At 43.9% G+C, this 988,813-nt stretch overlaps 3 protein-coding genes, 1 non-coding gene and 2 pseudogenes across 6 annotated transcripts; 3 read left to right on the forward strand and 3 right to left on the reverse strand.

The window, feature by feature from the left end:
- Positions 1-375,356: 375,356 nt before the first annotated feature.
- Positions 375,357-898,850, reverse strand: LOC142856324 (exocyst complex component 6B). Of its 3 annotated transcripts, none has more exons than XM_075983673.1 (26): positions 898,634-898,850; positions 841,557-841,722; positions 835,814-835,861; positions 833,999-834,089; positions 833,852-833,897; positions 817,102-817,306; positions 710,686-710,862; positions 688,022-688,090; positions 653,917-654,000; positions 653,468-653,514; positions 651,597-651,717; positions 648,858-648,929; positions 648,121-648,218; positions 645,939-646,044; positions 640,871-640,977; positions 637,784-637,895; positions 627,989-628,123; positions 621,170-621,349; positions 591,173-591,314; positions 538,342-538,415; positions 391,698-392,090; positions 388,225-388,449; positions 380,707-380,982; positions 380,370-380,525; positions 378,861-379,145; positions 375,357-378,484 (listed from the first exon to the last, which is right to left on the reverse strand). In XM_075983673.1, exons 1-26 carry the CDS (start codon positions 898,741-898,743, stop codon positions 378,092-378,094), a joined length of 3,918 nt encoding a protein of 1,305 aa, XP_075839788.1. In that variant the 5' UTR covers positions 898,744-898,850; the 3' UTR covers positions 375,357-378,091. The 3 variants fall into 3 exon arrangements, with proteins under 3 accessions (XP_075839788.1, XP_075839787.1, XP_075839789.1); XM_075983672.1 differs by having other exon boundaries at positions 640,871-640,980; XM_075983674.1 differs by lacking the exons at positions 375,357-378,484; positions 378,861-379,145; positions 380,370-380,525; ... (1 more) ...; positions 388,225-388,449; positions 391,698-392,090 and adding exons at positions 421,286-427,840; positions 431,567-431,679 and having other exon boundaries at positions 640,871-640,980.
- LOC142855547 (protein kish-A pseudogene) lies at positions 432,759-432,979 on the reverse strand (annotated as a pseudogene).
- Positions 852,181-852,284, forward strand: LOC142856623 (small nucleolar RNA U13). The gene has a single exon (XR_012911670.1). It is a non-coding gene; the product is annotated as a small nucleolar RNA U13 (small nucleolar RNA).
- Positions 898,851-903,929: 5,079 nt separating the features above from the next.
- LOC142855341 (large ribosomal subunit protein eL33-like) lies at positions 903,930-904,351 on the forward strand (annotated as a pseudogene).
- An 11,187-nt stretch (positions 904,352-915,538) lies between these two features.
- LOC142856325 (sepiapterin reductase) lies at positions 915,539-920,534 on the reverse strand. Its single transcript, XM_075983676.1, has 3 exons — positions 920,180-920,534; positions 919,546-919,836; positions 915,539-916,832 (listed from the first exon to the last, which is right to left on the reverse strand). Exons 1-3 carry the CDS (start codon positions 920,484-920,486, stop codon positions 916,642-916,644), a joined length of 789 nt encoding a protein of 262 aa, XP_075839791.1. The 5' UTR covers positions 920,487-920,534; the 3' UTR covers positions 915,539-916,641.
- Positions 920,535-958,211: 37,677 nt separating this feature from the next.
- Positions 958,212-962,931, forward strand: LOC142856326 (sepiapterin reductase-like). Its single transcript, XM_075983677.1, has 3 exons — positions 958,212-958,550; positions 958,895-959,185; positions 961,896-962,931. Exons 1-3 carry the CDS (start codon positions 958,244-958,246, stop codon positions 962,084-962,086), a joined length of 789 nt encoding a protein of 262 aa, XP_075839792.1. The 5' UTR covers positions 958,212-958,243; the 3' UTR covers positions 962,087-962,931.
- Positions 962,932-988,813: the final 25,882 nt, after the last annotated feature.

Here is a 988,813-nt window from a genome sequence, read left to right on the forward strand (position 1 = left end):
TCTAGAAAGTTTCTTTCTTATATCTGCACTTCACCCTCTCTTTTCTACCTATTATGATCAGACAGATCAAAGTAAAACCACTGTCCTTGGCAATGACAGCTCTGGGAAGGGGTATTGTAATGAGGGAAGGTGGTGGGGAGGTGAGGGAGGCTTGGGCATCACTAGGAAGGGTTTCTACCAAATAAAAACACACATGGAGACAAATCCGCATCTTCTTGCTCTTACTCTTGTGGGGAATGGAGTGATGGCATCAGTGGCTGTTGTTCTGTGATTAGCTGGGCCAGGCCAGGGAGCTGAAACACAGAGCATGGCAGAATGGTGGGGAGGGAGCCAAGCCCTTAATCATCTGACTCTTGTACAGATGCCTGCATGCAGGGTCACAGATTCCCTACAGCTCAGGCCCCCATTGGATGCGTTTCCTCCCTGCAGAGCCTCACTCACTCCCCAAGACCTGCTTAAACTTCTACCGCCCAAATAAGGAGTGCATGAGCACCACAGTATCGTATGCTTTGTGTGTGAGTTTGTGTGTGTGTGTGTACAGCCAGAAGTTAACCACACTCCTATCTTTTTTTAAACAGGGTCTCTCACTGAACCTGGAACTCTGATTGGCTAGGCTGTTTAGCCAGTGAGCTCCAGGGACCTGCCTCTTTTTGCTTCCCCAGAACGAGGATCACCGACGTGCACAGCCGTGCCTGCCTGGTGTTTTAAGTGGGTCCTGGGAGCTCTGAACTCAGATCCTGTGCTTGTGTGGCAGGCACTTTACCCACTGGGCCATCTTCCCGGTTCCTATTATACACATTATTTATTACAATACTTTCCCCACAGATGTAGCCAAGCGTTTTATCCTAATAAAAGCAGGCAGTGCTGTAGTTTCCTGGTAGTGTTACTCTCCAGCAAGTGATACCTTTCCCAACTCACGCAGAGGCACTGCCTAATCCTTCACAAGCCTCCACCACCCTTCCAGCTATCTAAGAGAACTGACTGAGAATAAGCAAGCATGACAACAAGCAAGTGGCATTCTTCGATGATTTCTGTCGTAGTTCCTGCCCCAGTTCCCTCCTGATAGACTGTGACCTGAAAGTGTTCTTTTTTAATATTTTTTATTTATTATATACAGTGCTCTGCCTGCACGTATGCCTGCAGTCCAGAAGAAGGCACCAGATCTTATTACAGATGGGTGTGAGCCATCATGTATTTGCTGGAACTTGAACTCGGGACCTCCAGAAGAGCTGTCATTGCTCTTCTTCTCTCAGTCATCCCTCCAGCTCACCTAAGTGGCTTTTTAGTCAGTGTTTTATCACAGCCACAGGAAGGAAGCCAGAATGGGGGCCTTAGGCCTCAAGGATGATAGTGGGTCCCGTATTCTTACTTCTCCCTGCATGGTGCTGACCAAGGTTCTTGCTCTGCTCTTATGTCCACTGCCCACACATGAAGCTGCACGTGGAAGTGCACCAGAGCCCCGTCTTTCCAGATGCCTGCACTCAGCATGTCAGCAGAGCTGGTGCTGGTACCTCAGTATTCCGCAAGCAATCTGCTTCTCAGCCCTGTGTCAGGGCTTCTGCACGATTCTGCCCAGCCACTTGCCTCCCTGAAGCACAGAGCCCCGCCGCCTTTCTCCTTATCCTCTAGTCCTCTACGCCCTGTCCCCTGGGCTCCAGTCCTGCCTAGCTTCTACCTTCCTTCACTGCCTCAGGTGGGAATGACTCACCTCCCCTTGTCCCCGGTACTCTGCCCCACCTGGCCCTGCACTGTGATGGCTCCCGCCTGTTGGTCCACAGCCTGTCTCCAGGGCTGGGGTCTCATATCTGCCTTCAGTGGGTCCTCTACTTCTTTGACTGATGGGATTTTTCTCGGGGCTGACTGCAAGCCCCTTCAACAGCCAGGCTTTAAGAACCCACCCAAGCCGGGCGGTGGTGGCGCACGCCTTTAATCCCAGCACTCGGGAGGCGGAGGCAGGCAGATCTCTGTGAGTTCGAGGCCAGCCTGGTCTAGAAAAGCTAGTTCCAGGACAGGAACCAAAAGCTACAGAGAAACCCTGTCTCGAAAATACAAAAAAAAAAAAAAAAAAAAAAAAAAGAACCCACCCAAGAGGACTTTATGTTTTGAAATTCTGTTAGTTTATAACACTGGAGATCATTCTGGTAGCAAAGTGAGGGAGGAAAAAATCTCACTGTTAAAAAAATGAGTTCAGCCAAAGGTATGGCCTCTTGTATTCCTGCCTCTGCTGTTTTTAAAGATTTTCAAGGGAGATTCTACACACATGCATACCTACACAAACATGTAAATGCACAAAACACTTGTACATAAATACATATGCAAACACACGTGTACATGCATTAGTACAATCATGTACATACAAATATTGCCTATACAAACACAGGGATACACATACAAGCATAAAAAACACCATACATGCATGTACATAAACATACAAATAGGTATACTTGCAAATGTAAAACACAAACACAAATGCATACGTATTCATACATGCATGCACACACAAGCATATATATTTGCAAATACACCCCAAAGGCATATATGAAACACATACACATACACATAAGCATGTACCCACAAACATGTGCCTATGAAGATACACATCACACAGACACAAACGCACACACATGTTCACACACACATCGTTTTCTACTTCTGTCTGGTCTGGTATGGACAGTTCTGGCTGGGCAGACAGGAAGGTGAGCAGACCAAGAAAGCACTGCACACACAGTGACTGCTCTGCTTCTCCCCTTTGTGCCCCAGCTCTGGGGACGTCAAGTTTGTCGCAATCCTCTCTTCATGTGTTTCATAAATGTGGGATTATGGGATTTCCAGAGGAACCAGGTGGGTGTCCCCTGCCTGGGAGCTGGTGACAGCCAGGGTGTTGCGAGGGTTCACCTGGCTCTCCAGTTCCCTCCTCACTGAAGGATACTGAGGGTTGGCCTGTGGTGGCTTTCTTGACCTGTGCTCTGGGGAAAGAGTGCCCACTTCAGCTCCTCCCTGTGACCTGGTCTCTGTGTTTGACCTCACTTTCTTGCCTTTGGCCCTGAGCGTGCCCAGCCCCCTCTCTGACAGATGAGTTATATGTGAGCAGAGACCAATGTGCTGTGAGAGACAGAGGCAGACAAAAGGACAGGGACAGTGCTCCAGTAGGGAGTCCGGGTGCCTGTGAGCTGAGCTCAGCTGGCTCGTTCCACTGGTGGACAGAGCCAGTTCCTCTCTGCCTTCTCCACTCTCTCAAAATATGGGAGTAAAGGAGGAAGCAAGCAAAGGACATGGCCCGTGCAAGCCCCACACTCAGGTGGGCTGGCCTGGCACCCCACTTTCCTAACCCAGCTGACTGGGGGTTCCCTAGGGTTCCACTTTCTTCCACTGGGGCTCTGTGTGTGTGTGTGTGTGTGTGTGTGTGTGTGTGTATGGGGGATATGTTTTGCTCTAGGAGATGTCAGGAGCTGACCCAACCCTTGTCCCTCATGCTGGGATTGGACCCACCTGTGCCCTTGCCTGGCTCAGGCCTAGGCAGGAAATTGTTTTTGTGATGGTTCAGCAGGAAGTCCTGGGAACTTTCAAAAGCTCAGTTTTCAAACTTGACCAAGAACAAGTGGTAAAAGACCAAAGTCTACAAGAAAATCATTTACAGGAGTGGATCCATTTTTACACACACACACACACACACACACACACACACACACACACACACACACACACACACACAGAGTTATTGGGAAACAATCACACCCAGAATAGAACCACACACATAAACAAGAACATACCAGTGGAACCATTCACAGGCACACAGTGGGACCATTCACACACACAAGGGTGGTGAGTCTAAATGCTTTCCACATTAGTCTTATCCTTACCTGATTGGTCCTCCTTACCAGGTCCACCCCAGAGAGAAGAAGGGAATCAAAGATGTCTCAGACAAAAGAAACAGGAAAAGACAGCACTGCCTGAAACTCCAGGGACAGTACCCTCTTGGACCTCCCCAAAAGTGAAGATGCAGCTGTCTGGCTCAGGGACATGACCACTAGGGATGGATGGCTTAGGAGTACTCCCACAGGGGTCTGTCTGGGCTTGGGGCATTCTCCAGCATCCCCACTGCAGAATGGCCAGCGTGGGAGCACTGTTACTGGCAGGTGGATGGCTTGTGAACATCTTCTCTGCAGGCTGGCTGGTTTTGGAGCATCTCCACTGGGGTCCAACTTGGGAAAATAATCTGTTATGGGGATGCAAGTGCCAGATCAGTGTGGCACAGTTCTCCCAGGGCCAGAGAATCACCAGCTGGAAGATGCTAGGCTGCAGAGCTTCTGAGGTATGGTGGTTATCAAGAGGGTGCCTGGGGCCCCAGGCATAGTGCTCTGTGTCCTGTTTGACAGGCCTCCAAACAGAATTCCAACCTTGGGGACAATTGTGGCCCTCCCTCGGGAGTGTGAAGCCTCCACTGATGAGTCTGTCACAGGTGCTTGTCATGCCTTTACAGAGACGCTCTGGGATCCTCTGGGTGCCAGAAAAGACTGGAAAGATGAGGGGCTCCTCTACTCCGAGGGTGATGGAGACACCAGGAAGTGCTGGACATGGGGAAGGTGCTGGGCACCTTCTGATATCTGAGCCTGAACTACCACCCACCCTCGTCTCCTGCAGTGAGTCCAGTGTGACCTTGTTTCACAAGATTCTGTGAGCACCTCAAATGTGTTGCAGAGCCCGTGGACAGACCCACCTGTGGAGTCGGTCAGCTATGTCTGGTCAGGGTCTTCGTGGGCCTGACCACAGGCGGACACAGGCAGAGGGTCAGGCACCCTGAGCTTTCCCTCTGAGCATGTGTGCATGTGTGTGTTTCCCACTGTCAGGCAGAACACACGCTGGAAAGGCAGGCAGAAAAGAGTGCATGGATGTGGCCGTCATCAGGGATAAATTAATCCCAGACATGTAAAGTGCTTGCTTTCTTCATTCTCAGTTCAGCTGCAAATTCAATTACGACTCTCTGCCAGCTACCGAAATGAGGGGACAAGGAAGGACGTGGCTAGGCTTGGAAAATGGGGCAGGGCAGGGGACCCTTCTGGATCTGCCTCCTTATCCCCCCTGCTGTTGTCCCAGATCCAGGAAAGAGTGGCAGACATTCCCTAGTTCCCCAGTCAGCACACAAGCTAGCCGAGAGGCCTGGGGGAGTGTGGAAGTGGAGGAGACAACAGACAGAGAAATCCTGGCTGAGGCTCCCTACGGAGGCCTGGGGGGCCCTGGAGCCTGGTGAGGCCTCGCAGCTCATATGCTCACCCATCAGGAAGGAAAACATGGGTCTCTCAAATGGAGTATATTGTCTCCCTGGAACTTCCTAGGGGCCTCCGTGGGGTCTGGTGAGCAGGGTCTGGTTTTTCTTCAAACTCTCCTAGACCAAGGTCTTAGTCTACAGACAGGCCTGGAGAAAACTTCGTAGCTCAAAAATGTCCCTTAGAGGTCAGACTGTCCCTGTGGATCCCCTTTCTGTGAATTGTGTTCACGCCTGCCTTAGTGTGGGAAGGGCTGTATTCCCTCTCTGACAGAGGACAGGGAAAGGGGAGGCGTGGATAGATTGATGGAAATAGTTTCCTTTTTTTGAGTGAAGAGTGGGTGGTGTAATAGATTAAGTAAAATGCTGCGGATCCCTGAGTGACTGCAGCTAGTCCCAAGACCACACTGCAGGTCCCCCAGGACCCCGAGAGGTCTCATGGCGGGCAAGGGGCAGCAGGACCTGAGAGCAGCCAGTCCCAGGCAGGGATGGTGCAGTTCCCCAAGTGACTGCAGCAGGCCATAAGTCCCAAGCAGGGAGCCGTATGGTAGATGAGAGACCTCCATGGGGCAGCCAGTCTCACGAAGAGAGACAGACAGACGGCTCACCATGAGACTATGCCACAGGTCTCCAAAGGCGGCTGGTCCTGGGCAGGGAACCATACAGCAGGCAAGAGACAGAGACATGGATAGGCATGCCATGCAGATATTTATTTAGTAGGTTATGGAGGGGAAAGGGGAGAAGAGGAGATGGAGAGAGAGGGGGGTAGGGGGAAAAGTGGGGAGAGACAGAAGCTGCCTCTTTGAGAGGCAGATGGAAAAGAAAGGGTGGAAACTAAAGATCAGCTTGCCTCTGCAGACTGGGGGGAGGGAGGGGGCGTGGCTTGTCTCTTAAAGGGAAGAGCAGACCATTACAGGTGGGTTTTGAGTAAACATTAGAGACAGTGAGGCTCAGAGAAAGGAAAGTGGGGACAAATGGTCTTAGTGATCTTGACAGGGAGTTGCTAATAAAGACTAAAGTCCCTGGAGTGAAGGACTCATAAGTAGTGGAGACAGCACCTCAGGGTTCTTGTAGACCTAACCTCGGCCTCATCCCTGAGAGCTTGGATTGCCCCAAGAATGAGATCAGGGCCCAAGGAATACCTCTAAACCTGAAAGGCAGGAGGAGGGAGCAGGGCAAAGTAGAGACTAGGATCCAGGAAGTGTAGCTGTGGTTGCTATGGCAGCCCTTAGGCCCAGCGCCAGGTATAGGACAGCTCCATCTTGTATTCCCCTTCTCCTCTCCTGTCTATGTGCGGTAGACAAACTCAGGGAAAAGAAGAGGCCAGTGAGCTTCCAGAAACCCAGCCTCCTTTACCCCCAGTGCTGCTTCATTTGGGGGTGAAGCTGAAGCTGGAGGTCAATCTCCCTGCCAGGTAAATAGGCCTTAGAAGGAACTCTGGCTCCCTTGAGCCAGTACTGCACTAGGAACCCGGGCTGCTTAATTGGCATTGGCAACAGCTAGCTATTGTTTTTATTTTTTTATTTCTTTTTTCCTTCCTTTCTCTTTCTTTCTTCCTTCCTTCCTTCCTTCCTTCCTTCCTTCCTTCCTTCCTTTCTTTCTTTCTTTCTTTCTTTCTTTCTTTCTTTCTTTCTTTCTTTCTTTTCTTTCTTGACAGGGTTTCTTTGTAGCTGTGGAACCCATTCTGGAACTTGCTCTGTAGACCAGGCTGACCTTGAATTCACAGAGATCCTTCCGTCTCTGCCTCCTGAGTGCTGGGATTAAAGGCGAGTGCCACCACTGCTAGCCAGGAAGGTAGCCATTGTTTTTAATTTGTTTGTTTCTGAGACAAGCTCTCTAGCTCAAGTGAGCCTCAGACTCCCTGTGTAACTGAAGATGTCCTTGAACTCTGGATTCTCCTGTCTTCTGCTCCTAAGGGTTGAGATCATCCAGTTTTGAAATAACTGTTTAAAGTCCCAGTCTTCAGATGAGAAAGGGATCAATGTGCAGAGGTGGCACTGGCCCCATGACAGAGGGGTATTTGCCTTTACTTGATCATGTTTATGGAGTAACTGCCATGCTCTGAGCTGGAGCTAATGGAGGAAGCTTTGCCTGTATAAAAAAAGGCTCCATTCATGGTGCCTGAGAATGGGGACTTCAGGTGGAGGCTGAGCGAGTGATAGGTGGAAAGATGAAGCCAGGTGAGATTTTAAAATGGACTGTGTGTTTTTCTCTGAGATGACTGCCCTTTTCAGAGGGTGGTTGAGATGAGAACCATATTGACCTGGGAGGGTATGCACAGCAGTGGTCATGTGCAAAGGACCCAAGAAAAGTATAGGCTTGGGCTGTGGCCCCTGTCTCTTGTCTAGTTCTCCTTAACCCGTGGGTCTTGCTTGTCAGCTCAATGGGATTTAGAGTCACCATGGAAACAGATATTTGGCAAAGTATGTGAGTAATTATCTAGATCATGGAGTTCATGGAGGCAGGAAGACCTGCCCTGTATGAACAGCACCATCCAGTGTACTGTGTGGACAGTATCATCCAGTGTACTGTGTGGACAGTACCATCCAGTGTACTGTGTGGACAGTATCATCCAGTGTACTGTGTGGACAATATCATCCAGTGTACTGTGAGGACAGCGCCATCCAGTGTACTGTGTGGACAGTATCATCCAGTGTACTGTGCGGACAGCACCATCCAGTGTACTGTGTGGACAGTATCATCCAGTGTACTGTGTGGACAGTATCATCCAGTGTACTGTGTGGACAGTATCATCCAGTGTACTGTGTGGACAGCACCATCAAGTGTACTGTGTGGACAGTATCATCCAGTGTACTGTGTGGACAGCACCATCCAGTGTACTGTGAGGACAGCACCATCCAGTGTACTGTGTGGACAGTACCATCCAGTGTACTGTGTGGACAGTATCATCCAGTGTACTGTGTGGACAGTATCATCCAGTGTACTGTGTGGACAGTACCATCCAGTGTACTGTGTGGACAGTATCATCCAGTGTACTGTGTGGACAGTATCATCCAGTGTACTCTGTGGACAGTATCATCCAGTGTACTGTGTGGACAGTACCATCCAGTGTACTGTGTGGACAGCACCAACCAGTGTACTGTGCGGACAGTATCATCCAGTGTACTGTGTGGACAGCACCATCCAGTGTACTGTGTGGACAGTACCATCCAGTGTACTGTGCGGACAGTACCATCCAGTGTACTGTGCGGACAGCACCATCCAGTGTACTGTGTGGACAGTATCATCCAGTGTACTGTGTGGACAGTATCATCCAGTGTACTGTGTGGACAGTATCATCCAGTGTACTGTGAGGACAGCACCATCCAGTGTACTGTGTGGACAGCACCATCCAGTGTACTGTGTGGACAGTATCATCCAGTGTACTGTGTGGACAGTATCATCCAGTGTACTGTGTGGACAGTACCATCCAGTGTACTGTGTGGACAGTATCATCCAGTGTACTGTGTGGACAGTATCATCCAGTGTACTGTGCGGACAGTATCATCCAGTGTACTGTGTGGACAGTATCATCCAGTGTACTGTGAGGACAGCACCATCCAGTGTACTGTGTGGACAGTACCATCCAGTGTACTGTGCGGACAGCACCATCCAGTGTACTGTGTGGACAGTATCATCCAGTGTACTGTGTGGACAGTATCATCCAGTGTACTGTGTGGACAGTATCATCCAGTGTACTGTGAGGACAGTATCATCCAGTGTACTGTGTGGACAGTATCATCCAGTGTACTGTGAGGACAGCACCATCCAGTGTACTGTGTGGACAGCACCATCCAGTGTACTGTGTGGACAGTATCATCCAGTGTACTGTGTGGACAGTATCATCCAGTGTACTGTGTGGACAGTATCATCCAGTGTACTGTGTGGACAGTATCATCCAGTGTACTGTGTGGACAGTACCATCCAGTGTACTGTGTGGACAGCACCATCCAGTGTACTGTGTGGACAGCACCATCCAGTGTACTGTGTGGACAGTACCATCCAGTGTACTGTGTGGACAGTATCATCCAGTGTACTGTGTGGACAGTATCATCCAGTGTACTGTGTGGACAGCACCATCCAGTGTACTGTGTGGACAGTATCATCCAGTGTACTGCGTGGACAGTATCATCCAGTGTACTGTGTGGACATTATCATCCAGTGTACTGTGAGAACAGCACCATCCAGTGTACTGTGAGAACAGCACCATCCAGTGTACTGTGTGGACAGCATCATCCAGTGTACTGTGTGGACAGTATCATCCAGTGTACTGTGTGGACAGCACCATCCAGTGTACTGGGGTTTCAGACTCAATGAAAGGGAGAAGGGTGAGCTGAGCTCCAGCACTCACCTCTCTGCCTCCTAACTATGTGCCATGTGACCAGCTGCTTCAGGCTTCCACTGCGATGACTTCCCCACCACAATTCACAAAATAACCAGTTAAGCCAGAGAAGGAGTCTAAGCTCTGTCCTACGGCTTTGCTTGGTCTTTGCTGGGACCCATGTGGATGCCCTCATCCACTCTTGGCTGGACTGGTGACGTGGGCACAGAGCCCCTTGGCTCTCTCCTTCCCATGGTTGGCTGCCTAGAGCCCAGCCGGGGCTCTGGGAAGTGCTTTAGAAGTTGACGCTCTTCATTGCCCACTCTAACCCTCCCTGGGGATTTGGACAACATACTCTTTCCAGATGGGCAAGCGAGATTATTTATTTTATTTTTAAAAATAGTTTTTATTGGGTTTTGTCTCATTATAAAAATAATATATGTTCATTATAGAAATCTGAGAAAACATCTAGCAAAGGGCAGAGCATAAAATAGCCACTAATCCCATTGCCCAGAACTGCTGCTGGCACTTAATCCTAGAATTTCCCACAGATAGCATACACTGTAGTAGCCTGGGGTGGTGGCCCCACCTGCAAACCCAGTGTGCTAGTATCAGACACAGAAAGTTTTGAGTTTGAGGCCAGGCTGGGCTACATGGGGGGACAGAACAAGCAAGTCAGTCTTTCCCCTTAGAACCTGTTTGATTAAATACTGAACAGAGTGGGCTGGCATGGTCACACACACCTTTAATCCCATCACTCAGGAGGCAGAGGCAGAAGCATTTCTGTGAGTTTGAAGCCAGCTTGGTCTACATCGTGAGTTCTAGGCCAGCTGGGGTTACATATTGAGACCTTGTCTCAAACAACAACAACATAGATTATGAACCTTTATAATGTATAAGATTTAAAGACTGGCAGTAAAGCCAATATAAGTTTCCACACCAGCAGTTCAAGAATTTGAATGGTTCCTGCCATTTATTTCGCATTTCTGGGACAGATAGTATTTCTACACCATAGCGATACCCCTGTGTTTTAGAGTTCCTTAGGATAGTCCTTCACAGTTATACTTCCTTTCAAAAGGAACCATTATTCCAAATCTCATGTTTAACATTTTATTGCATCCCTTTAATTTTACCAGCATATGTGGGTGTCATGGTTGGTTTTAATTGTCAACCAGCCACACCTGGATTCACCTGGAGCGCCAGGGAGGGATTGTCTAGACTATCTTGGCCTGTGGGCGGGTTGTCTGTGGGAGGAAGCCTTGACTTCATTAGTTGGTGTGAGAAGACCTAGGCTGAGAGTGGGCAGCACCATTCCCTAGGTCTGGGAGCTGGACTGTGTGTGCGTAGAGAAAGCGGGCTGAACCCTAAACTGCGTGCGTTTCTCTTGGCTCCTGACCACTGTTTCAGGTTCTTGCCACCTTCCCTTCCCTGCTGCCATGACTGGGACCCAGAACTGTGAGCGAAAATAAGCCATTTCTCCACTAACTTGCTTTTTGTTGGGGTGTTTTATCACAGCAACGAAAACCAAACTGGACTGTAAGCGTCAACAGAGGAATGAAAATGAAATTGTGGTATGTTTTCACAGTGCAATTTTATCTAGCCATAAAGAATGAAATTATGTCTTTCTCATTCACACAAAAATAGATGCAACCAGAGATAGTCCTAGTAAGTAAATTAAATCAGACTCGGAAAGATAAATCCTGTGTGTTTTCTCTCATTTGTGCTTCCTAGATGTTATGTAAAAACATAGAATTGTATGTATATATGACACGAAGGTAGAAGCGACACTGTATAGGAGACAAAGGGGATCACTGCGACTGCCAAGACGGGGAAAGGGAGGGTGGGGGAGGGGAAGATTATGTACTTGTGTAGATGAACATGTCTGTCTAGAATTTAGTGTTACGTACAGTGAATTGATACTGACAGTCAAGAAGGCTGGTGAGATGGCTCAGCTGAAAAAGTGCTTGTTGAACAAATATAAAGACCCGAGTGTGAATCCCAGTACGAAAGCTGGGCATGGCAGTCAGCATCTGTAACCCCAGCACTCAGGGATGCTGTAGGAAGCAGAAACAGGGGAACCCTGGACCCCATCAGCCAGCCAGTCTAGCCAATCACTGAGTTCCAGAGTCAGAAAGAGACCCTGTCTCTAAAACATAAGGGGGAAAGCGCTTGAGGGAGGTATATATAGATGTCAGTCTCTGGCCTCCATACCTGTTCATACACAATCACATGAACATATGTAGATATATCTATATATGTTTAGGATGCTGGTCTCTTCTCTCTAAGCTGGTCAGATCTCACAGCCTGATGAAAGCAGACTCCCCGCATCCCCACTCCACACCTCCACATCCCCTCTTTCTTTTGGACAGAAAATTAAGAAGCCTGTTGTGCTGGCCTAATGTGTCATAGACCTACCCAGTGCCTGGCTCCTCCATGCTTCTTGTCATGTAGGCTAGCCTTGACTAAATCACATGGTATGGGGATTTCCGCCATCCCCTGAAAGGGCGGGGAAGGCATATGCTTTCCTTTGTTCTGGGGACTTCCCTGCAGGCTCTTTCTTTTCTGCATCCCCATCATCCTGCCCACGATGCTCTTGCTCTTCCTGACAACCATCCTCTCCATGATCAGTATACCATTTAGAGTGGTCAGACGATGTCTGCTGAAAATGCAGGCCTAGAACTCCATAGATAGTCCAGCTGCCTCGTGTTGTGGGGGATCCTTCTGAGCTCTGGGAGGACAGCCGTAAGCCGTCGTGTCCAAGACGTTTCTTCCTAGCCTCCATGGCAGGGCGTGGGAAGCCTGCACCATGCTGACCTGTGGAAATGTGAGCGTGTGTGTCTGTAAGAGACTTTTATGACAAAGTGTTCAGCTCTCCTCCCTGTTCCAGAGCGGTTGCACCCCTCCACCTCCCCTTCCTCTCATTTACTCTCTCCTGCCAGTGAGTGCCCCTGTCTGACCCTCATTAACTCGAAGTGTAAAAACTGTCTGCAGCCTCCTACCCTAGATGGAAGGTGGGGGCTGGGGCCAGGCGCTGCTCCCCCCTGAAGTTCAGACCTCTGTGGTTTATGGCTTGGCCCCTATAGAGCAGGCTGGGCTTGTTAAGGGATGGCCCCGAGGCTCTTCAGAAACCCCATTAGGAGGGAGCCTTTCCCTGGGAAGCCTAGATCTTTCCCCTTGTTCCTCTGAAGCCAGCAGGACTGCCCTATAAGGCTGGGGAAGTTGCACACTGCCTCACTGAAGGGCCCCAGTCTTAAGGACAATGAGGTGGATGGCAGCCCCTCCCTGGGCTGTGTAGGATGGAATCCAAGTAGCTACAAGTTGACCTTCTTTGCCTCCCTTTTCTTATGCTCAGCTCCACCTTCCAGGGTGCTCCTGTCTCCAAGATCTCTGACTCCACTTCTTCACGTGAAAGCGGGGAGCGGGGATTGTTGATTTAACACTACAGAGCAAGGGGAAATAGGACAGAGGAAGGGGAAAGAGGGGAACTTGGTTCTGTCTTAAAATGACTAAGTTTTGTAGGTTCAGAACCTCATAGGGGTGTTTGTTGAGATGCTAAAGATGTCCCTGAGGAGTGGGACCAGGAGCTCTGAGTGGTGCCTGTCCTTTGATGAGGAGAGGGTCTTCCCAGAGTGGGATGCTAACTTCCCATGGAAAGACAGGCATCCACCTCTATAGCCCAGGGCTCCTAGAGGCCACCAGAGTGGGGCACAGGACCCCCTGCTCCCTTGGCTTCTGTCCTGGAGGGCTTGGTGGTCTGCTGCCCCCCTCTCCGCCAGGCAGGCTAGCAGGGCAGGCAGAGGTGTGTGGTCATGTGTTGGCAGGGGACCAAAGGAAGCCAGGAGTCAGAAAGGACCGAGGTTAGTGGCAGGGAGCCCAGCCTGGCCTTGCTCAAGGAGACTTTGCTTTTTTATTAGTCAGAGAGAGCCACAAACGGTCTTGGTGAGTGTGGTTGGGTTTATGTAACGTAAGCACCTAGGCACACAGTGTTCTACCTACTGTTGGGGACAGGTGGGGGCCTTGTGCTGACTGTGAGAGGCAAGTAGAGGTGGCTTTGCGATTCTCTCTCAGCTCCACACAAGAGGGCTGTCCAGCCACCATTCCCACACAGGGCCACTGGTTAGGTAGTGTGCTGTTGAGAGGCCCCCGACTCCTCCTTCTGCCCTCCCTAGCTTTGAAGACCCACAGCATCCTCAGGGAAGAAGGAAGAGGGGCTGGAATGGTGGGGATAGAGCTTTATGTGTCTTCAACTCTGGTCCAGGGCAAGCTGTGTTAGTGAACCTGAGCTGGGGAATAGATGTACCAGCAACCCTGCTAGGGTCTGTCCCTGGGATGTCTTTGCTGGCTCCTAGTAGTTCTAGCGTATTGCGGCAAAGTGGGCTGCCTGGGTGGCCCTCGGCTGCTCTGGGCTGTACCTCTATAGGCCTCACTTTATCATGGTTGCCCCTGCCTAGGCCTTCCCTGGTCCCTGTGGTGGCAGCTCCATGACTTACTCCATTGCTGACCTGTTCCTTGCCTGCCAGGGTAAAAATAGATGTTTCCATGCGGCTACCTCAGCAGCATCAACTTTCTCCCACTTGAGCGCCAGCCAGTGCTGGGCTCAGAGCTCAGAGCACAGAGCACAGATTGCCGGGCCAGGCCTGGCATCACAGCCTGCCTTGCTCTGGAGCCAGGCTGTTCATGAATGCCTCGTTGTTTGGGAAGGTGACCCTGGGTGTCCTGCTTCAGGTCTGATCACCTCCAGATCTCTGGACATTCTCTTTGCTCCCTCAGCTTCTATCCCACGAGGAGGTGTGGGAACCTCCATGAGCTTGTGCCTTGGGCAGTAGACCAGGATCCCGTGCTCCATCTACACCCTGCTATCACTGTTTTGACTGAAAGCTCTCACATTTTATTTTGTCCCAGGCTTTGTGGCTTGTATTGCTAGGGTCTGATGGAGGGGCAGACTGCCTCTGCAGAGCTCCAGCTTTTACAGGGGAGTGTAGCTTCTCCTCTATTGAGCCCATGATAAAGGCAGGAGAGCTCTTTGGGTCTGCACTGATGGGTAGACAGAGTCTTATCCCTGGTGAATCTCTGGGTGACCTGAGTGAGATGCTTCTTTCTTACTCTCAGGGACCCTCTGTCTGAAGGCAGCCTTCTTAGAACTGGACATCTCAACATAAGCAAGACAAGGCCGTTGTCCTCAGAGAACACAGATTCTGAGGAAGGGCAGTACTCTCAGTGAACACACAGTCATACAGCAGAGATATTTGTCCCTTAGGATAAATGGCTGGGTAGGTGTGTGTGTGTGTGTGACATAGAGCCTCAGCAGGCATGATTTCCCTAGGAGCAGGGAGGAAGAGCTCTGGTGAGGCCAGGCATGGAGGAAGGAGAGAAAGGAAAGCAGCTGTGCTCTCCTCAGAGGCAGGCTGGACGCAGGGAGGGGTGCTGGGACAACCAGGAGACTCTTAGTGGGCTCTGGGAGTAGTGCAGTGCTGGGCTGCTCCCCTGTGGCAGTCCTGGGAAGGGAGAGCAGCCTACAGACAGGGCCAGGCAGAGGTGGGGAACACAGCTAGCCTCGGGTCAGAGCCCCTGTTGGAGCTCCCAGGCATCCACACCCGTGGTGGTGTTCTCGGGGGTCCCCAGAGTCAGGCTGGGGGCCAAGGAAGGCAAATGGGATGAGAGCAGCTCCACCCGAACTATTAATGTGCCAGGTAGCTTCCAGGAGACGACATGATCAGAGCTGAACTAGAGAATGCTCTGAGGGGGCTTCTGTTGGTCTGCTAGGGGGTCCATTGCTCCAGAGCCCTCTGTAGAATCTTCCGGTAAGACAATCCCTAAGAGGGACTCCCTGTGGAATAGGTAAGGGACTGCCCCGCCCTCTGAGGAGTTGCCACAGATGGTAGAGACCAGGTACCACAGAGTCAGTGCTCCTGCGTGGGTGTGAGTGCTCCACTTCTGGAGTCTTCCCTCACTGCCTGGAACTAGAATGTGGGCTGTGTGAATGCCTCCTGGATCTCCCTCTGGCTGGCTGGGGCAGTCGGCCAGCTGGTACTCATGCCAGAGGCAGCCAGGCTTTGAGGAAGCTTCCCACAACCCTTTCACCATGAGAATGTTGGCCGGAATCTTGAGGGAGCACCCCTCAGGTGGTCTGGAAGGAGCATACACTATTATGGTCAGAGGCAGTGTCCACATCTGTGTTAGATGGGGCTGTGGGTAGTTCTCGGTCAGCTTCAGCCAGTCCACAACCTAAAATCCCCATAAAGTCAGCATGAGAGGCCTCAGGAGGGAACAGTGGACCTCACACGTGTAGGGACAGGACTTTGTGTAGGGCACTGGGGCTTAGGGTATGGACATGGTCACCTGGTGGGGATGGGGTGGAGCTGTAGTCTTTTCTCCTGTCTGGCTACTAAAGAGGAGGTCTGGGGGAATGTGGAGAGAAGCCAGGGCTCAGTTGGGTGCTGAAAACAGTGCTTTTACATTAGCAGAGCAGCTGTGTCCATCCAGGGGAGGTAGAACTAATGGCCTCAGTCATGGGGTCCTCTCTGGCCTGCTTCTCTAAGAAGGTAGCATCCTTCACCCAGAATCCAGGGCCAGACCTGGGCTGGGCACAAGCCACGCCTCTGTTGGAGCGGTGGGTCATGTGTCAGACATTAGTAGGGAGGGGAAGGGACACAAAGGGGTGCAGCAGGGCCATAGGCCTATACTCTGTCATTGCCGGACCCGCTGAGCTGCAACTCTGGTGTCAGGCAGCAGGAGGAAATACATCCCAGAAGCCAAAGCTGAACAGTGCCACCAATGCAGCATCCTGCACTAGGAATCGATGTCTCTATGAAGTCTCTCCTTCCTGAGCAGTGACAATGGGCACAAACCTTGGCCATGCCTAAAGCTGCACAGTCTCAGTGCCGTCCATCCCCTCAGGGCAAGACAGAAGTCCTCTCCTTCACCCTGGCTGGCCACTGGCTTCAGGGCTCCAGCCACCACAGCCTCACACATAAATTTATCTTTCTCATTCCTTGCAAAGCAGTTCTTGGGGAGAGCGGCACCCTGTTCATCTACTGGGACCCCTGAGGCCAGAAACACCAAGGAAACTGTTCAAGCCTGGTGCATGGTAAGGTGGGGGCGGGCGGTCTCCTGACATGGGGCTCTGCAGGCTGCCCAGCCTGTGTCATTTACTCATGGGGCCACCAGATGCTGAGCTAGGAGTGGGCACCAGGAAAGGAAGTTAGGAGACAGACTAGAGCTGAGCCAGCAGGTGTCCTGGTGCCCTAAAAAGGAGGGTGTGGTCTCTGCTGGAGGATGCAATCCCTAGGGAGGCTGTGGAAGAATCCTTGAACTGCCCAAGTCCTGTGTGATGAGTGTGAGATCCTGGTGAGGTAGGATGAGTGGGGTTCTGGTGAGGCAGACGTTGCAGGTGACAGGAGGGGACCTGTGTATGCTTGTGTAAGGGTAGCCAGTGCTCAGCTCTCCCTTGGGCCCCTGAGCCCCCTCCCCCACTACCCCAGGACTGTGGACCTGACTTCTTGCTGACCCTGAAGGGCATCCCCAGGCTGAGGACACTCTCAGGGATTTCCTTTGCATCTCCTGTCCACAAAGGTGCCCAGTCCTGCTTCCTTCTCTTTTCCCCTCTCTTCCTTTCTCCCCTCACCTGCCGCTCACCTCCATCCCAGTACGTGGGAGACACTTGAGGGAACAAGGCTGAGGCAAGAGAAAGAAAACTGCCTTCACAGGGCCTAGCCCACAGCTGGGTGGAAACCTGGATCTCATTAACACCCCAGTCAGGGACCAGCATGGGGGTGTCTCGCCTCCCTGTCCTCCCTGCAAGGACTGGGAGGGGCAGGGCATGCTGGGAGAGGAAGCTTTGTTATTGGGAGCAGATGGGAGGGGGCAGGGAGGAAAGAGAGAGAATTGGCTCAGGGGCAGGGCACCAGAGGACTGGAAGACCCTCTTCCCAACCCCTGGGGTTCAGAGTCCTTCACAGAAAGGCCCTGGACCTGGACGTGCTGTCCAGGACATTGCAAGGGTGCAAGGCACATTTGAGCATGGACCAGACATATGGAAGCCAGTGTGTACTGGACCAGAGTTGACACTGTGTGTGATGGGAACAGAAGGAGGTACCAAAGGGTTGACTTTTTTTTTGGTCTGAGACAGGTTTTCTCTGTAGCTTTGGAACCTGTCCTGGTACTAGCTCTTGTAGACCAGGCTGTCCTTGAACTCACAGAGATCTGTCTGCCTCTGCCTTCCAAGTGCTAGGATTAAAGGCGTGCACCACCAGTGGCCCGGCTTAGAGGTGCATTCTTAAAGCCTTGCTGATCATAGGCTGATGGTAGGGAGACCGAGCTCCCAGGGGTCATGTGACAGCAGTATTGGGGATGTCCTGCTCAACCCATTTTTATAGGGTTCAGGGGGTATCAAGTTGACGAATATCCTCCCCAGCTCATCTACTGCCCTCAGAAACACCATGGCTTTGGGACAGAGCTTACATGGGAAACCTTGTTTAGAAGCTGTTGAATTCTGGATCACAGTCCAGCAAAGGTGCCCCAGCCCTGCCTTTGCTCTCCATGGCGCAGCTGAGTGTGATCCCAGTTGCCTGCACATCTGTCCAGGAAATGGGCTTGGCCTGAGTGGGGCAGCCAGGAGGATTGGCGTCTGGCATGGAAGTCTCTGCCCTTTAGGGCCCACTGACTTAGAATCTTGAGGAGGAGGCCAGGCTGGAGGGGTAGGGCCAGGGCTGACTCCTGTTCCTTAGCCAAGCACTCTTCCCACAGAGCCCTGCTGCTCACAGCCCCAGCTACACTTCCTGTGCCACATGGTGTGGACCCGTATTCCTCCTCCAACATTTTAATTAGATCGCGTGCTCATTAGCCGCTCAAATGCCTTCCAGACACCCTGCAGCTGCTTGGGCCCTCCCAACACCTGCCCTGCCAGCTGGGCCTCCCCCACACCTGGAAGCCATTGAGCCTGCAGCCAGGCCCTTCTGATGTCGGACCTTCCTGGGGCTGCCACCAGAGAGAAGCAGAGGTTTGCTGAGGAAGGGTGGGGACCATAAGAGATCGGCTTCTTTAATACTCTCATGAGGAAAAGAAGAGAAGGGCAGTTTGGGCACAGCACAAAAGAGATCTCAGGTACCCTGCCTGCCTGCTTCAACGTGGTCCAGGGAGCCAGTGAGTGTTCCTTGAGAGCCTCCCCAGGGCCTAGTGTTTGCTGTCTATATTAGGCAGAGGGGACAAACAGCTCCGATCTCAGCAGGTTCTGTGAGTGCCCAAGAGAGCCAGGTCAGGGTATTGGCCCAGGCTTGAACTTAGGTTGCTTCTGATTGACCATGATTCTCCTTGTCGGTCTGCTGGGTTGTACCAACCGGAAGGTCCCTGGTCTCATGGATCCAGTGAATAAACTCAACTTTTGCTTTAACTGTTTCTGAGAGACAGGGTAAATACAAACTTTTCTAACCCTCCAGGCTGACCCCGAGAAGGGGTGCTGGCGCAGACACCCCTACTTCAGGTGGGCAACAGTTACTAGGCAGCTTGTTCAAGTCCATTCAGGTGAGTAGTGGCTCTCTGTGACATGATCCCATCCCTATTATCCGCCTGTCCCTTGTCCTGCTGCTCCCTGGAGTAGGCAGGGCAGACCCTGTTTAAAGCCTGCCCCCTTCTTGGTGGCTGGAGGCCGGGAATTGCTGCTACCTGTCCTGGGACAGAGGAGAGATTCTGATGGTGTGGCCAGACCACGTCAAGTCATTCATCTATCTAGTTTTCATGGTAGCAAATGGAAAAATCCCGCTTAGAGCTTAGAAATGTGCACTCGTGGGCACATTCCAAGCAAACAACAGCAACAACAATAAAACCATTGCTCCAAGCATGACGTATAAGGGCAGGGTCTGCCCACATGCATCCAGCCCGCTTCTGACCTTGTCTGGCCCTGAGGAGACGTGAGTGTCTATGCTGCCTAGTACTTCTGCTCCTCCTCTGACCTCCCAGTCCCTAAGGTGGTGAGTCGCCCAGAAGCATGAGGACCCTGGTGTGGCAGCTCAGGTGGGAAGCAGTGAGTGGGGGTGGTGGGGAGGGGATGTTGACCCCATGCTCCTCAAGTCACATGACGATCAATTCTGGGCTGGTTTGGGTGAACACATGGCTATGAGCATTGGCTGGGGTTCACTTAGAAATGGGGAGCAGATGCTGAGGAGAGGCCCACCCATCAGCCACCTGTGCAAGTGAGGTGGGGGAAGTGCCTTAAGTACTATCCCATACCGCGGCTTGTCAAGGTTATGTTTCCATAGCAGAGGCTTGGAGGGGCTGACTGCCAGGACCTCTCTACTTCAGGGCCTGGAAAAGCCAGCCAGCACCCAAGGTCTCCATACCAGGTGGCAGGATTGTGGGGCCGGGGTGCAGATGGTGGGGACCAGCCTGTGTGATCCATATCTGCACTGGCGAGCCTGCAGGATGGTCCCCAGTCCTCCCGTGTCTGTGGTCCTCCAGGCCACGCTCATGTCTCCCTTAACTCTAGCACTATTGGAACAGGGCCAAGCATTATGCCTCCTTGAACCTCAACTTCTCCCCACAGGGACCCTGTGTACAGATCCAGTCACACTGGGATTCTAGCAGATAGATGGATGTGATGGCTCAGTCTGTAACCCCTGCTTTCAAGATATGGGGTGTGGTAGCAAAGGAAACCAGAGTTCAAGGCCATCTTGGGCTACATAGGTAGTTGGGGGCCAACCTGGGATACATGAGATTCTGTGTGAAAACGACAGCAACAACAAAACAAAGCAAAACCAGAAAAAAGAAAAAGGAAAGAGAGATGAAGGGAGGGGGAAGAAGTTCTGCAGTAGCAGGTTTGGGAAGGGATGAGTGTCTTTGAGCCTTTGAGCAGGCAGGGCTCCTGATTGTCCTGGGAACCAGGGTGCACTGGAGGAGGCGATGAGCGGTGCTTGGCTCTAGCCTGCTGCCCGCAAGCCTCTGTGCAGCTCGTGTTCTCTGTCTGCGGGACCCGCTGTCCTCACCTCCTGCTCCACAGCACTGGCTGGCCGAGTCCTGCAGTCACCACCGCTCACAGAGGTGCACAGCAGCTGGCGGGTTCATTGCCATTGTCAGCCTCAGCATCTAACATCAGCCTGTCTGCCCAGTGCAGAGCCCCAGCTGTGTCCTCGCTTGGCCCTGCTGGTCACAGCAGTGGTCCCAGGTCCCTGGAGAATGGCTTTGCCAGCAGATGTCTCCATGTTAGTATTTGTCAGCTCCAACTGCAGCTGACAGACAGCCTGGCCTTTACAACTCACACTTCCCACAGCGGTCTAGTCTTCTGGGCCCTCAGCAGGTCGCCCCCTTGGGCTCTGTAACCATCCCATCCAGGGTTTTCTCAAACCTACTCCTCTGAAAGCTCCTAGATTCTCTGGGAACCAGTTTTAAAATTCTGCCACCTCCTTGCAGGCACAGCTGGAGCCAACAGCTCCATTTCTCAACAGAAGTCTGTGCTCTGCTGCAGACAGTTTTTGTTGCTGTAACAAATGCTCAACATAATTAACTTACAAAAGCAAATGTGTCTTAGTTCAGGTTTGGAGTTCCAGCCCATGACAGGTTTGTTCTGTGGCTTCGAGCCTGTGGCAAAACAAAACCACTCATACCACGATCCAGGGAAACACACACACACACACACACACACACACACACACACACACACACGGGGGGGGGTGTACGGGGGGGTACAGGGGGGGAGAGAGAGAGAGATTGGTGTCACCATCCTCCAGTGACCTGAGGACCCCCCCCCCCCACGGAATCACTCTCCTCAGAGGCTCTATCAACACCTGCCTGTGGGACCAAACCTCTGGAGGACTTGGCAGGCCTTCACAGCCTGCTACTTCAGCCTCACCTGCATGCTGAGTGAGAGGAAAGCTCTCCGTGGGGTCTCCACCACTTTCCTCGGTGACTTTTCATTCATTGCTTGTCCTCCAAGCCCATGGCTGCAATTGTGCTGTCCAGTAGATATGGTCTTGCTACTCTGAGGACCACCGCTGGCAGCATGCCACCTGCGAACCATGAGAGATGCAGGGTCCTAGGTTGTGCTAGCCAGGTCCTGGGTGGTTTGTGGGCAAATCTGGGATGTAGCCCTGGAGAAATGGTTTTCAGAACCACAGACACTCACCTGGTAAGGGCTTTTAGTTTTTGTTTGAAGGAAACTTTAAGCATCCTGAGTTGTGAAGACACTGGTCTCTGGGCAATCAGGGCTGATGAGACAGGGACAGGCTGTGGTGACTTCTGCCTGCCCTCTCCACTGGTCCCTCCTCATCCACTCCAGGTTTCCGGTCCCTGACCACACACACCTTGTCGCTACACCCTGTGGTTTAGGCTTTAGGGTATGATGGGGATAGCCAGAGCCCAGCAGTGTGACTTTCTGAATTGATTCCTCTCTGGTTTGTTTGCTCCTGGCCTTCTCTTTGCTTCCCCCTGTGCTCCACTCTTCCCCAGTTTCCTCCTCTAGGCTATGAGGCAGAGCCAAGCCTAGCTTGGAAATGGAAATTCTTTCTGGTCACACTGTAGATTTTCCTGTCTAGGGTCCCTTCATACTGAGGACTCTAAAGAACCTTGCTCACCCCCACACTAGCTAGCCCTTCCTTCTCCTGGCAGTTGGCCACCAGCCCTAGTCTGCCAGAAAGTATATTTGATCTTTGAACCCAGGGCTGCCCTGGAGACAGACCTGAGACTGCTAAAGGCATCAGCATGGCTGTGGTCACGAGAGTGGCAGGGAGAGGGCAGGAGGCCCTGCAGGGGCTGGAGGAGGAGGCTGTCGGGTCTGCTGCGGGATATTCCTGCTCTGACGCTCAGGCTCTGATCCAGTTGACGTGGAATGCCTGAACACACTGGCCCTTCCCTGCTGTTGTCACCAATGTCATCATCACTCACCTTCACGGATGACAGATGACCATGTGGGTTATCCCACAGCCCACTCTGCCTGGGATGGTTGGAGTTCCTCCCTGCTGTCGAGGGAAGGGCTTGTAGGCTGAGTCCGCCTCTCTGCACAGCTCCTGAGAGACTATGGGCTGCCACAGTCCCTTCCAGGCTGCTGGGAGCAGCAGGAGCCCAGTGTCTGAAACCTCAGTTTCTCCCGTCAAGGTCATGTCTGCATGATAGGCTGGACCGAAGTGAGGGTGGGGTGTTGCCCAGAAATACAGGTCTTTCCTCAAGGTGGTCTTTGGTTTTGTCCTGTTCAGGTCTGCTCAGACCTCTAGCTGAAGAAAGCTTGGACTTTCTGAGGGTGGGAGGCACAAGCTCCATTGTCTTGATCCTTGTGAGGGTCTGTGTGGAGGGAGGAGGGGGCAGGTGGGCTGAGAGTGGGGGTGGGGGGTGGGAGCAGGGCCTCGTGCATGGCGCTGGAAGGCAGGGCCAGGCTAGAGCAGCGTTAGCTGTAGGCGGGGTGTTCCCACAGGATCTCCTTCAGTGGGGACTTGATACTAAGGTAAAGACTTGCAGTCACAAAGGTACCACAGAAGCTCCAAGTACCCTTGTTCTTCCAAGCCAATGGTGAGCTTGGGACAGCTAACAGGCATCTGGCTCTGTGTAGATGACAGAGATCCATGTCCCATCAGCCCCAACAAGTCCTGATGCTTTGCTCTTTGGACACTGAGAACAGCAATTGTACAGGATGGATGGGAGGTTACAGAGTTGCAGAAGGAAGGAGATGGTGTCTAGGTGGGAGCTCCAGCATGGAAGTACAGATGCCAATGGGGGGAGGGCAGGGCGGGCAGTTGGCAGCTGCTAGGCTTCTGGGATAGGTAATATTGATTGTCAGCTGGTCACCTTGCAGGCAAACCTCTGGGGATGTCTGTGAGGAAGTTTCTAGGTTAGGCCAGTCCTGGTGAGTAGACCCATCCTAAACATGGGTGGTATCATCCCATGGGCTGGAGCTCAAAAAAGCCTCTGTTCTGAGGCCTTGAATTGTAGGGCAGATTTCTTTCGCTCACAGAACATGGCTGCTAATTACGACTGGCTCTGTGGGCCTGTGAGGTGTTAGTGCCTCCACAACCCTGATCAGAGGCCAGAATCCCAGTGGGGTCACGGTCAGGGCTAGTTTTGCAGCCAAGCTAGGGATGGTCTTTGGAGAGGGACAGTTCTGGGACCAGCGTCAGGCATGGTCTATGGCCTTGGCTGAGGTCAGTCTGAGGCTCCAGTTTGTGACAGAGGAGACCCAGTTTGGCTGTGAACCGTTTACTTCCACTGTAAACGGGGCAGATGAGATTGGCAGCAAGGTTAGTGCCCTCCCTGTGTCCAGACAATGAAAGGTCTCCTGGACCCTCCACCGTGGGCACAAGGACCCAGAGTCAACATCAGCAGTTCTAAGCTCTAGCACCTTTCTGAGGTCTGGAGGAGGGGTAGCAGGACCACTGGGGCTTGTGTCTCAATAGCCAGAAGGCCCCAGCTCCCGAAGGACAGGACTCCAGAATTTGGCCACAATATGAGGGACTTCCTGGGGGCCATGGAAGATGGCGTCCCAGACTCTAGGCTCTGGATCTGGAGGCCAGGCTTCAGCTTGGCACTGCCTATCACCAGAACTTTTCAGAGGGTGGCGGGCTGGGTGTCATCTCCTATCTCAGCTAGGCTTTCTCCTCAGCTCTTAAGGCATCTAAGAAACGCTTGCTGGGGAAGGAGCCTGGAGTCCTGGGATCCTTGGTGCTTTTACTGGATACCCCTCTGTGCTCCAGGCCTGTGCAGGGAATTCATAAGCAAAACTGTTTTTCTGTTCTCTAGGCTTTGTGTTCAGAGCTTGAATGGTACAGTCACTGTGTGGGCTGTCAGTCAGCAGTGGGTGAGGCTCTGAAGAGGCTGGAGATGCTGTAGTGCTCTATAGTCTTCAATGTACATGGAACATTCGCTTTACCAGCAGAGATTGAAAACAAACAAATCTAGGATGTCTAGGCATTGTGGCACAGGCTTGAATCTCCAGCCCTAGGAAGCTAAACACATGTGGATTCCTGAAATCAGCCAGCATAGGTTACTTAGTGATTTCCAGGCCAGCAAGAGACCCTATCTCAAAAACCAAGATGGACAGTGTCTAAGGAATGACACGCGAAGATGATCTCTTGTCTCCATACACATATCCCACATGGCTACACATATGCTCATGAACACAATACACATTTGTAAGCAACTAATCTACAGATATGCATCTAATCTATACTTGAATACAAAAATAGACCTATACATACATACATGCATGCATACATACATACACACACACATACACACGTGCACACACACACACACAAATTGGGTACATCTGGCCAGATTGGGGGTATACACCTTTAATTCTGGCACTTGGGAGGCACAGGTAGGCAGATGTCTATGAGTTCCAGGCCAGCCTGATCTACAAAGCAAGTTCCAAGCCAGCTGGGCTATATAGTGAGACCTTGTCTCAAAACAATAACAATAAAAATGAAGGACATCTGGAATCTATTCTTGACCAGTTTATAACAGCAACTGATTTAAATGACAGCGGAGGAGACAGGATGCCTCCCAGGCTCTGCGAAGTCTTCTGCCAATCACCGTCAGACATGATGGTACTACTGGCTGTTGGTGAGCAACGATGGAGATAATACCCACTCATTAAAGGATTCCTTCCAGATTCCCAAGACTCCTAATACTGTAGTGTGTAGAAGACAAGGATGCTGATTTCTCTAGACTTGAATCCAATGAAGATGACATCTATATCTCCATCCCCTCATCCTGTGCTCTGTGACAATTGGCTTAAACCTGGTTATGGTGGTTAATGTAACTGTCAGCTTGACACAAGATAGAGTCACCTGGGAAGAGAGTCTCAGGCATCATCCAGATCAGGTTGGCTTGTGGGCATGTCTCTGAGGTACTGTCTTGATTATGGATGTTACTGGTGTGGGAAGACCCAGCCCATTCTGGGAAGCATCATTCCCTAGACAAGGGATTCTGAACTATGTAACAATGGAAGAAGCTAGTTAAATATGAAGATGCATACATTCATTTTTCTTGGCTCTCAACTGTGGATATGATATCACGAGCTGTTTTAAAGCTTCTGCCTTGAGTTTCCCCAAAGCTAAAGTTGTGAACCAAATAAACCCATTCTTTCCTAAGTGGCATATTGTCAGGGTTATTTTATCACAGTAATGGAAATGGAACTAGGAAGATGGAAAACTCACACCTCCCACTTGTGCAGGTCTCAAGCCATCTCTTTAGAGGGCGACAGCTCTTGCTTTCTGTCTTTTGAGAGTGTTTGTTCTTGTGATTCAGAGGCCATGCTATATGAGGGAGCCAAGCAGTCATACTTCTGTGTCCAAGGAGGAACTTCTAGGGGTTCTGCCAACTGATATCCCTAACCCACATCAGACAGACAATGCCTACCCTAGACAATGAGGCAGTCTTGGCCTTGATCCAGCCTAGAAGAGACTAGAAAGAGCAGTGGCAAACCATGCTGAAAGTCTGTAAGCAAAAAGACAGTGGATGTTTTAAGGCTGGGGTTGGCAAGCACCTCTGTAAAGTGTGAGCTGGTAGCTGCTTCAAGTTTGATGGAAGTGCCGCAGACAACCGAGAATGAGTGGCTGTGGCCTGGTTCCAATACAGCTTTCATTCTGTACACCAACATTTCAAATCAGTATAATTTTATATGTCACGAAGTAAATATTCTTCTTGCGATGTCTTTCCTCTTGAAAACTTAAATGATGCCTAACTCATGAGTTTTACAAAAATCAGGGTTGTGGTTTGCCAGCCTCTGCTCTAGGCCATTCTGATTGGGATGGGCAGTTTTGTATCTGAAGGTAATTGGAACAACAACCCAGTGTGGGGACAGTTTTATGACATCCTCATGAAAACAAAGTATCGGGCATTAAGAAAGCCTTTTGAGTTTATAGCTGCAGCACCTTGTCTATGAGAGGCACAGGAGAAGTGGGCCGGATTGGGTTAGAATGGAAAAAAGCAGAGAAACAAGAGATGTTTAGTGCTTTCCAGCCATGGTCAAGGACAAGAGGCTTGATACATGGAGCTGCTGGAGGAGTCTCTGTTACAGAGCTGGGACATTTTCCCAGGTGCCTCCTTACCAACTCTAGATTCACTGAGCCCTGTTCAGAATGCTAATTTGTCTCCCTGCAAAGCAGCAGTTGCTCCTGTCAATGATTATGGGATGGAGCACAGGCCATGAGCTGCCCTAGAATCCTTGTGTGTGTGTGAGAGCACAGGCCACAAACTGTTCTAGAACCTTTGTGTGTGTGAATTCCTGATAATTCCTGATAAATTTACTGGTCCAAATTTGCAAGTGAGCAAATTGAAATATAGAGACTATAAATTAAATCTAATAAAATGGACCCAGGAAAAATTCAATATACAAAAGCATCATTAAAAATCAGCAGCCCCATGGCTGGAAATCCAGTTCAATGGTTAAGAACTCATACGCTCTTGCAGAGGACCAGAGTTCATTTCTCAGTAGCCACACTGGGCTGCTCACAACCACTTGAAACTCCATCTCCCAGAGGAGGAGTCTGCTGTCTGTGGCCTTTGCAGGCACCTGGACTCATAAATAAATATTTTAAACATTGGCATTCTTGCTATGTACCTACAGTAATTTATCTGGACAAGATATCAAGGAGGCAATCTGTTTTGTGATGGATGTAAAGAAGATTCTGGAGGAAGAAATTTAACCAATGTTGTGGGAGACAGACTCTACAGTGGCAACTATAAAACACTGATGAAAAAAAACTGAAGAGGACATGAAGAACAGAAAGGCATCCCATGTTCATGGATTGGAAAAAAATCAATATTGTTCAAATGTCCATACTACCAAATTGTAGATGCAATGCCAATGTGCTATTAATCAAAATGCTCATGACATTCTTCACAGAAATGGAAAAGAGTCATGCAACTTGTTTGGAACTATGAAAGATACCAACAGTAATACAATTTTGAGCAAAGGAACTAAGCAGAAACACTACATCATGTTACCTAAAAATATATCACAAAGCTATCTAAATCAAAACAACATGGACAACAACAGTAAAATCATCAGCGAGACAAAGAATAGGATAGAGACCATAAAAGTAAATGCTGTTGTAGGTCCATGTGCGAGGCATGGATCTATAGCTATAAATCTCACTACTTTCAAGAACCAACATGAAATAAATTAAAGACATAAATATAAGATGTGAAAGTTAAAAACCGTGAGGAGAAACCAGAGGAAAAATGCTGAGGAGCCCAGGGGTGTTCAGACAAGTCTTCAAAAACAAAACAAAACAAAAACCTGACCCAAGCACGTGCTACCCCCATGTCCCAACGAGCCACACTGTTGATGTGAGAGGCATATGTAACTACCAGAGACCATGTTGAGGCTTGTGGTCCATGCAGCCACTAGGGCTTTGAGTGGGTCAAGGGTCCTGATATGGCCCAGGGCCATGTTGATGTCTGTGGCCTGTGTTACTACAGAAGCCCACGTGGATTCTCGTGGTCTGGACTGCCACCTGAAGTCTTGTTAATGTCTATGGGCACAAGAGAGCTGGTCTTACCTTGGTGGCAGCTGCAAGGCAGTGCCTATGGTGCTGTGGGCGTGGGAGAAGTGGGTGTGCCCCTCTCGGTAGAGCAGGCCCCGCCCCTCAGCATTGTGGAGCAGGCAGTACTGTGGACTCAGGAGATCTAGTACCACATTGCTCCCCACCTCACTGCTCTCCTCAGCTGATGGCTTCTGTCACGGATGCAGGCGGAAAAAGACTCATCCTCCCTTGGCCATGCTCCAGTTAATATGCAGACCACACAAAATTTTTAATTTTGTTTTCTTTTGTTTGGGGGGGGAGGTCACGGAGGAAGGGATGCAGACATGGGAAGCCTGAAAGCTGAGTGCAATCCGGGTGCATGATGTGAGATTCCCAAATAAGAAACAGCCCCCCGCAAAGAGACAGGTCCCATCACACAAGGAGCGTCTGAAGAAGCAGCCTTGAGAAAGGTGGAGAGGTGTGTGTTAGCCACTTGGTAAGGGTGGCATCCATGTACCTGTGGAAGTCCATAAGCGATACTCCAAGAGCCCAAACAGCTAATTAAAAGACCACATAGGTGTAAACAGACATTTCTCAAGAGGAGACGGAGGGGTGGCTGGCAGGTCGCCCAACTCCACTAATAAGTGATGGGCCATGTACTCATCTCATTGCTGTGGTGAAGGCCTGACAGAAACGTAAGGAGGGATCGCTTTATTTCAGCTGTTGGTTTGAAGGTATAGTCCACCATGGAAAGGAATGCATGGTGGCAGGAGGGTGTGGCAGCTGGTCATGAGTGTCCACAGCCAGAAGGCAAAGAGTCAAACAGTCAAACTCTGATGCTCAACTCATTGCCTCTCTTCCTCTTCCTTTCCTTTCTTCTTCTTCTTCTTCTTCTTCTTCTTCTTCTTCTTCTTCTTCTTCTTCTTCTTCTTCTTCTTCTTCTTCTTCCATTATTATTATTATTATTATTATTATTATTATTATTATTATTATTATTGAGACAAGGGCTTGCTGTATAGCCCTGGATGGCCTGGAACTTGCTGTGTAGAACAGGATAGCTTCAAACTCATACAGATATGCCTACCTCTGCTTCCTTAGTGCTGGGATTAAGGATGTGTGCCTCTATGCCTTGGCTTTTTCCTTTCTATTCTGTCTAAGGCCTCATTCCATGGAATGGCGCCACCCACATTTAGGGCCTGTCTTTCCACCTCAATTAGCCTGATCCAGAAACCCCCTCACAGCCATGCCCAGAGGTCTGTTTCCATGGTGATCCTTTTTTTTCAGTTTACCAATGAAGAGTGATTATAATGATCTGAGAAATGCAAACCAAACCCACAATCAGTTACTATTACCTACCCTTCAAAATGAACGAACGAACAAACAAACAAACCTAGCACTGGCAAGGAGGTGATGACAAGGGTGCCACGCCGTGTGCCAGAATGTCGATTAGTACAGCCACGATGGAACTCCCTCAGAAGACTAAAGCCAGCCCTGTTACATGACCCAGCAATCCTATGGCTGGCTGGGTGTGTCAGTCTGTCGGAGACAGAACCTGCTGTCTGTCATTCCCTGACTATTCACACTAGCCATGTCATCAAGGCAATGTTTCTATCAGCTGGTGAGTGGGTAAAGAAAAGGCGGTACATAAATATGACAGAATACCCTTCAGCCATAAAAGGAAATCTGAGACAATATGGCTAGAACTATCTTCATATTGAGCAAGATCAGCCAGGGGCAGAGAACCAAGAATGGCTTAGCCTCACTGAGCATTGGAAGCTGGAAACCTTGGTCTCCTAGAAGTTGAAAGGAGGATGGTAGCTTTCAGAGGGTGCAGAACAGCTGGGAGGGAAGTTGACGAAGGACTGAGCAACAAGCATTAAATCATGAGTAAGCAAAAAGAAAACAAGCTATGGGGTGCAATTGCAGAGTAAGATCAAAATGAGCAATTATCCGTTGTCCACTTTAAAAAATGAAGTATGCAATGTTTTCACCGGAAAGGAATGACCACTGTACAGAGATGGGCATGCTTGACCTGATCTGAATATGACTCAGTGAACTGGGCCTGGTCCCTTAGGAGAGGCTGAGGCAGGAGGATCACAGTTCAAGCCAGCCTGGGCAAGCTTATGAGATCGTATTTCAAATTAAGAAGCAAAAAGATGACTGGGCTGTAGCTCAGTGGTGGAGAATTTGCCTTGAGTACTTGAGGCTTTAGGATCAATTGTTAAAAGCACAGCACATATGTGTCCCGAAAATCACCTGTCATCCCATAAATATGTATAACTTTATGCTTTATGCATCAGTTAGGGTAAATTTAATATAGAACTAATAAATAAATACAGGTTAAGGTTGAGAGTATAAGTCCCGGAAGCCAGGCTCCTGACTTGACAGACAGCAGTCTCTGCTGCTCCATCCCCCAGGAGAGTGCTCCCCATGGAGAACACACCCCAGGCACTGGGGATGACTGCCAGTCATTGCACTACTCCAGAGGAGCAAACAGCACCTGCCTGGCTATCCGGCTGTTAGAACTGAGTTCATTCAAAACCTGCCCCTGAAGTCCCGAGACCCATCTTCCCCGAGCTAGCCCCGAGAAGTCAAGGCATCCTTTAGGGAGGCAGAGCCCCTGAGGTCTTGCTAGCTTCAGGGAGACAGTTACTGTGAAGACAGACAGCCCATTGTCACCCTGTGCTCCCAGGAGCCCTCTGTTCACTTGCCTCCTGTTTGCACACAGTTTCTCCCATGCAGTGTTTGTCCTGTCTTTTTCTAACACAGTCTCAGCATCTGCAGAGAGGGCCACTTTCTCACCCTGATGTGGGGTCTCAAGAGTCCTCTCATTCCTTCTTCCCTGCTGTCATTCCCATGAATAAATGGCAATTTTAATTTTTAAAGAAGGCTCAAGGCCTTTCTTTATCTTATTGTGTTTGCTTTCTGTTTCATTGTTTTGTGCTTTTAACATTTTGTACCTGTGTCTGTGTATGTGAGTGTGTGTGTAGGCATGCACATGTCAAGGTGCGTGTGTTGCCTGAGGACAGCTCTGGATGTCTGTCCTTGCCTTCTCCTTGTTTGTGACAGTCTCTTATTTCTGGCTGCCTAGGCCGAGCTAGATGGCCTGCGAACTTGCAGACAGTTTCCCGTCTCCACCTCCCAGCTCACTGTAGGAACATTGAATTTTCTTGGGTTCTGGGGATCTGAACTCAGGTCCTCCTTCTTGGGTGTCAAGTGCTTTACCCACAGAGCCATTCTTAAAGCTCCGTGCTATATTTTTAGCTTAATCTGTGGAAAACCTGCCAGATGTGGAGCAGGCCCTAGACATTCATCCTCCTGTGTGTTTGTGAGATGTGCTGAAGTCACAGCTTGGTTTCCTAGCTTCCCCTCTGACTGGCAAGTCTCTTCCAGGCTTGTGAGCACCCACTCTCCCCGCCATCTCTGGGAAACCTTCTGGACTTGGTCTGCCTGCTCTTTACTCTCTTATGAGCTGGTCTGTGCTCCTCACACTATGTTCTCTGTAGACCCTGAATGGGTCTGTGTATCTGTTCACCACCAAGTTCAGCTGCTGCAGAGACCAGAGAGGCTCGAGCCCCTGGAGCTGCAGTCACAGGAGGTTGTGAGCCACCTCTTCAGTCACAGACTACATTCTCAAGCAGGACCGACCAACGTTGTTCTCATCGTCCTCGAAGTGATTGATCCGAACAGCATGGCACACTCCCGCAGACTCACTTCCGCAGGTGGGAGAACACAGCTTGCTCTTTTCTGAACTTGGCCTCCCCCCAGACTCACGAGGCACCCCTACCTCCAGATTTCTGCTGCCTCCTCTTCATCCACCAGAGCCTCCCTGGTCTAGGCCTTAGATGTCCTGAGACATCCATACTCTTTAGGCTCAGGCCCACTGTTGATTTTATTCTTCCTCCATGTGTTCCAGGAAGCTGTTTCCTTGACTCCCCACACTGCCCGGAACACTGCAGGCTCCCGTGTCAATATACCCTCTCTTGGGCCTCATGGTGTGAGCCTAGGTCCCTGCTGGCTATTCCTCAAAATCATATTCAAAGCTGAACTCATCTGCTCTTCTGTCTGTCCTCAGTAGAAAGCACCCCCCACCACAAGTCTTCATAAGTCTTGTAAGCAGTGTAATTCTATGAGATTTCACATGTCAAATTATGTCCTGCAAGCATAAGATAGAGCTCGTCCCCCATCTCAAACCCACCTGTTGGAGTCTTAACCGCTAATGCTTCAGAATGTGGACTTCTTTGAAGGATTAATTAAGAGAGTGTCTTTAGGGTGTACCCCAAACCAGAGTGACTGATGGTCTTATTAAAAGGGAAAGCATGAGGTCACATGGAAGGGGCTCCCCCAGTTGGAAAGAGGCAGATGGCAAAGCTCACAGAAGTAAACTAAGTGCAAATTGCAGCCTTGAGAGGAAGTGCTGGGTTTTGTGGCGCTGAGGAACATGGACAGCAATGGTGTGGGATCACACTGGTCCTCCAGGGGATCCCAGTGAGCAGTAGCAGACACTGGCTGAGGCGTCCATTTCTTGCTAAGGCTTCCATAGAAGACACCTGGGCATCAGTTCTCCTCTGATAGAGTGAGGTGTGGAGGTGTGTACGGGGCTTCCATAGCTGCTCAGTTCTCCACTGATGGAGGGAGGTGTGTACGGGGTTTCCATCAGCTGCTCAGTTCTACACTGATGGAGAGAGGTGTGTACGGGGTTTCCATCAGCTGCTCAGTTCTCCACTGATGGAGGGAGGTGTGTACGGGGTTTCCATCCGCTGCTCAGTTCTCCACTGATGGAGAGAGGTGTGTATGGGGTTTCTATCAGCTGCTCAGTTCTCCACTGATAGAGGGAGGTGTGTACGGGGTTTCCATCTGCTGCTCAGTTCTCCACTGATGGAGGGAGGTGTGTATGGTTTTCCATCAGCTGTTCGGGAGAGTGAAAGACCCTCGGTTACCTCTGCACATTGCCACACTTCCTCCATCAGGCTAACCGTTGCAGAGAATGTCAGCTGAGCCTCTGCTCTTGGTTCCTGATTTGTCTGATGACTGACTTCTCCAGAGGTCCAGGGCTCATTGTCACCAGGGTCTCTCTGGCTCCTCCAGACCTGTCCTCTGTTCTCACTTCTGTTGGGAACAAGAGATCTGAGCCCATTTGGGGAAAGCTTGTGGCAGAGGGGCCTGGCACAGTGTCAGGTCGTCATGGTGTCCAGGTCGACAGGGCTATATTTAACTGGCTATATTTGCTGTCCCAACTCACTTGTCCCAACCCAGCCCCTCCCACCTCCAGCCTGTCCTGCATCATTGGGTCCCTGTTGTCCCTGCTCACCCCGATCCAGCTGTACAATTGTGGTCTGGGCCACAGGCTATTTTTTGCTTGGTGCCAAAGATTATTCAGTTATCAGGAATGTGTGTTTAAGTGGCCGTCTCCGGAATAAGGATTATAAATAGGAACTTGGGGTCAAGGCTGGGGCCCCAGTGTCCTCCTCTTTGTCCCAGTTCCTGCCCCAGCTCTGGGGTTTTATGTGGGGTGCCACTATGAGACTCGGGTGAGAGAGGCAAGCCCCGGGTTGACCAGGGGAAAGTACTCGGGCTGAGAGGCCAGGGGCTCCACCCAGAGGACATCTCTAACAGGAAAGTCGTCTGGCCTCTCTGAGACCGGCCTTCTCTCTGGTCAAGAGGGACACCTGAGAACCAGTGGCTCCTTGGCAAACAGGTGGTGGGCCTCTGCCCATGAAACAAAACCAAGGTGGAGGAATGGCTGTCTGGAAGGAGAGCCTGACCATTGTCAATTACTAGTGCTTTCTGGGAAGGGATCGCAGGGCATTAAAGAGAAAGGAACAGGAGAAAAAGAGTCTTGGGAGAAAGAGGATTGGGGTGGAGTTCCCCCCAGAGAGCTCCCAGTCTCGTGGTAGAGGCCAGGTTCATGCTTTGCCTCAGCATCAAGGGGGCATAGTTGAGCCCAGGTGTTCAGAACAAGGCTGGAAGCTTCCCTGGCAGAGTTAGAGGCTGCTTCCTGAGGTTCCAGATCTCCTGGAGACCCAAGCTCAGGTCATGCAGAGGGGCAGGGGAGAGTGGGCAAGTGAGCCTGATCCACAGGGTCAACCTGCCTCCTGGTGCCCTTCCTGCCTGGAGCCTCCTTCAAGGCCTGGGCCATTGCTACCTTTGTTTCCCTTCTTTCCATCTGGGTAAAGGGGACTAGGAGAGTCCTCTATCCAACACAGGCTGGAACTAGCTCCTGGGAAACATGCTGCTCCCTTGGGTACCTTACTACAAACAAGCGTAGGGCAGGAAAAAGACATGGTAACTTTTTTTCATCAGCTTCTCTAGATAGTGGCAAGAATCATGACTAACCTTCCTCATGGATCGTCACGTGTGAGAATAGGCTGTGCATCTCAGGATAACTGAGTGTAGCCAACACATTTGCTCACGGTGGCATCTTTTTACAGTGTCAAAAGATTAGAGAATCCTGATCTAAAGAGCAGTTGTAACCAATAATGGTGACTTTTCTGAGCAGAAAGGTATTGTCACTTGACATGTTGGTACCTCCTGATGCCACCAAACCTACCGCAGTGCACGGGTTCAATGGCCTCTGTCCCTACATTCTGCACATAGGTCTGTCTTGGGGCTCTTCTTCTCTCCTGCGCCCTTCCCACCCTCCCCCAACCTTTAGGAGTCCTGGGCACCGATGACTAATAGCTCTAGAATGCAACTATGGATTTGCTCCATCCTCATCCCTGAACCCCAGAGGCTCTTTAGACTTCCCTCTTCTTCAGGGTGGGATGAGGTGGCTCAAGTCCATGAACGACAGCCAGCATCACCTTGACAGGGTCTGGGATCATCTGGAAGACCATAGTGGCTCCTTTCTGTTACTGTTATAATACACCATAACCAAGGGAATCTGTAGAGAGGAGAGTTTGTTTGGGCTTATGGTGGCGGAGGGAGAGCCGTGATGGTGGTGAAACATGGCAGCAGGCAGTCAGAGCGGAGGTGTAATCCTGAGCTGCCTGACGGTATAAACCTGCTCCAGTGATATACTTCCTGCAGCAAGGCTTATAAAACCGTATAAAAAGTTCCTAAGCTCCCCAGAGCGCCACCAAGTGGAGACCAAGTGTTCAAACGTGTGTCTATGGGGGACATTTTCCATTCAAACCGACACAGAGGTTTAGCTCTGTTGGAATGGGATTATCTAGATTAGGTTAACTGAAGGGGGAGAGCCCACCTTCACTGTGGGCAGCAGCATCTCGTGGACTGCGGCCCTTAGGACTTTATCTTGAGGAAGGAGTTGAGCAATGGCATTCATTTCTCTCTCCTTTCTGACTGGACACTCCTGCAGCTGTACCTTCCCACGGTGACAGTCCAAACAAGTCCAAACAAACCCCTCTTTCCTTAAATTGCTTTTGTCAGATATTTTATCCGGATGAGAAAAATAAGTACACATACGCACAAGGCGGAACAAGGCCTGAGCGCAGGTACCCACTCCTCAGTGCCTCACACTGCAGAGATAAAAGGTGCTCGTTGACGGGCCTTGGCATGTCCCTAAGACGGGGTAACAAGGGTCCCCTGTTTTGGAGTGTCTTCCTCTAACTGCTGTAACCCCTCCATAGCTGGGACTGACTGTGGATGGCAGTTCCTCGCTGGAGCCTCCAGAAGTTGGAGTAGAACCTGGGTGGGCCCCTGTTCTTGTTTCTTCTTCTGATCTTCAAGCCCCATGTGTGAGGTCAGCCATATGCCACGGAGGGTGGGCCCTAGGCCTGTGGGGTCCTCATGGGGCCCATAAGCCACACTTGGTTCTAGACGGGAGTCTGGTGTGTGGACGGCTCCCCTGGCGGGTAGAGTATTTGTGTGGGTGTGATCACACGAGACTGGGCTTCCACAATGGTGCTGACATCCTAATTTTGAATGACTCAAATTGTTTATATCAGCAGGAGCCTGGCAAGGAAATTCTTTTTGCTCAGATTCCAGTCACCCCAGGGGCACTTCTGTCACCCCCTGACATTAAGCCATCTTGCTGCTTATTGTATTAATTGATTTTCTCTTAGTTGCCTAAAAAACGTCTCTTAAAAGCCCCACACCAAGGGAGGGCTCCCAGGTCCCCTTTGTTACCCCTTCCCGCCATGTTTCACAATCCGTAGATTTTAAAATTGGATCCAGATCTGCCTCCCAAGCCTGGTCTTTTAGCTGAGGCAATCTCCCTTCATACTGGCCCAGTGGACACTGTTTTGACCAACTCAACCCTTAACCTTCTGGACAAAGAATCAAGAGAACCACTCATCCCTGGGATATCCGTGAGACTAAAGACATAACCACCTTGCAGGGATTGTAAAATGCCTGGAAACCCGGGATAGCCCAAGGGTGGCCTTCAGCAAGGGACCTCAGAGTCTGGGCCTCCTCTGTACCAGCTGCATACTCCCCTCCTCACAGCCCACTTGCCCAGGTCCTGACCCTCTGGCTTCCTTGGAGCACACACGCTGGCCTAATTTCTCCCCTAGTGATGCTGGATTTGGGCTTGGAGTGGAACAGCCAAAGATCCTCCATCTGGGGAGTGATGGTCCCCTGGGAGACAGAGGTGAGCAAAGCTCTCTGTGGTGGCTGGAGCGGGGTGGGGTGGGGGTTCAACGCTATGAACACTTCCTTCCCAGAGGCATCTGCCCTGGGCCTGCTCTGAGCTCTGAGCCTCTTTGTCTCCTCCTTCTCAGCGGGGCTGTCAAAAGCTGAGCCTCACAGGTTGTGACTAATCACTAGCACATTTTTTTTCCATCCAAGAAGAAGAAAAAGTTGAAGGAGATGAAGAAAAAAAAAATCCCAACAGTGAATAACTCGGAAGACTTTCCAACATGTGGGTGTTTTTTCTGGGACCAAAGATCAGGAAGATTCCAAATGTAAACAATCCCAAAATAACCCAGTTCTCCCAGGCCCAGGCATTCCCAGGACTGGCTGTCCATGCTCCCTCCCTTTCCCCCTGGGAGCTGGGGTCAGGAAGAGGTGGCAAGGCTCAGGCGCTGTGAGGGGTTGCTGGGCAGGGCCTTCAGCAGAGCCTGAGCACTGTGAGAGAGTGCTTGGATCTTCTCGTCAGAACTGTGGTGGTCTTCTCTTTTCAGGCAGGGGCTTCCCTGTGTCTCATTGGACCAGCTCTCTCTGAGATAAGAGCTTTCTCTGCTTGGTTATATCCCATTGTGCTTAAACCAAACTCTTGGGACTTCTCGCCAGCACAGTGTAATGGAAAGAATATGGACTTTGAAGTCACACAGGGTTGGAATCTTGGCTCCACAACTTATTAATTGTGTGGCCTTGACTGTGTTATTCTTCATCTGGGAATCTCAGTTTCCTCCTTAAAAACTGGGGTAATATTCCTTACCCGAAAAGAAATGACTAAATGTATCTACTGCGGTGCTCAATGCCTAAAATGGGCTTGCCCCCCCCCCATTTCTTTTCCTCTCCCATGCTGTGTGGAGGATGCTTGAACTGGAGTCATTGTGTTCAGCCTTTTCTCTCCTGGAAGAATTCTGTGCATATTCAAAGGCAGAATCATTCCCCATGTTGTTGCCTGCCCACCATTCACTTGTACATCCCGGGGTGCTCTCTCTCTCGCTCTCTCTCTCTCTCTCTCTCTCTCTCTCTCTCTCTCTCTCTCTCTCTCTTCATTTCCTCTCTCTCAGATGGAATCTCACAATTCTTCCAAGGTCTTGTTTCATATTCTTAGACTCAACCAATCCTCCTGCCTCAGCTCTCTGAGTAACTGGCACAACAAAGCCCACAACACTGCACCTGGTTGATTGTAACCCCTGTGGAAAGAGAGTCCATTAATATTTCATGTAGAACATCTTTTTGCAGGAGATCACAGTGTGGGGGGAGAGGAGATTCTGGTAAGCACATTGGAAGCAGTGACAGTAGAGTTGATAGCATTCATGATGATGAGGTAATGACAGAGGGGGGTGTGGCTGTGAAGGTGTAAGGGATGGTGGTGATGGGGAACACGGAGAAGCTGATGGAGAAGGTGGTTAGGGTGATGGAAGAGGTGGCGGTCGTCATGGTGATGAAGGCTAAGATGGAAGTATTTGTGATGTGAAGGGGAGGGTAGCAGAGGTGATGGGATGAAAGCCACGGTACTGATGTTAATACAGGCCACGTGGAGGTCACAGTACTTGGGTTGCTCGGCATGACAGATTAGGTTACACTTGATATGGCCTCATGGTGACATATGGTGCTACATGATGAGACTGCTCCCAGCCAGTCATCCACTCAGTAGATGAAGGCATGGAAGAGGCAGGCGAAGCAAGGTGGAAGAAGGCTATATGATTAACTGTTACTTTGGCTCTAAGCTATAATAGAGAACATTAGACTGCTTAATCATAGTTGATTGAACACACATGTTTATCTTGGCTACTTCCAGGAGTCCCACTAAAATGTCATTAATGGAATGTTTAAAAAAAGAGAAGAAGAAGACGACGACATAAACCCACAAGGAAAATGAGGATGGGAGAGGAAACAGCAGCAGAGAGAGGAGCTAGCAGTTTGGGAATTAGAAAGTACGTGGATGCACGGCGCCAGACTTAGCAGACCACAAGGAACAGAGAGGCCCAAGCCACAGAAGACGAAGGAGACCCAGTGTGCAGGAGTCTGGGGACAGGCAGAGGAACAGACAGGTAGCAAAACTCTGGGGCTTCAGAATCCCAGTGTGGCTGGGGAATGGACAGCACTGTTTTCTCCTGAAGGCAGGATTTGGAACGAGGCTGGAAAAATGGACTGCCTGGTAACTGGTTCCTACTGGTTCCTACTGGAAGCGGGAGGAGTGTCCCTGCCCCAGCAATATTCCTCCATCTAGGCATCTGTACATCAGTCCCTCCAGTGCTCAGAAAACAGAGGTTTCTCTCTGAAATATTCAACCAGGAAGGTTCTGGACACAGAGACACCTCAAATGGCTCTGAGATGGGGGGGATTAAGGATGAATGCAGTTCTTGAAGGCCAAGGCTGTCTCCCTCAGTTTAGTTCTGGGATGCTGAAATCACATGGAAGGCAATGGAAGAATTTTTCCTGGGAGAGCTAACTTTCTTAAAATAAAAGGCACTTGATTCCTCAATAACAGTATGTCCTGCTCAGTCACCTAATGATAAAGCCCACATGCGCATCCTCTCCTCTCCTCTCCTGTCCTCTCCTCCCCTCCCCTCTCCTCTCCTCTCCTGTCCTCTTCTCTCCTGTCCTCTCCTCCCCTCCCCTCCCCTCTCCTCTCCTCTCCTCTCCTCTCCTCTCCTCTCCTCTCCTCTCCTCTCCTCTCCTCTCCTCTCCTCTCCTCTCCTGTCCTCTCCTCTCCTGTCCTCTCCTCTCCTGTCCTCTCCTATCCTATCCTCTCCTCCCCTCCCCTCTCATCCCCTCCCCTCCCCTCTCCTCTCCTCTCCTCTCCTCTCCTGTCCTCTCCTCCCCTCCCCTCCCCTCTCCTCTCCTCTCCTGTCCTCTCCTGTCCTGTCCTCTCCTCTCCTCTCCTGTCCTCTCCTGTCCTCTCCTCTCCTGTCCTCTCCTGTCCTGTCCTCTCCTGTCCTCTCCTCTCCTGTCCTCTCCTGTCCTGTCCTCTCCTGTCCTCTCCTGTCCTGTCCTCTCCTCTCCTGTCCTCTCCTGTCCTGTCCTCTCCTCTCCTCTCCTGTCCTCTCCTGTCCTCTCCTCTCCTGTCCTCTCCTGTCCTGTCCTCTCCTGTCCTCTCCTCTCCTGTCCTCTCCTGTCCTGTCCTCTCCTGTCCTCTCCTGTCCTGTCCTCTCCTGTCCTCTCCTCTCCTGTCCTCTCCTGTCCTGTCCTCTCCTGTCCTCTCCTGTCCTGTCCTCTCCTCTCCTCTCCTGTCCTCTCCTGTCCTCTCCTCTCCTGTCCTCTCCTGTCCTCTCCTCTCCTGTCCTCTCCTCTCCTCTCCTCCCCTCCCCTCTCCTGTCCTGTCCTCTCCTCTCCTGTCCTGTCCTCTCCTGTCCTGTCCTCTCCTCTCCTGTCCTCTCCTGTCCTGTCCTCTCCTCTCCTGTCCTCTCCTGTCCTCTCCTGTCCTCTCCTCTCCTCTCCTCCCCTCCCCTCTCCTCCCCTCCCCTCTCCTGTCCTGTCCTCTCCTCTCCTGTCCTCTCCTCTCCTGTCCTCTCCTCTCCTCTCCTGTCCCCTCCTCTCCTCTCCTCTCCCCTCTCCTGTCCTCTCCTCTCCTGTCCTCTCCTGTCCTCTCCTCTCCTGTCCTCTCCTCTCCTGTCCTCTCCTCTCCTGTCCTCTCCTCTCCTGTCCTGTCCTCTCCTGTCCTGTCCTCTCCTCTCCTCTCCTCTCCTGTCCTCTCCTGTCCTGTCCTCTCCTCTCCTGTCCTCTCCTCTCCTGTCCTCTCCTGTCCTATCCTCTCCTGTCTTCTCCTCTCCTCTCCTGTTCTCTCCTGTCCTCTCCTCTCCTCTCCTGTCCTGTCCTCTCCTCTCCTGTCCTCTTCTCTCCTGTTCTCTCCTCTCCTCTCCTGTCCTCCCCTAGCCTCTCCTCTCCTCTCTTCTCCTCCCCTCCCCTCTCCTCTCCTTTTCTCTCCTGTCCTCTCCCCTCCCCTCCCCTCCCCTCTCCTCTCCTCTCCTCCTCTCTCCTCTCCTAGCCTCTTCTCTCCTTTCCTCTCCTGCCCTCTCCCCTCCCCTCCCCTCCCCTCTCCTCTCCTTTCCTCTCCTGTCCTCTCCTCTCCCTTCCCCTCCCATCCCCTCTCCTCTTCTCCCCTCTCAACCCCTCCCCTCTCCTCCCCTCCCCTCTCCTCTCCCCTCCTCTCCTGTCCTGTCCTGTCCTCTCCTGTTCCCTCCCCTCCCCTCTCCTCCCTTCCACTCTCATCCCCTCCCCTCTCCTCCCCTCCCCTCCTCTCCTCTCCTCTCTTTTCCTCTCCTCTCTTCGCCTCTCACCATTTCCACCTGGAATCGTAGAGCCTCTCATGTTAAGTATAAAAAGGCAGCTGAGAATCATTTTATAGTTAAGGAAAACCTTCAAGAGATCACAGAAACCAGAAGAGACAGCAAAAAGAAAACAGCACAAATGAAGATTAATATTTTCAGGATGATCAAAGGTGGAGCCTCTTTTAAACGAGAACTGGGGATGGTTTTCTTAAAAGGAACTGGAACAAGAAAGTTCCTGGAAAATAGAAATGTAGCACCCACATTCGATTTAAAAAAATCAAACCTATGTAAAATAAAGGTGATAAAATCAAAAAGATTTTTTTACCAAGGAAGAATGAAACTCAAAAGAAATGTGAGTTACTAGAAAAACTAGATGTTTGACCTGTGAGTAGCTTCTAGTAATACAAGTCCTAGAGAAATCAAAAAGGAAGGAATGAACTGCGAGGAGGAGGAGGAGGAAGAGGAAGAAAGATGGGGAGGAGATTGGACAAGGAAGAAGAAGAGAAGAGGAGGAGGAAGAGGAGAGGCAGGAGGGAGAGGGGGAGTTGAGGAAGGGGGAGGGGAGGAGGGGGAATTATTTCCTAAAGCCAGAGACCATGAAATTACAGATTGAAATTTTTCTATAAATTCATTATAAACTAATTTTTTAAGAAGCAAAAGCAATCCAGTCAAAGGCACACTAAGTAAACGCTCCAAGCTAGAGAAGAAAAATTTTAAAGTCTTTCTAAAAAGGAGAAAAATAGTTAATTAAAAATTATTGATAACTAAACTGTTGACAAGTTTTCCCTACATCTACTACCTAAACTGGAAGTAAATGAATGCTACATTAAACTACGATGCTCCTGTCTTCCAGACTACATAATCACACTCCGCCACTGTGGCAATAGAGCATGACCATAGATCCATGTGATTTTGTACACATGTGACTTTTACTTTTTAATACTTTATGTGTATGAGTATTCGTCTGCTTACATGTATGTACACCTTGTGTGTGCAGCGCCATTGGAGGCCTGCAAGGTTATAGAACCCTCCGGAACTGGAGCTCAGGCAACTGCGAGTTGCATGTGGGAGCTGATACCAAATCCAGGTCCTCTGCAAGAGCATCCAGTGGTCTTAATTGCTGGGCCATTTCCTCCGCCCCTTTCTTTTAAAAGTGTGACTGAAAATTATTACTTCCCATTTAGCCCTTGGGGGAATGTTTTCACCGTAGTCGGGACATAACCAAGGAAAGGTAAGAGACAGGCCATGTAGAACTCGGTGAATTCAAAGAGAAATCCAAAAACCACAGTGAGGATTTTGGGAGGAGACTCTTCCAGATGTGTACAGAATAATATGTCTAGATTATCTTAAATGCGAAGGGCTTTAGAAGTGAAGTCCCCAAGAAAACCAGTATATAGTCAAAAAAATTATGGAGTTTTTGTTTTGTCTTGTTAGAGCTATTCTCAACCTGTGGGTCTTGACCCCTTGGGAGGGCAAATGACCCTTTTACAGGGGTCACCTATCACCATTGGTAGTATCTGATGTTTACACTATGATTCATAACAGTAGCAATACTGTAGTTATGAAGTAGCAATGACAATAATTTGATGGTTTGGGCTCACCACAATGTGAGGAACTGTTTTGAAAGGCATTGGGGAGGTTTGAGAACCACTGGTTTACAATATAGGGATGAGCCTGTTTATATACAGTACATGGTAAGGAGAACAAAAGGCAGCTGATAAGAGAACCTCGGACTAGAAAGAGAAAATAAATGGCGTCTACATAGTAATGGTGATCAGAGCTGAAATGGCTATAGTGACACACACATTGTATTTGTGACCAGGGGCACTGTGGCAGTCTTGGTAAAAGAATGCCCCCATAGGCTCATATATTTGTATGCTTAGTTACCAGGGGATAGCACTATTTGAAAAGGATCATGAGATGTGGCTTTCCTGGAGGAAGTGTGTCACTGAGAGGTGGGCCACGCCAGGCCCAGTCTCTCTCTTCCTCCTTGGACTCAGGATGGTCCAGCACCATGCTTGTCTGCTTGCTCTCGTAATCCCCGCCATGATGACGATGAACTCACCCTCTTAAACTGTAGGCGAGCCCCCAATTAAATGCGATCTTTCCTGAGAGTTGGCACGCTCCCAGTGTCCCTTCACAGGAACAGAGCCGTGACGAAAACGGGCTCTGTCTGTGGAGAGTGGGAGCGTGAAAGGGCTGAAACTTGCCTTCCTTAGAATAAGATCGGAAGAACCTGGTGGCAAGATTCGCCTGCTTTGACGTGAGGAAATGTCTGCTTTACCCTGCCACTTGGAAATAAGGAAATAAAGACAAGATGAGGTTTAAATCCATCAAAGTGCTTGTGTCAGGAGAGGACCCAGGAGTAAGCAGGACTGGCCAGGAACTGTGCTTTTCATTATGAACCTTGTAGAACATTCTACTTTCAAAATATGTACATGTATTACTTTGATAAAAAAAAACCCTAAGATTTAAATAGAATATACAAACGAGAACACTAGCGAGACATGCTAGATGACGTGGGGAAATGCCTTGCCCAAATAAATCAGTCCAAATGGCCCAGAACCAGAATCCTCCAAAGACCTGCTCCATCTACGGCCTCCAGGTCCAAACCCAAGTCTTGGATGTGTCCGCACTCCCCAGAAAGCCACAAAAGGAGCTCCAGAAACACAGGAAGGTCTTGCTTTTGCTCCACTGCTCAGGCCGTTCCAGGACCATGTGGCTGCCACATGGGAGAAGGGGGGAGCAGGGAGGAGGGCTCAGGACCAAAAGAAGGAGAGATGATTAGACCTCTCCCTAGGGGAGCAGGCCTCAGCCCTCGTCCTTTACCCATGTGAGCCAGACATGCTGCCAGAGTACACCAGAAGGGGTTCCTGGGGTGGCTAGCCATTCCAGTACTTCCTGAGGGGAACTGTGGAAGACTCCCAGGATTCAACAAGGACAATGCTAGAGAAAGTAACAATGACATGTTTTCTAAGACGTGTGTGTGTGTGTGTGTGTGTGTGTGTGTGTGTGTGTGCCGTGTGAGAGCAGGTCCCTGTGGAGGGCAGAAGATGGCATCAGAGTCTTTGGAGCTGGAATTACAGGTGGTTGTAAGCTGCCTAATATGAGTGCTGGGAACTGAACTTGAGTCCTCTGAAGGAATAATATGTGTCCTTAGCCACTGAACAACGTCTCCAGCCTCCTCAATATCACTGTTTTTGTATGTTTGATGCTTACCTGTGTTGATATGCATCATATATGTGTAGTACCTGAGGAGGCCAGAAGAGGGTGTCACATTCCTTGGAACTAAAGCTACAGCTAGTTGTGAGCTGGTGTGTGGGCCTTTCTCACTGACTCAGGATTGCTGTATGGAAGAATGATCCAGATCTGTGTGTTTTCTGATCACTGAGGCAATCAGAAGGGCCTGTGATGGACTCTGTGTGCTTCTGTGTTGGTCTTCTAGGGTTAGCACAGGTGGTGGCGATGGTGGACATCAAAGTTCTACAGTATGTGATGCCGGAACTTCTCATTCATACTCTCTGTGCTTCGAGGGCTGACTGGGGCTTTGCCCTGCAGTCTGCCTTTCCATTCTGGGATCCATGCTGATGCTGGGACCTCCATCTGTGAAAGGCAAAGGCCAGGTTTGCAGCAGGGAGAAAGACTGGTTAAACACATACTGGACTTTCAAGCTTTTGCTCAGAAAGTCACCATCTGTGACAGCAGTCTGCTAGGAAATGTGGGTAACTCTGACCTAATTATTCTCTTTCCCCCTCTTCCCCTGCTATTCTTTTTCCCCTTCTTCCCCTCATTTCTCTCCTCCTCCTCCTCCTCCTCCTCCTCCTTCTCCTCCTCCTCTTCCTCCTCCTCCTCCTCTTCCTCCCCCTCCTCTCTCCTTCATCTTTATCTTCTTGCTCCTTTGGTGTCCTTTTCCAGGACCCCATGCTTATAAAGCAAGCTGTCTACCACGAAGCTCTATTTGCCACCCCCAAACTAGTTTCAAAGATCTAGGGGCATGCAGTCTTCTTATTTGTCTGAGAAGAGAACAGGGGTGCCCATGACCTTCTGGCAGGCTACACTAGATGCTACTTGCTCAGAGCATGGAAGAAAGAAGTGCCGAGGAGTGGTCAGGGAAGAAGCACTTGATCACATGGGGGTGGGGCTGGGACAAGGGAAGACTGCTGAGAGGGAGGAAGTGCCAGGAGCAAGAGGCAGAACCCGCTTGCTAGTGGTCCTCTCCTGAAATTTCTGGCTTACCAGAGACCTGACAGTCTTGGGGAGAGTTAGTCTGTAGTGGGAGCTAGGAAGGGAAAAGCTGTCCGATGGAGAACAGAGGACTTGGAATATCACACTGAGAGATTTGTGACATGAACCACAAATGAAACTTGTCTTAGTCAAACAAGCTAGGGGGATACCGCATGCCTTGATTGGGGGATACCGCATGCCTCGCTTGGGGGATACTGCGAGCCTCGCTTGGGGAATACTGCATGTCTCCCTTGGGAGATACTGCGTGCCTCGCTTTGGGGATATGTGCCTTTCTTGGGGGGATACCACGTGCCTCACTTGGGGGATACCGCATGCTTTGCTTGAGGAAACACTGCATGCCTCTTGGATACTCACTCAGAAGGCCATCAGTGATGGCAACTGCTATCTTCAACACACAGTTTCCAAGGTCAGCCTGACTGCCAATGCCCTGGCTGACAGCATTGGAGAGAGGGTGAAGATCAGGCCAGGAAATAATGGACACCTCTGCTCAGATAGGAGGGAAGCAGCTTAGCCACGTGGAAGTCCCTTGCTGTAAGGGAAACTGGGGAGTGTGGTCTAGGTATTTGTCCAAAGCAAGAGAGATGGCATTTGAAGGACAGCCAAATGTCCAAATCTGTGCCAGCGCTTTTAAACTGAGCATGGAGACACATGCCTATAATCTTAGCACTTGGTGGGTAGAGGCAAGAGGATTAGGAGTTCCCAGAATTCCTCAGAGGAGAGGAAGCCACAATGAGGCAGACACTGGCTCGGTGACGTGAAGAACTTTTTCAGTCACTTTAACAGAGCTGTGTGCTATCAGAAACGGGAGTGCCTGGGTTCCACCCCCTTCTGAGAGGTGTATTCTACTCCCAAGGACACTATGTGTGAGCCTTTCCCCATGAGGAGAAGGGCTATGTATTCTATTCCCAGAAGGTTCCAGTGGCTAGAAATGTCAACCACCAAATTCACACAGGTCTCTGTGCCTGGGATTAAGCGAGCAAAGACAAATTGCTTTTAATCCACTAGGTTGGTGCCCATCACTTTCCAACTACTTCACAGACTAAATTCGTCTGAAAATGAAGGTTTTGTTCAATGACCACATGTGTTAGTGACAAAGGCAACCCGATGGGGGAAGATTTGCTTTGCTTCATGGTTGCAGGGTACAGTCCATCAAGTTGGGAAGGCGTGACAACAAAAACTTGAAGCAGCTGGTGCCACCGTGTTCAGTCAGGAAGCAGAGAGAGAACACATGCTCATCCTACTTTCTTCCTTTTAGTTTAGGCTGGGACCATAGCTCATGGGATTGACTGTGCCACTCATGGTCAGATTCAGTCTAGAAACTTCCTCAGTGACATGCCCAGAGGTGTGTTTCCACGGTGACTCTAAATCTCTTAAGTTGTCAGTGATGAACCATGACAGCACACAACCCATCTGAGATTTCTTCAGCCTTGTGAGTAGCAGGACCTCTGGCACGGCAGCCCTCCCAATGCCAGGAGATGTTTCAGAGGCAGAATGCTCAGCTTCACGACAGCTTCAAGAGACAGCTGAAGCATCCTGTACTCTCATGCCCATCACTCCCACTGGCTGCCCGGAGCAGGAGCAGCCGGCTATGGTACTGCTCAGCCCCAACCTCTCTGATTCCCAGGCATCCTCAGGTCCTGGGTCCTTGGGTCCTCTTAAGAAGCTGTCTACTATCTGTTTTCCTGGATGAACAATTATTTTGATTTATCTTCCTTCTTTCTCTTCCCTGAGTCCACAAACTACATGAGTTCCCTAAGTACTAAGGTGTCTACTTGGAAGAGATATAATTTCCATAGGAAGCACAATTACTACAGATCATTAGGGAAATAAGTGATACTCCCAGTCCCCTTCCATTCCCGTGTGTGCATATGTGTGCATGTGTGTGTGTGTGTGTGTGTACATTCCGGATGCATCCATATGCATGTATTTGTATGTGTGTGCTTGCACATGTGTACAAGTAGAGGTCAACCTCAGCTGTCATTTCTTAGGCTATGTTAATCTTCTCTTTTGAGACAGGGTCTCTAACTGGCCTGGAACTCACCAAGTAGTCTAGGTGGGCTAGCCTCTGAACTCCAGGGATATTATAGGTATATGCCACAATGCCTGGCTTTAAGATAGTTTTAAGATTGTGTGTGTGTGTGTGTGTGTGTGTGTGTGTGTGTGTGTGTGTATGGGGTGTGTGTGTATGTGGAGTGTGTATGTATGTGGGGTGTGTGTGTGTGTGTGGTGTGTGTGTCTGTGTGTGTGTGTGTGGTGTGTGTGTCTGTGGTGTAGGCCCACATACAGAGTATAGGACAACTTTCTGGAGTTGGTGCTCTCTTGCCACTGTGGTTCCAGAGACTAGACTCAGGTCATCAGGTTTGTGCCTAAAGTGCTTTTATCTTCTGAGACACCCATCTCTATGGTGGAGGCACTATCTCTATGAAGATGCCAGGTTTGGGCACCTTTGACCTGAAGGACCTGTGGTTGCCAATAACCCCGACAATTCCATAACCTTTGCATCTCCAGGAAACTCTGCCTGGTCTTTCTTTTCATGATGTATGTGTATACAAGTATGTGTGTAGACACACATGTGGGAGATATGTGTACACGTGTGTGCATGTGTGAAGAGGCCGGAGGACAACCCCACCCTCTTTTTCGTGTGTGTGTGAGATAGGGTTTCTTACTAGTCCAGAACTCACTGTTCTAGTTGGTTTTCTGTCGCTATAATAAATACTGTGAACAAAAGTAATCCGGGAAGGGAAGGGGTTATTTCATCTTACAGCTTGAGTTCAGCATGAAGGGGAGTCAAGGCAGGAGTCTGGAGGCAAGAACTGAAACAGAGGCCATGAAGGATGTTGCTTACTCACTTGCTCTTTATGGCTTGTTCTGTCTGTTTTATTACAGAACTCAGGACTTCCTGCTGAGAAAGGGCACTGCCCACAGTGGGCTGGGCCCTCCCACATCAATCACCAATTAGGAAAATGCCTCACAGACATGGCCACTGGCCAATCCGACAGGTATATTTTATCACCTCTTCCAGAGGCTTCCTCTTCTTAGGTAGCCCTAGCTTGTGTCAAGTTGACAACCAAAAAAACCAAAACTGACTAGCATAGTCCTCAAGTTGGTTAGGATGGTTGTCAAGAGAGCCTTGGGGATCTCCCTAGCTCCATCTGCCCATCACTGGGATTATAAGATCCTCACTACATCTGGCTCCCACATCCTAGTGTTTGCAAGCCATGCACTTCTGAGACTAAGCCGCCTCCTCAGTACAGGCAGGACTCCCTGGATTTCCACTGATACACTCTCAGGGGTGTGGGCAGGGTGCTCTTCCAGGGATGTCTTAAGGTATTCACTCAGGTACCAGATCTGGAGGAGTGTCCCTGTCTCATCATTGTTTGTGAGATGGTAATGGGCTGTCATGAGCCAGCTTCCTCCTGCAGTTTTCTCTTGGGAAGCAGCACACACTCATTTAGACTAGGGTGTCCTGGAAGAGGATACCTCTCCTCCAGGGAGACCCAGATGGCCAGCTGAGCACCCTGGCACTTGCCCAGGTACCCTCTAGACAGTTATTTTTCCTGACGATTAGATTTACAGGTCTTCACCAGTCCTAAGATCACTAATCACAGGACATTTGAAGGGAATGCCACACCTAAAGGTCATCCTGGGAAGGGTGTCCCCAGGGCTGTGCAATGCCACAGCCACAATTTCAAACGGTCAGCATTATTCTCTTTGAGTTCAGAGAGCTGTGAGGTGTTGAAGCATTCGCTGCTGGACATTCAAAGGATTTTCAAAGCTCTCTATCTAAGATTGGGTAGAATTTCCATCTCATAGATGGGAAATTAGGACTTGAAGAGAGAAGGTAGTTTCCTCAGGATCACACAGCGTCGGTGGAGAAGAGCAAGTCAAGGCCATACACTCCTATTCTTAGCACCCATATCATCTGCATCACCCCTGTGACAGTTCCTTGCCTCCTGTAAGGATGCCCTGACCCCCCAGGCTCCTGTCACTCAGACCTCTAGTTCCTGCTATGTTTGTGTCAGGTCCTTCCTTTTGTTAAACAAAGTCTTCAAGGTGGGGTCTATGTGGCGCCGTCCCTTACAGTTCCTGATGCCTTGATGGGAGGTGAGGGGTGTGTGTGGTGGGGGTGTAGAACTTCCACATCTAGCTCAGGACTGAAAAGGGAGGAAAGGGTAACCTCTGCAATTCCGCATCCACCTTGCATCTGGATCCCAGCCCCTTGCTTGTCCTCAGCAGATTCTCCAAGCATCCAGAAATCTGAGATGCCTAGAAAAGAAGGAAGCAGCAGGGAGCAACTATGAGCTCATCCACACTGGCGCCAAGCCTCCCAGGGGGACCCTTTTTCCATGGAGAGGTCTGGGCTCCTCTGGTGGTGATGGCTTCAGAGCTGGAGGTTCCCCACTGACCACCCCAGGGAATGGACATTGGCTTCTGGCGCATTCCAGACATGCTCCCCTCAACCCTGGTGACATGAGAACTGGAGCTTCTGTCTCCCAGATACTCTCCAGGGGAGTTTCTGATCCGACTGGTCCCCCGCTCTCCCTACAGCATGTCTTCCTGATCTTTCCAGTCCCCACACCCTTCCTGTTCTGGGATGGAAAACCCAGAACCAAAAGTTGGGTGCCTCCTCTTCTACATCCCCCTTCACCTACCTGCTTTCCTCACCAGGTCCACATTTACCCTCAAGCCTCCTTGGTCCCATCCGGTGGACATCAGCTCAGACAACACATGTTCCTATCACATGGGTAGGGTTCCATTCAGGCTGTGACACCAGAGAGGTAGTTGTGGCGAAGACATCAGACCTAATTATGTGTAGTGACTTTAAAACTTTCTAGGAGCTTTGCTTACCTTCCCAACCCTCTAGGCATAGTCTGCTCCAATCTATGGCATCTGCCTTTCTAGCCCAGAGAACCCACATCATGGGAGTTATCCCCTTGCTCCTGGCCCTCTTCATGATCTCAGGGTGTCTTGTCTCATCTGAGAGCCCCTTGGCTGTTAACAACACCTCTTCCATTCTTGCCTGCCTAAGCTGTGTTTCTAGGCTTCCTCTCCCCTGGTTCAAGCTCTTCCACTGCTTCTCGGTGCCTATCATTTTCTACACACTACAGAGAACGGCCCCCAGCTCCTTTCATTCATGGCCCACTTGTTGGAGCTGCTTCACTTGGTTCTCACTTAACCTACATCCAGGCTTGTCACCACCTCTTTATGGAACCCGCTCCCTACATAAGCAGTGGCTCATCACCAAGTCTCTCTCAGATCTCCCTGTGACCTCAGCAAACTGACTGGACCAGCACCCTTGAGCTTCTTGCCTTCCATCCAAGCCAAAGACGGGTAGAAACCACGGCTTCAGCCTCATAGAAAGCTGGCCTCATGCTTCACACACACACACACACACACACACACACACAGAGTGGGGGCAGGATTGTGGCGCACCCATTTTCTTGCTGCTCTTTCTTAAAGCACTACTCTTGGTATGGAGTGGCTGCTTGGAGTCTGTTGCCCCTACAGAAGGGGAGAGAAGAAGGAGTGGCAGCTCTCTTTAAAGGTAGGACTGTGTCACGACTGGCTGCTGTTCACACCAGCCCTGTAGAACATCAGCACATAGCCAGTCCTGGCAGACAACTGTCACCTGAAGCCTGGCAGCCACAAGCCTGTCCATCGCCGAGCTAGGAAAGAGCACACCTGGAGGCCACGGTCTCTGGAGGCTTAGGGCCATTGTTTCACCTGCTGGCCCCTCTGCCAGCCTCGCCAGTGTTGGTGCCGGAAGCCCTGGCCTGCTCCCTTCCATCTCTGTTCTCCACTGGGACTTGGAGCATTCCATGGGGTCACTTCCTCTTCAAGGGATGGCACTGAGACTCCATCCTTAGCATGCCTGGTCCTCCTGACTTTGAACCACATGCTAACCTTGCAACTAAGTTAATTCCCTCTGAAAATCAAAATTGGTGTTCTGTAACCTAGCTCGTTGGTTCCCCCATCTCTTCGTGTGTTCTTTGCAGCTGTGTGTAGTAGTCATATCCCTGGTCTTTCTCCAGTGTTTCTTAAGTAATTGTCTCTCAACTTCCCTCAGAGCTGGTCCTTCCTCTCCATGTCACTTGCCTCAGCCTGTCTTCTTTGCCTCCCACCTGACCTCACAGCCACCTGTCAGCTGTCCCCTTGCCTCCTCATGCCACCTGCCTCTACAGGTCTGAGGTGCAGACAGACTCAACCTTCTGACATTGCAACCCAATGTCCTCTGCAAGGTTCATGTTCAAGAACCATGCTGTTGAGTTACAGAAAACTCCATGACATTTCATATATGATCTGTTGGTCCGTAGTCATTGCTACCCCTAGCAACATGTGGCATCACCGACTTTGTTTGGACACATCTGCAAAAGCATGAGCTCATGCACACATTCAGTCCCAGCTTCCCCCGTTAGTAACCACCCCTGGCTCCCTTTGCTTATAGGGCATCCTGAAGTACAATTTCTTCTCCATCTTGCTCCCTTTCCTCTGCTTCTTCAGGCTCCCAAGCTATGCAATCTGCAGACCACTTTCCTCTGCAAGGCCTGCCTCTCCTCCCCAAGTGCTTAGCACGTGTTCAGGACTCAACACTTGCAAGACCTAAATGGCAGCCCCAGGCAACCCCTTTCTTCCTCCCTTCTGGTGTATGTAGGGGGTAAGACCTCATACAGGACTCTGGCTTCCACAGCCTAGCCTCTGTATCTCCTCTAACAGGGCTACAGTGAGTTGATCTTTCACCTGTCCAGGAGCTCTCAGGGCACAGGACACACACTACCTTCCCTGTCCCCAGGTCCTGGCAGAAGACTTGGAGGTAACAGCACCCGCAAGAGGTTTGCTGAATGAAGCCATGGTCACGTGGCTTCTCCTTGACTGGAGGATAAACTCTTAAGTTCTTTCCAGAGCATTTCTGGAGACAGACTTAAGGCTTTTCATTCAGCTCACCCCACTTCCCTCCTCTCATAGGTGCTGTACCAACGTCACTTGATTCTCTCAGCCTGGAGTGCCGGGTCCACTCCCAGCCTCCCAGTCCCCCACCCACCCCCCGCTCAGCACCCACTCGTCCCTCAAAGCTCATGTTCAGCCATCCTCCCTGGCTCCCCAACACAGTTTAGGTTCTTTGGTCTACATCCTCTCGGCTCGCATTTTTTTTTTTTTGATTTTTCGAGACAGGGTTTCTCCGCAGCTTTTGGTTCCTGTCCTGGAACTAGCTCTTGTAGACCAGGCTGGCCTCGAACTCACAGAGATCCGCCTGCCTCTGCCTCTCGGCTCGCATTTACTGTGGGTCTTTCTTGCTCCTGCCTGTCAGATACAGTGTCTAACTGTGGTGTTACTGTCCAGCACCTCGCCCTTCACCTCTTACTTCCTGCTCTGCTGTTTGATGGAAGATGGTGCTGCTCTGGTTCTTTGATGACCTTGCCCTTATGGTAGACTTCCAAACTAGGCTCACATTCTTCCTTATCTTTCTGGTTCTAGTTTATTGACTCAAGACCAATTGTCTTCCTCACAAGTTCATCAGTGCCCTTCTCTGGTGTGTATTTTTAAAGATTTATTTGTTTATTTTGTGCATATGGGTGTTTGCCAGAAGAGGGCATCAGATCCCCTGGAACTGGAAATCCAGATGGTTGTGAGCTTCCGTGTGAGTGCCAGGTCCTCTGGAAAAGCATCCAGCGCACTTAACTGCTGAGCCATATCGCCAGTCCCGGTGATACAGAGAATGATGTGGAAATATAGAAATAGTAAATATAGCACTGGAGAGCTCATGAAGGCAGAGAGGTAGAGAGAGAGAGAGACATGAGGGGGGGCAGAGACAGAGGGAGGTCTATGGTGGTGTTTAGTTTTTTTCCTGACAGTGCATCCCTGCTGTGACTTGGTTTAATTTTCTGAATGAAAATACCCACTTTCTGGGATGAGAAGATGGCTCAAGTTGGCTGTGCAAGCAGAGAGACCCAAGTTCCATCCTCAGAACCTATATAAAAAAGTCGAGTGTGGTGGTGCACTTGTAACCCAGTTCCAGGGAGGTGATTACCAGCTAATCCCTGGATTCGTTCGCACACCAGCCTGGTCTTAATTGATGAGTGCCAGGCCAGTGAGAGGAGCTCTCTCAATGGAGAAAGCTTCCTGAGGATGACAACTGAGGATGTGGGCATGTGCATGTGTAACTGTACACATGTACACCTACATACATGATCACACAAGTAGACATACACATGAATATGCAAATATGAACGCATAGCTACCTTTATACTGACATGCTTCAAGCTGCAAGCAAGAATTCAGGGTTCTGACTCATGCTCACACATCTTTGCTTCTGTTCAATTCTGTCTCTATAGCCAAGAGGGAAGCTGACTCTGCCCCACTCTGTCTCCAAGCAGAGGAGCCCCCACCAGGCTGGACAGAGTCCAGGCATCTTCTCTCACTCAGACCCCTACCCTTGCTAACTTAGTGACTGAGTGGCCACCCAGTGGAAGTTGTTGTACCATTTGATCATAGCTTCATCCCCATGTTCACCATCAGCAATCAGTAAATTAATATTCTGTGAGAAATAGTCGCTCGTTACAGACATGCCAGCTACTGGACTGAGGAACCCTTTGTGCAGGTATTTCTGGAGCTGGGCTTGATTTATTCCTTCTCCTTTCCCTCCCTCAAACTAATTAGTGCTTTTGTGGACAATGGAGTTGAGCAAACTGACCTCCACCTTCCTCAGAAGAAGTCTCAATGGCTGGTGGCCAGCAGGTAGCGGACACCAAACATCTGGATACTCAGGGACCTCCAAGAGTTGCTAGAGAAGACATGTCAGATCTCAAGGACACCACAAGAGACTAGCCTAACCCTTGACCTGAGATTTTGCCTGGCATATTATGCAAAATATTTAGAAAATAAAGCTCTTGGGGCTAGGGAGATGGCTTAGTTAGCAAAATGCTTGCCTTGCAGGAAGACCTGAGTTCATCCCCCCACAACCACATGAAAAGCCAGGGATGGTGAGGTAACGCAGGCTTGTCATCCTAGTGCTGGAAAAGGAAAGACAGGAGAACCTCTGCCTCTGGCAGGCCATCCTGCCCAGCCTAACGTGTGAGTTCCAGGCCTCACAAAGTAAGATGAACAGAAATGAAGATGACTCTGCACCCCTTTATCTACCATGCGGTTAGAGGCATAGTGAGGTCAGTCTGGGTGTGTGTCCTGAGGGAGGGGTCTTGGGGAGAAGAGAGGCATCCCATGGGGCAGATCACAGAGAAAGGGGACTGTCCCGGGCTGCTGGCTGAACAGAGAGGGCTGTGATGAAGAAGAGGAGAGGGGAAGGGAGGAGAGGAGAGGAGAAGAGAGGAGAAAAGGGCAGTTGGGATGGGATAGTCTCTGGGCTCCTGAGGTAAGGAGGAAGGGCTGCTTTCTTGGAGCTGGAGCTGAAGTCTGGGCCCAGCAACCCATAAACACTGGCCTCTTTTTGATGTACAAAGAGCAGCCCCAGCCTAGGCCCATCCTCGGTGTGTCCTCAGCAGGGAAGCACTGCCATAGTCTTTCATTTGCCTCCCATGTGGCTCCCAGCTCATGGGAAGCTGTCTGGGTGGGGGCTACCAACCAGAGCTTGGCTGTCCCCCAGCCCTTGTCCTGAGCCTTGACGTCACCAGTCCAGACATCTGGCTGTCAGGTCTGATTGAGCTTATGCTTAGGGGGATCTAACTCTACGCATGTCTGCGTCTGCCCAGCCAGCAGCCTTCACATCCTGGCTCTTTTCCCTGTGCAAAACCCTGAGCTTCGCAGCACCTTGTGAGCACCATGGGACAACAAGCACTCTCTGGAGTGATTGTGAGAATTGAGGAAGTGTGTGGAGGTTCAAGAGTTAGCTCAGTTGGTGAAGGGTTTGCCACACAAGCTTGACGATCCAAATTCAATACCCAGAACTCAGGTAAGAAGGGAAGGGCGATGCACACTCGTATCCCAGAGCTGGGAAGGCAGTGACAGCAGGGTTCCAGGACTTCACTGGCCAGACAGTTTAGAAGAATCTGTGAGCCCCAGGCTATGGAGAACCTCAGTCTCAAAAGACAAGGTGGATGGCAAAAAGCAATGAAAAATGACACTCAGGGTTGACCTCAATGTCCACCTGGGTGTGCACACACACTCTGCCCATCCCCTCAATCCAGACCATGTGCTGAGTGCCGAATACACCTTAAGAGCAGAGCCCGACTCTGCAGACACCTGACTGATGGCAGCTTTTGCTACAGCCAGATAAGCAGATGCTCCTGCAGGGGTCCCCGGGGTGGGGGAGCACCTGCCTCGCATGCACAAGAAGATTCAAGGTTCTTCTTAGATTCTTTGCAGTGTTACCAAGCTCTGTGACCTTTGTGGAAGCCTCTCTCTGTCTAGAAGTCCCAGCTTCCTGCATATGTTAATTGACAGCATTCAAGTTTTGTTTTCTGAGCGAAGCTTATTTTTTTTGTTTTAGTTGGGATGTACAAGCAGAGGTTCAATGAGACATGGCCATCCAGATGAAGTCTTGCAAATGAACACTGATTATTTCTTGTGAGCCCCTTGTGAAGAGAGAGGAGGGTTTGTCTGGAGAGGAAGCCTGGCAGAGGGAGGCTGCAGGAAGAATGTGAATCTCACAGGCACATGGTGGAACTGCACATGGAAGAACCACACTCAGAACTCTCTAGACCAGTAGGTGAGCGGTTTGCAGAGACTCTCCAGGTCACACTGTCTCACATGGTCCACACACCCCATCACTCCTTACTTCTCTCAGCAGTCACTCACACCTGTGTGCAGAAGGGCTTCCTGTGAGAGGAATCTGGACTAAGAAGGGACCAAATCTGACCTGGGGTTGGATGTTAGGGGGAGAACTCCACAGCAGGAAATTCTGAGGACAAACTAAAAAAAAATGTATATAAATGTTTTGCCTGCATGTATGTCTGGGCACGATGTACATGCAGTGCCCATAGAGGCCAGAAAGGGGCATCAGATACTCTGGAACTGGAGTTCCAGGAGGTGGTGAGCTGCCCTGTGGATGCTGAGAATTGAACCAGGGTCCTCTTCAAAAGCAGGAAGTTCTCTTAAAAGCTGAGCCATCGCTCCATCCTCCAGGAACACTTTAACTGACCAATGGCTCCACTTTGTCACTTTGTTGTCTTCTCTTCTTTCAGTCAGTGTGTTCTCGGGAGCTCCCACAGGGTCTGGATTAGGGTGACCCCTGCCCCACCCCCAATGCCATATTTCCCTTTCTGCCCTTTTTGAGCCATCCTTCTTGGAAGGAATAACTGCTAAATTTTAGGTATCTCAGAAGCACTGTTACCAACTTCACTTTTTGCTCCTTGGATTTTGAGCACAAGGCATGTGGCCTTTTCAAAGGTGGCAGGTGCCCACGCTGACTTAGGTTATAGCGTATGTCACTTATGCTGTGTGCTGGGATAGGTTCACAGAGACGAGGGCTTTGGTGCTCTTAAAAATCTCTGGGAGGGTACAGAAGTGAGAGAGGGAGGGAAGAGGCCCATAAAGCGTGGTGTCATGGGACGGGAGGGTAGTCATTGGGGCGTGGCTCAACATCAAGTAGGGAGAGTGGAGACAGCGAGAGGCGTTTCAACCGCAGAGATTAAGGAAGGTGTTTAACTTTCACCTCCAGAGTTTCCTTTGACTGAGGTCTACTTTAGGGCACACTTGATCCCCAGCACCTGTGATTAAGGTTCCAGGCATACCAGCTGGGACTGCCCTTAGGGCTACGTTCTGCTTTTGCCCCAACCTCCCCACAACTCAAATAAATCAAGATTTGAGTTTCTGGGCTGAAACATTGTGCTGGAAATAGCCACTAGGAGACAAATAAGAGCAAGATGAGACCCCTGTCAGGACACAGGTCTGCTTGGGTCTCCCATCCCCTGGGGTTTCCCATTTCTGTGCTTCTGGCCAACAACAGACCCAGTTCCCCTTGCACCTAGCTCCCTTTCCATGTTTTCTGTACAGCTAACAACTTGGGAAGACGGGACAGTTCTATTTAGCAAAGGTAACGCCTTCCCTGGAACTAGCGCTTAGACATGATTATGACTATTGCAAAAGATCCGGGTCCCACCAGCTCCAGAATCCTCCCATGATGCAGTGTGTACAGGCAGGCATCCCTGACTCTATAGGAATCAGGACCCATGGAACTGGCATGCACGGATGCATGCACACGCATGCACACACGCACGCACACACACACACACATACACACACACATCTGTCTTCTGTTTCTACACTGTAGCTGGCTGTGCAAAGGGCTGATTTTCACTGTGCAGCTTTTGACACTTCCGAGACCTGTCAAGTCCTGGTAATTAGGTCAATAGCAAAATGAGGCCTAAGACTCTTTGGAAGCTACTGATCTGTAAGAAAAACAAGCAAGCTACGCGACTCTGCCTGTGCCTGGCCTTCTGAGTGGGGCATGGAGAACAGCAAGGCAATGGAGCCTGGTTGAGGGCAGCATGTCCAGGGTGGTCCTGGAACGGTTGACGATGGGCCCAACACAGAGAGTTGGGAGGGACTGACAGGGCCCTGTGGGTCATAGAAGCCTGCAACACACCACTATTTTCTTGTCTGGGACTCACTGTCCTGACCCCGTCATCTCCCCCCAGCTCACTTTGCCCCATTTGTCAGGGGGAAATCCTCAGAGAGGCTGTGGCAGTTCCTTGGGCACAGAGTCACTTGTGTGGCCGGGGAGCGGAGTCCAGAGTCTGGAAGAGCCCCCACCCACTCTCCCAGCAGCTGCCAAAGACCACCGGGAACATCTACCAGGGAACAGATTTATGGCCGAGCCAGGAGGAGCGTCTGAAAAGATACCTACAGTCGTTCTGACGGCAGAATTTACAAGCTCCTCCTTCATTTGCTACTGAGTGGAAAAATACATTGGGCCCAGAACTGTTAGCTCCCTGCCAAGGCCTGTGACTCACTCCCAAGTCATAAATAACGGGTCCCTCATGACAAAGCAGAGAGAAGGGAGCCGGGCCCAGGGCCACGTATTTATTAGAAAAGAGAGTGGGACCATTAGTCGGGGGCTTGGTTTCCGGGAAACTCTCAACCACTCCTCACTCAAGGTCAAGAGGCCCTTCCACAGGGACTCTGATCTGACATTTGTCTCCAGACCCCTAACCTCTCATGGGGAGCTGAGGCCAGCCAGCAGAGGCATCCCCTGGCCACCCAGTTCCTTGGGCTGAGAGGAAGCATTCCTGTCAAGGTCCTGAGGGGACCTCTGCCCGCTGATGCTGCTCCTGTATGACATGGAGTTGGTAGAGCGGCGGCCTCAGTGGCCACGGTGCTGTGTGTATCAGGAAACATTTAGTGCCTTCAAGTATGGCTTCTGACACGTCTCTCTCCACCCCTACCCTCAAAGCATGTATTTGCAAACCTCCAGGGCAGCCCTGGGAAGGGTGTGGAGGAAGCAGATGTCGGCACCGTTCATGTTGGCGAGAGGCATGGTGTAGGGGCAAAGGCAGAGAGAAGGGCTCTCCTTCTGACAGGCTCTCTCCTTGTCTCTCTCCATCTCTGGGGGTGCAGGAGAGAATCCAAATGATAAAACATCCAGAAGGGACCATAAATTATTCGCAGATTGTCGATGATACCTTGTGCGTTGGGAGGAAACACAGCTGGTGTGATTGAAAGTCTGAACTAATCATCTCCCTCGAACCTGCCCCTGACTCCAACTTCATCTCTCCAGTGAGTCAGGCCAGAAATGGGGTTGTCGAGGGATCAAGGCCTATGTCTGCCCCTCTTTTCATCTCTGACTTCTTCCCCGAGCCTGCCACCACAGTGCTGGCTCAGGGCCCTGCCACCATTCACTGTCACTTCGGTTTCGTCTCTCCTGCAGCATCCTCTTGCCTTTTGATGAAGGCTCTCTCTGAAGCAGCCTCAGACCCTGCTGCTGCTGCTGCTGCTGCTGCTGTTCCATCGAGCTCCACTCTCTCCTGCTCACCCACCAAGACCCAGGCTGGCCTTCGCAGAGGCAGTACCCTCTCCACCCCCATCCCGAAGGCTGGGTGACCTTCACTTCTCCTACACGGCCGAGCACTGTTCAAGGCAGACGCTACCCTGGCTGTCCAGATCCTGACCTGCTGAGGACACTGGGAGCAGCTGAAGCAGTGAAGGAAGGGTGAATGGCCAGAGGAATGGACGGAACCATGAATCAGTCTTGCCTTTGTGACAGCCCTTGGCACGCACAGGAACGCGTGCCGAGGCTGCTTCCCTGTTCTGAACTCTGCCCTATTTTCATTGCCTTCCCTTTGGTCTCCAGAGCCAAAGGCCTTAACCGCTTGCCTCAACTGTGGATGACTAACAGAGCTCCGTGCGGGGATCGATGTGTAAGCTCTGCCACCTTGGCTCTTTGGGGTGCTTTTCTATGCCCCGCCACCCTCATCATTTCAGGCCCCAAGTGAGGGTAGGAGCATTGAGTGACAAGGATCCCTAAGGTCCTGGTTTCAACATATGGGGGCCATAAGGGCACTTTCTTCCTGGATTTTCTTGTACCCTGTAATCTCAGAACCTGAGCCTTGAGGCAGAATACCTAGTCAGATTTGCAAAGTCTCCTGGGAACTCTTTGACTCAGTATCTTCACCAAGCTGAGATCTTCAGAGACAGAGGCCTGACTCACAATCCTTGGTGTTGGTAGGAGATGCAGACCCAGGATTCTAGACTCCTCAGTGGTCCTCCCCTCTCTCGGGAGGGTTTCTCTGGTCAGTGTCCCTAGCTCCTCAGACTGGTCCGGCTTTCCTTCAGCTGATTCTCTCACCACTCCTAAGGCCTCTTCTTGTGCCAATGCCAGCGTTGCCTCTTCTCTTTGTGTGGCTGATGCTCTGTCTTGTTCTGGGCAGGGGGCAATGACCTCACGTCCAGGGAAGACAGATTCGGGTCGAAGAAGGTCAGGGTTTAGAATTAACTTGAGCCTGACTTACTGCAGAAGTCGCTGCCCTGTGCTGGACCTACAATCTTGTCCCCTTGAGGAAGACTTTCAGGAAGTGGCCCAGACCCTGAGAAAGCTCAGGGTGGCGATGGCTGGGAGAAGAGGGGGAGCAGAGGAGGGGCCGTAGGAACTGGGGCTGGAGCGCCACCATGTGGGCTTGGGAAGCGGAACCCCTCATACTCCCACTACCCCACTCTGCACCTCAGATGGACAGCCATGTTTTGGCTGGCCGTTGGGCCACAGTCGGTGGGGGGAGGCTTTAGCCCTGTTTGTTGCTCTCTTGAATATGACTCCCTTGAATGGCCTTCAACAAAAGGTCCTTAAACCTCTGTCGCCCCAGACCATGCTATGGGTTAAGTGCTCATGTGGCCATTTAATTATTTGGGTGACAGCCTTAAGATGGGGAAGGGGGTCAGGTCGTGGGTTACTATGGTCAGGCAGAGAGCTGTGGAACCCTGTGCCAGATGGAGAATTATCAATGTCCCCACATCATGCCACTAATGCCTGGGACATGCAGGGATGCTCCTGTAACACGGCTTTGCTAGATGCCAGCATCTCAGTCTTAGACTCTCCTGCCTCCAGACATAAGGGGATTCCATCCTCCATTGATGATCCATTCTCAGGCATTCTGCTATAGCAACAAAAAACAGAGCAAACCCCCTGAACCCACACCCAGGAGATGAACAGTGCCTAGTGAGAGGTTAGACCCACATCCCAGTTGCTCCTCTCAGTCTGTTGGGCAGTCTACAGTTGTTTGGGCACAGTCTGAAGCAAGGGTGAAGAGGTGAGTTGGACCTTGGGGCAGGTGGACACAGTGCCTCTGCCCTTGACAAGCCTGAGAATGCCACTCAGGGAAGTCTCAGGCTTAGAAAGAAGTTAGGACTGCTTCTCTCTCTCTCTCTCTCTCTCTCTCTCTCTCTCTCTCTCTCTCTCTCTCTCTCTCTCTCTCTCTCTCTGTGTGTGTGTGTGTGTGTGTGTGTGTATGTGCATGTACCTGCACACGTGTGTGTGAGGCAGGCAGGCAGAGGGGTAGCCTCAAGACATTGCTCCTCAAGATCTACCCAGCCTCTTAAAATTCTTTTCAGACAGGGCCTCTCACTGGCCTGAATACACCATGGCTAGGCTGAAGCTACATGGACCCTCCTTTCTCTGCCTTAGCGCCACCATGCCTGGCATATCATGTGGGCTCTGGGGATTGAACTTGGGGCCTCATGCTTGTAAGACAAGCACTCGCCTACCAACTAAACCATTTCTCCAGCCCAAGACTCTTGGGTTTTAACCACAGTCTCTGTCTCTACCTATCTTCTCACTGTTTTCCAGATCGTTCCTAGTTCTAAACTATTGCCACAGCTCCAATTCTTAACCATTCTATTTTGTCCTGCCTGTGATACCAGGAAGTACCAATTTCCTGCCTCCATCTCTGCCTTCAGCCCCTGCAGAACCCACACCTTTAGCAAGCAATGACAATTGCAGGACAAAGCATCAGGCTCTCCCCAGAACCTGTAAGACAGAGTACTGACCAGGTGCTTGGAGGAATTTAGCTGATTCAGGCTCAGTTCTCTGGGTAACTAATCCTCCACACCCAGTTCACCCATGACCTTGGGCCATGACCTCCTCCTTTCTGGCCTCAACTTTTTAATCTGTTGGGTGAGGCAGCTGGGCCAGTGGGGGCTCTGACACAGCCTGGGTGGCAGCAAGGCTAAGGTTCAAGGTCGCAGCCCTACGTACTCCCACTGGCTAGCTTTACTCTCTCCAGCCGGGAGGAACATCCTGAACAGCGTTAAGAATAATAAACACGGCTGATAAACATCAATAGGCCTGACTGGTGCCAAAAGGGAAAGAGAGAGGACTGCTCTGTGCTGGCTCCTGCTCCCGGGACCACGCCGTGGCTGCCAGCTCCTTAATCATCTGGAGACAGCCGGCCGGCTCCCCTGGCCACACCCCAGGCCAGGGCAGGCAGAGGCCAGGCCAGGCCAGGCCCGGGAAGTGGCCACCACCGGGTCCTCAGTCACAGGCCAACCTAGTCCAGGACCTGTCTCTGGTTGGCCTCCTAAGGCATCACCCTGCTTGTAGCCTCAATGGCTCTCCTGGCCCCTGAGGCAGAACCTACATACCCTGGCCTGATATAAATGGCCCGACCAGGGCCTCTGCCCCTTCTGTGACCTCAGTGCCCACCTGATCCCACATGACAGCCATGGTGGGCACCCTGCTGGGAACACTGAGCCCTCTATCTTCTGACGCCTCAAATTCTGAGGAAAACCTGGGCATATCTGGAGCCAGAGCTGGCTGAGCCGTGCTGGAGGCTCAGAAGAACTCCTGAGAGGGGAGAACTGTTACAGGGGAGCAGGCTCTGGGGCTGCTCAGAGCGCCAGGGGAGCCGAGAACCAGGTAGTCTGGGTTTAAAATCTGTCTGTGAGGCCTTAGGCAAATGGCTGAACCTCTCTGGGTCTCAGTTGTCAGTAAAAGAAAAACAATATGAATAATAATAATGTCTCCCTTTCCAGGTTCCTCTCAGGCTTGAGCAGCTGACTCATGAGGAGTGCTTGGAAGTGGACAGCCGTATTTTCTCCAAGGTGCCCGCTCGTATTGATCATCACACACTATGAGCTGTGACTGCCTCAGAGGTTTGTTGAATGGCTAAATGATTCACCCAGAGATAGAGAAAGGACTGTAGCTCATGAAGCCTGGTCACAGGGGTTGTACAGTGTTTCTGTGTAACCAACTGTAAGGACACAGAGCATACACCCACCAAGGACAGGACATTGTTCTACAAGGCGCTAGCAGAGATAGGGAACCTGGGGACTTCTGTTGCCTCGGCATCCCAGAGATGCTGCTAAGCTCAGTGTGGTGGCTTTGGGCTAGTCCTGAGCCACGAGGTTCTTGGAGTCAGCCGTGGTCTGGAGAAGAGAGAGTGGCCAAGGCAGGAAGTGACCGGCTATGATCAGAGCAGACGGCCCTCCAACCGCCCATCAATGGGCCTCAAGGATATTTCCCAGAGATGACAACCTGGCCCATGAATGAGACTGCATGTCCAAGGGAACCACTGTCCCCAGTCCCCTGGAAGGACATCATCATCATCTTCCAGACCGCCCGTCTCCCTGGGGAAGCAGTGTCTCCCTGCTTCTGTCCAATTTTCCATGTGAGATTTCCGGAGACACTGACTAGGTCATGTGACAGGAGACATGGTTCGGGGACTTCGTGCATTTCTGACATTCCTAGCTCTATTTTCAGAAATCTGCTCCCCTGTGCATACCCGTTCTGCTCCTAGGCCTGAACATACCCCTTTATTATGGGCCGCAGGCCCCTTGCCAGTGGAGAATAAGGGTCACTGGCAAATGTATGAATCAGAGTTGTAATAGGCTGATTAGCCCTCGGCCTGAGCTCTTTCTTCTGGGGTATGGTTAACACTCGCCCAAAGAAGCCTGATGGGAAATGTACCTAAGTAGCAAACACACGGACAGGAGATGCCGGTATTTGCCTGTTGGCTGTAGGCTGATCACCTATTGTCTGCTTCCCCAAGTGACAGGATGCCCTGGGCTGACAGTCAGAGACCTCGGAGAAACCCTGAAGCAAACTGTCCGCTGCAGAATCCCACCCATGGCTCTGTGTGTCTGCAGCTTGTATGTGCTGGTCAGCACTGGACTTCTGTTCCTGGTGGCTTAGAGATGCCGAGTGCATCTTAGAGGCGCAGATTGCTCTGTGAACAGACGGGGGGGGGGGTCCTGAGGGGCACCCGGGCCTTAGCCCTGAGCTAGGAAAGCTGTGGAAGCTGGGGTTCTAGGAGGAGCAGGATTAACATTGAGGGGAGGTCGTGCTGGGAAGGAAGTTTGAGTGTGTGTCTGTCATTGTGATGACACCTTTGAACAATAACAACAGAAAAAGCAGGTTCCCCTTGGGGTGCAGAGCACAATGGGTGATTTCTGAGGTGTATTTCAGCCCATGTGTATCTGCACCCTCTTTCTGGAGCAACCTGGAGCAGAGGCCCTGCGCTTCGGAGCAGCCTTGTGCAGCAGACTGAAGCCGGTCCAGCATCTTCTGTGTCTATGTCCTCCCATTCCCCCTTCCAGGAGCTCTCTGCACTTCAGGGCTGCACTGTGAGTCTAGCCGGGAAAGGTCAGCAGTTGAAGCCTTGGGCCTTATTGAGGGAGTCCTGAACGTGGCCAGGGTGCCCTCCTTCTGTCTTCGGAGGTAGCTCAGGGACGGCTGATTAAGCAGCCTGGCACAGTGTCCGCAGTGATTTACTGTCTGCTTCTGCCTGGGAGCTGGGTTCCTGCATTATTCATGGCACAAAGCCATAAATCTGCCCCGGAGCTGGCTGCTGGCTCTGCCTCGGAGGCTGAGGAGGAAGAGAGGAGGAGGCAGGAGGGGGAGGAAAGCCTGGATGGGCAAGGTGCTCCAGGGCTTTGAAGAACTTGAGGCTGCTCTTCAGGTCCTGTGTCACCTTGTCTACACCCCAGGGTTTCAGCGGTGAGATTTCTAGTCCCACTTTGACTTCTCTGGTCCAGGCGCCTCCTCTGTCTAACCTGGAAGTCTTACAACTGCCGAGGTCTCCGACTGCTGCCACAGGTGCTTTAGAGGACTTAGAAACAGCAGGCCACATTTCTTTCTTTTCTTAGAAAAAATATAAAGTTTTAAATCGGGGATATTTTAAATTATTCTCTGATAATTTTGTACATGTATAAAACATGCCTTGATACCAGTTACTCCCAACTCCCTTCTCCTACTACCCCTGGATGCCCCCTTCCCACCTGCCTGGATTCCTCCCTTCTTTTTCTTTTCTCTTTTAGTCCAATCAGTGCTGTCTGCTCGAGTGTTGTCTGGTCTTGTTGACTTGATCTTTTGCAGATAATCCCAGCCACTGTGACGGTTAACCACAGCCTCTGTGACAGGTAACCACACTGCTGTGGTGGCCAATCACAGCTGCTGTGACAGTTAACCAGCCTCTGTGGCAGATAACCACAGCTACTATGGCGGGCAACCACAGCCGCGCTGGCGGGCAACCACAGCCCCTGTGACAGTTAACCAGCCTCTGTGGCAGGTAATCACAGTCTCTGTGACGGGTAACCACAGCCGCGATGGCAGGTAATCACAGTCTCTGTGACGGGTAACCACAGCCGCTTTGGGTTTATGAGTGCACTATGGCCATGCCATGTTGGGAAGATATCCCACAGCACTCCTTCCCATCCACGGACTCCTGCATTCTTCCTGCCCCCTCTTCTGTGGTGTTCCTTGAGTCTTGGTGTGGTTGCTACAGTGCCCCACGTAGGGCTGAGCACCCAGTCTCTTATTCACGGCACTTTAACCCGTGCGTCTCTGCACTACCCATTGTCCACTGCAGAACTAGATCAGGCGTTCTTTAGAACCATCAGGCAGTGGAGGCCCCACCTGCAAAGTCCAGATGGAGCCTCTGCTGGTCTTCTTGTCCTGGTTGCCTCTGCCTCACTCTCATGTGTGAGAAAATGCAGGGCCACAGGTGTGAGAATGGGCAGAAGCTCAAGTTTGAACCGTCAGGAGTGCCTAGAGGTTCTTCAAAAGACGCACTGCTGGGTCCGCTGCCAGGGTCTCAGTGGAGCCTGGGAATCTACAGTTCTACCATGTTGCTTGTGATGCTGAGCTTCACAACAGATCATGTGATAAGAAGAGCTACTTTAATGTAATTTAACGAAGTCTTGCTGTGTTAAAAACCACTCCACAAGAACCATCCACAAAAGCTTGCAAACCATTAGATGCACTCATTGATTTAATGAATTACCGTTAGTGGTTCTGCCGAGCTCTGAACTTTGCGGACAGTTATGAAGGGCCAGACACTGGCCTCTATTGTCAGCTTGGGGTTTAGCTGCATGACAAGGGCTCCAGGTGCTGTCTGAGAGTTGATCCAAGAAACTTGCCCAATTCAGCTTCAGTTTGGGAGTCTATAGCCCACTCCTCCCAACTGTGACCCAAATAAGTGGAGACATCTGCATACTTTGTGTCTGGCTGACTGAAGGAACAGCCAGAGGTATGATGGGCTAGAGAGATGTAGTCAAGTTTGAAGGGATCACTGCCCCAAAGGAGACACTCTACAGATTGGGAGGTTGTGAACTCTCAGGTAAGACACGAAGGTCTTAGTTAAAATAATTTTTAGAGTTTTGTTCTGGTTATAAATTGTGCTTACAATGGGCACAGATGGTTTACTCTGATTACAGTTCATTCTTCTATGGCTTTTCATTTTTCCTGAAGTTGGTTTCCCATCCACCACCACCCCACTCATTTGTTTAAGTTTCTTTGGGCACCTAAAGTATTTCATACCTTTCCAAGATGTTTGAAATATCTTTCAATACAGTTTTCTCATTGGTCAAACCTACTAGATCATTTGCTGTTTTCATTTTGAGTTGTGTCTGCTCCACCTTGTCCCAATTCTTTCCATGGTTTCTGCAAGCCTGGCCCCTCCCTCTCTAAGACCCTGGCCTTCTCTGGGTTCCTCTCCTAGGCTTACTGCTTGCTCACTCAATCCCACAGGGCTCTTCCTCCCAGGTCTCAGGCTTTGATAGTGTGTGTGCCCTGTTAGCTTCATGAGAAATGGGGCCACAGAGGGGAGAACATGAGGAGACTCTGAATGCCGGGGATGTTTTTCTTCTACTAGTGAGTTTGAGTTCAGGTAGAGAATTTTACTCTAAGAAGTGTCCTTTTCCATCTTTTGGGCTGCCTTTTCTCTCAAGGAGCAGTCAGGATCCTTTCTGTACCCTTGTTATTCTAAATCACAGCAGTGTGTCCTAAGGTGGGAGTTTTAAAAAACAACTTTGATTTTGATAGTTATTTTCTTTAATCATAGAAATTTTTCATGTGGTCATTTTATCCTTTCCTTCCTTCTTCTCTCTCTTTTCTACTTCCTTTCCTGCTTTCTCCTCTTTTCTCTCTCCCTACTTCTTTCTCCTCTCCTCTACACAGTTGCACGCACACACACACACACACACACACTCACGCACACGTGTACATGCATACACACACTTTCTCCCATCTTCTCCGCTCTCCTTTCCTCCCTTTCCATCCCTCTTTCTTTTTGTGGTTACACTTCTATTTCCCCTCTGTACCCTGTACCTGGATGTTGGAAATTGCATCTTCTGAATTTTCTAATTTGGGATCTTCTATTGTCCGTATCTTTTGACTTCTTTGCTACTGTTTTACAAAAGTTACTTTTAAGATCTACCCTCCAATTGTTGACTTGGTTTTTGTGCCCTTAGCATCTTTGCTCTCTGCTTGCCCCTTCATGTGGACCCTCTTTTTATTTCATTGATGCAGCATTTTCTTTCATTTCTCGGAGAATGTTAATTGTGTGTTTTTGATGCTTTCTTTTTCTTTCCTTGTGATTTTTGTTTCTTCTAAGTTCTCTTTTTGTTTGTTTACTTCTGGGTTTTACATGGGGAATTGCCCCCAGATGTCTGGCAATTGTTAATCGTCTGTTCCTATTTCCAAGTGAAGATGAAAAAAACAGACCCACATCTGTTCGAGGAGGTAGAGTGTCATGTAAGGGGGCAGGGTGGGGGCGGAGTGTTAGATCAGAGAGAAAGAGAGACAGAGATAGCCAGAGACCATCCTGGAACCCCAGCCTCTTTCCAGTGGAGTCAAACCAGGCAGTAAACATGTTAGTTGACTGTCCTGGATGCTCTCCCCCAGGAGTTCCCTCAGACAGCTATAGCACAAGTCAGCACTCTACAGTGTGTCTGGGTATTGTCAACCTACAGAATTACAGAAGGAAGATGCTTGTTGTCTCAGATCCTCAAACTCCAGAGTGACTATTCTGCATTGGTAAACAACTGACGCTAGTCATGGGAGCACACAACTGTGCTGTGTGTGTGGGTCCACAGCTCACTCAGTGCTCCGCTTAGGAATGACTGCTACTCTTCCTGGACTTGATCCTGGCACTCCCGGACCATCCTACCCTGCTTTCATCTGCCGTGATAAACATCACAACCTAAACAACTTGGGAAGGAAAGGACGTTTTCCCCTTACACTTCCATGTCACTGATCATCACTGAGGGAAGTCGGGGCAGCAGCTCACGCAAGAGCCTGGCGGCAGGAACTGAAGCTGAGCCCGTGGAGGAGCACTGCTTACTGACTTGCTCTCCATGGCTTGTTTAGTTTGTTTTCTTATACAATCAAGGACACCTGCCTAGGTTTGGGACACCAATAGATAGTTGTTCCCCTTCCCTGGGTCAATCAAGAAAATGCTCCGCAGATTTGACCACAGGGCAATCTGTTGGAGGAAATTCCTTCTTCTTGGGTATATCTAGGTTTGTGCCAAGCTGGCAAAAACTAACTAGCACATGGGGTTTGGAGACCCACTAGCCCAGACTGAGCAACTGACACCCACCTTAGCTCCCCAGCTTCAGCACTGATGGCCTCTACCCTCATGTGTTCAAGAATACATTCTGGCTCCATCCTGATCCTAACACCCAGATCCAGAATCGTGCGAGTAGAAACAGGTTCCTGCAAAGGGTCTCCCTTACCCATGCACCGCCTTTCTCCCATCTTTGTTTGTTGGCCTTTCCTTGTAATTTAGGTTCTTTGTGTTACATGTCCTTTCGAGTCCCATCAGGCAGTCCTAACACAGACCTCTCTCTATCAGTCTTCTGGATTGTGTAAAACGAGTGCAGCTAGGATCCACAGATTCCATTACCTTTACAGCCCCTGCTGTGGCCACTCTGACCTACATTCTGAAAACCTACAACTTGTTGTAGATGTGTAACATCACTGAAAACGGAAGTGTCGTCAGATGGTAAGAAGAGTTTACTGGACGATATGGACACAACTTTGTCACAAAACTAGGTCTTAGGAGATGACTCAGCCAGTAAAGCATTAGCTATGCAAGATGAAGTCCCAAGTTCCACCTCTAGCACTTGCAAGAAAGCTGAATACACCAGTGTGTGACTGTGACCCCAGTACTGGGGGTGGGGCCGAGACAGGAGGACCCTTGAGGCTTGCTGGTCAGCCAATCTAGTCAAACCAATGAGCTTGGCATTCAGTAAGACAGCCTATCACCCAAAATAAGGTAGAGAGGGATTGAAAAAACACCTGACATTGACCTCTGGCCTCTACACTCACACACATATGTACACATGCATGTACACATACAGCTGTGCTGTATTAGAAACAAGTAGCATACACACACTCCTGTTAAGTGAGACAAAGTCCCTCCCACGTCTCTCTCCAAACAAACAACTGAGACAGACTAATTGAAGAAATGAGGATATTGTCCCATTGCCACTCAGACCCTGCAGGCTCTGCCTGGCCATTGATGTTTCTTCATTCTCCATGAAGCTGAAGCCCCTAGGAAGCAGCAGAGAGTTGTGGATGAGCCCAGATGGAGAAAGACCTTGCCTGGAGAGCACAGGGTATGAGTGTGCCCATTAGCCATTTAAAATAGGAATCATAGGCTCAGAGTTTCTGGAAGTTTCAGGGGCAAGACAAGACTTCACCATGGCCCAGTAACACATGGAACATGTAAACAGAAGCCTAAGAATCAGGCTCAAACTTGGGCCAAGATCTGCACAAGCTATAGAGCCCCGCAGCTGCCCATTGCTATAGCCAGAGATGGCACTACCCTGGCTCTGAATGTACAGTGGCAGGGCCAAGGAAAGCGTACACATTTGTTTCCTCTCTCTAAAACAGGGTCTCAGTGAGTCTCTTTTATTTTGAAAATGAATAAAAAGGGAAAACAACGACTTGGTCTATTTGAAAAAAAAAGAAAGAAAGAAAGAAAAAAAAGCCTGCAGAACGTGAGAAAGGAAACCTCATCTCGATGACTCAGAGGTGCAGGGAGCAAGCAGTATAATTTTAGAAGATTCTTTGGAACCCTTGACAGACTACAGGAACTGAAAACTGTTGTCTCCATGAATAGCTGGAAAGAACAAGGAGGAGAGAGATTAAGATGAAGCAGGAGGAGATGAGAAGTTCTAAGTGAGAGGTAGGGAAGCAGGCGGGGTGGGGAGTGTGCCAGCGGACAGTCAGGTCACTCTGAGCTGCTGTAAACAGTGGATTCAAGCAAGCAAGCCTGTTTGCTCACAGGCTTACCCAGTCAGTTCTGCCTCATGCGAGTGGGGTCTGCTCCAAGAGATGGTCACATCGGCTGGGAACTGGAATCCCACCCCGCTCTTCACCTCTCTACATGTGGACTTTGAATTTTATGTTCCTTTCCCATCCTTTAAAACTTTTGTTCCAAGGTGGGTGGGCTGCAAAGCTAAGACGTTCTTCTGAATCCAGTTTCCTTTAGCTACTGTAGCTCCTGGTGGCCAGAGAATCATAACTTAACACCTCTGCTATGGCTTGTCTTCTGTAAGGCAGCTGGATCCCTAGAGTGGTAAGGGGAAGGCTTTCTAGTCAGAGCAAAGATGAAGGCATTAGATAAAAGTATTTCAGGTTGCTGCAGGGAAATTTTTATGATTGAATGACATCAGGGTTGAGTTCCCCAGGGCTGTAGGTTAGGGATGCTGATGCTGGTATCAGTTGTTAAATTTGAGCTAGTAAGTTTCTAACCCATGGGAGCTCCAGAACTTGGGGGACCAGGGGGAAGCTGCTACACCGCCAAAGACCCAGAAGGTGACTGACATCTCCTTGTCATCTTATTGGTTCAATCAAGTCACAGAGTTAGCCCGGATGTGGGGAAGAGATTCGCTCCACTTTGAGAGGAAACACATATCAGTAGCTTCGGGAGAACTGGTTGGCAGCCATCTTTGTGTTTAGTCTATCTATCTGGGAATTAAAGGTTCAAAGAAGGATGGGGAAAGAACTTAAACAGTAATACTCCTGAGGAGCAGAGGCAGCACTGGCGAATCACACTAGAGAAAGGAAAGAGAAACACAAGTAGTCCTTCCATGAGCAAGAAATAGGGTTGAGATGCCAGCTGAGAAGACAAGCAGAGAAGCAAGGTCCTCAATGCAACCTGCCCTCTGCTTGCAAAACTCCTTGTGCTGTGTGGGTGTAGTACCCCGGCCGCCTGCTAGCTTATGCCCCGAAATAACAACACACAAATTGTATTCTTTTAAATACTGTTTGGCCCATTTCTATCTAGCCTCTTCTAGGCTAATTCTCACATATTAATTTAGCCCATTTCTAATAATCTTTGTAGCACTGCTAGGTGCGCTTACCGGGAAGATTCTAGCCTACGTCCATCCTGGGTCGGAGCTTCATCGCGTGTGCCTCAGAGAGCAGAGCTATCACGTCTACCCAGGAGAGGGAAGCATGGTGTCTCTCTGAGGTGTCTGCCCCCGAGAGCAGAGCTGTCGAGTCTGAGCCTACTTCCTCTTCCTCCCAGCATTCTGTTCTGTTTACTCCACCCACCTATGTTTTAACCTATGAGGGCCAAGCAGTTTCTTTATTGCTTAACCAATGAAATCAACAGATTGATATATGACACTCCCACATCAGGTGGGCATCTTTGTGGCAGAAATAGCTTTCCACAGAGAATCTGAGCAAGCCAGAATCCCATTCTCTCAGGCTACCAGGAGACCAACAAATGACTCCCATCAGCCAGCAGCACCCTGAGGCTCTGTAGGGTGACTTGACCTCATCTTGTGCTTTGAAAGGAGACTCTAAGTGTCTATCCAGATGTGTTCTAGGCAAGACTGTAAAAAAGATCCCACCTAGACAGATCATGATGATTATGTTTGAGTATGTGTGTGAGTGTGTGTGTGGGGTGGGGGGTGTGCACAACTAAGTACACACACTCATGGAGGCCAGCAGAGGGCAATGGGTATCCCGCTCTACCACTTTCTACTCTCTTCCCTTGAGAAGGGTCAGGTCTGTGGTGGTTCGAATGAGGATGACCTCCACAGGCTCATATCCTTGAGTAGTTGGTCCCCAGCTGGTGAACTGTTGAAAAGATTAAGTAGTGTGGCCTTTTTGGAGAAGGTCTATTACTGGGGTGGACTTTGAGGTGTCAAACACCCACGCCATGCTCAGTCTTGCAGATGTGTGTTCTCAGCTACTTCTCTAGCACCATGTGTGTCTGCCTGCCCCCACACTGCCTGCCCCCACACTCCCTGCCCCCACACTCCCTGCCCCCACACTCCCTGCCCCCACACTGCCTGCCCCCACACTGCCTGCCCCCACACTCCCTGCCCCCACACTGCCTGCCCCCACACTCCCTGCCCCCACACTCCCTGCCCCCACACTCCCTGCCCCCACACTCCCTGCCATGGTGATAGTGGAATAGCCCTTGGAAATGGTAAGGGAGCCCCTAATTAAGTGTCTTCTTCTGTAAGTCTCCTTGGTCACGAGCTCCTCCAACCAGCAGAACTAAGACAGGGTTTCTCGCTGGACATGGAGCTCAACCAGCAATCCTCCTGTCTCTGCCACCATCAGCATGCTGGGGTTACACGTGTGTGTGTGTGTGTGTGTGTGTGTGTGTGTGTGTGTGTGTGTGTGTGTGTGAGTCAAGGCCAGCTTTTTGTGGGTGCTGGAATCTAAACTCAGGTCCTCATACTTGGGCAGCAAGCCCTCTTCTCCACTGAGTCATCGCCCCAGCTCAGTTACATTTAATAAGATAAAAATGTTCTATGGCAATCAAGAAATAATGAGTAGTTTATACAAAACAAGAACTGCCAAAATATATCAGTATTTCCATTTTTTCAACCATGGGAGTGAAATTCTGTGTTCCATGTTCTTCCTTTCTTTTTTTTTTTTTTAAAGCTATTTGAAGGTGTTCAGAACAGAACCCAGTGAGCGGTTCTCACACTTGAATTTTGGTTTCATAAGATTGTGTGTGTGTGTGTGTGTGTGTGTGTGTGTGTGTGTGTGTATGAATGGGTGTGTGTGTGTCTGCTTTTTTAAGACTTTCTGTTCGTACTACAGAATTAGCTGTGTATCTATAAATGAATTTTCTGGGATTCTGACAGCAATTGCATTAGATTTAGAGTCAGTTGGACTTGACCGGCCTCTTCACTATGTAGTAGTATTATCTGATCCATGAATATGGTATGCTCTTGGGTTTTCTTTGACTAAATAGACAACACACAAGTTTGTTTTTTTTTTTTGTTGTTTTGTTTTTTTTGGTTTTTTCGAGACAGGGTTTCTCTGTGGTTTTGGAGCCTGTCCTGGAACTAGCTCTTGTAGACCAGGCTGGTCTCGAACTCACAGAGATCCGCCTGCCTCTGCCTCCCGAGTGCTGGGATTAAAGGCGTGCGCCACCACCACCCGGCTGACAACACACAAGTTTTATCATATAGATCCCTAATTATAGATTTATACTTTGTAGCCATACTAGTTTTGGGAAATACAAACCTAACTATTCCATTTTCTTTGTGGTTGTAAGTGATGCTGTGTCTTTTCTGTTGCTCTTTTGCCCTGTTAACCTTCTGGAATTCATGTAACTCCATGCTTTGTATAGAATGCACACAGTTTTGTGGACAGACATCATGCCACGGCAAGTAAATACAGCTTTGTTCTAAACTGTATGCCCTTTACCCTTTCCTCTTGCCTCATTTCTGGCATGAGAATCTGCAGCACTGTGTTGGCAGAGGTGAAAGAGTGTACTCGTGGCTTAACCTGAGGATGAGGTGAGGGGCAAGAGAGATGGCTCAGTGAATAAGAGCATTTATGGATCTTCCAGAGGACCTGGAATTCGGTTTCTACCACACAATTGGGCTTTTTACAACTGCCTGTAGCTCCAGTTCCACAGGATCTGACACCCTCTTCTGGCCTCAGTAAGTCCTGTGTTATGTACATATAAATACACTCAGACACACATCCAGATAACTAAACATACAGATAACTAAACTAAATAATAAATTAACCCTTAATTTAAAAGGATAAAAGCTGCAGAGTTTTTAAAATACGTTTTATCCAGTTAAGGTAATCCTCCTACATGTAATCCCTGGGAATCTTTGTCACCAGCGAGGACTGAATTTTGTCAACACCTCTGACTAGGATACAAACATAGAACTTCAAGATCTTTAGAACAGTAGATCTTGAGATCTGTGGCCAGGCAAAGAGCTCTTCTTTCTGATGCCAACGGACGAACCGTAAAATAAAAATAATATGTTAACTCAAACCTTGTCAAAGCAAGCAGCTCATGTGAAGAAAATGGAAAGCTAAAATAAGGGCTGGAGAAAACACTTAGAATACAGTTGGGAAAGATTGCTATCATGAATATGTAAAGAACTCCCAAAGCTCAACTCCCAAAGTCCAATTATTTAAAAGGGAAGTTATGGAAAACATGTCCCATAGAGAGGGACTACAGGTGACAAACAAGCACCGGGAAAGGCTTCTCAATGGCGCTACGTACATCATAGCGACTCCAACCAGATGTGCTTCAGCATAGTGGTGACGTGATCTGTAGGACATCCATGCAATAGAATAAAAAGGAACAGACCTTTGTTGACACCAAGGATCAAACTGCCAAGGACTTATGGTGAATCAAAAAAGCCAGTCCATGGCATATTACACATCACATATATACCATTCATAGAGCTTCTTTGGGGTGACAGGTTAGTGGTTGCCGGAAGTGGGGAGCAGTGGGCACAAGGCACAGGGAATGTGCAGCTAGACAAGAGCAGTGTGACCTCAGAGGATGCACTTGTCCCCTGTCTTTCCTGTAGTAGTGGATGAAACAGCCTGCACAGATGGTAAAATTCCACAGGATTTAAACTCACACACAGCCAGGAGCATGGCTAGGATCGGGGACATCTTCATCTGAACTGGAAGCTGTGGCGTCACTTCCTGCCCGAGGTACAGTCTTGTGGGAAATAAGGTAAAGGGCACGTGAGATCCCTGCACGTAGTCTCACAAGCAGAACACTTAAACTCAAAACCAAGACCAAACCTCCCACTAATACAGTTATTTAAGACACCAAAGAAGCTAAGACACAGGAAATGAAGTGAGTGAGATTGGCTATAATAACTTTTTTAGCTTTGAAATTTCTAGGGAAGACAGCTCATAAAGGAAGGGGCTACGAATTCAGTTAACAAAATCAAGTGTGTTTTTACTATATGTAAAATATCAACAGTTAAAATAAAAGAAATTTCCGTAGCTTATACTATTGAGAACCCTGTGGGACCCTTAGGAATAAAACTTTTATAGTTTTACCCAAAGACATAAAACAAGACTTGAATAAATGAGGGAACATGATGTGGGGAAGATTCAATATGTGAAAATGTCACTCCACCACAAATTAATTTATATCTTTAATAAAATTCTGATAAATGTCCCCATAGGATCTTTTTTTCTGAACATGAAGAGAATATGAAGTTCTTTGGGAAGAATAAATGGGCAAGAAGTACTTTATTATTAAATAAAAATTTTAAGCATTCAACTGAAGAAACTTCAGAACAAAATACAGCAAAAGAAAAAAGTAATAAAGAAAACAATGGACTCAAACAAAACAAACAAAAAACCAATAGAGCTGATAAATACATTCAATAGCTCTTTCCTCGAAAATACAAAAAGTAATAAACAAAATTTGCCTTCGCACCATTTGCCATAAATCACAGGAGAAACAGAGTATAAGAAAAGAATAAATCTAATTTTCGTCTTAAGAGTGAAGAACATACACGTGTTTTCCCTGCTAAGCTCCTCCACGAGTCCTTGTTCATGCCTAATCAGCATAGGAGTGGGTAAAGGGGGTGGCCCTGCTTTAAAAAGGGTGGGTGAATGAAAACCTGAGGACCTGACTGCTCTTAGGTCGGGTTGGGGAGAAGGTTCAATGTAGGTATGGGGGCGAGAACAGCCAGAGGCATCTGGAAGAGTCCAGACTGAACAGGTCCACGAGAGGAGGGGGTGGGGAGCAAGAGGAAGAGAAGAGAGGGGCAGAGAGAACACTGGGAAGCAGGACACCAAGAGCCAAGAAGACACCTAGACAAATGACTGGTTTATACAGGAGAAGAGCAGCTGGGGTTGGGGAGAGAGACTCAGGGGCTGGAGAGGTTTAGGGTAGGGGGCAGGGTGTGCCAGCCTGGCTGGCTCTAACAGGTTAAGGAGATGCTGGGAGAGCCTAGGGGCAGTGCCTGCTTTGATATGTTAAATAGACACCTAGGTGAGTCATTAGCCCCAGGATTCTCTGATCTCTAACTATGAGGTTGAGCTGGAGAGGTGGTTCTGTGGTCCAGAAGACCTGAGTTTGGTTCCCAGGACCCACACTGTGCAGCCCACAACCTCCTATCACTCCCAGCTTTAGGGGAATCTGGGACCCCTGGCTTCTGAGGGCACCTAAACTCACGTTTTCATAGTTAAAATAACAAAAATAACTCTTGAAAATATCATATTATAATCTCAAGGAAAAAAATTTTAAATCTCCAAATTTACAAAATATTTCTTTTGCAATAAAGAAATGGGTGGAATTGGTAACCCAGTACTAAATATTCGGCCCTGAAAACAAACATACAAATAACATTATAAGAACTGAGCAGGTTATATTTAGCAATACATATGTATATTAATATATATGTATAATACATATATGCACATAACACGAATTAGTGAAAAAGAGGCCATGATTTGGAAAGAGAACAAGAACAGGTATATAGGTATATGGAAGGAGGACAGGGAAAGGAGAAATGATGTAACTATATTATAATCTCAAAAATAAAAGAAAAAGTCTTTTTTTTTCAAGTTGGGGTTTCTCTGTGTAACAGTGTTAGCTGTCCTGTAACTAGCTTTTATAAACCAAGCTGACCTCGAACTCATGGAGATCTGCCTGCCTCTGTCTCTGCCTCCTGAGTGCTGGAATTAAGGGCGTGCGCCACCACTGCCTGGCAAAAAAAAAATTCTTTAAAAAACATAAATATGTAAGGTGAGGCTGGACATCATAGTCTTTTTGTAATCTAACCTTGAGAGTGCCTGCCTACCTTCCCCTACCTTGTTGTTGGAAGTGAGACAGGAGAGCTGGCTCACAGGTGGGAAGAGGGGATTCTCCATGAACTTGAATTCCAGGAAGTGGGGGTCACTGGGGACGATGTTTAGATCATGTGACATAGGCAGGTGCTTGATTTCATGATTCAGCCCACTAGCTGTGGAAACCTCCTACCTTCAGCCTCGGCTTTGAGGGAGAGAGACACGGCTCTGAAGAAGGGGCAGATGCCAGGACTTGTACACAAAAAGCACACGATGAACTTGGGAAAGTGCGCCATAAAGAAATGTTTGAAGAATTCCAGTTCAGAAGGAAATAAAGGCTATATCCAAGCGCCAAATCGGAACAACGTAACACAGCAGGTAGGAATGGAGACAGAATGCATGCTGATTGATTTCTACTAACAACTTGATACAACCCTAGAGCAAGCCACCTCTGGGAAGAGAGAACTTCAGCTGAGGAATTCCTCTCATCAAACTGACCTGGATGTGGGAGGGGCCAGAACACTGTGGGCGGCACCATCCATATGCAGAGCCCGGGCTGCCTAAGAAAGCTAGCTACCATGAATCTGAGAGACTGAGCTCCTCCTGCTTGAGCTCCTCTCCTGACTTCCCTCAGTAATAGGCTGTGAGCTGGAAGTGTAAGAGGAAATACTTTCCGCTGTAACTTTCTTTTCATCGTGGTGTTTATCACAGCAATAGGAAACCAACTAGGGCATCTTGCCCTTCTTCTTCTTCTTCTTTTTTTTTAAAGAGTTAAATAAAGTAGGACTCTACACATCCATACTGGTATAAACAAGTAAGTGAATTTCAAACAGAAAAAGAGAAAGGCTTAAGTGTAGAATGCGGGCGCACGCCTTTAATCCTACCGCTGGGGAGGCAGATCTCTGTGAGTTTGAGACCAGCCTGGTCTACAAAAGTTAGTTCCAGGACAGGCTCCAAAGCTACAGAGAAACACTGTCGAGAAAGAGAGAGAGAGAGAGAGAGAGAGAGAGAGAGAGAGAGAGAGAGAGAGAGAGAGAGAGAGAGAGATGCTAGAATGCCAACCAGGAAGGAGGGAAGTAGAGTTTCAACTAAATGTCATTTGGACAGCTGATAGAGACCACAATTGGTCAACATGCAGAAACCACGGGGAACCTAGTTCTTATTGATACATCCACAACATGACCTCTACATCAAGTCTCAGCAGCATCTCAGAAGAGGGAGCAGGGAGCTTCTAAGAGCCAGAGGGTCAGGGTGTTTTCTCCCAGACAATGTCTTCTGTACGTGACAGGGAAGCTGTATTCATGAGGTGTTAACAATATGGTCCCCTAAACAAGACCTACACAATGACATCACCACCTGACATTTCAAACATGGATGAGGAAAATCCCACAAGGCCCTAACCCTAGTTTTTTCAACTTGAAGCGGTCAGCACTAAACACATATGCATATAAGTAACACTAAATGTGCTCAGCAGGTTATATATGTTTGTGTGTATATCTATATGTAGCAGCAGGATGAGTACATATGCACATATACAAATATGTGTAGGTATATGTTATGTATCAATAATAATGAAAGAAGAGAAGGAGCCGGGCGGTGGTGGTGCACGCCTTTAATCCCAACACTAGAACTCTGTGAGTTTGAGGCCAGCCTGGTCTATAAGAGCTAGTTCCAGGACAGGCTACAAAGCTACAGAGAAACCCTGTCTAGAAAAAAACAAAAAAGAAAAAGAAGAAGGAGAAGGAGAAGGAAGAGAAGGAGGAGGAGGAGGAGGAGGAGGAGGAGGAGGAGGAGGAGGAGGAGGAGGAGGAGGAGGAGAAGGAGAAGGAGAAGGAGAAGGAGAAGGAGAAGAAGAAGAAGAAGAAGAAGAAGAAGAAGAAGAAGAAGAAGAAGAAGAAGAAGAAGAAGAAGAAGTCATGAATCTGAAAGGGAATGGGGAGAAGTGGGAGGAGCAGTCGAGAGGAGAGGAAAGGAAGTAATGCTGTAACCACAGAACTCATGTATGAAATTTTTTTTTAAAAAGTTTTTAAAAAGTTACCATTTGGAAACTTGGACCATAGTTCAGTGCTAAAGCTTGCCTAGCATGGACACAGCCCTGAGTTCAATTCAATGCACAGCACTGAAGACAAGGAGGGAGAAAGCTACCATTTCAAAACTGTCCTTAAGCCGTGCAATGGAGCTCATCTGCCATCCCAGCACTTGGGAGATAAAGTGTGTGTGTGTGTGTGTGTGTGTGTGTGTGTGTGTGTGTGTGTGTGTGTGTGGTGTGCGCGCGTGTGTGAATTAGAAGTTCAAAGCCACCTTGAGTTACAGAGTAAGCTCTAGGCCATCCTGAGAAGCATGAGGTCCTGTCACAAAAATAAACCAAACAAACAAAAAATCCAAACCTTCATAGTAGAAGGCGACCTGGTCACAGAACATCTTTAATGCGAGAGCTGTTGGCAGGGAGAGAGAGTCCTCAAGCTCCAGCCTCCTCCAAAGGATCAACTGGGGCAGATCTTCTCTTAATTAACTGAAATCATGTGATTCTCCCTCTGGTAAACAAAAGGTGTTGATACTTTGGTGTTGAGGGAATGCCAGGGCAACCCAAATGGAAGAAACATGCACATGTTAGTGGCCCACAGCTTCAAAAGCTGCAAGGTTAAGAAAGGAGAGAAAAGGGGGATGTGCTTAAGGAGAGCAAGGAGACATAGTTAAACCCAAGGCATGATGCTAAACATGAGATCAGGCCCCCCTTACTCACCGGTCTCATGGGACAGTGGCCCATAGATTTAACGGCCATAATGTAACTGTGTTATTTTTCTGGTCCCCATGGTCCTGTTGTGATTGTTTGAAGAATATCCTGCTTTAAGGAAAGATACCTAGGTCTTAGGAGGGCCAGGGGACTCTCAAGTGGCTTAGGGCAAAAGCTCTTTGAATACAGAACTTTACATTTGAAATCATTGCTGCTTAAAAAGAGATAAAGAGAAAAAGAATGCAATAGCAGAAGAAGCCAATGACCTGAACTGAATCAGCAAACAATAACCTGCCAGTGAAAACTGAGCAGAGGGAAGAGAAAGTCCACCCACTAGGCTCCCTGCCTTTTCTCTTCTAGTGCTTTAACACTCCTCGGGCAATTCCTAGGAGCACTCCTTCACTTTCTGCTTTCTTCAGAGCCCACAGCAAGGGTTTTGTTCCAGGTCCATCTAGGTCCGTACCTCATGTCTTTATATGACATCTCTGTCTCTAGTAAGGAGGAAGGAGTAGATGACAGCAGACCATGAGGCACCTTGGAAGCTCTTGGCCTTCACTACATGGAAGCTGATATTCTCTCCCCCTCCCTCCTTCTTCCTTTCCTTCTCCTCCTCCTCTTCCTTTTTCTTCTCTCTCTCTTTCTTTTTTGAGATAGGGTTTCTCTGTAACTTTGGAGCTTATCCTGGAACTAGCACTTATAGACCAGGCTGTCCTCGAACTCACAGAGATACCTCTGCCTCCCTAGTGCTGGGATTAAAGGCGTGCGCCGCACCTGCCCGGCTCCCCTTCTCTCACCTCTTCCTCCCCTCTTCATTTCTCTTCCCTCCCACCCTCGTTCTCTCATTTCCCTGTCTCCTCTTTTCTTCTACCCTCTTCCCTGTCTTCCTCCTTTCTCCCCTCTACCCCCTTCTTCCATCTCCCTCTCCCTCTCTCTCTCTCTCTCTCTCTCTCTCTCTCTCTCTCTCTCTCTCTCTCTCTCTCTCTCTCAGATAAGGTTTCTCTGTAACTTTGGGGCCTGTCCTGGAACTAACTCATAGACCAGGCTCTCCTCTCCTCTCCTCTCCTCTCCCCTCCCCTCCCCTCTCCTCCTCTCCCCTTCCCTCCCCTCCCCTCTCTTCCTCTCCCCTTGTCTCTCCCCTCCCCTCCCCTCTCTTCCTCTCCTCTCCTCTCTCCTCTCTTCCCCTTCCTCTCCCCTTCTCTCCCCTCCCCTCCCTTCCCCTCTCTTCCTCTCCTCTCCTCTCCCCTCCCCTCCCCTCTCCTCCCCTCTCTTCCTCTCCCCTCCTCTCTCCTCCCCTCCCCTTCCCTCCCCTCCTCTCTTCTCTCCTTCCCTCTCCTCCCCTTCCATCTCCTCTCTTCTCTCTTCTTCCCTCCTTCTTTTGTCCCCCATCTCCCTCTCCCTCCCATTGCTTCTGTTTCTCTAGAGTATTCAGTCATTAAATTGAATACCCCATAACCAGTTGCTATTCTTTACAAAGACCCGAATTTTGGATGTCTTATGTCTACACTGCAGGCTTATTGTTTTTAATTCACGGCCATCTAATTCATTATCTTCAGATCTTTCTTTTGGCTGTTCGAATGTTTGCTTTAGGGGCTCTGACTTGCCTTTTGAGTAGAGCATTTAGTTAATTTAATTTTTTTCTCTGTTTAATGAGAAACACAAAACTATATGTAGTCAGTTTTTACAGTCGTGTCCCTGTTTGCTGCAGAGATCCATTGTTCCTCAAACAATCACCAATTACAGTTTTGATCTCCTTCTTGGCTCTGACGCGATTAAAACCATCTCCTCTCTACAGTGGCTCTTTCTGCTTCTTCAGTTTCCCTTCTGTTGTTCCCTGTGGTTAGACTTTGTGCACCATGCTGGTTTTGCTCTGTGGAGTTTAGTGAGGGCTCCCTCGCAGCACTGCGATATTATCAAACGCAGTGCTCTTTGGCCACTTGAAGCCAATCTGTGTTCTCTGGTGGTAGGGACCTTTCTTTGACCCAGCTTCATTAAATCAAGATTTTAATAGTTCTTTTTAACCCTTCTGTGTTCTTAGCATGTGTTGACCTGGTATTTCAGGTGTGGTAAGACCACACTTTCAACCTTTCAGGACTGGGATCCTGTTCAATTTCTTTTGAACTTCAGCTTTGTGTGCACGTGTGTGTTGGGGGGGTGCTGTATACAAATTGTGCATACAAATTCACAATTCCTCTAATGAATTGGTGTGTCCGTTACCAGTGTAGGTCAGGCCTTTCTTCCTCTTGTAGTAATAAGGAGCGACGGCGGGGCTGTGTCCCCAACACCCCAGCCGCCTGCTCGGCTAGCTTATGCCCCGAAATAATTACACAGACACTGTATTCTTTTAATCACTGCTTGGCCCATTTCTATCTAGGCTAATTCTCACATATTAATTTAGCCCATTTCTAATAATCTGTGTAGCGCCCCTAGGTGCGCTTACCGGGAAGATTACAGCCTCTGTCCATCCTGGGTCGGAGCTTCATAGTGTGCATCTGCCTGGGAGCTGGGAGCATGGCGTCTCTCTCTGAGGTGTCTGCTCCCGAGAGGAGAGCTGTCGAGTCTGACCTCACTTCCTCTTCCTCCCAGCGTTTTGTTCTGTTTACTCCTCCCACCTATCTCCTAACCAATGAGAGCCAAGTAGTTTCTTTTTATTTAACCAATGACCTTCCTCCATCATCCTCTCTTACGGTTTCCCTGCTATGCAACTCGATACCTTGATAGTAGTGTTGTTTTCTCTGTGCAGATCACTGGGGATGGACTTGAGAACACTGGGGCTCACAGCTCTCTGCTTGAAAGATGCCCACAGTGGCCTGTGTCCAGCCATTTTCGCACAGGTAGATGAGAAAACAGGATAGAGGAAGCTGTGGTTTGAATGTGGAACATCCCCCATAGGCTCGTGAATGTGCACACGTGGTTCCTGGCTGGTGGTGCTGTTTGGGGAGATTTGGACCCCTTAGGAGGTGGAGTCAGCTGGAGGTAGTGGAGTAGGACTTGAGGTTTAATGGTTGATACTGCTTCCTGTCTGTTCTCTGATATCAGATCTGCCCACATATGGCCAAGCTGTCCCAGGCTCCCACCGTCACAGTGAAGAGTGACATTCTGCCCTGCCTTTCCCATCGATATAACAAATCCATGAGTCAAATGAAAGCCTTTCTCCTGAAGATGCTTTTGGCAGAATTGTGTGTGTGTGTCTGTGTGTGTGTGTGTACAACTGTATTGTTTCTTTTTAGTTCTAATTCTGGCTCCTTTGAAAAAACACACAAACATACATATGCATGCAGATACACATGGAAGATACACAGACACAAAGACATATATGTGTATGTGTATATGTACACAAACACACAAAGAGACACATACACACAGAGACACAAAAACACACAAACGTGCATAACACACACAGAGAAACATATAGATACATACAGTCACACACAAAGACACACAGACACACACACACGGACACACACACAGGAAGATGACTCCATGCCCTTAAATTTTCTCCCCACATCCACCTTCTAGTTTTTCCTGACATTATAACATTTGAGATGAAGATTCTTCTTTTTACATTGATTCATTTTCTCTTCCAATGATTGCCTTGGGAATTCATGTTACTTTTTCTTTAAGAATTATATTAAGGGGCTGTAGATAAGACTTAGCAGTTAAGAGCACAGGATGCTCTTCTAGAGGACCAGGGTTCAGTTCCCAGCATCCAGATGGCGGCTCACAATCATCTGAAACTCCACTTCCAGGATCAATGCCCTCTTATGACGTCTGAAGGTGCTGCATGTATGGGGTGCATATAATACATATTTGTAAACATACACTCATAAAATAAAACACACACAAAGTGAGAAAACTATGAATCATATTACAACACTTACAAACACAGCTCGTTAGCTTCAGTTGATAACCTGGTTGACACTTGTGTCCCATTCATTTCTTCCTCGGCTAATGCGTCATCAGAACAAAGTTTCCTGGATGACTGAGTGAGCGATATTACTCTGTATGTCTGAGTGCTTTAAAAAATGCATTCCATTTATGTTACAAATGGATCCCAGTTTTGGGCCTGAGGGTCTTTATTATTGTCATCATTATTGGTTTGCTTAAAGCAGCAGAGGATCTGATTTTAGCTCACCCCTCCTTAGCCTTGTCTGTGAATGCCTACTCTCAGAGCTTACAGAATTTTAAAGTTTGTCATTGACACCCTAAAATTTCACCAAGAGATTAAGTGTGGCCCCCTTTGCATGAAAGGCAACCATCCTTGACTGGGGAGGTGGCTCAGTAGATAAAGTGCTTGGTTTCCAAGTCTGAGGACCTGAGTTCAGAGTCCCAGAACCCACATAAAAAACAGGGTGCACACACCTGTAAACCGGGTGATGGTGAGATGGGAGGTGGACACAGGCCCTGGTTTTCCACTAGCCTGGCCCCTTGGGTGGGGTTCCAGTCAATGAAAGACTGTTTAAACAAAGGTGGAGGACACCTGGGGAACAACAAGGTTCTCTTTGCTCACACACACACACACACACACACACACATACGCACATGCACACACACACACGCACAGACACATGCACACGAATGTACACATACACAAACACACATAAACACATGCACACATGTATGCACTACACACACACACACACACACACACCGTAATCATCCAGTTCTCATGTTTACTCTCTCACCTATTTTTCTTTTAAGATGGAGCTTTCATGATTATTCAGGTACACTGAAACCAACAGAGCCAACAGTAGCTGGCTGTCATTGAGAAGGCCTCCAATACAGTTCCAGAGAGGAGGACCCAAGGGAGACCATGGAGCTATGAGAGGATGATGAGAGCAGATGGGATCCTCTGCGCCAGTCAGGAGGAGAGGAAGCAGGGGACCCTAGACTAGAGCTTTTGCTGTGGTGTCAGCAGGAAGGAACAGGTGGACCAGGTAGGCTCAGGACTAACAGGCTGCTTCAAATAATCCAGTATTCTGGGACACACAGACTCTCCCCCAGCTACCTGGTCAGTGGGTCTGGGGTAATTTGGGCGAGTGAGCCATGTCCTGGAAGGTGGGATGCAGATAAGTGGAAGGCTAGGGTGCAGGGTCCATTGTGAGTGATGGACAAACAGGAAGCCTGCTTGCAAGAGAGCTCTCCCAGCTCTCTGGGTGCTGTCCTCTGAGAAAGACAGGGCGCTCAGGGCAGCAGGAGGCCCGCGTGTCAAACACCAGAGCCAGAAAGCAGAAAGGTATGATAAATTCCAGAAGAGTTCTCCCAAGGCCCCCAGTAACACTGTGTCCATGGTCATGTCTGCCGGGCCCTTTCTGAGAGTAAGAAAATGTTTTCTTCCCAGTACGCTGGCTGGCTTTTCCTTCTGGCCCTTATGAGAGACCCAGGCACTTCATTAGCCTTTTGTTTTTCAAAAAACCACTTTTTATTTCATTATTCCCCCTTCAGTTTTGTTTCTTTTATTGGATTATTTTTGGCTTTCATGCTTATTGTTCTCTCTTTCTTCTTCCTTCTAGTTGTTTTATTTTTAACTTCCTGAGTCGAATCCTCAGTCCATTTACTTAAAATAATTCTTGGTTTCTAATCAACGAATTTAGGTCTAGACATGTCTGTCTAGGTGTAGACTGTGCAGCGGCTGCCCTTAGCCCTTGCTGGTCTCAGTGCTAGGATGTCCGTGAGCTGATTAGAATGTCCTCACCGACTCCTACGTTGTTTGGGGGTGGGCTGAAGTTTTTCTCCTCGTTTCCAAAACATGAAACGTGTTTCTTAGGGCATGGAGTAATGGAATGATTTACTTTGAGCTGTACTCTCTGGCAAGCCAGCACATGTGGTCCCGATCATACTGATATGTCTGTCGCTGACTTGAAGTTGAAGTCATACTGATCATGTATATGTGAAAGGGGCGTGGACTTCATGTGTTGTGGCACAAAGTACTATGCGGCTCTATTTATGAAAGCTCCTATAATTTATTGCTCCGGTGTCTTGCCATCTTAATACTGGCTGGATGCTTGCTCCCGTCACTCCAGAGTGTCACCCAGCTCTGACCGTTTCTCCAAAAATTGGTCGATGACACAGTTTGTATCTGCCATGTTAGTTGTGTACAAAGCACTGGTACTCCATATGAAGAGGTAATTCTGTCATTTAGTCTACAATATGTCACCACCCTTCCCTTGGATAGCACTTGGCATATGTAGTTTTTTTTATTATTATTTAACTTTATTTCTCTCACACAGATATTCTTATTACAAACAGCTTATGGGTGAACTAACTGGTTAAAGTCACTGTGAATTCTGTCTTTGAACAGAGGCTTACCCCACTAGACACACTTGCTGTGAGTTTTGGTGTACTTAACCTATTTCTTCAGCTCTACGTTTACATGGGGTATTTTCTTTTGTTTTTGCTCTTTTTATAAAAATTTTGCTTTATGTGTGAGTGTTTTGCCTTCTTGTATGTATGTAGACCATGTGTTCCTGATGCCAGAGAAGGTCGGAAGAAGATGTTAGAGCCCTGGGAACAGGAGACATAGATGGTTGTCAATTGTCATGTGGGTACTGAGCTCGGGAGGTCTGGAAGAGCAAAGAAGGGGCTGGAGGGAAAACCCAGCTCTTTATTCTTCCTCCATTCTTGCTTTCTGGGTAACTTTCCCCTCCATGACTGAACGTTATGCACTGGGTTTCCATCCTCTTGGTAAATGATCTGGTTGGATAGCTCACCCTTCTGGGACATGTCCTCCCAAACTCCTTCCCTGCTAGGCAGCAATGTGTACCTTGCTCCCAGATAATGGGGTTCAGAGCTCTGAGACAAGTGCCCAGGGGATACCCATAACTTGAGTCTTCTGAACTTCACATCTGTACAGGGAGTTCTTTCTTGTGGACAAGGACAAGCCACATAACTCCAGACAAGTGGCTAGGTGGATGGGTACAGTGGTCCTCCATGCTCCACTTACCAGTGGACAGGCTATGTGTTCGTGGCTCCCTGGCTCTGGTATGTGTGTGCGTGGTGTATGTGTGTGCGTGTGTGTGATGTGTGTGTGTGGTGTGTGTGCGTGTGTGTGATGTGTGTGCGTGGAGTGTGTGTGTGTGCACGTGCGTGTGGTCTATGTGTGTGCACGCATATGTATTATCTTGAATTTGGTGCTGGCCATCAAACTCAGAGTCTTGAGCACGCTAGGCAAGTGTTCTTCTCTGAGCCATAGTCCAGGCCACAGAGCTCGATCGGCAACAAACACTGTTTCCAGTTCCTGGCTGGCTTCCTTCCTGCGCAGTCATTCTAAAGATTTGTCCTGACTTTATTCTCTTTAATGTGATTGTATGCATACATTGTAAGTCAATAAACAAACATATCATTTCTTGGTCTTGGGGGTGGTGGTGAGATGATTCTGGAACACACCCTTTCTGCCTGCTTGACATGAAAGTCTTGCTGTTCACATATCAACTTTCCTGAGCCAAGTGGCTGATGTGAGCTGGAACAGCCAGGATGTGACAGGTTTGAAGCAGCCATCTTCCTTGGGGAGGAGGGACCTCCTTTCTTTCCAGGACCACTAAAAGCCCCCACACCATTCTTAGTGCATTCTGGGCCTTTCTGAGTCCCTAGGCCCGAGGTCCTTGGACAGTGGCCTGGATACCCCTTTGACTTCTGAAACACAAGCTGGCTTCACTGTCAGAGAAGTCAATGCATAAAGCGACTACAGAAACAAAGCGTGCTGACAGAGATGGATGGACACAGTGACCGAGAGCCACTCGAGGACTGTTTTCTGCTCTGCTCTGGACACTGAACAAACGTGTTCAGATATCTGCCCGAAGTAGTACAATGCTGGCTCAGAGCTGCAGGCTGTGAGGTCTCAAGGCCGGCAGACTCCATCCCACTTGGTTCTCCATCCTTTCCTTGCCTTTTTGAGTCAGCCAAACTGTCTGCTTGCTCCTTACCCACCAAGTACACACTAAATCCATACGGTATGTGTTTGTATACCCTTACCAGTCAGACTCTGGGCTCCTCTCCCTTTGTGTGTGCGAGCGCTTGTGCACATGTGTGCATGCGTTAGAGGTCAGAGGACAGCCTCCTGTGCCATTCCTCAAGAGCTGTCCACTTTGAATTATGAGATAGTGTCTCTCACTAGCCTGAAGCTTGCCTGGTAGACAGAGCTGACTGGACAGGGAGGCCCAGGTATCAGCCTGTCTCCTTCTCCCTAGTTCTGGAATTACAAGTATGACATACCATACCTGGCAACTCATTCTTTTAAAAAGTGGATTCTTACCAGGCATGATGGCATACGCTTTAGTCCCAGCACTCAGAAGGCAGAGGCAAACAGATTTCTGAGAGTTCAAGACCAGCCTGGTCTGCATAGTAAGTTCCAGGACAGCCAGGACATTATAATAGATATAACTTGTCTCAGCAAAACAAAACAAAGAAAACAAACAAACAAAAGTCCCACATGGATTCTGGGGAATTGCACTTAGTATTCACACTGGCAGGGCAAACACTTCACTTCTAAGAAGCTTGATTTAAACCCCTTGCCCAAGTTCATACATCTGGCACGTGGTAGAATTTAAGACTCAGTCTTATGTTTATCTGATCTTTAATAAATGTCTTCTTTCTTTCTTTCTTTCTTTCTTTCTTTCTTTCTTTCTTTCTTTCTTTCTTCCATCAGGGGAGCATGTCACCTAATGTGTGTCTAGACCAGAGAATAACTCTCCTTCCATCTTGTGGTTTGAACTCAATCCTTAGGCTTGCCATTACTCTTGAGCATCTTGCTGGCCCACCGACTGATCTTGAAGGTTGGGCTGTTACGTTATGATCTTCTGTTGATCAATAACAACCCAAGTCAAATAAATTTGCTTCCAGACTAAATTTCCAAGTTGCTAATGCTGCCTACAGTTAGGGGTCTGAGAAGACCTAACGGTTCCTCCCAGAAATGACCCAGCACATCCAGAATCTTCTGGAAGAAGCTCAGTGTGCTGTGTTTGAAGGCTGATCATAACTTTCATGTAGCTTTTGGGAAGGTGGGGTGCTGGGAAGCTGAGGGGGAAAGGTTGGGTGCAGAATGCCTTCTGCTGTTTGAGGCAGGGTCTCTCTTTTGTTGTTGGCTGCTACGTATGCTAGGCCAATTGGCCCTGAGCTTTTGGGGATTCTCCTGCGTATGCCTCCCATTTTTCTGTAGGAAGGCTGGGATTACAGATGTGTTTTAGCACATCTGACTTCATGTGGTTGGGGGGGCGGCAAGCTCAGGTCCTTGTGCTTTATCTACCAGCCATTCCTCCAGCCTAGGGCATACTTTACATTGTCCATTTTCCCACAGGGCTCGGGCCCATTTATGGGAGATTCTTCCCACCCTCAGGCAGCTTAAGCTGTGGGGTGGAGTTAATGTCCTCAGATCTCCTGTCTCTGGGGGTCCCATTCACTGCTCACAGTGTCTGTCTGGAGAAAGAACTCTAACTCCACACCGAGTGTCGGGGCACCATATTCCCAGCCTGTCCACCAAGTTGCCCATCTGCAGCTGCTTGGAGAAGGTCTGCAGATGCTTGGCCACCAGGGAGGGGATATCCAGCCTTTCTCAAGTCCAGGCGTCGACTCCTTCTGCAAGAGGCATGGGCACTGGAACTCAGCCTGGATCTGGGCTGCCTTGCCTGTGCTCTCCTTGACTTCAGTTGAACCAAATGAGCCCCCTGCTGTCTGCAAGCTCTCTCTGGTCCAGAGCCAGGAGATCCTTACCTCCTCCATGCCTGATTCTTTCTACTTAACTCAACTGCTCTGACAGATGATGCTGTGATTGACAGAAACTGACTTCCAGTCCTTTTCCTTGGGTGAATGCCTTTGTGGACACTGAGAACTTACTTGTATTTTTCCTTCCAGCAAAAGAGGTGAATCAGTCAGGATGGGACAAGTTATACTTCAGTAACAAATCTCAAATCTCTGTGACTTTAAACAATGAAGACTCCTTTTCCTCCCATGTTTCACACCCATGGTGGACTGGGTAGAGGTTTGCTCAACATCTTCTTTATATGAGGTCCAGGCAGATGAGCCATCTCTTTGGGGCATTGTTAGTTGCTGTGGTGTGAGGTGTTATCACGGACAATGAAACACTTCCACCTGGAGGTGACACAAATCACTCATAACATGAGGTACGCTCGGTAGAAGGCAGGACACAGACCCTTCAAGATATATGAAGTGATTAGGCGAGCGCCTTTTTCTGAATGGGTGAGTCGACGCTCTCTGGAGTGGGTGGTCAGAGGTCAGTGGCACTTGGAGAGACCTGTTCTCCACATCCACATACTTCCTGACTTCAGAGATGCCTCTGATTCTGTTTGAATGCTGCTGGTCAAAAGATTCGTGATGTTGAGCAGATTGCTTAGCTGTTCTCGGCTCAGTGTCTCCAGTATATCATCTGAGGCGCTATAGCTGGTGTGTGCCAAAGTTCTTAGTCACTGACTCCGGGTCCACAGTGCCTGTGTCTGTCCAAGTCTTGGCCTCAGTGGCAAAAATTTGTTTTAGAAATACCCATACAGACAAGTTGGTAGACAATATTTCTGACCCTACTTCCCCATTTCCCTCTCGTACCCCAAGCCCCACTTCCTTCCAGGCTCTCTGTCTTCCTCAAGTCCCAGCTCCAGTCTGGCTGGATAACTCAAAACTCACTCTACACACCTCTGTAGTTCTCTGCTAAGAGCTAATGGCAAAATTTCTCAGAACATATGCAGCCCAGATTCCTCTCAAGGCCCTGCCTCAGATGTTTGGACCCTTTCAGTCACCAGAGTCTTCCAGGCTCCAGACTCTTGCTACAGAGAGTGGTCCCAGCCTTTTTGGGTGGCCCTGGACTCCAGACTTCATCCAGAGCTCCTGGGCTGCAATGGGGCGGGTTCTGGGGAGTCCATGCCATGGAACAGAGGGAAAGGCTACAGAATACGTCTAAAGAGGCAAAACAAAGTCATTCATCTTGGGCTTTAGTCATCGAGTTGCTGACTCAGGAAAGCATGCTGTGTTCTCGGCACCCAGCCTTTACATTAAAACCGGATGATTTGTGAAGCCTAGACGTGTCCCCACCCACTTCTCTGTCCCTTCAGCTGCCAGCATCAGGCTGTGGGTTCTTCCTTTGCCTTTCTTGGTGTAACAGGTGTCCACAATTCCGACTCCATTTCTTTCTAGATGTACCTTAGCCATGGGACCGGAGAAGACAGGCCAGTCTCCCAGAGTCTGTTGGATTGCATCTGGCTCAGGCAAAGCTGGCTTCTATGTCAGCAATTCCTTTATATGTGGTCTTTCTTTAGTGGCTCTGTTTATTTAGTGTTTAAAAGGCTGGTCCTTAAGTATTCCCCTTGTCATTTTCTCAAATTCCAAATCCTCCCAAGTTCCTGGGGAGATTTGACATTATATGTTCAGTGTCTTCCACCTTGTTCTGTCACCCTCTCCTGCAAGACTGTCCCACAGAGGGATAAGATGTGCAAGTTCTTCTGACAAAGTTTAAGATTTACTTCTTTTTATTTTATGTGTAGGGTGTTTTGCTTGCAAATATGTATGTGCACCTTGTGCATGTCTGTGCTCACGGAGGTCATCAGGTCCCCTGTAACTGGAGTATTAGATGTTTGTGAGCCATCATGTTGATGCTGGGAATCAAACCCAGGTCCTCCACAAGAACAAGTACTTTTAATCCTGAGATGGGAAAAATTTTCTGGAGATGTAGCTTAGTCAGTAGGTACTCCTCCAGCAGGCACAAAGCCCTGGGTTCGATGCCCAGCACTTCATAAACTGGGCTTGGTGGTGCATGCCTGTTAATCTCCACACTTGGGAAGTAGAGGCAGGAGGATCAAGTTCAAGGTCGTCCTCCACTACCCTGTGAACTTGAGGCCAGCTTGGGGTACATGAGACTCCACTGGCAAGGGTGTGGAGCTGAGATTCGCAATTTGGGGAGCTAACAATTTTCTCTTTCCCTACCACAGGTGGCCTGGGAGGATCGCAGAGTCAGCCTCACAAGGTGGCTTTTCAGACGATTTGAAGCACGTCTCAAACCTGTGTGGTGTCCTCAGGAATTCATGTACTAAAACCTTAGTCCTCAAAGTCCCATGTCAATGACACTTGTGAGTGGGGCCTTGGGGAGGCTATTGGGTCACAAAAATGTATACCTCTGTGGGTGAATTCCTTTGTAAATTAGTGGATGATTCGGTTATTGATGAGTTAGTTGAGCTCAGCTTGTGTGGGGTGTGCTCTGCTGTGCTATAAGCATACAGACAGAACTGCACTGGCAGACGTGTGTGTGTGTGTGTGTGTGTGTGTGTGTGTGTGTGTGGTGTGTGTGTGTTGGTGGGCATGTGAGTATGTGTGCCTCTGGAGATTAGGGGGCAGCTTTGTGTATTGTGCCACAGATACCGCCCTCCTTGTCTTCTGAGATCGTGTCTTATTGGCTGGAGCCTGATAATTAGGCCCTGCTGGCTAGTCACTGAGTCCCAGGGATCCACCTGTCACCAACCCCCACCCCAGCATTGGGATTACAAGCACATTCTACCATGTTCACTTTTTTTTTTTTAAAATATGGAACGCTTCACGAATTTGCGTGTCACTTTTTAATAGGGGTGACAGGGATTGAACACAGGCCCTTTGCCTTGTAAGGCAAGCACTTCACTGGCTGGGATATCTCTCCAGCCAAGAAAAATATTGCTTCTAATGTAAGGAGAAACTCCATACATTAGAGCCAAGAATGGACCAGTGGGCGGTGGGAAGATGGCATTCATGGTTGCCTCAGGAGTCACACCTTATGCTAAGATACAGAAGGGTACCTAGTGTCTCAGGTGTAACTCCCACTGATGGTGAACACTGAAAGGAAATGTGATGTCCGGGTACCACCCTCTCACGTGTACCTTCGGGGTTAACATCATTTTGAGGAAGCTTGTAAGTCAACCGAGTGACACTTTATTTTCTTGGATTATAAATGGCCTGTCTGGCCATCCAGACTGACAACTGGGTAAAGGACAGCTAGGGTGGAATCTTAGGGGCCATTGCCAGGTTCAGAGTCAGGGCAGTAGGGCATGGCTTGTTGAGAGAGTCTGGCTCACGACTGTAGCAGCCTCCGGTCTGCCTACAGTCTTGACCTATCCTGTCCACGGGACAAACCCCATCAGCCTGGTCCTTTACTCATCTGGTGAAGGTCCCTAGTATGTACCGAGTCCTCTTAGTCGGCATCTGGAGTACACAGGTATAGCCGTCGTGGGCTACCTTGTGGCAGCCCTCAGCCGGGTGCCCACAGCATGAGCCTTGCTCTTGTGTTCTTAGCTGGCCCCACTTACTGTCTGCCTCAGTTGCCTTCTGTGCTACTACTCTTTTTCTTCTTGGGTCACTCCTACCTCTGCCCTGCCCACCCTCAGGGGTCCTACTTTGTGTCCAGTGGAAAGACTAGGGCTAGGGTATGGTCTCTTGAAGACCCTGTAAAAATAGCCATAACTCTCTGGGATGTTCTTCCTCCAGGTGCCCCGTGACAGTTGGCATGGAGCCCCCAAGAGCTCTGGGTTTGGATAGAGGAGACATATGTCTCTATATAGAGAAGGGATGCAGCCCTCATGATCCCCTTCCTCCAGCCCCACCTGGCCTGGCACGATCCCCTCTTCTTTTCTGCCCAATGACATTCAAGCCCAAGTCTTCACCAAGTCCAGAACTCTGTTCATGGTATGTACTGGGAGTGGAACAGCTGAGCCACATGGGAGGGCTGTACTCAACTTTTGAACGAATTCAGAGAGTTTTTCAAAGCAGTCGTAGTTTTACACCCCCTTCAGCAGTATAATAGAGTACTCACTCTCTGCTTATGCACAGTGCTAATCCCCCTGTGGTAGGGCTCGGGTGTTATGGGTCACCACACTGACATGAGGACAGAGCTAGAAACAATGGGCAGTGTTGCATGGCTCTGTGTTCTCTGAGTTCGCAGCTTTGGGACTGAAGAAGCAACAGAAGCTGTGGGATCTGTTAGGGCCATTGTAAACGGGAAGCACAGCTTCAACGGGATTAAATGAGAGTGTGGGTGCACTCCCATTCCCACAGTACTGCGAGTTTCCTATCTCGGGACTGATAAGCCAGGACTGGAGCACCACAGCTACATTCTGATGTCAACGCCTAGGCAAGGAACTCAGAGCAGCTGCCCCAGGGTTTGGCTTTCTGTGCTCATGCTGTTTGTACCTAGTCAGAGGCATGGACTTCGCCCCTCTCACTCGCCCTGGGGTTTTCCCATTTCCTTTGCCACTGTAGTGGGCACCAGCTGAAAGATCAAATCAGTCAGGAGAGACGTCTTGCAGTTTGGCCTCTACTGGATTCTAGAGAGTCTGGTTCTTGAAAATAACCTATGTGTCAGAGATGCACCCCATACATTTGTGCCAGCTGGAGTGGGGCTTTGTTTCAGGGGAGCCAGAGAGAGAGAGACGGATTATTAAGGGGACCTAGGGAGCATGTCCAGAGGGCTCCTATAGAGCAAGGAGATGCCACAGAGCTGGTGACAGAGTCTCATGACTCAGTGGTACTCCACCCAGCTGAGGATGTGGCTTTCTAAGGGACAATGCCTTCTTACACTTTCCATGGCTCTGGTGGAGAAAGCCAGGGCTCTCTGGCCTGAAGCAAACATGCAACTTAGTAGATAATGAACTGAACTGGGCTTCGGAGTATGTGTCTATCCTCAGAGGAGTCCTTTCTTTACCTGAAGGCCTTTGGATTTTTTTCTATGTGAAAATGGGACTTGTAAACTCTGTTTATAGACAGGTGACACCCAGAGGCAGGGGTGGTTTAGGGAGACAGAGACAGAGACCCTTAGATATGGGGTCGACAACCCTAGTAACTACCTCAGGGGACAACTTCACTCTTGACATTTCTGTCATGGATACTTTCACTGTGTGTTCAGTAGGACACCATGATGTGATAATGCTGGCTGAATGACAGATGAATTTTCCTGAGGTACTGCAGTGAGATGCAGGAGAAACGACACCTTCTCAGAGAGCAACCGCGAGTTAGTTAGAGCCTGGAGTTGTTGTGTACAGTGTGTGAGTGTAAGAGATGTTTGTGTGGTGTGTGTATGTGTGTGTGGTATGTGTGGTATGTGTGTGTGTGTGTATGGTATGCGTATGTGTGTTTATGTATGGTGTGTGCATGTGTGTGTGTGTGGTAGTGTGGTATTGTTGTGTGTGTTTATGTATGGTGTGTATGTGTGGTATGTATGAGGTGTGTGGTATTATGGTGTGTGTATGTGTGTGGTATTGTTGTGTGTGTTTATGTATGGTGTGTGTGTGTGTTTATGTATGGTGTGTGTGTGGTATTATGGTGTGTATGTGTGATTTGTTTGTATATGTGTTTGGTATATAGGAAGTAAGGGGAAGAGAACCAGGTCCCCTCTTGTCTTCTGTGCCTGGACAGTTCAGGAATGATGTTGTCCAGTCACTGCTCAAGGATCCTTGGGGAAGAAGGGTGACAGCTGGTGGCAGCATAAGAACTGAACAGCATTGGTAGGGCACTGGAGGGCCATCTAGAACTGACAGATGTAAGCAAGGCTGTCTCAGAGACCTCAGGGTTCCTCCCAGAGCGGCTAAGACTATGGCAGGGGACTACGCAATCCCTCCCCATCTTGTACCTCTGCTAGGTGGTGCGAGGGGCCACTGTGCTGGAAACTTGTGCTGGCTCTGAAGGCCAAAGTCACCTTCCGTCCCTACTCTCTCGCTGCCTGCTGCTGGGGTGGGAAAGCGGGCAACATAAATCCTTTCTCGTCCCTGTCCCTTGACGCTTGCCTGTGCGGCTGTGGGGAAGAGGCCCTGGCAGCTATAAATCAGGGGCCTCCTCTGGCGGCCACCTTCATCACGGTGCTTTACGGCACTGACATGGGCCAGGATTTAGTGGGCTCAGCCTGGCTGAGGCTGTCCCCTCCCCTTGGAATCGAGGCCTCTCATAAATCCTGAAGATGCTCATTTGCATATTCATCTGCATGCATTTGCCCCTCGAATTACCCGCCTTAACACGCACAGACTTCAGAATTGGAGTGGGACTGAGTCTCTCCATGGTTCCCACTGGAGAGAAAGGAAACTGAGGCCCAGGGTGGGCAGAGGCACAAAGGGAGGCAAGGCAGAAACAGGTACCAGCCAGATGCTATTGAGAGGAAAGTGGCTGTGCTATAAGGCCAGGCAAGATGTGGGGGTTGGAGGGTTCTCACAGGAAGGACCAAGGAAGAGCTCTGCAAGACGGGGAGGTTTCAGGGAGGTGGAGCAACAGAGAAGAGCCCAGGCACTTCAGCTCACATGGGACTTCTGTAGGAAGAAGAGAGGTAGAACAAAGGGTATCTGTGCTGCCCCAAGGCACATGGAGGCTTGAGCAGGGTCACACAAACCAGAACCCTCTATAGCTTCTTCTGCTTCCATCTGTTGTCAGTAGAGAATAAACCCCTGCCTGGACATACATGGCTTGTTGGCAAGGCAAAAACCTGGTGTGGACACACCAGCACGAGCTACGCTATGCTTCAGGGACATATTCTCTGGTTCCCTGTGGTAGGTCCTGTCTAAGGATGAAAACCCACTGGGTCATACCCTAGTGTCCCACTTCATCAGGTTAGGACCCAAGAGTCCCAGGATAGCTCCTCCAGGCTCTTGGGCAGAGACAATGAGTAAATCTTGGCCCTCCACAATTCCCAAGTTTCCTTGATCTTCTAAGGGGAGCCCTGGGCTGGAACTCAATGTTCCCAGTTAGGTCTAAGCCTGGCTAGTGACCAAGACAGGGAACTGCATGGCCCCAAGAGGTTGCCATGGCTCTGCTGCCTGCCCGTCCTGGTGTTTCCCAGGGACTCATAGGAAATGGCATCCCAGCAGAGGCTCTTGTTTCAGCTTCTGGGGCAGGGCAAGGCTTTTGGGAGAAGCGGCTGCTCTTGCTGAGACCTCAATCCAGGGTAGACTTCTCTGTCAAGCAAGTCAGCACATTATGGTATCCGGGGAATCCTCCTTCCACCTCCAATGTAGAACACCGAGGGCAACACTACCCGCTGCTGCCTGGTACCAGGGGCAGAGCCTTCCTTGCAAAGTTCCTCTCCACCCCATCCCAACAGGACAGAAACAGATGGAGACAAGAAGGACTGAGTGTAAGAGCCATGCCTTTGCCCCATGCCTTCAAAAGCCAATCCAGGGCTTTGTCCTTGCAAACCCAAGGAAGCCAGGGTGGGGCTGCAAGTGCACAGCACCTTAGTTCCAGGAGAGAACAGGCATCGGGATGGACAGTGAGGAAGAGTCAAGCAGGTGGACGTTCCTGAATGTGGGCACAGTGGGATGGCTGGAAGAAAGGGGAGGCCATTCAGAAACAAGCCAGTCCTTGTGCTAGGGTCTTCAGCAGGAAGGCCTGCCTGCCCTTGGTGTCCCCACCGCCCTCTCTGCAGAGGCTCTGGAGCTGCTCAGTTTTCTCTTATGAATTTTCCCTCTTGGGAAGACAAGAGGGCCTTCCCTCCATCTACACCAGAGCCCAGATCAAGAGGGTGGTGGAGATGTGGAGGTGTTACGAAATGACCTGGGAGAGGGCAGTGACTCTAGTTCTTAAACTCACTCCTCACCTGTACCGCTGTGTATCCTACGGAAGCCAGAAGCCAACTTCAGATGCCTTCCCCAGGAGCTGTCCCCCTGTTCTCTGCGACAGCATCTCCCATTGCCCTGGTCTTTCCTGAGTAGGCTAGGCTGGCTGGCCAGTGAGCCCCAGAGATTCACCTGTCTCTTTCTCCCCAGCTCTGGGATTCTGAATATGAGCCGCAGCATTTCTACGAGGGATCCAGGGGATTGAACTTAGATCTTGTTTGTGTGGGGCAAGCATTTTACCCACTGAGCCATCTCCCCAGCCCTCCGTGCAGTCGTCGAAGGCACTGTGAGAATAAAGCTGTTAATGCAGGAGGGGTATGGCCTCCGAATCTTGAGGACAGTGGGATCACAGAGCAGGAGACTGGCTTAGAAGACCTCCCCAGAGCCTCCCAGGCTGACATGTGCTGGGATTCTTAGAAAGCATGCTCAGATTCACAGACTTCACGGCGGCCCAGAGACAGTCTCAGGCGGGGGCCCCCCATCTGGAAGCCTTTAAGGGGCTCCCTCCCCCTCTTCTGCAAATAGCTTGTTCCCAGAAAACAGGAGGGGAAGTTACCCAACAGCAGGCTGGGGCTTCCTGTGGGGTTGCTGCCCTCCCCTGCCTTTGCCGTGTGCACCAGCTCCCAGGCCCCTGCCAGACACAAGTCACACACTTGGTCCCTGTCATCTCTTCCATGTCTTGGGGTCATACGTCTCCTCTTCCAGGAAGGCCCCAGGAGTTACCCCTCTGCTCTTGGTAGCTTCTGTGTCACCCTTTAAGGATGAACACCTGGCCTTGAGGTCTCCCTCTGTTCTACTGTAGTTGATAAGGGGCTGAGAGTCTCTCTGTAATTGTCTTAGATTTGTAGTGGCAGATGGGGAGACAACAGAGCCAGATAAAGTAGGTGGAGGAGATGCTGAAACACTGGGAGGTTGTTTGGGACCCCTGGCTCTCCTCTGCAGTCCAGTAGTATGTGGCACCATGCCTGTTTTGTTGTGCCTATTCCTATGGATAATAAAGTCTCAACTTCTAGTTAACCCTGGCACAGCTGAGGAAGAGGCTGGAAGACAGGGAAGCACAAGTCTTGGTGAAGCTGGTTGCAAACACAGCAACTACTAGGCTTTGGCTGCCTTAACTCAAAGATGAGGAGAGGAGCATCTCGGTGTCAGAATTGAATTCATATCACCTTGGAGATGACAGGGCTCAGAAGCTGGGAAGGAAGAGAAGGTGAGCCTGGAGACACAGTACTTGGTGTGGCTGGCAAGGAGGAAGACAGGCTGTGAGCTGACGGAGGAGCTTTCTTGAGCCTCACTCTTTGACTGGACTGCAGGTCAAGCAGCTCCCTTGCAGGGTGTGCCATGAGAAGTTAACTTATCTTCAGTCGGTCATTCGTTATTTAGTAACATCATCGTTTGTGTATTATGCTGTTTAATTCCCTCGAGCAATGCACGATGAACCTGGGATACAGTGGAGACACAGCCCGAGGCCAAGGTCTTCAAGGAAGGGTATTCTGGACTCTGGCATGTTCATACAAGATGGGATGGTATCCACACGACTCTCCCTGATTTCTGGAATTCTTGTTGGGCTTGGAGGTAGAGGTGTTCTGGGGACAGAAGGGTCCAGGGCTCCAGACTTCCAAAGGTTCCTAGTCTCAGCTGCTGCAGCCTGGGAGAGAAGGGATGGGCATCACAGGTCGCTCTGTTGGGGCCACCCTAGTCAGTACCAGAGTCGAGAGAACTCACAGGACTCTAGGGGCACTCCGTCTGAGAACAGTGTGGGGGGTAGGAAGGGGGCATGTGTGACCAAGAATTGTAGCTTCAAGTGAGAAATAAGCAGGAGCAGATGGGGCCCTGAGCACAAAGTTTCTGTTTTCACGCAAATGTCTGGGACAATAAAAGTCACAGGGGGAGTCGGGGGTGGGGTTGGAGGGGAACACAGAGCCTGGGTGGGGGTGCAGGCAGAAGGTGCTGTGTCAGCACTTAGCACTCATTAAAATACTTTCCATCCAGTAGGTTGAGAATCGGGGTGGGCTCTACAGCCCCCTGCCCAAGGCCCTTGGCTGGCCTGCAAGGACCTGACCCAGCCCAAGAAGGCAGGGAGGGGTCTAGGCCCTGTGCCCTAAAAGGACATTTAGGCAGCAAGTGCTCCTTAGAACTGATTGCATTTCCTGGCCTTTGATGGCCAAGATCAAAGCGGGGCCAGGCCCTTCTGGCCTTTCAGCTCCTGGCAGTTTCTGTGCCTGCAAGGATCCAGGCTGTGTGGTCAAGGAAGCTGGAGAGGGCAGGCTAGCCTGGCGTCCACAATCTGAATGAACTAGAGTTTTCTCACACTGAGGCTGCGGGAGCTGCAGTTATGGGCACAGGGGGTGGTATTTACTGTCAGGAGTCTGTTAGTTATCCCGGCTCTGTGTCCTTGGGAAGGTAGGAGTGCCTGTGGTGGTCCCACGTGTCCCTAGTCAACACAGGAGCTGTGTCTCAGGGCGACACTCTGGAGAGATGACTGGCAAGAAAAGTACTGACCTGGTGAGTTTGCCTTTCATAGGGTCCTGGTGGGGGCACTTGGGAATGGTATAGAGGTGGAGGGATCCCCATTCCCAAAACATCCTCCCCATGGCTCCCGAACTCAGCGTCAGAAGAGCCCTCCATCTTGACCCTCCATCTTGAAGTAGCTACTCACTCATGTTTTTGTTTTTACTTGCCCTGGCCAACTGTCACCCAGAGGTCACTAATGATGAAAAATGGCCCTCTGAGCAATCAGGGATGTGACCATGTGATGAGCCTCTCAGGGTTTGCCTTCTGTGTTTGCGAGAGCTGGGCCCTACACCTCAGGCTGCCTTCCTGGGAGCCCTTGAGAGGGCCTCGGGTTCAGACAGCTGCTTCTGCTCAGATGAACCACTTCTCCCCTGGCTCCTTTTACTCAGATGTTTGTCAGCTGCTGCCGACTCAGTTTCCCTGAGTATACAAGAGGCCCAGGAAGACGCAGCCTTGGCATAGTGGGTGGGCACAGAGGCTACGCGAGGATGCAGGGAAGGCAGAGGATTATGCTGCCATGTACCTGCAGGTCTCTGAGGTCAGGGTCTTCTGGACATGGGGGCATTGGCGCTCTTGTGGCTGAGTGCCTGCAGCAAGCCTGGCTGCTCGGTGATGCCCAACCCATGTGGAGAGGATTAGGGCCCGGAAAGACCCATTTTCCCCCTCTTTCTTCTTGGAAGGAGGATCAAGGGGACCTGGTGACAGCCCGGAGGTTCTGGGCGTGTGGACAGTCCCACTTCCCGTCCATCTCCCAGACAGCTTAGGAGATGTACGCCATCTGTGGCAGCCCCCTGTCTCAAGTTCACAGCTTGCCCTCGATGAGACACCAGGGGCATCCTGCCTTTTTATCTTGAGAGCCTCTGCCTGGTAGGGAGACCAGGGAAGTGGGCTAGGCCTTCCTGGAAACATGACAGCCAGGAGGGGTGGTCCAGCTTGGGCTATCTGAGCAGGGCGTTGTCTTTCAATCCTAGCATGAAATTGCACTGTGACTTTCTTGGGCAGGGCCTCTGACCTCAAGCCTCCCTCTTACCCGCTCCCCCAACCCCAATGAGTTGCCATGTCCTAGACTTGGTCTGTAGCCAGTGCCTGCCTCTGATTTCTTGAGAATTTATTGGGAACTCACAAGGAGGGAAATGACCAGTCTTGTCCCAATCTAGCTCCTCAAACAAGGCCAGGAGCAAGAGGAGTGTGAACTACAAGGAACGTGGTTTACGGAACCTGGAAGGGTCCAGCCAGAATTCGGGGAACAGGAGGAATGAGGAATGAATCAGTGATTCCTAAGCTGGGAATGTGTGGGGTCACTCCCCGGCCCTTGACCCAACAAGGCCTTATTCTCTTCTGCTCTGTGTGATATATTATTTAAGTAGTGTGTGTGTGTGTGTGTGTGTGTGTGTGTGTGCGCGCGCGTGCTAGTGTTAAGGGTGTGACAGGAGTGGCACTATTAGGAAGTGTGGCCTTGTTGGAGGATGCGTGTCACTGTGGGGCGGGCTTTGAGGTCTCTTTTACTCAAGCTTCCCTCAGTGTGGCTGTCAGTCAACTTCCTGTTGCCTGCGAGATGTAGCTCTCCTAGCTCCAGCACCCACCCAGTCTGCCTACATGCCGCCATGCTCCCCATGATGATAACGGACTGAACCTCTGAAACTGTAAGCTGCCACCTCAAGTAAATGTCATGGTCATGGTGTCTCTTCTCAGCAATAAGAGAAACCCTGACTAAGACAGAAGTGTACTCAGGAGCAGAGACCGAAGAGTTCCGATACTAGTGTGTCTGGAATGGGACCCCAAGCCTAAGCTGCGAGGTCCTCCTCTCGCCGCTTCTCTCCTTTTCCTTCCTTGAATAACGCCTCCTTCTCTTTCCCATCCTCCTCTTTTCTCCTCTCCTTCCTTGATCCCCCTCTGCTGGGATTCCTGAGCTCAGGAGAAGGCTGTGTTTCTTCCTTTTCTGTGGACTCTCAGCATGGCTGGGTGAGATGTGGCTGGGCCCTCGGGAGGGCGGGCGGAGACAGCTTGGTCAGCAGCCCACAGGAGTGTTTGGAGGACTCTGCATTTGGTCTCCATGTTGTTTCTCTACCAGTAACCCTCGTTGGAAGTGACTTAATTTTGCCAGTGCCACTCTTCCATCAGCCCAGCAGGATGCTATCCTGAGCTGTAGAAGCAATGGTGGCCCCAGACCACAGAGAAGCTGTGGCAGAAAGAAGCAGAAAGAAGTATCTGAGCCCTGTCTCGGGAGGAACTGGTATGGCTCTTTCAGCTGGGATTCACTTTTACCTGTTTGCACCCAGTCAGCCTGCATGAAACTGTGCAAATCTGTGTACAGACGCCCATGAACTGGTGCAGGGGGAAATTCACACATGCACACCATGCATGAACATGTGTGAAGTGGTGTGGGGATCACATGTCTGCATATGTATACTTACAGACAGACGGAAGACTTGGCTGCAAAACCAAGATCCTGTTCTGCTTCCCTCCCCGGCTCCCACCCCCACACCCCACCCCAGACCTCAAACTCTGTCCCGGGGCCCCGACAGATGAGAACAGAGAGTCCCCATGTCTTACTATCTGGGATAGTGGCTTCTGTTGGAATCTCCCCCCTCTTTTTCCTGACACAAACAGCCTGTGGAACAAAGGGGACCGGGGCTTGGATTATTTACACAGTCAACATCAGGCAAGTTGTGGTCTATTTAAATTCTTCTTTATTAGGTCGGGAAATTCCATGGCAACTACTCAGGCAGCTAGGAAACCTCCAAGACTTAAGCTCCCAACCTCCAACATGGCCACGTGGCTCTCAGAATCCTGCTTCCCTGTCCCCCCTTCCACAACTGGCATTACTAGATTCCCCCTTACCCTTCCATCCCTTAGCCCAAGCCTCATCTCTTCATCGCCACTCATTCTGTCTCCCAGCCTGTACCTCACATCCAAGACGGGTCCTGTCCATCTCCTCTGAGTTACAAGGGCTGCTGGGTGCCAACCTCACACGCACCATCTACTCCTATGTCTCACCTACGTCAAGGCTCGGAGTTTGAATCTCTTTCAGGTCACCTGGATTGGCTATTTGAGCAGGGAAAGAATGGTTCTTACCAGAGTGCTCCGAATGTATTTCATGGGTACCTGAGATGAGCAGAAGAATGGGACGCTTATACTTAGGCCTGGGGGTCAGGGGCGGGGAAGGTCTCTGACATTGCTCCAAAATATCAGCTGGGGCCTGTGGTCTATGGCAGCAGATTTGTCTGAGATGAAGTGAAGAAAGGACAAAATATCAGGTCCCAGGTGATGAGGCAATGCTGGGCTCAGGGAGCAGGTGAAGGGTGGGTCATGTAAATGAGTGGGCAGTCCTTGAGTTTATGACAAGCCCCCTAGGGAGGGTCTGGAGGGCAGTCTGGCCCTGACATAGCTAGAGCCCAGTGTGAGATACGATCTTCAAGCTGTGAGACCCAGAACCCGAAGCAGTGCAGGCCAATCCTCTAGCAGCAAATCTCTTCTGCTGCCTTAGAGCAGCCCAGAGAAACTTCTGGAAGCCTTCAAAGGTGGAATGACTGGAGAGCTCCTGGCGAAGATGCTATAAGATCAGGTGACCCTTCAAGTCCCTCCAAGGAGCCAAGAGGGGCCTGAAACAGAGAGACTGAAGATAAGGAGAACTCCCTGACTACAAGGATCTTCAGAGAGGACACCCTGCATGGGAGACTTTGCTCTTCTCCTGTCAGAAAGCTCCTGGAGAGTCAGGGCACTGAAGAGAGGGGTGGAGCCCACAAAGGAGCTCTCTGCACAAGTCTGCCAACCCAAGTTTGATTTGTTCTGTGGTGGTCATGTCCACATATGTAACACACACACGCACACACACAAGTGTGCATGCACGCTCATGAGCACACTCACCAATGGTAAATTTTTAACAAATGTTAGGAGTCAGACGTGGCAGATGGCAGGGGAAAGCTTAGGAATAGGAAGGAAGCTGTGGAGTGGAAACCACCGGGGTGTCCTGGGCTCCTAGGGAATCTGGGGAGGTAGTCTGTGACCTTCGGACTACCAGCAGAGTTCTATTCCAAGCCAAAACACTCTTGTCACTGCAAAGATCCATAGTGAAGTAGGGGTTTTCGCTTATGTCAAGGAGGAAGCGATTCATCTGACCAGAGGATACAAAGTTACCTTACCACCCGGTGCTTGGCAGGCAGACCGCAGTGAGAACTGGCTTAGGACATCTGAGCTAAGCTCAACGATCCGTTTGTTTTTCTCCCTATTACCCCAGCTCAGAATCTGTACCTACCGTGCCTCTCTCAGGGAGACACATATATCCCGGTGATGAGGGGCCTGGTAAGAGGAACCATAGAGGGCTGACGGGACTCAGGTCAGAACTTCCAGTAGTTAGCTGTGCTAGAAGGCTGGAGACAAGGTCAGAAACTGCAGGGCAGCAGTTGCCTACAAGGAGATTGCAGAAGTACCAATGACCTGTCACTCCTAGCTACCCCTGGTGAGGCTCTAGCCCTGGTGGAAGCAGTTAGCACTGACGGGCAATGCATTCTCTCTAAGGAAGGAGGAGAAGCTGTCTCAGATGGCAAACAACCACCTCCATCTCCAAACAGCAGCCGGGTGGCTGGGGGAGAGGACCCAAGAGCTTGCTGCCCATTATCACCTCGATGTGGGCCCTGCCCTCGAGGCCTGTCCCTGCTGCCACCTCTGGGCCTGTGTTTCTGATTAGCTGGACCAGCTGGGCGACATTAGTTGCATTTTTCCAGGATGAATCTTGGTTGTGACTTCCTGCCACGGGTCGGAACCAGCTGCTTGCCTCTGCCGCCTGCTTTTCATGCTACCCCAAATGCCCTTGCTCCCTGCAGGGCATGGGCTCAGGGCTCAGGGCTCAGACTCCTGAAGTGGGGAGGTGAAGCCACTTACCAAGTACCCCGGTCATCTTCCTCCTGTTTTGCTGTGCTTTTGGGGAAAGGGGAGATGGCATTTCATCACAGGATAGTGAGCTTCCTTTCCTGCAGGTGGCTGATTCTAAGCACAAGAGAAAAAGCCTTTACACTCAATATGACCTGAAACTCTGGTCAGTTCTTCAGACCTCCTAGTATGCGGACAGCACAGGGGTAATCCTGACATTCCCCTGCCCCAGGAACACATAAGGAACACATAAGGCATAAAAGATAATGTGTCAAAACCCCACGCAAATTCCACTTTTGTTTTCTGTGAGTTTGATTCTCTTGGCTTGTCTTGAGTCCAGTCAGACTCCCAGCGACCGAGACCTCAGCTCCCAGCCTGGTGCAGCCTCTGTGTTGGGCAAACAATCTGGCATTCTGGTTCTCACTGTTCACTCCTTACGTCTCAACCTGTCCCCACCCTTGGCCCATGCTGTGACTGGGGACATGGCTTTGATGCACAAAGCTCTCTGAGGCCTCGTGAGGCTGTTGGCAATGTGTGAGAGCCATAGACAGCAGAGACAGTAGCTCACTTCCGCATTCCTTGTACACAGGGCACTGTGGGCAGAGAGACCCCTGGTAGGTTGATGAGCATGTGCAGGAATTCAAGCCATAGGTTTCATGCGAGAGGCTTTAGGGACCTCAGGCAGTTGAGGAGACTTACTTGCTGTAGGGACATGGTGGATGCTCTCCCTGGGGAGGGAACCCTGTGCTCCAGAGTAGCAGCCACTGGAAAGGCTGAGAGCTGATGCTTGTAGACATGCTGGTATCACACACCAGGCTGGGTTGATGCTCTTTTGTGGCCTCAGGGTCTGGCTATGGGTTAGTGCTGCTGCAAGGGCATCAGTTGTGGCTTATAGACTTGGGGCTTCGACGACTGACTTTTGCTGGGTCACTGCAGGACATAAGGTTCCCATCCCACAGTCTTTGCAAGAAGCCTCTGCCTACTGCTGAGCCTTCAAGATGGGCCCCTTCTCTCTACATGTCCCCAGAGGATTCCATTACCCTTTTGGGGGTGTAAATGGGTCAGGAAGCGTTGTCCCTTCTTCCAGAAGTCCTTTTGGGTTATGACACATTGACATACAAGTCACAGTCTCTGTTGCCCTGGACCTAATGATTTTATTCCTTCAATTCTTCTGTTGTTTTAGGCGAATGTGAGCTGGCTTGTTAATTATCTGGAAGACCCTGCCAACAGCTACATTTGGCTCACTGGAGGCTGTGAATGAAACTTGTGTCTGTCTTTCACGGTCTGGGATGCCTTGCTGTCTCCTGGATGGCCGGTGGCAAGGGCTGTGTGTACAGTCAGTAATGGGAACACAATGTTGGTTTGCCTGGGCCATGTCAACACGACCCCGAGGCTGGGTGGGCCCACGATGGAATTTTGCATGACTGAGAAATTCCCTCATTGAAAGAAAACTCTTCCAGCCTCCGTCATTCACCTGCTACTTGATTGCAGGTTCTTAATTGTCATCTGCTCTGGTGCTACAGGGCAAGGCAAGCAGGCACTGCAGATCATCCTCCAAAGGCAGGTCTTCCCGGGTCCCTTTGAGCCCCCTGGTGGTCACTGCCAAGCTGTGCTGTAATCTTCAGGGCTTCTTTTCAGTGGACGAGACCAGTGTCCTTTCTTGTCAATCCTATTACTACCAAAGGCCTCTTTGAATTTTCTTGTATGGCTCACCAGGCATAAGGCAATGGTCAAGGTCAAAGCCTACCCCTCTCTCTCTGTAGGGACTTTTGTTGGGCATCTCTTCCTAAACATTCTCACTCTGGCTTGCCTGGCCATGGCGAACGGATTGCTGAGCTCAGGGCTTCACTAAGATGACCTCCTCTTCACTAAGGCTCTAGGGAGGAAGGACCACAGACCAAGACAAATCAGAGCCGTGGGGAGCAAGAGATGTCATCTTCTCCCGCTACAGGGTTGGGTTTTCGCCTGACGTCTAACCTAATGACGTATCCCAAGGGTAATCTACTCTGAGATGAAGGAGATGAGGCCTTCGTTGTGACAGGAAGATGGGGGAAGGGCATGGAGTTGCCTCAAGGCTCGCGCAGGGAACAGCTCTACATGGATTCGGTGTAGGCTTTGGGCCCTTCAGTGGTCTATGGGACTGTCTATCAACTCTGCTTCACACAGCCCCCCCAAGTCAGAGCTAAAACCCTTGGACTTCCTCTTCAGCCCTCTATCAACCACTGTTCCCGCACAGAATTCCACAGTTCCCCAAGAACTTCCATAATTTACAGACTCAAGGCAGTTCAAGTCCATATGGAGAGAGTCACATTCCTCCTCAGAAGCCACTTAGTCCAGAAAGGGAGGGAGAAAGGGAGGAAGGGAGGGAGGGAAGGAGGGAGAGAAAGAGAGACCCATAGAAAGTAAAGCAGTTTGTAAAGTCCAGTTGGAATATGAGAGTAGCCAGCTGTCCCCAAGGACAGAAGGGCCCTCAAGACACCTCAAGGCAATGTCTCCTAGCTTATATTTTCCCAAGGTGGTTTTCCCAGAACAAAAGGACTACTTTTATTTAGTTTTTCCTCACAAATTCAAGCCATCTTCTTTAGGAAGTTCTGAAAAGTTGAAGACTTTTAAGGTGATTTTTGTTCCCCCCAACCCAACCTTCATGATCTAGTTTCACTGTCCGGGTAATCCAGGGCAGATGAGGGATCCCTACCCCCATGTCATAGGGGAAGAAGCCAAGACTTAGGGAGGTTGTATGCCACTTTTCCACTAAAGATGGCAGAAGGATGCAGAGTTGGATCCGCCACCTGCAGCATTGGGTGCTGGGGGACAGGGAACCCCATTAGGATGGGGAAGCAGAAGAGCAAGTGTCTTCTAAGGCTCACCAGGCCAAGCCAGACTGCACTGGGATGGGAGGAGTTAAGTGCCACCCTGCACAGACAAAGTCATCCCTCCCTCACCCTCCTTTTCCACTCAGTTGACCTTTAAATCACGGCATCAGCTGCCGTGCCAGACACGCTGTGATTTCCCTACTCCATCTGCCGCGCCTTTCCCCTGGCACCGTTGCTGCGCTCTGCTCCCTCCTCCACACTCTCTCTTTCCCATTCCACTGCCCCAGAGCTGCCTCTCTCTGAGTCCCATTCAGAAAATCCCAGCCAGCAGGCCTTGCCACAGGTGGCATCTGAGCATTGCTCTCTACTGCCTCTGCTCTCTGAGAACCTCCATTCAGGCTACCCCAGTCCCTCCATGTCTAAAATACACCTTCAAGGGACTGCCCCATTTTGTTGCTCCTGGGGACCCTTTCTGTTTCTCTCTCTATTTCTCTCTCTATTTCTCTCTCTATTTCTCTCTCTCTCTCTCTCTCTCTCTCTCTCTCTCTCTCTCTCTCTCATCCCCGTGTGTGTTTGTGTGTGTAATTTTGTGTGTGGTATACTTTTGCCGTGACTGTAGAACATAGCAGACATTAAATCTTATTGGTTTAATTTTCTTTCAGATAATAGTAGAGGCTTTGATTTTTTTTTAAAAAAAGAGCTATGGAAAAAGTGTTAAAGAAAAGTGGAACATTAATCAAGGGCTCTGATGAAAGGAATGAAAGTGTTTCCCTGAGAGCCCAGCATGCGCAGCAGCTGTGTGTGGATATTTAAATGACATTTTTCATATGTTGCTGTAAAAAAAATCTCTTTGAGTCGATTCTGGAAATATATTCCAATTTGTTACAATGCCAGTGGTTTTAAAATTATTTAGAAATAAAATGTGTTTATGATTTCGGCTGTACTCTGTGTATTTGTCGGCTTCGGGCCTCTTTCCTGGGAGGAGAGCCTCACCGATTTCTCAGAAACACAGGCTTGTCGGACAGGAGCCATGAGACTGGGGGCTCCAGGGATGCAGGCTGTGTTCTGTTCTCTGCGTAGCTGTTGGCTTGACACATCCTTCTGCCCTAGAGGTTTCAGCAGACACAGAGCACACTCAGGTGAGAAGGAAAAGTGACAGGAGTGGAATTGTGTATTAAGAAAGTTTGGGGTTTTGTTCTGTTTTGAGAGAGAAAAGTGATTTGCTTGTAGTCCTAACTCTATGTGTAGACCAGGCTAACCCCAAACTTGGAGTGAGCATCCCACATCTGCTTCCTGAGTGCTGGGGTAGCAGGTGTGTTCCACCATGCCTGGGGGGGGGGGAGGTAAAACCTTTATTAAGAGATGTAATTTATGTTGTAAATGAGAGTGGAATGCAGGCAGGAGAGAACAAATTTCAGAGCCAGGAGCCCCTTCCAGTCTCCCCAATGTGAGACCAACCTTCCTACCTGGGCTGCAAAGACCTGAGTCTCAGCTCACATTCAGAGACAGCTAGGCTGGGACCACCCTACATTGTGCCCTGATGCCATCTTCTCAGGGATTCCTTTCATAGGCCCCCTGGAGCTTTCTAAGCTCCTCCCCTCTGAAAGGCTGGCTTCTTTCTCTCTCTTGCCCGAGCCACCTTTGGGAATGTTGGTCAGACAAGTGGCAGGGAGAGGAGACACCCCAGAGGCCGGCAGGCACAGTGCATCCTCAGATTCTCCAGCCCTGGGTCTTCTGACCAGAGGGGCCGTCAGGCAGCAGAGCGGAGGCACTTTGATAGGGCGCCATACAGCAGGGGCCATTGCAGAACTCCCTCAGGCTCAGGAAGACAAATGTTTGGTCTGCATGACCCCAAGGTTCCCTAGACAGGCCCTAGGCCCTGCTAGTTGGTCTTGTCCCCGCTGACCAGTTGGGGGCACACTCTCCTCAGTTTTCTATCTCTGCTGGGCTTGTCATTTGGACCAGGAGGAAAGGATTGGGTACTATGTCCCTACCTCTTCCGAAGGGGTCCCTCAAGGGTTGCAGTGGGTCAGACCCACTTTGACACCGTCTTCCCAGGCATTTTTCAGACTCTCGAACCCCTCCACACCCTTCCCTGCTCAAGAGAAGATGTTTCTGAGGAGAATGTAGTCTGGAGGAGGGGAAACACCTATCCAGATGGAGACAGAACACACGCATGTCTGCCCCTTCCCTTCTAATCTCACTCTCTCCTTATTCCACACGCTCAGGTCTACACCTGCTCTCTAGAAAGAACCCAACCTCGGAGTCTCTGTCCCAGGAAGAATCCTCGTTTAGACTCAGCTAAAATTCTCTTTTCTGTGCTCCCAGCCCTGGGAAACCATGTGAGAGGGTCTCCAGGGTGCTTTTGTCCAGTCATGGCTCCTGTTCTGTGGGTTTGTTTATAAGGGGCGGGGGCAATGGAGGCAATGCTGGGAGCCAGTGGGACTCAGAGAAGATTCGGCTCGCACCTGTAGAGAGAAAGCCTATGGTAGTTCTAGCTGGTGGCTTGGATTCAGGGGACAGGTCAGCGTCATTCTCTTGTCTGAGATGATTTCAGTGAGCTATGAGAGGAGACTGTTGGGGTTCCCCAGGAAGAGTTTCACCATCCCAAAGACAGAGTCTGTGGACACATGGGGAGGTGGGACCTTTGCCTTTCCCTGGGGACAGCCATGCCTCTGTGAGATGTGGAGGATCCTGAAGCTTCTGGGAAGGAGGACTAAGAACTTCTCTGGAGTGTGGAGTGGAGCCCCGACAAGTTTGGGAGAATACAGGGTGATGAATTCCTTACTGAATGGGTTAGAGGTGAGACGTCCCACGGTGCTCACTAGGGATGGGCAGATGGGAGCAGGAGGTAACCAACTAGAGAAATTTTGAGCCACAAGAGTTTTCCTGAGAAAGTGGCCAGAGATGGGTGACCTGCAATGTTTTCACTCATAATTGGGCTCAAGTAAGTTTAAAGGCATGAAAGTTGCTACTGGGGTGATAGGCCTGGGCCCAACACAGATCTTCACCTACAGGTTAAGGCCAAATGCCTGATGAGGGGCCTGCGGTCATGGTCTCAGGTCTGTACTGGGAAGACTGAGATAGGGTGTGGCCTGCCTCATATTACCAAAGTCTCTTTACTTTTTTCCAAAAAGAAGTATGTTTTTCATTGTGAAAACCCCTTCGTGAGATTGCGCACAGGCATTTTTCTAGCTCTCAATAAGGTGAAATTCCGGTTTTCACTTTTATGAGCACATGGTACTGTAACTTCCTCTGGCTGAGTGGAGACAGTGGGAGACAGTGGCCTCTGGTGGGAGCTGGCTCCTGGAAGTAGTGGGGATGAGGAGGTGCTATGTAACAGTGGGGGCTGGTAGGATGCACAAAAAAGGAGCCTAGAAGACAGGAGAGGGGAAAAGTGTCCTTCTCCGGCTGACAGTGTCATGACTGGCCTGAATTACCTGTAGAGCTAGCTAGCGAGTCACACATTTCCAGTTCTAGCCTGAGCCTCATGGGGAAGTCAAAACCCTGGCAACTGGGGACTATGGTTTGTTGCTTGTCTCATGCCAGCCAAATCAGAGAGAGAGGCAGAACCCAGGCGCTAGGACTGGTTTGAATGCCTAGCACAGGACTAGGGATGTAGCTCTCTTAAAAGCTTGCTTAGCAAGCACAAAGGCCTGGGTTTGATCCCTAGTCCACACAAACCCAGTTCAAACTGCAGGCTTGTAGCCTCTGCCCTTGAGAACTGGAGGTAGGAGGGTCAGAAATTCAAAGTCATTCTCAGCTGCATAATAAGTTCAAGGCCAATCTGGGCTACACAAGACCTTGTCTGGAAAAATACAGTGTTTAGAGCTGAGTACCCTTTTTGATCTGTATGATCACTGTACCCATGTACACAAATACACATAATTTAAAATAAATCTTAAAATGGTGTTGTTTATTTCTTGCTGACTTACTTTTAAATTTGCTTGTTTTGTAGGCAGATAGCATTTGTTTTACTAGTTGCAAGTGGTCCTTACATATTAAGACTATTAACACAATAGCCTGAGATTTACAAGATCATATCTCAAATAAATAAATAACCCCTAGTACCCTTGGGAATTTTTGGACCTGCCTCTGAGCACTAATGAGAAAAAAGATAGATAGATAGATAGATAGATAGATAGATAGATAGATAGATAGATAGATAGATAGATAGATGATAGATAGATGAATAGATATAGATGATAGATAGATAGATAGATAGATAGATAGATAGATAGATAGATAGATATTGAGTGCAATAGGGGCTAGGTCTTAGGCCCTGATCCTTCATAACTCTTGGAGAGTAAATATTCCACCAACCTAGCTCTCAATAGCAAGATAAACTATCTTAGTCACTCTCCCCTCCCCCTTGCTGTAGAGACGCAGTTACTTAGCTCCCTGATGCTATTGTCTTTCTATCAACACAGCCTTAATAGTGGATGTTTTTTTAAATGGTTAATCTGTTGGTTTACCTAGACTACAGAGCAGAGGAAGGCCTTAGTGGGAGAGCTTCATTTCAAAAGTTGAAGCCCAGATCTGCCAGTGCAGACAAAGCTGAAGTGTGGCAAATGAGGATTGGAAAAAATACCCAACGATATGTCATTGGTCTGGGTGTGACTTCCTGCTAAAAAACATGGCTGAGCATCTGTCAGTCAGGCAGGGCATCTCAGGATAAGTTGGAAAGAAACAAGCTGTGCCTGGCCTAGTACACAGGGAGGGAAGGAGGGCATTTCGTGTAAGCATCTCTTCCATCAGGGGTGAGGTCTTCCCTGGCTCCTGAATACATGTTGACTGTGTGATTGATTGGAGACAATGGACATTAGCAAACCTGGTGCCGGGAAATGTTAGGAGAGGACTTCTCTGCATTGGCCCTTTTGCTAAGCTTAGAATCCTGACACCTATGTGTATGAGCTTGAGCTAGCCTCTTGTAGGACATGATCCTGTGACTTCAGGAAGGAAACCCAGGGTGCCCCATCAGACAACAGTGAGGATAGCTTTTTTTCCCCTCTCAGTTGTTGCCAGCCCTGTCAGCTGACTGTAGACATAGGACTAACCCCTGTGCAAATGAACTGAGCCAACCCAGATCAGAACTTGCCCAGCTGACTTAAGAACTACTCGGTGATAATTCTTGAATCATTTAGTCTTGGGGTTGTTTGTTGTGCACAAAAATCAACTAATTCAACTCAATAGCCTATTGTGTGTACTTGGTAAGGAGCTTCAGAACTAATCTGAATCTCACAGACTAGTACAGAGAAAGTAACCAAAGAAAGTAGCTAACTTTCAGTGCAGCTAGGTAGCAGTCAGGGGAACTGATGAAGATGGATGGTAGGAAATACAGATTTTAGTAATGGTACAGATGATAGGTGATGGCAGTAAGTAATGGTACCTGAGATGATGTTGGTTGGTAATAAGGATGCCATGAAAGGAAGGAGCTGTTGACTGTTCATGGTAACACTAAGGGTGTGGATGGAGGTTGATAGCGATAGAGGGGATGGCAGCAGTGATACAGATGGTTTTGGTAGCAATGGTAACAACTACCAGTGATGGCAGTCACGATCACGGCAGAAACAATGGTGACAGGGATAAATATGGCAGTGGTGATGAGAAAGGTGACATTTATTGGTTGGTGATGACAATGATAGTGAGCTCGTTTCAGGATGTATGCGCTGCCTGAGACCTAACAGCTAGGAAGACAGTAGTGATGGTGGCGATAATCACAGTGGTCAGGATGCTGAAGGCATCAGTGCTAATGGTAACTAATGGTGACGCTAGCCTACAGATGTGCCGGTCACTCGCCATCTTCTCATTTAATAGGACTCCAGCCTGGCTCACATGCAGCAAAGCTTTCCTACGTGCGTGGCTTCCTTGCAGGGTTAAGACAGAACCTTATGTGTGTGCTGCTAGACAAATGCTCCACTGCTTAGCATTCCCGCCCTCTGAGAGTTAACTCTCCGTGTTCCCAGTCTAACACCTTTTAAAGCAAACCTGAGGAACTAAACTCAGGATAAAAAGAGGCTATGCAAACAGCATGTCTTCCCTCTGTGAAGGAAGACTGAGAAAAAGGCCCCTGGTGCATGCAGAAAGATTGGCCTGACGGTGGGGGTAGGTGACATTGGCCTAACGGTGGAGGGAGGAGGGGGACACAGCTTACTTCCTTAAGACAGAGGCCTAGGTCTCTAGGAGCTCTGAGACCTGCTCCCACTGTCCTGGAGACAGCCTCACGAGAGGGAGAATGATACAGGCTGGAAGGAAGTCTCTAACCCCAGATGATCAGGGTGGCCACCAGGGCCACATGTGAGGAAAGCCTCCAGGGGTCTGCAACTCAGTCTGGATGGGCTTGGCGCCTCTATCACATCTGCCAACAGAGGTGGGAAGAGCCCACTGTGTCTTGGCAAGGCCCTGGCCACTCTCAGAGTGTGAACCGGCGGGCGAGGAGAAAGTGAAAGGAGATGCCGATGACAGGCTGCGGGCGTGAGGGCCAGTGTGATCCACAGAGCCATGTGGAGGTCAGACATGGTGAGGACAGGAGAGGCCAGAACCATCCAGCTGCACTGCAGCTGTTTTCAGTGACCGGTCATCCAGACCTGGCTGAGATCTGGGGCTGCTGTGGTTTTATCACCCAGAGCTGGCCCTTCTGCGGACGGGCTGGATGTGGTCTGTGCTGCCCTGCTCATCTCCAAGACTGTTCTGTGAGTGCAGCTCCTGTGGCCCAGTGAAGGGCTGGGAAAGTTCTCCCAGAGAGCCCTTCCTGAAACGTGACCCTTGAACCTAGGACAGGTCTCAGGGGCAGTGGGGAGAGAGTAGAAGAGGAGGCCACAGGTGGTTCTGTGGATAAGATCACCCGTCTAAGCATGAGGACTGAGTTCAAATCTCAGCACCCATGTTTTTTGGTTTTGTTTGTTTGTTTTTTCCTAAATCCCGGAGTGGTCACAAGTGCTTGTAACCCCAGTGATGTGGGAGGTGGAGGCTGGAGGGTGGCTAAGGCCCCACTGCAGCCATATTAAGGTTTTGATCAAAGTGTAGCCTGTAAAAAGGTACCTGCCTGGGGTGGGTGGTGGTGGAATAGGCTACAGTTGCTTATCAAGGGCTGTTCCCACTGTGACTGCATCCTTCCCAACAAGTGGGCATTTTTTTCTTATCCCGCAAAAAGACATCTGGGCTAGTAGGAGCCTGGGTTTAACTGCCACTGGGGGTGCTTTCATTGCTCTAACCATCCTGGTCTTGGCAGAAATGAAGACATTCTGAAGAATCTCCTCAGCTGCAGAGTAGAAATGAGTTGGGGCAGGTGGTGGTTTTAGTAAGAAGGGCTGATTGGAGAGACTGTAGGGTGTACAGAGAGACTGTAGGGTGTACAGAGAGACTGTAGGGTGCTCAGAGGGACTGTAGGGTGCTCAGAGGGACTGTAGGGTGCACAGAGGGACTGTAGGGTGCACAGAAGGACTGTAGGGTGCATAGAGGGACTGTAGGGTGCACAGAGGGACTGTAGGGTGCACAGAGGGACTGTAGGGTGCACAGAGGGACTGTAGGGTGCACAGAGGGACTGTAGGGTGCATAGAGGGACTGTAGGGTGCACAGAGGAACTGTAGGGTGCATAGAGGGACTGTAGGGTGCACAGAGGGACTGTAGGGTGCACAGAGGGACTGTAGGGTGCACAGAGGGACTGTAGGTGCACAGAGGGACTGTAGGGTGCACAGAGGGACTGTAGGTGCACAGAGGGACTGTAGGGCGCACAGAGGGACTGTAGGGCTCACAGAGGGACTGTAGGGTGCACAGAGGGACTGTAGGGTGCATAGAGGGACTGTAGGGCTCACAGAGGGACTGTAGGGTGCACAGAGGGACTGTAGGGTGCACAGAGGGACTGTAGGGTGCACAGAGGGACTGTAGGGCTCACAGAGGGACTGTAGGGTGCACAGAGGGACTGTAGGGTGCATAGAGGGACTGTAGGGTGCATGGAGGGAAGACCGGGCACCCCCTGGAATTCCATCAAAGACAAAGGGGTTTCCATTCTACCAAACAGATTCTACACTCCACCCATACTTGCTAGGCCAGTTTTTTCCTTGCCTAGAGTGCATCTTGGGCTGGAATTTTGATTCTACTTCATCTTCATAAGATTTTTTTTTTAAAAAAGGAAGAAACCCAAGTGTGGTGGTACATTGTAATTCCTGCACTCAGGAAGATCATGAATTCAAGTTCTGTCTGGGCTCTAGAGCAAGGCCTAAGATGAAGAAGAGAAAGAACGCGAAAGGGAAGGAGAGAAGAAAGAGAGAGGCATGCAACTGTGTACACACACACACACACACACACACACAGAGGGGGGATAGGTATTGCCAAGGCAGCTGGTACCGAAGGGGTATGGCTGACATTGAGACCCACATTTCAGGGCTCAGGGCCAGGGAGCCCATTTTGGCCGTTGAGATTCAGAATTTGTGAATTCTGGAGACCTAGGATGACTTAGAAAGGGATTCCCAAAGGCCCAAGACATGTGTTTCCCAGCCCACACCGGGCAGCAGGCTAGAAAGCCAGCTTTGCAATCATGGTGAGGGGACCAGTTCAGTCCAGTGAAGAACAGAGTTAGGGGTCCTTCTGTGCTCAGTACAGGTAAGTCCAAAGCCAGGACTGGGGACTGCAGGAGGGTGGCCTGTCTCTAACCTGAGTGTGTTCTTAGTGTGGACTTAGTTCATGATACTGTCTGTTCATGGTGAAGGGAATGGGTAGAGGTGATACCCTTCAAGTGAGAGAGGACACAGTTGGAGTCCCAAACCTCATAAAACTCTTCTCACCATGATCAGGGAAGGAGAGCAACTAGACAGGAAGGAACCCCGATGAGGTGGTGGGCATGGGTTGCTGGACAGGAAGATACTTCTCTGGAGATGTGTCGGTTGTGGGCTGTTTGAGCTCCATAAAAGCATGAAGTGGCCTTGAAAGGATGTAGGAGAAGGAACACGGAGATTTGGGCCAAGAGTCTTTTGAACAAATGGAAGTCACAGGCCAGATAAGGAGTGAAAGTCCAGAAGGGGTGGGGAGAAGGGGCCTGGCTGTTCCTGGGAGACCAGACCACCTTGGTAGCCTCTGTATCTCTCCTTCAGAGTTCTTTGTGGAGCGAGGTGAGGAACACAAGGCCACAGGCTCCCCAGGGTCAGGAACACATGGATAAGAAATTGCCTTCTCTTGTGTTCTGAGTGGTGAAGGCAGAGAGTATACTTGGATTTGCACTCCCTGGAAAGCTAGCAAGAAGAAGGGGCTGGGGAGTGGAGAGGCTGCTGGCAGGGGCTAGAGAAACCAACTCTCTTGCCAGTGTTTATTAGGTGTCAGAAGCTGGTCCATCCAGGTATCCCTTAACAATGAAGACCTCTATAAGGAGGTGACCCCTGGGCATCCTTCACTTGATGTGGAATGAGGAACCACTATCTGGAGTCCAGTGAGAGCCACGTGACTGTTAAATCTGTACCCCGCAAGCTGCGGCCATTCCCCAAGGCTGCAATAAATAGTGGGCGCCCGGGAGGAGAGTCAGAGGCTCGAAGACTCATTCAGGCAAGTGGCACAGGGAGCTGCATGAGGTGGCCCCGACAAAATAAAGCAGTGCATGGTATGAGAAACTGTTGTTTGGGGTCTTTTTGGAAAGAGAGTGACTCTGTAAACTGGCGAGTGACAAAGGAGAGACTTCAGATGTCTGGCCATGGTGTCTTCCCTAGCTGTTTCCTACCCATCCATAGGCACATTTTTTTTCTCTATTCCTTTTATGATGGGCTTAGTCTCTGCACATTTATACGTGCATTCATTCATTCACGAATTCATCAACCTGTGTGTTCATTGATATTTCCGTTCATTTATGTGTTATCCTTGATTTGATGCATTCACTTCATCATGTATTCATTCATACATTCGGTTAGTCATAGTCAGATGTTGAGTCATACATTCAATCACTCATGTATCCATCTGTGCATTATTCAATCATACAGTCATTCATACATTCTCTCATTTATGTGCATATTAATCCACTTATGTATGAGTTAATTAATATATCTATTCATGGACTCATTCTTTTATTTATTTAATAAATATGGTTATTTGTGGCAAAATATGAGCGGAGAGACTTGGAATAGGTTAGTGAACAAGATGCATTCAGACCCCTGCCCACAGGGGCTCGTATAGAGTCCGGACAATTCGATAGAGGGTAGGCAGGAGGCAGCCAGGAGTCTGGGAGCAGGGTAAGGGCTCTGGCCATTGAGCTGGGGCCTGGGTTATGGATACTTCTCCTCTAAGAAGCCTGGGCATTGAATGAATGCAAGAGAATCTCTAGGCAGAAAACAAACGTGGTGGATACTGAGCCCTAGGCTCAAAACAAAGCCAGTTAGCAAACTGTGGGCACATGGCCCAGGCTGCGGAAGGAGGGACCTGGAATGTTGCTGTCAGCTTTCTATTACAAATACCAGAGATAATCACCTTGTAAAGAGAAATGGTTTGCTTTGGATCAAAAGTTCTCCTCTGTGATTAGTTGGCCCAGTGGATCTTTGGCTACTGCTTTGCTCCCTTGCTTTGCACCTACTGCAAGGCAGCACATCATGGCGGGAGCACGAGGAAGAGCAAATCCGTTCACGCCAGGGCTGTGAGGGGAGAGCCATCAATAAGAAAACCGACCATGATCCCACAGTCCCCTTGAAGGTACACCGCTGTGACCCTGTACTAGGCCCTACCCCCATCCACAGTCCCTTAGAAAGCTCACCTCTGGTGATTCTGTTCTAAGTTCTACCCCTAAACACCGTCCATCTCCCCTCGGTACAATCCTCAGCATCCAGGGGTCAGCACATGGATATTTCGGGAGTACTCAGGATGCAAGTCACAACACCCCTGCTTCCTCTTGTTCCCTGTGCTGGGAGAACCGAGGGATTGGGGCTGAGGAGCTGTGTTCAGAGCAGAAGGGTGACTGTGTGGCCTGAGGATACCCCAGATCTCCCTTCCTCATAGGGAGAGGCAGAGAGGAAGTGAATCTCAGACTAGTGAAGACGTTGCCTTTCTGTGTATTTCCTGAGAGTCCTTCATCCTAGAGTGCTCCTACCTGCTTTATTTTGCATCCTGGGTACCCTGGTAACTACAGTTTCATGTTTGTCCCCACAGCACCTGAAAAGTGGTGTGTGTGTGTGTGGAGAACTGGGTTTGCCTTCTGCCTCCCAATGAGCACCAAGAATCTTTGGTCAGTGAGACAGAACCCAGTGCTAAAGAGACTGTCAATGGCTCTACATGCCGGTTAGGCTGAGTCAGTCAGTTCCATCACACTGCAGAGACCCAGAATGGGATCAGGGAGGAAGAACATCTCAGACTTAGCCTCAGATGGGCATGGAGAAGAGGAGGAGCTGGTGGGTCAATTTCTGTGGTCTCAGGGTCATGGCTGTGATTGAAAGAATGTTAGATGTGGAAGAGAAGGTGGAATACATGAGACCCACCTCTCCCTCCTGTTCAACCTTGGCTCCTGGGGGCTGTGGGAAGCTGAGAAAATCCAGGAGACAGAACTGACTGGTGGCCTCAGCCTGCAGCAGACAGGTATGGAAAATGTCCTAAGTTCTAAGTTCACGTGCTAGGCTTATATGGCCAGTTCAGACTGATCGGAGTCCTGTGGTGTCAGGGCATGGACTTGCTCAGGGCCACTTTGACCTCTCTCGTTCCATCACCCTCATGCTTTCTGTCCCTCATCCTAAGTCTCATCCTTCCCTTTAACACGTCTCTCCCCTTGAGACCCGCTTTGCTGTGCGCCTCTCCTGTAGCCCTCTATTTTCTTCTTGACGAGCTCCCTGGGAAATCTGTGACCAGTGTGATGATTGCCACATACGTTCTAGAGAACTGGACTCCAGAGATCCGCTGCTTGATTTCCTAATACCCGCATGACCCCTCTCTACCAACATCTGGGGGCAGCTCTTCCTGATGGCTCATTGTACTTCTTTGGGGACATGGGTGGAAGTAGATGCCCCCATCCTGGCCCCATTTCTCAGCAACCCCAAGGCTGCCTGAGGAGGACGGGTACAGGCAGACTCCTGGCTGACTTTGCTCCTTGTCACATTCCTGGCTGTGAAACGAACTTCCAAAGCCCTGGGGAGATGACATGAGTTTGTTTGTTTTTCTCTTGTCTCCACTTCAAGGGCAGCACTGGCAAAAACAACACTCTGATGAATTCCAGCTCTTCGCTCCTCTATCCTGAACAGGAGATCGACCTTCCTCTCTCTGAAGTGTCAGCTCAGGAAAGAGGAGTTGAAGGACTGTCTTCTTCTGGATGGCCACTTGCTCGCACTGATCTTCTCTTCTGTGGGGTAAGTTACACTGTCACCTGCTGCTAACAAGGCTCCCACGCCATGCTTCTGGGAGAGGCACGGAGACTACTGTTTAAAACTAAATGCCATGGGAAGGCAAGCCTCCACTCAGAAGAACGAACCCAACAGGCAAAACTTTCTCGACATCCTCCCATACTGTGGCTGAGAACAAGCCTTCCTGAAGTAACTCATATCCCTGTACAGGTGTGCTTTGTTGAGCCTTTAAAAACCATGACATAAAAGGCTTCCCTCTTAGCTTGGAGATACAGCTAAAACTCACAGAGTGTTTGTCTATCATGCAAAAGGCCTTGAGTTCAGCCCCCAGCACCACACAAACTAGATATGGAGGTGCACACCTGCAATCCCAGCCCCCGGGAGGTGAAGGCAGGAGGACAGGAGGCTCAGAGCTGTCCTTGGCTACCGTTTCCTTAATAACAGACGCAGTGAGGAAGAACTGTAGCCGGGGCCTAGAAGTCTCCCCTGTAGTTTTCGAAGTTGGCTTCTTAGACAGACGACTGTTGCAACTATGGAATGGTGCTTGTTAAAAACCCAGTGCATAGGCTGAGTGAATGGTTGAGGCCACCATAAATGCAACCTCTCTCTCCGCAATCTAGCCAGGGCTGGGACTTTCCATGTGTTTGGACCTGCTGTTGAGGCCTGCCTAGGTTCCAGAAAGGAGAGAAGTTAAATTGACCCCCACAGGCAGAACTGAACCTTACTTCCAGGAGCCTTGACCATAAACTGCAGAGGAACCCAGAAGCCACCGAAATGACAAGGACATTTCAAATGATAGAGATGAAGCAGTGTTTGCAACCATCTCTCAGAATCTCAGAGAATAAAGAAAGATGAGCCTTCAACATCATGAAATGAAAGCTAATTTCAGAGAAAGAGAGAAAAATCACTGAGTGCGTTTGATTGTGCCTCAGACTTTGACCAGGACCCAGATGCTTACCTGGGGTTAAAACTGTCACATGAAGTTGAGTTGGGTTTCAGAGCTCTCTCGGGTATCTGCTTTGTGTTGGTCATGGCGGACAGTGTCTGGCTGGTGAGTTCTCACGAGACCGTCTGCTTCTGTGGTTCTTCCATTGTGAGCAGACAGGAGTGCTTAGGTAGTGTCTACTAACCTCATCAATAAAACACAGCCCAGGGACTACAACACCTCACCCCTGTGTAGCCACTGCTCGTCATGGCCCAGTACTACAGGACCTCCATGGAACTTACTGAACCTGCTGGAAGTTCAGGATGGGCTGTGACGAGTCGGGCCAGGTGGGGTTGACCAGGACAGCCTTCTCAGGGTTTGCAAGGACAATGTGGAGCTCGGGCTGCAGAGAAGTGAAAAGTTCATCTTGCTTGTCAACTTGGTTTGCTTGAGAGTCACCTAGGAGATTATTGAAGCACATCTCTGGATGTGTCTGTGAGGGTCAGAGAGGATGAACCAAAAGAGCTGGAGCCCAGTGATGGTTTCATGTATTCGCATGAGAAAGATGTAAATAGAGGGTGTGGCCAGGCAGTGGAGCATTTGCCTCACATGCAAGAGGTCCTAAATTCAACCCCCAATAGCAGGGCATTGGGGGTGGTGAAAGAAAGAAGAAAAACATGAATGGATTACTGGGAGGTAGCAGAGTGGAGGAAATTGGGGCCTAGCTAGATAGGGGAAATAGGTCCCTGGGACACATCCTTGAGGCTGAATTTTGGCCTGGCCCTTTCTTGCCATGGCTCTGTTCTGCTTCCTGGCCTCCATTATGCAAGATGCTCTGCTCTACAGAGCTGTGCTTTCATGGACTGAAACCTCTGAAACTGTGGGCCCAAACTGACCCTTCCTCCATTAACTTGCCCATTTGAGTCAGAAACTTTATCACAATGCTGCAGAATCTGACTAACCCCGGTGTCATGGCGGGGAGCTGGTAGGAAGGAGCAGGCATTGGAATCAGTTTTCTCTGCCATTTTATTTTATCCTGGTCCTTGTGTTTCTTTCTTGATGTTCAGTGTCCAAAATATAATCTCTGCCTGCTCGGTCAGTCCATTCATTTAACATCTTTCTTGTTATAGTTACACTACTGAGTGCCCAGGGTGCCACATGAAGAAGAACCACTCTCACTCACAGGAACTCTCAGCCCAATGTAAAACCTGGAAACCTAATAGAACTCTCCCACCACCTCCTGTGATGATGGGAGAATCTACCTATGCCTTCCCACCACCTCCTGTGATGATGGGAGAATCTACCTATGCCTTCCCACCACCTCCTGTGATGATGGGAGTACCTAGCTATGCCTTCCCACCACCTCCTGTGATGATGGGAGAATCTACCTATGCCACCTAATGTGGAAAATGGTAACCACATGTGGCTGTTAGGCACATGAAATGTAGCTAAAACAGCCAAAGACTCAAATTTATAATCTCATTAAATCATAAATAACTTTTGTTTAAATAGGCACATGTGTCTAAATGAGAGCCTTCCTTAGTAGACAACTTTAGTTCAGTGGGAAAGATAAGTCGCCAGGCCACTCCATGGGCAGGACAGTGTGGCCAGAGCCTCATCTGTGGTCTACTCAAAGAAATAAGGAGATAGTATATCGGGGTCTTCCTAGGAACTAGGAAGTCTTCCTCTTCCCAACTGAGGGAACCTCTGAAAAGGACATGGTCAATGGTACGGAATGTGGTGTGTAGGGTATAAATCTCAAACTAGTGATGCCTGCATTTTTCATAGAATTCCTGCTGAGATCCCCTATAGGCTAACCAGAAGAGCTGGGCTTCAACAGGGGCAAGCAGATGTTCTCTGCCCGATGGCCTGGCTCTCTGCCCTCTTCGATCTCCAGGGGGTGGGTGATGACAGATGGGCTCATGACTCTCCCAAGATGAAGGGATCCAAAGAGCTGAGCTGACCCTGGGAATGATGACTGCACCCAGGGGAGAGGGTGCGGGGTATCTGGAGACCATCTGGAAAGCTGGGAAGCATTTAAGGGAAAAGGATTGACGTAGGGGGAAGAGGTTACCAGGAGCCAGTTCCTCAGTGGAGGCCAAGACTCCCTGGGTCACTCTTGTCCTCTTGCCCATATGGAGAACCAGGGGTGGAATTCCCACAGCTCTGTGGGGAAGCTGGAGAACAGTCATTGTGGGGTTGGGCCATTAAAGCATCATGATGGGGTCTTTCAGGGCCCTCCTATGTGAGAGACCTGCATGATCATCTGGTAGGGTCCACATCACATTATTCCCATCAGACCTGGGTCCCTACCCATGGGTGCTGACCAACGTGTTGGAGAAGGAGTTTGCAGAAATGGAGATTTAATGTCTGCATGTCTGAAGTAGAATTCTCAATTTGATCTTTAACAGTCACCCTCCCCTAATAGAAGCTGGGAATAATCATGGATTCTCTCCCTTTCCTTCTTTCTCACAGTGTCTTCATCATGGGCAGTTTTGATGATTCTCCCTCTAAAATTTATTTTACTACTTTTCCTGACACAATTCTGGCCCATGTTTCTATAATTTCTCATCCATGAATTTTTCTTTGATCATCCCATTTTCTAGGCTTTGGTCTTCACAAAAGCCAAAACAGTTATTTTTTTTAAGATCCAGTTGTTTGCTCATTTGTCTACAATATTTTCAATGCCTTCACATTTTGCTCAGGATTATAGCCTTGCTCTTTGGCATGACTCAAGAGGAGTCACACAAGTAGCTTCCAGCCCATCCTCACAGTCATTTCTCAAGTGCCATCTCCAGTGTTCCTGCTACACTGACCTTCCAGTTCCTCAGACAAGCCAAGGCCTTCCCATGTTGCAGTCTTCCTCTTGTTTTCTTGATGTGGCTTCTTCTCATCCTTGACCCCTCCATGGCTCATAGCTGAACCCTTTTTTCTCTTCTTCTATATACCACTCTTCTTCCTCCCCTTTTGAACAAACGTTTTCTTGTTGCCTATCTGTCTCTTTCACTATACTCTAAACTTGATCAAAGAAGGGGCCATACCATGGTACACCCAAAAGTTGCTTGATGCCTTGAACACAAAAGGAACCAGATAAATATTCATTCAAATATGATAAAGTCTGGAGGTAGATCAGTGAGTGAAGATACTTGCCACCAAGCCGGATGACCTTTTGATCCCTGAGATCCACATGGTGGAAAGAGACAACAGACTCCTAACAAGTTGTCCTTTCCCACACACACACTAAGTTTAAAATGTAATAAAAATGTAAAAATGGGAATGATTGTTTTTCCCTTTCTCACTCTTGAAAGCCGGATCTGTTCCCTGTTAGGAAGAGGATGTGTCACCCTGAAGACCTCCAACGCTGGCTTCAGTTATTACTGGAACTAGCCCTGCTTTTTCCCACCCTTCCTTCACTATATTTAACATAAGTTGACTTTTTCTAGGATTACCAAGCAAGTATGGATTTGCAAAGAACCTCAACTTTATTCAGCTTTTTGTCCACAGCACTATGTCTAAACCCAAGGGCCAGTAGTTGGTGGATACTGTGGTGTGAGCAATCTTTTTTCATTTGGGGCTAGCTAGGATTTCCATAAACCTGGACAGCAGTGGTGGACAAGGACCAAGCAGCTGATTTATAAGCAAGGCAATTCATTCTTCCTTTTTGAACTGTCATTCCAGATTACATGTAGTTCTTTTTTCCGAGTGTTACAGACCAGTTCGTGGTATAGTATGGTATTGAGGCAAAGATAAGGCTGCATATATAACCACAGAGCCTTTATAACTAAGGCCCTCTGAGTATCTCTTCTCTCTATTGTGAACTTCTTTGTCCAGTTAGCAACATGGCTATCCTATCCTGGTAGAAGTCATGAGGTAGAGTGACTTTCCCAGATATCTGATTTTAAAATGGATGGTTTCATTGTTCTGAATCCCTTGTGCAAGAAATAGCATCATTTTTTCCAAAATAGTAAATTATCACTAAAATTGGGAAATATTATTATAATAAATTTTAATCTAAGCTCTGAATAGCCTAGACAATGCAATAGGAAGGGAAATTTTAAGTAGCTTATGTATGGGGAATGAGGGAACATAAGCACTATTGTTTTCAGATGATGCTGTCATCTCCATATGACTGAATGACCATTGCCTCTTCAGTATCTCCTTCTCTTGGGTTAGCTCATAGATATTACTTGTGTCTTCACAGTCTTGACCCATGTGATCTAGATGACCTGTCTTCCTTAGCAATAAGAATCATGTGTATGACCCCAATCTAACCAATCAAAACCCTCCATACCTTTGTGCTGTCTGGTGAAAGCCATTAGTCTGAGAAGAAATCTAATCCATCCCAAAACAAATGTAAGATATAAAGAAAACTGATCTAAATACTTCTGATGTTAGTATCGACACTAGATTTTTTATCTTGAGTGCAAACATATTTTTCTTTTGCTTAGGAAGAGTTGCCCTTGAAAACCCAAAATCAAAACACTCCTAGCTGATACATCTATCTAAAAAAAATGAATAATAAAAAAAGCAATTACAAATAGTATGAAAGGTGCCCTAAGGTGGCTAGATATAAGATAAATATATAACAGTCAACAGCTTTCTTATAGGTTACCAACAAATAGAAAACAAGTCATTTTTCACTAGTAATATCAATGAGGACCTTAAACTTCTTAATAAATACTACAAATTTGTTCAGACACACACCAAATGCCATAAACACCAACTGGAAAGGTAAAATCAAAATCATGACAATGCCAGTACTCTCCCAGGATTTCATCCACCCAGTATATTAGATGAAATGTAATCAGGTCCATAATTTTTTGGGGGGCAGATTATTTGATTTGACATATTGCTTGTAAAGCTAAATGTGTGGCTAAAATGAGATGGTAAATTAGATCATAAAACGTGTTACTGACCCACCATATTTTCAGGTTCCAATATGAAGTTGAAAGGTATCTTTCAAGACGTCTGTAATGGGCAATCTTGATTGTCAATCTGAAAGGGTCTAGAACTCCCATGGGCTTCTGGGCATGTCTGTGATGGTGTTTCTAGGTTAGGTTAACCAAAACAGGAGGAGCCATCTAAATGTGATTACCACTGTTTCCTGGGCTAAGATCCTAGGTAGAATTTAAAAAAGAGAGAAAGTGAGCTGAGCACCAACATTCATCACTCTTAGCTTCCTGCTGTGGACACAATGTGACCCGCTGCCTCACACTCCTGCCACCAAGACTTCTCTGCCATGAGGGTCTGTACACTCAGACTGTGAGACAACATACATGTTTTCATCAGTATGTTGTTTTTGTCAGGTATTTTGTCATGGCAACACGGGAAGTAATGAATGCAGCATCTTGTAAGCAATGAAATAAAAACTCTCACTCAAAAGAAAAAGGAGAAAGGGGAAGAATGAACATGCCCTAGAAGAGCTAGTAGCCAATATACAAATAAATGTGCCCAGTCTGCCCTGCAGACCTGGTATGCAGATGAAGATAGCAAAGAGGCTGGGGTATAGCTCATGGCAGAGCAGCAGAACCCTGGGCTTGTGCCCAGCACTGAAAATCAACAATATACACAACAGTGACAACACACAGGCAGGCACACACACACACACACACACACACACACACACACACACACACACACACACACACGACCATGCTTTGGCCTGCAGGGAGATAGGAAGCTGCTTTGAACTGTCATGTTTGGGTGGCAAAGGCCAGGGAATGTGGCAGCTGATAAAAACAAACAAAAGTTGAATTGGAAAAAGGGGCTTTAGTTCTGTTCCCGCCTTTCCTCCACTCTACATGGGGACAGGCATTTTGTGACTCTTATTTTACATATCAACTACAGTTTTCCCTCCCTCTCCTTCCGCTCCCTTCCCCTCCTCCCTTCTATTCCCCCACATTCGCTCCTCAGTTTCCTTTCAGAAAGGCCTCTCATGGGAGTCAACAAACCATGGCATATCAAGTTGAGGCAGGACCAGGCTGCTCCCCCTACATCCAAGTGAAGCATCCCACTATAGGAATATATTCAAAAAAGCCAACTCATGTGCCAGGGACAGTCTCACTGCGAGGGTCCCCCCAAACAGACCAAACTACACAACTGTCACCCACATGCAGAGGGCCTAGGTTGGTCCTGCCTAGAGTCCATGAGCTCCCACAAGCTCAGGTCAGCTGACTCTGTGGGTTTCTCCATCATAATCTTGACCACCCGTTCTCATATAGCTCTCCTCTCTCCCTTCACTGGACTCCCGGAGTACAGCTCAGTGCTTAGCTGTGGGTCTCTGCATCTGCTTCCATCAGTTACTGGATGAAGGTTCTATGATGACAATGTAATCAGTCACCAATCTGATTACAGGAGAAGGCCAGCTCAGGCACCCTCTCCACCCACAACTGTAAAAGACATCTAACATTTTGTGATTCATATTGAAGATATTTTTGGGACAATGGCTGACGAAGTTGGGCAGCTATTTGTAGGGGTAAGTGCTTGACCCTCTGGAAAGCATAGTTAGGAAAAAAGCTAGAAACTAGCTCAGCTGACCATTGTGTGTGATCCTGTTTCGGCCTCTGGCGCCTGGCTTCTTTCCAGGGAGATTGTTCATACACTGGCCTGCAGAGTAGTTTTATAGTACAATGCTTGGGATGCTGCCCCCTAGACTGCAACATGGCCTCCTCGTCCTCATCACACATGCTTAGAGAGGTGCTGAGAGCTCTGCCATCTCTGAGGGAACCCCAAGCTGGACTTCAAAGGCCTTCTGAAGCAAAAGATTTTGAAAGATGAGTGCAAAAGTTAAAATACGCTAAATACATTTGCAGATATGGGAGACCATAGTATTTGCTATGAAACAACCCTAACAACACAAATTTTAAAAGTGCCATATGAAATTATTGGCAAAAGAAATATAATAATTGAAATAATAAATTTGATAGATAAATAAATAAAGAGATGAATACAGCTGAAGAACAAATTAGTGAATTGGAAAATCAGAGGAAGGAAGCAGTTCAGAAAGTAGCAGGAAAGAATGCAGGAATATTTAGAAAAATGTTTAGGAACATAGAGAAGGAAATAGAGTGGTAAACTATAGATAACAAGAATTCTGGGAAAAGATAGAAACATAAGAATAGAATAGGTAAAAACAAACTCTCTAAACTTAGATGTTTCTCACATTGAGAAAATAATCTTATTAAAAGGCATGATGGAAGACAAATAGAACAGAAGAGGAAAACTGTAGCAAAATTTAAGAGGGGCAGGGCTGGAGAGATGGCTCAGTGGTTAAGAGTACTCACTGCTCTTCCAGAGGACCTGAGTTCAGTTCCCAGCAACCACATGGTAGCTCACAACCATCTGTAATGAGATCTGGCGCCCTCTTCTGGCGTGCGGGCAGACATGGAGGCAGAATGTTGTATACATAATAAATAAATAATTTAAAAAAATTTAAGAGGGCAAAGGACTCATTTATGGGAGAAAATCTTTTCTCTACCACATTTCAAGAGTAGGAAAAGTTCAAAAATTAATGGAATACTTGTATTTTTATTGTGGGAAAATACAACATAAAATTGACCATCAGAACCAGTATCTAATGTACACCTCAGGGAGGTTGAGCCGATACTGTCAGGCAGTCTTTACCACATCCATCCCCAACATCCTCATTTTCATGAGTGGAAACCTTTTACTCACAAAACAAACAACTCTTCACCTCCCGCTCCCAGCTTCTGGGAGCTACTGGTCTGTTTTCCACTTCTGAACTTTGGTTTTTAGACCTTAAAGTGCAGGAGAGCATCTTTAGTTCCCTGTGAGGCAAGAATAAATTATGCCCAGTTTAAGAGTTGCTGATGGACTTCTGAACAACCATGAGAGCCAAAAGACAATGGAAAACTTTGACTTAAGACTTCTGTTTTTAATCAAGTTGTCATTCAGATGATTACAAACACACACACACACACACACACGGCTATACAAAGGCTCAGATAATCATCCATAAGGATGGCTACTGAGGACCAGCGAGGTGACTCGGTGGGCAAAGGGGCCTTAGCAACCTCTGGTACCTGAGTTCGATCCCTGAGACCCTCATAGCAGAAGCAGCCAACTGACTCCCACAGCTTGTCCTCTGAGCTCCACATACACACTGTACGATGGGTGTTTGCACATACAATGAATAAATATAAGCATTTGTTTGAAAGATGCATATTGAATGTACCTCTTGAAATGTTTAAGAAGGAAACTAAAACCAAGAGTTTCTGCAAGATAGAGCAGATGAGAAAGTAGCCATAGCTCTCAGTACATTTTTTTTGTTATTTATTGATGACATTTTTTAGACAGGGTCCTTAGTCCAGACTGACCGTGAATTTGCTATATAGCCCGGCATAACCTTCACTCATGATCTTACTGCCTCTATCTCCCAGATGCTGGTTTTACAGGTGTGCATTACCATGTCCTGTTTCTTCACTTATTTTCTGTTTTATTTTTCTTCTGTGTATGTGTGTGAGTGTAAGCATATGTGTGAGTGAGCATATATTTGAGTGTGTGAGCGCGTATATGACTGCATAAATGTGTATGTATGTATAGAAGAGAGTGTATGAGTGTGTGTGAGTGTACGTTTGTATACGTGTGTGTGTATGTGTGAGGATGTGTATGTTAGATGTTTATGTAAGTGTGAGTATGTATGTGTGTATGTGTGAGGATATGTGTGTGAGAGTGTTAGATGTTTATGTAAGTGTGAGTATGTATGTGTGTATGTGTGAGGATGTGTGTGTGAGAGTGTTAGATGTTTATGTAAGTGTGAGTATGTATGTGTGTATGTGTGAGGATGTGTGTGTGTATGTGTGAGGATGTGTGTGTTAGATGTTTATGTAAGTGTGAGTATGTATGTGTGTGAATATGAGTGAGGATATGTGTGTGAGAGTGTTAGATGTTTATGTAAGTGTGAGTATGTATGTGTGTATGTGTGAGGATGTGTGTGTTAGATGTTTGTTTATGTAAGTGTGAGTATGTATGTGTGTATGTGTGAGGATGTGTGTGTGAGAGTGTTAGATGTTTATGTGTGAGTGTGTATGTGTGTGAATATGAGTGAGGATGTGTGTGTATGTGTGAGTGTGTATGTGTATATTTGTTGTGGGAACTCCTTCAGCCAATAGCCTTTAAGATCCCCGCCCACTTTGGGTGTGGTCTCATATACTCTAAGTGCAGATGAAAAGCATGCATGGCCTTTTTTTCCTGCTGGATTCAGTTCCAGTTCCCAGTGCATGCAGAGGACTGCAGATCGCTACCCTTACTATGAGTTTATCCCCAAATAAATAAAATTTTGTTATACTCCATTCCAGGCTGTTGTGGAACTCTTTGTTACTCCAACATTTATTTATGTCTGAGTGTGTGTGTGTGTGTGTGTGTGTGTGTGTGTGTGTGTCTGTGAAAGTTCATTTGTATGAGGCAAGAGTATGGGTGTTCCTGCCTCTGTGTGTGTGCATGTAGAGGCGAATGATTGATATGGGAAGCCCTCCCTGCTATTTCTGTCTGTCTAAATATTTATTTATTTTATGTGTGTTAATGTTTGCCTTCATGTAATTGTACCACATACGCACAATATCCTTGGAGATCAGAAGAGGATGTCACAATTTCCCTACAGACAGCTGTGAGCCATGTGGGTGCTGGGAACCAGGGTCCTCTGAAAGATCAGCCAGTGTCCTTAACTACTGTACCATCTCTCCAGCCCCTCCGCTAGCTCTCTTGACCTTAGTTTTTGAGACAGGATTTCCCACAGAACCCAGCTGCAGTTCTAGGCTGGCTTTTCAGCAAGTCCCTGTCTCCCCAGCAATGAGATTGCAGGTGTGCTGTGCCACACCTGGCCTTTCCAGGTATTTGTGGGGATCTAAGTCAGGTCCCCATGTTTGTGTAGCGAGCACTTTGCCCACTGGTCCAGCCCCCATTTGTACTTGCTTTAAAAGACATAAAGAAATACAAAAGGAAAAGAAGCCACTGCAGCATGGTTGGAGCTGGAAATAGAATTTTGAAAGGGAAAAATATTAACTATAATCCTCCGAGATCAAAAGCTAAAATTTAAAAGTTGTAAGCATGTGATTTAAAAATATTTTAAAATTTTAATTTAAACTTTACTTAAATATCTAAATTTATTTAAAAATAACATTTTTAAAGCCAGAATGATCAAGTCAATGATTCCACACAGCGGTCACTTAGAGAGATGGGATGGGGAGAAGTCCAGGTGGTTGTAGTGATCTGACATGGTTCAATGAGTGTTGTGGGATATTTGTACACTGTGAAGGTGCATTGTTGTGACTGCTTTAATAAAATGCTGAACAGCCAATGGCTAGGCAGAAGGTATAGGTGGGACTTCCAGGTAGGGAGAGGAAGAGGAAGAGAATCTAGGTGCTTGAGGGAAAAGCCAGGAAACACAGAGAGGAAACAGGAGGTGTAAGATGAAAAAGGGGTAATGCTACGTGATAGAACATAGGTTAATATAAATGGGCTAATTTAAGTTATAAGAGCTAGTTAGGAACAAGTCTAAGCTATAGGCTGACCTTTCATAATTAATAAGTCTGTGTCATTCATTCCCAGGCATCAAAGGAAAGAGCTGCCTGTGAACTTGGTAATGCAGAGCATGTTACTGTGAGTGTCCACACCTAGAGACATGAGGAAAATGTCCAGGGAATGAGCACAGTCCTGTTCATCACCTTTATTCTTCTTTTCCCTCCTCCTCTCCTTCTCTTGCATATGTGTGATATGTACAGTTTCTTATGGGTAATTGTTCATGACTGTGTAAACAGAGACTGTGCATTTGTTTCCCAGCCATCCAGACCCAAATAATCACACAAAAGCTGTGTTTGGCCAATGGCTCAGGCATATTCCTAGCTAACTCTTACATCTTAAATTAACCCATGTCTATTAATCTGTGTGTTACCACGAAGCTGTGGCTTACCGGTAATATTCCAGCATCTTTCTTCTTTGGCAGTTACATGGCATCTTCCTGACTCCCACTTCTTTCTCCCTGCATTCAGTTTAGTTTGTCTGCCTAGTAATAAAACATATTCACAGCATACAGAGGGGAACCCCACATCATGTTTGTATGTGTATGAAAGCTAGAGGCCATTGTCAGGCATCTTCCTCAATTGCCCTTCACTGTGTTTGTTTGCTTTTTTTGAGTTAAGTTGTCTCACTGACCCCGGATTTACCTGATTTTGCTAGGCTGAGAGACCAGTGTGCTTCAGGAATTCCCCTGTCTCCACCTCCCTGGTTCTAGGGTTATAGGTGAATGTTGGTCTGCCTGCCTTTATCTGTCTATTTTTATGTGGGGACTGGGGAGCTGAGAGCTTGCTCAACAGGTGGTTCACTGCTGAGCCTGTCTCCCCAGTTCTTGGTTGACTTTCCGGAGGTGCTGCATAAACTTGGCCTGGCTGCCTTAGATCATAAAGATTGTGGACCAATGGCTCAAGTCAACAGGGCAGCACACAGTCAGCTTGGTTTGGAAGCTACAGAGATTCGAAGGCCAATGTTGTCACTTTGCAGAGAAGCAACTGTGTTCCAAGTATGTAAACTCTCCAGCTGTGATAAAATGATATATGCACGCATTGATTGAGCACAATAAAATGATAAAGGATAGCACTTCGAAGAGCTTGCTTGGCACATGGTGTGAGTTTAGAATGCAATTATGAGAATGAGGACCACGGTAATAAATAAGGACAAAGAAGAACGTCTTACAAACAAAATCATGGGAGGTCGGGGTTGGATGCTTTGACCCAAGATTGTGAATAGGGTCTGGAATCTGTTAATAGTTCTATGGCCCCCATCACTTGCCTTCGCTTTTACCTTCTCTCTCTACTTTCTGGCAAACACTTTTGAGAAAGCCCAATTTTATTATGGATGAGTGACAGGGAGAAAGGGACTTGGCTGGAAGAGCAAAGAAAGACTCTGCCACCCAGGATCCTAGGGTGAGGTAAGCAAGGCCAAGGACTCTGGGACATGGGGAGTGGGTGGGGATAGATACTACTTAGCGAAGTCTTGTTTTTATTGTCCTGGCAAAGACCAGAAAGCAGTGTTGGGTAACATTCCATCCCATTTGAAAATTCCAAAGCTCAACAACTGGGGGTGAAGTCAAGGTCTCCCAGGATGGCAGTGAGAGAAGGCATTCCCAAATAAGCTCAGGTCAGCAAGCCTGGGCTAGGGTGCAGCTCAGTGCTAGAATGCTTGCTTGCCTGGCACCACAGGGTCCTGAGTTCCAGCCCTAGGGCCACAGAAAAGGAACGCTCAAGGGTCAAGGTTGGAGTTCAGCCCCCAGCACCTTGCTCCAAAAGATGTGGCTTCTCCTTCTCTGAGTCTTGCCAGCAGGAATCCCCCTGCCTCACCTCAGCTTTAAAAATCTGGGCTGCCTGTAGAGGTCGAACCTGAATGCCCACCTTACCCCTACCCCTAAACGCTCTGGCTTTGTTCCCATTAAGGGAACAGAGGTGCAAAGTTGCCTGCCATGAATTCCACCCGCCCTTTCTGGAGATCGTGACTCTTGGGGTCACCCAGGCCCTCTCCACTGTTTGTGCTGGGGTTTCTGGGAGTTTCCCACAGCGCCTTGGGTTGGCTGTAAGGTGGCCTCTCTGCTCCCTGCCGGCCCCTTCAACTCCCTTCCGGCAAACCCTTGGGAAGCCGCCAGGGTCCATTCTCCCAGACTGTGAACACTTCATGTCTGAGGCAGGGGTCTGACTGGCAGCTGTCTTCATACAGAGGGCCAGACCAGCAGGGGAGTTAGTCATGGGGTGGTGACCACTGACTGTTGATCAATGGTGTTCTTGGCCTGATGTTGGCTCCTTAGTGACATCTGAATCTTTGTTGCGCTCAACGCTTCTTTTGTCTTCCGGCTTTCCTGAAATAAGGACCGACAAACAATTCGAGAACCGGAGCCACATGTCCCCAAATGCGTGTGGCTCGGCATTGGTCATGTTTTTCCAATTATCCCTTGTTCTGAATGCCACAGTTAATACGCCTGTGCACACTCACACACATACTCGGGACAATTTTTAGCCAGACATTCAGGCTCCTCTTTTCCCAGAACCCTATGGGCCCTTAGTCCCTGCCCCACCCAGACCCTCAATCTCTGCTCCCGCCCCCTGCAGCCCCTGGCCCCCAGCTCACCCTGCTTTGGCAAGCGACTCTCGCAAGACAGGATGGACTTATTTTAGTGTTGCCTGGAACGTCTCTCTTCCCATCTCATTGTTTTTAAATCTTGCCCATCTTTTCTGAGCAGCAAGCAGCAATCTAACGTAACTCTCCAAGGTAGCTGACCCACAGGTCCTGGTTCCTATAGCGTCCATCCTTGGTGAAGCCAATCTCGTTATTTAGCTTTAAAAGGGTAATATATGGAAGTTATAACAGAAAGGGTATATTTAATTAGATATGCAGACCTTTAAAACTAAAGAAAATAAGTCCAGCATGTGTGATTTATGGCAGTGCTCCCCCATCCCAATCTAAGGGGGTTCTGAAGCAGGAAGGTAACCTCAAGTTCAAGCCAGCTTGTGAGACCCAGTGAGCTCGGACTAGCCAGAGCTCTAGAGTGAGGCCTTATTTCAAATGAATAAATGATAAATAAATTTAAAAAATGTATTATATATTATATATACACATATATATGTATAAATTGATGCACTAGAGAGATGGCTCAGCAGATAGAGGCACTGCCACCAAGCCTGATAACTTGAGTTCAGTTTTTGGGACCCACGTGGTGAAGGAGAGAAACCAGTCTTGTCAACTGTCTTCTAGCCTTCCACGTGTGCCATGGCATGTACAAGCACCTGCACATATGTAAACACATGCGCAAGTAATAAGCACAGAGTAAGTTAATGTATACAAAATTGATAATAAAATAGGAAAATAAAAACTGCCTCTTTCCCTCTAGTTAGGCCTAATCACCATTTATGTTTGTTTGTTTGTTTTTCTTTTTTGTAGTCCTGGAAGGAAGGATTTTCCTCACAAACACACATAAAACACACAGACTCACTATTTTAAAACCAGAAAAAGCACTGAACCCATCCTTACACATGGTTTCCCAGGAGCTTTTCCCCTTTACTCCTAGTTTGTGAGCATCTTCCCACAGAGAATTCTCCCTCTTAAAACGTTAAAGAATGTCACGAATGACCACATAAGAACCTTATACTTTTCTGTGGGGGGAGCATTTTTATTGTGGAAAATTTCAAACATACACAAGCTGAAACAGTGGTCCAGCACCTCCCGTATGTCCTCCCAGCATCCAGCTTCAATAATTAAACCTTCCTTCCATTTCACCTACCCCTGCCTGTTTGTCACCCACCCCAGGGGGGATAAAATCAAGACCCAGATGGCCTTTTATTTCCCTGTAAACAGCAGTTGTTTTCCTGAGGTTTGGCGTTTGAGGAAGCACAGAGACATGCAAAGCACTCTCCTTTCAAGACCTCGTTCGAATGGATCTGTGTTTCATTTGTGACAGCAACATCGACGAGTTGAAAAATAGTCCCACATCCCCATGCACGTTGTCTTATGTGCTCAGCCTGTGGCGGAAGCTTGTAGGGCACATGGGAGTTCCAGCCCACAAGCCGGGCCCTACTGCTCTGATCCACTAACTTGGGCGTTCCATCAAATTCTGACTTGTGTTTTCCTCCAGTTGGTTCACATATGTGAGCTTTCTCTCCAACTCCACCATATTCCATGGTCTTGAATCATGGCTTCTGTCCTGCACACGAGGTTGTGTCTGTCCTAATGTGGCTTCCCATAAGGAGTTGCGTGGGTTTGGGGGACCTTTTGCTTCACTCGAGGAAACTGGAACTTCAGAGGAAGAAGGAATTCCTTGGGTGAGAGTGCTGGGGAGAAGCGTTGGCTCTCTACTTACCCAACCCATTTCTCTCTCTCTCTCTCTCTCTCTCTCTCTCTCTCTCTCTCTCTCTCTCTCTCTCTCTCTCCCTCCTTCCCTCCCTCCCTCTCCTCTCCTCTTCTTCCTCTCCCCCTCCTCCTCCCTCTCACCCCATTCCCTTTCTTTCTCAGACAGGTCTCATGTTCATGGACTGATTTGTACCTCACTAATCAAGGATGACCTTGAACTCCTAAACATCTTAACTTCATCTTCCAAATAGTGGCATTTTTTTATGGGTCTGACAGGACATAGGGGTGGAATCTGAGCATCTTTGCTGAATTCTCAGACTCAGGCTCTGGGGAGGTGAGGAGGCTTAGGAGCTAAATCCTATACCTTTCTTCCCAGTCTCCATCCTCCTAGGTCTTCTGCCAATGAAATCATAAATGGAGATAAAAGTCAGGGGGAAAATGACAGCTTAATTTCCTAAGTACCCACCCCCCCCCAATGATGCTTCCCACCTCCACTTCCAAGTCCCTAATACCTGGGGAACTGGCCCTGGTGACAGACTGAGTTGACATCCCTGTCCAGCTACCAGCTTAGAATGGCTTGTTCATCCAGACCATGACACACTGTGAAAGATGGGAGTACTTCTTCCTTTGGAAGCCATGCTACAGCATAGACAGGAGAATAGGCAGGAGGTTAGCAAGACTTCTGGGAAAGATCAAGTCCCAGGAATTTAAGGAAAAAGGGAAGTGACATCTAAGTGAGTCTAGTCATTGTGAAACCTGGATGGGGGAATGCTCGGTTCTGACTAGAGCTCCTTCTAAGAGACAGATCGGGAGGTGAGAAGAAGAGCCAGATGGCTGCCTGGCATTCCTTAATACCTGGGGGAGGAGAAGGTCCAACACGAAGTCCTGGTGTTTTCTAGTCTTGGAAGATTCTGGGTGCCCATTCTTGTTTCTATGAGCTCTTCTGAGGTATGAGGGCAGCATCTCCAGTGTTTATGGTTCTAAACCCAAATACAGTGCTTTGGTTAAATCTGAGCTGGGGTGACATTGTGAGCCCTGTGCTGTTTGTGTGCCCTGATTACACTAAATGTTTGCAGAAAGTCTACATGCTTATCACTCGCTTTCCCTGCTGCCCATCTGCCAGGGACGATCGTTTATTTGTTTACTCACTCTCTTATGGAGAGACTCAAGTGACCCAGGCTGGCCTGAAATTCGCTATGTAGCACAGGCTAGCCTGAAACTCTGGATCTCGAAAATACTGGTGTTGCAGCTGCGCAATCCATACCCAGCAGCCTGCCTCCCTCATTCTCTCCTCCTCCTCCTCTTTTCACACGCCTGGTGTTGCTCAGAGCCCCCGCCTAGCTCAGAGCTCTGCAGCTCAAAGATCCCCGATTAGGAGGGAGAAGGAAGGGGCCAGAGAGAAAACAGACAATGCAACAAAGCCCTGCTCAGCCACCAAACAGCCCTTGGCGGCATCCTCACCTCCATGCTAGAAAGCGCACGTCAGTTGCACACTGCAGTAGCAGTCAGACCAAAGCTTCTGGTGGAGGTCTTGTCACAGCCTGGGCCTGCTGAGCACTCCGGGGTGTTTGGGGCCATCTTGAGAAGCTAAGCAATTGCTCAAGAATCCCAGGCATTCTAACGTCCCCTTGGCTTAGTGATTTCACACCAGAGGCATGTAGGTGTCACAGAGCAGGTACGGACACAGCTCTCTCTCTCTCTCTCTCTCTCTCTCTCTCTCTCTCTGTCTCTCTCTCTCTCTGTCTCTCTTTCTCTCTCTCTCTCTCTCTCTCTCTCTCTCTCTCTCTCTCTCTCTCTCTCTCTCCACACACACACACACACACACACACACGCACGTTTCATCCTCTCAATCAGCTCTCCCCATGTTTCTCATTAGAAGCACTGGTTAAGCACCTAAAGTAAGCCTGGTTTTAGACCAGGGCCTTCTGAAGGGAGAAGAAAAGGGAATCGAGGATTGCTCCCTATTAAAAGGACCCTAATATGGTGATAGGAGACAATCTAAGTCTCTGCAAACAAGGAAAAGAGAGACTATCTAGTGGGCTCAACTTTGATATATAGAAAAGTATGGGAAGGGGCCTTAGGGGATCTGAGAGCTGCATCTTGGAAATGGAGAAGGCAGGGTGTAGTGTAATGGCATGGGGAGGGCAGGACAGGTCTGCAGATAGCCACCGGGAGGAAGGAAGGTGCCTGGCCTGCCCTGGGACAGGGAGGAACTGGCCTAAGTGTAGCGCAGGTGCTTATGTGAAAGCCTTCCATCAGCAGATAGGTGATGGAGAATAGACTCCAGAGGCCTGCTTCGGACCACGTCTGCAGGAAGCTTTGCCTGGCTTTTTTTTCTTTCTGGATAGGTGGAGGATTCCGGTCTGCACGTATTTTTAGTTTTGTCTTTTCCACCCTTTTCTGAGCAATGACTCTAGAAGCTTTCAGCCTGAGGTCATCTGTTTTCCTAGTCCCTGCTCCAGAGAGGCAGATGCCAGCTTTACCACCTCACACGGAGGCTGCTGCCGCCCCGGCACTGACCCCAGGAGAGCAACGTGTCCGGGACCACAGGAGCAGCCTGTGGGAGGCCATCCCTGTGGCAGGCACAGCAGCCCTGAGCTCTGCCAGGATGTCACCACTCATTTCTGGCACAATCATAGAGAGAGTTTCTGTGGTCCCCAGATGCCTGTCTCCAGTTCCCCTCATGGCCAGCATGAGCATTACCCCTCAGGCTGGGGGCAGAGGGACATGGCAGGGGTGGAGTGGGGGGCTAGATTCAGCCTTAGGATCGCATCCGCGGGCCTCAGCCGCGGTCATAGACGGTTCTGCCCTCCCGCTCACTCTCTCCTCATTGCTGGCTCCTCGTTCTTCCTGCCACCGCAATGGGTGTCTCCAGTCTGCTTTCTTCATTTAAGCCGCACACCCGCAGTCACTCATCCAGGTCTTTATTTCTAACTCCACAGCCTGGCCTGATGCCTGTCTTCTGCTCTAGCCCCACATTTTCAAGTCCCTGGTGGATATTACTGCTGGGAAAACATGGCCAGTGCAGCTCGTAACCTTTAACCCCCCACACACACCGGAACTCCTTTCAGCCAGCCGCCTCTGCCAGAGGTGTCTCCACTCAGCCAACCACTTCTCTTGGCCTTTCTCACCTAGAGAGACAAGATGGAACTGCTCCTGTCCCAGCTTGTTCCATTGTTGCAGTGATAAATGCCGTGGTCAAAAGCTACTTGGTAAAGAACAGTTTATTTTATATTAAATTCTGGGGAACACTCCATTACTGTGGAAAACCAGGGCACGAATTCAGGGCAAGAACATGGGCTAAAACAGGGACCATGGAAGAATGCTGCTTACTGCCTTGCTCCCTCTGGCTCGTGCTCAGCCAGTTTTATTCAGTCAAGCATCACCTGCCCAGGAGTGGTACCACCCAAAGTGGACTGCCCGCCGCCATCAATCAAGTCAAAACTTCTCCTCAGACATAGCCACAGGCCACACTGACCTGATAAACCCCTCAATGATTGACACCTCTTCCCAGGTGACTCTTGTTAGTTTCAAGTTGAAAATGAAGCAACAGAATAAGCTCTCAGCACACCTTTTGTTACACTAATATATCTTCCAGTCCAACCTCAGTTCTCACTGTGGCTGCACCCACAGTCTCTTCTCAACCCACCATGCTCCAAGGCTGCTTCCCACCTCTAATGTCAGCGAACCTCAAGACCTCTACCTGCCTTTAAGTTCCTTCCATGTGTCATTTTCTCCTCCTGTTTGGCTTTACTTCCTCCATGTCTCTAGTCCAGGCACATCCAGGATGGTTCTGAATGCAGCCCAACACAAAGCCAAAAATTTTCTTGAAATACTATGAAAACATTTATTTTTTTTTTATTTTACAGTTTTTGTAACTTGATTCTGGCTAGCTTTGTAGGTGACAGTGTCATGAAAAATAAATGTATTTGCAACCTGTGAACCATGAGTTGGACACTTGGACTTATGTGTGGTCCGAGTTACCCATTCTCTAAACAGCATCTTTGTCTGGTGGCTCTCCCTGCCGTCTGCAGGCTGCCCTCCCTTCTCTCCTTCAAGCTTCCAGCAAGGATTTCATTATCCAATGATGAACTAGACTTCTCAAAGTAGCTAACACACTTCTGCCCTGAACTATCTGCAACAGATTTTATGTTACCAAAGAAAACCAGCCCCATTGTTGAATGTTTTCCCTGTTAGCTTTTTCCTCACCAGAACAGTGCCATTCAACTTGGTTGTCTGGTTTACTTAGTTGGCATTTTATGAGGAGTACAGAACTCGACAGGAGGAGCCCTGGAAAAGATTTGTTGAGGGAAACCCCTATGTAAGACACAGGAGAGGGAGTTAAGGCAGGTGAAGATGACCTTCAGATGGTAGTGGGGCCTGACCTGTGGAGGAAAAGAGGGAAGGAGGGAGACTGGAGAGGAAGAGTCAGAGACAGCTCTCAGAAAGTTATAGCCCGGGGGTATAGCTCAGTGGTAGAGCATTTGACTGCAGAAAGTTATAGCCATGCAGAGGTGCCTGAGTAGTCCCAAGTCACCTGGATCCTTTGTTTCCAGGCATGGGCCAGCATCTGTCCTCCTGCTGTGCTGGGACACACATGGGCTGGAACGACTTTGGGAAGCCTGGCTCCACAAGCACTTCGGTGGATCTACCAGGGCATGGCAGGAGGCCTTGTCCATGGGCTTGTCCGACAGAGATTCCAGTCTCTACATGGTTATTGTTGTGAATAAAGATTTTGCCACAGAAATACTCAAACTCTATTTCCTTCCAGGACTGAAGAATTAGTGAAAAAATTATTGGCAAGAGTTGTTTTCCCAAAGAGAGTTCCTCATGGAAAAGGAGTCTGAAATCATTGTCACACTAAGCCAGAAGTGCTGCTATCTCATATCCTCCCCTAACCAGTACAACTACCATAACTGTCTCTCTTACACTACTCCCATCAAAGCCACTACTGTAATAATCACCACAATCATTACCACCACTACCACCACAACCGCAAACACCACAACCATCACCACCACCACCACCAAGTCATCATTGTTATCAGCACCATTGCCATACACCCTCAACTAATACCACTATCACCGCCACAGGAACCACCACCACCATCACCACTGCCGCCACTATCACCACAACCACAACTACTACCACAACCGTCACTGTTATCACCACATCACCATCACCACCACCACAACCATCACTATCACCGTCACCACTACCACCACCACTACCATCACCACCATCACCACAAACATCAACACCACCACTACCACCATCACAACCACCACCATCACCACAACCGTCACCACCACTACTGTAACCGTCACCACCACTACTGTAACCGTCACCACCACCACTACCACCTCCTTCACAACTATTATCACCACCACTACCATCATTTATAATTACCACCTCCCTGTCTCTCATCCATCTTTGTCACCACTAAGACCACAAAGAACATCACTATCACCATCAATATCATGGCTGCTCTTGCCACCACCACTCACACCCTTCATTACCACCACTATAGCAAGCACCACTATCAGGACTACTATTGCCACTACCACTACTGCCACCATTACCCATAGTGCCAACATTATGAAATCAGAGACACAAGATGAAGAAGAGGAATGTAATTACAAGCCCCAGGCCCTAGGCTTTGATTCCATCTTGGGCTCTGGTTTTCTGTGTGACCCTTGCTTTCTTCATCCACATGACTCTCCATTTTTTTTTTTTTTACTTAGTATGCTGAGCCACACTACATGAAAGAAAGTGGCCAAGACTGCCATACACCTGACTAGCTGCCAATTCTAAGGCCAAAGAATCCATGGTGCTGTCTGATGATAGGACCACAGTAAAGTCTTCACGAAAGCAGTGGTCATGGTAGCTGCAGAGTGGGAAGTGACCTTGCCCTGATTACAATATCCAAGGGCAATAAAAGAGCTTTTATATCCTAGTTGGTTCCTGTAGGAAGCAATAAATGCCTTGCTAAACTCAGGGATGAGTTGAGGACTTAAGGCTCAGGCATTAACTCGTACCTACAGAGGTCTAGAAAGGAAGGGCTGCCCCCATCGCTCGTCCAGTCTCAGAGCTGAGCAGGGCCTGGGATCCTCGGTCACCAAGTGTTCTCCAGAGCTGCTGGAAGAGCTTGGTGGCTAGGGTGGAGCCTGTCTGGATGGGGACAGGAATGTTGCTCGAGTACAGCTCAGGGGTGAAATAAAGGCCATAGACCCTGGGTGATGACAGAGGCAGTTGCTGCAAGCCAAAGTCCTGGTCACATCTGGGCTGCTGATTGCACAACCCAGCTGTCGGCTGGGCCTTCTAACTCCCTGGGGGATGCATTGGCTGGGAGATTGGAAGAGGGTGAGCTGAAGGCCTTGGGAAAACTCAGCACCTGCCCGTGGGCCTGGTGTGTGTCTCCATTCTCTTGAGGGTACCCTGACTGAGTATGAAAGAAAGGGGTGCAGGGGGAGTCACACCTTTTGGGTTTGTAGCTTTCCCTTTGTTCTGCAGCTCTGTGACTCCCATGTTCCTAAAAGGGAATTTCCACAGTTCCCTTCCCACTCTTCCTGGGGACTAGGCAAGGATGGAGGGTTAACTGAGGGGCAAATGGGAGATGGAAATTCCCTTAAAGTTGGCAGTAGTGGGAGGTGCCATGTACAAGCCTGAAGCTACTAAGTTCTGGCTTTGAGTTCATTCCAGGAAGAAGTCGTTCTCTGTATTACTCTCGCCCCGAACCCCTCCATATCACCCCTCAACACCCAAGGGCCTTTCATTCCCTGAACTGGAAAACAAAACAAAACTCTTGTTTTGGATTCATTTTGCAGCTGTGATAAACACCATGAACAAAAACAACTTGGGGGGAAAGGGAGGCTTTATTTCAGCTTACAAGTTACAGTCCAGGGCAGGAACTCAAGCAGGAACCTAGAGGCAGGAACCATGGAGTGATGTTGCTTACTGGCTCAGGCTTGGCTAGGACCACTTTCCCAGAAAATGGCACTGCCTACAGTGGGCCAGGCTCTCCCACATCAATTAAGACACACCCATAGGCCATAGATAGGCCCTCAGGCCTGTCCTGAGCAGGGCAGTCTCTCAATGAGATGCCTTTTTGAGGTTACTCTAAACTGTGTCAAGCTGATAGTCAAAGTTAAGGAGGGCAATTCTGACCTCACGCAATCCACCCTCCTGCGAATCTGCCCTGCTCCCCTGACCCCTCCCATGCAGACGTAACTTACAGTTGAAACTCAGCAAGAGGAAGGCAGAACCTGAACATCACTGTGGTCCATGAGTCCCTTTGAGAGTGGAGTTCGCAGTCCTTCTCAGCAGGACTGGGGCTCCTGAGGCAATGGGGTAGAGAACCCCAAATACTGAGGTCCCACAGGCAGCCGTCCTTATTCCCACGGTCAAGGAGATAGGCACTGACGAGAGGAGCTTTTTGATAGATTTTGCAGTGTCTGTTTTTCCTCTTGAGAATGGGTTCAAGACAGAGAGGACTGTATCTTCTCCATTCAGATGTTATTGACCATGATGAGCATTGTTGTTGATATAATAACTTTTGTTTGGTGAGGGTTTGGGGAGCCCTGAAATGGAAGTGGCTGAGTAGTCTGAAGACCTATCTCATTTTTTGCAGGACTGAGAATTGAGCATGGGACCTTGTACACACCAGCCAGGCAAGCTCTCTGCTGCTGAGCCCTCTTCTGGCTTTTTCTATTTTAAGACAGTCTTGATAAGAAGCTAGAATTGTTTAGTTTGGGATTGCCTTGAACCTGCTACCCTCTTGCATCAACCAATGATGGGTAATATGTTTGTGTGACCAGGCTCTGCTCAAGCTACTTCCATCCATGTCAGAATGTTGGGTTTCCAATATGGAGAAAGAACTCTTCACTGCCTGAGTCTCTTTCCATAGCTTGGAGTGTGAAATAATCTCTCTCTCTCTCTCTCTCTCTCTCTCTCTCTCTCTCTCTCTCTCTCTCCCCAAAACCTCATTTCTAATTCATTCCTCTTTCAAGAGACACAGTAAGTGAGAATAGAGAGACGGCTTCAAGAGATACATCTAATGCAGAAATCCTCAAGACATCGCCCAATCTCAGGACCCTTTTGGGGTCAAAGAAACAAGTCTCTATGGCTTACATTCTCTCTTGGAACTCTTAAATTCTCCAAGGAAATGTTCTACCTGCTTATATATTTTTTCTTTTTCTTTTTTTTTGCCCTGTTTCTTCCTTTGGAAGCATGGTACTGGACTCCTTTTCATTGGGATGCTCCTTCTATTTGGAAGCGTGGTACTGGACCCCTCTTCATTGGGATGCCCCTTCTATTTGGAAGCATGGTACTGGACCCCTCTTCATTGGGATGCCCCTTCGATTTGTCAACATCCTGTTTGACTCAGTGAGCTCACAGTGAACACCATACATCAAGGGTGGTGTGGCGCCCACGGGATCTTTCCCATTGATGACTTCCACATTTCCCATTCTATTTGTTTTCTACAAAGTTTGTAGTCAATTAAAATTCTTGTGCCTTTTGTGCATCCGCTTCCTATATCGTGGGCATCTGGATTTGGTTGCTTCTTTTGCACGTCAAAGATTTTGCATTAAGGCTAAATTTTTGGACACTTCATTTTATTAGATTCCCTTTAATCTCAGTCACTATTAGTTTCCTGTAGTTGCTATAACAAATTATCCCAAGCCAAATAGCTTTAAAATAACAGCTTGTATCCCTGGAGATCAGAAATCCAAAATGGATTCTACTGAATGTTTTGCTGTTATTTTTTTCAGAATTGAAAACATTCCCCCTGACTGGAGGAAGGAGGGAGGCCCATCAATTCAGGAAGCTCACAAAGCATACATGGTTCAGGACGTCTACTTCCTGAAGCTACATAAGAACTGATGTCTAGGAGAAAGGGCACTTGGTGGTGCTGCCTATGAGTTGGGCAGGGATGTAGTTTTGTGAGTGGTCACTCATGCTGGGGTGGTCTTTCCAATGATTTGGCTGTCTTTTACCTATTCTTCTGCAAGAAGCTCCAAAAACTGGTCTATCAGAATACATACAGAAAGACCACTACAGCATGCTTTCTCTCATATGTAGATCTTATATTTTAATATATATTTCTTTCATATGTAGATCATATATATGTATATATATACATATATATATATATGGGGAGGGTTATGGATATAGGTAATGAACCTAGAAATTAAACCATGAGAAGGGAAGAAAGAGACCTTAAGGAAGGGATGAGCAGGAGGAAAAAAGGGCAATAGAATACACATTACATAAAAATGGAATGAGAGGCCACTGGGGGAAGAATGGGACCAGCAGCTAGGATGGGAAAGAAAGGGGAGGAGGGGAGGCCATGAGGACGATCAAGAAAAACAGTGTACGAAATAGCATAGTGAAACTCATTATTTTGTATGCTAATTAAAAATATTCAAAAGTAAAATAAAATCAGATTTCCTTCCAAAAAGATCTTTCCCATCCTCAGGGCCTCTGTTTGGTTAAAGTCACGATGCCCAGTCTCTTCAGAAGGGAGTCCATCTACTCACCATCCACCCGGCTCCTTTCCCTCCACTTCCTCCCATCACCCCCATCATCTCTTCTGCTCAGGCCCTCTTTCATGGCTCTCCTCCACCTTGACTCTGGCAGGACTTCATGTTCATTGGCTGCTTTCTTAGAGACTTCCTGTCTGTCGGGGCATCTTCACTGTGTGGTTTCTGCCTGTCCTTGTCTCAGGTACAGGTGTTTCTCCATATCCCCCTTCTCCCCGACTCTTCCTCTTCCTCTCTTTTCTTGCTAGTGGTCCCTCTAATTCTGTGGCTTTAATCCTTACCTATAGGCAAGTTACAAAGTTCTTTTAAAAAATCTTTCTTATTGGCACATATTTATTGTCCATATGTTAGGTTTCATTAAGATTCATCCAAGTGTCTCGGAGTTTGACCCTGTTCACCCTCACAGCCCATCCCCACCTGCAGCTCAGGTGCCTCACTCCAACTTCAGAACCGTGTGCCAAGTGGCTCAAACTTCTTCACCTGAATGACACACAGGCCTAGCGTAGTGTCCACACATCCTACACATCTTCTTCCTCCTAAAGCCTCCCTTAATTCTGCCATAGATAACACCATTGCTTCCCCTGGCATAGAGCACCACTCTTCCCGCTGGCACAGAGCCACTCTTCCCGCTGACATAGAGCGCCACTCTTCCCGCTGGCATAGCCCACCACTCTTCCCGCTGGCACAGAGCGCCACTCTTCCCGCTGACACAGAGCGCCACTCTTCCCGCTGGCATAGCCCACCACTCTTCCCGCTGGCATAGAGCGCCACTCTTCCCGCTGGCATAGAGCGCCACTCTTCCCACTGACATAGAGCGCCACTCTTCCCGCTGACATAGAGCGCCACTCTTCCCGCTGACATAGCCCACCACTCTTCCCGCTGGCATAGCCCACCACTCTTCCCGCTGGCATAGCCCACCACTCTTCCCGCTGGCATAGCCCACCACTCTTCCCGCTGGCATAGAGCGCCACTCTTCCCACTGACATAGAGCGCCACTCTTCCCGCTGACATAGAGTGACACTCTTCCCGCTGGCACAGAGCGCCACTCTTCCCGCTGACATAGAGCACCACTCTTCCCGCTGACATAGAGCACCACTCTTCCCGCTGGCACAGAGCGCCACTCTTCCCGCTGGCATAGCCCACCACTCTTCCCGCTGGCATAGCCCACCACTCTTCCCGCTGACATAGCCCACCATTCTTCCCGCTGGCATAGAGCGCCACTCTTCCCGCTGGCATAGCCCACCACTCTTCCCGCTGGCATAGCCCGCCACTCTTCCCGCTGGCATAGCGCGCTACTCTTCCGGCTGACATAGAGCGCCACTCTTCCCTTTGGCATAGTGCCACTCCTCCACTGCCCACGGCTTTGCTCAGAGCTCCCCAGCCAGGACTCTTCTCCAGACTCCAGGGTCTTATGTTTCATTTCACCTTTGTTGTTTTGTTTTCTTTTTTCCCCTCTCTCTTAAAAATAAATCTTTTTAACAACTCTTCCACAGTCCCTTACATTTGTACAATGTATCTTCATCATGTCTGCTCCCAACTCACACCTCTCACTTTCCCCGATCACCCTACATGTCTGCCACCCACTCTGGTGTCCCTCTTCCTCTCTTGTTTGTAGCCCATTTAATCCAGTTGGCACTGCCCGCTGGACTGTTGACTGACGCTGTTGCCTCCATCTTGAGCAGCTAAGTCCAGCTGCCGTGAGTTAATGATGCTACCAAAAGATGGCATTACACTGTGCTCCTCCCCACCACAGGCTCTTGCACTCCTTCCTCTCCCTGTTCTCATTCCTCGGCACAGTCATTCCTGACCTCTGCCTTTTTAAGAAACCCACCTGGCACATCGTAGCAGACACTGTCATTGCCTATATCCCAGGTCTTTCCCAAACTTTCTAGATTGACCACCAACCAATCCCCCAATTCCCCTGTTTATTTTCGCAAGGGGTTTGGTCACAGGCAAACTTGTCTGAGATGAGCTGTGCCCTAGTGACGAAGTCCCAGAGTTAGCATTGCAGTCCTGGGACTCAGGCAGGCTGGTGGTAGACAGCAGTCAATGGCATTGGCTGAGCATCCCATCCGGAGAGAGGACAAGAGCTCTAGAAAGATGTGTCTGAAGAGGCTGGGGTTGGGCTGGGGGGGGGGCAAGGAGGGTGAGGAGTTTAAGGAAGAGGCAGCACCTTGTCTGAGGTCTCGCTGTCGCTGGTGCTGGCTGCATAGAGGTGTGAGAGCTGTAAGCATGACGTCATGGGCTGGGCGGACTAAAACAATCTCATCAACAATATTTTAGTCACAAAAATAGGTTGTGCAGGTGAGAAAAGATGTCTCTAACGTGAGTTGAGATTGTGGCATGATCCTTCGTCACCATGAGGGAGCCCTGCTCCTCACCGTCTTCCAGATGGATGGTAGAAGGCCGTATTCTTGATGGACAGCCACGGTTACCCCTGAGTCTATGTTGTCAGACAGCAGCAGCGGATCCCCGCGCAGGGTTGTAGACTGCTATTTTATACCCAAAGAGGGCTGGCAGTACCTGGGCCTCCTGAACCAACTGGGGACGGCACTGACCCTTATTCCAGGCCTGTTTCTGGGGAATTCACAACCCTGGGCCCAGACTTCCCTTCTCTTAGGCCAAGACTGCAGGGCCCACACGACACTTTCACATATGTGTATAATTTCGTGGTTTATATTGGTCGTTTTCTGTCTTTAATTAAATTCCTTTTGGAAAAAAATCTGTCTTTACAAAACTGGGGGATTGATTTTTTTTTTAAGTTTTGTTTTTGATTTTTGTTTTTTGCTCCATCTGTGCCATGTTTTGTGGCCTTTTGTGACTGATGTTTATGTTGGGAACAGGAGGCACCTGCCTAAGCTTCAGGAGGGAGGTGTGGTGGGGTGCAGAGTGAAACAAGACAGGTGACAGAATCAATGAGAATTTCTGCTCCTTGAGTTTACATCATCCACACCCAGATGTCCATCTTCAAGGATCCCCCAAGACCCCCCAAAACTCTCAGCTCCCACTCCCTTTGGTGTCCCTCCTCCCTCATCCTGTGTGGTCAGATCTCAGCCTGGATGCTCTACCATCAAAGGCAGAAAGACAAAACTGGCCTGTCGTGCTGTATTTGTCTTGGGAGAGCTTGTTCCTAGGAGGACCTCCTGGGCCTCCCCAGCCAGGAATAGCACGGAGTCTACGTGATCAGCCCGCCCACCTGCCTGCCCGCCAGACCTTCTGAATTGCTTGTTTTTATTAAAATTCTTTTTGCACGCGCAGTCCTGGGCTGTATGTGGATCTTGGATGAGGCAGTGTGCAGGACCTGAGGAAAGGAAGGCCACAGGCTTAGTTGGCTTGACATTCCAGAGTAACAGAGAATGAAAGAAACCCAAGAGTGATGCCTCAGAGCTGGACAGGGCTGACACCAGAGCCACAGCAGGCAGGCTTTGGCTGGGACTGAGCTCCCAGTACCCAGAGGTACACCAAATGCTAAGGAGCACCACAGGCTCAGGAGAGTGGCACCCCTCAGAGGGGCAGATGGTCTACTTGGTATCTCTGCTCCAAGCAGGCCAATCACAGAGGAGGTATGGCCATTTGGGACCTTTCTAGGGTTTCCCATGTGTTGAACTGGCCCCTGGAACCAAAGCCCATGTTCCTCGGGGTGTCACTTCCCCAGGCCCAGACATTCCTTGTCTGGGCTTGGCAGGGAGCAATGGTCCCAGACTCCAAAGTCAAATGTGTTTTTCATGGTTGGGCTTATGCACAAGAAATTCTCCACCTATCCCTCAGTCCAATTTACCTGGAGACTGGTTTCTTCCCTGCCTCTTCAATCTACCTCCTGGGCATCCAAGCCAGTCCTTCTCCAGGGAGGTCCTAGGTGAGACAGATAAAGGATAGCGGATCACGGCATTTGGACTTCCCACCAAAATAGATGCTTTTCAGTGTTCGAGTCAAAGGACTAGGTTTCTGTTCCCAACAATATGGGCTCTGAGCCCCTGCTGGTGTGATCCCCCACCACAAACCTACCAGCTGGAATAGAGGGTGCAGGGTGGGGGACTGGTCTTCAAGTCAGGAAATTGCAAACGTTCCAAGATCCTCAGCCAAAGGCTCCGTGTGGAAAAGTGCAGGCTCCAGGCTGGTTCCGAAGGAGGAGAGAAGCAGTCGGCTTGAAATGTTTGTCCCAGGCACGGACTCTCCCCTTGGGCAGAAGCTGTGTGGTAGGCACATCCATCATATTCTGGTGGATGCAGTTCTGGCTCCCAGGAGAAAGTTGCAAGAGAATCCCAGTTCTCAGTATGGGGGGAAACTGAGGCACCATGAGATAGAATTTATTCTAGACAAGACCAACCTTCCAATATATAGGGAGTTTGACAGAGGAAGGGCAGTATTAGCACAGGGAGGATGGGGTAGGGAAGGAGAGTTTGGTGTGGTCCTTACCCCATCCAGGAGAGCTGGGTCTTCGGGGGTTCCCCCATCCAAAGAGACAGGATAATGACATGATGAGATGAAATGGTACGAGGGGCACAGGCATGGGGGAGCAGCTGCCAGACAAGACTTTGTCTTTGTCCCTCCTTGACAGGCGTGCTCCAAGCATCAGTATTTCTTTCTACCCATCATCAGGAATCAGCATGGTCCTCCAGGCACCGTGCTGACCCAGATACAGACTGGGACTGTGCTGGCCTGGCACGGGAGAGCCTTGTGTGCCAGCAGCACCACCATCAGCCGCCTGTTCCCCCCTTTGCGTTTCTGGAGCCAGAGCCAGGCTTTAGAGCGTGCAGCCTGCCTGACGGCAGCGGGGTATTTCACTGGGGGTTTTGATGAGAGCCTTTGCATTTGGAACCTATTATTTAATCACTAATTTCCTCCTCCCGTCAAACCCTTCCACTTCGTCTCAGCTCGGCGCCCCCGCCCCAGATTAGATCTACATGCGGTGCTTTGCAGTGATCCTTGACAGGGCTTCTGTGTTGGGAGGAAGAGGGGGTAGCCATACTGTGACCCAGAGCTTCTCAGACACAGGTACAGAGCGGAGACAGAGCGGTCCAGACCTGGGTCTACAGAGCTAGAGGCTGCCAAGGGGACCAGACCACGACCTTAGGCATGTGGGTATGAGCTGTGCCTGCCCAGGGAGGATGTTAGACCTGGGGTTCCCAGAAACTCTGCTCAGTCCAACCAACACCCAGAAACTTTATTGCCCCCATGAGGATGAGTGAGGGAGTCGGCCCCATTTTTAGGAAGGATTCAGTGACATCTAATTTATTGAGCAACTTCTTCCCTGTCCTGTCCCATCCTAGCTTAGTACCAGATGCGGCTCTCCCTCAAAGACTCCCGGTATTTAAAGAAAGGACTGGAGCTGGAGATGGGGGAGGGCACTGCCCCCAACATAGGGCTCTTTAGTACACAGGAGTGGTAAGGGGGAGGCCCAATATTCCTCTCTTCCTAACCCTCTCCATGCAGTGATAGAAAGGGCACTGGACTCAGAAAAGAGAGAGTGAGAAACATTTATCTGGTGCCTCGTGTGTACCTGACCTTGATCATTTGGTGTTTATATCAGCATCAGTCACCATCCCTGCTGCTATCATCACCATGATCATCATGGCCATCATAGTATCACTATCCTTATCAAAACCACCATCGCTACCGTTGTCATCCTCCTCGTCGTCACGCCATCTCCACCATCACTGCCGCAGCCATTACTATATCATCCTTGTCCTCACTTCTTCACTGCTATCAGCAGCAATAGAAGCCGTGGCACCAACCTTTGGAGACTGCTTTTATGTGCCAAACAGCGTCCTGAACTCTTTAAACTGTCACCCCACTGTCACCCTCCAATAGAGCTATGAAATTCGATTGACTGAAGCTCACTCTAACTTGGCACACTGAGGCTCCTGTTTGGTAACTTTCTCAGAGTCAGAAATGACAGGAACAGGATCTGACGACCACACTTTTCCTAGCGTCTCTATGGCTTTGAGCCAGGAAACTCACAGATCTCATGAAAGAAGCTCTGCCCTTCTTTCCCTGCAGACCCGAGAAAGCTAACCAGTCTAAGAACATGCAGGAGAATCTCAGGACAAGCTAGGAGAGAGACAGAAGAGTCCTTTTGCCTGTGTCCTCGTGCATAGAACGTCCCCTCATCCCCCACCCCAACACACACTAACTTCTTCCCAGGCCCAGAACATCCTGACGTTCCTTGCCCCTTCTCTCAGACCCATCCCTTTGAGGTTGAGACTCACCGCTTGCCCTGGATTGTCCTCCATAGTCCTGGAGGTGAGAATTTGCTCTCCTACCTGAGGAATTCTTGAAGGGAGATATGGTAGCAGAGGTGAGGATGAGGTGAGGGCTGCAGAATGGATGTTCTTCTACTCTGTACTCCATTTCCTCCCACCATGTGCGGGAATGGGAGTGAGAACTCAGAAGGCAAAGTCTCCTCTGTCTCTCACCCATTCACCATACCCATTGCTGATTGCAGTGAAGCCTGTGGACAGATGATGACGATGATGATGATGGTGGTGGTGGTGGTGGTGATTATGATGGTGATGATGATTAAGAAGAAGATGATTGTTATGAAGAGGGTAATGATGGTGACAATGATTAAGAAGATGAGGTTGATGGTGATTATGAAGAAGATGGTGATGGCGGCGGCGGTGGCTCCTGTTTCCTAGCCATGAGCTCTAACCAACAATACTGGTACACTATGGGTCTCATCTCCCACTCCCACTGCAGATGCTTAAGCCAGGTACTTCCTTCCTGCAAGGAAGCTGAAATCTAGATTTCATAACTGGGGCATAGCTCTCTGACCAGGGCCAGAGACACCCATCCTGGACTTCAAAGTCAGGTTGAAGAATTATTCTGTGGATGGCAGAGGCAGTTTCTAGTGTGAGAAACAGCAGTGGTACAGGGTCAGGAGTACCAGGGACTTGCAGTTTCTAAAGGTTTCTGCTGTAGCATCTCTAGCTGTGCTCTGAATTTCTGGGCCTGTTTTTCTACCCTTGTGTGCAATTCTGGGAGCAGCTGAACAGCCTTTCTCTGCTTGGGCCAGCCTGACTGAGTTTCTGTCATTTGGGGGCTCAGAGCCTTTCTCTGCTGGCCTTCCACCTGTATTTTGGTATCTATTTGGCCTGTAATACACACACACGGAAACAAAGCACTAAGTGGATGTTCTGCCTGGCTCCAGTGCTGGCCTCCCACTCAGACACGTGTGATTTCCCAGAAGACCCTAGGATGAGAATGAAGATACATGGTGCCCGGAGTAGGTGGCCCTTTGGAGGTCAGAACCAGAACCCAGCCCTTCCCTTTAACAACGGATAGCATCTGTAACCAATATGAGCCACTGTTTTCAAACCAGCACAGTAAATGCTGCTCCCTACCATCTGCTGCAAGGTTACATCGGGATTGGTTAATCACCCAAAAGCCCCGAGGGAATGGTCAGCTCACAGTGGCACTGGCATCTGTTCATCCAACCACTGCATGTTCCTTCCCTGCATCTGCTCTCTGCCATGAGAGGTTGTTGTTCTCACTATAGGTGGTTGAACCTTTGCTGACCTTCGACAATCCCCGTGACTCTGTGGCTCAGGGGACACTAGAGATGAGGACACTAGAGGTTGCATATCCTTTATTCAAAATGCTTGGCAGAGTTTCAGACTTTGAAGTTGTTAGAATTCTGAAATATTTGCACATATGTAATGAGATACCTTGGGGACAGAAGCCAAGACTACACACAACATACATTTACACTTCAGAGGCTGTAGACACGTCAGCTGAAAGTAATTATATATGATAGTTTCAATGACTCTGTGCACGAGTCGAAGTTTCACGGTATGGAATTTTCTACTTGTGGCATGGGTGGTTTTTTTTTTTCTTTTACCGTTTTGGATTTCAGAGCTTTGGATTAGAGATGCTCAGTGCTTACAAGCAGAGATTTGAAATCCTCTTTCACAGCTGACTCTACCTCCTTGGGATTCCATTCTTAAGACTTTAGGTAGGTGCTAGTCTAGAGGCTGGGTGGATGTTGCAAACAAACCAATCCCAGCTGAAACTTGGAGCTAAGGTCAGATGATTCTCTGTTGTACAAATGAGAAGAAATCATTATTTTTTAACCATTGAGATCTTTTGTTATGTAGCACTCCTGAGGCGATTGCTGACTGATACACTCACTATGGAATAACATAACGATGACAATACAGAGATGGTAGAGTCTGGTTTCTGCCATGCTGTGAAGACTTCTGATTTATCTACTACTCTGCTTTGCTGTCCTTATGTATGAAAACTCGTCACTGCCATCAGGATCCAGCACCTCTGCACATGGCATTCACATTTCAGGTTGGAAAGTAGAGGAAAGGTCAAGGGTGAGGGACAAGGAGCACCTATTAGTCTCTCGCTTGAGTGGGCTTTCCCAGAAGCTCCTCGCACAGAATATTTTTCTGTTGTTCTGTTTGTGTTACCCAGAATAACGCCACCCAGTATGCCAAGAGTTCTAGTGAGCTGCCTTATTTCTGAAGTTTCAAATGCGTGCCTACGGAGGCCAGAGGAAACCCTTGAGTGTCATCTTCAGAATGCCATCCACCTCATTTTGAGATAGGACTCTCATTGGCCTGGAGTTAGCAGTTAACCTAGGATGACTGGCCAGTGAGACCTGGAGATTTCCGTCTACCCAACACCAGGATTACAGATGCGTGCCTTCATAGACAAGCATTTGTATATGGGTTCTGGGGATCAAATTCAGGTTCTTGTGTTTTTGAGGCAAATACTATATGAGCTGTCTTTCCAGACCAGAATCTGGTAATTTTGATGAACCTTATGGCTTCTCTGAACAGTCCTGGGTTCTGATGGTGAGTGTAGGTAGTCTGGATTTATCAGGAGCCTACTATCATATGCCAAGGTTATTGCTGTGGTTGCACTCGGCTCAGGGATGCTGGTCTGGTGCTGAGGAGAGTGAAAAAGACAGAAGAGAATAAAAGAAAAGCATGCCCCTTGCTGAGGTGGTGCAAGGTAGGAAGCCTCAGTGGGCTCTGCTGTGTCAAATGTAAAATGTATCTGGGAACCATTCCTACTCTGGTCTCCTGTCCCCACTTTCCCTTCCCAATCCCCACAGCCCTGAGACGCAGCACTGAAAGCGAGGGTCTACTCCCAATGAGTGAGATGCAGATGACTGACTTCAAAGCCTTTTCTTTCAAACTCGGAGGCAGTAATGGGGCTGCTGCCTGTATCAGCTGCTGTCCCGGGTCAAAGGCCAGAGGTCCACCTTCCATCACTCGCTTGGAGAAAGGGGGCTTGGGGTTACACCAATACCACTTTCCTCCCAGTAGCTTGGTTCTGATCACGAGTGAGACCTACAACAAAGGGATGGGTCTTTCTGGATGCGGAGTCCACTTTTGGATCTGTGTTTTCAACCTGTGCAGCAGGTTCCTGTTCCAGATCCTCTGCCCTCCTCTCCTGCCTCCCGTTCTCTCTGACCCTAGACTATCACTTCCTCCATGCCCTCAGATATAATCTACAACAATCTCCATCTCCATATTAAAGAAGCTCTTCCCTGTGCACCAATGCCTCAAAGCGAATGGCATGGACATTTCGGTTGAAAGGCACAGGCTGAGAATAAACACTGAGATGAAAGACTACCTGCACAGATATATTGGAGTTCTACCACCTACATTTGTGGCCATACCTTCTCTGTGTGTGTGGTTGTGTGTGTGCAGGCACACACGTGAGGACAACTCTGAGTGTCATTCCTCAGATGTCTACTTTGTTGTTGTTGTTTTTGAGCCAGCCTTTCACTGGGACCTGGGGATCACCCCTTTAGTAAGACTGGCTGGCCAGTAAGCCCTGAGACACACTTCTCTCCTTCTATCTCTCTTCCCAAGACTGGAGCTATAAGCGTGTGCCATCATGCCTTAACACAAAACAAAACATGGACACTGGGGATCAGTCTCAGGTTCTCGTATTTATAAGGCAAACACTTTACTGACTGAGCCATTTCCCCAGCCCTCAGTGGCCATACATTTCAGTGTAACATGAGCAAGGCCATAACCTAACTAAAGTGCTATCCGGTCCTAAACTGAGGCAGGGAAGGAGGGCAGAGACCGAGAGATGCAATCAGCTCATCAAGATGTCTTGGTGTCTGCTATGCCAGGCGCTGTCCTTGGTGCTGGGACCCAAGGCAAGAACCAGGTGTTCCTTAGGTACTGCTCTGGTTGAGGGGCACCCAGAGTGGGTGGGAAGATCACAGAACCCTCAGAAAGCCACCAGGGATACAGAGTAGGGAGACTCAAGAAACGTGAGTTTGGATGTGGTGTAGTGGGGTAGGGATGAAGGAGCCCTACTAGAGACCAGGCAGGGCATTGTGGCCATTCTTGGGAACCTAGACTCTACCCTGAGAACTGAGGACCAACACTGATGAGTTATATGAGGCGGGGGGGGGGGGGTCATAGCTGGAAATGGCGACAACTTCAGTTGAGACATGAGAGATAAGTGGGAGACACACCTGGAGCTTCAACAGCATTAGCCTAGGAAGTTCTGTTTGCCTTGGGGTGTGTCTTGTTCCCAGCAAAGCTAGGAGTGTATGGAGAGGTGACTGACAAGAGAAGCCACTACGTCAGCACACTTTTCAGGGTGGTGTGCATCTTCTTTCCAACTCTGCTCCTCCTTCCCAGCCCTCCAACCACTGTCCCTTGCTTGGGGCTCAGGCTTAAGGTTTCCCAGAGGGAGACTGTAGTAGGCACAAAGATGCAGGTGTTGAAAGGAGCCTTGGACCCAATTGAGCTCCAGTCTAGAATGGAAAGAAACAAGAAGACCAGATTGGGAGCAAGTTCAAAGAGTATAGTCCCCTCTTCCCCTCAAGCCTGCTCACCATCCTCACCTCCTGCATTCCCTGAGCCTGCTGGCCTTCTTCCCTCCCTGGGTTCCCTTAGAAGTCTTAAAGAGTTTCATCTAGAAGGTCACTGCATTATGGCTGGATGTCATGTTCTGGCTCTAACAGTAGCTATTGAGCCCCAGGAACCCCCTGCGGAACACCCACTCCTAACTTGCATTATCCCTTTGCTCTGAAGCCAGACAGGATCCCCCTTTTCAGCCCTTTCAGTTCAGGGCCTCCTGCAGATCCCTGCCCATGGCCTCCATCTGGCCTTCAAGGCATGGCTTAATTTTCTTTGGCCGCCTTCTTTTCCTCTTTCCACGTACCTGGTTGGCTTCCAGGATCAGCTGAGGTTCAGACTTGACTCCATGGAAATAGAGATAGACACAGTCCCCTTTTTATTTAATTTAGCAAAGAATAAGAAAAAGAAAGAAAGGAGAATTCTTGGCAGGGATGGTACCTTCCAAGCCAGAACTAGGAGACCCCACGGAAGATGCTGGAAGCTCGAATGGGAAATAGCCAGCAAACTTCTCCTGTCCAAGCTCCAGTGACACCCCCCCCCCGGGTCTCCTGCTCCGACAGACTGCAGACTGCCCTCCGCCTCTCACCTCCCAGGCATTCCCTTGCTCCCAGCCCCCCCCCCCCATGGCCATAGCCCTTGCCAAGCCCTGGCACTGACACATGGCTCAGCCCCTGCCTGGGGCCCTCTCGGCTCCAGCGACCTCTGGATGCCCCTCCCAGGCCCACCACACACTGTAGGCTGTTCCAGCCGAAATTCCCTTGCACCGTGGAAAGAGGAAATGAGAGCAGGGGTGGGGGCAATGAATGGCGGAAAAAAAGAAAACGAGATGGGACTGAGTCCTGAAAGAGAGAGGACTGAGGGAAGAAGAGGAATCCAGGGTTGGCTACTAAACTGAGGCTGCCCTGGGGCTGTGGCTGGAACTTATCAGGACAGACCCCTGAGGAGTCTCGTCCCACCTTCCCGTGGCAAGGTCTAGGGTCTTGCACGTGGGTCTGATTCTACCCTGATTCTTCAGGAATGCCAAAAGATGCAGGGACATCTGGACTGCTGAGGGCAAAGAGAACTGTGTGGGCTGGCCAGGACCAGAGCGTGGGCTTGCAGGAGAAGCTTAGACAGAGTCCTGTGTCCTTGTAGCTTGGCTTCTCTCTTCTTTCTGTCATTTCCTCCCAGATCCCTGAATCCCACTTCCCACCCTTAGGGTATTTGATATTTCATTGGCTTTGCCCCTGGTCTGGAAAGAGCTGTAGTTACCACACTTCGCATTGTCTTTCCCCTCTGTGAGTGTGTGCTTGTGTGTGAGTGTGTGTGGGGGGGTGTCTGTGAGGGAGGAGAGGGAGAGAGTTGGGGAGTAGTAGTAGTTTACTTATATGTTCGTATGCGGGTACCCAAGTGCATGTGGGCTTGCATGCAAATGTGTGCATGTGGCAGGGGCATAGGTCAGTTTGGGGTCTCAATCCTCACAGCAACCTACTTTAATATTTTATTTTATTTTTGTGTGTATGAGTGTGTTACCTGCATGGATGCATGTTTCCATATGTTTGCCTGGTGCCTGTGAAGGTCAGAAGAGGGTGTCAAATCCTTGGAACTGGAGCTATGGATGGTTGTGAGCCACAGGTGGGCCACCTTTGCAAGAGTAGTCATCTTGGTTTTTGAGACGGGGGCTCTCATTCTCATTGGTTAGACTGGCCAACAAATATTAGAGGCCTCCCTGCTTCCCTGTCTCCCTCTCTTGGCTCACAGGTGCCCACTCCAATGCTTGCAGGGCTTTCTTACGTGGTGGCTGGGGACAGAACTCAGGTCTTTGTGTCTGGGCACAGCCATCATCTCTGCGGAGTCAGTTTCCCACTAGGTGCTCTCTAAAGTGCACCTACTGTGCGATTCCCACAAGACATCAGCTCTCTGAGAACATGCTCTTACCACCCACCTCTGTCCCCAGATACACCATTCCCTGGCATAGCTGCCACATGTAGGAGAGTAGGGCATGCTCTCTCTTACCCAGGGTGAGGGCAAGCCACTAGATAATGGCAGGGTCGTCTCATGCAGGGAGCTGACCTTCAGCTAATAGAATACAGTTTCCACCAGTAGCTCCCTCCTGTCTCCCATGAAAACAGTTGCAGGATAAAGTTAGATGAGCTTGCTTCATCTTTGGTTTTTTTTTAAGGTTTTATTGTGACATAATTTATATGCCATAAAAATCACCCCTAACATCAGTGTCATTAGTGACTTTAGTAAATTCACTGAGTTGTGCAATCCCCACCACAACCCAGTTCCAGAAGTTTCTGTCACCCACTCAGCTTTCCCAGGGTGAAGAGTTTCCCTTCCATCCTAGGTAATCAGTGTCTTCATCATAAATAGGGTCATTTTCTACTGGGAGAGAAATGAAACTGAGTCGTTTGCACCTCAGTATGAATTGATTGACTACATTTATTCATTTTATAAACCCATTAAGTAATTGTTTGGTTCGGTTTCTAGCATTGGTGGAAGAAGCCTTAGCCAAGAGCAGGTCTCTGTGCTGAAATGGCTACATTTATACAGCTGAGGGAATGGCTCAACTGGTACGGCTTTTGCCTCTCAAGTTTGAGGACCTGAGCTGAGCTCCAGAACCAATGTGAAAAATTCCAGTGCAGTTGGATGTGCTTGTAATCCTAGCACTGAGGAGACAGGTGGATCCCGGGGCTCCGAGGATACCAGGTCTAGCCTACTTGGTGAGTAACTGGCCAGTGAGAGGCCTTGCCTAAAAACTACAAGATGCATACAATGGAGGAACAACCGCTGAGGTTGATCTCCAGCCTTTGTACCCCCCTCATACACACACACACACACACACACACACACACACACACACACACTAAGGCCATGTCCTTCTCCAGCAGCCCTGCTTCATCTCAGGCAAGGAACTCATCCCAGTCTTGATCTGACCCAGAAAGACCAGAAAGATCCCTTGGCAACTACTGAAACCTTGACCTTGAGCTTGGATTCCCATCTGCTTCCTGCTGATTAGAAACAGCAAGTGTGTGCTTGAAAGCGCATGTGAACCTTCAGTACATCAGTTGTTCATGACCAGCTATGGAAGACTTGAATGAAGGAAGATGTGTGAGTGAGGTGACACACCCAGATTAGCCCCCAACTGCAGCTTCCCACCCTTAGGAATAGGAGCCATTGCACAGGAAGTAACAGGGCTGACACACTGGACAGTGAGGGGGCAAGGCCAGGGGCTGGCATCAGATTGCAGACAGCTTGAGAGAGAAGGCTGGCTGGAGGCTCTTCCTCATGCTTTATTTAACTTCATTGACACAAACAAGGATACACCCTAAATTCTGAATGTGTAGACAACAGACATTGAAAGACCACAACCTCTTCTGGGCCCCAAGGTATGAAGAAATAGCTCATGAATTCTTTCTTTGGTCCTTGAAGAAGAGAAAATGGTAGGCAATAATATGCACATGGCCCTCAAAGTTTTCAATTTTGATTTCTAAGTTAATTGTTAATTAACATGAGACAGCCCATTTCTGAATGGGTGGTGGCCAGAACAGTTTTTCCATCCATCCTGAGTCTAAGTAGTGTGATACTGACTCTCATTTAACCAATAAACCAGCCAACTATCCATTCCTCCCACTCTCCATTCCTCTACCATTATCTCCCTCTTACCTCCTCATTTATCCACCTACCATCCATGAATCTCTACTTTCCTTCATTCTTCCCTTCCTATTTCCATCCCTTCCTCCATCCACCGACACACTCATCCCTCCATCCAGCCACCCCACATCTATCCCTCTACTCATTCGTCCATCCCTTCATCCATTGCCTTTCACATCTATTCATCCCTTCGTCTATCCATCCATCTTCCCTCCCATCCCTTCCTCCATTCATATATCTATCCATTGATCTCATGAATCTGTTCAGTACATTTACTGGGAAACTACCAGATGCCAGGCCTTACAAACACAGTGCTAGAAGAGTCTAATTGTCTCCTTCCAAGAGTTCACAGTCTCATAAGGCAGACAATGAGAACATGCCTTCACAGTTGCAGCTGTATTTGTGTATGTGAGAGGAGAGGACAGACCGTACAGAGAGAGGACCATGAACCAGGGTCACCAAATGAGCAACAGTGATGGAAGCAGCCTGAGAAAAGACTCCGAATGGAAGTGTGCCAGGAGAAGAGCAGCTGTGAAACAGGCTTCACTGGTGCAAGAGTTCTGTGCAGGTAAGGAAAGTCTTGACTGATTCTAGGGGGCTGCAGGGAGGAAAAGAGGATGCCTGAATTTCCACCAGATCCTTGCATGCTGGAGGAAGCAGATGGGGTTTAGATTCAGAACCAAGACAAGATTGTCACACAATTGCCCAGCTCTGTGAGAGTCCCCATCAAGGTCTCCAGTTCTGTTCAGGAAGCTGACAGCTACCTGGATGAATATCAGTTTATAATACAAGGGAGGTAAGAAATATGGTGGATAAAAATGTGCAGATCAGTAAAAATGTACTCTACTTGTGGGCTGGTGGTTGGGAGATGCTGGGCTAGAAGCTCTCTAGCATTCCATGAAGTGAATATTCCAGCTGTCCTGGTCCACAAGCTGCAGTGCAAAATCCTTCTCACCAAAGTAACAATAACAATGCCAGAGAGCCCGGGTGAGGACAGATCCCACATATCCTTCAAGAGCCCAGGACAGAGACCAGATCCCCGCCCTAAGTGCTATGCCATTTGGTGAGCAAAGAGGGTCTGCCATTGTTCCTCAACAGTAGCAGAGAGGACACATAGGGAAGACTGTGGTTGGGAGATCCAACCATTCACTGGACCCAAGAAGCCAGGCTCTGGCCACACACACACACACACACACACACACACACACACACACAAACACACACAGCACTCCATACCTGGTTTCCCATAAGAGCAAAGGTCCTCCAAATCTTCCCATTAGATCAAGTGTGCCACCAGAGGTTTAATTTTTCAAACATGTTGATTGAATATCTAATATCTAAGTACCATGGGCTGTGAAGGGCATCGAAGATGCTAGCACTAGGAGAATGGGGGAGTCTAAAGGATACCCATTTTCTGTAGGTATCTTTGAGAAGGTAAACATGGGTGAGCTAAGAACCTGTCTTGATGACAGAAGAACCTTCCTCAGGAACAAGCAAAGCCTTAGGTCTGACTTTCTAGCCAGTTCATGCCACAGGCTACCTGGCTCTACAACGGACCATGATCTCAGTCAAGCCAGGTCACCCCTCCAGAAAAAGCATCTTCCTCTCTTTGAACCAATCCACCTTGTCTGGCTCATCTTCTACTTCCTGTGAGGCTCCCATGAGGCTGTTGTCACAGGGATACAGTGCCACGATGTTGGGATAGCATGCCAGGTCTCCCCAAAAGCAACTGGTCCCCAATGCCCAGACAGTGCGGTGGGTCAGGAGGAGATGAGAGTTGGTGCATGCCAGCTGATGATATGGATTCTACTCTAGACGGACCAATCACTGAATTCTCCCAAGTTGCATGGTGTAGAATGGGAACTGTGCTGTTCCCCATGCTTCCTAGCATCTCAGAAAAATTAATCTGGAAGCATCTGATGTGGGAAGGTCATATGTCTATCTGTTGCTTTTATTAGTTAATTAATAAAGAAACTGCTTGGCCTGGTAGGTCAGAACATAGGTGGGTAGAGTAGACAGAATAGAATGCTGGGAAGAAGGGAAGTGAGGTCAGACGCGATGGAGCCAGCCACCAGGTCAGACATGCTGAATCTTCCCTGGTAAGCCACACATTATTAGAAATGGGTTAAGCAAGATGTGAGAGTTAGCCAAGAAGAGGCTTAGAACTAACAAGCCAAGCAGTGTTTAAATGAATACAATTTGTATATTGTTATTTCGGGTGTAAAGTTAGCCGTGCGGGAGCCAGGTGGGACGAAAAGCAGGCCTGCTCGCCGCTCCTTCTACAACATCCCTTAGAAACTACCCATGACCTCTCTGTTGAGCTACTTGGAAAGAACAAAAGAAAGCCTCCGTGCAGGGAAGAGAGGTGGAAGAAAGAACATTTCACACATTCAGTGTTCGAGCTGCGGGTAATCCTCTCACATCTGCCTTTAATAAACAAATGAGCTTTTCCAAAACATCACCCATTCTGAACTCCACTTTTCTTCTTAGCTGCCTGTATGGATGGCTGCCTAATTCCTATTGACTAGTGCCCAGTGTATAAATTGAGGACAATGTAAGCTCTAATCTACGGTGAGACAAACATTGTGAGGAAGGACAATGTTGTATTTTGTTGTCAGTCTTTGGACTTGGCCTTCTGTGTGTAACGGTGATGATAGAGTGCAGAATGGTGATTGTTGGGCTGTACTCCTCAGCTCTTTGTTGCTATGACTGAACACTTGAGAGAAAAGTCTTAAAAGGAGGAAATGTTTCTTTTGTCTCATGGTTTCAGTCCCCCATAGGTTGACTGCACTGTTCTGGCCTCGTGGCAAGGCAGAAACATGGCAAAATGGCACTGTGGGGATGGAGGAAGGTGCTTCACCTCACAGCCATGCTCATAAGGAAGTCACTGAAGGCATTAAGGTGACAGCATACTACAAATGCTTACCTGTGGATATCCATATGCAATATTTCCCTCTGCTGGGTACTTAAGATCCGTGCATTACCAATAAATGAAGGAAGAAAAGGGGAAAAGTCACATCAAAAGTATTGTAACTTAACACCCCCAGGAAGAACATCATTAGATAGGTCCCTTGAGGGCCACTGCTTTTCCACATGACTTCTTTGTGTGGGTTGGGAAATGCCATTTCTTCTCTCAAGCTCCATTACTGCAGAGCTAGTTAGACGGCTCAGTGGATAGAGGCACTTGCCACCACGCCTGAAAACCTGGGTTCAAGCCTTGGGATTCACATGGAAATGAGAGGTGGAAGGACGGAACTGACTGTTACAAGTACATACGCAAATACACACACACACACACACACACACACACACACACACACACATTAATTAATTAATGTTTAAAAGTTCTTTACTGGAGGCCATTGTGGGAGAAGAAGAGGCTACTGCTAGTCACAAATTACTGACTCCAGAGCAATGTCTGGACATAGGAATGTCCACGATGGCCCCGTACATCTTCTCTCCAGTGGCCCTACTTTTATTTAAATGTCATTGATAAGATCTAAGACTGCTCAGCTGTGCTCACTGACCATCTTATTCTAAATTTTCTCCTTCTTTGAGTTCTGTGTTGTTGGCTTATGTTTTCAACTATCCTTCTTTTAGAGAAGTCACGAGGGTGACCTCTAGATACCTGGTGGAGGCAGCCTTCTCACACAGACGGCAATGTGGCTGCTGTGTACTTCTCTGGGGTCTCCCACAGGATGCTTTTGTGGACCTAAAAGTCCTCTCTGCATTGCCTACTCCTCCTCTTTCTTCACTGTCCCCTGAAACCACCAATCTAAACGCAGCCTCCACAGTTCAGTCTTTTACAGAAATTTATATAGCTCGACTCACACATCCATTTCAGATAGTTTTTCAGTCAATAATGGATGTTTAAGGTTCCCCTTTTTTCTCATTGCTTTTTCAGTCACAGTCCAGCTGGCCTTGGTGAGCTCCCAATAGATCAGCCTCACTGTCTCAGTGGGTGGGTGCACCCCTCGTGGTCCTGACTTCCTTGCTCATATTCACCCTCCTTCTGCTCCTCATTGGGGCCTTGGGAGCTCAGTCCGGTGCTCCAGTGTGGGTCTCTGTCTCTATCTCCATCCATCACCAGATGAAGGTTCTATGGTGATATGCAAGATATTCGTCAGTATTGCTATAGGATAGGGTCATTTCAGGTTCCCTATCCCCAGCTGCCCAAGGAACTAACTGGGGACATCGCCTTGGGCTCCTGGGAGCCACTCTAGGTTCAAGTCTCTTGCCAACGGTAAGGTGGCTCTCTTAACTAAGAATTGTGCTTCCGTGCTCCCCTATCCAACCTTCCTTTATCCCAATCATCCTGTTTCCCCAAGTTCCCCCCATCTTCCCCTTCTCACTTTTCTCTCCCCATCTCCCCTTACCCCCATCCCACCCCACCCCCAAGATCCCAATTTTTTGCCCGGCAATTTTGTCTACTTCCCATAGTCAGTAGGTTAGGTTTCTGTCTGATTGACCTGTCCATTGGTGAGAGAGGAGTGTTGAAGTCTCCTACTATTAGTGTGTGCAGTTTGATGGCTGCCTTGAGTTTTAGTAATGTTTCTTTTACATACGTGGGTGCTTTTATATTAGGGGCATAGATATTCAGGATTGAGACTTCATCCTGATTAATTGTTCCTGTTATGAGTATAAAATGTCCCTCTCCATCTCTTCTGATTGATTTAAGTTTGAAGTCAACTTTGCTAGAAATTAGTATGGCAACATCTGCTTGTTTCTTAGGTCCATTTGCTTGATAAGCCTTTTCCCAGCCCTTTACTCTGAGTAGGTGCCTGTCTTTGTGGTTGAGGTGTGTTTCTTGTCAACAGCAGAATGTTGGATCCTGTTTTCGTATCCAATCTCTTAGCCTGTGCCTTTTTATAGGTGAGTTGAGTCCATTGACATTAAGTGATATTAATGACCAGTGGTTGTTAACTGCGGTCACTTTTTTAGTAGTAGAGTTTGTGTGTTTCCCTTCTTTGAGTTGCGCTGGTGAAGGGTCTCTAGATGTCTGAGTCATTGTTGGACTCCTTGGTTAGTGATTTTCCTTCTATTACTTTCTGTAAGGCTGGATTTGTGGCTATGTATTGTTTAAATTTGTTTTTATCCTGGAAAATTTTGTTTTCTCCATTTATAGTGAACGAAAGCTTGGCTGGGTATAGTAGTCTGGGCTTGCATCCATGGTCTCTTAGTTTCTGCAGTACATCTATCCAGGACCTTCTGGCTTTCATGGTTTCCATAGAGAAGTCAGGTGTAAGTCTGATAGGTTTACCTTTATAAGTAACTTGGCCTTTTTCTTTTGCAGCTCTTAATGTTCTTTCTTTATTCTGTATGCTTTGTGTTTTGATTATTATATGGCGAGGGGATTTTTTTTTTGATCCAGCCTATTTGGTGTTCTGTATGCTTCTTGAACCTTCATAGGTACATCTTTCTTTAGGTTGGGAAAGTTTTCTTCTATAATTTTATTAAATATATTTTCTGGACCTTTGAGCTGAACTTCTTCTCCTTCTTCTACTCCTATTATTCTTAGGTTTGGTCTTTTTATTGTGTCCCATACTTCCTGAATGTTTTGTGATTCTGTTCTGTTTACTCTGCCTACCTAATTTTCTGTCCTATCAGGCCAAGCAGTTTTCTTTATTAGTTAACCAATGAAAGCAACAGATAAGATACAAGACCCACCTCCATCACATATAAACTTTAGAATTGTGTTGATAATGTCCAGAAAGTATATCACTGGCATTTCCATTAAGGTTGTATTGAGTCAAATTCAAGGTCAAACTGGGAAGTACTGGCATCTTGAACTCGTTTCCTCTCTACCCACAAACACCTATATTCTCTTTTAATTTCTGTGACTGTGTTTTCTTGGTTGTCAACTTGTCTACCTCTGGAATTCACTAAAATCCAAGCAGCTGGAGACACCTGTGAGATATTTTTCTTGATAAGATCATTTGAAGCTGGAAGCCCTACCCTAAATCTGGGCCACACCATCCAGGGGCAGCCTATGTAATAAAGGACTAAAGAGGGAAACGTTTGCTTTGTGCCTGCTTGCCCTTGTTCTGTCTAGAAAGTCCCACTCCTTCACTGGCACCAGAGCCTACTTTGAAATCCCAGTGTATACTGAAGGCCTACTGAGACATCCAGCCTTGTAGACTGAACATCTACTGGATTCTGAGGCTTTGTATTGGGATATTGTCATTATTGGACTAGCCAGAGTACAGCTGTAAGCCATTCTAACTAATTTTATGTGTGTATGCTAATTTCATATTTGTATATTTTGCACATATAAATTTATACATTAATTATACATATGAAAATTTATATATCTAACGTATATTTCTCCTATATGTTCTGTTCCTGTAGAGAACTGAGACTAATACTATTTCTTTACTTTTTCCTCGTAAGAACAGCTCCCACACCAGGTTTAAAGAAAACCCAGCTTCCTTCCATGGATCAGCTCACTGCTTACTGTTATGGTTTGACTGTATCTTCACCAAAATTCATGTTGAAACATAACCTTCATGGTGGTGACATTAGAAGACTGACCCTGCCAGGAAGGTCAGTGAACTCCTGTAATCCTAGCACTCTGGGGGCAGAAGCAGGAGGATCATGAGTTCATGATGAGACCGCCTTATACATCCTAACAAAGAGCTAGAGCCTTTGGGGAAGCATCACAGTCATGGTGGCTCTCCTCCACGATGGAGGGGCAAACTCCACTGTCCTTCTGCAGGGTGCCACTGTTGCTCAGAGTTGAGGCTCTTGCAGGTCTCTACACAGGTTCTGCTCTGTAGTGTAGAAAGTGTTTACTGGCTTCTACAAACCTCGTCCTGCAAAACTGAGAACCGTGGTCAGGCCTGCAGCTGTCCTACCTAGGCTGTGGGGTGGCTGATTCCCTGGAGGCTTCCTGCAGGGCTGCAGACATCTTACAAAGTTCCCGGGGTGCTTTGGCTGTAATTGCTTCTCTTCTGCCTTGCTCGTGACTGTGCACATTCCCACATCTATTCCCATTTTGGTCACCACATTGAGAATTTGGGGAAAGTGTGAATTGGCAGTAAGGATCACAGTGTGACCTTCTTCAGAACTCCGAGTCTGTCTACATGTCCATCCATCTAGTTAATTCTCCAAGAGGGTCATATCTCAATGAGTTTGGATCAAGAATCGTTCTCTTTGCTTCTAACTCAGCTCACCTGATCTTAACTTTCCTTTCCCAAATCAGGATCAGGGGCCAGATGTGTTTCTGTGGTATCTTACGCAGTATTTGGGACCAGAAGAAATGAGGCTAATGCAACAGAAATGTGGATGGCCAAGAGACACCTTAGAGAAGAGAAAACTCTGTCTGGGAGGAACGCTGGCCAAGCTCCTATGGCCATCACTAATAGGCTGGTCTATTCGAGTGAACAGCCCTCCTTTGGGGGAAGAGGGCCTCCCCTTTTCTGTTCTCTGTCTTTGTCACATGGAAGTATTCAGTCCCAAGATCACGTTCCTCCTGGTATTGTAGGTTTTATTGTGAGTCAGTAGCTGAGGCTCAGGTTTCCAGGGAAAGCATCAGGACCCACAGTCCCAGCATTTGGGAGGTCGCAGGGGGGAGGGTCAGGAGTTTGAGGTTATCCCTGGCTACGTGAGACCCCCTGCATCAAATAAAATGCAACAAAACAAACAGATAAAAGAGACCAGACTGACACTTTCATGGGCATAGGAAGCCTGGAGATGACAGGCAATACATTTTGTAAAAAGGCATGGGTTGCTGAAGACTGAACTGAGAAAAGGAAGGAGAGGGCCCAACTGCAGCCATGTAGAGATTGAAGAGACACAGCTGAAAACAAAAACAAAAAAAATCCAACAGAGAAGGAAGATGAGAAGGGAGTGGGGGGCAGGGAAAATTTCTGAACCATGGTGGTGCTGCCTGTAGAAGTTAGCCAGGCTGGAGAGAAGTGAACGGGTGACGGGGAGATCATCAGATCTGCTACTGTCTGAGGTGACACACACAGAGGTTCCAAACATCCTCAGTGTGTCTGCACCCTGCTCATTTTACCATTCCAATCCCGGGCCCACCCAAGTGTAGGCGATATGGTGATGCAGTGACATTAGGACACCACTAGGTGGCTTCTGGCTCCGAGCTCCTAGCTTAGTGGGAGAATTCCTGCCCCTGTAACTGGAGCCCATTTCCCATTTCCTCTGCTCCCTGGAGAACACAGGATGGAATTGCAATGAAAGGGCCTCACAATAGAATAAAGCAAGCACGCAGATAAGCTTTGTGGGAGCGGTTACTGCATGTCAAGACTAACGGCTATCAGGGGTGGAGGCTGGCTCAAGGGTCCTCTCAAAGGAACTCAGGACCGCGAGGGGTGCACCCACACACTGGGGATGTTCTATTGGGAACTCATCAAGGCCAGCTGGCCTGGGTCTGAAAAAGCATGGGATAAAACCGGACTCGCTGAACATAGTGGACAATGAGGAATACTGAGAACTCAAGATCAATGGCAATGGGTTTTTGATCCTACTGCACGTACTGGCTTTGTGGGAGCCTAGGCAGTTTGGATGCTCATCTCACTAGTCTTGGATGGAGGTGGGTGGTCCTTAGACTTCCCACAGGGCAGGGAACCCTGATTGCTCTTTGGGCTGATGAGGGAGGGGGACTTGATCGGGGGAGGGGGAGGGAAATGGGAGGCGGTAGCGGGGAGGAGGCAGAAATCTTTAATAAATAAATAAATGAAAGCAGCAAGCAGAGTTGGAATGTGTGATTCCAAAGTCAAGGTCCTTTGGTGGTGAGGTGAGGTTTTGATCAATCTATGGTCAGCACCAAGGATATGAGGTAAAGGTTTGCTTGAGGTCAGGGCTGGGAATGCAGTTTATTTAGTAAAATACTTGCTACACAAGCCTGAGGAGCTGAACTCAAGCTCCACAACCCATGTTAGAAGCCCGGTATGGGGGCATGCTTGCAATGCATGTGCGGGGGAGGCAAAGACAGGAGGATCCCCAGAGTTCACTGTCCAGCCACCTGAGCCTAACTGAGAGACCCTATCTCAAATAAAAGCTAATAGCTCTTGGGGAATGACACCCAATGTTGACCTCTGACCTTCACACACACATGCAACTGAGCATGTGAACATGTATGCATGTACACACACATAAAGAAACAAATCTATGGAAATTTGGAGTGCACTTTTTAAGAGGGGTGGAAATAACAACAACCAGAGACTAGTACGGAGAGGGGAAGCCTGTCGTGAGACTTTCTGAAGGAGAAACCTGGGAAGGTGGGGTGGGGGAGACTCTGAGGGTTTAAACAGAACAGCAACACACAGCTGCATTAATGATAGTGAGCAAGTACAAAGACAGCACAGTCCCCAAATGATGCTCCCTCTTGGTCAGCATTTGGCTTACCCCTGGACATCCCTCCTGAATAAGAAGGCACAATGCAGATACCTATTGTGTCTGACCACGGGCACCTCTCCACACATCCCTGGCCCCTGCTGCCCCAGGCCCTGAGTCTGCACTTGGGTCTGCCAGGACAGGAGCTGGCGCCGGGTGTGGTGGACACAACCTGGAAACAGGGAGCGGCAGTGGAAACAACATGAAGCTGGCACATGCCCACAGCCGCTCCCAGGCTGCAAAAGGGTTGGGCTATCCCAGGGAAGCCAGAGCCTTGAGACACAGAGCCAAGGGGCTTGTTCAGCCTAAGGGCACCTTAAGGAGGCCTCACCAGCAGGGTCGTTGATCTACTGGGTCCTTCCGTTTCTGCCGGCAGCCTCTGACTTCTAGGAGAGGGTGGCTTCCCCTGCCAGTCTAGGGCTTTCTCAAGAGACTTTACCTTCAACAGCACATGATTCTCCAAGAAAGCTCCCTTAGTAAAGGGGAGCAAGTATTCTACAGAACGGATCCTCAAGAGGACACTTCCCCCAGGAATTTCTATTGGTGTGGACAATCAGTAAAAGATTTTCAGCACAGGTTCTCCAGGAGATGATATCCCAAAGTGGGGGGATGCCAAGAAATACTCCTAGCAAATGTAAGATCCTGAGGACACCTCTACAGTGAGGCAGAGTGGGCCCCCATGTAGATGGCCCAGCAATGTGCGGTTCCTGAGGGCCATCACCCCCAGCTCACTGGGAAACTCATGACAGCTCCTGAATAGTCAAAGCAGAATAGATGTGCCAAGCAAGAACTGGGTCAAGTTCAAGTCAGAGGCTGCTGGTCCAAGACCACGGCCTCAGGACTTTGAAAGGGAATTATGACTGATGTGATCATGTGTGTGTGTAGCTGTGATTAAGGGAGTAAAGATGCCTGTTGGAAGAGGGGAGATGAAATGAAGATGGAGGTGATGGTGGTTATTGGTAAGGATGTTGTTCTAGGCAGTGGTAATGATGGTGACATAATTACAGTGATGGAGCCAGAGTCAGTATTTAAGACAGCACATGGCTCTTGCAGAGGATCTGAATTTGGTTCTCAGCACCCATGGCCAGTGGCTTACAATCACCTGTAACTTCAGCTCCATGGTATCTAATGCCTTCTTCTGATCTTCGTAGGTGCCTGCACTCATGTGCGAGTGCACACACACATACACTACACACACACACACTATATATATATATACGTATATATATATATACCTACAGTGCTGAGAAAAGCAGTAGTACGGCCGTCTGAGCTAGAGGGAGGGCATTGATGGTGTCATTGCTCGGGGAAGGACTTAGATGTCAGCCGTGCTGGGGTTCCAAGAGAAGAAGAAAGAATCCTGGGTCAAGGGAAGTTAAAAGTTTGCAGAAGACGGGATATAGGCATTCACAGCAGCTGGGAGGGAATCTAAGTCACAAAGAGAGAAACAAAATCTGTATTTAAAAGTTGTCAAAACTGGAACACCTAGAATGGAATCCAAAGATGTGCACCTCACAAAGCCTCAAGGAGCAAAGGAGGAACGAGTGGAGCCAACTACACCAAAGGAGGAGAGAAGGCTCTCGGTAATGGAGGTCAGGATGGGGGCGATGGTGAGGAAGGTGAACTCCGGCCTGCACACTCGAGAGAGGTCATGTCGGCCAGTGCCTGGTGCTTCACCTGACGGGACAGGAAGGGATTGACATCTCTTTCACCCCTCAACCTGCTTCCAGGAGGGTGGAGCTGTGGAAGGATGTCAGAATCAGTCAGAGAACATTTAAAAAAAATAGCACATGCTGTATCCTGGGTAGTCTGACTCAGTTTCTCCAGGGTGTGGCCTGGACATAGGTATTTTGAAATAAGTTCCCACAGTGTTTCTGATCCAAACACATTCTCTCTCTCTCTCCCCCCCCCCCCCCCAGCTATTTTCGGCAATCCCACTGCTGCACCTTCCTGGGGTTATTTGTAGTAGAGGCAGGAGGATTATTTCCATGTCATCACCTCTCCACCTGCCCCACCCTAAGGGTCTTGGATGATTTGACACCCAGGACGTGGAGCCTGGGCTGTAGCCATGGCACAGATGCCTGTTTCTCAATAAGGATCCAATGTGAGGGCCAGAGAGGAAAGGGGAGGTGTTGGTATCCAGTGCTCCCTGTCCCTGTACAACTTTGCAGAGATTCCTGGATGCCCTTGAGAGGAACTCTGCGGCAGGAGGTTATAGTGTGGGGGAGGAGGTGGGGAACCCTGTGTGAGTCTGAGAAGGAAGAAGGCTGAGCTGAGGTTGATGATGAGGAGAGCTGGATCAGGAGAACCCAGGCCAGGCCGACTGTCACTTAGAAGAGTCTGCGCTGTTGAATTCTGAGGCTTTCTATATCACTCTCTGGTGCATGACTTCCCTTCTAAGCCAGCTTTCCCAACTCTGTCTTTATGAAATTCTCCCAGGCCCCAGGCCTCACAGGGATTCTTCCTTGCTAGGCTCCTGAACCATATGCCTTGTGTCTAAGATTAGACTGTGTGCTTCCCAACTGTCTCACCAAAGCCCAGGGCAACCCCAGCATGACATCCGCCCTTCTCTGGTCCTGAACTTCCAGCATGCCACAGAAAGCATGGAGGAAGATTGTCACATTTGGTGAGGGCAGTGACTCCAACTGACCAAAGGAACCTTCCTTAAGGGGAGGGAAGTAAGACAGGCCTTAGGAAAGGGGCCCATGGACCAGAATGGTCTCTGAAGGTGGGAGGACCTATGGTGAAGGAGTGGATAGCCTATGGAAGAGACTGTGAGACTCACTCCTCTAAAGGGGGAGATAGGAACCCCAGCGATTGTTGAGCCCCAGGTCCAAGAGATGAAAGAAAGAATTGGGGAACTCAAAGCAGTGACAGCTTCCACGGAGCTTTTCAGTCTGTACAGCTCAGCTTCCCCTCTCACCTGTGGATCCTTGGGAACTCAAGGTACAGTCAGAAGCTCTAGCACTTCCAGGTGAGAGCAGGAGCATCACACAACAAAGTCACCTTCAGCCAGGTCCTGAATGGCTTCTTAGGTCTTCTGTCCACCTGTGGTCCATTCTGCTGTGAAGGACTCATGCGTGATTATGTGGATGCTCAGGACTGGAGGTGGCATGAATGCTGGGCTGGGGTAGGGGGAGAAGAAGAGTCCCTGCCTCCCACCCAATGGCTATAGAAAGGTTGGTGTGGGAAGTCCTTCTGTATATGTGTTGCTTTTATTGGTTAATGAATAAAGCTGCTTTGGTCCATGACAGAGCAGACTAGAGGTAGGCAGGGAAACTAAACTGAATGCTGGGAGAAAGTAGGCAGAGTTAGAGAGATGCCATGTAGCTGCTGCAGGAGCCAGACACCAAACAGAACCTTACTGGTAGGCCATAGCCATGTGGAGACACACAGATTAATAGAAATGAGTTAATTTAAGATGTAAGAGCTAGCTAGGAATATGCTTATGCTATTAGCCAAACAGTATTGTAATTAATAGAGTTTCTGTGTGATTATTTGGAGTCAGGGTGACCAGGAAACGAACCAACAACCTCCGCCAACAAAAGATGTTGTCGTAAGTTCCTGTATTTAGGGCTGTGGACATAACACAGTCAGTGAGATGCTTGTATGCAAGCATGAGGACCCACGTTTGATCCTCAGACACACAGATGAGGGGACAAGCCAGGTGTGGGCTGGGGAGAGGGTTCAGTGGTCATGTACTTGTCGTACAAACACGAAGCCAGAGTTCAGACCTCAGAACCCATATCTGAGTTTGTTTTCTGTTGCTGTGATAAAGGCCAAAGGGAACCTGTGAGGAGAAAGTCCCTTTGGCTTACACATCCCAGTCATAATCCATCAGTGACAAAAGCCAAGGTGGGAAATCAAGAAGAACAGGGAACTAGAGATGGGAACGGAAGCAGAGGCCATGGAAGAACACTGCTTAAGGGTTTGCTACTCAGAGCATGCTCAGTTTGCTTTCTTCTCAGACCCAATCCAACCTGCCTTGTGGTGGCACTGTCCACAGTGGGCTCAACCCTCCCACATTGATCATTAATCAAGAACATTTCTCACAGATATGCCCGCCTACAGGTCAGTCTAGTAGAGATAATTCCTTAAGGGAACTTCCTTCTTCCCAGATGACTCTAGTTTGTATCAAGTTGACAAAACTCTAACATGACATTACAGCATTCAAATGTCAAGTGTGCCTGGCAGGACATTGGCTACTATAGCTCTCAAAGGCAGAGATAATACATCCCTAGAACAAACAGGTTGGGTAGGCTGGCTGTTGAGGTGAGCTCTGAGTTCAACTGAGAGCCCTTGCCTCAACGAACAAGATGAAGAGTGATTGAGGAAGACATCTGCCTCTGCTTCAACTTTAGGTACACACACACACACATACACACATACACACACACATACACACACATACACATACACACACATACACACACATACACACACATACACACACATACACACACACATACACACACACACATACACACACACATACACACACATACACACACACATACACACACATACACACACACATACACACACATACACACACACATACACACACACATACACACAGACACATACACACACACACATACACACACACATACACACACACATACACACACATACACACACACATACACACACACATACACACACACACATACACACACACACACACATACACATACACCTCCATTCTTATTCAAGGGACAAATGCTAGTGGAGAAGCTTCTAGATCATTGGTCCCTAGCAGCCTCAGATCCAGCCTGGAGATGATAAGGCAGGACACCCCTGGGGTGAATGGTTGTGTGAACACAGGTCCTCTTTGGGAATCTGGAACCATCTTTTAACTTCCCTAGGACCCTGCCCCAGCTGTGAGTCTGTTCCATACTTCATCTCTTCCTTTCATGCCATTTTCTTTCTCCTGATTTTTCTATATGGGAAACAGAATCTCATGCCACACAAAACTGCATAAAGATTCACAGACACATGTTGAGCAACTTCATCTGCTATAGCTCGGAACTGGAAACAACCCAAATATCTCCCAACAGGCGCATGGGTAAACACATTCTGGTATATCCATTCAGTGGGTAAACACATCCTGCTATATCCATTCAGTGGGGCATTGGTCAGTCAGTAGTTAAGAAACGAGCTACTGAGTCATGAAACAGCTTGCACAGATCTCGAAATAGTTGGGCTGAATGAAAGATGCCAGGCCCCAAACAGTATACGTGCCTGATTCTATTTACATAAAGCTCTAAGGAATGTCAACAAAGTCGTGGTGACAGAAAGCAGAACCAAAAGCAGGGATGAGACTGGAAGGGGTGGCTCTCTGTCCTCAGCACCCGTGCAGGGGTCACTATGCAGCAAGCTGTCCCTACAGCCATCTCACCAATGTGACAGGCAGAGTGACAAACCCTAAATTACTAGAACCCCAGGAGGCCTGTAGAGACAAGCTTGGAAGACAGCCCTGGGTGGTTAGGTCTCCACTGACCTTGAGGAGTAAGTGGGGTAACTGTGCAAACCAGGCTGGGGTGGGGAGGAGTATTCCAAGTGTGTCTGCAATGGATACAGAGAGAGACAGGAGGGTGACTGTGGTATCATGGAGATTTCCTGAGCTTGTCTGTACCATCTTAAGTGATGCCAACTGTGTTCCTAGCCATTGGAAATAGAAATAAGAATGATTGGGTTTGTTGAAATGCCCTAGCCCTCACTGTCTCCCGCAGAGTACCTCAAGAGTGTGGCTTCAGAACTGACTCTGGCAGGTGGGCTCCTCTGGGCTCTGTTATGATCCCCATCAAACTCCTGCAGCGGGATGTTCAGGCTTGGACAACGCTGTGGAGAAAGGAGTAAACAAGGCAGCAAGGGGAGGGGGTTGTTTGCTGAGAGTGTTAGCTGACCGACCTGAGCTGGCCCGGATGGTCCCTGGGGGCCACAGGAATGAATCAATCAGGGAGAGCACAGACCTTGCTGAGCTCTTTAGGGACAACGCAGCTGTGCTCCCCACACACGGGGTGACCTTGGGCAGCAGAGACAAACCGTGTTGCAGGCTGTGTGTGGCCGCAGCCGACCTAGCTCATGACCTGCCTTGAGTCCCCCCTCAGCCAGATTTCAGGAGGTACAGCCTCTTGCCAAGGCAGACTTGCCACCCACCCTGAAGCATTGGAGTCCTCTGACACTACAGAGACCAGCTGTCCATGGGCAAGGAGGACCCGCCTAGTGGCTTTGTCCTGACATGCCCTTCCCTAGTGGATCCCCATGGTTCCCACATCTACTATCCTACAGATACTCCCCACTGGCTACTGATGCCCACATCTCTAAGCCATCTTCTGTCTACCCCACCTCTCACTCCAGAAGGTGGCTCAGTCCTTGTCATCTCTGAGCTCTAGCTAAGCAGCGGCCAACAGCAAGGAAAGGGAAATGGCTGTCACTGAAGTACTTGCCGCATCAGCATGCGAACCTGAGGACACTCTCCAGAACCCGTGGAGAGGGAGGCAGAGACAGGAGGGTCCCTGGGCTTGATAGCAGCCAGTTAGCTGAGCTACTAAGCCCCAGGTTCAGTGAGAGACTTCTTCTCAAAAATAAGGTGAAAGGCAACAGAAGAAAACACCCCACAGTGACACCCAAGCATGCACACACCCAAGCATGCACACACGCTCGTGCACACACAAACATATGGACATGCACAAACACACATACACACGGGCATGCCACACATATACATACATGCACACATACACACAGACATGCACATACACGCATGCGCGCACACACACACACACACACACACTCCAGTTACCACCTGACCCGTTCTGTGTGGCCGAGACCCTGTCCCTGCTCCGTTCAACTCCTTAGTTTTTTAAAGTGGAACTGTTATTCTGAAGCTACAAGCCCCTCTTTCTCCAAGGCTATTGCTTGGTTAAACTAGCCTTAGGCAGTCCTAAAAACTCTGACACTGGAAAGGTGGCTCCCTCCATGGAGATTCCTCTCTCTATCATCTCCCTGGGGGTTCAGTCTGGAGCAAAGCTTGCTTTCCCCGTCACATTCTCTACCTCAGGGAGAGCCGGAGCCACTCTTTCTTGGGACAACCCAATAATGCCCATACACAGCATATCCCAGGCTGCCAGGTCCTTTTCATGAGGATTTTTCCTTTCATGATAGATGATGTCATGGTGGCCGTGAGCTGGAAGAAGAGAGAAAAGTGCCCATGGCAATCTGTGTGTGGAAGGGCAGGTGGGGCCCAGAGACCGTTCATCTGCAGAGTGGATGGCTATGGAAAGCTGGGCACAGAGAGCAGGATATATGGTCCTTCTTATGGATGGGGTGTAACCCTGCCAGTTCTAACAGACCTTCCAAAGACAAGGCCTGTGTGTTACTTGCTTTTCTCCGTGCAGCACTGTAAGGAAGGCTTTATAGTCTAAGGGTACCGTCATCGTGGTGGGTAGGGCATGGGGGCAGGAGCTTGGGGCAGCTGGTCACACCATCTCCATAGTCAGGAAGCAGAGAGAAATAAATGCTGATGCTAAGCTTGGATCTGTTTCCATGGTGATCCTAAATCTTACCAGCTTGGCAATCAAGGCTGACTCTCATATCCCAGAATTCCTTTACCCAGCTCCCTCTACACCCACAGGTATAAGCACAGCTCAGCCATTGTGTATGTCCCTCCATAGGACATAAGGCATCAGAAGGGTTGACGAAATCTGGCAATTCATAACACAGGCTAGGCAGATCCACCTGTGTCTGTTCATCTGTCTCTCTAAATTAGAGGAGGTGGGCTCAAGCCCTTTGTGTGCTGAAGATGTCGGGGATAGCAGGAAGATGGCTTAAATGGTGTTTGTGGAAATATCAGAATGGTCCCTGGAAGAGAACCCCTGAGCTCTAACCATACCAGTTGCTGTGGGTCGCCCAGGTTCGGAGGCTGGAGTTCGGAAAAGCCCTGTTCCCACCATGCCACACTCAGAAGAGGGAGGATACTGCAGAAAAAGGTCTTGGACCAAAAGTTTTTCCACTGGTGAATCAGCGGAGCGTGGTAACAGGAGCCAGGCTGGCCTGACCCCAGCCACCTCTGAGTCACAGCTGAGGTCCCTTGCTAATCTTAACCTCTCGAGATGACATGTTGGGACTTGCCACCCAGCCTGGACCACCAAAATACCCTTGGGGTTGCTGTAGCTCTGGAAAGACTTGGCTCATCCAGGCAGGAGCCAGAGAGTGGAGGGAGGTAGAGAGACCTGCGCTGGAACCCAGCTCTGTTCCCTATATACCCTTGACCTTGAGCGGGAGGAGCACCCTGGCCCCTGGCAGGTCAGAGCTGAGCTGGGCCCCGGAGAGAAGGGACCAGGGCTGGTGACTGCAGCAGCCTCAGGCAGGGGCTGACCCTGCCCCTCTCCCGGAAGTGATTCTGCAAGTACTTACCCTTCAAGAAATGGGCAGCAAGTGAGAGCCACCACGGTTTTAGGATCAGATGTGTTTATTTGCTGTGTGGTTTGGGACAAGTTGTTCCCCACGTCCCCTTCCTATAGTACAGACACACGGCCAAGGCTGAAGTCCTTAGACTCTGAAGTCATGCCAGCCTGGGTGAGGAGTCCAGTCTGTCCATGGCACGCTGAACACATCACCTACCCTCACCAATTCTCTGTCTGCTTCTCTGTGAAGCACAGAGACCGCATTCGGCTCGGAAGAGCCTTGTGAGGGATGAGGAGGTGCAATGCTCAGGGAAAGACCTGGCCCATGGTGAATGCTCACTGAATCCCAGTTGTGGGCTTCACAGGGTTTTATAAGGAGATTGAGGATGGAGAGGATGGCAGCCCTCAGTCATCTTTTCCTCCCGTCCTCTTTCCCTGTGCAGCGCGGGGTCTTAGACTTGGGCTAGATAGCCCCTTCCACAGAGTGAAGGAATCAAGATGCACAGCCAAGAGCAGGCAGAGCGCAGGAAAGCTCTGGGAGACTGGGCAGGAGCAGAAGCCAGCCAGGTGCTGAGGCTGGGCACAAAGGGTCTCAAGTGGTCCTCAAGGTGACAATCTGAGTCTCAGATGACTGGGAGAAACCCACTCCCACCCTGTCTAAATCCCAGGTTTCCACCTTACTCTGAGCAGAGAGCCACCCTTCACAAACTTTCCCCAGCTTCTGTTTTCATAGCTATCGTCCGATTAACCATCATGTAGAACTAAAAACTGCCGAGTAGGGCTGCAAGGGGCCAGTGCCTGCCTGGTGTGCAGGAAGCCCTGGGTTTGATTCCCAGCACTGCATAAACTGGATTGGGATAGTACATGCTTCCCTTAGGACACTGAAGCTCAGAAAGAGTGGACTAACATGGGTCAGCCCGACCTCTGGCTCCTTCCCAAAGCCAGTGTTGGAATTCCACGGTCCCTCAGTGCAGCCTTTGAAGCGCAGTAGAGAATAGGAGCCTTCTTCTCCCTGAGGATGAGTGTAAGGATGCAAATTCCCCACCAAGGGAGCTTGGAGGAGGCCAGGAGGGATGAAAGTGTCTCCTCCTCCTGGGAAGATGAGCTAAGCAAGACTCTAGACAAAGATGGAGCCTCCTTGTGGGGGCAGGGGAGGCATAGAGCCTCTCACCTGGATGGGTCACCACACTGTCTCCAGTCCATCAGGTGGACCCTGGAGCACATGGAAATCTTGGGTGCCCAATGGGAGAGATACTGTGAATATGGAAAGCCGGGCTCTAGGAGTGTAATGTTAAGAAGACTGGAGATGGCAGACAGCTGGGTAGTGGAGTGGGAGAGAAAATTACAGTGGAAAAGCAACTCCAAGTGGGACCTCTCGATTCTAGATGGGACCCCCTCCATTCCCACCGTCCCTGAAGTTCAACAGGCCTCCAGACTATGGGAGAGAGCAGCTTAAAAAAAAAATGAAAGGGGAGGGGAGCTGAGCAATCCCTTGACAGAGAGAGCTTTGACTGGGGTCAAGGGAACAGCTGGGAACGCCACAGGCACATCTGGCCGCCGGACTGAGGGAGGGTGTGCCTGTAGCGGGCTCAGCGCCAGGGACGTGGTGGAGACAGATAGAGCCCAGTTTACTGTCCAGCGGAGGTGTTGCGACAGGAAGGCGGCTGGGGAGGAGGAGGTTCCCCAGGCGGAAACAATTTATCTGGGGCACGAGGAGCAACTGGAAAGGGAGGCCAACACCGCTTGCTTGTTTCCAAGGCCAAGCAAGAAGTGAGGAAGGACCGGCCCGTGCCAAAGCCGGCCAGTAGAGCCGCGTTCTGCCCACGCCTGTGGCTCCATGGGCCACTGACTTTCTCAGAGAAGACCTGGGCCCCGTTTTATTCCCCATCTGGGGCTGCCTTCTCTCAAGGACACCCTCTAAACTGCAGGCTTTGTCTGCTACTGAGAGCACTGAAAGAAGCTACCACATGTCCAAGATGGAGAGGAGGAGGCATCGGGATCCCGTTAGAGGAGTGGGGCCAGGCTTTACCTCACCGCCACTCTGAAAACCCACTGGTCAAACTTTGGAATGGTGGCTCCTGCCCCCAGGAATGTCATAGATCTCATCTTACCCATGCCTTAGAAGACACTTGGGCCTCTTGTAAGTCAGGGACCCTGCCTTTTATCTCTTTGTGTCTCACTCGGGGCAGGAGAAAGAAATGCGCAAGAATGTGACATCAACATGTCTTTTTCGGTCCTTGTGATGATCCTGTGGAGTGCCCACCCCATGCTTCATATGAAGACACTGAGGCCCAGAGATGAACAGACAAGCCTACAGTCACATGAGCCAAGGTCAGGTCAACTGTGCTCAAAGCTCAGATCCAGAATCCATAGAGTGCCCTGTGCGTTAGCAAGGCTAACAGAATTCACACTGCAGAAACAAACAGCCCCACAACCTACTGCAGCAAGGGTTGGTCTCGCTCACGCAAGCTTTACTTTTTAAAGATTTTTAAATATTATGTGCATGTGTACTCACACGAGCATCTGAGTGCAGTCATCTGCGGAGGTCAGAAGAGGACATTAAAGCCCCTGGAACTGGAGGTACAGACAGTTGGGAGTTGCCCACGTGGACACTGAGAACTGAACCTGGGTCTTCTGCAAGAGTGGCAAGTACTTTTGACCACTGAGCCATCTCTCTAGCCCCTCAAAATCTGAAGCTGGGCCTACCGAGGCAATCTCCTAACACCTTCTTGTATGGGCTACTCTGAGCCAAAGGTGGCTTTTCTCGTCTCCTCACTCATTGGGAGCGGGTGACAAGTCACTTCCCTGCTCAGAACAGTTTATTTGATTCCACTCACCTCCAGGGGGTGGAGGAAACCAGGGAGCAGATGGTATTCTGGTAGGTTCCACTGGTCTGGAACAGCCATGTAAGACACCAGAGGCTGGGCCATTAGCCAGCCTGGGTACTGCAGGATTCTCTGCACCTCTGAAATGCTTCCATGATGCAGGACCTTTTGGGGCTCTTGGGTGTTACAGCAATCACCGACAGACATTATGCTCAGATCCATCGGCTGAGGTGAGCTTGGGGCTCTGACTCAGATCAATCTGAAAGAATCCCATGGGAGAAGTCAAATGGGTTCAAGTTCATAGTTTTTGTTTGTTTGTTTTGAGGTCCTGCGTGACCCCAAACTGTCTATGAACTTTTGATCCTCCTGCTCCACCTCCCAAGTATTGTGACTGTAGATGAGCACCACAGTGACCGGTTTATGAGGACGGGAGATCCGATCCAGGGCTTCGTGCATGCTAAGCAAGTACTCTACCAACTGAGCCACAGCTCAGTCATGCTTTCTTATTTATTTTTAAGATTTTATAATTATGTGCATGAATGTATGTCTGTGTACACATATGTACCCGAGTGCCATTGTCTGCTGAGTAAGTGAGTAACTTACTTTGGTAAGTAGCATGCTCTGGTCACCACCTACCAGGAACACCTCCAGAGCTGGTGACTGGTCCTTCCCTTGTGCTCCAATACAAGGACAGCATGCCCCCCCCACCCTTGTGTTAGCATGCGGAATGTGGAGGGAGACCCCAAGTCGTGAGAAGCTAGACCAGTGCTGTGACTCAGCCCCGAGAAGGCCTCAGTTACCACTCTCCTCCTCCTCCTCCTCTTCCACCTCGGTCCTGCCCCACAGCCACGTCTTAACCAATAGACCTCAGGGCACCTGGAACGCTAGCTTTTCTACTCAGATAGGCGCAGGGATGGAAATTTGGCTCACCTTTGGCCAGAGGTAGTGCCTAGATCTCTAGCAGCTATTTTGAGACCATGGGGGATAAACTTGATGGACTGAGATTGGCAGGCCCAAAGTGTGAAGAGTGTAGTCCAGTTCCTTCTGCTCCTGTCCGCTCTGCTCTGTGGTCCTCATCTGAACATGCTGTCCACTCTTGTCCACATCGCCGTGACACAGAAACTATGAGATAAAGGCTAGATTATTGAATCGACTTTAATCCAAAAAAACAGCTATTAATCTCAAAATATTTTACATTGATATGGATTTTGGTTTATTGATACAAATTTAAAGCTAATTTTGTTGTTTTGTATGTATGATTCTACTCTTATTGGTGTGTTGTGTTTATGCAGCTCATTTAACAATGTAATGTACAATTAAGAAATACAGAATAATAGTCATCTATAATACCCAAACTTATAGTCGTGTTAGGTATGTTTTCAAGGTCATATACAGATATATTTAGATATATAGATGGTCTTAAACACTTCACATTGGCGTTTAGTATGTTTAATAACCCAAAGCTTTTCATGACAGTGAGATACACTTGCTCCTGGCAGCCCCAATCTACTTCAGAGAAGTTTCAAAGAAACTCCATATTGGAGTTTACTTTTCTGTGGCAAAAGCTGGCCATTTGGGCAAGAACCCGCGTTTGCCTCTACTGCTGGCAGTGTGCTGGACAAGGAGGACACAAGAAAAGTGACTTCTGAAATTTACCAAGACAGGGTAGGACAGTCCTTCGAAATTTCCTGCTTTTTAGAAATGTCTGTCAGATATTTTAGGCCCGTGGGCCAAAGACAGATGCCCCAACATCACAGAAAAACTTTGGGTAACAATTCAGGCAGCCAGATGTCCCTGTCATTAGGTAACATTACACCCTTCTTGGGTCTATAAGGGAATTAAAGACTAAATAATTAGACTTAAAGTTTTCCTTAATTGTGATAAAAAGGTAAATTAGGTATAAAACTTTACAGTCACAAAGATAAAATATAAATCATAATTAATAAAAACTTAGGGTAAGAAATTGGGGATCAACCTGAAGATCCAAGAAGAAAAACAGCCAGCCAGTGGCTCTTCCCTCGACCTCAGTTTGAAATGACGATCTTGCCTTCAGGAATCTCAGATTGAGGCTGTCTGTTGAGAACTGTTTCCTCCCGTTTTTATAATCCTCTCTAGGGCTGGGATTCAAGGCATGCACTGCTAGGTCTCTATGGCAACCAGCACGGCTACTGGGATTAAAGGTGTGTGTTACCATAACCTGGTCTGTAAAGACGACTGATGGGACTGTTTTACTCTCAGATCTTCAGGCTTTACTTATTAAAATAAAATTGAAATGTCACTACAAAAATAAATAGTATTTTCTCTAACTTTGCCAAACACAAAAGGACTAGATATTGTAACTGTAATTCTTGTTTGATAACTGTTTTGTTGTATATAATGTTAATATGTTAAAGTTAAAACATTTCTTTTTGATAAGACGAAAAGGGGGAAATGTGGAATATTCCTTTACACTATGTGAAGATATGTCACTGTGATTGGTTCAGTAAAAAGCTAAATGGCCAATAGCTAGGCAGGATTTTCAGGGCAGAGAGAATGCCGGGAAGAGAGCAGAGGAATGAGACAGACATGGAACAAGTTAGATACACAAAATGGGATAGATGTAAAATCCACATAGTAGAATGTAGATTAATAAAAATTTGGGTTAAATTATAAGCCTGATGAACTTGTTTCATTTTCCTGCAGTTCTATTTTTAGCTCCCATTCTAGAAACTGTCACCAGGACAAGAGCACAAGTTTCTTAAGGTCAGTGGTGGGGGTTTTAGTCCCCTGAGTTTCCAGGACACAAGCATCTTCCAAAGAGAAGCTGCTTAGATTTTCCAGCAGAGTGGGTGCCCAGCCATGTCAAAACCATTGCCTTCCCCTTGGGTATGGGTTCCTGACCCAGTAATTTACTATACAGTGACAAACCCTGACTGAAAAGAAAAAAAGATAGCAAACATTTATTTAATTACAGATTGAAAAACTGTGGGAGAACCCAAAGGAATCAGTTGACCTCTGTTCCATCCAACATCAGTCTGGCTTAGTCAAAGGTCGGCTCTTAAGTAACCTGTAGGCTTGCCTGGGCGAGTGACGCCGAGCTCTCCACTGCGTCCAAGCTGGGTTTCCTCAAACAGGGAGGTCAGGGGCTAAGGGCTAGCCTTCAAGAGAGCCAGCCGAGGCCGCACTGATTCTGATGACCTCTCCGCAGCAATCACATAGCGTCATTATTCCTAGCCATCACTGTTTTCTCATCAAGATTTCCCAAAAGCTGGCTCAAGTTCAAGGGTGAAGGAATTTGCACACACCCCTTCTTAATTCACGAACAAGGTTCAGGAAGCTCACACTGGGTCAGAAATGTTACCTGGTCATGTGTTAGGGAAATCCAATGGAATATATTTTTGAAAGATGTTATTATTTATTTTTTATTTTATGTGTGAGGGTGTTTTACCTGCTTCTATGTCTGTGAACTACGTGCACAGAGTGCCCATGGAGGCCAGAAGAGGGCGCTGGGTCTCCTGGAACTGGAGTTACAGAGGGTTGTGAGCCACCACGTGGGTTGCTGGGAAGTGAACCAGGGTCCTCTGGAAAAGCAGCCAGTGCTCTTAACTGCTGAGTCATCGCTGCAGCCCTGTAGCATGATATTTTAAGCCAGCTCTTGCCTGTTTTTCTCTGCAGACTCTGACTTCCTTCTGGGAAGGTGTATTCTGTTCCCCGGTGGTTTGCTTCTTTGAATGTGGTTTGTGGATTGGTGGAGACAGCCAGCGATGAACTAATGGAACTGGGGGCATGAGCCAGTCAACTTTGGGGTCCTCTGTACCTCGCTCTTCTTCTCCACAAACTAAGAACTAATGACACCTCACCAGCACCAGAGAGTTGTGCTAAGGGTTGGAGAGGCCCAGGTTGGGGGTGGTGATCTTGAACACCAGGATAAGACAGGAAATGAATGACTCTCAGGGTTTGATTTCAGGAAGCAGAGGACCCTGGTGCTCTGCTGAGCACAGAGAAGCCAAACACAGAAGCGAGATGGAGGCTGGCCTGGGAGATGTTTCCTGGACAAGTGTCGGGAGGCTGCTTTGGGTAGCCTGGTAACCTGCACTGAATTTCAGCATCCCGGAAACTGGTGGCGGCTGGGGTGGTCACTGGGAGCTCACCACACTGTACTACTCTTCCCCAGACACATGTTTAGATCTTTCTCCTCTGTCCTCTGGATTCAAGTGACCGCAAGGCCCCCTGAAACTCCGGCCAGTTTCCAGCAGAGGTGCCAAGACCAGTCCTGGATTTTCTCCATCTTCCCGCCCTTATCACACCTCACATACCATCATGTAACAAGTTATTTGGGCCTCCAAGTGTGAGAAATGGGGACCAGTCATGTGACATGAAAATTGTGTGTCCCTCAGCCTAGGAATGCCTATCCTAATGACCATATCTATGACCATACCATACCATAGCAATGTTCTTGCCCAGAGCTAGGCTTACAGTACTGGGCAGGTTAGGGTTAGGCTATGAGACCACTTTCCAAGCCAGTTTTCCATCTAGAATCCTAACTTCCAGGCAGCCTAGGCAATGTGACTGCAGCTCCCCAGGCTCTTCATAGCAGCAGGGACATCCCTGGATGAATGGACTATCCCATCGATGACTCAAGTAGATCCTGGGTTTCAGAGTCCTATCTGCAAGCTGAGAGGAGAACAGAACAGGTTAGAATGGGGAGATGAGTCTCAAAAGTAACAGGCCTTGAGGAGTCAGGGTTAAGATGTGTGTGTGTGTGTGTGTGTGTGTTCGTATGTGTGATTTGTGTAGATTTGTGTGAGTGTGTGTGTGTGTGTGTGTGTGTTCGTATGTGTGATTTGTGTAGATTTGTGTGAGTGTGTGTGTGTGTGTATGCATGTATGTGTTCGTATGTGTGATTTGTGTAGATTTGTGTGAGTGTGTGTGTGTGTGTGTATGCATGTATGTGTTCGTATGTGTGATTTGTATGTGAAAGAGCGAGAGAGACCTATGTGATGCTTGGAAACTTTTAAATACTTCAAGAGTCTGAGGATAGACCTCAGTTTGTAGAGTGCGTGCCCAGTATACACATGTTCAGTCTGTGGCACTTCTGGAATCTGGCACGGTGGCACAGACTGTAATCCCAACACTTTGGTAGGTGGAGACAGGAGAATCAAAAGCTGAAGGTCATTCTCAGCTACAGACAAGGGACCAGCACAGGCCACATGATATCCTGTCTCACAGCCGAGCAAATGCACTGTGGTTCTCTGCACTGTGAGGTGCAGCGCGAGGACCACTTCCCCTGGACTGGAAACTGCCTGTGGGCAGGGATAATGTCTCACTTCCACCTCGGTGCTCGGCACCCAGCAAACACCCAAGAAATCTCGTGTAAATAAAGGAGCCTGAGTTGGAGGAAAAGACCCCATGTCCCTTCCCAGTGTGGTCTGATTAATCAGAGCCTGGTGGGAAGGCCTCCTCCCCGGGTCTCAATACTTTACTTCTCTTAACATGGCCCAAGATTATATTAGTCTCCTTGGCAGCCACAGCACACAGATGATTCATATTGAGCTTGAGGTCAACTGCAGTCTCTGGGTCTGTTTCACATGAACAGCTATTAAGTAAGGCAGGGCTTCCCCGTCCATCCATATGTAGTTGATTTTTTGAACTAAATGTCTTATGTAACATCTCATCTGACCGGGTGATGGCCCCCTTTCCAGATTCCCAAGATCTATTCAAATCCTCAGCCTGTTGACTCAGTGTACTGATTCATCCCCACAGCCCGAGTCCTCCACCTTGGGACCACAAAGGACTTCTGTGTTTACATTACAAAAGTATTGAGCAAGATGGGCTGGCGGCTGAAATGGACTTGTTTCCTAGTGTAAATTGGGGAAAAGAATTTAGTTATAGTGGCAGATCTTCATGGCCAACTTGACTGGATTTGGAATTGCCTAGGAGACACGTTTGAGTGGGTCTGTGAAGGCGTTTCCAGAGAAGTTGAACTGGGGAGGTAAAACCCACCCCGGCTGTAGGCCACCCATTCCATGGGCTGGGGTCCCTGACTGGGTAAAAGGCAAAGAAGAAAGCAAGATGAGCAAACACTGGCTCTCCCTCCGCTTCCTGACTCAGATGCAGTGTGACCATCCAGCTCCTGCTCCTATTAGCATCCCTTCCCCCACCTTGATGGTACCTCAAACTGGGAGACAAAGCAAACCCTTCATTTCTTAAGTTGATCTTTTCAGACATTTCGTAGCAGCAAATAAAGAAGCGGATACCTCAGCGATGCAAACTTTCATCTGTTCTCACGTCCATTTTGTCTACAGACTATGATAGAGACTGACGCAGTAGAACAATGAAAAACATAAAGTTACCTAGACCTTTGGACCCTTAGCAAAACGGCAATGAATTGAGCTAGGGACATTTGCTCTTCACGAAACCGGCTTGTGCCGGCATCTTCACCCCACTCCTGGGCGATCAGAGACAGCTCTTCGCTTGCTCCATACCTATTGAGCATCATGAAATTGCACATTCTGAGACCTAGTAACCACACAGTCATGTTACCTAGAAGCCCAAATCTCAGGAATGGCAACACGAAGCGTGCTAACTCCTTTCCACTGTGGAAGAACAACCGGAAGCCGTTAAAACAACTGAAAGCCAGCAAAGGTCCCCACATGGCATGCTGACAGAAAATCTGGAGGGAAAAAAAAAGATCAGGGAGAAAACAGCATTTAAGACAGAGGTCAAACGAAAACATTATGATGAAGGAATGGATGTGTTTGGGGAAGGAAGTGAGGCAGAGTGTGGAGCTGCCTCCAGCGAGTGGTTACTGGTTTCCACAGGACTGAGGGTGTACCTCAGAGCTGCTCCCTGTGCAGACCTGTGGGACCCACCGACCAGCTTCTGCTTCGCCCTGGCGGAGGTTCACCCACGGCCCACTCCTCTGTGCTCGACAGTTACGAGCGAGAGAAGCTAGGATGTCCCTGGGAAGCATCTGCCAGTTTCCCCAGTGACAGCCTATGGGGTGGGGTGGAGGGTGCACGACGATTGTAGCCCACAAATATGTTCCCCAGGGCAGTACCGATGGGCCAGACTGAGTGAGGTGTTGGGTGGGGCATGGCACTAGTCTGGGTAGAGTGGCAAAACCTCAGCTCTGTCCTAGAGAGCTTGGGACGTATCTCTCAATCTCCAGCATCTGAAGCTCGCCAGAAAGATCCACCTTCCGTTTCTGTCTTTTATTTCCATATAAACTTTAGATTCTGATGGGTCAGTGGCCATTTGTCCCAGAGCTGACACCGAGTATATGTTAGTCTGGGAGGGACACTGCACTTCCCACACCCGCTGACACCTCTCAAGACGTTTCATGGAAAACACCCCCGCAGCAGACAGTTATCAGGGGTGCTCAATCCCACTCTAAGATGGACACAAGGAAGGATGGGGCCACCTCTCTCCTCCTCTCTCCTCCTCCAGAAGTATCCCTGAAACGCTGTGTTTCTGACCTAAGCACATATGTGGGCTTCTCATGGAAGGAGATTATTTTTGTCCTGATTATCTGGACTCTTTCTCCTCCTCCACCTTGTTCTCTGTTTGGTGGGTGTAGACTCTGGTTTGCTTTTTTTTTCTTAGATTCTCGGGTGTTCCATTGAGTCATCTGCCTTGGGGTTGTATTTTCTGCACTGGAAAGCAATCTCCATTCTCAAGGTCCACCCTGCACAACTGGCTTTGGGGCCCCTCCCTTCCTGTGACATTGCCAATGCCAGGGTGATAACGCTCTTTTTCTCAGGTCCCTATCACTTTTCTTTCTGCCAGCATGTGCCTCTCAGTTGATCAGCCTTGGGTGAATCCCACTGGCTCCTCATGTGACTTTTTCAGCGATTAACTTATCAACCAGGCATGAATTCAGCAAGTGCTTCGTAGATGTCCTTGTGGTCCAGATCTGACTTCTGCCAGCGTGATATACCTAAGCGAGGACTTAGAGAAAGTTTCCCTTAGTCCTTCCATCCAAAGGCCAGAGGAGCTCCTGAGGAGAGGCCTGAGACAGGGAACTCAGCAACATGGTCAGCTCTGGAAACCAGTCTTGTAATCTGTTGGAAACAGGGAGGAAGTTAAATCAGGTTTCCATCACTTACGGGCTGTGTGGCTTGGAGCCAGTTACTCAGCCTCAGTTTCTGAGTCTGCAGATGCTGGAATTTTCTTGATCATTGCTCTATATTTTGAAGGGAGTTATGAGTTTATTTTGTTTTTTATCTTTTTTGTCTTTCTTTTTTTTAAAAAAAATATTTTTTACACAGTCGCCATGGCTTATGGTCAAGAACAAGACACCAATGGCTAAATCTTAGTGACAGAGAGGGGGAGGGTGCATCTTAGAATCTAGGAACTAAATGATATCTTCCCATAGGGTGTTCTGTAAGACTGACAGGATTTATAATATACACAGCACCGAGAGCCGTGACGGGCAAATAGTGCCGCATATGTGTGAGCTTTTTGAGACGCACTCATCAGGAGTGTGACGTCAACAATATGTGGGGTCACTCCCCAGCGAAAAGGGCTTCAAAACAGGGCATACCCTGTCCAGCTCTGCTCACCTCTGCACTGGAAGCCCTGTGGGATGATGCTTCAAGACAGAAGAAGCCAGGGTCCCCAGACCACCAGGTGGAGGGAAGTCAGAACCCAACCAGGAACAGCCGAGTCAGCTAGTCAAAAACCAGCTGACTGGAGCCCGGAAAACAGAGGGCTGAAAGATGACGACTTCTTTACTACACAATCAGTGCAGGCTGCAGGCACTGAGGAAGGCAGAGCCTGTGGAAGGAGCTTGGAGAAAACCAGGAGCTTGACGTCTAAGTTGTGACTGGCTTCTGCTCCGGTGCCTCAGAAGACAGTTGACAGCCTGCAGCCTCCACTGGCCTCCCAAGCACTGCTGGCTCCATACTAAAGTTTTCATCAAGGTACCGTCCATCTGACGTGGGATATGTTTCTATCACGAGTTAGCGCCAAACCCTGGTCTGTTGGGGCTCTGCCGGGTGTGGTCCCTGCACAGCCCCCACGCTGTGGTCAGGCCTGATCCTGTGGCCTGTATATCATCCTGACGTGAAGAAGAGACCCCATTAATCACAGAGCCTCATTTTGTCGGCTGCACTACACCAAGAAGGAAGGCCCCACAGAGATATGGTGGTAGCTGGGGTCAAGAACAGCAGCCTACACCCCAGGGACTAAAAGCAGAGGGGGTTCTCAGGCTCTTGCAGTTTCCTGTGAGTGACAGGGTCCCTCTGTATCGAGGATTCCTCTGGAAGCCACCAGGAGGCCAGTCCTGGAAGTGGGAACCTTGCAGATCTCAGTACCCTTACCTGAAGTGAGCTACAAGACTTGTTTCTTTTTATTTAATTTTTTCATTAAAAAAGTCCCAACATACAAAATTGGTCTGCATTCCTGTTCAGTGTGAACAAGATTCGTATGCGGTTGCTCGCTGGTTCACCTCTCAGATCATAAAACGGCCGGTGACTGAACACAGGAGTCCATCAAGGTCCTCTCCCCCAACTCCTCAGGGCTGGTTCCAAGGAATCCGAGTGACAAAGTACAGGTGCCCTGCTGCCAGGCTCCTGATGGCCTCGCAGCTTCCATGGCCTGAGGCAGGTTTCTCATAACTGTAGACCCACAATTGGATGTGACATGTTGACCTAGGTTGACCCTCCCAGACTCCCCAGAACACAGCAACTGAACAGCTCCCCCCCCCCCGCCTCCAGCCCTGGCCCGGTCCAGTGGTGGCTGGGCTCTGAGAGGCCAGCTGGGATAGACTGTCCACAAGGAAATGGTCTGGCTTGGAGATGAGACAGGCTCTGCACAGAGGCTGGTCTCATCCTCTCCCAGGTCCGCTTTCTCTAAACCCTTGCCTGCATGTTGGGTCCATAACCACTTTACTCAACAAATCATAATGACCAGAAGAAAATAAATTTGGTCCCAAAATACAGAGGAGGAAAACTGGATATGATAGATAAATCATGAATACATCCTAACTTCATTAGCGGGATGCATCGCAAACTTGTGGGATTTCCCTTCTATTTGAAAACAATTTGTACCTTAGATTTTCTCGCCTTGTGCTGATTCCTGAGCATGAGGGTGGCTGGGAAGTTGGGGCGATCGTAAACGGAGCCTGTAAACTGCAGCCAAATCATTTCAAAAAGCAAAAATTATAAAAATTCTTTCCAAGTATTTTATAGCAAAATAATTCTGTTTAATGTGGGATTTGGGTGCAGTTTCATTCTCTCATATACTCTGGGGTGGAACCTACAAAAGTTAGACTGTCTGGTACCCAGGAAGACCTCACACCCCATCCCCATCCTCCTTACCCTCTCCTTCTCTTTCCCCTGCTCTCCCTTTCTTCCCTTTCATAAACTCTGGGGTGGAACCTACAAAAGTTAGACTGTCTGGTACCCAGGAAGACCTCACACCCCCATCCTCCTTACCCTCTCCTTCTCTTTCCCCCGCTCTCCCTTTCTTCCTTATTTTCAGTCTCATCTTCTACAGTTTCAAAGAATCACCCATCAAGTGCTGAGAACACCATGCTAAGAATTTGTCCTTCAACAAAGACACTAATTTCTGGAGCTGTGGTAGGAGTACACATGCGTGTGTACACACGTGGAGGCCAGCGGACAACCTTGGCTGCTATTCCTCAAATACTCCACGTCTTTGTTGTTTTGTTTTGAGGCATGGCCTCTCCTCACTGGCCTGACTTGCCCAGTAGGCTAGGGCTGGCTGGTCAGTGAGCCCCAGGGATCTGCCTGCCTTCCCCCTCCGCTCCCCGGACAACCACTTGCTTCCCTGCTCTGTTCTTTTAAAACAAAAAAACATGTTTTGTTTTGTTTTGTGTAAAACAAACAACTCCATTCCCCAAGATAAGCACTCCCTTGACTAAGCTAGATCCCATATCCAACAACACTTCTCAGATCTTCCCCAGGGAGTACACAGCACCAGGAGGGGTCCCCATTTCCCTCTCCCTGGACTAGCAAACGCTCTGTACCAGATAGATAAGGTCAGTATGTAGACAAATGGATGATGACTCTAGGTTTATTGAGGACAGTCAGATAGATAAAAAATGATAGATGGATAGCTGATAGGCAGGTGGTAGATGGATAGACAGACCAACAGATCTTTTCCTTGGGTGGATATCAAACCAGAACTGTGACAATGACCGCCATTCTGGCTTAGCAGGTGTGAGGTGGGGCTGAGACTCAGAAATTTTCACCAATACCCCAGATCATATCTGTCTTGTCTCTAAGCCCTGTGCTGCGAGGGAGCTTCCCTTACTCCCCAGCCACAAACATGTGGGCCATGTGGTACCTTCAAGGAGCACTGGCCTAGATCACCAGAGCGAAGTCCAGTGGATACAGGGCTGCACGTTTGGGCAGGAGCCAAGGTCAGCTGAGCATTTGAAAGCAGCTCCTTGTTGAGGCAGATTTTTCTGGATCTGTGAGCCCTGCGGAATCTGAGTTGAGAAAGAGAAGAGCAGACACCCAGGGACTTAATGGCTGCCAGGGTCAGCCTTGGATGGATTAGTAAAAGAGGAAACAGAACAGGGAGACGGGAGAGTAGACTCCAAGAGAGGCTTGAGGCAACTTTTCCAAGGAACTGAGTAGACTCCAAATATCAAGGCCTGATGCCGCTGTGGGCTTTCAGTCACTATTCAGGCCTGGGTAGATAGTCAAGCCCCTAAAGAAGCATATGGCCAAGTGTATTCTGTGTCCTGGCTGCTTAGGCAGGGTATCTGGAGGCATCACTCTGGCCATAGCCTGACACTGTAGCACGTGTCAGTCTGCTGGGTAAGTGATCGCCTGGTGACCCCCTAAGTACCTGGCAGAACTGCCCTTCTCCAAGCCTGGGACCTCGCTTGATCTCCTCATGAACAGTACCTTCTCCCTCTCCTTATTTCACACTCAAATTTGCTAAGCACCCTCTCTCCTGCCTGCCCAAGCTCAGGGGGATACAGGGGGAATCTGTTATCCAACAGAGATTATAAAGATAGAGAGATAAATGAAGAAGAAAGTCCCCCAGCCTCCCAGGAATGCAAACCTGGCCCTAGAGACCAGCCAGCATTCTGATCTTAGGTCTGGGTGTGTGGGGTAAACCGCTTGTTTTCCCTGCCTGAGCTCCAATCTCTCTGTGAACTCAATGTGTTGAAATACTTGTTTGTCCAGGGAAGACCTACAGAACCCGTGATGGAGATGCTTAGAGGCAGGAGATGTCCTTCACAGCATGTGTGGAACTGACTTGGATAGGTTACCAGGAAAGAGGTTGGTCCCTGAGCTGGAGGCAGGAGTCTGGGCAGTCTTGAAGGGAGAGAGACACTGAGGGTATTGCCCAAAGCTGGCTGGTTGCTCACCGCCAGGCAATGAATAGCAAAGCTTGGTGGATGCTACCATATTCTCCTTACAGTGGGAACAGCCTGGGATGCCAGTGCCACCTGCAGGATGGGACACTCGGAGTCTGTAGTTCACACACCCAAAATCAAATGAGGGGACCAGGGTGCTTGTCTGGGTTTGACAAAGCCAGAAAGAATGACGAACTCATTCTAAGAAGCACTTGGGACTTCTGTGGGCCTTCCATGAAAACCTTGCTCTCTTTTAGCCTGGGGCTGGTTCAAAGGGGCCGGGAGTGGCCTCCAACTTGTCTACCAACACTTATAAACACTCTGGGGACACTTTGCTCAAGTAAGCATTGGCAACCATCCTCTGAGGCTACATACCAAACGACTCTGAGACAAGGACTTCCAACAACATTTATATTGTAACCCTGGTGGGCCGGGAGCCTGGGAGGAGCCCCCTCAGACAGTCCTGCCCCAGAGACCCCTGTGAGATGATTGCTAGGCCTACTTTCCTCCACAGACGCACCTGGAAAGAGAGCCTTTGAAGGTGACTCAGGCAAATGACTAGGGGCTGGGCCCTTGGGTCCTCACAGGAGGGACTTCAGTGCACTCTGAACACTGGCTTGTCCACCTTTGAGAGAAACCCCTTGCCTTTAGAGACCGAGGTGTAGAAGTCATGATCAGCCTTCTGCCGCATGCTACTGGCCAGCAGTGGCTCCCTGAGTACAGCCCTCATTCAAGAGGAGGAGAAATAGGCTCCAGTCTTTTATGCATATATTTTTTCTGTTATTTTTAATTAGTTCTTGGAGAATTTTGTATAATGCGTTTTTATCATATTCATCCACTCCCCCAGTTTCTCCCAGATCTACTCCTTTCCCCCAAACTGATATGGGACAATTGTCTGTATTCTGTCAATTATATTTTAAATAAACCCTGATTGGCCAGTAGCTAGGCAGGAAGTATAGGTGAGACAGCCAGACAGGAAATAGAGGCGAGCCAATGAGAACAGGAGAATTCTGGGAAGAGGAAAGCCCATTCCTCTGCAGTCCTGTCCCAGCCACAGAAGAAGCAAGATGTGACAACCCTGCCGAATAAGGTACCGAGCCATGTGGCTAACACAGATAAAAATAATGGGCTAATATAAGTTGTAAGAGTTAATAAGAAGCCTGAGACACTGGGCCAATCAGTGTATAACTAATGTAGACCTCTGTGTGATTTCTTTGGGACTTAACAACTGCAGGAACCGGGCAGGACAGGAAACGCCAGACAACACCAAAATTTGCACCTTCTTTAAAATTCCATCAGATCCCATATACTCTTGGGTGTGTGACCCTCCCCTGGAGCATGGCTGACTTACCAGGATCCACACCATTAATGAAAACTGACTCTTCCTTTCCCAGCAGCTGCCCATTGCCAATAGCTTCTCAGTTAATGTGGGACTTTGTGCCCAGTCCCTGTCTCCATGCTGGAGTCTGGTGTGGCTTGAGCTTGCTCAGGTTCTGTGCATGCTGTCACAACTGCGGCGAGCCTATGTGCATAGCTGCCCTGATGTGCCTAGAAGACACTGCTCCCTTGTAGTCATCAATGCCTCTGGCTCTCATGGTCTTTCCTCTCGTCCTTCTGCACTGATCCCCAGCCTTGGGAGGAGGAGGTGTGATGTAGATGTCCCATTCAGGGCTGAGTACTCTCCTATTCTCGGCACTTGGAGCAGTTGTGGGTCTCTGTGTTACTCACCCTCTGTTGCTAAAAGAAGCTTCTCTGATGAGGTTGAGAAGTGCACCCCTCTACAGGTAGAAGGATAAGTTGTTAGGAGTCTCAACATTGTATCCATTCAATGGAATAATAGCAGAAAGTTTCTAGGCTCCACTCCTTAGGCACCGATGTTAAATTGTTCTAGACACAAGAAAACATTACAGTGCTCCAGTCCTGGACGGACACATGCCCATTATGGTTACCTGCAAAGATCACAGGACCCTTCCTCCAACTTGGGCAGGACAGCTCTGAAGAGCCATCCACCTTAACCCTCCCCCTAGGGTCAGCTGATGTTCCTGCTCAGTAGTTAGCTTCCCACTTCCCCTCCTACTTCCTTTATCCCCCCCCTCATTCTCCCAAGAACACCCTGTACTACATCTCCCACACTCATTTCCTCCTGTGAAAGTGAAGATTTTGAGACTTCCAACTGTACTCTCAACCATTTAATGTAATCGAAGGGAGATAGATAGATAGATAGATAGATAGATAGATAGATAGATAGATAGATAGATAGATAGATAGATATCGTGAGAAAGCATCTAATTTCATTCTTCTCTAATGGTTCAACAACTACAGAACCATAATACTTTTTGAACATTGTGCTGCTCCTATGTGTAAGCCTGCTCTCATACCGTGGGCACAGGCATGAGCACAGCATGCACATGGAAGTCAGAGATTGACATATTCGGGTCTGCAGACCCTCTACTGGCCTGGAATGTCACCACATGGACTTCCAGTGATCTTTTGGTCTCCACCTCCAGTCTCCCAGTGCTAGGGTTTCACCATACTTGGCTTTTTACATAGGTTCTGGGGATCCAAACTCATGCTCAGAAGGCAAGCCCTTTGCTGACTGACACTTCTCCCCAGTCCTTGTTCTATTTAAATTTAAAATGATTTAAAATGACACCCATGTACCACATTATGATTGGGCTAGTTTCTGAGCTTTCTCTTTTGCTCTGAACCCTAGTTCCATTATTTTGGTTAGTATGTTTTTGAGGTGGATTCTGATGTTTGATAATTCTTGCTGCTTTGCCTTCTTCTGATGTGGGATTTCCCTCTGTATGCTGTGAATACCATTGGTTAATAAAGAAACTGTCTTGGGCCTGCACAGAGAATAGAGGTAGGTGGGGAAAACTAAACAGAATGCTGGGAGAAAGAAGGAGGAGTCAGGGAGAAGCCATAGAGCCGCCACCAGAGACAGACATGCTGAAACCTTGTTGGTAGGCCACAAGCCTCATGGTAAAACACAAAATAATGGAGATAGATTAATTCTAGATGTAAGAACTAGCCAACAATACCCTTAAGTAACTGGACAAGTATTGATTTAAATAATATAGTTTCTGTGTGATTATTTTGGGATTCTGAGCTGCTGGGAAGCTGAGAAACAAACAAGTGGCCCTGCAACAACATTTTTCTTTAGATATTTTCATGAACATACTCTTTTAGAAGAGTGGGATTATGAACAGTATATATATATATATATATATATATATATATATATATATATATATATAATTTATCCATATTTATCAATATTAGGTCTTCTAAAATAGCTTTATTGTATTAAAATTTTTTGGAAAATGAATATAGCACTTTTTGAAAGTCTCACTTTCAGTTTCTTGCCAGAGTTCCTCGAGATAGAATTATGTGGGTAGGTGGGCACTTGTGGAAGAGGGTATGTGTACTGAGGGCTCATGGGTATGCAGGGTTAGTGTAACACGCTGTGATTCCTGCTAGTCCCTGATTCAAGCAGCTTAAGGAAGGCAGAGTTTGCGATGACTCACGGGTTGAGAGGGCAGTGGGGAGAGGGTAGGACAGCAGAAGCATGAGGCACTGGTCACATTGTCCAGTCAGGAAGCAGGGAATGAATGCCGGTACTCTCAGCTCACTTCTTCTTATTCAGTCTGTAACCTCGGCTCATGGACTGGTGCTGCCCACATTCAGGGTAAGTCTTCCCACCTCATCAAACCTCTCCAGACACATCCTCACTCACGTGCGTAGCGGAGTGTCCCTTGAGGGTTCTCAGTCCAGCCAAGTCGATGGTGATGATGAGCCACCACTGCTAAGCTTATTCCTAGATAAGTTTCAATCAAATCTGTGGTATGTTTTCTTCACTACGGTTCGTGTGTGTGTGTGTGTGTGTGTGCGCGCGCGCCAGGATCCAAGCTCAGTACCTTGTGTGTGCTGTGCCTGAACTCTACCGGGCTACACTCACAGCACTCTTTTCTTCTCTGCTTCCTACTTAGTTATTTTGGGTACACAGTAAGGCCTATGGGGTTGTGTGTACCTATTCTTCTTACCGCGTACTGTCTGCTCTGCTAATTCCACTGCTTCACGCATCAATTTGCTTTGGTTTTCTTGAGCAAGCAGTGTTATACAAATAATTGCAAGTTCCTCTTCCTCTCTAATACTGAGACTGCTGAGGAAAACAGGGTGACCCTGAAGAAGAGGAATACAGGACTCCCACACACTTGGCCTGTTTCCTTTATTGCAAATAAGCATTGTGTGAGTGTAGAAGAAAGATCAAGTTAAACTATGTTATAATACAAGCACTGAAGTGAACATGTCAATAGTTTTTCTTAGAATATTTCATGTGTGTGTGTGTGTGTGTGTGTGTGTGTGTGTGTGTGGTATGTGCCTGTGTGTGTGTGTCTTGGTGGCAACAATCCTTCCAATCACCTGCCCAGACACTTTGCAAATTCCCAAGGCTGCAGATAGTTCAGGACCCCACAATTATGTAGGTGACATTTTATCCAATACATGTGATGAATTCACAAATGAGGCACAGAAAGAAACAAACAATAATATCAATTATAAAATAGAATAATTATAACAATATTCTCTAAAAAATTTAAGATTCATTAAAGGCTTATTTCTAGAATTTTTTCATTTAATGTTTCAGTTCTTAGTTGACTATGAGTTACTGAAACTATTAAAAGTGATATCCCCAAAGAGGGAACCACTGTGTGTGTCAAAATATACAAGCCTAAATACTATCAAAATACACAAAACTTGTGTTTTTTTAAGATTTGTTTTTATTTCATAGTTATAAGTATTTACCTGCATGTCTGTGCACAGGTGCCAGGAATCGAATCTGGGCCCTCTGTGAGAACAATCAGGGCTCTTAACTGCTAAGCCATCTCTCCAACCCCAGTGAGCACTACTTGTAACTTCAGTGTTAAACTTTCTGTATCAGAAAATATTTTCAGAAAAATCAATATATGAAGACCACACTTTTGTGTTGACGTTGTGTCTCTTTGCCAGGACAGGGTTGACACTTCTAGCTCCAGATTGGTAATTGCTTTGTCTTTACCAGCCTAAATGAAGGAAGACTTACTTCAAACTGAGTTCCTTAGAATAATGAGCTGGGCAAGAACTCAAATCCTCCTTCCAGGAATGTCACATTTCGATGATGAGATGGGCCATTGTGAAACTGTGTAGTTAAATGTCAAGCATTTTTGTCATATGTATTATAAATATTTTCTCATAGTTGCATTATGACATATAGAAAGCCAAAGGGGGAAAATCATATGATCAATCCATGCATTCCTTCATATGACATTCTTCTTAGAGGTCTGTTGATATTTCTACATCAACAGACTGTCAATTTGCCTCAGCTTTTTAATCTAGTTTTACATTTTATTACACTTGCAAGGGTCTACATTTCTCTGCTCCACTTAGTTCCCTTCCTCTCTTTCCAAATCTAATCACAACTAATTTGTTTGTAATCATTTCCGTTCTTCAACTTTGCATCACTATTACAAAATACAGGGATAATTAAGTTACAAAGAGAGAAGGTTTACTTAGCATATGGTTTTCAAGGTCCCAACAAAAGACCAAATAGAACTAGAGCCTTGGGTGTCTGTCTGATAGAGGTCTCAGCCAGCAGGCATGGAGCAAGACTTCTTCTCTTGTGAGACAATACAAGAGGGAAGAAGGCAAGGCCATGGGTGCTGGAGAATACCTAGAATCCTAACACTCAAGAGGCCAAGGCAGGAGGAGTGTCATTAGTTCAAGTCCAGTATGGAATACATAGAAAGTACCAGGGCTACATAGCAAAACCTTATGTTTAAAAGGGGAGGGGGTGAAAGTGAAAGCAAAGAAAGAAAGGGAAGGGGGAAGAGAAGAAGGAACTCAGGGGAAGGAGGAGAAAGAAAGGGAGAGGGAAGATAGAGGGAAAGAGAAGGAAAGGAGGAGAGGAGGAGAGGAAAAGAAGGAATAGGGAGGGAAAATGAGGAGGAGGGGAGGGGAGGAAATAACGGGGGGGGGGGGAAGAAAGGTGTATGGGTTCTGAAATGCCATTTGAGGGTAAGTCCCAAATGACAGAAGGACTCCCAGTCAAGCCAGACTTCCTAATTTCCTCTTTGAATAGTGCCCACCCTGGGGTACCAAGACTGACACATGGGCTTTGGGAACACTCACTGAAACTCTTGAAAGTCTCATGTGTGTTTCAGTTTCCACTACATGGAAGTGGGACTACATGTATGTCCCACGAGTGATGTGTAATGAGATTTTTTTTTCCTTTTTTCCCCCATGAGGCAAGGTTTCTCTGTAGCTTTGGAGCCTGTCCTGGATCTAGCTCTGTAGACCAGGCTGGCCTTGAACTCACAGAGATCCACCTGCCTCTTGCTGGGATTAAAGGCATGTGCCACCACTGCCCAGTTATAATGAGATTCTTTGGTGCTTCAATTTTTGGACCTTTGGAGAAACAGCATCAACCCTGTGGATATCTTGCAATTTGCTTTTATCCATATTATATTCTGAAAGTGCATTCACCTTAAAATTCACACTCGAGACCCTTATTTTCAACAGAGCTTCATTTATAAACAGCCCACGGTCGGTCTAGTTTCCTGTGACTGGGGATTTAGGCTTCCTTCGGCCTTCTCTGCATGAACAAGCATCTCTCCTGGGTGTGGCAAGCTGCATAGAGCACAAAGGACCCCACAGTTCTTACAAGAGCATCTTCTCTGCCTCACTCTACACAGTGCTGCTGGACCCTACGTCACCAACAATGTAGATTAAGTGGGGGCCTCTCACTATTTAACTCCTACATTCACCTCCTTCCTGACGATTTTTAAAACTCTTCTTGCCTCTGAGAGGCCATGGGCTCTCCCTTCTGTACATCCCCCAGGTTTTGTCTGCTCTGCTGTTCATCTGAGTGGATGGTGGTCTTACTTCATAATTCAACATTATTACAGATTATTTCTCAGTTGGTAAATTTATATGATGCTTCTATTGACCCATATCTTAAATTTTAAGGAAATCCTACTTCAATCTTTTCTGAAAAGCTTAGGGCATGGAAAATATTCTTTTTTAAATTTATTTTGTGTATGTGCATTGTTTATGTATGTGTTTGTGTGTGTGGACACAAGTGTGCATGTGTGCACATGTGTGTGTGTGCATGTGTGCATGTGCATATGGAGGCTAAAGATTTATGTTGGATGTCTTCCTCAGTGGCTTTCCATCTTGTTTTAGACAGGGTCTCTCACTGGACAGGGCACCATTGTCTGGGAAGGGGCCCTGATCTGTATAAGAAAGCTAGTTAAGCCCAAGGCTGTGCTCCAGCTAGCAAGCAGCGCTCTTCATTGTTCCTGCCGTACTTGCTCAGTTGTCGGTGAGTTCCCAGGTAGGATGGAATGCTGAATAGATAATATATTGTGACCTGGAAATGTTAGCTAAATAAACCCTTTCCTCCCCTGAGTTGTGTTTGGTCATAGTGTTTTAGCATAGCAACAGAAAGGACTAGAAAACACTTCCGGACCTCAACTCTTCTTTTTCTCTTCTGTCCCATGAGTCCCTTTCATTCTCCAAGACAGTTTCTTTTCAATGCTATATGTACATGCCTGGTTTGATGTATCTCTATAAAATCTAAGCATATTTTCATCTTAACAGACAGAGCCAAATCATCAGAGAGACCAGAAGCATACATGCATGTTGCTCCCTTGATCAACTGTAGGGGCCAGCCATGATAAGCTAAATATGAACAGATCACCCAAAGGGAGTTCTTTACTTCCAATCATTATAACCTGCCAGAGTAGGACTCAGCCATCGATAAATTTAATAGAGGCCTGAGTCTCAATAGTTTACCCTGAAGCAATACCTGGTAGCAGGAAGAACCATAAACTAAGATTACCTGAGCACCACCCAAGAACAAATCATCCAAAGGAAATGCCTAACATGTTCCAACAGCTGTAGATAGCATCACCTGCCAGCACACACTCACCAGGACACTCCTAGACAAATGTCAGCCAATCAGGGGTCCTGTACCTCAGAGACCCCTCACCCCCACCTTTATTACTATAAAAACCCAACTGTAACTGAGCTCTGGGCTCTCCATTTATTCCAATACGTGGACATGTGGGGAGACCGAGTTTGCAAACTTGCATAAAATAAAGGCTCTTTGCTTTCATGTATGAGACTCAGTCTCCTTGTTGGCTTTTGGAGGACTTCGTGGATTTGGGCATAACACATCATACACAAAGCCTCCCTTATTCATTCTGATACAGATTGTGTTCTGACCTTCGCAAACCCTCTACTCCAACTACACTGCATAGTAAATTCAGGTCTGCCGATTGAACAAATTGATCTTTACCTCACTGACTCAGAACGCCATTTCTATTTTGCAATACACTCTTGGATGGTTTTGGTCGCATGGAACTTTCTCGTCTGTCCAAGAAATCTGTTTTGTCTACGCCTACACAGTTCCATACAACTGCGGTCGTTCTAACTCATTATACATTTCAGTGTCTGGTTAGGAAACTCCCATCTCATTGCTCTGTTTTCAAAAGTTCCCTGGATCTTCTCAAACGTGAGTCAATGGAGTCATATTGCCTACCTCTGGAAAAAAATATCCCACATGGCCGTCGACGAGGATTACAAATAATTTACAGTTTAATTTGTGGGAATGGACGGCATCCCGGTGGTGAGTGCTCACAATGAGAACACAATACTCTCCCTGGTTATTTCAAAATGTATAGATCTGTCGTTCCACTGAGCTTCGTAACTTCATTTACACAGTTTATTTCTGTCTGTTTTCCTAAGCCTGAATATATGAATCTGATATTGTAGTCCACGGTCTGTTGCTGCTATGATCAAGAACATTTTTACCATCATTCTTTATTTCGTATTGATATATGGAAATTCTTTTCTGAGCGGTCGTGCTATTTCCAGACATGGTCGCCGTCGTTTTCTTGGGTTTTCTCAATTGTGAATCACATCATCTGCCCCTGACTCCACTGCCTGGTTTACACCAGCTACTTAGCTCTGCTTATTCAAGTCCCAAATTCCCACACCCACCCACTACAAAGTTAAATTTGTCAAAACTTCTGTTTGTGTCACTAAATACGGACCAACACTGTGACAAATGTAATAAAATATCAATAGTGGTTAATTTCCTTGTCCAAAGCTTTGAATTTTAGTAAGTTTATGGTCACCAAAATCCTCAAAATTAACTTACTGCCGTGTATTTGAGTCTGTACTGTGTTTTTTCTAAGTTACATTTCTTTGTGGAAGAGTCAATGCCTTGTGGAGACCCAAGGACAATTTGTGAGAATAGGTTCTCTCCTTCCATCATGTGGGTCCTGCCTGGGTTGTCAAACACGGGGGGCAAGCTCTTTTACCTAAGGAGCCATTTGCCAGCCTTTGAGTCTGTTTCTCGGTTGTCCCATCACAGGAAGAGTGTCTGTTCTTTCTCGTCTAGAGATGAAGGGTTACCCTTCCTGCTTCAGCATTCAGGAATTAGGGAGATATATGTGACAACTGGTTTCAGATGATGGACAACAGACAGCTCCGGAGCACAGGGCAGGTCAGAAACTGCAGGATGCTAGGCTGTCCCAGGGTTGAGAAGATGGAGTCGGAGTGCAGGGGGCCAAGACAGGTAAGCACTGAAGGGAAAGATTACCAGGGCAAGTAAGTCATCTAGCACAGAGACTTATAGACTCTAGAGAGGCTCTATGAGGCTGTGAAAAGAATTTTCAGGAGCCACAAGCTGACCGATTCTAGGATACTGGATGGGGCTGTGAGTCCCTGAAGAACACAGTGAGCATCCGAGCATGAGTTCTAGTGCCGTGACTTGGTGCTTTAGTACAGCCCACCAGTGAAATACCTAAACGGAAGCTTTGGCAGCTAAAACTAAACCATCAGTGATGTAACTACTGAGCATAACCAAAGCCCCTAATTTTGAAAAAAAAAACAAACCCCAAAGTCTCAACGATGTGTGGTCTACAAGGTCCATACAGTCTCTGGCATAAAATTTCCAGACATCCTGGATCACGGAGATTCTGCTGTTTTGGATCTGCAGGATCTCTATGACACAGGACAACAACAGGATATCCAAGAGGAGCCCGAGTGAGACCCATTATCGGTGGTGCAGCCCAAACCAGAGGCCTGAGCTAGACCAGTGAATGACGCATGCACCCGAAGATGGACAGACTAAAGACACGCTGTATGTCTCAACAGGCCACACTGTAACTCCCACAAAAAGATCCTTCTTTTTTGTTGTTTTTGTTTTTGTATTTATTTTGTTTCTTTTTTGTTTTGGTTTTTCTTTTAAATTTGGTTTTGTTGGGGGGCGGGGGCGGTCCCAAGAACAGAGGGTGAGTTTGAGGGGATAGGGAGTTCAGTGAGATCAGAATGCATGATGTGAAATCCACAAAGAATCAATAAAAGTTAAAAAAAGAAAGATAAAAACAAGGGAATAAAATTTCCAGACATCACAAGAAGCACAAAATACCAGCCAAACACAGAAAAATTCCAAATAACAAACAGTAATAATGAAAAACTTCACCTGATAGAGTCATCAAGCAATGCTCACTCAGCCAGGCAGATGACATAATCAGGAATGTAATACATACACATACATACACACTCACACACTCACACACTCACACACTACTCATACACTCAAATCTGAAGTGGAGATTTTATTGGACAGGACTAAGCACACCCTGGAAACACTAGAGGAAAAGTTGCAGAGGTTGAAGTTGCAGCACAGGAAACCATGAGTAAAGTGCACAGAGGGTCTTGGGGAGCCCAGCAGACTCCCAGCTGTGTGCGAAACCAGGTCTGGGAAGGACAGTCCTTTGTTGTTGGGGCTCAGAGGGGAAAGGACAGGCAGAAAAGTATTTAAAGACATTGGGTTGGAAAATTTGCCAAATTTCATGAAAATTAGAAACCTACAGATATAGAAAGAAAAAGAAAACCCTTAGGAAAGAACAAAGCAAAGAAAATGATATCACCACAAAACTTCTGAAAACTCATGATAAAAAGCAAATTTAAAGACAGTCAGTGGGGGAATAACGCACAGACCAAGACAAGCCTCGGGGCAGGTTTCTTGTCATAGACTATGTGAGCCAAGAAACAATGGAGTGTTTAGAAAGTGTCAATCTAGCATCCTAAATCCACTATTTAAAAGTTTAAGTACAGGTAAGTCATATTCAGATATATAATTTTACTACAGGAAATATTAAAGAAGTTATTTCAATTTCTTGAGAAAATTATATCAGACACAAAGTAGGACTCAACACACCCAGGGGTAGGGGGAGACAGTGGAAAAGGTAAATAAATGCATAAATACTAAATATACATTTTTCTAAATTTTAAACTTTACTTAAAAGTCACTTGATTATTTAAGGGAACAATAAGAATTTCACTGCAGGGAGAAAAATGAATGAGCACAGCAGAAAGCTTTGCACAATTCTTGAAGCAGTGAGACACCACCTGAACAGACGGGGATTATTAAAGAGATGTACCATAAAACCCACAATTATCTCTAAGAACAAGTCGGCACAGCTAATAATCCAATGATGGAGACAAATTAAATCATAAGAAATGATTAACACAAAATAGGAAAAGAAGCATAAGTGGGAAATAGAAAAGGAACAGTAAGGTAGCCCTAAGCGTGGCCACGGACACGCTGCACTGAACGGGATGTTTAAAGTAAACCTGCAGAGGAGAACTAGGAAGACCCGGACAGTAGCTGGTTCTGGTTTCTGTGAGCCACATGCCCTTTGCTGAAGTGGCTCGGCTCTGTACTGAGGTGGTAACACCAACGTCCACAGCACAGGTGTAGATGGCGGGGCTGAATTGGCCACATCGTATAGTTTACAGATTGTTGGTCTAGAACACTTCAAGTCAAAGATGTACATAATCTGCCCATGTTGAAAAGCTGTTGGCAACTAAGAACAATTTTAAGAATAAAATTGCAGATAGATGGAGAGTAAGAGAATGGGAAAGACAAGATATCCGGGGGTGAGGAGATGGCGCAGCTGTTAAGGGCACTTGATGCTCTTGGGAGGACCCGGATTTGGTTCCTAGTACCCATGTTAGGAATCTCAGAATTGCTCTAACTCCAATCCCAGGGGATCTGATGCCCTATTCTGGACACAAAGGCACTGCACTCAAGTACATGTAGACATACACACTTTAAATAATAAAACCAATCTTATAAAACAACTAAATATTTAGAAGGAAAAATTGCAGATGAAATTTTCACTATCTTGACATTGCCTAAAGACATTCATCATAGTGTTCTTTAAAATAGGCATTTAAAGTAAAATCTAAGCACAAGAAAGAAGCTGTTTGATCATGTTATAGAAAACATGAGTGAAAGGAAATGAGGCTTTGTTTTATATGCAGGAGGAGAGGATAGAACAAAAGTCAGAAACAGGGAGGGGAAAGGGCTAGGCTGGTGAAAGCATACGCCGCCAAGCCTGATGACCAGAGTTCTATCACCAGATCCCACGTAAGAAGCCAGATGTGGTGGCATCTCTAAGGCAAAATGGGAGGTGAAGACAAGAGAATCTCTTGTCTCTTGGAAGCTCTGGGTCAACTAGCCTGTACCATGCAGGTCAGTGGCAAAAACAAGAGAAACCCTGCATCAACAAGTAGAAGGTGAGAATCAACTCTTGAAAACTGCCCTCTGACCTCCGCATGTGCATCGTGGCATATGCATACCTGCATACACACACATGTGCATGTACACACACACACACCATAACCTTGTGTTATGACTTGAATAAGAAATTCCTAAAAGGCTCATGTGTTTGAAAACTTGACCCCCAGAAAATGGCACTGTTTTGGAAGATTGTGGAACTTTGGGGAATAGAACTTTGGAGGAGGAAGTGAGTCACTGAGGGCAGGCCTTGAGATGCCATAGCCTGGCCCCCACTGTATGTGCAATGTGATCAGCTACCACCATGACCTCCTTTCCGTGACGGACGGTATTCCTTCAAACTGTGAGCCAAAATAAGCCCTTTCTCCTTTAATTGCTTCTTGTCAAATATTTTGTCCCAGCAATAAAAATAAAGATTAACTACTACAGCCCGGAAACAACTGTACCAAAATGTTCACGAAGTAATTTCCAGGTATGGGTTTTGGCTTAGCTCTTATTTAAGGCTCATGCAAAAGTCAAAAAAGAGATTGTGATAAGCATAACATATAAGAGAGAGAATGCACATGATTTAAGCAGCAGAAGACACAGTCTCATCCTAATGGCCACCTCCTTATGGGCACTCCATCCTGAGGCTAGGGGCGAGCCCCCTATTCTGATGGTGTTCTTTGGAGGTACCTCCTCACTCTAGCTCTGTTCTCTCCTCCCCACTCACAGTGCCAGAAGTCTAAGATGTACTGATGTGCTGTCTCCAGGACAAAGCCTGCTGCAGCCCCACCAGGCATCCTGGATGGCAGCCAGAGGGAGTCCCAGAGCATCCAGCTCCCCCAAGGCTGGCTCTGACAGCCCTAGCCCTGGATTCTTAGCTGGACACAGACCGTAAGCCCCTGTTCTTCCAGCCTGGGACGGCTCTGAGATATGCAAGAGGCCAGCCAGCCACAGGAAGTGGTGACAGAACTTAACAGAAATGAAAAAACCCATGTGAGGAAGCCACGTCTTTCTTCCCCAGACCCTGTCTTCCCTCCCTGGGCCATGTTCAAACCCCGCTGTCTTTGGAGGGAAATCCACCCCATGTGTTTCTTATTCATTTATGCTTAACTCATCCGAATCCTGTTTTGAAAGAGGCCATTGGATGGGCTACAAAGCTGTAGCAAAGCTGCCTGCTGCCACGCCTGCTTGTGGACTCACCAAATACCCTTCTAATCCCCCAGGCTGTGGGGAAGGCTGACCCAGCATCCGCCTGCTCCCTAGTCTCCACGCCTTGGAGTTCTTCCTCACTGTTCCTGCTGTCTGATAAGCTCTGAGGCTGGAAACCCACCTACCTAAGAGAGAGTAGAAACTGAGCCAGACAAGACCAGACATGTGAATCTGGAGAGAAAGTCTGAAGCCCAGGGGAAGATGCTAGTGATGCCTAGAGCGAAGTGTGGCAATGCAGAGCTGCCCATAGAAAGCTCTGTCTAGAGGGGCATTATACATGGCGGGCAAGTGCCAGGGGAGAGCAGTTCCTTCCCAGACCCATCACCAACTAGAGTCTGAACCTCAGTCTTCTTAGTGTGGACTTGAGGATGAGACCATATTCCAGCTAGAGAAAGGCACGTGGTCCCTATCCTCAGGTCAAAAAGTTCTGTCTGGTCTGCTGGGGTGTGCTCAGTGTAAGCTGTGGAAGCATAAGCAGTTGTCCCAAGCAGACATTTGGAAATCATTAGGTCTAAAGATGGTTGACTCAGACATGAAGCATGCCAGAGCTAGAAAAGACCTTAGCAAATGTGTTCCACCACAATTCTCTGCCCTATTTCTATAGACCCTCTTCTAGAACCCCCTTCAGAAGTCTTTGAAGAAGCCTAAACACCTTAGACTTCTGCTTTTGGGAAAAGCATTGAGTGGTCACAAAAGATCAAGCCCGCTCTAGGCAAAGCCTAAGATGAAACCCAAGGGAAAGCAAGAACAGACAGGAATTGAGGAATCCTAACACTTCTTGTGACCATCGAAATGGACTTGGACCTTTCCTAAAGCATCTCCCTTTTCTCCCTTTGCTAGCAGGGATGAGTTCTCCCACAACTGCCAAAAGGGTGTATGCAGCTGGAACCAGAGGTCAATGGTACCCTATAGAAAACCAGGGAGCAACTGGGGCTGCTGGAAAAAGGATAGAAGAAGGTGAACAGAGTCAGAAGCATTGGGGGGGGGCTGTAGCTGTAAAGCTTAGAGAGCGTCTGTATGTCGTCACACAGCCACTAGTGTGAACACCCGAGTATGCATAGTCCTGCTTTTAAAATCCATGCAGCCAAAGACATAGTTGGCGGAATGGTGGAGGGAAGGTTCTGTGCTCACTGCTGTACAGGCACCATCATCAAGGAGATGAGTCAGGGTTGGGAGACTAGGAGGAACATGGCTGCCCATGTCAAGAAGGAAAACAGACCACAGAGAAGGTAGGAGTCAGTTGGGGGGCTCAGCAGCCACAACCCTAATGGTACTTGTGGCTGCATCCAGAAACTACCAGCAGATGGCAGTATTTCAGAACAAGAAGGTTAGGATTGGTACAGAGAGGAGACTCTGGGCTTATGCATAACAGGTATGGCTGTCAATAACTTGTAGAATCGTCATTTGACTACCATTAGTCTCATTCTGCATACAAGAAGGTTTAGTAGTTTTCTTGAGAAAACAGAAAGTACAAGAAGCGAAAGTCTAACCCCACTGTCTAACTCCAAACCTAAGCTGGCTACTAAAGAGGATAATTCATTCCATTTAAGTCCCTCTGGATTTCTACCATGTACTAAGGTCATGCTAGGTCTTAATACTCAAAGCTCTTCAGACCACACCCTGCTTTAGGAACCATATGGCCTATTGGTTTCACCAGTGACCTGATAAATAACCAGTGACCAAGGTGATGGGGACACCCTGGATAACAGGTAGCACATTAAGCCCCAGGCCTGGTCCTGGCTTACGTGTGTGCACTAGCTGGGTGGCCTCTGTGTTCCTGTCTATGCGTGACTGGGAGTAATGTCAGCCTTGTGAGAAGATGGTGGGAGAACATGTTTGGAGAACTGGCCATGGGGTCGGTAGTGTGCTTTACTGCAACTGCAGTTATCAGATGTGACCAGCAACAGGAGCCAGAAGAGGGGTGATTAAAATATGTTTATCAGACTGCACAGTTTGCTGACAGAGGGGAGCATGGCTTCCAGCCAGAAGAAGACGGGTGTGGAGTCTTAACAGGCTGAAATGCCCAAGACAAGATGGGGGAGGGGGGTAGGCAAGGAGCTCAGTAACCCACTTCATTCCCAGGAATCTGGACATTACAGTGTGTCTCACTACTGGGAAATATAACTCCCATGGGTCTCAGACTCAACCAGAGTCAACTAGATCATGAGCGCACGCACGTGCGTGTGTGCATGCGTGTGTGTGAGTGTGTGTGTGTGTGATATAGGCATTCATGTCGGCACATGCACACACACATCTAGAGTGCTTGTGTATGCTTATGTAAGTACATATGGAAGCTAACGGTTGATGACCACTGTCCTCAACTGCTCCCCACCTTAATTCTTAGACAAGGTCTCAGCTAAATCTGGTACCAGTTCAACTAAACTGGCTGGCCCACCACCTGACCCTGACCCAGCACTGGGGTTACAGGTGCTACCCTCCCTATCCAACTTTTCTGTAAGATGCTGGCGTTTTGAACTAGGTCCTCACGTGTGCGGGGCAGGAACATCATCTGCTGGACCATTTCTAGTCATTATGGTATCTTTTCGCAGGCCCACTAAGAACTCAGCACTAGCCCTGACTGGCTTCCTATGGGGCTTTCCCTGCCGCTTTGTCTTGACGTCTCTGGTACTTCAATTTTTGGGTGGGAGGGTTGAGACAGGGTTTCTCTGTAGCTTTGGAGCCTGTCCTGGAACTCACTCTGCAGACCAGGCTGGTCTCGAACTCACAGAGACCCGCCTGCCTCTGCCTCCCGAGTGCTGGGATTAAAGGCGTGCACCACCATCACTCGGCTTTGTATCTGGTACTTCTTAAAACATTGCTCTGTCCCTCACCTGGGCCAACTCCATTGATGTCCTTTCCCTCAGCCCCTCACAGACCCACCTCCAATCTCTGCCTTGCACACAGCAACAACATGGCTCTTGTCAGAAGTTCCCAACCTGCTCTACCCAACTCTCTCCATCTGTGGCTCCACCAAGAGGAGTAGGGACCCAGTAGGGCAGGAGGTAACAAAACTATTTGTGTCCTCTTGGTAGCTGAAATTATTCAGGAAAGATGCTGCCCCCAGGGCACTCTGGGAGGAAAGCTGGAGAGAGGCAGAGTCCAGGCCCCAGGGCTGCAGACAGGTGTCAGCGGAGAGCACTCTTAGAGGAAAGAGGAGCGATACACCGAGCATAGAACCTTACTGCCCCTTCTCTCCAGCTTCACTCCCATCCCAAACCTTCAGAAGCGACAGCGGTGGCATCTCTGAGCTTGGGCATCCCCCAGTCCTTCCTCCCCTCCTCTGCTCTTTCTTTCCAGAAGAGACAGAAACAAAAGCAAGTGGGTCTTCAGGGTGGGCGGGGCGGGGTGGCTGGGAAGCCCTCTCTCCGTGCGGAGGTGCATTCCTTCCCTTGACCCGCACCCCCTCAAGCATCATCATTCATTCCATCACACACAGCTGGAGCCGGGGGAGAGCATGACAGGTGGGCCAGCAGGGAGGAGGGGCTGGGGCATCATGGCCTCCTCCCCATCCCCCAACAAGACAGATATGTCCCCTCTGGACGTGCTGGGGGAGATTATTTTAACAAGCACTTTTGTACCAGGAAATCAGTGTGTTTAACCTAACAAGCAAAGCACGGCCCAGCGGGGCCCATAAATCTAGTTCCCACCTATTAATTTTACGGCCTACATAAAGCAGTGTTGAAGTCCAAAGTATATGTGACCTAAAAAGGGATCGCTCATTCTGACACATATACGACGTGGCCAGGACTCGAACCCTGACCCTGACCCTCACTCCAGGAAGCCAGCTCCCAAGCATTGCGGGGTGCATAAGATCAGACTACAGAATCCCGCCCAGGCTCTTCCTGGAAGGGAGAGACAGCTGGTGTAGACAACTGTGCAGGGGATGTGGGTACCATTGAGGGGAGCAAGCAGTGGACCTTCTACTCATCAAAGCCCACTGCCCATGGGTGGCTGTGTATTGGTCACCTCCTAAAGCCACCGGGAAGAGAGAACAAGTGGGGACAGAAATCCAGCCAGTGCTGCACAGATCTCCCCTGAGGCCTAGGACAGGGCTGTGTGTGTGTCCAAGGAGAGGGCATCCAGTGTCCTTGGATGAATCCTGGTGTCTCCTCTGACTTCCTGAACTATCACCCCAAAACTGTGTGAGTCACTGTCCCACCAAGCAGCCACAGAGGCCTCCCAAGGAAACCCACGACAATGGTTGACGTCGAAGTGGACTTGCATGCCCGCTTCCCCAGTGTCAAGCATGTTTCAATTGTCTCTATCACCACACACTGACCACAACTGGGTCACTCCAGCCAGCCCACAGCAACTGCAGAGACACTGGGACACAGACCACCCTGATACAATGGAACCCTGAAGTCAAGCCTCCTCGGTCCCACTCTGACCTTGCAGCAAAGGAATCAATCAGAGGAATTCAATCCCAGAACAGACTTGTTGCATCCTTGGCTCCAAGCCGACCTCCCAAATCCAAGATCTCAGAGCGCTCGGTGCCCTCTGGACTCTCATGCTGCCTTTCTCTGGGCTGTCTGACCTGAGCACTGACGTCTAGGAGCTACATCCATCTCTTTGCTCTTGACGGTCCTGCTGGGACTCCCGAAGTAGAGCCCTTATTCCTGAACTGAGGGGGACACATCACTACCAGAGGCGTGGGCTCTATGAAAGTGTGTGCTTTATTTTGAAAAGACATGTGGAATTCATGCCCATTACACATATTTATTAGCTGTATTATAAAAATATTTCTCTTAGGCTGGGGTCCTCAGATGCAGGGCCAAGTGGCGATGTGAGGGCAACAGAGTTGACATGGGCTACGATCCCAGGAAGTGCCATAAGAGAGGGGAGATGAAAGCTGGAGAAGCCCATCTTGGGTACACCATAAGGAAAGACTACAGAATACAGCGAGAGGAGGGGCCCATGGTGAGAGGGGGCCACTGGATACCTCAAGACGAGGCCACTGTCTAGAGCAAGACGAGGCTGCTGAACTCTGAGAGGAGGTGGATGTGTAAGGCAAATGGAGGCTTGTGCCACTCAACATTGGCTGCTCCTGTTGGCACACGTGGTAAAGAAAATTGGAGGCATGGCTAAGGCCATTTGCTGTGGTGTTTTTACCTAGCTATTCATATGGACTTGACTCCTAAACCCTCCTGGTTTCTACATTATAAGAAGGCCAGTTTGAGAAGTCAAGGCTTAGACCCCTCTATCCAGCACAAAGAACTAACTACCCATCCTCCCTTCCCACCAGCCCCCGTGGTCTATCCTCATCCGTGTGATTACACATTGACCTCTAAGTCCCACCAATGAGAAATCTACAGCCTATGTCAGCTACTCACGCACTACCAATTAACCTACGCACTAGTCTCCAACACAATCAGGAAGTGAACAACTGACTCCGTAATACGTGCTGGCCAGTCCAAACCTGGCTGCATCCTGACTCTTAAATCTTCAATCCCAGGTTACTCAAAGCATACAGATCCCCAAATCCAGTTCTGACCGTCCCCAGCCATGTACTGACCCATGACACAGCCACTCCGGGAGTATTTAGCAGGCCACATGTTTATCTCTGACTCAGTGACACATGGAGACGCGCCAATTCCTAATGCACACTGGCTCCCCAGTTGCAAACAACACACAAGCCAATGCTAGACTCCACAAGACACTGATCCCCAAGCCCCAAAAGGTGCTCGTCGCCAGTTTTCCAACCGCACATTGACCCCAATCCCAACGGCTGCCTGTCATTCCCAGTAGACGCCTTACATGGACTCTCACCACCCAGTAAAAACCACTGGCATGGATGCCGCAGGCTGAACACTCACCCCATGAACCTCAACCAAACAATGACCTCAATCCCAGCTACCCCAAGACCGAGCATTCTGATTCCAAAACAAGGCTACACCCGTAACTCCAAACCTTCAGCCTTAAACAAAGGCTGATATATCAAACGTAACTTCAGAAAGACCTTCTCTCACTCACACACGAGCCCTCAGACCCCATCTATACCCTCCCATCAGCCCATGTCTCTCAATCAAGGGACCCCGCCTCACCTTCCCATGAATACTTTCCCCCTTAGTCCATATAATTCAACAACATTATGACGACACAAGATAAGTCACCTGTGGTAATTAATTTCAACTTTCTTAACCCAAACCTAGAGTCACGTGGGAAGAAAGAACCTTGACGAAAGAATTGCTCTAATCAGATAGACCTATGGCCTGTCTGTGAGTTGTTTTCTTACCTGCTAATTGATGGTGGAGAACCTGGCCCACTGTGGGTGGTGCCATCCCTAGGAAGGTGGGCTTTGTCTGTACAAGAAAGCTAGCTGACGGAGCCATGAGGAGCAAGCCAGTGGGCAGCATCCTTCCATGGTCTCGGCTGCAGTTTCTGCTTCAGGTTCCTGCCTTGAGTTCCTGCCTTAGCTTCCCTGGATGATGGACTGTAACCTAAAAGATGAAATAAACCTTTCTTCTCCAAGCAGTTTTTTGTTAGAGTGTTATCACAGCAACAGAAAAACCAGCTAGAATACTACCCTGATTTTCAACCTGCTTACAAGTATAACTCCCATGCCAACCTCACTGTCCCTCCACTTAGAGAAGGCCCTCTGACAGCAGCCCAGGCCATCTGATGCTCCTGGCCCTCCAGACCCACCGGGTGTTCAGTCCTGCACACATGAAACCAACCCCGCCTTACCTTTCCCTTTCCACCTTCCCTGTAACTGAAGACTTGGACCCCCTGGGTTCTACACACTCTGATCGTCCAATGCCCCCACCCATGTCCACACACAGGGATAGTATCTGGACAGCACCAACAAACTCCAGTGGACAGCAGAAACTACCCACTACCCATAAAGGGCCTAGATGGGCACAGCTCAGGGGAAGGCACCAAAAGGCTTACCCATCATGGGGCAGCCCCATTGAACTCTCACTTTTGTTTTGGGCTATCATGTTCTTCTGCAACATGTGACCTGCTCCACCACCTTGTGCCATGTTTGGCTTTCCCAGGACTCGGCATGTTCAGTTCCTCTGCTCACGCGGCAACATGCAGGGCAGAAGGGTCAGGAGATGGAGCAACTGTCCTCAGTTGCCCACAAGGTGGATGAAAGGTCTTGGTTGGTGTTTCCACCTCTTCGGTGTTTATTTAACCTTGTATACATCACAGGTTAGCAAGTCTCTGTCAGAGAACCAAACCGGCCGATGCTCACTCAGCTACTGTTTATCTGTGACTGCCTCTGATCTATGACAGTGGAGCACGTCGAAAGAAGCTGTGTGGACGCAAATGCAAAAATTATTACTATCTGTTCCTTACAGGAAAGATTTCCACCCGCTTCTGTGCACCCCCACTTTACTCTCACGTGGCAGACTCATGATGAAGAGTTGTGTGTGGAGGCCTTCTTCCTTTTCTGGGCCTCCCCATAAACATTCTCTGCCATGATGTTCTGTTTTTGTTTTGTTTTATCACAATGGTGGTAATTGACCATCATTGTGAGATGCCTGCCTATCCCCCGCCCCTTCCCCCCTTCACATCCTGCACCCTGAAGAGGAAGGGTCGGAGGTAAGCCCCCGCTGTGTTTGGGTAGCAACCCTGAGATTTCCAGTCTTTCTGTGGACTACGGAGACTCTTCTAACTTTAGTGCTTTTGTTTATTGAAACCCAACCCCTTGGTGCTCACCACCCTTGGACTTGGGCCCAGACCTGCCAAGGCCCTAGCTTGCCAGTCCTGGCCAAGAAGTGGGGGGTTTGGGGGCTAGAAGGAGCCCTAGCCAGGATCCATTCCACAGTACTGCTTGCTTATAGCCTAAGGCGCTCCCAGCCCCTCCCTTCTTAACGTCTTGCTTACAAGACAGCATTTGGAGACAATTTCTCATCAGACCCTCTTATAAACATCCTCCTGGGTGAAGCAAGCCTGAAGGAGCACTTATTAGAAACACCTGTGCCAGACAGCAGGCCTGGTGAATGACAGCTTGCAGACCCACAACGGGCCCCCTGCCAATTCAGGCTGGTCAAATGGGTGGGATGGGCAAGCAACAGGGATAGGGTTTGGATGGGGAGCTGTCTCTTCCTCCCAACACCTCCCTGCTAATCCTCCACATGGTCAGTAAGCTGCAGAGGCAGGGCCATTCTTATCCTCATGGGAGAGACCTGGACGTCCCAGGAATCCCCAGTTCCCTTCACCGCCTATTGGTATTAACACGATTCTTGCCCAACAAGGTGGCATATAACTATAATCCTAGCGCTTGAGTGGTAGAGAAATGAAGAATAAAGAGTTCAAGGTCATCCTCAGCTATACAGTTCAAGACCAATCTATGCCATGATTCAAAAACCAAAATAATAATAATAAACCGATTAAACAAACAATACCACCAGCACTATGTGCACACCACCACCACCACCATCAGCAGAACTAGGCTTCTCATTCAGTTTTCTCTAGTAAAACAATCTCTTTGTTTTCAGTGGGGTACCTAGCAATGAGGCCATTCTGGATTTCTTATTGTTTTATTCATTTTTTAAAGATTTATTTATTTTATTATTTGATGTGTGCGAATGTTTCCTGCATAAGTGTGTGTGTGTGTGTGTGTGTGTGTGTGTGTGTGTGTGTGTGTGTGTCTATACACTACATTCATGCCTATGCCTGTGGAGGTCAGAAGAGGACATCAGATTCTCTGGAAGTGGAGTTACAGACAGTTGTGAGCCACCATGTGAGGGCTGACAATCAAACCTGGGTCCTCTGCCAACAGCGACAAGTGCTCTTAACCACTGAGCCTTCTCTCCAGGCCCTTTGATATTTTAAATGACTGAGAATTTTCAAGGTTTTTGGCAGTGAGCATATTTGAGAGGCAATATCGGGGCTGTCTCAGGCTATAAGTAACCTTAACTTACTAGCAAGGCCCCAGAAAGTCATGACATGGTGTCTGAGGGCTACATCTTAGGGGACAGGGCAATTCTGAACGTCATCCCTGCTTCATCAAACACCACAGCTGGTGCTGAATCAAATTCCCTGTTTACTGGGAGAAAGCAGGAGGAGAAGAGGAGGGGAGGAAGCTCTGCATTGCTAACACATCAACTCTTGTGCCGTGGATGTTCTGCTAAAGGGCTTTGTGTGTGTGCCCTGCGTGGGTGCACATGTGTGTGGGTGCATGTACAGGGTTATGTGGAAGCCAGCATTTGATGTCCTATGTCTTCTTCAGTTTCCACCTTAGCTTTTGAGACAGGGTCTCTCGCTAAACCTAAAGCTCCTCCATTTGGCTAGACTGGCTAGCCAAGAAGCTGCCAGAATCCTCCTGTCTCCATCTCCTCGCTGCTAGAATCACAGGGGATGCTGTTGTCCTGGGGATCTGAACTCAGGTCCTCATCCTTTGTGCAGCAGGCACTTTACTCTGTAATCATGGAGCCGCCTTCCTGGCTCCTGCTGCTGGTCTTTTTAAAATGATTTGATATTTGTTAGTTTATGTGTACAGGTGTTTTGACTGAATGCATATCTGTGTACCACATGACTGCAGTTTCTATAGAGGTCAGAAGACAGCACTAGATGCCCTGGACTGGGAGTGTAGACAGTTCTCAGCTGCCATGTAGATGCTGGAAATCGAATCTGTGCCATCTGAAAGGGCAAAGCCATCTATCTTTCCAGCCCCTGCTTCTAGGCTTTGGTGTTCCCTGCAGCCCCCACAGCTACTCTCTGGGTCCTCCTGGAGTTCTGTACCTCTGCTGGCTCATATTTTCAAAATCCCTTTATCTACCTGTGAGCAATGGAACTAGCTTAAGCCAGATGCTGTTATGTGACTCCTCGGGCCTATATGGGAACCTCGAAAGGAACTCTCTGTTACTGGGTGGGATGTCCCATGGCAGTACTTTGCTCTAGAGAGAACATTACAAAAGGGGGTCTCAGAACCAGCCCCAGGCAGCCCAAGTCCATCCCATCTTTAGTGCTAGCACCGAACAGAGGTAGTAGATTCTGGGGCAGCTGGAAGGAAGCTTCTTGAGTGAGCTGGGCAGAAGGAGAAAGCACAGGACTCCATGAAATAAATCAGTGAGGTCTCAATTCCGATAAATCCAGTTTCAAAAAAAAGGCAGCAACTGGTAGAAAAAGAAAATGTAATTTATGCCCATTGAAAGGAGGCCAGGTTTAGATTGATGAAGTCTCCTGTTTACGTAATAAATCCATTTCCATTCATGTCACCAATATATTTATCCACACATCCTGGTCCAAGTCAAATCTTCATTATTTTATTATTCAACAGGGGGCAGAGGGGAGGGCAGGGGGACAGAGTTCTGTGTCGAATTAATAAAGTCTCACTCTCTCCCCCAGATGTCTCCTCACACAGGGACGATTTATTCCTAAGAAGGACAGAGAGGAACTGGGTGCAATTTATGTGCTTTGAAAGAGACCCAAACGTAATTAGGCAAAGTCTCAAGTTCAGGGAGAAATAAATCCCAGAGAAAGTAGCCGGGGGTAAATTTACGTTCTCTGAAAGTCTGGAAGCGTCTCCCCAACCCGTTCTGCCCCTCCCCCAGGCCACCGTGCTTGGTGCTCCAAGCCCACCAGGCCTAGGTGTATTCTCCCACACCCTCAGCTTCCAGGATGCCTATTGTGTTCATGGCGCTCCCCAGACGATGCTTGTCCTTCCCCTGTATCTCTCCCCAGGAAGTCACTGTTCTCAGGAATAACTCAGGTCCTCTGCTGGGAGTGGCAGATGACAAGACTAGGACCCTCCCTAGACATGTATCCAGAAAAATGAAGATTCCCAGTATACCTTCACCTTCATAGCCAGTCAGGGAAGGCTCTGGAGCAAGGACCAGCCAGTCCTCAGAGTGGAGAGGAATCCCCTCTTTCTTCTGCCCTGTATCCAAGTGGTGCTCACCTGGGAGTGAGGGGATCCCAGAAAGCTGCACTGAGTTGTTGGGTCAGAGTCAATCAGGATTTCGAGCCCACCCATTGGGAGGCCCCAGAGTGGCTGTGGTGGGCAACAAGGCCAAGGGAACTTTGCAAATGCAGGGGAGACCTTTGAGTGGGTGGAGGAGTGGTACATTCTAGTCCTTTCTGGATATAAGAGAATTGTTGTGGAGGGAAGAGGGGCTCCCTGAGAAAGCGTTCATCCACCTGAAGCTCCTTTCTATCCCTTAACTGCTAACCTCAGAGTGTAACCGATTGGTCAGGGAATAAACATGCTGTTCCAGGAGTTTTCTCTGTCAGGAAGTATCCCACAGGCCCTAGCAAGCAGCAAATATGTCCCGAAAAGAGGATCATATCTCTCTGGAGACTGTGGGACCTTCCCTCCAACCCAGTTGGTCTAGTAGACAGAACCATGATTCCTCTCTCAATAAACAAACATCTCCCTGCAATCAGGCAAAAAGCACCCCAGGAAGGGCCTGGAAACAGATGGGGTCTGACCAATCCTAGGCCCGGCCTCAGAAACCAAGGACACGTGTGCCAAGAGGAGTGAGTTGTAGAAAACCTAAGAGCATGCCTTCAGAGGGGTGAGTGAGCAGGAAGAAGCTGGACCCTGCCAACTTTCTTGACTTGATCAGCTAAACCACTCCTGGGCCGTTTGCTGCAGTGGAGTTCCATGTAGGGCTAAGCAGGTACCAAAGATGAGTTTCCCTGAAGAGGAGTAGGTTTAGAGGAACAACAAGAATTGGATGAATTCTGTGAGGTGGCTGAGACTTTGCCATGGCGTCTAGGAGTTGTCTAGTGGGGACTAAGTCAACCCGCAGAGAGAAGTGTGGAGCAACGAGCAAAGGGCTGGAGGCTGAGCCAGGGTCACAAGACATAAACCCTTCAGCGGATCAGGGAAGGCATACCCAGGGGAGGGCTGGGTACAGGTCTGCCAGTGTTCACTGTTGAGAGAAAATAAGGTAATGGAGACCGAAGACAGAGGACTGAGGAGATGGCTCTGTGGATGAAGCACTTTGCCATGCAAGTGTGAAGACATGAGTTTGATCCCTGAGTGGGTTTAGAACCACATGGCACTTATAACACCCTGGGGCATCTCTGGGGCAGTAGCTAATTGGTAGGCATGCTCCCTGCTGGGTACTATCTACTGTAGTAGAAGGTGCTATTAGGCTACATCAATTGTCTTTCTCAGCTGTGGACACTGTTCTGAAGTGCCAGGAAAGACATTCCCAATACAATAGTAGCTTGACTTTTACGAGGGTAACCAATCACTTTCTGACCAGATTTGAGACCCGAGAGTGATTGTAGGCCTGGTACTGAGAGAATGGTCGAGAACCCATGACTGGGAGGCCACAGGTCCTAGGGGAGAAAGAATACTGATGTTTTGCTAAGTGAACATGTAGCCAAACTGCCCCCTTGGCTTTGATGTTTGTACCCACAGAACAGCGCTGTTGTCAGCTTGGGTCAGAGAGGCCTCTTTTGCTGAAGGCATTGATGGTTAATGTTATAGCTGGTCAATGTGCTTAGAATAGTGACAGTGGAAAGAACAGGTCACAAGAAGACCAAGAAGACATCTGTATCACCCTCTCCAGAGAGCACCATCAGAGAGAGAGAGAGTAGGAAGCTTGTAAGAGCTGCAGGATGGAGAAGTATGCTAGGAAATGCTGTCTTCTAGCTATGGCATGGCCATGCCAGTCATAAGCACCCAGCAGGTATGGTTACCTGCATAAGACCTGTGTGCACACCCGTGAATAGGGGTGAGTGGGTGAAGGAGGGGACTCCCTGGCAAGTCAGCAAGAGTGGGAGGCAGATAAAGGAGAGGATTGCAGGGGATACAATCACAGTACATTATATACATGTAACTGTCAAAAAAAACTTTACAAAACACTCCCTTAGGCCTGGGTAGATGGCTCAGTTGGCAAAGTTCTTGCCCCAGAACCCATGTTAAAGCATGGTGATGCATGCTTCTAACACTTGTAGAGGGGAGACAGGCAGGTCTCCAGGTCTTGTTGGCCAGCTAGCCCAGTCAACTCGGTGAGCTCCAGCCCACTGAAAGAGAGGCCCTATCTCAAAAAAAACAACAAAAAAAAAAAACAACAAGATAACTCTAAAGTCAACCTCTGCGTGTGTGTGCACACACACATGCACTCCCATGTGTGCTCACATCCATCTACGCATGTGCACACTCGAGGCCCAACCCTTTTCAAGTGAAGAACCTGGAACCCAGCCCTTCCTGACGCTGGCTAACAAGATGACATGTTAAAAAGGCTCACTGCTGAGTACCAGGTCTCCAGCTGTCCCTGATGGGGCCGATTTCAGCCTTATTCCTTTGCTGGGGTTGAAAAGAGAGATCCTGAGCCCACAGTCCCAAGCTATAGAAACTACACGGGCCTTCCATATCTCTCTCATTCCCAACAGCCACACAGCTCTATAGAGAACTGGGAAGAAGGGAATGCTGGCACCTGTCTCAGAAAAGGCCTAGCTGCGGCACCCTCTCTGGCGTGCTGACTGCAGAAGGCTCTACAGGGGCCTCACCTCTGAGAGACTCCTCAGGACCTCAGGGGGCTGTCTGATTTAACTCACATGTCATTACTCACCTATAGCTCACAATACATGCTGACGGGAATGGGGTCGAGGTTCGGACAAAGGCCTGTTTGGTGATGCCACAGCTGTCAAGGAGCCCTTCCACCCTCCCACTTGCACCGCCTGGAAGTGGCCTAGGACTGAGGCTGATGACCTGGCAGGTCTGTCCAGGTGTTTGTAAGAATTCTGGGGAGGGGCCTGTGGGCCTGAGGTGGAGACCTTGTGAGGCAGCCGTCACCTCCGGGGTGTGGCACTTTCTCTGTGATCTTATTACTCCTATGAGAATTGTTACTTCTCATCTGGCTTCCCTGATCTAGACAACAGAGACTCTGGCCATAAACTCAATGCTTTTACAAGCTTCTCTGGGAAGCCAAGATTCCCCTGGCGGATGGACCGGGGCAACCCAGAGAAACTCAGCAAAGCAAAGTCAGGTGCCAGGATGCGTTCCATCTCGGTCACTCAGCAAGACTCTTGCCCCTCACAAAGCCAGATACACACCCACAGCTGTCATAGGAGAGTCCCACTTTCAGGGTGAGATGGTGGTTAATAAAGACCCCAGGATCCTACTACCCCTGACTAGGGCACTGTCCAGGGATGGAGCGTAGGTTGGGGGCAGCTGCTGCCAGCCGCAGTGCCATCCTCCTCTGCTCTGTGCTGGCCCTGGGAGGTCCTTATCAGGCCTGTTGTCTCTCAGACCCTGGGGAGAGCATTGTAGAACTGGAGAGAGACAGGATAGAAGCTGGGTAGACAGATAGGGAAGGGGCTAAGGCAGGGAGGGTGGGCCTTCGGTGATGTTTCTTCTTCAGTCTGCTGTGCTGGGTGCACTGTATCCAGTGTTATGTGAAGTGACCCTGGAGATCTAGGAGCAGGCTTCCAAGCAACAAGCCCATAGGAATGAAGCTCTTGGGAGCTGGAGGATGAAGGCACAGCCCTGGAAAAGGGCACTTCCTTGTAACCCAATGGCATTTTTTGTGCCTGCCTGCACCATTGGTTCAAGATTATGTCTTGGCTTTCAGAACTCTGAAACCTTTGCTATGAGTGTTAGACAAAGCTTCCTACAAGCTGCTGGACCGACCCCACAGGACTAAACTGATGCCAGCGAAGGACCTTCTCATCTGTTCCACAAAGACAAGCAGACTTGCTACCTTGGCGCTGAGCAGTAAGTGCCAGCATCTGCTGCTGGAAACTTCTCATTTCAGAGCATAGCGAATAGCTTCTCCTACTGATGTGCAGCACCCTATTCTACCCAACAGAAAAAGCAGTTGAAAATGACCCATTCTCATCCCGGTGTGGACGATGTCCTGCCTTTTGCCTCCCGGGCAGGAGCCATGCCTGGGTCTATTATAGAATTTGAATGTAACTTGGATTTGTCCTGAGAAGTTTGGTAACTGCCCGGTCACTCCAGAAATCACAAATGACAGAGTTCCTGTTTAGAAGGGATCAATGAGTCTTGACTTTTAATTTTTTCTTTGTGCCCTGGGACTTGAGGAGTACGGTTAGGCTGTGCCAGTTTGGCTATGATGTGGTCAAGAGCTCTTCTCTCGGGGACCCAGGCTTTTCTCATAAACTATTGGAGTATGCGCTGGGGCCAGGCCATGGCCCTTTAGTACTAAAGCCAATGAGGTTTGAACCTGAAGCTGAATTCTCACAAAGAAAGAATACACGGCAGAATCACATATTCCCATTGTTCTTTTTCTTTCCTTTGATTTTATTTTTTTGCTGCTGGGAAGCTCCCATCAAATTTTTTGGACTCGGGAACCAAGTCTAGTTTGTGTCTGTGGTGTACATTTTCTTGGTATTACCCCTCCCTGGACATCTTAACTCTCTCCTCATACCTCTGACCCAGCCTACTTGTCCAGACCCTATGGTGAACCTTTATTTCCATGAATTGGCAGCAGCTTCTTTGCCCATGTCACCAGCGGAGTTTATGGCTATGCCTTAAAATAACACGAGGGCATTTTGCTCTGGTCATGTGTTTGAAGCTGTAACCTATACTGTCTTCTCCTCGGCTCTGTTTAAAAGCTCGGTTTAGAGTAATAGTCACTGTGGAGTATTGGCTTCCCCCTTGCCACTAAAATGTTCAACTCTGAATCAGAGCAGGCTGTCCCAAGCCATCTGAGAGTCTGGATGTGGGCCATGTGACACTGAACTCTCTACAACCATTCTCGCGGAACTGTCCTTTGGTCCTCAGCTCGCATGTCATCCCCATAATCAACAGTGTGCTTTATGAACTGTGTATGTATTTCAAAATCAGTTGCATGGAATCGACTCCTCATTTTGGGGAAGTTGCTTAAGTGCTCAATTATTGAAGTACCTATTACCCTCAGGAACAATCCGCAGAAGAAAATTGTCTCTGATCTCATAACCAGAAAGCCAGGGCCACTGACCTACTTTTTTATTGCCTCGGTATTCTGAATGCAGCTTTCAGCTCCTCTATGCTCTGGGGCTTGTGTCAAGGCAAAGTATCATGGCAGCAGTCGCTTGGGCACAACAGAAGCCCTGCTCTTATAGCGACTAATAAACATTGGAGAGGCAGAGCACAGGGAAGGGGCTGAGGACAAGCTATGTTTCTCAAAGGCATACCTTTAGTGACCTACTTGCCATCTCTGCTATCGCCTCTATCATCTATAGATGAAGTCAGAATCTTCACCCTCCAATCACTTCCTAAGAGCCCCACATCTAAAGTCTGCTCCTGGGACCAATATTTTGGAGGGAGACACATTATATCTAAATCATTGCATCCTTGTTGTTTAAGCTCCCAGTAAGCTCGGAGCCAAAATATTCTATCTCCACCAAGTGTGCAAATATGAGCACATCCACAGCCTAGCTGGGTGGATAGAATTCTCATCTTCAGCCTGGATACTATCAAGTTATTGTTGGTGGGAGTTTCAGTGATTTCTGTTTCCAACAGGTGGTCTAGAGTTGCGCTTTAGCCTGCAATCCTCAACACTGGGTTTGGCCATACTACTTTATTTTGCTAAGTTGAAGGATTTAAAGTGGTATCTCACCATTTTTTGTGTCCATTTCTTCATGACTAAACAGCCTCCCTTTGCATATTCTCTGACCTTGTAAGTTACCTGTTCAGACCCTTTCTCTTTCCTTACATTTATTTTTGATGTTTGCTTGATTGGCAAATTCTTCTCTCTGCTTCTTTTTGTGGCTGACTTCCTGGGACTTCCCATATCTGCTTGGCCCATTTTGATTTCTTTAGGCATTCTTTGTATGCATTCATGCAAATTGCACAGAAAGCCTAAGGGTTGTATTAATCAGGGGCGGTTGACTCTGCAATAAACAAGCCCAGATTGAAATGGCTTAACAGAAATGAGCAATCCAAATGCTGGCTGTGCTGGTCGGTGACTCTTCCGAGCAGCTCTGTAGGTCACAGAGTTCCCAGCTGGCCCTTGCATACAGCTGGGGGAAGTTGTCAGGCACTAGCCTCGGGTCATGTACTCTTGCCCATTCCCTGGGTTGGAACTTAGTCACCCAGTTCCATGTCTCTCCAGGGGAAGCTGGAGATGTCTGGCCTAGGAGTCAGAGGAAGTGAGGCTTGGAGGCAGGCCTTCACATCCCTGCATGACATGACTGTCAACATTTCTTTTGCTGCCTGTGGTGACTACAAGATCTGCCGTTGCTTCCTCTCCTGGTGTCAATAAAGGTGAACACATGCAAATGGGGTGGGGCTAACAGGAATAGTGGGCCAAAAGTGGGAGGAGTTTGAGCTTGCTCAGAACTGCCCCAAAAGGGCTAGAAAAGACAGAAAAAAAGGCCAAAGGGTGGGGAAATCTGGGGCAGTGGAGGCTGTCATCAAAGGAGAGACTTGCTTCTAAAAGAAAAGGGTGGCTTGCAAGGCTGGGTAGAGACGGTCAGTCTAATAAAATATAGCAATAGTGTCCAGGCTCACAGGCAACAAAACAGGCTTGAGAGAGAGTCAGAGAGTGGGGAGCCCAGAGGACCCCGAGTGCTGAGACCAGAGGCTTCTCTCTTGAGAATGCAGTTTGTGGAAGAGGCTAAGTGGGGAGTAAACAGAGGTGGACGTTAGTTCTGTCTTCGTGGGGTTTACCTTCTGCAAGGGCAGCCAGGGCTCAATTCAGTATAGCTAAATCCTATTATCAACTGTGTGAGCCATTGAGGGCCTCTGAGCAGAACAGAGAGCAGAGGGCAAGGACCACACTCAGGAGGGGAAAGAGCGGTGACACTGGGCCACAGGGGGACCCCAGAAGGAGTTTGCAGGCCACAGTGTCTGGGGCTTAGGCATTTAAGATGGGCCCTCACAGATCAGATGGCTCAGTTATCGTGAGGGCTTGAGCTTAATCTCCAGCACCTGGATCAAAAGCTGGACAGGGTGGCAAATATTTGCCGTCCCAGTTGAGCGGCAGAGATAGGTGAGTATCTGGGGTTCATTAAAGACAACCAAAGTTAGTGTTTGTGCACACACACACACATGCTCTCTCTCTCTCTCTCTCTCTCTCTCTCTCTCTCTCTCTCTCACACACACACACACACACACACCAGGCCTCCGCTCACCATCCTGTCACTCATTTCCCACAACCAGCCTGTGCTAGCGTCAGGCTCACTTTGCAGAAGAGGACATCGAGTGTGAAGCTAGACCAGGAGGACCCACAACCTCAGGGAGAAGAAAGTGGACGGGCTTCAGGAAGTGGGACGGGGTGGGAATAGGGCAGAAATCTATGGTGTGTTTGAAGTACAACATTATCCAGCTCCCCCCTCTGCCGAGACCCTGAACCAACTACACAGCCCGAGAGGAAGTGTCAGGGCCCGGGATGCCAATATGCCAGTATGTAGAACCAGGACCTGGAATAAGATCTTCTGCCTGCTCTCATGGTTTTTGTCCACATAGGGAACAGGTCTCTAGGCCAGTTCTGTGGCCTTTCTCAACAGTGTTCTGAGAGTTTAAAAGACCTGGATTCAAAATCAGCTCCATCCTCTCCCTGTGTGTGAGCTGCTAGAAGCTGCTGCTTCTGACCTTAATTCCCCAGTCATACAATAAATAAAGCAACAACGCTAGTGTCTGGGCTGCACAAAGGACCCTGGGTGTAGGAGTCTTACGCAGTCACCCGGACTGTGTAGGGACCGGATGGCAGTGTATGTGTGTGTGTGTGTGGGGGGGGTGTTTCAAATTGCACACCCCACTAAATTTCTGAACATAGTTCTACCCAGATCCCGTGGTGTTTTAAAGGCTAGCAATTCTGATTTCCCCAGAAGTGTACAGCCCTCCCACCCTTTCCTGCAGCTTCTGGGGGCTGACCCAGTCTGGAACTCAGCTGTCCTGAGTCTTCAAACAGTCGAGGGACTGGAGATCACCACCTGTAGGATAGTCACACGCCCTGTGGTGACCTCTTCCTCTGGATTCCGATGGAGCTTCTCTGCCAGAGCTGAGATTCTACCCCTTCTATCCTTCCACACCCTGCCCTTTTTGTAGCAGGTGCCTCTGCTCTCTCTTTCAGCACCCCACTCAATGCCAGGAACACTCAGCCTCTACCAGACAGACCAGGGTGAATCTATACCTGAGACCTTCCCAGGGCTACCCTTTATCCAGCATTCCTGAATGAACCCTCCCTCCCCCAGCTCCCTCCCCCAGCACCCTTGCCTTTCTTACTCATAACTTTTCTGTCTAGCAGGTCAACCTGTCAAGAGTTCCTGCTGGGCTGGGGAAATAGCTCAGTTGGTAGTGATTGTTCTGCAAGGAGGAGAACTTGAGTGTGATTCCCTACATCCATGACAAAACCTCCAGGCATGGTGGCATGCACTTGTAACTCTAGAACTGGGAAGACATAGACAAGAGAATCCCCAGGTCTCACTGGTCGGCCAGCCTAGGTGAATCAGCAAGTTCCAGACCAGTAAGAGATTCCATCTCAAAAGACAGGGCAGATGGCTCCTAAAGAGTACACCAGATATTGACCTCTGACCCCACATGCACATGACCATCCTTGTCTATGTATACGCATGCATACACACACATGCAGCCACATGCACACTCACTCTCTCTCACACACCCACTCACACACCCACAGACCCACACACGCAGCCACATACTCTCTCTCTCTCTCTCTCTCTCTCTCTCACACACACACACACACACACACTCACACATGCACGCAGGCACTCATGCACACACTCATGCACATGCACACACACATTTTTGCTAAGGGCCAGGCACTGGGCTGAAGCTGTGATCCACTAGAGAGAGGCCCTGTCTAGAATGTGCATTGTGCTGGGTGATCTAGGAGCAGCCTCATCTCATCGTATCTTCAACCACGATGCACTGAGTTCAGGGTGGGAAGGGTGATGAGGGGATCCTGAATACCCAGTGTTTCTGCCAGGCTGCAGTCCCCCTCTGCAGCCACTAGGCCATGCTGCTCCCCTGGGCTGCAGCCAGCAGCTCTTTCTGCAGGAGGTGACAATGTCAACCAAGCTCTAGGGCAGGCCAGGAAGAGCTGAGAGGACAGCAGAACAGGAGGAGGCCCCAGGAAACAAGTCCTATGCCTCCACAGTTCCCAGAGTGCTGAGTACATGTTGCTCTCCTACGACAGAGCAGTGGGCTGAAGCTCATTGGGCTGAAGTTCACCGAGGTCTAGTGCAGAGACCCTAGAGATGGGCCAAACATTCCCTCAGGGCCCCGGAAGCTTTCTGACCTCACCTTGACTCAATTTCCTGCTTCTTCTCTAGCTTGAGGTGGAAGGAAGCCATTTCCCCAGGTGGCCAAGGTGCCTTCTGCAACTCCTTGGCCCTCAGAGCCTGCACCTCTCCCCTCTGCCTGCTTCCCCTTGGGCATCTTCTCTTCCACCCCTTACCCGAGCTTACCGGAACATCTGCTCTGCCCTGGGTAATCTGAAGCTTGGAGATATGGATAAGATGCCTTCTGCCTCTAGCCTTGGAGCTCAGATCTTCTCCGGTTGGAACGCTGGGCAGAAGAAACACAGGCTGGCAGGAGTGAGGTTGTCTGTTACTGCATTAGGAGGAGCCCCTGCGCCCAGGCCCGAGCCTGGGGAGGTCACACACAGTTAGCCAGTGGCGGACTCCCGGCCATCCACTCTACTTGAAAACTATGAGTGGATCTGAGCTGCCTTAGAGAAGACAGACAGAGGCCACGAATGGTTTAGTTTTAACAACATAAAATTTTATGTTCCTTAAACACACCAAATCACCCTAAATGGCCATTAAGACATCGCGGTCAAGGGAACATTCTGGCTGCTTCATAGATAAGGTCAGAGTTCACCTGTGATTGACAAGCTAACTGCTCGTGTTGTGCAAGGGCACAGTGATCGCTGCCATCTGGAACATGCTGTGCACCCGGAGGCCGGCAGGCCTGGTGTCGCACCCGGAGTTGGTTCAGCTCATGTTCCATCAGCCGGGCCCAGTCCCTCTCCAGCCTTGTAAAAGCATCACAAATTCTGAATTAGATGTGTCTGAGTGAAGGAGAGCCTCTCCCTCCCCTGCTAAAGCTGCTTCCACTGTGTGGTGCCCACCCTGCCAGCAGCCCAGTTAGTTTCAGTTCCACAGAGGCATGGATGCTGTCTTTCTTTCATCAGTTTAACAATTCCTGATGGGCCACCTGTTGTGGATTCTACCTGTTGCTTCAGGGAACACAGAACAAGGCAGGAGCATGGTCTCTACCCCCAGAAAGAAGATGCAGTTTCTGGCTTGTGGATTCATTAGTATTTGATGCTAGTTTCGATGCTGGCTACTTTTATAGCCACAACGTTCCTGAGAAAAGGGCCAAGCTACTACTGTTCCCATTTGTTGGGTGGATCAACTGAGGCCCAGAGAGGTTAATTACCTCCCTCCAAGCCATACAGCACATTCAGGATGGATCTTAGCAAGAGACCCTTGTCTCTGTATACTCTGTAGTCCTCTCTGACGGCATGTGCCAGGGGACTGGGCCTTGCTTCTCCTATTCTTGGCTCTGATAACTGTAGCCACAAACACCCTGTCTGCCCCCAGGAGTCCAGCCTAAGCAGAGCTTCACATCAAGAGGGGCTGGACACCTTCACCGGAGACTCACCTAAGAAAATCCTGAATGCAGGGAAAAAAATGTATGGGAGCTTCAGGCTTTGCTCTTAGTCAAATACTCCTTAGGAAGGAGGGTCTCACTAACAGGAGGCAAATCCCACTCTGCGGTGCCTTGAAGGTTCTGCCAAACTTCTTGGAAGAAGGTCTGTGTTCAGCGCAGAGGTCTGTGTTTAGTGGAGCGGTCTGTGTTCAGTGGAGGGGTCTGTGATCAGCGGAGGGGTCTGTGCTCAGTGGAAGGGTCTGTGTTCAGTGGAGGGGTCTGTGTTCAGTGGAGGGGTCTGTGTTCAGTGGAGGGGTCTGTGTTCAGTGGAGAGGTCTATGTTCAGTGGAGGGGTCTGTGTTCAGTGGAGGGGTCTGTGTTCAGTGGAGGGGTCTGTGTTCAGCGGAGAGGTCTGTGTTCAGTGGAGAGGTCTGTGTTCAGCGGAGAGGTCTGTGTTCAGTGGAGGGGTCTGTGGTCAGTGGAGGTGTCTGTGTTCAGTGGAGGGGTCTGTGTTCAGTGGAGAGGTCTGTGTTCAGTGGAGTCTGTTGTCAGTGGAGGGGTCTGTGGTCAGTGGAGGGGTCTGTGTTCAGTGGAGGGGTCTGTGTTCAGTGGAGAGGTCTGTGTTCAGTGGAGAGGTCTGTGTTCAGTGGAGTCTGTGTTCAGTGGAGGGGTCTGTGTTCAGTGGAGAGGTCTGTGTTCAGTGGAGGGGTCTGTGTTCAGTGGAGGGGTCTGTGTTCAGCGGAGAGGTCTGTGTTCAGTGGAGAGGTCTGTGTTCAGCGGAGTCTGTGGTCAGTGGAGGGGTCTGTGTTCAGTGGAGGTGTCTGTGTTCAGTGGAGGTGTCTGTGTTCAGTGGAGGGGTCTGTGTTCAGCGGAGAGGTCTGTATTCAGTGGAGTCTGTGGTCAGCGGAGGGGTCTGTGGTCAGCGGAGAGGTCTGTATTCAGCGGAGAGGTCTGTGTTCAGTGGAGGGGTCTGTGATCAGTGGAGGGTTCTGTGTTCAGTGGAGGGGTCTGTGTTCAGCGGAGAGGTCTGTGATCAGTGGAGGGTTCTGTGTTCAGTGGAGGGGTCTGTGTTCAGCGGAGGGGTCTGTGTTCAGCGGAGGGGTCTGTGTTCAGCGGAGGGGTCTGTGCTCAGAGAGAGGGCATATGTGGTCTGTAGAGGGGCTCTGTATTCAGCAAAAGGTTCAATGATTGATCCAGTTTTTTGTTTTAGAGGCAGCCCTTTTCCATTGTTGGCTCCACATTGGCCTCTGGGCTCCTTGAGGATGCCATGTTCCCATCTCAGAAGTTAGCCAGGAGGCAACTGGTTTTGTATCTGAATACACAGTCTTTTATGTCTAAGCCAGGGGGCAAGAATCCGTTTTCTGTGCTAGGGACAGAATTCTGAGTGGAAAAAAGAAGAAGGAAGCCAGATGAGCTAAACCAGATGCGAGCTTTGGGCAGCTGTGTCTTCCTGCTGCCTACCCACTGGCTGTCCCTTCTGGGGATGTGCTCCTTGGATGACAATGGCTCTCCAGAAGACGTTCATAGATGTGGCAGACTTGGCTGCCGATGTGGGATGCGGAGGGAGGACGAGAAGAGGACAGATGCTGCCACCTGGCCTGGGGAAGCAGGCAGTAGGCTGAGAGAGTTAGAGTCCATATGGGCCGAAAGGGCTTCTGGGATGGCTCAGGGGCAGCCCCTGGAGGAGCTCATGCCCCTCTTAGAGGATCAGCAGAAGAGAGCTTCCTTCCTGCTCTGCACAAGTTTGGACTTGCGATAGCTCGCTTCTCCGGTTTGAGTGTGTGTCAGGACTCCGAGGAGTGCATGTGAGAATCCAGACCTCAGGCCCTGAGTCTCCAGTTCTGCTCAGAGGATCTGGGGTAACATTTCTCTTACAATCCCCAAGTAGTGTTGGTATTGCTGGAAGGGATCTGAAGTCTAAACACCACTGGAGCTTTTTAGACTTGTTAGTAGGCCTAGTCAACACACTGCTGTGTGTGTGGATGTTAGAAGGGAAATGTAGCCAGTGGGTGTCTTCAAAGGCCTCTTGGCTGGCTCTCTGGTTATGGTCTGGACAGGGGAGAAAATGACACCGTCTACCTTGTCAGGAAAGAGAGATAGCAAAGCTGAGATTAGGGATCAATAAAGCGGTGGGGGGGGGGGGGGAAGAGAGAGAGAGAGAGAGAGAGAGAGAGAGAGAGGTGTCGTATGTCTGTGTAGTGTCTGTGAGTATATTAGCGTGTGTGTCTGATACCCATGCTGTATATGTGTACATTGGTGTGTATGTGTGGGGTATGATGTCTGTGTGTACACAAGTGTGTATGTTTGGGTGGCATGTGTGTGTGAATGTGTGCACACATGCACATCACTTGGTGGGAAGACGCAACTACTGGCTCTAGCTGCAGTGCCCCCTATATTTGTCCCCAAATAAATGCCCACAGCTTTCTACAGTTCTTTCTTCCATGAAAGTAAACCTGTGAGATTCCACCTCCTTTCTCTTCTACCCGCCATACTTATCCTTCAGAACACACCAAGACCCCACCCTCTCCAAGCAGACACCCTAGCTGCTTCCACCGTTCCCTCCTGTGCCATTGGCTCTCCACGGGTGAGGAAAGCTGGGCCCACGTGCTCCTCACTGAGATGCTGGTGGCCCCTTATAACAGGGCCACAGCAGGAACGCAGTGAGTCAGGTTCAGTACAGTGGACTTGACTCCCAACAGAAGTAAGAGGACCAGGAGTGGGCGGCGAGGGATGGTGAGGCCGCATACTAACTGCCGGGCTAAAAGCGGAAAGTGGGATGGCAGCCACGGAAGTTTGGCCTTCTTCCTTTCCTCGCCATCTGCCTTGAAGGAAGGGAGCAGGAAGAGGCCACTGTGTGCTCCTCACTCGCTCAAGTCCTGGCTTGAAGCAGCCAGGGACAGAATTAAGGAAGGCGGCCTGTGCTACAAATGCAACATGATTCGCCCCCACAGGCTCCTAAGTAGATTGCTTGCCGCCCAGCTGGTGTGCTATTTTGGGACATTCTGTAAACTTTAGGAAGTGGGGCCTACTTAGAGGAAGTAGACCACAGGACAAGTTTTGAAGATCACACCTGGTCTCCAGGCTCTTCATCACTGTTTCTGCCCTAGAGTGACCACCTACCCACAATACCCTCCTGCCATTATGATTTCTGCCCAGGTTCACAGGACCAAGCAGACACAGGCCCAAACCATCTACAACCATGAGCCACAACCAAGATTCCTTCTGTGAACTGTGGCTGTCAAGTATTTTGATCCTGACAAGACAGAAACCAAAACAGACCTTCTTGTCCCAGTGAATGGCTTCCTCCGGTCACCTTGGTTATTCAGACTGCACTACCTGGGGACTCACTCACATGTCAGGGGAACAGCATCAGGACGTGATGTCAGGAAAATTGAATGGCTCCCCACAGCATATTGAAGGGGAGAGACAAAAAAGTAAGAGGATACCCGGGTTTTAGCGCCTCTGAGCTCTGAATGAGCAGGGATTCCTTGCTGTCTCCTGGAGGGTTGGAAGTTCTCCTGTGGTAGGTTATCAGAAACGTTCCAGCGTGGGCGGGGGCTGTCATCCACACAGCAATCCGTGTGAACAGTCCCCTGGCACTCTTGAGTGAGGTCTAGAGAGTGCTGTACTGTGTGGAAGCCGTCCAGAGTGCCTTTATCTCAGAGAGCCGGGAGGGAGACCAGCAACGCCTTTCCACTGGGAGGAGGAGGAAGGAAAGTGATGTTCAAGTCTGTGTTTGCACAGGATTCTTTATGTAAGAGGAGTGGTCGGCCAAGCTAGGAAGAAGAGAGGCCACTTGGATGTCAGTATCTCAACAAATGTGTTGACTCCCCTTAAGGGATGGCTTTGTTTCATGTATCGGTTGCTTTGAGGGTCTCTCACGGAGATGCCTAATCCTGCTCAGCTAATACGAGGCACAGAGACCATGTCTGGTCCCTAAATTCCCATTCTCACCTGTCATCCTGCATCTACGCTGTGGGATGATATGAACTTCATGGACCAGCACTCCTGTCACTCAAAGGGTGCTGGATCACTAATACAAGTGAGCGGCTAAACACCCGTGGCACAACCACACACATAGCTCTATTGTCACGGGTCCTGTGGGTGAGACCAGGGTGGAGCAGGGATTTTTGGAACAAAAAAAACTTGCTGGCACCTCTAAAATTGTACTCCTAAAGGGGGGAGATTGGAAGAGAGCTCACAAAGGGTGGGAGGGCACTGCACTGTTTGTTTCCAGTTTGGAGACTAGCAGAAGCTAGGAGAACACATCCCTGGAAGAGTCTGGAAGTTCATAGTAGCCTGCAGCCCGTATCCCCTTCCCCTGCCTCCATTTCCCTTTCGTATTCCAAGGGGTCAAAGGGATGCCCACCCCCTACCCAGGTCAGCTCCTGCCCAGAGCTAACTAAGAGTCTGGGATTCTATTTAAGATTGCTCAGTCCATCTGTTTCCCATTGAGGAGGCTGCGTTTTCTCAAGTGCCGCCTCCCCCTCCTCTGCAATCCACAGATTCCCACCATGTGACCCCTCTTCTCCCAATGGTGTGCTGTTTTATGGCTTGTTGTTCAGTGTGCGTGATTTGAGTTTGGGGACTTTTTTTTTTCATCCCACACACACAAATTCCCCTCCCTCTTCCAGAAAACAGAGAGTCTGAACTTTTCGCTGCCAGAAACCCTCAGGAGGACAGTGCTGAGGACAGGGGCCAGAGGGAGATGGATGTCTGCACTGTCTCCCACTGCTGGGCTCCCAGCTTCTTCATTTGTTTCTTCCCTGCTTGAAGTGCTGGCCCTGATGTCCCGGCCCATGAATCAGTGGGATCTGAGGCCAGAGGGGAGTCTGGGGAGAAAGAATCAACGCAGTTCAACAGTTCAACCTGCGTTTATTGAGCCACCAGGGCCTGTGTGCTGGAGTTGCTGGAGGGGAGAGGCCTGGCTGAAGTAGGCCGCCTGGGAGGGTTAGGCTCCCAGGCAAAGAAGCCAGTCTGAGGCTGAGGGTTTGCAGGGGGATATTAGGGGTTGGGGGAGGGCGAGGGGGAAATGGGAATTCCTCTAGCCACAGAGGCCACAGACAAGGCTTCCTTGAAGATATGATACTCAATTATTCATTTAGCTACTCCACAGTTGCACACTTGGTCCCTTGAAGGAGTCAGGCTCTGTAAACATATTAGTTTACGGGCTTTAGGAAGAGGATACCAAACCGAGAGAAGCACGGATGCATATGTGCATGCACATGCAAGTGGATGCACACACATACACACTCCACACACACACAAACACACACACACGCACGCACACACTTTTAAGGCACAGAAATTCTAAGAGCCACTCTACAGGGGTTCATGTAAACTAGCTAATCCTTAAGGAAGTGACATTTAAACAAGACAGAAAGAGCAGGAACACACAGAGGGAGCCCCTGGGGGACTGGAGCATGCATTTGAAGGTGCTGAGGCCTGAAAGGGCTTTACACCTCCAAACAACTGCGAGAAGGGGAAGGTGTGAGAAGGCAGAAGTGGGAGCAAATGATCAGAACGAGGAGATTCCGGGAGGGGAGGGGGGAGAGGTCATATTTGAGGTTAAGATTAAGGGTCATTTGAAGCCATACTCAGCGAGAGCCTGGATGAGGCTGTGGCCAGGATTAGGTCTCTGACGCCAGAATTAAGCATTGGTCTGTGGCCAGGGTTAGAGTCAGTTTGAGGGCAAGTACAGGGGTCAGTCCAGGGACAGTGTTAGGATCAGTCACTCATTAAATGTTCAGTGAGCATCTCTGAGGCCCCCGTGAGGACAATGATGATCTTGAAGGCATTTTACCCTCCCAACCGTGGAGTTGAATGGAAAAATAATCCTCAGGGACCTGCCACTGGCTCACTAATTCCCATTGCCCTGAGTGATGCCGGGGGACTGCTGGGCACCCCGAGACCTCAGAGCAGGCTTCCCACAGCTACACTGCAAATGATGGTACCACCTCCCAGGGTAAAGCAACCGTTTAGGGTGCTCCCAGGTTCTGTGGGCTGAGGGTTAGAAAGAGTGTGCCAGGGGTGTACCATGTTTGAGGCACTTGAGTGGGGCAGACCCAACAGCTGGATCCAGGGGATGGAGTCAATCTGAAGGTTCTTCATACACACACACACACACACACACACACACACACCATTCACACAGGTGCACGTACTCTTTCTCACACACACTTAGACACACATACAGACATGCACACACAATCATATACACACATGCTCATTCCCTCGCACACACAGGCAGACACACACACACATACATGTACACATGCACACACACCTAGCCATGCCACTACGTGTGACAGTTTCTCCCTGTGATTTCCTCAAGGCTGTGAGTGCTCACCAATAACAAAGAAAGAAAACTGGTAACAAAAAAGGTAGACTGGGCATGCTATAGGAGGGCAGGTGGAGAAGAACTTCTTGGACATCCGTGGAAATCCCATCTTCCACAGATAACAATATGGAGCAGTTCCATCTGGGGCAATGGCAGGGTTGCATCCTCGAGAGAGGAAAGACAAGTGCGTTTGCACCTGAGGTGTTTCCTACCTTCTCATGCAGAGAAACCAAGCCCTTAGCTGGGTAACTGCAAGCCTGTAGGACACTGGAAGATCCCAGGGAGGATTCAGGATTGAGGATGCTTCTGCCGCAGGTGGGGTCAAGCACACACCCTCCTGACCCCAGTGGCCATGACAGCGGACTTCAGGACTTCATCTCTAAATCCCCAACTCTCAGCTTTCCTTTTATAAAAGGAACTTAGGAAGCAAGCTTGGTGGCCTACATCTGTCATTCCAGCTATTCCAGAGCAGTGGCAGAGGCAGGAGGAGTCCAAATTCAAGGTTGACTTAGCTAGAGTGAGTTCAAGCCCAACCTTGACAGTTTAGTGAGACTTATCTCAGAATTGAAAAAAGAAAAAAAAAGGCTGAGGATGTAACTCAGTTGGTAGAGTGTGTGCCTAGCATAGGTGAAGCCCTGGGTTCCTTCCCCAGCACTCCACAATTGGATGACCAGGCACACCCCTGTAATCCCAGAAAATGGGAGGTAGAATTAGGAGCATCAAAAGTTTAATTGGAGGTCAGTGTGTGAGATACAGACCTTGTCAAAATAAACAAACAAGGTGGAGAAGAATGGGGATGTGGCTGGGTGGTAGAATGCTTATATAGTATACGGCACGTAGAAGATCCTGGACTTAATCCCCAGCGCCGAAAAGGGGCAGGGAGGGGGAGCTTCCTCCTGGCCTAAGCTGATTGGGGCTAGCACAGTCTAACTGATTTGGAGTTTCCCAAAAGTTGAGGAACCCACAGAGATGCGCAATTGGATCGGATCATGTGTGCAAAAGCCTTTGATGCCTTGCAGGTGGCAGTTGTAATATTTCTGTGTCATATTCTGTGAAAACCCTTCCTTCATGGAGGCCCGAGGTCGAATCTTTTCTCAAACTCTCCCAACGGGGAGTCTGTAAGGTTAAGAATGTCCTTCAGCATGGGCGTGCTTTCCCTGGACTCGGAATTCTAGGCCTCCTGGATCTTCCTCTGTTGGTTGGGGCTCTACTATCTAAGCCAGGATTTAAATCTGATGAGGTGGGCTCTTATGATGCAGGCAGCCACAGACACCAACACGGAGATGGGCAGAGGTCCTCAGGGAGCCTTGGCATCTGGATCAGAAAGGCCTGGTCTCTGGGTTCTGTGTGCACTTGTCCGGATAACCTCCTCTCTGGGTCACCTCTGAAGGCAGCTCCACTCCCGCCCTTGGTCTCGGCAGCACCGCAATAACCACCTCCACACACTTGGCTGCGACAGGAGCGCTGCCGGGCCCTGGCGCAAATGACCCTCTTCCTCAATGGCCTTGGGAAACTCCCTGAACTTGGCCCCAGGGCTGGCTGGGGTCAGGCGGGAAGTATGACCCAGATGACCTCATGTTCTTACCCTTGCAGAGGGTGACTCACCTCCGGGGTGGGGGACGACTGGGGATTAGAGAGCCAAAGTCATTTGAAAACTGAAAGCCTTGAGAGGCTCTTCTCTTTCAGAGCTCCAAGAACAAACTTGGCAGCTCTTAGCCTTTCCCTCCTTAGGGACCCAGAATAATAGACTAGATGTTTCCAATGGGGCCTTCAGCCTGTCTTCTAGCTTCTCCGAGGTCCAGTCTGGCTGTGCGTTGGTGACTAGGTTCCTTGCCTCCTCTGGGCCTGTGGCCATGACTCTAACCCCACTAATCAGTAGAGATTGGCATCTCTGGTCTCAGGACCCTGGGTCTCTCAGTCCCGGCCCCTCTCCAGCTGGATGTCAGTGCCCAGCATCTCACACACTTGACACACCTGAGGCAAGGTACCTCTTACTCTTAGTATCCATGCGTTTCCCCTGTTTGCCCTTTACAGCAAGGTGGTCGCTTCTGACCTATAGTTGCTGCCTGGCTGGGCAGAGGACAGCAGGTGTAAAGTTCCCTAGGCAGTCTCCTTGCGATGCCTGGGAGGGCACAGAGAGACCTCAGAGGCCTCCTGTTACATGTAGATGCTGTGCGGTGTAGGAGCCGCTGGTCACATATGACCACTTAAGACATAGAACATGAAACGAAATCGGGTCTGGGGAGATGGCTCAGTCTGTAAGCTGTTTGCTTTGCAAGCATAAGGCTCTAACCTGGTCCCTAAAACCCACTTATAGAGAAAAAGTCAGGAATGGTGATTCACACGGACCAGGAGGAGGAGAGAAGTGGATCCCTGGGGTTTGCTGGCCATCTAGCCTAGCCACTTAGTAAGTCCCAGGTCGATGAGAGACCCTGTCTCAAAAAGATGGTGGGCATGTCTGAAGAACGGCAGCTGAAGTTGTCTTCTGTCCCCCACATGTGCACTTGTACACACAAATACACCTACACAGAGAGAGAGAGAGGGGAGGGGATGCTAAACTCCATTCCTTGGTCATGATAGCTACAGTTCGGTTTCCACAGGGTCGCATGTGACTAGGAGCTCCTCTAGCTTTCTCTATAATTCTAGAAAGCTCTGCTGGATCATTCTAGAAAGTTCTGCTGTACAACACACTTCCAAATGGTGAAGCTAAACTGTCAAGTCAGTTTCAACCTCATCCTCAAACAAGTCTAAGGAGTAGGTAGACACACAAGGCATGAACTCATACTGTTCCCGAGGCTTGTGAGTGGGGTTCCCGCTCCTGCAAGTGACTCTCTCCTGCCCGGCACAGTCAACCTGTGTGAATAATCAAGGAATAGGGAAACCAGGCGAAGATAACCAAGTTCTAGCTTGTTGGTAAATGCCATCTGTGATCTAAACAACCCCTGTGTTAGGTGACTCCATCCAGAACCAGTGCCTCAAAGGCCATGTTGGGGCAGCCGGGCGGAGCCTAAGGACCCCCTAGAGGAAGCTAACTGGAGGCTGTGGCTTGGAAGATAAGCAGGGCTTTCACAGGCTTGTAGTTGACTATTACACTTTTGACTGCCTACCTAGGAAAGCTGAGGTGACCCAGGAGACAGGCAGGCCTTCCAGCTGTAACACCAGAATAGAGAAAACACATTTGGGTACAAGTGTTGATGGGAACGGAACGGTGTTGGGCCATGCTGTCTTCTTGAGGGCTGTCAGAGAACCTTGGAAAAGTTTTGGAGGTGAGTCACAGTGGGGACGGAGAAGCAACCCCCTGCATCTTTCTACCCAGAGTTGGCAGAGAGCTCGGAGTGGAATGCATAGAAAATGAAGGGAGCATTGATGTTATCACTACTGATAGCCGGGACGGAGCTCGTCTGAAGACAGACTGAATGAAGTAGCTGGGGTTGCAGAGTCTTCTGGGAACCAGGGGGACTTACCATCAGCAATCTGCACAGGAAGGTGATCAGTTCTTGGTGATTAATTCAAAGCAGAAGTTGGCAAGCTCCAGAGCCAGGATGAGTTTCCAATGCCTTACTTGGCTTCCCCAGCTATGCATCTTCTCAACACCTTACCCCAGCAGCTGTAGTAACCTCAGAGCTGCTGGCCCTGACTCTTGGTTCTTGACCCCCACCCCCAAACTCCCTTGGATCCCAGCACCCGATGATTTCCTCTTATTTACCAGAGTCAGACATCAGTCCCAAACCTTCTAAGGATCTCCTATGCAGTCGGGAGTTCAAAGCCTTCCACTAGCTGATTCCAACCCAATGAATGCCACTTCTTACTACCCTCTGTGAAAGCCTCCCCTTTGACAACCAGATACGGTCGTTCCTGCCTTTGACTTCTTGCTCTGAGCCTTCTCCTGTCCCAGCAGGCCCTGCCTGATTGTTCTATGTGCTATAATTCATCTTTTACCACAGGAGAATTGGAGGACTGAAGCCTGGGACATGCTTCTCTACTTCTGGCTGTGACATTAGGTCAGTCACTCACCCTCTCTGAACGCTAGTCCCCTCATCCCCTAAGGGAAGACACTCGGAATGCCACAGAGCAGCCTGGGACATGTCTGGGACGCTGCTGCTGCAGCTCTAAAGTGATATCCAGATGACAGGGCTTATGTCACATTCCTGACTCGCTTGCCCCTTCTTAAGATTTATTTCTAGTTTATGTGTATCAGTGCGTATTTGCCTGCATGATGTCTGTGTGTCACATGTGTGCAGTGTCCACGGAGACCAGAATAAGGTGCTGGATCCTCTAAAACTGGAGTTCCAGATCATTATCAGCCACCATGTGGGTGCTGGAACCAAACAAATATACCTTGCCAGAGCAGCAAATGTACTTAACCATTCCAACCCTAGGCTTTAACTTTGTAGGAGTGGTTTATGGCCACACAAAGCTGCACAGGTAGAGTAAGTTCCCACTTAGCTCTTAGTGGGAACACACGTGAAGCTTCCGAGCTATGGACATCCCCTGTGGAAGCCTCACATTTGTGACAGCCAGTGAACTGCCAGACCAGCGCTGTTCTCGGTGGTGTAGGCTCTATGGTCTAGACAAACGTGTAAAAGCAGCGTGCACAGAGCTTCCACACTCTGCCCCATCCTCTGTGCAAACCTATCAGCTACCTCCGCTACTCTCACTCTGGCAATGATCCAGACGTCTACCCGGCCTCCACAGTTTTAGATTCTCCAGAATGCCATGTCCTTGGGATCAAAAGTACGTTTTGGGGTTGCTTTTACTTAGCATATGCCTTTAGTCCCTCCCGCATCTTCTCATGACTTCAAGGCGTCCTTCTAACGGTCTATCAGCGGTTGGTGTGATGGGGTTCTGGATTTCAGGCATGTTACAGGCGAGAGGTGCCGCTGTGATGGTGGAATCTCCATCTCCTCTCTGGCGTGTGATAGGGAATATGTGTCTTCAGTAGTGAGGGTCTAATAAAGGTCTTCAGCCTACTTTTAATGGTGCTGCCTGTCTGTTTTTATCATTTACATGCCGTGGATGTGGTGGTTTAGGTGAGAATGTCCCCAGGCTCTTGCGCTTCAACACTCCATCTCAGTTGCTGGTACTTGTCTTAGCGATCATGGAACCTTTAAAAGGTGGAGCCTGGCTAGAGGAAGTCCAACTCTAGGGCTTGTAGCCCAGCCTGGCTTCTTGCTCTCCCTCAACACTTCCTGTGTGCGGATAAAGATGTGAGTGTACAACTTCCGCTCCTGCCGTCACGCATGCCCAGTGCCAAGCCTTCCCAGCCATGATGGAGACCTCTTGAGAGCCGTAAACTGAAATAAGCTCTTTCTTCCTTAGCTTGCTTTTGGCCGTGGGATTTTTACCAGCAACAGCAATGGGAAGTAACTAATATGATGGATGGAAAGATGGGCCTTTTGCAAACATTTTCCCCAGGTCTAAGGCTTGTCTCTGACCCAGCATCGTCTTCCACAGGGCAGAAACTTCCAGGGTTGCTGAAATCCCTGACATCATCTTCTCCTCCACAGCTCTTGGGTTTGCATCTCACCTTAGCATTTTTATCTCTTCAGTTCCCTTTCCATTCAGAATGAGGTGTTTTGTGGACAGGGGCCCACCTTCTCCCTTCTCCACTTAATCCTCTGCAGTGAGCCCCATAGAGACTAAGTAGTGGATAGAGAGTTGAAGCACTGGGGCAGGTGAGATGGATCAGAGTATGCAGGCAATTGCTGCCAAGCCTGACAACCTGAGTTCAGGCCTCAAGACTTGGATGGTAAGTGAGAACTAACTCCTGCAAGCTGCGCTCTGACCTATCCCATTTTGCCACACAACAAATAAGTGTTATTTTAAAGATTTTTTAGGATTTGAAAGATGAATGAGTGATCACAACAGAAGAGGCCATTTGTGTGTGTGCAGATACAGATGAGCAGGGGTCACCTTGGGTCACATTCTGTTGTTGCTGTCCACTATGGTCTCTCACAAGGACCCAGGACTTACCATGTCGGCTTGGCTGGCTGTTCAGTGAGCCTCAGGGATCTGTCTGTCTCTGTTTTCCCACTGCTGAGATTACAAGTGCATGCCACCACACCTGGACAGAAGAAGAAGAAGAAGAAGAAGAAGAAGAAGAAGAAGAAGAAGAAGAGGAAGAGGAAGAGGAAGAGGAAGAGGAAGAGGAAGAGGAAGAGGAAGAGGAAGAGGAGGAGGAGGAGGAGGAGGAGGAGGAGGAGAAAAGAGGAAGAAGAAGAAGAAGAAGAAGAAGAAGAAGAAGAAGAAGAGGAGGAGGAGGAGGAGGAGGAGGAGGAGGAGGAGGAGGAGGAGAAAAGAGGAAGAAGAAGAAGAAGAAGAAGAAGAAGAAGAAGAAGAAGAAGAAGAAGAAGAGGAGGAGGAGGAGGAGGAGGAGGAGGAGGAGGAGGAGGAGGAGGAGGAGGAGGAGGAGGAGGAGGAGGAGGAGGAGGAGGAGGAGGAGGAGGAGAAAAGAGGAAGAAGAAGAAGAAGAAGAAGAAGAAGAAGAAGAAGAAGAAGAAGAAGAAGAAGAAGAAGAAGAAGAAGAAGAAGAAGAAGGAGAACTAAGTTAGAACTCAGGGTCTCATGCTTGTACAATAAGAATCTGAGTGACTGAGCTACCTCCCAGGCCCTAGAGAAAAGGTTTTAACCACAAGGAAGAAACACAAGGCTAACCATCCACCGGTCCAGTCTCCCTCCAACTTCCCTGCACTCCCTTCTCACCCACTCCTTACCCTCTGCCCCCACTCTACACTTGCTCACTAGGCATGGGAATGGACCGCCCCACGTGGCTTGGACTAGGCTGGACCTCACAGTGCAGCTGGCAGGCCTGGACCTCACACTGCAGCTGGCGGGCCTGGTTCTGTGGAAAATAAGTAGACCCAATCAAGACAGGCCTCGCTTTGCCCAAGAACTGGGTTTAGAGACTGAGTTCTGTGCCTATGATTCCCCCAAACTGTTGCCTCCCCCTGGGCCTCTGGCTAGGAGCCAGGACTCTGCCACCCTCAGGGTCTTTTGCCTCCCGCAGTTCTCAGGCCCCTCAATGCATAATCTCTCCTCCAGGACATAAAAATATGTTTCAAGGCAGTAACTAGGGAGGTCATTACTTCAAAGACCCTCTTGGCAAATTCTTTTATTGGTCCCAGTTTAAAAAGCCAGAGTCTTCTTATAAAGGGGCTTCTTAAGGCAAAGCCCACCTGTGAAAATACTACCCTCTTTAGGAATGGAGCCAGGCAGGGAAGGGCAGGCACCAGGCCCCTGGGCTGCTCCCAGAGGAAGGGTGGGAGGAGGCTCAGAGGAGCTTAAGGAATGGGCTCTTCCTAAGACAAAGAAAGTACTCCAGGCCCCACACCAGATGGGAATTAACACTTTCCCAGCCTCCTCGGGGCTCTCAGCAGCATCCTAGTTGGTACAGAACTCTTCCAACTTCTGAACAGTTACTCAAGTGCCAAAGAGGTGTGGCCAAGCCCAACACATCCATGGCTTACTCCCCAGCCCTCTGAGCAAATGGCCTTGCTTCCAGCCCTTACCCCATCCCCATGAGACCGAAGGATGGAGTAAAGTCCCCAGATCTGCTGGCCTCGGGTGACCTCAGTCCCTCCCCTCCAGTTGATATGGGGGAACTGTCTGCTTTCATCCCTTACATCCCTGGGAATGGGGTCTTTACAGAGAGGCAAAATCCTCACAGATGGCTGTGGTCAAATCTTTCTGCCTAGCCAGGGTATAGCTCTTGCAGTTAGCACCCTGGCTTGTTACTGACTCCAGCGCTCTCCATTTTCCACTCCCATCTGCACTTATGGGGCAGTGCTCAAGTGCCTGACAATTTAAGGCTGAGCCGCTCCAGCTGCAGCCCAGCTCCCTTCTCCCATTCACAGTCCCTTCTTACGAGGGTGCACACTGGCGGCCTCTCCTTCCTCCTCATTTTTCTCCTTGGTATTAATCTACATTTTGTCTCTATAACAAAATACCTGGGACTGAGTATCTTGTAAAGGAAAGAGATTTATTTAGCTTACAGTCATGGGCTCAATGTCCAAGATGGGTAGGCCCAGGTGGTAAGGGTCTGTGAGGACAACTTGGGTTTGTTATCACTGTGGTAGGGGCACATGCTCAAGGGATCATGTGATCAAGACAGAAGAAAGAGACATTAGGAGTCAAGTGTAGATTGTGTGTGTGTGTGCACGTGCACATGTGTGTGACATGAACAATCTCAGGTATCGGGCCTCACCTTCTTCCTTGTTGAAACAGGGTCTCTCTTTTTGGTTTTTACCACTGTGTGTCAGCTTCCTGGGACTCCCCTGTGTCCACCCCCATCTCGCCATAGGAGGACTGGATTACAATTTTTTGTTTCTGTACCTGGCCTAGGGATTTGAACTCAGGTCTTCACACACAGCAAGTGCTTCACTACCTGAGCCATGTCTCCAGCCTAAGTTAGATGTTGAATAATATTTTAAGATATTTATTTATTGATTTCATTTTATAAGTACGGGTGTTCTGCCTGTGTGTAGTATGTGTACCACACGAGTGCAGTGCCCATGGAGGCCAGAGGAGGGTATTAGAACCCTTGGAACTGGAGTGACAGAGAGTTGTGAGCTGCCACATAGGTGCTGGGAAGTGAACCCCCATCCTGTGAGCTGCAGAACCCTCTGCTCATGCTTGGGCTTTTGATGACAACTTGTTATCTGGAGACCTGAGTCCAGGACCCAGAACCCACCCCTTCTGAGAGTGGATGCCCTATGACCTAACTTTCTTGCTTGAGGCCCACCCCTGAAACACACATGCTCTCTTTCCAGGGTCTTGCTGTGTAAAACAGGCTGGCCTCAACCTGCAATCTTCTAACCTCTGCTTCCCAAATGCTGAGCTGGCAGCAGTAGATCACCGTTTCTGACTTATACCGCTCTAACACTCCGTGCTGGGGACCAAGTCTCCAGCAAATGGACTCTTCGGGAACAAGGAATATCCACATCGTAACTTTCTCAACCTGTGGCAGTGTGGCTCTGTCACCACCCTACTCCTGCAAAGACTTCTGTCCAAGGCTCTGGCGTTACTAACGCCCAGTCCAGCAGCAGACAGCCCTGCCCCCCATCATGGCTGTCCATCTGTCGCCTGTGTCAGCTCACACGCTTGGAGTTGGCTCCCGCCCTCAGACTGCCCCTTCCCACACTCCGTGCCTGTCTGTTCAGAGTTCCATGTTTTAAATTCTCCAGTCTTACCTTGATCATTTCATCCAGTTCCCACGACTTTAGTGATTTTTAACACAGGTGTCTAAATCATGACATTCACACCCCCTGGAGCAGCTATGAATGTAACTCAGTACAAGACCATTAACTCACACATTCTGAGCTGGTTTTGATTCTTTTGTAACTTCGTTGTGTGGTTGGCAAGAGTGAACTTTGCAGATGATAGCATCGTAACCAAACGTCACACAAAATAAATAGATGTCTGCTCTCGAAACCCGGATACTGAAGACAATGTTAGTCATCCGCCATAGACCAGAGAGTCAGCTTTCTCTCTCTCTCTCTCTCTCTCTCTCTCTCTCTCTCTCTCTCTCTCTCTCTCTCTCTCTCTCCCTCCCTCCCTCCCTCCGTCCCTCTCTCCCTCCCTCCCTCCCTCCCTCTCTCTTCTCTCTCTCTCTCTCTCTCTCTGTGTCTCTGTCTCTGTCTCTCTCTCTCTCTTTTTCTTGTCACGTTCACTCCTGTCCTAAGACACTTCTATTCTGTGGCCTTGAAGGTGTTGTTTGGGTCTTTGCAAGGCCCATGCACTGATGGAGCCAGTAGGGACCCTGCACCCACCCTGATCCCGCATCTGATGGCTTCTGCCCCATTCCAGAATAACCAGGAAATGAAGGTAGCTTGTGTTTCCATTCATGCAGTCTTCCAGACCGTGGGCCTCCATCCCTAACCGTCTTCTCCTGGCTAGTCTTACCCTCCAGCACAGCCTTCAAGGAGCTTCTATGACACCTGCCAACACACGTCACCTTCTTCCATGCTTCCCCAGGGTCCCAGTCTCTCGACTCATCTCTCACTCCTGGGGAGTTACAGGCTTATTTGTTGGTGTGCCTCTCATGGTTGTAAGGGTCTCGAGGAAGGAACTGGGGCCCAGGGCACTGCAGGTTTCGGATGTTTATTTGTTCTAAATTAACAGAGACAAGAATCGCACAAGAAAACATAAATGTGACTTTTTCTGCAATTTTGATGTAAAAGATGGAACATACATTTTTTTCCTATAGGAAGATCACAGTTTATGAAAGAAATAGCTGAAAACTGTGTTCATCGTGGAACAAAGTGAGAGGAGGAACGAACGAGCTATCAGTAGAGGCTCATCTCCTGAGACTGCAGAGACTTTGTTTCTTTCTGCAGTTCAGTTTTATCTCATTACTTTGAAGATGGAGGGGGAAGAAAAGGGATTTTAAACTTTTTTCTCGAAAGCAGCAAACTGCTCGCTTGCCACCCCATCCTATTTTCGCACTCACGCTCTTCCTAATTTTCTCAGAATGAGAAGCTCCGACTTGGACAGGGAAAGCCAAACTTGCCTTTCAGCTGCCTGACCTGTCTCCTCCCTGTCATCTGTTCTCAGACGCCATCTGCCAGGAAACATGTTCTCGCTTCTTCCTTGTTCTTCTCTCTTCTCGCTTGGTGTGGTAAGAGCTATCAGAGGGAGGGGCTGGCGTTCATCAACAGGGGGCAAGGATAGGTATTTATAGAGGTGTAAATACCCCAGATGCGAGCTTCCGAATCCCCCAACAAATAATATAATCCCAGAAGATAATGGGGCAAAGGAGCACATTGTTCCCAGGTGGCATTTTGTCACCAGTCCCCCTGCAGAAATAAGACAGGTCTCCAGGTTGGGTGACTATCGCCTTTCTGATTGAGGTCCATCTCAGATATCAGCCTTCTCACCAAGCAAGGAAGCTCCATCCGGGGCCATGCAGGCTGGGGAGAAGATGGTGGCTGGTGTGCTCGTCCCTCAAGCAGCAGTCATGCAGAATGTTCCACCGCACCAGCCTAGTGAAGTTAAGTAACCACCCAGAGACGGAGCCTCGGCAGGAAAGCAGACAGCATCCTACCATTGGGGACCAACCTTTGATCGTGAGCATCTTCATCATGGGCGGAAGAAGAGAGCTGAAAATGAAAGGGGATTTTATCCTCTTACCAGAGAGCAATCTTTTAAGTTGATTTTTCACACCTCCCCAAGTCTGAGTTCATTGTGAAATTAGGCTGTCTTTAGAGACCTAACTCTCCATCTTTGGATGCTGTTGTACCAGTTCTCATCAGCCAACTGCCTTGAAAGTTTTGGGTGACACCTGTTTTAAATAATTTTGTGCTTTCCCATACCTGTTGGAAAGGCTTCCTTCTGTCATTTTCAGGCACTTTGGGCCAGGTTAAGACACTTGGACCTAGAGCTGGAGAGACGGCTTAGGAGTTGCTAATAATGTCTGCTCTTATAAAGGTTCCAGTTCTGGTTCCCAGCACCTACAGAGCAGCTCACAATCATTTGGAAGTCCAGTTCCAGGGCATCCAATGTCCTCTTCTGGCCTCCTGGGACAGCTTGACCATCCAGGGCGCATGTACACACATACGTACACACAGCCATACACATAAAAATAAGGATAAATACATCTTACAGGGAAAAGATACCTGGACCTGAATCCATGAGTAAAGGGTGCGCTTTGGAAGTTTCCAGTCAGTAGATAGCCTTGGCTAGTTTTAGGTCCTGAAAAGAACATTCTAGTATCCACATTCACAGCAGGTAGGATGTGCTGAGACTTCTGACAAGTTGTCGTGCTTGTTTAGTGAGAGATAGCAACAGAATGATGTTATCGTTCTTATATGTCCACTAAGTGTCAGGTGCTTGAAACTTAACCCCAAACTTACAGCTCAGTAGTGTTTGGAGATGAAACTTAGAGATGATTCCATCAGGCACTTTTGAGGGTATTAATGTATAGATCACTGGATTATGGAATGGGTGGGTTTTTGTTTTTGTTTGTTTTTTTGTTTTGATTTTTTGAGACAGGGTTTCTCTGTGTTGCTTTGAAACCAGTCCTAGAACTCACTCTTGTAGACCATGCTGGCCTCAAATTCACAGAGGTATGTCTGTCTCTTCCTCCTGAGTGCTGGGATTAAAGGCATGTGCCACCACTGCCTGGCTGGTAGTTTTATTTTTTAATCTTTTCATCCTTTGTCATTCAATGTATTTTGATCATATGTACTTGTAGGCAGAGTCTCTCTGAATGCCAGCAGTTGCTCCCAAATAACCACACAAAGACTTACTATTAATTATAAATGCTTGGCAGGTAGCTTAGGTTTGTTTAACTAGCTCTTATAACTTATATGAATCCATATTTCATATCTGCCCTCTACCACACAGTCACACCATCTTTTAGCACACTGCTTTCATCTTGCTTCTCCCGTCTCCTCAAGACCCTCAGACTCCATCCTTAGTCTTTCCAGCATTCTCTCTGCCCCTAAAATTCTGCCTAGCTATTGGTCAATCAGTTTTATTAACAATTAGAGCAACATGTTTTCACAGTGTACAGAAGGATTATTTCACAGCATGCACTCCCTAATCTTGTCCTAACTCCTCTCAGGTTCACCCCAACCTCCCTATCCCCCAGCTTTGTGCCCTTTAAAAAACTTCAATTGAAAAACAGTATAATGTGTGTGTTCCTGGGTGTGAGGTCATGCACTACACTATGGTTGACCTATGAAGTACTGTGCTATCCATGTGCTCCTGGGTGTGAGGTCATGCACTACACTATGGTTGACCTATGAAGTACTGTGCTATCCATGTGCTCCTGGGTGTGAGGTCACGCACTACACTATGGTTGACCTATGAAGTACTGTGCTATCCATGTGCTCCTGGGTGTGAGGTCACGCACTACACTATGGTCAACCTATGAGGGACCACACCAAAGAAAACAGACTCTCCCCTCCCCGAAGCCATCAACTGATATAGTTCCTCAGTGGAGGGTCTATGATGGAGTCTGTGCAGGAGTGTTGACTTGCTGGGTCTTGTCCAGGTCTTGTGCAGGCAACAGGAGCTTCTGGGAGTTCATTGTGCAGCAATCCTTCCATATCTAGAAGACACTGTTTCACCTGATCTTCCCTGACCTCTGGATCTTAAATCCCTCCTTTTCCATAATGGCCCCAGAGACTTTGTGAGGGTTCTGATGTCCTATTCATGGCAGAGACAGTAATGGTTTTCTGGCAAAACCCAGCTCCCTCTGGCTTGCTTATATTGCCTCTTCATGTGAAGCCAACCACTAGAAGGAAAAAAAAACCTATTGGCTCTTTAACTTTTTATAAACTCCAAAAACATACCCTCAGCCGGGCGGTGGTGGCACACACCTTTAATCCCAGCACTCGGGAGGCAGAGGCAGGCGGATCTCTGTGAGTTCGAGACCAGCCTGGTCTACAAGAGCTAGTTCCAGGACAGGCTCCAAAACCACAGAGAAACCCTGTCTCGAAAAATCAAAAAAAAAAAAAAACATACCCTCAAAAGTTATTTAATCTTGATAAATTATCTGGTCTCAGGATTTTTTTTATAGAAACAAAAAGAACTAAGACTGTAGTTGGTTTTTATTTACTCTTTGCTCTTTGGGGGCCAGCTACTCTTCTCCCAAATAATCACAGAGACTTATTCTTTCTTACAAATGCCTTTGCTTATTTCTAGTCAGCTTTTCTTAACTTACATTATACCATCTATCTTATGCCTCTGGGTTTTTACCTTTTTCTATTTCTGTATATCTTTTCTTTCCTTTTTATTCCATGTCTGGCTGGGTAGCTGGGTGGCTGGCCCCTAGAATCCTCCTCTCCTCTGTTTCTTGTTCCTTGATCCTCTCCTCCAAGATTTCTCCTCCCATTTATTCTCTCTGGCTGTCAGACCTCCCTATCCTTTCTCCTACCTAGTTATTGGCTGTTCACTCTTTATTAAACCAATCAGGTGTTTTAGGCAGGCAAAGTAACAGCTTCACAGAGTTAAACAAATGCAACATAAAAGAATGCAACACATCTTTACATCATTACACAAATATTCCATAGCATAAACAAATAAAACACATCTTCAACTAATATTCTACAACATAAGACCCCTAAACTCAGATTTGAGGAAATTGTTCCAATGAAGTAGGGGATATTTGAGAGTGATTTCTAAAGTAGATTTAGTGAGATTAGAGAGAGGTGGTTAAAATTGAAGAGTAAGTATTACATCCAGTGACCATAGATTTGAAAGTCAAATACACCATTATGAGTCTACTCAAAACATATAACACATAAAGAAAGTAGGTACTAAAGGAACAATAAGTTTGAGATGCCTGAGAGATGACTGGGAAAAATTTTCAGGATATATATGGGTATATGAGGCTGGAGCCTGGAACCAAGAATAGACATGTAATGGGATGGGTCTAGACATTGATGATATAGGTGTTAGATATAGATGGACACAGATACAGATATAGGCATGACTGTGCAACCCATAAAGATTGAAAGATCAGTACAGGCACAACTGAGACGTACAGGGAGAAAAGGAGATAGGCAGATCTATATATGTCTTAAGAAACCATATTGAAAACCCAAACCAAGATAACAGTAAAAATTTCCCAAGGAAGAAATTCATGATAATAGGTGTATATATAGGTGGCCGCCTATTGTGCACAGCCTACCTCTTGTGTACATTGATACTAGAATAATCTTCTCAGGACCGTAAACAGACCAAGACTATCTCAAAACTGGCAACTTTCATGACTCACCTTTACCTCATGGGGTCAAGTCCAAGTATCTTCACATGATCTCAAGTGACAGTTTCTATGTGACAAAGCATGCCACAAGCTAAAAGTTATTCAAAATACTTGAATCGTGACATCTGTGAGAAGACCCGGTCCTACTGGAAAAAACAAAAAGAGTTAGGCAGAGGAGAGAGGCCAGCTTCAGAGTTGTTGCCTTGGAGATGAAGATGTGACATATTGCCAGCCATAACACTGAGAAGACACAGGACCAGAAGTCTGTCCAGGGATGTAGAATTTAGAATCATAAAATCACAGCACATAAGAGTTTTGAGGAAGTCGGGATCAGTCTAATCCAAGTCACCTTCATGCAGATGAGACAATCAAACACCGGATAAATGGAAGAAGGGAGTAAGGGGCTGTCTAACATCCTCAAGAAAAGCTTTAAGCAAAGACCTGAAGGTCTCAGCCTAAGGAGAGAGCAGTGTGTGAGTGGAAAGAGGAAGGATGGGGATCAAGTTAGGAAATACATAAGATGAGCCAGGGAAGTGGAAAAAGCATTGATTGAAGCACAGCAAACAGGAGTGGAGAATGGGAAAAGATCGCGGGAAGAGAGGAGGACAGAAAACAGACATCTCATATGTCAGACACCACTTAGTACACGGATGATATGAAGTAAAGAGCTGCCGGAACCTGCAGCTAGCTACCTGACTCCCAACCTCTGAAGTCCATGGTGGTCAGCATGTCTCCCCTTCGAGAATCCAAACTACCATGTTAAACCTACAACACAGGACCTGTATGCAAGCATGTCGAGAAAAAAACTTCAGGAGATGTTCTTAGAAAAGAGCTGGAAGAGTTATGTGTCCTTCAAAGGCAGGGGAGCGTGGAGAAGCGCCACAGCTGACCATATGGACAATCAGACATAGCACAAGCCAAGGAAAGAGCCAGAAGAAAGACCATTAATAAACTCATCTAGGAAATAAAAATGCAATTAAACCCCCTAGGATATGAACCACTACCTAGGACACATGGGACATTAGCCAAGAAACAGGGAGCATTTCCTAGGATACATGGGCTATCCCTTAGGAAATATTTACTACTCCCTAGGGAACATGAACCATTCTCTGGGAAACATGGACCATTTCCTAGGAAGCAAAGAATGTCTCTGGGAAATCTGGACCGTTCCCTAGGAAACAAAGATCTTTCCCTAGGTAATCTGGACTATTCCCTAGGAAACAAAGACTTTTCTCAAGGAAATATGGACCACTCCCTAGGAAACATGAATGTTTTTATGTTTTTCAATGGGGTTACTAGGTGGTACAGTTTGACTGTATCTCCTCCAAAATTTAGGTGTGCCTGGGACAGTGCTAAGAGTAAGAGTCTTTGATGAGAAGTTCTCAGTCCATGTGGATGCGAGGTCAGATGCCTTATAAAAGGCTTCATGGTGGGAGCTGGCCCTGTCTTGCTCTCTGCTTTCTGCCATCTAAGGACTCAGAAAGTCAACTGTCACCAGATAGCACGTACTCTGCCTTGATCTCAGGTTTCCCAGCTCCAAAGCTGTACGAAATGAAAATATATAGTCTGCTCTAGAAGCACAACACTGACTAAGACGTTATATGAGTAATTAAGAAGAAAATATGAAGACATAAAGACACACACACACTCAACAACTGAGATCACAGTTTTGAATTTTAGAGTTCACTTTACATAGGTATACATGTTTTTAAAGAAATACATATGTAGGCTCAACTCATTTTCCCTTTCATTTTATGCATTGTGATGCTAATCTTTATATTTCTATAACAATATTTTATTGGCTGCATGTAATTTTACTGTATCGTGTCTCATCATTCCTATTCCCTGCTGGAGCCATTTAAGCAGTATACAAGCTCTTAAAATATTCTATAGCTAACAATCAATTTTTGAACAAATTCCTGGACGTGCAATTTGTTAGGAAAATAATTTGTCCCAAAACGGCCCTTCAGAAAAATTGCACCCATTCACAGCCCCAATAGAGTTTGAAGGCCATGCCTGTTGCTTTGGGCAGCAGTCAGTCTTTCTCACTGGTACTGCTAGAACAATGTATCTGTTTATTACTGAAAATATGCTACAATAATTCTTTTTTAATATTTGGGAGCTAGATGATTAAAAAAGAAAAAGCATTATATTTTATTAATTTCTCTTAACAACCAGTTCTAAGAATTTCTTTTACAGTATAGAAATGAGTCCTTTGTCTTCCATACGTAGCCAAATAGTTTTCTCCCACAGTATGGCTTTTTAAGCTTTTTCTTTTAAAGTTTTTAAATTGCATTTATATATTTATTTGGAGGTCAGAGAACAGTGTGGGAATTAGCTCTCACATTCCATCATGCGGGTACTGGGGAGTCAGATTCGTGCTGCCAGGCTTGGTGGCAAGCATTTTAACCCTCTTAATGGTATTTTTACAAAAGCAGAATTTGATGTCATAATAGGGTCCAAATTTAAAGAAAAAAAACTTTAAAAAAAATTTTGTTTTGAGTCTGACTGACCTCATAGCCCAGGCTGGCTTTAAACTTACGATCCTCCTGTCTCAGCATCCAAACTGCTGTGGCCACAGGCATGCACCACAGCACCCGCCCCCCAGCGCTGTTGGGGATGGAATCTGGGACCATGCGCATGCCAGGCCCTTGAAGGCCTCACCTCCCCATGCAGTACACACACTCAGGAAGATGAAGAGCAGAGAAGAGCTGCAATTAATCCAGCCGCAGGAACACTTGACACATTTCAGGGATGTTTTTCGTTTAATTGGGATTCAAGCTGTATCCGTAGTTTTAACATCTGCCTACTACAAGCTAATATTTGGGAGACTGGTGACCCATTTGGGCAAATTTTCTTTTTCAGTCCTGGAGACTCTGAAAGCCAGGGCTTGGAGCCAGGCAGGTTCTTTACTACTGAGGGACATCCAGGAACCTCCTTTCTTTTTTAACTTTTTGAAAACTTTGTTTTAACATCTGTGTAATTGTCCGTTGGAATAATGAGGACTTCCATCACAGTGTCAGCAGAGACATGGAGAGATGAGAATCCCCACTTTCTACTGAGAAGAGTGTCACATGACCAGCCACTTTGGAAAGCAGGGTAGCAGTCACCTGGTGACTTAAATGCAGTTGCTGCATAGTGCAGTGACTCCAGGGGTAGCCTTTAGACTAGCTACCTTTCATTTCTGTAACCCAATACCAGCAAGAGCCACCAGGGAGGAAGAGCTCGCTTAGCTGGCAGTCTGAAGGACAGTCCCTTGTGCCATGGTGGTGTGGTGGCCGTAGCACGGAGAGCTGTGGCTGTGGGAGCTCGCTCACATCCGCACACACAGAGCAGGGCAGCAGGAATACCCACGCAAGCTACCTTTCTCTCTCTTGCTTAGCCTGTGGGAGCTCGCTCACATCCGCACACACAGCAGGGCAGCGGGAATACCCACGCAAGCTGCCTTTCTCCTTTCTCTTTCTTGCTTAGCCTGTGGGAGCTCGCTCACATCCGCACACACAGAGCAGGGCAGCGGGAATACCCACGCAAGCTGCCTATCTCCTTTCTCTCTCTTGCTTAGCCTGTGGGAGCTCGCTCACATCCGCACACACAGAGCAGGGCAGCGGGAATACCCACGCAAGCTACCTTTCTCCTTTCTCTCTCTTTCTTAGCCTGTGGGAGCTCGCTCACATCCGCACACACAGAGCAGGGCAGCGGGAATACCCACGCAAGCTGCCTTTCTCCTTTCTCTCTCTTGTTTAGCCCGAGTGCCACTCACATTTGGGGCAAATCTTACCCAATCAGCATCTAAAAATATCCGCACAGCCACATGCAAAGGTGTGCATTGCTGATGGGTGGTTCTTAGTCCAATCAAGTGGACAATCAGATTAACTGTCACATGCTTTAAGAATAAATTTAAAAAGAAAAAAAAACACCAGACAGGTAGCACAGAGGTTCCCAACAGCACTGCTTATAACCCACATGCACACGCAGCAAGCAATAGCTGGATGAATAAAATAAGGCATGCAAGTACAGCATTCAGGCCTGGAAAGGTACGGGATAGAAACACATGGCAGCACAAACCGTGAGAGCATCTTGCTGAGCAAAAGAACGTGGCACTTAGCTGAAATACTCAGAACAGGCAAATCCTCAGGGGCAGAAATCAGATCCATGGTTGTGAGCAGGTCAAGAAGCTAGAAAAAGAGAATGACTGCCTGGTGGGTACAGGTTCCTTATGGTGGCTTATTATAGGACATAAATCCATGTGCGTAGCAAAGAATGGAGAGCCTTCATGCAACCATGTGGAGGAAGCTTGCCAGTTGGTGGCCAGAGTAACTGTGCAGACTTTGTGAATATGCTTATAAAATGTTCCAAAATCAGGCAAAAGTAACTTTCAGAGATAAAGTTGGAAAGATGCCTTTGCTTGGTGAGGGCTAGGCATGGTGACTGGCAGGGATCAAGAGGGGACTTCTGGGATCTGATGATTTTATTTTGTCCTTATGCACGTGTGTGTGTGCATGTGTGCACATGTGTGTGTGTGTGTGTGTGTGTGTGTGTGTGTGTGTGTGTGTGTGTAGGCCCAAGTTGATGTTCTGAGTCATCACCATTTGCTCTTCTACTTTATCCCCCGAGGCAGGGTCTTTCCATCAAACCCAGAGCCCAGTGATCTGGTTAGTCTTGCTACCAGCTTATTCTCCGGATCTCTATCTCCTCCTTCTGAAGCTGAAATTCCTGGCTGGCTGCCAGGCCCACCAGCTATATGTATGTGGATTCTGAGGATCCGAACTCTGGTTCTCAAGCTTGGGAGGCAAGTGCTTAACTGCTGAGCCATCTAGCCAGACCGCAATCATCTGTTCTTGACCTGGACACCGCTTCCAGGAATTTGTATGCTAAGCTGTATATGGTAAGCTTCACTTTTCTTCTCTGTGTGTGTGGTGGTGCACCTCACACTGAACCAGTTCTCAGAAGGCTGAGGTAGGAGGGTTATAAGTTTGAGGCCAGCCTATGCTATAAGGCCAGACCCTGTATAAAAAATGTAAATAAATAATAAGTGAGACTTTCAGAACAAGAAAAAAAAGACACCAAAGAGATGCAGAATCTCCTGGGGTTCAGTTAGAAACAGGAGACCCCAAGGTGCCCAAACCACATTAGACATAAAGAATGAAGTTGAAACTTCATGCTGCCCAGTTCAGGGCACACTACAAAACCTTAAGAACCAACACCCTGGTGTCAAGACAGACTCGAGAAGCAAATGAAGAAACGGTACGGAGAGCCCAGAAATGAGGTCACAGATTCACAGTCAACAGAGGCATCCAGAATCCACACTGGCAGAACGTAGGGCATACGTCTTATCATCTCAGAATTTTGGACAAGGCCTGAAGATCTGGAATTTAGGGTCACACTAGGCAACATGGTGAGTTCAAGGCCAGTCTGAGCTATTAAGTGAGATACACTGTCCTTATTAGTCACTTTAAAGTGCTTGCATAGCATGCACAATGCCCCAGATTTTATACCAGCATCATAGAAGAAATCAAGGGAATAAAGGAGGAAAGGAAGAGAGAGGGAGGGAGCAGCAGCATGAGAGAGTAGACAGTTTTCTGAATAAACAGAGCTGAGAAAACTGAATGACCTATGCAGATGTAGACTTGGCCCAAGTCAACTCAGAGAGGATCAAATTCTCAAATTTAAGGTATCAAAACTGTGAGATTACTTTAAGAAAAAGAGGGTGAAAATACTCCAATACGTCGGCAAAGGCAACCATTTGGGGATCAGACTTCCAAGGCACCAGCAGTGAAGGTAAAAGCCAACAAATGGGATTCCATTCATGTAAGAAGTTCTGTGCAGGAGACCCTCACAGATGCTGTTTGCAAAGCATCCGCCCACGATGGATTAGTATCTACAATATGTAAGGAACACAGATAACTGGACAAAACTCTGAATAATACATTTTCAATGGCAAAATAAGTGAGAGGATATTTTTCAAAAGAAGAAACTCATATAGCCTAGAAATATCTAAAAACAATCTATAGGCACCCACACTATACAAATGGGACAGATGTGTGAACATGCCCTGAGCGCTAGACTGTTGGGGCCCTAACCACAAAACTCCTATATGACAGCATATATTTAATGATATTTACAACATTGCTATTTTGACAATAATAGTAGCCACAAAATTAATTGCTATAATTAGGAGAATAGCTGAGAAAAGATGGCCCAGGCATGCCATGGAATATCATGCAGCTGCCTTTTGTTTTATTTTGCTTTGTTTTAGTGGGACTAGAAATAATTTTTTGCTCTAGAGGAATTTACATACAATTTTATTGATCACAGTATAGGAAGGGTTAAACAGTATCCTTTCTTTGTTTTCTTATAAAAAAAAAACAACAGAGAAACAAGAAACTCTTGTGTGTAATTTGATATGCATCTAACAATCTGCACACGCAAAACAAATGATCAGATTAACCCGGAGCCAAATGCTGAAGCCAGCATCCTGGGTCAGGAGCACAGATCAGAGGGCAACTGCAGAAGGAGGGACAAATGTGAGAGCAACACATTTACACCCTTCTTGTAAAATTAGCTATTCACAAATGAGTAAACATTATGAAAGATAAAGGCAAACGGCTGAGTCATTGGGGGATTAACTTAGGGACCGTGTTCTTCCTGTTATCATCTCAGAGACCAAATTCAGGGCTACACGAAGTGTCACCTGCTTCTAAAACAGAAGAAGAGAGAGAGAACAGAGAGAGAGAGAGAGAGAGAGAGAGAGAGAGAGAGAGAGAGAGAATAACTGACAACACCCTGTTGCTTGCTTGCCTCTGTCCTCCATATTAGAATATGCATGCTCCTGGGCAGGCCCTGGGCCCTGGGCCTCCAGTGTGGTGAAAGATGTCTAGACAGTTGAACACACCTCTCCAGACGGTAGGTACTCAACCAATGCTTAGTGTGGTTAGAAGGAATCAGATCTAGTGAATGAATAAATGAATGTGTTTTATAGTTTGACTTCTCTGTACTTGAGTTTGTTCAATAACTCACAGATTTACTTAGCACAGGCTTAAAAAAATGTTTGCTGTGTTGAAGGATAAACACTGAACCAGAAGGAGGAATAAACATGGGGAGAAGCCATGACCCCCTACACAGCAGATGTTCCAGAGGGAAGCCAGAAGGCAAGTGACATGGAATAACAGACTCTTTGGTCTTAATGTTGCCTATTGTGGGGGTGCAGGTGTAGGGAAACTTCCAGAAGACAGTAACCACACAAAGGAAGACAGAGTGGCTGAAGAGCACCCACATCTGGGGACAGCATGAGGGTTCTATTTCAAAAGCTGTGCCCAAGGAAGGAGCTAGAGGGACAGGGGTGCACCCAAGGAAGGAGCTGGAGGGACAGGGGTGCACCCAAGGAAATATCTGGAGGGTACAGGGGTGCGCCCAAGGAAGGAGCTGGAGGGACAGGGGTGCACCCAAGGAAATATCTGGAGGGTACAGGGGTGCGCCCAAGGAAGGAGCTGGAGGGACAGGGGTGCACCCAAGGAAATATCTGGAGGGTACAGGGGTGCACCCAAGAAAAGCACTAGAGACTGAAAACAGGGTGTTGTGCTCAAGGAAGGACCTAGAAGGTACTGGGGCATGCCCAAGAAAAGAGCTAGAAGGAGGCATAGGACATGCTGGGAGGGACTTCTGAAGTTGCTTCCACCAAAGCCGACCCACTTGGAAGAGAATGGGCGGGGGCAGCGTGGACTCAGCCCACAGCACCGGTTTCCAGTAGTTTTCTAGGTCAGACCTCTACTTGAATCAACTCCAGACAGTGAGAGTTGGGACTGAGAGCTGCTACTGTGAGACTCTATGGTTTGCAGGGAAGTTGCAGCTGGTCCTCCAGTGGGGTTTCTCATCTCAGAGTCCTGGGGTGCAAAGAATGCTTCTCTTCCTACACCTGGGTGATTCTGACAAACATTTGTAGGGAGTCTTTGCTTAATGCTCTAAGTCCGCTTTCCCAGCATTTCTGAGGTTAGCAAGGGTAATATTAACAGCCTCTGTATTAGGCTATTCCTGTGGGTCATTTTTGGTGTGAATCCTAGGAGACAGACAGCATTGTCCATGTTTCCTAGACTAAGAACTTGATAAAGACACCAGCACAATCTCTACTAGACACAATTGTTCTTCCTAACACCCCAGGCTGTGCAGACTCACGAAGCCACACCTCCCCTTAGCCCCCCAAACCAAAGGAGGATGAGATGCTGCCCCTGCCAGCTCACCCTGTTCCTCGGTACCCTGGTCCCCAGGGTCATGTTTGTCCTTTCAACGAGAGGTCCTGGGATGCTGCTTGCTTTTCTCCACACTGCCTTTGGCAGACTCAAAGTCAGCTTCCCACCTGCGCTGTCTCCTCCCCAAGTGGGGGAAGAGCACTTTCAACTGCTGAAAGCAGCCCAGGATGGAGAATGCAAACCCAGCTAACAGACTGGAACAACATGCGGAGGCGTTCACACCAAATATTATCAGTGGCTGCTTCGTTGAGTAATAGGAACCGTCAAGCTGACAGGATCTAGGATCACCTAGGAGACAGACCTCTCAGAATGTCTGTGAGGGAGTTTTTAGACTTGTTAACTGAGGTGGGAAGACATTCCACGTGGGTGACATCATTCCATGAACTGTGGCTCCTAGACTGAATAAAAAAGTAGAGAGTTGTAAGAACTAATCCTAGTTGTCAACTTAACTACGTTTGGAATCAACTAAAACCCAAGCTGCTGGACACTCCTGTGAGGGATTTCTTGATCCAATAATTTGCGGTGGATCTGAGCTACATCGTCTAGAGGCAACTCACATAAAGGACATGGGAGATGGAAGTTTTTGCCTGCTTGTCCTCACTCTGCTGGCAAGTTCATCTATCCTGCTGCGGAAGCTATCCTTCACCTGTATTAGAACTAAGATTCCAATGTAGACAGAAGGCCAGTAGCTCTCCAGGGATCCTCTAGGACTCCGATGCTAGATTGGGACTACCGAGACATCCAGTAGACTGAATAACTGCTGGATTCTCAGCCATTGTTGGACTACCAAGAGAACAGTCTATAAGCCAGCCTAATAAATTCTCCTCCTCCTCCTGTGTCCTGCTCCTCCACCTCCTCTTCCTCTTTCCTCTCCCTCCTTCCCCCCTCTCTGTCTGTCTGTCTGTCTGTCTGTCTCTCCTCCCCCCTCACTATAACAGTTCTGTTCCTTTGGAGAATCCTGACTCACACAAGAGCTAACTCCAACAGCATTTACCTCTCTGCTTCCTAACTGTGGATGCAATGCGACCAGCTGCCTCACAGCCCTGCTGCCATGGTAGGTAGTCCACCATGATGGGCTGTCCCCTCAAACTGGGAGCCAAAACAAGCCCTTCCACCTTTAAGCTGGTTCTGTCAAGTTTTCATCATAGCCATGTGAGAAGTATCCACTGAAGCTGGCCTCACAGGAGCCAACAGCTGCGCCCTCTTGCCCTGGGTTCTGGCCTGCCTCAGTGAGATGGAGGCTGGTCTTTTTCCCTTGCCTCACTCTGCTCCTTATCACTAGGTCTAATGCAAAATTAATACACCTAAGCCTGAAGTCCAGGGCAAGAACCGGTTCACTCACATCTCTGGCCAACAGGGAGGGGGCAGCTTCCTCCCACTTAATTCTGTGTCCCACCTTCCGGGTGCTTACTTCCGTTCCTGAAAACTAGGAAGGGTCTCTCAGAAACATGGTTTTAGGTAGAAAAATCAGCTTCTTCAATAAAACTTTAGACTCTACTCCCCAAAACATAGTTCCCCCTGGGTTTGAAATCCAAGTAACCAGGTAAAAAGTTGCTCATGGCCACGAGCCTCTGTAACCCAAGTGCTGGAGATTGGGAGGTGGCTGGGGCCTGATGGCAGAGTCAGTGGCAGACTCTATCTCAAGGGAATAAGTCGGAGAGTGATAAAAGGTGCCATCCAATGTCCTCTGGCTTCCGTAACACACATATACACAAATACATATGCCATAAACATATAAACACACACACACAAACACACACCTACACCAAGTATAAAGCTGGGGAGATGGCTCAGTTAATAAAGTGTTTACCTTACATATACAAGGACCTGAATTTGATTCCCAGAACCTGTGTTAAAAATAGATAGATAGATAGATAGATAGATAGATAGATAGATAGATAGATAGATAGATTTTCTTAAAGCTAGGTGTGGCAGCATGCACTTGTAATCCCAGTACTGGGGGGAAACAAAGGTGAACAGTACTTGAAAAGCCACACCTGAGATTTTTCTATTGCACACACACACACACACACACACACACACACACACACACACACTACCTGAACCTAAAGTTACAAATCAAGATATTTCCCAAACTGGCTTATTCTGTATTGGAAATGCCATAAGCAAACCACTAATAGACCAAGTTGGCAGGCCCAAACCACTTCTTTCTCTCTCTCTCTCTCCTCTCCCATCTGTGCTGACAGGCTGTCACAGGCCTGCCGACACCTGCAGGGTCCCCTCTAAGGCCTGTGACCTAAGGCTTGAAGGTCACATAGAAACAAGAATAAGAATAAGCAATGTTTTATCAAGGAAGAGCCCAACCCAGTAGTTGCAAAAGAGGTTTCTTTCAAGGAAGTCCCTGTATCTGCAGAGGTGCGACCCGATCCACGCCTCGCCACCTGCGCCAGCCCCGTCCAGGGGAACCTGAGACAGTTGTCATACTGAGAAATGAAACTCTTTGAAATGTGGATCATGCTTTGCTTAATCAGAAGGGTCATTGCCCAAGAATAAATCCATTAACCAGCCTCCAGCAACAAAGAAGGAGGCTAGGACCTTTGAAATCGCGACAATCGAGGCTGCCAATGCTTCGTGCTTCCTGGTCTTGATGGCGTGGGCACTGCTCATTTTGACTTTGAAGAACAAGCTCAGAATGCCTTGACCTTCTCTACCCATCAGAGCCTCTACAAGGAGGAACTTTCCAAAGCAGGTGATTCAGTACTGGCAGGAGCTGAACAATCTGCACACATTTCCAGAGGTTATGGTGGGGGGACCTCAGGAAGAGTAGGTGGCTCTCCCAGGGTCCCGCAGCCAAGAGCCATTATGTGAACCATGTATTTCTGGCTCCAGCCTTCCTCTCCATGGCTCACATGGCTTCCCACACAGAGAATCCAAGCCCAGTGCAAGGAACAGAGAGCAGACTGTAGGTAACCCCATATTCTCCTGATGTACACGGAAAAGTCATCGTCCTTCTGTGTATAGACAGAGCTGTCAGGAGACACCTGATCACCCTTAACCTGCAACCCTTCCCCGTGCCCCATCCTAAACATGAAAGAGAGGGCAGCTTTGGGACCAGCCTCCATTTCCCACTGTCCAGAACTGTGGGGCCTTCCTTGGGTCTGTTTCTCATGGTGTTAGTTCTCTTAGCATTGACTCATTGGGGGCCTGGTATCAACTGTGCGCGGCTGGTTCTGAGAGCCTGTGGGCTTTGCCATCGCTACAGGACTTTTACGGGCTGTCTTAGTCTGTTTTCTGTTGCTAATGTTCCAATGCTACAGACTCAGTTGTAAAGAAAAGAAGTTTATCTGGGCCCAGGCCATGCTTCCTCACAGTGTCCTGTGATGGCATATCACACTGTAAGAGACAGGGAGTGTGAGAGAGACCCAGTCAAAGTGGCTGTTGTAGCAGGCCCACTCCTCAGATGAACCCGTCGGGCCTTTAATTTGTTCATCCATTAATCACACGAGTGGGGTTAACTCATCCATGAGCGCAAAACCCTAATCACCTTTCCAAGGTCCTTCCTGACTCCACCTCCTATTATCTCATAATGAGGATTTAATTTCTACATGGACTTGGAAGAAGAAACCGTATCTAAACCAGAGCACCTAAGATTCTGTATCAGGGCATGGAGCTCTCTGATTGACCTCTGGAGGGGAAAGTCGTTGTTGGTCAGGTAAAGAAGAAACAGAACTAAATTCCAAAACAGTGGAGGTTGTCAAACTGGAACTCATTTTGTTAAAAAATGCATTGTGTGTGTGTGTGTGTGTTCATTTATGCATGCTTATGTGCATATGGGCTCACATGTCCAGGCAGAGGTCAGTGTCAAATGTCTACCTCAGTCATTCTCCATCTTATGTCTTCTGAGGCAGGGTCTCTCACTGGGCCTGGAGCTCACTGATCTGGTTTTATGTCTGGCTAGGGGCCCAGGGATCCAACTGTCTCCACCTGCCTCCTGACCCCAGGACGGGTCTTGAAGACATGAGCCATGGCTCTGGTTTTCCCACTGGGGCTGGAGATGCACTTTACATACTGAGCATGGCCCCAGCCCGCTGAACACACGCTCCACTTTCCTTTCTCGGGAGAGTCCTGGGTTGTGTCTCCAGGGCTTTCACGGACACAAGGCCTCTCTCTCCCCCCGGTTTGCCAGACACCCAGGCTACGTGTTTCGGATGCAGAGGCAGAGCTCAACTGCACTTCAGACTCTTTCTTCATCCTGTTTCACCAGCGCTGTGTGCAGCAGACACACCTTGGAATCCGTGGTGTTTAATTGAGTGCATAGTTCCCTTTACTGAATGTGTCCACCCACGAGGTGGCTTTAAATGACTCCAAGCCTTGGCTGCCTTAGCTCTCAAAGCATCCAACATTACTGCCAACGTGATTGCTAACCCATTACCGACAGCCCCTCGGAGGTCAGGAAGAGCTAGAAATGAGCCACGAGACAGGAAATTGGTAAGTGTTGTGTACAGCTTATTGGCCAGATGGAAGACATATGGGGAAACCGCACACTGGCGAGGGTGTCATCTTCTACCCGGAAGACACGAGAATGCGCTAATGAGTAGACAGTTCTCGCACACTAAATCATCCCACGTAATCACTGGTTCTTGGGGAACAGCTCACCCGGAATGACACGGTATTCCCGTATGGCTGTTTGACTTATGGATCAGGGAGTACGGTAGGCATGGCTCTTCCTGGCTCTTGGGAGACAATGATGAAGCCTCTACGGCAGAGTCAGTCGCTGGCAAGTTAAGTTGTAACTAACCACGCTGTTACCTCCAGAAGGGTGCTGCTACAATATGTTTACATATTCCTTTTCATTTTATTTATTTGTGTGAGTACCACTTGTAGGAAAGTATCCACAGAAGATGGTGTCCAATATCTGGAGTTGTGGTTCCAGGCGGCTGTGAGGGTGTTCAGAACTGAACAACCAAACCATTTTTCCAGCCCCAATACAATGCTCTTTAATCAGCCGTGCAGAAAAAAATATGTATGACTCTTCTTTTGAGAGTTCTCTATTTAGATCTGTACCCCATTTTTAATTGGATTATTTGGAATACTGATGTCTAATTTCTTGAGTTCTTTATATATTTTGAAGATCAATCCTCTGTTTGATATGGGGCTGGTGAAGATCTTTTTCCATTCAGTGGGCTGCCTTTTTGTCTTATTGACTGTGTCCTTTGCTTTACAGAAGCTTTTCAGTTTCAGGAGGGCCCATTTATTTATCGTTACTCTCGGTATCTGTGCTATTGGTGTTATATTTAGGAAGTGGTCACCTGTGCCGATGTATTGAAGGCTACTTCCCACTTTCTCTTCTGTCAGGTTCAGTGTGGTCGGATTTATATCGAGATATTTAATCCAAAATCCAGTTGAAGAGTGGGAGGAGTGAGAATATGAGAAAAGAGATCAAGACCATGATGGGGGACACCCACTGAAACAGCTTACCTTAGCTAATGGGAGCTCACCAACTGTGGCCAGACAGGGAAGAAACCAGCATAGGACCAAACTAGGCCCTCCGAATGTGGGTGACAGTTGTATGGCTGGGGCAGACTGCAAGCCACTGGCAGTGGCACCAGAATTTGTCCCTGATGCTTGTGCTGGCTTTTTGAAACCCATTCTCTTTGGATGGATATCTTGCTCATCCTCGATATAGTAGGGAGGACCTTGGTCCTTCCTTAGAACAATGTGCCTTGTCCTCCCTGGGGGAGTGGACGGAGGGGGGGGGTGAGGGGGAAGATGGAGGGAATGGGAAGTGGGGAGGGAGTGGGAACTGGGATTGATATGTAAAATGAAAAAAGATAGCGTGCTTTATTTTAAAATAAACTAAAATAAAAATATGTATGACTGGCAGGTTTTCAAATGATGCCAAGTTACAGGGGCCTAAAATCCGGGCTCCAGAGTCAACTGCCGGACTGGAGCTTGCGCTGGAACAGGCTCAGGACAAAGGAGATGGCGTGAGACAGTAACAAAGCACATGGATGTGGATTCTGGGTGATTTCTTACACTCAGCAGGAGTGCTTTGGGCTGCAAGTGACAGCCAAGGGAGACTTGGGACAGCAGCAGAAGGTAGGAGAGTTTTGCACCTCTGAGGGGCTGTAGGTAGCGGGGAGTAACTCTGCACTGCCAGTTTAATCCCTAGAGGACTTTTGGAAACAGCTAAAGCCATGTCTTTCCATTGCCATACTGATGGAATGGGAGGTCCTGCTGGCCTTAGGTGTATAGAGGGAAGTCAGCCATGCTGCTAAGCCCCTACTGTGTACAGGAGCCACCTCAACAAAGAGTTCCTGCCTCAAATGACAGGAGTTCAAGGCAGAGAAGCTCTGACTTGCAGAAATAAATATCTATCCTTGAATGTGGAAGAGTTGCATTTCCCATATCAAATAGAAGCAGACATGGAGCAAAAGTGGGGTTTGTAACAAAGGGGAGACAGAGCAGAGACTTCCATACAGCAAGCCATTTATATTGAACATATGCATACCTCCTTCCTTCCCCTTCCCCTGCTGTGTGTGTGTGCGTATGTGACTGTGTGTGTGTGTGTGTGTGTGTGTGTGTGCGCGCGCACGTGTGTATGTATGTGTGTATGCATGTGCGCACATGCAAGTTTATGAAACCAGACATCAGCCTTCGGTATTGTTCCTCAGGATGTCATCGTCCACCTGGTTTGAAACAGGCTCTTGATTTTTTTCTTTTTTTTCCCTGGAAATCACCAGTTGGCTAGATTATCCGGACAATGAGTCCCACAGATCAGGCTGTCTCCACCTCCCCAATACTGGATGGAATCACAAGCACACAGCACACACCCAAGTTTTTTGTGTGGGTTCCGGGGATTAAACTCAGGTCCCCATGCATGCACAAGTACTTCATCAACTAAGCCATCTCATTAGCTCCTGGACAGGACATTTTGCTTGGGTTGACTTTGAGCCAGGCACTGCGGACCCATAGGTCTTTGCATGAAATGGAAAAGGTTCCTCGGACACTGCACTGCCACCTGCTGGGAAATTATTCAAAAGAACCAATAAATCAAGACCATACTATAAACAGAGCCCCCTAGAAGTGTGTGGAAAGGAAGTTCACAATAGCTGACAATGTCCTTCTGAGAGTCTAGTATGATCCATCTGTGATAATGGTTGCTACCAACATAGCTTAGGATTTTATAGCCAGAAACTGTATGTTCTGAGTGAGAAAAATCAAATATGGCTGTGCTCTATGCTGATGCGGGTCAGAACCATGCAGAGTCTGCCAATCAGAATTCTTGATTCTATTGTTGAGATTAAAAAGAGAAGAGACCAAAGGGTATTGAAATGGAAGAACAAAGAAGTCAAACACAGTGGTTTTAAAGAAGAAAGAAGCAGAGCTGGCCACATGGCTCAGTGGTTAGGGCTCCTGAGGCCAAGTGGATGACCCAAGTTCCAGCCCCGAGGACCATAAGGGAACAGGAGAGAACTGACTCCCACACCTCGTTCTCTGACCTCCACGTGAGTGCCACAACGAGCATGTGCCCACACAATGAATACGTTAATTAGTTAATTAAACAGATGAAAAAGCAAATACATGTGAAAAACCTGCAACAGCAAAGAGTTCTAAATAAGGGGGACTGGAATGTGGTGAGTTCAACACAAACACCAGCAACGAACTCCAGCATTGTCTCCAAATATCTGGTGGGTGACGGAAGGGGAGGCATCCACTCAAATCTGTTTCTCCAAACACCAAACCTGGGTCCAAGCAGTGAAACCATAAACTTGTGAGAACCAGTGTCTGGAGGTGACCTTGGCCAGCCAGTCTGTGTTCACTCAATATTTCTTCCAGAGCACTCTCAGCGGTGAAGTATGTGGACATCCATGCCATCAGAGGAGGGCCAGTTCACTGGTCTTCAGGAGACACTGGTTTTCCTTTGCCTCCTCCTCCTCCACCTTCCCTTCTCTCCTTGTCTGCTCTCTGACAAGGAGGCTGAGGGTCGCTCCTAAAGGAGAGAGGTTTCGTTGCCAGACTTTTCCCCAAAGGGCTTCAAGACAAAGATGAACAGTCTTCAGTCAGCAATCAGATCCCTCGTCTATAAAACAAAGGACCAAAACCTGGTGGTGGCCAAGCTCCTTCTACTGTCCAGGTGAAGTGTGGCCCAGTCACAGAGTGAGACCTGTGGGGCGGCCAGGCCTCCCTTGATCCCATGTGCCTCTATCTCTGCTCTTCTACTGAGTTTGAATTTGCCATAATTAATTTTACCAGACCTCAACTCAAGAACCTTCAGCTTGTCTCCCATGTTCCTTTTAAAGCCATACTACAGCAGGCCGGGCGGTGGTGGCGCACGCCTTTAATCCCAGCACTAGGGAGGCAGAGGCAGGCGGATCTCTGTGAGTTCGAGACCAGCCTGGTCTACAGAGCTAGTTCCAGGACAGGCTTCAAAGCTACAGAGAAACCCTGTCTCGAAAAACCAAAAAAAAAAAGTCATACTACAATAAATATCTTTAAATATCCCTTTGAGACACTTACATTAGCATCTTGACAGGGTAAGTTCCCAAGCACAGTCGCGCAATCGAAATGGTCCTCAATGAACCACCAATCTGTACCCACACCCAGCTTAAGGCCAGACCATCAGCTCTACTGAACAGACAGATGACCTGAATTTGAAGTTCATGATAAGTATGGAAACTGAACATCTTATGATTTCTGAGTTTCTGTGAATTGCTCTTCTTAGTATTTTATGTTCTTAATGTTTTAAACGTCTGTGTGTCTGTGTGTGCATTAGTACAGGGCCCACAGAGACTGGAAGTGGGTGTAAGATCTTCTGGAGATGGAGTTACAGGTGGTTGTGAGCTGCCCAAAGTAGATGCTGGGAATCAACTCAGATCCTTGGAAGAGCAGCAAGTATTCTTAACTGCTGAGCCCTCTCTCCATTCCATAAGAATTTCTTTTCAATCTTGGCCCCTTTTATAAACTATTAGTATTTTGTAAATGCTATGTGCATATCTTGATTTAGGTAAATTATATATATCCTATGTATCATGGCACATGTATGCATCCATATAACAAAGGTTCTTAAAAATGTGTGTGCAGACATTTTGCCTGTATGTATGTATACGTTCCACATGTTTGCAGTACCGGCAGGCAGCAGAAGAGGGCATTAGCTCTCCTGAAACTGAAGTTATATGTGGTTGTGAAAATGAGTCCTCAGCAAGAAATGCCAGGGTTCTTAACAACTGAGCCATCTCTCCGGACCCCTACTTTTATTTCCAGTTTTGTGTTTGTCTTTTAGTACTACTTAGGAATTTTTTTCTAGATAGAACTTTATCAATAAAACTGATTTAATGTCTGGCATTATTTGTTTTATGGCTTTATGACTTTAAGTTATGCTCATAAAGATGTCTCAAAGGGAAGAAGATAAACTGTTCTCCAATACCTTATGTCATCATGTTTTACATTTAGTTACTTAATTAGTCTGAAAATGCTCTTGTAAGTGGCAAAAACTAATTATGAATGCTATATTTCAAATATGTCTTCAAGTATTCTGACCCCACTTACTTTTTTTTTAAAAAAAAATTCTCCCCCACCTAACACAACTGCCATTTATTTACAAGCTCAGTTCCTGTGCACCTGCATGTATATTTATTTTTATGCACTTTATTTTTGTCCATTTATCCTTTGAGCACTGTGAAGAATGAAATGTCTCAGAATGTCTCCGCTTTTACAAAATGAGAATCAATTTTTCAGGTCAGAATGTTAAATATCCATTTTGCTTCTTATTTGAGTTAAATTAGATTAACAACTAATGGGAAGAGTTGACATCTTTATACAATTAAATCTACCCATCTAAAGAGATGCTCACTGTATCTCTTTAATTCAAACAATTAAGCATCTTCTATGTACATTACCACAGTGATGTTATTTTAGATATCTTATCTGTTCCTTGTTGACTTGTTACTAGATCATGGTTGACCATGCTCTTTGAATAATTTTTGAAAACATTTCCCTAAAAAAGAGTTTTTGCTAGTAAATCATTGCCAAGGTAGGAAGCCTATTGACTTGGTAATGTCGTATGAACGTAATCTGACTGCGTCACAGAGTTTACTGCTTATGTAAACTGATGGCTTTGCTTGGCTGCTTCAGCTACGTCATCTCTCTCTCCCTCTCTCTCCCTTTCCCCCTTCTTAAAGTTTTTTTTAAGTGTGTGTGTGTACGTGTGTGTGAAAACACACGTGCAGGTCCTTCCATCTCTGCCTTCCTTAAAGCTAGGTTCCAGGCGGCTGTGTTCCACCCGCTGTACTGGGAACTGAAGATGGTCCTCTGGAAGAGCACCAAGTGCTCTTAGTAACTGCTTCATCCCTCCAGCCCATTTTTCTCTATTTACCAAGATGACTTAGTCGTTTTCTTTAGTGTTTTTAGATATATTTATTTTATTTTCTGTGTATGAGTGTGTTGGCTGAGTGTGCTTATGTGTGCCGTGTGTGTGCCTGGTGCTGTGGAGGGCAGAAGCAGGCGTGGGATCGCCCTGAAACTAGAGCTGCAGAGAGCTGGGGACTGCCACATGGTTTCTGGGACTTGAACTCAAATCCTCTGCAAGAGCAGCCAGTGCTCTTAACCACTGAGCCATCTCTCCAGCCCCATGGCTCAGTTATTTTATGGCAGATAATGTTATCAAGTTTGCAAACTCACCTTATTTTCCTAGCTTACTAGAATTTGAATTATGCCAAAATAACTTAATATTGATTATCATAACTATAATGTTTTCTTTTTAATATATTAGTATGGCTTAGTGGATTTCACCTTACATTTTATTTTTTATTTACTTATACTACTGGGGATCAAACCCAGGACCTTGCACAAGCTAATCAAGAATTCTGCTACTGCCGGGAGGTGGTAGCACACGCCTTTAATCCCAGCACTTGGGAGGCAGAGGCAGGCGGATCTCTGTGAGTTCGAGGCCAGCCTGGTCTACAAGAGCTAGCTCCAGGACAGGAACCAAAAAGCTATGGAGAAACCCTGTCTCGAAAATTCAAAAAAAAAGAATTCTGTTACTGAGTCACACCCCTTAATTTTAAATTAATGGATTTTCAATAATGAACCAATCTTAAATTCTCATTTTTAAATCATTGAATGCATTTCTATGCTGAAATTGTCAATAATTTATTTACAGTATTTATCTTCCATAATATGATCTATATTTCCTGCTATCTTTTAGATTTTAGAAGCACCGCTAATGAGTCTCATAAAATTATCAACAGATAAAAATCACTTTACCCATAGCTATAGATAAGGCCCTATTAGTCCTTAGGAGATAAGCGATAGTTGGGTTCCAGAACCATCCAGCCTGAGAGCTTGTGGGTGTTAAATACTGTATGGCTTTTTACATTTTTCTGTGATCTCTTGAGCTTTTCTGCCTTCTCCTGACTCATTTTGCCATTTATTAGATATGAAACATGGTTGCCTCATCTCCAGGACTTCAAATTTTCTCACATAAACCTATGTATGACATTATATCTTTAAATCAATTTTGGGGAATAGTTTTATTTTTATTTTTTTACATTCCAATCACAGTTTTCCCTCCCTCCTCTCCTCCCAGTCCCTCCACCTTCCTTCTGTCCCCCCAATCCACCCCTCTTCCATTTCTCTTCAGAAAAGAGCAGGCCTCTATGGATATCAACCAGTTATGGCATACCAAGTTGTACTGAGACTAGTCACCTCCCTTAGTATAAAGACTGGACAAGAAAACCCAGTATGAGGGGAAGGGCCCTGAGAACCATCACAAGAGTTAGAGAAAGCCCCTGCTCCCTCTGTTAGGAGTCCCATAAGAAGACCAAGCTACACAACTGTAACATATATGCAGACAACCTAGGTCCCAGTAATGCCATATCTTAAAATTTTCCTTCCGTGTTTGTTATATGGCTTTCTTTCTAGTCTCCCTTACTTCTTATTTTCTTTTTCTTGATAGTCTTAAAGGACTTCTATTTAAGAATCTGCACATAGCTAGACATGGCAGGACACGCCTTTCATCCCAGGCAGAGGCAGGCATATCTCTGTGAGCTGGAGCTTTAAGTAGTGAGTTATAGAACAGCCAGGGCTACATAGTAAGTCTCCATTTAAAAACCAAAACAAAAAAACTAGTAAGGGAGTCCATCTCTTGTTCATCTCAGCATTTCCTTGACAGCACTGACTGCCTAGACATGAGGTGAATGCTGATTGACATGCTAAGTCCATAGAATCTTGTCTTCATTTTCCTACATTAATTCCACTTTCCACAAGACATGAACCTCCTCCCTCTATTCTCGCTGGCTCTTTCTTTTCTAACAGAAATAAGTAATCAGAACAAAGGCCTCAGTTAGTTCTTTCCCATTCTTGTAGTGAAGTAACCAATTCAAGGAATCCCATTCTGAGTCCATCGTTGGTTTTGACACATATGATTTGATATATTTTGTTATTAGGTAGGAAATAGTATTTTTAAGTGTGTGTGTGTGTGTGTGTGTGTGTGTGTGTGTGTGTGTGTGAGAGAGAGAGAGAGAGAGAGAGAGAGAGAGAGAGAGAGAGTACATTCCAGAAGAAGACACTGGATTCCCCTGGACCTGTGGCTACAGATGATTGTAAACTGCTATGTGGGTTGCTGGGAATTGAACCCGGATCCTCTGCAAGAGCAGTCAGTGCTCTTAACCACCGAGTCATCTCTCCAGCTCTAAAAACAATTGGTGAAGGTTTTTTCCAAGTGATTTTGTTCACCCCTAGTTCCATTGCTATTCAGTAGACTTTAAAAATTGATGAATAATTCACTCATATGTTTGAACATAATCAATTTTATAGGCAATTAAGGGGTATTTGGAAAGATTTTTTTTTCCAGAATGTAGGGTATGATGTTTTATTGTCCATCGAATCAAACTTAGCAACTCTGTCACCTAAGCCTGCTGAGAACCTCATTCTGAGGGGAGCATGCTGAACTTCCTGCTGTCAGTAACAACACTTGGACCTTCACTGGCTTCCTGCATCTTTAGCAGTTTGCGTCTTTTTATAGCTACCTGTTGTTGATATAAGATTTCACCCAGGTCCTTGATTGGACTTTTACAGCCAAGCTGAAATCCTTTCTCTCTGGAGTTTTAGCTTGGTCATACTTGTTATCATTTACGCGAACCCTCCATCTTATCTTCTTGTTATCATTTGCTGTTTTATTTTTCCTTTCTGGAGTTTCACTCAGTAAATATTTGTTCCTTCATAGTTGTCTATTTCACTTTATTTATTTGTTTATTTAGTGAGGGTGTCCTGCTGGGCACATGTGGGGGCTATCAGACAACTTGGGGGAGTCAGATTCTGCTCCTACCACGCGAACCCCTGAAACACCAGCAGCTGCACCGTTATGTCAACCGCCACCCAGCTTTCTATCCTGTTTGTAACTTTCCAATTTTGTCATAATGGCACAAACAAAATTTAGACAAAAGAATCTATCTCAACAATAAAGAGGGATATTTATTTCAATGTTATTGTTTTTATTATAGTATAATTTATTTCTATTTTATTATGGTTGTTTTGTCTCACCCATGTTTTTTTCCCCAGGGTTTTACATTTGTGGTTTTCTTCTGTGTTTCTAAATCTCTTCTCCTGCTGAATGGTTTCTTTTCCTGTTTCGTTCCCCCCTCATTAGATTTCTCATCCCTGGTTCTTTTCGGACTTGTCTCTCCCCTCCCTTCAGGGTGGGCTTGAAGCACATACAGTGCCTACTGATCCACCAATGTCCTCCTTGGTCTCTCAAAAGTTGATTGTGCAATGGGTGGCCTAGATGTCTACATAAAGGTAGTTGAGCTGTGGCTTCCACGTTCCAATCAGCCTGGCTTACAAGACACTGATGGAGACCTTCCTTTCACGACAGCTGTGCTGAGGGGAGTCACACTGAGAACAGAGAGGTTCCGAGAGGCAGGAGCCTCTGGGGTAAAGGACTCAGGGCGGGTAACCCCATGACCTTTGAGATGTGTTTCTTCTTAGGTGTGTCCTTAGGTGTGTGCTAGCTCTGGAGCAAAGTCACATCAATAAGGAGATGCTCTGTGGGCGCTGAGGGCCTCAGGGGTTCTCATCAACCACGAGGTTCCTTCCCATCTGCCTCACCAACCATGAGGTTCCTTCCCATCCGCCTCACCAACCATGAGGTTCCTTCCCATCCGCCTCACCAACCACGAGGTTCCTTCCAGTCAGCATGCTGCTCAGAGGTCACAGGGTGCTGGCCCACCCACCCTGTGCTCAGCCAGCTCTGAGCACATAAAGTGACCCTGCCACTTTCATCAGGGCAAAGTAACCAGCTTTCCAGGTTTCCAGTTCCTGGACTTGGAATCTGTCATCAGGGCCCATTCCAGCACACACCCTTCTTGCCCTGGCTGGTCCCCTGGAAGTCACAGGGAAGGCCAGCCCTCCCTGCTGGAAGTTCCCCTCACTCACTTGCTGGCTTACTTCAGGCTCCACCCTGAAATCACTTCCTTTCTCCTGGTGGCCTGTGGTCAGTGCTGCTACCACTTTTCCACCTATGCTATTGAAAGTGTTGGAGAATCTTCAGGAAACCAGAAGGGATGCAACTTTCTGTTCTGAGTCTGGATGTACCAGAAGGTGCATAGGAAAACCCTGGAAGGACAGCAGCCATCAAAGGGATCTAGAGAGGGGAGAGTAAGATGAAGAAGGTATGACCCCCATGCGGCCTGCAGGTGATAACACTTCTGGTACCCTCTGCCAGAAGAGGAGGGTGTGTCCCGGGCCAGGGCCTGGGGGCAGGAGGCAGCCAGGGCCTAGTCCTCAAAATCCAGCAGGCAACTCCAGAGAAGGACTTTGTTCTGGGAGTCATAGAAATGAGGAGAAGGAAACTGGGTTTGTGTTTTAGAAACTCCACTGCCGAGATAAGGTGGAGGAAGGCTTGGACCAGAGGTGGAAAAGAAAAGACCATTGCATCACAGAAAGCGGGAGTTCCTGAACCCCTGAACTCAGGCAGTGCCCAGAAAACAGAGAGGAGGAGATGGATCACCAAGATAGTAGAAATGATGTTCACTTGAACCTGAGGACCTAGTGGATATAGGGAAGAGTCAAGAATGACTCAGAGAGTTCTGGTTCGGGCAACTCGGAGGATTATGTTGCTATTCATCAGGAAGAGACTACGAGAGGAGAAGCAGGTTTGGAGGGACAGTGTGAGCCTAGGCTTGAACTTACTCCTTCTGACTTGCAAAAATGGCAAAGGGTTGACTAAGATAAATAGGCTGATCCAACATTTGGGTCTAGGGCTCAAGAAATACAATGAATCTTGAGATTAATCCTGTGTGTGATTGTGACTGCAAGAATGGGTGAGATTGTCCTGGGAGCACATAGAGCAGACAAGGCTGGGTTCATGGACCCCGTGCTATTTGCACACTGATGTAGCCATCTGTAGTCCCTTAGTGACTTTTTGTGTGTGGAGGAGGTGTGTGTGAGTGTGTGTGTGTGTGTGTGTGTGTTGCGTCTCTTCTATAATCACTCCTTCACATTATTTTCAGTACAGGATCTGTCACTGACTCTGGAGTTCATAGTTTCTGCTAGACTCACTGGCTAGAAAGTCTCCGGGATCCTCTTTCACTGCCCCTAGAGCTAGGGTTACAAGCATGTGCCACCGTGCATGGTTCCTCTGGGTCTGGCATCTGGACTCAGGCCTCCACGTTTGTGTAGCAAGCATTTTATCGCTGAGTCATCTCCCAGCCCAAATTCTCAAATATCTTTTGAGGCCGAAGCCCACATTTTCTGTGTGACAGGGTCCTGAAAATGATGTTGTCATTTCTAAGAGCGAGAGGGACAAAGCCACGCCTGAAGCCATGCTAAGGAAGGGTCACCACACAGGAAAGTCCAGAGGCTGTGACAGAACCCTATGCCAAGGGGGAGAAGAGTGAAATGAGAGAGGCAAGGGTCCTGTGGGCAGCATGGCATGAAGAAGGGGCAGTGACCTAGAAGGAGGTCTGGGTGGCTTCCTCCAACACTATTTGGGGTACAAAAGTGATAAACAGCATGCGACATGAATGTATAAAACCAGCTGCAAAAACAAACTCTGGGGCTGAAATGGCTCCGTGAGTGGAGTTTTCAATGCAAGTGTGGGGACCTGAATCCCCGCCAGTCACAGAATAACCCAGGTATTATAACCCCAGCATGGGGAAGAAAGAGACAGAGGATCCCTGAGACACACTGGCCAGCCGGACTCAGTCAGGGAGCTCCAGGTCAGTGAAAGACCCTGTCTTTAAAAACAAGATGAACAACACCTGAGGGATGGCACGTGAGACTGACTTCTGGCCTCCATGGGCACATGTACACCTGTGCATATACACCCCATCACACACAAGTACACCCCCAAACACACACACACACACACTTACAGAGGAGTCATAGAAGGTGGAGAATTCCCAATTCTGCCCCGTGCCATCATTGTTGTGACCTCATCCCCTGCTGTCTGGACTCTGCAGCTCTTGACTCTCCCCGTCTTCCTTGTGCCCCGCGGGTCACAGTGATTGTGCTAGCTCTTAAGTCTGATCATGTCAGGCCTCTGCCCAAACCCAGAGAAGGCTCGCTGTGCCAGAGTGCACGTCTTTGCAGCCCTAGAGGACCAGTCACCGGTCTCCTCTTTGCTCACTCTGCTTGCGCTCCAGGGCCTCCGTGCTGGCACTGTGCCCAGTCCTCCCCTGCCTGCACACTCTCTTGTTATAGGTGCCCTGACACACACTCTTCACCCCCTTTTCCCCAAGACACTCTTGGACTCTGCTCAGATGTCCACCCCACTGGGCAGGCCATCTATACTACTCTGCTTTTTTTTTTCTTGCAGCCCCGTCACCACCTGACATCCGGTGTCATGATTTGCTCTTTGTCTTTCCACTCCTAGGGGAGGAGACGCTTGGATTTGTTTATCTGCTTGGCTAGTCTTGTTGGAGAACAACAGCCCTGGGGGACATTAGGAGCTATTGGGGATCCTGTCTCCCAAGCCAAAAAGTATGATATGCTGTCTAGGAGAGAGAAAGGGTATTCCCTTGTTTGTTTGTCTGTTTGGGAATGCATCCCTTTGTTTCACAGAAGGATTTCAGACAGCTTACAAAGCGCTCAGCAAGATGACATAAATTAGAAGCAGGTGGGAGGGGGGTGTCCTTGCAGGCTCAAGCTATAAAGTGGAGCCAAGGATGGGACTAATACAAAATAAACATCCCATAAACTTTGATCCATTCATGAGGGGTGGGCCACAAATTTGGCTCTACTATTTCTTACTGCCCGTGCCAGGATGTAAGATGATCCTCCTCGTGACTCCCAGGATCCTCGAGATTAAAGCAGACCACCAGCTCAGGACAGACAGCCGCATTCCTGACGCCTGGAAAACGGAGCAGCATCTCCCTGATCCCACCCAGAGGGGACAGGGGCTCGGTGGGGAGGGCTCACAGGCATCTCCGAGCTTGGCTTCTTATGTTTCCCAGCCAAGCATCTGAGAGTCCATTATCTGGGGGACCAGAGACAGGGCTCAGTCCAGCCACACACATGTTTTAGCAGGTGGTGGACAGTGTGATTTAAAGAACCCTGGAGCTACACTTCCCGAATGTCCTAGGCCAAGTTCTAGGAGATTATCAGTACTTCCGCTGAGGATATTCTAGGTGACGAAGCTTCATGTGATCCCAAGAGCCATACAGGAGGCCCTAGGAAGTCATGTCCTCTCTCTGAGAATGTTCATCTTCCTGGAATGAAATGAAGCACGGGTAGATGTGTGTGTGTGTGTGTGCACATCTGTGCACACACATAGATGTCAGCTGTCTTCTTCTATTGATCACTGTCTTATTTTTAGTGTTTCGTTTTGTTCATTTGAGACGGTCTCATTATGTAGCCTTGGCTGACCTGAAACTTATGTAGACCAGGCTGGCCTCAAACTCACAGAGACCTGTCTGCCTATGCTTCCTGATGCTGGGATTAGAAGTGTGCTCCACCACATCCAACTTCCATTTAATTTTTGACACAGGGTCTCTCAGTGAACCTGGAGTTTCCCAGTTCAGCTAGATGGTTAGCCAGTGAACTCCAGAGACCTGCCTGCCTTCACTTCTCCAGGACTGGGGCTAAGACACTCACCACCAAGCCCAAGTTGTTTTGTTTTTGTATTTGTTTTGATTTCTTTTTCGTTAGTGCTGGCGACCACAATGCAGGCCCTCATGCTTGCACAGTAGGCTCTTTACCGACTGTGCCCTCTGCCCAGGCTCAGCTCAGCTGTAGCCTGGGAACATGTTAGAGCCAACCCAGCCAAACACCTGCGTACTGTGTATGTGTGTGTGTCTAAGTGTCAGTAATGTCATCTTCCTGTGCTTCTTTCCAAGATAAACCATTTGTGAAACACACACCAGACTAACTATGAGGAAACCGTGTGCAATGAAGGACTGTCTTGACTGTCTTTAATTGCTGAGTGACAGCTAACAGCAGTGACAGCTAGCTAAGAGCTCGCTTGCTCTCAAGTCTCTTTTCAAGCAGTGAAGACAGTAAGACCAGCTGTGTCCCATGGTTCCCTACTTCCCCAGAATATCTGGAATGCATGACTGGAACCACACTGAGCAGACCTGGCCCCCATCCCCCACCCCTGATAGGGATCCCTGCTGTCTCCATGCTCCCCTGGGGTGCTGAAAGTCTCCTGGTGTGGTCTACCAATACTGAGCACCTTCAAAGACTAAAGCAATTCAGAGACGTTCATGCCTTTCATCCTTCTTGCTATCTACCGCTTCCCTGGCTCTGCAGATCCTACTCAGCTGACCTCCACCTCCTCTTCCAGCCCTGGTCCATAGAAACACAGTTCACCCTTGCACAGGCCCTAGCCTCCTGCACCAGCCGCTCTGACTGATCCCTGTCTCCTTCATCTTACCCTCCAGCTTGCTCCTTAGGGTTAGTCATCATCCCTCACTTCAGCCAAGTGAAAGATCACCTTCCATCTGCCTCACAACCACAATGAGGTGGGTGGTGGGAGGCTAATTATCATCTCACTTTTACAAATAAATAAACAGGCTCAGAATCGCCCCATGGTTTTCCCACAAGCACGCCATAGTGAATGTCTAGGCAGGAAGTACAGCTCTATTCCCCAAGCTCTGGAAATCTGTTACCCACATCCTGATCCCCACAAGCAGACCCCTGACACAGGAGAGACAATGTATGAGGAGACCTAGAGAGCACACAATCCTAGGTGTGTGCGCAGAGGCACAAGGCAAATGGGGGAGGGGCCCTGGAACCTTATTATGGTCTTATCCCATGATACCAAGGAACCCAAGTCTCTCCATTCATCTCTTCACTTTACAGGTGGGGAAACTGAGTGTCAGAGGGGAGGAAGGCTCATTGGTTGAGTGCTCAGATTAGAGTTGGCCACCAGTTCTAGATAAGGGATGGGGTGACAGTCTCCCTCAGCCACGCATGCTCGTGTTTGCCTCTCACTCACCCTCCATCTTCTGTCTGTCTAAGCCTCCTAGGAGGAACACACGACAGAGCCGTACCATCTTGGGCTCCACTTTGGCAGCTGACCCCCGCCCCCACACACACACTGTCTCTGAAGCCCAAGAGATTATCCTCAGGCTCTACCACGACCAGTATGAACTTCTGGGTTTTTCTAGCCTCAGTGCCCATTCCAGAATGCCAGGACTTCTCGCTGGAGATGTAAGCTGGGTCTGCATGAGATGGCATCCCATGGAGCGCAGTGTTGATGTGGGTGGGTGCTGAGTTGCAGTGGGGCTGGGGGCAGGAAGATGGCCTTGAAGAAGGCAGGGAAGCAGAGGCACTGAGAAGGAGGGCCAGGAGGCCCATGCCAAGGAGAGGACTGAGGGCAGCGAAGGGTGGGAGTTCCCTTGCGCCCCATGTGACTGTAGGCTTGTTGTCCAAAAGGGTCCAATCCTTTCTTTCTCCAGAGAGAAAAAAACACCATCCAAATGTTACCTTGACCTGACCCCGAGCAGTTTGTGCCGAATGAATTTCCCTGCAGAATCTCATTGCTTCTCCACAGTCTAATATGCCATTGTGGTTAATACCACATTTTTGCAGCAGACAAGAAAACTGAGGTCAGAGAGGTAGGGCCAGTGCAGAACTGCAAGAGCAGCAGGGTCTGCAGGACCTGAACCAGTGCCTTTTCCACTCTGGAGATCTTGCCCCCCACATGGGCTAGATCCTGCACCTCTGAGCTAATGCATACAAATGCGCAGGCCTTGGAGAGAGGCTTGACATCAAAAACTGCTTCCAGCTAGAGTTTTAGCAGCACCCATTCTTTCTGTTTCCATGAAAATGTATGTGTGTGTGTGCGTGCATGCGTGCATTCATGAGTGTGTGTGTGCACGCATGCGCAGGAATTGAACCCAGGATTTCGTGCACACTAGGCAAGCACTCCATCTGAGTTCCATCCCCAGCCCTTGTTTCCCGTTAGGGAGTCGGCAGTGTTCAGCCTAAGTGTCAGCAATTCCTGTGCAGTACTAAACTAACTTATATAGCGCTTCTAAAAACTGCATCTCACCCACTAAACAAGTACCTACTGGGTCTCCTATGCAGCAGGTTGTAGTCTCTCATGCCCTGGAGTGTTTGGGGACAAGTTTTCTACCAGGCCTTGACCCTCCACTGTGCCCACTGTGGGGCTCCATCAGCACCATGAGTGGAGACTGTGGGAGTCGAGGAGGAGGAAACAGCAAAGAGCCAGAGAGAGCTGTAAAGTCAGGAGTAATCGCTGGAGAAGTTCCTCTCCGTCATTAAAGAGGATCTTAATTAAGGTCCCTGAACTAGATACTCAAAACAAGCAGCTGTGGGAACCAGATCCGCAGGGGATAGCACAACCGCCCAGAGGTGCTGGGTGTTAGCTGGCTCCTCACCTGTCATTAGGGACTGGGAAATCGCCCCACATCAAAGCCAGCCAGGAAGGAATGTGACAAGTGCCATTCACCTTTAAAACAGTGTTGAAAATGAACGCCAGAACCTGCCAGCCATTGTGTGCGAAAACTCCTGGGGCAGAAGGACAGTCTCCAGAGAGCGGCAAGGTGTGTCCAGCCAGGAAGCAGAGTCGGATGCCTAGAACTGGGAACTGAGTCTGCCTTGCTTGTGGCCTGCTTGACTTGGATACGCTTCTCCTGACCTTTGACTTCCCCTCTCCAGTTGACCGAAACTGAGGCCCTACTTCCTACCACCACACCACCTTCTGCCATCGCTTTGGGTCCAAAGCAAGGCCATGGTGACAGAGAAGCTAAGGGCAAAAGCAGGAGGATGGAGAGAACCAAAGAGATTTAGAAGACTGTCTCAGCTATGTTAGCTTCGAGAAGGTTCTGAAATACCACAGCATCTCAAATACCTTTCCTTTGTCCTTCTCCTCCAAATCGAGCACATAGAACCCAGCTTACAACCTTGAATCCTTTGAGTAAGTTCAAGTTCATTCTTTCAGAAGCCAGTATGAAAGAGTCCATCATGGCTTTGAGTCTGGGAGGATGCTGAGGGCCAGTGGGGCAGCGGAGCAAGCAGGTCTCTTGTGTTGGTCTCTGAAGACACATTTCAACACTGTGTTGTTTCATCCTGACCAGACATCAGCCGTCACAGCTGGGGGAGAGGAGTCGTGGAGGCTGTGAGGTTGGGAGGTAGGATGAACCCCCACCCAGGTTGGCCCTGCTTCATATTGACACCAAGAGCCGGAGAAGCTCTGGGATCCAGGTGGACTAAAGCGGTCAGAAGAGGCTTCCGGGTAGAGACGGCAGGGGAGCTGAGCCTTGAGGATGGACAGGAGTCAGCACAGACAAGGAAGGGACACCCTTTGCAGTGTCAGCTGTATCTTCCCTGCCTTGGCCGGTAGCTGGGGCAGGGGACACAGGTTGAACATCCTAACCAAACTCATGTTGAAATCTAATCTCCATTGTGACTGTTAAGAGGCAGGACCAGGTGGGGCCTTTATGAGGTGGTGAGTTCATAAGGGCTCTGCCCTCGCCAACGGTTAATCCACTCAGATTGATGGACTACCAAGGCACCCGAGAGTGCATCTGTTACCAGGGGAAGTTTGCTTCCATCTCTTGGACGAGTCCCTCTCCTCCCCCATGATGCTCTGTGCCACTCCAGGACTTTGCAGAGATCCCGTCAGCAATAAGGCTCTCAGAAGACACATCTCCCCTACAACTTTGGACCTCCCAATTCCACAACCATGAGCTGATAAAACCTTCTGTTCTTTGTAAATTATATAGTTCCTAGTACTTTGTTATAGCAAGAAACAAAATCTAAGACAAGGGCCATATGTTCTTGACTGTGTTAGACAAGTATCCACATGACCCTAATAGCCAAAGGCTGCTGGGAGATGTGGAGCAGACAAGATGAAGTCAGTATCCTAAACCCCGATAGGTACTCCATTTGGGGTTTGAGTGGCTGTCCTGTTTTTAGTAAAAGCTTCTCACACCCTGAACCACAACCCCAGGTAGGGGTCAAAAATAAAATAACTTGGGTATTGGGCAAAAGGTATCTGATCACATAATAACTAAAAATTAACTTAAGCTCCAATGCATAAAGAATCTTGGGTGTTTGTGCAGTACTCACCTGTGTTCTATTACACGACCTCACTGCAGCCTGGACTCTGAACATGCTTGCATGAACTTTCTGATGTGCATGCGACCATAGCAGGCAATGCTAACAAGTGCTGCCTGTAGCACCATGGCTCAGAGTCAATACCACTGCCCACGAACTGTGGAGTTTTTTACTGTGCCAAGGTTTCTGCTCTTATAGAAACATAATGGCTTCATTACAGAAAAGAAAGATCTTTGCTATTTTTCTATCACCATCCCTCCACATAAATCAAATCAGGATACCTTTCTATTTTATTGTGTTAAGCATGAAGATTTACTTTTTTGTCCTTAAAATGATAGAATTATATATATAACCAAAAAGTTGCAAAATAAATTTCTTTATGACTTCTCAACAGCACTTTCGATTTGTTACCTGTTTACTAAGTGTTCATGTATGTGCGTTGAGTAGGCCACAAGTCAATGCCAGGTGTCTTCTGCAATTGCTCTCCTCGTTTGTTAAGACAGGGTCTCTCACTGAACCTGGAGTCCATGAGTTTGGCTAGGCCAGCTGGCCAGCAGATCCCAGGAAAGGCATGCTGCTGTGCCCAGCCATTTTCACATGGGTGCTCAGGATTGAACTCAGCTCTTCGAGTTTGTGTGCAAGTGCTTTGCCAACTGAGCCATCTCCCCAGCCCCCTGCATGCCCTGCAATTTCATTTCTTTTATGTGTATGAATGTTTTGTCTGCATGTATGTATAAGTACCAAGTATATGTCTGGTGTCTGGGAAGAGGGCATTGGATGCCCTGGAACTGGAGTTTCAGGTAGGTGTGAGTCTCTCCACGAGAGCAAGTGTTCTTTACTGCTGAGCCATCTCCCCAGCTCCTACCTATTCTATAAACCAACATACCCAGGGTCATAACAACTTTCTAAGTGTGTAAAAATGCCAGGGGAAAAGGATAGTGAGTGGACAAAGCTTAAGAACTGCTGTGCTGGATGGGTCCGAGGAGCCAGGACCGCAGGCATCTATCTAGGCATTAGGTTGAAAGGGCCTCCTGGCTCCTCTCCTTCTTATGGCCTGCTCACTGGGATTCCTTGTAGCCTGTGAACCAGGCCAGTCTCCTCTGCATTATTCATACAGAAAATCCAGAGTGATTTGGCTACAAAGTGCAGGCAAAAAGTTTTCCCAGTAGGGAAAGTTGGTTTGAAGCACTCACTAAGAGTTAAGGCAGTGGTGGCGCACGCCTTTAAACCCAGCACTCAAGAGGCAGAGGCAGGCGGATCTCTGTGAGTTTGAGACCAGCCTGGTCTACAGAGCTAGTTCCAGGACAGCCAGGGCTGTTACAGAGAAACCATGACTCAACAAACAAACAGACAGACAGAAAATAGTTAAGGATGGTCTTTGACTCCTTTGCCCACAATCTTTAACCCGGAGTGAGGAGTGATAGGCTGGCTCTGTGGCTCAATCTGCAATGGCTAAGGAGTTCTGGGGGACAGACCTCATTGTTTCTGCTTAGTAAACTGATTAAGCCAAGGGGGGCACCATTCATAAAAGAAGGAGAACCCAATGAATGAAAGAGATAGAATTTAGGTAAAACAGTCCAGGAATCAAGCCCTACCTAATTTCCTGACAATCACTAGAATGCACCGAACTTTGGGTTTGACCCCTAGCAATCCACTGAAATCTGTCATAAGTCAGCCCACCTTTCCCTTTAGCATTTCAGTAATAAAATGACTTTGGAAATTCACGCTTTAAAAACTAAATTCCCTCCACACCTGTGTGTCATGGTAGAACTAAGAAAGTCGGGCCTACTATCTGCACCATACTAAAAAACCATGGTTGTTACTATAGTAACAGAATCTCTAGGGTCCAGCACTGGCCCCCAGCTCCTTTGGACTGAACTGTGTAGTCCCCACATAGTCCTATGAGGTGCTGTCAATCATTTTCACAGCTGAGAAAACTATGAAGCAAAGACTACGATTCCCACATCATTAGGCAAAGAAGCAACAGGGTCTGGGATTTGAAGTCCTGTGCCTGCTCCCTGCATACCTGCACGTCCTCACTGGTCTTCCCGACTGACCTCACCAGCATTCTCAGAGGGGAGCTTTACCCATAGCCAGACATACCAGCATCTAACATGAAAAAGAAATCAGCCTTCACAATGATCTATCACATGCGTGTCTGAGATGCCGTGAGTCAGCATGTATAAAACAAAGCTTGGCATCCTAACAGAATAAATCAAGGGGCTCTTTTTCCAAATCCTACATGTGGACCCAGGGCCTGTCAAAAGGTAGAGCTTGTTTTCCAGGAAAACCAAGGGCATTCGATTCCTACCAGACTCATAAGGAAGCTATGGCATCCTAGAAAAGCCTTTAGAGGGTGAGGGAGGCATTAGGTGTTAGACACAAGCCAGGTGGTATCACAATGGAGAGTGAGTATGGGGGTGCTGTTTCCCAGCAACCCCAGTGACCCTGAGTGTATCTGTAGGAGAGTCTGTTAGGCAATGAATGGGCAGGGTTACCATGCTGCTTGCCCTCAATTAGGCACCACAGCCTAAGTACACTCTTGGGATCATAGTACCTCAGAGCAATTTATGAAATGTACACAGATAGAGACCAAAAGCCTTTGGCCATGCAGATGTTACCGTTGCCACCTATCCTGTGGCTGCCGGCCTCATTGGGCAAATCGGAACGATTCCTCAGCCTTCAAGACTTGTAACTTCCCAAGAGTAAAGACCTCTGAAGAGGAGAGGGGGTCAGCGGGACATTCAGCCATCAGTCACACAGCACACAGTGTTCTGACTGCACCACAGACTAGAAGCTTGTGTGGGGGACAGTGGATGGAGCTGGAACAGTGCATTGCGACAAGCTTCCTGGCAAAGACTATAAAAACCTACCTGACATGTGGAAATTCCAGTCCCATCCTGGAAGAACGGGGCTTGTAGGTGATTAGCTCACTTGTTTTAACTATCCTGAAGTTTCCCCAACCCCCAAATCACAGCTGGGCAGTTCCCCAGCTGGGTGAGTGTGGACCAGAGGGTGTTAGTGATGGGTGGAGGCCCCAGCCTTTCTCCGATGGAGAAAGCCACCTATGACCTCACAGGATAAAAGGAACCAACCTAGTCCCTACCTAACTGTTATTACAACAATTACCAAGACCCATCGTCTCCCTTCGGAAACGTCCTCTTTCAAGTTGCAAGGCCCTGGTGTCCCCTGGTTCACGGGAGATCTCAATCATTACTGGGTGCCCTGGGCAACTTATTAATTTGTTTTTTCCCACATGGACTAGTGGATCCTGTCGAAAGGGCTGCAACTTTGCAAGGGACTCATAGAGGGCCACTGCAAGGGGCGCTCGGGGAGCAGAAGCATGTCCATACGTGGGGGTGGAACTCCCTGAGGGAGCATACATATGGATGCATATGTGTATGTGTGTGTCCCAGGGCAATGCATGTGTGCATGGGCGTGTGGGTACTCTTCTTGTTCCAGCCCCCTCATCCCTGTCCCTGGCTTAGTCTGGTGTGAAGCATGGTGACGTCAAGAGGTGTGGCTGGCTTTGATCCTGCTCAGTGTCCCTACTCATGAGCAACAGGAGGAGGAAGGGAGGACTAGGGGAAGGTTTTCCTAATTTTTTTTCTTGTTAGGTGACTCACTCCTGCCACACCCCAGCTATAGAAGCTTCCAAATGCCTGGGCTGAGACTCCAGGGCATGCAGGGACCCTATTTCCTTCTAGAAGTTTACTCAGGAAAGGAATCCTCCCACTCAAGGCTCCCCCTCAAAGATTCTTTCCCTGCTTGGAGGAGAATCTCTCCTCACATATCCCAGCCACCCCGAGACTGCCTTCACTACCTTCAGCCAATGGGGGGAAATGGTGATGAGTTCTTGAAGAAAGACTCACACACAGAAGCTGTAGACTCATCTGTGGCATCCCCAAGTTCTGTTCCTCTTCTAGAAGGGATCAGGAAATCTCACTAAGACAGATGTCCCACTATGGAACACATGGCTGGCCAGACAGAGTCCATTGTCCCCATTCTGGGAGACATGGGGGTGAGTGCTGATAATCTTAGCACTAGAAAGGCAGAGACAGGCAGATCTTTGGGACTCCCTAGGCCAGCCAGGCCAGCCTAGTTTAACTGGAGAGCCGCACTGAGAGGCTCTGTCTCAAAAGCTAAGTGAATATCTCTTCAGGGATGACAGTCAGTGTTGACTTCTGGCCTCTACACACAATGTCATACATGGATAAACACAAAAATACCTGAAATTTGTTTAAATGGACCACTGAACCAGGAATGGTGGCACACTTCTTTAATCTCGCACTTGGAAGGTAAAGGTAGGTGTAACTCTGCGAGTTCAAAGCCTTCCTGGTCTGCATAAAGGATCTAGGATATCCAGGGCTACAAAGGAAGACCCTATTTCAAAACAACAACAAATCAATGAAGGTTCAGATACACTGTATGTGTCATTTAAGTCTTGTGCTCACATCGAGAGATTGCTATGAAAATGACACCGATTTTCTAGACAAGAAGAGCAAGCCCCAGAGAGGCATGCGCTCATTCAGGTTTGCAGTAGAAAGGGCCACGATTCAAGGCCAGAAGGCCCAGGCCTGCTCTGACACCTTGTCCCTGAGATCCCTATTCACCATGTCTCCTCCAAGGCAAATGGCTCATTCAGACCCCTGCCTGGAGTGGGCAAGGCCTCACTCTCTGTCACCCTCTCAGGAGCCACCACAGACCATGAGCTATGGGGAACGGTGGTGTGGCTGTCTGGCAAAGTGTCTGTCTTCAGTGGGCATCTGTGCCAGCGCTGAAGCGGGCTGACAGGAAGCCTACCCTCTTCTGCTCAATGACACTCCTCACAACACCTGGCCCACAGCATCTTTGAGTTGTTTAAAAGCGACAGTTCTCAACCTGTGGGTCGCAACCCCATTGTGGAAGGTCAAAGGGCTGTTTCATAGGAGTCACCCAAGTCTGTCAGAAAACACAGATACTTACATTATAATTCATAACAGTAGCAAAATTACAGTTATGAAGTAGCAACAAAAATAATTTTATGGTTGTGGGTTACCATATCATGAGGAACCTGATTACAGAGCACTAGGGAGGTTGAGAACCACTGTTTTAAAAGGGCGAAAAGAAACTGTTATCTACTGTCTTGCACTCACCTGGCTTCCTGGAGAGTCAAGGCCAACAGTTGCTGACATACCTGGACCAAACCTTCAACCTCTTCTTATGTGGATTCTGGAAGTTTCTGTCTCTTTCAGGTGTGAAGGGTGTTCCTGTCTCAGGTGTGGGGGTGGTACCAATGGAAAGGTAAGGGTTGAAAGACAGACTCAGCAAGGAAGATGGGGTAGGAGACAGAGGGAGAAAGACAGAGAGGAAAGAGCATGCTGGGGAATGTAGAGATTGCTGGGGGAGACTGGGAAGCAGGTGTACAGAATCCAGAAGGAAAAGATAGGGATGGAGGCAGGCAGCAGTGGGGAAGGGGAAGGAAAGGCAAAGAGCAAGAGGGAAGGGAAGCAGATGAAGGAGTCACAGCAGCCCTAGGAAGGAAGAGTTGCGGTGGCGGGATCGGAAGTGTGACTGACTTCGTGGGTCGGGGCTTGTTCTCAGCACAGCTGCCCCTGCCTGCGCTCAGATGAAAGCAGGAAAGAGCCAGTGAGGAGAGATGAAGATGGGAAATGGCCTCCCCAGGACGCCAGAGGCACAGGAGTGAGAGGAAGGAAGGGGAGAAGGGAAGATCCACTTTAGGCTGCTCTGAAGTGCCCGTGGGAAGATGGAGGAGCTGGAGGTGCCAGGAGGTCCCAGAACAAAACTTCCCATGGCAGCTCCTCCCTGCACAAGGTCCCAAGTGTCAGCACTGTTGAAACACTCAAGATTCTTCCGCCCTCTCTGTGAATGGGGAGAGTGAGTGAGGCTCCCAAAGGCAGCCTGTCTTCCAGTGTCAGGGGGCAACCACGTCAGCTCTGGGTGTCATTACTTTCCAGGGTGTGCCGTCACCACACATCCATCCCTGGGCCCAGATCCTGGCTCCACTCTAGGGGCAATGGGCATCCAAAGAAACCCTGCAGAGGCACTGACCAGAGAGAAGGGCAGGGACAACAGATCCAGCTGCCCTGTGCAGAGCTCTCCATGGCTCTCAGCGGGTTTCTGAAAATCCATATAGACCTCAGACACTGGTTTTCTATTTCCTCATCTATAAAATGCAGCTGTTGGGTATGTTCTTAGAGGAATTAAGGGGAGAAACCACAGAGCCATCACTTGTCACCTGTACCAGGTGACAAACACTTACAGGCCCAGGGACTTCCCTTGACACAGTTAATGGTGGCTGTGTTAGTCAGCGATGCCCTTGAGAGGCTGGATCAAGAAGCTGACAGTGTGCCTGAGACCTACCATGAAGCTGACCTGAGCGCTGTCCATGGGCCACTGAGAGTTCCATTCATGCATAAGGACAGAAGATCGTGAGAAACGTAAGTGTGGAAACCAGACAGTGGTCCACTGGCCTGACCCCATCCCCTGCCTCCCGACACCTTCCACAGGGCGTACAGAGGCAAAGGGAGCCTGGTGCAGGGAGCCCTGTAGGCTGAGGTGGCCAAGGAGGAGCCAGGGCACAGGCCTCCCTTGCAATAGCAGTTGCGAAATGCTAGTATCATTAGGAAAATGCGAACGCAGGAACATCTGCTTGTGGGAACTAATGGTTTTTAATGAAGGTAATCGGCTTGGTTAAATCAAATTATTAGCTTGGACAATAGATGTGTAAACAGGAGCTTAATGAATCTGTTGGTTGTTCTTGCCTGCTGAAAACCCTCACAGTCGTCATCTAGCCTGGAGAACACATGTAGGCTGCCCTTCCTGGGTTGGGCAACATCCAGCCTTCTCCATCACACAGACAGACACACAAACACAGATGCAAACAGGCTGGGAGCTCCCTCGGGCAGAGAATGTATCTCTTCCATCGGCCCCAGATCCTAAAGGGTGGAGCACTTCTGTTACCTGTGTTTTGCTCTCTCTTCTTAGATTCTCTTTGCATGGCTATGGCTCAGGACTCTCAGGCTTTGAGAAATACTTCATGCGGTTATTTCCCCTTCTTTACAGTTTAGAAGGGCTGGACCACACGACTAGCAGGACATGTAAAGTCCATGGAAGTTGAAGAGGATGTAGGGGAGTATAATCATAAATAGGGGGTCAGGAGGGCTGGGGAGATGGTGGCAAAATGCATGTGTGCAAGAATGGGGGCCTGAATTGAACTTCTAGCACATAAGTGGGGGAGGGGAGCACAGAGATGGTGGCATGCATCTAGGGAGGCAGGAGGATGCCTAGGGCTTGCTAACCAGCCAGTCTTGCTGAATTGGTAAGCTCTAGGTTCCGTGAAAAAATCTCTTTAAAAGTAAGATGCAGAATGATATAAGAAGGTACCTAATGTCAACCTCTCACATACTTGCTCACAAGCGTGTGCATGCACATACACACACACACACACACACACACACACACAAACATAAAGAAATGGGGAACCAGAGCTCAGTGTTCATGATAGGGCTTTTTGTGAGTTTCCCATCTCCAGAGATACATTGGGAACTGTGGCGAAGAAATCTTAAGATTAGTTCATGAGAGGACTTCTCCCCATTTCCCTCTTCCTCCTCTTCCTTCTCCTCTTCCTCCTCCTCCTCTTCCTCCTTCTCTCTCTCTCTCTCTCTCTCTCTCTCTCTCTCTCTCTCACACACACACACACACACACACAGACACACACACATCCTTGTATTCTGGAATCAGACAGCCAGGCATTCCCACTGTGTTGGGGGCAGGGATGCTAGTCTTATATTTCTGTGAATATTCACGAAGCCCATGCCAGGACTTGGGTGAGGGCCAAGTAGGGGCTGAGCAAGCAGCAAGCAGACACTCCTAGGAGACAGTTTACCCACACCATTCACCAAGATACCATCGTGGGTACTCTACAAGCGTAGCTGCTGGCTGGGGCAGCTGCAAAGGGTGATGCTGTGGTCTCTCACCTGGGGTTGGTGGTTGGCAATATTAGTCAGCCAGACAGAGGGAGGGAGCGTGTGCTGAAACCACCTCAGGCTCTGGACAGCTTCTCCTGGCAAACAGATCAGCCTAAGAGGCTCCAAAGGCCCTTTCCAGACAGAGCTGGGGAGGGATGATGGGGGTGAGATGCCAACTCTTACCCTGGGACCATGGAGGGGAAAAGATGGGATCCTAAGCCCTCAGCTAGTAGCAAAGACTGGCCCCACCATCCAGCAACTTGGGCTTCAGGAGAATCACACTTCCTACACTCTGGCTCTTGTGGCCTGCAATCAGTACATATATCCCCCATAGGTAAGTGGGTTAGCCACTACTGAGAGACATCAGTCAGAGGCAGAGGGGTGGGGAGGCGATGGGAAGCAGACTAACAATGTATAAGCAGAGTCTCTGGCTGAAGTCCACCAGGTCAAGTCTGGAGGAGAGGAGAGCACTGCACAGCAGAGCCATAGTCCAACGTATCTAATCAAGTCGACCGATGGGGTACCAAGACACTCAGTGTAAGGAATAGAGCCTGCATCAAGAGATTTTGTCAGGGCGCCTGACCAAGTATGATAGAGATCTTTGGCTAGTCTAGAGTTCCTTTCCAGAAGGACTAGTTCTCTGTGTAAATTGAGTCTGGAGATACATAAACAGGATACTAAAAAATTGACCTGGCCCTGGACTCAGCCCTAGGACACAGGTTACCACCGGGGTGGAAGAGTCAGTTCCGAAGATGGAAAAGAGAGGCCTCCTTGGCTTCGGTAATAGATGGTTCCGCTTTCTGCCGAACCCTCCTCACATACTGTACATTCCTCTCCTAGCACAGTGTGTAGTAATTAAATATGTACTTCCTTCCCTAGCTAATGAGCTGCTTCGGTGCTGGGAAGGCATGCCTGACTCAGAGCAGGTGTTCAAGATTTGTTATGATGATTGATGGATGAATAATAGATGAATGGCAGGCAGATAGGCGGATAGATGGATAGATAGCAGATAGATGGATGGGCAAATAGATGGCAAATGGATAGATGGCTGACAGAGAGGTAGATGGTGAATAAATGAATGGATGGTGGAGAGATGAACAGATAATGAATAGATGGCAAATGGAAGTGTCAACTGACAGTAAAAAGATCGATAGATGGATAACAGAAATTAGATAATGAATGAATGGATGCAGAGAGATGGAGTGAAGTGGGTAGATAGATGGATGGATGCAGAGAGATGAATGAGTGAAGTGGGTACATAGATGGACGGATGCAGAGAGATGGAGTGAAGTGGGTAGATAGATGGATGGATGCAGAGAGATGGAGTGAAGTGGGTACATAGATGGACGGATGCAGAGAGATGGAGTGAAGTGGGTACATAGATGGACGGATGCAGAGAGATGGAGTGAAGTGGGTACATAGATGGACGGATGCAGAGAGATGGAGTGAAGTGGGTACATAGATGGACGGATGCAGAGAGATGGAGTGAAGTGGGTAGATAGATGGATGGATGCAGAGAGATGGGTACATAGATGGACGGATGCAGAGAGATGGAGTGAAGTGGGTAGGTAGATGGACGGATGGCAGAGAGATGGGTACATAGATGGACGGATGCAGAGAGATAGATGGCGACGGTGGAAGATGATGGATAGACAGATAACAGAGATATGTGTGGCAGATCTATAGGTGGCGGATTGATGGACGGATAAATGGGTGCGTGGCAGGCTGGAAAAGACATATCTGTACGGTGGGAGGACAGGGTGGCAAGCATGTGAATGAATGCACCATTCCTGTCTCTTAACTTCCCTCTGGCTAACGTGCTGTTCACCTTCCTGAGCTGGAACTGGATCCGTCCTCCTCTATTCTAGTTCCATGCAATTAATTCAAATCTCTACACTTGAATCTTCTCCTAGGCTTGAAAAATGTCATTCTTAGAAGTGATTTAGGGACCAAGATCAGTGTTTTCATACCCTCCCTAAACCCCTACTCAGGACCGTAGTTGTAGCAGAATCTCCCACAGTCCCACTGGCCTGTGAAGAAAGGCAAAGTTCAGAGTTGACTCTAGTTAATAATGGGGGCATTTCCAAGGGTCAAAGAGGCTGAGTCCACTTTACCACCCAGTCCTAATTCTCCAAGGGGCTGGAAAAGGTGATTCTAAGAAGACGGGCCATCCCCAACCTCAGACCCAAATGACGGGGAGGCTGGACTTCAACTAATAAGTAGAATCATGAACTATAGTTACCCTTTCTTTGCAGCTAACCCAGCCCCAAGCCTGAGCCTAACCTCGTAACAATGGCAAACACTTAGATAGCAATTACCAAGTGCCAGGCATGGGTCCAAAGCATGAAACATATTAACCCATTGAAACTTTACAACCCGTCTTACATATTGCACATTCCTCCACCAGCTCACGGTGTGAGGGTTGTTGTTATGTTCATATTGCAAATAAGGAAACACAGACAGAGAGCTGTTACATAAGTTATTCAAGGTCAATAGGTAATTGGTGGCCAGAGCACGATTTAAACCTGGAAATCCCAGATCCTGAGGCTCTGCTCTCAACCATCGATCGTCCTGCCAAGGCTGTCAGCTCTGACCTGAATTCAAGCCCCAGCCTAGCCAGGCCTCCCCAAAGAACCCCTGTTCCTTTTCCAAATGTCAGCGGTCCCACCTCAGTTTACCCTTTATGTTCTAACCTTAACAGTAATAGAATCTTCTAGAGACAAATTTTTTGGACAGAAATATAAGAGACAAAGGGACAAACACTGGAAGCAGACAAAGGACATCTGTATGGGAACTTTAAGCAGGACGGTTAATAAGGTTTCTGCAGCCATAAAGGAAGACATGCACTCTCCTCTCCGACACTTTAGAATCATGATAGGCAGAGATGAACTTGTCTGACTTCATTTCAGTTTGAGTAAATCAACTGTAAGGGACAGTTCTGAGACGTTGGGGAGGGTGTCATTTACCAACAGACTGAGTATCAGAGGACACCAGGGAATGGATGCACGATTATCACCATGCCGTAAGGATGCGCCCGTGACAATGACATAAAGTGGATGCCTGTTGTTTGTCGTAGTCCTGCCAAAGAAAATCACCAAAGTATGGACTTAGCGAGTACTCTGTCGTTGTTTCTGGGGAAATACTGGAGCAAGTTCCTGTGAGTCTCTGCTCAAGATGTCTTCCTCAGATGACCCACGCATAACCTTGTTTCATCTGTCTGTTGAAGGATATCTTATGTAACACACATGTCTGATTCATTGATGTTGAACTCCTGAACAACACCGGCACAACTCAAACATGCGTGAAGTGCATCCGCACACACCTTTCCTCTGTAAGGGACTTTGCAGCTCTTGTACCTAGGAACACCCTGTGCTTAGGGACACTTTAAACAACACAGTGAGTAACGAAACTCTAAGAGTAGGGCTGAGGAGATGGATCAGAGGATAAGAGTGTTTACTCAACATCAGGACCTGGATTTGAATCCCTGGCACCCACATAAAAAGCTGAGCATGCCTACTTGTGTCTGGAAGCCCAGAACTGGATGGTGGAGACAGTTTGATTCCTGGCGTTTGCTGGCCGGTCAGCCCCCCTGGAACTTCGGGCCTCTAGCTCAATGAGAGACTCCATCTCTAGTCATAAGGCAGGCAGACAGACACACAAATAAAAGTAAAAACACAAACAGTGCTGCTAAGTAGACCAGCAAAGGCATTTGTGGATGTCTCAGAGCCATAACAGCAAATCCCAGTGGCACCTTGTTGGCCCAGAACCTACATTTCTCTCTGCTCTGTACTTACTTGTAAATGACACCGAAGGGACTGTGTTTATACAGCAGAAAATATGCAAATGAGGGCTCTGTGAATAATGAGCATGTGCTCGGTTTAAGGCTCTAAGGCACCGGCTTCTAGGATTGGCTTGTAATCATTTCAGTAGGATAAAGGAGGAAAAAGATGAAGCAAAAATAAACAAGCGTTGAAAATATTACTAACTGCTCCTGGGGATGGTGAGGGCTGGATCAGTTGGTCCAAGCCCTTCAAGAAGCAGGCACCAAGACGGGATTAAAGGCTTTGATTCTATTTGGGAAAATGCCTGTGAGAAGGGAAGCAAAGAACCAGCAAAGCTGGGAGAGCCAGACAGTGGGGACTCTCAGAGAGGAGGGGAGGAAGGGAGGGGAGGACCAGGAAGGGGAGAAAGAAGCGGGGAGAGAAGGTGAGAAAAGAAAGAGGTGAGGAGGGAGGAGAAGGGAAGGAGAAGTGAGAGGAAGAGGAGAAGAGGGAAGAAGGAGGAAGAGGGAGGAGGAAGAGAAGTGAGAAGGAGAAAGAAGGGGAGGAAGTAGAAAGCGAGGAGGTGGAGGGAAAGAGCAAACTGGGCAACACAGCCTGGCTCCGGAACAGTGTGGAGCCGGGCTGAGGTGCCTGGAGTTAAATGGGCTGTGCTGTCCAGGCCACCACACAGAGCCTCAGAAGACAACTCTTTCTCCTTTGAAATGTATTTGAATTTTTCATCAATTAAAATTCAGAGTGGAGGAAAGAATGGGGGTACAGTGGGCAGGCCGCAGACCCACTGGTTTAGATCCGATCTGCATGTTTCCACTCTGCCCTGTAGAACCCTCTCACCCGCTTCAGAGAAGAACAGAAACGTCGAGAGGACCCAGTCTGAATGCCAATGGAGTTGCCCAGTCGCTGGGCTGAGCTGGACCCTGGAAAGAAGGCTGTGTTTGGTTCCCCATCCAGGAGCCCCCATCACTGTCCCATGGCCCACCCTCCAGCTGTGGAGTAGGGTGCCTCCGAACCCCACAGAGCTGCACCACCAAGCCCACTGAGTCTGAGTCTTGTGTAACTCTCCTTTGTGTGGATCAGACTGGGTGTCACGTAGCTATTCCCTCCAAACCAAAACACACCTTCCTGGAAGGAGCCTCAGGATTCAGAAAGGAAAATGTACAAGAGCCAGGAAATTCAAAACAAAACAAAACTGAGAGGTAGGTCTTAGGAGGTTCCTGAAACTTACAGGATTCACAAGGCCCCTGACGGCTGAGGACAGGAGATTGTCCCACCGCAGGTGGCCGACAAGCCCTGAAACAGCTTTCCTGCCTTGTAGCCTGCGCTGGGTTGGGCTTTTCAGCAATGCCGTCTTTGAGTCACTCATGCTGTAAGGAACCCCAACTGTTCGCTAAGCTAGGTTTGGGTGGAATCATTTCTTTGCTCTGTCTGAGATGAATGCATGTTTGCTCACGTCTCCTTGGGAAAAGTCACATACTAGGGCAGGGAGCTTAGAGCTCCATCCGAGGTCAGGCTTGTGCGAAGCCTAGAATAGGGTCACCTGTGGGGACAGGTTCAAGGGACCTATCTGCGTGTTAGAGGAAATGGCATTTCTTCTGCCCAGCGCTGGCCACTTTCCCACTGCCCTGTGACGATATTCCTTTCAGCTCCTCTGACCCTGGGGACAAGAGACGTGACCATATCCACAGCAACAGTGGCTCTGCACCTGTCCCTCAAGCTCATTTGCATCTGACACAGCTGGGGCTGACATGGGAGGATTTTACAGAAGCAAGCCATCTGCCTGGATGCAAGCCCACCGACATCAGGAACAACTTTGAGATCTGTTGGACCCTCTGTCAATCACTACAGACTTAATTACAGAGCTGGCCATAGCAAGTGGCCACCTTCCACCCAACAGAGGAGGGGATGGTTTCTTTCCTAGGCAGAGTCACTAGAAGAAATCCAGCCACACTGGGAGAGTGGCCCATCTTCATGGAAAATGAGACCATGTGTATGCCCTGCCCTCAACACCCCCCATCTGGTGTCTGTCCCCATTTGTTCATCCGAGAAGGGAAGATCAGGATGTCCTGTAAGTCTGTGGAAGAGATCTAGAAGAAACAGTGCCTCTCAGACCAAAGGAGGCTGCCCCATGGGTGGGATGTCTGTCACCATGACAGGCAACATGGAAAGTAGTTGTGGCCATGTCTTCTTGGTATCTCCTAGAAACAAGACTCCCCACTGGAGGTTCTGAATGGTCTCATGGAGCTGAGGGGAAGGTGAACACACACACCCTCCACACACACCTGATTACCCGCCTCAGCAAAGTCTAGGACAAAACCCTCAGTGACAACTCTAGCATCACATAAAGCCCATAATCCCAGCACTCAGGAGGTAGAAGCAGGAGGAACAGGAGTTCAAGGTCATCCTCTACTACTCAGCGAATTTGACGCCAGCCTGGGCTTCATGAGATGCTTCCCCACAGGCTCTGGGCTGAACCCTCCTTTACCTCCTGCCAGCCCTGGGAAGCCACTGCTGGCCTCTTCTCCTCTCTATGACATGGCACGTACAAGATATTATTCCTCGATAAGGCTCATGCCACACAGGGATCGCTAAGGTCGCAGGTCACAGGAGGACTGAAGGCCAAGTCCTGACACCTGCTACTCAACACTCAACCAGGTGACTGCTTTAAACAGACAAATTTGCAATCAGTTTGACTGTTCCGGACCCTTATTTCAAAGCCGTGGCTCCTGGGAAATCCTACTCTTTGCCTCAGTAATGCCTCTATTTTTTCTAAAATTACATTCTATCATCATTATAATTTCAATTCTATAATAAAGAGCTTGTAGAAGTATGCTTTCTCTCTTTTTAAATAATTCCCTATAGTCTCATGAGTGTTCCTTCCTTGGCCTTCAGAGTCTGAAATGTCCCCTGTTTAGCCCCTACCAGAGGAAGTCTTCAAACAACTGGTCTACCAGGAGTGACAGAGCTGCGCCTCCCCAAACCCTGGGTGTGAGTACTGAGTAATGGGCCAAACATAAAACCATACACCAGCTTAAAACATTATGAAATTTGGGGGGGCATAATTGAGTTGCTTGAGGGTGAACTACAACTGCCTTCTCATTGTCAGAAGAATGGAAACACCTGGAACTTCCTTAAAGCGTTTACAACCTGAAGCTGCAAGCATTAGCGCTTCCTCCTCAGCACAGCCAGACCTGACAAGATGCTGACCTCTCCCACGCCTTATCTCCACCCTGTGTGCTTTGGTCCTTGACCCGTAAAATCAGGGCAATAATAATTTGCTAAGTTATTATGAGGTTGGGAAAAAGCAATGGAAGCAGTGTCTGCCACATGCTAAGCCTCTTCACAGACTTGAGGGAATGAAGTCTCTGGCCTCCAGTGCTCCACAGGCCCATCTCCTTCACACTGCTTCCGGCTGCCTTGCCTCCATCTTTACTGCAGATCTTCTCTGCAGCACATGTTACACAGGGAGAGACTACTGTCACTCTGTAACTTCCGTTCTGTTTCCTATAAGATTCTTGACTGCAGGAATAATGTCCTCTCTTGTTTCCAAGGGGATAGCAAAGCCAGATGTCAAATGAAGTCAAACAGACAGACAGACAGACTCACAGAAGGAAGAAAACAAGTGCCAATTAACAACTAGACCAAAGAAGAATTTTTATAAATGGAAAGTGAATAAAGCCATTAGGAAGAAAAAATTCAATTGTTTAAAATTTGTCTTCCCTCTGTCTCATTAAAAACATAATGCAAAGTCAAACAAGATACATGGAAACAATCCTTAAAGTACAAACAGTAAAAGGAGAGTTAGTGTCCTTAATATATAAAAAGCTCTTACAAACCAATATCAAGCTAGGTGTGTGTGGCTCACATATGTAATCCCAGCATTTGGAGCCTGAGGCAGGGGGATCACCAAGGCTAGTCTGGGCTACATAATGAGTTCTAATTTGGCCTCAGACCATATCTCATAAAAAATTTAATGAAAAGAAAAAAAATCCTAGGACCAAAGTAGATAAATAGCCTAACATAGAACACGTGAAAATACAGATGGCAAACAGATGTTTGTCGTTGATGGTTGAGAATAAATAAAAAGGGTGAAATCAGTAAACAGATTTTTATGACAGTATCCAGACCCAGCAGTAGGACAAGAAAATAAGCCCCAGTGCTGAGCACATAACTCATGGTAGAGCGAACTTGACGGTGGGAATCCAGGACTTTTTTCAGAAAGTTTTGTCCCTTGACCCAGCATGGCATCTTCTAGGAAATCATCAGATAAGTGGATAAAAGTCTCTGCTTGGTGTTGTGAAAAACAAATACAACTTCTATCTTCAATAATAGGGGATCAGTTTAATAAATTATGCTCCGCCCATATGTCGGCGGTTATGCAAAGGTTGAAAAGAATTTTTATAAAGAGAGAAGTAAAACCCTACACATTCCTCACAAGTGTGAGGTTGTTTTGTTTGCTCCTTAAAGCAAGGTCTCCCTGCTTCTGATCCTCCTGCCTCAGCTTCTCAACACTGGGTGTGCAAGCCTGTGTCCCCCATCCTGCCTCAAGTGTGGTCTTTAAGTGCACTGAAGAAACGGGAGGAAATGTGAATGGCATCTCAACCTTACCATAATGTGGGAAGCTAATCATGATACGGAGGTGTCCTGGGCACACAGGGCTCTCTTCCTTGGGGTGCACTGGGACTCTGTGATGGATGTGATCTTCATCTGTGGACACGGGTGTGCAGCCCCACACACAGCATGCTTCCGTATCATGCAGAGGTCTGTGTGTTTAAACACACAGTTAGCACCCACTCACCTGGGCCAGGAGAGGGCCAGAAGTCAGGGTTCCCATACGGAAGTCTCCTTTGTCCCCAAGCTGACCCTTTCCAAAAACTTGGTCACATCCACACTAAGAGTCCAGCAGAACTCAGAAGAATACAGCTGGACTTCCAGTCCTGAATAAAAGTGACTATGGTTATTGCTACAGTGCTCCAGATACTCAAAAAAAAAAAAAGGAAATAATCTACCAGTGTCATCAACCACTGAAGACAATGCAATTCACGTGCAATAGAGTACCATGGAGCCCTAGGAACAGCCTGCCACCTGTGATGACACGGGACTAGAGATCACGGTGTGTGTTAAGCCAGCAGTCACGATCTCACAAAAATAGGCTCTTGGTCACATGTGAAAACCAATCCAGTTGATCCCAGGGAAGGTGGGACTTGAATGGAGTTTGACCCAGGCTGGGAAGTGTGGATTGAGAAGCTCTGGGGATTGTCGCATAGTTAGGGTGACAGTGGGAAGCAGTTATGTCCTGCATGTTTGGCAAAGCCCAGATAAAGGGTGTGGAATGTCTTTTCAGTAAAGAAATATCAACATCTGAGGAGATTTGTGTGTTTAACCATGTATAGACACTAAACAATGGACACGGGCTTTGCGATATCCCATGATACCCCACCCACCTGCCTCCATCGGAGGGGTCCTGAAAGCCTTTTCCAGTCTGCAGGCTTCATGGCCGCACTCTGGCCCCGAGCACTCACTCTGTTCCTGTTCCCAGGAAGGGACCACACAATGTGGTGATTTTCCACGGAGGAGTGTCAGCTGTGTGATTGTCATCTCCCCAGAGCCAGGCTGGCTCCACCCGCTAGCCTGGTTGGTGATAAGTGGGCCCCACCTGCTGCCCCCACCCCGAGGAGCAGGTGGGGGCAGGCCACAGGGGAGTGCCAGGATCCTATCTAGAGCACCCAGCCCATATCACAGGGCTGAAATGTACCAGACACCTAGTGCCTCCGCAGAGCCACCTGACTGGAAAGTGAACCCTGACTCCAGACATCTGGCATGTCTGTTCTCTCCTCCCAGGGACCACTATCTTCCAACCAGGTCATCCTGTCCATCCTTCTGCCTCCGAGCTTGACTGATGCTCAGATTGGTGCATGTTTATTGAGCATCTACTCAGCGGCTGCAAACTCCCACAGAGCCCAGCCCAGCTCCATGGTTTCTGAGTCACTGTCAACCCTGCTGCAAAACAGCAAAGCCGGTTAGTGGGCAAGAAGCCACTTACCCTAGCTGAGCACAAACAGACTGCAAGAGTCAAGAGCTACAGAAGCTGAGGCAGGTGGAGGGGAGAGCAGACACAGGCGCTGCAGGCATATTCTGGGAGTAGGGAGCAGAGAACGCTCAGACTCTGACCCAGCATCCACTAAGTATTTGCTAGACTCTCACTGGTATCAGCTTAGAAGACACAGTCACCAAAGGAAAGCATTGTAGATGCCAGCCAGGCTTTAAGAAGGCAGTGGCTCATAGTACCATGAGAACCCACAGGAGGACAGCAACCTGCCCCCTCAACCCGCAGGTGCATGGTCCTGGTCCCAAACCATCCCAAACCTTCCACAGCTCCTGATATGAGGACAGATTCTCTCTCATGTCTGTTGGCTCTCCTGTGCATGCATGTGTGTGCTCATACATGTGTGTGCACACACACACAGGTACCTCCTCTCTACAGCACTGCCTTCTGGCTTCCCCAGAGTTAAGGAAAAATACGGTGCAGCAGGATGGAACTGGGACTCCTCCACTGGCAGCAGGGAGGGCATCTGGAAAATGTAATGGCTCACAGGGTATGGATCCTGAAGGCAACATCCTAGCAGAGGTACACACAGGCACAAGCCAGGAATCTCATGGTGGGAGTGGTCCCGAGAGCCCTGGTGGAAGACCAGGGCAGCTGGGACAGCCTCTTGGGCCTATGTCTGCCTGTTTTTCTGGCGGTAATGGGGAGCTTTTAAGTAGAGAATGCCATGATAAACTCTGTCCCTTAGTGTCCCTCTGGTCGTTATGTGCAGAACTAGTGGGAGGCCAGCAGAGAGAGAGGGAGAAGCCTGGTTTACAAGAGGCAAAAACGTAGCAGAAGTGGACAGAGTATGGAAGACAAAGTAGCAGCCACCAGGGGAGAGAGCCTGGAGGCAGGACCCAGGTGGAAACAAGATGTGAGCGTCAAAGAAGGAGTGCAGGGGATATGTGCCCCTATGAGGAGGTCAACCCAAGAACCCCCTACTCCAGTGTGCCTGGCAGCTGGGATTCCATGACGTGCCAGAGGTCCCCTGACCAGGGAACCTGATGATAGAACGTGAAGGGTCTGGGAACTGAGCGGGAAAGAAATGACCCTGTGTTTTTCCAGTCCCAATTCCCTTCAGCTTGTACACAGAAACAGCAAACCACAAATGTCTACTAAACACCTACAGTGCTGGCCCTGATTGAAAGCAGTTGTTTTCGTATTATTTTAGTTGGGTGAACATCTGAAGTGCTAAAAGTGTTTATCCTTATGTGAAAATAACATGAACGCCATTTAACCACTGGTGAGAAACTAAGTGTGGCTGAGAACCAAGCTGAAAGTTGATGGTGCCCCCCCTTTCCACCACCGGTGTCCCCAAAGCCAAGCTCATCAGGGAAAGGTCAGAGTAGCTGCTCAGGCAACAGGGAAAAATGATTTGCTCATCCAAATAATCTATCAAGATTGGTTTTGTTCAATTATTACTTAGTAAAAACAGAGAGAAAAAGGTTTTCAGTTTTGGAGGCAGCATGGTTTTTACTGTTCAGAACAAGGAACCAGATTCCTGCAGTGACTGTGGCATATTTTCATGTCCTTGAACTTGTCTATAATTCACCATCTCTTTTTTTTCTATAACTTGGGCATATTGCCGCCAACAAAGTATGTTTTAATAATTCTGTTCTGGTTTGTGGCCACTCAATAACTGTGTTTCTCAAGTCCCTAGCCTTTGTCAAAGTGTCAATATCAAGCCTTTACATTTTAGAGGCACATACCTGCAACCCCAGCACTCACAAGGCTGAGGCAGGAGGATCGCTTTGAGTCTGAGGCCAACCCGAGATACACAGCGAGAGTCCGTCTGGAAAACAAGCTAGGTGCGGTGGTGCACGGCTGCAATCCCAGCACGTGGGAAGGAGAAACAGGAGATCAAGAGTTTAGAGTTTGCCTCCACTACATAGAGAATTCAAAGCTACCCTGGGCTACATGAGATCCTGTCCCAAAGCCTAAAGTCCAAAAGGAAACAAGATGAACAATAATCAGAGCTTTGCCTGGTAAGGCAGATCATTAAACGGTGCTCTGTGACCTGCGTTTGGTGGCAGGATGTGGGCTGACTGCAGGAGTAACAAGTACCAGTGTTCTGCCATTCCTGAAGGCTTATTGCAGAAAGATGCAAGCAGATGGGTTGGCACCATGCTTTTCAGTCCCCACACCCAGGCACTGTCTACCGCAGGAGGCCAGAACTAAGCTGCATCTTGTCGGTCATGGATGGGGCTATGAATAGACTCCGAGACAGGGTCACATTTGCTGATTGAATTTCCTGGGCCCGCTTTCCTTCAAATCATATTCTTCCTGTAGAGGGGAACTTCCCTCCCTCCATATATAAGGAAGCCTAAGACCTGTGGAAATCCCACCAGCAGGTCAGGTTAGACCTGGAGTGGGGACACTGGTTATAAAGAGTCTGAGTGGACACGGGGATGAAGTGACATAATGGGCCTCTGCTCTGCATCTTCCTACAAAGTTCTAGGTCACCCCCTCTCCTATGAGCCCCAACTTATAAAGCACTTAATCCTGCCATTCTTGGTGATGGGTGCAGCCATACTCCTTTACGAGGATACACCCAAGCCCACAAGGGAAAGCCATTTGTCTACAATCCTACAATACTACACACCCTGGTGTTCCTTGGAGGACAGATCCCCACATGCGCCAAATAACACAGGGCCACCTGTCTGTGGGGAGGAACCCTCTTGAAAGCACCTCTGAACTTCCTGACACTCCAAAGTCTCCAAACTTGGTACAGATACCCTGAGAGCTGCCTGTTCCCTGTTCTCTAAGACAGCAGGTGTGATCCAGGAAGTCTGGAACCTTCCTTCTGAAAAACAGACTAGGAGGAGAAAGCCAGCTGGGGCTGAGGATCCAGAGGAGTTAGTAAAGGAAGGTTTCCTGGGGAAGAGGCATGCAACCCTAGGCCCCTCGCTAAAGTGGCCCAGAACATTCCACAGGAATTCAAAATCTTCAGCAATCCAGAAGTCCTCCCCACCCTGTGTTCCTGGCCTCTGAGGACAAGTTCATTCCATTCCTCCTGTGATTTCCCTGCCTGGAGCTTCCTCTACCCAACTTGCTTTTCTGATAGTCTTCTGATCGCTTCCATGGACCTAAGGCTAACTCCCAGACCACCCAAGACCTATCACACTGTGCTCTGGACCCTGCTGCTCTCCCTGGCCAGCCTGTCCAGCTGTACACCCTTCACTCATCACAGTTCAAGGACAGTCGACATACTTCCCCAAGGCCACAGCTTTCCTTTCCAGAGCAATGTAGGAAAATAGCCCAGGGACTGCCGTGATTGCACATGAACAAGCCCTTGGGAGAGACCAGCCTTTACCCAGCTCTTCTGTTTCCTTGGTGAGTACTCTTAAACCAGGCTTCACCCCTTACCCCTACCCTTTGAGCCTCGGTTTACCCATCTGAAATGTGAGTAAGGAACAAAATACTGACTCCTGCTAAATGGAGATGTCCTCAGGAATTATTGACCCATGGACAGAGACAGCGAGTACATTCCATAACAAGATAGGGATTTGAGGCCAGTGTATATAACTGCCTCCCTTTCTTCTGCCAAGACCAACCCCCACCGGGAGTTTTCCCTACCGCATCTTGCCTCCCCCACTCCCCACATCCCTGGAACCCAAAGGATTGGCAGCTCTCACCTGGAAAGAAAGTGACTCAGACCTCCAGGAGACTTGGGATGAATCAGGAAGGCAGGACTGGATATGGGCCCCCACCCCAGAGCCCAGGCCTCTCCCAGCTAGAAGAGTATGAGCTGTCCCCAGGGATCACTGGGCGAGAGGGCAATCCTGCTGAGATGTGCCCCTGGCCAGCCAGTGGGGCATCCTTGTAACCACACTCCCACATTCCAGGCCTGTCCAGACACCTTCCCAGTACTGTCTTGTCTTACAGTCCTGCTGGGAGACCAGGCAGTCACGTGGGCCCCCATTCTCTCTGCTGAAGGTGACTGGGGTCTCTTCCTGTCCTTCTGCAGAAGCACAGGACACAGGAGAACCTGTGGAGCAGTGGGAGGTGGGAGCACAGCGGGAGGTGGGAGCACAGCAGGAGGTGGGAGCACAGCGGGAGGTGGGAGCACCACGGTGGGAGCACAGCGGGAGGTGGGAGCACTGCAGGAGGTGGGAGCAAGGTGGGAGCACAGCGGGAGGTGGGAGCACGGTGGGAGCACAGCGGGAGGTGGGAGCACAGCGGGAGGTGGGAGCACAGCCCTGCCTTTCCAACTGCAAGGCTTCATCTGTCACGTCCCACTATCTTTCTCTGCTGTCAGTGAGACCCTAGAAACACATCCTCTGCTTGAACTGGGGACTGCTTCCTCACACCAAACCTGCCCACCCAGCTGCTGGCTCAACTTTGGGAACGCCACTTGCTCTGAGCTGATATCAGATCAGGCCCCAGAGGCTCTTAAAGAATCTTCTCCATCCTAGGTCTCAGCATAAGGGAGCTCCATCCTTCCCGGGGCTCAAGCCACATGTTGACTTATCTCTTTCCTTCTCCTCTCTGGTTCTACCCACAAAAGTGACTCAGAATCCAACACCTCTCATGCCTCTACTCCTTCTCTGTGGGGAGCCCTGTGGAACACCATGGTGAACTCCCTTGTGAGTCTCTCAACCTCACTTTCCTCTCTTGTAGCCTTTCTGTTGCAGTCAGAGAGTTTTTGATAAACACAAACTTAGACCTGGTCCATTGAAAAAGATCATACCCAGAAGCAGTGACTTGATTTGAGAAACATGCAAAGGCCTTGCAGGCGCCTACAGGTCAGATGTGCTCCCGCACCCAGCTCTCGGGAGTAGTGCCCCACCTCTACTCCCTACTGCCTCCCCTTCCCATCTTGCCCCTCGACCAGGCCCTGTGCAGACCTTCCTCTGCTCCATCTACCTGTGCTATGAATGGAGTCTAAAATGTGTCTGCAATCTCGCGTTTCACAAGCTTGTTCCCTGAGGGGTAGAGCTTTGAGGGGAGACTGTGGAACCTTTAAGAAATAGGCCTAGCAGGCAGGAGTAGATCACTTTGAGAGTGGTACCCCAACCCTGGTTTCTGGTGTGCTGTGTTCCACCTCTGCCACACACTCCCACCCCTATGCTTTCTCCATCACAGTAGACCGAAACCCCCTGAGTCAGTGAGCAAAAGCAATCCTCCCGGAAGTGGCCTTGTTGAGTAGCACGATCCCAATGAGATTAAACTAATGAATGGCTGAAGCAAGGCTTCCCTGGCTACTCAACTTATGTGTGTGTGTGTGTGCGCGCGCACACACACACACACACACACACACAGAAAGAGAGAGATCCCAATCCACATTCTCTCCTTCATCTTTTTCCTATAACACATATGAACTTCTAATTAACCTTGCCTGTATATTATGTTTACTGTTTGAAGCCTTTCCTTCTCCTGTGGATTGAGAGCTCAAGGTGGGCAGGACTTGGGTCTGTAATGACCACTCTACAGGAATCCTTGATACCTGACCCAGGGTATACACACAGCAGGTGAAGGAGGAAAGAGAGAAAGAGGGAGGGAGGGGAAAGGGAGGGGAACAGGAAGGGGGAGGGAGGGGAAATGAGGATGATGAAGGAAAAGGTGGAAGAAGAAAAAGAAAGGAAGAGAAGAAAAAAGACAAAGAAAGAGAGGGAAGGAAAAGGAAGATGAAGGAAGAGAAGAAGAAAAAGAGATGGGGATGGAAGAAGGAAGAAATAAAAGGAGGGAAGACAGGAAGAGGGGGAAGAAGGAAGTATAATTATCATCTTAATAATCGCAACCTTGTTAACCTGCCATTCCCTAACTGTGGCGGTTCCTTTTACCTCAGTCTCTTTATTTGCAAAGTTAGTTAATAGGACTAAACAGCTTGCTGAGCTGTGATGTGTCATGCCTACACTCAGGAAATACTGGCTATTACTGTGAAATCGCCTGTATAGCCACCAGGAGGCAGATGACCTGGTCAGGCTCTACAGAAATGCCCCTAGGAAGCTACTCCCTGGGTCCTCCTGCTCAGAGCATGAGAAGCTGCTCCCAGGCTGAGAAACAGGCTCCTGCTTCAAAGGGACTCGAGGCGGCTCTGCTGCAGAAGGGCATGAGAAAGCCAAGAGCACAGGGCTTCCGGACAGAAGCAGCTCTAATCGTTTGTGTCATGCGTGTCTTCTGGGAGTCAGCCATCTTTCCAGGCCTAGGGTCTGAACAAACCTTTCCAGTCTGTGCTCCATGGTCCAGCCAACAGAAGGAATATGCAAATGAACCTGAATCAGAGAAATCATTAAATCTATCCTTGAGCCAACGAGATGGCTCCGCAGGTAAAGGTGATTACTGTCCAAGCCTGAGAACCGGAGTTCAATCTCTGGGACCAACAGAAGCCCTGTGCGAGCCAAACCCAGGCCTTCACCACACCCACTGAACACCTAGATAAAGAAAAGCCCACAGGGTTAAGAGAATCTGTCTAGGGTCCCATTGCTGGAAAGAAGTGAGGCTGGAGCCAACGTTGTCAGCATCTTTTGATCCTCTACAGAGGGCTTCAGGTGGGCCAAGCCTGGGCATTCCCACTCCTCTCCCCAAAGGCTGTGACAGTTGGGACCTGTCTGCTGGTTCTGGCACTAAAAGGGAAGCTGTTCCCTTCAAGAGCAAAAGATACAGGGTCTGTGAGCATCCCTGTGCCCCACTAGTTGATGTGACAGTCGCGGGGTCTGTGAGCATCCCTGTGCCCCACTAGTTGATGTGACAGTCGCGGGGTCTGTGAGCATCCCTGTGCCCCACTAGTTGATGTGACAGTCGCGGGGTCTGTGAGCATCCCTGTGTCCTACTAGTTGATGTGACAGTCGCGGGGTCTGTGAGCATCCCTGTGTCCTACTAGTTGATGTGACAGTCGCGGGGTCTGTGAGCATCCCTGTGTCCTACTAGTTGGTGTGACAGTCTCAGGATCTGTGAGCATCCCTGTGTCCTACTAGTTGATGTGACAGTCGCAGGGTCTGTAAATGTCCCTGTGCCCCACTAGTTGGTGTGGTCTACTCTAGCTGCTTCCAAAAAGAACAACAAGGTGGCTCACCACACAACATAAACAAAGTCGATGGGAAACACAGGCGTCCTGTCCTCTGGGGAGCCTGAGCCCTTCTTTTGGTTGAGGGACTCCCATGATAAGTTATACTCCAGTTCTCGAGTCTCTACCTTAGGCCAACCTGGACCTAGTCCTGGCCTACATTTGACCTTCTCCTGCCCTTTGTACTGCCCAGTTCAGGGGCGGGACCCCCAGGCCACCCACAGGAAGTGCTCAGACTCAGGATGTCATGGCTGACTTTGGCATCTGCCCTGTTGCCCTAATAATGAGTCAGGCCTCACCGAGGAGAAAGCCTCAAGTGGCAGCAGGAGTAATTCCAAATGACTTAATTGATTTAATTCATTGAAAAGAGGAAAGGAAGCCAAGCCCTTCTGAGGGCAATCTAGTGCCTGCTTGGGTCATGAGTGCTGCTGAGAGGTCCCCAGCATGTGACTGCACCAGGGGACTCATACCCCCACCCATGCCCTAGGTCCCTGTAGGAGGGACAGGCCCGCCTGGATCCTCATTGTCCCAGGATCACAACAAGGCCATCACTGTGAAGCATTAGCAATGGCTTTGTGACTTAGCCCCAGAAAGCCAGGGCTAAGAAGATGCCAACCCTGGAAGCTTCCTCAACAGGAGAGGGCTGGGTCACACAGTGCAGGAAGGACAGGAGGTGAGGCCTTCTGATGGTGCTGAATTATGGAGAGGTTTGTGCTCCAGGCCCAGAGGTCCAGAGAAGCTGTGAGGAACAGCAGTGGGCAGCAGGTCCTTTTCCCAGGAAGAAGGCCCTGCTCTACAGGGGAGAAGACCGCAACTTCAACGAGTTACCCTGCATGGAGAAAGCCCAATAAGAAAGAGTGTGGACTACCCGTGACTCCTGACATAAGCCCCTATAGTCTATCCCATGCAGTCCTCACAGTCTCTAAGTCATATCACTAATCCCATTTTACAGGAGAGGAAACTGAGCTCCAGAGAGGTCAAGACCAGCCAGCACATAGCCAGTAGTGAAGTTTGGCTGTGGACCCAAGTGTGCGGAAACCCAGCGTTCAGGTGTTGATTGAACTCTCTTCAGCAACTCCATGCTCGTGATGGACACAAACCCTGCTTGGATGAACGCAGCAGCCTGATGGGCATAATGTGTTCTTAAGATGCCAGGCCTATGCTGGGCATGGTGGTACATGCCTTTAATCCCAGAACCCAAGAAGCAGAGGAAAATGGATTTCTGTAGTGAGTCCAAGGCCGGGCATGGTTACATGGTGAGACCCTGTCTCACAATGAATGAAATAAACCTGCTCTAAACCAGCCTATAACTCCCAGAGCTCCTTGGCTAACGGCAAGGGTTAGAGGGTCCCTATAAGAGACCTGCAGCCAGAGGAACGAGAGAAAGCAGGCACCCCCATGGGTATCATTGAGAAGTGGACCAGAAGGAGAGGACCAAGAGAGCCCCCCACATCACATCTCCTCAGACTATGGCCAGAAGCAAGACAGGCAGGCCCCTCCCTGGAGGGAAGGGATGTACAATGAGGCACACATCCCAGAAGCCCCCTGAGCACATCTGTTTCTGTGACATGGGTTCATCTGTGCTAAGGCCTTGCCCAGCCACTGAAACTCTGTCTGAGGCAGTCAGTTCATAGCCAGGTCAGAGGTTAGTCAAAGGTCAGGGTCCACAGGTCAGTTAGGGCCTGGTTTGAGGTCTCAGCTAGAGGTCAGGATTAGTGGTTCGTCTGGTGCTTAGCCTCTAAGTAGTGGGCTGCATGAAGGAGGGGCTGGGAGGTTCCATGCCCCGGGCCTCAATGAAGAAGTCTGGAATGAGTCATTAGGGTGACCCTTGGAGTGACCCCCGGAGTCTGGCCGCCTGTGGGTCACCTGCTAGAGATCTGGTATAAGGTGGGGCTGGAAGGCTGCAGGGGTGGGCAGAAGCCTGAGCCCAGCCCTGTCGACTCCTTACCCCTCATTCTTCCTAGTTGAGGTCATTCCATGGGCCCAGCCACCCCAGGCCTGGGAGGGGAGCAGAGATGCTTCTGCACCTCCCCCAGCAAACGTATGAGTCACAGTCTCTGGGACTGCAGCTACTGGGTTTCAGAAGATGGGGTACCCTACCACACTGCTGCCAGGCTAATCACTTAGCGGGCTGATCATACTGAACCTTAAGCAGATACTGGGCATAACTTTGAGCTTCCATACTTTCTTCATTCCTTTTTTCCTATTTTCAGGGACAGAGTTTCTTGTATCCCAGGCTGTCCTTGAACTTGCTATATAGTAGAGGGTGGCCTTGAACTTCTGACCCTCCTGAGTGTTGAGATTACAGGTATGCATAGTTGCGCCTGGTTTATTTGCTTCTGGGCTCACACCTGGATCTTCAAGAAGTCTAGGCAGACACCCTACGTGCTGGGCTACAGCCCCAGCCCAAAGTGTTTCTTTGAATCCAATGATGTTACTCTCTGCCTTGCAGCTAAGGACACTGAGGCACAGCTCTGGTCCTTAAAACCCAGGTGGCTAACCTCATTCTTAGTCACCATTGCTTGTAAGAAAGAGGTAAACACAAACCCACCCCATTCACCAAGGCCATGGAGTGCCAAGAGTTGCCACATGCCCCCACCACCCACTTCCTTCTGGAGGAGGTTTGAAGCTGGGCCTAGGTGAATGAGGGAACAGAGTGGCCAGGCTCCTCGTCCAGTCACCCCAGTGATTCGACAGAATCACTACGTTTCTTTTTAATTGTTGCTGTAGTTATTTTTGTTTGTGCATGTGCACACTGTGCAGGGAGGTCAAAGGACAACGGCTGGAGTTGGTCCTCTCCTTCCACCATGCTGGTCTCAGGGATGGAAATCAGGTCCATCAGCCTTGGCAGACGCCTTTCTTTACCCACTGAGCCATCTCTTCATCGGCCTCGCTGCTACTGTCCCTCACTGGTTTTTGAAGCTGTCATTTCCATTGCTTCCTCTCTGTGGTCCAGGGTCTTTGGCAAGGCAGCTTGCTCTGAGAGAGGTACCCTACAGGCTTCTCTGGCCTCCCAGGAGCGTGGGTGAGAACACCAACAGTGACTGATGCTCCCGTGATGTAGAGTCTGTGTGATAGCTATGGACCTGCGGGCAGCCTACAAGACACAGGTTCCTGAGGGTGGTAGACACAGGCGAAGTATTTGAGACACCAGCGCATTGCATTGAACCTACAACTTCTTCCCATTGCTGGGCTCTCCCAATTTTGTCCTGATTGTCATTGTCCCAGGCACTCAGAGGAGATGTCCGTGGAACTAATTCTACCATTGCGGCATGCTCTGAGAAGGTATGACAGTGGCCCTCTTTGTCTGGCCCACTTCTCAATTATGGTGAAGCCACCCTTCTCCAGTCCCTCTGGCTGTAGATCTGAGTAGGCCCCAGCTGCTGACCCTCTCAGGTCCAACCGCTTTTGCTAAGATATAGAGAGAGTCATCATCTTTGTCATCATCTTTGCTATCGTGCAATGTAATTCAAGTGTAACATACTAGAAAAACTCAACAAAACACTTCAGCTGATAATAAAGGAGGCATGCACAGAGAAGCAGTTTTCCCTGGAGCCTGGGTTCCAGCTTCGGAGGGTCAGCAGGGACACATCCACGTAGAGAGCCTGTGCTCCTGCCCTAGAGGACTGTGGTTGCTGCTGCTAGGAGTGTGCTCTCCACGGAGGTTTCCGAAACCCTCAGAAGTGGTGGGTGGCTCCCAGCCAAGCGCCAAAGAAACCACGGAGTATTTTCCCTCAATTTACCTGGTAATCTTAGGCAAGAATGAATCTATAAAATAAAGTTAGAGCTTGGGATTGGATAATAAAAAGCAGGTTTTTCACCTCTACAATTGACTGGTGTGACTACAGGGGTCAGGGAAGGGACAAACTCTGCTTCTACCAGCTGCCACCGCACTCTGCAATCCCAGGTCACCACTGACATCAAAAGTGAGAGCCCGTGTGCGAAGGCTTATGACAGGTTCTTTCTTTTCTGGCCTCATTGTCAATCATTCTTGTTCAGGGGGACCTGGGGGCTTAGGGGGAGTCTGCTTGTAGCTGGTCATTTTATCACTTGCCATCCTGGGGGGCAGCACAAACTGCTGTCTTAGATAAAGGGGAATTGGAGGCTCTGAGTCCTAGATCCGCAAGCACTGGACTCACCCTGCTTGGTGGCTCTGTGATCTGATAAGTCCATTTTGCTCAGGCTGCTCTGAGGTTGCCCCCGTGGCTACTCATCGTCATGGGTGTCCAGATAGAGGAAGAAATGGCTTTTCCATTTGCAGAGCTGGGAACTGAACCCAGAGTCTGGTGCATGCTAAGTAGGGGCTCTACCACTGAGCCATCTCCAAGAACTGACTGCAGACCTTCCAGATGCTTCGGAACGCAGAGGTCTCTTCATTTCTGATGGGTGCTGCTCTCTCCATTTGTCCAGTCACCCCCTAGTTTAGCTTCCTGGGAAGTGGGGAGTCTCTGGAACCCATGGGGTACAGGCTCAGGAAAAGCAGACCTTTTGGAGATGAGATGGGTTCTGCGCAGGTGACAGACTGGTTGGTCCTAGAGTGCCTAGGGACTGTCCCCTCCCCAGCTCCTCCTCTGACTCAAGAGGATGGGATTAATGCTACATTCCTCACCCCTGTCATCCTTTATGCTGTTAAGTGCTTTATAGGCTCCAATTTGCCAAACGCCCCACCCGATGGTGCCTGCCCAACAGCCAGGGCTTCTGTGAGGGTGACCCAGAGACAAGACCAAGCTTCCCTGCCCCCAGCTCGGAAGGTTCCTCGGGGAAGCCCCTGCTCAACCTCCAAGGGTGGAAGCTCCTGGAACCCGTAGCCTGGAGAACACAGGATGCAACCACTCAGGGCACAGACCATGAAATAGATTCCTGTATTCCACCACAAGACATGAGGAGGCACTGGAGGGTTAGGTCATGTGACTACCTCCAGTCTTCCTCTCCCTGGTCTCTGGTCACATGCACAAGAACCTCACCCTACAGGCCTCCACTGTGCTCAGAGGTAGTAGCCTTGAGTTTGGTCTTCAAAGGGCTGAAATCTGCATAGCTGCTTTGTGGATGCAGACAATGCCTGCCTAGCCTTTGGATTTTCAGTCCTGAGAGGATGAAGTTGGCAGTACACTATGGTGACTTATTTCTTGGTAAATCATTTCACAACCCAATCATTCCATGTTGAAGAAATTGCTGTGGCTCTCTAACTGCCAAGAGTTAGAGTCCAAGTCCACCAGCTAGGCCCAAGTGGCCTCTCACCTTTTTCTCCTTTGTGTTTAAGAATCACCACTAAGGTCTACATGAGCTGATTTCTTGGGACTCTGATGTCCCCTCTTTGATACTGTCTTCCCTGAGATAGACACCTAATCCCTCGCCATCACACAGTTGATCTACAGTTCCCAGAAATCCTTACCAGTTGCTTCTTCTATAGCAAATTCATCTTCAAAAGAGCAGGCCAGGGCTGGAGCTGAGCTGGCAGAGAGCTTGGCTCCCACAGGGCCCTGGATTGCCCCCTCCCCAGTGCAGCACAGCACAGCTGTGGAGGAACACACCTGGAATCCTAGCACTTGCGAAGTGTAGGACGAGAAGTTCAGAGCCATTCTTAGCTACACAGTGAGTTCTGTGACCTTGTCTCAGAGAGCTGAGTGCGAGCTACATCCTTAGTCGTTCTCTGGTATTGCCTCGAACCATTACAGTACACTGCTACTCTGTCTTTCTCAACTCTAAAAAAGCGGAAAGGGGGGCCCAGATCCCCTTTTCTGTCAACCCTCAGAGGACAGGTATTTGTCTTACTCATACATTCCCAGCACCTAACATTGTGTTGGTCCCTGCCTAGTTAGAGCACATGGTTTTAAAATTGCTGGAGCTCCAAGGAATGATTCAGTGATGAGATTTTCTATAGGGAGATAATTGGGTGAGGGATGCTAAGGAAGGACCATTCGCACAGCCCGAAGGTCAGAACCTTTTCTAGCCTTCAGTTTGAACCCCAACATCTGTCTCTGAGTTTTTATTAATCGTGCTTTACTCAGCATCACCAGTGAGTATCTGTGCTGGGTCTTCGTCGTGAAAGAATTCGGAAGGAGATCGGCTCTGGGATGTTGGGCGGGGGGAGGGGGTCCTGCAAGCAATGAAAGCTACAGGAGTGGGGCTGGGCATGGAAGCTGTAGACCAGTCAGGATGGAGATGTGTTGACACCATATGACAGTAACTGGGTAAAGGAAAGATGAGGATGGGAGAGAGGAGAGGCAGGAAGAGTAGGCAAACAAAAGGAGAGAGAGAAATGTGGGGAAAGAGGAAGAAGGAGAAAGATGGAGAGGAAGGGGAAAGTAGAAGGAAGATGAGCGATAGGAGAGGAGTAGGAGGGAAAGGAAGATGAGGAGGAAGAAGAAGATACGAGAGGAAGAGGAGACGGAAGAGGAGGTAAAGGAAGACAAAAAGGAAACAGGAGGAAGAAGAGGAAAAGGGAGGAAGATGGAATGTAGGAGGAAGAGAGGATGAGAAAGAAGGGAAGATGATGATAAAGAGGAAGACAGGAAGAGAAAAGAAGGAAGAAGAGAAAAGGAGAAGAGGGGAAGGGAGAAGGGAAGGGAGAAGGGAAGAGGAGGGGAGGGGCTATAAAGGGAGAGAAGGGGAGGGGAAAGAGGGGATCCAACTGAAGGAGCAAATGTAGTCCCTCCCTCTCCAGGCTGCCTTGGAAGCAGCTGGGTTCAGCATCTGCAGAGCACCCCTGAAACTCCTGCATGTCCAGGCATGAGTGAAGGCTAAGAGGAAGACAGCCAAACTGGAAGGCCGCCCAAGAGCCATTGCCAGGAAGGTGTGCACCCAGAAAAGTGGCACTGACAGGGATACATCATTGGCTCTGTGGTCCCCCCGTCACACTCCCTCCACCCTGCACCTAGCTGGCTGAGCTGGGCAGGATGCTAAGTCCTTCAGTGACTTGCTGGGGACATGGCAAGGGAGTGGCCCAGCTGAGCCCATGGTGGCTGGGGGGATCAGGAACCAAAGGAACACTGGGATTAAAGTTTCACTTACCTGCCTCGAAAGTGCCCAGGTATTGTGTGGGCCAGGATTCCAGGGTGCTGAGTAAGGCACAATCCCAGCATGGATAAGGGAGAAAACACTGGCCTCTGGTTGTGGGGATAGCCAAGGGGACAGGGATCCCAGCTACCTCTTGCAGGTGATGGCAGCCTCACCACTACCGCCTCCTATGATGTGGTCCCTCCCTCATAGCCCACGCTATTGCTCATTGCCTGAGTGCCTAGCTAATAAGAATAGAGAGAGACCACCCAGGAGAGGCAGAGACAGGATAGTGAGTTGAAGGCTAGCCTGGGCTAATAGTGAGGTCTTTCTCCCAATCCCCATCAAATTAAGAGAATGGGGTGAGGAGCTAGCTGGAGACTTAGGAGAGAAAGGCTTCTATATGTGTGTGAGTGGAGGGATAAGAGAGAGGGGCACCCAACTGGAAGAGACCAAGAAAGACAGATGAGGCTGAGAGGAGGCCAGCTGGCTAAACTTTGATGTTTTTCTGCATGTAAGTGACAAAGAAATAAATGAGATCTAATCAGAAACCAGTGTGTGCTGATAAACCTGAACTCCAATGACAGAACGAACCTCAAACGTGGCCTCACATTAAACTTTAACCCTGGCTCAGACTTACTGCTAAACCTGTCCTCAGACTCATCCATAATCCCAACTACTCCAGCTACACTGAGCCTAACCTTGGCAGCTGGCCATCTGCCAAACTGAAAAGGTCTAGGGAGAGATCGTACAGATATTTCTAGAATAATCACATAGCTGGCAGACTCCCTGGGGTGGCAATGTGATGCTTGGAAGTGGTTGCGTAGCCAGGAAACGCCCCTGTTTCTCCAGCACTGCTCCAAACCCCTTCCCAGGTAGGTGGGTTCTCGCTGCCATCTCCTCTCTTTCCCTGCCAGATGGGTTTTCCCACTTTTCCAAGGCTCTGGAGTCTTGCCCAACTCATGGCCCTTTGGTATGATTTGAATCTAACCAATCTCCCGCAAATTCCCATGCTGGCAGAGGTGGTGCCGAAGTGTGGTGTCTTTATAAGACGAGGCCTGGGAGAAGCTAGTGGGACATGGGGCATGTAGGTCAGAAGCGGACTAAAGCTATCTCAGGGAGCTGTGGCATGCCTCCTGTGTCTGGGTCAGTTATGACAAGAATGGGCTGTGATGAATGAGACCACCTTAGCCCTTGGCTCTTCCTCAAGCAGACGTGCGTCTGTCTGTCACGAAAGCGTGTGTCTGTCACAAAAGCGTGGTGTTGTCACGGCACATAGCCCAACAATCTTTACCTCTACATATCTGTCACCCAAGAGCAGTTACTGCGTTATCACAACACTGGGACCCCTACTGCAGGTTCCTGAGCCCAGCCTCACCCACCAAGACTAAGGATTGCCTATTGCTCCATCTAGAAGGTTTTATCCTTCCCCAGAATAACATCATGATGTGAATTAATCTGCCTAGGAATCTAGAACCTTATTCCGCAGTCTTCTTTTTTTAATATTTTTTTTAAAAAAAAGCTTTTATTTTATGACAACTATCAGGATCAAGTCTATGGGTATATCTTATCTAGCTTCTAGTTTTTCAAACCTATAGTTTCAAAATGCATACAGGAAATTGAGCACTTCGATAAACAGAAATGACAATAGCTAACCATACAAAGATTATCCGGCAGGATTTTTTCCTCTCACTTTCAGCCCCCCCACCCCATTTGATTAGTTCTTTGGAAATGCCATACAATGAATTTTGATGGTATTCCCCTCCTCCCCCCCTCCTCCCATACCCACATACCCCCAACTTCCTCAGCTGCATTCTCCTTTTTTCTTTAACTCACCAAACACAGTCCAGACATACCAGGCAACTGCACACATGACCTCACAGCAGCGGGGCAGCATGCACTAGACCTGTGCACGCTCAGGCCAGGCAATCCCAGCATGCAGCGAGAGGTGCGCAGAGGGAGGTGCACACAGTCCAGGCCCAGCCCCTGGGAAAGGAGAGTCTGGTTTCTGTTGTCTTCGGAAACTGTACCTCTGGTTTGCAGAGGGGCCGCATATGTGACACAGCATACCCAATCTCTTCAGATAGGAATTTTACCTCATCAACGATACTGCAATGAACATCTTTGCATTTTCAAAAGCAAACCACTTCCTCAAGCCAGAACAATGTGCCAAACTAGACCTGGAGGGAGGTGGGGGTTCCTTGGACTTCCCACAGGACAGGGAACCCTGATTGCTTTTCGGGCTGGGGGGAGACTTAATTGGGGGAGGGGGAGGGAAATGGGAGGCGGTGGCGGGGAAGAGACAGAAATCTTTAATAAATAAATAAATTAATAAAAAAAGAAAAATAAATAAAATAAAATAAAAAAAATAATCTTAGCAGTGCTGAAGACTCGAACCCGGAGCCTCACTCATGATTGGGAGTAAATGCTCTTCCATCAAGCCACATCTCCAACCCCTCTAAATAGTTCAAAAGTCAAGAGAAACACTAGGGTCATGGCTCAGTCAGTACAGTGGTTGCCACACCAGCGTGAGGATCCATGCTTCAAATCCTCACACCCATGCAGAAGGCCTGGGGCTGTGGTAACCACCTGCAACCCTAGGGAGGTAGAGACTTGGAGATCCCTGGAGCTCACTGGCCAGCCAGTCTAGTGAAATTGGTGAGCTCCTGAGAGACCCTGGAACAACAACAACAACAAATAGAGAACAACAGAGAAAGACATCTCACTTTGATCTCTGGCCCCCATACACAAGCGCACACACACACACACACACACACACACACACACACACACGTCAAGTCAAGCCAAAAATCTCCTGATCTTTAACCCCAGCACTCTGAAGCCAGAGGATAGCAGATCTCTGAGTTCAAGGGCAAAGTGGTCTACATAGTGAGTTCCAGGCCAGTCAGGCTGGCACAGTGAGACACTAACTTAAAAACACAGCAATCACAAAATCTGATGGAAATTTACTGCCCTTCTTCATCAGCCCCTCCCCCCATTCCAGAACATTTGCGATCTTTAAGATGATTTTTTTCTGGCAATTAACTTCACATCTCAACAATTTGTGTATGTTCTGTTTTCTGGATGTATCCAATTTAAGAATTTTTACTTCCTGCTCTGGCAGTAACACTCTCCGACCATTGCCCCCTGCAAATCTTCTATCAGACTTGAGTCAGTGTTGCCAGATGTGAGCAAGTCAGGGAGTATGATGGGACCAGCTTCTCTCCCAGCAGTTTCTAGGCTCTCCTGCTGTCCACGCCTCTCGTGTATGATTTGCCTAGCTTTGCCAATACACTTACGAATTCTTGCCCAAATTCATAGAAGAACCACAGCCCCTCTGAGGAAGCTTGCATCTCAAGGCACCTCTGTTTTTGCGAGGCTGTCCAAATAGACCAGTCCACACAGCTGTGTGCCTGCTGCTCCTGTCTGAGCTTCGGCTTCAGTGTGTCATTCCCAGGTTCCTTCAGCGTCTTGTGAGCTCACGTCACTTTTGTCCCATGTGGTGCTCTGTGATCTCTTCCTCAGAAGTGGTGAGCAAATGTCTGTTCACTAAGGAGGGATCATCCTTCCCTCATTCAGATTCATAACTTAGGCCTGGTATTTTCTGTGCTGGCTTTCCAATAACATCAGCTATGAAACCTAAAACTAAAAGAGGATCCGCTCAGAATATGGTTGTACTGATCTGCAGTGAGTCGGGTATAGAGTATGTGTTATAGTAGGCCAGGGTTTTTCACCCTTCCTAATGCTGTGACCCTTTAATTTAATTCCTCATATTATGGTGACTCCCAACACTAAAATTCTTTCCATTGCTACTTCATAATTGTAATTTTGCTACTGTTATAAATCATAATGCAAGTATCTGTGCTCTTTGATGGTCTTAGGCAACCCCTGTAAAAGGAACGTTTGACTTCAAAGTGGTCATGACCCAGAGACTGAGAACCATTGTACTAGAGCCAGAAACTTCTGGTTGTTAGGCAAGCAGTCATTTGGCCAGTTCCAGAAGGGACTGACAGACAGACACCCGAGATAGGACATAAAGAACAAAGGGTGGGCTAGCCCAAGGCCTGAGACAGGGTGCAGAGATAACAGTGGCAGTTGGCTGTTGGTCAAGACAGAAAGGCAGTGACAGTGGTCAACCCCAGATGGCTCAGCTCAGGATGTGAGGGACAATAGTTGATAGGGGTCCTTGCTAGCTAAGTCAGATTACAGCAGCTTCAAGACTTCCTCTGGCAGCACGTGCTGCGGGTGTTGCCCTCTCCCTTAGTGAACTCTTCAACCTTGGGGTTCTTAAACTCTATAAATATTCTCCGTCTTAGACTAAGTGCTGATGAAAATGGATTTCTGAGAAAAATGTGTGACTTTCCTTGAAGTGGCACGCAGGGAAGGGGCAGGGGAAGGGACAGGAGCGAAACAGAGACAGACATACAGAGAAAGGGAGAGAGAAAGAGAGAGAGAGACAGACAGACAGACAGACAGACAGACAGACAGACAGACAGACACCGAGTCCAATTTCTGTTGCCCATATACTTACTGGCTCATGACTTAACTCCAGTGGCCCAGCCCTTAAAGATAACTGCCACGGTTGTTCTTACTCAACTCCTGGCTGATGGAGTCACCACTGTGCCCTGTCTGAAATCTTCATTTTCCAGGGCATAAGAACAGGACTGCTGCTGGCATCAAAGCCAGAGGAACCTAGAGACATGGATTTGTGAAACAAAGTTTCGCTACTTACTTTGTAGTCCTGGTTGGCTTTAGACTTGCAGCAATCCCCCATTCCAGGCCTCAGTCTCCAAATGCAAGGATTATAAGCATGTGCTCTCATGCTCAGCTTAAACTGCAATCTATTTTGTTGTAGTAAAATATCAGACGTGCGGAGTTTACTGCTCCAGCTTTGACCACGTGAACATTGTTCTATGTTCACCATCAGTGTTTAACTTTGTGACAATATTCATCCGCTCAAGTTGAAACCCTGAACTCGTAGAAAGTAGCTGAGCATTTCTCCCCATCCCCGGTGCCCAGACACGAGCATCCCTCCCGTCTCTATATATTTGGCTCTGTGGGTACTTTGTACAAATGGAATTGTACATATTTGTCCTTTTTGGGTAGATATTTCACTTGGGGCAACGTCTTCAAAAGCAATCCTTGTGCTAGCACGTCAGAATCCTTTTCCTTTTTAAGGCACTTTCATATTTTCTGTGTGTACACTTTTGGTTTAATTTACACATTCATCTGTTGGTGAACACTCAGTGGCTTCCATCTTTTTGCATACCTACATATTCTTGTGCAAGAGAGAAAGAAAGAAAGAAAGAAAGAAAGAAAGAAAGAAAGAAAGAAAGAAAGAAAGAAAGGAAGGAAGAAAGGAAGGAAGGAAGAAAGAAAGAGAAAGAAAAAAGAAGGAAGGAAGGAAGGAGGGAGGGAGGGAGGGAGAGAGGGAGGAAGGAAGGAAGGAAGGAAGGAAGGAAGGAAGGAAGGAAGGAAGGAAGGAACGAAGGAAGGAAAGAGGGTCTCAAGGGTCTCGCCGTGTAGTCCTGGTTGATCTGAAAGTCACTGTGTAGACCCGGCTGTCCTCTAACTCACCGAGATCCACTTGCCTCTGCCTCCTGAGTGCTGGGATTAAACGTGTGCACTCCTACACCCAGCCCTTGCTTTGTCTTATGTTAACACAAACCCTGGCTTTCCCCTTCAGCACATTCAGATATGCTGAGTCACAAATTGTAAGGATTAAGAGTAAAACAAAAATCTGTCTCTAGGTTAAACAGAGAACAACCCAAGAACAACAGGAAACATCCAGAAACCTAGAAGTAGAAAAGCAAAGAGGACCCAAAGAAGCAAGTGACCCAAGGCCAACATGCCCATCTTACCACTGACAGAAGGAAAGCAACCACAAAAGGCTGATTAAAGGTACAGGGATAGTGCTGAAGAGATAGATGGCTTAGCACTTCAGAGGACCCAGACTTGGTTCCCAGAATCCACATCCAGCTGCTCATCAACACCAGCAAACTCTAGCTCAGAGGATCCAACGCCCTCTTCTGGCCTCCGTGAGCACCGCATACCTGTGCACATATGAGTAAACACATACACACAAACACACATACACACAAACAAAAATAAATCCAAAATAATAATAAATATTTTTAAATATTCTAGAATTGATAAATTCTACTTGGTATATGTGGAAGGCTGAAAATGGCCTTTTAAAGATACCTACACCCTAGCCTGTGGAACCTGTGCATTTACATTTATTTGGTTAAGAGATTTCTGCAGCTAACACTATACTCAGGGTTTTGAGGTAAGGCAGTTATTCTGGGTCACCTGGAATGATTCTAAATGACGTCACAGAAGAGGGAGATTACAGGGCAGAGGGTACAGCAAGGTGGCCACAGAGGCTGAACCTGGCAGGACATGGCTATAAATCAGGAATTGCCTACAGCCGTCTCAGTGCCTGCTGTCAGCTGCAAGGTAGGAGAGGGGTGGGCACACAGGAGCTCAGGTGTGGGGAGGAGACCTAGAGACCTGAGTGTGTCTGTAATGCACGGATGTCACTTAAATGCCCTGTGCTGGTTGAGGGCACTGAGAAGCTGGAAGTTGTCCTGCCCGATTTCAGATCCAAGCGCCTTTGTCTGGAAGTGCCTTCCAAAGGCCCTTGTCTGTGGCTGGGCTTGGCTCTTTCAGTCTGGGACAGAAGAATAGACCAAGAGTCAAAACAGTGTGTCTTTGAGACCAACTAGAAGCCAAAGAATTTTCAACAAAGTGCCTGCCATGGGAAAGGGAAGCTGGGAGTTCAGTCATGGGGGAAAAGCTCACCCAGAAGTCCAGGAGACTGCTTGAAGCTCCCCAGCCGGCTCTGCTGAGTGTGTATAAGATCCCCACAACTGGATGATGTCGTCTTCCTGTAGTTATTTGTTCTTTTACTTGAAAACCTCACCAGAGGGAAGACTGTTCTGTGGGGCTCTCCCTATCAGGGCCACAGCTGACTGATGAAGCCTACCTCTCCAGCCATTTTGCTGAATGTTTTGAGCACCCAATGTGATCATATTTTGCTCTATCTGTCTACCTATCTGTCTTTCTGTCTATCTATCTATCTATCTATCTATCTATCTATCTATCTATCTATCTATCATCTATCTATCTATCATCTATCTATCTATCTATCATCTATCTCCTTCTATTTACTCTTTTACTACGACTTGCTGTGTATTTAATAAGCTCATTCATTCAAAACCAAAACTGTGCTAATGTAGATCATTCTCCAGACTGCAAAACCATGTCTCAAACAGCTTTCCCACATGCTCACGTACAGTTGCTGCGTTCACTCCTTCCCTCGTCTGCTTCCAGAGGTACCTTGGTAGTTGGGTCTCAAGGATTCAGGTGAGTTCTCATCCTCCGGAGATCTGCCCAGATACCTTCCCCCACTATCCTCCAGCCTAGAGGCACACAGTCCTCTCCTGTCTCTTCTCACCTCTACCTTTGTGAATTGACTCAAGGTCTCCCTGTGTAGCCAGGAAGGCCTTGAACTTGCAGCCTTCCTGCCTCACCCTCCAGTGTGCAATGCTGGAGTGAGGTGAGCTCAGGCCTTTTAAAACCATCTTCTACTGCAGTGTAGTGAGATTTGGGGAGAGCAAAACTGGGCATATGCGTCCACTTTGTATTTCCTCTGCTCGTGCATCTCCAACTCCTGAGGCGCCGCTGATAACTCTATTGCATTGTCAGCTCCTTGTTCACTGAAACTTCTCTTTTAATTTGATGTCAGCCTACTGAGGCTTGGGGAGGGGACAGAAGGAAGCTCTGTGTCCATCCATCATTCTACTCAGAGGTCTCCAGTTCTTTGTAGCAAACGTTCCGTCCCAGAAGTAGAAACCCTAAATCAGAGGACTTACACAATCTTAACACTTAATGGAGACAGATGGCAAGCCCTGGAGAAGGCTTCACGAATTTGTGTTCAAATCAAGTTAGGAAAGCGCCCAAGCTCGGGACGACGTCCTTCCTTTTAACCTTTGCCAGTCTGTTCTGTGGAAGACCTCTCATTTTGCACTGATTTCTAATGAGTTGGATATATTTGTAGGGTTTGGTTTGGGTTTGGGTGGGTTTTTTTTTGTTATTTCATGAGCTGCCTGCTGTTAATTTGCTTGTGTTTATAATTAAGCTAGTCATTTCCTTGTTGATTTTAAAAAGCTCCTTATAGACAGAATATTGACTCCTACACTCTTGCTGCAAAAACACCCCCATGCTGTTTTTTGGGTTTTTTTGGTGTTTTTTTTTTTTTTTGAGACAGGGTTTCTCTGTGTAGACCTGGCCGTCCTGGAACTTGCTTTATAGATCAGGCTGGCCTCAAACTCACAGAGCTCCATCTGTCTCTGCCTCTTGAGTGCTGGAATTAAAGGTGTGTGCCACCACTGCCCAGTGCTTTTCACTTTTATTATAATAATTTTAAATTATAAATTTATATTTAAAATTTTTGACACTTGTTTAGTTACTAAGAGGGAAGGCATGCACCATGATGTTTGTGATGGGGTCAAAGGACAACTTTCAGGAGCAAGATTTTTCCTTCCACAATGTGTGTCCAGGAATTGAGCTCAAATTATCAGACTTGACAGCAAGCACCTTCACCTGCACAGCCAACCTCCTGGTCCCCAACTACAACTTTTATTTAAAAGAAGCCAATCGTGGGGACAGCATTCACCAGAGATCCTGCCCTTAACTTATGCTGAGTCCTTATAAACATCTGTCCGGGTTTGGGCTTTCTAAGGCCAAGCTTAGTGACTAAATACCTTTTGTTATTATTACATTTGATTCTCTGGGGGTTAGCTAGGGCACAGAGGGGCTTGTCTCAGTTCAACAATGCCATGGGTCTCATCTAGGATGGGAACAGTAGCTGGGGGCTGAAACATTTTGTGCTGGACCTCTTACATAGACGCTTAAGACTTTAGCTGACTGAGAGGCAGATGCTTCAGGCTGCCTAGGATCCTATATGGGAAACTGAAACAAGAGGAGTTAGAGACTCTGTTTCTCAAAGCAGGTTAGGAATTGACAGCATTTCTTCATTCTTTCCTTCAACCCTCACTTTGTTGTTGTTGTTGTTTTTTAATCTTCTCATTGAATTGTTGGGGCTTTAACCCAGGCTCAGGGACAACTAGCTCGGAATCTGTTTGCTCGGTGCTAATACACAAATGCAGGTCATTATGGACCAATTCTATGGAGACAATTCCTAAGGAGGTTCCATCTTCCCAGGTGTGTCAAGTTGGCAACCCATCACACACAGGGAGTCATTTGTGCTTGGGTACCACTTGCTGGCGTGACTCTGTTCATTTTGTCTTACATTGCTCTAAAAACAGGATTCTCTTTGTTCCTTGTGGTGGTTTCAAACTCTGGGACTCAAATAATCCTCCTACCTCATCCTCTTAAGTACCTAGAAAAACCAGTGTGTATGATAGTGCTCAGATTTCTCCTTTGCCCTCCCTTCCTCCCTCTCTTCTTCCTTTCCCCATTCTTTCCTCCTCCCTCACTTTCCTTATTCTTTTGTTCATTGTTGGGGCTGGAACCCAGTGTCTCACACATGCTAGGCAACTGACCTATTTCTGAGCTTTGTGCTCAGCTCCCTGCTCTTTCTCTTGGCTTCTCAAACCTATGACAGCTTTCCCAGTGGGTCCCATGGCCCACTCACAAGTACGTTTTCTTCATTTGTTTGTTTCCCCTTTTACATTATTTTGTCAAAATTCTATATGATACTAAATCAATTTTATTAAATAAACTAAAAATGCTTCCTTGGGGCTTAAGAGATGGTTCAGTGGTTAAGAGCACTTGTTGCTCTCGTAGATGACCAGTTTAAAAGCAAAATCACTCCCTGAAAGCTATTCACACTAATCCCCAGAACCTGCAAATGTTACTACAGAAAAAAACTTCACAGAGAGGATTAAACTACAGATCTTGGAGTCAGAGGTACCCTGAACTTTGGGGCGGACCCTACATGCAATCTAGTTTACCCTTGTAAGGGGAATGCAAATGGGGGTGACATATATTCAGAGGAAAGGGTGGGCTGAAGACACAGTAGAGAGGAATCCGCAGGAGATGGAGTGATGCAGGCACATTCCAAGGGATGTTGGTAGCACTTTCTGTACTGCCTGGTCCCACAGCTGTTCAGTCCCAAATGTACACAGAGGTCTACATTAATTATGAACTGGTTGGCCTATTAGCTCAGGCTTCTTATTAATGCTTACATCATACATTAACCTATAATTCTTGTCAGTGTTAGCCATGTGGCTTGGTACCTTTTATCAGCAAGGCATTCTCATCTTGTTTCCTCTGCATTTGGGTGACGAATGCAGACTGAACTTTTCCTCTTCCCAAAATTCTCCTGTTCTAGTCACCCCACCTACACTTCCTGCCTGGCTACTGGCCAATCACCATATTATTAAACCAATATAAGTGACAAATATTTACAGGGTACAAGACCATTGTCCCGCAGAAGTCACCTAGAGTGTCCACACAGACTCATTACACCAATGCCTTCATTTCAGCCACAGAAGCAGGGTATGGATTTCTTCTGAGCTCCATAACTGTGAGAGAATAAAGCTACCAAGTTTGTGGTCACACTAATATATGATGGCTTTGGGAAATGAATTCAGGAGCTATTACAAACAAAACTATAAACTTTCGAAACACATTTTGTATGTGGACATATCACATGTTTGTCTTAGTATAAACAATTTGTCACTCAGGGATGGAATGGGAAGGACAAAAATTTATGGGAAACTGACTTTTTCCAAAATGGTTCTGACAATGTCTGGTACACGCTGTGCTCAGAGTGGGAACTGCACATGATCCGTGTTCTCGCTCCCGCTGGCCAAACTTCTGTTTAATCTTAACTATTCTAGTATTCACATAGCGATATCTCATTGTGGTCTTAATTTGTATATTCCTGGTGTATGATTATTTGAGCAATTGTGCACACCCCTCTTCACCAATACTATGTTTTAGGCTGTGTTTATTCAAACAATGTATCCATTTTCACACAGTCTTTGCCTTGTTAGGAAAGGAATTCCATATGTGGCCTAGCAGGACATCTGCCATAGCTTGTCTTTTGAGTTCCTTAGAATGGTTTTAAATAGCAAGATGCTTCCTTTTGCTTGATTCCAGTTTCCTTTTTATAATTTTGCTTTTTGTGACCTATGAAGCTTTTCTAATGCAATGACTCAAAGATTTGTTTTTGTGTTCTCTTTTAGAAGCATTAGGATATTGTCACTTACATGTGAGTCAAACACTTACATGTGTTTGATTTTTTTTCCCCATATGAATTTTAAAATTCACTAGTCAGTTTCTACCATCTCTTCCTCATGTCCCCACCAAATACTCAGCTGAGATTTTTGAGTTAAATTATTTTAGGAAAGGAAGAAAAATCTTTCTGTTGGAGGAGGCTTTAAGACCGGATTTCTCTACGAAGTTCTGACTTTCTAGAACCAGCTCTATAGACCAAGTTGGCCTCAAACTCAGAGATCCACCTGCCTCTGACTCCCAGGTACTGGGATTAAAGGTGTGCATTACCACACCTACTTTATTTCAAGAAAAAAAAACTAATTATGGGCATGTGTATCTACCTCTGTGAATGTGAGCACACGAGCGCAATGCCTTGGGACAAAGAAGGATGTTGGACCCCCTGGATTTGGAGTAACAAATGGGTGCTGGGAACTGAACTCAGGTCCTTTGCAATAGCAGCACGTGCTCTTAACCTTCGAGCCATCTCTCCTGCCCTGATTTGAGTTATTTTAAATCTGTAAATCATTTGGGAGGCATTTATGATATTACTATTGAGTTGTCTGATTCATGAACATTGTATAGCTTCCTTACCATGATAGTGGTGTTAATTTCCGTGTGACTTTTGATCTTGACTGAGCATGTATTGAAGTATCTATCTGGTTATTAAGTTCATTGTGGTTTTGGAACTAATATTTATTTGTTTCAATTTCCAATTATTTATTGCTCTCTTCATTTTAGAAGTCACTTTCTAGGATTTTGTGCTGTTTCTTATTTTCAGTAGTTTGTGAGAACCCTTTTGTTTTATAAGCAGCCACGGGATTTCTTACTTTATACAAATAAGCACTTGCCTTTGCTTAATAAGTCTATTGAGTCTTCATTTCCTAATTCATTAAGTCTTGCTTTGGTCTGTATTAGTTCTTCCCTTTTACTTTCATTAAGTTTATTTTGTCGGTCTCTGAGAATTTATGGTTTAACTACTGGGTGCATTCTGCTTTTGTTCTCTCTTATTGAATTATTATGATGGCTTTGTACTGTGACCACTCAGCTACGCTGAGAAAACTGAATTTCAGTAAGTGACCCCATGGGACATTGATGTGGGGTCTAAAGGACAATAGGGAAAGAGTAGCCATGTGTTTATACCAAAGGTCAGTGCAGTGCCAGGTACAAGCTGGTGAGCATCTTCTGGCTGACCTTGCTGGGGTGGCCAGTGGCATAGACCTCAACTCCCTTTGTGACTCCTCCTGCTTCACAGAACTTTAATCCTGTTGTGTGTGCAGCTGTTCCAGCTCAGCAGAGGCACCAACACTAGAGCAGGGACTTTGTTAGACTGCCCAGGCTTCAATCTGCTGCTATGGTTTCCCCTCACTGCCCTCTTGTTTCCTGGCATAGCCTGATCTGAAGGTTTTCATTGGAATAACCAAGGCTTGGGTCTAGATTATTGCTTCAATTTATATTATTATTATTATTTTGCTTTTATTAGCTCTCTAAAGAGTTTGATTCCCAGGGACTGGGAAGATGATTCATTGGCTAAGAGCACTTCCATATCATGAGGTCCTGAGTTCAAATCCATAGCACTCATGTGAAAAAGCTTAGTGTGGGCCCTGCCAGCAGAAATGTCTGTTCACAACCAACCTCCAAAGGCAGACTCACTTCTGCCAGAGTCTGACTTTGGGTGAGCCCTCCTTATCCCACTGTGAACATGGACTATTTCTTTGGATGGGGGGGTAGAGTGGAGTGTATTTTCTTATTCCTGAGCCCTTGTTTAAGCTGACGAACTGACTCATGCATCTGGTGGCTTTGCCTTGCCCATATGCCAGGTTTACATTTCAGCCTTGGACTAAGATTGATGACAGAGCCTGTCAACAATTGTTTGTGTGTTGGCTCCCATCCAGATCACTTAGTCCCAGAGAAAGTAGACGCGTCTGGTGCTTGCTCCTGTTACCTTTTGTTCCCGGTTGACCAGAGGATGGCTTAGGGGAGTATCATGGGATCCACGAAGAGAGAATTCTGTTCCCATGACAGCTATTCCTTAAGACTGAGTCATTGGGCCTACTACCTACAAGAAATGATGACATCTAAGATAACCCCTCAGAGTACCAACTGCAGCACCTCACCCTGAACCATCTCTCTCCCTGAGTCTCTGCCTGTCTCACATTCTAGAATCCTTCATGACACAGATTTTCTTTCTCCCCCATTCCTATAACCCAACTCCACAGTATCATCCCAATTCTGTCAACTCTGCCCCTCCACTCTGACTTTAGACTTTTCATAAGTCCCAAGATGTCTCACTTACTGTTCTATTGCTATAAGAAGACACTGTGACCAAGGCAGTTTTAAAAGAAAGCATAAACTTGGGGCTTGCTTACAGTTTCAGATAGTTAATATATTATCATCATGTCAGGGAGCATGGTGACATGCAGGAAGACATGGTGCTGGAGCAGTAGCCAAGAGCGAGAACTCACCTTGTTCTGTAGCAGAGAGAGAGAGAGAGAGAAAGAGAGAGAGAGAGAGAGAGGGAGGGAGGGAGGGAGGGAGGGAGGGAGGGAGGGAGAGGGAGGGAGGGAGGGAGGGAGAGAGAGAGAGAGAGAGAGAGAGAGAGAGAGAGAGAGAGAGAGAGACTGGGCTTGACATGGGCTTTTGAAACCCCAAAGCCCACCTCCAGTGACACACCTCCTCCAACAAGGCCACACCTCCTAAACCTTCCCAACAGTTCAACTAACTAGCAACCAAGCATTTGAACATATGAGCCATGCGGGGTCATTCTCATTCCAACTACTACACAGGAAAGATGGCCTTGCTATGCCTCCCATAATCTCTGTGGTTCTTGGGCCAGTGAAATTTCTCAGAGGGAAAAGGAGTTTGAGTTTGATCCATGGAACCCACATGGTGGAAGAGGAAAATGGACTCCTATGGGATGTGCCTGACTCTATACATACATTTTGGTTTGTATACACATGCGCGCATGTACACACACACACACACACACACACACCATGATTTTAAAATGCAACCATATATTGGACCAGCTTGCCTTCCAGAAGACCACATTCCACTTAGGAAGCTAATTTCCCCTTGGGTCCAATAGTTGCTGAATCTGCTGACACGCCTCCTCCCTTCCTTTCCTACTGAGCATTTTCTTTGGAACTTGGCTATCAGCCTAATACCACACCTTCCTTCCCAGGTGTGGCACTTCCCCAAGGGAAGGCTACCTGTCTCATGACAGAATTTGCAAACCGTGGGAACTTGCACCACTGCCCAACATGGTCCAAGTTCCTGCATCTTCCACACCCTTCGACTGGAGTAGACCACCAGATACTAGAGTATCTTTGGCGGCTGATGCTTAGGCTGGCCCAGCTCTTACTGGCCTGCCTCCCCTGAATATCCTGTGCAGAGATCTTGATAGTATGTCTGATGCCCGTGGAGGCCAGAAGAAAGCATCAGCTCCTCCTCTAAATAACATGAGACTGAAATTCTCTAAGCACAAGAGACAGGTTCCACACCATAGAGAGGGGTGCCTTGTAAAATAGAGACTACTACCCCCACCCAGCTCCGCACTCCTACAGTAGGATTTATGCTGAAACAACAGACTGTGGGTATCTCCGTTGTTATCCCCCTACCAAAGAAAAGACATAGATACTCACAAGAGACAGGCATCTAAGGAATCAGCCCAGCCATGTGGCCCTCCGATGTCACCCACAGTCAACAAGCCTCATCCACACAGCCTTATTTTCAAACAGATTTTCAATATTCCACTCTTCAAAGGGGGCAGACAGCAGAGGGTTGCTAACATATGATGAAGAATGCTGAAAAGGATGAAATGGGGTTTATTGATTATTAGTGCGAATTTTAATATATCTGAGTATCTCTGGTTATCAGTGTTATTATAATACATTTGAACACTGCTGATTATTGACATGAATTATGCCAGCCATGTGCAAGCCTGGAGCTACTAAGCTATGGCTTCCAATCCATTCCAGGAAGACTGTGTTCTCTGTACCACGACAGCTCTGTACTCATCACCCCTCAGTACTCAAGGGCCTTCCATTCTCTGAACTGGAAAAAGTTCCTTATTCTAGCTTCATTCTGTTGCTGTGACAAACACCATGACCAAAAGCATCACATGGAAGAAAGGGGTTTATTTCAGTCTGCAGGTTCTAGTCCATCACTAGGAGAAGTTAAGGAGGAGCTCAAAGGCAGGCCTGTTTGCTATTATACACAGCATTGTCTCTCACCAACAGCCAAGCATACACAACAGGAACCATAGTCGATGCTGCTTGTTAGGTGGTTAGTAGCTGACATTTAGCCTGCTTTCTGATACAGTCAAAAATCACTGGTCCAGTGGATGGTGCCACCACAGTGGTCTGGGACCCCCTGCCTCAATTAATAATCAAGACCGTCAGACATGTCCGCAGGCTGCTCTGATTCAGGCTCTATTATGCTGAGCCTTCCTTCTCAAGTGACTCCAGGATGTGTCAGGCAGACAGCTTAAGCTTACTCGGTATTTCAGAGTATGCCTGAAGCCTCAAGAACAGTTCGTGGGTGATGTGTCAGCCTGATGCTTGATCAATTCCCATTCCTGGGGCCTCTCCTGTAGTCTTTAGACTACAATACATGGCCTCCTTCTCTGGGAGAATTCACAGTCTTGCTATGAGAATCAAAACCATCAAGGACCTAGAAGTCAGTAGGCTCATCTTCAAGAGCACAGCGTGATGTCTTTAGATAAAATCTTGAGTGAGAGTGTGGTTGTGGAAACCCACTGAAAGGTTTTGATAGCCTTCCCATCAAAATTGGATCTACCCCTGCCCTTGAATGTAGGATGGATCCCTCAGATGTGGAGACTCCCACTCGGGGACAGCCTCCTAGAAGTACTCTGGTTGATGGAGTTGAACCCAGCCTGCCCCCAGGAGCATCTATCTGCTCTGAGGAAGTCAGCTGGAAACACCTGATGAATGTCACCAATCGAAACTCTTCACCAGATGTGTGCACTGAGCAGCTGCAGTGAGCACCACAAGAATAAAATTGTCAAGCTGAGTCCTAGCCAGTACTGACCCACAAAATGTGGTGTATAATAAAACAGTGGCTTTTTAAGTCTCTGAAGTTTGGAGGCCATTTTTCACTCTTTAATAAAGATCTGAGCCTGATCATTTGGGCCAGGGCACACACAAAAGCCTTCATGGTCCAAAGCATTTGTGTTGGCATCTCAGGGTAAGGAATATGAGGAGCTTAACTGAATAAAAGGAGTCCTAATGTTGACCAAAAATGACGAAAAAGGCTTTGCTGTTTAGCAGAGTCCCTAAAAGGGCAGGCAAAGAGGAAAGGGGCTCAAGGATGATGTCTTAGTTAGTTAGGTTTCTATGGCTGTGATGAAACACTATGACCCAAAGCAACTTGGAGAGGGTTTAGTTGGCTTGTACTTCCATATCATTCTTCATCATCAAAGTAAGTCAGGACAGGAGCCTGGAGGCAGGAGCGGATGCAGAAGTCATGGGAAAGTGCTCTTTACTTGGCTTGTTCCTCATGGCTTGCTCAGTCTTCTTTCTTATAGGACCCAGGACCACCAGCCCAGTAATGGCCCTGCCCACAATGGACTGGGCTCTCCCCCATCAATCACTAATTAAGAAAATGCCCTACAGGCCTTCCTACAACCAGGCATTTTCCTAACTGAAGTTTCTTCTTCTCAGATGACTTTATCCGGCACAGTTACATTTCTGTTGCTGTGATAAAACACCTCAACAAAAGCAACTCAGAGAGGGAAGGATTTGTCACTGTTGACAGTCTGAAGTACAGTCAGTCTGTCATGGTGGGGAAGTCAAGGCTGCAGGAGCTGGAAGCCCTTGGTCACATTGTATACAGTCAAGAAGAACTGTTGCATGAGGAGGGGTCCCATTGTTTGTTCCAGCTGCCCCACTAGCTTACACACGAAATAATCACACAGAAACTGTATTCATTTAAACACTGTTGGCCCATTAGCTCTAACTTCTTATTGGCTAATTCTTACATCTTAATTTAACCCATTTCTATTCATTTGTGTATTGCCACGTGACTGTGGCTTACCTGCAAGATTCTAACCAATGTCTGGCTCAGGCAGGAGATCCATGGCATCTGCCACTCTGCCCTTCTTCCCAGCATTCAGTTCTGTCTACTCCGCTTACCTAAGTTCTGTCCTATCAACTAGGCCAAAGCAGTTTCTTTATTCATTACCCAACTGTAACATGAGGGCCGGGCTTGCTTGTTGGGGTTTCTGTCCTGCCTGGTTCCTGCATTCGTTAAGTCCCAAGGAAAATCACACAGAGGTCTCCATAAGTTACAAACTGATTGGTCCATTCGCTCAGGCTTCATATTAGCTCTTATAACTTAGATAGCCTATTATTCTTATCTATGTTAGCCACATGGCTCAGTACCTTTTTCAGCAGGGGAGGTCACATCCTGCTTCTTCAGTGATCTGGGCAGAACTCAGGAAGAGAGCTTCCTTCTTCCCAGAATACTCCTGGTCTCATCGCCTCACCTCTACTTCCTGTCTGGTTGACCCACCTATACTTCCTGCCTGGCCAATCAGTGTTTATTTAAAACGTGATTGACAGAATACAGACAATTCTCCCCGCACCACCCAATGAAAGCAACACACAAACAGAAGGAACTCCTACACCAAAGAACAATATCGTCTATGCTTACTCCACCTTTCCCTTTTATACAATCCTGATTCCAGCCTAGGGAATGGTGCTGCCCATGGTGGGTGGATCTTCTTGCCTCAATTTAATCAAGATAATTTTCCTCAAGTGTGCCTAGAGAGTATATCTCATTGAGTCAATGACTGAGATTTACCATCACAGAAGAGAACCAAAAGGACATGGGCCCCAAGAGCCTTTGTGTGGTTCTGGGGTGCCCAGGTCTCTATGCCTCTTTGAGTCAGATAAGGAGATATGATGTCCTCATTTGTAGGAAAACCCACCCAGGGCCAAGAGTGGCAGTCAGGGCTTTCTGGGGCTCTTCTGCTCCAAAAGGAAAGGAAATTCAGGCTTCCGGGAAAACCAGAAACCAGACAATGTGATTCAGTCAGCCATGGGTGGAGTTAGAGAGCTGAGGCTGTTGAATTCCTACTCTGTTCTTTCCTAACTAACCAACTCAGGGAAGGAACAAGAGGAGTGAAAAGCAAGAGAAGATGGGTGCTTCCTATAGAAGTTCAAAGCTGATTTCAGACAGGGCCATGGCTGTGTAACTGTCATTCACAAGGAAGGAGGGAATTTAGTCCAGCTCTGCTGTGTGTGTGTGTGTGTGTGTAGTGCGGTTGGTGTGTGTGTGTGGTATGGTGTGTGGTGTGGTGTATGTGTGAGGTATGTGTGTGGTGTATGGTGCATGTGAGTGTGTGGTGTAGTCTGTGTGTGTGTGTGGTATGTGTGGTGTGTAGTGCATGTGTGTGTGGTGTGTGTGGGGTGCATATGTGTGTGTGGTGTGTGTGTGTGGTGTGTGTGGTGTGTAGTGCATGTGTGTGTGGTGTAGTCGATGTGTGTGTGTGGTATGTGTGGTGTGTAGTACATGTGTGTGTGGTGTGTGGGGGGTGCATATGTGTGTGTGGTATGTGTGGTGTGTAGTGCATGTGTGTGTGGTGTGTGTGGGGTGCATATGTGTGTGTGGTATGTGTGGTGTGTAGTGCATGTGTGTGTGGTGTGTGTGGGGTGCATATGTGTGTGTGTGTGGTGTGTGTGGTGTGTAGTGCATGTGTGTGTGTGTGTGTGTGTGTGTGTGTGTGTGTGTGTGTGTGTGTATCTGTAAGGACATATAACTCATATACCATCTTCTCCATTAGAGAAAGGCAGACTCTAAAGAAACTGCTAGAATCATGTGTGTGTCAAGATTCCACATCCAGTCCTCTCTTCATCAGTCATAACCAATAATAATTGCTAAAAGAACTTGGGGAGGAAGAACCGTGGGTGGATTTCTAGCTTGGTAACCCTCAGCTAACGGTCACTCATGTTTAGGCCATGCGTGGAGTTAGACAGCTGCAGATCACTTAGAAGAAAACACTTCTTCATCCCTCACTCCAGGCACACAGCTAGGACCCACAGGCAGGGGCTGCACATATATCCTGGGACTCAAGGGTCTTCTTGCCTCTCTGAGGCTCGCTTTTCACTTCCCTCCCCCCGCCAAAGCCCAGTGACTCCCCTCTGTGGTGCTCTCAGGTCAGCCTCCCTGGAGCATCAGAGGGACTTTGGGGGTCAGAGCACCCAATCCTCAGTCCTCAGGTTGTTTTGGAGGCCAGAAAGAAGGTCCTGATTATAAAGGGTCCTCTTTCTCAGAGCCTCCCGGGTCTGCCCATGCCCCCACTCCCACCCCAGAACCCCAGAGCAAGCAGCTGTGTCCTGTCTTTCTCCTCTGCCCCTCCTCAGCCTTTCTTGGTCTCTATCTTGGCCAGCTGGCCTCCACACCCCTTAGGATTCTGGGAAAATCAGAGAGAAATGGAACAATAGCCTAAAATTAGAACCCACAACAGAAGCAGGGAGGGCTGAGTCATGCATTGTTCTGCCACTCACCAGGCTGCTAGTAACCACAGTAATCACCCTGGTTCTGGCCCCGAGGAGTGATGACATCAGGGTCACAGCCAGCTGGGCCTCAAGGCATAAGGGCTGTGGAATGGTGGCTACAGGGCTTGAGCTTCTGGGTTTTGAAAATGGTGCCAGGACATTAAGATCAGACGTTCAACCAGGCACCCCACCACCACCCCGCCAACTATCTTTTACCTGCCTGTAACTGACATTTTCCCCTCAGTGTGTCCACAGCATGGAGTGGAGTGTGGGTGTACAAAGATAGAGCTTCGTGGGGGCTGTTGCAGGACAACAGCCATTGTCATTGCTGCCTTAGAAATTGCTAAGCAGTTGGTCTTTCACCCAGGAGTCATGTGAGTGCCTCTTTCCAGAAGAAAACAGATTCTCATATGAACCACTGGAAAGTAGGCCACATGCTGTGCCCTTGGAGTGAGGTTTCCTAACTTTCAGAGATGAATTCCACCTAGACCTGTCTACAGCTTGCAGTCTGAAGACTTCATTTTAGGAAAAGCCTCAGGATTGGAGGGTGCTCTGCAGTACTTCCGGCATTGCTGGGGAGCTCAGCACCCGTGCCTGCAAGCAGGCCATCCCACAGTGCTTCCCTTTGTGAGCACTGGACTTTGCAGGGGTGGGGCAGGAGAGACAGCACCCACCACAGTTCATTATCTTCATGTGGCTCAAGACTCCCCAAAGTCAGCTTGCTCCAGAATCCATTGTCCAAGCAGTTGTTTTAGTGCTAATGCTAGCTCCCCGTTTTCAGAGAGTCTGCGCCATAGGCCTGGAGAATTCCTATGCTCTGCCTTTCTGAGTGGCAGGTTGAGAGAGAAGGCCATCTCAGAAACGTGACTGAGACCCACGCTTGACCAGCCTGATTCAGAGGTAGCGTGCTGGGCACACCACCATAGCTCCTGGGGACCATGGATGTCAACCAGAGAAGCTTCCATGGGGCTTGGAGGATGTGATAGTTAATATTGTTTATTTGACAAAGCAGAAAATCACCAAAGGGTCACCTCTAGGCGTATCTGTCAGGGATTTTCTAGATAAGGTCACCTGAGGAGAGAAGCCCATTCTCAATGTAGGCATCCCTGTTTCATGGGCCAGGGTCCTGGACAGACTGAAGAAGCAAGTGAGCTGCACACTAGTTTTCAACTGTTGCTTGATTGTAGACCCAAGGTGGCCAGCCACCTCAGGCTCCTACTGCCATGACTTCCTCCACCGTGAAGGGCTGTGCTCTCCAGTCCTGGGCTAAAACAAAGCCTGCCTGCCTGTCTGCCTTAAATTGCTTTTCTCATGTCTTTGATCTGGGCCGTGAGAAAGTAACTAACAGAAGGCTGGTTGGATGCACAGAAGCAAGATGCAGGGGTAAAGCCGGGAGAACTGTGAAGGCCTGCCTCCCACCAAAGAGTCATTTCCGTCCTTGGCAGAAGAGAGGGTTATAGGGTCAGGCACAGGCTGGGAGGGGCTCAGCCTAGAACTGGGAATATGAAGATGCCTGGGAGACACAGAGCAAGAGAAGGGCACATACTCCATCCCAAACTTTGCTGAGACAGCCCCTGGGCTTCCTAACTTTGCTTTCCCACTCACTGTAGGGCTCTGGAACAGCTAACGACATTGCTGGTCAAGAGAATAGCTACCTGGGAAGGAACGTCTCAGCTGGGTCAGGCCAGTGAAGAAGGCAGGGAGGGCAGGAACACGTGCTGGGAAGGTGGGGATGAGGCTAAGAGAACCCCAGTCAGGCAGCTCCAATCAGTCGGAGAGGAAGCTAGAAGAACAAAGACTAGAAACAGGGACTTCGGAGGGCTGGAGTTGGATCCGAAGGTGAGATTCTGCCTGCCTCTCTGAGATGACTTCTGCTCAAGACTGGGGGACAGGCAAGGAGAAGAGTTCTGGGTGCTGGGCCTCACAGAAGCTGCACACATGTACCCTGTTGGTTAGCTGGAATTATTAGGGGTCTTGGCATACTGTGCCTCAACTCACGTGTCCTGGATCTCAGGGGAAATGTGCCTTACTAAACGCTCACTTTCTCAATGGCCAAGGGCACGGCTTCCTTCACAGCTCACAGTCAGTAGGTTGGCATCTCAAAAGAAGTTTCTAGCAGCTGGCAGAATTCTGCACAGCTGGAGACTGCCGGCACGTGGCAGGGCTGCAGGAGAGGGTGGCGCAGGCAGCCACCGGCATCCAGGTCTGGAGGAGAGTCAGCACTTCGCAGTGGGGAGGAAAAGGCTCTGTTTAGATTGAAAGAAAATCATGAGAAAACCTAGCTCTCGGGTTCCAGTTCAGGCCGGCTCACTGGTTTGTTCCCTTTTTAACACGCTGCCTTTGTTTATAAAGCCTACTCATATATTTCCATCTGGGATTGAGCATATGAGCCAGTGCATTCCAGGGTCTGCTTCACGGATCACCTCTGCTCCAACACACGCACGCTCTGCCTTCCCTGCCTGGGGGCAGTCCAGGGATGTGCTGTCTCCTGTCTGTCGGCTCCCCACACAGACTGGAAGGTGTCCTGCACAGGACAAGAGCCAGAGGCTCCTGCCAGAGGGAGCAAGGGCTCACACACTACACTGGAGCAACGTGGATGTCTAGTGTGCCCACTAGTTGATCCATTCATTTAAACTCTTTCTTGGTAACACCCACCATCAGAAGAATCAGAAACTCCACTCCGCAAACAAAAGTGAAAATTTAGATATTAAAAAGTGTGCCCACAGGTGTTCTGCTGGTACACACAGATCTAGGACTGGAACCCAGGAGCCTACCCGGGTAGGCAGGTACGAGTCTTTGTTGTTGTCCTCATGAGCATTGTCTCCCCTTACTAGAGGATGCCAAATAAGGCCAGCCCCTTCAGAGTGCCTCGCCCCACCCACAACCGTCTCCCAAGCTGATATCAATGAGACGGAAGTAGCTGAGGCTATGGGGAGTCTCCTTACAACCTCCAGTCAGGTCCCCCATGAAAGTGTGAGACCCAGATTCATCTCAGGCTGTATAGACAGAAGCCAGAACCCGGGAGGATGTTATACCTTGTAGCACCCTTCTCTCTGGACACCTTCTGGCAAGGATTCTGTCCTCAGAACACCAGTAGACCCTGGGAGGATGCTCACACCCTCACATCACCCTTCTCACAAGCGTGTTTCTGCAGAAGGGCCATGTTTGCACATGGGATGGGGGGGGGAGAAGGTAGCCATCCTCATGGCAGACACTTGTCTGCTCCAGAAAAGGTCAGATTGAGCAGTGAGGCCTATCCATCAACAACAAGTGTTAACACAAAGGCCAAGAATGAGGAGACAGGGCGGGGCACCCTGTGGGTGGCCCCTAGGAAGCTGGAGGGTGTGTGACCCTCCTGTTCGCCCACAGCGGGGAAGGACACCAAACAGATATTTATTTTATTGTGATTTGGAAAGGGGGAATGCCATGGTATGCATGTGGAAGTCAGAGATAACTTTGTGGAATCTATTCTCTCCTTCCATCTTAACCTGGGTCCTGGGATCAAACTTTAGTCATCAGGCGTCATAGAAATCACTTTACCCAATCACTGAGCACTCTCAACCTCATTGCCCTGTGTGTGTGTGTGTGTGTGTGTGTGTGTGTGTGTGTGTGTGCGCGCTGTGGTACATACATGTATGTGTGTGACTATATGAATGCCTTCACTGATGTGTGAAGACCAGAGGTTGACATCTGAATATTTCTTCTCTGCTTTTCTCCACCTCATGACAAGACAGTTGGAACCTGAAGCTTATCATTTTAAACTGAGTGGCCGTCAAGTCCCCAGGAGCCTCCTGTATCTGCCCCTGGCAATGAGGTTACAGGTGTTCACCACTGTCCCTGACTTTTCCATGGCTTCTGAGGATTCAAAATCAGGCCTCATGCTTGCACAGTAAGTGCTTGTGCACTGACCCATCTCCCCTGCCCAGAAGCTACTTTCTGAGCACTGCTGGGGCTCCATTTCCAGAGGTCTTGGCTCCCAAGAACACCCTGGGCTAACTAGTCCTCAAAAACCAATGGAACTCGGAGTCAACAAACTTGACAGTAACAGGATTGAGCCAGTGACCTGGGCCTGAGCAGGTCGGAGGCCCAGAGTGGGCCTGAGAAAGGGAGCTCCATGAGAGTGGGAGCAGATCCAGACCAGGGACATTTCCAGAGCCAGTACTGAGCCAGTTACCTGGGCCAGAGCAGACCTGAGACAGTGAACTCCACAGGAGCAGGTACAGGGGAGCAACTGCTGAGTGTGTGGGCCAGAGCCAGAGACCGCTGCGGGTCGGGGCCTAAGTCTGGGACCTTCGAGGGAGTAGACCTGAGCCAAGACCTCTGTGGGTCTGGGTGTGAGTCTGGGACCTCTGAGGGAGTAGACCTGAGCCAAGACCTCTGTGGGTCTGGGTGTGAGTCTGGTACATCAAAGGGAGTAGGCAGGGACCAGAAACTTCTGTGGGTCCAGGCATGAGTCTGGGACCTCTGAGGGAGTAGGCCTGAGCCAGGTCCTCTGAGGGTCTGGGTGTGAGTCTGGGACCTCTGAGGGAGCAGGCCTGAGCCAGGTCCTCTGTGGGTCTGGGTGTGAGTCTGGGACCTCTGAGGGAACAGGCCTGAGCCAGGTCCTCTGTGGGTCTGGGTGTGAGTCTGGGACCTCTGAGGGAGTAGACCTGAGCCAGGACCTCTGTGGGTCTGGGTGTGAGTCTGGTACATCAAAGGGAGTAGGCAGGGACCAGAAACTTCTGTGGGTCCAGGCATGAGTCTGGGACCTCTGAGGGAGTAGGCCTGAGCCAGGTCCTCTGAGGGTCTGGGCGCACCCAAGTCTGGGACCTTCAAGAGATTACATCAGAGCCAGAGACCTTTATAGGACCAACCCCAAGCCAGGGACACCTACAGGAGCAGATCCAGATCAGGGACATTTACAGAAGCAGGTCTGAGCTGAGAACCTAGGCTAGAGCAGGCCTGAAACAGCAAACTCCACAGGAATGTACCAAAGCCTGGAAGCACTGAGTGACCTCCAGAATCATGGAGTAACCAATTGGGGAAACTAGAATCCTGGCACTGACTGTACCATGTAAAACAACTATCTAAGCCTTGGATTTACTGGCGCCTAGAAGATTAATCATCAGAATCACAGACAGCCACAACCATACAAATTAGAGGAAAAGATGAGTAGACAAGGTAAGAACACACACAACACCACAAAGAGCAACACAACACCAGTAAAATCTAGAGACCCTACAACAGCAAGACTTGAACAACCAAATATAGATAAAGCAGAAGAAAATGACCTAAAAAATAATTTTAGGAGAATGTTTAAAACTCTTAAAGAGGAAATGAGAAATTCCCTCAAAGAAATGGAGGAAAAGACAAGTAAAAACTTGGAAGACATCAGCAAACCCCTTAAAGAAAACCAAGAAAAAGCAATCAAACATATGAAAGAAAGTACTCAAGACTTGAAAACTGAAATTAAGACAATAAAGAAAACATAATCTGAGGAAATTATAGAAACAGAAATCATGAGAAAACAATCAGGAACCACAAACATAAGCATAAACAGCAGAATACGAGAGATGGAAGAGAGAATCTCAAGCACTAAAGATACAATAGAGTTTTCTTTGATTCATCAGTCAAAGAAAACATTAAATCTAACAAAAGCTTAACCCAAAATATCCAGGAAATATGGGACACCATGAAAAGACCAAACATAAGAATAATAGGTACAGAAGAAGGAGAAGAAGTTCAACTCAAAAGCACAGAAAATATATTTAACAAAATCATAAAAGAAAACTTTCCCAACCTAAAGAAAGATATGCCTCTGAAGATAGAAGCTTACAGAACACCAAACAGACTGCATCAAACAAAAGCTCCCTTGCCACATAATAATCAAAACACTAAACATATAGAAAAAAGAAAGAATATTAAGAGCTGCAAAGGAAAAAGGACAAGTAACATATAAAGGCAGACCTATCAGAATTATACCTGACTTTCATTGGAGACAATGAAAGCCAGAAGGTCGTGGTCAAGCATTATGCAGACATTGAGACCATGGATGCCAGTCCAGACTATTACACCCAGCAAAACTTTCAATTACCATAGAAGGACAAAACAAGATATTCCATGACAAAACCAGATTTAACCAATACCTAGCCACAAACCCGCCCTACACAAAATAATAGAAGGAAAACTCCAACCAAAGGAAGTTGGCTACATCAACAAAAACACAAACAATTGACCGTCTCACAACAGCAAATCCCAAAGACAGAAAAAACACACAAATTAACATTACCAACAAAAACTAAATTAACAGGAGATAGCAATCACTGGTCATTAATTTAAATGGACTCAACTTATAAAAAGACACAGGCTAACAGATTGGATACAAAAAACAGAATGCATCCTTCTGCTGCATACAAGAAATACACCTCAACCTCAAAGACAGACATCGTCTCAGAGTAAAGGGTTGGGAAAAAATTTTCCAATCAAATGGACCTAAGAAAAAAGTTAGTGTAGCTATCCCAATAGCTAACAAAATAGACTTCAAACTAAAATCAATCAAAAGAGACAAAGAAGAACATTTCATATTAGTCACAGGAAAAATCCATCAAGAGGAAATTTCAATACTGAACATCCATACCCTAAATATGAGGGCACCCTCATATGTAAAAGAAACACTTCTAAAGCTTAAATCATACATTAAACCCCACACACTAATAGTGTGAGACTTCAAGACTCCACTCTCACCACTAGACAGGTCAATCAGACAAAAAAATTAACAGAGAAATAAAGGAACTAACAGATGTTATGACTCAAATGGACTTAACAGACATATATAGAATATTCCATCCAAACATAAAAGAATATACCTTTTTCTCAGCACCTCAAGGAACCTTCTAAAAAATTGACCACATACTAGGTAACAAAACAAACCTCAACAAATACAAAAAAAATTGGAATAACCCCATGTATCTTATCAGATCACCATGGCTTAAAACTAGATTTCAACAGCAATACTAATTCCAAAAAGCCCACAAATACATGGAAATTAAACAATGCTCACCTGAATCATCAATGAGTCAAGGGAGAAATTAAAGACTTCCTAAAATTCAATGAAAGTAACTACACAACATACCCAAATTTATGAGACACAATGAAAGCAGCCGAGGAAAGTTCATAGCACTGAACTGCATAAAGAAGCTGAAAAATCCCACACTAGTGAATTAACAGAACATTTGAAAACTTTAGAACAAAAAAGCAAACTCACCCAAGAGAACTAGACGGCAGGAAATAACCAAATTGAGAGATGAAATCAACAAAATGAACAAATCATCCAAACTAACCAAAAGGCAGGGAGAGAATATCCACATTAATAAAATCAGAAATGAGAAGGGGGACATAACAACAGATGTGTAGGAAATACAGAGGATCATCAGGTCATATTTTAAAAACCTGTGCTCCACAAAATTGGAAAACTTAAATGAAATGGACAACTGTCTGGATAAATATCACTTACCAAAATTAAATCAAGACCAGATAAGCAAATTAAACAGACCTATAACTGCTGAAGAAATAAAAACAGTCATCAAAAGTTTCCCAAACAAAAAAAAAAACAGCCCAGCTTAGAATTCTGCAAGATTTTCAAAGAAAAACTAATACCAATACTCCTCAAATTGTTCCACACAATAGAAACAAAAGGAACATTGCCAAACTCTTTTTACGAGGCTACAATTACCCTGATACCCAAACCACAGAAAGACATTACTAAGAAAGAGAATTACAGACCAATCTCACTCATGAACATTGATGCAAAAATACTAAATAAAATACTGGCAAATTGAATTCCAGAACACATCAGAACCATCATCCACAATGGTCAAGTCAGCTGTACCCCAGAGATGCAGGGATGGTTCAACGTATGAAAATCTGTCAACGTAATCCACCATATAAACCAACTGAAAAATAGAAACTAAATGATCATCTCATTAGATGCTGAAAAAGCTTTCAACAAAATACAACACCCTTTCATGATAAAGGTCTTGGAGAGAACAGGGATACAAGGGACATATCTAAATGTAATAAAGGCAATATACAGCAAGCCAACAGCAAACATCAAACTTAACAGAGAGAAACTCACAGCAATCCCACTGAAATCAGGAACAAGATAAGGTTGTCCACTCTCTCCATATCTATTCAATATAGTTCATGAGGTCCTAGCTAGAGCAGTAAGACAACAAAAAGAGATCAAGGGGATACAAGTACGAAAAGAAGAGGTCAAACTCTCACTATTTACTGATGATATGATAGTTTACATAAGCGACTCCAAAAATTCTACCAAGGAATTTCTACAACTCATAAACACTTTCAGTAATGTAGCAGGATACAAGATTAATTAAAAAAAATCAGTAGCCCTCTTGTACACAGATGATAAATGGGCTGAAAAAAATCAGAGAAACATCACCCTTCACAATAACCACAAATAGCATGAAATATCTAGGAGTAACTCTAACCAAAGAAATGGAAGACTTGTATGACAAGAAATTTAAATCTTTGAAGAAAAAAATTGAAGAAAACACCAGAAAATGGAAAGATACCCATGCTCTTGGGTAGGTAGAATTAACATAGTAAAAATGGCAATCTTACCAAAGGCAATCTACAGATTCAATGGAATGCCCATCAAAAATCCCAGAAAAATTCTTCACATACCCTGAAAGAACCGGTACTCAACTTCATACAGAAAAGCAAAAAACCCAGGATAGCCAAAATAACCCTGTACAATAAAAGAACTTCTGGAGGCATCACAATCCCTGACTTCAAACTCTACTACAGAGCTACAGTACTGAAAACAGCCTGGTATTGGCATAAAAACAGATAGGAGGACAAATGGAATGGGATCGAAGACCTGGATATTAATCCACACACCTTCAAAGACCTAATTTTTGACAAAGAAGCAAAAAATATCAAATGAAAAAAAAGAAAGCATATGGATATCAACATGTAGAAGAATGAAAATAGGCCCCTATCTATCACCATGCTCAAAATTGAAGTCCAAATGGATCAAAGATCTCAACATAAAGGCAGCCACACTGCACCTCATAGAAGAGAAAACGGGAAGTACACTTGAACACACTGGCACAGGAGAAAACTTCCTAAATAAAACACCAGCAGCACAGACACTGAGAGAAACAATTAATAAATGGGACCTCCTAAAACTGAAAAGCTTCTGTAAAGCAAAGGACATAGTCAGCAAGACAAAAAAAAGCCTACAGAATGAAAAAAGATCTTCACTAACCCCACATCAGACGAGGTCTGATATCCAAAATATACAAAGAACTCAAGAAACTGGTCATCAAAAGAACAAATAATCCAATTAAAAACATGGAGTACAGACCTAAACAGAGAACTCCAACAGAGGAATCTAAAATGGCTGAAAGACTCCTAAGGAAATGCTTAACATCCTTTCATCAGAGAAATGCAAATCAAAACAACTCTGAGATTCTATCTTACACCTGTAAGAATGGCCAAGATCAAAAACACTGATGACAACTTGTGCTGGAGAGGTTGTGGGGTAAAGGGAACACTCGTGCATTGCTGGTGGGAATGCAAGCTGGCACAGCCCCTTTGGATTTCAGTGTGGCGATTTCTCAGAAAATCAGGAAACAACCTTCCTCAAGACCCAGTAATACCACTTTTGGGTATATATCCAAAGGATGCTCAATCGTGCCACAAGGACATGTGCTCAACTGTGTTCCTAGCAGCTTTGTTTGTCATAGTCAGAGCCTGGAAATAACCTAAATGCCCCTTGACCAAAGAATGGATAAGGAAAGTGTGATATATTTGCACAATGGAGTACTACACAGTAGAAAAAAATAACAACATCTTGAATTTTGCAGGCAAATGGATGGAGCTAAAAAACACCATTTTAGTGGGTAACCCAGACCCAGAAAGACAATTATCACATGTACTCACTCGTGGGTGGTTTTTAAACATAAAGCAAAGAAAGCCAGCCTACAAACCACAATCCCAGAGAAGCTAGACAACTATGAGGATCCTAAGAGAGACATACATAGATCTAATCTACGTGGAAAGTAGAAAAAGACACGATCTCCTGAGCAAATTGGGAGCGTGGGGACCCTGGGTGAGTGTGGAAGGGGGAGGGGAGAGGCAGGGAGGGGAGCAGAGAAAAATGTAGAGCTCAACAAAAATCAATAAAATTTTTTAAAAAAGCAATGGAACTCATGTTGCCTGAGGCATTGAGAAAAGGGTGAGGGGAGAAGGGCTTACCTGGGGAAGAGTAAAGGCCTTGGCCGAGTCCAGCCAATCACTGACAGACCTTGAGTTCTGCGATCCTCTCCCTGAGTACATCCTCATAGGCGTCAAACAGATCTCAGACCAGACACGCAGAGCCTTGCTCTTACTGGTCCCCAAGTTGCCCCACACAGCTCAGTTGGCCAGTGACTCCCGCCCCGTTTCTTATTTCCCTGGTTTTGGTTCCTTTACCAGGACTGCAACATCCTCCGAAGTCCTGGGGATGGGAAGCGCTCCGTCCTCTAATCCTTCCTCCTACTTAGCGTCGTCATCTCCAACAGTATGGAAGATGGTCTGCCTTGAGTCGTCACACCCGGCTTCCCCACAGTTCCTCCCCTGCTCCTCCACCAATCTGCTCAGAAGCTACCAGTGGCCTGATAGTGGCCGTGACCATGACCACTCCAAGTCCATCAAATCCATAAGAGCTTTCCCTATTGCATCCCCGTACTCCTTTGCCTTGATCCTCCCCTGTGCTGTTGCCTTCTGGGCACTTCTAGGAAGTTGGCTGCTTCCTGGAGCCCCCAGTTAGACCTTCTTCGTCCTCACCAGGCCTGGGTTATCCAGATAATTGCCTGACCATAGCTTCCGTTATTAATATGAGCAGTTCTCAGTCCTCTGACTTCAGCCTCTCCCCCACACAAGAGCTTCCAAGAGTCAACAGACTGCCGGAAACACATAGCACCTCTGAGCAAGCCCTCAACGTGACCCAAAGCACACTCAACTCCTTCCAGAGACCTTTGCTTTCCCTGTCTCCCCTCAGCCCTACTACCTTCAGTAGCTACCCTTCACTGCTCCCTCACCCAGGCTACTTAGGACCAGGGACACCAGGTGATGGAGTCAGTCCCTGCATGGCTGTCTATGTCCTCCTCCTGGTGTGGGACCATCTCACTTCAAGCATGCACATCCTTCCTCCCAGACCACAGCAGCAGCCTCCTCAGCATGCCCTGAGCTGTCACTTACACCATGCCCAACTAAGGAAGACGCAACCCAGAGGGATGCTACATACCAGTTGTCTCACTTGTATGTACTCGGACATGTTCACCCCTGTTCTCTGTACATTGGTTTCCCTACCTGTGAAGCATGGATAAAACCAGCTTGAAAAGGATTTGTCTGCTGCGGGAAGATACGCATCACTTGTAACGGCCATTGAGACTGTGATGTAGGCATCGTGTGTACAGAGAAGGCACGGCCGAGGCTCTAACATCTCGCTGTACCTCCTGAGACTAGATCACCACTGAGCATGGTCATTCTCTACTGCAGGGAGGCAGGGCTGCTGTGAACCCAGGCCTCGTTAACTCTGCCCCAGTGATGTTAGGAGCCTGGCTTGGCCTCACTTGGATTCACTTGGCTTTCTGGGGAGTACTCCAGACTATCTCAGTGCCACACTCCCCCAAGGCAGCAGAATAAAAGACATTTTCCTCCTCCGTGCCTCTTTAATATGGAGGTATTTCTCAGACAAGTGTGGTGTGGTAGGATGCTGTAGTTGGGTGGAGGAAGAGCATTCCCCATGGGTCCACCTCAAGAGTCACCTGTGTAATCTGGCCCCATCTTTCTAGTCTGACCAGGTTGCTTTGACCTTTGACCTTGTTAATCACCAATTCTTCTCAGTCCTGGGTCATTACCCCAATTTGATAAACATATATCATCTAAGCTTTTGTCTCCATAGCTACCACAGTTATTAACTGGGCCAAGACATTCTGAAGAAATCTCTTTCCATCTGACCTGGATCTTTCCATCCAACTCCCTTTGGGTGCAGCCATCGCCCTAGAGAGCTGGGGATGAACAAAGTCATACTTAGGTAACCTCGGAAATCCAGGCCTGTGGGAGATGAAGGTGATATAGACTGACCTCAGTACCCAGGGAGGCTCAGGATGGCCAAGGAACTGTGTTCTCCTGGTTCCTAATCAGGCGTGCCTTGGCCCCTTAAGTTCTGACTCTGCTGCTCAGATATAACCAAAGATATAACTAAATCGGGGTCCAAGATTAGAGTCCCACAGGCTAGCACTATAGCTCCCAGGCCGTGTAAACAGGGCCTTGGGGACTTGGAGGTGGCGGGAAAGCTGGGATTTAGAATTAGACACAGTTCTGAAGCAGCTGTGCACTGCGGGCGCCGGCAGATTAGAGAGACTGGGAGAGAGAGCAAATCACAGGATTCCTCCCCAGCAGGGCCAGCCTGGGGACAGCCAGTGAGAAGAGACACAAAGATGGGTGTCACAGGGCACAACCACAGAGCGGGGTTCACTTAGAAGAGGGAGTACAAGGGACTAGCGAGGGCAAGAAACTGGCCAACACCTGAAAGGCCTTGGAATCCTGAGAGCCGTCAGGTACATCATAATTCAGAAACCCCGTGAACCCCCACGTTAGTATGGGCTTCAGGGAATTCCTTGTCCATGGAGCTGTTGACCCAGAAAAGCCTAAAACATTACTTTAAAATCCATCACAGACACAGCTCCTCTGAGTTCCTGAGCCCTCCCTCTCTGTAATTTATTCCTGATCCAGACTTCCCATAAATGGACTGCCACCCGGCCTCAGCTTTAGGGAAGAAGGTCAGATAATGGTCAGGCCATCCTTCTGCCTTTCCCTCCCACCTCCTACTGTGTAGCCTGTCAGGAGTGACCGTGACAGCAGCGCTTGAGTCTGTTCCTCAGTGGGCATTTCCCATCCTCAGACCACACGGTCTAAAACTCTATGGTTTTCATACCTTCTGCCACAATCCAGAATCATTGAACAGACTTTCTGTTCATTTATTTATTGTGTGTACATGTGTATGTGCCTGAATACGTGCATGCTATAGCACATGTTGGGGGGGGGGACAACTTCAGGGGGCTCAGTTCTCTTCTTCTACCATATGTGTTCTGGGGCATCTTGTCAGCCTTTTTGTTCTTGCTACTGTTAAAGATTAGATCTCTTTTAATTATATATATATATATATATATATATATATATATATATATATATATATATATATAGTGTATATATGTGAGTTTGTGTGCCATGGTACACACGTGGCAGCTTTCGGGAGTTGGTTCTTCCACCATGTGGATCCTGGGGACCCAGCCTTGGTCATCAAGCTTGGCGGCAAGTACCTCTACCTTCTGAGCCATCTATCTCAGCAGCTCATCTCTTTTTTGTTTGATATGTGTGCACATGTATGTGCACATGTGTGTGGGTGCACACAAACATGTGTTCATATACGCGTGGAGGCCAGAGGTCAACTTCACATGTCCTTCCTCAAGACTCAGTCTACCTTGGTTTTCAAGATGGTCTCTCATACTTACATGGTGTTCACCATTTCAACTAGACTGACTGGTCACCGAGCCCCAGGGGTCCTCTTGTCTCTGTACTCTGGCCCTGGGATTACAAATACATGCTAGCCACAATGCCCAGCTTTCTAATGTGGGTCTTGAGAGCTCAGGTCCTCATGTTCAGCAAACACCTTACCCATGAGACTCCCCGAATGGTGTCAGAAGAGGCATCAAGCACCCCAGGGCCATCACTGAGTCCCTCTTGAGTCACCGAAAGGGCACTGTGGTTGTTGCACCTTTGCCTTGGTCGTGCCTCATTCACCCTTGGAAAGGTTAGCTGCAGCTGCAGGCAGTGGGTGGAGTCCGTTTGCAGCCAAGGAAGGCTCCTGGGGGAAGGCAAGACAAAGCCGATGCCGCCCGAATTTTGTAAGGTAAAGTCGAAGGCCTCAGCATCTCTGAGGAAGTGACTACTGTGCACTGCGGATTTCTCAACAAATCACTAGCATGCATTTTGAAACCAGTAATGATAAGATCCTGGAAAATTATTACACTCAAAAGGCCAGAGGAGAATCCTGGAGTGTGAAAGAAAGGGGTAAATTCAGCTGCAAAAGGCTTGCTCACCCCTCAATTGCTGTCATCCCCTTCCCCAAAATGTGCTGGAAACCAGAGGTATTGCTGGATCTTTGGAAGCCGAACTGTAAATGTCCTGGAATGGCCATGATCTTGGAAGCAGACCTTTCCTTCTCCCTCTTTCTCGTCTTGAGTTCTAATGAACAAAAATAACCTGGCCAGTTAGGAAAGGGTTAAAGAGCTTATAGAAATCATTTGCCATTAATTAATATGCATTTAATTATCAGTAAGAATTCAATACAGTGTGGAATAGTTGCATCTTGCTGTCGTTACTTAAATTTAAAGTTGTTTTGTGTTCCTTTATAAGAAAAAAATCCAGCATTGCTCAACCAAAGCCAAGAAAAAAAATGTATGTTCAAAAGCATTCACTCCCCACACTTGCATGAACTCTCTTCACACCAGTTCTTAGAAGGCCGTTGTTAATGTCATTGTCAGCTTTTCTGAGAACTTGGGCTTTATTTAATCGAAGTCGCTTTCAGTTCCCTCTGAATCTCTGATCCATCCAGTTTTCTCTTCCCTCATCTCTGCTGGTCCCCCTCCTAGGTTTCATCTCCACAGGGGTGCCCAGCCTCTTCCTCAGGATTCACCCTCTCCTCAGTGCTGGCAGCCAGACTGTGTTACAGGAAGATTGCTAAGGGTCGCCAGCAACCTCTACATGATCATTCAACACATGCTTCAGACCTGATGTTTCACACTGGGCTTCTCTCCCAATCTTCTGTTAGCTTCCATCTCTTCTCTTCTGTTCCTTTCATGGCTCTTCCTTGGGCGACTCCTCCTTCCTGTTCTAAGAGGGCAGCTTTATGTCCTCTCAGGGGCACCCTTTCTTTTTCTCTACATAGGTTCAGTGACATGGACTAACTCACAGCCCCTTGAGCTCCAGATCCAACCCACTGCCTCTCAGCGTAGTCCCTTCCCCACCACCTCTGTCCTGGTTCAGCTGTCACAAGTCCAACCATGAAGGCAAACAGTGGGGTGTGTATGGGGGAACCTGTCCTCATGTTAGGTGTGTATGGAGGACCTATCTTCATGTGAGGTGTGTATAGGGGACCTATCCTCGTGTGGGGTGTGTATAGGGGACCTGTCCTCATGTGGGGTGTGTATAGGTGACCTGTCCTCATGTGGGGTGTGTATAGGTGACCTGTTCTCATGTGGGGTGTGTATAGGTGACCTGTTCTCATGTGAGGTGTGTATGGGGACCTGTCCTCATGTGGGGTGTGTATGGGGGCCTATCCTCATGTGGGGTGTGTATGGGGGACCTGTCCTCATGTGGGGTGTGTATTGGGGACCTGTCCTCATGTGGGGGGTGTATGGGTACCTGTCCTCATGTGGGGTGTGTATGGGGGACCTGTCCTCATGTGGGGTGTGTATTGGGGACCTGTCCTCATGTGGGGTGTGTATGGGGGACCTGTCCTCATGTGGGGGGTGTATGAGGACCTGTCCTCATGTGGGGTGTGTATGGGGAACCTGTCCTCATGTGGGGTGTTTATGGGGGACCTGTCCTCATGTGGGGTGTTATGGGGGACCTGTCCTCATGTGGGGTGTGTATGGGGGACCTATCCTCATGTGGGATGTGTATGGGGGACCTGTCCTCATGTGGGGTGTTTATGGGGGACCTATCCTCATGTGGGGTGTGTATGGGGGACCTGTCCTCATATGGGGTGTGTATGGGGGACCTATCCTCATGTGGGGTGTGTATGGGGGACCTGTCCTCATGTGGGGTATGTATGGGGGACCTGTCCTCATGTGAGGTGTGTATGGGGGACCTGTCCTCATGTGGGGGGTGTATGAGGACCTGTCCTCATGTGGGGTGTGTATGGGGAACCTGTCCTCATGTGGGGTGTTTATGGGGGACCTGTCCTCATGTGGGGTGTTATGGGGGACCTGTCCTCATGTGGGGTGTGTATTGGGGACCTGTCCTCATGTGGGGTGTGTATGGGGGACCTATCCTCATGTGGGATGTGTATGGGGGACCTGTCCTCATGTGGGGTGTTTATGGGGGACCTATCCTCATGTGGGGTGTGTATGGGGGACCTGTCCTCATATGGGGTGTGTATGGGGGACCTATCCTCATGTGGGGTGTGTATGGGGGACCTGTCCTCATGTGGGGTGTGTATGGGGGACCTGTCCTCATGTGAGGTGTGTATGGGGACCTATCCTCGTGTGGGTGTGTATGGGGACGTGTTCTCATGTAGGGTGTATATGGGGGACCTGTCCTCATGTGTGGGGGGGGACCTGTCCTCATGTGGGGGGTGTATGGGGACCTGTCCTCATGTGGGGGGTGTATGGGGACCTGTCCTCATGCGGCGTGTGTATGGGGGACCTGTCCTCATGTGGGGTGTGTATGGGGACCTATCCTCATGTGGGGGTGTATGGGGACCTGTCCTCATGCGGGGTGTGTATGTGGACCTATCCTCATTGGGGGGTGTGTATGGGGGATCTGTCCTCATGTGGGGTGTGTATGGGGACCTGTCCTCATGCGGGGTGTGTATGGGGGATCCGTCCTCATGCGGGGTGTGTATGGGGGATCCGTCCTCATGTGGGGTGTGTATGGGGGATCTGTCCTCAGGCCTTGCCTCATTTTCTCATTCAGCCCATTTCCAGATCTTGTAACTATCTCCTCTTGGTGGCACCCAGACCAATTCACTCTAGTTTCTTCTGAGATGCTGTCTTCTATCATGAGGCCCTGTGTAGTCTTCTAACATCTCGCTGACCATCCCATCTCCTGCCCACCTCCTCTTCCACATAGCAGTGGTTTTATAAAATTCAAATCTGAGGGCATCTCTCCTTTATAAAATGCCATCACTTGCAGAAAGCAAATTCCAGAACTAGCCAGGTCGGCAGTCCCAAGCTCGAGGATGCTCATCTCTGCAGCACCCACTCAGGTCCCATCCATACACCCCAAACCTTCTTTGACTCCTTAGCAGGCAATGGTACTTCAAACCACTAGTCTTATTTCCAAATCTTTACAGTTGTGTTGGGTTGGACAAGGCCTCATCAGGCTCTGGGAACAAAAAGAGACAGTCACTCTGTTGACAATAATAACCTGGAGTTCTCTGGTTCATGTCATGCAATCTCCATTACAAGTTTGTCTAGGAGTCCCCAGAGTGTATCAGCTACATCCACGTAATATTCCCGTTGCCACCTAGTGGTCTGCTGAGCACTTATCATGGACACAATATCACCTTCCCAGCATCCATTTCTTCTTCACCCACTGTGCTCCATCCAAGCCGTCTAAATGGCCCTGCCCCCCACCCCCACCTTGCCTCTGAAGCGAATCCTAATTGATAGAAGCCATTCTGAATCTCAGCACCGTAGGCTTTGAGGCTGGTTGGGGCGGTATAGGACTGTTCTGTATATTATGGAATGTTTAACAGAATTGCTGGCCCTTCGCAAATAGGTGCTCACCACAAACATGCCTAATTATGACAGAGTGTTTCAGACATTGCTAAATGTCCCCTGGGTGCGGAATTACCCCAGCACAGTACAACTGGTTCAGCTAATGTTTGAAATGCTGTTCTCGTCCATGGATATTGGCCAGGCTTAGATATGTGACCTAGATTGATTTCATCTGAGTGAAGTTGAAGGACTGTGTCTCATGTTTGATGGTTTTTCTTCTTACCTGCTCCATGTGTCAACCTAGAACCTAGAAGCAGCCAACTTGCAAACCTAATTTTTGCCGTCTGTAGAAAGAGGCTATTACCATGGGAACAAAATAAAGAGGTGGAGAAAAGTCCAGTCCTGAGCAATGCTGGAAGATCTAGGTGGAGCTGTCCTCAGCTTGTCTCAGCCGGACTTTCCGTCCTTGGCCTCCACCAATGGTGTGAATAGTAGCCAACATCCCCTCATCCTCTGAGCCGGATGCACCATGGGTAGAATGGCTCAGAACTCTACCCCAGACGTGATTCCCGTGTGGAACATTTCCTAGTAGACATAGTCCAGGGATTGTTCCAGACAACAAAGCCGTCAGAGTCCAGAGTCAAGCAGCAGAGAAACCCTCCCTCTGCTCTGTGTTAGTCTTTGGGGAAGGGTATCAGCGACTGTCGCTCTGGTGGAGATATTGTTTGGAGCTAGGAGATGGCTCGGTGGATAAAGTTCTTGACACACAAGAATGAGGACTTATCTCGGATTCCTAGCACCCATGGAAACAAAGTCATGAGTGCTTGCACACATCTGTAACCCTCATGCAGAGGATGGTGTGGGTAGAGACAGGTGGAACCCCAAAGCTTGCACACACCTGTAACCCCTTGCGCAGAGGATGGTGTGGGTAGAGACAGGTGGAACCCCAAAGCTTGCACACACCTGTAACCCCTTGCGCAGAGGATGGTGTGGGTAGAGACAGGTGGAACCCCAAAGCTTGCACACACCTGTAACCCCTTGCGCAGAGGATGGTGTGGGTAGAGACAGGTGGAACCCCAAAGCTTGCACACACCTGTAACCCCTTGCGCAGAGGATGGTGTGGGTAGAGACAGGTGGAACCCCAAAGCTTGCACACACCTGTAACCCCTTGCGCAGAGGATGGTGTGGGTAGAGACAGGTGGAACCCCAAAGCTTGCTTTGCCACCACTCTAACCAATTGGTGAGCTCTGGGTTCAGCTAGAGGCCCTGTCTCAAAATTTAAGGTAGGAGGAGATAGTTGAAAACTCCCAATGTACACTTATGGCTCCAAATGCACATGTGCACACACATGCACTACATTACGCACACATGTGTGCACCACAACATATACTCACACACAATATTATTCAGAGTTTTCGTAAAACAATATTTTGAGTTTACTTACATACAGCACTTTCTTCCCCAAAGATGAGATATGAGTTCTTGGAACATGACTGGAGGTTCTAGTTAAGATTTAGAAGAAATGATTCCCTACGTTAGATTCCTTTAGCCTCTCTCAGATAGTCAAACCACGCATGTGCTCTCCAATGTTACAACATAACCTTCCAGAAGTTTCCTCAACCCATTACACAGAAAGGCTCTGTTATTCCAGATCATCAGTAAAGAAACCAGTATCATACATAGCAAGAATCCTTACCATACAAGAGTCAGAGCACATCATCAAGAAAATGTGAACTGGTCCAGCTTGGCAGTGAGCTCATACTGAGGTGGGCCACAGGACAAACAATGCTTCTCCAGTGTGGACAATACACCGTCAAGGTCATTACCTTAATGTTCCATATGCAAATTTAGTCACGCTCGTCGCTAACGCTTGAGTGTGCCGGCATCTCCATTCCAGAGTTCTTTATTTAGCGTCATTTCTTGATTAACTGGATTCCATTGCCAGGTAGTTTTTCCAGAAGGATTTGTGGGTGCAATAGTCCCAGAACATTTCCGTGTTTGTGAGTGACTACTACCTTTGCACCTGAGAGGCAGCTTGGCTGAGGGAAAACTTGTTGGGTAACGTGTCTCTCAGCACTCTGTAGAATTTGCAGATGAGAATTGCTGGGGACCTGCCTGAGCTGGCTGATGCTGTTTGCTTGCTTGCTTTATTCTTTTTTTTGTCTAACTTATTTTTAACAAAAATAGAATTATATATTTTCCTTTTCCCTTTCCTCTCTCCAACATATCCCTTATCCTCCCCCCTTGAAAAATCTCAAACTGATGGTCTCTTTTTTTTTCAGTAGTTACTGATACTTACAGATATATAAACAAGAAAATGTGTAAACAAAGCCTGTTGAGTCTGTTTAGTGTGGCTTGTTGCTGTATATGTTCAGAGCTGGCCTCTTGGTATTGGATAGTCAGGTAAGGACTCCTCCTGAGGGAACACTAATTCTCCTGCTCTCGGCACTCCTTAGCTGTCCATAGTTCTTTTTTTTTTTTTTTTTTTTTTGATTTTTCGAGACAGGGTTTCTCCGTAGCTTTTGGTTCCTGGAACTAGCTCTTGTAGACCAGGCTGGCCTCGAACTCACAGAGATCTGCCTGCCTCTGCCTCCCGAGTGCTGGGATTAAAGGCGTGTGCCACCACCGCCCAGCTGTCCATAGTCCTTTACTGAAGAATGGGAACCCTGAGGTTTCCCCCTGACCACCATATTAGCGTGTCTGTTGGTGTTGTACTTGTTCAGGCCCTGTTTAGACAGCTGCATAGTTGGGGTAGGTTGGGGTGTCATTAGCTGAGGGTGAGCAGGCTATATCTTCTGCAAGTCTTCTCAAACCTCACTGTTTTCCTACTACATTTCCCTCTTCATTTGAGAAGTCAGCTTTATTGGGGGTAAAATTTAGATACATTGAAAATCATTTTTTTGTTTTTCCATATGAAACTGAGTATTGTTCTTTTGAGGTCTGTGAAGAATTTTGCTGGAATTTTGATAGGGATTGCTTTTGGTAAGATTGCTATTTTTACTATATTGATCCTACCTATCCAAGAGCATGGAAGATCTTTCCATTTCCTGATATCTTCTTCAATTTCTTTCTTTAGAGGCTTAAAGTTCTTGTCATACAAGTCTTTCACTTGTTCGGTTATAGTTACCCCAAGATATTTTACATTTGTGGCTATTAGAAAGGGTGATGTTTCTCTGATTTCTTTCTGGCCCATTTACTGTTTGTATATAGGAGGGCTACCGGATTTTTTTTAGTTAATCTCGTATTCCACATTAGTGAAGGTATTTATCAATTGTAGAGTTTTGGGGGTCACTTATCTATATTATCATATTATCTCCAAATAGTGAAAGTTTGACTTTTTCCTTTCCAGTTTGTATCCCCTTGATCTTTTGTTGTTTTATTGCTCTAGCTAGAATTTCAAGTACTATATTGAATAGATATGGAAAGAGTGGACAGCCCTTGTCTTGTTTCAGATTTTAATGGATTCGCTTAGAGTTTCTCTTTGTTTAATTTGATGTTCGCTGTTGACTTGCTGTAAATTGCTTTTATTCTGCTTAGATATGTTCCTTGTATCCCTGATAGATAAATCATGATAAATCAAGATGGATAGACCACGATAGATAAATCTACGGAGACAGCTGAACCAAGCTCGTGGAAACTCATGAACTCTAGACTGACAGCTGTGGAGCCTCCGTGGGACTGAACTAGGCCTCCACATGTGGGAGACAGTGGTGAAGCTTGGACTATGTGAGGGGCCCTGGCAGCAGGATCAGGATCTATCCCTGGTACATGAGCTAGCTTGTTGGAGCCCATTCCCTATGGTGGGATACCATGCTCAGGTTTAATGTAGGGCAGAAGGGCTTGGTCCTGCCCCAACTTAATGTGCCAGACTTTGTTGACTCCCCATGGGAATCCTTATCTGTTGGGAGGAGGGAATGGGGAAAGACTGGGAGGAGGTAAGGAGGGCAGGAGGAGGGCTGAGAGGGAGAACTGTGGTTGGAATGTAAATTAAAGAAAAAATAAATAATAAACTAAAAAAAGCATTCATTCTGAACGTAGTTTGAGAAATTATAGAACTCTACACAGCCATTAATCCATGTTCACCTTGAAGGAGACACAGGTATTTCCATGTCCCCCCAAAATCCCCATGTGGTTTTCTGTGCCAGTTGCCTCTGCACACACGCCCCCCCTGGCAACCCTGGACTCTGTAGGGCATGTAAATGGGACTGCTAGAAGCCAGCTCTACCTAAGGCTCCTTCAGGAAGCTCCAGGCTTTCCCGAGAGGCACCTGTTTCACAGCACAGCACAGCAGCACTGAGCAGGTCCCGCTTTCCTGGCCCACTTGTTAGCTGCTGGGCATCTGGGCTGGGCATCTGGCGGTGTCTAGTTTGGGCCATTTTGGAGAAAAGTGGCTATGAGAGCTCACTTGGAAGCACCTGCATGGAGGTATTCTTTCCCTCTTTGGTAAACGCTGGGAGGGGCTTGCTGGGCTCTTGGTCAGAAGTGAGCCACACTGCTTTGCACAGTGGGTGTCTTGTCTTATGTCCCCAAACAACATGTGTCAGCTTTTGAGCTTGTCCTCAGTGATGTTTAACATTCCTGGCTGTGGTGAGTGTGGTTGTGATTTGCACTGTACTGAGAGACGGTAATGTAAATCAGCCTTGCCCGTTTCATCCAGCAGCCGTAGGTTGTTTGGGAAGAATTTTCTCCTCAGATATTTGCTCATGATTTAAGATTTATTTTATCCATGTGTATGTGTATGCACATGTATTTGAGGTGTCCACAGAGACCAGAAGATGGCGCTGGATTCCCTGGAGCTGGAACTACAGGTGGTTGTGAGCTGCCTGTTGTGGGTGCTGGGCACCGGAACTGAATTTGGTCCTTCCTTTGCAGGAGCAGTGTGTGTTCTTGGGAACTGAGTTGTCTCTGCAGCCCTACATTGCCCTTTTTTTTACCCCTCAAGATAACCCTGGTTGTCCTGAAACTCGCTTTGTAGACCAGGCTGGCCTCGAACTCACTGAGATCCTCCTGCCTCTGCCTCCCAAGTGCTGGAATTAAAGGCACGTGCTACCATCGTCTGGCTACATTGCTCTTTTCTTAGGCTGGGATAGTTTGGGGTTATAAGAGCTCTTGGATTATTCTGGATACAAACCTGGGGTGTTCCCTGGCTGGCCAAGGAAGTTCTAGGCCAGTGAGAGAATGTTTCAGAAAGAAATCCAGTATCTAAGGATAGAAACCTGGGGATGTCCTCCAGCTTCCACACACATGCACTAAAGACACGTGTGTGCACTCAAACCCACACTTACACACACGTACATAGGCAAAAAGAAAAAATTATAAATTTGACAGAAGTAGCTGAGCATGGTGGTGCATGCCTTTAGTCTCAGCACTCAGGAGGCAGATGCATGGGATCCATTGCAGATGAATCTCTGTGAGTTCTGAATCAGCATGGTCTACATAGCTAGTTCCAAGAGAGCCGGTGATAGAGTAGAACCTTGTCAAAAAAGGAGGAGGAGGGAGGGAGGGGGAAGAGAGGAAGGGAGGGAGGGGGGAAAGGGAGAGAAGAAAACTGACAAAGTGGGCTACTGATTAATGATGGGATTTAAAGAAAGGAAGGAGGAATTGGGGGTGGATTGTTGGGAAGAAAGCTTGCCTAGTGCTTGCACAAAGCCTGGGTTCAATCCTCGGCACCTCATTAACTGGGCACCCGTGTAATCCTAGCACTGGAGAGACAGGCAGAAGAACTAGAAGTTCAAGCCCATCCTTAGCTACACAGTTAGTTTGAAGCAGCCCTGAGCAACAGAGTGAAGCCCTATTTTAAAAAACAAAGGAACAAAAGGCACCATGCATGATAGGGGTTCAAGGGCCCCTGAAGAAATAATAAGAAGGGGCCATTTTCATGCCGCTGCTTGGGCAGGGAGATGGACGCAATGACCAAGCACTGACAGGTGTCCTAGTTCTGCTCCCTGCTGCTGTGATAGATACAATCTCTGACTAAAGCAACGTAGTGGAGAGCTGGCTGACTCGGGCTCCCAGTTCCCACTGACAGCCTGTCCATGACATCCTCAGTCACCCTCTCACGGGCACGCCCACATGTCAATCTAGTCTAGATAATCCGTCAAAGAGCTCTCTCCCCAGACTGCAGAGTCAGTGAACAACTGAACTCTCTTTTACACTCATTTTATTATTCACATGTTGGGGTGCACTCCGGCAAGAGGACCCCTTGCTGGAGCCAGCTCTCTCTTCCCAGAGTTTGGGTCCTGGGGGTCAAACTCGGGGTGTTAAGCTTGGCAGCAAGTGCCTTTTCATCAGTCCCTAGACCATATGTATTGATTTGTCATTTCGCCCAGCGTCTGACCTACCTCTGTAATCAATAATCAGCCTCACACACATTTGGATCAGGGGCCCTACTTTCTGGAACTTTCTTCCCTGTAAGTCTGTTTTTGTCGTGTGTGAGGGGAGCCTTTAGCTGTGTTTGCTATCCGTAATGCAAGCCTGTCTGAGGTGCACGCAGCAGCTCTCCTAGGGAACCGTGCAGGGATTCTGTCAAGATACTTTTAATAAAAATCTCACTCAGATATTGATTAGGACTTTGTCTAAACACAGATAATTAGAATAGTACATAATAGATTCTTCCTAATGTCCCTCTGTCCCTCAGTCCCCTCTCTTTGTCTCTGTCTCTTTCTTCCCCCACACAGGGGTATGTGAGAGGGGGTGGAGGTGTGTGGAAATCAGAGGTCACCCTAGGGCGTCTTCTATCTGTTTTCTAGGCAGGGTCTGTCACTGAACTTGGAGCTCACCATTTTGGTTCCACCCAGCCAGCCTTCACCCATCTTCATTCCACTCCATGCCCAACACCAGGGTTAGAGAGAGGCATATTCTCTCCTGGCTTTTACGTGAATGCTGAGGATCTGAATTTAGGTGGCCATGTCTGTGCAGCAAGCGCTCCACCCGCTAAGCCACCCCCCTCCCCAGTCCATAACATCGCTTTTCTTCTGTAAGTTTTCTTTGGAGTTCTGCAAAGTCTTTTCCTTTACTTTCCATAGACCTCATATATCTCTTGTTAAGCTTATTCCCATAAATTCTGCTGTCGCAGTGACTGCAATATATTTCTGCAGTGTGCGCTAACAGTTGCTCATTGTCAAAGGTGTGGGGTTTTATGGCCATATGCCCCAGCTTCTCATTTGCTAGCTGGGTGACATTTTCAGTTGATTTTCTCATTCAGATGCTCAAATTAAAAAACCGTATCCTCTGAAAATGACGGCAATAATATTTTCCCTTTGGGAATATTTATGGCCCTTATTTTATCTTCTTCTTTAATTGCTTCACTAAGCTTGCAGAGTTAGCGGGTGCGAGAGGAGCAGGGGCACCTTTGTCTGGGCCTGAGGCTGCCGCCTCTCTGGGAAGCATTCTTTATACCTTCATTTCCAGAGCCATCACCAGGAAAGGCTAGCCACGCCACAGAACTTTCCAAAATTCTGACCTGCCAAGTCTTGTTTTATGCCTCGTTTTGTGTCAAGAGGTTTTCATTATTATTATTATTATTATATAATATTCATGAATCCCTAACCCTAAAACGCTTTCCGAACATGTGTTTGTGTGTTTGGAGATGGCAGTGAGGATGTGCGTATGATGGTGGTGATGATGGTGTCTGTGTGTATGTCTGCACATACTTATGCAGGCCAGAGGCCAGCACTGGGTCCTCCTATCACTCTCTGCCTTGTTTTTTGAGACAGTGTTTCTCACCGAACCCAGAGTTTATTGATTGGCTGAACTGGCTGGCCAATCAGTGAGTTCCAGGGAACCTTCTGTCTCTGCCTCCCTAGTTGTAGGGTTACAGCCACACACCTCAATGCCTGTTTTTTTGTTGTTGTTCTTTTGTTTTGCTTTGTTAATTTTTTGTTTTGTTTTGGTTTTGTGCATGTATGTGTGGTGTGTGTGTGTGAGATAGAGAGAGAGAGTGTGTGTGTGATGTGGATGCTGGGAATTCAAGCTTAGGTTCACATGCTTGCACGACAAACATTTTACCCACTAAGCCATTTCCCCAACCTCACTTTCCTGGTTTTACAATAGCAAGTATAGTCAGTGGTCCACAGTAGAGAAGTGAAAATGACCAGGATTTAATCTCAGACTTTCTGGGCTACAGAGATGGCTCAGCACCAAGGAGGGTGAAGGCAGGAGAATTAGAGGGGCTTGCCAGCCCAGACAAGAACTCTCAAGAGACCCTGCCTCAACAGCAGGAAGCTGGAGCATAATCAAGGAGGACACTCAGCATCATCCCCCAGCCTCTGCACCTCCCAGAAGCACGCACCTAGATGCTGACATGCTCGCACAACACACATTCACACATGCACACACATACAACACATACACACTCACATGCGCACACAACATAATTCACACATGCACACACTCACATAAACACACAACACAACACACAATAAATAAATAAACAAACTCGGGCCGTTTCAGAATCTAAGGTCTCTCTGTAACGAGCTTAGGTGACTTGTTGATCCACAAACATAGCTGTTCACTGTAAGCGATGTCATGAATTCAACATTTGCCTGGCTAGGCTCAGTCCTGTGGCCATAGTCAGTTTTCCAATTGTCTGAGTCTGAAGATTTTTCAGTCTTTCTGTTGTTGGGCTGGGTTTCTCCTGCCCGTCTGCCCGTCTGGCAGGCTTTGGCACTGAGGTGCTGGTCGGAGCTGCTCCTCTTTACCTCACTCTATCTACACAGAACAAAGGCGTCTGTCCCTACAGGCTTGAAACTGCACTGACAAGGTCTGGGTTTGTTTGTTTCTTTCTTCTCCACCTTCTCTGCCGTCCCTCGGTTTATTAGTCTGTCTCGCCTTACGACCACTTCTTCAGTCTAAGTTAGCCATTTATATTTCCTAGAAAAATCTCCACTTCATTGGGATTTTCAGGTTTATTAGCAGAGAGATGAAAGCTATTTCTGCATTTTTTTTATTTCATTCGCTCCCATTTCTCATTTTACACGCTCATATTTTCTCTCCCCCTTGATCGGGCTTGCTGATGGTTCCTGAAATTCATTGGTCCTCCTAAAGAGCCAGACCCTGCTTTTATTCATCAGTTCATGTTCTATTTTCTAACCCATTAGTTTCATCGTCTGCTTCTCTCGTTTCCGTGGGTGACGGTGGTTGCTTGCTTCCCTCCCTCTTTTTCTCTCTGAAAAAAAAGAAGTGTTTGGCTCATTTATTTTTCTAGTTGCCCTCACTGTTTATCACTCTGTTCTGGACAGCTGTCACCGAGTCAGTGAGGTGTACAGATCCTCTTAGACATGGCAGGCACTAAGGAATCTAACTACCCATGTGGCTCTGAATCTCCCCTGTTCTTAAGTTCTGATTAGAAGAGGTACACAGTCCTGTGTGACATCCCAGAGGTCACTGATGGCGTCTCTGTGACCTCGTGCAAACACAGTTTCTGAGCATGTCCTCAGCAGTGACTGGGGAGAACTTGCTGTCTCAGATGGCTCCAGAACCCAAAGTGCACAAGTGAGTGTATGGTGTGCATGCATGCACTTGTTTGTGTGCATGCGTGTACCCGAGTGTGTGCGCGTGGACTCGTATGTGTGCATGCACATACCCACATGTGTGCATGCGTGTACCCGTGTGTGTGCACGTGGACTCGTGTGTGTGCATGCACATACCCACATGTGTGCATGCGTGTACCCGTGTGTGCACGTGGACTCGTGTGTGTGTGCATGCACATATCCACATGTGTGCATGCGTGTACCCGTGTGTGCACATGGACTCGTGTGTGTGTGCATGCACATATCCACATGTGTGCATGAGTGTACCCGTGTGTGCACATGGACTCGTGTGTGTGTGCATGCACATATCCACATGTGTGCATGTGTGTACCCGTGTGTGCACGTGGACTCGTGTGTGTGTGCATGCACATACCCACATGTGTGCATGCGTGTACCCGTGTGTGCACGTGGACTCGTGTGTGTGTGCATGCACATACCCACATGTGTGCATGCGTGTGCCCGTGTGTGTGTATGTGGACTCGTATGTGTGCATGCACATACCCACATGTGTGCATGCGTGTACCCGTGTGTGCACATGGACTCGTGTGTGTGTGCATGCACATATCCACATGTGTGCATGTGTGTACCCGTGTGTGCACATGGACTCGTGTGTGTGTGCATGCACATATCCACATGTGTGCATGTGTGTACCCGTGTGTGCACGTGGACTCGTGTGTGTGTGCGTGCACATACCCACATGTGTGCATGCGTGTACCCGTGTGTGTGCACGTGGACTCGTGTGTGTGCATGCACATACCCACATGTGTGCATGCGTGTACCCGTGTGTGTGCACGTGGACTCGTATGTGTGCATGCACATACCCACATGTGTGCATGCGTGTACCCGTGTGTGTGTACGTGGACTCGTATGTGTGCATGCACATACCCACATGTGTGCATGCGTGTACCCGTGTGTGCACATGGACTTGTGTGTGTGTGCATGCACATATCCACATGTGTGCATGTGTGTACCCGTGTGTGCACGTGGACTCGTGTGTGTGTGCATGCACATACCCACATGTGTGCATGCGTGTACCCGTGTGTGTGCAGTGGACTCGTATGGTGCATGCACATATCCACATGTGTGCATGCGTGTACCCGTGTGTGTGCACGTGGACTCATGTGTGTGCGTGCACATACCCACATGTGTGCATGCGTGTACCCGTGTGTGTGCATGCATGTACTCATATGTGTGCTCGTGCTTCAGCAGGAGAGAACAGGCTGTTTCCTCCTCAACTCTCAGAGTGGCCCATCACAACCATAGGCTACAGTGTGTGTTCGTCTCCCTGCCACTCTTGGGAACTAGCCTTGCTCCCTTTTGTTCACTAACCCTGTCCTCTCTCTTTTCCTCTTCTCCACTTCCCTCCCTTCCCCTTTCTTCCTCTCTCCCTCTACAATGGTTTATCTTCATTGTCCACTGGATTTGGAGTCACCTGGGAGACACAGCTCTGGGCACGTCTGTGAGGAAGTTGATGGAGAGGCCTAACTGAGCAGGGAAGTCCACCTTGAACATGGGTGCCACCGTCTCATGGTCTGGGGTCCAGGACTGGATAAGCCAGCATTCCCTGCTCTCCGACTCCTGGTCTGAGAAAGTGTCTGAGGTCCCAGTCCTGTATTCCAGCCTCTAACAACTGCCTATGCTCTCCCACCCTCTCAGACCTCAGATGGTGAGCCAAAGCCAGCCTTCTCCCTGAGGTACTTGCTGGATAGTTTGTCACCGTGAGAAAGGTAGATGAATACATGCTGTTTAGAAGCAGACAGTTTGAATGGACAGTGGGGACAAGCTCTTCCAGAGCCCCCCTCCTCGGAAAGTTCCAGGTCTTCCTCACATCATTGAACAGGGAGGACTCCAGGAATGTCATCAGGAACCACTTTGCCTTCCCCACTGTCTCTGAACAAATTAGCTTGGGTGAGGTGTTTCATAGAATGGGCACTTATTTCCTCAGTTCGGGAGCCTGGGAGATCCAAGATCAAGTGACCGTCAGATCAGGGATCTGGTGAGGGCTCCTTGCCTGCTCTGAAGAAGGGTGAAGGACAGCTGGATTCCCTGTACTTCTGTGAGGCACTGATTGGACACGCCCGGAGGCCATCTGTTTATAGCACTGCGCTAGGGAGAAGGCTGAACAGCTTCTCTGCATTCAAGTTGAAGCACTCACGACCAGATTTCTAAGCTCTTTGTGGTAAGGAGCCTTAGGCTTCGCTGTTGGGCTGAAAGCTAAAATGGGCTTGCTTTCTTCTCTCACGTTTATGTAGAAAGGTCCAAATAATAGCATTGGGTGATTGTGGCTCACAGTCCTTGTGATGACTAAGGCTTCAAAGGCGGTTTTTGCTTTCTTCTTTATCTTTATGGGGGTTTGCGCAGTGGGCACTTTAGAGAGGGTGGCACATAGCGGGCAGTTGGGCAGGGTCGGTGATCGTCCTTTTCTGTCTCACACTGGTTACCATTTATCTACCTCTTTCTGCCCAGTAACGGTGACCTGTAACCCCACCAAGGTTGGGGTACAGTCGAAGAGGTGCTGGTCTCCACTGACTGCTCTGCTGAACATAGACAGATGTGAGTTCAAGGCCTGTTGAGACTCTGTGGAGAAGGCCAGATTGCACCAAGCAGCACCAGCCTCAAAGGGGGAGGGGCTTCTTTTGTAGCTCTCTTCCATTTTACATTGTCCTGATGTCACCAACTGGGCCCATCCCCCCTTTCCTAATGTCTTCTGGGCAGTCTATAAGCCGCTCCAGATCAGTTGATGGCTGCTGTTCTGGCACAGGAGAAGCTGGTGAATGCACATCTGCCCCACAGCTGGCTCACTCTGGCCTGCAGGGAAACCTAAAAGCCACAGCTCACCCCACAGGTGTCAGACGCACTCCCCTGAACCTTGAGCTCAAGTGGAGACCTGAGTGGGAGTCTGAGACTCACTGGCTTTCATAAGAAAGTCTCCACTCAGACTGTTTTCCTCCCCCACACCCCCGTCATGCCTCTCCGCAGAGTGAGTACCTAGCCCGAGAGTAGCAGGTTGGAGCCAGCACCCCTTCACTAATTGTCTGCCTATTGTGTGCTGTCCTACCCTGGATACAACAGAAATGACCCGTGGAGCTTTATGAAGCAGTGGTGCCCAGCTCCGAGTCCCCGCTTTCCCCTTTGCTTAGTCTCCAGATTATTGCAGAGAACCCTCGAGAGTGAGAACTGACATCCTCAGGCCTAATGTGTTTCTGGAGGTCCTTGGAGGCCCCTGGACCTTCCCCAGCAGCTCTAGTGTGGGCTAGAGTCCTTACACAGCTCCCAGGAGGGTCGTAAGTCACGGATAAGAGGACCACACTGGGAGCACCAAAGAGCAAAATGGCTCAGGGTCTTGGCAGAATACAGATTTTATTAAATAAATAAAAAAGAAAAGGTTGTTTGTTTTTAAAAGAGGGTAGAAACTTGGGTAGAAGATAGAGAAAATTTCCATGCATACTGCTGCCCCCTCCCATGGGAGCTTCGCCCTCAGAGACCCAAGCCCTGGAGCACTTGCTCATATCATCAAGTTCCTTAGTGGTCTGGAGTCCAGAGGTTGAACTCATGGGGACTCAGGCAGCATGCACAGGGCTTGCACAGGTCTAAGCCAGATGGAGTGTCAGGGTTGACAGGGAAAGAAGACCCAAGCGCTCATCTCTAACCCAGACGCTATCTCCAACTGATAACTGCTGGCAACATTGGGAAAATTCGTTTTCTCCACTAGACTCTCCCTGGGTATGTATACAAACCATTCTTAGGACAATCCCCATGCCCAGCAGGAGATGGCCAACACAAAACAGACTCAGTGGCATTTGGGAGAGTTTTTTGTTTGTTTGTTTGGTTGGTTGGTTGATTGGTTGGTTGGTTGGTTGGTTGGGTTTTTTTCCCCACAATATATTTAACTTTATATCTTTTGTTTCTATACTATGGTTTCTGATTTCGTTTTTATGGATTTTCTGTGTGCCCAAGTGGGTGTGGCTGTTTGTATGTGTCTCTCGTGCTTTTCCTTTGGCTCTTTTTTTCTATTTGTTTTGTCCTTTTCTGGCTTGTTTTTATTTTATCTTATTTTATTATTATTTTTATATTCCTATTTGCCTTCTGATGAGAAAGGGGGGGTATGGATTTGGGTGGGTGGGTGAGTGGAGAAGATCTGAAAGGATCCAGGGAAGGGGAACTGCAATGGGAATATATTGTATGAAAAATACTATTTTCAATTAAAAAAGAAAGAGAAAGGAAACAAAATAGCTTCTAACCTGATAATGATAGTAAACCTGAAAAGGAATCTTTCTAGGACTGAATTGTTTCTTTGTTAAGATTCACAAAATACCCCAGAATGCCTTTAGTGAAGGTTGGTTTAGCAGCTTTAATATTCCAACTTGCTTTCTGCATAGACATATTTTAAATAAGAAATTCTCAGCTGATGCAGAGAGGTTAAAAAGAAAATCTACTGTTGGGGGCCAGTGAGATGGCTCAGAAAGTGGTTCCAGGCGGGCCTGCAGACTCAAGTTCAATCCCCAGCCTGCAAGTTGTCCTCTGGCTCCCACAGGGACACCATGACACACGTGCACACAGTAAATAAATAGATGGATTTTTAAAAGAACTTCCGTATGGGTCTGATATCTGTGGAACAGCATCTTGCCTCCAGGACAAATTACAAGGGGCATTTCCTCTGCCCTAAGGCCCTGAGGCTGCTCACTCTCACAAACCCCATGACCCCCACAAACACTTGAAACTTTGGTTTTCAGAACCTTGTCTCTTACCATCTCTAAATTCCCTAGCATCTGCTGGCCTTGCCTCTGTTCTGGAAACGTGAAGAAGGTGACTTTTTATACTTGGGCTGCCCTACTGCCTCTAGGTGACCAGAGAGACCCTCCCAAGCTCCACCTACTCTGTCACAGCAACCCTAGTGTGTCCAGACACCTCCAAATGTCCTCTGTGGTCAGAACCAGTCCACGCCCCCAACCAAGAACTGAAGGAGAGCCACACAGACACCCAAATGGCTCACAGGTGAGTGTTAGTTCACGGAGCACCCGCCGAGTGACTTTTCTGTGATGAGAAACTCAGCAAAGAGCACAGGGAGTGAGACGGAGAAGGGCAAATGCCCTCTAATGACTTACCATCAAGTCACAGCTAAAGCCTGTAAAAATAAATAGGCCGAGCGAGATAAGGGGAGGAGGTGGTGGCTTACAGCGGGGTGAGGCAGCAGGGAAAGTCCCATCCCAGGGAGGCAGGGAAGGCTCTTTGCAAAGGTGACTTTTAAAGCAGGAAATTTTAGGGCAGGTGAGTCAGGGAACTCCGGGGTCAGGGTGGAGGGCAGGCAGCTGTAAGCTGAGAGGGAGCAGAGGCAAAAGCCTTGAGAGTGTGGGCTGGGCTGTGGCAGAAGTGTCTTCTCCTCTCTCCTGACACAGTAAAGACATCCTGCAGGCCTGGGAGACGCTCTCCCCTGTTCAGATGGAGCCGTGGCCCCTCCACTCTCACACCATCCTACTTGCTGTAGCTTTCAGTGGCCTTTGTCTTCGCATACGGAGAGCCACGTGTTCAAACTTCCACCAAGATGCGCGATTCCTGAGTTTCTTCTGTCTATGTCAGTTCTTACTTTCTGGGTTTTTGTTTTTTAATAATATTTAGGATGTGTCTTTACTATAGATTAGTGTTTTGAGGATAAAAATAACACTCTTCTTTTTTTCAGTTGTTTTTTTATTTGTTTTCTATTATGTTATGAGTGATTGGCCTTCGCGGATGTTTATGCCGAGTGCACGCAGAGCCTGGGGAAGCCAGAAGAGGGCGCTGAATTCTGTGGAACTGGGGTTACGTTTCTTCGGGAGCTGTGCTCAGAACCAAACCTGGGTCCCCTGGAAAAGCGGAAACTGCTCTCAGCCACTGGACCATCTCTCCAGCTCCGCCCTCTTCTTTTCCTTCCAGCTGTATCCCATACACGAATAAGATTTTATACCTGCTTTCTTTGGTTTGTGTTTTCTGACTTTTTTTTTCATTTCTGTCTTTCTTTCCTTTTTTTCTTTCTTTTTTGCTATTTTTATTTTTGTTGTTTTTAAGACAAAATCTCAAGATGTATCCCTGTCTGCCCTAAAACTCACTCTGTAGACCAGATTGGCTTTGAACTCATAGAGATCCACCTGCCTCTGCCTCCTAAGTGCTGCAATTAAAGGCGTGCACCACCACACCTGACTCATTTCTGACACAGGGGTCTCAGGTATAACTTAACCTGACTGTAAACTCACTCTGTAGCCCCCAGATGGCCCTCAACTCCTGATTCTGTCTCCACCCCCTGAATTTTGAGTTTGAACCCAGGGCCTTGGGAATGCCAGGCAAGCATTCCACTAACTGAGCTGAGCCCCTGCCCTCTTGTCATATTATTTATACTTGCATGTCATCTCATGTCTGGCAAGCAGTTTACATTTTGGTATTTTTTTTATTCGACCTGAAATTTTTTTCACCTGCCCACAGCACTTTATGTTTGCTTTTGTTATGAAAGTGATGTGCTCGGTGCTGCTTCTAGAACATTCCGTGCTTTGCATTTCCTTGCTTACTTTATGATTTTTCAGTCAGTTGCTTGTCCTCAGCTCCTCTGTACAGGTTTGTACGCTCTGTGGCTGCGGATGGAGGGCGCGACATCTAAAGCCGATAGTCTCCTACGCGGTATGGCGCTGGGGGGATGGCTCAAAGATTAGGGGCGCTCCTGGGGCTCACGGCGCACACAGAGACACACAGAACAGTGCATACATGTTTAAACACATAGCACGCGCAAGTGCTGGGGGCCAGTGCTCGTCTGCCTCTCACATTCCTCTCAGAATCATCACACGGAATCTGCACGTCTTTTCCTTCGAGAATGGCTTTTGATGTTTGCGTCTGATTTCACAACCAAGGCTCTGAACAATGATTTAGACATCAGCCTCCTCCTCCAGCCGGGTTACTCATGCCTCTGTCCTTTGTCCCACCTCTACCATTCCTGGGTTCTTGCTTTGACTCATTTGTCAGCTCACTAGTAGATCTTTGACCATTATTTTTCAGAAGTTTACATAAGTCCTTACAAGTCTAAGAATGTCTCCTTCTTGACCTACATACGAGTGATATCATAGCTATTCTTTAGAATTTTGTTGATTATCCAAATAAGGCCCATGTTGATTCATGGTGAAATTTACAATTGCGTAAAGTGACGTCCTGGCAAAGCCAGGTATCTCTGTAGAGAGGCTCTTCCTCGCCTACTTAAAATGGCTTCCTTCAAGCTTGAACGAGAGACTTTGTAGTTCTCAGCATTTTGGAGGCACCTCAACATCACTGTTAGGGCTTTTACCTTTCTTCAAATCAGAGAAATTATTTCCTGTGATTTCTTTTTGTTTGTTTTTGCTTGCTTTTTATTTTATGTTTTGATTATAGAAATAGAAACTAATAGCTGGACATGGTGGTTCACACCTATACTCCCAACAACTCAGGAGGCAGAGGCAGGCAAATTTCTGAATTTAAAGCCAACCTGGTCTACATAGCAAGTTCCAGGCTATCCAGGGCTATGTAGTGAAACTGTCTAAAAAACAAGAAAGAGGGAGTGGGGGGTAGTGAATATGTAAATATTTATTTACTTGTATTATTGTAAACTATGTGGATGGGTGTGCATATGTGCACGTGGGGCCAGGAGTCCTCAGCTGCCAGAGGAGTCAGATCCCCTGAAACTGGAATTATTGGAGGCTGTGAGCTGCTGGACGTGAATCTGGGTCCTCTGCAAGATCAGTGCACTCTCCAAAGTGCTGAGCCATCTCTCCAGTACCTATAAATACAGTTTCAAGTAGAAACTTTTAATTAATAATTTAAAAAATTTCCATTGGTATATGACTTACAGCTAGATCAATAATACATGATTTGTAGGTTGAGCCCTTCTCCATTTCCTCTTCCTCTTCTCCTTCCTCTTCCTTCTCCCCTTGCCATTTTCCTCCATCTTTGCAGTGTTGGGGATTGAACCCAGGGCACCACACAAACTCAGTGAAGGCTCTACACTGAGTGGCACCCACTCTCAATCAGTGCATATATCGACCAAGTAAACAAACACAGGCTGCTGGATTCTTTCCCTCATTCTCTACACCTCCCTGCTGGATGAACCCATTGCTTAGGTTCTGCCACTTCTCATTTTCATTGGAAAGTCTCAAACTCAGTTTCCTATTCATTTGGTTTCCTGCTAATAGTGAATTTTCACATTAAAAACAACTTTTCTAATTTAGGGTATCTAATGCTTTCTTTCATTTCCTCCTCTCGTGCTGTGCAGCCACTATTTCTTGACATGGTGTTCCAGTCCTTGCATTTGCTCTGTTGTGGTCATCCTAGGGCCTCCCTTCTGGCGTCCTGGATGTGTTGTTTGCTCTGATGAACCAGTGACCCTCAATATGGAATGATGACCCTTAACTTCAGAGGCTAGGACCTGCCTCCAAGTTCTCACTTAGATAGTTATTTTTGAGTTCTGAGGATGCCCTGTAGCTAATCCTGCTCCCTGGAGGAGGCCCCTCTTGAAGAAAGGAACAAGCTCTCTTGCTAACATCATCTTATGGCTGGACCACCTTGGGGATGGACCCTTCTGGTCCCTCCAGCCTTCTGGTGACAGCTAACCCCAGCAGCTGATTGGAAAACCTCAGACCCACATGGGCTCCCAGGCCAGAGATACTCTACTAGTAGTCCCCAAATTCCTGACTGAAGTGCGACGTCCAATGTCCTTTTGTATATGTGTTGCTTTTACTGCTTAATTAAGAAAGCTTTTTCAGTCAATGGCTTAATAGAGTAAGGAGGTAAGAAATCTGGAGAGAGAGAGAGAGAGAGAGAGAGAGAGAGAGAGAGAGAGAGACAGAGACAGAGAGAGAACGAGAACGCAGTGTCTAGGAGATGTCATATAGCTGCCTAAGAAATAACATGCTGTATCGGTAAGCCACAGCTTCATGGCAATACACAGATTAATAGAAGTGGGTTAATTTAAGATGTAAGAGCTAGTTAGGAATATGCCTGAGTCATTGACCAAAAACGGTTTTTTAATTAATATAGTTTCTGTGTGATTATTCAGGTCTAGGGGGCCAGGAAGCAAAAGAGCGGTCTCTGTTTACATAATGGTACCCAACATGGGGCTCAAACCCATGACCCTGAGAGCAAGAGTCTCATGCTCCACCAACTGAGCTATCAGTCTCTGTTTACACCTGACCCACTGAATAACTAGAGTTCAGAGTGTTTGCTGTCATTTAGCTCACCACGTGCTGGGCTCAAAATGAGCACAGACACAGCGTTCTCTCAAATAAACCCACCTTTTGAATAAATACAACTTTTCCTGCTTCCTTACTGTCAACATTTTCACAGGTTCTGTCAGAGACAGAACAAAGCTTCAGCTTTTCTACTCCCTGGAGAAGGAGGCAAGGAAGGGGCTGCCATGGTGTCCGTCACCCACCACAGGCTAAAGTGTCCAGGCAAGCAGAGGTTCCTAAGGCTCACAAAGCTTGGTTCTGAGTGCCTTGTCACAACATGGAAGGGCTTTCCCATGGGAGGCACAAGTCAGAGCTCCCCAGGATCCCCACAGTGCCCCCTCGGAAGATAGCTGATCTTTCATTTCAGCTGCTTCAGTCCCTGTCTGGCACCTGCACCACCCAGCCAGGAGTGTGAAGGCTCCACAGCTTCTTCTCTTTCACTGAAGCCACCCAGCTCATCAGACAAGCTAACTAGAGATGTGCCCAGTCTTGGGGGCTACTGTTAAACAGTTAGAAAAACTCAGAGACAAAGCTTGGCATCACTTTGTATAGTCACACCTTCCCAAAGACTCTTTTACCTACTTCCGAGGAATCTGGCTTCCCAGGGCATCACCTTTCCTCCCTTAGACTCAGGTGCTTCATCTGTTAAGGGGACAGTGAGAACCAACACAGTGCATGCCCACCTTCTCTGGTCTTCACAATCAGAGTATGAGGATCCCAGTAGAGGGTTACAAGTTGGGGGTCCCTGACAACCAAGGGGAGCACACAACAGAAGGCATATGTGTGTGGAGGGAGACAAGTCAAGGACCAAAGGACCCTGAGCAGAGGCCAGGCTCAGAAGGTCACCCACAGAGGCTGCACCTGGCTCACTCTAGAACTGGGGTGGGAGCAGGTATGTTTCCATGAGCTGTGGTCTTACAGATCCACATCTAGAATCTGGCCTCAGGGCCACGGCCCAGCAGGAGCTATGGTCAACTATAGGACAGGGGACACTTCGTTGTTCTGCTGTGGACAGCCACAGCCAGGTAAGGCTAGCACCACTATAGGGGGAAACAGGAACCTGTGGGGAGCCATAGGTGGAGGAGTCTGGAGAACATTCTAGAAGGTGGTGTGCTCTCCCCAAATGAGGCCCTGGAATGTTGAGTTCAGGTCGCCATTGAACTCTCCCTGGTGCTGACTACTCTAGAGTTTGGGAATAGTCTCGTGTCCGTTCTATTAGCTACAGAAGATGCAGTGGTTTTCCCAGACAAGAAGGACAGTCTGCTCGGTCCCAGCCTGAGTCCATCTCACCCTGGGCGGGATGTTTGTGTAACAGCTGGTGCAAAGTGGACAGCATGTGTCTGAGCCAAGAGAAGAGAATGGGAAATAAAGACTGACTTTTCTAAAACTGAAGGAAACCATGGCTTCCTTCTCCTAAAACTAGTCCAGTGCCAAGGAAACCGGGGTAATGGCTCCTGGCAGGAGGAAAACAGTCTGCTGAGAAAGACAGTCATCTTCCCCACCAGACCTTCCCACAGTCCTTGGTCTTGCTACCACACGGATCCCTGCTCCCTCTGGGTCCTTCTGTGCTGTTCCAACAGCACCGTCTCTGGAGAAGCCTTGTAGGTCCAGAGAGCCTGCTCATGTAATTTGTCTGTTCAAGGAGGAATAAGATGTTTTCCCACAGGAGGAGGACTGCTCTGGATCCTCTCATATGGAGACCCCCGTTCTACCACCATCTCCCTCTTAAAACGTCTCCTACTCCCTTTAAGCCACAGGCCTTCCATGCAGCTTCCAAATCTCCCTCCCTTGACAATAGCAATCCCAAGACAGGTTCTGTAGGTTGTGGAAAGGGACTAGGGCTTTGTGATTGGCTGCTGGGTCCTTTTTCTTGCTGCCCTGGGGTACAGAGAAAGGGGAACATACTTGGAAAGGGGGAGGAAGGTAGGAGGTGTTGAGATGGGCCTGTCCCTAGTATACTCCTAGGGTCCCTCCGAGCTGTATCCTGAGGCTAGCTCATGGATCTCCCACCCATGGCATGCTGGGAGGTTAGTGGAGCATGATGGAGGAGGGGACGGAATAGGGAGATGCACTGGACTACTGGGGCACTCAGGGCGGGCCACCCTCAGTGCCACCCTTTCCCAGCACTTTCACTGTGGGTCCAGAGCCTGTCAGTCAGCGACTGAGTCACAGACGCCCTGGGCTAGGGGCTCTCTGCCAGAAGCCTGACTCACTGTGGATGACTGGTTTGTCTAGCCCGTGCCTCTCCTTGTCACAACATGCCAAGGGTCTGCTGGAGCTCCCTCCTGGAACACCCCGCTCCCAGAAGCACCTCCCACTGGGGAACCCCTCTTCTAGAAGCATCCCCTTCTGGAGCACCCTCCTTCTGGACAGTTCCTCTCTCACTTGCCCTGTATCTGGTCTCAGACTGTGACAACCCATTCAATAGAAAGCTTCTTTCCGTTGCCAGTACGCAAGGCCTGTGAGGTGATAGAGGGAATTCATTCTCTCGCAGTCATCTGGATGTTCATGAAGCTCTGCTTTATCCACGCAGCACCCCAGCCTCTTCAACTCCTTAGGGAGATAAAAGGCTACACTCTGGTCTGGTAGTAGTTCAAAGAGTAATTTTCCCAACACCCCCCTCAGTACCCCCATTGGTCCTGAGGTAACATTTTCTATTGAGAAGCGGCACAGACTTCCAGGCTAAGGAAGTGACATGCCCGTCTGAGAGCTGCGGCCTGGGAGTGAGGCCTGGGGCCAGGAGACTGAGAGTCAGATGCTTAGCCTCCACCTCCAGGGTAGGCATCACCCTGTCCCTCAGAGGTGAGGCCCTCAACCCTGGGAGTGGTACTAAGAGCCACAGAGATCACTTCCTGGCCCCCAGCCTTCCCACACCCTGTTGCCATCATTTCTAAGCCTTCTCAAAGCCAGCCCAGAGCCAGCCCTGACCCCCAGGTCTTTTGTCAAGACTCCCCACCCTATATTCATGCTGCCAGCCGGCCCCTCGGGACACACCTTATGCTTAGTCCTTTGGTCGCAGCCCACACATGCCCTGACTTTTCTCTGCACTCACGTCACCCTTCCCAGCCTCCCGGGCACAGCTCCTAGCTTGCCATGCTAAGGTGCTGCAAGAGGCAAGATCACCTCTAGCCCAGGGGCCACCAAAAAGCCAGAGCAGAGAATGCAGGGGTTCCCCCAACCTCCGCCGCTGCCCGCCCTCTCAGAGCCCTGTCACTGAGGCCATTCTCTGTTGCCCCCCCACTTGAGGAGGACAAAAGAAGACCATTCCCCCCAAACTGGGAAATTATGCCAATGCCCCAGGCCCACCTGCAGTGGACTCCACTCGGCTGCCCGGCTCTACTATCTCCAAGCCAGGGGAGGCCTCCTCACTCTTGCCAAGCCCAGATAATACCTCCAAGAGACTACTGTGGAGGAATCCTGCCTTCCAGACGTGGGACTCTGGGTATGTGACCTGGCACTCAGAACCATTGTAAAAAGGGACCTTGGAGCCAAGGGCAGAGGAAAATAAAGAATTAAAAGCCATCCCAGGAAGTAGGGAGGTAATGCCTGTAGCCATGCTGAAAACCTGAAGGTAAATCCTCAGAAGCTTATAATCCCAGAGCTGGAAAGGCAGAGACAAGAGGAACCCTGGTACTCAGTGGCCAGCCAGCCCTGCCTACTTGGCAGTGGGGGGTAGGGGGGGGTTCTAGGCCAGAAAAAGCTATGTCAAAAAAACAAGGCCCCCACTAACGAAGTGACTCAGCCTTTAAGAGAACTTGCTGCTCTTGCAGAGGACTTAAATGTGGTTCCCAACACGCCCATCAAGAGGCTCACAACTGTTTGTAACTCCAGCTTCAGGGGTCTAATATTCTTTCCTGGCCTCCGTTGGCACCTGCACACACATGTATAAACACACACTATACACACAAGTAAGAATAAAATAAATCTAAACCAAAAAGGTGTGTCAGGCACAAAGGTCTTTAATCTCAGCACTCGGAAAGCAAAGGTTGACTGGCCTCTGTGTGTTCAAGGCCAGCCTGGTCTACATAGTTGAGTTCCATGTCAGCCAGGGATAGATAGTGAGACCTTTTAAAAATAAAAATTAAGATGAATGGCTCCTGCGGAACCACACATGAGGTTGACCTCTGACCTCCACATGCACATGCATCTACATACGTGTGCCCCTGCACACATGTGTGTGCTTTATCTCTCACTATTCTGCTGTTGCTGCCCAAACCTAGAACCCTAATGAATCTCTTCGGGACCCTTTTGAGGAGTTGTGGAAGCCAGGAGCTCACCCCTCCAGGCAGGAACATGCACAGAACAAGGCCTCCCAAAGTCACCTGGAAGCCAAATTGAGACGCCCTGTTCTACAAAAGCTCTTCAGACCAGACTCAGCCCCAGGCTCTAGCCAACACCAGCATTCACAGACACTCAGCAATGTCTCTGCCCCGAAACTGACCCTCCCAGGGGTACTGCTCTTGGGACAGAAGCTCTGCGCATCCCTGGGTCTGATGCCAACCATGACTTGGAGATGGCAGAGCCGGGAATGCCTGTGGGTGGGTCATTCTCTGAGGACTGTGAACGCTGGCAATCTCTAGAAGCTGTCTGCAGGCCACAGCATCCACACAGGTCCCTAAGCAGAGTAGGGGTCCTCAGAGAGACAGCTCCAGGACAAATTGCTCATTGTTTCTATTTTTAAAAAAGCTGTGTATGTGTGTGTGTGCACGCACGTGTGTCCATGCGTGTGTGTGCGTGCGTGTCTGCATGTGTGATGCAACCAGTCTATGGACACACGTACAAAGATAAATGCAGGCCTGGGGTGTGGTGTTTGTTCCAGCTTCTTCAAGCATGGACCCTGTTGTAATTTCAAAGTAAACACAAGGACAATAGCCACAAGGCATTGTCGGGATCCAAAAGAGGTGACGTCAGCATGGGAGTCCTTGCGTGGGAGCTGTGGCCTTGCTCTTCGCACAGCTGTGCACACCCTGGGTGAGTCCTTAGTATTAGACTTTATTTCACACACGTGGAGATCGGGAAGATGGCTCAGTAGGTAGAGATGCTTGCCACCAAGCCTCATGGCCCGAGTCCCGTCTGCCGGACTCACGTGGTGAAAGGAAAGAACTGACTGACTCTTAAAAATTGTCCTCCAACTCCCACGTGTATACTTGCAAAAGGAAAATTAAATAAATTTGAAGTCACATGTATTTGAGTGTGTTAAAGTTTCAGTTCCCTATCAAAACCTTCTATGTGTGCATACATATGTAAGTGTGTACGCATGCATGTGTTTCTGTGATTCAACCTTCTGGGGCTCCTCAATCCTGCTCTCTCTGCAGCACTGGGAGTTGCTCACAGAACGGCTAAACAGTTTCAAAGAGAGGCCCCCATCCCCAAGTGAGAGAGGAACTCTGAGATGGAAGCCATGCTGGTGGTGAGGATATGTTCTCTGCAATATAAAGGGAAGTAAGGTCCCCAACCTTCTAAATTCAAGTGTTGGGATGAGGACAGAGGAGGAAGGGAGGAAGAAGGGAAGGAGCGGGGTGGGAGGGAAGGAGAAGGGAAGGAAGGCAAACAGACAGGATGTCCAGAGGTCAGAGGCAGAAACAGGAGAGGCATTTCTGCTGACCCAAAGGGAGCAATTGCAGTCTCGTCGGTGCTGGGTTGCTCTGTGGTTAGTTGAGAGGTAGCCTTTGGGACCAGGCCGCTGTTGCCCAACTCTGAGAACTTGAATTGTGCCACTGACCACTGAGGCCAAGGAGGAACAAAGGAGCTCGGAAAGTGTCCTCTGGCCTCTGCTTCAGGGTGTCCATCAGACACTGCTGACTGTCCCTACTCCGGGGGTCTGATCAGAAGAAGCCAGCTTGCTGGACAGGGGTTGGTGTGATTCAAATGGGCTAACAAAGGTCCTTGTAGGGCAAACCTCGAAGGCTTCTGAGGCTATTGGCCTCATTCACCCCAGGGTCACCAGTCACCCTATGCCCTGCTTACCTCCCATCTCTCTAAAGCCAGAGTCCCAGAGCAAGAAGCTCCGAGAAGGAAGGTGTAGAAAACCTACCCAGATAAGACAAGGAAAGTTTCTATGGGTGCAGCCAGCATTCCAGCTTTCAAAGCACCCCTATTTCCTCCGAGGAAGCGTATACCCTAGGTTAGCCAGTACCCTAGCCATATGGCCAGATTAAGGATCTGGGAAGCCCAAGAGAGCAAGTCTAGTGCAAGGTGAGCCCTGGGCCAGATCAGCTCTTCCGACGCACATAAAATTGGTTGGGAGATAGAAGTGGGAACCAAAGACCTCAGGCTGCTCTCTCCATAGATGCCCCATACTCAGAGCCTAGAACCTCAGCCAGGAATGAAGCCTTTGCTCACTGTCCCTTTGCTGCCTCCTCCATCCCTTCCCCCTCTTCCTCCCTCTCTCCATCCCTCAATCCTTTATTTCCCTCCCTCCCTCCCTCCCTCCCTCCCATCTTCAAGGCTTATCCAACTGAGCATACTGTCTGCTCCTCACTTACCTTGTTCACTTCACCCTACTGGCCCTGAGGCCCTGGGCAGCCCCCAGCTAAAGCCAAGGCAGTTTCAGAAAAATGCTGGAAGGTGACTGAATGTGCACCCTCCAAGTTCTCTCCAAACTGGCACCGCAGTCCAGGAACAAACAGTATCACTGTCGTCCAGGGTCTGTGTTCTCCTTTCAGACCTGGAAATTCCAGCCGGCAGCTGCCTGGAGACAGGGGAGTAGAGCTAGTGCCATTGTCTCCCTCCCCGACCCCAGTGCCATGAGAAAAAAGCAAGGGCTGAGGTGATGGCAGGACCAGCTCCCCATTTGCCTCTTTGCCAGCCCAAGGCAGGGCAATCAGGTCATGGGCACCCCTGGGGCTGTGCTTCCATTCCCTTTGCTGCCACTGGGATGGGTGGAATTTACACCCCGACAAACCACTGCCTCCCACACTGCTGCTACTGCTGGCAGAGTCTGGGCCTGTCTAAGGGAGCTGCCGTGAGCACTGTCCACCAAGGTGGGCACCCATCCCTATGCCACCACCTTCTCTCTTTTCTTTGTGGCCTTCAGGAGGTCACCACCACTGCAGGATTCTGCTTTTGTGGAACAAGATTCCCCCTGCCTTTTCCACTCTGTGAAAGGCAAAAGGTTGTGGGTGAGCAAACCCAGGCATGAAAAGTGGGGAGATTGCATTCACCATACAGAAGAGTAGGGGGCCAGGGTCTGTTACTGCCTTTCCCTGGTGCCACTGTCAGCTGCCGGGGGGGACAGTCTTTGGATCTAGACTGGGCAGACAAGGCCCTGTGCCCCAGCATGCCTGGGTCCCAGTGTGCCTGGACCTGGGCAGAGCCTTGGTCAGACTATTAGAAAGAACTGAGGTGACCATACAGTGACTTTTGTCAGGCCAGCCCGGCAGTAGCCATCCCAGGATGGAAGAGAACCAGAAGTAACACCAACAGAGCATCCTGGCTCCTAGCATCCTCCAACATACCCACAGCCCTGGTCCTTAGAATCCCTATGGGCACTGCTTGTCCCAGCCCTGCAGACTGTGCCTCTGCATGCCCCACCCCTCAGGTCTCTGGGGCAGTCCAACTGTGGAATAGCTTAGGAGTGGGACATTTCAGCTATCAAAGTGGCTTGCAGAGCACTGTAGTCTGGTGGCATATTGACCCCTATGACCATCCTGGGGCTCAAAACTTACAGTACAGGAACCTGGTTTATTTTGTTCGGTCCATTTCCCAAGCATAGGTGGTTGTGGGATGTACTAGATTCCATAATGGCCGTGAAACAGATTTGGAAAATCACCTGCCCAGGCAAGAGGCTGAGATCAAAACAGGGACCCGCTCCTGTACCTGCCATGGCTATGCATTTCAGCCATCCTTGCTCAAACTGATGGATGAGCCTTGGGTCTCTGGTTCCAGTGCAAAAACCTGGCATACCTGATCACAGTCCCACCCAATGGGTGTGGCCTCCCTCCCAGCTGCCAGTTTCCCCATCAGGCCCTAGACCTTGCCACAGCCTTTTCCATGTGTGGGAATGTGGGGCAGAACTCCATCCACAGTCTAGAACTTCCTGACAGGTTGGTTTGGGCATTGCTGACCCAGGAACCTCCTACTGACTCTGAAGGACAAGAGACCAGACAGCCAACAGAGACGAGGGTGAGTCCCCACAGTTTATTATGGAAGCCAATAAAAGAGCCACATTGAGTATTTCACAAAATGCATGACATTCATTGTTGTGATATGCAACATGGAATATTATATACACATCAAAACCACACGACAGGCAAAACACACACGCGGCACCAGCTCATACCAAAAGGAAACACACAAGTGCTTTATCAATATTAAAACAACTGTGATAAAAACATATTAATATTTTGAACCATGTTTACAATAAAGAACAATTCATATTTTACTAAATAACAAATATTTAACAGCAAAAACTTTATACTAAATATCTATTTTGAATTATAACAAAAATAGTACTTATAATAGTTTATAAAGACAGACACAAAATTATAACATTTATGAAAAAAATGTGTATAAAATAATAGAAATCTGGGCAGGGTCAAAATGGTTGCCCAGAACGCACACGCCAGCGCCTAACTTTGAAAGTGCTTCAATCTGCAAGCCCGTGGCAGGAAGTTCTGTGGGGTTTAATTTTTTAATGTCAAGTTACAATAGTTAGGAATGTGAGAGAACATCACCCATTAATGCTACCACAATGAAACACACGAGCACGGGACAGACACATCTACAGAGGACACCTGGACTAGGCCCCTTTGCCTGTCACCTCGGAGACCCATCCAGGCAGATCGTCTTTTCTTCCTCCCACCCTCACAGGGATCCCCCTCAGCTTTTCCTTCTCCACACCTCCTGGGCTGGCCCCTCAAAAGGGAAGACCCCTGAAGCCTGCTGGGGCCCTCCAGTGCCCCTGCCCCTCGCCAGGGCCAGGGTTACTGCATGCATCTTCAGTCCAAACTGGATGGCTGCAGGCAAGCGGGGCTAGCGCGCAGGAAAACGAACCTTCCAGGCACTGAGCTGGTTGGGGGGGCAGCATGCACCTATGTCATACACTTTGATGAGTCTTTACACATTTTGGTCTGTTTCAGATCTGGGAAAGGAAATCGAGGGATTATACTTATTTTTAAGTCCACGTTAATTTTGCTGCTAACATCTGTGCTAATGTTCTAGCCTGTGTTGGTTCTGTCAAGAAAATGCAGGAGACCACTGAAACATCTGGGAAGCACAGCTTACAGAGGAGTCCCGCTTGGCTGGTGAGACATGACAGTGGCCATCTAGGGTCAGGTTGATGTGGGATGTCATTCTGTGTTTTTATTTTCTTGTGAAGAGGACCCACTGCCTTTGTAACATACAAAACAATGGATGGAAAACAAAAGCAAATAGAAATCTGAAAACAGACAAAATTGCCTAGAGACTCACCAGAGCCCCACACCCTTCCAAAAGGGGTCCTGAGTGGCCAGCTCTCAAAAAGGAGAGGCAGGAGCCCCTCCTCCTCCACCCAGTTGCCCCCACTGGCTGCTCTGCAACTGAACCACTTCTGATAAATCACACCTATGCCTGTCCTCTTCCTCCTTCTGGTCTCCTTCTCTAAGGCTTTCTATGGCAACCTCCTTGCAGTGTGTCCAGACCCCCTGGGGCCTGAGCCTTTGCAGAGGGAGGGCTCTCTCTACCTTACCTCTTCGCTTTCATCTCTGCCCACACCCTGAGCTGGGCTTGGCAGACAGTGGCATGGGGGTGGGGTGGGTTTAGAATGGGGGTGGGGCGGGGAACTCTCCCAAGAGCAAAGGGACAGAGAGTGAGGGCTAAGGAAGGGAAGGCAAGAAGTCCCTTCAGGAGAACCGTATCCTTACACATCCTCACTTGGGAAGTGGCTGGCACTGGGGCAGGCAGTGAGCGAACAGGAAGTGGTGGCCCCAGATGCGCAAGCCCAGGGCTTTAACAGATGCGAGGAGGTGATAAAAACCACCAGGCAGAGCCATTGGGTGTCTGACTCTGACATTAACCCTCACCAGGGAGCTGGGTTAGACCAGAGACCTGTCTGCTTGCCTCACATAAACCCTGAAAAGGAGAGCCAGGACAGAGCTGGTGATGTGTGGGGTGTGTGCTCCAGACCTCAGTGTAGCCAAGGTCAGTGAATAAATATGGGCTAGGGAGCAGGGGTGGGCAGCTGTAGCCAAAAACCACCTGGCTCAGTGGGTCCCATAGGGGAGGAGTGCCAGTGTGCCTGCCCAGGGCCACCAAGAAAGATGCTGGGGATTAAGCCTATAGGCTCCTGTACCCCAAGGTCAGAAGAGAGAACAAATAGCAGCAATAGGTAATTTCCAATGTCCAGACTGGTCAGGCTGGTGCAGGGCACCCTCAAGGCTGGCGGCAGCTCTTGCCCTGCCCAGGTTAGCTTAGGTGAGAATCCCTAAGATGCTGTTCTGGACACATTTGAGCAGTGAAAGGAGGCAGGGTGAAGGGTGCCAAAGAGTGCTCCAAGGGGTCCCCTCTTGTCTTCCCTTCTGCCTTCACAACCACCAGACCACCAACAAAAAGACAGGGGGTAAGAGGAGGGAGCGTTCAGAGGCTATATAGCATATTCTGCTCTGTGGCTCAGCCAACTGGCGCTAACACTGTCGTGGGCACACAGAGCCCTGTCCCGGCCCTGTCTCAGGAGCTAAGCTAGGGGGCAGTGGAGATCCAAGAGAGCAGGAGGCAGGAGGGGGCGGGGCCCTTGTGGATTTGGGGAGGGTTTGCCAGAGAAGAGGCCAGAGGAGGACAACATAGGGGGACTGCTGGCCTCCCACCCAGCCCCCCTCCTCACCCCACAGGTTTCTGTCTCTGTCCCCCACCCCTCTGCTGGGCTGGGCTGAGACCAGAGTGAGGCTACACCGTAGCACTCAGCATGGCCTCTGTCTCAGGCAGAATCTCATTCTGATTGGAGTCCAGACCAAAGAACTTGACACTGAGGCCATCCACAGGGTGCAAGACAGGGACCAAAGTGATGCGGGGGAAGGTCCGGGTGGCCAGCTCGAAGCGGCTGGTGCTGGCCAGCTCCACCGCCAGCACCTTCAGGAACAGCTTGGCCAGGTGTTTGCCCAGGCAGGTCCGCACACCACCACCAAATGGGAGGTAATGGAAGCGGCCATCCTTGTCCTCGCTGCGTGCCTGGCTGAAGCGGTCAGGGTCAAACACGTTCACATCCTTGAACACAGGCGCTGTGTCGTGAGTGTCTCGGATGCTATACATGACACTCCAGCCCTTCGGGATCTGGAAACCCTGGAGGACGATGGAACAGGGGGTACAGTGGTGAGAGCCAGAAGAGGCCCACTTACCTGTCCTCATCCTCAGCTGTTCACGGCCTGTCTCTGACCAAAGGCATGCCCCCCCCCACTCCCCACTCCCCTACCCCCCACTTGTTAGTTCAAGTCTCCACATGGTCACAAGCAGTATCCCATGTGACACACAGGTTGGCTTCATTTAGCTCTACATTTGGGGTCTCTCCCACAAGCCTGAAAACTACTAAAATCAGGCACCATTCCCTGCCTTTCATCCCCCACCCCCATGCTGAGGACCCCAAGATAGCCACCTTTTCCTGGCGTTTAGCCAAAGCCCCAGCCACCCCACTACCACGGTGACTGGAGCCCAGTCTCACATCCAGTTCGAAGGTCTGCAGCACAGTACGGTAGCCACCAGAGATGGGCGTGAAGAGCCTCATGACCTCCTTGATAACGCAGTCCAGGTAGCGCAAGCCGCTGAGCGTGTCCAGGCGCAGGGTGCCCTCACAGGGGCAGCCACCACCATGCAGCAGGCCCTGGGCCCGCAGTTCCTCCCGCAGTTTCTCCAGCACAGCAGGGTGCTTCAGCAGCTGCATGATCAAGGATGTGCTGGCACTGGCTGTGGTGGCATAGGCGGCGAAGATCAGCTCCAGGGTACCATCCTGCGGCAACAGAGAGACAGGCACACAGGTTAACCTACGCAGCTGGCTTTTTCTAGAGCCCATCTGCACTGGGCCTTACCTTCTGGCAGCCAATACTTTTGTTCTGAGCTTTATTCTCACAAGGCTCCTGGGGGGACGCAGTTTGACCCCCAGCCTGACTGGAAACGCATTGCTATGACTTAGGGCAGGACACAGGCCTGCTGGCTCCAGAGCTTTGGTCACTTTTTGCTTGGTGCTGGGACTCATGGCCAGCACCAGCAGGGCTGCTCAGTGAGCTCACAGGAAGAGAAAGGACATGCTGCAAGGGCTCTGTAGAGTGTGTGTGTGTGTGTGTGTGTGTGTGTGTGTGTGTGTGTGTGTGTGTGTGTGATGGGTACTAGGTATCTATACCCCCAGTTTTTTCCTCCATCACCAGAAGAATTGGTCAGAAGGGCAGGCAGGATCTAGAAGCAGCACAATGCAGCAGCCAGGAGGACCCAAGAGGGGACTGCAGTGGAACCCAGAGGTTCCATCATCCCAAGGTCTGAGTACTTGCTAATGAGGCTACAGCAGCTTCTCTCCAGCTTCCTGGGAGAAGTCTAGATACCAGGTAAAGGGGTGTAGAATGGGGGTGTGGATTGGGCATGAACAAGCCTTCCCAAGTGGAAGAGTTCCCCAGACAAGACTCTCCCTGCAGGACCAAAGACAGAGGCCAGCTGTGCTCAGACAGTGGAATGGACAAGGGTACCAAGCACGGCTGGGTAATCGGTAAGAGCAGGGAGTCCATATTACAACCAAACATCTCTAGAGTCTGGAGCTGGCCTCCAGGGAGTGGCCTCTGGGCATGTGTTTTCTCAGGACCATGGAATGAACTGAGGAGTAACCCAGCTCAATGGGAGATGCCATCAAGCCTCCGCCAGTCGGTTTGCAGGCCTGAGGGTCAATGTTCCAGAACATCTTAAGAACAAGAGATGAATAGGGGTATCATAGAGTTTACAGGATAGACCCACCCCAGCACATAGTGCTCACAGTCCCAGGCCACGTGCTACCATGAACAGAGCAGCCCCAGGCATCCTTCAGAGCAAGGGCAAGGATGCCACTCTGCTGCTTCCCCTATTGCCACTGAGGCAGCTACTGCCACTGCTGCTCAGAAAGCTGGAGCAAAAGCAGCCAGGCAATCCCGCACTCTGGGTGAGGGAAGTGAGCAAGGGAGTTCCACAGTGGGGCTTGGTACTGCCCACCCACCTTCAGCTCCTGCATGGTCATCTCCTTGCCGTGTTCCTTGCTGCTCTCAATGAGGATGTCCAGAGCATCCGAGTAGTCTTTGCCCTGGGTACACTGCAGCTTCTCACGGATAGCCTTCTCGAGGCCCTTCTGAAGGATCTGCCGAGCTTGGATGCCCTAGGGGAAAGCAGATCGTCAGCTTTTCCCGAAGGCAGGACTCTCTCTAAGCCTCCAGAACATAAGAAAGGCTCCAGTCCCATCCCATTGCCACCTCTGCCCTCGTCTACCTGTTCCTATGTCCTGTGCTCCCTCCCAGCACCTGTCCAGCACCCTCTTTTTGCCTGCATGGGATACTCACCCTTCGGTAGCCACTGAAGGGAAGGTCCAAAGGAAGAGAGAAGACATTATCCACAAACTGCTGGTAAACCTCAAAGAGATGGCCCAGGTCCTCCTCAGGGATGCTGAAACCCAGCAGCACACGCACTGCCATTCGGAAGGTAAGTCGCTGGGCCTCCTGATATACATTGATGGCCTCCGGTTGGCTACTCCACGCTCTAAGTGTGTCCTGGATTACCAGTTGGATCTTGGGCAGGTAGCTCTCTAGCGCCTCATGGCTGAAGATCTTGGAGAAGACCTAAAGGGCCCAGAGGCAGGTGGTAAGGGACCTGCAGCCAGGGGGAGTGCTGCCCACACTCCTCCTACCAAGCTCCCTGAGGGTGGCCCCAACCCAGATCCCTGTGCAGTTCCCTGCACTGAGCTATCACTTTACCGCCTGTGTCTGTGAGAGAGCGGAAGGCTCTCCAAGCCTTGGGCCACCACAAAGGCTAGGGTGGGGCCACACAAAGGAAGGGACTATCTGAGTCCTAGGACCTTGGGCAGAAGTGTCAGGAGGGGGGTTCACAAGTGTCTCTTTCTAGCTCTCCTCTGCTCCACTATGGGCCAGCAAGAGAACCTATCGCGAGATAGAAAACAGGACTTTCTAGGGACCCAAACTGTCATCAGTCCCCAGGTAATGACTATGGGTGGCGATTTTAGGACGTGTAGAGGCTGAACCATTCAAACATCCACTGTGTGGACAGGCCTAGAGGCAATAGTGTTCTACCCAGGATATCGCAAAGTCAGACCTTTAATTCTGAACATCTTCTAGGACTATCAAGGGTCCCTGTTCCCATCTCCTGGCCTTGCACCCATCCCCCTGATTGGCTGGGCAGTGCCCTGCCTCCACCCCAACATCAGCATGTTTTCACACATGATGGCCAAGAGAGGGAGGGTGTCTGTTTATTTGCTTACAGACGGTGGGTCTACTTATATCCCCACATACAAATCCAGAGCAGGAGGCACCCCAGAGCTGGGGAAAGAGGAAGAGTGCAGGCAGGACGCCCACCCGCCCGTGCGCGTGAAACCACACAAGCACACGGCCCTCCCGTTTGCCCCCCAAACACAACCACCGCACAAGCTGTAAATGTGAGAATTTCCCCTGCAGTCAGCTAATGGAGGAAAAGGTAAGATTTTCCTGGCCTGTGCCCTGCATGGCTAATGGGAGGGCTGGTTTGCAGAAATAACAGTGCTGGCCCTTCAGTGGCCCAGCCATTTCACACAATAGCACTTTCATTCCCCGGTTCCCAGTGGGCAGAGGGAGGGGAGCGAGGCCAGTGAGGGCCGGAGGACCATGCTGCCCAGGCAGTTTCACCGCCAAGAAACAGCCTAAAGGAACAAGGGTGACAGGGGGTCTTCTAGGTCACTCACACCTTGTCCATTTTGGGGGGTTCTGGAGAATTTCCTGGCAGGGGGCTCCAGAGGAAGACTATATTGGATGCTGGAGCCCTTGTCCTGGTATTCTTAGAAGCAGGTTCAGCCTTCGGCCAAGGGGTCTTAGCGGGGGATGGAAAAGTGGACCCTTCCCCTCAGGAGTCCAGTTAGTGACTACAGACCAGAAGAGGGTTCTACAGAGAACAGAGCTCTGTGGGGTCACCAGGAAACAATGGGAGGCCCGGAGGAAAACTCCTGGTGACAAAACACAGTGAAGAAGCCAGCTACTGGGCAGGAAGGGACAGCAAGGCCACACTGGCTGAGAACTAGCAAACTCCTGGAAATGGGATAGGGTAGGAAATGGCCCAGTGGAGATCTGGGCCCAAAGATGGCATGGGCAGGAGGGACAATATCACCAGAACCAGACAAAGCCAAGCAAGTAATCGGGAAACAGCAAGAAAATGGTAAGGAAGGTCAGATTGGGTGTCCAGAGAGGCCTAACTTATAATAAGGGATTTGTCAGTGTGTGTCTAGGGTCATGATGCCTACCCTTTGACTTCCTTATCCATAAGATGGTAAGACCTACCCAAGATATCTCTGGGATGTCTTCAAGACACAGAGCATCTTAGAACCTATTCTACTTTCTCAAGAAGAAGCCCTTCCCAGCAGCACAGCCCTGTGCTTGAGCCCTGTGGAGACAGCCTGGTACCCCATACCTCACACTGCACCAAGGCCCTGGGGAGCCAGCACAGGCTACCCCAAAGGCTGACAAAAGAAGGGCTTTCTGAGAGGGGCCCACTGGGATAATGGGAGAGCCCCTTGTGCCCCTTAGGTTACATTCCCTGCGCCATCTAGCGACGGCTAACTGAATCACTTCTCTGGCCTGAGGGGCCCAGGAGGGCAGGCACAACCCAGAAAGACATGGAAAGGTCTGGGGCTGAGCAAGGAACTCTGTGGCAGGGGGTCCATACTTGTCCCCAAGTGGGAAAGGATCCTGAGAAAGGCCAGAAACCACGGCCACTCTCCCCCTGGAGCCCCAAGAAGAATAGTGAAAGATCAGGGTCTTGCCTAGACCAGTCTCTGGCTGGCCACGCCTCTGCGTCTAGTTTCCCCATTGGTTTTCTGAAGAGTCCATCTAGATGTTTCTAAGTCCCTTTCTACCCAGATGCTCCCCAGTTCCCTCCTGCTCCCCTTTGAAAGGTGGAGAAAGCATAGGCATGAGGACCAAGCAAAGGCTGTTAGCAAGCATTCTAGCAGCAGTCTTTGCTCAGAGCCTCCAAGTCCATGGCCCTGCCTCTGGTTCAGCTGCTCTAGAGATTCAGGGGCCTCCCAAGTTCTGGGATGACGCCAGGTCTACATCTCTGGGTCTGTGCCCAGGGCTAACAAGGCGGGCACTTCCCAAAGCGGGGCAGCCCAGAAACCACCAGCCACCTCGGAGGACAGCAAGAGGTGCCTGCCAGGGCAGGGAGAGGCCTGGGCCCCATCAGCTTGTTGGATCTGAGGCTGCTGGCCACTGGGGTCAGGCCTGGGGCACAGAGGAAGGTGCCTGGGAGCGGCTCAGTATGAAGACAGGTCTGGCCCAGGAGCACTGGCCCTGACCACAGGCAACACAGTGGCCAGGTTGTTTTGTGTTTCATGGGGTCTTCCCTGGGAATTCCCAGAATGAAGCCAAGAATGCCACACAAATGTCCATGGGAAGCAGCCAAACCCCAATAGAGCTCTGCCGATCAAGCAGCAGGTATGGACTTGGCAAGGGAATGGGTGCAGGGAGGGCAAAGACAGAGGATCCTGGAAGAGACTTAAGAATGCCTACCCCAGTATCCCCATAGACTCACAAGACAGCCTGGAGGGAGGACTATTCTAAACATCCCTGAAGAACATTCCCTGGCCCTTTCCATCTCCCCAGTCACACAGTTACCTCCATTGTCTGTCTCTCCCTGTGGATAGAACTAGATTGCATAGAGCCTAGAGTGTTCACCTCGGCTTGTCCAAGCCTAAATCCTCCCTAATTGTTCTTACAGATGTCTTCTCTCCCAGCCAGACTTTCTCTTGCCTCTAATCTGGTGTCTCTGGGAGGGGAGGTGACCTTGTAAAAGCCCACAGCTCCACAGAAGCAGTACCCGCCTGAGCAGCCAGCAGTTGAGGGTGGATGGGCAACTCGACAGGCAGCCACAGCAGCGGGCAGGGCCTGAGAGGGAGCCCACTGCCCAACCAGTGACTCAGCTGAGGAGGAATGGAAGCTGCTGCCCAGGAGGGGTGGGGGCCAGGCAGGCCACCCAGCCAAGCCACCGGATCCTCGGCCTGTGGAGTGGAAAGAATAACGGAAGGCCGGCAGCGGTCTGCAGAGGGGAGACGCCAAGGTGTGTACTTTAGATTCCAGTAAGGAGGGGGACCAAAGAGGGTGTCATTCTCCAGTTGTCTGCAATGCCACCTGGCTCCCCTTCACCTATGTCTGTCCTCACTCATCCCTTCCGGTCATACAGGGTGAGCCAAGCAGCCCCCTACCCTACCTGCACATGTCTCCCTCCCCGTGTGTGTACCCTGCTACCTAAACTCTGCCACAGGCCCCCAACCAAAGTACTGGAAGGGTGGGGAACAATTGGCTGCCCAGTTGCTTACCATCTTCCAGCTCCAAACCCCCCTTGGAAAGCTGAGAGCCAAGGGAAGGACTTTGGAACGTCTTCTCCCTGCTATAAGGATCCTTAAGGCCCTGGTTCACACCAATCTTTTAGGCTTGGGGAGCCCAGGATGGCTACAATGAATGGCATCAGGGCTCAGGGCCAGAAAAAGACTCCAGCCAAGCCTCCCCTCACCACACCAAGGTCACAATTGCTTTTCAAAGCTCGCAGGGTGAGGGGCTATCAGCAGGACAAAGTGGGACTGCAAGGAGACATCAGGGGAAGGACAGAGAACGGAAGGAATACAGGAAACAGAAGCCCCCACACTCACCTTGCCTGCTTTCCTGCACAAGGGCAAGCAGAGGGAGGTGCCCACACCCAGATGCCCTGGCAGCTGGCCTGGGCTCCCTCCCCCACTGACCTTCAAAGAGATCCACTCCTGCCACCCGCCTTCTCGGCAGCCCCTGGGCCCACTTGCTGGAGCTACCTTAATTTCTGGATGAAGGAGTTCGTCTAGCAGGACAAAGGCTTTGTTCCCTTGCGGCTGGGCTGTCCGGCTATGCTACCTACCGCCCTATGGACGTGGAAGCAGTTTGAAGCTTCTGCCCGGAACCAAGCCTGGATCCATGTGAGCATGTCCATGGCTACAGCCTTTGTGATGAGCCAGAGGTATCCAGAGCCTAGTAGGGCTGGGCTGGCCTCCCCCATGATTCTATTACCATCGATCACTCTGGGCTCTGCCCACCTGCTGGACAGGAAACCGGCTTTGCATTCCGTGGGCTCTTGGGTCTCCTGGATCTCAGTGCTAAGACCCAGCTCCATCTACAGAGAAACGTGGCTGGAGAGCAGGAGGCTTTCCAGAAGAGCTACCTTCTTTTTCTCTCTTACAACTTCTTACCCCTACCTCCACATCCAGACTCCACCCATCCTTCCTGGGCAGTTGGCCAGCCCCTCTGTACAAGCTGTCAGATAGGATCCTCTGCCCCAGGTTGGGAGGGGTTTCAAAGGAAGAGTCAAGGAGGGAGCATGAGGCCTGGCTTCCAGGGGTGATGCAATCAGCCTGGGGGGACACGCTGGAGTTCTGGATGCAGCCCCACCCCTGCTAGCCCTAGACCACCAGGGCAGCCAGGGCCAACATGTGGAGTGCATGCAGGGATGCCTGTGAGAAGCCCTCTCCCGACACATCTGGCTAGACCTCCCAGAGAAGGGGTAGTCACCCACCTCGATGGAAACAGTGACTCTTCTAGTTCTCAGCCAGCCATGTCCCAGCACACCTGGGCCCCACTTCCTGCACATTCATCCTAACCAGGCTGGGGCGTGGCCCTCACTGTAATGTGAGCTGCATTACCCTCACTCTGGCCATAAGGTGCCCTCCAGGCTTTTGCATCTTCAAAACTGACCTATCTCTTCAGGGCAACATGGCCATTCAGAGGCATGGCCTCTGTGTATTCAATTCTTGTCCTTCCTATCAGGTTCTACTTCCTGAGGGCAAGGATCAAGCTCCCCACTTCTTAGTACCTATGAAATTCAGTAAACAGGATCCCAGATCACATTTCAGGGTGACTTGAGAAGGATCCTACCTACGTGACCACCATAAAGCAAGCATGCATACAGAAACCCCCTCTGGATTTTGTTTCTGGAGCTTGGGTCAATATGTTCTGGCCTCTGACCACTCTCTATCCCCAAGAGCAAAAAGGCCAGGAGCTCAGAAGAAGGGACTCCCCCACAACTCCCCAGGCACACCATTCATCTGTCCCGTTCCCTTCCTTGTCCCCTTGCTTCAGATGGACAATGTGGACTCAGACCTTGGCTTTTCCTGTCCAGGCCTTTCCCACCTGACTCCTGGAAGACAGGGCAACTCTGAGCTGTAAGAGGGTGAGCTTTCACTGCATCGGCCAAAGCCAGAGCCCTGTGTGAGCTGAGCCCTGAGGGGACTGGGCCTCACTCTGGTCCTGGTCAAGACTTTTTCCTTCCTCTCAGCACCTTGCCCCACCCCAGCTTCCTGCAGCCCCAATAGGCAGGTCCTGGTAGTGCTGCAGGCTAATGTTACAGGCTGAGTGATGACTGGGGGTTCAAATCTCAGTCTAAATCATAGATCCCTCTGCACCAAGCCTCTGAAGGGAAGTGAGGAGACAGTAGCTTGGAGTTGATTCCCAGAGATCGCAGCTCTCTTTCTCTTTGCTCCTTGCAAAGAAGCCTTGATGGGGTCTCAGAAACTCAAGGGGAAAACCACTGCCCCCAGCCCCGCCCCCATTTGCCAGCAAGCTGTGTTAACTGCTGCCAGCATCCCGTCAGGCCTTCAGAAGCCCTTATGTAGAATTCTTGGGAGACCTGCACATCTTCCTTTGAATTTTTTCTCGTGTGTGTGTGTGTGTGTGTGTGTGTGTGTGTGTGTGTGTGTGGTTTCTTTTGTGCCTGCCAAGAAGAACGACCCTTATGGGACAGTTCAGAGAACATCAAAGCTCAGAAGCTGCATCAATGATTGTCCCACTACTCCCCAGTTACCCAGACCACCTAACAGTAGGGCTATTGGCAAAGGGATTGATCCCCGCGGTCCCGTCCACCCGTTTCCTTGTTCCAGTGCTCCTCCCCAAGGCAAGAGGCCCCCTTTCTTCTTCTTAGGTTCCAAACCTGAACGAGTCCTCTGACCCAATGGAAAAAACAGAGTGAAGGAGCCTTGCAGCCTCCCTTCTGGCGGCTTCCAGCCCAAGGCCGGCGCCCCGCCCGCCCGCCGGCCGGCTCAGCCTTCGGGTTACTGCAGTTCAAACAGCACGTGCCGCCCGCGCTCCCAGCCCAGCGGTGGCGGCGGCGCAGCTGGAGGGGGCGGGGAGGCGTGCTGCTTGCGCTCTGGCTCGCCCGCTGCGCGTCTCTGCTCTAGCTCGGGAAATCCACCGGATAAACACCCACTTTCTCTTCCTCTTTCTGGAGGCTGGGTGCGCTTTGAACCTCAGCGCACCTAGACTGCTCTCCCAGCCCTTGTCCTCCCCGCCCCCACCGGCCTGCATGCCAGCCAGGGCAGGGGCCCCAAGCCCACCCAACCTATTCCCGGGGCTAGGTCAGGAGACCGCTGCCCACAATGTATCTCCAGTCCTGCAACACACGACAGAATCGCCTTCCAGGCAACCTGTGGCTGTTCGGCCAGGTTTGGTTTTAGCATGATCGGTCTTTGGGGCTTTATTGGGGGAAACTTTGAGAAATAGGGTTGAGGAGTGGAGGGTGGAACAGCCCGCCCCGCCCCCTTCTTTTTTTTTCCAGTATTGTGGCGCACTGAGCAACCGCATCCATCACTCCAGACCCCACACGTACAAGCTTTGTCCAGACCATATCCAGGCAGGCCCCACTGACCTTAGTGGTGCCACCGTGCAGTGGGCCAGCTGGTCAAAAGGTGCATCAGTGTGGATCAAGAGGAGGCCCAAGCCGAGCCCGGATTCCGGCAGGAAACCCTCTAGGCAGGGAAGCTCAGATTTCTGTGCTCCTTACCCGAGAAAGGCAAGGGTCTGCGCTCTTACCTTGCGCTTGTTGCGGTGGATGTCGCCAATGGAATTGGCCACCGTGTTGGGGCCCAGTAGCACACGTGCGCTCCGCGGCCATTCGGTGCTCACTAGCTGGTGTTCACCCAGGAGGATTTTGCGCACGTTCTCCGCACCGGTCACACGGATCAGCGGCCGACCAAGCAAGTGTGTTTTGAAAACGTTGCCATACTTCTCCCGGCGCGACGACTGGAAGTCGGAACCCTGCGGGAATACACCAGAAGCCTCTCAGGGCTCACGGAGGATCTTTGATGCCCTTGCATCCAGCCCCACCCTAGGCACCGGCCATCCGGTTCCTGTCATCCCCCAACATTCAACACAGGCGCACATGTACCACACACACACACACACACACACACACGCACACACACACACACTTATGGGTTTTATTTTTCACGGCGTGCATTAGGACTGGGAAGTGGGACCTGAAGAGTAATAAATAATGGGGGAGGACTGAGATGCAGGGGCACCCACGGAAGGCTGTTTTTGGTAATGGTTTTTTTGGGGGGGGTATCCCCGACGACTGAACCTGAAGCTGGAGCCTGCTCCCCCACTCCTGCTCAGCAGAGTCTCTCGGAATAAATATTTCCAGGCTCTAGGCCACGGGCTGGCGAGACCCCGCAGGGTGGCCGCAGGCCAAAGATTATTTATAGCGGCGAGTAGTGCATGCCCGAAGGCTGTCCCCAGAGAAGGGGGTTGGAGTTTCCTCTCTGCTCCGGTGTGGCCCTCCGTGGGCTCCGCAGGGTGGAGTCTTGGGCCCAGAGCCACGACTCTCTTGAAACATTTGTCCTGGGAATAACTGGGACGAACTTTTGTCACCGCCCTGAAATTTGGAATTGGAGCACCAGGAAGGTGCTTCTGAGGGGCGGTGGGATGAGGCGCGGTGACCCGCGCAGGTAACTGGATCGCGGGGCCCTGACCGATCCCTGTGCTCCACGTCCAGCTGCCTGTAGTGCCGGAAACCTTCATAGTATTCGCCACCCAGCCCGCCTTAACTCTTCTCCCGCCAGGGTGCACCCGGTGCAAAGAGGCTGAGAGCCACCTGTGCAGTCTATCCCGCCGGACTGCAGAACTGTGGCCGGGGCTCCCGCCTTCGTGTGCTCTCAGGAACGCGCCGTGGCTCCCTCCACCCGGAGACAGAACGCTCCCCTTCTCCCAGGTTGTGCAACCCGCCCCACTTTCCTTTCTCCAAGGGAAACTATACTCCAGTTAGAAGTGAACACGCCCCAGATGCGAAAAGTGACTACAAAACCCAGATTCCTAATGGCTTTTCCACATGCTTCTGGGCCCGGCTCGCGACAGGGAACGAGCCGGGAACCCCCGCGCCACCTGGAGGGGCTGAGTCGGGGACGCCCCCATCCAGACGCCTGTTTAGACGGCGCCGGCTCCTTTAAGAGAAGTCGGGCGGAGGTGGGGTGCGGCAGAGGGGGGCACCGAGCGGGGTTCCCGTCTTCGTCTGCCGCGCAGTCTCCCTCGGTCGGTCTCACTCCGTCTCTCCTCTCCCGTCTTTTCCTCTGTTTTTCTTTTCTTTCGACACAAAAGTTGGGTTGTGAATTTTCCGAGGTCGCCGCCGCCTCGCCCCCACCCCCGCCTCTGATCTGCCTAACTATAATTAAAGTGCGTTTTTTGTGGCTTTAATAAAGAGTTATTTGTCCGCCGTTTCCACGGCCTTCACAAAGAGGACTTTCATAGGGGCGGCCGTTCGGGCCGCGAGTCCAATTTATACAAAAATGTATTTTTAGCCCTGGGCTCTGTTTAGATGGTGCTTAGTGGAAACCGAGAGCCCTTGGAGGTCCCCCGTAAAATCTGATAAATTACTCCGAAAAAAAACACCGGATTCGGAGGGTTCGCTTTAACCCCTTAAGCACCCCTGATCCCTACCCCCGGGGGATCTGACCCCCAGAGACACGGATGCCCTGGCGAAGGGTGCCTCTCTGACTTCTGTGCTGGCTGCACCACACCCGCAAGGGCCCTTGTGGGACTGAGAAAAGGGGCAAGGGACATGGGGGAGGGGCAGGTCAGGAAACAGGATGGGAACGATGATTCCGAGGCTTTGCTTTAAGCAGGCGGGAACCGTTGCCCACTTGACTTATTTTATTTTCTAAATTCCCGGCTAAAGCCTGGACCACCGCCACAGTTAACCCTTTAAATGTGGAGACAAGAAACAGGCAAAGAGATTTTGTCTCTAAGGATCGTCCGATTGGTTGAAGTGACCCCACCCAATTGGACAAGCAACCCCCCCCTCAAAGAGATGGTCCTACTGTGAGGCATGGAGAAATGGGGGGGGGAATCTCTCAAGCCCCCTCCATACCCACTCCTCTCCTGTCACTCGGCCCCCGATTGGGCGCAGTAGGGGGTGTGTGTGTGTCTGTATGCCCACGCGCACTAACTGCACGCGTCTATTAATTTCAAGCCAAGCTTTCGCACGTCTAAACCCATAGGTCCCCTCGCGCGCGCGCTCATCTTTCATTTCTCCTTTTGAGGGGTTGGGGTTGTCTGTTTAGGGATATTCAGGCTGTCCTTAAGTCCGTGAAGCGATCACCCGCCTGACAAACTCACCTCCCGCTGTTACACCAGAGGTGCACCCCCCCAAAAAAAAACCCTGGGGTGTATCAAATTGCAAAAGCGATTGTCTAGCACTGGACGAGGTTAACTCCAGGTTAATCTGCCTGCTACTTACCTGGGTCTGGTCCTCAATGAGCCTGGCCCCAACTGTCACCAGAGTGGAGCTGTGAGGCGTCCAGTTGCATAGGCACACTCTGGATTTCTTGCATAGCTCTCCCAGTTTCCCTCTGCTAAACCGTCCCCACCCAATAAGCAAACAGACCCTTTTCCCCGAAAGCTGAGAGCTCTCAGCTCTCTTGCCTCGAATTTCCCTTAGGTTACCTTTTTCCTCTCCCACCATAACACACAGACACAGGCGCGCGCGCTCACGCGGACACACACACACGCACACGGGCACACACAGAGTTGTGAGTAGCACCTTATATCAGCCCAATTATACCTGAGCCGGATACACTGCAGGATGTTGCCCGGGTCTTAGTGTGGGCTATTCCAAGCTGCCACTGGCCCTTTCTTTTACCTCTCAGCGTCTAGGTAGATACTCAGGACGCTAACACAGACTGGAGCTCAGAGACGACGAAAGCTAAGTGACACCGGTGACTCCAGACTTGGGCGCCCGCAGCCCAGGCGCACCACACTTGGGAGCCGTCTCTGCTCCTCACGACCCCAACCCCCATCATCAGCCCTCTGAACTAGCTCACCCGGCGCCCGAGGACTTCGATCCGCACTGCTGGAGAGCTGGGGAAACCCAGGCGGCGCCGACTGAGGCAGAGAGGGGCGGGGCGGGGACCAGCTAGTCCATGCGTCCGAGTGTCCGAGCTACCGGCGCCCCCTGGCCGGGCAGCCGTGGCTAGCGGACTCCAGGAGCAGCTGGGCGAGAGTGCGCTTACCTGTAGCAACCAGTGGCCGGTCTCTCCGATGAGCGGGAATCCCATGGAGCCCTTGGGGATGGGCAGCTTGCAGCTCTTGTCGCGGGTAGCCGCCCAACGCAGCTGCCACAGCTGCTGCGACACCGCCAGCAGCAGCGTCACGGACACCAGGCACGCGGCGAGGGTGGCCAGCGCCGACACCAGCTCCAAGCCCTCAAAGAGCATGTTGGCGGCCGCTCGGGGGATTGGCTGTGCGGGCCGCGAAGGGGGAGGGGAGGGCCGGACTAGAGTGACGGGGGAGGGGAGGCTGCGGCCGGGGGTCCTGGCACCCCTCGGGCGAAACCCAGGAGATGGGGCCCAGAGAAGGGGTCTGAAGGCTGCGAGGTGATCGAAGAGAGGGAGGAAAAAGATTTCCTGGAAGAAGAGAGGAGACACGAGGCGACTCGAGGTGTAACTTTGTTTGTTTGTTTGTTTGTTTGTCCCTTTACGCGGGCTTAGGGCTGCTCTGGGGAGGTGAGATGGAGCTGAGTCAAGCTGGTGAGCCTGCTCTCCCCTCGACCATCACACTAGAAAAACTTTGGAAAACTTTATCCACCAGAAGCCTCTCGGAAGCTCCCTACCCTGCTCAAAGCGAGGGGAGCAAAAAGAAGGGGAACCGAGAGCTAGCGGAAAGTGCGGTCAATTTATCAAAAGTATACCTTCAAAATTTCTAGGTGCATAAAAAGGAAAAAAATCGGAATGCAAAAATTCCAACGAACCCAGAAACTTTGGGGGCTTGGGAAAAGGCTCCCCAGATGAGACGAGTGCAGAGGCTGGAGCCGCCGCGGCACCCGGAGGCGGGCGAGGCGGGCGCGTTGGCCCGAGCGCGAGCGCGGAGTCGGCGGGACGCAGCCGGGAAGGGACGCAGCCGGCGACAGAGCCCCAGGCGGGCGCTGGGGCGGCGGCGGCGGAGGGCGGGAGGGGTGAGGCGGGGTGGGGTTGAGGGGGGAGGTGGAAAACCCGAGCCCGGCTATCTATCAATTAAGAAAAGGCAGTCTGTCCCGGGACGCAGTCTCTCGGCTCTGGCTCTGGAGTTGCTGTTGGGGAAAAGAAAAGAGAGGAGGGGGAAAAAAGAAAGAAAGAAAGAACGGCAAAAAGGGATGAAAGAGGGGGAAAGCAGGAGGCAGGACTTCAGGGCTGGTGGTTTGAAAAGCGTCTCTCAATCTGATTTGATCCAAGGCAAGGCGATGCGTGTGTTTATATAGAGGCGGGAGGCGCGCCGTGGGCTTGCGGCCAGCTCCCCCCCTGGGCGCGCTCACAAAGCGGGAGGCGTGGTGAGAGGCCGGCCGGCTGCCGAGCGTGTGAGCTCCCGCCGGCCTCCCGCCCAGCCGCCCCGCCCGCCGCCCGCCGGGGACCCACTTGTAGGCGCCTCAGGATCAAACTCAGTTCACCTCTCGCCTTCTTTTCCTTCTCGCCCGCGTCTCACCGAGTCCAGCACCTACGGACGGATGAGATGAGACACACACGCCCCCGCGCGCGTGCACACACACACTCCTGCGCGCGCGAACACACGCACGCGCGCGCACACACCATACACAGACACACACACAAACATACACACTCCAGACACACGAGCGAGCGCGGTGCTCACTCTCTTGGTGCCCGTTTGGCTACTAAGCTACTTCGCTCCCGCCTTTTCTCCCTCCTGGGTCCCCGAACCCGTCTTCCAGCTTCCCGCAGTCCCCTCGTGGAAGGCCCTTGTCGAATTGCCCACATCGGTTGGGGCTTGCCAGAAGTCTACCGGTAGCCTATCCTGCGGGATTCCGCGGGTCCCCGCAGGCTGCAAGTACTACGTAGGTGTCATTCCCTCCCAATTGCCTCTAGCCAGGGTCCTTATTTTCCTAATCTCTGCTTCTCCAAACCTCAGTTGTCAAGATCCACATGTCTCTTACCATAGAAGGCCTGGAGGGTCACCAGTCTTGTGTCTGTCCCGGGCTACCGACGCTGAACTCTTCTCCAACACCTCCGAGGACACCCTCCCACCCCAGTCGCCCCCCCCCCCCCAACCCACCCATTCTGTAGTTACAAGTCAGCAGCCAGCATTGTCCTAACTAACTGCAATACTGGTCCCGGAAAACGTCCAGTGCCTGAGACAAATGCAGTGGCCCCTGCAACCAGGAGGCCTGTACAAACGTTCATTGATACGTTTGAATAAGTAAACATGTTTGTGATCCCGGCCACAGGGAGCCCAGAGCGTGAGTCTGTGATGTGTGATTGTGGCTCCAGGCCGCACCTGCTTGTGCTCCCGCCTGACGTCGACCCGACGTTGGTGGAGAGTTGGGAGTCTTTCCTTGTGTCTGCGCATCCATGGATCTGCCAGTTACATGACCTCTCCTGAGAGCCTGGGACGGAGTGTGCACACCAGCGCCCCGACATCTGCCTGAGTAGCGCGTAGCTCTCCCTGTCCCGTGCCTCCAGTTTTTCCCCAGCCCTCTTGTTCTCTAGGTCCACTCCCACACTCCCAGAGAAAATAATGATAAATCATCCTAGGCACCCCAACTGTGGTTTAGTGCTGGGCTTGTAAAGAAAACTAACCCACACTTCCCTGTTAATCGTCCCCTGCATCCAGAACTTGATCTGCATTTTCACTAGCAGAAAATGCGCTAAAGTCGCTAAGACGCGCGCTCCTGAGCTGCTACGAGAGCGCTGCCTACTCTGACAAGGCGGGCAACGGGTGTGCAGAGCTCGGCAAGCTCCGCTCAAGCTCCTAGTGCTCACTCTTTGCCCTGGAACCCCACCTGGTGGATAGTTGTAGTACTACATCTGCAGGGGACAGCATCCTAGCTTCCTTCACTAATTGTCTTTTCTTAGCCAAACACCAACTCCAAACTGCCAATTTGAAGGCATTCCTAGAGGTCCAGTTTAAAAATACCTAGGCTGTCCACCCCACAGAACAGCTGGAACTTGGACACTCAGTAAGTTCTATCAGGACCACTCAGGACCACTGTAGCCCCAGAAATAAGAGAGCTGGGGGGGGGGGGTGTCCATGTAGGGGAAATTTGACTTTACACGACTGCTTGGCAACCAAAAGTAATGAGGCCAGCAGCATTCCAATCTCTTTGTCATGGTGGCAGAGTTTGGTTGGGGAAATTTCAGGGGCCTTGCTGTCTTGAAGTACCCTAAAAAATATGGCCAGGTTCCCAAAAGTACCATCTTCCATTTTGCCTGATGAAACAGGTGAAATGGCTTTCGGGAAAACCCACCACTGGGCCATCCACCTGTGGGCAGAGGGTCACTGGCATAGGCAGATGGAGGCACACAATGAGGAGGCATGGAAACGGGGACTGAACCTATACAAGGGCATACACACGAGAGCCCATCCATAGCCAGGAAGTGCCCCATTTAAGCCACCGAACCGAAACCACAGGACCTGCCCACTCTGGGGTCAAAAGTCCACTCTCTCCAGTGCGTCCTCCCACTCTCTGGCTTTGGGAACTCTTCTGCTCCTCTCTGCCTGGCCTTTCTTCCCACTCAAGTGTGAAGTGGGGCGGGAACATGGAGGGAATTCTAACTCCTTGCGGCTGAGCTGCCAAGTGAGGTCCTGGAGAGTGTCCACGGGGACACTTAGCCCACAGCAACAGCTGCAGTATTTCCTAATGGGAAGTGTCTCTCTTCACGTCCCACTGAGTACCGAGAAGAGAGGCAGAAACACAAGTGGTGATATACACGGCTTCTTGGAGGTGCTGCGGGCTGGCCCGAAGGTTGTGCCTAGCGCTTGTGAAGAGGCCAGCTGCACAGAGGGAGGCCACGAGCCACCTCTGCTGCTCACATTCACAGAAGAGACAATTTGGTAGTGCCCTGGGTGGACTTCTGGTGCTCGTGCCAGATGGAGGCTCGCTGCACAAGCCTTTCCTAAAACAAACCTTTGACCATATTAACCCTGAATCCTGGTCACGGGTACACACTGTCTTTGACTCCAGGCTGAGTCTCTGTACAGACAAGCATTTCCAGGTCCACCCTAGACCACAGAGTACAGCCTTTGCCTTCCAGACTGTCCCTAAGCTAGGACTCAACCCAGAAGTCTCCTGAGGCAGGTTAGGGCTCGAGGTGAGAACACATCCGTCATCGGGAACTTGAAATGATCTGCTTGTATCCAGATGGGCAGGCCAGTGCCGGTAATCTCTGTGTGGCTCACAGAATCCTCTCCACAGTCCTGGCACATCTAGGGCCTCTAACTCTTGCCTGGATTCAGGGAGTGTCCCCAAAGTGCCCCAGGTACTTTGAACTCAGCCAGAGCAAATGGGAACCTCAGTCAGGGAACACTGGGTAGAGGGAAATTCTGCCTGGGTGACCTTTGCACGGCTTGGTAGAGAGGCCTGAGAGAATGTGGAGGGAGGCCTCAAGTACTGTTTGAGTCTGAAGACAAGGAGCAAGGCAAATTCCTCTAGGACTCAAGAAGTCCCTGTGCTCAGATCTGTTTCAAGGCCCACTCCTCGGGACAGAAAGCTTTGTGCACACAGAGGGGACAGTGCCCCTTCCGTGCCCCTTCCGTGTGCATTCCCATTACCCAGCAGCTCCCTTCCACACACTGCACATGGTGCTGCAGGGTAACACTGTTTTTAAAGGAATTTGTATATCCGCTTGCTGAGAAAAGTGCCCAGTTTGCTCTACACCCTCTCCTACCAGTGCACATGTCCCCTGAATTGGGACACACTCTATTGGACAGAGGAAATCCTCCATTTTATACTCAGTTTGCATAATGTAGGCCCTGACTTTTTTCTTCTGGTTGATGTTTTAATCTCTTCACCCCAAAACTTTTCATTTCTCTAGCCAGCGATGAGTAAAAATGGGAACAAAGGGAAGCTGGGGACAAAGAGACCAGGCGATGGCGGTGGAAAGCACGCCGGGCACTTACGGACCAACTGTGTCTGCCCCGTGTCTCCCAGAGGTCTGGGACAGTGCGACCGGAAGGATAAAAGTGACGACTCTACCCCAGAGTTCTCTCTGACTACCCGGCTAGACCCAAGGAGCTCTGGGGAAGCTCATCTCAACCGCTTCCCTTTCTCCTCTCCAGGGTCTCAGGCTGGCTCTGTTTTGTTCTAAGGTCCTTCTGCACCCTGCTTAAAAGGGCCCTAGTCCCTTGCCTGTAACAGTTCTGGGAAAGCAGGTCCTGCCCAACCCTTTTGTACAGCTTAGGTGGGAACTGCAAGCCCTGTAAATAAGAAGCGGCCCCTCGCCCTGGATTCTGGCTCTTGCCCCATTGTTCTCTGTGCCTTTGCCCACCTTCCAGCCGCTCTGTGCCCTCCCTCAGAACAGGCGCTACAAGGTCAGTGGTAGCCTTCGGGTGCCCAGAAACTCAAGGACAGGTTAGAGGACATTTCATGAGTGTGCCCTTGCTCTTGAGGGAGGGGCTGGACCCCTGCTGTCCAATATATTATGAAAATCACCCCCAGTGCTAGGGACTGCCTCTCTGGAGCCTGCAGAGCTAAATGCTCCGTTCTCCAGCATGACTTTAGGGTGTCTGGCTATGCAGAGAACTCAAGGATCCCTTTCAAACTACCTCCTACCTGCACCCCACTACTCCCCAGACTCTTTGGAGGTGCCACCCTGTTGATCACTGCCACCAAGTCCAAGGGTGCATTAGGTTTCTGCCGATTTATCACTAGGCCTTCCTTCCTTATTTTTCTCTGTCCCTTAGGAGACTTGCCCCCACCCTGCACCCACACCCAGGTACCTCCAGTTCTTTTCTTGATGTTTTTAAAAAATAAATAACAGTCCACATGCAAAATGTTCAACCTGGCACAAGCCCGACCCCTCACTCCCAACTCCGCAGACAGGCCTGGCTAGAAGGAGCCCCTCAGCCACCCACCTATAGTCCCCTGGGGAAGAACTTTCTCTTTTCCCTTGTAGGCAGCAAAGTCACTGCTCGCCTCACCTGGGGAGGCCTCAGCTCCAGACACCTTGCCCAGAAGAAACTATTATAGAGAAGTGGTAATCTCCCCATCCTCTCACATCAGAGCCCCCAAACCCAGACCTCCTTCTGCCCCACACCCAAACCCAGTCCAAAGCAATATGAAAATGGACTTGCCGATCGAAGGTTCAAGGAGCACAACCGAGAGTTGTGTCCGAAGGAAGAGCCTGCCCGATGGCGATGGGGTATGGGCAGTGCCCCAGGCTGGCTGTGGCTGGCAGGGACACTGTCGCAGCGATGGCGCTCCCTCAGACCCAGGGAGCCAAGAGCCCTTTATAGCCTAAAACCTGCCCTGGCACCGCCCACTGGGCGGCTGCAACCAGGGCCTGCAATGAGGGGAGTCGCTGGGAGCTGGGAGGGCATCTATCCCAGGACTTCAGGGCCAGGACCCATGAACAAAAGTCTGGGATTCCACTTCCTCCCACCCTAGGCAACTCTATGTCCTGGTATGCATATGAGCCTCTCTCTCTCTCTCTCTCTCTCTCTCTCTCTCTCTCTCTCTCTCTCTCTCTCTCTCGTGTGTGTGTGTGTGTGTGTGTGTGTGTGTGTGTGTGTGTGTGTGTGTGAGTGTGTGTGCGCCTGCACGCACTCCTGCTTAAAGTCCATTCAAAGACATCAGATCTCTTTCCCCTGTGCTTTCTCTGGCAACGGTTTTTGAAAGGATGGGGACAGTAGTGTGTTTCTGCTCAGTTTATCAAGTTACACTTAGTGACAAAGGACTGAAGGACAATCAGGATCCAAGGAGAAAAAAGAAAGTGTGACAGGGAACCCAGAGCTTTTGTGGAAGGTAAAACACCAGCAGAAAAAGGCTGGACAGAACGTGAAGTGGACCTGCCTGCACAGTGCTTGGCGTTACAACCTGCTTCCTCCACCCTCCTCTGGAGCTGCGGAAATCCCAGGGCTCCCAGAAATACAAGTGTGCTGATTTGTAAATGGAACTCTGTTCACTTGGGCACAGGCTGAATCAGACAAGCCAGAGTGCAGCCTCCTCCCTCCTGGGCTGTCAGGATTCACAAGCTCTCCCTCCTGGTCCCTGTGCCAGGGGAGCATCCTCAGAGCGGTCACTCCATTGCAGCCCTTCTGGCCAGCTTCTCTTTAGGGACATAGTGGGGACAGAGATGGGGTGGCTTCTCCCTGCTAATCCAGGTTCTGTCTCTTACCAGGATGTCTGAATGGACAGGCACGGACTGGCAGGGTTGGTTTGTGGCTGAAGGAGGGTATGTAGAGCGCTGAATTGTAGGGACAGAGGAGAGAGTGGCAACCAGATGCAGACAGACAATCTAGGAGAAAAGCAACAGAAAGAGAAACAAGGCCCCCCTGCTTTCCCCACCCTGCTGGGTGTTGTTCCCAAGCTGTTGTTCCAAGCTAACTCATTGATTAGTATCCTTGCCCCCAGCTAAACTGGAGATCAAGTTGGCAGGTTCCTCAAATTTACAATGCTCACAGATTACTTCTCCCACTCTCTACAATGCCCACTCTCTCCGACACTCCATAGGGGAAGAGGGCAATGGTACTAATAAGGAAGCCAGCCACATTGCCTTTGTCTCCTGAAGGCCCAGCACAGCCCTGGAAGTGGCCTCTTTCCCAGTTCTGTTCTGAAGCAGAGCCCCTTCCAGAACCAGCAAACAGCCAGCGCTGCTCAGCTTCTGGGGACCCCTAGAGCATGCATTGAACAGACTTCTCAGGTGTGGTAAGCCGTCTATGGCCTCTGTTCCTGCAATCTCACCCCTCTCCCCGCCCCTCTGTCAGAATCCCAGACATTGTGGTAACTCAAGCTCTCCCACCCCAGCTCCAATCTCACTTGAGTACCCAAGGCTCCAACTTTACCTAATCCTCACCAGACGCTGGTGTGGTGGCCGAAGATAAGAGGAACCATACTTAGTAAGTTCCCCCATTACCGCTACTCTTGCTGCGTCTGCACCATTTTAAGAATGCCTGTGATTCCTCCAAGGCCACACTTGTCAAAAAAGTCTTGGAAGGACTCCAGCCTTTCTACCACCTGTCTCCTCCAACATCTCCAAACTCCATGTTTCTTATGCAGCTCCTCCCCCACTTCCTGCAGCAACTTTGCCCGACAACAGCCTTTCTCTGCAGGCATCTGGGGCCTCTTGGACATGCTCATATAATTCTTAGTCTGGACAAGTGGTGGTGGTGCACTCCTTTAATCCCAGCACTCGGGAGGAAGAGACAGGCAGATCTCTGTGAGTTCGAGGCTAGCCTGGTCTAAAGAGCTAGTGCCAAGACAGCCAGGACTACACGGATAAACCCTGTCTCAACCACACCCCTCCCCAAACAGTTCTTACTCTGCTGGCCTCATTCCTTCTTCACTGTTCTACTATTCTGCATTCATGTGTTCTTCATGCTTACAAACAGGTGGGTAGCTTGTCTGAGAGCAAGAACACCAGAGTCGTTTGGACATGGATTCAAAACCCACTCTGCCTCAGCAGCCTGAGCAATGGAGACAGTCTGCCTCATCTACGGGAGATTCAACAGGGCAGAGAATGGATAGAGGAGACAAAAGCAGAAGTCATGTGACAAGAATAACTTAACCCCAGCACACACAACAAAGTGCTGCTCTGTGTGCCCTGTAGGCTTTCGTAGACTCACAGTAGCCTGGAGCTAGAGACACCAGCAACCCCACCTAACAGAGGGGACCCAGGCTAATTCAGCAACTGGCCAAAGTGGCTCTAGCTGCACTCCTGGGGCTCTGGACCAGAAGGTGGGTTAAATCCAGAACATTGAACACAAGAGCTGGTCACAGTGAGGACACAGGAGAGGGCACGGGTTCCAGAAGTGCGGTCTGTGAGCAAATCTGGCAACTGTGGGGGAGACGGAGGAGCCCTAGTTGAGGAACTGGGTGCCTGGTGGCAATAAGATGTCCTGAGCTAGGGAACTTAGGGTTAGACTGAGAGCAAGGTCATGAGTTTGGTTTGAGTCACAGGTTCTCAGTGGCTTCCGGCTATTCCAGCGGTGCTGTCTGAGGGCTTCAGAGGTCTGGGGCATGGAAGACAGATGGGAGAACTCATGTGCACTTGGTTGTTAGTGAGTGGCTGCTCCCTGTGTGGAGGAGAATGTGGCATTGAAAGAGTCCCATCATTGATCCTCAGCTCTCTATTGCAAAGGTTCTTCTACCATGTAGAAACTCTTCCCATCATTTAGAGACTAGAGGTGGGAAGCCCCACAAGGGAGAGGGAAGGGATGGTGATACTTCAGCAAGGCTTCTACATGATGGTACTAGCTACTAAGGTCCTGGCCCCAGGCTGGGTAAGGCCCATGAGAGAGACTAGGCACTGTCTGCAGGGCAGGTGTCAACCCTGGGGAAGAGATCTGGGCCCTACATCTCTACTGGACACCATGTGCTCACTGGCATCCCTGCAACTGCTCATGAGATCTCTGGATTTCTGACCCCTCTCTCCCTCTTTGCAGGAACTGGTTCAGGGACTGAGCTACGTGGTCCTGTGGCTCTTTCCTGGCAGTGGGGCCCAGGTCAGTGAAGTTAGCCTACCAACCTGGGCCTATCAGCATCTGCCACTTACGGGCTTCACAGTCCTAGACATGAGAAAAGGTCTTATGGAATCCAGGCTAACCTCAGACTTGCTATGTACTTTAAGATGATGTCCAATTTCTCCCACTTCTGCCTCCAGCTCCTGAGTGCTGGGATGACGGATGTGTGTGGCAGGACCTAGTTTCATTTTATTGTAAAACTAGGGAAGATAAACCTTGCCTCTAAGGCAATAGGCTGTTTGGGAGTATTTTTAGGATACTGAGTGCAAACCCTTTGGCTCAGGGTTAATGAGCCTGAAGCGTTAGGGACCCTGAACAGGATCCTTCCATGGCCCCAAAAGAGTTGCTTTTGTCATAATTCTGCATGAGTTTCTTAAATAATGTCTTTCAAATCAAACAAGCATCAGGGCCCATGAATCATAGCACCCGAAAAGGAGTGCCCAGTTCTGACTGCCCACCCCATTCTGCACCTCCTCATGCCTCCCACTCGCAGGAGTGGCCTGGCTACCCAGCATAAGTTACAACGAGTGCTCTGCACAGCCTTCGTCCTTTTCCACGGAAACGGGGCTGAAGCCTTGTCTCAGTGATTGCAACTCTGTCTCCCACCCTCTGCTTGCTGTGGTTTACCACACCTAAGAACTTCTGGATCCCCAGAAGCTGAGCAGTGCTGGCTGTTTGCTGGTCCTGGAAGGGGCTCTGCTTCAGAACAGAACTGGGAGAGAAGCCGCTTCCAGGGCTGTGCTGGGCCTTCAGGAGACAAAGGCAATGTGGCTGGCTTCCTTATTAGCACCATTGCCCCCTTCCCCTATGGAGCGTTGGAGGGAGTGGGGACCGGGGCTCCCTCTTTGGTGTCTGAGAGATGGATGGGACTGATTTTTTTCCCAGGATTCCTCCTCATAAATCTGATTTGGCCCCTCATCCGTCTAGGCCAGTCTCCATGGAGGTGTGTTGTAGTGATAAATGGGCTGATTCACTAATGTGACTGGAGTGGCAGGGACTTGGGGAGGGCCTCTGATCTGATGGATGGTCCCCACGAGAGCATATTGCATTAGGACCCCTTAATGTAATCAGCAGGGCCATTACCATCCCAATTTGTAGCTCCTCCTCTCCAGGGTGGGGTCTCAGAGCTAGAAGATTAAGGAGGGTGTCAGGACTTTGAAGACACCTGGGGGTTTGAGGAGGGGGTCAAGATTTCCTTCCTGGGGGCCATTATTAGGGAAATACAGTAACATGGAGGCAAAGAAAGCACATACTCACAAAAGAGAAAAGCACCAAGGCCCAGAGAGAAGGTATAACCTGGCCAAGATCACCTTTGGAGCCAAGGTAAGAGTCAGGCTTAGAACCAGAGTCTCAGAACCATACCAGAGTAGCCAAGTCTGGAGGAGAGATGGGGCTGGGGTGGGGAGCACCATCTCACAGGGGCTGCTGTGTTATTGGAAGTTTTCATAGCCTTTGGCGTCATCAAAATGGCGAATGTCAGTAACTTCTTCCTTTCCAGCAGGAAGTGAATTTCTGTGGGTTCCGGCACTGGTTTAGAGGGTTCCAGTCTTGGGCACCCACCCACCCTATCTCTGCTTTATCATCTGTAGCTTTGGCTGTCATTTTACAGCAGGCTCTTAAATATCTGGCCATCCCAGTCTTCCATAAGCCCCTAGGCTACCAGAGATCCTCTGAAATAGTATTCTGTTCTGTTTAAAGCCATGGGAGCGCCATGCTGATCTCAGGGACCAGATCACTCTTCTCTTCTAGACTGGTGTCTGCCAGCCTTCTCCTGGTCCTCGCTCTGGACCCTGTCACTTACCAATGCAGCCTCTTCAGTAGGACAGGAGAGAATGCCCTGAACTCTGTTCAGCATGTCCTGTTGGGACCTCAGATGGGACATAGATCTTTATGTTCCTCTGTGTACACTTATTTCAGCAGGACATGTGTCCTCGTAGTCTCCTTCAGCTTCCCCTGCAAACAGGCTCTATGTGTTGGTATAAGTCCTAATGATGGATTTGAACCTGACAACTGTGTTGCTTGTCTTTCTGACTTACATGGTGACCTGGTACCACAGGTATCATTTGATTCAGTTTTGATCTTTCAAATTAAATAGTGGGTTTTGGTGGCAGTGGTGGCGGTTTTTGTTTTGTTTTTTTTTCTTTCTTTTTTTTTCCAGACAGGGTTTCTCTGCAGATTTGGAGCCTGTCCTGGAACTCCCTCTGTAGACCAGGCTGGACTTGAACTCACAGAGATCTGCCTGTCTCTGCCTCCCAGGTGCTGGGATTAAAGGTATATGCCACCACCGCCTGGCTTGTTTTGTTTTTTTCTAAGGCAGGGCTTCATGATGCAGCCCTAGCTGCCCTAGGACTATGTAGACCAGCTGGCCTCCAACTCAGAGATCAGTCTGCCCTTGCATGCCAAGTGTCTTAAACAGTGTTTTTAAGAACTCTCTATCCACGTTGCTTTACATATGTCTAGTTGACTGTTTGTGATTATGGCACACTATTTCAAAATATCCGTCTAGCACATTGTGCCCTGCAAAGACTCCTAGAGTCCTCTGTCGCTTGCCACAGACTGGGTAAAAAATGACATTTTCTCTGGGTTTTTGACCCAGAGTGAGCTCATGGCACTCTAGGAGGTGTGCATATTCAAATAGGTTTTATTCTGCTGGATGACTCTTCAGAAGTACTGCCTAGCCCACATTTACCAAATTGGGGCAAGGGTTTCCCATTCTCAGTCCTGTATGGCTTTGAGTTTGCATCTGCTCAGTGTGGTGGGTATGGCATGAGCCGAGCCTTCACACCACTGCCTCGAAAGCCGCCCTTCACATCCCTTTACTTCTTTTCACTTTTGCTTCCCTTCTTCTTGCCTATTGTTAAACTCTCACTTTTTAAATCCAGTGCTGCTATCCCAGCTTTTCTGAATAGTTCCAGATTGCTCCTGGCATTCTAGAACATTTGGCACAGACCAGCCTGGCATTTTTACCTTCCTCATTCATGCAGTGACCTATCTTGGTGAACTATTGGGGAAGGGGAAGGACGAGGGAAGAGAGGAACGTGGTGGGTTGAGGTGAGAGCTGTGCAGCCAGGCCATTTACTTTATATTCTTGTCTAGTGAGGGACTTAAAAGACTTCAGGTACGTAAATGACATCTCTCTATGGTCATGACACATGTTCTTCTATCTTTTGGATACTCCAGGACCCCACTCATTTCTATTTAAATCATTTTATCTATTTCTCAATAGGTGTTTCCTTCAGCCTCTAACCAAGCCCGTATCTGTTTGCCTGAAAATACTTCCTCTAATGTCGATGAACTCTGGACCCACAGTTTGTAGGTATGTGTGCGGGTTAGGGGTGGGGTGTACAAGTGTGTACGTATGTGATGTACAGACCACAGGACACTCAGAAGTCATTCCTTCTCAGATACCATCCATGTTGTTTTTTGAGACAGGGTCTCTCATTGGCTGGGAAATTGCCAAGCATACGGGGCTAGCTGGTCAGCAAGTCCAAGGGAATCTGTCTCTCTTTGTTGCCCTGACACTGGTGTTACAAGCATCTGCCACCATGTCCTTTTTCCTTTTTCCGTGGGTCTGGAGATCAAACTTAGATTCTCATGCTTGCAAGGCAAGCACTTTCCAGCTGAGCATCTCACAAAGGACCAGATATGAGGGAAGATGAAGGCAGTTAGGCTGTGTCTGTGTTTTGGGCTTTTCTATCTGTACAAGAGGGAAAGATGACTGGACAGGGTGATCTCAGCAATGTGACCACACCCTACCCCCTTGCTCTCTAGCCTAGGCAAGCCTTAATGCCCTGATTCTCTGGCTTTAGCCTCCAAGTAGCTGAAACCTTCATCAAACCAGACATCTTCTTCACTTCCTAAACTAATTCTTCTTCGAAATCAACATTACTTTATCATTTTCCTGCCTTCTGACTATTGAGTTAATCAGAAACGTCTATGTTTATTTTTGTGGTGCTCAGGATAGAGCCAGGCCCTTAGGGATGGCAGGAGAGCGCTCTACCCCTGACCTATGTCCTTGTCTTCATGCTGCTTCTGGAATGTAACCTCTATCCCTGTCCCCACCGCCATGGATCCTCAGGCATCTTCACACTGTGGAAGACTTTGTTTAGAGACAGCACACACTCAATTCTTTCGTCTTCTGTTTGCCTAGGTTACATCATCTCATTCCTACAGCTTTTCCTCCTTCCCTAGTCTGATAGCTGCAGGAACCACAGCCCCTCCCCATCAGCCCTCACAAAAGGAAGTTAGCTTCTCATACTCCATCAAGAAATAGATAATTATTGGTACACTGAAGCAAAGGGTAAGATTTCTCAAGCAACAATAACTTTCTGCACACACAGAAACACATAATTGCATACACAAAATTCTGTTGTTGAAGACACCAGAAAGCACAGACAGTGCTTTGTGTGGTGGTGCATGCCTTTTACCCCATTATTCTGGAGGTAGAGGCAGATGAATCTCTTTGAGTCCAGCCTGGTCTACGTATCACATTCCAGGTCAGCCAGGGCCATATACTGAGACCTTGTCTCAAAAGAAGAGAAAAAGAGGAAGAGGAGGAGGGTGTAAATAAATCTTATCCTTTAATATTTATACAAAAGCCCTATTTAATATTACCAAACAACAGCCAGAAGTTCACCAAGATAATAGCACCTTGACTAAGTGGGGCAAAGCCATAAGTGAACTAACAGTGGCTTCAGCAAAGGGACATTATTTTACCAGCGGACATTTCTATGTCAGGCTGAAGGAGCACTGCTAGCGTTCAGTGAAACTTCAGGTACTAACTTACATGGCTGGGAGCAGAAGAAACCTCTTAACTTGATAGACTCTAGGCAAGCCCATCATTAACAGGGGCTAGAAGCACTTTGATTGCAGCCCAGAGCACGCAATCTGGACTATTATTCTATTACTGCATGTGCTCTTGTGGGTTTTGTCAAGTAGATAGGGAAAACATTCAGAAATGTGAAAATAATCTTTAGCCACAACTCTGAAGCAGCTCTCTTCCTCTTTCCATTCTGCTTGGCTTTGGGGTTTTCCTCTATCTTCCTGGTTCAACTTGCATCATGTATTTATGTCTTTCTCTACATATGTATATACATTCAGTTCTGACACAAGTAATTAAAATAGTATTTTTCTTAGGTTCCAGATATATTTCTACAAATTGTATAAAACATCCTTCACATTATTTATGTTTTAATTTATTGACATTTCCTCAAGTCTGTGGCTATTTCCAGTTTTTGATTCCCAATTTTGTCTATTAATCTGAAATGTCTCTGTACTTTTTTCAAGGATTTTCCTCTGTAAAGTGATTTGTCCTTTGTGTCCCCCTACTAATACTCAGTTCTTTGATTGAGAAAGGAATTGGGAACTGCCATTTTCTACAGACCACAAGGACCAGTGGTTAAAATCCTATCAGGTCTGAAAAGCGTAGTAATCAGTGTGTTTAGATACTACACAACCATACTCAGCGCCTCTCTTAGATGTAAACAGCAGCACACTCTTTGTGGGTACTGTGACTCTCCATGTGAGTTCCCAGGAGCAAGGCAAATTCATGAATAATACAAGACTTATTTGAGAACAAACCATGCAACTTCTGAATGATATAAAGGAAGACCTAAAGAGGGACTGACTGAATTCAGTGTCAGTGCCTACCAAAGTGAATAAATTCAATGCAATGCCCATCAAGAACCCAGGCAAATCTCAAGTTCATTTTTACAATTAACTGTGATAAACTTCTGTGAAGCTAAACACACAGGAGGGCTGAGAGGCACTTAAGAGGGGTTACAGTGGGAGACTCTCTCCTGGATACCACAGTGAGTTAACAAGATCGCACACTGGCTCAAAGACAAAGAGACTTCTAGAATACAGGGCCAGCAAACAGTCTACAGGCACCCCCAACAAGAAAAGGACTAGTAATAGTTGGTATCTAGGGTCTAAGATAACCACCATAGAAAAAAACGTATACCTGCATTTTCTATGGCTCAAAATAAAATCCAACTAGTTTGAATATCTGAATATAAAGTAAGACTAAAATCATCCCAGAATTGGGCCGGGGGGGTGCTTTGTAGGCAAGATATAAAACTCAAGGATATAAAGGAAAAGACTAACAAACTACATAAAATTTCAAAATTCTGGATAATGGAATCTATTCTAAATAATAAGTTAAAGTAGGCCCAGTAAGATGACATAGTGGGTCCAAAACTGATTCGTGACATAGGCCAGACAATCTGAATTCAGTCACTAGATCCCAGAGCAGAAGAAAAGCAACTCCTGAAAACAGTCTTCTGACCTCTGCCTCACACACACACACACACACACACACACAGAGAGAGAGAGAGAGAGAGAGAGAGAGAGAGAGAGAGAGAGAGAGAGAGAGAGAGAGAGAGAGAACACAAAAATTAAAATCGGTGTTGGAGCGGTGGCTAAGTGATGAAGAACACTAGTTGCTCTTGCAGAGGGCCAAGTTTAGATGGCATCATTCACACCAGGTGCCTCACAACCATCTGTAACTCAAGATCCAATGGCTCTGACACCTCTGGCTTCCTTGGGAGCCCACATACAGATAGGCACCTCTGTACATAACTAAAAATAAATCTTAAAACATTAAAAAATCAAATGAGATTTGGCTCATTCAGGGTGGTATACTCGACCCTAAAGGAAACATACTACTCCTCCTTCCAAGGCTCAGGAATCACTGTGGAAGAAAAGGCAGGCAGAATGTAAATGCCAGAAGAGGCGTATACCACAATGAGCTCACAGCAGTTGTGACAACATGCACAAAGCATGTTCAAGCTGAAGCCTAGAACAATTCCCAACATGGACAGGGAGTTGGGTTCAGAATTCCATCCCTAGCTCTAGCACTTTAGGCAATCAATAGCTCCCGGGAGAGATAGTTTACCCTAAGTGTAGCCCTTGAACTCCAGTGGAAGACTACATTTCCAAGACTATTTGTGCAGCACAAATTGGTCTTGAAGAATTTAAAAAAAAGCTGGGTGGGTAGGGAAGGAAGGGTGGATCTGGGAAGAGTCGTGGGAGAGAGAGTAAATACGATCAAAATATATTGTATGAAATCTTAGAGAACTAATAAAAAATTAAAAATAAAAATCTAGGTGAAAGTGAAATCTATGAATCAACAATTCTGAAAACTGTATTAGGACTGGATAGATAAGCGCATGGTTGGGAGGTGAGAGACCAGAGTCCTCGGGGTATGTGTAGGGGGAACTATACTTTCTAGTGCATGGCTGGGAATGAGAGACCAGAGTCCTCGGGGTATGTGGGGGGGCTATACTTTCTAGTGCATGGTTGGGAGGTGAGAGACCAGAGTCCTCGGGGTATGTGGGGGGGCTATACTTTCTAGTGCATGGCTGGGAATGAGAGACCAGAGTCCTCGGGGTATGTGGGGGGGCTATACTTTCTAGTGCATGGTTGGGAGGTGAGAGACCAGAGTCCTCGGGGTATGTGGGGGGGCTATACTTTCTAGTGCATGGCTGGGAATGAGAGACCAGAGTCCTCAGGGTATGTGTGTGTGTGTGGGGGGGGGGGGCTATACTTCCTCACCATACATAAAGTCCTGAGTTCCATCCTGGTGTGCGGGACACACATATGTAATCCCAGTACCAGGGAAGTAGAGGCAGAAAGATCAGGAGTTCCAGGTTAACCTTGGCTTATACAGTAAATCTGAGGAAATTCAGGGGCACGTGAGACCTAGTTTCCAAATAAATAAGAAACGCTTGAGTAATTGTTGTAACGACAGATTAGAGCTGGTGACACCACTATGAAGTCATCGTACATACTCAGAGACACGCACAAATGTATACACACCTACAGATGCACATGGATAAGGAGTCCACTAGAGATATTTGTATTAGTGTGGGTTATTACATGTAACATTATATCTAGCTCTCTCTGCTGAGAGGGGAAAAACAATGATTCCCCAATAATTCCCTCGTTACCTGGATCTTGCTTTTTTTTTCTTTTTTCTTTTTTCAGATGGTGTCATGGTATGTAACCCAAGATGGCCATGAACTCTTAACCCTTCTGCTTCATCTCCTAAATGCTGGGGCTATAGTCACGTGATGACACTTCCAGCTCTAGATTTTGGCTTGAAGGTATCGTTCTCCAATAAAAGACACTAAGGATCTATGAAGACAACTGTGGAGCTGACCAGAGGCACCAGACAGGCTGCCTCGTCTTGTCGCACCAGAAATCAAGGGGGCTGGGTATGGGGGTCCCAGCTACTGGGAGGCTGAGGCTTGCTAGGATGACAGGGAATTTATGGCTAGCCTGAGCAACTTAGTGAGATCCTATCTCAAAATAAAAAGTATAAAGAGGGTTGGAGATATAGCTCAGTTATGAAGTGTTTGCCTTAGCTAGCAAGTGTCAGATCCTGGGTGCAATCCAAATGCCTATTTTGAAAATAATCAAGAGTTTGGGGGGTATTATGGTTTATGTTTCAAGTAACTCCCAAAGACTCATGTGCTGAAGGCTTCATTCCAAACTTCTGAGAGGTGATGGGTCATTAAGTCACTGATGGATTAGTCTGTTGATGAGTTCACACTGTTAGGAGGTGAGCCTAGATAGAGGGAGGTAGATCTGGGAATGTATTTAACTTTGAATGGCACAGATTGTCGCTCCATCTGTATTCTTGGCCCGTTTCCTAGCCCCTGAGGGACAGTCTCCTCTCTCACATACTTACATAGCTATGCTATTTTGCCTTGCCAGCTGCCCATGTATGGGAACCCCTGAAACCAGGAGTCAGAGCAAATCCTCCACTCTTTAAGTTGATCTGTTCAGGTATTTGTTACAGCAGCAGGATGTAAGCAACACAAGAACATCTTAAAGACACAGGAGTCAATGGGAAAGTGTCCCAAAGGGACAAACCTGAAATCTTCAACTACAATCTAAATAGCATGGAACTCGATTACAGCCCCAAGTATAAAATAAGTAGCCAAGTCTGGAGGACACATCTAGAGACCCAAGAAAGGGACTCAAGTACAAAAATAAACCCACAGCCAGGAGTGGGGGTCCATGCCTTTAATCACAGAAAGGCAGAAGCAGGCAGATCTCTTGGAGTTGGAGATTAGCCAGGAATACATAGTAAGATCTTGTCACAAAACAAACAAACAAACAAACAAACAAACAAACAGAAATAAACTCACTCTGTGATTAACTTATTTTTCAACATCGGTGCCAAGACCATTCAATGGGAAAAGATGTTTTCAAACAATGCTAGCACAACTTAATATCTATGTGTAAAAAAGGAAGCTCAGAGACTTCATTCATAATACACACAAATCAATTAAAATGAAACAGAAACCTAAGTGAAAGCAAAACTTGAAAACATTCATAAGGACTCATTGGCATAAGCTTCCACGATCATGGTTGGCCTCTACAACCATTTCTTAGGTTCTTAAATGTCACACTAGAACAAGCAATAAAACAATGAACAAATTCAGACTTCATGAAAATGTACAAATTCTCAGGATGCCATCAAAAAGAAGCAAGCTGCACAGGGGAAAATCACAAATACACGTCATGTGTTAGCTAAAGATCGAGTGTCCAGTACATTTAAAGAAGTCTTCAGGCCAGAAGTACAAAGACAGACAATCCCGTTTAGGGAGAAGTGAGGATCGGAAGGTGCTTGCTCCTGCCTGTAATCCCAGTACCCAGGAGACTGCAGCAGGATTGCCATGACTTGGAGGTCTGCCTGGTCTATACAGTGAGCCTCGGGCCAACCAGGGCTACATAGCAGGACGGTTTTGTTTTTCCATTTTGGAAAAACAGGAAAGATTTGAAGAAACATTTTCCCCGAAGATCATACTATGCCCAGGAACCACACAGAAGAGTGTAAACAGCATTATATCATTAGTTGTTAGGAAAATGCAAATCAAAACCATAGACACCACTTCATACTTATTAGGATCAACACTATTTTTAAAAACAAAACAACAAATAAGGTGTCTGGTGAGGACATGCAGAAACTGGAGCCTTGTGCATTGTCAGGATATAAAGTGATGCAAACAGCAGGGACTCCCTGGAACCTGCAGGACATGTCAGCCATGGAAGCAGGTAGGCTAGCTGGAGATCTTCACCTTTCCTTCCTCTTCTTCAAATTCAATCCCCCAGTCTCATCCCCAGCTCTGTAGCAAACTATCTTTTGTGGCCTCTCCTCATTCTCTGCCCCCATCTCCAGTGGACTAAGCAGATCCTGGTGGAACACTCTGCTTTCCTTCCTCTCACCTCTAGCCCATCACCATTCCAAAGTGTCAGCTCCCAATACCTAGAAACATTCTACCCAGAATCCCCAGAGGCCACATCTTGCATAGTCCCAGAAGAATTTCCTACCAAGCAACATATAGCCACTACACCCTCCTAAGAGCCAGAGAGGGTAACAGAAACCAAGGAACAACACTCCTCCACATATACAACAAAGACAAGATCAAGTATCAGCACCTAGAATTACAATCATTCCAAACACAGATGTTCAGATGGCAGCATAAAAACATAACATCCAGGACACTATGTCTCTATTAGAGTTCAGCAACTCGACTAGAGCAGGCCCTGAGAAATACAACATACCTGAAGCACAAGACAAGGACATTAAAATAGCTTTTATGAGTATGAGAGGTACTAAAGAGGAAATAAATAAACCCCTTAAAGAAATCTATGAAAGACAAACAAGAAGTCTCCAATGCGCAAAAACAGTTAAGGCCTGAAAGTAGGACTGATCCAATAAGGAAAACCCAATCTGAGGGAAATCTGGAAACACAAAATTAGGAACTCTAAGAGGAATCTCAGAGGCAAGCCTCACCAACAGACAGTAATAGATGGAAGAGAGAATCTCTGTCATTGAAGACATGATATTAGAAATGGGTACCTCAGTTAAAGAAAATGTTAACCCCAAAAAACTATAGGCATAAAAGACCCAGAAAATCTGTGATACTATGAAAAGACCAAATCTACAAATAACAGGAATACAGGAAGGTGAAAACACCCAGGTCAGAGGCACAAAAAGTATTTTCAACAAAATAATAAAAGAAAATTTCCCTAACCTAAAGAAAGAGGTGCCTATAAAGGTAGAAGAAGCAAATAGAACACCAAACAGAAAATTCTCTCCGCATATAATAGTCAGAACACTAAATACACAGAACAAAGAAATAGTACTAAACACTGCAAGAGAAAGCAAATAACATCTAAAGGCAGAACTAGAATAACACCAGACTTCTCAATGGAGCATCTACAGGCCAGAAGGACCTGGACTCTAAGAGCTCTAAGTAGCTACAGATGCCAATCATGACTACTATAGCCAACAAAACTTTTAATCACAAGAGATGAAAAAATATTCCATGATAAAACCCAAAACTGAGCAGTGTATATCTATCTACAAATTCAGTCCTACAGAAGAAGAGCCTAACCACACCCAAGAAAACACAAGGAATAAATAATTCCAGGCCCACAAATCAAAGAGGGGAAACATCCATAAAACACACCCACACTGCAGCTCACAACTGTCTGTAACTCCAGTTCCAGGGACATTTGTGCCAAAATGCCAGTGCACATAAAATAAAAAATAAATAAATTTGCTGGGTGGTGGTAGCACTCAGCTTTAATCCCAACACTCAGGAGGCGCCAACATCAACTTAAATGGAAAAAAATTCAAAGTCATTCCACTAAAACAAGGAACAAGACAAGGTTTTCCACTTCCTCCACACCTATTCAATATAGTATCTGAACTCTTAGCTAGAGCAATAACACAACAGAAGGTGATCAGAGATACAAATTGGAAAGAGTAAAGTCACACTTTATTTGCAGATGATATGATAGTGACCCTGGGAAAGTCCACTAGGAAACTCCTACAGCTGACAAACATTTTCAGCAAAGTAACAGGATGCAAAGTTAACTCAAAAAATCAGCAACCTCCTATATACAAAAGGCAAACAGACTGAGAAAGAAATCAGGGAAACACACCTTTAACAATAGCCTCAAAAATTATAAAGTATCTTGGGATAATTCTATCCAAGCAAGTGAAAGACTTGCCTGTTAAAAACTTTACAACACTGAAAAAGAAGTTGAAGATATCAGAAGATGGAGATTTCCCATGCTCATGGATCGGTAGGATTAATACAGTAAAAATGACTATCCTATCAAAAGCAATCTACGGATTTAATGCAATACCCATAAAATTCCAACACGATTCTTCATTGACCTTGAAGAACAATTTTCAGCTTCCTATGGAAATGCAAAAAACCCAGGATAGCTAAAACAAATCTGAACAATGAAAGACTTGCTGGAGCAATCACCATCCCCCAAGCTCAAATTGTACTACAGAGCAATAGTAATAAAAACAGCACAACATGGCATTGGCACAAAACCAATGGATGTTGATCAATGGAAACAAATTGGAGACCCAGACATAAATCCACATTCTTACAGATACCTGATTTTTTTTAAAATAAAGAAGCCAGAAATACACATTCGAAAAAAAAATGTGCTGGTCAAACTGATTGCATGTAAAACAATCCAAATAGATCTATACTTATCACAAAACTCAAGTCCAAGTGGACCAAAGACCTCAACATAAAACTAGATACACTGAACTTGATTGAAGAGAAAGTAGGGAATAGTCTTGAACTTATTGGCATAGGAAAAGACTTTCTGAACAGAACACCATTAGCACAGACATTAAGATCAACAATCAATAAATGGAACCTCACTAAACTGACATGGTTCTGCAAAGCAAGGGATATCATTCAAAGTGGAAGACTGAGGAATGGGAAAAGGTTTTTAGCAACTACACACCCAATAGAGGGTCAATAGTCAAAATAAATAAAGAACTCAAAAAACTGGAAATCAAGAAAACAACCCAATTAAAGAATGAGGTACAGATCTAAACAGAAATTCTCAAAAGAGAATGGCTGAGAAACTTTGAAAGAAATGTTCGACATTCTTAATCATTAGAAAATGCAAATCAAATCTACTTCAAAATTTCATCTTACACTCATCAGAATGGCCAAGATCAATAAAACAATTGACAGCTCATGCTGGTGAGAATGTAGAGTAAAGGGAGCACTAATCCATGGCTGGTGGGACTACAAACTTGTATAGACACTATGGAAATCACAGTGGTTCCTCAGAATGAGGGGAACTGATCTACGTCAAGATCTATCTCTTGTCGCGGCCCGTGTGGGTCCAACACAGATTCCCTAACTGGACTGGAACGGAGTCGCCAGGAATAAACCAACGCAGCTTACATGGTCATCATGGAAGGGCAAGATCTCTCTCCAAAGATCTCTTGTTTATTCTCCAAACACCTTATATATTATCACATCAGTTGAGTGGGAACACATTAGGCTATCTCCTAGGCAACCAGGTGCCTGGGCTCAAGTCAAGTCCACATCTAGCAGTCAGGTAGGCCATGAATTAGCATCTCTATAAGACATCCTCCAAATTACAAAGGAAGGAAGCACCAAACATCCTGACCAGTTTCAGTCAACACCTCTCCTCAGAAGATCTACATTTATTTTTTTAATTAATTAATTAAAGATTTCTGTCTCTTTCCCGCTACCGCCTCCCACTTCCCTCCCCCTCCCCCAATCAAGTCCCCCTCCTTCATCAGCCCAAAGAGCAATCAGGGTTCCCTGCCCTGTGGGAAGTCCAAGGAGATCTACATTTCTAACAAGTACATCCTTACTATTGTTAGGCAGAGACAGCTTGTCTGCAGAGCTATGTGATCAGCTCAGACTGGGCCTATGGCTTTTGTGCCATACAGAAATATAGGCCTACAATCTCTATCACTCTTGGGCATATACCCAAAGGATGTTTCATCCTATCACAGAGACACTTGCTCAAAGATGTTCATTGCTGTTTTATTCATAATAGCCAGAAATTTAGATGCTACTCAGCAGATGAATGGATGAAGAAAATGTTGTACATTTACACAATAGAATATTATTTGACCATTAAAAATGAAATCACAAGCTATCCTCCTGGGTAGGGGAAGTAGACAAGATTGCCAGGCAAAAAATTGGGATCTTAAGGGTGGGGTGGGAGGGGGGTAAGGGGAGATGGGGAGAGAAAAGTGAGAAGGGTAGGATGGGGAGAACTTGGGGCAACGGGATGATTGGGATAAAGGAAGGTTGGATAGGGGAGCAGGGAAGCACATATCTTAATTAAGGGAGCCATCTTAGGGTTGGGAAGAGACTTGGACCTAGAGGGGCTTCCAGGTGCCCAAGGCGAGGTCCCCAGTTAGTTCCTGGGGCAGCTGAAAATAGGGAACCTTGGAATGATCCTATCCTATAGCCATACTGATAAATATTTTGCATATCACCATAGAACCTTCATCTGGCGATGGATGGAGATAGAGACAGAGACCCACATTGGAGCACTGGACTGAGCTCCCAAAGTCCCAATGAGGAACAGAAGGAGGGAGAAGATGAGCAAGGAAGTCAGGACCAAGAGGGGTGCACCCACCCACGGAGACAATGGGGCTGATCTATTGGGAGCTCACCAAGGCCAGCTGGACTGTGACTGAAAAAGCAGGGGATAAAACCGGACTCTCTGAATATGGCGGACAATGAGGGCTGCTGAGAAGCCAAGGACAATGGCACTGGGTTTTGATCCTACTTCATGTTCTGGCTTTGTGGGAGCCTAGCCAGTTTGGATGTTCACCCTCCTAGACCAGGATGGAGGGGGGAGGACTTTGGACTTCCCACAGGGCAGGGAACCCTGACTGCTCTTCAGACTTGAGAGGGAGGGGGAGAGGAGTGGGAGGAGAGGGAGAGGAGTAGGGGGGGAGTGGGAGGCTGGGAGGAGGCGGAAATTTTTTTTCTCAATAATAAAAAAAAAATGAAATCACAAAATCCACAGGTAAATGGATGGAACTAGAAAAAATCATTCTGAGTGAGGTAACCCAGACCAAGAAAGAAAAATTTGGTATGTATTCACTTATATGTGGATATTAGCAGTTAGGTCCATGATAAGCAGGCTATAATCTACAACCACAGAAGTTAGGTATAGAGCAGGGTAGGGAGGATTGCAATGGGAGAGTCGAGTGGGAAGAGAGAGGGAAGAGGGGGACAAGGGAGAAAATATGGGGAGAGACAGCTACAATTAAGGATCATTTTTGTAGTATAGAAACTTAATATAGTAGAAGCTTCCTAAAACTAAAATGTATACATATATGAAGGCTATCTAAATAAAATGACCAAGCAAAGAAAGAGACAGAGCCCTAAATGGACATTTCTTATCACCAAATGAAGTTTCCGGTTCCAGGAATGGATTACGTCTAATTAAGTTGCTGGTCAAAGGGATCCCAAAACAACCCCCACACAACCCATGCTGTTGTTGAGACTATAGGTTGCTCTTCACAAGCTGAAGGCAAGGCCCTACTGCTGAAGACAACACCTACATGGCTCATTGAATGCAGAGAAGTTGAGCTGGTAACTAAACAGTATCTAATGTGATTTCTTAAGGCCTACTCCACAGGAACCCATAACTTATATTGCTTTGGTGACTAGAACCTGGGACTAGATAGTCCAGGGACCTAAGATAAAAACCAAATATTAATGTTCTATGAATGGGACATAACAATAAAATGATCCCTAATGAAATTCTGCTATACTCATAGATCAGTGTCTTGCTCAGCCATCACCAGAGAAGCTTCCTCCTGCAGCAGACAGAAACAAATACAGAGACCCACAGTCAGACAATATGCGGAGAGTGAGAGACCTTGGAACACTCAATCCTAAATGGGATGTCTCCATCAAATCCCTCCACTCAGGGCTTAGGAAACCTCAAGAAAGAGGAGAATAGTGGAATATCCAGAGGGAGATGGAAGACACCAAGAAAACAAGGTTTTCTAAACACAACAGGACTGATACACATATGAAATCACAGAGACAGGCAGCACACCTAGGGCTGCATGGTCTGTACCAGATGGGGTCCTAGAGAGGAGAAGTGACACGCCCTCATCCCTAACCTAAAAGTAATCTCCAGCTGATAGCCACTTGCAAATGAAAATTTAGTTTTCTCCAGGGGAGTCTCCCTGGGAAACTATTCTTAAGGGTAAGCTGCCGTTTTCCACTCGAGTTGGCTGCATGAACCTGGCAGAGGGGCCTGAAAAGGAGATGGACTAAATTCACATGCAGCAGCCAACTTTATCCAAAGCGTCAGACACTCTATACTCTGAGGTTAAGAAAAGTCACCTGAGTAAAGTGTGCAATCATGTTTTTCCATAGAGGCACATGAACAACAACCAGCGAAGTCAACTCACTCCTGTCCGCTACACCTGGGAGGAACACAAAAACACATACCAAGACCAAATCTATGTTTAAGGAAATTGAGGTCACAAGACTCTTGGTTTTTTTTTGGAGTTTTCTCACAAGCATACTCATCATTCTCACCGGACTCCATTGGTAGACTGTGTTCTCACAGGCTGTCTGCCCAGAGAAGACAGCTAACAGAAAACAAACTCAACAGCATCTCTGGAGATTCCTTATCTCATAATATTGTATCAGGGATTTTTCTTTTTTTTCCAATTTTATCTTGATTTTTTTTATTCCTTTGTCTTACCCTATATATAGGTCCTTTGTGTCTAATTATTATGGCTTCCAGTTTTTATGGGATCCCTGAATGTGTGAATGAGTGGGTCTCTGCATCTGTTTCTTGTGCTTTTTAAAATCTTTTCTTTTTGTTTTGTACTATTCTTATGTGGGTTTTTTGTTTATCTTATATATTTTATTATCCCTTAGAAGTCTGCCTTTTTCTTTTTTCTTTTTTATCTCTTGTGTGCATGGGTGTTTTGTTACCTGTCTATGTGAGGGTTCGGATCCCCTGGAAATGGAGTTACAGGTGGTTGTGAGTTGTCATGTAGTGCCGGGAACTGAACCCAGGTCCTCTGGAAGAGCAGACAGTGCTCTTAACCACTAAACCATCGCTTCAGCACTGCCTGATTATTTTCTAATGAAAAACAGAAAGGAGGTAGATACAGATGGGAGGGGGGGTAGAGAGGAACTGGGAGTACAGGGAGACCATAGAATGTTATATAAAAAAATCTATTCTCAATAAAAGAAAAAACTAAAATGGAAAGACAAATGACATTATCTATTAAAAAGCAAAGCATTTTCCCTTTATCTACAGAGACATTTATATGCATGTAAAATAATCTCAGAGATGTTTGCTTCAGCAGTGTCTACAATTATCAGCAAGTGAAAGCAAATTAGACAAGAACAAATAGACACACTAGGCAGTCGTGGTGCACACCTTTAATTCCAGCACTCGGGAGCTCTGTGAGTTTAAGGCCAGCTTGGTGGACAATGAGAGTTCCAGGACAGCCAAAGCCAGGCAACATAGAGAAACCCTGTCTTAACAAACCAAGGGGAGGGGAGAATGAATAGATAGTTTAATACACTATGCAGGCATCAACAAATAGAATAGAATGCCAATCTGGACCTGTAAAAGCATCTCAGATCTCTGTGACATTCATTTACTACGGAATGCAGAACACATGCCATTGTTACGTCATCAGGTTCAGAGATAGCCATTACCCCGAATTATCTTTCAAAATCTAAACTGTAATATGTTTTCTAGCACTCTTTGGCTTCCTTTTTATTGGACAGCTCTTTTTGATTCAGCATGTTGACACATGATGCTGTAGTAATCTTAACAGCTATACAGTAATCTTCTGGGTGAATGCATCATCATGAACCCAGTAGCCCACTGATGAACAGGTCTGCTTTTTATCCTACTAAGCAGTGCTTATACGAGACATTATCAGACATTCTTTCTTTGTGTTTGTATATAGTTTCTCTAGGAAATATTCTTAGCATATGAATATTTGATCTACAATATGTTTTTCAAATTCCTTGGGGCCAGGCGTGTTTAAGGACTTTATTTCAGAAAGATAGTATAGCATGATGGTCACATAGTCCTTCAACAAGATTTGAGAAATAGCCCATAACCAAACACTACCTATTTTGCTGTGTTTACCTATCTGTATTAAGCAATAAATGAAAGTGATACTTGGCTTCACATTACATTCAGTTTTTGCCATCAAATAACTCAAGAAAGCATTTTCTGACTGCAGAGGTTTGTGGCTTTTGGAACTACAAACCAAGCCCTGAATGGCTCCCTGCAATAGTAGCTGCACTGAGCTACCACCTCATCACTACAACACTGGCTCTCCAAATCTTGCCAGAAGGAGCAGACCTTAAGAGCTCTGGAAATCTGATGGTTGTGTACATTTCATTCCTATAGTCAAGACAAACCTATAAACCCAGCCCTGGGGAGCCCAAGGCAAGAGGATCACGACAATTTTGAAGTCACTCTGAGCTATGCAAGTACCAGGTCATCCAGGGCCACACAGCAAAACTTTTTCTCTCTCTCTCCATCTCTCCCTGTCTCTCTCTCTCTCTCTCTCTCACACACATTGGGAGGGGATTGGGGAGGGAGGTAAAAAGAAGAAGAGAACACAGCATGCAGAGGGAAATTTTATTTATAACATTAATGAAAAATCAGACATTAAGCAGTATAATAAATAAAAGAATCCAAGTGCAGAAAATATTAAGCTATCTAGAAATGTGAACTCCCATTCATTATTTCATATATTCATTCAATCTATGTTTAGTTAAAAATCATTATAGGATTTTGAAACTTGAAATTAATAAATTATGAATTTATCCTGGAACATTTTGAAAAAGCACAGCACAGAAAATCAATGACTTGATTTGGAAGCAGGCACAAAAATATGGTGCTTAAACAACATGCACAGAAACAGAATGAGTGGAGACTGTGGAAAACCCAGAAACAGATCCAGAGGAGTCACACAGGAATTATACACACCATAAAGATGTGAGACCACTGAGCAGTCATACGAAAGATCCAAAGGTCTGCTGCATTCTTCATCACACAGTATAATTAAAACTGTTAAAGGAATAATGCTTTAAAAAGTGAAGCAGCAGAAGAAAATGTGGCTTAGTATTTTTATAATCTGAGGTGGAGAAATTAGTCATGAAATCCAATCACTGTAAAGATGATGTTTCAACAGCAAAACCCCACTCAACCCCATAAGCAGATGGGGGTGGCTGGTCCTCAGGGTTCCACCTGTCATCATGATGGGAGGGGCACTGCTCAGAGTGGGTCTTGACTGTGACTTCAGTACCTGCAGTGGAGCCTGACTGCTGACAGAACCTTACTCTCCCTGTAGATACTGTTTGCTACACTGGTCAGGGCAGTCTATCCATGGAACATTCCTGATCAACCCAATGGCATGGCTTCCCATTGAGAGTTCTGAATGCTGGGGGCTATGGGACTTAGTGACCCTTTCTACTAAGATGGTCACTGAAGTCAGGTTTCAGAAGAGTCTGGAACCTGAAAGTTGACCAAGTGGCCGTGGGTTAGCCGGTGTGAGAGAAGGGAGATTTTGGAAGGTCTCATTACGGGAAAGGTAGGGTGACAGAAGGAAAGAAAACAGACTGACGTGGTTTAGTCACTGCGTTAAGTTCCCTAGGAAGCATCTTTAGCCTTTCAGCCTCTAGATCTCCCTTTCTGGGTTGTTTTTTGTTATTTAGAAAATAAAATTTTAACTGCTATGCACCATGAACAAACTCAGAGACAGACTAGGGGGAGCATTGGAAGCAAACAAGTAGTTGAAATCTCCACACGGAAAAGAAGAGTTCAACAATAGCAAGGCCAGTAACGGACAGATGCCCAGTTCACTGAAAATCAGAGGATGCTAATTAGAACAAAGAAATACCATTTATTATTTCTTTATTCTTAAAATGAAAAGGTTTGCAAGGATAAAAAGTATTGATATTATTTTGTGCTGAGGGCAGAGAAACAGAGCCAGATCTTGCAGAGAATATAAAGTGTGATTTAAAAAATCATATTGACATCTACAACTTTAAACCAACCAACCCATCGATATGTCTTACTTAAATTTGATGCTATAAAAATACCTAAGATACAAACAGATATCTTCTTGCAATACTTTATAGTAGTCACATGCTAGGGATATTCTGAATATTGATCAGTTCAAACATGGTGTATAAAGGTGTAGTCCAACCTGAGACAGGGTGCTATGGACTTCCTAAGTGTGAAGAGACTTTAGATGTATTGATAATAAATAAAACCGTAATACAATATACTATGTCATCTTTTTGGGGGGGGGCAGTACATACATATTCCAGTCATTTGAAAAATCTCATTATACTGTTGTATTCATTATATGTTGGAAATAAGATTAGGATTCAGTGGAGGAAGCCTCAATTTTGCTAGCTACACACACACGCACACACACGCACGCACACACACACACACACACCCCATACATACCATACCACGCTCCACACACACAAAGATGAGTGCACATCTCAGGACTTATCAGGAACTAAACTGTTACTTGCTTTTTCTCTTGACCCATCTGCTTTCAACCTGCTCCTCTACTTGTGAGATAAATAAAGTGGGACAGCACATGTTTACAGAGAATTTTAAAATCATGATGAAATGAACTTAAAGGCTGGTTTGCTTATCAATTATCTACCACGAAGTAGCAGTTCCAAAGAATGCAAGTGGCAGGCTCCTGAGGATTCCTTGTCCTCAGAGCCTTCTCCCCCTGGTTCTCAGCCAGCTCCAATACCGTGTGTCCATGCACCACTTGCTGTGCTGGGTGTGCCTGGGCTTCAGATGGGAGCAGGGTTCTTGCCTTTGCAGAATTCATCATCTCACAGAAACACCACACAAGGCATGGTGGCACACCTTTAATCCCAGCACTAACGAGGATAACTCTGAGTTTGAAGCCAGCCTAGTCCACATGGTGATCCCAAGCCAGACAGGACTAATAGTAAGACCCTGTCTCAAAAAAACAAAAGCAAGCAAGCAAACAAACAACAGCAACAAAACAAAACAACCCCCCCCACAAGTCTATGGGTAACAAGAAATGACTAGTCAGAGGCTTAGTTTCCTGCTGCTGTGGACCATCTACCCAGATGACCCGCCCCTCCACCAGCCTGGTGTCGTTGTTCCTGGATGGGCCTGTCCCCATCTTCTCACTTGGTTGCTTGGTTGTTGTCCTGATGCCCAGCACCTGATGCTTTCCTGTTTCTAAGAAGCACTGATGATGTGGTTCTACTTTGCCTTATGTGTAAATACACATCTGCCCTCAGTGTCCAGAACCCAAGGAGCTTTCCACTTGACTCCTTAAGCTCTCTCCTGAAAACCTCTTCCCTAAAACACCTGTGTGAACTGGTAGTTCAGAGCTGAAAAATTTAGAGGTGCTGTCACGGGCACCTTTCCAATGCCTGCGGAAGTGGTTTCCCCAGCAAGCTCTCTAGGGAAGGGGCTTGCTGGGGAAGCAGTGCTTTCCTTCACTAGCTTTAGAAATAAGCAACCCACGGAACAGAAAGGAAGAGAAAGCCATCCACCCGGCTTTATCTGAGCCTGGTAACAGAGAGGGGAGTGTGAGGGAGAACAAGAGGGAGATGTAGTTAATTACCCGTCCAAGCAAAGGTGAACGCTGGAGATGGCGAGACCCATTTACAGGAGGGAATAGACCCATCATTGAGACTAGAGAAAGGGAGGATTGTTCAGGGCCAGGAAAGCAGCTCGATGTTCAGATTCCACTCCCTTTCTGGAGCTCTGGAGGGAGAAAGGTCATGACTTGGGCTGGGAAGGTACACTTGGCAGACTGGGAGGGGGCTGCTATCTTAGGTCCAGTTCTGGGCTTGCAACCTGCCCCACCCCAAGGGAATGGACTTCATTCCTTTCTGGAAGCTGGTATGGGCTGGCAGAGGAAGGGGTACCCTGGGAGAGTCCCCCATTACCATCACAAGGGCTGTCAGACCCCACAATGCAGTGGGGCCCCAAATGCAGGGTAACCCTAACCCTGCAGTGATTGAAACAGATAGAGGGGGAGCTCTGCCACACAATGCCGGTCCTGGCCCCTCTCCTCCTCCTCCTTGCACTTCCTCAAGAGCCTTTGTCTTCTGGTCCCTTGGGCTTGGAGGCTCTCTCATTCCCCACAAATGCTGCCCATTAAACTCAGAATGAGGCCTCCAGGGGAAGGCCTGGCCCTTTCTCTTCGAGCTTCATCTCTCAGAGGCTCTTCTGGTTCTCCCCTGCCTGCTAAGCAAAAAAGATGCCCAGCTGTGAAAAAACCATGCCTGGGTTTGAATCATGAGCAGCTGGTCCTTCCTGGGCTGGTGCTCAGAGATGGGGGAAGGTGCTCTGGGGTGAGCAGCCTGGGACAGCCCAACGACCACACCAGACGCTTTGCCCTGTGCCCCGAAGTGCAGAGTCCTCTGGAAGCTCAGTATACATCTTGGTATGACTGAAAACAAAGCTGTTCTGATCTTTTGGAGTGACCTGGGCTTCTTCCTGAAAAGGGTGAGCATCAGTCTTCAAAATATGCCAGCACTTGGGAAGGCAAAGAGAGAAAGTCACGGTTCAGAGCCTCCAGTGTTCACTCACAGGGAAATCCATCTCTAAAGGGATTTTGTTATCATTTGGAGTATTTTAGTCATGCCTCTTTCTTAGACACTGATGAAAGCCACAGCTGCTTTCCGAAAGAAAGAAGCACGGGTGGATGGAAACCCACGGACGCCATGCTATCAGGAGGAGTATATATTTTGGCACAGAACTGAGAGCAGAGGAGGCTCCACGTGGAATGAGGGCAGGCTTCTCTTGAAGGCTGGCTTTACTCAGAGCCGGCAGCTGGTGGTCCTGGTTCCTGCACAGGGGTGTGAGGTGCATATCTCCCACCAGCCTTGTCCTGGGCTTGGCGAGGAAGCCGGAGACAAGGCAGCTATGGGAACATCTGTGAGATGCTCAGCTGAGAGGCATGCTATAAACTGGAGGGAAGTGATGTCAAGGTCTTCAACAGTGCACAGCTACGGCAGGCCAGGCCCGGCAACCTCCACAGCTCTCACATTTTACAATACCCCTGTAAATTAGGAACCACTCTAACGTCACTAGTGAGCTAGCAAATGAACTGTTCAAGATGATCCAGCTAGCAGGCCGCTTCAAAGGAATGGAAGCCCAGGTCTTTTGTCAGCAGAGCCCACAACAGTGTCAGGCTGTTGGCTTGGTGTTCTTTCCAGCCTCTTCTGAGGGTAAGCAGGCTGGGCCTGTTGCATGGACATTTCTACTCAGCATGGTTGCCAAGTGCCCAAAGGGCCTTCACTGTCTCCCAGCATCTAACAGGCTAGGGGCAACTTCAAGCTCTAATGCGATCTGCACCTCAAGCACTCCTGTCGAGCCCTACAGTTAAATCATAAGGCCATGCTGACGGGCACCCGCTCTCTCTCCTGTCTTCCTTTCAGACCTTTCTTTACATGGCCTACTGCTCAGCTCCCTCACTGCCAGGCTAGCTTTGCTCTGGATCATCCTGTATCACTCCTGCTTGGCTGGAGCCTGTCCCCGTAGAGTAGGTGAACAGCCCATCCCAGTACCCCAATAGACTAGGCACTTCAATGTGTGTTTCCTGGTGGCTGTGCCAGTGTCTGTTATGCATCCTAACAACACCTGAGGTCACAATAGGGCCTCTCCACACCAGCTCCTGTCTTGCTCTGCTCCTCAGGCAGCTCAGTGGGACACACTGCCTGCCATTCAATATTTATCACAAACCAGAGTCACACTGTGCCAAAGGAATAAAAACAAAAACCTCAAAAGAAACATAGTGGTTATTGGAACATGTATGTAGATTCTCATATTTAATGCCAGTTAAAAGAAGAAGGTATACAGGGCAATGGGATACACATGCTCTTTCCACAGAGGAGCCCCCCTTATGCAGTCGCCTGCAGCGGAGCTACTCTCCTGGTGAGCACGAGAGGAAAAGGTTCCTTTTAGAGGTACAGATGGATCTCACTGCATTTCTCCCACAAATGTGGAACTGTGCAAAATGAAAAGGCTATTTCCAACACGTCAGTGAGGAATGGCTGAAAGGCAGGTGAATAAAGGAAGGGGAGGGGTGTTGGAGGGAGGCGGGTACAGCAAAAGTAGTGTGGAGAAGACCTGGTGAAGCCAACCAAGCCTGCACTCAGAGGTCTAAGTAGGAAACTCCTGGCCAGTGCCAACCCTGGGCCTGGGACCTGCTGAGCTAGATGCTGTGGAGCAAATGGTCTGTTGGACCCGGTTTATGATGGAGTCACTGGGAGACACTCCTTTTACTAACAGTGACTCTGTGGGTTCCCATGTGCAGGCCCTGTTCTTCTCAACCCACACCAGGCTCATCTGGTACTAAAAGGTCCCCCCATGAATGGCAAAAGTAAGTGAGCCTCTGCCTAACCATGGCTCACAAACCAGACTGTCTTCACGGGTGTGGATCTGGTTGGAAGGCCAGACCTCCAGGCAGCAGTGTCTTACCACACCTGAGACTCTTCGGGACATGTGTGCCTGCAGGCATCTGAGATAAGGCCACAGTGTCTGAGGCCTACAGGCATGCATACTGTGTTCAAGTCCTCAGGGACAGCTCAGCTTTAGGCCTTATGGATAAAATGAAAAAAAAAAGTCCTACTTCATCAATTCATAATCACCTTGACATTGAAGGCCTTTGGCTTTCACAGGTCAGAAGTAGCATGCTGCTTTTTGTTAGGGAACAGTGAAGGAAGACGCAGAGGCAGGAGGAGAAAGGCCAGGTGGCCATGCTCACACACCCTGAGATTGGATGAAATTCCCATCAGCAGAACTCTGCTGTGGGAGGCAGAGTGGTCCTGCTCCTCCAGCTGTTTTCATTCTGTGACAGTTCCTCTGGGGCAGAGTGGAGACTAGACAAGCAGCAAGATGGTGTCTAGAAGGACAAAAGCTGTGACAGGCCAGCAATCTCTCCACTGAAGGCTGACGAGCACTGGTAAAGGGCCGTTCCTTCCTTCTCAGTCAGCAGGACGTCAGGTTAGTGGAATCAATTCTCGGCCTTTTCATCTATCCAGGGCTTGGAGACACCACTTTGTCTTCTTTCCCACAGGCCTCTGCTTCCCTTGGCTAACCAAGTTTTGGGTGTTCTTATGAGACTCTCCTTCTGAACCTCTGTACTATTGTGTAGCCCATTGATGAGGCTTGCAGGCATCTGCAGAGCAAGAGTGGCTTGATCTTTCGTTATAGGAAGCTGTACCTCTGTACAGTGGTCTCTTCCTGTTGGTATTTAAGATGGCTATGGTAAGGGTGGGGTGTGTTCAAGATGGGGTAGGCTACAGTGGGCTGGGAGATACAGAAGCACTGCTGTCCCAGAAGCACACAGTAGGTGACAAAGGCAATGAGAGTTTGACCAGTCTTTCTCCTCATCACTTTTGTGGCATCTTGGATAGTGTTCTATGATGCAATTACTCTTACGATCAGTTAGCCTAACAGCTTCCACAACTGAGTGCGCTGCGCAGACACCTCTGACTAATGGCACAGGAAAGCCCTGGCCATGTCTCAGTAGTCTACCTGGCTGGTCCAGGCTCCAGAGATTAAAGATAGGATTTCAGGAAAGCACTATGAGGTGAGGCCAAGGTACAGCTCAGAAGATGGGAGCCCTGGGCTTGGGCAAGATGAGCTTTGTCTCTATGATGTGACTTAGTTGATGACAGCTGGGCCAGAGGCAACAAACCTCAGCTACAGCTGACCTTGTCTACCTCATGGTGACAGATCCATGCCCAGAAACATCTAGTCCTGGGGAGGCTGTGCCCATCATGTAGGGCTTAGGACATTTGCTTTAAAGGTGGTAGCCAGAAGGCTGTTGTTAAAACGTAAGTGAACAATCTCAAGTGAACATCAGGCTTTCCTCAAGGTGAAAGCACCCAGGCTGTTTTCAGGCTTTGGGGGTTCAGACCATGTAGATGCTGCTGCAGAAGGCAAGTATGAGACTCTCCTCAGGAACCTTCAAAAGCCACTGCTGATCTATATTATGAACCTTAGTGTTATGGTCATGAAAGAAGGGACAGAGATGAATGGAAAAGAAACCCAAATTGGCTTTCAAGATACAGAAAAACAACTCACCCAGTGAGGCAACTAGCAAGTTCAGCACGGGCCCAAGTGTACAACTCTGCTAACTACCCCTCTCCAGCCACAAGGTCTGGTTAGACTCCACTAGTGAAACTGCCACCTATGGCACCAGAGTGAAGGTGTCATCTTGCCACACACCTCACTCTTATGGCCACTAAGTAAGCCAACAAGGCAGATGAATATCCTAAACTGAGGCTGGCTTTGGTATACTACATAGCTATGTCTGCCAGGCTCTCCTATGCACTTAAGTGAGCACTTGAGAGCAAACAGGATACATATTTTACTTCCTCATCTCAACTCCCAGCACAGGTACCCACCGAATTTGTGGAGCCCTGGATAAGAGGAAGCTCATCATATTAGCACTGACAGTGTATCCTTCCCAGGATAACACAGAAAGTATGGCAGCCCTCCCTCCCCCCGACTATGCCCCTCATGTTCTTGATTATTCTTGTGCCTCTCTTACTATAGGGAAAGGTTATATGAATACTGTACAGGGGTTAATAAAAAAATACATATGCTCTCTTTGAGGAAGAATGCACAAATGCAGGGCTGGCCCAGGGGAGATCCTGGACCATGGGCTATGGCAAATGGTCTCTGTGGGCCCAAGGCCAACATTCAGGAGTGGTGGCTGCTGATGAGTCCTCGGAGCTGCTTGGCCACAGTGTCAATCAATTTCTGCTTGTCTCGTTCATTTTTCCGGAACTGTGCAAACATGTTATTCTTGCGGCTAGTATCTTTCATCCTAAATAGAGGAGAGAAAGGGGGCAAGGTGTTTGAGATAGTACCAGACAAAGAACAGGCAGGGAGTAGGATGGATGGCAATATGCATCTTAACCATTCCCATAGTAGAAGAGTCCAGAATATTCCCATTGTCTAGCTACCTACTCATGATGAAGCTGTCCTTCAGGCACCTACCACCTTCCTGACTTCATTTGCCTTTGATAAAGAGCAAGCTTTGGAGGGGTCAGGTCCTTATCCTCATACCTTCCCCATCTGGTCAACCCTTATATCTTCAGATGAGCACCTTTACAGGAGTCTGAGACATGTCACAGCTCTGCTGGCCAGCAGACTCCTAAAATTGTCTGGAGTGCACTTATTTCATTATTCTGCTTAAACATAAGAGACGGAATTTGGAAGGTAAGGAAGAAAAATATTGTCTTAAAATGAATTACAGGAGATCATAAGTCACCAAAGAGCCACTGTGCATCTCTAAGCCCTACTCACTCTAACTGATCATTATTTCATGGCCTGGAAAAATGAGCAGTTAGTCTCTTCATTACTTTCAGGAATATGGGTGAGAAGTACTATGATACCATGTGGGCACAGTACTGAGAAAAGCTGGGCATCTTCCCAGTTAATAAAGTTAGGCTTTATGTGACACAGCCTGAACTCTCAATGATTGTGTATAATCTCAAGATTTTTGTTTTGGGTTCTGCTAAAGCTCTACAGATGATATTACTGGAGTATAAATAATGGATATAGTTCTGTCAAGTGGATGGCCCTAACGAGGAGGCAGGGTTAAAGAAAGTAAGGCCAAACTGACATTACTGCAGTCTCTATGTTCAGCCAAGCCACCAGGACAGAGTCCAGGACTATGCTGTTCTCTGTAAAGGTCCTGTTATACATGGCATCCAATGCTGATGACTACTATGGTCTAGCCTCTGCACCCTGATTCCCAGCCCACAGGTGTTATACATGAAATCCAATGCTGATAACTACTGTGGTCTAGCCTCTGAACCCTGATTCCCAGCCCACAGGTCTGGTGGGCTGGCTGGCACCTTTGTTCTTGGAATTGAACTGGCTTTCTGTTGTTAGGGCTATATGGGAAAAGTCCAGAGGGTCTAAATTACTCCCAGGCATACTTCCCAAAGGTCTTTGGCCAATCCTGATCCTTCTTTCTTCCTCAAAGGGGAGTCTTTTGAAGAGAAACCTAGTTGGAGGCCATGAATCAAGACAGAAATTCCAGAAAGGTAATTTACATCGTGTATAGATGCTACATGCCAGGCACAATGTGTGCTCATCTGTGTTTATATAGCCACTGGAAAGCATATAGTTCATAAGGGCATTCTGACTATTAAGGAAGCATAGCTGTCTGGCTCTTTGACAGTGAGAGTCAAAACTAACAGTGACTTTTCTCCCCAATCTAAGCTCAGAGTAATTCTTTCAGGCTAGAGTTTTTCATCCAGCATGGAGCTCCTGCCCACATGTGGAAGCGTGCGCTAGGCTAGGAAGGGGAGCAGATGACTTGACTGGGTTGGAAAGAAAGCTTTCCTTAATGCCCTTACGGCGCTGGGGAGAACAGTTTGCTACTTTAAGCACTAGCTGCACAGTTCTGTTTGTGAATCTGGCAGTTTTAGATTATTCTGAAGGACTCCCTTCCTTTTGTTGGATAAGCTGTAAATCCAGACAACACAAAACTAACAGGAAAGAGGAAACAGAGAAGACCTTTCTATATTTGTGGGACATTTGGCTTGACTGATGTTATAATTTCCTGCAGTAATGAAGAAACAGATAGCTAGAAATGGCCTGTAGCTCAAGAGGAGGACTCTGTACTTCATAGGAGAAAGAGAAGAGTCAAGAGGCAAGAACTTTTTGGTCACTGAAGCCTTTGGTTGGAATCTTGTTCTCAGGTGCCCCGAAAGCTCACAGCGACATGATAGTTTGTACCCACTTGGGAATGTACAAAACTAAGTGAACTCTCCCTTCTCTGATCCTTCTTCAAGTCTCACATTCTTTTTTCCTCTAGTTGGGCCACCTTTCAGTCACACAGGGACTTTCCTTTTTTTTTTTTTTTTTAAGATAGTACTGGCAATGAGGTGGGTTCTTCTGTCTTGCCTCACTAGGAAGAACCAGATTTGGAAAGAGAATCTGGTAGGCTTGGCTAAGCAGTTGCCTCTGGGGAAGCAGGAACAGGTCAGAGGAGAGAAGGAATTCCTCTGAGGCTAGGCGATGCGGATATTTTGGTGACTTGGGGGAGCCCTTGCATTCCGATGTTGGAAAAGATGTCAGGTTTACTGATGGCTAGGGCGCAGCACACAGCTTTGTTGCATGCTAGGCCAGAATGGAGAGATATCACCAATCGCCATACCTAAAGAAGAGTAAAGGACCTCAAGATAAGTGCATGAGTATCAGATCAAACACCAGACTATCTCCCCATTTCTACTTTGCAATGAGAACATTGGGCCTGGCTTGCCTCTGATAAGGAATCATCATAGGAGATGTGGGTTCTAGATCCTAAAGCCATAGGCCTTTGTCCCCAAGAGCTGTTATTTGCTTAGGAGTTCTTCTGTCAGGGCTGAACTGCAGGCCCTGAGTCAATAAGAGTACAAAGCATGTCAGAAAGCTGGGTGGGAAGAGATTCTTTCCCTACTGCTGATGGGAAAAGTTCCTGCCATCATTCCCACCCCAAAATGAACTAGTAAACCAAAGGTCTGTAAGGCAAAAAGAAAGAGGAAGTGGCTAGCTGGGTGGCACCAGGCTGGTTTAGAAGATTAGTTTGTCAGGATGGAGACCACTGATAGGACCAGCATTTTAGTTTAGTTATTGACATCATTGAGAAAACTGGAAGGACTTGCCTCAGAGTGATGGAAAACTCTCGAGTGAACAATATACTTACTCTCTAGATATCCTAGAGAAAAAAGTCATTGGAAGAGAGAACCATGGGAGAAAGTTAACATGAAACCATCAATTCCCAGCATATCTCTTGGCTTCAAACAAAGAGCCCAAAATACTGTTCTTGTCTATTCTCTGCTTTCGGCTTACATCTGACATGTTCTCCAACACCCCCCCCCCCCCAATAAGAAAGACACACCTTGATTTCTGTTTTTGTCTAAAGCTCTACTTTGACCTCTTGGACTTCAGCCTTTGCCTTTCTAGGGCTGGAGAAGGCTTGGCTGCCCATCCATGTGGACTTTCTACACTGCCTTGATGAAGGTAACTAGTCATGTCTTAAATAGCTCTTTGACATGGGTCTGCCAGTCCTCAGTAGGTTGGCAAAATTCAGAGCCAGGTTACAATGCATACCACTGGCACCTGTGTGTCACAATGGCTAGCTTTGAGATGTTGGGTGTTAGATAACTCAGTTCAGTGAAACCACATTTCTGAGGAGGTCTGCTCTACAGATTATTAAGACCCAAGGACTAGGACATGCTCCTTTGCTTACCAGACTGGCCTGAACCAAATCCATGTCATCTTACTATCTTCCACTGTCTTCTTTAGGTAGACACTTAGTCTAATTAGACTACAAGGCATACAGAATCCCATTCTGATTTGTACTTATGGCTTGCTGGAACTAAGAATTCTGAATGGGCTACCAAGTGAAATGGTCAATATGGCTGGAAGCACCTGAGTTAGCTTCAAGAACAAGTATGTTTTTCAAGGCACTAGAAACAGGAAAATGGCCTTATATACTAACTACCCTTTACCCTTCCTCCACCTCTCTATACAGAGCACAGGGCTGTGTACTCACTTCTCAAGCAGGGTCAGAGCAGTCACAGGATTCACTCGGAGATACTTGCAGTTGGGTTGTCCATAGTCAGCAAGGTATGTGGACCAATCCCACTGAATGAAGAGGTCCAATAGCTGAAAAATACCCCAATCCCCATACCAGTTAACCAGAACCTCAGAAATCCTAAAATTCTTTACTACCAGCTAACTCTTGAAACACTGAAATAACATCTAATAAAAGCAAATACAGCTGCAGACCACACTAGAAATAGGAAAATACCCACGTAAATGTCAGATGATAGAGTAATTTCCACCACAAGGACAAGTCCATCACTGAGACTTCATACTAGCAGTGAGCCTTAGAGACCAAACTATGGAAAAACTATTTGGGGCTGACCTCACATATAGGACCCATAGGAATCACCCACTTATTCATTTGAGAAATGCCTATCATGAGCTTTCTGCATGCCAAATCTACTGAGGCACTCAGAATTCAACAATGAACAAATTAAGTGGGTGCAGCCCAGAGCCACAATGAGACTTCAACCTCAGTTGGTCAGTACTGGTGCTCCCCATACTCTTAGAGGCCAGAAGAGGGCATTGAATCTCCTAGGACTGGAGTTACAGATGGTTGTGAGTCACCATGTATGTGTTTGGAACCAAACCTGAGTCCTCTGCAAGAGTAGCCAGTGTTCTTAATCTCTGAATCATCTCTCTAACACCTGGTTAATATTTATTTATTTAGCAATCAAAATGGTTTAAATATGAATGTAATTCATAAGAACAGTAACAACAACTAAAGTAGTACATGTTTTTTCCTCAATAAAAATAGGCCAGTCTCTAGAAGGTCTCATTCTATGAAGACACCATTTTCAAGTCTTAGTAAAAGGAGCCTGTGGAATTCACCATCTGTGTGTTCTACTTTATGCCCTCAACAACCTTACAAAAAGCGTCCCAACACAAGAGATTACATTTGCAGAGTGCAATGCTGAAGCGACAGAACTGAGATTGAGCGCTACAATCACATTCCTGTGTGTTAAATTGTTACTTAATTATTTATTTAGCTCATTGGTCCAATAGCATAAAAGAGAGAACAGCATCTTAAAATTCATCTCATTCTATGTTCAGAGATAAAAGGGTTAACCATTCTTCATTTTCTGGAGGCAAACCTAGTTTAGAGTCTGACGGCAATCACACACAGGTAGTTTTCAAAGCTACTGCATGAAGAGGATGCTGAAGGCCACCTCTATGCAGTATATGGTAACATAATGACTCTTGCATTTACCAATTCAGGCACACTCCCCAAATATTCCCAATAGCCCAGTCTTATTTCTGTCCAGAAGGCTGGGTGCCAAAGATCAGATATAAGCACACGTATATACACGCAGCAAGATTACAGTCAACAGACTCTGAAAATTGGAAATGGCAGACATAGTGAGGCTGATGCTGGTTCAGCCACATCACCCTTCTGGGCTGGGGTGCCCTGGGTAATATTTAAATGGACAGAAATACACTGCTCTTGCTTGATTAAATACTTTTCCTTATCTAGAATATCTAGGTAGACACTTTTCTGATCCACTTTAGGTAGACACTTAGTCTAATTAGACTACAAGGCATACAGAATCCCATTCTGATTTGTACTTATGGCTTGCTGGAACTAAGAATTAGGAATGGACTATCAAGTGCAATGGTCAATATTGTTTATAAACTTAGGCTCTCCCACTACCTTCCTTCCTTCTGGATTGGTCACTGATCCAGCTTTCATTCTGCTATTAGGAAATGCTCCTCTTTCTCTCCTGTGTGCATTTTCTACTGGTATGGACTCTGAGATTCCACTTTTTTATTATTACTTAGTTTATTTATTTCACATCCCAACCATAGCCTCCCTCCTCTCCCTCCCTCCCCACCCATGCCCCCCCAACCACCAGTTCGCCCTTCCTCCATAATTGTTCAGAAAGGGGAAGGCCTCCCATGGGTTTCAGCAAAGCATGGCATATCAAGGTGCCCTAAGACCAAGCAGCCTGCCCCCCACGCCCTGTATTCAGGCTGGGCAAGGCAATCCAGCATGAGGAATAGGTTCCCAAGAGTCAGTCAAAGCACCTGGGACAGCCCTTGCTCCCATTGCCAGGAGTACATACAGACCAAACTATCCAACTGTCACATATATTCAGAGGGCCTAGGTTGGTCCCATTCAGGCTCCCTAGTTGTTGGTTCAGACTCTGTGGGTTCCCATGCACCGGGTTAGTGGTTTCTCTGGGTTTTCCTGTGATGTTCCTGACCTTCCTGTTCCCTCTCCTCAGCAGGACTCTCCAAATGTGACTCAATGTTTGCCCATGGGTCTCTGCATGTGCCTCCATCAGTCACTGGATAAAGGCTCTCTCTGCTGACAACCAGGGTAGTCACCAATAGGATCCCCACTTTTAATGGCTTATTCTTATATATACTGTTTTGGGACTCAGACGGTCCTAGCATTGGCAAACAGGAGTCCTTGCAAGTTAGGCATGTGTTCCTGTGCTATGACCCATAATTTCTGGAGCACTTCAGACAAAGCTTTCTGGTACAACAGGACTTGCATTAAACCAGCTCAGTGTGGCAATCAGCCATTACTTTTTAAAAATAAGATTCTTTTAAGAGGAATGATATGAAAAAAGGGATTTTGGTGCCAGCTGTGCTCCCTGCTACTGAAATACCCCTGTTCCCTGCTATTGGGGAGACAACTTATATATGTAATATGCAGGTTAAAAGTATGCACCTCTTAAAAACCCGGGCATCCACAAATACTTCGAGTTTCAACCCTCTCACAGGTTCTCTTGTTCTCCTGGTAAGAACCCTGACTTTCAGCATCTTTATTTAATTTGATCAACCTTACATATATCTGAAATGGACTCAGGACTGTTTGTATATACCACTAAAATAACAACCAACAAACCAAACAAGGGGGATGAAGATGGAACTCAGGATTTGCTTGCGATTCTTCCTCCTACCATCAAACACCGCAGTCATAAATAATACGGATAATTCCCCTTCCTGTTTAACTCAATGCAACTGGTTCAGTTTGGTTTTGCTTGTTTTTAAAATTATGTTCTTCCCTCCCCTATCCTTGTTTGTTTCTAAATCTTCACTGATTCTGTTTCTGAATTAGGGGCTCCCCTGAAGCTAGATAAACATTTTTTTTGTTGTTTTGTTTTTCAAGCCAGGGTTTCTCTGTGTAGCTCTGGCTGTCCTGGAACTCACTATGTAGACCGGCTGGCCTTGAACTACACCAAACTTCTTAAAGACTTTATTTACTTATTTTTATTTTTTTTTTTTTTGATTTGTAGCTAAGAGACACTGGAAAAATCTAAAAGACTCAAAGGCAAAATCCTTTTTCCAAGCTTAGCTATGTAAACAAAGAACAGACAGGTTCTAACAGGACAAATGAAAAATTTCAGGGAAGACCTTTGGGGTGAAACAGCATAAAGATGGGCCAAACTTATAATTCGTGTTTCTCCAAACCAACTTGCCAAGTAGACCACGCCTAGGGTCTTTCCAAGTGGCAATAGGGAGAAGACTGTCTGAGGACAAAGGAAGATCAAACTGGAGAGGTTCATCCGTGCTAGGAAGGCACCCAGCTTTGGATATGTGACTTTGGAGTTCCAAGGGAAGGTACTCATAGCAGTGCAGAAGAGCCCAGAGGATTCTGGTCATGTCTGCACCAGCTCCACTGGGTAGCACCGATGCAACCTCACACTGTCAAAACTTCCCTCTTTCTAGCATGATACAAAGATTCCACAGAGAACAAAGAATGGCAGGAGCAAAGGTAGGTACACACAGCAACGGACACTTTGACAGAAGCCACATCCTGCTTCCCATAGACTTAATTTGTTGACAAGTTTTCTCTTGAACAGGCCCACTGATTCTTGTAGAAACTGCTCTGAAAGTAGGAATGTCCTTGAGGTGAAAGGAAAACTTGACTTTATACCTTATATACATTCAAATAAATTCTTCATGCTAAACAGGATAGAGTGCAAGATAATTATGATAGCATGTCTGAGATACCTATGTAATCCCACAAAATTCTAAATATGCTGTCTTCTGTAAGTACAGTCTCCTTACGTAGAGAACAGGAACATCAGAACACTAGGCAGGCATCCCTTGCTCTCTGATAGTCTTGACAGGATAACATTCATTACATCATCAAAGCAGTTTTCATAATGTACAACCTGCAGGTACTTTTTAAGGAAGCAGCATGGCATAACAAGCACAAATGCAGACTCAGGGTTCCCCAACTGAGAGTGTGATCACAGATAAAGCTTCTATCAACAGCTGAGGGCATGCCAAGAGAAAGACTGTAGAGAAACTGCTTAGCAGCAGACCCGACCATGACCCATCTGTGTTTATTGCCAGGATTTCCCCTGACCCCATGCCCTTAGCCATGCAATTCAAAGAACAGCTTTGGTTTGCCTCTTCCATGACCTCAGAAATGTTTCCTGATACAGACATCTGGACAAACGTCAGAAAAGGAATGATGAACTTTAACAAACAGTACCAACAATGTAGCAAGCACTCCTGGGTATCACATAGAGAAGACAGTGAGATGCATGTCCAGTCTTGAACTGAGGCTGGTAAATGAGCAGATTTAGAGTGATGGACAATAAGATACTTTAAGAGGATGATACAGTTCACAAGAAAAGCTTATAGACCCAGGCCAGGCAGGTGGGGATTGGCAGGGGTGGGGTGGGGGTGCTGGGCAAGGAATCTGACAAGGCATTCTCTGGGGGAATACTTTGGATATAAGTAGGAGAAAGGAAGCAAGGAACAAGTGGCCTTGAGTTGCTAAGTTAAGGGCATTGAGTTTCAGCTGGAAGCCTCTCTACTTGTTTTATCAAGGATGCTCCCAGATATTTTCTAGGGCAGAAGATAGAAAACTGTAATCACCACCTATTTTTTAAAAAATGTTTTATTGGAACAGAGCTGTGTTCACTGGATAACATCATATGTACGGCTGCTTTTATGTAGTATTAGCTGAGGCCAGTAGCTATGACAAACACCATCACATGCCAGGAAAGCCTAAAGCTGTACTCTTCGATTTTTCAGGGAAGTTGAGCTTTAGATCCGGGTCAAGAAGGACAGTGTGTGTGTGTGTGTGTGTGTGTGTGTGTGTGTGTGTGTGTGTGTGTGTGTGCGTGCGCGCGTGTGTGTGTGTGTGTATGTGTGTGTGTGTCTGTGTGTGTGTGATAAGATGTAAGATCTATCATATCCATTAAATTAAAGGAAAGCAAGAAGGCAAAGTACTCAATCACGAGGCAGTGGTAAGAACTTCATTATTATGACAACTGGCACCAGAACTCCTTTAGGAGAGAGAAGTGTTTGGTGAGATTTTCTGTTTCAAGTGTTTCTGCTTGAGTGAGCTCCTCAAGATACAGAGGCATCTGCAGATAAAGGAGGAGAAATTTGTGTTCCTGGTTAAGTGGCAGACCTGGAAGAAAGGCAATTTAACTAGTGTGTGAGAGGGGCCAAGAAGAAAATCTCTAATGGTTTTAGGGCCTGGACAACTCTGGAGACCAGGATACTGAGTAAGGAGTTTTTTCAAAGCTGTTGCTGTCTAGTTTAGACAAATCTCTGGTTCCAGATACTTAAGGAAGGCTGGCAGGCTGGCTCCTCCCTCTCCCCTGCCTCTCTTTGTGTGTCTCAAAGCAAAACTAGATAGCTGCAAGCTTACTGCACAAACAGAAGCCCAGGAGGCACAGAGATGGACAATACACAAGGGCTCACAGCAATCCAAAGGAGGCCTCTGGATTTTCCACAGGTGATAAAACTGGGACTGGAGAAGCCTCTGGGGCTCTCTGGATCTCCACCAAACCTTGCAACAATGGTTATGCTGCAAGCTCAGTCCTGGAGCTTCCAGGAGCGTGTGGTATCCTCCTTTCCCCTGAAGGGAAAGAAGGAAGGGAAGGAGTGAATCTTGGGTGTGTGGTTGGTTCTTTGCTGTTCTTGTAATCCTACCACTTGGATGCAGACATCATAAACCTCTGTTTCAGTGGACAACTGGGCAACAGCAGTTTCTTCCTAAGGAAAACATTACCTTTATTTTATTTTATTTTATTTTATTTTTTGGTTTTTCGAGACAGGGTTTCTCTGTGGTTTTGGAGCCTGTCCTGAAACTAGCTCTTGTAGACCAGGCTGGTCTCGAACTCACAGAGATCCGCCTGCCTCTGCCTCCCAAGTGCTTTAGAAACATTTATTTGCCTCAATAATACATGTTTCTAGATTGCCTATTTAAGCCTTTCACTCCTACGGCTATGCTGGCAGAGTAAGGAAAAGACAGGTAGGCTGACCTACCACAGTCATCTCCACCTGAGGCCTGCAAGAGTCTCTTGAACGGGACACGGTACCAAACACTCTTTCCAATGATGTTGTCCTGTGCTCGCCTCTCACCAACAACAGCATCTTGCTAAGGGGACAGAGGCAGAGCCTTAATGGGTGCTGACTGAGCTGCCCTTTTAGGGGTGGGGAGACAGCAGGTGAGAAGTTTGGGTGGAAGTGCTGCCATAGATGTAGTAGGAGAAGGGGACAATCACCTTAGACTGGTTTTTTTCTTCTAGTATATTATTGTTTGGGTTAGGGACTATATTACTGATTTGTTAAATGAACTATCACACATTCCCAGGCCAAACTAACTGAGTTTAAGAGCATCTCTGCAAAGAGACCATAGATAGAAGGTGATATCAAAAATACAAGTATAAGCAAGCATAAAAATAATGGCAGAACTCAACAGCTCTAACCACAGTATAAGTTCTGCATCATTCACTTTAGAAAGCAAAATGTGTGCCACATCCACCAGCATGATAAACAACCCTTATGATTAAAATGATCAGAAAAGATACTTGAAATATGATTTATATACAGAGCCATGAGTGACTTTTTCTTAGCCTATATCCATAATATACATTTTGAAATATTAACTGGTTAGTATGTATATGCAAACATAGACATAAACACATAAACATACACACCTCTAAAAGAGATGATAAAGTTCCATGTCAAACTGCAGTAGGGAGGAAGGTGTGGATTGGAATATCTTTTTGTATCTATTCATATCTAATTATAGTTGATTAATAAATTGTTATAAACATTAATATATATTACAGGTGAGTCTTCAAAATTTATTTTACCAATAGTGGTACTCAGTGAAAAGTTTGGAGGAACTGGCTAGAATATGCAAGGAAAACTATCATAACCAAGTGTGTAGGAGCACACCTGCAATTCCAACACTTTGAAGGCTGAGGAAGGGTGATCATGGCTTCATGTCTACTATGGACTACACTGTGAGTTAGAGGTCAGGCTGGGCTACGTAACATGACCCTTTCTCACAAAACAAAAAAGCCTGTGTGGTCCATGTGTGGTCTGAATGAAAATGGATCCCATAGGCCCATAAGGAGTGGCACCATTAGGAGGTGTGACCTTGTTGGAGGAAGTGTGTCACTGTGGGGTTGGCAGAGGGGTGGGCTTTGAGGTTTCAGAAGCTCAAGCCAAGCCTAGTGGCTCACTGTCTCTTCCTGCTGTCTGCTGATCCAGATGTAAAACTCTTGGTTTCTTCTCCAGCACCATGTCTGCCTGTGTGCTGCCATGCTTCTGGATATGATGATAATGGACTTAATTGTAAGCCAGTCCCAATCAAATGCTTTCCTTTATAAGAGTTGCTGTGATCATATCATCTCTTCACATCAATAAAACTTTAACTAAAACAGTTTTTCGCTTAGATGTTAAAATGAAGAAACAGTTGTAGACCTTCTGCAGGTCATAATTACAAATTACAGCCTGTAGGAAGTTAAGGCCTACCAGGCTGAGAGGAGTCAACCTGGAGTCTGCCTGGTGATGTCAGAGGTCCTGATCATGCCTTAGCCAATGAGGGGCAACCACGCAATTAACACTAACATTAACCATGTTAATGGATTGGACTGCCTGAATGCTGGGACGGCACATAAGTTTTTCCCTGTTGTTAGATAAATGCGTCTCCTGTATGTCTTTTATGTGACTCCCAGTATCTGGGATGTTGACACTGCGCCTTCCCCTCCCCACCCCCAAGAAGACATTAGGGTCCAGCACCAACAGCCTCCGCTCTTTCTATAGGTCTAGGAAAGCATGCTTAACACTAAAAGATGGGTGAGCTGAGAATAAGCTGGAGTTTTAATTGCCTAGGAATAGTTGAGTCTGGCAGGGAGGCTTAGTGTTTGCTAACTTCTTCAACCTTTTTTTTTTTTTTTTTTTTTTTTTTTTTTTTTTTTTTTTTACTCATTTGAGTAGGTAGAGGTGAATAAAACTGAACTTGGAATTCCACTGCCAAAATGTGGAAGTGTGGAAGTAATCTATAGATTGATTAAAGAGCCAGAAGTTGCTCTTTGTCTCCATTCTGAAGATTCCAGTTTAATAAAAAAATCTGCCCCTCACACCTGCAGTATACCAGTAGTACTTCCTTGGAAGGCTGGAATTTTATCTTTATAGAGTTGAGACATTTTTGCTTCCCTTTTCAAAAAATTTCCCTTCTTTTTAATTCTAGTTACTAATTATATTTTAGTGGATCTGCCCAAGTTCACTTTGGAAACAGGTGATGAAACAATTTGCTAAAAATTTCTAACTAGCCCAGCATCTGCCCCTGAGAGTCAAAGGAAAGATCCAGACATAAAGTCTTGTATGCTAAATCCCCCGAGAGGAAAGACGAAAACTCAGAAGATCAATAGCTCCACTCTGTCGGATCATCAGGAAGAAAACGGGGAACTGCAAGCAAACTGACTACCAGAAGCCAAGGAGCAGAAGTAGGAGAAAAAGAAACATGACAAATGCGAGGCTATGTATCTTGCTTACACATGTTATTTGAGGTCCAGAAAAAGTCAACAGTCTAACAGTCAGTATCACTGCTATTTAATAGAAACGAAACCCATGAAGGATTAAATATGGACTGATGAACTAGGGATGATGGCTCAGCAGGTAAAAAAAAAAGCCACACAAATATGAGGGCCTGAGTTTGTATCCTTACAACCTCACATAAAAGCTGGGTATGGCAGCATAATCCCAATATATCTACAGTGAGATAGGAGGCGAAAACGGGAGGATACCTAGAAACTCATGTACTGGATAGGTTGCATGCTGTTTTAGTTAGTTTTATTGCTGCGATAAGACAACGTGACTAGGGCAACTTACAGAATAAAGAATTTATTGAGGTTTATAGCTCAAAGTCTGTGACCATCATGATGCGAAGCAATGCAGCAGCAGGCAGACATGGTGCTGGAGCAGCACCTGAGAGCACGTGATCCACAAGCACGAGGTAGAGAAAGAGCAAGCTAACTGGATTTTGACATCTCAAAGCCCAGCTCCAGTAACATACAACAAGGCCACACCTCTTAATCCTTTCCAAATAGTTCTACTAACTGGGGTCTGAATACTTAAATATATGAGTCTATGGGGGCAATTTCTGGTTCAAGCAATCATATGCCTCTGTACACACACACACACACACACACAATCACATGCACACAGCATTCATGCAACACACACACAAAGAGATCTTTATAAATGGACTCAACTAGGGACAGCATCACTCCCAAAGCCAATTCTTTCCTCTGGAAAAAGCCAAATGCCATCATCTAGAGGGAATTCTCCAGGGTGTACAGCGCAGCACTTCAGGCTAAGGAGATACTTGCTTCAGGCTACGGAGAGTGCTGATTCCATGTTTGGGGAATGGTAGGAGTTTACTAAGTAAGAAAAACTTTGCAGATGCATAAACATAGGTCAAGTTGAAAATTTTCAGGCAAGAAGATCTGAAGCAATGAATGAATGTGTGGCCTAGGATGGAAGCACAGGCAAGATAAGAATGGATGAGTCCTGTCTCAGATCTAGCTGGAAAGTTTCAAGAGCAAATAGAAGTGAGAATGGGACAGGGAAGGCAAAAAAGGATGCACACGGCCGGAATTAGAGTCCAGCCTGTGACATGAATGCAGGAGGCAGCTGCAGTAAATAGTGGAGTTGTGAGTTCTTAACTCACAAAAGGTTTCAAACTCAGATGTTTTAAAACCACTGTGCCAGTCACTTCTTGGGGCAACAGTCTGAAAATTCCATACAGTTCTCAAATCTCAACGGTAAACAAGTAGACCAAAGAGGAAACCGTATCCCCAGATACCCACACACATGCTACCTCAGGAGTCCTTGATATGCAAGGCATATCAAGTGTTAAAACCATCACCTGTCTTCCTACCTACCCACTTGCTGGTCCAGTCCTACAAAGGGTAAACAAGGCCCATGTGAAAAGAATCTTGCATTGAAGCTAGTGTTAAAGACTGTTAGAATACCAGTGTGAATTAAACCAAAGGCTTCAGAACAGACCAAGTGGGCTACTGTCCCAGAACAGTTAATGGAGCTCCCTACATTACTCCCCATCCCCTCTGGCAGGTCCATTCAGTACAGGACTTCTCAGGCTATGTTCACTCGGGCCATCAGTAGGGAAGAGAAGGTTCTGCCTGTTTACTGAGATCTTACCAAGTGTTGGGGCAGTGGTACCTACTTAGATAATTTTACGAGTCTTTGCACAATTCTGTGACAGTTTGCAGTGATCCATTTTATAGTCGTCAAAGAGAGTTAAGTGACCAGCCCAAGATCATTAATTTAGTGAACAGAGGTCTCCAGTTTTAATTTATACGTTTCCAACTCCAAAGTGACACCCTTCTATAATGCAATTTATAATCTGGAAGGAAAAAGATAACAAGGGCTAAAAAGTTCTTCCCTGTCCCATTACTATTCTAGTTCTAGAAATGTAGACAATGTCTCTGACTTCTTTCAAGTCTATCCTTTGCTTCAGATATGGCTAGCATTTAGTGTAACTTATCAGTTAACAACAAAAGAATTAGAAGGCTAGACATATTAGACAGGGAAGTCTGTATCTAAGTCCTGATATGAGCAGGTTTCTAGGATGTGTTTAGAGCTGGACAGACACCTGGCTTGCCCAGTCTCTACGGAAGTTGGAACTTGAGAGGTGCCGAGAGCAGAACAGATACCCAGTGACCTCCCAGGAAGCAATGGAAGTCACTGAGAGGACCACGTGTAGAGAGTGCTGCTAAGGGGACAGGGTGCATTCACACTGCAGAATCAAGAATCCTTCCCCAAACTGGATAGACTGCTAAGTATGTCTTAGTAACTGAGACAACACAGCTGTTCTGAGCCACCCCCAGCAGAGACAGTCAATGCAGACTTTTCGAAGATTCTACTAGGCAACTGACTTAGATGGTTAGATTTCTACATCTTAGCTTCATATTCACCCCCAAGCAGCTCAAAGGTAGGACACACAGCAGACCTAGTAAGTGAGAGTTTGCAAAATATTTTGGCTACGTGGCCCAATTTTTTTAAAGAGTCTTTAGGAGTGTGTGTGTGTATGCATGCGGCATGTGTACATGTGTGTGGGAAGACGGAGGAAGTGAAGAAAAACACCTTTGACTTTCTATGTTTTTATTCACTGAATTCTCAGAGCAGGGAGAGCAAGCTCTGTGGCAGATTCTAGTGACCAAAGACAGACATGCTCACAGAAAGAGTCGTTCTTGGAACTATCTTGGTTGTGGGACAAATGGCCTCTTCCCCTATCAGCATAGCTGCCCTTCTTTTTCTCTAAGAATCTCTTTCTAAGACTGTCTTCATGCCAGAAATGGTCACAACATCACTTCTCTGAATTGTACTCGGAGGAGAATTTTGTCTGTCATCTTTAGAACATTCAAGATGCTCTCAGTTTGCTCCATTTTCCTGGTCTCTTGGTTTGTCAACATACTCCAGACTTCTTATATTCCTTTGTTTGCTTTAGACATCATCCCATGGCTTCTGAATCTAATGTAGAAGGCAGAAGATCAGCTCAGGACCTATCTATTGCAAGTTCCCTTGCTGGTAAAGACTCTTCTAGAACTTACTTTCATTGACAGTGAAGAACCTAGACTCTCTTCCAGCTCTAAGATTCTAAAATTAGTAAGTTCCTCTAGAAGGCCAATGGCTGATACAGTACAACTCTCATATTTAGCAAGGACAAGGCTTTTGAGGAGCTGCAAGAAGTGTGCCGTTCCTTGTCCTCTCCTTTAGAAAGGAAGTGGCTGAGGTCCAGAGAGAGACATTGTGATAGACCGCATGACTGGGTTACAACCATGGACTATGCTCTGGCTTTGTTTAATCTTTCTGTCTATAGAACACAATTTAAATAGTTGGGGGAGAACTGAAATACTTAGCTTAACATGTTCTCATGACTACTCGGCATCTGCTATGCATTCTTATGCCATGTACACACACACACACACACACACACACACAGAGAGAGAGAGAGAGAGAGAGAGAGAGACAGACAGCCAAACAGACACACCACAGAGAGTAACTTCATGCAACTTACTTTTCTGTCATCACTTTTTCCTACTAAATTGATTCATTTATTTTACATCCCAACTGGTTTCCCCTCCCCCTCTCTTCCCATTCCCTTCCTCTAACTCCCCTGCCCCACCCCCCGCACTCCTCTTCTGCTTCTGTTCAGAAAGGGGCAGACTTCCCATGGGTTATCAACAAAGCTTATGATATAACATATCATAAGGCTGGGCAAGGCAACCCAGTAGAATAGGTTCCTAAAAGCCAGCCAAAGCATTAGAGACTGCCCCTGCTCCCATTGCCAGGAGTCCCACAAAAAGACCAAGTTACACAACTGTCACACTATGTAGAGGGACTAGGTCTGTCCTATGCAGGCTCCCTGGTTGTCAGTCCAGACTCTGTGAGCCCCTATAAGCCCAAGTTATGCAACTTACCATTCTTAATATCCTACCCATATTGGTCAGTCCAAATTTGTTTATTCATTTGAACTGTTAAATACTACTCTCCAATGTGCAAGAATATAGAACATAGTAAAATATGCTTCTCAGTTGTTTCTGGTGGAAAGTTGCCCAAGTGTGTTCTGGATGGCAAGGGGATGTATTTAATGTCTGCTGTTACTCAGGGCAGAGAGCAGGCTAGGTGAGTGTGGTGAGAAAGGACTGTCATCTAGTCTTACCACCACGAGATTGTATGATGTAAAAATGTCAGGTCTGTGTTGTAAGTAGTTTCTGAATCTGATTCACAGCAAGTGACACAGAGAAAAGGCAGCTATCAGTCTAGACATAGACACTAGGGAGTTGACTGAAAGGGTCCTTCTACCCTTGGAAGAGAACAGAGAAAGACACACTAAAGAACCAGTGGCAAAGCCTGTGCTGGCCAGAATGAAGATGAACACAAAGCATCCCTCTTCTGCAGCAGGAAGTGAGGCTTCAGTCCCAGTTGAGAATCCTTCCGACTGGAGCAGTCTTCAAAGGCTTTTCTAAGGAATGTAAGGCTGACCTGGAATGACAGGATAAGCTCTGCTTTCATGCCTACCTTCTTTGACTATATTCCTCTGAAATTCTCCAGGAAGCCATGGTGTCTGTTAGCCAGCAACTGAGCTGGGTGAATAGGAGAAGTTGGGGGGGGGGGAGGAGAACAACCTTGGAGTGAGAGAGCTTTAAATCACTTGTTTCCAGAAATTTAAAGAGGCAGACAGCGCCCACTTCGTCTGCACACATGAACTGAGTCTATCTTCTTATGTGGCTGGAGCAGTGGGATTTTACTCTTTGTAGGTATGGGGGTTTTGATCCAGCATTTTATCTCTGTGTTTATTATCTTCTCAGTGGAGCATGGTCTATTGTGGGGATTCAGCAAATCATTAAGGGTTTCTGATTCATAAATTAGATGAATTTTTGTTAAAACTTGGCCCCTTCATCAAATTAGGATCCGAAAAGAGGTATGGTAAGTGAAAGCACATTTAAATGTCACTTCGCTACTGCAGTTGTCATCAAGGCCACCACAGAGGTGTCGTTATTAATCAAAGGTTCCACTGCCCTTTGTGAACTTCACAGGAACAGGAACCTTTTTGACTTTTGCTTCAATGTAACAGCAAACCAAGCCTCTGGCTCTCACCCAAGCTACAACTCCCTTTTCCCATCCTGTCCATGTCCAGTGGACCAGAGCCATCTGGACACTTTCCACATTGGCATTTGTCACATGACTTGTCCTGGGAACTAAGTTCCATCAAGGAAGAACCTTAGAAAGTGCCCAACCATCAGTACAGGGCTTTAAGAGACCACCTACAGTTTAAACAGTATGAACGTGGTATGAGGAAAAGCAACCTATACTTTAACCTGTGATCTCTCTCCCATGTCTACAATAAAGTCACCACTAAGTGCAGACCAAGGTGATACTGAAAATGACCACCTTATTCTACCTAATTCCCTTTTCTAGTTCTTTCCATATTGTGGCATGCCATTCTTCTGACTTGAAGATGTCATCCCCAGCCAAGCTTTTGCACTACCTTTTCAACTCCAGTTCCCACATTGCTCACAACACTGAGTTGGAAACAGAGGGTGTCTGGTGGCCAGGAAGCCTTCAGATATGGTGAGAAGCTGAGGTCATCTCAGTCACTCTGCCTTGGTGCTGCAATCAGCTCAGGCCTCCGACGCTTTCTCACCATGAGCTCTGGGGCCAGTTCCTAACCACCTCTCCTTAAGTGGAAATAACTTGGACTGGTGAAGCTCAGCGGGGCCTGGCATCTGACAAAGCCCAGCCTGCATTAGCAAAGATGACAGCTCACAGAGACTGAATATGGCAGACACTCCCGTTCACAGCTCCACTCCTAATTCATGCCTTTTCTGATTTAGAAAGGCTTCTTTTCCTTTTTCCTGTCCACCTCCTTCATGCTTTGAAGAGATCTTGAAAAACCTTCCAGTCTCTGGCACCCGTTTCACTTGCTGGTACCACAGCCAATCTGAAATTACCAGTTACTGCTTTGGTTGGTCTCCTTGAGAAGATTATAAACACCCCATATCAGTATATTTTCCTCAGCTTCTACCTGTACACAGGTCTAGACTCATGGTAGTTTAGGATAGTGTATATATGTGTGTGAGTCCTAATTTCTGATCCCAGAGTGGTTCCAAGCATAATACCAAGGGCATTTCACAGCTAAAGGGTGTGCCCTTTTGCATGATCAGTACTTTTGACTTCCTTTACCACCCGTAGCAGCTGAATGATGAAAGCCTGTATACTTCCTGTATGCCCACCAATGAGTAAGGTGTTCTAGAGGCCAACTCAAGATAATACTTGCTGTTTAGGCTAGACTTATGCCAACCTGATGCAAGCTGGAGTTACCTAAAAGGAGAGAACTTTAATTGAGAAAATGCTCCTATAAGATCCACGGTAGAGCATTTTACTGATCAGTGAATAATGGGGAAGAACAAGGCCATAGTGGGTGGTTCCATACCTTGGCTTGTGGTCCTGGGTTCTATAAGAAAATAGGCTAAGCAAGTCATGATGAGCAAGTCAGTAAGCAGAACCTACCCACTCCCACTCATGGATCATTTCTTGCTTCTAAGTTCCTGCCCTGTTTAAGTTATTATCCTGACTTCATTTGATGATGGACTATGATGTGTCCAATAAGCCAAATAAATCCTCTCCTCCACAACTTGCTTTGCTCATAGTGTTTCATCACAGCAATAGAAACCCTTATTAATATACTTGCTCAGGACAATACGTTCCCAGATCTGGACTAGATAATTGTTTAGTACCTCAGACCTTACTTCTTGGATGTAGCAGAAAGCTCCCATGTAGATTAGTTCTGGCCCAGCAGTTCTAGACTTCCAGACACAGGGTTTATGATAAATGAGAGTTGTCTACATGCTTATTTTTTTTCCTATAGGCTGTCCACGGTCAGCTATTGCACACCCTAACCCTGAGTATTAAACACTGCCCCTATATATTTCTTAGAATTTTCTTGGCCAAGTAGTTTGTCTGAATTGGGCTGAATCTGTAGCACAGCCCTACAATGGAAGCAATGTCATACAAACTCTATGCAGACACTGTCCTCAGCTCTTTCTGATGCCAGCAAACACCCTATCCATCCTTTTGTTTTAGTTATATCACAGACACTTTCATTGCTCAGCTGTGAGCAATTTGAGGGCATGCCCATTCTTGTCTTCACATGTTAGCTCTGTGGTAGGGAGTGAAGGAGCTCAGTGAAGGCTGCTGAGGCCAGACTGAGCACCACAGGAGGCTAGTGTCCTGCCCCAGCTCTGAATGCCTTGCAGCAAACATCTTTCACCTCCAGGGCTACCCCTGGTTTCCTAAGGTTAGTTCCAGGATCTGGCTCAAGAGGTATTGGTCTCCAATCTCTCATAGTGCTTCTTCATCTCTAACAGGCAAAGAATGGGTGGAAAGGCTCAGTCACAGGAGATTGGACTGTTTACAGTTGGCCAGGCCAAGATTAGTGTGAGCACAACATATGCCAGGTTCATTGGAAGTTACATTTTCCTTTTGTTTACACATTGTAGAGGAGACCAGAAGGGAAAAGCAGGTGACCTCCTGTTAACCTCGCTGTCTGCTGGAGGCTGCTGCCCTCACCTCTGAATGAACTTTCAGATTATCTCACACAAGATTCACCTTGCGCTGAACTTGTACGCCTGCTCTGAAGGCCCCAGTCACGTAGCTGTGATTAAACATTACAGAGTGGCCATAAATTTACAGAAGTATTATTGTGGCTTGCTTTCCTTTCTTCTTTGGGAGAGGAAGAGAGCAATGGGTTTGGATCAGTGGGGGAGTTTAAAAAAAAAAAAGGAAGTTCATAGTCAAACAAACAGTTCCTTTTTGCAATCTTGAACAAAGAGGAAAACAAGGCATAGGTATCCCAGAAAGAAAGGGAGACATGTGGCCATGGGAGAAACCAGAGCTCTAGAGGGCTATAGAGCCCCACCCCCTCTCTTGGCAACAGAGTTGTAGGGCTCCAGGTCCTATTTCTAGACAACCTCAAAATTCACAGGTGACACACAATCTGGTCTGTCCTGAAGGGTCTTTTGAGAGAGGGAGGGATATTTTCTCTTGGGCTTGCTACATGGCTTAGGCAAGTAACAGGAGAGCAGGTGAGAGAGAGAGGAGGCTGCAAGAAAACTATTTTTTTTTTTAAGCTGCTATGAAAGATGAGGAAGCCCAACATCTGGGACATTTCAGCAGAGACGGACAAAGACTAGGCCGTGTTCAAGAAGAAACACCCAAGGCGGACCGGATGACCTAAGAACACTTATTTCTGTGATTCACTGTTTTATGCTTAAAGTAGGAAAAAAAATGGCATCTCACTGAACGTTTGCTAAACTCTCTAAGATTTCAAAGCCAAGGGATGCCTACAACAGGCCTGTGTTGTCCATGAGACAATGAGACTTCTATAATCAGAAAAGGCCAGGGAGTGCTCTATTTGATCCAAAAGAATTGTAAAAAGTGGCCAGGAAGCCCAGACTGAGGTGACAGGCACTGGCCAGCAAAACCACCTTTGGAATCAATTGTCCTGTCTCTGGTTACTTACACGGCAGTGACAGGGTGCTAAAGAAGCTCATTGTTTCTACAGTTGGCGAAGCAATGTCCATTAGAGGAGCAAAGCCCAGACAGGTCTGTCCACATGAGGAAGGCAGCCAATGGCTTAGCTTAGTGTTGCCTCTCAGCAAGACGTATCACTGCTGGGATGATCTGCCAGGACTCAGACAGGCCTTGGAAGTGCTCAGGCACTGTCTGATACACAGAGCATGGCAAGCAGTGACATGGCCACGGTGTCAGCGGATGTTCGAGTGATAGATTTAAGTTGAGTGCAGGAGTTCTGAGGCTGAGCTCTGTTCTGAGGAACCTGTACAGGTGGAGGCGAGGACATGGGAATCAGAGAGAGGCTGAGAGCAAGTAGGGTGTTGCAATGAAGGGAATAGTTCGAAGTCAGGCAAATAATCACACAAACACATTGGTACCAGTCAAGGGCAAGGAGACAGGCTTTGTAAGGCAGCTAGATACTAGCAGCCACATGCATAAGGAAGAAAAGCCACCTAAAGACAAAGAGAGCTAGGAAAAAAGACTACACTTTAGCTAGGAACATAGAAGAAGGAGCCCAATAAAACTGGGCTGTTGAGAGCCAAAGTGGAGCAGGTACTATCATCACTGTATAGTACTGTTAGCAGTACAGCTACACTCATCTACTCCTGAGACGAAACTGTCATTGTGTCTGTCTACGCATAAGGTAACTGAGCATCAGCAATTTAAGCAAATGCTCACAATCACACTGCTAGTAAGCAGAAGTTAGAATTTGACTCCAGGTATATTTAATTTGAGGCATATGTAAATCTAAGAGTAGAATTCTAAAAGCAGAATTAAGGATGCATAAGAGTTGAGGTCAGGCAGACTGAGCAAATTTCCCCATTGTTCTTTAGAGACAGTTTAAAGCCCCACCTCCTCTAGGAATCCAGGAACCCCACTCTCAGTGTCCTGAACTCCATTTGCATTCACTGCTTATGTGCACAGGAAGTGTTGTTACATAGGTTCCTACTCTTCTGTCCCTCACAACTGGACAGCTGATGATGCCAGTAAAACAGATGTTGATATGGAGAAAAACCTGAGTGTTTTATGTTTGTAGCTCCCAAAATAAATGTCAGTCCTTTGAGGGCCAAGGCCCACACTGTGGGACCTCAGTATATTGTGTTTAAACCCCTAGCAACTAACAAAAAGCTCTTGACACTTTGTTGGAGAAGGGGGCCGCTTGTTTGTCCCAGCCACCCAGAACCGAAATAACCACACAGAAACTGTATTAATTAAATCATTAATTGCCCATTAGCTCTAACTTCTTATTGGCTAACTCTTACATCTTAGTTTAACCTATTTCTAATAATCTGTCTATCACCACGAGGTCGTGGTCTACCAGCAAAGAGTCAGCACATCTATCTCCAGTGGTGGAGGATCCATGGCGTCTCCTGACTCCGCCCTTCTTTCTCCCAGCATTTAGTCCAGTCCTCTTCACCTACCTAAGTTCTTCCCTATCAACAGACCAAGATAGTTTCTTTATTCACTAACCAATAAAAGTAACACACAGACAGAAGGACCTCCCACACTAACACTTTACTGCATTTGTGGGTTTTTCCCTTTTTACTAAAATCATTAGTACTTCTATAAAAAAGTATGTTTTAGAAAATATTTTAATATAGACAGGAACATAATGGAAAGTGATCACTCATAATTTTTTCTCCCAGGGATAAGAAATGTCAACAACTTCATGTCTAGCTTTTAAGAATTTTTTTCTTACCCAAAATAGAGCAAATTATACATGTTGTCAAAAGCTGATTCCCTGTATACAACACAGATGCCTTTCATGGGCAGGTAGATAATGCAGCCTGGGCCCCTTTCACAAACAGGTAGATAATGCAGCCTGGGCCCCTTTCACAAACAGGTAGATAATGCAGCCTGGGCCCCTTTCACAAACAGATAGATAATGCAGCCTGGGCCCCTTTCACAAACAGGTAGATAATGCAGCCTGGGCCCCTTTCACAAACAGGTAGATAATGCAGCCTGGGCCCCTTTCACAAACAGGTAGATAATGCAGCCTGGGCTCCTTTCACAGGTAGATAATACACATAGGTGCCTTTCATGCACATATAGATAATGCAGCAGGGATGCCTTTCACACACATGTAGATTAACTTTCTTCATCATTTTGAAAGATTCAGGTTATCTGTTTGTAATGGCTACCTTACCTAAACTGAACACACCAGTTTTTGATGGGTACTTTTGTCCAGTTGTTTCTTATATTATCTAGTGCCTTGACAGAAACATGTAAAATATATCTTTGTATATTTCTTTTAATATTTCCATCAGAAATGACAATATGGGTGGGTAGAAACAGGAAGCTCCCCAAAGTTGATTGGCCAGTCAGCCTAGCCAATCATTGACTTTCAAGTTCAGTAAGAGACCCTGTTTCAAAACCTAAGGTGGAGAAGTAATCAAGAAAGATAGACTTCTGGTTTCACTGTCTGCCGGTACACACATAAACACAAAAAATATATATCACAGGAGCAGAAGAAACTACAGTATAGCACAGTGGGTTAATGGCTCTGGGTCTAGAGAGCCTGAAGTAGATTCCTGGCTTTTCTACTAATTAACTTCATGATTTTGGGCAAGTAGTTTTCTTTCTTTCTTTCCTTCCTTCCTTCCTTTCTTTCTTCCTTCCTTCCTTCCTTCCTTCCTTCCTTCCTTCCTTCCTTCCTTCCTTCCTTCCTTCTTTCCTTCCTCTCTCTTTTTTCTCTATCTTTCCTTTCCTTTCTTTTCTTTCTTGAAACAGGGTTTCTCTGTGTTACAGCTCTGGTTGTCCTGGAACTCACTTTGTAGACCAGGTTGGCCTCGAACTCACTGGGATCTTCCTGCCTCTGCCTCCTGACGGCTGGGACTAAAGGTGTGTGCCACCACCCTTTTCTACTCTCTCCCTCTCTGCAACTTCAGTCTCCTGAGTGAGGTGACAACATACCCAGCAATATATCTGACTTTTCTGTGATCTATCTTCATCATCTACAGGGTGGGGGCAATACACCTATCAGGAGGTTGTAGTGCAGACTGAATGCTCATGCAAGCACAAAGAACAGTGCATGTGAAACTCAGAGCCATTTCACACAGCTATGCTGGACAAACGCCATGCCAGCAACAGTGAAGACTATTAATGATGACACATTTCGAAGAACAGGACTTGATGTCAAAGGTTTTGATCTCCACTAACTATCAACCTTCCATAATGGCCCATCAATTTATACTCTTATTAGCAAGTATCACGGATGTTTTAGAACAGAAACACTTCCAAAAGAACCTATTTCTGTTAGAAATATGAGAGGGAAAATTAAAAAAACTTTTAAGTATATAATCTTTTTTCTTAGTCAGCAGTATTTGTGATATTTATTTGTGTATTTGTTAATATAAGAGGGAAGTGATTTTCTCACCATAGAAATTTCTTTTTTTAAAACATTTTTTTAATTTTACATACCAATCCCAGTTCCCCCTTCTTCCCCTCCTCCCATCTCCCCCACTGTTTTCCCCACCCCACTCACAGGAGCAGAAGAAATGACAGTATAGCACAGTGGGTTAATGACTCTGGGTCTAGAGAACCTGAAGTAGATTCTTGGCTTTTCTACTAATTAACTTCATGATTTTGGGCAAGTAGTCTTCCTTCCTTCCTTCCTTCCTTCCTTCCTTCCTTCCTTCCTTCCTTCCTTCCTTTCTTTCTTCCTCTCTCTTTTTTCTCTATCTCTCCTTTCCTTTCTTTTCTTTCTTGAAACAGGGTTTCAAGAAACCCACTCCCAATCCATTCCTCCAGAGGGTGAGGCCTCCCATGGGAAGTCAACAAAGTCTGTCATATCACTTGAGGTAAGACTGAGGCCCTCCTCTGTATATTTAGGCTGAGCAAGGTATCCCTTCATAGGGAATGGGCTCCAAAAAGCCAGTTCATGCATTAGGGATAAATACTGGTTCCAAAGCCAGAGACCCCACAAACTGCCCAAGCCTCACAACTGCCACCCACATTCAGAGGGCCTAGTGTGGTCCTATGCAGGTTCCCCAGCTGTCAGTTCAGAGTCAGTGAGCTCCTACTAGCTCGGGTCAGCTGTTTCTGTGGGTTTCTCCATCATGGTCTTGGCCCCTTTGCTCATATTATCACTCTTCCCTCTCTATGACTGGACTTCAGGAGCTCAGCCCAGTGCTTAGCTTTGGATCTCTGCATCTGGTTCCATCAGTTACTAGATATAGGTTCTATGATGACAATTAAGGTAGTCATTAGTCTGCTTACAGTGGAAGGACAGTTAAGATTTATCTTGATGGAGGAAGCCATTACAGGGTTAACGAGAAACCTGGCACTAGGGAAATTCCCAGGAATCCACAAGGATGACACCAGCGAAGAATCTAAGTGTATAATCTTAATGATCCCTTTATACCACAAAATCCTGTGCTTCCTTCTATTCCTAAATCATATAAATAAAAGCCCTAAGAACAAATTGGAAGTATCCGATATGAGTTGCAATGAAGGTACCAGCCTGCTGTAGAAAACCCATGTTTTATGGTTTGTAAAATATTTTCAAATGTTTGTATCTTTTTGTAGGAATACCACCTAAATTATTTGCTGTGAAACTTCCTACTTTCCAAACGGGATGACCAAGCTACAAATAACTAAATGCTCTCCCTCACCGCATACTACACAGCCTAGACTAGCCTCAAATTCACTAGACAGCCCAAGCTGAACCAAATTCTCCATTGGTCTGCCTCAGTCTCCTGAGTGCTGGGATCACAGGGGTGTGTCACCACACCCAATAAAATAGCAGATCTCATCCCAATTCCTTTCTAGTTCCTTAGACTCAGTTCTATGCTTCAGAATGGAATTGATCCCCGGGGGAGGCAGAGCTTACTTGCATACCCTTCAGTTCTTCATCTCCCCTCAAATCTCTTGGTTTTCTTTCACTAGAAACCTTTCATTTCACTAACAGTCATTAAGAAGCTCTATTTTCTTTACTCTGGCCTTGCAGCCACAGATTTTCCTCGCCTCTCTCTAGAAACCCTTACCGAATGAGCACACAGGCAATGAGTTACAGAGACACTCTTGTTCTGTGTCAGCTTGAGATATTTTCAATTACCTCACTTTGTTCCCTTCATCAAATATGAGCATTAACAAACATAGTAAATTATTCCTGTTACTCCAAATAAAACCTTTTTTCAGAATTCCAGGTTTCTAGGAAAGCAAACCTGGTATTCTCAGGACTTCTCTAAAACTCTCTCAGTTCTCTTCCTTGCTACCAGGAAACTTGAGTGTTTTACTGTATTAGAAATTAAATGGGTTTCCACTAAAGACCCTGTGCTGTGCACACAGAAGGAAAGAATACACCATTCATGAAAACACTGGGATATTGTTTATTTCTACTTGGTGTAGCACCTGATTATGGGAGCCTTAGGTCTCCATTTGAGAATCACTGTTTTAAGTTGTGTCCACAGTTACACAGTCAAGTAAGTTGTGGAAATAGAATGGTGAATGCCTGACAGTTTTACTTGCTGTATTAGTCAAGATTCTCTAGAGGAATAGAACAGATAGGGGTGTGTGTGTGTGTGTGTGTGTGTGTGTGTGTGTATGATTTATTAGGGTGGCTTACAGGCTGTCGTTCAGCTAGTCTAACAAAGGCTATCTACCAATGGAAAGTCCAAGAATCCTATAGCTGTTCAGTTCACAAGGCTGGATGCCTTAGCTTGTCTTCAGTGTATGTTGGAATCCTGAAGAAATTGGCTCTAATACCAGTGAAGGAAGGAACTTGCTAGCAAGATGCAGGATAAGCTGGCAAAGAGCAAGAGTTTCCTTCTTCCAGTCCTTTATACGGCTGCAATCAGAAAGTGTGGCCCAGATTTAAAGTAGATATTTCCACCTCAATAGATCTGGATTTAGGGTGGAGCACTCCACTTCAAATGACTTAATTAAGACAAATCCCTCACAGGTGTATCTAGCCATTGGGTTTTAGTTAATTCCATATATAGCCAAGTTGACAACAAAGAATAGTTGTCATATATTTGCCAAGAGCCATAATCTTTCTGTCATATATATATATATATATATATATATATATATATATATATATATATATATACACACATATATATATTACATACATACACAAACATATATACATATGTGTGTTTTTATGTGTGTGTATATTTAACTTTGGTCTTTAGTGATATCATATTGGGATGAATGTGAAGCCAAGGATCTGAAATTTCTGTTCCTCCTGTCTCTACTTTCTGAGTGCTAGGATTATAGACATGTGCCACCAGGTGCAGTTTATACAGTATATGTGATGGGACCCAGGGCTTTGTGCATGTTGGCCAAGTGCTCTACAAGCTCGGTGCCAATGATAGCATCTTTATCCTACTGCACTTCCAGTCAAAAAGGATGCACTTCATGGGGCTTCTGGGTGTCAGTTATGTGGGAATGGAATGTCCACAGTACCATGGTGACACTTTATTTTGGTGATGTCTACAGCTGCCACATGCAGGTGTGTTGTTCTTTTCAGCAATGATTGCTGTTTGTTATCAAATTCCTTCCCAGTCTTCCCAGGTAGGTGGTCAGAATTTTTAGAGCAGGTATATAATCAACTTTTAGCATCAATTTTCTTTGCACTTGACACCACATGAAATTCTCTGAGGGTGTGATCTCTGTCCTCAAGTACTCTCCAGTTTAGCCAGATCCACATATTTAAGTCAGCCAAAAGAAAATTTGGGGGCGGGGGGAGATAGTATCAATATTCCAACAAAGCCAAAGAAAATGAAGGAAATGGTATGAAGTAAGAAAAGTATTGCCACTGAGAGATGCCAAGGAAGAGCAGGAGACAATGACCACCTTTGGTGCATGTAGTTCCCAGCACCACGCCCATCACCACAGCCAAAAATATTTATAGAATGATCCCCCCCTCCTCCCGACCCGCTGTCTACTTCAAAGCTAAGGGACCAGGTGTTTTCCAGGACACCTTCCTTCCCCAAAGGGCCCCTGAATCATTACAATTTCCATAAAGTTGTACAGTTTTCTGGCAGCCATCCCAGAGAGGGTTACAGCTCCTCTAGCAAGTCAGTATGCTCTGCTTCTTTGGGGACAGTACCCAAGGGAATGTGACTTGCACTTCTAATGAGATTTTTGGCATGGGGGGGGGGTAATATATGCCCTCCATGGTGAGGAACTGACCATGTACTCATTGTGCCTTCATCAGCAATGCACACGTACCACTCCAAAGGAGAGTTGGGGATTCTGTGGCTGGTGACCCGAGAACACCTCTACTAACAACAGCATTTCCTTGACATGTTTTCACTTAACTTTTGCTCCCGGGTGCTGACTAGGCTGAGCCCAGCACGTATGTGGAAGACAGTATACTTCCTGCCCTGTCCAGACAGCCACAGCCTTCCTGGCCAGAGCTGACCCAGGAAAGTATCAGCAGCTTTATCCCCTTTCCTCTCTACTCTAAACACACCCCATCTGCACCAACTGCCCGGGCAACTACATTCTCCAAATCCCAGTTTTCAATAGACCATTGTATCTGTCCCACATAGAGAAAAAAGTAGTAATATTGATGGGCTAAATGTCTCCAATAAAATGAGGTTCAGGGGCTAATTGATTTCCAAGGGCCCTTTTCTAGGTCTGAAACTAAATCTCTCCATGTGCCATTTGCTCCAATGAGACAGAAGCAGGAAAAAAGGAGCCTTCCTTCTTTGCTGAGAGTGTATTGTCCAGGAAAAGAAGCCTGCACCACAATTTCTATACATAGATACATACCCCCCACACATACATACACAAACACATATGTATGTATGTAATCAACTGTCACCAAACAAATGCATACAGTATTGCCCAAAGAGTAGGAAGACAACACAGACACAGACTGCCCTTCTTTGGGTGAGCATTCTGTTGTACCTACTCTAAACTGGGCTTTGCAAAGATGCTCCAGGAGGCCCCACGCATGGTGGAGTCAGTAGAGGAAACCTGGGGAATTTTATTAACTTTTATCACGTGTCTCCTCACTTCCCCTGTCAATCTGGTAGGCAGCTAGATGGCTTAAACTTGGATTACTATGACCCTAGCGAAAGCAGGGCTAATCTCAGAGGCTGTGTGGAGGACAAAGAATGCTGAGTTTGGTTTCACTGCTGCTGCGGTCTGAATTTCAGTATCACCTAGTGTTACCCCTACCTGCTTCACATTTTATCCCAGTGATTCTCCACGGTAGACTTTTTCCAGCCTCAGAGCCTCTAGGTCCCATTGCCCTAATGAGCTGATAGGCGTGTAGAAAATCCCTGAGGTATGGTGAAGTGGAAAAGAAGAAAAGCAGCTCCACTGCCTTGGCATATGCTCAGTGTACCTCCCTTTGGGCCCCAGAACGCCGTGTGAAATGAGTGCTCTCTAAAGGTGGTTAGCAGGTACCGGCCTACTTGGTAGTGCTCTCTCTAAGAAGATGGTATCTTTGTCCTCAGCGGACTGGAAAAACATCTAAATAGAAGTAACAACCATGTTCTCTAGGATGCAATGGGATCTATCAGCTAAAACTGATTAGTTCTCAATTCTTTCTGGAGTTTCATGTTTAGAAAGAGAGCAGGCTGTTTTATAACTTGAAAGAGTTTGCTTTAATTAGTAACGTATCATAGAGATAAAACTGCATTTCCAACACACAGAGGAACAGAACATCCTTAGAAAATAAGAGCCCTATAAAACAGGACTTAGAATTGCTAGGGCTGAGAAAGGATAAAAGAACAGCAATAAAAAATTAAATGTCAGTATCAAGCATATTAACTGAACTGAAAATCCCTGTGTGGGTAATAAAACACTTCCAACTTAATAATAATCAAAATGCACTTGACTAAGGTAATGATGGGAAACAGGCCAAGAATCTGCATCTCATCTCCCTCCAGGTTTCCCCTTACAACTCTCATCTTGCTAGAGCACAGCAGAGCCTTTGGGGAATGCCTGGAGGGTGGCAGTGCGATGCTCTCCATCCCCACTGTAAAGTGAGCAAAAGGAGGACTGTGCTGAGTGCAGCGTCTAGGGCTCGAGTTAATGGCAGCGTGTTTGAGGTAGGGTCTGTAGCCCAGGATGCCTTCTAACACATCGTGCTCCTCCTGTTTCAGTCTCACATGCACTGGAGTTCCAGGCCTGCACACCACTCTGGCTACAAAGCTGTTCTTACTAGAATAGTTCAAGAGAAAGTCTCAGGTGACAGAGTGGGTTGTGACTTCAGAGATGGCTGCAGCCATCTCTCTCTTCCACATGTTCTGAAAATTGCCCTTGCTATTCAGCCATCAAGTGGTGAAGCTCAGTTGCTGTCCCTCTGAATATAGGCATAACTGCAGAACTTGTCTTCATTCAGAGGCTAAGGGGAAAGAGCTACAGCACACACCTTCTGACGCAGGAACGTCTACACTACTCTTCTATTTGCTGGGTTCATTCTTGGAATCTACTTGCCAAGTACAGACAACTGAGCTGGCCTCAAGGAGAGTTTGCAAGATGCCCCACATCAGCCCTCCCTAGGGTCAGACTGTGAGACAAGGGAAAGAATATCAGACTCCACAGACCAAAACAGAAGAACTGGCACTGTTCAGGATTTCCTTCTGACAGTGTGACATGCTGTCGCCTACTAAGTTCACACCTGAGAACTGTGCAATCAAGTTTACCAAAGGTGGGGGGGGGGGCTAAAAAAGAGTCTCATAATGTCATAATGTTGCTACAGTGATGAATGGCTCAGTAAGTAGAGGTGCATGCTGCCAAGTCTGATGGCCTGAGTTCAATTTCTGGTACCTATATGGTGGAAGGAGAGAACTCACAGTGTAAATTGGCCTGATCTGCACATGTAACATGTCCACACACACACAAATACAAATAAATATATTTTTAAATAAAAAAACCACAATATTTTAAGTAATTTCATGATTTTTGGGGGCCACATTCATAGCTGTCCTTGGCCATAATTCATCCTTAATGCCACATTAGCATACACTATAGGAAACTGATTTTTTTTAAAGCACCAAAACCCAGGAAATTCTTAGAATTTTAATCTGTATATTAAAAATTACAGACTGACAAAAGCAGGTATAGGACCCGAATGAAGCAGACATTGTGACTATGGTCAAGGATTTGATGTTAGGGGGACAGCAACATTCCCTAGGTGATTGACGCTTCAGCACAGCTGTCATTAGTCTCAGCACAAGGTATTTTGGGAAGAAACTGAAGCAGACTGTAAAAGACTGACACCATTTAGAAAAGGCAACAGTGGGACTCGTGCTGCCTTTTAAAAAATGACCACTGTAACTACGGCATGGCGGTGTTGATGAGATAAACAGTCAGCTCAGTCAGCGCATACATGTTGTCACTTGTTCTGACAGCTGTGCAAAGGTACACAGGGTGAAGAAAGGATAGACTGTGTTGAGAATATTAGAGAGCCATGAATGGGTTTTTCATGAGTATACCACTGGGTGACACTGTGTGGCTCCCTCCTAGACATGAAGTCAAACTTCCAAACTTAGGCAGGGCTGTGCTCCTCTGAAAGCTCTTTAGGAGAAGCTGTATGGGGGCTCCAGTATTCCCTGGCTTGTGGGCTCATTGACCCAGGCTCTACTGCTGTGAACATACTGCCTCCTCCTTTTCTGTGTATCTTAAGATCCCCCAGCCTCATTCTTAGCACCAGATTCAAAGACAGGATAGAAAAACTGTTCTTCTCAAGATCCTTTATTCAGTTATACCTTTTGATACACAAAGTACTATTTGTAGATTTGAGAAATCAGAATGTGGACATAGCCTTTTGCTGCCACCACAGCTAAAATACCACAAACATGGTAACAAATGACAAAAGTCTAATCTACATATTTTAGCAGATAAAATCAATGCCAAACAGATCATATATCTAGATCTAATACCTCTATCTGTAAAACTTTTCAAACCAACAGAAGAAAACCCTCTGAGTTTGGGTTATATAAGGATTCTAAATATAATAAAAGCCCACAATTCACAGTAAAGGAAAATGGAAGGAAAGACATAGAATAGGAGAAAATCTTTGCACTTCACACAGATGACAGAGGATTTGTATATTGGATAAAAACTTTTAAAGCCTAGTAAGAAGAAAATAACCCAACTTAAAATAAATCATTATTATTGCATGTGTTTTATTGCACTTATGTCACTGGTTAATTGAGAAATGCAAATTAAGGAACCACTCACTCTTAGCATAATTGCTTAATTGAAAACAACAAAACAAAACTAGTCTATCCATTCTGGAAATCAGTCTAGCAGTATTCCCTTTAGCTTAGCATACAACCAAGGATTCCACACCTAAATATTCATATTAGCTAAATGAAAACAAACTCATGAACTTTGTTAGTTAACTGTAAAAACTGGAAACAACTCAGACATGCTTTAGACAGTGAATGTATAAAGACCAAGTAAAACCACTAATGGAGTACTACTCAGCAGTAAGAAGGCATGAATTACAGCTGCCATACACAGGAATCTCAAGTGGATCAAGTAAAATCAAAGAGGCCAGGTTCAAAATAATGTATGGTAGGATTCCATTTTTAGAACCTAGAAAAGGGTCAACTGGAGGGAAAGGAAACTGATTTCAGTGGTTGGGAGTAGAAAAGTTGGTTGACTATATAAATTGGATGAAGAAAGTTCTAGGGTAACATAACTGTTGTAGGTATATATGAATAAGTATACCTGTCAGAGACGCTAACTACAAAGTGTGCAGTCTGAGGAAAGTCAACTCTGCCTTGGTAAGAGCCCCATACTCACCGACACCCTCCCTACCCTACTCAGACTCAGATCCTTGTGCGAGGCCATCTTTCAGCAGTGGCATTGCTTCACCCTTAATTCACTTTTTGAACATACAATCTCTAAAAAGACTACTCAAAAATAAGAATTATGAGACACAGCACTGAACAAATGTCTCATTGTTTGAAGAGGGAAGAAATGAATGCTAAACCAGATCATGTAAGCTGATGCTCCTGACACAGTGATTTTATTTTTTTCCAGATGGACTGAATCATCTAAGATACAATTAAGGAATCTAGAATCCAAAACAATCACAGAAGGCTTATTTCCAATAACTAAAATCTGAAGACTCAGTAATGATAAAACTAATATAATTTATATTACAGCTGTGACAACTTAACCACATGTGTAAAGGTGCAGAAGAATTCATTCTTCAAACAGCATGTAAAATCCAGCACTACAACTAGCACATTGTGTGAGTTCATGGGGCTAGAACGTGAAGATGCACCAGAATATTTACAGTACTTTCTAGGGTAAGTATGGCTATGTAATCTTTATTTTGAATTATTATTTTCTAATTTTTAGTTAAACATATATTTGTTTTAAAAAAGAGAACAGTATTGTGAGGGCAGTTCAAGACAAGCGTTTCTCTGTGTAACAGCTCTGGCTGCCCTAGAACTTTGTACACCAGGCTAACCTTGAACTCACAGAGATCCACCTGCCTCTGCTTCCAGAGTGCTGGGATTAAATGTCCAGTGTTGAGAACAGCAATTTTAACTAGAGTTTAGTTTTATAGTAGTGAAAAGAATATGAAGTTAAATAAGGAGTGATCCCACTTTTAATAAGCAAGTACTGTAGCAGCTACTCATATTCCTGAGCAGAAACTGAGCTTCTTCCTGATGGGAAACTGTTACCTTGGAAGCAAACACAAAGTATAGAACCAGAAAGAAGGACACACCAATCATAGCAGCATTGGTATCACAGCAGAAGTGGTTAGCATTTACCAAGGCCTAACTCTGCCAGGTTGCTTGTACTCTGCACTAACCTTCACAGTGGTGCAATGGGGTTCGGTTGTTTTCCTTTTACAAAAGAGAACTGAGACACTGAAAGGTCACTTTACCTATGATCAGACAACTAGCATTTGATATTGGCAGCTGCCTCTCGAACTGGCATAGAATGGGCTCTTGGGATGTGGCTTGTAACAGTGCACTCCTCTGATCCAGCACAGGTAGGCTGTGCACACACAGTCCATGTTTAAGGCAAAAAGCAATAAATACCACCTAAGACTGCTTGTTGGAAGATCTTTGAGAGGGTGATAACCTTCATCTCTCAGCAGCATAGTAAACATGGTGATCTTACATCAGACAGTAAGATTGGCAACAGAGACTCACCAAGAAAAATTGCAATGACTGTAAGACAAGAAGTAGGTTATGCCAAGGTCTTTCTCTTTTCTCCTATGGGCCTAGCTTTGTGGATTAAATATGTGGATTACACTAGAAAGTACCCAGAGAATCCCATCTTATGTTTTGTTTTCTCAAAGCAGATTCACTCTAGATAATACCAATACTTGCAGATTGGGAGAAGTTGTGAATTAAAGAACAGTGTAATTGAGATGATGCTTAAACCTCACAATCTCTCCCTCCCAGTGACTTTGTTTCCCTTTTACTCAAGGTAGGTTAATGAGCAAGCAGAGAAGAGTCCAATCCAGAGCTCCCCCTGAGTTTAGTGTTACATGGACAACCAGGCAGCCTTCAGATTCAGTAAGACAGACTGAGGGAAGCAACCACCTCTGCTTCCCACAGTGCTCAGTCACAGAAGAGAGCTGGCAGAAAAAGAGTGGCCACACACAGAGATGCACTGCAAGACTCATTGTACCCTGTGCCTGCTGGAATAGATGACAATTTGACCCAGTGAATACCTTGTGTTTTAGAGGCAGAGTAGAGACGTTCTTTGTGAGATGGGGAAAGATGACCCCAAAGGGTCAGAAAGATGAGAGGTCAGGGCAAAAGATACAAGAAAGTTACAGTGTGCCTGAGTGCCCTAGAAGACAGAGGTCTGCTTCAAGGAAAAACATCTGGGAATTTTGATTAGGGACCCTTGAAACTTAAAAGACACTTAATTACCATTTATTTGTATCTGAACTCAGAAAATACCTAGCCCATAACTTAACATTCAGTAAGATCACTATGTGGCCACCCCCAGGGCTAATAATCTTATGTATCATTGTAGCTATTTTATGAGGTGGAGTTTATTAATAAACCTACCATACATATGAAGAGTGAGGCCAGAGATGTTAAGTAACTTGGTTCCTATTCACCAAGGGAATATTTGTAACAAGAGAATGCAAGTTATTATGGGAAGATATTGATGTGGAATTTCCCCTCTGTATGCTGTGAATACCATTGGTTAATAAAGAAAACTGTCTTGGGCCTGCTCAGGGAATAGAGGTAGGCAGGGAAAACTAAACCAAATGCTGGGAGGAAGAAGGCAGAGACAGAGAGAAGCCATGTAGCCCCACAGGAGACCAGACACTAGAACTTTTAGCTGGTAAGCCACAGCCACGTGGTGATTCACAGATTAATAGAAATGGGTTAAATTAATATGTAAGAGTTAGCCAATAAGAAGCTAGAGCTAATGGGCCAAGCAGTGATTTAATTAATACAGTTTCTGTGTGATTATTTTGGGGCTAAGCAGCCAGGAATGAACAAGCTGACTGCCTTACAACAAACTGGCACTTTTACATGGCCAACTAAAATCCACTTAAAACCTGAGAAAGCTTAAAAAGGAATCCTAGGCACAAAAGAACAAAGTTAAGCATGGTTTGGTAGTGGCATTTTCTTGGGTGGGCTCTATTTGCTAGAAGCAAGCCGAGGCATAGCTCCTTTAAGAGAGATTTTCCTGATCCAGCAGTAGCAGAATAAAAACGCTGAGCTGTTTTGAAACTGCACTGCTTTGAAATGGCGGTTTTCTGGGCAATGTTGCCAGCGTGACCTCTGGCTCTAACAGGAGGCCTGAGCATTTAAATGGGGTTTGTAAGTACCGTGCTATAAACTGCTATTAGACCTGCAGCATACTTGGAACTGGGCAATGTGCATGGCTTGCAGAGGTGGGGAACGACCTCTTCCACCATGTTGAGCTGTGCGGAGCAAGCAGAAAGTACCATATATAACCTAGTAATGCTGCAGCTTAAGTTATTAAGAAGCTTTTAGCATTTTAAGAAGCACTCCTGGACAGTGAAGAATTATGGATACATAATAAGCAGATTCAGACATAAAAGACCTCTAAATGGGTCACAGTGTTGGATAAATGTATGTAGGCTTGGGAAAGAGAAGAAAAACAGTATAGAGAGTTATAAAAAGAAATGGTTTATAAAAAAGGAAACAAAGTCAGAGTATAGACAGTCATAAATTAAAAGAAGTAAAAAAGAATAAACCATATAAAAATGCAATATACACAGAGAATCTGAATTATGTATACTATTGTGTTTTCTTTGAACTTTTTGGCTACAGAGAGACATTTGATTCTGGGGATTACTAAGCTAAACCACCATAAATACTTTAAAGATATCTTGTCTTCAAAATTTGGGTCTAAGGATATGTTGTTTTGGAAAAGAGGTTCTCCTTTGGTTTCCACAGAGGATGAGAACCTGTGGATGTGTGGATGGCCTCCAGACTAATACAGTTTGATGGACGAAGACTCCCTGAAAGGTTGCTTTGAGCACCCCCAAAAAATTACTTCACCCAACTGCTGAGATGAACCTAGCACACAGGATACACCATGAAAGACCTTATTAAAAGCACCCCCAATCAGCGGGAAGTATTCTAGAGAACTACATCCAAATTCTCAAATATTATCTATAAATGTATGTTTACATTTAAAGGGGGATATGATATAGATATGAATAGTTTGTATTGGTATGGATCTTGGTTTATTGATACAAATTTAAGGTCAATTTTGTTATACTGTGTATATGTATTTCTGCTCTTGATTAAGGTGTTGTGTTTATATTTAATGTATAATTAAGAAATATAGGTTAATAATCATCTATAATAGTCAAGCTTTGTAGTCATGCTATTTAGATTTTCTAGCTATACAGAGATATATTTCAGATAGATAGGTATTCTTCAAATCTTTCAGAGACCTTCAGAATAAGGCATTTAACTTAGGACTTTTCTTGACAATAAGACATATCTGCTCCTGGCAGCACCAATTACTTCAAGAGGAAGATGGGCATTGAAGAGGCTACTTATGGAGCTTGCTAGCCATTTGGGCAAAAAAACTGTTCTTGCCTGGACATGCAGGACCCACAGAGAAATGACTACTGAACTTGCCTAAAGGTGAGACCATCCTTCAGGGTTGGTTCTTCATGAAAGAGTCTGCAGGACTTTCTGCAGACTGACCAACAAACTGCCAATATAGGCAGAACTGTCTTTGAAATTTCCTGCTTTGTGGAAAAGTCTGCCAGATGGGCCTTTACGCTGAAGATGGATGCACCAATGGTACACAAGAACTTTGGGTGACTGTCCAGGCAGTGAGATGTCTCTGTCAGTTCTAGAGTTTTGGAAGTTGCTTACAAAGAACTTCCTGTTTACTTAGGTGATATTATATCCTTCTGGAGTCATTGATGGAGTCGAATAATTTACAGTTATAGTTATAGTTTTCCTTAGTTATGATAAAAGATAAAGTAGATATTAATACTGTAACTGAATTCTTGATACCTGTTGCTATATGTAATTTTACTATGTTAAAGAAAAGCCTTTTTTATTTAAACAGAAAAGGGGAGGTGATGTGGGATTCCCCTCTGTATGCTGTGAATATCATTGGTTAATAAAGAAAACTGTCGGCACACGCCTTTAATCCCAGCACTCGGGAGGCAGAGGCAGGCAGATCTCTGTGAGTTCGAGACCAGCCTGGTCTACAAGAGCTAGTTCCAGTACAGGCTCCAAAACCACAGAGAAACCCTGTCTCGGACAAAAAAAAAAGAAAACTGTCTTGGGCCTGATCAGGAAATAGAAGTAGTTGGGGTAAACTAAACTAAATGCTGGGAGGAAGAAGGTGGAGTCAGAGAGAAGCCATATAACCCCACAGGAGACCAGACTCTGGAACTTTAGCTGGTAAGCCACAACCAAATGGCGATACACAGATTAATAGAAATGGGTTAAATTAGTATGTAAGAGTTAGCCAATAAGAAGCTAGAGCTAACAGGCCAAGCAGCGATTTAATTAATACAGTTTCCGTGTGATTATTTTGGGGCTAAGCAACTGGGAACCAACAAGAAGACTTCCTTATAACAAGATACTTTTTCAAATATAGAAGAAAAATATTACTTACTGTTTGTCAACTATAAAATACCAAAAAATGTATCATTTTGAGAGTACATTCAGTAAGGTGAATTTCTTGAATGTTTAATTAGGCTCCCAGAATATTGTGAATGTGTGTATATACATGTAATGGCATTTGTATTCCCATGACTTTTTTTTTGTCAGCACACATCCCTCACTGTTTGCTTTAGTTTATATATATATATTATATATATTGATCTTTAAATTCTACTTCTATATGCCCAATTTAAAAAAGGGGTAGGGATCAACCTGGATAGAATGGACAGAAACCATGTTGCTTGGTAAGTCTTTTATTGTTTGAGGCAGGATCTCACTCTGTGGTCTAGGCAGAACTGTAACTTGCTATGTAGTCTGCAAGTTGTCCTAGAGCTTGTAGGTGATCCTCCTGCCTCAGCCATCCAAGTGCTAGAATCATGGGTACAAATCATCATGTCCCAGCTGTTCTGGTACTTTGTTTGCACCTGTAGTGTCTGCATTAGGGACCTTGTTCTCCAGGCATGGTCCTCAGCAGGGATTAGCAGCAAGTGAAGGCCATCTGGGATTCTCAAGGCCAGAAAAGACTAATGGGTGTCACCTGCAGTGGTTAGTGGCCATCCAGTGTGTGGACAATGACAATCAAATTTATGATCTCATTTTCTAAAGCTTGGTTCAGACAATAATAGGAGGTAAGAGGCTGGGGAAGGGGAAGAGGACAGGACCCCAAAATTTTGAGTAATCATTTATAGATCCTGGATAGAGATCAACAGCTTGGAAGGCAGACTGTAGATGCTGAAGCATCCCCTGATCTAGAGGTTGAAGCCTCAGCATGCTGCAGAGTTCTTAATATTACTTATGCCAAAGTCGGTATTATAAGTATAGGCTAGAGTGGAAGGTACACAACTTAACCAGTTTTATCTCTTTCTTTGCCATCCTAACCCCTCTCATCTGTTTGCTGGTCCTTGTTTTCCTTCTTTTCTCTAAGCCTAGTCAAATGAAGAGGCTTGGCTTCATTAGAGGGTCAGCTACAGATGCCTTGCTTTATTTTTTTCCTGCTCTGGCTTAGAAAAAATGGCACTCCTTACATGTGAAATAAGGAGGCTGTTACTTACTTTGCCTTAATTCACTGCAACTGTGACCAACATGTAGCATTTCCAGCTTGCCTCATTTTATTTTTACAATCATTTTTAAAACAGGGAGGACAGTGAAGATTAGTATCTCATGTATACATGAAGGAGACAAAGGTTCAGATAGCTTAAGTGATTTGTTCTGGTAAAGGCATGGCTCAATACTATTACTATGCTATGGAGTGATGTGGGACTTGACTCATAGAACAGACTTGGGGAAGTCACTAGACCTCTTGGAGTCTAATCTACAAAATGGAGGTCGGGATATCAACTTGTGTTACCAAGGAAGCTGCAGAGATTAACTGGCCAATAGAGTTACAAAGACATTTGGAAGTTCTAAATATTTGGAAGTTCTAAATATTTCATAAATGGTTTAATAAGCTCCATTAGGTGTTCAGAGGTGGAATGAGGTGAATTTCTCTGCCAGCTTTCATATTTTCCAGGGTCTGGAAGAGAACTCAAACTAGATTAAGCTGGTTTAGGCACTATGCTTAGCTCTTTTGGGTGGTGTCCTAGATGAAGTCTGTGATTTGTAAGTTTTGTGTCTGCATATATCCTGCGTTGGACCCAAGCAGACTGGCTGCCCCTCTCTAGTCAACAGAAAGGAGGACTGGCTCATGCTGAGGGCCCCCGGCATAGACCACAATTAGGCTCCCACTGCAAGCCTTCTAGAGACCCTCCATATGAGTACTCTGTCCTCCAGAACATAGCCTAGGAATCTTCAGAGCATCCAAACATGTATGTATAGTACTGGCCACCGAAGAATGACTTTGCCTTATATCTCTTGAAGTAGGCTACATTCTGGAACTCATTTCACAGAAATTCATCTAACTCTCTTTTTATAAAACTTAATGCTACCACATAGGGAACCTGGTGGCAATTTAACTTTGTATTCAAGATGATATCTAAAATTAACTTATTTTATAAGAAAAGAAACACTTAAGACCTAAGGAAGTCAACTTGAGCAAGACAGATGATTGTCCAACCTAAAGAAGATCAAGATATCCAGTTCTGTAGCACTAAATCACTTTACTGTTCTTTCCTGTGTCTTATCCATTCTAATATGTAAAATAAATACAATGGTTTCAAACTAGCTTGTTACTGAAAGCCACCTGAAGCTAAGGCAGACATTCAGTGGGGATATCCAATGTTCATTTGAGAAATAACCATCATACAATCCACATCAAATTAGCTTTCTCATCACCTAGAGCAATGTTCTCTCAGAAACCTATATAATTCTGCCACTTGCCTCCATATTACTCAGATTTAAACGTGCTGAGGTCTCCTCTACCTTGTCAAGCATGGCATCTCCCTTCTAATTCCTTCCCCGGCCACACACACTCTCATCACTCACCAGCTACTAGAACATTTATGAATGGATGCATTGCTTGCCTATTTCTTCCTGCCTGAACTGTACTCACCAGAATGCTAGGAATCTTGGTCTCTGAAGTGCCAAGCACACAGTGGAGGCTAATAGAATATCTGCTAAATGATCCTCTAGCTACAATTCGTATGTGGATTACCCAGGGGCAAGGAGCTAACTGCTTCTGAATGGTCACTATGGACAGCTTATGGTTTAGAGTAAGAAGACATTAAAAACTTGATTTATATGTATAGCTGACAAGCACAAACACTGTCGTTGAATTATTTTTATTGGTTTTCTCTTTGCTTTGGGATCCTTTGCATATCCTAAATCCCTCTGATTTAGCAGATAGGTGAAAGGGTCCCACTCAGTAGAGGCAAGGGGCACAAAGGAAAAGCTCTGGTTAGAAGTGAGAAGTAGTCAGAGGACTCAGAGGACAGCACAGGTTCACTGGAGCCTAAGGGATCCACTAAAGCAGTCAGTGAGGATGGAGACTCCTCACAATATGTGCTACTTCTGATCCGCTATCAGCCAGGTTCCCTTCTTCCAAGTATTAGCATAGTGAGTCCTGTGAGATATAGGGACTACTAAGAGCTACAGCAGAGAAATGACTATATTGAAGTCTCAAAATGTGTGTGTGTGGGGGGGCTATACTACGCTGATGAACACTTGCACCTGCTGGAGATTGCACAACTGGGGAAGAGCTTACCCAGTCAGTCACAGGTCCAGAGGTTGTTAGAAGAGGTAAGGAGATAGCATAGTCAGTAAAGTACTTGTTCCATGAGCATGAGGACCTGAGTTTGAGCCCTAGTACCCACCTAAAAAAGCTGGGATTGGTTGCTCATACTTCTAATCCCATAGTGGGGAAGGCAGAGACAGGTGGATCCTTGAGGTACGCTAGCCAGCCTAGATGAATTAGTATGCTCCAGGCTCAGCAACAGACTGTGCCTCAAAAATAATATAGAACATGATTAATGTATGGACCTCTGTCCTCCACATGAGCACACACCTATACAAATACACACACATTAAAATTATTATTTCAGTCTGAAAAATGTCATTGTATATTTGAGAGCCACTGTGTTTCCTTATGTATAATCTCAAAAAGGAACATAAAGCTTGGGCCAGAAGCTAAGGAGAAAAGTGCACAGTTGTTCTTCCTAAGATACAAGGTTTTATAACTGGGTTCTTAGGAGGCACTGGTACCCCTCACAAGAAACATCAACCCTAGTCTGTGTGGAAGCAGGTCGTACAGGATGCATGCAGAAATGCCCTCAAAATGCACAGAATGTGTAACGCCCAAATCCCAGCCCTCCAAATGACTCTGACTACTTTCAACCCTAACCAGGTAAAGCAAAGCCTCTTGCAGTGATCTCACATCTTCACTAACTGAAGCAGTATGGCGAGGCTGATGTGTGAGAGTGGAGGAGATGGGGTGGACTCAGACTCACAGGACAGTACTCTGTCTTCAGTGACTACAAGGTCTGTACATGAGGCATTGGTTCTGAAAATGAACGTCAACGTCTATGTTTAGCGGCTCTGAGGCTCTGATGGGGGGGGGTGTACTGTACCTTTCCTTATCCCACCCCAAACACAGCTATCTGTCCCCAATACCAGGCTCTACTCTAATCTAAGAGAGTTGAAAGCACTCAAAGGTAGATAAAATGATGAGAGTTGACTGAATTTAACAGACAATAACATTTAGGGGCCTACTTAGAGAATGCGGTGGAAACAAGAGTTCAAACACACGTACACGTGCTCACGCGTGCACACACACACACCTTTTTTTGTGCTGGGCTCAAAACACTTAAGACATTGGGAAAGTGAGCAAAACAATAGCACATGAGTGCAGTTTATAGAAGATAAAGATCTGAACCATCCCTTTGTGGTTACAGATTATGAAAGCCCCAGTTTCTTTCCCTCCCCCCATGCATTTCCTACACAGGACAGAACGCAAGCAGAGCAAACCAGGAGGGCTGGCCTCTCTGATTATCCCTGTTAAGGCTTTCTCCAAAGTATCCCAGCATAGTTTACAATTTAATTTCTGCCTTTGTAATTCGTAGCTCTTCTGTATATCTCATCTAGTGAACAAGCTTTTTTGAATTAGTGTGGTGTTTGGAAAAAGAACATGTGTTTCTGTTTTATTATTAAATACACTTATAAAGAAAGAAAATGTTCTTAGACCTGGTGGCAATCTGTTTGGTTTTTGTCTGTCTGTCTGTCTGTCTGACTGTCTCTCTCTCTCTCTCTGTCTCTGTCTCTCTCTCTCTCTCTCTCTCTCTCTCTCTCTCTCTCTCTGTGTGTGTGTGTGTGTGTGTGTGTGTGTGTGTGTGTGTGTGTTTTATAAAACAAACAAGAATCCTGGCAGAGATCCGGAGACACAGAACTCTGGATGCAAACACTTCTGGATGGGTGGACTGGAACACCCCGAGATCTGGGGTGAAGAGCAATCCTAGTGCTCAGGAATTCAGACTGGCCCCATCTGAGCAGCTTGAAGCAAATACACTGCTCAGGCTTTCCCCAGCCATTCACTGGGCTTGGCATCTAGTAAGCAGGATATTTGGAAATGCACACATTCCAATCACCACAGTAGTCTTGTATTTCAAGACTGCTTGTTCATAAACATAGCCACTTTCTGGGGGTGAATCCCTCTACTTTTTTTATTTGTTTAAGCTCCAAATCTTTTTAAAGAACAAGAGCCTAAAATAAAACTTTTTTTGAGATTAATGCCTGGAAATATGAAATAAAGCAATAAAAGGTATCAGTAATGTATGCTGTACAAACATCTACTCGACATAAACCCGCAACCAAGGAGATGGAATTGACAGCACCTAAAAAGTATGGTATTTTACATGTGAGAATTAGCAAATCAATTAAAAGTTGTCTCCAGAGCTGGAAAACAGTACATTCTACAAGGTCAACAGTGATGCAGCAAGACAGTCATTATAATCACATAAATCAGACACTCTCTTGGTATAGGATTCCACCCATGGAAATCCACCTGAAGATAATCAATTACTAGACCAGAAAAATGTGCATAAAAATATATGGTGCAGAATCCTCAGGACCGAAAGGACACAGCATAAAGTCAGAAACAAGCCAGAAAAGGGACCTCACATGGGCTCACCTCCTTTTTTTTTTTCCTTTGGATTTTCAAGACAGGGTTTCTCCGTAGCTTTTGGTTCTTGTCCTGGAACTAGCTCTTGTAGACCAGGCTGGCCTCGAACTCACAGAGATCCGCCTGCCTCTGCCTCCCAAGTGCTGGGATTAAAGGCATGCACCACCACCGTCCGGCCTCACCTCATTTTTTTAAGGGAGGAATGCATATTAGAATTTCTTAAAGGAAGAAACAAAGACATGTGTAGTCTGCAAAAGTGCACTGAAAATTACCATCTTTGTTTCTTTTAAACATAAAGGCTTTATTCTATAAGTTTAAAGTAATATTTGATGGGCTATGCTTTTATGTCTGTTAAAGCCAGGTATGAGAGTGGGGCATGGTGGTGTACTCCTGAAAACCAGACAAGGGAGGCCGGTACTGGGGAGTTCCCTGGACTTTGTAGCAAGACTCTGTCAACACAATACAACAAACATAATACAATCAACTCTCACAAACAAATTTATAAAAAAAATTAAAAGGTACATGTTGTGGGAAGTCCTTCTGTATATGTGTTGCTTTTATAGGTTAATGAATAAATCTGTTTTGGCCAGTGGCTTAGCAGAAATAGAGCTAGGCTGGAAAACTAAACTGAATGCTGGGAGAAAGAAGGCTGAGTCAAAAAAAAAAAAGCCATGAAACCACCAGAGGGGAAAGGCATGAGCTGCCAGCTGGAACCTTGCCTCATGGTAAAATATAAAATAACAGAAATGGGTTAACCAAAGATATAAGAGCTAGCTAGCAATACACCAAAACAGATTTATTCATTAACCAATAAAAGCAACACATATACAGAAGGGCTTTCCACACTAGGTATACATAAAGAAAACTTGAAGGCAAGCCAGGAAAAAAACTCAACTGACAAAGACCTGGTTTCAATCTTCAAAACTGGTGTTCAAAAATGTTGAATGTGGTAGTGCATGCTTGGAATTCTAGTGAGGAAGGCAGAGACTAGCTGATCCTGGGGAATAGAGGGCTAGCCAACCTAGCCTACTTAGTCAGTTACAGGCCAGGCTGGAAACCTAGCTCAGTAGTTGAGTACTTGCTTTGCATGTGCAAGGCTGAGTTCCATCTTCAGCACCAGAACAGAAAATAAAACAGTAAGCAAAACACTGAGATCCCTGGCATAGGTCAGCCTGTGACCTCAGTGTTTGGGTAGCAGGAAATTTATGGTTATTCTCGGCTACATAAAATTACAATAAAATACCCTAACTGAGTTAATATTTATTGAATATTTTATATGTCAGATATTGGGTTGTTCTTTGAAGACATTATTCTTTGATTTTTAAAAGTCATTTTCAGAATCATCAGCATGGATACTTTATTTGAACCTTCTGGAAGGCAGGCTGGTATCTGAGGCAGCACAGGGATGAGGTGGTGACTCAGACTTGCCCATGGATCAAGGTTAGTACAGAGGCGCCTGTGTGGAGTCAGGATTCAAGAGCTGAGCCTAAGTGACAGGGTGGCCAGAAGACAAACAGACCCTTGGATCAGGAGGTAAAAGAGAATCCATCTGCCACAGCACACTACATAAACTATTCCAAATTCCACTCTCTGACATTACTTTATAACCGTGCAAAGCACTTCACAGCACTCTATCACATATCTATAAGTACTGGTGTGTATACACAAGCATGTAAATTTGCAAGATTGAATGCTGGAAGGATTCCTGGAAAGGGGCACACGTTATACTCCCTTCTTAGAAGTTGATTCACTTTATGCCACAGCACTGTGTGTGACAAGCATCCTAGGAAACACAGTGAGAGTTGGCAACACCTCCGAGAATAAAAACGGGACGCAAACCCACCAATGTAATAGGAACTGAGGGAAAGGATTAAAAAAAAAGCAATCAAACAGAAAGCAGACTAAGCAGGTATGACAACGCACAATGTGGTATCTTGGGCTGCACTCTAGAACAGGAAAAGAGCACTCTTGGACAAACTGTTGACGTTAAGATGAAACCTTCTTGAACAATAATGGCTCAATGTTAGTTTTATAGCTGTGGCAAATGTAGCCATCACAACAGAAATGACGTTTAGGAGCAATGCACAAGGCATGCACATACTCTGTGTGCTATCTTGATAGCCTTTCTGCAAATCTAAAATCATTCCCAAAAATCTACTTCAGGAAAAATTTTAGAGGAGGGATAAGGAAGGGAGAGGGAGAGAGAAAAAGAGTAATAGGGAAGTCCTGCTCTGCAGAGAGGAAGCCGGCATGCTGGGGGCACTGGACTGGGGGGGGGGCATCCACCCACTCAGGAACTTCAGACGGTTTGTTGTTGCTGAAGAATAAAGCTGTGTCTATGTACAAGCACTATAACTGCTCCTGTCTACCTAATGTCCCTCAAAAATATCTTAACCAAGATTACTTTGGGTTGTCATGCTTTGATAGTCATGACTAACTAGGTCACTATAGTGTCACTCAACACTGTTACTCTAGCAGCACCTGGGAAGTGACTTTCTTCACTCAGCAAGTTAGCAGATCTGGCATTTGTGAAACATGTGAACAGCCAAGAGGTGGTGATTACATGTAAGTTTGACATCATTGTCAGTCAGTTAAATAACATTTAAAGCAAAAACCAATGCTTTGGGAGAACTGGCAATGTTTTCTGCCCTTAAACTAGAAGCAAAATGTCTACACATTTGTCAAATAAATAGGAAGCAATGGAACTGACAATCACTATACAAAAGCAAAAGACTAGAAAAAGAAGGAACAGACTTTGATATGTAAGTCAAAGAAGGCTATTTCAGGCCACAATACCCTAGAAATATAGTTGTATTCTATGCACTCATGTTTGTAATTCTTACTCTAAAATCTAAAGCCTGAGGACAGGAGACAAGAAGACAGAAAAAAAGCACACAAGTAAAATGTTAGAAATAAAAAATAAGGTAGCAATGGTTGGTGTAAGTTATTCAGTAAGTAAAGATCTTTGGATTCAGTGACAAATTGAATTATTTGATATTTAGAAAACAAAACCTGAAATATAAGCATGGAGTCAAAAAGGTTCGTGTAATGAGACAGACAGTGAGCAACACACAAAGTGAGGGTAAGCTGGTGCACACGGACTAAGACACTAAAAGCATTATTAGAAATAAAACAATCAGTACTCATTGATAACAGAATAATTTGCCAAGTAACAAAACTTCTAAACTTTTACACTCTTAATAGCATCATTTCAAATTTTAAAACTTTCCCAAACCAAAACTGATAGTATAAAGAGAATTAAAGAGGGAGACTTAAATATTGTACTTTCAATAACTGATAAAGTGGACATTTTAAAAATGAAAGAAGGGCTGGGGAGATGGTTCATTCATTAAAGTGCTTGGCTTGTAAGCACAAGGACCTGAGTTTGATCCCCATCAACCTTCATAAAAAAGTTGGGTGTGGTGGTTTACACTAATAATCCCAACCCTGGGGAATTAAAAACTGGTCAGTGAGAGACTTTGTCTCAAAACATAAGGTGGATGGCTCCTGGGGATCATACGTAAATGACCTCTGACCTCCATAGGCACACTCACATGAATACATGTGCACTTGCACACACATGAACACACATGCAATTATTAAGGATGCAGAAGATATGAACAGCACAATGATTCCCTGTGATCTGCTCTTCCAGAGCCTAATATTGGTTACTAACAAACACACATCCTTTTAAGTGCCTGAGGGTAGGGAGCTTAAAAGAACTAGCCAAAAGATGCAACAAAACGACAAATAAATTATTTAACATGCACACTACCCTCTCTCAATAAGACACTCTTTCCTGAGAAAACTTAAATTTTTATTCACTTTCAAAACAAATTTGGGGGACAGGAGACCTTGGTTCTCTGCCTTATACATTTTATACTGACCAGGCCAAAAAGTACAAGTATAGAGGAGGGGTGTGCAAAGGTTAAAAGACAGGAAAGAATAAGGCAGTGGGGAGGCATGAATGGGAAGGAAAATGTAGCAAAGAGGCTGTCAAGGTAGACAGACTTGGAAACGGTAGGGTTCCCAGGGGAAGGAAGCTTCAGTTTGTTACTTAATCAAAGGGAGACGACCAAAAGTATCTACATGTGGGTGGTGAGAGATGGTACTGGCAGAGCCCTTTGTCAACTACGAATTGAGCCTCTAGCTAAAGCAATGAGTTGAGAGGGAGAAGGAAGGGCAGAGAAAGCTACAGTGCTGGGTGTGGGTGACTCTGATTACTGATGCCTGGGTAAGAGAAAGGCAGGGAGGTTTAAAAAAGACAAACACATGCATACAAGAGAAGAGAAAAAGCGGGCAGGGTTCAAGACAAAAGTGTTCCATAAGGAGACACAAGTGACAGGAGTGGAGGAAGTAAGGGGATGGGGAGTGATCAGGAACTAGAAAGATCCCATCTGCCGGGTAGAATCAGGGAGTCTCTTCCTTTAAAGCTGGGGTTTAATTCAGTCTAATAACTTGTGTTTATAGTGATAGCCAATATGCCTCTTTCCAAATCTGGAAGAAAGAAGCCAGGTATTTATCAGGGGGAGACAGACAAGGAGCTCCCCAGTGCTTACTAGGAACACTCCAAAGGGAGAGATAGGAAGCAATTTACAGAAGGCCCTTTTCTCTGTACATAGCCTCTGTACTAGGGGAAAAGTGCAATGCAGACACTCAGAAGCAAAATTTAAATAACTAATTAACGAAGATCCTGATAGGCAAAAAAACCCAAAACAAAACAAAAAACATTCCCCCCAAAAAACCTTTAGTATAATAACTCAAAATACTCCTTTCAGAAAATCTGCCCACATTCAGAGAAATAAATAATAAATACCACATGTTTCTTAAGAATTTGCCTTAGAATTTACACTGTTGAGGGAGTCTTGGCATTTTTCTGGTTTTTTTTGTTTTTGTTTTTTTGTAGGTTTTTTTGTTTTTTCGGTTTTGGTTTTTTGGTGTGTGTGTGTGGGGGGGTACTAAATCTAACTGTATCAAGACGGAATTCTTTCTGACAGACAGCCCCGTGTGAAAGCATTTTAAAAGACAGAAGCACTGTATTGCTCAATGTATTTAGATTGAAAACCAAAGAAAGAACAGAAGCAGGAAAGAAGAGTAAATGCAGAAGGAAAGGTAAGGAATAGCATTACTTTCTGAGGTCCGCTCAGAGGCTCTCTGAGTTTGATTCACAGTGTTCACGGGTACACCTGTTCAGCTCAGTGTGCCCCAGATCTTTCTTACTCTGCCATTCATTCAGGGTAAGTCACTTACTGGCACACTACAGAACTATGAAAAATTCTCTTGAACACACTTTGAGAATATAAGATTAATGTAAAGGAAAACTATGACACTGGAGTAGTTTTAGGAAGAGTATAAATAGAAAGATCAGGAGACTGGCTTGGGAGACCTGACATCTGAGCAACATCTTTAAGCAATAAGCAGCCTCAAGTAGCCCAATGCATTGCAATTCTTTTTTTTTTTTAAGGATGTTCTAATTCATTTTACTTGGCTGTATACCAGGAGGGGGATTGGTCAGATGATGGTTCTGTTTTATCTTTCTGTTTTGTTTCCCATATTGTCTGTACCAGTTTATATTCTACCCATAGTACTCAAAAGTCCCTTTTCTTTTATACCCTTACCAATGCTATTTTGATAATACAGCTATCTTGATAGGGGTGAGGTGATACCTCACTGTGGTTTTGATTTACATTTCTCAAATGATTAGTGATATTGAGCAACTTTATACATGCCTGCTGTCTATTTTTATGTGTTCTTTAGAAAATGTCTATCTAGAGTTTTCAACCAGTTCTTAACTTGGCTTTTTTCTTTTACGTTACTTGTGTGTTATAAATATTTTGGATGACAACTATTTCCTTCCATTCCATAGGCTGCCTTTTTATTTGTTGGGGTAGAAGCCTTTTAGTTTGATGTAGTCCTTTCTTTACTTTTTGGCTTTGTTTCCTGAGCTTTAACTGTGATATTCACCATCATTGTTGTTTTCTTTGCCAGTAGAAGAAGCCTTTTCCTTATGTTTTTTTTTTCTCCAGAGGAATTTTACAGTTTTAGTGCATAGTTTAGTTCTTTAATCCATTTTAATTAACAGTTAGCATTCTTTAAGTGACAGTTTTCTTGCACTTATACCGAATAAAAATATATAGTTGCCTAAGTAAAATGCAGTCCCTTTTCTTCACCCACCTTTACTTAAAAATATATTTTGAGCAATGTACAGGTGGTTCAGTGGTTAAGAGCACTGGTTACTTTCCTAGACATCAAGGTTTGACTCCTAGCACATAAATGGTGGCTCATAACCACCTAGCTCCATCCACAGAAGAGCCAGTGCCCTTTCCTGGCCTCTACAGGCATCAGACACATGTGTGGTGCCTAGACATACATGTAGACAAAACAATGACACATGTAAAATAAATAAGGTAAGATAAAATATGCTTTTGGGTGCAGGTGGGTAAAACAGCTTAATAACATGTTGCTATATGTTTGGGACTCGTTACTTTTTTAATGAAGTACTTATGTCCTTTAAATTTGGATTTCCTGAGTGTGCATTTTCAGAAAATAGTTAATATCATTATGAATTTGAAAGATTATTTTAATTTTATGGAGTCCTAGAGCTTTATGGATTTCTATACAGTTCATTTCATTCTGTCATTGTTTTATTCCATAAACATTTATTAATAAGGCAGTGTATGGATTTTGTGATAGGGAAGCAGAGATGAAAGATTGATGACAAATTGACAGTCATGTTGGGGAAACTGCAGTATAACAAGGGCAAAATGTCTTTCAATAAAATTTCAGAGGAACATGCATTCTTATCTGAGTGCTACTTAAGGCTTTCTTGCAGTACTGGAGTTGAATTTAGAGAAGGCAGGAGGAATTACTTTGGTAGTTATATGGAAATTTGAAGTAGTATATCTGTTCATCTAGACCTGACAGCAGCTCTTCATCTTTTAGAAACAGTGCAAAAACTTCAAAAAGGTACCTAAGAAACATTGCAATTCTTATGCGGAGGATGCCTTATTTACCTGCTTTACAGAGTTGCTCAAAGTGGCTTCATGAGGACCTGGTAGAGAGGGTAGAATATGCTTACTGGTATAATTAAGATGGCTTCACTATGGGAGCTGTTGAGATAGCTCAGCATTTAAGAGTACTTGACTGCTCTTGCAGAGGACCCAAACTGAGTTTCCAGCACCCACATGGTAGCTAGCTTGCACCTGTCTGTAACTCTAGTTTCAGGGAGCTCTTCTGGTCTTCTAGGGCATTAGGCATGCAAGTGGTACAGAGCCATACATGCAGACAAACACTTAATCACATTAAAAAATTCTTTTAAAAAGTAGGTTTGCCAATTAATAAATGGGACATTCTGAAATTGAGATGCTTCTGTAAAGCAAAGGACACAGTCAACAAGACAAAATGACAGCCTACAGAATGGGATAAGATCTTCACCAACACCACATCGGACAGAAGACTGATCTCCAAAATATACAAAAGAACAAATAATCCAATAAAAAAAATGGAGTACAGACCTAAACAAAGAACTCTCAACAGAGGAATCTAAAATGGCTGAAAGACACTTAAGGAAATGTTCAATATCCTTAGCCATCAGAAAAAGTACAAATCAAAACAACTCTGAGATTCTATTTTACACCTGTAAAAATGGCCAAGATCAGAAACACTGATGAAAACTTATGCTGGAGAGGTTGTGGGGTAAACGGAACACTTCTGCATTGCTGGTGGGAATGCAAGCTGGTACAGCCCCTTTGGATATCAGTATGGCAATTTCTCAGAAAATTAGAAAACAACCTACCTCAAGACCCAGCAATATCACTTTAAGGTATATACCCAAAGGATGCTCAATCATACCACAAGGACATGTGCTCAACTATGTTCATAGCAGCATTATTTGTCATGGCCAGAACCTGGAAACAACCTAAATGCCCCTTGACCAAAGAATGGATAAGAAAACTGTGGTACATTTAGACAATGGAGCACTACACAGCAGAAAAAAATACTGAGTGAGGTAACCCAGACCCAGAAAGATAATTATCACGTGTACTCACTCATAAGTGGCTTTTAGACATAAAGCAAAGAAAACCAGCCTACAATTCACAATCCCAGAGAACCTAGACAAAAGTGAGGACTCTAAGAGACATACATAGATCTAATCTACATGGGAAGTAGAAAAAGACAAGATTTCCTTAGAAAATTGGGAGCATGGGGACCAAAGAAGAGGGTAAAAGGGGAGAGGAGAGGAAGGGAGGGGAGTGGAGAAAAATATGTAGCTCAATCAAAACAATTTTAGAAAAGAAAAAAAGAGATTATCGTCAAACAGGAAAAAAAGAAAAACAGGACATAAATTTGCCAAGGGGTGGGGCATAAAAAGGGTTCGGGGAGAGAAAGAGGGAGATGATGTAATTATATTTTACTTAAAAAAAATTAAAAGACAAAAAAATGGGTTTGCTCATGGGTCATATGCAGTGGTTCTCAACCTTGCTAATGCTGTAACCCTTTAATACAGCTCTTCATGTTGTGGTGAACCTCCACCCATGAAATTATTTTTGTTGCTACTTTATAACTGTAATTTTGATACTGTTATGAATCTTAATGTAAGTACCCATATTTTCCAATGGTCTTAGATGAGCCCTGTGAAAGGGTTTGACCCCAAAGAGGTTGTGACCCACAGGCTGAGAACCATTAGTATATGGGCTTAAATGAGCAAAGCCTTTCTGGGAAGTATCTGTTAATTAACACCAGGAGCCATAATCATGATTTAATTTAGTTGTCCCATTGCTAGGACTTGATCGTGAGGAATTCCTGAGGGAAATTGAAACAAGGACATGCACAAAGGATGTTCACACAGTGTTATCAAAATGCCTAACCACAGAAAAAGGATATTTCATAATAAGTAATACAAAAAGTGATATCTGTATGGCTTTTAATAATATGTAGGCATGCTCCAAAGACAACAAACACTAAGTGAGAAATCAAGATGCAAGTCTACACACACAGTCTTAGCCCTATTTAAAGGTTGAAATTTTCCACATTGAAGTACTCTACAACACATGGGCACAGGAGACCACTTCCTACGTATAACCCCAGCAGCACAGACATTAAGGGCCTCATTGAATAAATGGGACCTCCTGAGACTGAGACGCTTCTGTAAAGCAAAGGACACTGTCGCTAAGACACAAAGGCAACCCACTGACTGGGAGAAGATCTTCACCAACCCCGCAACTGACAAAGGTCTGATCTCCAAAATATATAAAGAACTCAAAAAACTAGACCGTAAAAGGCTAATCAACCCAATTATAAAATGGGGCACTGAGCTGAACAGTGAATTCTCAACAGAAGAAGTTCAAATGGCCAAAAGACACTTAAGGTCATGTTCAACTTCCTTAGCGATCAAGGAAATGCAAATCAAGACAACTTTAAGATACCATCTTACACCTGTCAGAATGGCTAAAATCAAAAACACCAATGATAGCCTTTGCTGGAGAGGTTGTGGAGTAAGGGGTACACTCATCCATTGCTGGTGGGAATGCAAACTTGTGCAACCGCTTTGGAAAGCAGTGTGGTGGTTTCTCAGGAAATTCGGAATCAACTTACCCCTGGACCCAGCAATACCACTCTTGGGAATATACCCAAGAGAGGCCTTATCATACAACAAAAGTATATGCTCTACTATGTTCATAGCAGCATTGTTTGTAATAGCCAGAACCTGGAAACAACCTAGATGCCCTTCAATGGAAGAATGGATGAAGAAAGTATGGAATATATACATATTAGAGTACTACTCAGCAGTAAAAAACAAGGACTTCTTGAATTTTGCATGCAAATGGATGGAAATAGAAAACACTATCCTGAGTGAGGTAAGCCAGACCCAAAAAGATGAACATGGGATGTACTCACTCATATTTGGTTTCTAGCCATAAACAAAGGACATTGAGCCTATAATTAGTGATCCTAGAGAAGCTAAATAAGGAGAACCCAAAGAAAAACATATAGGCATCCTCCTGAATATTAACCTTCATCAGGCGAGGAAAGGAGACAGAGACAGAGAGCACCGGACAGAAATCTCAAGGTCCAAATCAGGAGCAGAAGGAGAGAGAGCACGAGCAAGGAACTCAGGACCGCGAGGGGTGCACCCACACACTGAGACAACGGGGATGTTCTATCGGGAACTTACCAAGGCCAGCTGGCCTGGATCTGAAAAAGCCTGGGATAAAACCGGACTTGCTGAACATAGCGGACAATGAGGACTACTGAGAACTCAAGAACAATGGCAATGGGTTTTTGATCCTACTGCACGTACTGGCCTTGTGGGAGCCTAGGCAGTTTGGATGCTCACCCTACTAGACCTGGATGGAGGTGGGGGTTCCTTGGACTTCCCACAGGGCAGGGAACCCTGATTGCTCTTTGGGCTAATGAGGGAGGGGGACTTGATTGGGGGAGGCGGAGGGAAATGGGAGGCGGTGGCGGGGAAGAGACAGAAATCTTTAATAAATAAATAAATTAAAAAAAAAGAAGCCGGTTATGGTGGTGCACGCCGGTAGGATTTGCTGAAGGAGGCAGAGGCAGGAGGATCACGAGTTCGAGGGCAGCCTGGGCTATACATTTTAAAAAAAAAAGAAACTTTCCACATTTATCAGATTTTCCTGGTCAAATCATTTTCCTCACTTTTTAATATTTTTTAAGATGTTACTTTTATTGTCAGGGAAGGAAACCCCTCTAAATACAATAGCCTTCATGCAAGCTGCCAAAGGAATGGAGGATTTCAAAATTACCTATCTGTAAACTCACACCTTCTTAATTAGTTACAGAAGACTAGGGAACTTAGACAGATTTGATGAAGACTTTAAATGGTGCTATGCGGAACCGGAAGCCTAATGTCTTAGCTCACAGGAAGCCAGAACTTCCCATTTGTGTCTTCCTCTCTCCAGGCTTCTTTCTCAGCTTTGGTCTTTTGTCAGGCAAGTTTTCCAGCTGCGAGTGGCAGCCCTAGTCCTAGACTAGTGCTCCAGAACTGGGCATCACCCCAACCCTTGCTGTACTCCTCTTGATAAGCTTTGTTCCCTTTCGGTGGCATGATGCTGCCCTTCTCTCTGCTGCATGGTCAAGCCCTTGCTCTACCTCAGCATCTTCAGCCATGTTGCAGCCTCTACCCATCTCATGCCTCCACTGCTCTATGGCTGTAGTAACATCTAGATAAATCTTTGAAGTATGGCTTATCTTTCCATAGGTATACTCCGCCCCCACCCCCACCCCACATTCAAGGGGCCTATAAGACCTATAAGGCTAACAGAGTCACATGGAATCACTCAACGGACACCAGCTGATGATAGAGCTCCCCAAATCAATGATGTCTTGTTAATCATCCTGGCCATGCCTGAGAAGATGAGACACCTACTTACACTGGATCGAGGCAAAGATGGACACCTGAGAGAACTTTTTCACTTGTAGCATGTTCTCCAGTTGAGCAAAAACAAACTGAAGTTCCAAATCAGGGAGCTTCTTGTCAAACCAAAGTACATGATCTTTCAGTGACACCAGCTGGTGACTGACTGATCAGCATGGTTGGCTTTGATTTATAATTTCAGAAGCATGGCTGTAGGGAACAGGGCATTGAGCCATTAGTTCAACCAGAGGAGAGGAGCTGGTTTGAAACAGTCTGAATCCTGATTTGTTCTGAACTTAGAAAATGAACTCTTGGATAGTTTTCTCTGGGGGCAAAAAGAAGTAAGATAAAATCTTGGCTCTGGTTTTTCGGTACCATCAGGAATTTGGACTTTCACAATCAGTAGCCATTTGATCTGTCAATATATTCAACACACTTTCCTCAGTGTTATGCACCAGAAAATTTAAGTATTTTTAAGTTTTGCAGAATCCTCTAGAAGCTACATTCCAGCATTGTTCTTGCCTTTGAACTGTTCTGACATGTTAGGCCCATAATGACTTAATCAATTAGCAATGATGCTCCACAGGCAGAGAGGCTGGAGCTCCTGTGACTCAGCAAAAGGCTTTTAACAGACATGCTTCTTTTCTTTCCTTCCCCTTTCTCCTCTGGCACCTTCTGACTTACTGTCATCTAGCCAGACCTAATGAAGACCTAGTGAGAAAGACACTGCCAGCCTAGGGGTTCTGAGCAGTCTCAGCCTCTGTTGCCTATCTTCAGGCGGTTCTTAAGTCCAACACAGTCAATATTTCCCGAGACTTCATGAAGGAAAGAAAGCTTTGGAAAAGAAAAAGGTACAGGAGCTCTTTCAGAACAAAAAGGGATGGACACCCTAGAGACAGGCTCAGCCTATTCAGGTTGTTCATTCATGGTCCATTCATTTGTAAACTACTCATGGAGCCTTTATGAACGGATGAGTATTGTTCCAGGATTAGGAATGGAGAATGTTGAACTCCTAACAGCAGGTAACTGCCAAGGTGGGCTGTACCTAAGCTGGCTGTGTTCTGTCACAGACAAGTATCTTTTAGGGTGAGCTGCACCTAAGCTATGGTACTGTCTGTGCCATGTGTCACAGTATCTATCTGGGATACTGCATTTTCATGCGGAAGATAAGAATTTACATATTCAAATTCTAAATAAAAAATTTTTAATAAAAGAAGAGGGTTACATACTTGAGGGAACAACAGAGTGGACAATTTACGTAAAATATGCAGAAAACCAACAGAAAAGGAACTAGAAAGCTGATTCTAGAGGAAATGGGAGTGTCTTCCTGACACATTGAGGTAAGCCCCAAGAAGAATAAACCCCAGTTCCAGAGTGAAACACCTTCCTTAGCTACCCTCCTGCCTGACCTCTGAATCTGTTCAAACTGCAGCTTGAGCTAGAATTCACACACTGGGACTTCTTCAGTTCTGGTCTATATGATATATCTCCATCAAATCTGGCACTGTGTGGGCTGAAAACTAAGAACTCTGTGGAGGATTGAAGTATGAGTGGAGAAGGGGCAGGGGAGGGCCAAGATGGGAGGAAAGAAAGAGACAGATTTTTCTCTCAATTAGGAACTTGAGACACTCTTTTTTAAAGCTACTATGGAAATCAGCATAGTGGTTCCTCAGAAAGCTGGGAATAGATCTTCCTCAAAATCCAGCTACACCATTCTTCGGCCTATACCCAAAGGATAACATATCCTACTGCAGAGATACATGCTTATCCATGTTCATTGTTAATCTATTCATAATAGCCAGAAATTAGAAACAGTCTAGATGTCCATAAATGGATAAATAAATAATAAAATGTGATGTTTACACAAAAGTATGGATGAAGATAGAAAAAAAAATATCATCTTGAGTGAAGTAACCCAAGTCCCAAAAGGAAAACATTTTATGTGTTCTCTTATATTAACTTTTTTTTTTGATATGGGTGCTACAATCCATATCATCACAGACATCAGGTATCATATAAGGGATTAGAGGGAAGAGGGGAGGATCTCTGAAAAAACTGGAAATAGAATATACAGTTATAGAGAAAAAGAAAAGAGACTGGAGTAGGAGGATTATATGGGTTGGGGGATGGAAAAGAAGGGTAAAGGAGGAAATATGGGGAGGGACAACTAATGCTAAGGGCCATTTGAGGGGCAATATGGAAACCTACTACTGTAGAAACATCCCGAAATATACATATATACTTAAAAAAATCTAAACGGAATCACCAAATAAAAGGAGAGAATGAACTAGCTAGCTATCTTTTCCATCAAGTAAAACCTCCAGTGCCAGGAATGGGTCAGTTACATCTAGTTAGTTGTTGGCCAAAGGGGCCCTATGGATACTGCCAAACGTTTCAGGCAATTGCTAAGGATATTGGTTGTTCGCAATGGAAGACAATACTTAACATATCCCATTAAACATGGAGAAATTAAGCTGGTGCCTAACTAAAGGCTTCATCCCTACTAACTAGTGTTCATGGTCCTAAAGGGTATTCTACATGCTCTCAGAAAAGACAAGTAACCATTAACCAAGCTACAAATCCTGCAATTTACAATAATAACCTCCCTATATAATATGCTTGTGCAATAGTGGCACAGACATTGTGGGGGTAACCAACCATTCTGATTAGATTTAAAGCCTACTCCAGAAGATGGAACTCATGCCTGACAGTGTTTCAGCGGCCAAGAACCAGAGACTTGATAGCCCACGGGACAAGGAGAAAACCAAATACTATGTTCTATTAAAGGAATATAGCAATAGAATGGTTTCTAATGACATGACAATAAATCAGTGTCTTGCTCAGTCAATCACCAGAGAAGCTTCCTCTTGTAGGAGATTGGAAACTAACACAGAGACCCACAATTGGACAATGTGTAGTGAGAAACTTTGGAACCAATGGAACCAGTCTTAAATGAGATGTCTTCATGCCCTTGGGGCTCAGGGAACTATACTGAAGAGGAGGTAGAAAAATTATAAGAGCTCCAAGGAAACAGCATCTTCTAGATACAACAGGACTGATGCACATATGAACTCACAGAGACTGTAACAACACACATAGGGTCTACACAGTCTCAGGCCAGACAGCGTCCCAGTGGTGAGAAAGGGAAGTAGACATTGGCTCCTACCCCTAACCAAGAAGCTATCTTTAATCGAAACCTACTTGCAATAGAAAAATTAGGGTTTTTTTCCCCTATAGAGTCTCACTGGGTATATTAACCACAGTTAAAGAGTAGGCCCCATATTCAACAATAGAGGACCATATAAGACAAACTCAATGGTATTTTTTGTAGACTTTTTGTATCATATTGCTTTGATTGTACATTCATTATCTTACTGGTCTTTTGTTTATATATTATGTTTCCTGATTTTATGCTTTTGGTTTTTTTGTGAATGTTTCTTGTGTTTTCTTCTGGTTTGTGGGATTGTTGTTGTTGTTGTTATTTGACAGTTTGTTTTCTAAAGAGAGAAAGTAAGGGCAGCTGGAAAGGCTGCATGCTGCACAGCTCTCAATACAGGGTATATAAAAGGGACTGAGAGTCATGGTGGCAGTATAAAGAATAGCAGTTACATGAGCTCTCAGGGTGGGTTGGATGAAATAGAGGTAGTTTTAGGGTCATGAGACATGTCAACATGACATACAACCCAAACCCTAGTGAATGAGATTATGAGATTTATTTAGCCAATGAGGTATCAATATTCACTTTAAGGACTTTATTGTACTATAACACAGGATGTCCATAAAGAACAGAGGTGAGGGGGCAAGCATATGAGAACTCTGTACCTTCGAATCCATTTTTCTGTAGACCCCAAATTGCCAATAACAGTTTAGTATGTTTTAAAAATGTGAAGCATTTACACTTTGTATTTACTATTGCTGTTTTGAATAATTACACCTGAATAACCAATCGGTATTGTTTCCTCTTTTTCTGTTTTATATTTAAGAAAGTATCAGCACTATCAATCCAGCTGCTAAGGTAAAAACCTAGGTGTGTGCTCATTCATTCAACTGACACTTACCTCATAACATATTCACATTACAGTAGAAGCAAAGGAAAACGTGTTTTTATGAAGAACCTTCTCTGAATTGAAGGTTTATTCAATATACCTCCATTGCTTCTTTCTTCTCCCTTGATTCTTAAGTTTTCTTCAAATATTGACAGATTAATGGTTCTATTTCTTTTAAATCCCCCGTCTTTATTCCTTTTGCTATTTGAACAGTTCAGGATATCAATGTGTGTGTGTGCGCACACACATGAGTAGACAACTTTTTGAAGTTGGTTCTTTCCTTACACTTTTATGAAAATTCTGACGACTGAACTCAGGTCATTAGGATTATGCAGTAAATATACTGGAGCTCACTTATTTGGTCAGTGGAGCCTCTAGGATTCTATTGTTTTAATCTACAAAGTGCCAAGTTTAGAGGCACATACTACTATACCCTGCTGCTTATATGGGTTCTAGAGAGTGAATCCAGTTCCCCAGGCTTGCAAGGCAGGCATTTTAATGATTGATCTATCCCCCGTCCCTTTGACGCACCACTGAACACACATACATGCACGCACGCACACACGCACACACACACACAGATGCACATAACCTAAGCTACTGCAAAAACTGCTAGACTGGTTTCTTATAATGACTTTGCTTCTGGTCTGTAGTCAGTATCATTTAAAAACAATTAATTATGTAAGTACTTCTTACATAAGTTCAACTTCTTAACTGGCCAATGTTCTTTAGATAAAATTTTTAAAAAACAAAAACTCTAAGTCTACAGAGCCTTGGTCCATCCTTTATCACAAACTGCCTATTTTTTCATTCCCTAAGTTCTGAAGATTATAGATTCTTTCAGTCCCTCAGTATACTGGTTTATCACTCTTCAAATTTCACTTTAGATGATGCTTTTTTTCACAAAAGTTGTCTGTGGCAGTTTGAACGAGAATATCCCCCATAGGCTCCTGTATTTGGACACTTGGTCCTGAGGTGGTGGCACTATTTGGGGGAAGTCTAAAAGGTATGCTCTTGCTGGAGGAACTATGTCACTGGGGGTGGGCTGTGAGGTTTCAAAGCCTCATGACATTCCAAGTGCTTACTATCTGCTTCTTGCTTGAAGTTTGAGAATGTGAACTCAGCTTCCTGCCTCAGTCACCATACCTCTTTTCTAATCTCATATACTCTTAATCCCTCTGAAATCATAAGTCAAAATAAACTCTTTCTTCCTTAAGTTGCCTTGGTCATGGAATTCTATCACAGCCACAGAAAAGTTGCTCAGACACTGCCCCGCTCCTCCAGCTAAGGTGAGGACTCCTATATTACAGTTGTACACCCTGTGTTTCCCTTCCATGGTCTGTACATGCAGCATACTGTTTGCTTAACCTTTTAGAATGTGAGGTCCACGAGGGCAGGGCCTGTGTCTTTGCTGTTTTGTCTGCAGCTCCTGGCATTTGGTTGGGTTCCAGAATCAGCTAACTGACTAACATTCTTAATTTAGGAAGTGATTATCCTACTCACTAACAAAGCTAAACATATCTGGAACACCAGGTAAGATGATGAACCACATTTCTCAAATGATTTTTTTTGGGGGGTGGTAACTCTTTGAAGGCAAGACACTGAAAGAGATAATCCATCCCCTAAGAACCTGCTGAGGTTGAGAGGTTTAAGTTTCTACCTTGTAGTTCCACATGCTATGATCCATTTTTAACAGCTTAAAAGCTATTTGCTATATAGAAAGAAGCCTACAGGTACCAAAATGCACTTCTAGAAGAGAGTATCAATGCCCCCCTCTCCCCCCCGTAACTTGGAAAAGAGAAGGCAAAAATTTGTGTTGAAAGATCAATACCTTTTACTAAGAATACATAAAAGACTTTCTCAAGGGGAAATTTTCATTTATGCAGCGAACAATGATGCTGTTCTGTGGGGACAGTTACTTGGTCAATCTCATCTAAGGAATGAAGATGCGGAATGACACAACATGGGCACTGCTGATTCCACCATGTGTCCAAGACATGATTCTAACAAGTGACAACCAGAAATCTTGGATGAGGCAGCTATGTAGTCCAGGTAGAGACTCAACAGTGACTCCTACACAAGGGAAGGAACCAGGGCTGCTGTTTGAAACTTTTGCTTAGTGTTTCTTTTTCAAGGGTTTTCCAAGGATAAGATACCATAATGACCTAATGGTGTATTCCTGGCTTTTCCAGCTCCCTCCAGATGCCAAAAGTCCTCCCTTTTCCATCTCAGAAATAAACTTTTTGGCAGGCTGACATTTCTGAGTGTAACTATTCATGTAAACTCCTAGCAGCTTTTCTACAGCTGCTCTGGAAAGTACACATGGGAAATTTGCAATCTTATTACAAGATGATGACAGTACAGCTGAGTCTTTTCTGAGGGAAGAGGACTAGGGAACTTGGTATTTGTTTCAAAGTGAATACTTTGGGTGCTTAATGATTTTCCTCGATTTACCTTCTAAGGAGGTTTAGAAGACTGAGATGCTCTGAACTTAAGAATCGTGGAGGGCTAGAGAGGCAGTCATCTATCTTTCTACAGCAGAGGTGGAGGATGACTGACAATGGAAAATAGACGGGCTGCCCTTGAAGAGCTTTTCACCAACGATTCTGCAATACATATAAGCTTATCTCACAGTCATGCTGATGATAATTATGGTGGCCACTGGTCCTGGGATATGTTCTCTAGCATCCTGGAAACAGCTCTTTGTATCATCTGATTTCCCCACCAGAACACAAACTACTAACAGAACAGTATATGTACCTGTTCTACAGTTGTGGTCCTCAACACAAATTTCAAGTTTGTGTTCTTACTGTTTACAGCAAGATTGAAGGTCACTGAAGTACAGTGTAGCTTAATAAAGTCATTATTTTATTTCAAATAGCACTTAATAGAGACACACACACAAAATACTAGCATTATCTGGACTTAAAGAATTTCAAATGTCAGTAGGCAGAAGCATTCCAGCTTACTTTATCCCAGTTTCTGCCACATACTATGTGTAGTGAAGGTTTATTCAGACTGTTAACCTGAGGCAACTCAGCTAACTAGCTGACTTGCTTCCTTTCTCTTTTTCTTTTATTTTGACTAAACTTAAAGAATATCTAGTACTCCATCAAAATATGAAGCTGTAATTGCTGTTTTCTTTAGGAATGCCAAATCTATCTGCACCTGAAATGACCTCACCCATCTCATTTATTTTGTTATCCTTGGTGTCCAGCAGAGAAATTATTGAGTCAGTGTTCAATAACTTTTGTAGAGAAAATAACAAAGAGTTAGTCATTAACATCTAATTACAGTATGATTCACACCTATCCTATTACCAAAAAAAAGGACATAGGTAGACAAAACAAAAACAAAACAAACAAAAAACTAAAACAAAACAGAAAAGTCTGAATTTATAAAAGTGAAGGAGGAACTGAGGAAACAGGTCAGTTAGTAATGTGCTTAAGAACACAAGGATGTAAACTATTCCTAAACCCACATTAAAAAAAAAAACCCAAACAGGTGTGATGGTATGAATTTGTAATCCCAGTGATAAGGGAGTGGAGACTGGTAAATAAATTCCTGGGGCTTGTTGGTCAGCTAGACCAGTCTACTTCAAGTCCCAGGTCAGTAAAATACCTTAAATCGGAAAAACAGACAAAAAACCCAGAACAAAACAAAAAAATAATGTAGATGGCACCCAGAAAACAACAACTGAGGCTGTCCTCTGACCTCCCCCTGAGGGTACACAGGCACACACAGGAAGAAGGGAACAGCAGATGAAGCTCAACTCCAGGTAAGTTTGTCACAGCAGCGTAATATTGAACAGTAAATACTGACAACTAAGTAGGAAAAAAAAAAAAACAGATCACACTTTTTGCTTCAATAAAGTACATTTAAAGAGACAATCATTTTCCTGATAATAAATTCTAGGAAAAAAAATGAATGGGAAAATGATGGAAGACAAAAACATTTCATAAAAACCCCACTTTTAATATATGTATTGTTAACTCTGTAAAAGATTTTTAAAATATCTTGCAAACAGGCATTTCTAATACCAGCATTTACAGAAGTAGAATGTGTCTAATTTATTTTCTCCATAAAGTTTCGCTACATGGTAAATTATTGTTTATTTATATGGTGATCCCATCAGCTTATAAATGGATTGGGGACCTTGCCTATATTGCTCAACACTGATTTCTTAGCTCAAAAAAAAATGCCTGGCACAGAAAGGGTGTGCAATAAATGCTGGCTGAATGAACAATCATCATGAAGCAAGTGTTGAGCAAAAACATTAACCAATGGCTTTGCTGTTTTTATGGGATACAACAACAAAACAATGCTAATGATACAGCAAGGAAAAGCATAAACTTTACCCAGCTTACTAGCTGGCTGCACTGCGTGAGACTGTTAATTACTGATAGTTTTATGGGCTTCGACATAATGAAATGGCACTGACAAGCTCTTTAGGTTGGTCATCAAAGGTAAGGAAGCTCAGTCTTGATGTATGTGTGTGTGTGATGAATGCATGTGTGCATGTATGCATGCCTATGTATGCTCCTGAGGAGACCAGAGGACACTGGGTGTCTTCTTTTATCATTTGAGACAGAGCTTAACCATGATCTAGGGCCTACTGGTTATGTTATACTGGCTGACTAGTAAGTCTCCTGTGAGTTGACTGTCTTTACCCCAAAGATGGGGTTATGGGCCCTCAAGACCATGTCCAGTTTTTACATGGGGCTTTGAATTAGACCCTAGTTGTTTGTACAGCATGTACTCTTATCCATTGAGCCATCTCTCCCATTGTCTATCTTGTTTACTGCTAACTCCTTAGCACCTGGCACAAGGTAATCAATTTGCTGAAAAATTGTTATTTTGCTCTTTGAGTTATCTTAGTGAAATCTTTGAACCAGAAAGTAATACAAAGCTTGAAAAACAGAGTAGAGGGATCCATGACTAAGTTTCAATCATTTTCCTAAATCTGGGGATGAAGGTCTCCTGTTCTTGCATAGGCACGGCACCATAGCCTCTGTAATACTGGACCAAACTGGTTGGCTCCCTCCTGACTCTGACACCACTGTCTAGACACAAGCATACTTGGCACAAGTCAGATTTCTTTTTTTTTTTCTTCTTTTTTTTTTTATTGAGAAAAGGAGAAAAAAAAACAAAACAAGTTTCCACCTCCTCCCAGCCTCCTATTTCCCTCCCCCTCCTCCCACCCTTCTCCCCCTCCCCCCACTCCTTTCCCCCTCCCTCTCCAGTCCAAAGAGCAGTCAGGGTTTTCTGCCCTGTGGGAAGTCCTAGGTCCTCCCCCCTCTGTCCATATCTAGGAAGGTAAACATCCAAACTGGCTAGGCTCCCACAAAGCCAGCACATTACGTAGGATCAAAACCCAGTGCCATTGTCCTTGGCTTCTCATCAGCCCTCATTGTTTGCCATGTTCAGAGAGTCCAGTTTTATCCCATGCTTTTTCAGTCACAGTCCAGCTGGCCTTGGTGAGCTCCCAATAGGTCAGCTCCACTGTCTCAGTGGGTGGGTGCACCCCTCGTGGTCCCGACTTCTTTGCTCATGTTCTCCCTCCTTCTGCTCCTCATTGGGACCTTGGGAGCTCAGTCCAGTGCTCCAGTGTGGGTCTCTGTCTCTATCTCCATCCTATCCTAGAGCAATACTGACGAATATCTTGCATATCATCACAAGTCAGATTTCTGTAAGCTAATAAATTCACTTGGTTTGAAATCTATTATGATTAAAAAAATCATACTTCCCATTCCTCTCAATATTTGATGAAAACTCAATTTCCATTTGTTTCCTGCAAATGGAGGCAGCAGGGTCCTTACTGTTCACCTGTTCATGGCCTATGTTATAGTGGCGATGCCTGCACAGCTGTCCAAATGGCTTTCTTTGCACCCAGTGTCTCCTATATGGATAACGTGCTCTGTCCCAGTCCTGTTCTATCATGACTGTCCCCTTATGGGTTCTAAGCCTTTGCCACATGGACCATGTTTTCTAGGTGTTCTGCATTCAAAGGACACAGTGTATAGAAATTGACAGAACTAGGTTCCCGTGAGACTCTAATACAAATAAATGACCATTTAAATACCTTATCTTGAAGGAATTGGTATGATTATGCAATAACTGTCATAGGCATGGTGGCTGGGTTCCTGATACTCAGTGGTAGGAGCAGGTACAGATCCATCCCTATAGTTATTCCCATTTATACTGAAGATAGGCTTTTGCTGTACAATACCTGATACTCAGTGGTAGGAGCAGGTACAGATCCATCCCTATAGTTATTCCCATTTATATTGAAGATACGCTTTTGCTGTACAATACCTGGGGATTTGAGTGCAACATTCCAATTTTAAGTTTTTGCAGTAGAAAAATGACATAAAAAAAGTTTCAAACCATAACTCCATAACACTCGAGACAATATGTCTAAGACAAATGTGAGTCCTTCTACATACAAAAGCATGTCCCAGGAGTCATTGCACCTGAGTAACTTTACATTGTTCTACATATGTTTAACTTTGTTTTCTCTCTGTCCTATCATGAACAGTCACTTTGTGTAACCTTCATTTACTTTCAGCATGTGTAAGCCTAAGCAAGACCACATCTCCTCAGCTGTTTTAGTTTCCAAGACTGTGTCACTATCAGACCCACCAGTACTATCTTCTGTGCCCACATCTTTTCCCCTTCTCCTGACATGAGGCAGGAACCACCCTTTCCTTTCATTGTGTCCTTGAGCCTACTCCTGCTTTCTCGGGACTTTGTTCTCCTCACTACAACCAACAACTTTTTCCTATATCAAACTGTTGTTCCCTTCACCACACATGTATCACCTAATTTCCACTTTGATAATTCTGAGTAATATTTAGAAAAAAGAAAGAGAAGGTGGGCACAGGAGCCATAGAAAGCGTTATGGTTATTGCGGGGGGGGGATATTACACACATTTATTTTGTTATATTTATAGAAATAAAGGTAAGGTAGCAGCCTTACTGCATACACAGAAATTCTTTATCCATGACTACATATGCATGCATATATCTGGAGCTCATGGGATACATTTCCCCAGTATCTAGTGTTATCACAAAAGTGATACACTGATCCACAAACACTGTTTGAAAAGAAAACCCAAACATTGAGGAAATATGCAGAGCAAAAGCTTCAGTTCTGTTGTTTAGCAGATATGGCTCCAATCAAGTTTCTGCACGCAACTGGGATGCCATGGCCTTACTAAGAGATTATCTTGCATCCCTTAAATCAAGCTGGCTAGATCCTAAACCCAATGGCTAGTATTTAGAAGAGAAGGCATGAGGAAAAGACCCAGGCAGACACAAGCCAAAGACTGCAGGGACCACTAGAGGCTGGAAGGGCAGGGAGAATCTCATCAGAGCCTTCAGTGTGGCACAGCCCTACCAGCACCTTCACTTCAGATCTGGCATCCAAAGCTTTGAGAAAATAAATCTCTATTGTTTTAAGTCACCAACCTTCTGGTGATTTTGTTGTTACAATGGTCCTAGATAACTAATATAGATTTTGGTACCTGGAAGATAAATGTTACTTTAACAAATATCCTAGAATGTAGATGTAGCTGTGAAACTGATTACAGGAAAAAGAAAAGTTTTGAGTTAAATGACTGAAAACACCTAGATTGTCATGAAAAGACTGTTTATAGAGAGAAACATTAAAGGTTAACTTTAAGAAAGGATCAGAAATCTGGAAGAAACCTGGTAAATGAAGCCTCCATTGCCTTAGGAAATTTATGTATCAGATGGACCACAGAGGTGAAGAAAGACAAACAGTAAGGTGCTTTTGATGATATCTAAGGAGACTGAAGATAAGGGAACCCTATTACAGAGAGGGAGAATACACGGCCAAATTGCGTTCCATGGAGAGGGGAAAGCAGAACCGGCAAGCAAAATATGTGTATACTTAGATGAGGAAACATCCAGGCCAGATGTAAGAGCGTGCCCTGATAAAGACGTCAGAAAAGAGATGGATGAAAGATGAAAAGAACTAGCAACTGGTGACTTGGCAGATTCTTGGTCTGTCCAAATGTATCAAAGTTAGGAAATTGCTAATTTAAGTATGCTAAGAAGATAAATCTAAGGGTATGATAAAATGATAAACCAGATGGGCAAGCCTCTGGTTTGGAAATTTAGTAAGAACATCCTGATTAACTAAGCTGTCTCAGCAGAGACCATTAAAAAAAAATCTATAGAACACTCTTTGTCTCATAGTGAACATCCTTGTGACGTGAGAATTGAGTTTTTCAATGATGCATTAGAAAAATATTGCCAGTTTGGATGGAAGGGGACAGAGATAGGTCAAAGTAAGGAAAGATGTCGAATTTCAACATTCTATAAGCAAAAAACCGGCTTAAAGGAACTACTTAGTTGTAAGTGTGTGCTACAAATATGTGAGAGAGAGACATGGGTATCAAAACAGAGACTGACAGGGCTGGAATAGGCATCAAAGCAGAAGCACTAGTGCAAAAGACAGAGCCAAGAATCTCGGAAGACTGGATTGACCTTGAGATCCAAAGGAAACTTGCGCAATTCTAGATTTAAATTCCCTTGGAAATGGTGACTCTAATTCCCTAAATTTTCCTTTTGAAACAGAAATATCTCCTCTACTCTGTCCCCTCATGATATTTTGGATATAGGCAATCTGCTTCCTATGTTCACAGGTTCACAGACTGAGAGAACTTTTGCACCAAGATTGATGACATCCAGATTCTCAGTGTACATGGTGTAGATAACATGGAATCACTAAATAATAAAACAAGGGACTTTTGGTGAGATAAAACTGGTGATACTTAGATGTGATATTAAACTTCAAGCTGCTACAACAACATCATAACAAGATTATCATGGAGGAAAGTGACGAATATGTTTTGTCCATGAGATGGATCTTTGTGGGAAAGAGGGTGAACTATAGTGGGTTTAATGGTGATTCAGAAGATACATTTAATTACTTCTAGTACTCATAGTTATGACATTTATAGAGAAAAGGATCTCTGAAGGTTTTATTTTCGTTAAGGATCTGGAAATCACATCACTATGAATCAATCCAATGACAAATCTCTTAAGAGATGGAACACACACTACAGGGAAAAAAGTCAAATACAGAAGGAGGCAGGTAAAATTATGTAAGGTACTGTTTTAGTTGCTGTTTTTTTGCTGTGAAAAGACACCATGATCAAGGGAACCCTTATAAAAGAAAGGCTCTAAGTGGGGGCTTGCTTACAGTTTCAAAGCTTAGTCCACTATCCTCATGGCATAGAACATGATGGCAGGCACGTATGGTGCTGGAGAAGCAGCAGAGAGCTACACCCTGATCCACAAATGGGGTTGGGGGTGGGCAGAGACAGACAGGGCCTGGTGAGGGCTTCTGAAACTTCAAAGCCCAGTCCCAATGACATAGCTCCTCCAAAAAGGCCACACCTCCTTATCCTTCCCCAAAGAGTTCTACCAACTAGGGACCAAGTACTCAAATATAAGAACTGAAGAGGGGGGCATGAAGTGGGGGGATGGAGAGAGAGAGAGAGGGAGGGAGAAAGAGAGAGAAAAAGAGAGAGACTGACTGAGTCTGGGCCTGGCATGAGGTTTTGAAATCTCAAAGCCCATTCCCAGTGACACACTTCCTCCAACAAAGCCACGCATACTCCAACAAGGCCACATTTCCTAATCCTTTTCAAATAATATCACTCCCTGATGACTAAGCACTCACACATGTCAGGGGGGACCATTCTTATTTGAAGCACCATAGACACCAAAAAGAAACCCCTCAAGCTACCAGAAGCTGTCAGAGGCCAGGAAGGATTTTCCTTCAAGACTTTGGACAGAGCAATAAATAGCCCTCCTGACAGCTTGATTTTGATCTAGAGCTGTTAGAAAAGACATTGTGTTGATAGTAGCTTGCTTGCTATGGGAGCCACACACAGATACAGCAGCTAAGACACTATCAAGCTATAAACTTTACAAGCTATAAACCTAAGTGATTTAAATTCAAAGAAAACCTAGGAAATGGACCTCTATGTTTCCTTAGCCATATTCCAGCCCCTAACTTTCCTCCTAAAAGCCCCTGAAACTTATCTAATTTAAAGACATTCCCCTGAGTGTGGGAAGCACAGGTCTAAATGACCACTACTTTCTTCGCGTGCTGAGTTTTACAATGGATTAAAGACCTATTCCACAGTATTCTGGGCTTGCCTATCTGCACAGCACTGTGCATAATCCAAAGGGACAAACAGGCTAAAGTATCTGAAATCCACTTATTCCAGGCTCAGGAACATGGAATCTGGACCTAAAGTAATCAACTACCCTTTGTTCTACTTAAGCAATCCTGCTCCTAGACTGACGTCCTCCTGCCCCATCTCACCTGGGGGGGGGGGCTAAGATAAAAATGACAGTGGCAAAGAGTTCTCTACACAGATGGAAAGTACATTTGTAACACATACAGGCCAGGTATTGTAGGTTTTATTTAGAGTGTCTGTACGTAAGTGAGGCCTGCCAGCATGGACTTACCACATCTGATAGTAATATTCTCAAGATCTCTTCCTTCTTTCAGAAGTTACACAACTTAAACAAACAAACAAACAGCATATTCCTTAGGAAAGGCCCAGTTTGACTAAACACATAGTTTTGCTTTTATACCTAGGCTTGAACTATCTTCTTGGATTTCAGAATAACCTTTTTCTTCCCTACATTTAATTTCTGACAGTGTTAGGGTTGGATAAATGTCATGTGCTTTGGTGCTGAGATTTGATCATTAAAATTAGTCGATACTGAGTAAGCTCAAGCTTAACCCAATTAAAAAACAGTCTGGGATTCTTTAAATCAAAGACAACTTACTCTGGTGTTTACCAGCAACTGAATGAAATGTGCTAACACTGCCTGTTAACACGCAAAGCTTGAATTACATGTCTGTCAGCTACTAGAAGGTCCCAATGGAGGCAGATTGTGAGTGTGTAGTTGGGAAGACTCAGGGAAGGAGGACCAATGAGACACCAACACCTCCCTTGCCTCGTTGAGATCAAAGCAGGAGTCCGTTTATCCCAAATCACCCATCTGCACGGTCCTGAGCTAATGACCCTAGACTACTACACGTCACAGGAGAGTACAAAGCTAATATACACAGGGTGGCAGATATTTTATGGTCCCTGCATTCCAGAGTCTTGGGGAGCAGCTGTGAAATGGACATGGAAGTATCTCAGTGAGCACCACCTGGAAATGTCACACTTGAGATTTTTTTTTTTAAAGCAGGAGGCTGTCTTATTCTTCAAATTTCACAGATTTTTATTTTTGTAATTTAAAGTTGTGTGCATTAAAGTTCCCATCTTAAACAGGTTTATGCCTATCTTGAGCTCAGAGTGGGACCAAAGAATGCTCACTAAATGAATGAGTAACAATAATGAAATATGTTGTTAGAAGGCCTCAGTACAAAGTAGAAATTCTGCTTTTCTGGTCATTGTGGCAGTTACTACCTCCCAACCTATGCCACCATCAACATTTTGCAAGTATCTTTAAACATACAGAAACACCGAACTGTGGGAAGTCCAAGGAACCCCCACCTCCATCCAGGTCTAGTAAGTCGAGCATCCAAACTGCCTAGGCTCCCACAAAGCCAGTGCATGCAGTAGGATCAGAAACCCATTGCCATTGTTCTTGAGTTCTCAGTAGTCCTCATTTTCCGCTATGTTCAGAGAGTCCGGTTTTATCCCAGGCTTTTCCAGACCCAGGCCAGCTGGTCTTGGTGAGTTCCCAATAGAACATCCCCATTGTCTCAGTGTGTGGGTGCACCCTTCCCTGATTGCTTTTCGGGCTGAGGGGGGGGGACTTAATTGGGAGAGGGGGAGGGAAATGGGAGGCGGTGGAGGGGAAGAGATAGAAATCTTTAATAAATAAATAAATTTACAAAAAAAGAAAATAAATTAAAATAAAAGTTCATAATGTAAAAAAAGAAACACTGATCGATCTATCTATCTATCTATCTATCTATCTATCTATCTATCTATCTATCTATCTATCTATCTATCTATCTATCTATGGGTCTATGTGGACCAGGCTGGCTGAGGCTTGCTATGTAACTGCGGATAATGTCCAATTCCTGACCCTCCTGCCTCTATCTCATACATGCTGGGATTACAGTCTTGTACCACCATGTCTAGCTTATCGGGTACTGGAGATGGAAATTGAACAACTTAGTAGTAGTGAATGTCCACACACACATAATACCTAGCTTCTACAGTTTATGTTTTAATTTATTTGTTCTAAAACATATAGATTCATTAACTGTTCTTTCTTGATATTTCTCAGACATTCAAATTATAGACAATTTCATTACACACACTATTACCTTGGTTCAACATTTTTTATAGTTCTACTTATTATTTGGGGGTCAAACCTAGAAATAATGAAATGTTCAACTCTTAGGTGTACAGTTAGATAAATTCTGACAAATGCATATACTGCTGTAATACAACTTGTGTTAGAAGGTTTTTTTGCCATCACTCCCAACTCTTCAGTGGTAGCCATTGTTTTGATTTTTCCCATGTGGATAAATGTGCTTCATCCGTAAGTATTTCAGTCACTTCCAGCAAGATTTAACAGAGGCAAGAATATAAAAAATATACCTTTCTTGTTTAAGATTTGGTGTTCCATATACTATTTTAGAAACACAATCATACTGTTTTATATATCAGCAGTTATTCTAATTTAATTAGAGGGCAGTATTCCATTGTTTAAAATATAACACAGTTTATATATATATTCATCTGTGGTGGACTCTCAGGATGCTTTAGTTTTTCTAAAGTTAGAAATACAGCTACTGTGAGCATTATTTTCCAAGTTTTAAGAACTAATGTTTTTATCATGGGTTTTAAGGTAGGTTTATAAGTTACATAAGGAACTGCTAAGTCGTTTTTACTGTGGCTGTACAACAAACTCCCACTGACAATGCCTGGGAACTCTGGACGCTGAAATCAGCCTAATTTTTGCCTGAATAATAAAATCACAGTTAGTGTCTGCCCAACATGTCATTCTGTGTTCTTTGCAGAAGTTATATTCCATCTTTATGTTTATATTATGAAAATAAAACAGCACTTTAATTACATAGCATCTAAACATAGATATCTGGAGAGAAACTGAGCTATGTGTATACATATGAGGGGACAGAGACTGCCTGGGGGCCCTGCGACATTTTGAACTACATCACAGTTGAAGTGGAGCTGATTAGGGTGGTAGAAAAGAATGGTGATCTACTTTTAGAAGTTCACATAAGAAAACAAAAGGTTTTGATTGTATAGAGAATCATGAATTTGACCTCTGTGAAATCATAAAATTATTCTTTTAAAAAATGTCATCACAAATATCAAGTTCAAAGATAAAGATCCCCTTTGCCTGCTCCCCTCCCCCAAGGCCAATAATCTAGACAGGATTTCAAACACCCTGCAAATGTAATAGGAAGAAAATCTCATAGACAACACAGGCTCCAGGAGATTTCAGCAAGGAGATGGAGAAAGAGCCATCTAGATCATTTGATAAGAGAACAGAGAAGATCCTGGCAATTCCCTTGTAATAGCTGCAATTCTTGGTAACTTAATCCTGGGATGGAGAGTGAGGTGAAGAAATTCCCACACACAAGAGTGCATCCCAAGGGCTTTTCCCACCGAGAATGCCCCACAACATGGGAGCCTCACTTCTGTCTGGTGATAATCTATGGAATTCTTCTTTCTAGCCACTGAGTCAGTTCACAGACTGTTATAATCTGCACGACATCCACCATGTGAACTCTCCAATGTCTGTTAAAGACAAGAAGACGAAGCTGATGTTGACAAGGACTATAAACTAAGCAGCTCCAAACATAGCCTCAGGCTCCCAGAGCACAAAGCAACAGTAATCATTCCAAATGACCCCCAACTATTTAGAATTTCATACCATCAAGTCAGATGAACCAAAATTGCTACCACCTGTAAAGATTCAAAGAAATACAAAAATCACTTAGGAGGAGGGAAAAAAAGAGCATGGCAGCAGATGTTCTTGGAGAAGGGAGTAAGAAAAATGTATGCTTGGAGCACCCCCTCCAGGGAACATGTGACATACCAGCATCAGAGACTAAGTCCGCCATGGTAAAAAACAATGCTATATGCCTCATTTATCTTTATTCCGAGGATTTTAAGAAATGATTTGAAAATCTTAGAGATCTTTTAGCATCTTGAAGTGAGAACTGGAAAAAGTGTGTTCACTCAAAATATATCGCAGGTTTTGACCTTTGAAAAATACCTTAGGGACCACCGACTGTAACTTGTTAAGAAATACCTCTTATAAACCTAACTCATTTCTGCACACATAACTCCAGTGGGCGGAAATGCAGATGGCTTCAATCTTAGAGGTGCAACCTGTTGACAGAAGCTTCTACTACACTGAGGCCATGTGCGTTCCTGGAACCTCCAGGACAGGTCTTGATTAGCAACAGAAGTAGGTACTGCACAATTCTCTGTAAATAAGTCCTACTCATAATTGAAGAAATATCCAGTGTTTTACACAAGGTTTTAGACTCTTACTAGCCTGACTAACTTTATTCTAAATGCACATTGCTAGGATTTTTCTTAAACTATGGCTCTCTAGATGAAATGCCAGGCCTTAGGCATAGGCTTATTAACATAGCTAATGGCCTCCTATTACAGTGTATGAGATACCGAGAAATGATACAGTAATTGCTAACACATACATAAGCAGGTAGTAGCAGAGATAGAAATATGACATCTATCTCCTGATCCTCATTGTCTGTATCATACTTAAATAATCCACTAGTCCAAAAATCAGAATGTTTCTTCCATATGGTGACATAGTGTAGGGGATGGAAAGAAATGGTTGGCTGAAAAACACTGAATCTGAGGACCATAAATCACTTCTGAGCCAGAGTGGGAGCTCAGGGCTCTAATCTAATTTAGAAGGTAGGAGGATCAAGAGGTCAAGGTTATTCTCCACTATAGCCTGAGGAGGACAATATCAGACTCTGTCTCAAAAATGAACAATAAACAAAAACTCCCAAAACAAAACAAAACAAAAACACTTCTGCTAGGCCAGACTAAACGCTTTTCTTGGGTTTCTACCACTGCCTTGAAAAGAAAAGAGTATGTGCTATCGAGCAATTCTCTGAGCAAAAGCTCAACAGGATGGAGTGTGCAGAGGGTCAGAAGGTTATGAGCAGCTGCAGACTTTGTTTAGTTGGTCCAGAGCAGTCCAGTCCGATTCCCTGGACCTGCTAACTACATTTCCAATGCTGGAATAGCCAGGCAACAGCATCCTTTATGTTAAAGACAGTAACAAGAATGGTGTGAAAAATGACTAAATATTTGTGTAGGTAAGAGCAGAGTAAAAACAACTCTAGCCCATAAGCTACATTCATATTTAATCAGAGTTTTGATACACAGTGTGCATACAAAGGTGCAGAAGGAAGTGACATTACCTCTGAGACAGGAGTTAGAACTAAGCTTGGGAGCACTGGTAAAATAGCCTTCTTGCTGCATAATAGTTGATACTTTAACTGTATAGCTTTCCTACCTCCTAAAAGTTCTGAATCCACCCCTCAAAATACATATGGAGTTAATTTAATATATACTTACTGAAAATTACAATACAAAAGGCATCAATAAGTGAAATTCACACAAAAGAGGGCCTGACAGGAAGGAGCTCCCAGACAATGAACAAAGCACATGGGCATCAAAGAACACGCATGCAGAGAATACAAACAGCCAGAGTGAAGCAACATGTGATCTGGACTGGGGCCCAATCATACGGCACTGGGCTAAGGGAAGGCCCCGCAGGGTCTAGGGGCTCCCTATAGATGAACTAAACTGTCCCTATGAAGCAACTGACTCATAGAGCAAGAATGACCTGCCTGTCTCAGTGTGATCTCGGCTGTACCTGAGCACTTCATGACTGAAGATGAGTGCTGGGGAGAGACTCTGCTCCATGGTCAAAACTGATACCAACCCTTGAAGAGTGACACTCATGTGGCTGCAGGAAAGTAAGAACAAACAAATGTCCTGGGCAAGCCATGCTATCCTTCCCTTCCTGCCACTGGGCAGACAAGTTAGCAGAGTACTTTATGCTGGATGCAAGCCAGTCTCATCCCCAAAGCAGTGGATTTTACAAGCCAAATCACAAACAGAAACCAAATCTAGGAATGCAGAATTTACTGAGAAATCAAAAGAGAAATATCAATTGTCAATTCTTTCCCAAAGGAGCTGGGAGGAGAGGGTGAATAAAGGAGTTCTATAAAATGCAGTCCAAAAGCCCTCATTGTTTACTGCATGGTAAATCATAATGGCAGGAGTGGTCTTATCCTGTTACACTGGAAAGCGAGCTAGAAGAAGATAAAGTCACAGCCACAGCCACTAACTATAGTAAACGAATACTTTATACAACCAGTAGAATGCTCAGACAATGTACAGGCTCACTGCACCCAGCCACTCCTGCTAATAAAACAAAAGAAAACAAAAGCCCTCTCCTTCTCTCGGGTCCTCCTTCAGGCTTCACAGTAAAGCGTTCTGACAGTCAAAATGCCATGAGGATCCTGAAAGCAGTTGGCTCGGGATACCACGGAGTTGGCGGATCCTGAATTCTGGGCATAAGCTATTTTATTTCCTTTTTCTGAATTAAAGAGTAGGTCTATCCTTGAAGGCATATAAAAAGATAATGTATCAAACAAAGAGGAATTGTCATATATACCCAACTCTCTCTTGTCTGTTGCTTGCTAAATGGAACACTGACACAGTCACTTCCATACCCAACACCAATGTCATCTGCATCCTCTTCCCTGACTGCAAACATTTCCACCCTTCTACTTTTTATTCCCCCACATTAGAAGATCTCATGTACATCAAGAAAAAGTGATTCAATTAACAAATCATTCTATTCCCAGGCAGTGTCCAAGCTTGAAAATGCCTAAGAAACATCTATGTGCATGGGTAAACAATGAAAATGTACAAAAAGGTGTTCTCTATGACAACAAAAAGAACTTAAATGTTTGTGGATAAAAGAGCAAAGTTCAGCTCCTGATGTAAGAAGACCACGCAGCAGGTAAGAGGAAAAACTTGATGGTATTAAGGCATGGAGAGTTGCCACATTGTTCATAGTGTAATACATGTGCACAGATCTAGAGAACACACAGTATGGTATTACATGTCACCCACAGACAAGTAGAGAAAAGGAAAAGAAAGATAAGTGCCTAACTCAAGTTAGTTGTGGCTTGCCTCAGCCTGATGTTACAAAGACTACAGATGTTCCTTCTTTTCCTTCAATTTTACGTTCTTAGTATTTCTACAAATTTTAAAATAAAGGTGAAATAAAAATATAAATTTTAAGTATACACAGAGGAATTATTGTGCCTGTTTCTTTTTATAAATTTCTCCAAAATACTAAATCTAAATGGGGCCAGAGAGCTACTACCTGTACTTACTTTAAGCTATATAGAAATTCATCTCTGGTGTGTGTGAACCCTAAACTCAGGTAAAGGCAGCACTACTGATATTTCTCTAAAACTTCAAGACAGAGTCCATGGCAATCTGAATATCTGCTGTTCTGGATGTGCAGCAGCTAGTCATCAGCTGAGTTTCTGAATGAGGCCACAGAGGAGCAGACATAGAACAGGGCTCCCAGATCTTATGCTCCAGAAGGCCCTGGCTTAGATTCCTTGCTTAGCTACTCTACTTAGTGTGACTTGGCTAACTTGTTTGACCTTTTTGCATTTCCATTTTCTCATTAATAAAATACTAATCATTTTATCACACATAGCCTTAAAAGAGTGATCTGAGATAATATGTAAATACACTACTTAGTTTTTGCCTAGTGCACTGCAAATCTCTGAAGGATGGCATGAGGCAAACAGAAGGGAGACGCATCTTTCATAGAGCTTTGAAAAGTTCTGTAGTCATTTGTTAAGGTACTACGTCTGAGGAGCATGACACAGCCCGATCAGAACATCAGGGGAGTTAGGGTGAACATGGCAGGGAACTGCCAAATATGCCCTGGCCTCCCTTGCCATCCTGTCAGGCCCGTTCTTACCTGGAAAAATAAGGCTAGAATTTCGGGATCAAAGACTACAGAGATGAAGCTGTGGAGGTACTGGACCACTGCACCTTCCAGAAGCTTAGGTTCTAAAGGCCACAGCAACAGGAAATTTCCTGTTGGCAGGAGTTAAAAGCCCTGGGTAGGCAAAAGTTGTGGCACCGGAAGGACTCTACCCTGAATCATACAGCAGGATCCCAGCAAAGGCTAGCAGGCTGCTCCAGACCACATGTCTCCTAAGAGTGTCATTTCTCTTCTACAGAGAGTAGTGGGCTGTGTCAATTTCCTACTGCTAACAGTAAGTGTTCAGAATAAAAAAAACCTGAAATGTGAACTCTTGAGACATATTAAACCACCAATTTTGAAGAAACCACTAGTGGGGCCATCCATTCCCTCATCTACCCCTTTACCCTATTCACTATCCAGAACTCACTGGGAGCCTCTGTTGAAAACATAATAAAATTGTTTCCTTATCAGCAGTTCCTTCTTCAAGAGCATCAGTAGAAGATATCTATGTCCCCTAGTTACTAATCTTCAGTACTCAGAAGTCAAAAAATGAAGCTACATTTGGACGGTGTGGGGGTTAGGGTACTTCTAAGTGAATCTCATATTGACATTTGCACCTCTGCTTTCTTCATTTTTACGTGCATGGAACAGCATGGAAGAGAGAGATCAGAAACCTACACAAAGTTCATCAGCAGTTTCCAAGTATGAAAGTGTTTGAGCATCTCTCTTCTCCAGAACAGCTTCCCACTCCAGAGTTGGTGATGTGCATCCCTTATTATGAGGAAAAAAGAAAAAGGGAGCATATGGCGGGATCTAGTACCAGGGCTGAGGCCAAAGTAAGGGTGTTAGAAGTCTTCCCCACTGATTTGTGGGCTATATTCTTTCTGTAGTCTGCTCTGCATTCTCTCAGAAATTTCCATCAAGAACTGGAAGACTACAGGAGTCTTGCCTTCACGGAGTCCTGGGGTGAAGTCTCCACATGGTACACAGCTTCTCCTTGGGTGGGGAGGAGGTGTGAGGGTAAGAGCTGAGAAACGATATTTTATTTACTGAAATGGAAGAAGGAAGAGTGAAACAGGAGGAAGAAGAGAAAACAGGGGATTAAATAAAGAAGAGAGTAGGAAGGAAAGGAAAAAGACAGGAAGAGGAGGAGAAAAAGGAGAGAGAAGGAAGGAAGAGACAGTGGTTGAGGACATACATATAAAATCTACTTGATTATCTGATTTTAGAATAAAAAAAGAATATGATATAATGTATGTTCCCATAGGGAAAAGTTGCATGCTCATTCTGATCAATGTTTCTGGGTTTGGACATGCAGCACAACACATTATAGTTCAAGATCAAATGACACTTGCAGTTCACAGAGAACTATATTTTGCCCAACTTCCTAAAAGTTGCTCTACAGCCAAGCTAAGTCAAAGCAGTGCTGGATAGGAATAGGCTGCAAAGTCCTGGCAATTCTTCTTGTACTTCACATACTGCCAAGGTCAGTGAAAGGTGAAGCTCAACTCTCCATTTGGGCTTTTTGCTTTTCTCGTCCCTTGCTCCCCCCAGGCAGATGTGACAGATATGGTTTACCGCCTGTGCTTCAACAGCACTGTCACCCAGGACTGGAGCTGACCAGGGTCAGGGGAAACAGGAAAGGAGACTGGATGCCGGTCTGGGTGTGGTAAGGTCCCTCCCTGCCTTATCAGCAAGGAAAGAAAGCGAATCCACCTGGTGAGCTTCTGGCTGTGAAGTGAAGTAAGGTGAGCCAAGGTGCCAGGGGTTAGGAAGAGGTCACCCGGGATAAGTGCCCAGTGCTTACAGGACTCAGCTCATCACCTTTTCCACTTTACAGAGATTTATTTCCTGTTGGGTTTCTCTCTCCCTGTCTCAACTGCAGAGCATATTTGGTGCATCAGGAAACTTCTCCTTTCTGAATGAAATCCAATTATGGTAATTCATTCAGAAAATCCTCAGGTTACTGGCAGGGTTAAACTGTGCAGGGTGGAAGAGTCACTATCTGCTCTCTCACCACCTCACTGGCCTTACCCTGAACCTACCCTGCATCACCTCACATACTCAGTCAGCATGTCCGGTGTTTCTCTCCTATAAACCAGGTAATCCCACTTACTTCTAAGTTGCTTCTGTTGCCTATTTCCAGAGCCCTGGAGAGGGGGATAACAGAGAATTAATGACAGGAAAAGAAACCAAGATTAAACTCAAGAGTTGTGCTTCTATATTTGGGGGCTGAGGATCAGCTTCATGCCATAGAAATAAAGCGCACTATTCCATATAGTGATATTTTGTTTATGTTTTAATAAATAAAGCTTGCCTGAATATCAGAAGGGCAAAGCTAAGCCACTAGAGGTCAGGCAGTGATGGCACACACCTTTAATCCCAGGATTTGGGAGACAGAGGCAGATGGATCTCTGTGAGTTCAATGCCACCCTGGGCTACACAAGATGAATGCAGAAACAAATCTATGTGGTGGTTGGTGCTCCACACCTTTAATCCCAGTCCTAGGGAGTCATGCGCCTTTAATCCCAGCACTAGAGGGAATATAAAATGGGAGGAGAGAGAGGCTGAGTCTGCTTAGTCTGCAGTCACCCAGCTTTGGGAGAGGTAAGACTTCTCTAGTAGCTTGGCTGCTTTGCTTTTCTGGTTTTTGGGTTGAACCCCAATATCTGACTCTGGGTTTTTATTATTCATGCTACACTACCACTGAGCTATATTTCTAGCCTTGGAACTCCTTTTCAAACAGGAAAACCTCAATCTTCCTTATACACATGGTGATGAGATGAGGGTGAGATGTAGACTTATATCATTCTGACGCTACAAATAGAGGACTCTCACCCAGTAATAAATCCATTTTGGATGACTATTCTTTGTTTATTAGACCAACAGAAGCTTTCATTCTAGTCAGCTTGTCAAAAGCACGGAGTGAAACTAAACAGTTTGTTTAGTCTAACAATGGATGTTCTCAGCCAAAACAAGGAGGGACCCCAAATTTGCTTTTATAAAATATGACTTTATCACAGGATGATATAATATAATTAGAAGGAAAGGAGACAATGACAGTTGCAACTGAGTACTACAGTTCTTTCCTTGTTCTGTGTGACAAGTCACAAGACAAACTCAGTCTCAGGCAGTGACAAGGTGTCAGAAGTGACTCTGGTAATGAACTATACAAAGTGTTCCCTTAATCACTGGTATCTAGAGCATCATTACTGGATTGTTGACTAAGTGGGGGAAGCAAGCTACATGTTCACTTTAAAATATGATTTTTATGGACAGGGGAGAGGAAGTTTACTGGAGACTCATTCACTCTATACCATACAGGCCCTTGCCTACACTCCACGTGAAATGCTTCCAGAAATTTGTTTAACTCAGGTCTCCATGGACCACTTAGAGTCTGGCAGCATCTCATATCTCTCTATGGTAATAACAGTGCTTTTTAAAACATGTAGATGCTATTTGATTTCCAACTTCAATAATCCTAGGTGCCTTTACTTCAGGAATGGATTCACAGAACAGGCAAGCAGAGTCATTTTTCTTAGCAGTTTTCATGCATTATATTCATACAGGCGTGGGCGGTTAAAACTCATCTTTATTTTCTGATTAGTGCTGCTCAGTTAATCCTCAACCCTTTCACAGTCAGCACTAACAGATGTAATCTTCTTTCTGAAAGTACAATTGGCCCTGGACATATCCTGATTTCACCTGTTCAGGTCTCTGGGTATTCAATAAAGCAAGTTCAGCCGCTGTGCCAAGAGGCCACACAGAGTTCAAGGTAACACCTCACAGCCATCAGTAGGTTAATTATAATTTCATTTTCAAACACACCGACAGCATGCTTGTTTCAACTCCAAATGACCTTACCTGCTTTTTTTCGGGGGGGGGGGGTCCTACATGGAGTATATTTCTGTCAGCAAATTGAAAGGCCACTCAGAGTTCACAGTAGCAATTCATATTTTTAACTGGTTGCCCAGACCTATATCTTCACCTCCACAAATTCCAGAGAGACCTTAGTAGCTGTGAAGGAAGGAACAGGGATGAAGTCGGAAGAAATGGAGACAGGAGGGTGACAAGGTAAGAAGACAGCAGCTGAGATCTGCAGCTTCAAGGGGCTCAGTGCCAACAGCTCAAGAGGAAGGCCCTGCACTTTGGGGGTAGAGCCTCTAGATATCAGAAACAAAACTGGCTTAAAAGTAGCCTCATGCTACATTCTGAAGAGATCTGAACATGGAGGCTTGACCCTGCATGAAGGACAGCAAGTGCAGAGCTCACTCTTGCATTCTGCAGAGGGTCAGAAGAGGAAGCCATAGACGAGCAGGGACTTTGGGCAAGGAAGGGCTCTTTGTCCTAGCAGTGAGGCTTGAGAGCAGCGAGCATCAATGAGGAAAGCCGGCTTGGCTGGGATAAACCCTTGCCATCTTCTTCTGCCAGGACTGCCTGTACCACAGGAGAAAACAGCAAGTTTTGTGGAAATTGTTTCTACAAACAACTGATCCATTTTTCAACCTTAAACCCCAAACCCTGAACAAGAAACCCCAAAGATTTTTTCAAGTGTGCTTTCTGAGGCTGAAGAGCTGGACAGTGAGTGTTAAGAGTAATTACAGCTCTTGCAGATTATCTGAGTTAAATTCCTAGCATCCAAGTCAAGCGACCCACAACTACTTATAGCTGTAGCTCTATGAAATTTGATGCTCTCTATACATGTACATTAACATGTACATGTATAAAATAAAATAAATAAATATTAAATATCAAAATAAAAAATAAATATTAAAAACCGCAAAAGAATACTTTCCATAATTAATCACTCCTCATATGAAAATTTAATTTTTTTTTGAGACAGGGTCTGATGTAGCCCTGGCTTATCTTGAACTCCTGATCCTTCTGTCTGAAGTCTCCCAAGCTAGGATTTACTAATGTGAGCCACCACCAGCCCTTACATGACTATCTTATTTTCCACTTCACGAGTTTAATTTTTGTTTGTATTTATTTTTTTTAAGATCTCCCTCCACATGCTGTAGACAATTCAGATGCTCATAGTGTGAAGCAGATCATTTTATAAGTTGACTTAAGAGACTAAAAGTAAGCACAAAGTCGACTAGTACACTGTAGCTTGGCTGGAGATCCACAACAATACTATGGTTGGCATGGGGTTTTGCTTCAGGTTGCTTAGAAGTCTTTTTAGGAACTTTGACTCCCCCTTGGCTGGGCTGTAGATGTAGTTTTACAATGCAATGTGTCCTGTCAATCCTGTCTGACAACCTTCCCCATTCCTTTTGCGGATTCTTTTCTTGTAAGAATGTAACAAATCTTTCCTTTTTCAAGCTTGCCCATAGTTATCAAGCAGGAAGGTCATTTACTGTTCCTGTTAGATGCCCCACACATAATGTTTGAATGTTTTGCTGTTGTATAATCCACTGATTTAAATTTTCAATTGTAGATCCTGTTTTCTTTTCCTTGAAAAGAATTTTATAAAGAAGCCCACACAAAAAACACAGAGCATCAAAGTTGCTGAGACAGATATGGTCTAAACCATGCAGAGATCTCTCAGTTTAGCTCTTCTACCTTCCCCACCCTGGATTCTAGCCCTCCTCTACTGAAATCAGTTTCTATGTGGCACAGCCTCCAAGCTACGTGGGAGCCGATGCTTATGTGGGCAGACAGAAGGTAGCCAGATGGAGCGAGAACACAGAACTCTGTCCAAACACAGAACTGTATGGATAACCGTGTCAGAACATTCTACCATTACGTTATCATCTTGAGCCCAATGGTGGTGCTGCGGTTTGAGTGTGCAATGTCCATGACAGGCTTGTGTGTTTGAACACTGGGCCCAGCTGGTAGTGCTATGAGAAAGCTGGAGCCTAGTTAGCAGAACTACTAGGGGTGGGTCGAACCTCTACTTCTCTCCACTGCCCTGTGAAGGGCATCTTCAAACTTGCACCATGGGAGCTGAGCTGTGTCATCATCCTCACCACTGAGAACTGAAACTCCCTGAAACTACAAGCTCTTAAGTCCCTCTATCAGGTATTTTCTCACAATGAAAAAAAAATAATGCAAGTGGACAGGTGCTTGCCTAGTACTAAGAAATTCAGCATTAAATGCTTGTGTTGAGTAGAAACTACAAAAGCCAAGCACATAGCACCCAGCATCTCTGGAGGGCAGGAGCTTTGTTTATGTTACTGACCTAAAATACTTAGCTCATACTAGGTGTTAAGTAGACAATGTCACCTTAAACTCAACAAATACACTATCTGGATAGGAAAAACTTACTTTGGGCACAGAATTTGTCCTTTTAAGTAGGTATGGATGAAACATTAAGATTATTTCACATCACTTAAGTTTCTTTTGAGAATTTAGAGATCAGGCACAGTATAGGAGATAGAAAAGGACTGGGGAGGGGCAAGAATGACAAAAGGAGTAAATCTAGCCAAGACAATGTCAAGGGAGAAGCTGGGTCACACTGTGTGTTACAGGTATTTACTGCTGTAAGACTCGAGGGATACTATTCCTATGGCTGATACTCTGAAAGCTCGGGGCTTTGTAATTCTATTTTGTCACAATTCTACCAAAAAACAACTCTTTGTGGGGATCAGGCCTAAATTTTCCTAATTATTTCAAGTCTGATCTATCCCCACTCCTGAGACACCTAAAAACCCCTGGGTTGAGTGTCAAATCAAGAAAAATAATACAGAGTTTGATCTTCATTTTAGGAGATTATTCCTTTCCAATCATCAATCAACCAGATATTTAGGATCATTTGGGATCCTAAGAAGGGCAAAATTTGATGGCAGTATTGGGAGGTGAGTCTGACTGCAGGAAGTGAGTCACTGGGTCTTTGTTTCTCTCTTCCAGTATGGCTTCCCTGCCATTATGGTCTGGAACACAGGACTCAGATCAAATAATTGTGGAATTAAATTTCTTTAACTGTGAGCCCCAAATAAACATTTCCAACTTTTATGTATTTATATCAGGTATTATTTTATTTCAATGATAAAGGGATAACTAGTCTAAGAGTTAGAACTAAGAACACAGTAGATAGATTTCGGAGTAGAATTGATCCAGTTGAAAAGAGGATTAGCCAACTGAAAAATGCATGCAAACACAATGTCTAAACTGAGGCAAATACCTAAATTGAAGCAGAAAGGCAGAATACCTAGGACACAGTGAACAATGCCAGTACAAACTTGTATACTTTGAATGCCAAGGAGGAGTCCAAGACATTTTAAAGAAAAAAATAACTACTAGTTTTCTTAACAGGTCCAAGGGGAATTTTAAAGCTAATTTGGAAAACATATACATGGAGCTGTGGGGGAGATTGAGAGTAGGGCATATTAGAATAAAAATGACAAAAAAATCAAAGACAATATATTTTTTAAAAAATACCTTCAAAGAAATAGTAAAATTGACATCAGCAATGAACATGATTGAATGATGGTCATTAGAAGCTAATGGGGCTGCACCTCTGAAATGCTCAAGGAAAATAACAGGCAATTTAGAACTCAATACCTGTGATGGTTAATATTGACCGTCAAACCTTGAAGACAAGTCTTGTCATGTCTATAAGAGAATTTCTAGATTGAACTAAATGAGGTAAGAAGATCCACCATAAATATAAGCAGCTAGGACCTGGGACCGAATGAAAAGAAGAAGGCAAATTGAATATGGGCATTTATCTCTCTCTCTCTGCTCCCTGAGTACAGATGCAATGTGAACAGCTGCCTTAAGTCCCTGCTGCTGTGCCTTCCCAACCACAATACACTGTTTCCCTAAACTGCAAGTCAAAAGAAGCTTTTCCTTAATATGCTTTTATCATGCATTTTGTCACAACAACAAGACAAGTAACTAATACAATAGTTAAGGAAAATGTCATTGCTTTCATTTTTCAGTTACGAGGCCAGAAAATGGCATTTCAAAGCAAACAAAAATTGAGATAATTTAGCAGCAGTGGCAGCCTATGCTAAGAGGAATGTTAAAAAGAATGTGAAAAGCAGTAAGAGAGACTAAGTAAGTTAGCAAATATTTCCTATATTTTAAAAAATAATACTAGTGTTTCATAACAGTTCTAAATGTACAACTTCTAGAAGACAAACTAGGAGAGAATGTAGATGCACCTGGACTTGGCAATGACATTTTAGATACAACTTAAAGATATGATCCATTAAAGAAAGAACTTGGAAGCAGCAAAGATTCTCTTCTGCAGATGAATGAGTAAATGTGGTACATTCAGATAAAGAAACAGTATTTGGCTCATTAAAGAGAAATGATCCATTAAGTCAAGAAAAGACATGAGAAAAATTAAAATGTACATTGCTAAATGAAAAAGACTCAATCTAAAAAGACGACATACTGATGACTGATCTTTAGGACATTGAGAAATACACAGACAAGAAAAAGATTCCATGGTGGGCAGTGACGGTGAATAGGTGCTACTGGGACTTGTGGGGCAATTCAAACAGTATGCATTATAGAATAATAATATGCTGTCCCAACACCAGAGTCTAACTTCACAAGAGCTGCCGATGCATTTTCAGTGGTGAGAGTGTGGGCACAGCTGTATCATTTGTACTGAGAGCACCATTCTGGTAGGCATGAGGATAAAGGGAAGGGAGGCCTAAGCCTCTAGGAAGCAGGAGATAAATGAGATATCTATCTTCTTTTCAGTTTTTCTATAAATCTTAAACTACTCTAAACAGATAATACATGTTTTTGTTAAAAGATGATGACTTTTACAAGACCCCCAAATGGAAAAATAAATCCTGCTAAATGCCAAAGAATAAAGATGGAAATCAGAAAATGTGTTAAGCTTAATGCTATGGAAAATATAACCTATGAAACTATGGCAGTGCCTTAAGAAACTCCTGGTCCCAAATGTAGATGTGGAAAAGAAGAAAGATCCTCCTCACAGGGTTAAAGGCATGATTCTGCTGCTGCTGTTAAGCAACTACCAAACTGAACAGAGGCATCAACAAAGTCCCAAACGGGAAGATATCAACAACAGGTTAAAACAGCAAAAAATACCCAAGGCTAAGATTTGAGAAAGCATGTAAAAATACACCAGGAATAAGCAAGTTTACATCAAAGGATTAGGAAACCTAGTTGAAAGAGACAAATTCTTAGAAAAACACAATTTACTAAAACAGAAAAACTGCATAAGCAGAAGGCCTGATTGGTAGTATATTGAGAGGTCCAGGCCTATAATCAGCAAGTTTATTACAAAGAAACTTCCTAATCACAGCAATCTTTTACATAAACTCCTTCTTAAACACAAAATGAGAAAATTCCTCCCAGTTATCTGTACTGGACCTGAAAAGACAATTACAGAAAAAGAAGTGAGCAGCAGCCAGTGGAAGCCACTGGCGTCTAGAGCTTCAAGTTGCATGCTGCTGAAACAGCAGGGAGTGTGTGGGTGCACATGATTGCTACACACAGCAAAATGCAAATCAAAAGAACTCTGAGATTCCACCTTACACCTGCAAGAATGGCCAAGATCAAAAACACTGATGACAATTAAAACATTTATATTTTGCATTTAAAGATTATAGAGTATGTAATTTTTCTTAAACTAATTATAAAATTGATACATTGAAAGTTACATTAAAATTACATTTATAACTTCTAAAATTATGCAAAATTTGAATTTTGTTATCTATATGACATAAAACTATATTATTTTAAAGCTCTAATGAGTGATCATGAGATTATTTTCACTGTAGCTTTAATTCTCGGGTATTTGAAAGCAGCATTTTTTTTTAACCAAAGCTCTAGCCATATCTATATAATAGAAATTGATGTCCATATCAGCTAGGTCACTGGACATTTTTAGTTAGCCATGGCATCAGGGTGAAAATAAATTTTCTGACAACAAGTTAGACATTCTTGACATTGTGACACCTTTATTCTTTTGCATTATGGGTCATCTTAGCTCCATGGCTGATTTTCCAGACACACAAAAAGAAACTGTAGCCATTAAAGAGATGCTGCAGCTGTCAGCAATTCACAGACATGAGGGCACTTTACTCTCTCCTCCACCCTCAATAGTAAGCTTTCACCAGTTCCTGTCTGAAAAACATCTTTGGATAATTTTCAGCAGAGAAACAATAAATCAGGGATGTCAGTGGCTGCAAGAGGAGAGCCTTCCCAATTTTCATAAGCAAAATCTTCAGCGCCAGTACTTTCAGGTTTGGATGTAATTTTCCTGACGTTTGTGCTGTGGTTGCCTTGGCCATCTTCCACTCACTAGCAAATATCGGTGGGAAATATGATTTATGTCGACACCACAGCAATGTGAAAACCTGAGGCAGAGAAGAACTCAGCAGTCCTGCTGGGCATGAGAATGTGGTAAAGATAAGGTCCACCTAAAGAGTGTTACTGCTCTGCTTCTGGTTTAAGATGAAGCTGATGAGTGGCTCAAGGACCCTTCCACCAAAGCAACCATGAATCCAGAAGAAAGAGCTGAGATCTAAAATGATTAACTACTGATCAAACTGAGGACCATCACACTAACAAAACTGGAACAGGGATGAGAAGCACAGCCAAGAGCTCCTGTAAATGCCCCTTCCTCCACCTCTTTACTCCTGCTTCTAGCTGAGAACCTAGGCTATAATGGTTTCCAACTTTGATCAATATTTTCAAAGGCTAGCTTCCTTGATTCCATTTCTAAGTGAGCAAGTCAGTAGGTCTGTGGTGACACTGAAGGACAGAAATCTTTAATAAATAAATAAATAAAAAAAAAAAAAAATAAAGCTCTGTAACTAAGTTCCTGGTTTGCATCAAATCTGTAAAAATGGGTAGTGGTCTCACATAGCCAGGCTCTGGGTAAACATAAGTTTCTTTCTTTGGTACAGATATCCAGGGTGTTTGTGTGGTAAGTATACCCTTGACTTTATACAAAACTATTGGATTGTTTTCTTAAGTATCAGTGCCATTTGATGCCTACCAACACTTGTTCAGCATGCTCAAAGCAGCTGAAGGTTCACAAAGCTGAATATCTTTTCTCTCTATCCCAACTTAGAACTTAGAGTAGCTAATACTTACTACCTAGTACTTACACTACCTAGTAATTATGCTATCTAGTACTATACCTCCTAGTACTTATCTTGCCTAGTACTAGTCTTATCTAATAGGTATCCTACCTAGTACTCATACACATTATATAATATGACAGAAGGCAAGAAAATTGGAGACATCAATTTGAAACATCACAAAGCCACAATATGGGCATGGATGTGATCTACGATCACCACGTGATTAGGGCAGCAGCTTTTCTATTCATCTGGCCCATTAACATGAGAAAAAGGAACAATGGACATCAAGTGTAGACTTGGACACGACCTGTGGGCCTAGGTTGGCCATATGCACCCAAAAACAGCTTTTGAAATGAAAATTCCAGCACTGGAACTGTGGGCCTAGAAACACACACCATGAGATATGTGGCGTGAGGACAAAGTGTCCTTGCTCTCTCTTCTGGGTTCAAGAAGCACACTACTGTGCTAACTCCTCTCTTGGACACAGGAGTATTCTTTGCTTTTCATTTCTGGTGTTTCAAGACGGAGCATGGCACACAAACTCCAGTAAGCATCATTTGAGGCGAGTAAAATACAGTATGTCAAGGGGTATACAACTAAGAACACACTATTATCCTTAACCATTTCAAAGGAGAAACATACTTTTGAAAAACACAACATAAAAATCAGAAGGAAACTTTTTGAAAACTGCTTTGTATTAGTAGACGAGAATGTAAGGGTGCAAAAGTTAATAGTAACAGCGGGGGGGGGGGTGTTGAGACTGGACTCTCCATCAGACATGGGTGTTGGTAATGAACAACTGTTCCAGCAGTTCAGTGAGTCCAAAATACAACCTTAACTTTTTAGAGCCTTTAGATAATAAAAGCCTAACTAAAAAGCAAAGAGCTGTATGAGGAGAACTGGGCTGACAAATGTCTTCCCATCCCAAAGGAACATTTACGAAGCCCTTCTGTTCCCCTGGTCTCAATTCATTCTTCACAGCAGAAGCAGACCATCAAGAGCCTGATACAATTGCTCAGCTCTAAGCTTCTGACCAATATGACTCTAATTTGAAGGCATGTGGAATCAGGAAAGCACATGTGGAGAACAGGCCACAATCGCCAACATCTGTCTCTGCTCAGAAACGGGAATGCATCCTCCTACTCCTCACCAGCCTGTCTTTCCCTTGAATGCACACATGCAGAGTTTAATGGCTAATAATCTCCAGGCAGTATGTATGTGTTTCTATAAGGATTGGCCAGGATGACCTTGCTTGATCAATCACTTGATAACATCACTTTAGTGAGACTCAGTGAAACTGCAGTTCAGTCTGAACCACAATCAGTGCGCTGGCTCCACTAGGGCTACCGCTGCCACATCACAGCCTCTGCTTCCTTTCAGACTGCACAGCCTTCATGGTTCTGCCTTCAGCCTTCTAACATTTCAAAATCATTTTTCTTCTTTAATTTTTTAATGTATTTGGGAATTTGAGATATGTAGATTTGCTATGTAGTCCAAGCTAGCTTCAGCCTCCCAGGTCCAACGATTGCAGACACACATCAATACACTCAGCTTCAGAATATCTAGTCTCCTTTTGCCTCCTTTTTGATAGCAACACAGTCTTCCTTATATTGCCACAATGAGTACACAACCTGATCACTGGTTTTGTGATTTCTGCCTTGCGTCCTTCTTCATCACCTCCTTCACTTTTGTTTGTTAGCTGCACAGACATCTTCCTTGACTTTCTTTTTGCTAAATACTAAGAACGTATGTGAAAAATCTCAACTTAGTAAAAAAAACCACAAATTTACATAATTTATCAGTATCAAAAATATGGGAGGATCTATTTACTGCACATTTTTATTTTTTCCTTTTAATGTTTTAATGGCATGGATGTTTTGTATGCATATATGTCTAGGCACCATGTACATACTGTACATTTCTTTCCCAGTTTGACAAACTAAATATTTCCAACTGAGTTATCTGTTTTCAAAATATTTACACAAAGGATATTAATATTTTAAACATTAAAATGTCTCAAAAACTATTCACATTTCAGCATGCTTTAAGCATATTAACCTTTAATCCTGACACTCAAGACACAAAAGCAGGCAGATTTCTGAGTTCAAGGCTAGTCTGGTTTACCACAGAAAGTTCCAGTATAACTGGGCTACACAGAGAGACCTTGTCTCAAAATCAAACAAAAAATTTTTAATATACTCTATTAATTCATTCATGCAATATTATTGCCTAAGAATTACTTGATTCTAGATTCTTTTCCATTAAATGCTTACATGTGTTTTCATTTTCTTGCATTTCATGTCAGAGCAGAAGAGACTCTTAGAGAGGAAGGAACAGATAGTAAAAACTTTAGGCTTTTGGCTGCAACTCATTCTCTGCTGCAGTTGTAATGTCAAGAGGCTGCTGAAAACAAGAAAATCAGAGTACACTCTTCTAAGTCCTGGTGACACACCTCGGATATAGGAAGTCATTGTTTACTGTGGTTTAGAAAGTAAAGGTGAAACTAGCATTCCAAGAATCCATCAGAACTAGAGTGACCCAAATGTGCTCTAATCGTGATATAATTTCTTATGACACGTTCATTTTGTCAAGTAGAAAATTTGGCTTTATTATAATACAGGAGCAGGCCTAAGCATCTGCCCCATTTCTCACTGAACTTCAGTGAAAGTGGCCACATGAACACAGATGTATGAGTCAATTCTAAAGGATATAATAACAACACATTAAATATGTTTGCTTCTAAGTAAGTTAGCATTCAAGCCTTAAATGCTGACTCTAGCATATGCACAGGGAAAGGTGTTTGGGTCCACGTATCACTCCTATCTGGTCATCACTTTTTGATGGAGGAGGATCATATGTCTATTGGTTAATAAAGAAACTGCTTGGCCTTTGATAGGCCAGCCCTTAGGTGGGTGGAGTAGACAGAACAGAATTCTGGGAGAAGGAAAGCCGAGTCAGGTAGATGCCATAGCTCTCCTCTCCAAGATGGACGCAGGTTAAGATTCTTTTTGGGAAGCCACCACCTTGTGGTGCTACACAGATTATTAGAAATGGGTTAATCAAGATGTGAGAATTAGCCAGTAAGAGGCTAGAGCTACTGGGCCAAGCAGTGTTTAAAAGAATACAATTTGTGTGTTGTTATTTCGGGTGTAAAGCTAGCCGTGCGGGAGCTGGAGCGGGAACGCAGCCCCTCCGCTCCTCACTACAACTTTTTAACCAATTCACTGGAAATATGAGGCAGATGATTATGTATAATCTAACAATGACAGTGATATATATGTATATACATTCATACATCCTTTTGTACACTGTAAAGATTTGTCACTCGAATTAGTTTAATAAAAAACTGACTTGCCAGTTGGCCAGACAGGAAGTTAAGGAGGGAAAGCAAAATTGAGAATGATGGGAAGAAGAAGGGCAGAGTCAGAGGAGTGGTGAGCAGATGCAGAGAAAAGCAAGATTGGCATGCCATACTGAGAAAAGGTACCAAGCCAGGTGGCAAAGTATAGATAAGAAATACGGTTAATTTAAAATGTAAGCGTTATTTAGTAATAAGCCTGAGCTATCAGTTGAACATTTACAATTAATATTAAGTTTCTGAGTGATTATTTGGTAGCAGCTGTGGAACAGAAACTTCTTGCTTCTGAAGAGGACACTGGTTTGATTCCCAGCATCCACACAGTTCACAGCTCCAGTTCCAGGAGTTACAATGCCTTCTTCTGACCCTCCATAGGCACTAGCACACATGCGGTACATAATACATAAAACAATAAACATCTAAAGAAACCAGGATGTATGCTTAATTCACCCAATTTAAAAAGACTTTTAATATTTCTCTTCATATCTGTTTGATGACATCACTGGTAACATGCTGTAACCTATTTCTGTCATAATGTATTGTGAACAATTTGAACATAAATTTGGATTTTTCTGTCTTTAATAAGTAAAATCAGCCTATGGTAGGTTCACACCACTTTTAGAAGCACAGTGATTGCCATGAACGAGGCACTTTCTCAGTGCTTTATTAACATGAGGCCAATACTTACTACATGTCCATGAAATATGTATCATTATTTATTTAACAAGAATAAATCAAATTGTGATCGATCAAAATTTCAACCTTGTCACTGAACAATTCTATGACAAGCTTCGTTGTGCATTTCCCTTTAAGCAGTCACATGATTACTCCCCTAGAATAAATTAAATGAGTGGAGAGCAGAGGCAGGAAGTAATAACAGCAGACACTCAGCATGCTTGGGACAGGGGGAGGTGAGCACTGCACAGAATCTTTGACATGCACAAGCCCAGTCTGCCCCTACAAGAACTACTTCAGGTAAAGAATACGAATGACCTTTTTCACAAATGTAGACAGTACAACAAAAAGAAAGTCACCTGCTAGAGAATAATAAAGGCTCCACAATCAGTAGCTAAAAAGTACTCAACAAGTTTAAGTGACTTGGTTGTCTTATAGTTCACTTGTCAAATAACAATTGAAAGGTTTAATCCCATGGAAATTCTATATGTAACAATATTATATAGAAAAAGTAATGAGTTCTGATTCCTTCTCAGAAGCCAGTGAGTTGAGAATGTCATAGACAGTATATACCTTGGGGCTCGCAAGCTCTGTTACAAGACTTTAGAGAGGGGAATGTCTTGGTCAAGGTTTCTTCTGTTGTTCTGATTATATACCATGACCATAAACAACTTGGGGAGGAAAGGGTTTAATCTTAGCTTACAAGTAGGTCATACTCCATTGCTAAGGGAAGCCAGGGCAAGAACACAAACAGGGCAAGAATCTGGAAACAAGAGTTGATGCTTCCTGGAGAAATGCTGCATACTGGCCTGCTCTTCCTGACTTGCTCAGTTTGTTTTCTTATACATTCCAGGACCACCTATTCAGGGGTTCCATATTAAGTTCCAGTGAAATTTTACAGTCCCTACCTAAGCGATGTGCTACTGGAGAGTGCTGAACTATTGCAAGTGTTGGTACAGAAGCAATGGGGCACTCTTCAGCCCAGGCTTCTGAGGACCTATAGCCTGCAGGATACTGAGGACCACACTGTGAAGGGGGATGAAGAGAAAGGACAGGAGGAAAACAACTGCAGGTGCCTGATTATTCTTGGATCACGTTACTCAGATTTCTCTGCCATTCTTCAGGAGGGTCTATTGAATGGCGGATCTGGCTGAAGGTGATGTGATTTAAATGTCCTCTTTATCACTGCACTCACATCTGACGATCTGTCAGGAGGACCTCTGCCTGGTGTGCTGACATTCCTCACTCCAGGCTGTTCTAACAACCAGACATCTCTTTACTCTTTCGGGCACTGCTGGATAGGAGGCTGCCCTGTCCCTACAGAGTACTGAAATTCACAGCATACATTTCCAATTATGAGCCCCTTTCACAGCTGGACATGTTCTGTTTACCCTAAGCATTTTAAAGTGATTTCTGCATTTATTAACACTCTGCTCTTCCATAATTTTCACTGTCAACTTATGACAAGAGCTTTGGGCTCATGGTGTTTCTCTCTAAAATGAGTATCACCAAGTGATGTGGTATTGGGGGCATTTACTAGCAGGTATAATCAAGATGCATTTTCTATTTCTATAGAGAAAAAGATCTTCACCTGGTTCTGAAAACAGTATCATTTGTTTTAGAACAGGCAGTACATTACAAAGTAAAGTCAGCAGAGCTGCAGCAGTAATTAGAGAATATTTATCATACACAAGACAAAGCAGAAGCATGTGCCAATGTCTGGTTAGCTATGTGTCCATAAACAGTGGAGAAGTTCAGGTAGAGGATTCTGGCTTCCCACAAGCTAGGGACAGTTGGGGGCAGTTTTACCTTAAATGGCTCATTCTACTGAAGCAAAGCTGCAGTCTCCTTCCTTGAGCTGTGTTGTAAGTAGTAGTGAGCAGTGAAGATGAGTCTGGAGAACATTCTTTTTTTTTTTTTTTTTTTTTTTTTAATTTTTTTATTGATAAAAGGAGGATAAAGAAAAGAGAAAAAAAAACAAATTTCCACCTCCTCCCACCAGCCTCCCATTTCCCTCCCCCTCCTCCCACTCTTCTCCCCCTCCTCCCACTCTTCTCCCCCTCCTCCCACCCCTCTCCCCTTCCCCCCACTCCTCTCCCCCTCCCTTTCCAGTCCAGAGAGCTGTCAGGGTTCCCTGCCCTGTGGTACGTCCTAGGTCCTCCCCACTCCATCCATATCTAGGAAGGTGAACATCCAGACTGGCTAGGCTCCCACCAAGCCAGCACATGGCATAGGATCAAAACCGCGTGCCATTGTCCTTGGCGTCTCATCAGCCCTCATTGTTCGCCATGTTCCGAGAGTCCAGTTTTATCCCATGCTTTTTCTGGTAACAGTCCAGCTGGCCTTGGTGAGTTCGCAGTAGATCATCTCCACTGTCTCAGTGGGTGGGTGCACTCCTCGTGGTCCCGACATCTTTGCTCATGTTCTCACTCCTTCTGCTCCTCATTGGGACCTTGGGAGCTCAGTCCAGTGCTCCAGTGTGGGTCTCTGTCTCTATCTCCATCCATCGCCAGATGTAAGTTCTAGGATGGTATGCAATATACTGACTGGGAGAAGATCTTCACCAACCCCGCAACAGACAAAGGTCTGATCTCCAAAATATATAGAGAACTCAAGAAACTAGACTTTAAAATGCTAATTAACCCAATTAAAAAATGGGGCGCTGAACTGAACAGAGAATTCTCAACAGAAGAAGTTCAAATGGCCAAAAGACACTTAAGGTCATGCTCAACCTCCTTAGCGATCAGGGAAATGCAAATCAAAACAACTCTGAGATATCATCTTACACCTGTAAGATTGGCTAAAGTCAAAAACACCAAGGATAGCCTTTGCTGGAGAGGCTGTGGAGGAAGGGGTACCCTCATCCATTGCTGGTGGGAATGCAATCTTGTGCAACCACTGTGGAAGTCAGTGTTTCGGTTTCTCCGGAAATTCGGGATCAACCTACCCCTGGACCCAGCAATACCACTCTTGGGAATTTACCCAAGAGATGCTCTATCACATGTCAAAAGCATTTGTTCAACTATGTTCATAGCAGTATTATTTGTAATAGCCAGAACCTGGAAACAACCTAGATGCCCTTCAATGGAAGAATGGATGAAGAAAGTATGGAATATATACACACTAGAGTACTACGCTGCGGTAAAAAACAATGACTTCTCGAATTTTGCATGCAAATGGATGGAAATAGAAAACACTATCCTGAGTGAGGTATCCCAGGCCCAAAAAGACGAACATGGGATGTACTCACTCATAATTGGTTTCTAGCCATAAATAGGGTTCATGGAGTCTACAATAGGCGAATCTAAAGAAGCTAAGTAAGAAGGTGAACCCAAGGAAAAACATATAGTTATCCTCTTGGATAAGGGAAGTAGACAAAATTGCCGGGGGGAAAATGGGATCTTGGGGGTGGGGTGGGATGGGGGTTAGGGGAGATGGGGAGAGAAAAGGTAGAAGGGAAGGAGGGTGGACTTGGGGAAACAGGAGGATCGGGATAAAGGAAGGTTGGATAGGGGAGCACGGAACCACAATTCTTAGTTAAGGGACCCACTTTAGGGTGGGCAGGAGACTTGACCCTAGAGGGGCTCCCAGGTGCCCAAGCTGAGGTCCCCAGTTAGTTCCCTGGGCAGCTGAGGATAGGGAACCTGAAATGGAGAACATTCTTAAGAAATGCAGTCACACAGAATTCTTAGATATCTATACAAGGTTAGAGAGCACCATACACACAAACATAGTTGTCACATAGAATTCTTAGATATCTATACAAGGTTAGAGACCACCATACGTACAAACATAGTTGTCACATAGAATTCTTAGATATCTATACAAGGTTAGAGACCTCCATACACACAAACATAGTAGGAATCCCTTATGCGACTCATGTTTCTGAAAACTGGCATTGCTGTCACATTCCTGTCACCTCATTCCTTTACACTAAAGAGAGACTGCCCAAGTATATTCTCCAGAGGATGAGTGCTTTATTCCTAGTATGGCTTATCACTCACGTCTTAAATAAGTGCCAGTGAAGGGAGGTGACGGTAAGAGCACCGAGGCTTCTAACATACCTTCGCTGGTCTTGTGAACCAATAACAATTGTTGAGAACACAGTTTTAAAAGAAACCAAAGTGAATACCATATCTTTTTCCTGTAAGATTGCTGCTGCTTTATTGCTTCCTTTAATCATGCTTTTATGTATCAATGAGGCAGGTAGATGGTATGATGTGTGCCCAGTAGAATATGAAGCCTTAGTAATTACATTAGTTTATCTAAGAAAGCAGCCATATACAATGAAATATGTTTTGACATTTTCCTTACACTTTTATTTTGCTTGAAATAAAACAGGAAAGAAATTTCAAATGGCATCAGTGACATTTAAATAATTAATTATAAGTTAATTTGAATGTGATCTTCTTTCTTTACCTTCTTAATTTTTCTGACTTTAATGATTTAATAATCATTCCGGTTTCTGTATGCTTTGTGCTATAAGTTAATAACAATGGACTTCACAATGGACTTCAATACAGAGTGTCTTCTCTTTCTGTGAACATGTTCATTGGATTCAGTCAGTAAAAATTTTTCTATTCTATGAGAGAGAGAGAGAGAGAGAGAGAGAGAGAGAGAGAGAGAGAGAGAGAGAGAGAGAGAGAGAGAGAGAGAGAGATCTGAGAAACAGGAAGAATACTCTCAGAGGCACCAATGAAGAGGGCTGCATCAGTAGGTGTGTGGGCATGTGTGTGTCTAATCTATAATGTCTTGAAAAACAATAAGAGGCCTCCGGCTTTTACTGAAGAGCGAAGCAGGATGCCGCTGTGGGATTTGGGGCAGTGAGTGATAGGATCTAAATTTTACTTTAATTTTTCTCCTGTTTCTTGTTCTACTGAGAACAGTCTGTAGAGAGACCAGTGAGAAGGCACTGCAAAGACACAGTGTGAAGTGACAGTTTAGTGCTAGATTAGGGGAGAGCTGCAAAAGACTGGGTTGTGAATATGCTTTATGAGAGAGAAAACACAAGTTTTTGATAGACTGTATACAAGATACAACAAAGCCATTAGTTGAGTAAGGAGACCTGTAGAAGGCACAGTGAGGGAGCAGTTCCGGAGCATTCTATGCTCTCAGAAAAGGACACACGTGGTATGCTGCGCCGCCACACAGGGTGGGGTGAGTCTGAAGAATGTGTTCAATCTTCAACACATTGCTCCCACATCCCAACACTTTCTGTTGCTCAGCAGGGATCTTGGGTAAACTACTTGATTTAACAAAAATGATTTAAACATCATTTTGAATATTTTAGCACCCTGGACTTGGTGAACTGCAGGTATTGGAATTCTGGCCTGTTTCTGGAGTGTCTCTAAGTGGGCCACCAATACCACAGAGGTAAGGGTAGGAGTAACAGTGAGAGGTTCCAGGCTATATCTGCACCGAGAAAATGCCCCTGTGGGAGCACAAGAATGAAAAGTCAAAGTCTGACAGGATGCAGTTGCTCAGAGGGCTCAGAACACAGGACACCAAACACTTGTCTGAAAATACATTTCCTCTGCAAGCGGCAGAGCACAGTAGTAGTGGGAAGCCGCCCACCTGTAGCCTGCTCTCCTGACTATGAAGTCTTTTCCTCCTGTTTGTCTGTCTTGCCTGTGGTCATGACATCTAAATTCCATTTAACACTATCACATAAAAAGAAAAATGAAGATCATAGAGTGAAGAACAATGCTGACTATATTTACTAATAAGTATTTGAGAAAACTATGATATGGAAATGCAATCTAGCTCCACTCACTTCTGAGATGTCACAAAACATTATGAAGTTGATGCATTAGGGCAACAATTATAAAGGCCTAGCATAAGCAAGGACTATGCGACCTATCAGGGGAGGGGACATCAAGGGCAAATAAAAGAGGGTTCCTGCTCTTGATGAACGCAGAATCTAATGAAAGCAGGTGATCAAACAACTAATTATAAAAGCATTTGTAATGAAGGGACATAGAAAATGTCAGGGACTCAAAGAGGGAACAATTAACTACCTGAGAAGGTTGGAGAAGATTTATAAAGAGATGACATTTGAGCCAAACTGTGAAGGAAGGGAAAAAGGTTGTCACTCCATTGAGACAAAACACACAGTGACAGGCAAGGGGAGCCTCAAAATGTTTCCCAAATGAGAGAGGCAATTGCAGTGTCTGAGTGGAGGTTATATGGTGAAAGACAACGGGAAGAGAATACCAAAAAGGCAAGGTGGCACCATACCTGCTTGACCAGGGGTTTGTGCTTTGTTGTTTGGGCAACAGAGAGCTCTCAGCCTCATTGTAAAGTAGGTAAATGACACAACTCACAGTGGTAAGAACATGATAAGATCATGAGAAACTAAAGTTGAGTTTAATACTTCTCAGAAAGGACAAGGGGCACGATTATATCTGTGGCCCCTTGCCACTCGGTCTCTTTTCACTATCATGCCATCCAAGCATGCAGTGAAAGAAGAAAAGTGGCTAGGCCTTCAAAGAAGACACATGGAAAACTACACTTCTCTTCAATTATTTGCCTCAGAAGTCACTGAGCAAGAAGTAAAAGTGTCACATGGAACTGACCCTGGTTGGATTGAGAAGGCAAGGAAATATGTACAGCCATATACAGTTTGTGTGACAAGCAAACCAATCACCCTCCCAGGACTACAGCCAATACTGAAATAACCAGGGATGGTGCAGGAGAATTGTTTGTAATCTGTCAATCATGTTTTAAATAAATGCTGATTGGCCAGGCAGGAAATACAGGTGGAAAAACCAGACAGGAAGTAGAAATGATATAATGAGTACAGGAGAATTCTGGGAAGGAGGAAGTTGATTCCTCCCATTCCTGCCCAGACCACCGAAGCAGCAGGATGTGATCTGCCCCACTGAAAAAAGGGACTGAGCCACATGGCTAACAATGGATCAGAAAAATGGATTAATCAAGCCAGTGAGAGGCTAGAGCTAATGGGCCAATCAGCTTATAATTTATGAAGACCTATGTGTGATTTTCTTTGGGGCTAAACAGTTGTGGGATACTGGGCGGGACAAAAACCCCAAAAAACAAGCAGGCCTGGCCCTCTATGTTACACAGGGAAGGAGAATGCTTATTCTAGATCATGGTTTGAGAAATGTCAGTTATCAGCTGGCAGCTCTGTTGCTCTGAGGAAGCAGTGCATTATGATGGGCGTACCTGGCAAAGCACAGCTGCTCAGTTCATGGACAGGAGTGAAAAGAACAGGGGAAAGTGGAAGCATCTGGGGTCTACTATCTTTTCTAAGGGTACCACCTCAATGATCTACAGGCTTCCCATGACACCCCACCTGGTATTATGTTTGTTTTGTTTCAATCTTTGCTGTTGTTTGTTTACTTTGTGTTTTGAGACAGGATTCCTCAATGAAGGCTAGTCTCACATTAAACCTGCCATCTCTTGCTTGGCTTCTAGCCCCAATCCTTGAAAGTTCTATCTTTTTCAATAGCCCCAATCGGGCAAAGCAAGCCTTTAACACATGGGCCTCTGGTTCACACTTCAGAGCCGCAGACGCTGCCCTTTACTAAGAGTTAACTTTCGAGACGTCTTAGTCCTGCCTTTATTGCTTGATTAGATTAAGCTAAGATTAAATTAGAGATATGTTGAATCAGATAGCAAAGACCATCCATTATAGAGTCAAAATTAAAAAAAAAAACCATGGTGCTGGGGAGATGGCAGGCAGGAGCACTTGCTGCACAAACATGACTATCTGTGTTTGCAGATGTCAAAACTATCATTGATTATTTCCCAAAGAATATCTCCAAGTGACTATACCTAGTAAGTACTTCATCAAGTTTGAGATTCAAAGCCAATATACAAAACACAGCTGTATTTCCATATGCTCCAAAGGAAGAAATAAACACTGACAGTAAAACAGTAACAGCACTGCAAAGAACATGTGATACGGAATCACTCTGGCAAAATAGGCAAGATTTGCTGAAAGTTACACAGCACCAAGACAGACAATGGAGAGACAACAACCCTGAAGGAGAATGCTAAATGTCAGAATGACAATTTTCTCCAACAGATCGACAAATCCAAAATAACCCTGATCAAAACTCCAGAAAGTGATCTGTCATGGTTAAAAGTCAGCCTTTCATTTCCTGCTAGGCCAGTGTGTGTGTGTGTGTGTGTGTGTGTGTGTGTGTGTGTGTGTACATATATACACACACAAATATTTAAATGGTTTGGAATAATCAAACAATGTTGAAGAAGATAAAGTTGGAGAACTCATGCTCTAAGATATCAAGATTTAACACAAAGATCAAGAGAAACTAAAGGGTAAGAACAGAGAAAAACTAAAAAATACAGGCAATCCAAAAAGATATCAACACATTTATGACAAACTAATTTTTTAAAAAATTTTAAACATAATTTAAATTGATTCTTTGGTAATTTCACATCATGCACCCTAATCCCACCCAAAGGAAAACTTAAAAAATAAAGAAAAATAAAGTAAATAATAAGTACAAATAAAAATATTAAAACAAATAATCAAAAAACACCAAAATATAAAAACACTTCACCCTTTTTTTTTCACCTCTTCATTCCTCTTAGTGACACTGGCAGCTGCGGTGTATCATGCAATATACTCTTTTGTTCAAACAGCTTTACTTGCAAATGTTCATTGCATAGTATTTCTTGGTCACGTTCAAGTTCTCTGGCTTTTGGTACACTGTCAGTGTTGGACCCTCACCAAATCTCCTTTCGGATATCCTGATGTTGCCCTGAGTCATGGAGATACTGCAGCTATGTTCTGCAGGGTCAGTCCCTTCAACAGAGTCCAGCAGGTCATAGATAGGGGTAGATGTTGAGGAGAGCCAATTCAAAGCCCTGAAAGTGTGCCTGGGTGGTAGCTGGGTTATTCTATTCAGGTTGCTGGGACCACTCCCCCCCTCACGTGAGGGGTGGAATCTGCCCTCCCACATTTATGGTGAAGGGTGGAACCAGCTTTTCCAAGTTTGTGTGTAGCTCTTCTATGAAGGGTGTGGCTAATTTTTTAAAGATTTATTTTATTAATTATGTGTACATGTGTGTCTATGTTCATACATGTGGGTCGAAAAGGAGGCACTGGATCACTTGGAGCTGGAATTATAAGGCAAAAGTGAGCTGCACAGCATGAGTACAGGGAACCAAACCCATGCCATCTGCAAGAGTGTTCTTAACTGCTAAGAGATTTTTCCAGCCCCTCTATTGATTTTTGATAAAGCTGTCAAGGCATATCAATAAAGCACATCTTTTAGCCGGGTGGTGGTGGTGCACGCCTTTAATCCCAGCACTCGGGAGGCAGAGGCAGGCGAATCTCTGTGAGTTCGAGACCAGCCTGGTCTACAAGAGCTAGTTCCAGGACAGGCTCCAAAACCACATAGAAACCCTTTCTCGAAAAAAAAAAAACAAAAAAAAAATAAATAAATAAAGCACATCTTTTTAAATAAACTGTGGTGGAACCTGTACTGCACTTCCCATTACAGAGAAAAGCTGATACAAGGTATACCATCACAGACTTAAACCTAGAAGCCAGCATTTTAAAGCCTCAAGAAAAAAACAGAAAATCATTGCAACCTGAGTTAGCTGAAGATTTGTTGTTAAGAGAGGAAACACAAAGCAGGAACAGATTGAAAAGAATAAGCTAATGTCACTGTAAATGAAGTGCCATTAAACTTTTTTTAATTAGTTTTTTAATGATACTGTCAAGAAAATGAAAAGACACAGAATAAGAAAAAATATTAAACGTATTTCCAACAATGGGCTATTTACAGGAATATGTAGGTATAGAATGTTTCCAGAACTCAGTCAAGAGTTAATTTCAGAACTAGATAAAATGTTTAGTTTAACAATATAAGAATAAGAACAGGTGAATGGATCAGTGGATGAGGGTGCCTGCTCTTAGCCTGATGGCCATTGTAGGTTCCGTCCCAGGACCTACAGTGTAGAAGGAACAATTCAACTCCAAGAAGTTGTCCTCTGACAGCCACACATGCGCGCACACACACACGGGGGGGGTGTCACAATGAACCCTGAAAAATGGTAATGTCTCTCTGAGAAACAGTTTGATAGAGGGCTTCTCATAAAATTAAAATATACTTTTATTGATTAAGTAATTCTACTTTCAAGTATTTACTCTGGAGAAATGAAAATATATGTTCACCTAAAACTCCATACATTCCTGTTTATTGTAGATTTATTCATTAGATCCCCAATCAAGAAACAAACCAAATACTAATCAACTGGTGGTAAATAAGAAAGAAAATAATATATACAATGACATACTATTTGACAATAGCAATGAATGAATAACTAACATAGGCACCAGAGTGCAAAAACTTCAAAGGCAGTGTGCTGAGTAGATTAAAAACATAACTTTATCATATGGCATTCTGGAAAAGACAAAACTGTGATGTCCAAGATCGCAAGATGGTCAAAACTGAAGACCAGAATAGGGAATGACCTAGATTCTTACTCATACTCGTAGGTATGGAAAATGGCCTAATTGAATTGGAAAGTAGTTTGACATTTTAAAAGAACAATGTTAAACATGAAACCTATGTCCACATGAACACTAGCATGTTAACAACCCAAGTAGGTTTCTCTACAGTAGCCTGTATTAGCTACTTTTCTGTTGCTTCGATAAAATCTCATAACCAAAAAGTGACTTAAGAAAGAAATTATTTTGGGTTGTAATTCCAGAGGAGAAGAGTTCAACATGGTAGGAAGCATGGCGGCAAGTGAAGGCATAGGGCCCAGAATAGAAAGTTGAGAGCTCATACCCTCAACCATTAGCATGAAGCAGAAAGAGAACTAACTGGAAGTGACAAAAGGCTTTAAACTCTGGAAGTTCACCCTCAGGACGTTCTTCCTCCAACAGGGCCACATCTCCCAAACCTCCCCCAGACAGAACCATCAACTAGGGACCAAGAGTTCAAATGCCAGAGATTATTTGGGATATTTTTAATTCAAACCACCATAGTCCAAATTAAAACAATAAAACATGTACAAATATGAACAGATCAGTGTAGAAATATAATTCATCAATTAAAAGAATGAATTATTGAAATGGTTATCACTGTGAGGACATTTCAAAATAATGTGTGAACTAAAGAAGCCAGACAGAATACACCAAAGAATATCAACTCTAAAAATTTTGAACTATGATGGTAGAAAGATGAGTGATTCTTCAGAGAAGCAAAAAGAATCCTGTGCATAATAAAACTGTTCTCAGAGGCAATGGTCACACAGAAATGTACACTTACCAAACTCAAAGAACATACATTTTGTTGAAAAAAAATTATACCTCCATGAAATTGAAGGTAATCAAGAAGGACCTACTGTAAGATATGAGCCACCCATAGGAGTGGCTCCTTCTGTATGAGCCTGCTGACTCTGCAGGTCCCTGCTCGCTTTTATTTCTCTCAGGAAGGAGACTAACATCTTCCTGGGTACCACTGACCTAGAGAACCAACCTTTGTAACTTGCCTTTACTCCTCAACTTACACTCTGGCTGCTTTCTACCCTGGTGCTGTTCTGTTTCAGCTTACCCGTCAGGCCTTGATGCAGACTGTTCTGGTTCTCCTTTCTCATCAGTCCTATCTTATTCCTTTACTCATTCCTGGTTTCTGAACTTGCCTAAAAGGTATCTTTAGGTTAGGGCTCTGGATTTTAGGGGGGCATTTGCTCCCCAGGAGTCCAGGTAGCTGAGGATAGCCTATAGCCAAGTTTTTTTTGCTTGTGTGTTTTTCAAACTGAAATATATTCCAGTTTCTTAAATCTGTACCTTTGCTGTCACTTGCTGCTGCTTTGGTGGCTGTCAGTGATGTAGGTGTGGAACATGAGTTCCAAGGCCTAGTCCAGTTGTCTTCTTGGATGGAATGAATGTACTCTAGGAGAGCTAACACACCCGAGGTCAGTGCTCACAACTCAGAAGCTTTCATTCTGCTAGCACCAACACACCTTCCAACAGTATGGCTGCTTACAGTGAATAAAACTGTGATGATTTCTCCACCTCTGCTCCTAAAGATGGGACTGTGTCAGAAACCCCTAAGTTCCAGATGTGTGGGTATGCATAAACATGCCAGGCGTTGAATATAGGAGAGAGCTCTTGGATTGGCTTGGGGGGGGTGGCAAAGCATAGTGGAGCTCCTTGGGCTACCTGGCAAGCTTCTCAGGACTCTAAGATAAAACAAAAGGAGGTCAGTGATGCAATCTATGGACTAAAGTGGAAACCACCAGCAATCCACTATACTATACTTGTTAGTGCTTTACTCTCACAGTCTAAAACAGAATGCAGCCCTGACTGCCAGACCTGGTAGGAAACCATGGAGAGTCATGCTGGCAGAATACCACACACAGCAGATTATGGCAGTCCTTCTGCTGGTGAAAACAGACCCATTTGTGGAAACTGTTGTTTTAACCTGCAGTACAAAAGGTCTTCAGTACTCTTCCAAGATACAATAAAACATGTGGACAGTCAATCTAACTCCTGGCTGTGGCCAGACGAGCTGACAGTGATAACAGACAATGAAAATCTGAGGGGCCCACTAGCTAAAAGGACAAACCTAATGCATTTTTTATGGGAAAATATGCCAAATCTGCTGTGTTGCTCCTAGGTACCCAAAAGGTCTCTCACCTACATATCCAAAAGAACTTTGTTTTCTGTCTTCATATATTTGCCATTCAAACACTAAAAGCACCCTAGCAAGGTCCACAGGTGAAAAATTTCTATAATTCCAGAACTAAGGGGCTTGAGGTAGAAGGATCAAGAGTACAAGTCTAACCAGGGCTACACAGTGAGGGCCTGCCAACAGTGATAATAATAATGATGATAAAAAAATAATAATTTTGGAAACTGTCTAAAAGTCCCTCACATTCCATCAGGTTCAGACTAGTATGAAGAAGCATTTGTGGGAGGTGGCTTCCTGCTAGCAACTTCTTGTTTGTGATAAGAAAGAAACTGATAACTGGCACCTTGGGCCTTTTGAGATATGCATCTGTCTCATTCCTACCTACCTCTGGGAAAGTCTCCCAGTTAGGCAGTAATTTAGAATGGTTATACTGTGGATCAGAGGGATATTTTGATGTGTGCTCGATCACAGAATCAGCCTTTGATGTAAGTGGGTTTTCTACTAAGACTAGCATTCAAATGGTTAACAGAGGGAAGGTTCATCTTAGGAAACATATAATGTTCAATATACATAGACATTCGATTTTAAAGCAAAACCTTTCTTGAGTATAATCAAGACATAACGGAAAATAGGAGGTGATGCTGGACAGAAGTTTCTGAGATGTTCTCCCATTCTAAGTAAAGTTATTGGTTCCTTTTTACTTTAACAAAAGTAGCATCATAGTCTGTTCAACAGCTACAAAGAAGTGGACAGGCATCTCTTTAGGCACACTGTTGTTTTCAAGGCCGAGCGTGACTGTGCAATGGAAATGCACTGTGTTTACTTTAGACACAGGCAAGAAGTTGGGGAATAAGTGCCCTAGAGGGAATATCTGCAGCTCATTCTAAAAAAAGCCCAGATATCTTGGGATAGCTCAGTGTGGAAGTACCTTGCCAACAAGTTTCATTCAGTAGATCTGATGCAATGTCATAGGCTTGTTCATTCAGCTTTACAAAAATTTAACAGTAAGTAACTGCTGGAGCTAAGAAGCAGAGTATACAGTGATTATTACCAAGGAAAGAATATCTCAAACTGTTAAGTGTTTGTCAGATATAGACAGTGAACACTGAAAACTAAAATAAAGAAAGAAAACACATCTTTGGGGAGTTAGATGCACTCACAGTGAATGTGAATAAAATAACATCAGTGCCAAATAGTTTAGGGTGGCACAATTTACAGTTTTAGAGGAGGAGGATAAATGGGACATTCAAAAGAGATTCTCAAGGAACAGCAGAGAATAAAGACAAAATAAGAAAACTTAGGGGATAAGAGTTAAAGAAAATTTTAATATCCAAAGAAATAGAGTCTACATTTTAGTTAAACCAATACACAGTACACTGAAACACACACACACACACACACACAGAGAGACAGACAGACACACACAGTCTAATTTTCTTCCACTTTAACTCTTTAAATGAGCATTCTGCAGCTCTTTGTGCCTATAATGACCCTTTTCTGTACTTACAGACTCAATCCTGCCCCTGATCTGCACTTTTCATACAGAAGCATTCCATTCCAGCTAGAACATACGGTGCATCTTATGTCCCAATTTCTTTAATTTGAACTGACCTTGAGACTAGCTAAGGACAGAAGGGTGTGGCAGAAGTGATGATCTGCTGGTTCTGAGCATAGACCTCAATGGGTTTGCCCACTTCCTCTCTTGGAACACTTGCCAAATGGTTTGATCAGACCACATGGAGCAGAGAAGAGCTGACTGTAGACACCAAGAGCCTCTGCACTGCCCAATCTTTTCAATCCAGCAGCTGACTGCAGTATGGAGATTTGCTCAACTACCCAGAACTGCTGATTAGAAGAGTCCTGGGCTTCACATATGGTTCAAGATAATATGGTATGGGAGTCAAACAACTGAAATACATACAACGTTCTTATGTCTCTAAGACAATACTTATCACAACATGTCCATACTAGATTTAAGGACTTGGCGATCAGCATTTGCTCCTTTGGGAGAAGTCATAGTCATTCTCACTGTGTATTTGCTGTTTACCACTTAAGCTGTGTGCACAGCAGGCACTCATAGTTTGATGAAATGAACTGAAATGAAAATCTAATGCTAATATTCAACAGCATTTTTACTTCATGTTTTGCCACAGAACTGTTAAAAAGTCAAGAGTCACTAAGAATCTATTGTTGGCCCTCTACAATTTCTAAAGATTAATAAATAGAGGCCACTAACTCCAGGAGTGTGTATGCCACTTTAAAAAAGTTCACTAAATGAGGGTCTATTTTGTCTTCAAACTTTAACATTACCTAAGCTTGGAAACCGAAATAAATATACACACATTTTTGCAAGAAAATTGTACTGAAATTGAACTTTTATAACGTAAGTATAAAATGCTAAAAAGAAAGACCTTTCAATTTGTACTGTATAGTTTATTATTAATAGCAGATTTTCCAATCCTAGAATCTTAAAAAATGAAAAGTGCATGTCAATGTATTTTACCTCTGAAATATCATGAAAGCTTGTAAATCCAAAATGTCATTTCCCTTTTTACCTTAAGAAGTAGTAAAATGGAAATAAAGTAAGTGAAAAGGGTAAACAGCTTTTTGATCCACATTTAATTTTCTCTCTGATATAATTGCAGAGCTTTCAAATGACACTCTACCACCACTATAGACTATACAGAGCCTTTTTCATCAACATTCATGTTTTGAATATGTTTTAAATTAGCATTCACCTAATTGCATCTGAAAGTCTAACTGGCACAAGAGAACATGAACACATGATCAGCACGACACTACTAGAAGCCAGAGAGGCAAACAACCAGCACCTGAACGGCACTGGGAGAGCATGCACATTACAGCACATCAGGACAGACCCTTCTCACATGGACATTCACCATACATTCTGCCTTTTGTGGCTCTGCTTGGGCCAGGCACAGCTATTAAATCTGTTAATAAGCTAAATAATGAAATCAGAGTTTAAAAAGGTTTAGAGCTGTGAGAACGCTGGAATCTGTGAGCCGATGCATCTGAAAGAACAGGGCTAGAGAAAGCCCCACATCCAGGTTCAGTCATGAGACCATCTACAAGTCAGGCAGGAAGCACTATTACAAGAAGAAAAGACACCAGCACCAGGAAAGGGGATATCTGGTAGCATTAAGAACAGAAAGTAAAAGCCACAACTTCTAAAACAAGCAGACAATAAACACAGACTCAAAGGGTTATCCTTGAGATAGGGTATGGCCATTTTTATGATAATGAGACTGCCTGATGGTGAACTTCTTTCTTTGGGTAGAGTTCTCCCCAAAGGAGACACAACACACAGTCTGGGTTGGGAGTTCTGCAAAGACGAAGGAATATGTCAAGTTCTAATTGTACAATTTTAGGACTAGCCTCCATCCCCAATTTAAAGTTCTGCTTTAGGATTGTGAGGAATTCAAACAACAGGACACTTAACCATGTCTCATCTTATTTAACATAAGTTAGTCCTATAGTAACATACAAACAGGAGGTCTCCCTGTAGTTTGAACATCTGAGAAGGCCTAGATGAATGAAAAATAAAAGCTGTTTTCAGAACAGGATATGAAAGAATCATTTTGCATTATGTCAGTCTATCCATTAACACAGCCTTAAACTAAGGATGTGGCTGGGAATTGTCCCTTTCCTACTGCTATAACAGAGAAAGGTGTGAGTAGACTTTAGATGACACTTTGAAGAGGAAGAGACACAGTCTGTCATAGTCAGTAAAATTTTGTAGTTTGGGCTTTATCATTTAAGCATCATAAAAGAAACTCTGGGTGTGGGGTGCAGCACAAATAAGAACTTCAGCATCCACACCCCCAATGCTCACCTGGAGCTCACAGGTACTGGAGCATTCACCACTGACTCAGCCCCCCTCACCCTGCATGTGCCTTCCCACTTCTCACCCAGATCACATTTTCTGGGAATTCTATAGGTGTCCAAACCACAAACTAGTGAATGACATTTTCTTTGCATCAAGAGCGGAAAAGGAAAGACTTTTTCTAGTATATGTTCTTCCAGTGAAAATCACTTTCTGTTTTCCAAGAAGCATGAATTGGCTTCTAGGTTTCAGAGAACAAATTGGCAAGGGAAGGAATGGATCCCCACTGAACCCTAAAGCAAAATCTCAATCTTCCCATCTTAGATAAAAGGCTAAAATTTGGGTACCTCAAATCTACAGGTGGAAGGTGTTCAGTGTGGAGGGAGATAGCTCATTTCTGACAATGCTAGGAAAGCATTATGAGAAAGAACCCCAACCCAGCCCCCAAATATTAAGTTGACACACGTTTCTAGGACGTGGTCTGAATCCTCAAACCTTGGCAGGTTTATAGACATATGATTCTGCTGAACAGGGCTTTCCAAAATTGTCATTGATGACAGATTACACTGCCCATCCACAAGGGTCCAGGGCTAGCCCAGGCCATCCATTATGGGTTAAAAGCTATTCCGGCAGGAATCCAGTCACAGTGGTAAGGAGGTTACCCAGACAAGGGGTTCTACAGCTTTAAGAAACACCCTGGGCATCTACAAGTTTTCAGAATGCAAACTATGTCAGCTCTGAAAACAAGAGGCACTGCATCATTATGGCAGGAGAAACAAAGCCAGCCCCCTTCTAAAACAGACAAAAAAAAAAAGATTGTTTTAATAGGAAAGAAGCATCAGTCATTGATGCTCACTTCATTTGCACTTTCTATCCAACCCCATCCATCTTCAGAGTGAAGAGATGACAGAGCACAGTTACAGCTCTCCCTTCTGGCCCCCACACGTCTTTTTCTACTATACCCAAAACACCAGGCCTATCAACCCACCCCTTCTAGCCTGCAAGAACGGCACTATGGGTGGCCTTTCTTTCGTGTGGACTTGCCAAAGCTCAGGTAGACCTAAGTACTAGCCTCTATCATGACACTGTAACAGGACTTCCCATCTGGCCAGCACGTCTGGTCGGAACCTTAGAAAACCATCTTCGAGCATACCCTTCTGTTGCTGATGGCTGACCACATTTTACACAGGAGGTAACAGGAGGTGTGAGGCAGCAGAAAAAAAGTCAACAAACTGGACTAACAGCCCAGGAAGGAAAACATTTCATTTTCCTTCGACACTGCAGGCCACATTATCCACACACAAAGTTCTCCAGGCGGGCAGTCTCTGCATCAGTGCACCTGCTTAGCATGGGTTTGACGAGTCATCTTTTCGCTGTGTCTGCAGAAGTCAATGGCTACACAATGGACCGCATCACTTGAGGGTCACTTGAGTCCCTCTACTCTGTGGATCCCTCTTCCCACCCCCTGCCTTCCCTTCTACCCACAAAACCTTTACTCCACCATAGCTAAGGATCTCAGATAGCTAAATAAAAGAGGTGGCCTCAAACACAGGGAAAAGCCCTTAGGTCTCCAGTGTGAATCACCAATGCCAAAACCCCTCCCCTCCCCTCTTCCTTAAGACCTGATGGTCTTCAGTCACACATCTTAAAAGAAAAACAAAAAACAAAAACACAAAGACTTACTTGTCTCAAGTCGATGAAGGCCAACTGCAGCGTGTCCTCCTGGAACCCAGGCACCGGGCCGGATCTGGCAAACTCTGTGGGAAAGAAAAGAGGATAAAAAGCGCCTTTAACTAACCATGGACAGGGAGATTGGCAGACGGATGACAGGGAAGACAAGAGAGGCTGGGGGAGAGGAGGACTGAGCTTCTAAGGAGTCATGTCTCTCTCCCTTCAGCTTCTTTGTTGGCCCTTCAAAATTCGTGTCATCAAAACACCATTAATTCCAGCATCCTGACAGCAAGGAAACTGTACTAATTCGACCTGAAATTTATTCCCATGAGCCGCACTGGGCTTCAGAGTATTTGTTTTGTGAATGGACAAACAACTTGCAAAGGAGGAAGGGAGGGGGGAAAAGAAAAAAGTTTTTCCTCTCAACACAATAAAATCTTCAGCTGAGAAACTCTTTTCAGTTCCGAAAGCTATTTATATTTCAGATCGCTGAAGGAATTTTCTAATTTCACGCTTGTCACCTCATTCCCTAAGCATTTATCAAAAATATTCCCTGCCACATCATTAATTATTCCCTCACTGATTATTTGTATTATCTCATGAGTGCCAACCTCCTACACAACACATACGCACACACACCACTAGCAGAAGCAGTAGCTGCTGCTGCTGCTGCTGCTGCCCTGATCTGAGTTTGGCTTAGAAAAGCAAAGAAGTATTGGCAGATATGAAGATGCCCACCTGGATGAAGCTTACTGCAAATGCTAAGGGACATTTGCATATGCTTGTCCTTCTATTGCAGTCTTTGCCCTTGATTTCATTTTCATGCTAATAAAAATTCCATCTTCTCTCCCTCCACCTGTCTCCTCTTAGGCTGAAGAGGTCACATGGATGCTATCTGTAGTTACAGTAGCACCTTGAGACCACGATCCCTTATAATTCTGGCTTCCATGTCATTAACAAGAAAAAAATTACCTAGGGCTACAGGGACAAATGCTAGTACTGGTAAGAATGTCAAGTTTTATTGTCCCTGAGCTCTGCTTATTAGGAAACCAAAAGGTCTGAAGTTCCCTCCACAATGACAAGCACATATACAGTCAAGATATGCATATTTACTGTATCTTCAATTCTTCCTGTGAAGTCAAAGCATGATGAACATTTCATATCCATCTACTAATTACATTAACATCAACTCGAGTACTTAAAAATACATGAAGTGCTTTCAAACACATATTCCCCACCCAAGTTGGAATTTGAGAACTCATAGAACTGGTTTATTTTTCTTTTTTATAGCTGGAAAACTAGGTGACTCTCTACACAGGATATATTCAAAAGATGACGTATGAACAATGACGGCTGCTCATTTGCCTGTGTCTCCTCTTTCCACCCATTTTGAAACTGTAACAGATTCACAAAAAAAAATCCTTGCCCCAGTTTTAAACAGTAATGCCAATAACTTAGTCTGTAGCGACAAGGGGACATTATATGAGAGGATTACAAATCAATATGTCAAACTAATTTAAATATAGTACAAATGTACTATATACCTACATACAAAATACTCTTATTATAAACATTTCAAACAAAAAGGATACATAAAAAAGACATCGACTCTGAATATAGTGTCTTAGTAAAGTTAGTTTGCTTTAAGAAGAAAACTCACATGCCACTTAGAAATCAACATTATCCAAAGGAGGACCCAAGTTTCAAAAGAGTAAAGTTTTAAAACTGTACAAACATTTGGTGACAAGCACATTAAAGGAAAGCTTGACACAGTGTACCCTGTATATCAATAATGATATGCAATGAGCAATAGAAAGAATCATATCTGATAAACTAGTGTGCAGGAACTGTGTATCTCAAATGTACATTTTCCTCACCTTATGCTTGCATTGAAAGCAGTTCTTTAAATTCTAGCTATGACCTCTCGCCCCAATAGCCTTGTTAAGTGTTCAGTTTACACACACTTCCTCCAAGGTTGACAGACTGCCTTGAGTGGCTCGAGTTGCCTCATTTAAAGCATTATTTCAAGTCCTCTTTATCAAGAGGAGCTCTGGTTGAGTAAAAATGCCTAACTACTGAGATGTTCCTGCTGTCCTGTCTATGTCCAACTCAACAGAATTCCCCATGCACACCACTGAAAGGCTTGGGAGCTAGGTTTGTATTCATGTCACTCCTCACTGAACATGTTCTCTGGAGGACAGATAAACCAACTGAGGAGTCTGAATGTGCTATATGCTGAACTCTCAGTCACTTTACCAACCGGATTTTTATGACTGATGTGGATGCCCCTCTGTATGCTGTGAATATATTTTATTACCACTGATTAATAAGGAAGCTGATTTGGCCAATAGTCAGGGAGACTAGAGCCACATGGGAAATCCAAGCAAAGATAAAGGAAAAAGAAGGCAGAGTCAGGGAGATGCCAGCAGCTGCTGGAGAAGATGTGAGGTAACAAGACATGAGCCTTGTGTAAAATATAGAATAATGGAAATGGGTTATTATAAGTTTTAAGAGCTAATTAATAATAAGCCTCAGCCATCAGCCAAACTTTTATAATTAATATCAGGCTCTGAGTATTTATTTGGAAACTAGCAGACAGAAGAGAAACCTCCAGTTACATCAAATCCTCAGGTTTCCAAAAGACATGGTAGCCTTTTTATAAAAGAGAACCAGATAATAGTAATTATGCCAGGTACAACAAAGTGAAGAGATTAATCTCCATCAATCAGTTGTGGAAACATCTAATTAGTGTAAAATCATATTTATAGTTTTTTCTTTGTTTCACATATGTAATTCTTTTTTCAGTTCTGGGCATCATATCTAAGGCCTTGTGCTAGACAAGTCCTCTATTACTGAATTAAACTCCTATAATACTTACAATCCCATGAAGATAGTAAATTCCCTAGAGATAAGGACCTTATCACAAAGACTAACAATTATTCAAAATAGTAGATGTTCAAAAATATTATGTTTCAATTAAGCAGGTTATATAAAAATCAAGACTCACTAGACACATAATGGGTAACAAAAGTGTCTGGGTTGTTACAGGTAACAAAAGTGTCTGGGTTGTTACAGGTAACAAAAGTGTCTGGGTTGTTACAGGTAACAAAAGTGTCTGGGTTGTTACAGGTAACAAAAGTGTCTGGGTTGTTACAGGTAACAAAAGTGTCTGGGTTGTTACAGGTAACAAAAGTGTCTGGGTTGTTTCAGGTAACAAAAGTGTCTGGGTTGTTACAGGTAACAAAAGTGTCTGGGTTGTTTCAGGTAACAAAAGTGTCTGGGTTGTTACAGGTAACAAAAGTGTCTGGGTTGTTACAGGTAACAAAAGTGTCTGGGTTGTTACAGGTAACAAAAGTGTCTGGGTTGTTTCAGGTAACAAAAGTGTCTGGGTTGTTTCAGGTAACAAAAGTGTCTGGGTTGTTACAGGTAACAAAAGTGTCTGGGTTGTTACAGGTAACAAAAGTGTCTGGGTTGTTTCAGGTAACAAAAGTGTCTGGGTTGTTACAGGTAACAAAAGTGTCTGGGTTGTTACAGGTAACAAAAGTGTCTGGGTTGTTTCAGGTAACAAAAGTGTCTGGGTTGTTACAGGTAACAAAAGTGTCTGGGTTGTTACAGGTAACAAAAGTGTCTGGGTTGTTACAGGTAACAAAAGTGTCTGGGTTGTTACAGGTAACAAAAGTGTCTGGGTTGTTTCAGGTAAGGTCCTTAACCCAGGTGTCAGTTTGCAGGCTTATAAACTAATGAGTTCCCTAAAACCAAAGGCACAATGTCTTTAGGGAGACAGTATTTGGGGTCATAAAAATCAGAACCGGAGCTCCATTTCTCCACTTACTAACTCCTAAGTTCAACAAATTACTTCACCTGTTTATGTCTTAAAAATCATTAAATAAAACTCAGAATACAAGATTATTTCTTATAATGTAGTGATAAAGATTAAGCCAAGTCACACATATAAAGCAGTCGGGAGAGTGGCAAGCATATCATAACTGATTATCCTTATAATTATATATTTTGCTTTTGTGAATATGCATTTCTTCACAAATGAAGGTTCATAGCTTTAACTGAATTCTCAGAGGTTTGGCGAACCAGTGTCAAGAAATATTGTCCTATGCTTATGACAACACACAAAAAGAAACAGAGCTGAACCAGGGATGATTCAATGAGCAGATATTTATTTAAAGCAACAACTATAGGCAAATAATTGTTCTGTTTTGAGGTAGTTAATATGACTAGGCTGTTAGCCACAACACAGAAATTTTCATTTATTAGAAAAAATTTTAAAAAATGTATGAAATAAAATTTCTATAACCATAAATTAATATAGTCTCGGAAATATGACCTCCTAGAGTAAAAACTATATATATATGAAAAAGTTAGTATGAAATGTGACTATTTCAAAGAAAAATAATAATCCATGCAGAGGCCAATTTCAACTATGTAAATATAATATACATGGGACTTATGCTAATAAGCACCTACCTCATGATTTTACTCAAGGCTGCTACAGAGAAGACAGTGATCTCTTCTTTGTATTATAAACTGTCATAACCCAAGAAAAGGAAATACAAGTGTGCAGGCATGGTGATATAAAACAGCACTGATCAGCAGTATTTCTTCTAGCAATAAGCGACACAGCAGGACAGGCTTACATGTACAAACTCTCAAACACTGCCTGACAGGTGGGAAGGAAAGCTGATGTGTGAACAAGCCAATTTCACGTATACATGGTAAGGTCCCTAGAGCCATGGACTTCTGACATCATGAATCCCAGCCAATTGGAAGCATCAGATATAACCATGGACTAGTCCTTCTTGAACTTGTTTCTGGACAGTAGGCTTGCAGGCTTTCGGTGACCTATGACAACAAGAAAGTGTCCACAGCCTGGAGTTCTAGAGGGCAGTCTCAGTACCACCCAGGAAATCAAAAATCCTGCTTCATTTCACACAGAACCAATCCTCCCTTTCATTAGTTCCTGTTGCTTGGGGATGGAGCCAAACTCTGGTGAGTTGGCATCTGTTTTCTAGGTAAGTTATACTAGTTGCAAGCAGCATCAACTCATTCCATGGAGTACACTCTCTCCATCCTGTGCCCTGTCCTGTCAGGAGGTACTCACTGAGTGTAATATGGTACCAAGTCTGGACTCAGAGATTCAATTCAGAAATTCAAAAAAATGTCTAATTAATTAAAAGATGTGTAGGACATGTTAAAAGGAGGCTCACAAAGTTACAGCAAAATCAGCACATAGGTAGAGAAGAGTCCTAGGAGAAAGGAAACCACTGATATTAACCTCTGACATTCTAAATACACAAACCCTTTGAGATTTGGTCATCATTTTAAGAATTGTTAATTTTCAAAATATCCTATAAATTTAAAACTTGAATAATGTTCACAGTCTAATAAAGTTATTAAAGGATAAGAGAAAAAAAATGCTAATTTCAAAAGGATTTCTAGATTTATTTTCAGAAAGATGTTGACGATTATAAAGTCCATTATTTCATGGAAGAAAACAGAGGCTTCAAATTTTATCTGGTGCATTCCCAACTGGCTGAAGAAAACAATACTTTAGTATGAAGTATGGTGAATGCTAAGGATGCAGTTGGTAGGTAAAGTGCTTGCCTTGGAAACATGAGGATTTGTGTTTGATCCCAGAAGCCAGATGAGAAAAAAAGGGGGGTGCTAGGTATGATGGTGCATTCTTGTTATCCAGGAGCTGGGGAAATTCCTTGAGGCTTGGTGGATCTATTGCTAAGTTCCAGGTGACAGGCAAGCAGTAAAGGTCCCTCAAGGGAAAACTATTTCTTTCTTGCCAAGAGGATGAAATCTCTGGCTATGATGGACACCTCACAATTTAACTGAGCAGGGTTAAGGACCATCCCTCAGGAAGGCAGGTTCACCTTAAACTGTACTAAAGAAATGGTCAGTATAATTATACCTAGCTTTAATGAGATAATATTCTTTCCTTGCCAGATTCCAACCCCCAGTAGCCTACAGGACCACAGTCAAGTATTCAGAAAAGGATTTTTCCTTTTCTTCTATTTTATAAGCATGTTCTTTCTAAAGCTTTGGGCTTATCCTTATTTCTAAAGTTCTCCTCCTCACTTTATGGGTACCTGTTACCATGTGGCTTACTTGCAGGCAGGTTTCACTCAAATGGCAAGGCCTTTTTTGTTGGCCATCTCTTCGTTCTCCTCTTCTGAGCAGGTGCCAAGATGCACAGCTTATTTGCCTGGAGTTTTTCCATCTTAAATTCTTTTATTAATGAGAGGTAATCTAATTTCCACACTATTATTTGGTGACTACAAAAGGATACCCCAAAATTTCCAATAGCAAAGGTCAAAGGAAGACCTGGTCTAAATAAACAAGGGGACAGTACTTAAAGAATGAAACTCAAGTTTGACTGCTGACTTTCACAGGAATAAGTGCATGGGTATATATGCACAGTCACACACAAAATACCTACAAAAAACTAAATTTGAAACAATAGAATTAGAGTTAAAAGGGATTTAAGAAGTCAAATAAACATGTAGAAGAATGCAAATAGAACCTTATCTATCCTCGTGTACAAAACTCAAGTCCAAATGGATCAAAGACTTCAATATAAATCCAGTCATACTGACCCTCAGAGGAGAGAAAGTACGTAGTATCATTGAACACATGGGCACAGGGACTACTTCCTAAATATAACACCAGTAGCACAGACACTGAGTGCAATAAACAATAAAAATGGAAATCCTGAAACTGAGAAGCTTCTGTAAGGCAAAGGACACAGTCAATAAGAGGCAGTGAATAGATCTTTACCAACCCCACATCAGTAAACAATAAAAATGTAAATCCTGAAACTGAGAAGCTTCTGTAAGGCAAAGGACACAGTCAATAAGAGGCAGTGAATAGATCTTTACCAACCTCACATCAGACAGAGGACTGATCTCCAAAATATATAAAGAACTCAAAAAACTAGACATCAAAATACCAAATGATCCAATTAAAAAGTGAGGTACAGATCTAAACAGAGAATTAGAGAATTCTCAACTAAAGAATCTCAAATGGCCAAAAGACACGTAAGGAACTGTTCAACATTCTTATCCATCAGGGAAATACAAATCAAAATGACTCTGAAATACCATCTTATATCTGTCAGAATAGCTAAGATCAAAAGCTGAAAACAGCTTATGCTAGAGAAGATGTGGAGTAAGGGGAACACTCCTCTACTGTTGGAGGAGGGGAAACTTGTTTCCCGGCTGCCCATAAGCAGTGTTTTAATTACTATAGTTTCTGTGTGGTTATTTTGGTTCTGGGCAGGTGGGACAAACAAGTGGCCCCTCCTCCAACAGACTGGTGCCAACATGGCTAACTAAAATCCACTTAAAAACTTGAGAGAGGTTGAAAATGAATTCTAGACACAAAAATACAATGTCTAACACAACTTCTTGCTGTTTGCTGGCAGCATGTCACGGCTCCTTAAAGAGAGGTCTTACTGATTCATCAATAGCAGCCATGCAGTTTCAAAATAGGAGCTTCCTGGCAGTGGGCCATGCTATTAGCACGAACTCTGGCTCTTTCAGGAAATCGAGCACTCGAATGGGGTTTGTGAGCAGAGTGCTGCAGCTTGCTTGGTGGCAATGTGGACTGGCTATGTGCCTGGAAGTGGGGCAGCTCAGAGGCGCAAGCAGCTCTGCCATGCTGGACTGGGCGGGGCAAGCAGGTAGTACCATATACACCCTAGTAATGTAGCAGCTTAACTTTTTAATAAGTGCTTAGCATTTTAAGAAGTGCTCCTGGACAATAAAAAATTGCAGATTCACAATAGGACGTATTCAGACATAAAAGAACTTTAAATGAGTCTTAGTGTTGGATAAATTACGTAGGCTTGGGAGAAAGAAGAAAAAGAGTATAAAGAGTCATAAAAGGAAGTTAAAGGTTTTTGTTTTTTTTTTTAAAGCAAAGTCTTTAAAGAGACAGCAAAGATTAAAAGGAGTAAAGAAAAATAAGCCATGTAAAGATGAAATATACACAGAGAGTCTGGATTATGTATACTATTGTGTTTTCTTTGAATTTTTTCTGTGAATGAGCTAAGTACAGAGAGACATTTAATTGTATGGGCTGCTAAGCTAAACCAGCATGTATATTATAAATGTATCATGACTTCCAAATCTGGGTCTAAGGATATATTGCTTTGAAAAAGAGGTTCTTCTCTTGTTTCCACAGAGGATGAGAACCTGTGGGTTGCTTTCAGACTGGTGTAGTTGGATAGAGCACGATCCCCTGAAATGTTGCAGTGCACACCCTCAAATATCATCCAACTGCTGACTGAGATGAACCTAGCACACCGGATAAATCATGAAAGATCTGATTAACAGCGTCCCCAAACAGCAGGAAGCAATATGGACAAAACTACGCCCATATTCCCAAATATTGTCTATAAATATATGTTTACATTTAAAAGGCGATATGCTATAGAGATTTGCAATGGTATGGATCTTGGTTTATTGATACAAATTTAAGGTCAATTTTGTTATATGTATATTTCTGCTCTTGATTAGGGTATTATGATTATGTAGTTTATTTTAAAAATGTAATTAAGAAATATAGATTAATAGATACTTATCTATAATAGTCAAGCTTGTAGTCATGTTAGATAGATTTTCTAGATGTATAGAGATATATTTCAGTTAGATCGGTATTCTTCAAATCTTCAGAGACCTCCAGAATATGGCATTTAAAATATTTTAATAACTTAGAGGACTTTTCATGACAATGAGACACATCTTCTCCTGGCAGCACCAATTACTTCAAGAGGAATATGGGCATCAAAAAGGCTCCTTATGGAGTTTGCCAGCCATTTGGGCAAGAAACTGCACTTGCCTGGACTGCTAAACTGGACATGCAGGACCCACAGAGAAATGACTGCTAAACTTGCCTAAAGGTGAGATGATCCTTCAGGGTTTCTGCTTCATGAAAGAGTCTGCTAGACATTCTTCAGGATACAGAAGAAAGTGACTGACAAACTGCCAATATAGGTGGAACTGTCTTTGAAATTTCCTGCTTATTGGAAAAGTCTGCTGGATACTATGGGCCATTAGGCTGAAGATGAATGCCCCAATGGTACAGAAAAAAATTGGGTGACTACCCAGGTAGCAAGATGTCTCTGCCATTTCTAGAATTTTGGAAGTTACTTACAATGTACTTCCTGTTTACTTGGATAATGTTATATGCTTCTGGAGTATTTGATGGAGTTGAAGAATTTATAGTTACAGTTTTCCTTAGTTATGATAAAAGATAAAGCAGATATAAACGTTGTAACTGTATTTCCTTCTTGATAATTGTTTTGTTATATGTAATTTTACTATGTTAAAATTAAAACCCTTTTATTTAAACAGAAAAGGGAGGTGATGTGGGAGTCCCTTCTGTGTGCTATGATTACTATTAATGAATAAATAACCTACTTTGGACCTAGAGCAAGGCAGAACTTAGGTAGGCAGAGAAAGCTAGTTGAATGCTGGAAGAAAGTAGGCAGAGTCAGAGAGACGCCATGGAGGTGCCGCTGCTTGAGACAGATGCTGAAACTTTAGCCAGTAAGCCACAGCCTCATGCTAATACACTGATTACTAGAAATGGGTTAAATTAAGATGTTAGAGTTAGCCAATAAGAAGTGAGAGCTAATGGGCCAAGCAGTAATTAATACACTTTCTGTGTGATTATGTGGGTTCTTGAAGCCAGGAAGAAACAAAGTGGCCCCTCCCCCAACACTCTACTGCTGGTGGGAGTGCAAACTTGTACAGCCATTTTTGAAATTAATATGGCACTTTCTCAGAAAATGGTCAATCAACCTACCTCAAGACCCAGCAATAGCACTCTTGGGCATATACCCAAAGGATGTTCAATTACAACAGAAGGACATTTGATCAAATGTGTTCATGGCAGCATTCTTCATAATAGCCAGAACCTAGAAACAAGCTAGATGCCCCTCAACCAAAGAATGGATAAAGAAAATGTGGTACATTTACACAATAGAGACTACAAAAAAAAGCAAACAAACAAAAATCAAAACAATGCCATCTTGAAATTTTCAGGCAAATGGATGGAAGTAGAAAAAAATCATTCTGAGTGAGATAACCCAGACCTGGAAAGGCAAACACGTTATGTAGTCACTCATAAGTGGATACTAGATGTTAAGGAAGAGATAACCAGCCTGTAGTCCACAACCTCAGAGAAGTTAGGTAACAAGGAGAACCCCAAGAGAAACATACATAGATGCCCCTGGAAAAGGGAAACAGACAAGATCTTATCAGAAAATTGGGAATATGGGAGGAGGGCGGAAGGAGAGGATGAAGTGAGGGAAGTGAGAAGGGGTAGGGGGAGGAAAACATGAAAGAATAGGATGGTCGAGATGGGGGAAGGACAGAGAGAGAGAGCAAGGAAAGAGATGCCTTGATTGAGGGAGCCATTATGGAGTTAGCAAGAAACCTGGCACTAGGGAAATTCTCAGGAATCCACAAGGATGACGCCAGCTAAGACCCCATGCAATAGTGGAGATGGTGCCTGAACTGGCCTTCCCCTGTAATCAAATTGATGACTACCTTAACTGTCATCATAGAACCTTCATCCAGCAACTGATGGGAGCAGATGCAAAGATCCAAAGTGAAGCACTGGGCAGAGCTCCCAGAGTCCAGTCAAAGAGAGGGAGGAGCAATAATATAATTATGTAGAGACCATGATGGTAAAGACTCACTGAAACAGCTGACCTGAGCTAGTGGGAGCTCACTGACTCTGGACTGACAGCAGGGGAACCTGCATAGGACCAAACTAGGCCCCTGAATGTGGGTGACAGTTGTATGGCTGGGGCAATCTGAGGGGCCACTGGCAGTGGGTCCAGGATTTATCACTAGTGCTTGAATAGACTTTTTGGAGCCCATTCTCTTTGGAGGGATGCCTAGACATAGTGGGGAGGGCCTTGGTCCTACCTCAAAGCCACATGATAGACTTTGTTGACTCCCAGGCTTACCCTCTCTGAAAATTGGATGGGAGTGGAGTGGGGCGTAGGAGGGGGAAGCGGGAGGAGAGAGGGAGTGGGACATGGGATTGGTCTGTAAAAAGAGAAAAGATTGTTTAAAATTAATTAATTAATTAATTTGAAAAGAAGTCAAAGGAGCAGCAGTCTGTAATCTCTATTTATAAACAGAACATTTAAAAAAATATCCACTCTTCCCCCTCCATTGCCAACACCATTGGTACAAAATGTGGAACTGTGCTCATCTTAAATGATCCTGGTACATTTTAGGATATTAGAGTTCTTTCAGGCTTACCAGTATTAAAAATGGTGTATTATTTTATAGGTGAGGAAATATCTGCTATGTACTTCCTTTATAAACTTATTTTAAATCAGCATATGAGATATTAGATATCATCATAGCATTCCCAAACCAAGTGTGCTTTAGTGACACTCCTCCCTGTCTCCCATTTCTCCGTGTAAAACCCCAGTCTCCTTTCTGCTTTCATGTCCCATGTGTCCTTTAGCTCTGCCTTCTTCTTCTCATTGTCTCTGAAAAGAGTGTTTTTGAATAAGCCCACCCAGTGACCACTAGGATCCAAGGCCCCAGCTGTGTGCCCCACTGTGATCCATGCAGCCCACCCAGTCACTTCCTAGCTACATGCTTTCTTCTCCTATGCGTGTGCGTGTATGTGCACAAGCATGCTTGTGCCCATGCCATGTGGGTGAAGCGAAAATATGCTAGACAGGAAATTCAGAAATTGATCTAAAGCAAGTCTGGAAAACTCAACATAACCTGATTCTTTACACATTGTTCATAAAACAAGAACAGTTTTTAAAGAAAGATGAGTAATGGGAACAATGTATTTCCAAAAAGGAAAATTAATAGCAACCGACAAATGGGTGAAAGAGTAACTGTGGGAAGAAAATAGAGCATGTTTGGAGAGGAGGGAAGCTAAAAGACAAACTACAAAAAGGCCTCTAGGCAGCATAAGTATAGCACTGCTCCAGGAAGTATCTAGTTCAGATAATATGCAAAAACACTCTTACATGACTGGCTTAAGATTTAGGCCAGTGTTAACAAGATTCTCAGCACCACACAGAATAAAGTATGTTGGTGCTTGTTTGCATCTTAAGATCATATCAGGTCACCGATTTTTGTGGGGGGGGGTTGAAAAAATAGAAGCTGTTGTTGATGTATTAACATAATGGTTTCCTGGTATCTGTCTCCCTGGAGCAGCAGATAAGGGGAGCATTAGACTAGAGGATGGCTCTGGGGAAGCCAAGCCCTCTTGCATCACTTCAAGGTAGCTCCAGGAGGCTAATTGCAGAGGAACTGATGGACTCCCTGGGGAACCCACTCCAGGATGCGCTGGTCAGAAAGAGGCTGGCCAGAACAGAAAGGGAGTTCCATGGGAAAATCATGTCAAGAAGAAACAAAAGGAGGGGGAAAGAGGGAAGGAAAAGGCTCCTAGAGACTAGGCTCATTAGATCTCTCACTTCAGGGGTGGGTGGATTTAGATCAATGTGTTCACAGTTACCAGTACAATATTGTATACCTGAAAAGTATACATGTATGTGTTTTTACCAAACTGTGAATGGGTGAATAGAAAACAATACAATGCAAAGATCTAAATACAATGTCCAAAAACATATCTTGTGTTTAAATCATAACTTGTATTTAAACATGTAATAAAGCATTAACTCAATGGTAGTCGTATTGGATACAGTCAAACAGAGAAGACACCTCATAAAGAAAATAGTCAACACAATAAAGGTGGGATAGGTGTTTTTCTACTTGTGCCCACAAAATAAGTACACAGCCATCTATGGACAGAAGTGCTTCTGTGAGAGCACTGGGATTCACAGAGAATGTGGTGAAGGCCTGGCAGAGACCACAAAGGAGCAGGGTCCAGTGACAGGATAGAACGGTGTATCAGGGACAAACTTAACAGCATTGTTTCCAGCTCTAGACCTAGAAATGGCCCCACACTCCTGTGGATGTGGCTATAAACCTACTTGGCTTTGGAAGATTTTCCTGCCAAAACCAGAGAAACCTGAAGGAGCCATGGCCACATATGTCTTGGGTGATGTGACTGCTGATCTTATTCTCATGTGTGGTTCTAGAGCCATCCCTGAGGGTTAACTCTGGTTTACTCATCAATGGTTTGAAGCAGTTATACTCAGGATTCAGCCCACAAAGAAATGGAGAGTTAGGAAGTATGGAATGGGAAACAGTGCCCTAGAATGTGGGGCAGGCACAGTACTACACAGACAGTACTACCCAGCAGACCCTGCAGAAGCTCTGGCAAGGAGGACAAACCCTCTTAGGTACTGGTAGACAGCAGTCCCAACTACAAACAGAACCCGAAGAAGACATGGTCAATTGTGCCTCAGAAGTGTATCTAAAGACTTGGGTAGTGGAAGTGAACCCTGAAGCAAATCTGTGGCTGGGTCACAGTCAGAGGCTTATACTGACAACTCAGATACCCAGGCATTAACTTAGGAGGAGTCACCAACACATATAGGATAAGCTTGACATCTAGACTCCGAAACACATCAGTTAAAGCCACCTGGTGACCACAAGGATCTAATTAGGCCTCCAGCTGTAAACCCCTCTGAGAACCATATGGATAGCTCCTGTCCACTCCATCACTTCCCTAGCTGCATGCTTTCTTCTCCCTCCAAAATGGATGCTGAAGGTTCCTCCCCCATCCTATGGTATGCAGAGGTGTGACTGTCCAACAAAGAAATGATGGAGAGTAGCTCATTGAAGGCTGCCTGCTAAGTACCTGCAAGGCCTTGAATTCAATGCCCAGGATCTAATGAAATAAAGGGTGACTGCTGAGTAGTGTTTACCCTACTGAATGAGGTTAGGTGCCCTTGCAAAACAACCTGAGAAACTGTCCTGCTTTCTTCAACTCGAGAACAGGATTCCTCCCTCCAAAGCAGGCAGAAGCAAGGTGAAACCTCCAAAGCGGCAGTCCCACCAAACAACCAACCCTGCACTGTCTCAATCCTGGCCTTCTCAGACCCTGGACCTGTGAGAAATAAATCTCTTTTGCTTATAAGTTACAAATCTCAGGAATATTGTTATAGTAGCACAAACAGAAAAGATTTATCTGTCTGAAAAAGTCTGTAGAGACCAAAAGAAATGTAAGTTCCTTCAAAAAAAGACAGCAACGCAGAGCTACCCAGATAACAAAAGAGACAAATACACACTCCGTGTGGTGGGGTGGGAAATAGATTTTGCTGCTAATCTAAAACAGCTTGAAACAATAATGTCTACTCTTTAAGAATGGAGGAAAGTAAAGGTTAACAATAACTTATCCTCAGTGCTTCTTTGAAGGAAATATATGATTAAAATTGATAGGGAATGTCAAACTAGTGCTCAAATGGATTCAAAAATTAAGTTAGATTTTTCTCAACTTCTTTTGTTCTGAGCAATAACTGAGTACTAGCACAGACAGACATGGCCTTTTAGTTAATTACCAATTTACCCTATGAACCAGACACAGTCATAGCATCAAGGGGCTTTTCATGTGGGTGCTCAGTCCACAAATTCATCTAGCCAAGCTGCAAGTAGTATGCTAACAGAGCAAGAGGCCAAGCAACTCGGTAAGTGCTGCTACCAAAAGACACCTTCACTCTGCGACAGAAACCATTCAACAGGAACCAACTTCATGTCTTACATAACACAGAATACTCAGTAAAAACTTACAGAAATTAGTAGATTAGCTCTCATAAAGCAAACTAGAAAACAATTTTGCTTCAAGATCTGAAGGAAGGAAATGTAAATTCTTCCCAGGTCATGAAGTCCAGGCAACTGGGCACCTTCACATCTCTAAGACAGTCTACTAGTTGCCTTACAAAACATCACTAAAGTTAACCTAGTGACTTTTGCATTGAATCATTTCTTATGAAGAAAGATGAACTAAGGAAAGCTATGGCCATGCATGTCCCATGCAAACCCATACTGGGTATGCCCCCAACATTCCATAGACTAATCATAGTCAAGGTTACCAGTGATGTCCTAGGTCTTAAATCTACAAACCTAGAATGTAGAAAGATGAAAGGAGAGCTCGTAATTTCTGAGGACATACAACAGATGAAAAACTTAGGCCAAGAAGGTTAACTCAGTGAAACCATTAAAATCTCACCCCTCTATTATTTCAGGATGCATCTCCCACCCTAGGATGTCTAAAGACAAACATTCATTTTATCTGTTCCTTTGTATGCATACTATATTCTTTCCCATTTCCTTAGGGAACAATGAAAATCGTAAAATACGCAAATATGGAGAAAGTCAATTTTCTTCTGAAGTTTCTGAATGCTTCACAATTTAATAAAATATGGGCAAATTTCACAATAGACCTTTATAAATCAGGGTGAAAAGAGACCTTCCTAAATTAGCAATCAATAGTGCTTCTGTGTATAATCTTAGGAAAGTTGAAGGTCGGCCATGAAAAGGGTGGGCTTCCTGAGAGATGAGAGAGACTGCGTTCAAGTCGTAACTTTATATCCTTGATATTTTTTTACTGTGCTCTTAAGGACTTAATGTTATCCATGTGTTTGCTCAGTGCTGATTATTTTGCTGTATGAACACATTCCCAAACCTACAGCCCTGTAAAATTTAACATTAAGAGGGAATTCTGTAGACCATTTAACATAATAATAAAAACTGATTCTACAGAAAGGCACCAAAGAGAAATCTGAGCCCCTATTAATTTTGTCTAGTAGATACATTAGAAAAAGAGCAAATCAAAACTAATTTAACTAAATACATGTAATAAATTTTAAAATGAAATCAGTATTTTCAAAATAGAGATTTTATGTTTTTCAAACTTTGGTATTTTATACTATTAGTAATTATCATCTCTGATTAGTCATATTTTGATGCTCAATAACCGCTTATGCTAGGAATTACAACAGTGGGCGACACAGCTCTAGACCCTAGTGGTGACAAACGCAGACAAAATGAAGTGTGTGAACAATGACCAGACGGTGAAGCAGGAAGGCAAATCCAACCAAACTTGAGAGCAGCACAAACAGCTTCTGTTTTGACTGGGGTTCCAGAGCTGAGGCGAATGCTCTGTGAGAGTTCACAACTGTTTCTGGCCTAATTCCACTCATGCCAATGTGACAAAGCTCATAAAGCATGGAGACAGGACGACAGACGCTTACTCCCGCAGTTTTAGAATCTGGCTAGTCTAACACCATGCAGGGGCCTGACCTGTGCTGCACAGACAGAGCTTTCTCAGCATGTACTCACAAGATGCAAGGGCAGAGGAGCTCTGTGGAGACACTTTTGGAAATACTTAAACCCTACTGTGTCCACTTCTGCTCTTAGGCTCCAATTGTACACCTGACACCCCTACCTGCTAATCCCATTGAGATGGGGTTTTTATGTACGAATTTGGAGAGGGCAAACATTCAGAGCATGGCTAGAAGGCCTGCTCAGCTCCCAGTAGAAGAATTTTCTCTCAGTAAGAACTGTAACTGTGAAGTTGCCCTGTCAGACCAGGACAGAGACACAGTTTATTCTTCCGTGTGCCTATGGGAAAACTTGGGTCATCTCTCCCAAGCCCATCCTATGTATGCCTTCTTAGGTTCTTCTCTCTACATACTAGTTTGCCTTTCTGTACTAATTTTACTTTCCCTATGAAAACGTTGAAAATAGTCACAAATTACTTTTGGAAAACAACAATGAAGGTTTTTTAAAGACAGTTCATCATCATACAAGCTTCTAGACAAAGTTTTTTGCCTTAGTTTTCAAGCCAAGTAACAACTTTGAACTATAACTGCAAAGTGTTCCACAGGTGAATAACATAGAATAAATGATGACTACTGAGAATCTCAAGCTGGACATGGTGGCTCACACCTGCAATCCCAATACTTGGGAGGCTACAGCAGAAGAAATATCAGTTTTGGACTAGCCAAGGCAACACGGAAAGTTCTACAATAGTTTGGAATAAACAATAACATCTTGTTGGAAGAAGAGCAAGGGAAGAAAAGTATAATATGGTTTGAGTGTGGAGTGACGAACCATAAAGGCTCATATGTTGGAGTCTATGTTTCCAGCAGGTAGCACTATTGAGAGGGAGTTAGATTATGAGGTCATTGACCACTTCATCTAATTTCCTGTTGATCAGTTCATAGCTGAAAAGGTTATTAGAATGTATGGCCTCCTAATTGAAGGAAGTGTACTACTGAGGCCATACTTTTAAGGTATGTCTTATACCAGGCCCATCTTTCCTTCTCTTGCCTTCTTCCTGGCTGCTATCCGGTGAGCAGCTTTCCTTTACTATATAATTTCCCATGCTGGTCCTGGCCAACAGATCTGGATGCAATGAAATCAGATGACCATGGTCTTAAACTTCTAAAACTGTGAGCCAACATAAACCTTTTCATCCTTTAAGTTGACTTCTCCCAGGTGGTTTATCACAGTGGCAAAAAACTTAAGAGGAGCTCATGATAGATGTTGAATAAGCAGCAATCATGGAGCCTGCATGGGTCTGCGCTAGGTCCTTGGTATATACTTTATGTTCGTTAGCTTGGTGTTTGGGGGGACTCCGAACAGTGGGGGTGGGGGTGTTTTGGACTCTTTCGCCTGCTCTTGGTACCCATTTCCACCTACTGGGTTGCTTTGCCCAATCTTGATATTAGGGTTTGTGCCTAATTTTTTTGTATCTTTTTATGTCATATTTGGTTGATATCCCTGGGAGACCTACTAATTTCTGAAGGGAAACAGAAAAGAAGTAGATCTGGGGAAGAGGGGAGTTAGAGGGAAAACTGGGAGGATTGGAGGGAGGGGAAACTTTGGTATATATATAATATATGAGAGAATAAAAATAAAAAGACAAGGAGGGGGAATAGTTCATCTCATTGGGAAAGTTGGACACCAGAAAAATTATTAAAAAAGGTGGGTTCTACTTGGGATGCTCTCTGTATTAAAGGAGATAAATTTTTAAGAAATCAGCACAGTTCTTTCTAAAATAAAAGCAGAGGGCCCAGACGCACAGAGGCGGAGCGGCGGCGCACAGACGCACAGAGGCGGAGCGGCGGCGCCCAGACGCGGCGGAGCGGTGGCGCATTCAGGAAGAGGCTTTGGGAGACCAGCGCAGCAGCAGACGCAAGCAGCAGGGTCAGGCGGGCAATAAGGAGAGCAGATCGCCCTACTACAATCAAATCAAAGAGGTAGGCCTTTGTTTAGCCAGGTCACTGGCAAACGGGGAGCCTGGTCCTGTCCGGAAGACCCTTCGGAGGGGTGAGAGGGTTCTTGGCCTGTGGCAGGAAACAGAGCGAGGGCATTTTGTAAGCGGAGCCCTGGGCCAGCAGGGAAACCTGATCCGGTTTTTAAAAGACCCATTAGATAGGATTAATAGGAGGAGATGGGCAGACGCCAAGGCAAGAACTCACCCAATAATCTGAAAAACAACATGAAAACACCAGAACCCAAGGATCTTACAACAGAAGTATTTGAACAATCTAACACAGAAGAAGTGGAAAAAATTGACTTTATGAACACAATAGAGTCCCTTAAACAACATGTAAAAAATGCCCTTATAGAAATGGATGAGAAGTATAACAAAAAGTTTGAAGAAATGAGTAAATATGTACATGATACCCTGGGAAACCAAGATAAAACGATCAAACAGGTAATGGAAACAGTTCAAGAATTGAAAACTGAAATGAAGGCAAGGAAGAAAATACAAACTGAGGACCAGCCGGATATGGAAAATCTAGGTCAACGAGCAGAGTCTACAGAAACAAGCATAATCAATAGAATACAAGAGATAGAAGAAAGAATCTCAGATGCTGAGGACACCATAGAGAAAATAAACGAACAGATCAAAGAAAACAGCAAAACCAACAAATTCTCAACACAAAACATTCAGGAAATATGGGACACAATAAAAAAACCAAACTTAAGAATAATAGGTATTGATGAAGGAGAAGAGTCACAGCTCAAAGGCCCAGAAAATATATTCAACAAAATTATGGAAGAAAACTTTCCCAGCTTAAAGAAAGATATTCACTTAAATATTCAAGAAGCATACAGAACACCAAACAGACTGGATCAAAGAAAAACATCTCCTCGCCATATAATAATCAAAACACAAAATATACAGGTTAAAGAAAGAATATTAAGAGCTGCAAAGGAAAAAGGGCAAGTAACTTATAAAGGTAAACCGATCAGACTTACACCTGACTTCTCTATGGAAACTATGAAAGCCAGAAGGTCCTGGATAGATGTTCTGCAGAAGCTAAGAGACCATGGATGCAAGCCCAGACTACTATACCCAGCCAAGCTATAGTTCACTATAAATGGAGAAATCAAGACATTCCAGGATAAGAATAAATTTAAACAATACGTAGCCACAAATCCAGCCCTACAGAAAGTAATAGAAGGAAAATCACAACGCAAGGAATTCAACACTGCCAACACTGCCTACAATAACCCAGGCATCTAGTGACCCTTCACCAGCACATCTCAAAGAAGGGAGACACACAATCTCTACGACCAAAAGCAATAAGAATAACCGGAGTAAACAACCACTGGTCATTAATATCACTTAATATTAATGGGCTCAATTCACCTATAAAAAGGCACAGGCTAAAAGATTGGATACGAAAACAGGATCCAACATTCTGCTGTTTGCAAGAAACACATCTCAACCACAAAGACAGGCACCTACTCAGAGTAAAGGGTTGGGAAAAGGTGTTTCAAGCAAATGGTCCTAAGAAAAAAGCAGGTGTGGCCATATTAATTTCTAACAAAACTGACTTCAAACTAAAATCAATCAGAAGAGACCGAGATGGTCACTTTATACTCATAACAGGAACAATTCATCAGGATGACGTCTCAATTCTGAATATCTACGCCCCCAATATAAAAGCACCTACTTATGTAAAAGAAATATTACTAGAACTCAAAGCAGACATCAAACCACACACACTAGTAGTAGGAGACTTCAACACACCTCTCTCTACAAGGGACAGGTCAATCAGACAGAAACCTAATAGAGAATTAAGAGAATTATTGGAGGTAATGAAGCAAATGGACTTAACAGACATATATAGAACATTCCACCCAAATAGGAAAGAATATACCTTCTTCTCTGCAGCTCATGGAACCTTCTCAAAAATTGACCACATACTTGGAAACAAAGGAAACCTCCACAGATACAAAAAAATATCAGTGTCCACCTGTGTCCTATCTGATCACCACGGATTAAAGTTAGAAGGCAACAACAATGCTACCCACAGAAAGCCGACAAACTCATGGAAACTGAACTGTCAACTACTGAACCACACCTGGGTCAAGGAAGAAATTAAGAAAGAAATTAAAGTCTTCCTTGAATTTAATGAAAATAAAGAGACAACATACTCAAACCTATGGGACACAATGAAAGCAGTGATAAGAGGAAAGTTCATAGCACTAAGTGCCCACTTAAAGAAAACGGAAAATGCATACATTGGGGACTTAACAACACACCTGAAAGCTCTAGAAAAAAAAGAAGCAGACGCGCCCAGGAGAAGTAGAAGATTGGAAATAATAAAACTGAGGGCTGAAATCAACAAAATAGAAACACAGAAAACAGTCCAAAGAATCAATGAAACAAAAAGCTGGTTCTTGGAGAAAGTCAACAAGATCGACAAACCCCTATCCAAACTAATTAAACGACAGAGAGAGAACACACAAATAAATAAGATCAGAAATGAAAAGGGGGACATAACCACAGACACAGAGGAAATTCAGAGAATCATTAGATCTTACTACAAAAGCCTGTATGCCACAAAACTGGAAAATGTAAAAGAAATGGACACTTTTTTAGATAAATACCATATACCAAAGTTAAACCAGGACCAGGTGAGCAATCTAAACAGACCTGTTAGTCACAAAGAATTAGAAGAGGTTATCAAAAACCTCCCTACCAAAAAAAGCCCAGGACCAGATGGTTTCAATGCAGAATTCTACCAGAACTTCCAAGAAGACCTAATACCTATACTCCTTAATGTATTCCACAGTATAGAAACAGAAGGGACATTACCAAACTCCTTCTATGAAGCTACAGTTACTTTGATACCAAAACCACACAAAGACTCAACCAGGAAGGAGAATTACAGGCCAATCTCACTCATGAACATCGACGCAAAAATCCTCAACAAAATACTGGCAAACCGAATCCAAGAACACATTAGAAAAATTATCCATTATGATCAAGTAGGCTTCATCCCAGAGATGCAGGGCTGGTTCAACATACGAAAATCTATCAATGTAATCCACCATATAAATAAACTGAAAGAAAAAAATCATATGATCATTTCATTAGATGCTGAAAAAGCATTCGACAAAGTTCAACACCCCTTCATGATAAAGGTCTTGGAGAGAATAGGGATACAAGGATCCTACCTAAATATAATAAAAGCTATTTACAGCAAGCCAACAGCTAACATTAAATTGAACGGAGAAAAACTCAAAGCCATCCCACTAAAATCAGGAACACGACAAGGATGTCCACTCTCTCCATACCTCTTCAATATAGTGCTTGAAGTTCTAGCAATAGCAATAAGACAACATAAGGAGATCAAGGGGATTTGTATTGGAAAGGAAGAAGTTAAGCTTTCGTTATTTGCAGATGATATGATAGTATACATAAGTGACCCCAAAAATTCTACCAAAGAACTCCTACAGCTGATAAACACCTTTAGTAATGTGGCAGGATACAAGATCAACTCCAAAAAATCAGTAGCCTTCCTTTACACTAAGGATAAGGAAACAGAGAGGGAAATCAGAGAAGCATCACCTTTCACGATTGCCACAAATAGCATAAAATGTCTAGGGGTAACCCTGACCAAGGAAGTGAAAGACCTATTCGACAAGAACTATAAGTCTTTGAAGAAAGAAATTGAAGAAGACACCAGAAAATGGAAGGACCTCCCTTGCTCTTGGATTGGGAGGATCAACATAGTAAAAATGGCAATTCTACCAAAAGCAATCTATAGATTCAATGCAATCCCCATCAAAATCCCATCAAAATTCTTCACAGATCTGGAGAAGACAATAATCAACTTTATATGGAGGAACAAAAAACCCAGGATAGCCAGAACAATCTTATACAATAAAGGATTGTCTGGAGGCATTACCATCCCTGACTTCAAACTCTATTATAGAGCTACAGTATTGAAAACAGCCTGGTATTGGCATAAAAACAGAGAAGTCGACCAATGGAATCGAATAGAAGACCCCGACTTTAACCCACAAACCTATGAGCACCTGATTTTCGATAAAGGAGCTAAAAGTATACAATGGAAAAAAGACAGCATTTTCAACAAATTGTGCTGGCAAAACTGGATGTCAATCTGTAAAAGAATGAAAATAGATCCATATCTATCACCATGCACAAAACTCAAGTCCAAATGGATTAAAAACCTCAATATCAGTCCGAACACACTGAACCTAATAGAAGAGAAAGTGGGAAGTACTCTACAACACATGGGTACAGGAGACCACTTCCTACGTATAACCCCAGCAGCACAGACACTAAGGGCATCATTGAATAAATGGGACCTCCTGAGGCTGAGAAGCTTCTGTAAAGCAAAGGACACTGTCACTAAGACAAAAAGGCAACCCACTTACTGGGAGAAGATTTTCACCAACCCCGCAACTGACAAAGGTCTGATCTCCAAAATATATAAAGAAATCAAGAAACTAGACCGTAAAAGGCTAATCAATCCAATTATAAAATGGGGCACTGAGCTGAACAGAGAATTCTCAACAGAAGAACTTCAAATGGCCAAAAGACACTTAAGGTCATGCTCAACTTCCCTAGCGATCAGGGAAATGCAAATCAAGACAACTTTAAGATACCATCTTACACCTGTCAGAATGGCTAAAATAAAAAACACCAATGATAGCCTTTGCTGGAGAGGTTGTGGAGAAAGGGGGACACTCACCCATTGCTGGTGGGAATGCAAACTTGTGCAACCACTCTGGAAAGCAGTGTTTCGGTTTCTCAGGAAATTCGGAATCAACCTACCCCTGGATCCAGCAATACCACTCTTGGGAATATACCCAAGAGAGGCCCTATCATACAACAAAAGTATATGCTCAACTATGTTCATGGCAGCATTGTTTGTAATAGCCAGAACCTGGAAACAACCTAGATGCCCTTCAACGGAAGAATGGATGAAGAAAGTATGGAATATATACATATTAGAGTATTACTCAGCAGTAAAAAACAAGGACTTCTTGAATTTTGCATACAAATGGATGGAAATAGAAAACACTATCCTGAGTGAGGTAAGCCAGACCCAAAAAGAGGAACATGGGATGTACTCACTCATATTTGGTTTCTAGCCATAAATAAAGGACATTGGGCTTATAATGCATGTTCCTAGAGAAGCTAAGTAAGAAGGTGAACCCAAAGACAAACACATAGGCATCCTCATGAATATTAACCTTCATCAGGCGATGGAAGGAGACAGAGACAGAGGAGCACGGGACAGAAACCTCAAGGTCCAAATCAGGAGCAGAAGGAGACGGAGCACGAGCAAGGAACTCAGGACCGCGAGGGGTGCACCCACTCACTGAGACAATGGGGATGTTCTATCGGGAACTCACCAAGGCCAGCTGGCCTGGGTCTGAAAAAACATGGGACAAATCCGGACTAGCTGAACATAGAGGACAATGAGGAATACTGAGAACTCAAGAACAATCGCAGTGGGTTTTTGATCCTACTGCACGTACTGGCTTTGGGGGAGCCTAGGCAGTCTGGATGCTCACCTTAGGAGACCTGGATAGAGGTGGGCGGTCCTTGGGCTTCCCACAGGTCAGGGAACCCTTATTGCTCTTAGAGCAGATGAGGGAGGGTGACTTGATTGGGGGAGGGGGAGGGAAATGGGAGGCGGTTGCGGGGAGGAGGCAGAAATCCTTAATAAATAAAAAAAAAAATCAAAAAAAAAAAGAAAAAAAAATAAAATAAAAGCAGAGGAAACTTTCTTGGTTTATATATCATGAATGTCTTCACAATATATGAGTCCATGAACTGTATACACTAATTAATGCCCAAAGAAATAAACTTATCATTAAAGGTGAGATTACAGTCTTTGCTGGCCAATTATGTAAATTCTTGGTTCCAAATATCACAGCTGTAACAGCAAGTTTGCTTAAATGTTATGGGAATCAAATATGGCCTTCAGGTTAGTTACCTAATAAAGAATATATCTGGCCTTTGACTCTAGTTTCTGGAACACAGTTTCAAAGCTCTGTAATTTTTCAAGTAATAGTGTCTTCTGTCATTCATAATGAGTTCTTTTTGTCAGTGATTGAGTTTATGTTTAAAAAAAGTATCTCACTGTGCTCTTGGTGAGTTTTAAGTGTAGGGTTGACTATATCAAAAGACTATCTGACTTCCCAATGTGCCTTCAGCCCTTCCCCAGAGCTCTAGTGAGAAAACTGGAATTATAGATTAAGCTCAATTATGTGGGTTACTTTTTTTTTAAAACACACTGTGCCTATGCAGTCAAACTCACACAGAATCTGTGGACACTGAGACTTGGTATAGTTTCCTGGCTAGTTATAAAAAAAAAAAAAAGAGGCCCTGGAAGATTCACAGGACCCTCACTGAATCAGTCCTTTGCATTTCTTTAGTTGGCAAAGTCGTACCTATAAGGAAGCTGTAATTTTAAGTGGTACAGAACTTCCAGTCAGTTCTAAGAGCTTATTAAACCTGGGAGAATGTCAAGGGAGTCACTAGAAGTGCAGGTGGGTGAGGGAAGACTGCCTAGAGAGTCTGAGCATGGGCAATCTTGTAAGAATTGCCCTCACTCTGTGGGATCTGAGTTAATACTTGCTGCTGATATCTGAATTGCACTGTATCATGAGTCATCCAGCAGTATTAAGAGAATTTTAATCAGAACACAAATTTGATCAGATTAAGTGCAGCACAATTTGTATACTGTGTTCATGTTTAACACTGAGATTGTAGCCACATTTGTTCTAGCAAAAGCAATATGAAAACAAATGGGCTTGGAAACAATCTAACGTTAACAGTATTTCCTCCAATGAATCAAAATGCTTCAAGATGTTAGAAGTTTTGCTGGCAGAGGTAATTTCTGAGGTGTTATAGAAAGAGGTCCTATCTTTCCTACTAGAACTTAACATTTTCTTATGCTTTTTAATTTTCTTTCTTTGTTTCATGGCATTGTTTTACAATTAGTTGGGAATTATATTCGCTACAGAATTTTAATTTCAGGTATTACTACAGTGACCCACTATTCATGTCAAATGCTCAAAGTGGAGCAGTATCAGCATAAACACTGTCTGCCATGTATCCATCGTTAATATATTTTTAGAAATAAGTGCTAGCATTAGAATACACAACTGGCACAGGAATCCATCTGGGAATGCAAGTTTCCTTTTTCTCTTTTTTTTCTTCTTACATCAGGAGGCAAATGAAAACAAATAAACAAAAACAACATAAAAACAAAGACAAGAAGATAAGAATCTCTTTCAGTGGCCCAAATGCTCTGGGCTGGAAGCTTTTAGCAAGGGGCCAGAGGTGTCTGAGAGGTGCAGGTGCCCTGGAGAGGTGGGAGATATTAGCACTCAGAGCGCTACTGAAAGAGAAACAATTGCACTTAGAGAGCATTTAGAGTTGAAGAAAAAGGTACACAGCAATTTCTTCCCATGGCAGACTGGTCCCTAAGTAGTAGGAGGCATAGCAGATGAATGAGCATTTCAAGTATGAACAGCACTTCTGTCTTTAAAATGGTCCTTGTTGACAAAGTCCCCAAAAATGCTTTTGTAGGGTAGAGTAGAGAATCTCATGCTTCTTCCTGGTTAGTTGCCAGAACAGGGGATTATACTACATCTTGTTTCCATCCACTGACAAGAGACTTCTGACAGAGACTCCAGTGAGTCAGAGAGAAGGGCAGGCCTCAGGCAGTCGACTGTTGGGATTAGGAAAAACACAACACAGAACTAAGGGGAACTGAACCTCCCTGAAAACGTGCATTAGTCAGAAAGGAGAAAGAAAGAAAGGAAAGAAAAGAAAGAAAGAAAGAAAGAAAGAAAGAAAGAAAGAAAGAAAGAAAGAAAGAAAGAAAAAAGAAAGGTCAAGTCATTATACAAATATTATTGATGTTACAAAATGTTAAGAACTATGTCTCTGTTCCTCTTGGTCCCTTACATAAAATACTTAGTGTTACTTAAAATCCAACAGTCCAGAATCACCAGGTTTAAGAATGACAGTGTAAAGGAGGACAGCATCAACACTGACAGTCTGAGAAGCCACAAAGTTGTGCGAGTCCTTTACCTATTCACTTTTCTGTGGCTCATACAGTCAAAGACCTCTAGAAATTCTCGTTTCTGTCATGATACTTCCAGAACAAGTTCTTTCTCAAACCGTCTTTGTTGCCCTTCTTGCTAAAACAATGTATCCGCAGTCCTTGGAACCTCTGCATGAATCCTTCCTCAGTTGGGACATATTCATGCAGCATTTTAACTGGAAATAGGAATCTGAGATGTTCAGAAAGTCGAATACTTCTGGCTTCTAACATAACACAACGGAAGAATATAGACCTGTCCTCATATGACAGCTGGAATCAAAAGTCTGCTGTATCAGAAATACTGTAAAGATCCCCTTAGCTTGAAGGGTAAGGTGCACATGAAACAAATCAATGTTGTCTTTAGACTTGGATTTCACTCCTAAGAGACACACACACACACACACACACACACACACACACACACACACACCACACTTACATATATATTCAAATATTTCAAAACCAAGCAGTCCTGGGGATACTAAAACAAGCAAGCAAACAAACAAAAAAGCTAGATGTTTATCTGAAATTCAAGCAGCCCAGACAGCAGGTGGGCTTTAACTGGTAATCCTACTTCTAAGTGGCTCTGCTTCTGCTCTAACACTGTCTCCTGCATTTTTCTCACTTTTTCACAGTGGTGTGTGAAAACAGAATACTCATGTTAATCTCATATTTAAAACAGCAGTTCTCAGTTTCTCAAAATCCAGTACCAGTTCTTCCAAAGTCTTACAAGATTTAGCAATAACTCGGGTTGTATCATTTCCTCCAGGTACCTGACTTCATTTTAGCCATCTCGTGGTTACAATGAACTTGACTAACACACTAAGCTTTTTATTTCCTCTCTGTTTATTCATCTCACTTTCCGTTAGAACCAATTCCCAAATTACCTCTTTCCAGGTAAATGTCTAACTCACAGTCATCTAGTGTAGCTAAACATTATTTCCCAGCCCAATCAGAGTACCCAGAGAACAGAAGGACTAAGGGACAGACTGACTGTTAAAAATATACATCAACTCACTGATTAAACAAGGAGATAACACAGGCCGCGACACTGATTTAATCAGTGACCCTATTATACATACTTCAGACCAGGAAAGCAGTAGAAAACAGCAAAATATAGGCCATCCACTACTATGAAACATTATGGGAAATTTCACTTATTTGAACTGTTAGCAATGATATCTTCTTAACATTTTATAACTTCTAATCTTAGAAATATGAGAATGAAAATGCTAAGGCAGTTTACTACCCGGGGGGCAAGGAGAGAGATAGAAAAGCAGATGACACAGAAGAGCTGAAATGAGAAAATTAAACACTGAGACCCAGAACAGGTAACAGTGAAAAGGAAGAACAACTTTGCCTTTTTAAAAATCTCTTATAAAAATTCTATATGCATATATCTTACACATGGATACATTGCTGCAAGACATGGTTTAGTTCTTGAAAATGCATAGATGGATTGTAATGTTACTGGAGCAGTTGCCTGGTAAGCGTAGGCCCTACATTAGATCGCTAGTTCCAAAAGAACAAACAAACAAACACCAAGAAAATGCCCCAGAAATCTTCTGATATGTGAGCAAAAGTCTATCAAGTTTTAACAATTAAAATGAATGTTTTAAAGGCAAGATATTTAATACAGTCTCCTAGTTAATACCTTATAAAACAATCATATTAAAATAAATAATGATTGGTATTAGCCCTAACAATATTAGGTGAAACCAAAGAAAATACACACAGCATAAACTGTGGCCACATAACCAGCGAGAGACAATAAGAACAGGGACACATGAGACATTCCTAGGCGATTGGCCTGCCCCCCTGCCATACAGTTCTGGCCTGAGGAAGACATTACATCCACTGGGTGGAAGGGCAGAGCCACTGAGGAAAGGACAGTTTCAGCAGAGCGAAGTCTGCAGAGGACTGGCTGTGCTCTGCACTGGGTCAGTGGTAAGCACCATGGCTAAGATGGTTCACATGAACAACTGTTTAGGGGCATTTTAGTGAAAATTTATTTTGGCTACTTTCAAGCTAATTATGAAGTTTATGGGTTTTTAAAGTAATTACTTTTCATTTATTTAATAAAAAAACAGTGAAAAGTGTTGAGAGATTGATTATCATTATATATTCTCCAAACTATAAGAAATGTACTTTGGCGAATGCAGGACCACAGTTAGCTAGGGGCAGGAAAGTGATTACAGTCATACTAAGCCTGCTATCTGTTTTTCTTTGAAGTGGCATTTTGTAAACTTTCTAGTATCTGACACTTTCAAAGTATAGGTCTCAAATTTGAGAAAAAAATGGAGAAAGAAAACTAAGAGAGCTTTGACTGGTAAGTGCAGGGAATGAAGGTAGGAACATTAAGACTGGAATGACAACTTTTGAAATCCTGCCTATTCCTCTTCAAATCATGGAGCAGGAGGATGGCCTTCTGTCAGTGGAGTAAGTGGATCTGCACTGCCACTGTCTGTCTGCCTCAGGAACCCTTTCACTACATCAAGGAAGACAATATCTAAACAATCTCACAGAGGAATCAGTCACTATCTTCAGAGATGGGATAATGACCACAAAGGCCCAACAGCCAGCCAGTGTATGCAGGTCCGAAGGGAGCCTGCACATAAACAGCGTACTGGGGAATTAAGACCCTTCATGCAGTAGGCCTTTTGTACTCCCCATCACTACTATCCCCACAAGTAATCCAAGGTAACATCTGCCACCAGAAAAGGTACTTTGTCTGTGCTGGCCCATCTTTGGAAGGCAGCAGCTTGCTTGACAGTGATGTATGATGAGGTTAGAGCAAGATGATCTGTCTCTATTTTCTTGACAGGATGGCATCTCAGGCCATGCTGAGGGAGAGCAGGTTGCCTGCCCCCACTGCTCAGGTTGGCAGCATCTACTATTAAGTGGCTGGGTGTCTGGCAGTGGACTCAGAGAAACAAAGAGGGCCTTATCTCCTGGAATTCAAGGAACTTCAGCCCCAAACCAAACTAACTGCTGAGTGGGCACTACTCACTGACCCCTGTCTGAGTCAGGCCTTGCCAGAGGCACAGGGTCCATCACCCACAGTCAAAGAGAAGTGATATAGTCCTTTTAGTAGCAAGGAGGTCTTCTATTTGGGTTCACATGGCTAAGAAAGACAAACCATAAAAGCATTGCAGAAGCAAGCCATATATGCATGGAAAGACAACAGCAAACAAACAAAAGGTTTATGGCAGGGGCTTATGAGGCAGGCGATAGCCAAATAGCCCAGGTTTCCAAAGAAGTGTTTTGCATCAGCTGATTAAAAGTTATACGGTTAAGGAAACCAATGCTAGATGTTCGACCCCTTTTCATCTTACTGTGCATTTCCACTGCACTTAAACTATAGGTCTGAATTTTAACATAGAATATTGAATGTACAACGCCGACAGAGGAGATGACACAGTGAACCAATGCACTGATAGTGGTTGTATACAACGCTATCACCAGCATCATGATTCTGCCCTGCAAAATTTTAAATTTCAACATATATAGTAATTAAAATGAGAATTAGAAATAATACAGAATAAAATTGAGGAAGAGGCAAAAACAAATGATAAAAAACAAAACAAACACCAGCTTCTAGTAAGGAGTGAAGCAGTATTGTAAAGCACTGGCATAAAATATTTCTTATTCCATTAACCAGTCAATCAACCAGAAGACAAAATTTATTAACCATGGAGCTTTTCTTATGGAGACATTATTGTCTTCATCATGTTAAAGCAATAACAACTAATTACCCTTAGATTTTCACATGTGCAGAGCACTGCAAATTATAAAAACCAAGTTTATTTCTCTGCATACAAACTTGAAGACCATCATCAATCTTGTGACCTTCATAATTCTCTGATGGAAGAGGGCAGAATGAGAAAGTGTGTTTCTGAATTCTAATTTGCATGGTGAGGCTGAGGATAGCAGCTAAGGGGATTGGAATTAATGGTACTGAAACACACTGGATGTCTCAGTAGACTACTGCAGGGAATTTGCATCTCCAAGCTCTGTATTTTCTTTAATAAAAGGGGCCTCTCTTAATAGTTATAAATCTGGTAAATGAGGCTTAAATTCGAACTGAGCTCAAACTTCAGCCATTTGGCTCTCTACAAACCTTACTCTATTTTAAGAGGTGAAGAAGGAACACTCACTTCAGCTGTGATTTCAAAAGCATCTTCTGGATGAAGAGTTAAAACAGACTGTCTAGAAAGGCAGTAAATGTAACTATTCATAGCATGAAGTGACACTGTCAGTTACAGAAAATGAATATTTCCAAGATTTACTTAATTTCATAGAGAGCAAACTTCTTATTTTTAGGTCTGATTCTCTCCATGCATGTACAGGACCCCAAGTGTCCAAAAGAATTCTGCTCTGTAGTGTCCTCTGAGACTCGGAACTGATTTAGTCAACATATCTGTGTAACAACTCTGATCTCACCCACAACACAGACATCTCTACCAGGGTGTAAAGTACAGTCTTCTTGACTGGCTGCTTTGAACCATCATTAACCAAAGACGAACAATATAAAGCCGACTTTCCCTTCTTAAAGAATTATATGAAAGATTTCTCTTTAGGAAAGAAAAAAGATGACTTGTTCCACTGGCTAATGAACTTTAAACAGCTCCTGGTCACTCAAAGCTTGCTTTCTAACTGCATATACTCAGATAGAAATCCCCTATGGGACAGGACACCACATGTATCTAAGGCGAAAATTCTACCAACATACTCAATATGTATTTAGCAATTACAAATATTTATGTTCTTGATCTATAAAATATTTCATTTATATTATCTTCTCTATTCCCTCTCCACAGACATTAAAAAATACTGTCTCCTCATAATAAATCTATTTTAGAAGTAAATATAAATTCTGAAATAATCTACTGTAACTTTCCCAAAATGAAGATGCCAAAGACCAAACACAAGTAGTGAATAACAAAGACCATATAGCTAGTTGATGTCAAAACTGAAGTTAATCAGTTTCAGTTCAGGTCTCTGCAATGAGGGTGGAGGCAGGAACATAAAGGCTGCTATAATTCCCAACATTCTAGAATGGAAATCACTCAGTCACTTTCACAAAGGAGCACAATGGGATCTCCAGGAATGGAGTATGGCCAGTCTATTACATTGCATACCTAAGAATCAAAGCACGATGTGTTTCTGTCATGTTGAGTTCTAATTCTTAAGTACTGTGTACCTGGTGTATTGGGAACTACCTATTAGAGCAAGGGAGGTATTTTAGCCCACAGGAGAATGGTAGGGCATGAACACCAAAAGCAGCACTCACCAACTTACATAATTTGGGGTTTCAACCACATCTCTCTTTGTCCTGCTCTTCACATCACATGACATCTACACAGAGGGACTACACACCTCTTCATTCACAACCTCAGAGCAGAAAGAAGGGAGCCAGAAACTGAAGTAGCTGTTAGCTGTATCATTTTAGCAAATTCAACTATCATTTATCATGAAAATATCATGTATCAGACACTATGCCAGGCATCAAAGGGTCAAGACAGAGATGGCAAACATGATCCTTAGTCTAAACAATCAATGTACAGTCTGCTGTTCCCCTTGGTTCTGTGAAACTTGTATGTTAAAGTTGTCCCTCCTTTACTCTGGAAGTGCCCCAAATTCAGATGTGTTCCTTGCTGTGCAGTTCCCTGCTGTGTGTCTGCACATTCATAGAGTCTGAGCCACAGAGCAACAGCATGAAGCTAAGGGGTTAATTCTTAGGAAAGGGATTAGCAATCTCACAAAAGTGCAATGAGACAATGGTCTTTTATCCTGTTACTTGTATTATTCTTAATAAAATGCTAATTGGCCAGTTGCCAGGCAGGAAGTATAGGCAGGGCAACCAGGCAGGAAGCAGAGGTAGGGCAATGAGAATTCTGGGAAAAGGGAAGTTTCAGTCTACAGTCGTGACCCAGATGCAGAGGAAGCAAGATGTGACTGTCTCGCCAAGTAAGGTATCGAGCCACATGGCTAACTCAGACAAGAATTATGGGTTAGTGTAAGTATTAAGAATTAGTTAATAAGAAGCCTGAGATAATAGGCCAATCAGTTTATAACTAATGTAGACCTCTGTGTGATTTCTTTGGGACTTAACAACTGTGGGGAACCAAGTAGGACAGAAAACTCAGTCAACAAATGGCACCCACGTGGACAACTGCATCCACATAAAGCCTGACAGAGCTTGGGAAGTAATTCTAAACAAAAAAGAATAGAGTTAAGCATGGCTTATTGATAACAGCATTTTCTCGGGTGGGCTCTGCTTGCTAGAGGCAAGCGTTCTCATTTAAGAGAGGCTTCCTGACTCAGCTTTAGCTGCAAAACCTTGCAGCTCTTTTAAGAGGTCCTGCCATGAAACACTTAAACGGTGTTGATGAAAAGCTGACTGCATGTATTTTGGTGGTGGCAGGGACCTTAAAATGTCATAGAGTTGTGGCAATAAACATGGCTCCGGCCAGTACCTCTGCCATGAGGCTAGACTCTCAGAAAAAAGGTAAGGAATGGGCCGGATCCAGCTGTCAAAGCCATTGCTTTAAATCCTAGCCAAATTGTTTAGCAAATTAAAGACTCATGTGGTCAGAAAAAGAGAGAAAAACAGTAAAGACAGGTTCAAAAACAAAGAAAACCTCTAAACGGTTTATTGTGTATTTAAAAATAGATGTAGGCTTGAAAAAAAAGGGATAAAGTCCCTTTAAAAAAAAAGAGTAGTTGAGTGGTGGCACACACCTTTAATCCTAACACTTGGGAGGCAGAGACAGATGGATCTCCGAGTTCAAGGTGTGGGGGTACACACCTTTAATCCCAACACTTGGGAGACAGAGGCAGGCAGACCTCTGTGAATTCAAGGTGTGGTGGCACACACCTTTAGTCCCAACACTTGGGAGGCAACAGCTGCTAAAAGATATTTGTTTATAAATGCTGTTGAATTAATCCAAGATAGGTATTTTGAAAATACCTTGACTTCAAAATGGAAGTCAAAAGGCACGTTACTTTGGAGAAGAGGTTTTGCTTTTGTTTCCACAGGAAATAAGAGGTTGTGGATTAATTCTGAGTTAAGAAAAAAATCAGATTTGATCAAGGAAAACCACCTGAGAATCTCAAATAGAAACGAATGGCCAAGATATCTGAGTTCTACATCCAGAACAGATTCAAGACTGCTGCCTAAGATGATCAAGCCTCAGAGGATACTCCAGTCATGACTTGATCATAATTCTAAATTTTCTTTAGGTCCCCATAAGATAATCAGTGCCCTAATCAGCAGGAAGTAGCCTGAAAAACTATGCCCACATTCCCCCCAAATGGACTATGAATATTTTCCTCTGTTTAGAATGTTGGTTACAAGTTGTTATGGATAATGGTTAGGAGAAAAGCTAAACAAAGAATATTAGATCCAGAGGGTTTTTTTGGTTTTTTTTTAATAGGGTGGGGGAAGTGCTGTCATAAAATGCTGATTGGTCAGTTGCCAGGCTGGAAGTATAGGCAGAGCAACAAGAATTCTGAAGAGAAGTTTCAGTCTGCAGTCTTGACACAGATGCAGAAGAAGCAAGATGTAACTGCCTCACCAAATAAGGTACTAAGCCACATGGTTAACTTATACAAGAATTATGGGCTAATGCAAGTTATAAGAATTAGATAATAAGAAGCCTGAGCTAATGGGTCAATAAGTTTATAACTAATGTAGACCTCTGTGTGCTTTCTTTGGGACTTAACAACTGCAGGAACTGGGCAGGACAGAAAACTCAGTCAACACAAAAGAAAGAGAGAACACTGGGGAGGCTCATCCTGGTCTTACTGGAAGCAGAATCAAACCTTCTGGCACTTTGATATTGACCCTTCTATCTTGGGGAATCTTAAGAAACACATTTGTGATGTTTGTAAACTATTCAGGTCTTCTAGTATCACACCACAGTGATTAATAACACTTATTAATAAATATACTCCAATAATAAATCAAAGGGATTATTAGAGAAAGAGGTAACACACAAAAGAGAAAGCAGGGTATCTGGAATTGGCTAGCAGTTGATGGCAGATAAACCTTCCAATGAACACTAAGTTGTGAAATGTGGTGGCCAAACTCATACCCCAAGGAATCACCTTAAATCACATGGATGCATCTCCACAGAGGAAGGAGCAGTGGAGCACAGAGATTCTGAGGCCATCTATAAATTGTAAAAGGCAAAGCAATATGAGTTGTGATTGCTTTTAACAAAATGGTACAGCTCATGATAAAAACAGCAAAATCTTGGTTCTTTCTAGAAAACCTACATCAAGAACCTAATCAGAACTATGACAGCAAAAATTTAAGGAGCCTCAATATGGCCTGCAGCTGGTGAGTGAGAAATCTAAAATCAAAGAGGATGAAGTGAAGGATCTGGCTAGAGCTACCTTCACAAACTTCATGTTCCCTTGACCAACGCATGGAGACTGAGCTTTCCTGGATCCTTGATACTTTGATCTCCCCAACAAGGCTTTCCCTTGTATTGTTTTTGTTAGAGAACAAAAACATGGATGTTCATTATCATCTCTTAGGCATTTTGTCCTGCAACTAAGATCTAAACTAAAGGGCTTTGGAGGTAATAAGCAAAGTAAGAAAGAATATATCTAAAAGCAAATACAAGTTGTCTGGGAAACCAAAACAGAAACAGGGAAAACTGGGTGGTTATGCATTCTGCATGACTTAACATAATTTTGATTGACAACTTAATTACTATAAAGTACACAACTGCATAGGTATTATTTATGATACAAAACTGATAGTTACTTTCATCATTTGCTTGGTTGGCTGAGGAAGACTTGGGCCTAGCTCTGGTGTTGCTGTTTTTAAGGGTTAGAACTCCCTTCACCTAATGCAAGCATCAGAGGCTGTACTGAAAGAATGCAACACGGATAGAATACATGCATTCCCTGCTACTCCTAGGGTCTCCGGGCTCCTCCTTCCCCCATTTCCTCACATTAGGAATGTATTAGATAGGTCACAAATGAGTGAGTCCAGAGACTCTTGGGAGATTGCGGAAGAGAAACAAGTCAAGGACAGCTGTATACATGTAGTGGAGAGAATTAAAAATGAGCACAGTTACAGCAATTGGCACAGATTTAGGCAGAGTGGCTGCAGTTCAGAAGGCTCTCTCTATAAAGGATCCTTAGTCTCTAATGTCCAGTAGAGTGATCCCAAATAAGCAGATCTGTTCAAGTTTGCCTTACTAGTACACAGGGACAATTCCACCTTAAACAAAGATACTCGAACACATTAATTTTAGTGAATATAGAAGAAGAGATGGAAACAGTCAAAGCTTTGTAGAAGCACCTGGTGACTGAAACTGCACCCAAATGAATTATTTCTGGAGTTAGAAACTTTTTTTTTTCAAGTGCACAAATGACAATTAGTATTCTGCTACTCTTTTATAGCATAGTGGGTTCTCTGAGATCTTAAATTTATTCTGATGTTGTCTCTTGAGATAAGAAAGTCTCCACGCTGACTCCTTGGCTTGCAGAGTAAGGGTTATTATGGTAAGAATGATGATATGGATGACTATGGGGACTTTGTCCTTTTCTAATAGTATCTCAATCCCAAATTTAACTAGCCTTCAAAAAACATAACAAACAAAATCCAAGACAATTCAGGGTGATATATTTATCCTTTAAGTTTCTTGTTCAGACACTTACATCTGCTCTTACCCAGTGTTCAATACTGTACTTGGAGAACAGAAGCTCCACACACATTTTGTTGAGTAATGGACAGGTTACTGAATTAACTTCTAACACCAAAGCTCAGATTACAGTGGCGAAGACTGTTATGATCTTGTGTTTGAGCACTGATTAGGAAGGCTGTGGAGTCTTGCTGGTAATGGGAGGAGGCTTGAGATCTGACAGCCTGGTCCCATTTCCTGTCTACCCTCTGTTTCCGAATAGCAGGTGCAATGTGAACACAAGCCTCAGACTTCTGTAGCCACACCTTCCCCTGCTATGATGGACTATATTACCTCAAACTGGAGCCAAAATAAGCCCTTTCAATCCTTAAGGTCAGTTATTTGATTATAGCAAAATGGAAGGTAATTAATATATAAGTGCACGATGAAATTTATACAAGTCAGAAAAATCCAGGTTTCACTGTTAACTTTTAAAAGTATAGAAATAATTTTCTCCTGCCTTCTTAACAATTCTACCTTATAGGTACTTGGTTTGATGCTCTGGCAATAAGAATTTTCTATCAGTACAACGTCAGAGGATGATAACCTAGGCAGTGGTTACTACTTTTAGAGAACAGTGGAGCTACTGGGTGATTTCTTGTAAAAGCATTAAGCTGGGAAACAGAAAGCCATGAGTTATGAACCACATTTTCCAAAACAACCCAAGCAGTTTCGAAGACAATTACCAAAAATTACAAGTTAATTTTTATATTAAATTAAATAGCATCTTTATATTTAACTAAGTCCTGAGCTCCAGACAATTTCAAACCATCTGCAGAAGACTTTCCAAAGGACAAGATCTAGGCTTACTGCTACTGTTGTACTGAAGATAATAATTAGGGTAACAAAGCACTTACTATTCACTAAAATAAATCCGTCATGTATTAGTTTATTTAACTCTAACTCCATAACCTCAATATTAGGAATCATTCCCATTTTATAAAAGAGATTGTAAGGTGCTAGATAATTTGCCAATGTGGTCAATCTAAAAGAAAGAGATAAATTTTATCTAGTCTGTCAAGCTGACCAAGATGATACTATCTGACCAAAGTATCTCAGCTCATACTAGCATGCCTGACTCCTCTCTGTGCTCTGGATCTATGAAAATGGCAGCACAGGCCTTACGGGTCACAAATTTCAGGCACACCACATTTCATCATGCCCACAGTTTTCTTTCAGGACTTAGATATTTCCTCCAAGGACTAACAGACAAAAAGAAGAAACTATCTCTCACATACACCAGTGGGTAGGAAGATGCAAGTACTAATTAACTTGTCATTGGGCTGCCTTTATACGCCTCTGTCTAACTATTTGAATTTTATGTATCAAATCTTTAAGATTTTTTTATAGACCATTGAGCCTCTGAAGTAAAAAATGAAGGGGGTGGTATAGGGAAAGGTACAGAATAGAATTTCTTTCTTTTCAAGTGAAATAAATGTCCATGGAAAGTTTCTTGACAGACAAATTACTGCCAGTCAGAAATGAAATGTTAAATACTAAATCAATGAAGCTCGGTGGTTCGTCAATATATAGAAAAGATTTTCACAGCTGACGCTAGGCTTAGTAGTGGGGATGTCAGGCCGTGCAATGGTTAGTCTCAAGTTGAAGACTGATGATAAGTTTTAGTAAAACTGTCAGGCCCCTTCAGTGTTGTCTTAGTTAGTTTTCTATTTCTGTGATAAGACATCATAACCAAAGCAACTTATAGAAGAAAGAGTTTATCTGGGGCTTACCATTCCCAAAGGTTAGCTAGAGTCCACAGTCACCATGGCTAACAGCATGCCAGGCAGGGAGGTAGGCATAGCACTGGGCCAGTAGTTGAGGTTCATAATCACCAAACAGGGAAGGGTTAAATGGGCATGGCATGGGCTTTTGAAACTTCAAAATCTACCCCCAGTCACGTACCTCCTCCAACAAGGCCACACCTCCTAAACTTTACTAAACAGTTCTACCAACTGAGGACCAAATATTCAAACATATGAGACTATGTGGGCCATTCTCAAAGCACCATAAGTAGTCTCAAGTTGAGTGCTGATGCTAGTTTTATTAAGACTGTCAGGCCCTTGAGTGGTTACCCTATACCAGAACTAAATCTGAAGCTATTCCAATACTGCATAGTCTTCCACCTAAAATACCAGCTCTTGGGAACTTGAAACCTCTTTGATATAGTGAGCAAAAGAATGTGCTCCCAGCCCTTAAATGAATGATCACTGAACTATTAAAGGAGAGTTACCTCTGTCCTGAGGATGTGGACACACCTGAAAATTCCAATAAATGAAGCTGTCCGTTTGTCTAAGTACGAAATACTTGAAGAGTGACATTTTTCTCACTCTGCACTGCTGTTCCCAGAACATTTCTCCTTGGTACTTATGCTCCACTGTCTCTCCCTCTACCCTCTGTGCCTCTTAACTTTAGAAAAACACAATGACACAGTCAATCAGTCATTTCCTACCACTCAGCACACTTTGCTTCCCCGTGGAACTGACTGGCGTCTAACTTAAGTCTCTTTTCTTCTTAACACAACAAGGTTCTACTTACTCTTTCTTCAACTCAAGAGGATAGTTTTGTACTTGGCTCCAGCAATCAATTTTGATTAATCTAGCCAATAAGTATCCTTCTAGCAAATAACTGGTTAAGATATAATTATGTGAATAAATTTTGGCTACTTAGATGAAAAAATCTGATGGATACCTTCTAGAAAGAGTTTCTCACTACTGAATATTACCACACTGAATGAAATCACCAGAATTATACTCATTTCTAAATTGTGAGGATACAGTAGTTTTACTTTTAAAAAATTGTATGATGTATATGTGTGTATACACATATGCATATTCATGTATGAGTGTAGTCACATGTATGCCACAGTGCATGTTTAGAGGACAAAGGACCCAAAGGTGTTGTTCCTCACTTTCCACTTCTTTTTTCAGACAGGGTCTCTTGATCACTGCAAACAGCAAACTAACTGTCTCACAGATTTTGAGGATTCTCCTGTCTCTGACTTCAATTTTGTTGTAGGGATTATAGATGCAAGTTGTGCTGGTTGCAAAGACTCAAATTCAGGTCCTCACACTTGCAAGCTAAGTACTTTGCCCACTAAGCCATCTATCTAGCCCTTAATTACTTTATGTACTTTATTTTCCTCAAGTGCTTTCAACAATGAAGAGGTGGTATATCTATAATGGGGGAAAAAAACTCTGAAAAGAATATTTATATGATCCTACAACTATATCAAGGGACCTGTAGACAGAAGAATACTCATTCCAATGTTATTATAAAGAAGCTAGGCAAAAACAAAAATATCTATAAGAATGGAGTTAAACACTAGGGAAGAGGTAAAGCAAGGCCACTTTCTCGCAGAACTATTATCCTGAGAGAAAGAAAATGATCTGCGAAAACCTACTAGGGACAGATTCCAGGTCATTTTATAAAGCAAGAAAAGAAAGGGCACTTAAACAAAGCATGATTGTCTTACTGAGTTGAAAAGACACAAACTAGAGTCCAGGAGGCAATGGCCATGGTTCTTTAAAACTCAGTATCAGAGAAGGGTCATGGTGGGGCTAGTGCTATAGCTCAATAGTAAGCCCTTTCCTAGCATAAACAAGACCCTGGGTTCCATAACCAGCACTAGAGGAAATATAATCAGTACTCAACAATTTCTCTTTCATTTAAACAATGCAAAAGGGTGAGAAAAACTCAAGTCACTAGACAGGACAGAAACGAAATCAAAAGTGTCTCACTGGATACCTGGTGAAACCTTGTTGTGACCAAATACCTAGGTCAACTAATTTAAGGGAGATAAGGTTTCTTTGAGGTTACAATTTAAGAGCTTTCCATCCTTCATTCTGGGAAAGCAAGGTAGCATTCACAACCGCAGACGCATGTGGCAGAGGTCCCTCATCTAAAAAAGACCAGAAAGCAGAGGAATACTGCAATCAAGGGTCAACTTAAAATCTTTAAAGGCCTGTCCTAGTGATCTAGCATTCTCATCTGAGAGGCAATAAAGCATGAGCCTGTAGGGGACAGGTCAGACTAAAACCATAACAGATACCAAACTGTGTGTTTATGGGAAAGAATTTCCCAAGTTGAGGAAAGAGTTACCACTAATGCACAGAATAATTTGTAAAAGCTCCTGAACAGCCAGATATTCTTAGCAAACTGGATAGAATCCTTCAGGGCTCTGTTTTGGAATTGTGCTTGTTAGGCTCAGACAAAAGGTTGCTACTGACTCTATGAATACAAATGTATTCCACCAATTCCAAGGGACTTATATGGAGTTTTAATCTTTTAATTTTAAACACACAATTTTGTACCTAGTACAGTTTTAATCTTCAATGGCCCCCACAGGTTTGTAATCTATTGTTCCTCAGATGGTGATACTATCCCATGAGACACTGGACTTGAGGCTGGCAGAAGTAGATCATTAGGGGAAAGCCTTTAAATGTAGAACTTTAAATAAAATAAGAGCAAAACCTAACAAAATCTTTACAATACAATGAATTATAACATCAAACAACATGAAATTTTAAATGTCAGGAACTAAATAAACAATGACAAAAAACAAAAAGAATAAGAAAATGTAACTCAAAACCAGAGGGGAAAAGTAATCAGGAAATAGTGCTCAGAAACACGCACATAAATAGGAACTATCTGAACAGCTATTATAAAAATGTTCCATATGTCAAAAAGCATAAAAAAAACCATAAGAATTGTAGGAAGAGAACTAGAAGAGAGACAAAAACAGCTAAAGTAGAGCCCTACGCATCATAGACCCAGCAGCTAGCCAGAAGGTAAGACTCCTGTGGGCAGAAACCTCCACCTCCCTTCCCCAACACATTCCCCTGCCAACCAACCCCCAAGCATCAAAGCTCCCTCCCCCCAACCTCAGGTAAAGGTTCTACCTGTAACAGCCTGAGAAAGAAATGAGTGACTGGTCTCCCAGCTGGAAAGCCCTCTCTCTAGGCTCCAGAGTCAGGGACACATCCTGTGCCCCTACCCCACCCACCCCAGCCCCAGCTCAGGCCAATAGGTAAAACTCCAACAAGCAGACCCCTCCACCACCTCAGCTACCAATTCCCCGCCCCCAGCCAACCAATCCCTGCAGCACCAGAGGCCTCCCAGAGGCACAGTCTTCACCTGTACTTGCCAGAAGAAGAGCCTCAGCAGCCAGTCAGCAGTGCCCCAGGAGGCACAGATACCACCTCCACCTACTGTGGGAAGAGAACTAGACTATAGAGACAATAAAGCAGAGCCCCACCCATCGCAGCTGCAGCAGCTGGATGACAGATAAGACTCCTAAGGAAGACCCCCCCACACACACACACCTTCCATCCATGCCCTTGCCAACCAATCCTCATCAAACAGGCTCCACCTGCATCTATTACAGGAAAAAGTGAGTGACTGGTCTGCCAGTATGATAGCCCTGGTCTCTAGGCCCTAGACACCAGGGCACATTCCGTGCCCCCCACCATCCATCCCAATCCCAGCAGCAGATCAAAGGCACAGAAAATATATTCGACAAAACCATAGAAGAAAACTTTCCCAACCTAAAGAAGGACACGCCTATCTAGAAACAAGAAGTTTACAAACGCCAAACAAACTGAATGAAAAAAAGTCCCCTCGTCACATAATAATCAAAACATTAAAGATACAGAATAAAGATAAAATATTAATAGCTGCAAAGGAAAAAGGCCAAGTAACATGTAAAGGCAGACCTATCAAAATAATACCTGAGTTCTCAATGAAGACATTGAAAGCCAGAAGGACATGGACAGACGTTTTGTAGTCACTAAGAGACCACAGATACCAGACTACTATACCCTAGCAAAACATTAAATCACCATAGATGGAGAAAACAAAATGTTCCATGACAAAACCAGGTTTAAACAACACATATTCACAAATCCAGCTTTACAGAAAATACTAGAAGGGAAACTCCAATTCAAGGAAATTAGCTATGCCCATGAAAAAACAGGCAATAGATAATCTCACATCAGCAAATCCCAAAGAAGAGAAACAACACATTACCACCACTAACAACAAAATAAAAAACATCAGGAATTAACAAACACTGGTCATTAATATCCATTAATATCAATGAATTCAGTTCACCTATAAAAAGACACAGGCTAACAGAATAGATACAAAAACAGGATCCATACTGCTGCTGCATACAAAAAACACAGCTCAATTTGAAAGACGGATATTACCTTCAGTGTAAAGGGTTGGGAAAAGATTTTCCAATCAAATGGATCTAAGAAACAACCTGGTATAGCTATCCTAATATCTAACAAAATAGACTTCAAACTAAAATTAGTCAAGAGATGCAGAAGGATATTTCATATTCATCACAGGTAAAATCCACCAAAATTAAATCTCAATTCTGAATATTTGTGCCCCAAATACATGCTTACCCACATTTATAAAAGAAACATCACTAAAGCTTAAATCACACAACCAACCAAACATAAGAATAGAGGGAGATTTAAACACTCCACTCAAACCAACGGGCAGGACTGCCAGACAGAAACTTATGAAGAAATAAGAGGAACTAACAGATGTTATGATTCAAATAGACTTCACAGACATCTATAGAACATTCCACTCAAACAAAAAAGATATACCTTCTTCTCAGTACCTCATAAAACCTTCTCTAAAACTGACTACATACTTGGTCACAAAACAAATCTCAATAGATTAAAAAAAATGGAATAACCCCCTGTATCTTATCAGATCACCATGGCTTAAAGTTAGAATACAACAACAACTCTAATTGCAGAAAGTCTACAAACCCATGGAAACTAATAAATGCTAAACTGAATCACCACTTGGTCAAGGAAGAAATAAGGAGAGAAATTAAAGACTTCCTAGAATTCAATGAAATGAATGCACAACAGACCCAAACCTATGGGACACTATGAAAGTAGTGCTAAGAGGAAAAGTTCATAGCACTAAGTAACCACATAAAGAAAGTGGAGAAAGCTCACACCAGTGACTTAACAGCACACCTGACAGCTCTAGGAAAAAAAAAAAGGAGCATACAAACCCAGCAGGAGTAGAAGACAGGAAATAATCAAATTGAGGGCTGAAATCAATAAAGTAGGGAAAAGAGAACAATATAAAGAATTAATGAAACAAAGAGTTGGTTCTAGGAGAAAATCAACAAGACAGACAAACCCTTATCCAAACTAACCAAAAGGCAGAAAGAGAATATCCAAATTAACAAAATCAGAAATGAAAAGGGGACATAACAACAGGCACTGAGGAAACCCAAAGATTCATTAGGTAGTCATTAGTATTCAAAAACCAATGCTTCATAAAATTGAAAAATCTAAAAGAAATGGATAATTTTCTGAATAGATACCATATACCAAAATAAAATCAAGATCAGATAAACATAGACCTATAACTCCTAAAGAAAAGAAGCAGTCATTAAAAGTTTCCTAACCAAGAAAAGCCCAGAGCCAGATGGTTTCGGTAGAGAATTCCACCAGAATTTCAAAGAATGGCTAATACCAATATTCTTCACATTGTTTTACACAACACAAACAGAAGGAACATTACCAAAGTCTTTTTATGAGGCTGCAGTTACCCTGATACCTAAGCCACATAAAGATACAACAAAGAAAGAGAATTACAAATCAAACTCCTTCATGAAGCAATGATGCAAAAATACTCAATTAAATACTGACAAACTAAATCCAAGAACACATAAAAAATCATCTACCATGATCAAAAAGGCTTCATCCCAAAGATGCAAGGATGATTCAACATACTGAAATGTAATCCACCATATAAACAAACTAAAAGAAAAAAAAAAACCCACATGATAATCTCATTCGATGCTGAAAAAGCCTCCTACCAAACCAAACATGCCATCATGATAAAGGTCTTGGCGAGATCAGGGATACAACATACACACCTAAACATAATACAGGTAATATACAGAAAGCCAAGAGCCAAAATCAAACTAAATGGAGAGAAACTCAAAGCAGTTTCACTAAAATCAGAAACAAGACAAGGCTCCCCACTCTCCCCATATTTATTCAATATAGTACTTGAACTTCTACCTACAATAGGACAATAGGACAACAAAAGATCAAGGGGAAAGATCAAATTGGAAAGGAAGCAGTCAAACTATCATTATTGACAGATGATATGATAGTATACATAAGTGACCCCCAAAATTCTACTTGGGAACTCCTACAGCTGATAAACACCTTCAGTAATGTAGTGGGATATAAGATTAACAACAACAACAACAAAAACCCAGTAACCCTCCTATATACAAATGAAAAACAGGCTAAGAAAGAAATCAGAGAAACATCATCTTTTATGATAGCCACAAAGAACATAAAATATCTCGGGGTAACTCTAACTAAACAAGTGAAAGACCTGTATGACAAGAACTTCAAGTCTTATGGGACCAGGACTGATCCCCAGTGCATGAACTGGCTTTTTGGAACCCATTCCCTATGGAGGGATATCTTGCTCAGTCATTATATACAGGTGCTGGGGGCTTGGTCCTGCTTCAACTTGATATGCCAGACTGTGTTGACTTCTCAAGGGAGGCCATACTCTTTCTTGGGAGTGGATGGGAGGTTGGGTGGGTGGAAGGTAAGGGGAGTGGGAGAAGGGAAGAGAAGGGAAACTGTGATTGGTATGTAAAATGAAAAAGAAACTTTTAAACACAAAATTTTAAAAAAAGAACTTTAAGTCTTTGAAGAAAGAAATAGAAGAAGATATCATAAAATGGAAAGTTCTCCTGTGTTCTTGGATATGTAAGATCAACCATAGTAAAAATGGTAATCTTATCAAAAGCAATATACAGATTCAATGAAATCACCATCAAAATCAAAACACAATTCTTCACAGAGATCAAAAGAACAATACTCAACTTTATATGGAAAAACAAAAAATCCATGATAGCCAAAACAATTCTATACCATATAGGAACTTCTGGAGGCATCATCATCCCTGATTTTAAGCTTTACTACTGAACTAGAGTAATAAAAACAGTTTGGTATTGGCATAAAAGTAGACACGTGGGTCAGACATGTGGGTCAATGGAATTGAATCAAAGACCCTGACATAAATCCACATATCTATGAACACCTGATTTTTGACAAAGAAGCCAAAATTGTACAATGGAAAAATGAAAGCATCTTCAACAAATGGTACTGGCACAATTGGATGCTGACTGAAGAAGAGTGCAAATCAATCCATACCTATAGCTATGCACAAAATTCAAGTACAAGTGGATCAAAGACCTTAAAATAAATTTAGCCACACTGAACCTCATAAGAGAAAGTGGGAAGTAGCCCTGAATGCATGGGTACAGAAGACCACTTCCTAAATATAACAACAGTAGCACAAACACTGAAAAAAAATCAATAAATGGGACCTCCTAAGACTAAGAAGCTTTTGTAAGGCAAAGGAAACAGTCAATAAAACAAAACAGCAGCCTTCCGAATGGGAAAAGGTCTTCACCACCCCCAAATCTGACAGAGGACTGATCTCCAAAATACATAAAGAACTCAAGAAACTAGACATCAAAATATCAAATAATCCAACTAAAAATGTGGTACAGATCTAAACAGAATTCTCAACAGAAGATTCTCAGATGCCCAAAAGACATTTAAGGAAATGCTTAACACCCTTAGCCATCAGGAAACGCAATCAAAATGACTCTGAGATACCATCTTACAACTGTCAGAATGGTTAAGATAAAAAACATGGATGACAGCTTATGCTGGAGAGGATGTGGAATAAGGGGAACACTCCTCCACTGCTGGTGGGAGTGCAAACTTTATAGCCACTTTAGAAATCAGTACGGTGGTTTCTCAGAAAATTGAGAATCTATCTCAAGACCCAGCCATACCACTTTTAGGCATATACCCAAGGATACTTGTTCAACTATGTTCATAGCAGCATTATTTGTAATATCCCAGCCATACCACTTTTAGGCATATACCCAAGGATACTTGTTCAACTATGTTCATAGCAGCATTATTTGTAATATCCAGAACCTGAAAACAACCTAGATGCCCCTCAACCAAAGAATGGATAAAGAAAATGTGGCATATTTACACAATGGAGTATTACACAGTAAATACAACGACATCCTGAAAATTGCAGTCAAATGGACAGAACTAAAAAAAAAAAAAGCCATGCTGAGTGAGGTAAACCAGATCCTGAAAAACAAACACAGTATGTACTTACTCATAAGTAAATACTAGATGTACGCAAAGGAAAACTGGGTTACAACCCACAGTGTCAGAGAACCTAACAAGGGGGACCCTAAGAGGGATGCATGGATCTCCCTGGAAAGAGGAAATAGATGAGATAACCTGGGTAAACCCGGAGCAAGGGGGGAGGATAAGAACATGAGGAATGGAATGGTTGAGTTGGGGTAGGGACTGAGAAGGAGAACAATGAAAGAGATATCTTGATAGAGGGAGAAACCTAGGACTAGGGAAACACCCAGGAATCCTCAAGGATGACCCCAGCTAGGAGACTCCTAGCAATAGTGGAGAGAGTACCTCAACTGACCTTTTTTGTAATCAGACTGGTAACTACCCTAATTGTCAATATAGAACCTTCATCCAGTAACTGATGGAAGCAGATGCAGTGATCCATAGAAAAGCACTGAGCAGAGCTCCAGGAGTCTAGCTGAAGAAAGGGAGGAGGGTTATATGAGGAAGTGGGGTCAGGATCATGATGGGAAAACCACAGACAGCTGACCTGAACTAAAGTGGAGCTGGATGTGAGCAAAGAAAGCTCCGTGGGATTGTCTGCCTAGTATGGACAAAGCTCATGGGTTCTAGTTACAACCCTATGAACATACACAACAAACAGAGTTTACACAGGGTATCAAAAGAGAAGTACTGGAAACGAGAAATGAATATAAACTAATTTTACTGTAGATTAGAAACTACTGAAAGATTACCAATGAACCTGAAGCATTCAAAATGAAGCATATTAAGAATAAAAATGCTTAATAAATACATAGAGCATGAAAAACTCAGGGGACACTGGAAAACTGAAACAGGAATACAACATTTTGGAGTATCTTTTTTTTTTTTTTGGTTTTTCGAGACAGGGTTTCTCTGTGGTTTTGGAGACTGTCCTGGAACTAGCTCTTGTAGACCAGGATGGTCTCGAACTCACAGAGATCCGCCTGCCTCTGCCTCCCGAGTGCTGGGATTAAAGGCGTACGCCACCACCGCCCGGCGGAGTATCTTCTTTAAAAAAAAGATGCACGCACTGTCTCTTAGTTAATACTGACAAACTCTAATAAATAAAAGTAAACAAGGAACTAAAATTAATAATCCATAAGTCATACCAAATTTAAGAAAAATCAGCATAAAGCAAGACAATGGGGGATGAAAATGGCAAAAAATAAAGATAATAAAAGAAGAAAGTAGAAGGAAGCGTACAGCATAACCCTCACATCTACAGTAAACTGGAGTGCAGCCTGGGCTGTGACTGACTTGGTCAAAACAAAACACAAATAAACTCTAACAACAACAACAATAATATACCAAACAAACAAACCCACCACCAACAGCAAAATAAGAATCCAGGAGTTTTTACTAGCAGTATCAATGAACACAACCATTGCTATCTGACAGACATAGCTCACAGCAACTGTAGAACAGGTACATAACTTTTCCACTGTAACCAAAACACTAAACTGGGCCATTAAACATAATCTCAGGATATTAGTTTCAGAACGGTAATCATACAGAGCATGCTCTCTGACTAAAAAAAACCCTATAAACTATAATAAAATTTGTACAAATATTCTAAATATTAGAGAAGTGAGCCATAAACTTCTGAATAACTAAGAGATCAAACAAGAAAACCTGATGTGTTCATTATTTGTACATATCCCACTGTACTGAAAAATCTGAAAGAAAAGTTTAAAAACTAAAAGCATAAATCACTGTTCCCAAACAAGAAAATCTAAAGCTAATTTAAAATACTTAATTGAATAAAAATATTATAATAATAAAACAAGCTGATGTGGTGGCAAATATCCACACTCTCAACACTCAGAAGACTGGTAAGTTTGAGGCCAGCTTGGACTACTACATGAGAAGACACTGTTTCAAACATCAAATCAAATTTTAAAAATGATATAAAATGTATAAAATGCAGTTGACACAATACTGAAAAGCTATCTTAGAGTTTCTAGTGCTGTAAAGAGACACTATGACCATGACAATTGTTTTTTTTTTAATTTTTAAAATTTATTTTATACCCCAACCACAGTTTCCCCTCCCTCCTCTCCTTCCCCACACTTTCCTCTGCCACTAACTTCTTCAATCTACCTCTCTGTTCAGAAATGGGCAGGCCCAACAAGGGTGTCAACCAAGCATGGCATATTAAGTAGAGGTAGGACGAAGCTCTTCTCCTTACATTAAGACTGGAAAAGACAACCCAGTATGAGGAATAGGTTCTCAAAAGCCAGCCCAAACATTAGGGACAGGGCCTCCCCTACCTCCCGGCTCCCATTGTTAGTAGTCTCACAAATAGACTAAGATACACAACTGTCACATCCTACATCAGTCCCATGCAGACTTCCTGGTTGTTGGTTCAGACTCTTTGAGCTCCTATGAGCCAGGTTAGTTGTTTCTGTGGGTTTTCTTGTGATATCAGTGACCCTCCAGGCTGCTACAATCCTTCCCTCTGCACCTTTTTCCATCAGTTACTGGAAGAAGGCTCTCTGGTGATAATTGGGGTAGTCAACAATCTGATCACAGGGGATGATGTAAATGAAGACTGCACTTTCATTAATCAAACACCCAGACCCGAAAAATCACACAGAAACTATATTAACTACAACAGTGTTTAGCCGATGGATGGCTCAGGCTATTTCTAGCTAGCTCTTACATCTTAAATTAATCCATTTCTACTAATCTATATATTGCTGCGTGGACATGGTGTTATCTCATTTTCTACATGTCTTATTTCCTTGGCAGCTGGCAGGCTGGCATCTGACCTGACTTCACTTTCTTTTTCTCTGCATCTCTGCTCTGATTTCCCACCTGGCCTTACTCTGCTAAGCCACTGGCCAAAACAGCTTTATTAATCAACCCATAAAAGCAACATATATACAGAAGGACATCCCACATCAGGATGGCCTGTTCTAGCTTCATATTCACTATTGCTGGGAGTCTTAGTTGTGGTCATCCTTGTAGATTCATGGAAGTTTCCCTTGTGTCAGGCTTTAAACCTGACCCTGAAAAGCCTCTCTCAGCATTCTCCCCCTTCACCCATGCCCAAATCCAATCCCTCAAGTTTCCATCCCCATCAACCCCTAGTCCACCAGAAGATCTATTCCCCCTTCACAGGGAGATCCATGCGTCCCCCACTTGGATCCTCCTTGTTACCTAACCTCTCTGGAGCTGGAGCGATGGCTCAGCAGTTAAGAACACTAGCTGCTCTTCTAGGGGACCTGGGTTCAAACCCCAGCACCAATATGGCAGCTCACATCCATTTGTAACTCCAGTTCCAGGGGATCTGAAACCTTCTTCTGATCTCCACAGAAGGTGCATACACATGCATCCAGGCAAAACACTCATACACAATAAATAATAATAATAATAGTAATAATAATAAGCCCTAACCTCTCTGGATATATGGATTGTAAAATGACTATCCTTTACAGCTAATATCCACTTATGAGTGAGTACATAAGATGTCTCTTTCTGAATCTGGGTTACCTCACTCAGATGATTTTTTACTAGATCCATCCATTTGCCTTCATAGTTTCTGATGTCATTGTTTTTAATGGGTAATACTCCACTATGCAAATGTACTACATTTTCTTTATCCATTCTTTGGTTGAGGGGCATCTAGGTTGCTTCCAGGTTCCAGCAATTACAAATAAAGCAACTATGAACATAGCTGATAAAGTGTCCTGGTAGTATGACTGAGCATTCTGTGAGAATATCTGAAGAGTAGTGTCACTGAACCTTAAGCAGATTAAGCCCAATTTTCTGAGAAACTGCCATACTGATTCAAAAGTGACTGTACAAGTTTACACTCCTACCAGTAGTGAAGGAGAGTTCCCCTTGTTCTACATCCTCTCCAGCATGAATGGTCATTTGTGTTTTTAATCTTAGCCATTCTGATAGGTACAAGATAGAATCTCAGAGTTGTTCTGATTTGCATTCCCTCATGGCTAAGGATGTTTAACATTTCTGGTTTTTTGTTTTTTACTGTCATTTTAGATTATTCTGCTGAGAATTTTCTGTTTAGGTCTATACCCCATTTTTTATTTGATTATTTGGTTTGTTGATATCTAGTTTCTTGAGTTCCTTATATATTTTGAAGATCAGCCGTCTGTTGGATGTGGCATTGGTAAAGATATTTTCTCATTTTGTTGTCTGTCATTATGTCCTATTGACAGTGTCTTTTGCCTTATAGAAACTTTTCAGGTTTATGAGATCCCATTGATTAATTATTGATATTAGTGTTTGTGCTACTGGTATTCTATTCAGGAAGTTGTCTCCTGTGCCAATGCATTCAAGGGGAATCCCCACTTTCTCTTCTATCAAGTTCAGTGTAACGGCATTTATGTTGAAGTATTTGATCCATATAGACTTGAATTTTGTGAAGGGTGATAGATATGGATCTATTTGCATTCTTCTACATGCTAACATCTAGTTATGCCAAAACTAATTGTTGAAGATGCTTTATTTTCTCCATTGTATAATTTTGGCTTTTCTTTTTGTCAAAAATCAAGTGTCTACAGTTTATATTTGGGGCTTCAACTCAATGTGCCTGTTTTTATGCCAATACAATACTGTATTTGTTACTATATCTCTGTAGTAGAGCTTGAAATCAGGGATGGTGATACCTCCAGCAGTTTTTTTTTATTTTATAGGATTTTTGTAGCTATCTTGGTTTTATTGTTTCTCCATATGAATTTGAGTATTGTTCTTTCAAGGTCTGTAAAGAATTGTGTTGGAATTTTGATAAGTACTTGTTTAATATGTTTATTTCTTTTGGTAAAATGGCCATTTTTGCTATGTTAATCCTACTGATCCATGAGCATAGGAAGTCTTTCCATCTTCTGATATCTTCAATTTCTCTCTTCAAAGACTTGAACTTCTTGTTATACAGGTCTTTCACTTGTTTGGATAGGGTTACCATAAGATATAAATATAAATGGTTTGCGGCTACTATCAAGGGAGTTGTTTCCCTTATTTCACTCTCAGCCCTTTTATCATTTGTAATAAGAGGGTTACTGATTTTTTTTTCCTATTTAATCTTGTATCCGGCTACTTTGCTAAAGGTGTTCATCAGCTTTGGAGTTTCCTGGTAAAATTTTTGGGGTCAATTTTCAGGGTATACTGTCATCTGCAACCAGCATACTCTGAGATCTTTTTTCATATATATGTATGTATGTATGTATATCCTTGATTTCCTTTTGTTGTCTTATTGGTATAGCTATAACTTCAAATACTATATTGAATAGATATAGAGAGAGCAGACAGTCTTGTCTTGATCCTGATTTTAGTGGAATTGCTTTGAGTGTCTTTCTGTTTAATATGGTGTTGACTGTTGATTTGCTATGAGTTGCTTTTTATTATATCTAGGCATGTTCTTTGTATCCTTGATCTCTCTGAGACTTTTATAATAAAGAGGTGCTTTGTCAAAGGCTTTTCCAGCACCTAATGAGATGGTCATGTGGTTTTTCTCTTTCAGATGGTTTATATGGTGAATTACATTGACAGATTTTCCATATCTTGAACCATCCCAGAATCTCTGGGATGAAGCCTACTTGATCATGGTGGGTGGCCTTTTTTATGCGTTCTTGGATTCAGTTTGCCAGTATTTTACTGAGTATTCTTGTATCAATGTTCATGAGGGGCATTGGTCTGTAATTCTCTTTCTTTGTTTAGTATTTGAGTGGCTTGGGTATCAGGGCAACTGTGGCCTAAAAAAAAATTAGAAACGCTCCTTCAATTTCTACTTTGTGGAATACTTTGAGGAGTACTGGTATTTGCTTTTCTTTGAAACTCTGGTAAAATTCTGCACTGAAATCAACTGGTCCTGGGCTTTTCTTGCTTGAGAGACTTTTAATGATTGCTTCTATTTCCTTAGGGGCTATAGATCTCTTTAAATTGTTTATTTGATCTTGACTTAATTTTAGTATGTGGTATCTATCAAGAAATTTGTCTGTTTCTTTTAGATTTTTCCGACTTTTGGAGTACAGGCTTTTGACCAAAACAATGGTAATATCAAATAAACATGTAAACAAGGTATGAGGGAAATCTTAGAGGTCACACTCAAACAATGAACTATAGGCAACTAATGATCTTCGGGAGAAGAATTAGCCTCTCCTCGGGAATGAGCTCTATTATTGGTTGGTCAGTACAGAACAGGGAGCCTTGAAACCATATATATACCACCAACAAAAACATATTCAGCAGACTATATTTATACATATTTGTATATATGTACATATACGTATGTAACAATAATAAAGAAAAAGAGGCTTTCAACTTGTGAGTTGCAGGGATCATGGCAGGACTTCAAAGGAGGGAAGTTGGGAGAAGCTAGAGTGAGAAAAGGGAGGGGGAAATAGACATAATTGTATTTCAATTTAAAACATATTTTTAAAGCCACCATAAAAAATAAAAATAAATAAAATGTCCCATAAGATACCTTTCACATCCAGATATTTTTTGACACCATGAGGAACACTGACATGACAGACCTAAAACTTTTTGGTTTTTCTTTACACCAGTGGCAACGAAAGTTTATAAAACAAGGAAGCAAAAAGGGTTCATTGACTTACGTTCACATTCTCTGACATCCAGGTTGAACTGCTGTAATGCTCCCAAAGTGAGCTGCCTTACTTCTGCTTCCAGCAACAATTGCATCAAGGATGTGGCTAAATGCTTGCAAGCTGACATACAAGCTGTCTGGGCTACCTTTCCCTGAAATACAAACATGTAAACCAGAAAATCAATGGATTAAAATGAAATTCCATGTAAATCAATTCATTTAGTTGTTTATTATTTAAGACAGTATCTCACATATCCCAGAATGGCTTTGTACTTGCTATGTAACTAAGGATGACTTTGAATTTCTAATCTTACTGTCTCAACCTCCTAAATGTTAGGTTTGTAGGTATGCACCACCATGAGAAGCTGGGGGTCAAACTTAGGTCTCTATGCATTCTAGGCAAGCACCCTACCAACTGTGGGCATCCCCAGATATGAAAGTTTAAATAACTTATTCTGTTCTTCAATTAAGAATTTCTTTAAAGTTCTCCCTATCATAATACTCATAAACCTAACAGCCTTGGAATTAAACAAATGCTAACAGCAATTAATAGTGACTCCAATTCAACCTGTAATTGTAATTAGAACAGTAAGCTATATTTACAAAACCCAACTATGGAGCCAAGAAGAGTATTTTAAAAATTAACACTAGAGAAGCAATATTCAAAAATGAACTGAGAAACAATATTACAGAGAAAATAAATTTGAAAAAGTCTCTTCCAAGAAAATTCTTTACAAATTCTAGCAATAGTCTCTAGATATAAATCAATACTTACTGTTTTATGATTTGTCAGTAAACTCAAAACAAAAATGGCCTCCAAAATGTAACTAAAAAGGTGAATTTTATTTTCTTAAAAAAGTTGAGGTTTACAAATTAATTCTAAGCTAATTTTAAAAACAGATTTAAAATTAATAATTAACCATCTTTATGAAGGCATTCAAAGCACTAACATTACAAACACAGTCTGTGCTCCTGGATGACAGCACTAACTGCTGTCCTACTTGGTATCAGAAGTGGAGATTGTTGGTATTAAGTTATGTACACTCTAAGTATTGTACGAGGGATCTATTTCTATTACCACAAAGAGGAAAAAGAAAAGAAAAAGAGGGGGCTGGAGAGATGGCTCAGTGGTTAAGAGCATTGCCTTCTCTTCCAAAGGTCCTGAGTTCAATTCCCAGCAACCACATGGTGGCTCACAACCATCTGTAATGAGGTCTGGTGCCCTCTTCTGGCCTGCAGACATACACACAGACAGAATATCAAAACATAATAAATAAATAAATAAATATTTAGAAAAAATTTTAAAAAAGAAAGGAAAAAGAAATGATGCTAAGATAAATATCTAACAGGTCGTTCTTCATGTCAACCCGCAGCCATACCCATGCCACCTGTGGTCACACCTATGCCACACTTCCCTTATCTGGAACCTGTCGTGGCCTGCCACAGAACGAGATTCTTTTGAATCACATCTTTAAGCTTTCTTCTCACTAAACAGCAAATTCTCACCCCCTTTTTCCCCCCGATATGCGAATGTGGAGGCCAATGCTTAACATAGGTCCTAACTTGCTACTCTTCTGGTGTCTTTACTGGCGGTTGGGGATAAGTGGAGTTTGAACACCTCCCCTCATTGTATGAATCCTGGTAACTATTTACCTTCTGCACATTGGTAATTTTGTATTTGTTTATTACTATTATGCTTGCCTGATTTCATAGATTTTACTTCACATGTGGAAACATGAGCTGCAACTTCCCAGGAATCCCAATGCTCATTTCACACTCCATTCCTCAGATGGCTTCTTCAACACTCAACTACTTCCTTGGACATAGCAGTCACTCTGTCCCAAGCTCTGGCCACAGTCTTCCTAGGACAACAGCACTGCCATTCCTCAGGGTTCAACAGCACAAGATTGTGGAGTTCTGATTATCTTCTTTCTCTGGGATCGCCACCCTGCAGTGCACTGTTGCCAACTGTCCAACAGAAAGCATCTAGTCTAGGGCTCAACGTCAAGGCTGGTTCCAGTTACTGTGTCACAATTAATGGTGAGTATCTCATTTTGGGTGGGTATGTGTGTACGTGTGTGTGTGTGTGTGTGTGTGTGTGTGTGCATATATGTATGTGTGTAATATACTTATGCTAAGTATATACTGATAACTATATAAGTATAATCTATTTTTCTTCCAAAATTTCTGAAGTTTCAATTATTGTCCTCTGGCCCTATCACATCTATAAGAATTCCACTGTTATTCTTACTGTGCCCAATGTCCCTTTGTTCTGAAGAACAAAGAAAGTCCTTTATTTTTTAATAAATAATAAGACTTTAAAATTATCATTTTATTTTTAATAAATAATTATTTATTTTTAATAAATAATATTTTATTTTAATTAAATAATTATTTAAGTAGCAATTATTATTTTTAATAAATAATAAAATAATCTTTTTATTTTTTAAACACAGGGTTAATGTAGACTAGGCTGACCTAAAACTAGCTATTAACCTGAGGAGTGGTCTTGAATTCCTGATCCTCATGTCTCTACTGCCCACGTAACTCACACTTTAGGCAGTGCCAAGAATGAACCCAGGGATTGATGGGTGCTAGGTAAGCATTCTACCAACTGAGCAACATCCCAAATCCACTAAGATTTCTTTTTCTCTACATTCAGCATCAGCAACCTTACCATTATTTACCTAAATAAATGTTCTATCAATGTACAACATGTCTCTATGACCTTGCAGAATATGAAGTAAGGCATCTTCTCTGGTATGGAGGCATCTTGAGTACAACTTCCTAGAATGATGCTTTTGTACTGCCTTCTCTTCTTCTCTTAAAACACTGAGAGTAGAGAGGCCCACAGTGTGCACGTAGACTCTGTGTAGTCTTACAGGCACTATTAAGAGGTGTAGCTTTGTTGGAGTGGGTACGGCCTTGTTGGGGGAAGTGTGTCACTGTGGGGGCAGGCTGTGAGGTCTCAGATACACTCAGGCTTCATTCAGTGTGCCACACAGACCACTTCCTGTCTGTTGCCTGCAAGATATAAGATTCTCAGCTACTTCTCCAGAACCATGTCTATCTGAACACTGCCATAATCCTAGTCATATGCACACATCCCCGCCCCCGTGATGATAATGGACTAAACCTCTAAAACTGTAATCCACCACCTCAATGGAATGTTTTCCTTCATAAGATTGGTCATGGTATCTCTTCCCAGGAACAGAAACCTTAAGACACCTACCCTGAAGACTTGCTGTGGTTTCTTTCTTTGGTTTTCTTAAGTTAACACCAACATGTGAATCATCTCAGGACCTGGACCTATCAACTATGCAAACTTTTATTGTAAGTCAGTTTTCCTTCTCAATAGCATTTTAGAAAGTCTTGGTTTGTACGCATGCCTTGCAGGTGAGATACTATACAATCTCCAGATAAACTTCTCAGCCTCAACAGAGTTTGAAATTTTGCTCTAGCAAGCAGCTAGACCAGCAGATTGTCTTGGTTTTGTTAAACTTGTTTTTAACTTTATTATTATGGGATCTATGCTCATCTTGCCTTTACTCTGGGAGCCTTGTTGTTAGTTCCTATGCATTGCCCTCTGGAATTTCAGCTAAACAGCATAGTTTTCACCAGTTTTCTCCATGGACACAATCCTCTAGGAATCTGTCTGGCAACTTCTGGAATGTCTGCTCAGTTCACAGTCTTCAGCAGCAATTGTCTTCCAATCCTGCATAGTATCTCTCTGCCTGTGTAGCTTAACAACTAGCCAACAACCAAGAGTAACTTAATGAGGTTTGGTGTTTTTTTGAGAGTTCTCTTTTCTCATTTATCTTGTATTCTGCTTATTTAATTATAGTTCTACTGATATAACAAACATTGACTAAAGTACCTCATTCATTGGACAATGCTATGGTTTCATATTTTCTCCAAAATTTACAGTAGTTTGTGACTAAAGAAGATAAGTTCAACTTAGTGTTAAACAACCATACCTCAAAAAAAAAATCTTTATTTTCTTTTTATTTTTTAAATTTTGTTTTAGTCTCTTTTTAAAGACAGATTTTTACCATGCAGCCCAGCCTGAACTCAAACTTGCACCAATACTTCTGCCTGGGCCTTTTGAGCAGTAGGATTATAGGTGTGCAACATTATACCCAGTAATCGCAGGGTCTCACTATACAGCCCTAGGGTAGTTTGAGTATAATCGGCCTCCACAATCTCATAGGGAGAGGCACTATTAGGAGGTGAGGCTTGTTGGAGGAAGTGTGTCACTGTGGAAGTAGATTTTGAGGTTTCCTACGCTCAGGATACTACCTAGTGTCTCAGTTGACTTCCTGTTGACAGCAAGATGTAGGCCTTTCAACTATTACTTCAGTACCACATTTGCCTGTATACAGCCATGCTCCCTGTCATGATGATAAATGACTAAACCTCTAAAACTGTAAGCAAGTCACTTCAATTAAATGTTTTCTTTATAAGAGTTGCCATGGTCATGGTGGCTTTTTACAGCAATAGAAATCCCAACTACGACAAGCACAGACTGGTCCCCAATTTGTCAGCCTTCTATTCTGCTTCCTGGTTGTTGGTATTATAGCATGTGTCGCATACCTGGCTCAGAATCTTTTTAATTTACCAATATATATTAAACAAGGCCGGGGGGGGGCAACCCTCTAAGAGTCATTTAAAGAAAGTCTTCATATTTAACAGTTTCCTGTGTCTGAGTACTAAGCACTCAGTACTTTCCATTACCGCTTGGCAAACGCTTTTGCTTCAAAAAAAAAAAAAATCTGTGCCTTTTGAATTAAAATTGACAATAAAGGATGAGAATTAAAACCATTAATGAGTGCACAAATATAAACATGACCTAAAACACTGATTTTTACCTTTTTCTCCATTTTAGCATGTGCAAACTAAGATTATTTTAATCAGAGTTAAAAAAATAAAAACCAGGGCTATGCAGGACAGCTCCTAGCTTGCATTAAGTGCTCAGCAAGTACAATACATTTAAAGGTTTTATTCCTACAGTGCTAAATATGGAAAAGTGGTTTAAAAAGTCATTGGGAATATGCTCTTAAAATGTGTTTTATGAATACAGAATATTTTATTGCTCATGTCTTCTACAGAATCACATGAATTTCTTCTAAACCAAGTGATTCTGTCCACAGAAAGAAGTAAAAGTGCACTTCCTACTGAAGCAAATCAAGGGAAGCATGCAATTAAATGTTAAATTGAGCAGAGTAAATGCTAAGCCCTATCTGATTTTAGAAGAAAGGTTATATGGCTGTAATAGTTACAGAAGCTTCCCAAGACTGACAGGGATCACTGGGTGAGCTTCACCACATTCACGGCACAGCAACTGGACATTTCCTCAACTGCCTTACAAGTCAAAACAAAAGCAACCAAGTATTTTAAAAAGAACAACTACTGCCCTCTGAGCTTCCACAGAGTGAACGCTCTCGGCAAAGCACAAAAAACTTCCTTTTTCTCTATATAATTCCTGTTCAGGTTACAGGTCAATTTCATTCAGCCTGCCCATTAACACAGAAATGTTTTTGAAGGTATTCAGTCTCTGTCGTGCTTGCCATTTTACCAGATGGCAACCTCGATGCCAACAAATCAGACTCAAATATTAACGAGCAAAAGGTCATGATGAAGTAATCTCCAAAGTTCTACTGGTTCCTGTTCTCTGACCCTATCCAATTCCCCTTGCCCTTTCTCCAAGCCTCTTTCTCCATATATGGGCAATCATGGGTTCATTTTCAAGAGACACCCTCTGGACTGCAGTTTCACTTGAAATATGTTTTAAGTGGAAGACTCCCAGATGCTAGATAGCAACCCAAGGGGGACTAGCAGATACAAGCAGAAAACCCACTAAAACCGAAATCTAATTTGAGTTTTAACTACCAGAACATGGGTAAGGGGAGGAAAATAAGAAAACCTTCTTTCAAACTTTCCAATAAGCTATTTAATAAAGTGACAAAGCAGAGCATATTAAAATATTAACCAAAGCTTCCAGGAAAACCTGTATAATCTCAATTGTTTATTCAAGACCTTTACAAACCTCATAAAAAAATTAAGTGGGTTTGGAAAAAAACACACCACAGCCATAGGAAAAGGTTTACAAAACACAATGGTGCCGACGCCTGCCTGTCTGCCAGCCAGTTCCTTTAACTCCAATGCAGGACTTATTACTCAGTTCCTAACTGGTCAGTTCCTACGTAAGAGTACTACTTCTCCTCCCAAACACCTCATTAGCTGCCGTGACTTCTTGCTTTCTTGAGCTAATGTATCCTGTAGGTGTTCTGCTTCTTTATGCTCTGCCAATAACAAATGCTTCATTTCAGAATACTTAAAACCCTGAGGTGATTCTCAGAAGAAACTCATTTAAGAGCTTCTTTGTGAATTTAAGCAGATCTTTAAATAATCTCACTCGGGGAGAACAATACATGAGCAACATGTCCATTTATGAGAATCCACAGTAAAACAAGACAAGTAGGAAGAGGAGCAAGGTTCTGGCTCCCATCAACTTTGGATCAAATCTTAGCTTTACACTCATTCAACCTTAAGAGCACGAATTAATCTTTGGTTGGACACAGATTTCCCACAAGTAACTGGGGTAACAATGTCAGTCTTAACTGGGTGCAATGAATGAAAATGGAATCAGAGCTGGGCAACCTGTAACGAGAAGAGCGGTAGCTACTTTGTTACAAGACACACTTTCAATTAAATATGATCCCCATGGTTTAAGGAAAATTTAAAGTGAAATGGCCTGAATTTCCTAGCAAAATAAAATACTCTACATTTCATAAAAAATGGCTACAGAAAAATTCAACATAAAATGCTAACATAAGCTAGGCTCATCAATAATTAACCTTCCGACACCAAGAAATCTATTCTGAGTTCATTAGATTGTAGGAAACAGATAAATGCAAAAATTACTGCTGGGAAAGAAAAATATTCATATATTAAGAAAATGAGCATATTCTCTCCATTTCTTTCATTTTCCCTTCTGGATTGCTTGAGAAGGGAGTCATGAAGAGGAAGCTCCTTTAGGAATTATACAAAGGCTCCAAAACATATTGACAGAGAGTAGGAAAAAGCCTTATTCACTAGGAATTTAATATCACATAACTCATTAAAGCGCAATGAAACCAACAGCTAGTGAAATAAACACTCACAATCTATACAGTTAATGGTCACTTCAATGCAACTTTCCTCCAGTACTTCCAAAAGCAGAGATCCAGTAAAAGAGAAAAAGCTTCAAATGTTAAAATGAAGATCAATGAAACCAAAGACAAAGTCAAAAGCTCACTGGAAGGAAATCCCCCTTGAACTGTGAGTGTGGAACACGAGGCATGCTCTAAAGCTGTCTACTATTCCTACACAGTTCTGGACAGCCCTGATTAAAGCACGATGGGCCTACACTGTGCTGTTTCTCCTCTTCCATCAGAGGACCGTTTCATTTATTCCCTCTTCTAGGCTTCTTTCTTATCTAAACATGCAGAGTTGAAAGGAGAAGGGCAAACCAGTCAAGCATCATTGTTAAAATATTCTGCTAGGACAAAGTCAGCAAAGATCTTCCATGTTTGAGGACACGCAAGGAGATGTGCTAGATGATCTGACTTTCAACTTCACCAGACGAAGAAGTGCCCAGGATGCTAATGAATCACAGCTCTGGGTGTGTCTGTATCACATCTCTACAGATTAACTAAGGGGGAACTTCCCCAGAATGTAGGTGGCACATCCCAGAGGCAAAGTACTAGGATGAAATTAAAAGAATAAAGGAGGAAGGGGCTGGCAGCAAGCTGGTGAGCAAAGCATTTTCTTCCTTTGCTTCCTGGCTGGCATGATATAAGCACTCTCTCTGGCAGGATGGACAGAAACTTCTCATATCATACACAAAATAAATCTTTTCTTTTGTAACTTGTATGTTTAGATACTCTGTCTTAGTCATGAAAAACTAACACAGAAGAATAACCAGGGTATAGGACAAACTACTGCAAGACGAAAGAACAGTCTTTCTAGTTGCAAGGTCTTCAGACCCAATATGGAGCTCCAAGTCTCCTGGTCCACCAGCTCACCCATTTTAGAATAACATCATTTGATGATACACTTTGAAAGATACACTCAAAAGAGCACAGAACCCAATTAAACACAAGGTTAAGTTTAACATATGCCTAAAATGAATGTAGATGTTAGTAATTATTGCTGAAAAACACATAAGAAAATAATACTTTAATAACGGTTTTCTTGAATTAAATACTAGAAAATAGATGAAGTAAATGTGAATAAAAGGGGAAGATAAGACATTTCTATTGAAATACATAAATAACGCTTTTAATGCTTAAATTCAAAATTTAAAAAATTCTAGGTTGAAGAATATTTGGGGAGAAATACAAGATTTATGCTTGCTTTTTAAAGTTCTAAGTATTGAGGTGGGACATCCTTATGTATATGTGTTGCTTTTATTGGTTGATGAATAAAGCTTTTTCAGCCAATGGCAGGGTGGAATATAGCCAGGCTGAAAGAGATATAGAAAGAGAAAAGGCAGAGTCAGAGAGACTCCATGTAGTTGCCAAAGGAGACAGATGCTGGATCCTTATCAGTAAGCCACAATCTTGTGCCAATACACAGATTAATAGAAATGGGTTAATTTAAGATGTAAGGGTTAGTTAATAAGAAGGCTGAGATAATAGGCCAAGTAGTGCTGTAATTAATATAGTTTCTATGTGATTATTCGGGTCTGGGAATGAATGAGCACTCTCCACCTACAAAATATATGTAAAAATTATGCATATTTATCCTATGTAGTAAATATACATTCAGAAAATTTAAAAAGATAGTTTGAAACAACATAGAAAGAGAGAACACGCAGCTAATTGCAAGTTGTTTAAATAATCTTTACTAAAGACAAAGACAAATCACAAAGCAAGTGGTAAAACTAACACATAAAATAATGGTTAAAATATAGAAGAAGAAAATAAATGTCATAGGAGAATTGTCATATGTTATCATCTTCACACCTAAGACAGAGTGTTACTTCCTACAAGTATTCTAAAATATAAAAGACCTGCCAAGACCTTCCTACAATATTACAATAATACATTAAAACATGTAAGAAAACCACTGTGTAAATATCAAAACACAAGAAGGCATAATGAGTGCAACAAACCATCACAGAATATACTAAGATTGACAGTTCAAGTCAGAAAAGAATAATGGTCAGTGGGGTGGAATTCTACTATAGTAATGTGAACACAGGGATACACACTAGATGCTGCACCCTAGGAGTAGCAAATGGCAATGCTATGAAGCTTGAAGGATGCTCTGTCATTAGCACTTCCTCTCTTTTAATTAAGTAAGCAATTACAGCATTTTCCTATTTCTACTTCATTACATGTGTCCCTCCCTCTCAATATAAGCAAGTGAACAAGTACTAAGCTAAACATAAACCAAAAAATTATGGCACAGTAAATGAAACAAAATATCTATGTGATCACATATCTGAATACGAAAGTTAGAATTATAAATTTACAAAAATCATAGAAAAAACTCTACTTGGAGTAAGAAATTATTTCTTATGGCATACGTATTTCAATGACTAATTCAAAATTGATTTAATGGATCTAATAAAATAAAGTTCTCTGTTAATAATTATCTGACTAATAAAATGAAAAGAATAGCCATAAGAAAAATATTTAGATTAAATAATACTGGTTAACAGTATACCATTAATCTTAGAACTCAGCAACAATCCAATTTAAAATGAAGGTGAATATCTAACAGGCATATGGCAGAATAACCAAAGAGAACTTAGAAATGTTCCTCACAATCAAGTGTTGGGGAGACAGAAAGCAAACACTCAGAAAAAAATACCAGTGTACATTACTGAAATACTCACTAATTTTTTTTAAAATGGCATAAGTAATGTTTGTAAGAACTTTCCATAGTTGTTTCCCTTATATTCTGCTCTTGGGGAAGTTTAACAGCACAACACCTTTCAAAAAACATATCAATTTCTTAAAAAGTTGAACACATTTATTTTTGATACAAAATAAAAATTAAAATAAATGGAACCCAGATACTAGTTTTAAGATCATACAAAAGAGAAAACCATATACTATGAGCCCCCAATTTAATGGAATTATATAGAACAGGTTATGTGGTGTGTGCTCATAATCTCATAATATTTGGTATTTGAGATAGAAGTATCACAAGTTCTGGGCCACCCTGAGCTACACAGCATTCCAAGTCAGCCTGGGCTACACAGAGAGATCCAGGACAGTATGGGCTCTGTTGGTCTCCATCTCAAATATAAATAAGCGAATTAAAAAAGACAGCATGTTAGGAAAAATTTTAAAAACCACACTAATATGCCTAAAAAGTATTTCATCAAAGTTACACATATACATGGTCATATAGATAAAAGGACATACCAAAAAACCCACATCAGAACAGTTGTGTATGGCATAATCCCAGCACTGAGGAGGTGTAGGCAGTTAGATCAGGAATTCAAGTTAAATCTCAGTCACACAGGAAGATACAGGCCAGCCTGGATTACATGAGATTCAACAAAACAAACAATAAATAAATCAATGGGAGCGGATGAGGTGGCTCAGCAGGTAAGTACACTTGCTGTGAGACTAGTTACAAACAACATTGCCAGAAGTTACTCTTCTCAATTCCCAGCAGTCATGAGATAAAGTCAGCGAGCCACATCCATAGTTCCTATTGCCAATGAATTATTGGCAAAAACCAAATGTTTGTGGAACACTGAAACTGCACCTGTTCTCGATGGGTCCAGGTACTTTCCACTGAGGACCAGTCCCAAGCAGTGGTCACACTGTGTGCACGGCACTGCACGTGTTAAGAAATTCATCTCCAGGGTGCTGAAAGCACACAGCAGTGCTGCACATGTGATTTGCAAATGGGAAACTACTTAAGGTCGGGAGCTTGATCACCCACAGATCCCTATGGCTGTGAGGAGAGAAGAGGCTGCAACCAGTCTCCCATGAACACCTAAGGTTGGTGATACACACCACACGATCACAGATTCTCAATTTCATTTCCAGAGACAGTCCTCACAATTCTGATGGGACCTTTCTAAAATACCATCTTCCTTTTATGTAATCATCTAAGATAATAAAATAAGGTTGTCTATATTATCATAATGCTCTTGTGATTTCAGTACTTCAACCTGCCTTTGTGTTTATGATTAAGCCTGTAGCAAGTCAGGATCATTTTAACACAAATAAGCTATTATTTATAGAGAGACTTCTGGGCAATTGTATGAAGTTAAAGTCAAATTGGCTTGTCAAACAGTACAAAATGTGGGCTAAATGTGAAGGAAATCACACCAACTTCATGCAATTTAGTATAAGACCCATATTAAATACAGAGATTCACTTAGCAAAACAATAACACTAAAACTGTTAAGTCAATGTTATTCATTTCAATTTTATTGGCTGTAAATCTTTAAGTCTGTTATAGCTTCATAATTGTACAACTGTATATTTACTATTTGTATACTTTATATTATTGTATAAGAATACATTTATATGTTGTACATGCCTACTTCATGTTTATACATATATGGGTAATACTACTAAAAATACGAAGTTTAATTAAAATTTTATCTTTTGAAATGTGACATACTGAGCTGATCTAAAACACAGAAATTAAGAATTAGGTATGTCATTTTAAATACACACATTGACACACAAATAAATGCGTGCTCAAAAGACAGACATTCTTTGGGCGCTAGATATGAGCAAGAAACTAAAAACCCGAGGAGTGAGAGCCTAAGTTGGCTTGACTCCGAGACAGAAGGACATGACATCAGAACTGTCGAACAGCTGTATACCACACTTTTTTTTTTTTTTTTTGGATTTTCGAGACAGGGTTTCTCCGTAGCTTTTGGTTCCTGTCCTGGAACTAGCTCTTGTAGACCAGGCTGGCCTCGAACTCACAGAGATCGGCCTGCCTCTGCCTCCCGGGTGCTGGGATTAAAGGCATGCGCCTGTATACCACACTTTAATGCCAATGCAGTTCTAGGAACTGGATAGTAAAGAGCCTGACAAGCTGTATTTTCACTGAAAAGAGATCAGAACAAGATGACAAGAAGCTTGGTCTCCTCTGTACAGCTGAGGGTAGTGGAAAGCTGGATCACCCAAAAGAAATTAATTGCTAAGTATGGGTTTGATGTTGGAACTCATGATGGTCATGCAGTGGAGGAATCCCCAAGCTACACCCCGAATACAGACTGGTGAGACTCCCGAGGGAGCACCAAGTGTAAAGCAGCTACATGGAGGCTGTATCTGAGAATCACGAGTTTTCATGGGGTGTGTGATTGTATCCAATAAAGATCAGAAAAGTTAAATCTGCCCAAAGAAACAACTGCTCAGGAGAAAACCCTTCCATGGAAAATAAGGAGCATGGAAACCTGGGATAAAGAATTTTTAAAAAGCTCAATGAATACATGCTCATATAACACAAAGGTACTTAAATCATAGCGCAATAATAAAACACTGCAGGGGGAGGGGGAACTTACAGGAAGACATTGTTGCTGAAATTGAAAAAGAATGGGTGCCAGCAGTGGTGATGCTGGCTCACACCACCCCTAAGGCTGAGGCAGGAAGACCAGTACAATTTGAGAAAAGTCAGGGCTACAAAACAAGTTCCAGGTTAGACTGAGCTACGGAGTGAGAACCTACATTAGATGATAGATGATAGATAGATAGATAGATAGATAGATAGATAGATAGATAGATAGATAGATAGGCAGGCAGGCAGGCAGGCAGGCAGGCAGGCAGGCAGGCAGGCAGGCAGGCAGGCAGGCAGGCAGACAGACAGACAGACAGACAGATAGATAGATATAGATGATAGATAGATAGATAACATCCCCCTTATCTGTCATGTGTCAGTGAGGGCAAGGGAAAGATGCCCTTCCCCCCTTTGCTCCAGATACCTATGGTGGGCAAAGGAGCTGATCCTCCCCCTTACTAGCTACAGCATTTAGGAAAGTGGACTTTGAACCTTGCCTGGGAAACACAGTAGAGTAGACCCTGTTGGCCCAGGGTAGAAACACAGAAGAGTAGACCCTGTGTGTGAGCCAGTCCTGATGTGAGCATAGGAGAACTGTCCCCCACCCCTCACTAGCCTATCAACACCTGAGGCAGGTAGAAGGTCCTGAGGCCATAAGAGTAGGAGAGCCATCCCTGCCCCTCATGAGCTGTAGCACTCTGGAGAATGTTCCCTATAATTCGCCTGGGCAACACAGTAGAGCAGGCCCTGAAGGTGTAGGTGCAGGAGAACCTGAATGATTGGAAGCTTCACCATTAGTTAGGACTTCAACTCCCAGTCTGCCAAGCGCTGACCCCTCCGCTGCGGAGGATCAGGCCCACTCCACAGGCTATGTAGGCTCACACCAGGAAGAAAAACTCATGGTCACCAGGGTTTACAAGGGTTCCTCTCCCCATCATGCAGTCTCAGTACACCCGAGAATGGGGCATTTCTTAGACACGGGCATTTTAATTTGGTCTAATCTGGTTTAATTTGAGTTATTTGCTTCAGCAGAGCGGCTTTTCTTCAGATTAAACCAAACAAGATATTCATCAGTGTGGCTATAGAAAAGGGCCAGTTCAGGCACCCTCTCCTCAGCTGCCCAAAGAACAATCTGTGGACATCTCCTTGGACACCTGGGAACCCCTCTAGAGTCAAGTCTCTTGCCAACCCTAAAATGGCTCCCTTAAGATATCTACTTCCCTGCTCCCATATCCACCCTTCCTCCATCCCAACCATCCCATTCCCTCAAGCTCTCCCCATCCTCCGTTCTCCCTTCTCTCTCCCCCTCTCCCCTTATCCCCATCCCATCCCCACCCCAAGCTCCCAATTTTTGCCTGGCAATCTTGTCTACTTCCAATATCCAGGAGGATAACTGTTTTTCTTTGGGTTCACCTTCTTATATAGCTTCTCTAGGATCCTGAATTATAGGAGCAATATCCTTTATTTATGGCTAGAATCCACTTATGAGTGAGTACATACCATATTCATCTTTTTGGGTCTGGGTTACCTCACTCAGGATAGTATTTTCTATTTCCATCCATTTGCATGAATATCTTGCATATCACCATAGAACCTTCATCTGGCAATGGATGGAGATAGAGACAGAGACCCACATTGGAGCACCGGACTGTGCTCCCAAGATCCAAATGAGGAGCAGAAGGAGGGAGAAGATGAGCAAGGAAGTCAGGACCGCGAGGGGTGCACCCACCCACTGAGACAGTGGGGCTGATCTATTGGGAGCTCACCAAGGCCAGCTGGACTGGGATTGAAAAAGCATGGGATAAAACCAGACTCTCTGAACATGGCGGACAATGAGGGCTGATGAGAAGCCAAGGACAATGGCACTGGGTTTTGATCCTACTGCATGTACTGGCTTTGTGGGAGCCTAGCCTGTTTGGATGCTCACCTTCCTAGACCTGGATGGAGTGGGGAGGACCTTGGACTTCCCACAGGGCAGGGAACCCTGACTGCTCTTTGGACTGGAGAGGGAGGGGGAAAGGAGTGGGGGGAGGGGGGAAGGAGTGGGGGAGGGGAGGGAAATGGGAGGCGGGGAGGAGGCAGAAATTTTTTCAATAAAATGTGTAATATATATATATATATATATATATATATAAAGAAGGATGTAAGAATAAAAGTGTTTTTAGTAAATGCTTTCTGTGTGATAAGACTGTCGCAAGATGGCCAGATATTTGGTAATGAGGGAAGTCTGGGGATTGTGCTACCTTTTATTAATATCAAATATACAATAATTACAAGATAGAATGAAGAATCTGGGTCATGTCACCAGCTGCTCCACTGTTCCCCCTGGGGGACTAGCTCTCTGCAGCTGCTGTCATAACCTCGTTCCCAAATGATGACAGGGGAAGCTCCAAGCTGTGACTCTGCCAGCTCCTATGCATTCCAAGAGAGCACATGACCCTTTGCTCCTGTGCTTATCCATGGTCCCCAGAGAAGACCATGCCCATTGGGCTAAACCTCCCCAATACAATTCACTGGCTATCTGGTCAAATGACCTCAACACCAGATGTTGAGGAAGTGTGTCACTGTGCTGGTGGGTTTTGCAGACTCTTTTGTTCAAGCTTCTCTCAGTAACTGTTGGTCAACTTCCTGTTGCCTCCAAGTCAAGATACAGGACTATCAGCTCCAGCACAACATCTGCCTTCAGGGAGTTGCCAGGCTCCCTACTATATAATGGGCTGAGCCTCTGAAACTATACAGTAACTGCAACAATTAAATGTTTTCTTTGTAAGAGTTGCCATGGTCATAGTGTTGTTTCATAACAATAAAACCTAATTAAGAGAGGAAGCTTATTTGTTATACTTGATCATCTCTGGATCTACCAACAGGGATTATAAAGTATGTGAACCCCTTCCTCTCTCTTCCCATCCTCTCGGCATACCTTTTCTCTCCTTTCCTCTCTTATTTCTCTCCTTTCAGAAGGCTGAGCCCTTTCTCAGGCTGCTTACTGTTTTCAGGAGGCTGAAAAGAAACAAATGCTCCTCAGACACAGCCCCATTAACCACACTGTGCATTTACTGATAGTACAGCTCTTATGGTCTCTCCCTTTTTATTTATTTGATTACAGCCATTTATTATTCCAATAACTTTATCATGAATTCCTTTGAGACATGATTTACTTTAAATTTAGCTGCAAGTTCCTGGGTATGGGGGAAGATTTACTCACACGTTACCCCTACCCCCACCCCTTCCTGAGACATTTCAAACAAATGAAAGGATTTACTGAGTATGATCTTCAATTGATTCCAAAATTTAAACTAGATTTGTTGGCTTTAGCTCTGATGTTGTCTTTGATGGATGGCTCATATACAATGAGCTTTTGTACATTCAAATAAATTTTCAATTATGTATCTATCCAATTGAAACTGACAGCTGCAAACTAACCCTACATGTCTTGAAATTCTTAAGATATCCAATGGAAAAAGTCTTTTATATCCTAGTTCAACCCAGCAAATTATTTTTCTGGGCTCATTTATGTTCTGTAATGACTAGTCAAATGAAATATACAGTAACCAAATAAATAACACTGATAATCATTGATTTCCAAAATCCGTTCCCTGAAACCCATACCCTATGACCTCAATTCTAGTTAAGGCAGGTGTCAATATCATGGAAGATTTAACTTAGAAACCACCTGCTTGTGGCTAAGCCACAAAATCCATACCATATAGCTTAGGTATCTGTTGTACATGTGTTCATTACAATAGAATGAACCATTTTGAAATCATGTTTAACTTTACTGAAACTACAATAATGAACAACTCCCAAATCACTGAGGATTATAAGGCAAGTATGATCGCTGATCAGATTCTAGTGGCTACCAATCAAGTGGCTATTCTTAGGTTGGATGCTAAAGACAGTATGACATGAGCCTCCAAGAGATCCATCTCTGCCCTTCTGTATCTGAAGTATAAAAACTAGTCACAACTGTTATTCACCACTTGTGTTCCTAAAGCTATTTCCTGGTTAAATGTAACTTCCACATCTTTCTGAATTTTTTTCATTTACTTTGAAAATCCTAAAGGATCTTCGAAGTGAGAATATACACATGAGCATTTTGAAACCCAACTTTTACAGCAGGAAAAATAATGACAGCTTGAATTTGCAGGCAAATGGATGGAACTAGAAAACGTCATTTTGAGTGAGGTAACCCAGGTCCAGAAAGACAATTATCACATGTACTCACTCATAAGTGGTTTTGAAACACAAACCAAAGAAAACCAGCCTAGAAATCACAACCCCATAGAACTTAGACAACAATGAGGACTCAAAGAGACACATACGTAGATCTAATCTACATGGGAAGTAGAAATAAACAAGATCTCCAGAATAAATTGAAAGCATGGGGACCATGGGAGAGGGCTGAAGAGTAAAGGACCAGAGAATAATATAGCGCTCAATAAAATAAAATAAAAAACCTGTTAAAAAAATATTGCCAATATATAGCAGCAATCTAGGCTGAACAGGCTATAACACTGATGCTGAAGGTTACAGCTGTTCTGGGCTCTTCACATCCTTTCAAAGAACGTTTCAGGAACATGATCAGCTCAGGCAGACAATGTTTCAAGAGTACTCAAATTTTAATTTGTATATAAATTTCAGATGCTTTCAAACAAAATTTATGAAACTAAACCAAAGATATCAAATAAAAGACCTTAGCAATTTGTGGCAGTGACATTTAAATTTTATGATGAACTGAGACTGTTTTATTGTAATGTATTAATATAATTGCTTTAAGGAATAGGCAAGCAAGGTATCTTTACCCTTTGTTTGGTTCTTTATGCGACTGCTAATTTCTAATAAATTTCCTAAAACTTATAATAGAAGTTCTAATAAATTTCCTAAAACTTATAATAAAAGCCACATATCCTGCATTTGCATTAGATGGTTAGAAAGATTCTGAGCATTTTCAATGAAATGGACATAAATAATTTGCAAGGATTATTCCTGTCCTTATGCAAAAGGAAAGAGTAGATAAAGGACATACCTATGAGATCACTAAAATATATTTTGTGTGTGTGTGTGTGTGTGTGTGTGAGAGAGAGAGAGAGAGAGAGAGAGAGAGAGAGAGAGAGAGAGAGAGAGAGAGAGAGAGAGAGAGAGAGAGAGCGCGAGCACGTGGAGGTCAGAGGAAAAGTGTGTGAAGATAGTTCTCTCCTTTGACCAATGCCTCTGACCTCTATGGGCATCTGTATGCACATGTACATAGCCCCCTACCCTTATCCCACACATAAACACATACAATAAAAATCTTTTCTTAAAGCAAAAACAAACAAAAAACACTATACATATTTTTGGGGGGGACTCAACTATAACTAACTACTAGGAACATAAGAGGTATGTAACAGGCAAACTTTACATTGTTGGTCAACATAGCACCAACAATATTTGCCTTGGGAGGAAAACCCATGGTTAGTATAGCACAATTGAAAAAGACCTAGAGACAGATATTGGGGTTAAACCTGAAAATCAGAAAAGCAAAAGAGGTCAAGTCACTAAAGAGCTCTTACCTCTTTGAAATATTCAGACTGAAAGAGAACGAGTTCCTGTCTCATCCCACATTATATTACTCTCTAGTACTGGCACTGAAGACATGCACCACCACAACTAAGCATCTATGGCTAACTAGCATGGCTGCTGTGATTAAAGGCATGTGCAACCACCACCTGGCCTATATGAATGCTTTGCACTGACCTTAGGGAATATTTATTTATTAAAACACAAACAATATACCACTATATTTTCACTCTCTCCGGCACCATGCCAAATCTGGTTCAGTTGTTTCCTTCCTTTGAAGAAAAAAACAACTTCTTAGAGCAATTAAAGAATCAAATGCCTATAGTGAGAAACCATACTGCTTTAGATAATAGAACAACTATAAAAGAGAAAACAAAAAAATTCAGGAGAAATCATGAAGCGAATATTTTGGCAAACTTCTATAAATGAACAAAGATAAAAATTAAAAATACAAATAAATGATTTTGTCATTGAAAGTCCGGTGGACACAGGTGTAAACTTAACAATGATTTCATCAGAATCTTGGCATCCAAATTGGCATTTTCAGGATGTAAATCTCAGGTAAGGAAGAGCATGAGAAGTGTCGAATATATAGGGCCAGAAGGACAGAGAGGAATATTAAAACCACATGTGGCTAACATAGCAATAAATTTGGGACATGATTTGTTACAGCAACAAAATACTCAGATAAGCATTTCCACAATCTTAGAAATGAACCATAAATTAATGTATGTTTCTGGGAAAAATATTAGAAGGATTTAAAAAGAACAGTGAGCGACCATTCAGTTGTAGAATAACAGGGCACAGCAGTTTCTGATATCTCAAAGGCAGACAGACAAACCTGTATGGATTAAGTAAAGGTCTTTAACAATAAAGAAATTGCAGGCTTTAGAACAGCTGGTACAGGAGTATCTAGATGCTCGGCAATTTAAGAATCAACCAGTTCTTGGAAATTTCCTGTATTGCCATTAAAAGAAATCTGGAAAGTGGTGAATGGTAACACATCTAAGAGCTGTTAATAAAGTGATTCAGCCAGTGGGTTCTCTACAGTCTGACACTCTCTATTGCCTTCTCTATTGCCTAAAGGATGGCCATTTATTTATTTAAAAGATTATTTCTTCAATATACCTTTACAAGAAAAAGAGAGAGAAAATTTTGCCTAAACAGTGACTGCTTATAATTCTCAGTCTGCTAAAAGATATATATGAAAGGTTCCTATTACCACAGAAAATGTTAAATAGCCCCACCCTGTGTCAATATTTTCTAAGTATGCCACTGAAAATGATATATAAGCAATTTCCTGGATCTATACTTTACCATTACATTAACAACATTTTGCTATCTAATTCAAATGCAGACACTTTATAAAGAATGTTTGGAGAAGTAAAGAAAATTTTGTCTTGTCAGGGACTACAAATGGTTCCTAAAACATACAAATAGGGCGTTCCACTAATTATTTAGGCAATAATATAGGTTTACAGATATTTAAACCCAAAAAGGTGCAAATTAGGAGAGCTCAATTGCAGACTCTTAATGACTTCCAAAAATTGCTAGGAGATATTTCCCATCTTCAGCACACTACAGAGATAGGTCCCAATGACCTGATTAATTTAAATGAAACCTTAGACTGTAACGAGGACTTAAATAATCACAGGGAATTATGAGCTGAAGCTGAGCTTTTATTGAAGAGAAATTAGAGAAGGGAATTGTCACGTGACTCTAAATTGTAACTGCACTCTGGTCATATTACCATGCAAACATTCCCCTACAGGAATTTCAATGCAGAGGGAAGAGATTATCTTCGAATGCATCTTTTACCATGTCAAATGAGTAAAATATTAAAATCTTAGGTGGAAAAGGTCTCTGAGTTAATTCTAAAAGGAAAATTGAGACTTCATCACTTAGTAAAAATAGACACAGCAGAAGTTATAGTACCTTTAAATAAAGATAAAATTGACATATTATAGGAAGAAAGTGAACCCTAGCAAAGAGCTTGTAGTAATTTGGGGGGGGGGGTGGATTAGCAACAACTATCCCAAAAGCAAGAAAATTCAATTTATATAGAGAGCAAACTGTATCCTTCCTCACATTGTACAGGACACACCAATAACTGGAGCCCATATTTGTACACTGATGCAAATAAATCAGAAAAGGCAGGTTACAAATCAGAAATTTTAAGCAAAGTGGATTAAAGTCCTTATGATTATGCCCAAAAGTCAGAATTACGTGTTATTCTCATGGTACGAAAAGATTTTAAAGAACCTCTCAATACCAATTTGCAATATGCAGAATGAGTTGTTTTGCAAACTGAGATTGCTGAACGATTTACTCATTTAAAAGATATCATCAAGACTAGGCATCATCCCATATACAAAACACACATCCAATCACATACAGGTGTCCCAGGTCCTCTAGCATAAGATTATGCAGAAATTGATCAACTATTGATTGTAAATGTGCTGAGGGCCTCAGAATTTCATTTAAAAAACATCATATCAATTGCAAAGGTTTAAGAAAATGCTTTGCCATTACATGACAAGTCAAAGAAATTATAAAGAAATGTCCAAAATATTCTTTATACAATCAAACACTACTATTTTAGGAAATAACCCAAAGGGGACTCAAAAGAATGAAATCTGGCAGATGGGTGTGTTTCATTTTGTAGATTTTGAAAAACTAAAATATGTATACCACACCATTGACACCTATTCAGGTTTTCAATGAGCAATTGCCTTGAGTTCAAAAAAGACCGATTCGGTAATCATACCTTTGCAAGAAGTTATGGCCATCATATGTATACATGTACAAATAAAGACAGACGTAATACTTCAGCATATGTCTCTAAGAAAATGAAACCATTTTTGCTTATTATAATAAAAAGCATATCACGGGTATTCCATACAATCCTACAGGGCAGGCAGTTATAGAAAGATCAAATTGAAGTGGGGCGGTGGTGGCGCATGCCTTTAATCCCAGCACTAGGGAGACAGAGGCAGGCGGATCTCTGTGAGTTCGAGGCCAGCCTGGTCTAGAAGAGCTAGTTCCAGGACCAGGTGAACGACCTAAATAGACCTGTTAGTTGCGAAGAATTAGAAGCTGTTATCAAAAACCTCCCTACAAAAAAAGCCAAGGACCAGATGGTTTCAATGTGGAATTCTACCAGAACTTCCAAGGAGACCTAATACCTATACTCCTTAATGTATTTCACAATATAGAAACAGAAGAGTCATTGCCAAATTCCTTTTATGAAGCTACAGTCACTCTGATACCAAAACCGCACAAAGACTCAACCAAGAAAGAGAATTACAGGCCAATCTCACTCATGAACATTGACGCAAAAATCCTCAACAAAATACTGGCAAACCGTATCCAAGAACACATTAGGAAAATTATCCATTATGATCAAGTAGGCTTCATCCCAGAGATGCAGGGCTGGTTCAACATACGCAAATCTATCAATGTATTCCCTCATTTAAATAAACTGAAAGAAAAAAACCATATGATCATTTCATTAGATGCTGAAAAAGCATTTGACAAAATCCAATATCCCTTTATGATAAAAGTATTGGAGAGATTAGGGATACAAGGGTCATACCTAAATATAATAAAAGCAATATACAGCAAGCCGACAGCGAACATCAAATTAAACGGAGAGAAACTCAAAGGCATCCCACTAAACTCAGGAACACGACAAAGCTGTCCACTCTCGCCATACCTCTTCAATATAGTGCTTGAAGTTCTAGCAATAGCAATAAGACAACATAATGGGATCAAGGGGATTCGAATTGGAAAGGAAGAAGTTAAACTTTCGTTATTCGCAGATGATATGATAGTGTACATAAGCGACCCCCAAAACTCCACCAAAGAACTTTTACAGCTGATAAACACCTTTAGTAATTTGGCAGGATACAAGATCAACTCCAAAAAATCAGTTGCCCTCTTATACACAAAGGATATGGAAGCAGAGAGGGAAATTATAGAAACTTCACCTTTCACGATAGCCACAAATAGCATAAAATATCTTGGGGTAACTCTAACCAAGGAAGTAAAAGATCTATTTCACAAGAACTTTAAGGCATTGAAGAAAGAAATTGAAGAGGATACCAAAAAATGGAAGGACCACCCCTGCTCTTGGATTGGGAGGATCAACATAGTAAAAATGGCAATTCTACCAAAGGCAATTTATAGATTCATTGCAATCCCCATCAAGGTCCCATCAAAATTCTTCACAGATCTTGAGAGGACAATAATCAACTTTATATGGAAAAACAAAAAACCCAGGATAGCCAAAACAATCCTATACAATAAAGGATCTTCTGGAGGCATTACCATCCCTGACTTCAAACTCAATTACAGAGCTACAGTAATGAAAACAGGGTGGTATTGGCATAAAAACAGAGAAGTCGACCAATGGAATCGTACAGAAGACCCGGATTTTAACCCACAAACCTATGAACACCTCATTTTTGATAAAGGAGCTAAAAGTATACAATGGAAGAAAGAAAGCATCTTTAACAAATGGTGCTGGCACAACTGGATGTCAACCTGTAGAAGAATGAAAACAGACCCATATCTATCACCATGCACAAAACTCAAGTCCAAATGGATTAAAGACCTCAATATCAGTCCAAACACACTGAACCTGATAGAAGAGAAAGTGGGAAGTACCCTACAACAGATGGGCACAGGAGATCGCTTCCTAGGTATAACCCCAGAAGCACAGGCATTAAGGGCAACATTGAATAAATGGGACCTACTAAAACTGAGAAGCTTCTGTAAAGCAAAGGACACTGTCACTAAGACAAAAAGGCAATCCACTGACTGGGAGAAGATCTTTACCAACCCCGCAACAGACAAAGGTCTGATCTCCAAAATATATAAAGAACTCAAGAAACTAGACTTTAAAATGCTAATTAACCCAATTAAAAAATGGGGCACTGAACTGAACAGAGAATTCTCAACAGAAGAAGTTCAAATGGCTAAAAGACACTTAAGGTCATGCTCAACCTCCTTAGCAATCAGGGAAATGCAAATCAAAACAACTTTGAGATATCATCTTACACCTGTCAGAATGGCTAAAATCAAAAACACCAATGATAGCCTCTGCTGGAGAGGCTGTGGAGTAAGGGGTACCCTCATCCATTGCTGGTGGGAATGCAAACTTGTGCAACCACTTTGGAAATCAGTGTGGCAATTTCTCAAGAAATTCGGGATCAACCTACCCCAAGATCCAGTAATACCACTCTTGGGAATATACCCAAGAGATGCCCTATCATACGACAAAAGCATTTGTTCAACTATGTTCATAGCAGTATTTTTGTAATAGCCAGATCCTGGAAACAACCTAGATGTCCTTCAATGGAAGAATGGATGAAGAAAGTGTGGAATATATACACAGTAGAGTACTACGCTGCAGTAAAAAACAATGACTTCTCGAATTTTGCATGCAAACAGATGGAAATAGAAAACACTATCCTGAGTGAGGTAACCCAGACCCAAAAAGATGAACATGAGATGTACTCACTCATAATTGGTTTCTAGCCATAAATAAGGGTCACGGAGTCTACACTTGGTGAACCTAAAGAAGCTAAACAAGAAGGTAAACCCAAGGAAAAACATATAGTTATCCTCTTGCCTATGGGAAGTAGACAAAATTGCTGGGGAGGAAAGTGGGATCTTGGGGGTGGGGTGGGTTGGGGGTAAGGGGAGATGGGGAGAAAAAAGTGAGAAGGGGAGGATGGGGGGAACTTGGGGAAACAGGATGATTGGGGTAAAGGAAGGCTGGCTAGGGGAGCACAGAAGCACAATTCTTAGTTAAGGGAGCCACCTTAGGGTTGGCAAGAGACTTGAACCTAGAGTGGCTCCCAGGAGCCCAAGCCGAGGTCCCCAGTTAGTTCCTTGGGCAGATGAGGATAGGGAACCTGAAACGACCCTATCCTATAGCAATACTGACGAATATTTTGCATATCATCTAGAACCTTCATCTGGTGATGGATAGAGACAGAGACCCACATTGGAGCACTGGACTGAGCTCCCAAGGTCCCAATGAGGAGCGGAAGGAGGGAGAAGATGAGCAAGGAAGTCAGGATCACGAGGGGTGCACCCACCCACTGAGACAGTGGGGCTGATCTATTGGGAGCTCACCGAAGCCAGCTGGACTATGATTGAAAAAGCATGGGATAAAACCGGACTCTCTGAACATGGCGAACAAGGAGGGATGATGAGAAGCCAAGGACAATGGCAAGGGGTTTTGATCCTACTTCATGTTCTGTCTTTGTGGGAGCCTAGCCAGTTTGGATGTTCACCTTCCTAGACATGGACGGAGGGGGGAGGACCTTGGAGTTTCCACAGGGCAGGGAACCCTGACTGCTCTTTGGACTGGAGAGGGAGGGGGAGAGGAGTGGGGGGAGGGGGAGAAGGGTGGGAGGAGGGGGAGGGAAATGGGAAGCTGGGAGGAGGGGGAAACTTTTTTTTCCTTTTCTCAATAAAAAAAAGAGTTAATAAGCCTGAGCTAATGGGCCAATCAGTTTATAGTTTGTTGAAACAGGAGCGGCGGGGCTGCGTCCCCCCGCACCCGGCTGCCCACATGGCTAGCTTTACCCAAAATAATTACACAGAAACTGTATTCTTTTAAACACTGCTTGGCCCATTTCTATCTAGCCTCTTCTAGGCTAGCTCTCGCACCTGGACTAGCCCATTTCTAATAATCTGCTGTAACCCATAAGCTGGCTTACCAGGAATGATCTTAACCTGCATCTGCCTGGAGTGGGAGAATCATGGCGAGTCTTTGACTCAGCTTCTTTCTCTCAGCATTCTGTCCTGTTTACTCTTCCCACCTATGTTTTAACCTATGAGGGCCAAGCAGTTTCTTTATTGCTTAACCAATGAAATCAACAGATTGATATATGACACTCCTACATCAATAGTTAATGTAGACCTCTGTGTGATTTCTTTGGGAATTAATGACTGCAGGAACCGGGCAGGACAGAAAACTCAGTTGACAGACCTATGTGCCTATTACTACACAGTTAAGGTTTTTAATTACATTACTTTTACCAGTAATGTTGACCCCAGTGTCCTGTTCTCAAATACCACCCAGAGCCTTGGCACATCAGCACCTTGAGGAGCATCCCAGTGTCAGTCAGCAGAGATTAAAGTGGCTGAGGTTATCTCACCTACTGGGCCTTCTCAATGAAGCTGCTTGTCTGACACAAAGTTACAGCTACAGGATCTACTCCTTCAAACTCCATGCTCTGCTAATTCTCTGACACATCTCATGACCAAAGTCAGGATTAATCAGATTCTTTTAAATGAACTATAAGAAAAAGGTATGATTTATAAGTTGGTATCATTAAAGAGGCCAAAGACTACTGGCTGTACACTACCAGAAACAGCAGAAACTACTGCTAGTAACCGGAATTTTCTTGGGAAAAAACTGCCAAGTAATTGCCCAACACACATAAGCCTCTGTAAAGAAACACAAACCCTCTAAGGAACATAAGTGATTAAACTTGGAAGCCTAGTAGCTCACAGACAGGGAGCTAATCTGCTGCTCAATGGACTCTAGGTAGTTAAAGTGCAGAAACAGGAAACATAAACCAATTTCTTGATAGGCAGAGATATCATTAGCAAATCTGTTATTTATCCCCATTAAAGAAAAGAAAATTTGTTGGACATTCGGTCTACCCATGTAATTAATATGAAGAAATATATTATTATATCCTAAAGGCTGTACCTGTTTGTCTCATGAGGATCCTGGAACTTTCCATATTTTGTTCACAGAGAGCCCAGGGAGTGGGTCCACTTAGATAATCATTATTGCCAGATGAGAGACTTTCACATAATTTGTTAGATAAGGAGTTACGGCAGTTAGAAATAAGTAACTCACTAACAAGTAACACACACATATGCACACGTGCACACGCACACACACACACACACACACACACACACACAGAAAATCTCCACTGACTGAGTTCCTATGTCATAGTGACATTACTATAATGTATTTTCCCTATTGGGAAATGTTTGGGCCATAATGACCAAAACTTTATGTACTAATATTAAATAGAAATCCAGGGAATCCCACAGAGAAAAGTCATTTAAATTATGGCTCTGTTCAACATAGTTTAGTGTGCCTCAGATATAGTTGTGAGTTGGTAAAGAGGTGTGAAAAGGTCTTTTCATGCAAGACTTGGTATCTAGTGACAAAATAATGCACTTTGCGTTAAACAATGGCCCAAAAGTTCAATAAACTAATTGAAGCATGGTGAGAAGCTCTGGGAGCTGATGCTGGTTCAAGGTACACTGATCACACAGCGCATGGCCAGGAGCACAGGAGAGAAGTGCTTCTCAGGTGCAGGGAAACGAGTGTGAAAAGCACTGATACAGCATAGCTAGCCCTAACCTTTACACAGACTTTTGACCCTGTGCTTCCTCCTTATGGTACTGTAAGATCTACTCACATGATTGTCACTCAAAGATAGAGAAACCACAAGAGACAAAATACTATTCTTCATTTTCTCCAAAAAAAAATAAAATAAAATCCAGTTGAAAAATAGTGCTTTGATAAATTATTGCTTTAAATATACATAAAATTAGTTCTTAAAGACTGAGAAATTCTAGAGATGAATATAATTCTAAATATCACCTACCCACTCACTCCACTAGGATTAAAAAGAGATCAAATGCTTCACACAGAAAAAATAAAAATAAAAACCAGGAAGAAAAACAAAGGAAAACACGAAAGTTACACATGGAAAAGTATAATTCAACCTGGAAGTATAAATTCTATACATTTACTACACAGAACGTGATTAATACGCAAAGATGCACACTAAAATTCAGCTCAAACTATATAGAATATTTATAATATTTTCTAGTTTCTGAGTATGATGGTTGAAAAGCTCTTGATCATCTGTAAATTTTATTGTATGACAGGCTCTATTGAAGGCACACATTGCAATTGCTATTTATGATGAGCATGTATTCCATTTCACTTTCTTTTAAGCAGCAAGCAAGCGAGCTATCAGTCTTTTATCTGATGACTTCAAGCATTGGGGTCAACTTTAGAACACTGACATATTTTCAGACTATAGAAAATGCACCAATATCCCAAATATTTTCCTAGGAAAAACTCAAATATTTATTCAGGGTAAAATTCACTGTCATATAGAAAGAGAGAACTTACTTACATCTTCAACCAAACTGGCCGAGAGTAGTAGCAATTTTATTGAAGGTCTTTTTTTTTTAATTGAGATAGCACTTCTTTCACAGATCCTGAAATACTTATAAATTTTTGCATTCTACTCCTTTAATGTCAGTCTATTCTAGTTTGAAAGAATATTCCTTATTTTGTTCTACAGCATTTGGTATCTAATAGGTAAAGACCACAATTATATTTTTAATAGTGTCTAATTTCGCTTTACTGTCAATTTTAGAATTATTTAACTGACATATTTCCTTATGAAATTCACTTGGTGCTCATGATAATTTGATGAGACTTGGAAAACTCTGCACCACAAAGTATCCCCAAGTACACTTGTATGTAACTCTATGATTTCTACTAATTACTTATTAAGGATACACAAAAAAATTCTACTCTTTTCAATTTATTTAGATATGTTATAGCAGTAAAAATATACTGAAGCACATATCTGGCTACTACAATTATAATTTTTTCTTAGAAAATCTTATCTATTTAAGGAAACTTGTAAAACATTGGTGATAAGAATTTTTAACCTTCTGATGACACTAATGTCAATTCATGTGTTTAGTATAACCTTGTGAAATTTATAATACCTGTTGAAGTTCCAATTATTAAAGCATTAGTCTACTTATATTTTAGTGTATTTTGTCTTTATGTCAAGAATAAACATTGGATATTATACAATGTCCTTGTAACTTTATAAGTTATAACTATATACCAAGATACTTTCTCTCATTTACATATTAACTGGGAAAGTCAAATATTAAAAGACTTTTAGTATCTAGAATCATTCTTGTATTTCTATAATAAATCCTAGATAATAGTTTTTAAATTACTGTCTCACAACATCTAGAATAGACATTCAACTTTAATTTATTTTTACCCATAATTGTAAGCTTATTTTTTATTTTTTAAAGATTTGCTTATTTGTATTATATGTATGGCCTATATGTATATAACTGCACTGTGCATGTGCCTGGTACCCAGGGGCAAGAAGCTAGCACAGATGGTTGTAAACCACCATGTATGTACTGGCAACCAAACACAGGTCTCTGCAAGAGCAGCAAGTACTTTTGATAACTAAGCTGTTTTCTCCAGTTCCAGTGAATTTTTAAAGTATTTTGTGCTAGATTTGTCCTTTTTTGTTATTAGGGTGAAGTGAGATAAAATAGTACAATTTTCTGTAAGCCAATTTTCCTAAGCACAACTAGAAGTAAAAAAAAAAAATATCAGACAATTCTTTTCTTTAAAGACATCACAATTCATACTCCACAGTATTGGGGCACGCTTTTAATTCCAGTAACTGGGATACTTGGCAGGAGTGGGGCACTCCCTTAATCCCAGATACCGAGGGGCAGAGGCAAGCAGATCTCCATGAGTTCAAGGCCAGCCTGGTCTACAGAGCTTGTTCCAGGACATCCAGGGCTAGTGCTATGAACATGGAGTACTAAAAAGAATAAAACTACAGAAAAGGCAGACCATTTTTAATGTGATCTGAGGATCATTAGCTGTCCTTAGCAACACTGGCCAAACTCCAGCACAGGCAATAAACAAAAAACCAGAATTAGGTCCCAGGGTCCCAGGAAGAGAATAGTTATTACAGATTTAAAACAATTTTTCTTACTTTCAAAGGACTAGAGTGCTAAAATTAGAGATCTGAGAACCAAATTTTCCATTATGACATTTGTTGAATTCTAAACCTTAATGACTCAGGAAAATAAAGGTTTATGCCAAAACCTCTGAAAGGTAGAGTGAGATTATCCAAAGTGTCACAGTAACTCAGACATAGGGACTCAGCTCAAGACAAATATATAAGAATATCAGGTAGACTGTTTTTAAATATATTCCTGTTGCAGTAACAAAACATGGCAGACTAGGCAGTTTATAAATAACAAAAATATTGACATCTCATAAACAACAAAACTTTATTTCTCCCATACTGGAACCTGGAAAGTTTAAGGTTCAGATGATAACAGATTTCATGTCTGGTAAGGGTAAGCCTGCTATTACAGGGGTAAATAGGTCCAATATATAAATTTGAGGTGTACACAAACACTCAAAGAGTATAGGAAAAGCAAGTGAGTGGTATACAGACACCAACACCTTACAAATTGGTTTTTTGGTTTTCGTTTGTTTGTTTTTTAAAAAAATATTTTTAATTGTGCATCAAACGACTTCTAACACTCTTTCTAAATATCTACCTCAAGAAGGCAATGTCTAAGAGCAAACAAAAAATACTAGGAAGAATCATGAACCTATCACTAAAAAATCAAACCCATCAATAGGTACATAAATAATAAGTTAATAAACACAACTTTAAATGATTGTGACTAATATAACCAGAAAACAACTACAAACCAGATAAAAAGATAAGAGGTACAACAAAGAGTTTCAAATCATAAAAAAAAATCAAAGGATGTCCTCAAATTAAAAGAAACAGACTTTAGATGTTAACTAGCAAGTTTCTTTGATATTCTTTACAAGGTATTTGCCATGTCCTATACTAATGACTTTGTACTTAGTTGGAAGACCTGACATCATAGACAAAACACAAGTCTTTAAAAACAAAGTATATGGGAGGCCTGAAAACTACTTTACGAATTTATGTATCTACTAGGAGTTCGTAGACATTAAAGAGGCCCCTGACAGCTTAAATGAGAAGTAAAGATCTTTCTCAAAGCTAGTTTAAAGGAACTAGAAGGGATGGTCACTTACAGGAAGGTGTGTGAACACAGCAAATGTGCTCCGGAGGAAGGCAATGAGGTCAACTAGGTAATCACTAGCTTTGCTTTCTAACTCTCCAGCCATCCAGTCGTAGTCAGCCAGCTGCAGAAACTGGTCAATCTTCTGATTTAAATTTGTATATATCTCTTCTTCAGCCGCATGTCTAGCATCCTGGGAAATAATATTTAAATGTAAACACATTCAGATGCCCAGGATAAAAAAGGCAAACATGTATGTGATGTAACCACCACATGTCTATACCCACCTAGTAACAGAGCTTGGAGTGTCGAATCATATCAGCTTTCAGGAACAGCCCAAAGGAACCTTTTCTAATCAGATTTTACATGTACCCACTGTCTCCCTCCCTCTTTCTGAGGGAAGGGTTAAGTGATCTATAAGAAAAGCTATCTTTTTCTTCACTAAATTAGGAAAATGTATTTACAAATATCCCCTGGAATCTATTTCCTTTTATTTTCTCATTTATGTCAAAAGGTAAATTTACTCTCAGAAATAGGTTCCATTTTGACTCTTTGTGTGACTCCAAAAAAAAAAAAATGTTACTTTATTTCTAAATTTCCTACATCCCCTGGTTCCTTCAGCTGCTTGTAAATATGCCTATGCTATACATGTATGCTATAAATATACCTATACATTACTTTCACTGGTTAGTGTCAGAACTCTGAGCTTTCTTTAACATAATGAGATAATTAGCATATACAAATCAAGCTCAGAATGGCATGCATGACCTCAAATATTTATTATTTTTGTGGAGAAAAAATTTTAAAAGAGTCTATCAGAAATTTTCAAGATACAATACACTTACTAACTTTAATTATCTGCTGAAGAATGAGCTCTTGAACTGCTTCAAAAATGTTGGGTTCTTTGACCAAAATGGCCTAACCACTATCAAAGTCTTCTGTGACCATGCTTTGCTCTACTTATGAAAGTTCAATTTTTTAGATTCAATATGGAAGTAAGATCATCAATATTTGTCTTACTATGGTTATTTCACTTAACATAATGTCTCCTAGGATTATCCAAGATGCTAAAAATGACCAAAAATTCTTTATTTCATAAGCCAATATACAGGATTCACTTGTGTTTCTATATCACATTTCCCTTTCCATGTATCCACTGATTGATGGTAGGCCGACTCCCTATCTTGATTATCATGACCAGCACTGCAAGAACATGTAACAGGATTACTATATAATAAAAAATTGTTACTTTTAATTTTTTAAGATGTTCCACACTGCTTTTCTAAGTAGTTAAACTTTACCTCTGTACTGGGGAAGAAAATTGCCAAATCCAGGGTCATCTACATTTCTTCTTAAGTTATCTGCAAAGGGTTGTAGTATTGCACATTTTATTTAGAGTTTATGTTTTCAGTTAATGTTAGATAGATGTAAGGTGTGCATCTGGAATTCTTGTAGGTTTTGCTGTTTTCACAGATGCCCAGCATCTTTGGTTGAAAAGTAAAATTCCACTCCATTATCTATTACACTGCCTTTACTCTTTCTAGAAGATGAGTTGAATACCAATGCATAGGCCTAGTTTCTAGGGAGGGTAGTTCACTTTATTCATCTATTGGACCATTTTCTTGCCATCTCGTTTCTGTATCTTCATTTATAGTAAGACATGAACTCAAGTACTCAATCCTCTAACTGTACTTTTTAAAATTGTTGGCCATTCTGTGTGTTTTACCTTTCCAATTTTACTTTAAAGAGCCACAACATAATTTGCTGAAATGGTGAAAGAGGATGCAGTAAACAGGCATGTGGTTAGGAAAAACCAAGACTGATAACATTGTCCTCCCACTCATAAACATGAAAAATAGTTAGATCTTTGGTTTCTTTCATCAGAGTTTTTAAATTTTCATCATATAGGAATTGCATTTGCCAGATTAAGTAATTTGTTTTACTTCTGGTTACTAATATAGAATTTGTAGCTGTTGTTTTGTCAAACTTCAAATTCTAGTTGGTTACTATTAATAGGAAGGAAAGACTGACTTTTATGCTAACCTGTAACCCAAACCTTAATATAACCAGTTATTTTCATTAGTCCATTACTTCATTTAGGATTTCCTACAGTCACTCCTGTTACTTACAAACCATGGGTTTTATTTCTTTCTTCCCTCTCCACACAGCTTTCCTTGTCATGTGTTGTGAGATGCTGCAGAGGAGTGGTAAAAGAGGGCAGCTCTGTTTCCTCGTTCATGTTCTCACCATGAAATATGACACTATCTGTGCAGGATTTATGGGTATTTTTTTAAGGTAGAAGAAGTGTCCCAACCCCAGTCTTGATTCCTGTTTGTTGAGAATTTAGCATAAATAAGTATTTTTCTTCACCTATTGATATACAGTGTAACATGAACGGGGGTCTGCTTGTTGTTGGGTTTTTGTCCCACCCTTTACCTCACAACTGTTTAGCCCCAAAGAAAATCACACATAGGTCTCCATAAATTATAAGCCGATTGGCCCATTAGCTCTAGCCTCTCACTGGCTAACTCTCACATCTTGATTAACCCATTTTTTTGATCCATGTTAGCCATGTGGCTCTGTACCTTTTTTCAGTGGGGCAGATCACATCCTGCTGCTTAGGTGGTCTGGGCAGGAGTAGGAGGAATCAACTTCCTCCTTCCCAGAATTCTCCTGTTCTCATTACATCATTTCTACTTCCTTTCTGGTTTTCCCGCCTATATTTCCTGTCTGGCCAATCAGCATTTATTTATAACATGATTGACAGAATACAGACAATTCTCCCACAATACAGCTTTTCTTTTTTTAGTTGGCTTGACATGATGACTTCCATTGACTAATGGATGAATGCTGATGCACATTTGTAGAGGTAAAATGAGTAGCACTTGTCTACAATGTACTTCTGCTTTATAAGGAATTTTGTTCATGTTTGTGACCCCCATGAAACTTTCCTATCTTATTTGTGAGTTTGATATTAGGGTAAGCAGACCTCACAAAATGATACTGGTAGGATTCTAAGCTACAATTTTCTAGAAATACATTATAGAAAATGGGTAGAGTATCATCCTTAATTTTTTACAGAATTCACCAGTGAACTTAGGACTATCAGGAAAATGTAGACCCTTTAGTAGTTGGGGATTACTGCAAAGAAATGAGGTCATTAGGTGCATAAAGAAGGTATGAGGACTCTGACTCCCTCCTGCATAATTTTTACTTTCTTTCTGGCCACCTTGTGGAGCAGGCAGATTCTTCCCCACAAATTCTTATCCTATGTATATGTATTGAGCCATACATATACACATATCTAAACATTTATATGTGCAACAACAATGACTAAAGAAGAGAAGGCCATTAATGGAGGGGTGCACATGAAGAGATAAAAAGGAGGAACGAGAAGGAAAAATAATATAATAATTACATTTAAAAATTGAAAATAATGCTTCCTTTCTCAGTGAATTATTACTATCATTCAACGCTTTACTCAATTCAAAAACCTTGGAATTACCTAAGAATTTTTACTAAAAAATTTACTGAAAAAAGTTACTAAAAACTTGCCATTTCTGTCTTCAAAACATTCTCCACTTCTAGCTCTACCACTCTACCTGAGCACTACTGTTTATCTGGACTATTTCAATGACATACAACTTGAACCAACATCTTCCACACTGAATTTACAATGACATGACAACCATTATTACATTAAAAGAGAAATCAGATCACCATACCTCAGTCCCAATGTAGAAACTTCACATCTAACTTCAGAACAAAAACTACAGTATTTATTATGTCCTAAAGGGCTAGAAAGCAAATAGCCTGTTACCACAGGGACTCTTCACACTTCCACCAGTGATTGCTGATAAATAGACCACTTACCATCCGTGAATAGGCTAGAATCCACTGCCTTACTATTCCCTTTAATGAAAATGCACATCTAAAGAAATCTAAATGATTCTGGATTTGAACATGATGTCGGGTCATCACCACCATCCCAACCCCTAGTTCATGCCATTAGCTAAATCTACTTATCAGCTATCAGTTCATTAGAATATAAGTTCCATAAAATAAAGCAACATTTACATTGTTCAGGCCAATAAGACTACCAGAAGCACACCAGATGCTTTATTAAACCTGTTGGATAGACAACAGACTGAAGGTATCAAATGTATTTATTCTAGTACTCTCTACAGCTCTTTCCAAAAGATAACAGTGTCTGTGTTCCCTGTGCCTCAAAGAAGCTCTAAGTCAACAGACTTTTTCTCTCCTACAAAATTCTCTCCTATCAGATTGTCACACAATAAGTATATAAACAAGACTTATGATAAAGCTAATTAGTAAATAGCTTTGGTCTCTGTTTTAAAACAGACAGAAGAACCTTCTGAGTGGGAAAAGTCAAGTATGCCAGCTGGATTAGGTCACTCATGGCAGAAGGAAAAAGAGGGAGCTCTGTCAGAAAACACCTTGCAGACCTTCTGAGTGTGTCTGCCTCTTTTCCAGCATAAAGATTTCCATCTGCAAGGGAAAGGTTTCAGGAAACAGTAGCTTAGGCAAACGCACAACATGGAGCTTTCCTAGCTGCCATGTTTACATTGAATTCTGGGTTGGCTCATCTGAAATAGCCCTGGTAAAAGTAAGCTTTTGGCATGCTTTGAGCGATCGATGTTTCTCATAAAAGCGCTGCAAGTATGACCTTTAATGTCCCCTGCACTACTCCTCTGCTCAGTGTTGAACTGCTCAGCCTCCACAACTTCCTACCTGCTCTTCATTCCCCTCAGCATTCTGAACACTAGACATGCTAAGAGTGGGAACTCACATACGTACTCCCAACATTAAGAAGGTGGACTAAACAGTGAGTTCTAGGATAACCTGGGCTAGCATGTAAAACTCTATCTCAAAAACAAATGAAAACTTCCTTTCTAAAACCCAAAATAACACAGTGTCAAGCATCCTTTAACCAGATTTCAAAACATAATTTGAAAAGTCATTGAAATTTTACAAATGAGACAGGCTGAGAAGAGCATGAGTAGATCCAGCATATTCTCCACCTGGAAGACAGTCTACTGAGTCTCATATGTAATTCAGTAACACCTTATTCTCTGCCTAACATTAAATGATAGTTACTCCTACATTTTCTTTGAAGAAAAGTTTTAGCTTTTATAGTGGAGCACACAGAAACATTTTACAATAAAGTCTCTATCCATACTTTAAGAATAGCTACTATGTACGAATCATTTTGGCTCCCACTAAAATGCCTGGGTAAAACCTCTGAAGCTCTCAGAGCACTTATCACATTTTCGTGCCATCCTGAGGGCCTCCTTATTATATAAGTCTTCTCTAAAGAGGCATCAATATCAATATGTGATCAGTGCTCTGTGTCTGTAGTTTTCTCATGTCTGAATTTAATCACTAGCAGATTCAAACTATTCAAGATAAAAAACAGAGCTTGGACTGAACTTGTGCATAATTATTATAATGCCATAATTTCCTAAACAATATATGTGACAACATTATCATTCACATTGTCAAAAATGTTGCAAGTAATATAGAAATGATCTAAATTCTGGGAGGATGTTTTAGAGATTCACAGTGAGGACCAACTGCCCATGGATATCATGGCTGCTGTAATCAGACATTACTAAACAATATGAAAGGGATGGTATGAATTTAGGATTATTGGTAATGAATTTATCTTATGTAATCTTGCTGGTAATATGAAGAATGCCAGGGTCATCTTGTAAACACTTCACTCAGTCTGGCAGCTATCACAGAGATGGAAGAACTGGGTCATGTTCAACACTGCACATATTTCTAACAATGATGAACAGTTAAATTCTTAACCCTTTCAGAGATTGTAATCACTAAATGGATGATTAACTCTGATTTCTTCTTTGGCAGCAACTTTTGAGAAATGGTACCCACAAACAGAGAAAGGATAAAAGGATAGAAAAAGGGAAACAACAGGGGACATGGATTATGGTTAAATCTCTTTACTTATTTATCTAATTGTCACCATTTGGGGATTTTTTTTAATGTTAAACAACATGTTTTAAAACTACAACAATCATGAAACCAAAAAAACTCAAACCATGCTGAGTATAATGGTGCCAACCTTTAACTCCAGCTACTCAGGAGGAAAGACAAGCAGATATCTGTGAGTAGAAAGCCAGCCTAGCCTACACAGAAATCCAGCCCAGCCAGAGCTATATAACAGGCCTGGTCTCCACTCAGGTTCGTCTTTATATCCATCTCAGTATTTCTAATGTTTAATACTGTAACATTTTTCTGACTAAAACCTATGAAAAGTTTCACATGGTAATGTACAACATTTTATCAAGACTCATAGATTTCTTCTAAGAGAAGGTGTTTATGCTCCAGAAACTCACCTACCATTAATCTTTCTTTTGTTTTACAAAGGCGTCATTTTCTCTGATCTAAGGTCAGTGAAAACTAATGCCGTGGACTTGGAAAATAATTAGAAAATGGCTAACTATTTGGAGTAAGGACTTGTCACTTAAAAATTAAGATTTAAAAAGTTAGACATGGAAAGGAGAGAGTTACCAAATACAGAATTTACAGTTGATATTATGTCAGCTATAACCACACTATCTAGACGATGTAGTTGAAATTTTGTGGTTATTTTGGACAGACACACACACACCACCCTGGCATCTAAATTTGTTTTCCAGAAAAAATAGAGAGCAAACCAAAAGCTCCCTTATTCTAAAACATGTCGTAAATCATCTTGAGGAAATGAAGCCACATATGAAATGGTCCAGACTATGTCCATGGAGTGTGCTCATGACAATTCCCTCTATGCTAACAAATGTGCTCTCACCTTGAAAGTTGTGGTACCATAGAGTTTGGTGGTGTGAACCGTCTCTGGAAGAACATTAGTGATATTGGTGATGAATTCCTCCAAGTATTTACAGGACTTCTCCAAGTGTGTTGTGTTGATGATAATCTGAACAAGCTAGAAAACAAAAGCACATGCAATGCTAACTCACCTGAGACATCAGCAGGGTGCTCCACAGACCACCTTACAGGAAGAGTACTCCAAGAAAACATGTCAACCTCCTGGAGCATCTTCAATTTCCCCACTTAAAACAACACTTGTCACTATGTAGCAAATATGTTCTTTTATTTATTTTTTAAGGTTAAACTAAGATAAAAGCTGCTAGTCCTAGGCCCTACAAAAAATATAATTGCCAAATGAATCAAATAAAAAGCCAGTAAAGCAATAAGCATAACTGAAAAGACAACACAAGTTTCAAAATTAGGCCTAAGGAAAGCACACATGTGAGACTACACTGTGAGAAGCCAACAAACCACCTTAGTTCATAAGAGAAGGGACATGAACACAGAAGGCAGAGAAGACAAAATCTCTGAACTTGACAGTTTTCCCAATCTTCTCAATCTGTTTCCTCAGATAAAATGTATGAATAACTTCTAAGCCAGACAGTCACTCTGAACATTACAGTATTTGCTATTGGGAGTGTCTCCCTCTTCTCATACAACAGATCTATGAGGAAGCTCATTCTGAACTAGAGATAGGGCATAGTGGTTGAGTACATGTTTGAAATCATGAGGCCCTGGTTCTGTTCCCAGCATTCACACACACACACATTCGCAATCACAAATACTACTAAATGAAAGTCATCCTCATTCCTCTAGAGATGAAAAAGGAAGAGAAATAAGAATTTCACACGTTTTTTGTGTACCATCTTTTCAAAACCTGGAGACACAGGTTAAGTGAGCATAATAATAATTCCCATGTTACTACAATACAAATAAAAAGAAAGCAACTTTCTCAATTATGTAAGTTAACTGATCAACTCCAGAAAATCAGTTGCCCTCTGATAAACTAAGGATAAGGATGCAGAGAGGGAAATCAGAGAAGCATCACCTTTCATGATAGCCACAAATAGCATAAAATATCTTGGGGTAACTCTGGCCAAGGAAGTGAAAGATCTATTTGACAAGAACTTTAAGTCTTTGAAGAAAGAAATTGAAGAGGATACCAGAAAATGGAAGGATCTCCCTTGCTCTTGGATTAGGAGGATCAACATAGTAAAAATGGCAATTCTCCCAAAAGCAATCTATAGATTCAATGCAATTCCCATCAAAATCCCATCAAAATTCTTCACAGTCCTTGAGTGGAACTAATATTGAACCAGGTCATCTGACTTTTATCAGAAGTGTAGGATGGTAGCCCTGGAGTGTGGCTTGTTTGTGAGTATTGATTTGCTCTCTGACAAAGGAGGGCAAGGCAAAGAAAGGAAAGAGAAAGGGAGGAAGACAGGAGTTTCCTACTACTTCTTAACTTTGAAACTATTTATATTCCTCATATTCTATAGGAGGGAAGCTTTCGTTCTCTATTTTATTTTACATTTTTTATAAGAATATGTGTGGTAGCAAGGCTGGGACAGATGGGGAATGTCAGTATAGAGGACTAGGTGACTTTGGGCCTTTTAGTCTAATGAAGCCTACTATTTTGTATATGCTCTAAAGAGCTCAAGTAGACCCAAGTATGGCAAAAATGGCTCTGGCAGACCTTGCCCTTCCTCCATTCCCTCTGCCTGGCTAAACTGTTAGGTTACATTGATAAAGTTAGCACCCTAGGTCTATTCCCTTATTTGGCCACTTCCTCCTCTTGAGGTTGACCACCAACATACAACTATCAAAGTATTTAAGTCCAGAAATCAGAAGCCCCATTTGGCTGACCTATTTAAGATGCCCAATCAAAACAAACCAACTCATCCTAACGTGCGCACAGTTGCCCTTTTTCACTTTAAAAATTGTCACTTGCCTCTTCTTCCTCTTCCAACCTCCCTTCTCCCACCACCCCCATGTTCCCAATTTTGTCAAACGATCTTGTATGTTTCCAATTTCCAGGTGGATCTATATATGTTTTTCTTTGGGTTCACTTTACTACTTAGCTTCTCTAGGATCATGAGCTATAGGTTCAATGTCCTTTGCTTATAGCTAGTATCCACATATGAATGAGTTCATATCGTATTCATCTTTTTGGGTCTGTGTTACCTCACTCAGGATAGTGTTTTCTAATTTCATCCATTTGCATGCAAAATTCAAGATGTCGTTTTTTACCACTGAGTAGTACTCTAATGTGTAAATGTACCACATTTTCTTTATCCATTCTTTGGTTGAGGAGCATCTAGGCTGTTTCCAGGTTCTGGTTATTACAAATAATGCTGCTATAAACACAGTTGAACAATTGCCTTTGTAGTATGATTGAGCATTTTTTGAATATATGCCCACAAATGATATTGCTGAATCCTGAGGTAGGTTGATTCTCAATTTTCTGAGAAACCAGAAAGCTGATTTCCAAAGTGGTTGTACAACTTTGCATTCCCACCAGCAATGGATGAGTGTTCTTACTCCACATCCTCTCCAGCATAAGCTATCATTGCTGTTTTTGATCTTAGCCATTCTGACAGGTGTAAGATGGTGTCTCAGAGTTGTTTTGATTTGCATTTCCCTGATGGCTAAGGTTGTTGAAAGAGGGTAGAAGGAGAGGGGTGAGGAGAACTTGAGGGAATGGGATAGTCGAGATGGAGGAAGGACAGAGATGAGAACAAGGAAAGAGATACCTTGATTGAGGGAGCAATTATAGGGTTAGAAGAAACCTGGCACTAGGGAAATTCCCAGGATCTACAAGGATGACTCCAGCTAGGACGCTAAGCAATAGAGGAGAGGGGGGTCCAATCTTGACTTGCCCTGCAGTCAGATTGACGAATATCTTAAATATCACCACTACCTTCATTCAGGAACTGATGGAAACAGAGGCAGCGACCCACATCAGAGCACTGGACTGAGTTCCCGAGGTACAGTTGTAGAGTGGGGAGGAATGAGAATAGGAGCAAAGAGGTGAAGACCATGATGGGTACACCCACTGAAACAGTCCACCTAAGCTAGTGGGAGCTCACCAACTGCAGTTGGACTGGGAAAGACCAAGCATGGGACTAAACCAGTCCCTCTGAGTGTGGTTGACAGTTGTATGGCTGTGGTAGACTGAGGGGCCACTGGCAGTGGTACCAGGATTTATCCCTACTTCATGTACTGGCTTTTTGGGAATCTAGTCTCTTTGGGTGGATGCCTTGCTAGGCCTGGATATAGTGGGTAGGGCCTTGGAACTTCCACAGGGTATTGTGCCTTGCCTTCTCTAAGGATTGTATGGGGGTGGGGTGGGAGAGTATGAGAAGGGAGTGGGGGGAGTGAAGTGGGAACTTAGATTGGTATGTATAGAAAAAAGATAGTTTTAATTTTTTAAAAAATAAATATATATAAAAAAATAAAAAAGAAAGAAAATTGTCATTTGCCTATGTGCCAGTCTGTCTCCTCTCTATTCAGAGGAAATCCTTTGTCCCTCTGGGGCAAACAGCCTTCCCTGCATCTTGTTCCTTTCTCTTTTCCCTTGTCCTTTGTCTCCTATCTTGGACTCTTATTCCCTTCCCTTTGTCCCTCTGGGGTGAATAAGTCTCCTTGTGCTGAGAACTTGGTCCTTGGTGTGTCCTGTGGTGGTTCTTTCATGCTCACTTAAAAATTAAAAAGTAAGAGTATAGCATGAATAATAAAAACCCAGAGACAGATATTGGTGTTCAATTAGAAAACCAGAAAAGCAAAGCAGTCAAACCACTAGAGAAGTCTTACCTCTAACAAGGCTGGGTGACTGCAAACTAAGCAGCCTAAACCTTTCTCTCCTCTCATTTCATATTACCTCCAGGGATGTGATTAAAGGTGTGAGCCACCATAACCTGGATCTGTTTCTGCGTTGATCTTGTGTAGCCCATGGAGGCCTTGAACTCACAGAGATTCATCTGCCTCTGTCTCCCAGATCCTGGGATTTAAGGTATGTGTCACCATTGTCTGACCTCTAGTGGCTTTAGCTTTGCCTCTGGTCTTCAGGCAAGATTTATTTATCAAAATACATAATATACCATGTATAAGAGAGATCACTGAATGATGTTGTGGAATATAAAACAAACTATGAGTGGATCTATAATCAAAAAGTGCACGCTCACCTCCTTTGTAACAGCCATTCCTGGGCCAAAGTACATAGTACGTTATTCTCAGGACACATATGCTAGCTTCTACCAATAACTCTTTAGTAATGAAAAGAACAAAGCCTTCTACTTACTTCTACTGCCTGAAAAACTCGGGCAAGCAGCTACTTCTGAGGCACTAGCAAAGGACAAGAGGTACCAAGATGCAACTATGAGATTCTCTCATGAAAAGATGACTGTCACCAAGACTAACTTTTTCTATTACTCCTCAGAAGTCACCAGACAGTGAAAATCTGTCTGGAAACTCTTGCCAATCATCAAAGCATAATTCAGAGATGGCATTTTGGATATAAAGCTACTGTCCTGTCTCTTATAAATTATCCCCAAATCCAACATTACTCTGGAAGAAAAGCACACCCCTTAAAATGAGCAATTCATTACAGTCTGTTGAATCTATTTCGCTTTCAAAGGACAAAAATCACACTTAGATCATCTAAATCAAATTACTCTTTTTAAAAGTTTAAATTGTTTGAGTTTCACACAATTATATAATAAATCTTAGGCATTTCACCCCTTCAATCCTCATTATCTCCTCTGTAACTAGAACCCTCCTACTTCCATGTCTTCTGTCTGTGTGTGACCTGCTGAGTTTAATTAGTTTTTTGCCCAGTTAAGGTAATTTACTGGAGCAAGGACAACTTATTGGTAGTTACATCACTGAAGAAGATGGTACCCCCTCCCCCGAAAACTACTAGGTTTCAAACCGTCCCCCAGAAAGGAGGAAAGGGATTAAAGGTATAGATAGTGGCAAGGTTGCCACTATCTATAGCATCAGAAATGGAAAGGAATTAAATTGGAGAATTAGAGATTTCCATTTTAAAATCAGTATTACCTATAAGGAATACATTCTGTCTATCAAAAGAAATTCTAATAATAAGAGGAAACATCGTGCTACAGAAATTAAAAAAAAAAAAAACAGTGGCAGTCAAAGAGAAAATTGTTCTGTTTTGCAGGATTTTGGCAGTTTAAAAAAAAAGAAAAAGGAGGCAGCTATGCTGGGTACAGTAGTAATTTATCATGACTTTAAAAAGATCTGTCAACACAAGAGATCACCATGAATTGCATCAGCAGGCTGTCAGTCACCCCTTATGTTTCACTGCCAACCACAGAATAGACTATTAAAACATTCCAGGATTATAACACTTGCATGTCATTTTCAGAGGGAACTGTCTGTTAGTAAGGTCTGATGATCTTCAATCCTGAATGACAGCTTCCGAAATGCTTGCAAAGGAGAGGCTTTGGAGGCTAACTTTGCACTGAAGGATGAAATGAAGTGTCCTGAGGTCAGACTATCAGCAAAGTCTGAGCACCTTCCAAGGTACCATTAAACCCAACTCATATTTCAAACTATCCTTGACATTGTTTCAAGATCATGCAATTACCAACAGACTGCATATTAATTATCTCTCATATAAAGTCCTATGAAAACAGCCAAGCAAAGAAAAAATTATAGTGTAAACAACAACTAATAAATAAAGGACAGAAGTCACTTTATTAAGAATCCATCAGGAGGCTGAAGCACGAAAATTGAGTTTGAGCTCAGCCTGGGCTACACAGCCAGGCCCTGTCTCAAAAAACAAACAAACAAAAAAAACAAACAAACAAAACTTCACACAAGGAAAATAAACAAAAATCCCATTAGAAACAAAAAGTTTTTTCACCTGTCCTTGTTGGTATGAAAGTAAATGTGAGAGAGCTGCAGCACAGAATGCCCTGTGGGGACCACAGTCAGAGAGCTGCAGCACAGAACGCCCTGTGGGGACCACAGTCAGAGAGCTGCAGCACAGGATGCCCTATGGGGACCACAGTCAGAGAGCTGCAGCACAGGATGCCCTGTGGGGACCACAGTCAGAGAGCTGCAGACAGAACGCCCTGTGGGGACCACAGTCAGAGAGCTGCAGCACAGTTTGCCCTGTGGGGACCACAGTCAGAGAGCTGCAGCACAGGATGCCCTGTGGGGACCACAGTCAGAGAGCTGCAGCACAGGATGCCCTGTGGGGACCACAGTCAGAGAGCTGCAGCACAGGATGCCCTGTGGGGACCACAGTCAGAGAGCTGCAGCACAGGATGCCCTGTGGGGACCACAGTCAGAGAGATGCAGCACAGTTTGCCTTGTGGGGACCACAGTCAGAGAGCTGCAGCACAGTTTGCCTTGTGGGGACCACAGTCAGAGAGCTGCAGCACAGGATGCCCTATGGGGACCACAGTCAGAGAGCTGCAGCACAGAATGCCCTGTGGGGAATCACTGTACCAGCTCTTCCTCTAAATCTCTAAGGGACCCAAGGCACTATAGCAGGTATTCTATTCTGGACAACCGCAGAAAAGAAATGTGGCCATCACTTAAATAGTGATGTAAATATGTACCTAGCAGGTTTTAGTTCTCAACTATAAATTATTTATGTATCTATTTCTCTTAGATCTGCTTTTATCTTGTTTTCAGAAGCAGAAAATTTGCCATCCCAAAACTTCCAGAAATTGAGCCAAAGCAATAAGGTGAGAAGTCGCATACTTTTAATGATTCCCAGCTGCTAAATCCGCAAGGAGCAAAAACTAAACAGCAATGAAACACTGGTCTCATTCACAAGCATGAATTAACCTAGGACTATAAGAGACTTTCTCTCACTCTCATCCCAGAAGGACTCAAAAAGCTTTAGCCACCATTCAATTTATGCATCTTCAGGACCTAAACAATGGAATTGCCAAAATAAATGGATTCCTAATTCCAACTTCCAAGGTTTCATTCAAGTTTTTGACTTAAAAGTATCTTAATGTAACTAACATGTGCCCTGCCACTGCTTTTGGGAGCAGGGGTGGGAGGTATATGGTGTGTGAGAGACATAACAGGTCACAGCTCTGATCATTTGTCTAAATCACAACAAAATAAAAGCAGCAGCTGTTGCTTCAGGTCTGCTGGGGGCTAATATCACAACTCTAAGTCTAGATGTTAGCTATGACCTACAAGCACACCTCTGGGTCTACTTCCTTACATTATCGTCATTTCTGCCAGTTACTGTATTTTAAGTTAATTTACTGTGAAAATGTGCCCATTGCGAAAGGAAGATACTCTAAAGGATACACTCATACCTTGCTTTCAGCTATCAGACTACTGCAATAATGGGACTTAAAACACTAGAACTTCCCCCAGTAACTACGGTCTTGGGAAGGAAAAGGCTGGTGCCAGCCAGAGGGGGACCTTGTCTCCTACAAAGAAACTTCATGTAATCTGACCACTTCAGACTTCTTGCAGGAGAGACTGGAACTCAGACAATAGTGGGTCCATGTGGAGCAGGACAATATCTTGACCAGGACTACTTAGGTATGCATAACCCTCATGGCAGGGTCCTGAAGATGAACCTGGAGGGCACTGGATCTATTTGCTCCTCTTTCCAATGTGAACACTGAATCAATTTCCTTTCTCTGCTTTTCACTATTACTTGTCCCTGTGACTGATTCAATGAGTATGTGTAGCTGAGCCTCACTTGCTAAGCCTGCCAGAACCAGACTTTTATTCTAGTGGTTCCAGTTTCAGAAAAAGCAAAGAACAAACCTTATTTCACTGTTTCTTTGAGAAGAAAATCCTTTTCAAATGTTATCTGAACTAATTACTGATACGGAGCTTAAAATTAGTCATGTTCATTGTTTTTTAGCTCAAAATAGATATTAACATCAATATAGATAAAAAAATACATTGAATACATTCCAAAAAATAAGTAATAAAGAATCAGGTACAGTCTGTACTCAGTTCCTGAGAATACATCTTGATATAGACACATTTGATATACGAATCTTGTTCTAAACTTTTGGTTTCTCCTAATTTTAAAAAAATACATTCTATACTAGGTCTGATACTGTATGCATGCCCAGAAAATATAGTAATAACAATCAGTGTGTACTGGTATTCTCTAGTCCAAATACCACTCTAAATAATACTTAGCATGTTCACTTAATGTTCAAATAATCCAGTGAAAAGTGATGCTATTGTACCCATTTAAACATAAAGCTCAGTCATTTCCCAAGAACACACTACTGAACAAAGGGGCAGCACTGGGAGCCAGTAAACCTGTAAAGGCAGACATGCACAGTCATCAACTGCTTTTCCTACAGACCTGGGAGAAGCAGTTTATGAAAAGATGCAGCTCAAGTAGGTGTCACTCAGGTTTAGAGTAATTCTAGCTCCTAGAAGGTAGTATGAAACAAGTGGAAGAAAAGGAGCCACGAAAGCAGCAAGGCCAGAAGGAACGAGAACAGAGACAGAACATAGAGAGAGAGAAGCAGTATTGTGTAGCCCCAAAGCAAAATAAGGCAGATTGACAGGTATAGCTTATATGGAATTTTAAACTCTGAATGACCTGACATGCTGGGGAGGGTGATAAAGTAGTTATTTTCAACACTTTTCTTTTACTTGAGTATTCTGTAACACCAAACTATTTCTAACCAGAATGATAAAATCTTTACCTCTGTTGGCACGAAATAATTAAATTAGTTGATTCTGGGAGAAGAATAATCATGAAGATAGAGCTGACAAAGTATAAACTTTCTTTCCCAGTTGAGATTCAGAAAGGAAAAAATACAATCCAATGACAGTGAAAGAGTTTCTGACCCTTCCTTCCACTCTTCCTTGTTTCTAGGCTCTCTGGGTAAGAAAAAAAATCTACATCATTTTCAGATACAGAAAGTTAATCCATAACAATTTTATTCCAAGCAATAGAAAACAAGTGCAGGAGAATAAGGAGAAGATCCTAAATTATGGCTACACGAACTTCTAACTTTTAAAAACTGTTGTAACATAGCTCTATCACAGCCAATGTTAAATAGCATGGTGTTCTTTATCTCAACATAGAGAAAGAAAGTCTCCATGACAGTGCTCATCTGGTTTGCAGTTGTCTTTGGCTTTGGTTAGTATAACATACATACATACATACATACATACATACATACATACATACATACATGCATTATCGTTAACCATTTTCTGAATTTCATCATCATTCTTGACACTATGCAGTTAGAAATGTTCATTATTTATAGAGGAATTGATACTGAATCTGTACCAGATCCGTAAGAAAGAGATGGCCTGCAGCCTTTCCCTCATGAAGAAAAAATATCCCCCTAACCTAAGGTCTCATGTTGGGCACAGTACCTTCAGTGAATGGCAATGTAAGTGTAACCATAAAATCCTAAATTTCCAAAGGAAAGGAAATCTCATAACTTTCTAGTTTTAGGACTAGATATCAGCAAGTCAAACCTTCAGTTTATACTTTATCACAAGTAAGTGAAAGGACCTTTTCCCCTGTACGAGGAGAGGTGGTAAACCATTACTTTCTCTCTCAGGGTTCAATCACAAATCACCAGGCTTTTGTTCAACAGGTAACATGGTGACAGAGTAATTACCAATCATATCCAGAAGACATCGAAAACAATAAAAGTCAAGTAAGTCTAACATAAACCAAGAGACCCAAGTGCTAATATCCCTGGCATCAATAATAGATATAGGCAAAGTGCATGCACAGGGCATCTGGCATGGTCACCTTTATTCAGAGCTACTTTACCTCAGTAAGGCCAATGTTCTTTCTCTTAATGACATTCTGCAGAGAGTTGCTCAGAGTCCTGGTCAGTAACAGGTTTGTGGACTTACGGATCATGTCATCAACTTCAGTGGAGCTGGAATGGAAAGGATAAACCCAGTTGCATCCTAGGTGACTAGATTTGGGAAATGGGCAAGTGCAGCAGTTCTTGCAGTAGAAACAGAAGCATCAGCAGTGGTAAAGGGAGGAGTAAACTGCTAATGTGTACTGTGTGCCAGAAAGTATTCCAAGTACATTAACAAATACCTACAAAACTCTGCCTAGACTGCTTTCTTCACATTTGAATAATTTTCGAAGTGAAGGCTAACTTGCACAGATTCAAAAAGGAGTCATTCTGAAGCCATGGAACTTCACTTTGGATTTTATACTTCCAGCATCAGTTGTAACATTATGCATATAAGACACACACACACACATATAACAGAGTTAAAACTAAAAAAAAAAATAGCTTACATCTTCTTTAACTGTGTTCATCATCTTCATCACTTAAAACTATGCTTTTTTAGTCTCCTTTTATAAGTTATAATACACACACGTGTATTTGTTTACAAACATGAATGTAACATTACAGGCTAGAATCTGTATATGAAGGAAAACAAACACAGATTTTTTTTTCTGAGATTGAATGACCTCACTTAAACAGTGTAAATAGACCCATTTTCCTGTAATTCAATGATTTTATTTTCTTTTAGGGGTGAACAGCATTCTCTTTTATATGTGCCAGATTTTTATTATCAACTCAAGTGTTAGGTGACTTTTAAGGTGATTCTATTTCCTTGCTATAGTGAATAGAGCAGCAATGCACATGGATGTACAAATATCTCTGTAGTAGGATGTGGAGTTCTCTTGATATAAATAACACAGGATGGTTCTATCCTTAATTTTTTGAGGTACCTCTAGACTGACTTTCATAATCCCACCAGCCATGAATAAGGGTTCCTCTTCTCCATAACCTCTCCAACATTTGCTGTTGGATTTCTTGATGACAGCTGTTGAGACCGAGGTAGGGTGGAATGATAATTTCAATACTCTATTAAAATACTTTTTCTCTGAGTGACCTCAGAGATACACAGCAATTAAGTACTTACCCAGACAACAGAGCCTCCACACTCTTTTCTTTATTTTTTTTTAAGATTAGAAAGACAAAACACCCCAAAATTCTTTACAAAGATTTACTTTCACAGTGTTCAGAAAAATAAAATCTATGTGTGTATTGTACTTTTAATGAAATGTTGGAATATCACTTTATTAGAGGAGCCCCTGCTACTGATAAGAACTTTCAAAATAGCTGCATGGCCTCAGAATTTATGGATAACACAACTTTTCATAATATGTAATAATTTCTGTCTGATGGAAGGGAAATGTTCATACAAAAAAATTAATAATTATTTTTAAAGCTGCATAAGAAATCTCCATCAAACACTTCTCTGACTTGGTGACCTTTGTTTGAGAGTACTGTTTCCCATGTTTCCCACTTGCCACACTAAGTCTATTCTGAGACAGCTCTGAACTGAAGAAATGATCTCTGATCCCACTTACAAAGTAAATATATTCTAAGCTGAAAGGCAAATGTCAGCACAGTGTTAGAAAGAAAGCGCAAAAATTCCTTCAAATTGAGGAAATATTTCATTTAAATTGTCAATGTAAACCTCATCATATGAAGTTTTGGATAAAAAACTTAAAAATACAGATCAACTCTCAAAAAAAAACAAAGAAAAAAGAAAAGAAAAACACTCTAATGTAACATTAAGAAAACAGTAAACAATTTCATTCAAAAACTTAGAATTCAAATAAGAAGAAAAATATCTAAATAATTTATACATATCCCAATATTATATTTCCCCAAAAGAGTAAGTGACAATAGGCCATTTTGTAATTGACTTGAAATAATTTCCTGTCAAAAACATACATAATGAGATCTTAGAGATTGACCTCTGATGTGAGGTTATCCAATCACTAGGGTGTATTGTAGAGCTACAACCATAGGATGGAAGCCATGGAGAAAAAAAAGTCTTAGTATTTACCTTTCAAGTAATCTGATTTCAAAAGGAGGCTTCTCTATAAAATTCATCTTGGTTGTGAATGGGAAAATTGTACAATCCCCAAGGTTTTTATTTTTTTCATTAAGAACAATAATTTAAAGAGTTTTTTACACTACCCAGGAGGCTGATGCGGGAAGACAGCAAATTCAAGGCCTGTGTGGACTACAGATGAGAATCAAGGTTGTGTTGAGCAACTTAGCAAGATCTTGCCTTAGCATCTTAAAGAAACAAAGGCTGGAGACTTGCTCATTGGTAGAGAACTTGTAGCATACTAGAAGACCTATGTTCAACCCAAACTAGTAGAACAGTTAATAAAAAAAGTGACTCAACCCAATTACGAATTATACTTATTTTCAGAAAAGCTTGACAAAAAATATGTTCTGTTCATTCACTCTTTTGTCAATTTACCAAGCGTAGGTACAGATGTAGTGCTGAGCCTTTGCAGGCACTACTGCTCTGAACAGGGTGGCTGCTGTGCTTATCTTGAGTTACTGCAGCAGTTACTATTAGCATTTAGGTCCTCAGGTAAGTAAAATCCTCCTTAGAGATAAAGGCCTTCTTTAAGCTTCTTGATGTCTTTACTACTAAACAGCACCTAACTAGATATTTGCCAAAAGATATACAGACTAAACCAATAAATGAGCAAAGAAACAAAGAAGCCTGTGGTTAAGATAGACACACTAGAAGAGCAATAATACTGTTTCCAAAGACTATGTTATTGCTCCATTCTCACTATAAAATTTTATCTAGTAGAATGGTAGAGTAGGTTAAACGATAATTTCTAGAATTTTTTCACTGGTATTGTTTAAAATGCAAAAGATATCTTTTTACATCATTCAAAAGCTATTCCTGTCCACCATACTATAAAAAGCAGTATCCTACGGTGAAAAGCCTATACTAAGGCTTCCAAACTCATAGCTAAAGAAATAGAAAACATTTTACATGGTATATATTTTAGAGAAAGTAATGAATTTAGCACTGGACTGATTCCCAGTGTCATCTGTTATACCTTAGATGAAGATCTTCTGAAAACTTCAGGCAGGCGTAGATAAATTCTTTAATCTGGTTGTAAACTTTTGGCACAAATTCAGAGAAAGGAAATTTTTTGGGAAATGGCTGCTGTAAACGTAAGAATTAATGAGAGAAAGTCACAAAATCTATTGAAGACACTTGAAAATTACTTAAAATGAAAAAACCAACTTTTTCCTACTTTGTGAAGTATAGATCTAACAGTATCAAATGTTAAAAGAAAACTCTAAGAGATTTCTAATACTTAAAAGAATAAGACTAGTGAGCGAACTAGTTTTTAATGTCAATTTGACACAAACAAGTGAATGTGGAAGAAAGAATCTTAATCAAGAAAATGCCTCCATAGGATTGGGCGGCAGGCAAGTCTGTGGGGCATTTTATTTTTTAATTATTTCTATTTATTTATCATTTTAGTTTATATACATGTGTGTTTCACCAGCATGTATACATGCACACCTCATATATTCAGTGCCTGAGGAGGCTATAAGAGGGTGTCAGAAACAATGGAACTCGAATTCCAGGTGATTGTGAGTTGTCAGGTATGTGTTTAGAACTGAACTTGGGTCCTCTGCAAGAGTGGCCACAGTGCTTTTAAGCACTGAGCAATCTTCCTAGCTCTAAAGAATTTCTTGGTTCATGGTTGTTGTGGAAAGGCCCAGCTCACTGTGGAAAGGTAGTCCTGGGTGTATAAGAACACAAGCTAAGCAAGCTATAAGAAGGCAAGCCATTAAGCAGCATCCTCTACAGTATCTGCTTCAGTTCCAGGTTCCAGGTTCTTGCCAGGAGCTCCTTCACTGACCTCTCTAGAGGATGCACTGAGACCTGAGAGCTGTAAGCTAGAATAAATCTTTCCTCTTCCAAATTGCTTTTGGTCATAGTGTTTCACCACAGCATAGAAACGTCAAAAACTATTACTGGGTTATGGGATAAGTCTGTGGCAGAACTGAACACATGTTATTAAGAGAACCGAGGAATTACTCTAAAACTTTGGACTAGAAAAGTTCATTGAGTATTTGAGGCTTAATGAGCTATTGTGGGACTTAGTAGTTAAGAATGTTGAAAGTCAACCTCCTTGGTGATCAGGGAAATGCAAATTAAACAACTTTGAGATACCATCTTACACCTGTCAGAATGGCTAAAATCAAAAACACCAATGATAGCCTTTGCTGGAGAGGTTGTGGAGTAAGGGGCACACTCATCCATTGCTGGTGGGAATGCAAACTTGTGCAACCACTTTGGAAATCAGTGTGGCAATTTCTCAAGAAATTCGGGATCAACCTACCCCAAGATCCAGTAATACCACTCTTGGGAATATACCCAAGAGATGCCCTATCATACGACAAAAGCATTTGTTCAACTATGTTCATAGCAGCATTATTTGTAATAGCCAGAACCTGGAAACAACCTAGATGTCCTTCAATGGAAGAATGGATGAAGAAAGTGTGGAATATATACATATTAGAGTACTACTCAGCGGTAAAAAACAATGACTTCGCAAATTTTGCATGCAAATGGATGGAAATAGAAAACACTATCCAGAGTAAGGTATCCCAGACCCAAAAAGATGAACATGGGATGTACTCCCTCATATAATTGGTTTCTAGCCATAAATAAAGGACATTGAGCATATAATTTGTGATCCTAGAGAAGCTAAATAAGAAGGTGAACCCAAAGAAAAACATATAGTCATCCGCCTGGATATGGGAAGTAGACAGATTCCCGGGCAAAAACTGGGAATTTGGGGGTGAGGTGGCATGGGGCTAAGGGGAATTGGGGTGAGAAACGTGAGAAGGGGAGGATTGAGGGAGCTTGGGGGAATGGGATGGTGGGGATAAAGGAAGGGTGGCCATGGGAGCAGAGAAATATATATCCTAATTAAGGGAGCCACCTTAGGGTTGGCAAGAGACTTGACTCCAGAGGGGCTCGCAGGTGTCCAGGGAGATGTCCCCAGATAGTACCTTGGGCAACTGAGGAGAAGGAACCTGAAATGACCCTATCCTATAGCCATACTGATGAATATCTTGCATATCATATTAGAACCTTCATCTGGCGATGGATCGAGATAGAGACAGAGACCCAAATTGGAGCACCGGACTGAGCTCTTAAGATCCAAATGAGGAGCAGAAGGAGGGAGAACATGAGCAAGGAAGTCAGGACCACGAGGGGTGCACCCACCCACTGAGACAGTGGAACTGATCTATTGGGAGCTCACCAAGGCCAGCGGGACTGGAACTGAATAAGCATGGGATGAAACTGAACTTTCTGAACATGGTGGACAATGAAGGCTGATGAGAAGTGAAGGACAATGGTACTAGGTTTCAATCCTAATACATGAACTGGCTTTGTGGGAGCCTAGCCTGTTTGGATGCTCACCCTCCTGAACCTGCATAGAAGTGGGAGGACCTTGGACTTCCTGCAGGGCAGGGAATCTGGACTGCTCTTCATTCTCGAGAGAGAGAGAGAGAGAGAGAGAGAGAGAGAGAGGGGGGGGGGGGGGGGGAAGGAGGGGGGGGGAGGGGAGAGAGGAGGGGAGAGGGGAGAATGTGTGGGAGGAGGGGGAGGGAAATGGGAAATGGGGAGGAGGCGGAAATTTTTTTTCTCAACAACAAAAAAAAAATAAAGAAAAAAAAAGAATGTTGAAAGTAATGCAGAATATGGAGTCCTGACTTGAATAGTTTCAAAGGGAAGACTGAGAATTCCCTTCAAGACTCTAATAGGGGTTGTGGGCTGGAGAGATGGCTCCGTGCTTAAGAGCATTGCCTGCTCTTCCAAAGGTCCTGAGTTCAATTCCCAGCAACCACATGGTGGCTCACAATCATCTGTAATGAGGTCTGGTGCCCTCTTCTGGCCTGCAGGCATAAACGCAGACTGAACACTGTATACATAATGAGTAAAAGAATCTGTGGTTCTAGTCAGCTGGGGCTAAAGAATCAGCTGTATTTAAAAAGAAACCAGAACTGCTTAAGTAAAGACTTTACTTTACCAGGACAATTGGTGCTGGTTAGTAAGAGTCTAGAAACTAATATCCCCAGTATCACTGAGGACATAAATCTGGGAATATTTTTTCAGGGTCAGCACATTGTTGTGGGATATTTGTACACTGTGGAGGTATATTGCTGTGACTGGTATGATAAAAAGCTGAATGGCCAATAGCTAGGCAGGAGGTATAGCTGGGATTTCTAGGGAGAGAAGGAAGTAGAAGATGAATGTAGGTATGCAGGAAACATGGACAGGAGTGACACAAACAAGACAGAGAGGGAGTCAGACACACAAAATGTAGATTAATGTAAATGGGTTGATTTAAGATATAAGAGCTAGTTGGTAATAAGCCTGAGCTATAGGCCATATTTGGGAGCAGGCTGGAAGGACTTAGAAAAACTTACTAAAGCACATAGAGGCTGTGGTCCACTGGGATCCAAGACTACATATCATGCTGGCAGCTGAGCATGGTTAATATTTAAGAGTTTTCCAGGTGTACTGATTTTTTAGGGCACAAAGGTTAATGAAGAGCAGCTATGGTTTGACATGAGAGGTCGAAAAAGGCCAATGGTAAATGTGAAGACTCAGGACTGAAGGGGTCACAGAGAGACACTAAGGCTTGGCAGCATATGGCAGGGTCAGAGTTCCCTTAAGAAAGCCCAGAGGAGCCTATTCGTTGCAGAAAAGAGTCTAGATTCAGAAAAGATACCAGACTTTTAGGGTTGTCCCACCATGGGACAACCACCAAGGAAAGCAACAACTGTGGAGTAGAGCTAGCCTGAGCCTAGGAAACAAACTATGTATACTGCCCATGGCAGAGCCAAGAAGTATTCCTGATCCTTTGGAGACCAGAGGATCATGAGTCCCAGACATCAAGCACTGAGCTTTTTACACTGTTGAATTTGGGCTTTGATTTGATTTATGCCGGTGCCCTGGATCTTCCTTCTTAGAGTAAGAAAGTATTTAACTTGTTTTCAATTTTACAGGAGCACGCAATTGAGAGACGCTGGAATTTTACAGATGTTTTAGACATTTTAAAGAAACGGCTAGTCTAGAGAAACTTTGAACTTGAGACGTTAGATGTTTTAGAGGATAAAATTTTAAAGTATCTGAATTTTTTTAAAAAGACTGTAGAAGTTTTAAAAGTTGGGATGTTTTACATTGTGATACTGATGTTAATATGAAATTTGGGGAAATAAACAAGAAAGGAAAGGTTATGCCTTGATAAGGAATGTGTTTGTGTGTCAAACTGACAAGGGGCCAACTGTATTGGCTGGCTTTTAAGTCAACTTGATGTCAAAACTAGAGTCATATGGGAAGAAGCAGACTTAATAGAGAAAATGAATCCATAAGACTGGCTTACAGGTAAGTCTGTGTGGCATTTTCTTGATTGATGACTAGTGTGGGAGAGTCCAGATTACTGTGGGTGATGCCATCCCTGGGAGGGTGGAGCTGGATGATGTTAGAACAGGCTGAGCAAATCAGTAAGTTGCACTGTATCATTTCCTACCTCTAAGTTCCTACCTTGTATGAGTTCTTGCCCTGACTTCCCCCAGTTCCAATGTGCCATGGAACCACATTGGAAAAGTATCTGTGACTTCATAAATAGCAAGACAATACTTAAATCTGTACTTTTATACTTCTCATGTGAAGGGCTTACGTGCAACAGAGAGCTTGGGTAGAAAGGGGCGGCTAGAGGAAAACTCCTCTGCACTATCACTTTGGTGGAGAGAAAGCTCTTGATGCACTGTCAAAACAATAGAGTTATACCAAATAGAGCAAATTTAAATGTCTGGTCTTAGAAGAAATTATTTGAATAGTACAGCAAAATTAAAAATTTCAAATTTTAATCAAATTACATTACCCCAGTGATCTGAAAAATTCTAAAGATGTGTAGGACCCCAAAGCCTTTTTCAGATTTCTAATGAAGTGATTCTGTATATCAAGACCCAGAAGAAAGTCTTTGAAAGTTTTAAAAATCTATCGATATGGAATATCTCAGTTTCAGAGAGAATTTAATCTAACTGAAAAGAAAGAGAGAGAGAATTTTACCTTAATGCATCCCTTACCTTTTCCAGTTCTATATCTTGAAATGGAAACTGTCCTACAACCTTCTTATATGTCTCTTCACTCGTTACTGGTATGGGACTATAGTTGTCAGAATCAAGTATGTTTCTGTAAAAAATGAAAAGAGAGGGAGGGAGAAAAGAGGGTTAAACACAGAGACTTTTCCAAGACAGTTTAAGGATTGTACATTTACCACAATTTCAGATAAACACTTCCCAGTCCTTTCTACACCCCTATAATTCAGTCATTTTGGGCATTTTAAAAAGAAATCAAGAGAGAAACTAAGCTCTGGATCAAGTGGAGAACAACTATAACATGACCTTCTAGTATCTGTGATTTACAAATGGGCAGAAAATTAAGGGTAACTGAGAAGCAAATGAGAAGAGAATATTGGTGCCGATTATTTTAGTAAGATATATTGAATCATAATCACAGTTTTAATTATGTACCAGATAATGCATTGTAACTTAGGAAAGTGTCAGAGAGAAAAAATAACTTCTAATAATTAATCCAAGCTATCTTCCTTCTCCTCTATCTTCTGCTTTGTACTAATCACAAATGTTGTTTTCCAGTAATAAGTTCTCTCTCCTTGAGTACATTAAGAGTTCTCTGAAAGCAGAAAACTTCCTATGAAATCCAAACAGAAACCCATGAAAGCACAGAATGCAGTGGCTAGTCCATGCTGTCTCTACTGCCTGCAGAGATAACCTTACCACGAAAGCAATCATCAGCACTAGTTACATCAGGATTCTAGAAGTGTACACACTTACATTAATATTTGAATGAATTGAACTAAATAATGATATGTTCATGAACTGTTCAGAATAAGATTAAAAGATGAGGGTGAAGGTTTAAAAATAAACTTGAAAACAAGATAAGCTGACAAGGAGACACAAGCAATGGGCAAGAAGAACTCTTGAAGTAAAGGAGAGACTGGAACTCCAATGTGGGCTGCACTGAACCTGCATGCTACTTTGGATAATACAGTCATTTCCATAAAACTAGCCCCAGAGACCCAGAGGTCCTCTAACCTCCAGGGTCTTCTTTACTTCTTCAGAGACCCTACTTTCCATTGTGGAGGCATTTCTCCTCCTTGGTTAATTTATTCCTGGGTTTCTTTTTTGTTTGTTATATATATTTGAGGATACAATGAATGATGTATGGGGTTGTTAACCTGAGTTTTTCTCAGCATGCCTGATCTTAGAATATAGAAAAGCTACTGATTCCAGGATATTGATTTATGTCCTGCAACTCTGCTGAGGATGTTTAAAAGTTCTAAGAGTTTTCTGGTGGAGTCTAGATGTCTTAAAAGTGGAGAATCATATCATCTGCAAATAAGGATAATTTTAGTCCTCCCTATTTGTATTCCTTTTTTTCTTTGTCTTGCTGTATTGCTGTGGCTAAAACTTCAAGCACAAAATTAAGATTAAAACAAGAAGATAGCTTTATCTTTCTAGAAACTGAAATGAAATGACAAAGATGTGTACTAAAGAACTATTCCCAAGAGGCCTATGCTGGGAGGAAATGTTCCAGAAGAATTTCCCATTATTGTATGTATATTGCAAAACTACTTAAACAGCATGCTTCAGATATGAACTACTATAAGCCAGTTCTCTGCTTATGAAAAATAATGATGAGAGATAACGTAAGTTATTAAATAGTGGATAGCTCAAAAAAAGTGAGCCAAACCCAGTAGGATATACGAATAATTCCAGCACTTAAAAGGTGGAGAAGAAAGATCAGGAGTCCAAGGTCATCCTGGGAAGTAGGAGACTCTGTCTGTAAAATAAAACGTTTTCCTAAGGACCTACTACTATCCATGACAGCTTAACTACCACTACCAAACTAAGTATGATCTTTAGGAAAAACAAAAACTATACAATGGTAAGAAGACAAGATAATTTGGTGTGAAGCAGTAAGTCTGCCTTTAAGGAAACAAACATAACAAACGGACTATGGGGCTTTCCCAACATAGCAGGTACTAATATACCGACATAGGCTGCCTTGGAAGATCAGTTCACAAATCATTACAAATTACTAGAATTCTGGAAAACTGGAGCATTTCAAAAAACTAAGCCATATGCTCTAGGTGCTCATTTTCTCTGTAAAGTCTTGCTTATCTCCTGCAAAGGTGCAATGCATAGGGCAGGAAAGGACAGGAATATGGAAACTTCAGTCCCTTACCTGAAAACACCTGCCCACTTCTTCAACAGAGTCTCGCTATACTGGTCTCTGATTTCTAAAAGCATATCAAAAAGTTGATTCACAGGAAAACCATATACCTGAAAGAAAATAATTTGTTTTCGAAGGAGACTTTTTAAATAAACAAAAGTAAAATTGCTAAAAGGTGTCTCATTATTTAAACAATAAAAAATGACATCAGAATTGTTCATCTCTACCCTTCTATCTAGTGTTTAGCACTCAAAAATTCAAAGACACATATCAAAATTTCTAGGTTCAGCCATAAAAAGAAAACGATAAAAATTTAAACCAATATATACTCTTAGATAAGTTCTTCCTATGGCAACTTACTGTCCAAAGAATTCTCTAAGAACAGGGAGAAAGTGCAGCTACTACTATCTCACTAATATCTATTTCTACTCTAATGTGGTTCAAACCAACCATCACTAAGAAACGGTAGTACATGGGTGCTATGGTTGGAATTACAAACACTTAAAATTCTAAATTTTCAAATGATGTGAGCACTTCTTTTCCTCTGACAGAGAAAAGGAATAGGAGCTACTTAAAAGAGCATAACTGGTCAAAATAAAGCCTTGATTACTATTATAAAGAAATAGAAAGATCTAGCTCTAGAAAAAGAATAAACATTAGAAACTCAATAGAGTGAGTCAGGCTTGGGAGAGAAATTCATAGCTGGTGGAATCCTCCTCTAGAAAGGCAAGTGTCAATCATGCACGTACCTGGAGTGTGTCAGCAAAGAGTACAATGAGGTTCTTCAAATCTAACACAAGGTTTGGATCAGAACAGTAGGACTAAAGGAAATAGGCAAAAGGGAGAGAAATATCTCATAAAAATATTGCATTTTTACTTATGACATTGTTTAATACACCACCTGGTACAGGCACTTATTAGACGAGTCTAACCATTTTCTGGCACAAGGTAACAACAAACTCAACCAGAGAAGAACTAAGGAGACAGAGTTCAGTAAAAAGATCTATATCTTTAACATGTGAAAACACATTTTAAAATTCTTTAAAGAAGAAAACAAAATGGGGTCAACAAGATGGCTCAGCAATCAATAAACTAAAATACAAAAATTTAAAAAAATCAAAATGGATAGATTATTTTAAAATGAGCAACAATAAAACACTTTGTATCAAAACTGTGGTGTGTGTCTAAAGCCATTTTCAAAATAAATCTTTATCTTTCTCTATATGCAAACATTAGAAAATACAAAATACTGAAAACAACCTGACCAAACACTGCACTGATGACACTATGGAAACTTAATGACAAATAACCATGATTATGTAATAAAATGAAATGATGATGTGAAAAAGACATAAAGATCTGATCATTTAAACCAGATAAACATAGAATCAGTAAGACAGGTAACGTAGGTAAGTCTAATTATACAAAAAGAAAAAAGACATTAAACAGTAAAAGGGATATAATATAAGCATAAATAAATAGAAAATAAAAATTGCAAATAAGTAGCATATAACCTTGCCTGCACACATCTGATTACTTAGTTGACCTGGAAGACAGTTTCCACAAGAAGACTAAAGAGTATATGCTATTAATTTAAAATTTCATCAATTCTGATATTCCAATTTCCTCAGTTATAACTTTATTATTTGTTCTCCATGCAGTCTCTCAAGATCTGATGGTAATATGTTTGATGTCCCCATAATGAGGATGTATTTGAGTTTTTCCTATTACCATGTATTTTTTCTATGTCTATGTTACTTCTAAAGGATCCTTGTCTTTTTGATGTCAAAACTAATATCAATGAAAAATAGCTCCAATCTTCCTGCTTGAATCTCTTCTTTCCCTGCTTTCTAGACTGTTGGGATTTCCTTATGTGAAAACTGCTCTAAGCAGTGTCATGGTCTAGCGCTCCCACACTTCCTGGGTTATTGACAGAAATGGACCTACTCAAGCCATCTTATTTTAAGTTTTCTAATTATAAGTTTCTAATTTCCCCAGATTTCCTTCCTTCCATGTATTTTATTGCATGAGTTCTTTCAATTCCTTGAAGTGAGCATTAAAGCCTGTTATTTGAACTAACCTGAAGTGTCCATTAAATATTTCTGAATGTAATTCACCTTTTATTGGACTAATTAATGTGATGGCCATGATGAAGAGTCTGCATGTCTGTCCATTTGGATTGGCTGTCAGTTTCCTCACTGTCACTCAATCAACCCTTTCCACTTTTCTATTACTACAGACACTGTATTTTCTCAATCTCAGTCAGCTATTTTCCAATTACAATCCCCATTTTTAAACTATTCTTTTCATATTTTCCACGTCTTTGTGACTATGGGATAAATTTCTGACTTCAACTTTGTCTTCTTGATCATGAAATGGCATGTAGTCTTATCTTGGAATTAAATTTCTGTATCTGATGCTCAAAAATTTCCAAAGAACTATTTTTATATCTTAGATTCAAATTTATTTTGGTATCTTTCCATTATTTTATTCTGCTTTATATCCTTTCATGTTAAGAACAGAACATATACAACAAAGGTAATAGCTGCAACTGCAGTTGTACCGGCCTCAGTAAATACTAGCTGCCTGCCAAGAACCTCTCAGATATGCTCATCGGAACCTCATCACTCCCACTCAGGAAAGCATTACGACTTCAATGACAATCATTTTCTTCTCATTCCTTGCTTTTCACTTGTAGTTTTTTAATTGATAGACTTCCTTTTTAAATCTACTAAGCTCTTATTTGCTGTTGACTTAAAACATTATACATTCGTTCAATGTAAGATAGACACCCTGCCAGTAATAAAACTACTGAGATACTGACTATAAATTAAACTAATAGACTAAGGAAGTTATATTTTATGCAAATATCAATAAAGTGGTATTCCAGGCATAAGAAACAGGAACAGTGAAGGACTACCATGGACAAGTGTTCAAGGAGTGATGAGCAGCCAGCAATAAGGAAATTTGACATTTTAAAGTTTTAGTAAGTTGTCCACTATCCTGCCACTAACACCTCCACTGAGTTAGTTTTATGTGTAGTTGGCCAGCAAAAGCCTAGAGGTCTCAGCCTAGGCAAGCAGAGAGGAAGGCCAATTGTAGAGCTAGAAGGAAGGAGAGCAACACTCACTACAGCAATTCTCTAGCAATATGTATAAATGTGAAGAGCACATAAATAGGAAGCACATAACAACATACTAATGATAATATGCTGCTTTGTATACAGTGAGAATGAAGTATATAAAATACACAGAACACTGCTTGACACACAAAGAATAATGGATAGACACGAGGGGTTGTTTCTTATTGCAGATAGCATCAACAAGGCAAGCGCAGTGCTACAGAACTCAGAAGTATAATTTAATCACTTTCACAGTCTCCAAACATGGATTGCCAAAGAGATATATGTCGAATTGAAATCAGTGCAACACCAAACACTATGCAGATTCTCAGTGATGAGGAAGCACTTCCTGTGGTGCCCTACATACCGAGTGGGTGCGCAATGCTGCGATGGTCTTTGAAAGTGCCATTTCCCACAACTCGTCAATGTAGGCTCTATTCACTAAACCTTGGGTTGTATGCAAAATGTGATCTTCAACTACAAAAAAGCTGAGATTAGGAAGAAAACACAGATGTCAGAGGATACAGTTGCTATAGCTTGACCGCTAAGCTTTGACATTAGCAATTGTCATGTAATTCAAAGGGAATACTTTTTTCTGAAGAAAGATATTCATTATCATAAAGAAAATTATTTAACATATTGAACAAGTGCCTATAATCATATTAATATCTTAGATACTATACCAAGATGGAAGTATCATTTCTATCAACCACGAGCCCAACAATTTAAAAGAGGAAGTATATACAGCTTGTAGACCTTACTTCCAACATAGTATAAAAATATAATACACTTCAAGAAGCTAATTTTAAGTAGAAATTTATATATTTTAAGAATTAAACATATAACACATCAAAATAATTCCCCTAATTAAGTCTATAACTCCAGAAACTCAGGAGGCTAAAGCAAGCTTTGCCTAAGCTCCAGAATGATTTTTCAAGTAACCTTATGAAACTTTATCTTAAAATAAAAACTCAGAATAAGATATTTTTTAAAATTAAATTTTATGTTTTGAATTTCCTTGTTTTAGCTTATTGTGCATTTAAAACATATCTTCAGTTACCTTGATGCTCATTCAAATCTAAAGAAAACTTAATTAGCAGGTATTTAAATTACTAAAACACCCACACCCACACCCAAGGTCTCATGTCGCATGTAGTTCAGGCTGACCTTACACTGCCTGTATAGCAAAAACTAACCTTAAACTCCTGACCCTCCAGCCTCCACATTCCCAGTGCTGGGGTTACAGGTGTGTGCCACCACACCTTCTTTTCTGCTGTGCTGAGGATGAAAGCCATGCATGCTAGGCAACCACTCTAACAATAGCTACATCCTTCAACCCTCAATGAGAGGCATAATGGAGGTTACTCATTACATGGAAGCAGTATAAATCTGATGAAAGAAAGCAATGGAGGAAAGAAGGAATGCTAGAGAAAAAGTGAGAGAAGGAAAAAGAGGTAGTCAAGTAAGCTCGATGAAATAATCAAATTCCGCTGCCTTTCTTCTAACCACGGTCACCATCTAATAGTTGGAAAAAGCTGCTTGTTTATGAGGGCCTTCATCCAGTAACCCTAACACTACTGTGTCCACTCTAGATGGGAACAACTTCTTCATCCCACCCTGCGGAATCAGCCTGGCAGCAGTCTGTTTAATAAGGCTATTCTAATGTAACCGTTTAATCAGCCTGGCAGCAGTCTGTTTAATAAGGCTGTTTTAATGTAACCGTTTTACCCACAGATTTCTGAATCATACACAGCTGTTTTCAGACTAGCACAGAACCAAATTGTTGTGACAAAGTTGCTAAATTCTTCTGGGCCTAAAATATTTTGCTGTCTGAAAAAATTCTTCCAATGCGGCTGATTATCTCATTCCATATTGGAACAAAGAATGAAGAAACAAAACATCAAGTATAATAACATTTGAGTCCATTTTTAATTATTTACTCATAAAAGCATCCTCCAAAAATATAATGCTAAAAAGGGTAAGCTGTCCCTTTCATTTTTGTTTTTGAAATAGCGTATCTCTGTGCAGCCCAGGGTGATACTTGTCTCCTAACCTCCCCAAGCACTGACTGAGAGCTGTGTTATCTTGACCCAGAGATGTTCCTTCTTAATTATAAGAAAATAAAAATCTATTTTTTCTCTTGAATTTACCAAAAAGAATAGAAAAAAACTTCAAAAGTAAAGGTATATCTTTTATAACTCTTACAAAAGAAGTATAGAAACTTAAATATGTACCTACCCTACAATTTGATTGAAATACTTCCTGTAGCCATCTAAAGTTTCATGCTGCAACAAAAAAAGCAAAATTACTGTTTCTGTGTTATTACTTTTAGATGTGAAAATCAGTTACTTATTTTCGGGAACTTAATCTCATAGACCATAAGGTAAGTATAACGATAACGCCACAATTCTACAAATTAACAATGGAAATGAGTGAACTGATACATACCTAGAACATAAAATAATGGATAGCACATAACAGTCAAGAACATTGACAGCCATTTTTACTTCAAGGCACATTTGCCAAAGTTGTGTGAGAATGACACCAAGCACATATAGGCAGGTGCACATGCATAAATGTACACAGACACATAGAGACACACACACACACACACATACACAAGCATGCACAGTTAGCTACCAGGAAGAAAAAAGTAAAAGTACAGAAAGTGCAGGTAGCAAGCCTACCATGTTTGACGGAGGCTGGAGCACCAAACGAGCCTGTTTTCGTCTCTGTTTTCGGTAGTAATTTTCAAACGTTTCTCGGGCACCCTGTAAAACAAGCAAGAGGAAATAATATAATTGCCTTAAAATGGATAAGAATTGAGCAAACTTCGGGTGTAGAATTTAAAGAACACCATATATCTCAAAACCTACTATTGTAATGATGATAATCACAAATAATAAAAGCAACTATGACCTAATCACAAAACCCTGAAGCATAGACAGGAGTGACATTTACAACAACATGGATACAATGAAAGCTTTAGCACACCAAGGCCAGTTTCTGAGTCAGTAATTATAAATTCACTAAAATTAAAGTTAAAAAAGAACAGTAAAATGTTACAATAAGTAAGAAAATGTCCCTTCAAAAACAAATAGAACATTTCAAAAAGAAAACTGCCCAGAATGAAAAACAGCTTAGATAGGATTCAAAGTAAGAAAGGCAAGAGCTAAGGATGACAAATCCTTTCCTCAGGTGAAGTCTTACCAAGAAGACCCAGAAAGGCTCTTTCGGACAGACTGGTATGTGCTGAAAGAGGCAGAGGTGGGGCCACTCAGACTTAAGCAAAGAGCACCTAGAACTTCTGGGACCCACAGATGCCAGGAAGAAATGAAGATTCTTCCCATAGTCTCAAAAGGGAGTGTGGCCTCCAAGATGCTTTTAATTTGTAATTCAAGCTTCCAGAACTGGGATAGAACAAACTTCTGTTATTGTAAGTCATATAGTTTGTGGTACTTGCTATAGCAGCGCTAGCAAAATAGTACAAACTGAGAGGGTTTTGTTATAATATGCCCCATTGTGACTAACATATTCTTAACCCGAAACTTTTCTCAATCAAGTAAAAGAAGCAGAAAGATCCCATGGAGACTAAGAGCACTATTTTAGACCCAGGTGACTAGATTCTAACTACGGTTCTGCCCGTCCTACCAATAGAACTGCTCTGACTCCTTGCTGCTAATTTACATTTCACTGTCTATTCATTTGTGCTTGTGCAGTATCCTTTTCATGTGTAAAGATTTCAACCTGTTCCCATGCCTGGCTCAGCCTGCTTTCTGATACCACCCAGAACAACCACCTGTCCACGGGGAGACCATACGCAGTGAGCCTGATCCTTCCACATCAATCATCAATCAAGAAAATGCCTACTGTACTCCATCAAACATTAATTAAAATTTGAAAATTAAAACCACAAAAGAAAAAGATTTCAACCTTGTGCAGCTGCTACATGGACTTAATGAGATATGAAGCCTCACCCAAAACAAGCATTTATATATGCCCTTACTTTTTAAGATAAATCAGATGAGCTAGGTGGTAAGGAGAAAGCAGCCTCTATTCATGCAATATCTAGGGTGTGTTCTTCCACCACATAAAAAGTTGAAGCTTATTCAGCATGACTCCTTTGTTATGTTATTATCTACCTGAACTGAGAAGACTAACTGAAGTCACAATCAAACAAACATACCACAGCGTGGGGTGGGTTTTGGGCAAAAACCCTCTGTAAAGAGGACAACTGCTTCTCCAGGCTGACCAGCAGCTGCTTCACTAATTCTTCTGCAATGCTGAGATGGCTGCAGACAACCACAAAGAAATGTGGCATGTACCCAAAAACCTTTCTTGAAGAAACCGAAATAGATATTCTAATTTTTACATTTCAGAAAGTCTTACTTTTTTATGTTAAGAATGTCAAACTCAGTTTCAGTCCACAGGCTAAATAGATACAGGTCGCAAGATGAACTTGGCCCCTGGATCAGGGCTATTAAGTAAGCCTTGTAACCTTAAAAACAAACACCTAAAACTGCCAAAGTGATTATCACTCTCTACAAGTACTTCTTATCTATAAAATGAAATCAAATATTAGCATGACTGTTTCATCACTTTATTCGTTCACCATTTAATGAGGAAGGAAATTATTAAGTAACAAGTGGAAACTGCCATTTGATATGCTAAAGTTATTCCCTACTTGTTACCAACACATAGGATACTGGTGCTGTTAAATGTCAATTACATGCTGTATACACTGGAGGGCTTTTCATTTTAAGGTTAACAGCCCTAAATGACCTTTATTATCCTAGTGTGACATTACATATTTAACATTCTTCAGAGCCAAGATACACTTAGCCGTGAATTTAGACAAAGCCTCCATTCTAATTAGACCATCAGGCACTAATTTGATTTCTTTCTTGTAAATGATAGAGAATATACTAGAGGAAATTCTATATAAAAATCAAATTCATTTTCTTTCTAATATTCCTTCAATAGAAAAAGGACCAACTTATCTAATAAGTCTGGCTTCCAAGTTTACAAAGGTGAGTTGGATTATCCCTGGTGGCTATTAAATAATTCACCTTTAATAAGTCTATTCCTTCGGCCAATTTTATCAACTTGGTGTCTAAAGGCAAATTCAAGAAGCAGGCATTTGCCCAGTCTAGTCTGAGTAACTGGTGCAGTACTTCCCCATTCAGAAACAGGTCACTAGATGAACACAGGGGCTTCATTTTAGCTCCAAACTCTGAATCACTAACAGATTCTACAGTTTTGAAGGAGAGGAGAAGGGAGGGACATAAAGGATTAGTTTACTGACAGAAAATGTTTGGGGAGCAGGTGGGACCTAACATTTATACAAATTGAAAGAATTAGAGCTGGCGGGGGGTGGGGGGGTGTAGCGCACGCCTTTAATCCCACTCAGGAGGCAGAGGCAGGGCAATCTCTGTGAGTTCGAGGCCAGCCTGGTCTACAAGTGCTAGTTCCAGGACACAGGCTCCAAAGCCACAGAGAAACCCTGTCTCAAAAAACCAAGAAAGAAAGGAGGGAGGGAGGAAGGAAGGAAGGACAGTTCTGAGATGCATTTAAAGGCACATGAACAAAGTAGATGTTGTGATAAAGAATAGAAGCTCACACACCATTCCTATCTTGGGTTAACAGTTTGATGGCATCTCATTTTAAAAAAGGAACACAGGGGAAAGGATAAAGTGCATTTTCATTGTGAAAAAACTCTGAACCTGCAAATTCATCACTTGTTAAAAGTTAGCTGAACTACAAAATCAATACTCAGAGCCTGTTCAAAAATATTCATAGCTATGTGAAGAATTTCTAAAACTTCAAATTATCCAATGCACATGTTCTTAGTTAAGGTCAAACAAGGCAATACGCCACCTTTTGTTTCAGGTCAAATACTGTAAACCTGTATCACTTTCATGGCCTATCCAATGCCACATTCTATGTATGCATTTTTGTGCTTTTTGTTCATTATTCTGCTCTTTAAAATGGCCCTTACCTGTAACAAATAAAATGTTATCCAGTGTTCCTAAGCTCATAAAGGCTTACAATGTGATTTATAGAGAAAACCTGTGTGTTAGATAAGCTTTCTGCAAACATTATTATAGTGTAATTGGCTGATATGATTTAATATACTTACACCAACAGTATATTAAAGAAGATATCTCTTTGTTTTGCTTGTAGTAGAGAGGGTGTTGTTTTGACATAAGCTCTCATGTAGCTGAGGATGGCCATGAACTGATCTTCCTGGCCCCACCTTTTAGGTGTCAAACACCTAATCAGTGTTTTATTAAACTAATACAAGTGACAAATCTTTACATGGTTAAAGATCACTGTCCCGCGGTAAAAACATCCTTCAACATCTTTTATCCACACAACTATCCTCAAAGGCATATTCTCCAATCATACAAATATCAGAATCACATTAAATATTTGAAAATAAAATACAAGTAAAAGCCTGAATTCTTCATGTGTTTAAGTACTTGCCTAGACAGGAATAAAACATAATCAATGAATACTTCCATCCAATGTGGACAAATGTGTGAGGCTTTGTGTTTAGGTATAAAGGAGCAGGAAAATCGGCTTCTAACCAAGTTCAAATACACATTCTGCAGATATAGGTTACAAATGCGCACCATCAAACAATTGGGACCATGTGGGCCTAGGAGAGAGAGAGAGAGAGAGAGAGAGAGAGAGAGAGAGAGAGAGAGAGAGAGAGAGAGAGACACGAAGGAAAGGTCAAACAAAGAACCTTTCTATGGATGCCTTTCCTCATACTGATAAAATGTATACCATATCTAGTTAGCCATCCATATATGTGGGCTCTGCATCTGTAGTTTCAACCAAGTATGGATCACAAATACTCCTAAATGAAAAAGATGTAAATGGTAAACTGGCTCAGCAGGTTATATCTAAGCCAGACAACTTTAGTCCAATCCTTGGAGTACCACATGCATGAAGGAGAGAACTGATTTCCAAACTGTCCTAAGATCAGCATAGAATACTGTGGCATGTGTCTACACACTCATGCAAGGGGAGGGGGGAAATAAATAAATAAATATAATAGATCTTCTTTAAATATTTAGAAATCCACAGAACTGTACACATAACATATGCAGGTTGTTTCCCATATCACTATTCCCTAAACAGCAAGTATATCAATTCCTTATGAAGACTTGCATTGTGTTAGACACCGTGACTAACATGGAGGTGACTTATAGTGTCTGGAGGATATGCACAGGTGACAGACAAAGCCACAAAGACTGTTTTTCACAGTAAGGCAAGGAAAATACCTCATTGATCCTATGGAACAACCAAGTACAAACACCTATTTCATGTAGTTACTGAGTCTCATGTCTTAAAATAATAATGGAATTTTTGTGTAGTGTTATAGAAATGGTAAAAAGCTGACATCAAGAAGCCGCCTCATGTGGGCAATAATTCTACAAAGTATGCAAAAGAGGACAGACACTATATCCTCTTCGATGGCATACTGACTAGGACATTGGCTGACTTCACAAGTCTTAACCGAGCAATTCTTTCTATGGTATGCTGACTATGAAAGACTTTTTTACTAATCACTGTAAAGAAAATAACCCTCAGACTAAGAAATAGCAAAACACCTAAACAAAGAACAAAGAGGTGAACAGAAGAAGGGAAATGCAAACCATTGTTCTTCCGGCTTGTCTACAGGAAGCAATATTTCCATTTGGGCAAAGCCTGTAATTTCACCACCCTGCCTGCAGCTGGAACACTCTTTTAACTGTCACAGCAACCAAGTGTAGACAGGTTTATTCAGAGTTTAAAAAAAAAAAAACTTAAAGGGCGATTTTAATTTGTGTCCATCTGTAAAGGGGAACACTCTTCCTAGGGCCCCATAATGATGTTCAGCGGGATATTACACTTCACCAGATGGCTAATTTGCACAGCAGGCCCAAAGCAGGGTTTCTTTCATTAGAACTGCCCTAAAGATCAGACTGCAGGAACATATGTAAAGAACAACCCCAAGATGCCCCCTATTGCTTAAATCTAGAAACATTCTGTTCCCAGATGTAAAAACCCATTCAGAGTATTCCCCGAGCAAGGTCACTCAGGAGTCAGGATGGTGTGTGTCACAACTCTGGAAACCTATTTTAAAGGTCAGAAAAATGCTTTCATTTCAAAAGCCACAACAATGTCACAATGTTAAAACATCTTAGAAAATAAGCTATGAAGAAAGGGTAATTTCTCTTCAAGACAATTTATCATTAAAAACATCATTTTTTCCAAATGCTTCCACTTTTTATTTTATTCAAAATAAATTTTATTTTATTCAAAAATGAATCTACATAAACTTCTGACCCTTCTAGGAAAGAGCACAGGCAGTCTGATGTTCTGGCAGAGTCCTATTTATTTTTCAGATGCCCATATAAACAGTGTTTGTCTTGGCATTTCCTCCTGCAGCGATACCCAGGCAGGAGGCACGGAAGAGCATCCCCTCTGGGGTTTAAACATAGAAAAGAAAAAAACCTGAGGTCTAATGATTATGGAGCAGTCTGTGCTTTTGAAGAATGTAAACATCATGATTAACAATCTTGGCCTTTATAATTAGCTTCCCCGGTCCACGACAGAGTGTTAATTTATTAAATATTTTCACAAAGAGTCTTTTATTATCAGATTCAGTTCAGCTGGCTCCTTTCAGAGCATTACCAATTACAACCAATAAAGCTCTAATTGATGACTGCTTTTTATAACCTTTGACCTAAGATGATAAACAGTTGTACCTTAGAGTGAAAGGGTAAACCTCAAAGGGAAGGGTGTCTTAATCATGCTTAGTAAACCAAACCGCTTAGAATTACAACCTACTTACCTGGCAAGAGCAAAAATGCAGACTTCCTCTGTGATTAGGGGAATTGATCAGGCAAAGATTTGAATTTCACTTATAAGGTTAAGTGTTCCTTTTGCTACAGAATCCCTAACCTGAATAATCTGTATATAACTGTGCACTTTATAGACTAATGACTTAAAGAGTAAGAGCCAATCCAGTTCAGGAAAATTAACAAGAAAAATTTAGTACATGACAGAATTAATGCAGACAATTAAAACTTAAGTTACTCTACACTTTTAAAAACAATATTATATGAGTTACATTGCCCCTACCCCAATCCCACCTTTTTATTACATAGTCTCTAACATACCAGAACAACCAAGGATATGTAAGAAGGTGGTTAAGCTAAACTGCTAGACCAATAAGAAGACACAAAAAATTTTTAAGAGAATTTTCCATACACAAAAATCAAGGATAGTCATTCTTTCCATTAGAAAAAAAAAACGGATCCAAAAGAAAATGGGGCATTTCTGCATTCTCTCCAAGGAATTATTCCCAAAGCTGACAATCATCAAAAGAACTAAATAAACACCTAATTTCACAGTGTAATTTTTTTTTCTTGTTTCTTTGTTTGAGACAGGGTTTCTCTGTGTAGCTCTGGCTGTTCTGAACTCGCTCTGTAAACCAGGCTGGCCTTGAACTCACAGAGAGCTGCCTGCCTCTGCCTCCTGAGTCCTGGGATTAAAGGAGTGTGCGACTACCACCCAGCAGAACAGCAGACTTAAGGAAAGTCTCTTATACCCTAACTCATTTATGTTAATCTTCTAAAATGTTAAGGTGTTTTACAATTTGAAAATTGAAACTTCTCCAAACAAGTCTCCTATTCTGCTCCATTTGTCAAAAATGAATAGAGCCTCTGCTTAAGAGCTAATTGGGAAATGTGGCTTTTAAAAATATAAATAAATAACCATCTTCGTATAAATGAAGGTAATGAAAGACTGGCAACAGTTCTCATAAATGAAAAGTAAGGAATTTAACATAGAAGGTGCAATATAAACATTTTATACAAAGAGTCAGACAGCTTCAAAGTCACTCCCCAGATAGCTACAAGAAAGTTAATGCTAGAAGAAACACAAAATCTGAGGTTCAAAGTACATTATAAACAAAGTTATACACATTATTATGATGCACAAATGTATGTAATGGATCCTTTATTGAAGACACATGGTACCTCCTGAAATTTTAAAACACATTACACACACACGCACACACACAAACACACACACACACACACAGCCTTTGTATACTTAAGTGAGGATTGGAAAGTTTTGTTCAAATAAATCTTATCCCCTGACATACAGAGAGATGCTGTATAGAAACAGACAAATTTAGAATCTAAGAATATATAATCTGTCATACTGAGATTCAATGGCTCCTAAAAAATAAGCAGAATGACTAAACATAAACCAAATGGAAATATGTTTATACTTGGTAAATAATATAAGAAATAAGAAAAAAAGAGAGGTAAAAGTTGATCAAAATGTTCCACTGGGACTTTGGTTGAACTTTCCTATCTTGAAAATTCTACATCAACATACTGATGCAATAAAAGAGACAAAACTCCAGCACACTTCACCTGTTCCCCTCATCAGCAAACATCTTAGAGAACTATTACATCATGAAAGGATATTTACAATGACATAACCATGATGTACATTTTCAAAAGTGTAAGGATCTCCCAAGTTCCCTTTTACAGCTCTGACTGCCCTCTGACCCTGTACCACATAGTTCTTGGTAACCACTAACCTGATCTCAATTCTAGAATTTTGTAAATACATTATGGATCAGGGAGATGAATAAGTAAATAAAGTACATTCTATGCAAGTATAAGGGCTGAATCGCCAGAACCCACATGCATATCCAGTGGGCTTGGTAGCTTACCTGTAATTTCACAAACAGGGAATCTCTGGGATTAGCTGACTAGCTAGACTAACAAAAGTAAATAAGCTCTGGACTCAAAGCAGAGATCCTGCCTCACTGAAAGTGGAGAGTGATACAGGAAGGTTCTTCTGTCAGCCTAGTCCTCCACACTCATACATTGACACATGCATTGGCTGTGCCCATCCACACACAGGAACACACATACACAGGAGCATGCGCACTACATATAACCAAATGCCAAAAAGCTATAATGTCTCTTTAATAGAATCATGAGATTTTTACCTTCTAGGACTGCCTTATTCACCTGCAAAATTCTCCAGGTCAAGGACATGTCAATGTGCTTTTCTTTCTATTGCTGAGGAATAATCCACCGTTTAATTAACCACTCACTTAGTGTGAATCAATTATGAAAAATGCTGCTATAAATATCCTTGTAAAGATGGTAGTCCAGAAGGGATAAGTGACCAAAAGTGCCTTTTGGTTATACTTTAAGTTTGGAAAAGCTACCGGTATGTTGATTTCCAGAGTGGTTATATCATTTAATCCCCACTAGAATCTTTGCCATAATTTGCCCGTACATAATTTGTACATAACATAGGATTTTGGCACTTTGCATACTGGACATTTACCAATTTTATGGAAGTATGGACTATACATCTTTTTAAAGTCTTACCAAATTATACTAGGTATTCATTCTTCCATAAGAAAAATTTCCATGAATTCAAAATTAAAAGCATGGCATTCATATAAATTTATTAGAAATATATGAATCAACAATAACATTAAAAAAAAGTTAAGCAGGATATTCCAGTTCTAAGTTTTTTACCAAGACAAAGTAGTATCTAGGCCCATTAAAAAGACTTGCTTGAATAAGAACAATACTGAAACTTTACACTAGAAATAGCTCAATGTCCCTCACTATTCACAAAAATAAAAATAAGCAAATTGCTGAGATATGCAACAAGAGGCATGAATTGCTAAACATGCATCCCAACCAAAAATATTGGCCTCAATCAGTATAAACATTTCCTGCATATATAAAAAGTGATGTCTAGCCTCTAGCTGCAGGCAACAGTGATTTTAAGTGAAAACAACACAATATTAATCCTAACCCAGAACTGTTGGGAATAAACAAGTCAGTTCTCATATTCTTTTTTTAAGAAATGCCAAATAATTATTACCTTTTCTAAGGGGTTACATGTGAGACAATTTTAAATGTGCATGCCTTTTAAAAGGCTTTAATAATTCCAACTAAATACTCATCAAAGTAGTGAGTAGAAAAAAATATCTAAAATACCCATAGCTAAAGGAGTTTGAGTTCCAGTTCCAATCCTGAGTTAGAACCCTGGTTTAAGCCCTAGTTACACGATTAGAAGCAATTTATAACTGGAGGAATGAGAATACAAGCAAAGAGGTCAAGACCATGATTGAGGATACCCACTGAAACAGCTTACCTAAGCTAATGGAAGCCTTTCAACTCCCAACTCAGACCTGACAGCAAGGAAACCAGCATAGGACCAAACTAGGCCCTCTGAATGAGGGTGACAGTTGTATAGCTGGGGCAGACTGTGGAACCACTGACAGTAAGACCAGGATTTAGCTTTACTGCTTGTCCTGACTTTTTGGGACCCATTCTCTCTGGAGAGATTCCTAGCTCAGCCTAGATATAGTGAGAAAGGCCTTGGTCCTGCCTCAAAGCAATGAGCCAGACTTTGTTGGCTTCCCATGGGAAGCCTTACCCTCTCTGAGGAGTAGATAGGGGATGGAAGAGAGGATAGGGGGGAAGTGCAGGGACCAGGAGGGAGGGAGGGAGGGAGGGAGGGAGGGAGGGAGGGAGGGAGGGAGGGAGGGAGGGAGGGGGAACTAGATTTGGCATGTAAAATGAGAAAAGATAGCTTTTTTTAAAAGAATAAATTAAAAGAAAAAAAGTGCCTCAACTGTATCACCTGTAAAATATATACTGCCAGGGTTATAAAATGATACTATTTTGAAGATTAAATAATACAACCTACACAGAACGGCAGCCTACAGACTGGGAAAAGATCTTCACCAGTCCTACATCTGACAGAGGGCCCATCTCCAAAATATATAAAGAACTCAAAAAACTAGGCATCAAAAATCAAATAATTCAATTTAAAAATGAAGTACAGATCTAAACATAGAATTCTCAACAGAAGAATCTCTAACAGTAAAGATCTACTTTAAAGAGAGCTCAACATCCTTAGCCATCAGGGAAATGTAAATCAAAATGACTGAGATTCCATTTGTCAGAATGGCCAAAGTCAAAAACACTGATAACAGCTTATGCTAGAGAGGATGTGGAGCAAGAAGAACACCCTGCCCCCCACTGCTGGTCAGAGTGCAAACTTGTTCAGGCACTTTGTAAATCAGTGTGGCAATTTCTCAGAAAATTGGGAACCTACAATCAAGACCCAGCTATAACCACTCTTGGGCATACACCCAAAAGATGCTCCATCATAACAGAAGGATACTTGCTTAACTGTGTTCACAGCAGCATTATTTATAATAGCCAGAACCCAGAAACAGCCCAGATGCCCCTCGACCACATAATGGATAAAGAAAATGTGGTACATTTACATAATGGAGTATAACTCAGCAGTAAAAAAAAAAAGAAAAAGAAAAATAACATCAAGACATTTAAAGGCAAATGGATGGAACCAGAAAAAAAATCACCCTGAAAGACAAACATGGTTTATACTCACTCATAAGTGGATATTAGCTGTAAAGTAAAGGATAACCATTTGACAAGTCAGTCCAAGAGAGGCTAAGTAACAAGGAGGGAACAAAGAGAGATACATGGATTTCCCTGGGAAGGGGAAATAGAAGAGATCTCCTGAGTGGACTCGAGGAGGGTGGCAATGGAAACATGAGGGATCCGGTGGTGGGGGCTGCAGGGAGACAGTACTGAAAGATATCTTTATATGAAAGGCATTTTGGGGTCCAGTAGAAACCTGGTGCAAGAAAAACTTCCACAAATATACAAGGATGACCCCAGCTAATACTCCTAACAATACTGAATAGGTAGCCTGAACTGGCCATCTCCTGTATCAGATTGGTGACTGCCCCAGTTGTCATCAGAGAGCCTTCATCCAATAACTGATGCAGACAGACGCAGAGACCCATAGCCAAGCACTGGGCCAAGCTCAGGGAATCCTGCTGAAGAAAGAAGGATTGTACAAGCCAGTAGGTTAGGGGGTGATGGGTATCAAGATAATCTAATCACAAGTGAACCCACAGAAACAACTAAACTGAGCTCATAGAAGCTCACAGAGACCAACAACTAGGGATTCTGCATGGGACCAACTTAGACCCTCTATACAAATGTGACAGCTGTGCAGCTAGGTCTACTTATGGAACTCCTAGCAGTGGGAGGACGACCTGTCCTTAATACTTTAGCTGGTTTTTGGGAACCTAGTCCTCATACTAGGTCACTTTGCCTAGCCTTGATAGAAGAGCTTAATCATACCTCAATTTGATATACCATGCTTGGTTAATACCCATAGAAGGTCTGCCCCTCTGAAAAGAAACAGAGGAGGAGTGGATTGGGGGATGGGCAGAGTGGAGGTTGGGGGAAGAAATAAGAGGACGGAAGGGAAACTTCAGTGGGGATGTAAAATAAATGAATAAATTTAATAAAAATAATAAGAATATAAAGGAAAAATACAACCTACACAAACCACATGCTATGGTACACAGCCTTCAGGAATTTCTCACTAAACAGAGTCATTAGCATCACCCTCATCATAAGCTCTTATAATTAGCATTCCTTTCCTCTTGATGCAGCATCATATAAATATAAAAAACAGTAATATGAATCTATTTGTACAAAGAAATATTTGTGATATATGTAGTTAAGTATGATATTATTACAATTAATTGCTTATAAAAGAACATCAAATGTGTCTGGAAACAATGACTATCAGGAAGCCAATGAAACTGTGGTGAAACTCTTAAGTCACTTAGTTTCTTCAAATTTTTTCTATTTTGTTTTAAAACAATGAACAAGGACATATAGAAAAGACATAAAGGTGTTTCCTTAGTTACCTTTTCTGTAACACAGGCTCTGTCTCACAGGCATTGACATGTCTCCTGGCTAATTCCACTGGATTGGGATCAAAAGAGTCTAAAGGAGATAATGGGTAGTGACTGGCACACACTCTGCCTGATACTGAGCTAAAGAACACAAAAAAGGAATAAAAGTGCTTCCTGGAAGTTGATAGGTGGGCACTGAAGTGGATCCTGTACTGTGTCGAGTGTTAGCCAGTGCAAAAGTTAGCAGAACTGGTACCAGGAGGAGAACTTCCCGTCCTAGAAGCTTTGGTAACCCTGAGATCAATATCCTTTTGTCACTACCAACACAGTAGCTGGCCATCTAGCAATACCCCAACCCAGAAAGTACTGAATACACAACTTCAAGATCATTAAGTGGCGCACAGTAGAAATTTTCAGAAGAGCATGATTTAGGGGGCTTGAGAGATTGCTCAGAGGTTAAGAGCACTGGATGCTCTTCCAAAGGTTCTGAGTTCAACTCCCAGCAACCACATGGTGGTTCACAACCATCCAAGATGAGATCTGGTGCCCTCTTCTGGCCTACAGGCATATAGAACACTATATACATAATATATAAATCTTTAAAAAAAAAAAAGACCATGGTTTAAATGGCCAAATATCTAAAGGGCTCTACTAAAAGAATAACAGAGCTATGCCTGGAAAGAAGGGAAATTTTTGCTATTTTTCTGAATGGGAAGGTCTACTTGAAGTAAGAGCCTGGAACAAGCTGCACACTAATCTGGCATAATAAAGAACCATCTGGCAAGCTGTGAAAGGAAGCCCTACCCTAAGAGTAGTCCAGAACAACTCTGGCCTTGACTAACTGGGCTGGCAGTGACATTCTTAAAATAGCACCTGAAACTCCCCACCTGATTTTCCCAAGCCAGACGTAAAGAGAGAGCAACAGAGAGAAACATAAATTTCAATTAAAAACCATCCTGACAAGCCCAAAGCTACGTCAACACTAGCACATTACTAGCGTCCTCATCAGGCAACCCTCCCAATCTTAAGAGAAAATAACTCAACGTATTCTTTCTGCTCAGCACTCCACCCTACCCATTCACTGTTCTACATCAAGACTGACGTACTTTACTAGACTGCCTTTCTTTAGTTCTATACGTCCGAATTCCAAGTCATTGCCAGTGTTAGAGAGAAGGATATGACTATTATTTTCAGTCTTTCCATAACCACTGAGAGCATTACTTTATAACTTTTATAAATAACTTTCTCAAACTCCAAAGACAAGAATTAATGCAAAATATATCATGGATTTATTTTTCAGGGATAGCCCAGAATATATTATTATCAAAAAGCCTTTTTTTTTTATCCAACCGTACAGCATTTCCTCTACAATGGAAACATCAATGATACATTAGAAAAGTGTATTTCAAATTTAACTCCTAAGCTCAAGATTGGGCTTCAGTTTTGCCAATAACTCTGTGATCCTCTGGGCAGTTCAGCTGGTATTACTAACCCTCAAGTCAGCTCACAGGCTGGTGCCATGAAGCTCCGTTGGGATTAGCCATGTGTGAAAGTGCTACTGAAAATCACGGAGCGGCTAAGGGTGAACAGGCATAGCAGTGGGGGGTGCTGACTATAACACCCAGAGCTGTAACTGAACTCTGAAATTAAGGAAAGTTTTATTTGGTTCTTACCTATTTCATTCTTTCAAGAACTCAAGACACAGATATAAAACTAAAACGTACACAGAATAGTCTGTGCTCGCTGATAAAAACAAAGGGTATTTCACAGAGGCTGGAGAAAATAAGATGAAGAATGAATAATACCAGACATCAAACCTCCATAGATCCCTGAACACTGCATGTATTTTTATTCTATCTATTTTCTTCTCATCTATGTTCCTCATGCTAAGACATTGAGGATGAAGATCTAGATGGCCAAGTCTGTCCTAGCATCTGGTATTGTCAACTTCCTGACTTTGCTGGGAAACTCTCTAAAGTTTAGTTAAACAGTAGGGTATTTGCTGTGGCAAAGGGTCAATACCATGATGGGGAAAGCAAGCTAGAGGGAGCTCATTGACTCTGAACCGAGAGCTGCAGAGCCTACATGGGACTTAACCAGGTCCTCTGAATGTAGGTGACAGTTCTGTAGCTTGGGCAGTCTCTAGGCCACTGGCAATGGGGCCAGAATGTGTCCCTGGTGCATAAGTCTCTAGGCCACTGGCAGTGGAGCCAGAATGTGTCCCTAGTGAATGAACTGGCTTTTTGAAGCCCATTCCCTATGAAGGGATACCTTGCTCAGCCTTGATACAGAGAGGAGAGGTTTGGTACTGCCTCACCTTGATGTGCCACACCTTGTTGACTCCCATAACAAGCCTTATCCTTTCTGAGGAGTGGATGGGGGCTTGGGTGGGAGAAAGATGGGAGGGGGGACAGGGAGCAGAAAGAGGTGAGGGAAGGGGAACCTGGTTAGTATGTAAAACCATTTAAAAATAATTTAAAAGTTTTAAAAATTCCAGATTTACAAAAAAATAAAAAGTAACAGATATATGAGATATATGTGATAAGAAAACAGAACGGGGGCTACATAGGGAAGGAAGGGAATCAGCAGGTATGAGGGAGGGGGAAATTAGAACAAAATATAATGACATATGTACATAAATGGGATGAAGAAACCTAATAATTCAATAATAAGAAAGAAACCTTCATTTATTATGGTAGCCATCTCATGTCCTATGTTAAATTTTAATCTAAAAAATACGAAAACTTTATCTCTTCAGGGTATGAAGACATACTAGAAAATAAGCATCTTCAGACCGACTGAGTTTTCCCTAATAAATACACTGCAAGACCATGTGAGAACAAAATAACAAAAAATAACAAACATGCCAGGCAAGGCCCACTCCGACTTCAACCCCAGTACCCAGAAGGCAAAGACAAGAAACCAGCTGTGCTAGAGCTGGCCTGTTTCTAAAGAGACAAGGAAAAAAGAAGAGACAGAAGGAAAGAGTAAGGAATGGGGAGTATTTCCCACTTTGGATTGCTCTTATGGAGCTGGCACTATCCAGAATACATAATTTCTTCCTAGTAAAAACTCATGCTTTTGACTCCTACCTAAGTATCTCTATCTCAAAAGTCTTTTTTGTCTCTTACTCCTTCTTAAGGCTGTTAATACCTCATTCCTCATTAATACTGCCCTGACAGGGTCCAAAATGATAGTGAGAAAATAACCACACCATGACAGACCTAAAAATACAAAAATTCCCAAGCTCATGCATGTTACCAATACCACATATGATCTTCATAAATAAACAAACTAAATTTAAATCATGGGGCTAGAATGATAAAAGAGGTATGGAATAAAGATTTAATTTCAAGCTTCTAGAGAATGAAGCGATCTACAGGTACCAATTCTTAAGTCTTGGTAACATGCTCGGAGCACTAAAAACCATTATTTCCAAAAGACACAAGCAGGAAATGACTAAAATGTTTTCAAACCTGTTCTCCTCTGAGTAGAATACACTGCAGGTTTCACCAATGGAAAGGAGCCTTTGCAAATGAGGACCAAAAAATACACAGCATCACTAGAACATCTGCCAACCACAAGTGACTAAATGCTCAAGATGAGTTCTTCTTTCCTATTTCTGAATTACTGTATCATGCAATGAGCACATCTTCCATCTGTAATCATAAAAATTAACTAGAAATGATTCCTTAAGAAGAACTTACCTCAAGTATCAATAACATACATGAAAATCCTAGCAGAACTTATAGAAGTAAAGCCATAATACCAACTCCAGCTTGCTGTTAATTAACCTAGTTATCCAGAGATATTCATGAAGGTTCTAAATCATCCAGAACTGATATAATAAAATGACAAGAACTAATAGCAATTTTATGTACTCACTATCATCAATTAAAAAAAATGGAAACGCACTATGGGCACAGTTAATACTCTTTTATGGAAATGACCAACATTTTAATACCAGAAATAATCAGGAAATTACTTAGGTGCTAATTTGTATCTGCTAAGTAGCAATATTCAGCACACATGCCTACAAGTTACAAAGCAGAGTCCATCACCAGTGCAGTTTAAAGTTTTCAAGGAATCACAGCCAAAGAAGAAAAGAATTGCAAATGAGTGGCACTAAAATTAACATATTATTTACCTGCTATAGTAAAATACTATTATTTATTAAGTACTTTATATAAAAATAATGCATGAAATAAATACTTCACAGACCTTTGGTGATACAGTGTTGGCATCTGGTGTGCCTCCTATAGTATATGTCAAATCATACCACTTTTGTTTCAAATGACCCAAGTCACATGCGGCTAGTGGCTATAAAAGAGACAGCAAAAGGCTAAACTACCCAGAAAAGAAATTACACCCACAGGCACCAGTATAGACCAGACAATCTAAAAACTTTAAACACACAACAAATATTTAACAGTCATATAAACAAAGTGACGAGTAACACAGATTCAGCAAAAACAACAAAAACAGCACAACACAAGTGAATACATGAAAAGCTTTAGCCTTACACCAACCAGGCTGAATCAATGTGATTGGTCTGCATCAAGTACCCCTAGCCTCCTACTCTATGACTGTGGTTTCTAAGGTTTATAACAGAAATCTAGGCATGAGCCTTTTATGGTAGGAACTGAAAGGGCAGAGCTAAAAGCATGACTCAGACCACAACTAAAGGAGCCAGTTAAAACAACAGTGCCTTGCTGATCCTAAGTGCCATTTTTCTACTGATGGATAAACTCAAAGTATCTAATCCATAAGAACGCATCACTATCCACTCACAAAACTAAGACTTAGGAGTTGTCCCCAGAGCCAGGGTAGTGCAAGACCTCCAGCTGACTAAACAGCCTGCCCAGAATTTGACTGCCAGAAGAGCAAAAGAAAGGGAACCAAAAGGAAGGGGAGTAGAGCATCTAACACACTTCTCTGCCTTGTTATTTCTATTCCCCACAATGACAAGACCTTGTGAGCAGGCAAAAGAGTTAAGGAGAGAGCTAAATCTAGGCAGAGTGGGCTGGTTCACATTTTTTAGAAATTACTGCATGTTCAAACAATGGGATATTTGTCAAAGTACAACTTGATCACAAGAATTCATCTGTTTTTCATAACCACGTTTGACCTAAACTGTGCTGACTAAACAAGGTACCCTGTGTTTCACAGACTGGAAAATGTGGCTCCCAACCTCATTTCCAGACCGCACTGGAACTTCCAGCTCCTAGACTAGAGCTTCTTGTTAGCTAAGTGATTCAGATTAGGCCAAGGATGATGTCTGCAGGCATCCTTTATTACATAGATCAGTTTTTCATCTTTGAACTCAAATGGCTAATTTTTCTTTTTTTCTTTGTAGGTACCTATCAAAAAGAGTCTAAGAGAACTACAAATTCTTAAATATTTTCCAACCAAACTGTTATTAATATACATAAAAATTTAATTTTTAAATCAACACTTTAATTTTTACTTGGATATAATTTCGACTTATAGAAACTTATGGGAAAAAACAAGAATGATATAAACCCTCCATGTACCATTTATCCAGATTAGCTTGCTATTATGTATTCCTACATAGTCATTGTCCAGTATGATAGACAATTTATTCTAGGACCTTCATGGAGATCAAAACCCACAGCTCTTCCAGTTTTTTATACACACTAAAGCAGTATGTATACAGAACCTGTGAATATTCTCTTATATACTGTAAATCATCACTTCATTACTCGTAAAACATAATGCATTGTTAACCACTGTTATACAGACTTGTTTATGGAATAAGGAATCTCAAGGAGTCTGGACACGTTCAAAATAGACATAACTTTTAGTTTATATTCTAGATATGTAGCTGGCTGAATCCACAGATGTAGGATCCACAGACTTCAAGGGTCAACTGCACACAGACTGGGATTGTTTTAAATCATATACCAGAGCTTTTTGTACCTCTAGTATTTCATTGCTCACTTTCTGTGAATAAGGATGTCTTCTATCATGACAAAATAATACCAAAGTTAGAAAATCTGACATCTTCCTGAGTAGTGTTCACATTCCAACTCTGTCAGTGTCTTTTATAGCAAATTTCCCCTCAAATAGGGGATTCAGTCTAGAACAAGAGTCAGCCCTTTCCCACTGTCTGCTGTGTACTTTATTTATACATTTACCTATTGGGCTGTGTGCTCCTAAAGTAGAGCAGTGAAGGAGGGTGGATGTCACAAAAACTGATGGCCATGAAAAGCCTAACACAGTTCCTAACCAGTCTTCACATTGAAGTGCTAATTATGGGTCTAAGTAATGGCTTAGCTCAGCTGTCATGTCTCTTTAGCTTCTTTTCATCTAAAAAATAACTTCCTCAGCTCCTCTTTACCTTTTATAAAGATGCACTTTTCTCAGCTAATGCAATGTCCCCTTTTGGGGTTTGTTTTAGAGATTCTATTGCTATGAGAAATCACTATGGTCAAAAACAACTTGGGGTGTAAAGGGTTTATTTCAGCTTATAACTGTCAGGTTACACTCCATCACTGAGATGAGTCAGAGCAAGAACAAGGAGGCAGGAATTAAAGCAGAGAGCATAGAGGAACACTGCTTACTGGCTTGCTCGGCCAGCTTTCTTATACAATCCAGGAACACAAGCCCAGGGATGGTAGCATCCATGGTGAATTGAGCCTGCCCACATCATTCATTAATCAAGACAACCCACAGACTTGCCTACAGGCCAAGTTTATTAAGGTATTTTCTCAACTAATATTACCCCGTCCCAGACATGTCTAGGTTGTGCCAAGTTGATAACAAGCAACCAGCAAATTATTTGTGATAGTTATCTCCTCACAATTAAACTGAAGTGAAGTGACACGTTATAGATGTGATAATACAAAAGCAATGCTTGCTCCCTTTCAAAACATCTCATTCTAAATGAGTTACATTTTTTTGTCAACTTGATACAAACTAGAGTCACCTAGGAAGAAGGAACCTAAACTGAGGAACCATCTCCAACAAACTAGCCTGTGGGAATGTCTGTAGGCATTTTCTTTTTTCTTCTCTCTATATGAATTTGTAATTCATTTATTTTTATTTCATGCAAATTTGGGTTGCATAAAGGTGTCAGATTCCCTGGTAATGGAGTTATAGGCAGTTATAAGCTGTCATGTGGGTGCTGGGAATTGAACCCAGGACCTCTGGAAGAGTAGCCAGTAGTCTTACCCGCTGATCCATCTCTCCGGCCCCTTTTTAAATTTTTAATTAAAATACAATTACATTATTTCCCCTACACACACACATAATATATTTCAAATATCTCATTAATGATCAATGAGGGTGGGTCCATCCCACTGTGGGCAAATGCTGCCCCTGGACAGGTGGGCTGGGTAGTATAAGAAAACAAGCTGACTGAGTCAGTAAGCAGTTTTCCTCCATGGCTTCTCCTTCAGTTCCTGCCTTAAGATTCTGCTCTGGTTTCCCTCAATGATAGACTGTCACTTGTAAGATGAAATAACAAACCCTCTTCAAGTTGGCTTTGTTCATAGTATTTATCTCAGCAACAGAGAAGCGAGCTAGGACACAATAGCATATGATGCTCGCATTAGCTTCAATTTTGAGATCTGGTGAAATTGCTGTGCAATTACCTTAAGACTATTTATTTATTCATTTATTTGTTATTTATTATTAGGTAGAAGTCTTGATCCGTTATCCAGGATAGCCTAAAACTCACAATTTTCCTATTTCATCCTGAGCAGTTGGGATTACAGGTATATGTCAACATGTCCAATTTAAGATTTTCTTTTTTTCTTTTACCTTTTTTAAATTAATTTATTTTTAATTTCATTTTACATTTCAACCACAGTTCTCCCTCCCACCCTTCCTCCTACCGCCCCTCGCCTCCACCACCAGCCCACACCTCATTCACTCCTGCCAACAGGTAAGGGCTCTCATGGGAAGTCAACAAAATCTGGCACAATAAGTTGAGGCAGGACCAAGCTCCTCCCCCTGCATTAAGGCTGAGCATGTCATCCCACCATAGGGAATGAGGTCCAACATGCTAGCTCATGCACCAGGGATAGATCCTGGTCCTACTGCCAGGTGCCCCTCAGATAGTCCAAGCTTCACCACTGTCTCCCACATGTGGAGGCCTAGTTCAGTCCCATGGAGGCTCCACAGCTGTCAGTCTAGAGTTCATGAGTTTCCACGAGCTTGGTTCAGCTATCTCTGTAGGTTTTTCCATCATGATTTTGACCTCCCTTGCTCATATAATCCTTCCTCCCCGTCTCCAATTGGATTTTCCAAAGCTTGGCCTGGTACTTGATTGTGGATCTCTGCATCTGGTTCCATCAGTTACTGGAAGGCTCTAGCTTCTCTGGAGCTGTGGACTGTAGTCTGGTTATCCTTTGCTTTATATCTAACATCCATTGATGAGTGAGTACATACCATATTTGTCTTTCTGAGTCTGGGTTACCTCACTCAGGATGGCTTTTTCTAATTTCATCGATTTTCCTGCAAATTTTACAATGCTATTGTTTTTTACAGCTGAGTTGTACTCCATTGTGAAAATGTACCATATTTTCTTTTTCCATTCTTCAGTTGAGGAGCATCTAGGGTTCTTTTTTTTCTAGGTTCTGGATATTACAATGAACACTTTAATTTCACAGCGCATTTGAGAGAAAAATAAAAGCCTTCCCCTATTCCTCTTGTACTCATATACCTTCCTGCCCCCACCCTCCAGCATCCACAAAACTTACTGCAAACTTCCTGACCTCAACACTATCCTGCCCACACATGCAGAGTATCTTATATTATGAACATGTTCCACCAAGTACCATATATCTTTTTTGAGTAATAAACAATCTTTGGGAAATATTTCAAGACAATTATCCCCTTCTTTCTTAATGCTCCTACCTAAATAAACCTCCATTGTAATTACTGAAATATAAAAAATCATGAAGAGTCTAAGGATTTTCCCACCTATAAGTTAATAAAGTCCAGTTTCATGAAACCTAACACATCTAAAACAAATGACTTTATTAGTCTTATTATTAGCAGAAATCAGAATATCAGCCTTTACTTGCCCTCATTCCCAGAGCCCTGAACCCCATAGGACAGTGTAAAACAGTCTAGGTCACATTTGTATGCAAAGCCAGATGTACTAAAGATAAGGATCCCTGAATACAGGAGACCCAAACCCCCTTCCTTGTTCCATAGAAAACATCATGTTCCCAGACTAGTAGCACAAACTGCTGTTTTTCTCACAGGAGATATTATTTCCACATAAAAACTGTTGGTTATACAAACATTCATGCAAAAAGTATCTAGATTGACTCAGTGCCTCCATTTACAGAAATGTACACCAGTTCAAGCAGCCCATGGTGAACTCTCTCAACATTTACCAGTCCAGGGTATGGAAAATCCTATTCTCCATCCAAGTTTGTGGATACCTATATGCACACGTACAAAGATTCACCACTTCATTCATAGGCCTGCTTATTAGTAATACACTTAAGGTTTCATATTCTTTTTATAGAAAGATTTATTTATTTATATTTTATGTATATGAATGTTTTGCCTGCATGAATGTCTGTACCATGTGTATGCTTGGTACCTGCAAAGGTCAGAAGAGGAAGTCAGATCTTCTGGAACCAAAGTAGAGATAGTGATGAGCTACATGTGCTGAGAATTTAACCTGGGTCCTCTTGAAGAGCAATTAAGTGCTTGATGTGGGAGGGTCTTCTGTTTGTGTTGATTTCATTGGTTAATAAAGAAACTGCCTTGGCCCATTTGATAGGCCAGCCCTTAGGTGGGTGGAGTAGACAGAACAGAATGCTGGGAAGAAGGGAAGTGAGGCTAGATGCAATGGAGCGAGGCACCAGGTCAGACATGCAGAATCTTTCCCGGTAAGACACCACCTCGTGGTGCTACACAGATTATTAGAAATGGGTTAATCAAAATATCAGAGTTAGCCAAGAAGAAACTAGATATAATGGGACAGGCAGTGTTTATATGAATACAGCTTGTATGTTGTTATTTCGGGTGTAAAGCTAACCATGCGGGAGCCAGGCAGGACGAAAAGCAGGCCCACTCCCCTTACTACAAATGGCACCCAAAGTGGGGCTCGAACCCACAACCCTGGGATTAAGAGTCTCATGCTCTACCGACTGAGCTAGCCGGGCGGCAGGGAGCCATGCAGGATGAAAAGCAGGCCTGCCCACAGCTCCTTCTACAAGTGCTCTTTAACTACTAAGCTATCTCTCCAACCTCATATTTCATATTCTTTTCCAGTAAAGCTACCCATATTTATGAACTCTCTTTTATATACATTCTATTACAATACATAAAGCCAGGCTCATTAAGCAATGGACAGAGGAGATAATACTGAAGTTCTGAAAAAGGAAGAAACCACAAGAGAGTGTACTCAAGGCCCTCCTAAACATACAACAGCTAATGAAAACCAATCACTTTCAGACTTTGTAGATCACTGAAGTAAGCAATCAGATATAACCCTGTGGGGTATGGCTGTTGTGGGACCTGTGAGTGGTGGACAATGGTGGTTTCAATGGCATAATTTTATGCCAATGAATTTTAAGAAAGAAAAAAAAAAGAACCAGTGAGAGAGACCAATGGTGTAGGAGGGCCTTCTGTCTATGTGCTACTTTCATTGGTTAATGAATAAAGAAACTGCCCTGGCCTGCCGATTGGGCAGAATTTAGGTAGGTGGGGAAGACAGAACTGAATTCTGGAAGGAAGAAAGCAGAGGGTGACGCCATGGGTCTGCCACCAGAGTAAGGCATGCTGCCAAAACTTAACTGGTAAGCCGCTGCCACATGTCGATATAGAGATTAATAGAAATGGGTTAAAGTAAGATGTAAGAGTTAACCAATAAGAAGTTAGAGCTAATGGGCCAGCCAAGCAGTGATTTAATTAATACAGTTTCTGTGTGGTTATTTCAGGGCTCAGCTAGCTGGGCAACTACGAAAAACAAGCAGCCAGCTCCCTCCAACAGACCAAAATAAACTGATCTCAGAGGCTATGAATAGAAAGAAAATCTTGGCTCTTCTCTCCACAGCAGTACATTCATTTGCCTTCCACAGACTGTAGATAAGAGAGTTAAAGTCTGCACCAAAGGCAATTTTTCTAAAATGGAGTATTTTTTTTGTTTGTTTTTTTTTTTTTTTTTTTTTGGTTTTTCGAGACAGGGTTTCTCTGTGGCTTTGGAGCCTGTCCTGGAACTAGCTCTGTAGACCAGGCTGGTCTCGAACTCACAGAGATCCGCCTGCCTCTGCCTCCCGAGTGCTGGGATTAAAGGCGTGCGCCACCACCGCCCGGCTTAAAATGGAGTATTTTAAAAAGGTGGCCTAAAATATAAAAAGTATTCCCATTCACTCCCATCCCTAGTCACATTTCACAAGAAGCTAGGCCCTGTGCCCAGATTGGGCAAAAACAGTAAGGAGGTTTTTCCAGCAATCTAACTACTGGATGCATAACCAAAGGAAATTAAGCCAGAATGTTGACAAGTTGTTTGTTCTCCAACATACTCTGTAGCAATATTCATAATAGCCAAGAAACTAACACAATCTAATTGCCCATCAATTAATAAAGAAATATTCTTTTCAAATATAAACAATGAAATAAATAATAGATAAACAATAGAAAATAAAAATAAAGAAATTCTATTACTTTTTGACCTGGGTGGACCTTAACATCATTACATTAAATGAGGAAAAGCTAGGAAGAAAGCATCAGTAATTCTTGCTTTCACCTCAATGTAGAATATAAAAAGCTGATCCATGGAGCTTGAGAGAAGAATAGTGGTTACCAGAGGCCAAGGAGACAGTATGGCTGACCAAAGGGGACTAAAGCTATAGTCAGTAAAAGTAGGAAGATCTGGGGTGCTAATGTACAGTAATGAATGAAATACTATTTAAGAATCACACATTTCAAAAGGGTACAAGCCTAGGCATGGCAATTTACACCTGTAATCCTAGCACTTAACAGAGAGAGGCAAGGTGATGGTGAGTTTGAGGCCAGTGAGGGATATAGAGTGAGTTAAGTCTATCTGAACTACAAAGCAAGATCATGTCTGAGCAAAACAAACCACTAGAAGAAAGGATTCTGAATGCTTCCATCAAAAAAAAAAGGTAAGTTTGAGAAGATAATGTTCAACCAAATTAGACATTAGACAAATATAAATAAAGAAAACTCAACTCTTCCTCCATTACTAGTCACCCATTCCACTATGCTCTGTTTTCTCACATCATCCAAAAGTGTCTTATTTTTCACCTGACATCCATGCTGGATCTCTAACACCTTCACACTCAATAAATGTAAAAAGAACAAAAAAGTACACAAACAACAAAATAATTAAACTGTTTTTTTGGTACATGCGCTTAAGTAGAATCTGAACAGCTAACAATTTCTTAAACAACCTCACTTTTAAATTTAAGAGACAGTTTTGTTATGTAGCTAATATTGCCTTTAGACTCTGGTTCCTTCTGACTTCTTCACCAGTACCAATATCACAAGTGTGTGGCATCATGCCTAGCCTATGACCTATTTTCCCTATCTCAAAAACAAACAAATTAAGAAAAAAAAAACAGTACTTTAAAAATAAAATAAAGTACTTTTTATACTTTGAGTTAGCAAGAAACCCTAACTTTAATTAATCTCTCCATATAACAGATCAAAAAACTATATAAACCTGAAACAAAAAGTAAATCAGTTTCTTAGCTTATAATTTACCTCAAGCCCTTGTGTGGTCTGTACGGCTTTTTCCAACAGTGTCTTCTTGGGGTGTCTTACACATTGCTCACTCCTTTCATTCACAGCTGTTTATTAGCTTATGCTACATACGGAAAACATAAGACTCTAAGAAGTCCAGAAGCTCTAAATAAGAAGTTGAGGTATGATAAGATGGACTATGCATATTCTTTCTGGAGAAGTATGGGTTCAGCAGTATACTCTAGTTTTAAAAGTCCTACATGACAACCTCTACACCAGCGGCCATGAACCCTTTGCAGAGTCAAGCGACCCTTTCACAGGGGTTGCCTAAGACCATCAGAGAATACAGATATTCACATTACAATTCATAACAGTAGTAAAATTACAGTTATGATGTAGCAATGAAATAATTTAATGGTCAGAGGGTCACCACAACATGAGAAACTGCATTGAAGGGTCACAGCATTAGGATGGTTGAGACACACTGTACTAGACTGTGGCTTCTTTGAGTTAGGTAATTCTAAGGAAGTACAAAATCCACTAAGTCTCAAACATAGACTTTTCATGCTCCCAAAATTAAAATAAATCCATTCTACCTGTAAGTTAAAAAACACTCTCCATCACACCTGCTATTACGAACCATAAATAAGCATGAATTTTAGCTATGGAATTTGCTTCTGGTAAGAAGATCCATTGTGATGTATGTCACTTACATAACTCTTTTAATAAACTAACTCCCACAGGACAAAAGGATGCTCCTTTTGTCTCCTATGTGTTTTTGTGGGTTACATTATAAGCTTTGGCTACAGCAATTAATGCCCCTCACCCATGATATTTTTTTTAATTTATTTATTTATTAAGGATTTCTGCCTCCTCCCCGCAACCGCCTCCCATTTCCCTCCCCCTCCCCCGATCAAGTCTCCCTCCCTCATCTGCTCGAAGAGCAATCAGGGTTCCCTGACCTGTGGGAAGCCCAAGGACCGCCCACCTCTATCCAGGTCTAGTAAGGCCTCACCCATGATATTAAAACTACCACAGCAATATAAAAACCACTGTCCAGGAAGAAAACATCTTAGTTATGGTAAACATAAAAAAAATTTTAATTTAAAATTTTCAAAGAAATCTGACAGAACCTAAATAGATTATAGTAAGAAAATATTGAATATGAAAAAGAAGAAAAAATGTCAGATTTCTCACTGACTATCTGAGATGGGGATAAATATCAAATTTGAGTGATGGTATAAAGGCAGTATAATTTCAAAGAGTTGTCAAAAGATAAAAGGTGGGCCTGGGATGACGACTCAGTCTGTCAAGTACCTATTTCATAAGCATGAGGATCTGAGTTTGAACCCAGCATTCACACATACACACAGTTTGGCATAGTGGCATGTGACTGTTCCAGCACAAGGGAAGCAGGGACAGGTAGATCCTTGGAGACCTGGCCTGCCAGCACAGTCAACCCAGTGAGCTTCAGATTCGGTGACAGAGTCTGTCTCAAAAAGTAAATGACAACAGAGGAACACAACAAACTTCAGCCTCTGACCTCCACATACATGAACTTATGCACAAACCCAAACCAATGACACATAGACAGACACCCACACACTGATGACAATGACGATGACGACGATTACGATTATGATGATAACACAAAGGAAGAGAGATAGTTCCGACTGCATGCAGGGGAAAAAAGCCACAACACCCTGTGGAGCACGTCATGGCTAGGGGAGCACATAACAAGAGTAGCCAGGAGGAAAAGTGAAGGGAGAGATAAAGCAAAGATCCAATACAGACTACTCAGACTAGGTAAGAAAATTACTTTATTCTGCAAATAATGAGAAACTACAATTTAAATTCACATTAAGCCTAAGATTAAACTGTATTTAGCATTATTAGGTGTCATATATAAAATGAATTACTACTTGTATGCCTTGTCCAAGTCTGAAAAGTTATCATAATGCTCTGTCTAAAGCTGATCATTGTTTAACATACATAAAAACACACAAGTGAGCACCCTTGAGATGTTTAGTTATCTCCAAATAAGCTTTTTTGATTTAACTCATTTTTCTTTTTTTTTCTTTTTGTCTGTTATTTTATTCAAAGCCAAGTGATAGATATGCCCAAGGGTAATAAGGTCACTGGGTTAAAAGAGCATTATGACAATTATAACAAATAGATTCCAGCTACTACAAACCAGAGCCCATTAGTCTACACTGCAGGAAAGTTATCACTAGAAATGCTCTTCCTGTGTCCTTATCAATGCAGCGCACAAAGTATTGTGCCCTCAGCTCTTTCTCTATGATCTATGCAGTGTTTGCTCCTATCTGACCCCACCAGGCACTGGTGGGTCAGTGGCTCTCTGAGGTCCTGAGATATAGTAGGAGAGTGACAGGAATCTGCAAGATGTCAGAAATAAACCCTAAGCTGCTAAATTTTCAGAGAAATTTTTCACAGGAAAAAATACATAAAATGTGTTCTTACTACTCAGATGTACTCAAGCTCACAAATGGAAAGAAAGCAGAATGCATCTGTCTCTTTCTTGTCTAAGTTGGTTCCTTAAACTTGCAACTCTTGTGTGTTTTAGATACTATAGAAATGCAGAAGAATGTTTTGAGAGTGAAAAATAAAGTCTATTAAAGTTAAAATGAAATAATTAGAAAGTGAACAGAGTGGAATAGGGTCTAAAGCTTCTAAAGCCAGCCAGAGTTCTTAAAAATAAAGTTCAGTAGATGAACAGATGAAAGCAAAGCTGCTCTGAAAGAGCAGGAAATGGCACTTACTTCCCTTCTGCGCATGCTCCAGGAAAGCTTGTAGGAGTAAAATGCTCATTTCCTGCTTCCCAAAGGAAAGATACGTATTTCAAATAAATATGATAGATTTTTTTTAAGAAACAACTCTCCGGGTCTCTTACAAAGTAGCCTTTCTCTAGACCAACTACATTATAAGCTTTCTGTAAAGTTGTTCCAATCATGTTTATATCTTTCAACATTATCAGTCACATATGCTAGCTTTAGGAAAACATAGCTTTGAAGAGTAGATAATTATAGCAACTAAATTTCTTTGATAACTTCATACATGTATATACCACATTCTGACTGCTCTCATCCCAGCCCCAGACCCCTACTCTCCCATCATCTATCCTACTAATCTCTTTCCCACATTCATATCTTTGTGTTTGTATTCCTCTCATCTTAACTAGGGCCTTCTGTGTGGCCTTGAGGTTGGAAGAATCCATGAAAAGCTGGTGGGTATGACAAAGCATACAAAACTAAAGACAACAGTTCTCCCTTTCCCAGAGTCCATCAGTAGCTTACAGTTCAGCAGCAGAGGTACGGCTCCATGAGCCTCTCCCCTATTCACAACTGGCTCTTCAGGGGTCTTGTCTTGTATAGGAACAGAACAACTAATAGCAGCTGCTTTGAGTCAGTGGCTACACTGTGTAGTATCTAGAGGATGGGATTTCACTGCCCTTCTTCCAGCTCTTACATGCTTTGCATCCACAATGTTCCCTAAGTTTAGAAGTGGTATTATAAATGACTTGTTGGGAGCTGAGCCAGCCTCATCTGTCACTTATTGCTGTCTTGGGGTTTTTACAGAATCAAGAGTTTAAGAACACGTGATACTGCTAAACTAATCATTTCATTCATTAAAACTTCAATAGTGCCATGAACTCTTCCATTGTTTATTTTTCAAAGCATTTTAGCATGACAATAAACTTGTATCAAAGTTCATTAACAAATTTTCTTAAGAAATTTAACACTTAAGATGTGTCACTTGGAACTGCTCACACTGATATCTATTTCTAGTCTCCCAATTCTTTCCTTGCTGTTACCGGTTGGTACATGCCCATGGTTTGGTCAGTTCCCCAGCTACCAATGTAGGCCACATGAAATCTGCAGATTAAGACTGGGAGGTCACATACTATCCTGACCCAAGTGAGGAAGAAGCATGGGACAGTGGTAGAAGCATGTTCCCAGAAAGTTCCTCCCCATCCCACGCTATCTTATTCTCAGCTGCACAGGGGGTAAAAATGGGATAAACTGTAACCCTAAAGCTGATTCACTTCTAATTACAGCAGGGTCCCTGGAAAAAATATGCTGAAACTTAACACATTTACTTACTAACAGTCCTCATCATTATTTACAAACCTCTGTTCTAAGTCTTTCTAATACAAGTGATCAGAAAGCAACTATTAGCTAGGTTACAGAGGCGATCATATTCTTGAGACAAACAGATCATCAGCTTGTCACACATAAAGGCTGCCTGGGGAAAACAGATTTATGATACAATAACAATGTCACTTTGAAATTATTTTTTTACAGTTAGACTGGACAAGGCAATTGAATCTAAAGAAAAACCAAGCTGTCCAGGAGCTTAACACAGAGGGTACTCAAGAAGACCTGGCACTTGCTATTCTAGGGCAGAGGTTCGTACTCAGCAGACAGCTGCAACCTGACTCAACCATTGATGGGCTCTTCTGAGGTCTGTGGGTAAGACTCAAGGAGATGAAGAAGTCTGACAGTTTAATCAAAATGTTATATGTACAGTTCAGCATCCTGATATATGCCTATAATCTAGCACAGAGGCCAAGGTAGAGGATTTCAAGATGAAGGCTCCTTGACTACATAAACTCTATTTAAAAAAAAAAAATAAATGTACACATGAGCATTTCACTTGGGTTAAAGACATCACAACTTCATTCAATTTTCTGATTTACTTTATCTAGGAAAACTGCACTTGCTAGAGCTCATTAGTAATGTTACTTTACAGAGCAATACTCTCTCCTATATTCCACTACAGTCTCCTATTGCTCTTGAAGGACAGAACTACATTTCTTAAGATTCATGTAATACTAAAGGGTTGCTGTGTGCATTAACATCTGGATTACTGCTATAATTGTTAACCCAAGATGTCAGAAATCCAGAAAGTAAACTTTTTATTATAGGATAACACACAGGTGAAAAGTACATAAATCAAAGTTGCACATTTCACCAACATTTTTAATATGGGAATTTAAATTGTTAATGAACATATAATAACAGTTCATTGGAGACCACAATGCCTCTAGGAGGGAAGATCGTAAATGAAACCCAGGAACTATGGGTCTGACTATATTCACACTTCTCTGCACCCTTAATGACACCCAAGCATCTTCTTACATGCTGTTCATAGAATGCGTTAGCATAGCTAACCTCAAGATGACCAAGAAAGGTGCTTCAGTATATAAAGGAGCTTAGTACATGCAAACTGTCTGTACTGAAGTTAATTTAAAAGTTGGAACTCATAAACATGGCAGATAACCTTGGGTCAATAAAGGTTTCACAAAATATGCAAGGCAAACTCATTATTCACTAGACAGACAGTCCATCCATCTTTACAGGAACAATGCACAATGTACAACAACCCCAGTTATTATTATCCATCGCTTCCTTAACAGGAGGACTTTGAATTTGTTTTTTCCTTTTTAATTTTTTTCTCTAATGACTGTGACGTTTTATTTCCTCACCTGTCGATCTCTAAACTGTATGTTTGTAAGTCGTAAATTGAAGATTTAAACCATATCAATTGTTTAAAACAATTGCACACAATGCACCTACCTTTGCTCCCACACACTTCCATTGTATGATTACATCAAGACCCACGTCTCCGCCACTATCTGACCCTTGTTCACTTTCTTCCCTCCCCTCCACCCACCAAACTTTGCCCTTCCTGCCAAAGTTCAGCACTTCCTAGAAAAGTCTCACTGCCTGTTTGATATTGTACTTCACTTTAGTCACCAAAGGAAGAATTTACAGGTGCTTGGCCCCATCTATAAGACCATGACCGAAATCTGACCTCCTGTTACAATACATGAACTTCTGCCCTACTGATAAGGCTGGCAGATATAAGTAGGATTTTTCAAATAATCCTTTGGGAATTTATAAGCAGCACAGCCATAAAGGGGGGTGAATGGAAGGTCGGTTTCACTAAAAATAATAAATATTGCCATGTTTATTCAAAGTGTGCCTTGTTATGTTCCAGGCCAAAAGTTCAGATAAACACTATTGTAAATGACAAAATATTAGAACTTTTTGTTACTTGTGTTATGATTCTTCCGTTGAACACCAATAGAACTGTTTCCTCCTGTATAAAGCCCTGATATTGAATAGCAAGTTCTGAGATGAGAATATTGGATTTTCTTGAGGGCTAAAAGAAGGGTGGCTATCTTTTACAATAAAAAAGCAAGCACTGAATATTATATAGTGCTAATACTAAGTGGTGAAACAAAAGAATGAGGAAGAAGAAGAGGAAGAATAGAAAGAAGAAGAAGAGGAAGAGGAGGAAGAAGAGGAGGAGGAGGAAGAGGAGGAGGAGGAGGAGGAGGAAGAGGAAGAGGAGGAGGAGGAGGAGGAGGAGGAAGAAGAAGAAGAAGAAGAAGAAGAAGAAGAAGAAGAAGAAGAAGAAGAAGAAGAAGAAGAAGAAGAAGAAGAAGAAGAAGAACAACCACTATACCTGTCCTAAAAGGGCTTTCCATTTACTGATGAAGAATACAACTAAATATGATGATTAATTCAATAAACACACAGAAACACATCAGGCCCTAGGGAATACATATCCACTGAGCTCAGTCTGCAATATTAGCAAAATAAGTAAGAATGAGAAAATTAAAATGAAACAGAATGAAAAAAGAAAAGCAATGAAATGGGAGTGGTGATTGACGTAAAAGGACTAATATGCAGAAAGGATGACAACGAAAACATGCTTCAGAATTCAAAAAAAAAAAAAAGAGGGTAAGAAGCAAGAAATGTGAAAGACCTCTAAAGAGCCATGAACTGGTTTCTCTGTTTGTTTGCTTGTTGCTGTTGTCACTAGAGAAGACTAAGCCCAGATCCTCCCACAGTATTAAACACATACTCTACCACGCAGTCCATGATCAGTCCTGGCACATGAACTTTTAACAACAGCAATAAACAGAACAGTGGTACAGGTAGAACCCTGGAACAGTGAAGGATACAAAAAAGATGAGCTGACAAACACCAAAGTAAGGCAGCAATATCAGAAAGGCTGCCAGAGAAGAAGAAAACCATCATGTAAAGGAAGAAAATTACATTAAAGGATGAGAAGTAAAAACTATCAGTAAAGTCCAGGTACTGCAAGATACACTCAGAGAGTGACAAGAAAGAAGAGAGGACTTTAGATTTATCAGAATGAAGAGATGAAGACAATATGGGAATGGATGGAATCAGTACTATATAGTTTAAATTCTTATTCTCCATTTTCAGTTCCCAAATCCTCTTTTTCGCAAGGCCTAAGATTAATATTAACTATATTAGAAAATGAGAATATTGTAATAAATATTTATGTTCAGTAACATTTTAAAATATTCTTGTTAATACTGTGAGGAGCTCTACTTTACCATGAAGTAATATGCATAGCTGACTTGAACACAGTTTTATGTAATGACAAGATTATAGCCTCAGCTCAATGAATTCTGCCCTAGATTACACATTATCTCACCATCCTGTAGTAAAACTGGTGTTGGATTTTACTCAGAGTCACCATAAGTCTAAAACAGGAATGTCTAAATTAGAAAGATATATTCAAAAATACTATGGAGCTGAATTCCTCCTATAATCAGCTATGAATTTCTAAACCACAACAAGGAAACAGTGCCTTAGACATTGTTATAGAAAATTTGTGAGTATCAAATATGTCACCATTTCAAATACTAATGTGTAAAATCCTATTCCAATTAGACAATTTTCTCATTTGATCATGTCTAAACCAACAGACTCTAGTTCTCATATAAGTTAAGCCTACATGCTCATTGGTAGCTAAGAAATACATTGCTAATTAAGAAAACCATCTTGTCAATTTGTTCATTAATAAGAGTCTAGACCTCCTCTACACATGTCTATACATCATAGTGTATGCTTCTGCAAACACTAGTACAGCATCTATATATCAGCATCGAAAACAACATCATCTAACCAAACAATCTCCATTTACTAAATGCCAATCATTTGCTAAGGTCTGAGGTGGCATTATTTCACTGTCAATAATAACACTAAACAGGAAATTATTATCCTAATTCATACATGAACTGCTAGACCACCCTAACACACACAGCTAGTAAATGTAAGCAATTTTACTACTCTGTTAGAATTCCCACTCGAGGCAGATTTGTTCCGTTTTCATAAAAACGTAACGAAGCTTATAAAAGACAGCACACAGTGGTAAAACAGCACTTCCACATTACCATCATCCCAAGAATGCACTTCCATCCTGGCACACTGCAACCATTTAAAGTACAAATCCTCATTTCCCTAGACATCCAGACATTTCCCAATCCATTTCATACAGAAGAGACACTAATGAGTAACCAGCACAGTGTGAATGATAAACACTGAAGATAATGCAAGGGGAATACTGTCACTCTGAAACAGGAGGCTTTGGAGAGTGTTGGTTTGAGGTTGGCAGGATAGTTGCTTGTTTGTGTGTTAGTTTAGGTTTATTTTTGGTTGTTTTATGGGAGTTCAAACATTATGAACTATAAGTTTAAAACTGATGGTCCTGATTACCTCAAAATTAAAAATGTCCATTTCAAAGAACATAAACAGTTTGTAGTACAGAGACAAACTGGATGGATATTTACAATATCCAAAACTGTCAATATCAACTACACAGAAGGAATTTCTAAAATTTCTCTTTCCAAGAAAAAAAAGAAACCCAAAATAAAATACTAACCAAGGTTTAGAAATGGGTAGGAAGTGGTTAATTCATCTACAAAGAAAGGTACAGTTTTATACCACCACTCAGAGAAATGCAAGTATACGAACACTGTACTCAGGACTCACCAGGGTCTGTCTGCTCATAGCTCCATAGGCAGGCGCATGGACACAGTAGGGACACAGCCACTTCCTAGGACTCTATTAATACCACAGAACCGCCCTTTTGAAAAATTTATTTTACCAGTGATTTATAGAAGAGGAATTTTTTAAAATGTAAGTACTTTTCATAAACACTTTAATGTACAAAAAGCAAGTTATTCAAGGTTGAATATGTCAACTTCGAAACAGAGCAACTGAATACATGTAACTATTCTGCTTATAACCTACAATCTATTGATAGCTGTCTGAGCTGTCATCAGCTATACAGCATTTTACAAGGCAAACAGAAACAAGATTCAAGCAAGAGCAGAAGAATTAGTTAATACTCATCAAACAAAATTTGCTTAAAAACACATTAAAATAATAATAAATCAGAATTTGGGGTTCAATACATTTCTTTATTAGGAAGGTCATATAAAGACTCACCAGGACAGAATATATGTGCAGACACCGATATACAGGAGAGAAATCCACCAAGTCTTGAGCCCCAGGTACCTAGAAGCATACAATTACAAAAATATCAAATAAAAGTATTATGGAAAAACTGTATTAACGTTATTTTTACTACTCAAACAGTGATTTGCTTTCAAAGCCAGCTTTATATTCTAAGAGGAAAATTCAAAATAAACATAAGAGTAAATGTTCTCAGATTACAGAGATGGCTCAGCAATTAAGAGTGCTTGCTGCTCTTTCAGAGGACCTGAGTTCAATTCCCAGCACCACAAGATATAACTCATAATCACTTGTAATCTCAGTTCCAAGAGATCCAACACCCTCTTCTAGCTTCCATGAACACCCACACACAGGTGGTATACATACACAGAGACACACATACATACGTATAAATAAAATAGAAAAACCTTAAAAAAATAAAAGTCACATTCCCAAGCAAAACACATATCTGTAATGTAATTCTAAAACTTGGGAAGGGGGCAGGAACATCAAGAGTTCGTGGTCATTTTTAGGTAGTCCAAAAATACCAGAGAGAGAGAGAGACAGAGAGACATATAGAGACAGAGACACAGAGACAGAGAGAGATAGAAGAGTGAGAGACAGAGACACAGAATGGGGGGGGGGTGCTCCCAAAAGCTTAGCTTTCTTTTCTAGTCACAAGCTGTATTGAGACGGTCCAGATGGCACAGTCCCAGAGAGATGAAAAGAAAAACTGCTTTCACTGTCTTCAGAGACACTGAGCCTTGAGTCAAGGATCAACAGAGAAAGCATAAAAATGGAGCTGTGACTTTGGTGACATGAGTCACCTTCTAAAATGCATAGAGATTACATGAAAGTCAAGTTTGAGTGGTTAAAGGCAAATGTGCTATACAAGATGACTACTTTTAATGGCCAGTTATTAAAGGGAGTAAGTATTAAAATGCTTGTCTTTTTCATCAAAATACAGAACTGATACAAAAGGAGGGTACACTGTATTAAAAGTGAGATGACAAATGGAAAAGCCAAACCAAGAAGTTACTCAACAGACTTTAATGAATAGTGAATAATTATAATAATAATTTAGTGAATAATGAATGATATATTGACTAAACTTAAACATCAAAATAAAAAGTAAAAATCAAGTAAGTACTGAAATCAATTTTCAGAACTAATAAGAATTTGCTAGATGACTTGACAAGAAATGAGGTTTGATCTAAATGTCCTTAAATGAGAAAGGAAACTATCATTTGTCATACACAAATTCAACAAGAATAAAAAGGGACCTGCAAATACACGTTACACAAAATGAAACAAAAAGAAGAAAAATACAAAAGTACAATAAAGATCTAGCTGGTTTTTCCTGTCACAATGGTAACTATGTAAAACACCAGCACAAAAACAGTAGATGAGATAGGCTGACTCATCGTTACAGTGCTGATTCCCTTTCTTTCATAAAGCAAACACTATCTCTTCTTCGGGGCACAGCTTCTCTAACCAAGACTCTTCTCATAATGAAAATGGTCTTTTTCCTACAGATTGTATTTCACTGCTCTCTGGCTGAAACCACCCGGCACTCTACCTTTTGTTTCACTCTGCCAGGCAAATTTTAGGTTTCCCTATTTAAGCTTTAAGAGTGCTGAGGCCTCTGCAGGCAAAATAGCTGCTGTGGGAGCCAAAAGACTCTGTGTCATGAGGGCTCTTATGTCAAGCGAGCAATCCCCTCCATATGAAGGCAGCATGAAAGGTTTAAGGAAATTTATCTTGCCAGAAAACAAGAGTTTAAAGCTATATAAAACACAACAATAAAAGAAAAAAATTTTAAAGATTTAACCCAGACCCAAAAAGATGAACATGGGATGTACTCACTCATAATTGGTTTCTAGCCATAAATAAGGGTCACGGAGTCTACAATTGGTGAACCTAAAGAAGCTAAGTAAGAAGGTGAACCAAAGGAAAAACATATAGTTATCCTCTTGGCTATGGGAAGTAGACAAAATTGCCGGGGAGAAAATTGGGATCTTGGGGGTGGGGTGGGATGGGGGTAAGGGGAGATGGGGAAAGAAAAGGGAGAAGGGGAGGATGGGGGGAACTTGGGGAAAAAGGATGATTGGGATAAAGGAAGAATGGATAGGGGAGCACGGAAGCACAATTCTTAGTTAAGGGAGCCACCTTAGGGTTGGCAAGAGACTTGAACCTAGAGTGGCTCCCAGGAGTCCAAGGCGATGTCCCCAGTTAAAATAGTATTTAAACTACATAAAAATGTATACACATGAAAAAGACAAAGGAAATAGAGTAAAAAAGAATCTATACAGAAAATGAAATTATTTATTTAGAATAACTGTGGTTACTAATATGTATAAAAGGTATAGAGAACTTTTCCTAATTTTGACCAGCAAATTCAACCACAGCCTTGTTTCACAGGTTCCTCACATAGTTTGTTTATTTAGGTTCACTTTTGTCACAGAGCCAAAACCACAGAGTGGTTTCTCTCAAAAAGGAAACCACTGAAAGCCATTTCTAAGACTGAACCTTGGCCCATTGACTTGTCAGAGCCATCCTTACAGAATAAGCATCAATAGTAAGAGGCATTTCCCTAGGGAGCTGTGACAAATATGCTTATAGCCCCTTAGCAACCAGGAAAGCCATTTTGTTGCTAATAGATTAGAATTGGTCTATCGCCACTAATGTTTTCTAAAACGTGTATCTTGAGAGGTGAAAAAGTTCTTTCCTGTCATTGGCAGCAAGACTATCATCTGACTATTTACAGTGTCCTGATGAATAGGTATTAGATCTACTATTTCTATGCCCCACACCTACCATACAGATAAATTCTCCTGAGTACAAGCATTACTGTCTGCTTTGAAAGCACCACAAAAAGATCTAGGCAAAAACTAAAGGAACAAAAAGAGGCTCCAGCTCATCAACTCTCCCTCCCTCCACAAACAGCCCAATATTTAGAAACCCTTCTTCCTCCCTGCTCCCCTCTGAGAGCACACTAGGAGTGAGCACTGTGAGGAAGCAGAGAGTGCTGAGAGGACAGAGGCATGACAAGTATGCACTGACTCATGTTGCTTTGAGCTGGATGTGTTTTTTCTGCTTCTACTAATGAAAAAGAATCACTTACATCTACAGAAAGCAAGAGGAGAAAAGCAACAAGCACTGCGTGAAGGAATGTCACCCTTCTGCAAGATGGAATGTAGTTTCCAAAATCTTAAAACACTAGGTGGAGGGTTCTGGGACAAAAGCAGCTGCCCTGGTACACCGGCAGCAACCTGTCTGCTTCAAGGTCCACATTCTGTTCTTTATTCTGCTCTGGCAGTGCAGGCTTCATATTTTATTCCCTCCTTTGCCTCCTCTCCCTTCAAATGGCAAAGAATGACTCAAGCAGACTTAGGTTTCATCAGGGAGGGGCCCAAGGACACATCCTAAGCTAACAATGACTGTCTCTAATGTTTTCTGTCTCCTAACAAAAGCCATGACTCTTTTATCAGCTTCATCTAATTTTTCCTTTCCAAAGTAAATAACGGAGCCCTTGCATTTTACACATGTCCAAATTTGACAAATCATTATCCACATAGACTGGAACTGATAAGAGATAACTTTGTGGTGGAACGCTGTCATTTCCTCTTATAAGGGCTTGCTTTGGCTACAACAACATGATTAAAATAGTTAAACATTTCCTTTGCCTGGCAGTCAGGAACTCAAAACATTAAGACCCTGGAGTCTATATTTTTCTACAAGTTCAAATAGACCTAGGAAGAGACCAGCAGTGACCACAAACAGTACACAGTGCACATCCCTGCTTTGTGTCTAATGTTAAGAATTCATATGAAATCACTTCATCACCAAGGACAGCAACTGCCTAATTGTCTGAACAGTTCCAAGAGTAAAATGGAATGCTTCCCACCAGCCAAAAACTCAGGATTTTCTCAAGAAGCCATGGCTGGTAAAATTTTAGATGGTACAGCTACAATTTGTGGCCCTAGAGAAAATCATATAAAGTAAGAAACACAGGCATTTTTTTAACAAAACAAATAGTAGCTATTAAAAGGGATGTTAGTGCTGTGCGCTATTCCCATTGCACATTCACAAAGACAATAGCAGTTTCAGGCAAGCCAATGCATTCCAGTCTTCATCTATAGAATATTTGTTAGCCGGCGTTTACAGAAGATACGTGCATCAGCAGTCATCACAGAAGCTACTCGTAGAGGACAAAAGTGACTCAAGGACAGAAGAGAATACAGGTTAAGAAAAGTACAAGTATAAATGAGATAAATAGCACCTGAAAATGACCTTATATCTATATAGACACTACTTCTTGAAGAAAATTTGAGGATTTAGAATAATCTTGGACTATCCCACAGTTAGGAAGAAAAGAATTCACATTTCTGATCATGAAAATTTTTGAGAAACACCAGGATCTGATTTAAATATGATCTTTCTCTTATTTGACAAACTTTGCTTCAGGAAAAAGGGGGTCTCTGAGAATGGAGAATGAGTGATGGAAATTCATCTCCTCAGGCATAAGGAGACACTATCACACATAAAAGAAAATTTCTGATTTAAAGTAAGTGATGCCACTCCAGCTTCAACAAGCAGAAGCTAAACTTCCCTTTCCCACAGAGTCTGACTGAGTCTACTTTCTTTGTTTTAAAAGATTCACTAAGGAAAGCTAGCTAAAGTTGATGTCCTAGCATGCCCAGGAGGCTCAGGCAGAAGGACCTTAGTTTGAAATCAGCCTAGACTACATTTCAAGACCTTGTCTAACAACAACAACAAAAAAATCTGTACACAAACTTATCTAACCTGATAAATGTTCCTTTGTTGCTATATAAGCATAGTCTTATACAAGAAAAACACAGAGAGAGTTAATTTCTTCCCTCCACCCCAAAGTAAGAAATAGACTATGATTTTCCTACACTGCTTATAAACACAGAAGAAACACTCCAGTCTTGCTGTTCACACATTTGCCATATAGGACAAACACATACACAAAAACTTGCTCTCACTCACCCTTGTACATATTCCTCACTTATTTTTCTCTTAAGAAGCCTTTCAAAATAGATGAACAAAATAGTTTGAACAAAAAGAATATGATAGAGGCTTGTAGGAATTTAGGTATGTTTATTACTCATTATTTGGGCCATTTTCCACTTTCAAAATCCTTCTAAGTGCCACTTCACACAAAGCAGTTCCTTGGTATTATCAAATAAATGCAGAAACTGGGGTTCATTTCTAAGCATTAGATGGATCTGAAATCATTAAAATGTACCATGCATTTTCACCAGGGAGTGAACAATAAATGATTAGCTAGAGAGACTCAGCTTCTGTATTCAGAGATTCAATTGAAACTGCCCATATTAAGTTTGGAAGCCAAGAAATACCTGGCAGACATTTTTCACCAGGATCCTTTTTTTTTTTTTTTTTTTTTAACCAGGATGCTTTCTGAATTACTTTGCCATCACAAGTTTAGAGAAAAGAAGTATAGAATTCATTTGGAAGTAAGATTTCATGAAGAGAGACTAAACACCATAGACTGAGTGACCAGAAGAGGAAAAAGCAGAAAGCCGGGGAGGACAGAGGATAGGGCACAACAATAAAAAAGAAAGAGAGACTATACTTTCATGGGTCATTTCTGTAATCTAAAAGTCAATGAAGGCATCTGTTACCATGGGAGCGTTGGCCCAGACTGCCTCTGGAGAGGTGATTGTCTGGGTTCCAGGTTAGAGGGCTCTGCTCTCTAGCCCTAGACCTGGGAGGGACAGCCCATGACCCACACCCACCCATTAAATCCCAGAGACCCTGGAGCAGCCTCCTCACATGTGTAACCATTCCCCACCACATCTTTGACCACCAGAACCTTGGCCCTGTCAGCATCTGGAGGAGCCCCAGAACCGTATCAGTGTCCATTAGATGCAGAAACCTGCCTACACCTGGAGGAAGAACAACCACCTAAGCCACAAGTCCCACCTTAAACAACTGTAGGGGGTCGGACCCCATAAAACACAAGTCCCACCTGCACCCAGTGGAAGAAGAGATGGGCAGATGGCAGTGTAACACATTTAACACCATAAAGAGTAATATGGCACCACCAGAACCTAGTTGTTCTTCAACAGAAAGACCTGAACACCCTAACCGAGAAGAAGCAGAAGGAAATGACCTTAAATATAACGTTTATGAAGGTGATAGAGACCCTTAACGAGGAAATGAAAAATTCCCTTAAAGAAATGGAAGAAAAGAAAACAAAAAATTGGAAGAAATTTCTTAAAGAAAGCCAAGAAAATCAGAAAAAAACAAACAGGTGAAGCAAACAGTTCAAGACTTGAAAACTGAAATAGAGTCAATAGAGAAAACAGAAACTGACAGAATTCTAGAATGGAACATCTGAGTAAATGAACAGAAACTACAAATACAAGTATAACCAACAGATTACACAAGAGATGGAAGAAAAAACTCAGGAGTTGAAAATATGATCGAAGAAATAGATCCATCAGTCAATGAAAATGTTAAATCCAACAAATCCTTAACACAAAACATCCAGGAAATCTGGGATAGCACGAAAAAAACTATACCTTATAATAATAGGGATAGAAAAGGAGAAGAACTCCATCCAGATCAAAGGCACAGAAAATATATTCAACAAATCATAGAAAAAAAACTTTCCCAACCTAAAGAAAGATATCCTTATTAAGATGCAAGAAGCTGACAGAACACCAAATAAACTGGACCAAAAAAAAAATACTCCTCACCATATAATAACCAAAATGCTAAACATTCAGAATAAAAAATAATAATATTAAAAGCTGCAAAGGAAAAAGGCCAAATAACATACAAAAGTAGATCCATCAGAATTACACCAACTTCTCAAATAGAGCTCTGAAAGTCAGAAGGTCTTAGATGGATGTGCTACAGATACTGAGATACCACAGATGCAAGCCCAGACTACTATACCCAACAAAACTTTCCATCACCACAGACAGAGAAAATAAGGTATTTCACAACAAAACCAGTTTTAAACAATACCTATCTACAAATTCAATCATAGAGAAAGTACTAGGAGGAAAACTTCAACCCAAGGAAGTTGCTGCATCCATGGAAACACAGGCAACAGAAAATCCCACATCTTACACCAGCGAACCCAAAAGAAAGGAAACACACGGACACTACCACCGAAAAATAACAGGAAAATAAACAACCACTGGTTATTAATATATCTTAATATCAATGGGCTCAATTCACCGATAAAAAGACACATGTTGACAGAATGAATAGAAAAATAGAATCCATTCTTCTACTGCATACAAGAAACACACCTCAAAGACAGACATTATCTCAAAGTAAAGGGTTGGGAAAAGATTTTCCAATCAAATGAAACTAAGAAACAAGCAGGTATATCTATCCTAATATCTAACAAAACAGACTTCAAAGTAAAATCAATCAAAAGGAATGAAGGATACTTCATACTAATCACAAGAAAATCCATAAAGACGAAGTTCAATTCTGAATATCTATGCCCCAAATACAAGAGCATCAGCATACATAAAAGAAACAAGGGGACACAAACTGGAAAAAAAATTGCTACTTGCAGATGATATGATAGTATATATAAGTGACCCCAAAAATTCTACCAGGGAATGCTTACAGCTGATAAACACCTTCAGTAATGTGGCAGGATACAAAAATCAACTCCAAAAAAATCAGGAGTTCTCCTATATACAAATGATAGAAGGATTGAGAGAGAAATAAGAGAAACATCACCCTTCACAATAGCCACATACAACATAAAATAACTTGGGATAATGCTAACAAAAGAAATGAAAGACCTGTATGACAAGAACTTTCAGTCTTTGAAGAAACTGAAAAAGATATCAGAAAATGGAGAGATCTCCCATGTCCTTGGATAGGCAGGATCAACGTAATAAAAACTGCAATCTTACCAAAAGCAATCTACAGATTCAATACAATCCCCATCAAAATCCCAACACAAGTCTTCACAGACATCGATGGATCTATTTCTTCATATGGAAAAACAAAAAATTCAGGATAGTCAAAACAATTCTGTACAAGAAAGGAACCTCTGGAGGCATCACAATCCCTGACTTTAAGCTCTACTACAGAGCTATAGGAATGACAACAGCTTGGTATTGGCATAAAAACAGTCTGAAAGAGCAATGGAATCTAACTGAAAACCCTGTTATTAATATGAACACCTAATTTTTTACAAAGAAGCTAAAATTATACATTGGAAAAAAAGAAAACCTCTTCAGCAAATGGTGCTGGCATAACTGGATACTGACATGTAGAAGAATGCAAATAGATCCTTATCTATCCCAATGCACAAAACTCCAGTCCAAATTAATCAAAGACCTCAACATAAATATAACCACACTGACCCTCACTGAAGAGAAAGTAGAAAGTAGCCTTGAACACATGGGCACAGGAGACCACTTCCTAAACATAACAACAGTAGCCAGACACTGAGAGCAACAATTAATAAATGGGACCTCCTGAAACTAAGAAGCTTCTGTAAGGCAAAGGACACAGTCAATAAAACAAAATGGCAGCTTACAGAATGGGAGAAAAACTTCACTAATCCCACATCAGACAGAGGGCTGATTTCCAAAATATATACAGAAATCAAGAAACTAGACATCAAAATACCAAACAATCCAATAAAAAAAAATTGGAGTACAGATCTAAACAGAGAATACTCAACAGAAGAATTGCAAATGGTTGAAAAATACTTAAGGAACTGCTCTAACACTCTTAACCATCAGGGAAATACAAAACAAAACAACTATGAGATACCATCTTACACCTGTCAGAATGGCTAAGATCAAAACCACTGATGACAGCTTATGCTGGAGAGAATACGAGTAAGGGGAACACTCTTCCATTGCTGGTGGGAGTGCGAACTTGTACAGCCACTTTGGAAATCAGTATGGCAGTTTCTCAGAAAATTGGGAATCAATCTACCTTAATACCCAGCAATACCACTTTTGGGCATATACACTCATACCACAAGGACATTTGCTCAACTGTGTTCCTAGCAGCATTATTTTTAATAGCCAGAACCTGGACACAAACTAGGTGTCCCTCAACCAAAGAACGGATTTTTTTTTTTATAAAAAAGTTACATTTACACAATGGAGTACTACTCAGCGGTTAAAAAAAATTACATCTTGAAATTTGCATGCAAATGGATGGAACTAGAAGAAAACATCCTGAGCGAGGTAACCCAGACCCAGAAAGACAACCATGGTATGTACTCATTCATAAGTGGATATTAGATGTAAAGCACAAGAAAACCAGTCCACAATCCCAGAGAAGCTAGGGAACATGGAGAACCCTAAGAGACATACATGAATCCCCCTGGGAAGAAGAATTAGACAAGATCTTCTTAGAAAATTGGGAATATGTGGTTAAGGAGAAGAAAAGGGGAGAAGGGGAGGGAGGAGGAGAACATGAGACAACAAATTGGTTGAGATGTGGGAAGGACTGAGAGGGAGAGCAAGGAAAGAGATATTTTGATTGAGGGAGTCATTACGGGGCTAGCGTGAACATGACACCAGGGAAATTCCCAGGAATCTACAACAATGACCCCAAATAAGAACCTAAGCAATAGTGGAGAGGGTGCCTGAACTGGCCTTCCCCTGTAACCAGATTGATGACTACCTTAATTTTCATCATAGAACCTTCATCCAACAACTGAGGGAAGCAGATGCAGAGATCCAGAGCGAAGCACTGGGTCGAGTTCCTGAAGACCAGTCCAAGAGAGGGAGGAGCAATAATACGAGCAAAGGGTTCATGATCATGATGGGGATACCCACAGAGACAGCTGACCTGGGCTAGTGAGAGCTCAGGAACACTAAACTGAGAGAAGGGCACACTGCACACAACCGAACTAGGCCCACTGAATGTGGGTAACCGTTGTGTGGATGGGCAGTCTGTGGGATCACTGCAGTAGGACTAGGATTTATCCCTAGTGTTTGAACTGGCGTTTTGGAGCCCATTCTTTTTGGAGGGATACCTTGCTCAGCCTAGGTATAGAGGGAGAATCTGTGCTGCCTCAAAGTGATGTTTTAGACTTTGCTGACCCCCTTGGGAAGGAAGCCTTACCCTCTCTGAAGAGTGGATGGGGACCTGAGGTAGGGGGTAAGTTGTGGGGAGCAGGATGAGATGAGGGAGTGAAAAATGGGATAGGTATGCAAAATGAGAAAAGACTGTTTAAAAAAATAAATTTAATAATAAAAGAATAGAAAATCATTGTCAAAATGAGCAAGACAGGAATAAGTCAACGATCATCCACAGCTCCGGGGCTAAAAATGAAAACTATATCAAAATGTCATTCTTCCTGTTAAGATAAAAAAAACAATGAGAAGATTTTAAAATTCTCTATTAAGCAAACAGGAAATAGATGTATGGAGAATCATACCTTCGGGAGGACACCAGACCAGACAATAATGGTATGAAAACTTTAGGATAATTGTGCAGTGTCTTCCACAATGACCGCCCCATTTTACATCTTCACAGGAGTGTCTCAGACTGACAGATGCACCACAGGACATCCTTGCCAGTACTGTTGCTGCTGTACTGTTTAAAAATATACCTAATGTAATAACTGTGAAGTTGAAACAAAGTTTTACAAGAAAATGTTAGAAATTATGTGCCCATTTGTGAACTGACTTACTGAACTGAACTAAACTACATCCAAAAAGGAGCCCTGCCTATCCAACAATGAAGACAGAATGAGAATGGTTTCCATGAACCAGCATGGAGTAACTTTCAGGTTACATTTTGAAATGAGATAATATTTATGTATTATGCTACACAGCATTAGAAATAATTTAAAAAAACATAGACAAACTAATAATGTTGATATTGTAAAGATTACGCAGAAGTGGACAAAGAATAGAGATAGAAATTGGATTTCACTCAATATATCCTCTCATGTAATTTTGCCTTTTGAACCAGGTTTATACTCAAAACCTTAAACTACTAAGACTAGAAGTACCCTAAAATACCTTTAGACAGACTAAACCCACATAAAAATTAAATGGAATGTGTGACTGAAAAATAGGGGAAATGTAAAAATAATCTGTGATGCAGGGCATGATTGAAACAAATGGGGGATTTGCATATGAGTTGCTTATTCAGTGACATTACTGTCCAAAGCTGAAGAACATGGCCAATGTACTGCAAGAAATGTTATGCTCAAAAAACACATCAAATACAATGAAGCCATTTTCTGCTCAGTTCAGGGAGAAGAAAATAATGTGCATGCCCACTATTTCAATAAGCTTTAACAGAGAAAAGACAAGCAGCACACTTTAGAAAGTGGACGGTTTAGGTGATCAGTATGCACATGGGTTTTCTCTAAAGGTCTGAAACTCTGAAAAATAAAAAGAAATCTATACAATCAGACTGGTTCGTCTGTGAAAAGTAGAATAGTATATTTTAGACATGAAGGGGGGTAACAAAAGTATATTCCATGATTAAGGTTTTTTGCCTCTTAGCGGGGGTTAGTAAACAATGAAATACAAAGGAGAGCTTCTAGAAGACCTGAAAAGATAGGCAAAAGTTTGTAATTGAGGCAAATAACTTCAAGGTAACAGGACCTTTATACTATTCCGATCATATTTCCTAAATGATGCCTCAGAAAGAATGTAAATAAACAAAAAATAAATTATTTAAAACATGCTCTAAAGTTTTCAACCTTATAAACTTTCCTTTTGCTATCTGTTTATGTACAAATACCCACTTTACTTTTAACTATGTAAGACTATATAATATTGGAAATACATGAAGAAGGCCATCATTTCACATTGTACTCTACTCACCAAAACATACCACAAGAGAAATACCGAGGGCTGTTAATGAGTATGATAAACTACCATGTTCTCATCTTTTCTTCTATTATGTGGCCCTCACATTCATCATTGGTGCCACTGTTTGGAAGGAGCTCCAATAAAGGCAATATGATACTTTCCTCAGAAAGAGAATACAGGTAAGAAATGACGACTGCTCATGGGCAGTTCCCAAGGGGCTCTGCAACCTTGTTGCTGAGAGTAAGTCTAATAATTCCTATGATGAGTAAGAGACTCAGAAAAGTCAGAATTTTTTTGTAAATTCAATTAACTTAAAAAGTAACAGCTGAAGAGATATGGTGAGCATGGACAGCCTTGTCTTCTTTCTGATTTTAGTGGAATGGCTTTGAGTTTCTCTCCATTTAATTTGATATTAGCTGTTGGCTTGCTATATATTGCTTTTATTATATTTAGGTATGATCCTTGTATCCCTAACCTCTCCAAAACCTTTATCATAAAGGGTTTGTCAAATGCTCTTTCAGCATCTAATGAAATGATAATATGGTTTTATTCTTTCAGTTTATTTATATGATGGATTACACTGATAGATTTTCATATGTTGAACCAGCCCTGCATCTCTGGGATGAAGCCTACTTGGTCATAATGTATAATTTTTTTAATGTGTTCTTGGATTTTGCTTGCCAGAATTTCACTGAGATTTTTTGCATCGATGTTCATGAGTGAGATTGGTCTGTAATTCTCTTTCTTGGTTGGGTCTTTGTGTGGTTTTGGAATCAGGGTGACTGTAGCTTCATAAAAAGAGTTTGGCAATGACTCTTCTGATTCTATTATGTGAAACACATTAAGGAATATAGGTTCTAGCAATAGCAATAAGACAACATAAGGAGATCAAGGGGATTCAATTCGGAAAGGAAGAAGTCAAACTTTCGGTATTTGCAGATGATATGATAGTGTACATTAGTGACCCCAAAAACTATACCAAAGAACTCCTACAGCTGATAAATAACTTCAGTGATGTGGCAGGTTACAAGATCAACTCAAAAAAATCAGTAGCCCTCCAATACACAAAGGATAGAGAAGCGGAGAGGGAATTCAGAGAAACTTCACCTTTTACAATAGCCACAAACAGCATAAAGTATCTTGGGGTAACTCTAACCAAGGAAGTGAAAGATCTATTTGAAAAGAACTTTAAGGCATTGAAGAAAGAAATTGAAGCAGACACCAGAAAATGGAAGGATCTCCCCTGCTCTTGGATTGGGAGGATCAACATAGTAAAAATGGCAATTCTACCAAAAGCAACCTATAGATTCAATGCAATCCCCATCAAACTCCCATCAAAATTCTTCACAGATCTGGAGAAGACAATAATCAACTTTATATGGAAAAACAAAAAACCCAGGATAGCCAAAACAATCTTATACAATAAAGAATTGTCTGGAGGCATTACCATCCCTGACTTCAAACTCTATTACAGAGCTACAGTATTAAAAACAGCTTGGTGTTGGCATAAAAACAGGAAAGTCGACCAATGGAACCGAATAAAAGACCCAGATATTAACCCACAATCCTATGAACACCTGACTTTCAACAAAGGAGCTAAAAGTATACAATAGAAGAAAGAAAGCATCTTTAACAAATGGCGCTGGCATAACTGGATGTCAACCTGTAGAAGAATGAAAATAGATCCATATCTATCACCATGCACAAAACTAAAGTCCAAATGGATTAAAGACCTCAATATTAATCTGAACACACTGAACCTGATAAAAGAGAAAGTGGGAAGTAGTCTACAACACATGGGCACGAGCCGGGCGGTGGTGGCACACGCCTTTAATCCCAGCACTCGGGAGGCAGAGGCAGGCGGATCTCTGTGAGTTCGAGACCAGCCTGGTCTACAAGAGCTAGTTCCAGGACAGGCTCCAAAACCACAGAGAAACCCGGTCTCGAAAAACCAAAAAAAAAAAAAACAAAAAAAAACAAAAACCAAAAAAAAAAAAAAACACATGGGCACAGGAGACCACTTCCTACGTATAATCCCAGTACAATAAGGGCAACATTGAATAAATGGGACCTACTAAAACTGAGAAGCTTCTGTAAAGCAAAGAACACTGTCATTAAGACAAAAAGGCAACCTACTGGGCTGGAGAGATGGCTCAGTGGTTAAGAGCATTGCCTGCTCTTCCAAAGGTCCTGAGTTCAATTCCCAGCAACCACATGGTGGCTCACAACCATCTGTAATGAGGTCTGGTGCCCTCTTCTGGCCTGCAGACATACACACAGACAGAATATTGTATACATAATAAATAAATAAATAAATAAATATTTTTTTTAAAAAGGCAACCTACTGACTGGGAGAAGATCTTCAACAACCCCGCAAAGGACAAAGGTCTAATCTCCAAAATATATAAAGAACTCAAGAAACTAGACTTTAAAATGCTAATTAACCCAATTAAAAAAATGGGGCACTGAACTGAACAGAGAAATCTCAACTGAAGAAGTTCAAATGGCCAAAAGACACTTAAGGTCATGCTCAACCTCCTTAGCGATTAGGGAAATGCAAATCAAAACAACTTTTAGATACCATTTTACACCTGTCTGTTGAGGGAGCTGTGGGCTGCGTTCCTGCCACCCAGCTCCCAGATGCCTGGCTAGCTTAGGCCCGGAAATAACAACACACAAACTGTATTTTTTTTTCACAAACTGTATTCTTTTAAACACTGCCTGGCCCTTTTCTATTAATGTGTGTAGCACCCCAAGGTGCGCTTACCGGGAAAGATTCAGCATGTCTGACCTGGCGGCTTGCTTCATCGTGTCTGCCAGGGAGAGGGGAGCATGGCATCTCTGACCTCACTTCCCTTCTTCCCAGCATTCTATTCTGTCTACTCCACCCAACTAAGGGCTGGCCTATCAAATGGGCCAAGGCAATTTCTTTATTATCCAATGACCTTCCTCTAGAAATGGGCCAAGGCAGTTTCTTTATTATCCAATGACCTTCCTCCATCACCTGTCAGAAGGCTAAAATCAAAAACACCAATGATAGCCTTTGCTGGAGCGAATGTGGAATAAGGGGAACACTCATCCATTGCTGGTGGGAATGCAAACTTGTGCAACCACTTTGGAAATCAGTGCGGCGGTTTCTCAAGAAATTCAGGATCAACCTACCCCAGGATCCAGCAATACCGCTCTTGGGAATATACCCAAGAGATGCCCTACCATACTACAAAAGCATTTGTTCAACTATGTTCATAGCAGCATTATTTGTAATAGCCAAAACCTGGAAACAACCTAGATGCCCCTCAATGGAAGAATGAATAAAGAAAATGTGGAATATATATGCATTAGACTACTACTCAGCGATAAAAAAACAATGACATCTTGAATTTTGCATGCAAATGGATGGAAATAGAAAACACTATCCTGAGTGAGGTAACCCAGACCCAAAAAGATGAATATGGTATGTACTCACTCATAGTGGATTCTAGCCATAAATAGAGGACATTGAGCCTATAATTCATGATCCTAGAGAAGCTGCATAAGAAGGTGAACCCAAAGAAAAACATATAGTTATCCTCCTGGATATTGGAAGTACGCAAGATTGCCAGGCAAAAATTGGGAGCTTGGGGGTGGGGGTGGGGTGGGGGTAAGGGAAGATGGGAAGAGAAAAGTGAGAATTGGAGGATTGGGAGAACTTGGGGAAATGGGAGGTTTGGGATGGAGGAAGGGTAGATATGGGAGCAGGGAAGTATATATCTTAATTAAGGGAGCCATTTTAGGCTTCGCACGAGACTCTAGAGGCGTTCCCAGGTGTCCAAGGAGATGTCCCTAGCTAGTTCCTTGGGCAGCTGAAGAGAGGGAGCCTGAAATGGCCCTATCCTATAGCCATACTAATGAATATCTTGCATATCACCATAGACCCTTCATCTGGCAATGGATGGAGATAGAGCTAGAGACCTACATTGGAGCACTAGACTGAGCTCCCAAGGTCCAAATGAGGAGCAGGAGAGAGAACATGAACAAGGAAGTCGGGACTGCAAGGGGTGCACCTACCCACTGAGATGTTGGGGCTGATCTGATGGGAGCTCACCAAAGCCAGCTGAAATGGGACTGATGGAGCAAGTGATCAAACCGGACTCTCTGAACATGGCGGACAATGAGTGCTGACTGAGAAGCCAAGGACAATGGCACTAGGTTTTGATCCTACTGCATGTACTGGCTTTGTGGGAGCCCAAACTGTTTGGATGCTCACCTTCCTAGACCTGGATGGAGGGGGGAGGACCTTGGACTTCCCACAGGGCAGGGAACCATGACTGCTCTTTGGACTGGAGAGGGAGGGGGAGAGGAAGTGGGGGAATAGGAGAGGGAAATGGAAGGAAGGGAGGAGGTGGAAAAAAAATTTAAAGATTTATTTATTTATTTATTTATTATGTGTACAGTATTGTCAGTATTCTGTCTGCATGTATCCCTGCATGCCAGAAGAGGGCACCATATCTCATTACAGATGGTTGTGAGCCACCATGTGGTTGCTGGGAATTGAACTCAGGACCTTTGGAAGAGCAGGCAAGTGCTCTTAACCACTGAGCCATCTCTCCAGCCAATAATAATAATAATAATAATAATAATAATAATAATAATAAGAAGAAGAAGAAGAAGAAGAAGAAGAAGAAGAAGAAGAAGAAGAAGAAGAAGAAGAAGAAGACAGTTTGTTTTTAATAAAAAAAAGTAACAGCTGAAGCCAGGCAGTGGCGATGCATGCCTTTAATTGCAGCACTCTAGAGGTAGAAACAAGCAGATCTCTGAATTCAAGGACAGCCTGCTCTACAGAGTGAGTTCCCTGCCTCAAAAAGAACTCCTTCTCTAAAAGTGACAACTGCCCCTGCTCAAGAGTAGTCAGCCAGTCCAAATTGGACTCCATGAGTTTTTGTTTATTTGTTCATTTTGTTTTGTTTTGTTTTGTTTTGTTTTGTTTTGTTTAAGAGAGAGAAAAAACATGAAGTTGGCTGGACAGGGAGATGGGGGACAATCTGAGAGGAGTAGGGGGATAGATAATATGGATCAAGATATATTTATGAAATTCTCAAAAGAAAAAATAATTTTGTTTTATTTTGTTTGTTGTTGCTTTTGGAGACAGGGTTTCCCTGTGTAATAACTCTGGCAGTCCTAGAACTTGTTCTGTAGACCAGGCTGTCCTCAAACTCACAAAGATTCTCCTGCCTCCTTCTCCCAAGAGCTGGAATTAAAGATCACACCACTGTCCAAAGAAAATATTATTCTTTTAAATGGTATATTTATTTTTATTTTATGAACATAGGTGTTTGCCTGCATATGCAACTGTGCACCACATGCATGCAGTGCCTAAGGAAGCTAGAAGAGAGCATCAGATCATCCGAAACAAGAGCTACAGAAAGGTTTGGGTTGCCATGGTCTTTAAGGACAGGTGCTCTTAATTTCTGAGCCATCTCTCCAACCCAATAAAAGCATTTTTTAAATTTTTAATTTAAATGTGCCAATTGCTATGATACAGACCTTTTATGTTCATCAAAAACCTGTATGCTCTTTAGACTTCGGCACCGCTGACAGCACTGTTAGAAGATAGCAGGTGGGCTTTCAGACATAGAAGGATGTTAGTCACTAGAGACATGCCTCTGCAGTAAATATTAAAGACCCAGGCCTCTTGAATTCATGTGCACTCTATCTACCCTTGTTCCCTCTTGCTCCCTCTCTCTGATGAGGAGCTGATGTGATCTATCACATGTTACCTCCTATTATGTACCACCACGTCACAGGTCCCAAAGTAATAAACTGCATCCTTATAAACTGTTGATCAAGATATTTTGTCAACAGTGAGTTAACACATTTATTAATTTAAACACTTTTAAAGCTCTGTGTAGGCCAAAAACTAGTTCATGGCTGCTGATCTGAACATAAAGTGTCCTGTATTTCACTCTAACTTACTTACTGAGAAATGATGCCTATTTTCTGCAACCTTCCTCTCAACTGTGTATTTTACAGTAAACCTGTTAACACTGAAGTACCATCATTATCATCATCATCATCATCATCATCATCATCATTTTTTTGAGAATGGTTTCTCTGTGTTAACAGTTCTAGCTGTCCTGGAACTTGCTCTGTATACCAGGCTGGCCTTGGACTCAGAGAGATCTACCTGCCTCTGTCTCTCAAGCACTGTGATTAAAAGCATGTAACAGTATTACCCAGTAAAGTATCATTATTTTTAAAAGAAGAAAAAAGAATAAATTTGTATAATTTTTCTGTATAAAAAGCACAAAGCTAATAGAACTTATACTTCCTAGATATGTATTTGTACACTTTGCAGTGTGTCTCTCCCCAAATCACCATGTGAAACTCTATTTCCCAATAAGAATATTTGGAAACAGGGCTTTTAAGAGGCAAATGAGGTTTAGGGAGTCACAGCACTATCCTTATGAAAAGGGCAAGAGACATGGGAACAAGTCTACAGAAAGAAGAGCAATGTGAGGACACGGCTCAAGAGCTTCTAAAAGTTAGAAAGAAGCCTCAGGAGAAGCACCTACTGAAACTTCACCTTTGAGTTCTGTCCTCCAGGGCTGGAAAAGTTAATGACTGGTTGTCATTACTCGGTGCATTCGTGTGTTAACATCTGATGGAGGAAGGTCATTGGTTAAAAAATAAAGAAACTGCTTGGCCCGGATAGGTTAGAAAATAGGTGGGTGGAGTAAACAGAACACAATGCTGGAAGGAAGAGGAAGTGAGCTCAGATGCCATGCTCCCCTCTCCCAGGCAGACGCAATGAAGCTCCAACCCAGGATGGACGTAGGCTAGAATCTTCCTGGTAAGCGCACCTTGGGGTGCTACACACATTAATAGAAATGGGCCAAGCAGTGTTTATATGAATACAGTTTGTGTGTTGTTATTTTGGAGTTCAAAGCAATCTCTCTACATCACAGATTTCCACAAAAATCAATTTAACTAAAAGTATTCCATTTTTAAAAAGATGGCTAAATATCAGATATGACTAGCTAAATAAAATACATTTTGATTATTATCCATTAATTAGCTTCACCAAAATATTAAAACACACACACACAAAGAAGTGTTACTAGGAAATACTTTTCTTTGCAACCCTGCTCAGTCATAATAGGCTAATTCCATCACAGATCAATAAACTGGGGAGAGTGAGACTGATTATACAAGCTCGTTTTAAAAGGATACTGGATTTCATTCACAATGACAAATTTGAGGCTTCGTTCTTCACTTCCCCAAGCTATTCAGCTTTTATCATCTCTAGAAAATTAACTTTAACAATTTATTAACTATCTGCTTCATATATGAATAGCTATGTTGTAGGTGTTTGAGTTTTCCTACTAAAGTTATTCCATTATTTTTAATTAGGCACCATTAGGCAAAGATATAGTAAACACCTTAAGTTGTCATTACTTACACAAAAAAATATATTAAACACGTGTTCAGTAAAGGCATAGGAAAGAGGTTGGGAGAAGGCTCAGTCATTAAAGTACTAAAGTAATGCATGCCTATAATCTTAGTGATGGGGAGGCAGAGACAAAAGGATCCCTGGGGCTTGTTGGCCAGCCAGCCTACCTAAAGAAGAATAAGTGATCACTCAAGAGACTGTCTCCAAAAATAGATGAAAGCAACTAAAAAAGCCACGCATTGGCAACTTCTGGCTTCATATGTACACACAAACATATGTACACATACATATGCACATACACTAACACACACAAGAAAAAATATATAAACTTATTAAATTAGAACTATATAATGTTGTTTAAAATCTTCATAATGTATTATAAGTCAGAGTTTTAAAAGGTAAAATATACTTCTCCTTTAAGCCCACTGACATTTACATTATTTTCCTTTTTTCCATTTGGTGCATTTATTTACTGTTTGTTTGTTTGTTCATTTCAGTTGGTTAGTTAGGATTTAGTTTTTTGGGTTTCTTTTGGTTTTGTTTTGTTTAGTTTTGTTTTGTTGGATAAAGCCACCTATAGCCCAGGCTGGCCTCAAACTCACTACATAGCTAAAGTTCGCCTTGAATTCCTGATCTACCATGTCTTCATCTCCCAAATGTTGAGATTGCAGATATAAGCATACAACTAAATACTAAATTTATTGTCACAAAAATATTAAAGCATTTTAATAGAAAAGTCAAAACAAAACTCAAGCACTTCTCAGCACTTTAAAAGCTTCCTTGGGGTTCTCTCCAGCCTTATAATTCAAAGCATGTCCAGAGCCCACAGACAATATCCTTACATAGAACCATGGTATGAATACAGGCTCTCCCAGGCTCATCACTACCTGCATCTTAATGTGATTCCCAGGAGAGTTCTAAGCACACAGAAGTTCAAGTAGAGCTATTCCTCAAGAGGGGTTCTTAACTTGATGCCTGGGGTCAAATGAGCTTCCTAAATCCTTGAACTTACTTTTTCACATGAATACACACGTCTTCCTAGGAAGAGACTCTAAGTGAATCAAATTCTCAAAACAATATATATCATAAATAGAGTAAGAACTTGCCCTGTAAGATGCCACAGCCACCCTGCTCTTAGATTCAGTTACTTCAAAAACTATGCTGCTCTCAATGAGGTCTGCTGAAGAATGACAAGAATGAAGGTCAGAACGTCACAGTAGGTCATGAAAGACCTTATCTGAAGAATTTATTCACAACATGCAAGAACTATGCCAAGAAGTCAGTTTGGAGACATCTAAACAAATAATTCTCTACATGAGGTTTGAGATTAAGAATGTGCACTTGAAGAAGATTCAAACTGAGAAGTAAATAAATATAAGGTAGGGAGTTTTTTTTTTTTAAGATAGGGTGCCATTAGACAGTGAAGTGCTGAATTCTTATTGTAAAAGCTCAATCAGCAAATCTCTAATGTGGACTGGTGTCTGACAGTGATGTGGGGTCATTTTAGAATATTACCTTCTTAGTACATTCTTTTAATACTTTCACCATGAGACTCCTGCCAACTTATTTCACCACCACCACCCCCTACCTTCTTCATTCTTTCTGGACCTCGCTGGCTAAAGCAAAGGACGTTGCACACAGATTCAAAGGTATGACCTTGGGAAGGCCAGTGGATTAGACAAAGACTGGCTCCTTATACAGAGGAATGACAGCTGATGTATCAGAACTGGGTGTCTATTTCATTCTCTGCCTTTACCCTACAGTCATCTCTTCTGGGTATATATTCTCTCAGAGTACAAATTGTGACTAGTTTCTGTTCCCATGAGCCACAGTGCAAATTTCACTCCATTAATCAATACCCAGAACATTAAAAAGGGTTACCTCATCTTTATACCCATGTGTGAGAGCTGAAATTAGAGTCAGCCGTAACAAGCTACCCACCCACCCCACTCTGAACCTCCACTGCATGTGGATGCTGGGAACCAAACTCAGGCTCTGCAAGAACTGCAAGCACTCTTAACCACTGAAACACTTCAGCCTAACGCATCTTCCTTGATAGGGCTATATGCGGCATTCCTGTGTATTTGTGAGATAGTCCCCGAGACATTCAAACTTCAACACTAATATTTTGTAGATGACTTGGCTATTAATTTTTACATTCAGAACAGGTTAAACAGACCAACTTGATTTTTTAAGTATATAAGGAATAATAATGGTGGACCACAATGGGAACCAACAAGGAAAAGTAATGAAAACAGAACAAAAGCTAGCATTTGCTGACTACTTTTTATGTACCACATACTTATATATCTCTGAAGATTAGGAACTACTATCTTTATTTGACAGATTAAGATACTAATACAGCAAATTCCCTAAGATTACAAAGCTAAAGAGTGACATATTCTTGAGCAGTTCAGAGATGAAAGCAGAGCAAAAAAGACAAGCTGGTGTAAGAGAGGACAGCGGTGTTGAATAGAGAGTGTCCCTGGTTTTACCTAGAGAAATAATGGAAAAGAGACACACAGACATTGAGCACAGGTGAGTGTTCCTTGTGCATGCCATGGGCCATTTCAGAGTAGATGATAAAATAACTGTTAATACTTTTAAGTAAAATGAAACTGGACCAGGACTTGAATAGTCTGACACCAAAGTTGATATTTCCAATCACTATGCAAACAAACAAAACTTAATCTGGGTTAGGTTGGTGTTTGTATTTAGGAAATACATACATACGTGCATGCAAATATATATATGTATGCGTACATATGTGTATGTACACACACACACACACACACACACACACACAAACTGCATGTTTTCTCTCAGATGTAAAACCCAGACTTTAAAACATACACATATAGGTAAGATGAAAATTAGCAGGAGACCTGTTTGGAAAAACAAGGCACCAATGAAGGATGTTAGGAAACAAACTAGGGTAATGAGGGGCTGAGTATGAACAATGTATAGAAAAAGTATAGAATAGACTTCTACGAAAATGCCATAAAGAATGTTATCATTTTATAGAATGAATATAAGTAAAATGAAAAGAAAAAGTAAGTAACATCTTTTGTTGCTCTTAAGACACTGTCTCAGACTCAATGGAATCCACTTACTATCTGACTCTAAATAAGGCCAACACTCGCTTTCCTTCCTTGATGGAGAGAATCGGTAAAATCTTATCAGTAGAGAATCAAAAATAATGATTTTTTTCAAAAACTATTACATTTAAGATGTAAAATACCTTTGTGCGGTCTCAATTTCTTTAAGTCAGGGCTCAATTAACTTTAACGCTGCAGCTAATGTTGTAAAAGTCACAAAGCTATTATGTGAATAAGCACATTTCAGACATAAAATACTGAACTGAAAAAATACCTCATTTCCCCAACCTGAAGATTACTTACCTCTTCATCATCTTCTTCGTCTTCAACATCCAGAATTCCTGAGTCCTGTTCAGACTTTGGGCTTGTGCTCTCCATCTCTGCATCAAAGATTGTATACACATCTTTCTTAGATTTTCTCTTGCTACCTATTCTAGGCTGTTGCAAGACAATGTTATCCAGGTTTCGTTGCTGTTGGGCCTAGGATAAAAGAAAAATACAAGAAATAATGAAACAAAGAATGAAAAAAAAAACTTGACACTCCAATGAACTAATTTTGGGAAAAAAAAACATTATCTTGTAGGAAAAAAACAAGATTTTTTAATATCTAAATATTTAGACTTAAAAGTATATTAAAATGTATAATTAAACATAGTAATGCATACATGTTGTTATTTGAAACAGGGTCTTGTGCAGCCAGGCTGGCTTCAAATTTGCTATGGCACATAGGATGCCTTGAATCCTAATCCTCCCATCTCCTCCTCCCAGGTACTGGGATTCCAGGTTTGAATCTCCAATTTCAATTTAATATACATCCCTTTGACCTGATGTTATCCTGTATTAATCTATTTTTCAACGTCAACATAGAAAAAACAAGACAATTTGGTGATATTATCATAGGCCTTTTTAAGTACTGGCTAAACAACAAATAACAACTCTACACACCCCACTTTCACTTGCATAGACAAAAATGTAGTACAAATGCCTAGTAGTTATCTCTTACATAGATAAGGCTATACAGAAATGATAGCACAAGATGGAACAGTAACTTGGAATTAGCTGTGATAAACTTAAATAGGGGGAAAGTTTTTAAAAAGCAGTTATTTTTATATGAAACCAGTAAAACATAATCAAGACGATGAATTATCTTAAATTGATATTTTCTGAGGAAGTATTCTGAACTTGCAAATGCAGCCTATGGAGGGGGGGGCTTTAAAAGATTTCCTCTTCAGAATTAAAGTAAACCCTCAACCTAACAAAATTAAGTAAAATGACAGTATACTTTAAATAGAACCAAAGAGAAAGAGAATGTCCCATCCAGAGTTAACAATAAAACCTCTAACTCCACAGTGTAGCTACAAGTGACCTTAACCACTCTCAGAAAATTGAAGCTATAAAACAAAAAGGGTTTGCCCTAAGTCAAAACACCAATGAGCAATTAGCAGAAGCTTGGTGTAGGAGGTCGTTCTGTATTTGTGTTGCTTTCATTGGTTAATAAAAAAATTGCTTTGGGCCTGGTGATAGGGCAAAACTTAGGTAGGTGGAAAAGACAGAACTGAATTCTGGGAGGAAGAAAGCAGGGTCAGAGAGAGCTGACATAGAGATGCCAGGTCAGACATGCTAAATCTTTCCCGGTAAGCCACGATCTCGTGGTGATAAAGATTAATAGAAATGGGTTAAATTAAGATGTGAGAGTTAGCCACTAAGATGCTAGAGATAATGGGCCAAGCAGTAATTCAATTAATACAATTTCTGTGTGGTTATTTCGGGTGTATGCTAGCCAGGCAGCCAGGACCAAAAGCAGGCCCTCCCTCCATCAACAGAAGCTCAAAGTGCGATCTCCAAAGTTCGAACCATTCATCTTTCACTATACCAACAGCCCAAGAGAAGGGCAAGTGTATTCGAAAATAAGGGGTTTGTGGCCATATCAACAGACACAAGGCATGTTGAATATCCTTGAGAGGCAAAGACAGGAGATCCCTGAAGCAATATGGATAATGAGACTGGCCAAGTCAGCAAGCTCTAGGTTCAAGTGAGACACTCAGACTCAACATATACAGTGGGGAGTAATCAATGAAGAAACCCAACACCAATACAGGGCCTCCACAGAAACATGCGAACACACTTACATATCACACACATGAAAGAAGAAAAGAAAAGGAAAGAAAAAAGCTGGAAATGACTGTTCTTAAGAAACTTTGATAATTTGTTTGTTTAAACTCAGAATGTTCCAGAAACATTCCATGGAACTTTGCTTTTCTGTACCATGCCAAGTTACAAGATTTGATCTTGTGACTTCTTAAAAATCAATAAACTATTCAATATATTCCTCCTTAATGCCAAGTAGAAATTAGTTTATGAGAAAATAAGTGTCACTAAATCTGTATGAGATTAAGGAATTCAGGGCAATCTTCAGTATTAGAAGTTAGTTAAGGCACTGGTCAAATGAAACAACTATAACAAGACAGAAAAACATGAACTATGTGGGCTAGTTTCAATCAAAACAAAATGAAAAGAATCTACATTCCAGAGATTTAAATCAATGCACAAACTTGTCTCTCTGCATATTATCCAATGACATTCTGGGTTCGCTTACATTAAATCCATGGCTTCAGTAACAAACCTAGAGCAGACACCCACAATTTATGCCTATACAAAAGAAATGCATTCATGATCTCATTAAGTACAGTATTTTTTCTATACCTCTCAATGAGACAGCCTCCTGCACTGTATCTACTGCAGACTACACACCAAGGAGCAATTGATGGAGGAAGGTCATTGGTTAAAATAAAAGAAGCTGCTTGGCTCTCATTGGTTAGGAGATAGGTGGGAGGAGTAAACAGAACAAAACGCTGGGAGGAAGAGGAAGTGAGGTCAGACTCGACAGCTCTCCTCTCCGGAGCAGACGCATCAGAGAGATGCCATGCTACCTGCTCCAGGGAAGACACACGCTATGAAGCTCCAACCCAGGATGGACTTAGGCTAGAATCTTCCCAGTAAGACCGGTGCTATACAGATGATAAGAAATGGGCTAAATTAATATGTGAGAATTAGCCTAGAAGAGGCTAGATAGGAATGGGCCAAAGCAGTGTTTAAATGAATACAGTGTCTGTGTAATTATTTCGGGTAAAGCTAGCCGTGTGGGCAGGGTGCTGGGGACACAGCCCCGCCACCCCTTATTACTACAAGCAATGACTCAGGAGGCATAAGGAATGGGGAACTCCCATGGAGTTCTATTCCAAAGAGCAGATCTTCAGTTGCAGAGTGACTACTTGCTCCCTTCTTTCTCTACCTTCTTTCAGAACACTGAAGTCAAAGCTGTCCATAAGTATGTCTTGACATCATATCCCGAGCAAATTAATGTGCTTTCACATTCAAATACTGCCAGTTTCGCAGAAGCAATCCAGAGGAGTACATTAGATACTGACATTAAACCTGAAACTATACAAATTGAAAAAGGAAGTAACCCTAAGCAAGTAACTTTAGATTTTTCAGTAATTTTTTATTTTTGTTTGTTTTGTTTTGTTTTTGGTGTTATTATGGCTGTTGTTGACCTATGGTTTTCCTGTTGACTTGTCAGAATAAAAGGCAGTCTGTGCCAGTTACTATGTTGAAGGAGTGAACTCCTAAGTACAAGTCACAGGTTTTTGTGTTGTAATTGAAAGTCACAGTGCTGGTTCTTGTGGTCCAAGCGTTCACAGCTTCTCCACATCTGTAAAAGCTCCATCATAGGTAACCTGCCATGTAGGAAGTAGCCCAGATGTAAACACAAAGTTTCATGGAACAATCACATAAATGCTCAGATATTAGCATTATAGATGTCCATTCAAATCACCATCTTTCAAAATATGAGACTAGGAGGAGGTGGTGAAGATAAAATATACATATAAATACAACACAGATCATCATGAAAATGTGGCATTCAAGTTTATAAAAAATTCTACTCAGAACCTTCAGAGCTCTTTCCTAAAATGCCAAGTAGTTTTACTAAAAACATTTATACTCAGAACTGCTGCAGCACCAACTAACAAATTTCTGAGAATTAGCCTGGGCTATGAGGAAAGGAATACAAAGCACATAGTAGCAGTGAAATGTTAGCACCAACGTATCTTTGCTTTCTTCCTGCTGATTCTTTTGGTGGGTAATATACATTTCCTTTATCATCTCATATCTATTCTTCCTTGAGAATTCCTCAACTCTTGTTCTCTCTCACTTCAAGACCCAGCAGCACATCTCCAGTTTCCAATATTGTTAGTATATTCTGGTATCACTTAGATTCCGACACAGTGGAACCCGTCACCTCCACCACTATCCCCACCAATGCTCCTTTACACTGCATATGCGAATTAGAGGAGTAAAGAGCATAGAAGTACAAGTTCAAACTCCAAAACCAATTACTTACATTCCACATAATAGAAATATCACTAGTCTCTACCACTTAGGTCAGACAAAAGGGACATTTTCACTTTTATGCTCACATTATTTCTCGACCTGATAATATGACTAAATTCAACATTTTCTCCAAAACCCAAACAAATTTTTCCTATAAAAAGCCTTCTATAGCCAGGCATGATGGTGTATACCTGTGATCCCAGCATTTAGAAGATGAAAGTTAGAGGACCATAGTAAGTTCAAGGCTCAGCTAGGATACATAAGTTCCAGTCTTTAAAATAATACAAATAAAAAAAGGAAAACAAGAACAGAAAGAGAGGAGAGAGTGGAGGAGGAAGAGAGTAAGAGAAGGAAGGAGGGAAGGAAGGAAGAAAAAAGAAAGCAGTGTCCCTTATATATAACTCAAATGGTACTTTCTGTATTTCTGCTTTCAATCAAACATGTATGGAATGTGTATTGGATACTGTGTGAAGCAATTTCAATGCTGAAGAGGCAAGGGAGAAACAGTGAAGGAGTGTTAACAGAAAATTAGAAGGTCAGCTTTACAATCCAGACAAGTCGTCTAGCTACAGAGGGCAGTCAATTGTGGGGAACTAGACTAAAAGCAGGAAAAGCAACGTAGATCATTGTAACAACCCGAACAACAATGATGAGAACTGAAGTATGATAGCAGCACACACAGCAGACAATTGATTTGCTGACTTGCTTGCTGAACATGAAAGGAAAAGAAATGAGAACAATTCAAAGTATTCTGGACTTAATGGCTAGATAGTGGAGCAACCTCCAGAACAGAGACCATGAAAATCATAGACTAAGCAAAGAATCACTAAGATGAAGACCATAAGCCTGCTGGGCATTCAGGTGAAGATGACATGAAAACACAATCTGAAATTAAGAAATGTTTATTTTCATAGTAAGAATCCCCATTGTAGGAATCCCCAATCTAGACACGTAACATACATAGACTAAACTGAGATACAAGTTTACTACACTAATGCAGCCATTAACAAATGGAGTCTGTGTGAGAATGTGATCTGGCCCCTAAAATTAAAGATTTACTAGAAAGAGGTAGAGATTGTACACATAGCCACAGGCATTAACTAATATGAACTGTGAACCTAGGACGTCACTATTAACACTGTCAACTGTCAGAAAACCTACGAAGCATCCTATACACACCATTAAGTAAAAGTTTATTGTTGAATGCTAGTCCCAGCTCCCAAGACATCTATCAATTCAGAGTTCAAAACGCAAGACTCAAAGACACCTCTGCTTACCAACACAACACTGACCTCTAGTGGTTTAGAATATACACACATGACACTTAGAAACTAATTGAAAGAAGGAGCTTTAAGCTTAGAAGCTGGAGACTTCTTATAATTACTACACAAAGGCTGAGTAATAAATGAAAATGCTTTTTTAAGATTTGTGGAATAAAAGGTCTTTACTTCCAAACCTTAAAATTTACTGATTCAATAACCAAAGCGAGTTTGCTTTGCTTCTCTGCAATAATCTCGTCTATGAAAAACTAACAAACAAATATACCTAGGAGTGTTAGCAAGACTAACCAAAATAGTGCATAGGAAAGACCTTAAATTGCATCAAAACAAAATACCGCAGAAAATGACAGGAACCTACATCACTGTCTACTGTCGAAGCAGAGACCTAGCAATGTTCAGATGCACAGTAACTGAAGCACCTACTTCTGATACACATTAGAACTCAAACATCAATACAAGCTTAGTAAGCACAAAGCATGTATACAGCTTTGCTACAGATCCTCTAGGCTTCATCTCACATTTGGGCTTTATCAGCAACCTGAACTTACAAATCAAGAAGTTACGGAACATAAACACAGGAACTCAGGACATCTCCAACTTCCAACCCTGGGGCTTTTCTAACACTTAGGAAACAGCTTGGCATTTATGAAACACAACCTATATGTGAGGCAACCCTCATTCAGGAAAGAAACGGGTGTCCCCAATTTGTTGTTAGTTCCACAAAGCTTTTCACAAAGTCTCACAGATTAAGGATCCAGATACCCCTAAAACTAGTCCCTATACTGAGTCTTATGTTCTCTTTTCACTTCTAACCTTTATTCCCAATTCACTAGATCCTATTGCTGAGTGACCAATCTCACCTCAACCCCCTCATTCCTTCAAAGAAAGATAACTAAAATAACAAAAGACTGAGATGGATTTGTTAGCATATTCGATGTCTATAACATAAAGGACAGGCAATACACAAAGAAACAGGAGATTCAAGATAGAAAGACTCCAGTACAACCAAAAAGAGGACTGCAGAGCAGCTGCAGGTTCTGTCTGAAAGAGTTCTCTGCTCTCTCAGTACTTCATCTAGACACTAGCTTCCTTTGGCATCTCCAATGCCATACTGAAACAAAAGAGAGAGGAAAAAAGAACAGTTATCAAAAAAGAAAAAAAGTGTTGCAAGGTGATCACAAAAAGCTACTTTTGTGGACTATGCACAGAAGTGTGTGATCTGTGTCATATGTAAGGCCATCTTTGTAAGGATCCATTCATCACAAAGGATGTTCATCAGTCTGAAGGAAAGTGTGGATATAATGCTTTGGCACTTTTGTCTTTATATAAAGAAAGGCGCTCACTCTGTATCTGCTTTAAATTAGTCACTAAGCATCAAACATCAGGGAAAACACTAATGGAATAAAAAGGTAATGCAGAGAGTGGGGAACATACCTGTAGTTCGTGCCTCTCATAGGGATTAACAAAAACAACCTAAGAAAGCCCTGTCATTCAATAACAAAAAAAGAATGAAAACAAAGAATTTGCATAAAAACTTCTCCAAACAAGTATATAAAAGATGCTCGATTCATTACTTACGTTGAGTTAAAAGACTAGTAGAGCACACACCTAGGGTGCATCTGATGGTATTTCCAAAGAAAAGTAGATCCTGAGCTCTGCCATAAGTGGATTTATTCCTAGACCATTTCATTACATGATGGAGGTGAAAGAAGAATTGAGGGCTAGCTAGAGGACCTAAGTTACTGAGGCATATTCTTGGATGCTACATATCCTACCCCAATCTCATCCTGTACTTTCTCTCTATGCTTCCTAGACACTATATTTAAAAAAAAAAACTCTGTTCTTCCATAAAATCCCCACAATGACAGAACTCTACAATTAAGAGCCAAAGTGAATAATTTTTGTTTTGAGTAGTTCATGTCAGGCACTATGCTGCATCAATGAGACATAACTAATGATCCAATCACTGTGGAAATATAAATCAAAGTCATAAAGAGGCATAATCTCAAACCCAATAGCACTACCACTATACAAAATAATACAAATGACTAGTGTTGGGCAAGCAGGTGAATAAAGTGGAATCATATGTGTTGTTGGTGAGAAGGTAAACATATCCCCTATGGAAATAGCATTGCAGCTCCTCAAAATAATGAATAGCAGAAGAATGTATACAAAATAATTTATATCAGGATCACAGAGATACTTCAATAACCAAGAGAACAATATAACAGTAATATTCACTAAAGAAGAAATATGGTATATAAATTTGATACTGTTAGGCTACCTTACAGATTAAGAAAATCTTCTGGCATGATGCAACAGCAATTTATGGTTCAAAGGGAATGAAGAAGCAATGGGCCCAGAACTGAATACAACAAAAATATTGGCTGTAAATGTTTTAAATCTATGACTTCTGTGCTTTAACTGAAAATCAGGGGACACACAAGAACAGAAGGCTAACATACGCAGAAAAACAGGAATTCTAAGAAATAACCAAAGCAGAAAGGCCAGAGATCACAAATATCAGGACAAACAAGAATGCCTTTGATGGGCTCACTAACAAACAGTACACAAGCAGAGGATAATCTCTGAGCCTGAGATGGAACAATAAAAAATTTAAAACTAAAAGCCAAACAGAAAAAAAAGTATTAAAAAAATACAACAGGATATCCAAGAATAAAGAATCAAAATCTGTGAAGCATCAACAAAAGCTAAACCCCATGTGAGAAAAATACCAGAGTAATTGGGACAGTAGAGGAAAGCAGGAGCAATCCAAATAACAATGACAGAGAGTTTCCACAGGTTGATGCTCCACACCAAACAAGACTCAAGAACATAGAGGCCATGCTATACAATAAGCAATACAAAATCAAAGCCACTACATTTAGGCATATAATTAATATTTAAACTTCAAGAAAATAAAAAATAAAAAACTTGAGGAGGAGCACAGGGCAAACAAAACACCATACCTATAGGGAACATAACTAATAATCACACTTGCTTTCTCTTTGAGGACCATGTCAGCAAGAAGAAAACAGGCTCAGTGTGTAAAGTGTACCAAGCAACTTTCTGCAGCAAACTTTAAGAGAAAACAAGTTGTTGTGAGCTTGAGGAGTCACCAGCAACTTCCTCATGTCCTCTACACTTTTGGTATCTCCTAACATAGTTACATAAAAAATGATATATCAGATCCAACACAACTTACTAGACATGGCATTAAATGAAAAAAATGATGAGAGAGAAAGCCATATTGTGACTTAAAGATTCTGTTTCAAATAAAGGCTTCTGTAAGAAGTCCAATGACAAGAAGAAATTCCAAGACCACATCAAAGTGAAGAGCAATAATCCAAGCTGTCCTCTGACGAGAGGAGAATGATGAAGAAAAGCACTTTTTGACAGAGGAAGCATGTACCTTTAGTGTGGCTGACTAGAAAGTACAGGACACGCTTAAATCCTATGAATTACCTTGACGATGAAGCATGATCCTGGGATTCCAGAAAAGCTGAGGAATATGTCATTGCAATGTAAGTTGCTACTGCGACCAAAGAGGGAATTCAGCTGCATATAAGGCAACTGATAGAGAAAAGACTCTGTGTTGAAAAACAGTGATCATGGTTCAGTTTTTCACTGTATAAGCTACTGATAACAAAGCAGTCCATATTATATATATACGGATAATATTATTTTTGTAAATTTGAGTAGAAAAGTGATGAGAATATAAAACTTATATCCATATTAATACACAGTATTTAGAGAAAGGGTTTAAAGTTATCCAACCTGCATAGAACAGAAGAAATACCAATGAGAAAACCATATGAACTTCTGTGCTGGGCTTGAGGAATGTGTTCCAGGCATCTCCTGGAACAGCTCAAGTGAAAAAGAAAGCACTGTGAAAGACAAGAATCGCAAGGCTTGACTCTGACCACATTCAAAGACTCTATCAAATACCCAAAAATTCAAAACCAAGCTTAGGAGCACACACCTGTAATGGCAGAGCTTGAGAGTCAGAGGTAGAAGGTCATTACTTCAAGGTAGGGCCTGACTACAAACATCTGTTCTAAAAAATAAAATAATATCACTCATCCATTTCATGATTTCACTCTTTGAGAGTTCTGAGCACTGGCTGACACAGAACAAACATCCAAAAACTACATCACAATCCAATGTTTTCTTGTTTTATGAATAGCTTCTAATAACACTGAAAGTCTCCCTTCCCAGCCATGGACAATACAAGTCTGGAAAGAAGAATATCATGACACAGAGATCAAATCTCTACTACCCCAAAATTTCTAAGCAGCCATGGAAAATCCAATATCATCTTTGTGATTTAGTTAAACTATGAAAAATCTAGCAGAATGACCAAAATTAATAAAATTTTCACAGAAATTAAAATTTTATGAATAATAGCAGACATATAGAAAATTATCAGCGAACACCGAGGACCTATCTCTACAACCTACTCCTTGTAAAAAAAAAAAAAAATACCACATAGAAAAAGTAAAATAAGGCCAATCTGAAACACCAGGCTTTACAAACAAGGTTCAATTTATAAAAGAACATAAAAGGCTGCTGACACAAGTATCTCATAAAAATTAAAGGGGAGCCTGTAAGCTTCAATCAAAATAAAGTCACTGAACTTTCCAATTTGGACTGCCTGTCTATAAATGTGATTTTTAAATGCTTTACTATTACCCAGCAAAGAAACTAGTAAAATATATTTCAAAAAGAAAACCAGTTTAACTTGCTGTTCTCTTGAGAATCAGAAGTGATTACTAACAAGCTAAAGGGCAGCCTCTGTCCACTCTGGCCTGACTGCTTACTGCACATTTTCTGTTGTGATGCTTTCTGAATCCTTTTCATGAACTCAGACACAATTTTAAGACACTGATTGCAATATCCACTTGAACGGTGTCTTATTCTTTCAAAATAATGTTACAAAATGCAAGCTTTCCATTAGAAGAAAAGAACTAAGCTAATAAAATATGACAGCAAGAATGGCTTAGGGCCAGAGACCCATTTGAAACTTATAAAATCTCCCTAAGATCAGATGGACATATGTTTTCTTCTTACTAGGTGTAAAACTATACAGTCACACAAGCTTCTGTTCCCAGTTTTAACTTAAATCCAGGTGTTGCACAATATGTACAAGGTTTCTATTCATCCTCTAACTAAAACTTAATTTTGTTATCACAGCAGGTTTCTAGACTATCAAGAATGACCAAATTTAAGTGTATGCAGTAGAGGGCCTCTAAATAATTTTGACTCTAAAACTATTGTTATGTATCAAATAAAAATGGAAAATAAAAGTAGGAACAGGGAGTGTCAACTACTTATATTAACTCATACAAAGAATAAGAAATTATGCAACATAAATATCAAGAAGTGTTAATGAATTTATTTGAAAACTCATATTTTGAAGTAGTATCAAGAAATATACTTATTTTACTAACTTTGTAAAAATCAAATGTAATTTATATATCATGTGATCAAATTTCAATTAAGCATATGTGAACATAAGGAATTGTGAAGAATACCCACTTCTGGCAATGGTAGACACATAATTCAGATGTAAAAAATGAACAAAATATTAAAGGCATCTTTTAAAAGCATCAGACATAACTAAAAAATGGTGAAAACAAATCAGGATAGGTTCCAAATTATTGCAACATGAGCAAAACAGGTCAATATTGGTAGCTTGTTTTTTCTTTTTCTTTTCCTTTCTTTTTCTTTTGGTAGCTCTTATTTGCCAACATAAGACATGGCTAAATGTCTCTTCTGAGAGCAATAAAAGACTAAAGACCAGGAAAAAGTCAAATTCATACAACGAGGAATCGCCTTGGTAAATCCCTGATTTGGGGTCAGAAGTATGAACAACTGCAACCTCTGAAAAGGGAAGAGCAGGGTTAGACTGAATCATCAAGGATTCATACTATGCCAAGGTCAGGTTAAGTTGATCACGAAGCCCTAGCACCCCTCAGTATTCTAGTGTTGTATCAAATCTAAGAAAAATAAACATGAGAGCTGGAAATGCATCTCAGTAGTATAGAATGAAACTAACATGTGTGAGAACCTACGTTCAATTTCCAGAGCAGCAAAAACATATATTAAAAATGCTATTTTTCCAAGAACATACAACATCATCTTAGTTTTTAAAAGGATGCTAAATGCTTTTTCCGCATCTAATGAAATAATCATATGTTTTCTCCTTCAGTTTATTTATATGATGGATTACATTGATAGATTTTTGTATGTTGAACCAGACCTGCCTCTCTGGGATGAAGCCTACTTGATCGTAATGTATAATTTTTGGATGTGTTCTTGGATTCAGTTTGCCAGTATTTTATTGAGAAGTTTTGCATCTATGTTCATGAGTGAGATTGGTCTGTAATTCTCTTTCTTGGTTAAGTCTTTGCGTGGTTTTGGTATCAGGGTGACTGTAGCTTCATAAAAGGAGTTTGGCAATGACTCTTCTGTTTCTATTTTGTGAAACACCTTAAGGAGTATAGGTATTCGCTCTAAACACAACTTTGAAATGCCATTATGATTTAAAAAAAAACTACCCATTTGATCATTGTCTCCAGCAGCCAGCACAAAACTTTTACATCCCTTATAACCTCCTGAATGATAAAGGCAGCAACACTGACTTTTACCCCTAGTTCCTGGCACAACATGACTTAAAATCCCTTGAGTTAATAAACCAGCTGCTATGGCACACCCCTCTAATTACAGCACTTGGGAAGTTGACACACTTGAACAAGAGTTCAAGGCTAACCTTAATATGACCAAGAAAAACTTAAGGCTAGCCTACACTATACAGCAAAACCACCCCTCAAAAACTTAAAAATAGGAGCTAGAGAGGTGATTCCATGGATAGGAAAGGTTGCTATGAAGCATGATGATCTGAGTCCCAGAAAAAATTCTCCAGAGACTAACTCATTTTTAAATTTATAGAGACGCAAAGTGTATTAAAGGGCCAAAACAAACTTGCATAACAACAAAGTGGGAGAGTCTACACAACTTGGTTTTGAAACTCACTGTACAAGTCCAAGAAAACCATATACTATGTGCTGGTATAGCAAACAGATGTGTAGACAAAAAAAAGGAAAACAGTACAGAGGAAGAACTAACACATCCAGCCAAGAGGTAGTTTAGAGATTTCCAAAATTAAAGATAATAACCTTACACAAGAGATCTCTGACAGATACCACATAAAAAAGTAATCAAGACTGGTGACATAGATCAATATTGTGTAGCTTTGACAGGATGTACTGAGACACATTAGTCTATGTCCATTATAATCATGTAGAACTTCAATCCACTTTGAAATGAGCTTCACACAAAAACAAACTAGGAGTTCTCAAAAACAATGAACTGGTATCGAGGTCATAGAAGAAAAGAAAGACTAAGGGATAGACTCAGACTGGAGAAGCCTACAGAGACATGACAGCTACACCACTGAGTCCTCAACTGGATCTTGGAACATAAGAAAGATGTTAGTGGCAAGACTGAGGAAATCTAATAAGTTCTAGAATTAGTTAACAAATTTCTATAAAGATTAAGCTCCTAGCTTATATAAATGCAAATGTTCCAAGGTTAATGAAGAGGGAAAGAAGGATGGAATACAACTACACTATTTTTTGTGACTCTCATGCAGTCTGAAAATTATGACCAGCTCTTTTTCATAGCACCACCTAGGTGGTTGGCTGGGTCAAGATGAAGCTGTGTATCTACTTCCTAACCACTGGCTATCAAAAACACTTTGACATGGATGATGAACACAAGCTTCCCACTTTCTATAAGAAACACATGGCAACAGAACTAGTTGCTGATGCTCTGGGAGAGAGTGGAAGGGTTATGCTGTCTGACTCAGTGGTGGGAATGGCAAACAAGGTTTTCCCATGAATTGAGGTGTTTTGAGAACCATGGCAGAGTGCACCTGCTGATTAGTAAGGGGTATTCTTTTTTTGATTACAACACTGTTTGGCCAATGGCTTAGACGTATTTCAGGCCAGCTCTTACATCTTAAATTAGCATATTTCTATTCATGTATGTATCACCATGAGGCTGTGGCTTACCTTAAAGATGTTCTGGCCTGAGGAGCCACTAGCAGTGGCACCAGGATTTATCCCTACTGCATGTACTGGCTATTTTGGGATCCTATTTGGATGTATACCTTGCTCTGCCTAGATATAGTAGGGAGGGCCTTGAACCTTCCACAAAGCAATGTGCCTTACCTTCTCTGTGGATTAGATGGGGGTGAGGTAGAAGGGTGTGTGAAGGAAATGGGAGGAAGAGAGGGAGTGGAAACTTGGATTGGTATTTTTTATTTTAAAAAATCTAATAATTTAAAAAAAAAAGATGTTCTGGCATTTTTTCTCCTTCAGCAGTTACATTGGACTTCCCACCTAGCTTTATTCTGCTAGTTCATTTGCCAAAACAGCTTTCTTTATCAACCAATAAAGGCAACAAATATACAGAAGTACATCCCACATCAAACATTTGGTCCTTTAAAGATATTAACAAGATTGTAAATTTTTAAACTAAAAATAACTAAAAGGAAGCAATCAGAGAGCCAATCTAGTAAAATTAGAGCTGGAGAGTGAGGCATTACAATAAACACTGAGGAAATTTGGAGGCTCATAAGGACATGCATTTCTATTTTATATCCCATTAAATTGGAAATATAAAAAATGAATAGATTTCTAGATGGATATACATACTAAAGTAAAGTCAAGATGAAGTAAATAATTTAAAAAGACCCATAACAACCAACATAGAAGCAACTATTTAAAATGTCCTGGATGTAAAATCCCAGAACTAGATAGATTCAGTATGCAACCTCTAGCCCTCTAAAGAAGGACTAACACCAATTCTTCTCAAATTAGTCCATAAAACAGAAAGGATATTTCCAGATTATTTTTAGGAAGCCAGTAGTACCCCAATACCAATGTCACACTAAGACCAGAGAAAATGGATTTATGTGCTAAACTTTCTATATAAACTTATTAATATTCAATAAAACCCAACCACCTGAATCCTATAACACATCTACAGGGTCACCCAATCCTGATGTAGTTGTCTTCATTTCTGAGATGCAGAACTAGAGCATATGCCTAAATCAATAAATGTAACCAACTACACAGACTTAATGACAGAAACCATACTATCATTAAATTGCATGCAGGAAATGCCTTTAACAAAATCTCACACTGCTTGTGATTTAAAAAAAATCCTGGAGAATCTAAGGATACAGGAAACACAGATTAATATAATAGAAACAATGTGCAACAAGCCCCTAGCCAACACCACTATAAATGAAAAAAGGTTGAAACATATTCACAGGAATAAAAACCCACATTCAGGTCTTAGAAGCTTTCTGTAAACCATGGGGACTGGCATTGCAGTGTCAGTCTTCATTGGCTTATGAGAGTGCAGTTCCCATGAACCTCTTCCTGCTGCTTTAAACATTCCACAAACAGTACAGACTTCTCTACTGTGAACATTTGTTATGAACACAAGACGTATGGAGTACCATAAATGACATGCAAGCAAAGTTTCAATTTCAGATCTTCCAGTACCATTGTGGTTTCCATGATGTTTTATGAGAGCACAGACTTAGATAACCTCATCTGCAGCATGCTGAGTGCTATGGTTCTAGCTATGCTTCCGATGAGATGGATGGCAATAAGTGAATAAGTTCTGTGCCTCAGCCAAATAGCTAAAAGAATCTGGAAACTTATCAATCTAAAGAAGATGATGTTCACCAATGTGTTGTCAGAAAGTCCATAAACAAAGAAGGTAAGAAGCCTGGGACCAAAGCACCCAAGATTCAGCATCACAAACACCAATACTCTGAAAAAATAATGCACTAAGAACAACAAGGAGAAGGCTGCAGAGTATGTCAAACCTTCGACCAAGAAAATGATGGAAGCCAAAGAAAAATGCCAGAACAAAATACAAAAAGATGTGGGTTATCCTCAATGAGAGCATCTAAATCTGATTACAGCTAAAACTAAAAGGAACAAATAAATGATCAAACCTTGAACAATAAAATAATGTCCAAAAACAACTCAAAAAACAATGAAAGACCAGCAATCCATAAAAATAATTATATTGTTACACTATATTAATGACAGAACTACAAAATGATATACAATAAACAACTAAAAAGCTAAACATCCACTCACCATATGGCCAGTAAGAACACTTTCACTTATTTACTAAGCCAGTTACCCACACAAATACTTATAAATACATACTAATGATTTTTGTGCAAAATGGAAAAAACTAAATATTTATCAACCACTAAATAGATTAAGAAATCATGGGGAAACTACAAAATGGGCTATATCTAGCAAGAGGATGGGAAATGGCTAGATTCATGCAGAAAGAAGGACGTCAGGCAGGTGACACATGTGAGAGGGACTCTCAAGAAAGGTAAGCCCATGGAGATAGGAAGCATATCTGTGGTAGCCACAGGCCAGATATCAGGTTGATGCTTAAAAACTTTCAGACCAAGTTTGCATTCTCACCAGCAATGAATGAGGGTACCCCTTACTCCACATCCTCTCCAGCAAAGGCTTTGTTGGTGTTTTTGATTTTAGCCATTCTGACAGGTATAAGATGATATCTCAAAGTTGTTTTGATTTGCATTTCCCTGATCACTAAGGAGGTTGAGCATGACCTTAAGTGCCTTTTGGCCATTTGAACTTCTTCTGTTGAGAATTTTCTGTTCAGTTCATTGCCCCATTTTTTAATTGGGTTAATTAGCATTTTAATGTCTAGTTTCTTGAGTTCTTTATATATTTTGGAGATCAGACCTTTGTCTGTTGCGGGGTTGGTGAAGATCTTCTCCCAGTCAGTGGATTGCCTTTTTGTCTTAGTGACAGTGTCCTTTGCTTTACAGAAGCTTCTCAGTTTCAGGAGGTCCCATTTATTCAATGTTGCCCTTAATGTCTGTGCTGCTGGGGTTATATGTAGAAAGTGGTCTGCTTTGCCCATATGTTGTAGAGTACTTCCCACTTTCTCTTCTATCAGGTTCAGTGTGTTCGGACTGATATTGAGGTCTTCAATCCATTTGGACTTTAGTTTTGTACATGGTGACAGATATGGATCTATTTTCATTCTTCTACAGGTTGACAACCAGTTCTGCCAGCACCATTTGCTGAAGATGCTCTCTTTCTTCCATTGTATACTATTAGCTCCTAAAAAAATCAAAAATCAGGTGTTCATAGGTTTGTGGGTTAAAATCCAGGTCTTCTACTCGATTCTATTGATCGACTTCTCTGTTGTTATGCCAATACCAAGCTGTTTTCAATACTGAAGCTCTGTAATAGAGTTTGAAGTCAGGGATGGTAATGCCTCCAGACGTTACTTTATTGTATAAGATTGTTTTGGCTATCCTGGGTTTTTTGTTTTTCCATATAAAATTGATTATTGTCAGCCGGGCGGTGGTGGCGCACGCCTTTAATCCCAGCACTCAGGAGGCAGAGGCAGGCGGATCTCTGTGAGTTCGAGACCAGCCTGGTCTACAAGAGCTAGTTCCAGGACAGGCTCCAAAACCACAGAGAAACCCTGTCTCAAAAAAAGAAAAAAAAATTGATTATTGTCTTCTCAAGGTCTGTGAAGAATTTTGATGTATTTTGATGGGATTGCATTGAATGAATAGATTGCTTTTGGGAGAATTGGCAGTTTCCCAGGAAATTTGGGATCAACCTACCCCAGGACCCAACAATACCACTCTTGGGAATATACCGAAGAGATGCTCTATCATACTACAAAAGTATTTGTTCAACTATGTTCATAGCAGCATTATTTGTAATAGCCAGAACGTGGAAACAACCTAGATGCCCTTCCAAGGAAGAATGGATGAAGTACATATTATACATATTAGAGTATTACTCGGCGGTAAAAAACAATGACTTCTTGAATTTTGCATGCAAATGGATGAAAATAGAAAACATTATCCTGAGTGAGGTAACCCAGACCCAAAAAGATGAACATGCGATGTCCTCACTCATAATTGGTTTTTAGCCATAAATATAGGAGATTGAGCCTATAATTCACGATCCTAGAGAAGCTAAATAAGAAGGCGAACCCAAAGAAAAACAAATAGTTATCCTCCTGGATATTGTAAGTAGTCAAGATTTCTGGGCAAAAATTTGGGAACTTGGGAGTGGAGTGGGATGGGGGAAAGAGGAGATGGGGAGAGAAAAGTGAGAAGGGGAGGATAGGGAGAACTTGGGGGAACGGGATGGTTGGGATAATGGAAGGATGGATAGGGGAGCAGGGAAGTATATATCTTAATTAAGAGAGCCATTTTAGGGTTGGCAAGAGCCTTGACTCTAGAGGGGTTCCCAGGGGTTCAGAGAGATGTACCCAAGTAGGTCCTTGGGCAGCTGAGGAGAGAGAGCCTGAAATGCCTCAATCCTATAGCCATACTGATGAATATCTTGCATATCACCATAGAACCTTCATCTGGCAATGGATGGTGTTAGAGACAGAGACCCACACTGGAGCACTGGACTGAGCTCCCAAGGTCCAAATGAGGAGCAGAGGAGGGAGAACATGAGCAAGGAAGTCAAGACCACGAGGGGAGCACCCACCCACTGAGACAGATCTATTAGGTGACCACCAAGGCCAGCTGGACTGGGACTGAAAATGCATGGGATAAAACCGGACTCTCTGAACATGGAGGACAATGAGGGCTGATGAGAAGCCAAGGACAATGGCACTGAGTTTTGACCCTACTGCATGTACTGGCTTTGTGGGAGCCCAGTCTGTTTGGATGCTCACCTTCCTAGACCTGGATGGAGGGAGGAGGACCTTGGACTTCTCACAGGGCAGGGAACTCTGACTGCTTTTTGGACTGGAGAGGGAGGGGGAGGGTAGTGGGGGTGGGGGGAGGGGAAGGGAAAAGGGAGGTGGGGAGGAAGCAGAAATTTTTAACTAAAAATATTTAATAAAAAATACATTAAAAAGTTTCAGACTTTGGAGTATTCTGAATTTCAAACTTTAGTATCTAAGATGCTAAGTTGACCCTTTTAAAGGCTATATAATAAAAGAAGCTTTGAGAAGAAACTAAAAACTATATAAATTAAGCTGAAAAGACAACTTAGGAAGTGTAGAACATATAAAAGCAGTGAGTGCTGACAAGAACTAATAATATTGGCAGCACACAGCAGAAAAGTAGTCTAAAGGCAGCTGAAGAGAAGATGGCAAGACATACCTACAGAAAGCCAAAACAAAACTATTAACTATTATATTCAAATTGCTATCAATGAAAACAAAAAACACAAGAAATAAAGTTGGTTCTTTGAGGAAAGCTGGTGATTCTCTAGTCAGTCTAACACAATCAGGGGTTAAGAAGAAAGAAGTTACAAAAAGCAGAAATGTATGAGAAATCAACAATACTAAATCCATGCACACAACAAAAATAACAAAAGAACATTAGGAATAAATCTAAATCCATTTTTTGATAAGTTAGATAAACACAAAGCAATTCTTTCAGAGATGCAATCTATAAAAACTAACTTATAAAAATATATATAATTTTAGCCAGGAGAGGGGGGCACATACCTTTAATCCCAGCACTCAGGAGGCAGAGGCAGGTGGATCTCTGTGAGTTTGAGGCCAGCCTGGTCTACAAGAGCTAGTTCCAGGATAGGTCCCAAAACTACAGAGAAACCCTGTCTCAAAAAGCAAAACATAAAATAAAATAAAATAAAATAAAATAAAATAAAATAAAATAAAATAAAATAAAATAATAAATAATTTGACAATGTCCATACCTACTGAAACAGCTTAATCAACAACAAATAGCTCCCAAATCACAATGTACCAGTTCACTGAGTTCACTGGTGAAGTCTACTAAACATCTAAAGAGGATATAATAAGCTGAGCAGTCGTGGCACATGCCTCTAATCCCAACACTCGAAAGGCAGAAGCAGGAGAATCTCTGAGAGTTCGAGGCCAGCCTGGTATGCAAAATGAGTTCCAGAACAGCCAGGACTGACACACAGAGAAACCCTGTCTCAAAAAAATAAATAAATAAATGAAACAAACAAAAAAAGAGGATATAATAGAATTCTCTACAATCTTTGTGAAAAAATAGTATTTTGACTACTTCCTCCTCATTCTATTAAGTTAGCGTTATTACCATATCAAAAAAGGAAACATACAACCAATATCTTAATGAAATTAATACAAAGATCTTTAACCAAATACACACATAATAATGTGTATCAAATGAACTATACACCACAACATATGAGACTTATTACAAGTATAAAAGGCTGGTTTGGCATTTAAAAATCAATGCAATTTTTCATATCAACAGGTGATCAACATGTGATCATTACCAAGAGATGCAAAGCAAGTATTTGACAAAACTCAATACCCTTCATCATAAATTAATCTAATGAACTAAATAATGAAGGGAATCCTTGGAGAACTTATGGCACATTACACTTATAGTGAAAAAATACACACATCCACCCTACAATCAGGAAGAAAACTAGAATGTCACCACTCACAACTTTCACACAACATGATACTGGAAGATTCTAGCAAATAAGAACAACAGAGATGACTATTTAAGAGGCAGTTACTTTATTGGTACCTATGTTAAACAAACAGAGTCTCAAAAATAAAACTTACAGAAATCAGTATGGACCTGCTCGAAAAGCTAAAAATAGTTCTATTTTTAAAACATTTCCAGTTTTAAATTTTTATTCACATGGAACTGAGCTATTCCAGTTCTAGGCATACACACAAGGACTCCACATCCCACCAGAGTGACACCTGTGCATCCATGTACACTGCTACTGTAGTCACATAGCTAGGAAACGGAGTCAGCCAACATGTCTACCGACTTGTAGAGATAATGAAAAGGTGCTGCATATCCACATGGAATTTTAGTCAGATATAAGAAAAAGGAAATCAAGAAATTTTCAGGAAAAGGGGCATAACTGGAAATTATCAATACTGGCCCAGAACGACAAACACTGCATATGCTCATTCTCAGCTCTGAATTTTTAGATTTTTGTGTCCAATTTGGAGTATCTGTGAAAGTCAGGAAGCCTGAAAGGGCCCATGAGATGGAGAGGGGCCTTGCCTTAAAGGGAAAAAGGATAAAAAAGCACATGTGCTATGAAAATGTGTGTGAGGTGGTGCCACAGGCAGGAGGTATAAGAAGAAGAAGAGTAGGGGATCGGTTAACCAAGACTGAGAGAGAGAGAGAGAGAGAGAGAGAGAGAGAGAGAGAGAGAGAGGGAGGGAGGGAGGGAGGGAGGGAGGGAGGGAGGGAGGGAGGGAGGGAGGGAGGGAGGGAGGGAGGGAGGGAGGGAGGGAGGGAGGCAGAGACAGACAGAGAGACAGAGACAGACAGAGAGAGACAGACAGAGACAGAGACAGACAGAGAGAGACAGAGAGAATGAATATGAGAATAATACACCTTTTATGGAACCTACTAGTTTTAAGCTAATTTAAAAAACATAAAATTTAAAAAGGCTTTGAACAAAATAGATTCCATGCATGGGTGGACAATGTCTCCACCAGAAGACATGGGTTATTAAATTGAAACCATCAGTGCCAGAATAAAATACCTCCTTTTATAAGGGAGGCCTTAAAGGAACTCAGCATATATGCTACCACTAGTCTTGGTTGCCACCTTAACCACATGGCTGAGCCACACCACAAAAGACAAAACACACATCAGCTACAAGACATAGAGAAAACAAGGTGTAACTGATCTGAAGACCTCTCTGCTGCCTAGCTTTCATGTAGCATGTTTAATAAAAACCCAGAGAGAGATACTGGGGTTCATTCTGAAGATCAAAAAAGCAAAAGCAGCCAGCCACTAGAGAGCTCTTTTTTACAACAACATTTATGCCCCAGTAATGCTTAAGTATGCATGAGCAGTCCACTTTTGGTGGTTCTCTCTGGTTGTCCCTATCCTGGGCAGTCCTAAACATTTGTGTTATTGTCATACCCAAAGTTTCACAGTCTTCTTTTATGCTGTCGATCCAGTATTTTTCGGCCCTTCCTCTTTGCCATATTCCATGCACTCCTCAAGCAGTGCTGTCTTCGGGGATCTGCTGATTCATTCTCATAACATGGCCGAGTTATCTCAAGCGTTGTTGCCATATTCTGTAGTTGACTTCCTTCTGTAGATGGAGCTTTTTCTTAATGCCATCCTTGCGCTGTCTTTCTCTTCGTGTGATGCCTAGAATCCTCCTGAGATATGCCATCTCAAGCACATTCAGTCACTGTTCTGAGGAGCCTTTCATTGTCCAGGTTTCGGGGTTGTAAAGAAGGCAGCTCAAGACAAGTGTCTCATATACTTGTAATTTTGTTGTTGTTATGCCTCTTGCTGACCAAACCTTTCCTAGTGACTGGAATGCAGTCCTCATTATCCCTATCCACCTCTTGACGTCTGAAATAGTTCCCTCCTTTGAACTGAATAGTTTCCTCCCAAATGGACAAAGCAGACTGTTTGCTTGAGGTTCTAATTGTTTATTACAATGTTAAAATCCTTGTACGCCTTTCTCATATGTTTACTTTCATTCCAAGGTTTTTACTTACTTCCACCACTCTATTTACCATGGCCTGCAGCTCATTTGAACTTTCAGCAAATGGTGATATATCATCAGCGAAACACAAGTTGTTGATGTGCACAACACCTACCTGCACATCTATCTCCTCATCCTCCAGGGCTGATGTTATTATTAATTACAAAAATACCTTATAGAGTAGTGGTGAGAGGACGCATCCCTGCAACACTCCTATGATTGTCTTAAACTTACTTAGTTCACCACTGACTTTGACTGATGTAAAGGTATATTTATAGACATTCTCTAGTATTCTTATGATTTCCTCTGGGTACCTGTAGAATCTCATTGTTTCCCAAAGTCCTTTCCTTCAAATGCTATCAAATGCCCTCATGAAGTCGATGTAACAGACATAAGTCTTTTCCAAATTCCTGTCAATATTCAGTATTTCCTCATCTCTCTGGTGATCAAGTGGTTACCAAAGTGTTTATAGTTATAGCCTATGTTGACAGCATTAGAGTCATTGTATAGGGTGTTAAAGTATTGTCTCCATCTTTGCTTTACTTCCCCAGGTTCTGTTAATAAATGACTTTGCCCATCTTTAATCACCCAAATCTGAGGAGCATATCTGGCAGTTATCTTCATAGACAAGATGTGTTTTATTATGGAGTCTAGCCTCTTCGACCTCTTTGCATGTACCTTATACATACAGCTCTCTAGTCTTCTTCATTCTTCTTTTGACCGCCCTGCACACATAGGTGTGGTGTTTTGCTGCCTGTGGATTGCCTCTGTTTGCTCTTTAGCTTTCTTCTTCCTCCCGCCAGGCTGATAGTCTCTACAGTAAGTCATTCTACTGCTGTCATCCTGTTTACACAACCAAGCCTCCTGTATAGCTCTTTTGATTTTTTTTCCTATTAGCTTTCTATATTAGTAAGGGTTGTTTAATGATTTCCCTCTTTTTTTTTCAGTGGTTCTCTTATACTCTTTCCATACAGCTGGGTTCATCAGTTCGTTACAATAGATCTTCCAGTTTGTCTGGCCTGGCATGCTTCTAAGTTTCAGTTGAATGTTGGCCATAACAACTTGGAGATCTGACCCTAAGTCAGCATTAGGAAATGATTGGCTGTTTTGGATGCTAGATAAGAGTTTCCTGCTTACCAGGATGTAGTCAATTTAGCTCTATGTGTGTTTAAGAGGGATTCCCATGTCCAGCATTGATGGAGGAAGGTCATTAGTTAATTAATAAAGAAACTGCTTGGCCCTGATAGGTTAGAACATAGGTGGGTGGAGTAAACAGAACAGAATGCTGGGAGGAAGAGGAGGTGAGGTAAGATGCCTCAGACAGATGCCATGCAGCTCATCACCAGGGCAGAGGCAATGAAGCTCCAACCCAGGATGGACGTAGGCTAGAATCTTTCCAGTAAGCACACCTTGGTGCTACACACATTAATAGAAATGGGCCAGGCAGTGTTTAAATGAATACAGTTTGTGTGTTGTTATTTTGGGGTATAAGCTAGCCAGGCCGCCGGGAGCAGGGCAGCAGGAATGCAGCCTGCAGCCCGCAGCTCCGTCAACACAGCATCTTGATGGTTTAGCCTGCTTGAATTTTGTGTTGGATATGTACAAATCATTTATATAGCAGAGGTCAAGCAGTTGTTCCCCTCTACCATTCCTTTGTCTGAATCCATATGTTCCCATGACACTACAGTTCATTCTTTCTCTGGATCCCGCTCTTGCATCGATGTCACCCATAATGATTAGTATGCCATTCTTATGAGCCCTGCTGACCTTGTTCTGTAGATCTGTGCAGACACTGTTGATGGCATCCTCTTCAGCCTCTGCTGTTGGTGCTAAAACCAGTGTGATAGTTGCTAGATGTATCACTGTCTGAAATCCGACTGCTATAATTCAGTCATTTACAGGTCTGTACCAGAGCAGGCCATTTTGGGGTTGAACTGGATAGCTCTAAAGCTACACCTGCTGCATGTTTTCCCTCTCAACATGAGTTTATAATCTTGCATCCATTTACTACAACTTCTTGTGTTCCTGTCCAATGGGTTTCTGCCAATCCACCTGAAGTGACTGAGCTCATGCATGAGCAAGCCAGTCCCCCTGACTGTGCTTTGTGTTCTCAAGTTCCAGGTCCCTATTGTGGTCTAGAATATCTGGCAGACTTTTCTATGAAGCAGGATTTTTGAAGGACTGTCCCGCCTTGTGTGAGAAAAGTTAGCAGTCACGCTCTTTTGTGTCCTGCTTGTCCCATTAGGACACCATATGGTCAGCAGGGCACTTTCATGCCCAGTGGCTTACTTCTGCCACAAAGAAAGCAAACTCCACGTGGAGTTTCTTCAATGCACATCATCTTTTCTGAAGTAGATTGGTGCTACCAGGAGCAGACAATTCTCATTGTCATTTTAAAAAACAGAATCTAAGTTATTAAAACATCTTAAATGCCATATTCTGTAGATCTTTATGATATATGAAAATGACCTATCTATCTAAACTTAACTTTGATAAAAACATACCTAATGTGACTACAAGTTCAAATTTGATTAACTACTAACCTGCATTTCCCTATTATCTTAAACAGTTGGCAATTATAATTTTTAAAGACTAGAAATATGCATTACATTGCAAAATGAGTTGTATACATATAATACCTTTAAAGTAGAAATATACAGTAGATGTCTGTTGAGAACAGCAGAAACAAACATTTTCGAAGATTTATGAAATTTTATCCTGTTGGAAATGTGATAACCAATATGCTAATTTATTCTTTTTCTTGAGACATTTTTTCTGGATGATTTGTCCTCTTCCTTCAGATGTCTTATTTGTTCAGTAGTCTTCAGATTCCTTAACTGGATGTTATCATTCTCTTGAAAGGACAAAAACAAAACCCTCTCCAAACCTAATATTGGGGAGATTCTCTCTTGGCAAGCTATATCTGATCAAATGAAAAGCATTTATTAGTTTTATAGGTTTGTTTAGATTAAATGGCCATACTGTTTGAACCATCATCTCTTCTAATTAAGAGGTGTCTTTTGCTCAAAGCAAACCTTTACCAATTTTGTTGCTTATTTGAAAACCTGAACAGGTATCAGTAGTGTGGTGTACATATTTTAGTTTTCCAAATTCTACAAAATGGAACATATCCATCATTATTTTTTAGGAACACCACCAAAAGCATGATCCTTCAAAGAAAAGAAAAGGTGAAATAAAAAGAAGAAAAAAGTACTACACTGGAATTTACAAAAATCAATAAAAGAAACAACCTACACCCTGGATTGTAGAACAAAATAATGAAAAGGGAGTCTACCATTATAAATTGGTCAAAAGACCTGAAGAAACATCCATTAATTAATTTAAAAACATCATTAATTAAAACAGAAGGATACTCATTCCAAACACTTATGACTGAAATCCAAAATGCCAGTGATGACAGTAAAATTCCAATGAATATGTAATGCAAGAAGCTGGTGTGCTTTAGCTTGGTGTGTGATTCAATATAGCCACCTGCAAGAAATAAGGCAGCCTTCTACAAATTTAAATATGACCTAACTGTATGATTCAGTGACTGTGCTGTGAAATGTCTACTACGATGATTTGGAAATGTGAAACCATACAAAACACCTCTGCACAAATGATTATAGTACCTATAGATCTTACTGGCCAAAACTTTGGAGCAACCAAGATGAATGGACAAGCTAAGGAGCACAAATAAACAGACTATTCCTTCAAAATAAAAACAAACAGCCAAGAACAAAACAAAGGAGTTGTACATGCACACTGCTGAGTAGAGGCATTGGACACTGTGAAAGGTTTCACGCCATAAAGCAGCCTGGAAGAAATAGAGACCAAATACACTGGTTATTGGCGGTCATGAGTGTACATGTGTGAAGAACATGGGGTTATAGCAAGTGAAACTGTTCTTCATAGTGCTACAAGGATGGGCATGTGGCACTGCGCAGATCAACACCCATAGTACTAGACAAGGTACATCTAAGAGAAACTATGAACTTAAGTTGGAAATAAGATCAATACTGGACTATCAGTTACAACTACTGTATCTCACTAATACAAAACACTATATACTAAAAGAGTGGCTGTGTGTAACTCAGCAGGTCAGGACAAGTTCACCATGCATAAAACCCAGTGTTTGATCCCAACACTCACTCTCTCTCTCTCTCTCTCTTTCTCTCTCTCTCTCTCTCTCTCTCTCTCTCTCTCTCTCTCTCTCTCTCTCTCTCTCAAAAACACACACGTACACACACCATACACACACACACAAAATACAGGCTCCCAAATAAATCACACATGGAGGCTTATTCTTTTATAAATGTCCAGCCTTAGCTTGGCTTATTTCTAGCCAGCTTTTCTTAACTTAAATTATCCCATCTAACTTTTGCCTCTGAGCTTTTACCTTTCTCTTACTTCTGCATATCTTGCTTTTACTCTTACTCTGTGGCTGGCTGTGTGGCTGGGTTGCTGGCTCCTAACATCCTCCTCTCCTCGGCTTCTCATTCCTTGATCTCCTTTCTCTCTTTTTCCCCCTCCTTTTTTCTCTGCCTGCCAGCCCACGTATCCTTTCTCTTGCCTTGCTATTTGTCATTCAGCTTTTTATTAGACCAATCAGGTGTTTTAGGCAGGCAAAATAACACAGTTTCACAGAGTTAAATAAAAGCAACATAAAAGAATGCAATACATCTTTGCATCATTAAACAAATGTTCCACAGCATAAACAAATGTAATACATCTTAAAATAATATGCTGCAACATCTACATACCAGGCAGATTGTCAATAGTTACCTACTTCTCAGCATTCTCAAAGATGGTAAGTCCAAGATCGAAGAGTAGGCAAACTCAGCATGAGGGACAGCTTCCTGGCTCTCACTGTGCCATCATGTGGTGAATGGGCCTCTTTTGGACCCTTTCCTTTCCTTAAGATTCGTATTCTTTTTTTTTTTTTTTTTTTTTTTTTTTTTTTTTTGTTTTTCGAGACAGGGTATCTCTGTGGCTTTGGAGCCTGTCCTGGAACTAGCTCTGTAGACCAGGCTGGTCTCGAACTCACAGAGATCCGCCTGCCTCTGCCTCCCAAGTGCTGGGATTAAAGGATTCATATTCTTATGCGTGTATTTTACACTCCCAAGGCACCACCTCCTAGTACATGCTCTTGTAGGTTAGAATTACATAATGAGAATTTGGGAAAGCCATAAACATTCAAGATCAACAAAGAATCTATCACTTGAGTTATATGTGACTAATCTTCTTGGCCATACTGAAACATGTAGAAACTTGTTAGAAGACAGAGGCCATCACTGACTGATTTTCTTATTAAGCAGAGAAATCCTCAGAAAATACTGAACAGAACTAGAAAACTTCAAAAGTACTAACGGTAAATAACTAAAGAACTCTAAAACTATTTTATAATGAAGTTAAAAATTTCATAGATGCATATCCAAATGAATAACTTGTATTGTTTTTATTTTAAAGTATAAGATTATGGTTTGGAGAAGTGAAAGGGCCAATAAAGAAATTAACTAGATGGATGAAACTAAGTGAGCCAAATTTTTAGAAAATTCTGGAACAAGAGCAGAGTTTTTAAAAGTTTATAGCTATCAATTGAATTAAGCCAAAACGCTTCTTCCTCTTTAAAAAAGGAGGGGGTGTTGATTACCCAAAAGGAAAAAAGAAAAAGATCGAAAGAAATTTGAGAAAGCTATTCTAATGACCTCAATTGCTTATAAACTCTACCTCATGAGATAAAACATCTGCTGAGAAGCAGACTAGAAGTAAATTGGTGGGGGAGGGGATAGTAACAGGAGGAAAATCTAACCATCACTCAGAGAGTGGTTGGGACTTGGAAGGTGGCACAAGTGTCTGTAAGCAGCATGATCACAGCAAAGAAAAGAAAGAGGACAGTGACACTCATCCTGAAAGGAACATTAATGCTCTGAAGAAGTTCCTTCCATTGCTGCTATGGAAGTTACTGCTTGTGCCCCCCCCTTGAATAAAACCATCACACTTCAGATAACAAGAGAAAGCAATGATAAGAGAGTGGTTAATAGATACCTTATCCCACCAAAATAACAGATAAACTATGTTGACAATTCCATAGTCACATAATCATAAATTAATCAAAATCCTCCTTTGTTCCAGAACCCTTTTCTTACAGAGCACAGCAATCTGACATGAACCCAAGTCCCTACTAACAGCTCATAAATTCATGGCAAAGTGCTCCTGCTCAGGAGTGCTACATGTCGCTCCTGTTGTCTCTAGCATCTCTAATCATAGTGATTATTCATTCTGCTTACAAATTGAGGATACACAAAGAGACAGAGAAATGAGCCCCAGATTCCAAAAGAGCAGCATGTTGAAACTCAACAGTAGCACAGGATCAAAATTAAGGTAGTTTCCTCCTCACTCAATATCCCTGGAAATAAACTAAACTAATCAGAGGCATCAATGTACCAAAGCAACAGCTCATGGGAGATGGGGAACACACAAACCCTGTGGTAGACTATGGCTTTAACCTGGGAGGGGATAAGAAAAGAAAAACGATGGAAGGAATAAGAAAGGAAGAGCGGGGAGGGGAGAAAAGAAAGAAATAGGGTTAACTTGTGTATGGGCAGATGGATTTTTTAAGTACTTTTCTTTTCCACAGGGAAATATCAATAGCCTTTTAAGCACTCTCACATTGAAATGTGTATTCTGACAGTCATGTCAGAGCCTGGATAAAAGCCTTTTCATGGAAATCATTAAAAAGAAAAGATCCAGACAAGAGGCCTGTTTTTATCCAGGAATGAGAGTGGAACAGAATAGCCTCAGCTTTAAAAGATGGAAGTACCTTTCATACTGATGAGACAGATGAAACAACTGCCCTCTCTCCACTTCCCAAACACAAGCACCTAAATTTTCAGCCAGCTGCTGTCTAAATACCTTTGCAAATAGCAAAGGAACACTGAGGGTAGGATTTAGAGTGAGGAAGAGAACACCAGCAAGAACAGTCATTTGTGATTAAGAGCAAAGGGAATGAAACAGCCCCAGAAAAATTCCAAGAGAGATGCCCCTCCTGGGCTACCCACTCCCCATGTGTCCACACAGTCCCACAGCTCCAAACTGATGAATCATTTCACCAGGTGCTGTGGACCTATCTGCTAGTGAGAAATAACAGTCATTCCTTGCCTCAACCATCATTTCCTTGCTTCCCACAGCTAAATGCTCTGCTGCCCATGAACAGATACTGAGGCAGTGACTGTCTCTCCCTAGGAAACTGGAAGGTGAGCCAGACAGTCTGGAAGGTCACTTTGTATCTTGGCTCAAACCCTAGGCACTCTGCAAAAGATGTTTTCCGTTCCTGAAAGACTACAAAGATCTGATATTTCCCTCCCTAAAGTTAACAATTTTTCAAGGTCTTGCCCACCTGCCATATTCCCAACATGCACCCTCCTCTATTTAGTATCAGGCCTGATCTGGCAGAATGCTTTTCATTTATATATATTCCATCAGAAATCATCTATAAATGATTAACTGTGCCAAGAAAAAACTTCCATTTATTAGTCCCTGGTCACTAATGCTGATGAAAGTTGCTGTCACAATGACCTTCTAAGAGTTTCCAAATGATTTACTGCTTTTAAGCACCTTATGAAGAAGGGTAACACAAAATCCAAAGTTGGTGTCATTGAAATAAATCTCAGAGAGTCTAAAGGTTCTCTCTGGAAGCTGGTGTTAGTCATAGTGTGAATCCCATTGGGGGTGGGGAAGGAGTAAGTACTATGAATAAACCATGATTTCAGATTCTCAAAGACACTTTGATAAAACTTCACTCTTAAAATTAGGAAAATCCTTGAATCCTTCCGAGTCCTTCAGAACACTGCAAATAAGAATACCACAGCAATGATGATGACGAAAACTATGCCCGGACTTTGTGCACCCAGACAGTAACTTGAATTATTTGAATTAAGTCTCAAGTGGCACTATAAGGGAAATACTTTTGTTATTTCAAATTTAGAGAAGAGGAAATTAACATGTAAAAACCACAGGCTACAAATCCCAGAGCTACAGACCATGATCTAAACAAATATTAATGAAAGTGGCCATACCTTAATCTATGCAATTACACTTTCATGATCTTAACAGCCTTTCTTCCTGATAAAACCCAGGCCATCCTATATTAAAATTATTGAATTCTGGTGTGTGTGTGTGTGTGTGTGTGTGTGTGTGTGTGTGTGTGTGTGTGTATTGGGGAGGGGGTGTTGAGTGTGTGTGCATTTGTGCCTGTGTGTTGAGAACAGATATTACCATGTTGTCTAGCTGGGTATCAAAGTCCTGGGATCAAGTGATCCTTAAACCTCAGCTTCCCAAGTGCCAGGACTATAGGTGTGTGCCAAAAACTGAAAGAAATATTTACAACAATCTTGGATAGATGTCCCTAGTTAATACATTTCCTAGAAAGACCATCTTTCTATAAATTATTCAGAATTGTTTACTATAATATACTCATTATTTCCCATTTCTGAGAAACATCATTAAACAGACCTATTCTATAGTAAACACAAAACATAAGCATCTTTTATGCACCGATGAACCCCATAAGACTTGAAGGAAAACACACCTGTAAAGGTTATAGCTAAGACTCTCCAGATTACACAGAGGAACACTAAACACACTGGAGGCCTCAAAACTTCTAGACAAGTTCCTGCCCATTCTCACCTTTCATAAACATCCTCTCAATCTAAAGGAAAAGTATTTTATAAAATTTTGCAAATACAGATATCTCATAACAACCAGTCTCAAAGATAATGGAAGCCAAAACAACTTTTCTGCATTTCAAAGTCAGAAAACATCAATAGCATGAAGAGATCTTTTGTTTGCTGAGTATGAAAACAACACACCTGTAGCATTCTGAAAAAGACAAACCACCCCATGTATGAATGCTTCACACTGCAAGCAAATGACTCTCAAGAAGGCTGGTTTGTATCTTCTCAAACTCCTTCCTGGGGTTACAGCTATAGTGGTAGAGCTCTTGAGTGGTAACAGCAAGGCCTTTGGTTCAATCCCCAATACTTTTCAATCAATCAATGATCCATGCATAAATACATTTAAAAAGTTTCTAGTATCTTTGGTTGTCATAAAAAAATTAAAGGATAGTTAAGGAAAATGTTGATGTGAGGAAAAGTCATTATAACTGATTAAGTTTCATAATCATATTTTGTATAAACCCAACATCACTAAAGATAATAATCTTGATAGTGATTGTCTATATTATATATATGAATAATAAGTCATAACCTCTTTCATCTTTATTAAAAGACTTCATCTAAAAACTGAAATCACAAAACCTTATTTACCATACATGCACTGCCCTCTACAGGTCATCCAAGAGTAAAAGGTTCCTCAAAAGGATTTTCATAGCCTGCGTTAATGCCAATAAGGATTATTGTGATTTTCAACCTAAAAAATTCAAACAAGGATGGCACAATGGCAGGAACAGGGACCAGAAATCACTGGCCCTGATAGTTAAAAGAAATCTTGATTCTTTAGTTTTCGACAGTAGCCTAGCTACATTTAACCTTACTCTCCTCAAAATCATCATACGCACAAGTATTAAAAATGACAATGACAGCATGTAATATTTTTAAAAACTAATACTACTACAATAACATCAGAAAATAAATGTTTAACAAGAGACAGAGTGGTGCTTCTCAAGATAAAACCATCAAATTACTAATTGAGCCATTCGAAACTAAATATGTATATGTGTTCATGGCTAGTATAACATATTACCTCACTCTGTTCAAAGAGCGGGAGCAAAAGCAATAATAACTCAGGAGTAATGAGCACTCATAGAAGCCAGATCATGGGTTCTAAATATTTGCCAGTGATATAGTTGCCAGTGCTATATAGGATAAGAAATTGCTATTTCCTAGGCACGGACAAGAAACTAAAAAGCATGCTTGAAGTATTTAAAGGTATCAGAAATTGAGAAAATGGTTCAAAAAAATAAAAATATAGGTGTCTTAGTTAGGTTCCTTTTGCTATGATAAAAACACCAAAAAAAAGCAACTTGGTAAGGAAGGGTTTATTTTAGTTTACAGGTTACAGTCCACTATCCACTGTTAGGAAAACCTAAACAGGAATGGAACACGAGGCAGAATCTTGAAGTAGAAAGTACTAAGCGACGGTGTTTACTGGTTTGCATTCAATGACTTGGTCAGACTGATTTCTTATATAACCTAGTACCACCTACTGCGGCTCAGTACGGCCCACAGTAAGCCACACACACACATGCTGCACACACACGGGGGGGGGGGGGAGGGGCAAAACTCAGATCCATGAGAAAATAAAAATAAATCTTTTTCAAAATATTAATACAGAATGTACAGTCCTATTCATTTCAAGGGGATGTGGGGAGGAAGCAGGGACATAATAAACATGAAGCAAGGCTTCATGGCTACTAACTGATGCCTATCTGGAAAGTAAGGCAAAAATGTTTAAATTTTTCTTTTATCATTTATAAATGTTAGTTATTTGAATGTATAATGTTATAATAAATGAAAAATACAATTTTTTTTGTTTCAAGACAAGGTTTCCCAGTGTAACAGTCCTAGCTGTCCTGGAACTAGCTCTTGTAGACCAGGCTGGATTTGAACTCACAGGGATTCACCTGCCTCTGCCTCCCAAGTGCTGGGATTAAAGGTGTGCGCCACCACTGCCTGGCGAAAAATACAAATATTCAAACTACATCTAACAGTTCCTCTGTAATAATGGTACTGGTGTTATTAATAAATGCATGTATTTATACATCATTTTGATATATAATTCATTTATACATTTTGATGTATAAGTAGTACATGATGAAATACAAGGATGAAAGTTGCAATAATTATTAAACTGCTAAGAATTTTATTCTGAGTGATAAAATGATAAATGTATAATGATACACATTTCTTCATTATGCTCTTAGTATTTTCCAACTTTTATAAAATTAAAAGATATTACTTTTATAATCAAAAAGTTAGTTCCATAAAATTAAAAATAGAAACAACTCAAGGCAAACATTTGGAAAATTTCTGGTGTTATTGTTTGGAACTGATTCTAATAAACAGACATACTTATAATTTAAAAAATAACAATACTTTTATGTTTTACGTAAGTAAACTTCCAATAATACACCCTCTGGGTCACTTTATAAAAACAGTAGAATATTGAAATGGTCACAGCATTCCCAGTCCAAGAGCCTCATCAAAAATAAAAAGATGTGGGTAACAAAATATTCCAAATATCAACAGTAAAAAAATACATATAGAAAATATTCTCAGCTTTTACTTCTCTTGATGACAAACCAAAACCATATGAGCCAAAACCCATGTGATGGAAATGATAATTAACTGTCCACAGACGTTACCTAACATAAGCCACTTCCCAAAGGTCCACAGACAGGTAGGTCACTTAGACAGCCAAGCCATTCTCAAGGGACAGAAGGAAAGCTGAGGACTCTGCCCTCTCTTCCCTCTCTTTCTCACCACTGTACTGCTACTCTCACATCTGGGGAAGGACTAAAAACACACAAGTAACACAGGCATCGGTTACTTTAGAAAAATCAACCATAAAAAAAATTAAGTGAAGTGTGAGTAATGAGGAGAAACATGCAAATATAATATAGTCAACTGTGGGTAAAAGTAAACTTAACGGCTTACACTAAAATCTACAACATGAGCAAAGATGTCGGGACCACGAGGAGTGCACCCACCCACTGAGACAGTGGAGATGATCTACTGCGAGCTCACCAAGGCCAGCTGGACTGTTACCAGAAAAAGCATGGGATAAAACTGGACTCTCGGAACATGGCGAACAATGAGGGCTGATGAGACGCCAAGGACAATGGCACGCGGTTTTGATCCTATGCAATGTGCTGGCTTGGTGGGAGCCTAGCCAGTCTGGATGTTCACCTTCCTAGATATGGATGGAGGGGGGAGGACCTAGGACGTACCACAGGGCAGGGAACCCTGACAGCTCTCTGGACTGGAAAGGGAGGGGGAGAGGAGTGGGGGGAAGGGGAGAGGGGTGGGAGGAGGGGGAGAAGAGTGGGAGGAGGGGGAGAAGAGTGGGAGGAGGGGGAGGGAAATGGGAGGCTGGTGGGAGGAGGTGGAAATTTGTTTTTTTTTTTTCTTTTCTTTATCCTCCTTTTATCAATAAAAAAATTTAAAAAAAAAAAAAAAAAAACATACAAAGGTCAGCTGATTTCTCATATTTTCTGGGGATTTAACAAGCATTTCCATAGCAGCTGATTTTGTTATCAATGCCTGTAATTTCAATAATGCCCACATAACCACCATCTTTAAGATGAAAGTTCTCAATTTATTAAAACAGAAAAAAAAAATATGTGAATTTACCAAAATCTATGGCAGCAGTGAATTTTCATCATTAAACCAAGAGGAAGGAAGATGACATGTAATACATGTGTGGTCAAGGACAACAGCAGAAGCTATGGCCAACACTGAATGGTAAGGGCAAGGACATCATTACAGATCATCCCTTGATACAGGTACTATATCTACCATTTCTTCATAAGAAGGCTAAAAATCAAGGTATTTTGAGAAGATAGGCTCTAATCACATAATTCTTATAGAAAAAGATGTTATGATTATTCTGTTATAATTATGAAGCTGTTGCAGTTCTTCTTCTTTATTTGCTTATTTATCTTTAGTTTTTCTGTGACTAGGTTTTGTTTACTGTTTAGCCCTGGTTAGTCTAGTACTTACTATATAGCCCAGGCTGGCCTCAATTTACAGCAATCTTCCCCACGTTGCCTCTTAAGTACTGTGACTGTAAGCAATCTAAGCAATTTTATCAAAGGTATGGATGCATAAAAAGAACAGTATATACCATGCTCAATACTCCTCAGTTGTAGGACTGAACAGCGGTCTTGAATTTGTCCCTCACTGTGTACCTACACAATTCTTCACAAGCCAGTGCTAGCAAGCTGGGACTTGTACATCTCTATTAGATATATTCACTCATGTCAATATATTTCACTATGAGTAAAAATGGAAATGACAGTAAATAAAAATGGATTGATATGGTAGAAATCTACTTCATATTCACTCAAAGAACAGCTCTAAAGCACTTTTTTTTCTTATCTACAAATTTAGTGACCACAGGCATATTGGTTATTTTACATCAATTGACATATAGTGGAGTCACCTGGGAAGACAGAACCTCAATTAAGGAACTGGCACCACTGGATTGGACTATAGGACATTTTCTAGATTAATGACTGATGTGGGAGGGCACTAGGCACTGTGAACAGTGCCATCTCCCTGAGTTCTATTTTTTAAAAAAACAGTTGAATGGGCCAAGAAATCAAGCCAGTAAACAGCATTTCTCTATGGATTCTGCTTCAGTTCCTGCCTCAAAGTTCCTGCTCTGATTTTCCTCAGTGGTGGACTATAACTTGAAAAGTATAAGCCACATAAACTTTTCATCCCTAAAATTAGTTTTGGTCAGTGTTTTATAACAGCATCAGAAAGAAAACTAGGACAAGGGCTAATCTAAATCATTTATATTATCCTGATCAATATACTAAAGAAATTACTGGGATTAACAGTCCATGCAAAGTACACGGAACATTAGAGGATCACATTTGTGTAATGAATGTGTAAAGTTCAGGATAGGGGAGACCTCAGTGACAAAAGCAACAAAATACAGAGGCTGAAAAAAATGAAGTACATACTGTTCAAACAAATCCAAAAAGTTGAAAAGCACAGAATTTGGCAAAACATGTTAGGAGTATTATTAGACTACAAGAATAAAAAGTCTTGATGTGATTCAGAGGTAGGAAATTAACAAAAGAGCAATAGCAAAAACTGTTTTGTTTACAAAATAGAATGAATCACCAGAAAACATAGGCTAAATCATTCCCAGGAGATTTTTTTAAAGATAAAATGCTGAGGCTATAGTCCAGTAGTGAACCACTTGCCTAGCATGTGTGAGCCTGTGGGATTAACCTCTAGTACTGTTTGCCCACCCTCAAGAAAAGGAAAAGGACCCAGAAATAAGGACCAGTCCGGACAAGGTGTTCATAAGATTACAATCAGATGCATTGTGGAGAAAACACACATTGTGAACAAAGGTGATCTACCAAAACAGAAAACTGCCTATACTCCTCTCTTAGCAACCAGCTCCTGCTTCTCCTGGACCTGAAGAAGGAAGCCCTGGATACTAACCAGGTACTCTTGAGCACTCTAGCTCAGGTAGCTCACTCTCCCTAGCACTGTATCTACCTTTTACTTTCACTTTACCTTAGAATAAAATCATTTGCTATTGTGTGTGCTTCTTCAATTCTTTGAAAAAGACACGAAGAACATATAGAAACACCTGATCCAGACAGAGATCACTAGCAATAGTAATACCCAAATCGAGTGATTGTTCTGAAAAGAAAAAAGAAATATATATATATATATATATATATATATATATATATATATATATAATCTTCTTTTGATATACATATAATCTTCTTTTGATATATATCAAGCAGAAGAAAAAATATGAGAAAACTAATAGGAGAGGGAGAAAGAAAGTTTAGAACACCAAAAATAGAAAATAAAAAAAGAACACAAAGAAGGAATTAGGAAGGGAAACACAGCGCTGTTTCTACCGTGAATGACTTCAGAAAGCACTGAGCTCACAGACACTAGATTCCAGAAGGCCTGATGTGAACTGAGCAATGGACACCCTTGGACAGAAGTGGAAGTATCTGGAATGCTCGTTCCAGATGCTTGGAAGCTACTGTTACTGGAGAGAGAAAAACAGACCTTTGCCTGTCATTCCAATGACTATGTAGATAACAGACTTGAAGGAAAAAGCAAAGGGCTGGGAGATTATCAGCCCACACCTCAGACACAGAGGGCTTAAACTGAGGCATCTAAAGTAGAGATGGATACAGACAGATTTTAAAGTATCTTCAAGGTGGATATCCCACAAACTGTCAAAACCTGACAGGCATTTCCATGATGTAGCAGTGAGGATTTGGGCAATATAATTTCTTAGTACCTCCAGTTCTTCAAAACTAAACCAGGAAAAACCTATCAGTAACCACCTGAAAGACATGCTGTAAGAATTGAGTGAGTCAACACATGTGAAGAGTTCAAAATAGTAGCAGCCATTTCTAAAACATCTGCTTGTCAGCTACACAGAGAGGCAGCAATACAGTCACACTGATGGTTATGATGATGAAACGCATATGAAAATGAGGGAGAGAGCAAGACAAAAACAATTCCTGGGGCCTTAACTTGAAAGACTGTATAGTGCAGCTACTAACTGAAAAAGGGTGAGTTTCACTCTAAGCAACACCAATAAAAGTTGTACTATCGACAATCAGAATGAGGGAGTGGAACTGGACAGAGGGCGCGGAAATACACAGACAAGTCAATAGACACGGGTAGTGGCTAAAATCCTAAAATTTTTATGTTTCTCTAAGCAGAAAATTTCAAGTAAAAATAAAAATAATGCTCAAGAACAGAGCTTAGACATTAGAAACAAAACAAATCAATTCTAAAGTTTTTTTGAGTAGAGTTTGTTTAGGAAAATAAAATTCACCACCAAATTTCCCAGAACAGTTGGCTATAGAATACCCTGAAGTACTAAAAATTCATTAAGATTAGGAAAAACTGATAAAGGCAATGAAAGGGAAAACTAGGACACCCAGCAGCTGAACACAGAGAAAGACGAACAAGAAGAACGCAACACAAGACGAGAGCTCCATGGCACACATGCTGATGTTAGGAAGAAAAAGGACGGGAAGTTGAAGGTGACAGAGGAAGACCACTTCTGAGCATAATGATTTCCATTCAACTTCCCAGACCCTTTTGCAGACATCTTTTCGGTCCTTCCAACTTTCCTCCTCAGTATGGGCCAGAATGCTTCATCTCCCCAAGATAGACAGAGCCAATCTGGAGCAGCAATGTAAAGAGACACAGTAACACATCGCATGCAGTTCTTAAACACTTAAATCATATTGTACAACTAACCAAAAGTGAAACAGCTAGGGTCCAACCACTCATTCAAGAATTTAAAATGTCGCCGGGCGGTGGTGGCGCACGCCTTTAATCCCAGCACTCGGGAGGCAGAGGCAGGCGGATCTCTGTGAGTTCGAGACCAGCCTGGTCTACAAGAGCTAGTTCCAGGACAGGCTCCAAAACCACAGAGAAACCCTGTCTCGAAAAACCAAAAAAAAAAAAAAAAAAAGAATTTAAAATGTCATTTCAGAGCTAAGAAATAAGTTACAATTAGAAGCTCCCACCAAGACTCTACTGATGCAGAGAGAAGACTGACTTAGAGGTGAGAGTAACTCATAGGAAAACTGGGCACACTCACTAGCTTTCTGATCCTATATCTGAGCCTGACAATAACTGTAGCTAATAATATCCACATCAGGACCCAGTGAGAGGGCACATATAAAGCATAAGATTAACGTTATTTTTTTTTGTAACAAAATAGTGTTTCTCTGTAGCTTTGGAGCCTGTTCTGGAACTCACTCTGTAGACCAGGCTGGTCTTAACTCACAGAGATCCACCTGCCTCTGCCCCCCGAGTGCTGAGATAAAAGGCATGTGCCGCCGCCACCCAGCTTAAGGTTAAGACTTTTAAAGGGAAAGAAAAAGAAAAAACAAAAACAAGACAAAATAAAGATTTTTAAAGGGCTAAATAATGTAAAATAAAGTAGACTACACTTCTTCCCCCTTCCTCCAACTAAGCAGAGTTAAAAATCCTGCGCATTATATATAAATTAGATATAAGAAAATTCTGAAAGGGAGAAGTAAATCCAGAGATGGACTAAGGCCATGAACAAACAAGGAACACAGCAAGGATTTCATTTTTTCCTTTATGGGTTTTTTTTGTTGTTGTTTGTTTGTTTTTTATTTTGTTTTGTTTTGCTTTTGCTTTTTTGCCTCAGGTATCCAAAAGCAGATGTAAAAGAAGCCAATAAGCAGGAAAAGATAACAAGGGTGCAGGAAAAGACTCCTCTGAGCCAAGGGCTAGAAAAGAGGCAACCTAGTAAGACAAGCTTTTGACTGAATTGCCAAATACCATGCAGTTCACCTTGTCTCCTTTAGAAAAGGCTAAGCACTGTGCTGCTGCGGCAGTACGCAGGACCTTCACCAAGGAAGGGCTGGGGGGGGGGATTAGAAAGGGAGTAAGGGTCCTAGACTCCAATATCCAGAATGAAGTAGAAAAGAGATGCTGACAGACAAACAGACACACACTCACACACCAACACACATACAAACTATGGTGCTGACAGAAGAGGGCTAGGAAGAAAGTGAACCATTCATCATCATCCAGTAGTAACCAAAGCATCCTCCCTACAGTGTCTGTCGAGGCTGCATAAGGGGAAAGAGAAGATGCTCTCCCTCTCGAGGTAAGGGAATGTCAGGAAAGCATGGTGGGGAACACACAGGTATCCCATGCTACAAGGTCACACAAACTCCAAGTACAAAAGTAGAATTTGATACAATGTCTCATATAGAATTCCACCTTCCTATACTGATCAGTGACAAAAGCCGGGTAATCCATACCTCCTTACCAATACTCAAAAGTGAATACAGGTATTATTTTTCCTTTAAAGAAGAACATAAAAAGGCTTTCAAAGTTTTTAACATTTGCTTACTCATAAAATTCCAAATGAGACTGAAACAGTCTTTTTAATCTGCCGGTGACTCCACAGCCAATGGACGACAGCACTGCAGCAGCCATGGCAGTCGATCAGCTCTTACACAGAATCCCTGCCAGACTCGGAGACAGAGCAGCCCCCTTCTGTATGTGAGGATAGCAAGGAAACATCAGTTTCTCGTTTCCCCTATTGTCCTTCGTCCAGCAGCTCCTGAGAAACGCTCCCATGTAACACATCTGGAAGCAAAACTCCCTTTCCTCCCAAATTTGCTACCATATGCCAAGCAAAGCTCCAGGCTATACCAATTACTTCCAAATTTCTACACTCTGTTCAAGATCCCAAATGTCATGCACTCCCTGGAGACTGTTAGTGTTCTTCTGAATTGTATGAATACTAGAGTATAATCCATTCTTCTGTGGTTATAAGACCACCACAGGTGACTCATCACAGACCTAGCTTAGGAACAGTTTCACCTCCAATGCACCAATTACACTGAGGGTTTTGAACTGAATTTACTGTGGTTTTGATAAAACTGTAACTTTTCCATGGTTTCAAAGATACTACAGTCTCTGTACTGGTGGCCCTTCAAAGTTTCTATAAACTGACGCTGCCTTCTGTTTTCCCCTCACTTAGATCTGAATAGTAGCCCTCCCTTTTCCACATTAGAGCAACTGCAGAAAGCAACAATTTAAAGCAAGGCTCCCATCTTCCAGAAAAGTACACTCAACCTATACAAAAGTAACAAACTAAAATCTAAAACATTTTTACATAAAATATATGAAGAGATGAAACATAAACCCATTCTAATTACTTCTTGTGAATATACTCACATTCAGCATTACAAATAAATGGCACTTTCAGCCTCCATTTGACTGCATTTGTAACAAGAGAACACAGACAATAAGATAGCACAGCAAGTAAAAGCACCTGCCAGTTCAATCGCCAGGACCCACATGGTGGAGACAGAACTGACTCCTGCAAACTCCTGACCTCCATATTCTCTCTGTAGCACACAGTCATCACACACGCACACACACACACACACACACGCACACGCACACACACACACACGCACACACACACACACACACAAAAATGGATGGATGAGTGAGTGGATGGATTGATGGATGGATGGATAAACAAATAGTTGATAGATGGATAAATGGATGGATGGACAGACAGACAAACAGACAAATGATAGGTAGATGGGTGGACGGATAGATAGATAGATAGATAGATAGATAGATAGATAGATAGATAGATAGATAGAGAGAGAGATAGAGAGATAGATAGATAGATAGATAGATGCAATAAAACAGAGAAAATAAACATGAAACAGCTAACAAAAAATCTAGAACCCCCAAAAGCTTAGAACTTATGTTACAATAATACCTGATATTAACTCCCAGATAGTTATCCTCCTGGATATTGGAAGTAGACAAGATTGCTGGGCAGAAATTGGGAACTTGGGGGTGGGGTGGGATGGGGGTAAGGGGAAATGGGGAGAGAAAAGTGAGAAAAGAAGGATGGGGAGAGCTTGGGGGAATGGGATGGTTGGGATAATGGAAGGGTGGCTATGGGAGCAGGGAAGTATATTTCTTAATCAAGGGAGCCATCTTAGGGTTTGCAAGAGACCTGACTCTAGAGGGGCTCCCAGGTATCCAGGGAGATGTCTCCAGCTAGTTCCTTGGGCAGCTGAGGAGAGGGAACCTGCAATGGCCCTATCCTATAGCCATACTGATGAATATCTTGCATATCACCATAGAATCTTCATCTGGCGGTGGATGGGGATAGAGACAGAGACCCACATTGGAGCACAATGGACTGAGCTCCCAAGGTCCCAATGAGGAGCAGAAGGAGGGAGAACATGAGCAAGGAAGTCAGGACCGCAATTGATGCACCCACCCACTGAGAAAGTGGGGCTGAACTATTGGGAGCTCACCAAGGCAAGCTGGACTGTGACTGAAAAAGCATGGGATAAAACTGGACTCTCTGAACATGGCGGACAATGAGGGCTGATGAGAAGCCAAGGACAATGGCACTGGGTTTTGATCCTACTGCATATACTGGCTTTGTGGGAGCCTAGCCTGTTTGGATGCTCACCTTCCTAGACCTGGATGGAGTGGGGAGGACCTTGGACTTCCCACAGGGCAGGGAACCCTGACTGCTCTTTGGACTGGAGAGGGAGGGGGAGAGAAGTTGGGGGAAGAGAAGAGGTTTGGGGGGAAGGGGAGGGAAATGGGAGGCGGGGAGGAGGCGGAATTTTTTTCAATAAATATATATATATATATATATATATAAGCCTGGAAAGACTAAATAGACAAGATGGCCAGACAAAAATGGGAATGGGGGGAAATGGTAGGGTGGAAAGGGAACAGGAATGAAGAAGGAAATGAGTGAGGAAAACTTGAAGTCGAGATAGAGGAAGGACAGAGATGAGAGCAAAAAGATGTCTTGATTGAGGGAGCCATTATGGGGCTAATGAGAATTCTGGTACTAGAGAAATTCCCAGGAATCCATAAAGATGGCCCCAGCTAAAACGCTAAGCAATGGAGGAGAGGGTGCCTAAACTAGCCCTGCCCTGCAGTCAGACTGATGGAAATCTTAAATATTACCTAGAGCCTACATCCAGCAACTGAGGGAAACAGAGGCAGAGACCCACATCAGACCACTAGGCTGAGCTCCCAAAGTCCAGTTGAAGAGTGGGAGGAATGAGAATATAAGCAAAAAGGTCAAGACCATGATTGATACCCACAGAAATAGTCTATCTGATATAATGAGAGCTTATCAACTCCAACTGGTCAGGGAAGGAACAAGCAGAATTCCAAACAACTCCCTCTGAATGTGGTTGACAGTTGCAGGGCTGAGGCAGACTGAGGGGCCACTGGGAGTGGCTCCGAAATTTATCTCTACTGCTTGTACTGGGTTTTTGGGAATCTATTCTCTTGGGATAGATACCTTGCTCAGTCTAGATAAGCAGGGAGGGCCTTGGACCTTTGGCAAAGCAATGTGCCTCACCCTCTCTGTGGAGTGGATAGGGGTGGGGTAGAATTGGAGGTAATGGGAGAAGGGAGGGAGTGGGCACTTGGATTGGTATGTATAATAAAAAATATTTTTTCTTTAAAAAATTAAAATAAATAGAAGAATTTTTTAAAGCTTTGTCCAAAGATATAAGATCCAAATTTAGATGACTTAATTCTTAAATAGACTATTAGGCAAGATGATGGTGGATCCTCTACAAACTGTGTGATGCTTCAAATTCTCACCAGGCTCTTCCTAACCACTGCACCCACAGTGCTCTCCTGGCCTTGATCATTTTCACTAGTGCCTGTGTGAGAGGCTGCTTTGCTGCCTAAACACTACTATGCACATGTCTGTGAGTAACAGCTGTGCTGTCCCAAGTAGTTTGAAGTAATAAAACAACTCACAACACTGATATCTGTAGCATCTAACAGAAATGATGTGTGTGTTCTATTAAACATTTTCAAGTTGATAGGAAATGCTTTTCCCTTCACAATATCCATAGATCTACTCGAATGGGGGGAAGCTATGTTATTTTTAGATTATTCTCAAACATACCTTTTTTATTTTTAAAACAATCTTATTTTACATACGGATCCCAATTCCCTCTCCATCCCATCCTCCCATACCCCCATCTTCTCCCCACCCCACCCCATCCACTCCTCAGAGAGGGTGAGGCCTCCCATGAGGAGTGCACAAAGTCTGTCACATCACTTGAGGCAGGATCTAGTGCTCCCCACACATACACATGTATCTAGGCTGAGCAAGGTGTTCCTCCATAGGGAATGGGCTCCAGAGAGCCAGTTCATGCAATAGGGATAGATGTTGGTTCCATTGCTAGTGGCTCCCTAAACTGCTCAAGCCACACAACTGCCACGCACATTCAGAGGGCCTAATTTGTCTTACATAGGTTATCCAACTGTCAGTTCAGAGTCAGTGAGCTTCCACTAGCTCGGGGCAGCTGTTTCTGTGGGTTTCTCCATCATGGTCTTGGCCCCTTTGCTCATATTATCACTCTTCCCTCTCTACGACTGGACTCCAGGAGCTCAGCCCAGTGCTTAGGTGTGGATCTCTGCACCTGCTTCCATCAGTTACTAGATACAGGTTCTATGATGACAATTAAGGTAGTCATCAGTCTGATTATAGGGGAAGGGCATTTTAGGTACCCTCTCCACTATAGCTTAGATTCTTAGCTGGGGTTATCCTTGTGGATTTCTGGGAAATTCCCTAGTGTCTGGTTTCTTGCTAACCCCAAAATGGCTATCAATATAACACATACTCAAACTTACGCCATGGGCAAAAGATAGAACCCTGTAGGAAGAACACCTTACTGAAGATGCTTCTGGTCTCTGCATCATTAGATTGCTGTTAAAGTCAAGTGAGTCTAATTCTTCTCTATTGAAGTTGAGTACCATGAGGGGGTTGCCTGGAGGTAAATTTACATAACAGAGTAATATCAGAGGAATACCAATGGTTTGTAGAAGAAGGAGAAATTGTTTTCAGAGGGACTGTGAGACAGACAGTGGAACAGAATTTATACAGACTTTAGTGAGCAAAATTGGCAACCAGTATTAGCTATTGTGATTGCTTCTCTGCATCCAGAACTGTTCCTCTTTTCTTCTTTGCTTCTCAGGTTACCAAAGGCCCCGAAACAGATGTGACCTCTTTCCCAGTACCACAATGCATACTGTTCCCTCCTATGAAATCACCTACCATTCAACATTACAGTTTCTGCAACGCAGCAACCAGTACTCCATTCACAGAAGTAACTCCTGTGATAGAAAAGTGTTTTGGATAGTATCAACTTCAAGTAGGAAGTATTATGTTTTCATATTTGAAGGGGAAAAAAATCAGTAGTGTTTCTAATGTATAATCTTGGCTGCTTCACCTTAAGTCAACTTTCATCTCTCTGCATTCAGAGGTCCTAGTCTATGGAGACCAAGCAATCTCTGTAGAGAAAAGACGATATAGTCCAACCATGGCAGATTAATCCCTGATACTTGGAAAATACCAAAATAGGAAAATTCCTTCACAAGAAATACTAAGATTTAGAATATGCCAAATTTATGTAGCTCCTTTATATCTCATATGTCTCATTTTACAGTTTATGAATTCTCACAGAACGCATGTCTTATCCAGCTTTAATAAGAGGAGATAAAGGACATCTGGAATAAAGGACTAGATTTAAAGGCCATTCTAGGAAAACAACCTAATATTAGCAAATTTTTAGCAATTTACTACACTAATGTATTTGGATAAATTTTAATTAGTTTAAAACTAATCCTTTACAGTATCAGGTGTTATGAGGATTATATAAGAGATGTTACATTAAAGATTATTTGTTACAGACTACTTAAGCCCTCACCCTCAAATCCGTTCTGAAGTTCTCATGCTGACTGAATTCTAGAAGCTAAACTACGCATGAGAAAGCTCTCACTCTCGCTTCTGCCACATGAGGGAAGAATGAGACATCAGTCCATAGCCCAGAAGCATGAACACACCAACCATGCTGTCACCTTGGCCCCAAATGTCCAGCTTCCAGAGCTGTGGAAAATGCACAACAGATGTTCACAACACACCCAGTCCAATCTGACACAGCATCCCAGAGTGCTCAAAAATTACTGATTTTATAACTATAAATCCGGTGTAGTGGCACATACCTTTAATGCTAGTCCTCAAGAGGCAGAGGCAAGGGATCTCTATGAATTCAAGGCCAGTTTGGTCTACATAATGAGGTCCAGGACAGCCAGAGCTACATATTGAGACTCTGTCTCTGGGGAGGGAGAGGATTATTATACTTCCTTCTTGGGTACTGATAGTTCTCCAATTTGAAGGCCTCTTGGTACCAAAATACTACAGTCCTGAAACTAGCTCTTGTAGACCAGGCTGGCCTCAAACTCACAGAACTCCGCCTGCCTCTGCTTCCCAGGTGCTGGGATTAAAGGCTGTGCCACCACCCAGCTTGTGGGCATTCTTAATGCACTCCAAGAACAAAACAGAACTGGTACCTCCTCATACAGGAGGCAACACTGAGCTACGTAGCCTGGGTTGTGAATGAGCATAGGGAACCTGACTTCCCTTCTCATGTCTACTCTTCTTTTTTTTTGGTTTCGTTTTGTTTGTTTTTCCGAGATAGTTTCTCTGTACAGCCCTGGATGTCCTGCAACTCACTCTGTAGACCAGACTGGCCACAAACTCTGAGACCCATCTGCTTCTGACTCCCAAGTGCTGGGATTAAAGGTGTGTCACCTGGTTCATGACTACTCTTGTAAATATTATTCACACTCCATGCTTAGAATCAACTGAAGCAAAAAGCAGAATTTCACATTAATTCAATAGGAGCTTAATTCTATCAGATTACTAAAGCCAGATTCAGAACTTTGTAAAGATTTTTCTACTTCCTGATTCTGATATTCACCAATACAAATCTGCTACAAAATAGAAATGTAACAAGAAAGCTTTTATCAATCTACACATCTGTCTATTTATCTACCTACCTAAGGACAGAGTCCAGGGCCTTGTGATTTAAGCACTCTGCCAACGAGCTCTATCCCCAGCCCACAAACTCTTCATATCTTCTGGTAGCAAAGTCAGAAGGTAACAAAGTCACAGTTGCTTCTACTGAATCATAGAAGCAATTTTCCATTATTAGTAAAGCATTCATTCTGCTGTTGACTTTCCCACCAGTGTATTCCAAAGCCAACCAGTTGTCTGTTTATTGGTCTTTGACTCAGTCCTAATTCTTCACACTGTGCAAACACTAATTCAGATGGCAATGATAAATAAAACAATGCTAAAATGAAGAAAAGTTGCTAACAGCTCATTACTTTCCAGTATCTAATATGCCATTTCTCCTGCCTTTGGTCTTTGTAAGCTCCAACATGTACCAACAACATGTCACCCCATAACACTGACCTATATCAACCTCTGCTGTCTCAGCTAAAATGCTACATTTGGGGGGAAGTTTTGATCACAGAATATAGGTTAGACAGCTCTCTCTTGGGATTCAGAATTTCTTTTTATTTCCATTATAAGACTCGATTTTGTAATTTCTTCTTGTCTTTAAAACTCACAGTTTGCAATCTTTGGGAAGCACCATTAGTCATGACTAGTGCTTAAAGACAAGCCTCACAGAGCCAAGAATTCCAAAAGGAGGGACTTCAAAGCTAAGAAAGAGATCTGGAGACTCACCATCACTTCTTCCACTGTGGGGACTAACTCCACTGTGGATCACATCCAAGTACTTGAGTGATGGAAGTCTAGCCCTCTAATCATATTTCACCCTCTGACTATCATCTCCACATGCTTCCGAAAACTCCTAAGTTCAAGAACACAATCATACACTCTTCCGGTATTTAAAATGAGAATTCACACAAAAACCCAAGGTTATCTCTTCAAACAATTCACAGTCTCCGCACTACGTCTGAACTCCCAGTGGAAATCACCAGTTAGATCTGAGTGGTGGCTAAGTCCTTAGCCACACGGTCTAGCTATACACCCCAATTAATGCCCGGAGTTACCTGACCATGCAATATCTGTCCTAATGTAACCTCTGCCTTCTTACTCTAATATCACTAAATGTTTACATATCCTTTATATAATATACATGCATTTTTGAAACAAAAATGAATAAACAAATCATTTTATAATTCTGAAGTAATAATGCTACCAGAAGTTAAGAAATAAATAAAAAAGCTAAATAAAAAATAAATAGCTAAATAAAAAGAAAAGAATTCCTGGTTTCATTAACTAAACAATTATAGTAGGAATGCACAATTCTTGACTGCACACCTGTAAAACCCAGGTATGCATCCCTGGGCACTGAAAGAGTCACAGGGTCACAGCAGAAGACAAGGATCATCCACACATAGTGATGCCAACTAGCAAGCAACTTAGATTTTTATATCATATACACGCTAAAGTAAATTTTACATTAATTAAAGAGTTAAGGGGAAATCACTTAAACTACTAAAAATATAAAATACAAATATCCCACAATAAAAACAATGTATTTTCAAGAGGAGTAGATTATATACATGGGACTGGAAACAAAAAAAAACCAGTAGGCTCAGTCTCCCAGTAGAGCAGAAGGAACAAGGGAAATGAACACAATACACAAAAGAGAAACAGTTCCCAATAAATACTTTGAAATGTTTTTGACTTACTAATGATTAGTGTAGTTGACACTTGAGAGAAATAATAACACATATGTCCAGAATGTGATGACCAGAAAAATCTCTGAAAGTACCAGTGAAAAGGTAAATGAAAAAATCTGTTTGGAAAATCATATTTAATATTTAATACATGACAAGAAAGTTTGTGTTCTAAATCCAGGGATGCCATTACCCAAAATCAACCTTTGAGTGGTTTCAAATGTAGAAAAACTCACATAATTGGTACAGTAATATTTTTGTAAACCTGGGAATAAATTAAATGCTCGTCGCTTACTAAAAATATTTAACTAGCATATAATATGATTGTTGTGCTGGCTAGTTTTTATGTCATCTTGACACAAACCAGAGTCATCTGTGAGGAGGGAAACTCAAATGAGAAACTGCCTCCATAAGATCAAATGTAAGCAAGCCTGTAGGGCACTTTGTTAAATACTAATTGATTGTGGGTGATACAATCCCTGGAGTAGTGATCCTGGGTGCGATAAAGGCACAGGATGACCAAGTCATGAGGAACAAGCCAATAAGCAGCTCTCCTCCATGGTCTCTGCATCAGCTCCTTAATTGTTTGAGTTCCTGCCCTGACTTCCTTTCCCAGCGATGCATCCGTGTCAGCAAAAATAAACCCTTCCTCCCCAATTTGCATTGGATCATGGTATTTCATCACAGAATAGAAAGCCTAAGACAACTGTCTGAAAGAATTTTTAAATCGAAAGTAATGTTGATGAGTCAGTGAGATGGTCCCGCAGATAAAAGTACTCCGTGCTTTCCCTGAAAACCTGGGAAGCAAAGTTCGCTCCCTGAAGCTCTCACTGAAAAATGGTGGAAGGAGAGAACCGATTCTGACCTCTAACTAACACCTTTGCACGCGCACACATAAAATAAATGAATGAATGTTTTAAAAAACAGATTGAAGTTTATACTGCAGACAGTGGCACACAACTGTGTTGGAGGCAGAAGGATGAAGAATTCAAACTCAGTCTTGCTACATAAAGAATTGAGTGGCAACCAAGGATACCTGAGATCCTGTCTAAAAAAAAAAATACAGTTTACATAGTTTACATGGAAAATATAATATGGAAACATCTGTGAGCAAAGGGGAAATGAGTATAAAAATACACACATCATATTATTAAGAATAAGAATACATTAAAAGTGCAGCCATGAGAGCTAAGAGTTCTACAGAAAAACAGCAGACTAAATTTAGTAATAGCACTCTGACAATTCTATGGAGCTGCCTGCTTTTTAGGACCCAGTGTTGCATTTGGTAGACTGGACATCAGGAAGTAAGTTTCAGATCAGCCTCTTAATCTATCCCCTAATTCCCCATAAAGGGATGAGATGTGGGCAAATGCCTGTCCCTGTCCAGCTGGGGCAAACTGCTGACTTTGGCGAGTCCAATGATACTGCTTTGACTTTCCATTAGCATTTTCCTTTCCCTGCTGTACAGGACAGCTCACTGAAAATTATAAACTTTGCTTTTGATATTTACAAAATATCACTAATAAAAAGTACTGTTGAGGTAGAGATGCAGAAATTCTTTTAAAAGCACCACTTTGCTGGTGTACCTGTATTTCAAGCCCACCCTGAATCGACCCAACCCAGGACACTGGAGAAGAGGCAGGGAGCAGCACAGGATTGGTTTAGGAGTTCCTTCTGTCTATGTGTTGCTTTCATTGGTTGAATAAAGAAACTGCCTTGGCCTTTTGATAGTGCAGAACTCGGGTAGGTAGAAAAGAGAGAACTGAATTCTGGGAGAAAAAAAGCAGAGAGAGAGCTGCCATAGAGCCGCCAGGTCAGACATGCTGAATCTTTCCCAGTAAGCCACGACCTCGTGGTGATATACAGATTATTAGAAATGGGTTAAATCAAGATGTGAGAGTTAGCCAATAAGAGGCTAGAGATAATGGGCCAGGCAGTGATTTAATTAATACAATTTCTGTGTGGTATTTCAGGTGTAAGCTAGCCAGGCAGCCAGGCAGCAGGGACAAACAAAGGGCCCCACTCCTTACAACACCGGATAGCTTGGAACTGGGCTGGGGGTTACTACTGTTGCTGTTTTAATCACTTGACATCCTTTATCCACAAATACACTGAAGCATCTGGGACAAGATATGATGTAATTAAAGTAAGATGAATTTGGATTCAAGCAACCATCAGATTCTAGAACTTTCAGATTATTAAAAAATTACTTTAGGTCTTAAAACTTTGGCATGATTACCTAAAAGGAAAATAACAAAAACTTGTGTTGTAGGTTTTACGAACGTTAGCTTAGCAAATACAGGAGTATAAGCAAAACACCTACAGTGAGGCTGGGCTCAGATAGAGTACACTTGCTTACAATGCACAAAGCCCTATGTTCAATGCCCAGTACTAACAAAAGCACCTACACCAACATCATGAGGCTGATTTAACTAGTCACTTCCCTTCACCACAGTGCTGAGGTATGAGGCCTTCTGCTAAAAACTCAAATATAAAGTCCGCACTATCCTGAGTAAAATGAATTGTCTTCCACTAAAGAATCTGTACTCAATGGAAATAAAAAGAAACTTTTAAAAATTTGCATTAACAAATTTAGAAGAAGATAACCTGATTGATACTATGAAAGAGGAGAGGAAAGGGTTAGAAAGTAGCAAAGATATAGATTCAGCTTAACTCCAAAGGGTCAAAGAAGATCCATAGGAAACAGATATGTAGGCAGAACTCTAAAGGATAAACAACTCTCCTGAAAGGCAGTGAAGACAAGAATAATCCAAGGGAGGAAAAATGTAATAATAAGAGCGGTGGGGCTGCGTCCCCAGCACCCCGGCCGCCTGGCTAGCTTATACCCTGAAATAATTACAGGGACACTGTATTCTTTTAATCACTGCTTGGCCCATTTCTATCTAGCCTCTTCTAGGCTAACTCTCGCACCTGGACTAGCCCATTTCTAATAATCTGCTGTAGCCCACAAGGTGGCTTACCAGGGAGATTCTAGCCTACGTCCATCCTGGGTCGAAGCTTCATCGCATGTGTCCGCCTGGGAGTGGAGAGCATGGTGTCCCTCTGAGGCGTCTCTGCTCCAGAGAGCAGAGCTGTCGAGTCTGAGCTCACTTCTTCTTCCTCCCAGCATTCTGTTCTGTTTACTATACCCACCTATGTTTTAACCTATGAGGGCCAAGCAGTTTCTTTATTGCTTAACCAATGAAATCAACAGATTGATATATGACACTCCCACATCACTTCCCCTTTTTCTGTTTAAACAAAAAAAGGAAGGCTTTAACTTTAACATAGCAAAATTACATATAACAAAACAGTTATCAAGTAAAAATTACAATAATCTTTATCATAACTAAGGAAAACTATAACTATAACTAACTATTCTTAACTCCATCAAAGACTCCAGAAAGATACAATATTACCTAAGCAAACAAGAAAAAAGCAATTTTCAAACTCTAGAAATGACAGAGACATCTCGCTGCCTGGACAGTCACCCAAAGTTCCTCTGTACAGCTGGGGCATCCATCATCAGCCTACAGGCCCATAGTTTCCAGCAGACATTTCCATGAAGCAGGAAAATTCAAAGTCAGTTCAGTCACTATCTGTTGTGTCCTGCAGAATGTCTTGCAGACTCCTTCGTGAATCAGGAACCCCGAAAGATCATCTCACCTTTAGGCAAGTTCAGTAGTCCTCTCTCTGCGGGTTCTCGGTTTCCAGTTTATGCAATAGTCCAGGCAAGAGCAGTTTCTTGCCCAAATGGCTATCAAACTCCATAAGGATCCTCTTCGATGCCCATCTTCCTCTTGAAGTAGATTGGTGCTGCCAGGAGCAGAGTGTCTCATTGTCATGAAAAACCCTAAATTATTAAAACATTAAATGCCATATTCTGCAGTCTTTGAAAGATATGAAGAATGTCTATCTAACTGAAATGTATCTCTATATATCTAGAAAATCTAACTAACATGTCTACAAACTTGACTATTATGATTATCTATTAACAACCTATATACATTACATTTTTAAATGAACTATACAATCTCAATACCTTAATCAAGATCAGAAATACATATACATATAACAAAATTGACCTTAAATCTCTATCAATAAAGCAAAATCTATACTAATGCAAATTATTCATATCTATATCATATCCCCCTTTAAATGTAAAAGAACGTTTATAAACCATATTTGGGAACATGGGCGCAGTTTTTTCTCTCCAAACTGCTTCCTGCTGAATGGGGGCGTCGTTAATTAGGTCTTTCATGGTATAACCTGTGTGCTAGTTTCATCTCAGTTGGCAGTTGAGTGAAGCAATTTTCTGAAGATGTTCACTGCAACCCTTCAGGAGGGCGTGGTCCATCATACCATATCGGAATAGAAGAAATGAACAAGGTCTCATCCTCTGTGAAAACAAAATAAGGAACTCCTTTCCAAAGCATCATGTCCTTAGATCCAAATTTCAAAGTCAAGGCATTTTCAAAATATCTATGTTGGATTAGTTCAGCAGCATTTATAAACAAATATCTTTTAACAGCTGTTGCTCCTTCCTCAGCATTCAAACAATTCAAAGAGAGCATAATAGCATACAGTATCAAGATTCTTTGTGTATTTTCATCTTTGTTTCTTTTAACCTCTATTTTATTTTTATTTTTTGCTTTTTGAGACAGGTTCTCTGTATCTTTGACCTGGAATAACTCTGTAGACCAGGCTGTCCTTGAACTCTCCAAGATCCGCCTGTCTCTGCCTCCCAGGCATTGGGATTAAAGGTGTATGCTACTACACCTTGAACTCACAGAGATCTGATTGCCTCTCTCTTCTAGGCACTGGGATTAAAGGCGTGTGCTACCACACCTTGAAGTCACAGAGGTCAATCTCCCTCTGCCTCCCAAGTGTTGGGATTAAAGGTGTGTACTACCACACCCAACAACTCTCTTCCTTTTTTTTTTACTTTAAGAACTTCAACTTATAGCCTGCATATATTTTTAACACACAGTAAACCATTTAGAAACTGAACAGAGAATTCTCAACAGAAGAAGTTCAAATGGCCAAAAGACACTTAAGGTCGTGCTCAATCTCCTTAGCAATCAGGGAAATGCAAATCAAAACAACTTTGAGATATCATCTTACACCTGTCAGAATGGCTAAAGTCAAAAACACCAAGGATAGCCTTTGCTGGAGAGGCTGTGGAGGAAGGGGTACACTCATCCATTGCTGGTGGGAATGCAATCTTGTGCAACCACTGTGGAAGTCAGTGTTTCGGTTTCTCAGGAAATTCGGGATCAACCTACCCCTGGACCCAGCAATACCACTCTTGGGAATTTACCCAAGAGATGCTCTATCATATGTCAAAAGCATTTGTTCAACTATGTTCATAGCAGTATTATTTGTAATAGCCAGAACCTGGAAACAACCTAGATGCCCTTCAATGGAAGAATGAATGAAGAAAGTATGGAATATATACACATTAGAGTACTACGCTGCGGTAAAAAACAATGACTTCTCGAATTTTGCATGCAAATGGATGGAAATAGAAAACACTATCCTGAGTGAGGTATCCCAGACCCAAAAAGATGAACATGGGATGTACTCACTCATAATTGGTTTCTAGCCATAAATAGGGGTCACGGAGTCTACAATAGGCGAATCTAAAGAAGCTAAGTAAGAAGGTGAACCCAAGGGAAAACATATAGTTATCCTCTTGGATAAGGGAAGTAGACAAAATTTCCGGGGAGAAAAGTGGGATGTTGGGGGTGGGGTGGGATGGGGGTAAGGGGAGATGGGGAGAGAAAAGGTAGAAGGAAAGGAGGGGGGACTTGGGGAAACAGGAGGATTGGGATAAAGGAAGGTTGGATAGGGGAGCACGGAACCCCATTTCTTAGTTAAAGGACCCACTTTAGGATGGGCAGGAGACTTGACCCTAGAGGGGATCCCAGGTGCCCAAGCTGAGGCCCCCAGTTAGTTCCTTGGGCAGATGAGGATAGGGAACCTGAAATGACCCTATCCTAGAGCAATACTGACGAATATCATGCATATCATCCTAGAACTTTCATCTGGCGATGGATGGAGATAGAGACAGAGACCCACACTGGAACACTGGATAGAGCTCCCAAGGTCCCAAGGAGGAGCAGAAGGAGGGAGAACATGAGCAAAGAAGTCGGGACCACGAGGGGTGCACCCACCCACTGAGACAGTGGAGCTGATCTACTGGGAGCTCACCAAGGCCAGCTGGACTGTTACCAAAAAAAGCATGGGATAAAACTGGACTCTCTGAACATGGCCAACAATGAGGGCTGATGAGACGCCAAGGACAATGGCACGCGGTTTTGATCCTACGCAATGTGCTGGCTTGGTGGGAGCCTAGCCAGTTTGGATGTTCACCTTCCTAGATATGGACGGAGGGGGGAGGACCTAGGACTTACCACAGGGCAGGGAACCCTGACTGCTCTTTGGACTGGAGAGGGAGGGGGAGAAAAGTGGGGGGAAGGGGAGAGGGGTGGGAGGAGGGGGAAAAGAATGGGAGGAGGGGGAGGGAAATGGGAGGCTGGGAGGAGGTGGAAATTTGTTTTTTTTTCTTTCTTTCCTTTATTCTCCTTTTATCAATAAAAAAAAAAGAAAATAAAATAAAAGCAAAATCTGAGGTCTTGTATGTGACAGGAGTTACATTAAGTTTCCTTGTATTTTAATTAGACTGGAGCTACCATACACAGTCCATACTCAGAGCCTGTTATGGAACTATATGGCCAAGACTCAAAATTCAGACAGTATGTCCACAAAACCTGCAGCACTGATCCCTGATTTATTACTGTCTCCACCCTTATCTGTGAGGGAACAACCGAATAAAATGCAGTAACTTGAATGTAAGAATGCATTGAGGCAACAGGGAACTTAACTGATAATAACTTCGTTGGCTTTTGAAAAGGTGATTGAGAAGAAAACCTCTAAAGACACATTTGTTCTAGGTATGCTTGAGATTTGACAGTCCTTTCTAATTGATCATATTAGTATAAATGACAGGCTTTTGTTGGAGTGTTGACATTTATAAAACCTACAGAGATGAATGCTTCTAGATAGCACGGGGACATATACATCTACAAGGAATCCAGCCAGTCTCTTAAAGGGTGTGATTACAACACCTTCAAAAGTCTCTTCCACAATGATACATGTTTTATAATCTGGAATTTATTAATCTTCTAAATGTTTTTATAAATTTCCCAGAGTTCTATAAAATAAATCCATACATCCAGGCAAGAGAATGAAGAAAGAATGTGTTAAATTTTAATCATTTATTCAAAAACTTAAAAAAAGTTGGGTGATTATAAACAATATACACAGTAGCAGAAAAGTAAACCTTCTAAAGAAAGGAAGGAGGCTACAAAAACAAGCATAGCCATCTGGCAACCACGTAATATTTGAGAAAATGTTAAGTATTCTAATTGGGAACTAACTGAGTTTGACTTACTTGTCAAGATAATTGTTTCAGTATTAATTATATATGTCTCCAGCAGCTGCTCAGAAAGCAAAGCTGAATGTTCTGCTGATTGTGTAGGATATACACAACTCATTCAAGTCAACATTGAAAGGCTCACACTACACCAAAAATAGCTCTGGGCATACTGATTATCAACATCTCAGATTCTGACATTAGTATTTTCTCCACGCATTAGCATTTTTCCTAAATGTGAGAGCACACTGAGCCCAGTCTGAAGAGCACATCTTGTCACCAGTGCTCATTTCTGAGGGCCTTCTTTGGAAAAGAAATTATAGTTAGTATCCCCTGAGTATCTGAGGGACTACAGCTTCCTAGATTTCACTGGCTAACAAAATAGATATGAGAAATCACTTTTATCTATTTTCTTTATATTTCTCAACTAACAAAATGGAAACCATTTTCCAAGGAGGGTTGGTACCATCCTCCTGTAGTAAAACAAATAAAAATCGGCTCTTTGCCGTCATCTTGCTTAGTAAACAACTGCAGAATTATTTGCAAACATGAAAATGTCTCCATTCAATTTGACTCTAAATTCTGCCGCAGGATTAACAGAACTATTTTTCCTCACACAACGGTGGAAAATAACTGATCAATAGTCTTCAAAAAACTGCATGACAAACACTTAAACTAGTTATTAGATCATCCTGCTACTTTGCAAGTGACTTTCATAATATTTTTAACTCTATTAACTGACTTGCTAGCTCTACTTTCTAGGTACCTGTGGTGGTTTGATAAAAATGGTTCCCATAGGGAGTGGCACAATTGGGAAGTGTAGCTTTGTTGGAATAGGTATGGTCTTGTTGAAGGAAAGGTGTCACTGTGGAGGTGGACTTTGAGGTCTCCTATGCTCAAGCTATTCCCAGGGACACAGTTCACTTCTTGTTTCCTGTGGATCAAGATGTAGAACTCTCAGCTCCTTCTCCAGTACCATGTCTGCCTGCATGCTGCCATGTCCCACCAAGATAATAGACTGAACCTCTGAAACTGTAAGCCACCCCAATTAAATGTTGCTGCGGTCATGATGTCTCTTCACAGCAATAGAAACTCTCAACGAAAACAGTCCCTAATCATCACGGTGAGTCTATTATAGCAATCCTTCAAAGTTCTACTGGGTAGAACAGAACACAACAAGAAAAGGGAGTTATAGTGTAAGCAGAACAGATCACATGAGTTACACTTAAGGCCACAAAACAGTGAACCACATTACACATTCATGTCCTTTCCTTTCATTCATCATCTGCTCATTAGTAACTCAGCAGCAGCTTCAGTCTTCTTGAAGCTCCCACTAGGCCAGGCATTACTGTGTACCCTCCAGCAGATGTGCCTAACCTGCAGCCCATATACACCTCAGAATACCTAAGAATATTCCCCAACAAAAATAGGTAAATATGCATGTCAGTAGTGCACCCCTTTAATTCAAGCACTCAGGGACAGTGGCAGGTATGACTCTGTGAATTCTAGGCCAGCCTGCCCTACAGGGCAAGTTCTACGACACTCAGGGCTATACACACATGCACGCGCGCACACACACACACACCAAAAAATAAAAACCCTGTCTCAATAAAACTGGGGGGAGAGCAAACTTACTTTGAATATTCTGCAAGTTTTAGCTTTTTGTTTTATAACTCAACTGTGTAGCTCTGAAGCATAAGCTTTATAGACAACGGCATTGTGTTGCACACTCCTGCTCCAGAATATATTGTCCAATGGACAATACAACCTAAATACAAATGAAATACAATATATAGGATTTCAAGTGGATACACAGAGAACTTCACCAAGAATAGGAATGTAATGAGGACTTAGAAAAAGCTCCCCCCCCCCAAAAAAAATGAGAATTATGTTCAAGTTAACAAGAATTAACCAGATCAGCCATGAAGGAGGATAACAAACCCCACACAGAATAAAGGGAAATATTCAGACAGGATCCTTCTCAGAGTCTAGCATGGTAAGTGTAGTCCTCACCTTTCATCAAAAAATTTCCTCTTTGCAACTAAATGAGACCATAACAGAAAACCACAATCAGTCAAAATGCAGAGTTGTAGAGTCCAGGCCAATGGATAGAACTCCCACTACTAAGGCTCAGGGATTATTGCAGAAGAGTGGGTGTAACAGTCAGATCAGAAAGTTGTGAGATTGTGACTCCTAGTAATGCCAGAAAGTAGCCTATAAAATATCATCAACATGCCTATCTAAATATGAACAGAATAAAGACAACAATAGATATGCTAAAGTGGACAGGAGAAAGCCCAAGACACATCCACCCTACAAAATGAACGGTAGGCAATGAGGGAATGCAGAGAGTAAGAAAACTAGTCTTCCCCAGGAAAGAACACACCAACAGATGACACAATAGCAAATAATCAGCCCTGAAACATGCATATATGTAATAACATACAGACTGAGCAGAGTCTATTTGTGTATTTAGGAAAATGTATTAGATACATATAATAACAATCAAAGTTTTAAATAAGGCCATGAATGTGAAAGAGAGTAGAGAGAGAGAGATGAGAGGGTTTGGAGTGAGGAAAGGGAAAAATCATGTAATTATAATGTCAAAAATTAAAAGAATTTTTTAGTTCAGCAAGCTAGGGAACTAAAACACATTTAATACAAACCACTATAAAAGCAAAGACTATCTGGAAAGAAGACAACTGAAACTTATGAATAATGGCAAAAGAGGTATAAGTCTGGATTTTATACTGAGAATTAAAAACCTATAAAGTACTTGTTAAAGATTTACTTTTTTACTCCTTTAATAAGTGCTTGTCTATCTGTGTATATATGTAGTAGCTACTGAAGACAGAGTCATCAGATTCCCTAGGGATGGAGTTACAGGCAGTTCACAGCTGTCTAATGTTGGTGTTGGGAACTGAACTCAGGTCTTCTGCAAGAGTAGCCACTAAGCCGTCACTCCAGCATCCTGGCAATCTAGCTACTGTCACCACAGTTCTGCATCCCCCAGAATGTCCATATGGTTAAAATCAGGTATATGTAGCTTCGAAGACTAACTTCTTTCTCTTAGTTATATGCATTTAGAATTCATGTATTTTCCGGTTTGATCTTTTCATTTCTTTTTACCACTACATTATGTTTCCGTGAATGGCTGTCACAACTCATTCATGAGTATTCTTGATGAATGGCATCTTGATTGTTTTCAACATCTGAAAATTATACACAGAGTGGCTCTGGACATTCCTGTCTAGACTTGTGTTTGGACTTTAGGTTTCAACTTTGGGACTACTGAAGCAATCTTGTGTTTAGCTATGAAGAAAATGCCACTCTCATTTACACAGTCTACACTTGTTTGGATTCCCACTACAGGCCTAGTCATTGTACATTCCAACTAACATGTACCATTGTTAGTTCTATGGGCATCAGCAATTCTAAGAAATGTGCTGTATCTCCTTGCTGTCTTTGTCTGCAAGTCTCTACTGACACACAATGCTCACATAGGTTTTCCAACCTGTGACTCTGCTGAGACACCAAAGGTTGCAAAATTTTGTTCACTTTCTAATCAAGTTATGTTTCACTCCTGTCTTAAATTTCTTTCATATTTTCAGTACATGTGCTTTATCTGATGTAAAATAATTTCTCCAAGGCTGTACTTGCCATCAACTTGTAATTTTTGCAAAAAGAATACAAGCCTTTAATTCATATAATGAAATAACCAAACTTTTCCATCTTTGCTACACTTTTGTTTGAGGTCCCTACTGACCACAAGATTAGGAAAATAATAAATCATATTGCCTAGTGCATTGATACTGATGTGTTTTGACACCTTTTTAAAGCACCTACAGTTTACCTCACCAAACCCTTTAGTCCTTCTGCTTATTTAAGATGCTGTATTTATCGTATATCAACTCATATTTACTAGAGGTTATGAATGCCCTGCTCTGGTTCATTGTTCTGTCCCTACTGTACCGTGCTACTTTATGTATCTCAATACCAGCACCAAATCACAAACAGATACACAAATAGTACCATGCCATTTGTCTTGGTACTGTAACTAAACTTCCTCTACTAAGTGAATTATGAAATCACTTTTCAAGTCTGATCTTTCAAAATTATTAACTGCCATCTTCATTGACGCTGTGCTTAACAAGTGACAGTGTACTTGATGATTTCTTCAGTCTCTTCACAATGCTCAGGCTTTAGTAGTGTGACCTAAGACGAATACATGTGCTTGATCAGAAGCACTTGTCAGTGCTCTCATATCTAGGATCTTTTCTCCATTCTATTCAATGTAGGAGGCATGGAGGTCTGAATGTTCTTTCTTTTTCTCTCTCAATGTGCTACAATACTCATTCTTCTTTTCCTTGGGATGATAGGAGATGATACTGAGGAGATTATGGGAGGGTAATGACACAGAGTTAGAGCTACTGATCTGAGGATATGTCAGAAAAATCATCAAGCCATGCCAAATGCCAGCTCGATTATAAATAAGCAAAATTGTGGATAACAAGAGACTGTAAAGTGAACTTTCAGAAAAGTAGTACGCACAGGAATTAAGAGAAAATGGTATTTCATAGTTGGTTTAGAACTAGAGTTATATGTTTATTGATTCTGAAATTTAGAATCAATGCTTCTGAGTAACGCTGCTATGATTAGGTCATAATGCAGCAAGCTGGAACACACCTCCATCACACTTAAAATATAGACAAATATTTTATTATAATTACTTTCATTGTATTTCTCCTTATACTACAGTTAGGGAATTAGATTTTTTTAATTGTTTTAAGTGACTGATGAACTTTATTTCAGGATTATAGCATGGATATTACAAAGTCTACCGTCTTGGGTTTGAGCACCCTGACAGTAAGTACATAGGACTACATCATCTCTCCCCTGAGATATTCTACAGTGGTATACTGTCTAGGAACCTTTGTATTTAATCAAGATATACACTACTTACCACCAAGCCTTTCTCTTTTTTTTCTTTTTTTTTCCCCGTTTATTTATTTATTAAAGATTTCTGTCTCTTCCCCGCCACCTCCTCCCATTTCCCTCCCCCTCCCCCAATCAAGTTCCCCTCTCTTGTCAGCCCATAGAGCTATCAGGGTTCCCTGCCTGGTGGGAAGTCCAAGGACCACCCACCTCCATCCAGGTCTAGTAAGGTGAGCATCCAAACTGCCTAGACTCCCACAAAGCCAGTATGTGCAGTAGGATCAAAAACCCATTGCCATTGTTCTTGAGTTCTCAGTAGTCCTCATTCTCCGCTATGTTCAGCGAGTCCAGTTTTATCCCAGGTTTTTTCAGACCCAGGCCAGCTGGCCTTGGTGAGTTCCCGATAGAACATCCCCATTGTCTCAGTGTGTGGGTGCACCCCTCGCGGTCCTGAGTTCCATGCTCGTACTCTCTCTCCTTCTGCTCCTGATTTGGACCTTGAGATTTCTGCCCGGTGCTCCAAATTGGGTCTCTGTCTCTGTCTCCTTTCCTCGCCTGATGAAGGTTAATATTCAGGAGGATGCCTATATGTTTTTCTTTGGTTTCTCCTTATTTAGCTTCTCTAGGATCACTAATTATAAGCTCAATGTCCTTTGTTTATGGCTAGAAACCAAATATGAGTGAGTACATCCAATGTTCTTTTTTTTTTAATTAAATCACTAATTGGCCTATTTGCTCCAACTTCTTATTGGCTAACTCTTACATCTTAATTTAACCCATTTCTATTAATCTGTATAACACCACGAGGTCGTGGCCTAACAGTGAAGCTTCAGCACGTCTATCTCTGGTGGCATGTCCATGGCGTCTCTCTCTCTCTCTCTGACTCCGCCCTTCTTTCCGCCCAGCATTCAGTTCCGTCTTCCCAGCCTATCTAAGTTCTGCCTATCAACAGGGCAAGGCCTTTATTCATTAACCAAGAAAAGCAACACACAGACAGAAGGACCTCCCACACCATTTCCCCTTTTCTGTTTAAACTGTTCTTGCCATCAAGCCTTTCTAAAACAAATCATATCTTTCTGCCATTTATAGACACCTGACAGGACTGACGGGGGGGGGAGATCCTTGAAATGGAGGAGGAATGAACTCTATACTGAATGTGCACAGACTCACAGACTTTGTTTAATAATTATTTACATATTTTTGCATGATATAGGGAATACGAAAAAGTCTAGAGATACTGAACATATTCAGGAGAATGTAAATCGTATGTATGATTTGTGCCTGTTATACAAAGGACTTTAATAATATCATGAGTTTTGTTGTCTACAGGGGTCCTATAATCAGTTTCCTATGGAAACCAAGGGACAACTATGCTTAGCTTTCAAACCCTTGAAAACTGGTCTGTTCTCACTATGAACCCTCAGCTGGACAGTTAGTCAAACCCATGTAAAGAGATTTTATATATTTGCTTCATTGTATTGATACCAACAGCATAATTTTTTATTATATATGTGTCTTCATGATGGGAGGTATGTGTGGTGTCATGCATGTGGAGGTCAGAGTGCAACTTTGATAAATCAGTTCTCTCCTCATACCTTTATGTGGATACAGGAATTAAATTCAAGTCACCAAGTTTATAGAGAAATTGCCTTTATCTATTGAGCTATATCACGGGTCCTAATATCAGAATTTCTGATGCATGGCAGATAAACTGTTTACAAGGGAGCAAATAAGGCATTTTTTAACACTTAAAAGTTGCATTCACTAGAAGCAATACTTCTAATGAAGAGATTTTTGCCATGGCAGAAAAGACAGAAACTATGACATTAAAGCTATATTTTCCTTTTGGTTTTTAAGGCTTATTTTAAATGCATATACATATATGTGAGTGTAGATGCCTATGTAGGTCAGAAGCGGGCATTAAATACCTTAGAGCTAGTGTTACAGATGGTAGTGCTGTCAAACAAACTCGCGTCCTCTGAAGAGTAGAACATGCTCTTAAGCATGAGCATTCTCTCCAACCATCTGTTTGATTTTATGAGTCTATGATTCTTTCATATAAGTGAGTTTCATTGAGAAGTGTGAAGGATCCCCCTTCTGTTTCCCCATGTTAGTCCTTCCTACCTATATCACCAAAATGAAACACCAAAGATGATACACTTATAAAGAAATAAGGGTAATTTCAACTCACAGTTATTGTGATGATTTGAATACAATGGCCCTCATAGGCTCATAAGGATTGGCACTATTAGAAGGTGTGGCCTTGTTAATGGAAGTGTGTCACTACAGGTGGGCTTTGAAGTTTCAGAAGCTCAAGCCAGAACCAGTGGATCACTTGTTGTTCCTTACTGTCTGCTGCTCCAAATGAAGAACTCTCAGCTACCTCTCCAGTACCATATCTGCCTGCAAGTTACCATGCTTCCCGACATGAGGATAATGGACTAAATCTCTGAACTGTAAGTCAGCCTCAATTAAATGTTTTCCTTCATAAGAGTTGCAGTGGCCATGGTGTCTCATCATAGCAATAAAGCCAACTAAGCAGAAGTTGGTACCAAGTACTGGGGTATTGCTATGATAGGTCTGTCCATGCTTTTGTTTGAAGGAATGTGGACTTGGGGACTTTGGATTATGTCTTAGTTAGGGTTTCTATTTCTGTAATGAAACACCATGACTAAAAAGCAAGTAGGGGAGGAAAGGGTTAATTTAGCTTACACTTCCACATTACTGCTAATTGCTGAAGGTGGACAGGAACTCAAACAGAGCAGGATCCTGGAAGCAGAAGCTTATGCAGAGGCCATTGAGGGGTGCAGCTTACTGGCTTGCTTCCCATGGTTTGTTTAGCCTACTTTCTTATAAAAACCCAGGACTACCAACCCAATGTGGACCCTCCCCACACTGATCACTAACTTCAAAAATGCCTTACAGCTGGATCTCATGGAGGCAATTCTTCAACTGAGGCTCCTTCCTCTCTGATGACTCTAGCTTGTGTCACACTGACACACAAAACCAGCAAGTAAAGATTAGAAAATCAATTGAATGCTTAAAGTGGGCCTTAATGGGTAACACTAATAGGAACATGGAAGACAATGGCGCAAAGGTGAAAGCTGTGGAGTCCCAGCTCAAAAAGTTTCAAAGGAGAAGAATATTAGTATATGGCAAAGAGACCATTCCTGTGATATGTCTGTGAAAAATGTGGCTGCTTTCTGCTCTTGTGAAAAAAAAAAATCTGCCTGAGGTTAAATTGAAGAGTTATGGATTAACAATTTTGGCAGAAATTTCAAAACACCCTAGTGTTGATTGTGTCCTGTTATTAGTGACCAGTCTTATACAGACCTATAAAGAAAGGAGAAAGCTGAGCAATGAAAAATACAAAATGTACAGTTTGTGAAAAGGCACTAAGAAGTGTAAACAGATTAAGGAAAAGGCTGACGCTGATTGGAAAAAAAGGGAGTAGAGATCTCAGAGCAAGACCCATCCAGCTAAGCTTCCAAATGAAAGAAAGAGAGACAGAGACAGGGGGAGAGACAGAGACAGGGGGAGAGAAAGAAAGAAAGAAAGGAAGGAAGGAAGGAAGGAAGGAAGGAAGGAAGGAAGGAAGGAAGGAAGGAAGGAAGAAACAAAGAAAGAAACAAAGAAACAAAGAAAATTAAAGAAATACTTAGGGCCAAGAATGGTGGTGTGCAGCTTTAGTCCCTGCACACAGAAGGCAGAGGCTGGCCAATCTCTAAATTTGAGGTCAGCATGTTCTACAGTTAATTCCAAGACAGCCATGCTTTGGCAGTGAAAGAAACCATCAAAAACAGAAAGCTGATGAAAATGGTATTTGGATGAAGGGAGTCATGTTCCAGCCCCAGCGAGTAGAAGAACTTGGAGCTTGAGTAATGTGGTTATGGCTTTAGAATCAAGGAAATGAGAAACCGGTGATGGAATCTCCCTCCTTGGCTAAGGAAAGCTGCTGAGGTCAGGCATATGTCAGGGATGTCCCTGCATATAGAAGGTCATTGTTTGAAGCTGTAAAGGTGATTACCTAGGAGACTTCAAAATGTCTGAGATGTCAGAGTCATGGGACACCTGCTAAGGAATGCTGCTAACAGGAAGTAGAGCCAGGCCAAGAGAGAGAAGTGTGTTGTAGTCAACAAAGATAAAAGGAGTTGGAAATCTGAAGAGTGCTTTGATATCAGACATGGAGATGCACAGTTTGGAGTTTGTTCCCTGGTTTTCAATCTTGCTTTGGTTTAGTATTTCCTCGCTATGCTCCCTTTTCTCCCTTTTGGAATGGTAATGTATATTCTGTGCCACTGTACAATGAAAGTATGTGATCTGCTTTTTTGATTTTTATTTTAGTGGGGATTATAGTTAAGAGATTGTCATAAGTATCAGAGACTTTGAACTGTGGAGTGTTGACACTGTGACTTTTGAAATTGAACTAAATGCATTTTGCATTGTGATATGGCTACAAATTTATGGGGGCAAAGGAGAAGAATGTGATGGTTTGAATCAAAATAGGTTCATAGGAAATAGCACTATTAAGAGGCGTAGCCTTGGAGTAAGTGTGTCACTTGGGTGGACTGTGGGGTTTGCTCTTCCTGATGCCTGCTACAGTACCACGTCTGCCTGTGCAGCCATGCTTCCTGCCATGACAATAATGAACCAAATCTCTGCACTATAAACCAGCCCCAATTGAATGTTTTCCTTCAAAAGAGTTTTTGTGGTCATTGTTGTTCTTAATTTCTGGCTGGCTACGGGTTAGAGGGTAAAGACGTTAAGCGAGGAAAAAGACACAGACACGCGGCGGTCCCACGTGGGTGCACTTTAATGGGGGGAGGGGTAACAGGCAGGTAAGGGGCGTGCGGACACGGTAGGAAAGGCGGGGGAAGAGAAGAGAGAGAACTCATGGCAGCCTTTGCTTTTAACGGGGAATGCAAAGGCTTCTGGGAAATGTGTTCCGCGCTTGCGTGCACTGGAGTCCAGCAGAACGCTGGAAGCTGTAGTCTTGCAAGGGAACAACAGTCATGGTGTCTCATCAAAAATAAAACCCTACTTAAGACAGTTGTAAAGGCTCTAGTCTAAGGTCAGGTGGGCCTGGTGTTTTAAGCCTCTAGTGGAGAAACCAGATGGCAATGATGGGAGCATGAGAAATGCGCTCATCTCAACAGCCAGAAAGCAGGGAGATGGAAAAAGGAAATGGTGTCCCAAATCCTACTGACCCATAAGACCCCTGGTCAAAGAAAGGGCTACAGCCTCTCATGTAATTCTCATGCAATTCAGTCCAGAATTCTGAAAACATGTAATATCCATGCTCTAGACTAGCCCAGACAATCACACATGCTCTCAATCTCCGTTCGATTACATATACAATTAATAAGGTCCCATCTCCTATAAATGGCCATGTTTACTAACTTCTACATTCTTTTAAACCCAGAGTCCCACTCCTTCTAGAAAGAGTTTTGTCAATTACAGGTCATAGAACCAATGCTCTCGGAACATTTAGTAAGCCTCCTTCTTACATATAAGAAAATGCATAGCCTTGAACTAAGATTCAGTGAGATCTAGGATAAGAATGATAGTGATAAAGATTTTCTTTGTTTCTGGCTTGCTTGGTCCAACACCATTCTAATATGTTTAATCCAGGACTTTTTTGTTCTTTTTTCCCTCCCTTACAGAAAATCCCTCTTTATTTGAGATTCAAACCAGTTCTATCAGTGGTATTATGCTCTACAGCTGTGTAGCGGGTGGGATAGTCTTGTGGTTTAAGTCATTTCTCAGGAATAGAGTTGACATCTGATTAGACAAGGTGATTTCTCCTGACTTCTTTAGCTGGGGTTATTGCCTCTGTATAAGAAGTGGAATTTGGTGACTCCCTCTCCACTTTCAACCATCAGTCCCGTTAATCTTACTGAAGACTTCTGATTTATATGCAGTCTGTGCAGGTAGCCAGATGCCATATGCTGTTAATTTCTGATCCCATGAAGGCAGATCATACAGCTGGAAATGATCGAGGAGAAAAGCATGTTCTTTTGTTCAATGAGACAAAGCCTGTTGTGTATTCTGCTTCTGATGCTTAAAAGATGTTTTTTTTTCTTACTGCATAGTGTGTAGGGCTGAAAGTTTTGAACTCTTCACTTCAGAAATTACTTTTCCAGACAAAAGAGCAAAACAATGTTTGTTTAAATTGTCCTCTGGAACATGGCTGGGAGTGTTTACAACGTTTCTGTGACGTTTTAATCCAGGAGGGAGTACTTGGAGAAGTATTTAGAGTGCTTTTCACTAAATCAGATGCTTTATAGTGTTGGAACTTTTAAAAAAAAAATCCTTTCAAAGGCTGAAGCTCTGGGTGGAGAGAAACAAAATAGCCCATGCATTCTCAAGGGTAAGAATGACTTGTAGCAAAACAGACTTTCCCTTTAACTCTCAAAGCCTGCATCATTTTAAACTAACATGGGATGTTCGCATAATGGTTCACAGAATTGCATAGTCATGTCAGATCCTTTAACAAAGGCCCTGGGGAGAGGAGAGGAGAAAGGGAGAGAGGAGCAGTGGAGGAGGAGGTGACATTAGAACACAGAGGCTAGCACTTTGAAAGTATGCTAAAGCAGCAGCAGGGTAGACAGAGAAAATTTTCTGTTTCTTTTTTATGTTTGCTGAGCTTTTCCAAAGCATTTAGCTGCTTGAAATCTCCTCAGGTATCCCATGAGCCATAGCAATTCGACAATAAAAGTATCCAAGTAATTGGCCTGGTTTGTACAGGAGGAGGAAAGCTTTTAATGATGGGCTTTTCAGAAGATTCTGACGAATTCAATCAGACTAAGGGAATGAATGTTCAACTGTTATCTTTAAGTTTCAAAAGATGGCCATTTGTGTTTATATTTTTGTTTGCTAAGTATCTTTTAGCAAATTGCATTATACTATTATAAACATGGAATTAGTACCAAGTTCAAAAACTCACTTTGTGAGTCTTTCTTATATGTAAGAAAATACATATAGTATTTGAGTTAAAGATCTTTGAAAGTCTTTTGATATACTCCTGTTTCTGAAAAAAAAAAATAGTTTGCCTTTTTTGGATGGGAGGGGGGACAATTCTTTCAAAGCACTATAACACTGAGCTACATCTCAGTCATAAATTGCTTTCCTTATTAATAATAATGTACTAAAAAATATTCTAGGTCTTAGAATTCACTTCAGATTCAGAATCAACACTGCTGTAACTTCTACTAGGACACACTATCAGCAAGCAGAACATAAGCCCTAGACTTCCCTTCCTATACTTAAATAGGGAAGGGAAAATGGCTGAAAGACAGTGAACACTGACTGTAAAGGAACTGCTCAAATGGTGAATACTAAGCTTTTTTTTAATTTTTTTTGTTTTTTTTTTAGTTGTTGAAAAAAATTTCCGCCTCCTCCCCATTTCCCATTTCCCTCCCCCTCCTCCCACACATCGCCCCCTTCCCCCTCTCCCCATTTCTCTCCCCCTCCCCCCAATCCATTTCCCCTCCCTCTCGAGACTGAAGAGCAGTCCAGATTTATCCTTCCCAAAACTTCTTCCAGTGTCAGACATCCATCATCTTCAAGTCTACATGGCACATTTGTAATTTTGTTTAATACTTCCATCTGGACTGTCTCTAAAACACTCAACACTGTGCTTCAGGAAGCTTAAGAGACAAACAACTACACATTATTTGTAAGTTTAATTCACAGTTGCTAGAGAAAAGGAGGGCAAGCAATTTGATAATAAACATTATCACAGGTGAGCTAAAAATAATCTCATCAATAAGGTTTAACTCTGCTCCCAGTATCTGGAACCTACAAGAGCACACACAGAGAAGACAAAATGGAGGACAAGAGCTATAGACACTGAGAAGCAGAACTGAAGTCTCTTAAAAACAAACAAAAAAAAAATAAGATGATAAGTGCTCCATGAGGAAGCTGCCTACTTAATAGTTGTCAGCACACCTCATCTAAGGACAATCCACCACTGGAGCTCCTAGGTCAACAGCTCTTTTAGGGACTGGATTGCTAGGTTCCAGTAGGACTGTCTAGATCTAAAAGAACAAAGTGGGGGAACAGAGAGGAACAAGGATCTTGACACAGTTCTCAAGGGTACACTGCTAGTCTGCAACATCATGCATCATCAAATGCCCTGTGGAACTAGATCAAACTCTTGGGAATCTAGCTATCACAGCTAATAAAGCATTATCTGCCTCTGAAACCCCCAAATGAAAATGTGATTCACTTACAGCTATGCATGCCTATAGATTTGTCTTGCAATGCTAGTGATTAAATGTGGCTTGCTGGACAACTGTAGCAATGATCAGTGTCTGTCTCAATGTCTGTAAGTGCTGCTACAGCTAGTGTGTTGATTTCATTGCCCAACAGATAAGCAATGTGGCTCTGTATTGGCACTCATTTTCCAGAAGAGGACAGAAAAAAAAATTCAGAAACTGAAGGAGACCAGTCACTAAAATACAAACAACCAGCCTGTTTTAATTAGGTCACAGATACAGTAAATTGACTGATGTACTAAGTGAATTCTCACTAAGTGTACTTTGTTAAAATTTGCAAGGACCTACTATTATGTTTCCTGCTAAGATTTCATAATGCAGGGAAATGATGCAACACTTTGTTAGATGCAAACATACAGCAAGGCAACTCTGAAACTGTTGGGGTTATCAATTGTTCCAAACTCTAGAAAAATTATCAATTCTGTGATGGTTTGAATGTGAATGACCACCATAGGTTCATATAGTTGAATGCTTAGTCACAAGGGAGTAGAACTATGAGAAGGATTAGATGTGTCCCTGTTTGAAGTGTGCTGCTAGTGGTAGGCTTTGAGAGTTCATAATCCCATGCTAAATCCAGTGTCTCTGTCTCTGCCTGCTTGCCCTTGTTTGTGTTGGCAAATTCATTCTTTCATTGGCATTCAAGCCTTTTTCAGGACTCCAGCATACACTAAAGACCAAATAAGGCATCAAACGTTACAGACTGAAAAAAATTACTGGATTCTTAAATTTCTGATGATGCACAGCCATTGCTGGACTAGCCTGTAAGTCACTATGATGGATGGATGGATGGATGGATGGATGGATGGATGGATGGATGGATGGATGGATGGATGGATGGATGGATATTTATTCTATAAGTTCTGTTACTTTAGAGAACCCTCTGAAATGTAAATAAATACCAATTTAATGCTTTCTGTTAGGTTTCCTTGGTCATGGTGTCTCTTTACAACAATAGAACAATAACTAAGGCACTGAGGGCTAGATTAACAACTCCAATTCCAGAACTGGGGAGACAGCAGTCAGTAAAGAGCTGGAGAACAGCAATGAGAAAGACCTGAGTTCAATTTCCAGAGTCCAAATGAGATGTGGGCCGGGCAGTGGTGGTGCACACTGCTGGGAAAGATGAAACAGTTAAGATCCCTGAGGCTCACTGGCCAGTCAGCCTAGCCTTAGTGAGTCCCAATCCAGAGTGCCCCTGTCTGAAAAAAACAAGGTAAATGGCATTCCTGAGGAATACCACCTAAGGTTGACCTTTACCTCCCAACCATTCATGCGTATGCATTTATACACACATGCACAACTCACTCACTTGCACACACATGATCACATATGCATGTGTATGCATGATCACATAAGCACAACCAGCTCTAGTTGTAAAACAAATCTTAAAAGAAACAAAGGAAATGTGAGTCACACATATAACCTATCAAGATTTTGGTTTTAAGAAGGATACTTTCAATAAGAAAGGTTTGGCAAAAAAGAATAAAACATTTCTGATTTTAAAACCGACAATTTATAGGACTTCAATAATAATATAAAAGCTGTCTTAAAAATAACAAGGCTGTAACAGAAAACGTAAAGGATGTACTTATAATTGAAGAAAATATTCAAGAAGGGAAAAAAGAAACATAATAGTAGTAAGTCTGCACATGCCTGGAGATGAGGGTTGTGAAAGTGTAGCCAAGAGTCCCCCAGCATTTCAGAGGCTAGCACTGCACAGATTTAAGATACTGACTCCTAACAGCAATCCTGGATGGAATCCCAAACCAAGTCAAGTGTTTCTGTGTTGTTCTTTCCTTTATAAAAAATGATTTAAGTATAAATTGGATAAATAATAATGACCTGGTTTGATAATGTGATTTGTGAGAAAAATTGTTTTTCTTTAAGAGTTCACTATGTCCACAGTAGGTCTAAGTTTTTTTAAAAAAAAATGTATAATTGTATGTAAAGAGGAAGGACAATAACAAGCATGGTAAATACTACCATCTCAATAAAGCTGAATAAAGTACACTTGCTTTTCCCTTTGCTAGTTTCATAACTTCCCTGGTACCCTAACACTGTTTCAAGAAAGGGTTGGGCTTTGCTTCTTTTGGTGTGAGTACAGATGTTCATGTCACAGTTCCACCACTTCCAGGCTATGTGACCTGTAGAAACCAGTATTGTAATGACTGTATGCTTTTCTTCTTATTTGAAACTAGAGATTAGGGACTAGAAAGATGACTTGGTGATTAAGAGTACTTGCTGATCTTGCCAAGGACCTGGGTTCAGTTCCTAGCACTTACACAACTGTTCACAACCATCCATAACTCCAGTCCAGTAGAACCAATGTCCTTTTCTGAACATCATGGGCACCAAGTGGTGCCCATACCCACATGATGCACATACGTAAATGCAGACAAAACATTCATATATAAAATAATCTCTAAAATGTTTTTAGTAAAATAAAGATCAATAAGAGTGTTGGCTCAAGTTGTGGTAAGTAAATGAAGATCAGATCATTTATATGAAGTATTTAGAAAAGTGCAAGACACTAACCCCATCTTTGCCATTTTCTTGACATTCCTTTCCAAATATAACACTATCCCTCCCCATTTCATCTGACTACTCTGTCTTAGAGCAAGTCAACCCTAACAATAAGACAAAAGCAAACAGAGAATGGGGGTGGCCATCAGTGTTCTACATTTCTAGCTGCAGGCTACAGCTGCAGGGTCCCTGACTCTAGGATCCTCTTTTAACCTTATGTCCAGTTGCTGTTACAGAAATCTGTGAACTTTGTACATGTAACTTTTTTTACATTTATAGTAAATCAAAACCTTCCTTAGCTTTATAGATGGAAATCCAACTCTTTTCATTGAGAACATAAGGACCACAATAAGCTTCTTTGTTCTGATCCATAGACCTTCCTTCACAGAAGCCTCAGTGAAGTACTTGTTAGTTCTGTGAACACAGAAGTCTGTCTAGAAGCTGCCTGTTCTATCCAAAACAGCATTTCACCCATTCTCATCAATCTAACCCACGTTCACCCTCAAAATGACTTGAAGTCTGATGGTGATGCCTCTGTGCACATGCCAAAACCCCATGAATATGTCACTCACACAGTACTGTGCTAGAACCATGCTTAGGTGCCATGATTATGAGGTGTGCTCTGTTTTATGCATGCCTATGCCTTTGAAAAGGCAAGAGTGCAGAAGCCTATGGGTATGTTTCCTTCACTACTTTTACAGGGATGAGCTATGGGTAAACCTCATATCTCACTTCAACACCTTCTGTTCAGAAGCTCACATTACTTAGTGCTGCTTCTCGCAAAATTCACTAGGTAAAGAGAGGTCAGTTTAGGGCTTGCCTCAAGAAAGATTCTCAAAGGCTGGAGAAATCGTTCAAGCCTTTAATTGTCGGATAAACGTTTTGTACATTATAAAGATGTGACTCTGCCTAAGGCGCCTTCTGATTGGTTGGTTTAATAAAGAGCTGAATAAATAGCTAAGCAGGAGAGAATAGACAGAGTTTCTGGAAAGAGAGAAGAACTCTGGGAAAAAGACAGTCAGGGAGACACCAGCAAGACACTGAGAAAATCAGACATACAGAATGGAAGAGAGGTAAAATGCCACATAGTAGAATGTAGATTAATAAAAGCAGGTTAATTGAGTTATAAAAGCTAAACTAAAGGTCAAACTTTCATAAGTAATAAGAAGTCTCCATGTCATTATTTGGGGGCTGGTGGTCCCAATGAGAAAGTACTACTACAGGCCAGTCTCATAACTAAACAACAAGAAAGACTCTTAAAAGGCTAAGATTGCATTTTCTCCCTTTTCAGCATTATATAATTTTTCCACACGGTACTGTATTACATATGAACATTTTTTTATTTAAGTGCATATTACATATTGAGTATTATCACCCCATACCTCCCTTCTATCCTCTTTCTCCACCCTCCTCTCTCACCATCAGTCCCTTTTGTTCTCCAGATAGCTTGGCTTCCACTCTCATGTCATAAACATATGACATATATGTATTGATGTAGGATGTCCTTCTATATATGTGTTGCTTTTATTGGTTGATGAATAAAGCTGCTTTGGTCAATGGCTTAGCAGAGTAAAACAAGGTGGGAAATCTGAACAGAGATATAGAGAGAAGGTAGGCATAGTCAGAGAAATGCCATGTAGCTGCCAAAGGAAAAAGATGCCCTGGAACCTTTCCAGTAAGCCAGAGCCTCATGATGATACATAGATTAATAGAAATGGATTAATTTAAGATATAAGTAAGAGCTGGCCAATAAGAAGCCTGATCTAAGTTGGGCAGTGGTGGCACACGACTTTAATCCCAGCACTCGGGAGGCAGAGGCAGACGAATCTTTGTGAGTTTGAGGCCAGCCTGGTCTACAAGAGCTAGTTCCAGGACAGGTACAAAAGCTACAGAGAAACCCTGTCTCAGGAGAAAAAAAAAAGAAGAAGAAGCCTGATCTACTAGCCAAAGTAGTGTTATAATTAATATAGTCTCTGTATGATTATTCAGTCTGGGCGACCAGGAAATGAATGAGCAGTCTCCTACTACAATGTATCCATATATGTATACATCTATACAAATATCACAAAGTATGAGAGAAAGCACATGACATTTGTCTTTCAAAACTGGAATAGTTTGCTTAAAATAATTATCTAATTACATCTTTTTAGCTGCAAATGACATAATTTCATTCCTTATAGCTGTACAAAATCTTACTGCAAATATACCACATTTTTCTTCTCCAGGCTTCTGTTGTCAGATACCTAGTTTGATTCCATAATTCAGCTATTGTGAATAGTGCCACAATAATAAATACTGTAATAAAGTGCTTTTAGAGTCCTTGGGTAAATGCCCAAGAGTGGTATAGTTAAGTTAAAAAATAGTTCTAAGTTTTTTTTTTTTGGTTTTTTATTTTGGGTTTTTTTTTTTTTGGTTTTCTGAGTCAGAGTTTCTTTGTGTAACAGTCCTGCCTGTCCTGGAACTCAATTTGTAGAATAGGTAGGCCTCGAACTCACAGAGATCCTCCTGCTTATGCTTCCCAAGTGCCGAGAGTAAAGGCATTGGCCATCATTTTAGTTCTTTAAGGAAACACTATTTTGGTTTTTTAAGGAACATCATATAGATTTCCATAATGGCTGGACTAGTTTACACTCTTACCAGAAGTGAACCAGATTTTCCTTTGCCTGAGTCTTCAGCAGCATTTGTTATTACTTCTTTCTATTGCATTTACTTTAGTGTATGCATGTATGACAGCAGGTGCCCAAATGTGTTTGCATAAGCACATGTGTAAAAGGCAGAGGTCTTATACTACATAAAGGTAGATGTAAACAGGAATGTAAGAACTACTCAAAACTGTACTACTCACATATAAATACTATTAATATTAAAGAAAAAAGGCTTCAGAGTTAAAGATCAATGAAAATAATTTATCTATATATGCATATTGAGATATACATATGTGTAAAAGTAGGCTTGCTGATTCTAAATGTCAACCTTTTGATACATATTTCAGGAAGACTTTAACTATTCTGTTGCTGTAGTTACTTTGTTTCTTTTTTTTAATAAGCCCTTTAAGCATCTGTGATGCACAAAGTTCTGGGTAGGGAGACTGCAAACCCAAAATAAAAATGATCTTATAATGTCTTCTAGAACTCATACCAGCAAGCAAGAAACGAATGCTGAGAGCTGTCAAGATCAGTCTTTTGGGTGAGATACATAGGATGTATATAGCAGTTTGTATAAAAATTCTTTCAAGTCAAATAACAAGACACGGTTACCAGCCAGGACTTTGTTAATATATCTGGGCAGCAAGATTTCTCCTCATTATTGTCATCAACTTCATTGTCATTGTTGTTGAGACACAGTCTCATTATGTAGCCTTGGCTGACCTAGAACTCACAACATAGAAATGGTTGTCCACAAACTCAAAAAAAACTCTCTGCCTCTGGAGTGCTGGTATTTTTTTGTTTCTTTGTTTGTTTGTTTGTTTTTCGAGACAGGGTTTCTCTGTGGTTTTGGAGCCTGTCCAAAACCAGGCTCTTGTAGACCAGGCTGGTCTCAAACTCACAGAGATCCGCCTGCCTCTGCTTCCCAAGTGCTGGGATTAAAGGAGTGCGCCACCACTGCCCAGCAGGAGTGCTGGTATTAAAGGGCTTTGTCACCATTCCCTGCAAGATTGCTCATTTTAGTAGGGTTTAATATTCTAAGAATAGTAAAATATTATAGATGGGAACAGAAAATCAGCCTTCTGATTTTCAAATGTCATTCTATGACACACTGTAATTGCATGAGAACTCCCTAAGTGTTCAATGAAAAAGAGAATAATACTGATAAAATTACTTTTCTAGTGATTATATAAAATCTCACAGTAGGATATGGAAGCCTAGTATATAAAAGAATACCACGGAATAAGATCAGCCATATGGCTCTGCAGATAAAAGGTGCTTGCCACCAAGTCTGAAAAAAAAAACAACTCCCACAGGTTATCTCTGACTTCTACATGTCTACCATAGCATGTGTATATACTCCCTCACACACACATGAAATAAACATATACAAAAAACTCAATGCCATAGAATAGCTTCATAATGTTTTTTTTTCTTCCCCATCCCACCTTGGTTTTTTGAGACAGGGTTTCTCTGTGTCGTCCTGCACGTCCTGGAATTCACTCTGTAGACCAGCTGGCCTTGAACTCCTAACTCAGAGATCTGCCTGTCTCTGCCTTCTTAGTGCTGAGATCTAAAGGTGTGTGCCACCACACCTGGCTATGTTTATTCTTTATGCCTGGGGTTAAGATGGATATGTTTTTCTTGTTGTGCTATTCTTTTTAGTTACACTTATTAACGTAGAACCTAAAATACCAATCTTAGCAACTTTGTCACCAGAAAAAAAATCTTTGAAAATTATTGATTTAATAATCTGCTTTTCTCGGGGCTGGAGAGATGGCTCAGTGGTTAAGAGCATTGCCTGCTCTTCCAAAGGTCCTGAGTTCAATTCCCAGCAACCACATGGTGGCTCACAACCATCTGTAATGAGGTCTGGTGCCCTCTTCTGGCCTGCAGACATACACACGGACAGAATATTGTATACATAATAAATAAATAAATATTAAAAAAAAAAATAATAATCTGCTTTTCTCTATACTTCTTTTGTACTGCCTATGATCGCCCTGGTCTTTCAATACACTTTCTTTGAAGAAGCTTCTTGCTAATTTTTCTCATGAAGGGATTATAAGTGAAATACCCCAAACATGTCTGTGCATTTTTAAGTTGTACCTCAGTCTCAATTTTATTCTCTTTAAATTGTGATTCTCAACTTGCAAGACTTTATTTCTTGGATGGGATCAAGGTCTTTCTAACCATTTGTGGAAAAGGAATTCTAGAAAGAAAGAACAGATGGCTGGAACCACAGTATTTCCTACCCAGCTGGAAAGGTTACTGTTTTCAAATGATATTTCCATTGTGTTTAATATGGCTCAAGGGCCTTTTTCTAGCACCTTTTTTATTTGGCCATGTGTTTTGCCCAGTTTCGCAGTGGATAGGGAACTCTGGTCAAGACTTTGATTCTAGGAATTAACCAACCATCAAGACTAGCAAAGATTAAAAGCCTCTTAGACAGATTGCACTAGGGTTTTTAATATTCTGTTTAGAAATAACTTCATGAACTGAAATTGGGCCTGCTATTTCATGGCTAATAGAGAGAATGAACTAAGCACTGTCATTTTATGTGGTGCATGCCTCTGGCAACAGATATATTTTCAGTTGTTATATTGCTTTATAACAAATGAAAGCTAAAATACTGTTGTGACTTGTATCTTAGGAAATCCATGAACATGGCTTGGGGGATTTCCCTACTTGCCAACTATACTCCCATTTACTTTTTCTAAATTTTTAAGCATGAATACAAGCTTTATTGATGTTTGTTTTTAATGATTAAAATGTCCTAGATAACATTTTATAAATTTTCTCAAAAGTATAGTGTTATATTAGACATTAACCATTTCCACTTGATATATATTTTCACTCATTATGCAATTATCCTGTACATATACACACTGGAATTTCAGGAATATGTCAGGGTATATATGAGGGCAGAGATTCATCATTGTTTTCTTATCAAGAGATTCATATAATTAACATTAATTGAAATCATATATTATCTCAGGTTTTGTGTTTGGGATTCAAAGACTTAAAAGTTAAAGAAGAATCTTCCATGACAGCCTATGCCAGTGGCTCTCAACCTGTGGGTAACAACCCTTTGGGGGTTAAACATTCCTTTCACTGAAATCACCTACAGTCACTGGAAAACACAGATATTTACATTATGATTCACAATAGTAGAAATATTACAGTCATGATGTAGCAACAAAATAATTTTATTGTTAGTGATCACCACAACATGAGGAATTATATTAAAGGGCTATAGAATTAGGAGGGTTGAGAACCACTGGCCTATGCAATGGTTATAGTAGGCCCATGGGATTTAGGTGTATGACAGAGGCAACTAAAATAGACAACTATTTTGAGAGCAAGCATGGGCTGGCAGAAAAACACACAGATCAGTTAAATTGACTAGCAGACCCAAATATAAACTCATGCAACCATAAGCATTCAATTTTTTGAGCAAAAAAAAAAAAATGGGGGAAAGTTTCTATGTGACAAATCTATATGTAAAAGAATAAAAATAGATACCTATCTCTCATCTGTACAAAATCAACACCAAAATCATCATCACCAAGGATCTTGATATAATAATTAAAACTCTGGAAATTTAGAGGGAAAATACTACAAGATAGAGGCATAGGTAAGGACTTGATGACTAGAACTATAGCTGCTCAAAAATAACGTCAACAAACGACAAATGGGGACCTCATGAAAATAAATGGCTTATTTTGCACACAAGAGAAACAGCTAATTGAGCAGGGAAGCAATCTAAAAACAGGAGAAAGTCTTTAATATTTATATATTTGTCAGAGGACTGTATCTAGAATATACAAAGAATTCAAAAATCAAACCACTCTATCAAATAATGGGCTAATGAAATGAACACACAGTTCTCAAGAGATAAAACACAAATGGCCAAAAGAAAAAGGTTTGGCCCTACTAGCTATCAGTGAAATGCAAATTAAAACTACACTGAGATTTTGCCTTTCCCCAGTCAAAACGACATTCATTTAAAAAGCAAATAATGGAGAGCTAGAAAGAGAATGGCCCAGTGAAGACCTGAGATCCAGTCCTCAGCATCTAGGTAAAAGCTTTAAAAGTTGCATCAGCCTGGTGTCTGCAACACAAGTTTGCTTTTGTTTTCTTTATCATTTGATTTATTTATATCCAATAATGGAACAGAAGACTCACTATTTCAGCCACTCAAATTTGTTTTCAGGTTTCCTTCATTTTCCACAGCAAGCCAAAATAATGAAAAAATAAACATAACAAAAGTACTATACATATGCCTGGAACAGCTAAAATAGCATTGATGCTGGCAACAAAGCAGAGCAAGGAAAGCTCTCAGAGACTGACTGAAGAAGCCTAAAACTGCTGCAACTACTTTTTAAAAATTATTTTAGAGTATCTCATAGGATTCTGACATAGAATATTACTTCTGCATATATTTATTCAAGAAATAAAGCATATGCCCATAAAAATATATTGATGGATGTTCACAGGTTTACTCAAAATGGCCAAAATCTAGAACATTCAGGTATGGGTCAGTAGGAGAATGGAGTTTTTAAAATGTGAAATTCAGACAAGGGAATCTATCAGTGAAAAGAAATTAACTCCTGAAGCCTCTAGCAACAAAGATACTCTTCAAAAACCTTAATGTTGAATGAAAGGAGCCTTATATAAAGGCATACTTAACTATTGGATTCCATTTATATAAAGTTTTGTAATAGGCAGAACTAATCTATGCTGGGGGAAACCCAGAACATTGGTTGCCTCTGGGCAAAGGACTGTAGAGAAGAATTCTCCAGGGTGATGGTTAAGTCCAATGTCTTAATACAGGTTTAGGTTAAACAGGTGTATACATTTCTCAAAAACTCACTTCAGATTTGTACATATTGTGGTTTTCAATTTAATCTTAAAAGAAAAAAATGATCAAACAAATACTAAGCTCTAATGCCATGCATGCGGAAGTGCTTAGAGGTAAAGTGTACAGATGTCTCAAATTTACTTTGAAATTCATACAAAAAGATGCAATGGATTGATAGATGGATAGATCTAAAATAAAGCAAGTATTATGTTAATTATAGAATGTAGGTGGTAAATAAATGTGCATGTTGATCATACAATTTTTCCATATGTTAAAAATTTTTGTAAATGAAATGTTAGGAAGAAAATAGTAAACTTTGATCTCCAACTCAAATTACTTTCGCTGGATCTCCAGGGAGAGTCTCATTTGTGACAGGCAAAATCAACTTCCCTCCTCTCTGACTACCAGATAGGCACACTCTATGCTTCTTAGCAGTGGAGTCTGAAGTAGTAAACTAGCAAGCACGCACAGAGGGCAGACTAGTCTCAAAAGATGAGCCAGACAGGAAACTCACTGGGGCAAACCCATTAAAGAATGGTTACACTAGTTCTTAATGTCAGAGCACCTTCCCTCACTGCTTGCCTGAGCCAAAAAACCAAAAGCATTTCTAACCAGTACTAAATCCCCTTTAGGGGAGTCTGCTACCAACACCCAAACAGTCCTTAACAATCTTAGGCAGCTTTTCTGCTCTAAGCACAACCAGAAGGACCTTTTAACAAAAACACACACAGCTTTGAATTGTAGCATGGGACAGATTTATGAAATATGGAAGACATTAAAGTATTCGCTTTCTCTCTGAAAATAAAGAGCACAGACTCATAAACAATGCCTGAAAGGCATTTCAGCAGCTTGATCCACACAGAACGTGTTTTACTTTTTGAGACAATCAGGAACTGTTGGGTACAGGAAGCCATAAACAACAAGAATCTGGCTTAATAAGAAAGACAAAATAAATGTTTTTTATTGAAATCACTTAACATTTTTAAAAGGTTTATTCACATGTGTCAAGGCTGACCAGATACCAAAATCTTCTGATACTGACTTCTTATGACAGTGGCACCAGGCAGAATCCATCTGTCAGCATTTCCATCAACAACTACATTTGCTGGGGTTAATAATTTCTTTTTTCTATTTTCTCCAGACAGAGAAAAACACTTAACTGGTTTTCAACATTCAGGTCTAGCCAAAACTTTTTCTTTTGAGTTCCATCAGAAATGAAGCCTGGAATCTGCAGAGTGGGTTTCCTTAGGTAGCCTCAGTCTTTGAAGTCTGATAAGTTAAAGACTCATGACCAAAAAGCCACCTAGAGAATACAATTTAACAAACATACTGTCTTCAAATAGGCAGTGTCAAGGGTTAAGAGGAAAAATCTCTCTTAAAGTTAACAGTACTATGAGTTGATGATACTACTAAAGCAAAACAACCTATTAAGAAGCCCCAGAATTTTTTTGCCAGGGTTCAACAAGTCTCTGAAAAAGGCCAAGTTTCAAAGATAATGAATTAGTGTTATATTCTGAAATTCTAGAACCCTTGAGTCAAATTCTAGAGTGTTATTTATACTATCTATAAAATTAGCCAAACTCTCTACTGGTAGTCAAAGGCTTGACCTCCTCACAATACAGTAAGGAATGTTATTAAGGCTCATTCCTTATGGTGAAAAATGATGCTCTGTATAGTGCATATAAAGAGTGCTCATCCCCAAATGATGTCATTCACAACAAAATAATGCACACAAGTAGGGAATTCATATTCTATATACACCAAAGTCAAAATTCTCATTTCCTCCCCAACTTTCACTTCTGTATTTTTCTTTCTAGGTGGTATGTCTTGAGTAGTCTGTTAAATAATCACTTGACATCTGCTATTATTTGAATCTTAAATATCCCTCCAAAGGCCTGTTTGTTTAAAGCTTAGTCCACACCTTCGTGAATAGCCATCCACAACTTACTGAGAAATGGTGGAATCTTTAGGGCATGCAGCCTACTGTGAGACCTTAGAATCTTAAAAGGTATATCTGTATGCCAGTCCCCTCCTCTCTGGCTCCACAGCTCTGAAGTAAAGGGTTCCGTTCTGCTATGCATTGCACTGTGTGTGCTACCATGCCACTGGCACAAAAGCAATGGGGCAAATCAGTCATGGCTAGAATCTCCAAAGCTATGAACCAAAAGAAATCTTCACCTTGATAAGTTGATCCTTGGATTTTTGCTGTAGCAACAGAAACCTGACTAGCATAGTGTTTTTGTTCAAATTCTCAGGGACGTAAGCAGTTAACTTTGGGGCACTCTGTGCCGTCTACCACTTCTATCAATACCTCTGTCTACACAGCCTCATTCGTTTCCTTTGAGGGAACACTACTTTCTTTGACTTTAAGTTTAAGATGATAGATTAAATATATACACTGGACTGAATTCCTCTTAAAATTACACTAAAACAAAACTAAAAAGCCATTTTTAAAAAGGGCAAACTCCCCTCAAAAGCAAAGAAGAAAAAGAAACACAGCAACAAAGTTTGGGAAGCTTAATCAATCAGTAACAAGAAAAAGCAAGTAACAGAGGGAGTCAAGAGGCAACAGGACTAACATCCGAGTGGGAACAGAAAGGACTCTGGGAGGGAGGACAGAACAGAAGCTGAAGAACTGAGCTGAAGGTCTTCTGTGGAAGCAATGAGAGCCTTGGAAACCTCTAACTTCACCCAGCCAAGAAACTGCTTCACGTGCATCACCTTAAAAGACTTCAGAGAACACAAAGAAGATGACTACAGGATGTCTGGCACAACTAGGGCAAGGAGTACAGTTCTGAAAATGAGAATCCAAAACAACAGGTCACATACTAAATACTGAAATCCTTTACTCTCATCTTTTCTCTCACTCGGAATCCTTTAGATGATGGCAACAAAGAAAAAATCCACAGGTTATTTCTTGAAATAATTAGACTAGCTCCTAAAAGTCACTTACAAATGAAGTTTCACCCACGAGATTGTACAACCATGACAACCCTTTAAGAGTTTAACATGAAGAGTTAAGTGGCAATGTAAGTATACAGGCTTGGCTCCACGAGAAAACACATCTCTACTGCTGAATATGTACAGAACCTACGTCTGAACTTTTCACTGCTGTTGACAATCTTAAATTTCAGTGGACATAGAACCTGAAATTAAGATTTGAGTTCAAAGAATCTATTTAGTAAAACACCTCAGGAAAGACTAGTAGGGATATCAGAAAGTGAAGCAGAGGAAATCAGTATAGGATATGTTAGCAAGGAATTTAAATTTTAAAAAAAAGTAATTTCACAAAGAATTCAAGAATGTAACACTACCTGCCTCAAAATGTTTTGTACATTGCTCTGGTCTGATGGGCAAGGTAGTTTGGGTATTTTTACACCAACCTGAAAGAGTTACTGATTGTGAGACACTGGCCTAGGTGTCATCACGAAAACTGAGCTCATTTTTGTCACCAGCTTCACCACTGTAAAACTAGTCTCTTACAAACTCATTCTTAAATTATTTTCTTTTCTGTCCTTAACAAAACTAATATTTAGTGGTAAATGATAGAGGTTGCTATGCTATCAAGAATATTTACACAGATATATAGCTCAGTCATGTACCATTTCAGCTAATGGTTAAGAACTCATCACTCTAACATTGCAGATACACATTACTGATGTGGGACTCCCCTCTGTATGCTGTGAATACCACTGGTTAATAAAGAAGCTGCTTTGGGCCTACTGCAGCATGAAATAGGGCAAGGTGGGAATTTCAAGCAGATAGAGGAGGAGAGACTAGGTGGAATAAAAGAGAAGCCATGTAGCTGCCGCAGGAGACAAACACCAGACACCGGACAGAACCTTACCGGTAGGCCACAACCATATAGCAATACACAGATTAATAGAAATGGGTTAATTTAAGATGTAAGAGCTAGCTAAAAATATGCTAGAGCCATTAGCCAAGTTGCAATTAATTTCAGTATTGCAATTAATATAGTTTCAGTGTAATTATTTTGGGTCTGGGCTGCTGGGAACAAATGAGCAGTCTCTACCTACAAGTGATCTTTATTTTGTCAATGAGAAAATGAGTCAAATTCAATAAAGTGCCACAGTAAATTAAATAAAAGCTAAACTTGTGGATTCCTCTTGAAACTTTCAATCTCTGCATGCTTATAAACTTTCATGTTCACATTTCTTATTCCAATCTCCAGCTCTAAGAATTTTAGCCCAGAGCAACTAGATAAAAAAGGTACATGTTATTTCATAGTCAGCAAACTAAAACTGTACCAGGTTACAAAGTAGACTTTTGAGAGGTAAGTACAACCAGAATATCCCCTTTGTCCATCAGCCTAATATTAAAGCTGGGCGGCGGTGGCACACGCCTTAAATCCCAGCACTCGGGAGGCAGAGGCAGACGGATCTCTGTGAATTCGAGGCCAGCCTGGTCTACAAGAGCTAGTTCCAGGACAGGCTCCAAAACTAGAGAAACCTTGTCTCAAAAAAAATAAAATAAAATAAGTAGAAGACTAAATGATTTCAAACTGTCCAATCTGCATTAAATAATAGAGCACTATATGTATCACCTACCTGTGTGAAGAAGAGCTGGCTCAAAGGCACCAACTGCACCAAGAATACGGAAAGCATCCCAATCAGTTTCTTTACTACATAAGTAAGTGTAAAATAAATACAAACTTTGATCTTAGAGTTGTAAATATTTTGCCCGTGTGTATGTATACAAATACACGTCTCAAATGGTGGGCAAAGGGCAACTTCGAGTATAGGTTCTCAGGAGCCTTCCATATTTTATTTGAGATGAGGCCGCTAAGTGACCTGGACACTTGCCACTTACACCAGACTAGCTGGCCCTGAACTTTCAGGGATCTGCCTATCTCTGCTGCCTATCTCACCATCACTGGGATCACAGTACAGCCAAGCCTAGCAACTTAAGTGGGTTCTGAAGATCAAAGTTTGGGTCCTTCAAGTGTTTTACCTACTCAGCCATCTCTCCAGCCTTGAAATACTTCATAGATTAGATAGAGATGGATGCTGTGCAGTATTAAGTCTCTTGTGGTTATTTGAAAGCAGTTTCTAGGACACAGAGAATTGCCACCTACAGATGAAGATATAGCGAGAAAAAGATATAGAGAGAGATGAGGATAGATACAGATATGGAGATACAGATACAAAGAATTGTAGATATAGCTATAAATAGATATAAAGATATGGATATAGAGATAGACATATAGATATAGATGAGATATACTGACACATATCAATGGAAATAAAGATAGATAAAGACAGACATATATGAAGATTTAGACATCTATAGAAATAGAAAGATGGAAATAGATATATAGAGAGATGGAGATAAAGATATACTATTTAGTAACCTGATATGCTAATCAAAGATACTGGGAAAGACGCCAAAAAATAAATACAAAATTGCATGTCTCTTAATTTAATAAATAGGTATTTCTCATCAGATAGGGCCTCCCCAAGAGGAAGAAGCATTAAGTCCCACAAAAGTTAGCCTAATTGTGAACGGATTATTAGCATCAACCAATCAAAAAAGCCACTAGAAAATAGCAGCAACTCCACTTTTTAAGTATTTAGCTGGTTTATTAAAGGAGTGAATACTTTAATCAAGACAAACACATTAATCTTTTTGCTATTTTTTCTTAGCAAATACTATCATCCAACATAACATAGTGACTTTGTTTTCAACATATCCTTCAATATATCCAACAAACATAGTGTTTGTTGGCTAAAAAAATAAAGTTGAAATAAAGAAAATTTGTGTTGACATGTCTTTAAGTTGTCTTCAAATTAAGAAAAACTAAACTAGAGTAGTCTTTCAGGCATACAACAGACTAGAGGGACCAAAGTGTTAAATAAAGAAATTAAATACTACATGGTTATGGACAGATTCCAAATTCTATTTTACTTTCTTTTATAACCCTCACTGCACAAGGAAGTGTACAGAATCTTCCCTTTTCTTTTCAATTAAAACTGTTTCACACTATTTGAAGTTTTTATTGGGTAAACTACCCACCTGGCACTTTTTAAAATGATCTTTAGAAAGAAGTGAGATTCACTAGGATTCAGTGGCTGACAGCATCCAAGATATACTTTTCTCTATATATAAAATATTCTATAGGAGAGGAAGCTAAGTGAAATCTATGAAGTCATTACTAGTATCCTTGGGCAGATCGATCTAAATGAACCCACTCAGTAGAAGCAAGAAAAGCAGATCATCTATGCACTCAATGCCAAATCACACTTTATAATTTTTATGTCAAAAATGAGCTTTTTAGTGAAATAGAAGCTGTATGAAATTCAATAAAAGTTCCAAAATGTCATGTAAGGAGCCTACTTTTCCTCTTTACGTTCCCAGCATATTCCTTGTCCTCATTTAAAAAAAAAAAAACAGAGAACAGAGGCAGAAGGAAAAAAAGGTAGAAGAGAAGCAATCTGAGGCACAAAACGACACAGAAAACACTTACATATGCACCAATATCTCCCCTAGGAACAAGGATGGATCCTTCCACTTAAGACTTAGAAAACAGATTTTGTAAAAGTAAGTTCTGAACAATAAGAGCATTTGGTTTTTGCATTCAGGATCCACTGTGTATTCAATGATGGTTTTCTTTGCCTGTGGAATTGATGAAGTCACACTAATATTTCTAGGTTCCCTTTGAGGAACTCTTGAGCTTTGCCTACGATAAATACATAACTTCTTCTGAAAAAAAATAAATAAATACTGAGCCAACCTTACAACCCAAGTCCCGGATAGAAATGTCTCCGGCTTTATAAAAAGAATCTATCCTCCTAGGATACACTTCACAGATCTGAGTTCCACAACCTGCAAAATCAAGCTTCAGCATCTCAGAGTCTATTGGTGTAATTTTCAACAACAGAGAACTAACAGAAATAATAATTACAGATTAGTATTTACAGGGAGGTTTTCTTCTTGTTCTTTAAAATTGAGGAAAATGAAAAAGAAAAACACTACTACAGCAAAGGAGTTACCAATGAATCATACGTGCCTTTGCATAGACCGAAACACTTGAGGATCACCTTTCCCTCCACAGGCTTATGTGGTGCTAAGATAGGCAGATTATAGCCTTCCATTTGTCCTGGGCCTTTCTCTGTATGTCATCTGGCAGATGCAGCTGTGGGGCCGCCAATTCACCCTGCAGCCCTCCATTTTAATCAGCATCACATAAAGTTTAACACATGCTTTGAAATATGCACCAGATCCAAAGTTTTGCCTGAGGGTGGGGGTTAGATACTTGCTACAGAAACTCATACCATCCCAGCTGCTACTCCACAAGCAATTATCTTTCACCTCTGGCTGAACCATAGGAACTGTCAACACCAGCACACTGCCAAACAGGGGAGAGGTTATGGGGTCAAACAGGAAAGAAGACTGGATGCTCTGAGGTTCAGACTGACCATCTGCCAATCCTACTGACTACAAGAAGAAGCATTCTCCACAGGTGCAGACCACAGAAAAGCACAGCTAGAAGAGAAGCATGAGTGTTTTTCAGGAGTGAACACAAGAAAGCAAAGCCTCCTGAGATGCAACAGGCCAGTCTTGTGAGAAAAGATACAGAGGTCAAATAAGAGGATACACACATCAGCACATGGCAGCTGTGAAGAGAGTTCTACCAAGACGAGCACAGCAAACACCATATACTTAAGAACAAAATGAAAATACTCTGAAAGATATTTCTTAAAAACAGAAGCCAAAAGAAATGCCACTGATAGATTTGAAAAGGAAAAAGAAAACTTAATAAAAGAGCCCAGAATCTCCCCCAACCCCCTTAAGTCCCAAAGTGTGTATGTGTATGTATGTGTACACACACATGTATATAGAGAGAAAATAAAACACACACTTCCCTAAAATGTCTACTCTGAACTCTGAAATGTGTGAGCATCAACCCTATTCCACAACTAAAGAGAGTGCTCATGCCCAGTGAATCAAATGGGTTCTGCCCCATGTGCTGCTTATGAAGTTTTCATGAACACTGGCCTAGACTACTGCATTAAAGAGCACTCTAAAGCTTAGTTCAGAACAGCAGGAAGTGCATCCTGCTGACTCACATGTCAGGGCAGACACTAATCATATACACCAGGACCATAAGGACCTGCTCTACATCATTTAGACACATTCTCTAAAAAGGATTAAGTTTGACCCAATCTTTATGCAACACCAATCTACTGGTACATACAACTTTTACATATTAAACAGAAAAAAATCTAAACCTTACTGACATTGATGGAATGAAGTGATACTTGTAGTTTCCATGCCTATCACGTGACCCAGGTTTCTCAGGACACACACACTAAAGAAAGATCACTAATACAGAACTTTAGATAGTAAGATACTTGCTGATCATTATGAAGTGGGAAAAAAAAATAACCAACAATATTAAAAAACAGGCAGGAGTAAAGAGAGGCAAACTGAAATAACAAAGGCATACGCCCAGACACAGGTGGAAGCAACAGTGCCAACTAGGAGAATGATTCACCTCACTGCAAGACTAAAATAACAGCAATGAAGAATGAAAGCACACATAATAAGAAAGAAGCATGTGCAAAGCCAACAGCTCTGCTTAACAGCTCTCAGTTTCACTACAACAATGGTTAAGAGAAAAGATCATACATAAAGAAAAAGAGACAATTTCTTCACAAAGAAGCAAACTATTCGAATTAAAATGCCCTTTTAGGTCACACTAGATATTACTAGAATTTAAGCAAGGTGAAGTTTTAAGTCTTAGCTATTTTTTTATTGCTGTGATAGATACACCACAACCAAGACAATTCATAAAAGGAGCTATGATGTCAGAGTGAAGACTCAGTGACAAATGGCTTGAGCAGCAGCTGAAAACTTACATCTTGATCCACAAGCAGAAGGCAGGCAGAAACCTGGGAATGGACCAAATATCTTGAAACCTCAAAGCCCACCTCCAACAAGTTCACACCTCACCTCCAAATCCTAAAAAACAGTTCTACCAATGGCAGAGCAAGTATTCAAATATATGAGTCAATGGGGCCACTCTCATTCAAACCACCAGAGCTTTCTTCTACCACCACTGATAATTTCAACTTAAAAGTAGGTCATCTTTTATGGTTCCTTTGTCCTCCATTTCCTCTGTACTTCTGTATAACAGGTATAAGGAGAGTAAAGAGTCATGTGATAAAAGTACAGGAGAGCCAGGCTTGACGACATGCATTTGTAACCTTAGAACACAAGAGGTTGAGTCCAAAGAATCAGTTTCAAAGCCAGTATAACTAAACAGTAAGAGTCTATCTCAAAAAGGGGAAGGGATACATATGAGAAGTCATAGTTAAGCCAAAGTTTATAAATATAACCGGTGGTTTGACTAGGTATGGCCCCCACAGACTCATGTGTCGAAATGCTTGGACAATAGGGAGTGGCACTATTAAGAGTTGTGAACTTGTTGGAGGAAGTGTGTTACTTTGGGGGCAGGAATACTCAATGTGGCACACAGTCTCCATCTGCTGCTTGCGGACCAAGGTGTAGAACTCTCAGCTTCTGCCCCAACACCATGCCTGCCTGCATCTTGTCATGCACCCCACCATGATAATGGACTAAACCTCTAAAATTGTAAGCCAGGCCCAGTTAAATGTTTTCCTTTATAAGAGTTGTCATGGTCATGGTGTCTCTTCAAAGCAATAGAAACCCTAACTTTAACCACAACCACAAAAAAAGGAAAATGCAATGTATCAACTTATATTCAGACATCTATCTACCTAATATCTGAACTAGGCAAGCATCTTGAATCTATTTGTCAATGTGTTAGTGATACATTAATGGGGACTGAACTCAAATATAGTCACAACTTTATTCAACCTTTTCTACTATCTTCTTTCCACAAATCATGAGGAAACTAAAAAAGAAACTCTCAGAATTGTCACTGATTCTGATACTGACAACAGATCTTAATAATCTAGATGGCTCCCACAATGTAATTGAATACATTTCAGAGTATAGAAACCTACAAATGTCACATGAAAAATTCATGTGTCCATGATAATTGTTCTAAAGAGAAGTTCATGACTGTATAGCTTCCTAAAAGGCTTATGCCCCTGAAATGTTGTAGAAACTCCTATAGACTGCTACCACCAACAATGTTCAAAGAATAGACTACTTAAGAATTTTCTAAGAAAGTCGAAGAGATCAACAGCCAAACAATTGTCATCAACTTCTTTATGGGACAGCATAGAAAACTTCGTGTTTAGCAAATGCAAAGAGGTGAACTCACTGCTTTAATTATTAAATTATAATAATTATTAAATAAATTATTTATTACTGATTATTCAATCAGGCATAAATTAAAGTTCAAAATCCAATAGTTACAGACTTTCAATATGGGAAAGGTAGAAGGTTATAGAGAAAATGGTAGTAAGAGTTACACAAAATATGAATGTATTTAATATCATTAAGAACTAAAGACCTATGAGGCTGGAGAGATGGCTCTGCAGTTAAGAGTTACTCGTACATTTATACCGATCTGAGTCCAGTTCCTAGAATCCATGTAAGGAAAGCACAGAATTACTGTAACTAGAGTTCTGATATGTCGGGACTCTACAGGTACCCACTTCTCATGTGTACATACCTATACACAAATGTACACACATAATTTTTAAATTAATAAAAAATAAATTCAAGAAAACAAAAAGAACAGTAGGCTTTAAAAATGACCAAATGCTAGGGTTCTTTTTTTAATCACTGGTACATAAAGGCAGTGAGGCAATAACAAACTATAAATAATAGAAAAACCTTCACCTACGAATTCAGAAATATTGCATCTTGAGATACAAAAGCTGAATACACTTGTGGGTTGCCAACAAATTAGTCATATAAGTAGAAAACAAAATGTATAATATCCATGAAAATTATCTTTCCTTACATGATCCTCAGTTTCTCCATTCCTTCCCCTAAAATACCAAAGTAAGAATGTACATATAAAAAAATGAGCATATTCTCAACTCCTTAGCACAAGGCACTGCACTACATTCTGAAGGAACAGAAAAGGAACACAAATGCACATACACATCTTCCAGAAACTGTCAGTAATGAGTACCACCTTCAGCTCTGCTTCTTGGAGTCCATCCTAGCTGCAGGTTCCCACCTCTAAATACCTTCCCCAGATTCCCTTTGTCATCCAGCATTTTACAAGCAGACCTCTATGATTTAAAAATCTACTTAATTCATTAGACTAAGCCACACCACAGAATATAACTTAACAATCATCTCCATAAAATTTTTTCTCTCCCAATCATGTTGACTTAAGGAAGGCAACAGTCTACAAAGACAGCCACTCTGATTTCTACAAGAACTATTTTCTCTATTTTCAAAGAGATTCATTAGCATTGCTTTAGTTTTGTGTGAGTGTCCATGTATGTACATATGTGTCTGTGACTGGATATGCACATACATTCATACATATAGAGGCCAGAAGCTGATGCCAAGTATCTTCTTTAGGCACTCTCCACCTTAATTTTTGAGACAAGGTCTCCACTGAACCTGAGCTCACCAATTCATTCAATAAGTTGGTTAGTAAACTCCCGGGATTATGCAGCCTCCACCTCTCTGGTAATGTCCAGCTTTTACATAGATGCTAGAAATCTGATCCTCACCTCTGTTTGACAGGTATTTTACTGAGACATCTCTCCAGCCACCACACTATTTATTATAAGGGCTCATCACACTCAGAATCCTCAAGTGGCTTGACTATGAATTTCAAAATTACATCCCCTCTCTCTGACATACACACTACATAAATATAATTTTTAATTTTTTTAAAAGGAACACATAATTAGTTAAGTATCAAAATCATATACTTTATAAGATAAATATTCTTGGCCAGGTTTAATTTTAGTTGTAATCCGTAACTGAGAGGATGATTTATTTACTTTTAAAACTCTGTCTTGTCTTTCCAAAATTTTATGCCAAAATTGCTAAGTACCAAAAGCTACATGAATAGAAAATAAATCTAAGAACAACTTCTTTGGCTCCAAAGGGTTTATTCTGTGGATGTTCTGCTTAGAATCTAGCACAAAGGATATTTCAACCATACTTTTTGGCATGATGGTCATTACATGACCTGGGTGAACTCAGTGGGGAATACTGTGATAGAATTAAATCTAAAGATGTTCTGTTCAATAAATCTAAGGCCTCATTCTGTTATAGTCAAGACTTAAGTCAACACAGTCCAAAGCTGAAAAAAAATCATGGTGACCATTCGTCTTTTTCCAAGGTAGGTTCTGAAAAAACAGTTACTAAAAGGGTTGGACTGAAAGGCCTAGTCCTCCCTGAGGATCTATATGCAGTTAATGGTTGCCAGGGAAGGGAAAGACATTCTCTTCAGTGGTATAGCCACTGGTGAGATGTTCATGTTCCTGTAAACAAGTCTAATGAATATGAAAGTAGAAGGGGACTAGCAGAGGAAAGAAAGGAGATAAATGAGAATAATAACATATAAGGAGGGAATAAGAAAGACTAAAGGGAATTCAATATGATCAAAGCACATTTTATGAATGTGTGAAAACAACGTAATGAAACCCATATTTATGTATAATTAATATAGCCCAATAAAAATAATTTTCAAAAGTTACTAAAAGAATCCCTAGGTACCCTCTCTTTTACAAGCTACCAGCAGCTCCTTCTCCTATTTTTTTGTTGAAAAAAAAATTTATATACTATATTCTGATCATGCTTTTCCCTCCTCCAACTCCTAATTCACAATTCAATGCCCCTTTCTTCGCTCTTTCTTAAAAAAAAAAAACAAGCATACAAACAAAAACAGAGAGAGGGAAAAAAGAAATACACAAACCTTTATAAAAACACAAAAATGCTCTTCCCCCTCCCTTCCCTGGTGGCAGAGAGCCTCCCTGCTCTGCCTGCTTGGGCGCTGGGTCCCAACCCCAAGCATAGGGTAAAGGGGAGCTCGGGGGCTTCTTTGTCCCCATAGCCCGCCTGCAGCAAGCAGGGTGGGCCCTTTGTCTGCAAGCGAACCAAGCAGCACGGAGTTTCGATCAGGGCACCTAGTGAGACATCATTGTGGTGAGCGAGTGCTGCGGCACCCGGGAACAGCCCGCCTACACTTCCTGATCAACCTACAGGGCTACACTGCCCGGTACCTCCTCTCTATTCCTATCCCATCCAGCTTACATCCAGATCCCCCCACCCTCTGTTTCTCTTCCCCCTCCCTTCCCTGGTGGCAGAGAGCCTCCCTGCTCTGCCTGCTTGGGCGCTGGGTCCCAACCCCAAGCGTAGGGTAAAGGGGAGCCCGGGGGCTTCTTTGTCCCCATAGCCCGCCTGCAGCAAGCAGGGTGGGCCCTTTGTCTGCGAGCGAACCAAGCAGCACGGAGTTTCATCAGGGCACCTAGTGAGACATCATTGTGGTGAGCGAGTGCTGCGGCACCCGGGAACAGCCCGCCTACACTTCCTGATCAACCTACAGGGCTACACTGCCCGGTACCTCCTCTCTATTCCTATCCCATCCAGCTTACATCCAGATCCCCCCACCCTCTGTTTCTCTTCCCCCTCCCTTCCCTGGTGGCAGAGAGCCTCCCTGCTCTGCCTGCTTGGGCGCTGGGTCCCAACCCCAAGCATAGGGTAAAGGGGAGCTCGGGGGCTTCTTTGTCCCCATAGCCCGCCTGCAGCAAGCAGGGTGGGCCCTTTGTCTGCAAGCGAACCAAGCAGCACGGAGTTTCGATCAGGGCACCTAGTGAGACATCATTGTGGTGAGTGAGTGCTGCGGCACCCGGGAACAGCCCGCCTACACTTCCTGATCAACCTACAGGGCTACACTGCCCGGTACCTCCTATCTCTTCCTATCCCATCCAGCTTACATCCAGATCCCCCCACCCTCTGTTTCTCTTCCCCCTCCCTTCCCTGGTGGCAGAGAGCCTCCCTGCTCTGCCTGCTTGGGCGCTGGGTCCCAACCCCAAGCGTAGGGTAAAGGGGAGCTCGGGGGCTTCTTTGTCCCCATAGCCCGCCTGCACCAAGCAGGGTGGGCCCTTTGTCTGCGAGCGAACCAAGCAGCACGGAGTTTCGATCAGGGCACCTAGTGAGACATCATTGTGGTGAGTGAGTGCTGCGGCACCCGGGAACAGCCCGCCTACACTTCCTGATCAACCTACAGGGCTACACTGCCCGGTACCTCCTCTCTCTTCCTATCCCATCCAGCTTACATCCAGATCCCCCTACCCCCTGTCTCCCTCCATCCCTCTCTTCTTGGAGCAGAGTGCAGCCCTGTTCAGCCTGCCTGGGCGCTGGGACTGAACCCGAAGGTGAGTGCAAAGGGGAAGGTGGTAGCTCCTTTGTCTCCATAACCTGCCTGCAGCAAGCAGGGTGGGCCTTTGTTTGGAAGCTAACCAAGCAGCAAGGAGATCGGAACTGGACTCCAGGAGAAACATCACGGGGGAGTGACATCACTTGGAAGGTACATCAGTTGGCAAGAAGACCTGATCCTGTAAAAGAAGATCCATAGGAGAATATTGGAAGGAAGAGATGGGGAGACGCCAATGCAAGAATTCACCCAACAATCTGAAGAACAACACGAAACCACCAGAAGCCAGCGACCTCACAACAGGAGGACATGAACACCTTAATCATGAAGAAGGAGAAAAAACTGACTTCATGACAGTGATTGACACCCTTAAACAGCATATAAAAAACGCCCTTATAGAAATGGATGAGAAGTATAACAGAAAGTTCGAGGAATTGAGTAAATCAGTGAATGATACCCTAGGAAAGCAAGGAAAAACAATCAAGCAGATAATGGAAACAGTTCATGATTTGAAAAATGAAATGGAGGCAAAGAAGAAAACACAAACAGAGGGCCGGCTGGACATGGAAAATCTAGGTAAACGAATAGAGACTACAGAAACAAGCATAACCAGCAGAATACAAGAGATAGAAGAAAGAATCTCAGAGTCTGAGGATAACATAGAGAAAATAAACGCACTGATCAAAGAAAACAGCAAGTCCAACAAACTCTCATCACAAAACATTCAGGAAATATGGGACACAATAAAAAGACCAAACCTAAGATTAATTGGAGTAGAAGAAGGAGAAGAAGTGCAGCTCAACGGTCCAGAAAATATACTTAACAAAATTATAGAAGAAAACTTTCCCAACCTGAAGAAGGATGTACCTATGAAGGTTCAAGAGGCATACAGAACCCCAAATAGGCTGGATCAAAAAAAAACATCCCCTCGCCATATAATAATCAAAACACAAAATATACAGAATAAAGAAAGAATATTAAGAGCCGCAAAGGAAAAAGGCCAACTTACTTATAAAGGTAAACCTATCAGACTTACACCTGACTTCTCTATGGAAACCATGAAAGCCAGAAGGTCCTGGATAGATGTACTGCAAAAACTAAGAGACCATGGATGCAAGCCCAGACTACTATATCCAGCCAAGCTTTCGTTCACCATAAATGGAGAAAACAAAATTTTCCAGGATAAAAACAAATTTAAGCAATACGTAGCCACAAACCCAGCCTTACAGAAAATAATGGAAGGAAAATCACTAACCAAGGAGTCCAACAAAGACCTCAATAACTCAGACATCTAGAGACCCTTCACCAGCGCAACTCAAAGAAGGGAAACACACAAACCCTACTACTTAAAAAGTGACCGGAGTTAACAACCACTGGTCATTAATATCACTTAATGTCAATGGACTCAACTCACCTATAAAAAGGCACAGGCTAAGAGACTGGATACGAAAACAGGATCCAACATTCTGCTGTCTACAAGAAACACACCTCAACCACAAAGACAGGCACCTACTCAGAGTAAAGGGCTGGGAAAAGGCTTATCAAGCAAATGGACCTAAGAAACAAGCAGGTGTGGCCATACTAATTTCTAACAAAGTTGACTTCAAACTTAAATCAATCAAAAGAGATGGAGAGGGACATTTTATACTCATAACAGGAAAAATTCATCAGGAAGAAATCTCAATCCTGAATATCTATGCCCCTAATATAAAAGCACCCACGTATGTAAAAGAAACATTGCTAAAATTCAAGGCAGCCATCAAACCGCACACACTAATAGTAGGAGACTTCAACACTCCTCTTTCACCAATGGACAGGTCAATCAGACAGAAACCTAACAGAGAAATTAGAGAATTAATGGAGGTAATGAAGCAAATGGACTTAACAGACATCTATAGAATATTCCACCCAAATAGGAAAGAATATACCTTTTTCTCTGCAGCTCATGGAACCTTCTCGAAAATTGACCACATACTTGGTAACAAAGCTAACTTACACAGCTACAAAAAAATATTACTAACCACCTGTGTCTTATCAGACCACCATGGATTAAAGTTAGAATTCAACAACAATGCTACCCCCAGAAAGCCTACAAACTCATGGAAACTGAACAGTCAACTACTGAACCATACCTGGATTAAGGAGGAAATAAAGAAAGAAATTAAAGTCTTCCTTGAATTCAATGAAAATAAAGAAACAACATACTCGAACTTATGGGACACTATGAAAGCAGTCCTGAGAGGAAAGTTCATAGCACTAAGTGCCCACTTAAAGAAAACAGAGAAAGCACATATTGGAGACTTAACAGCCCACCTGAAAGCTCTAGAAAAAAAAGAAGCAGACTCACCTAGGAGGAGTAGAAGACTGGAAATAATCAAACTGAGGGCTGAAATCAACAAAATAGAAACACAAAAAACAATCCAAAGAATCAATGAATCAAGAAGCTGGTTCCTGGAAAAAATCAACAAGATTGACAAACCCCTATCCAAACTAATCAAACGGCAGAGAGAAAATTTGCAAATTAATAAGATCAGAAATGAAAAGGGGGACATAACCACAAACACAGAGGAAATTCAGAGAGTCATTAGATCTTACTACAAAAGCTTGTATGCCACTAAACGGGAAAATGTAAAAGAAATGGACACTTTCTTAGATAAATACGATTTACCAAAATTAAATCAGGACCAGGTGAACAAGCTAAACAGACCTGTCAGTCGCGAAGAACTAGAAGCTGTTATCAAAAACCTCCCTACCAAAAAAAGCCCAGGGCCAGATGGTTTCAATGCGGAATTCTACCAGAACTTCCAAGAAGACCTAATACCTATACTCCTCAATGTATTCCACAATATAGAAACAGAAGGGTCATTACCAAATTCCTTTTATGAAGCTACAGTTACTCTGATACCAAAACCACACAAAGACTCAACCAGGAAAGAGAATTACAGGCCGATCTCACTCATGAATATCGACGCAAAAATCCTCAACAAAATACTGGCAAACCGAATCCAAGAACACATCCGAAAAATTATCCATTATGATCAAGTAGGCTTCATTCCTGAGATGCAGGGCTGGTTCAACATACGAAAATCTATCAATGTAATCCATCATATAAATAAACTGAAAGAAAAAAACCATATGATCATTTCATTAGATGCTGAAAAAGCATTTGACAAAATTCAACATCCATTTATGTTAAAAGTCTTGGAGAGATTAGGGATACAAGGGTCATACCTAAATATAATAAAAGCTATATACAGCAAGCCGACAGCTAACATCAAATTAAATGGAGAGAAACTCAAAGCCATCCCGCTTAACTCAGGAACACGACAAGGCTGCCCACTTTCGCCATACCTCTTCAATATAGTGCTGGAAGTTCTAGCAATAGCAATAAGACAGAGGGGGAGGGAAATGGGAGGCGGTGGCGGGGAAGGGACAGAAATCTTTAATAAATAAATAAATTAATTAAAAAAAAAAATAAAAAAAAATAAAAAATAAAAAAAAAAAAATAGCAATAAGACAGCATAATGGGATCAAGGGGATTCGAATTGGAAATGAAGAAGTTAAACTTTCGTTATTCGCAGATGATATGATAGTGTACATAAGCGACCCCCAAAATTCCACCAAAGAACTTTTACAGCTGATAAACAGCTTTAGTAATGTGGCAGGATACAAGATCAACTCCAAAAAATCAGTCGCCCTCCTATACTCAAAGGATATGGAAGCAGAGAGGGAAATCAGAGAAGCTTCTCCATTCACGATAGCCACAAACAGCATAAAATATCTTGGGGTAAATCTAACCAAGGAAGTGAAAGATCTATTTGACAAGAACTTTAAGGCATTGAAGAAAGAAATTGAAGAGGATACCAAAAAATGGATGGACATCCCTTGCTCTTGGATTGGGAGGATCAACATAGTAAAAATGGCAATTCTACCAAAGGCAATTTATAGATTCAATGCAATCCCCATCAAGATCCCATCAAAATTCTTCACAGATCTGGAGAGGACAATAATCAACTTTATATGGAAAAACAAAAAACCCAGGATAGCCAAAACAATCCTATACAATAAAGGATCTTCTGGAGGCATTACCATCCCTGACTTCAAACTCTATTACAGAGCTACAGTAATGAAAACAGGGTGGTACTGGCATAAAAACAGAGAAGTCGACCAATGGAATCGTATAGAAGACCCGGACTTTATCCCACAAACCTATGAACACCTCATTTTCGATAAAGGAGCTAAAAGTTTACATTGGAAGAAAGAAAGCATCTTCAACAAATGGTGCTGGCACAACTGGATGTCAACCTGTAGAAGAATGAAAATAGACCCATATCTATCACCGTGCACAAAACTCAAGTCCAAATGGATTAAAGACCTCAATATCAGCCAGAAAACACTGAACCTGATAGAAGAGAAAGTGGGCAATACCCTACAACAGATGGGCACAGGCGATCGCTTCTTAGGTATAACCCCAGAAGCACAGACATTAAGGGCAACATTGAATAAATGGGACCTACTAAAACTGAGAAGCTTCTGTAAAGCAAAGGACACTGTCACTAAGACACAAAGGCAACCTACTGACTGGGAGAAGATCTTCACCAACCCCGCAACAGACAAAGGTCTGATCTCCAAAATATATAGAGAACTCAAGAAACTAGACTTTAAAATGCTAATTAACCCAATTAAAAAATGGGGCGCTGAACTGAACAGAGAATTCTCAACAGAAGAAGTTCAAATGACCAAAAGACACTTAAGGTCATGCTCAACCTCCTTAGCGATCAGGGAAATGCAAATCAAAACAACTTTGAGATATCATCTTACACCTGTAAGATTGGCTAAAGTCAAAAACACCAAGGATAGCCTTTGCTGGAGAGGCTGTGGAGGAAGGGGTACCCTCATCCATTGCTGGTGGGAATGCAATCTTGTGCAACCACTGTGGAAGTCAGTGTTTCGGTTTCTCCGGAAATTCGGGATCAACCTACCCCTGGACCCAGCAATACCACTCTTGGGAATTTACCCAAGAGATGCTCTATCACATGTCAAAAGCATTTGTTCAACTATGTTCATAGCAGTATTATTTGTAATAGCCAGAACCTGGAAACAACCTAGATGCCCTTCAATGGAAGAATGGATGAAGAAAGTATGGAATATATACACACTAGAGTACTACGCTGCGGTAAAAAACAATGACTTCTCGAATTTTGCATGCAAATGGATGGAAATAGAAAACACTATCCTGAGTGAGGTATCCCAGGCCCAAAAAGACGAACATGGGATGAACTCACTCATAATTGGTTTCTAGCCATAAATAGGGTTCATGGAGTCTACAATAGGCGAATCTAAAGAAGCTAAGTAAGAAGGTGAACCCAAGGAAAAACATATAGTTATCCTCTTGGATAAGGGAAGTAGACAAAATTGCCGGGGGGAAAAATGGGATCTTGGGGGTGGGGTGGGATGGGGGTTAGGGGAGATGGGGAGAGAAAAGGTAGAAGGGAAGGAGGGTGGACTTGGGGAAACAGGAGGATCGGGATAAAGGAAGGTTGGATAGGGGAGCACGGAACCACAATTCTTAGTTAAGGGACCCACTTTAGGGTGGGCAGGAGACTTGACCCTAGAGGGGCTCCCAGGTGCCCAAGCTGAGGTCCCCAGTTAGTTCCCTGGGCAGCTGAGGATAGGGAACCTGAAATGACCCTACCCTAGAGCAATACTGACGAATATATTGCATACCATCCTAGAACTTGCATCTGGCGATGGATGGAGATAGAGACAGAGACCCACACTGGAGCACTGGACTGAGCTCCCAAGGTCCCAATGAGGAGCAGAAGGAGTGAGAACATGAGCAAAGATGTCGGGACCACGAGGAGTGCACCCACCCATTGAGACAGTGGAGATGATCTACTGCGAGCTCACCAAGGCCAGCTGGACTGTTACCAGAAAAAGCATGGGATAAAACTGGACTCTCGGAACATGGCGAACAATGAGGGCTGATGAGACGCCAAGGACAATGGCACGCGGTTTTGATCCTATGCCATGTGCTGGCTTGGTGGGAGCCTAGCCAGTCTGGATGTTCACCTTCCTAGATATGGATGGAGGGGGGAGGACCTAGGACGTACCACAGGGCAGGGAACCCTGACAGCTCTCTGGACTGGAAAGGGAGGGGGAGAGGAGTGGGGGGAAGGGGAGAGGGGTGGGAGGAGGGGGAGAAGAGTGGGAGGAGGGGGAGAAGAGTGGGAGGAGGGGGAGGGAAATGGGAGGCTGGTGGGAGGAGGTGGAAATTTGTTTTTTTTCTTTTCTTTATCCTCCTTTTATCAATAAAAAAATTAAAAAAAAAAAAGAAATAAAAATATTTGTATTGGGAAACATAAAAAAAAAAAAAAAAAAACACAAAAATAAAAAACAAAATAGGAAAAAAAACCCAAGCAAAGGATATGCCCAAACAAAGAAATGTGAGACAAAGTCTACAGAAATACCATTGAGTGGTGAATTAATGATGGACACAGGTGTCACCCCAGTAGACTTTTGGGTGTGCGAAGGCCACAATCAACAGGAGCCTGCCCGGTGCCTCTGGTGCCAAGAGAATCCAGTTCCATCATACCAAACACTACCTGAGGTCTCTAGGCCCAGGCACAGGAGAAAGGAAAGGCACTATCCTTCATAGTTGTGACGGGCAGTATTCAATCAAGCTCTACCTGTGACCCAATCAAAGCAGTTGGGCACCAGTGTGGAGAAAGAGTACAAGATGGGGAGGTGGAAGAGAGGTAGGATGGTTTGTGGGGTGGGAAGTGAGGTAGATCTAGGAGGTGAGGGTAGTGAGGAACAGGCTGATGTGAATGGCCAAATAGCCACCCAACTCCAGGGAGAAGCCTGGTCCAGGTCTCGATCCGGGGCCTTCAAGCAGGGAAGGGGGCCTAGGTTGATGTCTATAGCTCCTGTTGTCACTGGGGTCTGTACAGGAACTTGTAATAGGGCCACGTTGGTGTCGGAAGGCCATGTTGTTGCAGGGGCCATTGATGGAGGTGGACCTTCTATCTGTTGCTTTCATTGGTTAATTAATAAAAAAACTGCTTGGCCTGATAGGACAGAAAATTAGATAGGCAGAGTAGACAGAACAGAATGCTGGGACACAGACGCCATGCCTCTCCTCTCTGAGACAGACGCAGGTTAAGATCCTTCCCAGTAAGCTACCACCTCGTGGTGCTACACACATTAAAAGAAATGGGTTAATCAAGATGTGAGAGTTAGTAAGAGACTAGAGCTAATGGGCCAAGGCAGTATTTAAAAGAATACAGTTTCCACTGGGCAGTGGTGGTGCACTCAGGAGGCAGAGGCAGGCGGATCTCTGTGAGTTCGAGGCCAGCCTGATCCACGAGAGCTAGTTCCAGGACAGGAACCAAAAAGCTATAGAGAAACCCTGTCTCGAAAATTAAAAAAAAAAAAATACAGTTTCCGTGTAATTATTTGGGGGCATAAGCTAGCCAGGCGGCGGGGAGCAGGGGCGGCAAGAACGCAGCCCTCCGCTCCTACATGGTCACAAGAGACCATAGTGACAACTTGGACTGCTGTAGAGGGCAATGTCTAAGTCCGTGGTCCAGCTGCAGCCAAAGTCTGTGTTAATGTCCCTGGCCCATGTTTCTGCTAGAGCCCGCCTAGCAGAATGGATGCCTAGAGTCTGGGCTGCAAACCGTTACATGTCTGAGAACTATGCCATGCCCAGAGTCATGCTGATTTGGGTGACCAATGCTGCCACCTGGAGCCATAGAGACTTCTAGGCACAGGCTACTGCCTAGGACCATGTCTGGGTTCATGGCTCCATGGAGCCTGAAGTCTGCGGTGGTGTTCATGGCTCCAGTTGCAACCAAGAGCTCTGTGGATGCCTGGGGTATGGCCAGCCACCTGGGACCATGTTGATTTCCAGGGGCGATGCTGCTGCTGGGATCATGCTGATCTGAGGGGTCTGTGCTACTAATACCAGGCCCACAGTGGCATCCAGGCCCGAGCTGCTATTCAGAAATGTTAGTTACCACAATTTTTTTTCTTACATTGTCCCTCATGGTATTTTCTATGACATTGTTGCTTATTCCCCTGGTAGCTGGCAATAGCTAAGAACTAGGTGTGGTATTAACTGTTTCTAGAAGTTTGCTAGGAACAACACTGCCCATAAAAGTTAAGATTTATTTCCATGTTTTCCAAGGAATGAAACGAGCAAAAACAACTACACCATCACAGCCTTCATTCATTAAGGATTAAATATATGCCGAATAATGTCATGACTCAGTGTCTCTCCCCAACCCCACCTCTGTGTGCCCCCAATAGCAATCAGAAAAGAGGGCCCTCCCTGCACATTGCCTGGACAAAACAGTAGAGCTGGTCCTGGCAAGATGAGTGAGGGGGACCCAGATCTGAGGGCCCGAGAATAGGAGAATTGGCCACACTCCTTGCTTTGGCTGTCTTGGGTGAGCTATAGTGACAATGAGGGAAAGCTAGTGAGCTGACCAACCCAACTAACACCCAGGCCCAGAATCAGTGCTATGAGTTGGCCCACCCCAGCTTTCACAGAATCTATCAACTGTTAGAGCATGTGAAAGGAACAATCCTATAAAACTAAAACATCAGGATCTCCATGATACAGAAGGCTATCTAAGGATATCTAAGAGGAGCCCCAGTGACAGCCTATGACTGGTAGTGGAGCAGAAACCAGAGGCCTCAGACCCGACCAATGACTCATAACAATGAACACTTACACGTAAAGATATATGGACTAAAGGGTAAATTGTGTGACTCACCGGGCCATACTACAGCTTCCATGACAAGATTCTTCTTTTTTGTTGTTTTTAATTTTATTTTTGTCTTGGTTCTTTGTTTTGTATAGTTTTGGTTTTTCTTTTAAATTTGGCTTTGTTGCCTGGGATAAAACCGGACTCTCTGAACATAGCGGACAATGAGGACTACTGAGAACTCAAGAACAATGGCAATGGGTTTCTGATCCTACTGCACGCACTGGCTTTGTGGGAGCCTAGGCAGGTTGGATGCTCAACTTACTAGACCTGGATGGAGGTGGGGGTTCCCTGGACTTCCCACAGGACAGGGAACCCTGATCGCTTTTCGGGCTGGGAGGAAGACTTAATTGGGGGAGGGGGAGGGAAATGGGAGGCGGTGGCGGGGAAGAGACAGAAATCTTTAATAAATAAATAAATTAAAAAAAATGAAAAAAAATAAATAAAAATTGAACAAAGGAAAAAAAAAGAAAAAAAATAAATAAATAAATTTGGCTTTGTTTTGGGGGAAGTTCAAGAGCAGATGGCAGATGCAATGAGACAAGGAGATAAGTAGGATCAGAAGGCATGATGCAAAATTCACAAATAATCAATAAAAGTAAAAAAAAATACCACTGAGTTTGTTTCATGTTGGCCAACAACTCCTAAATATAGGGCCTACCCTAAAGTGTAGTTAATATACCTAATAAGACTCCATTAGAGAAAGTAATTTTTCTTTTCTAAGTATCAATTGCAGACACAACAGGACTAACACACATATGAACTCACAAGAAATGTAGCAGTATTCACAGACCTTCACAGGTCTAAAGGCGCTGCTTCCTTTGAGTTATCCATCATGTCTGGTTCTTACAATCTTTCTGCCTCCCTTTTGCATAGATCCCTGAAGAAGGGTTTGATGAAAACATCCCATGTAAGACTGTGTTCTAAAGTCTCTTACTCTGTATACACTATCCACCTGTGAGTATCTTTATTTTCTTTATATTTCAAAAAGGAGCTTCTCTGATGATAGCTGAGCAAAGCAGAAAGTCATTAGAAACCATTTTGTTGCTATGTTCCCTTAGCAGAATAATAGTAGTTTGGTCTCCCTCCAGATCCCTGGGGTTATCTAGTCTTAGGTTCTTGGCTACCTGTGCAGTATCAAGTCTTTGTTCCATCTCAGGGAGAGGGCCTTACATCAAATCAGAGAGTGATTGTTACTCCCACATTTGTGCCACTATTACACCAGGATATCTTGCAGAAAGGTCATTGTTATAAGTTGTAGAGCTCGTAGTTGGGGTTGGCGATTATCTTTCTCTTCTTGGAGCATGCAATACACCTTCCAGTACCATGAACACTAGTCGGTATAAATAAAGCCTCTAGTTAAGCACCAGCTTGACTTCTCCATGTTCAATGAGATATGTAAGTGTTGTCTTCAGTAATAAGGTCTTAATACACCAATTCACAGAGGGCAATCAATAGTCTTGGCAATAGCCTAAGATGGCTGGGGGTTTCCATGGAGACCCTATGGCCAATGACTCAACTAGATATAACCCATTCTGGAACTGGAGGTTTCAGGTAGTGGCATAAAATGTCCAGTACAGGCATTGTCTCCCCCATTATTTGGTGGCTCCGTTTAGATTACTTTCATAAAGGTATGTTTTCTTTTTTAACAATGAAATGAAATAAGACAAAAACCAACACACTGGAATTGGACAAAACAAACAAAAGGAAAAAAGTCCCAGAGAAAGCATCAGAATCAGAGACCCACTCATTCACACACTCAGGAATCCCATAAAAACACTAAAATGGAAGCCATAATGTATATGCAAAGGACAGCGTCTTTTCTTAACATCAGTTATATAACCACATCATGTAGCAAAGGCAAGACAGAATTTTATTTATTTTTTTTTTTTATTTTTGAGACAGGGTTTCTCCATAGCTTTTTTGGTTCCTGTCCTGGAACTAGCTCTTCTAGACCAGGCTGGCCTCGAACTCACAGAGATCCGCTTGCCTCTGACTCCCAAGTGCTGGGATTAAAGGCGTGCGTCACCACTGCCTGGCATGACAAAATTTTAAAAGTAAAACCTTCTCTCAGTTAAAGGCCTCACAAGGAAAATAAGTCTAACAAAGAATGTTAATCTCATAAATGTCATTCAGCTCCACAAAGCCTAAGCCAAACTAATCAAAATAAGAAATACAGAAATGCTCCCTACACAGACTAATTTTATAACAAGAAATCAGTTTCAAAATGAAAATAGTAGACAATTAATAAAGACATTCTTTAGGCACTTTTAAAAAAATCACTTCATGTGACTATAAAATACACAAACATTTCTTTAGCCGAGGAACAGGCAAGAAGAGCATCAAGAAAAAGGAACAGGATAAAACACAGATTTTCTCCTTTAGGGATGGGGTGAACGTGATCTAGGCATGGGAGAAAGATTGAAGACAAACAGCTACTGACCATCAGGTGCCAAAGACCAGTTACACTGACCAAAGTCTTCATAGGCATAGAGAAAGGATTAATTTTCAGTCTCCATGTCACTGTGTTTCATTTTGATGAAACACATGGAATGTAGCTAAAAGTAATAATATACGCTACTCCTCCTTGCTACTTAAAAACTATCCTTGGTCTTGGTCCTTCTATTGGAATCTTCCAACACATACTAGTAATGGCAGAGACACATGATAGGAAGACTCTGAGTTCCTACGCAACAATTACGAGATTAAAAAATTACAAATCAGTAAACACAATAAATAAAAAATAAATCACTTCTCCTACTTTTCCAACATCTATTGATTCATACAAATACACTATAAACATGTGCGATGTAAAAAAACCCGTGGTAATTTCTATCATATCCTCTTTAATTTCTAGGTACCATAGAAGAATAAAAAGCACATAAACTGAATAAACAGATTTGGTTCTCAGAGAAAAAATATAGTCAATAAATTTTAAAAGCCATCAAGAATGTAAATTAATCAAGCACTGAAAATAAACTACCATATGACCCAATCATACACTTCTAGGGAACAACCAAAGTCCTCTGTATCAGCATTTTACAGAGACATCTGCACATCAGTTACTGCTGTACTATTCACAACCGCCAAGAAATGGAACCAGCCTAACACCAACAAACAAATGGAATAAGAAAACTGTGGTAAATATACTGCCCAGAATGAAGTAAAATCTTGCCATTACATGAAATAAATCAGATCCAAAAAGACAAATATGTTTTCAATGTACAATTTAAATTTTTTTTTTTGAGACAGGGTTTCTCTGTGGTTTTGGAGCCTGTCCTGGTACTAGCTCTGGTAAACCAGGCTGGTCTCGAACTCACATCGATCCGCCTGCCTCTGCCTCTCGTCACCACCGCCCAGCAACAATTTAAATTTTAAACTCAATATGCGCCTCTGCACACAAGCATGCATGTGTATGCACAAGCAATGAAACTAGAAAGAAAATCATGAGAAAAGAAGAAGAGTTCTTAATGAATTAGAAAATAGAATAAAGGAATAGACAAATAGATGCCTTGAATAAAGCAATTATTCATATTCTATATTCTAACAGGAAAAAAGTATTAAAAAATACATTCAGAGCTGATCATGAGGGCACACAACTTTAATCCAAGCTAGTTAACCTATCCATTGCTGCAACTTTATCTGATTTCAACTACAAGGTCTGACCTTGACAAGTTGTTAGCATTTAAATAAAGTCTCTTTCCTTCCCTCAGCATTCATTCTTCAGATAATTCAGTAATGAAAACAACTAACCTAAAATTAAATGAAGTGATAATAATTATAAGAGATCCCTCTTTCAGCAAAGGAATGTGAATTTATCTAGCAGAGGCCTAGAAAAGGAGCCTTTAAGAAGCCAGCTTCCAGCTGGGTGTGGCAGCATGTGCCTTTAAGTCCAACACTTAAGGATTAGTGGCACAAACCTACAGTTACAGCAGAGGCTGAGACAAGAACTGGTGCCTAAACTTTGAACTTTTTAAAGTATAACACCAATAAAATTTAAAAGGAGATTTAAAAAAAAGACATGCTTTATGAAAATATAATTGGCAAATCTCTTCTGCAGTATCAGAGAGATATTTGAACTAAGGTTATTAATGCTAATTGAACCCTCAAATAATGCTTCCAAATGTTATTTACTGTGCCTTGTTCCCCCCAATATTATACAAATCTACTAGAGAATACTTGTTTACAAAACCATAAAACACTTTCCATAAATAGTTAAAATCTATTTATTATTGCAGGCTATATCATCGAGTATGTTAAGCATCCGTATAACATCAATGTAACTTAAATTTCAAGAGGAAGTATTACTGCAAATCATTATTGTTTCTTCATTCACAATGACAAAAAACATTCCTCATGGTCTATTATATCTTAGAGATGAAGATATTTGAATAAAATAAATATTCCTAACACACTTGCTAAATTTTTGAGCTGTATTTCCCTTTCTGCAATCATAATCCACAAACCCCAACAGACCATTCTGTCACTAACACCATCAATGTCAAAAAAAATTTTTGCATGGCATGACACCTTCCTAATAGTAAATAATCAACCAAAGGCACATGTAATGAATGCAATTTATGTTGTTGACTAAAAGGAAAGCTTTACGAATTCTGGACTTTAAATACTATACAAAGTCAAGGGAAATGTTTGTTTTGTAAACTGAATTCTCTCCAGACTGACACAGACCATCACAATCAGTCACTGCTCAACAGCCACAGAGTGAACAACACATCTCACCCATCACTCTGTTGAGATAATAACATTTCCATTTATAGAGGACCTTCCTAAAATAAGAATTAAGACACTTGGCAAGGAGAAATTATGTGTATAACCAAATACTTGGAAAGCCAAGGGCAAATCTGTCACTAACCAAGTACCTACTTGTTTCATAGCGGTCTCTCCAATTTTGTCTGAATGCTTGCGGATGCTCTCCAGAAAGTCTTTGAGATCAGACATAGAAACATCCTTTATCTCTTCCCGAAGCTTGGGGATGTTGTCCACCATCACCTTACAGAATCGATAGTGGCTCACTTGAGGCAGATAGGTGTGTTCCAGATGCTCCAGAGTCTTCAGTGCAGGATAATGCCTACAAAAGAAATCAACCACCTTAGCAGATATTAGTCTTCCTTAGGGGCACAAATAAATTACTCAGGAAAAATTCAAACCTCAATTAGCTTTCACTATACATTTAGACAAATCCAAGGTAGTGTTTTAATGAAAACTTCTTAACTATTAAAAAGTTAATAAATGCTTTAAAGACTAGTAATTTACAAAAATCTGTCCAAAGAATAAACATGAATATCAATAAAATTAACTATATATAATTTTTTAATTATCTCAGTGTCAAAAGACCATGCTATAAAATGAAATACCCCAAGCTAATCTTCTAATGAAAACAGAAAGAAGAGCTTGAAAACTATGCACACGTGTTTGTGTTTGTTAGCTGAGATGAGTAAGTCTCAAAGACTACTCTAGCAGGACCTCAGACGAGCTCTGCACTTTCCCATTACCCAGAGGCTGGACAACAAATGAAACAGCTACCTCTCCCAAGATTGGACAATTAACCCAAATTTTTCTTTTCAGGATCCCCGAGAGATGCCATCACCCCCAGACAGAAGGAAGTAAATGTAAGAACATGACACCTACATTCCCAAGAGGTAGAATGGGTGGTTTTTGGTCGTTGAATGGGTTGTGGATATTTCTCATTGTTTAGGGTGGTTGGTTACAAGCTGATGTTGGTAATGGTCAGGAAAAAAGTTGAATAAAGGAGTTTATAATCAGGCTCTTTTTTTGAAAAGAAAAAAGGGTGATATAGATATGGTAGTACTGAATCTATTCTGAAAAAAGGGAGATATAGAAATAGATAAAAAGGTAGATTACTAAATCTACTTTTATACTAAAGAAGCAATGACTAGTTTTAAATATTTTACATTGATATGGATTTTTGTATATTGATACAAATCTAAGATACTTTTTATTAGAACATACTGTGCATGCATTTCTAATCTTGTTCAAGGTATTTTATCAACACAGCTCATTTAACAATGTAATGCAAATTTCCAGTCCTTGCAATTTATTATTACTAAGGATAATAAGGAAATGCAGGTTAGTAATTAGTAACCTAGTACAACTGAATTTGTAGTCATTAGGTCTGTCTTCAAGGTCAAACATATATTTTAGGTAGACATATCTTCAAACAATTGAGAGATTTCGGAATATAGCATTTAAGATGTTCAATAACGTAGGTTCATTTCTCTTATGACAATGAGACATGCCTGCTCCTGGAAGAACCAACCTACATCATAGAAGATGATGGGCATTGAAGAAATGACACATGGAGTTTACTTTCTGTGTGGCAAAAGTAAGCCACTAGGCAATAAAAATTGTTCTTGCCTCAACTGCTGACACTATGCTGTCCAAATTGGAAAAGCAAGACAAAAAAGACAGTGACAGCCAAATCTTGTCAAGAAAAGGCAGGACAGTCATTCAAAAATTCTGCTTCATAGAAAAGTCTATCACATATTCATTCTAGGCCTATAGGCCGAAGATGGCTGCCCCAACATTAAAAAGGATCCTTGGGTGACTGTCCAGGCAGCCAGCTGCTTCTGTCATTTATCACAATTTTTGGAAGTCACTTGCTTGCACTTTCTACTGACACAGTTAGTATTATTTCCTTCTCGGGTCTTTGAGGGAGTTGAAGACTAGATAGTTAGAGGAATAGTTTTCCATGTTTATCAGACTCAGAAAAAAAACTCAATAAAGAGAAGTAAAGTGTATAACGCTGAGAAACATCAAAAGTTAGTTTTGGGTAGTACTCTAAGTTAGGACAGAAAGTGAATTAGGTACAAGACTTTGAATAGATAATAAACTATTTTCTCTGCGTTTTTCAAATGTAAATGAACTAGATATTGTTGATAAATTTATTGCCTGTATATATTGTATATAGTTATTGTTTTTATTGTATATAGTTTTGCTTATATTTGTCATAACTTTTATCTTAGACAAAAGGAGGAAATATGACAATATTTTTTTGTAATCTAACAAATAAAGCTTGCCTGAAGATCAGAGTATGGAGCTAGCCACTAGTGAGCCATAGAAGCCAGGCAGTGGTGGCACACACCTTTAATCTCAATACCTAGGGGGCACATGCCTTTAATTCCAGAACTACAGAGGTGAAGACAGGAAGGGATATGGCTGGGTGAAGAGAGATATATAAGGCAGGAGGAGACAGGAGCTAAGCACATACAGTCTGAGGAATTGTAGAAAAAGGATACCCCATTCAGTCTCATTTCTGGGTTGGTATCACATACCAAAAGTAAATCAAGATCAGATTAACAATTTAAGTAGGCCTATAACCCCTAAGAAAAGAGAAGCAGTCAACAAAAGTCGCCCAACCAAAAAAAGCCCAGGGCCAGATGGTTTCAGTACAGAATTCTACCAGAATTTCAAAGAGCTAATACCAATACTCCTCAAATTGTTCCACACAATAGAAACAGAAGGGACATTGCCAAACTCTTTTTTACAAGGCTCCAGTTACACTGATACCCAAACCACACAAAGGCAACTAAGAAAGAAAATTGCAGGCCAGTCTCCTTCATGAACACTGATGAAAAAATAATCAATAAAATACTGGCAAGCAGAATCCAAGAACACATCAGAGAAATCTTCCACCATGATCAAGTAGGCTTCATCTGAGAGATGAAGGAATAGTTCAACGTATGAAAATTTATCAATGTAATCCACCGTATAAATAAACCAAAAGAAAAAAAACACATGATCATCTCATTAGATGCTGAAAAACCCTTCGGCAAAATCTAATACGCTTTCATGCTAAAAGTCTTGGAGGGATATAAGGAACATACCTAAACATAAAAAAGGAAATAAACAGCAAGTGAACAGTCAAGATCAAACTAAATGGAAAGAAACTCAAAGCGATTCCACTAAAATCAGGAACAAGACAAGGCTGCCCATTCCCTCCATATCTATTCAATATAGTACTTGTAGTTCTAGCTAGAGCAATAAGACAACAAAAGGAGATCAAGGGGATACAAATCAGAATAGAAGAGGTCAAACTTTCACTATTTGCAGATGATATGATAATATATATGCCCCCAAAAGATTCTTCTAGGGAATTCCTACAGCTGATAAACACCTTCAGTAATGTAGCAGGATAAAAGTTTAACTCAAAAGAATCAGTAGCCCTCTCATATACAGATGATAAATGGGCAGAAATCAGAGAAACATCAGCCTTCACAATAGCCACAAACAACATAAAATATCTTGACTTAACTCTAACCAAACAATTGAAAGACTTGTATGACAAGAACTTTAAATCTTTGAAGAAAGAAACTGAAGACACCAGAAAACGGAAAGATCTCCCATTCTCCTGAATAGGTAGTATGAACACTGTAAAAATGGCAATCTTACCAAAAGCAACCCGTATATTCAATGCAATCCCCATCAAAACCCCAGCACAATTCTTAATAGACTTTGAAAGAACAACACTCAACTTCATATGAAAAAAACAAAAAACTCAGGATAGCCAAAACAATCTTGTACAATAAAGAAACTTCCAAAAGCATTACCAGCCCTGACTTTAAGCTCTACTATATAGCAACAGTAAAGAAAACGCTTGGTATTGGCACAAAAACAGATAGTTGGACCAAAGGAATTGAATCAAAGACCCTTATATTAGGCCACACACCTATAAACACCTGATTTTTTTTATAAAGAAGCTAAAGTTATAAAATGGAAAAAAGAAAGCATCTTCAACAAATGGTGCTGGCATAACTGGAGGTCAACATGTAGAAGAATGCAAATAGATCTATATCTATCCCCACGCACCAAACTCAAGTCCAAATGAGTCAAAGACCTCAACATAAATCCAGCCATACTAAACCTCATAGAACAGAAAGTGGAAAGAAGTCTTGAATGCATTGGCAGAGAAGACCACTTCCTAAATATAATACCAGTAGCACAGGCACTGAGATCAACAGTAAATGGGATCTCCTGAAACTGAGACATTTCTGTAAGGCAAAAGACACACAGCTAACAAGACAAAATGGCAGCCCATAGAATAGGAAAAATTTTTTCATTAACCCCACAACTGACAGAGAACTGATCTCCAAAATATAAAAATAACTCATGGCACTAGACATCAAAATATCAGTAACTGATGGAAGCAGATGCAGAGATCCATGCCTAAGCACTGGGCTGAGCTCCTGGAGTCCAGTCGTAGAGAGGGAGGAGAGATAATATGATAATATGAGCAAAGGGGTCACACACAGAAACACCTGACCTGAGCTAGTGGGAGCTCACTGACTCCAGACTGAGAGCTGGGGAACCTGCATAGGACAGAATTAGGTCCTCTGAATATGGGTGACAGTTGTGTGGCTTGAGCAGTTGGTAAGGCCACTAGCAGTAGAACCAGTATTTATCCCTAGTACATAAACTGGTTTTTTTTTTAAGCCCATTCCCTATGAAGGGATACCCTGCTCAATCTAGATACAGGGTGGAGGGCCTTGGCCCTGCCTCAAGTGATGTGACAGACTTTGTTGATTCCCCATGGGAGACCTCACCCTCTTTAAGAAGTAGATGGGGGTGGGATGGGTGGAAGGTGGGGGAATAGCAGGAGGGGAAGGAGAGGGAACTGGGATTGGTGTGTAAAATAAGATTGTTTTGACAGCCTACAGATTGGGAAATGATCTTCACCAACCCCATATCAGACAGAGGTCTGATCTCCAAAATATACAAACAACAAGAAATTGGTCATCAAAAGAACAAAATTTAAAAAATGGAGTACAGACCTAAACAAAGAACTCTTAACAGATGAATCTAAAATAGCTAAAAGACACTTAAGGAAATGTTCAACATCCTTAGTCATCAAAGAAATGCAAATCAAAACAACTCTGAGATTCTATCTTACACCTGTAAGAATGGTCAAGATCAAAAACGCTGATGACGACTTATGCTGGAGAGGTTGTGGGGTAAAGGGAACACTCCTGCATTGCTGGTGGGAATGCAAGCTGGCACAGCCCCTTTGGATATCAGTATGGTGATTTCTCAGAAAATTAGGAAACAACTTTCCTCAAGACCCAGCAATACCACTTTTGGGAATATATCCAAAGAATGCTCAATCGTCCTACAAGGACATGTGCTCAACCATGTTCATAGCAGCATTGTTTGTCAAAGACAGAACCTGGAAACAACCTAAATGCCCCTCAACCAAAGAATGGATAAGGAAAATGTGGTACATTTACACAATGGAGTACTACACAGCAGAAAACAATAATGACATCTTGAAATTTGCGGGCAAATGGATGGATCTAGAAAACATCATATTAAGTGAAGTAACCCAGATCCAGAAAGACAATTATCATATGTATGCCTTCATAAGTGGTTTTTAAACATAAAGCAAAGAAAACCAGTCTACAAATAACAATCCCAGAGAACCTAGAAAACAATAAGGACCCTAGAAGAAACATATATGGATATAATCTACATGGGAAGTAGAAAAGACAAGATCTCCTAAGTAAATTGGGAGCATGGGGACCTTGGGAGAGGATTGAAGAAAAAGAGAGAGGCGTGGGGGGGGGGGGGGCAACAGAGGAAAATGAATATAGCTCAATAAAAAAGTAAGATTGTTTTAAAAATAAAAAATGATGTATATTATCATCAGTATTTTCAATAGATAAGAATTCACATCCCACTAATAAGGAAGTTTATTGTTAGCAAATACATAAGAAATTTAATAGACAAAAATATATAAGACTCTTAAATTATAGACTAATTTATACTAAGAAATAAAACAAAATAACTTATGTATTAAGAAAAAAAACGGGGCTGGAGAGATGGCACAGAGGTTAAGAGCACTAGCTTCTCTTCCAAAGGTCCTGAGTTCAATTCCCAGCAACCACATGGTGGCTCACAACCATCTGTAATGAGGTCTGGTGCCCTCTTCTGGCATGAGGGCATACATGAAGGCAGAATGTTGTATACAAAATAAATAAATAAATCTTTAAAAAAGAAAAGAAAAGAAAAAAACTGTGTAGCTAAACAAACTGTGATACATCCATGTATTAAAGGACCAATAAACTAGTATAAATATGTTGATTGAAAAATGTTTTTTTAAAGAAATAGCTCTAACTAACACTTCTCAGCCTTGCCTGGATCAACAACAGCACTGTTCCCTTTAGTTCTATGTCTGGTTCATCTATCTTATACCTCAGAAAAATGTGCTAAATAAATTTTTAGAGCAGAGAGATGATCTTGGAGCTTGATCTATCTTTTCCATAAATATTTCCTAGATGGTATACTAATTTAAAAACCAACAAACCTTGCCGGGCAGTGGTGGCGCACGCCTTTAATCCCAGCACTCGGGAGGCAGAGGCAGGCGGATCTCTGTGAGTTCGAGACCAGCCTGGTCTACAAGAGCTAGTTCCAGGACAGGCTCCAAAACCACAGAGAAACCCTGTCTCGAAAAACCAAAAAAAAAAAAAAAAACCAACAAACCTTATAAGTACAATGACAACATTTGTAAAGTATACATGTAAGCCAGACACGTTAGCTCTCACCTGTAATCACAGCACTTGAGAGGCTGAAGCAGGAGGTTCACCATGAGTTCAAGGCCTGGACTAGGCAAATAGTTACAGACCAGACCTTGTCTTCTCCCCCACAAAAAAAATAGCATAAGTATGTATATATGCATGATTTATTAATAAATAGGTATAAATATCCATCAGCAAATGGAAGTCATAGACACAAAAGTTCAAAGCAATAACTAGGAAAAAACATACAAAAGTGAGAATCATAGTTTTTTTCATTAGATAGCAAAATATTCATGATCATTTTCTTTTCAGGCTTTAAAATTCCCTAATTCTGACATTTCCCCTATCTGTCTAGGAGAAGAAAACTCATTCCTTCCATAGATGAAACAAACATACAGGTCTAATTTGGACATGGTTTCATCACAGCAGACACACTCTTCTTGCCTCAACACGGTTGCCCCATAAACACCTAGACTAGAAACTAGTTTATTTCCTTTAACAGTCTTCTCTCATAGGTTTCTAGAATCAAACTCTTAGTCCAAGCAAATAGAGTAGTTTATTCCCCCTAAACTTAGAAATAAAAGTACAAATACATACAAATCTGAAATAATTATTTTCATTAAAATTTTAGACTCTTAACACATTACAATTTTGCATGATTTAGTATACACAGAATAGCAATGACACAACTAGGTACGAAGAGCTATGTGTAATAAAATGTAGTTCCTCTAAAAAAAAACTTTAGAATGGGTAAAAAGCCAGAAATTGAGTCACAAAGATAAATACATTCTGAGGCTTACTTCTATTTTGGAGTTCTGTTTACAGAAAGAGAAGAATCTAGCCATACAGCCTGCAGACATGCAACCCATGCTGAAAACATCAGCTCTGTCAAACAGAACCACATTTTTCAAGGCAAATTAATACAAAACTCAATGATTTCTGGCAACAAAGAAGAGCACCTATTTCCCCATTGTCCCTTTTCCCCTGGCAAACTTGTGTTCCAGACAGGACAGAACAGTAAAATTATTCAAATTTAGAGTATTTGAAAAACAACGGTAGCCAAATAAATATTTAACACTCATCAAAAGAAAAAAACCATGTATAGAGTCCATGGAAATCCCATTCAAGATTTGGACATTACTTTTATCAGCATCTATATTATTACAACTGAATGTATTTTTCTTTTTTTTTCTTTTTTTTTTTTTCGAGACAGGGTTTTTCTGTGGCTTTGGAGCCTGTCCTGGAACTAGCTCTGTAGACCAGGCTGGTCTCGAAATCACAGAGATCCGCCTGCCTCTGCCTCCCGAGTGCTGGGATTAAAGGCGTGCGCCACCATCGCCCGGCCTTACAACTGAATGTAGAGGGCTAGAAAGGTGGCTTAGCAGTTAGGAGTGCTTACTCTTCTTGCAGAGGACCCATGTTTTGTTCCCAGCCCCCAAACAGCAGTTAACAACTATCTGTAACTCCAGTTCTAGGGGATTCAATGCATCTTCTGACCTCAACTGTCTCTTCAAACCTTTGTAAGTGCCTGCATGCACATCCTACACATGTATGCACTTAAGCACATACACATAAAATTAAAGAAATAAAGTTTAAAAAACTGAATGCAGGCTGTGGCCGGCTCAGTTAGTCAGCAATGCTGCACTGGCATAAAGATTTGAGTTTGGATCCCCACACCATAGAAAAAACAGGTATGGTGGATACGCCTATACCCCAGTTCTATGCGATACAGGCAGGTGGATCCCTGAAGTTCACTGGCAGACCTATCTAAAAAGTAAAGATGAAGAGTGATCAAATAAAAAACCCAACCTCAACTTCTGGCCACCACATGCACTTATATAAACCCGCATACACAACTAAACACCCACACTGACAAGTACATATACCACATATATTGTATAATGTAATATATACAATTATAATAAGATAATACAAATAAAATATTTTTTAAAAAAAAACTGGATCTTAAAGCTCTTGCAAAGGACCCAAGTTTGTATCCCAGCACCTATATCAAGCAGCTCACAACTGCCTATAATTCCAGTTCCAGGGGAAATGACACCCTCTTCTAAATTCTGGGGATTCCTGTACTCAAATGCATAATAAACATATACACATACACATATAATCAAAAAATTATTTCTAAAAAAAAATCTTTTTTTTTTTTTTTGGATTTTTCGAGACAGGGTTTCTCCGTAGCTTTTGATTCCTGTCCTGGATCTAGCTCTTGTAGACCAAGCTGGCCTCGAACTCACAGAGATCCGCCTGCCTCTGCCTCCCAAGTGCTGGGATTAAAGGCGTGCACCACCACCGCCCAGCAAGGAAACATAAAACCCAATAATATAATCACTATTTACAACTCAAAAAAAAAAATACCAGTCCTTTAGCCACGAAATACCACTTTATAAACAAGCAGATCTTGGTTAATACCCAAAACAACTGTTTTCAGTCATTGAACAGCAGTCAGCTGATAACTGAACTCCAAAAAAAGAGAACAACCTGAAGGTAATCTCTCCATCGTGGACAGTCAGAACACCCTCACAGAGCCTGAAGATGTGCTGACTTAAGGCATCATATACTAGGTCAAAAAGGCCAGGGGCGGGGGGGAGAAATCTGCATAGGCTTTCCTGCTTATCATTAGACCGGGGTATGTGAGGTGAAGAAAAGGGGAGAGAAAAAGGGGAGACAAGGGATGGAGGAAAGTTCGGGGGGCGGGGGGGATAGACTAACAGTGAGTTATAAGATAAACACTTTGTGCTGCTAGGGTTATACATAGGAAGTGGTCTCCTGTGCCCATGTGTTGTAGAGTACTTCCCATTTTCTCTTCTATCAGGTTCGGTGTGTTCGGAATGATATTGAGGTCTTTAATCCATTGGACTTGAGTTCTGTGCATGGCGATAGATATGGATCTATTTTCATTCTTCTACAGGTTGACATCCAGTTTTGCCAGCACAATTTGTTGAAGATGCTCTCTTTTTCCATTGTATACTTTTAGCTCCTTTATCGAAAATCAGGTATTCATATGTTTGTGGGTTAATGTCAGGGTCTTCTATTCGATTCCATTGGTCGACTTCTCTGTTTTTATGCCAATACCAAGCTGTTTTTAATACTGTAGCTCTGTAATAGTTTGAAGTCAGGGATGGTAATGCCTCCAGACAATCCTTTATTGTATAAGATTGTTTTGGCTATCCTGGGTGTTTTCTTTTTCCATATAAAGTTGATTATTGTCTTCTCCAGATCTGTGAAGAATTTTGATGGGAGTTTGATGGGGATTGCATTGAATCTATAGATTGCTTTTGGTAGAATTGCCATTTTTACTATGTTGATCCTCCCAATCCAAGAGCAGGGGAGATCCTTCCATTTTCTGGTGTCTGCTTCAATTTCTTTCTTCAAAGACTTAAAGTTCTTGTCATATATATCTTTCATTTCCTTGGTCAGAGTTACCCCAAGATATTTTATGTTATTTGTGGCTATCGTGAAAGGTGATGCTTCTCTGATTTCCCTCTCTGTTTCCTTATCCTTAGTGTATAGGAAGACCACTGATTTTTTGGAGTTGATCTTGTATCCTGCCACATTACTAAAGGTGTTTAAAAGTTCTTTGGTGGAGTTTTTGGGGTTGCTTATGTATACTATCATATCATCTGCAAATAACGAAAGTTTAACTTCTTCCTTTCCAATACGAATCCCCTTGATCCCCTTATGTTGTCTTATTGCTATTGCTAGAACTTCAAGCACTATATTGAAGAGGTATGGAGAAAGTGGACATCCTTATCGTGTTCCTGATTTTAGAGGGATGGCTTTGAGTTTTTCTCCATTTAATTTAATGTTAACTGTTGGCTTGCTGTAAATAGCTTTTATTTTATTTAGGTATGACCCTTGTATCCCTAGTCTCTCCAAGACCTTAATCATAAAGGGGTGTTGAATTTTGTCGAATGCTTTTTCAGCATCTAATGAAATGATCATATGGTTTTTTTTCTTTCAGTTTATTTATATGGTGGATTACATTGATAGATTTGCGTATGTTGAACCAGCCCTGCATCTCTGGGATGAAGCCTACTTGATTATAATGGATAATTTTTCTAATGTGTTCTTGGATTCGGTTTGCCAGTATTTTGTTGAGAATTTTTGCGTCGATATTCATGAGTGAGATAGGCCTGTAATTCTCTTTCTTGGTTGGGTCTTTGTGTGGTTTTGGTATCAGGGTAACTGTAGCTTCATAAAAGGAATTTGGCAATGACTCTTCTGTTTCTATATTGTGAAATACATTAAGGAGTATAGGTATTAGCTCTTCTTGGAAGTTCTGGTAGAATTCTGCAATGAAACCATCTGGTCCTGGGCTTTTTTTGGAAGTGAGATTTTTGATAACAGTTTGTAGTTCTTCGCGACTAACAGGTCTATTTAGATGGTTCACCTGGTCTTGGTTTAGCTTTGGTATATGGTACTTATCTAAAAAAAATGTTCATTTCTTTCGTATTTTCCAGTTTTGTGGCATATAGGCTTTTGTAGTAAGATCTAATGATTCTCTGAATTTCCTCTGTGTCTGTGGTTATGTCCCCCTTTTCATTTCTGATCTTATTTATTTGCGTGTTCTCTCTCTGTCGTTTAATTAGTTTGGATAGGGGTTTGTCGATCTTGTTGATTTTCTCCAAGAACCAACTTTTTGTTTCATTGATTCTTTGTACTGTTTTCTGTGTTTCTATTTTGTTGATTTCCACCCTCAGTTTGATTATTTCCAGTCTTCTGCTCCTCCTGGGCTCGTCTGCTTCTTTTTTTTTCTAAGGCTTTCAGGTGTGCTGTTAAGTCCCCGATGTATGCATTCTCCGTTTTCTTTAAGTGGGCACTTAGTGTTATGAACTTTCCTCTTAGCACTGCTTTCATCGTGTCCCATAGGTTTGAGTATGTTGTCTCTTTATTTTGATTAAATTCAAGGAAGATTTTAATTTATTTCTTAAATTGAGAAGATCTTCACCAACCCCGCAACTGACAAAGGTCTGATCTCCAAAATAGATAAACAACTGAAGAAACTAGACCGTAAAAATCTAATCAACCCAATTATAAAATGGGGCACTGAGCTGAAAAGAGAATTCTCTTTTTTTTTGGTTTTTCGAGACAGGGTTTCTCTGTAGCTTTGGAGCCTGTCCTGGAACTCCCTTAGTAGACCAGGCTGGCCTCGAACTCACAGAGATCCGCCTGTCTCTCCCTCCCATGAAAAGAGAATTCTCAACAGAAGAAACTCAAATGGCCAAAAGACACTTAAGGTCATGATCAACTTCCTTAGCGATCAGGGAAATGCAAATCAAGACAACTTTAAGATACCATCTTACACCTGTCAGAATGGCTAAAATCAAAAACACCAATGATAGCCTTTGCTGGAGAGGTTGTGGAGAAAAAGGTACACTCATCCATTGCTGGTGGGAATGCAAACTTGTGCAACCACTTTGGAAAGCAGTGTGGCGGTTTCTCAGGAAATTCAGGATCAACCTACCCCTGGACCCATCAATACCACTCTTGGGAATATACCCAAGAGAGGCCTTATCATACAACAAAAGTATAAGCTCTACTATGTTCATAGCAGCATTGTTTGTAATAGCCAGAACCTGGAAACAACCTAGATGCCCTTCAATGGAAGAATGGATGAAGAAAGTATGAAATGTATACATATTAGAGTACTACTCAGCAGTAAAAAACAAGGACTTCTTAAATTTTGCATACAAATGGATGGAAATAGAAAACACTATCCTGAGTGAGGGAAGCCAGACCCAAAAAGTGGAACATGGGATGTACTCACTCATATTTGGTTTCTAGCCATAAATAAAGGACATTGAGCCTATAATTAATGATCCTAGAGAAGCTAAATAAGGAGAAACCAAAGAAAAACATATAGGCATCCTCCTGAATATTAACCTTCATCAGGCGAGGAAAGGAGACAGAGACAGAGACCCAATCTGGAGCACCGGGCAGAAATCTCAAGGTCCAAATCAGGAGCAGAAGGAGAGAGAGTACGAGCATGGAACTCAGGACCGCGAGGGGTGCACCCACACACTGAGACAATGGGGATGTTCTATCGGGAACTCACCAAGGCCAGCTGGCCTGGGTCTGAAAAAACCTGGGATAAAACCAGACTCGCTGAACATAGCAGACAATGAGGACTACTGAGAACTCAAGAACAATGGCAATGGGTTTTTGATCCTACTGCATGTACTGACTTTGTGGGAGCCTAGGCAGTTTGGATGCTCACCTTACTAGACCTGGATGGAGGTGGGTGGTCCTGGAACTTCCCACAGGGCAGGGAACCCTGATAGCTCTATGGGCTGACAAGGGAGGGGAACTTGATTGGGAGAGGGGGAGGAAAATGGGAGGCAGTGGCGGGGAAGAGACAGAAATCTTTAATAAATAAATAAACGGAAAAAAAAATAAGATAAACACTTCAGGGAGGTCAGAAACGGCAGAGAACTCCTCTAAACCCAAACAGCCGAATGGCAAGGTACACAGGCACAACTGTGCCTACCAGACCAGATTAAATATTCTGTAAAGTGGACTGCACTTGGCCTAGCAGATTTGGTTTTTGTTGTTAGTGTAGGAGAATATCTCACTATGCATCCCGAGCTGACCTAGAACTCACTATAAAGACAAGACTGGCCTCAAACTCAGAGATCTACCTGCCTCAGCTTCCTGAGTGCTGGGATTTCAGGCATGAGCTTATCATGGCTGGCCATAGCAGAGTTGATGGAGGAAGGTCATTGGTTAAATTAAAAGAAACTGCTTGGCTCTCATTGGTTAGGAGATAGGTGGGAGGAGTAAACAGAACAAAACGCTGGGAGGAAGAGGAAGTGGGGCAGACTCGACAGCTCTCTTCTCGGGAGCAGACTCCTTCAGGAGAGACGCCATGCCCCGCTCCTGGGCAGACGCACGTGATGAAGCTCCGACCCAGGATGGACTTAGACTAGAATCTTCCCGGTAAGACCGGTGCTATACAGATGATAAGAAATGGGCTAGTCCAGGTGCGAGAGTTAGCCTAGAAGAGGCTAGGTAGAAATGAGCCAAGCGGTGTTTAAATGAATACAGTGTCTGTGTAATTATTTCGGGTAAAGCTAGCCGGGCAGGCGGCTGGGGTGTTGGGGACGCAGCCCCGCCGCCGCGCTCCATATTACTACACAGAGTTTTAAAATGGGGTCTGCAAACTACTACTTCTCAAAATAAAGCCCAAAACTCAAAAAAAAAAAAAAGCAAAGTTCCCCAGACTCCAGATACTCATCAACATAATAATGTCAATTATCCAGTCAAAAAATATTTTTGACCTATAACCAGAAAAACAAAATTAGTTCAAAAGACGATTCAAAAGTGGCAGAATAGCAAATGTATGCAAATAGCAATTAGATCCATGTGTATGTGCTTAAAGGGAAACACAAAGGTCTGAGAAGAAGGAAGCATCAAAAACCAATGGAGGGCTATGGCCTCTGCACTTCAGGGTGCTTTTCTAGGCTGCACAGACCTCCTGCATTACATCCCCAGCAACAGGTTCTGAGGAAGTTCAAGGTCATCCTCAGTCACTCATAAGTTCAAGGACAGCTTGGAAATCATAGTGAGACTCTGTCTTTTAAAAAAAAATGCTTTGGTTTTTTTTATTTAATTTCTTATTGTGTATATGTAGATATGGTAGAAGTGAGTACCACAGTGCATGAAGGTCAAGGGAACACTGAGGCATCAGTTCTCTACTTCCACCTTTACATGAATTCTAGGTATGGAACTCAGGTCATCAGATACGCAACAAGCATTCTACATACTGAGTCATCTCTCCACACCACCCAAAAAATGTTTTTTTTTAATTCAGGAGATAAACAAGATAACATTTTCCACTGGAATGCTTATAACTAAAAGACAGGCAATAATACACACTGGGGCTAAAGGGCTGGCTCAGAATTTAAGAGCACTTGCTGCTCTTTCAGAGGGACCAGGTTCAACTCCCAACAACCATACATTAGCTCAAAACCATCTTTAACTCCAGTCCCAGTGGATCCAAAGCTTTCCATGTGGTTCACAAACACACATGTAGGAAAAATACTCATATGTATAAAATAATAAAATAAATAAATTTAATAAATCTGAAAGTTTTAAATAATAATAAGCACTATCATGTGATGATGTTAGGTAGATTAAAACGATGCAGCTGCTTTGAGTAGTGAAGCAGTTTCACTAAACAGTAGAACACTGAGCTATAGCAAGACCTAGCAATTCCATTCAGAGGTATATTCCCAAAAGAATTTAGGGAGTTTAAGCCCATGTAAAAACTTACAAGTAGCTATATAGAGCTTTATTCATCGTAACTTAAAAGTGAAAATAACCCAAACGTTTGTCTAATAATGACAAAACAAAATGCAGTCCATCCACACAGTGGAAAAGCACCCCATTAAAAAGAGTGAAGCACTGATTCACACGAAGGCATGGCTGACTCCTGAAAACACTGTAAGAGAGAGAATCGAATGTAGAAGACCGCATACTGTGTGCCCCCTTTATACGAGATATTCACAATATGCAAACATACAGATATAAAGTAAAGTAGTGGCTGCTCAGTCTAAGGGAAGGAAAAACGGGATCAAGGTTTATTTGAGGTGACTGACATGTTCTACAGTCAGGAAGTGAAGATAGTGACAGCCTTGCAAATACTCTAAAACAACACTAAGTTGTACTCATAAAATGGTGGCTACAAAAAACAATTATCTAATATTTAAATTATTTAATTTTTATTTTATTTTACATATTTATTTTAAATAAATTTAATTTTTTTAATAAATAAAGAATTTACAGCTATTATCACACTAACACAAAAAAAGAGATGGCAATGAATTCAGGTCTATATAAAGAAATAAGAGTGCCAGAATCACTTAAAATATATAAAGGAAGATTTTTTTCATTTTACTTTTAAAATATTTTAATTTAAAAGTTTGTAGCAAAAATGCAAGTGTATTATAGGCACTATGCCATATTCTGAAATAAGAGCAATGACAACAACAACACCAGGAAGTGAGGTTAAGCAGAGATATAGGTTTAAATTTTTAATTGGCAAGCAATAATTACATATAAGCATGGGGTACAGTGAGATAATTTCATGTATACAACAGATAATGATTTAATCTATAAAGCATTTCCATTTAAATATGCATTACTATTAAAAGAACTTTGCAGGGGCTGGAGAGATGGCTCAGAGGTTAAGAGCATTGCCTGCTCTTCCAAAAGTCCTGAGTTCAATTCCCAGCAACCACATGGTGGCTCACAACCATCTGTAATGGGGTTTGGTGCCCTCTTCTGGCCTGCAGGCATACACACAGAATATTGTATACATAATACATACATACATACATACATACATACATACATACATAAAAGAACTTTGCATAATGTATGGTTTGCCATAATTTTTTCAAGATTCACTATGAGTTAAAAAGGATTATTATAAGCTTAGAAGCAATCATTTTAAAGAAATAAAGAGGTATGGATTATATGGCATTAGTGAATACATGATAGAATCCAAATATCTAGTGAACTGATTGAGAAGAAAGGAGATACAGAGAGAAAGAACAAGGAACAGTGAAGACAAATGGAAAATAAGTTAGACTGAAAGTCATATACAGATATACTGTATATGATAAGTATATACATAAACTGATAAGTCTATCAGTCATAAAAGATCTAAGGATCTCAACTAAAAAACAGATTGTCCCTTTAAAAAAAAATAGCGAGATCAAGCCATGCATGGTAACATACACTGACAATCTCTTATCTCCAAAACATAAAAAAAAAAAAGAAGACAAAAAACAATAATAAGCCTATACCCCTCAAACCTAATGAGGTTATAGAAGTCAAGGAAAGACTGAAGACAGCTCAAGGGGCAAGTAGGGAGTTGAGAGAGCACTTGTTGCTCTCACAAAGGACCTGCATTCAGCCTCCAGCATCCAGAGAATCCAATGCCTTTTTCTGGTCTCTGTGAACACCCTCACGCACACAGCAAACACACAGAAACGCACACACATACATATAAATAAATAAGAAAACAAATCTCTTTTAACTGTTCAACTTAAAAAACATCTTACCTTTTGGTTTTCATCTGGTCCCTCAGTTTGCTGTACATCTCTAGGACTTGAAAGAGAAAACAGATCACACAGGTATCATTTAAGCAAAATAACTAACTCAGCTAAAGGAAATACATCAAGAATCCTACTCCACTCCCAGTTTCTCACCTGGAAGGCACAGCATTAACTTATCAACAGTTGCAGAAATATTCCTCTGTTGTAGTCTACACTGCTTCAGCTCTTCCATTGCTATTACCAGCTTGACAAAAGGGGAAAAACAGAATTATGTCAAGAACTATAAAAAGAAAAAAAAGTTTTCAGTTACATTTCCTACTCTGCATGCAATGCATCCAAGAATGTCAGTTTCCTAGTAAAACCTACAATGCAAGCTAAGGAACTGTCTTCTTCAATCAGTGAAACATTTCTACATGGCTTCCTACTTTCTCCCCAACCTGCACACATGTAAAATGAACCTTAAAGAACCTTAAAGTACAAAGGCCATCCAGAAAAAAAAAAATCTGCCCATTGTCTCCAAACCCTATGCAAACTCCATGATTTACATTTCTAGGCAGTCCTTCTAATCCTCAACTAGGTCCCGATTTTAACAAGCAAGTTCCAAAATTAGAAGATATGGCTTTTGTACACGATTCAGTTTACTGAAGATCAATTTATTCTCTTCTCATACTCATCTCACAATGTAACAAACTATTTCTGTAGAATATAGACTATGTGAAATGAAAAAAAATCCACCTATCTATTTACAGAATTCATCTCACACACACACACACAAAAAAATTATATCCTTAGATATGTGAAAAGAATAAAGAGAAGGAAGGTGGATGACCCAAAAAAGGAATGTACTTCAGGTCAGAAAAGGTTGACTTTGTGCTCAGATTTGTTTTGATTATTAACATAAATTTCAGATCCATCTGTTCTTTTTTCCCCCATCAGTAAAATAGTGGAATTAACAGACTTGGATTTGGAACAAATAAATAAATGGAAGTAAATAAAAGTACAAATTGGAAAGTTTAAATAAGTTTGTCAATTAATAGAATAAATGATTCTTTTTAAAGAAATATTTGCTGAGCACTTATTTTACAACAGCTGCTGTTTAGAGACAGAAGAGATGCAATAATGAATAAAATAAGTAAAATTCCCTAATGATATAGAACTAATTCTAATGGGGGGAGACAAACAAAAACTACATACGTAAAAAATGTAAACCAAAAATAGGATAGTACAGTGGAGAAAAACAGAATGAGACAAAACAAAAAAGAATGCAGAGAATGAGGATGAGACTGCAATTTCCAATAAGGTCCACAAGCCTATAACCACAGGACTCTGGAGACTGAGGCAGGAGGATCATTATAAGTTCAAGGCTAGCCTACATTACAGAGTGAGTTCGAGGCTAGCCTGGGCAACATAGCAATAATACCCGGTTTCAAAAAAGATACAGATTTTTAGAATATTATCAGACATGAAATAAATAAAATAATTATAACAAAAAAGGAAGGGAGAGAAAAAGAGAGTGAGACAGAACGAAAGAAGGAAGGAAGAAGAGAGAGACAGAGAGAGCAGAGAGAAAGAGAGTAATACAAACCAGGTATGGTGGCTTATGCCAGTAATCTCTACATTGGGAAAGTGGAGGTAGAAGGATCAGTTCAAAGAAAGTTTAAATTACATGAAATCCTTACTGAAAAAAAGAAAGAACTATAAGAGAAAAGGACGAAGGCAGGTGAAGATGCAAGAGGAACATTCCAAGATACATGGTAGACTACGCAAGGATTTCTTTTAACACAGCCAAGGGAGGTTGCATCTTATTTCATTGCACCCTGTGGTGTCTGTATTTATTCAGGTAAACAATTCTTATAGCAACAATTCCAACACACTGCTTATATTATTCTAAGCCACAAAGTGAAGAACAGTCATTCAAAGAAAACAGCATAAACAGAAAAAACATTGTTAAAAGGAAACTGGCCTTACTTCCTTGCCCTCATGTTGCAGTTTTCTATTAGTATCCGTCACTTGGTTCTGTGGAGAGAAGATAATTTAAACTCATAAAAACAAACACTAGGACAACAGTCGGATAAAGATCAAAATTTAATATGAAAAACTGGAGTATCCCTAGATACTTTCTATATTCCAGCACATGGGGTTACAGCTGATCTCTCTGCAACTTAAACTCTTTATCAACCTTTCTTCTAGGCATTCCCATGACCTTCTGCAAAGAAAAAGAAAAGCTAACCAAGAGACATGTTTGGTTTAGATAGAACACAAAGTAACATACTATAGTGTCCCAAGATCATATTTTAACTTTGGAGAGAAGAGGAAAAAATAAAAACGGAGAAATAAATAAAATGGAAAGTAATCCAAAGAGCTTTACCATCGGTACAATGTCTAGAAAACAATGTTAACACAGACATGTCTTAATTCACAATGTATTCCTGAAAAGACTAGGTATAATTTCAACTTTGTAACACAAGTCAAATTTTTATTAGTTATTACCTTAATTCTACAAAAAGAATTATTTAATATTTTGGGGTCATTAATTCATAACAGTTTCTAATACATCCATATCCTCATTAATCCCACCATCAGACAGTCAAAAAATATGTGGCTAAGCCTTAAATGAGCTATGATCTATAATTTAAAGGAACAAGCACAAATCTTTTCAATTATCTACTTTTGATGTTTCCACTAATATAAAAAATAATTTTTAGAATAGTAATTTATAATCTCAGGCATTATCAAAACATAGATTATATTAACTTCTAAACTTCTTAAATTAGAGACTATCCAGCTTCTGCTGGTGACTGCTGTTCCTTATACTTTTACTGCATTCATCAACCCAGCATTTCTTACAATGTCCCTTAGAGCATCAAGAAATGTTAGCTGGTGTTATTAATATATAGGCACACATGCACTGCATATATACACACACAGAGGAGAAAAACACTATAAATAATCAGAAAAGGGACATAATATGGAATGTTTACAAACTTATTTGATTCAACATTATCTCCAAAAACTAACTTTTCATAAAACACATTTTTTTAAATTCTTATCTAAAATTATACACTATACTTGGATAATGTAGTTCACAGCAGATTAGCGCATATACCTCCTACTTTCAAAGACAAAATAAAATCTGACCTCTTCCAGAAAAAGATTTTATAAAATCTGAAAAAAAGGCAATAAATACTCATATTACCTATTTATTATTTTCCTAAGAGCACCATATGTGAAAAGTACCATTAACCAATAGACTGTTAGCTCAGTGAGAGGCAAGATAGAATGTAGCTGCCAAATGCTAAGCTAAGGCAATCACTGAAGCATCACCTCAATAGGGCCAGCAATCTGTTTCCGTTACAGTAAAACAGAAAATATTTTCAGTTTGTCAGGCCATAGAGTCTCTGTAGTAGCTAATCAACACTGACAGGAATGTAGCCATAAATAAAATATCATGTGCTGGGGTGGCTAGGTCCCAATAAAACTTTATTTACAATAATAAGAGGCAAAATGGATTTGGTCTACAAGCCAGAGCTGCTGTTCCCAGCTGCTCTGATCTAAAATAAGAGCAGATCAAATGATGAGAATGACATCAGATATCATGTGTCATGAAGGCCACTGACAAACTGCAGCATGATTAAGTGTAAATAAGTTTTAGGAGCCAAATGTGTATCACATGAAAAACAAATGAAGTTATTTCATCTCATAGATAAAGGAAAACTCAATTGGAGACACTACACACTATACCTGGACCCTGTACACTTCACCCTACACCTAAACAATGGCTTCCTCAAATATCTTTAGGAGCTGGAAGAAGAAAGGCTGCTCCTAATAAATGCCTGTAACCAGAAAATAGGATTCAGCTCAAAGTAATAGAAGGGTTTCAAGCAATTTGAATAAAAATGGTATAGTTATAATCAATGACAGCATTATCACCTTTAAAGTACTTATTCAATAATAAATTAGATAATTTTATTCTATTCTAGAGATCTCCCAAAATTAAAATTTCCAGTATAACTACATTCACCACTATTGCTCATACTAAAATAATCTTGTTCACTTCATCATTTCTCACTCTTTCTAACCTCAAACTAACATTTTTACATTAAGCCTCAGAAATACAGACACATACACAAAGACACCAGAGACACACATGGAGACAGAGACATACACACAGAAAGAAACATACACCAGAGGTACCCAGAGACTCATATACAAACACATGAATGCAAAGACTGAAACAAACTTTCAAGAAACAATGTTTATCTTTACTTGATATACTATACTTTTATTTTCTTTTTTTTATTTTTTTATTTTTTTTTAATTTATTTATTTATTAAGGATTTCTGCCTCCTCCCAGCCGCCTCCCATTTCCCTCCCCCTCCCCCGATCAAGTCCCCCTCCCTCATCTGCTCGAAGAGCAATCAGGGTTCCCTGACCTGTGGGAAGTCCAAGGACCGCCCACCTCTATCCAGGTCTAGTAAGGTGAGCATCCAAACTGCCTAGGCTCCCCCAAAGCCAATACGTGCAGTAGGATCAAAAACCCACTGCCATTGTTCTTGAGTTCTCAGTATTCCTCATTCTCCGCTATGTTCAGCTAGTCCGGATTTATCCCATGCTTTTTCAGACCCAGGCCAGCTGGCCTTGGTGAGTTCCCGATAGAACATCCCCATTGTCTCAGTGTGTGGGTGCACCCCTCGCGGTCCTGAGTTCCTTGCTCGTGCTCCCTCTCCTTCTGCTCCTGATTTGGACCTTGAGATATACTTTTATTTCCTATTCAACTCTATTTTACTTAATTTCAAGTGTCACTAAAAATGTTGATCGATATCCACTAAACTGATATCATGCAAACCATCATCAAAAGCATACCCATAGGAGCCTAACCTATGTTACTGGTAATAAAGATAGTAGCTATTTTAATTCTAGCTGATAACTGTTCTATACACTACAATAAAAAGAGGCTATATAAACTGTGTAAAAGACACTTCTAATTCAAAAACAAAGATATGGAATTGCATTTACATACACACATTTATATATGCTCATATATAGATGCTATGTACACAAAATAATGGGCATCATGGAAAGTGTAATGTCGTTGTATTAATTTAGTGTTATAAGTGGTTAATACTTTAACTTTTCCACTTCTAAATTCTTTTCTAGAGTTAAGAATCTCAACATTTTTCACCTAGATCAAACAGGTCCCCTAAAGCAGAGCTTACCAAGTGTTCAGCTAGATATAATTCCCAAACTTCAGAGTAACTGGTTAGTCTGAAGCAACCAAACATATCAAACTTGAAAAATGAAGTCAGATATTCCTTCAGAGTCATTCTGACCAATCTGAAAGAATTTGCAACTTGAATCAATTTAAAGTAGAGGAGAAAATAGGACAAAGGTGAGTATCGATCATCAATTAAGGCCAGCAATTGGTGAGATTCTAGACAATATTCCATACTATCGGGCCTAAAGCAGACTCTACATCTTTTATATCCTTTGGCCCAGTGTGTAACAGGATCCCAAAATCTATGAGAAAAGTTTGCAATACAAATACACAAGAATAAGAAACATGGAAAAAGAATAATCAAGATTATGATAGAAGCTGTGAGGGCTGAGTGAGGACAAACAGCACATTAGCAACAAATCAAAAAATTTGTTACATTTAAAATAGGGAAAGCAACTAAAAAGAAGACAGAATTATTCAATGATGCTGGCAACACCATGTTTCTTAAGACAGATAAATTCTATCATAGAATCATAGAAACCTTAGGATAAAATGTGTTTGAGACTGCAAAATGTTGGAAACTTTTATATAAGTAATGATATTTTATATAACATATTACATTCTAAATATGTTATATAATATCCCACAGCTGGAAACAGTATAACTCCTATATTCAAACATGAATATTTCTGTAGTTAAACACAAAAATTTACATTAAGGTGCACAATTTAATGGTTTCATGTCCAATTTTAAATCATATTTTGCAGGCAAATGATTTTTTTAACTACTGCAGTTTTAGACTATATTTTGTATCTTATAACTTGTTTAGCCATTCAATAAAATTTTTTTCAGCAATATATTCTTTGAGATGAATTTTATACTCACAGCAATGTTAACCATGCAGAAAACAAAATCCTATTAGGGACTCTAATTAGGATTCCAAAAAGAAAAACAAAAGCATAAAGACTAGAGAGAAGAAAATAAAACTATTATTACTGATATAACAGATAGGTTTTTGCAGAAAATTCAAAAATCTAAACTGTTTAAATAAGAGAAATTTAGGAGAAAAGTCTTTGGATCAACAAGTAAAGTCACCTGTCTAAGAGAAGGGACTTCTGTGACCAGCCTCCTTCCTGAACATGAATCTTCACCCTGTAGGCAACACTCCACAGGACTTTCAAGTAAGTAGAGCTGTGCTTTAACTCCTAGGAGGTGGCTTTCATCCAGCAGAGAAGCTGGTGGCTTCAAGAGCAGCAATCTCTTGACAGAATCAGTCACTGATCACTTCTGGGTATCCAAATTAAACTAACTTTAAAAAATATTCCTTAGAGCCAAAAAGCCATAATCTTATTTATGTGAGTTTTAGTATAAATTCCTTTCCTTATTTCATAAAAATCTTTACTACACACCAGGTAACAGTGAGACACACCCTTAATCCCAGCACTTGGGAATTAGAGGAAAAAGGATTATAAGTTTGAGACCAGTTTGAGATACATAGGTTTGACATACCTACCTCAATAATCATCATCATCATCTTAGGAGAAGTCAAGAAATGAAAGTAAAGAAATGCAAAGCCAGATGAATGGAACCTAAAATGTTTTGTTTGGGTTTGGTTGTTTTGTTTGTTTGTTTGGTTGGTTGGTTGGTTGGTTGCCTGGCTGGTCTTTTTGAGACAGGGTTTCTCTGTGTATCTCTGGCTATCCTGGAACTAGCTCTGTAGACCAGACTGACCTCGAACTCACAGAACTCCGCCTGCCTCTGCTTCCCTGAGTGCTGGATTAAAACATGCACCACCACTGCCTGGCACCTAAAGTTTTATACCTAAGAATGCTGAACTGTGTTCTCTTAAATCTAACCAAAGAAAGCTATGCAGGCTTTTAAACCAAGAAAATAATGTGGTCATATCCAATTGTCCATATACTTTGTTTAATGTGATCACTTCATACCAAACTTCGTGGTTTTAGTCAGGCTGTCCATGTATCTCACCTCAGTTCTACATTTGAAAAGAGGGGGCTAGCAAGGCAGTCTAGTAGTGGTAATGCACGCCTTTAATTCAGGAGGCAGGGGCAGGTGGATCTCTGTGAGTTCGAGGTCAACCTGGTCTACAGAGCTAGTTCCAGGACAGGCTCCAAAGCTACAGAGAAATCCTGTCTTGAAAAAACAAAAAAGAAAAGAGAAAGAAAGGAAAGGAAAGGGGAAAGGGGAAGGGGAAAGGGAAGGAGAAAGGGGAAGGGGAAGGGGAAGGGGAAGGGGAAAAAGGAAAGGAAAGGAAAGGAAAGGAAAGGAAAGGAAAGGAAAGGAAAGGAAAGGAAAGGAAAGGAAAGGAAAGGAAAGGAAAGGAAAGGAAAGGAAAGGAAAGGAAAGGAAAGGAAAGGAAAGGAAAGGAAAGGGGAAAGGAAGGGAACGTGTCATACAGCATGGCCCCTACTCTTTCAATCAGAACTAATCAGAACCCCAGGAGGACAGAGGAGCAAAAGTCCAGCAGCATCTCCTTACTTTGAGTTTCTGGGCTTCCCCTCGTACTTTCAGGAGTTCAGTAATAGAGTCCACAAAGCCTTGGTAGTGAAAGTTGCACATTTTCTCAATTTCTCGGTCATGATTGCGGATGCGAGTTTCTAGCTTCTCCATGAATCGTCCATGTTCCTCACCATCATAAACAGACCTTTAAAGAGAAAATGGCATGAGGATTACAGCACTTCAGAGAAGAGAATTACAAACCCAGAAGAAACTTCTAAAGAAACTAGATAACCAGGATACATAAATTAACAACTGCATCCATTTGTCCCCATGGTAAATGAGTCTTTGTTTTGTTTTGAGAAAATAAAAAATAAATAACTAAACAAAAAATTCACCTAAAAACAGTGGGAGATTGAGTTTTTCTAAATGAGCTAAAATGGAGAAAGGGACAGGAGCTGTAATTGAAGTCTTTTACTTGGTTATGACCGTCCTGTGGTGTGTGTCAAATGTTTTAGGTGAATTTTTTATTTAGTTATTTATTTTTTATTTTCTCAAAACAAAACAAAGACTCATTTACCATGAGAACTCAAGAACAATGGCAATGGGTTTCTGATCCTACTGCACGCACTGGCTTTGTGGGAGCCTAAGCAGTTTGGATGCTCAACTTACTAGACCTGGATGGTGGTGGGGGTTCCTTGGACTTCCCATAGGACAGGGAACTCTGATTGCTTTTCGGGCTGGGGGGGGGACTTAATTGGGGGAGGGGGAGGGAAATGGGAGGCGGTGGCGGGGAAGAGACAGAAATCTTTAATAAATAAATAAATTTAAAAAAAAGAAAAAAAAAGAAAAACTCAATCTCAGTAAATTTAACTATCCATTACCCCATGATCCACCCAAGAAGCTAAAGATTACTGAAAAATCACACAGGCTGGCTACATTCAGTATAACTACATAGCTACAATCTAAGAGTCATTCAACACCACTACAAAATCCTTGGAATATCCCTTGTCCAAAATCCTTGAAAACAGAAATGTTTCTGATTGGAGGGATTAGAGAAATATTTGTATGAGTTATATAGCATATAAAACTCAAATATGAACAATGCATATATTTTCATATACAATTTACAGCCTGAAGATAAACCTATGAAATGTCTTAGTGAATTAGTGTTTTGACTATAACAGGCCACACACAAGGCTAACCTGGCATTTTCAACTAATGACAGCTGTCATATATTTCTTATGAGCATTTCATACTTGAGATTTGTTTGTTTGTTTGTTTTGGTTTTGTTTTGTTTTTCGAGACAGGGTTTCTCTGTAGTTTTGAAGCCTGTCCTGGAACTAGCTCTTGTAGCTCCGCTGGCCTCAAACTCACAGAGATCCGCCTGCCTCTGCCTCCCGAGTGCTGGGATTAAAGGCATGCGCCACCACCACCAGGCTTCATACTTGAGATTTTTAAATTAGGAATGATAAACCCAAGTAATGATTAACACCTCAAAAAAACATCACTTTGTAGTCTTCAAAGTCTCAGAGTAGGAATCTCACTTCCTCCTGCCTCAATGTTGACTCCTCCCACTCAGCTACTGCTCTAACTACACACTTCTCAGAAAGGAAGGAGGGCATACCCTTAACCATTTCCTAGTCCCTTATGAAAACCAGCCAATCTGCTTACATCTGTACTTCCTCTTCTAGCAGCTAACTTTGCTAGTTCTAGGCCAGCCTGGGTCTACAGAGTGAGTTCTAGGACCTGCCTAGAAACCCTGTCTTGAAAAAAACAAACAAACTTCTTCTATTCTACATCATATATTTTTCACTCACCACCAGATTATTCTCATATCTGTATCAAGGTCACTGAAAAGCTTGCCTGAACTACACATCTCCTCCCAGTTACCATCAGGTTATTCTGCTCTCCATCCGAATGAAACACCTTTCCCCTTCTGCACCTCCCACTTGATCAAGTATTCCTTTACTCCTTTAATAGCAGCATCTGCTGAGGCTTGGCACTCACTCCTTCACTATGCACCCTCTTCTGGAGATGGAAGCAGTAACCACACTAGCATGGATTTACCTTTTCACTAGCACACCTGCTCAATCTCCCTTCTAGAGCCTCCTTCTCTATCATACTTCTCTATGCTCTCTCACCAAACAATCTATGGCTCAGAAATACCACTCATATAGAACTGACTTCCTAATCTATAACCTACAAACCAAAGCACTACCCTGAGTTTTACTACAAACCAAAGTACTACTAAACTCAATTTTCCTTACTACTCCACTACTCTAATTGAATTGTTAAAAGCCATCCAAATGTAGTGAAGACAAAAGAATATTTATCAACCCATCTCCATTCCCAAACCGATTCCCTCCAACAACACCCCCAACACACACACACACACACACACACACACACACACACACACACACACCACTACAATTAATGACACTTATTCAGTTACATAAGCCAAGTATCTACAATCATTTCTCATCTGGCTGTCCAACCTCTCCCCATCAAACTTACTAAATCATGACAACTCAACCTACAAAAGATGTTTTAGAATTGAACACATCCAGCATTTCTATTTAAATCCTTGTCCAATGTATGATTTAGCCACACCAGCGTAATTCAACAAACTCCAAAATCTCATCACGCATTCCCCACCCCCATCCACACCAAGTACTTACTCCACGGAGCAATTTAAAATCTCTTTAAGCCAGGCGGTGGTGGCACACGCCTTTAATCCCAGGCAGAGGCAGGTGGATCTCTGTGAGTTCAAGGCCAGGCTGGTCTACAAGAGTTAGTTCCAGGACAGGCTCCAAAGTTACAGAGAGACCCTGTTTTGAAAAACAAAAACAAACAACAAAAAAAAAAAAACTCTTTAAAGCAGTACCCCAGACATTACACCATTATTCCAGCTTAAATTTCTCCAAAGGTTTCCATATTAGTCAAGGTTCTCTAGAGGAAAAGAATTTATAGAACGCCTTTAATCCCAGCACTTGGGAGGCAGAGGCAGGCGGATCTCTGTGAGTTCGAGACCAGCCTGGTCTACAAGAGCTAGTTCCAGGACAGGCTCCAAAACCACATAGAAACCCTGCCTCGAAAAAACAAAAAAAAAAAAAGAATTTATAGAATGAAGAGAAAGAGAGGAAAAATAAATATATATGGAATTTATTATATTATACATATTATAATTATAGTATATTATATATGGAATTTATTATAATGGCTTACAGGCTGTGGTCCTGCTAATCCAATATTTTGGCTGCCTATGAATGGAAGGTCCAAGACTGGATGTTTCAGAAGGTCTTCAAGATATGACTTTAATGCCAGTAAAGAAATGGGCTTACAATGAGAGCAAGAGCAAACAGGAAGAGAGAGCTTGCTTCCTTCTTCCACGTCCTTTATATGGGCTGCCAGCAGAACTGTGGCAGATTTAAGGCCCAGATTAAAGGTGTATCATCCCAGCTCAAAGATCTGTATTAGAAGTGGGTCTTCCCACTTCAAATGATTTAATTAAGAAAAATTTCCTCGGGGCTGGAGAGATGGCTCAGCGGTTAAGAGCATTGCCTGCTCTTCCGAAGGTCCTGAGTTCAATTCCCAGCAACCACATGGTGGCTCACAACCATCTGTAATGGGGACTGATGCCCTCTTCTGGCCTGCAGGCATATACACAAAACAGAATATTGAATACATAATAAATAAATAAATATTTTTAAAAAAAAAGAAAAATTTCCTCAACAGGTATGGTAGCATGCACCGTTAATGACAGCACTCAGGGAGGCAGAGGCAGACAAATCTGTGTGAATTCAAGGTTGGCTTGGTCTACAAAGTAAGTTCAAAGACAGCCAAGGCTAAACAGTGGAAACCCTGTCAAAAAAAAAAAAACCTGAAAGGAAGAGAGGGAGGGAGGGAGGGAGGGAGGGAGGGAGGGAGGGAGGGAGGGAGGGAGGGAGGAGAAAAATATCCCTCACAGGTGTGCCCAGCCATTTGAGTTATAGTACAGCCATCACAGCTTCCTTTTACAAAGAAAAGAAAGTCTGAATCCTTATCATGGGTATGACCCCACATAGCCACATTTTCCCTCCAGTCCCCATTCTTGACCTACCTCTCCACTGTCTATGCTACAGTTACAATGACAGTTTTTAAAGGTTGATTTTATTTTATGTGTATGAGTACTTTGCCTGAGTGTGTGTGTGTGTGTGTGTGTGTGTGTGTGTGTGTGTGTGTGTGTGTATCTTTGCATACCTGTGAATAGTTGTGAATCACCACATGGGTTCAGTGAACCAAACCAAGGTAGTCTGCAAGAACACTAAGTGCTCTTAACTGCTGAGCCACCCGTCCAGCCCTCCGGCAATGACTTTATTTTTTAACTGATTTTTATTGAGCTCTACATTTTTCTCTGCTCCCCTCCCTGCCTCTCCCCTCCCTCCTTCAACCCTCCCCAAGGTCCCCATGCTCTCAATTTACTCAGGAGATCTTGTCATTTTCTACTTTCTACTTCCCATGTAGATTAGATCTATGTAAGTTTTTCTTAGTGTCCTCATTGTTGCCTAAGTTCTCTGGGACTGTGGTTTGTAGGCTGGTTTTCTTTGCTTTATGTTTAAAAACCACCTATGAGTGAGTTCATGTGATAATTGTCTTTCTGGGTCTTAGTTACCTCACTCAAAATAATGTTTTCTAGCTCCATCCATTTTCCTGCAAAATTCAAGATGTCGTTATTTTTTTCTGCTGTGTAGTACTCCATCTACCACTAATTTTCAATAAGTTTCTAGCTTATTTTTTCCTTTCAAAGAAAGGGAAGGAATCTTCTAAGTAAAGAACTCATATTCCTTGTTATGTGGAAAACTGGAATGTGGGTTGTGGGGTCGATGAAAAATCCTCAAACTTAAAGACATAGGCTGGTTTTAGTCATTTTTTTTTAATTTTTGGTTTCAATTTGAGTATACTCTGTCTCAGTAATAACTTCTACGGTAGGTTATACCAGGAAGCATTTTCATTCATTCTATCCAAAGATAAATGAAAAACTTGAGTGGGGAAAAATCCCAACGTTCAGAAATTCAGGACCAGGTATAGTAATAGTTGAACACAATTTTAGCAATTGGGAAGTGGAGGCAGGAGGATGACAAACCCAAGGCAAGCCAAACTAAATAGTGTGAGGTCACCCTAAACTATGTAAGGCCTACTCAAAAAAAAGAAGAAGGAGAAGGAGAAGGAAAGGAAGAGAAAGAAGAAAATGAAAGAAATTTAGAACTTAAATTTATTTAGATAAATAATGTCTTCCCGGATTTCCTATTAAAAATCAAAGTAAGAAAATATGGATTTTAGCTGATTGTGAGGCCTTGGTCTTGGCAATGTAGTAAGTTACATCTTAGGCCAATTCAATTAATCTCTGACCTTTAGAGCGTTCTCATTTACAAATAGGAAACAGCAATCAATTACAATCTCCCTGAAGTACAAGCCGAGCATTAAGCTTTCCAATTCGGGAGCATAATGAGAAAGAGCAAACATTTTGAGAACAGTCAGCAGGTGATAGTTTTAATCTCCTTATTAGTGTCACAGAGTTCCTATTTAGATCTTCAGAATTAACACTCTCTTCAAGTATGATGTTGACTGACTTTAAAGGTTTACAGTGAACCCTCAGAATAAAAAATTTAAAAATTAAAATAAGAATTGTTTGGGGCGTGGTACCCAGGCCTGTAATCCTAGCTAGCATTCTGGAAGATGGGGCAAGAGCCTCAGCAACAAAGTGATTAGTACCAAGCCAGCAGGGCGCTATCTCAAAAACACAGTAGAGTTTTAATCTAAAACACACACATCTAAATGAAGGAAAGTAGACACTGTTAAGAGGACCCTATATTTCGCATTTTGTGGAAATTTACAGGATCCACAACTACCAGGCTTTGTGTGAATTTTTGTGCATATACAAGTGAAAGGATACATACTTTCCATGTGGCTATAAAACAGGTGAAAACACAATTGCATTTTGTGTCCTTAATTACAAACTGCTTCTACCACAATAAAAAGTAAATGTGAACAAACCCTATAGTTCACACTGACTCAGCATTTCAAATATATTTCAGCATAAGCCATCAATAAACAACAGACCTACCAGAAATAAATGGTGAAAACAAATTTAAGTAAACAATTCTTAAACTCTAGAAAAGCTAGAGATCTACTAAGCTGCCTTTATACCAGCAATCAGGACTGTTCTTAAATAAGTATAGCACTATTTTCTGTTCTGAAGAAATGACTTAAAGTGGAGAAAGACTGCCATCTAGTGATGACCAATTTCTAATATTCCTTAAAACATGAATTTGATATAACCAAATAAAACAGACTGCTGAAAAAACTACATTTGATCAAATGTGTGGGTCCAAGGCAGGGGATGTAGCTCAACCAGTAGAGTGGAGCCTTGCATACAGAAAGCCCCATAAAACTGGGGAGGCAAACACAGGAGGATCAGGAGTTAAGGCCATCTATCCTCAGCTATACACGTTTCAAGGCAGCCAGAGCTACCAGAAAGCTTACCTTCCCCAAATAAATAAATAGATAATTGGAAGGTGGAATCTTAAAAAGGTTGACTCTTTGAAACATTATTGTACTTCTCTGTGCTTCTGACCAAGATACATACATAACAGTTAAACAAGACTATGGAAAAAACAACCATGTGGTTGTTTATCTATGTCATTACAAGGATATTCTAGTACTATAAAAAGTAAACAAGAAGAAATGCTTAGAAATTAACAGTGATTTTGATAGTCTAAAGTTTGACTCAAGTAAAATGGAGGCCTAAAGAGCCTGATTTCAAAAACCTCCTAATAAACCAAAGGATTTGACAAAAGTATATTTGTACATCCTAGTGTATACTGCTAATAATATACTTTGATACATCAGAGTGATTCCATCTCTCTCTGCCACCTAGATTCAAAAACATATTTTACAAGTTTTTAACTGATAAAGTGGCACTTAAAATTTGAATTCAACAAATATTTACCACTCTCCTACACTAAACTACTTCAGAATTACATGACTTACTTGAAGCCAAAATCAGCTTCAATCTGTTTTTTTGGTTTTTTTGGGTTTTCCCCGAAGACAAGGAAGGAGTCATGTAGGCTGATACACACTCATAATCTCTGCATTCAGGAGGCTGAGGTTAGCCAGAGCTAAAAAGCAAGACCTGGTTGAGAAGACAGAGGGAAACTAGACTGTAGTGATGCAAGTCTTTAACCCCAGCACTCCAGAGGCAGATTTCTCTTAAGTTTGAGGCCAGCCTGATCTACAGAGCAAGTTCCAGGACAGCCAGGGGTACGAAGAGAGACCTGGTCTTGGGGGTGGGGGGTGGTAATTTCATTGCAGGATGAGTCAGTTGTGAATTAGCTTCATCTACATAGCAACTATTGACTTTTTTTGTCTAAGGAATCCCAACTTTGGTGTTCTAACTTCCTATTCTACCACAAAGGTAAACACTAAGTTACCTTATCAGTGATCAGTTAACATGAGGGTGTGTGAAACAACTTTCACCAATGAGAAGGGAAATCTGTTAGTGAAAGGTCAAGCAAAGTTGGGGGCGGGAGTGTTATATGCCCCTGGAGAATACAGAAAAAGAGATTGCTTTTCTTACCTTAAGACTTTCTTGTAAAAATAAGACACTCAGAGGCAGGTGAAGCAACTACCCAAGGAAAGAGAATATTGTGCCAATAATCTGGGCTTATTGAGGAGAAATGGGAAATATATGGGTCCTGGACTGTGGAGAAATCCTGAACAGCTGTCTCTAGATATTTTACACCTCAGTCAATAACCAATTATTTAAGCCATTTTCCCTCTATACTCTGCTATTTACATAGCAAAGTATCCTAAATGACAGAATGTTGTGCAGTTTTCAAAGGTAGCATGCAAATCAAAAGGACAGACAACAATTACTATCCACTGCTTTAGAAGGACTCCGGTCTCCAGCCTCAACTATCCTTCTTCCTTTCCTTCGTTTCAAAGTAAATCTCATCCACTCTTACAACCACAGCTCGTACCTAACTTCTTCTGAGGAACCATCTCTAATCCCTTCCATGCCCACCTTGTTTGTAAGTACTGCCCTCACAAACTATACTGCCTATTCAATCATCAGTCTCCTCATTCGAGAACATTAGTTTCCCCTTGGGCAAAGACTGTCTTACCCATTTTATCTCCAGATTATAGGACCTGAAAGTGGAAAGATTCTACTATGCATGTGAAAAATGTGCAAAGAGGGAAGACAATGCAAGTAGATTTGCCCATGTTTCAGAGATGCGTGCAAGAGTAATGCAGGAGACAAAACATATCTGCTGAGATGTCTTGAGACTAAAGAAAACTTAAAACACAAAGGATTAAGCAAGCATTTTAGTTTGGAGTTTTGGTTTTGATTATCCAGAAAAAAAAATCCCAGAGTTCATTCTGGTTCTTTCTTTTTCGTATATCTTTTTTAACTTGTCATGGTTTTATCCCTCAAACATTTTCTTCTCATTAAACTCCATAAAAGCATCATTAGTAATTTTGTTTATTCCAAAAGTTAAAAATAAAGTGGAAAAACAGATTTGAGCACGATGTTGAAAGAGGGCTACAAGAGGTCAAATGGAGTTTATATCCCTGCTCCTTACTTCAGTATGTCTATTGATTATATTCATACTTCAGTATTACAATTTGGATGCTCTGGGTACAAGAGAAAATAAACCATTGTTTATCATCCTCAGAACCTGGAGAAGCATATTGTAATTAATGAAATCTAACCTGAGCACAAAACCTGTGACAGTTAATACTGTTGATCCGTCAGCTTGTCTAGGATCACCTAGTAACGTGCATGATGCAGTTTCTAGATTAGATTAACCAATATGGAAAGACTCACCTTACAAGGAAGGGCTAGAGCAGTGATTCTGAACCTTCCTAATGCTTTGACCCTTTAATACAGTTCCTCATGTTGTGGTGACCCCTGTCTTAGTTAGGGTTTCTATTGCTGTGAAGAGACACCATGACCACAGCAAAGCTTACAAAGGAAAAACATTTAATGGGGTGGCTTACCTTTTCAGAGATTTAGTCAATTATCATCATGGTGCAACATGGCAGCATGCAGCAGACATGTTACTAGAGAAGTAGCTGAGAGCCCTACATCTTGACTTGAAGGCAACAGAAAATAGTCTGTTTCAGTGGACGTAGCTTGAGCATAAGAGACCTCAAAACACACTTCCTCCAACAAGGTAACATCTCCTATTAGTGGCACTCCCTTTGGGGGCCATTTTCTTTCAAACCGCCACAACTCCCAACCATAAAATTATTTCTGTTGCTACTTCATACTCTAATTTTGCTACTGTTATGAATCATAATGTAAATATCTGTGTTTTCTGATGGTCTTAGGTGATCCCTCCCAAAGGGGTCGTTACCCACAGGTTGAGAAACACTCATCTAGAGACTAAGACACAATAAAAAAGGAAGAAGCAAGTTGAACACCAGCATCTCACTGTTGCAACACGAATGAAGCCTTGTAAGGAGATTCCTGAGACTTTGTGAGAAAACTCCAAGTAAACAAGACAAGTCTTGTCATTTCTTTTCTCCACAACAATGGGTTGTTCTTGGAATGTACTTTCATGCTCCTCTCAGGTGTAACAATAGGAGAGGGTTTTATTATAAATTAGCCATCATCTTACACATTATTATTCAAAATAATGTTTCCAAGCTTGACTTGCCTTCCTAACAATATACAGTCTAAAGTCATGTGACCTTTTCTCATACGACCTTGTTGAACCCTCAAGAATATCCTCAGAATGTCTGATGCTCTGAATAAAGTTGGTTATTGCATGAGACTTTAGTCTGCCTCGTTTTTTAGGCTCCACTCTCCCAGGTTTACACCACCAACTTGAGTGGTTAACATTTCGTTACTGTATGTTCTGACTGTGATGCAATGCAACCAAATGCCTTCTACTCTTGCCACCCTGCCTTCCTCAACATGATAGACCATACCCTCTTCAACTATAAACCAAAATAAATCTTTCCTTCCCGAAGTTACTTCTTGTCAGGTATTTGATGAAAGCAATACAAAAAAAAACTAATAAAATATCCAAGTATGTTTGTGACACCTCATGAGAACCACACATTCCAACCCTTTTTCTATCTTTACAGATCCCAATGTACCTGACTGGCTTCACCAAGACAGCCCAGACAACAAAGAAGATGCTGCGAGGGAATTCTGCCTCAAGAAAGAAGGGAAGCACTTCTTTTGAAAGGATAGGCCCTTTCAAAAGGATAGTCTAAAAATAGGATGGAGCAGCCTCAGATGGCACCTAGCTAAAGAACCTATGAAAGAATGTGACTTGTGTTAAATACAACTAGAAAGTCTCAGAAGAAAATCTGTCACAAAATATCAGACAAATCAACAACAGAAATCAAAGAGGAAATAAACTAATGAAAGCAAGGACAGTCCAAATTAAGGATACAGAGACTGTCATAATGAATATCGTGGCAAAACCCTGTTGGGACATATCATCACCAGTAGTAGCTGAAGATATAAAGGTTCAAAGTTTGTCAGTGGCTTTTTATCCTTTGTACAAATTTGTGTAAAAAGAAAAAGATTCATTTCATTGCTTTTTTTAACTGATTCATAAATGTTACTAATTATAAAATAAGAAATAAGAGTACTTGAGGCAGGATCTTTTTTGATTCATAAGCATGATGATTAAGTACTCACATTATTATGTGACATGCACCTCCCTCAAACCTTGTTATGAAGTTGGATACATCACTCGTCTGACATAAGAAAAAGAATCCTGAGCTATATACATAGTAAGCCAACCTGGGATATAGTGAGATTCTGTCTTTAAGGAAATAAAAATTAATTAACTACAAAAAAAAAAAAACAGGGTGGTAGAATCTCAACATTCAAAGGCATAACTACAAATTCAAGGTCAGCCTGGTGTCCACAGTGAGTCTAACCAAACAGAGCAATTTAAAACTCCATAATTATGTCCATAGCATTGAAGACCCTGTGGGATGAATGAAAGATAGCAGAGTTGTTTCCATCCAAAAAACATAATAGAGAATAAAGCAGCAAAATAAGATGATGCTCCCCATAAGCAAAGCAAGCATTAGATACACAATGAAAAGTGCTTCTACTCATAAGTCTTAATCTACATTAAGGTTCTAGACCATTAGTGTATAACTTCTCAGTAAAGAAAATAAAGAACATCTGCAGTTGCTGGAGTGAAAAGGAAGAGAAACCAAGGTTCTGCTAACCACCTACATCCTCATATTTTTGTTAAATACAGGAGAGACAGCCTCTAGTCCTCAAATAAGGGGACCAAAAAGCCAAGATATCTCGGTATAGGGTAAAAGGAGCCTGCAAGGAAACCTACCTCTTCTGGTTGCAGGAGAGGGGGGAAAAAACCTCCAATCATCTTAAACCAAAGAACAATTCCATATCATACTATTACTATCTATGGAATCTGGAAAAATGTCAAATTCTTTCTTTTAAGGCCAGGTATGGAGATACATTTTTTCATGCCAGGATTAAGAAAGTCAGAAGCAGAATCAATCACTTGAGCTCAGTTCAAGTACCGCCCAGGAAACATAGTGCAATATCATCTATAGAATAATAATTGTTATTTATTTTAGAAACAAACTCTTTCCCAGTGTCCCAGATAACTGACTGAATGAACATAAATCTTCTCTAGAGAAATATACCTTAACCCATACTTCTAAGATTTCTAAGAAGTAATAGTTTTTTAAAGTAAAATTTAAGTATTAAAAAAACAAAAGAAAGAAAGAAAAGGAAATCTTAGAACATAGACAGAAAAAAAGCTTAAAAAGAATAAAAAAAAAAAAACACAAACTATGGATCAAGATTTGCCCAGGCTTAAACTAATGAGTACAAATTAAAAACAGTGATATTTATAAAGAAATGCTAAACATTTAAACCAAACCAAAAAGAAATATTAAACATTTAATTCCAAAACTAAGGGAATTACAAAATTACTATCAAAAGCAAATAGTCAGGCCAGCAAGATGACTCAGCAGGTAAAAGGTACTTGCTGCTTACAATCTGAATTCCATTCCTCAAACCCACATAATAGAAGGAAAGAATTGAATAGGGCAAGTCTCCCTCTGACCACCACCACGCTACACACATAAAGACATATATAAATAAATGTACTAAAAATTAAAATTATAGAAAGCAATAATAGTCCATTTTTAAAGGAATATAGTTTAAAATCTGCTGAAAAATTGGTTACTCTTGCTTCGGAGTGGTATAGGTGAGTTGTTTCTTCACAGCCTTGGTATCACAGTTTACACTTAACCCTAATACTGACAATACAAATCTATACTGACCTTGACCTTAGGAAAGAAACAAGGTTTGGTTTGGGGTAGAGTACCTACCCTACCATTACCCTAAAGCTCTTAAACACACACCTCATTCTATCCTCTGGTAACACTGCTGCAAACAGGCCTAAGAATGAATGGGCACCATTAAGGACATTCACTGGTGGAAGGTTAATATTCTTTGCTTGAAACTGTTTATTTGCTTCTATCTTTGAGTGCCAATATGGTATTCAAATCATGTGGATGTCACATGATTTATTTACATGTCTATCTCTCCCACAGGACCTTGAATTCCTTGGGAGTTCACACCTGAAACAATGCCTACATTTGACAGAGAAGGCATTATAAAGGGCCTATGGCAGGACCCAAACAGTTTTCAACTTTCCACAAGGACAAGCACTAGAGTTGATAATAAACAGACTCACTAAAAAAGTAAATTCAAGTTCTATTACTGCAAATAATCTGTACTTTAGTTAAATTGCTAATACAGAAAGAACCAGAGGAAAAGAGGAAAGAAGGCTCAAGGGAATTTATTATAGAAGAATGTCTGGGAATAATCTGTTATCTCCCTACCTCTCCTCTAGCCCTTCTGAAGCTGGGAGCAACAAAGCCTGGCTCTAAGGGTAGCTAGTGTTTCTTCTAGTCGTTGCTGCCAATCCAGGCGGAGGGTGACAGTAGTCCCTAAGGGCTTTTAGGAAAAATTGCTTCCAGGTGGAAATTTTTTATGGTACTGTGCAGTCTGCACCCCCCCCCCTTTTTTTTCTTAACCTTCCTTCACAACTACTGATGATTAAACCATGGACAATCAGGCTGCAACAATGGAAACAGTCAGACAGCTTCCAAACAGCATGGTAATATGCTCCAAAATACCACGTTAACTCTCACAGGGGAGGGAAAAAAATCCTGGGCAAAGTTTAGTTGTGTTTTTTAAGGGGAAAGACAGGGTGTTGTTTACTAAAGATTTGTATCTGGAAAGCTGTAGAAATAGTCAAGATCTCTATCATAATGATAAGGACCAGTATACCTAACCAGCCCCACATAACACAGACATACAAAAGGGACAGGGACAACTCTCAAGATTCTGTCACCTACCAATTTTTATTACTTTAGTCTGGCCTGGATTGAAGGCTCTATTAAGCTCTTCCATCATTGTAAGAGTACACGAAACTCTTACCTCATATGTTATAAGGGAAAGCTAGATCAACTCACACCTGAAAGCCAGGTTTGCATAGGTGGGTGGGTGTGTGTAGTGTGGGGAGGGGGGTGTAGTGTGTGTGTGTGTGTGTGTGTGTGTGTGGTGTGTGTATGTGTATGTGTGTATGTCCTTGTTCAAAGTAAGTGTGTAACAGCTGAAAGAATATAAGGTGACAAGTGTTACATTGCTAGCCATGCAAAAAGAACAGAAAAACTAATCATATGACCATCCAGAAACTAAATCTAGGCAATCTTACTTCTCCCATGCCACTCAAACTGAAAAGGATATACCAAACTCGTCATTTCTAAACCATAATAAAATGAAGGATCTTTAAAATCTGTGTCAAGATGTCAACTGAACAACTGAACATCTTACATATAGAAACTCAGCTATGCCTCAAATGCGGTGGTTAAAATAAGAACAGGCACATATATCTGGATGCTTAGTCATCAGGGAGTGGCACTATTTGAAAAGAATTAAGAGATGTGATCTTGTAGGAGGAAGTGTGTCCCTGGGGTAGACTTTGAGGTTTCAAAAGCCCACGTCAAGTCCAGAGTCTCTCTTCCTCTACCTGTAGATCTTGGTAGATCCTGATGTAGAACTCTCTTCTACTTCTCCAACACCATATCTACCTGCATGTCATCATGCTCCCTGCCATGATGATAATCGACTAAATCCCAAAACTGTAAGAAAGACCAAATAAAATGCTTTTGTTTATAACCGTTGCTATGGTCATGGTGTCTCCTTACAGCACTGAACACTGAATAAGACAATAACCCTCCAGGAGTAGTTATTATCATCAGTTTACACATGAAGCATCTTTCCAAGACTACTACTACACACAGATAGTCTCCTTTATTACTACTACAAATACCACAATTTTATCAAGAATAACAATGAAAAATAAAAGGTGAGGGGAAAGAAGATATTTTTAAAAGAGTAGAAAAGAAGAAAGCAATATGGAAAACAAGATATTTAAACCATACACATACTCAACAACCAAAGTAAATATATCCAAATATCTACATTTCCATTACTAGGGTAACAGAAATGACATTAAGAAAAACATAAAAATAATATATAGATAAATGTGACTCTTGCTTTTTGTTGCTGCTTTTTTAGCCCTGGCTGGCCTGGAACTTACTATGTAGACCAGGCTAGCATCTGTCTCTGCCAACAGAGTACTGGAATTAAAGGTGTACATCACCATGCCTGACTGTAAGTCTTATTTTTTTTAGCCTTTCTGTGTTTCTATTATTTTATTTAAATATCCAAGTGTTATTTTTATAATGGAACAAATAAGATCCATCTGAAGAGTTTAGAACAGTAATAGATTCACAGTAAATGCAGGTAAGATGTTAATTTAAATGAACAGAAACAAGAATAAACACTTTGGGTTTAATGTGAGGCCTAATTTTAAACAATTACCAAAATAAAATAAAAATAAGAAATATGGAATGGCAGTCTGGGGTAGTGGCACACACCTGTAAGCCTAGATCCCAAGAGGATTGTCACAAGTTACAGGGTTACAAAACTGATGTCAGGGATGGGAGATGATACAGCTCAACTGTAACACTTTTAGCTGTAAGTTAAAAAGTGCTTATGTAGTGTACATGAAGCTTTGGGTTGCCCAGCACAAAAGAAGCTAGGCTGGGGACAAGGTCCCATAACCCAGCACTTGAGAGGTGAAGATATCCAGAACAGGTAAACCTTAGCTACTGACTAAGTTTAAGGCCAGCCTGGAATACATGAGACTCTATCTTAAGAAATAAATTAAGAAATACAAAATAAAAATAGAGTGTCTTTTTCATTTACTTTCCTCTTATTGTTGATCATAATCTCAAAATTAACTGAATTCATGTGTTTTTACTATCCCTCAAAAGGGAGTGAGGAAAGAGCTCCAGTGGTTGCTATAATGGAATCTCTTGCCTGTTTCTAAGAAAACTAAGTTGTAAACTCAAAAAGTAGGCCTTTCTCTTGCTTCCTAGTTCATTCACATTATATTTAAAAAAAAAAAACTCCCTATAAGCAGCATAAAAGTATTTTAAAAAATTTTCATGGGCTATGGTGGCCCAAGCCTGTAATCACAGAACCCAAGAGACAGAAGCAAAAGACTTACAAAGTCAAAGCTAGGAAAGGCTACACAGTAAGTGTGTCTATCTCAAAAAGAGAACACGTGAGTACATGTGGAGGGAGTGGGGAATTCAAAGTTTTTAAAAAATAAACTTTTGCTGGGCGGTGGTGGCGCACGCCTTTAATCCCAGCACTCGGGAGGCAGAGGCAAGTGGATCTCTAGTTGAGTTCGAGGCCGGGCCTGGTCTAAAAGAGCTAGTTCCAGGACAGGCTCCAAAGCCAGAGAAACCCTGTCTTGAAAAACCAATAAATAAATAAACAAACAAACAAACAAATTTTCATGGCTTAGACCAAAGTTAAGCCAACACACACATTTTCATAAGATATCAAATATGCCTCTCTCTTTTTTCCCTTTTTTCCCCCCTTTAAGGACAACACAAAGAATAATTACTTTTAATGACTTCTGTTTAATACAGCAATGTATAAGAAAAGAATAAATCGGGGCTGGAGAGATGGCTCAGAGGTAAAGAGCATTGCCTGCTCTTCCAAAGGTCCTGAGTTCAATTCCCAGCAACCACATGGTGGCTCACAACCATCTGTAATAAGGTCTGGTGCCCTCTTCTGGCCTGCAGGCATACACAGAAACAGGACACTGTATACATAATAAATGAATAAATATTTAAAAAAAAAAGAAAAGAATAAATCTCAGAAGTGATAGAGTCCAATTTCACAGTATGACAAGTTTTTCCAGATCTCTCCATCGACCACTAATCCAGTTTCTGCTTATACATTTAGTTCATTCACTACACTGCAACCAATTCTTTATCAACAGCAACTGCAAAGTTCTTAAAACTAAAATTCTCTTTCTTACAATTGTCATCATTGTCTTATTTTTGCCCTCAAAAAAACTACAAAGACTAGGGGTCCTAATCCTTCTCTTCCATAGTCTATGGTAAACCACCTCAAATTATTCAAATAGCCTATATATAAGTACAATTCAATGCAAGTCTCCATTCTCGGGACAAGTTTCAGTAGGGTTTTTTCTTAAAGTATAACAAAATGGGCCATGAGGATCAACAATAAATAGCACAGGCTATAAAGTCCAACATCTTAGATTCAAGTCTTCTTTCTGTTACATATTAGCTGGTGACATGGGCAAGTTACTGAGCTTTTCTGTACTTCAAATTCCAGCTCAGGGAAATGCGGATTAAAAATAGCTAACAATTCAATACAAATGAAGCACTAACAACATGGCAGGTACACAATGCACCCTGTAAATACCAGCAAATTCTAAAGCAAAAGCACAGTCAGACTAGGAATATACTTCCCTCTCCTGGTTACTTGGCTTCTACTAAAACCAACAACTTAACATGCTTATTCACTGTCACATCATGCTATATAAAGAGAAGAAACCTTTTAATGTCTTTATATGTTGTTACATGCATTCAACTGTTATCATGAACATATGATACTAGCTATTTATCATATGTGAGACCTTTCAGGCAGTGACTCTTGTCACTCAACCTTCTCAAAGCAGATTCACTATGAAAAGGAAAGAAACTCAAGCAACTTCTAGAAGCTAAGGAAGAACCCTGGAAAGCAGAAGCACGTGAGTGGAAAGTTTCTGGTGTGCAGTTCGTTAAAAGAGAGATGTGAAAAGGTTCATAATGTTCAACCTTTAAGAAAGTTGAGGAAATAGACCTCACTTCCCCAGGCCAGCATTCAGCCCCCAACTGTGTCTAACTTGGAAAGAACTTGTCATGAGCCAAGGCTTTTCACGTCCCTCCCTTTTGAAGGCACAATGGAAACAATTCCCTAGAACAAAGGATTGCGTCAGTGAACTCTCTGCTCTTTCAAGTTGGAAGGACAGTTGATTCACACCATGTGTCAGAGAGAAACACCAGTTAGAACCAAGTGAGATAAATTTTGGGCCTACAGAGCTGTTTAATATTAAACTGCAATAAATCATCTTTACAGCAAATTATAAACAAAATATTTTATTTACCCTCCCTCTCATATGGTTCTTGCCTTGAAAAGAAATTTTAAGACAATTCATAACTTTGGGATCACAGATGCTCCACCAAGAAATCATTTGCAAATGTCTGCATCCAGACCCTATAACTGGATGACATTCCCAACAAACTGCGCTAATACACAGATAGTCTTCCTAGATGGCCCCTTTTGTTCCAAGATCAGATTAAGTTAGTGACCATGATACTAGTTTTGTGATAAATCCCACACAAAGACATCTTAGTATCCATTCTACTTAATGATTTTTCTTAATACCTAAACCAAGAAACCAAATACATGGTCAACTACAGAAATGATACAAAATTGATTTTATTCTTAATACTGTGAAAGATAAGAATCAACACCTTGGAGGAAATTACCTACATAAATTTAGGTCAAGAAAGGTCTTAAAATAACCCAAATAAAACTGAACAGAATGAATGCTAACAAAATTCAAACAATAAAATTAAAATAAAAGTTTATGAAACACTACTTCAATAATATTAAAGTTTTTCATGAAGCTTAGTATGGTAAGAGACCTCTCTCTGAAAAAGCTACAGTCACCAAAGCTGTGTGATTAGTCCAATACAGGAACTAACAAACTATAAAGGATCATGAAATCTATGACTGCAACATATTAGAAACCTACCTTTGTCCCAGAGAATATGTTCATCATTCACCTGGTTGAGGCCACATTATATCTACATGGAAGCTGATGCTCTACACAGACTAACCCTAAACTAGAAACATTGATGATCTGACATAGTTCCAATCATCACCTAAGAAACAAAGACAGAAATATATTGCCTCTCCAAAAATTCTTATTTAGGACACTCTAAAAGCTATGAAATATTACCATCTCATTCTAGTTCTTCAATGAACAGAGTAACAGCTATTCAACTAATATGAAGTAACACTTTTAAATGTTTAATGATGAGTAGCATTTTTAGTGTTTAAACTGCATGAAAATGGAAAAAAATAAGCTTTTAAAAAGGTAGAGAAATGTGGTTATTAAATAATTAAATAATCAATTGGCCCAGAAAAGTAACAGAATTTTATTCTCAAAAATTCAAGAATATTGGAAACACTGCATGGTCTAAGCAATTTCCAACCAAATGTTTCTATTGATATGCATTTACTAAGAACAAAAAGGTGTTTAAAATGTTTCCCTTTGAGAGAGCCTATATTGTAATTAGTGAAGTAGTATACCAGAAACTACGATTAATAGCAATTACATTAATATTTAAATTAGTATTTAAATCTGTCTGTCCACCTAGGTGTTACATCAATATAAAATAAGAACAAGCAGCACAAAAATATCCGTCAGAAATGTGTTAGGGTTACTGTTAATAATTGGCAAGCTGCATTAATGTGTTACTTGGAACCTATAAAAAAAAAGGATCCTCTTAGCCAGGCAGTGGTGGTGCTCACCTTTAATCCCAGCACTGGTGAGGCAGAGGCAGGCAGATCTCTGTGAGTTTGAGAACAGCCTGGTCTACAACCAAGACAGGCTCCGAAAGCTACAGAGAAACCCGGTCTCGAAAACACAAAAACAGAAAGAAAAATCTTCTTCTTAAGATTTTATAAAAATGTTCCATGAGTACTACCTAAGTTACCTCTTAAAATCCTATAGAAACTGTCTTTAATGCTTTTATAGATAGCTTATGTATAAAAGACTATGCAGATAGAAGCTGGAGATAGAATTGCTCAATTGTGGTTGTTCCCATATTTTAAAAGTAAAACAGCTCCGATTATAGGATAAAAGGTTTTAAAATTACTGGAAAGGGGGTATTTTGGAAAACTGTTATTAATGATGTGATGACAAAGCTGAAATTTCAAGTAGTGGCACTGAGATTTCAGGCCTTTACTTTTCAGTAAAGTTGATGTATATGGGGCTGGAAAGATGGCTCAGAGGTTAAGAGCATTGCCTGCTCTTCCAAAGGTCCTGAGTTCAATTCCCAGCAACCACATGGTGGCTCACAGCCATCTGTAATGAGGTCTGGTGCCCTCTTCTGGACAGCAGGCATACATGCAGACAAAATATTGTATACATAATAAATAAATAAATTAAATATTTAAAAAAAAAAGTTGATGTATATGAAATTTTTTCAAAAGACTAGAATCCCAATTGGCCTTTGCAAGAGGTCTCCACTCAGCTTTTAACACTGAAATCTTATCTCAGGTGAAGCAAAATGTGAAGTGGATTAAATGTATATGAAACCTGAAGAACAAGAAAGGATGTTACAGCTTATGTGGGCAAAACGATGCCTCTTAACCAAAGAAAAATTGTAGGCACTTGAAAAGCTAATAAAAGAACAGTTAGATGCTAAGCATATCAAGGAAACTTCTCCTGTATTTGTAATAAAAGAATCTAGAAAATGGAGAATATTCACTCATTTAAGAGCTATTAATAAGATAATCCAATCTATGGGCTCTTTACAGCCTGGGATTCCTTTACAAGAACAAGACAGAAAATTTTGCCTTTTCAGTGCCTATTTATAATAATGCTTAGCCTGTAAAGAGATATCAATAAAAGAATTTCCTTAAAAAATTGTTAAATAGCCCAGCTTTATGTCAATATGTTATAAATCAAACACTGGAAGTGGTAAGTAAATGATTTCCTCAGTATATTATTTATCATTATAGGGATGATTCCTTATTGGCTACTTCTGATACAGATACCTTAGAAAAAAATGTTTAATGTGGTACAGAGAAATTTACAGTTTGGGATTACAAATTTCTCCAGAAAAAAAAACACAAAGAGGAATTTCTCTTAACTATTTAGGATTTAAATTAAGTAAACAGGGAATTCAGTCTCAAAAGTTGCTGCTGTGGGAACGTCTTCAGCCAATGGCCTTTGAGATGCTGGACCACTTTGGACATGGTCTTCGAGTACAATAAAAACAGATGTAGAAATGTGCACATTCTTTCTCTTGGCGACTGGATCTGGTTCTTGTTCCCACTCATGCAGAGGACTGTTGATCTGTGAGTCTACCCCTAAAAGATTTTACTTTCCCCCATAAATATTTTTGTCTCTATCGTACCTCTTATTGAATATATCTCTATACAAATAATACTTAAGTTTTCCATAATGAACAATAAAATCTCCTGCAGTAATCTTTTAAGTTTCCAGGAAAAAGATGGGGCCCCAAAACACTGATTCTACCTGGTAGACATAACATCATAAAGCTGACAGCACTACTTTAAGATCAGTTTTGGGGGGCTGGAGAGATGGCTCAGAAGTTAGGAGCACTGCCTGTTCTTCCGAAGGTCCTGAGTTCAATTCCCAGAAACCACATGGTGGCTCACAACCATCTGTAATGAGATCTGGTGCAGAATACAGTATATATAATAAATAAATAAATCTTTTAGAACAAAAAATAAAAAGATCAGTTTTGGATACTTGCTGTTCAAGATGACGCCAACATGGTTAGCTAAAATGGTACACCTTTTTGCAATGTTCTGGCCAGAACTTCAAATAACAACTTCAGAAAAACCCTATCAGCTACTCAGAGACTATTTGCAATTATATCAGACAGTAATCCATCATTTTAGTTTTACAGAATCCCATAGAAAGAACGTCACCCCCATGACAGCTGGAAGTAATTTTAGAAGACAACGTCTCCTCTCCCAACAAAGTTTGTCCTCAGGGTTAAAGACATCAATTAGGGGGTTATTATAACTGTTATAGGACTGGAGTTGGGGTGGAAATTATGTAGACTCTTGGATATCTTCTGGGGGAAAAAAGGAAATTGGATGGAATAAAGGTAGATTAGTGTGAGCTTACACTAGTAATAATAGTAATGGAGTGAATACTTATGAGCTATTATTATAGACAATTTATACTGGTGTAGATTCTTGTATATTGATACAAATTCATATTATATTTGTTATATTGAATATGCTCCTATTTCTGTTTACAATATTTGTACTCCTATGCAAAGTTATTTTGTCATATTGTGTGCATGTATGTTTCTACCTCTGCTTAAGACATTTTGTATATTAATACAGTTTTAGGATATATTTATCATATTGTACTATACATTTCTACCTCTGATCAAGATATTTATATATCATTTACATTTTGAGGTTATTGTCCTCATCTACTGCACAGTTGTTTAAGGTTTGTCTAATATTCTACTATTAAGCCCCAGTCTTTAAGTTATATGGGTATTAAAAATTATAGATCAAGGGGGCTGGAGAGATGGCTCACTGTTTAAGAGCTTTGCCTGCTCTTCCAAAGGTCCTGAGTTCAATTCCCAGCAACCACATGGTGGCTCACAACCATCTGTAATGAGACTTGGTGCCCTCTTCTGGCCTGCAGAGATACATGTAGGCAGAACACTGAACACATAATAAATAAATAAATCTAAAAAAAATATAGATCAAAAGTCATCCCTGTTTGTCATAGTTAAACTAATCCGGTTCTTTTAGATACATAGAGATTGTATTCCACATAGATAGGTAATCTTCAACCACTTCAAAGAACTGTAGAATATGGCATTTAAATAACTTAGGGTTCTGTTGCCATGAGACACAATTGCTCCTGGCAGCACCAACCTATTCCCAAGAGAGTGTTGGGCACTGAAGACACTCCACTTGGAGCTTGTTTTCTTCTTGGCAAAACTGATCTTAGGGCAAAGAACTGCCCAAGCCTCAACCACTGACAAAATGCACAATATCCAGACTGGACAAGCAGGATACAAGAAAAAAGACTGCCAAACCTTGCCAAGACATGGTCTTGGAGTACAATAAAAACAGATGTAGAAATGTGCACTCTTTCTCTTGGCAGCTGGATTTGGTTTCTGTTCCCCACTCATGCAGAGGACTATTGATTTGTGAGTCTACCATTAAATAAAGAACCCTTTATTATACTCAATTCTGAGCTACTGTGGGACTACTTTATCGTGATCCAATACAAGATGCATCAGGAAAAATCTAGCCACACTCTAAGGGAGATGCTTGTTAAACATAAGGGGAATATAAGGGACCCCAGACATAGACTGCATAATGTCTTACTAACTTTAAATTTAAAATTTTTAAATACTAATGAAACAGAGACAACAGATGTTGAAAGACATTGGATTATGAAAAAACCTTAAATCAAGTCATTCCATGTCTTATAAATGTTTTAAAATTAAAATAGTCCAGGGAAAGTTTTAAGGTAGGGTCTAAGTTATGCTTATGTTTCCATAGGAGACAGAAGATTGTGGATCTGATCAAAATTGATAAAAATACAACATAAGCAAGAAGAATCTCTCCAATGCTTTGTCTGCTGAGATGCCTCCGGGAAACAAAAGGCCTTTGGAGAAGACAGGGAATCCTCCCACCTGGGAACAACTTAAGAATTTGTGACAAAGGGGAGGCAAATGACCCAGAAACCTCTAAATGCTACAGATCTGTTCCTTGATATATGCATTTGTGGTAATTAGACAGGTGAGAAGGACAAACTATACATATTGGGTCTTTATCCATAATCCTCAAATTAACACAGCAATGAGTTAAAAAGATATAGATATTCCTGTAGTGGTTAATGAATCTTCATGGTTACCTGGTCCATACGACAACAGAAGTCTTTCTCAGTCAATGGAGAATAGAGTGATTGACAATTACACTGTGGATAGTACAAGAAATTCCTATTTGCATGGGAAATAGAACTCAATGCCTAAATATAACTTCTCAAGTATGGCTAGCCATAGTTAATACTACCCAAAATTATCATAATAAGTTTTATATGCTTCAAACATCTGGTTTTAAAGGGCAGGAGATTAATGTTACTAGTTTCATAAATCTATCATTCTGTGCGATGTGGATTACCAATCAGGAATCTGCTTGAGTATATTGGCAACAGTGTAAGAGTGAGAAGTCTCAGTGTTAATTAGTATCTCCCAAGGAGATGTCATAGACTGGAGCCCTTTTGGCTCACTTAAAGGAAAATATTCTCACTCAGAGTTAAGAAGAAAATAATATAGCTGGAATGGAACTGTAGAAAATGGTGCTTATGTTAATAAACCTATCTGAAGGCATGGAGCTGGAATGTCAGGTCCCCTCCTGCAATTTGGCAATTCAATTCAGGCTAACTTGTGGAAATTGGCACATGCCTTCCCCCCTCTTAAGGCATGGAAAGGAAAAACATTAAGAATGATAAATATACTCTGTCTTTTTTTTATTGCTAAAACAAGAGAAACACTGATGTGGTATTCCCCTCTGTATGCTGTGATTATGTTTTATTACCATTGGTTAATAAAGGAACTGTTTTTGCCAATGGCTTATCAGAGTAAAGCCAGGAAGGAATCTGAACAGAGCTATATAGAGTCAGCAGAGTCTAATAAGCCATTGGTCAAAACAGCTTTATTCGTTAGCCAATAAAAGCAACACATATACAGAAGGACTTCCCACATCACCATTTGAGAAGAATTAGTGTCCCATCTAATGCATCTTGACCTTATCCCAATCATACTTGTTTTCATTAAATCTTAAGGGTGTAATACATTAAGAAAAAACATTACAATCCCATTTACATTTTAGCTGCTCCTTCAAAATTTCTAACTGATCTCCTAATAATATAACAGCCTGCCTTAACTCAGCTAATTCATTATCAATTTTATTTTATTCGGTCCAAAGTTCTGTTGACTGTTTATACCAGTCTCTAATGAATTCAGCAGTTTGGATTTCTTTACGAACCACTGCTCCAGTTGTTGCTGTTGTAGCCATCAAGTGTCACAGACCTGCATGAACCCACATCTGCTCCACACCACCCGTGACACTCAGGCTCATCACTAGGTCTGCAAAAGAACACCTTTTGTTATAGCTATAGCCTCCCTTCCCTGTTCTCCACATCTCCTGTGAATCTCACAGATCACCTTCCTCCCCTGACTCCTGGCTGCATCCCAGCATCCAAGACCAGCAGGCATTCCCTTTGAACACACTAGTCTAGCAAGCCAGCAAATCAGCATCTCAAAAATTCAGAGAGGAAACAGAAACCAAAGAATAAAACCCCCACCCAACAAAGACAAACCCAGAAATCAGCACTTGCACCTATAATCACCCCAAAGCCAGATGCCAAGATGACAGCAGAAGAATACAATCAGTAACAGCCAGGATGAAATGTCTCCACTAGAGCCTAGCTATCATAATACAGCAAGCCCTAAATATTCCAGCATAGCTGAAGCATAAGAAAAAGATCTTAAAACCAACTATATGTAGATGGTAGACGTTCCTAAAGAGAATGAATAAATCACTTAAAGAAACCTAGGAAAGGGACTGGAGAGATGGCTCTGAGGTTAAAAATGCTGACTGCTCTTACAGAGGTCCTGAGTTCAATTCCCAGCAACCACATGGTGGCTCACAACCATCTCTAATGGGGTCTGGTGCCCTCTTCTGGCCTGCAGGCACACACACAGACAGAATATTGTATACATAATAAATAAATAAAATCTTTAACAAGCATGTGATCAAACCGGACTCTCTGAATGTGGCTGACAATGGGGGCTGACTGAGAAGCCAATAATAATGGCACTGGGATTCAATTCTACTGCATGTTCTGGCTTTGTGGGATCCTAGTCTAGTTGGATGCTCACCTTCCTAGGCCTGGATGGAGAGGGGAGGGCCTTGGACTTCACACAGGGCAGGGTTCCCTGCCCTCTCTTAGGACTGGAGGGGGCAGGGTGAGTGGGGGAGTGGGAGGGAAATGGGAGGAGGGGAGGAGGTGGAAATTTTGGATGGTATTATTTATAAAGCAATAAAAAAATAAAAAAAGAAACCCAGGAAAACTAAAAAAATAAAGGAAATTAATAAATCCCTTAAAGGGAGCCAAGAAAAAAAAAGATAGTTGAAGAAAATGAATAAAACTGTTCAAGACCTGAAAATAGATATTATAGTGGTTTGAAATAGAGGTTGTAGTGGTTTGAAAGAAAATGGCCCCAAAAGAAGTGGCACTATTAGGCAGTATGGTTGGAGTTAAGTGTGGTCTTTCCGGAGAAAGTATGTCACTTTGGGGGTGGGCTTTGAGGTCTCACATATGCTCAAGATACTACCCAGTGCTTCAGTTCACTCCTTGTTGCCTGCAAGATGTGGGACTCTCGGCTAATTCTCTATCACCATGTCTACCTGCATACCACCATGATAATAATGGACTAAACCTCTGAAAATGTAAACCACCCCAAATATTTTATTTTATAAGAGCTGCCGTGGTCATAGTGTTCCTCCACAGCAACAGAAATCCTAAGACAGAAGCAATAAAGAAAACAAAAACTGAGGAAATACTCAAAGTGAAAAATTTAGGAATTTCAATAGGAACTACAGAGGCTTGTTTCACCAACAGAATACAAGAGATGAAAGAGAATTTCAAGGCATTGAACATACAAGAGAGGAAATGAACATATCAGTCAAAGAAAATGTTAAATCTGAGAAAAAAAATCCTGACACAAAACATCCAGAAACTCTAGGACACTATGAAAAGATCATACCTAAGAATAAACTGGGTGGTGGTTAAAAAAAAAAAGTGCACGCCTTTAATCCCAGGACTCAGGAGGCAGAGGCAGGTGGATCTCTGTGAGTTTGAGGCTAGCCTGGTCTACAAGAGCTAGTTCCAGCCGGGCAGTGGTGGTGCACGCCTTTAATCCCAGGACTCAGGAGGCAGAGGCAGGTGGATCTCTGTGAGTTCGAGACCAGCCTGGTCTACAAGAGCTAGTTCCAGGACAGGCTCCAAAACCACAGAGGAACCCTGTCTCGAAAAACAAAAAACAAAAAAAAAAAAAAAAACAAAAAAAAAGAGCTAGTTCCAAGACAGGCTCCAAAGTTACAGAGAAACCATATCTTGAAAAACTAAAATAAAAAAATTAAAATTAAAAATTACTAAGAATGGAGAAAGGAGAAGAATCCCAGCTCAAAGGCCCAGAAAATATTTCCAAAAACCATAAAAGAAATTTTCTGTAACCTAAAGAAGGAGATGCTGTCATTAGTGGTACACGCCTTTAATCCCAGCACTCAGGAGGAAGAGGCAGATGGATCTCTGTGAGTTTGAGGCCAGCCTGCTCTACAGAGCAAGCTCCAGGACAGCCAGAGCTATACAGAGGAACCCTCTCTAGAAAAACGAAAAAATAAAAAATTTTTTTAAAAAAGGAAGAAAGGAAATGCCTTACAAGAAGCATACAGAAGACCAAATAGATTGGACCAGAAAAAAAAAAGTCCCCTCACTTCAAAACACTAGACATACACAACAAAGAAAGATTACTAAAATCTGTAAGAGAAAAAGTTTTAAGTAACATATAAAGGCAGACCTATCAGAATTACACCTAATTTCTCAATGAAGACTCCAAAAGCCAGAAGGGTCTGGACTAGATGTCCTGCAGACTCTTAAGAAAACACAGATGAGCCGGGCGGTGGTGGCGCACGCCTTTAATCCCAGCACTTGGGAGGCAGAGGCAGGCAGATCTCTGTGAGTTCAAGACCAGCCTGGTCTACAAGAGCGAGTTCCAGGACAGGCTCCAAAACCACAGAGAGACCCTGTCTCAAAAAAAAAAAAGAAAGAAAGAAAGAAAGAAAGAAAGAAAGGACAGATGCCAGTTGAGATTACTATAACCAGCAAATTCAATTACCATAAATGGAGAAAAAAAAGTTATTCCATCAAACTTCAACAATATCTATCTATAAACCTAGAGGTACAGAATGTGCTGGAAAGAAAATTCCAATTTAAGGAGGTTAACTACACTCATGAAAACAAATACAGGCAATAAATAATCTCACACCAGTCAAACCAAAAAAGAAGAGCACACACACTTTCACACACAGATACTACCCCAACAACAAAATAACAAGAATCAACAATCACTGGTCACTGTTATCTCTCAATATTAATGGTTTCAATTCCCTAATAAAAAGACACAGACTAACAAAATAGATGTGAAACCAGGACCCATTTTTCTGCTTCACTCAAGAAACGCATCTGAACATCAAGGATAGATATTACCTCAGGGTAAAAAGTTAGAAAAAAAAACAGTCTAAGCAAATGGATCTAAGAAACAAACTGGTGTAGCAATTTTACTATCTAACAAAATAGACTTCGAACCTAATCAAAAGAAAAATCCTTATCCCAACAAACTGAAAGACAGAAGAAAATATCCAAATTAACAAGATCAAGGGGAAAGGTTGGGAGGAGGTACATAACGACAGACATAGAAGAAATCCAAAGACCTATAAGGACATACTTTTAAAACCTGCTCTCTACCAAACTGGACCAAAAAAATATATAATAAATGGATAATTTTCTCAATAGGTACCACTTACCAAAGTTAAATCAAGATCAGATAAACAATTTAAATAGATCTATAACCCCTAGTAAAAGAGAAGCTAACAAAGTTGCTATCTGAAATAAACGTGTGATAGATTCCACTGGGCTCTCCAAGGACTAACATTTTCCTCATTTCAGTCACTGGAACGCCTGCTTCTAGTCCCTAAGAACTCTCTTGGCACACTGTGCCAGGTTCAAAATAAATGCTTATTTTTAAAAAGGAAATCTATATATTGACTTTTTTTAATCAATCATCTATTGTGCAATCAAAATTAGAGTTCTTGGGTTTAAACAATGACTAGGGCCTCCAAATGACTATTAAGACTTATTTAGCTTTGTGGGTGGTATTTCCATGCAAACGAGCAAGGGTGGGCTCTGTTGTGTAGTTCTGAGTTTGGTTTTAACGCTCTGGACTGCCTGTGTACACTGTATGTTAGTCCTTAGATACCGAAATGACTGCTTTTGTGCAAATGTATTTTGAATAAAGCTACCTCTACCGCAGTGTTAAGCACAAGGACAGGCAAACTGATTGTGTGTTCTGACTTTTTTTTTCTGACTGCTGTAACTTAAGTTTTGAAACTGAATTGCTTTGAATAAATCGAAGAGTTGTTGACAAAAAAAATAAATACTCATCTTAACATGGGGTTTCCCCCTTTACCACTATTGCCTATGTGTAATGTCTGTCTCCCCTCTATCCAGGACAAATACCTCTTCCCTTCCTTTCCCTTGTCCCCTGCCCCTCTCCCTGGTCCCCTATCTCCTTTACCAGCACATCCTAGCCCATTCTAACACAGAACTCCCCTTTACTTGCAATCATTTGTTGCTGTTTTCTGCCTGAGTCAGAAAGCAGCCACTTGAACTTTTCCTCCCCACTTAATAAAGGCTCTCCTGTGAAAACTGGTGTTTGGGTGTGGTTTGTGCCTAATCATGGGGTCCAGGAGGACCCACTGTTCAGGGTCTCCTTCAGTTGTAATATCTAACAGTATCAAGGAGCACATTTTAAAATAGTTAAAATAGAATGGAAGTGGTGTCACAAATCTTTAATCCAAGCACTCAGGAGGCAGGGCAAACAGATCTCTTAGAGTTCAAAGCCAGCCTCATCTATACAGCAAGTTCCAGGCCAGCTAGGGCTACCTTGTGAGACCCTGTCTCAAAGAAAACAGATAAACAGACAGACAGAATAGTGAAGTAATATGTTTAATTTTCCATAATTTTAAGGAAACTATGGTGACTTTCTCATACAAAGTTAGCCTTCTATTTTAAATCCAAGCATACTTAATTTTACCCATGATCTCTGACCATCAACTCCCAAATCCCTTTGAAAATCGTTTGTTATCAAAAGCTGCTTGACTTCATTTGGCAAGAAAATACACGTGCACACACAGAAAGATAAAACACTGAAGGGAGATCCTCAAACAAAAGAAGTAATCTCTATAGGAGGACAGACATAGGAGGAAAGAAAAACCAACTCAAAGGTTAAAAACCTATGAGTATTTTACAAAATAAACATGTAAATTACCATAAATGATGTTGTTCAAACAATAGGAAAAGGATAAAACAAAAATGTTAGCATGTCTCATCCTAGCTTTGTCAACAAAACGATCAAAGTATTAATTAATATTAATGATTAAAGATGTGGGCTGAAATTCTTTGAGAATTCAAGACGGAAAGGAAGAATCAACAAAGTTTAAAAACAAACAAACAACAGCAACAACAACAATAAAAAAAAAACAGCAGCACTTCAGAAAGTGCTGAAAGACCCTGGAAGACATTAAACCTACTTTTGAAACACTGAACACTAAAGACAAAGAAATTGAGCCACATTTTTCAGTTCAAACTGTTCTTTGGGTATGAAGAAACCATCCTGAATATATAGATAGCAATTTAACTCAAATGACTATCTACATATATAAAAGTCTTTTTTTTTTTTTTTTTGATTTTCAAGACAGGGTTTCTCTGTAGCTTTTTGGTTCCTGTCCTGAACTAGCTCTTCTAGACCAGGCTGGTCTCGAACTCACAGAGATCCGCCTGCCTCTGCCCCCCCCCCTGAGTGCTGGGATTAAAGGCGTGCGCCACCACCGCCCGGCTATATAAAAGTCTTTATCAAGGTAAAGCCTAAAGGGGGAACCCAATCCAAACAACATGACAGAAAAGTGCAGCAGGAAAGACCAAAGGTGGAAAGTGAAGAGCAATGGAAAACAAAACTAGAGGCAGAGGAGACTGGAAATGTGACATATAAAAATTATACAATGACTAAAGCAAGAGAAGGCATAAGAGCAGAACAAGCTAGCTGACTGTCATACCTAGCAACTGGAACCACAGCAAGCACACCTAGTACAAGTATAAAATCCCTTATATAAATCCTCATGCCCAGATTGTATCATTGCACCAAATTCTGCAGATTTAGCAATACGATATACTTGTGCACACTGCCATACACTATGGATACCCTTTTAAAGTCTTAAGATATACTGACTAATCAAGCACATTGGTATTTCTTGAACTAAGTTAGGAATATTCATAAATACAAAGACAACAAAAATATCATGTCAACTCAGGTCATATTTTCTTGCTAAATAAATTAAAGAAGGTTTTGAGAACAAATGATATTCAATGCTTTTATAAATTGGGAATCAATAATAAGAAACTATAGGTCAAATCCAGTATGATTGGCTACAAAATGAAACACTATGATAATTCTATTAAGCAATGTTTGGTGGTAAAGAAAAAGAAAGGGACAAGTATACAGTTATTTGCTAGTTCGTCTAAAGTGAGGACTCAACAAATCTAGTTTCTTGAGAGGGGTGGTTTGGCAAGCAGGCTGATGCTTTAGTTCAGAGATGCAGCCTGTACACAGTACACCCAGGGACAATCCCAGGATAAAAAGGAGAGACAGGAAAAACAAGGTTTGGCTTCATGGCACTATATCATCACTACCACCATTTTAAAAATTTTACTTGCTATGTTTTTACTTGATACTTATGTTTACCTTTGTGCTCTAAATTTCCATTTGCCAAATGAGCTGTTCATGAGCAAACAGGCCACTAGAGGGAAGCAGAGCACAGAGGATTCTTTGTAGCCATTTACAAGCAAATAAAGCACAAACTCGTGTGTTAAAATTACTTCTAAAATTCACGCTTTATAATTTTTAAGTTTATCTTGAAGTGAATCTGAATTTAATCTGAAGTACATTTTATTATAAGAATTTTGAATTTTGAGAAAATCAACTTGCAAAGTCTTTTGCAGAATTCAATTTATGGCATTTACCATATTTGTTTCATTATTCTTTCTAAATACATATGAACCTGAATGCTTATTTCTCTAAATCACTCTGAGCACTTTCACATTGATTTCAAGTGTCCTTTAAAAAGCAGTGTGGGGGATGGAGAGATGGCTCAGAGGTTAAGAGCACTGATTGCTCTTCCAGAAGTCCTGAGTTCAATTCCCAGCAACCACATGGTGGCTCACAACCATCTATAATGATATCTGGTGCCCTCTTCTGGCCTGCAGGCATAAATGAAGGCAGAACACTGTATATATAATAAATAAATAAATCAAAAAATAAAAACTAAAAAGCAGTGTGGAGCCAGAGAGATAGCACATCAGGTAAAAGGACAGGAGTTCAATCCGCTAAACTCTCCCCATGCCCCCAATACAATCCCACCCCTGTAACAGGCAGGGTGCAGTGTGCCAATCTGTAATCCCAACACTACTACTGAGAGATAGGAGGCAAAGACAAGAAGATAAGCTATCATGTACCAGCTAGACTAGGTACACAATTAAATGTCAAAAACAAGAGAGACCCTGCCTGCCTCAATGAGGTAAATCCAAGAGTTGATCGACAAAAGTTGTTCTCTGTAGTGGAGTTTGAAGTCAGGGACTGTGAAGCCTCCAGAAGTTCTTTTGTTGTACAGGATTGTTTTGGCTATCCTGGGTTTTTTTTTTTTGTTTTTCCATATGAAGTTGAGTACTGTTCTTTTGAGGTCTGAAAATTTTTGCTGGGATTCTGATGGGCATTGCATTGACTCTGTAAATTGCTTTTGGTAAGACTGCCATTTTTCTATGTTAATTCTACCAACACAAGAACATGGTAAAGGTTAACATAGTAAAGGTTAGATATAAAAGCCAGTATTAAGGAATTGTTGTTCATAACGCCTTTTTTCTATATGATTTTAAAGATAAAGACACTATACAAAGATAGAATTCAAAATTGGACATGGTAGCTCATACCATGAGCCATACATAGCTCCTAAGAAGCTGTGACTGGAAGACTGAGTCAAGATCAGGGCCAGCCTAGACTACAGCCACAGAGAGACAGAGAGACACAGACAGAATGGAGCTCTGTGGAAACATGATTTTCTACACTGAAACCAAGCTGTTAACTGAACTGCCACAAATTAAGATGTTAACTGTAACTCTCAAAGCAATCACTAAGAATAGTAGTTAAAAACATATATGAAAAAGGGCTCAAAAAATAGCTCAGTGGTTAAGACTACTTTCTGTTTTGCAAAGGACCCAGATTCAGTTCACAGCATCCACATGGAGACTCACAACCATCTGTAACTCCAGTTCCAGGGAATCTGATGCCCTCTTCTGACAATTGTGGGGACTAGGCACACATGTGAATATACATACATGCAGGCAAAACATTCACACAGATGAAATAAATCATGTGTTGTGTATGTGTGTGTACTTTTAAAAGAGGAGTCGATGTAACACAAAAGGTGGTAATAATGAAGAAATTAAGGAATTAAAAAATAAAAGAATAAAACTAAATCCACCTTTATCAGAATTAAAATAAATCCCCATGTATGGTGACACACACCTTTAAACCCAGCATGTAGAAGGCCAAGACAGGAGGAAATCTAAGAGTTCAACACCAGCCTAGTCCTACAGAGTGAGTTCCAGAAAAGCCAGGATTATATGACTCTATCAAAAGATCTTGGCAAGAAAGGAAGGAAAGGAAGGAGGAAGGGAGGGAGGGAGGGAGGGAAAAAAGAGAGAAAGAGAGAGAAAGAAAAAGAGAAAAAAGGAAAGAAAGAAAAGAAAGAGGGAGAAAGAAAGGAGAGAAAGAAGGAAAGGAGGGAGGGAGGGAAGAAAGAAAGAAAGAGAAAATAAGAAAGGAAGAAAATAAGAAAGAAAGGGAGAGAAAAAAAAGAAAGACAGAAAAGGAATTACAGTAAATGAAAGTTGACAAAACTCTCTAACTAAAAGCCAAAGATTAACAGATTTAAGTATAACACGAGGTTATATGCCTGTAATACCTTCTCCCTTCACTCTCCCTCTCTCCATTTCTGTCCCCTTCCTGGACAAGAGAGTTGCTATACGAGCAGCTTGTTTTATGCTTCTGTCATTATGCCTTTCCACCATTATGGACTTCATGCCTTCTCAACCATAAGCCAAAATAAAGCCTTCCCTTCTTTAGTTGCATTTATCATAGTATCTAAAGAAAAATAATCTGAAGTGCTGTAGAATATTATTTTAAGGTGTGCTACTTTTGTTTATGCTCTGGAACATTTGTTTAATGATGCAAATATATGTTTGAATAAATCAAATTCACCTATGATCAGGATGCTGTGTCAGCAACTAGCTGACAGGAAGTGTTAGGGAGGAGCCACAGGGAGAAGGGTTTTTAAGGAGCAGGAAGAAGAGGGCTTCAGAAAGGGAAAGGAACAAGGAGAAAAGGACTTCAGGGGCCAACCATGCAGCCACACAGCCAGGCACGGAGTAAGAGTGAAAGTAAAATATACAGAAGTAAAAAATATGAAAAAGTCCAGAGGCAAAAGGTAGCTAGGATAATTTAAGTTAAGAAAGCTGGCTAGAAACAAGCCAAGATAAGGCTAGGCGTTATCAAGATAAGCCTCTGTATGTGATTTATTTTTGAGCTGGGTGGCAGGTCCCCAAAAGAACAAAGAGCAAAAGAGCCAAAAAGTAAAACCAAAAACTACACTAAAGAAAGTATCTAATAAAATTACTCAGTCTTAGCTGGGAATAATGGCTTATGCCTTTAATCCTAGCATTCAGAGGCAGAGACAGGCCAATCTCCATGAATTCAAAGCCAGGCTGGTCTATATAGTGTTTCAGGGCAGCATGGATTACACAGCGAGACTCTGTCACAAACAAAAATAAAATAAAATGACTCAGTTTAAGTGGTCACCTCTACTCTGCAAGTTAGTTTTTGACTTTGTTTTGTTTTAATAGGTGGTGTTAGGCGTCAAACTCAAGGCCTGTGCATGTCATGTGAACATTCTACCACCAGCCCTTTTGTTTGTTTGCTTGCCTGCTTGCTTGTTGAAACAGAATTTTGCTATTTAGTCCAAGACTAGAGTTCAAGATTATAGGTATGCATCACCATAACTGCTTCAGAAACTATTCTTATAAAAGGTGATGAAGAAAAGGAGTAGGAAGAAGAAGAAAACAGAACTTGATACTAACATTCTCAAGTTCAAAAACAATACAATTTACTGATTACAGTCACTAACACAAAGCAAAGCCATCCCCTTTCTTCACAACCCTTTAAAAGTCTTACACCAATCTACCTAGATGCTCACAGATCCTCTCCCACAAGGCTGCCATGTGCAAAAGAATGGTAAAGGACCACTCAGGAAAGGGATCCCCTATCTAACAACCCTAAGTGCCCCACTGTCCATCACTCCTCTTGAGTGGATGTCTGACTGGGTGTGTTCTCAATACAAAAAGCACCTCCATCTAACACAGAACCCTTTACTAAGAGAAAAAAAATGCAATCGTTTTAATTCCAACCAGGTAATGGCAGGTCACCCTTAAAATCACAGTATTCGGGGGTTGAGGCAGAAATGAGGCTGAAGTTCGAGACCAGCCTGGTCTACAAGAGCTAGTTCCAGGACAGGCTCCAAAACCACAGAGAAACCCTGTCTCGAAAAACCAAAAAAAAAAAAAAAAGAAAAGAAAAGAAAAGAAAAGAAAAGAAAAGAAAAGAAATGAAGCAAGGGGATCAATCAAGTTCAAGGCCAGCCTGAACTATTAAATAGCAAGACACTGTCTAAAAAAAATCCTAAAAAGTAAAATAGTGAATTCTATTAAAGAAACCTAAGAATAATGAAAAGACTAAGGCAGATGTGGCAGATGTAGTGAGTGAAAGGTGGAACGTTATATACCCTAAGTAACAAAGTGTTTCCATCAACATAAAAATCAGGAGTCTGAGAAACTGAAACACTGATTTCCAAAGTGGTTGCACAAGATTGCATTCCCACCAGCAATGGATGAGTGTACCCCTTCCTCCACAGCCTCTCCAGCAAAGGCTATCATTGGTGTTTTTGATTTTAGCCTTTCTGACAGGTGTAAGATGATATCTCAAAGTTGTTTTGATTTGCATTTCCCTGATCGCTAAGGAGGTTGAGCATGACCTTAAGTGTCTTTTGGCCATTTGAACTTCCTCTGCTGAGAATTCTCTGTTCAGTTCAGTGCCCCATTTTTTAATTGGGTTAATTAGCATTTTAAAGTCTAGTTTCCTGAGTTCTCTATATATTTTGGAGATCAGACCTTTGTCTGTTGCGGGGTTGGTGAAGATCTTCTCCCAGTCAGTAGGTTGCCTTTTTGTCTTGGTGACAGTGTCCTTTGCTTTACAGAAGCTTCTCAGTTTTAGTAGGTCCCATTTATTCAATGTGGAAATTCGGGATCAACCTACCCCTGGACCTAGCAATACCACTCCTGGGAATATACCCAAGAGATGCCCTATCATATGACAAGAGCATTTGTTCAACCATGTTCATAGCAGTATTATTTATAATAGCCAGAACCTGGAAACAACCTAGATGCCCCTCAATGGAAGAATGGATGAAGAAAGTGTGGAACATCTACACATTAGAGTACTACGCTGCGGTAAAAAAACAATGACTTCTCGAATTTTGCATGCAAATGGATGGAAATAGAAAACACTATTCTGAGTGAGGTAACCCAGACCCAAAAAGATGAATATGGGATGTACTCACTCATAATTGGTTTCTAGCCATAAATAAGGGTCACGGAGTCTACAATTGGTGAACCTAAAGAAGCTAAGTAAGAAGGTGAACCAAAGGAAAAACATATAGTTACCCTCTTGGCTATGGGAAGTAGACAAAATTGCCGGGGAGAAAATTGGGATCTTGGGGGTGGGGTGGGATGAGGGTAAGGAGAGATGGGGAGAGAAAAGGGAGAAGGGGAGGATGGGGGGAACTTGGGGAAAAAGGAGGATTGGGATAAAGGAAGGTTGGATAGGGGAGCACGGAAGCACAATTCTTAGTTAAGGGAGCCACCTTAAGGTTGGCAAGAGACTTGAACCTAGAGTGGCTCCCAGGAGCCCAAGCCGAGGTCCCCAGTTAGTTCCTTGGGCAGCTGAGGATAGGGAACCTGAAATGACCCTAGCCTATAGCAATACTGACGAATATCTTGCATATCATCATAGAACCTTCATCTGGTGATGGATGGAGATAGAGACAGAGACCCACACTGGAGCACTGGACTGAGCTCCCAAGGTCCCAATGAGGAGCAGAAGGAGGGAGAACATGAGCAAAGAAGTCGGGACCACGAGGGGTGCACCCACCCACTGAGACAGTGGAGCTGATCTACTGGGAGCTCACCAAGGCCAGCTGGACTGTGACTGAAAAAGCATGGGTTAAAACTGGACTCTCTGAACATGGCCAACAATGAGGGCTGATGAGAAGCCAAGGACAATGGCACGGGGTTTTGATCCTACGCAATGTGCTGGCTTTGTGGGAGCCTAGCCAGTTTGGATGTTCACCTTCCTAGATATGGACAGAGGGGGGAGGACCTAGGAATTACCACAGGGCAGGGAACCCTGACTGCTCTTTGGACTGGAGAGGGAGGGGGAGAGGAGTGGGAGAAGGGGGAGAAGGGTGGGAGGAGGGGGAGAAGGGTGGCAGGAGGGGGAGGGAAATGGGAGGCTGGGAGGAGGTGGAAACTTGTTTTTTTTTCTTCCTTTTCTCAATAAAAAAAAAAATAAACTCACATGTAGTAATAGGAGCGGCGGCGCTGCGTCCCCAACACCCCAGCCGCCTGCTTGGCTAGCTTATGCCCCGAAATAATTACACAGACACTGTATTCATTTAATCACTGCTTGGCCCTTTAGCTCTGGCCCTTACTGGCTAATTCTGATATACCGATCAACCCATCTCTAATAATCTGTGAGCAGCGGTCTTACCAGGAAAGATTCAGCATGTCTAACCTGGCGGCTTGCTTCATCGCGTGTGTCTGCCCAGGAGCGAGGCATGGCGTCTCTCTGAGGCGTCTGCTCCAGAGAGGAGAGCTGTCGAGTCTGAGATCACTTCCTCTTTCTCCCAGCGTTTTGTTCTGTTTACTCCACCTACCTATCTTCTGACCAATGAGGACCAAGCAGTTTCTTTTTATTTAACCAATGACCTTCCTCCATCACTCACATAGGGGAAGAAAATTAAAAAAAAAAAAATCAGGAGTCTGTTTCTAGTATCCCACTGATATTTCAACTTTGAGGGGATGATAAAATCAGCAATGAGTTGTTCTTAATAATGTATTCTTTTTAGGAAATAAACTTAAAATAATATAAAATAAGGACTTTTTAAATAGGGCAATGACTCATTTATTAAAAGATCTTTCAGCTAATTTCTGGAACCTAATACAGCCCCATAGAGCTATGCTTTCTGCCTCCTCTAGATTTCCTAAGTGTGACACAGGTCTTACCATGTAGTTTAGCTTATTGGAACCTGGAGTTTAAAATGTACATCAGGCTAGCCTGGAACTAGCAGTAATTCTCTTGCCTTTGCTTTCTGAGAGCTAAACCACATCTGACCATTTCCTCCTAAGTAATTTTGGATGCAAGGCAAAAGTAGTCCACTTAAAATGAAATTGCTCATAGAGAACAAAAGTGTAGAAATTAAGAATATGGGATTATTATTACTATCAGGGTCAAATGGCTAAGAATATCAACTGTCATTTCACCACAACCTCTCTAAGTGGTTTCTGTTTGTTCGTTTAGGTGGTTGTTTAGTTTTATGAGACGTAGCCTCACCACACATAGAACAGGCTGGCCTGAAACTTTCTACCCAGGTTAGGTTAAAACTTTCAATCATCCTGTCTCAGCCTACCAATTACTGGAATACAGGCATGTGCCACTACATCAAGTTCCCAACTGACTACATGTATATGCTAAAAAGGAAAATACGTCAAATGTTCTGAATTGAAAATAAGTCTATTAAAAATAAATTTAAAGTCAAAAGCTACATAAATGCCAATTAGCATAGTAATACCATGAGAATAAACACAAGAGGGAAGGACCAATGCCCAAAGATCCCTCTCTTCAATACCTAGTGGATATACAGTCTCCGATGAAGTCACTCTCTTAATCCTTTGAGTATACTGTAAGCCTAAATGCAAACTACCAAATCCAGTTTCACCACAATCAATATCAAAGACAGTGAACATAGAAAAACTAACATGAGGTATAATTCAGCAACCAACCCTGTAACTTTTGGCCTATAATCTTGACTTCACTGAAATTTAGAATCCAAATAATTTCCTAAAATGCATGCCTACGCATTTCAGTCCAGACTGCAAAATTAATGTCAAAAGCCTGGCACTAAGTGGATGAGTATAACCAAATTCTGCATGGTCATGAAGGCTGGAGTCTTTCTCTGGCAATGGACATAATCCAGTGTTTTTCAAGAGAACCTTCTTACTGTATATGACAGCACCTGAACAGATTTACTAGGTATAAACTAGCAGTTCTCTTATGATGAATTACAAGTCAAGTTTCACCACTTAAGAACAGCAGAGAAAAGTCTTTATCCAAATCCAATTTCTTAGTTGAAGAACCATGGTCAAATTACCTAATTAACAGCATATAAAATAATAACAACACCAAAGCCAAAAGGCATGGGTTGGCTCTAGCTATTATGACTGAGTCTTACCTCAGATTTATTCTGAAGATTAAATCATACACCCAGCTATTACAGCATCATAAATGACATGGGCACAACAGCAACCCTAAGTAGTTTGCTGGTCACTGTCATGTTTCCACTTTTGCCTCTCATTTCATTTTTATCCACTTCTACTGAACTTTGTCCTGTCTATCAAAAGCCTGGGGTGTATATATACTCTAAGTCATGGTGAGTCACAAAACATGAAAAATAAATCATATAATGTGTACTTTGTGCTGCTCACAAAATGGTTATATTATTCCAACTTACAACCAAAGAAATTGATGCCATGGGATTAAATAAGTTTTCCAAAGTCATCTGGTTATCAGAATCAGTATTAATTTTGCCCTACCAAATATTTCTCCCAGTCACTACCTAAGTCCTCCCCGGCTCCAGCACAGAATAGCAGGACCACAGGTTTGCATCACCATACCTGACTAACAGAACTTCTAGTGAGGGGAAAAAAACAGCAAAACATTAAGAGAAGAGCTGCCATCTCATCAAGAACTTAAAGTACCATGATTGTTCAATAAAGGCAAAAGAAGGAGATGAAATTTCAAGCAAGAGTCAGCAGAGATAACAGCATTAAGTATAAAATCCATGTACTTTTCTAGAAAAACCATTAGCCCAGGATGGCAACATCAGTACAATATATCACTTGGATTATTCTGAGTTACAGACACATTGGAGAAGTACTGAGATAAACACAAGATACTGAGTTTAGAGATGGATTAAAAGTAAGAGAAATCTAGGTTACAGTGTGGCTAGGTTTCTTGTTCTACCAGTACTATGAGGTTTTTGGATATGAAAAAAAAAAACCCTATCTTCCTACCCAGTAAGTCTCAGCATACTGCCTGCCACACACACAAGTCCTCTCCCTGGCACTCTGCATCAATGGGTAGTTACAGTTTGGAGGAAGAGCTCTCCTGGGCAGCATCCCCCCTCAGCTCCACTGACTCAGTCTTCAACCACACCAGTTTCACTCAGCCCCAAGAGATCACCCATGAACAAGGAGACAATTACCAAGAGGGAAAAAGTATTCCACAAAGTACACTTCCCAGTGGATCAAAGTTGATGCTGTTCAAATACATCTCAGGCTAGAGCACTGCTCAGGGCTGGACACTGGTGGCACATGCTTGTAATCCTAGCACTTGAGAGACTGAGGGGAAAGGATCCTGAGTCCCAGGCCAGCCTGGGCTGCATATTAAGTTCAAATATAGACCTCAGAAAAACTTTAAAACAAACAAATAATAAACATATGAAGTACTTCTCAGGAGGGGAAGCCCAAAGAGCATTAAGTACCTGAAGCAATCTCTCAAGAAAGGGCACTTAGAAACAAAATAGAATTAAAAAGAAACTTCTGCTGAAAAACACCATACTGGATCTCAATGCCTGAGTCCAGTGGGAAACTCAGACAACCCCCTCATTTTCTCTGGCTTATCACTCCCAATACTAAACAGGCAAACTTGGCATACACCTGGTTCCTCAACAAGGGCAGTTTCCTGAAGAGACAGAGAAATGTGTGCAAAACATCTTTCCATACTCCAACTGCGAACATTCTCATGCCCCACTAAAAGAAAAAGGCCTTTTCTCTGGTTCTTTAGAAAAAGGGGGGAAGTCTATTTTCTTAGTCCAGTGTAAGAAAAAAGATGAATGAAAATATAAGAGGGCTCACAGGCAAAGGTGTTTGCCACAAAGGCCTGGCAGCCTGAGTTTGAACCCTGTAACTTGCATAAAGGTAGAAGAAGAAAACCAACACCATAAAAAAAAGTTTGCTGAGTCCTTCAGGGTTCCTGCTTCATGAAAGACTCTGCCAGACATTCTGCAGGACACAGAAGAAAGTGACTGACAAACTGCCAATAGAGGCAAAACAGCCTTTCAAATTTACTGCTTCATGGAAAAGTCTGCCAGATACTATGGGCCTATAGGCTGAAGATGGATGTCCCAATGTTACAGAAGAACTTTGGGTTACTGTCCAGGCAGCAAGATATCTCTGTCAATTCTAGAGTTTTGGAAGTTGCTTATAATGCTTATAATATATATTTCTTTTCTCTAGTAGTCTCCGAATCTGCTTTGCTGTTTCCTAATCATATAATATTGAGCAATTTGGGTTCTAAAACTGTATTTTGATTAATGTGGTGGTTTGAAAGAGAATGGTCCCCTAAAAGCTCCTATATTTAAATGCTTGATCCCTAGTTGGTGAAACCATTTTGAGAAAGATTAGGAGATGTGACCTCATTGGACAGGTGTTTCACAGGAGGTGGACTTTGAGATTTCAGAAGCCTAAGACAGGTCCAGCCCCTTCCTCCACCACCTCTGCTACCAACTTGTAAATCAGGTTAAAACTCCCAGCTACTCTCCAGCGCCATGCCTGTGTGCTGCCATGCCCCATGACATGATAGTCATGGACTCACTCTCTGAACATGAGCAAGCCCCCAATTAAATGCTTTCTTTTATAAGTTGCCTTCATCATGGTGTCTCTTTACAATAGAAAAGTAACTATGATAAAGTTGTTACATGGTATTGCTGTGACAGGACTGGTCAAGCTGCTTGTTAGAGGAATGTTGACTTAGGAACTTTGCATGAGGAAAGTGGTTGAATGTTTTAAGTGGGGCTGTAAAAATGCTATAAGAGCTTTGAAGACAATAGTACTGAGAGCAATGTGGACTATGGAGGCCCAGCTCAAGAAGTTTCAGAGTGAAACAGTATTAGAAACGGGAATAAAGTGAACCCAAAGAAAAACATATAGATCCTCCTGGAAAATGGAAGCAGACAAGATCACTGGGTAAATGTTGGGAGCGTGGGGATGGGGTAGGAGGAAGGGGAGGGGGAGAGAAAAGGGAGAAGGGAAGAATTGGGGAGAGCTTGGGGAAGTGGGATGGTTGCGATGGAGGAAGGGTGGATATGGGAGCAGGGAAGACGATATCTTAATTAAGGGAGCCATTTTAGGGTTGGCAAGAAACTTGGCTCTAGAGGGATTCTCAGGTGTCCACGGGGATATCCCCAGCTAGGTCCTTGGGCAGTAGATGAGAGGGTGCCTGAACTGGCCTTGTCCCATACTCACACTGATGATTATCTTGAATATCACCATAGAACCTTCGTCCAGTGATGGATGGAGATAGAGACAGAGACCCACATCAGAGCATTAGACTGAGCTCCTAAGATCCAGTTGAAGAGCAGAAGGAGGGAGAAGATGAGTAAGGAAGTCAGGACCAGGAGGGGTTGGTCCACCCACTGAGACAGTGTGCCTGAGCTAATGGGAGTTCACCAAATCCAGCTGGAGGCGTGGGGGCTGACTGAGAAGCCAATGATAATGGCACTGAGATTTGTCTCTATTGCATGTACTGGCTTTTGGGGATCCTAGTCTGTTTGGATGCACACTTTCCTAGGCCTAGATGGAGGGGGGAGGGCCTTCCCAAAGGGCAGGGTACCCTGCCCTCTCTTAGGATTGGGGGAGAGGGAGGAAAGGGAGTGGGGGAATAGGAGGGGAATGAGAGGAGGGGAGGAAGTGGAAATTTTGAATGGTATTATTTATAAAGCAATAAAAAAATTAAAAAAGAAACTGGAATAAAGACAATTCTTGTAATCTTTTAGCAAACAATGTGGCTGCTTTTGACCCTTGTCCTAAGAATTTGCTTGATGCTAAATTGAAGAGTTTTGGAACAAAATTATTGGCAGAGATTTCATTCAAGACAGTATTGACTCATGGTTATTAGTAATCATTCTTAATGCAGCTCTACAATGAAAAAGTGCTAAGCAAGTGTTCTATCACTGAGCTAAATCCCCAACTACTGGCTCCAAAGCTACAGAGAAACCCTGTCTCAAAAAAAAAAAAAAGGAAGGAAGGAAGAATGAAAGAAAGAAAAGTGCAAGCAGGGCAAAGAGAAATACAAATGCACAATCTGAGGAGGAAAAGGAACACCAGGAAATACAATGCCTACACCTAGGTTTGTGCTGAAAGAGGTACAGAGAAATGGAATGAAGGCAAAGATCCCACCTAGCTAACCATGCAATTTGTAAAAAGAAAATCCTAGAGAATCTACTCCAAAAACAAAGTAAAGCTTATTCAACAAAGGAAAACACCAAGAGTTCAAAGGTTATATAAATGTAATCCAATGAGAGAGCCATATTCCATCCTAAATGTACAGCAGTACTTGCCTGACTGTAGAATCCAGAATACTGCAGTTAAGAGGCTGTGAAATCTTCCTCATTAGTTCAGAAAACAATGTTACAGCCCTGGTGGCATGTGGCATGCAGGCCCAGAGAGGCCAGCACATAAAGCTTGGATTTGTACTAAAGATCCAAGATGTTGGAGTCGCCAGAGTCACAGTGATGCACTAACCCTCTGAAACTGTATGCAAGCCCCAGTTAAATGCTTTCTTTTATAAGTTAGCTTGGTAACGCTCTCTCTCTCTCTTTCTCTCTCCCACCCCACCCCCCCACCGTGTGTGTGTGGAAATAAATGTAAAAAACTTCTAGTTCTTTAATTTATTACCAACATAGTAAAGATTACAGTTTAACTTTTTTTAAAACAATGTACTCAAGGTGGGGCTGAGGAGATAGCTTTGCACTGAGTACTTGCTGCTCTTCTAGGAAACCTGGGTTTGGATCACAGCAGCCCCATTCAGTAAGTTCATGTACATGTAACTCCAGTTCCAGGATATCTGGCCTCTTCTCACCATACCAAACGGCACCAGCACACACCTGGTACATACTCAAGACACACATACAAACAAAATAAATCTTTCTTAAAATAATCTCTTTAAAAAATAATAAAGGCTATCCTCGTGCAACTTGGGTTGGACTTTGAAACACAGCTTGCTCCAGTATTGAGGGGACTTAAGAGGTGAGTGAACAGCCACATGGCAGGACGCCCCACTATCTAGGACCTCCCCAGTGGTACAAAACCCCAGGCCCCTCCCCAACTCCCTCGGCTTTTCTAGCCAGCCAGCAGGGAGTTTCCTATGGCTAGGCTCCCCCCAAATCCAACCCCATCCACTGGACGCCCCCCCCCCAAAGGTACTAGCCATACCCTGCCTAAGAGCTGAAAGCTTGCTATAATACTGAGGGGATTAAGAGAGAGCACCAAGAGAGCAAACCAGGAGAGAAGACCTCAGAGGCTTTCTGAGACAGACAGTGACAGTAGAGCGTATCAAGAAAAACTCCCAAACACTCAGACAGCCACTGCAAGGACTGGACCAAGACACAAAGACACTGCAGGCCTCATTTGAAGGAATAGATGGGTAGGCGCCAAAGTAAGAATCCCTCCAACAACCTAAAAAGCAACATGGTAACACCAGAACCCAGTGGTCACACAACAGGAAGACTTGATCATCCTAACCCAAAAGAAGTAGAAAAAAACAACTTTAAACTCTTCAACTGGACTTTGGGAGCTCAGTCCAGTGCTCCAATGTGGGTCTCTGCCTCTGTTTCCATTAGTTGCTGGATGAAGATTCTATGGTGATATTTAAGATAATCATCAGTCTGGTTACAGGGCAAGTCAAGATCTGGCCCCCTCACCTCTATTGCTTAGGGTCTTAGGCATGCCACCATGCCTTAACTGACTTAACCAACTGACTTCCCTTTCAAGTGATGCTGTGTGGTATAAACTTACAGAAAACAGAAATAACAAGTTGTGGCTATACCACAGGTATACTGAAGTAGAAACTATAGGGTCAAATCAGAGATGTAGCCCTACAAATGGAAAATAAGTAAAGCTTAAAAACCACTTTTTAAAACAAACACAAAAGCTGATGACTTCCCCTTGCAAAGTGACTAGCTGTACACAAAACGCTTATGTCAGCACACAGCCTGGACCTACACTGCATCATGTAGGAAAAACGGCCTATTAAACACCTCTTGGTACTGTTAGTAGTACAAAAATGAAAGCCAAGTCCTAATAATGTACTGTTTGCTGATAATAGTTAAAAGAGATAAATACTTAAAATATCATAAATAGCAGCCCCACCTAGTGTGACTCAAAAAGAACAAATAATATTCCCAATCTAATTATGGAAACATCTCCAAACAGTGCAAGTTATCAAAAGTAAGCAGCCCTACCTAGTGTGACTCAAAAGAACAAATAAAATTCTTAACCTAATTATAGAAATATCCCCAAGATAGTGCAAGGTATCAAAAGCCCGGTGATACTCAGGGCGAGTTGCAGAAAACTCTGAACAATAATAAACTTGAAATTCCTGCTAACCACACAATGATAGAATCAGTAATACTCAAATCTCTGGCAAAAAGAAGAAGAAAAAAGGGAGGATGGTTCAACATACAATGAACTGCTAACTAGATTCAAGCACTGTCATCGCAGGACAGCAAGTTTTTCATTTCTAAGACTTTGGAGTTGCTAACCTGTGAATGAACTAAACACAGAAAATTCAGTTAAAAGAACCTTTCTTAGAAGCTGGAGAGATGGCTCAGAGGTTACGAGTACATAATGGCGTTTCCAGAGGACCCTGGTTTGGTTCCCAGCACCCAAATGGAGGCTAGCAATCATCACTCCTGTTCCAGAGGCTCCACTACCCTCTTCTGCTCTTTGGGCACTTCACCCAGAATATACATCCAGGTAAAACAGTCATACATAAAATAAAAATAAAATCAATCTATAAAATAAACCAAGTTCTCTGGTCTAAGGATGAAGCTAAAGTTTGTCTAGTATGTTTAAGATCGAGGTTCTACCCTAAAAATGAAGAAAAAAATGGGCAGTCTGCTTTGCTGGACATGGTGGGTCATATCTATAATCCCAACATTTGAGAGGCTGAGGCAGAGGGATGCTTAGTTTGGAGGCAGGGTAGGCACAAAAGGTTCAAGTACAGCATGATGTACAATAGCCTTGAGCTTAGGCAGACACAGACTTGGGTGCTGACGCTGCTACCAGGCCGCAGTTCCTCCTGGCTCTGGGCAACAATGGAGGCCTGACGTGAGGCAACATTCATCTTCTGGATTGGACCTCCTCGAAGGGCTATGTTGGTGTTAGAGGTTCATGCTGCTTCCCCAGACAGAGATGAAGCCTGAGATCCACGTGGACCTACACAGTCTGTGCTGCTGTCCAATGCCTTGGTGATGTCCTCAGGCTCTGCTGTCTTGGTGCACCAAGCCTGTGTGAGTGGCATGTGTAACCACCTGAGACCATGTGTGAGGGTCACGGTCCATGCAGTCGCTAGGGTTCTGATATGGCCAACAGCCATGTTGATGTCTGTGGTCCAAGTTACCACCAAAGTCCATGAGGAAGCCCATGGTCAGAGTTGATGTCTGAAGCCATGTTGATGTCTGTGGGTATGGGAGAGCCTGCCCCGCCCCTCAGTGCAGGCAGTACAGGCAGGCAGTACAGGGAGTAGCATGGGTGCAGGACAGCTAGTCCCGCCCCATCCCAGTCACTGCAAAGCTTTCCTCAGCTGATGGATGGTTTCTGGCATGGATATAGGCTGAGAAATACTCATTCCCTTTGGGAACTTGGCCACTAAGAATTTTACCATTCCAGTGAATATACAGTCAATACAAAATAGACTTGTCTTTTTTGAAGTGGGGAGATCATGGTGGACAGGAAGTAGACATGGGAAGACTGGGAGGTGAGCACCATGGAGGCACATGATGTGAGATTCCCAAATAATCAAAAAAAATGTAAACAGAAGAAAAAGAAGGAAATGAGAACCCTCTGAGACTCTGTCTCAAATATCCTGACAATTTCTCTCCTCTTATCAACAAACTTTGTAAATTAAAAAATTTGAAAAATAAAAGAATTGAGCACCAGGAAAACTGAGCTTCCAGGACCCAGTTTACTGTCATATAACGAAAATAAAATTCCTTACCAAGCCGAGGGTAGGATATTAAAAAAAAAAAATACAAAGATGGCCCAAGAGATTCTTTTCAGAATTAACTTTAATAATAAACCCTAGCTTACTTTAATAAACCTATAACAAGAACAGATTCTAGGCCATGATGTCCAAAGCATGACAGCTGACAGCTGATAAAACACTAAAGGCTTAATTTTCCTACCCTAGCAATCTGCCAGAATTTAACTTATTGAAAAGAGGCCAATGTCTTTTTTTTTCTAAAGATGATAGTGCATACTTTCATTTTTTCAATTTTACTCAGCTTTATTAAAGTATAACCAACAGATAAATTTACAGGGTAAGTGTCTTAATGCAGATAAACATTACAAAATGTCTAAGTCAAGGTAACCAGCTATCACCTCACTTACCTATCACTCTTTATTGCTGACATTTAAGATCCACTCTCTTTGCAATTTTCAAGTATGGGTTTTTCTTATTCCTTCAAAAGACTACATTTATTTAGCTTTATAATTCTGGGCTACAATACTTTTACAGTGATTTCTGATCTTCAATAAGGAAAGCATGCTGGATCTTGTCATGAACGTATTTAGCATACATGGATTCAACACGGGCCCTGCTGAACCATTCTGATTTAGATGGTGTCATGAATCTCACCGCACAAACCCCTTAAAGATGGAATGGGCACACACCACATGCAGATTTTGGTGTTTTCTCAACCTTCTTTGTATGAAGGTAAACAATTCTATTACAAGGGTTTTCTATTCCAATCTATTACAGCATAGTTTTGTCAGAGGCAGTTTGTAGAAACTGTGATGGTACATCAATCACTGAAACATTCTAAAGAGCTACATTATTGTTTACAGCAATTGTGATGCATACATAATAGACCTCTAGAACATATTCAGCCTAACTAAAACTTTGTATCCTAGGACTACCATCTCCTTATCTCCTCTCCCCAGGCAGCCTCTGATAACCACCATTTTAGCCTCTGTCTCTGAGTTCAACTTTTTATATTGTATTTATAAGTTAAAACAATCAGCATTTCCATGTCTTTCAGTTCTAGGCTTATTTGATTTAGTATACTGTCTTCCAGATTAAATCATGTAAAAATGATGGGATTCCCTTCATTAAGTGTGAGTTGTCCTCCACTGTGTGTATACATCATGCTTGTAAACACCATGCTATCGCTATCTACTGCTGATCATATTGTTTCTACTTTTAACTTTCTGAGGGCTCTCCATACTATTTTCCATAATGACTGTACCAAGCCACAATTCCACCAACAGCCTAGAGAGATTTTTATTATATGTCTTTACCAACAAGACTTTGTCTTTTTTTTTCTTTTCTTTTATCTTTTTTTGGGGGTGGGGGGATACTGCAGGGTGATCTTGAGCTCACTATACGCTATGTAACCAAGGGAGCCCTTGCCTAGGGTGAACTCCCAGTTCTCCCACTTCAGCCTTCCAAGAGCTGGGATTAAGGTGTGCACCACAAGCTTTGCTTCTTTAGTCTTTTTCACAATGACCATCTGAACAGAGAAGAGTTAATATGATATCTCACTGTGGTTTTGCTTTCATTTCTCTGATGATTAGTGATATCAAGTATTTTTTCATGGAACTATTAAAAAGAAGCCACTTTCTGGTTCAGTACTAGTATCACATATAAATACTTATAGTTTAAAACTGACTTAAAAACTTCAAGCAAAATAAAGCCCTTATTTAGAAAGATGTTCTTCCTCTAGAATTATGCAAGAAACATTTGGCAATTCCCTGCTCCATTAAAAATGGTCTTTTCTAGTTGAAAAGCTAATCCTGACACATTATTGCAAAGACCAGTGTCTTGCAGGCAACTCTATCTTGAGAAGTCTATACCCACCCTTACTACTGTGTGTACAACTGCCCCTTTCCTTAACACACACACACACACACACACACACATGCATGTGCTTATTTATATTAAACCATTTCCTCAAAAAAAAAAAAGTAGTAGGCAGAGGTCAGTGGTGAAGTACCTGAGTGCAAGAAGCCCTGAGTGATATACAAAACAAATGAGCACATGAAAAATGTTCAACATCATTAACGACAAGAACTAAAATTAAAACTACAATGAAGCCTGATGCAGTAGCTCAAATAGAGGCAGGAGAACATCAGGAGGTCAAGAGCAGCCTCAGCTACCTAAGAACCAGTTGGAAAAAACAAAACACCTACAATGAAAAACTGTTACATACATAACAGACTAACCAAATTTCTAAAGATGGCAACACGAAACGCCAGTAATGATATGAAGGAATTAGAACCTTTTGGCAAGCAAGTTAGTTACTATAACACTAGCAATTTTACTCATGGATAAGCTAAAAGAATCAAAAACAGATGTTCAGCCAGACAGTGGTGGCACACAGCTTTAGTCCCACCACTCAGGAGGCAGAGGCAGGCAGATCTCTGTGAGTTAGAGGCCAGCTTGGTCTACAAGAGGTAGTTTCAGGACAGTTTCCAAAAGCTACAGAGAAACCATGTCTCAAAAAGAACAAAACAAAATAAATAAAAAAACAAAGAAAATAAAAACATATGTTCAAAGAAAAATCTATACATATATGTTTATATAAGAGCTTTATTTATAATAGCCAAAACCCAGAGACATCCAAGATGTCTTCATGAGTAAACGATAAATTGTAATACAGTTATACTGTGGCAAACTACTCTGCAATTTAAAAAAAGCACACTATTACTACATTATAACAAAAGGATAAACCTCAGTGCTAAGTGGAAAAAGTCAATCCTAGAATGTTAGGTAGGGTATATAAGTTATGGTTCTTTGAAAACCTGATAGAAAACTCCATGACTGGTTGTCAGGTTGGAAGAGAAAATACAGGCAGAGGGAAATGGGCCAAGCTGTAAGAAAGGTACCCTGAGCACTCTTTGTAATGATGAAGTATGTCAATTTGACTATCAAGGTACAATATCAATACTGTGGACCTGACATTGTTAACTGTAGTTTTTATAAGATGTTATCAATGGGAAAAACTGAGTAAAGAGTACAGAGGAATCCCTGTATTATTTTGTGCAACTACATGCAAATTTATAGTCATCTAAAAATGATTCAAAACCTAAAAGATACATTCACTCAGACCCACATCTATTTTAAATGTTTTTCTTGCCAGCGGGTCTCATTGTGTACCCCAGACTACCTTAGAACTTGATACACAGACCAGGCTGCATACAAATTTGAGTTTCTCCTGCCTCCACCTCCCAAGTTCTGGGATGACAGGCTTGCACCACCATGACTATCCAAATGCTTTCGATTATATTTCCTTTGGACTTCAAGAGCTGTTCTCACCCCACCTTCTCCTTTGTTTCTCCAAGGCTAACGGTCTCCACTGACCGCCCTTCTTTACCAATGTCATAAAGTCCTTCACCTCACACAAACCCAAACATTTGGCTAGCTCTATTATTACCAAATGTGCTCCATAAAAGCCACTCCTTAAATCAAAGTCCGTATGAAAACCAATCAGGTCCAGAGTCTGTTATTTTTATACATCCATATTGCTTGACAAGATCACATTCCATACAGAACCTTTAGAATTTTACTGTTTATTCGCAGCAGAGCTTCCCCAGGAAACAGACATTGTTTTCACAGCATTGATGCTTGCTCACTTACTTGACTATTTCACCAAACAATGTGTGTTTTAAAGTTCTAAATTACAGGAAACAGGAGGAAGATTTTTTAAAAATGGCAAGCACCAATGTAAAGAAACAAGTAAAGATACAACTTTCAAAAGAGAAGAAAAATACAAGTTTTAAAAATACAGATGCTGCCTGGAGTGGTGAGACAAGCCTCTAATCCCAGCACTTGGGAGTCAGAGGCAGGCGGATCTCTGCATTCCAGGCCAGCCAGGTCTACAGAGCAAGTTCCAGGACAGCCAAGACTACACAGAGAAACCCTGCATCAAAAAACCCAAAATAATAACAATAATACAGATGCTGCCAATAAAAAGAATGAAACTAGACAGGGAATATGTATGAAAAAACTGGTATTCTACTCTGTAATACCTGAAAAACAAACATGCTTGAGATCATATCAGGCCAATAAAACCTCTTACAAAACCAGGTCTATAAAGTCTATTCTTCTGCAATTTTAACAACAACAAAAAAAAAAAACTATGTAAAGTGAGGGCAGCAAAATGACTTAGCAAGTAAAAGTACTTGCTGCATATGCCTAATGAACTAAATTCAATCCCCAGAATCCACGTGAAGGTGGACGAGAGAACTGACTCTGCCAACTTGCACTCTGACTCTACACACACATCAAAGCGCACACACATATGCACACACATACACACAAAAAAGTAACTTTTTAAAATTTTATATAAAACAAGAGAGCTAAGCCGGGCGGTGGTGGCGCACGCCTTTAATCCCAGCACTCGGGAGGCAGAGGCAGGCGGATCTCTGTGAGCTCTAGGTCTACAAGAGCTAGTTCCAGGATAGGCTCCAAAACCACAGAGAAACCCTGTCTCGAAAAAACCAAAAAAAAAAAAAAAACCAAGAGAGCTAATACTTTAATTAAAGTCATCATTTTTGACAAATGAACATCATTACTTATCTAACATACAATATAACAATTACGTGGAGTCTTAAACTCCAAAAGAATGGAAATATTCAAATGTCCCAGGTTCGGTGATGTGCACCCATAACCCCAGCATTAAGGTGGAATTGGCAGCAGGAATAAGAGTCATCCTAAACTGCATGAGTTCCAGGCCAGCTTAGACTACAGAAGACTACGTAAGACTATCGAAAAAATAAATAAATAAATAAGCTAAATACATAAATACCCAAATACTTAGAACTATTTGTGGCTATTGTTACTAGTTTTGCTTTTGCATAATCATCAATCTATTCGCAAAGCTCACAGCTAAATGAAGAACCAAATGTAGTACAACGCAAGACGCATGTTAACTCTTCAAGACATAACAGTAGGTAGCACTTTACAGAGTCCTAACTCTATATGCACCATTACAAAAAACACTGAAGCTGGGTGTCTGATCCCATGCTTTCAATACTCTGGAGGCAGAGACAGGCAGATCCCTAAGAGTTCGTAGCCAGAAAGGACTACATAGCAAAACCTTGTCTCAAAACACAAAACAAATAACACTGACGCTAACAACTGTGTTCTAGACTACTTAGATGTTTCAATATGTAGCTTATATTTTAAAGTCCTAAATTAGTTGTACAAATATCTATTACATGCTTAAATTTATCACTCACTTATTGAGAATTATCTAAACTCGTTTAAAAAAAAACTTCATCTGGAGCAGGATAAGTTACAGACATTTCAATTAAATTATTTCCTTAGTCAGAAATAAATGTTCCAGCCAGCATAGTTTCTAAATCACTTATCTTTTTTTTAACTTTATTTCATGTGCACTGGTATAACGATGTCAGATTCTCTTGAACTGGAGCTACAGACAGCTGCGAGCTGCCATGTGGGGGCTGGGAACTGAACCCGGGATAGCATGAGGGGCTGGTTGGTTGGGGTTAATGTCCTGCCCAGTACCCCACAGAAACAGCTGACCTGAGCTAGTGAGAGCGCACTGACTCTGGACTGACAGCGGGGGAATCTGCATAGGACCAAATTAGGCCCACTGAATATGAGGGACACTGTAAGGCTTGGGCAGTCTGCGGGGCCACAGGCTATAGGACCAGGTTTTATCCCTAGTACTTGAACTGGCGTCTAGGAGCACATTCTTTTTGGAGGGATAACCTTGCTTAGGGGAGGGCCTTGGTCCTGCCTCAAAGTGATATGCCAGACTTTGTTGACTCCCCACAGGAAGCCTTACCCTTTATGAAGAGTGGATGGGGGAGTGGGATGGGGAAGGTTAGGGAAGCAGGAGGAGAGGAGGGGGTGGGAACGGGGATAGTTATGTAAAAGGAGGAGACTGTATTTTTTAAAAAATCTTAATAAAAAAAGTAAAGATAAAAATGAAACATTCTTCTGATGTCTATTTTTTTATAAGTAAAAATCTTGGAGAATGGAGCAATCTGATTTCCTAATTGGCAGCTGCTACACACTCCCTTGCTCTAAGTGCCTTCAGCAAAGGGGATGTCAGTCAAGCAGACAACCTAATCACCCTTACACCACTGGAAATTTGGAACATTCTGCGACTGCCTTGGGGAAGCTGCACAATGATCACAACTGCTTGCTCTAATCTCCAGAAATGAAAACATAAGTCCACACACAAAAAAAAAAAACAGGACATAGGACATTGTTCTTAACAATCCCAAAATGGAAATGATCAAAATATGCACCAACTTCATGGACAAATAAAATGTGATACCAGTACATTCATACAATGGAGTTTTATTCAGCAATAAAAAAAAATAAAGTCAGATACATAGCCATATGGATAAACCTTGAAAACATTTCCGTAAGTAGCAAAAAAATAATTCCTGTATAAATCTATTTACACAAAATGTCCAGATGTCCAAAGCAGCAAGTGGGAAGCTGGATGTGGTGGTGCACAACTGTAATTCCAGCATTTAGGAGGCGGGGCAAAAAGATCTAGAGCTCAAAGTTAGTTCAAGAACAGCCTTGAAAAAAAATAAAGAAAACAGGAAAGGAAGAATGGCATGGAAGAGAGGAAAATAATGAACAGTGATTCTCAAAGAATATGTGTTTGTTTGGGGAAGGTAAAATAGTCCTAAATTAGACTGTGGTGATTGCTGCACAACTCTATCAATATACTGCAAGCCATTCAGTTACACATTTATTTGTTTGTTTATTTATTTATTTTTGGTTTTTCAAGACAGGGTTTGTCTATGAAACAGTCCTGGCTATAAAAGAACCCACAGGGAACTGCCTGCCTCTGCCTCCTGAGTGTTGGGGTTAAAAGTGTGCATCACCACCACCTAGGCAGTTACACATTTTAAACAATATGTAGATCATATGCTATTATATGAATTATATCTCAGTAAAGCTACTTTTTAAAGATAGGGTTTCATATACTCCAGGCTGGTCTGGAACTTGCTGTGTAACCAAAGATGACTCTGAACTCCCTATCTTCCTGCTGTCACCAACCAAGTGCTGGGATACATGCATGAACAATCACACTTGGCTATAAAGCTATTTTTTAAATGGCAATGTATTTTATTATTCAAGGTAAAAATTTTAAAAACAAAATTTTAAGTACAACTAGAGTGAATGCCAATTGCTCTGACCCACCAAGCAAAATACGGAAATGACTATTAGTTAAATAATATGATAAATAAGAGTAAAAATACAGACATGGGATTTGAAAAATGAAAAAACAGAGCTATTGTTCACAACTTATTTGGAATAAGAATGTTAGTACTTGAGATGTGAGGGTAATTCGGCGGTGACATCATAACCCCATTGATCACCAGATTGACGGGGCTGATATGGCTAGCTAGGCAGGTGTTCCCTTCCTTCGTTGCTGTTCTTGTGTGACCTTCTCAAGCTGCACTGAAGAGGATGGCCCTCTATGATAATTGACTTTCTTCAGCCAAGGGTTGAAGTGTAGCTGTATTTTTATGCCACAGCCTCAAAAGAAGCTCTCAGCCGGGCATAATTGGTACAGGCCTTAATCCCATCTGGAGAAGCAAAGGCAGGCAGATTTCTGTAAATTCAAGGACAGCATGGTCTACAAGGTCACTCTGGGGTGGAGAAATGGCTCAGAAGTTAAGAGCACTGACTGCTCTTCTAAAGGACCTTGTTGCGGGAGGTCCTTCCGCTCATCCAGCCAATAGCCGCCGAGATACCAGCCCATTGGGGCGTGGTCTCTCTCCCTTTAAAAAAGTGGCCACTTCCCTCCTCGCTCTCTTTTTGCTTCCTGCTCTGCTTCCAGCGACTAGACTCCCTTCCTCATTGCGCAGAGGGCTATTGTCTGGGACGGTGATCTGTAAGTTTGTTCCCCTTTAAATAAATAACCATTCTATTAATCATAATTCCAAACTGGTGTGGGATTGTTTGTGACTTACGCCTTCGCCTTCAGGACCTGGGTTCAATTCCCAGCATCCACATGTGGTTCACAACCATCTATAGTGAGATCTCAGGCCACGTTCTAGCATGCAAAAATACATGCATGCAGAATTCTATATACATAATAAATAAATAAATCTTTAAAAGAGTACTGGCTGCTCTTTCAGAGAACCCAGGCTCAATTCCCAGCACCCAAGCCTGTCTGTAACTCCAGTTCCAGGGCTTATGACACCGTCACACAAACATACATGCAGACAAAACACGAATGAAAATAAAATAAATTGTAAAAATTTAATCCAAATCCTCTAACAATATAGTCAGGAAAAACAACTAGAACATATAGCGTCATGTGATAGTTCCTGAACTTCCTTTTTTGTTGTTGTTTAACAATGTTCCCATAAAGTAAAAGACTTTGTAATTCATGCACAAGCACAGAACCAGAAGAAAAAGAGTTCAGTAATAATAATGAGAAAATCTGGGGAGAACGAATAACATGTTTAAATTATAACATATACATTACTAAAGCTCAGATGCCAGAAAATTAAACACCAAAATCCAGTTGATACACATACATTACTGGTGGTAGACATGTGGCTCAATTAATGGGATGTTCACCTAATAGGCAGCAAGCCATAGGTTCAATCCCGGGCATGGCATAAAACTAAGCACGGTGGTGCTAGACGGTAATCCCGGCACTTAGGAAGAGTGGGTTTGATGAGGATGAGAAGTTCAAGGGTTTTCTCAACTAGACAGCAAGTATGATCACAGCCTGGAATACAGGAACTACATCTCCCATGGAAAAAAATAAAATGTTTTACACTGAGGATTAACATATTTATCACAGTAAACTAAATTTATGGTACTACCTAAGTTATTTATTGTATAAAACAACAGCAACTGAAAACCACAAGCAACTCAAGACAACACGGATGCTGCTCTGATAAGGAATCCTGCCTAAACTTTGGTCCTAAATACTCAATCCAGCAGCCAGATTTCCTAACAGACAAGAACATAACATTTCCAGTCACTGAAAGCCAAACAGTAATAGCCACTAATAACGCATTTAGGAGGGGATTAGTGAGGGGCCCTGGTCGTTTATAAAGGACTATGAAATGAAAATCACTGGCCTTCCACAACACAAGAAAACAGGGAATGAAAGGAGCATGATCGTGATACAAAGAGGACAGGGGAGCAATTGTGTAAAAGAACTGGCACAAAAAAAGGGCAAGGGGAGAGCTAAAAGGGCACTGGGGATTCAACTCAGTGGTAAAGCATTGTTGCTTTACCTAGTTCAAACCTTAGCACTACAAAAGAAAAAAAGAAGGAAAGGAGGGAGAGGTACAGATGACTAAGGACAGTTATTTCCAGGAGAAAGGACACTGAGAAAACTTGCTTGAAACTAACAATGGAGCCTGGAGAAGAAAGCTGTGCAAGTAAAGCTAAAAGCAAAAGTCCCGGGCCTTCGGTCACTCTTTCCTGGGACAAGTCTCCCCATGAAATGATTAGTGACGCCTTCTGGAAGGAGGAACGCGGACCCAATGTTGTGCAAGGAGTGGTAAAGCGATTTTCCATTCGGACTGAACGAAGACCAGAAAGCGCCACAGGAAAGGACCAGGAGGAACTGGTTCTAGGACACCAGGAAACTGCGGGGATTCAAAATTGGTCTTGGTGAACAATTTTCAACAGGAAGTATAGCATATGGTAACCGCCAACTAAGGCAGAACCAAAGTAGTGAAGAATCTGTGGGCTGGGCACAATTCAGCGGAAAAGCGCTTGCCTGGCACATTGGGTTCCATCCCCAGCGCTACAAAAAAAGAAAAAGAAAAAGAAAAAAAAAGGAGGAGGAGGAGGACAAGGACTAGGACCGGGGAGGCAGAGTCTGTGCTGGGAACTAGAAACCCGTTTTCCCTTCCCTGTGACCTTGGACAAGTCACTTCACTTCCCAGCGCCGTCTACTACTGGACAACAGTAACTCTGTCCCAGCGGTAGGACTGCTCGATGGCTACCACAGATGTATTAGCACATCAATTCGCACAATGCCTTGCGCTCTGTGTAACAAGTGCAAAGTAATTAACCAGGTCCGTTCTGGCGGCTCCGCGGGCAGCGCCGGTGGAAGCTGTCGGAGAAGGAGGCAGGGCAGGGAGAAGAAGCAGGTCCAGGAGCTGGCAAGGTCCCGGGGCAGCACTTGGGCGAGGTCGTCCTCACGAACCGGGCTCTCAGGTGAAGGAAGGTGGGAGAACTCTTCCCCCAGGACCGACATCACCAGGACGCTCTCAAAGGAGCTCTGATGGGCAGTTCCCCTGCACGCAGAGCCGGCGCCCGCTCCTGACTAAGAGCTGCTGCCCGAAGGGAGCGGCGGCCCAACAGAGCCGAGCCTCACCCTCTCTCCAGACAGGCTCCCCAGCAGGGCCTCGCCCAGGACAGGGACACCAGCGGCTCTCCCCTCTGCCAGCCGCCGCGCTCCGCCCGCTCCCGCCGACCCGGCCCCGCCCCGGTACCTGAGCGTGGGCCCGATACAGGCCGTGTCTGTGCTCTCGATCTCCCTCAGGATCCGCTCGTGCTCCGCGGCGGTCTCCAGGCTCTCCTCCGCCATCTTCGCCCGTTCCATCGCACGGCACCGCCGCGCGACCCTCGCTCACCAGGGACCCCCAGCACCCGCAGCCTAGGTTCCGCGGCCGCTGGGCCAGCACCCCGCAGAGCGACCCCGCCCTCGGATGCCACGCCCCCAGTCGTCACCCCGAGCGCGAGCGTCGCGCAATGCCGCATGGGATTGGTAGTTCGCTGAGTGAGGCCGAGCTGGGTTCTATTCATTCACTGTGGGATCTGTGCCAATTGCTGCGACTTTGATATAGACAGAGCACTTTACGACACCTGTATACAGTGACATCAAATCAGACAGTGGTATTAACTCTTCACAATTTTTTTAATGTGTATGGGTATTTTGCACTGCAAGTTTGCCTGGTACCCAAGGAAGCTAGAAAAGGGTGTCAGATCACCTGGGATTAGAGCTACAGATGGTTGTGAGGCGCCCTGTGGTGCAGGAATGGAACTCCAATCGTCTGGAAGGGTTATAAATGCTCTTATCAACTGAGCCTTCTCCACAGCCCCTAGATATGAAGCCCAGGTTGCTCTGGAACTCAAGATCCTGGCTCCACCTCTTTTTATTCCTTTGAAATTATAATATAATTACACGTTTTCTCCCTTCCCTTTCCTCACTTCAAAGCCTCCCATATATCCCTCTCCAGTCTCCTTCAAAAAATGATCTCTCTTTTCACTGCTATCACATGCACACAAAAATACATATATATATATATATATATATATATATATATATATATATATATATATATATATATATGTATGCATGTACATATATATATATATACATATATATTCCTAAATATAACGTGTTCAGTTTGCAAAATGTAACATGTATTATGTTTGCGGGGATGACAGTTTCTGCCTCCACCTCTTTTTTATCTATTTATTTTACATCCTGACCCCCTCCCCATCGTCCTCTCTCCCATTCCACCCCCTTCCATCCCTGAATCCCCTCCTCTTCAGTCTCCATCCAGGAAAGGGCAGGTCTCCTAGAATTATCAATAAAACATGACATGTCAAGTTGCACTACAATTGAGCACCTCCCCTGTATTAAGGCTGGGCAAGGGGACCCAGTATGAGAAGTAGGGTCCCAGAAGCCAGCATAAGAGTCGGAGACAGACCCTGTTCCCGCTATTAGGAGTCACACAACTGTAGAATATGCAGAGTGCCTATGTCGGTCCCATGCAGGCTCCCTGGTTGTCGGTTCAGTCTCTGCGAGCCCTTATGAACCCAAGTGAGTTGACTGGGTGAGCCTTCCCACGGTGTCCTTGATTCCTCTGGCTCCTACACTTCTTTCTCCTCCTCCTCTGCAGGATTCCCAGACTCCACCTAATGTTTGGCTGTGGGTCTCTGCAGCTGCCTCCATCAGTTGCTGATAACACTCTCTGACGACAATTGGGCCAAGCACTAATCTGGTCACAGGAGACAGCCAGTTCAGGCTACTTATTCCTCCCCATAGACTCCTGGGAGAGTCATCAGCGCCAACCCCCAAATGCCACCCCTGGCAAACCCCTTCAGCACTCTCCCTCCTCATACCCCCCCCAACCTGATTGCCCAAGTTCCCATCTTCACCTGCTCTCAGTCAACTCGTGAAATCTCTTCTGCTTCCCCTTCCCAGGGAAATTTATGCGCCCCCCATAGCCCTCCACCCACCATGAGCTCTCCTTGTTAACTAGTCTCTATGGGTCTGTGGATTGTAATATAGTTAGCCTTTATTTTACAGCTCATATACACTTATGCGTGAGTACATGCCATGTGTGTCTTTATCAGCCTGGGTTACCTCACTCACAATGATATTTTTTTTCCTAGTTCCATCCACTTGCTTTCAAATTTCCTGGTGTCCTTGTTTTAATCCGATTGTGTAAATGAACCACATTTTCTTCATCCATTCCTCAGCAGAGGGACATGAAGATTGTTTCCAGGTTCTGAATATTACAGATAAAACTGCCATGAGCATAGTTGAGCAAGTGTCCTTATGGTGTGATGGGGCATCCTCTGGGTATGTGCCCAAGAGCAGTACAGCTGAGGCTTGTGGTAAGTTGATTCCCAGTTTTCTGAGGAATCACCACTGACTTCCAAAGTGGCTGGAAAAGTTTGCACTCTCACCAGCAATGGAGGAGTGTTCCCCTTGTTCCAAATCCTCTTCAGCGTGCCCTTGTGTTTTTAATTTCAGCCATTCTGACAGGTATAAGATTGAATCTCAGAGTCAGTTTAATTTGCATTTCTCTGATGACTAAGGATGTTAAACATCTCAAGTGTTTCTCAGTCATTTGAGATTATTCTGTTGAGAATTCTCTGCTTATATCTGCACCCCATTTTTTTTTCTTTTTTCTTTTTTTTGGATTTTCGAGACAGGGTTTCTCCGTAGCTTTTGGTTCCTGTCCTGGAACTAGCTCTTGTAGACCAGGCTGGCCTCGAACTCACAGAGATCCGCCTGCCTCTGCCTCCTGAGTGCTGGGATTAAAGGCGTGCGCCACCACCGCCCGCACCCCATTTTTTAATTGAACTATTTGGTTTGTTGATACCTAGTTTCTTGAGTTCTCTATATATTTTGGACATCAGGCCTCTGTTGGATGTTGGTTTGGTGAAGATCTTGTCCCATTCTGTACACTGCCATTTTGTCCTATTGACTGTGTCCTTTGCCTTACAGAAACTTCAATTTCATGAGGTCCCATTAATTAATTGTCTGTTGTATATTGTGCTACTGGTATTCTGTTCAGGAAGTTGCCACCTATGCCATGCATTCGAAAATTATTTCCCCCTTTTCTATCAGGTTCAGTGTACTTGTTTCATATTGAGGTCTTTGATCCACTTGGACTTGAGTTTTGTGCAGGTTGATAAATATGGATCTGTTTGCATTCTTCTACATGCTGACATCCAGTTGAAGATGCTTTATTTTTCCATTGTATAATTTTGGCTTCTTTGTTGGAAATCAGATGTCCATAGGTATATGGCTTTACATCTGGGTCTTCAATTCAATTCCATTGGTCCACGTGTCTGTTTTTATGACAACACTGCCTCCACCTCTTAACCAAATCCTACCAGAAAAATACCCAAAAATCTGTGAACAGAATTAGCAGTCAGGAGGACTAGAAAGATACAACCCAAGACAAAAGGACAGCAACTTTACTTCTCTTGCAGATACTCAGCTTCCTCTAGAACATGGTGGTTCTTAAAGAGAAATACATTAACAGTAAACAGACAGCAAAAAGCACTCCAAGTTCTGGTTTGCAGGAAGAAACAAGTTGCTAAACCTGTCAGATTCCACACACTCCCTGGCTGTCCTCATTTTAGTCCATTACTCATGCTTGAAACATTTCAACCCAGCACAAAGATTAAGGACTTGGAGCCGTTCATACTTCTAAAGATCTCTTGAAATATATGTCACAGGGTACCTTTTGGTCCCCAGTTTAGCATTTTACTCAGCAAAAAAAAACCTTTTCCTCCAGGAAGCAAACTGATCTGAAAGCCAGATAAGCCAGATGTGTATGGTAATGATAAAACCCTCTTCTGCTAGCTCAGCATTTTGTGTTTGGTTGGATGGTTTTGTTTGTTTGTTGGGTTTGTTTTTGCTTCGTTTTATTCATTTGTTTGAGATAGCAAAGAGGTCAGAGGCTCAGCATCTTATTAACAAGGGTGTGTGACCCCCAGCAGCTCATACAGAACTCTACCTTCAGTGAGTTCATGAGCACATGGCCATGCCATGCCCAGAAAGCTGCCTTTCACGGCACTCCAGTCAAGCCTCTGGCTCTTACACTCTTTTCACCCCTTCTTCTGCTATGTTCCTGAGCCTTGGGAAGGCGAGGATTGACACAGATGTTGCATTTAGGGTTAAGCACTGTATAGTCACTTAAAGGTAGAGGCCAGAAGACCACGAATGTGAGGTCACACTCCACTACTTTCGGAGTTATAGGCCAGTCAGGGATACATGAGACCTTAACTATAGATCATAAATGGGAAAATGATAGATAGTTAGATAGATAAAGATTTGATTCTTTAAAACACGGAATTCAAGGTTACCCTTACACACACACACACACACACACACACACACACACACATATATATATATATATATATATATGAATATGAGGCTAGACTATCTCAAAAACAGAGCTTTACTGGGTAAATACTTTGTATGAAATAATAATACCTTCTAAATAGAAAAAAATGTCAGATACACATGGAGCTATCAAAAAAACACTAAATTGAGGGTCAGAGTCCCTGTGAGTCATTTTTAACATTAGCAGGGAGCGGATATCTATACCAGAAGATCCAATTGTGATATCTTTTGTAATGGTCTGTCCTGTCCCTTTAAGAGACAAGCCCCACCCACTCCCTCTATCCATTGAGGCAAGCAGGTCTTCCTTCTGCTTCCAGCCTGAGTTTCTTCCTTTCTGCCTCTCTCCCTTCTTCCTACTTCTTCCCTCCTCTCTCTCTCTCTCTCTCTCTCTCTCTCTCTCTCTCTCTCCTCTCTGCTCCTCTCTTCCCCCTTCTCCCCTCCCCTGCTTTCCTTTTCCCCTCCATAACCCACTAAATAAATATCCACTTTCTCTGAATGTCGTGTCTCTGTCTCTCACCCACCATGCAGCTCCCTGCCTGGGACCAGCTGCTTTCACGGCTAGCTGTGTTTTCCTGCCCGCTGCCCACTGTCACCACTCCAGGAAGGGCGCCATTTTATTTTTACCACAACACCTTTATTTTACGCTCTACAATCTATAAAATCAAGAGTATGGCTTAGTGATATGGTATATATATATATATAGCACAGGTGGGACTCTGCATGGCTGAAGCCTAACTCTATCAATGTCACAGAACTTCCTGTGTAGACCAGGCTGGCCTTGAACTCACAGGGATCCGCCTGCTGCCTCTGAGTGCTGGAATTAAAGGTGTGACCACCACACACAGTTAAACAAATTAATTTTTAAGAGGGTGTATCTCAGCAATAGAGCACTTGTGTAACATGCATGGTGCCCTGAGCTTAAACACCAGCACTGCAAAAGAGGAAAAAGAATTAATTTTAAGATAAAGATAGGACTAAAGTGTACTTAAATTGGTAGAGTGCTCACCTACTCAGCAAGCATAAACACCTGGATTCAGTTCCTGTCACTATACACACTGGGTTTCTTGGTCAATGTTCCACTGCTGCAGAGACACCATCAACTCTTACAAAAAAGATGGCATTTAGAGGTGAGGGCCGTTCGTGCTGCTGAACTTTGGGGGCCGGTTTCTGGGGCCTGCTGGGAACAGGACTTCTAAAGGACAGTATGTCTGGAAGGCTGTGGTGCAAGGCCGCGTTTGCTGGCTATGAGCGAGGTCTCCAGAACCAGAGAGAGCACACGGCCCTCCTTAAAATTGAAGGAGTTTATGCCTGAGATGAAATTGAATTCTACTTGGGCAAGAGCTGTGCTTATGTGTATAAAGCAAAGAACAACACAGTGACACCTGGAGGCAAACCAAACAAAACCAGAGTGATCTGGGGGAAAGTAACTCGGGCCCGTGGAAACAGTGGCATGGTCCGCGCCAAATTCCGAAGCAACCTACCTGCAAAGGCCATTGGACACAGAATCCGTGTGATGCTCTACCCATCCCGGATCCAAACCAATGAAAAGTGAATAAATAAAAGTGGATTTGTTAAAAAAAAAAAAAAGGGGGGGGGGTCATTTAATTGGTGCTTGCTTACAGTTTCAGAGGTTTTAGTCCATTGTTGTGGTGGGTGGGGAGCACGGAGGCATGCAGGCAGACGTAGCGTGGAGAAGTAACTGAGAGTTCTAAATCCTGATCTGCATGCAGGCAGCAGGAAGAGAGATGCCGGGCTGAAAATGGACTTTTTGAAACCTCAAAGGCCACCCCCACTGATGCACTTCCACCTCCTACTTCTTTCAAATAATGCCACTCCCTGGTGACCAAGTATTCAAATCTCTGAGTCTACCGCAGGCATTCATCCCAGGGTTCTGGAGGTGGAGCAGGAGGGTTAGGAGAAGTTCAAAGTCAGCCTGCACTGCTTGTGAAGTCAAAGGTCAGGCTGAACTACCTGTTACTAAGTAAATAAATAGGTAGGTGATAGGTGCATACTTTGATACATAGAAAAATAATATTTAAAAATATTTTTAGATAGGATTTCTCTCAATAGCCCAAGCTGGCATCAAATTCATAGTGAACCCCCTGCTTCTGCCTCCTGAGTGATAGGATGACAAGTGTGTGTCTCTACACTGTGTTTTTAAATAGAGTATTATATATTTATTCTTTGACAAGTTCATATATAAAAACACTGTGTCTTGATCATATGCTCTCCCAGCTATCTCTTAGCTCCCAGGCAGCCCAACACCTCCCTTCAACCTTTCACTTCCTCTCCTTTTTTCTTTGCTGACCACCTACAGTGTCCAGTTAGTGCTGCCTATGGCAGGGCTGACCTGTATGGTTGGCTTGATCTCGTGCAGGTTCAGAGAGTTCAGTCAGTGGCCATGTCGCTCCCAGAAGACAGCATTTCACAGCACCCCTCTCCACCCTCCACCGCTTTTCCACCCCGTCTTCTGAGATGTTGTTGTCCGCTCCTTTAGTGTGGTGAAGGGAAACACAACTTGGAGAGAATTTGTGTTTTGTTTTAAAGTTCCCACTGATCCAATAGGCAATGATATCAGACACATCTAGAAACTTAAAACAATTTTCTTAATTCACTTATTTTTAAGATTTATTTTATCATTCTGTGTAGGTTAGGTGTGCCTCTGTGTGTGTTCCCGTGTGTGTGTGTGTGTGTGTGTGTGTGTGTGTGTGTGTGTGTGTATCACATGTGTGGGGTATCTGGAGAGGCTGAAAGAGTGTCAGATGCCCTGGAACTGGAGTTGCAGACGGTTGTGAGCTCCCATCCATCAGTCATTATTTATGAAAATGAATCACATGCTTGCCTATGGGCAGTTGATGAAGGCAGTTTCTTATTCAGGTTCCCTCTTCCAGATGTCTCTAATTTACGTCAAGTTCAAAAAAACAAAACAAAACAAAAACTGCATGAATCCCTTCTGCCTTGGTTGGGTTGCTCCTGCTGGATACTCTGTGTATTCATGACCAGACTTCTCACCTCATTAGCCATGTATACTCCCAACCCTAAGAGGGGAAAAGCCATAAACACCTACCTACAGGGATAGAAAACTGTTAGGTCCCTGACTCTGATTCTCATCTGTCTACCTTTACCTCTGTCCAATCTCTACGGAATCTGCACTTTAATTCTGTCCTTCTCCCAATTTCTATGAAATCTAGGAAACTTTTCCTTCTGCCATCATGGCCCTCCACTGATCAGGAGACTAGACTGGTTAAATCATGGCTGCAGTATTCTCTTACGTAAAATAGGATTAAAATCTATACTGAGCAATATGAACAGACACTAGTATTAAAAGGAATTTGGGAGTTAGAAGGATGTTATTGGGAACACTGGAGATGAAAAATAAAAGGGTTTGCAGTTGGGCATGAGATTGTCAAGTTGACCAGAGAAGAGGAAGAACAGAGCTCCAGGGGCAGAACCAGCGTCAGCAGGCCAGATGGTTCTCCCAGAGATGAGGAACCGCTGCCTTTTTCCATATTCTTATTTATGGTGTATCAAATTCAATAACTAAATGATAAGTAATAATGATTTCTAACAAAACACTTCCCCCTCTTCCTGAAAAGAAACCACCCAGACTTCACCGTGGATTAGGAGCAGAAGAGGAAGGAACCAAGAAAAGATTGCAGTTTAGTAGCTGTGACAGGAGTTAGCTCCTTGGTAAACTACAAACTAGTTATGTAAACTTGACACAAAGAGAGGTTAGCCTAATTACTCCATCGAAAGGCTAAGACCAGCAGCACCTACCAAATGAGTAAAACACCCACCAAGACAGATGGTCAGCAGAAAACCAAAATGAACAAAATGTCAGAGAAGGGAAGAGGGGACTTCAAAGTGTGACTACCTCTCATACTGGTTGAGGGGCCTATGATCATCTCACTGGCTGGGTCAGGAACACACGCACAGAGCCTTGGGCCCTCCATTGGTTAGACTTATGATAAGCACAGAGAATTAACCAATCTCTACAAAAATCAACTGAATCTTTGTTTAACTTCTCTCATAAGTCCTGTAAAAACCCTTGGAAAACAGCTCAGGGGCTTTTCCCCTCTTGGACCCCCTCCCACGGTTGGGGGTTCCATGTTTCTCTTCATGCTCCTTAATAAGGCTTTGCACTCACTGCGCTTAACTCCATGTCATGTCTTCAGCCGCTTAAAACCATGAGCTGGGGAGTCACTGTCTCAGGTTCACTTCTGGTGACTGAATAAAAATGAAGACATGGCTGTTCTTTGGTCAGTTGAGAAGGTTTCTATTGTAGGTACAAGGGAGAGAATAGCCAGAGGCATCTGAAGAGTTCAAACTGAACATGGCCATGACAGGAGAAGGGGGAGATTGAGAGAGGAAGAGAAGAGAGAAGGAGGAAGAAAGAGGGAAAATGGACAGAGAGGAGCCAAGGACCAACAGGAGAACCAAGAGCGTACATACCCCAAATGGCTGTTATATATGGATCAGAAAGTGGGAGGAGGGACTTTGAAGTGGTTTAAAGTGGAGGTGGTGGTGAGAAGTGCTGAGAGAAGCCAGGACTCTGCAATAAGCACTTGTGATGCCCAGAGAGACTGGTGGTCAGCGTTTGATATGTTAAATAGATACCTCAGTTAGCCATTTGTCCCTGGTTTCTCTGAGACATCACGGTGAGCAGTGAGTGTCTAACATCCTAAGTCTTGCACATCTAAATTGAGAAAAGTGCCATCATTCTCAAAAACCCATGTTAACAGCTTGGGTAGTTTTAAGAATTAGAAATAGTGAATTATGAAATTGGAATCACTGAGTTATGAAACTCAGTGGTAAAGTGCATTTAGCACACCAAGGTATTGTGTTCAATACTCAGGAGGAAGAAAGAAAATCACTCCCATGAAACTACTTGGCAAAGATGATCTTAAATTCTCCAAGTGCCCATCCAAAAGCATGCTTCCAGTCTTCATCCCTGGAAGTTGAAGTCATGGCCAGTTGTGAGCCATCCACTCTGGGTGTTGGGCACCAACTCGGGTCCTCTGCAAGAGCAGTGTATGTTCGAAACCCCTGGCCCGTCTCTCCAGCTTCAGCCTCTGTTCTTGACATTGTTTTGTTGCCGTTCATTCTCTCTTCACTTTGTAGTCTCCTCTCTAGGGTCACCCTTCCTTCTGCGTGTCTTTTCCTATGATCTAATTTTCCCTCTTGGCTCAGCCTCCTGTGTCTACCCAGAAGCTCCCATGTGACATTTTTACTGTCACCACCCTTAGGTCAGCTCTGTTCTTTACTGCAGAGGGCCTGAGAGCACAGACTGGTGTCAAGCAGTTTAGATTTTGTCAGTTCTACTAGGTCCCTGTCTTGTTCCCCTGTCAGTTACTGTGGCAAAATATACTGACAAAAGCAGAGTCAGGAAGAAAGGGTTTGTCCCAGCTTCCAGTTCCAGGCTACAGACCATCCCAGCAGACAGTGTGGGATGTGGAGGGGGGTCAAGCAATAGGATTTGAGAGTGGCTGGTCACATGACACCCACAGTTAGAAGAGAGCAATAAACTGTCAAAACTGTCACTTGCTTGCTAGGCTTGGTTTGCCCTCTCCCATTTTGTAGAGTCCAGGATGATGGTTCCACCCACAGTTAATGGGTCTTCCCACATCAGTCAGCTTAATAAGACAATCCTTCACAGATATCCCCAGAGGCTAATCCTAACCTAGACAACCTTTCACAGGTATTTCCAAGGCTTACCTCTTAGGTGTCCATCATGGCTCTAGTCCTCTCATTTGGTAATTGTTCATCTTTAAAGAGTTTCCTTTCCCATTTTATGAAGTTGATGATGGTGTTGACCTTATATTGGTAAACTGTTTGGTAGATGCAAAGTACTTAAGAAAAATAATCTGTTTGTTTGGTTGGTTGGTTTTGGTTATTTTGAGATAGGATTTTTCTGTAGCTTTGGAGCCTGTTACTGGAACTAGCTCTTGTAGACCAGGCTGGCTTCAAACTCACAGGGATTCACCTACCTCTGCCTCCTGACTGCTGGGATTAAAGGCATGCCTCACCACTGCAGGGCAGAAAAAAAAATAATCTTAATATTATTATTCACTTGCTTGGCTCTACCACTTTAGCAAAGGGCTTTTAAGTGACACAGAAATTTGAAATACAAACCAACAAGCCACACCCTACCTTTTCTTCATCTTGGTCTCAATTCCATTCTTGACCCTGGAGAGGGAATTATAGGCAGTTGTGAGACACCAGCCTGGGTTCTGGGAACTGAACTTGGGTCCTCTGAAAGAGCAGTACATTCTCTTAACTGAGTCATCTGTCCAGCCCCTGTTGATATTCATTTTTTTATTCTTTTATTTTTTATTGTTTTTTTCTTTTCTTTTCTTTTTGGTTTTTCAAGACAGGGTTTCTCTGTAGCTTTGAAGCCTGTCCTGAAACTAGCTCTTGTAGACCACGCTGGCCTTGAACTCCCAGAGATCTGCCTGCCTCTGCCTCCTGAGTGCTGGGATTAAAAGCATGTGCCACCACTGCCCAACTGACATTTATTTCAGACAAGGTCAGATGTAGCCCTGGCTTGCCTCAGACTCAATGTACAATCAAGAATGATTTTAGCAACCAACTTTTTTATCTTTACTTCCAGGGCTGGGGTTATAGGCATATTGACATGGGGAATACTGGAGTATCTTAGAGAATAATGGAGCCTTTCTTGGTATTTCAGAAACTCAGAAGCTACCCAAATCACCCTGAGCCAGTACTTTCAGGTTTTTGTCTTAAGAATTCAAATAATGGGAGGGATCTGGGAAGAGCTTGGGGAAGGGAAAAATTATCAAAATATACTGTATGAACTTTTTTTTCCAATAAAAAATAATAAAATAAAAAAAAGAATTCAAATAATGAAATTCACAGACCATAGAGGATGGGATTTAGAGAGACGCTTGCTATAGTTTTATAGGTGGGCAGTTAAAAGGGGAGGGGGTAGGAAGAGAGGAGACAAAAGCACATCTAGGGCTACGATATAGTAGGAGGGGTCTCAGGGAATAGGGTACAATCAATTTACTGGGTGTGACTTGACACAAGCTAAAGTCATCCAAGAGAATGAACCCTTAATTGAGAATGTGCCTCCATAAGATTGGGCTACAGTCAAGCAAGCCTGTAGGACATTTTCTTAGTGATTGGTGAGGGAGTGTCCAGCCCCCACCCCATTGTGGATGCTACCACTCCTTGGCTAGTGGTCCTGAGTGCTATACAAAAACAGGTTGAGCAATCTGTGCAGAACAAGGTAGTAAGTAAACTACACTCCTTCATGGCTTCTGCATCGGCCCATGCCTCCAGGTTCCCACCCTGTTTGAGTTCCCGTCCTGACTTCCTTTAATGATGAACAGCAATGTGGAAGCAGAAGTCAAACAAATCCTTTCGTCCCCAAATTGCTTTGGTCATGGTGTCTCATCACAGCATGGCCACCCTAAGACACTAAGGTTAGCCTGGGGGAGGGGGGAATATTGCTGGTAAATTCAGTGTCCACATCAGGTTTCCAGGTGCCTCTCCCAGTGTCAGTCACTTAGTCACATGCAGCCTCCAGGCAGAGGGGCTCATTTAGAGGAACAAGAGCTCTCTGCTGCTGACACCCTGACCTCCAGCAAAGACAATCTGAGTCCTGCTGGTTTGGGTCCCTGTCCTGCCTGAGCAGTTTCTACCTCCTGGTCTAGTGAGTGTGACACCGCTCCTAGCACTAGCAGAAGAGTTCCTAGGGAAAACATATGACCCCCCAACAAGGCCTAAACTTCCTGGGTTATCAACACCCTTCTTTCCTTCTGGCTCTTCCTACATGTTGGGAGGGTCTGTGTAGGCAGGAGGCACTGGAAAGAACACAGACTGAACCCTGAATGGAACACTAGGCATTCTTTCTGTGTTTGCTACTTTAGCAGGGCTGGGTCTATGAAGAGACCTCCCTGGAGTGTGACCTCACTGGGTCCTCTGGGTGGTGATGTCACCTGCTGCTCTGCCTGGTCCATGAGTCCCCAGCCACACTGACATCACCCTTGTTGCTTTGGGCTCAACCCACATGTCGTTGCCTGAGGCAACGACCATGTTTAGAATATGGAGATTCCTCAGAACCTTTTCTCATGTATGAGTAACTTTTCACTGTCTCACCCTGACTTCCTTGCCCTAAAATTATACGCTTCACTCTGTACTTTCCTCCACTAGCAAACTGCCTGGGATCTCTGACAAGCCAGTCTAAATTAGGAAACACAGGGGATTTAAAAAAAAAAAAAAGTTCCCTAGTGATCTTTATCAGAGGGAAAGTTGAGCACGAAGAAATTAGGACAACCTGTCAGCTTTTCCAGTTATCTGACCTTCACAAGGCTGTCCCTGGTTCCTGCTGGAGATTCACGGTGCTTTAGGATATTGTCAAGTAAGTATTTCTCTGCTCTAATCACTGCTCAGTTTCCTAGAATCTGCAGAGATGTGTCTTTGGGTATACTTATCAGCTAACTGAGGGCTGGCAGCCCCATGGAGCTTCAGGATGGGGCTGCTCAAGGGAAAACAGAGTTAGGACTTTCAGCCAATCCTAGGGGAACAGGCAAATGTCTAAGGTCAAGTTGATCTTCAGCAAATAACGATTTAGTGAATCACAACAATGAAACAAAGCCTCTGTAGAAATCCAAGAGGACAGGTTATTATGGAAGTAGTCGGATGTTGAACACATGGAAATTCCTGCATAAGTGCTGTGTTTGCAGCTAAAGGGGGGATTGGTCATGCTCCTCCACAGCTTCTTCCATCCCTGGCTTAAGGCAATTAGAGTTATATACTTATAACCTGCCTTGTAACTTTACTAAGCAGCTAAACTCCTACTTCATGGTAGCGCTAAGGTAGGGCAATACAATCAGATCAGCTGCCAATCAAGCACAAAGTAACGCTAGCTGTAACTTGATATCATATCTTGAACCAAACTGCTGAGTTCAGAGATTCCTCCCTTTCAAATCTGGTTACAGAACATTTCTGAAATCCATTAATGCTTCTCTATTAAGCCTGAAAGGAATCTTTAGTGTTTAAGAACAGTAAGTGACTGATGCTGGGAGGCCCCAAAACTTATGCTGGAATGTCCAGTGCTATGGAACTGGAGAGAGATGGCTCAGCAGTTAAGTGTACTTGCTGTTCTTGCAGAGGACCTAGGCCCAATTCCCACAATGATGGTTCACAACCATGGAACTCCAGTTCCAGGGAATCTAGCACCATTGTCTGGCCTTCACAAGCACTAGGCATGCACATGGTGCACATACATATATACATGTAGAAAAAACACGTATAAACTGACAACATGGCCACTCCAAAGTATGGTTAAGGGGAAGGTGTTTATTGTACATGAGAGGAGAGAGAGAGAGAGAGAGAAGAAGAAGAAGAAGAAGAAGAAGAAGAAGAAGAAGAAGAAGAAGAAGAAGAAGAAGAAGAAGAAGAAGAAGAAGAAGAAGAAGAAGAAAGAAAGAAGCTGAAAGAAAGCAGAGAGAGGAGGAGGAGCAGAAAGAGAGAGGGAGAATGAGAAGCGGGGCAAAATAGTAGGGTTCCAAGGAGAATGAGTAGTTGAGGGAAGGAAGCCCGTGAGCTGGAAGGAGTTTAGGGAGGGGGAGGAGGTGGACAAGGCCAGGAGGATGCATGGACTCTGAAACATGTAACAGGTAGTTATGATACTGAGGGACCCTGAAGGCCAGCATGCACTTTGGCATGCTAATAGGCACTTCAGATAGCCGTTTGTCCCTTCTGGAATTTGGGGAAATGGAGTTTCCTTTGGACCTGACAACTCACACACATACAACAAAAATAATAATCACCCAGTGCTAGCCCCTGTCAGTCCTACACATGCGGAGAAAGGGTTTAGTAGAGTCGGCAGTGGGGTGCAGGAATATGCTTGTTTTAGGAGGTTTATGGCCTGTGTCAGTTTCTGGGGTTCCATCTAATGGTTCATCCTCGGGTTTCTTCAAGGCTCGTATAGGAATTTAGCTGCCATGCTGAGCTGAGACATCGGATTTCAGAAGATCTTCCATGACTAAGAACTCCCTGGGTTGTTTGTTTTATGGCTGGGGTCACGAAGATCAGGAATACTCTCGCAGTGAGTAGAGGCTCCTATGCTCGGGGCTAGCATTAGGTCACAGGGATTGGACCTTCTGTTGGAGATCTGGACCTGAGACAGGGAAACGTTATATTCATATGACTGAATTCAATTCCTCTCTTAGCCACGTGGGAAAACACAACATAGAACCATAGTAGGTGGGAAAGCAGCCCTCTCTCCACCCACAATCTGCTAAGGCCTTAATCTTGACTTGCCAACCTCCAGAACCACAAGTTATCAATTCCTATGTTTTTTTATAATTTACCAAGTGAGGTATTTTTGGAGATCAGGAAGAAGACAGAATGCCTGGATGTAGCTCCATCGCCCACAGCTATGAGAAGAATGATTTGCTGTATAGACAATTCTGATTGACTTTTTTTTTTATTTTTCAAAGTAGGTGTAGCCCTGGCAGTCCAGAAACTAACTATATACCAGGCTGGCCTTGAACTCAAAGATCTGCTGGCCTCTGACTTCCAAGTTCTGGGATTAAAGGGGGGACCACCAGCAGCCAGCAACGTTTTTCTTTCTCATTTTCAATATATCAACTCACTGTCTTCTGGAGTGCTGAAACTGACTCTATGCTTGAGAGCACAGGTGCCCATCAGGGGGTCATATGCTTTGAGTTTTCATATTTGATTCCAAATTAGTGTTTCATAAGAATTAGGAGCTTTGGCATGGTTGGAGGAGGTGTGTCACTGGGGATGGGCTCTGAGGTTTCAAAAGTGCAGGCCAAACCGGATCCCCCTCTTTCTCTCCATCCCCCCCACCCACAGATCAGATGTAATCTGCCATAGTGCCATGTGTGCCTGCCACCATGTTCCAGCTATGGAGTTCCTGGGCCGACCCACTGAAACTATAAGCGAGTCCCCAGTTAAATGCTTTTCTTTTACAAACTGCCTTGGCCATGGTGTCTCTTCAGAGCGATAAAACAGTAACTAAGATACTGGGTGACTTAACAGACCCAGTCTGGTGCTGGTGTCGCAGGAAGATCCTAGAGAGCTTCGTTTTCAGTCCACATAGGAATCCGGAAGAAGTGGGTTCTAACTCCAGCTAAGGAAGGGCTTTCCGGGAAGCAGGCCTAGGAACTAGGGGCCTTTAAACTATTCTCAAGTCTCTTACTGAGGGGTCACAGAGCCTCTGGGGAGGATTTATGATGTGGGTTGATCCAAACCAAGAAAGGAATTTCTCCTCCCACCTCTTCATTAAATATTAAGCCCAGCCTCCTAACTCCAGCTAGTGCTGTTAGGCCTGAAGGTTCCATTTCCTTTGGGGCAAATGATAATTTCTGGAAAGGAAGGTGACTCGGGGCTCCTACGGTGGGATCTCCTAGGTCTGAGATGCCCAGAGCCTGGCCCTGCCTCCACACTACAGAGAGAAGACAGGGAGGGCAAGGACAGCTTCCTCTCCTCTCTTCAGCACCTCCCTCACTTAACCCCTCCCTTCACCTGGCCCCAGACAGAGACTCAAGGCTTCTCCCACTAGTTTTCCAGATGTTCTCTCAGGGCTTCCAGGCTCATGACCTTCTCCCTTGCACATCCGGTCACCGAGATGTAATCCATGTTGGAGAGATGTCACCGTGTGGGACAGATGTCACCGAGTGCTGCCCCCTCTTCAGTGGATGGGCAAGGCTCATGCTTACTTCCCTCACCCTGGGTGAAGAACAGCTGGGCCCTCTTAGCATGTTCACACGGGCTGTGCACACAGGCCACATGAGTCAGAACTGCTGCACACATTAGCATGTAAGACCATGTTCTTTGGGAAGGATGTGGGTGGAGGCCAGAACGCAGAGTCCCCAGGTGCCAATCCTTGAGGTGAGACATGGGACACAGAGGGATGAAGCGTGTCCTAAAAGAGTGATCCAGAGACTGGGGCTGAGGAGCAGCTGACACCTCCAGGCTTGGCTGACAATGGAGCCACTTCAGCTTCGGTGTGGGGCACGTGGGCACAGTCATGAGGGAGGTTCCTGACCACTCTGACCCCAGCTGGTTCCACTCCTAGGCAGAGATACCACAGCTCTGTGCGGATAAGCCTGGAGTATTTCCCTCCCTATCCCTCAGGGGACAGCTGCAGACTATTAAACAGAAACAAAAAAACAACTCAGTTCAATGACAACAAAGACAGAGAAACCCTGTTTGCCTTTTGGCTAATCCGCAGCCCTGGTCACCCGCGCAGCTGGACTCTGCATGTGTAGGCATGTATTTCTGTGTGTCCTTGCATGTGCTCTTGTGTGCGTTAGCTAAGGCCAGGCTAAGAACTCCAGGAGACAGATGGTTAGGCCCTGGAGGGCAGCACCAAAGCCCCAGTGCTGAATGTCCTGTAGACACTGAAGCCAGGGCTGGAATTGATGCTGGGGAAATCCCTGTAAGTAGAGATGGTCGTGGTAACTAGAGAAGCCGTGGGCCTGTCAAAGAGAATGACTCTATCCCTTTCTGACCTTCCTCAATTCTCTGAGTTCCTGCCAGTCTAAGTGAGATCTCGACCACTTAGAACTCCCTGAAGCCTCGGTACTTGGAAGACATGAGAAAGTGTGCCACCTTGTGGAGACATGTGGTATTTCTCCCTGAACTTCTGGTCTACCAAAAATAAAAGAGGCAAAAGGGCTTTCTCTACCATGGGGCATGTAGTGTCAAACGTTTGCAAACACGAGGCCATGCACAGTGACCCTTTTGGATGGGTGCAAAGCTTTATTTAAGTGCATCGTAATGCACGGTCATTTCAGAGGCACAAGAGCAACTTGCTGTGGGTACCAGCTGGTCAGAAGAGCAGAAGTCTGAAGCGGCCATTTCCATTCCAGAGAGGGTAAAGAGTCCACTGGGAAAGGTGACAGAAGTTACCCCCTTTCACATTAGGGAATCCTCAACAGTTGTGGCATGCTCTGCAAAAGGGGCAAGTCCCACCTTTTCACACTGCACAGCCCTAGTGCGCCCTCTGTTGGGCATAAGGAGGACCAGAGGATTCTTTTAACACAAGCAGAAAGGTGGGCTAGAGGCCACAACAAGTGCCTGGGCCTCTTTACAGCACTTTCCGGTTGGCAAGGGGTGAACTAGAAATCCAAGGCCTCACTGTGAGAGCTGTCTGCTGTGCGTTGGGCACTGAGGATAAATACTCACTGCCTAGCTCAGGGACCCTCAGGAAAATGGCAGTAAAGGTGGGTCAGTGTGGACAGACGCATGACAAAGGCGCAGGCGTCCTGGTATTTCTATCTTAATGACTTTGGACCTATATTAACCACTATCTGGGCTTCAATGAAAGGAGGCAGACAGCTGTCTGGCAGTGCTCTGGGAAGAGAGAGCAGTGACGTGCTCAGGACACCCTAGCTAGTGAACTGAGGCGTCACTCCTGCACCCTGCAGAAGAGGGCAGCAGGCATGCACGAAGGGCAACATGGGTCTACTGCACCTGCCTTACAGCTGTGTATTCAGACCAGAGTCGGGGGAGAAACCGTGGTGTCACAGGAAGATGGCAGCAGAACAAAGAAGCTCAAGGCCCATCACCGTGATGCCCTCGGTCCTCTTTCTGCATCAGGGCACACCCTCTTCACCCCACAGACCAGACACTGAGCCTCCTCTCTGCAGTGTTTCAGCTTCCCCTCCTCTTCCCAGCTCTGCAGTTCTCTCTCTGGGGATACCAGTACCCAACTACTCTCTCTCAAGCCCCCGCAGAAGCCTTCTGATGGCTGGTAATGCCAGTCACACCCTTCTGGCTGGGTCTGAGGGGTTATGTTTGTGTTAGGCAGGGATGGGGAGGGCACTGTGGTAGGACACAGACTTAACTGTCATAGAAATCTATGTGGGCTCCAGACTGGAAGGTGTCCTTTTGCAGCAAACTCAGCAGTTTCTGGGCTGATGTCCCACAATCCACCAGCTCCCCATTCCACTTCAGCTTCTGCAGTCTGTTCCTTAACTCTGGGTCCTTGGAGGTTTCTCGAGCCAACTGCTGCATGTCTGTGTCCAGGGGACCTAGAGGACAGAAAGCACAAGGGAAGGACAGAGGCTGTAGATCCCCACTGTGTGGAGGGTGGAGCCCAGTCACATCTGGCCTGAGGCTCCATTGTGTTGCCTTTTACATTTTTTCCCTTTTTTTTCAGTTTTTTTCTCTATGGATTTCTCTCTTGAAATTCAGGCTCCTCTTGCCTTAGCCTCTCCAGTATTGGGATTATAGGTGAGGACCACCATGCCCAGCTCACATTACTACTGAGTTTTGGACTCAAAGCTAAAGACTATTAAGCATGGTTTAAAATCAAGATTATCCTCTCTGGTCCATGTAACACCTCTTCCCATCTTTCCTACTTGTATCCGTGCATACATGGACCCTGCAGGTTCCCTACTCCTCCTATGTCCAACCATGTGAGACTTCCAGTATGGCCTCAAGCAGGTTCATGCCATAACTTTGCTTTTCTCCTTTCTTTAACACCCTCTTTAGCTCTCTGATAAATTCATCTGGCTGCACTTTGCTGGTTCAGTTAGTAAAGTTCTTGCTGTACAAGCGTTGGGACCTGAGTTCAGATCCCCAGCAAAAAGCCCAGTGTAGGGGATGAGAGAGAAATGGCTCCCTGTTAAGAGCACTTGCTGTTCTTGCAGATAACCAGGGTCTGAACCTCAGTACCAACATAGCAGCTCACAACCATTTGTGACTTCAGTTACAGGAGATATGATGCCCTCTTCTGGCCTCTGCAGGCACTACATGTGATGAACAGTTAACACTTCAGGCAAAAACACCCATAAACATCCCCCACCACGTATTCTCTCTCAGGACTTGTCACTCTAACAAGTTTTCTCACCCTTACTTCCATTTATGAAGAATGAGGACTAACTTTTATATATTTTTTTTAAAATGCTGCAAGATCCCTGGTGGCAGTAGGCAGCCGAAATGCTGTAGGTCCCAAATGGTGGTAGCGGGCCATGTGGCGGCAGGCAGGGGGACCTGGGTGCAGCCAGTCCCAGGCAGAGAGGCTGCTGGTTCCGGAGCAGTGGCTGGTCCTGGGCAGGGAGACACATGGCGGGCAGGCAGGAGACAGCCATGGATAGACACGCCATGCAGAGTGAGGTTGAAAATTTATTTAGGGGTTATAAAGGGGGAAGGAGAAGGGGGGCAGAGAGAGAGAGAGACAAAAAGGGGGGAAGCGGAGAAGAGGGGAGAGAGGCAGAAGCAAATCTACCTCTCCGAGAGGAAGATGCAAAAGGGAGAGAGCTCAGGCCTGAAGCTGAAGACCAGCCTGCTTCAGTGGATGGGGGAGGGAGTGGGCGTGGATTGTCTCTTAAAGAGACAGAAAACCATAACACTAACAAACAGCCCAGAAGGAACTGTGCAGCCTACCACAATTTTAAGGGTTTTCAGAGACAGACAAATCATAGACCCCAAGGCTAGAAGAAGATTCACTTTGCTTCAGTGGAAGGTTCTCGAGTGTGTCCTGCCCATAGTTTCCTGCCCCTGCAGGCCTCAAACTTGCTGCCAAGCCAGTGCTGACCTTGAACTCCTGTTCCCAGGCCCAATTTCAAGGCCTAGAGCACCTCCTTTGAGCTCAGGATTGCTATCTTTGCAAACACACCTTTCTAGGGTCTTTGGAACCCTGTTAGAACATTCTTCTGGAGACTGAAGTGAAAACTGGAGTGCTTCTGCTTGCCTTCAGGCTCTGGGGGATTCCCAAAGCTCTCAGTTCCTCCACGATGTCCAAGGCAGCCTCAAGAGACCTAGCTTAGCTCTGGGCCCATCTGGAATCACTCCTGCCCCCTAGCTGTACTTTACCTGTGATCACAACTGTCTGAATGAGTCTCCACTGAGTTGAGAGTAAAACAAGCAATATCACGCTCGTGTGTGTGTGTGTGTGTGTGTGTGTGTGTGTGTGTGTGTGTGTGTCTGTGTCTCTGTGTCTGTGTGGAGGTCAAGGACTACGTCACATGAGGAAACCCAGAAAAGACCAAGAAGTTAGAGGCGAGTTTGGATCCTTTTCCTCTCTGCAGCATTAGACAGATCGTTTTGTCTCCCTGCCTCCAGGCTCCTGACCTAGTCCAAAGGGGTACAGACAACTGCCTCTCACCCTTGAGCTCTCACACAGTCCACCACATATTGCTACCTTCTAAACACAGAAAACACAAGCCTAGAAAAAAGCCCCAGCCCTGTGGCATCTTAAGAGGCTGGTCAGACAAGACAAGGCGTCAGAATACCACAAACCCCGCAACTGTCATGAGAACAGGGCCCTATCTTATTCGCCCCAGCCCTTCTTTCCCACCCCATCAGTGCTCCAGCACAGTTCTGGGACCTTTCCCCACTCAACAACGCCTGCTTGCTTGTCTTTGAGCATTTATTGCGGCCGGACTCCGTGAAGCATTGCTAGGTGTAGGGGATACATAGAGAAATAATATGTGGCCCTTGCGGGAGAAAAGCAGATAGCTAAACATATAAAGGTAATGTAGTCTTTTGTTTCCTAACTTTATTTATGTTCATGTGTATGGGTGTTCTGGTCCACCTGCTAGCCAGGCAACTCCTAAGGCTGAGTTCCTCTGCCCCGAACACCCTAACTTCTTGGAGCCTGTGATTTCCTTGCAAGATGAAGAGTCTTGACTGAGGGGTGCAATATATTCTTTGGATTCTTTCCTAAAAATACAGACCAGGCTCACCTTGCCCAGCCACCAGAAAGGTCGGGAGGCTTCAAGGGCAGGACCACACACCTACCTGGAGCATAGCTTAGCACTCTCACACCAGGTTCCTCAGCAGCTAGGACCTGGTACAACATGTCTCGGGCAGCCTTCCCGGCGCAGTACAGCCCCCAGCCCTTATAGGGCTGCAGGGCACACAGAGACGAGATGTTAACCACGGTCTTGCTGAGGCCAGGGCTATCCGGGAAGGCATTCAGGGTGCCCGAGGTCAAGCAGAGCATGGAGGTCAAGTTCAGAGTCCAATAAGTGTTCACCTCAGCTGGGTCGGTCACGTTCAGGAAGCCTTTGGAAACATCTCCAAGAGTGCCTGAGAAAACAGGACCGAATAAATGACACAGCAGCAGGGGCTTTGTTCTCAGTTGTTCACAGTCTCTCCCCACCTACCCCAGCTCTGCAGACAACCCTAAGGCAAGCTAAGAATACACCTGTTTGAGTGCTCTTCAGAAAAGCAGAGGATCTGTTTAGAGACCTGCTGTCTTGACTCACGATCCCACCAGGAGGCACTGCTCCAGGCGTTCGAGAAAGTTCTATAGGAGCTTTAGACAATCAGGCTGTCTCCAGCTGGACTCTGGACTTTCAGGGACTACCCAAACGGCGAGAGCCCACAGCCCCAGTCTGGTCAGTCTGGTCGGTCTGGTCGGCGGTATCACCTGCATTGTTGATGAGCAGCAGACGCTGCAGCCCCTCGGGCCTGGGGAGCTCGCGAACCGCGCACAACAGCTGCTGCACGCCAGCCTCGGTGCAGAGGTCGGCTGCTGCCCGCACCACTCGCAGGCCTGGATGCTGTGTGCCCAGCTCCTCCTCCAGCTGCCGCAGCGCCGAGTCACTGCGTGCGCTCAGGAGCAGCACCGAACCGGGCGACAGCAGCCGGGCCAGCAGCGGGGCCAGGGCGCGGCCGAAGCCCCGGGAGGCCCCAGTCAGCACGCAAACGGTAAGGCCCAGCCCGCCTCCCTCCATGCCTGGAACTCAGCGGCGCGCACAGCTACTAAACCGGCACGGGGCGGGGCCTACCCTTCGCCAGGGTAGTGGAAGATTTGGCCACCACCCACCTGCGTCCGGATGAAGAGACCAACCAATTGCCAGCGAGGCGTGGCCTGGTAGGAAATCCCAGTCCCCTTCCTAGCGAGGCCTGCTTCCCCCTTGAGCCACTCCCACAAGCTCAGCCCCTTCCAGGAACCACGCGTTCCAGAATTGGCTTCCTCCACCACCAGGGTTGGTTTGTCTTCATCCACACAGGGCATATCAGGAAAGGATCAGTGACAGCAGTTGGTGAAGTCCTTCCTTGCCTGTGTAGAGTTTGGGTCCCCTTGCTCCCTGGGTGACAGCAGCTTCCTTTGGACGAAGATAGCAGCACCCCCAGAAGAAAATGAAGAGGACACTGGGAGAGATAGGATGAGTGAGAATCGCAACAGTCTCATAAGCAAGACAATGACCCCTCATGTTACACTAATCACACACCTTGATCTCTTGGACATGAGGACAGCAACCTTAGACTATAAACCCGTGTCATGCACCTATTAAACCACTTGATAATCTCAAATGGTAAAGAAAAATTCCCTTAGGAAGGCACAGTGGTACACACCTGTAGACCCAGCACTTGGGGAACATTGGAGGATAAGGAGTGTAAGAAGTAGATTGTAACGTTCCATTCTCAGTATGAGGTGAGCTAGCATTGGTTGGAATGACAGACAAGTGTAGGAAGCACTAAGCCCCTCCTCCCTGGCTAGTGCTAGCCCCTCTTTGCTTCACAAAGCTACACATGGTTTGCTTGATTACTTAGCCAGATCAGAATAGGGAAGTCAGCAATCAAAAGGGGCCAGTCTCAAGTCAAAATTATTTATTGGATGAGGATTTTGTGTAGGCCAGAAGACAATGTGTGTAGTTCTTTATGTGTGTCCACCTTTTCAAACGTTTTAAAGGCAGATTCTTTCACTGGCATGGAACAACTTACCAAGTAGGCTAGGCTGGCTGGGGAGCCAGGGATATGCACTGCTTACAAGCGCTGGGAGTACAGACACACACCACACCTAGCTTTTATAGAATGGTTTTTCAAGACAGAAACTCTCTCTCTTCATGAATATATGAAGAAACTTTATATAGTTTTATATAGATTCATATAAAATCTCTAGCCTGATGAGATGGGAGAACTAGGGGGTTGCAAGTCCTATATGCCTATAGGAGAGAGAACAGGAATGTCTCTCAATAGGATTTAAAAAACAAAAACAAAAACCACTGTCTTGCAGCAAATCAGTAACTGGCCATGTATGCCTTTCCTCTAGCCAGAGCACCTTCCTGCAGAACTGTATAGTTAAAACCACTTGGTTTTCTCGAGTCTCTTGAGTTTATTTTCTTATTTCCAAAAGGAGTTGAAGGATCAACACCTTGAATTTTAGGTGAATTCAAGGGCCGGGCTATATAAAATTCTGTCTCCAAACCAAACACAATACAGAAAATAGGGAGTGGGCTGGGGAGATAGCCCAGACAGGGAAATGATTGCCTTGTTGAGTTTGAACCCCAGAACCCACACTTAAAACACTAGGTGTGGCCGGATGATGATGAGGCTTGCCTTCAAGTGCTCAGGAGGCAGAGGCAGGTGGATCTCTGAGTTTGAGGCCAGCTTGGTCTACAGAGAGAGTTCTAGGACAGCCAGGGCCACACACAGAAGCTATATAAAGTTTCTTCATATATTCATGAAGAGAGAGAGTTTCTGTCTTAAAAAACTATTCTATGAACGCTACGTGTGGTGTGTGTCTGCACTCCCAGCGCTGTGGAAGCAGTGCATATCCCTGGCTCCCCGGCCAGCCTAGCATACTTGTAAGCTGTTCCACGCCAGTGAAAGAATCTGCCTTTTAAAAACTTTTTTTTTTTATTTTTTTTTTATTTTTCGAGACAGGGTTTCTCTGTGGTTTTGGAGCCTGTCCTGGAACTAGCTCTTGTAGACCAGGCTGGTCTCGAACTCACAGAGATCCGCCTGCCTCTGCCTCCCAAGTGCTGGGATTAAAGGCGTGCGCCACCACCGCCCGGCTTTAAAAACTTTTGAAAAGGTGGATACACATAAAGAACTACACACATTGTCCTCTGGCCTACACAAACCCCTGCCCCCTCATCCCTACAGACACGAACAGGCACATGCGTTAACACAGAGAGAAAGAAAAAGAAAAGTTCCTCATATGACAGTAAGCATATGGAGACCTGCTTATATCTCTTTAAAATCTCTTTCAAACATTTATTGTGTGTATGGGCGTTTTCCCCTGCACGTATTGTGTTGACCACACCTGTGAAATGCACAGTGGAGCCAATGAGGGCGTCGGGTTCCCCTGAAACTGAGATACAGCTGTGAGCTGCCTTGTGGGTGCTGAGCATTGAACCATGGTCCTCTGGGAGAGCAGCAAGGTGCTATACCAGGTTTTGTTTTGGGCCACCAACTAGTTCCCAAATCATGACACAGAGACATCTTATTCGTTATGAATGTTCGGCCGTATCTTAGGCTCGTTTCTGCTAGCTCTTCTAACTTTACCTGTTTCTCTTCATCTGTGTTTTGCTTCGGGGTGTTTTACCTTTCTTTCCTCTGTGTGTCCTACTCTGTCTAGCTGACTGCAGCTACCTGGCTTCTGGTCCCGGATGTGTCCCTCTCTTTCTCCCGAGTTCTCTTCTTCTTCACTCATTCCCCAGCCTAGAGTCCTTGTCCTATCTATTCTCTCTGCCTGCCAGTCCCGCCTCTCCTTTTCCTGCCTAGCTGTTGGTCATCCAGCTTTTTGTTGGACCAATCAGGTAGGTGCGTTAGGCAGGCAAGGTGAAACAACCACACATGTTTACATAATTAAACAAATGCAGCGTAAACCAATGCAACACACCTTTACACAGTTAAAATAATATTCCACAACAAAGTGCTCTTCCTGCTGAGCCGACTCTCTAGCCCGTTTATAGTTTGTGAACAATGTGACAGGTGACAGTCTCAGTGAGGCTGCCTGTGATGCCAGCACTCTGGAGACTGAGACTGGAGGATCAGGGTCATGGCCTGTCTCGAAAAACAAAAACCAAGAAAAAAAAAACGAAAAAAATAAGAAAGAAAAAAAAGGTGCATGTCAACTGCCTGGCTGTCTTTCCTGCTTATTCTTTTTCTTTTTCTTTTGTTTTTCTTTGAGGGAGAAGGGTGTTTGGAAGTAGGACTACAGTTTGCCAGGAGTCTGTTCTCACCTTCCGCCATGTGGGTCCTGAGGATCAAATCCAGGTCTTCAGTCTTGGAGACTCAAGCACACCCCCCACCCCCACCAAAAGAAGACTTGCATTAGTGTGTGTTTGTGTGCATATTCACATGCATATATGAGTTCCTGTCGAGAGCAAAGGGCACCTACCCACTGCAGCTGGAGTTCCAGGGAGCCACGTGATTTGTTGCTGGGAATTGAACAATGGTCAAAAAGCAGTAAGCACACTTAAGCACTGAGTCACCACTTCAATACCGTGAGACACATTTCCTTGTTTAAAGACCAATGAGGAATATGGAGAACAAGGGAAAGTTCTTCATAGTCTCTAATGCTGTGCACCATGTGAACATTGGAAGAGAACCCGCTGGTGTTCCTGTGCATCCAGCATTAATCGTCTACGAAAAACAGCACTAAAGACAGGAACAAAGTGCAGAGTTTCTCACAGGGATGAGGTCCTATTATCACTTGACAAGGCCCACTGAGTCTGGAGCGTGACAGGCACAGCAGAACTCGGCTACAAGGCTGAGCTGCCTATACAGGAAACATGAATGGTACCGGGCACACTGGAATTCCCATTCCGCATTACCCTCCTGTGCTTGTAGTTAAAATAAGCTACGTGGTGAACTGTTAAAATCAGAAGGAAAAGGAACATTGTAGGCTGAAGCTCTGGCTGAATGTGAAAAGCGCTAATCTAGTGTGCACGACACCCTGATTTGACCCCAGCATCACACAAAACTAGCGTGGCTGTGAGCGCTTGAGTCAGGAGGCTCAGGATTCAAGGGCACCTCCTGCTACAGCAGAAGTTCAATGACAGGCCGGGGTGTATGGAACACTGTTGAGGCACAGAAAAGAGAGACACACAATAGAGAGAGAGGAGAAGGAGTGTAGATTAAAGAAAGAGAAGGCACAGCTATAATCCCAGCAACTCAGAAAACTGAGGCAGACGACCTCAGATTTAAAGCCAACATGGGCTACATAGTACCAGATCAGTCAATGACGAGTTATAGAAAAGGCCCTGTCTGCAAACAACCAAGGCTCATTATCAATGCCTTTTTATTTCCAACATTAAAAACATATATTTCAATGATGGGGAAGCGGGTTAGCAGCAGTAGAATTGATCAAGGTGGCCTTCTTTCCTCCCTAGTGCAGGGCCCTCCTCCTTGGCTTCTGAGAGGCACCCAGAAGATGTGAGAGAGGCAGACAGGTGAGACATCCGGGTTACCCATAGTGCTAACAAAGCTGGGATCACCTTGTCCTCCCACCAACTGAAATCTACTCAGCAGTAATAAGATTCCCCAAAGCTTGGTTTGCTGGGCTCTGCCAACCATCTAGCATCCAGAGAGGACCACCCAGTGTCCGCAGCAGCAGCATCCTGTCTCATCCTCCTAGGTCTGGCCACCAGGATGCTACCTGTTTCTTCAACTAACTTAGAGCTGCTTTTTTGTTTGTTTGCTTTGTTTTGTTTTTTCTTTTTTTTTAAACTGCCCTTCACAGCAATAGCCCACTCCCTGGTACCCGTCTGTCTTCCCTTTTATAAAAATTGATATTTATTGAGCTCTACATTTTTCTCTGCTCCCCTCCCTGCCTCTCCCCTCCCCCCTTCAATTCTCCTCCAAGGTCTCCATGCTCCCAATTTACTCAGGAGATCTTGTCTTTTTCTACTTTCTATTTCCCATGTAGATTATATCTATGTAAGTCTCTCTTAGTGTCCTCATTGTTGTCTAAGTTCTCTGGGATTGTGGTTTGTAGGCTGGCTTTCTTTGCTTTATGTTTAAAAACCACCTATGAGTGAGTACATGTGATAATTGTCTTTCTGGGTCTGGTTACCTCACTCAAAATGATGTTTTCTAGCTCCATCCATTTTCCTGCAAAATTCAAGATGTTGTTATTTTTTTCTGATGTGTAGTACTCCATTGTGTAAATGTACATTTTCTTTATCCATTCTTCTGTCGAGAGGCATTTAGGTTGTTTCCAGGTTCTGGCTATGACAAACAAAGCTGCTATGAACATAGTTGAGCACATGTCCTTGTAGCATGATTGAGCATCCTTTGGATATATATACTCAAAAGTGGTATTACTAGGTCTTGAGGAAGGTTGTTTCCTAATTTTCTGATAAATCACCACACTGACATCCAAAGGGGTTGTACCAGCTTGCAATCTCACCAGCAATGCAGAAGTGTTCCCTTTCCCCCACAACCTCTCCAGCATCAGCTGTCATCAGTGTTTTTGATCTTGGCCATTCTTACAGGTGTAAGATGGAATCTCAGAATTGTTTTTATTTGAATTTCTCTGCTGACAAGGGATGTTGAACATTTCCTTAAGTGTCTTTCAGCCATTTTAGATTCCTCTGTTGAGAGTTCTCTGTTTAGGTCTGTACTCCATTATTTTTATTGGATTATGTGATCTTTTGGTGTCCAATTTCTTAAGTTCTTTGTATATTTTGGAGATCAGACCTCTGTCTGATGTGGGGTTAGTGAAGATCTTTTCCCATTCTGTAGGCTGTCATTTTGTCTTATTGACCATGTCCTTTGCTTTACAGAAGGTTTTCAGTTTCAGGAGGTCCCATTTATTAATTGTTTCTCTCAGTGTCTGTGCTGTTAGGGTTATATTTAGGAAGTGGTTCCCATTTTTTCTTCTATAAGGTTCAGTGTGACTGGCTTTATGTTGAGGTCTTTGATCCATTTGGACTTGAGTTTTGTGTATGATGATAGATACAGGTCTAATTTCATTTTTCTACACGTTGATATCCAGTTATGCCAGCACCACTTGTTAAATATACTTTCTTTTTTCCATTTGATATTTTTTTGCTTCTTTGTCCAAAATCAGGTGTTTGAAGATGTGTGGAGTGATATCCAGGTCTTCTATTTGGTTCCATTGGTCTGTTCTTATGCCAATACCAGGCTGTTTTCAGTACTGTAGCTCTGTAGTAGAGTTTAAAGTCCGGGATTATGATGCCTCCAGAAGTTCCTTTATTGTACTTTTTTTTCCCTTTTTTTTATAGAGTGGGTTCTGTGGGTATCCAAGGATTCCTAGAAATTGTTTTGTAGATCAAGCTTACCTTGACCTCACAGAGATCTACCTGCTTCTGCCTCCCAAGTGCTGGGATTAAAGGTCTACACCTCCAGGCTGACCTTGTGCTTTTTTTTTAACAACTATTTTGACTTAAGTGTGTGCACACACATTCACACATTATATGTTTACACTTGTGTACATGTGTACCAGTGTCCATAAGCACATACACATGCAAGCTCAAGTTATGTGTGTGTGTCACAGGTGTTCAGTGTCAAATGTCAATTCAAGGTGCTGTATGTCTTGTGTTTTAACACAGGCTTTCTCAAGGCCAGTGAGGTCAAGATGCATCTGCCTCAAAGGGTAGCACACACCTACAATCTTGGCATTCAGGAGTCAGAAGCAGGCAGAGCTCTGTGAGTTCAAGGCCAGCCTGGTCTACAGAGGAAGGGCCAAACAGAAAAACTGTCTCCAAAATAAAAAAAAAATCACAACGACAAAACAAAAACGGAGATTCACCTGTCTCCATCTCCAGGTGCTGGGGTGGCGAGCAATAACAAGCCTGCTGGCTGTTTTCCTTGCATTCTGCACAATGAACGCATATCAAACAAGGTAAACAGGCACTGTACAGACAGACAGTCACTGTCTCAGGCTTCTTGTGCTTCTGAATCTCGCCAGCGCGTCGATTTCACACTCTTACTTCTTGCCCAGTCGTCTCTCATTATGGGCGGCAGGGCCAGGAAGAACCAGCAGTGTGGTCTATGCAGTTTCTTCAGGGACATCCCCTGGGCAGAGCAACTATAAGAGTTATTTGTTCTTTTATTAGGATAATGTAGACATGGAATGAAGTAAAGAAGGATAAAATTACGTTAGATGGGTACAGAGCAGTGGAAGCCTCCCCCACCCCACCTCCCAGCACACCCAGTCACCTCAGTTTTTGGCAGGAGTTGAAGCAGGGACCCCAGCAAACCAGGTGCACTAACACGGAACTGCTACAGAAGTGCCACAAGGGGGCAGCACAACATCAGAGTTTCTGACGGGTTGCTTGGCAAGCAGCCTCCTGCCCTTCTTATTGGCACAGGTGGGGGTCTCTATACTCTTCAAACCTTCCTGTCAGTGCCTCCCATGGGGCCAGCAGGGAGTAAGTACTGAACAACTCAGTGCTGTGCACAAGGATGAACTCAGTGCTCAGGCCAGTTCCAGATACGAGTCACAGGAAATAGCCCTGAACATCTGGATGCCTGATTTTCTTCTCTCTATCAGAAAGATCTTTTGATTCACGAGGAATATGTGGCTGTAACGGGTTGCTATGTTACTGTTTTCTCAGATTGGGGCATTAAGATTTGGGGGTAGGTGTTGTTTGTTTTAAAATAGAGTATCATTCCTCCCAGACTGGCCTCAAACTTTCTGTGTTAGAAGATGACCTTGACTCCCTGATCCTCTTGTGTCTGCCCCCCAATGCTGGGATTCCCAGCATGCTCCACTTGGTTTTATTTTGTGCTAAAGAACCCAGGGCCAAAGCCAGTGTGGATGCTAGGCACACTGAGCACTTTCTGTGTTTTAGAGAGAGAGCCACCAAAGCTAGACTACTGTTCTTCATGTAGGTCAGGCTGGCCTTGAATTTATGGCTAGTCTCTAGTCTAAGCCTCCAGAGTCCTGGGATTCTAGGCATACACCTTCATCCTAACTCTGGCATCTCATTTTAAGACAAATCCACAAACTCCCTAGAGCTGTCTAAATGCGAGGGATAGGAAATTGCCCCAAGGGGTGAGGTGACTAAACCAACAAGCAGTGGGGTGAATCTCCATCTTCCTAGTTTCATCAGCCTGAGGTCTGGACTTGGGCTGGTTAAAGCTGGTGCCTTCCATTTTGTCGCACGAAGCTGCATAGAGACTTAGACAAGACCAACTTGAGGGCTGCTGGTCAGAACACACCTTTAAAGCTGCCTGGATAGACAGGGGAGAGTCCAGGACTCTCTGAGATGACAGGGGACTGGGACAGCCTCCTGTCCCTCCCTTCCACCCAGAACACAGCTCATCAGCTTCAGAAGAAGAGTGGTGTCCAGCTACACTTCGTGTGTGGAACTTCAAAAGACTCTCAGTCGGAAAAAATGGGTCATCTAGAAAGGCTAAAAGAGAAAAAAAGAGAAAAAGAAAGCAAGAGAAAAATCAGGGTCAATGGGCACGATCTGCAACTCCATCAGGAGGTGTTTCTCAGCTACAGTGAGTCTGAGGCTAGCCTGCCTGAGCTCCAAGTTTGACTCAGTTGGGCAGCTCTTGCTGCCATGCAGCAACCTGGGTTTGGTCCACAGAACCAAATAAACCAGGCTTGGTGTGGAATTCCTGTAATCCCTACATTTGGTAGGTGGAGGCAGAAGGATTAAAAGATCAAGGCCATCCACCCCTACATAGAGGATTTAAAAAGTAAAACTCCCCAAACCCACTAAGACAAGTTACATACCTCTCTCCCCTGCATTCAGTTGGCTGAGGGCAGGAGGATCGACAGTCCTTGGCAGCCGGGACTACACACAGTAAGCCGGAGTCAAAACAAGAGATAGAAAAAGAAAGGATTCTTCATTAGAAGGAACTAATAGCTATGTCCCTGTGAGGTTTAGGAGTCATGTGGTTTCACAAAGGAAAAAGAAGACCATGAGTACAAGGTATAGACAGTCAGCAGTGAAGGGGAACAGACAAGGACAGGGTTGAAGAACTCTACAAAAGGCGTGTATGTATTTGTGCATGATATATGCATGGCCATAAGTGTGTATGGTTGTGTGTGGTTGTGTGTGTGTGTCTGTGTGTCCTCGCCCTTTGAGCACACATGTAGACCAGGAATATGCATCAAATGCTTTTAGTCCTTAAATCTTTTTGCTTGTTTTTTGAGACAGGGTTTCTCTGTGTTTACTTGACTGTCCTGGAACTGGCTCTCTAGACCAGGCTGTCCTTGAACTCACAGAGATCTGCCTGTGTCTATCTCTCCATCCTGAGGCAAACGGGTGCTCCACTACCTTAGGGTGTCTCACTGATGTCGACTAGCAAGCTCCCGCACCTGCTCCCTTCCCCAGCAGGCGAAGATGACACAAGGATGCTGGCACGTCCTGTTGTCACACAGTCCCGTCCACCCATCTCGCCAGCCCTGGTCTCCAGATCTGATAGTTCAGAATATTTAGAATTTGCATATTCTTCTGGAGACAGGTTTTCATTCAGCCTGGAACTCACTCATGCCTACCCTGGCCTGGAGGTTTTCCTACTTAACATGGCAGAGTGGCTCGAGAGCAGGAATTCCTGCAGTGGACAGTTAAAGTTGAGAAGCTGAGGATCCTGCTCACGGTCATCACTGGCTACAGAGTGGCCTGCCTGGGCTATATGAGGCCTTGATTAACCCACAATACTAACAGTGTTTCAGTGCAGCTAAGGAGGAACTGAAGCAGCAGCATCTTCAGGACTATAAAGCCAACCTGGACTACATACACTCTGTGTTTCAGTCCAGCACGAGTTAGAGGGCAAGACTCTGTGTGTGATGTGGGAGGGTCTTCTGTTTTGCGTTGATTTCATTGGTTAATAAAGAAACTGCCTTGGCCATTTGATAGGCCAGCCCTTAGGTGGGTGGAGTAGACAGAACAGAATGCTGGGAGGAAGAAGGAAGTGAGGCAATCGCCATGCCTCTCCCCTCTGGGACAGACGCCATGGAGCCAGCCATCAGGTCAGACATGCTGATTCTTTCCCGTTAAGCCACTACCTCGTGGTGCTACACAGATAATTGGAAATGGGTTAATCAAGATGTGAGAATTAGCCAATAAGAGGCTAGAACTAACGGGCCAGGCAGTGTTTAAATTAATACAATTTGTGTGTTGTTATTTCCTGTGTAAAGCTAGCTGTGTGGGAGCAGAGCAGTACGAAAAACAGGCCTGCCTGCAGCTCCTTCTACATGTGTGAACACTAAAACCATCAGAGAAAAACAGTTTGTAGCATACTGTTCCTATTAACCAAAGTAGACAGAACCAAATGTTAGAAAATAAGATGGAAGTATGCACCTAACACTGAACACACCTGTCCGGGAATGAGAGCCAATTCTCATCTATGATTGCAGATAGAATGTGTTCCCTTAGCATACTTCTGTGGGTCTGTAATTTTTAGGGTGGGTCACTCAAGGTATTATGTCAGTTTCTTTGTTTTAATTTGCTGTGTCTATTAAACCAATTGAAATTTTTATATTGTATTTGCATTATTGTTGTTGTTTATGGCCTTCTTCAGTGCTTGGTGATTCCCTGGGGGTTTAACAGCTGACCTGCCTGAAAGTTGTTTATGTGCAAGAAAAACACACAAACACAGAGATGGAGACAGAGAGAGACCCAGAAAAGAGAGAGACTCACCAGTGGCTGTGTGTTCGAGTGGGCAGAGGACAGGGGAACAAGGCAATTGGCTGGACCAAAGTTTCCAAAGGTGGGACCTTTAGTCTGTATTTAAAGAGAATAAATGTGTTTTTCTAGGTGCTTTTGATATACGAACTGTTAGAGCAGTGGAACTTTAGAATAAAACACAAATGCATTCACTCTGTGGCACAATTTCTCTCCAAGATATATTGGTAGCTTTCTTTTTTCCTTCTCTTTCTTTCTTTCCTTCCTTTTCTATTTCCTTCCCTCCTTTCCTTCTTCCCTCCCTTTTCCTTCCCTCTAGCCTTCATTCCCTTTCCTCCCTTTCTCCCTCTCTCCCTCTCATATTTCTTTTTCGTTGTTTCTTCAGTAGGGTCTCACTCTCCCACCCAAGCTGGCATGGAACTCAGCATGCACCCATGTTAGCTTCCAGCTCACAATGATCCTCCTGTCTCACTCCCGTACTGGTATTGAGATCTTCCTACCTCTGCCTCCCAAGGGCTGGGATTAATGAATGTGCCACAAAACCTGGCTCCTAAGGATGCTTGACAAGGCCACGAGGCATCATATTTTTCATTTACCCAAAATTACACATAATACAAAAATACAAAAATACACATAATACAAAAATACAAAAATACAAAATACAAAAAGGTCAGGAGATTCAGGATTCAAAAGAGACAATAATAAAGACAATAATAAAAAGACTTGAAATAATTGAAGAAATGATTGGAGCTGGTGAACAGAGTAATAAGGCACAAGGACAGGATACAATGCCAACACCAGCTATTAGAACTGGCTTACCCAAGGTTTTAGCGGCATACCCTATACTTAATTCTGACAAAGCGTCAACTTCTAAAGGCTCAAAGGGAGTCAGAGAAGCTAGATGGACGCCAATAGCAATGAATGATCTAAAAGAAATTAAGCAAGCTATTGTTAATTTTGGCTTGCACTCTGCATATGTAAAGGAAATGATAAGGACTTGGGCTTCTAATGCTAGAGCTACCCCCCATGATTTCCATCAGTTAGTGTCTGCAGTTTTAGATAATGGACCTTCCTTGATGTTTGGAATTTATTTCAGAGAAGAATCCAAACATATGGAATAGCAAGGAAGAGCAAAAGGTGTCGAGGTTTCCCAAGATCAAATTCTTGGTGCAGGAGAATATGCTGATCCACAGGTCCAAGCTCTTTATGACGATGAAGTACTGTGTCTATGTCACCAAGCAGCTTTAAATGCTTGGAATAGGATACAAGATCCAGCAAAAAGTGTTGAATCATATACCAGAATTAGGCAGGGACAGAGAGAACCCTTTATTGACTTTTTGCAAAGATTAATTAAGGCTCTGGACATAGGGGTAACAGACCCAGAAGCTAGACGAATACTTCTTGAATCTCTAGCTTTTGAGAATGCAAACATAGAATGCAAAAAGATAATTGGGCCTTTAAAGTCTAGATCAGCACCTATGGATGAATGGATTCAGCATACGATGAATGTTGAGACGTTTAGCTATAATGATGAATCTTGGGTAGGAGAAGCGATTTCCAAAGCAATGAGGAGACATCAAACTGCCAGGTATTTTAATTGTGGTAAAATTGGAACATTTGCAAAGGGATTGCAGGCAAAGAATTTCTAGGAATAAGATCTCTTCTGGGAATGACAAAAATAGGAGACCTTGGCCTTCAGGTATATGTAGGAGATGTGGTAAAGGATGGCATTGGTCCAACGAATGCAGATCAACAACAGACAGGGCAATCCGATATCATCGGGAAACTCCTTGAGGGGCCTCTCGCAGGCCCCCAAGCCAACAATGGCCCAGTCATTCCCAGTCAAGGTGGAGAACATGCCTCACCAAGAAAATTAAAAGCTCCAATTTCTGCTGTAAAAAGTAATACTGGTCTAAATGATGAATTACGCGTGGAGGATGAGTAAAAAAACCCAGTAGGACAGAGTAAACGTATATTTTGGCAGACTTCTATTAACGATCAAAGACCAAAGCTAAGAGTCTGTATAAATGGCACTTTTATTGAAAGCTTATTAGACACAGGTGCGAATGTAAGTATCATTACCCCAGAATCTTGGCATCTGAATTGGCCTCTTCAAGAGGTAGATGTTCAGTTCCTGGGAATTGGAACCCTATATCATGTAAAACAAAGTACAAGATGGGTTGAATGCATAGGGCCCGAAGGGCATTTAGGAAGACTAAGGCCATATATAGCCAATATTGCCATAAATTTATGGGGCCGTGAGCTGCTACATACCCAGATTAATTAACATTCCTGTAGTTCCAGGAACTCATAATTCTGGGAAAGATATGATGAGGTATTATGGAAAAAGGTCACCAGCCATTCAGGCTGTACAAGAACATACAGCAAATACCAAACCTTTAGAGGTACCAACAGCCCTACCATTAAAATGGCTAACTGAGAAGCCAATATGGATCAAATAGTGGCCTCCAGCTGAAGATAAATTACAGACATTGGAACAGCTGGTGCAAGAGCAACTAGATGCTCACCATATTGAAGAATCAACCAGCCCTTGGAATTCTCCTGTGTTTGTTGTAAAAAAGAAATCTGGTAAATGGAGAATGGTGACAGATTTAAGAGCTGTCAACAAGGTAATTCAACCTATGGGCCCACTACAATCTGGAATCCCTTTGCCTTCTCTGTTACCAAAAGGATGGCCTCTTATAGTTATTGATTTGAAAGATTGTTTTTTCCACTATACCGTTACAAGAAAAGGATAGAGAAAAATTTGCCTTCACAGTGCCTACTTATAATAATTCTCAGCCTAATAGGAGATATCAATGGACTGTCCTCCCACAGGGTGTGCTCAATAGTCCTACACTGTGCCAATATTTTGTAAGTAAGCCATTGGAAATAATTCGTAAACAATTCCCCAAGTCCATAATTTATCATTACATGGATGACATCTTGTTATCTAATTCAAATAAAGATACTTTAGAAAGGATGTTTGAAGAAGAAAGTCCTGCCTAGGTGGGGATTACAAATTGCCCCTGAAAAGATTCAAAGAGGAAATTCTATTAATTACCTAGGTTACAGAATAGGGTTAGAGAAAATTAAAACGCAAAAGGCACAAATTAGGAGAGACCGGTTAAAGACTCTTAATGACTTCCAAAGATTGTTAGGAGACATTTCCAGTCTACGACCAGCTGTTGGGATAACACCTGATCTAATAGTTCATTTAAACAAAACCTTAGATGGTGATAAAGATTTGAATAGTCCAAGAAAACTGACAGCTGAAGCAGAAAAGGAACTGACAATGATTGAGGAAAAATTACAGGAGGCACATGTGGATAGGGTGAACCCAAATCTTAGCTGCATCCTAGTCATATTGCCTTCCAGAATTTCTCCTACAGGGATTCTAATGCAGAGGAAAGATATTATTTTAGAGTGGATATTTATACCTAATAAACCAAGTAAAAAATTAAAAACTTATGTGGAAAAAGTCTCTGAATTAATTATAAAAGGTAAGCTGAGACTTCGTCAACTAGCAGGTATAGACCCAGCAGAAATTATAGTGCCTTTTACTACTGAAGAAATAAAAAAGTTATGGGAAGACAATGAACCATGACAAAGAGCTTGTGCTAATTTTTTGGGAGAAATTAATAGCAACTATCCCAAAAGTGGTAGACTTAACCTCATAAAAAGAACTTCTTGGATTCTTCCTAGAATTGTACGTGATGCTCCAATAACTGGAGCCCGTACTTTCTATACTGATGCAAATAAATCAGGGAAAGCAGGTTACAAGTCAGATGAATTGAGTAAGGTGGAACAAAGCCCTTATAATTCTGTCCAGAAGGCAGAATTATATGCCATTCTTATGGTGCTAAGGGATTTTAAAGAACCTCTTAATACAGTTACAGATTCACAATATGCAGAAAGAGTTATCTTGCATATTGAAACCGCTGAATTTATACCAGATGACACAGAGATGACTTCATTGTTCATCCAGGTACAAGACATAATCAGGAACAGGCTTTGTCCGATGTACATAACACACATCCGGTCTCATACAGGTCTGCCTGGTCCTCTAGCCCAAGGCAATGCTGAGATTGATCAATTATTGATTGGAAGTGTGTTGCAGGCCTCAGAATTTCATAAGAAGCATCACGTCAATAGTAAAGGCCTAAAGAAAGAATTTTCCATTACTTGGCAACAAGCTAAGGACATTATAAAGAGATGTCCTACTTGTTCTTTCTATAATCAAACAGCGTTGCCTGCAGGGAGTAACCCAAAGGGCACTAAGAGAAATGAAATCTGGCAGATGGATGTGTTCCACTTTATGGAATTTGGTAAATTAAAATATGTACACCACACCATAGACACGTATTCAGGTTTTCAATGGGCTACTGCCCTGTGCTCAGAAAAGGCTGATTCAGTAATCACACATTTATTGGAAGTTACGGCCATAATGGGTATACCTGCACAAATAAAGACAGATAATGGTCCAGCATATGTATCTAAGAAAATGAAATGCTTTTTTGATTATTATAATATAAAACACATTACAGGTATACCAAATAATCCTACAGGTCAGGCAGTTATAGAAAGATCAAATCGTACTATAAAGGATATGCTGAACAAACAGAAAGGGACCGAAAATACCCCCAGAAATAAATTACATAATGCTTTATTAACCTTGAATTTTCTTAACGCTAATGAGAAAGGAACGACAGCAGCAGAAAGACATTGGATAATGGAAAAGTCTGCTGAACTAAATGAACCAATTTATTTCAAAGATGTGCTGACCTCTCAGTGGAAGCCAGGAGATGTGCTACGTTGGGTTAGGGGTTTTGCTCTTGTTTCCACAGGAGAAGAAAAATTGTGGATACCATCAAAATTAATAAAGTTTCGATTTGAAGAGGAGAAACCTCTTGGAAAGGAGAAATGATAACTCATCCACAATGATGATATTCATACAGGTGGTAAGAAAAACATATAGAAGCCGGGCGATGGTGGCGCACGCCTTTAATCCCAGCACTCGGGAGGCAGAGGCAGGCGGATCTCTGTGAGTTCAAGACCAGCCTGGTCTACAGAGTTAGTTCCAGGACAGGCTCCAAAGCCACAGAGAAACCCTGTCTCGAAAAAGCAAAAAAAAAAAAAAAAAAAAAAGAAAGAAAGAAAGAAAGAAAAACATATAGAATGGGGGCAGGGTTCTGTTCTTATCTCCACAGGAAAACACTCATCTTTGAAAAATTCAAGGGACCCTGGATGTTTGGATACTGACAGATGGAAAAATACCTGCCCGATAGGAAATATCAAGAAAACTGAATGAGTTGTGTAAGTAAAATATATTAAACCATATTTCTAAATTTATAAAGCTGGTTTTGAAGTTGGACTCTGGCTCAGTCCCTCTCCAATTCCAAGCCTGTTAGTAAGAGAAAAACCCAGAGTTTCTGGAGTTTCTGTCTCATATCAAGAGCCATGATATGGGACAGAAAGAAATATGAGTTTAGAAAACATCTTTGCTTTTCTTCATATCTATCATACTTTTCATTGAATATATCTATCATGCCTTTCAGTGAATATATATATATATATACATATATATATGATTAATGTTTAAGTTTTTCACAATGAACAATGAGTTTTTTCTGAAGTGACATTTGAAGTTTCCAGGAAGAAGATGGGGCCCCATAACAACAACTCCACCTGGTTGATATGACGTCACGATACTGATAGCGCTACTACAAGACCTGCTTTGGGTACCAGTTGCACAAGACAGTTCCAACTTGGTTAGCTGAAATGGTGCACATCTTATACAACATTTTGGCCAGACCTGCACAAAATACTCAGAGACTATTGGCAATTTTAAAAGACATTGATCTTGAAATTTAATCATCATTTTACTTTCACAGGATCCCCCAGAAAGAACGTCGCTCCCATGACAGCTGGAAGTAATTCTAGAGGACGACGTCCCCTCTCCCAGTAAAGTTTGCCCTTGGGTTTAGGGACATCATTTAGGGGTTGATTATAATTAGTATACGATTGAGGGTTGGGAGAGGAAATTTATAAGCTCAGGGATCATTTTGAAAAAAAAAAGAGGGATGATGGGATAATAGATTTATAATTGTGAGTTACTGTTTTTAGACAAATATATTGGTATTGATTCTTGTATATTGATACAAAGTTAAATTATATTGACTATTGTATGCATGCATGTTTCTACCTCTGTTTAAAAACATTTTTTATGTATTGACATATATTGTATTGATATATATATTGTATATATTTACCATATTGCAGTGTACATTTCTACCTCTGATTAAGATACTTATATAATGTTTGTGTATTGATATATATTTACCTACTGCAATGTATATTTGTACATTGTTTATATTTGGAGATCATTGTCCTCATTTGTTTCACAGTCGTTTATTTTCTTAGTCTTTAAGTTAGATAAATATTGAGAATTATATAGACTAATAGTCATCTAAGTTTGTCATTTATAATTAGACTAATCAAGTTCTTTAGATATATAGAGATTATACTCAGTATAGACAGATAATCTTCAACTTCTTCAAAGAGCTGTAGAAAATGGCCTTTTAATCTAACTCAGAGTTTTGTGGTAGTGAGACACAATTGCTCCTGGCAACACCACTCTATTCCCGAGAGAATGTTGAGCACCAAAGACACTCCACCTGGAGCCTTTCTTTTTGGCAGAACTGGCCTTGGGGCAAAGAAATGCCCATACCTCAACCACTGACAAAGATACAGAGCGTGCATCAATGGATAAAACAGGACTGTCATATCCTGCCAAGACAGGGTAAGATAGTTTTGAAAAGTTGCTTGCCTTTGAAAATGGTATGTCAGTTATGTTAGGCCTTAGCCAAAGCTGGTTGCTTCAACGCTGCTAATGTGACTTTGGGTGATTGCCCAGGTAGCTAGTTGTCTCTGTGATTTGTTGCATGTTTTGGAAGTTGTTTTACTGAACTTCCTAATTACCCAGGTAACATTATTTCCCTTCTCAGATCTTTGATGGGGTTGAAGACTATATAAATGTAGTTACTTTCTCTCATGACTTGGCCAAGTTATTTATTATACAAGACCTAAGCTAGTTAGAATAGGATATTTGTACTTATTGTATATAATTTCATAGTAGGTTTAGAACTCTCTTATTTAAACAAAAGGGGGAGGTGTTGCGGGAAGTCCTCCTGTTCCTCCAGCCTATAGCTGCTGAGATACCAGCCCATTGGGGCGTGGTCTCTCTCTCTTTAAAAAAGCAGCCACTTCCCTCTCCTCTCTCTCTTCACTTCCTGCTCCGCTGGCGACTAGACTCCCTTCCTGGTTGCGCAGAGGACTGATGGTGATCTGTAAGTTTTTTCCCCTTTAAATAAATACCACCCTATTAATCATAATTCCAAACTGGTGTGGCATTGTTTATGACTTATGCCTTCATGTACTCACGCATAAGTGTATATGAGCTGTAAAATAAAGGCTAACTATACTACAATCCACAGACCCATAGAGACTAGTTAACAAGGAGAGCTCATGGTGGGTGGAGGGGCTATGGGGGGCGCATAAATTTCCCTGGGAAGGGGAAGCAGAAGAGATTTCACGAGTTGACTGAGAGCAGGTGAAGATGGGAACTTGGGCAATCAGGTTGGGGGGGGTATGAGGAGGGAGAGTGCTGAGGGAGTTGGCTAGGGGTGGCATTTGGGGGTTGGTACTGATGACTCTCCCAGGAGTCTATGGGGAGGAATAAGTAGCCTGAACTGGCTGTCTCCTGTGACCAGATTAGTGCTTGGCCCAATTGTCATCAGAGAGTGTTATCAGCAACTGATGGAGGCAGATGCAGAGACCCACAGCCAAACATTAGGTGGAGTCTGGGAATCCTGCAGAGGAGGAGGAGAAAGAAGTGTAGGAGCCAGAGGAATCAAGGACACCGTGGGAAGGCTCACCCAGTCAACTCACTTGGGTTCATAAGGGCTCGCAGAGACTGAACCGACAACCAGGGAGCCTGCATGGGACCGACATGGGCACTCTGCATATTCTACAGTTGTGTGACTCCTAATAGCGGGAACAGGGTCTGTCTCCGACTCTTATACTGGCTTCTGGGACCCTACTTCTCATACTGGGTCCCCTTGCCCAGCCTTAATACAGGGGAGGTGCTCAATTGTACTGCAACTTGACATGTCATGTTTTATTGATAATTCTAGGAGACCTGCCCTTTCCTGGATGGAGACTGAAGAGGAGAGGATTCAGGGATGGAAGGGGGTGGAATGGGAGAGAGGACTATGGGAATGGAGTTGGATGTAAAATAAATAGATTAAAAAAAAAAGATATGGAGGCAGGAGGATCTTGAGTTCCAGGACAAACCGGGCTTCATATTTAGGGCCTGGGGAGAAGGCTCAGTTGATAAGAGCATTTATAACTCTTCCAGACGATTGGAGTTCCATTCCCTGCACCACAGGGCGCCTCACAACCATCTGTAGCTCCAATCCCAGGTGTTCTGACACCCTCTTCTGGCTTCCTGGGGTACCAGGCAAACTTGTAGTGCACAGACATTATATGCATGCAAAATACCCATACACATTAAAAAATTGTGCAGAGTTAATACCACTGCCTGAGTTGGTGTCACTGTATACAGGTGTCGTAAAGTGCTCAATATATATCAAGGTCTCAACAATTAGTGCAGATCTATTGAGTGAATGGACAGAACCCAGCGCGGCCTGACTGAACGAACTACCAATCCCCTAGCGTCCCTGCGGGACGCTTGCCCCGGGCTAACGCCTGGGGGCGTGGCATCCGAGGGCGGGGTCGCTCTGCGGGGTGCTGACCCAACGGCCTCGGAACCTAGGCTGCGGGTGCGAGGGGTCTACGGTTAGTGAGGGCCACGCGGCCGTGCCGTCCGTTGGAGCAGGCGAAGATGACGGAGGAGAGCCTGGAGACCGCCGCGGAGCACCAGCGGATCCTGAGGGAGATCCAGCGCACAGACACGGCTTGTATCGGGCCCACGCTCAGGTACCGGTGCGGGGCCGGGTCGGCGGGAGCGGGCAGAGCGCGGCTGCTGGCACAGGGGAGAGCCGCTGGTGTCCCCGTCCTGGGCGAGGTCCTGCTGGGGAGCCTGTCTGGAGAGAGGGTGAGGCTCGGCTCTGTTGGGCCGCCGCTCCCTTCGGGCAGCAGCTCTTAGTCAGGAGCGGGCGCCGGCTCTGCGTGCAGGGGAACTGCCCATCAGAGCTCCTTTGAGAGCGTCCTGGTGATGTCGGTCCTGGGGGAAGAGTTCTCCCACCTTCCTTCACCTGAGAGCCCGGTTCGTGAGGACGACCTCGCCCAAGTGCTGCCCCGGGACCTTGCCAGCTCCTGGACCTGCTTCTTCTCCCTGCCCTGCCTCCTTCTCCGACAGCTTCCACCGGCGCTGCCCGCGGAGCCAGAACGGACCTGGTTAATTACTTTGCACTGGTTTCACAGAGAGCAAGGCATTGTGCGAATTGATGTGCTAATACATCTTGGAAGCCGCCCAGCCCTGCCTTCCTCTTCCTCCTCCTCCTCCTTTTTTTTTTTTTTTTTTTTTTTTTTTTTTTTTTTTGGTGGCGCTGGGGATGGAACCCAGTGTGCCAGGCAAGCGCTTTTCCGCTGAATTGTGCCCAGCCCACAGATTCTTCACTACTTTGGTTCTGCCTTAGTTGGGGATTACCGTATGCTCTACTTCTCAGATTGGGTACAAAAAATATCTATCCTATGAGCTTAGTGTTGTTCAAAGGACCGAGCAGATAAGAGGCAGAAATGTGTTCTCACAGCGGGGAAGATATCCCAGCAAGATGACTATCACAGGATAGGTTCTAATTAGGAAGACAGCTGGAGAGATGGCCCACCACACCAGTCACAGTCTTCTCTGTGTCTCATGCTGTGACATGTTGACATGGTCTAGGCAGAAAGTACACGGAGATGAGAATTTACCAATGTAACTGTGGCATGAACAAGGCAGCTTCCTGGAAGCCACCTCCCCCTCCGCCAAAGAAGCGGAAAAGCCTGCTTATCTTTGCCAGAAGCATTCTGTAAGACTCAGAGAAATAGACGTCATCTTAAGCATTGTTACTGCCGAGTGAGTGCAGACTCAGGCAGGCTTGAGGCAGGGACCACCACAGGCTGCTGACCCCTCAGAAGGTTTTCTGGTTCACTCCTAATCAGGACACCTATCAATCAGTCTCTTAGGGTGTGGCACGTGGTGGTGTAAGCAGGAGCTAGCAGGCAGAGATGGGAGGTGAGTAGCTGGAGGGCAGAATTGGTGGAGAGAGGGGACTCCCCTGCCCTGGAGTCACTCCCCAGCTCAGATTTTTCCAACCTTTGGATCTGATGACTCAAGCAATGGAACTTGCTGTGATGACTTTTGGGGATTCTTGCAAAAGGTTCTTCCATGACCCCACCCTCTAGAGGAGTCCTACAGGGCTGCTTGCAGGGCACATTCTAAACCTGGCAACCCAACTTTGGGCAGGTTGACTAGGAATACTCTTCCTTGGGGAGAAAAGTCTCACCCCATGGAGAAGACTTTGTTCTCTGCCAAGAAACAGGGGGCAAAGATCATCACAGCCCAGAGTGCAATCTCTGATGTTTTCCTGAGGCAGGGGGAGAGGGCAAGAAGCTGTTGTTCCACAAGACAGCTTAGGGTACCTTTGCACCTCCGCCCTCCACAATGAACTAGACCCTGTGGGAAGCCTACCCTTCCTGCCTAGGATTGTTCCTGGAGACATGTTCTCTGGGGTGGACAGCTCTTCCTTTGCAGGAGGGGCCTGTGGCCAGATTGTGTCCTGGGCATCTGGCCTGGATCCCCAAAGGAGCTGTCAAATCTTATTCAGACAGATCCTCAACCCATGAGTCACGGAGCTGGGACTTGAGCTCTTCATGGCTTCAAAGAGAAAGACACAGGAAGGAGACTCTTAGTGACTTCAAAACACACAAGACTTAGTGCACTGCCCTGCAGCGTCCAAGTACCCAACTGGTCCTTCAAGGAATCTTTTCTCTTTGGCCTTGCCCATACCTCTCCCTGCTTGGCTTAGCATCTCTGCTGTCCACTTGTTGCTGAATAAGCCTGAGGTCACACTTCAGGGAACACCTGGTCTTTCTGAAGTGACAGGTTGTTGAGCTCACAATGTGCCACGAGTGGACACAGGCATCACTTATCACAAAGGACAGGAGGAAAAGTACAAATAAAATGAACCTGGTTCTGTGGGTGCCTCCAGAATCTCCTTTCTGTGGAGCCTGGTTCTTACAGGAGGCATGGTTTCTCTTTACAGGTGGCACGCAGCTACATAGGTGTCTGAAGCAATTTACAATTGTTTTCTTGTCCCTCTTCCAGCTGTGGCACCTCCGGTTTTGGGAGGAAGCTGGCCCGGTATCCTGGGGCCAACCATGGGTGATGGTGTCTTCCTGGATGATGGTGTCTTCTTGGGTGATGGTCACTTCCTCCTAGTTCTAGTCTTTTCTTGCATGGTGGCCTGTTCTTGGATCAGAACTGCTTCATGCTTAATGGTCTCACCCTCTGTCATGGTCAGTTCCTGGGTCATGGTCAGTTCCTCGGTCGTGGTCGCTTTCTGCATGATGGTCCCATCCTGAGTCATGACTGATTCCTGGGTAATGGTCACTTCATGGGTGATGGCCTTTTCCTGTGTGAAGGTCTCTTCCTGAGTCATGGTCTCTTCCTGGGTCAGGTGGCTTCCTGTGTGATGGTCACTTCCTGGGTCATGGTCACCTCTTGAGTGATGGCCTCTTCCGGTGTGGTGGTCACTTCCTGTGCGATGGTCTCTTCCTGCAGTGTATCCCCAAGGGAGGATCCTTAAGAGGTTACATTGAGAGTTGTCTCCAGTGAGCTCCAGAGATCCTCTTGGACATGAGGACATGTTGTTGCCTGTGTCATGTGCAGTCTCATGGTCTGACTTAGAAGAGGTGTACAGAGAGTGGGATGGCTGGGCACTCCCCATCAGGCTGCCTGTCACATAACTCTCTCTTCGACTGTGAGAAATTCTCACTGATGTCCAGCCTGCTGCTCATGAGGGAATCAGCCTGGTCTGACTTAGAAGAGGTGTACAGAGAGTGGGATGGCTGGGCACTCCCCATCAGGCTGCCTGTCACATAACTCTCTCTTCAACTGTGAGAAATTCTCACTGATGTCCAGCCTGCTGCTCATGAGGGAATCAGCCACAGGACAGCGCAGGTGGGATAGGTGGGCAAGTTGGATCCTCCTAGGCTGGTAGCACAGGGTGGCAGGCATGCTATGCCTTCTGCCACCCTACCTGGAATTCTTCTCATCTTCTTTCTCCTGGAGCTCAGATGACAAGAGGAAGGTTGGGGGAGTAGGCTCAGTAGCTCTCCGGAGGGTCCCAGGAAAGGTGTGAAGATATGCCAAGTCGAGGACAAGGCCTAGCTGCATGGATTTTGCGGGTTTCACTTGGTGATGGCAGAAGTCTCCCCCGGGTGACTGGTGTTACTGAATCTGGTAAGTGGCCATCTCCTGGTTGTATTTTTGGTCTCTCAGAGATTCAATCATTTCTTCACGTTGGTACTCCATTCTTGTCATGGTCCTGACAATGCTAGGATTCGGGGTGCCTGGGAGACTCTGTATGGAATTATGTGGTGCACGTGCCTGGCTATCCCTGATCATGGAGCGCCTCAGGATGGCTGATGGTGGGCTTTATTACCAGAACTGTTCCAACTATGACACTGAATATGTCAAGAGGAACATGATTGAAACATTGAACGTTGAAGTTTGCAGTCAGAATTTGCTGCCTCATGCCCACAAAGGAGTTATCTTGGAATGGAACATGCCCCGCCACCATGAAGAAGAGGAGCACACCTAAACTCCAAATATCACTGGCGCAGCCATCATATGGCTTCTCTCCAAAGAGTTCTGGGGCACAGATGGTCAGAGTGCCGCAGAAATCCTTCCGTTTTTTTTCCCGGATACAACTTTAACTGCCAGGGCAAAGTCACACAGCTTGGTGTTACCCCTGGAGTTGATCAGATCATTATTGGCTTTTATGTCTCTGTGCACCATATAGTTGTCATGGCAGTACCTGTGTAAACAGCCTTCGAGTCTCGAACTCCTGTAAGGCTCCTGGTTTGCGAATTTGATACAACAGTTCTCCCTTTGAGGCATACTCCATTATGACATATGTTATCTCTTTTGTTTGGACCACGTGAAACGAGATTATGATGTGTGCAAGGACGGGAGATTTCATAATGTTGACTTCATTGTTGTTGCGTGCAGAGTTACCCTTCATATTTGGAAGAATTTTTTACAGCCACATACATTACAGTGGGTATATTAAAGGCCAGTTTGACCTCTGCAAATGGTCCTCATCCCAGCGTTGTCATCATCTCATAGTCATTGCCAAATGTCTCCTCATCAGGTCTCTCTGCCCTGCTCCATGGCCGGGTTCTCGTTGAAACTCACAATGGTAATTTTAAACAAACAGTTCAAATCACACCAGTGAGAATGTTTATCACTATAATTCCTACATTCCAAAGAGAAAAAAGTCAGAGACATTTCAGGCAACCTAACCAGGTATGTAGTGCTCAGGAAGGGAAGGAAGTACCTTCCAAAGCAGTGGACAACACAGATCAGGTTGGCCAAATTCACTCAGAAACTGAGAGAATAAAACAAAGGGTCGCTGAAGCTACGAGCCACTTACCTGGGAAGGAGAATCATCCTCTTACTTGAGCTGAACACTAACTGAGAGAGAAGATACCGATAAAATCATATGCAAGAGAAGTAGATGAGACAACAGAAACCCCCCAAATCCAGAGTATCTTGGTGGGGAGATGGCTCAGGAGTTTAGAAAGTTCAGGCAGAGGACCTGTGTTTGGTTCTCAGAATCCAGGTCAGGTGGATCACTGACTCCAGTTCTAGGAGATCCTATACCTCTGACCTATCACAAGTGCACCCACACAAACACACACACACACTTGATGTCGCCTACATATATAGTCACATGTACTACATATAATTTAAAATGGTGATATAAGTCTTTTGTATAATTTTATTTCTGCGACCTTGAGGACATAAGAGGGCAACCGATCCCCTAGGTGTGGCACTTCAGGAAGTTATGATGTCATGGGATTGCTGTGAGGCAGACCTAGGTCTTCTGCGAGAAGAGTACATGCTCCTAACTGTTGGGCTGTCTGTCCAGCCTAACCCATTCCCCCAAAAATCTGTTTTTAAAACCCCTAGCGTCCTCATGGACTAGAAAATGTAGGTGGAATTGAGAAATTTCTTGATACAAATTCAACTAAGTAGATATGCTAAAGAACAAGATTGAAACATTTATGAGAAAAGAATCTGCATAGGAAAGCCCAGGATGAGGCAAACCTACTGATGAATCCTTTCAATCTCTTGAAAAGAAATGTCAGTGCTCCTCAATACTCCACAAAATAGAAAGGTACTTAGCAATTTCAAACTCATTCATTCCAAAACCAGGAAAACACAATGAAGAAAAATAGAGGCTATTTCCACGATGAGCATAGATGTAAAAGTCGTTAATAATAGTACTTAATACTTTTCACCAAATTCACATTCTCCAGGTTATACAACATGGTTACAATATGCTCACAAGGGTCCTTGCAAGGATAGCTCTACGTATTTAGCCCGAAAACACAATACTGAAACAGAATTAAGGGCAAGAGTGCCACGGTCATAGAGAAGGACGGCCATACAGGATGAAACTGTGGGGCTCTCGAGAGCATGGTTAGCACTGGAGAAGATTGCTCTACATCGGAAGTCAGTCCAATGTGTCACTTTTCTTCTCTCATATGTGGAATTTGGGAGCAGGAGGAGGTCCTCAACATAAGAGGGGGCTCCTAGGAATGTAGAGGGGAAAGTGGGAGAAGAAAGCATAGCAGCGTGGGTTAATCAGATGATCATGTGATCAGAATGCATTGCCAGGACTAAATTGCTCCTATCCTACAGTAGGCCATGCCAAGAAAAGGTTTTTAATAAGAAAAGAGAAACGAACCAAGGAACACATAACAAAAATAAATGAAGAAGTAAAACTAAATACAGAGGTTCTGGAAAGATGAGTTAGTGTTTAAAAGCACCTGCTCTTTCATGGAACCCCAGATCGATGCCCAGCACACACATGGTGCTCACAATCACTTGTTACTCGAGTTCTAGCTAATCTGTCTCCCTCTTGTCAGTGGGGCAGCTCGCTCATCATGCTCAAATGACGCCCCTAGTGTTGCCCAGTGTGCAGGCCCATATTTCTATATGGTATGGCAGCCAGGCTAGCAAGCCACAGTTCCCTACCCGAAGTGGTCGGGTAACCTTCCAGACTGGCTGTCGCTACTTAACAAAAGGTCAAGATGTTGTTTTGTTCCTTTCTTTGTAATTTGGAGGATGTCTGATAGAGATGCTAATTCTAGCCTAAGGCACAGCTACCCTACAGAGCAGATGTGGACCTGACTAAAAGACATTCACCTGGTTACCTAGGAATTCTTCAGGATGTGAACTCAGGATATCGCGAGGGATCATGGAGAATCTCCCTCCCGATAAAGCCTTGTGAGTTGTGTCTTTATTCCCGCACCTCCATGCCTTTCCAGAGAGACATAGTTTTTGATCAGGAGAAATAATTTATGGTCCGGGCTAGCACTGGACCCTGACATAATGGTGCCCAGACGTGATGCTGATCTGCGAACCCCAAAAAACAAGAAGTGACCAGATGTGAGAAAATTTCAGCACAGCTGGATTACGTGAGTATTGATCGCTCAGAAATAGAGATCAGAATTTAAAGAAATGTAGAGAAGCGGGACAAAATTTAAATCGGGAGTAAAAATGTGTAAAGTTATATATGGGTTAAGGAAAAGGTATTCAGTTATATATGTTGGTAGCTTAAGTTAGAGTGGAGCAGAAACAATGGCAGAGATATTTAGAATCTGTAAGCATGACAGTCAGAGAGATACAACTTTTATCACTTGCTAAATGGGCAGGAAAAGTGAAGGAATCGCCTAGGTTACTGCGGAGATTGAGGCGCCACGTGACCACCGTAGCCAGCTGAATCTAACCCACCTGTGGGAAAAGGCAAGCAGGAGCAAGTTTAGAGAACAAATTTTACAGTCAGTACCCCAGAGTCAGTCAATAGAACAGAGGCGAGGATTCAGAACTTCTCCTAACTTTGTGATTTACAAATTAAAATTTAAAAAAGATAGCTAAAAATCTACCTGCCAGAGCCTGGGACAGCAGGCTGGCAGGAGAGAGCCTATGTCCTACCCCCTGCCATGCGGCGCTGCTTCAACTGGAGGCTGCAAGGCAGGTTTGCAAATAAGGTAGCCTCAGAGAGCTGCAGCTTCAGACAGTTAAAAATAAGGAGGGTAAATATGCTTTTCCATTTCACAAATTTTGCTTCTTTGTCAAAAATCTGCTGTTTGTAGGCACGTGAATCAGTATTCAAGGTGGACTGATTTCAGTACTGTGGTTCTGTAGTAAAGTTTTAAAGTCAGAGATTTTGATATATTCAGAAGTTCCTTGATTGTTCAGGATTTTAAGATTGTTTAGGCTATGCTGAGTTTTTATTTTTTTCTTACAAAGTTGACTATTCTTTCAAGGTCTGTGAAGAGTTTTGCTATAATTTTAATGGGCATTTGCACTAAATCTGTAGGATGATTTCAGTGAGATTGTCAGTTTTGCTATGTTGGCTCTACTTTTCCCAACAGAGTAAGAGATCTTTTCATTTTCTGATGTCTTAAATTTCTTTCTTCAAAGATTTAAAGTTCTTATGCAGGTTTTTCCATTTGTGTGGTTAGAGTTACTCCAAGATATTTTATGGTATTTATGGCTATTGTGAATGATGGCTCTCATTTATCACATGTGTAGAAGAGGTGCATTTTGGGTTGTTATCAGATTCTGTGTATGACAAAGTAATTCTGTTGTGAACATAGTTGAGCACATGTCTTGTGGTATGATTGAGCATCTTTTGTATATAGGCCCAAAAGGGATATTGCTGAGTTTTAAAGTAGTTTGTTGCCTAATTTTCTGAGAATTTGCCATACTATGATCCAAAGCAGCTGTGCCAGTTTGCACTTCCACCCCTGTGGAGTTTTTTTTACCCCACATTTTCTTAAGCATAAGTTGTTAGCGGTATTTTCAATCTTGATCATTCTTACAGGGATAAGATGGAACCTCAGAGTTGTTTTGATTTGCATTTCTCTAATGGTTAAGGGTGTTATGTTTGAGCATTTTTTTGAATGTCTTTCAGTTATTTTAAGTTCATATATTGAGAGTTTTCAGTTTAGGTTTGTAACATATTTTTATTGGATTAATTGTTCTTTTGATGACTACTTTCCTGAGTTCTTCATATGTTTTTGAAATGGATTAATGGTTAGTAAAGATATTTTCCCATTCTATAGGCTGATATTATGTCTTGTTAACTATGTCCTTTGCTATACAGAAGCTGCTCAGTTCAGGAGACCTGACTTATTAATTGTTTCTCTTAATGTTTGTGCCACCGAGTCTGTGATTGAGATGTGCCAGTGCATTTAAGTATACTTCTAATTTTTCTTTTGTGAGGTTCAGTGTGGTTGGTTTTATGTTGAGATCTTTGATTCATTTAAACTTGAGTTTTGTGCATAGAGATAAATATGGATCTGTTTTCATTCTTCTACATGTTGGTGTCTAATTAGGCCACCATGACTTGCAACTTAAGAGGAAGATAGCTTACAAACTTTTAATTAGATATACAATGGTTAAAAGCATTAGTTATAATATGCTTATGTGAGACCTTGAGCCACTAAGTAAAGTTCTTAAAGGGAGCAATGAGCCAGTTTCCAATAGAGAGCTTATAGAAGCCTGCCAGACAGGTACTCAAACAGTTAAGTATAGATCAACAGGTAAAGTATGCAATAATCTCCAAGTACAGTATATTAATTATGATTCAGCTATGGCATGCGTGTGCATTAAGTACAAAACTTTATTCTACATCAGTTTTATGAAAAAACAAAATGCTTTTTATAGCTGCATCTTCTCATTTTTGCCAGTTAAGATATTAAACTTTTAATTTAAAGCAGCAGCTAATTTAATGAAAAAGAGCAGGATGAAATCTAGGAGCTAGTTTAGCAGAGAATCGACTATGATCAATGTTTTCTTACACTAAACAATAAATTAATTGATAATTTTGAGATATTAAATCTTAGACAATTGTATTTGCTCAATTCAAAAGCTAGAGTAATAATTTTTCTTAGATGATTGTTGCTGCAATGCACACTATATTTTGCTAATATTATGGCTAAAGATCCCTTAAAGGATGTTGTGCTGAATTTTACAAATGGCTCTTATATCAAAAGAATTGCATGTATGGTTACTAATGAAAAGGAATTGTGGAGCATGGTATGGCTCCTTGAAAACAACTTGTAAAAGTTGCAGACAGATCTGCTGCAGACAGACCTGACCTAATGGCACCAAGGTGACCTTGCTAAGGCAGGTGAAAGAGCCCTTAGAGTGAATTATAAAAAGACCCGACCTCTATATATTTGGGGTCGAGGATGTGTTTATGTTCTTTTTTTCACAGAAAGAAAATAAAAGCTGGGTGAGATGACTGCATATACAGTGAAGGAGTGGCAGACCTGATGTCATCATAGCTGCAAATGCCCCATAGAGGAGTTGAAGAAAGGATTTGGAAAAGAGACCATGGTCCAGTCTTCCCTGCCCCCACAGAAAGGAGTGCCTGATCGTGGGACCTACTACCACCACCCTACACTGCAGGTTACCCTGCTGCTCTGAGGGACAGATGCTGAGCTGCTTCCAGACACTGGGGACACACACAGACCCAGAGGCCCTGCTGATGACCTGACCGCGAGGACTACAATTTTCTGCAGTTTGAATCCTGTTTGCTTTGGAGCTGCGATGCAGACTGAACATCTGACTGTTTTAATCTTTGAGACACAGAACTCAATTTGATTAAAATATTAAACCTGAGAACTAAGAACTAAACTTTCCCCATAAGGAAAGAAGGACTCAAAATAATAAATGACTGAAAACCCCTCTTCACTTAAGAAGGGAGCAGACCAAGGGTTTAACTGCTGTTCAGAGACTGGAACTGGTATTTGATATCAGCAATATCATTGTACTCTTACCCATCAGAAAAGCTTTTCTTGTCTTTTGATTAATGTGAATTTAAGAAAATTGTGATATGTTTAATTGTCAATTCATTGTTATGGTATTGACCTAATAGTGATAATATTTGTAACTGCATATAAGATTTTTTAAAAAGTTGATATTGACCAATACTAAAAGATATTTGGAAAGGTTGGTATTGACCGACAATGCTGAGAATTATGGTACTGACAAAGATATTTGGAAAAATTGGTATTGACCAATAATGCTGAGAATCATGGTACTGACCTAAAGATATTTTTTGAAAAGTTGGTATTGACCAACAAAGCTAAGAATTATGATATTAACCTGTTGTTGTTTGCAGCTGCTGAAAAAAAATTGACACACCCTGTAAATGTTGGGAGTTAATGCATATGTTAAAGAATTTTAGATTTTGATACAATGTAAAAGATTTAAGAAGTGCTCTAAACTAGGTGAAGAAGCATTCTCAACTCAGGCGATTCTCTTCTCCTTTAAATAGGAGACTATAGCCTTTGGGAGCATGATTATTCATAAGGCATTATAATTTATCCTGAAAAAGCATGGCTCCAACACAGAGCCCAAAAGTATCTCTCTCCATTAATCTCTTTTCTTCACAGAGATCAGCAGTCAATGACGGGTTTGAAGCTTCTTCTTCCCAGATGCCTAAGACAGGAGCTTGCATATATGAATGCCTGTTCCAGAGACGGGAAAATTTGGGTAAATGAAGAGGTCTTTGCCCAAGCCAGGCGTGATCATCTGTCCTGTTGCAGAAGCACAGGTTTTTATTAAAATTAATAAGAGAGAGTGGATTGTAGGCCCATATTTCTATATGGTATGGCAGCCTGGTTATCAAGCCATAGTTCCCCACCTGAAGTGGTCATGTAACCCTCCAGACAGACTGTTGCTCCCTAACAAAAGGTCAGGATGTTGTTTTGCTCCTTTCTTTGTAATTTGGAGGATGCCTGTTAAATAGATTCTAATTCTAGCCTAAGGGACAGCTACCATACAGAGCTGATAGGTGGATGTGGACCTGACTAAAAGACATTCACCTGGTTACCTAGGAAGCAGAATGCTAATGTATTTCCCCTTCAGTTTATGTTTTGATATATAAGGCTGTTTGGAGAATAAACATGAGGAATTCTTCAGGATGTGAACTCAGGTTATCATGGGGGATCACGGAGAATCTCCCTCCTGATAAAGCCATGTGAGTTGTGTCTTTATTCAATTCCACACCGGTCCAGAGAGAAAGAGTTTATGTTGGGGTCTGGTCAAGAGAAATAATTTATGGTCCGGGCTAGCACTGGACCCCAACACCAGTGCCCCATTTTTCCTGCTAGGCCCACTCTCCAAGGTCCACAATTTTTCCCAAATGGTGTCACGAGGTGGGAACACTGTCCAAACACTTGATTCTTTGTGGGACCTTGACACCTAAACCTTAACAAGGACCCTGTCTACTGTAATAATAAAACAAGCAATCATAAGTATGACAATGAACTCCAAAACACTGGCCCTCCCAGGTATGAACTCTGATACTCTCTCCTTAGTAGGTGGATAGTGTTTTGCTTTTCACTTGGTCCCTAGCCAAACTTCTGTGAAGCCAAACTTCTGTGAAGCCAAACTTCTGTGACAAGTTTGTAATAACTCATTATGTCTACACTTAGTTTGATGTTTCCTTTAGGATGGCAGCTCCTGAATACATCGAGATACTGCAACAAAATACTGTTTTCCATGGTACCCTACAGCCTAGGACTAACATCTGTGGGGCTGAGGGCAAGATGACATCATTCATCACATGATCCCTATTATTCCTGACACTTTTTTTTTTTTTTACCCAAGTCCAGGATCCCAGAAGACAGTGTTCTGAAATGTTCAAAATGATGAAGAAAATACTTGTCAGCCAGAACCCCACAGAAAACATATATAGGTCATGAGGAAATGGATGCAAGAGAACCAAGACCAGCCTCATTCCATAGTGAGTTCAAGGCCAGCCTTGACAACATGAAATTCCAAAAACCAAAAAAAGAAAGAAATGAAAAACTGAAAGGCAGAATAAAGAAGCCCTGTACAAAAGTCATTTAATTTCCCTAAATATTTACATTTCTAATTACTTATTTTGTATTCCCTGAAACATTCAAACATATGTTATAGACATGATTCTTCATGACAAGAATATTGTTGGCAGAATAGTTTATCATCCCAATGGGCACAAAGGTAGTTATTAACCTGTAGTTTTTGCTCTGCTGGAGCTGTGGGCATGCAAGACAAGCGTTCTGCTGTTGAATTCCACCTCCAGCTTTTGTTTTGAGACAGGCTCTTAGGCTGCCATTGAGTTTGTAATCCTTCTGCTTGGGCTCCACAGAGCTGGGATTATAGGCTTGTACACGTGGCTGGCACTTTCCTGTTGCTGTGAGAAATACCATGGCCAAAAACATGGGGAAGAAAAGCTCTGTTTGGTTCACAGGCTACAGTCTATCACCGAGGGAAGCTCTGGTGGTTTAGACGGTAATGGCTTTCCTCTACCCATGTGTTTGAATGTTCCGTCAACAGGGAGTGGCACTATTAGGAGGCGTTGCCTTGTGGAAGAAGGGTGTCCCTAGGGGAAAGTTTTGAGTTTTCAAATGCTCAAGCCAGGCCCCATGTCTCTTTCTTCCTGCTTCCTGTTAATCCAGATGTAGAGCTCTCAACTACCTCTCCAGTACCATGCTTCCTGCCATGACAATAATGGACTAAACCTCTGAACTGTGTCAACCAATCCTAATTTAATGTTTTCTTTTATAAGAGTTGCTGTGTTCATGGTGTCTCTTCACATCAATAGAACACTGACTAAGACAGAAGCCAAGTCAGGAACTCAGGGAACCTGGAGGCAGGAACTGAAGGAGAGGTTCTTAGAGAAATGTTTCTTCCTGGCTTGCTTTCCTTGGCTTACTCAGCTTCCTTCCTTCCTTCCTTCCTTCCTTCCTTCCTTCCTTCCTTCCTTCCTTCCTTCCTTCCTTTCTTTCTTTCTTTCTCTCTCTCTCTCTCTTCCATTTTTCCTTCCTTCCTTTCTTTCTTAGGATTTTTTCATGTTTTTTACGTATATGAGTACTCCATCTGCATGTATGTCTGCACACTAGGAAAGGGAATCCAACCTCATTATAGATTGTTGTAAGCTACCATGTGGGTGCTGGGAATTGGTCTCAGGACTTCTGTGAAAGTCAGTGCTCTTAACCATTGAATCATCTCTCCAATCCCTTCAGCCTGCTTTTTTTGTAGAACCCAGAACTATCTGCCCAGAAGTGGCTCCAGCCACAGTTGGTTGCACTCTCCTCTGTCAATCATGAAATTGCTCCAGAGACTCGCTCACAGGCCAATCTGATGGAGACAATTCCTCGTTCAGGATTCCTTGTCTCAGATGACTACCTGGTGTTCAGTTGACAAAACCAACCAGCACAGGAATCTGACATTTTGTCACTTCTCCACTATTGTCCTCTCAGCCTTTAAGCCTTATGCTGCTAGTTGCTATCCCAGCAGCTCTTGGTCTTGTTTGTGTGAGAGAACCATGTGGAGATGTTTTTACATTCCTTAAAGGGCCTGGAGAGATGGCTCATCAGTTAAGAGCATTTGCTGCTCTTCCAGAGGACCCAAGTTCAGTTATCAGTACCCACAGGGCAGCTCACCACTATCTGTAACTCCAGTTCTGGGGATCAGACTCTCTTCTGACCTCCTTAGATGCCAGGCAAATGTGGTGCAATACATATATACAGCTGTGGTACACATACACATATATGCACGTGGCACACACACACACATACACAGGTGGTGCACATATATACTACACATGTGGTACACGTATATACATATACACGTGGTGCACACAATATATATACAAGTGATATACACATACATACATAGGTGGTATGCACACATACATATACATGTGGCACACACATATACACAGGTGGTACACACATATACTACAAATGTGTTACATATACACACATGCACATGTATATACATATAGTACACATATATACATGTGATATGCACATACATATGTGGTGGCATACATCCATATACATGTCGTGCACATATATACATACACATGTGGCATACATGCACCCAGGCAGAACACTCACATTAATAAAAATAAGTCTTTTTAAATAATGAAAATGAATTATATTTATTTTAAAAATTTTATGTATTTTATGTGAATGAATGTTTGCCTGTGTGTATGTCTATGCCTATGGAGGTCACAAGAGGGCATGGAATCCCATGGAACTAGAGTTACAGTCACCAAGTGGGTTCTGGGAACCAAACTTAGGTCCTGTGGAAGAGTGATCAGTGCTCTTCACCGCTGAGCTGACTCTCCAACTCCAAACAGAAATGTTAAGAAACACTGCATCCTGTAGGCCTAGACTTGCAGCCCTGCATGCGATTGTGAGGGGCTTATTCGGGAGAGGAGGCTAATGTAGCTTAGGCTGACCTGGAATTTAATATGTAGATGAAGCTGGCTGTTGAGGGAGCTGCGGGCCTGCTTTTCGTCCCGCCCAGCTCCCGCACGGTTAGCTTTACACCAGAAATAACAACACACAAATTGTATTCTTTTAAACACTGCTTGGCCCATTAGGTCTAGCCTCTTAATGGCTAATTCTCGCACCTGGACTAGCCCATTTCTAATAATGTGTGTAGCACCCCTAGGTGCGCTTACCAGGAAGATTCTAGCCTATGTCTTCTGGGTCGGAGCTTCATCGATGGCATCTGCCCAAGAGAGGGGAGCATGGCCTCTGAGCTCACTTCCTCTTCCTCCCAGCATTCTGTTCTGTTTACTCCACCCACCTATGTTTTAACCTATGAGGGCCAAGCAGTTTCTTTATTACTTAACCAATGACCTTCCTCCATCAGCTGGCCATGACCCTGATCCTCCAGTCTCAGTCTCCAGAGTGCTGGCATCACAGGCAGCCTCACTGAGACTGTCACCTGTCACATTGTTCACAAACTATAAACGGGCTAGAGAGTCGGCTCAGCAGGAAGAGCACTTTGTTGTGGAATATTATTTTAACTGTGTAAAGGTGTGTTGCATTGGTTTATGCTGCATTTGTTTAATTATGTAAACATGTGTGGTTGTTTCACCTTGCCTGCCTAACGCACCTACCTGATTGGTCCAACAAAAAGCTGGATGACCAACAGCTAGGCAGGAAAAGGAGAGGCGGGACTGGCAGGCAGAGAGAATAGATAGGACAAGGACTCTAGGCTGGGGAATGAGTGAAGAAGAAGAGAACTCGGGAGAAAGAGAGGGACACATCCGGGACCAGAAGCCAGGTAGCTGCAGTCAGCTAGACAGAGTAGGACACACAGAGGAAAGAAAGGTAAAACACCCCAAGGCAAAACACAGATGAAGAGAAACAGGTAAAGTTAGAAGAGCTGGCAGAAACGAGCCTAAGATACGGCCGAACATTCATAACGAATAAGATGTCTCTTTGTCATGATTTGGGGACTGGTTGGTGGCCCAAAACAAAACCTGGTATAGCACCTTGCTGCTCTCCCAGAGGACCATGGTTCAATGCTCAGTACCCACAAGGCAGCTCACAACTGTATCTCAGTTTTAGGAGAACCCGACGCCCTCATTGGCTCCACTGTGCATTTCACAGGTGTGGTCAACACAATACGTGCAGGGGAAAACGCCCATACACACAATAAATGTTTGAAAGAGATTTTAAAGAGATATAAGCAGGTCTCCATATGCTTACTGTCATATGAGGAACTTTTCTTTTTCTTTCTCTCTGTGTTAACGCATGTGCCTGTTCGTGTGTGTAGGGATGAGGGGGCAGGGGGTTGTGTAGGCCAGAGGACAATGTGTGTAGTTCTTTATGTGTGTCCACCTTTTCAAACGTTTTTAAAGGCAGATTCTTTCACTGGCTTGGAACAGCTTACCAAGTTGTCAGGAGCCATTTCCCCCCCAAATTATTGCAGGGACCATTGTCCTGGGGAGTTTGCAGAAAGCCCCACACCCCAACAGTATTTAGAACTGTTTTGTCACACTCCAACGGTATTTAGAACTGTTTGTTGGCAGAGCCTATCCCACACCCAACTATCTTGAGAGCTATCTGTTAGCAGAACCTGCCCCACATTCCAACTATCTAGAGAACTAGGTGTATCAACGTGTGACTTCCTGACCGAGGAATCGTGACCTGACCAATCGTAACCTCCTGGCCCACGACCTCGCGACCAGCTGGAACCATCGCTGCAAGATTCCTTCCTGCCCATGCCCCTGTCCCCCATCTCATCCCCAAATTCTTCATCCAGGGGCTATATAAGCTGTTACCATGACACTAATAAATGGAGGCTTTGACAAGAACTCTGCTTGGCCTTCTTGCGCTCTCCCACCCATGTCTTTTCAGATAGCGCCTCTCCGGGACCCTGGAATAACTGACCAGCCAGGCAGGTCATAACCCGTAGACTAACTGACCCGCCAAGGCGGTCTACACCAAGTAGGCTAGGCTGGCTGGGAAGCCAGGGATATGCACTGCTTCCACAGTGCTGGGAGTGCAGGCACACACCACACCTAGCTTTCATAGAATGGTTTTAAAGACAGAAACTCTCTCTCTTCATGAATATATGAAGAAACTTTATATAGTTTCTGTGTGTGGCCCTGGCTGTCCTGGAACTCTCTCTGTAGAACAAGTTGGCCTTGAACTCAGAGATCCACCTGCCTCTGCCTCCTGAGCACTTGAAGGCAAGGACCATCATTATCCGGCCACACCTAGTGTTTTACGTGTGTGTTCTGGGGTTCAAACTCAGCAAGGCAAGCATTTCCCTGTCTGGGCTATCTCCCCAGCCCACTCCCTATTTTCTGTATTGTGTTTGGTTTGGAGACAGAATTTTATATAGCCCAGCCCTTGAATTCACCTGAAATTCAAGGTGTTGATCCTTCAACTCCTTTTGGAAATAAGAAAATAAACTCAAGAGACTCGAGAAAACTAAGTGGTTTTAAATATACAGTTCTGCAGGAAGGTGCTCTAGCTAGAGGAAAGGCATACATGGCCAGGCACGATTTGCTGCAAGACAGTGGTTTTTGTTTTTGTTTTTTTAGATCCTATTGAGAGACATTCCTGTTCTTGCTCCTATAGGCATATAGGACTTGCAACCCCTAGTTCTCCCATCTCATCGGGCTAGACAAAATCCTCATCCAATAAATAATTTGGGTCTTGAGACTGGCCCCTTCTGATTGCTGACTTCCCTATTCTGATCTGGCTAAGTGACCCAGAAAACCACGTGTAGCTTTGTGAAACAAAGAGGGGCTAGCACTAGCCAGGGAGGAGGGGCTTAGTGCTTCCTACACTTGTCTGTCACTCCAACCAATGCTAGCTCACCTCAAACTGAGAATGGAACGTTACAATCTACTTCTTACACTCCTTATCCTCCAATGTTCCCCAAGTGCTGGGTCTACAGGTGTGTACCACTGTGCCTTCCTAAGGGAATTTTTCTTTACCATTTGAGATTATGAAGTGGTTTAATAGGTGCATGACACGGGTTTATAGTCTAAGGTTGCTGTCCTCAGGTCCAAGAGATCAAGGTGTGTGATTAGTGTAACATGAGGGGTCATTGTCTTGCTTATGAGACTGTTGCGATTCTCACTCATCCTATCTCTCCCAGTGTCCTCTTCATTTTCTTCTGGGGTTGCTGTACTCGTCCAAAGGAAGCTGCTGTCACCCGGGGAGCAAGGGGACCCAAACTCTACACAGGCAAGGAAGGACTTCACCCACTGCTGTCACTGATCCTTTCCTGATGTGCCCTGTGTGGATGAAGACAAACCAACCCTGGTGGTGGAGGAAGCCAATTCTGGAACACGTGGTTCCTGGAAGGGGCTGAGCTTGTGGGAGTGGCTCAAGGGGGAAGCAGGCCTCGCTAGGAAGGGGACTGGGATTTCCTACCAGGCCACGCCTCGCTGGCAATTGGTTGGTCTCTTCATCAGGACGCAGGTGGGTGGTGGCCAAATCTTCCACTACCCTGGCGAAGGGTAGGCCCCGCCCCGTGCCGGTTTAGTAGCTGTGCGCGCCACTGAGTTCCAGGCATGGAGGGAGGCGTGCTTGGCCTTACCGTTTGCGTGCTGACTGGGGCCTCCCGGGGCTTCGGCCGCGCCCTGGCCCCGCTGCTGGCCCGGCTGCTGTCGCCCGATTCGGTGCTGCTCCTGAGCGCACGCAGTGACTCGGCGCTGCGGCAGCTGGAGGAGGAGCTGGGCACACAGCATCCAGGCCTGCGAGTGGTGCGGGCAGCAGCCGACCTCTGCACCGAGGCTGGCGTGCAGCAGCTGTTGTGCGCGGTTCGCGAGCTCCCCAGGCCCGAGGGGCTGCAGCGCCTGCTGCTCATCAACAATGCAGGTGATACTGCCGACCAAACCGACCAGATTGACCAGACTCGGGCTGTGGGCTCTCGCCTTTTGGGTAGCCCCTGAAAGTCCAGAGTCCAGGTGGAGACAGCCTGATTGTCTAAAGCTCCTATAGAACTTTCTCGAACGCCTGGAGCAGTGCCTCCTGGTGGGATCGTGAGTCAAGACAGCAGGTCTCTAAAACAGATCCTCTGCTTTTCTGAAGAGCACTCAAACAGGTGTATTCTTAGCTTGCCTTAGGGTTGTCTGCAGAGCTGGGGTAGGTGGGGAGAGACTGTGAACAACTGAGAACAAAGCCCCTGCTGCTGTGTCATTTATTCGGTCCTGTTTTCTCAGGCACTCTTGGAGATGTTTCCAAAGGCTTCCTGAACGTGACCGACCCAGCTGAGGTGAACACTTATTGGACTCTGAACTTGACCTCCATGCTCTGCTTGACCTCGGGGACCCTGAATGCCTTCCCGGATAGCCCTGGCCTTAGCAAGACCGTGGTTAACATCTCGTCTCTATGTGCCCTGCAGCCCTATAAGAGTTGGGCGCTGTACTGCGCTGGGAAGGCTGCCCGAGACATGTTGTACCAGGTCCTAGCTGCTGAGGAACCTGGTGTGAGGGTGCTAAGCTATGCTCCAGGTAGGTGTGTGGTCCTGCCCTTGAAGCCTCCCGACCTTTCTGGTGGCTGGGCAAGGTGAGCCTGGTCTGTATTCTTAGGAAAGAATCCAAAGAATATATTGCAAGTCAAGACTCTTCATCTTGCAAAGAAAACACAGGCTCCAAGAAGTTAGGGTGTTCGGGGCAGAGGAACTCAGCCTTAGGTGTTGCCTGGCTAGCAGGTGGACCAGAACACCCATACACATGAACATAAATAAATTAAGGTAGGAAACAAAAGACTACATTACCTTTATATGTTTAGCTGTCTGCTTTTCTCCCGCAAGGGCCACATATTATTTCTCCATGTATCCCAAACACGTAGCAAAGCTTCATGGATTCCGGCCGCAATAATTGCTTAAAGACAAGCAAGCAGGCGTTGGTGAGTGGTGAACAGTCCCAGCACTGTGCTGGAGCACTGATGGGGTGGGAAAGAGGGGCTGGGACGAATAAGATAGGGCCCTGTTCTCATGACAGTTGCGGGGTTTGTGGTCTTCTAATGCCTTGTCTTGTCTGACCAGCCTTTTAAGATGCCACAGGGCTGGGGCTTTTTTCTAGGCTTGTGATTTCGGTGTTTAGAAGGTAGAAATACGTGGTGGACTGTGTGAGAGCTCAAGGGTGTGAGACAGTTGTCTGTACCCCTTTGGACTAGGTCAGGAGCCTGGAGGCAGGGAGACAAAACGGTCTGTCTCATGCTGCAGAGAGGACCAGGATCCAAACTCGCCTCTAACTTCTTGGTCTTTTCTGGGTTTCCTCATGTGACGTAGTCCTTGACTTCCACAGAGACACAGACACACACACAGACAAACACACAGACACACACACACAGACACACACACACAGACACACACGAGCGCGATATTGCTTGTTTTACTCTCAACTCAGTGGAGACTCATTCAGACAGTTGTGATCACAGGTTAAAGTACAGCTAGGGGGCAGGAGTGATTCCAGATGGGCCCAGAGCTAAGCTAGGTCTCTTGAGGCTGCCTTGGACATCGTGGAGGAACTGAGAGCTTTGGGAATCCCCCAGAGCCTGAAGGCAAGCAGAGCACTCCAGTTTTCACTTCAGTCTCCAGAAGAATGTTCTAACAGGGTTCCAAAGACCCTAGAAAGTTGTGTTTGCAAAGATAGCAATCCTGAGCTCAAAGGAGGTGCTCTAGGCCATGAAACTGGGCATGGGCAAGGTCAGCACTGGCTTGGCAGCAAGTTTGAGGCCTGCAGGAGCAGGAAACTATGGGCAGGACACACTCGAGAACCTTCCACTGAAGCAAAGTGAATCTTCTTCTAGCCCTGGGGTCTATGATTTTTCTGTCTCTGAAAACCCTTAAAATTGTGGTAGGCTGCACAGTTCCTTCTGGGCTGTTTGTTAGTGTTATGGTTTTCTGTCTCTTTAAGAGACAATCCACGCCCACTCCCTCCCCCATCCACTGAAGCAGGCTGGTCTTCAGCTTCAGGCCTGAGCTCTTTCCCTTTTCCATCTTCCTCTCGGAGAGGTAGCTTTGCTTCTGCCTATCTCCCCACTTCTCTGCTTCCCCCTTTTCTGTCTCTCTCTCTCTGCCCCCCTTCTCCCTTCCCCCTTTATAACTCGCTAAATAAATTTTCAACCTCACCCTGCATGGCGTGTCTATCCATGGCTGTCTCCTGCCCGCCCGCCATGTGTCTCCCTGCCCAGGACCAGCCACTGCTCCGGAACCAGCAGCCTCTCTGCCTGGGACTGGCTGCACCCAGGTCCCCCTGCCTGCCGCCACATGGCCCGCTACCACCATTTGGGACCTACAGCATTTCGGCTGCCTACTGCCACCAGGGATCTTGCAGCATTTTAAAAAAATATATAAAAGTTAGCCCTCATTCTTCATAAATGGAAGTAAGGGTGAGAAAACTTGTTAGAGTGACAAGTCCTGAGAGAGAATACGTGGTGGGGGATGTTTATGGGTGTTTTTGCCTGAAGTGTTAACTGTTCATCACATGTAGTGCCTGCAGAGGCCAGAAGAGGGCATCATATCTCCTGTAACTGAAGTCACAAATAGTTGTGAGCTGCTATGTTGGTACTGAGGTTCAGACCCTGGTTATCTGCAAGAACAGCAAGTGCTCTTAACAGGGAGCCATTTCTCTCTCATCCCCTACACTGGGCTTTTTGCTGGGGATCTGAACTCAGGTCCCAATGCTTGTACAGCAAGAACTTTACTAACTGAACCAGCAAAGTGCAGCCAGATGAATTTATCAGAGAGCTAAAGAGGGTGTTAAAGAAAGGAGAAAAGCAAAAGTTATGGCATGAACCCACTTGAGACTGTGATAGTCTTACATGGTTGGACGTAGGAGGAGTAGGGAACCTGCAGGGTCAGGGTCCATGTGTGCACGGATACAAGTAGGAAAGATGGGAAGAGGTGTTACATGGCCCAGAGAGGATGATCTTGATTTTAAACCATGCTTAATAGTCTTTAGCTTTGAGTCCAAAACTCAGTAGTAATGTGAGCTGGGCATGGTGGTCCTCACCTATAATCCCAGTACTGGAGAGGCTAAGGCAAGAGGAGCCTGAATTTCAAGAGAGAAATCCATAGAGAAAAAAACTGAAAAAAAAGGGAAAAAATGTAAAAGGCAACACAATGGAGCCTCAGGCCAGACGTGACTGGGCTCCACCCTCCACACAGTGGGGATCTACAGCCTCTGTCCTTCCCTTGTGCTTTCTGTCCTCTAGGTCCCCTGGACACAGACATGCAGCAGTTGGCTCGAGAAACCTCCAAGGACCCAGAGTTAAGGAACGGACTGCAGAAGCTGAAGTCGAATGGGGAGCTGGTGGATTGTGGGACATCAGCCCAGAAACTGCTGAGCTTGTTGCAAAAGGACACCTTCCAGTCTGGAGCCCACATAGATTTCTATGACAGTTAAGTCTGTGTCCTACCACAGGGCCCTCCCCATCCCTGCCTAACACAAACATAACCCCTCAGACCCAGCCAGAAGGGTGTGACTGGCATTACCAGCCATCAGAAGGCTTCTGCGGGGGCTTGAGAGAGAGTAGTTGGGTACTGGTATCCCCAGAGAGAGAACTGCAGAGCTGGGAAGAGGAGGGGAAGCTGAAACACTGCAGAGAGGAGGCTCAGTGTCTGGTCTGTGGGGTGAAGAGGGTGTGCCCTGATGCAGAAAGAGGACCGAGGGCATCACGGTGATGGGCCTTAAGCTTCTTTGTTCTGCTGCCATCTTCCTGTGACACCACTGTTTCTCCCCCGACTCTGGTCTGAATACACAGCTGTAAGGCAGCTGACCCACCTTTACTGCCATTTTCCTGAGGGTCCCTGAGCTAGGCAGTGAGTATCCATCCTCAGCGCCCAACGCACAGCAGACAGCTCTCACAGTGAGGCCTTGGATTTCTAGTTCACCCCTTGCCAACCAGAAAGTGCTGTAAAGAGGCCCAGGCTCCAGTGGTGGCCTCTAGCCCTCCTTTCTGCTTGTGTTAAAAGAATCCTCTGGTCCTCCTTGTGCCCAGCAGAGGGCGCACTGGGGCTGTGCAGTGCCCCTTTTGCAGAGCATGCCACAACTGTTGAGGATTCCCTAAGGTGGAAGGGGGTAACTTCTGTCACCTTTCCCAGTGGACTCTTTACCCTCTCTGGAATGGAAATGGCCGCTTCAGACTTTTGCTCTTCTGACCAGCTGGTACCCACAGCAAGTTGCTCTTGTGCCTCTGAAATGACCGTGTGTTACGATGCACTTAAATAAAGCTTTGCACCCATCCAAAAGGGTCATTGTGTATGGCCTCGTGTTTGAAAACGTTTGACATTACATGCTCCACAGCAGAGAAAGCCCTTTTGCCTCTTTTATTTTTGATAGACCAGAAGTTCAGGGAGAAATACCACATGTCTCCACAAGGTGGCACACTTTCTCATGTCTTCCAAGTACAGAGGCTTCAGGGAGTTGTAAGTGGTCTCTCACTTAGACTGGCAGGAACTCAGAGAATTGAGGAAGGTCAGAAAGGGATAGAGTCATTCTCTTTGACAGGCCCACGGCTTCTCTAGTTACCACGACCATCTCTACTTACAGGGATTTCCCCAGCATCAATTCCAGTCCTGGCTTCAGTGTCTACAGGACAGTCAGCACTGGGGCTTTGGTGCTGCCCTCCAGGGCCTAACCATCTGTCTCCTGGAGTTCTTAGCCTGGCCTTAGCTAACGCACACAAGAGCACATGCAAGGACACACAGAAATACATGCCTGCACATGCAGAGTCTAGCTGCGCGGGTGACCAGGGCTGCGGATTAGCCAAAAGGCAAACAGGGTTTCTCTGTCTTTGTTGTCATTGAACTGAGTTGTTTTTTTGTTTCTGTTTAATAGTCTGCAGCTGTCCCCTGAGGGATAGGGAGGGAAATACTCCAGGCTTATCCGCACAGAGCTGTGGTATCTCTGCCTAGGAGTGGAACCAGCTGGGGTCAGCGTGGTCAGGAACCTCCCCCTTGACTGTGCCCACGTGCCCCACACCAAAGCTGGTGTGGCTCCATTGTCATCCAAGCCTGGAGGTGTCAGCTGCTCCTCAGCCCCAGTCTCTGGATCACTCTTTTAGGACATGCTTCATCCCACTGTGTCGCATGTCTCACCTCAAGGATTGGCACCTTGGGACTCTGCGTTCTGGCCTCCACCCACATCCTTCCCAAAGAACATGGTCTTACATGCTAATGTGTGCAGCAGTTCTGACTCATGTGGCCTGTGTGCACAGCCCGTGTGAACATGCTAAGAGGGCCCAGCTGTTCTTCACCCAGGATGAGGGAAGTAAGCATGAGCCTTGCCCATCCACTGGAGAGGGGGCAGCACTCGGTGACATCTCTCCAACATGGATTACATCTCGGTGACCGGATGTGCAAGGGAGAAGGTCATGAGCCTGGAAGCCTTGAGAGAGCATCTGGAAAACTAGTGGGAGAAGCCTTGAGTCTCTGTCTGGGGCCAGCTGGAGGGAGGGGTTAGGTGAGGGAGTTGCTGAAGAGAGGAGAGGAAGCTGTCCTTGCCCTCCCTGTCTTCTCTCTGTAGTGTGGAGGCAGGGCCAGGCTCTGGGCATCTCAGACCTAGGAGACCCCACCGTAGGAGCCCCGAGTCACCTTCCTTTCCAGAAATTATCATTTACCCCAAAGGAAATGGAACCTTCAGGCCTAACAGCACTAGCTGGAGTTAGGAGGCTGGGCTTAATATTTAATGAAGAGGTGGGAGGAGAAATTCCTTTCTTGGTTTGGATCAACTCACATCATAAATCCTCCCCAGACGCCCTGTGACCCCTCAGTAAAAGACCTGAGAGCAGTTTAAAGGCCCCTAGTTCCTAGGCCTGCTTCCCCTAAAGCAAAGGAAAAGGGTCTGGCTCCCACTTCCTCTCAGAGCCAGGGCAGGCTCTCAAGAGCTTCAGAAGACTCTGGGCCCCATCCTGGCTGCTAAGGCCTGTCTGGCTCAGGCTGTACCAGCAGCTAGGGTTGGTGTTTTCCAAACTCAGCCTGAAGAAGCTGTATGCTATGACCTTTGACTAGACCCAGCTCACCACAGCCATATGCTGGGCTTTGTGAATGGTAAGTGCGTGGATGGCTATGAGAGCAATCAAGTCTCTGAGTGCTAGTGGGCTCGGAGACGGCTGGGCATGAAGCCTGCTGCCTCTGCAGACCAGCCTCAAGGGGATGGGCTCCACCCAACAGCCCTCTATAAAACATTTCTACAAGGATGCCGTCACACCTTCACCCCATAGGAGACAGCTGCAGTGTGTCCGAATCCCCTAGGAAATAAGTCAACATCACCCTCCCACTGTTCCCCTAACACTGTGCTTCTCCATGTGTCTGTCCCTACTTGCTCCAGAGTATTCAAAGGTAAGCTTTGGGTATCCAGCTGCCATTGTCAGTACCTAAGGAGGCAGCCCCTCAGAGAAGGGGGAATTCAGGAAGCAGTCCATCAGAGTCAGGATTGAGGCCAGTCCAATGCCAGAATTATCAGTATATAGCTAAAGTCAAGTTTACAGGGATGCCAGATTTGGAGGTCAGCATGGGTTAGGCTCACTATAGTGGGGGTTGGGAATCTGAAGATGGAAACCCTAAACTTTTGGAGGAGAGACCTGCTTCTAAGAGGGCCCATCTACCTGTGAGTGTGTGATGAATAGCGGAGTGAGCTGGCTCATTAGGAAGATAGGCTGGAAGGACGGGGACCAAGACTGGAGGCTGGCTTGCTTTCCCTACCCTGGGACAGATATCCCGACCACTGTGCACCCATCTGAAAGGAGCCCCATGCAAATGACAGGAGTATTGTTTTCTAGAGGAAAACTGGCTGTTTCTTATGTGTGTGCATTTTTTGTGTGTGTGGTATATTTGAGTAATGTGCAGGCATGTGCGTGTGAGCGCTAATACACACACACGGGGGGGGGCAGAGGTCAAAGGCAAGCATCTTCCTTTTGCTTGCTTTCTTGAGGCATGGCCGGTCTCTTGCTGACCCCACAGCTCACCAATTCAGCTAGACTAGGAGACTGGGTGGCCAGAGAGCTCCTGGGATCCTCCTGTGTCTTCCTCCCCAGCACTGAAATTACCGACTTGTAACCACTACACCCAGTTTTTTACAATACTGCTGGAGATCCGAACTCACATTGTAATGTTGAGCAGCAAGTGTTTTCCCAACGAGTCAGCTCCTCAACCCCCATACTTGCTTGAGACCCAAAGGGACGAGGGGCAAAGTGGAAGAGGAAATAAGAGGAAATACTTCTTTTGCTTTCTGGAGAATTCAGATACAGAAACCAAACCAGTGAGCATCAAAGACTTGGACAGGTCAGAAAAACCATGGTGGAGAAAGCCCAGACAGTAGGATCTTGAGATACAGTAAGACAGATTTTGATGATGGAAGAAGCCGCAGACTCAATCTCTCTCTCTCTGTGTCTCTCTCTCTCTCTCTGTCTCTCTGTCTCTCTCTCTCTCTCTCTCTGTCTCTCTCTCTCTCTCTCTCTCTCTCTCTCACACACACACACACACACACACCAGGCGTGTGCTCATGCAGCCGTTCTGAGACTTGCTGGAAATAATCCCTTTTCATTTGCGGCGCTGGGGCCTCAGCTGCACAGGCGGGGCCGAGTGCTACCTTGCACATCTGTCAGCTCCAAATGTAGAAGCTGTCAGAGGGGTGTGTGTGTGAGTGTGAGAGAGTGTGAGTGTGGGAGTGGAATGGGGGGCTGGCCCCCCAGGGGATTGAGAGGCCTCAGCAGCAGAGGGAGATCCTTCCAGAAATCCATGCCCTAGGATGCAGGTCCTGTCCCTCCCAGGCAGAGGCCCAGGGCTTTCCCAGAGTTAGGAACTGGCTCACCAGGTTTGGTCAGGTCCCTTACAGCCGGGTGGCCCTGAAAAGTCACCTGTTCTCGCTGGTGGTGTGTGTGTGGGGTTGACAGAGCATGTTAGGTAGGATGTCAGGCCTCTGCCCCCTGGCCTCTTTGCATTTTTAATATTTATTGTTATTGAGTGTGTATGGTGTGTGGGGTGGAGTGTGCACACGGAGGTTAGAGGACCATGTTGTGGAGTCCGCTCCTTTGTTTCACCTTCACAGGGGTTCTGTGGATTAAACTCAGGTCACCAGGCTTACAGGGCCAGTGCCTTTATCCAGCGAGGTCACTGCCCTCCCCACATCCATTTTGGGCTTGTCTCTGGTCTGCTTCTTAGGAGTCCCTCTCTGTGCTCATCTCTGCCTTCTGGGACACGCCCAGGCCCATCTGGGACACACGGACATTTTCCTCTCTTACCTGCCATCGTGGCTGCTTTTCTTGCTGGACCTGTGGATGATCTTTGGCCCTTGAATCTGGGCTGCGGAAAATCTTAGAACCATAGACTGGGCCGCACGGAACACAAAGAACTGGCACAGAATGCTTAGATGACCACCGCCAGAGTCCCTGAGGTGGAGCCCTGTGCCCTTTTCTCTGCATGCCCTTTCCAGGTACTCATGCCCTTCGTCTTCACCCTCTCTCTGGCTTTAAATTCATTAGAATATAATTCTACAGCAACAAAACCCTCCAGCGAGGAAGCCATCCTTATCCCTGTATGGTGAAATGGGGCCTATAGATACCAAGGCCCTGTTCCTGAGCTGGGGAGATGCTCACGGGGTAAAATGTTTGCTGGTCAAGAATGAGGATCTGAGTTCAGATTCTCAGTTCCCACGTAAAAGCCAAGACCGACAACACATAGCTCTAATCTCAGAGGAGGGAAGGCAAGAGAGAGATGGAGCTCACTAGTCAGATAGTCTAGCAGGACTGGTCAGCTCCTCTTTCAAAAAATAACATGGAGGGTGAAAGAGGAAGGTACCCACATTACCCTCTGGCCTCTACATGTTCTGACCTTTGGGCAAAAGTGAATGCAGGCTCTGAGGAGAGTGTGCCAGTGATGGCCTGGGGTTCAGACGGGTTCTGCTGAGGCAGGGTCTTTGCGCTCAATTCTGGAAAGAAGTACTTCCATTCTATGGGGAGGAGGAAGCTTAGATGGGAGGACAGGGTATGGCATTGTGGAAAGAGTGCCCAAAGAGTGTGTGTGTGTGTGTATGTGTGTGTCTTCCACCTTTATTAGTCATATAGAGTATGAGAATTTAGCTCCTCTTGTGCACGGAAACGTGTTATGTGAACCCGTAAGCACTGGGAGGCAGAATGTCCCCGTTAACCGTATGTATGCACAGACATGGGTTCGAGCACCTACGAGGCCAACTGCTGCATCTGAATATAACAAGCTACTTGCGTGTGCATCACCATCTGTATTTTAATAACTTCTGGTGTGTGTGTTTAAGCCACATGTTACACGCAACAGTGTGTACACAAGGGATCACGAGTGTCTAATCACAGATTGTGTCCCTCGGTTGCCCTCAGCTCACAAATGGGTGTGTACTTGTGCATGTGGAGCGTCTTACCTTTTAAGCAGGAGTCTGCTAGGCTGTGCATGTGTGCATATGTACGATTTTTACCCGGGGCAGGTGTTCCTGGAGCACTCAGTGCGTTCAGACCTGTGACTGGGGGACGACTGTTGTTGGTAAACTCTAGCCACCCCTTCAGCTATGTCCAGCAAGAAGAAAATGTGCAAATGTGTTCATTAAACACCAAACAGAACAGTGACAAAATGCCAGGCCCTGCAGTGGCGTGGCAAGTCCAGGAGGGCTTTTCCTTCTGTCTCCATGTCTATGTCTCCCTCTCCAGCATCTCGGCCCCTCTCTGGCGTCGTTCCCTCACACCTAAGCCCAATGGTGTTTTGCAGTCTTTCAGCTGTTACCTCAGTCCCTCCTCGCCTCATTCCCGATTCACTCCGTTGCTATAGGTATGTTTAAACCCCAGCGTGGTAGATTTTAATTAGTCTTCCTACAGATGGCCAATTAACATTCATTACTTTTGCCTTGAGCGATTAATTATGAGTTTGGATAGAAAAGGAGAGAAGAGGAGAGGAAGATGGGCAGGTGAATGAAAGGGGAAAAGAGAAGGGGGTTTGATTGGGAGTTTGGAATTTTTACACAGAGCAGGCTGGTGGGGGAGAGGGTGGGAAAGAACTGCTTGAATCCTCTCACTCCCAGCGGCCTCCTCGGCCCACAGCTGCTCAGGGCCCCTAATCGGCTTGGCTGGCCCAGCCCTCCAGGAAAATAGAACTCATACCCTCATTTGGGGGTCCTTAAGCCTTTGGTGTGCCCTGACCCCAGCCCTTTCATATTCCCGGCCTCTTGTTTCTTGTGCCAGAGCTGGGTGGGAACTGTGTCAGCAATCGTCCCTGATGCCGCAGATAACCCAGAAATGAAGCTCCAGTGACGTTCATTCCCCCTTAGAGTTGTAGCCGCTCACTGCAGAGATGGGGAAACTGAGGCCAGGCCAGAACTGACTTCCCCCAGCTCGGGCATCTCTCTACTGTAGCTAGGTTTGTCCCGCCTTTGTGCACAGGGTTGGGGGGCAGGACTCTGAGGTAGAACGCTTGCCTAGCGTGCACAGGCCTGGGGTTGGACCCCTCTCACCACAGAATTTTTTAAAAAGTTATAAACAAGGACTTTTTGCAACAGTCAACATCAGTGATCTGGTTTCAAACACATTCACTCACTTCAGTGTGCGACCTGGCTTGTGAAGCTTGCCGGGGTGGTCACGTTGGGTTCAGCATGGCATCTATGTTCCTAATCCTACATCCAAGAGAGTAATGGCGGGTGACATTTCAGTGTCTATGGTGGTCTCTCCGGTGGTAGGACTGCCGAAGATTTGTTTTCTCTAACCCCATCTCTTTTGTGTTTTAGGATGAGCATCTTACCTGAGGGCCGGAGATATAGCTCAGGGGGAAGGCGCTTGCCATGCAAGCCTGGCAGCTGGAGTTCTATCCCTGGAACCCCACATAAAGTCGGAAGGGGGGAATTGACGCCTCAACGTTGTCCTCTGACATCCACACACACACACCCTGCCATGTTCAGCACCCCCACTCATAATTTTTAAAAATTTAATAACGAAAAAAGTCACATCTTACTTAAGCAATGCACAGCACAGAAAGTATGATTACATCTTACTTGAAGTTCTATAAAAACGAATAGAGGGGCTGGTGAGACGGGTCAGTATGTAAAGGTAATTGTCACATGCCTGACGACCTGAATTTGGTCGAAGGAAAGAGCCAATACCCAAAAGTTGTCATCTGGCCTCCACACATGCTCTGTGGTATGTGCACCCTCACATATACAGACACTCACAAGGAAATGAATAAATACATGCATTTTAAATTTTTTTAAAAGGAAAAACTAAACGTCCTTATAATCACACAAAAAAAATTGTGATCACTGAGGGCGGGGGGAGTTCCTAAACAGGGTTTCTCTGTATAGCCCTGGCTGTCCTGGAACTCCCTCTGTTGACCAGGTTGGCCTTAAACACAGAGATCTACCTGCCTCTGCCTCCTGAGTGCAGGAATTAAAGGCATATGCCACCACTGCCGGTCTATAATCATTTTTTAAAGGTTAGCAACATATTCATCAGAATTTTAACACTGGAGTCGTCCTACCTGAATTCAGGCTTCAATTTTTCCAGCTCGGTAAGATCCTCATCTGATAGGTAAGATAAGGCTGCTCATCTCTCAGCGTTGCAAGGAGTTGGTAGAATAAGCACAGAAAATCCAAGACCAGTGTCTTGTATCTAGAAAGAGCCCAGGAAATGGTAGCTGGAATTAGTGACAGCGAGGTTATGAAATAATAGTATCTGGGCGATAGGGTTTTAGCAGAGTTTTATTTCGTTCTTTGGATTTCTATATCTTGAATTTTTTTCCATAATGAGAATAGGTTACATGGTAATAGAAGATAATATAATTGAGAAGAGGGTAGGAGGGCTATAGGGGAAGGGGAGAGAGGGAGTGGGAGAGAAAGAGAGGGAGGGAGGAAAATCAGGAGAGGGAAAGATGGTAGAGATGATGGGGGAGGGGAGGTAGGAAAAGAGGAAGAAAGGGAAGATGTATTAGTCCTTCTCAAGAACATAGTTTTGTTAGATTTTCTTGTTTTGATTTTTGTTTTGTTTGTTGTTTGTTTTTGAGGCAGGGTCTCCCTGTGTAACCTGGCTGGACTAGCACTTGATGAATAGAACAAGCTGGTCTTGAAAGTGCAGTCATCCTCCTGCCTCAGCCTCCTGAGGGCTGCTATTTTAAGTGTGGGCTACTACACCAGGCTGGGGATGAAACCCAAAACTTCAAGCATGCTAAGCAAGTAATCTACCAAGCGAACCACACCCCAATCAGTTCTCCTTTCTAAGAGTGGGAATCCAGTTGGCCCAGGACTCTTCTGGAGTGCGTTTGCAGGTCCCTGGCTAGATCGTGGAGTGGTTTCTACAGATCACATGTCCACACTTAAGCTGATAAATTGTGCAGTGGTTGGGTGTTGGTGCTGGGTTCCCATGGTGCAGAATATAACTGTCTGGGCTGGTGTTTTCTCAGACAGGGCTCTGGTGGGAGATAAGAAACCACTAGCATGTTTATATCGTGCTCCTATTGTGTGCCCTCCAAACACCCGTTGCCCCCATTGCACCATTCACGCCATATTGCTATCACCCTGCTTGTCTTATTACAGCCAGTGAGCGGCAGTGGTAAGTTCTGTGAGGAGAAAGGCAACCATGTTCTTTCTGTCACGCTCATGGCTCTGTCCCCAAGCCCAAGCACAATATCTGGCACAGATTAGGTGCTAGGTGAGTCTCCACTGACCACTGGGAAGTGTAGCCTGTATTGACACTCCTCCGTGTCCTTACCGAGGTCTCACAGGGATGCACAAGGCAAGCCCATGTGACAGAGTCATTTGGGGGCTGTAGACTTTTCTGTCTAGAACTGGGTAGCCTGGCTAAATTTGACTTAGCACCGTTATGGAAAGCATCCTGAAGGAAAAACAAATGCAGCAGAAGGAAGAAAGAAAAGCTTCCATGGCAGCAGGGGAAAGCTTGGCTGTCCCGTGCTGTGGTTCTTGTTGTGGCCCCATTGTTAGAATGGAGGATAGGGTGGCGGGGGTGGGCTCCAGAAAACAAGAGGCCAGATCAGCAAGATTGAAGTCGTGCTACAAGTAACAGCCTGGTGGGGAGGACAGGGTACAACCACAGGGTCCAGATGATGGGACAGAATCTGTTATCTGTCCGTGAAGAAGGAAAAGTCTCCAGGAGGACTTCCAGCCAGTGTGCTAGGATGAGAAGGACCTGCCCTGGCTTGCTGAGACACTTGTGCCCTTCCTGCCTGATCACGAGTATTGTGTAAGGTGAGGTTGGCAGCAAGGTGCTGAGGCTGGAGCCTGGCATCACAGCAGGAGGGTGACAGAGATGGACGGGTGGAGAGGGCTGTTGCTGGAGGTGGGCGCGTCTTCATGTCTTCATGGGGACAGATGGTAAGAGGATGGCTTCTGGATAGATGATTGGAAACTAGACCCTATATCTAGAGGAGAGAATCCCCCTGGATTCCTGTTCTGTTGCATGAGACAGAAAGGGGAAGAGGACTGTTTGCTCTTCTTCCTTCTGGTCGCCCGCCTTGCCTCCCCACCACCACCTTTTGTGCTTTTTGAGATAGGGACTCATAACCCAGACAAGTTTCAAATTCACATGTATGAATTTGAGCATCTTGTGCTTCTGGCGCCACCCACCACCACTCAACATCCACCTAGTGGTGGGACTGGAGTCCTGCAGAGTCACGCCCAGCAGTGGTTCCAGGAGTCCTGTATCCCTACCACACATCTTTCCTGACTTACACAAACACCAACCATGAGTTGTGGTCTATAGATTCAAAGAGTGCCAGCTAAGGGAACACTGGAACGTGGGAGGGGGGCAGGCACTGGTTGAGCAGGGTTGGCACTGTAGGGAGGAGAGCTGCCGTAGGTTCCAAGGACCAACCCTCAGTGCTTTAAGTGCCACCCTGACTCCCTGGTTGATAGCATTCATTATCAGACCCTCTTGCCCATTATTGGTGTGATTTCTAGTGTCACCTAGTTACAGAGGCCTGTGAGAGAGACTCCTTGTTTGAGCCTTGTCCAAAATCATAGGTGAATCCCACAGATTCAACAGTCAGCTGGTCGGAAGGAAGGCCCAAGGGTCCACCAGAGGCCATGGCAGTGTGTGTGTGTGTGTGTAGGTGTGGGCTTAACTGGCAAAGACACTGAAAGTTTTTGAATGTTTATATTTTTTTCATCTAATACACTATCTCATAGTTCCTTGGGTGCCTTTCATTTTCCTGTTACTGTTTTGTGTGTGTGTGTGTGTGTGTGTGTTTATACGGGTGTGTTCATGTGGAAGTCAGAAGTTGATGTTGGGTGTCACCCCTCAAGTTCTTTCTGTCTCTTTTTGAGACAGGGTTTCACACTGAACCTGGACATTGACAACTGTGGTAGGCTGGCTGACAAGTCCCAGAGATCCTCCTGTCTCCACCTACCCAGCATGCTTGGAATTAGGATTACAAGCATGCATCACTGTGCCTGACTCTCTACATGGTGCTGGGAATCCAAATTAGGTCTTCCTGCTTTCACAGTCAGCTGAGCCATCTCCCAGCCTGCCTGGTTTTTGAGACCAGATCTCATTAAGCAGCCCAGGCTGGGCTTGAACTTGTTACATAACCAAGACTGCCTTCAAACTCATGATCCTCCTGCCTTAGCATCGTGAGTGTGGCATTAAAGATGTGCACTCTCATTGACTGTTTTTGTTTTCTGAAAAGCAATAGTTCAGTCACTGTGGCCAGAATTTACCGGAAATAAGCATTTATTCTAAACGTGTACTACCTGAATTAACACGAACATTTTCTTCCTTGAAAAACAGTTTTCCCACTTTGAGCCCCTGGGGGATTGCTTATTGGCATGGTTTCTCTGTTCTGTCCCAACTGGTTTTGAAATATTTATCGCTTCTCTCAGATGACAAGCCATGAAATTTTGCTTCAGCCTTTGACGACAGAGAGAAAAATGTCTGTAGTTTCAATTAGAAGCTCTTTAGGAAAAAAAATGGCTGCTACGCTAAGCCCATTGTTTTGGATCTTCGTCAACAATAGGTGAAGATAGTTTTGCAAGGCAGAGCCAGCCAAGCCCTGTCTGCCCTGGCCACCTGTGCACGTCGAGAATAGCCTGAGCCAGCTTCCCTGGATTTAAACACTCTGCAGAAGGCCCTCCATCACAAACAGTAATCCAGCAACCCCTGAGCTTTCTGTGTGTTGCGCCTTCACTCCGCTCACAAATGTTTTGAAAAATTGCCAGCTTTTCGGAGATGCATGAATAGTGTCAGGCAAAGAATTGACAGAAGTGCAATGGCTCTGGAGTTTTCCTATCCTGACAAACTCAACACCTTTAAATCCCCCACTATGTGAGTGACAATGTGTGTATAAAGCTCTTGGCTTAACCTCTGCAGATGCAGAAACACCATTAAACCTTCCAGTGGTGAAGGGGACCGAGTCATGTGTCTTGTAAAACTCACTCCCATCAGAACCAAGTAGAAGAGCCTCCCTGGTGATCTTCACCACACCTGGGCACCCGCGGGTACTGGCATAACTAAGGAGTGCTGGTGTTACACTGGGGATCTAGTACCTGGGAGGCAGAAGGAGGAGAAAGGGATTCAAGACTGCCTTCAGCTGTATGGTGGAGTTGAGAGCTAAGCCTCAGGACACTGTCAGCTGTCTCTGTGTTGCTCATGAGGAACCCCTGGAAACAACATCCACAGTAATTATCTTAAATCTATGGGCTGAAGAGATGGCTGGGTAGATAAAGTACCTGCAGAGCAAGCGTAAGGACATGAGTTCAAGTCTCTGTCGTCACACCTATAATCACAGTGCTCCTACTGCGAGATGGGAGGCAGAAGCAGGCGAAGTCCTAAAACCTTGTGAGCCAGTAAGCAACAAAAGACTCTGTCTCCAATGAGGTGGAAGGCAAGGATAACCACAGGTGTGGTCTTCTGACCTCCACATACATGGTGAGCACACATCCACATACATGTCATGGCGAGCACACGTCCACATACATGCCATGGCGAGCACACGTCCACATACATGCCATGGTGAGCACTCATCCACATACATGCCATGGCGAGCACACGTCCACATACATGCCATGGTGAGCACACGTCTACATACATGCCATGGCGAGCACACGTCCACATACATGCCATGGTGAGCACACGTCCACATACATGCCACGGTGAGCACATGTCCACATACATGCCATGGTGAGCACACGTCTACATACATGCCATGGCGAGCACACGTCCACATACATGCCATGGCGAGCACACGTCCACATACATGGTGAGCACACGTCCACATACATGCCATGGCGAGCACACGTCCACATACATGCCATGGCGAGCACACGTCTACATACATGCCACGGTGAGCACACGTCCACATACATGCCACGGCGAGCACACGTCCACATACATGCCACGGTGAGCACACGTCCACATACATGCCATGGCGAGCACACGTCCACATACATGGTGAGCACACGTCCACATACATGCCATGGCGAGCACACGTCCACATACATGGTGAGCACACGTCCACATACATGCCATGGCGAGCACACGTCCACATACATGCCACGGTGAGCACACGTCCACATACATGCCATGGCGAGCACACGTCCACATACATGCCATGGTGAGCACACGTCCACATACATGCCATGGCGAGCACACGTCCACATACATGGTGAGCACACGTCCACATACATGCCATGGCGAGCACACGTCCACATACATGCCATGGCGAGCACACGTCCACATACATGCCATGGCGAGCACACGTCCACATACATGCCACGGTGAGCACATGTCCACATACATGCCACAGTGAGCACATGTCCACATACATGTCATGGCGAGCACACGTCCACATACATGCCATGGTGAGCACACGTCCACATACATGCCATGGCGAGCACACGTCCACATACATGCCATGGCGAGCACATGTCCACACACACAAACACACACTAGCACATACCCTCTCTCTGTCTGTGTGTTTGTCTGTCTTTCTGCTTGTCTGTCTTTCTGTGTGTCTGTCAGTCTGTCTCTCTCTCCCTCTCTGTCTCTCTGTGCATGTTTGTCTCTCCCTGTGTCTGTCTCTCTATGTCTGTTTTTCTTTCTGTCTGTGTGTCTGTCTGCTTGTCTGTGTGTCTGTCTGTGTCTGTGTGTCTGTCTGTCTCTTTCCCTTCCTGTCTCTCTCTTTCTCTCTGACTGTCTCCTCTGTGTCTCTCTGTCTCTCTCTCACACACAAAGACAAAACACACAACATTTAGCAAACAAATTCTAAATGTCTGCTGTACACCAGGCACTAGTCTAACTGCATCTTCTGCCTTTACTCACTGGCTCTTGACAACCGAAAACTGGGCGAGTTCCATGATTCAGACCCATTTTTCAGAAAAGGGAATGACCATATAAGTTAAGTAACCTGCCCAAGTTCCACGGCAAGTTTGCACTATTTCCAGAAACCAACAACTGCATTGTAGTTTTTCTTCGATTTCCAACTCAAAACATTTGCCTCTGGTTGTCCTAATGTGCTTTCTGTTGTTGTGCTAAAATAACCAACCAAAGCCAGCTTGGGGAGGGAAGGGCTTGCTTGGCTTGTAGTCCATCACTGAGGCACGGCTGCTCAGGACAGCAGCCTGGAGGCAGAGGCCTCAAACTCTTGCTTACTAGCTTGCTTAACTAATTTTTTTTTCACAACACAGGACCATTTTCCTGAGAATGGCACCTCCCACAGTGGGCTGGGCCCTCTACATTAATCCTTAATCAAAAATGCCCCGCAGACTCACCCACACCAATCAGCCGGAGGTAATTCCTCAACAGAGCTTTCCTCTTCCCAGGTAGCTCTGGGTTGTATGGTGTTGACAAAAACTAACTAGTGGAATTGTAACCTGACACACGAATATATCACTATTAAACCATAACTTTTTCTTTCTTGTTTATTTTAAAAATCTCAGATCAATATCATAATACAAAACATAACCCAACTTCTAAAAATCTTACAATTTTTCAACATTTTAAAAGTTCAAGGTCAGGAGGTGCAGTGGCATTCAGAAAGTAGAGGATGGAGAATCTCTGTGAGTTCCAGGCCAGCCAGGGATACACAGTGAGACCATCTTAGAAAAATAGTGATGTCTCTTAAATGTCCATGGTCTCTTAATTGTGGGTGCCTATAAATTAAAAACAAGTTAAATCATTCTTATTCCAAGTAGAATGAACCAGGGCACAATTACAATCAGATCAAAGCAAAACTAAAGTCCAGCAGTGCAAATAGATTGATATCCAATCTCCAGGACTCACACGTGATCTTCTGAGCTCCAAAGGGGTTGGACAGTTCCGCTTCCCCAGCTCTGCTATTCATGGCCCACAGTTTGTCTCCTGGTTCCACGCCACCTCTGCTGTTACCCTCGGTGGACCTACCACAGTTGTGGCAATCCAGTATTGGGATCCCATTGCAACACCTATGGCCTCCTGACCTCTCTCTAGGGACTCCAAATCTACCACATGATCCCAAGCCTCAGATTCTATTACCCTTTCAATCCTGGGGGTTCCATTGTAGCCGAGGCTATACCTTTGCCAATGCCCTCTCCTAGACCTCTTGCAGTGGCAAGCCCCAACTGCTGTCAAGAAAATGCACCCTTCCTGCTTTCAAAGCCAGTATCACATGGGAGACTCTTACACAATTCCAAATTCAGGTGCCAGCTTTAGATGAAGCCTTTACCCTGTCTGGCCCACAACTTCTGTGTGGTGACCGTGGGGTAACACTTCTGATTTAGGGTCTCTATTGCTGTAATGAAATACCATAATCAAAAAGCAAGTTGGGGAGGAAACTTATTTGGCTTACACTTCCATTTCACTGTTCATCATCAAAGGATATCAGGGCAGGAACCTAGAGGCAGGGGCTGATGCAATGGCCATGGAGGAACACTACTTGCTGGCTTGCTCAGCCTGCTTTCTTATAGAACCTAGGACCAACAGCCCAGGGATGATCCCATCCACAATGGACTGGGCCCTCCCCAACCAAACCCTAAGAAAATGCTCTACAGTCTTGCCTACAGCCCAGTCGTGTGGAGGCATTTTCTCACTTGGGGTTCTCTGCTCTCAGACGACTCTAAGCATGTATCAACTTGACATAAAATTAGCCATCACAACTTCCTAGATGATTTCTCCTCAGTGATGGTGGTCTCTTATTAACCAAAGCTGAATTTTCAGCTCCCATTGACCAGCATCCAATGTCTAAGCAAAGCAAAGATTTCACTTCTTCAGAATCTTAATCCAAATCCTCCCATGAATCCCTGATAGAGTGCTTGCTGCCCTCTGAACAGTCACAAGCCAGGGCTCCATCAGTGGCACCACTCTTAACACTGCCAACATCATAATAGCTCATTAAGGCTAAGCACTCAATGGTATTTTCTAGCCCCCAAACTCCAAAATCTTTCTACAGTCCTCCTACAAAATAACACCGTCAGGTCTATCGCAGGAGCACCCCACACTCAGGACCAATTTCTGTATTCCTTTTCTCTTGCTGTGGTAAAACGCTGACCAGAACCAAATAGGGAAGGAAAGGGTTTCTTTAACTTAACCTCCCACATCACCATCCATCGAAAGGGAAGTCAGGACAGGAACTCAAGCAGGAACTAAGCAGAGGCCATGGAGGAATACGGCTTACTGCCCTGTCTTCCAGGATTCACTCTAGCTACTTTCTTATAGAATCCAGAACCACCTTCCAGGAGGTGGTGGTGTGAAATATTTATACTGTAAAGGTGTGTCTTTGTCAAGGCACCTTCTGATTGGTTTGCTTGAGCCGGAAAGGCCAGTAGCTAGGCAGGAGAGATTAGGAGGGACTTCTAAGCAAAGAGAAGAACTGGGGATGAATCTAGATGCAAAACAGAGTAGCCAGCCAGGCTCAGAGGAAGCAGGACAGGCAGTGTGGAGATGAGGTAGCCAAGCCACATGGCAAAGCCGTAGATTGATATAAATGGGTTCATTTAAGTTATAAGAACTAGTTAGGAACAAGCTTAAGCTAAGGTCAAGATTTCATAATTAATAAGAAGTCACTTTGTCTTTATTTGCAGACTGGTGGTCCCAACAAGAAAATACTACCAATACTACTACAAAATGACCCTGCCCACAGTGATCTGGGCTCTCCCAGATCAGTCTTTCATCAGGAAAATGCCCCCACAGACTTGCCCCTAGGCCAACATGGTGGAGGCAATCCCCAGGTTAGGGTTCTTCCTTCTCAACTGACTTGAGTTTATGTCAGGCTCACCAATGCCAATCTGCACAATCATAAATTGGGTTCCTACACTTGTGAAATGGTTTTCCATGAAAAAGAATATTTTCTTTCTACTTTTGGCTTTTCAATACAAGGTTTCCCTGTGTGACCCTGGCTGTCCTAGAACTCACTCTGCAGACCAGGCTGCCTCTGCCTCCACACCTGGCTGGAACAGAATGTCGTCAATTCAGACAATTCCTACTCCTTAGGCATCACCCAGTCAGTTAAGGTGGGCACGGTGGCAAGACCTGTAATTCCAGTGCTCGGGGGCAGAGGCAGAAAGATTGCTTTGAGTTCAAGGCCTTGTCTCAAAAAAAAATGATAATAATTCAGGTAATAGTTTGCAAAAGACAATGTCATGAGAACTGTGCTGTCACAAAGTGAGCATCGTATGTATTTCCTGGTTTTCTAAAATGTTCCGGGACTTTCCCCAAGTTTGTGATTGTTCTTCCTGAACAGAGGATGGGGAGGGCTGGCAGAAGAGCACCCCCTTTGTAATGCTTTATTCTGTGGACAACTCAGCAAGGTTCGTGTGCACGTGTTTCTGAGACGGGGTCTTACAGCTTAGGCTGCCCTGGAACTAACTGTAGTCAAGAATCATCTTGACGTCCTGACCTTCCTACTCTCCTCAAAATCTGAGCAGGCAGGCCTGTCCTACCATATTCAACTAGTTACTAAAATCCGGCCCGAGAGATAACGCAGATGATACAAATGCTCGCTGCACAAGCCTGAGGGCCCGAATTGGATCCCAAGAACTCACATCAAAAACAGGCACGGTGGGTTGTACTTGCAATCCTAACTCTAGGGAGGAAAAGATGGGCGGATCTCTGGGGCTCACTAGCTTGCTAGCAACCCTACCCTAAGGTCTCAGTGGGAGACCCTGTGTCCAAAAACAAAAACGAAAACAAAACAAAAACAACATGAATGGCCACTAGGGACCAGCACCCAAGGGTCACCGCTGACCTGCACAGGCACGGTGCACACAGAAATGACAACAAGCAAGCCAAAACGGTTTGCACTCGCCGTTAGCTTTCTGTACTTCAGAGGCTGTTGGGTTGCCCTCCAATTTCAGATCACGAGATCGTGTGCAGAGCCTTGGTTAGAGATGAGCTACCACCTATACCCCCACCCTCGTGTCTGCCCAACTTCCCTACTTTGCAGAAATCCTGCCTTCACCCTCCCTACTACTACTGACAGTGTAATTTGATGATAAACTCTTGGAAATTTTTTTGTGAGAAAGAGAAAGTCAAACTTTTGTTTTGACATCAATTTTTAGATTCCTGTGACTTAAGTGTTTACTTAGAGTCGCTCAGCGATTGTGTTCCGTCTCCGGGAAGAGAATGCCAGTGACAGATTTTCTAACACTTCTTGTTAAGATGCTTTCCATGTTTTCTCAGTTGTTTTCTAAGCAGATCAGTGTCCCCGAGCGGGGCTCCTTCAGCCTCGTGACAAATTCCTGCACTGTTCTAGAAACCTTGAATGTGAGGCTTTCTGTTTATTATAGGTTTCTTTCAAAGGTTTTATTCTTTTAAGTGTATGTATACATGTGTGTCTATGTGTGGGTATGCACACGCGAGTGCAGTAAGTGTATGTATACATGTGTGTCTATGTGTGAGTATGCACACGCGAGTGCAGTAAGTGTATGTATACATGTGTGAGTATGCACACGCGAGTGCGGTAAGTGTATGTATACATGTGTGTCTATGTGTGAGTATGCACACGCGAGTGCGGTAAGTGTATGTATACATGTGTGTCTGTGTGTGAGTATGCATACGCGAGTGCAGTAAGTGTATGTATACATGTGTGTCTATGTGTGGGTATGCACATGCGAGTGCAGTAAGTGTATGTATACATGTGTGTCTATGTGTGAGTATGCACACGCGAGTGCAGTAAGTGTATGTATACATGTGTGTCTATGTGTGGGTATGCACACGCGAGTGCAGTAAGTGTATGTATACATGTGTGTCTATGTGTGGGTATGCACACGTGAGTGCAGTAAGTGTATGTATACATGTGTGTCTATGTGTGGGTATGCACATGCGAGTGCCGTGCCTATAAAGGCCAGAAGGGACCCTCAGATCCCCTGGAGTTGGAGTCAGAAGCAATTGTGAGCCACCTGGTGTGGGTGCTGGGAACAGAACTTAGGTCCTCTGCAAGAGCAGCAAGTGCTCCGAACAGAGGGACCGTCTCTCCTGTAATGTGAGGGCCTGCTTGTTGGGGTTTCTGTCCTGCCCGGTTCCCACAGTCGTTAGGTCCCAAAGAATCACACAGAAGGTCTACATAAGTTATAAAACTGATTGGCCCATTAGCTCAGGCTTCTTATTAGCTCTTATAATTTACATTAGTCCATTATTCTAGTATATGTTAGCCACATGGCTCAGTACCTTTTTTGGCGGGGCAGGTCACATCTTCCTTCTCCTGTGTCTGGACAGGACTGGGGAAAGAGCTTTCTTCCCAGAATTCTCCTTTTCTCATTGCCCCACCTCTACTTCCTGTCTGGCTACTGGCCAATCAGCATTCATTTAAAACATACTTGACAGAATACAGGATTGTCCCGTACCACTCTCCAGTATTCTGGGTTATAATTTTCATTAAGAAAGGCCTCATTGGTATTTAATGGTCTATCCTCCCACTCTTCTCACCCAGCTTTTTCCCCTTTCCTGCTTTGGAAGTAGCACTCCGTGTACGTCCCTGAACATTTGATCAAGTATGTTTAACTCCCTCCACTTTTTAAATTCTCGTTATTTTTGGCTATACATGTGTATACACGGGGGCCAGAGGCCAGCTTGTAGAGTTGGCTTTCTCCTTCCACCACGTGGGTCCCAGGGATAGAACTTGGGTCAGCCATCTTGCTGGCCCCTAACTTCCACAAATGTACAGATTGTTACCGTCCTGGCCTCTCTCCAGAAGAAGGTGTGATGCGCTGGGCTTTATCGCTGGCCACCACCACCCCAACCTGTGTACTGCTGTGGTTTGTAAATTCTTAGGGAACATCGCGGGCCTCTGCCGTTCGCCGCTGACCTTCCACCTCAGCGTTTGCTTCTGCAGCCATTTGTTTTTCTTCTGCCTAAAATTTCTTCATTGAGGTTCAGTTGATGGAGATTTTCAGTTTTTTTATTTGTCTGAAATGTCTTTATTTCATTCTTATTCCTGAAAGACACCGTTTGCTAAAAATACAGTTTTAGGCTGTAAGTAATTTTCTCTCAGTGACATGATGGCGTACCCTGCTCTCTCCCAGCATGCACTGTTAAGAGTTAATCTGTCTTTACTTCCTAAAAACCCATCATTTCTCTCTGCCTCTTGTAAGACCTTTTTCTCTTTGGTATTGTTTGCGTATGTGTGTAATATATATATAATTTGTTGTTGTTTTGTCTTGTTTTACTTAACTATCCTAGATTATTTGTGGTGGTTAGGGACAGGATCTCTTGCAGCCAAGACTGATCCTGAACTCCTGAATCTCTTGCCTCCACCTTCCTGGTACCGGGGTTACTGGTGTGTTGCACCCAACCCAGCTGATGCAGTTCTGAAGAGGTCTGCATGCCAAGCCGGCCCTCTACTAACTACGGTCAGAGTACAATGTTCGGGAGTGGGTTCTCTCCTTCAGTAGGTTCAAGGGATTGGGCTGCCACAAGTGCCCTCACCCATTAAGACCTCTTGCTAATCCTTTAAGTTTCTTCTTAATATACTTTTCAGGCTTTTCTTTTTTTGCATATAAAATAGGATATCCAATATTCTCTGTCCCCTGTCTCCTTTCTTTTACACTGGCTACTGAAATCCAAGGTCCCCTGAAGGCTGGGCACATACTCTACCCCTGAGCTAAGACACCAGCCTTTTAAATTCTAATTTATGTGGGGATTTTTCCTCCTTTTATATTTATTTACTTTTTATTAATTTTAATTGAGCTATGCATTTTTCTTTGCTCCCCTCCCAGCCTCTCCCCTCCCCTTCAACCCTCTCCCATGATCCCCAGGCTTCCAATTTACTCAGGAGATCTTGTCTTTTTCTACTTCCCATGTCGATTAAATCCATGTATGTCTCTCTAAGAGTCCTCATTGTTGTCTAGGTCCTCTGGGTTGTGAATTATAGGGTGGTTTTTCTTTGCTTTATGTCCACTTATGAGTGAGTACATATGATATTTGTCTGTCTGGGTTACCTCACTCAATATGATGCTTTCTACATCCATCCATTTGCCTGCAAATTTCAAGATGTCCTTTTTTCCTGCTGTGTAGTACTCCATTGTGTAAATGTACCACTTTTCCTTATCCATTCTTCCGTTGAGGGACATTTAGGTTGTTTCCAGGTTCTGGCTATGACAAACAATGCTGCTATGAACATAGTTGAACACATGTCCTTGTGGCATGATTGAGCATCCTTTGGATATATACCCAAAAGTGGTATTACTGGGTCTTGTGGAAAGTTGTTTCCTAATTTTCTGAGAAATTCCCATACTGATATCCAAAGAGGCTGTACAGCTTGCAACCCCAGCAGCAATGCAGGAGTGATCCCTTTACCCCATTATGTGGGGATTTTTGCAAATTTGGTTCCACAGTTTATGGGTTTGGCTAACTCTTAAGATACTTTTTTTCCCCTCTGTATATTTTGTGCACTGCCCCTCATATTTAACCTTTCTTAGGACTTTATCCCCAGGAATGACTTGACTTTCAAATGTCTTCCTCTACTCTTATGTGTGGGGATGGCAGTACTACATTTTCAGCTTCCTCTCCTAACAGTTTTGATTCCAGGTTTGGGACAGAGTGGGGGTATGGCTAGAAACTCTTGGGAGCCAGGTCTTCCTTTCTTCTCCCCTTTACACAGTAAGAGATAGCCAGGCACGAGTGCCACCACCTCCCTCTGTGAGCCTCATTTCTTTCTGGTCCTTGGGGTGTTACTTCTCAGGTATCTGGATCTGATGTCCTGCCATGGCTGCTCCAAAGCCTTATTTTGTCTCTCTCACTCCTGGTCTTCTAAGGTCCAAGCTCTGGCCCACCTGGCTTCTGTCCCAGCTAAACCCCAGTTCTGGAGTTTACTTGTTCCAGTCCAAGCTTCCTGTAATCCCTGGGCCATGGAAGACGGTTTCCTTAACTTTGTACTACTTCAGCCATTTTGGGGAAAGGATGTCCTTCTAAGACTAGAAGATACTGGTGATTAATGTTGAGTGGTAAGATGTTTTGTTTGTCTTTTATGCCTTTGTCTCTACAAAGGATGACTGAAGTTTTCCATGAGAAAAAGGTTAATCTGGGGGCAGGATGGGGTTGGAGAGATGACTCCACAGTGAAGAGCACCTGTGGGTCTTTCAGAGGACAGGAGTACAATTCCACATCAGGTATCTCACAACTTCCTGTAACTCCAAGTCCAGGATATCTGACTCCCTCTTCTGGACTCCTTAGTATCTGCATGTATGTGTATACATTCATGCATGTACACACTCACACACACACACACACACACACACATACACACATACATTCACACATTGTGCACACAATATTAAAAAAAGAAAAGAGTAAAATGGACACTTTAAAAACATTCTCAAAAACAAAATTAAAATGTACAAATAAATAAAATAAAAACATTCCTCATAGAAACAGTGGTAGTGTATGCCTTTAATCACGTCGCTCAGGAGGCAGAGACAGGCAGATCTCTGAGTTCAAGGCCAGCCTGGCCTACAGAGCAAGTTCCTGGACAGCCAGGGTTACACAGAGAAACCTTGTCTTGAAAACCAAAAACATACAAACAAACAAATTCCTCCTAGAGATTCATGGTGCTATTTATAGGGATAAAACATGACAGGTATAACGCACCTCAGAGGAAAAGGAATACAGCAAAATAGATAACAATAACTGTGACGCCTGGGACAGGGTTTATGACTGTTCTTTATAAATTTTGTCTATATTTATATAGGTCTGCAAAACTTGTTACAAAAGCTCAAATAAAATGGATTCTTCCATGTTCTGCAGCCAAAGGATCTCTTCACATGTAGTCTTCCGTGTCATTAGAAGTAAAGTTGACCCCCTGTTGAGATCATCAGGCTTTAGAAGAAAGGAGCCACCAGGTCAGATCACTCAACCAATGAGAAAGAGTAAGAAATGTGTGTGCTGAATAATGCAAAGTCATTCAGACATAGACGAGACACGTCAGCACATCTGCGAGCGGGCAGCAGGGAGGTGAGCCTTGAGCAGGCTAAAAGAGACAGCCTGCTGACATCCCTCACCACTGAGTGCCACAGAGGGGCTTGAGTTTTCTTTTAACTTTCTCTGTTTCAGGGTTCCAACCTTTGAAGGGTGAAGGAAGAGATGCCGTCTCCCAGCTTCTGCCCGTTTCTCTCCTGCTAAACCGTCTTGCCCCAGCTCTTTCTGATAATCACGTCGTGTCCTTTCTATGACTAGGTGCTAGATTTGCCAAGGTCCTGGCTGAACCAACTCACCGCCAATGCCCTAGTTTGCTCTTCTATTGCTGTCATAAAACACCATGACCAAAAGCAACTTGGGAAGGAAAGGCGTTATTGGGCTTGGGCTCACACTTCCATATCACAATTCATCACTAAGGGAAGCCAAGACACAAACTTGAGGCAGGAATTGAAGCAAAGACATTGGGGGAACTCTGCTTCCTGACTTGCTCAATTACCTTTATTACATCTGTCCAAGGGTGGTGCTACCCACAGTGGGCTAGACCCTCCCACATCAATTATTAATAAAGAAAAAGGTTTCACAGACTTCCCTAAAAACCAGTATGATACAGACAAGTTCTCAATGAGATTCCCTCTTCCTAGATGGTTTTAACGTGTATCAAGTTAACAGAATAAATAAATAAATACAAAACAAAACTAACCAGTACATCAACTAAGAGTTTGTCCCTTAGTGAGCAGGTTCCAAGTTCAAGATGCCTTGCGTTTTCTTCCAAAGTAGTCTAGAATTCTGTAGGAGGAGTCTTCTCCTAGATGTCCTAGAAAGGAAGCCGTCAATCAGAGGCAGGAGATCACACCTCTTCTTTCATGGCAAATGTCCCAGGGCAAGGAAGTTACATTTTCACACTGTCTCAGAACAAACATAACCTTGAAATGTGTTTCTCGGATTAATACATTTAGTCAACAAAAATCTTTACTGAGTATTGATTGTATGTCAGGCAACCATGGGCTGAATGTTGGAAAGACAGCAGTGAACAGAACAGAAAATTTCTCATGACGCTGACTTTCCACGTCATTCACTGCATGCCTGTATGACAATTCCTCCTCTCTGCACTCGGGTTGGAACCTGTGGTTGGTGTGATGTTTTGATCCCGGCTTAGAGGAGAAAAATGTTGGACACACACAGAGATCCCGTGGATGAATTCTGTGGCTGTGACCATCATGTTTCAGAGCATGCTGCCCACAGGGAAGCAGAGGACAGGAGACCAGAAAGGAAAGACTCACTTGGGGGATTCTTAAGGTCAAGCTGGAGAGATGGCTCAGTGGCAAAGAATGCTTGCTGCTCTTGCAGAAGATGGGCATTTGGTTCCTAGTACCTGCATCAGGCAGCTGACAACTTCCTGTAACTTCAGCTCCAGGGGATTTGACACATTCTTCTGGCCTCTGAAAGGGCCTATACACCCATTCACATATAGACACATATGCAAACATATAATTAAAAAGAAGACAAGGGGGCTGGAGAGATGGCTCAGAAGTTGAGTACTTGTTGCTCTTGTAGGGGACTTAGTTCAGCCCCCAGTCCCCACATTCGTAACTCTAGTTCCAGGGGATCTGACATCCTTTTCTAACATCCATGGACACCATGCACGCAGGCCAAACAATGGGCAGTGGTGCAGTCCCTTAACCACAGTACTTGGAAGGCAGAGACAAGTAGATCTCTATGAGTTTGGGACGAGCCTGGACTACACAGTGAGACCCTGTCTCAAAGCAAACAAACAAACAAGTTAAATTCTAAAATGTCTAGAGCTGGGTATAGTGACACATGTCTTTAAAACTAGCACTTGAGGCAAGACAAATACTGCCCTACCAGAGGGAAAATGAGAGAGAGAGAGAGAGAGAGAGGATACACTAACAGTCAATGTTATTGAGTGCATACTATGTGTAACAGCAATATATGGATGGGTATCAGTTTGCCTCCTTCTAACTCAGTTAGAAGGCATTTATTATCATCTCCACAGTGCAGATAAAAATTGGAGTCACCATTTACTTATGAAATTGTCCTATGTCCCACCACTGTGTGAAAAAACTTTAACAGTGTAGAATTGTGATGTTGGAGTCTAGTGGTGGCGTACAAAATGAACTGTAGATGGGAGAGATTGCAAAGTTCTTGAGTGTTTCTTATACGGGAGTCATTAGGGAAAGGAAACAGAAGCCCCAATCAGGCCAGCGACAGTGAAAGTTCAGAACGGAAATAAAGGAGTGAACTTGCAGGGCATTGCTGAGAAAAAGAGGCTCCCACAGGCACTGCGTGGCTGAGTCCTGGTGTCCTGCAGAAAGGTGGGCCCACTGTCAGGAGAGAGAATCCAAAGAAAGGCACCCATTTGGTAGGGGAGCAGCAGAGCTCAATTTTGGAGTAGAGGAATTTCTAAGGGGCTGGCGGGGTACCCAAGAAGATACGACAAGCATGTACATACAGCTTAGCGATTTGATCTGCGGAAACCTACATAAGTGGGGAGCCTGCATCAAGATAGAGGGCTGTGGAGATGCTGAGTCAGTAAGTATCTACCGTGCAAACAGGAAGACCTGATTCAGATCCCCGACACCCACACACAAAGACAAGCACGTCTGGAATCCTGGCTCTGCTGCCCTAGTTTCGGTTCTATTGCCCTGACCCACACCCCGAAAGAAAGCAACACCAGAGAGGAGATGGTTTATTAGGGCTACAGTCTCCAGGCTGCAGTCCATTGCTCCAGGGAAGTCAAGACAGGAACTTTAGGGCATCACATCCACAACCAAATGAGGGGGGACACAAAACATTCAAATGCTGCATGCTCGCTCTCATTTAGGTGTCTTCTGTCTCATATAGCTTAGGACTCCCTGCCTAGGGAATCGTGCCACCCACAATGGGCTCAGTCTTCCTACAATTAACAGTCAAGAGAATCCCCATAGAGAGGCACACAGAGAGGTCAACCTGGTTTAGACAGTTTCTGAATTGAGACTCTTCTCAGGTGATTCTAAGTTGTGGCAAATTGACATGGAAAACTCTCACAGCTAGGGAACTAAAGAGAGGACTATCCCCAGGGTTTGCTGACCGCGCCAGTCTAGTGAAATCAGTGAACTCCAAGTTCAGTGAGACCCTAATCAAGCGAATAAGGTGGAGCTGGGCATCATGGCCCATGCCTTTAATACCAGCACTTGAGAGGCAGAGGCCAGGCAGATCTCTGTGAGTTCGAGGCTTTGTCTACATAGCAAATTCTAGACCATGCAGGACTACATAGTGAGAGTGTATTTGAAAACAAAAACAAGAAAGTGGAGAGTGGTTGAAAAAGGCATCCAGTGTTGACCTCTGACCTTCACACAGATGCATACCTGTGTGCACACAGATGCACAGTGATAGATAGAGGAGGAGATAGACAGATTGGATTAGAATCGAGTAATCGAGTAGAATGAGAAGAGACACAAACCAAGGACACCGTGATGGACATCAACTCTCAGGCAGTGGACCCAGGTGAGGGCTCTTTCGGAAAATTAGGGAAGGGAATTGCCAAAAGACAAGGCAGTTGGAAGTGTTTGATGCTGTGGAGTCCAAAGACAACTATGACTGAAAAAGACTCTTCTGGAAATGTATATAGAAAAGAAAGATGGACATGTGATACAGATGCAATAAGATAGATAAAATAATACAGAGGCATATGATAAAGATGCAATAAGATACAGGTAGGGGGCTGTTTAAGAGGTGGCAACATAGCTCACTTAATCTAGCATGCACAAGGGCATGCCCTTGGACTCCATCCCTAG

The sequence above is a fragment of the Microtus pennsylvanicus genome, chromosome 8 (genome assembly GCF_037038515.1).
Source record: "Microtus pennsylvanicus isolate mMicPen1 chromosome 8, mMicPen1.hap1, whole genome shotgun sequence".
Taxonomy (NCBI): Eukaryota; Metazoa; Chordata; class Mammalia; order Rodentia; family Cricetidae; genus Microtus; species Microtus pennsylvanicus.

Excerpts from the sequence above, each read along its gene's own strand:
- LOC142856324 (XM_075983672.1), bottom strand. The coding sequence starts at position 898,743 with ATGGAACGGGCGAAGATGGCGGAGGAGAGCCTGGAGACCGCCGCGGAG. Across the intron at positions 835,862-841,556 it reads GGGAAGCCCAGAAACTCAAA|AACCAAGTGACGGATACTAA; the intron begins GTAAGGAGATGC and ends TTCTCTCCACAG. Across the intron at positions 379,146-380,369 it reads TGACCATGCAGGAGCTGAAG|GATGGTACCCTGGAGCTGAT; the intron begins GTGGGTGGGCAG and ends CTGTTGCCGCAG.
- LOC142856325 (XM_075983676.1), bottom strand. The coding sequence starts at position 920,486 with ATGGAGGGAGGCGGGCTGGGCCTTACCGTTTGCGTGCTGACTGGGGCC. Across the intron at positions 919,837-920,179 it reads GCTGCTCATCAACAATGCAG|GCACTCTTGGAGATGTTTCC; the intron begins GTGATACCGCCG and ends CTGTTTTCTCAG. Across the intron at positions 916,833-919,545 it reads AGTGCTAAGCTATGCTCCAG|GTCCCCTGGACACAGACATG; the intron begins GTAGGTGTGTGG and ends TCTGTCCTCTAG.
- LOC142856326 (XM_075983677.1), top strand. The coding sequence starts at position 958,244 with ATGGAGGGAGGCGTGCTTGGCCTTACCGTTTGCGTGCTGACTGGGGCC. Across the intron at positions 958,551-958,894 it reads GCTGCTCATCAACAATGCAG|GCACTCTTGGAGATGTTTCC; the intron begins GTGATACTGCCG and ends CTGTTTTCTCAG. Across the intron at positions 959,186-961,895 it reads GGTGCTAAGCTATGCTCCAG|GTCCCCTGGACACAGACATG; the intron begins GTAGGTGTGTGG and ends TCTGTCCTCTAG.